This window comes from Scyliorhinus torazame, chromosome 13 (assembly GCF_047496885.1).
Source record: "Scyliorhinus torazame isolate Kashiwa2021f chromosome 13, sScyTor2.1, whole genome shotgun sequence".
Classification (NCBI taxonomy): domain Eukaryota; kingdom Metazoa; phylum Chordata; class Chondrichthyes; order Carcharhiniformes; family Scyliorhinidae; genus Scyliorhinus; species Scyliorhinus torazame.
Window position 1 is genome coordinate 149,936,657 of NC_092719.1, and position 1,080,212 is coordinate 151,016,868.

The following is a 1,080,212-nucleotide window of genomic DNA, read 5'->3' on the forward strand; positions in this document are numbered from 1 at the left end:
CGAAGGCTACAACATCTGCCTCTGCACCCGTTTCCAACCCTGGCTGGTCCGACACCCCAAATATGGCCTCACGAGGGCCCGGGTCCAGTTTCACGTGCACCACTTTAGAAATTACCCTAAAAACCTCCTTCCAGTAATCCTCCAGCTTTGGACAGAACCAAAACATATGAACATGATTAGCCCCCCCCCTGCCCCCGCAATGTTCACACACATCTTCTACTCCTTCACAGAATCGGATCATCCTCGCCCTCGTGGGGCGTGCTCCGTATACCACCTTCAGCTGTATCAGCCCCAACCTCGCGCACGAGGTGGAGGCGTTCACTCTCCGGAGCACCTCACACCAGAACCCCTCCTCCATATCCTCTCCCAACTCTTTCCCCCACTTTGCTTTGATGCCTTCCAGTGGTGCCTTCTCCACTTCCAAAATAGCTCCGTTAACCGCCGACACTACCCCCATCTCCAGTCCCCCTGTCGTCAGCACCTTCTCCAGCAATGTGGAGGCCGGCTCCACCGGGAAGCTCTGTATCTCCTTTCTGGCAAAATCTCGAACCTGCATGTAGCTAAACATTTCCCACTGCTCCAGCCCATATTTCGCTTCCAGCTCCTTCAATCCTGCAAACCGACCCCTGAGAAACAAATCTTTTTGTGTCTTAATCCCCTTCTCCTCCCATTTCCGAAAATTTCCATCCCACTTCCCTGGCTCAAATCTGTGGTTCGCCCGAATCGGCATTTCCCTTGACCCTGCCCCTAATCCGAAGTGTTGGCGAAACTGCCTCCAAATTCACAATGAAGCTATTATTACCGGACTCCCTGAGTATTCCCCTGGGGCCATCGGGAGCAACGCTGTTGCTAATGATTTCAATCCCGATCCCCTGCACAAACTCTCCTCCTTCTGACCCACTGGGATTCAACCCCTCTGACCCAGCTCCGCACCTTCTCCACATTCGCCGTCCAGTAGTAATACATCAGGTTCGGAAGACCCAAACCCCCTGCCTGCCTTCCCCTCTGTAGCAGCACCTTTCTAACTCTGGCCACCTTCTCTCACCATAGGAACAAAGTAATCGTTCCCTCAATCTCTCCGAAAAAAGCCTTTGGCAGGAAAATCGGCAAGCATTGGAAAATAAACAGGAATCACGGCAACACGTTCATTTTAACCGCCTGCCAGTGACAGAGGGAGACCATCCCACCTTGCCAGATCAGCTTTCACTCTCCCCAGCAAACTAGAAATGTTGTACCTGCGGAGCCCCTCCCCGCCGACACCCGGGCAACCTGCACCCCCAGGTACCTAAAGTGAGTCCCTGCCCTACAGAATGGCAGCCCCCCACCCCCAGCCGAGACTCCACAAAATACTCACTCTTGTCCAGATTTAGTTTGTACCCCGAGAAAGACCCAAACACCCGAAGCAGCTCCAATATTCCCCCTATCGACACACTGAGTTCCGACATGTACAACAGCAAGTCATCGGTATATAAGGACACCCTATGCTCTATCCAGCCGCCGCCCCCCCCCCCCCCCCCGCGCACTATTCCTTTCCATAACTCCGAACTTCTTAATGCGATGGCCAACGGTTCAATCGCGAGTGCAAACTGCAGGGGGGACATAGGACATCCCTGCCTAGTCCCACGGTGGAGAGAAAAGTATCTTGAGCTGATGTTGTTTGTGCGGACACTCGCCCTCGGCTCCTTATATAGTAGCTTTACCCAGTTCACAAATCTTGGTCCAATCCCAAACCGCCCCAGAACTGCCATCAAGTACCTCCATTCTACCCGGTCAAACGTCTTCTCAGCATCCAATGCCACAACCATCTCTGATTCCTTCCCCTCCGCCGGTGCCATAACCACATTCAATACCCTTCTAACGTTTGAAAAGAGCTGACTCCCTCTCACAAACCCCACCAGATCTTCACCTATCCCCTTCGGGAGGCACTCCTCCAGCCTACCCTCCAGTACCTTCGCCAATACTTTTACGTCCACATTCAAAAGTGATCTAGGCCTATACGACCCACACTCCGTCGGGTCCTTCTCTTTTTTTTAGCAACAGGGAAATCGATGCGTGCCTCACAGTTTGTGGCAACACCCCCTTCCGTGTCGCCTCTTCAAACATCCACCATCAGGGTGCTAGCTTATCCTTGAATTTTTTATAATATTCCACCGGAAACCCATCCGGCCCTGCCACCTTCCCTGACTGCATCCTCCCAATCGTATCTTTTATCTCCTGCTCCCTATCGCTCCTTCCAATATAGCCCTGTCCCCCTCCCCTAACCTCGGGTACTCCAACTCATCTAGAAATTCCTGCACCTCCCGGTCTCCCCCAGGTGGCTCTGACATGTACATAAAATTCCTCAAATATCTTGTTAATCTGGGGCGTCATTCTCCGACCCCCCAGAGGGTCGGAGAATGGCCGTTGGCCGCCGTGAATCCCGCTCCCGCCCCCGCCGAAGTCTCCAAAGGGAGAAAAGTCGGCGGGGCGTTAATGGCGCCGCTGCCGCGGAGAATGTCACGGGCCTGCGCAAGGCAGCCGATTTTCGGCCTGCCGATATTCTCCCTCCCGGATGGGCCGAAGTCCCGTCGACGTGATGACCGTTCACGTCGACGTGAATCAAACCTCCTTTTCATCGGCGTGACCCGGTGCTCCAGGCTCACGCCGACCAGCGAGGAGGTGAGTGACGGCCTGGGGGGTTGGCTCTGGGCAGGAAATGGCGTGGCCGCAGACTGATTGCGTGAGGAGAGGTGTGTCTCGGCTTGTGTGTGTGTGTGTGCGGCGGGGGGGGGGGGGGGGTGGTTAGAGTAGGCTGGGCTCCGGGGGAGTGCCGGGAGGGGGTCCGTGCCGGGGTGGAGGTTGGGGGTTGGGGGGGTCCGTGCCGGGGTGGAGGTTGGGGGTTGGGGGGGGTCCGTGCTGGGGTGGAGGTTGGGGGTTGGGGGGGGTCCGTGCTGGGGTGGAGGTTGGGGAGGGGGTCCGTGCTGGGGTGGAGGTTGGGGAGGGGGTCCGTGCTGGGGTGGAGGTTGGGGAGGGGGTCCGTGCTGGGGTGGAGGTTGGGGGTTGGGGGGGGTCCGTGCCGGGGTGGAGGTTGGGGGTTGGGGGGGGGGGTCCGTGCTGGGGTGGAGGTTGGGGGTTGGGGGGGGTCCGTGCTGGGGTGGAGGTTGGGGAGGGGGTCCGTGCTGGGGTGGAGGTTGGGGGTTGGGGGGGGTCCATGCCGGGGTGGAGGTTGGGGGTTGGGGGGGGTCCGTGCTGGGGTGGAGGTTGGGGAGGGGGTCCGTGCTGGGGTGGAGGTTGGGGAGGGGGTCCGTGCTGGGGTGGAGGTTGGGGGGGGTCCGTGCCGGGGTGGATGTTGGGGAGGGGGTCCGTGCTGGGGTGGAGGTTGGGGAGGGGGTCCGTGCCAAGGAGGGTGATGGGAGGGCAAATGAGTTGGTCCACCTGGCCAGGTGCCAGCCTCCAACAGTTGGACCCATGCGGTCCATGCCACCTGGCTGGGGGAGGAGGGGATATGGGCAATGATGACATGTCGTCGTTCCCCTTCCCCCCCACCAGGCCGTCATGTTTTCAGATCATCCAGCGATGTTGGCCGCCGTGGTGGCAGCCGCTCATGTCTATGTTGCCCTGGATTAGGAGGAGGAGGAGGAGGAGCGTGCCAGAGAGGCGGCGCAGGCTGCCGCAGAGGGGCAAGCGGCAGCCGCCCAGGCTGGAGGGACACCTGACCGACAGGACGAGGAGGGGGAGGAGGACTTCGCGGCCCCACGGCAACGGAGGCACCCGAGGGCGCTCCGTGTGTACCGGCCCCGGCAGTCATACCAGGACCTCACGGACCGGGAATGCAGGAGGAGACTCCGGATGAGCCGGGAAACCGTGGCACACATCTGCCACCTGCTGGCACACCTGTCACCGCGTGGCACTGGCGGGGGGCACCCTCTCCCCGTGTCCGTCAAGGTTACGGTGGCCCTGAACCTTTATGCAACGGGGTCATTCCAGGCACCGAGTGGGGACCTGTCCGGCATATCGCAGACATCGGTGCACCAGTGCATCCGGGCAGTGACAGATGCCCTTTATGCCATGGCGCACCGCTACATCCGCTTCCCCGTGGACCGGGCCAGCCAAGATGCCCGGGCCGTGGGCTTCTCTGCCGTGGCCGGGTTCCCCATGGTCCAGGGCGCGATCGATGGGATGCACGTCGCCGTGCGGCCACCTGCAGATAACAGGGCGTGTTCACTAATAGGAAGGGGACCTATTCGATGAACGTACAGGTGGTCTGCGACCACCGCATGATGATCCTGCACGTCTGCGCCCGTCACCCAGGCAGTGTACACGACTCATTCGTGTTGTCGCGGTCATCCATCCCCGGCATGTACGAGGGACGCCATCCCCGGCTGAGGGGCTGGTTGCTGGGCGACAGGGGCTACCCATTGCGATCGTGGCTGATGACGCCTATACGGAGGCCACGCAATGAGGCGGAGAACCGCTACAATGATGCCCATGTAGCGACAAGGGGAGTGATCGAGAGGTGCTTTGGCGTGCTGAAGATGCGTTTCAGGTGCCTGGACCTCTCTGGGGGCGCCCTCCAGTATCGGTCGATAGGGTCGGCCGCATCATTGTGGTGTGCTGCGTCCTGCACAACATAGCCCAGCAGAGGGGCGATGTGCCGCAGGCAGAGGAGGGCGGAGTGGAGGAGCAGCAGGAAGAGGCGCAGTCCTCCCCAGATGAGGGGGATGGGGGTAATGGTCAGGGCAGACGGGGTAGACACAGGCGGGTGGCTGTCCACCGTTACCGGCTGGCCCAGCGGGCACGGGACAGACTGATAGCTGCCCGCTTCACTGACTAGATGGGCGTGGGAATCGGGTAGTATGGCCACAGACCGCACACCATGGCAACAGCCGACAAACCACACCCCCCACCCATCCACCCACCCAGCACCCTCACCCTCCTCCCCAACCCCACCCACCCCACCCGCATGCACACCACCCCCCCCCCCATTGCCGATCCACCGGCGGCACAACGGGCCGGGCTCACACAGTTGCGGGTGGACGCGTGTCTATCGCAGGCCATGGAGGATGATGACAACCCGCCCTGCGATGAGCTCCTGGCTCTACATCGTTGGACTATGTCTGACCCATGGCCACAGTACCACCATCCACCCGGACCATCCCTGCATGCGGCTGTGACACTGCAACGCACGGTCCCGTCCTCTGCCCGGGGGATGTTGATGGCGGCCCAGGGGGAAGGAGGCAGACTCACCTGGGGCTGAGGTAAGACCACCCCACACACACACACTTGCGCTCAACGTACATGACACGCCCGCACACTTTGGACAGAGCACAAAGGCAGCTTCGGTAGGTGTAACATTGACTTTAATAACCAAAGGAGTTCATGCACGTGCCCGAGCCCCTAAAACTCATCTGTGCCCTGCACCCGTGCCAACTTACTCAGTGTCTAATTGTTTGGTCTTACGGGCCCTTTGACTACGTCTACGTGGTTCCCCAGACGGTACAGCAGAACTGGAGGTGGACTCCTGTGATTCCTGCCCTCTGACACTGGATCCCTTTGGCGGCCGTTTCCTGGGGCGTCCTGGCCTAGATGGGCCAGGCTGCGGCCCGGGCGACTGGGATGGCGAGCTGCCAGCCTGTCCTGCCCGTTGCCCACCCGATGCACCTGGGACGGAAGGGGGGGAGTCCGAGGTGTCGCGGTGTACCGGGACCTCCCCTACAGAGGGAGCCGGTACGGACCACACCACCTCCTCCTCCCTCGGGGTGCCCGATGGCCCCCAGGCCTCTACATGGGTGGGGGATGCGAACGGACTGGCCATCCGACGCCCCCCCGACATCTGGCGCTGCCAGTCCTGGAGGCCCGTGCTGGTATCGACAGGGGTCTGCAGGTTTGCAGCCATGGAGCCCAGGGTGTTGGCCAACCCTGTCTGTGACAGTGCGACGCCGGCTCGCACATGGCCACTGGCGCCGATGCCCTCAGCGATGGCCTGCTGAGACTGGGCCATGGCCTGCAGAGGCTGGGCCATGGCCTGCTGAGACTGGGCCATGGCCTGCAGAGACTGGGCTATGGCGTTGAGCGCCTCTGCCATCTGGCGCTGGCTCATGGCCTCCTGTGAGAGGGCAGCCATTTCCTGGGCCACAGACGCCGCCTGCAAGGAAGGCCCCAGGCCTCGCAAACCGTTCCCCATGTCTGACACCGTCGCAACCATTGCCTCCACCGCGGACGCCACCCGTGCTGTGTCAGCCTGGGTGGCATGCATGACCGGGACCACTCCCAGCTCCTGGACGCGGGTGGACTCCTCCATCTGCGACCGCAGCCGCCGCAAGCCGCCCGTCACCCTCTTCGCTCGTCTCCGGGTCGGTGGTTGCATCGGATCTATGTGTGGGTGTGGTAACTGCAGGAACCCGGGATCCATCTGGGCGGAAGATGTTCGCTTGGCCTGGGCTGCCCTCCGACCGCCCGGTCCCTCTGCTGCTCCTACCTCCACCTGCTGTACCGGGACGGCTGTGTTGTGCGCACCAGTGAGTGTACCAGACGCCTCATCACTAAAGTGCCCAACCGTGGTGAGTGTTTCTGCGATGGTGGAGGGTGTTGGTGACAGCAGTGGCGTTGTGTCGTGCTCTTCGTCCCACTCTGACTCCATGGCACTTTGGGGTGGGGGTTCATCTCCACCCATCCACTCTGAGTCACTGTCCGGTATTTTGTCTTCCCGGGTAGGGGTGTCCTGGGTAGTGCTGTCCCGGGTAGGGGTGTCCTGGGTAGTGCTGTCCCGGGTAGGGGAGTCCTGGGTAGTGGTGTCCCGGGTAGGGGTGTCCTGGGTAGTGGTGTCCTGGGTAGTGGTGTCCTGGGTAGTGGTGTCCTGGGTAGTGGTGTCCTGGCTCGGATGTGACGGGGGCCTGTGGCTGCCCCCCTCATCGCTGGGTGGTCGCTCCCGCACGTGACGGGGGTGTCGTCTCCCTGTTGCTCCAGGTCTCTCCGTCTCCCGTGGTGTGCGAGGGGCATCCTGCGGGCGTCGCATGCTGGAGGGTCCGGGTCTCTCCGTCTCCCGTGGTCTCCGAGGGGCATCCTGCGGGCGTCGCATGCTGGAGGGTCCGGGTCTCTCCGTCTCCCGTGGTCTCCGAGGGGCATCCTGCGGGCGTCGCATGCTGGAGGGTGCGGGTCTCACCGTCTCCCGTGGTCTCCGAGGGGCATCCTGCGGGCGTCGCATGCTGGAGGGTCCGGGTCTCTCCGTCTCCCGTGGTCTCCGAGGGGCATCCTGCGGGCGTCGCATGCTGGAGGGTCCGGGTCTCTCCGTCTCCCGTGGTCTCCGAGGGGCATCCTGCGGGCGTCGCATGCTGGAGGGTCCGGGTCTCTCCGTCTCCCGTGGTGTGCGAGGGGCATCCTGCGGGCGTCGCATGCTGGAGGGTGCGGGTCTCTCCGTCTCCTGTGGTCTCCGAGGGGCATCCTGCGGGCGGTGTGCTTCTGTGGGGATGGGTGCCTGGACGTTTGGTCCTGCGATACACAATGAAGCATGCATGGTTAGACATCAGGCAGTGATCAGGTGATACGGGGGAGGGGGATATAGGGGAGGGGGGATATAGGGACGGGCTGTCGGTGGCTCACTTGCTGGTGGGCCCCCGACCTCTGCATCAGCAACCTCCCGGTCCTCAGGTCCGCCAGCCAGTTCCAGGGCCCTTTCCTCGTGTACGGTCAGTGGCCTCTCATCAGCGGGCCCTCCTCCAGTCCTCACATGCTCCCTATTGTTGTGTGCGCGCTTCTCCTGTGGGGGGGGGGGAGTGGTGGCAGGGGTAAAAGGCAACAGTATTAGGCAGGTATATGAATGCACGCCATCGGTTGCGCGTTCATTGCAGAGGTTAAGGTTAGGGCTGGATTCACTTGGGGATATGGGGGATATGGGGGAGGGGGGATATGGGGGATATGGGGGAGGGGGGATATGGGGGATATGGGGGAGGGGGATATGGGGAGGGGGGATATGGGGAGGGGGGATATGGGGGATATGGGAGAGGGGGGATATGGGGGATATGGGGGATATGGGGAGGGGGGATATGGGGGATATGGGGGAGGGGGGATATGGGGGAGGGGGGATATGGGGGAGGGGGGATATGGGGGATATGGGGAGGGGGGATATGGGGGATATGGGGGCGGGGGATATGGGGAGGGGGGATATGGGGGATATGGGGGAGGGGGGATATGGGGGATATGGGGGAGGGGGGATATGGGGGATATGGGGGAGGGGGGATATGGGGGATATGGGGGAGGGGGGATATGGGGGATATGGGGGAGGGGGGATATGGGGGATATGGGGGAGTGGGGATATGGGGGAGGGGGGGATATGGGGGATATGGGGGAGGGGGGATATGGGGGATATGGGGGATATGGGGGAGGGGGGATATGGGGGATATGGGGGAGGGGGATATGGGGGAGGGGGGATATGGGGAGGGGGGATATGGGGTATATGGGGGAGGGGGATATGGGGGATATGGGGGAGGGGGGATATGGGGGATATGGGGGAGGGGGGATATGGGGGATATGGGGGAGGGGGGATATGGGGGATATGGGGAGGGGGATATGGGGGAGGGGGGATATGGGGGAGGGGGGATATGGGGGATATGGGGGAGGGGGATATGGGGGATATGGGGGAGGGGGGATATGGGGGAGGGGGGATATGGGGGATATGGGGGAGGGGGGATATGGGGGAGGGGGGATATGGGGGAGGGGGGATATGGGGGAGGGGGATATGGGGGAGGGGGGATATGGGGGATATGGGGGAGGGGGGTATGGGGGAGGGGGGATATGGGGGAGGGGGGATATGGGGGATATGGGGGAGGGGGTATATGGGGAGGGGGGATATGGGGATATGGGGGAGGGGGGATATGGGGGAGGGGAGGATATGGGGGAGGGGGGATATGGGGAGGGGGGATATGGGGAGGGGGGGATATGGGGAGGGGGGATATGGGGGATATGGTGGAGGGGGGATATGGGGAGGGGGGATATGGGGAGGGGGGATATGGGGGATATGGGGGAGGGGGGATATGGGGGAGGGGGGATATGGGGGAGGGGGGATATGGGGGAGGGGGGATATGGGGAGGGGGGATATGGGGGAGGGGGGATATGGGGAGGGGGGATATGGGGGAGGCTCACCCTGCCTGCTCTGACGAGGTCGTTCACCTTCTTGTGGCACTGGGTGCCTGTCCGTGGTGTCAGGGCCACAGCGGTGACGGCCTCTGCCACTTCCCTCCACAGACGCCGCCTGTGGCGTGGGGCAACTCTGCGGCCGTGCCCGGGATACAGGGCATCCCTCCTCTGCTCCACCGCGTCCAGGAGCGCCTCCACATCGTGTGACTCGAACCTCGGGGCTGAGCGACGGCCAGCCATCCAGTCGGGTGTTGCGGTCGGGTGTTGCGGTCGGGTGGGGGGGAGCTGCGCGGCCTTATGAGCCGTCACGCCGTGCAGCGCGTATGACGCTGCACGGCGTGAACCACTGCGCAAGCGCGGATCCCGTTACGTCGCTGCTAGCCCATTTTGGGCCGGAGTCTATCGTCCCATTTTTATGACGTGACGCAAGTGGGATTTGCGCCGTTTTTTGCGCCGATCGGCGGACTTTCCGCCGATAACGGAGAATTTCGCCCCTGATCTCTGTAATTGTGGGGTCTCTGGTGAGGGTCACTGTAATGAGGGGTCTCTGGTGGGGGTCTCTGTAATGAGGGGTCTCTGGTGGGGGTCTCTGTAATGAGGGGTGTCTGGTGAGGGTCTCTGTAATTGAGGGGTCTCTGGTGGGGGTCTCTGTAATTGTGGGGTCTCTGGTGAGGGTCTCTGTAATGAGGGGTCCCTGGTGGGGGTCTCTGTAATTGAGGGGTCTCTGTAATGAAGGGTCTCTGGTGGGGGTCTCTGTAATGAGGGCTCTCTGGTGGGGGTCTCTGTAATGAGGGGTCTCTGGTGGGGGATCTCTGTAATGAGGGGTCTCTGGTGGGGGTCTCTGTAATGAGGGCTCTCTGATGGGGGTCTCTGTAATGAGGGGTCTCTGGTGGGGGATCTGTAATGAGAGGTCTCTGGTGGGGATCTCTAATTGAGGGGTCTCTGATGGGGGGTCTCTGTAAGAGGGGTCTCTGGTGGGGGTCTCTGTAATGAGGGGTCTCTGGTGGGGGATCTGTAATGAGAGGTCTCTGGTGGGGATCTCTAATTGAGGGGTCTCTGGTGGGGGGTCTCTGTAAGAGGGGTCTCTGGTGGGGGCCTCTGTAATGAGGGGTATCTGGTGGGGGTCTCTGTAATGAAGGGTCTCTGGTGGGGGTCTCTGTAATTGAGGGGTCTCTGGTGGGGGTGTCTAATTGTGGGGTCTCTGGTGAGGGTCTCTGTAATGAGGGGTCTCTGGTGGGGGTCTCTGTAATTGAGGGGTCTCTGGTGGGGGTCTCTGTAATGAAGGGTCTCTGGTGGGGGTCTCTGCAATGAGGGCTCTCTGGTGGGGGTCTCTGTAATGAGGGGTCACTGGTGGGGGATCTGTGATGAGAGGTTTCTGGTGGGGGGTTTCTGTAATGAGGGGTCTCTGGTGGGGGTCTCTGTAATGAGGGGTCTCTGGTGGGGGATCTCTGTAGTGAGGGGTCTCTGGTGGGGGTCTCTGTAATGAAGGCTCTCTGGTGGGGGTCTCTGTAATGAGGGGTCTCTGGTGGGGGATCTGTAATGAGAGGTCTCTGGTGGGGATCTCTAATTGAGGGGTCTCTGGTGGAGGGTCTCTGTAAGAGGGGTCTCTGGTGGGGGCCTCTGTAATGAAGGGTCTCAGGTGGGGGTCTCTGTAATTGAGGGGTCTCTGGTGGGGGGTTTCTGTAATGAGGGGTCTCGGGTGGGGGTCTCTGTAATGAGGGTCTCTGGTGGGGGTCTCTGTATTTGAGGAGTCTCTGGTGGGGGTCTCTGTAATGAAGGGTCTCTGGTGGGGGTCTCTGTAATGAGAGGTCTCGGGTGGGGGATCTGTAATGAGAGGTCTCTGGTGGGGGGTTTCTGTAATGAGGGGTCTCTGGTGGGGGGTCTCTGTAATGAGCAGTCTCTGGTGGGGGTGCCTAATTGAGGGGTCTCTGGTGGGGGGTCTCTGTAATGAGGGGTATCCGGCGGGGTCTCTGTAATGAGGGGTCTCTGGTGGGGTCTCTGTAATGAGGGGTCTCTGGTGGGGTCTCTGTAATGAGGGGTCTCTGGTGGGGTCTCTGTAATGAGGGTTCTCTGGTGAGGGTCTCTGTAATGAAGGGTCTGTGGTGGGGGTCTCTGTAATTGAGGGGTCTCTGGTGGGGGGATTCTGTAATGAGGGGTCTCGGGTGGAGGTCTCTGTAATGAGGGGTCTCTGGTGGGGGTCTCTGTAATTGAGGAGTCTCTGGTGGGGATCTCTGTAATGAGGGGTGTCTGGTGGGGGTCTCTGTAATTATGGGGTCTCTGGTGAGGGTCTCTGTAATGAGGGGTCTCTGGTGGGGGTCTCTGTAATTGAGGGGTCTCTGGTGGGGGTCTCTATAATGAAGGGTCTCTGGTGGGGGTCTCTATAATGAGGGCTCACTGGTGGGGATCTGTAATGAGAGGTCTCTGGTGGGGGGTGTCTGTAATGAGGGGTCTCTGGTGGGGGTCTCTGTAATGAGGGGTCTCTGGTGGGGGGTTTCTGTAATGAGTGGTCTCTGGTGGGGGTCTCTGTAATGAGGGATCTCTGGTGGGGGGTCTCTGTAATGAGGGGTCTCTGGTAGGGGTCTCTGTAATGAGCAGTCTCTGGGGGGGTCTCTGTAATTGAGGGGTCTCTGGTGGGAGGTTTCTGTAATGAGGGGTCTCTGGTGGGGGTCTCTGTAATGAGGGGTGTCTGGTGAGGGTCTCTGTAATGAAGGGTCTCTGGTGGGGGTCTCTGTAATGAAGGGTCTCTGGTGGGGGTCTCTGTAATGAGGGGTGTCTGGTGGGGGTCTCTGTAATTGAGGGGTCTCTGGTGGGGGTCTCTGTAATTATGGGGTCTCTGGTGAGGGACTCTGTAATGAGGGGTCTCTGGTGGGGGTCTCTGTAATGAGGGCTCTCTGGTGGGGGATCTGTAATGAGGGGTCTCTGGTGGGGGTCTCTATAATGAGGGCTCTCTGGTGGGGGATCTGTAATGAGAGGTCTCTAGTGGGGGGTTTCTGTAATGAGGGGTCTCTGGTGGGGGTCTCTGTAATGAAGGATCTCTGGTGGGGGTCTCTATAATGAGGGCTCTCTGGTGGGGGATCTGTAATGAGAGGTCTCTGGTGGGGGGTTTCTGTAATGAGGGGTCTCTGGTGGGGGTCTCTGTAATGAGGGGTCTCTGGTGGGGGTCTCTGTAATGAGGGGTCTCTGGTAGGGGTCTCTGTAATGAGCAGTCTCTGGGGGGGTCTCTGTAATTGAGGGGTCTCTGGTGGGAGGTTTCTGTAATGAGGGGTCTCTGGTGGGGGTCTCTGTAATGAGGGGTGTCTGGTGAGGGTCTCTGTAATGAACGGTCTCTGGTGGGGGTCTCTGTAATAAAGGGTCTCTGGTGGGGGTCTCTGTAATTGAAGGGTGGCTGGTGAGGGTCTCTGTAATGAAGGGTCTCTGGTGGGGGTCACTGTAATGAAGGGTCTCTGGTGGGGGTCTCTAATTGAGGGGTCTCTGGTGGGGGTCTCTAATTGAGGGGTCTCTGGTGGCGCGTCTCTGTAATGAGGGGTCTCTGGTGGGGTCTCTGTAATGAAGGGTCTCTGGTGGGGGTCTCTGTAATTGAGGGGTCTCTGGTGGGGGGGTTTCTGTAATGAGGGGTCTCGGGTGGGGGTCTCTGTAATGAGGGTTCTCTGGTGAGGGTCTCTGTAATGAAGGGTCTGTTGTGGGGGTCTCTGTAATCAGGGGTCTCAGGTGGGGGGTTTCTGTAATGAGGGGTCTCTGGTGGGGGTCTCTGTAATGAGGGGTCTCGGGTGGGGGTCTCTGTAATGAGGGGTCTCTGGTGGGGGTCTCTGTAATGAGGGGTCTCATGTGGGGGGTTTCTGTAATGAGGGGTCTCTGGTGGGTGTCTCTGTAATTGGGGAGTCTCTGATGGGGGATTTGTAATGGGGGGTCTCTGATGAGGGTCTCTGTAATGAGGGGTCTCTGGTGGGGGTCTCTGTAATGAGGGGTCTCTGGTGGAGACCTCTGTAATGAGGGGTCTCTGGTGGGGGTCTCTGTAATGAGGGGTCTCTGGTGGGGGTCTCTGTAATTGTGGGGTCTCTGGTGAGGGTCTCTGTAAGCGGGGTCTCTGGTGGGGGGCTCTGTAATTGAGGGGCCTCTGGTGGGGGTCTCTGTCATTGTGGGGTCTCTGGTGAGGGTCTCTGTAATGAGGGGTCTCTGGTGGGGGTCTCTGTAATGAGGGGTCTCTGGTGGGGGTCTCTGTAATTGTGGGGTCTCTGGTGAGGGTGTCTGTAAGCGGGGTCTCTGGTGGGGGGCTCTGTAATTGAGGGGTCTCTGGTGGGGGTCTCTGTCATTGTGGGGTCTCTGGTGAGGGTCTCTGTAATGAGGGGTCTCTGGTGGGGGACTCTGTAATTGAGGGGTCTCTGGTGGGGGGTTTCTGTAATGAGGGATCTCGGGTGGGGGGTCTCTGTAATGAGGGGTCTCTGGTAGGGGTCTCTGTAATGAGCAGTCTCTGGGGGGGTCTCTGTAATTGAGGGGTCTCTGGTGGGAGGTTTCTGTAATGAGGGGTCTCTGGTGGGGGTCTCTGTAATGAGGGGTGTATGGTGAGGGTCTCTGTAATGAAGGGTCTCTGGTGGGGGTCTCTGTAATGAAGGGTCTCTGGTGGGGGTCTCTGTAATGAGGGGTGTCTGGTGGGGGTCTCTGTAATTGAGGGGTCTCTGGTGGGGGTCTCTGTAATTATGGGGTCTCTGGTGAGGGACTCTGTAATGAGGGGTCTCTGGTGGGGGGGTGGGGGTCTCTGTAATGAGGGCTCTCTGGTGGGGGATCTGTAATGAGAGGTCTCTGGTGGGGGGTTTCTGTAATGAGGGGTCTCTGGTGGGGGTCTCTGTAATGAGGGGTCTCTGGTGGGGGTCTCTGTAATGAGGGGTCTCTGGTAGGGGTCTCTGTAATGAGCAGTCTCTGGGGGGGTCTCTGTAATTGAGGGGTCTCTGGTGGGAGGTTTCTGTAATGAGAGGTCTCTGGTGGGGGTCTCTGTAATGAGGGGTGTCTGGTGAGGGTCTCTGTAATGAACGGTCTCTGGTGGGGGTCTCTGTAATAAAGGGTCTCTGGTGGGGGTCTCTGTAATTGAAGGGTGGCTGGTGAGGGTCTCTGTAATGAAGGGTCTCTGGTGGGGGTCACTGTAATGAAGGGTCTCTGGTGGGGGTCTCTAATTGAGGGGTCTCTGGTGGCGCGTCTCTGTAATGAGGGGTCTCTGGTGGGGTCTCTGTAATGAAGGGTCTCTGGTGGGGGTCTCTGTAATTGAGGGGTCTCTGGTGGGGGGGTTTCTGTAATGAGGGGTCTCGGGTGGGGGTCTCTGTAATGAGGGTTCTCTGGTGAGGGGGTCTCTGTAATCAGGGGTCTCAGGTGGGGGGTTTCTGTAATGAGGGGTCTCTGGTGGGGGTCTCTGTAATGAGGGGTCTCGGGTGGGGGTCTCTGTAATGAGGGGTCTCTGGTGGGGGTCTCTGTAATGAGGGGTCTCATGTGGGGGGTTTCTGTAATGAGGGGTCTCTGGTGGGTGTCTCTGTAATTGGGGAGTCTCTGATGGGGGATTTGTAATGGGGGGTCTCTGATGAGGGTCTCTGTAATGAGGGGTCTCTGGTGGGGGTCTCTGTAATGAGGGGTCTCTGGTGGGGGTCTCTGTAATTGTGGGGTCTCTGGTGAGGGTCTCTGTAAGCGGGGTCTCTGGTGGGGGGCTCTGTAATTGAGGGGTCTCTGGTGGGGGTCTCTGTCATTGTGGGGTCTCTGGTGAGGGTCTCTGTAATGAGGGGTCTCTGGTGGGGGTCTCTGTAATGAGGGGTCTCTGGTGGGGGTCTCTGTAATTGTGGGGTCTCTGGTGAGGGTCTCTGTAAGCGGGGTCTCTGGTGGGGGGCTCTGTAATTGAGGGGTCTCTGGTGGGGGTCTCTGTCATTGTGGGGTCTCTGGTGAGGGTCTCTGTAATGAGGGGTCTCTGGTGGGGGACTCTGTAATTGAGGGGTCTCTGGTGGGGGTTTTCTGTAATGAGGGATCTCGGGTGGGGGTTCTCTGTAATGAAGCGTCGCTGGCAGGTGTCTCTGTAATGAGGGTTCTCTGGTGAGGGTCTCTGTAATGAGGGGTCGCTGGTGGGGGGATCTCTGATGAAGGGTCTCTGGTGGGGGTCTCTGTAATTGGGGGTCCTCTGGTGGGGGTCTCGGTAATGAAGGGTCTCTGGTGGGGGTCTCTGTAATGAGGGGTCTCAGGTGGGGGGTTTCTGTAATGAGGGGTCTCTGGTGGGGGTCTCTGTACTGAGGGGTCGCTGGTGGGGGTCTCTGTAATGAGGGGTGTCTGGTGGGGGATTTGTAATGAGGGGTCTCTAGCGAGGGTCCCTGTAATGATGAGTCTCTGGTGGGGGTCCCTGTAATGATGGGTCTCTGGTGGGGGTCTCTGTAATTGGGGGTCCTCTGGTGGGGGTCTCTCTTATGGAGGGATCTCTGGTGGGGCCTCTGTCATGGGACCTCTGGTAGGGGAAGGTCGGTTAGGGAGGTCAGGACCCCCTTGTACTTTTGGGGGAGTGACCCAGAAACTCTCCGGGGGGGGAGGGGGTTGGAATTGTGGGTGGGGATCCAGTCGCCGACCTCGCTATCAGGCCGCCTGCTCAAACTGGCAGCCCGATAATGGGATTCGCGGGAATCCCTCGCAATCTCCTCCGTTCATAAATTTGCATGGCAAGGGATTGTGAATCCCTTCTGTCTTTGCGTTCCCAGAATGAGCACAAATCAGTTGCGATCCATCTCTGGCGGGAAATCATGGGCTGGATTCTCCGTTCCTGAGACTACCTGTTGGTGCCAAGATAGGATTCGTGGACTTTCACGACAGCAAAACTGATGCCAAACCTGGACTGATTGAGCGACTGTGGAGGAGCTCGTACCGGCGCCACTTGGAACACAATCGATTCTAATGAAAACTGGTGCGGGATATGACAGATCCGTGATTGGCCCTCGGGAGGCTGAAAAACTGCAGCCGCATATACACATTACAATCCCCACACGCACTCATCCCAGTCAACAAGCTGGCACTGGTTGTGTTGGAATGCGCTCATACAGCTGATTGGTTGGCTGGGGCCAGAGGGCACCCAGGGGAGTGCCCTGGGGGGGGGACCTATACGACCCATGGCCCTATGTTCACAGTGGGTGGTCAGCAGCGTGCGCAGCTGCATGGCTGCCTTTCTGGCTGTGGTAATGGAGTTCCATGCCGACCCATCTCCTGGCCACACCCTGCTACTCCCTCCTCAGCCCTGGCAGAAGTCCCCAGTCAGCGGCACAACTTCAGCAAACTATGGCAATGTTGGACACTTTCCGTAGCCCCTATCCCATATTAGCCACAATGCCGGTTTCACAATTTTTAAAAGCACACTGAACAGCGCCGTCAGGAACTTGGCCCATCAGAGGCCCCAGAGATTACGGGCCAGGCCCTCTACTGATATGCCAGCGGTGTCCACTGTACGTGGTTCCGGAACGCATTGATGCCGCTGTCGAGGTGACAGAGAATTGCGATTTGGCGTCAAATCAGCGCCCGCTGCGATTTTTGCGTTGGAACCTATTCTCCGCTCAATCACGTTTGCCGATTTGGGCGCTGCCTACCGAGAATTCCGCCCCTAGTCTCCCACATGAAAAATTCCAGCCCATAGTTGATTAAGATATCTAAACGGACCAACTAGAAAGGAGAAAAACACAGTGACTGAATCATTTAGGAAAAAAACTGACTGAAATAATCACAATGCCATTTTGTGCATGAACTGTAAGAGACAGACACAGGAAGTTCTATTGTGAGATAGATATTTTAAGCTGCTTTGGACATCCGGCACTCAAAGGCAGGTTGTCATTATGGAGAAGGAGGGGACAAAATTAAAACAGTTTTGATCTCTTAGACAGTTACCTTGGCAATTCTGCTCTAACTGCAAATAATGCTAAGTTGCACAGCAGAGGGCAGCCAATGCCATCTCTATTCATATTATTCCAAAAGCCCAACAGAAAACAGGATTTCCTGCAGACAATCCGTTTTGTCTGCAAAGGACAGGTTGCTTTTTCTGGTTAGTTTGACCAAGTTATTTTAAGCATTCAGTGTAATCTGCAAAACGCAAAAGCAATCATGCAGCCAAATTCACACTAGAAAACTCTGATATAAGCAGATTCCTGTTGTGTTATGCTTCTTCATGGAGCATAAGCTGCTTCCTTGTAAACTCTGACAAAGGAAGGTTCAGACTTGGAGATAGGTTTAACACATTTATTGAACAGTTAACAATTCTCCTACTTGAGTTTGACTCTCCTGCTAATCTTATTATAGTAACTCAACCTAACGAACAAGTCTGCTCTAATCCATGCTGTGGGTGTGATGCTTCCTGATCTGCCCCTGTCTCTCGGAGTGTCGTCTGTGGGAAAGAGAAAGAGCATGTGTGCCCTGTCCTTTTATATGGGTAGCCCCCTTGTGGTAAATGTCACCTCTGGGTGTCTAGACTGCCCATTGGTCGTGTCCTATCTTACTGACCTATTGGTTGAATGTCTGTGTGTCATGATGTCTCTAGTGCTCCCTCTAGTGTTTATTCAGACCTAGTGTATCTACATTAACCCCTTGTGTATTTACAGTGATGCCTATCACCATATCCCCCTTTTTCCGTGTTACATATTTTCTGCATAGTATTAAAGAAAATTGAACAAAATAGGTAGATAAGTGATGACATGTACAAATCATGATGACAGTGATGATTACACAATACCAAATAATATATATGAGTCCAAAGTTCATGAATTTATATGGTCGAGTGGCTTTCTTGTGTTGGTGAAGTGGTGATGTTGATGGTGGCATTTCCTTGTGAACGCCGTCAGTGTCCCTGTGCTTAAGGAACCAAGAAGTGGTCAAATCACTTCGTTGTCAGATTTGGACGCTTTTTTTTTTTCGATGTTTGTGGTAGCAATGTAGTATGCAATCTGTGTCGTCCGACCTGGACTGCGTCTTGTGATTGCAATATTGATCCAGTCTGTCATCTGCCTTGAAAGCTGGTTTGCTTATTCATTGTGGAGCAAACTTGAATCGGTGAGATTTGCTGTCAAGCCATGGTATGGCTGTACTCTTGCCAGTGTTAGGAGTTGTGCTGTTACATTGTCCTGCATTTGCAGAGTTGTACCATGTCATACCAGTCGTTGTTCCAGTGTTGTTGGTTTTTGTCATGCTTGTTGTTGACGTTGGTGCCTTTGGTACGCTTCTTCTTGTTGTCCTTGTTGTTGGTTTTGTAGGTTTTGTTGTTGCGCTCAATGACCACACCGAGTGGAGAATACGAGTCCTTCACAAAGTTACTCATGTCAGCGTCCTTTGTGGCATCTGCTGTTTCATTGAGCGTGCCGTCTCTGATTCCTCGGCGCTCCCCGTCTGGAGTCATGTCCGGTTCACTAGAATCATCTTTGGCTTGCCGATGTGCCCCGTCTGGAGCCTTTTCTGGGTCACCTATGTAGCCATCTGGGATGGCCACGTTCCGATTACAAAATGGACACTTGCAAAGACTGCAGGGAAAATTGGACAATGCTAAGAAACAAGCAGGTGCAAGCTCCGTCTGTCGATTAGAACCTTAAACGCTCAGACAGGACAGAAACTACCAAATGATTTACATACTAATGAGCCATCTCCGGGAACAAAAGGGAAACATTTAGATACACAATGTTAGGATAGACTCCCCGCGCCAGAAGAAGCCAAGACAAAGCAGGTAGACAGGCACCAGGACACGTCCAGCAATCAGGGAACCACCCCTCTATTGGAGGAAAATCGATACCGATGATTGGGAAAGACCCAATTAGTTGAGGCCAAGTTCAAGGCCCGCCCAAAAGAGCGCGAAGCCCTTTGCAGTATAAGAGGTATCACCCAAGGGAGAATCTTTCTCCTTTGGCTTTGGCTCTCAGCAAAGAGAGAGACCTGCCTAGCAGCTACAGCAGACCAAGTAAGTCCCAAGTCAACGCATGCTACGAGATAGACGCTCCTAGTTGCTACCCTGTAAACAGCTCAACCCAGCAGCCTCAGAACCGAGCAACGGCCATTGTTCCTCTGACTGAGTGGGCGCCCGAAGCTAAGTATAGGCCTTAGTAATAGTGGTAGTTTAGTTTGTAGAGTTTATGCATGAGTATATTTGACTGTGTGTAAATAAATGAGCATTGCTTTTGAACTTACTAACTGGTGTATCGAGTCATTGACCAGTATTCGGTTCTGAGCCTTGTGGCGGTGTCGAAAGATACCTGGCGACTCTTGAGCAAACGTGATTAAACAGAGCCAAATTAAGAACCAACCAAAAGTTAGCAACACCTAAATCATTTTTGGTTTCTTGATACTCCCCATCTGGAGTCATTTCAGGTTCACTTGAATCATCTGAGGTGCCACTTGAATCATCTGAGGTGTCTTGATGCTCCCCGTCCAGAGTCAAAACGTTCAGAAATGCATTTTCTTGTGGCGAGGCTCGAGTGGATGAGGTTTGAATTAACGTGGTGTCACGGGAGTCACTAGTAACCTCACTTTGATTGTCGAGTGCCTCAGTACATACTAGCGGAGAACAGTCAGTCTCGCGGTCATGTTGCACATCTTGTATGGGAATTGTGATGCCTTCGTCACTTGTCGCACATACAGTGTGTCGACCTTCACTGTCTTCTTGCTGGTTAAATGAGCTGGGTAGACTGTCAGAGTCTTCTTCTCGTGGCTCAGATAATCTGGGTAGACTGTCATAGTCGCTTTGTTGTTCACGTGAGCGAGGTAGACTGCATTGTCTTCTTGCTGTGCACTTGAGTGTGGCAGACTTGCATCGTCTGCTGCTGGTTGCTCAGATAAGGTTGCTAGACCTTCATGGTCTTGTTCATGCAAGGACTGCGCTCTGGAGTCTTGCGTTGTTTTCATCGTGGAGTCTGTCAACGAGCTCGCTGTGGAGGCTTGTATCACTCTGTGGAGTCTGGCATTGTTCCCTGTGTGGAGTTATGCAGTGATCTCGCTGTAGAGTCGATCTGTGCGCTCTCAACGGAGTCATGCAGTGGTCTTGCTGTGGAGTCTGTCATCACTTTCTGTGCTGAGTCGGGACTCTTCGTGGTGCGTGGACCACCTTTCGTGTGGAGTCGGGGACTCTTTGTGGTGCGCGGAGCACTGTTCGTGGTGGGTGGACCACTGGTGTGGCGTCAGGCCGCTCTATGTGGGCTTGTACCTCTCTCTGTTTCTTGGTGTCAGGCCTGTACTTCTGGGTTAGGATATCGTCTGTGCTGGGCTGAGGATCCTCAAATCCGAAGAACCCATCCATGCCTGTGACTGAACCTTCACTGTACAACACATCTCGTTGTGATTTGGATTTGGTACTGATGTCGCCACGTCCAATGATGAAATCATCTTCCGAGTCATAATCTTCAAGGACCATATCATCATTTTTTGTATCGGAGCTGTCATTGTGCTCGCGATGTCCAAAGAAGTAATCAACATCTGAGTCGTAGTCTTCAAGGACTAAATCATCTCTTTGGGCGGTGCTAACTGCTTGTTGCAGGGTTCTGCGGAGGTTACTTTCAGCTACTGGTCGAAGTTCAGGCATTGGGCTGTTGTTCCAGGTGAAAGAATTGTGTTTTCCGGCATTAAATTTTTTTCCCACTATTTTGGGACATTTCCCCTTTAAGTGGCCATGGTCTGGGGCCTCTGACGTCATAACGCTTGTGACGTAGAGCGTAGGAAAGCATCGTGCATGCGCAGATCGCTGTTCCTTTACTTTGCGCCCTTTTCGCAACTGCACATGCGTGGCTTCTCGCGCATGCGCAAACGGACCTTCCTGTTCTGTGCGCACTTTGCTCAACTGCTTTGCCGGTTCTCGTCTTCTGGGGAACTGCGCATATGCGGCTCCTTTCCCAATCAAAACTGCCGTTTTCTGAATTTGCAGGCCAACTTTTGCCTCGTGGTGAGTCTCTTTTACCGTTCTCTCTTGTGTGTTCCTCACAGTGTTCATGAAACTTGTCCAGGACTGCCTGGAAGTCTCTCTTGTCTTGCCCTTTGGAGTACTTGAAGGTCTCGAAGATTTCTGCTGCTCTTGCACCGGCAATGGTGAGCATTGCCATCTAGGTCGGACACTACCAGGTAGATCTCGAATCTCTTCCTGAATGCACGCCAGTTTTCACTGAGATTACCGTGGTACCTGAGCTGCTGCGGAACCGGAATCTCGAACATCTTGCCTGGGTGCTGTTGCTGGTGGTCACGGATTTGTTAAGTTGAACTATATAGATTTAACAAGCACTAACTGGTACCATGTTGTGTTATTCTTCTTCATGTAGCATAAGCTGCTTCCCTGATGTATACTCTGACAAAGGAAGGTTCAAACTTGGAGATAGGTTTAACACATTTATTGAACAGTTAACAATTCTCCTACTTGAGTTCGACTCTCCTGCTAATCTTACTACAGTAACTCAATCTAACGAACCAGTCTGCTCTAATCCATGCGGTGGGTGTGATGCTTCCTGATCTGCCCCTGTCTCTCGGAGTGTCGCCTGTGGAAACGAGAAGGAGCATGTGTGCCCTGTCCTTTTATATGGGTAGCCCCCTTGTGGTAGTGTCACCTCTGGGTGAGTCTTGACTGCCCATTGGTCGTGTCCTATTTAACTGACCTAGTGGTTGAATATCTGTGTGTCATGATGTCTCTGGTGCTCCCTCTAGTGTTTATTCAGTCCTAGTGTATCTACATTAACCCCTTGTGTATTTACAGTGATGCATATCACCACAATTCCTTAATTAATGTAAAGCTATATGTTTATATGAACCTTTTCCCAGGTGCCTCTTGTCTGTCACACAGTAAAACAGTCAGATCTATTCTATTCAAGTCAATTTTAATTTTTTAGAACATGATGGCATTCTCTGGAGAAAAAATGGTGCCATCAGTTGATGTAGTCTTTCCTTTCACACTTATGCCTCACACTCGTCACACTGCTCCAGAGAGAGCTCTCAAATTCACCCAGAATGTCAAGTCTGAACAGAAACACTGTATTGCAAAAGGAAATAGTTATCAAAATAGCATGCTTGAAATCAATGTTCCCTTTGCACTTACTTCTTTCTGTGCTGCTGCATCTCACCATTTTCCCAGCACATTCTTATAAAGCATTCTTTATCCCAAATCCTTGGGACCAATTGTGTTTTTGTTGTTCAGCTGTATCCGTTTCTCTGATGTGATATAGCATGTTATGTATGGTCGGCCTAGTCTTACTTACATTACAATCACCTAAGCTCAGGCAAGCTTTCCTCTACAAATGCTGGCTTGTTTCTTCATTTGCTAACTCCTCCACACACCCTACTCTTACCTGTTCACACCTATTACACCTGTAATATAACATCACATTGCTTTATTAACAAACACATTGACTGCAAAGTTGCAGGAAGAAAATCACTCCATGCGCCATTTGCAACCGGTGATGTAAAGAAACAATTCTTGGCGAGACCAATCACGCAGCCAGCCAGGTAATTATGGGTCATTACTGTATGTTTAATGGTGATCAGAATGATGCATTGTGCACTTGTGAATTATGCACAGTTTATATTATACACATTTCACACAAATAAAAATAAATAAAATGACTCGTAAAGCAAGATGTATCACTGAAAAATAAATAATGGGCTGTAAGTTCCTGACTCCCCAGCATCGCATTTGGCGAATACCCCAGTTGTCATGATATTCAAACACACACATCATGATAGACACACCAACAGACAAATCAGAACACACAACACCCCAACCAATGACAGAAAGATATAAAAGCACAGACACGACCCCCGGTGGTCAGTATTAGCTGCAGAGGAGGACCAGGACAGATCTGCTACCAAACACACTCAGGGAGACAGCACGTGCAGAGTATCCAGAACGAACTGTATTATAAGAGTTAAAATAAAATAGAGTTGTACCACATACAACTGTGTTGGCTCATCTGTGCACCAGAGCACCCAATACCACATGGTACAGGAGTGGATCGATACCTGCCGGCATACCTCAGTGTACAGAGACAACCAGCAGTGCCCAGGCAAAATGATAGAGCTCCCGGTTCCGCAGCCGCTCCAGTGCTACGGCGATCTCCGCGAAAACTGGCGGCGATTCCGGCAAGTGTTCGAATTGTTCCTGGTGGCAGCTGAACTCCAAGACCTGGATGATAGCGAAAAAATTGAATTTCTCCTCAACATCGCTGGTGCAAGGGCAAGACAAATATTCACAAGGTTCAGGTTCTTCAGGAGGCAGCAAAGGTACGATTACCAGGCAGTCCTGGACAAATTCTCCAAGTACTGTGAAGAAAACGCAATCCAATCGGCAAGTAAAGGTAAGAAAAGCTGCAGTACTCACCTCGTGGCTGGGATCCCGGAGCCCGAATTCCCAGAGGCCGAAATCCCGGGCCTGAGAGAGGGCTGGGTCGAGGTCGGCGGCCATCTTGCTAAAGGTATCACGCTAGCACAGCTGCGCGAGCAGTGCGCAGAACCGGAAGTTTCGTTTGCGCATGCGCGAGATGCTGCGCATGAGCAGTCAAGAAAACGGCCATCGGTAAAGGAACAGCGATCTGAGCATGCGCAGTCGCTTCCTACGTGCTACATACCGAGCGTCAGGATGTCAGAGGCCCCAGACTGCACCAATTTAAAAGGGAAATGTCCCAAATCCAATTTAAAAGGGAAACGTCCCAAATCAAAAAAACAAAAATCTGTTAAAGCTGTAAAACAACCTTCCCTCACCTGGAATGATAGCACATTGCCGCAAATTGACCCAGAAGATGAATTTGACCTCCGAAGAACCCTCCGACAAGCAGTTACCTACGCACAAGCCGATGATTCCGACCTTGAATACTTCGATGACGATTTTTACAGTGTTTCCGGACCTCGCGAGCCCAATGATAGCTCCGTGGTCCTATATGACTATGACTCGGACGAACCTTTCGTGTTGCACATTGGCGGCCCCCACATTGAATCCGACGCAGATGCGGATTCATTTTTCGGATTTGAGGATCTTCAATCCAGCAGATATGACGTTCCAACTTATCAGTACCGGATGATGCTGCAGCCTGACATTAACAGACAGGGAGCGGTGCAAGCACACGGAGAGTGCCCTGCTGCCACACAGAGCGTGGTCCACGTCCCGCTCAACGTTCCCGACTCTATGAAAGAAGACATGCAAGACTCCAGAGTGCAGTCCTCGCATGAACCAGAAGTGACTCTAGTGTCACAAGCTTCCACAGCAAGCTCGTGGACAGACTCCACAATTGCAGAAATGCAAGACTCCAGAGCGCAGTCCTTGCACGGACAAGAAGTGACTCCAGTGTCACAAGCCTCCACAGAGAGCTCGTGGACAGCCTCCACGATAGAAGCAACGCAAGACTCCAGAGCGCAGTCCTTGCACGAACAAGAAGTGACTCCAGTGTCACAAGCCTCTACAGAGAGCTCGTGGACAGCCTCCACGATAGAAGCAACGCAAGACTCCAGAGCGCAGTCCTTGCACGAACAAGAAGTGACTCCAGTGTCACAAGCCTCCACAGAGAGCTCGTGGACGGACTCCACGATGGAAGGAACGCAAGACTCCAGAGCGCAGTCCTTGCAGGAACAAGACCATGAGGGTCTAGCAACCTCTCCTGACCAACCAGCGGCAGACGATGCAAGTCTGCCATGCTCACGTGAACAGCAAGAAGGCTATAACAGCCTACCATGCTCCACTACACAGCAGCATGACCATGACGGTCTCTCATGCTACAATGAAGGGCACAGCGCTGAAGACTGTTCAAGCCCAACTGAAGACAAGCCAAAGGAATCGCCTCGTCCAAGCCCGAAGAAAAAAGGTTTATGCGCTGACCTTCAGGATCATTGTAGCCGAACAGAGATTAATAATGCTGCACGGCCACAGAAGGATGCTGAGGATTTGCTAACGAAATTAATTGAATGTTTAACTTGCAAGGAGCAGACTGAGAATTGCCAGTGTTTTAGTACTGATCGAAAAAATGGACAAGACATTGATCCTCAGGTAATGGAAATAACACAACCTGAATCATATCTACAGCAGGGACAAATGTCTCCCTTCAACACAATGCCGCAAAATCCCAACTTCGGAGACCAGCAGTCAGTCAGTAATGACTCTTCAAACCTTGAGGGGAACATTAATTGCATTGAACCTATACACACTCCACTGATTATTGAGCAGAACATTGGAGCAAGAATCCTGAGGACACCGACATCGAGTAGCCAGATAACGAATTTAAAACCCACAGCAGTTTCAAGTGAACCAAGTGTGCTTTCCACTAATGGTGAAGATGCAGATAAGGTCGACCCGATTATCCATTGTACCACACTAACCCCAGTGATTAAGCAGTTATGTATGGGGAGTATAATGTGGGCAATTGAGAACAGTAAAAGAGAGACTGTGACCATGCCAGTCCCAGCAAAATCAGACCCAGAGACCATGAAGGCATGTACATTAAACAAAGTTACATATGAGGTACCTGAGAAGAAAAGTGAAACGGAATGTTCTTTGGAAAATAGTACAATGTCGATAGAAACATTGGATCCTATATTCGAGACCATACATATGGGAGAATTTGGGGATAATAAACAAGGTTCTGCAATGTCTGGGGGAAGATTTAAAACTCCAAAGAAGAAAAGCCCAAATGAAGGACAACGGCAAGACAATGACAGTCCACCGACATGGTGTGCACCACCAGATGAAAACTCTGACAATTTACCAAACCCTAGTGAACAGCAAGCTGCTAATGAGGATCTATCCACGGGATGTGAGACGAGTGACGACAGCATCCCACTTCCCATGCAAAAGGTGCAAGGTGACAGACCTCGCCTAGTGCGTACCGAGGCACTCGACGATCACGGTGGGACCACTGACGACTGCGGTGGCGGCGCACCGCTTCCACCCTCGATGGCTCGAGCCTCTCCACTGGTTGGTGCATTCCTGCATGTTCCGACTCCAGAAGTGCAGCTTCAGGGAATCTCGGCTGCCTCCAGTGAACCTGTTGGGACTCCGGACGGGGGGCATCGACGGAAGGCAGACCGGACTCCAGATGGGGAGCAGCCAAGCGCCGACTCTGATTCGCGCACGCCAGACCTTGCTCCGGACGGGCGGTGTCGCGGCCTCGGTGATGGCACGCTCAGGGTGACGGCGGATGCCACGGCGACAGGGAATGGATCGCGTGGCAGTCCCACTGGGTCGGCAGTGGCAACCAGCACCGGCGGTCCAAGATGGACACACCAATTCGCGCCATCGCCAGACGTTGATGCGAGCAACAATTCTCTCTCCAAGGCGACATGCTTCGACGTTTCTCTGCGGAGTCGCCCTTCCGGCACAGCAGGTGGCCGGAACCAGCGTGCACGGTCTCGGCCAACTTCCACATCTGGCACAGTCATCGCCTTGCATGATATTAGTGATGGTGCTACTTCGATGGCAACGACCCATCGGCTACAAGATGCCGTCCACCACAAACATAAAAAGAAAAAAGACTCCACCTTGTTCCTGGCATGCAGGGCGGATGGATTGGTGCGTAGGCGCAATCAGCGAGCTTTGCGCCGCCTTCCACGCTCGCAACTGAACCGTACGCACACGCCGGATCCTCCACTGGTTCCCAAGGATGACTTCGTGGAGATGCCACGGATCATGCCCCTTCCATCGCCACCAGAACCAAACCACAGCCAAGGCAACACTAACAAAGATGTTGAATGTTATATTTGCACGAATGAAAAAACCAAGCACTGCACGAAGTACAACAAATGGTAAAGTAGAGACTTCGGCAACAGCATCACCTCCAACAGTCCAAGGTGAACCAGTGTGACCACAAATCTCCACAGCTGAACCGGCTTGAGGACCAGCCCATTCCTGAGGCGGTCACCCATTAGACTGGACTTATAACGCTGTTCATACGTTCAAAAAGTCAAACACTTCTGTATTATAACCTGTTGTTGTTTATTGTTCCAGATATCGTCTGACCGGACCACTGTTCAAGTTTTTTTTTTCTCTCTTGCATCCATGTTTTGTTATGGTACAACCTTGTTAGTGTGACGCACCCGACATCGCCCCATGTAAATAGTTACGTCATATACACACGCTGTACACAACACACTCTTAGATGCACTCACGACACAATTATATTTATAACCACGTAGGCACATATCTTTGTAAAAAAGGGGGATGTCATGATATTCAAATACACACATCATGATAGACACACCAACAGACAAATCAGAACACACAACACCACAACCAATGACAAAAAGATATAAAAGCACAGACACGACCCCCGGTGGTCAGTATTAGCTGCAGAGGAGGACCAGGACAGATCTGCTACCAAACACACTCAGGGAGACAGCACGTGCAGAGTATCCAGAACGAACTGTATTATAAGAGTTAAAATAAAATAGAGTTGTACCACATACAACTGTGTTGGCTCATCTGTGCACCAGAGCACCCAATACCACACCAGTGATGTGCTAAGGAATCCCTCCTGGAAGTTCCCAGGTAATGGTTTACCCAGCAATTGCCCAGAAGGGCCAACTTCCTCTGGACAATTGTGCTGGGCTGGGACCATCCGGCAAAGCGATTTAAATCGCTAACTTTGGATGGTTCTGACAATTTTACACTCAGTTACTCTTAACGAGTTAGAAAGGAAAAAGGCACTTCTAGCATCTGAATACCCAGTCTAGCTTTAAACACCCAGACTCAGCCCTGCACGGTGCACACCTCCCCCTCCATGACCAGCAGACCCCTCCCCCAAACAGCACCCCCCTAATGAAGCACCGCACCCCCACAGTATCCCCCATCCCCACTGGGAGTTTTCCTCCCTCCCCCCAACCCTAACACCCCCGACCCGACCGGTCCCAACTCCGCAATAGCCCAACCATTGCCCTCCCGACCCAAACGACACCACCATTCCCAACCCCATGTGCCCCCACCCACAACTCCCCCAATCCGAACGACCACAGCCCCACTGCCGACTTGGCTGCACACCCCCCCCCCCCCCCGATGTCCAAACGTGCTCCCCACAGTGTTCGGATCCACCCCCATGTCTGGATTCCCCCCCATCTGATGTCCGAACCACCACATCCCATTCACTTAACTTAGAAACTTGCCTTCTCGCTTTCAATGGGACCTTTAAACTCACCTGTTTTGCAACAAGTAGTGGTGTAAAAAGGGGCATGTCCTCCTTTGCTGGTGGAGCCCCTGAGCTGCTTCACTTTGTCAACCCCACCCAGCCTGAGTCAATAATAAAGATTATTATCAGGAAGGCCCTTTATATCTTAAGTGTAAATAAGTTGCTACAGAATGGCAATCTGCAATAAACTCCCTCTCTACCCGTGGTGCCATCTGCAATTACACGATCTGCACAAGTTTAGATCCGTGCAACAGATAACGCCTCAGGTTCAGGTTGAAGCTTTCTCACTGTTACCCTTTAGGGTATCTGATGGTCTTTTTGATATGTTCACTGTGGAATAAAAACAGAAATGCACTAAGTAACCACAAAAACCATAAGGAGAGCATGTGGCTGTAAACAGTGCAGACAAACAACTAGACTTCCTGCGTTGAAGACTGAGTCTGGTTGTTGAGTCTTGTTCGCTCAGGTCACAGACTTCCTGCGCAAAAGGTTGGGGAGGTTCGTGTTGCCTCACATTTAGGTCCTTTCAAAAAATATCCGTTTTTTGGGTGTACGGATAAAGGATATTCTGATCGACTCCTTTCCGAGGACTGCCACCAATGTATCAAAGTTGTCATTAACTGCATAGACTTGGCTAAATTTTGACAAAAATTTCATAAAATGATGCAGAGGGCCACCGCCTCTGGCCCGGTCTCACTATGTCTGCCAGGCAGCTGAAACCCGAGTCAGGTAACATTGGCTTCTCATTTTGTGCTTTTAAAAAAATTATTCGCTCATGGGATTGGAGAGTCGTTGGCTGGGCCAGCATTCATTACCCATCCTTCAGGGCATTTAAGAGTCATCCACATTGCTGTGGGTCTGGAGTCACATATATGCCAGACCAGGTAAGGGCGACAGATTTCCTTCCCTAAAGGAACCAGATGGGTTTTTACAACAATTGACAATTATGTCATGGTCGTCATTAGACTTTTAATTCCAGATTTTTTTTATTGATTTCTGATTTCACCAACTTCCCTGGTGGGATTTGAACCCCTGTCCCCAGAGTTACCCTGGGTCTCTGGATTATTTGTCCAATGACAATACCACTATGCCACCACCTCCCCTTTATGAAAATATGAAAATGTCATATATGAAATACAGAAGTGATATAATTATTAACCATGAGATAAAGGCAAAGTCAAGTTTGTTCAGTCCTAGGCACATGGCTTGCAAAAGGAAAATTTATGATTTTTAAAATTTCCCTCCCATTACAATATGTTTTGGCACTATGGCTGGAATTATTTGACCCCCTTTTTCAAAAAAATATTTTTATTCAAGGCTTTTCAACAAAATCTAAATATACAAAATATCAAAAGGACAACCAAAGGGCAACAAAAGACCATCACAACACCCCACCCAACAACCCCAATCCTCCAGCCCCTCTGACACCGACCCCCCACCACATCCCGTCTTCCCCTTTTTTAACCCCCCTTACCCACCCCCCCAAAAAGCCCCCCCTCCCTCGCTGACCCCTCAATCCTCCCTGAAGAAATTGATAAACGGTTTCCACCTCCCAGTGAACCCTTCTACCGACCGCTGCAGAGTGAACTTGATTTTCTATAACCTCAGGTCTGCCAGGTCACTCACCCACATCCCTGCCTTCAGCGATTCCGAGTCCCTCCAACATTAGAAAATCTGTCGCCGGGCTATCAAGGAGCCAAAGGCCTCTCTACCCCCTGTACTCCCAGGTCTTCTGACACCCCAAATATCGGCACCTCTGGACGTGGGACCACCTTCACCCCCAGACCCTTGGACACCATGTCTGAGATTCCCTGCCCGAACCCCCTCAGACACGCAAGGAACATGTGGACGTGATTCGTGGGCCTCTCCCCCCCGGGCACTGCCCACACCTAACCTCCATTCCCTCAAAAAATCTGCTCATCCTTAACCCCGTCATATGTCCCCTATGCACCACTTTAACGTGAATGAGGTTTAACCTTGCATACGAGAGGTCGGATTTACCCTCTGCAAAGCCTCACCCTATGTCCCAGCCCTGAGCTCCTCTCCAAACTCCTCCCACAATGTGGTGACTGTGACCTCCCCCATATCATTCACCTGCACAAAACCCCAAATGGAGCCCTCACCCACTCGCATACCCCCTAATCCGCCAACATCCCAACATCCAGCCTCCACCGTGGCCATTGGGCCTCCCCCGAATCACCCGCAAATCCACCCAATGTGGCACGTGATCAGAGATCACGATCGCCGAATACCCCGAGTCGGCCACCCCTGCCAGCAGCGCCTTATCCATAACGGAAAAATCGATCCCAGAATATACACGGTGCATTTGCGAGATGTATGAATACTCCTTCACCCTCAACCTCCCAAATCCCTACAGGCCTGCCGCCCCCCCCCCCCCCCCGGTTCCATGACCCCCTCAGCTCCCTAGACACTGCTGACCTCCTCAACATATTTGTGCTCGACCACTCCAGGCTCGGATCCAAGACCATATTAAAATCCACCACCCACATTCAGCTGGTGAGCATCTAAATCTGGAATCAATTAAGTCCCTCTCATCCCAATTTGGGGCATACACATTAACCAGGACAACCAGCAACCCCTCCAGCTTCCCGTTAACCACCGCATACCTACTGCCCCGGACCGGCCACAATGCTTCCCACCTCAAACGCCACCCTCTTATTAAGCAACACCACCACTCCCCTTATCTTCATATCCAGACCCGGGTGGAACACCTACCCCAGCCACCCCTTCCTCAGCCTCGTCTGATCCCCCAACTCCAGGTGTGTTTCCTGTAGAAACACCACACCTGCCTTCGGACTCCTCAGGTGCATTAACACATGCGACCATTTAACTGGCCCAGTCAACCCTTGCACTTTCCACGTGACCAGTCTGGGTGGGAGGCCTCCCACCCCCTCCCCTGCCAATCAGCCGTACTCCTTCCTGAGCCAGTCCCTGGCCCATGTCACGCATTCCACCCTTCCCCCCCCATCCCCACCCATTCCTCCTGGCAAACACCACCCCCAACTTCACTTCCATTAAGAACCAGCCTGTTTTGTTACTTTGTGTACATGCACATATAGAGATCACCACATCCCCCTTTTTTTCGTGTTACATATTTTCTGTATGTTGTAAAGAAAATTGAACAAACATAATGGATGCAAGTTTGCAAATGCATTACATAAAATCAATGAGTAAGTCCGTCAAATGTTACTACATTTTGCCTCTTAGGTTCTTTTTTTGCTTGCGTGAAATAGGTAGACAAATGATGTTGTGTACAAGTTGTGATGATCTTGATGATTATACAAAGCCAATTAATAGTAATGAGTCCAATCTTAATTAAAAAATTTTAAAAATTGGGAGTCCATGAGTTTGTTCGGTCGAGTTGCTCTCTTCTTCTGTTGTTGAAGTGGTGATGTTGTTATTTCTTTGTGACCGTCATCAGTGTTCCTGTGTTTAAGGAACCAAGAAGTCATCAATGAGGTATTTGAATGGTCGAATCACTTTGTTGTCTGATTTATGCTTTTCTTTCTATACTTCTGGTAGCGATTCTGTGTTATCATAGAATATCATAGAATTTACAGTGCAGAAGGAGACCATTCGGCCCATCGAGTCTGCACCGGCTCTTGGAAAGCGCACCCTACCCAAGGTCAACACCTCCACCCTATCCCCATAACCCAGTAACCCCACCCAAAACTAAGGGCAACTTTGGACATTAAGGGCAATTTCTCATAGCCAATCCACCTAACCTGCACATCTTTGGGCCATGGGAGGAAACCGGAGCACCCGGAGGAAACCCACGCACACACAGGGAAGATGTGCAGACTCCGCACAGACAGTGACCCAAGCCGGAATCGAACCTGGGACCCTGGAGCTGTGAAGCAATTGTGCTATCCACAATGCTACCGTGCTACCCTTTTAAAAAAAAAACTGTGGCCTCTCCAATTGCATCACCCGCTATCTGGTGGCCATGGTGGCAGCCGATCTCATGGTTATTGTCTGGAATGTTTCTTTCATAGAATTTACAGTGCAAAGAAGGTTACATCTTTGTTGGCTGACCTGGACTTTTTCCTGTGTTTGTGGTATTGATTCTGTATGTCATTTTTATTGAAAGCTGGTTTGCTTGTTTGTTGTGGAGCAAATGTGAATTTGTGAGATTTGTTGCCATGCCATGGCATGTTTGTACACTTGCCATTGTTTTGCAGTGTGCTGTGGCATTGTCCTTCATGTGCAGAGTTGTACCATGTTGTACAGGTCGTTGTTTCATTGTTGTCGTTTCTGTCTTGGTCATTTTCGTTGTCGTTCTTATTGTTGTAATTCTTGTTGTTGTTTTCATCATGCTTGTTGTTTCTGTTTTTGTTGTTTTTGCTGTTGTTCTTGTTGTTTTTCTCATCATGCTCGTTGTTTCTGTTTTTGTTATGCTTCTTGTTGTGTTTGTTGTTGTTCTTGTAGTTTTTGGTGTTGCGCTTGTAGATTTTGATGTTGCTGTCGTTGTTCTTGTTTCTATAGCGCTTCGTGTTGTTGTTGCTCTTGTTGCGCTGCATGTTGTTTTTGTTGGTGCTGTGGCGCTCAATGAGTGTTCCGTTTGGATGATGTAAGTCATTGCCACAGTTATTGGTGTCAGTGTCCTTTGTGGTATCTGTTACATTGAGCGTTTCTTCTTGAGAATCGTGAGAATGATCTGATGTTGCATTGATGTTGGTGACATCAGCCATTTGTGGTGGATTTGATTCCTTTGCTTTGCTTACTTGATGCTCCTCTTCTAGAGTCATTTCGGTTTCACTTGAATCATCTGTGATCTCTTTGTTCTCCTCTTCTGGAGTCAAAATCTTCACGATTTCATTTGACGTGGTCTCTGAACTCATGAATAGCCGTTCTCTGATTATTGAGTGCTTCTGTGCAGACGAGCTGAGATATGTCAGTCTCGCTGTGATACTGCACATCCTGTATGGGAATTGTGATTTCTTCGTCACTTGTCTCACATACAGTGGGTAGACATTCAATGTCTTCATGTTGGTTAAATGAGCTGGCACCCCCCGGGGTCAGATCGCCCCATGCCCCCCCCAGGACCCCAGAGCCCATCCACGCCGCCTTGTCCTGCCGGTAAGGTAGGTGATTTAATTTACACCGGCGGGACAGGCAATTTATCGGCGGGACTTAGGCCCATCCGCCGGAGAATCGAGCGGGGGGGCCCGCCAACCGGCGCGGGGCGATTCCCGCCCCCGCCGAATATCCGATGCCGGAGACTTCGGCAACTGGCGGGGGCAGGATTCACGCCAGCCCCCGGCGATTCTCCGACCCGGAGTTCTTCCCTCAAATTTTTATCAGGTAGTCCAGAAATTAATTGATTCATTATCACAGTGTCCCTGAAAGCAGCATAATCACAGCCTTGTGGTATTAACTTGAGATTTGTAATAAAATCAGTGATGGGCCCTCCGTTTCTCTGGGATTTATGACAATTGTTAAATCTTTCCAGCATCTTACCAGACGGACTCTTGCAGTGTTCATCAAATTCTTTGAGTATTACTTCTATTTTGGTGTCCTCTTCACCTTCTAAGTAATTAAAGCAATTTATAGATTTTGCTAGCTTCATGCCCTCCTATTGAGAGTAGTGCTGCTATTTTTGTTGCGTTAGAGACCGTGCTTAAACCATTAGCTGCGATAAATATTTGGAATATCTGTTCAAATCTTTTCCAGTCATAACTTAAATTACCGGTTGTTTCCAGCTGCCCTAGAGGTCAAATGAGTCCCATAGTTAGTCGTCGAGTATCCATTTGCTGCGAAGTCTTCCACAGTCGAATGTCTTCTCTTTTTCTTCTCTTTTTGTCTAACCTAATCTAACTAGTTCTGTTAAAGCCATTCAACTGGTGCCATGTTTTGTTCCCTGTCTGGTAGGTAACATTTGCTACTCAAACCTTGGTTAGTGATGAGGTATTCTGAATCCCGATGAAGAAGATTCAAACTCTTCCAGGAGTAACAAAAGGTTTATTGAGTAACTACAACAATATTTACATGAGTTCTTTACTTTAACTTTAATACTAATGATAAGGTTAACAAAATCTAACTATGGTATCTATACGTAACTCCACTGGCCATCTAAACTAGTCTGCTGTTGCTTTGATCACCGTGCACCCAAGAGAGAGCGAGAGACCCAATGTGGTTGCTTTTTATACCCCTGTTGGTCCGGCACTCTAGTGATAATGTGGTACTACTGATTACACATTAACCCCTTGTGTACATGCACATAAAGAGATCACCACACCGCCCAGCTAGCATGGTGGCCCCCGCTGAAGGCCTGTAACCTCCCCATCTCCCTCCAATCCAACCCCCCTATCCCCAGCCACCACCAAACAAAGAAGATCCAAAAATGCACTCACATTGCCAGTCCCCCATTGAAACCCATCCAAAATACTGACTCCAAAGTTCAGCGTCCTCAAACTCCTCCCAGTCCATGGTCTCTCATAAAGTCCATTGCCTCCTCGGGCGAGTCAAAATAAAACTCTTCTGATAAGTCACCCACAAGCAGGCAGGGTACAAAACCCCAAACCTCACTCCCTTCTTGAAGAGAGCTGCCTTTACCCGGTTGCACCCGGCTCGCCTTTTCGCCAGCTCCGCACCCATGTTCCGATAGATCCGCAGCTCAGTCCCTTCCCAGGTGCACCTCCTGGTCTGCCACACCCACTGCAAAACCTTCTCCTTGTTCAAGAAGCGGTGCAACCGCAACACCGTCCTCCTCGGCAGCTCCTCCACCTGCAGCCTCCTCCTCAGCGCCCTGTGTGCCTAATACACCTCGAGGGGCTGATCAAAGGCCCCTCCCCCATCAACTGCTCCAATATCATTGTCACATACTTGGCCGGCATCTGCTTGAGCAGGGCAGTTCTTGTGGTGCATCACAGGTCAAGATGGTAGAGGGCATCCCGACTATCCTTAAATTCTCTCTCAACCTCTTCTGGCTGTCCACCCCCATCCCCAACACTGCCTCCAGCTAGGCCATCCGCTCCTCATGCTCCCCACCACCTCCTCCAACTTCTGTATCACCAGGCCCTGAGCCTCCGGCCTCTGCCCCAATTTCACAATCGTTGCTCTGAGCGGCTCTACCATCTTAGCCAGATCTTCTGAGGTCTCCTTCCTCTGCTGCTGGAACCTATTGTTTAAAAACTCCACCAGCTGCTCCATCGACCACTGGGCAGGCAGCCCTGCCCCCTTGCCCTCTGCCATCTTGACCTGTGATGCACCATAAGAACTGCCCTGCTCTTTCTTGTGGAACTTCTCATCCTCCGATCTATGCACTAGACTCACCAGAGGAGTATTACCTTCCCTGGGCACTCACACACCTATCGCCCTCAAAAATGCCCCCATATGGGTGGGGAAGGACCAACAAAATCCACCTTGAGCAGGAGCTACCAAATGTGCGACCTCTCACTCCATGGTCGCCACTGGAAGTGCAGCTTGTCTGACCGCCTTGACAATGGCATTGGAGGCTGGGTGGGAGGACAAAATACCTAAACCTCCGGTATCATTACTCCAGGTTCAGATTTTACCAGTGATGGGCAGCGAGTGAACAGTGAACGCTTGTGGAAAAATAGCAGTTGATAGCTAGCTAAAAGTAACTAAAATTGAATTTGAGCTGTATTTCTCAGGCCCATTTGAATGTTGGGGTGTAAGAGCCCTAGAAAATGTATGAAGGGTGACAGCTGAGAGCACTGTGCATTCAGCAACCTTGAGGTCAAACAGCATGTCTTTATAGGAAGGCTGGGGTAGCGCGGCCAGAGTAACTTGCACCAAGGAGAAGATTTCAGATGCCAAAGCTTTGGGTTGAACCTCCATAGTGTTAAGCGATTGCTGACATGTGGGTTCATTGAGTGAAGGCTGACAGTGGGCGGCATGGGGTGTGCGGAGGAAACATCTGGCAGAGTGGCCATTCAGATTGACAGTTTCCACCTTCTGTGGGCACGCTCCACCCTGGTGGCAGTTCCTCCAGTGAGAAGGAGAATATGAGGGAAGGAAATACAGCCATAGGGATCCAGCCAGCAGCGATCTCAGGGCCACCTGCACGGTAGCCTTGGGATGGGGATGTGGCATATGCCCGCAGAGGAGGCCATGAACAGATGCCAGCGCAGAGAAGGTAGCTGTAACAAGGGTGTACAAACTGGGTGAGTGACCTCCAGATGTCAGAATAGCAGTGTCAATGAAGATTGCGCTTATCCAGAGAGGTTGTCATAGATTTTGTGCCATAATGGAAGACAAGCTGAGGCCCATTGGTATTGGTGGTCATTTGTTTCCAGTGCCGATGAAAGTCACCACGGTCCTTAATTTCTATGCCATTGACCACACCCGGAGCACCCTGAGAGGAGCCCCCAGAATTAGATGGCAACTTTCTTTCCTCCCTTGCAAGAAACCCTGGTATCTCCCTGCTGACCTGAGAAGGATGAGGAGCTGGGGTGGTGCCAGGTCACTTGTTAACCTCCCGCCTTGTCATGACTAAATACAGCTCATGGATAAAGCAATGGTTTGCAGGTCTGCACATCTTCAGCAGCCACTGACTGTCTGTTGCATCTGGGTAGTCCAAAGAATGTCACCAATCTCTCAATGGAGAAGGCCCATGAGTGTAAATGTCAGGGAGATCACAGCACTCATGGATTTGATGGACTCCTGCACTCTCAAACAAGGAGTAGGTACATTCTGGAAGCTCTGCCAGATCTCCTTGCATTTCATGCTGGACTCCCAGCATCTGCCACCTTACTGGCAACTACGAAGCCATGTTACCAGCTTGGGGCTCAACATGGGCCTGGCATCCCACACTCCTCGAGCCTTGTCTGCACACCACACTGGAACTCTTGAATGGGATGGATAAAGCAGGTCTGGAAGGAAGCCTGAAGCAGCTTTCCACTGCTGACAGCTCTCTAAAATGGCACAAACGCATCTGTCAGAATCAGCTGATGATGCAGGTGCCGTCTCAGTCCTTACATCCAGATGTCCGGTGACGGCGGGAGGGAGGCGGCCGCCCAATGGAGGGCTCCCGGTCGGCAACGGCATTTTCGAGGCTTTAAGCCCGGTCCCAGGGTCCGCGGAGGCAGCAGAAGAAGGGAGAAGGCACGGAGGAGGCACAGTGGAGACACAGGAGGAAAAAAAGAACGAAGAAAAATGTTGAGGGTGAGCAAGAAAACGGCCGAAAGAAAAACAGCTGGAGGTCCGTCGGGGAGTGGAAAGGTCACCGCGGGGTCACCAGGAAAAATGGAGGCTGGAGCACCAGGGGAGGCCGCACTGCTTACGGCTGAAGAAATAACCAAGGTGATGGCTGCGGAATTTGAAAAGCAGTTGGCGCAGATTGCGAAATGCATGGAGACGGTGAGGAAGGAGATGAGGGAGGTTTTGAGTGTGCTGGTGGAGGAGGCGGTTTCCCCGGTGAGGACGGAGGTGGCGAGCGCAGTGGCGGAGGTGCGAGAGCAAGGGGAGGCGCTGAAGGAAGTGGCGGAGACGTTATTGCAGCACGGTGATCAACTTGCCTCGATGGGGAAAGAGATGCGGAAGGTGATGGATACTAACAAGGATCTGCGAGGAAAAATGGAAGACCTGGAAAACAGATCCAGGCGACAGAATTTGAGGATTGTGGGGCTGCCCGAAGGAGTTGAAGGACCGAAGCCGACTGAGTACTTTGCCGCGATGCTGGCAAAATTATTGGGGGAGGGGGAGGATCCCTCCCAATATGAACTGGATCGGGCTCATCGGTCGTGGAGGCCTATACCAAAGGCGAGTGAGCCGCCAAGGGCAGTGACTCTGTGCTTCCGTAGGTACAGGGTGAAGGAGAAGGTCCTGAGCTGGGCTAAGCAGAAGCGGGTGGTGCAGTGGGCTGGAGCTGGTATACGTGTATACCAGGACTTTACGGTGGAGCTGGCAAGGAGGTGGGCTGCCTTCAACCGGGTGAAGAGGGCACTGTACATTAGCAAGGTGCGGTGCGGCATTGTATATCCAGCGAAGCTGAGGGTGACTTACAAGCTCAGGGGACTTTTATTTTGGAACGGCGGAAGCAGCGGAGGAGTTTGCGAAAGCAGAAGGACTGTGGCAGAACTGACAAATTGAGGAATGGCCATGTGCTGATGTAACCTCATGACTGTATTTTCTTCTTTTTTGTATCACTGCGCGCGGGTGTAGAGATTAAAGGAGCCAATGTGGTATATATTTGGACAAGGGAAGGGACGGGACTTTCACTCGAAATGAGAGTTCTTTGGGGTGTAGGTCGATATGCGGGGTTTGTGTGCTAAAAGGGGATCTTTGGGCTTTCCTAGGGCCGGGCAAGTGCGAAAGGGTCCCGGGCGGGGGCCTCCACGCTGGCCGGTTTAAGCTGGCCAGTGAACGGGAGTGAGGTGGGGGGAGGGGCTGCGGCCCTCGGAGCCTGGCAGAACAGGGTCCGTGTGGTCTAGCCGGGTGGAAAGGTGGGGGGAAGGAACCGAGGTTGGAAGGAGGAGTTTTACAAGAGGCAGCGGACAGGAGGAGCTGGAGACCTGCGGTGGGGGGGTGGGGGGGGGGGGGGGGGGGGGGGGTGGGGGTGGGGGGGGGAGCTGTGTAAGATTAAGGGTGACTACGGGTAATCCCTGAATCCCTGATTCCTTTTTGCCATTTGTTTATGTAAACATGCGGGTTGAGGTTTGGGGGTTGGTGGGTAGATGGGATCGTTGTTATTATGGGGACTGACATATCTTGCTGATTATTGTTTATTGTTGATGGATGTAAATGTGGGAGAAAATGTGAAAAAGGAGGAGAATTAAAAAAAAAATGTTTTTTTTAAAAGTCCTTCCATCCATTCACTGAATGGTCAGCTCGCTCCTGCCAATTGTTAATTGGCCGGCTTTAGCAGGGCTTTTGGGTGAGACAGGTATAAGTTGTTTTTTGATATACATGAAGAGTTATGGGGTTCACTTGTTTGCAATAATAAATCACATCAGATCCTAGAGACTTAACCAGATTGCAAGAAAGACCATTTTAAATGGTGAATTCAGAAATTTTATTATCCATTAAAAAGGTAACAAGTCAAAAAGATAAAATACAAAGTGTCAGTTAACAGCAATTAGCAATAATTAACAGTAAGAGGGAAAAGCTTAACTTTAACAATTGAACAGTCTTCTCACCGCCCCTCTCTGATCAAGTCGTGAAGTGACATCTCCGAAGAACATCAAAAACAGCTCAACGCCTTTCCATCAACATCAATCTCTTCCTATCTCTCTTCTTCTTTGCACCCCTAAACATCTCTCTTCCCCCCCCCCCCTTCCCCCTTGCTACTCACACCTTTCTCTCTACATCTCTCTTGACATCTCTCTCTGCCCTTCTCTGTCTCTGTGCCACTGCTTCTGCCTGTCCTTACCCAAATTGGCTTCTCGAGACCCCTTTTTGTTAAAATAATGAAAACCCACCATAGACAATTGTTGGAAAAATAGCCAATTGGTCTATAATTTGTCAATAATGAAAGAAAAATTATCACATTAGTGTTTAGCTAATTACACAAGTTGCCTTAGCTTTAAGACAATACTTCTTCTCAAACTATATATTTTATCTTGAGTTAGGCTGGGTTTTGACCAATAATTGGTCAACATAGCTGTCTGTCATTTGGAGTTGAGTTCCCTCAGACAAAGGCCTATTCAGTCCTCCTAGTCAAGATCAATACTCATGTTATCTCTTTGGTCTGTGGCCTGAGAAGTACACAATATTCATATTCCCACAGCACTTTAAGAGTTTGCATTAATAATCAAGTGTAAATAATGTTTGTAATTATAAAAGTTGTTAACATTTGTATTCAAATTACATTCCGAGCCTTTTTAACATAGTATTAGTGAATTATTTATTATTTAATTGTCTCATAATTAAGGCTGTCTACTTAACTAATCTGTCTGGTTTCCAATAATATTCATTCAGTTTTTATTAAAATGGCTTCCCTCAATTTTGCACAAAATGCTGAAGAACATATTAATTCAAACTACAAAATGATAGTCATACCAAAACTATTGATTATCAAACCATCAATACAGCATCAAAGTAGAAGCATCTGTGCCACCTTCCTGCCAATTCATGCAAAGCCCTGGCCTATGAATTGGATTTTCACAATGACAGAACCTCCCTGTTGTTGTGAAAATGGTGCAAGGTGCCGAAAATTGGAAGTCCAGCCACAGACATGGCCCCTACCATTTTTGTGGGGCGGGGGTGGGAGGTGGGTGGGGGTAATGAGCCTGGGTCAGAATTTTTGCATACACGTTTCACAGAAGCAACTGCCCATATAAAATAGCAGCTGTCTCCACTCATGTCTAATTTTCGTGGCCCAGGTATGTGCAACATGACTTGGGAAGGTTAGACCTGGTAGGAGCAGGCCTGAACTATGTGGAGTCCTTTGGAAATATGAGGTACCCTTTTGGATATAGCCCAGGGATAATTTTTGGGGATGTCAGGTGCACTTTTGGAGAGGAGTGTGCTACTTGAGATTGTTAAAACTAGGCATAAAGGTGAGTAAAAAGTGTATAAATTCATTAACTGTTAAACTCATTGGAACAGTCAAAAATGTCAAAATGAACTGTCATAGGAAACTGTCAAACAAGGCAGTAGAACTCCTGGCCTTTAAAATGACAAAAATGTTTGAAGCGTTTAAAAAAATCATTGCTTGCAATTTCATTCTGTCTATTGACATAAGCCTGAGAGCTACCATGACTGGATTTGTGCTGCATAACATTTCACAACCTTAAATTATCACAGTAGAGTTCCTACCATTTTGCAGATTGATGAAATGAATGAAAATCGCTTATTGTGACATGTAGGCTTCAAAATGAAGTTACTGTGAAAAGCCCCTAGTCGCCACATTCCAGCGCCTGTTCGGGGAGGCTGGTACAGGAATTGAACCGTGCTGCTGGCCTGCCTTGGTCTGCTTTCAAAGCCAGCGATTTAGCCCTGTGCTAAACCAGCCCCTGGTTGACAGATCTAAGTGGTTGTAGACTCTTTGAAGTGATACTATGCTTATTTTCTTCAAGGATTATGAACTTTAATTAAGTGTTTGTTCTTATATAGGATTATATAATTGAAGGTATCTAAATGTAGTAAATGAATTTGTATGAATGCAGGTGCTTTTCTAAAAATAATCTCTGCAATAAACAATTAGAATGTTATCTTATATCATCTCAGCATAGCTCCTGAGCCCTGCCCATGGTAGATTCTGAGTGAGTCGGCATGGTAGGTATAAGGGAAAAAATGAAGGCAGTGAGGCATGAGGTGGAATGGAGGGTGGTTGAGAGGGTACAGGTTACCATGGAAGGTATGAGAGGCCGTGGCGTGGGAGGGGGGTGGTGGATTATGACATAGGTTGGTATTTATGTGCCATGGGGAGTGGGTGAGGGGTTGGAATGTGGACTGGAGGGTTAGAAACATAAAAACATGGGGAAAAATAGGAGCAAAAGGAGGCCATTCCGTCAATCAAATCCACTCCTCCAGTTGTCTTGTCTTTTTTAAACTTCAACTAATCTGTCTGGTTTCCAATAATATTCATTCAGTTTTTATTAAAATGGCTTCCCTCAATTTTGCAAAAAATGCTGAAGAATGTTGGAGGCACATGAAAGGATCTGTGGAACGGGGAGAAGACTCATGCCCAATGAAGTGGGCACGGAGACAAAAGCGGCGAAAGAAGAGTTCAACATCATGTCGAGCCCGGAATTCATTGAGATGGGGACGTAAGGGTACAAAGCTGAGTCTTTTGCTGAGAACAGCACGCTCAGCCTCAGAGAGGGGAAGGTCGGAGGGTATGGTGAACACGCAGCAAGGGCTGGGAAAAATGGGGTACGAGGGATTGGGACTGGTGGAGGGCCTGGGATGGGCAGTGGTGTTGATACTGGGAGAAATGGGGTACGAGGGAATGGGATTGATGGGGAGCCTAGGATGGGTAGTGGTGTGATGAGTTGTTGAAGCTTGCGTTACTTAACATCTGTAATAAACAGGAAAAGATTCTTGTTAAGACGTCGAATGATGTGAAGGATGAAATGAAACTGGGGACAGGTACAGCTTTGAGAGAGAGTAAGAAAATGCTGCTGGAGAGAGATGTTGAGTGTCTTCATTGTCATGATATTCAAACACACACATCATGATGGACACACCAACAGACAAATCAGAACACACAACACCACAATCAATCACACACAAAGACAGGAACCATATAAAAGCACGAACACGACACCTGGTGGACAGTAGGTCTGAGGACAAGGACACGGACACGACCTGTTTTAACATCACAAACAGGGAATCCCCACGTGCAGAGTATCAAGACAAAACTGTACATAGAAGGTTTAAATAAAATAGCGTTGTACCATATACAACTGTGTTGGCTCATCTGTGTGTCAGAACGCCTAACACCACATGGTACAGGAGTGGATCGATACCTGCCAACTAACCTGCCATTCTGGACATGGACCGCACCGACAAACCGCAGACGTTGCAAGTCGCGGGGAACCTTGGTACCAATTGGAAGCTCTTCAGGCAGCGATTTGACCTGTACATCCGAGCCAACGAGAAACAGAGTGCCTCGGATGAAACGAAGATTGCACTGCTCCTCTTCTACGCAGGGCAGCACGCCCTCGACGTCTTCAACTCACTGGTGTTCGAAGAAGGGGAAAGCCAATCTAAGTATGACACGGTCATCCTCAAACTGGACCAGCACTTTAATGTTGAAGTGAATGAAAGTTTTGAAAGATACCTCTTTCAGCAACGCCTGCAAGGTAAGGAGGAGCTTTTTCAACCCTTTTTGACGCACCTCCGAATTCTAGCGCAGTCCTGCGGTTACGGCAGCACCACAGAGTCCATGATCAGGGACCAGATTGTTTTTGGCGTTGCCTCCAGTGGCCTACGCCAGCAGCTTCTTAAAATAAAAGGCCTCACCTTAGAGTCTGCTGTGGAAGCCTGTGTCCTCCACGAGAATGCAACCAGCCGTTTTGCCCGATTTCAGGCGTCCGAATTGGCACGGAGGGGGTCCCCTGCCGTCGAATCGGCAAGCCAGGCCGCCCATGCCGCCGAACGCATCCAGGCCGTCGATTACTTCCCGACCCGCGGCCCCGACGAGAGCGGCCGCTTCCCGCGCTTTTCGCGGTCTCCCGTGCTGGTGCGCGCCAAAAATAACGGCCACATCGAGGGACGCACTGCTCAGGCGCGCCACCGCAAGATCGCACTGCGCATGCGCAGTGGCGCAATGAACGCCGTGACGTCATGACATGCGGCAATTGTGGAGCTGTACACTTAAAAGGGCAATGTCCTGCTAAAAACCGACAGTGCCTCAGATGTGGCAAGATGGGCCACTATGCTGCCCACTGTCGTGTGGCTCAACCCATGGATCCTGCACATCCCCGACAATCTCGCAGACAAGTCAGGACCGTCCAGCCCACGCATCAAGACTTCCAGTTAAGTGATGCAGATGACCAGGATGCCTTCCGCGTGTCCATCATCGATGTCAACAAGGTCAATGCCATCAATCCAGCCGATGAGTGGTGTGCCACCCTGACGGTCAACCGATCGCGCGTCACCTTCCGTCTGGACACCGGCGCATCCGCCAACCTGGCTGCATATTCTGAATTCCAGGCCATGAAGGTCAAACCACCCATCACGCCATCCCGGCTCAAGATGGTTGATTATAACGGGAACGTCATCCCGTCCATAGGATCTTGCCAGCTACAGATAACTCACAAGACGCACACGGCCACACTCCCCTTCGAAGTCGTCGGCTCATCAAAAGACTCGTTACTGGGCGCACAAGCGTGTAAGGTCCTTCACCTGGTACAGTGCATTATGTCTCTCTCTCCAAATGAGATATCCGACTTCCCGGATGCTGAGTTCCACGCAAATCTCCATTCCCTCCTTGCTCACAACCAGGAGGTTTTTGAAGGCATGGGGACATTGCCATACACGTACAAGATTCGACTCAAACCGGACGCCATCCCTGTCGTTCACGCACCTCGCAGGGTTTCTGCGCCACTCAAAAACCGCCTCAAGTTGCAGCTGCAGGCTCTTCAGGACCAAGGGGTCCTATCCAGGGTCACGGAGCCCACGCCATGGGTCAGCTCCATGGTCTGTGTAAAGAAGCCCTCTGGCGAGCTCCGCATATGTATAGATCCTAAAGATCTGAATAACAACATCATGCGGGAACACTATCCCATCCCGAAACGAGAGGAACTCACCAGCGAGATGGCGCAAGCCAAAATATTTACCAAATTGGATGCGTCCAAAGGATTTTGGCAGATCCAATTGGATCCGGCCAGCCGAAGGCTATGCACGTTCAACACCCCTTTTGGCAGATTCTGCTACAACCGGATGCCATTCGGCATCATTTCAGCATCTGACGTTTTCCACCGCATTATGGAGCAGATGATGGAAGGCATCGAAGGGGTACGTGTATATGTGGACGATATCATCATTTGGTCCACCACTCCGCAGGAACACATGCATCGTCTACGACGCGTCTTCACCCGCATACGACAAAATGGCCTGCGTCTCAACCACGCCAAGTGTGCCTTCGGCCAGACTGAGCTGAAATTCCTCGGGGACCACATCTCATGATCAGGGGTCCGTCCCGATGCAGACAAAGTTAGCGCCATCACAGCCATGCCACGGCCGTCTGACAAGAAGGCTGTCCTAAGATTCTTGGGCATGGTCAACTTCCTTGGGAAGTTTATTCCCAACCTGGCTTCTCATACAACGAATATGCGCCATCTCGTAAAAAAATCAACAGAATTCCACTGGCAGCAATCGCATCAGCTGGAATGGGAGGAGCTTAAGCACAAACTGGTCACGGCACCAGTGTTGGCGTTCTTTGACACGGCTCGCCCTACAAAGATCTCAACGGATCCCAGCCAATCTGGTATTGGAGCGGTACTCCTGCAAAAAGACAGCACGTCGTCATGGGCCCCGGTTGCATATGCCTCACGAGCCATGACCCCTACCGAACAGCGCTACGCGCAAATAGAAAAAGAATGCCTGGGCTTGTTAACTGGACTGGACAAGTTCCACGACTATGTGTATGGTCTTCCACGATTTACGGTTGAAACTGACCACCGCCCCCTGGTCAACATCATTAACAAAGACCTGAACGACATGACCCCTCGCCTCCAGCGCATCTTACTTAAACTCAGGAGGTATGATTTCGAACTGATCTACACTCCGGGGAAGGATCTCATCGTGGCGGACACGCTCTCCCGAGCAGTGAGCACACCACCAGATGCGGAGGGGTTCGTGCGTCAAATTGAGGCATACGTGACTCTGACAGCAGCAAATCTGCCAGCTGATGACCCAAGTCTGGCCCACATACGCGCAGAGACGGCGACTGACCCCCTCTACAGCGAGTGATGCGCCACATGGCGGAAGGGTGGCTCAAAGGGCAGTGCCCCCGGTTTTATAATGTGCGAGATGACCTTACCAACATAGACGGGGCCCTTATGAAATTAGACAGGATTGTTATTCCGCACAGCATGCGCCAGATGATTCTTAATCAACTACACGAAGGCCACTTGGGCGTCGAAAAATGCAGACGAAGGGCCCGAGAGGCGGTATGTTGGCCAGGTATTAATGAAGACATAGCCAACATGGTGCTCAATTGCACAACCTGTCAGAGGTTTCAGCTGGCGCAACCTCCGGAGATGCTTCTACCACACGAGTTGGTGACGTCCCCCTGGGCGAAGGTGGGTGTTGACCTATTTCACGCGCTCGGCAGAGATTGCATCATTATTATAGATTACTTCTCAAACTACCCGGAAGTCATGCCTCTACATGATCTGACGTCGTCCGCAGTCATTGGGGCCTGCAAGGAAACATTTGCTCGCCATGGCATTCCGAGGACTGTCATGTCAGACAATGGACCCTGTCTCGCCAGCCATGAATGGTCGTCCTTTGCCGCAGCATATGGTTTCACTCATGTGACATCCAGCCCTCTACATCCACAGTCGAATGGGAAGGCAGAGAAGGGCGTCCACATTGCCAAGCGGCTCCTGTGCAAGGCGGCTGCTGCCGGATCGGACTTTAACCTCGCCTTGCTGGCCTATCGATCGGCCCCGCTTTCCACGGGTCTCTCGCCAACGCATGATCGCCAGAAAAGTCAGTACGACACACGAGCGACGGACCTGCCCCCCTTGTCCTCCGGAGATAAAGTACGCGTCCATCAACCGTATGGTGGCTGGTGAGCACCGGCCGAAGTCCTCCGACATGTGGCTCCCCGCTCGTTCCTGATTTGCATGCCGGATGGTTCAGTGCGTCGCCGCAATTGGCGTGCCCTTCGCCGACTTCCACGCTCGCAGCCACACAGTACACACAGTACACACACGCCAGATCCTCAACAGTCTTCCGAGGATGACTTTGTGGAGCTGCCGCAGATCACGCCCTCTCCATCGCCACCCATGGCCACGCTTGCACATCAGCCGGTGGTTCTTGACCCACCCTTGAGGCGGTCAACCCAAACTCGTCGCAAGCCCATTAGACTGGACTTATAACACCGTTCATATGTTCAAAAAGTTACACACTTCTGTATTATAACCTGTTGTTGTTTATCGTTCCAGATATCGTCTGACTGGACCACTGTTCAAGTTTTTTTTCTCGTTCGCATTCATGTTCTGTTATGGTACAACCTTGTTGATGTGACGCACCCGACATCGCCCCATGTAAATAGTTACATCATATGCACATGCTGTACACAACACACACACACTCTTAGATGCACTCACAACACGATTATATTTATTACCACGTAGGCGCATATCTTTGTAAAAAGTGGGGATGTCATGATATTCAAACACACACATCATGATGGACACACCAACAGACAAATCAGAACACACAACACCACAACCAATCACACACAAAGACAGGAACCATATAAAAGCACGAACACGACACCTGGTGGACAGTAGGTCTGGGGACAAGGACACGGACACGACCTGTTTTAACATCACAAACAGGGAATCCCCACGTGCAGAGTATCAAGACAAAACTGTACATAGAAGGTTTAAATAAAATAGCGTTGTACCATATACAACTGTGTTGGCTCATCTGTGTGTCAGAACGCCCAACACCACATTCATGTGGTGGCTTATGGCATTGAGTGTGGCTTTCAGGATGCGGTGAGAGCAGCAGTTGGAAGAATGTTGTGTTGTAACATGAATGTTGTATATCCTGGAGGTTAAGTCGCTGGAGGTTACATGCAGGGTGGAATTTAAGTTGAAATCCCCATGGGGTAAGTCGGAGACGAAGACAGTCACTGAGGAAGGAAATATGGCTGTGGAAGCGAGCCTTGGTAAATACCTTGTCCAACACTAAGAGAGAAATGGAAAGCAGTGAAGGTGGATAGTGGGGGAGGGACATACGGAAATCCTGTTGGAGAGAAGAGCAGTACGTCTTCAGGGTGGGCATTCCTGGAAGAGAAGTGGCAGTGAGTTAAACACTGGATAAAAGCAAATTACTGCGGATGCTGGAATTCTGAAACAAAAGAGAAAATGCTGAAAATGCTTTAAGTCATCGGACTCGAAAAGTTAGCTCTTTTCTCTCCCTACAGACGCTGCCAGAACTGCTGAGATTTTCCAGCATTTTCTCTTTCGTTTCAGAATTCCAGCATCTGCACAGTAAGTGAATTTTAGAGTCAGGTGACCTCAGACTGACGAGGGAGCTGGGAGAGAAATAGTGATTTGTGCATGTTCATACTGTTATTCATCTGTTGTTTGTATACAGTTGACCCATAGTTATTGTTAATAAATCATTTATAGCTTTAGCTACAAGTGTTCTTGTAATATAAATCAGGCCATCAGACAAGAACATTACATTAAGTATGGTGGGGGCTTACTCTGCATCTAACATGACTATATCTGACCCAGTATGTGATATACTTACCCATAATGAAGACCATTATAAACTAACAACTTAATGATCACAATATTCAAAAAAGAATAGTTACAATACATTGAAAGCGTATATTCTTAATGTTTCATACTTTCTCACATATATGCTGTATTAAAACATTTATTAACATTGGAATAGGCACACTAGTTCTTTCAAAAAAATCACTGCTTTGACAAATCTTAGTATTGACGGTTCTATTGGCCAACATTCAATGGAGAAAACCTTAAAACTTGCAGAATAGCTCAAATTCTATACAAGACAAATACATTCTGGGTTTCAACAAAAGACTTTGTTAGATATAGCCTAAAGCAGGGATTTCCAGGATATGTATTTGATCACTGCCATTTTGTTCCATTGGTCTCCACTTGTTTTGACCTACTTCTTACAACTGGTCACGTGTGGCACACTCAGACATCCTGTCAATAGACTGAGGAGGATGAAAGAGTAAGCCTGCTCTTTAATCATTTTTCAAGGTTGTTGGACACAATCAGTTTTGGCATGATTGCTACTAAATTTATCTCAACAGAAAGAAATACCGGGCTGGATTCTCCGATCGGGGCGGCATGGTGGCACAGTGGTTAGCACTGCTGCCTCACAGCTCCAGGGTGCCAGGTTCGATTCTGGTTTCGGGTGACTGTCTGTGTGGAGTTTGCACTTTCTACCCGTGTCTGTGTGGGTTTCCTCCGGGTGCTCCGGATTCTTCCCGCAGTCCAAAGATGTGCTGGTTAGGTGGATTGGCCATGATAAATTGCCCCTTAGTGTCCAAAAGGTTAGGTGGGCTACTGGGTTACAGGGATAGGGTGAAGGCAAGGGCTTAAGTAGGGTGCACTTTCCAAGGGCTGGTGCAGTCTCGATGGGCCGAATGGCCTCCTGCACTGTAAATTCTATGGTTCAATGAACCCCTAGCCGTGTATTTCTCGGCACTGCGCTGTTTGCTGGTAGCGAGACTCTATACTGTCACTTGTCAATGGGATTTCCCATTGAAGTCACTCCCTACTGCTGGGAATCTGCAGGGGGGAGGGGGGCTGCTGTCAGCGGAAAGAGGAATGTCACTGGCTCAATTCTTCAAGCAGCAAAAATGTTCCCTCACAGAATGGCAACATAGCATTGCTGTCATAATATACACCAGTATATTATGGTGCAGACACACACACACACACTGATGGACATGCAGTGGGACCAATCAGCATACACAACACCGTAGCCAATCACCAGTGAGAGCACACGCACTATAAATACAGGGGACAGGAGAGTTCCCGCTCATTCTAGTAGCAGCCAGCTCGGAGCACAGAGCTCACAGCCTGCAACACAGACATTCACCATGTGCTGAGTGCATCACCTGGTTAGGACTAGGCAAGGGTCAACAGTAAAAGCTGGTATTGCATTTACCCACAGTTCAAGTATGTTAATATAGTTAACCTTATAATAAAATAGAGTTGCACCACTTCCAGTGTTGGTGACTTGTTTGTGATCCAGAACACCCAACACATCAATTGCTAGATGTGATTCCGAGTATTCGGCCTTCCTCAATAAATTTGAAATTGAAGCCTTTGGAGAGGGTAGTGGGGATCTCAGTACATAGAAACATAGAAAATAAGAACAGGAATAGGCCATTCGACCCTTCAAGCCCACTCTGCCTTCAATATGATCATGGTTGATCCTCTATCTCAACACCATACTCCTTTAGAGTCTAGAAATCTATTTATTTCCTTTTTAAATATATTCAGTAACCTGACCTCCAGAGCCTTCTGTGGTAGAGAATTCCACAGGTTCACTACCCTCTGAGTGAAGAAGTTTCTCCTCATCTTAGTCCTAAATGGCCTATCTCTATCCTGAGACTGGGTCACTCCATTCTACAGCCCACCATCGCAGCACTCCCCCCCACCCCAACCGCCCTTCCAATGAATTCTGTCCAAAAATCGCAATTGGTGTACCATAGGCAAATGTTTCAGTCGCTCATTGATAAGCCTCTCTGAGGGCAGATCAGTCCAGTGAAGAATACATAACAAATAGAAGTACAAATAAGTGTATCTACAGCATTAAAGTAAGGAAATTCATTGTTCATAATAATGCTCACAGATGAATGCTGCTTGCAATCTTGTTCTTTTTTTCATTCCCAAGCTTTCAATCTATGTTGTTTCAGTCAATGCTCAAATAATAGATGCAGTTGAATAGTGGTATTGCCCAGGGCCAGGGAGGAAAATCATGTGACCTGGTGCTTCTCCCGTTTCCAGATCCACTGGTCACATTAAGTAACAATTTTAAGTTATTAAATTTTCATACAATAGAAATTTTATTACAACTGAATAATCTACTTTAAATTATACATCTGTATATATTAAATGGAAAAAATTGAACAATACACTCATCAAAACACACGGCACCAGATTCACTTTCATGCTCTATTCAAGTCTTTCTGGAAATCGTTTGAGTAACTAAAGCTTTAATTTCATATCCAGCATGGTGGTAAAGTGGTTAGCACTGTTGCCTCGCAGCGCCGGCGACCCAGGTTCAATTCCGACATCGGGTGACTGACTGTGTGGAGTTTGTACTTTCTCCCCGTGTCTGCGGGGTTTCCTCCGGGTGCTCCGGTTTCTCCCACAGTCCAACGATGTGCGGGTTAGGTGGATTGGCCACGCTAAATTGCCCCTTCGTATCCAAAGATGTTCAGGTTAGGTTATGGAGTTACGGGGTGGGGTGGTGTGGGAGGGGGCGTAAATGGATAGAGTGCTCATTCGAAGGGTCGGTGCAGACTTAATGGGCCAAATGGCCTCCTTTTGCATTGTAGGGATTCTATGAAATCCTCAGCGGATGACAGCCCATCTGTCATTTGTAATTTGGAGTCAAGGACCATCCTTCCACACAGAGAGCCACACATCATGGAATCTAAAAAGTGGGAATAGTATAGTACAGAAGGAGGATATTTGCCCCATCGAGTCCGGGCAAGCTTTCATTGAGCAATCCAGTTCATCCCACTCTTTCCCCATAACGCTGTAAACTTTTTCGCCTGCCAAATATTTATTCAATTCCCTTTTGAAAAATACTATTGAACTGATTTCCACCACCCACCTTGTCAGGTACAGCATTCCAACTATTTGTTGCAAACAAGAAGTTTTTCCTCATGTCGCCTCCTTTCTTTTTCAATCACCTTAAATTTGTCTCCTCCGGCTCTTGGCATCTAAGCCATTGGAAACTTTGTTTTTTATTTTCTCTATCTAAATTTTACATATATCTATCAAATCTCCTCTTAGCCTTTTCTGCTCTCAGGAAACCAACTCCAGCTTCTGTGTCTGTAATCTCACAATCCTAAAATCATCCCAGTAAATCTCACAAAATAGCCTCTCCAAAATTTTCAAATCATGCCTGAAGTCAGAAGCCCGGAATTGAACATAACACTCTACATAGCTTGAATTGGTGTTTTATAGGGATTTAGAATAACATCTTGACTTTTCCACTGAACTGCTGACCCAACTTCCTTTCCTGGTTCCCATGCTGGCAGAAGTGGTTTTAAAAAGTTCACTATCCTCAGGTGATGTTCCTTCAACGTTCAAAACTCCTCCCCTAAAGAAAACCACTCTCAATCTCTCTGTCCTTGCAAATTACCACTCTATTTCCAATGTCCCTTTCCTCCAAACCCGTTGTTGCCTCCAGCACCCATCCTGCTGCAAGTCTGTTTTTGAATCTCGCCATGAGGATTCCACCACTGTCACCACACTGGAACAGCTTCAAACCTAGTTACAATGATATCCTCTGTGACGATGATCAATATTTGGCCTTAATTCTCCTGCAACTTTTGATGTGGTCCCACCAATATATCCTTTCCCAAATTTATTTCCGCTGTCATCCAGCTCAGTGAGATTTCTCTCACTTGGTCCCAATTTTTTCTGTGCGATAGTAGCCAAAAATGGCTTCCCTTTCTATCTTTGTACATGCTAGCTTCCACATGTATGTTGATTTAGCTCACCCAGCTCTGTGGTATTATCATAATTATCAGCATTATAAGGGTTAACGTAGTGCCATGCATAGCCTCTAGAGGAAGCTGCAGATAGTATTGTATAAAGCAATGATGCTATACCTTAGGAGTGGAGTAAACAGGAGACAGCTAGTGCGAAGTCATCAGAGCAGTTAGTGTGAGAAGGTTAGATTAAAATTATACCAGTGAGTGAGATTAGCAGTAGGTGAATGTGGTTAGATGTTATTGTGTATTCTAATAAGGACTAAGTGTCAAAACCCAGTTTAGTAGTGTAAATAAAATCATAGCTTTGTTCAAGTAAAAGCTATACTGTGGACTTTGTGGAACACAACGCAATCCATCCTAAATAAGCAACGTAAAGAACACTACAAGCTCTACCCTCTCTCCAAATCTCACTGTACCTCCACTGCCTCCATGTTGCCAGCGTCCTTGTCTGAGATCCAGTCTTAAATGAGTTGCAATATCATCCGGTGAAATCAGCACCATTCCATCCCACTCCCTATTCACTGTGTCAAGCTTAACCAAATTGCAATCTCAGTGTTCTATCTATAGCTGCACTGAGCTTTCCATCACAAAGTGCCCAATTGGTAAACATTGGATAAATGATACATGTTATGAATGTTCTGACTAACTTTAACGCAGCTTCAAAAGGGAATGCAGTGAACTTTTATTCATCAGACAATGGGTTTGGGTTTCACTGCTGGGGGGGGGGGGGGGGGGGGGGGGTCCACTGCTTGGATTCTATTAAATGCTCCCACAGCATAACTGTCCACCTGTACAAAAGAAGGGCAGCAACCACCCGACCATCAGTTATTCAACTCCTTTAAAAAATAGAGATGTTTTTGTTTAAATAAATAATCTTTATTGTCACAAGTAGGCTTACATTAACACTGCAGTGAAGTTATTGTGAAAAGCCCCTAGTTGCCACATTCCAGCACCTGTTCAGGTACATAGAGGGAGAATTCAGAATTCTCATCTGGTGCAGGAATTGAACCCACACTGCTGGCCTTGTTCTGCATCACAAACCAGCTCTCTAGCCCACTGAGCTAGTTTTGGGAACAGTTCAACTGAAGGCTTTCACAGTTGTGTGGTAAACCACTGTTGCACCTGTATTAGGTGATGTACGGGGGGACCTGTACTACAGGTTCACCGGTAGTCCCTGCCTGTATAAATATGCATGTCCTCCAGCCAGCAGCCATTTCGCCAGCTGCTGTGGGAGACCACACATCTGATAGCAATAAAGCCTCAGTTGGATTCAACTATCGTCTTTGTCCAATTGATCGTGCCTCAATTTATTGCTATCAGTTTCTAAGGATGGACCTCAGTATCAAACCGGATCGCCTGCAGCTGGATCCTCACTCAAGCGATGCCAGAAAGGACTTCCAGCACTGGCTAGCTTGCTTCGAATCGTATATCAACACGGCACAAACCCCTGTTCTGGAGGCTCAGAAGATTCAGATTTTATATTCCAGGTTGAGCGCCAAAGTCTTGCCGTTAAACCAGGACTCGCCGAACTATGTCAAAGCCATGACTCTACTCAAGGACAACTACGCACAGAAAATGAACACGCTCTCCGCCAGGCACACACTCGCCACTCGCTCTCAACTCCCTGGTGAGTCCATAGAAGGCTTCTGGCGGGCCCTAATCCTGCTAGTCCGGGACTGTGACTGTCAGGCCGTTACGGCCACGGAACACTCAGATCTCTTATGCGGGACGCTTTTGTGACTGGAATTGGGTCAGACCTCATACGCCAGCGGCTCCTAGAAGGTGCCACGTGCGACCTCGCAGAGACTAAAACGCTAGCGCTCTCCATGACGGTTGTCCTGCGCAACGTCCGGTCCTACACCCCCAGCCGCGCAGCCCACCCCTCCTACGCTTCGTGGACCCCACAGACAGCCGTCCCTGCGGGAGCGCTGCCCACCCAATACGCCTGCACTGCATGCCAGCCAGTGAACCCCGGGGGCCCCCGTTACTATTTTTGAGGCCAACAGAAGCACCCCCGCCAACGCTACCCGGCCCGCGCTGTGAGAAGAAGGGCCACTTCGCCGCGGTGTGCCAGGCCCGCTCAGTAGCCGCTATTGCCCCCACCCCCCCTCGATCACGGGACATTGGGTGCCGCCATCCCCCCCCAGGCCATGTGCGGCCTGTGGGCGCCGCCATCTTCCCCTCCGCGCAACACATGCGTTCCATGGGCGCCGCCATCTTGTTCCACCCCCACAACGTGCGTTTAGTGGGCGCCGCCATTTTGTAACCCTCAAGATCTTCGGGCGCCGCCATCTTGTCTACCCCTCAGCACATGGGCACCACCAGCGTTCCAGGACCCGGGCTCACCAGCCGCCCCATTACCCGACGACCAACCAAGACTCGCCTCCATGTCAGTCGACCAGTCTCTCCCTCAATGTCAGGACAACTGGTCATTGACTTCAGGAAGCAAAGTATCGTATACACCTCTGTCTGCATCAATGGGACCGAGGTGGAGATGGTTGGTAGCTTCAGATTCCTCGGTGTGCACATCACCTACAATCTGTCTTGGTCCACCCACGTTGACGTTATGACCAAGAAAGTACAACAGCACTTATACTTTTTCAGGAAACTATGGAAATTCGGCATGACCACATTGACCTTTACCAACTTTTACAGATGCACCATAGAAAGCATCCTATCTGGCTGCATCACAGCCTGGTACGGCAATTGCTCGGCCCAAGACCGCAAGAAATTACAGAGGGTCTTGAACACCACCTAGTCCATCACACAAACTCACCTCCCATCCATTGACTCTGTCTATACCTCCCGCTGACTTGGGAAAGCGGGCAGCATAATCAAAGACCCCTCCCATCCTGCTTATTCACTCTTCCAACTTCTTCCGGGCAGGAGATACAAAGTCTGAGAACACGCACTAACAGATTCAAAAACAGCTTCTTCCCCGCTGTTACCATATTCCGAAACGACCCTCTTATGGACTGATCTAATCTCTTCACACATCTTCCCAATGAGTAGTACTACACTCCTGTATGCTTCACCCGATGCCTGTGTCTATGTATTTACATTGTGTATTTTATGTTTGCTCTATGTATTCTCTTTTCATGTACGGAATGATCTGTCTGAACTGTATTGAGGAACAATACTTTTCACTGTACCTCTGTACATGTGACAATAAACAAATCCAATCCAAGTAATGCCTCTGGCATTGTCACTATGGATCACATGTCTGCACTGGCGCTCTCTTTTCGAGAATTTGCATAGATATTTGTCCAGCTTCTCTTTAACAGACCGCCTTCCTTTAAAAACAGCAGACCCCTTTTACCACATGGTTTTCAAACAAATCTGCTGGGATTTCGTGCTCGATGCAGAATTCACTGGCAATATTCAGGAGCAGACAGCAGTTCCAGAGGCTCAGCAGCTAGCTTTGTAATTGTTCAGATGAGATGGGCAGATGAATTTTGTATGCATACATTCTGACACGGACTCTTTGGGTGAACAATTGAGGCAACACTGCTAGGAACATAAGGGCCCGTAACTTCTGAGTATCAGCAGGAAACCATGGCCCATCAATACTGAGAAAGAAATGAGTGCACTTCCTGCGTTTAGAAACCCCGCTTAAATTTCTGGCTCCGGTGGTAGCTTTGGGCCTCCAGCGGGACAGTCTGTGCAGGCTCAGTGTGGCGCAGTATGAATGTAACCACACCCCCTTGGAGATATAGGAACATCCATTGAGCTCAGGCATTTAAACTGCAGGTTTATATTGAAGACAACAGGCAACAGGTTTTACAAGTGTTTTAAAGGTATGTTGAAGTTTTTGTCACAGTTTTTTTTTGCTCTTTCTTTTATACAGGCATTGCTATTATTTGTTATGTATTCCTGGTCAGCTCTCAATAATGGCTAAGAGACTGGACTTGAACCATAACTTTTTAAAGTTTTAAATTGGCACGGAAAGATTGATTCATTCCAGGAATGATAAAGTAAGATATAGGGCTTGGTTATTTTATAAACAAACTTTATTAAAACAAAAGAAAGGAAAGCAATATTTAAACTTGTAAACGTCAACCCTAACACTAACAGATTACATGCAGTTCCTTAACTTTAACACACGAGTTCCCATTAAACAAAACTTTAACAGAACATGCAGCTCCCATACTACTTACACAGACAGGCAAAGGCAATATTTGCATTTAACAAAGCACTTTTTCTTCTGTTAGGGACATTCTTTCAGAACCCTTTTCCAAAGTCTATCTCGGTGGCAACTTTCATGACCTCTCTCGGTCGATTTCCAAACCTTCGCTTGTACCTGTTCAAAACTGCATTCTTTTTCTCTCTCTCTCTAAGCTCCGCCCAGTCCCTCAAACAAAGGTTCTCTGAGGTTTCCAGTCTTGAACTGATCATCGTTATCTTGGCTATTTAAAGGCCCTCTCCCATTTATACAAAAGAACAGAGTCATGCTATGGAACTAACCTCCCATTGACGGACAAATAGACCAGCATACTCTGTAATGGGCTAATAGCTGGTCAGACAGGAGTGACCCAAAGGACAATGTATCTAGGGCATCTTGTGTATTCCAACTAACGAGTTTAAGTCTGACTAGGAAAATGTAACTGGGCCAGGTAAGGGCATATTCCTCTGACTCGGTGCTAGCAATATTTTTTTTTCCTGGTCGGTTTAACCCCTCAATTGCCTGTTGCATCTGGGAACTCATTTCTTTTTTTTTTAACAAACAATTTTATTGAGGTATTTTTTGGCATTGTAAACAGTTACAGATAACAGAAATGTGCAAACATCAATATAAAACCAATACTTCAATCAAACCATACTGCACATGCCCGCTCCTCTCCCCTAGACACTGCCTGCCTATTTATCCCTCCTACTCTACTCTAATCTCACCCCCCCCCCCCCCGGCTGACGTTCACTCTCCCGCAAAGAAGTCGATGAATGGTTGCCACCTTCGGGCAAACCCCAGTACCGATCCCCTCAAGGCGAACTTAATTTTTTCCATACCCAGAAAACTTGACGTGTCTGATAGCCATAGTTCGGTCTTCGGGGGTTTTGAGTCCCTCCATGCCAGCAGTATTCATCGCCGGGCTATTAGGGAAGCAAAGGCCAGAACATCTGCCTCTTTCTCCCCCTGGACTCCCTGGTCTTCTGAAACCCCGTACATTGCAACCCCTGGACTCATCACCACCCTTGTTTTCAGCACCCGGGACATGACCCCCGCAAATCCCTCCCAGTACCCCCTAAGCTTAGGACATGCCCAAAACATGTGAACATGGTTCGCTGGTCCTCCCGCGCATCTAGCGCACTTGTCCTCTACCCCAAAGAATTTGCTCATCCGAGCTAACGTCATGTGGGTCCGGTGAACAACCTTAAATTGAATCAGGCCGAGCCTGGCACATGTTGCGGTTGAGTTTACCCTACTCAGGGCTTCCGCCCACAGCCCGTCCTCCATCTCCCCGTCAAACTCCTCCTCCCATTTGAGTTTCAGTTCCTCCGTCTGGGACTCTTCCCCCTTCATGAGCACCTTGCAGATATCCGAGACTCTACCCTCTCCTCCTTCTCCTCTCAAGACTATTCTATCCTGGATCCCTATTGGCGGGAGGCATGGGAAGGATGGGACTTGTCTGCGTACAAAGTCCCGCATCTGTAAGTACCTAAAGTCATTTCCCCTTACCAGCCCAAATTTCTCCTCCAAGCCCCTCAAACTCGCAAAGGTCCCCTCCAGGAACATATCGCCCACCCTCCCCACCCCCGCCCGCCGCCATGTTCGAAACCCTCCATCCATGTTCCCGGGGGCGAATCGATGGTTATCACATATTGGAGCCCAGACACCCCCCCCCCCACATGCCACCTCCACTGGCCCCATATCCGCAGGGCCGCCCCCACTACCGGGCTGGTGGAGTACCTGGCCGGCTATAGCGGTAGGGGAGCCATGACCAGGTCGGCCAAACTGGTGCCCCTGCACGTAGCCGCCTCCTCTCGCTCCCAGATAGACCCCGTACCCACCATCCACTTCCTTATCATGGCTATGTTAGCCACCCGGTAGTAGTTGATCAGACTCGGCAACGCCAGTCCCCCCTCGCTGCGTCTCCTTTTAAGCATCGCCTTCTTCACCCGTGGGGTTTTTCCCGCCCAGACAAAGCTCATGATGATTTTGCCGGTCCTTTTGAAGAAGGACCGTGGTATAAAGATCGGGATGCACTGGAAGATGAACAGAAATCTAGGGAGGATTGTCATCTTTACAGTCTGCACCCTCCCCGCCAGTGACAGCGGGAGTGCATCCCATCTCCGAAACTCCCTCTTCATTTGTTCCACCACCCTAGTCAAATTTAACTTATGCAATCTGCCCCAGTCTCGTGCCACCTGTATCCCCAAGTACCGGAAACATTCCTCCACCAGCCTAAATGGCAGCTCCTTCAGTCTATTCTCCTGGCCCCTTGCCTGCACCACAAACATCTCACTCTTGGCCGAACTTCCTCAATGTTTCCAGTGTATTTTCCATCTCGGCCAGTGGGTCCGACACGTACAGGAGCAGGTCGTCCGCATAGAGAGAGCCCCTATGTTCCACCACCCCCCCCCCCTAGTCATTCCCTTCCACCCCTTTGCAGCTCTCAACGCCATCGCCAATGGCTCGATGGCCAGCGCGAACAGCAACGGGGAGAGTGGGCACCCCTGTCTGGACCCAGAGTGTAGTCAGAAATAATCTGACATTATCCTGTTCATCCTAACGCTAGCTTTTGGGGCCTGGTACAATAGTCTGACCCAATTAGCCAGTCCCTCCCCGACCCCAAACCGTCCAAGCACCTCCCACAAATTGCCCCACTCCACCCGGTCGAAGGCCTTCTCAGCGTCCATTGCCACCACTACTTCCGCTTCTTTGCCCGTCGGGGTCATCATGATCACATTAAGCAATCTTCTCAAGTTAGCTGTCAGCTGCCTGCCTTTCACAAGCCCTGTCTGATCGTCCCCAATCACCTCCGGTACGCAGTCCTCAATTCTAATCGCCAGGAGCTTGGCATCTACATTGATCAGGGAGATTGACCTGTATGACCCGCAGGATTCCGGGTCCTTGTCCCGCTTCAGTATCAGCGAAATGGTGGCTTGTGACAGCATCGGTGGCAGCGTCCCTCTGTCCGTTGCCTCATTAAAAACCCTTGTCAGGACCGGTCCCACTATCTCCGAGAACTTCTTGTAAAACTCTACTGGGTATCCATCCGGTCCCGGGGCTTTCCCCGACTGCATGGCCTTTAGGCTCCCCAATACCTCCTCTGCTCTAATCGGGGCCCCCAGCCCGTCCACTGGTCCCCTGCCTACTTTTGGGAAGGTTAGTCCATCCAGGAACCTCTTCATTCCCTCCGGCTCTTCCGGGGGTTCTGAAGTGTACAGCTTACTATAGAAGTCCCGAAATACCTTAGTCAATCCTGCTGGGTCCTCCACTCTGCTCCCCTCCCCATCAACCATCTACTTATTTCCCTGGCCGCCTCCCTCTTCCTGAATTGCTGCGCTAGCAATCTACTGGCTTTCTCCCCATGCTCATACACCACTCCCCTCGCCTTCCTAAGTTGTTCCACGGCCCTACTCGTGGATAGCACTCCCAGTTCTGCCTGCAATCTCCGTCTCTCCCTGAGTAGGTCCTCCCCCGGGGACCCCGCATGCTCCTCGTCTATCCGGTGAATTTCCCTAACCAATCTGTCCATTTCTGCTCTGTCCGCCCTGACCCTGTGAGCCCGAATTGAGATCAGCTCCCCCCTCACTACTGCCTTCAGCGCCTCCCACAGGGTCGCTGCTGAAACCTCTCCCATATCGTTCACCTGCAAGTAGTTTTGCATACACTTCTGAAGTCTCTCACATATCCCCTCCTCCGACAACAGTCCTACGTCTAACCTCCATTGCGGGGTTGGTAATTCGCTCCCCTGACCTACAGGTCCACCCAGTGTGGGGCATGGTCCGAGATAGTCATTGCCGAGTATTCCGTATTCTTTACCTCCCCTACACAGTCCCTGCTCACGATAAAAAAATCAATCCTAGAATATACTTTATGAACATGCGAATAAAACGAGTAGCCCCTTTCCGTCGGCTGTCTGGCTCTCCATGGGTCCACAGCCCCCATTTGCTCCATGAACCCTTTCAGCTCCCTTGCCATTGCTGGGAGTCTGCCCGTTCCGGTCCAGCCCCAGGTCAAGGACCGTATTAAAGTCCCCTTCCATTATCAACTTACGTGAGTCTAGGTCCGGGATCTTCCCTGGACTCTTTTGATAAAGTCAACCTCGTCCCAGTTCGGCGCATATTTGTTCACCAGCAACACTCTTCTCCCCTCCAGCTTGCCCCTTACCATAAGGAATCTGCCCCCGCCGTCTGCGACTACGCCCTCCGCCTCAAATTGAACCCGCTTATTGATCATAATTGCTACCCCCCTGGACTTAGAATCCAAGTCCGAGTGGAAGACCTGGCTTATCCAGCCCATCCTTAGCCTAGTCTGGTCAGACACTTTCAGATATGTCTCCTGCAACATAATTACGTCCGCCTTTAGAGCCCGCAAATGCGCGAACACACGCGCCCTTTTAACTGGCCCATTTAGTCCCCTGACATTCCAGGTGATCAGCCTGGTTGGGGGGCACAACCCCCCGCCCCTGCCGGTCAGCCATAACTTTTCTTGGGCCCGCCCCCGGCCCATGCGCCATGCCATTCCTGGCTCGCCTCTTGGCTGCACCCACCCCCGACCTCCTTTCCATTACCTATTTCAGATCCCCCCCCCCCCCCCCCCCCACGTCAGCAAAATAACTTTCCCCCCCCCCACCTAGCAACATCCCCCGATAACCCCACCCCTGCCATTCACTGGCTTTATTCCCCCCCCGCCCCCCCACGCCCCACCCCCCCCCCACCTGACTGCCTTGACTAGCCAACCTGCTAGCCCGGTGACTCATCGCTGCAGCGCCCCCTTGTCTCACTTCCATTGTTTCCCCGACCTCATCTCCCCACTCCCCAGCACACCATCCCCCACTCCGACCCACTGGAGCAGTCTCACGAAGATGGGAAAGATCAAACAAGATGTAAACATCAAACAGCAACGCGAGGCTGCTCCAGGTACAATACAGTTCCAGCGGTGTACACAGAAAAGTGTTAACCCACGTCCCTTTCTGAGCACCAAAAAAATATATATAACACCGCAATAACCCAGTACCCGTACATCCCCCATCCGAAACAAACATAAAAACCATAGACATAAATGAAATAAAAGCCCCCAACCAACATCTTTAATCCCCATTGCTGACCGGCCATCCTTTTGTTACAATACAGGCTCCAGCGCACTCAGAGAGCCCAACAAAAGGTACCCACCACAACAGAAGTAGAAAATAGAGAGACAAAAAAAAAACAACAGAAAAAAGGAAAAAGACCATTCGAAGTGGGGGGGGGGGGGGGTCCTTTTTTCGAGACCAGCCCCTGATCCCTCACAAGGTCCATCGCTTCTTCGGGCTCGGAGAAGTGGTGGTGTTGGCCCTGATGCGTAACCCAAAGACGGGCTGGGAAGAGCAGACCAAACTTCACAAGCTTTTTGATCAACACCTCCTTAACTTGTTTAAAGGCTGCTCGCCGCCTGGCCACCTCCTGGCTTAGGTCCTGATAAATGCGAAGGACACTGTTATTCCACGTGCTGCTCTTAGCGCTCTTTGCCCACCGCAGCACCCGCTCCTTCTCCACAAACCTGTGGAACCTAATCACCATCAGACGGGGGGGATGCACCTCTCTCCCCTGTACTCTGTGTTCCCCCTCCAGCTCCGGCGGTCGCGGACAGGCTTCAGCCCCCATCAGCTGCATCAACAGGTCAGCCACAAACGCTGTGGCATCAGCTCCCTCCGCCCCCTCCGGGAGGCCGATGATCCTCAGATTTTGTCTGCGGGCTCTATTTTCCAGCTCCTCTACTCTGTCCAGCAGTCTTCTCTGTCTCTCCTTCAACCCGTCGACTTCTAGCGCAGCCATCGTCTGCGCGTCCGCCTGCTCCTCCACCGCCTCCCCCAGCTCCTTAACTTTTTCGTCCTGGGCATCCAGTCTCTGGTTCAGCTGATCCACTGCCTTCTGAAGTGGGTCCAAGTTATCCCGCTTCAACGACTCAAAGCTGCTCTTTATCACCTGCAGCATGTTTTCCAGCGCCTGTTGGATCGCCGGTTCTGAGGTCCGTAGGTCCGCCATCTTTGCTCCCGGGTCAGCTTCCCCTGCACTTTGCCTTTGTCCGTTCCTCTCCCGTTTGCGCTGCTTTCTGCTCTCCCGCAGTTCCATGCAGCTCTGCTCGCTCCTTAGCCCCCCGTAGCCGTCCTTTCAGTGCTCCACAGCCCCGCAAAACCGGGGAACCAGGTCCTCAAATCCCGCCGGAGTGAGAGCCCCCGAATGTGCGGCTCACTCACTCATTGCCGCCACCGGAAGTCCTGGGAACTCATTTCCAATATCTCCCTCGTTTAACATGATATTTTTTCTTTTAAAGTAATATTTATTTTTATGATTAAAGGTTATTATTATTGAATAATATAGGTTTTGTTATTTGTTTTACATCTGTGAAACTAGTTAAATCTTCACAGCTGCATCACAGCTCCAGACACCCCAATTCCAGCCCTGGGTGACTGTCCTGTGCGGAGTTTGCACCTTTTTTCCGTGTCTGCGCGGGTTTCCTCCGGATTCTACGATTTCCTCCCACAGTCCAAAGATGTGCAGGTTATTTGGATCGGCCGCCTGTCCTGCAGCCTTGGCCTGGTCATCAGGTTCCTCACTGGCCACATTCTTTAGCCCCTGCTGGTCCGGTGCCACCTCATCATCCTCGCCCTCGGTCTCCGGCCTCCACCTGGGCATACAGGGCATCCGTGACCTGTCGGATGCACCCATGAGCTGTGGCCTCTGAGATGCCACGCAGGTCCCCGCTCGAGCCCTGGAAGGATCCTGAGGCTGTAAATGTTCAGGGTTGCGGTGACCTTGATGGCCACTGGGATTGGGTGTCCTCCTCCTCCATGTGGAGCCAAGTCCACGAGGACATGGCACAGGTGTCGCACCGTCTCCTTGTTGAGGCAGAGCCTCCTGTGGCATGCATTGTACGTCATCTGTTCAAACGACCAACGTTGGCTGCACACTCTGGGCCGTCGCGGGATTCTCCTCTGAGTCCCTCCCTGGTCTGATGGGCAGCCGGGTCCTCAGGGTGTGGGGCAGGAGTCAGCACATGGGCGACTGACTCAAGCATCTGCAGACACTGCTGCTGTCTCTGCCTCCGGCATCTGGCACTAGCAGCACCACTAGGGCAAGTTCTGGGTTCAAAGTCCCTGCCATTCAATATCTGTAGGCGTTAGGAGAGGATGTGTTAGACTGACAAACGGCGGTTTGTCAGGGCCCTCTATTCCCCCATTGGTCTGCCCGCCCCTCACCCCCCACAACCCGGAACACCCTCCCCAGATACACCCCTCTCGGGACCCCAGACCCTGCGCCCTGAACACCCGCTCATAAAGTTACCTGATTCGGGCGCTGGTCCCCGTCATGCGTCACCCCCCCACCCACATGTCCCTGGGCCGTGTCCCATTCCATGCATGTTTTAATGTTGACTGCTGCGTGTGTGGTGTTGCCTCCCGCAGCGTTCAGACGCAGTGTCCAAGCAGGGGCAAGGGTTGCCCCCAGAACGGGTACACATGATCTGGGGGTTGGCATGGTGGCGGCACAAGTGCTTGCCCCCCGGTTGCCTCCCCTAGTGCCTACCCCCCCCCCCCACACACTCCCATGGTGGCCCACCCCAGCCAGGGCTGCTACCAGCCCCCACTGTGTAGGTAAACCCAGTGACTCCGGGCTCTTTGTCTGTGAGCAAAGATGGCTACTCACCTCATCGGCTCCCCACAGAAGCCTTTCCGCCACGTTTACGTTTTTAAAATGAAGTACTAATCGGCGCCAGCGTGATCATTTGCTAGGGAGGCCGATGAATGTCAGGAGGCTATTGAATAAGGGGTGGCTCCCATTAAGTGTATGGAAATAGGATTTAAGTAGTGATAATTGGTTTCTCGCCACACTATGGCGAGATCCCGATTTCGCCTACGGGAGCAGACCGGTTACATCGCATACTGTTTGGTGCCTGGCGCGGTTCTCATTTTCTGCCTCTCCCGCTATTCACCGGCCTCGTTACGTTCGAGCAAGAGCGCAATGTAGCCAGAGAATCACGCCCTTAGTGTTTTCCCTGTACAGAGATCCACTCAGCCAATGGACTTCATATCAAGAAATTGCACACAGGTTGCTTGCCTGGACTGAGTGCCACTCTCTGCCACCAGCTGTAACTTGAACCTGTGTGAAGGAAATGTCCAAACACATTCAGTGAATGATAGTGCAGAACTACAAAAATCAATAATACATTCCAAACTGAGAAGATCCTATTGTCGCCTTTCTGTGCAACTTCAATTGGATGCCAAATTCACTGTCAATGACAAATTATAATCTTCGCCCTTGTGGGGAAAAAAAGCAGAAGTAATTATGATGCTGAAAGGAAAGTTCTAGATTTTTCTTAGATCACAATTTTGTTTTCATAAATTATAATGTTTTGCAACCCAAAGGTAAATCAATAGGCTTCATATTACAGTGTTAGTGAATATTCTTGTGGAACTTTCACATTGGAAATACACATTTTACTTGCACAAAACTTGCACAAAATAAGCACGGTAGCATAGTGGTTAGCACTGTGGCTTCACAGCGCCAGGGTCCCAGGTTTGATTCCCTGCTGGGTCACTGTCTGTGTGGAGTCTGCACATTCTTCCCATGTCTGCGTGGGTTTCTCCAGGTGCTCCGGTTTCCTCCCACAGTCCAAAGACGTGCAGGTTAGGAGAATTGGCCATGCTAAATTGCCCCTTAGTGTCCAGAAAGGATAGGAGGGGTTATTGGGTTACGGGGATAGGGTTGAAGTGAGGCCTTAAGTGGGTCGGTGCAGACTCGATGGACCAAATGGCCTCCTTCTGCACTGTATGTTCTAGGTAAAGCTCCAAAAGTTGGATCCTGATTTTGCATGCCTGACTCACACACAGATTTCCACCACCAGCAATTTGAACTGGGGGCTTTTTTTTGGCATCCAGTGTATCTCCTTGAAAATTTATAAAGGATAATAGTGAGAAGTGTAGAGGAACAGAGGAAAATGCCTGCAAATCTCTGAAGGTAGCAGGACAAATAGGGCAGGTGGTTAAGAAGAAATACGGGATTACATTCCTTTATTAGCTGAGACACATATTGTAAGAGTAGCGAGGTGATGCCAGAGCTGGAACTAAATGCTGGTTAGACTGGAGCCAGAGTACTCCATGCTGATCACTGCATTGCAGGAAGGATGTGATTGTCCTCGAGAGAGAGAGAGAGAGAGAGTACAGAGCACATTATTGAAGGTGTCGCCAGGAATAGAAAATTTTTACTGTGAGGAAAGATTGGATAGGCTGGACCTGTTTTCTCTGGAACAGAGGAGGCTGAGGGTAGATTTTAATGAGGTGAATAAGGGGCCCAGATAAAGTAGATAGGAAGGACCCAATTCCTTTAGCGAACTAATGGACTTGGATTTAAAGTAAATGGCAGAAGGATTCGAGGAGAGTTGAGTAATTTTTTTCGCTCAAAGGATAGTGGAAATCTGAAATTCACTGCCAGAAAGGGTGGTAGAGGCAGAAACCTCATCATATTTTAAAACAAAACTTAGATATGCACTTGAAATATCACAACTTACATGGCCACTGACCTTGAGCTGCAAAGTGGCATTAGGCTGGGTGCTCTTTCCCGACCAGCCCAGCCAGAATGGGTCAAATAACCTCCTGTGCCATACAACTTCTGTGCAACCCATAGTTATCTTTATCCTGTCATTCACTATTATTCACCCTGTTGTAATCCCCTGGTACTAAAGACACCAACATTGCCATGAGGAACTTTTGATTTGCTTCATCTGTGGAAGGCCGCTGGATCTCCAGTGAGGGTTGAGATGCCAGTAACTGCTGATATCAAGGTCCTCAGGATTATAAAGACCCAGCTGCTGACTGTGGCACCTTTGCTGCTGCCAGGGCTGATTGACCAAGCTGGCTTTGCAGAACGTGGACTGGCACTGACAAGGGATTGGCAGGGAATCAGGCATGCTGTGATCTTGAGAAACCAGCGTGCACCTCTCCCATGGTGCCATTGCCACATCATCTGGAGCAATACTTCAACAGTCTCAGGAGAATTGCATCTTTTAGCATGACATCTATTTTGAAACACTGTTTACCGACTCAAAGGTTTACATGAATATTGCATCAAGCCAACACTGGGCATCAGAGAGTGGCAGAGGAGGAGTCTCAAAAGCCGACTGCACATTTTTTCAGGCACAAAGTTAATAGCTATGTGTTCACCTTTCTCCAATTTTAAACTGATATAAAATAACGCAAATGTTTCTGATCGAAACTTGCAACATCTGCTATTGTTAGACAACTGTATCAATTGTACTACTGGAGCAACATCATTTCTGTTATTTGATCAGATGTCTTTCTTTGCATTTAACATACAGCATAGGGATGAACTTTGAAGATTAATTGCCTTTTCTCACCACACTTTTCTTGTATTGTACTTTTAGATACCTTCCTCCCAATTCTGACTCCTACAATACCACAGGGGATTGAGTGGTGGGACTGACCATGGCATCGGCCAATTGTACCACCCAATCTTGTAATTTGGACAAACATTGGCAAACATACATAATAGCCAAGAGTCTGCTGGTCTCTCAACCAGGAGTAGGGAGGTGTCAATGAAATGACATTTATTCATTCAGTTCAAAGAACAAACAAAGAAAAGTACAGCACAGGAACAGGTTCTTCGGCCCTCCAAGCCTGCGCCGACCATGCTGTACGTCTAAACTAAAATCTTCTGCATTTCCGGGGTCTGTACCCCTCTATTCCCATCTTATTCATGTATTTGTCAAGATGCCCCTTAGACATCACTATTGTCCCTGCTTCCACCCCCACCTCCGACACCCTGTGTGTAAAAAACTTGCCTTGTACATCTCCTCTAAACCTTGCCCCTCGCACCTTAAGCCTATGCCCCCTAGTAATTGACCCCTCTACCCTGGGAAAAAGCCTCTGACTATCAACTCTGTCTATGTCCCTCATAATTTTGTCGACCTCTATCAGGTCACCCCTCAACCTCCTTCGTTCCAGTGAAAACAAACCAAGTTTATTCAACCTCTCCTCATAGTTAATGCCCTCCATATCAGGCAACATCCAGTTAAATCTCTTCTGCACCCTCTCTAAAGCCTCCACATCCTTCTGGTAGTGTGGCGACCAGAATTGAACTCTATACTCCAAGTATGGCCTAACTAAGGTTCTATACAGCTGCTACATGATTTGCCAATTTTTATACTCAATGCCCTGGCCAATGAAGGCAAGCATGCCGTATGCCTTCTTGACTACCTTCTCCACCTGTGTTGCCCTTTCGGTGACCTGTGGACCTGTACACCTAGATCTCTCTGACTGTCAATACTCTTGAGGGTTCTACCATTCTCTGAATATTCCCTACCAGTATTAGACCTTCCAAAATGCATTACCTCACATTTGTCCGGATTAAACTCCATCTGCCATCTTTCCGCCCAAGTCTCCAAACAATCTAAATCCTGCTGTATCCTCTGACAGTCCTCATCGCTATCTGCAATTCCACTAACCTTTGTGTCGTCCGCAAATGTTCCTCCAATGTTTAGTTTTATTGTGCAGTACAAGATGTAACGATTAGCCCAAACTGTCTGGATGTAATTCAAGGCTCAACATGTATTCCCTCTTTGAGATGGTCCTCAGTCCTTGAATATAGATGAGGGTTTGAGGAGGTAGCAAATGAGTTGAATGACTAAATATTAAAAACTGATTGAAATATACGTTTAAATTCTGACAAACGATTATACTTGAAAAATTGAGTTCTCGGGCGGGATTCTCCGCAATCGGCGCGATGTCCGCCGACCGGCGCCAAAAGCGGCGCGAATCAGTCCGGCATCGCGCCGCCCCAAAGGTGCGAAATTCTCCGCATCTTGAGGGGCCGAGCCCTCACCTTGAGGGGCTAGGCCTGCGCCGGACTGATTTCCGCCCCACCAGCTGGCGGGAAAGGCCTTTGGTGCCCCGCCAGCTGGCGCGGAAATGACTTTGCCGTGCGGCGCATGCGCGGGGGCGTCAGCGGCCGCTCACGGCATCCCCGCGCATGCGCAGTGGAGGGGGTCTCATCCGCCTCCGCCATAGTGGAGACCATGGCGAAGGAGGAAGGAAAAGAGTGCCCCCACGGCACAGGCCCGCTCGCGGATCGGTGGGCCCCGATCGCGGTCTAGGCCACCGTGGGGGCACCCCCCGGGGCCAGATCGCCCCGCGCCCCCTCCAGGACCCCGGAGCCCGCCCGTGCCGCCTTGTCCGCCGGTAAGAGAGCTGGTTTGATTCTCAGGCATTCCAGCAGCGGGGGGTCGGAGAATCCCGCCCCTCATTTCTCTTCCCAGGTGCTGTGTTGTTTTAGCACTTGGTTTTATTTTGATTTTCAGCGCTCGCAATTGTCTCTTATTGTGATGACCTGTGTGCTGGGAAAAGATTGTATTTTCTTTTTGTGCGATATCGGTTTAAGAGTTAAGTGGACTGTGGAGTATTTTGAAAGAGGGTTAATTGGGGGTTTTCTGCTCATGACATCATTAGGTTCCAAGAAATCTACATGTGACCCAGAACTATCATGGGGATGAACAGCTAAGAAGCAAAGGGAAATATAAAGCTAATTGCAGTGGGGTAGAGTCAGTCTGTTTTATTTTCTGCTTGGTAGTTCATTTGGATTTGGATTTATTGTCACGTGTACCAAGGTGCAGTTAAAAGTATTGTTCTGCGAACAGTCCAGACAGATTGTTCCATACATGAAAAACATAGGTCATACAATCAATACACAATGTAAATACATAGACATAGACATCGGGTGAAGCATACAGAGTGTAGTGCTACTCAGTAGAGAAGATTCGCAGAGAGATCAGTTCAGTCCATAAGAGAGTCATTCCGGAGTCTGGTAACACAGTTCAGAACGCATAATAATACCTAATAGTCTTTGAACAGATTGTGGTGTTGAAGCAAGGCTCTGAGAATAAAGCAGAGACTGTGTTACTGTGGGTGTTGTACAGTTAGAAAGAACAGAATATTGAAGATGGGAACATCGAAGGGTTATGAATTGGACAATACTCATTGTTGTTGTTGAGGTGATTCCAGAACCCACCAGATCATTGAAGAAAAGTCATATGGACTTGAAACGTTAACTCTGTTTCTTTCTCCACAGATGCTGCCAGACCTGTTGAGTTTTTCCATCATTTTGTGTTTTATTCCACCAGACCATTTAAATGGTCCATCGATTTTTCTTTGGTTGGCTTCATGGGATGCTTTTATTTTAAAAGTTATCAGTCTCTTCAGAGATCATAACATTACTTATTTATTGACTATACTCCCAGTATTCCATTTTTTAACAGCCATTGGAAAAACATACCAAGCTACTGAAATCAGCTTCTGTGGCAGAATGGGTCACATCCCTGTCTCTGGGCCAGAAGTTCTGGGTTCAAGTCCCACTTGAAACTACTATCGTGATATGGATGACCAAGTATTAAATTAGCCCGTAAATCCTCCCAATACTCCTGATGACAGGCATAAGAGCAGGAGAGTTTCCTGGTCAACCATGCTGCAGATGTCAAAGGCAAACCACTGCAGTATTTTGCCCAGTGTACTCATGATAAATCCAATGGAAGTCCATGGTCACCAACATGGTCATGGCATGGTGCCACAGTGGTTGGTGCTGCTGCCTCACAGTACCAGGGTTCAGGATTTAATTCTGCCCTTGGGTGACTGTGTGGAGTTTGCATTTTTACCCTGTTTCTGCATGGGTTTTGCCCCCCCCCCCCCCCCCCACATCCAAAGATGTGCAAGTTAGGTGGATTGGTCATACCAAATTGTCCCTTCGTGTCTTAAGATGTGAAGGTTAACTGGGGTTATGGGGACAAGATGAGGAAGTGGGCCTAGGTAGGGTGCTCTTTCGGAGGGTCGGTACAGACCCAATGGGCCAAATGGCCTTCTTCTGCATTGTAGATCAGACAGCATTCTGGAGCCCCAAAGCAAAGGGTTATTTCAAAATCTCATCTTTAACCCAGTTCTGCCCTCAATATTAGCAGACAGCCATTTAATTTATTTCAGTTATTTGACAGCCCACATCTATTCCAAATAAACTTTTGTAACATATGGCTGATTTGGTACATTTTAGTTGCTGGTTCTCTGATTTCACCCAATTAACACAGGGAAGGGACACATTTGAAATTGTCTGTAACTGAAAAACAATTGTGCACGCGGAATTCCATGGAAACAGTTACTTTAAATTACACCACCTACAGTTTCTGATACTGTAATACCAGACGGCTCTTAATCCCGAATGATTATTGCCACGAATGAAAATAGGTCACAGGTAAACAAATTCTCCATGGTGTTAATTTATGACTATAATTCATCCAGGGTCACATGTATTGTCGATTTAATTTTTCCCTGCAAAATATTGCAATGCTTTTTTACAATTCTACAAAAATATTTTATGTTGCTTTACATTTCATATGATCGTCGTTCAAATTGAAATTGACCGCGGAGGAAGATTTATTTGTGACAATGGAAATAACACCAATCAGAATCTGTCGGGCTTTATTTTGGTTGGAGACATGCTCAGTATTTTAATACATTGACCAACGCACTGTTGATGCTTTATGCGCACGTTGTACATTGTGTGTGAAATACTGGGGCCGCAAAGGTTTGAAAATTAAAATAGGGAATAGCATTGATTTTTATCATGAAAGAGTTTATCAGTAACGGAAAGAAAACCTTGTGGAATAAAACAAAACCATGAAGATGAGGCTGTACTGTTAGAAAGAGGTTGTGCAGTTACACATTCTGCTGCTACTTAGAATCTATACTGCTGCTCTTATTTACATAATGGGTGAAATGCATCATTCTCTTCCGAGGCCATGAAAAGCATCCATGAATGGGGCTTTGAAATAGCTATAAATTTTCAGGAAATTGTTGACAGGGGGCCTTACTTTATTTTCCCAGCCTTGCTTCAGCGCCAGCTTCACCCATCCTTTGGATAGACTGTAAGAAAACGCAGCCAGCCTTGCAATCACTGAGCCGTTTCCAATGATCGAGCCATTGCAGCGATTCAAATGAAGCAATTTGGCAGCTTAAATATTTCACATTCTGACTGCAGCCTTCCAAATGTGTAGATGATGACAAGCAAATGCAGTTCAATAATATGAACCATCTGTTCAGAAAGCTGCTACAATAGTGTTGAGGGAATCAATAAATCTGTGGCATCTTTTTGAACAGTGCATATATGAGCTGCACAATAACATTTTTGTAGTTTCTGGCAAGATTTAAATGAGAAGAAAGTATAATGATTGATTACCCACTTTAAGGGGTAGCAGCAATTCAATGACTGAAGATACACTTGTATATCAGGGGTAAATGTATTAAAGGCGCATGTTTTAGAGGGTGGGCTCCAAGATCTGCACCAAGCCCTGTACCAAGTTGGTGTTGGGTTCTTCTATTTTCCATGACATCTTGTGCAGGCTTTTTGACAAGCTTTCCAGTGCAGCAAACATTTGGTTATGTACGCTGGCCAGCCTTCTTCTGTAGTCTGTCTTCTCAAAATCTTCACCTGATTCTTCCACAACATTCAACCTCGCCCTTCAGCGAGTCAGCAACTGTGCTATCCATTCTCACTATCTTGTGCACATGTCCCCACTGTCTCACGATGTGCAGATTCCTCCTTTGTTCCAACCTTTCAAATAAGTGTAGTGTCAGTTCCCGAGCTTGTGGCAGTGAGTGTAATATTAAATGATGGCGTGCGTTCATCTTCGCTCCACTCTTCCTGTTCCTGCACTGACTTGGGAATTTCTAGTTCTTTGGTATTTGAAATTAAAAGAATAGATCATGGTGAGAGGAGAGTAGAAAGTAACAAAGGTTCACTTGCACCATCTACAGTTTGTGATTTTGAAGAGGGTGCAGTTGTGGGAGCAGTGGGAAAAGAAGAGGAATAGGTATTACGCAATTCCCACCATTGACTCCCTCCAGCCTCAGCGGTGTCCCTGGCCTCAGCAATGGCCTTCCAAATGACGGTAGCCACAGAGTCCTCCATGTTTACAGTTTGTCCTTCTCCAGTTCTTTCATGTTACCTCCTGTTGTACACGCCCTTCCTCTAAAGAAAGAGGCACATGTGGCAGTGAGTATTCTATAATAGGTTTGGGTAACATGGCTGTCATGACTGAATAGTTGCCAGTGCATGTCAACTATGAATGCAAGGCTTGCAAATGTGTGAAGGTTAGGTAAATAAGGTAAATAAAAAAGTTAACCATTGAATGATGAAAATGGTTGTCAGGTGGGTAATGGGAGTGTAGTGAATTGGTCAGTGGGTGATACTAGGGGTGCATTTGGTAGGCTATGCTATTGAAGATGAACTCACTTATCTTGACAACACATGCCAGATTGAGAAACATCTTCCAGCACTGCATCTAGATCCTTGGAGCAACACACTTGGTATTAACCTGCACCATTATTTATTCCCATTGCCTCCTGTATAAATGTCTGGGAAGCTTCCTGCAGCGCTCACAAACAATGCTGACCCCCCCCCCACCCCCCCCCCCCCCCCACTCCCACCCTCGACAGTACTCACTCCTTCCCCTTGGACAGTGTTCACCCCCAAACCTCCCACACACCCTCTCCCAACTCATTTTCTGGAATCCCTGGCTCCTGTCCATATTGTCAGAGAGTGAGGGGGCAAAAGGATTGAGCATTTTTGGGGGGTGAGTGGGCCTGAATATTGTTAGGGGTAATGGAAGCATGAGAACGCAGTCGAGGGCGAATGAGATGGCTGAACACAGTCGGGAGTGAGAGAAGGATGAGAGCAGTTTTGGGGGTGTGGGAGGGAGACGAACACTGTCAGGGATGAAGGGGGTTGAACACTGTCGGTGCGGGTGAGGGAGGGGTGGGCATTGTCATGGGTGAGATAAAATTAGCACTGTCAATGGGGTGAGACTATGCAAATTTTGGAGGTAGACAGCTCCAGGCAATCTTAAACCAACAAATTTTCCCTCAGTCTTGACCTGTTCATCCAAAGAATTGCAAGTGATTTGATTTAGTAATGCTGGTCATGGGATATTTAATAATTGTAGATACTAAAAATCACATTTTCTGCTGTGAAACAAAGCTGGAAATCGGGAAATTAACACAAGCGGCATGTAGGCACAGTGGTTAGCACTGCTGCCTCACAGCGTCAGGCACCCAGGGTCAATTCCAGCCTTGGGTTACTGTCTGTGTGGAGCTTGTACGTTCTCCCTGAGTCTGCGTGGGTTTCCTCAGGGTTCTCCGGTGCAAATCTAAATACTTCTTAAAAGTTGTGAGGGTTCCCGCCTCTACCACCCTTTCAGGGAGTGAGTTCCAGATTCTAACCACCCTCTGGGTGAAAAGGTTTTTCATCACATCTCCTCGAAACATCCTGCCCATTACCTTAAATCTATGCCCCCTGGTTATTGACCCCTACACTAAGGGGAAAGGTACCTTCCTGTCCACCCTAACTATGTCCCTCATTATTTTATACACCTCAATCAGGTCCCCCCTCAGCCTTCTCTGCCCTAGGGGAAACAACCCCAGCCTATTGAGACTCTCTTGATAGTTGAAATGATCCAGCCCAGGCAACATCCTAGTGAATCTCTTCTGCACCCTCTCCAATGCACTCATTTCCTTTCCATAATGTAGTGACTAGACCTACACATGGTACTCCAGCTGGGGCCTAACCAGCGTTTTATACAGCTCCAGGCTAATCTCCCTGCTGTGATATTCAATGCCTCGGTTAATAAAGGCAAGAATTCCAAAGGCTTTCTTAACCACCTTATCAACCTGTCCTGCTGCCTTCAGAAATCTGTGAATATGCGCATGTGGAGTGAATGGCCATTGGTGCATTGTGATGACGTGCACACAGGGGCCGAGATCTTCTCTTCTAGGGACTAATTCCCCATGCCGGCGGGAAAACCGGTGCCAACGACTCCGGCATCAAATGGACCCCAAGGTGAGGAATTCTCACCTTTCTAGGGGGCTAGGTTGACGCCGGAGGGGTTAACGCCGCTCCAGCCGGCACCGAAGGGACGGCGCGAGTTCGCGCATAGGCGGAACGGTCGTCGTGATTCTGCACATGCGCGGACATGCCGGCGTATTCTCGCGCATGCGCGGGGGGGGTTCTCTTCTCCGCGCTGGCCCCTGGGCAATATGGCAGAGCCCTACAGGGGCCCGGCGCGGGTGGAAGAAGTGCCCCCACGGAACAAGCCCGCCTGCAGATCTGTGGGCCCCTATCACGGGCCAGGCCACCGTGGCCCCCCCCCCCCCCCCTCCAGGGTCGGATCCACCCGTGCCTTGTCAGTAGTGTTGGTGTTCTCCCCAGCATGGGCGAACACAAGCATTCAAGAGCTGCTAAGATCTCTAAATAAACTATTTAATCTGTTCGTCCTTTGACATCATTTCCATACAACTATATGGTTGGATGAAAAATCGTTGAAGCTCATGACATTCATGACTCAAGTGGGCAGATATCGCTTTCCCCACATGCCCTATGGGATCTCCACAGGCAGACAGGTCTTCCAACAGTCTATGGAACTTCTCTTTGCTGGACACCCTTGTGAAATTGTCACTGATGACATGACAAGAATATGATACATGTTTATGTTTGGTTCTCGACAGAATCAGGAGCATACAGTTGAAGTTCAACCCTGCTAAATTCAGAGTTAGGGTCAACCAGCTCTATTGCATGGGCCACCTGCTTACAGGTGATGGTGTAAAGCCAGTTCCGGATAAGACGATGGCTATATGGCAAATGTCCACTCCTGAGGACAAGCATGTAGGGGGAGGAAGTGGCATAGTGGTATTGTCACTGGATTGGTAATTCAGAGATGCAGGGTAATGCTCAGGGGACCTAGGTTCGAATCCCGCCTGGCAGGTGGTGAAATTTGAATTCAATAAAAAAAATCTGGAATTAAAAGTCTAAAGATGACCATGAATCGATTGTCATGAAAACCTATCTGATTCACTAATTCGTTTAGGGTTGGAAACCTGTTGCCCTTATCTGGTCTGGCCTACACGTGACTCCAGATCCACAGCAATGTGGTTGACTCTTAAATGTGCTCAGGGATGGGCAATAAATGCCAACCCAGCTAGAAATGTCCACATCCCCTGAACAACTTTTTTTTTTTAATGCCCTGCAACGCTTCCTTGGTGTGGTGAATTATTTATCTAAGTTCATTCTCTGCAGGGTGACATGGTAGTGCAGTGGTTAGCACTGCTGCTTCATGGTGCCAAGGACCCGGGTTTGATCCCGGCCTCGGGTCATTGTCCGTGTGGAGTCTGCACATTCTTCCCGTGTCTGTGTGGGTCTCACCACCACAACCCAAAGATGTGCAGGGTAGGTGAATTGGCCACGCTAAATTGCTCCTTAATTGGAAAAAAGGAATTGGGCGCTTTAAATTATTTTTTAACGTTCATTCTCTGCTACACTGAAGTGACTGAACCCCTCTGTCAGCTTTTTCACCAGATGTTGAATGGTGTTGGCAGGAGTATCACACTGCGGCGTTCAACAAACTTCAACATTCGAACACCTATCACGTATCACACCTTCCAGCATGGAATTGCCGCAGTCTGTACCCAGAATGACAGACCAGTCGCCTTTGCATCACGGGCACTTACTGACACTGAAACTCATTATGCCCTGATCGAAAAGGAACTCCTTGCCTTAGTTTTCACATGTCAGATATTTCATGACTTCATCTATGGCTGCCCTACCAATGGAACTGATCACCTGCTGCTTATAACCATAAGCCTCTACAAACTGCATCATCACACCTGCAGCGAATGATGCGCAAGCGCCAATGTTACAAACTCAGTGTCCTCTACAAGCACAGTAAGAGCTATACTTCACAGTAGCCATACCTCTCCAGGGCTTATCTACCCACCACTGACCAGGCAGATTGAGAGGGGACATTGACATGATGACTATTGAAGCATTGTCATCCCATGGAATCGGCAAACCCAAAGCTGTCCTACAGGACGATCACACATGCAGGCAATTCCCAATCCACCACCGCTCTCTTCAGCCTGGCTGAACTCGTTCTATCTCTCAACAACTTCTCCTTTAACTCATCCCACTTTATCCAAATTAAAGGTGTAGCAATGGGTACCCACATGGGTCCTAGCGACGCTTGCCTTTTTAATGGGGTATGTGGAACATACCTTGTTCCAGGCCTACCCGGGTCCCTTCCCACAACTCTTTTACCGGTACATCGATTACTATTTTGGTGCCGCTTCATGCCCTCGTCCGGATCTGGAAAAATTCATCAACTTTGCTTCCAGTTTCCACTCCTCCATCACTTTCACCTGGTCCACCTCAGACACTTCCCTTCCCTTCCTTGACCTTATTGGCTCCATTTCAGGCAATAGATTATCTACTAATATCTATTACAAGCCCATTGACTCCCACAGCTATCTGGATTACATCTTTTCGCACCCTAAACCCTTAAAAGAACGTCATCCCTTTCTCTCAGCTCCTTCGCCTCCGTCGCATTTGTTCCGATGATGCCACTTTCCAAAGAGATGCTTGAAAATGTGTTCATTACCAACTTTTATAGATGCACCATAGAAAGCATCCTATCGGGCGGCATCACAGCCTGGTATGGCAACTGCTCGGCCCAGGACCGCAAGAAACTTCAGAGAGTCGTGAACACCGCCCAGTCCATCACACGAACCTGCCTCCCATCCATTGACTCCATCTACACCTCCCGCTGCCTGGGGAAAGCGGGCAGTACAATCAAAGATCCCTCCCACCCGGCTTACTCACTCTTCCAACTTCTTCCATCGGGCAGGAGATACAGAAGTCTGAGAACACGCACGAACAGACTCAAAAACAGCTTCTTCCCCGCTGTTTCCAGACTCCTAAATGACCCTCTTATAGACTGACTTCATTAACACTACACCCTGTATGCTTCATCCGATGCCAGTGCTTATGTAGTTACATTGTATATGTTGTGTTGCCCTATTATGTATTTTCTTTTATTCCCTTTTCTTCTCATGTACTTAATGATCTGTTGAGCTGCTCGCAGAAAAATACTTTTCACTGTACCTCGGTACACGTGACAATAAACAAATCCAATCCAATCCAATCATTCTTCCTCAACCGTGATTTCCCACCTACAGTTCTTGACAGGGCCCTCAACAGAGCCCGGTCCATCTCCCGCGCCACTACCCTCGCCCCCTTCCCTCCTCCCAGAACAAGCATAGAGTCCCCCTCGTTTCACCCCACCAGCCTCCGTATGCAAAGCATAATCCTCCGCCATTTTCACCAACTCCAGCGTGAAGCCACCACCAAACACATCTTCCCTTCACTCCCTCTGTCAGCATTCTGCAGAGACCGTTCCCTTCGAGATAATCTAGTCCAGTCCTCCACCATACCCAACACCTCTCCCATCACCCATGGAACCTTCCCATGTAATCGCAGAAGGTGTAACACATGCCCATTTACCTCTTCCATGCTTAACATCCCAGGCCCAAAACACTTATTCCAGGTTAAGCAGCATTTCACTTGCACCTCTTTCAAGTTGGTCTATTGCATTTGCTGCTCCCAATGTGGTCTTCTCTATATCGGAGAGAACAAACGTAGACTGGGTGATCGCTTTGCTGAGCACCTTCGGGCTCTGCGCATTCATAACCCTGACCATCCTGTTGCTTGCCATTTCAACACAAGACCCTGCTCCCATGCCCACATGTCTGTCCTTGGCCTGCTGCAATGTTCCAGTGAAGCTCAACACAAACTGGAGGAACAACATCTCACCTTTCGGTTAGGCACGCCGGTCTTAACATCGAATTCAACAACTTCAGATGATTAGTCTACCTCACCTCGACCACTTTGTTTTCATTCCATTTCATTTTAACTGTCTTTTTCCTTTTATCTCTTTGTGTCTTTTTATATATATATATATTTCCCCCCCAACTTATCCCCCTCTCCTTACCTTTTGTCCCCTTTGCTTCTCCCCTTCACCCCCTACATCTCTCACAGTTTACCCTCTGATTTTAGTTTCTCTGCTGTTTGGCCTTTCGCAACATTTATTCTCTCTGGGGACTGCCATTAGCACTCTTTTCCCTGGGTTTCTGTGACAATGACTCATATTTCATTCCCTCACTCCACAATATAAATATCTCCTATTTTCTATGTCTTTTAGCTTTGACAAACTCGAACCGTTAGCTCGTTTCTCTCCTTACAGATGCTGCCAGCCTGCTGAGATTTTCCAGCATTTTTCTCTTTTGGTTTCAGATTCCAGCATCTGCAGTAATTTGCTTTTATACACATGCAGGCAGCTCCATGATGACATTATGAAAGACTAGCCAGCGTCATCAAAGGAGATTCCCCATAAGCTCTGCATCTTCTACATTAGTTGAGAGGAGTTAACCGTGTGAGACAGGCTGATACTGCATGGCCAGAGATTTGTCAACCCTACTTCTCTGCAGAGGTATTACACCCAGCAACTCCATCAAGGGCACCCTGGGATGGAAGCAACAAAGTCTAGGGCACAGGAAACCATGTACTGCCCCTCAATGTACGGTGAGATAGACAGGGAAGTCTCCAGATGTGCACCATGCATCTCGCTGAAGTTTCATCAAACCAAAGAACCGCTGTACCTCCATAAGGTCTCAGACTTTCCATGGTCACTCATGGCAGCAGGTATATTCGAATGCAATGGGAAACAGTATCTGATCCTTGTCGACTTATACTCAGGCCGGTAGAGTCATTGATGGGCAGCACGGTAGCCTTGTGGATAGCACAATTGCTTCACAGCTCCAGGGTCCCAGGTTCGATTCTGGCTTGGGTCACTGTCTGTGCAGAGTCTGCACATCCTCCCCGTGTGTGCGTGGGTTTCCTCCGGGTGCTCCGGTTTCCTCCCACAGTCCAAAGATGTGCGGGTTAGGTGGATTGGCCATGATAAATTGCCCTTAGTGTCCAAAATTGCCCTTAGTGTTGGGTGGGGTTACTGGGTTATGGGGATAGGGTGGCGGTGTTGACCTTGGGTAGGGTGCTCTTTCCAAGAGCCGGTGCAGACTCGATGGGCTGAATGGCCTCCTTCTGCACTGTAAATTCTATGATCTATGGTTACAGCACGGAAACAGGCCCATCGGCCCAGCTGGTCCATGCCACCCAGTTTCTATCACTAAGCTAATCTTGCCTGCATTTGGCCCATATCCCTCTATACCCACCCTGCCCATGTAACTGTCTAACTGCTTTTTAAAGGACAAAATAATACCGGCCTCTGCCACTGCTTCTGGTATGAAGTTGATCATCTGCCTGACATGAAAAACAACACAGTCATTGGAAAGCTGAATAGAAACTTTGCTGCACATGACATTCCCCAGAGGATAATGACAGACAGTGCCCGGCAATTTCTCTCTAGGGTGTTCAAGGACTTTCATCACACGTGGAACTTTGAACACATCACAAGTGGTGCCTCTACCCACTGTCAAATGGTTTGGCAGAGCAGACAGTACGCTCAGCAAAACAACTCCTCAAAAAAGGCCTCCTTGACAACACAGGCCTCTACGTTTCAATACTCAGTCTGCAAGATTTGCCAGGACAGGGCTGCTCTTGTCAGAAGAGAAAATGTTCTCAGACACACCAGAACCATGCTTCCTGTCACCAAGGCCCTTCTGCAACATAAAGTGGAAACAAATATGGGTAGACCTCCCATAAAATAGTGACAAAAGGGGAAAAGGTACTATGATCACCAAACCCACAGACTCTGCACTTTAGAATCAGGCCATACAGTCAGAATGCAGACCACACACAGCCATGACAAATTGGCAGTGATCCACAGCCATACCCCCAACAAAACAGCTATGTGGTTGCCTCAAATGGTCCTTCTACATCAGGAACTGACATCGCCTGTTACAGATATCTGAACCAGCACCACCACTGCCACAGAGTCCAACATACCAAATCTGCAGTCTGTGCCCCGTGCACCAGTGGACATGAAGGCCCCTTTAGATAGCAATGTAACAAGCCCTGCAGCCTCTGTACACACCCCAGAAATGCCTGAGGCCATCTGACTGGTGGACGACAAGCCGAGAGTACCCTAAAACACAACCACCCAGCACAATTTTACTCTCTGGGAACCTGTGCAGACCAAACCCACAGCTCAAAGACTATGTACTGACTTAGAATACATATGGACCATTTAAAAATAGGGTGGGGCATGGAAGAGATGTGATGGGTTTTACACCAGATGCAGCAGCCAATGTTTGTGCTCTGTACATTGTAAATAGTTAATGGCTTGTTACTACCAGCCAACATTGTCATATGTCCCAACTAAAATAGGGACGATGTAGGTTGAGTGGTCATTGGTACATCATGATGGCGGGCACACAGGAAGTGACGTGTCAGTAGCCTGGGAGCTGTTGCCCAGCACAGGCAGACAAACAGCATGTAAGAGCTGCTAAGATCTCTCATTAAACAGTTTAACCTGTGTGCCCTCTATCATCATTCCCATACAACCCAATAACTTTACAGGTCAGAGCTATTCTGACAATAATTGTAAAACTTGGGCCAATATCTCGTAAGTACATACTTTAATCCAAAATTCCAAACAGCACTCTCCCTCTTCTACTTTTAATTTAACTCATAACTTTCTTTTGTTTACCAGTGATCTTCCAGACCTCTCTGATCTGGGCAAATTACGTGAATCATTTAAACCCTCTCTAGCGACCTCACAGACAGACTAACTTCTCAAGACGTAGTTAATGAGGCCCCCCCCGTTACTTAACTTTTAACACCTCACATTATGGCTTCACTGACATAACATGGGTAGGAACCAGGTACTTTATACATTAAGTCATCGGCTCTACTGGTGGTCAAGTTGAGCAGTAGTATCTTTCCAGGCTGATTTGTTTGAACCAGACATTTAAAACATACAAGGGTCAAGTTTAACTCTTTCCACCACCTATTGACAACCTGCAGAACAATTCCACATAAGAATTAAACAGTATGATCTGGAGAGAAAAAAAAGGATCTCACTTCTGATTTCTAACCTGTAACCTCAGCTGGAAAGTGTATCTGAGCAGACTCTGCAGCGTCAGAACTCTCAGCTGAGACATGTTGGATACATAGAACATACAGTGCAGAAGGAGGCCATTTGGCCCATCGAGTCTGCACCAACCCACTTACGCCTTCACTTCCACCCTATCCCCATAACACAATAACCCCCCCTTACCTTTTCTGGACACTAAGGGCAATTAATCATGGCTAATCCACTTAGCCTGCACATCTTTGGACCGTGGGAGGAAACCGGAACACCCGGAGGAAACTCACGTAGACACAGGGAGAACGTGCAGACTCCGCACAGACAGTGACCCAGTGGGTAATCGAATCTGGGACCCTGGCGCTGTGAAGCCACAGTGCTAGCCACATGTGCTACCTTGCTGCCCACATGGTTATGATTGTCTCATGAAGAGGTCTAGAGGCTTGTACGGTTGAAAAATGCTGTTTATTACTAACACCTAACTGTATGCATGTACACAGGATACAATCTTGACTAGGTGCCATCTTCATGCCAACATCTACCTGACGCACTCCTACACTTGACTACTCACATGTGACTCTCTACTACTCACATGTGACTCTCTATATTATAATGTGGGCAGTACTGTTTCTCCAGTCCCACACTAACCCTTACAGCCCTAACACTGCAATTCATCCCCATGGTCAGGCAGCCTGTTGATGCTCACTGTTTAGACTTAACAAAAATAGCCAAATGTAAGACATGCTAAAGGGTGCCTGAGGAAAATAATCAACACCTTAGGGAATGACATTTGATGGCTCAGAGCATTTATTCTGTGAATCACTGAGCCAGATAGAGCAGGAAAGCCCCAGGTTTCTGAGCCAAGTATTCTTAATCAGAGTGGTGCTCCTACAACTGAGCTTCCAGTTGAATCAATGATACCAGCTGCATTTGGGCATCAAATAAGAACAAAACTAAACTCTACAGTGCTTTCAGTTAGCCCGATATTGGTTAAGCTCATCAATGCTCACTTGGAAGAGATATTGGAGGAACGCTGCATGGATGAATTATACTCCATTAAGTAACCACTATCTTCAGCAGAAGAGATGATTGCCAGCAAGCAAAAGAACACATAGTAGCTGTCAAAATTGACAGATTTATCTTCCTCCGAAAATTGATTAAAACTGAGATCACAGAGTTTCAAACATCATTGTTCTCAGTTACACATCTCCCTTCAATGCACTCAAATTCCTCCATGGCCACCCCTTCCTTCCCCATTATCTCCTTCAGCCATATTCTGGTCTCAAATATAAAACACTGAAAACAATAACAGATAAAAGTACGGATCTCACATAACACTTTACATTTTTCTTGTAATTTAATTGGTGCTTTGCTCAGACACTATATAATTGTGGCTTTCATGGGTACTGTTTTATGATTATTATTTTACTGTACGTGCAAGTAAATATTAACCAAAGGCTATATGGAGCAAGATGTAATTGCAGGATACAAACTGAATTTGCCATATTTCAGCCCGTTGTTTTTCTAAAGAGCAGTCACACCAAAAAATGCAATACCTGGAATGTCTGCAAGCATGATCACAGAGTTAGTAGACTGATAGTAATTGCTTTCTGTTTCAGTTCTTGTTTAAATCAGATGTAGTAAGCTTGACCTGCAGAGGTAGGTGCCATCATAGTAATTACGAGCATCATTATATGCCAGGATAACTTTCAGGTTATGGATTTCAAAGGAATCCATAATTCAATACAGTGATTATTAGCTTACTGAACCTGCCGTCACTATATATAGATATTCTTCTTTATTTGTTCATGGGCTGTGAACGTCACTGGCAATGTCAGCATTTACGGCCCATCCCTAATTTGCCCTTGAGAAAATGATGATGGGCTGCTTATTTCAACTATTGTAGTCCACGTGGCGTAGGTAGACCTACGCTGATGTTAAGTAGTGAGTTTCAGGATTTTGACATGGAATGTACATTGTGAATACCCTGGGCAGGATTCTCCTTTCCGGGGACTAAGTCCCCACGCCGGCAGGAGAACCGGCGCCAACCACCCTTGCACCAACAGCCCCTGAATTCTCTGCATTTTCGGGGGCTAGGTGGACGTCGGAGGGGTTGGGGCCGCTCCAACCGATGGTGAAGGGACTGCGCGTATTTGCGCATGCACCGAATGGCCGGCGTGATCTCGCGCATGCGCGGAACTGCCGACGTGGTTCCGCGCATGCGCAGACCGGCTGCCGTATTCTGGCACATGAGCAGGGGGTTGTCTTCTCCACGCTGGCCATGGCGGAGCCCGACAGGGGCCGGCGCGAAAGGAAGGAGTGCCCCCATGGCACAGGCCCGCCCGCAGATCGGTGGGCCCCGATCGTGGGCCAGGCCACCGTGGGGGTCCCCCCCGGGGCCGGATCCCCCCACACACCCCCAAGGACCGCACCAGCTGACATACCTTCCAGGTCCCGCCGTGTGGGACCATGCCTAACCCACGCCGGCGGGACTGGCCAAAAACAGACGGCCGCTCGGCCCATCGGAGCCCGGAGAATTACGGGGGCGGCCGCTGCCAACAGCCCCCGCCCACCGTGGCGTGAACCCCACCCCCGCCCGATAACCAGCACTGGAGAATATGGCAGCTGGCGTCGGAGCGGGATTCGCGCCGCCCCCCGGGGATTCTCCAACCCGGCGGGGGGTCGGAGAATCTCGCTGCAAAAGTTTTGAAACTGCGTTGAGACATCTTAGAGTGGAACACGCTTCATGGAGAAAAGGTGGAATTTATTGCACTTTATGTAACATTCAATTTGAAATGTTTTGGAATGCACTCTTACAAATGTTATGAATAAAGTATATTTTTGGAGTAAAAAAAACATGTGGAATAAACTTCCAGATAAAGTAACAAGGCGAAAAGTCTGGTATCATTTCACCAAGGTTATTTGAGGCACATCCCCTCTTTCTGACCCAGTAAAACACTAACTTGCAGTAAGGTTCCAACTGTTTGCACTCCCTGATATATTACCTTCACAACAGCAATTCAGTGACAGCATGATGTGATTATAATACTGCACTACATTGACCATCAGGTGTTCTGTAGTCAGCATCTTCCAAGCCCGCCGTCTCTACCCCACTGAGAAGATCATGGGCTGCAGCAAAAGGAACAGCCCCACGTGCAAATTCCCCTCTGAGTCACATACAACAACAACTTGTATTTCGAAAGCACCTTTAACATGATAAAAGGCTTCAAGGTACTTCACAGGAGCGTTATAAAGCAAAGTTTGACACCAAGTTTCATAAGACAGTATTAGGAAAGATGGTCGAACCTTGTTCAAAGTGGTAGGTTTTGAGGAACATCTTAAAGGAGGAATTGCATAGAATTTACAGTGCAGAAGGAGGCCATTCGGCCCATCGAGTCTGCACCGGCTCTTGGAAAGAGCACCCTACTCAAGTCCACACCTCCACCCTATCCCCATAGCCCAGTAACCCCACCCAACACTAAGGGCAATTTTGGACACTAAGGGCAATTTAGCATGGCCAATCCACCTAACCTGCACATCTTTGGACTGTGGGAGGAAACCGGAGCACCCGGAGAAAACCCACGCAGACACGGGGAGAACGTGCAGACTCCTCACAGACAGTGACCCAGCGGGGAAAGAGAGGTTTAGGGAGGGAATTTCAGAACTTAGGGCCAAGGCAATGGAAAGTGTCATCACCAACAGTGGAGTGATTAAAATTGGGTTGTTGAAGAGGCCAGAATTTGATGGTGCAGGTATCTCAGAGGTTTGTTGCTCTGGAGCAGATTACAGAGGTAGGGATGGGTGAGGCCATGGAGGGTCTAAAAAGCATGGATGAGAATTGCAAAATCGGGTTGGTGCTTAACTGAAAGTCAGTGTAGATCATTCAACACAGAGTGATGGATGAGCAGGACTTGGCAATTGTAAGGGGATGGACAAGCAGATTTTTGGATATCCCCAAGTTTTTGGCGGGTGGAATGTGGGAGGCTGACCCAGCAGTGCATTGGAATAGTCGAGCCTACAGGTAACAAAAAGCATGGGTGAATGTTTCAGGTGCAGATGATCTGAGGCAGGGATGGAGACAGGAAATGTTAAGCAGCTGAAATAGACAGTCTCAGCGATGGTGGGAAGTGTATCACCGAGTCAATCTACAGGAAAGGTTCTTCACTGAAGAATAATAGATTCCAGGAGAACACGTCAGGCACGTGTTACTTGCTGATTTATACCCTATCTGTCATGATATGCAAACATGCAGCTAATGAACACATAGAATAGGACACGATCAATGAGCAGTCAGGACACTCAGGGGTGGTATCTCACTATAAAAGGGATGAGGCACTCACACCCCACCTCTTTCCACAGACCAACATCTACAGAGTGAGACAGGGTGTATCCTCAGCATCGCACGCCAGCACATGGCTTAGAGCAAGGCTGGTTCAGTGAGACTGAGTTACTACATTTAGATTAGCAGAGAGTTGAACTCATTGAGAACTGTCCTAATAGTTCAATAAAACACATTGAACTCACTTCAAAGTCTGGAGCATCTTTTACTCAAACCTGCATCAAGTGGCAGCTTGTGTTATTCCAGATTACATAACACAACACTATCTATCCATGCTTACTTGCATCACTTCCTTTGAGGATGCATAGCAAACAATTACATATTCAGCAGTTTGATATTCAGAATATTAAATTACATGCACTACAAAGCAATATCGCAACATTGTCCTTCTCCAGTGTTTTTCCGGTTTCCTCCTGGATTGCACCACCTCCTCCTGTTCAGCGAGGAATTGTTTCACGTGGGCATTTAGAGTTTGGCTGGCTGGAAAACGCTTTTGTAAGATTCACTTTTCAGATGGTGTCGATGTCGAAAGATGAAGTAGGCACACAAGAGTTTGAGCCAGTGCTGTAGGTGATGGTACAAAATCTTCCAGCAGAGTGAAGTAAGATGGGTCCTGCCTGAACAGAACCGACTTCTTTGTGGTTTGTCATTCAGATGGTAAAAACTGAAAACTGGATGTGCAACCCAGAAATGTCATATATAAACTGTTTGAAGGGCCAAAGTCTGAGTCATGTGACCTCCATCACAATGACTTCAAGAGGAATGTTTATCCAGCGTCCGGCATTGGCTCTGTTTTCAGGACTGATAATGTCTCAGATATTCGGGGTTGAAAGGGTCAACATTTATGTTGAGGGTCTGGCGTTTGGACGGGCATTATCTCAGTAGACTCGCTGACTCCACTAGTAAGTTGGCCTATCGAATGCAAATGGAATTCCTGAAGGCCCCTTTGAAATTGTCCGAGGTTGTCTGTTAGTAGCTCCCTATGCATAATGAGGTGTGACATTCCAGAAGCTGAGAAGATAATTATTTTGTTCTGGAGAAAAAGTTCAGTTTAAAAATAGAAAATGGCAGTAAGGATAAAGTTTTTAAATATATGCAGTGTTGGTTTTTTTCCCCCATGTTTCAGGAAGCCGACAGCTATTTTTCCGTCCTGTATGCTGTGTTTGTACTTGTTAGGATTAAATTTCATCTGCCGCTGTTCTGTCTACTTATATGGTTCTGTAACCTCTGAGTGATTTATTTTGCTGTAACTGTCTTCTAGTTTGGTGCTATCTGCAAACTTGGCTGATGTGTGGAAAACTTCTGAATCCAAGGGCAGGATTGTCCATTAATGGGACAAAGTGCGATGGTGGGCAACTCCAGCGGCACCTTTTCCACTGTCCAGAATGGCGGTCCCATTCTGTGCTTGGAAAGTATTAGTTATGCACAGGCAAGTTCAGCTCTGAATCACCTGGTGGGCCGACAGCTGATTCGTTCACCTGCTATCAGCTGGCAGGTTCAAAGGTTCTGACACCATATCTAAATACCAATCCAGCACACTCATATCTCTCTCTAGCGCACCTGTCTGGAGACCGTCGAACATGTCAGGAAGCCAGAAGCAAAAGGTGAGTAACCTCAAGTAACCGCCAAGGCCTCGAGCCCCTTATTTAAGGAGTCCAGGCCCACAGGCATGTGCTCTATCCAAGGGATGGCTCAACGGAGCACACCAACCTCATGTCTCCAGGCTGGGATACCATTGCCAGTATGTCAGCGTGGCTGGCACCTGCCCACAAAGGACCATACAGGAAATGGAGGAAGCAGATGAATGATCTCATCTACTCCACCACGGTCTCAGCTACCTCTGCTAACAAACACTCACATGGCATCAGTTGCTCAAACAGCTAATCTCTTTAGATCTCGCAGATTAATGCGGGGGGGGGGGGGACGCATAACAACACTTACTCTCTCAATAAGACTTTCACAACACCACCATTCCATCTGTCTTGTTGCTCACACTCCATTCTCTGTCCCTTCCAGGTAGGACACGCCACACACACATGCATTTCATGTAACCCCTGCTCCATCCCGTGATCATATGTTTTTCCTTTGCCTCCATACAGGCCAAACACGTGCACAACAAGCCTGAGTCTGGACCAGGAGAAAGAAGGCAGAGACCCTCACCCTCAATGAGTTCGAAGAGGCTGCAGCAGAGCTTGTTGGCAAGGACCAGGATCACTTGGTCTCTCCCAACAACCTAGTATGGATCTCAGCTCCATCATTTCACCGGTTCCTGCAATTCACAGTGAGTGCCATGTACTTTGAATTAGCGAAACTCATCCACTAAAACTGACCTTTTGTATCTTTTTAGGTACCAGCAGACCAAGGCAAACTAGCCAAGTGTGCAGCACTCTGAGGCCCTGAAGCATTTTGGAGGATGAGGGGGCTCAGGAATAACCCTCACAGCGCTCACCACACCCTCCACCAGCGCAGAGCCACACCTCAGAGGGGTGGAGTTCAAGGTTAGTCTCAGGGTCACTTTCTAGGGAACACCTACTGCACTCAGAGGCAGGGACAACCCAGTTCTCAAGCACTTGGAGGGCTGTTGGAGACTAGCCACTCACTCAGCTCCAGTCAGATGATGACCCTCTGGAAGTGGCTGCCAGTTCACTGGTGAAGATGCAAAGCCAGACAACAGAACATCGAGCAGATTGTCGAGAGTCCCGCAGCAGGCTAGAGCGCAAAATAGAGGAGTCTGTCTGTTTTCTGTCTGCTGTCCTGGCTCCAACATTCGAGAACCTCAAAGCCACCATGGGAAGGTTGGCGACCACAATGGAAATCTTGGCCCAGCAGCTTTTGTGTTCGGCCCTGCGCTCCATGGCCTCACACATTGATGAGCACCATCAGGATGTAGGCCACATGCGATGAGGACCCTTGACATCTCTGCAGGAGTCTGGCCGGGGCCCATTGGCACCCACAGGAAGGATGCGGATCAGCTGGAAACCCTGGAGGCCTCCACTCCAGAAACCCCAAGGGTGCGCAGCTGCTCAGTGTCCCCTCTGCCTGTGCGCACACCAACTCCAGCAGTGCAAGACGCCTAGGATGCTTCAGCCCCTGAGCAGGAGACCTTTATGAGTCTGGGCCCCTCCAGGTCTCGGGCCACGTGAGGATATCCACCAAGGTCATCATAGGCATCAGAATGTAGCAGTCAGCAGGCAGCCCCGGCTGCAGATGTCAGGGCTGCACCTGGTGGTAGGGTTAGGAAAGTTAAAAAGTTTCAAAGTCACTTTAGCATCACGGGTGCTCTATCTCTGTGAATAAATTGCAATTTTTGAAAACCATTCCTATAGGTGAATGCAATGGTTAGATGAAAGCGTTTTGGTTTGGATCCTCTTATTCTGAGGTTCAGTCTGCCTCAGGCTCAGAGTGTCCTCTTTTTAGATTAACACTCATGTGATGTTAACCTCAGTGCAACTTGTTATCGTCTCTTTTGTGTTTTCAGGGAGATGTGTGTAATTCTTTATTTGGAGTGTACGATAAGTGAATTCTCATAAGTTCATAAGATATAGGAACAGAATTAGGCCATTTGGCCCATCAGGTCTGCTCTGCCGTTCGATCATGGCTCATCTTCATCCTGGCCTTAACTCCACCATCTTGTCCATTTCCCATAACCCTTCAGCCCATTACTAATTAAAAATCTGTCTTACTCCTCCTTAAATTTCCTCACTGCTGCAGCATCCATCGCACTCTGGGGTAGAGAATTCCACAGATTCACAACCCTTTGGGAGAAGTAGTTTCTCCTCAACTCTGTTTTAAATTTGCTACCTCTTATCCTAAGGCTATGGCCTCTCGTTCTAGAATGCCCCACAAGGGGAAGCATCCGTGCCACGTCTACTTTATCCAAACCTTTTATCATCTTGCATGCCTTTATACTATTAGTCCTCCAGGGATAGCGGTAGATGAGGAGGGCTCATCAGATATGTGCGTACGTCTCAGTAATAAAAACTGGAAAGCGAGTCTTGACTTCTTCAATTCCAATTTTGTGTTTATAATCACTTCTCATCCAACACCACAGGGCTACCTGTACCCTCTTCATAAGTATGCACAGTCTGTCAAACAACCAGTGTGGTCTATTAAACAATTAAAGCTCCAGTTCTTACTTAAGCATTGGAGAACATGAACTCTTTCCAAAAAATGTGACTGCGCATTTGAGCTTCCTAACTGATAGTGTCCCAACCCAAAATGTGTGCTTTAGGATGAGAGCACTATGCTGGTCCGCATTTCCTTTATGACAGTGTTTGCATCCTTACATGGTGTAGGAAGCACCTAGTCTTGACTCATATCACTGTACTTCCTTGGTGGAGTGAGCACATTAGCAGGACACCAGTGACCACAGCTAATCATGTGCTCTTAAGGCCCAAATGTGAATGCAGGACCCATCCTCTCAGCGATGGTGTGGCTATTCCTTCAGAAGTCAGGAAATGACTTGGAAGGCTAGAGGAGGTGTCTCTTGATGATCAGATTTAGTTTTATTCCTGTGATGATTGATAACTGTATAACTGTACCTTTAATGTGATGATCCCTTTAAGACTGGGTTTGGAACCCTGGGGGACTCTGCCTCCGGCTCCGCCCTCCCCCAGGGAACTGTATATAAGGTAATGTTCAGTGGGCAGCGTGCAGTGAGCACACTTCTCGGCAGCTGTCTGGTTCTCTGCTAATTAAAGCCTTTGAATTATCAATCTTCTCTCTTGAGTCGTAATTGAGGGTATCTCAATTCCTCTTGGAATCTTTCAGCTGTTTGGGTATCACAGGCATGCCTCCCACATCTCCCCTCCTCTATAGCTCATGCCATCCTTTACCAACCATCACCTTCATCTTCCGAGGAAGGCTCCTCCTCCTTCACTTCACCCTCTTGCAGAGTCTCACCTCTCAGATTGTGAAGGGCACAACAAACTGTGATCATGCAGCAAACACTCTCTGGTGTCTATTGCAGGGTGGATGTGGCTATACAGGCTCCGAGGTAGCATCCCTTCATTTTTGTCAACAATAAGGGCTTCCATTCCATCAACGTGATGATGAACAATCCAGGCACCTGAACCGCATCTTCAGAACTCTTATCGTCTGCTATATGAGGGAGCATGTGGTGACATGAACAGCGTTAGACCTTTCCTCAGCTGGAGTTTGACGGAAACGCACCAGAATCATTAATCAGTATATGGGTGGGTAGCCCTTATCCCCAAACAACAATCCCTGCCAACATCCTTGCCCTCAAAGATCCCAGGCACCTGGGACTGACTGCGGATGTAGGAGCCAGGGCAACTTCAAGAGAAACCTGCACAAATATGCGTTGATGGAATGGACTCCCTTGTGGTTGATAAAAATTAAGGGTTGACACCAGGGAGCCTGTGCAGCCGTATGCTACCAGCAATGGTGAGAAACCTGAAATAGCTGCAAAGACCATGAATCCCTGAGCCTGGCTACCCTCATCCAGAGGAAAGTTCACATAATGATGGACCTTCAGTCACCTCCCTTAGGCAGTGATATTTTGCCAACTGAGAAATTCCATACAGATCTCCAGTTGACAACTGGAAAGATCCATGGGCAAATAAATTGGGTGCTGCTGTCACCTTCAGGGTCAATGGCAGGGTGTAGCCTCCAAACCCACGTTATGTCTTCTCAGAGCGTGTGATATATGTGGCAGAAGAGATCTCTGGACATTCGTAGCCTTTCCCGACACTGCCTCCCATTCATGTGTAGGTAGAAGACTTATCAATAATAGGCCCTCAGTGTGATGAGTCATCTTCACTGTCTGGGCCTCTGTTCCTCAGCCTCCTTTCGATGCTCAGGCTTCTCCTGCCCATGTCCTCTATGTAGTGCCTCCTGCTGGAGCTGCACCCACCACGCCTAATGAGGATTTTGAGAAAAGCTGCCTGGACCACTGGAGCCATTCTCACTTTTGCCTCCTCTCTGAAAAGATGTATTGAAGACCAGAATGGTTAAAGACTGCAAAAAAGATAGGTGTGAATGAGAGACCTGTGGGTGAAGTCGTGTAGCTAAGCTTTGGCAGCTCAGATTGCGTTGTTCCTCATGCTATGTTAACCCCAGGACTCTAGCACACACATAGAGGTTAGCAGCCATCCATTCCATAGATGGGAAATCTGGAGCCTTGTGTGTTTGGGAACTTGTGAATTATATGACTGAACCAATAAAGCTCTGAACTTCGCTCTTTGGTTTGACATAAATATGAGCTTTTGGTTACTCACGGTGAATGAATTAAATCCGTTTGGCCACTGATGAATGGCATTAATCGATAACTTGTGACTCCCCTTCACTGATGGGATGACAGAATTGATTCAGCTGTGCCCTCTTCATTATAGCCTTCACGCTCCAAGGCTGCATTCCTGCCTTCCACTATGTAGCTCTGGAAACTTTAATGTGAGCCTATTGAGTTGTGCCTATCCCTTTAAAAGCACAAAATTAATATTCTGGCTTGGGGTTTCTTCCTGGTCAATGGGTCCCTGTCCTGTATAATTGACCTGGCTCCTGTCATTATGGTGATGGACATCTTTCCATTTTGCAGCTGGATTGTCTACACTCTGTGGCTCCTGTTTGCCAGCCCCTGAACTTAAATGGAAGCCTTGACATAGTTTTTGTTTTCAAAGATCACTATGGACAACAGTGACCTTCATAAACCACTACAGCCCCAACTTATAAAGTTTTCTTATGAATAATCCCTAATGTGTCACAATAACAAGACCCCACTTTGTTTTCTAGAGTCTGCTTGCATCCCCTTCCAGTAATAAATGTGCCATCCCTTAGACCTCCTTGTTTGTCTGCATTTGTTGGAGTACAGCTTCCCTCCCCTTGTTCTTTCCTCTGCCTTGCATTGTTAGTCTGCTTCATCCATCTGGTTGCCCCTCTGTCTGTCAACATGAGCTCTCGCCATTCTCCGCCCACTTCAACAGTCTTCCTTCCACATTACCCCCTTTCATCAGTTTCATCAGTCAAACCCTGCCCCTTACACCTCCAGCTCCCCCCCCCCCCCCCCCCCCCAATCCCCCAATCCCTCCATCTTTTCCAGCAATACTCTCAGATTCTCTTTTCTCTCTTTCCCATCACCCATAAATACCACTCTTGGGCTTAGCCCCTCTGTTTCCAAATTCACAGTTGACCTGGATTTTCTCTCAGTCATCCGGTCCTTGATTCCACCAGAGAGGAAATCTAGCTGTGTGTGTTTTCGTTAACTAAAGAGTGACGGGAATTCAGCATTCAAATTCAGGCTTGCCAACCCCCATGTCACTCATGTGTACCTATAGTATAACAACATCCTCAGCAACAGAAGACAGAAACTGACAGGTAATCAGGTAATCTAGTTCAATGTGTCAAACTAATAAAATAAGGAGCACATAGTTAAAATTTTCTGGGAAGAAGATGTCTCTACGCCAATCAAACATGAAACATATACTCCTGGGCACGCACAATGTATGTAAATTGCACATAATCAGCATAACAATAAGCCATTTCAGTTAAAATCATGACATGTCAGTGATTCATGTTTTCCTTTTCTTGCACACACTACATCAATCTGACTTTAATCAGATTCTGGCAGGCACCCCGACACTTGCTATAGGCGTCTAAACTCCTACCTGACCTGTTTAGGTTTCATACCACAGAAGCGCACTGCTTCATGTTTATGATTCGGATGTGTGGACCAAACCTGCCTGTTTTAATATATGTAGAAAATATTGTCAGGGCTCTCAATCCCAAGTACTTGATCTACTCGATTATTTTATTAAGTACTCATCAATCTACTGCTTTCGACAGCCACTTTATTGACACATTCATTCTTATATATGACCTGTAATGTCTGACCTGCTTTCTCACCTGTTTTCTGCTGAATGCTTCTTGAAAAATATTTCTCAGAACCAACATCTCGTACAATGTACAGTATCCTTACATTCTAACCCACATTCCAACTTTATATTATTGTCTATTTTTATTTATTGTTGCTCAGTGTGAAGGTTGGCATGTAGAGGTCTCCAGGATCTCACTTTTATTAATATCCCAGCACCAGGATACAATCTGTACACCTTTTAAAATTGAACCTCTCGATGAGCCCGACTGACAAAATTCATTCGGACTATTGCTGGCAGGTTCGAGGTGTCCTTTTAAAATCAAACCTTACCTCAACAAAGGCGTATAGCTGATTCCCTCCCAAAAATATCAGGACAGAAAGATTAATAGGTTAATGCAAAGCCATTACTACATTTCTCTCTCTCTACCTTCCCACGCCCTTACCTCTATTTTTGTAGCTAATCATTCGAGGAACAGGTAGCCAGTCTGTCGCCAAGGGCTTATAGCTTGAGGGGCATGATGCCACATCATGCACAGCCACCCTCACACACAGACAAACTAAATGGCAATTTAGCGTGGCCAATTCATCTAAATTGTGATGCCTAGCTAGCCCAGTCCACTTTGATTGTTCTTTATTTCATATAGCCAGATTCTATCGGAGAAAAATAAACTAACTTGTGACTTGTGAAGAATTGTTTAATTTGAAGAGAATTTACATGTATATGGCACCTTCCACAACCTTGGGATGTCTTTGGACTGTGGGGGGAAAGCTGAGCTCCCGGCAGTAACCCATACAGACACAGAGAGCACGTGCAAACTCTGCACAGACAGGCTCCAGGCCGAATTGAACCCAGGTCCCTGACGCTGTGAAGCAGCAGTGCTAACCACTAACCGTGCTGCCCTTATACTATATCAATGCCTCCATGTAGCACCATCGATCACACACGAGGCGAGACGTAAAGAACTTCAATCGAGGCTTTATTGAGCAGACTTGTTCAGACACGTTCCCCAGCAGCTCAGCCACAGAATGCAGCTGCGGAGATTAAACCCAGGCTGTCATACCCCTCCTATCTGGGTGGAGCTCAGTAGGTGGAGGATCCAATCGGGATCCAGCATCTGTCCTCCAATAGTTCCTCGGCATTCCTGGTGTACCGTATTACCCCTAATACATACCACCACATTCTCCCCTTGTTAAAAAAGAACCCTGCTGGGTGGTGGGTGGTATGGTGGTAGGGGTTTACAGGGTCGGTACCTTAACCATTGAACTATATACAACCATGCCGCTTTTACTGGGCCACCGAATTATTCACATTTTACCCGATTTGCAGCGTTAACTATTTACAACAATGCCGCTTTGCTGGGCCACTGAATTATATACATCTTAAGTCGATTCGATGAGTCGAGATGGTGCTCTGGTCGCCCTTTCCGATCGTCTCAGCCCGGGTGGTGGTGCTGGCTCGGGTCCGGTCGACTCTGGGAGCATCGCGCTGTCCCCTTCTGTTTCCTTACTCCTGGACGGGCCTGGGAGGAGGACCAATCCCCCCGGGAAGGGGGTGGCTGTGGGGTGCACCGGCGGGAGTGAGGGGGAGGTGATTTGTGTTGGGGGGGGGGGGGGTGGGGAGCTCCGGCGGGCACCAGGTCCCGCAGAGAGACCGTGTCCTGTCGGCCGTCTGGGTACGCCACGTAGGCGTACTGCGGGTTTGCGTGGAGTAGATGTACCTTTTCCACCAGTGGGTCTGATTTGTGCGCCCGCAAATGTTTTCGGAGCAGGATGGGTCCCGGGGCCGCAAGCCAGGTCGGAAGTGACGTTCCAGAAGCGGACCTCCTAGAGAAGACAAGGAGGCGCTCGTGAGGCGTTTGGTTAGTGGTGGTACACAGCAGGGACCGGATAGAATGAAGGGCATCCGGGAGGACTTCCTGCCAGCGGGAAGTTGGGAGACTCCTAGACCGTAGGGCCAGTAGGACGGTCTTCCAGACTGTTCCGTTCTCCCTCTCTACCTGCCCGTTCCCCCGGGGGTTGTAGCTGGTCGTCCTGCTCGAGGCTATGCCCTTGCTGAGCAGGAATTGACGCAGCTCGTCACTCATGAAGGAGGACCCCCTGTCGCTATGGATGTAGGCGGGGAAACCGAACAGGGTAAAGATGGTGCCGAGGGCTTTAATGACCGTGGCCGCGGTCATGTCGGGGCAGGGGATGGCGAAGGGGAAGCGGGAGTATTCGTCAACGACGTTAAGAAAGTACGTGTTGCGATCGGTGGAGGGGAGGGGCCCTTTGAAATCCAAACTGAGGCGTTCAAAGGGACGGGAAGCCTTTTTCAGGAGCGCTCTATCTGGCCTGAAAAAATGCGGTTTGCATTCTGCGCAGATTTGGCAGTTCCTGGTGACTGTTCGGACGTCCTCGACGGAGTAAGGGAGGTTGCGAGCCTTTATGAAGTGGTAGAAACGAGTGACCCCCGGGTGGCAGAGGTCCTCGTAGAGGGCTTGGAGACAGTCCACTTGTGCGCTGGCACAAGTGCCGCGAGATAGGGCATCGGACGGCTCATTCAGCTTTCCGGGATGGTACAAGATCTCGTAGTTGTAGGTGGAGAGTTTGATCCTCCACCGCAGGATCATGTCGTTTTTTATCTTGCCCCGCTGTGCATTATCGAACATGAAGGCTACCGACCGTTGGTCAGTGAGGAGAGTGAATCTCCTACCGGCTAGGTAATGCCTCCAATGTCGCACAGCTTCCACTATGGCTTGGGCCTCCATTTCTACTGAGGAGTGGCGAATATCCGAAGCGTGTAGGGTCCGGGAGAAAAAGGCCACGGGTCTGCCTGCTTGGTTGAGCGTGACCGCCAGAGCTATGTCGAACGCGTCGCTCTCGACTTGGAAGGGGAGGGACTCATCGATGGCACGCATCGTGGCCTTTGCGATACCCGTTTTGATGCGGCTGAAGGCCTGGCGGGCCTCTGTCGACAGGGGAAAAGTAGTGGACTGGATTAGTGGGCGGGCCTTGTCTGCGTACTGGGGGACCCACTGGGCGTAATAAGAAAAGAAGCCCAGGCAGCGTTTCAGGGCTTTGGTACAGTGGGGGAGAGGGAACTCCATGAGGGGGCGCATGCGTTCGGGGTCAGGGCCTATCACTCCATTACGCACTACGTAGCCAAGGATGGCTAGACGGTCGGTGCTAAACACGCATTTTTCCTCGTTGTAGGTGAGGTTGAGGGCGTTAGTGGTCTGGAGGAATTTGCGGAGGTTGGCGTTGTGGTCCTGCTGGTCGTGGCCGCAGATGGTGACGTTGTCGAGGTACGGGAACGTGGCCCGTAAACCGTGCTGGTCGACCATTCGGTCCATCTCTCGTTGGAAGACCGAGACTCCGTTTGTGACGCCGAATGGAACCCTTAAGAAGTGGTATAGCCGCCCGTCTGCTTCGAAGGCAGTGTACTTGCGGTCACCGGGGCGAATAGGGAGCTGGTGGTAGGCGGACTTAAGGTCCACCGTGGAGAAGACCTTGTACTGTGCAATCCGATTGACCATGTCGGATATACGGGGAAGAGGGTACGCATCTAGCTGCGTGTACCTGTTGATGGTCTGACTGTAGTCTATGACCATCCTTTGCTTCTCCCCTGTCTTCACTACTACCACCTGGGCTCTCCAGGGACTATTGCTGGCCTGGATTATGCCTTCCGTCAGTAGCCGCTGGACTTCGGACCTGATAAACGTCCGGTCCTGAGTGCTGTACCGTCTGCTCCTAGTGGCGACGGGTTTGCAATCCAGGGTGAGGTTCGCAAACAGGGAGGGCGGTTCGACCTTGAGTGTCGCGAGGCCGCAGATAGTCAGTGGGGGTATAGGGCCGCCAAATTTGAATGTTAAGCTCTGGAGGTTGCATTGGAAGTCCAACCCCAGGAGGGTGGGAGCGCAGAGGTGGGGAAGGACGTACAGCCGGTAATTTTTGAACTCTCTCCCCTGCACCGTTAGGTTTGCGATGCAGAACCCTTTGATTTCAACGGAGTGGGACCCCGCCGCCAGGAAAATTTTTTGGGTGCTTGGCCGAATTACAAGGGAACAGCGTCTTACCGTGTCCGGGTGAATAAAACTTTCCGTGCTCCCCGAGTCGATCAAACACGGCGTCTCGTGGCCGTTCACCAGCACCTTTGTCGTTGTCGTCTGGAGCGTCCGGGGCCGCGACTGGTCGAGGGTCACCGATGCCAAACGTGGTTGGTGTATCAGATTATTGCCTTCAGGCAGTGTGGAGCCGTCCACGCCGGGGTCCTTGCCTGTCAGCCAAGATGGCGGCGTCCATGGATCGCACGCGGTCGGGGGTGGACAAAATGGCCGCTCCCATGAGTCGCACGCGGCCGGGGGTGGACAAAATGGCCGCTCCCATGAGTCGCACGCAGCCGGGGGTGGACAAAATGGCCGCTCCCATGGATCGCACGCAGCCTGTGGGTAGGAAGATGGCGTCGCCCGTCCCCCCCTCGTGGTGTCCGGGGTCCAAAATGGCGGCGCCCGTTGGCCGCCTGTGGGTCGCTGGGAGAGTTGAGCCCGTAGTCCGATTTGTTCCCCGGAGATAGCGGCGACCCCACGGGACTGGCACACCGCTGCGTAGTGCCCCTTTTTACCGCAGCTTTTGCAGGTGTCCGAGCGGGCCGGGCAGCGCTGGCGGGGGTGTTTTGACTGCCCGCAAAAGTAGCAGCGGGGGCCCCCCGGGTGGTCTGGGATTCTGGCTGCGCACGCTTACGGAGGGGTTGGGGGTGTCGGTCGCGGCGGGGGTCCACAGAGCCCAAGGGGCTGCAGCTCGGTCGGGGGCATAGGCGCGGGCGTTTTGGGAGGCCACGACGAGGGAGGCTGCGAGGGCCCGTACCTCTGTGAGTCCGAGAGAGTCTTTCTCTAAAAGTTTTTGGCGAATTTGCGACGATGCCAAACCTGCTACGTAAGCGTCTCTGATCAGGAGGTCCGTATGTTCGTTCGCCGTAACCGCTGGGCAGTTGCAGTTTCGTCCCAGGATCGTTAGAGCGTTGAAGAAATCGTCTAGCGATTCCCCGGGGATTTGTCGTCTCGTCGCGAGCTGGTAGCGTGCGTAGACCTGGTTGACGGGCTTAATGTAGATCTCCTTCAGCAAGTTGAGCGCCTCTGGGAATTCTTCCGCGCCCTCGATGAGTGAGTAGATTTCGGGACTCACACTGGAATGCAGGACCTGCATCTTCTGGTCTTCTGTTGGTCTGCCGGGAGCTGTTCGGAGGTATCCCTCAAAGCACACCAGCCAGTGTTTAAACGCGGATGTTGCGTTTGCTGCGTGGGGGCTGATTCGCAGGCATTCCGGGGTGATCCGGAGCTCCATATTCCTTTTTAAGTCTGCTCAATAAATTGTAGCACCATCGATCACACACGAGGCGAGACGTAAAGAACTTCAATCGAGGCTTTATTGAGCAGACTTGTTCAGACACGTTCCCCAGCGGCTCAGCCACAGAATGCAGCTGCAGGGATTAAACCCAGGCTGTCATACCCCTCCTATCTGGGTGGAGCCCTGTAGGTGGAGGATCCAATCGGGATCCAGCATCTGTCCTCCAATAGTTCCTCGGCATTCCTGGTGTACCGTATTACCCCTAATACATACCACCACACTCCATATTTTCAGTGCAAGCATTGGGACATCCCAAGGTTGTGGAAGGTGCCATCTACATGTGAATTGTCTTCAAATTAAACAATTCTTCCCAAATCACAAGTTAGTTTATTTTTCTCCGGTAGAATCTGGCTGTATGAAATCAAGAACAATCAAAGTGGACTGGGCTAGCTAGGCATCACAGTTTAAAGACACTAAAACTGTAAAATTATTTCCAAAAGATGTTTAGTTTGACTATTTCACCTAACCATGTGTTGCAATGCTATTTCCCTTCCCCTTTTGCCCTGACAAACATTTAGAAATACAAATAAACTATATCAAAAAACTAAACTTAGTTTATAACAAGACAGTGATACGCATACACCCATTTTCTGAAACAAAAAGGTTTGTTTGCAATTCTAATTAATTGACAGAGCAGTTTTAATCATTAAGAATAATGATATATCGGTGAGTTTGTACAAGAATGTCTTATTATCTCAGACTACAAGAACATTCAGGTGGGTTTTGAATGTCATTTCAACCTCAAGGTACAAATCCATTAAAAATCACTGCTTTCTTGTTAATTCTAATGGGCCAGATTTGCTGTAACAGGAGGCGGAACTTTCTGCTCTGTCGACTGAGTGTGTTGGTGTCACACACCTCAGGAGCTTGAAAGCGGGGGTTGTCTTTTTGCAGGAGACACACCTCTGTGTGAAGGACCAGGTTAGGTTAAGGAAGGGGTGGGTCGGGCAGGTTTTTCACTCGGGGTTTGATTTGAAATCGAGCGGTGTGGCGATTTTAATGAGAGGATGGGTATGGTGGATCCATGGCACTTTGAGAACCCAGGGGGAGGGGAGTATTCCTTGTTTTCACACATCTATAAGGTGTATTCGAGGATTGATTAAGTGTATTCGAGGATTGATTACTTGTAGTGAGTCTGGAGATTTTGGTTGGGGTGGAGGGAGCACAGTATGCGGGGATAATTATCTCGGACCATGCAGCCCACTGACTGGATATTCGGTTCAGTACGGGACGAGAGCAGAGGCCGGGGTGGAGGTTTGACTCGGGGTTGTTGGCGGGTGGAGGTTTTTGTGATAAGGTGCGGTTGGCGATTAGGGATTATGTGGAGTTCAATCAGAATGGGGAGGTGTCGGCGGGCATTTTTTAGGAAGCACTGAAGGCAGTGGTCCGGGGAGAAATTATCTCATTTACGGTTCGTGCGAATAAGGAAAGGAGGGTGGAACATGACCGTCTAGTGAGCAAGATAGTGGAGGTGGACAGGGAATATTCGAGGGTGCCCACCGTGGAGGGATTGGCGAGGAGGAAAAAGATTCAGGGGCAATTTGACAGGCTGACAACGGGGAGGGCAGTAGGGCAACTGCGTAGGGCAAGAGGGGTGCAATACAAGTATGGGGAGAAGACGAGCCGCATGCTGGTGCACCAGCTGTGGAGGCAGGCTGCGTCCAGGAAAATACTGAAGAACTGGACTGGGGCTGGGGATGTGATGTCAGAGCCAGGGAAGATAAATGAGGCATTTAGAGAGTATTACTAGGAACTTTATGAGGCAGACCCAGGAGGAGAGGAGGGGGACATGGGGTGCTTTCTGGACGAGCTGGAATTTCCCCAGGTGGAGGAAGCAAAGGGGCAGGCGTTGGAGGAGCCCCTGGGGCTGAGGGAGGTGCTGGATAGTATCAGGGGTATGAAGTCAGGGAAGGCCCCTGGGCCGGATGGGTACTCGGCAGAATTTTATAAGGAATTTGCGGCGGACCTGGCACCACATCTGTTGGGGGCGTTTAATGACGCACTGGAGAAGGGGGAGTTGCCGGAGACGATGAAGCAGGCAGTAATCACACTAATCCCCAAAAAAGGGAAGGATCCGGTGGAATGTGGGTCGTATAGACCCACATCACTATTGAACACGGATGTGAAAGTATTGGCAAGTTGTTGGCGGGGAGGATGGAGGATTGTGTCCCGGGGGTGGTTGCAGAAGACCAAACAGGCTTCGCGAAGGGCAGGCAGCTCACGAGGAAGAAAGACGGCTGTTGAATGTGGTGATGAATCCATCGAGAGCTCTGGTACAGGAGGTGGTGGTGGCCATGGATACGGAGAAAGCATTTGGTCGGGTGGAGTGGCGGTAGTTGTTCGAAGTTTTGGGAAGGTTTGGGTTTGGGCCGAAATTTGTGGCATGGGTGCGGTTGCTGTATGTGGCGCCAAGAGCGAGGGTGAGGATGAATGATATGAGCTCACAAAGCTTTGACTTACACAGGGGTACGAGGCAGGGGTGCCCGCTGTCGCTGCTGCTGTTTGCGCTGGCCATAGAGCCATTGGCGATGGCTCTCAGGGGGTCGGCAGAGTGGCAGGGGATGATGAGGGGACAGAGGGAGCATCGGGTGTCGCTCGATGCCGATAACCTCTTGCTGTATGTTTCGGGTCTGTTGAAGAGTATGGGAAGGATTATGTGCCTGTTGGGGAGGTTTGGAGGGTTCTCAGGCTACAATCTGAATGTAGGGAAAAGCGAGGTATTCCCGTTGAATGAGCTGGCACAGCGGGCTAATTTAGGGGCGATGCCATTTATGGTAGCGAGGGACAGATTTAGGTACTTGGGGATTCAGGTAGCGAGGGAATGGACGGGGCTCCGTAAGTGGAACTTAACGAAGCTGGTGGAGGAGGCCAGGGAGAATCTTAAGAGGTGGGATACACTGCACTTAACGTTGGCGGGGAGGGTCCAAGTGGTGAAAATGAATATTCTGCCGAGGTACTTGTTTATCTTTCAGGTTCTCCCGATCTTTATACCAAAGACCGGGGGCAAAATTCTCCGACCCCCCGCCGGGTCGGAGAATCGCCGGGGGCTGGCGTGAATCCCGTCCCCGCCGGTTGCCGAAGTCTCTGGCACCGGATATTCGGCGGGGGCGGGAATTGCGCCGCGCCGGTTGGCGGCCCCCCCCGCTCGATTCTCCGGCCCGGATGGGCCGAAGTCCCGCCGCTAAAATGCCTGTCCCGCCGGCGTAAATTAAATCACCTACCTTACCGGCGGGACAAGGCGGTGCGGGCGGGCTCCGGGGTCCTGGGGGGGGCGCGGGGCGATCTGGCCCCGGGGGGTGCCCCCATGGTGGCCTGGCCCGCGATCGTGGCCCACCGATCCGCGGGCGGGCCTGTGCCGTGGGGGCACTCTTTCCCTTCCGCCTTCGGTCTCCACCATGGCGGAGGCAGAAGAGACTCCCTCCACTGCGCATGCGCGGGAATGCTGTCAGCGGCCGCTGTCACTCCCGCTCATGCGCCGCCCGGAGATGTAATTTCTCCGCCAGCTGGCGGGGCCACAAAGGCCGTTTCCGCCAGCTGGCGGGGCGGAAATTCGTCCGGTGCCGGCCTAGCCCCTCAATGTTGGGGCTCGGCCCCCAAAGATGCGGAGCATTCCGCACCTTTGGGGCGGCGCGATGCCCGTCTGATTTGTGCCGTTTTGGGCGCCAGTCAGCGGACATCGCGCCATTTCCGGAGAATTTCGCCCCTGTTTTCGGAAAGTGGACACAATCATCTTTGACTTTGTATGGGCGGGGACGGTGCCAAGGGTGGGGAGGACCTGCTACAGAGGCAGAGGCAGTAGGGAGGGGTTGCCGTTGCCAAATTTGCTTCATTATTATTGGACGGCCAATGTGGACAAGGTGCGGCGGGGTGGGAAGGAGAAGGGGTACAATGGGTTAGGATGGAGGAGGAATCTTGTAAGAATCTTGTAAGTCAAGGTGGTGCACAGGGTGCATGTGACTTGGGCGAGAGTGAGTGGGTTCTTTCAGGGTCTAGTTTGAGGGCTATGATGACGGCAGCATTGTCAATGGCTCCGAGTCGGTATTCAGGGAGCCCAGTGGTGCAGTCCACAGTGAAGATATAGAATCAGCTGAGGAGGCATTTTAGGGTGGAAGGGATGTCGGTGCTAACGCCGCTGTGCGAGAATCATGGATTTGAGCCGGGGGGGGGGGGGGGGGTGGATAGTGTATACAGGAGGTGGTGGGAAGTGGGGCTGGTCAAGGTGAGGGATTTGTGTTTGGAGGAAGGATTCGCCAGTCTGGAGGAGCTAAGGGGGAGGGTAGAGTTGCCAAGGGGTAGTGAGTTCAGGTATCTACAGGTTAGGGACTTTGCACAAAAGGTCTGGAAGGGGTTGCTGGGATACACCCTGTTGGAGCAACTGCTGCTTCCGGATGTGGAAGGGGAGGTAAGAATTGGGGATATATATAAGTGGCTGGGGGAGCAGGGAGGCGAGAGGGTGGTGAAGATCAAGGTGAAATGGGAAGCAGAGTTGGGAATGGAAATCAATTGGGGAGTATGGAGTGAGGCACTGCGAAGGGTAAACGGGACCTCCTCATGTGCAAGGATGAGCCTGATCCAGTTCAAGGTGGTGCACAGGGTGCATGTGACTTGGGCGAGAGTGAGTGGGTTCTTTCAGGGGGTAGCAGATGAGTGTGAGAGGTGTGGGCGGGGGCCAGCGAATCATGCGCACTTGTTTTGGGGTTGTGAAAAATTGGGAAGATTCTGAGCGGGAGTGTTCGCGGTCTTAGCCAGGATAGTAGAAGAGGGAGTGGACCCGGACCCTTTGCTGGCGATATTTGGGGTTTCAGAGAAGCCGGAGCTCATGGAGAGGTGGAAGGCCGATGTCTTGGCCTTCACCTCTCTGATTGCACGGCGGCGAATTTTGCTTGGAACAAATGCGACTGCATCACCACTGGAGGTAGCAGCAGGTAGGGGCTGGTTTAGCACATGGCTAAATCGCTGGCTTTGAAAGCAGACCAAAGCAGGCCAGCAGCACGGTTCAATTCCCGTACCAGCCTCCCCGAACAGGTGCCGGAATGTGGCGACTAGGGGCTTTTCACAGTAACTTGATTTGAAGCCTACTTGTGACAATAAGCGATTTTCATTTCATGGTTTGGAGACCTGTATGACTTCCTGTGGTTAGAGAAGATAAAATATGAGTTAAGGGGCTCAGCAGGGGAGTTTGAGAAAAGGTGGGGGATGTTTGTGACCGTGTTTGAGGAGCAGATCGTCGCAGGGGGGTGGTGGGGTGGGGGAGTGATGGGTAGTGTCATGATATTCAGGTAAACATCGTGGTACAAACATACATACATACTGATGGACAGATCAACGGACCAATCAACACACACACAACACCACAGGCAAGAGCATACACACTACAAAACAGGGAACACCACACTTCCCGGGCATTCCAGCAGGGGACAGCACAGGGCACAGAGCTCACAGCAAGCCACTCAGACATCCACCATGTGCTGAGTACCACTCCAATATAGTATTAGGAATAGGTCCACAGATTCTAGGGTTATGATTGAACCTCAGTAACCAGTTTACCACTGTAAATAAATGTTAGTAATAAAACTGAGTTGTACCATTTGCAACCGTGTTGGTTTGTCTGTGTAGCAGAGTACCCAACACATCATAGTACCAGGAGTAACTGTGGGAACTACCTACGAATCCTCCGGAATCTGCCATCCTGCGCCATGGACACCGTCAGCACACCGCAGCCGCTACAAGTCGCTGGAAACCTCGGCGTCAATTGGAAGCTGTTCAAACAGCGCTTCCAGCTCTTCCTGGAAGCCAATGAAAAGGTGAGCGCTTCAGACACCAGAAAGATCGCCATCCTCCTCTCCACGGCAGGTCAACACGCCATCCATGTCTACAACTCCCTGGTGTTCACGGAAGGTGAGGACAAGACCAAGTACAAGACGGTCCTTCCCAAACTAGACCAACACTTCAACGTCGAGGTCAACGAGAGTTTCGAGAGGTATCTCTTCCAGCAGCGCCTGCAGGGTAAGGATGAGCCCTTTCAATCCTTCCTTCCGCACCTCCGTATCCTCACGCAGACCTGCGGTTATGGCACCACCTCCGATTCAATGATTCGGGACCAGATTGTTTTTGGGGTCACCTCGGGTATCCTACGCCAGCAGCTATTAAAAATTAAAGGCCTCACCCTAGCCTCCGCAATCAAAGCCTGAGTCCTGCATGAAAACACGACCAGCCGCTACTCCCAATTTCAAGCGGCCGAATCGGCGTGACAAGGATCCTACGCGGCCGGATCGGCGAGGCAGGCGTCCTACGAGGCCGAACGGGTCCAGGCGATCGAGTTCCTCCCGGCCCATGGCCTGGACGAGGGCGGCCATTTCGCGCACTTTCCGGGGACTCCCGCGTTTGTGCGCGCCAAAAAAGACGGCGACACAGTGGGAAGTGATGCGCAGGCGCGCTCGACGCAAGACCGAACTGTGCATGCACGGTGGAGCAACGAACGCCATGACGTCACGACGTGCGGCAACTGCGGGACCGCACATTTAAAGCGGCAATGTCCGGCAAGAAACCGACAATGCCTCCGCTGTGGCAAGATGGGCCACTATGCTGCCTGCTGTCGAGCAGCTCAACCTGCCAATGTTCCCCAATTCCGAAAACCTCGCAGAGACGTGCGGACCATTCAGCCTCCTTACTACGAGTCGTGCCCAGACGATATCCAGACCAGTTGCACAGACGACCGGGACGCCTTCCGTGTTGCGGTCATTGATGGGAACCGGATGTCTCAAGCCAGGACCCACCAGCCGTTGCAAGCGAACACTGTCAATCCGGGTGATGAATGGTGTGCCACCCTAACGGTCAACCCGAATTCGTCGCCCACCTACTAGACTGGACTTATGAGCCTGTTTGTACATTGAACTCATAATACCACTGTGTTAATATGTTTCTGTTCTTCCGTGTCGTTACAGGAGTTCGTTTTGTCGTTCAACATTTCCCTGTTCTTTGTTTATGGTACAACCTCGTTGCTATGTTGCATCCGACATCGCCCCTTGTATATAGTTTAGCCCCATGTACATGCTGTAGATATTGCACACACACACATCCAGCTGCACTCAGTACACATCTCTATTTAAAACCACATAGGCACATGTTCTTGTAAAAAAAAAGGGGGGATGTCATGATATTCAGGTAAACATCATGGTACAAACATACATACATACTAATGGACAGATCAACAGACCAATCAACACACACACAACAGCACAGCCAATCACAGGCAAGAGCATACACAGTACAAAACAGGGAACACGACACTTCCCGGGCATTCCAGCAGGGGACAGCTCAGGGCACAGAGCTCACAGCAAGTCACTCAGACATCCACCATGTGCTGAGTGCCACTCCAATATAGTATTAGGAATAGGTCCACAGATTCTAGGGGTATGATCGTACCTCAGTAACCAGTTTACCACTGTAAATAAATGTTAGTAACAAAACTGAGTTGTACCATTCGCAACCGTGTTGGTTCGTCTGTGTAGCGGAGTACCCAACACATCAGGGAGGGGGGGTAAAAAAGGAGAAAAATCTGTACAAACTGTGTAGTTGATTGTTGGGAAGAATGTTTCCGGTGTGTTTATTTTCTGTAACCTACTTTGATACAAGTTTGCATAAAATGCGTTTAAAATAATAAAATAAAATAAGTGTGTTGGTGGGTGGGAAAGCAGCGTCCGTGGCAGGTTTTCGTACCTGATTGTACGCTTCTTGCCTCAGTAAATATGCATCAACAGGAAACACGTCGTATCGCAGATAGGCAGCTTATGATTTGTACGCCCCTCTGTGACCTATGCACATTGTCGCAGTGGCACCATAATTAAACCGCACCCATGTACAACCTTCTAAACACCTGCAGCCCAGGGCTGCTCCAACAGAGAGATGGCATCGAATGGGAAGAAGACTACAGCTGCTAAGTTTATCGACGCATCACTAGGGCAACTTCTTGATGCCGTTGAGGATCGTCAGGAGGCGCTGTACACCTGTGATGGAAAAGGATGTCCAGAAACCTTTCAATTGTGGTTTGGGAGGAGGGAGCCAGGATGGTCAGCACCAACTCAGCCCATCAGAGATCAGCCATCCAGTGCAGAAAGAGGATGAATGATCTTATCTGCTCCAGCAGAGTAAGTCATCACTCTCAATTCAAGCTCTCAAAAGCACATTGTCGTGTTATTCACCCTGGGGTAACACAGACTGCAATTGGATGCAGTTGTACTTGAAAGTAGACTCCAAACTGTGATGTTGGTTCAATATGTTTTATTGAACTTGTTAAGCAGTGCACACAGTTCGCTGTGGGTTTAACAAGCGTGCTTGTTATAACTAACTAGACCAGACTAGCTCTGAGCCACGTGTGGAAGGTGCTAACTGATATATACACCCTGACTGTCACCACAGTTGTCACCAGTGGAAAGAGGCAGAATGCTGATGCCTCATGTGTTTTATAGTGGGAGACCACCCACTAGTGTTCTGCCTGGTGATTGGTTGTGTCCTGTCCTGTGTGTTGATTGGCTGTACTGGGTGTCTGTCATTGCCTGTCTGTATCTCATTATCTGCATGAGTGCATATCATGACATCCCCCCTTTTAAAACAAATGTTGGTTGCTTGGAGCATATGCGACTGTATTTACATGTATGATTATTTACATTAAATGGCGAGTGGATGAATATATACATGAGAGGTGTCTAGCGTGCAGATATAGAACAACATTTACAAGATAAATGCCTATAAGTCCAATCTTTGGGGCTTGCGTCGGATCCTTGTCGACCGCCTGAGAGATGGAGGTGGAGACGACGGCGCCTTGACAGGCGGGATTGCTGCCAGATTGGTGGCCTCATGGTGCGAGGTGTCCGGAGGATGCATAACAACATCTGGAAAAGTAAGATCTGGTGGTGGCCAGGCAACTTTGCGCAGTGCCCTTCTGTTGCGCCTGACAATGGAGCCATCAGCCATACGACCTACAAACAATCTGGGAGCAGCCTGTCGAACAACAACAGCTGCAGCTGACCAGCCTCCATCATGCAGCTCGATGCGAACAGCATCTTCCGGAGATAGCACAGGCAAATCTGTAGCATGAGCATCGTACGTCAGCTTTTGCCGGTTCCTGAGATGCTGCACCTTTTGCAGCACTGGGAGGTGATCCAGGTCTGGTAAGTGTATGGCTGGAACAGTCATTCACAGGTCTCTATTCATGAGGAGTTGTGCCGGAGACATACCGGTGGACAGAGGGGTTGCCCTGCACACCAACAACGCAAGGTTGAAGTCAGAAGCAGAGTCCGCAGCCTTGCAGAGCAATTGCTTCACTATATGGACCCCTTTCTCAACCTTCCCTTTGGACTGCGGGTAGTGTGGGCTTGAGGTGATGTGGTTGAATTGGTACGACTTGGCGAAATTGGACCACTCTTGGCTGTGGAAGCAGGGACCATTGTCACTCATGACAGTGAGTGGAATACCATGCCTGGCAAATGTCTCCTTGCAGGCCGTGATGACTGTCCTTGATGTGAGGTCTGACAGCTTCACAACTTCCGGGTAATTTACGAAGTAATCTATGATGAGCACATAGTCACACCCATTGGCGTGAAAAAGGTCGATTCCCACCTTGGATCACAGAGAGGTCACCATCTCGTGTTGCTGGAGTGTTTCTTTTGTTTGGGCAGGCTAGAAACACTGGCATGTCACACAATTGAGGACCATGTTGGATATGTCCTGGCTGTCGGTAAAATTAAGCGAGTTGAAAATCTGGATGGCTTGGTCCCCCGCAGTTGATAGGAGCAGTGCGACTTTTCTGGCATCCGGCACATCCTCGAGGCCTGAGGCCTCAATGTAGAGAAGGAACCTTTGCTTGAAGACCCGCCAGTTGGTGCAGACATTGCCGGAGATCTGTAGCTGTGGAGGGGCCTGGATCTTCTCCATGCCGCTGGAAGGCACTTGCTGGTCGTCACGGAATCACTCGAGGTAAACCACTTAGAGAAAGTGGACTACTAGTACCATGTCGTGTTAATCACCCAGGGGTAACACGGACTGCAACTGGAAGAAGTTGTACTTGAAAGTAGACTCCAAACTGTGATGTTGGTTCAATACGTTTTATTGAACTTGTTGAGCAGTGCACACAGTTCGCTGTGGGTTTGACACTCTACTAATCTAAGCGTGCTTGTTATAACTAACTAGACCAGACTAGCTCTGAGCCACGTGTAGAAGGTAACTGATATATACACCCTGACTGTCACTACAGTTGTCACCAGTAGAAAGAGGCAGAGTGCTGATGCCTCGTGTGTTTTATAGTGGAAGACCACCCTCTAGTGTTCTGCCTGGTAATTGCTTGTGTTCTATCCTGTGTGTTGATTGGCTGTACTGGGTGTCTATCACTGCCTGTCTGTATCTCATTATGTGCATGAATGCATATCATGACACACATCAGACATTTGCAGGATGATTCTCCATAAGGATATCCCACACAACCAGCTCAAGAATCATCACCACACCCTCTCTCACACACCATCTTGACATCTCCATCTGGTCTCAACCTGTGCAGCTCGCCTACTCATCCTGTGCACGGCTCCACTTCGCACTCACACAAGCCAGGCATCCTTATCATCTCCCTTGGCATGCATCCTCTTCATGCTCTCTCCGTCTGTCTTTATGCAGGCCAAGCTCACCCACAATAAGAGCAAGTGGTCTCAGACTGGTGGTGGGATGCCGAGTTCAAGGTCCTCACTCCCTATGAGGAGCGTATTATTCAGCTGACTGGAGGGGACCGGGACCGAGTCTGAAGTGATGCTGAGGTTCCTGGCACTGACCCTAGTGAGGACCCTGAACTAGCTGCTGTTTTAGATACCAGCAGTGTGAGTGCATTATTATGTTTTGGAGTCTGCTGCCATGCACTAATTTTCTCTTCTCTCTTGAATAGCTACAACAGACAATGACCCCAGGGGCATCGGAAGCCAACCGCTCATATTCAGCTGAGAAGACACCTCGGAGGAGGATCCAGATGACACACTGCTGGAAGATCTGTCACAGCGCTCACCCACACCCTCCAGCAGCGCAGACACAAACAGTTCAGCTATACCGGAGTCGAGAGCAGACTCGGTTTTACAATCTGATGTGCACAGCACACATTCTGGACAGGTGCAGATGGAGGCAGGCCAATCTGAGCAGACCAACACTGGAGGATTGATAGAGGCCAGGATTTAATTGAGTCTCTGTCAGGTGACAAGATTGTGGACTCGGTCCCAATTCGAATGTTGGAGCTGGAGAGACAGTCAGGGGAATATCAGACAGGGTGGGCAGATACATTCTGCAGATGTCAGTATACGATGGAGGAGTCTGTCCACATTCAGTCTGAGGTCATTGTGCCGACATGCCACTGAACATAGAACATACAGTGCAGAAAGAGGCCATTCGGCCCCTCGAGTCTGCACCGACCCACTTAAGCCCTCACTTCCACCCTATCCCTGGAATCCAATAACCCCTCCTAACCTTTTTGGCCACTAAGGGCAATTTATCATGGCCAATCTACCTAACCTGCACGTCTTTGGACTTTGGGAGGAAACCGGAGCACCCGGAGGCAACCCACGCAGACACGGATGGAACGTGCAGACTCCGCACAGGCAGTGACCCAGCGGGGAATTGAACCTGGGACCCTGGCGCTGTGAAGCCACAGTGCTAGTCACTTGTGCTACCGTGCTGCCCACTGGTAGGATCACGGTTGACATGAATACTTTGGTCCAGGATATTGTGCTAGTGCTGCTGCAGGAGTTGCACTCCATTGCTGACGGGACTGTTGGCTTCCAGCAGTGGCTATGCGAGAGGGGGCAGGGCTCCTAGATCTCACCTCCACTGTGGATGTTAGGGATGCCCCAAGACTCAGCGTATGGTATGGTTAGGAAGATCAAGAAATGCAAGGAGTATAATAGTTGCACTGGTGTTCACCAAATGTGCATAATCTCCAGCTCTGTAAACGGAATTGCACCCATTCCACACTCCTTATGTATGTCTCCTCTGTATGCTGAGCTTAGTGGGGATCAATCAGGCCTCACACCATGTTCCCTCTTCCCACTTATTGCAGTTGTTGCATCATGTGCCTCAGGTCGATGTTATGTGCAGCCACTGCAATATCCTGGACCTAAGTTTCCATGTCAGCCGCCATCCTACCAGTCGCATAATAGTGACTGTCGGTTCTCAGCCAATTCCCGACATCAGCCAAACATTACCCTCAATTTGAAGAAGGCATCTCTTCGACATGCTTTGCAAGTTCACATGATATTCATTTGTGGCTATGTAAGATGGAGGCTTATGTAGTCCCTTGACTTGTCTGCATTGTGGTATAGGGTCGAAGGAGAGATGTAGATGTGCAAGGAGGTGGGTGATCTTTCCTTCATCTCTATGAACTCTCCATCTGCCATGAGGGGGTTCAATTAGCCCATACTCTGAGCTCCTGTGCGCTCATGTCTACCTTCAGCGTTGTTGACTCTGAGTGAAAATCTGCACTGCTCCCCAACATTAATACACACTTTGTCACCTCAATATGCCTGAGCTACGGAGGCGGCAGGCCCGAGGCCCGAGCACCATGTAGGGAGGGTGCTCCACGTCGGATGGCTCCCACCCAGGAAGAAGGTTGAAGCCTGGTCCCAGGTGAATGTAGAGGAGAAAGAAAGAAGATTTAAGGAAGTTTGGTAAAAGTTTTTTTTTTCTCTCAAAAAAGAAGAATGTCAGATTGATGAAGGGCAGGAGGGTGAAGGGGGAGAGAGGAGAAAGGAAAGAAGATAAAAAACAATAAGCCGCTAAAAGATGCGAAAAGCAGCGTCAAAGAAAGGAGGAAACGCGGGTTCGCCGCCGAAGGAGAAGACGAGCAAAAGCAAAAGTGTTGACACGATGGCGGAAGTTGAACTGCTAGGCGGGGCCGCACTACTTACGGTGGAGAAGATGACCGAAGTGATGGTGGTGGAGCTGGAAAAATGTTTGGTGAGGCACATGGAGATCCTGAAGAAAGAGGTGGTGGTCGTGGTGAGGTCATTGTTGGAGGAGGCACTCGGCCTGATCAGGGTGGAGGTGGCAAAGGCATTGGCCAAGGTGAGAGAGCAGGGCGAGAAGATGAAGGAGGTGGAGGAGGCCGTGACACGACACAGCGACCAGGTCACCTCGATGGGGGACGAGCTGCAGAGGGTGGTGGATGTTAACAGAGGGCTCTGAGCAAAGCTGGAAGACTTGGAAAACCGCTCAAGGCGGCACAATTTGAGAATTGTGGGCTTGCCCGAAGGGACAGAGGGCCCAAGGCCAACGCAATACTTCGCTAAGAAGTTGGCAGAGCTGATGGGGGAGGGTGAGAACCCCACCCTGTACGAGCTAGACCGAGCTCATCGGTCATTAAGGCCGAAGCCCAAAGTGAACGAGCCGCCAAGGGCAGTAATTATCTGCTTCCATAGTTTTGCATGAAGGAGAAAGTATTAAGCTGGGCGAAGCAGAAGCGTGAGGTGCTGTGGGATGGTACTGCGGTTCGGATCTACCAGGACTGGACGGTGGAGTTGGCAAAAAGACGGGCGGCGTTTGGGTGAGTGAAGGCGGCTTTGTACAAGAAGGGGGTGCGATTTGGTGTGGTGTACCCGGCGAAGTTGAGAGTAACAGAAAAAGCCAAAGACTTTTATTTTGAGACAGCGGAGGCGGCTGAGGCGTTCGTGAGGGCAGAAGGCTTGGGACAGACGTGAAGAGCGGAACTGGAAGAGAGACTGTGGATTGTGTTTGAGCGGCTGGAAAATGTACAAATGTTACAACTTTCTTTTTACTGATTTGTATTGAAATTTACTTCTCTTTGCATTGTTACAGAGTTCAAGTTTATGGCGTTCTGTGTTGCGACGGTTAAATGTTATGTTAGTGAATTGTAGGGGTTGGATTGTTGGGTTTGTTTTGGTGTTTCTTTCTCTGGGACTGGGCGGAAGGCGGCGAGAGGTATTGGCGGGGGGGGGGGGCCACCCGCGCTAGCTAACTAGAGTCAGTTAGTGAACGGGGGTGAGGTGAGCGGAGGACTGCGGACGTTGGAGCCTGGCTTCTATGGGCCTACGAGGCGAGCAAGAGGGGGTGGAGGGAGGGATGTTGGGGGATGTTTTTGTAGGGGGGGGTTCTTGGGAGGGGGGGGAAGGGGTTTGATGTTAACAATGGACAGGGGCGGGTCAGGCTTATGGGGCAGGGCCCGGTGGTATGGTGATGGTGGATAAGAAAGGTGGGGGGGGGGGGGGGGGGCTGAGAGACCCCCAGTAAGGATAATCACGTGGAACGTGAGAGGGCTAGGAGGTCCGGTCAAGAGGTCAAGGGTGCTTGCACATCTTAAAAGTTTGAAAGCCGATGTAGCAATGCTGCAGGAGACTCACTTGAGGGTGAAGGACCAGGTGAGACTTAAAAAGGGCTGGGTTAGCCAAGTGTTTCACTCCGGATTTGATGGAAGGGCTCGAGGGGTAGCGGTGCTGGTCAGCAAAAGGGTACGCTTCCAGATGGAGAAGGTGGTGGCAGATCAGGGGGGTAGATATGTGATTGTGACAGGGGCATTGGAGGGAAGATTAGTGGCGCTGTTAAGTGTATACGGTCCCAATTGGGCCGATGTGGATTCGCGAGGAAGGTGGTTGGGGCTATTCCCGACTTAGACACGCATGAGCTGATTGTGGGGGGGGACTGGAACCTGGTGCAGGAGCCAAGGTTGGACAGATCACGGACGCGCTCGCTGGGCCCATCAGGGGGGGCGAAGGCGCTGGCTGGGCTAATGGTGGAAATGGGAGGGATGGACCCTTGGAGGTTCCTGCACCCAAGGGAACGGGAGTATTCGTTTTTCTCAGCGGTCCATAAGGTATACTCGCGGATCGACTTTTTTGTGGTGAGGAAGGCTTTGCTGGCTGGAGTCAAGGGGTCAGAATACTCTGCAATTGCAGTGTCAGATCACGCTCCACATTGGGTGGATATGGTGCTAGAGAAGGGGGCAGCGCAGAGACCGGGGTGGAAACTGGATGTGGGGCTTTTGGGGAACCAAGTATTCTGTGAGTAAATTGAAAAGGTAATTAAGGAATATGTAGGTTTCAATTGTACGGGTGAGGTGTCAAAGGCAGTCGTCTGGGAGGCTCTAAAGGCGGTGGTGAGAGGTGAGGTAATTTCGTTTAAGGCTAGGGTGGATAAGGAGGAGAGGTTGGAGCGGCAGAGGGTAATAGATGAGATGTTGGGGGTAGACAGGAGGTATGCAGAGGATGGGGACCCGGCGAAGCTGGAAAGGAGGAAGGAACTACAGGCGAGCTTCAACCGACTGTCCACCAGGAAGGCGGTGCGCCAACTGAGACGAGCAAGGGGTGCAGTTTATGAACATGGAGATTAGCAGGTCAGCTCCGGAGGGAGGCAGCGGCAAGGGAAATTCTTCAGGTGAAGGATAGGGCAGGGAAGTTGGTGGTGGCCCCAGTGCTGATTAACAAGGTTTTTGAGGAGTTTTATGAGAGGTTGTACAAGTCAGAGCCACTCGGAGGAGACCGTGAGATGCAGGAATTTCTCGATGGGTTGGAGTACCCAAGGCTAGGGGAGGGGGACAGGGCTACATTAGAAGGAGCAATAGTGGAGCAGGAGATAAAGGATCCAATTGGGAGGATGCAGTCGGGGAAGGTGGCAGGGCCGGATGGGTTTCCGGTGGAATATTATAAAAAAATTAAGGATAGGTTGGCACCCTTGATGGTGGGGATGTTTGAGGAGGCGATAGGGAAGGGGGTGTTGCCGCAAACCTTGGGACAGGCATCAATTTCACTATTGCTAAAAAAAGATAAGGATCCGACGGAGTGTGGGTCGTATCGGCCCATATCACTTCTGAATGTGGACATAAAAGTGTTGGCGAAGGTACTGGCGGGTAGGCTGGAGGAGTGCCTCCCGAAGGTGATAGGGGAGGATCAGACGGGGTTCGTGAAAGGGAGGCAGCTGTTTTCAAACATTAGGAGGGTTTTGAACGTTGTTATGGCACCGGCGGAAAGAAATGAAACAGAGGTAGTTGTGGCATTGGACGCCGAGAAGGCGTTTGATCGGGTAGAATGGGGGTACTTGATGGCAGTGCTGGAGTGGTTTGGGATTGGACCAAGGTTTGTGAACTGGGTGAAGCTAGTATATAAGGAACCGAAGGCGAGTGTCCGCACAAATAATATCAGTTCGAGATATTTCTCTCTCCACCGTGGGACGAGACAGGGATGTCCTATGTCCCCCCTGCTGTTTGCACTTGCGATTGAGCCGTTGGCCATCGCATTGAGAGGTTTGGGAGCATGGAAAGGAATAGTGCGGGGGGGGATAGAGCATAGGGTGTCCTTATATGCCGACGACTTGCTGCTGTATGTGTCGGAGCCGAGTGCGTCGATAGGAGGAATATTGGAGCTACTGCGGGTATTTGGGTCTTTCTCGGGGTACAAGTTGAACCTGGACAAGAGTGAGTACTTTGTGGTGTCTCGGCCGGGGGTGGGGCAGGGGTGGGGGGGCTGCCATTCCGTAGAGCAGGGACTCATTTTAGGTATCCAGGGGTGCAGGTTGTCCAGGAGTGGGGGAGGCTTCGCAGGTACAATATCACTAGTTTGGTGGGGAGAGTGAAAGCCGATCTGGCAAGGTGGGACGGCCTTCCTCTGTCACTGGCAGGTCGGGTACAGGCGGTTAAAATGAATGTGTTGCCGCGATTCCTGTTTATTTTTCAATGCCTACCGATTTTCCTGCCAAAGACGTTTTTCAGGGAGATTGAGGGAAGGATTACCTCATTCATATGGGGAGGGAAGGTGGCCAGAGTGAGAAAGGTGCTGCTACAGAGGGGAAGGCAGGCAGGGGGTTTGGGTCTCCCGAACTTGTTGTACTACTACTGGGCGGCGAATGTGGAGAAAGTGCGGAGCTGGGTCAGAGGGGTTGATTCTCAGTGGGTCAGAATGGAGGAGAGTTTGTGCAGGGGGTCGGGGCTGAAGGCACTTGCAACAGCGCCGCTCCCGATAGCTCCGGGGAAATATTCAGGGAGTCCGGTAATAATAGCTTCATTGAAAATCTGAAGGCAGTTTCGCCAACACTTCGGGTTGGGTTTAGGGTCAAGGGAAATGCCGATTCGGGGGAACCACAGATTTGAGCCAGGGAGGTGGGATGGAAGTTTTTGGAAATGGGAAGAGAAGGGGATTAAGACGCTAAAAGATTTGTTTCTTCGGGGTCGGTTTGCAGGATTGAGGGATCTGGAAGCAAAGTATGGGCTGGAGCAGGGAGAAGTGTTTAGGTACATGCAGGTTCGGGATTTTGCCAGGAAGGAGATACAGAGTTTCCCAGAGGAACCGGCCTCCACGTTGCTGGAGGAGGTGTTGACGACAAGAGGACTGGAGAAGGGGGCAGTGTCAGTGGTGTACGGAGCTATTCTGGAAGAGGATAAGGCACCACTGGAAGGGATCAAAGCAAAGTGGGAGGAAGAGCTGGGAGAGGTTATAGAGGAGGGGGTCTGGTGTGAGGTGCTCCGGAGAGTGAATGCCTCCACCTCATGTGCGAGGTTGGGGCTGATATAGCTGAAGGTGGTATATAGAGCGCACCTCATGAGGATGAGGATGAGCCGATTTTTTGAAGGAGTAGAGGATGTGTGTGAGCGTTGAGGGGTTGGGGGGGGCCCGCGAATCACGTTCATATGTTTTGGTCCTGTCCAAAGCTAGGGGAGTACTGGAAGGAGATGTTTCGGGTAATTTCCAAGGTGGTGCGTGTGAAACTGGACCCGGGTCCCCAGGAGGCCATATTCGGGGTGTCGGACCAGCCAGGGTTGGAAACGGGAGCGGAGGCAGATATCATAGCCTTCGCCTCGTTGATCGCCCGAAGGCGGATCCTGCTGGGATGGAGAGCAGCCTCTCCACCCAGTGCCCTGGCGTGGCGGGGGGACCTGTTGGAATACTAGACCCTTGAGAAGGTTAAGTTCGAACTGAGGGGAAGCTCAGAGGGGTTCTACAAGTCATGGGCACTATTTATTATGCACTTTCAAGAACTGGGTAACATCGAACATTAGTTGGGGGGGAGGGGGGCTGTGGAGACTAAGGGTGACTATGGGTAATCCCTGATTCCTTTTTGTCATTTGTTTATGTAAACATGCGGGCTGATGTTTGGGGGTTGGTGGGTAGATGGGATCGTTGTTATTATGGGGATTGACATATCTTACTGATTATTGTTTATTGTTGATGGGTGTAAATGTGGGAGAAAATGTGAAAAAGGAGGAGAATTTAAAAAAATAATAAAAAAAATAAAAATATGCCTGAGCTTCTTTCCTCGCCAACACATAATCAAATCTTTCTGAGTGTCACAAATAGGCTTATATTAACACTGCAATGAAGTTACTGTGCAAATCCTCTAGTCGCCACACTCCAGCACCTGTTTGGGTACACTGAGAGAGAATTCAGAATGCCCAATTCACCTAACAAGCACATTGTTTGGGACTTGTGGGAGGAAACCGGAGCACCCAGGGGAAACCCACGCAGGCTCCACACAGACAGTGACCCAAGCCGGGAATCAAATCTGGGATCCTGGCGCTGAGAAGCAACAGTGCTAACCACATTTTTGTCCTGGTGCTCAGTGCTCAGCATTTAGTGTTGTCTGCATCGTACCCACATGGCTATCATGGGCATGTAGGGACACAGCACTGGGCCATACATCTGTAATGTCCCCTCACCTAAACCCTTGGTAATGCTAATTTCAAATAGTGATGTGTTGCAGTCTCTTGACCCATTGAGTCTGCTCTTGGTGCACATAAGTTAGCTAGATGGGATGACAATGCTGTGACAATTTCCATGACAATGGAAATGGGATAGAAGCAAGGATGGAATGCAGCTGATATGTGCTTCTAATTATCAACAATGCTGAACCTTCAGGGCTCTTTGGTCTGTCTGCATTTTTGGACTAGCTAGGGACACAGCTGGTCATCAAGGGAAAATGATTGTGTTGAAAAGGAGGCATGTTCCTGTGTGGCAGGCAGACGTCTGAAGATAGTCCTCACAAAGTCATCCATGAAAAGTGAAGCTGACTGCAGCCCCGCATCCCTCATTGAGAGTGCTGGATTTCAATGTTATGAGGATTGAAGTAACGCTGAGGACTCAGTGTCTTTAACTTGCACTAGCACTTGGGAACCTTCACAGCTGGCTTGGCCTGAATCTCGCCTCCCATTTTCACCATCAAATGCATGCAGAAGGTGGTGACCCATGTCATGTGAGTGTCCCTTTAAGAAAGGTTTTGTCTCTTATCATGTGACTTGTAGCACACTGGGCTGTGAGGTGAGAGGAGGTTTCAGTTTCAGTTTGACTGCTTTGGACTGCAGAAGGAGAAAGAAGTGTTTTTCTTTGTTTTCATTTTTTAAAGCTGTTCCAGTAAAAACTGGCTAACTGCTTTGGTAACTTTAAAGAGGGCGGGATTCTCCTGCAACTGGCCAGATGACCCAACGCCGGCGTCAAGAGCGGCGCGAACCACTCCAGCATCGGGCCGACCGGAAGGTGCAAAATCCTCCACACTTCCAGGGGCTAGGCCGGCAGAGGAGGGGTTGGCGCCGCGCCAACCGGCGGCGAAGGGCCGGCGCGAGTTGGTGCATGCGCAGAACCGCCGCTGTGGTTCCGCGCATGTGCAGACCATCCGGCGTGTTCCTGCGTATGCTCTTCTCCGAGTTGGCCATGGCGGAGCCCTACAGAGGCCGGCGCAGAAGGAAAGAGTGCCCCCATGGCACAGGCCCGCCCGCAGGTCGGTGGGCCCCTATCGCGGGCCAGGGCCCCAGGGTGGCCCCCTCCAGGGCCGGATCCCCCCGCGCCCCGTCAAGGACTCACCTAGACAGCCTACATGCCAGGTCCCACCGTGATGGACCATGTCCATTTCACGCTGGCAGGACTGGCCGAAAATGGGCGGCCGCCCAGCCCATCAGGGCCCGGAGAATTGCCGGGGGGGGGCCGCTGCCAACAACCCCCAACCGGTGCGGCGTGATCCCCGCCCCTGCCCGAAAACTGACGCCGGAGAATTCAGCAGCCACCTTCGGAGCAGCGGGGTGGTATTCACGCCGCCCCCCCCCCGGCGATTCTCTGACCCGGCAGGGGGTCAGAGAATCCCTCCCATAGTTGTTTTCCAAAGGAGTTTGAAACTGCTGTTTGGAACTGGAACACAATTTTGGAAAAGGACCAGTCACATTCAAGTGAGAATAGAGTGTGCTGGCCCACACCCTTGAAAAGGGGTGTTGATTTAATTGGATTTTGTTATTGAATTGGAACAGCTAAGGGGGGATTCATTAAGTGTTATACATAGATTACTGTAGCTGTGTGGTGTCTTTATGTTTGTAATAATAAAAATTCTTTCTATATTTATATATATGTATGTTAACTACATTCTTAGAATTAACCTTGTTTTAATTGAAGCCTGATTAATCACACGTGCAGTGAAGGCTTTTGTGCTCATCCTAACCAAATTCAACATAAAGGTTGTAGGTCAGGTGAACTTCATAATGCACTTTGGAGTTTCTAAGCCCAGGCCCATAACCCCCATAGCTGGAGATTGGTCTCATTGAGGCACCTTATCAGACTGGAAGTATAAAGCCATAAGTGAATTTGATATCCTGGATTGTCCGCCAGTCTACTGTGCCCAGAATCCCACTGTCAGGAACTTATTTCTCCTTTTTTAACTGTTGCTGTTATCATTTTGATCCATGGATGCTTAATTGACATATATCTTTAAGTTGAGCAGAGGAAGAAAGGAATTCAAAGGTACAAAACAGAACACTGTGTTAGTCTTTGGACAGCAGAACGCAGACTTTTCGGCACCCGCGAGATCGGTGGGACGCAGTTTAATTGGTTGGCTGGTGGACAATTGATTGATCAAAAGGATGTTTTCTACCCGATAACAGGCGGTGATTGGGTCCTGCCTCAGTGGGATGATTTTCAGAGGGCCAGCGGAAAGACCATTTGAATCCTGGGCGCTCAGAGGAAAGGATTTGCTCTCTCTTCTCTCTCTCTAGCAAAGGTGATGTATTTTTGAAACTGCAGAGACCTGAATGAATCTACAGTGAAAACCATTACAGACTGGAAACCAAAATCTTGAACTGAAAGCCTAAATCAAAGGAATGTGTGCCATAAGGCAACTATCTGAAACAAAGACTTTTTACTTATTATTTACCCATTTACTTATTATTTTACCCCCTCTTCTCCCCTCTGTGTTTGTCTGTCTTGTGTATGTGTAAAGAGTGGGATGAGTTTAAGTGGAGGGGGGTGAGGAATAATAAATCTAGAGTACCCAATTCATTTTTTCCAATTAAGGGGCAATTTAGCATGGCCAATCCACCTACCCTGCACATCTTTGTGCTGTGAGGGCGAAACCCACGCAAACACGGGGAAAATGTCCAAACTCCACACAGACAGTGACCCAGAGCCTGGATCGAACCTGGGACCTCGACGCCATGAGGCAGCAGTGCAAATCACTGCACCACCATGCTGCCCACAGTGGGAGTTTTTTAAGAAGGAAACAGGAAGTCCCCGTAAGTCCTGTGCGTGATATTACAGAGATTTTCCATTGAAACACTTGAAACAGTGTGAAGTTATGTGATAGATGCACATTAAATACACTAAAAAAAAGTTAGGTCTTGACCATTCCTGTTGATTTTTTAATGGCCTAAAAAGTATAGGTGTATTCCATCCTATTTGAATTAATATTGGAAAAACATTTTGATTTCTTGATTTTCATTCTGTCTCTTTTATCTCTCTCTCTCTAGGTAATCCCATCATCTTTTCCCTCTCTGTATTTTGCTGTCTCTATATTATTTGCCATTGAATTAAATACTTTAACTGACAATCCCTGGTTTGGACTCTACACAGCTCAATAATATTTATTTAATCTGATTGAATAAGGAGATACATCACTGTTGTCCCTGTTCACAATAGTCCTAAAGCCCCTTGAAACCACATTGTTTGAATATCTTCTTATTGCAACTTTCAGTGCAAAAACCCGAAAAACGTTATGTGGGAAAGTTTAAGTTACAATGGACAATGAGCCTCATTAGTTACTGACTCCAAGATCTCGGTCAATAATGCAAGACAAAGCCAAAGTGCCACACCTCCATTGTTTTGTTACCTGTGTGGTAGGTAACATGTGCTACTCAATCCTTGGTATTCTGAATCTCGATGAAGAAGATTCAAACTCGTCCAGTAGTAACAAAAGGTTTATTGAGTAACTGCAACAATAATTGCATGAGTTCTTTACTTTAACTTTGATACTAGTGATAAGGTTAACAACATCTAACTACGGTAACTATACGTAACTCCACTAGCCATCTGAACTAGTCTGCTATTGCTCAGGTCACAGTGCACCCGAGAGAGATAGAGACGAATGTGGTTGCCTTTTATACCCATGTTGGTCCGGCCCTCTAGTGATCACGTGGTGCTACTGATTACACATTAACCCCTTGTGTACATGCACATATAGAGATCACTACATCCCCCTTTTTTTCATGTTACACATTTTCTGTATGTTGTAAAGATAATTGAACAAACATAATGGCTGCAGTTTGCAAATGCATTCCATTAAATCAATGAGTAAGTCCCGTCAAATGTCAATACATTTAGCTCCTTAGGTTTTTTTGCTTGCATGAAATAGGTAGACAAATGATGTTATGTACAAGTTGTGATGATCCTGATGATTATACAAAGCCAATTAATATTTATGAGTCCAATCTTAATTTTAAAAAACATTTGTGAGTCCATACTTAATGAGTTTGTTCGGTCAAGTTGCTTTCTTCTTCTGTTGTTGAAGTGGTGATGTTGATGTTGTTATTTCTTTGTGAACGTCATCACTGTTCCTGTGTTTAAGTAACCAAGAATTCATCAATGAGGTATTTGAATGGTCGAATCACTTTGTTGCCGGATTTATGCTTTTTCTTGTGTTTGTGGGATTGATTCTGTATGTCATCTTTGTTGTCTGACCTGAAGTTTTTCCTGTGTTTGTGGTATTGATTCTATATGTCATCTTCCTTGAAAGCTGGTTTGCTTGTTTGTTGTGGAGCAAATGTGAATTTGTGAGATTTGTTGCCATGCCGTGGCATGTTTGTACTCTTGCCATTGTTTTGCAGTGTGCTGTGGCATTGTCCTTCATGTGCAGAGCTGTACCTTGTTGTACAGATCGTTGTTCCATTGTTGTCGTTTCTGCCTTGGTCGTTTTTGTTGTTGTTCTTGTTGTTGTTTTTGTCATGCTTGTTGTTTCTGTTTTTGTTGTTCGTGTTGTTTTTCCTGCTGTGCTTGTAGTTTCTGTTTTTGTTCTGCTTCTTGTTGTTTTTGTTGCTCTTGTTGCGCTGCATGTTGTTTTCGTAGTTGCTGTTGTTGTTCTTGTTTCTGCTGTGCTTCTTGCGGTTTTTGTTGTTCTTGTTGCGCTCAATGAGTGTTCCATGTGGATGATTTGAGTCATTGTCACAGTTATTGGTATCAGTGTCCTTTGTGGTATCTGTTACATTGAGCGTTTCTTCTTGAGAATTGTGAGAATTATCTGATGTTGCATTGATGTTAGTGACATCAGTCATTTGTGGTGGATTTCATTCCTCTTCTCTGCTTCCTTGGTACTCCTAGAGTCATTTCTGGTTCCCTTGAATCATCTGTGATCTCTTTATGCTCCTCTTCTGGAGTTATTTCTGGTTCATTTGAATCACCTTTGGTTTCTTGGAGCTCCTCTTCTGGAGTCAAACTCTTCAGGATTTCTATTAACGTGGTCTCTCTGGACTCTTGGTGCTCCTCTTCTGGAGTCAATATCTTCACGATTTCATTTGACGTGGTCTCTCTGGACTCATAAGTAGCCCTCTTCTGATTATTGAGTGCTTCTGTGCAGACGAGCTGAGATCTGTCAGTCTTGCTGTAATCCTGCACATCCTGTTTGGGAATTGTGATTTCTTTATCACTTGTCTCACATACAGTGGGGAGACATTCAGTGTCTTCTTGTTGGTTAAGTGAGCTGTGTAGACTTTCATAGTCTTCTTCTGGTGGCTCAAGTAAGCTGGGTAGACTGTCATAGTCTTCTTCTGGTGGCTCAAATAAGCTGGGAAGACTGTCATAGTTTTCTTCTGGTGGCTCAAATAAGCTTGATCGACCTTCATGGTCTTGTTCATGCATGGCGTTCGCTTTGGAGTGTTTGCTTGCTTCCATTTTTGAGTCTGTCACCGAGCTGTCTGTGGAGGCTTGCATCGCTCTCTTTGTGGAGGCTTGCGTCGCTCTCTCTGTGGAATCTTTCATCGCTCTCTCTGTGAAGTCTTTCATCGCTCTCTCTGTGGAGTCTTTCATCGCGCTCTCTGTGGAGCCTGTCATTGCTCTCTCTGTGGTGTCGTGCAGTGTTCTCGCTGTAGTGTCGATCTGTGCTCTCCCAACGGAGTCGTTCTGTGCTCTCTGTGTGGCGTTGTCTTCTTCTTGGGTATTGCTGTCATCCAATGTATCAACGATCTGCCATGGCATCATGGTATTGGATTCATCTACCATGAGTAGAGTCGTGTTGAACTTTGCAGCCGTGTTGCTGATGCTGTGATCAGCATATCCGAATAACTCAGCCATGTCTGAGTAGTATTGTGTGTATTGTTCGATAGACAAATCATCGCTTTTTGTTTCGGAGTTGTTATCGTTCTCTTCATTTTCAATGAACAAATCATCTTCTTGGGTTTCGGATTTGTCATTGTGCTCTTCACTTTGGGTGGTGCAGACTGGTTGTTCCAGGGTGTTGTTTCAACTGCTGGTGTAAGTTCGGGCATTGTTCTGTCTTTTGAGGTGAGAAAATTGGGTTTTGCAGCTTTAAATTTCTTTTTGTTCATTTTCATGCATTTCCCTTTTAAGTGGGTGTGGTCCGGGTCCTCTGACGTCATGACGCCCGTGACGTCATGCGTAGGAATCGATTGCGCATGCGCATTTCGAGTTTCCTTTATTGTGTGCTCTTTTCGCAACTGTGCATGCGCGGCTTCTCGAGTGTATTTTGCCGTTTTCCTTCTGTTTGAGAAGTGCGCATGTGCGTACTGGCCGGAACACACTCGCTCAAGATGGCTGCCAATCAAAAAGTATTGTTGCATCGAGTGAGATCCTGCCTCTGCCTCGTGGTGAGTGTTCGCGCCAATTTTACCGATTTTGTTATCTCGATACTGATTCTGTGTTTGTAAAGACTCACAGTATTGATTTTGTTTTTGTTCATAAGCAAGGCATTTTTGTATAGCAGTTTCTGGAGTTAGATACTTATCTTGTGAAAGTTCTTCCTTCAAATTTTTGTTAGATAGTCCATGAATTAATTGATCCATTATCATAGTGTCTCTGAAATCAGCATAATCACAGCCTTGTGATATTAACTTGAGATTTGTAATAAAATCAGTGATGGGCCCTCCGTTTCTCTGGCATAACAGTGTTCATCAAATTTTTTGAGTATTACTTCTAATTTGGTGTTGTCTTCACCGTCTAAGTAATTAAAGCAATTATAGATTTCTCTAGCTTCATGCCCTCCTATTGAGAGTAGTAGTGCTATTTTTGTTGCATCAGAGAGCATGCTTAAATCATTAGCTGCGATAAATATTTGGAATATCTGTTCAAATCTTTTCCAGTCATAACTTAAATTACTGGTTGTTTCCAGCTGCCCTAGAGGTCCAATGAGTCCCATAGTTAATCGTCGAGGATCCATTTGCTGCAAAGTCTTGCACAGTTGAATATCCGGTCTGAATTTTCTTCTCTTTTTGTCTAACCTAATCTAACTAGTTCTGTTAAAGTCAACACGGCTGGTACCATGTTTTGTTACCTGTGTGGTAGGTAACATGTGCTACTCAACCCTTGGTTAGGGATGAGATATTCTGAATCTCAATGAAGAAGATTCGAACTCGTCCAGTAGTAACAAAAGGTTTATTGAGTAACTACAACAATAATTGCATGAGTTATTTACTTTAACTTTGATACTAGTGAGAAAGTTAACAAGATCTAACTACGGTAACTACACTAGCCATCTGAACTAGTCTGCTATTGCCCTGATCACAGTGCATCCAAGAGAGAGCGAGGGACCCAATGCGGTTGCCTTTTATACCCCTGTTGGTCCGGCCCTCTAGTGATCATGTGGTGCTACTGATTACACATTAACCCCTTGTGGACATGCACACATAGAGATCACTACACCCATGTTTTATGATATGATTTTATTTGGAGTGAGAAATATGGAAACAACCTTGCTAGCTGCTGAAGTCATTTGTTTTGTCATTTTCTGAGCCAATACCAACTGTTCTTCTAAGTTATATTGTTCCATTATTTATGAAGAGTTGAAGGGATGGCATGTTGGTGCAGTGGTTGGCACTGCTGTCTCACAGTGCTGAGGACCCGGGTTCGATTCCAGCCCTGAGTCACTGTCCATGTGGAGTTTTCACATTCTCCCTGTGTCTGCGTGGGTCTCACCCACACAACCCAAAGATGTGCAGGGTAGGTGGATTGATCATGCTAAATTGCTCCTTGATTGGAATTTTTTTTTAAATTTGTGAAGAGTTGGGACCATATTGTTATATGAATGGAGGTCCAGGGTGCCACATATACTGTTGCCCTGTGGTCAGTTGCCAAGCAACAATGTTTCAGTCCACCAGCCAGATTGAGAACTGCATTTGATGAAGCTCTAGCATTTTGAGCCTAAGTGGGATTATTTTAAACTTCGGGGAACAAGAAGATATCACACCCTAGTTCAGGATAGGAATCCCTCCACTCCATGACCATGCTGTTCCTCCATGCCACCTGCAATAAAATGAGAAACGGCAAAGCTTCCTTTTGTTATCATACTGACAGTCGTCAAGCCCACAGTTGTTTTCTCTGTTCCTCCACCTCTTGCCTGGCATCACCTTACAAGCTCCCATCAGAGACTTCCGGTAGTGGCATGCAGGAGGACGTCACACGTAGGTGGCCCTTACTCGAGGCTTGATTTCTTAGAATTTAATGCCTGGTCCCAGGGGCAATTTTTCATCAAATAAGTGCAGGAAGACATCAGGAAGGAGGATGCCCAAAAACCAAAAGAAAGCCACACTGAATAAGGGGGCGAGTGAAGGTTCGTCACCAAGCGAAAGGGTCAGCTCAGCAACTGGAAAGATCATAGATCATCATAGAATGTACAGTGCAGAAGGATGCCATTCGGCCTATCGAGTCTGCACCAGTTCTTGGAAAGAGCACCCGACCCAAGCCCACACTCCCACCCCATCCCCATAACCCAGTAACCCCATCCAACACTAAGGGCAATTTTGGACACTAAGGGCAATTTAGCATGGCTAATCCATCTAGCCTGCACATCTTTGGACTGTGGGAGGAAACCGGAGCACCCGGAGGAAACCCACGCACACACGGGGAGAACATGCAGACTCCACACAGACAGTGACCCAAGTCAGGAATAGAACCTGGAACCCTGGAGCTGTGAAGCAATTGTGCTAACCACTATGCTACCATGCTGCCCCAGATGGCAGAGGTTGGGTCGCTGGGTGGGGCCACATTGTTCACGGCAGAAAAATGACCGAGGTGATGGTTGTGGAATTTTAAAAACAGTTTGCAAAGCACTTGGAGGTGATGAGGTAGGAGATGATGGCGGCATTGAAGATGCTGGTGGAGGAGGCGATTGCCCCGGTGAAAGGGGCGGTGTCGAACACATCGGCCGAGGTGCAGGAGCAGGGTGAGAAACTGAAGGGAGTGGAGGAGGCCTTGTCACAACACGGCGATGAGCTCACCTCGATGGATGAGGAGCTGCAGAGGGTGGTGGAGGCCAACAAAGGTCTGCGAGCCAAGGTGGAGGACCTGGAAAACAGATCTAGGCGGCAAAATCTGAGGATCGTGGGCCTGCCCGAAGGGGTGGAGGGCCCAGGTCCGACAGAGTACTTTTCCAAGATGTTGGCAGAGCTGTTGGGGGAGGGGGAAGATCCCTCCCGGTACGAACTGGATTGGGCTCATTGGTCATTGAGGCCTAAAAAAAAGGCGAATGAGCCACCAAGGGCGGTGATTATTAGTTTTAGTGAGAAGATCAGGATGGTGATTGAGGAGTACGTGGGCTTTAACTGGATGGGGGAAGTATCACAGGCAATGGTATAGGAGGCCCTGAAGGAGGTAGTGAGGGGGGAGGTGATATTATTTAAGGCCAAGCTGGATAAAGAGAAGAGGGAAGATCATCAAAGGCTTCTCGTGGATATGTTGGGGTGGACAGGAGGTACACGGGGGATGCAGATCCAGCACTTTTGGACAGAAGGAGGAAGCTACAGGCTAGTTTTGATCAGTTGTACACGGGGAAGGCTGTGCACCAACTGAGGCGGGCAAGGGGAGCGATTTATGAGTTTGGAGCGCATGTTGGCAGGCCAACTATGGAGGGAGGGGCGGTGAGGGAAATTGTCCAGGTGCGGGATAGGAAATTGGTGCTGGCCCTGGACCAGATTAATAAGGTGTTTGAGGAGTTTTATGGAAGTTTGCCTTGGTCGGAGCCACCAAGGGTGGATCAGGGGATACGGCAGTTCCTGGACAGATTGGAGTATCCGAGGCTGGAGGAGGAAGACAGGAGCACACTGCAGACGTTGGTGGGGGAATAGGAGGTAAAGGAGGCAATTGAAAGAATGCAATCGGGGAAGGTGGCAGGGCCAGGTGGGTTCCCAGTGGAGTATTACAAGAAATTTAAGGATAAATTGGTGCTGCTGATGGTGGGGACGTTTGAGGAGGTAATAGGGAAAGGGGTGCAATCACAAACATTGGGGCAGGCCTCAATCTCTGTTGCTGAAGGAAGATAAGTACCCGACCGACTGTGGTTCGTACAGGCCTATATCGCTACTGACTGTTGACGCAAAGATACGCAGACGATTTATTGTGATATATATAAGATCCAAGAGCGTCGGTGGGGAACATCATGGAACTTCTCCAAAGATTTGTGTCTTTTTCAGGATATAAATTGACCTGGAAAAGAGTGAATATTTTGTGGTCCTCCGGCCGAGAGTGGGGGCGGGGATGGGGGGGCTGCCATTCCACAGGGCCTAGGTCCACTCCTCCATGCTGTTCCCACAACCCCATCTAACCTGCACATCTTTGGACACTGAGGGCAATTTAGCATGCCCAATCCACCTACTCTACACATCTTGGACTGTGGGAGGAAACCGGAGCACCCGGAGGAAGCCCACGCAGACACGTGGAGAAAGTGCAAATTCCACACAGTCACCTAAGGCCAGAATTGAACCCGGGTCCATGGCACTTTGAGGTAGCAGGGCAAACCACTGTGCCACCGTACTTATTTCAATTGTACTTACTCAAAGGTTAGCTGAATAATTGCAGAGTAGATTCTCAGAGAAAATATCAGCAGCTGCTCCTGATAGTGCACAATGCCAGAGAAAGCCACTGATCTGTCACCCAGAGCCACTGTCACTTCAGTGAATTCAATCAGTGGGTCCCCTGTTTCTGTCTGAAATTGCACAGGTCATATGCCTATGTCTCATCCGATAAAGTTCCTTCCAATGGCCGCTGGTAATGCTGAATCTTTCTCTGAAGCATTCGATTTGGAACAAGCTCTTTTCATTTTTTCCCTGAAATTTCTGAGCACCTGTAACTACATTGTGCTTGATTTAATCCAGCTGCAGTTAGACTGCAAACCAGAGTAATAACTTCTCAAATAAAAGCAGAATACTGCAGATGCTGGAAATCTGAACCAAAAGCAGAAAATGCTGATCAACTCAGCAGGCCTGGCAGCATCTGTGGTGAGAAACACAGTTAGCGTCTCAAGCCCGTACGACTCGTCTACAGAACTGAAGAGAGATAGAGGTGTAATCAATTATATAGTTTGAGAGGGTATGTGAAGGAGGTGGGGCAGAATAGAAGATCAGGGATAGGTTGGACCTAAGGAGAGATTCACAAAGATGTTCTAGACACAAGACGTAGAGAGTGTTAATGGCAGTGTTAAGTACTAAAGAAGTGCTAATAGTGGCATAAAGGTACGGTAGCAGAATGTGTACCTTAGTGGACCTGGAAAACAGTGAAAGAAAACTGAAAAATAAGTGACAGAGGGTCCTGTGGGGGAAAGCGGTAGTTGCTTGCACTGGGAAAAATCAAGGAAACACAAAATGGGGCCAAGATGGAGGGGAAAGTTCACAGTCTAAAGTTGATGAACTCAATGTTGAGCCCAGAAGGTTGTGCAGTGCCTAATCGGATGATGAGGTGTTGTTCCTCCTGTTTTCATTGGAAATCACTGGAGCATTGCATCAGGTCAAGGAAGGACATGTGAGCACGAGAGGAAGCTGCTGAGTTGAAATAGCAAGCGATCAGAAGGTTGTGGACGGGGCAAAGGTGTTCTGCAAAGCGGTCACCCACTTTGCATTTAGTTTCCCCATGTGGAGGAGTCTGCATTGGGAGCAGCGAATACTGTGGACCAAATTGAAGGAGGTGCAAGTCAAATGCTGCCCAGGTTGGTACCCATGACCACAGTAGAAAGTGAGACAAGTTAAAGGAGAAATTGTTGAGTGAGAGAACAAGAGCAGCTCAGCAGAGATGAGTAGTGATGAACAGAGATTATTCAGGCCTCTGTTCAAGGAGGAAGCATAATGCCCTGAGACCCTCCAGATGGGGGATGGAGGTGGGGGACGTGCATGGTGAAGAGGAAGCAGTTAGGGCCAGGGCACTGGAAATTATTGGCGTGATGTATGGCAACAGAAGAATGAGTGTAGGTGAGAAGGGACTGGACAAACGGAATGAGAATGGAGTCATTTGAGGAAAAAATGAGCTCAGTGAGGCAGGAACAGATTGATATAATAGGTCTGCCAGGGCAGTTCTGTTTGTGGATTTGGGGAATGAGGTAGAAATGGGCTGTGTGGGGCTGGGGGACTACAAGCTATAACTTGGTGCGCCTTGTGAAAAAAGAGTGATGCTCTCTGGATACTATTTTAATGTTGGGTAAGAACACACAGTTCTAATATTAAAAAGATTTCAAATGTACTTCTCCAACTTCCCTTGAGGTCCAGTCTACTACCTTTTAAAATATCTTTGCAGATTCCTGAGTTATACTATCACCTACTCATTGATACACAACTAAAGGTGGCAGCCTAACTGGACCATTGACTACAGCCAGGCCAGTTATTTGGAGAACGAACAACCACCTTACACCACCTCAGGTCATGGTTTATAGTCGAACAATCATACATTGCTCATAATGACACACACATATGAATCACAGGAGTAAATTTGAACAGTAAATGCTGGATAAACCCAATTGGTCTGGAAGCAGCTGTGGAGAGAAACAGAGTTATTAAATTTTCGAGTCCATATGACCCTCAACCTCAATGCTCCTCTCTCACATGCTATCTTCTCCTGAAAATGCTGACTGTTGCTGGAATATAGTTTTATGGGCACAGGGAGCCTTCCTGTTGTTTTCCCACATTGGCATACTTAACGGTAAGTGTTTGAAGGTGAGTTAACGATTGGGGTTATTACAGCAAAGTTAATTAATATCCCCACCTACTCATGCAAACTACGTAGGTAGAAGAGGAAGGAAAAATAGATTATGGAGGAAGCAGAGGTGGGGAAAGTAGGCTAAAAATTAAGTGAGGAGAAATACAATCAAATATGGACAAAAGCAAAACAGAAGTTTATAATAAACAACTACTCAATACAGTAAAACAAACTAGTAACTCTAATGGAGCCCCCTTTTCACCCAGTTTCATTTCAGTTCAGGCTGCTGACATAAAAGCTGTCTGAGTCACTCTCAAAGCTTTTCATTGTGATGTATTATTAATTACGACGAGACGAGAGTAGAGAGTAATCGAGGCTTTAGTATGCAGAGATGTGGAGCCTCCCGCAGCTGCTGCCGAAATAGCTGCAGCTCGGAGAGACCACACATTTATACTCCGCCTACTGGGCGGAGCCAGCAGGCAGGGAGCTACCCCCGTACCTGTAGTACAGGGGCCTTACCATAATACCCTTGTATTCAGTATATACAATACAACAGTGGTGACTACCAAATTCACCCCCTGTTAAAAAAGAGTCCAGCGGGGATGATGGAAAACTATTTACATACAGGTTGTTTAAAATTTAAGAAAGACGTTACAAATTAAGATGATCGGATGCCTTGATCCGTCGTTGCGAGCGCCGCAGTTCTGGTGGAGATTCAGGCGTCGGTTCGGTCATCGGTGACTCCGGGAGCGTGTCAACCTCATCTTCATCTCCGGGTGGGACCAAGGGGAGGACGGATCGTCCTGGAGCGGGGTCTGTGGTGGGGTGCACCGGGGGGAGGGAGGGTGGCCACGGGGCAGTGGGGGGGAGACCCAGCTGGCGCCAGATCCCTGAGGGAGACTGTGTCTTGGCGGCCATCGGGGTATTCTACGGAGGCGTACTGCGAGTTCGCGTGGAGTAGCTGTAAACTCTCAACCAACGGGTCCGCCTTGTGGAGCCGCACGTGCTTCCGGAGGAGAACGGGTCTTGGAGCTGCCAGCCATGTTGGGAGCGAAACCCCGGAGGTGGACTTCCTGGGGAAGGCAAGGAGACATTCATGGGGAGTTTCGTTAGTCGCAGTGCACAGGAGTGGCCGAATGGAGTGAAGTGCGTCGGGGAGGACTCCTGCCAGCGGGAGGCCGGGAGATTTCTGCACCATAGGGCCAGCTGGACTGCCTTCCAGACCGTCCCATTCTCCCGCTCCACCTGCCCGTTTCCCCGGGGGTTGTAGCTGGTCGTCCTGCTCGAGGCAATGCCCCTGTTGACCAGGTACTGGCGCAGCTTATCACTCATAAATGAGGATCCCCGGTCGCTGTGGATGTAGGCGGGGAAACCGAACAGAGCGAAGATGGTGTTGAGGGCTTTGATGACGGCGGCAGACGTCACATCAGTGCATGGGACAGCGAAGGGAAATCTTGAATATTCGTCGACCACATTAAGAAAGTACGTGTTGCAGTCGGTGGAGAGGAGGGGCCCTTTGAAGTCCACGCTGAGGCGTTCAAAGGGGCGGGAGGCCTTCCCCAGGCGCACATCGTCTGGCCGGTAAAAGTGCGGTTTACACTCCGCGCAGACCTGGCAGTCTCTGGTGATAGCCCTGACTTCCTCGATGGAATAGGGCAGGTTGCGGGCCTTTATGAAGTGATAAAGGCGGGTGCCCCCTGGGTGACAGAGATCGTCGTGCAGTGTCCGGAGTCGTTCCACTTGTGTGCTGGCACATGTACCTCGGGATAGGGCATCGGGGGGCTCGTTGAGCTTACCGAGGCGACACAAAATCTCGTAATTGTAGATGGAGAGCTCGATCCTCCACCTCAAGATCTTATCATTTTTGATCTTACCCCGCTGTATGTTGTTAAACATGAAGGCAACTGGCCGTTGGTCAGTGAGGAGAGTGAATCTCCTGCCGGTCAGGTAATGCCTCCAATGCCGCAGAGCTTCAACGATAGTTGGGCCTCCTTTTCGACAGAGGAGTGCCGAATTTCGGAGGCATGGAGGGTTCGGGAAAAGAATGCCACGGGCCTGCCTGCCTGGTTGAGGGTGATGGCCAGAGCGTGTACTGGCGGTCCGCCAGCTCCAGGACGATCCGTCCTCCCCTTGGTCCCACCCGGGGATGAAGATGAGGTCGACACGCTCCCGGAGTCATCGACGACTGAACCGATGCCTGAATCGCTCTCGACTTGGAAGGGGAGCGTCTTGTCGACCGCGTGCATCGCGGCTTTGGCGATGTCGGCCTTGATACGGTTGAAGGCCTGGTGAGCCTCAGCCGTCAGGGAAAAAACTGTGGAGTGGATGAGTGGGCGGGCCTTGTCCGCATAGTTAGGGACCCATTGGGCGTAGTACGAGAATAACCACAGGCATTGTTTGTGGGCCTTGGGCAGTCGGGAAGGGGGAATTCCATGAGGGGGCACATGCGATCGGGGTCGGGCCCTAGAAGTCCGTTCTGAACCACATAGCCGAGGATGGCTAATTGGTCCGTGCTGAACACGCACTTCTCCTTGTTGTAGGTTAGGTTGAGGAGTTTGGCGGTGTGGAGGAATTTGGAAAGGTTAGCGTCGTGGTCCTGTTGGTCGTGGCCGCAGATGGTGACGTTATCCAGGTACGGGAAAGTGGCCCGCAGTCCGTACCGGTCAACCATTCGGTCCATCTCCCGTTGGAAGACCAAGACCCCGTTAGTGACGCCGAAGGGAACCCTAAGGAAGTAGTAAAGGCGGCAGTCCGCTTCAAACGCGTTGCCTTGCGAAGGGGGAGCTGGTGGTCGGCAGATTTCAGGCCCACTGTCGAGAAGACCCGGTACTGTGCAATCTGATTGACCATATCAGATATGCGTGGGAGGGAGTACGCGTCGAGCTGCGTGTACCGATTGATGGTCTGACTGTAGTCAATGACCATCATGTTTTTCTCCCCGGTTTTCACCACTACCACTTGGGCTCTCCAGGGGCTGTTGCTGGCCTCGATAATACCTTCCCGCAGCAGCCGCTGGACCTCAGACCTGATGAAGGTCCTGTCCTGGGGACTGTACCGTCTGCTCCTGGTGGCGATGGGTTTGCAATCTGGGGTGAGGTTCGCAAACAGGGAAGGTGGGTCGACCTTAAGGGTCGTGAGGCCGCATACAGTAAGGGGTGCTAGGGGCCCGCCAAATTTCAGGGTTAGGGTCTGGAGGTTGCACTGGAAGTCCAGGCCAAGTAGCAAGGCAGCGCAGAGGTTGGGGAGGATGTAGAGCCGGAAGCCGCTGAACTCTACGCCCTGGATGGTGAGGGTGGCGGTACAATACCCCCGGATCGCCACGGATTGGGATCCGGAGGTCAGGGAGATTCTCTGGTTGATGGGGTGTACCGTGAGGGAGCAGTGCCTTACCGTATCAGGGTGGATGAAGCTGTCAGTGCTCCCGGAGTCTAGAAGGCAGGATATCTTGTGCCCGTCGACCTTCACTGTCGTCGACGCCGTCGCGAGGTTGTGCGGTCGGGACTGGCTGATCGTGATGGAGGCCAGACGAGGCTGGTCAGCGGCGGTTGCAGGTGATGAGCGGCCTGATGAGGTGCCCGATGAGCAGGGTTCCTGAGGCAGGCAAGATGGCAGCGCCCATGGGCCGCACGTGTTGTGAGGCGAGCAAGATGGCACGCAAGATGGCGGTGCCCACGGTCCGCACGTGGTCTGAGGCGAGGATGATGGCAGCGCCCGCGGGTCGCCCATGGGGGGTGCCGGGACACTAGCAGCGACCGTGAGGGCCTGGCAACCAGCAGCGAAATGTCCTTTCTTCCCGCAGGTCTTGCAGAGCGCGCTCCATGCCGGGCAGCGCTGTCGCGGGTGTTTTGAGTGTCCGCAGAAGTAGCACTTGGGTCCCCCGGGGTTGGTTGGCTGCCGCGCGGCGCAGGCCTGGGGTTGGCTGGGGCAGGTCGCTGATGGGGTCCACAGTGGGGTGTTCGCTGGCGGGGTCCACGATGCCCAGGAGTAGTGGGCCGTGCGGTCGGGGGCATACGCCTGTATATTGCGTGAGGCGGCTGTGAGCGAGAGCGCTAGTTTCTTGGTCACCACGAGGTCGAGGGTAGCCCCTTCTAAGAGGCGCTGGTGGATGTAGGCCGACTCTATGCCCGTAACGACGCGTCCCTAAGTGCAGGTCAGAATGTTCAGTAGCCGAAACGGCCTGGCAATCGCAGTCTCTCACCAGGGCATGCAGGGCACGCCAGAAATCTTCCACAGACTCACCGGGGAGTTGATGTCGCGTGGACAGGAGGTGCCTGGCGTAGATTTTGTTAGTCTGTTGAGTGTAGTTCTCCTTCAGTAGGGCCATGGCCTCAGCTTAGGTCGGTGCATCCCGGATGAGGGGAAAGATATCGGAGCTCAGCCGCGTGTAAAGGATCTGGAGCTTCTGTGTCTCTGAAGGTCTGTCGCAGATTCAATGTATGCTTCAAAGCAAGCTAGCCAATGTGCGACTTGGCGTTGTCTGCTTTAGGGTGCAGCTGCAGGCAATCAGGCTTGATGCGGAGATCTATCGTTGTAAAATCTCTGCGTAATAAATTGATGCACTATCAATTATGATGAGACGAGAGTAGAGAGTAATCGAATCTTTATTACACAGAGATGTGAAGCCTGCAGCTGCTGCCGAAATGGCTGCAGTTCGGAGAGCCCACACATTTATACCCTGCCTACTGGGCGGAGCCAGCAGGCAGGGATCTACCCCCGTACCTGTAGTCCAGGGGCCTTACCATAATACCCTTGTATGCAGTATATACAATACAACAGTGGTGACTACCACACATTGTAAACAAATATCCACATACAGAATTTTCTACAATTTTGGCTGGCAGAGAAACTGAATTTGTAGTATCACTCAGAATGGCTACAAGAGCAGCTGAGGTGATAGATAGAAATGTCACACAAATGCAGTGGAGTGTATTCTGCTGAGGTTTTAGGTTAACACATATTGCTGTTCGAAAGTGAAGCCAATGTTGCTTTGTATTGCAAAGGCTTGATTCTGATGTTGGGCATTCAAAATAGGAACATGCTTAATTTCTTTGCACTGACATCTCACACTTTCATAAGCACAAAATATCATCCAAAACATAAAATTGGGCCAGTGGGAGGAGAAAAAAAACAAGGGACATTTTAAGCCAAGACCTTTGTCTAGTCACATAGCTGACAGCTAAATATATCACCTTCGAAGTTGTTATAGTGGTTCCAAGCTGTGACATCTGCTGCTTACAATAAGCATCTGTTTCAATCCTCTAAATGTGAGGGATTCCTGTTCCTTCATCCTGTGTTTCCAGAGTATAGCACAGTGGGAAATCCTTATCACAGGCTACCCGCTTCTTATTTTCCTCCGGATGTGGCTCTAGGTGTTCCCGTGACCTCAGGGAAACACTTAAAAGGAACAAATGTAAGGAGTTGTTCCTGTAGCTTTAAGTAAAGCTAGCTGATACACAAACTCATAACAGCTGCTATTTTTCCAGAGGAGATGAAGGAAATTCTGGAAGCTTTAATTAGTGATCCAAAGAAGTTACTAGTTAAATATATGTGTTGGGTTGCAATGAATGTGTCGCAAAGAACAGAGAAACTTGATTGAAACAGTACTTAACATTTACAGAAAAACTTCTCTGATGGCTCATTTGGTACATGCACAATTTCAAGGCACAAAGCTAATTCTGTGCCCAGTTAACTAACCTCAGCAAGTGCAAGGTCACAACATTTGGCTTCAGTGCTTCTGGGTTAGGAAGGGGAAGTTAACTGAGATTTTTGGTTCTGCTCACAATCCCGTGTTCGCTGCTATAAAATATCTCCACGTGGAAGTCAAGAGGTAAGAGTGAAGCTTGAGGGGCAGCACAGTGGCACAGTGGTTAGCACTGCTGCCTCACGGCACCGAGGTCCCAGGTTCGATCCCGGCTCTGGGTCACTGTCTGTGTGGAGTTTGCACATTCTCCCCGTGTTTGCGTGGGTTTCGCCCCCACAAGATGTGCAGGCTAGGTTGATTGGCCATGCTAAATTGCCCATTAATTGGAAAAAATTGAATTGGGTACACTAAATTTTTTTTAAAAGAGTGAAGCTTGGCTATGATATTGAACCCCCCCCCCCCCCCCCCATAATTAAATAGGCTGTCAACGTTCCATATTCAGGCTCATACTTGAAGGAAGGCATCTAAAAGATACCAGAGAATAGTTAACATCTGTTGAGTATGGATGGAATAAAATTTGTGTTAAAATTGACTTTATCTACTTACATAACATCGCAGGGAAACCATTACCCTGGGCAGTCTTTCATTATAGAACCTTTCTAAAAAGCTGAGTTTGGGGTTAATTTTAACCAATCCATCTGGTAGGGATCTGACAGGATCAGATCATCCATCTGTTTTTCTCCAACCCTGATTTTATTCTCTGTTGACTTCAATGGATAGTTAATTTGGACAAGGTGTAAAATGGACTGCTGGTCTGATCCTGTCAGGTGGGTTGGGTTAAAATTACCCCCTTTGTTTTTGCTAGTGTATTTTTTTTATCTAAGATATGATTGCTTTCACATTGATTTAATAAAGATGGTTCATGTTAGCTTTACTGAGAGTTAAATAGAGAAGCAACGGCAGACATTGAAGAGGAGATTTCAGAATATTCTGAATCAGTATACTACCAGAAGGAAAAATTCTAAGGGGAGTAGCCACCATCTGTAGTGAACTAAAGAAGTGAAGGAAAGCGTTGAACTTAAGGAAAAAAGCATATAACTGCGCAAAGATGAGTGGCTGGATAGATGATTGGTCAGAATATAAAGTTATGGTGAAGTTGCCATAGTGCCAAGCGACCATAGGCTGTTTTCTCCTTTGAGGGGGAGCTGACTGGTGGTGATTTAACTCGAGGATCACCACATCTCAGACAAGGGGTAAGGCAGGTCTTTATGAATAATCTCAGCCAGTATAGGAACTGAATGCATGCTGCTGGCTTTGCTCTGCAACATGAACCAGCTGTCGAGACAAGTCTGCTAAAATACCCCACTTTATTGTAAGAGGAATCAAACATGAAAGTAAAGATGTTACACTCGAGTTATACAGGGCATTTTGAATATTGTATGCAATTTTGGTCTCCTTATTTCAGGGAGGATGTTGGAGGTGGTTCAGAGGAGGTTTCCTCGAACGATACCTGCCTGAAATGAGCGGGTTGTTTTATGAGGAACGGTTGGGCAGACTGGGCTTGTTTCTGCTGGAGTTTAAAAATGACCCGGAGAGGTGGTGGGAGTGAGGTCAGCGTGGAGATGTGATGGAAGTGTGAAGGGATGCTGTAGGTGACATGAGGAGGCAGACTTACCCTGACTGCATGAAGAACGTCATTCATCTTCTTCCCGCATTGCAGCCTTGACCTCTTATGGTGTAAACTGGCACTCACAACCGAGGCCACAGCCTTCCAGGCAGGTTGGTCACCTTGCTGGCAGGATGCAAGAATGCAATGCATGCACTGAAACAGTCCCATGCAGAATAAATAGGGCCACATTAGAAAAAGAACATTCTGGCGGAATTAAATGTCAAATGATGAGTGGAGAAGACACAAGCTGAGCATCCAGATATATTTCAGAGGTTTAATCAATAGAAACTGCTGAATGGAACTAAGCCTGGATCTCCTAAGGAGTGAAGAGCCTAAATGGATACGGAATGTATGATGGTTTTGCAGGTCACCATCTACAATTCTTAACTGTATAATCCTTTGGGTTAGGGAGAAGGATATATGTGCTGGTCCGACAAATTGACTCAATCCTGTACACATTCAGCTGAGAGGTTTTAAGCAGAACCTGCCAAAAAAACAAAACTATCTTCTCCCCCATTTTAATAATAACTGTCAAATGATTTAGACTTAGAACACTTCCTTCATCCAGAACATATGAGGCAGACAAAGCACATGCTTATGTCTATGTTCTGGAGCTAATAATAATAATAATCTTTATTGTCACAAACAGGCTTACATTAACACTGCATTGACGTTACTGTGAAAAGCCCCTAGCCACCACATTCCGGCACCTGTTCGGGTACACAGAGGGAGAATTCAGAATGTCCAAATGACCTAACAGCACATCTTTCGGGACTAGTGGGAGGAAACCGGAGCACCCAGAAGAAACCCACGCAGACACAGGGAGAACGTGGAGACTCCGCAGACAGTGACCCAGATGGGAATCGAACCTGGGACCCTGGCGCTGTGACGCCATAGTGCTAACCACTGTGCTACCATGCTGCCTGGTTTTCCTGAAGCAGGCCGCTAGCCTGAAGCCAAAGGCTTGAGAAATGCCATTCTGCATCAAACATGACTTACCGGGAATCTCTCCCAATCTTAGAACCTGCCATAGATATGTTGGAAGGAGTTGCCAGTTGACAATTGACTTGCTTGGCACTGTTATGAACCACACCTTCTGTGCCCATCAAGTCCTGGAGTGGGCCTCAACCCTGTCATAATATACACCAGTATATCATGGTGAAGATACACACACACTGATGGACACACAGCAAGACCAATCAACACACACAACAGCCAATCACCAGTTAGAGCACACTCACTATAAAGACAGGGGGCATCAGAGCTCCCGCTCATTCGGGATACAGCCTCCTATAAGGACAGAGATTACAGCTTACAGCACAGATCCAAACCATGTGTTGAGTGCATAGACTGGTTCGGACAGGCATAGGTCTTTAGTTTAATCTAACATCGTGTTAACCCACAGTGAAAGTATGTTCAACAGTTTCTAACTTAACAAAATAATGTTGTACTATTTTAAATGTTGGTGGCCTGTATGTGTTCCACGGATCCAGAGCACCCAACACATCATGATACCAGGAGTTGAGGGATATTATAACTTCTTAGACCTACCTGCAAGTGATCTGCCTTCCACCAGCATACAGTCATCCTGCAAAATGGACAGCGTCCGCCCGCCTCCGCCGCTCCGCATCACCGGTAACTTGGGGGCCAACTGGAAGATATTCAAACAACGCTTCCAGCTCTACCTGGAAGCCACAGACCGGGAAGATGCCTCGGACACCAAGAAGATCGGTCTCTTCCTATCCACGGCCAGGGAACATGCCATCCACATTTTCAATTCTCTCACCTTTGCTGATGGTGAAGATAAATCAAAATTCAAGACGGTCCTCCTCAAGTTTGACACTCACTGCAACATAGAGGTGAATGAAAGTTTTGAGTGCTATGTATTCCAACAGCGTTTGCAGGGTAAGGATGAACCTTTCCAGTTCTTTCTCACCCACCTCCACATCCTTACGCAGTCCTGTAATTACGGGCCCACCTCCGACTCCATGATACGCGACCAGATCGTTTTCGGTGTTCAGTCGGACCCCCTACACAAGCAGCTCCTCAAGGTGAAGCAGCTCACCTTAGCGACCGCGATCGAGACCTGCGTGCTACACGAATACGCCACTAGTCGGTATTCCCACATCCAAGCGGCTGAAACGGAGTGGCAAGGTCCCCACGAGGCAGAATGGGTCCAAGTAATCGAGCAACTCCAGGGCCTCAGCCTGGATGAGGGCAGCCATTTCGCTCGCTTTTCGCGGACTCCCACGCTTGTGCGCAGCGAACGAGGGGACGGCGACGGACGTACTGCGCAGGCGCGCACCATGTATGGCCGCACCGCACATGCACGGTGGCGCAGCGAACGTACTGATGCTACAACGTGCGGCAACTGTGGTTCCGCCCACTTAAAGCGGCAATGCCCTGCCAAATCCCGACAGTGCCTGAGATGTGGCAAACTTGGCCACTATGCTGCTTTATGCAGATCAGCTCAGCCTGCCAATTCGTATCGCTCCAGCCAGCCTCACAGGAATGTCCATTCAACCCAAGGTCACCGAGTCCGATGTGGACCTACTACCCGATATTGACACCGAAGACCCGAAGGCACCTTTTCGAGTCGGTATCGTTACAAAAAACAGGGTGTCCCCGAAGCAACGAATCCAGCCTCTATCGGTATACAGCATCGATCCAGACGATGAGTGGTGTGCCACCCTTATGGTCAACCAGTCCCAAATACGATTCCGCCTGGACACTGGTGCCTCCGCCAATCTCATTGCGTGGTCTGACCTCCAAAGCCTTTGTGTCAAACCAGCCATCCTCCCATCAGCCTGCCAGCTATTAGATTATAATGGCAATGCCATTGCTGCCAGCGGCTCATGTCAACTTGAAGTGACGCACAAGTCACGCAAAGCCATCCTTCCCATTGAAATCGTGGGCTCCTCGAAAGCCTCCCTGCTTGGCGCGCAGGCATGCAAGCTGTTGAACCTAGTTCAGAGAGTTCACTCTCTCTCTCCTGCTGACGCGTCTCCCTTTCAGGACACCGACATCAGGGCACAACTCGACACCATTATCAACCAGCACCACGACGTCTTCGAGGGCATGGGCACGCTCCCGTACACCTACAAGATTTTATTAAAACCGAATGCCACGCCTGTGGTGCACGCACCTCGCAGGGTCCCAGCACACCTTAAGGACCGCCTCAAGCAGCAGCTGCAGGACCTCCAGAACCAAGGAGTGATTTCCAAAGTCGGAACCGACCGACTGGGTCAGTGCCATGGTATGTGTAAAAAAGGCTTCTGACGAATTGAGAATTTGCATTGATCCCAAGGATCTAAATCGCAATATCATGAGGGAGCATTATCCAATTCCCAAGCGCGAAGAGCTCACATGTGAGATGGCTCGCGTCAAGCTCTTCACCAAACTCGACACATCGAAAGGATTCTGGCAAATCCAGCTCAATAAATCCAGCAGGAAACTGTGCATATTTAATACCCCGTTTGGCAGATATTGTTACAACAGGATGCCGTTTGGGATCATCATTGCATCAGAAGTGTTCCATAGGATTATGGAACAAATGATGGAAGGCATTGAAGGTGTTCGAGTCTATGTCGATGACATAATCATTTGGTCCACCACTCCGCAGGAGCATGTTAGTCGCCTCCAGCACGCATTCAGACATATACATGAGCATGGCCTCCGCCTCACCGGGGCCAAATGCTCTTTTGGTCAGACGGAACTCAAGTTCCTCGGGGACCACATCTCCCAATTGGGTGTGCGGCCGAATGCGGACAAGGTAGCTGCCATCACAGCTATGAAAACACCAGAGGACAAGAAGGCGGTCCTCCGATTTCTGGGCATGGTCAATTTTTTAGGGAAGTTTATCCCTAACCTCGCCTCTCATACCACGGCTCTCAGGAACCTGCTCAGGAAGACGACAGACTTCCAATGTCTCCCTGCCCACGAGCACGAATGGAGAGAACTCAAAACAAAACTGACCACGGCCCCGGTCTTCGCTTTCTTTGATCCAGCAAAGGAGACCAAAATTTCAACCGATGCCAGTCAATCCGGCATTGGGGCAGTGCTCCTTCAACGTGTTGAGGCCTCATCACGGGCCCCCATTGCATATGCGTCACGTGCGATGACCCCCACGGAGCAGCGCTACGCGCAGATAGAAAAGGAGTGCCTGGGCCTTCTGACCAGTGTGGTTAAGTTTCACGATTATATCTATGGATTTCCTCAATTCACCGTCGAGACCGACCATTGCCCGCTGGTCAATATAATACAGAAAGACTTGAACGACATGACGCCTCCCCTCCGGCGTATTCTTCTCAAGCTTCGGCGATATGACTTCCAGCTGGTATACACCCCAGGCAAAGACCTCATCATTGCGTACGCTCTCTCCAGGGCAGTCAACACTCCATGTGACACAGCGGGATTTGTCTGCCAAGTTGACGCCCATGTGGCATTCAACGGCCTCCAATCTACCTGCCACGGATGAACGCCTCATCCAAATTCGCCGCGAGACAGCGGCTGACCCTTTGCTACAGCGTGTCATGCGCCACCTAACCGACGGGTGGCTCAAGGGCCAATGCCCTCAGTTCTATAATGTCAGAGATGCTCTGGCGGTAGTAGGCGGGGTTCTTCTAAAACTGGACCGCATTGTCATCCCACATAGCATGCGCCAGCTTGTCCTGGAACAACTACACGAGGGCCACTTTGGCGTAGAAAAGTGCTGCCGACGGGCCCGAGAGGCGGTGTACTGGCCCGGCATTAATGAGGACATAGCCAACACAGTGCTCAACTGCCCCACTTGTCAGCGCTTCCAGCCGGCCCAACCACGTGAGACCTTGCAGCCCCATGAGTTGGTCACGTCACCATGGACCACGGTGAGCATCGACCTGTTCCACGCGCTGGGTAGAGACTATGTCCTGATCGTGGACTACTTTTCGAATTACCCGGAGGTGATACGGTTGCACGACATCACCTCGTCTGCAGTTATTGGTGCCTGTAAAGAAACCTTTGCTCGACACGGCATCCCGCTCACGGTTATGTCGGACAATGGCCCCTGCTTCGCCAGCCAGGAATGGTCCAACTTTGCCAGGCGGTCCAATTTTGCCCATGTAACATCCAGTCCCCTGTACCCCCAATCCAACGGCAAAGCGGAGAAGGGAGTACATATAGTGAAACGGCTCCTATGCAAGGCTGCCGATGCTGGGTCTGATTTTTACCTTGCCTTGCTGGCCTATCGCTCTGTCCCGCTGTCCACTGGCCTGTCGTCAGCCCAGTTACTCATGGGTCGTACCCTGAGGACGACGGTGCCGTCCATCCATGTCCCAGACCTCGACCACGTTCCGGTCCTTTGCCAGATGCAGATGTCTCATGCACAGCACAAGGCGGCTCATGACTCCCGTGCAGCTGATCTCCCTGCTCTGACTCCAGATGACAACATCCGCATCCATCTTCCAGATGGGGGCTGGTCTGCAACCGCTGTTGTCCTTTGGCAGGTGGCCCCCCACTCGTTCCTGGTTCGTCTACCGGATGGCTCTATTCTGCGCCGCAATCGACACGCCCTTCGTCTCGTTCCACGCTCGCCACATGATTCTCCACTGTCGCCTCGCCCTCCTGCTGACCCTGCCACGGACTATGCAGAGCTCTCTCTCACTCTGCATCCCCCGACTCTGACGCAGTCCAGCCCGCTCCTGAACCGGCGGTTCTCGACCCACCCTTGAGGCGGTCAACCAAAATTCATCGCCCACCTCAGAAACTTAATTTATGAACTTTGCGGACTTAGAGACTCTCTGAATTGTTTCGTTGCTTTGTTTGATCGTTTCCCTGGTTTGTATATAGTGTTGATCTTGTTGCATACTGCTTCTCTGCACCAGGCACCTTCCCATGTAAATAGCTTAGTTCTCATGTACGTAGTCCTGTAAATATGTCTTCGCATCCCACACGTAGATAGGGACATTCTCACCATACATTATTTATTGCCACACACGTACATTATTTTATAAAAGGGGGGATGTCATAATATACACCAGTATATCATGGTGCAGATACACACACACTGGTGGACACACAGCAAGACCAATCAACACAAACAACACCGCAGCCAATCACCAGTTAGAGCACACTCACTATAAGACAGGGGGCATCAGAGTTCCCGCTCATTCGGGATGCAGCCTTCTACAAGGACAGAGCTTACAGCTTACAGCACAGATCCTCACCATGTGCTGAGTGCATAGACTGGTTCGGACAGGCATAGGTCTTTAGTTTGATCTAACATTGTGTTCACCCACAGTGAAAGTATGTTCAACAGTTTCTAACTTAATAAAATAGTGTTGCACTATTTTAAGTGTTGGTGGCCTGTATGTGTTTCACAGATCCAGAGCACCCAACACATCAAACCCCAGAGCTTCTGACTCAGACACTGCGTCACAAGGCCTCCTTTCAAATTATTTCCTGTCAATTGAAACAAAGAGGTATACCTCAGGCAAGAACACAAAATAGTTTGCAATTTCCTAAATGTAAGACTAAAAAGGAAAAGAGAATCATCATTGGCAACACCTTTGGCACAGCCAGAGCACAAATGTTTCAGTTGTGGTTGTGATGGGGATCAAAGGTAGATATGGCCCAGTTCCAAGGTGTTTATTATGAACGATGTACTGAGGAACATGAAGTGGTCATGCCCCTCATCTGGAAGCTATTCTGCCGTTCATGTAACATTGGGGCAGCACAGTAGTACACGTGGCTAGCACTGTGGCTTCACAGCACCGGGGTCCCAAGTTCGATTACCCGCTGGGCCACTGTCTGTGCGGAGTCTGCACGTTCGCCCCGTGTCTGCGTGGGTTTCTTCCGGGTGCACCTGTTTCCTTCCACAGTCTAAAGACGTGCAGGTTAGGTGGATTGGCCATGCTAAATTGCCCTTAGTTACCAAAAAGGGTAGGAGGGGTTATTGGGTTATGGGGATGATAGAGTGGAAGTGAGGGCTTCAGTGGGTCGGTGCAGACTCGATGGGCCGAATGGGCTCCTTCTGCACTGTATGTTCTATGTATGTATCTATGTAAGTATCTAAATGATGTAGATCGGAACCTCAAACCCAATTTTTCTGTCTTTGATCCATTTTTCTTGATACCTGACCTGAGAACAATCTTTCAGCCTCAGTCTTGAATTGACTCCACATCTACAGTCTTCCAATAAAGAGAGTTTCAGACTTCCACTTTCCTCTAAATGCAAAAAACAACTTCCTAACTTCACTCTCTTTTATTCCTGCGCACTAGCTTTGATTGATTTGTGTACCAGGACACCCCAATCTCCTACCTCCTTCACAATTTCTACTTTCTCACTGTGTGGAAAGCATTACGTAAATACCTATGCAGGATAAAAATGGTCTTAAGGTAACTTGTACATCAGGTTCAGTGGTCAGGACGAGTCTATAACTTGGTGTGGATCACCACTTGATGGACTGATAATACAATCCACTCCTCGCCTTTCAAAACACGTTAATTGTGAATCCCTCTGTGGCCCTCTCAAGGGTTCCACTTCACTAACAATGACAAATGACAGTACTGTACTTCATGATCAATTAATATCACTGCCCCATGCCAAGATGCAACCTTATGTGGAATATGTATTAGATACTAATTAATTACTAGCTAAAGTATGCGGAGATGCTTCCCTTAGATGGTAATATGAATTTTATTGCAAGAAGTAATGGAAGTGTTAGTCAGTGAGTCTGTAGATATTGCAGTAATCTGTAAAATAGCTCTTGATATTTCAATTTCTCCTGAAATTTATTGGACCAATTGTAACTGAACATCCCTTGGGTACACAAGTCATTTTGTGAATAAACAACCATGGATGGGGAGGGTTGCCAGTCACTGACATTGGACTGTTTTTGTATGAAGGGATATGGGCCAAAGGCAGGTTTACGGAGTGAGGCCACAGATTAACCATGTTCTCATTAAATGGCAGGACAGGCTCGAGGGCTCTGAATGGCCTCCTCCTGTTCCTATGTTCCACACTGTCAGTTATGCAAAACAGTATCATTTAATTTTGATAAACCACCAGATGTGACCTCTCTGTGTGTAACGCATTTCCTATTTTGATGTTCAAATAAAATTAAATGTGTATTGTAAAATAATTTTAAAATCATCATTTTTGTCCCTCTGTATACTTAGCCCCCGATCGAATTATCACTTGTTCTATTAATAAAATGCACATAACTCCTTTCCCAGTTACTAGATGTAAACAGGAGATACCTGTCAAATTTGTGACTGACAGCATATGATTTCACAATGCGGTCATTTGTTCTGAATGTTTCGCTGTCAATTCTTTCCTTATGTAACAAACACATTAGGGACCTTGCCAGCAGCAGTCAATGGATCATAATCAGGAGCTGGGAATCTGCTCTCATTTTCTCCTCTATAGCCTAGGAATGCTGAGGCCAATTGAAGCACCTCTACTGCTCCCCAGCTGAGATCATAAGCCTTTAAATGGGATCTTCCTATTTTCTATCGCTCACTACTAGATTGAACAGGCAACAAAGATGATCCAAATTTTGATTCCGTGAAGAAAGGCTGAGGAAGCAAAATCCACTCTCATCAGGCAAAAAGACTGGAAAAGGACAGGGATAGAACCTAAGTTTTAAAATTATGGTTGAATCAGTTTACTGATATAGAGAAGTAAGGGTGTTCACTGATGATTGCACAATGTTCAGTACCAATCGCAACTCCACAAGTACCAAAGCAGTTCATATCCATTTACAGCAAGAATGTGGTGATTGTTCCTTTAAGGACAACACAGCAGAGGAAGGGTTAAATGGCCTGTGTGACCAATCAGGACTCACAGTGTGGAATCACCACATGGTCAAAAAGGCTGCTAGGCAGAGATGTTTTGGGAGCTAGCTACAGCCATAAGGCTGCTGTATAATCCTGCCGGGACTGCCGGTGACGGGGTTATGCTAAACAGATGCAGAAAAGGTGAAACTCAAAATTTGTCACTTTTAGCGCGGAAGTAGGCCACTAAGCTGACAACTGCCGCTCCCCCCCACCCCCCCTGCAACCCTCCTCCAGGATCACTGCAGCTACCAATACATGCTCTCAAATAATTCTAAGAGCCGAAGAGAAGGCAGGATCAGCAAGAGTCTGGCTAGGAAGACCGAGACAACAACAAAAACATGGAGTGGGACAGAGTCGATCGCAGGCGAACAGGCCGGGTGGCCGATGCGCATGCCGGACGACTCGCCGTTAAGCCAGGGGCGGAGCTCCTAACACAGGAGCTCCTAAAGCAGAGAGATGCCATCAAACTGGAGATGATGGCAATGGTGAAGGCGGCAGTTGACGCCCTGGCCCCCTTCAAGATGGTGCTGGAAAAGACGGAGCGATGACTGGAAGTGCAGGAAGCAATGATCAGGGAGCTGGAGAAAGCGGTGACCGATCAGAGCATCCGGATCGCCTCATTGGAGACGGACATGGCAAGGATCAGGAGAGCCGGTTGCACCACCAAAACCTCTGCATCATGGGCCTACCGGAGGGTATCGAGGGCAGGAACCCCATGGAGTACGTGGCCCAGCTAGTCTGGGGGAGAACTTGCCCAAACCCCCAGAGATAGACAGAGTTCACAGGTCACTTTGGCTGGGACATAAAACAGGAGAGCAGCCTTGGGCCATCATCGCAAAGCTGTACACCGCGGTACCAGGGCAGGGAGAAGATCCTGAATTGGGAAAGGCACACACGGTCCTGTAAGTGGGTGGAACACTCGATCCATGGGTATCAGGACATTGGGGCAGACCTTGCCAAGCTCGGGGCTGAATTCAACACAGCCAAGGGGCCCTATACAAAAGCAAAGTGCAAATTGGGATGCCGTGCACGGCCAAGTTCTGGGTAACCTTCCAGGGAAAGGAATATTATTTCACCGCACGGGCCAAAGCTGACAAACCCATGCACAGACACGGTTGGGAGGGCAGCAGCAGTAGTGAACACGAACCGTAAAAAAAGGACAATTGCGTGGGATAGAATTGCCTCATTTTCAGTCTGTCAGGAGTCCCTGGAGGGAGGGTGTGAGAGCGGTAAGGTGCAGAAACAGGGGAGGAGAGGGAAGGGTGGGAGGAATACAACGGGTAGGAGAAGATAATGATTGTTCCTGAAAGGGCACCATATTAGTGAGCAGACTAACACAGGGAGGTATGAGCAAAGGAGGGGCTGCGGCACAACGCCCGATGGATGGGGGGAGAGAGTACCTGATAGGAGGAGAGGGGGGGGGGTGAGGGGGGCCCACAGGGGTGAGGGGAGGGGGAGACAAGAGGGGTAGAGAAGCACAGGGGAGGAATCAGGGGGAGGAAGGGGGTGGAGGGGGTGGGCGTAGAATGCTGGCTACGACAGGTCGCACATGGCAATAGCAGAAACAAGGGCACCCAGAATGGCCATCGTTGAAGGCCCCCAAACAAAGGAAAAGTCTAGAGTGCAGGGGCACATCCACACAGTGAATATGTCAAAAGAGACCATCTTGAATGGCCCCTGGACAAAGGGAAGGCACAGCCACATGGTGAGTGTGGCGACTATGGCCATCTTGGATTGCCTCCAACCAAAGGGAAACCCAGAGTGCAAGGGCACATCCACAAGGTAAGTATAGTTGACCCAGCAGGAGCAGGGGACAGAAACCCCCATCAGGATAGTCACCTGGAATGTCAAGGGACTTAACGGCCCAGTGAAAATATCCACATTCTTCGTCCACCTGAAAAGTCTGAGGGCCGATGTTACCTTCCACGAAGAGACACACCTGAGGGAGAAGGACCGACTGAGAGTAAGAAAGAGCTGGGTGGGACAGATGTACCATTCGTGCTACGGGACGAGGGCTAGGGGGTTGGCCGTACTGTTCAACAAGAGGACAGCATTCACGGTGACGAAGATGGTTAGTGACCGAGGGGGATGGCATGTCATGGTTAGTGGTGCCCGAGAAGGGTCACCAGTGCTCCTCATAAATGTGTACACTCCCAACTGGGATGACGTGGAATTCACTAAGAAAACCATGGCAGAAATCCCAAACATAGATTCCCACCAACCCATGATCAGGGGGGGGGGGGGGTGGGGGGGGGCTTAGCACTGCTGCTCACAGCTCCAGGGACCCGGGTTCAATGCTTTTATTTTTTATTTTTTTTATTATTACTTTATCAGAGTTACAAAGCCAGAGCTCAGAGTGTGGACAGAGGCAAACCCCTAATCCAGCTCCTTGCCAGCTCCAAAAACCAGTTCAAATTGAATCCAATTCATGGTCCCCACAAGAGAGACATCCCAGATCCAGGCATTACACCTGACCTCAGGCTCACCTTAGCCAAAAGGCCGAGAAGCGATCCGGGTTCAATTCTGGCCTCGGGTGACTGCGTGGAGTTTGCTCTTTCTCCCCATGCCTGCGTGGGTTTCCTCCGGGTGCTCTGGTTTGTTTCCGCAGTCCAAATATGTGTAGGTTAGGTGGATGGGCCATGATAAATTGCCCCTTAATGTCAAAAATGTTGGGTGGGGTTATTGGGTTACGGGGATACGGTGGAGGCGTGGGCTTAAGTATGGTGCTCTTTCCAAGGGCCAGTGCAGGCTCGACGGACCAAACGGTATCCTTCTGTACTTTAAATTCCATGGCGAGGGAGTTGACCGCCTGCATGAAGCAGATTGGGCAGCAGACCCCTGGGCGTTCACGCACCCAAGGGAGAAGGAGTTCTCCTTCTTCTCCCAGGCCCACAGGGTCCAGCCTGAGGGCTATGGTGATGGCGAAATGGAAAAGTGGGAAAAAGTATTGAAGAGAGTCATTTCATCCTCGTCCTGTGCTAGACTTAGCCTGATCCAGTTCAAGGTGGTCCACAGGGTGTACACGACGGTAGCCCGGATGAGCAGGTTCTTTGACGAGATGGAGGACAGATGTGGGCAGTGTGGGGGTAGCCCGGCATATGTTTTGGGCATGCCCGAAGTTGAGGGGATTCTGGCAGGTATTTGCGGACGTTATGTCAGGAGTCCTGGAAGGGAGGTTAACTCCGAGTCCAGAACTGGCAATATTTTGGGTATCGGATGATCCGGGGGCCAAGGGGGGAAGGAAGGCCGATGTCCTGGCCTTCTCCTCCCTGGTGACCAGGAGACAGATTTTGCTGGGATGGAGGGACTCGGAGCCCCCGAAGTCAGGTGTGTGGGTCAGCGATACGGCAGGCTTCTCAGCCTGGAAAAAAAATCAAGTTCGCCTTGAGAGGATTAACTCAGGGGTTCGCCCAGAGATGGCAACCGTTCATCGATTTCTTCAAAGAAAATTTAGCGTCAGCAGTAAGGGGGGGGGGGGGGGTGAAGAAAATATGAGGCATGGCAGTGTTAGATAAGGACAGGGAACTCAGAATACGGGTAATTAGGGAATAGGGCGGGGGCAGTAGGAGACATTGTTTTTTAGGTTTTTTATGTGTGTCGGCCTACGCGATTGTTTAAGAAATGTTAATGTATTAAACTGTGAAAATTACAAATGCTTCAATAAAATATTTTCTAAAGAAAAAATATTTGTAGCTGTTTGAATAATTTTTGGAATAAAATTCATTTTTTTAAAAAGCAACCAAAAAAATCTTATCCTCCACATTATGGGAGGCACTGAAGGCGGTGATAAGGGGAGAGATTATTGCATACAAGGCGCACAAGGATAGGAAGAGAGGGCAGCAAGACAACAGATGAGGTGGCTCGTGGAGCTACTGGTGGAGGACAAAGCTACAAATGGACTTTGACCTCCTCTCCATCAGGAAAGTGTGGTGATTCTGTAGGCAATATCATGATGTATGATGTGCAACCTCCAACCAGTAGGTGGCGGTGCAGACACACCATGCGGTCTCAAGACCATGGTCATGTGACCAGGTACTCCCATATAAGTGGAGACACATTCGGCCATCAGCAGATGGTTGTCAGAGATGGTAATAAGACATACAGCTGAACAGTCATGCTAGGTGTATTTCCAGAGGAGTGCAAAGAAACTCCATGATAGTTTGCTTTGTAACAGATCACTATCTTACCACGTATGATTCAATAAAGATCCTGGTTTGGGCAAGTGTTTGGTGGATTCCTTTGCAAGGTATAGAAGCCCAAACACAACATGGAACCTTGAGTGCTGAAGATTTAAAGATAGCGACGGCAGTGACAACATTAGCCATTCGGCTTACAGACCGATCTGGTGAACTGCAACCTGAGGCAACTCAATGCGCTAGACGATGCTGAAGCGCGAGATGAATGGACTGAGAGCCCACCACCAGCTTCAGATATCCGGTAATATAGATGAAAATTGGCAGCTATTCAAGCAGCAATTCAAACTTTATGTTTCAGCCCTAGGCCGACAGGCCCAGCACCATCTCCGCCAGACATGGGAGAACTTTTACGAACACAGAGCCAAAACTAGCCACCTGCTGGCTCACCAGCTGAGAAAGCAGGCAGCCACGAGGGAAATAACCCAGGTAAAGAACAGAAGCGACAAAACAGGCATAGCGCCAGAGCAGCCTTCGCAACCTTCTACCAAGAACTGTACACAAAGGTGTACAGTTGGGGGACACAAAGATGAAGCAGTTCCTCGACAGACTGGACATGCCGGTCACGAGGGAAGATAGGAGATAGTACCTGGAAGCACCATTAGAATTGAGGGAAGTCATGGAGAGCATTAACTTCATGCATGTGGGGAAGACTCCGGGGCCGTTCGGATTCCCGGCGGATTTCTATAAAGGATTTGTGTCAGCACAGGCCCCGCACTTGCGGGAGATATTCGCAGACTCATTCGCAAGAGGAACACTGCCACCAACACTGGCCGATGCCTCAATTTCACTGATCCCCAAAAAAGATAAAGACCTGAGATTATGCGGATCACACAGACCCATTTCACTCCTTAACCCTGATGCTAAGGTTCTGGCAAGGCAGTTGGAGAGCTGCGTGCCAGATGTAGTTGCGGAAGATCAGACAAGGGCAGGCGGCTAACAGCGAACATCAGGCACCTGCTGAATGTGACCATGACACCATCCGAGGAGAGAACACCAGAAGTGATCATCTCCTGGATGCAGAAAAGTCCTTCGACAGGGTCGAATGGAAATACCTCATAGAGGTACTGGATCAGTTTGGGTTTGGACCAGGGTTCACCTCCTGGGCGACACTATTGTACAGCGCTCTAATAGTGAGCATACAGCCAAACGTCACCAGCTCTGAATATGTCTGGTTGTGCAGAGGCATGAAGCAGGGTTGCTCACTGTCCCTGCTGCTGTTTGCTCTGGCAATCGAGTCACTGGCAATTGCCATCAGTGCAGCAAAGAGGTGCAGAGGTATACAAAGGAGAAACAGAGAACACAGAGTCTCACTCTGTGCGGATGATCTGCTCCTCTACATCGCAAACCCCTTGGCCAGCAAGGAAGGAATAATGAAACTCCTGAAGGAGTGCAGAGCCTTCTCAGGTTACAAACGTAACCTGAATAAGAGCAAAATCTTCCCTGTGAACACGCAGTGAGGAGGAGCAGAGCTGGGGGGTCTGCCATTCAAACTGGCCCAGACCAAATTGCACTACCTGAGGATCCAAAGACCCCGCGACTGGACAGAGATCCACAAGTGGAACCTGACGAGTCTGGTGGAGGAAGTACAAAAGGAACTGCTGAGGTGGGACTCGCTCCCACTCTCCCTGACAGGGAGAGTGCAAGTGATCAAGGTGAGCATGCTGCCCAGGTTCTTCTTCCTGTTCAGATCTCCGTTCCTGTTCAGATCCCCTCCAATCTACATCCCCAAGGGCTTCTTCAACACAGTGGGTAAACTAATCATGGCGTTTGTGTTGGGGGTGGGGGAAGATGCTGAGGATTAGGAAGATGGTCCTACAAAGGATAAGGAATGTGGGAGGCCTGACTGTCCCAAACCTCCAGTTCGGCATGGTTTTGTACAAGGGAGGTCACGTCTCACTAATTTGATTGAATTTGTTGAGGAGGTGACAAAAATGATTGACGAGGCTGTGGATGTTGTCTATATGGACTTTAGTAAAGCATTTGATAAGATCCCTCATGGCAGGCTGGTGCAAAAGATTACATCACATGGGGTCAGGGGTGAACTAGTTGGATGGATCCAGAACTGGCTTGGCCATAGAAGACAGAGGGTAGCAGTGGGAGGGTGATTTTCTGAATGGAGATCTGTAACTAGTGGTGTTCCGCAGAGATCGGTACTGGGACCTCTGCTCTTTAATATATATAAATGATTTGGAAGAAAACGGAGCGAGTCTGATTAGCAAGTTTGTGGATGATACTAAGATTGCAGGAGTTGTGGATAGTGATGAAGATTGTCAGAGAATACAACAGGATGTAGATAGGCTGCAAAATTGAGCAGAGAAATGGCAGGTGGAATTTAATCCGGACATATGCGAGGTGATGCATTTTCGTGGGATCAATTCAGGTGGGAGCTATAAATAAATGGCAGAACCATCAGGAGCAGAAAGGCACAGAGAGATCTGGGCGTGCAGGTCCACAGATCCTTAAAAGTGGCAGCACAGGTGGAAATGATGGTAAAGAAAGCATATGACATGCTTGTCTTCATAGAACGGGCTATCAAGTATAAAAGTTTTGGAGATAGTGACCACAATTCTGTGACTTTCACTTTAGTAATGGAGAGGGATAGGTGCGTGCAACAGGGCAAGGGTTTACAATTGGGGGAAGGGTAAATACGATGTTGTCAGACAAGAATTGAAGTGCATAAGTTGGGAACGTAGGCTGTCAGGGAAGGACACAAGTGAAATGTGGAACTTGTTCAAGGAACAGGTACTACATGTCCTTGATATGTATGTCCCTGTCAGGTAGGGAAGAGATGGTCGAGTGAGGGAACCATGGTTGACAAGAGAGGTTGAATGTCTTATTAAGAGGAAAAAGGAGACTTATGTAAGGCTGAGGAAACACGGTTCAGACAGGGCGCTGGAGAGATACAAGATAGCCAGGAGGGAACTGAAGAAAGGGATTAGGAGAGCTAAGAGAGGGCATGAACAATCTTTGGCGGGTAGGATCAAGGAAAACCCCAAGGCCTTTTACACATATGTGAGAAATATGAGAATGACTAGAGCGAGGGTAGGTCCGATCAAGGACAGCAGCGGGAGATTGTGTATTGAGTCTGAAGAGATAGGAGAGGTCTTGAACGAGTACTTTTCTTCTGTATTTACAAATGAGAGGGGCCATATTGTTGGCGAGGACAGTGTGAAACAGACTGGTAAGCCCGAGGAAATACTTGTTAGGAAGGAAGATGTGTTGGGCATTTTGTAAAACTTGAGGATAGACAAATCCCCTGGGCCTGACGGGATATATCCAAAGATTCAATGGGAAGCAAGAGATGAAATTGCAGAGCCGTTGGCAATGATCTTTTCATCCTCACTGTCAACAGGGGTGGTACCAGGGGATTGGAGAGTGGCGAATGTCGTGCCCCTGTTCAAAAAAGGGACTAGGGATAACCCTGGGAATTACAGGCCAGTTAGTCTTACTTCGGTGGTCGGCAAAGTAATGGAAAGGGTACTGAAGGATAGGATTTCTGAGCATCTGGAAAGACACCGCTTGATTAGGAATAGTCAGCACGGATTTGTGAGGGGTAGTTCTTGCCTTACAAGTCTTATTGAATTCTTTGAGGAGGTGACCAAGCATGTGGATGAAGGTAAAGCAGTGGATGTAGTGAACATGGATGGATTTTAGTAAGGCATGTGATAAGGTTCCCCATGGTAGGCTTATGCAGAAAGTAAGGAGGCATGGGATAGTGGGAAATTTGGCCAGTTGGATAACGAACTGGCTAACCGATAGAAGTCAGAGAGTGGTGGTGGATGGCAAATCTTCAGCCTGGATCCCAGTTACCAGTGGTGTAGCGCAGGGATCAGTTCTGGGTCCTCTGCTGTTTGTGATTTTCATTAATGACTTGGATGAGGGAGTTGAAGGGTGGGTTAGTAAATTTGCAGACGATACGAAGATTGGTGGAGTTGTGGATAGTAAGGAGGGCTGTTGTCGGCTGCAAAGAGACATAGATAGGATGCAGAGCTGGGCTGAGAAGTGGCAGATGGAGTTTAACCCTGAAAAGTGTGAGGTTGTCCATTTTGGAAGGACAAATATGAATGTGGAATACAGGGTTAACGGTAGAGTTCTTGGCAATGTGGAGGCGCAGAGAGATCTTGGGGTCTATGTTCATACATCTTTGAAAGTTGCCACTCAAGTGGATAGAGCTGTGAAGAAGGCCTATGGTGTGCTAGCGTTCATTAACAGAGGGATTGAATTTAAGAGCCGTGAGGTGATGATGCAGCTGTACAAAACTTTGGTAAGGCCACATTTGGAGTACTGTGTACAGTTCTGGTCGCCTCATTTTAGGAAGGATGTGGAAGCTTTGGAAAAGGTGCAAAGGAGATTTACCATGATGTTGCCTGGAATGGAGAGTAGGTCTTACGAGGAAAGGTTGAGGGTGCTAGGCCTTTTCTCATTGGAACGGAGAAGGATGAGGGGTGACTTGATAGAGGTTTATAAGATGATCAGGGGAATAGATAGAGTAGACAGACAGTAATGGAACAAACCATTACAAGGGGACATAAATTTAAGGTGAATGGTGGAAGATATAGGGGGGATGTCAGAGGTAGGTTCTTTACCCAGAGAGTAGTGGGGCATGGAATGCACTGCCTGTGGAAGTAGTTGAGTCGGAAACATTAGGGACCTTCAAGCAGCTATTGGATAGGTACATGGATTACGGTGGAATGATATAGTGTAGATTAATTTGTTCTTAAGGGCAGCACGGTAGCATTGTGGATAGCACAATTGCTTCACAGCTCCAGGGTCCCAAGTTCGAATCCAGCTTGGGTCACTGTCTGTGCGGAGACTGCACATCCTTCCCGTGTGTGCGTGGGTTTCCTCCGAGTGCTCCGGTTTCCTCCCACAGTCCAAAGATGTGCAGGTTAGGTGGATTGGCCATGATAAATTGCCCTTCGTGTCCAAAATTGCCCTTAGTGTTGGGTGGAGGTGTTGACCTTGGGTAGGGTGCTCTTTCCAGGAGCTGGTGCAGACTCAAAGGGCCGAATGGTCTCCTTCTGCACTGTAAATTCTATGATAATCTATGATTAATCTAGGACAAAGGTTCGGCACAACATCGTGTGCCGAAGGGCCTGTTCTGTGCTGTATTTTTCTATGTTCTATGTTCTAAAAGCTTGAAAATTATGTTACAATTATATAGAACGTTGGTTAGGCCACATTTGGAATACTGTGTCCAATTCTGGTCACCACACTACCAGCAGGACGTGGAAGCTTTGGGATTGATACTTAAAAAGCTCAAAGAACCCATCCAACACCTGAAACATCCATTCCATCTACCACCAACACACAGTCTCAGCAGTGTGACAGCAGTGGCGTAGTGGTATTGTCGCTGGACTAGTAATCCAGGATAATAATCTGGGACCCTGGTTCGAATCCCACAGCAGGTGGTGGAATTTAAACTCAATAAATATTCAGGAATTAAAAGTCCAATGATGACCATGAAACCATTGTTGATCGTCACAAAAACACATCTGGTTCACTAATGTCCTTTCGGGAAGGAAATCTGCCAGCCTTACCTGGCCTGGCCTACATGTGCCTCCGCATACACAGCAATGTGGTTGACTCTTAAATGGCCTAGCAAGCCATTCAACCGCTACAAAAACATAAAAAAGGAATTAAACCAGATGGACCACCCTGCATCACCCATGCACCAGAAACGGCAATGGCAAACCCAGACCTGTTATCCCCCAAAGTCCTTCTGACTAACATCTGGGGGCTTATGCCAAAGCTGTCTTACAGACTAGTCATACTCACTGATCTTGCTCACCCTCATTTACATTCCTTTGGCTTTCTGACCACGACACCTTTGTCAATCGCCACCTATCGCTGGCCCTCTATCCAGCCTCAATGCTCAGCGCAGCCCCCCACAACAGTATAAATCTGACCCTATTCCCAGTTCTTTTCAGCTTTGCCAAAGAGTCAGCCAGACTTGAAACATTAGCTCCCTTCTCTCTCCACCGATGCTGTCAGACCTGCTGAGATTGTCCAGTATTTTCGATTTTGTTTTAGATTCCAGCATCCGCAGTAATTTGATTTTAACTTGAACTTATACAAAGCCTTTGCTGTCGAAGAATGTCGCAAGCCACTTTACAGATTCATGAGAAAAATATACTACTCTCCGCATGGGCTTTTCACCAAATATCTTGGGCTGGATTCTCCGTTCAGCGGCTATGTACTGGCTGAAACGGAGAATTCCCAGGCGTTTTATGATGCCAAAATCGGCGCTGAACCCTCACCTATTCCGGGTCCGGTGAGGGGCTAACAGCGGTAACGGGTAAAACTCCCGGCTAAGTGGCAATAACAGCTGGAGAGTGGCCGGGTCCATGGCCGTGCATGCGCGCATGCGCACAGCGACGGCCTGCAGTGGCCGAGCCATACACCATGGTGCCAGCCGAGCGTGGTCCCGACCTGCCAAATACGGCCCCACAGGCCACCCCCTGGCCACCCTCCACCAGTCCCCCCAGCCATTGCAGAAGCCTCCCCCCCCCCCCTCGGCAGCGGCATGGCTCCCGGCCCACTGTGGCGGCGCTGGACACAGTCCGTAGCCATCACTCTGGGTTCTCAACTGCTCAGACCACACGTCAACCGTACGGTCAGGAATTCAGCACATCGAGGATGGAGCACTAGGGGTGGGCCGTTCCATCGGCGTGCGGCGCGCGATGCGATGACAGCATGTCAGAGGGGGCGGCGACTCAAAACCGGCGTCAAACCGCCGCTTCCCCCGATTTGGGCATCAGAAGGGATTCTCCGCCTGATTACCGATTACGATAGCGGCGTTGGGAAACGGAGAATCCCGCCCCTTAACTAAGACTCAACCTCAACTTCAAGCCTAAGTGCGAGTATCAGTTAAGATTGATTAAACGTGGGTCACTAGCCGTGAGGGAAATACAATGTTTTAACAAAGGTGGTGGAGCTTCTGTAGGAACAGCTCCACCATTGGGTATGTTAATATGTTTCTATGTAAAGAGTACAATTCGTTACATTATAAGATCGGAAATATTTATTTTTGTGCAAAATCGTATTGATATCTTAAAATCACATTCCTTCATTTGGTTTTGTGATTACCGCTTGCATGATCAAAAACTGGATCAGCTTTTTCCAAGTCAAGCCCAGTTCGTTTTTCACCAACTGCTGTAATGGCAGAAGACATACTTGAATGTTCTTCGCGTTGTAATCTTCTACTTTATTCAATATTGAACATTAGGCATCATGCCAATGTCAACAATCCAAAGTCAGCCACTCACTGCTCTACTGCTAAATGCTGTTGTAGGAGGTGTCAACTATCAAGCAACATTGTCCCTTAGTCATAAAACTGTAGAGCAGGCCAATATCAGGAATAAATCCAGAAAGTTGGCATATATTAATGTTTAGTGACTGTTGTAAAACACGTTATATTATTTGTTAATGCTGCTTACAAATAGCTTGATGATTAAGCAATTTCTACACTACTCTTAAGGCTAAAGCTATTGATATAATATATTGCTCCTATTTTTGCGATAATCATTGAATTTTATTTCGCTAAATTCACTGGAGCAATGCACTGGAATGTACGTTAGTGTGTTGCCACATAATGTCTGGATTCCTAACAGCACAATGTAGCAATCTGCCCATTTCAGCGACATTAATGAAGCAAGTCTTTAAGTTATTGGCTAAACATGTTATTCGTACTGATACTGAGAGGAAGAGACTCACACAATTCCCTATAAGGGAAGGAACTGATGACTTTATGCGGGTCTATTGTTCGGCTGTTTCCTCTGCTGGCTATTCAGACCTCGGTGTTTCATTTTCTACCACAAGCATACAATTAGATCAAACGCACAAGGAAAAATCCGAATCTGAAACTTTCCACAAAATCATTTGCTATTTCTTTTTTTATACATTTATTGAATTATGAAATATTAACAATCACAACAATATTGGCAAAGAAGTAAACACATATAAATACAGAATCAAAAATGTGATTAATAAATACAATGATTGAAGTAACTCTGATATTTAAACTAACTTTGTAAAACTTCACCCCCCAACGCTCGATCGTGACCAGTTCTTTAAAAAATTAAATGAATGGCTGCTATCTCTGAGAGAACCTCCCCACCAAGCCTCTCGCAGTATACTTAATCTTTTCCAGGTATAGGAATGACATCAAGTCTTCCATCCAAGCAGATGCTTTGGATGACGGGGGAGACCTCCAATTAAGCAGTGTTTGCCTCCTGCCTATTAAAGAGGCAAAGGCACGAACATCTGCCCCCACCCCTGAATGGAATGCCGGGGAGTCCGAGACTGCAAATATTGCTACCAGTGGGCAAGGTTCTAAGGCTACCCACAAAATCTTGCATATCGTATTAAAAAAGGAAACCCAGTATCCAGCAAGCTTCGGACAAGACCAAAACGCGTGCGTGTGGTTAGCCGGCGTAAGTGAGCAGCGGTCACATTTGTTCTCCACATCGTGAAAGAAACCATTTATCGTCGCCTTTGTCCAAAATGTTCTATGTAATATTTTGAACTATATTAAACTCAGTCTGACACAAGATGACGTGGAGTTCACCCTGTAGAGGGCTTTCCTCCAAGCCTCCTCAGTAAGTATGGACCTAGCTCCCCAACCCATTTCTCATACACTCTATCCATAGGGGCAGGACCTGAGGGAAGAATAAGATTGTATAGGTTTGAAATAAACTCACTGTTCTATTGTGCCAAGGACAGTACCTTCTCCAACAAAGAGAAGGCAGAAGGGAGAAAAGAACTTTGGTGAGAAATCCCAAATTTGAAAGAAACTAGAAAGGTTGGAGCCGGTCAGACTGTATCTGTCTGTGAGTATCTCAAGGCTGTATAAACCTCCATCTAGAAATAAGTCTGTGAAATGCACAAAGCCTCCTGTTCTCCAAGACCTAAACGATGGGTCCAAGCTCAAAGGCACGAAGAGGTGATTGTCGCAAATCGGGGCCAGCGAGGTCAGTGAGAGAGGTTGAAGTACTGCCGGAACTGTTTCCAAATCCTGAGGGAGGAAATCACCACAGGACTCAAGGAAAGAACCATCGGGGTGAAGGGCAGTGGTGCAGCAATTATGGTTGTAGGGAGGAGGCTGTGGTGCAAGACCACGCATCCATTTTACACCAGTTTGATTCTGAGTCACTGAGCCATTTCAGGATTTTCTGCATGTTGTCAGCCCAATAATAAAACAGGAGATTCGGGAAGGCTAAGCCTCCTGATCCTCTGTCTCTCTGAAGCAGAGCACTGTGGACTCTGGGACTCTTGCCTGCCCGGATAAAACCTGAAATTAATTTGTTAATTGTAATAAAAACTGATTTGGGAAAAAAAGAGGGATACATTGAAATAAAAATAGGAACCTTGGAAGCACATTCATCTTGATGGTTTGGATCCTGCCTGCTAGAGTCAAAGGTAGAGTACTTGACCTCTGTAAGTCTGCTTTAACGTTACCGATGAGGCTTGAATAGTTCAGTTTGTGGAGCAAAGGCCTGTTATGGGCTGCGTAGATCCCCAGGTATTGAAATCAGACGGCGAGAGACGGAATCACAGGTCGAGAGATGAAACAACAATGAATCAAGCTGAGCTTCTCTGGGTTCACTGGAAGACACTTACTTTTACCCACATTCAATTTATACCCTGAGAAAGTGCCAAATGTTGTGAGTATCCTCATTATGTTGTCTATTGAGGAGGCCGGATCTGAAATATATAAAAGTAGATCATCGGCGTAGAGTGAGACCCAGTACTCGACTCCTTTCCGGTGTACATCCCTTCATCCCTCCAATGACTTCAGCGCTATCAAGAGGGGCTCGGTGGCCAACGCAAAGAACAACGGCAAACGGGGGCAGCCCTGTCAATACTCCTGCCTAACAGAAAATATTCTGAGACAACCAGATGTTGGTTTTTGGGTCATTGTAAGTCAGACAAATCCAGGAGAAAAATTTGGGGCAAAACCAAATCGAACCAAGAGCTCCATTTGGAATGCGAGGACTTTAGCCTAGTAAGTTAATGTCTGTATTAAGGAGTGTAATAGGTTGATATGACCACACTGTACTAGGTCCTTACTCTCTTTAAGGAGCACAGATATTGTGGCTTGGGTGAGGGTCGGGGGTAGTAACCCCGTGGACAGCGAGTCCTTAAACATATCCATTAGCAGAGGTGTGAGCTGCTCCCAGAACCTCATAAAATTTGGTTGGGAAGCCAACAGTACTGGGGACTTTGCTAGGTTGCAACCGACCGATGCATTTCTGTATTTCTTCTGGGCTTAAAGGGGATTCCAGTTCCCATTTCCTGCCTTCCGCAATGGTCGGGGTGTGTAGACCACCGAAAAAATTCTTCATGTTTTAAGTATCTGGGGGAGGCTCTGACTCTGAGGAGACTGATATGAACTGAAAGCCGCATTAACCTGGAGAGGGGCTGACACTAAGTTACCTTCCTTATTCCGAATCCGAGGGATTTCTCAGAAAGCAGTCTCTTTCTCAAGTTGGTGCGCAAGAAGATGATCCGCCTTTTCCCCATGTTCATGGAAATGCCCCTGGAACGTTGTAACTGATGCACAGCTTTGTTCGTAGATGCCAACTTGAATTGAAGTTGGAGATTTTTTCTGCGCATCAGTAGATCTGGCTTTGGGGCAATTTAATATTGGTGGTCAACCACCAAAATGGACCTCCTTTGTCATTCCAATCTCTCCACTTTCATGATGTGAGTTTTTATATGAGATAATCTATCCCCCCCCCCCCTCTCCCCCCGCCCCCCAAACACTTTATGATGTCCTTTAGGTTTCCCAGAGTGTTGAAGGGGATACTGTTTTACTGAGCTTAATGAAGTCTGCTATGATTGCAGACAATCACTGATAAAATTTGTCATCAAGCAACAAAGTGGTGTGTAGTCTCCAGGGTGGGAGTTTGAGAGGGCCAAAATCAAAACGAAAATCAACAAAATGAGGAGCACGATAGAAAAGATAATTGCTGAGTATTGAGCTGCCATCAGTGAGGGGAGGGGGTACTTGTCAACAATAAAAACTCAATTTGCGAGTAGGCACAGTGAATGTGTGAAAAAAAGGAAGATTCTTTACTGTTTGAATGCTGAAAACACCATGGGTCGACCACCCCAATCCATTCCATGGATGAGATCAGTGCCCAGTTTGAGTCAGAGATTTTGGCATGGAACGCCGCCCTGCCCGCCGATCGGCCCTCCCCCCGACTGTGGCGGCCCCGGAGTGAGTCCACAGCCGCCTCGCGAAGTTCCCGCACGGCTGGGACCATGAGAGTCCCATGCCGTGGGGAATTCGGCTGGTCAGGGATGGAGCCTCATGGGGCGTACCTCAGGCAATGGCCTGAGGCGGTGGATACTCGGCGCGGGAGTTCGTTGATTTTCGGGGGTGGAGATTTTAAATACCGGCGCCGCTCCCGATTTCGGCACCAAAACGGACTCTCCGCCCCTTCGCCAAACGCGATTTTGGCGTCGAGAGGCGGAGAATCCAGCCCCAGGTCTTCGATGGGCCAGGGAACACTGGGATCCAAAATGGGAAGGCCACTCGATCAGGCTGTATCAGGGCCTCAGTGCTGACCAGGCAAAGAAGAGAGCGGCTTCCAATGGGCTGAAATCTGCTTTATATAAAAAGGGTCTGTGGTTTGATCTATTCTACCCAACCCGTCTCCGAGTGTCTGGCGGGAAGAAGGATCATTTTTTTGACTCCCAGAAAAGGCAAACCTATTTGTTCAGAAGCTCAGTTCGAACTCTGTTTAATTCTTAATAAAAGCAAATTACTACGGATGCTGGAATCTGAAACCAAAGAGAAAAAGCTGGAAAATCTCAGCAGGTTTGGCAGCATCTGTAGGAAGAGGAAAGAGCTAACGGTTCGAGTCCAGATGACCCTTTGTGAAAGCTTTTTCGCTTTGGTTTCTGTTTAATTCTTTCTTTGTTTTAGAAATGTTGAAGTTACTGTGTGATTTGGGAACTGTTTCCAAATCCTGAGGGAGGAAATCACCACCAAAGATACATGGCCAATTAATTAACCTGCTGATGGCCAATTTACCAGGTCACCAGGTCTTTATCAGCCTTGGATCATAATGAAAAAATTGTAATGAAAGATGTCCTTTTGTCCATTTGAGCATCTCATCATTTAATGGGGCTCATGCCTCCAGTTCTGCAAATATGCAGAAAAAGCCAATAATGAGAGCTGTGCTACTACAATCACAGAATCATAGAATGTACAGTGCAGAAGGAGGCCCTTTGGCCCACCGAGTCTGCACCGGCCCTTGGAAAGAGCACCCTACTTAAGCCCACACCTTCACCCTATCCCCATAACCCGGTAACCCCACCTAACCTTTTTGGACACTAAGAGGCCATTTATCATGGCCAATTCACCTAACCCGCATATCTTTGGACTGTGGGAGGAAACAGGAGCACCCGGAGGAAACCCACGCAGACAGGGGAGAATGTGCAGACTCCGCACAGACAGTGAGTGACCCAAGCCAGGAATCACACCTGGGACCCTGGAGCTATGAAGCAACCGTGCTAATCACTGTGCTACCATGCACAACAGAGCAGTTTGGGTGATAGCTTTGCAGAACACCTAGGTTCAGGATGCAATCATGACCCTGAGCTTCCAATGGCCTATTATATCAATTCAATTGCTCTCATGTGAACATTTTTGCCCTTGGTTCGCTGTGCTATTCCAGTGAAGCGCAATGTCAGCTTGAGGAACAACATCTCATCTTTCAATTAGGCACTTTAGAGCCTTCAAGATCCAACAATTTTAGGCCATGCTCTCTGGCCTACTTTGTTTCCTATTTTTTGCATGTTTTGTTTTTTCTCTTCATAGTTTTGCTTGCAGTCAGCAGCACACCTCCTCTCAGCACATCTCTTTGTTTCTTTGTGTCTTTTCTTGTCACATCACCATCGCCTCTGGCCCTGTAAGACTTTTGTCATTCGATCTCTCCTGCCTTCCAGGCTATCACAGACCTTCCCTTTGACCTTGTCCCACCCAACCCTTGGTCAATACCTGGTACCTTTCTAACTGTTCTCAGTTCTGATGAAAGGACACCGACCATGAAATGTTAATTCTGTTTCTCTCCACAGATGTTGCCATAAATTGCTGAGTTTTGACAGAATTTTCTGTTTTTATTTCAGATTCCCAGCATGCAGTTCTGGTCGCTACATGACCAGAAGGATGTGGATACTTTAGAGAGGGTGCAGAGGAGGTTCACCAGGATCTTGCCTGGTATGGAGGGTGCTAGCTATGAAGAAAGGTTGAGTAGATTAGGATTGTTTTCGTTGAAAAGACGTGCGTGGAACGTTTTTTACGCAGAGGGTGGTGGGTGCCTGGAACACTTTGCCAGCGGAGGTGATAGAGGTGGGCACGATAGCATCATTTAAGATGGATCTAGATAGATACATGAAAGGGCGGGGAACAGAGGGAAGTAGATCCTTGGAAAATAGGCGACAGGTTTAGATAAAGGATCTGGATCGGCGCAGGCTGGGAGGGCCGAAGGGCCTGTTCCTGTGCTGTAATTTTCTTTGTTCTTCTTTGTTTATCCGCAGTGTCCTGCCTTTCTATAACACCTTTGGTGTCCTCAAGCAACATTTCCACTGCCTGGACATCTCTGAAAGAGCCCTGCTGTACTCAGGATTTCTGATGCATACTGCACAATGCGACCATAATGAGGAAACAGTCCTTGCCATCATTGCTCAGGGGAGAAGCTGAAGAGCACAAAAGATGAGGAGGAGGAGGAAGTGCAAAAGGAAATGGAGGAAGAGGAAAGGAGACTGTTGTTGTGTATTTATAGTATTTTCAGTGGTTCCTTACCAGCAGCCGTGCAGCTAAACAGGAGTAATGTAAAAGAATGCATGCCAATGATACAATCGGCCGTCAATGTTAACGTCTTCTGAATTAAGCTCTTACTTTTTGTTGAACATCCATGGCTTCCTTAAGTCAATGCTGCAAACACCACACAAAAACCTGGAGATGAGGAAGCTGGACGACTCATGCAGCCACTCGAAGGAAACGCAAAAGAAGAAGAAAAATAATAAAAATCAGCGGCACACGAAAACTGGTGGCGAGGGAGTCGAACAATGGAAGCAACCTCCCGGAGGAACAGAAAAAAACCCCACTGGAAATTCAAAGAAAATGGGGGCGATTCTCCGATATGAAGACCAAGTGCTGGCGCCGTCGTGAACGCCATCGCGGCCAATTCACTGCCTGAGAGGGGGCCAGCAGCGGTGCTGCGAGGAACGCGGTGTGCAGAGCGCTGGAGCGGCACTGTCATCGCGCAATGCCACGTATAAGAAAGTGCGCTGGGCGCACAGAAATACCGGGGGGGGCGACATGGAGGAGCCCCGTCGCACCGCACCCGCTTCAGGGACAGTGACTTGGAGTCACTGTTGGATGCAGTGGAGGAGCGCAGGGCCATCCTCTACCCCCAACGAGGACAATGGCAGTCAAGCAGCACCGTGAGGCGCGGATGGCGAGAGGTGGGGGTTGGAGTCAGCGCTGTGGGGCACATCGCCCGCACGGAGGAAGAGTGCAGGAAGAAGCTGCATAACCTCATGAGGGCAGCGAGAGTAAGTTCCCTGAGCCACGCCCCGGGCAATGCCCCCCCCCATTGCCCACGCTAGGGGGGGCGCCGGGGATGGGGGGGCGCCGGGGGCGGGGGGTGCCAGGGGCGGGGGGCACAGGGTCACCGGGGATGGGGGGCGCCGGGGGCAGGGGGGGCACCGGGGGCGGGGGGCGAGGGGGCGGGGGGGCGCCAGGGGCGGGGGGCGCCAGGGACGGGGGAGGGGCGGGGGGTGCCGGGGGCGGGGGGTGCCGGGGGCAGGGGGGGGCACCGGGGGCAGGGGGGGCACCGGGGGCGGGGGGGGCCAGGGGGCGGGGGGGCCAAGGGGCCGGGGGGGCCAGGAGGCCAGGAGGGGGGTGCAGGGGGCATGGGGGGCCAGGGTGCCGAGAGGGGGGGCTGATTGCACCCGGGACACATGTGTATCCCCTACCCCCCGTAGGCAGGTGCCATGGCGTGGGACGGAGTGCCCCTGCATGTGATGAAGTTGCGTTCATACGTGCGTCCTGCAAATGTGAGTCTAACCATGTGCTCCACCCCCCCCCCCAGCCCCCCCAACCCCCACACACCCCCACACACCCCCCCAAGGGCAAGACAGCGCACAATGTCCGGGAGCGTGCAAGAACCAGAGGTGGATCTCCCCAGCTGCACCCCTTGACCCCATACGAGCAGAGGGCACTGGACCTTGCCGGGGGAGCTGCCAGCCGGGAGGGAGCGCCGTGCCAGGTCGGAGGCAATGCGCCAAGTGAGAATCCACTGTATGCATGCAGTCCCTCATCACATCTCTGTCCCCACCCCACCCTCACACCCCACCGCCTGACACTGCACCACCCCACAGTCCATACCCTCACACCCCACCGCCTGACACTGCACCACCCCCACAGCCCACACCCTCACCACCCCACCGCCTGACACTGCACCACCCCACAGTCCACACCCTCACCACCCCACCGCCTGACACTGCACCACCCCCACAGCCCACACCCTCACCACCCCACCGCCTGACACTGCACCACCCCACAGTCCACACCCTCACCACCCCACCGCCTGACACTGCACCACCCCACAGCCCACACCCTCCCACCCCACCGCCTGACACTGCACCACCCCACAGTCCACACCCTCACCACCCCACCGCCTGACACTGCACCACCCCACAGTCCACACCCTCACCACCCCACCGCCTGACACTGCACCACCCCCACAGCCCACACCCTCACCACCCCACCGCCTGACACTGCACCACCCCACAGCCCACACTCTCACACCCCACCGCCTGACACTGCACCACCCCACAGTCCACACCCTCACACTCCACCGCCTGACACTGCACTACCCCACAGTCCACACCCTCACCACCCCACCCCACCGCCTGACACTGCACCACCCCCACCGTCCACACCCTCACACCCCACCGCCTGACACTGCACCACCCCACAGTCCACACCCTCACACCCCACCGCCTGACACTGCACCACCCCACAGTCCACACCCTCACACTCCACCGCCTGACACTGCACCACCCCACAGTCCACACCCTCACACCCCACCGCCTGACACTGCACCACCCCACAGGCCACACCCTCACCACCCCACCGCCTGACACTGCACCACCCCACAGTCCACACCCTCACACCCCACCGCCTGACACTGCACCACCCCACAGTCCACACCCTCACCACCCCACCGCCTGACACTGCACCACCCCACAGTCCACACCCTCACACCCCACCGCCTGACACTGCACCACCCCACAGTCAACGCCCTCACTACACACCCCCTCAACCCCTAACAAACGACGACGCAAGACTAACGAGACCTGCCTTAATGTGTTATCCAGGGCCACTCGAGCACCGCCGTGGGACCGACCGTTCACCACGCCGGCGTGCAGCACCAACCTCTTCCGGCCGCAGTGTTCAACCGGACAGATACGACGACAACGGGCAGGAGAGCCATCCTCTGAGGCTGGCACACCGAGGCCTGACGCACAGAGGACAGACAGAGACGTCAGGTCGGACAATAACGATTCATATGAAAGTTTGACGGATGGGGAGGGGACAGCTAGTCCGGACAGTGACGCACAGAGGACGTCGCGGCATTCGAGGCACAGGGGCAGGGAACCTCGCACCGGCCGTGGTCGAAACCCAGCGGGCCACAGCTCCATACAGAAGACAGAGCTGGGGACAGACGAAGACCTAGCGGCCGCGGCACTGCTGTCACCCACCCCCCCCCCCCCCCCCCAACACCACAGATACACTCACGTCGGTTGGGCAAGTTAGTGGCGAGGCATCTGGTACACATTCTGGTGCGCACCACACAGTCAAACCGGTACAGCAGGTGGAGGTAGGGGAAGCCGAGGGCCTGGACGGTCGGAGGGCAGGCCAGGACCAGCACCCAGCTGCTGCCCAGATGGCTCCCACTTTCCTGGCCATCCCAGGCCCACCCATAGACCCGATGCAATTGGCATCAAAGGGACCAGACGACGGGATGACGGCCGTCTTCCGGCAACTGCAGGCGCAGCTGGAGGAGTCCATCCGCGTCCAGGAGCAGGGAGTGTTGCCGGTCATGGCTGCCACCCAGGCCGACACCGCACGGGTGGCGTCCGCAGTGGAGGCAATGGGGGAAACGGCTTCGGCCATGGGTCAGGTTCTTCAGGGCGTGGGGCTTAGTGCGCACGCGTCATCCGTGGCCCATGCCAGGACTGCCCTCTCACAGGCAGCCATGTTCCAGAGCCACATGGACATTACCGCCCAGTCTCAGCAGGCCATCGCTGAGAGCATCAGCGGCCTTGTCCATGTGATGGACGGCGTCGCGCAAACCCAGCAGGAGGTAGCGATGTCCCTGACAGGGATGTCGCACTCCCTCAGCTCCATCGCTGGCAACGTTCAGACCCTGGTCGATACCACAGCGGACCTCCAGGACTGGCAGTGCCAGGTATCGGTGGTGCAATGGGGCATGCCTCTCCGCACGCCGCCATCCCTTAGAGAGGCCCGGGGGCCAATTGGCTCCCCCGGGGAGGAGGAGGTCCCGGTGCCTGTCCCTGTAGCCACAGCAAGGGAGGAACCGGAGCACTGTGGTAGGGCCCGTAAGGCAAAAAGTTGGGCATGTTGTAAGTCGGCATGGGTGCAGGGCACAGATTAGTTATAGGGGCTAGGGCACGTGCGTTGCATTGTCACAATAAATGTTGCTACTCCAAACCTCCATGTGTCTGCCCTTTTTCTGGGGATGGGGTGGGGGTGTGGGGGGCTAGGGGGGAAAGCGAGGGTGGTGGTGTAGGGGGGTTAGGGGCAGGAAGCAGGTGTGGGGGGGGGGTTAGGGGCGGGAAGCGGGGGTGGCGGTGTGGGGGGGTTGGGGGGAAGCGGGGGTGGCGGTGTAGGGGGGTTAGGGGCAGGAAGCAGGTGTGGGGGGGTTAGGGGCGGGAAGTGGGGGTGGCGGTGTGGGGGGGTTGGGGGATGTGTAGGGGGTTAGAGGCGGGAAGCAGGTGTGGGGGGTTAGGAGCAGGAAGCGGGGGGTGGCGGTGTGGGGGGGTTAGGGGTGGAAGGGAGGGCGGCGGTGTGGGGAGGTTAGGGGCGGGAAGCGGGGGTGGCGGTGTTGGGGGGGTTGGGGCAGGAAACGGGGGTGGTGGTGTGGGGGGGTTATGGGGGAAGGGAGGGTGGCGGTGTGGGGGGTTAGGGGGGGAAGGGAGGGTGGCGGTGTGGGGGGGTTAGGGGGGAAGGGAGGGTGGCGGTGTGAGGGGGTTAGGAGGGAGGGGAGGTTGGCAGTGTGGGGTGGTTAGGGGGGATGTGGGGGTGACGGTGTGGGTGGGTTGGGGGGAAGCGGGGGTGGCGGTGTGGGTGGGTTAGGGGGGGAATCGGGGGTGGCGGTGTGGGGGGGTTAGGGGGGAAGCGGGGGTGGCGGTGTGGGGGGGTTAGGGGGGGATGTGGGGGTGCCCACTGATGGTTCTGGCCGAGGATCATCGCAAGGGTGAGGCCGGGAGTGGACCCCACCCCGACACCAAACACGCCTTGTCCTCCGTGCGACAACGCCCGTGGCCCCACATGGACATGTGATGGAGTGTCCCTGACGCATAGAGGGGACACCGAGGTGGCGGTGTTCAGAAATGGCCATGAGTCAGACGGTCAGTAGTGATTTGTGGCTTACAGCTCATCGAGAGCGGGTTGTCATCATCCAGCATGGCAGTGTTCACACCCGCTTACGGAGGTATCAGTCTACCCACAGTGACGAGGTGCCGCAGCTGCAGTGCGGCGTGATGGTGGTGCCGTGTCTGGTAGGGTTGGGCGTTGGTGCGGGACGTGTGTGAGGGGGGTGCTGCATGCCAGTGCCCTGAAGAACGATGCCCTCCCCCTAGTGAACGAACCGTGCACTGATCAGCGCATCGCGTGGCCGCTGCCTCAATCGGTTCCGTCGTGCGGCCTCTCAGCCGTATCCCGCGCCCCGATGGTGCCTATGCCCCACCGCCCTCCCCCCCTCCTCTTCCCCCACCACACCCTCTTCCTCCTCCTCATGATCAGTGTCAGCGGCCTCTTCGGCCTCACGTCCTCCTCCTCCATGACATCGCCCCGCTGTTGGGCGATGTTGTGCAGAATGCAGCATGCAACGACGATCCGTCCGACCCTGTCAGGGTCGTATTGCAGGGCCCCCCCGATCGATCCAGGCACCTGAACCTCATTTTGAGGAGACAGAAGCACCTCTCCACGACACTCCTGGGGCGTCATTCTCCGACCCCCCGCCGGGTCGGAGAATGGCCGTTGGCCGCCGTGAATCCCGCCCCCGCCCCCGCCGAAGTCTCCGCTCCCGGAGATTGGGCGGGGGCGGGAATCCAGCCGCGCCGGTTGGCGGGACCCCCCGCTGGATTCTCCGGCCCGGATGGGCCGAAGTCCCGCCCAGGAATTGCCTGTCCCGCCGACGTAAATCAAACCTGGTATTTACCGGCGGGACCAGGCAGCGTGGGCGGGCTCCGGGGTCCTGGGGGGGGGCGCGGGGCGATCTGACCCCGGGGGGTGCCCCCACGGTGGCCTGGCCCGCGATCGGGGCCCACCGATCCGCGGGCGGGCCTGTGCCGTGGGGGCACTCTTTCCCTTCCGCCTCCGCTATGGCCTCCACCATGGCGGAGGCGGAAGAGACTCTCCCCACTGCGCATGCGCGGGAAACTTTCAGCGGCCGCTGACGCTCCCGCGCATGCGCGGGGAAACTGACAGCGGCCGCTGACGCTCCCGCGCATGCGCCGCATTTCCGCGCCAGCTGGCGGGGCAACAAACGCCATTTCCGCCAGCTGGCGGGGCGGAAATCCCTCCGGCGTCGGCCTAGCCCCTCAAAGTTGGGGCTAGGCCGCCAAAGATGCGGAGACTTCCGCACCTTTTTGCCGGCGCGATGCCCGTCTGATTTGCGCCGGCTTTGGCGCCAGTCAGCGGGCATCCCGCCGTTGGGGGAGAATTTCGCCCCTGGTTGCTGCATGGGCCTCATTGTACCGGCTCTCCGCGTTGGTCTGTGGCCTCCGTATGGGCGTCATTAGCCGCGGCCACAACGGATAACCCCTGTCGCCCAGCAACCAGCCCCTCATCCAGGGTGGGTGACCCTCGAAAATTGCGGGGATGAACGACTGTGCCAAAATAAAGGCGTCATGCAGGCTTCCCGGATACTGGGCGCAAACGTGCATAATCCTCATCCCCTGGTCGCACATCACCTGTACGTTGATCGATTATGCCCCCTTCCTGTTCATGGAGACGTCCCTGTCCCGCGGTGGCGCACGCAGGTTGACATGAACACCATCCACGACGCCCTGTACCATCGGAATGGCGGCCATCGTGATGAATTGCGATGCCCGGCAGCCTGGTGAGCGCGGTCCTCCAGGAAGTTGATGAACCGTCCCGCGACTGCATGGAGTCCATCGGTTACTGCCCGGATGTACCGGTGCACCGACGCCTGACTGATCCCGCACAGGTCCCGCTCGGCGACTGGGACTGGAAGGAGCCGGTCGCAAAAATATTCAGGGCAGCAGTTATCTTCACCCTCACTGGGAGGGCATGTCCTCCCCCTGTTCCACGTGGCTCGAGGTGTGCCAGCAGGTTGCATATATATGGAACCGTCCCACGGCTCATCCGGAGTCTGCTCCTGCATGCCACCTCCGTCATGTCCTCGTACGAGATGCTGTCCTGGTACACTCGGTCACGCATGGCACGCCTCCGCCGCCTTGGAACGACCACCTGATCGTCCTCGTCCCCAGGTGACGCTTCAGGATCTGTGTCCCGGCTGGCGACGTGGGGTTGGTCCGCACCCTCCGCCTCCTCGTGGACTGGTCGGGTATGGTGACCTGTAGCAGCAGCGCCTGGCACGGGGCCCTCCGCTGCCACTCCCTCTGCCGCACCCTCCATGAGCCTCCCTCCTCGCACGCGACGGTTTGACATCTGCACAGCTGACGCGCCCGCAGGCGAACATCGACGGCTGCTGCGAAAACATCATGCACTTGAAGAGGGGGGTGGTGCGGGTTGGTATGGCAGGGAGTGGCAAGGACGGTTGTTAGTAGGGCGATTTGACAAGCGGCAGCCAGGGCCCTTTGGATGAATGGGTGCCCAGGCAGCCTGCACATTGTTCAATCAGACATGCACCGTCCCACCCGCTACGGTATCCGTTTCCCACACCGCTCAACCCGTGCCTTCGCACCGCTCGGCCAGCAGACAGACCCCTTCACCATGGCGCCGGTTTGGTACGATGCCTTCGCCACCCTCCTGCCGCCGCACTCCATCGGGGGTTCTCCGTCCCACGGCCAACCTTAGTTGGGCACCCCCCCAACCCGGCAGGATGGTGGGATCATTTGCCCCGCTCCGTCCTCCTTTCCCCTTCCCAGGACCACAACGCCGCCACAGTCCCCAACCCCATTTCCCCCTTCCGTGCACTCCCTCACACAACCCATCCTCGTTGGCCTTGTCGTCGCCCGTCCCAGACCGCCGTCCCCCCACTCCCCCACTCCGTCCTTCCTCCCCCCCTTTTCCCCTTCCCCCACCCCCTTCCCCCCCTCCCCCCCTTCCCCACCCCCTTCCCCACCCACCCCTACCCCCCCCTCCCCCATATCACTGACTGCGGACGCTACTTCCTGGTTTGCCGGGATGGGCCCGCCTACTTACTTCCCTCTTCCGCTTTATTTTGCAGGGGTGAACGGCGACGGTGTGACCTGGGGTCACGCCATCGGGTCTTCGGCCCATCCGGGCCGGAGAATAGCAGGGGCCTGTGTGAAGCACCTCGATTGCCCTCTCTGCGGTTTCTCCGACGTGCGCGGCGCAGACCACGATTCAGCCATTCCCGCCGGTTGGGAGAATGGCGGGACGGCGTCGGACTGGAGTCGCACGGAAAAATGGTGCAAACATCGATTCTCCGGTACGGCGCGGCATGGGAAAATGGCGGCCGACAACTTTGGAAAGAAGTTCGATAAGTGCCCGAAACAAACTCAGTAACCGTAAGCAGCAATTACTCTGCAGCAACAAACTTAGAGCTGGGGGTGTTGTAAAACCCGAAGAAAACCTGGCTGGGCTTGGGTTCGGCCTTGTTAATGGAGAAAAATGTGTGTTTTTAGCTCCGTGGGGCTGTTTAATGAGAATACAAAGCAATGGCGCTCATATACAGGACAATTGAACTACTTTGTTCAAGCTAACAAGATAGCAACAGACATTAAAGTCCCCAAATTCCTGACCATGATTGGAGGGAAAACATTTAACCTCCTTAGGAGTCTGGTACAGCCAGAAAAGCCAGGTACAAAACATACAAAGAAATAGTGAAAATTTGCAGGGCAACTATTCACCAAAGCCTCTGGTCATTGCAGAAATGTTTAGGTTTCATAAGCGGGATCAAGAAAAAAGGAAATCGATTGCACAGTTTGTAGCTACACTAAAAAGATTGGCTGAACACTGTGAATTCAGTGATGTATTAAACGATACCATCTGAGATAGACTAGTCTGTGGGTTGAGGAGCGAAGCAATTCAAAAGCGGTTGTTAAATGAAAGTAACCTGATTTTAAAGAAAGATTTGGAAATTACTGTATCAATTCAATTAGTAGCCAAAGAAGCTCAACAGTTGAGTTCCAAAACAAAACTTCGCAAAACGTCGGCTGAAACCTGAACACAAACACAGACTCGCATTTGGCACAGGTGTGCTAAAATCAGACTCGGCAGCAGATTGCTGGTACAAAGAAATTGTGGGAAAAAGGACCACATTGAACGTACATGTTAGAAAAAGAAACAAGCTTCAGCGAAATGTTGTAAAAAGCAAGAGCTGAATGAAACAAATTGCAAGCAAAGTAAAGGGAAAAATGTCCATGTAGTATAAAGAACGTGAGGAGAGACCCAGGGCGGGATTCTCCGCAATCGGCGCGATGTCCGCCGACCGGCGGCAAAAACGGCGCGAATCAGTCCGGCATCGCGCCGCCCCAAAGGTGCGGAAGCCTCCGCATCTTGAGGGGCCGAGCCCTCACCTTGAGGGGCTAGGCCCGCGCCGGACTGATTTCCGCCCCGCCGGCTGGCGAGAAAGGCCTTTGGTGCCCCGCCAGCTGGCGCGGAAATGACTTTGCCGTGCGGCGCATGCGCGGGAGCATCAGCGGCCGCTCACGGCATCCCCGCGCATGCGCAGTGGAGGGGGTCTCTTCCGCCTCCGCCATAGTGGAGACCATGGCGAAGGTGGAAGGAAAAGAGTGCCCCCACGGCACAAGCCCGCCCGCGGATTGGTGGGCCGAGATCGCGGGCCAGGCCACCGTGGGGGTACCCCCGGGGCCAGACCCCCCCCCCCCCCCAGGACCCCGGAGTCCGCCCGCGCCGCCTTGTCCCGCCGGTAAGAGAGGTGGTTTGATTCTCGCCGGCGGGACAGGCATTCCAGCAGCGGGACTTCGGCCCATCACGGGCCGGAGAATCGGCGGGAGGGGGGGGGCCGCCAACCGGCGCGACGCGATTCCCACCCCCGCCGAATATTCGGTGCCGGAGAATTCGGCAACCGGCCGGGGCGGGATTCACGCCAGCCCCCGGCGATTCTCCGACCCGGCGGGGGGTTGGAGAATCCCGCCCCCGATGTGTAATCTGAAGACAAGTTGTAATATAATGTACTGGCTATTGCTGGTGCTACAAATCAGTACTGTGTCACTCCATTACTGGATGGACAGCCAGTAATGAGGGAGGTGGATATTGGGACAGCAGAGTCATTGGTGCCAGAGACTGCTTCTAAAGAAATGCTTTGAAATATCTCTCCGAAACCCTCGGAGATAGTGTTAAAAACTTACACTGGAAAAGTGGTTCCGATGAGGGGCCGTAACGAAAGAACAGTTGAATGGACAGACAGCAAATTTGTCCTTGCACAAATTATCTGGCACTATTGGGAAGAATTGGTTGGAAAAGATCTGGGGCGGGATTCTCCCGCAATCGGTGGGTGGCCTGACGCCGGTGCCAAGAATGGCGCGAACCACTCTGGCATCGGGCCACCTGGAACGTCAGAAAACCTCCGACCCAGAAGGGTCTAGCAGTGGCGTGACGCCAATCATGACGGCGTCACCCGTCACAGACGCGCGCGCCGTCATTGACGCCGGGCAGCGTCACAGCATAAAAGACGCCACCGCCAGAGACCTGGCAAAATGACCGCCTGCCGCGCAGCGCCAAGGTTCCAGGAGCAGGACATCGAGGTGCTCCTGGACGCAGTGGAGCAGAGGAGGGAGGCCCTGTACCCCGGACACGGCCGCAGGGTCGCTCCACACCTCAGCCAGCGTCTGTGGAGGGAGGTGGCAGAGGCCGTCAGCGCCGTGGCCGTAACAGCCAGGACAGTCATCCAGTGCCACAAGAAGGTCAATGACCTAGTCAGGGCAGCCAGGGTGAGTAACCCCCTCTCATTTCCACCCCCCTCCGGATGGGCAGCACAGACCTAGCTGCAACCGACATGGCTGCACCCACCCATGCAGGCTGCATTGGCAGGATGGGGTGTGAACCTGTGCCAATATACACACACCCGCTAGTCCGCAAGTATATGTCCGCCTAACACTGTTGCCCTTTATCCCTATCACCCACCCCCCTCCCCTACAGGAGAAGCACGCTCACAACAACCGGGAGCGTGAGAGGACCGGAGGGGGTCCACCTGAATTGCGCCCCCTCACCGTTCATGAAGAGAGGGCCCTGGACCTTGCAGGCGGACCCGAGACCGGGAGGTTGCGGATGCAGAGATCTGGGGCACACCACCAAGTGAGAACCCCCACTGCCTGCCCCCCTTGTCCCCTACCCCTTCCCCCATCTCCCCATTCCCCCCATCTCCCTTCCCCTGCCCCCCTTCCCCCCATCCCCCCTTCCCCCATTTCCCCCCTTCCCCCCTTCCCCATCCCCATTTCCCCCATCCCCCCTTCCACCTTCCCCGCTTACCCCCATCCCCCTTCCCCATCCCCGTCTGTGTGTCTAACCATGCATGCTGTATTGTGTATTGCAGGCCCAAACGTCGATCACCCGTCCCTGCTGATGCCGACCGCCTTTAGGACGTGCCAGGGCGCCCACAAGACAGGGATAGACCCGGACCATCAGGCATACGACGCCCCCACCCAGTGCCAGGGTGCCCACGAGCCAGGGATAGACCCGGAGTGTCAGGCGTACGCTGCCCCCATCTAGTGCCAGTGCGGCGATGCCGGAGGGCCACACCCAGCGACGGGGAGGGCAGCCACACCAACAGGCCCCTGACCCAATCGACCCAGGACACTGACACACAGGACAGTGACGCACATGACACTGACACACAGGACACTGACACACAGGACACTGATGCACAGGACACTGATGCACAGGACACTGACACACAGGACACTGAGACACAGGACACCGACACACAGGACCCTAACGCACAGGACACTGACGCACAGGACACTGACACACAGGACACTGACGCACAGGACACCGACACACAGGACCCTAACGCACAGGACACTGACGCACAGGACACTGACACACAGGACACTGACACACAGGACACTGGCACACAGGACACTGACGCACAGGACACTGACACACAGGACACTGACGCACAGGACACTGACACACAGGACACAGACACACAGGACACTGACACACAGGACACTGACACACAGGACATCGACATACAGGACCCTAACACACAGGACACTGACGCACAGGACACTGACACACAGGACACTGACGCACAGGACACTAACACACAGGACACTGACGCACAGGACACTGACACACAGGACACTGACACACAGGACCCTAACACACAGGACACTGACACACAGGACACTGACACACAGGACATTGACACACAGGACACTGACGCACAGGACACTGACGCACAGGACACTGACGCACAGGACACTGACGCACAGGACACTGACGCACAGGACACTGACGCACAGGACACTGAAACACAGGACCCTAACACACAGGGCACTGACACACAGGACACTGACGCACAGGACACTGACGCACAGGACACTGACGCACAGGACACTGAAGCACAGGACCCTAACACACAGGACACTGACACACAGGACACTGACGCACAGGACACTGACACACAGGACACTGACACACAGGACACTGACGCACAGGACACTGACACACAGGACACAGATGCACAGGACACTGATGCACAGGACACCCACACACAGGACACCCACACACAGGACACCCACACACAGGACACTGACACACAGGACACCGACACACAGGACCCTAACACACAGGACACTGACGCACAGGACACTGACACACAGGACACAGACACACAGGACACTGACACACAGGACACTGACACACAGGACATCGACATACAGGACCCTAACACACAGGACACTGACGCACAGGACACTGACACACAGGACACTGACGCACAGGACACTAACACACAGGACACTGACACACAGGACACCGACACACAGGACCCTAACACACAGGACACTGACGCACAGGACACTGACACACAGGGCACTGACTCACAGTACACTGACACACAGGACACTGTCACACAGGACACCGACACACAGGACCCTAACACACAGGACACTGACACACAGGACACTGACACACAGGACACTGACACACAGGACCCTAACACACAGGACACTGACGCATAGGACACTGATGCACAGGACACTGACGCACAGGACACTGACGCACAGGACACTGACACACAGGACACTGACGCACAGGACACTGACACACAGGACCCTAACACACAGGACACTGACACACAGGACACTGACACACAGGACACTGACACACAGGACACTGACGCACAGGACACTGACACACAGGACACTGACGCACAGGACACTGACGCACAGGACACTGACACACAGGACACTGACGCACAGGACACTGAAACACAGGACCCTAACGCACAGGGCACTGACACACAGGACACTGACGCACAGGACACTGACGCACAGGACACTGACGCACAGGACACTGACACACAGGACACTGACGCACAGGACACTGACACACAGGACACTGACACACAGGACACTGACGCACAGGACACTGACACACAGGACACTGATGCACAGGACACTGATGCACAGGACACCCACACACAGGACACCCACACACAGGACACCCACACACAGGACACTGACACACAGGACACCGACACACAGGACCCTAACACACAGGACACTGACGCACAGGACACTGACACACAGGACACTGACACACAGGACACTGATGCACAGGACACTGATGCACAGGACACCCACACACAGGACACCCACACACAGGACACCCACACACAGGACACCCACACAAAGGACACAACTCCCCAGGACACCCACACACAGGGGATGGATGGACAGGAATCACCACTCCAGGGGACCCCGGCTTTGGGTAGGATGAGGAGCAGGATATTACGCCACTGCTATCTTTCACACCCTCCATCATCGCAGACACTCACCTCGGTTTGGCACTTTAACGATGAGGATTCTGGGACACTAACTGGTGCGCACAACACAGCCGTCCCGGTACAGCAAGTGGAGGCAGGAGCAGCTGAGGGGCCGGGTAGTCGGAGGGCAGCCGGTGCAGGCAACCATCTGCCGCCCAGACAGGTCCCGGGTTCCTGGAGTTACCACACCCACCCATAGACCCGATGCACTCACGGACCCAGGAATGATCGAAGGAGGTGACGGCCGGCTTGCGGCAGCTGCAGACGCAGTTGGAGGGGTTCACCCGCGTCGAGGAGCAGGGAGTGGTGCCGGTCACGCGTGCCACCCAGGCCGACATCACACGGGTGTCGTCCACAGTGGAGGCAATGGGGGTGACGGTGTCAGACATGGGTCGCCGTATGCTTTCCGTACAGGCTGCATCCGTGGCCCAGGACATAGCTGCCCTTTCACAGGCAGCTATGAGCCAGAGTCAGCTGCAGATCGCAGAGGCGCTAAACTCCGCGGCTCAGCCTCAGCAGGCAATGGCCCAGTCTCACCAGGCCATCGCTGAGGGCATCGGCGCCATTGCCCAGGTGCTGGCTGGCGTCGCACAGACACAGACATCAATGGCCAACTCCCTGAGCTCCATGGCTGTAAACTTGCAGACCCTTGTTGATACCAGGGCGGGCTCCAGGACTGGCAGTGCCAGGTGCCGGGGGGCGCGGGTGCTGGATCCGTTCGCACCCCCGACCCTTGTAGAGGCCTGGGGACCATCGGGCACCCCAAGGGAGGAGGAGGTGCTGGGGTCCGTTCCGGGTCCCCCTGCAGGGGAGGTCCCGGAACACCGCGCCTCCTCGGAGTCCTCCCCCTTCCATCCCAGGTGCATCTGGTGGGCAACGGGCAGGACATGCTGGCAGCTCGCCATCCCAGTCGCCCGAGCATCCTCCTGGCCCATCCAGATCGGGCCGCCCCAGGAAACGGCCGCCAAAGGGGTCCCTAGTCACAGGGCAGGAATCACAGGAGTGCGCCTCCAGTTCTGCTGTACCGTCTGAGGAACCACCTAGACGTAGTCATCGGGCCCGTAAGGCCAGAAAATTAGACACTGAGTAAGTTGGCACGGGTGCAGGGCATAGACTGGTCTTAGGGGCTAAGGCACATGTATGAACTGTTTGTCATTAAAATCACTTCCACACCTACAGAAGTTGCCTCTGTGCTCTGTCCGATGCATGCGGGGGTGGGGTGTGAGCTGAGCGCCAGTGTGTGAGGTGTGATAGGACGTGGGCTCAGGTGAGTGTGGCCCCCCTCCCCCTGAGTCGCGCTCGCCATCCCCCCGGGCAGACGACGGGACCGTACATTGCAGTGTCACGGCCATATGCAGAGACAGTCCAGGTGGAGTGTGTTACTCTGGCCATGGGTCAGACATTGTCTCACGATGTAGAGCCCGGAGCTGATTGCAGACGGGTTGTCATCATCCTGCATGGCCTCCAATAGACACGGTTCCAACGGCAACCATGTGAGCCCTGCCCGTTGTGCCGCAGGTGGAGGTGCAATGGAGGGGTGGTGTGCATGTGGGTGATGCGGTGGTGGGCGGGGTGAGGGCGGTTGGTGGTGGGTGGGGTGAGGGTGGTTGGTAGTGGGTGGGGTGAGGGTGATTGGTGGTGGGTGGGGTGAGGGTGGTTGGTGGTGTGTGGGGTGAGGGTGATTGGTGGTGGGTGGGGTGAGGGTGGTAGGCTGGTGCCATACTGTGCTGTCCGTGCCCATACTCGGCGATTCCCATACCCCCCCTAGTCTGTGAACCGTGCGGCTATCAACCCGTCCTATGCCCGCTGGCCCAACCGGTAAGGGTGGGCAGCCTCCCGTCAATTTCCAGCCCATGTGTCCTGTACATTGCCCCCATCCTCCTCATCTGGGAGCCTGCCCTTCGTCGTGTTGCTTCTCCCCCTCCCCCTCCTCTGCCTCCAGCACATCGCCCCTCTGCAGCAGGCCACAACGATGTGGCCGACCTGCTCCGACGGGTACTGGAGGGCCCCTCCAGAGTGGTCCAGGCACCTGAAGCGCATCTTCAGCAGCCCAAAGCTCCTCTCGACCACACACCTGGTTGCTGCATGGGCATCATTGTAGCGGTTCTCCGCGTCGGTCTGTGGCCTCCGTGCATCATCAGCCACGACCGCAGCGGATATCCCTTGTCGCCCAGCAACCAGCCACTCAGCCAGGGAGAGGGAGGGGGGATAGACGACATTTCACCATTGCCCATACCCCTCTCCATAGCCAGGTGCCATGGGCTGCATGGTCGCGACTGTTGGCAGCTGGCACTGGGCCAGGAAACCCCCCCCCCCCCCCCTCTCCTCAGCACCCACCCTCCCCGGCACTCCCATCCTCGGCACTCCCATCCTCAGCACCCCCCCTCCATGGCACTCCCAACCCCGGTACTCCCCCTCCCTGGCACTCCCATCCCCGGCAGCCCCCCTCCCTGGCACTCCCAACCCCGGTACTCCCCCTCCCCGGCACTCCCATCCCCGGCAGCCCCCCTCCCCGGCACTCCCATCCCCGGCACTCCCATCTCTGGCACCCTCCCCTCCCTGGCACCCTTCCCCGGCACTCCCATCTCCAGCACATCCTCCCCACAGCACCCCCCACCCCACCCCCCCCCACGCCCAGCACCAACCACGATCACAGGCACGCACCCTCAGCTCAGGGGAGCACCCTCCACCGGCACCCGTGACCCTCCCCCACCTACCGCCATTCCATCTCCTCTCCGGCGGCCGCCACAGGCTGAGCTCTACCTCCGCGCACGGCAGCATCAGCCAGCACGGCTGGTTGATGCCGTTAAAAAGGTTGTTTGATTTACGCCAGCGTGACCTGTGGTCACGCCGGTGGGACTTCGGCCCATCCGGGCCGGAGATATAGAGCAGCCCCGTGGTTCATTGCGCCACGCCGATTCTCGCCATTCTGCGCGATTCCCGTCGGCGCGATTTTTAAAAAAATAAATATTTTTATTGAAGTATTTGTAACATTTTATAACAATAACAGAAAAAGAACAGTAAACATTAAGCATTAACACGAAGAATTGATAGACATTTCCCCAGTCGACTCTATCTTCACAAACCACATGAAATCACTGATGTACGATCAATTGCACAGAGACGAGAGTTGAATACAACTGAGGCTTTATTACTCTCCGATGTGTGGCCTCCTACAGCAGCTGGCGAAATGGTTGCTGTCTAGGGAGCTCACATATTTATACTCCACCTACTGGGCGGAGCCAGCAGGCAGGGACTACCACCGTACCTGTAGTACAGGGTCTTACCACACATCTTCTAAAATGTAGAACAGTGGTGATTACCACATTCACCCCCTGTTAAAATTGAGTCTGGTGGGGGTGGTGGAGAACTATATACAGAGCAAGTTTAATATACAGAAGCAAAAAAATATATATCTCTTTCTGAAGTCCAGTACAAGGTGGTTTGGTAGTCCCGAACCAATTATAGATTTAGCCGGTCCAGGGCCTTGATGTGGCATTGGGAGTGACCCAGTGGTGGCGGCGATTCCGGTGTTGGCCTGGTCCTTGGTGACTAGGGGAGCATGCCGAAATCCTCTTCATCCTCGGGCGTGGGCAGGGGGAGGACGGATGGTCCTGGGGGGGTTGCTGCTGAGTGTGCCGGGGGAGGGGGGGGTGAAGCCAGGCCGGAGTGGTGTGTGTGTGTGGGACCTGCTGGTGCCAGGTCCCTGAGGGAGACAGTATCCTGGCGGCCGTCGGGGTACGCTGCTTCGGCATACTGGGGGTTAGCGTGGAGTAACTGCACCCTTTCAACCAATGGGTCCGCCTTGTGGAGTCGGACATGCCTACGGAGGAGTACGGGTCCTGGAGCTGAGAGCCAAGTCGGGAGCGACACCCCAGATGTGGACTTCCTGGGGAAGGCAAAGAGACATTCATGGGGTGTGTCGTTAGTGACGGTACATAGTAACGACCGAATGGAGTGCAGTGCATCGGGGAGGACCTCCTGCCAGCAGGACGACGGGAGATTTCTGGACCATAAGGCCAGTTGGACGGCCCTCCAGACCGTCCCGTTCTCCCTCTCCATCTCCCGTTTCCCTGGGGGTTATAGCTGGTCATCCTGCTGGAGGCAATACCCCTGCTGAGCAGGGAACTGACACAGCTCATCACTCATTAATGAGGTCCCCTGTCACTGCGGATGTAGGCGGGGAAGCCGAACAGAGCGAAGATTGTGTTGAGGGCTTTGATGACGGTGGCAGACGTCATGTCGGGGCATGGGATGGCGAAGGGGAATCTGGAGTATTCATCGACCACACTGAGGAAATACGTGTTGCGGTCGGTGGAGGGGAGGCGTTCAAAGGGCCTACACCAGGCGTGCGCGGTCCGGCTGGTAGAAGTGCGGTTTGCACTCCACACAGACCTGGCAGTCCCTGGTGATTGCTCTGACTTCCTCGACGGAGTAGGGCAGATTGCGGGCCTTTATGAAATGGTACAACCGTGTGACTCCCGGGTGACAAAGGTTGTCGTGCAGGGTCCGGAGTTGGTGTCCTTGTGCGCTGGCAAATGTACCTCGGGATAGGCCATCTGGGGGTTCGTTGAGCTTGCCGGGGCGATACAAAATCTCGTAGTTGTAGGTGAAGAGCTCGATCCTCCACCTCAAAATTTTATCATTGTTGATCTTACCCCGCTGTGTGTTATTGAACATGCAGGCTACCGACCGTTGGTCAGTGAGGAGAGTGAATCTCCTGCCGACCAAGTAATGAGTCCAATGCCGCACAGCTTCAACGAAGGCTTGGACCTCTTTTTCGACGGATGAGGGCCGAATTTCGGAGGCATGTGATGAGTTGGGTGCTCTGGATCCGTGGAACACATACAGGCCACCAACACTTAAAATAGTGCAACACTATTTTATTAAGTCAGAAACTGTTGAACATACTTTCACTGTGGGTTAACACGATATTAGATTGAACTAAAGACCTATGCCTTGTCCTAACCAGTCTATGCACTCAGCAAATGGTGAAGATCTGTGCTGCAGGCTGTGAGCTCTGTGCTACTATGAGGCTGCAGCTCGGATGAGCGGGAACTCTGATGCCCCCTGTCTTTATAGTGTGTGTGCTCTAACTGGTGATTGGCTGCAGTGTTGTATATGTTGATTGGTCCCGCTGTGTGTCCATCAGTGTGTGTGTGTCTGCACCATGATATACTGGTGTATATTATGACATCCCCCCTTTTATAAAAGAATGTATATGTGTGGCAATAAATAGTGTATGGTGAGAATGTTCCTAACTACGTGTGGGGTGCGAAGACATATTTACAGGACTACGTACATGAGAACTAAGCTATTTACATGGGAAGGTGCCTGGTGCAGAGAAGCAGTATGCAACAAGAATAACGAGATGAACACTATATACAAACCAGGTAAACGATCAAACAAAGCAACAAAACAATTCAGAAAGTCTATAAGTCCGCAATGTTCATAAATTAAGTCTCTGAGATGGGCGACAAATTCTGGTTGCCTGCATCAAGGGTGGGTCGAGAGCCGCCGGTTCAGGAGCGGACTGGACTGTGTCAGAGTCAGGGGGGTGCAGAGTGAGAGAGAGCTCTGCATAGTCCGTGGGCGGGTCAGCAGGAGGGCGAGGCGACAGAGGAGGATCACATTGCGAGCTTGGAACGAGATGAAGGGCGCGTCGATTGCGGCGCAGAATAGAGCCATCCGGTAGTCGAACCAGGAACGAGCGGGGGGCCACCTGCCAAAGGACAACAGCGGTCGCAGACCAGCCACCATCTGGAAGATGGATGCGGACGTTGTCATCTGGAGCCAGAGCCGGGAGATCAGCTGCACGGGAATCATGAGCCGCCTTGTGCTGTGCACGAGACAGCTGCATCCAGCGAAGGACCGGAACGTGGTCGAGGTCTGGGACATGAATGGACGGCACCGTCGTCCTCAGGGTGTGACCCATGAGCAACTGGGCTGGCGACAGGTGTTGCTCTTTTTAGCTTTAGTCTATTTGCTCTGTTTACGTCACCTTTGCTCATGAGTGGCCAGGTATCTTTATGATACCGCCACGTGGTTCAAGTTCAGGTTATGGTTAATAATACAGCACACCGCTTAGTAAGGATTAAAACAACGGTCATTTATTATATACAAGCAATCTTAATACCCTAATACTACTATTTATATAATAAACCTATCACTACTGGCCAATACTTAACTTTAGGAAGAGCCCACCAGGTCAGGGAAACGAATGGCTTGTCCAATCAAATCTGGCCCGCGGGATTCAAAAGGCTGCTACAGGTCGGTGGCTAGGTGTCTCTACCGGATAGCGATCGTTGGATGCAAACTTACTGTTGCCGGTCGCTGGTCTTGCGAAGGTCTCGAGCAGGCGATGAGGAGAGAGATCTGAACTTGGCCCCTCACTTTTATAGGGCCCAGGGGCTTCCCGCCTCCCGGGGCGGCCCTTGACGCTGAGTCCCAAGTGATTGGATTCTGTCCCCAATCTCTGGGGTCGATGTGTCCAATGGTGAGGCGATTCCTCGATCGGGGGGTGGTCGCTCACCTGTCTTTGTTTCGGCCACTGCAGGCGCCGACAGGTCTGGCCCGGTATTCAATTGCTAATATGTTGCAATTGTTCCCGGGGATAGCCGATTTAGCTGTGGATGTCTGAATAGATGGGCTGCAAACAGTCCTGAATGCAACTGTGAATACCTGGGTTGATGGGCTGTTGATAGCCCTGAGTATCGACCTGGGTTACCTTCCCAGAGCCGAATATGCAAAACTGTCTGCAGCTGCCTGCTTGTGTCTTCTTGGCTGTTTTTCCCAGCAGTCTTTCGGGTTAGCCGTTTTAAACTGGGTTTTGGCCAGATTAATCGGAACGCAGCCATTTTACATGGCTACACAGGCCAGTGGACAGTGGGGCGGAGCGATAGGCCAGGAAGGCGAGGTAGAAATCGGACCCAGCACGGCAGCCTTACAGAGGAGCCGTTTGACTATATGTACTCCCTTCTCCGCTTTGCCGTTGGATTGGGGGTACAGGGGACTGGATGTCACATGGGCAAAATTGTACCGCCTGGCAAAGTTGGACCATTCCCGACTGGCGAAGCAGGGGCCATTGTCCGACATAACCGTGAGCGAGATGCCGTGTCGAGCAAAGGTTTCCTTACAGGCACGAATTACTGCAGACGAGGTGACGTTGTGCAACTGTATCACCTCCGGGTAATTCGAAATGTAGTCCACGATCAGGACATAGTCTTTACCCAGCGCGTGGAACAGGTCGATGCCCACCTTGGTCCATGGTGACGTGACCAGCTCATGGGGCTGCAGGGTATCACGTGGTTGGGCCGGCTGGAAGCGCTGACAAGTGGGGCAGTTGAGCACTGTGTTGGCTATGTCCTCATTGATGCCGGGCCAGTACACTGCCTCTCGGGCCCGTCGGCGGCTCTTTTCCACGCCAAGGTGGCCCTCGTGTAGTTGTTCCAGGACAAGTTGGCGCATGCTATGCGGGATGACAATGCGGTCCAGTTTTAGAAGAACCCCGTCTACTACCGCCAGATCATCTCTGACATTATAGAATTGAGGGCATTGGCCCTTGAGCCACCCGTCTGTTAGGTGGCACGTGACACGCTGTAGCAAAGGGGCAGCCGCCGTCTCGCGGTGAATTTGGACGAGGCGTTCATCCGTGGCAGGTAGATTGGAGGCCACGAATGCCACATGGGCATCAACCTGGCAGACGAATCCCGCTGGGTCACACGGAGTGTTGACTGCCCTGGAGAGAGCGTCAGCAATGATGAGGTCTTTGCCTGGGGTGTATACCAGCTGGAAGTCGTATCGCCGGAGCTTGAGAAGAATACGCTGGAGGCGAGGCATCATGTCGTTCAAGTCTTTCTGTATTATATTGACCAGCGGGCGATGGTCGGTCTTGACGGTGAATTGAGGAAGGCCGTAGACATAATCGTGAAACTTAACCACACCGGTCAGAAGGCCCAGGCACTCCTTTTCTATCTGCGCGTAGCACTGCTCCGTGGGGGTCATGGCGCATGACGCATATGCAACGGGAGCCCATGGTGAGGCCTCATCACGTTGAAGGAGCACTGCCCCAATGCCGGATTGGCTGGCATCGGTCGAAATTTAGGGCTCTTTTGCTGGATCAAAGAAAGCTAAGACCGGGGCCGTGGTGTGTTTTGTTTTGAATTCTCTCTATTCGTGCTCGTGGGCAGGGAGTCATTGGAAGTCTGTCGTCTTCCGGACCAGGTTCCTGAGAGCCGTGGTATGAGAGGCGAGGTTAGGGATGAACTTCCCTAAAACATTGACCATGCCCAGAAATCGGAGGACCGCTTTCTTGTCCTCTGGTGTTTTCATAGCTGTGATTCGGCTGCACACCCAATTGAGAGATGTGGTCCCCGAGGAACTTGAGTTCCGTCTGACCAAAAGAGCATTTGGCCCTGTTGAGGCGGAGGCCATGCTCACGTATACGTCCGAATACGCGCTGGAGGCAACTAACATGCTCCTGCGGGGTGGTGGACCAAATGATTATGTCGTCGACACATACGCGAACACCTTCAATGCCGTCCATCATTTGTTCCATAATCCTATGGAACACTTCTGAAGCAGTTATGATCCCAAACAGCATCCTGTTGTAACAATATCTGCCAAAGGGGGTATTAAATGTGCACAGTTTCCTGCTGGATTTATCAAGCTGGATTTGTCAGAATCCTTTTGAGGCGTCGAGTTTGGTAAAGAGCTCAGCGCGAGCCATCTCACATGTGAGCTCTTCGCGCTTGGGAATTGGATAATGCTCCCTCATGATATTGCGATTTAGATCCTTGGGATCAATGCAAATTCTCAATTCGCCAGAAGGCTTTTTTACACATACCATGGAACTAACCCAGTCGGTTGGTTCCGTGACTTTGGAAAATCGCTCCTTGGTTCTGGAGGTCCTGCAGCTGCTGCTTGAGGCGGTCCTTAAGGGGTGCTGGGACCCTGCGAGGTGCGTGCACCACAGGCGTGGCATTCTGTTTTAATAAGATCTTGTAGGTGTACGGGAGCGTGCTGTATACCGATAGAGGCTGGATTCTTTGCTTCGGGGACATCCTGTTTTTTGTAACGATACCGACTCGAAAAGGCGCCTTCGGGTCCTCGTTGTCAATGTTGGGTAGTAGGTCCGCATCGGACTCGGTGACCGTGGGTTGAATGGCCCGGACATTCCTGCGAGATTGGCTGGAGCGATACGAGTTGGCAGGCTGAGCTGATCTGCATAAGGCAGCATAGTCTCCAAGTTTGCCACATCTCAGGCATTGTCGGGATTTGGCAGGGCATTGCCGCTTTAAATGGGCGGAGCCACAGTTGCCGTACGTCAGAGCGTCAGTACGTTCGCTGCGCCACTGCGCATGCGCGGTGCGGTCGTACGTGGTGCGCGCCTGCGCATTTCGTTCGTCGTCGCAATCCCCTCGTTTGGTGCGCACAAGCACGGGTGTCCGTGCGGTACTGGAGAGGAGCGCACACTGACGGCCAGGGAGGAGGGGGAGGGGGGATTCCCACACTGGGGGGTCGATGGGAAGGCCAGGGTCAGCAGGAGACAGCTGACTTACGGGATTGTTATGCGGGGAGCAAAAGAGCTAGATATGGATCTAGCGGGGGGAGGGGGGTATAGGGTTGCTGCTGCATTGGCCAAAAGGGAACTGGAAATAGGCAAGGTGGTCGGGGCGGGGGTCCATCTGGGGGACTGGAGGGTGCGGGAGGCGCGGGCACGTGACTGGCCTAGAAAAGGAGATGGCAAGTCGGCAAGGGGCGGGGGGGGTGAGCAGCCCCCCAATCCGGCTGATAACTTGGAATGTGAGGGGCCTGAATGGGCCGGTTAAGAGGGCCTGAGTGTTCGCGCACTTAAAGGGACTGAAGGCAGACGTGGTCATGCTTCAGGACACATTTGAAGGTGGCAGATCAGATCAGGCTGAGAAAGGGATGGGTAAGACAGGTATTCCATTCAGAGCTGGAGGCGAAGAACAGAGGGGTTGCAATACTGGTGGGGAAGTGGGTGTCGTTTGAGGCAAAGAATATTGTAGTGGATAATGGATGTCGATATGTGATGGTGAGCGGTAGGTTGCAGGGGGTGCGGGTGGTACTGGTAAACGTATACGCCCCGAACTGGGATGATGCCGGATTTATGAAGCGCATGCTGGGTCGGATTCCGGACCTGGAGGTAGGAAGCTTGATAATGGGTGGGGATTTCAACACGGTGCTGGATCCAGCATTGGATCGCTCTAGGTCCAAGACGGGGAAGAGGCCGGCTGCAGCCAAGGTGCTTAGGGGGTTTATGGACCAGATGGGGGGAGTCGATCCATGGAGGTTTGTCAGGCCCCTGGCCAGGGAATTCTCATTCTTTTCCCATGTACATAGAGCCTACTCCCGGATAGATTTTTTTGTTTTGGGTAGGGCGCTAATCCCGAAAGTGGCGGGAACGGAGTACTCGGCCATAACCATCTCGGACCATGCCCCGCACTGGGTGCAGCTGGAGTTATGAGAGGAGAGGGATCAGCGCCCGTTGTGGCGTCTTGATGTGGGATTATTGGCGGATGAGGAGGTGTGCGGGAGGGTGCGGGGGTGCGTCGAGAGACATTTGGAGGCCAATGACAACGGAGAGGTGCAGGTGGGGGTAGTCCGGGAGGCGTTGAAGGCGGTGGCCAGGGGAGAGTTAATCTCCATCAGGGCCCACAGGGAGAAGAGATAGGGCAGGGATAGGGAGAGGTTGGTGGGGGAGATCTTAAGGGTGGACAGGAGATATGCAGAGGCCCCCGAGGAGGGGCTACTCAGGGAGCGACGGAACCTCAGCACGGAGTTTAACCTGTTGACCACAGGGAAAGCAGAAGCACAGGGGGCGACGTACGAGTATGGGGAGAAGGTGAGCCGGATGCTGGCACACCAGCTTCGTAAGAGGGAGGCAGCGAGGGAGATAGGTGGAATTAAGGATAGCGGGGGGAATACGGTGAGGAGTGCGGTGAGAGTAAATGAGGTATTCAACCAGAACCAGTGGAGGGGATGGTGGAGGTCATGCGGATCCTAAGGGAGTTTGGGGACTTCTCGGGCTATAAGCTCAACGTAGGGAAAGGTGAGCTCTTTGTGGTGCATCCAGGGGACCAGGGAAGGGGGATAGACAACCTACCATTAAAGAGGGCGGAAAGGAACTTTCGGTACTTGGGGATCCAGGTGGCTGGGAGTTGGGGGGCCCTGCACAAGCTCAATTTGACGCAGTTGGTGGAGCAGATGGAGGAGGATTTCAAAAGATGGGATGTGCTGCCACTCTCGCTGGCGGGCAGGGTACATTCGGTTAAAATGATGGTCCTCCCGAGGTTTCTCTTTGTGTTCCAGTGCCTTCCCATTATGATTACCAAGGCCTTTTTTAAATGGGTAGGTAGGAGCATCATGGGTTTTGTGTGGGAAAATAAGACCCCGAGGGTAAAGAGGGTGTTTCTGGAGCGTAGCAGGGACAGGGAGGGCTGGCTCTGCTGAATTTGTGCGGCTATTATTGGGCAGCTAACGTGGCGATGATCCGTAAGTGGGTAATAGAGGGAGAGGGGGCGGCGTGGAAGAGGTTGGAGATGGCGTCCTGCAGGGGCACGAGCCTGAGGGCGCTGGTGACGGCACCGCTGCCGCTCTCGCCGACAAGGTACACCACAAGTCCGTTGGTGGCGGCAACGTTGAAGATCTGGGGGCAGTGGAGACGGCACAGGGGCGAGGTGGGGTCCTCGGTTTGGTCCCCGATTCAGAAGAACCAACGGCTCGTCCCGGGAAGGATGGATGGGGGGTTTCGGAGCTGGCAAGATTTCCCCAAGGGTATCTTTGAATGTCATATGGGGGGGTTTATATATACGGGGGAAACCCAATGTATAAGTTTTGTATTATTTTCGATTGTTGTGTTTGTGTTCTTTTTTCTTTTTGTTACAGGGGGGTTTGTTCAAATTTTGTTGGAAAATCTGAATAAGCATTTTTTTAAAAAAAAAATTTAAAGCGCGGGAGTCCACGAAAAGCGTGCGAAATGGCCGCCCTCATCCAGGCTGAGGCCCTGGTGTTGCTCGATTGCTTGGATCCGTCCGCCTCGTGGGGACCTTGCCGCACCGTTTCAGCCGCTTGGATGTGGGAATACCGACTAGTGGCGTGTTCGTGTAGCACGCAGGTCTCGATGGCGGTCGCTAGGGTGAGCTGCTTTACCTTGAGGAGCTGCTGGCGTAGGGGGTCCGACTGAACACCAAAAACGATCTGGTCGCGTATCATGGAGTCGGAGGTGGGCCCATAGCTACAGGACCACGCAAGGATGCGGAGGTGGGTGAGAAAGGACTGGAAAGATTCATCCTTACCCTGCAAACGCTGTTGGAATACATAGCGCTCGAAACTTTCATTCACCTCTATGCTGCAGTGAGTGTCAAACTTGAGGAGGACCGTCTTGAACTTTGTTTTATCTTCATCATCCGCAAAGGTGAGAGAATTGAAAATGTGGATGGCATGGTCCCCGGCCATGGATAGGAAGAGAGCGATCTTCCTGGTGTCTGAGACAGCTTCCCGGTCTGTGGCTTCAAGGTAGAGCTGGAAGCGTTGTTTGAATATCTTCCAGTTGGCGCCTAGGTTACCGGTGATGCGGAGCGGCGGCGGCGGGTGGACGCTGTCATTTTGCAGGATGGATGTATGCAGGTGGAAGGCAGATCACTTGCAGGTAGGTCTAAGAAGCTCTAATATCCCTCAACTCCTGGTATCATGATGTGTTGGGTGCTCTGGATCCGTGGAACACATACAGGCCACCAACACTTAAAATAGTGCAACACTATTTTATTAAGTCAGAAATTGTTGAACATACTTCCACTGTGTGTTAACACGATATTAGATTGAACTAAAGACCTATGCCTTGTCCTAACCAGTCAATGCACTCAGCACATGGTGAAGACCTGTGCTGCAGGCTGTGAGCTCTGTCCTACTAGAAGGCTGCAGCTCGAATGAGCGGGAACTCTGATGCCCCCTGTCTTTATAGTGTGTGTGCTCTAACTGGTGATTGGCTGCGGTGTTGTGTGTGTTAATTGGTCCCGCTGTGTGTCTATCAGTGTGTGTGTATCTGCACCATGATATACTGGTGTATATTATGACAGCATGACGGGTTCATGAAAAGAATGCCACGGGCCTGCCTGCCTGATTGAGCGTGGCGGCTAGGGAGACGTCTGATGCGTCGCTCTCCACTTGAAAGGGCAGTGTCACGTCTATTGCGTGCATCGCGGCCTTGGCGATATCGGCTCTAATACGGTTGAAGGCATGTTGAGCCTCGGCCATCAGTGGGAAAAAGGTGGACTGGATGAGTGGGCGGGCCTTGTCCGCATAGTTTGGTCCACTAGGCGTAGTATGAAAAGAACCCCAGGCAGCGTTTGAGGGCGTTGGGGCAGTGGAGAAGGGGGAGCTCCATGAGGGGGTGCATGCGGTCGGGATCGGGCCCCAGAACTCCGTTCTGGACCACATAGCCGAGGATGACTAAGCGGTTTGTGCTGAATACACACTTCTCCTTGTTATAGGTGAGGTTTAGGAGAGTGGCGGTGTGGAGAAATTTGGCACGGTTGGCATTGTGGTCCTGCTGATCGTGGCCGCAGATGGTGACATTGTCTAGGTACAGGAAGGTGGCTCGCAGCCCGTACTGGTCGACCATTCAGTCCATCTCCCTTTGGAAGACCGAAGGTAACCCTGAGAAAATGATACAGGTGACCATCTGCCTCAAAGGCAGTGTATGGGCGGTTCGCCTTACGGATGGGGAGCTGGTGGTAGGCGGATTTGAGGTCTACAGTTGAGAAGACCCGGTACTGCGCAATCTGATTGACCATATCAGATATGCGTGGGAGGGTGTATGTGTCAAGCTGCGTGTACCTATTGATGGTCTGGCTGTAGTCCACGACCATCCTGTGTTTCTCCCCAGTTTTCACAACTACCACTTGGGCTCTCCCAAGTTGCTGGCCTCGATGATGCCTTCCCGAAGCAGCCGCTAGTGCTCGGACCTGATGAAGGTCCTGTCCTGGGTGCTGTACAGTCTGCTCCTGGTGGCGACGGGTTTGCAATCCGGGGTTAGGTTTGCGAATAGGGAAGGTGGGTCGACCTTTAGGGTCGCGAGGCCGCACACGGTAAGGGGTGGTCGGGCCCGCCGAATTTCAAGGTTAGGCTCTGGAGGTTACACTGGAAGTCCAGGCAGAGTAGCAGGACAGTGCCGAGGTTGGGGAGGATGTAGAGGCGGAAGCCGCTGAATTCTACTCCCTGGACCGTGAGTGTGACTATACAGTACCCCCGGATCACCACGGAGTGGGATCCGGAGGCCATGGAGATTCTTTGATTGACAGGGTATACCACAAGGGAGCAGCGCCTTACCATATCTCGATGGATGAAGCTTTCGGTGCTCCCGGAGTCCAGCAGGCAAGAGGTCACGTGCCCATCGATCATCACGCTTGTCGAGGCGGTGGCTAGATTGTGTGGGCGAGACTGGTCAATCGTGATCGAGGCGGGTTGTGGCTGATCGTCGCTGGTGTTGAACTATGGGGTGCCCAGGGGGCACAGGTCCTGGAACAATGGTAGTGCCCATGTGCCGTGGGGAAGACAAGATGGCGGCGCCTGATGATCTTGGGGTGGACAAGATGGCGGCGCCCATGGGCCGCACGTGGTGGGGGTTGAAAAAGATGGTGGCGCCCATGGGCCGCACCTGGTCCGAGAAGGGGAAGATGGCGGCGCCCACTGGCCGCGTGTGGTCTGAGCGGGAGAAGATGGCGGTGCCCACTGGCCGCGCGTGGTCTGAATGGGAGAAGATGGCGGTGCACACTGGCCGCGCGTGGTCCGGGGAGATGAAGATGGCGGCGCCCATTGTCCGTACGCGAGGGGGTTCGGGGTAATAGCGGCGACTGAGCGGGCCTGGCACACCGAAGTGCCCCTTCTTGCCACAGGCCTGACAAAGGGTGGTGCGGGCCGGGCAGCGTTGGCTGGGGTGTTTCTGTTGCCCTCAGAAGTAACATCAGGGGTCCCCGGGGTTGACTGGCTGGCACATGGCACAGGTGTATAGGCTGGGTGAGGTCCCCGGTGGGGTGGCCGTCTGCGGTGTCCACGATGTGTAGGAGGGGGAGGCCGCGCCGCTGGGGGAGTAGGCCTGAATATTGCGCGAGGCGACTGTCATCGATAGCGGCAGTTTTTTTGTTGCTGCGAGGTCGAGCGTGGCCCCCTCTAAAAGCCGCTGGCGTATGAGGTCTGACCCTATCCCCATAACGAAGGCGTCCCGCATGAGGAGGTTCGAATGTTCCGTGGCCGTGACGGCCTGACAGTCACAGTCTCTGACCAGAGTAATTAAAGCAAGCCAGAAATCTTCCACGGACTCACCAGGGAGTTGACTGCGAGTAGAGAGTACGTGTCTGGCGAAGAGCGTGTTCGGCTGCTGGCCGTAATTCTCTTTATGTAGCCATGGCTTCGCCGTAGTTCGGCGCATCCTGGATAAGAGGAAAGATGTTGGAGCTCAGCCGCGGGTAGAGTATCTGGATCTTCTGAGCTTCCGGGATTGGGTCTGGTGCAGACCTGATGTAAGCTTCGAAACAAGCTAGCCAGTGTTGAAAGTCCTTTTTGGCGTCGCTTGATTGCGGACCCAGCTGCAGGCGATCCGGCTTGATGCGGAGGTCCAGCTTCTGAACATCTGAGTGTAATAAAAATGATGCATGATCAATTGCACAGAGATGAGAGTTGATTACAACTGAGGCTTTATTACTCAAAGATGTGGGGCCTCCTACAGCAGCTGGCGAAATGGCTGCTGTATAGGGAGAACACATATTTATACTCCGCCTACTGGGCGGAGCCAGCAGGCAGGGACTACCCCCGCACCTGTAGTACCGGGCCTTACCACACATCTCCTAATATATACAACAGTGGTGATTACCACAATAACATAAAATAACACTTACCCTCCCCCCCCCCTTTCGGAATGCTGCTACTGCCGACATTTTAAATTTCTCCAAGAAAGTCGACGAACGACTGCCACCTCCGGGAGAACCCTAGCATTGATCCTCTTAAGGCAAACTTTATTTTCTCGAGGCTGAGAAACCCAGCCATGTCATTGACCCAAGTCTCTACCCTCGGGAGTTTAGAGTCCCTCCACATTAAAAGGATCCGTCTCCAGGCTACCAGGGAGGCAAAGGCCAGAACGTCGGCCTCTTTCACTCCCTGAACTCCCGAATCTTCTGACACTCCAATGGACTCGGCACCATCCGCATACTTAGCACTTTGGGCATTGCCTTGGCAAACCCCTGCCAGAACCCTCCAAGCTCCAGGTATGCCCAAAACATATGGACATGGTTTGCTGGGCTTCCCTCACACCTCGCACATCTGTCTTCTACCTCGAAAAACTTACTCATCCTCGCAACCGTCATGTGTGCCTGGTGGGCCACCTTAAACTGGATTAAACTGAGCCTAGCACATGATGAGGAGGAATTGACCCTACTTAGGGCTTCCGCCCACAGACCCGGCTCTAACTCTCCTCCTAACTCCTCCTCCCATTTGCCCTTAAGCTCCTCCGCTGGGGTTTCCTCCTCTTCCAGCAGTTCCTGGTAGATGTCCGACACCTTCCCCTCCACCACCCAGGTACCGGAAACTACTCTATCCTGTATCCCTCGTGGCGGCAGAAGCGGGAAGGCCACCACCTGTTTCCTCAGGAAGGCCCGCACTTGTAAATATCTAAAGCCGTTCCCTGGCAGCAGTTTAAATTTGTCCTCCAGCGCCTGCAGGCTGGGAAAGCTCCCATCGATAAACAGGTCACCCATCCTTTCGATACCTGCCCTCTGCAAGCTGTGGAACCCGCCATCCATCCTGCCTGGTAGAAACCTGTGGTTATTACATATTGGGGTCCAGACCGACGCACCTTCCACCCACTTGTGTCTCCTCCACTGCCCCCAGATCTTCAGTGCCGCCACCACCAAGTGACTTGTGGAGTAACGGGCCGGTGAGAATGGCAGAGGTGCCATTACCAGCGCTCTCAAACTGGTGCCTTTACATGACGCCGCCTCCAGCTGCTCCTATGCCGACCCCTCCCCCAATACCCACTTCCTAATCATGGCTATGCTGGCTGCCCAGTAGTAATTGCAAAAGTTCGGCAACGCCAGCCCACCCTCCCCCGACTGCGTTCCAGCAGCACTCTCTTTACCCGCGGGGTCTTGTTCGCCCACACAAATCCCGAGATGATCTTATTCACCCGCTTGAAAAAGGCTTTAGGGATGAAGACGGGAAGGCACTGAAATACAAATAGAAATCTGGGGAGGACCGTCATTTTCACGGCCTGTACCCTCCCCGCCAGTGACAGCGGGAGCATGTCCCATCTTTTAAAGTCCATTTGTTCCACCAGCCGGGTCAAATTGAGCTTATGCAACGAATCCCCCTTCTGAGCCACCTGTATACCCAGGTAATGAAAGCTCTTCTCTACCCTCCTCAGCGGCAGCTCCCTCAGTCTCTTCTCCTGCCCTTTAGCCTGGATCACAAACAGCTCGCTCTTCCCCACGTTCAGTTTGTATCCCGAAAAACTGCCAAATTCCCTCAAGATCCGCATGACCTCCCCCACCCCCTCCAGTGGTTCCGAAATATACAGGGAGAGATCATCCACATAGAGCTAAACGCGATGCTCCACCCGCCCCCCCCCCCCCACCCCGCCCCGAACCAGCCCCTGCCAGTTCCTTTAGGCTCTCAACTCCATGGCCAGCGGCTCAATGGCTAGAGCAAATAATAGAGGGGAGAGGGGGCACCCTTGCCTCGTCCCCCGGTGCAATTTAAAATACTCCGACCTAAGCCGATTTGTGCGCACGCTTGCCACAGGCGCCTGGTACAGCAATCGCACCCACCGGATAAAATCCTCACCAAACCGCAACCTATCCAGCGCCTCCCACAGGTACTCCCGCTCCACCCGATCGAAAGCTTTCTCTGCATCCATTGCTGCCACAACCTCTGCTTCCTCCCCTTCCGAAGGCATCATAACAATATTTAAAACCCTCCGCACATTAGCATTAAGTTGCCTGCCCTTAACTAATCTCGTCTGGTCTTCCCCTATCACCTCCGGGACACAATCCTTTATCCTTGCGGCCAAGATCTTAGCCAATAGCTTGGCATCCACATTTAGCAACGAGATTGGCCTGTAAGACCCACACTGTTTAGGGTCCTTCTCCCGTTTAAGAATGAGTGAGATCGAGGCCTGCGACATTGTAGGGAGGAGGATTCCATTCTCTCTAGCCTCATTAAAGGTCCTCATCAGCAGTGGGCTCAATGTCTCTGAAAATTTCTTTTAAAATTCCACCGGACAGCCATCCGGCCCCGGAGCTTTGCCCGACTGCATGTTCTCTAGCCCCTTAATAATTTCTTCTATCTCGATCAGGGCCCCCAGCCCCTCCACCAGGCCCTCCTCCACCCTCGGGAACCTCAACTGGTCCAGAAATTGCCTCATACCTTCCGCTCCCGCCGGGGGTTCCGACTCATATAATTTGTCGGCGCGATTTTTTGACTGCCGGAGAATATGGCGGCCGGCGTCGGAGTGGCGGGGCGGGATTCACGCCTCCTCCCAGTGATTCTCCGACCCAGCGGGGGTCAGAGAATCCCACCCCAGGTTAAATTGGGCCAAAGTAAACCTCATCACAGATTCCAAATCAGGCCTTACCAAGATCCTGAAGAAACATGCTATTGTTTTCAAAGGTGATCTGGGAAGAATGAAGGCTATCGCCTTAATATTGAAGAGAGTCAGATGGAATGCTTAGAGAGTCAGTGCCTTATGTAATCAGAACTAAAGTAGATACAGTATTAGACCAACTGGTCAAGACAGGAGTGTTAAAACCTGTTGAGTTGAGTGAGTGGGCTACACCGATTGTGCCAGTAATGAAAAAAGACAGGTCTGTACTGATTTGTGGTGATTTCAAAGTAACCATTAATCCTGTTCTCTGTGCAGAACAATACCCTTTACCCATGACTGATAACCTGGGTTGGCTGGAAGCCCACACTTCAGTAAGATCGACCTCAGTCAAGCATATCTATAAATGAGGGCGGATCAGGATTTGCAATAGTTCTTGATGATTGTGATACACAAGAGGTTATTTCGATACAAAAGATTACCATTTGGCATCACTTCAGCCCTGGCATTATTCCAATGGGTTATGGACCACATTTTAAATGGCTTACATGGATGACACCCTGGTGACTGTAAAAAAACGAGGAAAAACATCTCCGCAATCTAGATTCCACACTTCAGAGATTAGATGAATATAGATCCAGAGTTCCAAAAGACAAATGCAAATTTTTCTAACCTTCAGTCGAATATCTGGGACATGTAATCAATGCCAAGGAACTGCACAAGTCCCCAATCCGGTAACTGTTCTAAAAGCCTTGCATAATCTACTGTGCCAAAATCATAAGTGGAAGTGGGAGGTGTACTAACCTGCATGGGACACATGGGGCAGGTTTGATTGTTTTCCCCATGTGGATCAAGGAGTATGAGCTCCCCCGCTAACTACGGGGCTGCCGATAGGAACCGACCAATAGAGAGGACTTGGTGAGAGTCAACCGGGCTCCTTGTAAGTAATACATTCTTAGAAATAAAAGTCTTCTTTTCTTTACTCTTCTGACTCCTTTATTCTGACTCGCCTTTATTAAAGAGAATCAATATGAGAAGACACTCGTGAAAACCAAGGAGGCGCTGCTCAAGTCAAAAGTCCTGACACATTTTTATCCGAACCTACCCCTGCAATTGCCATGTGACACATCACCCAGTATTAGGGCAGTGGTTTCCCACACCGTGTCTACAGGTGAAGAGAAGCCGATAGGCACGGTAGCACAGTGGGGTGGCACGGTAGCCCTGTGGTTGGCACAGTTGCTTCACAGCTCCAGGATCCCAGGTTCGATTCCTGGCTTGAGTCACTGTCTGTGGGGAGTCTGCACGTTTTCTCCATGTCTGCGCGGGTTTCATCCGGGTGCTCCGGTTTCCTCCCACAGTCCAAAGATTCGGTGGATTGGCCACGCTAAATTGCTCTTAGTGTCCAAAAAGGTTAGGTGGGGTTCCTGGGTTACGGGGATAGGGTGGAGGTGTGAGCTTGGGTAGGGTGCTCTTTTCAGGGGCAGACTCGATGGGCTGAATGGCTCCTTCTGCACTGTAAATTCTATGTCTATGCCTCTGTCTATGATAGCCTTTACATCAAGAACATTGAATAAAGCCGAAAGCAATTATGTGCATATAGAGAAAGAAGCCCCAGGAATCACTTTTGGGATAAAATGGTTCAACCAATTCCTGTAAGGGAGGAAATTCACATTATTGCCGGACCATCATCCATTAATGACAATATTTGGATCACACACCGGGATTCCATCATTGGCAGAAAATAGAATGCAGATATGGGTATTGCTGTTGTCAGCACATATGTAAACTATGAAGTATTATCTGTCAAGTCTTCATAGACTGCAGATGGGTTTTTCCAACTACCCTTACCAGATAGTTTGTCGATAAGTACTTTGTGTGGAAACATTTTCTACTTCAAGCAGGTAAATAACACCCCTGTAATCATAGGACGAGTGAAGAAGCACACTCAAAGTGATCTAGTACTTTCTGAGGTAATGGATATGGTGCTTCAAGTTAAGACCTCAGTATACTGCTCACTCTACAACCCACGTTTCTCTGGCGTTGCTAATGATTAACATCATCTATGTTAAGCATTCGACTTACTAAAACCACCAAAGACAAAAGACATCATCGAGAAAAAGCAACAGGATCAGGTCATACAGTGGAAAAACAAAGCGAAGCATCGTGTTTTTCACCAGAGACAAGAAGCTCTGGCAGGAAGCTATACTACAGGTGAAAAATGGATTCCTGTCATCATTATGGCACAGACCAGACTGGTCTCCGACAGTGTCCAAACCCAAGATGATGTCATCTGGAGGAGACACGCAGATCAACTTTTGGCAACAAGAGCCAATCCACCAGAGGCAGGAACGACAGATAGTCCAAATTCAGCTGTGCCGAGAGACCACCTGGACCTTCCCGAAAACCTGACACTAACCGAACCGATTGGGGAAAACAGCACTTCAGGTGCCAATCAAACACCGAGTCAACCTCAGATCAGAACACCAACTCCAGCTAAAACAACTGCTGACAACATTCACACCAAGCCAAAGACACCAGAGGCTGCATCAAGTACTAAGGAACAGATGCCGGAGGTTCACCGACAGCCATTCAGAGAGCGATGACCTCCGGAATGTTTGGGGCAGGATTCTCTGGCTTGCCAGCCCCGTTTTCCTGCCACGTGCCCTAGCTGGCAGCAGGATTGTCCATAGCCATAGCCGGCCAATGGGGTTTCCCATTGGGGTCACCCCCACGCCGTCGGGAAACCTGCGGGCATGAGTGCGCTGTCGGCGAAGCGGAGGATCCCACTGATGGAGAATCCCGCAGCTGATGTATTGAATATTGTTAATTGATTGTTTGTGTTACTTTGTTCGGGAATGTGTAATCTAAAGAGGGAGGAAATGTGTGTTTGTAGTACTTTAAGTGAGTCCTCATCAGCAGCCTTGCAGCTGAACAGGGACACTTTGAGAGAATATTTTGTGACATCATTTGAGATGACATCATCAGTCTTCAGCAGTATGAGCTGGCTGGCTGACAGGCTAAAGTACTGGTTGAGTGGAAGGGGTCGGAGTAGGACTCCTGTCACCCTGGAGATGTCAGTAGTTTTGTGTTCTATGGAATTGCTGCCATTTTGCCAGAGTAGTCGGTCAACAATCCTGGAGATCTATTGGAGAACAGATTAATGGAGTGTTGTGATGCCCCGATAGCCCCTTTGAACAGTGGTATCAGGAGTTACTGTGACAGCAGTCTGAACTTGCAAATCATTGGTCTGAGATTCCATTGTAATACACTGACCTTTGCGGGAAGGTCTTTGTAATGTCATTAGCCATCAAACATTGCATTATGGCGGTGTCCACAGGTGTCATGGTGGAGGTGACCATCATTTCCAATACATAAAAGGATGATCTTGGGCGGCACCGTGGCACAGTGGTTAGCACTGCTGTTTCACGGCGCCGAGGACCCAGATTCGATCCTGGCCCTAGGTCACTGTCCGTGTGAAGTTTGCACATTCTCCCCACATGTAGGGTAGGTGGTTTGGCCATGCTAAATTGCCCCTTAATCGGAAAAAAAGAATTGGATATTCTAATTAAAGGATAATCTCCAAGCTCTGCACAAAGCCCTATGGAGCTAGCCTCCCCAATGCTTCATGACATTGTGTATAAGTATTCCTGGAGGCTTTCCAGTGCTCTAATTAAGCTTATGGTTATGCAAATCCATCAGTTTTCTTCTTTAACTTGGTCCATCAAAGTCCTCATTCACCTTCTAAACAGCCAGACCAGTGTGCACTCTTGCCCTCCAACTTGTTGGTACCTGTGCTACACTTTCCCTCTGTCATGGCCTCGGTCATGTATACAGTACTCCAAATGTGGCCTTACCAAAGATTTGTACAGCTGCATCATCACCTCACGGCTCTTAAATTCAATCCCTCTGTTAATGAACGCAAGCACACCATAGGCCTTCTTCACAGCTCTATCCACTTGAGTGGCAACTTTCAAAGATGTATGAACATAGACCCCAAGATCTCTCTGCTCCTCCACATTGCCAAGAACCCTACCGTTAACCCTGTATTCCGCATTCATATTTGTCCTTCCAAAATGGACAACCTCACACTTTTCAGGGTTAAACTCCATCTGCCACTTCTCAGCCCAGCTCTGCATCCTAGCTATGTCTCTTTGCAGCCGACAACAGCCCTCCTCACTATCCACAACTCCACCAATCTTCGTATCGTCTGCAAATTTACTGACCCACCCTTCAAGGCCCTCATCCAAGTCATTAATGAAAATCTCAAACAGCAGAGGACCCAGAACTGATCCCTGCGGTACACCACTGGTAACTGGGATCCAGGTTGAATATTTGCCATCCACCACCACATTCTGCCTTCTATCGGTTAGCCAGTTCGTTATCCTACTGGCCAAATTTCCCACTATCCCATGCCTCCTTACTTTCTGCATAAGCCTACCATGGGGAAGTTTATCAAATGCCTTACTAAAATCCATGTACACTACATCCACTGCTTTACCTTTATCCACATGCTTGGTCACCTCCTCAAAGAATTCAATAAGACTTGTAAGGCAAGACCTACCCCTCACAAATCTGTGCTGACTATCCCTAATCAAGCAGTGTCTTTCCAGATGCTCAGAAATCCTATCCCTCAGTACCCTTTCCATTACTTTGCCTACCACCGAAGTAAGACTAACTGGCCTGTAATTCCCAGGGTTATCCCTATTCCCTTTTTTGAATAGGGGCACGACATTCGCCACTCTCCAATCCTCTGGTACCACCCCTGTTGACAGTGAGGACGAAAAGATCATTGCCAACGGCTCTGCAATTTAATCTCTTGCTTCCCATAGAATCCTTGGATATATCCCGTCAGGCCCAGGGGACTTGTCTATCCTCAAGTTTTTCAAAATGTCCAACACATCTTCCTTCCTAACAAGTATTTCCTCAAGCTTACCAGTCTGTTTCACACTGTCCTCTCCAACAATATGGCTCCTCTCATTTGTAAATACAGAAGAAAAGTACTCGTTCAAGACCTCGCCTATCTCTTCATACTCAATACACAATCTCCCACTACTGTCCTTGATCGGACCTACCCTCGCTCTAGTCATTGTCATATGTCACACATATGTGTAAAAGGCCTTGGGGTTTTCCTTGATCCTACCCGCCAAAGATTGTTCTCTTAGCTCTCCTAATCCCTTTCTTCAATTCCCTCCTGGCTATCTTGTATCCCTCCTGGCTATCTTGTATCCCTCCAGCGCCCTGTCTGAACCTTGTTTCCTCAGCCTTACATTAGTCTCCTTCTTCCTCTTAACAAAACATTCAACCTCTCTTGTCAACCATGGTTCCCTCACTCGACCATCTCTTCCCTGGCTGACAGGGACATACATATCAAGGACACGTAGTACGTGTTCCTCGAACAAGTTCCACATTTCACTTGTGTCCTTCCCTGACAACCTATGTTCCCAACTTATGCACTTCAATTCTTCTCTGACAACATCGTATTTACCCTTCCCCAAATTGTAAACCTTGCCCTGTTGCACGCACCTATCGCTCTCCATTTCTAAAGTGAAAGTCACAGAATTGTGGTCACTATCTCCAAAATGCTCCCCCACTAACAAATCTATCACTTGCCCTGGTTCATTACCAAGTACCAAATCCAATATAGCCACCCCTCTGGTCGGACAATCTACATACTGTGTTAGAAAAGCTTCCTGGACACACTGCACAAACACCACCCCATCCAAACTATTTGATCTAAAGAGTTTCCACTCAATGTTTGGGAAGTTGAAGTCACCCATGACTACTACTGTATGACTTCTGCACCTTTCCAAAATCTGTTTCCCAATCTGTTCCTCCACATCTCTGCTACTGTTGGGGGGCCCATAGAAAACTCCCAACAAGGTGACAGCTCCTTTCCTATTTCTGACTTCAACCCATACTACCTCAGTAGGCAGATACTCCTCGAACTGCCTTTCTGCAGCTGTTATACTATCTCTAATTAACAATGCCACCCCCCACCTCTTTTACCACCCTCCCTAATCTTATTGAAACATCTATAACCAGGGACCTCCAACAACCATTTCTGCCCCTCTTTTATCCAGGTTTCCGTGATGGCCACCAAATCGTAGTCCCAAGTACCGATCCATGCCTTAAGTTCACCTACCTTATTCCTGATGCTTCTTGGGTTGAAGTATACACACTTCAACCCATCTCCGTGCCTGCAAGTACTCTCCTTTGTCAGTGTTCCCTTCCCCACTGCCTCACTGCAGGCTTTGGCGTCCTGAACATCGGCTACCTTAGTTGCTGGACGACAAATCCAGTTCCCATTCCATTGCCAAATTAGTTTAAAACCTCTCGAAGAGTACTAGAAAACCTCCCTCCCAGGATATTGGTGCCCCTCTGGTTCAGATGCAACCCGTCCTACTTGTACAGGTCCCACCTTCCCCAAAATGTGCTCCAATTATCCAAATACCTGAAGCCCTCACTCCTACACCATTCCTGCAGCCACGTGTTCAACTGCAGTCTCTCCCTATTCCTCGCCTCGCTATCACTTGGCACCGGCAACAAACCAGAGATGGCAACTCTGTCTGTCCTGGTTTTTAACTTCCATCCAAACTCCCTAAACTCGTTTATTACCTCCACACCCCTTTTCCTACCTACGTCGTTGGTACCAATGTGCACCACGACTTCTGGCTGCTCACCCTTCCCCTTAAGGATCCTGAAGACACAATCCGAGACATCCCTGGCCTGGCACCCGGGAGGCAACATACCTTCCGGGAGTCTCGCTTGTAACCACAGAATCTCCTCTCTATTCCCCTCACCATTGAATCTCCTATTACTATTGCTTTTCTATTCTCCCCCCTTCCCTTCTGAGCCCCAGAGCCAGACTCAGTGCCAGAGACCTGGCCGCTAGGGCCTTCCCCGGTAGGTCATCCCCCCCAACAGCATCCAAAATGGTGTACTTGTTTTGAAGGGGAACGGCCATGAGGGATCCCTGCACTGTCTGCCTGCTTGTTTTCTTTCCCCTGACTGTAGCCCAGCTACTCTTGTCCTGTACCTTGGGTGTGGTTACCTCCCTGTAACTCTTCTTTATAATCCCCTCTGCCTCCCGGATGATCCGAAGTTCATCCAGCTCCAGCTCCAGTTCCCTAACACGGTCTCTGAGGAGCTGGAGCTGGGTGCGCTTCCCGCAGGTATAGTCAACGGGGACACCGGTGGCATCCCTCACCACCCACATCCTACAGGAGGAGCATGCAACTGGCCTAGCCTCCATCCCCTCTTACCTTACAGAATAAAGCTACCCTGTGGACCAATTGGACCTCCGCCCTCTGACTCTGCTCCCAGTCAGCTGCACTCTCTGTAAACTCCTGGCTCCTTTCTCGCTCTTTGCGGAAATGTAGGAAACAAAATGAAAGGAGCACCTTACTCCCTCCTCACCTAACTCACTATAGCACTCAAATGCACCAAATGCAGCACTCCCTCAGTACCAAACTCTCACTATAGCACTCAAATGCACCAAATTCAGCACTCAGTGCAAACAAAGTCTGCACTGTAGGGGATCCCTTTTATACTCTGAATCTAGCCTCTGAAAACTGGCCTAATCCAATTAACCAATTAACAAGTTGCAGCTGCAAGTACCTACCAGTAGAACCTTTGTTTAAAGCTGATTGAAAATTCACCTTCCATCTAAACCTAACAACTTGAAGGTGAATGCTGCACAGTCTCCTGCCTAATCCCCATCCTTTACCTGCCCTACCTTCTGTCCTCCCAGCCCTGTGCCTGTGGTGGGAGTGGGACCACCTGAGGCCTGGTGCTGTAGGCCTCCTCCTGGGGTGAAGGCCCTGCTGCCTGCCTCTGTCCTCCCACCCCTCTGTCTGAGGTGGGAATGGGACCACTTGGGACTGCAGGTCCAGCCTCCTGTCGTCCCACCCCTCTGCCTGAGGTGGGAGTGGGACCACCTGGGACTACAGGCCCAGCCTTCTGTCCTCCCACCCCTCTGCCTGAGGTGGGAGTGGGACCAGCTGGGGCCTGGTGCTGTGCCCACCTCCTGGGGTGAAGACCCTGCTGCCAGCCTTCTGTCCTCCCACCCCTCTGCCTGAGGTGGGAGTGGGACCACCTGGGGCTGCAACATAATACTTTGTTTCGGGACCCTGCAGGGCTGAAGAGCGTCATCCGTCCGCCTTATTACCACCTATGGCGCGAGTAGGGCATTTTTGGACATTACCTTGGGCCCCTCCAGGGCTGAAGAACGCTGCCCCACTGCTCTGCAGCACATTCCCTTGTGGCACCTGTGCGTAAGGTGTCACGTCCCTACCTCCTTTCCCCTTTAATTGTTTTACGCACGGCCGGGTCGTACCAGGGGTGTGCATGGCCAGCACCTCTGGAGCATCCTCCACTCTGCCAGGGGCAGGGCGGCCAAGCGCTTATGCGGGGGCGGCAGCCTCTCGACCTTCCGCTGCCTCTGCGGCCCCCACGCCCTTCCACCTATTAACGCGGTGACTGGGGGTGAAGTGCTATGCCCACCCCACAATGACCATCGAGGCGTGCACCCATGCAATGGCCGCGGTTGTCGGCCCCTCGGCCATCGTAGCCGCCTCGCGGATGTACGGCAAGGCCGTGTTTTTCCTGCGGGCCGAGCAGGCGGTCCACCGGGCCCTGGAAAGGGGGCTCACGGTGGGCGGGGCACACGTGGCGGTGGACCCGTTGGAGGCCACCGCCGAGCGTGTTGTTCTTTCAAACGTCCCGCCCTACCTTCCCACTGTTTCTCGCTGCCCCACCCTAACGGCCGCGGCCAACACCACCTCCGTGGTGGCTGCGGCTGGCACTGCCCCCCTCTCCTCTACCACCTCTTCATCTGCCCAGCAGCCGGCCCCCGATAACGGCTGTTGGCGGGGGCGGGGGGGGGGGGGGGGGGGGGCGGGGGGGTGAGGGAGCCTCCGCTAGACCAGAGGCAGCCCAAAAAGACAAAAAAGAAGACGGCACGGCGGTCGGAAAGGACCCATTCACTCCTTGGCCCCATCACGGTAACTGACCCCTTGCCCGTTTCAATCAAGTCCAAGGCCACAGCCTCACCTCGGGTTACCGCCGCCTCACAACAACATGAGGGGCCCGGAGAGACCACAACACGGGCTCCGAGCGGTGGGGAGCCTGTGTTTGGCCCCGAGCTGGAGGCTGCACCGGCCTCGCCACGGCCCCAGGAACTGGGCGATGTGGAGGGGGGGCGATGCTGCCGAGGGCCCTCCAGCGGTGGAGGTCCTGCAGCAAGATGGGACTGTCCCCCGCAAGCGTCACCTGTCTGAGCTGGAGGAGGTGGTGGGTCTCGCTGCCCCTCCCCGGGCGAGCGGGGTTGGGTGTCTCCGGTGTTTATTCCCATCATCCTGACGCCCAGCCCTGTTAAAAAGAAAGCCAGGGCGGTCTCCAAGGCCGCCCAAGCGTCTGAGCTGCCGTCATCCCCCGAGCAGGGAGACCCGGGAGCGGGCGGAGATGTGACCCCCGAGGGCTCATTCCGCCCGGTGGAGTTTTACTCCCCGGTCATCTCCTTTTGTTCATCGCTGGGAGCCAGCGGCAGCCACCGGAGCCCCTATATATTCGGGTCGTGGGCAGGCGACGTCGAGGAAGGCTCCCTGCTCACCACAACCGTGCAAACGATGCCAGGCAGCCCAGGTTCAATACCGGAGCTGTTCCAGGGGGTTTTCCCGGGTCTCTCCGAGGGCCCGGCATCGATGGTGGTGGCGGGGTCGGAGCCGCCGCCACCCACGGGCCCTGAGTCGCGGGGGGAGCCTGCGAGCGACCCGCCTGAGGACGATCCTGGGGGTGGGATCGACTCGGGCCTGGGCTAGCCGGTGGGCACGTGTTGCCCGCCACACTCCATGTGTGGGCTCAGGTGGTGACTGCTCGGAGGAGGAAGGCTGCTTGGTGACGGGTGAGGAGGAGGATTTAGACGCTCTCTGCAGCGAGGCAGAGGGCGCCCTCACACCCGGCACCGAGTCTCCAGTCAACTCCTCAGGAGAACTCCGAGCATTTTTGAAAACACATCACGGTCACCAGGACTGTGCGCGGCTGGCCCTGGACAGCTGGGGAAATCTGGGGCTGCTCCTCGAGCCTCTGGCATAGACGCGGGATTTCGATCAGGACCAGGGGGAGCAGTGCCAAGCTGTTCTCTTCCTCGCGGGGCTCCTGAGGGAATGGAGGGGGCGTTGAACCTCCACTCCCTCTGTGCACTGAGGTGATTGGTGACGGATACACACTACTACTGACATGGAGGTAACCATAGCCAGCCCCAACATCAATGGCAGCAAGGACGCACATCGCCGTTTCCAGTGCTTCTCTGTCCTTCGGGACGGAAAGTACGGGGTGTGCTTCCTGCAGGAAACCCACGCCATTCCGGGTGTCGAAGCTCAGTGGACCCTGGAGTGGCAAGGAGAAGTCTTCATGAGTCACCTGGCCCCACGTTCGGGCGGGGTGGCTATCTTGTTGGCTCCACATTTTCAGCTGGAGATCTTGGGGGTCAAGGAGCCAGTGCCAGGCCGTCTGTTGCACTTAACAGTCTGTGACGCTGATGTGGTGCTTCACTTTGTGAATGTCTACGCTCACCTGGTCGGGCCGCAGAAGTGACTTTTTACGAAAAAGTGTCTACTCTTCTTGGCACCATCCCGGTGGGCGAGTGCATCGTCCTCTGAGGGGATTTTAATTGCACCCTCCAGGACAAGGAATGTCATGGAGTCCAGCGCAGCTCAGCGGTGGTGGTGACATTGAGGGACCTGGTTAGGTCCTTTGACTTGGTGGACGTCTGGCGGACTCTCCATCCTGAATTGTGGATGTACACCTTTGTGCGCCCTCCGTTCAGAGCGTCCAGAATCGACCGTCTTTATATTTCCAAGACGTACTTGCCCACCGTTCCGACGGCCTCCATGGAGCAGGTGCCGTGCTCGGACCACCACCTGATGTGGGCGGGGCTCAGACACGGTCCGCGTACTGGCACTTTAACAACCTGCTGCTGGAGGACGAGCGGTTCCTGGACTCGTTTCGCCGTTTCTGGGCCGGCTGGAGAAGGAAGCGAGGTGGCTTCCCCTCCTTGAGGCTACGGTGGAACGTGGGCAAGACTCACGTCTGCGCCTTCTGTCAAGGGTACACAAAGGGGTCTACGGCAGGGCGGAACTCCACGATCGCCAAATTAGCTGAGGAACTCTTCGATCTGGAGTCACGTCTTGCTCAGCCCAATGAGGACCCGGCTCTGGGGCGGGTGTACAGAGAGAAGAAGGGCGCGGTGCGGGACCTGTAACTTGCCGGGTCCCACGGCGCGTACGTGCGGTCGCGGATCCGTCTCCTGAAGGACATGGACCGTGGCTCCCCCTTCTTCTACTCGCTGGAAAGAGGACGTGGGGCCCGTCGGCAGATTTCTACGCTGCTGGTCGACAACAGTCCCTCGTCTCGGATCCGGAGGGGGTCAGGACCCTGATTAGGGACTTTTATTCCAACCTCTTCTCGCCAGATCCGTCCAGTGAGGATGTTTGCAGAATTCTGTGGGAGGACCTGCCGCAGGTCGCCCCGGGGGACGCCGGGAGGCTCGATCAAATCACCAATCTCCAAGAGCTGACTGGCGCCCTGGACAGCTTGTCACGGGGCAAAACCCCAGGGCTGGGCGGGCTGACCGTGGAGTTCTTCAGGGCGATCTGTGACGTCCTGGGGAGCGACTATGCGGGGGTCCTGGGGGAATGTATTGCGACCGGGGAGATGCCCCTTTCGTGGCACAGGGCCGTCATTGCCCTGCTGCCCAAGAAGGGGGATCTCCGCCTGCTTAAAAACTGGCGACCGGTCTCCCTCCGCAGCACAGACTACAAAATCTTTGCCAAGGTGATGTCTTTACGCCTTGGCTGGACCACATGATTCACCCTGACCAGTCCTACACAGTCCCGGACCGAACCATTTACGATAACATCCATTTGGTCCGGGATGTTATTCATTTACCCAGAGGACTGGTATGTCGAGCGCCTTCCTGTCTCTTGACCAGGAGAAGGCGTTCGACAGGGTGGGGCACGAGTATTTACTCGGGACTCTGCGAGCTTTCGGGTTCGGGACGCACTTCGTCGCCCGGATCCGATTATTGTACGCCGCCTCAGAGTGTCTGATTAAGGTTAACGGGTCCCTGACGGCGCCCCTTCGCTTTGGGAGAGGGGTGCGTCAGAGCTGCCCCTTGTCCGGCCAACTTTATTCTGTGTGCGTGGAGCCTCTCCTGTGCCTCCTGTGGAGGAGGTTGTCGGGGCTGGTTCTGCGTGAGTCGGACATGGAGGTGGTCCTCTCGGCTTACGCTGATGATGTGCTCCTCATGTTCACTGACCCCGGTGACCCGCGGAGGATGCGAGAGTGCCAGGCTGTGTACTCCGCCGCGTCCTCTGCTAGGATCAACTGGGCTAAATGTTCCGGACTCCTGGTTGGTCCGTGGAAGATGGACCCCCTCCCGGAGGAGCTCAGGCCCTTTAGCTGGAGTCGGACCAACATCCTCTACTTGGCAGTCCATCTTTGCCCGGCAGAGGAAGCCTGGCCGGCGAACTGGCAGGAGCTGGAGACCAAGGCCACCACTCGCCTGGGACGCTGGACAGGACTGCTCCGAGTGCTGTCCCACAGGGGTCGAGTTCTCGCCATAAACCAGCTGATCGCCTCTATGCTGTGGCATCGGCTGGTCACTTCGACTCCTCCCCCTGACTTTGTCACACGCATTCAGAGAACGCTGCTTCGGTTCTTCTGGGACAAAGGATTGCACTGGGTCGCTGCGGAGGTCTTGAGTCTCCCGATTGCGGAGGGCGGTTTGGTGCTGGTGTGCCTTCGCACCCAGATTACGACTTTCCGCCTTCAGACTCTGCAGCGATACCTGTACGTTGAGCCTCCTCCACGATGGTGTGCCCTGGCGACGTATTTCTTCCGCCAGGTGCACGGCCTAAACTATGACGTGCAGCTCCTGTTCGTTGACCGGAATGATCTTCGGAACTCTTTGTTGGTGCTGCCCGTCTTGTACCAGGACCTTCTCAAAGTCTGGAACACGGTCGCCACGCGCCGCAGCTCTCCCCCGTCAGGAGGAGTGGCTGTCGTAAGGGAGCCGCTGCTCAGGAATCCGCACCTCCGCCAATATCTATTCAGGTGGCTGGCGGAGCGGAGGGCTGTGGATGCCGGTGTGACCAGGATCGGGGACGTGCTGGGTGGCGGAGGGGCGGGCTGGATGACACCCTACGAGCTTGCCAGGAGTGGAGCGGTGTCTGTCCGGTGCACGACCAATGCTATCCAAGGCTTCAAAACGGTCGTGCTCGGCCCCGTAAGCACACTTGGCCTTGAGACGGCACGGTTGTGCGGTGGTATCCTGTCTGAGCGGCCCCTGCTCGGACGGAATTCCACATTGGTCCCAAACCCCGAAACCATCCCCGGGTGCTGGTGCCCCACAGCCCCAGCCGCCTCGCGGAAATATCCTCTGTGCCCTTTCGCACTGCGGGGAGGGGTTTCCTGTACGGCCTGCTGTTGCACACTTTCCACCTCCTTGCCGTTGCCCACCGCCTGGACGTGCCTCGTTGCCGTCCGGCGGCGGTGATCCCCACTGGAGGTCCCTCGACAGAGGTGTCCTCCCCATAAAACTAGGGGACCTGGGGTGGAGGGTGTTGCGCTTGGCAGTGCCGTGCAATTATCGTTTAAATCACTTCACGGCTCTGCCAGAGACCTGCCACCTTTGCGGCCTGGTGGAGACCGTGTAGCACGTTTATGTTCTCTGTCCTAGGCTGCACTCCCTTTTCGGTTTCTTGACAACGTTGTTGTGGAGGTTTTCTTTGCACTTCAGCCCCACGCTCCTGATCTACGGGCATCCGGTACGGAGGGGGGCGGGGAAGGCGGAGGACCTCCTCGTGAACCTGCTCCTGGGCCTGGCCAAACTTGCCATTTATAGGTCCAGGCAGCGGGCGACCGAGGGGGCCGTCCAGCCTGACAGTCTGCCCATCTTCCACGGCCTCGTTCGCGGCCGGGTGTCCCTGGAGCGGGAGCATGCGGTGGCCACGGGCACACTTGAGACCTTCTGTGCTCGGTGGGCACTGCAGGGGTTGGATTGCCTTATCGACCACGATTCTCACACTTTAATTTGACGGGTTTTTGATAAGTTTTTATTTCCTTTCTCGTTCTTTTTGGGCTGTGCTCCACTCGTTGTTTTGGGGCACTCCCCACTTTTGTTTTATCCATCAGTTCCTTTATGTTCTTTTCTTTGGTTTTCACACCCAGCATCACGCCAGTGTCTGTGGCGGATGCTGGCTTAACTCCTGTCCGTGTAGATAAACGTGCAGGTCATAATATCACAAAAAACACAACAACAACAAAAAATAGCAAAACACATGCAAAAAAAAATGTATATATAAATTAGAGTAGTAAGACCCTATAAAAGGTCTAAACCAAACAGCAACTTTTAAGTTAATTAATTAAATAAAAGACTAGACTTTAGATAAAAATGAACCCTTATACTCCCTCAGTCACCAAACTCTCACTATAGCACTCAAATGTAGCACTCAGTGCAAATGAAATGAAATTAAAGGACTATAGCCAGATATAGCAGGGGCTGTTTAGCACAGGGCTAAATCGCTGGCTTTGAAAGCAGACCAAGGCAGGCCAGCAGCATGGTTCAATTCCCGTAACAGCCTCCCTGAACAGGCACCGGAATGTGGTGACTAGGGGCTTTTCACAGTAACTTCAATTGAAGTCTACTTGTGACAATAAGCAGTTTTCATTTCATTTCATTTTCATTATGCTGAGAAGAGGGGAGAATGTAAGAAGCGTATGCTTACAACATAGCCGACTTCTCAATTGCGAAAGATTGTGAGATTTTTCAGGCTGCATTCTCCATTGGCGGGATCCTCCGCTTTGCCGGCATCACACACGCCTGTGGATTTCCCAATGGCGTGGGGGTGCCGAAAATGGGAAACCCCATTGGTCGACTGCCGAAACGGAGGGTCCTGCTGCTGGCGGGGGGCGTGCCGCACCAGAAACGGGCGTGGCGGGACGGAGAATCCCATGCCTCATCTCCATTTTGTCCCTCAGTGACATCATCCGAAAACTCATTCTCGCCACCTCTACCTCCCCACCACCTCTTTAAATTTCTCCACTGTTGTTAATTTTCAGACTGCTTATCCAACATCCAGTACTGAATGAGCAGATATTTCCTCTGGTTGAAGATTGAGAAGACTGCAGCCACTCTTTGCCCCCACCACAAACTTCATTCTCTAGCTCCATCCCTCTGCCTGCCAATAATGTGAGGCTAAACCAGACTGTTCACACACCTTCCAGTCATATTTAGTCCCCACCCCATTTCTGCACCATCACTAAGGCCACTTATTTCCTCCTCTGTAACACTGTATGTCTCTACCCCTGTCTCAGGCTTGGCTATTCCAAAAAACCCCAGACTGGTCTCACACTCCTACCCTCCATAAACTGGAGATCATCCAAAACCCTGCTGCTCATGTCCTTACATGTACCAACTGCCGTTCTCACATCATCTCTGTGCCCCCTGATATTTTTTTTGTTTCATGAGATTTGGGGGTTGCCGGCAAGGCCAGCATTTGTTCCCCATCCCTACTTGCCCTTTAACTGAGTAGCTTGCTCGTCCATTTCAGAGATTAGTTAAGAGTTGGCCACATTATTGGTGAGCACGACCGAGGACACCACATGGCCAGACCAGGTAAGAGAGGCAGATTTCCTTCTCTGAAGGACATCAGTAAACCAGATGAGTGTTTACAACAATCATTACAACAAAGCACTCCAGTGAAGCACCGTGGGACATTTTAATACATTACAGGGGCTATATAAATGCAAGTTGCCGTTGTTATTGTTGATGATGAGGGAAGAGAGGTGGGTAGAGAGAAGGTGGATTAAGTGTGCAGAGACCTTCATATTGATTCTCCAGTGCCAGCACTGGCTATGGCCTCAGCAATGCCTATTCCCATGATGATCAAAACTGTCTCCTTCATGGAGATCAATCATGCATGTACCATTCATTCCTATAACCTCCTGTTATGTGCCATCAGTGATATGCCTGCAATATGTTTTGGGTGTATGGCTGTCATCATTGAATAGTTACCAGTGTGTGTGAGCTCTGAGTTATGGATGTGAGGCTTGCAACAGTGTGTGAAGGTGAACTATATGAATGAAGGGTTGAGTTCAGATGGATGGAGATTATTGATTGTTAGGTGATGCAGGTGAAGGGTATGAAGTAATGGATGAGGCTAGTGGTGCACTTTGTTGGATATGCCATTTGAAGATTGAACTCACTCACCTTGACAACTTGTATCAGGTTACTAAACTTCTTTCTGCACAGCATTCAGGTTCTGCGATCTATTCACCTTGTATTGATCTCCACCTCCATATATCCCCACTGTCTGCTGAGCATACATTTGGAGTGCTTCCGATCCCACTGCAGATATATGTTACTTCTCCTTCTCTCTAGATCTTGCATAGTGACCTCCAGTGCATTGTCAGATAAACGTGGCGCATGCTCTGTCGCATGTTCAACCATTCTGCATTATATTACAGCACAAATGCATTTCCCAAAAGACTCCCACTATTTCTTGTAGTCACACTTTCCATTTTAAGAGGTGCAGGCTGCCTTTAAGTATCACTAGTTACCAATAATATCAGACCCCCTGATGAGGCATGTGGCCAGTGAATAGTATTAGTGCTGGTTGCAAACAGTGATAATGTAAAACAGAAGACGGCATGAAACGAACATGCTGCCAACAAACCCATAACCAGGCTGATCCCATGCCTTGATCTCTGCTGGCATTTGAAGAGGTTACCCAAACCAACACTGGCTTCTCCAAAGTAGCCAAATAGGCAGCAAGAAATGTAAGGAGTCATTCTCTTCTTCCATCGGGGAGCATGGTAGCACAGTGGTTAGCACAGTTGCTTCACAGCTCCAGAGTCCCAGGTTCGATTCCGGTTTCCTCCCACAGTCCAACGATGTGCTAAATTGCCCTTAGTGTCCAAAAAAAAAGGTTGGAATGGGTGGGGTTACTCTGTTACGGGGATAGGGTGGGGTGTGGGCTTAGGTAGGGTGTTCTTTCCAAGGGCCGGTGCAGGCTCGATGGGCCGAATGGCCTCCTTCTGCATTGTAAATTCTATGATTCTATGGTCCCCAACCCAATAATATTTGGTTGAATGTGAACTCAGAAAGAAAATGCCAACAGAAGCACAATTAAACAACATTCCTTTATTTATTCTCTGTTTGTCGATAGCATTGGCATGGTTACGTTTATTGCCTATTGTAGATACGCTCAGAAGATTCTTCAACTGCTTCTGGCAACTTTTGTTGCAACTGAGTCAACCATATAACACAAGACCGGGACCACATGCAAGCTAGATCAGGTTGAGGTGGCAGGTTTCCTTCCTTGTAGGAAATGAGTGAACACGTTGGGTTTTTACAACAATCCAGCAGCATTCATTCCAGCTGTAAGTCCAATAACATCAAACTGAGGAATTCTAGAAAATCCTAACTTTCTTTCCTAGTGCAAAGAACCAGCAGAGCATGGGTGGGATTCTCCGTCGGCGGGATCCTCTGCTTCACCGGCAGCGCACTCACGCCTGGGGATTTCCCTACGGCATGGGGATGGCCACAATGAGAAACTCCATTGGCTGGCTGCCGCGATGGAGGAGCCTGCTGCCAGCGGGGACGTGCCGCACTAGAGAATGGGTCTAGCGGGACGGAGAATCCCGCCCCATATGTTTCAATTGCTATTAATTCACGCTGCACCAAGTATTCATCAGGTTATGTGATGAAGGAACAATTCTCCTTTTTCACATTATTGTTTTAGAACTATGGAAATCATAGAATTTCTACAGTGTAGAAGGAGGCCATTCAGCCCATCGAGTCTGCACCAAACCTCTGACAGAGCACCTTACCCTAGGCTCACTCCCTGCCCTATTCCCACAACCCCACTTAACTTGCACGTCTTAGGACACTAAGGGCAATTTAGCACAGTCAATCCACCTAACCCATACATCTTTGGACTGTGGGACGAAACCGGAACGCCCAGAGGAAACCCACCCTGACACGGCGAGAAAGTGCAAACCCCACACAGCCAGGCACCCAAGGCCAGTATTGAACCCAGGTCCCTGGCGCTGTGAGGCAACAGTGCTAACCACTGTGCCACCCATTTTTCTCATATTCTGTGCCTAAATATCTCTCTTGGTGTCTACAGTGAAAAGAGTCACTGTTGGCAATACTTAGCACTGAGTTTACCACCTTGCCACTCCAACATTGCTGACCTGTATAGACTTACCCCCAGAGTCAGTAGACTGGAGAAGTTGTTGGTATGCAAATCATATCTTAGTACATCCTGTTGCCTGTTTTCGATCCCAACAGCGTTGCCAATACTATTGCTAATATTAATGATAATGTTGCTGAACCACAAGCCTTCCCTTATATCGATTAAATGAGCATACAATCAGTTAGTTAGTTCAAAAGATGGTTTATTTACATACACAAGAATTACCTTGACATGCAAACACAATATCTACTACAAGTTAAACTACACCTATCAGCTACAATAACCTATACTTAACTTCAGGACGACCGTCACTGTTCAAATGGATAAGGCCTTTATCTGGATTTCACTTGGCTGGTTCAAAAAAAGCGGCTCTGCCTCTGCTGGGCTCATCCGTCAGGTAGCAATCGTTGGTCTTGAACTTGTCTGGCTGTTCCTGCTACAATTGGTTTGGCACAGGCCGGATCCAAAAGATACAGAACAGATGGCTGTGCTCTCTTTTATCCCTCTGGGATTTTGCGCTCTTTGGGGCGGTCCTTAACCTTGCACCCAATAGTTCGACAGGGCTCTGATCACTGTCGTCAATTCCGGCCAATAAAGGGGCAGGTGCCTTGGTAGCTGGGTGGGTCCTTAGCGATCACTGACCTTGGCTGTTGGGCTTTCTGAGTAAGGGGAGTGGCGCCGATCAGTCTGTGGCTGTACCGGTTGCTTGATTGAAGTTCTATTGTCCTGGGAAAATGGGCCATTAAAATGCAAACGAGCAGGGTGTTTCGATCAGGTCTGGTTACCTGTGTTTCAAATACACATAGGCTCAGTATCTGTCTGAGTCCTAGGTTGACCATAATTCGCATGGTCCTTTGCAGGTGGCCATCTTAGATGGCTACATCCCGTCCTCTTGATCTTGAACGCGAAGCATGGTGGATCACACTATCGATCCCTGTTCATCCTTGGTGGACCGGTCACCCTTGGTCAAGGCAAGGTTCTACTCTTCTCTATCTTATGGTTTGGGACATTTACCTAATATTCCATTAATACATTCATAAATTAATTCATCTCTAACGGTCACTATAATTTAGGTCACTACAAAACATTTAATTTATCCGCACAGTTGATCTCTAGCTAACATTATCTAAGCTACTCTCATGCTGCCGGTGAATATCAAAGAACATATGTACAGTTCAAAATTTAAAACAGCAGCCTCACATTTCTACTTAAAACTAATAAAGTTAAAGAGGTACATGGTTTATTCTTAGCAGTGATTGGGCATGCGTTTAAGTTTGTTGAATTCCAAAGAAGGGGGCTCGGACTGTATATATTGGGGAGCGGGAGGCTTTTGCTCGCCATTCACGGAGTCGGAGTGTCTGAATGACGCTGCAGATTATTGCAATTACTAGAAGGGCCTCTACTATGTATGAAAGGGGGTTCCATTTGGCAATGTTTTCGCACCAAGTGAGGGTCTCGATGTCTGTCTTTTTGTGTGGTGTAGTGTCCGGGCTCGTGGTGGTCTGTTGTGTGGTAGTGTTCGGAGCTGGTGTGGGGTTTGTAACAAAAGTCCGTTACGCGCGCAGTTGCAGAAGTCCAGCGATGATCCAAACGCATGTCAGACGTCCTTGCTTCATCCTGAGTTTTCTGTTTTCCGTGTAATCCTGGGGGTGCAAGCATAGTATTTATTATCTTTGGTTAATATCTCGTTTTATTAGTCTTTCTCTCCTTACTCCAATTAGCTGTTACGATTATCACCATGTGTGACTCCCTCATTTTTATTTTGAAATACCATTTTGGAGAGACAAGCAATGCAAATTTGTAAATACAGAGACTCTCGCAGCTTGTGGTCGATGCGGGGAGTGGGCGGACAATTTCTTCGACCAGTCTTTACTTGCAACCAGTGGTGGTTGAGGCTTATCTTAACCAGCCGAATTTCAGGACGGCCAGTTTTATAGAGTTTTGTCGCAGGGTTCAGAGGTAGTTCGCGTGTAACAGCGTTTATAGCAACCAATTGTGTCATCTGTGTAAATAGCAGGTGGGGAGTGACCAGGGGGTCGTGAAAGGTAAAGGAAAGAAGGCGTGAGCGTACAGAATGTGGCAAAATGCATTTTTTATACCACAACCAAAGGGAGAGCAGAGAAGGTGAAACTAAAGCCTGCCAAAGGCAATGCAGAGTGTAGAGAACCATTCCAGAGCATATGAAGTGACGAGAACATGAGGTGCGTGTGGGTCGCAGCAGGATAAGAATGGGAGGAATCCCTGGGTAGTGCGGGAGTTAGTGCCGTTACTCCATTACCCGAGCTTAACTGACCGGATGAATTTGGGGTCCTCAGGTAGGGCGGGGATTAGTGCCGTTACTCCCTACCTGGGTGACCTGGGTGGACGGTAAGAGTTTGTAGTCGTGTGGAAACTTGTTATAAAGACTGGGAAAACAATGATCTGTTTTCCCACAAGCTTGTGCCTTTAACTGTCATAGGGCATCGTACCCTGAATCAGAAGAGTAATTTTGTGTTGGGCGACATGAATTAAAACCATGTAGTAGAAAAAAGAAGAAGGAAAAAGGCGGGCAGGCTCCATCAGAACTTGGACACCTTAATACTTAGGCGTGTCTCTTTCTCATCATCTGGACACCTCAGGGCTCTGTACCAAACAGTGTTGTAAATGCATTACCAAAATGAATCTGAATCATCACCATCTCCCAGTTGCCAGACTCGTGTCTGCCGTTTCTGTGCCTTGGCCGCGTGGGCCATCGGATAATCTGAATCGCTGTGCCTTACTAGTCTGCAAGAGTTGTCGCGGTGCCAAAGAGGGGCTTGTTTGTCGTGAGGCGTAGGGGCAGTGGGAGTGGAGGGCAAGTTACTGTGGTCAGGCAGTGGCTGTGGCGGTGGCTGGGGAAGGGTATATAGGGGGTCAAAGATATCTAAGTCATGGTTCCAGGGATTGGGGTGACTGGGGGCAGAGAGATTGCGCCAGTGTTCAGGGATAGTAATCAAATCCAGGAGGCTCTCGCTGTCGTCGGAGTCAAGTTCACAGTGAAAGTCTGTACCTGTGGGCGGAGACAAGTTCGGGTCTGTGGGTGTGGACAAGGGATAAATGTCGGTATGGCTGGGGGAGGGTTGGCGTAGGACCAACGATTCCACCCCGCCCATCGACAACCTAGTCCGACCCGGACTAAGTTGTCGATGGGCGGGGCGGAATCGTCTCCTGTTGCCAGAGAGATGTGGTAGGAGTGGCTACATTGGGATCCGTAGACTTTGAGTTGGTTGATGTGGAACCAACCAGTTTTACCATTGGGGTACTTTATCTTGTACACGGAGGGACTCACTTTATCCGAAATGGAGTAGGGTCCTGCAAATTTGGGGGAGAGGAAAGAACTGGGGTTGTAAAGTGAAACCATTACTTGCTGACCGACTGTGTACTCTACGGAGTGGATGGTTTTGTCAAAGCAGGCTTTATTCTGCTTCCTTTTAGCGACTAATCGGACAGCTGCAGCGAGTTGTGCCGCTTTAATGTTATCTGTAACCAGTTGGACTGCTTTTTCGTGGGTGAGGGCGGTTACTGTAGGGCTTGCCAAATCGAGGCCTAATAAATATTCAATACCCTTCATGGGCCGTCCGGTCATGAAAGTGTGGGGGGTAAAACCTTTTGAACTGGAAACGGTGTTCCGAATAAACATGAGAGCAAATGGGAGGACGGTGTCCCATGTGGTATTGTTCTGTTGCACCAGCTTCCTAATGGTCGCTTTTAAAGTTTGATTCATTCTCTCGACAATGCCGCTGGATTGGGGGGGATATGCTATGTGGAATTTCTGATCCCAAAAATTGTTGAAACATTTTGCATGACTCTGCTGGTGTAGTGGGAACCTTGGTCTGACTCAATGCTGCGGGGGAGACCCCACGTGCGAATATCTGTTGGGTCAAAATCTTAGCGGTGGCCTTTGCTGTGTTTGTCCGTGAGGGAAATGCTTCGACCCATTTAGTAAATGTGTCGATTACAACCAGCAAGTACTTGAAACCATTTCTGCAAGGGGAAGGGAGCCAATGTAATCGATTTCCAAATTTGTCCAAGGGCCATTAACAGGTCGGATGTGACATAATTGTCCTTTCTTTTAGTAACATTCAGGATTGTTCTGAGCACAGATAAGGCAATTCTCGACATAATGGGTTACATCGCTTTTTTAATCGAGCCACCAACACAAAGGTCTTAAATGGGCAATGGTATTGTCTATCCCCTGATGTCCGTGTCCGTCATGAAATTGGTAAATGAGCTGGTTTCTGTCCTGGGTGGGGACCACATAAATTTAATTTTTTTAAACTATGCCGTCCTGTACAGTCAGTGCGTCCTTCCATTTATCATAGGGAGCTGGGAAGTTGCCGTCGAAAACCTGTTTGAGGGTGTTGTCTGCTTTTTGGGCTTGAGATAGATCCTCAATATTAATCTGGGAAACCTGGACTGAGTGTATCGGTTCGCTTTCGGGTGGCTGGCAGAAGTGACCATGGCGTAATCCTGCTCTGGCTAAGACGTCTGCCTTTACATTACCGGGTGGGGAGGAGCGATGATGGCTTCTTCCTTTAATAATACCATATGTACGATCTGAGGCTGTTTTGAGAATGTGCTTTAACAACGGGGCAGAGGGTAGGGGTTTTCCATCGGCTGATACAAAACCTCGGGATTCCCACAGGGGCAGGAATTCTATTAAGCTGTTGCACACATACAGGCTGTCTGAGTGTATGTCTGCGGGGGTTGGAAAAGAGTCAAGGTGTTGAACTACATAGGCTATGGCTGTGCGTTCTGCTGCTTGTGAACCTAGGTGGCCGGGCAATTTTAAAGCGATCTCTTCTAGTGGGCGTCCCTGCGCATCTTCCACATAGATTCCACAACCAGTAATTCTAACTCCATTTCCGATTGTGGAGGAACCGTCTACATGAATTTTTAAACCATTCCCTGAGGTTTGGGAATCCTGTGTCTTACTGCCTGCTCATGGGTGCAGTGACTTTGGGATAATGGGTCCTGTGTGGTGTTGGGCTGCTATAATCTGGCACTCATGTGGAGTCCCTGCATATTGGGGATTATCGGTCAGAAATGTGTGTGTCTTGGTGCGTTTTACCGTAATGTCCCTGCCTTGTAACAGTGGTGTCCAACGGGCTGCTCTGATTTGGCTGACTGAACCATCCTTTAATCTACCGTCTAGTAATAGTTACGTGGTGGTGTGCTCGATCAAGATCGTGACTGGGTTAAGGCCTGTGATGTACACAAACTACTGAACTGCCCAAAAGACTGCAAGCAAGTGCCGTTCGCAGGCTGAGAATCCTTGCTCCATGGGGTCTAATACTCTTGAGGCATAGGCCATGGGTCCTAAGTGATCGTGTCGTTCTTGCAGGAGTAGTGCTGATAGGGTTCGGTCGGTGGTTGCTACCGTTGTGTTATGTACTCTGGGATAACACAGGCTGCAACTCGATGCAGCTTTGACCAAAAGATACTCCAGACGGTGAAGTAAATTCAATTTGATTTATTGAACCATTAGCACAGTTCTCTATGAGTTTGACTCTCCTGCTAATCTTGCTATAGTAACTCAGTCTAACTAACCAGTCTGCTCTAAGCCACGTGGTGGGTATGATGCTTCTGATCTGCCCCTGTCCTACTCTCTACGTGTCGCCTGTGGAAAGAGACAGAGCAGGTGTACCCTGTCCTTATATGTGGGTTGTGTAATGCCTCCTTGTGGTAGTGTCACCTCTGTGTGTCTTGACTGCCCATTGGTCGTGACCTATTCTATGTGTTCATTAGCTGTATGTCTGCATGTCATGATGTCTCTGGTGCTCCCTCTAGTGTTTACTTAGTCATAGTGTATTTACATTAACCCCTTGTGTATTTACAGTGATGCATATCACCACAGCTACTTCTATCGCATAGGGCAAGTCTGGGTCTGGAACTTGCAAAGCGGGGGCTGTGCCTAGGGCGTGTTTTACATCATCAATGGCGTCTGGGTGCTGCGGAAGCCATTCCCATGGGGCGTTCTTTTTAAGGAGCTCTGAGAGTGGGGCTGCTTTAGTGGCAAAACCATCTATATGATTTCTGCAACATCCCACCAAACCTAGGAATGACCGGAGTGCTGTGACATTTTGGGGCAGGGGCAATTTAACAATGGACTCGATCCGTTTTCCTCAATTTCTCTCCTCCCGTGGGTGGTGATGGTAACAACCTTTTCCTTTAAAATCTGGGCCTTTTTGGGGTTGACCTTGCATCCGATGGATTGCAGTAGGCCTAATAATTCCGATAAGAGCTCTACGTGTTCCTCTTTTGTGTCCGTTTGCAAGAGCAGATCGTCTACATATTGAATGAGGCATTCGGGTCGGGAAAATTTAGAAAGTCCGTTGGCCAATTGTTGGTGGAAAATGAAGGGGGAGTTATGGAATCCTTGTGGGAGGCATGTTCACGTGTACTGCTGTCCTTCAAACGCAAACGCGAACTTATACTGACAGGCTTTGTCTAACGGGATGGACCAAAAGCCATTGCTGATGTCCAGCACTGTGAAATATTCTGCCTGTACTCCCTGTTGAGCATGGTCTCGGGACTCGTGGCAACAGTGGGGGGCTGCTAAAGGGGTTACCTTGTTAAGTTGTCGGTAGTCGATCGTTAGTTGCCATGAACCATCGGGCTTTTTTACGGGCCAAATTGGGGCACTATTTGTGGACGCTACGGGTTGAATAACTCCTTGGTCTAACAAACTGTTAATAACCTTCAAAATCTCACCCTCGGCTTGCTGTGGGAAACCGTATTGCTTTTGCAGCTTTGGATCGGGACCTGAAATCTTTACTGTACCTGGGATCTTCCCACAATCGTGTTTGTATTGTGCCAACGAAGCTTTGTGTTTTATGAGGACCTCTCTAATCGCCTGGTCTGCACTAATTGTTTGCGGATTAAACCAATAGTCCCCTACTGAGCAAATCACGTTTCCATAATCCCCTACTGTGAGCATAGCAGGAGCCCCAGCTGTTTTGGCCATTCGCCAGACACATTTGTTTGCTGGGTCAAACGAAAGATTATGGGAGCTCGTAAAATCAATGCCTAAAATATGTTCTGCTGTTTGGGGTAAGCCAACTAAAACGACTGGGTGCCTGGTGCTAATGTTCCCTATCTGAATGGGTATGGGAGCTGTAATATATCCTTGCTGTATGTGGCCGGCAAATCCACTCAGGGTGATGGTGTCTGTGGTGCGCCATTTGTCCTGTTGAAACATGGTGGAGGAGTTCCAGGTCGTGCGGGATTCTCCTGTGTCCCAAAGAAAATCGACTGTATGTCCCCGGACTGTGCCTGTAACTAATGGTCTGCTTGATTTGTCCCAGCGTGTGTCACAGACCCAAGTCGGGGAGTCCGAACACTGTCAATCTGTGGAATTAAACCCTAAATTGTCTGAACGGGTGCTAACATTATGCATCGGCCTAACATTGTTCCTAGGTGGGGGGTTTGGTTGTTCGTATCGGTGCTGGTTCGAGGGGTTTTGTCGGCAATCGCGGGCGTAATGTCCTATGTGGCCACAATTGTAACAACCACGTGGTGCCTGTGCTCTGGGGTGCTGTCCCTCGTGTCTACCCTCGTTTATTCATGCTGGGTCCTGGCTAATTCTAACTGGGTGCGTGTTTGCTTCTATCTCGCCCTGATCTGTCTGTCGGTGTAGGGTTTGTTCCCATTGTTGCTATCTTTTAATGGCTATAAATATGGTGATTAATAAGGTCGCCTTTCTTAATCTTAATTATGAATATGTTTTCAGAGTCGCCAGGTATCTCTTGATACCGCCACAAGGTTCAACCGAATACCGATCAAAGAGCCAATACACCAGTTAGTTCAAAGTCAATGGTACTTTATTTACACACAGTATGATTTACTCATGCACAATAACACTACAGGCTAAACTATGTCTATCACTAACACCTATACTTAACTTCGGGTGCCCACTTCGGTCAGAGGAACAGTGGCCGTTGTTCGGCTCTGAGGCTGTTGGGTTCGAAGAGGTAGCAGGAGTAAAGCTATGGTCGTCCGTCTGGTAGCGAGCATTGAACTTCAACTTACTTGCTTCTGGTGGTGCAGGTGGAGGGGTCTCTCCAGTTGAGAGCCGATTCCAAGAGAGCGAACACATGGCGGAGTTCCTTCTTACACTCGGGTGGGCTTCGCGCGCTTTTAGGGCCTTAAACTTGGTCCCAATCAATTGGGCAGCTTCTCGATCACCACCATCGATCTGAGCCAATAAAGGGGCGGGTGCCCTGATGGCTGGGCGTGTCCTAAGTGGCCGTTGGCCTTGCTTTGTTTGTATCTTCTTGCTGAGTTGTGGTGCCGGAATGTCTGGGACGATATCGGCTACCTGAGCATTAGTTCCTTGTTTATCGGAGATGGGCCATCAATGTGCAAGTCGGCCAAGAGTTTCGGTTCTGTCTGCAGTCTGTCTTCTAAATCCACATTCAGGCTCTGTGCCTGCTTGTTATTTTGCATTGTCCATTTTTCCCTGTATGCTCTGCGAGTGTCCCTTTTATATGCTGAAAGTGGCCATCCCAGATGGCTACACCATCCTCTGGAAAGTCGTTTCAATATCCAAACTTCATTGTGTGTGTGGTCTGCGGGGTCGTAGTTTGCACAAGCCTTTTGACCTGCGTCTGTGGCATGCGAGACTAAGGTGCGGGAACATTTAGTGGTGTCCTCCTCATTGGTGTGCACGGTTCAATTGTCCGTAGACTGCCATGAAATGAATCCATAGGCGACCAGCAAATGCGATCGGATGCTCTCCCTTCTTTTGCCTGCAGTGATTTAAACCCTCGACTGGATCTCCTTTGTTATACCCGATGGCATCTAATATGGCTGTTTTCAATTCCTGTAGGGTTCCTCCTGCTACATTTTGGGGTTCGGGCGAAGCTGATCTTACGGACTGCCTGAGGCTCATAACTATTAGCTTTACTTTCTCGCTCTCGTCTAGGTCGTACATAACCTTTTGTTGGCGCACCTCCTCAAAGAAGCTGTGCGGGTCTGCGGTGGGCTGGCATGGAATAATTTTTGTGCAAGCCTCTCTTAATTGGGTTATGGATAGTGGGGTGGTGTAACGATATCAGGCTCCTCCTGATCCGATGACTTGCGTTGTGTGGTAACCGGATACATGGGCGTGAGTGCTGCTGTGCAGTCGGTGGTGTGGGCGCTTTTCTTTTTGAAGCGTGGTGGGCTCGATTTTGATTTCCCGTGTCCTCTACGTATCTTTGGGTGCTTTCGTTTAATTCTTGCAAATCGGGAGCATCTTCAAAGTGTACCTGAAGCCATTCTGTACTGAGAGTAGCGACGGTAACTTTCTACCTTCTGTCGGCATTTCGCATGGTCAACAGTACTCTGCCTCTGTTCCTTAGTGGAGCTGTGGAGCTCTCTCAAAGCTGCTTTAAATCCACGCATTTGCTAGTTAGTTGGGCGACCTGTTGTTCTGCTTCCTCGCTTACCAGGACTGCGCGCTGTGTACCTTGGTAGGCCTTATCGTACTGGGTCTGGAAGCTACTAAGGTGAACTAGACAAGGTTGATGTGCACGTTTTACATCGGCCATTTCCTTATCCTTAGCTGCTAACTGTTCTCGGAGTTGCTCAATTATCTTCTCGCTTTCGTTACTGTTTTGCTGACTCATCATTCGCACAAAAATTCGACCAAAGGGACCATCCTTTCCCGTTTAAGTATTTCCTTAACTCTTCCTCCCATATGGGGCCTTGCTCTGCTTTGTTGGGCGCAACGACCTCGGGTTCTTGTGGATTCATCAATCTTTCCATTGCTTTAGTGGCCATTACGTCTCTTATCTCTTCTCTTAATTTGGGACAGGGGAATAAGGCGGCGATTTGAACAGCGGATATGGCTTAAGCTATTTTCCGGCTCACAATCCCTCGATAGTTGGACACAATTCTAACGAGTTTACCTTACTCTTCCTGTTAGGTACGCATGCGGGTTAGTACACACTTTTGAAATTTGGTTATTTGGTCAATATGGGACTTGCACTTGTGGTTCTTTCTCTTTCTCGCAATTGGATTCAACGTTTGTGGTTTATCTCGGAGTGACAAAGTCACTTCTAATCGAAGTCCACCCAGAGTCGCCAATAATGTTGTTTGTTTTTGATCCCAACAGCGTCGCCAATACTGTAGCTAATGTTATTGATAATGTTGGTGAATCACAAGCCTTCCCTTATATCGATCAAATGACCACACAACCAGTTAGTTAGTTCAAAAGATGCTTTATTTACATACACAAGAGTTACCTCAACATGTAAACACAATATCTACTACAAGTTAAACTACACCTATCAGCTACAATAACCTCTTCTTAACGTCAGGGCGACTGTCATTGTTCAAATGGATAAGGCCTTTATCTGGATTTCACTTGGCTGGTTCAAAGAAAGCAGCTCTGCCTCTGCTGGGCTCATCCGTCAGGTAGCAATCGTTGGTCTTGAACTTGTCTGGCTGTTCCTGCTACAATTGGTTTGGCACAGGCCGGATCCAAAAGATACAGAACACATGGCTGTGCTCTCTTTTATCCCTCTGGGATTTTGCGCTCTTTGGGGCGGTCCTTAGCCTTGGACCCAATAGTTCAACAGGGCTCTGATCACTGTCTTCGATTTCGGCCAATAAAGGGGCAGGTGCCTTGGTAGCTGGGTGGGTCCTTAACGGTCACTGACCTTGGCAGTTGGGCTTTCTGAGTAAGGAGAGTGGCGCCGATCAGTCTGTGGCTGTACCGGTTGCTTGATTGGAGTTCTATTGTCCTGGGAAATGGGCCATTAAAATGCAAACGAGCGGGGTGTTTCGATCAGGTCTGGTTAGCTGTGTTTCAAATACACAGAGGCTCTGTATCTGCCTGAGTCCTGGATTGGCCATAATTCCCATGGTCCTTTGCAGGTGGCCATCTTAGATGGCTACAATCCCCAAGTTTCACATATTTATTGTCACATTAGTTATGTTTTGTGACTCTGGTACACTTGTACAAGTGTGAGTTTTGGTTTCTGGAATTATGGACAATGTTAATGGTATTACTGAGTCTTCACCATAATATAACTTGGTTTAATGAGATGCTGGTGTTGTCAACTCCCAACGTGAATACTAAGCACTCAGCAGTGACCACCATAAAACCTTGTCAGATTAAAGAAGGTTGGCCACTGGTAGACCTTGTATGCAAGATCTTTTCAGAAACTGACTTTAATGAAGCCAGCAGATTTGCACTGGCGATGCCACGAGCTGTGTGAAATCCTTGTGTTGTATAAGGGTTTTGAAAAATTAATTAATGGAATGTGGGCATCGCTGGCTAGGTCAGCATTCATTGCCCATCCCTAATTGCCCTTGAGAAGGAATTTGTGCGCTGCCTCTTGAACCGCAGCAGACTATGTGGTGTAAGTACACCCATTGTGCTGTTAGGGAGGGAGTTCCAGATTTGAACGCAATAACAGTGAAGGAACAAAGGTATATTTCCAAGTCAGAATGGTGCAGGATTTGGAGGGGAACTTCCAAGTGGTGATGTTCTCATGTATCTGCGCCCTTGTCCTTCTAAGTGGTAGCAGTCATGGGATTGGAAGGTGATGTCTAAGGAACCTTGGTGAGTTCATGCATTGCATGTTGTAGATGGTACAAATTGCTGTGACTGCGTGTCAGTGGTGGGTGTAATGTTCTTGTCGGATGGCCTGATTTATATTACAAGAACACTTGTAGCTAAAGCTATAAATGATTTATTAACATGAACTGTGGGTCAAATATATACAAAACAACAGATGAACAACAGTATGAGCATGCACAAGCAACCTCTCTCCCAGCTTCCTGGTCAGTATAAGGTCACCTGACTCTAACATTCACTTATATACTAATGAGACTCCTGGTGGTCAGTCAGTGAATTACAACACAACCATGATATCACTACAGTGGGGGGAGTGAGTGTTTGTGGAAGGGGTGCCAATCAGGTGGGCTGCTTTGTCCTGGATGGTCCCTGGCTTCTTCAATGTTGTTGGAGCTGCACTCATCCAGGCAAGTGGGGAGTAGTCCATCACAGTCCTAACTTGTGCCATGCAGATGGTGGATATGCTTTGTTGAGTCAGGAGGTGAGTTACTCGCCATAGGATTCCTAGCCTCTGACCTCTTGTAGCCACAGTATCTATATGGTTAGCCTAGTTCAGTTTCTGGTCAATGGTTACCTCCAGGATGTTGATCATGGGGGATTCAGCAATGGTAATGTCATTGAATGTAAAGGGGCGATGATTAGATTCTCTCTTTTGGAGATGGTCATTGCCTGGCACTTGTGTGGCATGAACATTACTTGCCATTTGTTAGCCCAAGCCTGGGTATGGTCCAGGTCTTGCTGAATTTGGACATAGACTGCTTGAGTATCTTAGGAGTCATGAATGGTGCTGAACATTGTGCAATCATCTGTGAAACTCCCCACTTCTGACCTTTTGATGGAAAGAAGGTAAAGCAAGACCAATCATTTCCTAGGTCCAATCATGAAGATGAATGGGTTTAGGATGCTATCCTGAGGAACTCCTGCAGGTATGTCTTGTAACTGAGATGATTTATCACCAATAACCACAACCAATGTCCTTTGTGCCAGGTATGACTCCAACCAACGGCGCGTTTTCGCCTTCATTCACAGTGACTCCAGTTTTTCTTGGCTTCCTTGATGCCACACTCAGACAAATGCCGGCTTGATGTCAAGGGCAGACACTCTCATCTGACCTCAGGAGATCAGCTCGTCTGTTCATGTTTAAACCAAGGCTGCAATGAGATCAGGGGCTGAGTGCCATGGCAGAACTCAAACTGAGTGCCAGTGAGCAGGTTATTGCGAAGCAAGAGCCGCTTGATAGCAGTGTTGATGGCCCCTTCCATCACTTACTGATGATAGAGCAGACTAATAGGCCAGGTTGATTTGTCCTGCTTTTTGTGCACAGGACATACCTGGGCAATCGTTCACATTCCTGCGTAAATGTCAGTGTTGTAGCTTTTCTGGGACAGCTTGGATAGGGGCGTGGCAAACTCTGGAGCATGTCTTCAGTACTATTGCCAGAATGTTCTCAGACAGCTCTTAGCCTGAACCTTTACTGCACATTTATAAAGAGTTCAAAGAGGCAATAAAGTTAACCTATGTGTTACTACGAAGATGTGTGCAGACCAACTGAACTATACCGAACACCCTACAACAATCAGTGGCACTAATTTGGCATTAAATCAATAAAAGCAGCTTAAACACCTTGGGAACCAATACAGTTAATGACTTACTTCAATTCATATGAAAAACACATCAAATTATGAAGTGTCAAATGGAACAATTTACAGAACAACCTCCTCAATATATTATGGGGGTGTCCCTTCCTGTTGCTTGTCATTTTAACACAAGACCCTGCTCCCATGCCCACATGTCTGTCCTTGGCCTGCTGCAATGTTCCAGTGAAGCTCAATGCAAACTGGAGGAACAGCATCTCACCTTCCGGTTAGGCACGCTACAGCCTTCCAGTCTCAACATCAAATTCAACAACTTCAAATGATTAGCTCTACTCCACCTCGACTCCTTTGTTTTAATCCCATTTCATTTTAACTGTCTTTTACCATTTCTTTCTTTCTTGTGTTACTTTATATATATTCCCCTCTATCTTATCCCCCTTTCCTTACCTTTTCTCCCCTTTGCTTCCCCCCCTCCCCCCCCCCAACACACACACATCTATATCTGTCACAGTTTACTCTCTGATGTTAGTTGCTCTGCTGTTTGGCCTTTCACACCTTTTGTTCTCTCTGGGGACTGCCATTAGCCCTCTTTCCCCTTGGTGTCTGTGGCTATTAGCACTCTGTTCCCTTGGTTTCTGTGGCTCTGCCTCACCGCTCTGACCCAACCTGACTACACTGCTCACCCAACTAGTCCCCTGGCCCCAACCAACCCCCTGACCTGATGAGACTACGGCCTGCTCCCAATTACTCCCTGACACCCTCAACCTGATTCGACTACCCTCCACCATGTTACTACACATTCAATCCAACCCGACCAACTCCACTGACCACCCAACAAGGCCCTGGCCTGACCCAACTATTCCCTGACCATCTGACTACCCCCCCCCCAACTAACTACCGTCCTGACCACCGAACAATCCACTAATCTGACTAACCACCTCATCCTGCATTTCCACTTACCCATATCACCTACTCCATCCAAACACTCACTCACCCATTCGCTCACTCATCAATTCATAACATTCAAATTGGAGCCTTAAACTCACCATGCAGCAGCTAGCGCCATGAAAAGGGGGCATTTCCTGTCTTCACCAGGCTCTGTTCCACTCTGACAGAGTTTCCAAACAGATGCTGCGCTGCGCATTTCAATGAAATGTGGGCTTGAAAGAATGTTTGACATGAAATGTAAATGTAAATTGTAAACATAACCTGTAATTTTAAGTGTGGTGAAGCAGTACTGGGTGGGGTAAAGTCGGCTAGGTATGGAACCAACAGGACAGACCCAGCTGGAATCTGTAGTATTGTCAGTATAATTGCTCTGCAATAAACCTTAGTTGCTTTTTACCAACTCGGTTCAGATGCGTTTGTGTACGGAAAGAAATTGAACTGCACGATACTTTATCGCCCAGATCTTCTGTCCGCTGGGGGGGGGTCGTACCCTGCAGTTACCCCAGAAGATGCACTGAGGGACTGCACATAAGGACTGCATGGGAATTGCTCAGGAAGTTTAACCTTCCACTGGGCTAGTAGTCTGCAGCTTGATACCTCTGAAACTCTGATTTAAATTGGAGACTTTGGGTGGTTCTGACAGTTGAAGCAAAATAGTGACCCGGGAAAGATTAGAATGTTCAAAATAATTTCTAACTCCTGGATAACTATGGTACTGACCATCACACGCAACCCCCAACTATCTTCTGGACCCCACTATCACGATTCCCCCCATCCTCCATCTGCCCCTGATGCACTCTATTACTCCTTTAGTAAACTGCAAATGAGTCCAATCCGAGTTGGTGAAAAGCAACTAAGGTAATAGTGCAGAGTAATAATACTCACAATACAGTACAGATCCCAGATCCCAGGGTCTATTCTGTCGGTTCCATACCTGCCTGACTTTATATAGAACTCAATCACGAATGTCCTCGGGCTCCCCGCCCCCTTAGCAGGGGAGTTCAAAATCGGCAAGACTCATGGGGAGACTGATTGCTCCAGCCCCGTAGGTCTTGTGCGGGTTATAACACTTACATACTTACTTTCTCTCCTGTCAAACTGGTTGGGAGTTTTAAACTTACCAGCAGCTATTGTCATAAAAATGGGATATGGCTTCACTTCCCTGTCCTGCACCGAAAGGACTCTGGAGCTGCTGAACTCCACATTGCTCAGTAAGCATAGGTCAGGAGCCTAGGTGAGAAATCTGCAGCTCCAGTCTAGGGTTAGTTAAGAATGAAGTGGCAATCCGAAGGTCGTTGGCACTACACAGAAGATTGGGCCCATGTATGTTACATTGGGCTAGTTTCTCTGCCTCACTCCACCGGTAGCAAAGTTCCTGATGTGGCAGAGAATCCAGCAACGGGATTGGCGCCAGATGCCCACTGGTTTCCGATGTTCCGGCCCCCCGCTGGCATTGGGATCCCTGCGCTAGTGGGAGGATGCAAGCTAAGTGCCATTAGTTCCACAGTTGACCACTTCAAAATCTCTCAACCATGAAAGCAGATGATTGGAAAGCACTTAATCCTGTTTGAAGTGCTCCTAGAGCTGTCAATCAAAGCTTGATGTTTCTAAACATTGTGATTAGTTTCACAGCTGACCACTTCAAAGTTACTCAACAATGAAGGAAGATGAATGGACAATGCTGACAGCTGAGGTGTGAGGAAGCTGTCAATCACAGCCTAGTAAAATCAGTATCAAAGAGAAATGAATGAATGGCTTGCAGCTCAAAGATCTGATGGGGTTTAAGTGCAGCTGACTGGTTTTCTCTTTCCAAGAATTGACAGGTGCTGCCTCCTGTCTCTGAGTCAGCAGGTGTATTTCCCAGGTGAGTGTTAAAGCAGTGATTTTTTTTTTCACTGCCTCTGCCTGGACTGCTCTCTAGCTTCGAGACAGGGGTCTCTCTTCTGGAGTGCTTCCTGACATGGGCCTCTCTTTGTGTAGGGCGGGCGGGGGGGGGAGGGGGTCTCTTTATTTAGGGAGTCATTGGTGGGGAGGGCAGTGGAGGGAGGGGCAGTGGGGGGGGGGGGGGAGGGGGGTGCAGACGGGGTGTCTTGACCGCACAGTGGGGGCGGGCAGCCCGATAGTTAGATTCCCTCGGGAATCCCTCACAATTCTCGCCATGCAAAAATTTACATGGCTAAGGATTGCGAATCCCTTCCTGATTTACACTCAAATCAGGTGCAATACAGCTCCGACAGGAGAATACAGTCTCCCAAACGGAGAGTCCTGCCCATCAAATTTGAACTGTTATGTAATGTACCTTTACAAATTTTATGAATAAAGGATATATTTTTAAAAATCAACATCCTTTTTGTCAGCCAGGAATACCTGTTTTAACCCAGCAGCTATAGTGAATTAGGTAAATTAAATTTGGGTTTGCCACCAGAGACTTAACATTCCCTCATCAGGAGCTGGCAGCGCTTGCAAGGATTTGGCAACAATGTAGAAAAAGCTTTTCTCTCTTCTCAAAAGCTGCTTTTAAAATGCTGCTGATTCATTTCCAAACTAGGAGACCAACATCTGTGAGCTGGCTTTCTATGTTACACTAGTAAATCTGCCTACTTTGTCACAGGGCAAATTCATAGTCTCACAAAATGGTAGGATCTATGATCCTGCCACTAACTCAAAGAAGCCAGATTTACTCGTGTAAACTCTGGGAATAGGGGAAGTCACCAAATCTGAACCTAATGAGAAGCTTAACATCACATCACAAGAGTCTGAGGCCGTTCAAGACAAATCTCAGATCTTAGAGAAACAAATCACTAGCTCTTTACAAGTGTTGCATGAAATGAACAATCCTGCATAAAGAAAGACCTATTATAAGGAAGGATTACACCAAGATCAATGTTCTATTTTCTCTCATTACAGATGCTAGCTGTGTCTTAGCATGTTTTGTTTACAAAGGCATAAATATAACTCAGGGAGTGGAATGTGCTGTGAGGCCTTTAAATATAGAAAGATTTGCATTGGTGTAGTACTTTCCATGACCTCGGATGTCCCAAGCACTTTCCAGCCACTTAAGTACTTTTCAGGTAAAGCCACTATTTAAAAAAAATTAATTTATGGTATGTGGGTGTCGCTGTTTGGCCAGCATTTATTGCTTATCTCTCGTTGCCCTTCAGAAGGTGGTGGTGAGTTGTCTTCTTAAATTGCCACAATCCCTGAGGTGTACATACACCCACTGTACTGTTAGGCTGGGAGTTCCAGGATGTTGCCCCAGCGACAGTGAAGGAACGGCAATATATTTCCAAGTCAGGGTGGTGAGTTACTTGGAGGGGAACCTCCAAGTGGTGGGTGTTATAACCTGCCTGCTTGCCATTGGCTGGGGACTAATGACAATCCCACAATCCTGTGGGAGTATGAGCTTCCCCAATGAGGGGGGCGGAGAAACCATTAGTAAACTCCAAGTATAAATAAAGCTGGCCAGTTTGGAACCAGCAGGAAGGAGTGTGCAGCAAGGGAAGTTGCGGCTGCTGTTATATATATATGTTATTGTAAATAAATGTTATTACTTTGTATCCTTAAAACTCGTGCTGGATTCTTCGTGGCCCTCATAAAAGTGGGGTTCCCAGGTATCTGCTGCACTTGTCCTTCTCAATGGTAGTGGCCGTGGGTTTGGAAGGTGCTGAGTAAGGAACCTTGGTGAGTTCCTGCAGTGCATCTTGTAGATGGTACACATGGTTGCCACTATTCGTCAGTGATGGAGGGTTTGAATATTTGTGGGAGGAGGAGCAATGAAGCAGGTTGCTTTGTCCTGGATGGTGTCAAGCTTCTTGAGTGTTGCTGGAGCTGCACTCATCCAGGCAAGTGGAGAATATTCCATTATACTCCTGACTTGTGCCTTGTAGATGGTTGATAGGCTTTTGGGGGGGAGGGGGGGCGGTCAGGAGGTGAGTTACTTACCGTAGGATTCCTAACCTTTGACCTTTGTAATGTAAGAAATACTGAAGCCAATTTGTGCAGAGCAAAGTCCCACAACAGCAATGTGATAATGACCAGATAGTCTTTGTTTTAAGTAATATTTATACTCTGCTAATTCCTAGGATGAAGGACTTACCCTTAAAGAAAGGTTGAACAGGGTAGGCTTATACCCATTGAAGTATAGAACAATGAGAGGCTATCCTATTGAAGCATATTAGACCTTGAAGGAACTTGATAGGGTGGATACTGTGTGGAAGATGTTTCCACTTGTGGGGGTGACTAAAATGTCATGGTAGCATAGTGGTTAGCACCATTGCTTCACAGCGCCAGGGTCCTGGTTCAATCCCCTCTTGGGTCACTGTCTGTGTGGAATCTGCAACTTCTCCCCGTGTCTGTGTGGGTTTCCTCCGGGTGCTCTGGATTCCTCTCACAAGTCCCAAAAGATGTGCTGGTTAGGTGAATTGGACAGTCTGAATTCTCCCTCGGTGTACTCGACAGGCATCGGAATGTGGCGACTAGAGGATTTTCACAGCAACTTCATTGCAGTGTTAATGTATGCCTACTTGTGACAATAATAAAGATTATTATTATTAACTAGGGCACATAGTTTAAGAATATCAGGTTTATCTTTTAAGACAGAGATGAAGAGAATTTTGTTTTCTCTCAGGGGGTTGTTAATCTGTGGCATTCTCCTCCCTGGAAAGCAATGGAGTCTGGGGGTGGGATTCTCCATTCCTGGGACTAAGTGTTGACGCCGGGCCAGGATTCGTGGACTTCCACGACAGCAAAACTGGCACCGAACCTGGACCGATTCAGCGACCATTGAGGGGCTCACACCGGAGCCAAATGGAACACAATCAACTCCAATGATTCGCTGGGTCCATGATTGTCACTTGGGAGGCTGACAAGCTACAGCTGCAAGGGCAGCACAGTGGCACGGAGGACCTGGGTTCGATCCTGGCTCCGGGTTACTGTCCGTGTGGAGTTTCAACATTCTCCCTGGCTCTGCGTGGGTCTCATCCCCACAACCCAAAAAGATGTGCAGGCTGGGTGAATTGGCTAAACTTCCTCATAATTGGGGAAAAAAAGAATTGGGCACACTAAATTTATTTTTTAAAAGCTCCAGCTGCATGTACACATTACACTCCCAACAAACACTCGTCCCAGCCAACAAAATGGCACTGGTTGTGCTGGAGTGCACTCAACTTGCTGATGGATCGGCTGGGGCCAGAGGGCACGGAGGGGGGTTCCCCTGGGTGGGACACTCATACAACCTGTGGCCCTAAGTTCATAGTGGGCAGTCAGCGGCGTGTGTTGCTGCATGCTGCCTTTCCGGCTGCGGCAACGGTGTTCAATGCCCATCCACCCCCACCCCACAGCCCACCTTCTGGCCACCCCTCGCTACTCCCCCCTGCCCTGGCAGAAGCCCCCAGCCAGTGGCACCGTTGTCAGCAAACTATGGCTATGCTGGACACTTCCCGTACCCCCCACCCCCACCTCTCTCCCTCTGCAGCCACGATGCCTGTTTCACGATTTTTAAAAGCACAAGTGAACCTCGCCGTCGTGGAGGTGGAGAATCGGGGAGGCCCCGGAGAATACTGGGTCAGGCCCACTAATGATATGCCAATGGCATTTACTGTGCTTGTGTTCTGGAACGCATTGGCGCCGTTATCAAGGTGACGGAGAATCGCGATTTGGCGCCAGCCACAATTTCGGCATCAAAACCCATCCTCCGCCCAATCACGTTTCCTGATTCTGCTATCAGGCGCCCTGGGTCTTTAAATTTAATCACGGCTAGGTTAAGATAGGTTTTTGATAAACGAGGGAGTCAAGGGTTTTGGGGGTCAGATGGAAGGTGGAGCTGAGACCACAACCAGTTTAACTATTGACCATATTGAATGTGGAGCAGGCTCCTACTCCTAAGTCCTACGTTCTTATGGTCCTTTGTCCTATGTTTGTTTAGGAATAAATATTGGCTGGAATTTCGAGTAGAAATTCCCACTTCTTCTTCAAAAGAGTGACATGGGATCTTGTACAACCCTCTGAGTTAACAGAGGAGGCTTCAGTTTGATGTCTTATCAGAAAGACAGGACGGAGAATTCCGCCCAGCATCTCTGACAGTGTAGCACACCATCTGTACTGCAGGCTTGAGGGGTTTAGATATTAGTAGAACTCAAGCTTCTCAAAAGACCTCCAAGAATGTCTGCATGTGTTCCCCAGTATAATTTTTAACTACTGTAAAATGCACTCTTTTGTAGATGTATCACAGTTTTGGGTGAAAACATACTTAAATCAACTAGCTATGTAAGTGAAATTAAAAGGCAGTTACATAACTCCTCAGTTCAGATAAAATATATAAATCACTTTACTCAGAAGTTTTCAGACAACTTGTACCACGTGGAATGTTAACTCCCATTCTGTTTTCTATCTATGGAGTTGATGTCACAGGTGAGAATCGCCAGTACTGAGGAAAAATTGGTGTGAATGAAATCATTTCACCATTATGTTTCCAAAATTACAGTTATATTTCATTTTATCAACGATAGAAAATTGACGCTGCAGGTTATGATATATGTCCCAGTCAGAATGCTATCCATTACTCATTTGTGTGCTGCAATATGCTTCCAGGTCAGTCCACAAGTGAGATATAAATCACAGTGGTTCATCCACATCTGAAATCTTCAATGGTAACTGTTTTCTAACTTCTCCCTCTATTAATCACCTCAGAATTACTACCATAACCAAACTAAAGCTGAATTTTGTAACAGAAATTTGCAACTATAACCTGTCCCAATGTGCATTAATATTTCAGCTATTTGCATTTGGTGCAGGCAAAACCTATTGTTGGGGAGGTGGCATTTCTGTTATCAGTTAACTACTCAACGCCTGTTACGCGTGTCTGGAGTTTGGCACGTTCAAGCACCCTGGCTGGCGATAGGTTTTTGCCTGATATGGCAGGAGTTCTGAGGGAGCTCTTACTACCACTAGGGACCTCCCTTGCCTCATTGTATTCCATGAGAGCTGTGCATCAGCTTGTGAGAAGGCAGTAATGTCACACTGGCAGGAGCAGCTGCAGGGGGTTGTGTGGTTGTAAAGGGAAAGCCGAGGCTGTGAGGCGTGGTAGTCGGTGTGTGAGTGTAAACAGCTTGGATATGCAGAGAGAGCTTCCTGGCTAAAAAGCAGAGCCGACAAACAAGCCGGAGCCTCACATGTTGGGGAGGACTGAGGAGAGCGAGGGAAAGTGAACATCAGCACAAGGTTTTTGTTGTGCATGGGAAACCAGTGTCCTGGGTTTTATCTGGAGAGACGATACAAAAGAAGAAGAAAGACTGCACCGTAAACAAGGCGTCCCCAGAGAAAGGTAAGCTTTTATCTCGAGCTGTATTTTAAACTGGTGTTTTTCTACTAAATTTTGAAACTATGGGTACGCACAATGTCCATTGACAGTTTGCAATGTGAATTATAGCCACAGGCAAAGCTGTGGACGATTAGCCACTCACAGTTCTGCAGCTACAGCCGGCTGAGACACTAAACTGTCTAGTCAGCAGCAACCTCAGAACTGAAACAATGGGAAACACTTCTGCTTTAAAGTTCTGCTTGATTATGGGTCTGAATCTGGAAAACAATGGGGTTCTCTACAATGGGTCAGCCTTTTGAACCACATGTATTAAAACCTGGTATGTTCTGTGCTAGCCTGTTTTCTTTTGTGTTTGTGTATTATTGATGCCAATTCAATACAATTAAATCAGGCTATACTTTGTGCAGGAAAATATTCAGAGTGATTTTAGTTTGTGGCATGCTGATATCAGAAATACTCTTAACTGGTCTTATTTTAGGTGACGTGTGCTATTTAGGATTCTAGTCTGAGTGAAGGTTTTGTGTGAGTGGTTCATCTGTCTGCAAAGGAAAGCCATACAGCCTCCACTGTGGGAATACAGTGATGTTAAACCGACACAGCTGAACATGGGCTGTAGGGAGCTTGATCTTTCCACTTAAACAGGGCCAGCTGCAATATTGAAATAATCTTAATTTTGCCTTGTATTATTTATTTGAATTAGTCCTGTTAATAATTTAAAGAATTTTTTGAATTCCCTTTATCATGTGAAGCCATTACTTAGTTAAATGTTTGTTGGTGTGTATAAAAGGAGGGATTTTGGGGAAAAAGGCGTTCCCAATGTGTGTTGTGAAAATTCAGGTCCTTGTCTGGCTCGCAAATTGGAAAGCCGTATGATTATTATAGGAATGCTCCTGGGATAGCTAAACGAGTTCTTTGTTTTAATTGCCAGTCTCAATAAAGTGCTGCGCACTTGTGATTCCATTTTCTTGCAAGCACCTATGTGATTAATTGCTCACTACATTCAAGGAGTTTTGCACTGTTTACCTGAGGCACCACTAAATGTAGTCCCTATCCAGATTTTAACCAGAAGATCCATGTGTTAGATCTTAACTAAAGAGAACAAAGCATTGGCTTAGCTGCCAAGAAAAGTCTTATTATGTTGTGATACAATATATTTTTATGGATTCAAGCATGGCACATGTTATTTGGATTGTATCAAAGAAGGATTAATTAATGGTCAGTATTTGTACTTGTGACTGAGGCAGGGAGGACTGAAATGTTTTTACACTGTTGAAGAGTGGTGCAGGATTATTGCAGGTTTGTATAGTCATTGCCAATGTATGTGCTTACAAGATTCAAAGGAATCACCTTTCCACCCCTACTATTCGGACTGTCCAGAAGATCTTGCAGGCTCTTTCTGTGAAATGTATAACTCTTCTTAAACTAATATTAATAAAATGTAGATAAATCCCACAATTCTAATCACCTTGCCAAGCATTCATGCATTAATTTTCTTCATATTTTCCTCCATTTTAAAGATTTGTGTTAGCTGAAAAAGATGAGATGAAGCATTCTTTATACCAATGTTAATGGAAAATAATTGTAATCAACAATAAAAAAAATAATAATCAAGAATAAGGCCTGCTGTGCCTTCCTCTCTGTTAATTTTAATGAACAACTGCCTTAAAAACCCACACAGCATAACAATGAGTCTGATAGTTTATTTGTAAGTTTTTATAAATCCTCCTACTGTATGATGTATGGTCATTAATCATTCTGCAGTGTAGTGATCAGGGCAGCTTTACCAGTAAGGCAGTAAAACTGAGAGCAGGTGACAAATCACCCCCCAAAAATCTTGCTAATGAGGTTGGTAGTCAAATGTTTGACATATTTCCTATATGATAATGGTGTTTATTTTAAATAGTTGCACTGCCGGTGAAATAGGGTATAAAGTAATGATGTTCAAACAAATTACGTGTTTGTCTATTTATATCGACAACAGTAATTTCTAGTCGAATGCATTCATGCATTTAAATCCCTCCTTTACTTTGCTTAATGTTACTAGAATCTATATAAAGGCGAAACAGCGAAGTAATAAATGAAGCAATTTATGTAAGTTCTACCAGTGTACAGTGTATGTGCCAAGATCAATGTGCACTGAAAGAAGATTTCCAAGGAACATCATAGTTGCCCAGGCAATTGAGACATCGACTTTTGTGGTGCTGGCAAATACAGATATACAGTTTTCCACACTGCTGTTGAAGTTCCTGATCTCAAACAGGCTGACACTCCGCCAAAGAGCCATCCTGGATTGCCCAGAGAAATTTTGTAACATTAATGCACAATTATATCCCCCGGGTCTCTCAACTATTGTATCCCATTGCCTCAGTAAATCTTTACCTGTCAATACAGGACACTGTTTTAAACAAACTGGAACAAAAATAAAGCCATGTGAATCCCTGTGCAGTTTACTATAATCAGCATCACTTTAGATCATGGTTTGTCACCTGATAAACCATTTTTTCTGTATTGCCATATTAGATTTCCACAAGTCAAATTTACAATGTTTGAAAATGTAAGATAGATGCTCGCTGTAGTGTTATGTTCATTCAACTGAACTTGAGAGAGAAAGGCTTATGTACAAGGCTTATGCAGCACGGTAGCATTGTGGTTAGCACAATTGCTTCAAAGCTCCAGGGTCTCCGGTTCGATTCCCTGCTTGGGTCACTGTCTGTGCGGAGTCTGCAAGTTCTCCCTGTGTGTGCGTGGGATTCCTCTGGGTGCTCCGGTTTCCTCCCACAGTCCAAAGATGTGCGGGGTAGGTGGATTGGCCATGCTAAATTGTTCTTAGTGTCCAAAATTGCCCTTAGTGCTGGGTGGGGTTACTGGGTAATAGGGATAGCGTGGAGGTGTGGGCTTGGGTGGGGTGCTCTTTCCAAGAGCCGGTGCAGACTCGATGGGCCGAATGGCCTCCTTCTGCACTCTAAATTCTATGATTCTTCCTGCATATTCCGCAATAACTTGCATTTGCACAGGACCTTTGATGTGGAAAGGAGGAAAAAAAGATTTGCATTTATATAGAACCTTTCACAGCCTCAAGATGTAATGAATGCTTTACAGCCAATTATATAGCTGCTTCACTGAGGAATAAAGAAGAATAGATGGCAAGTCAAAGACTAAGTAGGTTTCAGTTGGGATGGAATGAGGGTGGGCAGTTGGTGGCCGCAGGCAAATGTAGGGCAAAAGAGTTAGGGGTATACAAGGGTCTGGCATTGGCGAAACAGAAAGTTTTAGGATTTGTGGGGCTGGAGGAAGTTACCAGGTGAATAGCAGTGAAGCTGAGGGTGGGTGGGGAGGGCATTTAAAACATAAATGAGGTGAATTTTAAATTTGAGACAATAGGGACTGGGAGCCAACATTAGAACATAGAACATACAGTGCAGAAGGAGGCCATTCAGCCCATTGAGTCTGCACCGACCCACTTAAGCCCTTACTTCCACCCTATCCCCGTAACCCAATAGCCGCTCCTAACCTTTTTGGTCACTAAGGACAATTTGTCATGGCCAATCCACTTAACCTGCACGTCTTTGGACTGTGGGAAGAAACCAGAGCACCCGGAGGAAACCCACGTAGACACGGAGAGAACGTGCAGACTCCGCACAGACAGTGACCCAGCGGGGAATCGAACCTGGGACCCTGGCGCTGTGAAGCCACAGTGCTATTCACTTGTGCTACCGTGTTGCCCCCACTTGTGCTACCGTGCTGCCCCCACTTGTGCTGCCTAATTGTTCAATGAGGATGGGTTAAAGGGTATGCAGCATAGTTCTGGATGAGCTGTAGTTTATGGAGGGTGCAAGAATGGAGAAGTGCCACGTTACTTGTATACTTTTGTCTATCACGACATTTGCATTTGTGCTGATAAAGGCTCATCTGGGATCAATGGCTCAGCATTGATGCAAACGCATGCTCAGAATATTCCATTACTGACAAACCATCAGCTCAGAGTAGTATGTAGAGAATAATCGGAATACTATTTGCATAGAAAATGGAATTGTGCATTTTGTTTTACAGATCTGCAGAAAGTGGTCTCATTATTATAGAAGCTTCAATAAAAATAAGGACAACAGAGAATGTTCAACTATTCTGATGTTATGATTTGCAACTTTCCTTTTGGTCACCGTACCCTTGTCAGTAGTTGGGAGAGGTCCATACCTTCTGATACAATGGGCTTGATTTTAAAATCCGGGTCTGGTCCTGATTCAGCACCTCAACTATGTCACTCACACAATGCTATCTTGAAATGTAAAATGCCCTAATTGGGACACATGAAAACATGGCTTCCAATTAGTGGTGCTGAGCATGAATGGCAAAAAGCAGAACAACAATCATCATGGGGCCCAGCACCACCTTGCAGAAGACAGGAGGCAGCAGCCTCACAAGAAAGTGGCACATCCAATAAAACCTTTCACTTCTGCCTGCACTGAACCCAACAACTGTGCACTCACGTGCATTGGATTCTTTGGGTGCAATAATTTCTGAATTGAAAATTGCCTTCATGCGGTCCCTGGCCTTTAGCTTCTCAAGGAGTTTAATTATCATAGATCATAGAATTTACAGTGCAGAAGGATGTATTGTTAATTGGAGTTGTTTGAGACTCTTCCCCACCCTCACCTTGGAAATTGGAGCACAATTCAAATGAGTCAAGATCGAGCGATACCTTCTGAAAATACAAGTTTCAAATCACACCCCACACTCATCCAATATTTCTGCATTACCAACATTGAACTGTTCACATATTTTGTGCATCATTTTACTCTGTGTTGCTGAACAAATTGCATAGAGTTTAGTTTTAACTAAGCCAGTTGTTAGGAAAACAAAGGTAGTTTTAAGGGATTTATACTTGCATTGGTAAACATTAGAAATGAGGTATAGTTTCAATTGGGTTTAATTTAATGATCTGTGCCTGGAAGGGTAAAACCTATAGTTAGATTCCTGCTGGGCAACGGTGTTTGTGTATGTGGGGGTTGGTTAAGTTCCAACTGTGTTTCTGTTCTATTTCGAGAGGGCTACAGCATTTTTAAAAGTTCATTTTATGGGCTGTGCACTTTGGCTATTAGGGAAGGAGTTCCAGGATTTTGACCCAGCGGCAGTGAATGGACGGCGATATATTTCCAAGTCAGGATGATAAGTGATTTGGAGAGGAACTTACAAATGGTGGTGTTCCCATGTATCTTATAGATGGTAGTGGGTTTGGAAAGTACCTCCTAAGGAGCCTTTGTGAGTTCCTGCAGTGCAACTTGTAGGTGGCACACACTGCTGCTGTTACTGTGCGTTGGTAGTGGAGGGCGTGAATGTTTGTGGAAGGGGTGCCAATCAAGCTGACTGTTTTGTCCTGGATGAATAAATAAAAGGCATAAACATGTGGGTGTTGCTTAGCAACTAGAGCCTTGTAAGGTAGAGAAGCTTTAAGTTTTAGTTCAGTTAATTTGATTGCAGTTGAAGATGGGTAGTGGGAGAGAAGGCAGCTCTTACAGCTCTGCTCGAAGCAATTGGTTGGAAGGCTAGTGAGGGAATATCTCTCTCCTTTGCGAGAAGACAAACCATGCCATGGAATAATGGTCAAGAAAACAAGTACAGAGATCTGAAGAGCAGTTATGTAAACTAGGAAAATGAAGAGAAGTTTCTAAGAAGTCTGGAGTTACGTGAACAGAGACCAAGGTATGGCTCAGAAGAATATAAAGAAGAGCGGATAAAGTGTTCTGAGTTAAAGAGTCAATTGCAGTAACTATATTTAAAGTGGGACAGTGGACTTCAGAAGTAGGTGAAACATATGATATAATTTTAATACAATATAGGAATCAGGAATTAAAGCAATTTTGCACAGCATTAAAGGACTCCTAAAGGAGTCGGTGTGCAATATGCACAGGAGTCGCTGTTACAAGTGGAGTGGAAGCTTCGTTTAAGTGTCATTTGAAAATCCTGGTCTGGATTTCAGGAAGCAAATTGCTAAGGGAAAGCATAATTATGAGAGAAATCTTAAAGCCTGTTTTTGGGAGTGGAGTTTGGAAGCCCACATGTAATAATCATCTGGAGGGATTCTGAGAAAACATTCACTTGAGGTACAGTGAAAAGAATTTTTCTGCGAGCAGCTCAATAGGTCATTAAGTACATGAAAAGAAAAGAAAATACATAATAGGGCAACACAAGGTACACAATGTAACTGCATAAACACCGGCATCGGGTGAAGCATGCAAGGGTGTAGTGTTAATGAGGTCAGTCCATAAGAGGGTCATTTAGGAGTCTGGTAACAGCAGGGAAGAAGCTGTTTTTGAGTCTGTTCGTGCGTGTTCTCAGACTTTTGTATCTCCTGCCCGATGAAAGAAGTTGGAAGAGAGAATAAGCCGGGTGGGAGGGGCCTATGATTATGCTGCCCGCGTTCCCCAGGCAGCGGGAGGTGTAGATGGAGTCAATGGATGGGAGGCAGGTTTGTGTGAGGCAGGGCTGTGTTCACAACTCTCTGAAGTTTCTTGCGGTCTTGGGCTGAGCAGTTGCCATACCAGGCTGTGGTGCAGCCAGATAGGATGCTTTTTATGGTGCATCTTTGACGTGGACATGCCGAATTTCTAGTTTCCTGAGGAAGTATAGGTGCTGTTGTGCTTTCTTGGTGGTAGCATCGACGTGGGTGGACCAGGACAGATTTTTGGTGATGTGTACCCCTAGAAATTTGAAGCTGCTAACCGTCCCCACCTCGGCCCCATAACCAGCTCTTTAGTTTTGCTGGCATTGAGTGATAGATTGTTGTCACTGCACCACTCCACTAGGTTCTCTCTCCCTCCTGTATTCTGGCTCGTCGTTATTCGAGGTCCGGTCAACTTTGGTCATATCGTCGGCAAACCTGTAGATGGAGTTGTAACCAAATTTTGCCACGCAGTCGAGTGTACAGGGAGTATAGTATGGGGCTAAGTATGTAGCCTTGCGGGGCCCCATAATTGAGGACTATTGTGGAGGAGGTGTTGTTGTTTATTCTTACTGACTGTGGTCTGTGGGTCAGAAAGTCGAGAATCCAGTTGCAGAATGAGGAGCCAAGTCCTAGGGATTGAATCTTTGATATGAACTTGGCTGGGATTAGGCTGTTGAAGACGGAGCTGTAGTCCATAAATAGGAATCTGATGTAGGAGTCCTTGTTGTCGAGATGCACTGAGTGCTGAATTTGGTGCTTTTTGAGTGCGATAGTGAGAGTTTGGTGACCGAGGGAGTGCTGAATTTGGTGCATTTGAGTGCGATAGTGAGAGTTTGGTGACCGAGGGAGTGCTGAATTTGGTGCATTTGAGTGCGATAGTGAGAGTTTGGTGACCGAGGGAGTTAGGTGAGGAGGGAGTAAGGTGCTCCTTTCATTTTGTTTCCGACATTTCCGCAAAGAGTGCGAAGAGAGCCAGGAGTTTACAGGAAGTGTAGCTGACTGGGAGCAGAGTCGGAGGGCGGAGATCTAGTTAGTCCACACAGCAGCTATATTCTGTAAGGTAAGAGGGGATGGAGGCTAGGCCAGTTACATGCTCCTCCTGTAGGATGTGGGTGGTGAGGGATACCACCGGTGTCCCCACTGACTATACCTGCGGGAAGTGCACCCAACTTCAGCTCCTCAAAGACCGTGTTAGGGAACTGGAGCTGAAGCTGGATGAACTTCGGATCATCCGGGAGGCAGAGGGGGTGATTGAGAAGAGTTACAGGGAGGTAACCACACCCAAGGTACTGGACAAGAATAGCTGGGTTACAGTCAGGGGGAAAAAAACAAACAGGCAGACAGTGCAGGGATCCCTCGTGGCCGTTCCCCTTCAAAACAAGTATACCGTTTTGGATGCTGTTGGGGGGGATGACCTACCGGGGGAAGGCCCTAGCGGTCAGGTCTCTGGCACGGAGTCTGGCTCTGGGGCTCAGAAGGGAAGGGGGGAGAATAGAAAAGCAATAGTTGTAGGAGATTCAATGGTTAGGGGAATAGATTGGAGATTCTGTGGTCGCGAGCGAGACTCCCGGAAGGTATGTTGCCTCCCGGGTGCCAGGGCCAGGGATGTCTCGGATCGTGTCTTCAGGATCCTTAAGGGGGAGGGTGAGCAGCCAGAAGTCGTGGTGCACATTGGTACCAACGACATAGGTAGGAAAAGTGGTGTGGAGGTAATAAACAAGTTTAGGGAGTTAGGCTGGAAGTTGAAAGCCAGGACAGACAGAGTTGTCATCTCTGGTTTGTTGCCGGTGCCACGTGATAGCGAGGCTAGGAATAGGGAGAGAGTGCAGTTGAACACGTGGCTGCAGGAATGGTGTAGGAGGGAGGGCTTCAGGTATTTGGATAATTGGAGCGCATTCTGGGGAAGGTGGGACCTGTACAAGCAGGACGGGTTGCATCTGAACCAGAGGGACACCAATATCCTGGGAGGGAGGTTTGCTAGTACTCTTCGGGAGGGTTTAAACTAATTTGGCAGGGGAATGGGAACCGGATTTGTAGTCCAGCAACTAAGGTAGCCGATATTCAGGACGCCAAAGCGTGTAATGAGGCAGTGGGGAAGGGAACACTGACAAAGGAGAGTATTTGCAGGCACGGAGATGGGTTGAAGTGTGTATACTTCAACGCAAGAAGCATCAGGAATAAGGTGGGTGAACTTAAGGCATGGATCGGTACTTGGGACTACGATGTGGTGGCCATCACGGAAACTTGGATAGAAGAGGGGCAGAAATGGTTGTTGGAGGTCCCTGGTTACAGATGTTTCAATAAGATTAGGGAGGGTGGTAAAAGAGGTGGGGGGGTGGCATTATTAATTAGAGATAGTATAACAGCTGCAGAAAGGAAGTTCGAGGAGTATCACCCTATTGAGGTAGTATGGGTTGAAGTCAGAAATAGGAAAGGCGCAGTCACCTTGTTAGGAGTTTTCTATAGGCCCCCCAATAGTAGCAGAGATGTGGAGGAACAGATTGGGAAACAGATTTTGGAAAGGTGCAGAAGTCACAGGGTAGTAGTCATGGGTGACTTTAACTTCCCAAATATTGAGTGGAAACTCTTTAGATCAAATAGTTTGGATGGGGTGGTGTTTGTGCAGTGTGTCCAGGAAGCTTTTCTAACACAGTATGTAGATTGTCCGACCAGAGGAGGGGCAATATTGGATTTAGTACTTGGTAATGAACCAGGGCAAGTGATAGATTTGTTAGTGGGGGAGCATTTTGGAGATAGTGACCACAATTCTGTGACTTTCACTTTAGTAATGGAGAGGGATAGGTACGTGCAACAGGGCGAGGTTTACAATTGGGGGAAGGGTAAATACGATGTTGTCAGACAAGAATTGAAGTGCATAAGTTGGGAACATAGGCTGGCAGGGAAGGACACAAGTGAAATGTGGAACTTGTTCAAGGAACAGGTGCTACGTGTCCTTGATATGTATGTCCCTGTCAGGCAGGGAAGAGATGGTCGAGTGAGGGAACCATGGTTGACAAGAGAGGTTGAATGTCTTGTTAAGAGGAAAAAGGTGACTTATGTAAGGCTGAGGAAACAAGGTTCAGACAGGGCATTGGAGGGATACAAGATAGCCAGGAGGGAACTGAAGAAAGGGATTAGGAGAGCTAAGAGAGGGCATGAACAATCTTTGGCGGGTAGGATCAAGGAAAACCCCAAGGCCTTTTACACATATGTGAGAAATATGAGAATGACTAGAGTGAGGGTAGGTCCAATCAAGGACAGTAGCGGGAGATTGTGTATTGAGTCTGAAGAGATAGGAGAGGTCTTGAATGAGTACTTTTCTTCTGTATTTACAAATGAGAGGGGCGATATTGTTGGAGAGGACAGTGTGAAACAGATTGGTAAGTTCGAGGAAATACTTGTTAGGAAGGAAGATGTGTTGGGCATTTTGAAAAACTTGAGGATAGACAAGTCCCCCGGGCCTGACGGGATATATCCAAGGATTCTATGGGAAGCAAGAGATGAAATTGCAGAGCCGTTGGCAATTATCTTTTCATCCTCACTGTCAACAGGGGTGGTACCAGGGGATTGGAGAGTGGCGAATGTCGTGCCCCTGTTCAAAAAAGGAACTAGGGATAACCCTGGGAATTACAGGCCAGTTAGTCTTACTTCGGTGGTAGGCAAAGTAATGGAAAGGGTACTGAAGGATAGGATTTCTGAGCATCTGGAAAGACACTGCTTGATTAGGGATAGTCAGCACGGATTTATGAGGGGTAGGTCTTGCCTAACAAATCTTATTGAATTCTTTGAGGAGGTGACCAAGCATGTGGATGAAGGTAAAGCAGTGGATGTAGTGTACATGGATTTTAGTAAGGCATTTGATAAAATTCCCCATGGTAGGCTTGTGCAGAAAGTAAGGAGGCATGGGATTGTGGGAAATTTGGCCAGTTGGATAACAAACTGGCTAACCGATAGAAGTCAGAGAGTGGTGGTGGATGGCAAATATTCAGCCTGGACCCCAGTTACCAGTGGCGTACCGCAGGGATCAGTTCTGGGTCCTCTGCTGTTTGTGATTTTCATTAATGACTTGGATGAGGGAGTTGAAGGGTGGGTCAGTAAATTTGCAGACGATACAAAGATTGGTGGAGTTGTGGATAGTAAGGAGGGCTGTTGTCGGCTGCAAAGAGACATAGATAGGATGCAGAGCTGGGCTGAGAAGTGGCAGATGGAGTTTAACCCTGAAAAGTGTGAGGTTGTCCATTTTGGAAGGACAAATATGAATGCGGAATACAGGGTTAACGGTAGAGTTCTTGGCAATGTGGAGGAGCAGAGAGATCTTGGGGTCTATGTTCATACATCTTTGAAAGTTACCACTCAAGTGGATAGAGCTGTGAAGAAGGCCTATGGTGTGCTCGCGTTCATTAACAGAGGGATTGAATTTAAGAGCCGTGAGGTGATGATGCAGCTGTACAAAACTTTGGTAAGGCCACATTTGGAGTACTGTGTACAGTTCTGGTCGCCTCATTTTAGGAAGGATGTGGAAGCTCTGGAAAAGGTGCAAAGAAGATTTACCAGGATGTTGCCTGGAATGGAGAGTAGGTCTTACGAGGAAAGGTTGAGGGTGCTAGGCCTTTTCTCATTAGAGCGGAGAAGGATGAGGGGCGACTTGATAGAGGTTTATAAGATGATCAGGGGAATAGATAGAGTAGACAGTCAGAGACTTTTTCCCCGGGTGGAACACACCATTACAAGGGGACATAAATTTAAGGTGAAAGGTGGAAGATATAGGAGGGATATCAGAGGTAGGTTATTTACCCAGAGAGTAGTGGGGGCATGGAATGCACTGCCTGTGGAAGTAGTTGAGTCGGAAACATTAGGGACCTTCAAGCAGCTATTGGATAGGTACATGGATTACGGTAAAATGATATAGTGTAGATTTATTTGTTCTTCAGGGCAGCACGGTAGCATTGTGCATAGCACAATTGCTTCACAGCTCCATGGTCCCAGGTTCGATTCCGGATTGGGTCATTGTCTGTGCGGAGTCTGCACGTCCTCCCGTGTCTGCGTGGGTTTCCTCCGGGTGCTCCGGTTTCCTCCCACAGTCCAAAGATGTGCGGGTTAGGTGAATTGGCCAATGATAAATTGCCCTTAATGTCCAAATTGCCCTTGGTGTTGGGTGGAGGTGTTGAGTTTGGGTAGGGTGCTCTTTCCAAGAGCCGGTGCAGACTCAAAGGGCCGAATGGCCTCCTTCTGCACTGTAAATTCAATGATAATCTATGATTAATCTAGGACAAAGGTTCGGCACAACATCGTGGGCCGAAGGGCCTGTTCTGTGCTGTATTTTCTATGTACTATGTTCTATGTTCTATGAGTGTAGGGCCAGGGAGATGGCGCTTGCTGTGGACCGGTTGTGGCAGTATGCAAATTGCAGTGGATCAAAGCGTTCTGGGAGTATGGAGTTGATGCGCTTCATGACCAACCTCTCTAAGTACTTCATTGTGACTGAAGTCAGGGCCACCGGATGGTAGTCGTTGAGGCACGTTGCCTGATTCTTCTTTGGCACCGGTGTGATGGTGGTCTCCTTGAAGCAGGTGGGGACCTCGGAGCGGAGTAGGGACAGGTTAAAGATGTCGCGAACACATCTGCCAGCTGGTCCGTGCAGGCTCTAAGTGCACGACCAGGGATCCTGTCCGGGCCCGTCGCCTTCTGAGGGTTCACTTTCAGGAAAGCCGATCTGACTTCGGAAGCTGTGATGGTGGGTATGGGTGTGTTATGGGTTGCTGGGGCAGTCGACAGCAGATCGTTGGTTTCCTGCTCGAACCGAGCATAGAATGCATTGAGTTCATCGGGGGTCTGATATTCTCTCTTAGCATCTTGGATGGCTTTGCGGAGGTCGTACTTGGATTTCTTGTATAGGTCAGGGTCACCTGACTTGAACGCCAGAGACCTGTCCTTCAGTAAGGAGTCAATCTCGCGGGTTGAGCCATAGTTTCCGGTTGGGGAATGTATGTACTGCTTTTTTTGACACGCAGTCGTCCACTGCCTAACAAAAGAGGTTGCATCTTGTTCTACCTCTTACCAACTGATGAAGCTCCCTTTGTCATTTTCATTGTTTTCTTAGTTTGCAACACCACTCTTTGCAGAGTGATTAGATTTTTCCTTATATTGTGAAACACAACCATGGTGCTGAAGTCTGTGACGGTGATGGCATACTCATTTAAGTTGGTCGCTGAGTTCTTAAATATTGTGTGCATGAAATGGACTTTGATTAAAATGAGACTATTATAGATTAAGATGCATTTTGTAATCCATGTTATTCCTAAAACCTGTGTGTAATTGTTAAGCTAAGGGGGTCTAAAGGCACATTGTATCATAATCCAATATTTCATGTTTAATAAATGTTTTTCTTGGTGTTAAAACTAATTAGAGGTCCCGTGGCTCTCTTCCTCCACATTTTCTAAAACAAATACAAGTTACGGTCTTTTGAGCCAGGGTTCCATTCTGGGATCTTCCCGTCCAGTTATAATATCAACTGGTATCTCAGGAGCATCATGCTGGGGCAGGGGCTAGCACTGCTGCCTCATAGCGCTGAGGACACGCGTTCGATCCCGGCCCTGGGTCACTGTCCGTGTGGAGTTTGCACATTCTCCCCATGGCTGTGTGGGTCTCACCCTCACAACCCAAAGATGTGCAGGGTAGGTGGATTGGGCATGCTACATTGCCTCATAATTGGAAATAATGAATTTTTTAAAAAACTGGGATCGCAATACCAGTAAACTAATTTACTGCATGTCACATAGGATTCCTGTCATCTAGTACAGGTTGATACAAGGATGGACATACCTTTGCAGTCACTTGGATAGATAAGGAAATTTTGAGTAGCATCCTGTTGTTCATTTTAAGCTGCTTTTTATATTGCTCTTTGGCTGCTCCTATGGACATGTGATTTCCAGTTGATGGCCACAGTGGCCAATTGGTTGCAAGAAAGACCCAGGTCTTATTGGATTTACTGTCTTGAATACTGGGAGTTTCACCCTCCGTGTGTCTTTGGAGTGACCAGGTTTACATTTGTGAACTTTATTCATGAAATTGACAGGTAGCTGACACCAAGAAGGTAGTTAAAAACTGTTTTTGAATGTATGTGGAAGCACTGTGATCAAAAGCATGCAGCATGCACCAAAAAGTATGTATGGCCAGGATTGACTCGAGTTGCTTGGACACAAGTTACACTTTCAGTCAGAGAATATGCCAGCAGGCTAGTTTCATTGATTGTTGATTGTATTGCTGTTGTGCTGTGGTCCGGTTTATGTTTGCCAAAATCACAATCTGTACAGCAGAAAGACAAAAAGCCTGGAACTATCTGAGTGCTGGATCCTTGAAAAGAGTAACTTCTTATACTTTCCCAGCACCATGGTCGTGTTTCACAATATAAGGAAAAATCAAATCACTCTGCAAAGAGTGGTGTTGCAAACTAAGAAAACAATGAAAATGACAAAGGGAGCTTCATCAGTTGGTAAGAGGCAGAACAAGATGCAACCTCTTTGTTAGGGATGCGGAACTAAAACATTTCACCTGTAGAAATCGGCCAGCAGTAAATGCTCCTACCCTGCCAAGAAGATGAATAGCAGGTGCCTTGTCGTAAGGCCAAAAGGAGAAACACGACTGGAACAGGTAGCATGAGGTATCCAATGATGGTGGATCACAGATTCAGATAAACCGGTAATTGGTTCATTCACTGTCACTGGGTCAAGATCCTGGAACTCCCTCCTTAACAGCACTGTGGATGTACCTACATCACCTGGACTGCAGCAGTTCAATAAGGTAGCTCACCACCACCTTCTCGAGGTTAATTATGGATAAGCAATAAATGCTGACGTAATCGGTGGCGCCCACATCTCATGAAAAATAATGGCCCGTGACTTCCTTAGAGTGGCAATCAGCTGTGGATTGCCATTCCATAGCGACTTCGCCACCCTTGAATTCCAAAGCACCATTTTTACTCAACCTTCCTGATTTAGGCTGGGTGAGATTGAAAAAGCGAAGCAGCTCAGTGGCTCCAACAGCGAAGTGGAGCGAAGGAGGACACTTGCCCCTTTTTATGGCACTATCTGGTCAGACATGCAGGGAGCATCGGACATGGGATAGGGGTCGACACGAGGGGTGGTGGGGAGTTGTTTGGTTCAGGGAGTAATGTTTGGTCACAGGCGCCATTTAGTTTGGGTCAAGGGGTGGTCGGGCCATGAGGGGTCGGATCAGGGTGCGGGGCGGGGGATTGGGTCAGGTGGGGTTTCAGGTCGGGTCAGGAGCAGAATTCTCTGCGAGTGGGGGGGGTGGGTGGATGTGCGGAATACTATGGCGGCGGGGGGGGGAAATGTCAGAAATGTGAGGATGTCCCATACAAAATAGTTTGCTGAAGCGGAAAGTGCTTTTCTTCGCGGCACAGTGGTTAGCACTGCTGCCTCATGGCACCAAGGTCCCAGGTTCGATCCCAGCCCTGGATCACTGTCCATGTGGAGTCTGCACATTCTCCCTTTGTTTGCGTGGGTCTCATCCCCACAACCCAAAGATGTGCAGGATAGGTGAATTGGCCACGCTAAATTGTCTCTTAATTGGAAAAATGAATTGGGTACTCTAAATTTATTTTTTTTAAAGTGCTTTTCTTCCTTGTTTTTCTTTCAGAGTGTAAAACTGGCAGAATCATCTGAAGTTAGCCATTTAAATCAATTTGTTGGTTGATTCCCAGCCCAGAACAATTGTTCAGAGAAAGTTGCCCCTTTTGAACAAATGCCAGGTAAACCCTTACGTGGGAACTTCCAAGAGGGATTCCCAGCATCCCCCAAATATGACGCTGGGAAGACAGGAACTTATGGGCGTTTTTAAAAAGCATCACGACAGCCAGTGTCAAATTGTGATGACAAATAAAACAAGTAATCATAATTCATAACATAGTCATTAAAATAAAGATAAAGTATAAAATAATTGCATATGATGAACATTTAAGTATACAAATAATTGCAACAGAAAGGAATGGGTTCCATGAAGGGCCCACTTCAAAGGCCAAAGGCGCCACAATAGCTTCCACCAGCACTCCATAAACTATTGGTGTACCTGCACAACAAATACAGCTATGATCTAGAAAGTGTGAAAAACAAACGCACAACAACGCACTAATACACCTGACAATACAATGTGCCCTTAGCCTGCAAATGTGAAATTGATATTTATGACCTAAGCCTGATTTTTTTTTTTGCAGCTTAAAAATGTTGGTTTTCTTAGTAATATGCAAACTGTCATTGTGTGATTCTACTTGGTTGTGCATCATTATGCCTGGAGTCGGGGAGGAACAGGAGACTGCACCCATGATTAGGGATACACTTCGTTAATTGCAGTTTATCTCCACACCAAATGATTTCATGAAGGAGTGTGTGACAAATTCTATGAACCCGTGCGTACCTGCAGCCAGCATCACAATACATCCTATCCTGGTACTCGGAAATGGCCCGGTGTGCTGTGCTTAATGTGAAAGGATTGCAGTTGTGGAGGCTGAGTGGGGCTGCAGCAAAGATAAGTGAAGAGAAGTGGTTAACCAAAAATTCCACCCTAGTACTCAACTAGTTATTCTTTCTGGGCCCAACAGTTATACTTGGAAAATCAGTCGGGCATTTAGACATGATAACATGTTATTTGTCTGTCTCCTTTGACAGCTCTTCCCAGGATTGTTGCTTATTTTGTGTTTCTTATTTATGGAATGAGCAGCCCAAAATTGGTTAATTGTTCGACTCTTAAACAGTGGCAATTTTCTAGTTATTTGCAGTGACTTAAATATGGAAACAATGGAAGAAATTTTGCCAACTGAACTGTTCCGTGACTAGACGGAGTCAAAGGAATTTTCCAAATAACAACTTACAATTAAACAGCTTCTTTAACATTTCCAGGTGCTTCGGAGGAGCGTATGCAAACACATTCAAATCAAGAGATATTAGAAAGGGTGACTAAAGAAAGAACTTGTATCTATATTGTGTCTTTTGCGAACTCAGGAGAACCCAATGTGTTGACAGCCAATACCTTTAGTGTAGTCACTGCAGTAATATATGGTACTAAAGGTTCCGCCAAAGAGATCAGTTTGAAGAAGGGCCTTAGCTGAAGAAAGAGAAGTGGAGTGGTTCAGAGAGGGAATTGCAGTTCTTTGGATCTATATGTCCGAAGCCTACCAATCGTTGGAGAAAGAGATGAGGCAAATCATAGATGATAAAAACGAAGACTTGCATTTCTATAATGCCTTCCCTGAGCACAGGACAGCTCAAGTTTACAGAAGTATTTTTGAAGTATACTGACTCTTATAATGTAGGAAAGGCGATGGGTAATTTGCACACAAGCTTCCAGGAACTGCAACATGGCAATCATTTTTTCGTGATAGTGACTGAAGAATAAATGTTGGCCAGAATTTCACTCCCTCCCCTTCTTTGAAATGATGCAATAGGATCTTTCTATCCACCTGAGATAGGGCATTGTTTTTAAGTCTTATTCAGAAGATAGCAGGCTGGATTCACTGCCAGCGACGCAGATCGCAATCAGGCGACTGGATCACAGGAGTCTCTGAGTGGGGTCCCCCTATTCAGGGGGTTTTGGGGGCAGGCGGGTCGAGTCAACTGGGGAGGGGGGAACCCAGAAAATCCGGGGGTGGGGGGCTGATCCACGATGCGGGGTGGGTGGCTGCTTTGCGATGCCAGGGGGCGGTGGCCAGCCGCAGGACCTTGCTATCGGGCCACCTGCTCAGCATGGAGGCCTGATGATGGGGAATCACTCATATTCCTCGCCGTGCATTAATTTGCATGACGCGGGATAGAGAATTGCTTCCTGATTTGCGCTCCACCCAGTATCTTTAACAGTGCAGTATTCCTTTGGTATTGCATTGAATTGTCAGCCTAAACCTAAATGGATTGGATTGTCAGCCTAGATTTGTATGGTGAAATTCTGGAGTGCAACTTGAACCCGCAACCTTCTGTCTCAAACTCATAACTTTGAGTGAGGTAAGAGTGCTGCCAACCGAGCCAATGAGAGGCTAGAGCTGGAGGAATACAGAGTTCTTGAAGGGTTGCAGGGTCATAATTTACAACGGTAGCGTGCGAGACCATGGAGGGATTGTCATGGAAGAATAAAATTCTAACCTCAAGGCATTGCTGGATGTAGGTCAGTGAGATCAACAGAAACTGGTATGAGTTGGAATGTAAGCATCATAGTTTTGGATGCATTCAGGTGGGTGGAAGACCAGAAACACTCCAGAGAAGCATGGAAATAGCAAAATCTGCAAGTATCAAAGGCATGGAGGAGGCTTTAGGCAGCAGATTAGTTGAAGCACATATAGTGCTGATGTTGTTATGCGGGTGGTCATGGTGATGGGAAGCATATAAGGTAGGAAGCTGACCTATGGATCAAATAGACCCCCGGGTTTATAAACAGTCTGGTCTAACCTGAGACAGTGACCTGGGAGGGGTTGTAAGTTTGGGGTGGATCTCAAAAATGTGTAAATTAAGCAAATTGCGACATATCGAGGACGGGATGTCAGACAAGAAGTCTTGCAATAAAAGAATGTTGAGAAGAGGTGGTGAGGTATAGCTGAGCATTGTCAGTGTGCAGGTGAAACCGGACATTGTTTTCAGATAAATTGATAAGAAACAGGAGGAGACCAAGGACTGATCCTTCTGCGTGCCAGAGGTAACAGAGGAGGGTGGAGACATAAATGATTGGATTCAGCTAGATGGGTCATTATAGAAGCAGTGAAGGCAGTACCACTCGCTTAAACTCAGAGAAGGGGCTTTGGAGGATAAGAGTGTGGTTGACTTAGTCAAAAGTTGCAGATGATTCAAAAAGGATGAGAAAGAATAGTGCACCTTATTTACAGAGGATGTCATTTCTGACTTCGTTTCGAGCTGTTTCACTGCGACAACAAGAAATGAAACCTGATTGAAGAAATTCAAACATGAAGCAGTGGGAATGATTGACGCAGATAGATGACAACTCCTTCAATGGCAGAAAAGGGCGTTTAGAGTCAGACAGCGGTTTACATGGACATAGGGTCAAGGGTAGGATGTTAAGGAGGAGGGGTGGTGATGACCAATTTGAAGGGGAATTAGACAATAACTGAGGGGAGGGAGCCTTTTACAAAGTCACTTAGCATGGCGCCTAAAAAGGAAATTGGGTAGTTAGCAGTGAGATTTCAGAATCTTAAAAGTGAAGTGGCAATCCATTCCCCTTCCTAGTTGACTACAAGGCGCATTTAGCTACATAGGGTATTTAATAAGTGCAGCTTCTATCTGCCTCCAATTAAAATAACTAATCTATTCTTGGTAATAAGTGGAAACAAACTTTTATTTTTGAGAATTCTATTTGTTAAAATTGGAAGAAGACACAGCAGACAAGAAGGATGAGCTTCATTACCACATAATGAGTTGCAGCTTATTATGGCGTGGACTCATTCATTTTTGTGGAAAATGAATCCCACAGAATTACAGGGCTGACTTTCTCTTTCAGTGAAAACAGGAGTTTAGCAGAGTGGCACCGAGTCTACATCAATTCCTTCATGATGCAGTAAAAATAACTTGTTGAACTTTTACTTTTCTAGACATTCCAGGAAGACTGGATGTTGCAGTTTATCAGCTTCCTCCCTTCAACTGTGGACCCGTGACTTAGATGCAGATTTGAAGGATGGATAAAAGATACTGGGGAGATCTGCATGGCATAGACTTTCAACTCTGGGATTGGGTTCATGTCCTGTACAAGTCAATAGGACAAAAGTCTCCTCGGGGCTGGTTTAGCACATTGGGCTAAATAGCTGGCTTTTAAAGCAGACCAAAGCAGGCCAGCAGCACGGTTCAATTCCCGTACCAGCCTCGCCGAACAGCCGCCGGAATGTGGCGCCTAGGGGCATTTCACAGTAACTTCATTGAAGCCTACTTGTGACAATAAGCGATTTTCTTTTTCCTTCTACACTTGCGCCTCTGAGTCAGAGGATTTTGAGGTGAAGTCACGCTCTGGGACTTGAGCTAAAAATTAAGACTGACATGCAGTGCTACACTGTTAGAGGTTCTGGGAGAAATTCTCCATTTGGGAAACTACTATGTTCTCCTGCCAGAGCTGAATTTCCTCTTTATCTGTGCGCAAACGAAAGCAGTTCTCAATTCTTCACTTTGCAAATGTATGCTTAATGAGGGTTACGAGGAATTCCTGAGGAGATCCTGCTATCAGACACCCCATTCTCTGGGGTGGCGGGAATCCCCCTATTTAGGGGGCATCTGTGTGGGGGGAGTCCTCCTATTTAGGGGGCAACTCTGTGGGGGGGTCCTTCTATTTAGGAGGTGTCTCTGTGGGGTGGGGCCTCCTATTTAGGGGGTGTCTCTGTGGGGATGGTCCTCCTATTTAGGGGGCATCTCTGTGGGGGGTCCTCCTATTTAGGGGGCGTCTTTGTGGGGGGTCCTTCTATTTAGGGGGCATCTCTGTGGGGGGGGGTCTCGTGGGGGTGGGCAGCTGGCGGGGAGGTGGCCCTCAGGTGGACTTTGGGGCAACTCCCTTAAGGTGTTACCCCCTTGGCCGATGGCCTGGGCCACCTCGTCAGAGTCACACTGAGCAGTACTGGAGTGATTCTCGTCCACGTGATTCCTGGCCCAGAGGACCGGAGAATCACGCGGGCCCAAAGAACATGGTGCCTGGCTCGATAAGTGGTTGCCAGTGGGTCATTAAGACCTGTAACATTGGAAATTAAACGAAGATAAATGTCAGCACTTGAGTATGCTGTCAGTCGGGGCCTGTGATGGTAGAACCCATTTGGCAGTAGCTGATCTCTTGAGATTTATTCGCACTGGCTAGGGCAGTAATTATTGCCATCCCTAATGTCCCTTGAGAAGGTGGTTGTGAGCTACTTTCTTGAATCACTGCCGTCCATATGTTGTAGGAACAACCACAATTTTGCTAAAAAGGGAGTTCCAGAATTTGACCCAGCAACAGTGAAGGAATGACAAAAATGATGCCAAATCGGGATGTTGTGTTGTTTGAAGGGAAAATTGCAAGTGGTGGTGTTCCTATGTATCTGCTCCTGTTGTACTTCAAGATGGCAGAGTTTGCGGTTTTGGAAGGTGCTATTGAAGTATCTATGGCGAGCTGCTACAGTACATCTTGCACATGGTACACATGGCTGCTGTGCATTGCTGATGAATACTGTCTGTGCGTCTGAACATTCTCCTCGTGTCTCTGTGGGTTTCCTCCGGGTGTGTCGATTTCCTCCCACAGTCCAAAGATGTGCAGGTTAGGTATATTGCCCATGCTAAATAGCCTTTAGTGTCCAAAAGGATTGAGTTGGGTGGAGTTACTTGGATAGGGTGGAGGTGTGGGCTTGAGTAGGGTCCTCTTTCTGAGGGCCGTTGCAGACTTGATGGGCCAAATGGCCTCCTTTGCACTGTAAATTCTATGAATGCTATAAATTCTATAAAGTGAGTGAATGCTTAGGGTGGTGGATGGGGTGACAATGACCCTGCTGCTTTGCCCTGGAAGGTGTTAAGCTTCTTGAGTGTTGATGGTGCTGCATTTATCCTGGCAGGTGGAGAGTATTCCATCAAACTCCTGACTTGAGCCTTGTCGATGATGGACATGCTTTGGGGAGTTAAGAGATGAGTTATTCGCTACAGAATTGCCATCTTCTGACCTGCTCTTCTGGTCACAGTATTTATCTGGCTGACCCGGTTCAGTTTATGGTCAACGGTAACTCCAGGAAGTTGACAGGGGGGAATTCAGGGAAGGTTGTACCTGTAGATGGGCAGAGGGTTTGCCGCTCCTATCTAGTACCTGTTCAATTGAAATCCTCTGATGAATTGGAAAGGATTAAGAGAGTCCCCATCAGTCCCAAAGCCAGTCTGACACATTGAACCTTAAAGAAAGTTACAAAATTATTTTAAAATTCTTACAGATACTTTAAGACAAATTTTAAACAATAGGAGCATTTTAACCCTCAAATGAGGCTAGGTGTGAAGACAAAATTTTGAAAATTGATCAAACTTGTGTTCAATTTTGATTCCAGTTTTAGCAGAGACAGATTTTGGGGTGGGGGGGATGGGGTCGTTGATGAGGAGAGACCTGCTCGGTTCCAAGAGTTTTGTTTTTAAAATATTTTTTATTCTCCTTTTTCACATTTTCTCCCAAATTTACACCCACCAACAATAATCAGTAACAAATATGTCAATCCCCATATCAATAACAATGATCCCATCCTCCCACCAAACCCCAAACATTAGCCCGCATGTTCACACAAACAAATGACAAAAAGGAATTCGGGATCACCCATAGTCGCCATTAACACACACAGCCCCCCTCCCCCCAACCCTCCCACCCACACACCCCAACTAATGTTCGATGTTATCCATTCTTGAAAGTACACAATGAATAATGCCCATGAATTGCAGAACCCCTCCGTCTTTCCCCTCAGTTCAAACTTAACCTTCTCAAGAGTCTAGAATTCCAACAGGTCCCCCCCCGCCATGCCAGGGCACAGGGTGGAGAGGTTGCTCTCCAACCTATCAGGATCTGCCTTCGGGCGATCAACGAGGCGAAGGCTACAACATCTGCCTCCGCACTCGCTTCCAACCCTATCTGGTCCAACACCCTGAATATGGCCTCCCGGGGGCCTGGGTCCAGTTTCACATGCACCACTTTAGAAATTACCCTAAAACCCTCCTTCCAGTAATCCTCTAGCTTTGGACAGGACCAAAACATATGAACATGATTAGCGGGTCGTCCCCCCCCCCCCCCGTCCCGTCCCCCCCCCCCCCCCCCACCCTGCAACGCTCACACACATCTTCTATTCCTTCAAAGAATCGGCTCATCCTCGCCCTCGTGAGGTGTGCTCTGTATACCACCTTCAGCTGTATCAGCCCCAACCTCGCGCACGAGGTGGAGGCATTCACTCTCCGGAGCACTTCACACCAGAACCCCTCCTCCATATCCTCTCCCAACTCTTCCTCCCACTTTACTTTGATCCCTTCCAGTGGTGCCTTCTCCTCTTCCAAAATAGCTCCGTAAACCACTGACACTACCCCCTCCTCCAGCCCCCCTGTCGTCAGCACCTCCTCCAGCAATGTGGAGGCCGGTTCCACTGGGAAGCTCTGTATCTCCTTTCTGGCAAAATCTCGAACCTGCATGTATCTAAATATTTCCCACTGCTCCAGCCCATACTTCGCTTCCAGCTCCTTCAATCCTGCAAACCGACCCCTGAGAAACAAATCTTTTAGCGTCTTAATCCCCTTCTCCTCCCATTTCCGAAAATTTCCATCCCACCTCCATGGCTCAAATTTGTGGTTCCCCCGAATTGGCACTTCTCTTGACCCTGCCCCCAACCCAAAGTGTTGGCGGAACTGCCTCCAAATTCTCAATGAAGCTATTATTACCGGACACTCTGAGTATTTCCCCGGGGCTATAGGGAGCAGCACTGTTGCTGGTGCTTTCAATCCCGACCCCCCGCACAAACTCTCCTCCATTTTGACCCACTGGGAACCCCTCTGACCCAACTCCGCACCTTCTCCACATTCACCGCCCAGTAGTAATACATTAGGTTCGGAAGACCCGCCTTCCTCTCTGTAGCGGACCTTTCTAACTCTGGCCACCTTCCCTCCCCATATGAACAAAATAATCCTTCCCTCAATCTCTCTGAAAAAAGCCTATGGCAGGAAAATCGTCTGGCATTGAAAAATAAACAGAAATCGCGGCAACATGTTCATTTTAACCGCCTGTACCCGACACGCCAGTGACCGAGGGAGACCATCCCACCTTGCTAGATCAGCTTTCACTCTCCCTACCAAACTAGAAATGTTGTACCTGCGGAGCGCCCCCCCCCCACTCCTGGGCAACCTGCACCCCCAGGTACCTAAAGTGAGTCGCTGCCCTATGGAATGCCTGCCCCCACCCCTGGCCGAGACACCACAAAATACTCACTCTTGTCTAGATTTAGTTTGTACCCCGAGAAAGACCCAAACACTCGAAGCAGCTCCAATATTCCCCCTATCGACACACTCCGTTCCGACACGTATAACTGCATGTCATCGGCATATAAGGACACCCTATGCTCTATCCCCCCTTGCACTATTCCTTTCCATACACCCAAACTTCTCAATGCGATGGACAATGGCTCAATCGCGAGTGCAAACAGCAGGGGGAACACAGGACATCTCTGCCTAGTCCCACGGTGGAGAGAAAATTATCTCGAGCTGATGTTGTTTGTGCGGACACTCGCCCTCGGCTCCTTATATAGTAGCTTTACCCAGTTCACAAATCTTGGTCCAATCCCAAACCGCTCCAGAACTGCCATCAAGTACCCCCATTCTACCCGGTCAAATGCCTTCTCAACTTCCAATGCCACAACCACCTCTGTTCCTTCCCCTCTGCCAGTGCCATAACGACATTCAATATCCTTCCAACATTTGAAAAGAGCTGCCTCCCTCCCACGAACTCTGTCTGATCCTCACCTATCACCTTCGGGAGGCACTCCTCCAGCCTACCCGCCAGTACCTTCGCCAATACTTTTGCGTCCATATTCAGAAGTGATATGGGCCTTTTCGACCCACACTCAGTCGGATCCTTATCTTTTTTTAGCCTGCCCCAAAGTTTGTGGCAACACCCCCTTCCCTATCGCCTCTTCAAACATCACCACCATCAGGGGTGCCAGCTTATCCTTGAATTTTTTATAATATTCCACCAGAAACCCATCCGGCCCTGCCACCTTCCCCGACTGTATCCTCCCAATCGCATCCTTTATCTCCTGCTCCACTATTGCTCCTTCTAATATAGCCCTGTCCCCCTCCCCTAACCTCGGGTACTCCAACCCATCTAGAAATGCCTGCATCTCACGGTCTCCCCCAGGCAGCTCTGACCTGTATAACATCAGAAAATTTCTCAAAAATCTTGTTAATCAGATCTGGAGCCACCACCAACTTCCCTGCCCTATCCCTCACCTGAACAATTTCCCTTCGGAGCTGACCTGCTAACAAACGCCTTATCTCCATGTTCGTAAACTGCACCCCTTGCTCATCTCAGTTGGCGCACCGCCTTCCTGGTAGATAGTTGGTCAAAGCTCACCTGTAGTTCCTTCCTCTTTCCCAGCTTCGCTGGGTCCCCATCTTCTGCATAACTCCTATCTACCTTCAACATCTCATCCATTACCCTCTGCCACTCCAACCTCTCCTCTTTGTCCACCCTGGCCTTAAACAAAATCACCTCACCCCTCACCACCGCCTTTAGAGCCTCCCCGACAACTGCCTTCTACACCTCACCGGTACAGTTGAAACCTACATATTCCTCAATTAAATTTTTCAATTTTGTCACAGAACCCTTGGTCCCCCAAAAGTCCCACATCTAATTTCCACCCCGGCCTCTGCACTACCCCCTTCTCCAGTACCATATCCACCCAATGCGGAACATTATCTGACACTGCAATTGCCGAGTATTCCGACCCCTTAGCCCCAGCCAGCAAATCCTTCCCCACCAAGAAAAAGTCGATCCGTGAGTATACCTTTTGGACTGCCGAGAAAAACAAGTACTCCCATTCCCTCGGGTGCAGAAACCTCCAAGGGTCCACCCCTCCCATTTCCACCATTAGCCCAGCCAACGCCTTCGCCCCCCCTGATGGGACCAGCGAGCGCGGCCGTGACTTGTCCAACCTTGGCTCCTGCACCAGGTTCCAGTTTCCCCCCCACTATCAGTTCGTGTGTGTCCAAGTCGGGGATGGCCCCAAACACCTTCTTTGCGAATCCCACATCGTCCCAATTGGTACCGTATACACTGAACAGCGCCACTAACCTCGCCTCCAGCGCCCCTGTCACAATCACATATCTACCCCCCTGATCTGCCACCACCTTCTCCATCTGGAAGCGTACCCTTTTGCTGACCATTACCGCTACCCCTCGGGCCTTTCCGTCAAATCTAGAGTGAAACACCTGACTAACCCAGCCCTTTTTAAGTCTCTCCTGGTCCTTCACCCTCAAGTGAGTCTCCTGCAGCATTGCTACATCGGCTTTCAAACTTTGAAGATGCGCAAGCACTCTTGACCTCTTGACCGGACCTCCTAACCCCCTCATGTTCCACGTGACTATCCTAACTGGGGGTCTCTCAACCCCCCCCCACCCTTCTTATCCACCATCAGCATACCACCGGGCCCTGCCCCATGAGCCTGACCCGCCCATATCCATTATTAACATCGAACCCTATTCCCCCCGCTCCCAAACCGCCCCCCCTACATTTCCTCGAAAAAACATTGCCCAGCACCAACCCGTCTTCCCCCCCCCCCCCCCCCCCCCCATTGCTCGCCTTGGAGGCCCATTGAAACCTGTTATCACCTCACCTCCATTCACGAGCTGACTTTAGTTAGCTAAACTAAAGAGTTATATTTGGTTACTAAACCTTTTTAGCAAGGATGCATGCCACAATTTTGGTTGGATTTTTATTTTGAATTCATGATCGTTTCCCAAGCCTCTGAAATTTCTGAAAGTAAAAAGTGGTGAAAATGCAAGATCCATGAAGTAATTACCTTTATTGCACTGCATGTGGGCCAGGAGAAGCAGGAATGTTTCCCCAAGCGTCAAACGGCTTGCATCCAAGTAATCAGATACCTGCAATATCTGAAGTTAATTTCTCCAGTGTGACCAGAAATCCATACTCCCAGGTTTTCTATCGAACAATCCTTCCCCCTTACCCCTGCTCTCGTTGCACCCCGAGTAAAATATTGAGGCCATTGTGAGATTTTGGGTATTTGCAATCCAGCTCCGAGAGACCAGATCCTGAAGCCACAGTACAAACCATCAGTCTCACTCAGGGACCACAATAGTGGTTGATGTGGGAGATGGAAGATTCACAATGCAGTACAGCTCTTCTGAAATTGGCAGTCAATTTATATTGTTACCATGGAATAACAAGGGAGCTTTCACCTGTCTGGGGAACGCCTAATGCCTAATGCTGCTATCAGGCACACACACTCTCTAACACTTGAAAATATACCAAATTCATCTGTAGATGTCAGGGGAGAACTGGTTTGGATTTGAGTATTTTGTTTCCAAATTCACTACCAATATCATGGACTAAATGCATGCATATAGAATGCAACCTGGACAAGGCACTGGCTAACTATTGGTATCTGCAAACTGTAGTATTCCGACATGTGAGAGGTAGGGTTTCTTTGTAGGATATGTGCTTATTAAATGTTCCATGTTTCATAATGTGATATTTTAAACCATTGGTAATTCATAAGATGGGTTTATGGAGCCAGGATACTTCCATTTTTCGTAATATTTAATTATAAAGGAAAGTAAAGAAAATGCATCTGTGGTGATTAGCTCTGGCACATTTTTATTTCATTAAGGCATTTGCAGATGGACTACACAAACTGAAAACACTAACATTACAAAATAGTTTTAAACTTATTGAGTAAGCTCACAGAAATGAGCTCTCCTCAGAAATACGTTGAGCCACCAAACTTTGAATATGTCCTGTTCAGATTTGGATAGTCATTCAGTCGTATGTGTTTCTTGTTAGCACTTGCATCCTGTTTTAGTACCAACTAGCATAGATACAGTTTCATTCACCCGATATTTTCAAAGTGCAGCTATTTCATTATCTTTTAACAAGATATTACTGATTCTTACCATTGTCAATAAATTTAACCTGGTCAAACAATTAAACTGGTGAGGCTTGCCTTCTGATGTACAAATGCCAAATTCTTCTTCAGTATTTTGCCACTTTCAACAGTAATGAGATTGTTTGACATAAAGTGACGGAGGTCAGAGTTCATCAAGTTCAGTAACACCAGTACCAGTGAAAACCTAATATTTATTTTTCAAAAACACCAGTGTAAACCTAATATTTAATTATTTTATAGTGTACACTAAGTGTAACTTCTAAATGAAACAATGGAATAACCACCATGTAGAGTTTCTGATGAGCTCCAGAGAAGATCAAACAAACATGTGGAGAATGTTATTGGTTGTTGGAAGGAGTCGCACGATGATCACACAAGCCAATTGGAATGTCCAACAAACAAATGAGACAATTCAGAGAGCAATGAGTTAAATGCAATTGAGCATTATGGAGATTTGCAAACCCAGATGTCCAAAGATATCATGAACAACAAGATACATCTGAACCTTGAGGGACTAGTTCACCATTTTAAAATCACTGGGTGCCATTGTGTTTAATATTTTGGCAATAAATTTCTTTATGACTCTATTGTATTATGGGCCAGGGTTTAGAGAACACCAAAGCATATCATGGAGTTCACCTGACCCACAACTTTTAATAGATTTTGGTTATGGGGAGCACAAGGGCCCACTTTACTGGTGTGATGCAACAGAGAACTGAAAATATTTTTAAACAAAGAAAATGTTTATTCTATGAATCCAGTTAACATTTTATAAACACACAGTAAATATCTTATCAACTACCAACCTGATAACCCCCCAAAATGATACAGCACTCTATAGGTAAACCTTAGTAACTTCCCTCACAACATCCATAAACCAAAACACTTTTTAACAAAGACAGTCAGTTTGCATTCCTTACAGAAATAGGTATTACTTGGAAATCATCAAGTGATCTGGAGACATTCTTTATGAAATGAAATGAAAATCGCTTATTGTCACAAGTAGGCTTCAAATGAAGTTACTGTGAAAAGCCTCTAGTCACCACATTCCAGTGCCTGTTCGCGGAGGCTGGTACAGGTATCCTGCAGAGAGAGAGATCAAACATGCATCTGCTTGGTTTGAATGCAGCTCTCCAACTGAAAGCGAAACTAAAACACAGGGCCAAAAAGAGCTTTCAGCTCAAAACAAAAGTAAAAAGCAGAGACAGAGATCAGCTCCACCCACACAATGACATCACTGCAGCCCCTTGAGAAGACAAACATGTGTTAAAGTGACATTCACATGACAATTGCAATGCCATGCTTCAGTATTGCTGCCATTTGAAGGCATATGGCCGGAGGGTATATTGACTTCATGATGTAGGATGTGAGTGATAATTGGCCAATAGACGGGGCTTGCAGGTGAATTGAATCTGTGATGTCAGGTCTTGCATCGCCAATGAATTACATAAAGGATCCATAGGACTGTCTGATTGTGGGGTTGTAAACTGCAAGTGACAGGAAATTCTCTCATTTTTCTAAACTCCAGTATAACATATTTTCCTGATGATAAACCTGAATGGAGAATTGATTATTATTCATTCATATTCTTTTGAATGTTATATCAATACCTTTTATGAATTTTGAAGGTCATGTTGTGACCTCTGAGCTGACAGCAGTCAAATCAAAGCTTCGAAAGAAAATGCAATACCCAAATGCAAATTAACATTTTTAAAAAAGATTGAGAGTAGACGTTTCGGTTGGAATCTTATTCTGAGAATTAAAACACTGTTATTCACTTAAATGACATTCAGAGTTAGTGACATCCTCTGAACCCTTTGATTATGTTGCAGTGTATACTTCACTTCTAGGTTTCCATCATTTTTTTTCGCTACTTCTCCAACTTTGTCCTTCAAGAAAATTAAAGTCAGTTCTCGGTTTTGAACATATCTGTGCCTTAGTCCAAGATATTTTAAAAAGTGAATCCTTGACAGTTGTAAGTAAAGCTAACTAATTCGCCGCTCACTTTGTGCCAGTGCTTGCCCTGTAACAGGGGAAGCACTGTGGGCAGCACGGTAGCATAGTGGTTAGCACCGTTGCTTCACAGCTCCAGGGTCCCAGGTTCGATTCCAGGCTTGGGTCACTGTCTGTGCGGAGTCTGCACATTCTCCTCGTGTCTGCGTGGCTTTGCCCCGGGTGCTCCTGTTTCCTCCCACAGTCCAAAGATGTGCAGGTTAGGTGGATTGGCCATGCTAAATTGCCCTCCGTGTTCAAAAAGGTTGGGTGGGGTTACTGGGTTACGGGGACAGGGTGGAGGTGTGGGCTTGGGTAGGGTGCTCTTTCCAAGGGCCGGTGCAGACTCGTTGGGCTAAATGGCCTCTGTCTGCACTGTAAATTCTATGATTCTATTTAACTTGCTAAACCTTAGATGGGATTTTTCTGCCAGAGGGATCTTCAGGTTCCACCATAGGCAGCCCCTGTGGCGGCTTCCGAGGCAGTGGGATGGGGGAGCCACACAAAACACTTTAGACATCATTGGGACTGGAATATCCTGCCAGTGGCCAAAGTCGAGCCATCTCCACCACTGGAAAACACACTGCAGGGAAGGCCGGAAAAGCCTGCCCTTGTCTTGTGAGTACTCCTTTGGATCCTGATTAAATGATCTTACTTTTGGGAAAGCTAAACCCAAGAAGCCAAAGCATTTATTGAGTTTAATTTGTGCTCCGTATCTAGGATATTTCTGAGAGCGTGGTGTCATGCACAGTAAAGGCATGTCATATTCATAACGTTAAACATGGATTGCATTCAGTATATACTTTTCTGGAACTGACATTTCTTTTTCTTTTTAAAATGGACATTTAAAGGTTCTAAGATGGCTGCTGAGGGTCATGTGATTTTTGCAATTTGTGCACACACTCAATGATCTCGCATTTCCATATTGAATATCCATGGAGGAGAAACTCACACCTTTTTTTTGTGTACTTTAAAAAATATATATTTAGATTACCCAATTCATTTTTTCCAATTAAGGGGCAATTTAGCATGGCCAATTCACCTAGCCTGCACATCTTTGGGTTGTGGGGGCAAAGCCCACGCAAACACTGGGAGAATGTGAAAACGCCACACGGACAGTGAGCCGGGTCGAACCTGGGACCTCAGCCCGTGAGTCAGCAGTGCTAATTACTGTGCCACCATGCTGCCCATTGTTTGTGTACTTAGCCAAAACTCAAAATTAATGGTCTTCCAGATCCGTTGTCTCTGAGCTTGATACTTAATAAGAGAAAGCTGCAAGGAACCAGTTAATCATGAGTAGGTATGAATAGTCCAGCCAGGGCAGCATGGTGGAGCAGTGAGTTAACCCTGTTGCCTCGCGGCGCCGAGGTCCCAGGTTCGATCCTGGCTCTGGGTCACTGTCCGTGTGGAGTTTGCACATTCTCCCCGTGTTTGCGTGGGTTTCGCCCCCACAACCCAAAGATGTGCCCGCGAGGTGGATTGGCCACGTTAAATTGCCCCTTAATTGGAAAAAATGAATTGGGTACTCTAAATTTAAAACAAAAATGAGTAGTCCAGCCATTTCCCCATATTATGTCAATGGCTTCAGATTTCCAAACCACTCTGAGTGGACAACAGAAGTATTGATCTTGTGATTGGTTATCTGAAGATAGTTCCAACGTTTCTTTACTCAACCAGGGAGAAACCAGCCAGTCTGGAAACAAACAGGACAAGAGCACCCATTCCTCGAGCCAGGAGACCAGAATCATGCCCAACAACCAGTCAACCCAGACAGTGCAAGGGGGGACAAATTTATTTTTACCTGCAAAGAATTGGCTCTGCAGAAACTTGGCCATAATTTAGTCTGGAAAAGACTTCCAACATCAATTTATCTCCAAAGACCCATGAGAGAGAACCCCTTCCAGGCCTGTCCCTTAAAGATTTTAAAGGACTCATCGGAACATGATTTGCTTCTTGTATTCTAATATTCGAGCTGCATGCTTCATGCACGAGAATTCATCTGTACCTGTATCTGTTTGTGTGCATGAAGGATGTGTTTTTCGTGCATTTATATTTCGGGCTGTTTTGTAAATAGAAATTAGCCTGGATTCTTCAGCCTTGCCAGTTGCCAGGAATGTCCAGTCCCACTGCAAGTCAATGGACTTTTGGCCGGCTCACTACATCCCCCACAGTGGTACCCACCATTGCGGGGAGCCGAAAATCCTGGCCAATGGGCACAATTTTGGGGTCTGTTAGCCACGGGAGCAAAGCACATCATGGCCGCAAAATCTCCCGAGAGGCCAGAAACAGGATTTGCGCTGGCAAGATTTCCAATTGCGACGTTCCCAGGCCCTCCCCGATGACATGATCAGATTCACACCCAGGAGGGCGAGAACCTGATTTCAATGGATTTGAATGCATTTCGATATCATTACTGAAGTTATAGTCGAATTTTCGGGCCCCATTGAATATTCCTACCCACCAGCGTGAGCTCACGCAGACGCGAATCACTACTGCTTTTTAAAAATGGGAACCAGGCGCCATGCATTTAAAGATAATTCAGTGGCTGCCCAGGATTCTTAAGTGTAAAGGCTTTCCAGCAAAGAGATCTCGGGATGACTCAGCCTGATTATGACCGGTGCCTATTCATGTTTCCCATCTCAGCTACAGAGTAATTGTGCCCTCCAACATTCCTGACAGTCATGCTCTTCAAACTAATTGGCCATTACGAGCTCAATTGTCCACATTCTCAAAGTCAAGGGGAGGGGTGCAAACTCGTATATCAAGGATTAAAGAGTGGGTGCAGGGGATTGAGAGGGAATGTGGGTGCCTAATAGCTGGAACCCATTGTCTGCCATAAAGGGAAACAATAGCCCTCAATGTATACATAGGCGTCCAGGTGACCCTGGCCACGAGGGATCAGTAACCATGGAAACCGCCTGTCATAACCCCCTGTGATGTACATATTAAGGGATGAAATAACCAAATGGGAGGCCACAGGTGACTCTAAGGGGGCGAGGATGTTGACTGGGGCCGGTCAAGCGATGAGGTTGGAAGGGCAATGGACATGTGAGTGAGTATGTTCTGTGATAGAGCGTTGCATCAGGCTGCTAAAGATGCACTTCCGCTGCCTCGACTAGTCCGGTGGGATCCTGCAACACCCCACAGAGGGTCACCCACATCATTGTTATCTACTTTTCCTCCATAACTTGGTGCAGAAGCGGGCGACATTCTCGATGAAGAAGGCCAGATGGAGCCGAATGTCTCTTTTTGAAGTGGAGGAAGTTTAGGAGGTTGTGAAGGGAGAAGGGCAGGAGGAGCAGAGATTTCCTCATCGCTTCCCGTTTCGCACAATAAGACTATCATGTTGTCCAACAGCTCTACAACGTATCCCCCCCCCACCCTAACCCACCACAGGCCTTAGTGACCCCCTCCATGACAAAAGGTGGAGGTTTGCAACAAAAACATCTCTTTCGGGTGCAGGGCCTGGGGAGCCCTTGTGCGTGTTTGGCATGTCAACTCAGGGTGATGATGATGACGCACAGTGGGGAAAGCTCTGTATGGTTCCTGTCTGTCTGCTGCCAACACACTGACTCCCAGGCTCATGTGAGGGTCCGGACTTCAACCTTTTACCTGTTGCTCTAGAGGGGGACAAGGAGCTCGGCATAGGGTTTGCTGAACAATGGTCAGAGTCCTTCCAGGATGTATGTTACTCTCCATTTGAGTGGGTCTTAGTGTTTCCCTTGCATTGTGGGACTTTGGGAAAAGCTGTGTCCAGATGGGGTGCGGACCTACCCCAGTGGGAGGAGGGTCAAAGAGAATGAGGCCATAAGGTTGTGAACAAGCTTTTAATAAGGTTACTTGTGCTTTTGTGACAAATGATTTTGACCCCAAACTATCAGTGCCTAACTTCACCTGTGCCCACTCTGTGCCCCTAAAACTCCTTCATCTTACGTCCCTCCCACTAGGTGTATTGCCACACTGAGCATCCAAAGTGAAGGCAGCCTGTGATTGGCGTGCATCCTCTGGAGGGTCTGAATCTGGAGGGCCCCAGTCGAATTTTGGGTGGTACTGCTGTTGCCGTGTCACCCAGTTCTGCCTACTGCCCCTAAGAAGTGCCGGTATCTGGAAGGGAGGATATCAAAGGCCTAGTCACTCTGAGAGTCTCTTAGGTGGAAGGCCCAGGGTGTGCTCCAGTGCATTCTCCTCCCTCTTGGTGCTTGGGGGCTCCTGGGTTACTCCATGGGATGACAGGGCAGCTGGAGGAAGCTGTCGAAGCCTCAGTCATCCGGCGCTGCCAGTCCTGTCATCTTGCCCTAGGCTTTCCACTGCAGATGCCACCTTTGCAGTGTTGCCCTGGGTACCATGCAAGGCCGGCAACATCCTCTGTGACAGAAGGCTGTGGAATGCCGCCATTTGGCCTTGCAGTCGCAGAAATGTTGCTGGCAGCCCCTCTTGGTAGTCCCGGCTCTGCCTTGGCATCTCAAGGGATGAATGTGTCCGGCGGCATGGCACTTGGCTGGGCAGAGCTGAGTTCTGGGATCCAACAGACCTCCGACTCTCTGATCCCCGGGACATCCCTCTCTACACCTGATGTGCAACAGAGGATGTGTGGTTCTCACCAGATAGTGAGCCTGCCTGCTAAGATCACCAACCACGGTGCTTGTCTCTGGGATGGTGGACGTTGAGAGTGATAGATGTGGTCTGTCATCTGTGTCCTCCTCGGAGAACTCCTCCAAGGTGCTGCTGAGGGTGGAAAGGGGTTTCCGTTGTGGATAGATGACGCTCATTGGTTGATGTTCCTGCAAGGCAAGGGGCTGGTTTTAATACATGCCCTAGTTGAGGGTTTGAACAATAAATATCTCCATTGAGACTGGTCACCTAGATGAAGGTGGATGTGGCTCCTTACATCTCTGTTGCAGATTAACCTTTAATCTCTGTGGAGGCTCACTCCTGGTCCTCCCCTGTGAGCTCCATGGATCTCTCCATGAAACGTGTCAGGATCCTTAATTAGGGCATCCTGTCGCCTGTTTTCTTTCTCTCTAACCGGTTATGGGCTACCTTCTCCTGCAGGGACACAAAAGGGGATATTGTGAGCCGGACACTTGGTGGGTTGGGCCTCGAGGACAACTGGCATGTGTGGGCACCGAAGCAGGAAGGGGTTTTGATGAGGAGTGTTGGGTTTGGTGAGGAGTGTTGGGTTTGGTGAGGAGTGTTGGGTTTGGTGAGGAGTGTTGGGTTTGGTGAGGAGTGTTGGGTTTGGTGAGGAGTGTTGGGTTTGGTGAGGAGTGTTGGGTTTGGTGAGGAGTGTTGGGTTTGGTGAGGAGTGTTGGGTTTGGTGAGGAGTGTTGGGTTTGGTGAGGAGTGTTGGGTTTGGTGAGGAGTGTTGGGTTTGGTGAGGAGTGTTGGGTTTGGTGAGGAGTGTTGGGTTTGGTGAGGAGTGTTGGGTTTGGTGAGGAGTGTTGGGTTTGGTGAGGAGTGTTGGGTTTGGTGAGGAGTGTTGGGTTTGGTGATGATGCTGGGAGGTTGGGTGCTCGTGCCATGTGGGTTCAAGGTGACATTTCAGGGCTGAGTACCACTGGGGGGGTGAGGGGGCACTTACCGTTGAAGAATATAGGAGGTTATTCATCTTTTTTCTCCATTGAACCCCCATCTGCTTGGTGATGCCACTGGCACTGACCAGTGCTGTCACTGTGTCCCAGATGGGATTGGTGACCTTGTTGGAAGGCCTCCTGCCAACACACAGGTAAATTGTGCCTCACTTCTCCTTGGCATCTGACAATCGAGTGAGGAGCCCCTCCGAAAATCTAGACCTTCTAGCTTCCATCCTCCTGGCTTGAATGAGAGTGAGTGCTGTGGAGCTGTTTAAATGCGTCCCTTGATTGAAATGCTCAGATAACCCATGTGGCAGGTGAATCAAAAGCTCAGGTGCGGTGTTTTGCACGTGGGCAAAAATTGTATTTCAAAATGCCAAAGGATTGCGATTCGGTTCGCGCGGCCGTGGCCGATGGGAATCACACCGATTTTCACGCTGGAAATGACACTTGGTCATTTTTTCCAGAATAGTTCTCCCAATATCATCTGATTTAAACTTATCTGAAAGTCTGCTTCATGTCTATGACTGAAGCACACAACAATTAAAAGACGGAACACTCCCTCTAAACCAAGGTCGACGCGAGGGGACCATGATGAATCTCATGAAGACTTTATGAGGGGTCACCTCTGAAAATATTTTTTGCTCACGTGCAAAACACTGCACCTGAGCGTCTGATTCACCTGCTACACGGGTCATCTGAGCATTTCAACCAAGGAGACACATTTAAACAGCTCCACAGCACTCGCTCTCATTCAAGCCAGGAGGATGGCAGCTAGAAGGTCAATTCTCCCCGTGTTTGCGTGGGTTTCGCTCCAACAGCATAAAGATGTGCAGGCTAGGTGGATTGGACATGCTAAATTGCCCCTTAATTGGAAAAATGAATTGGGAACTCTAAATTTATTTTTTAAAAAGGAAAGAGTTGTGAGGTTTGTCAGCTTCTTTTGTCATTAAGATATTAAATGTTAGACTGACGTTTGTTTAAATTTCAATTTTAAAAAGGGAGCAGATATATGGCATACAACATCAATACAGAAAAGTCCCTTCAGCAATATATAAATTTAATGAGTTTTGATCTGCTTTTGTAGGCATTAAGATTTTGCTGTCTTCCTGTTTTATTACCTGTCCCCTGAGGGAATTCTGGCAGGGATTTGTGGATGTTATGTCAGAAGTCCTGGAAGGTAGGGTAACTCAGAGTGCTGCTTTTTTTGGAAAATATTTTATTGAAGCATTTGTAATTTTCACAATTTAACATATTGACATTTCTAAAACAACTGCGCGGGCCGACGCACAAAAGCCACCCTAGAAGAACAACAAATAATAAACCACATCCCCCACTTCCCCCGCCCTGTCCCCAGTTACCCGTATACTAAGCTCCCTGTTCTTATTTAACATTACCTTGCCTCCTGTTTTCCTCCCCATCCTCCCCCCACCTTTTCCCTGTCCCCCTTACTGCTGATGTTCAATTTTTGTTGAAGAAATCGATGAACGACTGCCAACTCTGGGTGAATCCCTGTATTGATCCTCTCAGAACGAACTTGATTTTCTCCAGACTGAGAAACTCTACCATATCGCTGACCCACACTCCTGACTTTGGGGGCTCTGGGTCCCTCCATCTCGGCAAGATCCGTCTCTGGGCCACCAGGGAGGAGAAGGCCAGGATATCGGCCTTCCTCCCCCACTTTGCCCGCGGATCTTCCGAGACCCCAAATATTGCTAATTCTGGACTCGGAGTTACCCTACCTTCCAGGACTTCTGACAAAACATCCACAAATCCCTGCCAGAATTCCCTCAGTTTCAGACATGCCCAAAACATATGAACATGGTTGGCCGGGCTACCCCCACACTGCCCACATCTGTCCTCCACCTCCTCGAAGAACCTACTCATCCGGGCTATCATTATGTGGGCCCTTTGGACTACCTTGAACTGAATCAAGCTAAGTCTAGCACAAGACGAGGATGCATTTACCCTTTTCAAGGCTTTTTCCCACAATTCAGTTTCCAGCTCCCCTCCTAGCTCCTCTTCCCACTTCCTCTTCACCTCTCTGATAGGGGCCCCTTCCCACTCTAACAATTCCCTGTATATCTCTGAAACCTTCCCACCTCCAATCCCTGTTTTTGACAGCACTTTATCCTGTAGTCCCCTCAGGGGGAGGTGAGGAAAGCTTGGAACCTGCCTCTGTACAAAGTCCCGCACTTGAAGGTACCGAAACCAATTCCCACCCGGCAAATGAAACTCCTCCTCTAATGTCACCAAGGTCGGAAAGCCCTCCTGAAAAGATCCCCAAATCTCTCAATCCCTGCCCGCCGCCAGACCTTAAAGTCCCCATCCAGCCCCCCCCCCCGGGGCAAACCGGTGATTGTCACAGATCGGTGACCACACTGACGCTCCCCCCAGTCTCATGTCCTGCCTCCATTGCCCCCACACCCTTAACGCTGCCACCACCACAGGGCTTGTAGAGTACCGAGCTGGCAAGAACAACAGTGGTGCCGTCAGTAAAGCCTCCAAACTCGTACCTTTGCAGCATGCCTCCTCCATCCGCTCCCAGACCGACCCTCCCCCACTACCCACTTCCTGACCATCGATATGTTGGCAGCTCAGTAATAGTTAATAAAGCTCAGGAGGGCCAAGCCCCCTCTCCGCCGATCCGTTCCAGGAGTGCCCTCTTTGCTCTTGGGGTTTTGCCCGCCCATACAAACCTCGATATCGCCACATTCATACTTCTGAAAAAAGCCTTTGGGACAAAAATTGGGAGACATTGAAAAAAGAAAAGCAGTGTCGGAAGACCGTCACCCGTGCTGTTTTAATACGGTTTAAACTGAACCGCAGATTTTGGACCCAACTATATCAGTTGTTCCAAGAAAATGTAAACACCGTTCTTTGATGCTAAATCCAGCACGGTTAGGTTTTCACTGCTATTAACTCACAATGACCTTGCCAAGACTGTCAAAAAGGTGTCATCACCCTTGGTTTCACACAGTAAACACAAAGCAAAATGATAGCATAAATAAAATGTAACACGTGTAATCAGTGAAAGCTTCATACCTCTTCAGATGTGTAGGTTATATGAGATTTTATTAGCTCATCCTCATTATATTTAATTACAATGGATGTTGGCAAGCATACAAAGAAAGGGAAAATTCTTAAAGCATCGTATCGCCTCTGTCAGAAACATTACAGAACACTTCATGTAGAATCAATTACCGCCAAAGTGCAGTGACTGTTGTTCGTAGACAATGTGTATCTTTCAATGATGGCACTGACAGAGGTAATGCAAATCCTGTCTGCAATGGTGGGTCACCATGTGTTTCTAGCTGCAGACCAAGTGCCTGAGCTTATCTAGGCCAAGTGCCAAGCCCATCTGTGTGGGTTAATACAATTTCTCACTTGCTGACCTCTGTCAACTTTCTCCCGCCATTCATCAAGGTCCAGCAGCCCGAAAATTGTAACTCAAATACTGTAAAGGCCACCTTGTAATAAAACCTGATAAATTCCATAGCAACCAAACTGCTGCTTTTTGTAATATAAACCCCACACCAGGCACTAGTTAACAAAAGGCAGCAATTCGGGGGCTAAAAAGACAGCTGGGAATTAAAAGACTGTAGTCGGGTTTTACATTGTCAAACACTGCATATATGGCATATTGTCAGAGTCTGTCACACTTTTTAATCTTTCATGGGATGTTGGAATCACTGGCAAGGCCAGCATTTGTTGTTTATCCCTAATTACTCTTCAACTGAGTGGCTAACTGCACCATTTCAGAAGACAGTTGGGAATCAGCCTCATTGCTGTGAATCTGTGAGTCACATGTAGGCCAGACCAGCTAAGGACAGGGTGGCACAGTGGTGAGCACTGCTGCTCACAGCGCCAGGGATCTGGGTTTGATTCTGGCCGTGGGTGACTGTGGAATCTGTACGTTGTCTGCATGAGAGGGGAGGGATGGGGAAGGAGCGCTAAGTACATTGAAATTCATTCAAATTTATTAAGCTGAAGTTCATACCCTTTGTGAATTGTTTCCCAATTCTTGCAAAATTTCCCACCCTTGCCGCTGATCCCGCGGGCAGTGAAGGTGGCCTCAAGAATTTTGTCCATAATCGCCATTAGTAAGACGAGCTTTTAATTTCAGATTTGTTAACTGAATTTAAACTCCACCAGCAGCCATGGTGGGATTTTAACTCCTGTCGGCAGAGCATTAGTCTGGGACTCTAAAGACCACCTTCTCCCCTCAATTCTGGTTGCCACATGCTCTCCTGTATTTTTATTCCATGAGTGGAATTTTGCACTGAGGCAGTGGCCCTGTCCCTCATTAGTACACTGCCCCCCCCCCCCCCCCCCCCCCCCCGACGTAAAAGTCCGAGACAAGCCTGCCTCCTCATGAGCAGGAAGCCCCACCAATCACGGTGAGGCTTCAACCCCTATCTGGGAGGAAGTTCCACCTCGTGGGAGCTGCCAGCCATCTAAATGGCCAACAGCTCTCTAGTCCCAGCAGCACCAGCAGGAGTAGTGACCACTTTTGGGACTGCAGCTAATCCCCAATGACAATCATTAGTGGAAGCGGGTTAGAAGGTGAGTCAGGGGTCAGGAGATTTCATCAGGGCCAGACTGGCAAGCTTTGGAGAGAGGAGTAGGTGGCTGGGATGTGAAGGATGGGACAAGGGGAAGATGCAGTATAGATTACACTACAGTCGGCCTTTGTTGAGCACACAAGCCTCGCCACATGGTGTGTGGGCATCTCCCATCACTGATTAAGCCCCAGAGGCAACAATAGGAGGCAATTAAAGTGACCATTAACTGGCCAATTAAGGACCTCAATTGGTCCAAGGATGGCCAGGCTGCCCAACATATCCCCTGTTGGTGGCAAAGCCCCAGAGAAACATGTGGGCAAGAGGGATGGTGCTCCTGCAACGTCACCCGATTTTATGCATTCCCACCTCCAAAGGTAAAGGGGCCTAAAATTGCCCCCCAGTGTATGATTGACCTATATAAATGTGTCAAACTGACATAGTCCCATTGGTTTGAATAAAAGTTTGAATATGATTTATCTTATAATTAAGGATTGAACATTGGGTAATGCGAGTTGTTTCATTCAATTAACCAACTTCAAATATACTCTTTGGAATCTGTAATTTGTTGATATTATACTCAATTGTTTTTCTCTACCACACGTACTCATGTTTTTTTCCTCCTAATATAGATTATATCCTGCTTTGTAGAAAGATGTAAAAACCTAATCCTGTTGTGCAGATAGAACCATACAAAAATATTCATAATTTACATAAGCAGCTGACAAACTTTGTCAGCAATGTACTGAATTCTGAGACAGTACCAGGGAGGAAATAGCCTCACATGGCACAGGAAGAGTAGGGTCAAGGGGCCACAGGAATTGTGTTCTCAAATGCTGATCAGTAACGGGAAATAGCACTAACTTTGTCAAGGAAGCTGTAATGCATCAACTTCCGTTGTCTGTAAACCATTTTTCCCCAACTTGTGTTGTGTTCTGTCATCTCCTGAAAATGCTGGTCTAATGCCGGGATCCACGCAAGCTAAGTGGCCCGACATCTTGTGTGACCCTGACAATTATTGTCAATACGGAATTCATACCTATCCTTATCAGGTCACCACACAAGACCTTGTAATTCCCTGCATCTGAATCCTTACCCAAATCTGCCAGTGCAACCAAGCATCGACCCCACTTGCGCTTTTAGGATCAATAGGAGACATCACATTTACATGATACAGGCCAGCACAAATTTCACTTTGGACGCATCTTTATTACTGCCAAAACTCTGGTGCTCATCCACGCAACCTTAAGTTTGAGTGTTGCACAATGCACTCCCAACTCAGGCCGAGTTCCTCGAGGCTTCAAGCATGGAGTAAATCCTGAAAAAATATATATAATTCCCTTCAGCAAAACCTAAAATGATGTGTTCATAAGTTGACAGTAGTGCAGGTTTGTAATATTACTATTGAACCTAACCAATGCTCCTTCACTGTGGCTGATGATAAATAGCTACATTTGCCAATAATCCCCTGACAACTATATGTTACGGATCGGCTCTAAATTGAGCTGAGTTTTCTGGTGGAGGATACTGAACTGGGCCACTCAGGCTTGAGAAAATGAGCACAGAATAACACAGGAAAATGCAGCTGAGACCTACTTGCTACAAGGAGGTTTCAATTTACCGCAGGGAGTGTTCAGCTAGGCCAGAGCACAAAGGGGTGTTGTCAGAAAATTTGAACTCTTACCAAAGTACTGTCAAAAAACTGAGATGCATCACAGTTGTTCACTCATAGATTATAATCATTCACTCTAGAGAGCTGGAAGAGCAAGTCAAAAGTGTTTAGACTAAAAACTTCTCAGATTCATGGTGAAATCTGTATCCAGTTGCAATCCAGCCCTTAAAGGAGATATTCATATATATTAAATTGCTAATCTTGACACTGAGAAGATTAAGACATTGCCCACAAGTCCCTAAGAACGTGAGAAGCAAGAAGAAGCAACTTGGTCCTCCGAGCTTGTTCCATTAAATATCTTGGCTGAACTCTTGGGTTCTGCCTAATCTGCATATCCCTTGATTCTGTTTAAAATAATTATTGATCTCAGCCTTTCATACACTAAACGCCAGAGCATCAACAACCCTCTGAGGAAAGAGTTTCCAAAGATTCACAGCCCTCCAAGTGAATAAATCTTTCCTCATAAAAATGTTGTCCACTTCTTCTGAAACCTTCCAATTGTACTCTCTCCAGCAAGGTGAAACACCCTCTCCGTGTTTAACATGTCAAGCCCTTTTGGGATTTTTCATGGCTGAAAAAGATTACCTCTCCTCTTTCTAAACTCCGGAGTACAGGCCCATACAGGTATAGGACCATTGTACACAATCATATGATGCCCTCTAATCACAGAACTGAGACCATAAAATGAATGACCGTTTTTTGATGTAAAATGTAAAAGGTGAAAATGCTTCTCATTAAACAGCCAATAAAATAATTTCCGTATCACTAAGTAATTGAATTGAAGTAATTGGTAAATGGGCATATCTTTTCATAAATGATTTAGCACACTGCAAATTTCTTTGTTACCTCTCCAATGTACTCGCTTTGTTTCCTAAATGTGTTGACAAATGCAGAGATACAGTTCATTACAGAGAGCGGTCATAGTTCAGTACCTAAGTCAAGTAGTCGATCTTTATGTGAAGTCTATAAATAATCTGGCGAGTGGAAAAATGAGCCCTTGATATGTGAAGAAACCAACACCCTGTACGAAACAATAAAGCATGTTCTTTCAATTCAATCCACATCTTTCAAAATATTTCAAAACACTACAAAATATTTTAGAATTTTTATAATTTATTCTGTTAAATGAGACCACCTATAAAAATATGTGCAGGAGTTTGCTTTTTTTCATACATTTAATGGAATGACATTCACAGTGCAAAATTTGGATATGTGAGTCATTTTCTAGGCACTATTGACTTGCCTCGGATGTCTAAAATGTAGCAGTTTCTCTCTCTCTCTCTCTTACACACATTTCTGATGTAGGTTGCTCTATTGGTTATGACATTGGCACACGCTCAGTGAGTGGCTGCCGCAAATCTGCAAGAGGGAAATCATAATGTTTATCAAAATGTAACGCTGATTGGACATAATTCCAACCATTTTGGTCCTCAGCGTTTCAGCTAACATCTTCTTTTAATCATATATGACAACATATGCTCAGCAGCAGGTACGACCCCTTGTTATAATTCACCAAGCCCGTTGCTGAAGGATTGTACTGGGAGACTATCTTTACTCAGCCTTACATTTATTTTCAGAGCTAAAAATTACAAGCAGAGAGCTCCTAACTCAACAACACCATAATTTCTTAGCAAACGTGAAAACCGACCTACTGTTCCTGCAATAGGCAGTTCCTGTCTTGGCCGGAGGCTAAGATCAAGTGTATATTTGATCAAGGGAAGCTGAGGATTTTGATGTCGATCGTGGATTGGAAAACACTGAGGGATTGAAGTCGTTGAAGAGGAAACGTTTAGAGCTCTGCTGCTATTGGTGGATCTACATGCTGGTCTAAGCCTCTGGTTTAGGCCTAACGCCGATACAGTTTAGACTCAACATGTGAGCTATGACTGCAGCTGCATCCCAACCACCAGGCTGGGGAGTGCAAAACACTGTCTGGGTTACAGTGAAGAAGTCGGAAGGGGAGTCACCTGTGGACCGCAATTTCTTCGTGAAGCGGGTGCTGCTCGAGTGCTGCAGGTTTCAAGCAACAGATATCTTCTGCTTGCAAGACTTCCCCAACAATGGATATTTTGACGTTGCCTTCAAGAGTGTCGCGGCTTGCATCAAATTCTTGAACGTGTTCAAAGAAAAAGGTAACAAGAGCCCCCTGTCCATCCTGACTGCGGAGCCTCTGTTTACGCTACTGTCGCAGCAAAACCGGGTTGTTACACTGCACATGTACAACCCCCACGTCCCCGTGTCTGATGTGCTCACATTCCTCACCAGGTACGTTGAGCTGAAAAGTAACAGCGTGCAACTGAAGGACACCTTTGGCATCTGGACAAATGAGCACCAGATCAAGGTGACACTGAGAACAGATGGCGACAGAACCATCCTGCATCCCCCCCCCCCCTCCAGTTTCACCATTGGAGGAAATCGTGGCTATCTCTACTACGTGGGACAGCCACGAGTATGCCGCACCTGTGGCAAAACGGGGCATGTTGCCGCCAACTGCAATGTCACCTTTTGCAAAAACTGCAGGCAGGAGGGACACATGACAAAGGACTGCAAGGAAGACAAGTGCTGCAACCTGTGTGGGGAGGCCGGTCATCTTTACAGGGTCTGCCCAAAACGCCGGGCAATATACGCACAAAGCATCTGCAGCGGAGTCAAAAAGGCGACCACAGAGGAGGTTCATGCACCCTCCATCGCCGAAGACACCACAGCACTGAATGCTGAAAATCAACAGAAGGGCCCTCAACAAAAAGTGGAGGCCCCAGCACGCCCTGACAACTCAACCACAACCTCATCTGACGAGGAAGACTCAATGGAAGAGGATGGAACGAAGAATCAAGAGCCCTGGGAAACGGTGAACAGGGACAAAGGAAAGAGGAAACAAAAAAATGAACTGAAGAAACGCCCGATGGGGAATGGCAAAAGCGACACCTTTCAGCCAGTGGTCTTCGCGCCGATAACTCCTCCGATGAGGGAAAACAAGACTAGAATCGGCCTCAAATAAAGAGACAAAGTACCAATGTAGAACGGGATGCACAGACCCCCCCAAACCACAGACAGGGAAGGAAATAAAGCACACCGAGATCATCAACCTCTGGTGGATGGGAACAGCAATTTGACCAACGGCCACCAAACGCCGGACATTAAAAATAAGGTCACAGACCAACTCCAGAAATTAACAAGCAGCAACAACCCAGGCGAAAACCAGCCTGCAGCCCCAACACCCACTGAATGCCACGATGGACGCCAGGGCTACACTACCCCCCCAATGCATCCCCGTCGAGTTCACGGGCCTAGTGCGGACCAGGAACCAGGACAGCTATCTCAGCCCTGCAACTGTGCAACAGTTAGCGAGCACCACCGGCATGCTGGGGAACATTCAACAGCTGGAACACCCAACTGCATAGACTCTGGACTCTGAGACTGGTAAATCTACCTTTTTAAAATGGAGTTTAAAATTGCATCTATTAATGTGCGAAGCATTAAAGATACTTTGCGGTGTGTAGCCACACTCGGCTACTTAGCAAACGTGAAAGCCGACCTCCTGTTTCTGCAGGAGTGTGGAAATCCGCACCTCAACAACTATAGGCGCTGGTCGAGCTGGTGGTCCCACGGGCCATCAATCTGGTCAGGAGGAAACGACTGTCGTTCCTCCGGCCTGGGTATTCTGCTGCGGGGAGGCAACTTCACCATCTCCGACGTTAAGGAGGTAGTGGGTGGACGCCTCCTCGTAGCAGACGTCAAATACAAAAACACCCCTCTCAGACTCATTAACGTGTACGCCCCGGCAGTAAAGAGTGAGCGGCTGGCAGTCCTTCAGCAACTCCCACTGCTGTTGGCCACCTCCAAGCCGGTCATTCTGGGTGGTGACTTCAACTGCATCATCGATGCGGCTGGACGATCCGGCAGAGCCGACAACAAACTAGACGCTACGTCCAGACTCCTGATGGAAACGGTAAAAGACGCCAAGCTGCTCGACGTCTTCAGCAACCCTGCAGACGGAGCGCAGCGTAGATACACATGGTCTCGGCCAGACGGGTCCGTCTGCTCCAGGATAGACGTCTTTGTGTCCCGTGCTTTCACGGTCAGGTCCACCGTCGTTAAGCCGGTGTTCTTCTCTGACCACTGCCTCCTACTGGCTGACTGCCACCTGCAGGAAAACCAGGGAGCGGGCAGGGGGACATGGAAGCTGAATGCAAAACTGTTGACTCCAGAGAACCTCGAGGAACTCAGGAGGGATTACAAAGGTTGGAGAACCGTGAAACCCCTCTTTGAGGCTCCACATCTCTGGTGGGAAGCAATCAAGGGGAACATCAAAAGGTTTTTCATCCTCAAAGGCATTCAAAAGGTGAGAGAGAGAGATGAGGGGTCATGTCCAGGCTCCAGAAATGTATGCAGAATTTGCTCCAGCTGCAGTCGATGGGGGTCGATGTCAAGGAGGATCTCCAAGAGGTGAAGAGCCAGCAAGTCTCGCTCTACAGCTCGGAGGCCTCCAAGGTTATCTTCCGTTCCAGAGTCCGCTCCGTGGAGTAGGATGAAAAGTGCTCCTGCTTCTTCTTCCAAAAGGTGCACAGAGAGACCTCTGTGATCAGCAGCCTGAAGAAAGAAGATGGCTCTTTAAAGTCATCGCAGTCTGACATCTGGAGGATCAGCAAATCCTTTTATTCCGAACTGTATGATCTGAAGCCAACAGATAGCACTGTTTCCCAGACCTTCCTGTCGTCTATCACGGAGGTCTTCGGCGACAACGAGCAGGAAAACCTGGACAAACCACTAACTCTGGAAGAGCTGACAAAGGCCATCAGGTCCTTTTGAGACGAGTAAAACTCCCGGACGCGACGGCTTACCGGTTGAGTTGTATTCGGCGCTGTGGGACTGGATGGGCCCAGACCTGCTGGAAGTGTACGAGAGTATGCTTCTGGACGGCAGCATGTCAGAACCCACGAGGAAAGGCATCATCATGCTCATCTACAAGCAGAAGGGGGAAAGGGAAGAAATTCAAAATTGGCGACCCATTTCACTGTTGAATGTGGATTATAAAATTCTAGCCAAGCTCATCGCCAATCGGGTCAGGTCTGCTCTGGAGTCGGTGATCCACCCTGACCAGACCTGTGCTGTACCTGGCAGGAAGATCTCTGATAGCCTCGCGCTACTCAGGGATACGATCGCCTACGTGCAGGACAGGGGGGTGGACACCTGCCTCATCAGCCTTGACCAGGAGAAGGCTTTTGACAGAATATCGCACACCTACATGATGGATGTGCTCTCCAAAATGGGGTTTGGGGAGGGAATTCGCAATTGGATCAAACTGCTCTACACAAACATCTATAGCGCAGTCGCAATCAATGGGTGGGAATCAGAAAAGTTCCAGATCAAATCCGGAGTCAGGCAGGGCTGCCCTCTCTCCTCTGCCCTTTTCGTGTGCTGCATAGAACCTTTTGCCGAGTCCATCAGGAAAGATGCGGATATAAGAGGAATGACGATCCCAGGCAGCGGAGGTGTGCAAGTTAAGGTCTCCCTGTACATGGACGACATCACCGTCTTCTGCTCGGATCCCGCGTCTGTACGCAGGCTCTTGAATGCCTGCGACCAGTTTGAACTGGTCTCGAGTGGCAATGTAAACCACGGCAAGAGCGAGGCCATGTTCTTTGGGAACTGGGCCGACCGGTCCTTTGTCCCCTTCACTGCCAGGTCAGATTACCTGAAGATGCTGGGGATATGTTTCGGAGTGGCTGGGGCATGCACCAAAAACTGGGAGGAGCGCATCGCCAAGATGGTGGGAGCAACGATCGCTCTCCATTGCGGGCAAAACCTTGGTCATCAGGTGTGAGGCACTCTCGGTGTTACTGCACGTAGTGCAGGTCTAGCCCATTACCCGACCCTACGCCGCAGCAGTCACCCGGGCCATCTTCAAATTCATCAGGAGATCCAAGATGGACCGTGTCCGAAGGGGCACCATGTACAAATCTCTGGATAAGGGAAGGAGAAACGTACCCAACGTCTCCCTCATCATGATGGCCACCTTTGTGTGTAGCTGCATCAAGCTGTGTGTGGACCCCCGGTATGCAAACACCAAGTGTCACTACATACTGAGGTTCTACCTGTCCCCGGTGTTACGAAGGATGGGCCTGGCCTCATTGCCGCGGAACACTCCAAGTAGTTGGACCGTGCCGTACCACCTGTCCCTCGTGGAAAAGGTTTTGAAGAAAAACACCTTTGACCACAAGGCAATGAAGCAGTGGTCAGCACGTAATGTCCTCGAGGCCCTCCGGGAAAAGGAGACTGTGGAGGACTGAGCAGACTGCCAGAGTCATCTGGCAGAACGCTTCATCACCAGAACTTACAAACAAGCACCAACACCTAGCTTGGCTGGTGGTGAGAAGGGCCCTCCCTGTCAGATTCTTCATGTACACCCGAAGACTCTGCGCTGTTGCATGCTGCCCTCGGACTGGCTGTGGGGGAAATGAGACGGTCACCCACCTCCTTGTGGAATGTGCCTTTGCAAAGAAGGTCTGGAGAGAGATTCAGTGGTATTTGTCAAGGTTCATCCCGAGCAGCTCTGTGACACAGGACTCTGTGCTCTACGGACTGTTGCCAGGGACACACACCAAGACAAACATCAACTGCTGCTGGAAGGTCATCAACTTGGTGAAAGACACTCTTTGGTCTGCCCGAAACTTGCTGATCTTCCAATGCAAAGAGCTGTCCTCGACTGGCACATTCCAAGGTCCAGGACTACGTGCTGAGGGATGCACTCAAGCTTGGGACAGCTGCCGCCAAGGCGCAATGGGGAAAGACCACTGTGTAAGGTCTTACCAGCAAATGTACACCGAGGGGCAGGTAACAGTGTAAACCCCCCTCTGTCTGGGTCATTAACACTCCAATGTATAAAAGAAACATGACAATGTTTAAGAAGGAATTGTAATGTAAAGAGCGATAGGTGTGTAATGTTATCAAAATTGAATGGAAGAAAGTCAAGGGAATGTGTAACTCTGATGGAAATGTACAGTTAAGACAATTTGAAATGTTCTGTAATGTTTATGATAGATTTTATGAATAAAGTATATTTTTGGGGGGGAAAAACACCATAATTTCAGTAAATGTATCTCTATATGTGCCCAGTTAGTGCCCCCCACCTGCAAACAACTGAACAAAATTAATATACAATTAACACTCCCAACTAACACTAATTAAAGGGAGCATCAACTACTTTCAGGTTTGTTGCTGATTGATTCTTATTGGCTCTGGCTGCAATTGGAGCAGTGTTTATTGTTTTCTGTCGTACATTGCAGCTGTTAAAACCTACAGGGAGTGGTATAGCAGGTGCTGAAGGATTTTGTCTTGGCTTCAAGGTTTTTGCAAAAACCAGATGCTCCCAGTAATTTGTATTCCCCAAGGGTTACGGCATGGCAGAGAAAGTGGGCAGAGAAAGTGAGCAGAGGACGTAGAGCAGGACAAGCTGCAAGGAGTGGAAGGAGGAGGATAGGATGAAGGGCTCATAGCAGGAGGCCGTGTCTCCCCAGAGTATTGAAGGAGCAATTCTCCTATCTGAAGCTCTGGGAGGAGCAATATATTAGATGTCTGCACTTCATTAAGGATGTCCTTGCTGAAAACTGCCACCAGTTGCAACCGCAATTGGAACTTAATAATAGGATGAGGACAACAAGTTTAATGGCTGTGCCCAGAAACATTTTATGCTGAGGCTCATTCTCGGCGGCAGCTGGAGATATCCAAGATATCTTACAATTTGTCATTGATTGCTGTATAAGGGAGGTCACTGATCTTTATCTTGCCAGGGAACAGCAGGCTGAAATGGCGCATGGCTTCACCAAGGCTTGCAGACCTCCCCATGGTGCAGGGTACCATTGACTACCACATGTCCATCACTTTGCAGGCACTGCATAGCACTGCATTTCAACTCTTAAGATGTACCGCAACTAAAAGGGATTCCACTCCTTCAACATGCAGCTGGTGTGTACACATATTACTTGTTACCCTGGCAGTGGTCACTCTTAATTCTGTAATAGACTCTGACATCAGCACACCAAACCAAAGACTACCAGGAAACAAGGACCATCTGCTGACAATATGGCTGATGATTCCAATGTGTAGCCCACAAACATGTGGACCCAATGCAAAAAATGAATGCCATGCTCTCACATAAAATGTGATAGAGCAGAAAACTGGCATGCTGCAACAATGCTTCCACTGCCTGGACTATGTTGGAGGAGCCCTGCTGCACTTAGCAGACATAGTGGCTGGAATAATGCACCAGAGCGTATGATGCACGTCCCCAGAAGCACAGGGGTGATTTTTTGGCACTGTTCGCATTGGATGCAAATCCCATAATGGCCACTAAATCTCGTGAGAGGACCATAATGGGATTTGTGCCGGGAAGATCTCAGGATGAGATCATCCCCCCTCTCGCCGGTGACATGATCAGGGTCATGTGCAGCGAGGATGCGAACCTGATTACCATCAATTTAAATAAGCCTAAATGGCACAAAGTCTTCCCTTCTGGATTCGCCATATGTTCCCCCACTAGCATGACATCACACTTACGGGAATCACTACTGCTCTGCCGCAGTTGAGATGGCCACATTGGGGGCCATTGAGTTGGCACTGTCAATGGGGCAGGGCCAAGGGTGCAGGCTCAAGGCTGAAAGCCAACAGGCAGGGCCAAGGGGTAGGGTCATGATGGGGTGGGGCGCAATAAGGGGGGCCATGATTGGGGGGAGGGAGTAATTGCAGGCGATGATGGGTGGAGGGGAGGGGGTGTGTACCGATGTCCATGGGGACGAGGGAAGCCTGTCTCTTAACTTTGAGATCGGGGTGCCCTTGGAGCTGTCCTTGCTGGTGTCTTTAGGCCCTGCCCCTCAAGAACGACGGCGCACAACACACCCTGCTTTTTTTGACAAAGTGTCAGAAGATCTGGAGAAAAAAATCTTGACTGTTTCTCCAGGGAGAAACACTGGTTTTCCGTCAGAACCTGACACTTTTGCTTATTTTGGGGAATTTCCACCCCACTTCAGCGTGGAATTGATACATTCCAGCCTGACCCGCCCATCATTGGGACAGAGGTCCGCATTCTGGAGCTGCCAGCCAATCTGACTGGTCTGTCGCTCCATGAGTCCCGGCAGCACCAGGAAGACATTAATAGCAGCTGCTGCGACTGCTGGTGAAGAGTGAAGCCCAAAGCCCAAAGTCCCTGGAGCAGTTGAGTCTTGGGCCATGGGCTGGGAGGGTATGGGTGCATTCGGGAGAGAGGCAATGCGACCCTTGTCACATTGTCAGTATTTGAGCTGGTGGCTGTGAAAGTGAGATTGAGTTTCTCTTCATCAAAATCATCTTCTTGTTCTTCCACCTGTTGCTCTTTCACCGCTGCCTTGCCAGGTTGCAGCTCTTGGGTATCTTAAAGGAGAAAGGCACAATAGGGATATGGGTGGTGTTGGGGAAAGTAAGAGATACATGGTCATGCCAGTTGCAGCTTCTAAATCAAGGATGTTGGGGGATGAGGGATAAGTGTTATGTGAGACACAAGATTGAGGATGAGGATACGGTTCCCTTCTATTATTTCATCCCAACAACTGGCTATGGACTCAACAAATGGCGCTCCATGATGGTGCGTACCATCTCCGGGTTAATGGCCCATGCCGTCACAGCTCTCTCTCGGGCCTGTTAACACCTGCAGCCTCCAGTTGTGCTCCATTGTATCCAATCAGTGAGTGTGGTGTAATCTATTGGTGGTCGAATAGCTGGCAGTGTGTGCAAGCTGTGAGACATGGGTGTTCACTGCTACATATGTTAGGATGAGATGAATGTTGGGTATGAGCTGTAATAAAAAGAGATTGTTGGTTAATGAGTTATGGGAGTTTGGGCAGTGTGTGAACTATGTGAGAAATGGCTTGTACATACTTTGACCTTGACATGAGGTCACTAAATCCTTTGCAGCACTACATTCAGGAACTCTGACTTGATTCCTGGCATGGACTGTCATAGCTATCTGATCCCACTGCCTCCTGAGAGTTTATTGAGAGGATATTTCTCCTCCTCTGCAACTCCCTCCTGGCAGTGACAGAAAACCTTGGAGCCCACTCTCTCCTATGTTGCCCCATTGTTCTGTCCTTTCCAGCTCGGAATCAATTGTAGAGTGACTTCCAGCATGCACCTCACCTTTAAGAGGTGCCGGCTCTGTTTTAAGTGCAGTGGTACAGACTAGCTTTAAGTAGCCTCACATGATTTTGGGGCCCCTGCTGAGATGCGGCCACTCTACAAAGCAGTTAGAAAACAGGTTGCATGATGCAAACATGTTACTGAGCAAGCAACAGAAAATAGGCATGTTGCTTGAATCAGCAGCATTGGGAATGGCTTAATCACGCAATCCCACACCCATTTTTTGACGGCCATTGAATTTAACCCCTTTTTTCAGGTTATAGATAATGCATGCCTGATAGAGAGGGCACTCATCTGCTATCTAACTACCACTGACCAGAAACTGAACTGGACTAGCCATATAAATACTGCGGCTACAAGAGCTGGGAAGAGGCTATGACTCCTGCAGCGAGTAACTACCCTCCTGACTTCCTAAAGCCTGTCCACCTACAGGGCACAAGTCAAGAGTGTAAAGGAATACTGCCCACTTGCCTGGATGAGTGCAGCTCCAACAACACTCCAGAAGCTTGACACCATCCAGGACAAAGCAGCCTGCTTGATTGCTACCTGTTCACCAAACGTTCACTTCCTCCACCACCAACGCACAGTAGCAGCAGTGTGTACCACCTACAAGGTGCACTGTAGGAATTCCCAAAGGAAGTGTTACTTTACATAAAACAGATACAAATCCAATGTATAGCCTTGCCAAGTTATAGTGTAAGGACCTTCTCACCACACTCCATGACAGTAGCCTGGAGAGTGGGCAAATTCATCTCAAAGCCATTTGTCAGCTATGTCAGTATAGATTAAATATATTTGTAAAATAAATTTATGCAGGTATATCATTAGTGAGTCTTTTGCCTTCATAATTCAATAATATTGTTGTCTAAAAATTCAAAACATAGCGCTTTATTTTTGTGGTACATATTCTAATATAAAGCTATTGAAAGATGGATTTAAAGCAGGTTCAAAACTTCTGCCTGCTTCTATTCAACAATAGTGTTGCAACAATGTTTAGTTTTACGAAAACAAAGTATGTTTCACCCAAATATTCTCCTTCCTCACAACTTGATAAGATATATAAAATCTACCTAAACAATAGAAATCCGACACTTCCAAAATGTGGGGATTGCCACCACGTGGAGTGGTTGCAGCAAATAGCATGGAAGCTTTTTAGGGGAAGCCGGAGGTGTACTTAAAGGGAAATGGATAGGAGGATATCCTGATTGCGTTCAGTAAAGTAGGGTGGGAGGAGGCTGGTGTAGTGCATAAACATTGGCCAAATGGCCTGTTCCAGTGCTGTGAATTCTATGGGATTGCCTTGCCTTTCATGAGCATTCAAGTTGGCAGAAGAGCTGTACACAGCCAAGCAAGGAAATAGGAAAGGACAGTATTTGACCTGTGCTAACTATTTATTCATTAAACCCAAAGTAAATAAGGTACAAGAAATCCAAGAGTCACAAGGATTTAAAACAATAGTTATATTGATGAATCTGTTTAAGATATTATGACGATTAAATGAAAAAGACTGCAAATGTTCGAAACTTAAATAAAAGCAGAAAAGGGAGGGGAAATTCACAGCGGGGTCATTAACATCTGTTAAGCGAAAAGACTGGCCAGAAATGCATGTCAGACCCTTTTAACCTTGTGCAAAACATATTAAATGCAGCATTTGTTCAATCTTACGGGGGAATAAAAACATATGCCGGCATTACACTTTGAAATGAAAACAGAAACTGCTGGAAAAACTCAGCTGGTCTGGCAGCATCTGCAGAGGGAGAAAGAAAAGAATCAACGTTTTTAGTCTGGATGACACTTCTGCAACTTGAACGCCGTGCTGACCTGATAAGGTGCTTGTCATACAATTAGCGAGAAATTTGGCTGAAGCAGTCAGACTCTAGCTCATTTTCAGCTATAAATGAACACGCCTTGGTGATCCGGTTACCTTGTAAAGATACATTTCAGTATTAGTTGAGATTGATACACAATGGGAGGCAGGAAAAGATTATAGTATATACTGTAATATAGAGGTTGGTGCAAACTGCTGCGGGTGGTTGGGGGGGGCACTTTGGAAGTAGTAAAGGCTGTGGAGAGATAAAGAGATTGGTACAGTATATACTATAGGCGAGGGAGTCCTAAAGTGATGTACATTATAGAAAGGTGACAAGATGCCAACACACATTGTAGGAAAAATATTGTGGTGAGGTGTTAACACCCATTGTAGGAGAAAAGTATGGAGCAAGAGCACATGTGAGATGAAGGGGAGAGATCATACACACTAACAGGTGGAAGTTCGACAGTTCAAGCTGAATAGGTGGTCACTTTTATTTATCATTATTCCGAAAGTAATGGTTATTGTAGGAAATATAGTATATTCTCTTTAAAGCTGTGTAGCAAAATCGTGAGAGTTAAAGACCACCAGTTTGAATAATTGAGAGTGGAAAACGTGCTTTCCTAAGCATTTCAAAGTAATGATAAAGCATTTATGTTACTAATTATAGAGCTGGAATAAACCCCAGAGACATAGTCAATCTTATGGACAGTGATTCATTTTATAAAATTTTACACTTATCTGACCTGGAAGCTCTGTTTCAGAGAACACTCTGCAACTATTAGGATGGGTAGGGGACAAAAAACTTATTCGCAACCAGCTTTAATTTGCGATTTAAAAAAAATATATAGAGCACCCAATTATTTTTTTCCAATTAAGGGGCAATTTAGCTTGGTCAATCCATCTACCCTGCACATCTTTGGGTTGTGGGGGTGAAACCCACGCAGACACGGGGAGAATGTGCAAACTCCACACGGACAGTGACCCAGGGTCGGGATTCAAACCCGGGTCCTCAGCGCCCGGTGCTAACCACTGTACCTTGTGCCGCCCAATTTGTGCTTTTTAATGGTATTAGTCATTAGTTCTTCCTCTACTCTTATGAGGAAGAAGCAGGAGAGTGGGACTAATTGGATTGCTCTTTGAGAGAACTGGTACCGATTCAATGGGCTGAATAGCCTCCTTAGATGCTGTTCTATGATTCTCTTATTGCTGTTATTCCGTGTGAGCTCGACTCATCCCTCTACATGTTGACCCCAGTAACAGTCATTCACTGTGCAACTGCACCGATCTTCTGATAAAACAAAATGTATATTTAACCTTGCAGACCTTCTAAATATCAAGTCTTCGAACATTGCTGGGATTGACCGTTGCACTTCACCCATGGGGATAAGTCATCTTTGTCGCTTAGCTCCTTGGGTACATACCTTTACTGTCAGGCTGAATGGTAAATAAAGGTGTCGAAAAAGGGCATCCTCGGTTTCTTCCTTTTTCGAAAATGTTAGCAAAGCTATTCTTCTGCTTGAATTCTAAACAAATAAATGCATTAACACAAATTGTCTATTAGCATATAAAGTACTTTTAAAATACATATATGAATTGTAATCGCATCATTAAGAATAGTGCACAGTGTCTGAAGACATTGTGCATTTGTGTTCTATTAATTTACTCCACTTCCTGGAGATACAGAAAACAGAAGCCGTGTCTTAAAGACCCAGTTTTGACTTTGAGAAGACCAAGCTAAGTCACGGGGGATAATTTTAACTTCACCTACCCATTCGGAAACTGCCATGATCACCTCCATGGGTTTCAACAGGAGGTTAGCTGGCACGCAATTTTATGAAGCCAGTTTTCCACCAGGTGGGTTAGGTTAACATTCCCCACAGTTAATTTTTTCAGAGCAACTATTCTCAGTTTTAACACTTTTTCAGCCAAATTGGAAAACAAATGTGCAGTGCAGAACAGTGGGACTTCCGTTTGGCAGTCCCTTGCCCAGACCCAAATCATGGAGTTGGTGTCAGTTGAGTGAAGGAACTGGTGCCTGTGCCACTTACAGCATTGTTTGGGTATCAAGCCCTCGGACAGGGCTAGGGCTAGGAATTTTGAAAAGATGTCTTTCCCCGAGTCGGGATGGGGCATATGTCAGCTTTACATTTGTTGCTTCCCTAATGTTAACCCTGCAAGCAATTTGGATTGTCCTTTATTGTGGGCCCCACTTCTGTCAGGATATTATGCTGGCATGCAAATACTATATTTTTTGAGGGAAGGGGGAACAAGAAGCATTGTCCTTCTAGTCCTGGTTCTTCTTCTCGTCCTTCTAGTCCTGGTTCTTCTTCTCGTATCAGCTCCTGCTGTCATTTCTATCAGGACTTTTTTCAATTGGGGGTAAACACCTAGTTAAGCCAGGTCTTGTCCCAGGTTCTAGTTCCCCTACTCTCCCCCCCCCCCCCCCCCTCCCCCCCCCCCCCCTCCCCCCCCCCCCCTCCCCCCCCCCCCCCTCCCCCCCCCCTCCCCCCCTCCCCCCCCCTCCCCCCCTCCCCCCCCCCCCCCCCCTCCCCCCCCCTCCCCCCCCCTCCCCCCTCCCCACCAGGAGTAACGTTTCATGACCTATCAGTTATAGCTGTGAGATACTCCGCCGTCAGAGAGTAATTACTGAAGAGCACTGATAACACTGCTTTTGGGGGGACCTCGGATAATGGGTGTCAGTTGGCTCATTAATGGGGCTAATTGACATCCTCTAGCAGCTGGGAATCCTGTTTCAGCCCGCCACCTCCCAATCATCTGACTTAATCAGGTAGGTTCTGTCACCGGGACATTGATGCAGGACCTCTCCATTAAGTAGGCCTGGGCACCATGGTTTTTACCATGATAATTTGAATTAAATCCAGCTCAATGCAATTCATTTGAGTAAGCTTTGGAAACAAATTCATAATACTGGAGTTAGTTCAAGTGCAGATCATCCCACAATGACTGTTACTTTAATGCAGAGATGCAAAGGATTCCTATGTTGCCAAATGCTTTCATAAGTCAAAAATGTAATACCATATATCCATCTGCATTAGTCCGCTCATATTACAATAGTTCAGAAATTTAATGAACATGTAATTTTGCATGCAAACCCTATCTTACTGTTAAATCTATGGTTTGTTACTTGATTCCTTGAAAATCAACGATGAATGAAAATGACAATTGTGACGATAATTGTGTGAGCTGCCTGAGTTTGTGTCACCAAACACATGATCGAATTCTTCACCAAAGAGTGTTTCATTCCATCAGGGCAGTACAGTGGTTAGCACACTTATTTCACAGCTCCAGTGCCCAAGGTTTGATTCCCAGCTTGGGTCGCTGTCTGTGTGGAGTCTGCATGGTCTTCCTGTGTCTGTGTGGGTTTCCTCCGGCTGCTCCGGTTTCCTCCCACAGTCCAAAGATGTGTAGGTACGATAATTTGCCCTTAGTGACCAAAAAGGTTAAGTGCGGTTACTGCGTTACGGGGATAGGGTTAAGCATGGGCTTAACTACGGTGCTCTTTTCAAGGGCCGGTGCAGACTCGATCGGCCGAATAGCTTCCTTCTGCACTGTAAATTCTATGATCTATGAGATTCGGATACGAACATGAAGAGCTATCTGTCTCCATAACTCTATACCAGCACTAAAATATATATGTGTTACAGGCACGAGTGATTGGCACTCAATGCATAAAAGTACAGAAGTAGCTTTGCTTTCCCTGAATGAACAGTGAGACGCAGCTGAAGTGTAACTTGAACCTATAAACTAGATATTATTTTAATAGGTAAAAGTTTCAATCCTGTACCTGATGATATTTTTGTGTCAATGAGTATCACCATTTCTCAGCAGGTATTGAGATGGAGCTTGGCTAAAGAGAAAAGCAGAACGTATGTATCACAGCAAAATGTCAAATAAATGAAAATGTTCTCTTTAAACTAATCATGGTTCTGAGCTACCCCTTTGTTAGGGTTCAGGTGTCACAGCAATATGATGAAGTTTGTGGTAATTTGTTTTTTGATCTAGAATAGATTTGTAAATTTGTTGACTGTGATTTCTATTTTTAGCAAACTAATTTGCATTCGTTGAATGAACTGCCTCTGAATTGCTGTGATGTTGACAAACTGTCCTCGCTGAGATGCCAGTCAGCAGAGGAGGTGCAATTTTAATCTGCATTCAGCCCAAACAAAAGTCCAACCAGATGCTTGGATTTCAAATATCAATTGCTTTTAAGAATTTTACACTATTGTGTTGAAAGCAGACAGTTTGAAGGAGTACACTAGATTCAACACCACCTGCAAAGAAAGTGTATAAAGAGGGAGCCACTTAAGACAGCTTTGATCTTAAACATTACACTGCTTTGGTCAAATATTATGGGGTTCCTTAATTTGGAACAAAACGGAATTTCTCACTTCTCAACTAATATTGTGGGACTCTATTTACCCAGATTCTTACAATTTAGACAATGACAGTGGCTACACAAAAGCAATCATTGAATGGCACAAGAAAAGGATGCGTTTTACTTTTCCATCAAAAATGTTCAGAAAAGAACATTCCTCGTCCTTCCCCTCTAGTGACGGGGGCTTTATAATAATCTTTATTGTCACAAGTAGGCTTACATTAACACTGCAATGCAGTTACTGTAAAAAGCCCCTTGCCTTCCCACTGTGTTCCCTCCCAGTCCTAAGCTATCCACAATTTTATGGAGGTGTGGGTGAGGCTTGAGAGTACTCTCCCAACCTTTCCCAAATTAAGACCCTTAAATATGTAATTAGACAAGAATTTAATCCCCTCCCAGGCTGGTTTGGTGGCTGTGGCATTTAATTGAGTGGGAGGTTGGTGGATTTCTGCCCAATTAAATGCCACCACTGCCTTCACATTTCCACCCTGATTAAGCCCATGATGGGAAGGCCCATGGATGGCCACCCTGCCATCAGCTGAGACCTTAAGTGGGCCTTCCCACCTTGGACTTAATCAGGGTGGAGGCGAGAAGGTGTGAGTTCCCCTCCACCACCTTCCTGCCCAAAGAAATGCCCACACCACCAAACTCAACACCTGACCTGTGATTATTCATACACCGAGGAAGTCACGGACAAGCTTGATACAATGGCAGCACGGTAGCATAGTGGTCAGCACAATTACTTCACAGCTCCAGGGTCCCAGGTTCGATTCCAGGCTTGGGGCACTGTCTGTGCGGAGTCTGCATGTTCTCCCCGTGTCTGCGTGGGTTTCCTCCGGGTGCTCCGATTTCCTCCCACAGTCCAAAGATGTGCAGGTTAGGTGGATTGGCCATGTTAAATTGCCCTTAGTGTCCAAAATTGCCCTTAGTGTTGGGTGGGGTTTCTGGGTTATGGGGATAGGGTGGAGGTGTGGGCTTGGGTCGGGTGCTCTTTCCAAGAGCTGGCGCAGACTCAATGGGCTGAATAGCCTCCTTCTGCACTGTAAATTCTATGACCTATGACCAATAACCTGAAACAATGCTGTCTTGGCAAATATCACTGGATGGTGATCAGGAGCAGGAACTGGTAGCTTTTTCCCTTGAAACCCGGGTGCATGGAGATCAACTGCAGCTCTGGCTGAGAGATCAGACTTCCAGACAGTGCAATTTGCTATTACATACCTGGGGCAATGGCACTAAGGACCTTACCACAGATGCAAGAGATGATGCATCAATGGGAACAAATGTGCAAACATGTGGTATTGAGCCAGGGACTTATAATAGATGGGCAATTGAAGCATATGGCACTTCAAGAAGCAAGCATCCAGTTCTATTTCAATTCAGTGCTGCAGCTCCAATTCAAATGCTAGTACTATTCAATGAGATGTGGGTTATATTGAAGAAAATGATTAATTTTGTAAGGAGCCTATTTTTTACATTTTAATAATAGCCCTGTTTTCATTACAAGATGAGAACAGTGCAGTGCAAGACTCAATGGCACTATACCTGTCATGCACGTACTCAATTATGTTGGGATATCCTCAAATGAATGTGAAAGGGCACTTTGGAATTAGTCAGAGTTGCGATTGTCCATTGGTATAACGGAGTCATTCGCAATAATGTTTATCAGTACAGTATTGCATCACTATATGTCATGTAAATCAAAGGTTGTGCTCCTCGAAATGGATATCAAGCTGAAACATAAAACTTCATAAATTTGTCTTTCAAAGTGCTTGCATCATTGCATTATTTTTAATAAGCGATTGCCCATTTTGTCCTATATTATGTTGAGCAGAGATTACACAATTTTAGGTCTCACTTTGAAATCAATCAATGTCAGTTCTGTAAGAGGCTGTTATGAAAAAAGCCCAGGTTCACACTGCTTATCCATGCTGCATTTTAAATAAGAGTGGGGTGGATTATTGTGTGCTCTAAATTTGACAGTAAAAAGTGTGGGAAAGAGTGTGATGTGCAGGAATTGAGGCGGGGTTCATAGAATTGAGACAAAAGCAAAATACTTAACAAAAATGCTGGAAAATCTCAGCAGATCAGGCAGCATTAGTGGATAGAAACAAAGTTAATGACTGAAATTTTCTGGCAATTCCTACCAGTGTGATCTTTCAGTCGCGCCAAATGGCAGCCCCCGCCTGGTCCGGGTTTCCTGGTGGCGGGTGTGATGATATGCATAAAGCCATTCTGTACATAATGTTATACATGACCTCTGACCACTAGGTGGCAATGTAAACCCACCATGTGGCCCTGTAGCTGGGCAGTTGGGCAGAGGTCGTGTTGGAGGATAGATGTATTTTGCAGTAGCACTATAATAGTTAGTGTTAGTAGTTCATTATTCTATTTATCCTAGTTATCTTTATCATGCAGTTGTTTAATAATAAATTAACTAGATGTTCTGCAGTTCAGCATTCACTTTGGCCAGTCTACAGAACATGACAGCAGGTGGTACAAACAAAGGGAAAATCCATTGACAGCAGAGGGACTGGAAGATCCTGCTGCTGGCCGATAAGAGGCTGCTTCCGCCACTGCAAAACACACCACAGAGAGGCAGAAAATCTTTTTCGATCAGTGAATTTTAAACTCTGAAAGGCCATTGATCTGAAACATTATTGCTGTTCCTCTCCACAAATGCTGCCAGATCTGCTGAGTTTTTCTAGCATTTTTTGTTCATTGAATTAAAAACTGATTTGAATACCAAAGTGGGATTCTGGCAAAAAAGGAGCTCCCAAAATATTTTGGTATCTTTATACAAATGTTTAATCGTAAATGATAAAAACAGGGAACTTTCATGCTGATCTTCTTTTGCCAGAAAGCTAAGCTACGTTATTCACATATCTTAATGGTTAATTTTGCTGCTCGTTTTTCTGATCTTTAGTTCTGGCCTATTCCCAACCTGAGATTTACAAGTATCTGTCAATAGCATTACTTTTCGTTCAACACTTTATCTCCAATTAACCTCAAAGTGCTTGGAAAACCCATTCTATTTGTGCATCCACATTAAGCTCTTAGCAGAGGAACATCACATTGATGCTCCCTATCATCCGTCAGCAACGCCATAGGAGATCAGCTGATGTCTTAAAGAAAGATCAAGCTATAAAAATTAATCAGACAATTTGATTACATTATCCAATATTGTACACTTAATTCCAGAGTGACAAGAAATAAGTGGAAAGCTCATTAAAAGTGAAGTCTGCTGATTACATACAGTGTTCTGTAGTCTGTTGATTAACATAACTGCGTCTAAGCATAAATACAGCTTTGGATAAAGGGAGACATTGGGCGGGATTTACCGGCAGTCCCACGGCTTGCTTCCCAGAGGTGGAGGCAGCTTGTTGTTGGCCACCAGCAGGATCTTCCATCCCACCGGTTTCTAAGGTGTTTTGCGTGGCTCTGTCATCCCACTACTGGGGAACCTGCCGGGGTGGGTCTTGCCTTCAGAGGGACTGGAAGATTCCACTGGCGGGAAGGCCTGAAAATCTTGCCCAAGTAATTGGGGACTTGAACTTCACTTCCAATTAAATTAAAAGAATGTTAATACTTTTTTAAAAATAAATTTAGAGTACCCAATTATTTTTTTTCCAAATAAGGGGCAATTTAGCGTGGCCAATCCATCTAACCTGCACATCGTTTTTGGGTTGTGGGGGCGAAACCCACGCAAACACGGGGAGAATGTGTAAACTCCACATGGACAGTGACCCAGGGCCGGGATTCGAACCCAGGTCCTTAGCGCCGTTGGTAGCAATGCTAACCACTGCCACCGTGCTGCCCACAAAAGAATGTTAATACTTAAAGATAAGCAGCAGGCTAGGTTCCTTTCAATCTTTGGAAAAGCTCAACAGTCTTTGGGAAGCCTTTGGCAGGGCGAAAGAACGAGAGGGAATGAGTGACAGACAAAAATAAAGTGAAATGAAGATGATGTGGAGAATTGAAATAGATGGCTAATGACATGTAGATAATGTTGCAGGAAGTGCTTGTAAGGTAGCTGGCCCTCTTAACCACCCCAGAGTACACTTCTCATAGACCAATATCACAGCATGCCCAGGGGAAAGTGGAGAAGGTTTGAGGCATCAATTCACAATTACTGTGCCAGCCTGTGGATACAGTCACTTACTATCATGGCAGAACCTATAGGTCTGCTTGGTGACATCTTGGTGGGTGTGGCTTATCAGACAATCTGGCCTGATTATCCTGTCATGCTTTCTTTTGTACAATCTCACTCAAACAATGGCACTCAGTGCCTGTGGTGCTATCAAAGAACTATCGAGATTATTATTAACAAGAGCTTCACATATTATGGCCTCATTTAAATCCATTTACCCACAAACTCAGTTCACTCCCAGTAAATAACCAAGGCTTCTTCAACAGCACCACCTAAACCCGTGACCTTTACCATCTAGAAGGACAAGAGCAGCAGATGCATAGCAACGCCTTCATTTGGAAGTTCCCTCCCAACACCATCCTGACTTTGAGCAATATCGCCACTCCTTCACTGTCACTGGAACTCCCTCCTTAACAGCACTGTGGTTATACCTACACCCCATGGACTGCAATGGATCAAGAAGGTGGCTCAACAACAGCTTCTCAAGAGCAAATTAGGCTTGGGCAATAATGATGGCTGAGTCAGTGATGCTCAAATCTCATGAACGAACATATTTAAAAATTGTACGTTAAAACCTTAAGTGCAAATTTGAAACAGCTGCAAAACTGAGTGGAGATCCAACATAATAACAGATTTCCAGCCGAAGTCACCGAATGTATGCCCAGAAATCTGCCAAAATTGTTTGAAAAGTTTACTCCAGAAACTCTTTGATGCTTGAACTTCCCCAAACGATTTAAGCAACATGTGACAGAGGAAATGGAAAGGAGGCAAGAAGAATTGGTGAGAAAAGACAAAGTAAATATTTTTAAATCTCTTCCCTGCTAATTCCCCTGATCGTTTCACCAAAGTCTACTAACGAAATAACAATGGTCAAAACAGGAAAAAAACAAAAACAGATGTTCATCAGAAGCCTCAGGGCAGCACGGTAGCATTGTGGATAGCACAATTGCTTCACAGCTCCAGGGTCCCAGGTTCGATTCCGGCTTGGGTCACTGTCTGTGCGGAGTCTGCACGTCCTCCCCCTGTGTGCGTGGGTTTCCTCCGGGTGCTCCGGATTCCTCCCACAGTCCAAAGATGTGCAGGTTAGGTGGATTGGCCATGATAAATTGCCCATAGTGTCCAAAATTGCCCTTAGTGTTGGGTGGGGTTACTGGGTTATGGGGATAGGGTGGGGGTGTTGACCTTGGGTAGGGTGCTCTTTCCAGGAGCTGGTGCAGACTCGATGGGCCGAATGGGCTCCTTCTGCACTGTAAATTCTATGATAATTATATTTTCACAAACGGGTCCAAGTGGAAATACTTCCTTTCTTATTAATCGAACTGCAGGCCCACACTTGCTATTTTTATAATGGATTTGTGTGTATGTGGGGGGAGGGGGGCAGTGGGGGGGGGGGGGGGGGGAGAGCGGTGGACAGGGGACTTGAGAGCAGCTGCTAGAAGCCTTTGGGTCAGAAGTTGGTAAGGCAGGTAGTGAAGGAAAATTCCACGTACCTGCTTGAGATCCCTTGTCTTTCTATCTGCCTCCTTCAGATCTGATGAGGTGGGCATGTAGAGCTTAATGCCAACTTCCTTGTGTCTCTTTCCAAATGCATGCCTTTTGGTCATAAATGGAAAAAAAGAGTCCCGAATGTCACAGAAAGGAGTTCAAGGATTTTGATCCAGAGTCAGTGAAGGAACAATGATATATTTCCAAGTCAGGATTGTGTGTGTCTTGGAGGGGAACTTGCAGGTGGCGATATTCCCCTGCATCTGCTGTCCTTGCCCTTCTAGTTGGTAAAATTGTGGGTTTGGAAGGTGCTGTGGTGATTTGCTGTAACTATATTGGTGGTAGTGGGGGGGGGGATATTAAAGGTGCTGATGAGGTGCCAATCAAGCGGGCTGCTTTGTCCTGGATGTTGTTGAGCTTCTTGAGGACTGTTGAAGTTGCCCGAACGACTCGAGGAAAGTGGAGAGTATTCCATCACACTTGACTTGTGAGATAGAAGACAGGTTTTGCGAAGTCAAGAGACGAGTTCCTCCCCACATAATTCCCAACCTTCCCAGCCTCTGACCTGCTTTTGTGGCCATAGTAGTTACGTAGCTGATCCAACTCAGTTTCTGGTCAATGGAAACCCCCAGGATGTTGATAGCAGGGGAGTCAGGGATGGTAATGACATCTAAGTGTCTTGGGGAGGTGGTTATATTCACTCTTGTTAAAGATGGACACTGCCTGGCGCTTTTGTGCGCGAATGTTACTTAGGCCGAATATGAACACAAGATCTGAATTCAAAATCGGCCCAAACCTCCATGTTGTCCAGGTCTTGTTGCATGTGAACATGGACTGCTTCAGTCTCTGAAGAGTCACGAATGCTGTTGAACTTTTTGCAATTATCAGTGATTATTCTGGTCTTATGATGAGAAGGTCATTAATGTAGCAGCTGGTGATGGTTGTGCCTAGGCCACTCTTTTGAGGAACGCCTGAAGTTATGTCCTGAGACTGAGATGACTGGCATCCAACAACCACAACCAACTTCCTTTGTGCTAGATATGATTCCAACCAGGGGTGAGTTTTCCCCCTGATTCCCATTGAATCCAGTTTTTCTCTGGCTCCTTTATGTCACACTCAATCAAATGTTGCTTTAATGTCAAGGACAAGCACTCTCACCTCACCACTTGAATTCAGATCTCGTGTCCATATTCAGACTAAGGCAGTCATGAGTTTCGGAGCAGTGTTCCTGACATAATCCAAACTGAGCATCAGTGAGCAGGTTATTGCTAAGTAAGTGTTATAAGAACATAAGGACCTGCTGCAGAGGAACTGGTAAAAGAAAAGCTGGTTGGGGTGGGAATGCGCCGCCTGGGGAACGGGTGGGTGCGCGGAACCAGGACGTGGGACTGGCCTAGAGAGGGTGATGGCTAGTCGACAGGGAAGGGGGGCAGGCAGCCCCCCGGTTCGGCTGATCACGTGGAACGTGAGAGGCCTAAATGGGCCGATTTAAAAGGGCCCGAGTGTTCGCGCACTTGAAAGGACTGAGGGCAGACGTGGTCATGCTTCAGGAGACGTACCTGAAGGTGGCGGACCAAGTTAGGTTAAGGGAAGGATGGGTGGGACAGGTGTTCCACTGAGGGCTGGATGCAAAGAACAGAGGGGTGGCCATACTGGTGGGGAAACGGGTGTCATTCGAAGCTAGGAACATTGTAGCAGACAGCGGAGGCAGATATGTGATGGTGAGTGGCAGACTGGAGGGAATGGAGGTCATGTTGGTTAACGTATATGCCCCGAATTGGGATGATGCGGGATTTATGAAGCGGATGCTGGGACGTATCCCGGAGCTGGAGGTAGGAAACCTGATAATGGGGGGGGACTTCAACACCGTGTTGGACCCAGGGTTAGATAGATCTAGATATAGGACCGGAAGAAGGCCGGCAGCGGCCAAGGTGCTTAGGGGGTTTATGGACCAAATGGGGGGAGTGGATCCGTGGCGATTTGTTAGGCCGATGGCCAAAGAGTTCTCCTTCTTCTCCCATGTTCACAAGGTGTACTCCCAGATAGATTTCTTTGTTTTGGGAAGGTCACTGATCTCGAGGGTGGAAGGAACTGAGTACTCAGCCATAGCTGTTTCAGATCATGCCCCACACTGGGTGGACCTGGAACTAGGAGAGGAGAGGGAGCAGCGTTCACTCTGGCGACTAGATGTGGGATTACTGGCGGATGAGGGAGTCTGCGGAAGGGTGCGGGGATGTATCGAAAGGTACCTGGAGGCCAATGACGACGGGGAGGTCCGAGTGGGAGTAGTATGGGAAGCACTAAAGGCGGTGGTCAGAGGAGAGCTGATCTCCATCAGGGCCCACAAGGGGAAAATAGAGGCCAAGGAAAGGGAAAGATTACTGGGGGAGATTTTGAGGGTAGATAAAGAATATGCAGAGGCCCCGGATGAAGGACTATACAGGGAGAGGCGACCACTCCAGACGGAGTTCGACCTGTTGACCACAAGGAGGGCGGAGGCACAGTGGAGGAAGGCACAGGGGATGAGATATGAATATGGGGAAAAGGCGAGTCGCCTGTTGGCCCATCAGCTGCGAAAGAGGACAGCGGCGAGGGAGATAGGGGGAATTAGGGATGAAATGGGAGCTACGGTGCGGAGAGCAGGGAAGATAAACGAGGTGTTTAAGACCTTCTACAAGAGACTATATAGGTCCCAACCCCCAGAGGGAAAAGAGGAGATGCGGCAGTTTTTGGACCAATTAAGGTTCCCGAGGGTGGAGGAGCAGGAGGTGGAAGGCCTGGGGGCGCCGATTGGGGTGGACGAGGTTACCAAGGGGCTGGGGAACATGCAGGCAGGGAAGGCCCCGGGACCAGATGGGTTCCCGGTGGAATTCTATCGCAAATATGTGAACTTGTTGGCCCCGCTGCTGGTAAGGACCTTTAACGAGGCCAGAGAAGGGGGGACCCTACCCCCGACAATGTCGGAGGCGACGATATCGCTAATCTTGAAGCGGGATAAAGATCCGCTGCAGTGCGGGTCCTATAGGCCTATCTCACTGCTAATGTGGACGCCAAGTTGCTAGCAAAGGTGCTGGCAACGAGGATAGAGGATTGTGTCCCGGGGGTAGTGCACGAAGACCAGACAGGGTTCGTAAAGGGGAGACAACTAAATGTCAACGTGCGACGGCTATTAGGCGTGATAATGATGCCCCCAGCAGAGGGGGAGGCAGAGATGGTGGCGGCAATGGATGCAGAGAAGGCATTTGATAGGGTGGAGTGGGAGTATCTATGGGAGGTGCTGAGGAGGTTCGGGTTCGGGGACGGGTTTGTCAGCTGGGTTAAACTCCTCTATGGGGCCCCAACGGCAAGTATGGTCACAGGTCGGCAAAGGTCGGAGTATTTTCGACTACACAGGGGAACAAGACAGGGATGCCCGTTGTCCCCATTACTGTTCGCGTTGGCAATTGAACCACTGGCCATAGCGCTGAGAGACTCCAGAAAATGGAGAGGGGTGATGAGAGGGGGAGAGGAACACCAAGTGTCGCTCTACGCGGATGACCTACTGCTGTATGTGACGGACCCAGTGGGGGGGATGACAGAGGTCATGCAGATATTGAGGGAGTTTGGAGATTTCTCGGGATATAGGCTTAACATGGGAAAGAGTGAGCTTTTTGTGATACACCCTGGGGACCAGAGTAGAGGGATAGATGGCCTACCGCTAAGGAGAGTGGAATGAAACTTCCGATACCTGGGGATTCAGATAGCCAGGAGCTGGGGAACCTTACACAGACTCAATCTGACACGGCTGGTGAAATAAATGGAAGAGGATTTCAAAAGGTGGGACATGCAGCCACTGTCACTGGCGGGCAGAGTGCAGGCAATTAAGATGATGGTCCTCCCGAGGTTCCTATTTGTGTTCCAATGTCTCCCTATACTGATCACTAAGGCCTTCTTTAAAAAAATAGATAGGAGCATCACGAGCTTCGTGTGGGCAGGGAAGGCCCCGAGGGTAAGGACGGGGTTCCTACAACGTAGCAGAGACAGAGGGGGACTGGCGTTGCCGCATTTGGGCGACTACTACTGGGCCGCCAACGTGGCGATGATTCGTAAATGGATGATAGAGGGAGAGGGAGCGGCGTGGAAAAGGTTGGAGATGAAGTCCTGCAAAGGGACGAGTTTAAAAGCGCTGGTGACGGTGCCACTACCGCTCTCCCCAAAAAAATTTACCACAAACCCAGTGGTGGCGGCAACATTAAGTATCTGGGGGCAATGGAGGCGACAGAGGGGTGTGCTGGGAGCCTCGGTGTGGTCCCCGATCAGGAACAACCATACGTTTGCCCCAGGGAGGCTGGATGGAGGATTCCAGAGCTGGCACCAGGTAGGAATCAGGAGAGTGGGAGATTTATTTATAGACTGGATATTTGCGAGCTTGGGAGCGCTTGAGGAAAAGTAAGAGCTGCCCCGGGGAGATTTCTTTAGATATATGCAGGTGAGAGTGTTCACGAAACAACTGGTGAGGGAAATTCCGCTTCTCCCGACACAAGGGATCCAGGACAGGGTGCTTTCGGGGGTGTGGGTCGGGGAGGGCAAAGTGTCAGCGATATACCGGGAGATGAGAGAAGAGGGGGAGGAGTTGGTGGGCGAACTGAAGGGAAAATGGGAAGAAGAGCTCGGGGAGGAGATTGAGGAGGGTTTGTGGGCTGATGCCCTTAGCAGGGTAAATTCCTCTTCCTCGTGTGCCAGGCTTAGCCTGATCCAATTTAAGGTGCTGCATAGAGCACACATAACGGGAGCAAGGTTGAGCAGGTTCTTCGGAGTGGAGGACAAGTGTGGGAGGTGCGGGGGAAGCCCGGCGAACCACACACATATGTTTTGGTTGTGTCCGGCACTGGAGGGGAGTGACTGGAGTGATCTCGAAGGTGGTGAAGGTCCGGGTCAAGCCAGGCTGGGGGTTAGCTATATTTGGAGTAGCGGATGAGCCGGGAGTGCAGGAGGCGAAAGAGGCCGATGTCGTGGCCTTTGCGTCCCTAGTAGCCCAGCGTAGGATTTTACTCATGTGGAAGGAAGCGAAACCCCCCGGACTGGAGGCCTGGATAAACGATATGGCGGGGTTCATAAAACTAGAGCAGATGAAGTTTGCACTGAGAGGATCGGCTCAAGGGTTCACCAGACGGTGGCAACCGTTCCTCGACTACCTAGCGGAACGTTAGAGGGAAGATAGATGGCCAGCAGCAGCAACCCAGGGGGAGGGGGGGCGGGGAGGGAGAGGGAGTAAATTGTTTGGGTTTTTGGAGGGGGAGAGGGGGCGGGGGGGAGTATTACTTCGTGTTATTTGGTTAGTTTACCATGTTAGTTAAACAATGTTATATTGCAGTTATCATGTTACCTTTTTGTTTGATTTGTAAGGGAAAAAATTGTGTTTGAAAACTTTAATAAAATATATTTTTTAAAAAAATAAGAACATAAGGACGAGGAGCAGGAGTAGGCCATCTGGCTCTTCGAGCCTGCTCTGCCATTCAATGAAATCATTGCTGATCTTTTGTGGACTCAGCTCCACTTGCCCGCCCAAACACCATAACCCTTTATTCCTTTATTCTTCAAAAAACTATCTATCTTTATCATGAAAACATTTAATGAAGGAGCCTCAACTGCTCCATAGATTCCATAGATTCACAACCCTTTGGGTGAAGAAGTTCCTCCTAAACTCAGTCCTAAATCTACTTCCCTGTATTTTGAGACTATGCCTCCTAGTTCTGCTTTCACCCGCCAGTGGAAACAACTTCCCCGCATCTATCCTATCTATTCCCTTCATAATTTTATATGTTTCTATAAGATCCCCCGCATCCTTTTAAATTCCAACGAGTGCAATCCCAGTCTACTCAACCTCTCCTCGTAATCCAAACCCTCAACTCTGGGATTAACCTAGTGAATCTCCTCTGCACACCCTCCAGCGCCAGTACGTCCCAGGCATGGCCTCACTAACACCTTATACAGTTGGACATAACCTCCCTAGTCTTCAACTCCAGCCCTCTAGCAATGAAGGACAAAACTCCATTCGCCTTCTTAATCACCTGTTACACCTATAAACCAACTTTTTGCGACTCATGCACTAGGACGCCCAGGTCCCTCTGCACAGCAGCATGTTTTAATATTTTATCATTTAACTAATAATCCCTTTTGCTGTTATTCCTACCAAAATGGATAACCTCACATTTGTCAACATTATATTCCATCTGCCAGATCCTAGCCCATTCACTCAAACTATCCAAATCTCTCTGCAGACTTCCAGTATCCTCTACACTTTTTGCTTTACCACTCATCTTAAGTGTCGTCTGCAAACTTGGACACATTGCACTTGGTCCCCAACTCCAAATCATCTATGTAAATTGTTAACAATTGTGGGCCCAACACTGATCCCTGAGGGACACCACTAGCTACTGATTGTCAGCCAGAGAAACACCCATTAATCCCCACTCTTTGCTTTCTATTAATTAACAAATCCTCTATCCATGCTACTACTTTACCCTTAACGCCATGCATCTTTATCTTATGCAGCAACCTTTTGTGTGGAACCTTGTCAAAAGCTTTCTGGAAATCCAGATATACCACATCCATTGGCTCCCCGTTGGCTACTGCACTGGTAATGTCCTCAAAAAATTCCACTAAATTAGTTAGGCATGACCTGCCCTTTATGAACCTATGCTGCGTCTGTCCAATGGGACAATTTCAATCCAGATGCCTTGCTATTTCTTCCTTGATGATAGATCCCAGCATCTTCCCTACTACCGAAGTTAAGCTAACTGGTCTATAATTACCCGCTTTCTGCCTACCTCCTTTTTTAAACAATGGTGTCACGTTTGCTAATTTCCAATCTGCCGGGACCAACCCAGAGTCTAGTGAATTTTGGAAAATTATCACAAATGCATTTGCAATTTCCCTAGCCATCTCTTTTAATACCCTGAGATGCATTCCATCAGGGCCAGGAAACCTGTCTACCTATAACCCCATTAACTTGCCCATCACTACTTCCTTAGTGATAACAATCTTCTCAAGGTCCTCACCTGTCATAGCCTCATTTCCATCAGTCACTGGCATGTTATTTGTGTCTTCCACTGTGAAGACCGACCCAAAAAACCTGTTCAGTTCCTCCACCATTTCCTCATCCATTATTAAATCTCCCTTCTCATCCTCTAAAGGACCGATATTTACCTTAGCCACTCTTTTTTGTTTTATATATTTGTAGAAACTTTTATTATCTGTTTTTATATTCTGAGCAAGTTTACTCTCATAATCTATCTTACTCTTCTTTATAACTTTTTTAGTAGCTTTCTGTTGCTCCCTAAAGATTTCCCAATCCTCTAGTCTCCCACTAATCTTTGCCACTTTGTATGCTTTTCCTTCAATTTGATACTCTTCCTTATTTCCTTGGATATCCAAGGTCAATTTTCCCTCTTTCTACCGTCCTTCCTTTTTGTGTTGCATGATAGCACTGTCAATGACATCATACATCACTGATTGAAGTAAATTGATGGGGCAGTAATTAGCCGGGTTGGATTTATCCAGCTTTTTGTGAACATGACATACCTGGGCAATTTTCCACAGAGCAAGCTAGATGGCAGTGTTGTGGCTGTACTGGAACAGCTTGGCAAGGTGTGCGACTAGTTTTGGAGTACAAATCTTCAGTACTCTTGCTGGAATGTTGTCAGGGTCCATAGCGTTTGCAGTGTCCGGTATCTCATTGGAAGCAAAGGCCCAAGCCCAGAAATACCAAGGCAACACCACGGAGCAAAGACCCAATTGAATAGATCTCCACCACTTTTTCCTTTCCATAATAAATATGAGCTCATTTTACCAGTGCTGTAGAAAGCAATATTGAGTGAATTATATCTGTGATGCAGTGCAGTGAAAACTGTGCATAATACAGCACTAACAAATGACTTGGCACAAATATTTCAAGAACATGCTATTCCTCTAGGATAATGTATGATGCAACAGACAAAGCACCAACAGACAGCACTATTATAGCTTCGGTAAGACTTGCTATATAATTCCTTTCTCATGTGCGTGTAAATTTGCATAGGTGTACCACAATGCAGGTGCACCAGTATCAGCAGAGTGCTTGAATTAATTCTGCCTTAGTCAATCCATCACACAAATCAGTTTGAAATTTCTGGACAAAATATTAATTTCCGCCATAAGAATTTACCTCTCTATATAGCATCCCCATTGTCCAAGGGCACCCTACTCACTCTGGGACAAGGCAAGGAGGTAGGCCCCAAGAACTACTTCTGTAGGTGTAATTCTACACCACCCTCTCGCCATCTAAACTAACCAGCTCCCATATCCTTGAGGCAAAGTCTTTTCTTCGATTTTCACAAAAGAACAACATGTACTCGGCAATATTCAGCTTACTTCTCCGGCCACCTCACAGCAGTAATGATGATCAGGGTGATTATGTCAGCGTAAATCTCTTCAATTGACATTCCCAAAATGCACAGAAGTGTGCTTAAAGGACCACAGACCTTAAGCCACATGCATGATTCTCATATTAAATTGAATTTATCTGTAGTCAATGCTGTTGGTTGTTAGGTTCGGACAAATTTTCCACTCCAGTGTTGGAAATACCAAGACATCGATTGTGCTGGTTTCCCTCCATCATTATCGCTCCTTTATGTTATCCCACTCCAGCTGAAAAGGCAACCTCCGAAATTAGTCCATCCGCACGTAGCTAGGGAGACGGCGAGACGAAAAATGTTCCAACTCTCTATAGTCAGACACCCCTACCCAGTGGTATTATCAACAGCACGGGTTAATAGTCTATCAATTATGTTGCTGACACGGGCGGCACGGTGGCCCAGTGGTCAGCAATACTGCCTGTGGCGCTGCGGACCCGGGGTCGATCCCGACCCCTGGTCACTGTCTGTGTGAAGTTTGCACGTTCTCCCCCTGTCTGCGTGGATCGCACCTCCACAACCCAAAGATGTGCAAGGTAGGTGGATTGGCCACATTAAATTGTCCCTTAATTGGAAAAAAATAATTGGGTACTCTAAATTACTTTTTTTTAAATGTTATTGCTGACACTGCTCAGCTGACCAAACTTCTGATCCTTCTCAAACCCGACTAATCGTCATATGCAAATTTAAACAGCGAATATTTGAAAGTTATTTTAATATGTGTTCATTGATGGTGACTTACCACCAAAAGCCATTGGATAAAGATTAGGAGCAGAAACCCTGCTTGATCTTGCTCTTCGAGAGCCCAGGTGTACCAAGGCTACACGTAGCACTCAACATCCACCACAGCCGAGATCACGAAATACAGTACAGATTGTGAAATGAATCTGGGATCTTCCTGATCTGTGTGGCTAAGTACCAGATAAATGTAGTTTCCCCATTGAGCCATCGGATGATCTATCAGTTGAGTCTACCATGTTTTGATATCTTATTACCTCCACTTTCTGAGGCTTGCTTACATGGTGCTAATGTTCAGAAGTCCTGTATTTGAATTGGGTACTTTCATGTTAAATGACATCATGCATTGAGGAGGAAATGGGCGCAGCACGCAAAATCAACACCAGTACATGAGTAACAAATCATTTCAGAATTCATCCTGTTAAAATTCAAGCAGCAAGTGCTGGAAATATACAATGGGACTTCCGCATTTAGTGGAGAAGATGGGTTGAGGGTGTTAACTCATATCAGAATTTGGCAAAGAATCTTTGTCTGCAATGTTAACCTTTTCCGATAGTTTTCCTCCCCCAACATTGACTGTTTTTATTTCATTACCAGGAATTGTGTTTTGTTTTTCTTCTTATCCCTCTGATCTCCAAAAGGATCATTCAATTTTGACTGAGTTGCCGAGACCTGTGAGGATTCAGTGTTGGATGCTGTTGCACTGAATGTGTTATCTGCCTTTCCTTACGACATTTTTCATGTAAATCAGACATGCAAAGCCCCATGCGACCGTTCATGCAAATTTTCAACTGGTTAACATAGATATTAATTTGAGCAGACATTTGTCTACTTCTGCATGAACCTGTTCCATAACCTTTTATATGGTAAAACAACATAATTTAAAGAGGATATTGGCATGGTTTGGGGAGTTTCTTTTTGTCCATTCAAATCTGCTCAAAGCTAAGAGCACTCCTCTGTCAGAATTGACATGTTTAGGGAATGTTTGCTCAGTAACAAATGTCTGCAGCAGCTTAAGCTCTGGGCATTTTACCAGAATGCCTTGAACATTTCTTCAACCAGGAAATAATTTGTGACTTAATGACATCATATTAAATTATCCGTAAACAACAACTTTTATGTGGCACCTCTAACATAATGAAATATCCCAAGATGCATCACAGGATCATTATAAAACAAAATATGACATTGAACCTCACGAGGGGATAATTAGGTCAGATGACCTTGGTTAAAGGGGTAGGCTGTAAGGAGTATCATGTTACTAACAGCCCCAGGTAAGATTGCCAAAAAGTTTTTGATCCATCAAGACCCCTAGAATTTTCACCATCCGGCTGGGATACCCCAAATTGGACAAACCCGGGTGAGGAGGATGACTGGCTTTATGTCTTTATTCAACCCATCCTCGGCTGGTAGCAACAAAGGTCTAATCTAATGGGGCAACACGGTGGCGCAGTGGGTTAGCACTGCGGCCTCATGGCGCCAAGGTCCCAGGTTCGATCCTGGCTCTGGGTCACTGTCCGTGTAGAGTTTGTACATTCTCCCCGTGTTTGCCTGGGTTTCGCCCCCACAACGCAAAAATGTGCAAGCTAGGTGGATTGGCCATGCTAAGTTGCCCCTTAATAGGAAAAAATGAATTGGGTCCTCTAAATTTAAAAAAAAAAGGTCAAATCTAACATTGCCTTGGATACCCTTTTCAGACCCAACAGTTATGTTTAAAAAGGAGCCAATTTAACTAGGCTCTCTTGCGTTACGATGGAGTAAATTTATTAACTACTAAAAGATAAAGAGAAACGGTAAATCACATGCACCTACGTGTGGATTAGAAGTAAGAATTGAGTCCAATAATAAGGAAATATGAATAAAAAGTTATATGGAACAGGCCCAGTTTAGTTCAGTTGGCTGGACAGGTTGTTCGTGATGCAGAGCAAGGCCAACAGCCTGTACTGGCTGAGGTTATTCATGAAGACCCCGCCTTCTCAACCTTCCCCCTCGCCTGAGGTGTGGTGATCCTCAGGCTAAATCACCACCAGTCAGCTCTCTCCCTCAAAGGGTAAAGCAGCCTATGGTCATCGGGCACTATGGCAAATTTACTTTACTAAGGAGTAGATGATGATGTGTTGCGGCTGATATAGGTCAATTTCCATAGTTAATTCTATGGTTAAGGTATTCTGTAGTTCAACAGTGAGATTTCAATTCCTTTTTCAGCTCTGATTCTTCTGCTGGCTGTTCGACTTTCACAGTCAGTTTTAGGTGTTCCAGCAAAAGCTGACAGCGGATACCGTATTATCTTCCCACAGCACATACAAATAGACACTAGGCAGCTCTCTCGGCTAGCTTTTGACCCCTGTCTTTGTGTATTCAAACTGGAATCCACTAGTCAATCTATGCAATTATACCCATTCCCTCGGGATGAGATAATCATTATGTTGCTTTGTCTTCATCAGAGATGGTAATCAGTGCTGGATTATTTTAAAATTACCGTGTCTGGAACCACAGGGAGGGGTTTCATTGTTCCTTAGAGAAACACCCTGCAACCGTTCCTGTCAGTGGCTGCCGTTACATTCTCAGCCACCCTGGAGGTCTGTGTCCGTTTTAAAAATATAACACCCGGGTCTTTTTAAAGTCTTAATATTTCCGTGTATAATCCAGGTTTTATTTCTTTATCATAATAACAACTATTAAGAAGGAGAGCCAGGTAGAGAGGTGTTGAAGTGTAGGGAGAGCATTCCAGAACTTGGGACCTAGGCAACTGAATGCATGGCCATCAATGGTGGTGCAATTATAATTGGGATGATCAAGACGCCAGAATTAGAGGGGTGCAGATAGCATGATGAATTGTGGGGCTAGAGGAGTTTACAGAGGTCGTGAGCAAAAGGCCATGTAGAGGTTTGAAACCAGGTTGGAAATGTTAATATCAAGGCATTGCTTATCCAGGAGCCAATGTAAGTCAGTGAACACACTGGGATGGGTGAATGGGACTTCAAGTTAAGGCACAGGCAGCAAAGATTTGAATTACCTCAAATTTACAGAGGGTAGAATATGAGAGGCCAGCCTAAGGGTGCATTGAGCAAACCTGGAGGTAACAAGGACATGTACAAGTGTTTCAGCAGCAGATGAGCTGAGAAAGGGTGAAGTCCAGCAATGTTGCGGAGGCAGAAACAGGCGTTCTTACTGATGGTGGAAATAGGAGATTAGAAGCTTGTCTCAAAGTTAAACACAAAGGTTGCAAATAGACTGGTTTAATCTCAGTCAGCCGAGGAGAGAGAAGGAGTCAGTAGTTATCCTGAAAACAACGGTTTCAGTCTTCTCAATATTTAATTGGAGGTCATTTCTGCTCATCTAGTACTAGACGTTTGCTAAACAATCTGGTAATTAGAGACTGTGACGGGATCGAGAGAGGTGGTGGTGAGGTAGAGCTGGGTGCCATCAGTGATGCTTCTTTTTGATGATATTGCTCGCCAACACGTAGATGAGAAATAAAAAAGGTCAAGGCTAGTTCCTTGGGGGAAATGGGTAACTGTGGGTGCATAAAACGGCACCATTGTGAGTGATGCACTGGTTCTGATTAGCTCAATAAGACCAAGTGAAAGAAGTGGCATCCAGCTGGACAACAGTAGAGAGCTGTTGGAGGGGAATGATGTGCTCAACCTTGTAAAAGGTTGCAGAGGGGTGTCAAGGAACAAAGAGGGAAAGTTTACCTTTGTCACAGATACATAGGATGTATTCTGTGACTTTGATAGGTGCTGTTTTGCTCTTGTGGCAGGGATGGAAACCTGATTGGAGGGATGCAAACATGGAGTTCCAGGCAGCATAGGAATAGATTTGGGAGATAGTAACACTCCCGTTGACTTTGGAGGGGAAAGGGAAGTTGCAGATGGGATATAATTTGCAATGATAATTTGGTCAAGGATTGTTTTTTTTTTGAGGAGCGGGCTGATGACTGATTTAAAAGAGAGAGGGACAAATGAAGAGAGAGTACCATTTACACCGTTAACTAACATGGGGACCGGATGGGGAGGTTGGTCTCCTCAAGATGAGCTCATTGGAGGGAGGAGCGGCATAGGGTGAGAGAAAGATACAAGTTTAGGGCTAAAAACAAGGGGAACAATAGAGGCAGTTTCACCAAATGGGCGAGTGGAAGGAAGAGATTCAGCAGATTGAATGGTCTCCATCTTGTGTGTCTGACCACAGTTAGCTTGTTGGTTTACAGGGACTGTATAGCTACTGAAAACATGAGGTGGCACAGTGGTTAGCACTAATGCCACACAGCGCCAAGGATCCGGCTTCAATTCCGATTGGGTCACTGTTCGTGTAGAGTTTGTATGGTCTCCCCATGTCTGTGTGGGTTTCCTCCGGGTGCTCCAGTTTCCTCCTACAGTCCAAAGATGTGCATGTTAGGTGGATTGGCCATGATAAATTGTCCCTTAGTGTCCAGGGATGTGCCACTTAGGTTATGGGGTTACGGGAACGGGGGGGGGGGGGGGGGGGGGAGAGTGGGTATGGGTAGATTGCTCATTTGAAGAGTCAATGCAGCCTTGATGGGTCGAATGGCCACCTTCTGCACTATGGAGATTCTATGGACTATTGCATAAGATATATTTTGTAACCTGTGTTATCCTTCAAATCTGCATACATATGTGAAGTGGGACCTTCCCGACCAGTAGTAACATCAACCGTCGTCCATGGAATCCCTACTGTAAAAAAGGAGCCATGGTCATAACAAGATCACAATCCAAAATTACTGGCCAACAGCATTAATTTTATGTTCAATAAACAGGTTCAAGATGTAGAATTTCCCTCGCACGATCTATAATTCTGAGTGATGGTATGGTCTTAAACTGTTCAATTGTATCACTTTTAACAGTAGCAACAAAGTAATTTCCATTCATATAGTGTCTTTAATGTAGAAAAAACAGCCCAAGGCACTTATGCTCAGTTCTAAGCAGATGGCACATGATATACCCAAGTGTACTCACAATCTGGTCATGGGTTATTTATTCCTGGCTGTGAGGTGTTGACCAAGCTGAGATTCAAATTAGGCCATAACTTCTTCTTGAGTGCCAATCGTACAGAGATTGCCTTCTGTGCCTGTCCAAACTTTCTAATTCAGGGCAAGATCCAGGCAGTGTAGCAGTCCTCACAACCCAGCACCCAGCTCTCAGATTGAAGAAGGGTCAAAGGTCAAGGGAATTGGGGGGTCAGACGTCAGGGCATTGTCAGACCTCGGGTGGGTGGGGGAGTTGGTCCTGCCAGGGGTGGGTGGAGGTGGGGGGGGGGCATCTGAATGGGATATCATTGTCCGCGGTATTGGGGGTGATCTGAATGGGTCTGTACTGTGCGGAGAATGGGTGCCTCTGGTTCGGTCAAGCACGCAGGGGTTGGTTGGGCCTCTGGTTGGTTCCGGACTGCGTACGGGTAGGGGCGGGGATATCGAGTTAGAGGAAATGCCACAAGGAGTCAATAGGGATTTGAGGAATGCCATAGGGCTGCTTCGCGGGAGTTAGCAGGAGCCTCGTGGAGGTAGGGGAGCAGTTGTGGAAGGGGTTAGGGGTGGTGAGTCCCCTGGTGGGGGTGGGTCTCTTGAGGGGAGGTCGGGTCTGGTATGTAGGGAAGTACCGTAGACAGTCAGTCTGGGCCTTTGCCATAGCTACCAAGACGTTTGAAGAAGTTTAGAAATCAGAAGTTTAAATTCTTCTAATACTTTCTCGGTAACTGTGTAACGGAGTCGGAACTGTCCAAAGTTAGCGTTTTAAATCACATTTTCAAATGGTTCCCAGTGCAGAACAGTTGCCCAGAGGAAGTTAGCACTTCTGAGCAATTGCTGTGGAAACCCTTACCTGGTAAGTTCCGAAAGGGATCCCCAAGCACAGTTTTGGGATTCCCCCCAAATCCGACGCCGGTGAGCTCTGAGGTTAATGGTCCATTGTCTTTTCCTCTTTATCTTTTGTTCTCTGAGATAGAATTAAGTCCAGTAAGAAGTCTTACAACACCATGTTAAAGAGCTTGTTGGGTTTGCCAATCTGACAACTAAGTTACTACAACTGACCTTAGGATCCCTGGACTAAGAAAAGAAAACCAGTCCAAGCTTTTTCTGACTGTCAGCAGGATAATGTTCACATGTGGGTTTTTAATAAAAACAGGGATCAACTCAGTTGTAATCCAATAGATTGCCAATACTCATTGTCTGGATATACTCATGAAGTGTCGTCAGCTATGGAAACCCTGGTCCGTGTAATGATATGTATAGAGGCAAGCTAATGAAGGGTTAATTATTACATCTCTGTGTAATTCAAATACTAGAGGGCACCACCGTTTCTCTGCATATAAATCAAACCTCCGAGAATGCTGGGTAGTGAAGGAGAAAGCCTGAAAACAGCACTAGGAGAAGACTAGATTAGACGGAGATAACACGAGGATATTACTAGTGACTACTTAGATTATGGATTACTGCTAGACAGATACAATATTACTTTATTATTAACTATAGCTCAGTACCGTGTGCAAACTTCATTTAATTAATCGTTATACAATAAATTTGTTTTATTTCAATCGCATGATTGGTGGATTCTTTGTCATCAACTCAACTCAACGGACCATTCTGGAACAAAAGACAAAGAACACGACATATTATCACCAATGGTAATATAATTGTCCCATCAAATCCTCCCCTAAACTTGAGTCAGCGCCTTTCGGAGAGGGAAGAAAATTGACAACTGTTTACAGGGCCCAATGTGTAGGAATATTCCAATGTCCATGGTGCAACGGACGGGCTGCAAGATTCCTGCAGTAACCAACCTTGTACTCTACCTAACTTTGCTAATGAGACTGATATTGGTTAATGCCACAAATTAAATTAAATTTAAGAACAAGGCATCGAACGGCTGAACATTGAGAGATGAGAAAGCCTCTCTGTTAATTATGGAAGTCTGAGTAATTACAGGACAGCAATCAACTGTTCCTTGTACTCCTGAAAAGTCTCCAGTGCTTTGGAATTGTGCCGCTCTCTTCCTGCTCCTGCTGTTATTATTTTCCCAGACCAGACCCCAACAGTGGCTAGGAAACTGCGCAGAAACCCCAATGTTTTATTTTAATTTTGTAAGACTGTGAGGAAAGGATATCTCGCTCCAGAAGTGATTTCGCAAAGAAAGAGGGCTATGGTATATTACTAACACAGTAATAAAATCTTTACCATCACACCAGAAAATAACTTAGAATTACCCCTTAAACAATGCTACTCAATACAGTGAATACAATACCCTTAATTGCTATCTTTATTCTTACTGAAACAACAACAATTTTTTTAAAAACCTCTCACTTTAACTATCAATGGCATGTAGGAATACTTGCTTTACAGAGATGATCTTTGAGAAAGAAAGAGATTTTGACTGCTTTAAAGACCAGATCTGACTCCGGTCAGACCCATGCAGAATCTCTGGCTGTATGTCTTCAGAAACTGTTTCTCAGCTTGTTTCAGCTCCCCCTTGTTCTTGGACAAGTCTACGCTGCTTTAAAGACTTCGGATCTCTTTTCGCTAATCTACAGAGAGCAACCTGCCTGACTTGTGGTCACAGCTTCATCCAGAACTGCACAGACTTGCTTTTCCTATAAAATACCTGATACCTTAGCTCCACCCAATAAAGAGATCACCTTACCAAGGTGAAATTTAATTCACTCCACAGGGAATCCCCTTAATCAAAACAAAATTCCATTAACCCAAAGCTTTTTTGCGATACTTTAATTGCATGGCTGGCTCCCAAAATATACTTGCTTTTCAACCTAGGATTTCTTTTTGAACATGACTGCAGCAGTCAAGCACACTCTAATCCAAGCCTTTAACCTTACTGTACCAAATATTTATAATACAATACATCCAAAATTATTACATTCATCACGCTGCTCGATGGTGATATTGTCAACGTGCTGACTTTCCTCGGTTACCTCCTCGATGTATCTGTAGTTAATTAATTGGGTAGAACTCAACATGTCTCAGTGGCTAGCCTGAAAGGAAACAAAAATAATCAGAGGGATAGATACTGTTCTCTGCAGTCAAGAACATGAATTTGCCTGCCGGGTGCCATAGTTCAGGATATCTGCGCAGGGCTGGAGAGGAATGTGCGGTGGGAAGGAGGTGATCCAGTGGTTGTGGTCCATGCAGGTACCAACGCATAATTAGGAGTAGGAAAGAGACACTGCATAGAAATTATGAGCAGTTAGGCATTAAGTTTAAAAAGCAGAACCTCAAAGGTAATCTCTGGATTATTAATTGAGCCACGTGCAAATTGGCATAGGGTTAATAGGGGTAGCTCTTAGTTAATTAATGTATTGGCACTGTTGCTGATTTTCTCCTTGGTTCAATTGCTCTGTTTTATTACCTTTGCTCTCGAGTCCCCAGGTACCTCTATACCACCACGAGGTTCAAGTCCGAGTAATGATCAATAATCCAATACACTCATTAGTAAGATTTAAATCAAAGCACATTTATTATGCACCGTAATCGCTACTCATGCACAAATTCTACTTCTAAGCTACTTCTACAACTAACAGGCCTATACGTAACTTCGGACTGGCCCACCAGGTCAGGGGAACAAATGGCCTTTTGTTCGGGTTCTGAGTCTGCGGGATTCGAAGTTGGTACGGATTGGTAGCTAGGAGCGCCTATCTTGTAGCGAGCGTTAAATTAAGACTTACGTTAGTCGACGATCACTGCACCGGTCATGGTCAATGTTGGTTTGTGTTGCTGGGTGACCCGGGCAGGAAGAAGAGAGCGGTAAAGAGAGCGATTTGAACTTGGGACTTAACTCATAGTCCCCAGGGGCTTCCCGCCTTTCGGGGCGGCCCTGTACCTGGTCCCAAGTGATTGGACTTTGTCCCAATCGCTTTGTTCAATTTTCTCCAATACTGGAGTGGTTCCCTGATCGCTGGGCGGTCTGGAGGTGCTCGTTCACCTCCTTTGTGTGGCTCCTGCTGGCACCGAGGAGTCTGGCTTTGCTTTGTGTGTCTAAAATGTTACTGATTGTTCCCGGGGATTGCTCATCAGTATGCAGATCGCTGCTACTTTGTTATGCTGATGGTCGCTGGTATCGATGTTGTCTGGCCTTTGCAGAGGTAAATACACAGCAAACCTGCAGCTGCTGGTTTCTGTCTTGTTGGCTGACTTTCCCATCAGCCTTTGCCGTTCGCCATTTTAAATCGGGAGTTGGCCAATTTCGGTGGCTACAACACAATAGAAAGGGATGAGCAAAGTTCAACCAACAAGAATATAGAAGAGGCTTTGGTAGAGATGAGAAATGATAAAGGCAAGAAGTCACTTTTGGAAGTGTTTCACCAGTCTCCTAACAGTAACCACATGCTTGGACGGGGCATAAAGGAAGAAATTAAGGCAGTTTGCAAGAAAGGTATAGTGATAATCATGGGCGATTTTAGTCGACATAGAGATTGGAAACATCAGATGGGCAATGATAGCCTAGAATAAGAAATCATAGAAACTATCTCCAAAACATTCTGGCGACTAGGGGCTTTTCACAGTATCTTCATTGAAGCCTACTTGTGACAATAAGTGATTATTATTAAGGTGTGCAGTTTAGGTGGTGCTGTGGGGATGGGACGGGGGAGTGGGCCTAGGTGGGGTGCTCTCTTGGAGGGCCACTGCAGATTTGATGGGATGAATGGCCTTCCGTACTGTACGAATTCTATGCTTTTATCCCACGTGGCAGAATTTGTCTACTTTTAGAGTCCTTGGAGAGAGAGCATGTGGTGTCCATGGGCACCATTGACGCCTTCCGCACCTGGTGGGCACCACAAGGTCTGGGGTGCTTTATTGACACTTTTAATAACCTTTTGGTTTGATGTTTTAAGTTTCATTTGCTCTTTATTGTTTTTAGGGCAGTGTTCCTTTAATCCCTTTAACCTGTCCCTCAGTTTGTTTGTTTTAGTTTAATTTGTTGAATTCAAACTAGAATCATAGAATTTACAGTGCAGAAGGAGGCCATTCAGCCCATCGGGTCTGCACCGGCCCTTGGAAAGAGCATCTCACTTATGCCCACACTTCCACCCTATCCACCTAACCTTTTTGGACACTAAGGGTAATTTGGCATGGCCAATCCACCTAACCTGCACATCTTTGGATTGTGGGAGGAAACCGGAGGAAACCCACAGAGACACTGAGAGAACGTGCAGACCCCGCGGAGACAGTGACCCAAGCCATGAATCGAACCTGGGACCCTGGAGCTGTGAAGCAACAGTGCTAACCACCGTGCTGCCCACGGTACCCATGGAATCAATCTTGTGAATCTGTCCCCAATGCCTTCACATCCTTCCTCTTCCTCAAGTAGGGTAATACTCCAGAGGAGACCAGATGCATGGTAACACCACCAGCTGTAAGATCCCCCTCGCCACACACCAACATGACTTCAAACTATATAGTTCAAACTGACCACCTTTTGGCAATCACTGTCTTTTTAAGGTGATTGTAACCCCAGATTCCTCTGCAGAAATTGAGAAGGCACTTAGAATTGACTGCAGGTCTTCAACTGAACATGCCACAAATGCTGTATTATCAGAAAACAGGAGTTCGCATATTGGAACATGTTACTCTTTGGCCTTTGCTCTCAATCTGGACGGATTGAACAATCTTCCATTTGATCATGTGTGTAGTAATACTCCTTCCTTGAAATCTTTATCCCAGAAAGCATTCAAGAAGAAGCAGGGAAGTAGACCATTCCACTGTGAAATAAAAGTGTTAATTATTCATTGATTTGCTGTGCATCTTGGATGTTGGATCTCAGAGCAATGCAGAGATGGCGCTAGTTCTATATCTCCCAACAGTTTATTCTTTTTTAGATCTCAATGTTTAGGATTTTGACACACACAGGTCTCAACCAAATCTCCAGGTTTTTCTCTGGGAAGTTTCCCTGTTTAATTAGTTCTCTAGCAAGAGCGAGGCATTTCTGGTAAACCTTTCGGGGGAGGGACAGAGCTGGAGGGACTCCCATTCAAACTAGCTCAAAACAAATTCCTCTACCTGGGGATCCAGACAGCCCGGGACTGGACACGGATACACAAGTGGAAGCTGACCAGCCTGGCAGAGAAAGTTAAAAAGGACCTACAGAAATGGGACACACTCCCGCTTTCCCTGGCGGGGAGGATGTAGATGATTAAAATGAACGTACTGCCAGGGGCAGCACGGTGGCACAGTGGTTAGCATTGCTGCCTCACAGCGCCGAGGTCCCAGGTTCGATTCCAGCTCTGGGTCCCTGTCCGTGTGGAGTTTGCACATTCTCCCTGTGTTTGTGTGTGTTTCGCCCCCACAACCCAAAGATGTGCACGCTAGGTGGATTGCCCCTTAATTGGAAAAAATGAATTGGGTACTCGAGTTTATTTTAGAAAAATGAACATAATGCCGAAGTGCCTCTTCCTGGTCAGATCTATACCGATCTTCATCCCCAAGGCCTTCTTCCACAGTATAGATAAAGTGATCATGGTGTTTGTTTGGGGGGGGGGGGGGGTAAGAATCCCCAAATCAGCATTGTAAAGGAGGAAAGTTATGGCGGTCAGGCAATGCCAAATCTACAATACTACCACTGGGCAGGAGAGAGTGAGGGGGTGGTTATGTGAACCCACCATGGAATGGGTGAGGATGGAGAAGTCTTCCTGCAAGGGAACAAACCTCAGGGCCCTCGCCATGGCAGCACTCTTTCCCCCCCCCCAACAAAATACACATCTTGCCAAGTGGCGGTAGACACACTAAAGACATGGAACCAGATGAGGCAGCATTTCAGTCTGACCGGGATGTCCCCATGGCCCCCATCAGCGGAGACCACAAATTCCCACCAGCCATGCTCGACACCACTTTTTAAAAATGGAGACAGGATGAGGAGGGCGTTAACAGTTAGGGACTTTTACATGGGAGACAGACTAGCGACACTGAGCGAGCTGACGGAAGACCTGGATCTACCGACAGACCAGGAACATAGGCACCTTCAGGTAAAGCTTTTTCGCCACAAGGAGACGGTTGGATACCACACTATTGGAGGATCTGATAAACGGACAATAAGGAAGGGGGGAACTGCAAGAACATCAACGGACAGCTACTGGACAGGGCGAGACTACCACTGGACGAAGCCAAATGAAAATGGAGGGATGAACTGGGGACGGAAGTGGGCTGGGGACTCTGGAGCAAAGCACTGAGCAGGGCCAACTCCACTTCCTCCCGCGTAAGGCTCAGCCTCATGCAGTTTAAAGTGGTGCACAGAGCGCACCTGACCAGAATCGAATGAGCAGGTTCTTCCCGGAGGTGGAAAATAAATGCGAACGGTGCCAGGGAGGCCCGGCCAACCATGCCCACATGTTCTGGGCTTGCCCCAGACCCGTAGGGTTCTGGACAGCTTTCTTTGAGGCAATGTCCAAGGTTGTGGGGGTGAGGGTGGAGCCGTGCCCGAGAGTGGCAGTCTTCGGGGTGTCAGAACAGCCAAGCTACACATGGGGAAGGGGGTGGACCTCCTTGCTTTCGATTCCTTAATCGCATGCCGGAGATTCCTTTTAAAAAAAAATTTAGACCACCCAATTCATTTTTTCCAATTAAGGGGCAATTTAGCGTGGCCAATCCACCTAGCCTGCACATCTTTGGGTTTTGAGGGCGAAACCCATGCAAACACTGGGAGAATGTGCAAACTCCACACGGTCAGTGGCCCAGAGCCGGGATCGAACCTGGGACCTCGGTGCCGTGAATGCCGGAGAATCCTACTCTGCTGGCGATCAGCAGCACCATCCACAGCTGCAGACAACTGGCAGACCTGGCGGAATTTCTCAGAAAATCAAGTACACCATCCGAGGGTTGGAAGAAGGCTTCCACAAAGCGTGGGGGCAAGTCGTCGGCCTGTTCCAAGACCTGTTCGAGGCCAACAACGAGTAGCGAAAGAGGGAAAGACTGGGGGGAGCAGACAAAAACGCACAACACCAGGAGTTTCAAAAGGGAAAACGATGAGGAAATGAGGAGGAAACTCAGGGGGACCACAGGGAGAAGCATGGAGGAGTGCGGGGGTGGGGGGGGGGGAAGAGGGGGCAAAGCCCCCCCCCACCCCCCCCCCCCCCGAGCCCACAAGGCCTGCGACAAAAACCACAGAAGAAAGGAAAAAAGGTGAGAACAGGAGCACAGCGATAGAACACCCAGGGCAGAAGTGGGGGAATCCAAGGAGGGGGCGGGGAGGGGGGGGGGGGGGGGGGGAGAAGATATATCAAGAAAGATGAATGTACATAAGAAACTGTAGAAATTGTAAAAATCGGACACAAATCTTTCACAATGTAAAATCGAAAATGCCAATAAAAACATTTTTTTAAAAAATAATTAGTTCTCTAGCTCCACCCACAGGCTTAAACAATAAAGTACAGTAACATTGAGCAAAGAACCGACTAATATACTCAAACACAGATTAATCGGACCATCGAGCACTACAAAAACTAAGAATCTTCTACAAAGGAATAACATCTGACTCATTCCCAATATTGCGTAGAGTGAATCAGTGTTGCGTTCTTGCACCAATGTTGCTTGGCATCTTCTTCCCGTTTCATTGCCTCTCCAGTGCTGTGAAGCCAAGCTGCTAATGCTAATGCAGGAATATAAATCACCCCAATCCAGGTTAAACTCGCTGCTCTTTTCTCATGATTTATTCTTTTTTCTATCCATTTCAATCACTGCAATTATGACACTGCCTGTAGTGCAGTTTGATATTTTCACATTGAGTGCACAGCTATTGTTTAAAATACAGTGAACTGATTCAGACCAACACACAATAGTATTTTCTGTCTTTATTTATGATTTGCAGCATGTGATAGTCGGTATTAGGGGTATTACGGTACCCAGGTTGATGCTGTAAGACCATTGGTGTGGGAGGTACCTGAGACAGCAATATCATTGGTGAAGCCCGCCTGCTGGTTCCGCCCAGTAAGGCAGAGTATAAGAGCCTGTGTCTCCCTAGCAGCTGCATTCTGTACCTGCGCTGCTGGGGGAAGCATCTAGTCCAATAAAGCCTTCAATTGTCATCCAATCTCGCTTCTGGAGTTATTGATCGAGCAGCAATCTATTGGACTAAATTTTAAAGAAATGAGCTCCGAATCAAGCAGGAGTGTCTGCAACTGAGCCCCCACGCGGCAAACTCAGCGGCAACCTTCAAACACTGGCTGCCGTGCTTCAAAGGGTACCTGAGGACGGCCACGACTGAACCTAGGGAGGACCAGAAACTGCAAGTTCTCCACTCTAGGGTGAGCCCAGAGATCTACACCCTCATCGAGGATGCGGACGATTTTGAGGCCGCAGTGACCCTGCTGAAAGGACACTATATTCGCCCAATAAACCAGGTCTACGCCTGACATCTGCTAGCGACGAGGCGACAAATCCCCGGGGAATCGCTGGAGGAATTCTACGCTCCTGGTGTTAGGTAGGAACTGTGACTGCCCACAAGTTTCAGCCAGTGACCACACAGAACTTTTGATCCGGGACGCATTCGTTGCAGGTATGCTGTCCTCCCAAATCTGCTCACGGCTGCTAAAAAAAGAGACACTAGGCCTCAAGGAAGCACGGGCTCTTGCTAGCTCCCTGGATGTACCCGACCGCGCGGCGACCCCTTGGATAGCGTGGAACCCCCCCCCGTGGCCGACTCCGATGCATCCCCCATCCCCCCACAAGTTTGTGCTGCGCGACTACCAGGCAACCCCGGGGGGGTCCCGCTGCTATTTTTGCGGGCAAGCCAAGCACCCCCGTCAGCGCTGCCCGGCCCGCTCCTCCACCTGCAAAGGGTGCGGCAAAAAGGGCCATTTCGTGGTGGTATGCCAGGCCCGGGCGGTCGCCACGGTCTCCGGGGGCGAACCGGGACCGCCACCCCATGAGCCACGTGCGGCCAGCGGGCGTCGCCAACTTCCTGTTCCAGAGCCACGTGGGGGCCCCGGGCGCCACCATCTTGTTCCCCGGGGACCACGTGCGACAGATGGGTGCTGCCATCTTGCACACCCCCTGCCATGTGCGAACAGTGGGCGCCGCCATCTTGGCTGGAGTCTCAGGACCCCAGTTCGGATGACCACACACCGCCCGAGGAAAACCTCCAACTTCCGCCACGACTTGCCTCGGTGACCCTGGGCCAGTCTCGGCCCCGAACGCTCTCGACCGCGACGACGGCCGTGCTCATCAATGGGTACGAAACATCCTGCCTGATCGACTCCAGGAGCACCAAGAGCTTCATACACCCCAACACGATAAGGCGCTGTTCTCTTCCCATCCACCCAGTTAATCAAAAAATCTCCCTGGCCTCTGGGTCTCACTCTGTAGAGATCAAAGGGTTCTGCGTAGCGAACCTCACGGTCCAGGGAAGGGAACTGAAAAATCTCCGCCTCTACGTCCTCCCTCACCTCTGCGCTGCCACGCTCCTAGGGTTATATTTCCAATGTAACCTCCAGAGTTTAACTTTTAAATTTGGCAGCCCTATACCCCACCCCCCACCCCCCTCACTGTCTGCAATCTCGTGACCCTCAAGGTCGATCCGCCTTCCCTTTTTGCGAACCTCACCCCGGATTGCAAACCCGTCGCCACCAGGAGCAGACGGTACAGTGCCCAGGACCGGACTTTCATTAGGTCGGAAGTCCAGCGGTTACTGAAGGAAGGTATTATTGAGGCTAGCAACAGTCCCTGGAGAGCTCAAGTAGTGGTTGTAAAGACCGGGGAGAAGCATAGGATGGTCATCAATTATAGTCAGACCATCAACAGAGATATGCAGCTCGACGCGTAAAATCCTCGACGGTTGGTGTCATGGTCCTGCTGGTCGTGGCCGCAGATGGTGACGTTATCGAGGTACAGAAACGTGGCTGCATATCTCCCCTGCATATCTGATCTGGTCAATCAGATTGCACATTACGAGGTCCACCACAATACGGTGGATCTAAAATCCGCCTACCACCAGCTCCCCATCCGCCCTAGCAACCGCAAATACACTGCATTCGAAGCAGATGGGTGGCTCTACCACTTCCTAAGGGTTCCCTTCGGTGTCACAAATGGAGTCTCAGTCTTCCAACGGGAGATGGACCGAATGGTTTACCGGTATGGTTTGCCGGCCACGTTTCTGTACCTCGATAACGTCACCATCTACGGCCACGACCAGCAGGACCATGACACCAACCGTCGAAAATTCCTCCATACCGCAAAAATCCTTAAGTAAAACTACAACAAGGACAAATGCGTGTTCAGCACCGACCATCTAGCCATCCTCGGCTACGTAGTGCATGATGGAGTTTGAGGCCCAGATCCCAAACTCGTGCGCCCCTCATGGAGTTTCCCCTCCCCAACTGCTCCAAGGCCCTGAAACGCTGGCTAGGATTTTTTTCATATTTCGCCCAGTGGGTCCCCAACTATGCGGACAAGGCCCGCCCACTAATTCAATCCACGGTTTTTCCCCTGTCGGCAGAGGCACGCCAGGCCTTCAGCCGCATCAAAGTAGACATTGCAAAGGCCACGATGCCCGCAATCGATGAATCCCTTCCCTTCCAAGCCGAGAGCGACACATCCAACGTAGCTCTGGCGGCCATTCTCAACCAAACAGGCAGACCCATGGCCTTCGTCTCACGCACCCTCCACGCTTCAGAAATCCGCCATTCCTCAGTTGAAAAGGAGGCCCAGGCCATAGTAGAAGCTGTGCGGCACTGGAGGCATTACCTGACCGGCAGGAGATTCACTCTCCTCACTGACCAACAGTCAGTTGCTTTCATGTTCAATAATGCACAGCGGGGCAAGATAAAGAACGATAAGATCTTACGGTGGAGGATCGAGCTCTCCACCTACAACTATGAGATCTTGTATCGTCCCGGGTAGCTAAACGAGCCTCCTCATGCCCTATCCCGCGGCACATGTGCCAACGCACAAGTGGACCGACTCCGGGCCCTCCACGAGGACCTCTGCCACCCAGGGGTCACTCGATTCTTCCATTTCATTAAGACCCGCAACCTGCCCTACTCCACCGAGGAACCAGGAACTGCCAAATCTGCGCGGAGTGCAAGCCGCATTTCTACAGGCCAGAGAAAGCGCACCTGATAAAGGCTTCCCGTCCCTTTGAACGCCTTAGTATGGACTTCAAAGGGCCCCTCCCCTCCACCGAGCATAACATGTACTTCCTGAACGTGATTGACGAGTGCTCCCGGTTCCCATTCGCCATCGTCTGCCCTGACATGACCGCAGCCACCGTCATAAAAGCCCTCCACAGTATCTTTTCATTGTTCGGTTTCCCCGCCTACATACACAGCGATAGGGGGTCCCCCTTTATGAGCGACGAACTGCGTCAATTCCTGCTCAACAAGGGCATTGCCTCGAGCAGGACGACCAGTTACAACCCCCGGGGAAACGGACAGGTAGAGAGGGAGAACGGAACGGTCTGGAAGACCGTCCTACTGACCCTACGGTCCAGTAATCTCCCAGTCTCCCGCTGGCAGGAGGTCCTCCCGGATGCTCTCCACTCCATCCGATCATTGCTATGTACCACGACCAACCAGACGCCTCACAACCATCTCCTTGTCTTCCCTAGGAAGTCCTCCTCTGGGACCTTGCTCCCAATCTGGCTTGCAGCTCCTGGACCATCCTGCTCCGCAAACACGTGCGGGCGCACAAGTCGGGGCCCATTGATCAAGAGGGTCCACCTCCTTCACGCGAACCCTCAATACGCCTACGTGGCATACGCCGACGGCCGACAGGATACGGTCTCCCCACGGGACCTGCCGCCCATTGGGTCCCCACCCACACCCCCACCACCAGCCCCACCCTCCCTCCCACCGGCGCACCCCACAGCCGCCCCTTCCCAGGTGGATCGGTTCTCCCACTGGTCCCATCTAGAGGTGATGAGGCTGCCGAAGAAGCCAAAGCCATGCTCCCGGAGCCACGGATGCCCAAGCCGGTGCCTGCGTCACCGCCGAAATTGCGATGATCGCAGAGGACGACCAGGGCCCCCGACCGATTAATTGCTTCATTTTGAATGTAAATAAATACTGAAAATAGTTGCGACATGTAATGAGGCAAAACACTGTACTAATGTATACCGGGTACCACCATAACCTCAACCTCTACCAATGTATAACGCGAGATCACCACCCCCGCCGGGCTCTCTTTTTTAACAGAGGGTGAATGTGGTAGTCGGTATTAGGGGTATTATGGTACCCAGGTTGATGCTGTAAGACCATTGGTGTGGGAGGTACCTGAGACAGCAATCTCATTGGTGAAGCCCACCTGCTGGTTCCGCCCAGTAAGGTGGAGTATAAGAGTCTGTGTCTCCCCAGCAGCTGCATTCTGTGCCGGGCTGCTGGGGGAAACATCTAGTACAATAAAGCCTTCCATTATCTTCCAATCTCGCTTCTGGAGTTATTGATGGAGCATCACAGCATCCTTAGTTTATTGCTTTTATTTTGGTGCTTAAGTCACTGCCCCTTCTCTTCCCGTAATGTCTAGCTTGAAAAAGTTCTGTTCTTCTCTCTGGGATTTCCATTTTACCTTCTTCACCCTCATTGCTTTCCATTTCCCTTCTGTTTGATAAGGTGTTTACCAAAATGTGCAGTTCAGTGAACATTGCACATTGAGACAGAAATGTGAAAGTGTAGTTTCACTCTGAATACTGTAGATGAGACCAAATGTCCTGAATAAAAAAAATCAAGGATAAAAAGCAAACAAAACAAAAATGCCAGAAAGAAGAAAATTAAATGAAACCAGGTCTGAACTCCATCAAAAATGTCGTGATTTTGGGAGAAAATTCCCACCATCACACTGTACCAAATTCCCAGTGACAATTTGGGGTAGATTTACATTAGAAGCAGAGGATCTCTGCTGCATATTTTCACACTAGCCATAGATGACTCTGAGATTTCAAAGCATCTACCACACGAGTCCAGTTTAAAGTCTATCAACATGATTATCTCTCTTGTTTTCTTTAACTCTTCTGCATTTACTATGAAGTTAGAAAACATGTAGCACAGTGGTTAGCACTGCTGCCTCAGAGTGCCAGGGACCCGGGTTCAATTCTGGCCTTGGGTGACTGTGTGGTGTTTGCACGTTCTCCCTGCCTGTGTGGGTTTCCACAGGGTGCTCCAGTTTCCTCCCACAGTCTAAAGATGGGCAGGTTAGGTGGATTGGCATGGTAAATTTCCCCTTGCTGTCGAAAGGTTCGGTGTGGTTAAGGGGATGGGGCGGGATAGCAGGCCTGGATAGGGTGCTCTTTCAGAGGGTTGGAGCAGACGCAATGGGCCAAATGGCCTCATTCTGCATTGTATTTTCGTTAGAGAACAATTTTGTTCAAATTATATACATCGGTCATGTTGCACACTGAAGTGCTTCAATGCATTTACATACAGTTAGGGTTAAGCACACAGTCCCAGGGATTTTACACAGTTACCAGCCCCTTGGTGTACTTTGGCTGACAGGCTTTACAGTGGCCTTTCCCCCATTGCGCCTTAGTCGTGACTGTCCCAAACTTGAGTGCGTCCATCAGCATGTAGTCTGGACCTTGGAATGTGCTAGTCTACAACAATTGGTCGATGGTAATTCTTTGTACTTGCAGCCTAACAGGTTTCAGCAGGCCAAAGAGCATCTTTCTTTGAGTTGATGATCCTTCAGCAGCAGTTGATGTTTGTCTCGGTGTGTGACCTGGGAACAGTCCATAGAGCAGAGTCCTGCGTCACAGAGCTGTTCGGGATGAACCTTGATCAATATTGCTGCATCCCTCTCCAGACCGTCTTTGCAAAGGCACATATGGCAAGGACATGCGCAACCGTCTCTCTTTTGCCCCCTTCCCGCAGACACATTGAGGGCGGCGTGCAGTAGGATCTGATGGACAGCACCCTTCCCACCACCAGCCAAGCTATGCCTTGGTGCCTGTTTGAGTCTGGTGATGAGGCACCAACCGACAGAATCCACCATCTCTTTTTCCAGCAGGGCCTCGAGGACGCTACATGCAGACCACTGCTTGATGAACTTGTGGTCAGAGTTGTTTTTCTGAACCAACTTTTACATGAGGATCAGGCACGGTCCAACTACTTGGACAATTCTGCAGCAATGTGACCAGACCCATCCTTCGCTACACCAGGGAGAGGTAGAACCTCAGCACATAGTGACACTTGATGTTCGCATACCGAGGATCTAGGCACAGTTTGATGCAGCCACATACAAAGGTCGCTATCACAATGAGGGTGATGTTGGGTACGTTTTCCCTCGCTTATCCAGAGATTTGTACATGGTGTCCTTGGAAATGCGGTCCATCTTTGATCTCCAGATGAACTTGAAGATGACTTGGGTGACTGCGGCAGCGCAGAATGGGGTATCGGCTAGACTGCGCCACGTACAGCAGCACCGCGAGCACCTCACATGCGATGACCAGGTTCTTACCGCAATGGAGAGGGAATGTTGCACCCATATGCCCAGTGTCTACCTCACCATGGCAATGAGCTCGTCCCAGTTTTTGGTGCAGGCCCAGCTGCTCCAAACCATGTCCCAAGCACCTTCAGATAATCTGACCTGACGGCAAAGAGGGCAAAGGATCAGTCGGTCCAGTTCCCTCAGAATATGACACCACTCTTGCCATGGTTTACCTTGGTCCCCTTGAGGACTGTTCTACCTAGTTGCAGATGTTCATTAGACTGCGCACCAACATCAGAGCAGAAGATGGTAACGTTGCTCATGTACAGGGTGGCTTTGCACTGGAATGAGGGTTTTGTTTACATTTTATTCCTTTCTTAAAGCTATAAAGACAAATGTGCAGAGTGAACAAGAGAGCCCTTAATCCATCTCTTTGCTTGCTCCAAACACCAATTTAAATTCAAACCGAATCCAATTCATGGTCGCTACAAGAGAGACAAACTGGATCCAAGTTGGCAAGAAAGGCAACACGCCTGTTCTTGGGCCTGATCTCTTGCTTGATTTTAGCCGAAAGGCTGAGAATGAGGGTTCTTTTTTCCAGAAATATACATTAATGTTCATAAAAACACTGAAAGAAACATTACAAATTGTCAGAACAGGAAAGTACAATGATTTTCACATTTTGTCCAGAGTTCCAAGCTGAGGTGCTTCAATAATGAGAACATTACAAAAAAATTTCAATATTTTCATTCCAGGGAAACTATATCCATTGGTCATGTTGCACTCTGTGGTACTTCAATACAGTTACATGTCATTAGGATTAACCACACAGTCCAAGGGTTTTTACTCGGTTACCAGACCCTCGGTATACGCTGGCTCAAAGGCATAGCACGGTGCACTTTCCCCATTCTGCCTTTGTGCCGGCTGCCCCAAGCTTGATTGCATCCCTCAGCACATAGCCCTGGACTTTGGAATGTGCTAGACTGCAACACTGTTGAGGGCAATTTTGTTTTGCAGAAACATGCTTTATTCATAAAATCCCTGAAAGAAACATTATAAAAACATTTCAAATTGTCATATTAGGAAATTACAATGATATCCCTGTTTCATCCAGAGGTCAACATGCATTGTGAGGTGCTTCAATTCCGTTATGATCAAAGGCTGAGAATGAGGTGCTGTGTCGGGTGCCAATATAGATCGGCGAGTACTGACCTGATGAGTGAACTGGTGAACGGAGGTGCCCCTGAACCGGTCCACCCTTTTATCTGCTTCACAGTGTTCTTAAAACCCTTCGGACATTTCTTCTAGTCCCCCCACAAAGCTCAACATCCACTTCTTTGCTGCATTAAATGCCTTGAGGAGATACTCTTTTTAAAAATAAATTTAGAGTACCCAATTATTTCTTTTTCCAATTAAGGGGCAATTTAGCGTGGCCAATCCACCTACCCTGCACATCTTTTGGGTTGTGGGGATGAAACCCACGCAGACTCGGGGAGAATGTCCAAACTCCACACGGACAGTGACCCAGGGCCGGGATTCGAACACGGGTCCTCAGCGCCGTAGGCAGCAATGCTAACCACTGTGCCACCATGCTGCCCTTGAGGAGATATTCTTATAATAATAATCATAATCTTTATTGTCACAAGTAGACTTACATTAACAGTGCAATGAAAGCCCCTAGTCACCTTTTCAGGTACACGGAGGGAGAATTCAGAATGTCCAATTCACCTAACAAGCACGTCTTTCGGGACTTGTGGGAGGAAATCGGAGCACCCGGAGGGAACCCACGCAGTCACTTGGAGAATGTGCAGACTCTGCATAGACAATGACCCAAGCTGGGAATTGAACCTGGGACCCTGGTGCTGTGAAGCAACAGTGCTAACCACTGTGGTACCATGCCACCCATTACATTTGCATTAAAAGCAGATATAAAATGCAGATTGTATTATGCAAATGCATAGCATTTGCACCGTAAACCTGATCAGTCCATAAAACGTTACAGAATTTAATGCTATGCTCACATCTGTTAAACTATACCTACCAACTCCTAGTATCGTATGAACATGCACATATGTTTGTACTATGAATTGTGCATCAGGTACTGACAAGAGCATTCCTGCCATTATGAAGCTTACATTTTTTGGATTATATCTGCACAGCTCTGGTTTAATTCCTATTGGAGAGATAGATTCATGTGTGCTCAATATGTTTGTGTAGTATCACCCGAGTTGCTCAGTTAAGTATTCCACTGGTTAGCCTGTCTCACTTCAGACCAGAAAGCCTGACTTTGAGCTGTGAATGTGTGGAAGTTTCTTTGATCCATACTCCTGTCTCTGATTTTGGGGAATTAGTTCTTAGAGTTGCTAAGGTTTTTCATGGACTTTCCCCAGAAAGATTACAAACATCTGAACTGAAGCTTTTATTGTGAACTGAATTCAGCCCTAGACAAGCCATTTTCTGGTTTTGAATTGACAAAAGATGGAGCAAATCGAATGACTAGAGGAAAGCATTTACAGATCAGCGAAAGAAACCAGCAAAATCTTAGAATTTTTCTAATGAAAGGAATTGCTGAGAAGTTCATGAATCAACAGACAAGCCATGTAAAACTATTTTCCATTTATGCTAAGAGTTCCAGCAGTGGTTTATGATCGATACGTGCTGTGTCCAGTATTGGAAACAAAATATCCCAATGGGACATAAATCGATGCGCAGCATTTTAGAATTTATGGACATAAATGTCCCTAAATCAGGTGAAAAACCTTAGAGACGTAAAGAACAAAGTCGTGCGAGAGTATTAAATGTTTCACTTGGTCCAAAGGTTCCTCCTGTCAGATTTTAATTCAAAAACCAGATGTGTTTGCTTCTATTTATGCAACATATTGGTTAATTTTAATGGATGTTTAGGTATCTGCTATTTGCCAGGTGTGAAAGGCCTCTGCATTGCTATGGTCATAACAGAACTGTGCCAGTCAAGAAATTAAACTGAGCGATTTTATTTCTCCCGATGGGTGGGGAAATGTTATAACCTGCCCAAGACTTATAAGATGGAAGCAGTTAGTCTTCCCGTGAGCCTTGTTGAGTACGAACCTCCCCTGCTGAGGAGCAGGGAGCCCATGAACACTGTGATGTAAAAGTTGGCCAGGTTTGGAACCGACATACAGACCCAGCTGGGATCTGAAGAGTATTGTACAGATTATTCCTTTGTAATAAAACTAGTTTATTTTTAATCCACTCACTTCTGACTCGTCTGTGGTCACTAAAGACAACCTTGGCAGCTCCAATACCCACTCCATTCTTTATTAGTGTCACAAGTAGGCTAACATTAATACTGCAATGAAGTTACTGTGAAAAGCCCCTAGTCACCACACTCAGGCGCCCTGTTCGGGTACACAGAGGGAGAATTCAGGATGCCCAATTCACCTAACAAGCACATCTGTAGTTTTATGCTATTGTTTCAGGGGTAGTTGAGTTTCCTCCCCATCCATAACAGGTGAAGCTGGCAGGAAACAAGGATGACCACAAGGGACAAGTATAAAAATACTTCTTGTCAGTGAGGCCTGGAGGCATGGGAGAGCATTCCCCCATTCCCCCCCTGCATTCCACCCACCCCATCCTCCCTGAGCCATCACCTTGCTGGTAGCCTTCTCTTGATTCAGGCATGTGGCCTGGAGATTGTCTGTTCCATTTCATCCATCACTAACCAAATAACTGAGCTGAAGCATTTCATTTTTTTCTTAAATTTAAAGTGTCCAATTTTTCTTTCCAATTAAGGGGCAATTTGGATTGGCCAATCCACCTATTCTCCACATCTTTGGGTGTGGGGGAGAGACCCACGCAGACATGGGGAGAATGTGCAAACTCCACACGGGCATGACCCGGGGCCAAACCCGGGATCTCTGTTCTATAAGGCAGCAATGTTAACCACCGTGCATTTCGGCTATGAAGAGAGGCTGGTGTTGTTTTTCGTAGACAAGAGAAGACTTGAGGGACCTGATTGAGGCGTCTAAAATTATGAGGGATATAGATTGGTTAGATTGAGAGGAACGTTTCCCCTTAGTAGAGGGATCAATAACCAGGGGGCATCGATTTAAGATAAGGGCCAGACAACTTAAGAGGGAATTTGAGGAAAAACTCTTTCACCCAGAAGATGTTGGGAATTTGAAACACTCTGCCTCAAATGGAGCCAAAGGCGGAAGCCTCAAAACATTTAGGAAGCATTGGATGAGCAGTTGAAATGCCATAGCACACAAGGCTACAGAAAATGGGATTAGAAGAGATAGGTTTTTGATGGCCAGCACAGACACGATGGGCCGAAGGGCTCTTTTTGTTCTGTGAAACTCTGACCCAGTGGTAGCTGAAAACTGATGAGCATCTAACTCAAACGCTTGTGAGATTGCTGGCTGCCCCACCGACCTCCTCCCAGGAGTTGAATTGGGCTCTGTTGGGTGGATAGATATTGGTGATTGTGATGGAAGATGTATTTGAATTTTCTGATATGTTGGTTCCAAACGTATGTTGATCTGGTTCCTGGTGTTTTGCAAAGAAGGTTTTGGCCGGAAACAGCAGGTGTATCCTGCAGTCTGAAGATACACAAAGATGAGGGCATTTGCTGAAGTACAGGCAGCATTTGCTGAAAGTAATTACAGTTATTATGTTGTTTAATTAAATTTCTGACAGGCAACTTAATTTCTCACTGATATAACATATAAATACTTTGAACAACAAAATATTGAGGGTATCTGATGAATTATGGAAAATAGATCATGATGCAATATGCATATCTCACCTCTGCCAGTTATTGAGCTGAATGTCACTCACTTATTTCACAGTAAGGCATCTCTGTATATCTGGCAAACCATGCCAGCAAAAAGTGTGCTATGGGGTCCCTAAAGATACAGTAGCAATCTGTTGTTCATATAAAAACTAGGCTACAGGACAACCTGGATTATAGAACTGACTAAGAAGTAACCTGACCTACATTAATGTATTATGGGACAAGCCAACTTTTTGGGGAGATGTAAAAAGAGTCTCCAACAAGGATAATTTGAAGAATTGACAGAAGATTTCAAATGTGTGTTATTTTGTTTTCAAATACTGATCGGAATGAATTTGCATTAATTAGATCAGAATAAAGAGAAAAGAGACCTGCTGTTGAAGATTTTCCTCTTAATTACAGACAGGAGGGGGATCAATTTAAACATCCCTAATTTCCCCTCTCGCTACCTATCCGTAAACTGGTGTTTTTGATGTGTTTCCCCCTTTATAAGTGGTGGGGTATTTCCAAACCCCTCAGTTTTAATGTGATTCAATTTTCTTTTAATAATCCCACAGCAAACTCAAGATAGGATGAACTCAAAGGGTTAATTTATTTGCACATACTCAAATCATGGGAGGGGTAAGCCCCCTGTCCACTCATACAATAAAAGATGGATTTACAAGGCAAAAAAGAACAAGGGAAAACTTATTGTTTTGCGTCAGCCCAGAATCAAAGTCTATTGAGATATTCCTTCACAGAGGTTGGCAGGCGGAAAACCAATGCTGTGTAATTCACTTTTCCAATAGAGTTGACTCCACACAAGGAGATAGGCCCATAGAGATGAATTAGTCTTGTAGGCGATGGGATAGAAGTTCCAATAGAAACCATGTAGATGAGGCTAGGTATTCAATCTGGGCAGCGTCCCTTTTTTGTGCTGCTGCTTGCAAATGGTAAACTGACTAGACAGTTTATTTTCAGTATAGCAAGGCAATGTTACCAGTTACACAAGCTAGAGGATTCGATTTCATATCACTCCTATCTCTTCAAAGTGTCTTTGACGAAGTGTGTATATAACCCAGCCTAGGTTCACAAGATGGTTCAATGATCCAACCATTAAAACTTGAAAGGAAAGTTGCCGGGTCCTTTGTCCTGGAAGACGACGGCTCTGGTTGGCTAGGCCAGGCTTATGAAATGCAGATGATCTTTGTATAGCTCGTTTTGAATTTGGTCTCTGCAGTCCACAGGGGTCAGAAGTGTCCCTTCTGCGATACTGTCCTGTTAGCCTTTATTGTTCAAGGGTCACAAACAGACATAGCTTCAGTTATTTTAAAAGGGTCTTTGTCTAGTTTTTAAAATTTTAGAAATTAACCATGAGGACATCTATGTATATTTTCTAAAAATTTAGGCCGGATTCTCCGACCCGGTATCCTTTGGGGGGGGGGGGGGGCGCGTGAGAATCCCGCCCCGACTTCCCCATTCTCCAGCGCTGATTTCCGAGTACCCGTGGCAATCCTCCGGGCCCCGATGGGTCAAGTGGCCGATGAGTTTGACCGAATCCCGCCGGCGTGGATTACTCAGCTCCCACACGGCGGGACCTGGAAGGTGAGTGTGCGGGGGCCGTCCTGGAAGGGGGGGGGGGGAAACGGGTGAATCCGACCCGAGGGGGGGGCCCCCATGGTGGCCTGGCCCGCGATCAGGGCCTTCTGATCGGCGGGCGGGCTGGGTCCGTAGGGGCCAACTTTACTCCGCGGTGGGCCCCCGTAGGGCTCCGCCATACTGCCCGGGGGCCGACATGGAGAAGGGAACCTCCACGCATGCACAGAAATACACCGGCCGTTCCGCGCATGCGCGGAAATACGATGGCCGATCCGCACATGCGCGAACTCGCGCGGGCCGTTCCGCACCGGCCGGAGCTGCAGGGACCACTCCGGTGCCAACCTACCCCCCCTCCCCCCAGAAGGGGGAGAATTCCTCACTTTTGGGGGCCGTTCACGCCGAAGTAGTTGCCGTCGGTTTTCACGTCGGCGTGGAGACATAGCCCCATTATTAGACGCCCTTGGAGCGTGAGGACTTTGTCCCCTGAAAATCTTTCATTCATCAGGATAGATGTAAGAATGCCAAATTTCAAAGGAAGTAACATTTTATACTATGTGAGGAAACAGGGCTGATTGGTTGGCACATTAGTTTCTGTCAAGAATTGCTTTGGAGAACACATCATTATCCCCATGTATTTGTTCAATTCCAAAAGATGCAGAGGTGGACATATTCCTTTGGCATCAGAGGACAGGTCCCTATCTATGAAAATACACAGCTTCTATCAAGCATAAGTGAGCCACACTGATGATCTTAATCTGATTATAATAATCTAATAATCTTTTCTAATAATCTGATTATTATTCCGAATGTGCTCATAATTGCACTAATACATCTGTTATACAACCGATAGAACATAGAACATTACAGCGCAGTACAGGCCCTTCGGCCCTCGATGTTGCACCGACCTGTGAAACCAATCTAAAGCCCATTTACACTATTCCCTTATCATCCATATGTTTATCCAATGACCATTTAAATGCCCTTAATGTTGGCGAGTCCACTACTGTTGCAGGCAGGGCATTCCACGCCCTTACTAAAGAACCTACCTCTGACATCTGTCCTATATCTATCTCCCCTCAATTTAAAACTATGTCCCCTCATGCTAGCCATCACCATCCGAGGAAAAACGCTCTCACTGTCCACCCTATCTAATCTTCTGATCACCTTGTATGCCTCAATTAAGTCACCTCTTAACCCTCTTCTCTCTAACGAAAACAGCCTCAAGTCCCTCAGCCTTTCCTCATAAGATCTTCCCTCCATACCAGGCAATATCCTGGTAAATCTCCTCTGCACCCTTTCCAATGCTTCCACATCATTCCTATAATGCGGCGACCAGAACTGCACGCAATACTCCAAATGCGGCCGCACCAGAGTTTTGTACAGCTGCAACATGACCTCATGGCTCCGAAACTCAATCCCTCTACCAATAAAAGCTAAAACACCGTACGCCTTCTTAACAACCCTCTCAACCTGGGTGGCAACTTTCAGGGATCTATGCACATGGACACCGAGATCTCTCTGCTCCTCCACACTACCAAGAATCTTACCATTAGCCCAGTACTCTGTATTCCTGTTACTCCTTCCAAAATGAATCACCTCACACTTTTCTGCATTAAACTCCATTTGCCACCTCTCAGCCCAGATCTGCAGCTTATCTATGTCCCTCTGTAACCTGCAACATCCTTTCGCACTGTCCACAACTCCACCGACTTTAGTGTCATCTGCAAATTTTACTCACCCATCCTTCTACACCCTCCAGGTCATTTATAAAAATGACAAACAGCAGTGGCCTCAAAACAGATCCTTGTGGTACACCACTAGTAACTGAACTCCAGGCTGAACATTTCCCATCGACCACCACCCTCTGTCTTCTTACAGCTAGCCAATTTCTGATCCAAACTGCTAAATCACCCTGAATCCCATGCCTCTGTATTTTCTGCAATAGCCTACCGTGGGGAACCTTATCAAACGTTTTACTGAAATCCATATACACCACATCAACTGCTTTACCCTCGTCCACCTTTTGGTCACCTTCTCAAAGAACTCAATAAGGTTTGTGAGGCACGACCTATCCTTCACAAAACCGTGTTGACTATCCCTAATCAAATTATTCCTTTCCAGATGATTATACATCCTATCTCTTATAAACCTTTCCAAGACTTTGCCCACAACAGACATAAGGTTCACTGGTCTATAGTTACCGGGATTGTCTCTACTCCTTTCTTGAAGAAGGGGACAACACTTGCTATCCTCCAGTCTTCTGACACTATTCCTGTAGACAATGACGACATAAAGATCAAAGCCAAAGGCTCAGCAATCTCCTCCCTAGTTTCCCAGAGAATCCTAGGATAAATCCCATCCAGCCCAAGGGACTTATCTATTTTCACACTTTCCAGAATTGCTAACACCTCCTCCTTATGAACCTCAAGCCCTTCTAATCTAGTAGCCTGTATCTCATTGTTCTCCTCGACAACATTGTCTTTTTCCTGTGTGAATACGGACGAAAAATATTAATTTAGCACCTCTCCTATCTCCTCGGACTCCAAGCACAACTTCCCATTACTGTCCTTGACTGGCCCTACTCTTACCCTAGTCATTCTTTTATTCCTGACATACCTATAGAAAGCTTTACGGTTATCCTTGATCCTACCTGCCAAAGACTTCTCATGTTCCCTCCTGGCTCTTCTTAGCTCTCTCTTTAGGTCCTTCCGAGCTAACTTGTAACTCTCGAGCGCCCTAACTGAACCTTCACATCTTTACATAAGCCTCCTTCTTCCTCTTGACAAGTGATTCAATTACTTTAGTAAACCACGGTTCCCTCGCTCGACCATTTCCTCCTTGCCTGACAGGTACATACTTATCAAGGACACGCAGTAGCTGTTCCTTGAACAAGCTCCACATTTCAATTGTGCCCATCCCCTGCAGTTTCCTTCCCCATCCTAATTCTTGCCTCATCGCATCATAATTGCCTTTCCCCCATCTATAACTCTTGCCCTGCGGTATATACCTATCCCTTTCCATCGCTATAGTAAACGTAACTGAATTGTGGTCACTATCACCAAAGTGCTCACCTACCTCCAAATCTAACACCTGTCCTGGTTCATTACCTAGTACCAAATCCAATGAGGCCTTGCCTCTTGTTGGCCTATCTACATACTGTGTCATGAAATCCTCCTACACACATTGGACAAAAACGGACCCATCTAAAGTACTCGAACTATAGCGTTTCCAGTCAATATTTGGAATGTTAAAGTCCCCCATAACAACTACCCTGTTACTTTCGCTCCTATCCAGAATCATCTTTGCAATCCTTTCCTCTACATCTCTGGAACTTTTCGGAGGCCTATAGAAAACTCCCAACAGGGTGACCTCTCCTTTCCTCTTTCTAACCTCAGCCCATACTACCTTAGTAGACGAGTCCTCATCAAACGTCCTTTCTGCCACCATAACGTCCTTTCTGCCACTGCCACAGTGTCAAGTGTTGGCTTGGGGCTGCCTTTGATCTGTCAACAGAGTGGAATTTTATTCACTATTGCCACTGTGCAGTGCCTTGGACACTTGTTAAAGTACACTGAAATGCAGGTTGTTGTGTTTTTTGTTGTAGATTACATTAATCTGAATATATTATGTCATCACTGGAAAAATATTAACGCAAACAAATGTGCCTTGTTAGATAAAGGCCCCAATTCACTGACCCGGTTGTGCCTGACGCGTGAGCCCATATTGAACTCCCCGCCGGATGCAAAACTTCACACCAGTCTCCCGACTCGCTCAACCCGGCGCAATCTGGATTTCGACCTCGATGGGCATGACCTCTTTCTGAATATTTAAATGAGCCCCAACGCCGGATTCACCCACCGCCTGGGATTTGCCAGCCTTCCCTGGGAGACCTCGCTAGAGCACCATTTTGTACTAGTCCACACATAGACCAGTCGTAATGGCCCCTGGGGCGGTCTCTCAGGCCATTGGAGACCCCTGGGTGGTCAGGGACAGGGCAGGATGGCACCCCAGCACTCCACCTTGGCACTGCCAGGATGCCTGAATGGTGTGCCAGGCTGTACTGCCAGGCATCCAGGTGCCAGCTTGGCACTGCCAGGGTTCGAGCCTTGAGGGGGACCTTGCCAGGTAGGTGAAGGTGAGGGAGGGTTCCTGGGGCCACCCCAAGGTTGGGAGGGGTGAGGGGGAGAGCCAAAAGAGTGTAAGGGGCCTGAAAGAGGGGTGTGGGGGGAGATCGGGGCTGCCAGACAGAATGGCACCCCGATCGGCGAAGAACCTTCTTGCTCGCAGGGAATCCCCATAAGTGCGGGGAGGAACTCACCAAGGCCAAAAAAATCAGCATAGTGCCGTTCAGTAGGCTGTTTCTCAGCATTGAAGCCACCAAGAAACATACTGTTCAATCGACTTTAACTTGAGTCCGCTGAATCACGCCCAAAAATATATTTCTTAAAGAAAAGCACATCCCTTGACTGATTCTCTAAGTCATGAAGGAAGTGATTTTGTCATGAGCCATTGTCTTTGATCCCATGACAAGCTCCATTTGCTAATTACCCACTTTGGCCCTTGCATTGTGAACGTCTGAGGCGGAACGAGACGTTTTGTAATCTTGGTGTCAGATTTTGGCTCTGAGATGAGCTTCTGCTCATATCTGCACCATCACCAAGGCCACTTATTTCCATTTCTATAACATGGTCTAACTCTGCCCCACCTTCATCTGTCGCTCAAACCCCCATCCATGCCTCGATGCTTGACTATTCCAATGCACTCCAGACTGAAGACCAACTTTATATCCTCTTTAAATTGATGTGGATGTTTTGTGTATGCCTCTGAGCTAGAAGCGCTCAGTTCAAGTCCTACCCCAGGACTTGATGGCCAAGGAAGGTGCGTTCATGGCAGCACGGTGGCGTAATGGTTAGCAGTGCTGCCTCACGGCGCTGAGGACCCAGGTTCGATCCTGGCCCCGGTCACTGCCCATGTGGAATTTGCACATTCTCCCCGTGTTTGCATGAGTATCACTCCCACAACCTAAAGATGTGGATAGGTGGATTGGCCACGCTAAATTGCCCCTTAATTGGGGTTAAATTGGGTATTCCAAATTTATATTAAAAAAAGTAAGGTGCATTCAAAACACGGTCAAACAGGTTGAGTGTGCCAACCTGAAAATCCTTTCAAACATTCCAATGGCTGGGGGTAAGAGCGGGAGACAGTCCTGGTCAGCTACACTTGACGGGAGTGGCACCCCTCAAGCAATAAGCCTCTGGCATAGACAAGCAACCTGTTTTGGTAATTTCTAGCTGTGAAAACTGGCTACGGTCTGCCTTCGTGCACCACTGGATGTGGGAAGAGAACTGGAAACTTAATGTCATCCAAAGCTTTACTGCCCATTGTACTAACTTGCATCAGGGCCCATTCACCAATAATCCCACGCTTGCTAACCTGCAATGACTCAGTTAGCAAACTTCTTGGGCAGTCCTTCAGCTTCGAGGATGACCTGCTTCCACTCGGGGAGGTTGGTTCTGAGGTGGCTGAATCAACCAATCCTGAAGACGAGAAGCTAACCTTCAGTGACTCTCAAGTAGCAATGCCTCAATTCTAAAATGTTCATCCTTGCTTTAAAATCGCACCATTGCCTCGTGCATACCTATTTCTGTAATCGCCTTCACTCCTGCAGCCCTCCTGAAATATCGATTTTGGCTCTGGACCAGTCTTGATTTTAATCATCCACGGTTCCACCATTGGCAGCACGACTTCTGCTCTCAAGACCCTAAGCTCTGGAATTTCTTCTCTACTTCTCTTTTCTTACTTGAGACATTCCTTCAAACCTACCTCTTTTTAAAAACATTTCCAATTGAGGGGTAATTTAACATGGCCAATCCACCTACCCGGCACATCTTTGGGTTGTGGGGGTGAGACCCATGCAGACACGGGGAGATTGTGCATACCCCACAAACCTACCTCTTTGATCAAGCTCTTTGTCACTTTTGGCTCAATAGTCCCTTATGTAGTTCTGCGTCAAAATTCCAGTTGGATAACACTCCCGTGAATTATCTTGAGACGTTTTACAATGGCAAAGGAGCTATAGAAATAAAAGTTGTTGTCATACCGGCAGAAAATGGCAGCACCATTTGTTCAATCCTGACTTTTAATTGTAAATTTGCAATAATGGGGACAATAACTGCATTTTGTGAGACGCTATCGATGAAATGCAGACTTTACATTCCAAAGGAGCAGTTGCTCTTTGTGACTGCTGTGACAGCAGCTGTCTATCATTGGATGTGAATCTAAATTTACAGTTGCTCCCTGAGGGGAGAATTTACATGTAAGAAAAGCATTGCCTCATATAGGAACAATAGAACCTTTTGTATTCGAGTACTAATATGGCTAAAGAATGCCAATCCTAGGTGGCTATCAAAGCTCTGAGTTATTATGTCAAGCACAGTGCCACTTAATAAGTATCCATTGTGTCCTCTTGAACAGGAGCAAATTTATATCCAATTGCCACCATAATGTTGCATTACATTTGAAATTGTTAAATAACTGTCCTGGAGGCAGACTTTCTGTATTTTTCCAATTCAGTTTTAAGATTTGTTAAGAGTTACACAAACATCCTGTTTCTTGTCTGGGAAGTTAGCTGAATTTGGAAACAGCTGGCTGCAGCCCACTGATAAGCACTGGGGTAGGCACTCCAAGGTGGAAATCTTTGAAATACACGTGCAGTCTAATCCGGTTTTTATCCAGGGTTTGCATATCTAAATTAAAGCTGAAAGAACTTGTTTATTGATATGCAGCAGAAGAGTCTTCCTTTCCAGTTAATCTGCTGGAGGTCAGACATGTTATTCCCCAAATCAAGAGCATGGCGAGGGTTGTTGAGGCACATGAGGAATTCTGTCGGATTAGGGAGTAAAATGCTTCTGGGTGCAGAGACTGACTAAGTGGGAAGGTGGCCAGCAACCCAGTAAGGCTGCAGAGAGGGATTGTGTGGTGTGGAGATTTTAAGGTTTTAATCCATACGAACTGCCATTCAAACTTGCTAGAAAGCTACTCTGAGGCATTCAAATAGTGCTGTGCAATATGTAAACTAAGCTATGTACTCTGATCTTTACATAAAAACAGTGCTGGATTTGCAACCTACAACATGCAGAATGGAAAGGACCAGCATTTGCAGTCCGATCTGAAGAGTGAAAACAAGAAATTCACATGCAGAATGGCATCTCTCTAATGGTAGCTTAATGGCAGTGTCATTTTCTCGATTTTCAAGATTCATGAATGCATGTGACATTGGTGCTTTTGTTTCTATTTTGAGTGAAGGATTTGGATGAATGGCTTTTTATCTCTTGCCGTTGTGTATGACCACACCTTTTCTGCACATTTACTGTTAAGGTGCTTGAGAGAGATAAATATGATCAATAGATTCTCAACCAGATTATTTACAAGCAGTTGAATGAAATATTCTTAATGTCATAAGACATAGGAGCAGAAGTAGACCACTCGGCCCATTGAGTCTGCTCCACCTTTCAATGAGCTCATGGCTGATCTGATATAATCCTCAACTCCACTTTCCTACCTTGGGCGTCATTCTCCGACCCCCCGCTGGGTTGGAGAATCGCCGGGGGCTGCCGTGAATCCCGCCCCCGCTGGTTGCCGAAGTTTCCGGTACCAGAGATTCGGCGGGGGCGGGAATCGCACCGCGCCGGTTGGCGGGCCCCCCCGCTGGATTCTCCGGCCCGTATGGGCCGAAGTCCCGCCGATAAACTGCTTGTCCCGCCGGCGTGGATTAAACCACCTTTTGAACGGCGGGACAAGGCGGCATGGGCGGGCTCCGGGGTCCTGGGGGGGGCGCGGGGCGATCTGACCCCAAGGGGTGCCCCCACGGTGGCCTGGCCCGCGATCGGGGCCCACCGATCCGCGGGCGGGCCTGTGCCATGGGGGCACTCTTTCCCTTCCGCCTCCGCCACGGTCTCCACCATGGCGGAGGCGGAAGAGACTCCCTCCACTGCGCATGCGCGGGAAACTTTCAGCGGCCGCTGACGCTCCCGCGCATGCGCTGCCCCGACATGTCATTTCCGCGCCAGCTGGCGGGGCAACAAAGGCCGTTTCCGCCAGTTGGCGGGGCGGAAATTCCTCCGGCGTCGGCCTAGCCCCTCAATGTTGGGGCTTGGCCCCCAAAGATGCGGAGCATTCCGCACCTTTGGGGCGGCGCGATGCCCGTCTGATTGGCGCCGTTTTGGGCGCCAGTCGGCGGACATCGCGCCTTTTCGGGAGAATTTCACCCCTTATTCCCATAACCCACAATTCTCTTATTAAAAATCTGTCCATCTCAGCCTTGAGCATCCTCAACAATCCAGCCTTTACAGCTCTGCGGTAAAGAATTCCACAGATTCATTACCCTCGAAGAAATTCCACCTCATCCCTGTCCTAAATGGGTAACTCCTTACTCTTTGATTATGCTCTCTGGTACTAGACTCCCCTACATGAGGAAACATCTTCTCCAGTAACTACCCTGTCAAACCCCTGAGAATCCTATATGTCTTAAATAAGGTAACTTCTTATTCTTCTAAATTTCAATGTCATCACTAGTTCCAAAAGACATTAAAAGCAAAAATTGGTGAAATTAGGTAAGCATGCATTTGTGACGGACCAGTTTCTCTCATAGGAAGCCACTGAGCATAATAGTAAAACGATAATTCAGTATCATCACAAAAACAATTTATCTGATCATTGTCATATTGTTATCTATATCGTCAACCAAGAAATCACAACAGTGCCTATAATTCCTCAGGAAACTAAGTAAATTGGGCATGTCCACATTGACTCCCATGGAAAGCATCCTATCTGGCTGCATCACAGCCTGGTATGGCAACTGCTTGGCCAAAGACTGTAAGAAACTGCAGTCGTGAACACAGCCCGGTTCATCACATGAACCTGCCTCCCCTCCATGGAGAGACTCTATCTCCACCTCCCACTGCCTTGGGAAAGCGGGCAGCATAATCAAAGACACCTCCCGCCCGGGTTACTCTCTTTTCCAACTTCTTCCATTGGGTGGGAGATACAAAAGTCTGAGAACACCCATGAACAGATTCAAAAACAGCTTCTTCCCCACTGTTACCAGACTCCTGATTGACCCTCTTATGAACTGAACTGACCTTTTCTTCACGCATCGTTTCTACTGAGTAGTACTACACTCCGTATGCTCACCCGTTGCCTGTGCCTATGTATTTACATTATGTATTTATGTATGTCCTATGTTTTTTCATGCATGGCATGATCTGTCTGGACTGTACGCAGAACAATTCTTTTCGCTGTACCTCGGAACACGTGACAATAAATACAAATCGAAATATGGGAGTTTATGTACACAAATTAACTGTTGCATTTCCTCTATCACAACAGTAACTAAACTTCAAAAGTATTTAATTGGTTGCAAAACGATTTGGGATGTCCAGTGATTATGAGACACACTATAAGAATGCAAGATGTTTTTCTTGAATAGAGATTTTGTGACACTTCCAACATTTGTAAGCAGTACCATGATAGAAGTATATATTAGTGATAGCACTCAAGAACAGACCATCTAACCCAATGGAGAAATTCATATTTTGGCTTCTCTGTCTGTCAGAAGATAGTAGATACAGTTTTGAACAATGATGGCAATCTGGGCCAGTAAGTGGGCCTCATAAGTGACCCTTCTTCAGCTCAGTGGGCCGCAAGGTTAAAATCTGACTTGTTTACTAAACATGGCCCGATGAATAAGATTAGATACATTTAATACGCACCAAATATTTCATAATGAGTTATGGAAAATGCTTAATCATTTATATATTAATAGAACTGCCATCAACTTCCAAATGGTAGGGTGGTACGTGGCACAGTGGTTAGCACTGCTGCCTACAGCGCTGAGGACCCGGGTTCAAACCCAGGCCCTGGGTCACTGTCCATGTGGCGTTTGCACATTCTCCCTGTGTCTGCGTGGGTTTCACCCCCACAACCCAAAGATGTGCAAGTTAGGTGGATTGGCCATGCTAAATTGCCCCTTAATTGGAAAAAAAATAACTAGGTACTCTGAATTTAATTTTTTAAAATTCCAAATGGTAAAAACAAAAGAAACATTTGAACTTTGAATGCAGAGGGATCGTACAGCTCTCACAGGGGTTGTTTAGCATAGGGCTAAATCGCTGGCTTTGAAAGCAGACCAAGGCAGGCTAGCAGCACGGTTCAATTCCCGTAAGTCTCCCCGAACAGGTGCCGGAATGTGGCGACTAGGGGCTTTTCACAGTACCTTCATTGAAGCCTACTTGTGACAATAAGCGATTTTCATTTCATTTCCAGTCAATGTTGTGTGTAATCAGCATGCACCTCATATCACTTGTCCTTGCTTTATGTGCGTATCATTTCAGCTATACCGATAGGAAAAAGCTAATTGATAGAAAACAGTGGAATGTGACAACCCTGCAACTGGGCAACAGTCAACAAAATGTTTCATGGACCTCATTCAGAATCCAGATGGGTCACATGTGGCCCCTGGCCCGTAGGATGCCCACCACTGGTTTTGAAGCTCTTCCTCGGTGAATGTTTAACTTTTGACGTATTCCCTATTCAGCTCACACAAATTGTAAAATTAAGAGTAAAGAACAGGAACTTTTGCTTCAAACAAGTAATGATCGCTTCATGATTTTTGTTGAATCATGTGTTATATACTTGAAATCCTCAGCTTTGAGAAATTTATTTTTATCTTTTTAAATATATTTTTTAAGGGGCAATCTAGCATTGCCAATCCACCCTGTACATCTTTGGGTTGTGGGGTAAGGCCCATGCAGACCCATGGGGAGAATGTGCGACCTCTACATGGACAGTGCTCCGGGGACGGGATCGACACCGGGTCCTCGGCGCTATGAGGCAGCAGTTCTAACCGCTGCGCCACCGTGCCACCCCATCTGATAAACTTATTGACAGTACTGTTTGAAGTCCTGAAAACAAGATTGGTGAATATTTTGGATGCTTCATTTAACTTGACCCAGAGAAATCTCAAAGATGTGCCTCTGATCAGAAGAGGAAAGCATTGATTACATAATGTTGCCAGGCTATGTTTCATTATTTCTTGAGTAGATTCTAGATCGGTGAGCAGATATCTTTTGAGGTAGAAAGGGAGAGGAGGACTGTTTACCCTTTAAATATCACTTGTGCTGGTTAATAATAGAACATAGATATCAGAGAAGATACAGTGTGCAGAAAATGGCTAAAGAGTTCTGCTTTGTACCTGCTAGACTGTACTTCATCTGGCTAAGGAGAATCTTGGTTTAATGTCTCATCCAAAAGATGCTACCTGAAAAAACTAGCACTCCATCAGATTTCATGCTGAAGGACCTGCAGGAGTATATTTTAAATTTAGAGTACCCAATTCATTTTTTTCCAATTAAGGGGCAATTTAGCGTGGCCAATCCACCGACTCCACATGGACGGAGTCCCAGAGTCGGGATCGAACCTGGGGCCTCGGTGCCGTGAGTAGTGCTAACCACTGTGCCACCGTGCTGCCCTGTCCTGCAGGAGTTTTGAGTTCACAACAATCCGACTTGCCAAGTATGATATCACTAAGCCATGCTGAAGTAGTATTTAACCGAAAAGTAGTACATGAGGAGAAAACATGGCGTAGAGGATGCACAAGTCGAAACCCTAGTATATATGTTCTTTTAATCTGTAAATTATGATATTGGGACGTAGCCAAGGATAACAATTTTGGATCTGCCGAATTTTTTATTTTCTAAACACAAACAATTTCAACTCTGCACTGAAGGGGAATTGGTGGCGTAGTTTGTAGCTTTTCACCAACAGGATAGTTCCAATTTAGCCCAGACTGGTTGAATGATGTCTTCTCACTTTGCTGGTTATATACATACATGTTGTGTGGAATTAGACTGGGCAGTCTCGAGAAATTTACTTTTTATTGATGATCAAAGAATCATGCTTTTTTGTTTCACACTCATCAGAATAGATGCAGGAATGCCAAATTTCAAAGGGAGCCACAATTTATACTGCATGAGAAAAGGGAGTTGATTTGTTGGTAAGTCTACTCTGATTGGTCAAGTTATTGCCATGGAGAATGCACCAGGAAACATTTCTTCCCAACATTTTTATTTAATTCAAAAAAGGTGCAGTGCCTGCACATGTTCCTTTTGCAAGCAGAGGACAGGGCCCTGCGTATTAATATATTTTTAAAATCTATTTTTGCCTAATTGCATCAACTGCACACACCTACCAGAAATAGTATCACTGGGAATGTTGGTTCATAAGCTCAAAAGATAAACTGCTGGAAAGCCAGAATAGTGAAAATAGTAATGGACAGATCTTCTCTCTGCTGGAATCAAGGGACTTTCTTGTCCTCCATGCAGGGAACATTATCCTCCAGCTGGTTTGTGTTACACCTGACCCCAGAATATTCGATGCAAGGACAAGTTGACAGAAATGCTGGAAAATGTCCCATTCTCTGTACGAATGGGTGGAATTCTCCCATGGCCCAGCTCTTTCTCAGGAGCTCCATCTTCTTTCTTCAACAGTGGGTCAGTATTGTTGGACATCTTTTCAGTATGGCACCCAGATATGATAGTGGGATTCGTGCCAACATGCCCGTCCCACCATGGAATATGGTGATAAACTTCCGGGTGCATGGCTGAAAATGCCATGCAACATCATAAGTATTGCAGAGAATACTTTGGTTTCAGGTTTGGACTCAATAGACAATTTCCTCTGATCAGGATCAGAACCAGAAGTGCGATTTCCTGCGTTTATTATTTCTAAATTGTTAATGTCTGCTTCATTAAATGGAGGAGATCTCATTAAATATTGGGAAGGTCACCATTGCATTTACTTTTGCTCCAAAAAGTGACTGCAGGAAATTGTCTTTACTAGTCAGTGAAACAGAATACATCACACAGCATAACAGTTTGCATTGTCTCTTTATTCTAATTGTTTCCCTTCCCTCGTTTCCTTAAATTTTGACTCCTTGCCAGGAAGGAACCTCCAATATCTTATCCAGAGGATAATCCTTGGGCGCGATTCTCCGACCCCCCCGCCGGTCGGCGGGCCCACCCCCGGCGATTCTCCGACCCACGATGGGCCGAAGTCCTGCTGCTGTCAACCTTCTCCCGCCGTCGTGGATTAAACCACCTACCTTACCGGCGGGAGCAGGCGGGCTCCGGGGTCCTGTGCATGCGTGGACTTCTGCAGAATGGCTAAGTCTTTTTGGCCCTGTCTGGCGTGGCGCCAAAGGCCTTACACGCCAGCCGGTGGAGCGGAAACCACTCCGGCGCGGGCCTATCCCCTCCAGGTGAGGGCTTGGCCCCTAAAGGTGCGGAGACTTAGGCACCTTTGGGGCGGCCCGACGCCAGAGTGGTTCCCGCCACTCCATCACACCGGGACCCCCTGCCCCGCTGGGTAGGGGAGAATCCTGCCCCTTATCTTCTTTACCCATGTGGTCATTTTTATTGCAAAAGCAAAATACAGCAGGTGGTGTAAGTCTGCAGGTCAGGGAGCAAATTATTGTCAGTGTTTCAGGTCAATGACCTTTAATCAGAACGCCGTTCTTGGATTGTGTGGCCGAACTGAACAATACCACAGATTACGGAATTTTGCAGAGGTTGTATTGTTTCTCGCAGTGCTGTTGGCACCTTCGCATCAATAAATCCTGGGTTAAAATTCCACTCTAGTCCTGACCAATTGCCTAACTAGAGCTTCAGCTCTCGATTCTGGTGTGACAACCAGTGCTTACTCACCACCCTCCACTTCATCACATGGGCTGTGGGTACCCAGAAAGCTTCCCTGCCATCATGAGCTGATCACTTTACTAGTTGTTCTGAAGGTGGTTTGGCTTTGAAAGGAATGTTTGTATCATGGTCAATCAGCCTGGATATCCTGCAGCAACATGGGCAGCACGGTAGCACAAGTGGCTAGCACTGTGGCTTTACAGTGCTGGGTCACTGTGCGGAGTCTGCACTTTCTCCCCGTGTCTGCGTGGGTTTCCTCCGGGTGCTCCGGTTTCCTCCCACAGTCCAAAGACGTGCAGGTTAGGTGGATTGGCCATGATAAATTGCCTTAGTGACCAAAAAGGTTAGGAGGGGTTAGTGGGTTTTGGGGATAGGGTGGAAGTGAGTCGGTGCAGACCCAATGGGCCGAATGGCCTCCTTCTGCACTGTATGTTCTATGTTCTTTTTATGTTCTAACATCACTATCTTCGCCCAGACAAGAGCATAATTATATGAAAGCTAAATTATTCGCGTTGTCTTATTCTGACTTTGCATTTGTAACTTGTGGTAACATTTTAATTTCAGGCTGCAAGATATGTTAAAACCTAATTACTTCAGTTCTCTCTTTGCATTGAGAGAACCCAAACCAACCCCTGCAGAGTCAGACATTTAGAAACATTAACCGTCTCTTCCAATTTATTGCTGGTCCTGATTCTGTTCTGTTAATTAATTAGCATTTCATTTATCCGAACCCATTAAGGAAATGAGTACGCTCTAAAGACACGATATTGCAAACTTTTCAGAGGCATCTGACTAAAGAATCCACTGTTTTTCTGGTGATTATGTTTTAATCAGGTTGGAACTGCAGCTGTGGATAGAAATAAGTTGAATCTCCCCGTCGGATATTCCATTGCCCATATATAGAGAATGTATCTGGAGGGATAAGCTGTTTGCTGAAAGGAAAAAACAATGTACCTCAGTCAGCACCTGGCTAATTGAAGGATCCCTGTTGGTCAGGCTAGATGGACATTACTTTGCATGAACGGCAAGGACGAGAGCAGTTGGTGGGTCAGAAATGTCTGAGAAAATTCCCATCAACTTCATTGCTGATCGACACCATATAGGTATCACTGATCCAGGATCTGATATGGCTGGAGTAGCAGAAAATGTGAAGCCATGAGCCACTATCCTCAGTCTGTACGCCTATTGGCCCATCACATTGCACCTTCTTCTGCTGCAACCATGAAAACAGATCCTTGACCGTAGACCTATGATCCTACAGCCGTATAGTACATAAGAGAAAAATAGGTGGCCTTCCGGAATTTTCAGTTAAAATTAACAAATATCTTTCCAAAGACGTAAAAGATAAAAAAGTGTTTTTTAATTTTGTTGACGGAACGTGGATGTCACTAGCTCGGACAGCATTTATTGCCCATCCCTAATTGCTCCCAGTCATTCAGATCACAGCCAGGTGTGATGTAGTTTATTCAACAAAGCAGCAGATTATGGCTTGGGTTTTGTTTGTAGGTTCAGGAAGAACTACTTATGCACATTTTAAAAATTTGTTTGTGGGATATGAGTGTTGCTGGCTAGGCCTGCATTTATTGCCCATCCCTAATTTGCCTTGAGGAGGTGGTGATGAGCTGCCTTCTTGAACCACTGCAGCTCATGTCGTGCAGATACACCCACAGTGCTGCTGGGGAGGGAGTCGCAGGATTTTGACCCAGTGACAGAAAAGGAACGGCGATATATTTCCAAGTCAGGGTGGCCTGTGGCTTGGAGGGGAGCTTGCAGGTGGTGGTGTTTATATTGACAATACAAAGACAATGGACGGCACGGTGGCGCAATGGTTAGCACTGATGCCTCACTGAGGACCCAGGATCGATCCCAGCTCCGGGTCACTGGCCGTGTGGAGTTTGCACATTCTTCCTTGGTCTCACCCCCACAACTCAAGATGTTCAGGGTAGGTGAATTGGCCATGTTAAATTGCTCCTTAATTGGGGAAAAAAAATTGGATTCTCTTTTAAAAAAAAAAAAAAAAAAAATTTTTAACAATGCAAAAACAAGCTTTTGCCCTCACTAGTCTGTGCCAAATACTCCACGTCTGATCCTCCTCCAACATATAATGCGATCAGAATATCCTTCTTTTCCTTTCTCCCTCATGTGCTTATCTAGTTTCCTTTAAAGTGTCTTTTTTTTTTAAATTTAGAGTACCCAATTCATTTTTTCCAATTAAGGGACAATTTAGCGTGGCCAATCCACCTCGCCTGCACATCTTTGGGTTGTGGGGGCGAAACCCACACAGACACGGGGAGAATGTGCAAACTCCACACAGACAGTGACCCAGAGCCAGGATCGAACCTGGGACCTCAGTGCCGTGAGGCAACAGGGCTAACCCACTGCACCTCCGTGCTGACCACCCTTAAAGTATCTATGCGATTCACTTCAGCTACTTTATGTGGGAGCGATTTCCACATTTTAATCATTCATTGGATAAAAAAAATTTCTCCTGAATCCCCTATTAGTGACTATCTTTTATTTATCATCTCTCGCTTTGCTGTCGCCCAGAAGTGGAAATATGCTCTCCATGTCTACCCAATCAAAGTCCTCAATAATGTTTAAAACCTCCATTCAGTTACCCGTCAGCCTTCTCTTTTCTGGAGAAAAGAGCCCCAGTCTGTTAAACCTTTCCTGATCGGTAACAGAAATCCATTTGTAATTGAAATATGCACCAGAACAAAATAACTATTTCAGAAGCTAATCCAAATAAACGTTTCTTCTGCTGCAGTACCTGAGCCAGTAACTCTGAACATAGGTGAGTAACTTGCTCTGTGTATTAAGCTTGTAGGTTCAAGATAACTATTGAACACATCAGCAACCATTTTTGTGACAAATGTATTGCTGGGTTGTATGGAAATGTTGACAAAGGACCAACAGGTTAAACCGTTTACTGAGGGATCTTAACAGGGATCTGCCTGTGTTGGGTGAGAACTCTGCGCTGACACATGACTTCCTGTGTACACATCATCCCGATGTACCCATGGCCACTCAGTCTACAGAAATGTGTCATTAAATAACAAAAAGGGATGAATGAATCTTCAGTGGTTTGGACACTGGAAGAGCTTTCTGATCTTATTTACACACTGTCAGGGGAACTTTAACATCCACCAGAGCACACAGGGCTTCAATTTAAAAACCTATCTGAAAGACAGCATAGTAACATGCCTCAATATTGCACTGGTGTGCCCAGGTTATTGTTACATTTATGAGATTTATAAGATTATGTTTTGGTTTTTTGCCTTTAATTTATGGTAGAAATGAAGTGAGTCATGTGATCTGTTCTGAAATCTGCCTGACAGCAAGGTTGGTGATAGATGAAAGGGACCCAGCTTGTCTTTTTTAAAATTTTAGTGTACCCAATTCATTTTTTCCAGTTAAGGGGCAATTTAGCATGGTCAATCAACCTAGCCTGCACATCTTTGGTTTGTGGGGGCAAAACACACGCAAACATGGGGAGAATGTGCAAACTCCACGTGGACAGTGATCCAGAGCCGGGATCGAACCTGGGACCTCGGCGCCGTGAGGCAGCAGTGCTACTCACTGCGCCACCATGCTGCCCTCCAGCTTGTCTTAACTTGGAAGAAGGTGCACAAAGGGTTTACACTTGGAGACAATGGCAGCAGCTTGTGCGCTAGCTGTGCATGGTGAGCGGGTCCCCAAAGTCCCCAAAAAGTATCAAGAATGTGGGGGTGTGAACAGTTGTACTTTAAACTAAAAACAGAAAATGCTGGAAAATCTCAGCAGGTCTGGTAGCATTTGTGAATTTTGGGTCTGTATGACTCTTTTTCAATGCTATGAATTGTGCATTTGCTTCCAAAATAAAAAATCTCCAGGATAGCTAATCAGCATTTCTGTGCTTGTGATTTGTATTGCCAAGAAAGTGGTCTTTGAGTGGGGAAGGGTCTAAGATATCCATGAAAATCCACAGACCAGTTAATCTGCTCTGTTCGGATCAGGGGGAGAGTGTCAGCAAGATCCCGTGGCTCACTGTGCAGGAATGAATGTAGGAGCGTACGCTCAGAGTGAAAGGTCAAATTCATGATGTCAAAACTAGGTTAAAAGATTCACCTAGTTTGCACAAGAGGAAGACTATTCCATGGAAAAGCCTCACTATGAAAGACAGTTCCAAGATTAAAAGTTTTGAGGCTGAGAACGAAAAATAACAGAAATAAACCCTCACGAGCTAACCATGGATTGGTTCTGGGAGAATTGAATGTCTACTTAAAAGACAGTGTTAAGTATATCTGTGCATTTTCAGTTGTGCTAAAAGAAAAAGCGAAATGTTCTTTTATGTGGTTTAAAGTATTTAATCAATAGGTATTTTATGGAATCTTGTCATGTCATCCATTCAGCAATTAACTGGAAGTTCAAATTTATTTTTAAAAGTTAAGGGTCTCTTCAGGGATCATAATATTTTGTGCTCAAGTCATGGAGTGAACCGAGAGTCTACTGCACTCTATCTCAAGAGACAAGAGTGCAACAAATTGAGCTGAACAGCTAATCTAATCATGATGCAAAAGGTAACTTTACAAAATTAAAGAGTTCAAACAAAAATAAAAAACTCTCCAATTTGTTGAAATGATACCTGAAGCCTTAAATTATATCATATTACTCCTTACAGAAAAATATCAAAGCAGACGGGGGGGGCGGGCACAGTGGCACACGCTGCTGTCTCACAGCTCCAGGGATCCGGGTTCAATTCCGGCCTTGGGTGACTGTCTGTGTAGAGTTTGCACTTTCTCACTGTGTCTGTGTGGGTTTCCTCCGGGTGCTCCGGTTTCCTCCCACAGTTCAAAGATGTGCAAGTTAAGTGCATTGGCCATGCTAAATTGTCCCTTAGTGCCCAAATGGTCTGTTGGGGTTACGGGGATAGGGTGGACACGTGGCCCTGTGTAGGGTACTCTTTCCAAGGACCGGTGCCGACCCGATGGGCTGAATGGCCTCCTTCTGCACTGTAGGGATTCTATTCTATTCTAATCTATTCAGACAAATCCCTTTTAAAGCAGAGTGGCTCTTGCTTTGTGAATAAATGTGGACTTTTGCACATTGAGATCCCTTCCCAGCATAGTACGGAATGAGGGGAAACCTAAACTTATTATCTGAATACCTATTTTCTGAAATAAAACATGGATGTACAAAATATCCACTGTAATGGAAGTGACAACATAATGTAACAGCAAAACGTCCAACTGTACAGTGATCTATAGTTCAAAAATGCTTTTTAAATACACATGGAATTTGAAAATTTAATTTTCATCAGTTTCACCACCACCCAAAAAGCATTTTGCTGCTATACAGTCCCGTGGGCTCAGTCTCACACTGGTACTGTGCTTAATGTCTAGTGTGTAAGCCTCAAAAGTGAGTGTTGGGCTATGTGACTGAGTGGCATCACATTCATGTTAGGTCCACCCAATGTCACACACACCAGGATTAAAGCACTCAAAAATCAAAGTCAAACAATGAACTTCCACGCACTTTCAATCATTTCTTCAAGCTGATTAAAGCCATTGCTTGTATTGTTTAAGTGCACCCAGATGCAATATCTCGCTGTGATTAGTAAATCTTCCGTGACTGGTGGCTTTTCAATGCTGCCAATTTCAAGTACATTAAACCATTGATATTTTTATCTGTTAAGTAAAACAGTAAAATAAAGGTAAATTTATCTCTTTTCCCAATTGATAATGTGTCATAAATTTTGAATGCACAGTTAAAATGATCAGTCCGCTTTGTTAGTCTGCCCTCTAGTGTCCTCTTCCAGAAATGACAAGATAATAAAAACCTATAACTGGACATCCCAATTTGTGCATTTAAGATTCTTTTTGTCAGCTTTCTTTTCTTGTGGTTAGTATAGTGGACAATATTGTTTGGTGTTTCCTTAACTGTAATGTATTCAGGTAGCAAATGTATTTCAGACTGGCGGTGGTTCGCAATTTTGTTCCCCAAGGGTCAGTTCTGAGTCGATTGATGATTCTGTGCAATTTTTACAAACCACTTGGATTCGGACTCTGGTGCAGAGAACAGAATTATAAAATTAGCAGCTGAAGTGATAGTACAATAGTAATGGTGGTTCTAGGTTCCAGGATGATGGACAGAATGGTAAAATATACAGAAACATGGCAGATAGAATTCAATGCAGAGAAGTGTGAAGTGATTCACTTTGGGAGAACAAATGCGAATAGACAGTAAAAGACACTGGGCGGGATTCTCTGATCCTGAGGCCAAGTGCTGACGCCGTCGGAAACGTTGTCGCGTTTCTCGACGGCGTCAACACGGCCTCAGGATCAGCAATTCTGGCCCCTACAGGGGGCCAGCACGGCACTGGAGCGGTTCACTGCATGCACAGTGGCACCGCCGCCAATGCGCGCATGCGCAGTGGCTCCCTTCAATGTGCCGGCCCTGACGCAACATGGCGTAGGGCTACAGGGCCGGCGTGGAAGAAAGGAGGCGCCCAGCAAGAGAGGCCGGCCTGCCGATTGGTGGGTCCCGATCGCGGGCAAGGCCACATCGGAGGCCCCCCCCGCCCGCCTGGGGTCGGACACCCCCTCCTCCCCCCACCCCCCAACCCTACCACGCCGAGTTCCCACCAGCTGAGAGCAGGTGTGGACATCGCCGGTGGGACTCTGTTTTTTTACGACGGCTGCTCGGGCCGAGAATCGGCGGGGAGGTCGCGTAGAGCGGCCCCCGACCGGCACCGCGCCAACCATGCCGGCGCCAATGGTGCCGATTCTCCGCTCTGCCGAGAATCACGTGCTGGTGTCGGGGCAGCGTGGTGCGATTCGCGCCGGTCGCGGGGATTCTCCGGCCCGGCCCCGGGCTAAGAGAATCCCGCCCACTGTAACTGGCACAAGAAGTATAAATGGGAAGAGGGATCATGGTGGTGTTATGAATACAAAGGTAAGTTTATGGGATTTATATTCTATTGGTAAACATTAAAAATAAGGTAATGGTTTAAGTGGGTTTAATTTAATGTCTCTGTGACTGGAAGGGTAAAACCTCTAGTTAGATTCATGATGGACAAAAGTGTATGTGGGATTGGTTAAATTCTGTGTTTCTGTTTTGGTTAGAGAGGGCTATGGCGTAAAGAGTAAGTAAATAGGCCAGCCGAGGTATGCAGTTTTGCCTAGCAACTGGGGCCTTATAAGGTAGAGGAGCTTTTGAGTTTCAGTTTTAACTAAATTTGAAGACAGTTGGGGGGGAACAGCTCTCAACTAAGCCAGGAGAAGACTGGGCAGGACAAGGGAGTTACAAAGATGCAAGCTTCCTAAGGAACAAGATACAATCCAGATAATCAGGGAATTGGGACTGAAAGAAGTTAAGAGAACAGAGACCAGGGTAGTGGTCAGAAGAATTCAAAGAAGTGTAAACAAAGTGTTCTGAGTCGAAGAGGTAATTAGATTTAAAGTGGGAAAACAGCCTTCAAAGGCAAAACAAATGCCTGATGCCATTTTAATACAATCTGGGAATTGAGACTAAAAGCAATTGTGAACAGCTTGTGCAGCCATTCAGTTATAACATCAATTGGGATGGTAAAAGTGGGAACTCATCCAGGATTTCAAAATGTGGAGAAACGGTTGCTGGATGCTGATTAGTAGTAATTTATTGGGATATTTTGAAAAGTGTAAAAGCAAGTTACTGCATGCTGAATAGTAACACTTGGTTGGGATTTATTTCTAAATGGTGGGATCTGTGACTCCTTAAAAAAATAGAATAAGTGGGTACTAAGGTACTGGACAAAAGAACTGGAGATATTGTGAGGTATGTTGTACTGGTTAGAATCCAAAATGGGCTTGGAAATTGCTAATACTTTCTTAAGGATGGCAGATGTAACTTTGACTGGTTTACAGAAAGTAACCAAGAGTCAGTTAACTGAATTGGCAGATAAATTGGAGTGGAACTACCTTCAGGGGTAAGGAAATCCAAGATTACGGAAAGGATAGCAAAACATTTAAAATTGCAGGGCTGCCTGATAGACAATTCTCCAAAAAGTGAGGAAATTGAGTTGGTTAAATTCAATTACAAATGAAATAATTAGAATTAGCGGCAAAGGAAAAAGAGATAGAAATAGAACTGAAGAAATTTGAAATGTGGGAAAAAGGGTGAGCTTTTTGCAGGGAATTGGAAATGGAGAGGTTAGCAATGGCAGAAAATGGAAAAGGAAAGAAAGGGAATTTCAACTTAACATGCTGGAAGTTAAAGCAGAGATACTAGAGAAGGCTGAGGAAGGAAATAGTTCTAGACATGAACCTAGTGAAGAAATCTTTAAATTTATACAAGCTCTTCCAAAATTTGAGGAATAGGATGTGGAAGCATTCTTTATTTATTTTGAAAAGGTAGCTAAACAGATGAAATGGCCAAAAGAAATTTGGACATTACTTTTACAAAGTAGACTGGTAGGCAGAGCTAGTGAGGTGCATGCATCATTGTCAGAAGAGGTATCTGTAGGTTATAATGTAATAAACTTAAGATGCAAGTAAATATCCTTGTAATATCCTTAGTGCATATGAGTTGGTTCCTGAGGCATGGAGGCAAAAATTTCAAAACATAGGAAAAGGGCCTGGACAAACTTATATTGAATTCAAAATGGTGAAGCAAAATAAGTTTGACCATTGGTTACGGGCATTAAAGGTAGAGAATATATAGAACATAGAACAGTACAGGCCCTTCAGCCAATAATGTTGTGCCGACCATTTATCCTAATCAAAGATCAACCTAACCTACACCCGTTCAATTTACTGCTGTCCATGTGCCTAAGAGTCGCTTAAATATCCCTAATGACTTTGACTCCACCACCTCTGCTGGCAGTGCATTCCACACACCCACCACTCTCAGTTTAAAGAACCTACCTCTGACATCTCCCCTATACTTCCTCCATTCACTTTAAAATTATGTCCCCTCGTGACAGTCATTTCCACCCTGGGGAAAGGTCTCTGGCTATCCACTCTGTCCATGCCTCTCATCACCTTGTACACCTCTATCAAGTCACCTCTCTGCCTTCTTCACTCCAGTGAGAAAAGCCCTAGCTCCATCAACCTTTCTTCATAAGACATGCCCTCCAGTCCAGGCAGCATCCTGGTAAATCTCCTCTGTACCCTCTCCAAAGCATCCACATCCTTCCTATAATGAGGCGACCAGAACTGGACACAATATTCCAAGCGTGGTCTAACTAGAGTTTTATAAAGCTGCAGCAAAACCACGCTGCTCTTAAACGTAATCCCCCTGTTCATGAAAGTCAACACACCATACGCCTTCTTAACAACCCTATCAACCTGGGTGGCAACTTTGAGGGATCTATGTACGTGGACCCCAAGGTTCCTCTGTTCCTTCACACTTCCAAGAATCCTGCCTTTAACCCTGTATTCAGCATTCAAATTCGACCTTCCAAAATGAATCACTTCACATTTATCAAGGTTGAACTCCATCTGCCACTTCTCAGCCCAGCTCTGCATCCTGTCAATGTCCTGCTGTAATCTGCAACAGCCCTCACCACTACCTACAACTCCCCCAACCTTTGTGTCATCGGCAAACTTACTAACCCACCCTTCCACTTCCTCATCCAAGTCATTTATAAAAACAACAAAGAGCAGAGGTTCCAGAACAGATCCTTGCAGGACACCACTAGTCACCGACCTCCAGGCGGAATACTTTCCATCCACCACCACTCGCTGTCTTCTTTCGGGCAGCCAATTCTGTATCCAGACAGCCATATTTCCCTATATCCCATGCACCCTAACTTTCTGAATGAGCCTACCATTGGGAATCTTATCAAATGCCTTAATGAAATCCATATACACCACATCCACTGCCCAACCTTCATCAATGTGTCTCGTCACATCCTCAAAGAATTCAATGAGGCTTGTGAGGCATGATCTGCCCCTCACAAAGCCATGCTGACTATCTTTAATCAAACTATGTTCGTTTTTTTAATAAATATTTTATTGATGTATTTTTTGGCAATGTAACAGCAACAATATAAGCAATGTACATGAGACTATAAATATAGTACAAATACCACCTCCCTCCCTAACAGGTCCCACCATTAATTAACCCCCTAATCTACGCTAAACTAACCCCCCCCCCCCCCCCCCCCCCCCGCTGACTATTAATTTTCCGCGAAGAAGTCGACGAACGGTTTCCACCTCCGGGTGAACCCCAACAGCGACCCTCTCGGGGCGAACTTGATTTTCACCAAACAGAGGAAGCCAGCCATGTCCGATAGCCAGGTCTCCGACGTCGGGGGCTTTGAGTCCCTCCAAGCTAATAGTATCCGTCTCCGGGCTGCCAGGGAAGCAAAGGCCAGAGTGTCTGCCTCTTTCTCCTCCTGGATTCCTGGGTCTTCCGACACCCCAAAAATCGCCACCTCTGGACTCAATGCCACCCTTGTTTTTAATACCTTGGAAATGACATCAGCAAACCCCTGCCAAAATCCCCTAAGCTTTGGACATGCCCAAAACATGCGAACATGGTTCGCTGGTCCTCCCGCACATTTTGCACACCTGTCTTCCACCCCAAAGAATCTGCTCATCCGGACCACTGTCATGTGGGCCCGGTGGACGACCTTGAATTGAATCCGTCTGAGCCTGGCACATGTTGCGGTCGCATTGACTCGACTCAACGCGTCCGCCCAAAGGCCCTCCTCTATCTCCCCTCCCAGCTCCTCCTCACACTTGCGCTTCAGCTCCTCGGTCTGCGTCTCCTCTGATCCCATAAGTTCCTTGTAAATGTCAGAGACACTCCACAATCCTACCCATCCTCTGCAAACTACCCTGTCCTGAATTCCCCCTTAGCGGCAGGAGTGGGAAGGTTGACACTTGTCTACGCAGGAAGTCCCGCACCTGCAGATATCTAAATTTGTTTCCCCTCACCAATGCAAATTTCTCCTCCAATGCCCTCATACTTGGAAAGCTCCGCTCTATAAACAAGTCCCCCATCCTCTCAATCCCCGCTCTCCGCCATATTCGGAATCCCCCGTCCATACTGCCCGGGGCAAACCGGTGATTATCGCAGATTGGGGACCAGACCGACGCTCCCACTGCTCCCACATATCTCCTCCATTGCCCCCAGACTCTCAGGGCTGCCACCACCACGGGGCTGGTGGAGTACCGCGCCGGCAGGAACGGCAGAGGTTCAGTTACCAGCGCCCCTAAACTTGTGCACTTGCATGAAGCCGCCTCCATACGCACCCATGCCGACCCCCCCCCCAAAAGCCACTTCCTAATCATGGCTATGTTAGCCACCCAGTAATAGTTGCTACAATTCGGCAGCGGCAGCCCACCCTCTCCCCGACTCCGCTCAAGCATTACCCTCCTCACTTGCGGGGACATGCCCCCCACACGAAGCCCGCAATAACTTTGTTGACCCGCTTAAAAAAGGACCGCAGAATAAAGATGGGGAGACATTGAAATACAAACAGGAATCTCGGGAGGACCGTCATTTTCACCGTTTGGACTCTCCCAGCTAGAGACAACGGGGGCGCATCCCATCTCCGGAAATCATCTTTCATCTGATCTACCAACCGTGCCAAGCTCAATTTATGTAGCCGGTCCCAATCCTGCACCACTTGAATGCCTAGGTACCTGAAATTGTCCCCTACCACTCTAAATGGCAGTTCCCCCAGTCGCCTCTCCTGACCCCTCTCCTGGATCGCAAACATCTCTCTCTTCCCCATATTAAGCTTATACCCCGAGAACCGGCCAAATTCCCATGATTTCTTCCATCCCCTCAATTGGATCTGAAACATACAGGAGCAGGTCATCCGCACAAAGCGAGACTCTGTGCTCCCTCCCCCCCCTCCCACTCTGTGCCCCCCACCTTCCCCGGACCAGCCCCTTGAGGCTCTCAGAGCAATTGCCAGTGGCTCTATAGCCAGCGCAAACAGCAGTGGGGAGAGGGGCATCCCTGTCTCTTCCCCCGTTGCAGCCTAAAATAGTCCAAAGTCATCCTGTTCGTCCGTACACTTGCCACAGGAGCCTGGTACAGCTACCTGACCGAGCCAAAAAAGCCCCTCCCAAATCTGAACCGCCCCAGAACCTCCCATAAATAATCCCATTCAACCCAGTCAAAAGCTTTTTCCATTACGACCACTACCTCCACCTCCCTACTTTCCGGGGGCATCATGATCCACCAGCTGCCTGCCCTTAACGAACCCACCTGATCCGCCACAATAACGTCCGGTACACAATTCTCAATCCTGGAGGACAAGATTTTGGCCAACAATTTGGCGTCTACATTCAACAGGGATATCGGCCTGTAGGACCCACATAGCTCTGGGTTCTTGTCCCGTTTCAGGATAAGCGAAATCGTGGCCTGTGACATCATCTGGGGGCAGACCCCCTCTTTCCCTTGCCTCATTAAACACCTTCATCGGCACTGGTCCCAATATCCCGGAGAACTTTTTATAGAACTCCGCTGGGTACCCGTCCGGTCCCGGGGCCTTACCCAACTACATGGCCTTCAAGCCCTCCACTATCTCTTCCACCCGATCGGCGCCCCCAGTCCTTCCACCAGCTTCCCGTCCACCTTCGGGAAAGTCAGCAGAAACAACAACAACGGCAAACCTAGCCCTGCCGACACTGCAAATTCTTCCTTACTAACATCTGGGGGCTTGTGCCAAAGTTGGGAGTGCTGTCTCACAGACTTGTTAATCAACAGCCTGATGTAGTCCTATTCACAGAATCATACCTTATACAATCGGGAGGGTTTCCCTGGGAGTCCTCAACATTGACTCTGGTCCCCATGAAGTCTCATGGCTTCAGGTTAAACATGGGCAAAGAAATCTCCTGCTGATTACCACATACCGGCCACCATCAGCTGATGAATCAGTACTCCTCCACATGTTGAACACCACTTGTCGGAAGCACTTGGACGGTGGCAAAGGGCACAGAATATGCTCTGGGTGGGGGACTTCAATGGGTGGGTTGATAGTACTACCATAGACTGAGCTGGCCGGATCCTAGAGGACATAGCTGCTAGACTGAGACTGCAGCAGCTAGTGAGGGAACCAACAAGAGGGGAAAAAGATACTTTATCTCATCCTCACCAATCTGCCTGCTGCATATGCATCTTTCAATGGTAGTATCGTAGAAGTGGCGACCGCACAGTCCTTGTGGAGACAAAGTCCTGTCTTCACATTGAGGATACCCTTCACCGTGCTAAATGGGATAGACGTCGAACAGATCTAGTAGTTCAAGGTTGGGCATCCATGAGGCCCTTGGGCCATCAGCAGCAGCAGAATTGTATTCAACCACAGTCTGCAACTTCATGGCCAGGCATATCCCCTACTCTACCATTACCACCAAGCCAGGGGATCAACCTTGGTTCAATGAAGAGTGCAGGAGAGCATGCCAGAGCAACATCAAGCATACTGAAAATGAGGTGTCAACATGGTGAAGCTACAGCACAGGACTACTTGTGTGCCAAAGAGCAAGTAATAGACAGAGCTAAGCGATTCCACAACAAACCCATCAGATCTAAGCTCTGCAGTCCAGCCACATCCAGCCGTGAATGGTGGTGGACAATTAAACAACTCGCTGGAGCAGGCGACTCCACAAATACCCCATCGTCAATGATGGATGAACCCAGCACATATGTGCAAAAGACAAGGCTGAGGCATTCGCTACAATCTTCAGCCAGAAAGGCCAAGTGAATGATCCATCTCGGTCTCTTCCAGAGGTCCCCAGCATCACAGATGTCAATCTTCAGCCAATACGATTCACACCACGTGATATCAAGAAATGGCTGAAGGCACTGGATACCTTAAAGGCTATAGGCCCTGACAATATTCTGGCAATGGTAATAAAGACTTGTTTTCCAGAACTTGCACCCCTAGCCGAGATGTTCCAGTACAGCTACAACAATGGCATCTACCCGTCAATGTGGAAAGATGCCCAGGTGTGTCCTGTGCACATGAAACAGGACAAATCCAACCAGCCAATTACCACCCTATCAATCTATTCTCCATCATCCGCAAAGTGATAGAGGGATTCATCAATAGTGCAATCAAGCGGCACTTGCTCGGCAAGAACTTCCTCACGGACGCTCAGTTTGGGTTCCGCCAGGGTCACTCAGCACCTGGCCTCATATAGCCTTGGTTCAAACATGGACAAAAGAGCTGAATGCTAGAGGTGAGGTGAGAGTGACTGCCCTTGACATCAAGGCAGCATTTTGCATCAAGGAGTCCTAGCTAAACTGGAGTCAATGGGAATCAGGGGGAAAACTCTCCACTGGTTGGAGTCATACCTGGCACAAAGAAAGATGGTTGTGGTGGTTAGATGTCAATCATCTCAGCTCCAGGACATCACTGCAGTAGTTCCTCAGGGTAGGGTCTTAGGCGCACCCATCTTCAGCTGCTTCATCAATGACCACCTTTCCATCATAAGGTCAGAAGTGGGGATATTTGTGGATGACTGCACAATGTTCAGCACCATTTGTGACTCAGATAATGAAGCAGTCCATATCCAAATGCAGCAAGATCAGGACAATATCCAGGCTTGGGCTGACAAGTGGCAAGTTACATTCTCACCACACAATGACCATCTCCTAGAAGAGAGATCTAACCACTACCCTTGATATTCAATGGCATTACCATTCGCTGAATCCCCCACAATCAACATCCTGGGGGTTACCATTGATCAGAAACTGAACTGGACTAGCCACATTAATACTGAGGCTACCAGGGCAGATTAACGACAAGAAATCCTACGGCGAGTAACTCACGTCCTGATCCCCCAAAGCCTGTCCACCATCTACAAGGCACAAGTCAGGAGTGTAATGGAATACTCTCCACTTGCCTGGATGAGTGCAGCTCAAACAACACTCAAGAAGCTTGACACCACCCAGGACAAAGCAGTCCGCATGATTGCTCCCCTTTCCTCAAAACATTCAATCCCTCCATCACGGATGAACAGTGGCAGCCACGTGTACCATCTACAAGATACACTGCAGTAACTCACCAAGGTTCCTTAGACAGCACTTTCCAAACCCACGACCACTACCATCTAGAAGGACAAGAGCAGCAGATACCTGGGAGCCCCACTATCTGGAGGTTCCCCTCCAAGTCACTCACCACCCCGACTTGGAAATATATCGCCGCTCCTTCACTGTCGCTTGGGCAACCTAAAACGAATAATTTTAAAAATAAATTTAGAGTACCCAATTATTTTTTTCCAATTAAGGGGTAATTTAGCGTGGCCAATCCACCCCTACTCTGCACATCTTTGGGTTGTGGGCGTGAAACCTACGTAGACACGGGGAGAATGTGCACCCATGAGCGATTAATAACAAAAAGGTCTGTAAATCGTGCTTTCCTGAAGTTGCACTAAAAATCCAGGCCATAATCTGCTGCTTTATTGAATAGGTTACATCACACCTAGCTGGGATTTGAATGACTGGACACAGGAACAATTCTCAAAGGGCTGCAGCTCATCAGAAAAAGAGAAACTACAGCGAGGCAGAAAAGTCGATCAATAGGGCAGCACAGTGGTGCAGTGGTTAGCACTGCTGCCTCATAGCGCCGAGGTCCTAGGTTCGATCCCGGCCCTGGGTCACTGTCCGTGTGCAGTTTGCATATTCTCCCAGTGTCTGCGTCGGTTTCGCCCCCACATCCCAAAGATGTGCATGGTAGGTGGACGGGCCACGCTAAATTGTCCCATAATTGGAAAAAATGAATTGGGTACTCTAAATTTATAAAAAATAGAAAAATCGATCAATTATTTTACTATGCCTCCGAGGAAGCACTTGCCTTTAGAGGTTACTTCAAGAGACAACTGCATCGTCGGTGACCAAGACTTCCATTAAAATGGAGTTTCTGACTCTGGTTTGGAATTAGTATTTGCGATTTTTACAACTGAACCTCACACATACACAACTATTTACATTGTTGATTCTGCCACAAAGTGTAAATGAGACCAGCTCAGCAATGAAGGAGATTATGTTTTAGAAAAACTCCCAACGTAATATATTTTTAGTTCAATCTGTTCCCGTTGCTAAGTCTCCCGACTGATCTGTCTGTCTTTAACTAATCACAGCCTTCAGCCACTGAGCTACTGGAGAACTTTGAATGTGCTTTTTTTCAATTGAAGTGGATGTGGAAAGTGCCACGTTGATCTTGTTACAAATTACTGAAATATCTGCAAAGATGCTGCTTTACTTTCTGCAATTTTTTGTGTTTTTTTTTAAATTGCTGTTAGTGAGCGTGTATTTACTTACATGATCTGGTGTCATGTGATTTTTTTTATGCAGCACCTCTTGGGATATGTTATTTGTGATGTTCAAAACCAACCATGTAAACACAAGAGGCAGTGAACCTGAAGAAACTGCTGGTCTAATGAGTCACACATAATTGAGTGGAGGCAATATAACAAACTAGCAATCAGAAACAACAGAAAGAAATCACAATCAGGTCAATAGGATTAATAGATAATTATGTAATACAAAATGGTTGGGCTTTGGGTGGATTATGTCTATAATGCTTCAGATGCTTCTGTGAATCAGGCAAGGTTTTGAAATCGAAGATGCTTTTTGGAATATTTTTGGCTCTTAACATGAGTGATTTATGAATTTAGATGTGTTTGATGTTATCATGTTTCTTAAATCACTTTAACGTCATCATTAATGTCAATTTTAAATCCCATTCAACAGTAGGAGTGCAGTCTTTAGTTGATCACACAACCAGGCCCTATGCAGTTTCCTGATCTCCTGTGGTCCATTTGTTACTTAAAAAAAAAATTTAGAGTACCAAATTCATTTTTTCCAATTAAGGGGTAATTTAGCATGGCCAATCCACGCAGACACGGGGAGAATGTGCAAACTCCACACGGACAGTGATCCAGGGCCAGGATCAAACCTGGGACCTCGGCGCCGTGAGGCAGCAATGCTAATCACTGCGCCGCCGTGCTGCCTTCCTTTGTTACTTTTCAAAATTCATTTCCGGGATGTGGGCGTCATTGGTTAGGCCAGCATTTATTGCCTATCCCTAGTTGCCCTTCAGAAGGTGGTGGTGAGTTGCCTTCTTGAACCGCTGCAATCCTTGAGGTGTAGGTACACCCACTGTGCTGTTAGGGAGGGAGTTCCAGGATTTTGACTCGGTGACATTGAAGGAACGGTGAAATATTTCCAAGTCTGGATGATGTGAAATTTGAGGGGGAAATTGAAAGTGATGGTATTATCATGCATCTGCTGTCCTTATCCTTCTAAATGGTAGAGGTAGTGGGATTTGAAAGGTGTTGTCGAAGGAAGAATTCGGCGGCTTCCAAACTGCACACCTAAACATGTATGACTTGGTCTGAAATTTGTTTCTTTCATACAGGTTTTTGATGCACAGTAGCTCATGCGCCGGAGTGTGGGAGGAGTATGGGTGCAGAGACGGGCTGGTTAGAAGGTTGACTCGGTTCTCGGGCACCACTCTCCAGCTCTCAATATCATTTGAAGGCCCCTATCCCCCACCCCCAGATCATCCATGCCTCCCATGGATATGCATTAATCACTTACCCAGTATCTACTATGTACAAGGGGAAAAGTTTGTTTCCATCTACTCTATTTATGCCCCTCATAATTTTATACATCTCAATCATGTCCCCCTCAGTCTCCTCTGCTCCAAGGAAAACAATCCAAGTCTATCCAATCTCTCTTCATAACTCACTCTCTCCAGCCCAGGCAACATCTTGATAAATCTTCTCTACACCCTTTCCAGTGCTATCACATCCCCCCTATAATATGGATTCCAGATATGCACACAATACTCTAACTGTGGCTTAACCAATGTTTTATAAAGTTCCAACATAACCTCCCTGCTCTTAAATTCTATGCCTCGGCTAATAAAGGCAAGCATACCATATGCCTTCTTAACCACTGTATCCACCTACTCTGCTATCTTAAGAGACCGTGTGCATGCACACCAAGATGCCTCTGATCCTCAGTGCTTCCAGGGTCCTGCCGTTTATCATGTATTAGTCTTGGTAGACATTGCCCCATTAATGTCACGATTAAGATGGCAGGTTTCAGTTGATAGGAGATGCAGTTAGCTGTGGAAATTGTCTTTCGGCGGGACAACAAGGTTAACATGTTGAGACCGTGACCAAATAGCAATAGACACACTCCATTATCTAGATTACACAAATATGAATGATAATGAATAAACTCATTAGAATCATCTTTGTAGGTTTCAAAGGTGAATGGAATGATTAATTAATCGTCACAGATTAATTGGACACCCCTCCTCCTCCTCAGTAAAATAAAGCAGTTAGCCACATAGGCCTGGCCTCCTGGGATTCTGCAACAAGCAAAGCTTTGGAGATCTGTAGCAGGGAAATCAATATTCTGTAGAGATTCCAAATCATTTCATTCCAGATTCAGTATTTCAAAACAATCTCTCATCCATTTTTTTCTGAAATCCCCACACAGGAGCCATTGCTATAATCCCTGTCATGATATTAAACTCTGCAGCGAATTTCACATCTGTGAAATCCCAGGGTGGAGAGGATTGTTTCACACCAATATCAACGAAGGTTGCAGATTATGCTCAAGTGGCATTTTTGCACCAGGGACAAGCAACCAATCCTGAGTCCTGCGATTTGCTTCTTAACTGCCCCAAGTTATATGAATGTTTAAGATTTATCCTCACTTTATCAACCTTTGCCACCATCTAATACCCGATTTATATTCACAAAAGGAAGTCAAATTTATGTGCGGTCGACTTTCGGTTGCGGCTATGCGGAGCTGAGCCGCACGAATCGGCAGCTCCGGCGAAGACGGACTTTTGGGCTCGATAGAAGAGCCCCAACGGAACTTTTCACACAGCCAACCTGTGGGGAAGAGAGGAGAGAGGTCCCCCACTAACCTGTATGGACCGGACCCGCAGCGAAACGGGCAAAAAAACGGATCTGGAGCAGCGGGAGAAGAAGGGTAAAACAAACAAAATGGTGGCGGCCGGGGACAAAGAAGAGATGCAAGAATTCATCAAGCGCTGCTTCGAGGAGCTGCGCAAGGAGATGGTGGCGCCTATGCTGGCAATAATTGAAGGACTTGGGGCAACCCAGAAAGCCCACGAGGTGAAGATCCAGGACAAAGTGAGTGAGAATGAGGGTGAGCTCTTGGGCCTGGCGGTGAGAGTGGAGCGGCACGAGGCGCTACACAAGACATGGGCGGGAAGACTCGAAGACCTGGAGAACAGGTCGAGGAGAAACATGGGCGGGAAGACTCGAAGACCTGGAGAACAGGTCGAGGAGAAACATGGGCGGGAAGACTCGAAGACCTGGAGAACAGGTCGAGGAGAAACAATCTGAGGATCCTGGGTCTCCCAGAAGGAGTGGAGGGGGCCGACGCCGTGGCATATGTGGGCACAATGATCGGGGCGCTGATGGGCGTGGAGGCCCCCCCGGGTTGCTGGAGCTGGAAGGGGTGCACCGGGTGCTGGCAGGAAGCACAAGGCAAACGAGCCACCAAGGGCGATGGTGGTGAGATTTCACTGGTTCACAGACAGAGAGAGGGTGCTGAAATGGGCCAAGAAGGAGCGGAGCAGCAAGTGGGACAATGCTGAGATTAGAATATACCCGGACTGGAGCACGGAGGTCGCTAAGCGGAGAGCGGGTTTCAACCGGGCCAAAGCGGTGCTGCATCGGAAAGGAGTGAAATTTGGAATGTTGCAGCCAGCGCGACTGTGGGTCACATATAACGGCCAACACCACTACTTTGAAACTCCCGAAGAGGCGTGGACCTTTATACTAACTGAAAAGTTGGACTCTAATTGAGGGTTTGTGAGGGTGGGGGGTATTTGAGGGTTGAAGTATGATGGCGGTTGTATATAGGGGGGCAAGCACGCGCAGGGAATGTTATATGGGCTGGGGACGAGAGACAAGGCCGCAACAGAAGCTGCGTCGGGGGGGGCGGGGCAGGCTCTGGAAAGCGCGGGGGTTTTCTACCGCACGCGGGAAGAAAGGTGGGAGGGGGAACGTAGGAATGTCTACTGATGGGGAGATTCCCACACGGGGGGGTCAAAGGGATGGCGGGGGAAGCCAGGGTCAGCAGGCGTCAGCTGACTTACGGGAGTGATATGGGGGGAGCAAAAAAGCTAGACAGGGATCTAGCGGGGGAGGGGGGGGGGGAAACAGGGTTGCTGCTGCACTGGCCGAAAGGGAATGGGACACAGAAGAGGTGGCTGGGACGGAGGTCCCCCGATTGGGGGCCTGGAGGGTGAGGGAGACGCGGACACGGGACTGGCCCAGAAAAGGAGATGGCTAGTCGGCGGGGGGGTGAGAGCCTCTCCAATCCGTCTGATAACGTGGAACGTGAGGGGCCTGAACGGACCGGTGAAGAGGGCTCGAGTGTTCGCGCACTTGAAGGGACTGAAGGTAGACGTGGCTATGCGCCAAGAGACACACCCGATGGTGGCAGACCAGTTAGGTTAAGAAGGGGATGGGTAGGACAGGTATTTCACTCGGGACTGGACGCGAAAAACAGAGGGGTGGCAATTCTGGTGGGAAAACATGGGTCATTTGAGGCCAAGACTATCGTAGCGGACAATGGAGGGAGATACGTGATGGTGAGTGGTAGGTTGCAAGGGACTTGGGTGGTGTTGGTAAATGTATACGCCCCGAACTGGGATGATGCTGGATTTATGAAGCGCATGTTGGGGCGCATCCCGGACCTGGAGGTAGGAGGACTGATAATGGGAGGGGACTTTAATACAGTGCTGGATCCAGCACTAGACCGCTCCAGATCAAGGATGGGAAAGAGGCCGGCGGCGGCCAGGGTGCTCAGGGGGGTTTATGGACCAGATGGGGGGAGTGGACCCATGGAGGTTTGCAAGACCGCAGGCCAGGGAATTTTCTTTCTTCTCCCACGTGCGCAAGGCATACTCCCGGATAGACTTCTTTGTGCTGGGCAGAGCGCTCATCCCGAGGGTGATGGGGACGGAGTATTCGGCCATAGCCGTTTCGGACCATGCCCAGCACTGGGTGGAAGTGGGGCTGGGAGAGGAGAGGGACCAACGCCCGCTGTGGCGGTTGGATGTGGGACTGTTGGCAGATAAGGTGGTGTGTGGTAAGGTAAGGGGGTGTATTGAAAGGTACCTGGAGACCAACGACAATGGGGAGTTGCGAGTGGGGGTGGTATGGGAGGCGTTGAAGGCGGTGATCAGGGGAGAGCTAATCTCCATCAGGGCTCATAGGGAGAAGACAGAGGGCAGGGAAAGGGAGAGGTTAGTGGGGAAGATTTTGCGAGTGGACAGGAAATACGCAGAGGCCCCGGAGGAAAGATTACTTGGGGAAAGGCGACGGCTCCAGACGGAGTTTGACCTGTTGACCACGGGGAAGGCGGAGGCACAGTGGAGGAAGGCGCAGGGGGCGACCTACGAGCATGGGGAAAAGGCCAGTCGGATGCTGGCACACCAGCTCCGTAAGAAGGCGGCAGCGAGGAAAATAGGGGGAGTCAAAGATGGTGGGGGAGCCATGGCAACGGAAATAAACAAGGTATTCAAGGCCTTCTATGAAGAGCTGTACAGATCCCAGCCCCCAGGGGGGGGGAAGAGGGGATGGGAAGATTCCTGGACCAACTGCGGTTCCCGAGGATGGAGGAGCAAGAGGTGGCTGGTTTGGGGGCACCAATCGGGTTGGAGGAGCTGAGTAAGGGTTTGGGGAGCATGCAGGCGGGGAAGGCCCCGGGGCCGGACGGGTTCCCGGTGGAGTTCTATAGAAAGTATGCAGACCTGTTGGCCCCGCTACTAGTGAGGACCTTTAACGAGGCAAGAGAGGAGATGACCCTGTCCCCGACAATGTCGGAGGCGACAATTTCCTTGATTCTGAAGCGAGACAAGGACCCACTGCAATGTGGATCGTACAGGCCGATTTCGCTCCTTAATGTGGACGCTAAGCTATTGGCAAAAGTGCTGGCCACGAGGATTGAGGACTGTGTCCCGGGGGTGATACATGAGGACCAGACGGGATTTGTAAAGGGCAGGCAATTAAATACGAATGTGCGGCGGCTCTTAAACGTGATAATGATGCCATCGGAGGAGGGAGAGGCGGAGATACTGGCAGCCATGGACGTGGAAAAGGCCTTTGACCGAGTAGAGTGGGAGTACCTCTGGGAGGTGTTGCGCAGGTTCGGGTTCGGGGGAGGGTTTATTGGCTGGGTTAAGCTCCTTTACAGCGCCCCGTTGGCAAGTGTGGTGACGAACCGGCGGAGGTCGGAGTACTTTCGGCTGTACCGAGGAACGAGGCAGGGGTGCCTTCTGTCCCCCCTGGTGTTTGCATTGGTGATCGAACCCTTGGCCATATAACTGAGGGAGTCTAATAAATGGAGGGGGGTGGTCCGCGGGGGAGAAGAGCATCGGGTGTCGCTATACGCGGACGACCTGCTGCTGTACGTGGCGGACCCAATGGAGGGGATGGTGGAGGTCATGCAGACTTTGAGGGAGTTTGGGGAGTTCTCGGGCTATAAGTTCAATGTAGGGAAGAGCGAGCTTTTTGTACGACAGGCAGGGGACCAAGAAAGAGGGATAGGGGACCTACCGCTGAGGAGGGCGGAGTTTTCGGTATCTAGGGATCCAGATAGCCAGAAGCTGGGGGGCCCGACACAAACTGAATCTGACGAGGTTGGTGGACCAAATGGAGGTGGACTTCAAAAGATGGGATGCCGCTCTCGTTGGCGGGTAGAGTGCAGTCGGTAAAAATGGTGGTCCTTCCGAGGTTTTTGTTTGTGTTCCAGTGCCTCCCCATCGTGATCACCAAGAGCTTTTTCAAGAGAGTAGGTAGGAGTATTATGGGGTTTGTGTGGGTGAACAAAACCCCGAGGGTAAGGAGAGGGTTCCTGGAACACAGTAGGGACCGAGGAGGGCTGGCGCTGCCAAACCTAGGGAGCTACTACTGGGCAGCAAACGTGGCGATGATCCGTAAGTGGGTTATGGAGGGAGAGGGGACAGCATGGAAGAGGATGGAGATGGCGTCCTGCAAAGTAACGAGCTTGGGGGCGCTGGTGACGGCACTGCTGCCGCTCTCGCCATCAAAGTACACCACGAGCCCGGTGGTGGCGGCAACGTTAAGGATCTGGGGCCAGTGGAGATGGCATAGGGGTGCAGTGGGAGCCTCGGTGTGGTCCCCGATCAGGGGTAACCACCGGTTTGTCCCGGGGAAGATGGACGGGGGGTTCCAGGGCTGGCACCGGGCGGGGATTAGAAGAATGGGGGACTTGTTCATCGACGGGACATTTGCGAGCCTAGGGGCACTGGAGGAGAGGTTTGAGCTACCTCTGGGAAATGCATTCAGATATATGCAGGTGAGGGCTTTTGTGAGGCGACAGGTCAGGGAATTCCCGCTGCTCCCGACACAGGAAATTCAAGACAGGGTGATTTCGGGTGTATGGGTCGGGGAGGGCAAGGTTTCGGCAATACACCAAGAGATGAAAGAAGAGGGGGAAGCGCTAGCAGAAGAGTTGAAGGGTAAATGGGAGGAGGAGCTAGGGGAGGAGATCGAGGAAGGTTTGTGGGCTGACGCCCTGGGTAGGGTTAATTCCTCCTCCTCATGTGCCAGGCTCAGCCTGATACAATTTAAGGTGGTTCACAGAGCGCACCTGACGGGGGCGAGGTTGAGTAGGTTCTTTGGGGTAGAGGACAGATGCAGAAGATGTTCAGGGAGCCCGGCGAACCATGTCCCATGTTCTGGACATGTCCGGCACTGGAGGGGTTCTGGAGAGGAGTGGCGGGAGCAATATCTCAGGTGGTGAAAGTGCGGGTCAAGCCAATATTTGGAGTAGTGGACGAGCCGTGAGTGCAGGAGGCGAAAGTGCCCGCATTCTGGCCTTTGCGTCCCTGGTAGCCCGGCGCGGGATCTTGCTAATGTGGACGGAGGCGAAGCCCCCTAGCGTGGAGGCCTGGACAAACGACATGGCTGGGTTCATAAAGTTGGAGAGGACTAAGTTTGCCTTAAGGGGGTCTGCGCAGGGGTTCTACAGGCGGTGGCAACCGTTCCTAGACTACCTCGCGGAGCGTTAGAGGAAGGTTGGTCAGCAGCAGCAACCCTGGGGGGGGGGGGGCGGGGGGCGGCGAGAGATTGCTTGAGGGGACGGATGAGCGGGGGATAACATGGAGGGTGGGGGAAACTGGCACGAATGGGTGAGAGCCAGTGTATAAAGCTATGTAAATATATCATCTTACCATGTATATATCTTGCTCGGGGCGATTTTGCGTTATTTTGTTATGGGGGGGGGGGGGTTTATTGTTTGTAAGGGGAAAAAATTGTTTTGTTTTGTTAAAAAGCTTTAATAAATATATATATATATTTCTTTTTAATTATGTGCGGTTCAGTTTCCATTTGTCACTATAAATGCTCAAATCTGTACAATCTGAATTTCAGGAAATTTATGCACTTTCACCTTATTTGACCCTGGCGTCGTGATGCTCTACATACCCGTGTTACTCCATTTTGTGAGTTTCTTTTTAATTGCGCATGTATATGCTTGAATCTCAAGTTCTGATTGGAATTTGAGGTACAATAGGTTCCAGCCTGTGCCTCAGCTGTGTGGTGTTTGTCCCCTTTATGGGGCGACCTACCCAGAGGTTCACGTGGCTCGGGTTACCATCAGGGACCAGGGTGGGGGGGGTCATCTGAGCAAGCGTGGCTTTCTGTATCAGTTTGATCCTGGAAACTGACTCGCAGCCAACACGGCTGCAAACACCTGCATTGTAGTTATCTATAAATAAACGTTGCAGTTATTTACCTGACTGGTGAATATAAGATAAATATACTTGGCTGGTTTAGCACCGTAGGCTAAATAGCTGGCTTGCAATGCAGAAAATGCCAGCAGCGCGGGTTCAATTCCTGTACCGGCCTCCCCGAACAGGCGCCGGAATGTGGCGACTAGGGGCTTTTCACAGTAACTTCATTGAAGCCTACGTGTGACAATAAGTGATTATTATTATTATACCAGCTGATAGGCTACTGTATGACAATTAAAAAGGCTCATGGAATTTCCAGGCTTTTATCTCAAGGGGGCTGGAAGACAAGGTTGTGGAAGTTATGAAAGTCCTAGTTAGACCCTACTTTGGGTCAGGGGTTCAATTCTGGGAGTCACACCTTCAGGAAAAGATATATTTATCATGGAAAGTACACATTGATTCAGTAGAAAGATACCAGGGCTAAAAGGGTTAATTTAGGAGGACAGATTTCATTGACAATGCTTGTATTCCCATGATAACCCAAAATTCATAAGAGTGTGCAGAGAGTAATTATTTCTCTGGTAGTGGAAGTCAAAAACAAGGAAGACTAACAAAAATGATATTTATCTACCAAATAACAACTGCAATTACATCATTCAGGGTGATGTAACAAAGCATTTCTGTAAAAGGTGTTGCATTCTTCTATTCGTCGGAAACTTACCAATCATATGACCAGGATTGGTGAAACAATAATGTGGGTTCTTTATTGGAAAGTAAGACTTGCATACAGTTTCAACAAGGAGGTTGATTATGTGGGTCTGCTGCTCCTTCTCCCCCCCCCCCAAAAAAAAAAACAGTTGAGGCTACATTAATTGAAAATATAAAAGCTACTACAGATGGATTTGGTAAGCAAGGGTGTAAAGGGTTTGATTCTGAGATTAAACTGCATCACCTGCTTTCAGACAGAGCATCATAATACCTCAACTGTCAGATGAGAAGGAGAAATAAAGTCAACAGGTTTCTTGTTTCTGTCGGAAAGCAGGCTGATTGTACTCGAATGAGCGTACCTGTGAATGTTAAATAAAAACAAGAGCCAAGCCTAGCTATGATTTCTCCAATGATAAAATAGCCTACCAGTCATGCACAAAGCATGGCTGAGGTAATGAAAGATTACTAGTTCTGCTCAACCAAAAGAAAGATTTGCAATGGCACATATCAAATTTTCAGCCTGCGCCCAGACAATTAATTATTTCTGAGGTATATTCACTGTTGTTATGTTACCAAATATGAGCAGCGAGAAGGGGGCACTATGTGGGAAAATATACGGACAGCTACTGGACAGAGCCGGAACCCCACTGGGCGGGACCAGACAAAAATGGGAGGACGAACTGGGGGCAGAGGTAGGATGGGGACTCTGGAGCGAAGCACTGAGCATGGTGAGCTCCACCTCCTCCTGCGTAAGGCTAAGCCTAATGCAGCTCAAAGTGGTGCACAGAGCGCACCTGACCAGTACCCGAATGGGCAGGTTCTTCCCGGAGGTGGAGGACGAATTGTGAATTGTGCCAGAGGGGCCCGGCCAACCACACCCACATGTTTTGGGCTTGCCCCAAGCTTGCTGGATTCTGGACAGCCTTCTCCAAGCAATGACCAAGGTTGTGGGGGTGAGGGTGAAGCCATGCCCAATAGTGGCAATCTTCGTGGTATCGGAGCAGCCAGAGCTACACATGGGGAAGGGGGCCAACGCCCTTGCTTTCGCTTCCCTAATCGCACGCCGGAGAATCCTGCTCGGCTGGCGATCGGCAGCACCACCCACAGCTGTAGACTGGCTCGCTGACCTTTTGGAATTTCTCCACCTGGAGAACATTTAGTCCACCATCCGAGGGTCAGAGGAAGGCTTCCTGGATACTTGGGGGCAGTTTTTCGGTCTGTTCCAAAACCTGTTTGAGGCCAACAACGAGGGGTAAGCCAGGGAGGAAAAAAAAGACGAAGAACCGAAGGACTGCGCGGGGGGGGACCACAAGAGAAGAGGAAGGTTTCTGAAACCAATGGGAGGGGAGGGGGGGAGAGAAGGAAGGGGGAATATCATAGACCGATCCAGAGGGCAGCAAAATGTACGTACAGTTAGTCAAATGAAGGACAAAACAAACCTCTCTGTAAAATAAAGCAAATTAGCGCGGGCAAGAAAAATGTAATGTAGATAAGTCACAACTGTTTATAAATATGAGAAAAGCCAATAAAAAGATTTTCCAAAAAAAAATGTTAGCAAATATGGCAATCAATTCATGCACAACAAGATGCCAAGGAATTAAGGGTATGTTTTTGATATTGGTTAACAAATTAATGTTGGCCAGAATGCTGGGAGAAGCACTTGTTTTTCTTCAGTAACGTGCTGTTGGCCTTTAATGTCCACAAGAACAGGCAGATATTCTTTATTGATAAAATTGAGTCCATTTAATCCCCTGGATTGGTTTTGATCACCTGAGGAAGTTGTCAAGAAATTTTACAGAATATTTTTCTCCCTAGCCACTGGCTGCGTCCCTCACCCTGGCAACTGTCTGAGGCTCAGTTAGACTGTTCACAACCTCAGCCTCAAGACCACATATCCATGCCATTAATAGGACTGCCCATTTCCACCACCATAGCATCACCTGCCTCTTCCCCTGCCTCATTCCTCTGCTACTGAAACCTCCATCTATGACTTTGATATCTCTGTACATGATTGTTCCAGTGTAATCTTGGCCAGCATTGCACATTCTACCCTCATCCAAAGTTCTGCTGCATGTGTCCTTACTTGCATAAAGTCCCATCTAGATGTCATCCCTGTGTTCACTGACCTTCATTGGCTCCTGATTAAGCAACAAATTGATTTTAAAATTCTCAACGTTTTCAAATCCCTCCATGGCCTTGTCCCTCCTTATCTCTGTAATTTCATACAACCCCTCATACCTTGGGGTATCTGTGGTCCTCTAAATCTGCTCTCCTGAGCAATTCCGATTTAATTTTTTCCATCATTGGTGCCTATGCTTTCTGCTGCCAAGACCCTAAGCTCTGGCATTTAATCCCTAAACTCTTACCCCCTCCTTGAATCTTACCTTTTTGACTAAGCTTTTGGTCATCATGATATCCCCTTATTGGCTTGACATCAGTTTTGTTATATAATACTTGTTTTTTTAAATTATATTAAAGGTGCTATATATATATTTTTTCCTGTGCCTTTTTAACTTATTTTAGGATTTACATAGCTGGGTTGGCGGGGGGGGAAAGCTGGTGGGGGAAGGGTTGGGGGGTGGAGGAGGCAGAAGGATTGGAGAAGGGTTTAGCTAAGGTGGGCCCGCCACCATGGTGTGGACAGGTTTGATTGACCAGCTTATTTTCCTTCATATCCGTTTTGTATATTACATGCAACTAGGTTTAACGTTGCACCCTTCCAAGAATTTCTCAACATTGCACTGTGCTATCCATTTTAATTATTTGCTCAGGTTTTAAAGTACAACTTTAACCTCCTGACTCTGAGAGTGTTAACACAGAGGTGAGTTGAGATGCTTCAACAGGAATCCAAGTCTTCCAGAGGAGGGGAGGTGAAAGGAAATATATAGTAAACTCTCCAGATTGGAGATTTTGTCCCGTATGCTCATTTTTAATCTTGGCATATTTCTTTTTGTTTTGCTCTTTTCAGCCTTGGAGGTGTCCTGGATTCTAGAGTGCTGGTCCTATACCAAGATTTTAATATTTGAAAACAGTAACTGTCATTGCTATGTGTCATCTGTTAGAAAATGCCAATGGAAGACTATGTAAAATTAGAGCTAGCTAGTTAATGTAACATCCAGGGTTAAATCCCTGATTTAATGTTCATTCAGCAAGATCCTAGTGATGATGAAAGGATTTGATCTACTGAGTAAGTGAATACTGAAGCATATCAAGGTGGAGACCAATAGATGTTTGGATGTTAAGAGAATCTGGTGATGCTGGAATAGTGTGTGAAGTTGTAGCTCAGGTGGAAGATGGGCCAAGGTAGAGCAGACTCGAGGGGCCAAATGACCCACTCCCGTTTCTATTTCTTATGAAAAGAGACATATTAGAGTGAAACTTATTTTCTTTATTAGATAAGATATTAGGTCCAAGATGCGGAAATAATGAATGCGGTTATTTATATTGAGAGGATCAGAATGATCAGGGTAAGTTACTAGAGTTACAGCTTGTTTTCATGCTGAGTTAGCTGGTTGATATTTTTGCTTTGCTAGCAATGGATTATAGGAAAAGGTTAGAGTTATGCCCACAAGTGCGGGCTAGCGGCTGTTATCACATAGCATTATCAGCCACATGGTGATGTACAGGAGCCACCCTCTGTTGTGGTTGGGCCATGTCTGCTTGTAAAATATTCAGCTGTTAAAAGCAACAGTTGTTGAGCCAAAAACCGAGATTAGACAGCCTGCTTAAAGAAATTGATTTTAAGGAGTGTTCTCGAGAAGAAGAGGAGAGAGGGAATTCCAGGGAGGGAGGTTGGAATATATTACACAGGCAGCTGAATGCTGAACTCCCAATGTTGATAAAGGGAAGAGAGTTGCACAAGAATCAGAGAAACGCAGCATTTTCCCCCCCCCCATCATCTTCTGGGAATACTGACACACCTATCCTCATTCCCAAGTGATTATCCTTCATGTGGGATCCTAGATCATTGTCTGACAAATATTCTGCATCAGAAGTCAAGTCTGCATCCTATCCACACCCGATTGCAGCTGGAATTATGATGTTGATCTGCCTAGATCAGCTCCTTCGGCATTGGAACAGGAAGCATACATGGACCACTCTACTTGCAAAATCAGTAGAGAATTATATGGTCTTTATATAACTTTACTTTCTTCTTAATCATAGATATGTAAAACTAAAGGTTTCAATGAAAGACTAGTGCTGTTTAACATGTTTCTTTTGCAGGTTGCTATTTTTTACAATTAAGTAGACCTGTCCCTATTCACAGTAAAGCTCATGTCTACTGAGGCCATTTGTAAAGCCTCTTTGCTCTGTGGTCCTTGAAACCCATGACTGCAATTTTGTATTCATATTCTTGCACAGGAACGTTCAGTTGTGTCCTGCTTCATGCCAAAATCAATTATCAGCCTCAAACACAATACACTCACATTTGGCCAATTTAATGCCACATCAACTGCTTTTGTTTTGCTGCTATACAACCCCATTTTACAAATAATTAAATATTATTCCTTTTAAATCCATTGGAAATAGCTGAGATCTACCAAATAAATAACAGAATTGTGCATTATAGTGTGCAGCACTGAAAGATGTCCAATAACCAACACAAACAGCAGCAGCTTATGTAAGTTTTTGGCCAGTCTCACAGATACTATAATACATATCATAGACAGCTCAGTAGCAGAGTTTCGAACTCGCTTCAGGAATGTTTTTATTTTAAATCAGCCAGGACAGATGTGGAAATACATCATCATGTCTAAGAGTCTCAAAATACATCTGGGAAATCCAGGCAGAAATAGTTTCTATTTACCCACTACAGTTAGCACACTCCCTGTAGCGACATTTAATTAAACTTAAAGGTCACAATATTTGCACCTTCGCAGAATTGGTGTTTTGGCAATTGGAGGTATGCAAACTGGCATGCATAGCACCTCCATCGTGGTCTATCTGGTGCCCCATGCTGGGAAGGGCACTAGCAGAGGCATGATGTGCATGCATCAGAAACTTCACTGCTGGCAGATGGTGACATCAAACAGCTTCTCAGGTTAATTTGACACACATTCTGAAAATTTGGATTGCACAGATCCAGTGGATACTTTGCTCTGAATGTGCTAGCTTCACGAGGCGATAAGAGTCAATTATCAAACTTGCAGGTGAGATGGTTTCTCACTTACTGTTGCACTAGCAACGTTTGTGGAAGTACTGTGTTGTTTTGGAGGAATTCTGATTATTTGCTCGATTTGGAAGGGAGTAGTGCTGCATAATGGCAGGGAGGTCAAAGGAATGTTGTGACTTGTCCACAAAAATGCTACAACATGTATACAGGCAGTAATTGCAGTACCTCTGTGTATGCCACAGAGGGACACTGAGCTGAAATTATAGAGAGTGGAGGCTCTATGCAGAGGGAGGAGGTGGATATCTATCCAGAGAAGGTCCTAACCACCAAGGGATTACAGGGAGAACTTTTCCCATCTCCCCCCTCAGTCAGGACCATTGCCTGAGGTGCCCGAGGTTCACCAAGAGAATGGTCACTGAACAATGCCAGCTCCTTCAACAAGACCTGCAGCCTCACAGCAATGAGCATGGTGCTGCCAAGGTCACCATCAGTTTCAACTTCTAGACAACAGATGCTGCCAGGTAGGGCAGGCAACATTGCAAACATGTCCCAGTTCACTATACATCGTTGCGTCCAAGAGGTTGTTGCACTACTTCAGGTGAAGGAGCTTAATTGCCCTCCCGTTAATTAGACAGGGGCAGGATGAGCAAGTGTGTGGCTTTACCAGGGTAACAGGATTTCCAATAGTACAGGAAGGCATCAACAGTATACATGTGGCTCTGTGGGACCCACATATTAATGGGAAGAGGTACAGCAGCCACAAAGGGCCCACTCCATTAATGTGCAGGTGATATATGATCATCCCATGTCCAAATCATCCTGTTAGTGAGTGCCCACATTCCTACCAGTGGAAATGATGCCTTGACCCCGAGGACAATTCCCATGTCTTAGGGCCAGGAAAAGGAATTACAGGCTGACTGTTTGGAGACAGGAGGTACACCTTGTACACATGGTTGATAATTCTCCTCTGTCACCTAACCATGTGAGGATAATATATCTACAACAAGAATCAATCAACCACCAGGAACCCCATGGACCTTCGAAACATTAATGTTCTCAAGGAACAGTCCCACTGGCTACACCATTCGGGGGAACCCTCCAGTACTTGTTGAATCACATCTCCAAGTTCATTGTGGTCTGCTGCATCCTCCCAACTTCACTATTATGAAGGTGCTGCCACTGCTATCAGGCATGTGGGAAGAAGCAAGAGGAAGGAGGGAAAAGTCATCAAGGATCCCTGAATGGGCTGTCCGAAAGTGTTTACTTGGCTATTCCTCCCTTAGGATTCAATATTTACTGCATAATTCTTCACTTTCCTACCCCATCAAAGCTCCATCACAATGTACTCTTGGCCAAAACGACAAGAAAAGCCACAAACAAAAATCTTTGCATAACAATTTAATCCCACAGCACATCTGATTATGTAAATATAAATGAAGTACTTGCTCTTGGGCATTGCCTTGGTGCCTCTCTTGCAGGTACCTTTCCTATCGTGGTACTACCCCAGTGACTGCAGCATGGCTGGTGGAAGGCTGCTAAGGCCCAGTTTGGGAGATTGCATATGGCCTTGGAGGATGACCTTGAGCAGCTCTGGGCCTTGGGGACCTAGCTTCTGACTGCACCACTTCTGTATGGACTACAGCAGTGGGATTATGCACTGAGAGGTAACAGCAAAAACAGTGGTGGAGAGGCTGTGGTAGACACGCAAATGCTGTCATCCAGTGAGAGGGCAACCCTTTTGTGCTGCTTGTAATCACTAGTATGCCCAGGGGCCAGAGCCTCAACTATCCGAGTGGAGAGAAAACGGGAATGGGCTATTGAGTTGAATGACCAGCCATGATCATAATGAATAAGGAGCAGGCTTCAAAGGGCTGAATGGTCTCCTCCTGCTCCTAATTTCTATGTTTCTATCTGTAGGAGCACAAATTGCTGGACTACTATGTCAGCCTGCACTGAACACTGGGAGACCCATAGCCAAGTCTGAACTCCCATCACAGTAAACATGGTGGCACAACACCAGGGACCTGGTTCCGATTCTGACTTGAGTGACTGGTGTGGAGTTTGCACGTTCTCTCCTTGTCTGCGTGGGTTCCCTCCGGCTGTTCCGATTTCCTCCCACAGTACAAAGATGTGCAAGTTAGGTGAATTGACCATGATAAGTTGCCCCTCAGTGACCAAAGATATGCAGATTAGGTGGATCGGCAGTGATCAGGTTGTGGGGATATGGTGGGGAGTGGACCTTGGTAGAGTGCACTTTTGGACAGTCAATGAAGACACGATGGGCCAAATAGCCTCCTTCTGAACTGCAACGATTCTATGGATTCTATCTTGTTACCGCCACCAGCTTCCACTACAACGCAGAGACTATGGGTAGCTTCTGTCTGTACTGCAATGGAAGATGAGACGGTGACCACCAGAGGCTGCACCATGGCTGGGTACGCAGGTGCTTCGCCACCATTACACTTGCTGGAAAGGATGGACTCTAAGGTCAGTGTGATGAACCATCATTTGACTTGACGTCCACATGTACCAGCTCAGATATTGCTGCAGTAGAAGAAATGACAGTGTTTCTTCCTCCGAGGTTTATACCAACTTTCATCCGACGGTGTGAGGCTGCTGTGGCTGGCCAGACAACAGGTATTGGATCCCTTAAAACAGATAATTAGGGAAAAGTTTGGTTGAGGGGGGGGTGGAAAGGCAAAGGTCCACGGTCACACATTCTGCACCTTACATTTCATGCCATGTATCAGGATGAGAGTGATGCAGGATTTACAAAGGGGCAGAAGGGAGGAAAATATGCTCATACTGGAAGTTCTCACCAGATGTAACTGTCTCGAGCTGGCATCATGTTGTGGAGTGCCATCTCCTTCAACAGATTTAGATGATGCAGCATGCATGTCCCCCTCTAGCTCACATCTTCTCCCTGTGGATATAGGCCACCTTGTCCTGCAATAGAGAGGAAAGTGTGTCAGTGAGTGTGTTGCAATGTATTTGGGCGATTTGTGTGCCACAGTAGGGAATTTTTAAAAGATGATGCACAAATATGGTCTTAATTGTATTATACCCATTTTAAATTTTTATAGCAACTGGTAGCTACCACAACCCTGAAATTGGGCAGTCTGTTTAAATAATGACAATGACAGCTGGTATTGTCAAGCACCTTCTATATTGTCATGCCCAGTAAAGGCATGTCATATTGTGAACCTTCAGTTAATACTTCAAAAACATTGAACATAAACAAGCTGTTAGGATGGCTGTCACAAATCATGTGGATTTTGGCATTTGGACTACAGACATGATTAAATCTCAGGTCAATAATAAAATATGTAGATGGGTGTATCTCACTGCCAACTGTGGAATTCATACATCTCATTGTTCAAGGTGGGCCAGCAGTAAAAGACTATGGAGGTTCCAGACTGTCTGCATATTTCATACTGAAGGAAAGGGAAGACCGTATCTCAATGGCCTCCAACTTCCCATATCATGATTGCCTCCTTAATTCAAATTTGATTGGGTGGCCTTCAAAAGTGTTAACGCAGCAGGCATGTCATTGAAACAGGGTTTGGAGAAGAATACAGAGGTAGACACGGCCAGGCCACGGAGCAATTTGGAAACTAGGATGAGAATTTTAAAATCAAGGCATTGCATAACTTGGAGCCAATGTTGGTCAGTGAACACAGGAGTCATGGATGCAAGTTAGGGCGTGGATTGCCGAGTTTGGATGACTTCAAGTTGAGAGCGGTTCCACTCAGCTGAACAATGGTGGAGAAGCTTTGGAGGAGGATAGTGTGATCAGCTATGTCAATGGCTACAAATGGGTCAAGAAGAACAAGAGGGAGTGTTTGCCTTTGTCAGTCACATAGGATATCATTTGTAACTTAGATAGGAGCTGTTTCAGTTCTGTGGCAGGGGTTGAAACGATTCAAACATGTAGTTCTGGAAAAGATGAGAATGGATTTGAAAGACTTCAACATGTTCACGGAAGTTGGAGAGGAAAGTGAGGTTGGAAATGGCATAGTAGTTTGCAAGAATGGAAGGCTCAAGGGTTGTTTCTATTTAGGTGCGGGGTAGAACTTCCCTAAGCCTGCCAAAACTTTATTTAGTGATGCAACTGCATATGTCCTCCCTGTGGCTACATGAGATCACCAGGCTTCTTAGCCTCATCCTCATTGAGATACGGTCTTCCCTTTTCTTCAGCCTGACAGGAGGCTTCTTAGCCTCATCTTCCTGTCTTGGCATAGCATCCCCATTGTCTGGGGGTTTCTAATCATGACTTATGCCATGATATCACTGTGAGGCAACATGAGGGGAAAGGCCTGTATTGAACCACGATCTGGGCATTATGTGCACCATACTACCACCAACTGAGTTAACCAACCCTATTATTCATCTTTCTCACGTCACCGAAACCAACAGTATGTTAATCATTTTTGCTTGTCTAGTTAAAATTTAATTTGTCAAACAGTTTCCTGTTAGCATACCTTGTAACATGTAATGCCATTTGTGAGGGAATGTTCCATTTGAACTACAAAATGTTAGGGCAGCATGGTGTATGCGTGGGTTTCGCCCCCACAACCCAAAAGATATGCAGGGTAGGTGGATTGGCCACGCTAAATTGCCCCTTAACTGGAAAAAATGAATTGGGTATTGTAAATTTATTTCAAAAATAAATAAATAAACTACAAAATGTTGGGCTGCATGGTGGCGCAGTGTTTAGCTCTCCTGCCTCACGTTTGATCCCGGCCCCGGGTCACTGATCGTGCGGAGTTTGCACATTCTCCCTGTGTTTGCGTGAGTCTCACCCCCACAACACAAAGATGTGCAGGGTAGGTGGATTGGCCACACTAAATTGTCTCTTAATTGGAAAAATAAAAAATAGGAAGAGGTTTTGGGTGACCTGTAGTTTAGTGGAAATAGGGCTGAGAGAACAGGAAGTGGGTCTATTATACACGATGATCTTGGAGAGGGAATGAGGAGAGATAGGAGTGAAACCATAGAAAGATATAAATTCAAGTCCAGGGCAAGGGGAAGCCTTTGAGGAGGTTTAGCCCACTGGGAATAGGGAAAGGCAAGGAAGTGGCAAAGGCAGTTGATGGGTGGTCTCAATCTTGGTTGCAAAATAAATCCATGAGTTCCTCGCACTTGTTATTTTGAACAGGTTTTCATCTGAGATAATGAGTGCTGATCCTCCACCCCCTCACTTGCAGAACATTTCTCCTGTGTGAGTGGAGGTTGTAGAGATTAACGAGCTATCTGACTTTGAAGCCAGCATGGTTGAGCCTACTTCAAAACTCATCCATTATCCACATCCACGCTTGTTCCAGGTTTCTAAAATAAAGCCTCAATTTTCCTTATTTAAATGAACATTCAATCTATACATTGTGTTCCATCAGGTCTACAGAAACAGGTCATGAAGCCCAAATAATTTCCACCTGCAGTTATGTTCAAAAGCAGCCTCCTCCTGGTCTCTTCATCTAACTCGACAAGCATATCATTCTAATTATGCACCCCTCATGTGTTTGTCGAACTTCCCCTCCAATGCCTATGTGATTTGCCAAACTACTCTTTTGTGCTGGTGCATTTCATATTCTTATCACTCTCCAGGCAAAGAAGTCTCTCCTGTATTAGATCTGTTCAGATGGGTAGGTTCTGTGCAAATGTAAAAAATGTACAGGTTAATAAATCACAATTGTGCATACTTATTGTAACAGGCTTGACTAAAGTCTTCTCCTGTTTCCCTTTATGTTTTATTACTGCTGCTGGTGTGAGTTCAGATTTCTTAATCCAAGCTCACTTGTTTGAATCAACAATGTAAGATTCAGCCAGGGAATCAGGGAAACATTGCTGCCATTCAGCAATGTACCTTGGAAAACCGATAACGCTTCCTGCTTATTTTGCACCTCTGGAAATATAAATGCTGATGTCAGCATATCAAGTGCAAATATTTATACGGGTTAATTCAGCAACAAATCTGGTCATCCATTTATAATACTTTCTCTCCAAATCTGTCCTGGGCTATGTTCATTTAGCACTAATACAGACGCAGAATGCCGATAAAACAACATCTGCGCTACCAACTGGAGGTCACAGTTTGGCAGGCATTGAGCTCACTTTGATTTCCAACCGGCAATATAATGAGTTGTTCATCTATCCCATGTAACAGAAGATGTACGCAGCTTTTCATCTCTATGAAGAAGTTCCTTTTCCTTGAATAAAAATCAAATACTGTTAAACAACATCTTTGTTCATAGGATTGAATATTAATTTTCAGTATCTATACCAAGTGATTCAAGAGGAAAACAAAAACTATTTATTCACACACCTATACTCATATAGAGGCCATTTTAACTCTGTGGATGGTAACTAACGGGATCAGGCAACCTTTGTGACACAGGCCAGCCTTTGCGCTGGCCAACCTTTGCAACACTGACCTTCGTGACATAGGCTGACCGACTTTGCGACACATGCTATTTTGCTTACTCTTTAATGCGAAGGGGAGCCTGCTTTTTCCTCACGATCTCACATCAGGTACAGACTTCAGCCAGTTCCTTTGTGCTGTCTTCATCCTTATGAAATTGGAAAGTCCAACTTCATACCTGTGAGTCGTTGTGAAGGATAATAGCAAAACAATGTTTGTTTTACTTAGCACTGGACATTCCTGCGAGATGCTTCACCAGAACACCGACAGCCTCAAGGCTTTTATGTGCATTTTTAATATGTGTTATGGGCCAGGGTTTAGAGAACCCCAAAGTGTATCATGGAGTTCACCTGACCCACAACCTTTAATAGATTGTGGTTATGGGGAACACACGGGCTTACTCTGCAGGTGTGATGCAACAGAAATCTACAGTACTTTTAAATTAAAACAATGTTTATTTATGAAACCAGTTAACACTTTATAAACCCACAGTAAACATCTTAACAACTATCAACACCAGTAAATCCCCAAAGAATACAGTATGCTATAAGTAACTCTTAATCTTTCCTTGTAACATCCATAAGACACAAAAAGAACCCTTTTTACAGAAAGACATCAGGTTTAATTTCTCTACTGAGAACAGTTACCACTTTGAAATCACCAACTGAACATTCCCCAGCCTGCAGAGATTCACACACATCCTTCTGTGATTGCAGCTTCTCCAAAACTAAAACTAAACTAAACACGCCCTGTAGTAAACAGCCTAAAGCGAAAGTAAAAGCATGCACAGCCCAGCTCCACCCACACTCTGACACCACAGATAAACACCCATTTCTTGAAGGCACATCCACTACAGCTATTTTTATAAACACCCATTTCTTAAAGGTACTCTCACATGACATATGGTATTACAGGTAAGCTGCAGCAACATAGCCTTTTAATTTGGAGTCCGCTCTAAGTTAATAACTGACTCTGCGGTTTCAAGCTGAAAAGGAATATTTCACACACCACTTCTCTTTCAAATTCTGAAACTTCTCGTATTTGCCAGTAGTGCCCTGCATATAACACATTGGCTTTGCCTTCTTATTTGCACGCCACAGTTCAAAGAGTGCAGTTTAGGTGGATTGGACATGCTAAAATTTCCCTTTAGTGTCCAAAGGGTTAGGTGGGATTACGGGGATAGGTGGGGGAGTGGGGCTGGGTAGGCTGCTGCTTTGGAGGGTTGGTGCAGAATCAATGGGTGGAATGGGCCTCCTTCTGCAATGTAGGGATTCTAGTCACTTGAGAGTCTCTAGAGCAAAGTAAAACTGAAATAGCAAGTCTCTATTGAAAAACAATTTTTCAAAAATATGTATGTGAATATATTTGAGAATTTTGTTTTCCTAAGTAGAAATGAAAGGATATGTGAGTACTTTGCACAAAAAGGTGCTTCCATTTGGATTGAATTTTATGTCACGAAAGCGGGATTGCCATAGTCCAACAGGATGGTAATACGTGGCATGATAACATTGGGCTGCGAGTCCAACATCATCATGCAATGCGCAATATTAAAGTTAGTGCCCACCATTTTGAAATTATTAGTTAAAGGCAGTTTAAGCTAATTAACAGTCCAATTCCAATAAAACATTCCCAATTGGTCAACCAAACACATTTATTCTTGTGATGCACTGACTTTGCACAAATTTGAAAGCAAAACGATTCATTATCCAATTGGATGATGCTTGACCGTGAGCCAAATAACTTCATACCAAATAACTCTTAAACCTTTTTCAGTATTTTTATTTCTGGTAAAGAGAAATATTTGAGAAAAATGGGGGGGAAAAAACAATCTTAAGTTGGGTACACGTGAAACATGCCAGGTGGGAAACAGTGGGTGCGATCTAATGGAAATGGGAGGCAAGGTAGCACAGTGGTTAGCACTTGCTTCCCAGCGCCATGGACCTGGGTTTGATTCCCGGCTTGGGTCACTGTCTGTGCAGAGTTTGCAAGTTCTCCCAGTGTCTGCGTGGATTTCCTCCGAGTGCTCCGATTTCCTCCCACGAGTCCTGAAAGACGTGCTGTTAGGTGAATTGGACAATCTGAATTCTCCTTCAGTGTACCCAAACAGGCACTGTAGTGGGGCGACTAGGGGATTTTCACAATAACTTCATTGCAGTGTTAATGTGAGCCTACTTGTGACACTAATAAGGAGTATTATTATTAAGTTACAAAGTGTTATTTCATGGGTTTTGCTGGGAGTTTCTCCCTGACTCTTTGTCGGTGGGTTCTCCACTGCTATCTAACCATACTGGTCACTTTTTCAGGCCCGATGGAGTTTTTCCTCCGGTAGAGCCCACACTTAAATTTGTTTTAATCACTGGGGAGCTGAACTCACTGGCCAGACTGGCTCCTCCGAGATCTGGGCACCATTTTGAAAGGGTGCCCCAATCTCTAAGTGAGCTTGAGGGTCCCCCACCCACAGGCAATATTACCCCCACTAATATGGGCATTATCGCCCCCCCCCCCCCTTGAAGTCAGGACACTCCACTATGGGGTCGCTGAGGGGACCCCCACTATGGGATCACTGAGGGGACCCCCACTATGGGGTCACTGAGGGGACCCCCACCTTTCACCCCCCCCAACCTTCCGGAGGCCCTTCATACCCACCCTTCACCACCGACCCTTCATACCCACCCTTCACCACCGACCCTTCATACCCACCCTTCACCACCGACCCTTCACACACCCTTCACCACCGACCCTTCACACACCCTCATCCCCCCCCCCCACCGTGCCGCCAAGCATTTTAATAATGATGGGCAGTTCTCCACCTGTGTGTGACTTGATTGAAAATCATTGAAAGTGACTTAAAAAATCAGACCAAACCATCAAATTGCTTTATTGGTGCACACTAGTCAGTTTCTTAGGTTTTTCTGGCATGAAAAGCCTCTACAATATGCGCCTAAAAAAATTTGAAGAGCCTTCCTGAAGCAGAGTAACTGAATCTCATTATCTCGAATTGAGAGTTTGGTCGGATTCAGGTGAATTGTGGCAGATGTAAATAGTTTGGGGTATAAGTCACTTAATTTTTAAAACCCGACTGTTTGCGCTGCTGCTTCAGTCGATTACATGGGAATCAAGATACAAACTTGTGGGAACAAATGGAAACTGCACCATGGCTCTTAAATGTGCAATTACAGACAGAGCTTCTGACATTCTTGTGAAATCTGTGCATAATTTAATGTACATGTATTTCCACATCAATGAACCACTGTGGAGTGATTCAATCAACTATCCATTGGAGACAACATTGTAGGACTTTTAGATACAGCATCTACTCTTACGGGAGATGTAAAATAAAGATCTCTCTTCCCAGCTCAACAAAGACCTAACTTAAGCCTTTTTGAAGCACCCTCTGCTACACCTGTGTGACTTCTATTTTCTCAAACCAGCCAATTAAAAGTAAAACCCTTCAATTAATGTTAATGGAATTTCAAGAGGACTGTTTTCTGGTGAAATTTAATGGCAAGGACAACGTGATGAATATGAAATTGGCAAGAAACTTGGGAGATAATATGAATGAGCAATATTCTTTTAAATTCTTTGATTCCACGTCCAGTTTATCTCTCTTTGAAAAGATTGAGCAAAATAAAATAAAGGAATTGCAGACCTGATTAATTGACCAATAGCAACTTGTGTTTTCTTCTCCTGGTTCAAATCAATATAGCTGGTCTGCACTTTGTTCACCTGATGAACCTAAGCTGTTTCAGTGTCAATTTGGCAAAGTACTAAATGAGTATTCAAGGGCAGAGGCATTGCTACATATAAAATGGTAGATGGAGGCAAGTCTACAGAAAGTGGGAAAATAATAGGAATCTCCTGTCTGGCTCCAGCATCTATACAGGTGAACTATCGAATTTCTTTAAACTGGCCACCACTCATTTTATATGCAGTATGTTACCAATAATGCAAGTCTTGTATAGTAGCATTGTGTCAACTTAAAGACTAGGATGATCAGAGGTGAGTACATGAATCTTTTTTTTTAAATTAAATTTACAATCCGTTTTAAATGGGAAAACTTTATAGACTGCACTGGAGGAACAGTGAGGCTGGGTAATTGGGTATTTATTTTGTTCTCCAGTACTCTGATATTCAAATAGTAACTTTGCCTCCTGATTTTAATTCCTGTCTAACTGTAGTTATTTATGGACCAAATGCAGAAGGCATCGAGATATAGATTTAGTTACACAACAATTTATTTTCTCAACATTGACAAAAACAGAGTGGAACTGCTGGTCCCGTCGACGGTACACCCCCAGCACAGGTTTCCCGACGGTGAGGGGTACATTCAAAGGGAAACCCCGTTGACAACAGCGGAACCAGAACATCCTGCCGCTGACCAATGACTGCTGCAAAACACACGGCGGGTTGTGCAGAAAAGCCCGTCCACTCATGCTCTTAGGACTTAACATGAGAATTCAGGCACACTTAAATGTAACCCATAACCTGCTACAAGATGATATTCAGTTAAAAAGATTGGGTTGTGTTACCTCTTCAGGCTGTGGAGCTATGAATATATCAAAATGTTTGAAGTTAAAAAGGAGCTTTATAAATTTGCTGGTCTGCTCAATTTCCTAGGGCTTTCACAGCGGAATAAATGGCCTGTTACTGAAGCAATTATAGAAATGTTTTATAGATCATAGAATTTATAGTGCAGAAGCAGGCCATTGGGCCCATCGAGTCTGCACCTGTCCTTGGAAAGAGCACCCTACTTAAGCCCACATCTACACCCCAACCCAGTAACCCCACCTAACCTTTTGGACACTAACGGGAAATTTAGCATGGGCAATCCACCTAACCTGCGCATCTTTGGACTGTGGGAGGAAACCGGAGCACCCGGAGGAAACCCACGCAGACACTGGAAGTGCAAACTCCACACAGAATCACCCGAGGCCGGAATTGAACCTGGGCTTTTTGAGAGCTGCAAAATAAGGATTATTAAAAGCAAATCCTGATTGAGCAGCTTTGCTGAGATTAAATTGTATATTTTAAAACTAAACCAGCAGAAAATGGCCAACAGTGCATTTCACATCATTGCGGCTCAGATGAAAAGTCAGGAGATGAACATCTGTTTCTGCAAATGGAAAACCTCCCCTTTGATTACATAAATCAAACTGGGTATTCAATATCTGCTGATGAACTACAAGAGAAAAATAATCTGATTTATTTAAGAAGGTATAGGGTGACATTGGCCCAAATTCTCCGGTGGTCCGGATTCACTTTTCCCGCTGGCAGCGTACCCCGGCCAGCGGGTTTTGTGGCACCATGGGGTGGTTACAATGGGAAATCCCATTGACAACTGGCAGGAAGATAGAATCCCACCGCCAGTGAACGACACGCTGCTGAGAAACACATGGCTGGGAACTGGTGAATCTCGCCCATTGAGTTGAGAAGAATGAGCTGTGTTTCTTTCCTCCTTAGCTACAGAGATATGAATATATCAAAACTCTTTTTAGAGAAAGGTGAACTTTACAGGTTTGCTGCTCCGTTCAATTTATTAGGCTTCCTGTTCAGAGATATCATAGAATTTGCAGTGCAGGGGGCCATTCGGCCCATCGCGTCTGCACCAGCCCTTGGAAAGAGCATTCCACTTAAGTCCACACCTCCACCCTGTCCCCGTAACAGAGTAATCCAACCTAACCTTTTGGACACTAAGGGGCAATGTAGCATAGCCAATCCACCTAACCTGCACTTCTTTGGACAGTGGGTGGAAACTGGAGCACCCGGAGGAGAAAGTGCAAACTCCACACATTCCAAGTTCCGAGGCCGGAATTGAACCTGGGACCCTGGAGCTGTGAGGCAGCAGTGCTAACCACTGTGCTACCATGCCGCCTTCATCACTGAATTAATGGTCTGTTCCTGAATCAGTTCTGGAATTGTGAAATGTTTAGCTGAAGGTTACTTTATATACACAGTATTAAAGTCAGTGTTAATTCCCTTGCTTTGAGAACCTTGTGTTGAACTGAATGACATTTTGTCACCAAAGACAATTTTCAGGACATGCATCACAAAGTACTGATTGGCAACACGACTTGTGCCTGGACCACAGAACATTTGAAAAGGAAGGCACAAGTTACTTTTTGAAACATGGTAGATTCTTTCTAACCATTTAGAGGCCGTCAATCACAGTAATTTACTACAATGGTTCCCAATATTTTCCTTTATGGGGACCACTGATTGTCATCAAAAACCTTTGCAGACCACCGCATACGCAAGCCGTTTTACCCATTATGTTTCCTTCTTCTTGGGCAGTCCCTCAGCTTCGCAGATGATTTGCCTCCACTCCGGGGAGGTGCGTTCTGCGGTAGTTGAATAGTCCAATATTGGGTCCACAGACTGTGCCACAGGTTTGGCAGGTGGTGTTTGATGAGGTGGGTGGGTGAGATGCCCCTGATTCTGCACTCTCCTTCCACTGTTTACGCTTGGCCTCTGCATGCTCCACCCTACGACGTGCAAGATGATTGGTGCCCTCGCGGATGCTTTTTCTCCAGCTTGTGCATTCTAAGGCAAGTGATTCCCACGTGTCGGTGGGGATGTTGCATTTATTTAGGGAGACTTTCCGAGTGTCCTTGTAGCGTTTCTTCTGTCCTTCTTGTAGTCACTTGCCATTGCAGAGCGTAGAGTAAAGCACCGGGTGTGCTTGCTTGGCTTCTTTGAACCACTTGACTGCTGCTGTGCTCACCTCTTGGCTCTCACTCCAGTGGCTGGGCCTCAAGTCTTTTTTTTTAAATTATAAATTTAGAGTACCCAATTATTTTCTTTTCCAATTAAGGGGCAATTTAGCGTGGCCAATGTACCTACCTTGCACACCTTTGGGTTGTGGGGGTGAAACCCACGCAAACACGGGAAGAATGTGCAAACTCCACACAGACAGTGACACAGGGCCGGGATCGAACCCGGGTCCTCAGCGCCATAGTCCCAGTGCTAACCACTGCACCACATGCCACCCCTCTATTCTTGACCCTTGACGATCACATGTGCTCCTGGCGGGCTGCTGGCCATCTGGCCTAGCCTCTGCTCTCTCTCACCCTCGCCATCCGGTCCAGTTGCTGCCAAGCCCAGCCCTCTCTCATTCAGTCCTGCTGCCTGGCTGGCCTCTGGCTCTGGTTGAGTGGCCCCGCTGCCCTGGCCACTGCCCCCTGATTCCCCGAGACATGACATTTGCCTGGCCTTACTCGCACCTCCCAACTGCTGCTCTGTTCGCCTCTCGCTTAAGTGGCCGGGCCTCAAGCCTCGGCAACTGCATGCACTCCTGGCTGCTGTTGTTGCCCATCCGACCTGGTGGTCTCTGTCGGTTGCCCGCTCGTCCATTCTCCTCACCTGTGGCCTGGAGGTTGAGAGTCACCCTGCTGCTCCTCTCCACGGCCATTGGCCAGCTCTATCGCCTCGCTGAAGGCTTTGCAGGCTCATATCCTTATCTGAGGTTGGCGAACTCACTTTTGCCTGTCCGCCATGCCAAGTGACAGAGCCCTGGCTGCTGCTTTGCATCTCTACTCAATGAAAGTTCAGAAACTTCACACCAATTCCGCAGATCCGTGTCCGAACTGCTCGAAGTCCCCACCACCTCTGAACGTCTGGCAAACTGTTTCCCGCTCTAAAGGGGAGTTCACCAATCAGAGCCCCAATGTTGTACTGTGTTTCCTGCTGATAGGCTCAAGAAACCCGAATGAGCCCACCAGGCTCTGATTGGTGTTCCTACCACAACAGCCACCTCTCCCGATTGAACCCTCCCCCCCCCCCCCCCCCATTGGCCGGGCTCACGCTGCAGCACGTGTAGTCCGACTACTTAATTGTAGGGATTAATATCATACTGAAAATTACTGCAAAAGTATTAGTATTCTACATACGAGACTCGTAATTTTGTCTCGACTGACATTTTTTCCTTCAACGGACACAGACCATTTGCAGTACCCTCTGGTATGTGAACCACATGTTGGGAACCATTAATTTAGCATATTCCTTGACCTATTGTCAAAAATTCCGAATAAATGACTATGTCACAGGCAAATGATGCGAATGCCAATCCCAACATTTTTACTATGGTGCAGTTGGTTAGCTAACGGTTGAATTCTCTGTTTTGGGTGGAGTTTTCAGTTCTGTTACGGGAGGAGTTGAACGCCATTTCAAATCTGGTTGGTTTTCAGAGAAACATCTCATTTTCAAAAACAGATTCACAGCTAAGAGAAGGCTTCCAGCCAAGGGCAATGCACGTTCTGTTAAATGATCTCTGCGCAGCTTTCTTTCGGGAAACATGGGGTGGTGACATGGAGAACAGTTTATTTTTTTTTCCATTCGGCTCAGGAAATTCAACTCCAGAGAGGGACGGGGGAAAGATTAATTGCCCTTTTAACTGTTAACTACCAGGACCAGCTCCAGCCCGGGAACATGATGGGGTCTGCCAGCAATTAACCTCCGAACTATGCAACAGATTTGGGATATTAGGTATTTAGGTGTAGACGACTGTGGTGCAGTCATTAACTAGCTACTGTGGGAGGAGAGCCTCTACTGTGAGTGTGAATGGTGAGCTTAAGTTGCTGCTTATCCAGATACAAACGAACCGATACAGCAACTAGCTCAAAATTGACACAAAGCGTCACTTCTTAGCTTTCTCAGTAATTAGTGATGAGCTGAATAAATCTGGAAGAACACTTTGTTACGTTTCTGTTCAGTGACATTCACTACTAATCCTGAAGCTATATATTTATTTCAAAATTTATTTTTGATCTTTGGGACCTCAGTGAATATTTTGAATTGTTGACAAGTGATCTAAATTGATTGTCAAAACTCACCTTGAGTCCGTTGTGCGTCTGTCAGAGATAGCAAATTGCATTATAATTTTTCCTTTGAAGCCAGTTTTGCTGCAGCTTTATTCAGATCATGCATTTTTTGACGGCAGCCAGGAAATTAGGAAACGAGCAGAGAATTCAATGACAGCATTTACTGGCGGTTGGTGAGGTTATAATAGAGTTTTGTCTGCGCTGTTAGTTTAGGACTGGAGGGTGCAGGAGTTTTTTCGTCAGGGTTCTGCCACGAAAACCATTGGCCTGGCTTCAAACAGCACTGGGGCATACCTTGGAGTCTGCCCAGGAAGTGCACTGAAAGGGGAGTTTGTTTAGAATCTGACCTGGTTCTTTATAGCTCCTTGCCCTTTGAATAGTGCAAGAGAATAAGCTGATGTAACTTTGCTGCTGAACAAAGTTTTTTCAACCTAGCCTTAGCTGTTTAACTGTCTAACTTTGAAAGAGGATATTTTTAAAAATGGCTTCAACCTTCATGTGTGGAATGGAAGACCTGCTATTTAATGGCAGCCGGTTTGTATGGAACCTAACAATGACAACTTTGAGAAGGTGGTATACTGAAAGACTGAGGGCTTGTCAGCAAATACTAAGGACATGGTGTGGCTTGCGTGATGTTTACCAGGTAAAATAATAGAACACGTTGTAGTATGAGTGGTGTGTATTCCGATTGTTAATAAGATGTTGCATGCCACTTTTTGTTTCCTTTTAACGTCATTATTGAGTTTGTGTAACACTTTCTGAAAAATATGTTTGCTGAGAAAATTGTTTTTGTATTTAATTTGGTGTTGCAACCAATAATTATATATTTCCATCTGATTAAAGTAAGTAATTTAATTTAATCTTTGAGGGATTAAAGGTTAATCATAATTAAGAGATCAACCATTCAGCTGTTAGTTCAATGCTCGACATTAAAATGCTCAGGAAATAATAAAGACCGAGATGGAGGAAATGACCGATACATTCAGGAGATTTAAAATGTGACAAACCACACTTAAATCTTCTGAAAACTTTGAAATAAGGCTGAACTGCACCATGATATTGAGTGGCAACAACAATTTCCTCGTCCTTCAGCTACAGCTGAACTGAATTGCAGATCATATTTACAGCAGGACTAAAACTGTTAAGTGATACCCTGATTAAAACACTTTCAATTTCAGGTTATATATGGACTGTATGAGTTGTATCATAATAAAAAGACATTAGAAGAATACTTAGCAAATGTTTTTACAGGGTCAGGCTGATGAAATGCCCTCTCAATAATGCACTAACGCATGTGATGGGTGTTGGAAAATACTTCAGAAGACTTTATTATCGCTACATAATTGTTAAAATTCTGTTTTATATGTCAGTACAGTGATACAGAATTAGGTATTCACTGCATAAAGGGATAAAGTTTAAAAAAAGAGGGAGTAAGTCTCCGGTCCTCTGAAAGGGATCTTTGAGCAGCTGATTAGACAGTGGCACTGGCAAAGAGCAGGTTATCCATTTCACATTCTTGGCTGGGATGATCCCAAGGAGGTTTAAGTAGTGGGATAAATGTAAAATAGCTTATAAAAATGTGGACCAAAAATAAATAATCAAAGTGACTAAAGCTTGACACATTTTTCTGATTTACGCAATTAATCAGAACCGTTATAATTTGTGACATTATTTTGTTTCCATGTCCTTCTCTTCTCTTCTGAATGGAGTGACTCATGCTGGAGTAAAGTTCAGTGGGGTCCACCACCTTTTTGATACCACACATTTTACAAATGGATATAGGCAGATGTTTTGAGGGGGAAATCACACCCATAACAACTTATTTGTATCCAATGTCCACATGTGCACCTTACAGCATGGGCTGCTGGACAGTGGTCAGGAGCAGGAACCTCTCTCGGGTAGTCCACCTGGACTACCGTCCTGGATGAAACCAGTGAACTGGATCTTGTGATTTCTGATCTGTGTCCCTCAGAGTCACACTGGTTGAAACACAAAGCAATCCACTGAGCTGGTCTGTCATAGTAATCTGCATTAAATAGTATTGGATGTATTTTTCATTTTGGGTATGACATCTTGTTAGAGAACCTTTTAAAGGGCAGCCAGTGGATGAGATCCCTCAAGCAAAGCTGTCTAATGCAACAAAGAATTCTAATTAACTCCACGTCAAATTCTTCTCAGAGTTTTGTCAAGATGTTTTCCATCAATTTAAGTTTAAAATAAAGTAAGCTAAACTGTGACTTTGTTATGGGCCAGGGTTTAGCGAACTCCAAAGTGTATCATGGAGTTCACCTGATCCACAACTTTTAATAGATTGTGGTATGGGGAGCACATGGCCCACTCTACAGGTGTGGGACAGCAGAAATGGAAAAGTATTTTTTAAAGCAAAACAATGTTTATTCTATAAACTCAAGTTAACCTTTTTAAAACATACAGTGAACATCTTAGCAACCATTAATTCAAATACAACCCACAAAGAATAGAATACTAAGTAATCCTAAGTAAGCCCATCAAGGCCGGAGAATCAGCGGCCCGGCCGCGGACAGCGGCCCGTGACCGGCGCCACGCCAAACGCGCCGGCGCAAATGGTGCCGATTCTCTGCTCCTAGGAGAATCACCTGCCGGCATCGGACCGGCGCCGCGGGAAAAAATGGCGCGAGCGCCGATTCTTCCATGTGGCGCGGCATGGTAGAATCGCGCCCCATAACTCCTCACTTCTTACCATTAAAGATTGACTAGCTCCCGTATCTCTTAAAATTGTGACTTCTTTACCTGCTCCTCCTGATACACATGAGTAAACTTTACCCACGCAAGTAAATTCTTTAAAGAGATCTGGCACCTTCTTATCAATCACCTCTTGATCAGGCTGTACAATCGTTTGCACCTCCTTCACTTCACTTGGGCTTTCCTTTACTACTTCAACAAACCCCACTGTCTTATCCTGTTTTACCACGTCAGCCTTCCCAGTGCTTTTCTTCAACCACCAACACTGGGACTTTACATGGCCTAGTTTATTACAGTGAAAACATTTGAAATTTTTCATGTCTCTTCCACCCTCCTTATTATCTCCCATCAGATCACCTTTACCATTACCACTTGAGTATTTCTCATGTGCCCAGTTTCTATCCCTCACAGGCTGAAACTGAAACGGAAACCAAACTTTAATTTGTGAACTAATTCATAATCATCTGCCATTTCTGCTGCTAATCTCGCAGTTTTAACCCTCTGTTCTTTCACGAGTTCTCACTACATCAGGAATTGAACTTTTAAACTCCTCCAAAAGTATAATTTCTCTGAGAGCTTCATACTTCAGATGTGGAAGGAGGAAAGAAAGTGATGTATTTCATTCAGAGGTTAATGAAATGAGCTGTAGATATTATCAATCCTGTCTTTCTGTCAGTTCATGTGACAATTTCATATTTACAGATCAAGGCGTAATAGTGTTCAGTTGACGAACTGAATACCAATTTGAATATCTAAGAATCATAGCAAGGAAGTATAATTTTTTATGAACATGAGTAAAGAAAATGCTGAAACATATTCAGAAAATAACAATGTTTTCCGATACAAAATAAATGGAAAATTACTATAACGGACACAGATTGATTATACCTTTTACTTCTGATACTTAATTCCGCTTGCCGGTACTCTTCACATCTCTTTAGCTATTCAGCTATGCTAGCCACATCTCAATCAACATACTAATTGACACTCTTCCTATTCCTGCATTAGTTGAGCCCTCTGACAAGGTGGTGCTATGCATCTTGGGACCAGTAGGTACTGAGGTTATTGCATCCAACATTGGTGAGAACATTCAGGATGATGGTATGTTCCGGTCTTATGCACAGTTGCTTCACAGCTCCAAGGTCCCAGGTTCAATTCCAGGCTTGGGTCACTGTCTGTGTGGAGTCTGCACGTTCTCTCCTTATTTGCGTGGATTTCCTCCGGGTGCTCCAGTTTTCTCCCACAGTCCAAAGACGTGCGGGTTAGGTGGATTGGCCATGCTAAATTGCCCTTAGTGTCCAAAAAGATTAAGTTGGGTTATGGAGGTAGGGCAGAAGTGAGGGCTTGGATAGGTTGCTCTTTCCAAGGGCCAGTGCAGACTCGATGGGCCGAACGGCCTCTTTCAGCACTGTAAATTCCATGATTCTATGAAATAAAGGATAGAATTATAGAGCGGTAGGGTGGCACAATAGTTGATACCAAGGAAGGGGAAGTACCCGTTAGAATGTTAGAAGGACCGGCCCATATCGCTGTTAAATGCAGATGTAAAAGTGCTGGCTAAATTGGTGATGGGGAGGATAGAAGGTTGTGCCCTGGGAGTGGTCGCAGAGGGCCAGACAGGCTTCATAAAGGGCAGGCAGCTCTCCAGTAACATAAGGAGGCTGTTAAATGTGATTATGACCCCGTTGAAAGGACTGGTACCGGAGGTAGTGGTGTCCATGGATGCGGAGAAGGCATTGGACTGGGTGGAGTGGCGGTACCTGTTTACGGTCCTGGGAAGGTTCAGGTTTGGGCCGAAGTGTTGTGGTGTGGATGTGCATGTTGTATGTGGCACCGGTGGCGAGCTTACGGACCAAAGAAGGTTTGGGTTACACAGGGGAACAAGGCAAGGCTGCCTGCTGTCGCCGCTGCTGTTCACGCTGGCTGTAGAGCCTCTGGCAATGACTCTTGGGGGGTCGGCGGAGTGGCAAGGGATCACCAGGGGGAGTACGGGGCATCAGGTGATGCCATGTATGGAGCCATGTGGTCATGTTGCAGCTGTACAAAACTCTGGTGCGGCCACATTTGGAGTATTGCGTGCAATTCTGGTCACCGCATTATAGGAAGGATGTGGAAACATTGGAAAGGGTGTAGAGGAGATTTACCAGAATGTTGCCTGGTATGGAGGGAAGATCTTATGCGGAAAGGCTGAGGGACTTGAGGCTGTTTTCGTTAGAGAGAAGAAGGTTAAGAGGAGACTTAATTGAGGCATACAAGATGATCAGAGGATTGGATAGGATAGACAGTGAAAGCCTTTTTCCTCGGATGATGATGTCTAGCACGAGGGGACATAGCTTTAAATTGAGGGGAAATAGATATAAGACAGATGTCAGAGGTAGGTTCTTTACTCAGAGAGTAGTAAGGGCGTGGAATTCCCTGCCTGCAACAGTAGTGGACTCGCCAACACTAAGGACATTCAAATGGTCATTGGATAGACATATGGACAATAAGGGAATAGTGTAGATGGGCTTTTAGAGTGGTTTCACAGGTCTGCGCAACATCAAGGGCCGAAGGGCCTGTACTGCACTGTAAAGTTCTATATGTGGATGACCTGTTACTGTACTTGTTGGACCCGCTGGAGAGCATGGGGAGGATTATGGGCCTATAAGAAACTTTGGGGTGTTCTCAGGATACAAGTTGAACGTAGGGAAAAGTGAAGTGTTCCCAGTGAGCCAGTTGGGTGGGAGAACCAGAGATAGGTTCAGATAATTGGGGATTCAGGTAACTGGAGAGTGGGCGACATTGCATGAATGGAATTTAACAAAGCTGGTGGAGGAGGTTAGAATGGATTTTAAGAGGTGAGATCTGCTGCATCTGACTCTGGCATGGGGGGTCGAAGTGGTGAAGGTGAAAATCCTGCCAAGGTTTCTCTTCATATTCCAGATGTTTCCGATTTTTGTACCGTAGACCTTTTTCCGGAAGCTGGATACGATTATCTCAGAGTTTGTATGGACAGGGAAAGTACCAAAAGTCAAGAGAATCCTGTTACAGAGGCAGAAGGGGGGTTGGCGTTGCCAAACCTGCTGCATTATTATTGAGCGGCGAATGTGGAGAAGGTGAGGCGGTGGTGGGAAGGAGAGGTGGCAGAATGGGTTTGGGTGGAGGAAGAATCCTGTAGGGGGTCCAGTTTGAGGGCTATGGTGACGGCGGCATTGCCTTTGGGGCCAATGAATATATGGAGAGCCCAGTCGTGCAATCCACAGTGAAGGTGTGGAACCAGCTGAGGAGGCACTTTTAGACAGAGGGGATGTCGATGTTAATGCCATTGTGTGAAAACCACGGATTTGAGCCGGGGGGGACAGACGGTATGTATAGGAAGTAGAGAGAAGTGGGGCTGGTGAAGGCGAGGGATCTGTACCTGAAAAAGAGGTTTGCTAGTATTGAGGAACTGAAGGAGAGGGTAGAGCTCCTGAGAGGAAGTGAGTCTAGATACTTGCAGGTAAGGGACTTTGTGCGAAAGGTCTGGAAAGAGTTTACCAGGCTACTGAAGTATGCTCTGCTGGAGCGACTGCTGCTCCTAGATGTGGAAGGGGAGGGTAGGATCGGAGACATATATGGATGGCTGGGAGAGCAGGGAGGCAGGCAGGTGGTGAAGATTAAGGAGAAGTGGGAGGTGGAGCTAGAAGGGGAGATAAATTGGGAAGTGTGGAGCGAGGCGCTACGCAGGGTAAACGCGACTTCCTCGTGTGAGAGGATGAGCCGAATACAATTCAAGGTGGTACATAAGGTGCATATGACTCGGGCAATAATGAATGGGTTCTTCTAGGGAGTGTTCAAGTGGGTTCTTCCAGGGAGTGGTAGACGAGTGCGAGAAGTATGGGTGAGGACCAGCAAACCACACACACACCTGTTTTGCGGCTGCGAGAAGCTAGAGAGAAGGAGTGTTCACAGTACTAAGAGGATCATGGGAGAGGATGTTGGACCGGACCCTTTGGTGGCGATATTCAGGATATCAGAGAAGCCGGAGCTGATGCGGGGTAGAAGGCAGATGTTGTGGCCTTGGCCTCTCTGGTTACCGGGGCTGGTTTAGCACAGTGGGCTAAAAAGCAGGCTTGTAATGCAGAACAAGGCAGCATCGCGGGTTCAATTCCCGTACTGGCCTCCCTGAACAGGCGCAGGAATGTGGCAACTAGGGGCTTTTCACAGTAACTTCATTGAAGCCTATCTGTGACAATAAGCTATTATTATGGATCTTATTGGAATGGTGGCCGGCAATGCTGCCAGGAGTAGTGGCCTGGCTGGGAGATTTGTACGACTTTCTCCGACTGGAAAAGATTAAATACGAATTGCGAGGGCTTTGAGGCAAGGTGGGGAATGGTCGTGGTCAGGTTTGAGTTGTTCGTCGACGAGGGGGTGGAGTGAAAATGGGGAAAAAATTGTACAAACTGCATTATTGTGTGGTGGGGAGTACGTTCCCCGGACTGTTTATGTTTTGTAACCGTTTTAATAAGTTTGGAATAAAATACATTTTTTTTTTTTAAAGGGTGGCACAGTGGTTAACACTGCTGCCGTACAGCACCAGGGACCCGGGTTCAATTCCAGCCTTGAGTGATTGTGTGGCATGTGAACATTCTCCCCATGTCTGCGTGCGTTTCCTCCCACAGTCCAAAGATGTGCAGGTTAGATGAGGTTACGGGAATAGAGCAGAGGAGTGGGATTAGTTTAGGTTGCTCTTTCAGAGGATCGGTGCAGTTTCGATGGGCCGAATGGTCTCCTTCACTACAGGGATTCTATATACAAAACATTTTGCAAAGAATCCCAATGTCTTCCTATTAACAAATCCAACTTTATTAATGTTATCAATCCCCCAAAAATTGAGAAATATATATCAACGTACAAAAGAGCTAATGCTATAGGCAAAAATAACTCACTATTTTTGTGTCCTTTAGAACCAATAGAATCACTAGTGCTAAGCAATGTGCAGTAATTGGTGCGAAGCGAGGTATGCTATTCGGGTGCTATTGTAAGACATATATCTATTAACCTTTATGCAGAGGGTCCCACTGAACTACTCATTGATTTTTGAATACAAATAAATATTTTGATAAGTTAATTCACTTCTGCAAAGTGAGGTGGTAACAGTTTAACCTGAAAATGAGTTGCAGACAATTTCAGGGTAACAGTCTTTATTCCACCAATAAAATTTTAATTGCCAGCAGTCTGATGGAACAGAATGATCTTTTCTTGTTCAGTATATTTTTACATGCCTGAAAGTAGTTAAAAGTTCTTTCATCCTCTGGAGCCTTGGTTATTTTCACATTCTTCTCAATCATGACTTTCCAAACCGACTTTTCACATTGATATTTTATCCAAATGGAATAATAACCGCATCTGTTTTGTTAATCACATTTAATTTCCTGTATATGCTATGGGATAAGTTAATTTGTCTTCTAATTGTTTAGGTCAGCATTGATAATGCATTGGACTACTAAATTAATTCTCAATCTGGTTTTGTTTCTGGCTTTACTGCAAACATCAGGATCTCGATGATGTTGTTATGAATCCAATTTGCACACAGCACATGAAGCTCCAAGGCACACATATAACTGATTTATAAATCAGGCCTTCTTTGATATGCTGCCTTATTGCATTAAAGACAGGGTGAATGTGGTCAATGTGTCGCACTAATAAATGAGGTTGGCGTCACAGATACTCTTGGCTTATAATTTATGATACTATGTTAGTTTAGCTTGGTCAACATGCCCAGCCTCCATTTAGAATCTCAATAAGTTCAGCTTCCTTTGTACGACAGCTTACATTTGGACTGATTGTATATAGATTCCAGCAAAATTCTCCTGTAAGGACAAAGGAGTTTTTAATCCAAGATGAGAGCAGATCACTCCTACCTCAAAATAAGAGTTTAAAGCCATCATAGCTGCTATTTTGATTTTTCAATTATTACTTAGATGGACTCCTTATTTAAATACCCCTGATCAATTTATGTAAAAATATGTTCTATACCAGTTTGACATTAACTGTCACCAGAACTTAGTTGTATCACATCGAGCAATGATTTCATGCTCATATTTGCACCTCTGCACCATTTTAGTTGATTGTATACAGTATCGATGTCTGAATAACATAAGACAACTCTAAAGTTCACATCACACCAGGAAATTAAATTGGTGCTCTATGCATTGTTGTGTCATCATTGGTGGGTTTTGGCTATACCACCAGAATCTTGAATGGCTTACCCAATTCGGGTGGAATGCATTGTGTCAATGTTTTGTGCATGAGTTATGTGAGAAGGGTAGTCGGGCAGCACGGTGGCGCAGTGGGTTAGCCCTGCTGCCTCACGGCGCCGAGGTCCCAGGTTTGATCCTGGGGGCTCTGGGTCACTGCCCTTGTGGAGTTTGCACATTCTCCCCGTCTTTGCGTGGGTTTCGCCCCACAACCCAAAAAAAGATGTGCAGGCTAGGTGGATTGGCCACACTAAATTGCCCCTTAATTGGAAAAAATTAATTGGGTACTCTAAATTTTTTCTATTAAATGTGAGAAGGGTAGTTAACATTTCAGCTCATCGATCCTGAAATACGTAAGAGCCTTAGTCCAAACATGAGGAAAAGAGCTAAATTTCAGCGATGAGGTGTGTGTGTCCTTGACATCAAGGCTATATTTGACCAAAGATGTCATCAAGGAGCTATCAAACTTCAGTAAAATCGAAATCATTGGAAATCAGGAGAAAGCCTTATGTTATCTGCACTCAACTAGCATAAAGGAAGAGAGTTGTGGTTTATGGAGACTAATCATCTCAGCCCAAGAACATTGCTGCAGGAACACTTCATATCAGTGTCCTCGGCCCAACCATTTTCAGCTGCTTCATCAATGACCATCATCATATGATCAATTGGGGATGTTCACTGATGAGGGCATAATTTTCAGTTCTATTTGAAACTCCAGAGATAATAAATGACTTTGTCTACAAACAGCAAGACCTGGAGAACCTTCAGGCTTAGGTTGATAAGTGGCAAGTAACATTTGTTGACTTCGATCTTTATTAATAATAACTACAATATGCAAGTGCATTCCGTGTATTGGACAAATTACCACACAACCAGTATTTTAGTACAATCACAGTTTATTATCAAACATAGGATTAGTTCAATACTTGATAAATTACATGCTCCTACACATTAGACTATATCTAGCAGTTTAAACAACCTTTACTTAACTTCCAAGTGACCGGCTTTGTGCCGGTTAGATAAGGCCTTTATCTGGTTCCCCACGTGTGGTAGCTGGAGGTTGTCTGGTTCGTCTAGGCTTAGTGTCATCCTTCAGGTGGAGATCGTGGGTCCTTGAACTTGGCTCGTCGATGTGCTGCAGTTGGTACACAGAAGCCAGTCCCAAAAGAGACAGAATGTTGGTCGCGCAGTTCTTCTTATCCTCCGATCTTTCACACTCTTTTGGGCGGTCCCAGGTAGGGATCCAATGGATCGACAGGATCTCAATCACCCTGATCGATTCTGACCAATTAGGGGCGGATACCTTGATAGCTGGGTGGATACTAGTTATTGTCCAAGGCACATAGGCACTCCCAAATAAGGCAAATCGGCGCCCCTGAGTCTGCTACTAATGTAAGTTTCAATCTGAAGCCCATCGTCCTGGGGAGACCTGTGAGTAGCCTCTAGCAGGTGCAAGTTTCTGCATAAGTCTGAGTTGTTTGCAATCCACACAAGCGGTGTCCTGCCTGTGTCCCAACCCGACCATTATCCCATTATCCTTTGCGGGTGGACATTTTAGATGGCCACACATTCAAACCAGGAAATGAGGATCTCCAACAAGGGAAAGTCTAACCACCTCCCCTTGATATTCACAGGTATTACCATTGCTGAAACACCCACATTAATAACCCTCAGGAGACCCATGGGGATCGCCTAATCGATCTCCCCATGGGACACGTGCAATACGAGCTTCCTCGCTAGTGGGCAAAGGCCTGCCCACCTAGGGCGTTACTGGGCCATGTAAAAGCCAATCCGGACAGGGTACAACATTCTGATAGTCCATGTTATTGGACATGTTTCAACTAAAAGGAAACAAAGCCCAACATCAAGTGGGTTTAGCCATGTGTTTCCCAGTGCGCACAATGCTAAAAAACACATGGCTATAATTCGCTATCCGTGTTAGACAAGGGGCCTAAACACACATAGCCGTTTTGTACAGTGAGGGGTTCTGCTTGCCAGAACTCCTCAGTGCAGCAAGAATGGTGCCTCGATCTCCGAGGCCCTCAACGTGACCAGAAGCCCCAACGCAATGTGGGAAGGTCCTAGGGACCCCCGCCCAACACTCGCACAGGGCTCCTCCAGCCCGATCATCGCACAAAAAATGCCAGCTTGGCACCCAGGCAGGGCCTCTGCCAGCTGGCAGAGCCACATGGGCACCATGGCAGTGCCAGGGTTCTAGGCTGGCAGTGCCAGGCTGGCATCAACAATGCCAAGGTACCATCCTGCCCAAAGGATATGCACCCGGGGCTTTCCGTCCCCTGAGAAACCCCCATGAGTGCCGTTCCATCTGGTCCCTATTTGTGGAAACCAGTACTGAATGGCGCTCGTCTGAGATCTCCAAGGTGCAGCAGATAGATCCCACCCCTTGGGTAACTCGAGAATCTGCACATTAAAGTGAGACTAGCTGCCTCACTCTAACATGAAGATTTGCTGGGCGGGATTTACATCACAACGTCTTGTAGGACCCCTGGAATGGGGTCTCCCGGCTTCTATTGACTATGTTGCACTGCGGTGAGCTGCTTTTCAGGCGTAGCATGGCTGTTGGATCGCACCCATTGTGTGTACGCTGCCGTAGAGGCTGTTTTCTATGACTACAATAAACTCGCATTTATTCATCTACAAGGGCCTCCTGGATCTTCATACCCACCATCAACATTTTAGGGTCTGCATTGACCAAAAGCATACCTGGAATTATGTAATTTGCCTAATCCACACTTCCTAGTCTTGCGCTTTCCCCTTCAGCTGCAAATAGAACATGCATACAGTGCATAAGGAGGCTATTCGGCCCATTGAGTCTGCACCAAACCACTTAAGTCCTCACTTCCACCCTATCCCATAACCCAATAACCCCTCCTAACCTTTTTGGTCACTAAGGGCAATTTATCGTGGCCAATCCACCTAACCTGCACGTCTTTGGTCTGTGGGAGGAAACCGGAGCAGACAGTGACCCAGCGGGGAATCAAACCTGGGACCTGGCGCTATGAAGCCACAGTGCTATCCACTTGTGCTACCGTGCTGCCCAATTAATTTTCAATTTGTCATTTCAACATAGATGCATGTGTAAAAGTGAGAACAGAAAGATTGGTTGCATGTCAGAGCTGGTGGGAAGAGGGAGAGAAATCTGGATCAGCACTGGCTTGAGACCAGAGATGAATTCAGTTAAGGAAATTCAGGAAACATAACTGAAGTGATTTATAATAGCAATTATTGCAGGACAAATTTGACCTGGCTTTAGGAAAATTGACCCCTCTTTACCTCTATGGCTGTGGTAACGTGTTCAACTTACAGATGTTTGGCTGAACACTAAAGCTCCACGACAGGATTGCATTTCATGTGGAAAATAATGAATCAAAACTGAATTGTTTGTTCTCACAGCTTCTTCACTTTGCTGTGTCCAATTAACTCCTTTTCCTGACCAGTATTCAATCAGCAGTCCAACCTGTGCACTGCATTTTATTTGCAACACAGAACTAGATGTGGTTTAGGACACCCACTGATTGATAGCTGCCCACAGAAACGCTTTGTTCTTCCATCACTCATAAGCTGCTTTAATATGACTGTAATGCCGAGCTTCAGACATCTGTGGCTCGCATAACTGGTAACAAACCAAAGTTAATTTGCCACATTCACTAATTCTAGCAGTCAGAAAGATGGATATTCCTGGTGATTAGCACCAAGAATATTGAAGGGAGCCTATGCCTCAATGGAACAGCAAAATGAAATAAAATTTAACAGACTGCCCAGTCATCTCTCAGAGGAGCCTCCCATTTTCAATTCCGTTGTTTAGCATCATTTTCCTTTTTCCTTTCACTTTATATCCCTCTAATCTTCCTTCAATCACCACCTCAGCAAATTCTCATGTTTCAGAATATGTTCAATTCAATTTTGTTGTGTTACGATATGGTTAGGGACCAGAAACTTAAGTTAGACAAAATTTGAAATCCCAGTTATTTACCAGGGGAATAATACCACAAGTTTTCATAGTTTAAAAACAAACAGAAGAATTTTTACTATACTGAGTAAACAAAGCAAACATTTAATACTATCTACCCAGCAAACTCTGGGAGAATATCTGCTATAAATTGCATATTAAATGCCAGACACAATGAAAACAGATCCCATAAATATTCTTAGCAACCACCTAGACCTCAGTGATCACTAAGTTACAAAACTCCTTCAAACTCTATCTTCCTCTCGAGGCAGCTCCTCTCCTTCAAGGATTTATCTTCTGAATCCTTTCAACAGCAACTCAAATCAAGTTGGAAGGCCCTCCTTCTTCTACCTACAATGAGTTATCAGGCAACAGAACTCAAACTTAGAATGCCCCAATGACTACTCCGTATCTTCCCTTGACATTGTGTCCCACTGGGTTGACCAGACTGTACCCCAGCATCTAATTACTGACACAGTCCCAGCTCTTTAGCTGCACTGCTAACCTTTTATTTAAAAATCTTTTTGTTGGCATTTCAAAATTATATACATTGCTGTTTGTTTTCATTTATTGTCCAGTCACAAAGGTTCCTTCTTGGGTTTCTCTATTTACAGTCTATTGCTGTCTGACTGGCTCAGCCTACAATCCTCCCTATCGCCCCCCCCCCCAACCCCTCCAGCTCCTCGCTCCTTGACACTCCCCCTCCCTTCCCCTCTTTTTCACTGCTGTTCCCGATTTTTTTCTTGCTGCGTTTCGCTCCTCACCTTGCTCTCTCCCCCCCCCCCATTCCTCTTTCTATCTTGTCCTGGCTATTTATTTATTTATGTGTTGGCCACAAACAGGTCTCGGAACAATCTGGTGAATGGCTCCCATGTTTTGTGGAAGTCCTCTTCCGACCCATGGATGGTGAATTTGATTTTCTCCATTTGGAGAAAGTCTGATAGGTTGGACAGCCAGTCTGCAGCTTTAGGTGATGCTGCTGATCGGCAACCGAACAGGATTCTGCGGCAGGCAATCGGGGAGGCAACGACAAGGGCGTCCGCCCTCCTCCCCATGAAGAGATCTGGCTGGTCTATTACCCCGAAGACCGCCACTTTCGGTCATTGCTCCACCCTCACCCCCACCACTTTGGACATTGCCTCGAAGAAGGCTGTCCAGTACCCAGCAAGTCTGGGGCAAGACCAGAACATGTGGGTGTGGCACCGTTCACATCTTTCCTCCACCTCCGGGAAGAACCTGCTCATTCGGGTTCTGGTCAAGTGGGCTCTGTGTACCACTTTTAGGTTCAGCCTCGTGCATGTGCAGGTCGAGTTGACCCTGTGCAGCGCTTCGCTCCAGAGTCCCCACCCTATTTCAAACCCATTTCTCCCTTGTCATGTCCAGGTCGGTGTCAGCCCTCTCTAGCAGTCGTTTGTACATGTCACTACAGTTGCCTCTGCCTAGGATGCCTGTGTCCAGTAGCTTTCTAATAGTGCCTGTCGTGGTGGTCGCGGGTATGTCCTTGTCTCCTTCCGTAGGAAGTTTTTAAGCTGCCGGTATCTGAGTTTGTTGCCTTTAGCTAGTTGGAATCTCTGCGTCAGTTCTTCCATTGTTGTGACCCTACCGTCAGTGCATAGGTCCCTGACTGTCCTGTCTCCACCTTTTGAAGGTGGCGTTGGTGAGTGCTGGTGTGAATCTGTGGTTATTACAGATGGGGACTTTGTCGGACATTTCGGTCAATCCGAATTGCTGCCGTAGTTGGTTGCACATCTGGAGGGTGGCTATCACCACTGGGCTGCTGGAGTGTTTCTTGGGCAGGGATGGGAGTGCCGCCATGGCGAGGGCCCGGAGGGAGGTCCCCTTGCAAAGGGCCTCCTCCGCACACACCCGCTCGGCCTCTGGCTCCTTTATCCATCCCATCACTCTTTTCGCTGTCAAGTGGTAGAATTGTAGGTTTGGAAGGGCTAGCCCTCCCCTGGATTTTGTTTTCTGTGGGACCTTCTTTGTAATCCTAGAATTCTTTCCCTGCTGTACAAACGCCATGATTAATTTGCCCAGTGCGTTGAAAAAGGCCTCGGATATATAGATCGGGATGGATCTTAGCAGGAAGAGGTATCTGGCAGTACGTTCATTTTGATCGTCTGTACTCTCCCTACCAGGGAGAGTGGGAGTGTTTTCCACCTCTGCAGGCCCTTTATGACTTCCTCTGTCAGACTGGTCAGGTTCCATTTGTGGATCCCCGTCCAGTCATGAGCGATTTGGATCCCCAGGTAGCGGAATTTGTGTCGGGCTTGTTTAAACGGCATTCCCACCAGTGCTGCTCCTCCCCCTTGCGGGTTCACCGGGAAAATCTCACTCTTGCTCATGTTGAGTTTGTAGCCCAAGAAAGTACCAAACTCTTTCCGGAGCGTGATGATCCCTTCCATGCTGCTTTGTGGGTCCGAGATGTAGAGGAGCAGGTTATGCATGTAGAGCGAGACTCTATGCTCTCTGCCTCCTCTATGGTCCCCCTCCAGTTCTTTGCTGTTCTGAGAGCGATCGCTAATGGTTCGATCGCTAGGGCGAACAGCACCTGGACATGAGAGTGGGCATCCCTGCCTGGTGCCCCTGTGCAGCTGGAAGCACTGGGAGCTGGTGTTGTTTGTCCGTACACACCATGGGAGCATTGTACAGGAGGTGAATCCTTTTCCGAGCCCGAACCGCTCCAACACCTCTAGTACTAACCTTTTTTAAGATATTTTATTCAAGGCATTTTCATATAAACAAACAAAAGCAGAAGAAAAATCATACAACATTATAAATAAACAACAGCAACCCCCCACCCCGCTCCCCCACTATTGCCCCCTTCTCCCAGCCTGCCTTCCCTATTTTAACACTCTTCCCACCATCCCATTTTGCTGACCCCTCGATCCTCCTTAAAGACGTCAATGAATAGCTTCCACCTCCGAGTGAACCCATCAACCGACCACTTCGACAGTACCATATCCTGCAACCCCAGGGGCAGCAGCTGAGGAAAGGACAACACCTCTCTCCTCACAAAATCCCGAACCTGCAGGTACCTAAAGCTGTTCCCCTTGGCAACTCTTAATCTTCCTCCAAGTCCTCCAGCTAAAAATCTGCCCTCTATAAAGATCATAAAATCGCTCTGCAGTGCATCTTGTAGATGGTACATATGATTGCCACTGTTCATCAGTGGTGGAGGCTTTGAATGTTTGTGGAAGGGGATAGATCCTCTATTGTAGGAGATGGCCATTGCCTGGCAATGTCACAAATCGGGCTGCTAACCTTCTCATTTAATCTGATCACGTGAGCTGAATTTTTGCTTCTAAAACCCTGGTCACCTCAGCAATTTTTCACGCCATCTCCCCAGGTCCTGTGGTCAGGTTTTCATGCCATCTCTCCATCCAGGCGCAATGCAATCTCTGACTGAGCCCTTGAGCTTCTTTAAGCCACTGTCAAAGGAAAACCTGAAAACGGAGTTTTGTGAGGGCCATGAAGAATCCAGCATGAATTTGTAGAGTCAAACAGAAAGTAATTTTATTTACAACAACATGTACCAAGTACCAGCAGTTCACTACTGGTTCCCTCTCTCGCCGGTAGCACACTGGCCAGCTCTATTTATACAGCTGCACAGCTACTGATTGCCCCGCCCCCCTCATTGGGGGAGCTCCTATTCCGCAAGGATCATGGGTAACCAATTGTCCCCAGCCAATAGGATCTTGGCAGGTTATAACATGGAACATGCACGGCCTGTCCCTCTGCCACACTCCGCACTTGACCTGAAAGCCTGGACATGCTGGTCCTCTGCCTCAAAAGTCCTCTTGCCCGAGCAGCACGGTGGCGCAGAGATTAGCACTGCTGTCTCATGGCATCGAGGTCCCAAGTTCGATCCCAGCTCTGGGTCATTGTCAGTGTGGAGTTTGCACATTCTGTATTTGCGTGTGTTTCTCCCCCACAACCCAAAGATGTGCAGGCTAGGTGGATTGGCCATGCTAAATTGCCCCTTAATTGGAAAAATATAATTGGACACTCTAAATTTATTTTAAACAATCCTCTTGCCCTACAGAGGGAATTTAAAATACAGATTCTCTCATAATTCTTGCCTTTTCTTGAGGATATTCACTTATCTTTCCTCTTCCACCATCCTGAGAACATTTTCATTTCCCTTGTGTTCTCTCCAACTGACCCACTTCATCTTTCTCAAGAACCACATTTCATAACTTTCTAGTCTTTGGTTGTCCACTTTTTTTCTCAAGGTCCACATTTCAGCCCCAGACAATAAAACACTCTCTACCACAGCCTTGATAATTATTTTCTTCAGATCTCTACTCATTCTAATCCTGAGCAATTCTTTTATGTTTGTAGAATACATGTTTGGCTATTGTTATTCTAGCTCTGAATTCTTGATGGCAATAACCATCTGACAAGATGCTCCCCAAACACTTAAATTGCGATTCCTGTTCCAGTTGTTGATCATTTATCTTCACCTCCACTTTTCTACCGTTATTTCTTCTAATCTTCAAATCTTTCAACTTTTTGCTCTGTAAGCTGATCTGGACCAGCCACATAAATACTGAAGCTATGAGAACAGATCAAAGGCTGGGAATTCTGCAGTGAGTAATGGGCATAAGTCTGTCCACCATCACAAGTCAGCAGTGTAGTGGAATACATTCCACATGCCTGGATGAATGAAGCTCCAACAGCACTCAAAAAGCTCGACAAGGCAGAGCAGCCTGCTTGATTGGAACCCCAGCCACCACCTTAAACAGTCACTCCCTCCACTCCATCAGTGCACTGTGAATGTAATGTGCACCATCGACAAGATCCACCGCAGTAATTCAGCAAGCTTCTTCCAAGCTTTCAGCTTTGACCTCCTCAAAAAAACAAGGGAAGCGGATGCATGGAAACACCATAATCTACAAAATCCCATCTAGGCTGGATACTATTATGATTTTGAAATATATCGCTATTCCTCCATCATACGTTGGAACTCCCTTCCGAACTGCCCTGGGGATCCATTTACATCACACAGGCTGCAGAAACGGCTCATCCTCATCTTCTCGAGGGCAATTAATGATGGATGATAAATAATGATTTGTCAGCAAAGGCCATATCCCATGAACATGTTTTTAAAAAATCTTTGGAAGTGATAACTACTATTTGTTTTCTAAACACGGTAATGGGCCCAGTGCCACGGTGAATTAAAACTTGAGATCTAATTTTTCAGTGCCTTTTTAAGATCGTCATTATTGGCTGAGAGAAAGAGTTTTGAGTGGAATTAACATAAAATCAGAGTCACCTGTACTGAGACATGGTGGGGATTTTCCGCTCCCGTATTTGAAGGACGGGAATGGCAGCCGGGGCGGAAAATCCTGCGGGAGTCCCAAAATGGCTTTCACACCGGCAAGATTTCCTCAATCGATCTTCTCCACTCCCAGCCAATGACATGTTGGGAATCCCGACTTTGAAACTCGGGATCTCCGCTTGCATAGACTTAAATATCATTATCAGGCTTTTACCATTGGATTTTACCATCCCAACCATTGGTTTTTCCATTCACATCAGCATGAGGCCATCCTAATGTGAATCACGACTTTGTGCACCTGTCAAGCAGCACCTGCCGGAGGTGCACAGGTGAGTACAGCCCCGGGGGGAGTGGATCACACACGGCAGTGCCCGGAGCAGTACCCGGACAGTGCCAGGGGGTTCTTCCGTGTGTGTGGGGGGGGGGTCCATTTCTGTGGGTGGGAGAGGTGGGCTCTGTGGTGATGATTAGGGGGGTGGGGGTGGGGGGGGGGGGTGGTTCTATGTGGGTTGTACCATGGAGGGAGTTATGCAGTGGGGGAGGGGGAGTTCGGTGGTGGGGGGTGCAGATTGCGTACGGGTCTATTTTCACTATTTAAAAAATCTGGCTCCCTGCTTCATGTCATGGTCCCGACTTCACTATGAGTGGCTAAAAGTACGATGGAGGAAGCTGTCCTTGGGGCCAGCGGCTTCCACCGCCCTCATCATTTTCCCCATCCGCTGCACCATTCTGCAAAACAATGGTGTCAATTAATCATTTTGAGGGGATGAGTCTGGGGTTATGGAGGGAAATAGATTCCAAAGGACTCATTCCAATTGTGCCACAAAACATTTTGGTTGGATTTTGCTCTCCATGGCAAACGCCACCAGCCATTCATTACATTTGCACTTGCCCACAGAATTTCTGTTGATTTTGCAGTAAGATTTCCTATTGTTATTTCAACATGGTGGCCAGATAATCTGGAGAGGATGCTGTGTGAACAGGGCAAGCAACTGTGGCTCTTCGTAACCAAATAGATTGAGGAACCTTTAGTGAACAGAGCAGAGGCTAAAACTTGAAGTGTCAAACAGAATAGTTTCTCAAATCAAGTAGAGAAAGTGAAATCGAGGGAAAGAAAGGTGGGATTGAGAGATAAAAGACAGAAAGAAGAGGTAAATAAAACTGTACATTTTTAAATCTCCAAAGGTAATTAGAATGTGATGGAATTCGACTCCACACTGGTCAAAAGAAAATTTCATGTTGTTTGGTAGTAATCAAGATTTGTTGTTAAAAATTCACTTAGGCTGGAATGGTCAAGCCCTAACGTGTTCTTGTGTGTTTAGCATAAGTACAGCAATTTCACTTCACTCTATGCATTTCAATGTCCAGTCTCTTGGTGAGAAACTGGTATAAGGCAGCTTCTAGAGGGGCAGGCCAACATGGACAACAGCCTCCTGATTTCCTAATTTAACTGCGTATGTATGATCAGTAGAATTTGTTGTTTGATTTACACCAGCAGCCTCCCTCTTATTTCTGCAACAAAATCTTTTCTGAGCGACTTTCCAAATTTTATTCACCAATAAAGGACTATTAATTAAATATTATGGCCGGAAATGTCCGACCGTTGTGATTCGCTTTTCCCATCGACGGCGTACTGCCGCCCACCGGTTTCCCGGCAGCATGTGGTGGAAATCCCATTGACAAGCAGCGGGAATATGGAATCCCGCCGCAAGCGTGCTGCCGAGAAACACTGGGCTGGCTGATCGGAGAATCCAGACCTATATTATCAACAGTGAAAATGTAGAGGAAACGTCTTTCGGATATCTATTTGCTACCTTGTAAACTGAAAGAATACAGAGTACCAAATTCAGCGATGTGAAGGACTTGGTGTTGTATCACCTTGTTGTTTCCTGTGCAGAACTAAGATTCTGGCGAAGTTTAGTGATGCACTTATCAATGAGAGATGACTGGGCAGTCTGTTAAATTTTATTTCATTTTACCCCATTGTGAGTGTTACATGCAACTTTCTCAGATCATTTTGAACATTGTCCCAAAGTAATTCACCCAGGTATAGAATGTGCCACAAATTGCATACTTTCCAAAACTCAAGTAAAGTACAGACTACAGCAGAAACCAGGGCAGCGATAATGGCTCCGAGAACAATATCTCGCAGGAACGTGGACACAGTATGGCAGAGATATGTTGAAAAGCGTTGAAGAAATTGATTTACATTTATATGCTGACTACATCCTTCTGCTATCTAGTGCCAATCAATTACTTTTGATTGGACGAGGGAGGCTGTCAAAGATTTCAGCAGAGGGCTACAACTGGGTATGGAAATTGTATAGAGAGGTGGGAGAGCGGGAGGCGATAAATGCTCAAGAAATAAATAATTATAATAAAGATAAATTTTAGTACAAATAGATGTAAAACCTTGATTATGATCAAAATTATGCATTACAAACAATGCAAAACAAACATAGCCCTTTTTCCACACCCTATTGGCTTAACATGACTAATACAGTTGGTCACCCCACTTCACAGTAGTCTTTGACAAAGCTTTGACAAAGGGTCATCTGGACTCGAAACGTTAGCTCTTTTCTCTCCCTGCCAGACCTGCTGACTGTGGTAGTCACCACTGTTGTATTATATTGTACATACTGCACTGATTATGAGGGTATTATGATAAGGCTCCTGTACTACAGGTACGGGGGTAGATCCCTGCCTGCTGGCTCTGCCCAGTAGGCAGAGTATAAATGTGTGTGCTCTCCGAACTGCAGCCATATCAGCAGCAGCTGTAGGAGGCCACACATCTCTGTGTAATAAAGCCTCGATTACTCTCTACTCTCGTCTTGTCTTAATTGATAGCGCATCAATTTATTACACCGAGATTTTACAAAGATGGATCTCCGCATCAAGCCGGATCGCCTGCAGCTTCATCCTCAAGCAGACAACGCCAAAAAGGACTTTGCACATTGGCTAGCTTGCTTTGAAACATACATCGGATCTGCGACAGACCCAATCCCAGGAGCACAGAAGCTCCAGATTCTGTACACGCGGCTGAGCTCCGATGTCTTTCCCCTCATCCAGGACGCGCCTACCTACGCAGAGGCCATGGCGCTACTGGAGGAGAACTACGCTCAGCAGACCAACAAGATCTACGCCAGGCACCTCCTGTCCATGCGGCACCAACTTCCCAGTGAGTCTGTGGAAGATTTCTGGCGTGCCCTGGTGAGAGACTCTGATTGCCAGGCCGTTTTGGCCGCTGAACATTCTAACCTCTAATGAGATGGGAGACGCGTTCATTACGGGCATAGGGTCGGCCTACATCCGCCAGCACCTCTTAGAAGGGGATACGCTTGACCTCGCGGCGACCAAGAAACTAGCGCTCTTACAGTCACCTCACGCAACGTACAGACGTATGCCCCTGACCGCACGGCTCACCGCTCCTGAGCATCGTGGACCCCGCCAGCGGCCACCCCACCGTGGACCCCATCAGCTACCGCCCCCAGCCAACCAACCCCGGGGGACCCAAGTGCTACTTCTGCGGACAGACAAAACACCCCCGGCAGCGCTGCCAGGCGCGGAGCGCACTCTGCAAGACCTGCGGCAAGAAAGGACATTTCGCTGCAGTGTGCCAGGCCCGCTCAATCATCGCTATTGTCCCTGCACCCACTGCGTGTGGCCAGTGGGTGCCGCCATCTTCCTCATCTCAGACCACGTGCGGCCCATGGGCGCCGCCATCTTGCTCCCCTCACAACACGTGCGGCCTGTGGGTGCCGCCATCTTGCTTGCCTCACAACCAATGAGCGGAGCCATCTTGCCTGCCTCCGGACACGTGCGGCCTGTGGGCGCTGCCATCTTCCCCACCTCAGGAACCCGGCCCGTCGGGCACCTGATCGGGCCACTCATCGCCTGCAACCGCCGCCGACCAGCCGCATCTCGTCTCCGTCACGATCAACCAATCCCGACCGCACAACCTCACGACCGCGTCGACAAAGGTGAAGGTCGACGGGCATGAGATATCCTGCCTTCTGGACTACGGGAGCATTGAGAGCTTCATCCACCCCGATACGGTAAGGCGCTGCTCCCTCGCGGTACACCCCATTAACCAAATAATCTCCCTGGCCTCCGGATCCCTCTCCGTGGCGATCCGTGGGTACTACATTGCCACCCTCACCATCCAGGGCGTAGAGTTCAGCGGCTTCCGGCTCTATGTCCTCCCCAACCTCTGCGCTGCCTTCTACTCGGCCTGGACTTCCAGTGCAACCTCCAGAGCCTAACCCTGAAATTTGGCGGGCCTCTATCACCCCTTACTGTATGCGGCCTCACGACCCTTAAGGTCGACCCGCCTTCTCGGTTTGCAAACCTCACCCCGAATTGCAAACCCGTCGCCACCAGGAGCAGAGGGTATAGCGCCCAGGACAGGACCTGCATCAGGTCTGAGGTCCAGTGGCTGCTGCGGGAAGGTATTATCGAGGCCAGCAACAGCCCCTGAAGAGCCCAAGTGGTAGTGGTGAAAACTGGGGAGAAAAACAGGATGGGTGTTGACTACAGTCAGATCATATATCGGTACACGCAGCTTGATGCGTACCCCCTCCCACGCATATTTGATATGGTCAATCAGATTGCACAGTACCAGGTCTTCTCGACAGTAGACCTGAAATCTGCCTAACACCAGCTCCCCATTCGCAAGGCGGACCACCCGTACACCGCGTTTGAAGCAGATGGCTGCCTTTACCATTTCCTTAGGGTTCCCTTTGGCATCACTAACGGGGTCTCGGTCTTCCAACGGGAGGTGGACCGAATGGTTGACCAGTACAGACTGCTGGCCAATTTCCCGTACCTGGATAACGTCACCATCTGCGGCCACGACCAGCAGGACAACGACGCTAACCTTTCCAAATTTCTCCACACTGCCAAACTCCTCAACCTAACCTACAACAAGGAGAAGTGTGTGTTCAGCATGAACCGATTAGCCATCCTCGGCTATGTGGTTCAGAACGGACTTCTAGGGCCCGGCCCCGATGGCATGCGCACCTCATGGATCTCCCCCTTCCCCACTGCCCCAAGGCCCTTAAACGATGCCTGGGGTTCTTTTCATACTAGGCCCAGTGGGTCCCTTACTATGCGCACAAGGCCCGCCCACTCATCCACTCCACCGGTTTCCCACTGATGGCCAAGGCTCACCAGGCCTTCAACCTATCAAGGCCGACGTCACCAAGGCCGCGATGCACGCGGTCGACGAGACGCTCCCCTTCCAAGTCGAGAGCGATGCATCAGACATCGCTCTGGCCACCACCCTCAACCAGGCAGGCAGGCCCATGGCATTCTTTTCCCTCACCCTCCATGCCACCGAAATTCGGCACTCCTCCGTCGAAAAGGAGGCCCAAGCTATCGTTGAAGCTGTGTGGCACTGGAGGCATTAACTGGCCGGCAGGAGATTCACTCTCCTCACAGACCAATGGTCGGTTGCCTTCATGTTTAACAACACACAGCGGGGTAAGATCAAAAATGATAAGATCATGCGGTGGAGGATCGAGCTCTCCACCTTTAATTGTGAGATTTTGTATCTCCCCGGTAAGCTCAACGAGCCCCCCGATGCTCTGTCCCGAGGTACATGTGCCAGCGCACAAGTGGACCGACTCCAGACCCTGCACGACGATCTCTGTCACCCAGGGGTCACCCGCTTTTATCACTTCTTTAAGGCCTGCAATCTGCCCCACTCCATCGAGGAAGTCAGGGCTGTCACCTGAGACTGCCAGGTCTGCGCGGAGTGTAAACCGCAATTCTACCGGCCAGACCATGCGCCTGGTGAAGGCCTCCCACCCCTTTGAACGCCTCAGCACGAACTTCAAAGGGCCCCTCTCCTCCACCGACCGCAACACGTATGTTCTCAATGTGGTCGACGAATATTACAGATTCCCCTTTGCCATCCCATGCCCTAATATGACGTCTGCCACCATCATCAAAGCCCTCAACACCATCTTCACTCTGTTCGGTTTCCCCGCCTACGTCCACAGCGACCGGGGATCCTCATTTATGAGCGATGAGCTGCGCCAGTACCTGCTCAACAGGGGCATTGCCTCGAGCAGGACGACCAGCTACAACCCCCGGGGAAACAGGCAGGTGGAGCGGGAGAATGGGACAGTCTGGAAGGTGTCCAGCTGGCCCTACGGTCCAGAAATCTCCCGGCCTCCCACTGGCAGGAGGTCCTCCCCGACGCACTTCACTCCATTTGGTCGCTCCTGTGCACCGCGACTAATGAAACCCCCATGAATGCCACTTTGCCTTCCCCAAGAAGTCCACCTCCGGGGTTTCGCTCCCAACGTGGCTGGCAGCTCCAGGACCCGTTCTCCTCCGCAAGCACATGAGGCACCACAAGGCGGACCCGTTGGTTGAGAGGGTACAGCTACTCCACGCAAACCCGCAGTACGCCTATGTAGCGTGCCCCGACGGCCGCCAAGACACAGTCTCCCTCAGGGACCTGGCACCAGCTGGGTCCACACAGACCACCCCCCCCCCCACCCCCCCCCACCCCGGCGCCACCTTCCCTTCCCCCAGTGCACCCCACCACAGTCCTCGCTCCAGGACAATCCGTCCTCCCCTTGGTCCCACCCGGGGATGAAGAGGATGTCGACAGGCTCCCGGAGTCACCGACGACCGAGCCGACGCCTGATGCGCCACCAGCACTGTGGCACTCTCTTTTTTTTTAAATATGTTTTATTGAAATTTTTTTCCCAAACAACAATTCTTCCCCTCCTGCAAAGCAAACGCAACAACAACACAGAAATCTTCAACAATACACAAGCAACAAAACCCCTCCATCCTTGACCTAAACCAAACCAAACTCCCCACCCCCCCCGGGCCGCCGCTGCTGGTCATCTGTCCCCCCTCCAATGCTCCCCCAGGCAGCCGAGAAACGGCCGCCACCGCCCGGCGAACCCCCGAACCGATCCTCTCAGGGCAAACCTTATCTGCTCCAGTTTAATGAACCCCGCCATATCATTTACCCAGGCCTCCAGTCCAGGGGGTTTCGCCTCCTCCCACATGAGTAGGATCCTGCGCCGGGCTACCAGGGACGCAAAGGCCACAATGTCGGCCTCTTTTGCCTCCTGCACTCCCGGCTCCTCCGCAACTCCAAACAGAGCTAACCCCCAGCCTGGTTTGACCCGGGCCTTCACCACCCGCGAAAATCACTCCCGTCACTCCCTTCCAATACCCTTCCAGTGCCGGGCACGCCCAAAACATATGTGCGTGGTTTGCCGGGCTCCTGCCACACCTCCCACATTTGTCCTCCACTCCAAAGAACCTGCTCAATCTTGCTCCCGTTATGTGTGCTCTATGTAGCACCTTAAATTGAATCAGGCTAAGCCTGGCGCATGAGGAAGAGGAATTTACCCTGCCTAGGGCATCAGCCCACACACCCTCCTCTATCTTCCCCCCCCCCCCACCCTCCCTCTAGCTCGCCCACCGACTCCTCCCCCCCCCCCCCCCCCATCCCTCGGCAAATCCCCGACACCCTGCCCTCTCCGACCCACACCCCCGAAAGCACCCCGCCCTGCATCCCCCGCGCCGGGAACAACGGAAACCCCCCCACCCGCCGTCTAGTAAACGCACTCACCTGCATACATCTCAAGAAAGTTCCCCGGGGCAACTTATACTTTTCCTCCAATGCCCCCAACCTTGCAAAAGTCCCATCTATAAATAAATCTCCCACCCTCCCAACCCCCAACTGGCACCAGCTCTGAAATCCTCCATCCATTCTTCCTGGGACGAACCTATGGTTGTTCCCGATTGGGGACCCCACCAGGGCTCCCCGCACCCCTCTCCGCCGCCCCCACCGTCCCCAGACACCCAATGTCGGCCCCACCACCGGGCCCGCGGCAAACCCCCTAGGTGAGATCGGTAGCGGCGCCGCCACCAGCGCCTCCAAACCCGTCCCTCCACAGGACCCCCTCTCCAGTCTCCTCCACGCCGCTCCCTCACCCCCCACCATCCACCCACGCATCATTGCCACACTGGCGGCCCAACAGCAACCGCCCAAGTTCGGCAGCGCCAATCCTCCTCCGTCCCCACCACGCCGAAGGAACCCCCCCCCCCACTCTCGGAACCCTCCCCGCCCACACGAAGCCCGCGACGCCCCCGTCCACCTTATTAAAAAAGGTCCTGTTGATTAGCACAGGGAGACACCGAAACACAAATAAGAACCTCGGGAGGACCATCATCTTAATTGCTTGCACCCTGCCCGCCAGCGATAAAGGCTGCATGTCCCACCTCCCGAAGTCCCCCCCCACCTGTTCTACCAACCGTGTCAGATTAAGTCTGTGCAAGGTTCCCCAGCTCCTAGCGATCTGAATCCCCAGGTATCGGAAGTTTCTTTCCACTTTCCTTAGAGGCAAGCCTTCTATCTCTCTACTCTGGTCCCCTGGATGTATCACAAATAATTCACTCTTCCCCATGTTTAGCCTATACCCCGAGAAATCTCCGAACCCCCTCAAAATTCGCATAACCTCTATCATCCACCCCCCCGCTGTGTCCGACACGTATAACAATTGGTCATCCGCGTATAACGAGACTCTGTGTTCTTCTCCCCCTCTAATCACCCCTCTCCATTTCCTGGAGTCTCTCAACGCCATGGCCAGAGGTTCAATTGCCAACGCGAACAACAATGGAGACAGCGGGCATCCCTGTCTTGTTCCCCTATATAGTCGGAAATACTCCGATCTATGTCGACCTGTAACTACGCTTGCCGTTGGAGCCCCATAAAGAAGTCTAACCCAGCTAATAAACCCGTTCCCAAACCCAAACCTCCTTAACACTTCCCATAAATACTCCCACTCCACCCTATCAAATGCCTTCTCTGCGTCCATTGCCGCCACTATCTCTGCCTCCCCCTCCACTGGGGGCATCATTATCACCCCTAATAGTCGTCGCACGTTAACATTCAGTTGTCTCCCTTTTACGAACCCTGTCTGGTCTTCGTGCACCACCCCCGGGACACAGTCCTCTATCCTCGATGCCAGTACCTTTGCCAACAATTTGGCATCCACGTTCAATAATGAAATGGGTCTATAGGACCCGCACTGCAACGGATCTTTATCCCTCTTCAAAATTAACGATATCGTCACCTCCGACATCGTCGGGGGTAGAGTCCCCCCTTTCCTGGCCTCATTGAACGTCCTCACCATCAACGGGGCCAACAAGTCCACATATTTTCTGTAATACTCCACCGGGAACCCGTCTGGTCCTGGGGCCTTCCCTGCTTGCATGCTTCCCAGTCCCTTAATAACCTCGTCCACCCCAATCGGTGCCCCCAGGCCTACCACCCCCCGCTAATCCACTTTCGGGAACCTCAATTGGTCCAGGAACTGCCGCATCCCCTCCTCTCCCTCTGGGGGTTGAGACCTATACAGTTCCTCATAGAAGGTCTTGAACACCTCATTTATCTTTCCTGCCCTTCGCACCGTGTCTCCCCTTTCGTCTCTAATTCCTCCTATTTCCCTCACTGCTGCCCTCTTTCGCAATTGATGAGCCAACAGGCGACTAGCCTTTTCCCCATATTCATACCTCCTCCCCTGTGCCTTCCTCCACAGTACCTCCGCCTTTCTGGTGGTCAGAAGGTCAAATTCCGTCTGGAGTAGTCTCCTCTCCCTGTACAATTCCTCCTCCGGGGTCTCTGCAAATTCCCTATCCACCCTTAAAATCTCCCCCAGTAATTTTCCCTTTCCTTGGCCTCTGTTTTCCTTTTGTGGGCCCCAATGGAGATCAGCTCTCCTCTGACCACCTCCACTTTTAGTGCTTCCCATACCACTCCCACATGGACCTCGCCGTCGTCATTGACCTCCAGGTATCTCTCAATACACCCCCGCACTCTTGCACACACTCCCTCATCTGCCATCAGTCCCACATCTAATCGCCAGGGTGTTCTCTGCTCCCTTTCCTCTCCTAATTCCAGGTCCACCCAATGTGGGGCATGATCCGAAACCGCTATGGCTGAGTACTCAGCTTCTCCCAAAACAAAAAAATCTATCCGGGAGTACACTTTATGGACATGGGAGAAGAAGGAAAACTCCCTAGCCCTAGGTCTAAGAAATCGCCATGGATCCACTCCCCTCATTTGGTCCATAAACCCCTTAAGTACCTTGGCCGCTGCCGGCCTTCTTCCGGTCCTTGAGCTGGATCTATCTAGCCCCGGGTCCAGCACCGTATTAAAGTCCCCTCCTAAAATCAAGTTTCCTACCTCCAGGTCCAGTATACGCCCCAGCATCCATCTCATAAATCCCGCATCGTCCCAGTTTGGGGCATACACATTAACCAACATGACCTCCATTCCCTCCAGCCTGCCACTCACCATTACATATCTACCTCCGCTGTCTGCTACGATGTTCTTTGCTTCAAATGCTACCCGTTTCCCCACCAAAATGGCCACCCCTCTATTCTTTGCGTCCAGTCCTGAGTGGAACACCAGTCCCACCCATCCTTTCCTTAGCCTAACTTGGTCGCCACCTTTAAGTGCGTCTCTTGGAGCATAACCACGTCTGCCCTTAGTCCTTTCAAATGCGCGAGCACTCGGGCCCTTTTTATCGGTCCGTTCAGGCCTCTCAAGTTCCACGTGATCAGCCTCACTAGGGGGCTACCTGCCCCCCTCCCGTGTCGACTAGCCATTACCTTCTCTAGGCCAGTCCCATATCCCGCCTCCGCGCTCCCGCTCGCTCCCCCAGCGTCGCACACCATCCCCGCCCACCCATTCTTTAGCCATTTCCTTTTGGATTTCCGCAGCAGCAACCCAGTTGTCCCTCCCCCTCCCTCCCCCCTTCCCCGCTAGATCTCTTTCTAGCATGATTGCTCCGCCATATTACTTCCGTAAGTCAGCTGACTTCAACTGACCCCGGCTACTCCTGCTCACTCCTCGACCCCCCCCCTTGCGCCTGTCTTCCCGCCTTATTCTCTCTGGCGCGGGAACATCCCTTTACCTGACCCGCCTCTTATGGCGCAGCTCCCTTTCCCCTCCCCCTCCCCTTCCCCATTCTCCAACTATGTCCCGTCTTTCCCCCCCTCACCAGCGCCCACATTTCCCCAATGTCTCCCCCCTTCCCAATTTACTTCTCAATCAACTTCAACCATAACATTAACAATAACATTTCCTGCAGCATCAGTCCCTCAGTTCCGATCCAATTTCTCTTCTTTGAAGGTCCATGCTTCCTCCGCCGTCTCGAAATAATGGTGTCTCTCCTGATACGTGACCCATAGTCTTGCCGGCTGCAGCATCCCGACCTTCACCTTCCTTTTATGCAACACCTCTTTGGCTCGGTTGAAGCTTGCCCTCCATCTCGCCACCTCCGCACTCCAATCCTGGTATACCCGTACCACTGCATTCTCCCATCTGCTACTCCGCATCTTTTTAGCCCATCTCAGGACCTCTTCTCTATCCTTAAGGCGGTAAAATCGCACAATTATCGCCCTGGGTGGTTCTCCCGCTTTTGGTCTTCTCGCCGGAATCCGATTTGCCCACTCCACCTCCAAGGGGCCCGTAGGGGCCTCAGCACCCATCAGTGAGCTCAGCATCGTACTTGCGTACGCTCCACAGTCCACTCCTTCCACACCCTCAGGGAGACCCAGTATCCGAAGGTTCTTCCTTCGCGCTCCATTTTCTAGGGCTTCGATCCTTTCAGTACACTTTTTATGAAGTGCCTCGTGCGTCTGTGTCTTAACCGCCAGGCCCAGGATCTCGTCCTCAATATCTGTCACCTTCTGCTCCACCACGCGGAGCTCTGTCTCCTGGGTCTTTAATGTCTCCTTGAGCCCCTCAATTGCCTGTAGCAACGGGGTCAGCACCTCCCTCTTCAGCAGCTCCACGCACCGTCTCACAATTTCATCCTGCTCAGGCCCCCATGTCGCCTGCGCTTTCTCCGCCGCCATCTTGTACTTCTCTCTTTCTGACCCTTTGGTCAGCGATTCCTCGCGCTGCAGCCGCCGCCGCCGGTTTTTTCCTCCTTCGTTTGGGGGTGACTCCCTTCTCACACACCCCACACCGGGTTGCGTCGTCGAAAAATTCCCCGTTGGGGCTCTTAAAAGAGCCCAAAGGTCCGTTGGAGCTGGAGCCGCCGAAGCGTGCGGCTAGCTAGGCATCACCGCAACCGGAAGTCCCTTCAGTGGCCTTGATGAGGTCTTTTCACAGTTGTTCCCTCTCCTGCTAGAATTCACCTTTGATACAGGCCCTCAGGTCAGCTTGCAGCTTTAAGCTTGCCCTTCCCCCGCCTGCATGCTGGAAGAGGCCCTGTTTATCCTGCAGTTGCAGCCAAATCTTTTACTGTTTCTGCCGTGTCTGGCAACCCAGAGACATGCCCTTCCTGGGGGACACTGTCGGGGGAATATTGCAGCCGCCTTCCCACACCGGGAAATGTCAAACAAATGCCGTGGGGGCCCTGTAAAAGAGCCCAAAAGTCCGTTCCAAGCAGGAGCTGCCGAATATGCGACCTAGCTCTGCATAGCCGCACCCGGAAGTTGCACTGTGGCACTCTCAATGACGGATCGAGGCACCCGACCGTCTAAATTTGCAACCTACTCTGAAATTTTAATGACAACCTGTATGTAAATAGTTTTCCAGTAAATAGACTTCCGGTGACGGCGGGCGGGAGGCGGCCGCACAACGGAGGGCTCCCGTTCGGAATCAGCATTTTCCGGGCTTTAAGCCCGGTCCCAGGGTCCACGGAGGCGGCAAAAGCAGGAAGAAACAGTGAAGACACAGTGAAGAAAAATGTCGAGGGTGAGCAAAAAATCGTCCATAAACAAAACAGCTGAAGGGCCGTTGGGGAGTGGAAAGGTCACCGCGGGGTCACCAAGGAGAATGGAGGCTGGAGCACCAGGGGAGGCCGCATTGCTTACAGCTGAAGAAATAACTAAGGTGATGGCTGCAGAATTCGAAAGGCAGTTTACAAGATACATGGAGACGTTGAGGAAGGAGATGAGGGAGGTTTTGAGTGTGCTGGTGGAGGAGGCGGTTTCCCCGGTGATGACGGTGGTGGTGAGCGCAGTGGCAGAGGTGCGAGAGCAAGGGGAGGCGCTGAAGGAAGTGGAGGAGACATTATTGCAGCACGGTGATCAACTTGCCTCGATGGGGAAGGAGATGCGGAAGGTGATGGACATTAACAATGATCTGCGAGGAAAAATGGAAGACCTGGAAAACAGATCCAGGTGACAGAATTTGAGGATTGTGGGGCTGCCCGAAGGAGTTGAAGGACCGAAGCCGACTGAGTATTTTGCCGCGATGCTGGCAAAACTATTGGGGGAGGGGGAGGATCCTTCCCGATATGAACTGGATCGGGCTCATCGGTTGTGGAGGCCTGTACCAATGGCGAGTGAGCCGCCAAGGGTAGTGACTCTGTGCTTCCGTAGGTACAGTGTGAAGGAGAAGGTCCTGAGCTGGGCCAAGCAGAAGCGGGTGGTGCAGTGGGCTGGAGCTGGTATACGTGTATACCAGGACTTTACGGTGGAGCTGGCGAGGAGGCGGGCTGCCTTCAGCCGGGTGAAGAGGGCACTGTACATTAGCAAGGTGCGGTGCGGCATTGCATATCCAGCGAAGTTGAGGGTGACTTACAAGCTCAGGGACTTTTATTTTGGAACGGCGGAAGCAGCGGAGGAGTTTGCAAAGGCAGAAGGACTGTGGCAGAACTGAGAAATTGAGAAATGGCCATGTGCCGATGTGACCTCATGACTGACTGTATTTTCTTCTTTTTTTGTTTCACTGCGTGCGGGTGTATGGGCTAAAGGGGCCAATGTTGTATATATTTGGACAAGGGAAGTGATGGGACTTTCACTCGAAATGAGGGCTCTTTGGGGTGTAGGTGGATATGCGGGGTTTGTGTGCTAAAAGGGGATTTCTGGGCTTTCCTAGGGCCGGGCAAGGGGAAGGGGACCCGGGCAAGGGGAAGGGGACCCGGGCGAGGGCCTCCACGCTGGCCGGTTTAAGCCGGCCAGTGAACGGGAGTGAGGTGGGGGAGGGGCTGCGGCCATCGGAGCCTGGCAGAACAGGGTCCGAGTGGTCTAGCCGGGGTGGAAAGTTGGGGGGGGGAGGAACCGAGGTTGGGGGGAGGAGTTTTACAAGAGGCAGTGGATGGGAGGAGTTGGAGGGTGGGGGTGGGGGGGATGTACAGCTCTTGGATATCATGTACGGTACTCTTTCAGAGGTTGGATGGCGTTGAGTGTAGTGGGGGGAGGGGGAGTGGACTCTATAGGTCAATGGTGACCACGGGCGGTCCCGGACTCCTTTTTCTTTTTCTCTTTTGTTTTTTGTTTCCACCGTGGGAGGGTTTGTTTTATTGGATGCATATATTTACAGGTGGGCCGTTGTTTGGGGTGGTGGGAGGATGGGATCATTGGTATTGTTAAGGGGATTGATTTTGTATTTGTTACCGTTTACTGTTTGTGGGTGGGGTGTAAATTTTGAAGGAAAATGTGAAAATGGAGAATAAAAACATTAATTAAACAAAAGAGATGGGGTCTGTTTATACTTCACCTTAAAGAGTTGGTTACTGTCAGTTGCTAAAGGAGGAGAAGGTTATTTTTTTGAGTCATATATATATCGGTTGGTAGAGTGGGGAGGGGTTCTGTTGTTCTTTCTGCTTTGTGTTATTTTGTTTTATGTATAAAATGTTAAAAACCGAATAAAAATATTTTTCAAAAAAGAAATATAGTTTTCCACCACCCCCGCTGGACTCATTTTTAACAGAGGGTGAATGTAGTAGTCACCACTGTTGTATTATATTGTATATACTGCACTGCATACAGGGTATTCTGGTAAGGCCCCTGTACTACAGGTACGGGGATAGATCCCTGCCTGCTGGCTCCGCCCAGTAGGCGGAGTATAAATTTGTGTGCTCTCCGAACTGCAGCCATTTCGGCAGCAGGTGTAGGAGGCCACGCATCTCTGTGTAATAAACCCTTGATTACTCACTACTCTCGTCTCGTCGTAATTGATAATGTATCACTGAGATTTTCCAGCATTTTCTCTTTGGTCACAGTAGTGTTCCTTTTTCTATCTCTACAGTGCTGCCTGATCTTCTGAGTTATGTCAGAATTTTCTGTTTTATTTCTGATTTCCAGCATCTGCAGTATTTTGCTTTTGCTAATATAAATGCTGCTTCACTTGATCTACAGTGTGATGTTGTAAAAGCCACCAAGGGGAAAACAGGAAAGAAAAGAGAAAGATAATGTGAAGAGACCAACTCCGAGGCAGTCACCAAATCTTATGGAGCATCCGGTGACCTGTATCATCTCCCTACGTCCTCTCATTCCTGGAGTTGGGATTTAATAACCTCTCAGCAACCTTTAGAAGAGGTCCATCTAGTGCACCCATTATCTATTCCACACCAGTGAGGGAGCACATTCCTGATTTTCAATTTTCTCCAAACACAAAACCCTGACCTAAAATCACACACTCTTCACTTTCTTTTACATTCTACATCCCTCTTCTGAAATAATCTAAACCTTAGCTGCATCTCTGACAGGAAGAGATGTCTCTTCCCACCCCCATTTCCAGAAGTGCACGAACAACAAAATCACTGAGATATCCACCTCAAAATTATTAAACTGAGATTGCTAGTGGGGGGCCTTCAGTCTGACATATCTTGGGACCCGCTGCAGGTAACATAATCTTTGTGCAACCTTTGAGTCTCCGCAATACAATGACCACTTTAGTCACCTATACAGGAGAGGCCTTGAAGATAATGGGCACAATGTCAACATGAGTATCATACCAGCCCAGTTGCCCTTAATTGTAGTAAAAGGACAGATACCAGACCTCATGAAGTGAGATAGGCTGAAATAAATCAGGCTAAATTGGTTGGAGATATTTAGCATCATGGATGGGGGCTTTCCAGGAACTTCTGTGTAAGTGCCAGGAAGGTTTGCAGAGAGAGCTGGGGTGCATTAAAGGGGTGAAGGCCAAAACCTCCAAAGAGCCTGATACAACACCAAAATTCTTTGGAGCCCAAAAGGTACCCTATGCTCTCCACCAAAAAGTTGAAGTGGATTTGAAACATCTGGAAGACCCAAGAATAATTACGTCGGTACAGTTTTCAGCGTGGGCAGCATCAATAGTCCCAGTGTTAAAGCTGGACTACACAGTAAGGATTTGCGGCAGTTACAAGATGGGGCTGTTAAAGGAGTTAGATATCCTATCCTGGGGTGGAGGACCTCTACACAAAATTGTCAGGAGGCCTCAAGTGCACTAAATTGGATTGAAGCCATGTGTACCAGCAGTTTGCGTTGGGGGAAGAATCAAAGCAAAAAACAACACCATAAATACACACAAATTGGATCAGGGGTTGCAGGGAGAAGGTAGGTGAATGGGGATGAGGAACATTTCAACCATGATCGAATAGCGGAGAAGACTCGATGGGCTGAATGGCCTATTTCTGCACCTATATCTTATGGTCTTGCGGTCTAAAGATTTATTCTAATATAAGAGGTTGCCCTCCAGTATTTCCTCTGCTTTGATTTTAGCACACGATGAAGAGCCTTTTACCAGGGAACCCGAAAGTTGTCATGTATCTGGGTGATGTCTTTGTAACAGGGGCAACACCCAAAGAGCATAGTGCTCAGGAGAAGTCCTCAGGAGATTCATAGAAGCTGATATACGACTGCAATGCAAAAGGTGCTGTTTCAGGCCGATGAGGTCACGGCTGGATTCTCCGGTCCACCGGCCACGTGTTTCTCGGCGGCGCGGCGCAAGCTGGTAGGGGGATTCTGCCTTCCCACCGCTTGTCAGTGGGATTTCCCATTGAAGCCAGTCCCTGCCACTTGAAAACCCACAAGTGGGGTTGTACTGCCAACAGAAAAGACAATCCCAACAGCTGGAGAATTCCAGCTACATAGTTATGTTTCTAAGTCAATGTAAAAGGCTTACACCTGCTTGAGGACAAGGTAAAAGCACTAAAAAGGGCAGCATGTGGCGCAGTGGTTATCACTGGGACTGCAGCGCAGAGGACCCGGATTCGAATCCCGGTCCTGGGTCACTGTCCGTGTGGAGTTTGCACATTCTCCCTGTGTCTGCGTGGGTTTCACCCCCACAACCCAAAGAGGTGAAGGATAGGTGGATTGGCCACGCTAAATTGTCCCTTAATTGGAAAAAAAATAATCGGGTCATCTAAATTTATTTTTTAAAAAGCACTAAAAAGGGTGCCAACATCAAGAAACATGATTCCTGCTTCCGGCACGACACAGTTCCCAGAAGGCTTCATTGTGACGCTGGCTGCGGCAGGACACCATTTCCAGTCTACATCACTGTGACGTTGAGTTAAAGTCCTTTTTAGTGATGATCAACTATTATGGCGACTTTTTCCCCAACTTGTCTGCAATTTTGGCACCCTGCACCAAGTGTTGAAAAAGCGTGAACAATGGAAGTGGGAAGACTCCCAGCGAAAACCTTGTGACCAAGTGAAACAAGCCCTACAATCATTGACCTTAGTTGTCCACTTTAACCCAGATAAACCCATAATAGTGATGTGTGATGCTTCGCCCTATGGCATAGGAGCGGTACTTTCACATAAGATGGAAGATGGTGTGGTGAGGCCTGTCACTTTTGCTTCCAGAACCTTGTCGGATGCCGAAAGGAAGTATTGGTAGATATATAAAGAGAGATTGGCAATCAGATATGCCATCAAAAAATCCCATCAATATGTTTATGCCCACCACTTTGCCATCGTCTTGGACTATAAGCCGTTACTTGGGCTTTCCTGTGAGGATAAACAGGTTCCACCGAACACATCGGCTGGAGCACAAAGATGGGAATTATTTTTGGCTGCTTATTGTTATACTTTCCAACACAGACCAGATACGCAGATCTTAAATGCCAGTACTTTAAGCTGGCTTCCACTTCCACATATGGTACCTGCGCCTCCCATTCCACAGGAGATTGTCCTTGCTCTTAATCTTCTGGACACTCAACCTATATCAAGACATGAACTGACAGGGACTCGGTTTTATCGAAGGTAAAAAGGATGGTTCTAACTGGCTGGCATTTTGATAAGTTCGAGCAAGTCAGTCCTTACTTGCAGAGTAGGAATGAAATTACATGAGAAGACAGGGTTCTTTTGTGAGGTTGCAGAGTGATAAAGTCACCGCCGGTGCGACAACCACTTCTCCAGGAGAATGGCCAAACCAAGATGAAGATGTTGGCTAGCAGCTACATTCGGTGGCCTGGGGTCGATTAAAAGAGAGCGTAGTCAGCCATTGTGATCATTGTCAGATAAACTGCACCCTTGGGAGCAGCCAGAAAGCTCTTGGATGAGGCTCCACATTGATTTTGCTGGCTCTTTTATGGAGTGATGTTTTTAATTGTCGTGGATGCCCACTCAACATGGTTGGATGTCTGACTCATGCATTCAACGACCTCGTGAACCACGATTGATAAGTTGCGACAGACTTTCACAATACATAGCATCCCGGAGGTATTTCTGATAATGGCACCACTTTTACGGCCAAAGAGTTTCAACTCTTTATAAAATCTAATGGGGTGCAGCACATATATATGGCCCTCTACCTCCCCGCTGCCAATGGACTGGCGGAAAACCTGTAAAACCTTGATGAGGAAACATCCAACAGACCCACTGTCGCTCCGCTAAGACAATGTTTTACTCTCATACAAGCACGACCCCACATGCTATCACCGGAGCTACTCCAGCCGAGTTGTTGTTGGGTCGATGCCCGAGGACCTGTCTTGACCTTGTTTTCACAAATTTGACAGAGAGTGGAGGCTAAGCAAGCCTCACAGAAATGTGCCCAACAATCGAGCAAAAGGACAGGTTGTTTGAAGTGGAAGATTTTGTTTCGTCCAAAATTTCAGAGGGGCACCATCTTGGGTGCCTTGGAAGATTATTGTAAGGACTGACCCAGTGTCTTATGTTGTTGACCTACAGGGCCATGAAGTGCAGGAGCATGTAGATCAAACGAGAAGGCGGGAAGCTGCTCCCCCACAGCGAGCTATGTGGACCCCATGGTAGTTACCAGTGTACCAGCCATGGAGTTGGGGAATCTCATGTGTCAGCAGAAAGAGTTGAGGAGGGTGTTGGTACTGGCTTATCTTCAGGATCTGTAAGATTGCTTGCCACTGATGAGAACCCTTGCGGCCTCGAGCATGGAGGGACCGGTTGCAGAGTTGTGCTCTGCAAGAGTCTGAAAGTCTTCTGATAGACTGACTTTACGGACATTTGTCTATTGATTCCATTACTGAGAATTCTGTTTAACTGTACATAGGGACCAACACCAGATCCATGCTCGTATTGCCCTCTCTGTATTGGACATAACTAATGTAATTGTTTCTCCAGCACCCGGCACCCAAAGGTATATGCACCTCTCCAGTATCTCCCACCCCCCCCCACCCAAAACAGGCGCTTACATATGTGTTAAAAATATTGCGAACTGTACAGAATTGCTGTTGTTGAGCTCGTGCACAATATCCTACCAGTTTTTTTTATTAGTTTAATTTTTTTCTCTTCTATATAAATATATATATATTTTTTTTAATTCGGTGTACATATCTGTAAATATACTTGTTCAAAACCCCCCCAAATAAATTATTTTTAAAAACTACATAAGAGGGTTTTTTGTGTTTTAATTGTAAGGGAACTTAAGGGGAGAAGAATGCAGTAGCGTAGCCCCTATAAGGGATGATCCTTCATGGGCCACGTGACCTTCCCGGAGCCTATGGGAATGAATCACATGAACCTGCGCCTATCGGATGCCAGGGCATGGGCTCGGGTAGCGGAGGATTATCAGAATAAGCCTGGGAGTCGAGGGAACTAGTCCTGTGTTGAAATTGGGTTGATTTGCATATAGAAAGTTATATTTTTGTTATTTAATCACCGTTGTGATTTAACTGTCCTTCGTTGTATGTTACCTGATGCTACAGTTTTTTTATTGATTATAGATTTATAACTATTCTGGTTGGTAAAAATGGGTAAACCAAAACTATGTGAGGGTTGATGTCACTTTTCATAAAGAGAATTAAAACCTAAGTGTAAAATAAATGAAATTTTGAAGTTACAGTGTATATACTTGCAAAATCAAAACTGCAGCAAGCCAATAAGCAATTTTATGCGTTCATTCAGAAACTGACCTCCAGGTCATTATTCACTACTTCTTCGAAGCATATGGAAAAATATACCGGACATCGAGAAAACTAAGATCATTGACCAACCAGCTCCCAGAGTACAACACTTATCCCCCCTCCCCCCCCCCCCCCCCCCAATCAATTAAGATCAATGGTGAGACCCAGAAAAATGTGGATTATTTTCCATATCTTGGGAACCTCCCCACAAGAAGGAAAACATTAACAATGAAACTCATCATTACCTCCGATGTGCCAAGTCAGGCTCTAGGTGACTGAGGAAAAGGGTATTTGAGGACCAGGAATAATAGCATCATAGAATTTACAGTGCAGAAGGAGGCCATTCGGCCCATCGAGTCTGTACCGTCCCTTGGAAAGAGATCCCACTTAAGCCCACACCTCCATCCCATCCCCATAACCCAGTAACCCCACCTAACCTTTTTTAGGACACTAAGGGCAATTGATCATGACCAACCCACCTAACCTGCACATCTTTGGATTATGGGAGGGAACCGGAAGCACCCGGATGAAACCCATGCAGACACTGAGAGAACGTATAGACTCCGCACAGACAGTGACCCAAGCCGGGAATCGAACCTGGGACCCTGGAGCTGTGAAGTAACTGTGCTAACCATTGTGCTTCTATGCCGCCAGACCTCAAACCCATACTAAGGTCATGGTTTACCAGGCCGCAGTGATCCCCACAGTCTTGTATGCTCCGTAGACTTATGACCACATCTGGAGGGACAAATAAATTCCCCTCTTTTCCACAGCTGAGGTTGGTTACAACAGAGTTTGATTTTTTTTCAATTCAGTGCGCACTTGATCATAATTAAAGCTTTAATTTGGTAAATTTAGAGCATCCAATTATTTTTCTTTTGACAATTTAGCATGGTCAATTCACCTACCCTGTACATCTTTTTGGGTTGTGGAGGTGAGACCCAAGCAGACATGGGAGAATGTGAAAACTCCACATGGGACAGTGACCCGGGGCCAGGATCAAACCCGGGTCCTCAACGTCGTGAGGCAGCAATGCTAACCACTACGCCACTGTGCTACCCTTATCATATCTAAAGTTACATAGAGAAATATGCCAGCCAGATCTCTTGAGGTCATAAGTAAGGAGTTAGTTTTATTATTAATACTCACTCAGGCATAAGACCTATTTAAAAAGGTAAAACACGCCCGGTTGGTATACACACTAACTTACAAAACAGAACAAGTTACAGCATGGAAGAGATGGAATTTATCAGAGTTAAAGTCTGTAAGAAAAAAAGAGAAATATACATTCTGACATTCCTTTCATGGTCTTGAAATTCCCGGGTTGTTGCGGCTAATGTAAGTTGGTCTTGAAATTCCCAGGTTGTTGCGGCTAATGTAAGCTGGTTGTTTTTCTGGAGACAATCTCTTTTAAACTGTAATCTATTTTTTCCAAAACATATGCTATAATAATGTTAAGTTCCTTTCAATTAAAATTTTCTATCTTTGTGATGTCTTCCAAGATGCCCCAGATATATGGTCCAAACTTGGGAATAGCACAGAGAGAGAAATTGTTACCTTCTGCAGCCTTCTTCTGGATATCACTGCTGTCTTCTGAAGTTTCCTCTTTTTCGGTAAAAGAAACATACAGGCTTGCAATCATAGATTTTCATAAGTGAGGTTCTGAACTGGCTCTTGGCACATAGTGGAGGGCAATCCATATTAACAATGGAGCTTCGACCTCCCATTGCCAAACCTATCAAAACACAATTTTAATAGATATGGGATCCTTAGAACCGTCCTTAAATAATGAGTTTTGTTAGTCCTTCTTTGATCCTGGCTGCCAGGATGTCTGTTGACCTATTGTCCTTGTGTAGCAGAGAGGTCAGACAACAGTAAGTGTGAAGTCCATCAGGATAAATGTGTTGTCATTGTGTTCTGATTAATGGTGGGACAGCATGGCTTCGACCATGCAACTTTTCTAGTTGGCAGAGCTGAGTTGCTTGGCTGAGTTTTAACCCTTCACTGCCCAGCTCTGTAACCCATGGAATTAGTGGTTCAATCCCAGATACATTTTCAAATTTGATCTCCAGGAAATCAATGGATTGCAACGTGATGTTAGCCTCCTGTGGGGACCCTGGACTTGTGTGTGGTAATTGACTTTTGATTAACTCTGCATGAACACTGCTGCTCTGGTTGAAGTTTAAATCTTGCGCTTGTTACATAGAAAATAGGAGCAGGAGAAGCCTTTTGGCCCTTCGAGCCTGCTCCGCCATTCATCACGATCATGGCTGATCATCCAACTCAATAGCCTAATCCTGCTTTCTCCCCATAGCCTTTGATCCCATTCTCCCCAAGTGCTATGCCCAGCCGCCTCGTGAATATATTCAAAGTTTTCACATCAACTACTTCCTGTGGTAATAGATTCCACAGGCTCACCACTCTTTGTGTGAAGAAGTGTCTCCTTATCTCTGTCTGAAATGGTTTACCCTGAATCCTCAGGCTGTGACCCCTGGTTCTGGACACACCCATCATTGGTGACATTTTCCCTGCATCTACCCTGTCTAGTCCTGTTAGAACTTTATAAGTCTCTATGAGATACCCCTCTCATTCTTCTGAACTCCAGCGAGAACAATCCCAACCTAGTCAATCTCTCCTCATATGACAGTCCTGCCATCCCTTCTCTGCACTCCCTCGAGAGCAAGAACATCCTTCCTCAGAGAAGGAGACCAAAACTGCACACAATACTCCCAAGTGTGGCCTCACCAAGGCACTGTATGTACAATTGCAGGAACACATCCCTCCTTCTATACTCGAAACCTCTTGCAATGAAGGTCAACACACCATTAGCCTTCTTTACCGCCTGCTGCACCTGCATGCTCACCTTCAGCGAATGGTGCACAAGGACACCCTGGTCCCGCTGCACACTCCCCTCTCCCAATTTACAACCATTCCGGTAGTAATCTGCCTTCCTGTTTTTGCTTCCAAAATGCATAACCTCACACTTATCCAAATTATACTACATCTGCCATTGGTTTGCCCACTCGCCCAACCTGTCCAGATCTTGCTGTAGGATCCCTGCATCCTCGTCACAATTCACCCTCCCACCTAATTTGATATTATCTGCAAACTTTGAGATGTTGCATTTTGTTCCCTCATCCAAATCATTAATATATATTGTGAATAGCTGGGGTCCCAGCACTGATCCCGGTGGTACCCCACTGGTTAGTGCCTGCCAATTTGAAAAGGACCCATTAATCCCTCCTCTTTGTTTCCTCTCTGCCAACCAGTTTTCTATCCACCTTGTCATGTGAGAGTACCTTTAAGACATGGATGTTTAAGCAATGTACCTTTAAGAAAACAGTGATGTCAGAGAGTGGGTGGAGCTGAGCAGTTCAGCCATTTTGAAGTTTCAGTTTGAAAAAGTGCCTGGCTGGTTTTGCTGAGAGCAGTTTAAAAGTGCCTGGCTGTTTTTGCTGTGAGCTGCTTAAAAGGAGAAAGCCAGTTTGAGACAGCAGCTTGAGAAGTTCTGGTTTGCTGTGATCTGCTTGAAGTGAGAAAGCAGCTTGGGTGTGTCTGTGTTTCCAGAGAACTGCAGGAAGAAAAAGCAAGGTGCTGCAGCTGAAGACAACCAAGCTGATATATCTCTGCCATAAAACAGAAAATATATATATTAACTGTGACCTTGTGTGTTTCTGTTTAAAGGTGTTAAGTCTCATGGATGTTGAAAGGGATAACTGAAGGATTATTTAGTGTTGGAATATTTTTGGGGTTATCTTTGAAGTAAGGGGTGTTAAGAATCCAATGTTTATTTAAGAGGTTAAGTTGAGTTCATGCAATAAACATTGTTTTGTGTTTAAAAACCCACGTGTCCATAATTGTAATATCACACCTGGAGAACAAGCCGTGTGCTGGAAAAGCAACAATCCATTAAAGGGAGAGGTTGGTTGAACTCCATGATACATTTTGGGGTTCTGAAAACATCTCACCCGTAACAACCTCAATACATTTCTCCCAATCCCATGTGCTTTAATTTTGCACAATAATCTCTTATGCGGGACTTTGTCAAACGCCTTCTGAAAGTCCAAATATACCACATTGACTGGGTCCCCCTTGTCGACTGAACTGTTTACCGCTTCAAAGAATTCCAACAGTTTTGTCAAGCATGATTTTTCCTTCATAAATCCATGCTGACTCTGACTGATCCTGCCACTGCTTTCTAAATGTTCCGCTATAAAGTCCTTGATAATGGATTCAAGCATTTTCCCCACTACGGATGTTAGGCTTACTGGTCAATAGCTTATAAGTCTCTATGAGACTGTTGTTTTAGCTTAACAATGGGTAACTCTACATTGATTTCCCTGGTATGCCCCTTGTGGTCTCTGCAACTGGTATTTGATTTGGGCATGTTGCCCTTCCTTTCTCTTTTGTTTTGGGAATGGGCCTTCCCGAAACCTGTTCCATGTCCCCTGGAATGCTCCTGCCCCCAAGTGGCTATTCAGCTTCTGCTGTACTGTGGGACTTCAGCCAAGTGAGGCACCACCTCACTTTCTCTTGGCCTATTTGGGAACTTGCCTGCTCCCAAGGTAAATCTGACATGCTAGCCAGATTGCTGGCCCTCTTCCTTCATCTTTTCTTTGACCTTCACATGCCCTTACTGGACATCTTTTATTTCAACTGGTCTGACTTAACGTCTTCGGGTTCTGGCCCTTTCTGACATATGACACTGCTGGCCTGGCTTTGATCTTTTTAAATTCAAGTGACTTTTCCTCCGCCCCTTCAACCCTCAATGATTTTATCGCCTCCTATAAAGCCGCTGAACTTCTCTTGGCTACCAGCACCTCTGCAGACCCCTGCTGACTTTCACCGGCCTTGTTAGCCTCTCTGGACTATCCCTGACTTTTCAGGGTAACAAACTCCAAGTGGTGAGGTTGTTCCCCCAGTGAAATATCTATCCCTTGCAAAGGCAAGTGTGGAACACTGTGGGGCAGCACGGTGGCGCAGTGATTAGCACTGCTGCCTCATGGCGCTGATATCCCAAGTTCAATCCCAGCTCTGAGCCACTGTCCGGGTGGAGTTTGCTCATTCTCCCCGTGTTTGCGTGGGATTCGATCTCGCAACCCAAAGATATGCAGGCTAGGTGGATTGGCCATGCTAAATTGCTCCTTAATTGGAAAAAATGAATTGGGTACACTAAATTTATAAAAATAAAAATGGGCAAACTTGAATAACTCAACGCTCAGACCTAAGCTAGCGGTGGATTCAGTGGGCACAATAAACCCTTCCTAACAAAGTTTAAGTAGCCTTAACCCCTGTTTTTGTGCCTCTGCTCGGAACCCTCTTTCTCACTCTGTATCCTCCATTTCCTTTTCTCTTTCTCCTGTCTCTCTTTCTACTTTTTTTCCTTCTCTTTCCCAGCTTTGAATTCTAGTTCTAGTGATTATGTTGCAGCTATAATTTCATTAAAGTTTGTTTGTTTCAGTTTCTCCAGGTTCAAAATCCAAATGTCGGCCACAAGTTTTAGAATTTCAGTTTCCCTGCCTTTTGGGTTGAACTCTATCACTAACTGCCTAGCTACATTATTTTTTAAATTAAATTTAGAGTGCCCAATTCATTTTTTCTAATTAAGGGGCAATTTGAAAAAATGAATGAAAATCGCTTATTGTCACGAGTAGGCTTCAATGAAGTGACTGTGAAAAGCCCCTAGTCGCCACATTCCGGCGCCTGTTCGGGGAGCCTGGTACGGGAATTGAACCGTGCTGCTGGCCTGCCTTGGTCTGCTTTAAAAGCCAGCGATTTAGCCCAGTGAGCTAAACCAGCCCCTGGATTAGCGTGGCCAATCCACTTACCCTGTTTAAACTCCACACGGACATTGACCCAGAATCGAACCTGGGACCTCAGCGCCGTGAGGCAGCAGAGCTAACCCACTGTGCCACCGTGCTTCACAGATTATCATAGAATTTACAGTGCAGAAGGAGGCCATTCGGCCCATCGAGTCTGCACCGGCTCTTGGAAAGAGCACCCTACACAAGGTCAACACCTCCACCCTATCCCCATAACCCAGTAACCCCACCCAACACTAAGGGCAATTTTGGACACGAAGGGCAATTTATCATGGCCAATCCACCTAACCTGCACATCTTTGGACTGTGGGAGGAAACCGGAGCACCCGGAGGAAACCCACGCACACACGGGGAGAATGTGCAGACTCCGCACAGACAGTGACCCAGCAGAGAATCAAACCTGGGACCCTGGTGCTGTGAAGCAATTGTGCTATCCACAATGCTTTCACTCTTTAAATCTTTGAGGGATAGAGCCCTTAAAACTATCTCATCTTGCTTCACTTTGGCCGAGGAAGTTAGTGGTTTCAAAAGTGAATCTTTTGGTTAGTATAGCAACACTGCAAAGCACAAGAGGACTGTACTGGAAAACAGCTAAGCATTAATTTAGTTCCCACTTCCAAATCCATTCAGATAGGGATTAAAATCTACGATGTAAGCCCCCAAATATCTGTTATGACCAAATCCAGAGGGGTGAATAAATTCCTCTCTCTCACTCCTTTTATATCCATGTAAACAAACAAACAAACATGGCCTCATTTCCAAAAGACAGCACCTCCTTCAATGTTACACCCCCTCTGCACTATTCTCGAGCATCAGTTTCGATTCTGTGCTCAAGACCTACTGTGCAGTTTTGAACACACAATCTTCTGATTTACAGATGAGAGTGCTATCACTGGACCAAGTTGACAATACAGTTTATACTTGTTTTAAATGAATGAAAAATTTTGTCATTGGGAGTGTTAAACTTGTTTCCCCTGATGTTCCCATTTTTCTCAATAACAGATGTGATCAACCGTAAGAATGTTTTTCTATTTTAAGTATGAATGTATGTTTTTAACATTTATTACTAGAGGTTAAATTATTCTTGGGGGCAAGAAACATGGATTTTTTAGCACTTGAAGTACCTCCTCGATGAAGTGCCTCCTAGATGAAGTGCCATTCAAAACAGCGCCAACTGCTTGTGGCAGACTCGTTAATCATACCACTGAACCTTTGCTGGGTGTTGTTGATTGACTGTCTAGGTTTTTTTTTAATTAAATATTTTATTGAAAATTTTTGGTCAACCAACACAGTACATTGTGCATCCTTTACACAATATTATAACAATACAAATAACAATGACCTATTTTATAAACAAAAAATGAATAAATAATAAATAACAAAAATGAAAACTAGCCCTAATTGGCAACTGCCTTGTCACAAGTAACACTCTCCAAAAATATAATTTAACAGTCCAATATATAATTATCTGTAGCAACGACCTATACATACTATACAGTATATATTAACAACCCTGAGAGTCCTTCTGGTTCCCCCCCCCCCGATCCTGGGCTGCTGCTGCTGCCTTCTTTTTCCCATTCCGTCTATCTTTCTGCGAGGTATTCGACGAACGGTTGCCACCGCCTGGTGAACCCTTGAGCCGACCCCCTTAGGACGAACTTAATCCGCTCTAGCTTTATAAACCCCGCCATGTCATTTATCCAGGTCTCCACCCCCGGGGGCTTGGCTTCTTTCCACATTAGCAATATCCTGCGCCGGGCTACTAGGGACGCAAAGGCCAAAACATCGGCCTCTCTCGCCTCCTGCACTCCCGGCTCTTGTGCAACCCCAAATATAGCCAACCCCCAGCTTGGTTCGACCCGGACTCCTACTACTTTTGAAAGCACCTTTGTCACCCCCATCCAAAACCCCTGTAGTGCCGAGCATGACCAAAACATATGGGTATGATTCGCTGGGCTTCTCGAGCACCTCGCACACCTATCCTCCACCCCAAAAAAATTTACTGAGCCGTGCTCCAGTCATATGCGCCCTGTGTAATACCTTAAACTGAATCAGGCTTAGCCTGGCACACGAGGACGACGAGTTTACCCTGCTTAGGGCATCTGCCCACAGCCCCTCCTCGATCTCCTCCCCCAGCTCTTCTTCCCATTTCCCTTTTAGTTCATCTACCATAGTCTCCCCTTCGTCCCTCATTTCCCTATATATATCTGACACCTTACCATCCCCCACCCATGTCTTTGAGATCACTCTGTCCTGCACCTCTTGTGTCGGGAGCTGCGGGAATTCCCTCACCTGTTGCCTCGCAAAAGCCCTCAGTTGCATATACCTGAATGCATTCCCTTGGGGCAACCCATATTTCTCGGTCAGCGCTCCCAGACTCGCGAACTTCCCATCCACAAACAGATCTTTCAGTTGCGTTATTCCTGCTCTTTGCCACATTCCATATCCCCCATCCATTCCCCCCCGGGGCAAACCTATGATTGTTTCTTATCGGGGACCCCCCCAAGGCGCCAGTCTTTCCCCTATGCCGTCTCCACTGTCCCCAAATCTTCAGTGTAGCCACCACCACCGGGCTTGTGGTGTAGTTCCTCGGTGAGAACGGCAATGGGGCTGTCACCATAGCCTGTAGGCTAGTCCCCTTACAGGACGCCCTCTCTAATCTCTTCCACGCCGCTCCCTCCTCCCCTCCCATCCACTTACTCACCATTGAAATATTAGCGGCCCAATAATACTCACTTAGGCTCGGTAGTGCCAGCCCCCCCCTATCCCTGCTACGCTGTAAGAATCCCTTCCTCACTCACGGGGTCTTCCCGGCCAACACAAAACCCATGATGCTCTTTTCAATCCTTTTAAAAAAAGCCTTCGTGATCACCACCGGGAGGCACTGAAACACAAAGAGGAATCTCGGGAGGACCACCATCTTAACCGCCTGCACCCTCCCTGCCAGTGACAGGGATACCATATCCCATCTCTTGAAATCCTCCTCCATCTGTTCCACCAACCGCGTTAAATTTAACCTATGCAATGTGCCCCAATTCTTAGCTATCTGGATCCCCAGGTAACGAAAGTCCCTTGTTACCTTCCTCAACGGTAGGTCCTCTATTTCTCTACTCTGCTCCCCTGGATGCACCACAAACAACTCACTTTTCCCCATGTTCAATTTATACCCTGAAAAATCCCCAAACTCCCCAAGTATCCGCATTATTTCTGGCATCCCCTCCGCCGGGTCCACCACGTATAGTAGCAAATCGTCCGCATACAAAGATACCCGGTGTTCTTCTCCTCCCCTAAGTACTCCCCTCCACTTCTTGGAACCCCTCAACGCTATCGCCAGGGGCTCAATCGCCAGTGCAAACAATAATGGGGACAGAGGGCATCCCTGCCTTGTCCCTCTATGGAGCCGAAAATATGCAGATCCCCGTCCATCGTGACCACGCTCGCCACTGGGGCCCTATACAACAGCTGCACCCATCTAACATACCCCTCTCCAAAACCAAATCTCCTCAACACCTCCCACACCTCAACACTCTATCAAATGCTTTCTCGGCATCCATCGCCACTACTATTTCCGTTTCTCCCTCTGGTGGGGCCATCATCATTACCCCTACCAACCTCCGTATATTCGTGTTCAGCTGTCTCCCTTCACAAACCCAGTTTGGTCCTCGTGGACCACCCCCGGGACACATTCTCATTGCCATTACCTTGGCCAGGACCTTGGCATCTACATTTAGGAGGGAAATAGGTCTATAGGACCCGCATTGTAGCGGGTCCTTTTCCTTCTTTAAGAGAAGCGATATCGTTGCTTCAGACATAGTCGGGGGCAGTTGTCCCCTTTCCTTTGCCTCATTAAAGGTCCTCGTCAGTACCGGGGCGAGCAAGTCCACATATTTTCTATAGAATTCGACTGGGAATCCATCCGGTCCCGGGGCCTTTCCCGCCTGCATGCTCCTAATTCCTTTCACCACTTCTTCTACCTCGATCTGTGCTCCCAGTCCCACCCTTTCCTGCTCTTCCACCTTGGGAAATTCCAGCCGATCCAAGAAGCCCATCATTCTCTCCCTCCCATCCGGGGGTTGAGCTTCATATAATTTTTTATAAAATGTCTTGAACACTCCATTCACTCTCTCCGCTCCCCGCTCCATCTCTCCATCTCTCCTTCCTCATCCCTCACTCCCCCTATTTCCCTCGCTGCTCCCCTTTTCCTCAATTGGTGTGCCAGCAACCTGCTCGCCTTCTCCCCATATTCGTACTGTACACCCTGTGCCTTCCTCCATTGTGCCTCTGCAGTGCCTGTAATCAGCAAGTCAAATTCTACATGTAGCCTTTGCCTTTCCCTGTACAGTCCCTCCTCCGGTGCTTCCGCATATTGTCTGTCCACCCTCAAAAGTTCTTGCAGCAACCGCTCCCGTTCCTTACTCTCCTGCTTCCCTTTATGTGCCCTTATTGATATCAGCTCCCCTCTAACCACCGCCTTCAACGCCTCCCAGACCACTCCCACCTGGACCTCCCCATTATCATTGAGTTCCAAGTACTTTTCAATGCACCCCCTCACCCTTAGACACACCCCCTCATCTGCCATTAGTCCCATGTCCATTCTCCAGGGTGGGCGCCCTCCTGTTTCCTCCCCTATCTCCAAGTCCACCCAGTGTGGAGCGTGATCCGAAATGGCTATAGCCGTATACTCCGTTCCCCTCACCTTCGGGATCAATGCCCTACCCAGCACAAAAAAGTCTATTCGCGAGTAGACTTTATGGACATAGGAGAAAAACGAGAACTCCTTACTCCTAGGTCTGCTAAATCTCCACGGGTCTACACCTCCCATCTGCTCCATAAAATCTTTAAGTACCTTGGCTGCTGCCGGCCTCCTTCCAGTCCTGGACTTCGACCTATCCAGCCCTGGTTCCAACACCATATTAAAATCTCCCCCCATTATCAGCTTTCCCATCTCTAGGTCCGGAATGCGTCCTAGCATCCGCCTCATAAAATTGGCATCATCCCAGTTCGGGGCATATACGTTTACCAAAACCACCGTCTCCCTCTGTAGTTTGCCACTCACCATCACGTATCTGTCCCCGTTATCCGCCACTATAGTCTTTGCCTCGAACATTACCCGCTTCCCCACTAATATAGCCACCCCCCTGTTTTTCGCATCTAGCCCCGAATGGAACACCTGCCCCACCCATCCTTTGCGTAGCCTAACTTGGTCTATCAGTTTCAGGTGCGTTTCCTGTAACATAACCACATCTGCCTTAAGTTTCTTAAGGTGTGCGAGTACCCGTGCCCTCTTTATCGGCCCGTTCAGCCCTCTCACGTTCCACGTGATCAGCCGAGTTGGGGGGCTTCCTACCCCCCCCCCTTGTCGATTAGCCATCACCTTTTTCCAGCTCCACACCCGGTTCCCATGCAGCTGTATCTCCCCCAGGCGGTGCCCCCCCGCCCATCCTCTCCCATACCAGCTCCCCCCTCTCCCCAGCAGCAGCAACCCAGTAATTCCCCCCTCCCACCCCCCCCCCCGCTAGATCCCCCGCCAGCGTAATTACTCCCCCCATGTTGCTCCCAGAAGTAAGCAAACTCTGGCTGACCTCGGCTTCCCCCCGTGACCTCGGCTCGCACCGTGCGACGCCCCCTCCTTCCTGCTTCTCTATTCCCGCCATGATTATCATAGCGCGGGAACCAAGCCCGCGCTTCTCCCTTGGCCCCGCCCCCAATGGCCAACGCCCCATCTCCTCCACCTCCCCTCCTCCCTCCATCACCACCTGTGGGAGAGAGAAAAGTTACCACATCGCAGGTTTAGTACATAAAACCCCTCTTTGCCCCCCACATTCGCCCCACCACTTTGTTCGAACGTTCTTTTTAATAACCCGCTCATTCCAGTTTTTCTTCCACAATAAAAGTCCACGCTTCATCCGCCGTCTCAAAGTAGTGGTGCCTCCCTCGATATGTGACCCACAGTCTTGCCGGTTGCAGCATTCCAAATTTTATCTTCCTTTTATGAAGCACCGCCTTGGCCCGATTAAAGCTCGTCCTCCTTCTCGCCACCTCCGCACTCCAGTCTTGATAAACGCGGATCACCGCATTCTCCCATTTACTGCTCCGAGTTTTCTTCGCCCATCTAAGGACCATTTCTCTATCCTTAAAACGGAGGAATCTCACCACTACGGCTCTGGGAATTTCTCCTGCTCTCGGTCCTCGCGCCATCACTCTGTATGCTCCCTCCACCTCCAACGGACCCGCCGGGGCCTCCGCTCCCATTAACGAGTGCAACATCGTGCTCACATATGCCCCGACGTCCGCTCCCTCCACACCTTCAGGAAGACCAAGAATCCTCAGGTTGTTCCTCCTTGCGTTGTTTTCCAGTGCCTCCAACCTTTCCACACATCGTTTCTGATGTGCCTCCTGCGTCTCCGTCTTCACCACCAGGCCCTGTATGTCGTCCTCATTCTCGGCTGCCTTTGCCTTCACGACCCGAAGCTCCCGCTCCCGGGTCTTTTGTTCCTCCTTTAGCCCTTCGATCGCCTGTAGTATCGGGGCCAACAGCTCTTTCTTCATTTCCTTTTTGATCTCTTCCACACAGCATTTCAAGAACTCTTGTTGTTCAGGGCCCCATGTTAAACTGCCACCTTCCGACGCCATCTTGGTTTTTGCTTGCCTTCCTTGCCGCTGTTCTAAAGGATCCACTGCAATCTGGCCACTTTCTCCTCCTTTTTCCATCCGTATCCAGGGGGGATTCCCTTCTGGTTTACCGCAGTGTTTTTAGCCGTCAAAATTGCCGTTGGGGCTCCTATCAAGAGCCCAAAAGTCCGTTTCACCGGGAGCTGCCGAAACGTGCGACTCAGCTGGTCATCGCCGCACCCGGAAGTCTCGACTGTCTAGGTTGATCGCTAATACAACCTGAGAGGAAAGACCTGTCTTTTAGGGGTTGGTATCTTCTTTCTTGTTCCCAGATTACCCAACAGGCCAGTGGCCTATTTGGATGAAGTGGTATGAGCTGAATAAACAGTTATCTTACCAATGTTTTCTTGTTGGCAATCTGTGCAAATAACAGGTAACTAATTGAACAAAATACTACTAAAATTAGATAAAACTAAATAACTGTTTTTGTTTAGCAGTGTTGTAGACAAGTTGAGTGAGTGGGCAAATACATGACGGGTGCAGTATAATGTGGATAAGTGTGAAGTTATCCACTTTGGATGGAGAAACAGATTGGCAGTGTATTATTTAAATGTGATAGATTGGGAAACGTTGATATACAAAGAGACCTGGGTGTACTTGTACACCAGTGATTGAAAGCAAACATGGAGGTGCAGGAAGCAATTAGGAAGGTGAATGGTATATTGGCCTTCATTGCAAGAGGATTTGACTACAGGAGCAAGGATGCCTTATTCCTTACCTAAGGAAATATACACTTGCCATAGAGGGACTGCAGCAAAGGTACACCAGACTGATTTCTGGGATGGCAGGAGGATTGCCATATGAAGAAATATTGAGTTGACTAGGATTGTATTCACTTGAGTTCAGAAGAATGTGAGGGGATCGAATTGAAACGAGTAAACTTCTGGCAAGGCTGGACAGACTGGATGCAGGGATGATGTTTCCTCTGCTGGGGTGGTTTTGTGAGGGCCACGAAGAATCTAGCACGAGTTTTAAGGATACAAAGTAATAACATTTATTTACAATAACATATTAGCAGCAGCTTCCTTCCTGCTGGTTCCAAACTGGCCAGCTTTATTTATACATGGAGTTTACTAATGGTTTCTCCGCACCCCTCATTGGGGAAGCTCATACTCCCACAGGATTGTGGGATTGTCATTAGTCCCTAGTCAATGGTAAGCAGGCAGGTTATAACATCCCCCCCCCCCCCCCCAAAAGTCCAAGGAATCCACCGGAGACCCTGGCGAAGGAGGGCGTCGGACTCGTTTTGCCGCAGGCCGGACACCATTTGCACGTGGCGCTGGATCAGGCGGCGTGTAACGAGATGGAGACCTGCGCTTCCGTGATGAACGGCGTAACGGTTGTACGTCCACGGCCCGTGGGCCCGAGGATTCCCCCTCTGATGCGTCCTGTGTCTCCATCTCGGAGTCAGAGTCTGCTGCCTCTGTCATCTTGGCATCTTTATCTCCGCGCAGTTCTGTAACGACCTGTGCAGGCATTGAGTGAGGCACCAGAGGAAGATTGTGAGGACTACCTTCCATTGTCTCTGGTCTCTGTGGCTGTAGCAATGAGCTCCGGGGGCAGGGAATCTTTGGAAGGGATAGTCTTCTGGACCGAACGTGGTCTACATGTTTGCGCTGGAGACGACCCTGGGCTTGCACCTGGTAAGATACAGGGCCCGTTTGGCGAAAGATTACGCCAGGAACCCACTGGGCACCACCAGCAAAATTCCGAACGAACACTGGGTCACCGGGCGCAAACTGCCGAATCGGCCAATGCCGAGAAAAACCCTGTCCCTGCCGTTCTTGTGTGCGGCGTACTTTTGCGCCAATGTCCGGGAAAAACATACTAAGGCGGGTGCGAAGTCTCCGGCCCATTAGGAGTTCTGCGGGAGATACCCCAGTCACCGCATGGGGGGTGGACCTATACGAAAACAAAAAGCGAGCCAGTCTCATATCCATTGACCCGGAAGACTGCTTCTTTAGGCCTCGTTTGAATGTTTGCACTGCGCGCTCTGCCAACCCATTTGAAGCCGGGTGGTAAGGGCAGTGCGGATATGGCGTATGCCGTTCATCTTCATGAACCTCGCAAACTCCTCACTCGTGAAGGGAATGCTATTATCCGTGACCAGCACCTCGGGGAGGCCAAGCGTACTAAAAGACAAACGCATCTTTTCAATTGTTGCGCAGGACGTTGTGTCCAGCATCTTGTGCACCTCTAGCCATTTGGACTGGGCGTCGATTAATAGAAGGAACATGGATCCTTGAAAAGGGCCTGCGAAATCCACATGCAAGCGCACCCAAGGCCACCTTGGCCATTCCCAGTGATGTAGGGGCGCGGCCGGCGGAAGCGTCTGATGCTCCTGGCAAATGAAGCAGTTTTGGGCCACCTTCTCAATGTCTGTGTCGAGGCCTGGCCACCAGACATAACTCCGGGCCAACATTTTCATTTTGGTCACACCTGGATGCCCATTGTGCAAGTCTCTTCGTATCAGCTCCTGTCCTTTTTCCGGGACAATCACACGCGTCCCCCACAAGAGGATGCCGTCTTCCACGCTGAATTCTGACAGCTTGGAGGAAAATGCCCGCAACTCACCTGGGAGCTGTCTATGCTGCCCACCATACAGGACTATGTGCCGAACCTTTGACAGGATTGGCTCCGTCTGGGTCCACTCACGGATCTGTGATGCCGTGACAGGCAAGGTGTCCATAAAATTTAGGGTTGCAACCACCTCACCGGTCGTGGGGGTCGACATGGGGTCGGTCGATAAAGGCAATCGGCTCAGTGCGTCGGCATTCGCTATCTGCGTTCCTGGTTTGTGCTCCAGAGAATACTCGTATGCAGCAAGCAACAAAGCCCAGCGCTGGATCCGTGCGGAAGCAATGGGCGGTATTGGCTTACCCTCTCTGAAAAGTCCCAGCAGAGGCTTATGATCAATCACGATAGTGAAATGGCGGCCGTACACGTACTGGTGGAAAGAGTTTCACCGCAAAAACCACTGCCAGGCCCTCCTTCGCGATCTGCGCGTACTTTTTCTCCGCTGCAGTCAATGTGCGGGAGGCGAAAGCTATCGGCCGCTCGGCCCCGTTCTCCATCTTGTGGGACAGGACGGCCCCAATACCATACGGGGATGCATCACGTGACGAGCAAAGGCTTTCCAGGATCATAGTGGGTTAGTTACCCAGACGACGACAATTGTTGCTTTACCCACCGGAAAGCGGTTTCTTGCGGCTGACCCCAAACCCAGGTGTGATTTTTCTTTAGCAGAAGGTGCAACGGGGCCAGCGTAGTTGCCAGATTGGGGAGGAACTTCCCATAATAGCTTACGAGACCGAGAAAAGAACGAAGATGCGAAGTGTCAGTCGGGGCGGGGGCCTGTTGAATCACCGCACCTTCTCTGCGACGGGGTGCAAACCTTCGCGGTCCACCCGATAACCCAGGTAGAATACTTCCTTTGCCTGAAATACGCACGTTGTGCGACGTAAACGGACTCCAGCCTCTGAAAGGCGTCCAAGGACAGCCTCCAGATTTTCCAAATGTTCCTGCTCCGACGTCCCTGTCATCAAAACGTCATCTAAGTAGACAGCGACACGCAGTAAACCTCTCAAAATGCCCTCCATAACACATTGAAAAATAGCGCAGGCAGAGGATACTCCAAAGGGCAACCGTGTATATTCATACAGGCCCCGGTGTGTATTAATCGTTACATATGGTCGGGAGGCAGGGTCCAGCTCCAACTGTAGGTAGGCGTGACTCGTATCTAATTTTGTGAGCGAGAGTCCGCCTACAAGCTTCGCATAGAGATCCTCTATGCGAGGCATTGGATATCGGTCGAGTCGGGAAGCCGTATTCACCAAGTTTATAGTCGCCACACAAGCAAACTGTGGCATCTGGCTTCATTACAGGTACAATTGGTGCTGCCCAGTCAGCGAAACGGATGGGCCTGATAATACCCTAACTCTCCAAACGAGTGAGCTCCCCTTCTACCTTCTCGAGCAAGGCGTAAGGCACCGGGCGCGCCCGGAAATAGCTCGGCGTGGCTCCTGGTTCGACTTGGATACAGGCTACGGCCCCTTTTATTTTCCCCAAACCGGGCTGGAATACATCTGGGTATCGTCCTAGCACCTCCGTCAACCCTCCAGAAACTGTTCGGAAGATGTGCTGCCATTGCAAACGCACATGGCGCAACCAGTCCCGACCCAACAGGCTGGGCCCATAGCTGCGCACCACGATCAGTGGGAAGCATCCCTCCTGGCGTCCATAAACAACAGGGGTCATTGTAGTTCCTGCAATGTCCAGTGGTTCCCCTGTGTAGATGGCCAACCTGGCCTGTGAGTCGGTTAATGTAAGGGTCTGTATACCCTGATTGATGCGGTCGAATGTCCTCTGGGCGATCACGGAGACCGCTGCGCCAGTGTCCAACTCCATCTCAAGCGGGTGACCATTGATCCGTACTGTCACCTTAATGGGGGCCACACAGGGAGCTGCCCCACAATGCAGCTGCAGGCAGTCGTCCTCCGTCTCCACGTCCTCAGGAGTAGTTGCCGCAGGTTCATCCACATGGAAGGTACGGCCCCTGGGCTGGTCCCAGTTTCGGTCGGAACGACGGCCCCCAGGACTGGCGTCCGCGACGGGGTCGGCGCCTACAAGTCTGACACGGACATGGCTCCTTATACATTGGTTCTGGAGAAGGCTCCCTTCAGGGAGGAATGTCCGAAGGCCACTGGCGTTGATCCGGACGTCGCCTCACCCAAGGTACCGCAGGAGTGCGGGGGGACCTTTTTTGGACAGAAGGGGTTGCACCCCAACACATGCACCTCTATTCCCTGTAGCTCCTGCACTCCTCGTTCTGCGCTCTCTCGGGACAATACTATTTGAATGGCCTGTTGAAAAGTCAATGTTGGCTCAGCTAACCACTTTCTCTGGGTGGCCGCATTGTTAATACCGCAAACCAAACGGTCACGTAACATTTCTGACAAGGTCTCACCATAGTCACAGTACTCCGCAATCCTGCGTAGCCTGGATAGAAAGTTGGCAAGGGATTCTCCAGGGGTCCTCTCAGCGGTATTAAACCGGCAACGCTGGACTATCGTGGACGGGGTTGGGTTAAAATGTTGCCCCACTATATTCACAAGTTCATCAAACATTTTGGTGTCCGGCGCAGCTGGGTACGCAAGGCTCCTAATCACCCCAAACGCATGCGGGCCACAGGTGGTGAGCAATATGACCACCTGGCGCTCGTTTTCGGTGATATTGTTTGCCCGGAAATAGTAACGCATCCGTTGTGCGTACTGGTTCCAGTTTTCCAGCGCAGCATCAAAAACATCCAAACGTCCGTACAGAGGCATGGTATAATAGAAAACAACTTCCAACCTGTATCCAACAAAAATCCAGGGAGGTGGCTTCAGCAGTGTAGACAGCTATTCACTTTTACCTTCGTCGCCAGTTTTGTAAGGGCCACTAAGAATCCAGCACGAGTTTTAAGGATACAAAGTAATAACATTTATTTACAATTTTTTATATATATATATATACACACACTATACATATATATATATATATATATATATATATATATACACACACTATACATATATATATATTATATATATATATATGTATACACACACTATACATATATATATATATATGTGTGTATACATATATATATATATATATAGTATATATATATATGTATAGTGTGTGTATACATATATATATATATATATAGTGTATATATATATATATGTATAGTGTGTGTGTGTATATATATATATATATATATATATATATATATATATATATATATATATATATATATATATATGTATAGTGTGTGTATATATATATATATATATATATATATATATATATATAATTTATACATGGAGTTTACTAATGGTTTCTCCGCCCCCCTCATTGGGGAAGCTCATACTCCCACAGGATTGTGGGATTGTCATTAGTCCCCAGCCAATGGTAAGCAGGCAGGTTATAACAGGTGGGTGCAGGGGTGGGGTGTGTCTAGAACAATGGGTCATGGTCTCGGGATACAGGGTAAGCCATTTAGCATTGAGATGAGGAGAAATTTATTCAGAGTGGTGAACCTGTGGAATTCTCTACCACACACAGGCCAAGTCATTGAGTGCATTTAAGAACAAAATAGATTTCTAGACACAAGGTGTCAAAGGGTATTGGGAGAGAATAGAAGTATGGCTTTGAGATATAGGATCAGCCGTGATCATATTGAATGGCAGAGCAGGCTCAATGGGCCGAAATGGCCTGCTCCTGCTCCTATTTATATGTTTCTATGATAATACCACATGCAGCAACTGACTCATTGGACCTATAGAATAGGGTTATAATTGGTTTGTACATAGCTATATATCATGGGCGAGGTCCTCTGGCTGGTCATACTGGCGAGATCTTCCAGTACCGCCGACAGGTCTCCCAGCAGTCTGGGGTGGATTCAATGGAAAATCTCATTGACCGTGGTGGGACCAGAAGATCCAGCCGCCAGCCAAGTTAGCTGTCTCCTGCCACTGAGAAACATTCTCAGGCCAGAGAATCTCACCCCATTGTAAGTAGACCTGCACAATTGTGCAATTACTTTGAAAGCTAACTGCAGTTCCAGCAGTATTTTAGTGAACATGATCTCACTCCAGAATTATCACCATCTATGCTTAATTAGATTATGCTAAAGAGGGAGGAAATATCTCTCTGATCAAAGAGCTTAGTTCACCCGTAGGATATGGAAAGAGCTGCATTTTTATTGTGACTCTCTATGAATAAAGTTTTCCCCTGTGCTTCCAAAATCTTCAGTACAGTACCTCAAAGGAACATGGTGCACAATAACATGGTTCATCTGCATGGCTAGCTGACATCTTAACTGCTCTGAGGTGAACTTCATTGATTGAAAAAAGGCTTTGTGTGTTAAGTACTACGCCTAGTGCCACACTTTATTGTGCAAAATAAAATTCAACCCCTGTTCTGTGCTGAGGCAGCTGGGGGCAACAGTAAGAAAGTTAAATTGGCCTCGTATCATTTACATAAAGAAGGGGAAAAATCAACCAGTGTTGCCAGCTAAAAATAACGGTGGAATTACTGACTGCTGAAAATGTTGATCTTCTGAGGTGAGGATCGTTGTGAAATGTCTCCATCTATTTCAATATTCTTACAGCCCAATCTCACATATAAAAAATGGCGACTTGGGTAAATTAATGCAGAGTTTCTGACACCACTGGAACTATGGCTGAAAATGAGTACAGAAAATTAAAGTCAAAACTACAGGGTAATGCTAAATCAAAAGCATTTTTTGATGTGTTCTGAAATGTTAAAACTCTTTGTAAAATAAAGGTTCTTAGAGGAAGATAAATATTTATATTCTGCTGAATCACATAGCAGTATTAGATATGTTAGACCTTGTGAGGTATTTTTCATCGTGCCTGTCTTGTAGGTAAGTCAAGGATATTTCATTGGCTCAACATTACCACCAGAACTGAATTTTGCACTCAAGATGGCAGCAGCCACATCCTACTGTCCTGTAGCATAGCACTGGACCACCACACAAGGGCAGATTATTTGATAGTGGGGTCATTATAAACATGCTTAAATTGTCCTTGCTTGGCAGCAGATGTACCTTCTACCAGCGGTCGGGAAATTAACTCATCAAATGAGAATCAAGAACTGAGATCCTGGCAAATATTTCTCATCACCAACCCAGGGCTGTGACCAATTCTAGCCCCCTTAACTTGGCTTAAATTTGCCAATGTGATACGGAGAAATGTGCGTATGGCTGAGTTCTGCACCAAGCAATGCATTAGGGGATCTCAGGTGGGCCACCTCTTCATAGAATCACAGAATAGTTCCAGCACATAGAGGGACGATGTTTACTTTTGGGTCAGGATCCCAATATCTGCATGAAATGTAGGTCCAAACCCCGCAATATGTCGCGAGCACCAACCCGACACCAATTTTTACCACATTGGCCAATTACTGGTGAGAGGGCAGGCTCACTGCCCAATTAAGAATGGCAGATGAGCTCTCAAAGCTGAAGGGTCAACAAGAGTCCCTCCAGCACTGAAGGAGCTGCAGCCTTCCATTGTGAGTAAAGGGGAGATATGCACCTGCATCTTCAGGTGGCCGAGCTCCATACATTTTTCAAAACTGTGGAGGGGGAACTCCTCAAAATGAGTGTGGAGCAGAAGCCTCCTGGTCTGCCTGAAGGCTGCCTCCGGGCATCTGCTGTGGAGCCACCCTAAACACAAGAGGTGCACCAAAATGCAAGCTTACTGATGTTAAGAGCACAGTTGATGTTAAACACTTGATTATTCCAAATCCCGGAAGGGAAGTTTGAAATTCCTGCTCTCACCTGTACTTTGCAATATAATGTGAGAAAAGATGTGAAGATTAGTGAAGAATGCCTCAGGTATTTTTGTGATGATTCTAAACAAAATAAATATTATCAAACAAAACACAACTAGAAATACACTAAACTACCTTAATAGCTATACATATATAAATTTATCCAGTTCCAAATTCCTCTATTTTCCTAATTTCAGAGCTAAACCACCCCCAAATAGTATCCCATAGGTTTTAAAACTATAGGCAAAGTCCAACAATTGCTACCACACCAAACACTTCGCTTTCGGTGTTGCTCCTGACTTAGGATAGAACAACTGATTTCTTTAACAGACTTTTCTGCAAGTACAGCTTGTTCGGAGTTGACATAGGTTCCTGCTGTGGGCTGAGTCTCAAAAACATCTTGCTCACATAAAGTGAACTTGCCCCTGATATACTGTTTTTTGCTTTTGATCTTCGCTTATCTGAACTAATCTTCTCAGAAGTCACTCTTAATTACCTTCATTTTGTGAGTTCACCTTTCGAATGTAAATTGTAAAATTCACACTTCATCACTTCCTTTGACCTTCTAGCATCTTTACTTAAACCCGTGACATTTTATCATTCATTGTTACCAACATGCCTGAGGTAAACATCTGTTTACAATGTGGCTAGGCTAATCAACATTGCCAAACACTTGTTCCACCAATCTAGCCAGCCTGACTCTACTACAGTTTACATTTTTAAATCATTTGTCTTTTTAAAACACACAGCTATCAGAACGCATTCCCAATTATTGTTGGATTTCCTTGCTTTTACTTTTATCACAATTTCCTAACACTGACAAAGCTCATCTCACTGGCAATGTGCAGTAGTGTCAGACAGTGCTCAGCACATTATACTGGCAAATGTGCCCACTATCCTGGCTGCAGCTTTGGTGCTTTTGCTGTGCATCAGCCAATATCCCTCAAAATTATATCTACCACATAAAACCAGATTGTGGTTGCTGAGCAAGAAAGATGATCCACTTTCTGCGCGGTGTTTGTCGCTGGGTGAGTGCCAGTGATGTTCCCTCCAAATACCTAGCCCATTTACTTGACAGCAAGGAAGACCCAAAGCCAGAAGCAGAGGTGTAATAAAAGACTTGAATTCCTACAGTGCCTTGCACAGCCTCCTGCAGTTCCCGAGCTGTTTGTATTTTCCTGGTGATAAGGGGTGTTCCCTCATGATGGTCAGGTTGTGGAGGGTAAAGGAGATCATTATGAATTGGGATATATGCTAAGTAATGTAGAGCTGCTCTGCAGTGGCCCAGTCAGCAGAACCATTGGAGGTGGGGCAACATTGTCAAGTAAAGAGGAGGAGTGGGTGGTGGTGGTGGTGGGGGGGGGGGGGGGGGGGGGGGTGTGCTAACATATACCCTTTCCAATTGGATGGTCCATGATTGCATCAAATGATTATGGCACCAGTGAACACAACCCCAATTCTCTATTCTAAAACAGTCCCATCCTTCACCTTCTCTCTGTAACGGAATATGAAAGCATCTTTTCCATGATTCTGAGAAAAAAAAACACCCAAGAACCATTCCAAAGCAGTTTTATCCAGCAAACTACCTAATATTTTATACAAAAGTCATCTAATCACACTTGTGCATTTGGTTAGTGCCTGTCTTGTGCGTCCCTTGCCTGGTTTGCCTGTTCCTCTGTAGTGTTACATCAGTGACTGCAATATGGCTGGTGGAAGGCTGCTGTCTTTCAGCAGGGGAGACTGCAGCTGATCTTGCAGGATACCCTCAAACAACTCTAATGCCCAGTGTCGGAATGCACCACTTCGGCAATGTGCAGTAGTAGTCTAGGCTGGCTAGCCGACAAGCACCCGATAGGTTACTGGGTGAGTGTCAGTGGTTTAAGCATGAATGCTGTCTTCACAAGAGGGGACATTTGTGAAATCATTAAACTTCTTTCTGCACTGCATCCAGGTCCTCGGCTAGACTACTGGCATTGATTGCAACAGCTGCCTGCTCCCACTGCCTTTGTAGTATGTGTCAAGGATCTCCTGGCCCCCTGAGGGTAGAAGATCTCTCTGTTGTTCACCATCTTCACAAAGGCCTCTTACTTCTGCATCAGAAAACCTTGGGGCGTGCTTTCTACCCTGTTGCACCATTGACACTCTTCTTTCTCAGAGACTCTTCTGTAACCATGATGTGGAGATGCCGGCATTGGACTGGGGTGAGCGCAGTAAGAAGTCTTACAACACCACGTTAAAGTCCAACAGGTTAATTCACCTGAGGAAGGAGCAGTGCTCCGAAAGCTAGTGTTTGAAACAAACCTGTTGGACTTTAACCTGGTGTTGTAATACTTCTTACTGTCTTCTGTAACCAGTTCCAGCACCTTCTGTAGCCAGAAGGCACCTGGCCTTTACTTGGTACTCACCTCACATGAACTTTGTCCCCTGTTCTGCCTTGCAGCCACTCAACGTTAAGGCTTAACACAGGGCTGCATGCCACACTATCACTTAACTTTGTAGAGAGTACAAAGTTTGTTTGCCTACATTGCAACAAAGAAGCATGGATTAATTGCATGTCCTGATCCCCATGCATGTTTGCAGGCCTAATCCATTTTCCCTTCATAGTATTCATTTGTTAGTTGTAGAGAAAAAAATGTAGATCAGTGTACTAAATCTCATGTGCTTTATGCCAAATAATTATTTTAAATCTTTTTTAATCCATCGGCTGGAATTGAACCTTTAAAAGTCAACATTTTAAACAGGAAAGTAAAGTGACTTGATCTCACAACCTAAGATGACGAGCCCCAGTTTCGATCACTTTACATTCCACGTCTCAATTCATTTTCATCAGTCTGTTTGTAAAACATAGACGATGGCTTCAGGGGGTTGTGAAGGACTTGTATTTCCTGTCTCATTACAATGCATCTAGAGCAATCCCCGGAGGTATTCAACTGTTGGAGATGGGCCATTAAGACTAATCGCTTGGACAATAATAATAATCTTTATTGTCACAGTAGGCTTACATTAACACTGCAATGAAGTTACTACGAAAAGCCCCTAGTCACCACATTCCGGCGCCTGTTTGGGTACACCGAGGGAGAATTCAGAATGCCCAAATGATCGGACAGCACGTCTTTTTTGGGACTTGTGGGAGGAAACCGGAGCACTCGGAGGAAACCTATGCAGACACTGGGAGAACGTGCAGACTCCACACAGACTGGTAATGATGGCTTCCAGACATGAGGTGATCAAGTCACACCTTTAGAATACACGGACAATGGCTGATATTCTCCCTTTGGGAGACTATGGCAGGGAGGAAGTGGTCGAGTGAGGGAACCGTGGTTTACTAAAGCAGTCAAAACACTTGTCAAGAGGAAGAAGGAGACTTATGTAAAGATGAGACATGAAGGTTCAGTTAGGGCGCTCGAGAGTTACAAGTTAGCTAGGAAGGACCTAAAGAGAGAGCTAAGAAGAGCCAGGAGGGGACATGAGAAGTCTTTGGCAGGTAGGATCAAGGATAACCCTAAAGCTTTCTATAGATATGTCAGGAATAAAAGAATGACTAGTGTAAGAGTAGGGCCAGTCAAGGACAGTAGTGGGAAGTTGTGCTTGGAGTCCGAGGAGATAGGAGAGGTGCTAAATGGAGATTTTTCGTCAGTATTCAATGTTGTCGAGGAGAATACTGAGATTCAGGCTACTAGACTAGACAGGCTTGAGGTTCATAAGGAGGAGGTGTTAGCAATTCTGGAAAGTGTGAAAATAGATAAGTCACCTGGGCCGGATGGGATTTATCCTAGGATTCTCTGGGAAGCTAGGGAGGAGATTGCTGAGCCTTTGGCCTTGATCTTTAAGTCATCTTTGTCTACAGGAATAGTGCCAGAAGACTGGAGGATAGCAAATGTTGTCCCTTTGTTCAAGAAGGGGAGTAGAGGGACTTCCGGGTGCGGCGATGACCAGCTAAGTCGCACGTTTCGGCAGCTCCCCGGTGGAACGGACTTTTGGGCTCTTAATAGGAGCCCCAACGGCAATTTTAACGGCTAAAACCACTGCGGTAAACCAGAAGGGTATCCCCCCCGGACACGGATGGAAAAAGGAGAGGAAAGTGGCCGGATTGCGGTGGATCCTCTAGAGCAGCGGCCAGGAAGGCAAGCACAAAGCAAGATGGCGTCGGAAGGTGGCAGTTTAATATGGGGCCCTGACCAAGAAGAGTTCCTGCGGCGCTGCGTGGAAGAACTTAAAAAGGAGATGAAGAAGGAGCTGTTGGCCCCGATATTACAGGCGATTGAAGGGCTAAAGGAGGAGCAAAAGACCCTGGAGCAGGAGCTTCGGGTCGTGAAGGCAAAGGCTGCTGAGAATGAGGACGAAATACAGGGCCTGGTGGTGAAGACAGAGATGCACGAGGCACAACACAAAAGGTGTGTGGAAAGGCTGGGGGTGCTGGAGAATAATGTGAGGAGGAAGAATTTAAGGATTCTTGGTCTTCCCGAAGGTGCAGAAGGGGCGGACGTCGGGGCATATGTGAGCATGATGCTTCACTCGTTAATGGGATCGGAGGCCCCGACGGGCCCATTGGAGGTGGAGGGAGCTTATCGAGTTATGGCGTGAAGACCGAGGGCTGGAGAAATTCCTCGAGCCATAGTGGTGAGATTTCTCCAATATAAGGACAGAGAGATGGTCCTCAGATGGGCAAAGAAAACCCGGAGCAGTAGGTGGGAGAATGCGGTGATCCGCGTGTATCAAGATTGGAGTGCGGAGGTGGCGAGAAGGAGGGCAAGCTTTAATCGGGCCAAGGCGGTGCTGCACAAAAGGAAGGTTAAATTTGGAATGCTGCAGCCGGCAAGACTGTGGGTCACACATCAAGGGAAACACCACTACTTTGAAACGGCAGAAGAGGCGTGGACATTTATTGTCGAGGAGAAACTGGAATAAGCGGGCTAGAAAAAGAACGTTTGGGACAAAGTGGTGGGTGATTACGTGGGGTGAAGGGGGGGGGAAATGGGGGAAGAGATGATTTCCCAAGTTGTTAATCCTGCGACCCTGTAACTTTTCTCTCTTCCCCATGTCGTGGGGGAGGGGGGGGGAGGGAGGATGGGGAGCTGGGAGCGCCCGCCATTGGGGGCGGGGCCAAATGGGAAGCGCGGGCTTTGTTCCCGCGCTATGGTAATCATGGCGGGAACGGGGAAGCAGGAAGGAGGGGGCCTCGCACAGTGGGGGCCGAGGTCACGGGGAAGCCGAGGTCGGCCAGAGTTTGCTGACTTCTGGGAGCAACATGGGGGGTGCAATTACGCTAGAAAGGGATCTAGCGTGGGGGAGGGTTTAACTGGGTTGCTGCTGCTTGGGAGAAGGGGGAGCTGGTATGGGGTGGGGTGGTCGGGGCGGGAGGGCGCCGTCGGGGGGAGCACCAGGCGGTGGCAACCGTTCGTTGACTACCTCACAGAAAGATAGAGGGAATGGAAAAGAAGAAGACAACAGCAGCAACCCAGGGGGGAGGGGGGGGAGGAGGAACCGGACGGACTCTCAGGGATGTCATTGTATATGTATAGACACTTGTTATAGGTAATGTATGTTGGATTGTATCTTTGGAGAGTAACTATCTTTGACAAGGCAGTTGCCACTCAGTTTTGTGTTTGTTTATATATTATTTATTTATTTCTTTAAAATTGGCCACGGTTATTTATATTGCTTTGTTGTTGTTCAAAAGAAAAACTATGTACTGTTATGTTTGGCCACAAAATTTTGAATAAAATATTTTATTTTTTTTAAAGAAGGGGAGTAGAGATAACCCCGGTAATTATAGACCAGTGAGCCTTCTGTTGTGGGAAAAATCTTGGGAAGGTTTATAAGAGATAGGATGTATAATCATCTGGAAAGGAATAATTTGATTACAGATAGTCAACACGGTTTTGTGAAGGGTAGGTCGTGCCTCACAAACCTTATTGAGTTCTTTGAGAATGTGACCAAACAGGTGGATGAGGGTAAAGCAGTTGATGTGGTGTATATGGATTTCAGTAAAGCGTTTGATAAGGTTCCCCATGGTAGGCTACTGCAGAAAATACGGAGGCATGGGATTCAGGGTGATTTAGCAGTTTGGATCAGTAATTGGCTAGCTGGAAGAAGACAAAGGGTGGTGGTTGATGGGAAATGTTCAGACTGGAGTCCAGTTACTAGTGGTGTACCACAAGGATCTGTTTTGGGGCCACTGCTGTTTTATAAATGACTTGGAGGAGGGTGTAGAAGGATGGGTGAGTAAATTTGCAGATGACACTAGTCGGTGGAGTTGTGGACAGTGCGGAAGGATGTTACAAGTTACAGAGGGACATAGATAAGCTGCAGCGCTGGGCTGAGAGGTGGCAAATGGAGTTTAATGAAGAAAAGTGTGAGGTGATTCATTTTGGAAGGAATAACAGGAAGACCGAGTACTGGGCTAATGGTAAGATTCTTGGTAGTGTGGATGAGCAGAGAGATCTCAGTGTCCATGTACATAGATCCCTGAAAGTTGCCACCCAGGTTGAGAGGGTTGTTAAGAAGGCGTACGGTGTGTTAGCTTTTATTGGTAGAGGGATTGCGTTTAGGAGCCATGAGGTCATGTTGCAGCTATACAACACTCTGGTGCGGCCGCATTTGGAGTATTGCGTGCAATTCTGGTTGGTGCATTATGGAAAGGATGTGGAAGCATTGGAAAGGGTGCAGAGGAGATTTACCAGAATGTTGCCTGGTATGGAGGGAAGATCTTATGAGGAAAGGCTGAGGGACTTGAGGCTGTTTTCGTTAGCGAGAAGAAGGTTAAGGGGTGACTTAATTGAGGCATACAAGATGATCAGAGGATTGGATAGGGTGGACAGTGAGAGCCTTTTTCCTCGGATGGTGATGTCTAGCACGAGGGGACATACCTTTAAATTGAGGGGAGATAGATATAAGACAGATGTCAGAGGTAGGTTCTTTTCTCAGAGAGTAGTAAGGGCGTGGAATGCCCTGCCTGCAACAGTAGTGGACTCGCCAACACTAAGGACATTCAAATGGTCATTGGATAGTCATATGGACAATAAGGGAATAGTGTAGATGGGCTTTAGAGTGGTACAGGCCCTTCGGCGCAACATTGAGGGCCAAAGGGCCTGTACTGCGCTGTTATGTTCTATGGGATATGTTCTGCTGCCCGAGCGGAAATGCCTCCACTGTGAGCTCAGATCAGGAAGCAATTTACTATCCTTTGCCAATTTAAATTTATGCATGGAATCCCACGGTCGGATCACCGTTTTGAGCGGGCGGTCCCGCAGCTGCCACTCCCGCCCTCCGACCCCCCCCTCCCCGAGCCCCCGCCCACCCAGAGACCCCTGAATGGGGGGACCCCCCCACTGACCTCCCAGAAATGAGGGCCCTGTCAGGAAGCACCCCAGAGAAGAGGCCCCTGTCTGGAAGCTAGAGAGCAGTCTAGACAGAGGCATGAAAAAAATCACTGTTGTAAAACTCACCTAGGTCTACACCTGGCTCGAGACAGAGGAAGCACCTCATGTCAATTCCTAGAAAGAGAAAGCAGTGAACTGTGTTTAAACCCCTCAGATGTTTGAGCTGTAAGGCATTCATTAATTTCCCTTAGTGGGGCAGCACAGTGGAACAGTGGTCAGCATTGCTGCCTCACGGCGCCGAGGTCCCAGGTTCAATCCCGGTTCTTGGTCACTGTCCGTGTGGAGTTTGCACATTCTCCCCGTGTTTGTGTGGGTATCACCCCCACAACCCAAAGATATGCAGGGTAGGTGGATTGGCCATGCTAAATTGCCCCGTAATTGGAAAAAATGAATTGGGTACTCTATATGAAAAAATAAAAAAAATAAAAAAAATTTAATTCCCTTCGTGGGCTGTGATTGACAGATTCCACACACAGACAGCTGTGAGCTTTGCTTCATTCACCTTCCTTCATGGTTCAGTAACTTTGAAGCGCTCTGACCACAATGTTTACAAACGTCTTATCAATTCAAAGAGAGTTAAGTGCTGTCAATTTCCAGCTGAGCACTTCAAAATCACTCGAGTTGAAGAGGGATGATTGGAATGCACTGGCATTGTGGGGAGGGGAGTGGCGCTCGGATGGGCTTTGGGGGCACCTCCATTAAGGTGTATTACCCCCTTGGCCCACTGCGAGGTCCACCACATCAGGGCCACACTGGGAAATACCTGTAGTAAATCCTGCCCATGTGATTCCAGACCCAGAGGACTGAAGAATCATGGTGCCCAGCTCGCTACGTGGATGCAAATAGAATATCATAGAATTTACAGTGCAGAAGGAGGCCATTCGGCCCATCGAGTCTGCATCGGCTCTTGGAAAGAGCACCCTACCCAAGGTCAACACCTCCACCCTATCCCCATAACCCAGTAACCCCACCCAACACTAAGGGCAATTTTGGACACTAAGGGCAATTTATCATGGCCAATCCACCTAACCGGCACATCTTTGGACTGTGGGAGGAAACCGGAGCACCCGGAGGAAACCCACGCACACACGGGGAGGATGTGCAGGCTCCGCACAGACCGTGACCCAAGCCGGATTCGAACCTGGGACCCTGGAGCTGGGATTTGCATCCTCCTTCTGGTCCACGGGCGCAAACCTCGATCCCGCCGTCAGCAGGAGGCTGGAGCATCGGGCGTGATCCCGTTTTTTGTTTTCCGACAATCAATTCTCAGCCACATCTGGAATCCCGCAATCAGTGGCTGGTGGCGGAGAATTTCAAACCAAGTCTTTTTTTTAATCTCTCTGGCCATTGGGGAAGGAAGATCACATGACTAGCCAACCCTTTATATGTGCCAAGCACATGTTTTTCCAGAAGAACTGAGGACGAGCAGCTTTGGTTGAAGATCTAAGAAGTAATTTTTTTCTCCAACTCACCTGATAAATTTTGAGCCCTAATTTTGATTGCTATCTTCCAAGGACGCCTGCTGTCAACAGAGATTTCTGAAAATAATCCAACCCATTGCTACTGTCTACCAAAGACCAAGCAACTCCGTTGTCTCCATCTTAAATCGGAAGCATCGAGATGATCAAATTCGGCTTGAAGCCAGCTGGTTCACCAAACAGACTGTATACTCATTTTTGTATGGACTCTATGAGCTTGGTTCTTCCGCCCTGCCACTGCAAAATCGCCCAAGGATGTGTCGCGGACAGTGGGAAAGTCCATTGCCCTCGGGCGGGATTCTCCAATCGCAGGCAGACGCGGCCGGAGAATCCCGCCCTATTTTGGTGAACCTATCCTTCCCCGCTCTGTAATCTGTAGATGTGTGTGTGCATGAAAGTAGGTGCATATTTTTTTTTCTTAAATTGGCTCAAGTATAATACAACTAACCTCTTCCTTTATCAAACTTGATAAAACTATCCTATTGGCTCTTTCATAATCACAGTACATAAACAGTTAAGTACTCACTGAATTGTCAAGTATATTATTTTTTTTTAAAACTTGCAGTCAAACAAGGAGGGCAAAGACGGGAGCCATTCGACCCCACTTCACCTGGTCATAACGGAATGAAGCATAACTTCATAACCTCTTTTATGGAGCAAATATCTTCTGACAACTGAGGCATTAAGTGTACAAATGATATCTATATATTGTGACCTTTTAACATGGTTAAATCTCATGGCACCAGTAGCAGCCGAAACTCTGTCATATGTTATTCGCTGTGTAATTAAAATGTTGCAGAAATTCTTTAATTAGTTTGGGATTAGTGACGGTGTCCAAGTGAGTTTAAGAGAGTTTGAAATGGAATTAGTTCCATAGTGTTCGATTGTGGACTCGTGAATGATTTAGCAAGTCTTAATTATGCTTTGTGATTAAGGGATCTCTCCAATGCAAACTCATTAAAAAAAACAGTTGAGGAGCAGATGTAAGTAGGAGGAACTTTCAGTCAAAGTAAATAATACTACATTTGGAAACACCTGGATAGTGTACAACCAACAACTGGAGATTAGAATCATAAAATTTACAGCATGGAAGGAAGCCATTCGGCCCATCGAGTCTGCACTGGCCCTTGGACAGAGCAACCCTACTTAAGCCCAATTCTACCACACCTAACCTTTTTGGTCATGAAGGGCAATTTAGTGTGGCAAATCCACCCAACCTGCACATCTTTCGACTGTGGGAGGAAACGGGAGTACCCGGAGGAAAACCACGCAGACACGGGGAGAACAGAATGTCACGCAGGCTCTTAATTGGACATGGCAGGCCTTCCTCAGAATCAAAAACCAGAGAGAGTCCGGCAGATCTATTTAACTGCAGCACCACCATACACCACCCAATGCTAGTATTGTTGCTGGATCCCATGCTCCAGGTGAGTGAGGGAGGGGTCCAGGCTCTCAAATGGGCCCACCCTGTCGTGTTATATACTCTGGGATAACACAGGCTGCAACTGGATGCAGCTTTAACCAAAAGATACTCCAGACTTTAAAGTTAGTTCAATCTGATTTATTGAACCAGTAGCACAGTTCTCTTTGAGTTCGACTCTCTGCTAACCTAAGTGTTACTCTGCCTGACTGAACCAGACTAGCTCTTAGCCACGTGCTGGAGGTGTGATACTGTACATACACCCTGACTCACTCTGTAGATGTTCATCAGTGGAAAGAGGCGGAATGTGAGTGATATACCACCCCTGCGTGTCCTGCCGGCTCATTGGTCATGTCCTGTTCTCTGTGTTCATTAACTGCCTGTCTGTATATCATTATCTGCATGTCTGCATATCATGACACACCCCTGCCCTCTTATCTATATCGGGTCCTTTGATCAGGCCTTTGAACAAGGAATCCCCTGGGTGTTCATAAGCAATACCCCCATGGGTTTGTTGTACTCAGTGCATTAGGCTAATTGGTAGAACCCTCAAGAGTATTGAAAGTCAAAGAGATCTAGGAGTACAGGTCCACAGGTCATTGAAAGGGGCAACACAGGTGAGAAGGTAGTCAAGAAGGCATACGGCATGCTTGCCTTCATTGGCCGGGGCATTGAGTATAAGAATTGGCAAGTCATGTTGCAGCTGTATAGAACCTTAGTTAGGCCACACTTGGAGTATAGTGTTCAATTCTGGTCGCCACACTACCAGAAGGATGTGGAGGCTTTAGAGAGGGTGCAGAAGAGATTTACCAGGATGTTGCCTGGTATGGAGGGCATTAGCTATGAGGAGCGGTTGAATAAACTTGGTTTGTTCTCACTGGAACGAAGGAGGTTGAGGGGAGACCTGATCGAGGTCTACAAAATTATGAGGGACATAGAGTGGATAGTCGGAGGCTTTTCCCCAGGGTAGAGGGGTCAATTACTAGGGGGCATAGGTTTAAGGTGAGAGGGGCAAGGTTTAGAGTAGATGTACGAGGCAGTTTTTTACGCAGAGGGTAGTGGGTGCCTGGAACTCGCTACCGGAGGAGGTGGTGGAAGCAGGGACGATAGTGACATTTAAGGGGCATCTTGACAAATACACGAATAGGATGGGAATAGAGGGATACGGACCCAGGAAGTGTAGAAGATTGTAGTTTAGCCGGGCAGCATGGTCGGCACGGGCTTGGAGGGCCGAAGGGCCTGTTCCTGTGCTGTACATTTCTTTGTTCTTTTGTAATACCAGTAGTGACGGAATGGGCTCTTAAGTGGGCATTAATTGCCCACTTATGGGGCACAATTGGCAGCAGGGCAGGAAAATTGTCCACCGGCCTTCCCACCACAGGTGTAATCAGGCGGGAAGGCAACATGGTCCCCATCCGCCACTTTTGTGCCTAATTAAATGCCCCCCTCCACGCGACTCGCCACAAGGGAGAGCATTAAAGTCCATTCTGTGAATCAAATACAGATGCAAAATTCAGGTTTCAATGGAGATCAAAGTGAACAGCAGTGGGTCCTGAATCAGCAGAGGATGCATATTCCATGTTGTAAATCATCAAGGATTAACAGACAGACTGGTAAAAGTTGGAATGCATTCACAGGCATATAACTTAAATTAAAAGAATTTATAACTTAACCACATTTGAGATCAACAAACTCGTATACTAAGAACTGCATTTTAAAAGGAAACTATTTAAGAATGAAAGAATGCAAAAAGCCTTGCTGTTATTCATGCCACGCACACTGTCCAAGCTAAATTAATGCATATACTGCCAACTTCATAAAAGCGCACGATACATATGTAAAACATAGAACATTAAGACTGAAACAAAGCTACCACTTGTTCGAAGTGCAGGCTTTGTTTTCTGTTACTCCCATTTCCTAATTTAGAAGGAGACCTCCATGCCATATACCTTTTTATCATTCTCCATTCTCTAACTTATTCATGAAGGCTTCGCCTTCTCAATGTTGCCCCTCGCCTGAGGTGTGGTGATCCCCAGGTTAAATCACCACCAGTCAGCTCTCCCCCTCAAAGGGGAAAGCAGCCTATGGTCATCACGGCGACTTGACCTTTTTTGCCTATTCTCTAACTGGAAAACGGTGACTCAAGCTTATTCTGTGGCTTTTCTCTATGCTGTTCTGTAATAGATTACCAGGAGGTATTATGATTTTGCTGTCATGATGGGTCTGGCATGTACTAGATGGCTCTGCTGTGTGAGGAAAGAATTTTGGGAGTGTACCTGTCTCCTGCCTACATACTCTTTATTTTCAACAACTTAGAAATTAGTAACTAAACGGAATGGAGAAAAACAATATAATGTTAATTTACTACCCAGGTACATATCTACACAGACTGTGAAACTACAACAGATTAAAATCTTTTTACCGGGGAAGCACGGTGGCACAGTGGTTAGCATTGCTGCCTACGGTGCTGAGGACCCGGGTTCGAATCCCGGCCCTGGGTCATTGGCCATGTGGAGTTTGCGCATTCTCCCCATATCTGCGTGAGTTTCACCCCCACAACCCAAAGATGTACAGGGTAGGTGGATTGGCCAAGCTAAATTGCCCCTTAATTGGAAAAAATAATTGTGTACTCTAAATTTTAAAATAAAAAAAATTTAAACATTTAAAAAATCTTTTTACCAAGATTGGGGATACAACTGAATCAAGTTATATTCAAGGAAGCATATTTCCATTATATCTTGTGGGTAGGTGCCCATATCATTTGTTTGCCTGTCCTAAAAATTAACAAGTGTGCTGGGCTAAGAGAACATCATAATATCCATGTCTCAATTAATTGTCATCAATCTGTTTGTAAAACCTATCGTAGACGAAAGCTTCAGGGGGCTGTGAAGGACTTGTATTTCCTGTCTCATTACAAGGCATCTCGAGCAATCACAGGAGGTATTCAACTGTTGGAGATGGACCATTAAGACTAAGATCTTGTCCAATAATAATAATCATTATTGTCACAAGTAGGCTGACATTAACACTGCAATGAAGTTACTGTGAAAAGCCCCTAGTCATCACATTCCGCCGCCTGTTCGGATACACACGGGGAGAATTCAGAATGTCCAAATTACCTAACAGCACGTCTTTTTGGGGACTTGTGGGGGTAAACTGGAGCACCCGGAGGAAACCCACGCAGACACGGGGAGAACGTGCAAACTCTACACAGACAGTGACCCAAGCTGGGAATCGAACCTGTAGCTACCCACTGTGCTACTGTGCTGCCCCGTGAGCATTCAATTTTACTGGATGTTGGCACATGCTTCTTTTCAATTCTGTCTGGTTTAGCCCATTATCTAGGCTAGTAGAATTACACGTAAATGATCATCACCGTGATTACCCCATCAGAGTAACCAATTTAAATTTGCAAGCAAAAATAGCTCCCTGGCTTGTAGACCGTTGGATTTAACAATGTGTACACCTTTGAATGGTGATGAAAGAAAGCTAGTAATGATATAAAGGCAGGTGACGGACCTGGAAGATTCATCCTTCTTTGTACGTTGCTCATTCCTAATAACAATGTATTTTGTGTCAGTTGTGGAACATGTAGCTGGAAATTATAAAATTTCTTTGAATAATGGACACCTCATGACTCCTGATCGAAACAAATAGACAATAGCCTAATCTGTCAGCGAAGCTTAATTATTTGTAGAAGGTTAGCATTAGGATGACAACAAAAGATGATCATCAGCCTTATGACAGGCCACTGAGGCATCAGTTAGATACTTTGCATGATAATAAATTGCTTCATCTCCTCATTTTTCATTCTAAAAGATACTAATCAGATCTGCAATGCTCGGCTATTGTGACAAAAGATTCGGCCCTCCAGGTAGGCACTGCCGGATTCTACTTGTTCAAGGTTTTTGCCCCGGCACCATCTGGAATGAAAATATTACAGACTGACAACAGGAGGCAACTTCAGTAAAATACGTGGTTATGTTCACAATGCCTGACCATCTTTCCTCAGCATTGGTTCTCGTTCTTTAAATAGTAGAATTAGAAAACACAGGTCAATAGCCTGTGTCACTAAACCACATATTATTAAAATTGATCTCTTTATCCTTTAGCTCCATGACTGACTGAGATGTAAAGAGTTCGCTTTAATCGATTAACTCCAGTGTACAGCATTATCACTTGTGTTACAAATAAGCAAATGGCCTCTTTCTCAGTAATATATGCAATGGGGTCCAGATATATGAAATTGATTTAAGAGGGGCAAGAAGTATATATAATTTATTGACCACGTCCATTCAATCTCCAAGAGGTGTTGACTCCTCCTGGGATACATGTCCACAAGAACAAAAAAAATCCTTTGATTACTTCATCCAATTAACCATTCTTCACGTGCAAGCCCAGATCATGAAAGAATTAAACTGTCGGAGGAATCACAACTGAATCCAGTCCTCTCCCTGCCTAACTTCTATGCACATTCATCTTCCAGTAGAGAATCGCCAGCACACTCCGAAGTGGGAGCTCTGGCTGACTTTCCCTCCCTGCTTTCAACTGTGGCTTCCCTATTACAACCACCTTGGCTGACATCAACTACCTCTGACCATCTTGACTTGTGTATTATATCAGGAACATGCACAAAAACATTGCATGACACCACACTTGAAAATAATACAACAGCATGCAACATATCTGAAATTCAGATTTGGTAAACGTTTGCTTCTATTGAGATTTAATAACACTAACCCTAATCTGACTATCCCTTCAAAATGAAATACAGTAAAAATACAAAATATTTAGTTATGATTGTGTAAATGGTAAATGTGGTAGAATGACTTAAAAGTAATTTTTTGGGTCAGTAGCTAAAATGTCCATTATAAGTAGCTTGCCAATATATCAGGAGGCTACTGATTCTATGATGGACCAAAATGTACTGCATTTCTCCGCATTCATCATCTCTTAAAACAGCTGACTGAATAGCTGTTCAGTCTCCCCTTCCCAATGCGCTGCTCAAAATAATTTGCAGCATATAAAAAAAGTAGTGCTTTTATTTTTGTTTCTGTTTTTTAAGTGTCAGCAATTGCTGAGCAATGCAGTCATTGACCTATCCTCAGGATCTTTTAAATTAACTACTTAAGACAGTTAAGCACAATTAACTGTCCACTGGAAATGTTATAACCTGTTTGTATACCAGATGGTGGACATGTTACTATTGAGGCGATTGCTTGAACAATAGGAACAGCTGCTAAAGTGAACAATAAAACTAAATTGCTATAAGCAAATACAGTAATATTAGTTGGAGGATCATTTAACCCAAATCGCAGGGTGGAAAACCAGGAGATCCAGTGCAATGTTGGTTTACACCATGCACAATATTACTCTGATTTGAAAGGAGAGTAAAATTGCGCAGTGTAAAACTAGTGTTGCTTCTGATCCTATCAGATTCTAAATGGGCTGGTTTGGTTCAAATTGCCCTTTGTATCAGATGGGTTAAAGTTTGAAAAACAGATTGTGATTACCTTGAGCAACCAATCATTACAAGCAGTGGTACATTTTCACCGCAGTTACTTTAATCCAAAAGTGGTCTGTATGGACTTAAGCAAGACTTTTAATAAGGTCCCTCATGACAGCCCATCAAGAAAGTAAGGGCTCATGTGATCCAAGGCAAAATGGCACATTGGATCCAGAATTGGCTGAGAGACTGGAAGCAGAGGGTGATGGTAGACTGATGTTTCAGTGACTGGAAGTCTGTTTCCAGTGGGGTTCTGCAGGGTTCGGTGCTGGAGCCCTTGTTATTTGTGGTGTACATTAATGATTTGCACTTAAATGTAGGGGGTATGATCAAGACAATAGTGGATGGCACAAAAATTGATAGGGATGTTGATAGTGAGAGATAGGGTGGTTGATAGTGAGGTGATGTGGAGATGCCGGCGTTGGACTGGGGTGAGCACAGTAAGAAGTCTTACAACACCAGGTTAAAGTCCAACAGGTTTGTTTCGATGTCACTAGCTTTCGGAGCGCTGCTCCTTCCTCAGGTGAATGAAGAGGTATGTTCCAGAAACACATATATAGACAAATTCAAAGATGCCAAACAATGCTTGGAATGCGACCATTAGCAGGTGATTAAATCTTTACAGATCCAGAGATGGGGTAACCCCAGGTTAAAGAGGTGTGAATTGTCTCAAGCCAGGACAGTTGGTAGGATTTCGCAGGCCAGATGGTGGGGGATGAATGTAATGCGACATGAATCCCAGGTCCCGGTTGAGGCCGCACTCATGTGTGCGGGACTTGGCTATAAGTTTCTGCTCGGCGATTCTGCGTTGTCGCGCGTCCTGGAGGCCGCCTTGGAGAACGCTTACCCGGAGATCAGAGGCTGAATGCCCTTGACTGCTGAAGTGTTCCCCGACTGGAAGGGAACATTCCTGCCTGGTGATTGTTGCGCGATGTCCGTTCATTCGTTGTCGCAGCGTCTGCATGGTCTCGCCAATGTACCACGCTTCGGGACATCCTTTCCTGCAGCGTATGAGGTAGACAACGTTGGCCGAGTCGCACGAGTATGTACCGCGTACCTGGTGGGTGGTGTTCTCACGTGTAATAGTGGTATCCATGTCGATGATCTGGCACATCTTGCAGAGATTGCCATGGCAGGGTTGTGTGGTGTCGTGGTCACTGTTCTGAAGACTGGGTAGTTTGCTGCAAACAATGGTTCGTTTGAGGTTGCTCGGTTGTTTGAAGGCAAGTAGTGGGGGTGTGGGGATGACCTTGGCAAGATGTTCATCGTCATCAATGATGTGTTGAAGGCTGTGAAGAAGATGACGTAGTTTCTCCGCTCCGGGGAAGTGCTGGACGACGAAGGGTATTCTGTCGGTTGTGTCCCATGTTTGTCTTCTGAGGAGGTCGGTGCGGTTTTTCGCTGTGGCGCGTTGGAACTGTCGATCACTGAGTCGAGTGCCATATCCTGTTCGTACGAGGGCATCTTTCAATGTCTGTAGATGGCTGTTACGCTCCTCCTCGTCTGAGCAGATCCTGTGTATACGGAGCGCTTGTCCATAGGGGATGGCTTCTTTAATGTGTTTAGGGTGGAAGCTGGAGAAGTGGAGCATCATGAGGTTATCCGTGGGTTTGCGGTAAAGCGAAGTGCTGAGGTGACCGTCCTTGATGGAGACGAGTGTGTCCAAGAATGCAACTGATTTTGGAGAGTAGTCCATGGTGAGTCTGATGGTTGGATGGAACTTATTAATGTCATCGTGTAGTCGTTTCAGTGATTCTTCGCCGTGGGTAGTGGGATAGTGAGGTGAATAGCCATAGACAGCAGGAGGATGTCATTGGACTGGTCAGGTGAGCAGAGCAGTGGCAAGTGAAATTTAACCCAGAAAAGTGTGAGGTAAGGCACTTGGGGAAGGCTAACAAGGCAAAGGATTACACTATGAATGATAGGACCCTGGAAGCAACTGAAGATCAGAGGGACCTTAGAGTGTATATTCACAAATACCTGAAAGGGGCAGCACAGGTAGATAAGGTGGTTAAGAAGGTGTGTGGGATACTTACCTTCACTGGCTGAGGCATAGAATACTAGGCAGGGGGGTCATGCTGGAACTGTATAAAACTCTAGTTAAGCCACAACTAGAGTGCTGTGTGCATTTCTGGTCACTACACTTCACTGAAAGGACGTGACTACACTGGAGAGACTGCAGAGAAGATTTACCAGGATGCTCTTGGGCTAGATGGTCTGTGCTTGGATAGGCTGGGGCAGTTTTCCTTGGAGCAGCGAAGGTTGAGGATACTTGCTTGATGTGCATAAGATTGTGAGGGGCATAGATAGCGTGGATAGGAAGGCATTTTTTCTATTAGTAGAGGAGTCAATAACTAGGGGGCATAAATTTAAGGTAAGAGGTGGAAGACTAAGTGGGGACGTGAAGAGAAACGTTTTCACCCAGAGAGTCATGGCAGTCTGGAACTCACTGCCTGAAAGAAAGGTTGAGTCAGAAACTCTCGGAACATTTGAAAAGTATCTAGATATTCACTTGCGCTGCCATAACCTCCAGGGCTATGGGCCAAGCGCTGGAAAATGGGATAAGTGTAGTTGGATTTTGGTTGATCGGCACGGACATGATGGGCTGAATGGCCTCTTTTGCTGTAAACGTCTATGAATCTAGGAGCTCATCTTATATTTTCTGTGACTCTCCGATATATAGACTGGAACTTTTCCGGCCGTTCATGCTGGCAAGATCTCCCGGTCCTGCAACCACACACCCCCGCCGCGGCTTTCCCGGTGGCACGGGGTGCATTCAACAGGGAACGCCAGTGACAAATGTGTCCAGCTGCCAGGAAACACTCAGCGGGTTGCATGGTAAATCCTTCCCATGAACTTTGGAGATGATTATGAAATGTTTTTTTTACAAAGGAACTCAATGCCCATTACAGATTTGTGGAGCTGAAGGATCACTTTCCACTCCGGTTCACCTTTTTGCATTGTTTTCTTGGCAGTAGCAGGTTCATCCAAGCCTCCCATTGGCCATATCTTCAAACGTAAGCATACAATTGTAGCCAATAATGTCCTAGTGACAGAATTTCAAAATCCCTCCTAGTTGGCTCATGTTTGCCTGTTGGTTTTGCAATTCAGGGGCTGGTTTAGCACAGGGCTAAATCGCTGGCTTTGAAAGCAGACCAAGGCAGGCCAGCAACACGGTTCAATTCCCGTGCCAGCCTCCCCGAACAGGCGGCGGAATGTGGCGACTAGGGGCTTTTCACAGTAACTTCATTTGAAGCCTACTTGTGACAATAAGCGATTTTCATTTCATTCATTTCAAGCCATCTGAGATTTTCTGTTCACTTTTCCATGTGGCGTTTCATTAGCTGCCTCATAGAGAATTGACGATACCCAAACTCAGGCAAGTAAACCCAAGTGATGCACAGCACTGGGATCAGGAACTTGTTAGCAGAAAAGTGTTCTCCCAATTATTCTTTCTTGCAGGAAAAGGATGTATCCTTACATGTGAGAATTGTATTAGAAAGAACTGCGTTCTTTTGGTACGATTTCATGTCCTCTGGACGCTTCATATCTAATTAGCTACTTTTGAAGTTTAAGCACTGTCATTACGTAGGCAAATGCGACAGCCAATTAGGACATAACAGCTTCTATAATCATCAAATCAGATGAATGCCAGTAATTCTGGGCTCTTTCTGGCACTTTTGGCTCAGGGAGAAATGTTGGTAGAAATATTAGAATTCCATGCTTTTCTTTGAATTGTGAAATATTGTGTAAAAGCTGCATAGTTTCGTAGTATAACAGGAGTGCAAAATGCTCCATAATACTGACATGCTATAGCATCGGACTGGCATTAACTGGTGATGTACCATTTCCTCATGTCTGAAGATCACAGTAGATATTGTTTTTGTAGACAACAGTAGATTTCAGAATTGTTGCAGATGGAGCACCAAATGTTGAACCCCCCCCCCAAATCAGAGAACCCCCCCAAATCAGAGAACCCCCCCAAATCAGAGAACCCCCCCCAAATCAGAGAACCCCCCCTCCAAATCAGAGAACCCCCCCTCCAAATCGGAGAACCCCCCCTCCAAATCGGAGAACCCCCCCTCCAAATCGGAGAACCCCCCCAAATCGGAGAACCCCCCCAAATCGGAGAACCCCCCCAAATCGGAGAACCCCCCCAAATCGGAGAACCCCCCAAATCGGAGAACCCCCCCAAATCGGAGAACCCCCCCAAATCGGAGAACCCCCCCAAATCGGAGAACCCCCCCAAATCGGAGAACCCCCCCCAATCGGAGAACCCCCCCCAATCGGAGAACCCCCCCCAATCGGAGAACCCCCCCCAATCGGAGAACCCCCCCCCAATCGGAGAACCCCCCCCAAATCGGAGAACCCCCCCCCAAATCGGAGAACCCCCCCCCAAATCGGAGAACCCCCCCCCAAATCGGAGAACCCCCCCCCAAATCGGAGAACCCCCCCCGCAAAATCGGAGAACCCCCCCCAAATCAGAGAACCCCCCCCAAATCAGAGAACCCCCCCCAAATCAGAGAACCCCCCCCAAATCAGAGAACCCCCCCCAAATCAGACAACCCCCCCAAAATCAGAGAACCCTCCCCCCCCCCGCCCTAGCAGAGACCCTCCCCCATCAGCCATCCCTATCTATGATTGACAGCTCATGACCACATCAAAAGCAGTTCAGTGCTGAGAAAATGTGCTTTTGGCTTTCTTCTCAGTTACAGCAACTGCTTTTTCAACATCAGTCTGAGGCAGCAGGTATAAGTCACAGGTGAGTGAAAAAGCAGTAATGTTTTCACTATTTCTGCTTGGACTGTTATTTACCTTCCTGGGAGGGGTGACATTTTAGGGAAGGGAATCAGTGCTATGAGGGGTTCCCTGTTATTGGGGTTTCTCTGACATGGGACGATTCACTGTTATGGTGGGTTCTTGGGTTTAGCTCAGTGGGCTAGACAGCTGGTTTGTGATGCAGAACAAGGCCAGCAACGTGGGCTCAATTCCCGTACCAGCTTACCCGAACAGGCGCCGGTATGTGTCGACCATGGGCTTTTCACAGTAACTTCATACTTGTGACAATAAAATATTGTTATTATTCTCTGATATGGGGATTTCCCTGATATGGTGGGGTTCCTTGTTACAGGGGGTCTCTGGTGGGGGTCTCTGGTGGGGGTCTCTAGTGGGGGTCTCTGGTGGAGGTCTCTGGTGGGGGGGGGGGGGTCTGGGAGTGGGGTGGGCAGGATTTGCATTGTGGCGGGGGCTCCCCAATGGACTTCGGGGGCACCAACCTTGAATACGTTCCCCCTTGATCCAATGCTAGGTCCACCATGTCAGGGCCATGCTAGCAAATACTTCCACCAATCCACGCCCCTGTGAATCCTGGCCCAGAGGGCAGGAGAATCACAGAAGTGTGAAGAATGTATCCAGCCCATTATTCGCATGAATCTCGATGCCGCCACCAGAGGGAGACTGGAGCATCGGAAACAGTTCGGACCTGTATTGTCCGTCGCATCGTGAACTCCTCTACCAGCGGCGGGCATGGAGAATCCAGCCCAATATTTCTAGTCACTCTTCCACTCAAGACTTTGACAGAATCAAAACTTCACATCTGGAAGAAGTGAAATAAAGCTGTTCATATGTAAGAACAGTCCGAGGAATATAAATACAAATTTTGTCAAGATTCTGGTCTTGCGACTTTTTTTATAGTCGATGAATATGAAAGATTAATTGTGAACTGTTTTCTCCTCCATTGTAATGGTAGGTTATATCTGATGGGAGCGTTATTATTTGAGGAATAAACATTCTATTTCCTTGAAATCTGCCAGTTATTATTTCACCATCTATTGTCAAAGAAATCAGCCTCAAGGGCAGCATGGTGGCGCAGTGGGTTAGCCCTGCTGCCTCACGGCACCGAGGTCCCAGGTTCGATCCCGGCTCTGGGTCACTGTCCGTGTGGAGTTTGCACATTCTCCCCGTGTTTGTGTGGGTTTCGCCCCACAACCCAAAGATGTGCAGGCTGGGTGGATTGGCCACGCTAAATTGCCCCTTAATTGGAAAAAATGAATTGGGTATTCTATATATATATATATATATATATATATATATATATATTTTTTTTTTAAAAATCAGCTTTGTCTTGTTCCATGATAAAGTCCTTGGGTGGGATCTTCCAGACATTCCCATTGGCGGAATCTACAAGTCCCACTGAAGGTGACCCCCCTCAGCGGGGGCGGAATGGACGAACCACACAAAGCATCGTAGGCATTGGTGGGACTGGAAGATCCCGACGGAGGCCAATAGCGATCCACTTCCACTGGCAGAAAACACGCCGGAGAGGTGCTGGAAAACCTCACCCCTTATTTAGAATTCAAGTTTTGTAAAAACATTATAACTGTTCCGTCCTTGATTCTAGGTTTAAGTGGTGACCGGCCCTTTGGAGTTCGACTGTTTAGAAATGCAGGAGTTTATAGAAAGAGTGTTATCTTCTTCATCTATAGAAGCAACGCCATTGTATTCTTTTCATTCAAGTGAGCGTTTTTTTTAAAGTTTCATTCAAAGCTGGTGAATCTTTACTTTTAGCACAATGAATAGCTTTCAAACAATAAGTTGTATCAAATAATTGTCACTGCCATTTTGCCACATTTAATGTATTCCCTCATTTCATTCACTCCTCCATCCCTTTCTTCCCTTGGCATCCCCACCCCTTCCATCAATCCCATTCCATTCCTCACGGACACAATCTCTCCAGCCAGCTTAACTTGGTTGTTGGACTCCCCGAACCAGTTTATGTTCACCAACAATCCCCTCACCCACAACCACACATGCGTAACAGGCTCCAGTTTCGCGAGCCCAATGTGCCTCCACATATGGGCCAGACACAGTCCACCAAATAAACCCACCAACAATTGCACCCCTTACACTGACCAATCAAAGCAATCTGGACAGACATATTTATATTTTAACCTATGCTGTAACAAATGGACATATCTGTGCTGCTGTGGTTATTATTAATATGAACATAAAATATCTATTTAGCTAAGCAATTTCCTCATCTTTCAAACCCAACTTTTATTCCGATGCATAGAAAGAATGCACTTAAAAGAAATCAAAATACACACTTCAACTGGAATGTGTTTTCCCAACTAAAAATAGCTTTTAAAATTGGAAAACATTCAATGACAAATTAAATCCAGCTGTCTTATACTTTATGACTGGACTGAATACAGTAGTTCCTTTGTGGAACATTTGTCTGGGTTCTTTTCTATAACTATATCATGCCTCAGGTTCAGATTTCAAATCTGCTTTGCTAACAGTGATTCAATTTTTGTTATTATTTATTAATCAGACTTCTGCGGAATAATATCATCCAAGTTGTCTTAGCCAGATGAACAGGATGAACCACAATATGGAATGTCAAGACTTGCATAATATTTTAAGCAAGTTAACGGGCGCTTGTGTTTAGATTTAATTGTTTAGATTTCATATTTATAGGGCTTATGCCCAATAATAGTTGCTGTAACATACCCACTTTCAAAAAACATTTTGTTAAAAGCAGACAGACTTTTGCAGAAAATATTACTGTTACTTGGGATCTGCCAAATCTTCTGTAATTTATTGTTCAGTTGCAGAGTGGTGTAAGCTTGGCACAGTTTGCCATTACCATTGCAGGCATCTTATTTGCACATTCTTCCCGTGTCTGCGTGGGTCTCACCCTCACAACCCAAAGATGTGCAGGGTAAGTGGATTGGCCACGCTAAATTGCCCCTTAATTGGGAAAGAAAATAATTGGGGACTCTAAATTTACTTTTTAAAAAAACTATTCTCGTTCTCACCGTGTCTGCGTGGATTTCCTCCGGGTGCTCCGGTTTCCTCCCACAGTCAAAAGATGTGCGGGTTAGGTGGATTGGCCATGCTCAATTGCCCTTAGTGTCCAAAAAAGGTTAGGTGAGGTTACTAGGTTGCGGGGATAGGGTGGAGGTGTGTGTTTGGGTCGGGTGCTCTTTCCAAGGGCTAGTACAGGCTCGATGGGCCAAATGGCCTAAATTCTATGATTCTATTGTAGGCATCTCTCTCAATGTCAGTTTTTAAAAAAACAACTCCGCATTATTCACCTTTCTCTCCTGTTGGTATGTGTCACCATTTTTATCTAGATGTTTTATATCTGGATTCTTCATAATACTGTGACAAAATTAGTTTACATGAGATGTGCTAAATACCTGGATGCAAATTCCTTTAACTGCAATGCAAGTGAAGCCTGACATATGAACATCAGGGGCGAAATTCTCCGGTATCGGCGCGATGTCCACTGACTGGCGCCCAAAATGGCGCAAATCAGACGAGCATCGCGCCGCCCCAAAGGTGCGGAATGCTCCGCATCTTTGGGGGCCGAGCCCCAACATTGAGTGACTAGGCCGGCGCCGGATGAATTTCCGCCCCGCCAGCTGGCGGAAAAGGCCTTTGGTGCCCCGCCAGCTGGCGCGGAAATGACATCTCCGGGCGGCGCATGCGCGGGAGCGTCAGCGGCCGCTCACGGCATCCCTGCACATGCGCAGTGGAGGGAGTCTCTTCCGCCTCCGCCATGGTGGAGACTGTGGCGGAGGCGGAAGGGAAAGAGTGCCCCCACGGCACAGGCCCGCACGCGGATCGGTGGGCCCCAATCGCGGGCCAGGCCACCGTGGGGGCACCCCCCGGGGCCAGATCGCCCCGTGACCCCCCCCCAGGATCCCGGAGCCCGCCCGCACCGCCTTGTCCCGCCGGTAACGTAGGTGATTTAATTTACGCCGGCAGGACAGGCATTTTAGCGGCGGGACTTTGGCCCATCCGGGCCGGAGAATCGAGTGGAGGGACCCGCCAACCGGCGCGGCGTGATTCCCGCCCCCGCCGAATATCCGGTGCCGGACACTTCGGCAACCGGCGGGGGCGGGATTCACGCCAGCCTCCGGCGATTCTCCAACACGGCGGGGGGTCGGAGAATTTCGCCCCAGAATCCAGGAAGACCAACATATTCTAAATTTGCTGCTTGGGTGTGTTTTAATGGAGGTAACTAACACAAGTGCTGCCTTGTTGTCTGGCCTGTGAATCACTTGGACACATTTATTTTCAAACTACCTTCTGAAACTCCTGCCAAAGTTCCTAACTGGGGTAGGATCACACAAAAACAAGATTGAGTGATTTTAGCTGTGCAGAGCCCCCAACAGTAAAATTGTTTGCCAATTCTCACTAATTAAGTACAGACAAAAAGAAGAACTTGGGTATAAGGTGCAAGGTCAGCTCACACAAGGAATGCAGAGGAGAGAATCTTTGAATACTAAAGGGGGAGGGAAGATGAGAAAACTGATGAGAGAAGAAATTAAAAATAACTCTCCTGGCTAAGTTTGCTACCTTGGCCAAAATCCGGCAGGTAGATCAACTACTTATTGGAGGATTTGTCTGATTTTTGTTTCAACAAGAATAACTTTGCATAATTTTGCATTTACATGGTGGCTTTTCAAATGCCCTGAAGTGCTTCAAAGAGCGTTATTAAACAAAACCTGACAGAGCCACATAAATAATTGATGGGACAGGTGACCATATGCTTTGTCAAATCGGTAGATCAGGAGTTCCCAAACGGGAGTCTGTGTCCTTTTGGGTGTCCGCAAAACTGGCGGCCGCCGTGTGATCAGTAAACGTCGGTTCTAACACATCAAATTTTAAAAGAAATAGAGCAATCAAATGGGCCAATCAGAGCAAGCCCACTTGGAACACTGGCTGCTGATAGGCCTATCAGAATCCAATGCTCCAAAAGACCATGCTCTGATTGACCCATTTGATTTCTGCTGTTGCCAGGCAGAATGGCCCACATCTAACAGTGAGACTGAGGTGAGGTGGAAACTGGCAGCAGATAGAATCATAGAATTTACAGTGCAGAAGGAGGCCATTCAGCCTATCCAGTCTGCACCACCCCTTGGGAAGAGCACCCTATTTAAACCCACACTTCCAACTTATCCCAGTAACCCCACCTAACTTTTTTGGGCACTAAGGGCAATTTAGCATGGCCAATCCACCTAACCTGCACATCTTTGGACTGTGGGAGGAAACCAGAGCACCCGGAGGAAACCCACGCAGACACAGGGAGAATGTGCAGACTCCGCACAGACAGTGACCCAAGCCGGGAATTGAACCTGGGACCCTGGAACTGTGAACAACTGTGCTAACCACTGTGCTACCCGAAATTAACCGGCCAGACCTCCTCCTCTCCACAGATGCTGCCAGGCCTGCTGAGATTATCCAGCATTTTCTGTTTTGGGGCCAAAGGTTGGGTGGTGACGGCGAGGTGGAGCTGCGCCTCAGGAAAGCAGCTGGTGGGGTTCGGGTCTCAGGAAAGGAGCTGGTGGACCCGGGCCTTTGGAAAGGAGGGTGCGGTTCAATGGTCGGGAATGGAGCGGTGCAGTCCATGCCTCAAGGAATGTCGGAGTGTGTTCTGGCTTCAGGAAAGGAGTGGTGTGGGTGGGGGAGAGAGGTTAAGGCCTCCGGAAAGTGTGAGAGGATGTGTGTGTGTGAGGATTTGTGTGTGAGGATGTTTGTATGTGTGAGAATGTGAGTGTGTTTGTGCGTTGTGTGTGAGAATGAGTCTGTTTGGGTGTGAGGATGTGAGTGTGTATGTGTGAGGATGTGAGTGTATTTGTTTGTGTGTGTGAAGATGTGAGTGTGTGTGTGTGAGGATGTGATTGTGGTTGTGTGTGTGAGAGGGAGAGAGGGATGCACGTGCCCTATATTAGAATCCGTTTTCCAGCATTCTTCCCATTAAAAATGGATCAGACTTATAGATTTTTAATCGGATAACTTTTTAATTATTACTAGATTAATATATGCATAGATATATCTAGAAAAGAGTTGTTTCCTTTCGATTTCTCTGTTTGCGCCTATTTTGCGGTTTTAAAAAAAGGGGTTCGGACATTGAGAATGCTTGGGGTTCCCCGATGCCCTTGGTAGGTCACTAGGGATCATGCAACTCGAAAAGGTTGGGAAAAGCCAAAGTAAATATTAAAAAGCATCTGAAAGGAGGAAAATGGGCATTAGAAGTTTTATTCATTTCAATGAAGTAAAGGTTGGGTAGAGTCTCTGAGGGGTGTGAAATCCACTCTGCCAGATTACTGCTCAGATCACAAAATCTATTCCCATAGCTCATGATTGTATGTAAAAAAGAATTTATTGCTTCTCTTCAAAGGTTCTACCAAGTGTGATGCTACTGAAGGAGGGATGCTTTTGAAATCCTTTTCTCTCAACTAATAACCTCACACAATGTGAGTGTGATTTGGACAATTTGGACTTCCACATATTATGAGAGGGTATTGTAGCCCGATCCCTAACACCAGCTCCTTTCAAGCATATCTGGGAGTCTGAGATTGTGGAGATATTTAATTGTGTACATTTCATTTACATCATAATTTTTTGTCAGTATTTTTATTTGCTACATGCCAGTATTTTCTAGGAATTAATTAAAATAACCTCCCAAGAGGAATCTGTATATTCTGCTCATGGTGGACCTCTGCGGTGCTAGCTCTCTAACTAAAACCAAAGAATTTTGTAAGATAAGGATCTTCCAATAGTTGTATAGGGCAGTTTCAATATGAGGTAACCTAACAAGGTCTCTATGCCCTGTAAGCTAACTCTTCTTTACCTTTCCTTTCATTTCACTTTTCTACACATCTTTACATTCACCTTAGCCAAAAGGCTATGAAGAAATTGAGGCTTCTCCTGAACTCTGGGCGAGCAACACTTTGGCCCTTTTCCCTGCTGGCTAAGCCAGCGAGTGAGTGATATTCAACCATACTAAATAATCACCGGACAGCAGTCAGGAACGAGAAGCCTAATTGAATTTTCCCAACACTGATCACGGAGGTAGCAGCTGTCTGGCTAGCAATGGGGAGGCAAAAGATAGGAGAGTGCCAGCATTAATTGGGTGAGGGAATAAAAGGAAGTACCTGCATTAATTACGGGAGGAGGGGAAAGAAAGAACAAGCACTAATTAACGCGGGAGAAGGAGAAAGTGACTGACAGCATTGATGGATGCAAAAATAAAGGCGAATGCCAGCAAGAACTTGGGGGGTGGGGGGGGGAGAGATTGTTACATAGTGAATGGGGGGAGGGACAGTGCCAACATTATTGAGACAGGGGACTGAAGGCTGCATAAATTGAGGAGAGAAAAGGAGAATAGTACAGGATGAATTCAGCCTTTCAGAGGGAGAGAGGAGTGCCAGCTTGAACTGGAAGGGGGGGAAAATGACCATGTTGACTTGCAGAGGAAAGGAAGCAGAAGAGGATTAACATGAAATGAGATCGCTGGAGGGTAGGGGGGTGGGCAGTGTCTCCAGTGAAATACACAGTATGTTAGAGAGAAGATATTGACTTCTGAAATAGTCTTTGTGGAAGCCAAGATGCTTTGCTTCTGAAAATCTAGGAATCGCTTGATATTCCTTTTTCTAAATTGAAAATCTATCAACGGTTGAATTTAAGGTTATTTAAAATGAGCGAGAATGCGCAATTATAAGATTAAAATCCGCCACCCCTCGGAAGGGCTGCATTTGCAAGGTATGTATACAATTCTACATTTGCTGCCTGCAGATTTGACTGGAATCATTCAGTGGGCAGTAACAGCAGATGTGGTTTGGTATTAACAAAAGGATAATGAATAAAAACATCTTCCCCCAGCTGCAGATTATCTGCTACCAATAGTGAAACATGTCTTAAAACACGTGGGAAACGAATTGTTTCCTACCAAGTTTCTCATTATTTTTCATATGAACAAAAGATAATAAATCTTAATATATTGAAAAATGTACCAAATGAGGTGTCAGAAAATTCTAGTACTTCCACAAATAAATATTGCAGTTATAAAGCTTCCACCTTTTTTACTTCGCTTTTGTCACAAGAAACTAAGATGAGAAACATTGGATTGATTTTAACGCCTTCTTTTCGAGGCGGAAATGGGGCAGTAGTGCCTCTAAATTGCCATCAAGCCACTCATTGTTTGCGCTGCCACTCTAGCTGCTGTTATTTTGGGACAGGTGCTTAGGCTGAGCTGCTCACTTGCTTCTGGTGAGAAGCTCCTTGTAATATGCACATCTGGGATCCTATGATGTACCCAATTACAAATGTGAGGTACAAATTGAGGCTGCAACATGGACTTTAAAGTGAAGCACAGCCTGACGCAAGCAACAATTAAGAGGCAGTGGACAGCAGGCACAGTGTGTCAACCACCCACCTGTTCTGCAACTGCAGTCAAAATCAGGAGTATGGAGTACACCTACAGCTTCAGTTATAAGTCACATGTTTTCACACAGCATATTTACATTCATGGATGAGCAAATGGTTGATCAAATAGGTGGCTTTGATGGACAGTTTTTAAAAAATAAATTCAGAATACCCAATTATTTTTTTTCCAATTAAGGGGCAATTTACCGTGGCCAATCCACCTACCCTGCACATCTTTGGGTTGTTGGGGTGAAACCCACGCAGACACGGGGAGAATGTGTAAACTCCCACACAGACAGTGACCCAGGGACGGGATTCGAACCCGGGTCCTCAGCGCCACAATCCCAGTGCTAACCACTGCGCCACATGCTGCCCCCTCTTCCCAATACTTAACTGGAGGAAAGTGCAGCACATTCAAAACTGAAAGTTGGACTTGGAGTCTGTAGCAATGGGGGCTGGGAAAGATGGCCCCTGATTAGAGTTGGAGAGATGAAGCTGGTTCCATCAGAATATGTGAAAGCTCACCTGATATTTTCAAATGATGTAAGACAGGGGTACCATATAGTTAAAGAAGAGGAAGGGGACAATGATGGGTACGTGCAAAACTCCAGAGGAAACCGCATGGCTCAGAAAATAACACCATTACGGACAACAGAGGAGAGTCATATGAAGGATCGTGTCGTTGGCCGTGCCAAAGAAGAGGGTTACAAAAGGAAAGATTGTGTACCATGGTCACAGTTGCAGAGGATGTCATTTGTAACTTTGATTTTGACTGTTTCAGTGCAATCACATGATTAGACAGCTAGATTCAAACAATGCATTATGGGAAAGTTTAGCATAGATTTGCAATGTAACAACGTGCTCCGAGACTTTGGAGAAGAAAGGGAAGTTAAAGATAGGGCAGTAGTGTGCAAGGCAGAAGAGTTCATGGCAGTAGTGTGCAAGGCAGAAGAGTTCATGGCGACATTTTAAGTAGGGGGTGAAGGGCAGTACTTGAGAAAAAGGAATCAGTTACAATAGCAGTTTGCATACTGACCAGGACAGGAATTAATGAAGTGTTACATTTTTTTATAAAATCTGTATCTTACTGACGTACATGCCATTTTTGCTTCTTTGCACATGGCCTTAATTTTATTAAAACTATTTCCAATGGTTATTTTTACATTCGAAAAATCAAATAACAGTTCTCAGTTCAAGGTGTAAACAGGGATTTTTAAAAATTATACAAATTACAATACGTTTGTTACATCTAAAAAATGTAAAATCCCTTTGACTGTCAAGGCAGCACGGTGGCACAGTGGTTCGCACTGCTGCCTCGCGGCTCCAAGGACCCGGATTCGAACACGGTCCCAGGTCACTGTTCGTGTGGAGTTTGCACATTTTCCCATGTCTGTGTGGTCTCACCCCCACAACTCAAAAAGGTATGCAGGGTAGGTGAATTGGCCACGCTAAATTGCCCCTTAATTGGAAAAAAAAGAATTGGGTACTATAAATTTATTTTTAAAAAAGGAAAAAAATATTTAAAAAACCCTCTGACTGTACTGTACTGCTATAACATCCAGTGAAGAATGCCATTAGTAATATGGTCCTAATCTTGGCTGTGCACTTCACATTAATTTTCTGTTGAACTTATAACACCGCACACCTGGTGGTTTCTATAGAAGAGGAGAAAGAGCACTCTATTATTTGGGGAATCAAACAGAAAATTCTGGAGTGAATCTTTTGAATCCTGGATTTTATTAAGGGATCCGTCTGTCAGATTGAAACCACATGCTGCTAGCCTGGGGATTTCTTCAACAATGCCACGTGGAAGGCACCACTGAAACCTGCAAATGCAATTTACAACATTCCAACTTGTCAAAGCCATAAAACACATCTGTGCTGTCACTTTTATGACCCTTCTTCTTAATTATAGTGAGAAAGTATGAACAAGAAAATTAAGCTGTTGTGCAATGTGCAGCTAGTTACTGCTATTTCTAACGTTTATTTTTCTCACTGCTGTGAAAAGCTGCTTTTAAATGAGAGCGTAACTGACAGAATTTATTTGCTCTCTTAATGCTTGCAATCTGCATATTTTGCCTGGGAAGAAGTGTGTCTTATGCTTGGGGTGTGTATTCCAATTAAACAATTCAGTAGCAAGCTTTTGGGAGTTTATATTAAGGAAGGTTATTTATTTTCTCTCACACACACACACAAAGATTTACAGATTAAATTAATTCAGTCTCTGATTTACAATTTTTGGCCTCCCATAAGGCAGCCTATTGTTTCTTGACTGTGCTTCATAGAATCACTACAGTGCAGAAGGAGGTCATTCAGCCCATCGAGTCAGCACCAATGCTCTGGAAAACATCCTACTTAGGCCCCTGCCCTATCCTCGTAACCCCACCTAACCTTTTGGACACTGAAGGGCAATTTGACATGGCGAGTCCATGTAACCTGCAGATCCTTAAACTTTGATGATTTAAAGTTGAAATGAGGGTCTTATAAAATGAAGGGTTCACAGAAGGTTGTGAGGTTTTTTTTTTGGGGGGGGGGGGGTTCTCAGGTAAATTTTGAAATGAACAGGTTAAGGACATTGGCTGCTTGATAACATGCAGCTAGTTGCAGAGTTTGGTTCTCAGACTGGTTGACGACTAATGATTTTGATGATCTACTGGATCCCTAAAACCAGCTCCAATCACGTGAGCACCAGGTTAACATTTATGAGGCCCACCCAATCTATCTTGGATCGGGGTGGTTATTGTGATACAATGGGAAGTTGATAGAGGTCATTGAATTTGGTTTTTCCCATTTGTCCATTATGAAACACAGAAATACACAGTCTGGAAACTCGATAGTCTTTAGGTGTTGGCCCATAATTTAACAATGAGATTTGTAAATTTCACAGAGGCTGTGAGGTACCCTCACCTATGTCCATATTAAACAATAGTAAGAAGTCTTACAACACCAGGTTAAAGTCCAACAGGTTTGTTTCAAATCACTAGCTTTCGGACCGCTGTTCCTTCCTCAGGTGAATGAAGAGGTAGGTTCCAGAAACATATATATATATATATAGACAAAGTCAAAGATGCAAGACGATACTTGGAATGCGAGCCGTTGCAGGCAATTACGTCTTTACAGATCCAGAGAGAGGGGTAATCACAGGTGAAAGAGGTGTGAATTGTCTCAAGCCAGGACAGTTGGCAGGATTTTGCAAGCCAGGCCAGATGGTGGGGGGGTGAATATAATGCGACATGAATCCAAGGTCCCGGTTGAGGCCATGCTCATGTGTGCGGAACTTGGCTATACGTTTCTGCTTGGCGATTCTGCGTTGTTGCGTGTCCTGAAGGCTGCCTTGGCGAATGCTTACCCGAACATCAGAGGCTGAATTCTCTTGACTGCTGAAGTGTTCCCCAACTGGAAGGGAACATTCCTGCCTGGCGAGATGTCCGTTCATCCGTTGTCGCAGCGTTTGCATGGTCTCGCCAATGTACCACACTTCGGGACATCCTTTCCTGCAGCGTATGAGGTAGACAACGTTGGCCGAGTCGAACGAGTATGTACCGCGTACCTGGTTGGTGGTATTCTCACCTGTAATGGTGGTACCCATGTCGATGATCTGGCACGTCTTGCAGAGATTGCAATGGCAGAGTTGTGTGGTGTCGTGGTCGCTGTTCTGAAGGCTGGGTAGTTTGATGCAAATAATGGTTTGTTTGAGGTTGCGCGGTTGTTTGAAGGCAAGTAGTGGGGGTGACCTTGGCAAGATGTTCGTCTTCATTGATGACATGTTGAAGGCTACAAAGAAGATGTTGTAGTTTCTCTGCTCCAGGGAAGTACTCGACAACAGAGGGTACTCTGTGGTTGTGTCCTGTGTTTGTCTTCTGAGGTGGTCGGTGCGGTTTTTTGCGTTGGTGCGTTGGAACTGTCGATCGCTGAGTCGAGTGCCATATCCCATTCGTACAAGGGCATCTTTCAGCGTCTGTAGATGTCTGTTACACTCCTCCTCGACTGAGCAAGTCCTGTGTATACAGAGGGCTTTTCATTAGGGGATGGCTTCTTTAATGTGTTCGGGGTGGAAGCTGGAGAAGTGGAGCATCATGAGGTTATCCGTGCACTTGCGTTAAAGCGAAATACTGAGGTGACCATCCTTGATGGAGATGAGCGTGTCCAAGAATGCAACCGATTTTGAAGAGTAGTCCATGGTGAGTCTGATGGTGGGATGGAACTTATTGATGTCATCATATTTTAAACTTTCAGTCAATACTTTCAAAAACTGAACACAAACAAGCTGTTAAGATGGCTGCTGCAAATCATGTGACTTTTGGCCTTTGCACAACAGACAGTGTCATGATATTCAGGTAAACATCATAGCACATACATACTGATGGTCAGATCAACGGACCAATCCCGATTTTCCGGGACATCCAATGCTATTTAATTCCAATCAGACACTCAGTTAGGCAGCATCGGGCCTCCATCTAATTAAGCTGTCAGTACGGCAGAAATGCCTTCTCCGAGAGTTGCCAGTCAGTCAGAGATCGCAGCTGTCTGGTACTGGCAGTGCCACTGGGAGCAGTGGCCATTACCAGTACCACCATGCCACTGTACAATGAGGATTACTTTTGGTTCCCAAGTAGTGGTGAGTGTGGTTGGGATGGGGAGTCTCGGGGAACGATTGTTGGCCAGTTGGAAGGAGGGAGCACGGTAGCATTGTGGATAGCACAATTGCTTCACAGCTCCAGGGTCCCAGGTTCGATTCCGGCTTGGGTCACTGTGCGGAGTCTGCACATCCTCCCCGTGTGTGCGTGGGTTTCCTCCGGGTGCTCCGGTTTCCTCCCACAGTTCAAAGATGTGCAGGTTAGGTGGATTGGCCATGATAAATTGCCCTTCGTGTCCAAAATTGCCCTTGGTGTTGGGTGGGGATACTGGGTTATGGGGATAGGGTGGCGATGTTGACCTTGGGTGGGGTGCTCTTTCCAAGAGTGGGTGCAGACTCGATGGGCCGAATGGCCTCCTTCTGCACTGTAAATTCTATGAAGATGGAAGCAAGATTAGCTTGGTGATTTCGTTCTTGTCTTTTGTTTCACCGAATTTTTAAGAATGACCACCCTCCCTCCATCCCCTCCCCTGGTAGGCAACTGGCCAACCCAACAAAGTTGGCTTTGCATCCTCCCCAAATGACAATTCCCCTGCCTGCTTTTGCTTGAATACCAGAGGCGGTGAAGTGAGGCCCTTAAGTGGCTCCTTAAGGCCCTCAATTGACTTCAGGGCAGTAAGGTTTCCCACAAGCCTTGCCCCTCCAGAGTTAATTGGAATGAGACATGAAGGCAGGGGAATATCCACTCCTACCCTCTTACAAAATCAGACAGACCACCTGCCTCTGAACCTGCTTCCATGAGGGCATTAAATTCTCCCAATACTCCCAACTGAAGTCAAAGGAGTTTTTTTTACAAAGGTTTAGCATGGGTTTCTTGCTTTTCACCCCCACATTTATAAAACCAAGGGTAATATGTTTTTTTAAAAACCGCTTGTCCCTGCAACCCCTTGCAAATGGTACCACTTTGTTTATGTTGCACATCTCATTCTCCCTGACAAAATGCAGTGGTTCACACTCGTCCTACCTTTAATTCTTATCTTTCACTCATCCCTATTTAATCAATCTCCTCCAGCCTCGCAATATCCTTCACCTCTCCTAAACGCTCTGCTCTTCCAACCCTGGCTTGTTATGTCTATCCATCCCTTCACTCCACAATCGGCAGTCATGCCTTCAACTCTCTATGACCCTCAGCCTCCCTGTCGCCCTCTCCTCTTTTAAGGCCCTTCTTAAAATCCACCTTCACCATCCATGTTCACCACTCCTTCATTGATTTACTGTTCATTTATTTCTGCTTATGTATCTACGAACATTTTTCTTAGTTAAAGACGACCTAAATGCAAGTTGTTGTTGAAAAAGTACAGACGTCTGAGGAAAATCGTTAAGCATCACAGAATTATTACGGCGCAGACAGGCCATTTGGCCCATGTCTGTACTGACTCTCCAAATGAGCATTAAACATGGTGCCATTCTCCTGCCTTCTCCCCATGACCTTGAAGATTGTTTATTTCAAATAATCTCACATTCGGGTAGTGCATTCGGTGTTAAGTAATGGGTTAAGAGACATTGCAATTAGTTGTCTCATTTATGTTAAGTATCCATTAATTGACACTGATATGTAAAGGGGCTTCAGGTGGCCTCTGGGAGGTGGTGTGTTGTTAAGAGCTTTGTGCAGAGGCTGTGGAAGTGAAATAAATGGTGTTTGGTGAAAAGGAACAAGAACTTTAGACTCTTCATTTCACAGCAACTAAAATGTCTAACATTCGGAACCTCGTCACTTGCTGTGTGAAAAAGTATTTTCTCATCTTTTGCCTCTTTTGTCAATTGCTTTAAATCTGTGCCCTCTCATTCCCAACCCGCCCTCAAGTGGGAACAGCCTCCTCCTGCCTACGCTGTTAAGGCCTCTCATGGTTTTGAATACTTCTATTAAATCTCCTCTCGGCCTTCTTTTCTCCAAGTAAGGACTTCTCCAGTTTATTTTCAGAACTGAAGTTTCAACCCTGGCCCCGTTCTCGTAAACCTCTTCTGCACTCTCCCAAATACCCTCACATCCTTCCTAAAATGCCATCCCGGAACTGTGCACAGTATTCCAACTAAGGCATAACTAGTGTCTTCAAAACCTCCTTTTTATAATTCAGTGTTTTCTCATTAATATGACATTACTATTATCCAGTAAAATAAAAACTCAATGCAGAGCAATTAATGGTGAAGAGAATACTTCTTGAACAGCAGAAAACAATGGGCTATGCACTGATAGGTGTTCAAGCTGTACTGTGCATACCTTCAGGAAGATTGGAGGAGTCCGTCTCAATTATGAGTGGTATGATGTTTCAGGCCCTTGTGTTGATGTCTTTGTCCATGAGAAGAATAACCATCTGCATGAAGCATCAAATTTGGCAATCAAAACATACACGGGTCGACTTCAATGGCTTGTATACTGTTCATGTCACACTATGTACGATAAATAATACCCTGTTTAGCCTACCATTGTATGAAGTCTTACAACACCAGGTTAAAGTCCAACAGGTTTGTTTCGATGTCACTAGCTTTCGGAGCGCTGCTCCTTCCTCAGGTGAAGTTTCAACCTTCACCTGAGGAAGGAGCAGCGCTCCGAAAGCTAGTGACATCGAAACAAACCTGTTGGACTTTAAGCTGGTGTTGTAAGACTTCGTACTGTGCTCACCCCAGTCCAACGCCGGCATCTCCACATCATAGCCTACCATTGATCTGCAGCAAAATATTCTCCAGCTCATTGTAGCTCATGGGCCATGAGAAGGATGATGTTGGAAGGGCACATCGAATTCGAACTTGGCTCAAACCACTTTCATTTCTCACCTGTTGCCAGCCAGCGCTCCACACCTGCCCCCCGGCCATTCCCTCCATTCAGTAAGTGTCATGATATTCAAACACACACATCATGATGGACACACCAACAGACAAATCAGAGCACACAACACCACAACCAATCACACACAAGGACAGCAACCACATAAAAGCACGAGCACGACACCTAGTGGACAGTAGGTCTGGGGACAAAGACACGGACAAGACCTGTTACAAGATCACAAACAGGGAATCCCCACGTGCAGAGTATCAAGACAAAACTGTACATAGAAAGTTTAAATAAAATAGCGTTGTACCATATACAACCGTGTTGGCTCATCTGTGTGTCAGAATGCCCAACACCACAGTAAGTACCTCAAAATAGCCCCTGTTTGGGTGTGGGTAGAGGCATCTCTATTGGGGCCCTCACTACGTCTGATACCTAGAAGATGTCACCAATAGAACCAGAGGCAAACAAGGTGAGGGCCATGGTGACTTTGACAGTCACTGGCAAAGTGTGACCACCAGACCCATTTGAGAGCGGGCCTTGTTCCAGCTGGCTATCATGACATCCTGAGCCTCCTGAGACTCTGATGTTCTGACATGTCGAAGACGCTTATCCTCTGACTGTAAACCATGTGTGTCGGCTACAGCCTCCTGCCAGCTGTTACTCTCTGCTGATAGTAGTGGTAATGCTACTCGACTACTAATCCAGAGACCCAGCTAATGCTCTGGGGATATGGATTCAAATCCCACCATGGCAGCTGGTGGAATTTAAATTCAATTAATAAATCTGCAATATTAAGCTAATCTTAGTAATGGTGACCATGACAACTAGCATCTATTGTTGTAAAAACCCATCTGGTTCACAATGTCATAATGTTCTTTAGGGAAGGAAATCTGCCATCCTGGCCTGGTCTGGCCCATGTGTGACTTCAATCCCACAGCAATGTGGTTGACTCTTAATTGCCCTCAGTTCAAAGGCAATCAGGGATGGGAAACAAATGCAATTAATGAAAGAATAAAGAAAAACAATCCTGACTTTCCTGTGAAACTGCAGGTTTGTGAACAGCAGGCTGTACCTGCTCCTGTTAGTCATCATAGTCCTCAGCTAAGGTCCAACGTATACACAGTATATGCAGCACCCAGGATAATCTGATAGATCAGAGCTCCAAAAATATCAATCAGACATACCAGCTTCTTGAGTATAGAAGACGCATCCAAACTAGTAAATGTAACTACAAAATTGGATTACACAGTGGTTAGCACTCTGCCTACCAGCATCAGGGACCTGTGTTCAATTCCAACCTTGGATTATTGTGTGGAGTTTGCAGGTTCTCTCGTGTCTGCGTGGGTTTCCTCCATGTGCGGCTTCCTCCCACAGTCCAAAGATATACAAGTTAGGTGAATTGGCCATGATAAATTGTTCCTTAAAGAATTATACATTTTATGTTGTAAATTTTGGAGGTGGGATCATGTGACAGTATCATTTGACAGTACAAAATAAGTAATTCACTGGATAATGACTGCATCTCAGACCTCAAATATATCACAAACTAATTTGAAGATAGCTGCATAAGAATAAGTATTAAAAGTTTCAAGGTCCCAGTGTCTGCATGGGTCTCACCCCCACAACCCCACAAAAAAGATGTGTAGGTTAGGTGGGTTGGCCACGCTAAATTGCCCCTTAATTGGAACAAAAAAGAATTGGGTACTCTAAATTTATTTTTTTAAATTAGCTTATTCTTGGAGATCTTCAAAGTTATTGTGAGAAATGTGTTAAAATGTGATCATCTTATCCATACTTGGAGACATGTTTTGTATAAGATCAGGTCCATTCTCAAGTACACAATAATAATTTACGCATAATGCAGTTTGTTGATCTGTCTGACACATTTTGTTTTTACCTTACAGATGACAGAGGGCAGACACTGTCAGGTGAATCTCCTAGATGGCAGAAAATTGGAACTACTGGTTCAGGTACGATCTGACAAGCAAACAGACAGATCAGCTACTATTTCAGCAGTTTCACCCATTTCAATTAAGTTCTTTCATGATTTGTATCATTCCATAATCAAGAATTTTCATCCAGAATCACGAATATTCAATATTAATTAACCACGTGTAACAAATCAGATAAAATAATGAAAAGGTATATAGGGGATACAGAATTTCAAAGCAGTCAGACGGAGTACAACTGGAATCATAACCTGACAGCAGCAAACATTAGTTGCTTGTTCACATTTTTTCACACTTGCATAGATCTTGCATAGATCTTACGTAGCGCATATAGTGCAGAAGGAGGCCATTCGGCCCATCGGGTCTGCACCGACCCACTTAAGCCCTCACTTCCACCCTATCCCCATAACCCAGTAACCCCTCCTAACCTTTTTGGACACCAAGGGCAATTTAGCATGAACCAATCCACCTAACCTGCACATCTTCGGACTGTGGGAGGACCCGGAGCACCCGGAGGAAACCCACAGAGACACGGGGAGAACGTGCAGACTCCACACAGACAGTGACCCAGCGGGGAATTGAACCTGGGACCCTGGCACTGTGAAGCCACTGTGCTCCCGTGCTGCCCCTTGTAAGATTATCTTTGTGACCTGAAACACATTCCCACTTTGTTTTAATCACACTCAATGCCATTGACTTTCATGTGCAAAAGTTTTATAATATGGAAGCGTCGAAGCCAAGCGTCTGACTGAAATGTATTTGTTCCCCCAGGTACTTGTACCACATGATACCATCTTTAATAGCCCTCAGTTAGAAGAAAATTATCAATCCCATTACAAGGTGCATTGCATAATAATTTAAATTGGGCATTACGTAAAATGCAATTCAGATCAGTTTCTTTCAATTCGTCTCATGACGTCAGCTACACTGACCAACTCCAGTTCTAATTATAGTGTAAATTTATATTTCATGTCAAACATCCTTTGGTGCAGACAGAATGAAGGGCTTTACACAGTTTTCAGTTCCTTAATGTACGACGATGGGAAGGCCTTAGATAGTGGTCTTTCCCCATTGAGTCTTTGTGCCCCAGCCTATGGTATAACCCTCAGTGTGTATGCTTGGAATGCTGTACATCTTGTTATGCTAACCTGTACACCCACTACAGAACAAAATAAATATTGACCTGTGAATCACATCAGGTGAATGCATTATTTAACAATGTGGAAAATATGGGTTTAACTCGCTATTTCAAACAGAGTGCCATTACTTTTGTCAGATATTTAACTGAGCAAATAAGAATGACGCATTCCTTCCCACAAAGAAAGAATGTGGCAAAACCAAATTACATCATCAGACAAATCTACCCAGACTAATCCAGCACTGGATGAAGCAGCAGCACACATTAACATATGAGCCTTCATGTCAGGAAAATAGTGGTCAGCAACAGAAAAATGACTTCAATTCATATCCAGTAGGATTTTTGCTTAAATTAACTTGCTGGGCCTGCACCCTCCAGTGACTGAATAAATTATTTGCATTTGATGCTGCTAGACCACACAATTAACAGTTAAAGGATCATCCCAACTTTGTGCTCAGTTTACCTGTGTTTGGTTATCACAAAGGCTGAGATTTTTTTGCTCCCATTTTCATTGGGCGGGTTTGGTAAGGGGGGCAGAAAATCTAGTGAGATGTCGTGAGAATCGCATGGATGGGAGATCGGAGAATCCCACCACAGGTAAGTAATTAGAACCACAGAATTCCTACAGTGCAGAAGGAGGCCATTTGGCCCATCAAGTCTGAACTAAACCTGTGAAAGAGCACCCCCCCCCCCCCCCATCCCATCCATAACCCCACCTAACCTATATGTTCTTGGATACTAAGAGGCAATTTAGCATGGCCGATCCACCTAACCTGCACATCTTTGGACTGTGGGAGGAAACCAAAGCACCCGGAGGAATCCCACGCAGACACGGGGAGAAAGTGCGAACTCCACACAGCCACCCAACGCTGGAATTGAACTCAGGTCTCTGACACTGTGAGGCAGCAGTGCTAACCACTGTTCCACCATGCCACCCATTGAAATAAATGGGATATTTTGGTAGACATGCATTGATAAAGTAACAAACTGTTTGCCAGTAATAGAATCCCTTCAGTGAAGGGGGCTATTCAGCTGTTGTCTGAAGCAACTCTCAAAGAGTACCCTACCTAGGCTCACTCCCCCGCCCTATCCTCATGACCCCACCTAACCTTTGGACACTAAGAGGCAATTTACATGGCCAGTCCACCTAACCTGCACATCTTTGGACTGTGGGAGGAAACCGAGCACCCAGAGGAAACATACATTGGGAGAATGTGCAAACTCCACACACACGGTCACCCAAGGCCAAAATTGAAGCCGGGTCCTGGGCGCTGTGAGGAAGCAGTGCTAACCACTGTGCCACCACTGGAAATCTGGGCTTGAGGTTAATAAACTCTAGCACAGACCTCAAGGCCTTTGGAAAAATGCACAAAGACAAGATCTACAGACACTACCCTATTCACCTGTGGTCAGTACACCAGGCAGAATCTTATGCCAGCAACATGAATCTTGACCCTCGACAGGGGAAGCCAGTGAGAGACCCGCACCACCTTTTTCTGAAGACCCACAGATATTTTTTGCCAATCAGGTGCTTGGCAGACTAATCAAGATCAGGAACCCAGGACTCTGCTGATATGCTCCGAAAGGCGGGGGGGGGAGGGGGGGGGGGGGGAAGGCGGGGGGGGCGAGGGCTCACGATGGCAGGCAGAGGTCAGGGAGGTAGATGAAGAAGATGAACAATGGAAGGCAGCGGAAAGACCGAGGGGAGGGAAGTTGGACCCCAACACGGCTGCATGAAAAGCTCACAAACAAGGGGGTCAAATGGTTACCACATCGTTTACTGGAAGGCTGCAGGTGCGGTGGGTAGAGGTCCAAATGGGGTATGGATGCCTCTCACATGATGGGCTGAGGGGACGGTGGTTGAATCGAAGAACAGACTTCTAGTGGCTGCCAGCCTTTTCCCTCTGGGTTGCTGACACCTTGTATGGTCTGGTGGTGACAGGTGGGCTTGTGGGAGTGAATGAGTGTGCTGTTTAAATATGGCACCGAGACCTTCGAACCTGTCAAACACGATTTCCCTTTCATACAATCAAGCAGGGGCACCCTGGTTTCATTATGATTTTCCAAATGTCCTGCTATTACTAACTGAATAATGGATTCTTGTATTTCCCCAATGACAGATTGTAGGTTTTGTGGCCTATAGTTTCCTGCTTTCTGTCCCTCTCCTTTCTTGAATAGAGGTGTAATATTTGCAGTTTTCCAATCTGCCTTGACCTTTCTAGAACATTCCAATCAATGCAGCCAATATCTCTACAGGCTCTCCTTTTACGACACTAAGATGCAGGTCATTAGGTCCGAGGGGTTTGTCAACCTTAAGTTTCAAGGGCAGCACGGTGGCACAGTGGTTAGCATTGCTGCCTACGGCGCTGAGGACCTGCGTTCGAATCCCGGCCCTGGGTTACTGTCCGTGTGGAGTTTGCACGTTCTCCCCATGTCTGCATGGGTTTCACTCCTGTTGCTAACTTTTGGTTGGCTCTTAAATGTTGCCCGTTGTGTTTTTACTTAATTTGCTCTGTTTCTATAACCTTTGCTCTAGAGTCGCCAGGTATCTTTATGATACTGCCACGAGGTTCAAGTTCAAGTACTGATCAATAACTCGACACACCAATTAGTAAGATTCAAATGAAAACACATTCAAAACACAGTCAATCACTACTCATGTATAGAACTCTACTTTCTAGACTATTCTCTATCACTAAAAGGCCTATACTTAGCTTCAGAATTGGCCCACCAGGTAAGGGGAACAAATGGCCTTTCGTTCGATCTGAGTCTGCAGGATTCAAAAGCTGGTATGGACTGGTAGCTAGGAGCGCCTATCTCGTAGCGTGCATTGACTGGAGACTTACTTGGTTGATGTGGCAGCTTTGACAGTTCACTCTCAAGGGTTGATAGAGTTGCTGAGTGACCCTGCCAAGAAGACCGATTTGAACTTGGGGACTCTACTTTATAGGCCCCAGGGGCTTCCCGCCGTTCGGGGCGAACCCCGTACCTGGTTCCAAGTGATTGGACTGCATCCCGATCACTTGGATCGATTTCTCCACTCCTGGAGTTGTTCCCTGATCGCTGGACAGTCCCTGAGTGTCCGTTGGCCTTCCTTTGTCTTGGCTCCTGCTGGCGCCGAGGAGTTTGGCTTGGCCTTATTCACCTTAAGTGTTTCAATTGTGCTCGGGGATCACTCATTAATATGCAGATGGCTGCTGGTTTCAGTGCTGTCTGGGCTTTTGCAAGTTGTAATACACAGGATTTCTGCACTTGCTAGTTTTTGCCTGTGTTGGCTGAATTTCCCTGCAGCCTTTGCGGATCTCCATTTTAAGTCGGGAAGTGGCCAACCCAGGTGGCTACACTCCCACAACCCAAAAGATGTGCAAGGTAGGTGGATTGCCCACGTTAAATTGCCCCTTAATTGGAAAAAATAATTATGTACTCTAAATTTATTTTAAAAAAGAAAAAAAGCCTTAAGGTTCATTAGTTTTCCTGGTAATTATTTTCTAGTGATTGTGATTGTTTTAATTTCCTCCCTCCCTTTCGCCTCTTGATTTTCTATTATTATTGGAATATTTTTTGTGTCTTCCACTGTGGAGACAAATATAAAATAGTTGTTCAAAGGTTCTGCCATTTTTGTGTTTCCCCCAGTCTCATCATTACTATCATTCAAATTAGGAGTCAGCACAAACAGATGTTGGGTACACACATATTGAGATCCCCATGTCTTTCTAGGTCTTATCCAATATCTAACCCCACCTCCCAGCTATTACCCAATGATGTTTCCACATACCGTTCTAAAACTGAAGGATTAGAGCAGGGTATCCAAACATTTTTAGTCACAGACTCCCAAACATTCTCATAATGACTCTCCCTCACACACACACACTAAACACGTCTCTGTCTGTCTCACACACACACAAAACTCTCTCTCTCGCTTTCACACAGACACACACACGCACACATGTCTCCCCCTCTCAAACACACATGTTTCCCACTCTCACTTGCATCTTTACAATGAGGAAACATGTAGGGCGGGATTCTCCGTAGCCGAAGCTGATATCATAATCGACGATCGGTCGGAGAACTGACTCCGGCAACAAAATCGAGGCCGGTGCCGGTTTGATGCCGGTCAGCGATACTCCGTCCCCTCGGAAATGGCGTAATCGCATCGCACTGCATTGCAACGGCATTGCCGCGTTATTGGCCGGCACTGCCGAGATGTCCGTGATGGGCCGAGTTCCCGCCGGTGCGGGACACGTGGTCTCAGCCATGCGGGAACCCGTTGTGGCAACTGCGGACTGTGTCCAGCACCGCCACACTCGGCAGGATCCTTGCCGCTGACCGAGGAGGTTTCCGCGAGGGCTGGGGGGACTAGTGGGGGCTGGCCAGGGGGTGGGTTGTGGGGTCACGGATGGCGGATCGGGTCCGCGCAAGTCCGACGCCATGCTGTATGGCGCGACCGTTGCAGGTCATCAGCCGTGCACATGCATGGCCCGGGACCCGGCCGTTTTTAGCACGGGAGTCGGGCGTTTCACCTGGCGCCGCTACAAGCCTCTCACCGGTCCTGGATTCGATGAGGGTTTCACGCAGAATGTTTTTTGGTCAAAAAAGACCACTTGTGCTCAGCTGGCGTCAGCGTTTAGCAGCTGAAACGTAGAATCCAGCCCATATTTTTCTGAAAGTACACCATATGGGGGAGAGAGTGAGATGCAATTGTACTGTTTGTAGATTTATGAAAATAACAATTATGAATAGAAACTAGCCCTGTGAAAATCAATTATATAATTTTCCTCAATGTACATTGTTTACAAAGCAATCCGATTATTTATCTTTAACGTGTTCTTATTTTATGCTAAGTTGACTGATATTTATGTTATTTTGTAGCCAAAGCTTTTGTCCCGTGAGTTGCTGGATCTGGTGGCATCTCATTTTAACCTCAAAGAGAAGGAGTACTTTGGAATAACATTTATTGATGACACGTAAGTAAAATACTCGAATCGTAAACTGCTGCACTGCGGCATATGGAAGTGGTGGCACATTAGCTTTGCTATTTACTGTAGATTAGTGCTGGAATTAATTCAGTTAGGGCGTGGGTACTCGCAACCTAAAGTCCATATAATCTTTCCAGGATAAATATCAGAATTAAACTGGAAATTTAGAAGCTAAGTCTCCGAATGAATCCATCCAAGCACTAAATTTACCACAAGCAGTTTTGTTGGTTGGAAACAAATTAACCTGCTTCGATGTTGTACTGCAAACAATATATTCTTTTCGACACAAAAACAGGAAATGCTAGACAATCTCAGAAGGTCTGACAGCATCTGTGGAGAGAAAAGGTCACTGTCCGTGTGGAGTTCGCACATTCTCCCCGTGTCTGCGAGAGTTTCACTCCCACAACCCAAAGATGTGCAGTTTAGGTGGATTGGCCACGCTAAATTACCCTTTAATTGGGAAAAAACAATAATTGGATACTGTTTTTTTTAAAAAAAGTTTTAATCTGTGGAGAGAGAACGGAGCCAACGTTTCGAGCCTGGATGACTCTTTGTCAAAGCCTAGTCATATGTTCCTAGTCATATATTCTTTTCATTGGTAATACTGCTTTCTGTGTCAAAATGTCAAGGAACAATGGCATGCCTAACTTGAACAAATACTAATTTTTAAAAAAAGACTACCTTCTAATCTTATCATGTAAATGAAAGGGCTGTGACATTTACTGAGCAGCTAAAAATATTCATCACCTCCGCAGAGTTTTATTTAAACCAGATTGTTCTTTGTCACTTTGATTAAGCACACCAATTTGGTGAACTAATAGTGCAACTATATACCAAACTATCTAATTTTCTTTCCTTATCTGGTATAGACATTGGTACCATCTTAGGGGAGATGGCGGCATAATTGCAGTATCACTGGATTAGAAATCCAAAGGCCCAGGCTATTGCTCTGGAAACACGGGTTCAAATCCCACCACTGCAGCTGATGGAACTTAAAGTTCAGTTAATTAATAAGAAAATATCTGAGCTGGAATTCTCCGGCCATTGGGATTTTCTTTTCCTGCTGGCAGTGCACCCCCGCTAGTGGGTTTCCTGGGAGCGTGGAGTGGCTTCAGTGGAGAATCCCATTGACAAGTGGCAGGAGTAGAGAATCTTGCCCCAGTGAGCAGCTTGCCACCGAGAAATACGTGACTGGGGGATCGGAAAATCCCGTTGCTGGAACTGAAAGCTACTCTCAGTATGGTGACCACTCTCATTGATTGTTGTAAAAATCCATTTGATTCACTAATGTCCTTTAGGGAAGGAAATCTGCAATGCATACCTGGTATGGCCTACATGTGACTCCAGACCCACAGCAATGTGGTTGACTCTTCATTGATCTGTGAAATGACCTAACAAGCCATTCGGTAGTAATGAACCATTACATTAAAGTCCAACTAAAGTCAAGAAGGTGGCTCATCAGCACCTTCTCAATGGCAATTGGGGTTGGCCAACAAATGTTGACATTGCCAGTGACACAAACATCCCGTGAAAGGATAAAACAAATTTTGGTGCCTTAATTAAGATCAGACACCAAGTATACTTGTTTACACATACTATCATAGAATCACTAAAGTGCAGAAGGAGACCATTCGGCCCATCAAGTCTGCACCGACCCTCTGAAAGAGCACCCTAACCTAGGCCCAATTCCCCATCTTGCAACCCTTATAGGGGCAATTTAGCATACCCAATCAACCTAATCTGCACATTTTTCAACTGTGGGAGGAAACCGGAGCACCCATAGGAAACCCACGCAGACACGGGGAGGACGTGCAAACTCCACACAGATGGTCGCCTGAGATTCCCTGGCGCTGTGAGGCAGCAGTGCTAACCACAATGTTTTGCATTATTTCACATATTCCACTACTTCAATGTCTAATGAAAGGTTCGTTCAGTTAAACGTGTGACCATTTATACATTGTTTGGGCAGAAGGGAGTTATTTGAATCAAAAGAAATGATGACTTAAAAACCTGTGGAACGCTTACTAGTTTGAGGCCTTTAATATTGCAAATCAACTACTTAAGGGCCTATGCACTTACAAGTGTATTCAAAGGGAGCCTCAATTCATTAGTCAGATTAGATTCATAATTGCTTGAAATAATAGTTAGAAAATTGCATGCTGTCACATACGTTTGTAATCTGTGTTAGCACCGAAGAAACTGGCACCTGAATTGAAACAGTAAGTTCTTGAAATCGATGACTAAAGTCTGTTGCATTGATGAACATAATGAAAAAAGCTCATTCTTGCTGCATGCAATTTTCTCGAGATTGTTCTCACAAAATTGAATTTGTGAAATATTGCTTGTCGTCATGTATGTCTTTATGACACTATAAGGAGGTCTTGTGGCACAGTCGTAGTGTCCCTACCTCTGGACCAAAAGCTCCTGGTTCAAGTCCAGCAATTGATTGTTGACCATGGAAGAAACCCTCATGATGCAGTTCAACAGGCTGATGATCTGCTTGGGAATCCTTCCACCAGTTCTGCTACTCTGCAGAGGGAAAAAAGTATGTGCAAAGAGTCGCTAAACATATAGGCAAACAGTAAAAGCGCTCAAACACTTTAATGTTGTATGATTTCCCTCTTCTATGTCTAAAGATAACATGAGACTCAACTAACATAATCATTTTTTAACAAAGGGTGGTGTCCTGGTGGATTTGAAGATTAGGGCATTTCCTTTGAGTATATTTGCAGTTCACACCCTCTTTTATGTTGGTACCATATGAACTGGCCAGAATAACAAATATAAATTTGAGCAATATTCCACAGACCTATGAGATAGAATAATTTACTGGAAAAATTTAAAGTCACTGGTTTGATATTTAATGATATTTTGTTTTGTAACATTTAAAATTTTCACTGCTGTTCCGAAGAATCAGGTTACATTTCACATATTTTTCTGCGAGAATCAATTAATCTGCAAGAAGAGTGTTCTGCTGGGAATATCCTTATCAACAGCCCATCCCATAACCCAGTGGATTGGGGTTCAGGTCTCAGCCAAGACTGCAACTTGTTGCTCTCAAGCTTACAATACATGAATTTCCAATCAATTGTTAGTTTGGTGATTCATATTCAGGCGAAAAATAGCCAGGGACTATGACTCAACAAACTCTGTCCTGGAACGCGCACTGTGGGAAAATTTGGAATCCTACACACCCATTTCTCTCAACAGTTGGGAGTGAAAAGCTCAAAAAGGGAGGATCCCAACATGGAATCAATTTGGAATAAAAACAGGATGCAAACAGGCATGCCTCCACAGGTTGTATTCCATGTTAACAATGTGCAGTTCATTATCTTGCATGCCATCTTGCTCATAGAAGTGCCAGGCCCCTCTGGAAACCATTCAAACCTCAGTTTATTCCTCGTGATCCCATTCAAAAAAAAAAAAAAAATACCAAAGTCTAACTTGTTGTTCTTTTAAAACATAAATTATGCGGCATTCTGTAGCTAAAGTCGTGTTATAATTTTGATCAAATTGCTATATTTATTAGCGCTACAGCAATGTTCTCCCTGCAACCAAAATTCACAACAAGTTTGTTATAATGTCAAAATTTATTCTACTTTCCTGTATGGGTTGAGCAAAGTTTTTCCTGGAACTTGATAGTTCTGTACTCTCACGGTCAATGACAATACAGGTCTGAATGCTCACAGGAGATTAACAATGTTTTAAAAGTAACTGCACAGTAAGCTTACTTGGTGCAAATTAATTTCACTTAAAAGAACATCTAGCCTGTTTTGGCATTCTTGGTAATGTGCCTTCATGACGTCTGCTAAAGCTCAAAAGATTTCTCATTCTATTTTAATAGCTGTGAAGTCATACAAGAAGCCAGCCTCCATTGTGGGAAAGATCATTTGCTCCTGTTAGCACCTACTTGCTGCAGTCTGGCACTGTTTGCTTAATGGGTTTTCCCCCTATCTTGAGTGCAGCCTTTGTCCTGGCCCTGTTGATCTTGGCAAAGGAACATGGGAGAATCCTGTTTTACACTGCAAAAGGTAGAAGGTTATTCCCCAATTTCCTGTAAAACTGAACAAGTTAATGACGCTCATCTTGCAGCTGGCTAGAAAACTAAACCCCCATCACAATGTATTGGCATAATATGCTCATAGGTGTGTAACTGAGAGTAACTCCAAACTCAAATGTCCATAGCACTATTTAAACAGTCAGCAAAAATGAGCCCCTTGTGGGAATAATGAATTTATTTTGCAATTAAAATGAGATAAAATTAGCACATTATTTTGAGAGATGTGTATTGAACTGTCACCATCATGTTTTTACCATCACATTGTGCTGCAATTATGGAGGAAGGATAACGCTAACTTCTGAATACTGATGCACCTATTTCCTGCATGAAAATAACTTGTTCTGCTATCCAAAAGATAATTGGATATTGTACCGCACATTCATATTAAGTCCTCAAGACATGACTCTTACATTGAAGCAATTCAGCGATGTTGGGCAAAGATGAAAAAGTCACGTTTATGTAACTCATCTAATAGTATTTTTAAATATTAAATGCATACTGAAAACAATCAACATGGTGGAATCTGAATTTGGGTAATAGGAATCCATTTTAGTGGCATATCATTATAAAAACTGCTAACTTTTATTTTAAAATCTCTGGGTAATTTAAATATCTGCTAAGCTTCCTGGTTCAGCTCCGTAATGAACTGTAGTCCTTTGTTCACACATAGGCGCACTGTGACATACAAGTAGGTTCCATGCCAAACAAGCAAATCCAATTCCAATTTATTTTAAAAGGCTAACAGGGAAAAGGGTAACTTCCCCAAGCTGTGAAAGCTATCTGTCAAATTCAATAGCAGCTATTTGACTAGGGGTGTACTTAATTATGCCTGTCTCCAGCATAGTATCTCACATCACTGAAAAAAAATGACAACAGCAGCCCAGTCACACAGCATTCGCCATGTTCTTCAATTCAGTTCATGTCATTAGAACAAAAGAACCACCTGTGGCAGAACTCATTCTGAAACATCGTTACTGTGGCAACCGCCAAAACTTTATTATTTCCATTCAATGGGCTTGTTTTCAAAATCTTTACAATGGCATGAACCATTTTGAGTACATTTAAACAGTAACACCATTATATTGTAATGTATCAGTTGGCTTACTGAGTTTATTTCTCTTTGAGAAATGCAAAGTAATTTATTTACAACTGTAATCCATTAAGTAAAGCCAGTGCCAAAGATATTTAAGCATCACACAGTCACCCATTTAGACGGTTACAAAGAAAGTATTTAAGAAGATAACTTGAAAATGTGTCCAATTGAATAGATGAGCTGTCCAAGTGTTTGAAACCACAAATTGTTCTTGTTAACAGATCTGGAGTACACATAGTTAGCTGATGTTGCGAAAACCACATTCTGAAATTTAATATATAAACACAAAAGTTTATAAATACTCGGCAACCCCGTGTCTGCGTGGGTTTCGCCTCCACAACCCAAAGATGTGCAGGATAGGTGGATTGGCCAAGATAAATTGCCCCTTAATTGGAAAAAATGAATTGGGTACTCTAAATTTATTTTAAAATAAATAAATAAATACTCGGCAAGTTTGGCAGCGTTTGTGAAGAAAGAAAGAGTTAACATTTTGAGTCTTGTACGATTTATTCTTCAGAACTTTCTTCCATTCCAGTATTTTATTTCTATTTCAGATTAAATGAAAATCGCTTATTGTCACAAGTAGGCTTCAAATTAAATTACCGTGAAAAGCCCATAGTTTTCCAATATCCTGGGTATTTTGTTTTTATTCTGGAATTAAGACCATTATACATAGAATCATAGAATTTACAGTGCAGAAGGAGGTCATTCAGCCCATCGAGTCTGCACCGGCCCTTGGAAAGAGCACCCCACTTGCGCCCACACCTCCACCTTATCCCCATAACCCAACCTAACCTTTTTGGACACTAAGGGCAATTTAGCCTGGCCAGTTCAACCAACCTGCACATCTTTGGACTGTGGGCGGAAACCGGAGCACCCGGAGGAAACCCATGCAGTCACGGGGAGAATGTGCAGACTTCACACAGGCAGTGACCCAAGCCAGGAATCGAACCTGGGACCCTAGAGCTGTGAAGCAACAGTGTTAACCACTGTGCTACTGTGCCGCCATTATACATGTTTGTGTGCAGAGAGAATGTGATGGCCTCATTGCAATCAGGCAATTATTAATAAAACGGCCATTATATTAAGTATCTAAAGAAAGAAAATGTACCAGCATCTGTGATTACTTAGAACCTCCTAATTCTCACCTTTTTCCCCCCTGCAGAGGTCAGAGTAACTGGCTGCAGCTGGATCGCAGGGTTTTGGATCATGATTTGCCTAAGAAAACAGGACCTGTGGCCTTATTCTTTTCAGTCAAGTGAGTTCATTGGTATTTGCATAGAATTGAGCTCATATCGTGCACCAAGAACACATTTCAAAGTTGGTCATGTTCTTGATTAAAACTTTAGCCTCAAAGTGTTAATTTGAGTTCACTTAAGGGCAGCTGTTTGAAATGGAGAGTTGGAATGAGACAAAAGGAATTTAAAAATAAATGAGGTGGTATTTTCAGTTTTGGGCGTTAATTGAATTCTGAACAGGAGCTTCCTGGATTCAGGTGCAGTATTCAGATGCTACTGTAAAAGGAACTGACACCATATTTGTTACCCAAATCAGCAACATTTGAACTTTACCAGTGCCTCCTATCTTCCAACACGACTAAACGGTATGAGCTCACTGGAATAGAATACCCACTTCTTTAAGAATTGTCATTTTATTGCAAAAAACCAAAATGAGACAGTGGTTATGGGATAGATGTGAATTGTCAGGTGGGAAGAAACTAAGCACTACATTATTATGTTATTGCTGTTGCCCAGAAACTGTACCAGATGAGTCCCATAACATAAGAGTGACCATATACTTCTGGAATTGTTACCGCTTATGCATGTCCTTCTGGTGACTGTCCTTTTAAGGGTCACACAGCAGAGTAAGTGTCAACTGGTCTGGGTGGCAATCGGGACCCGGAGTGGGGAATCACCCCAGGGGGAGGGGTCTCCTCGTACCGAGACATTTGAGAATTAGCTGCACGCATGCAGCTCCTGAAGATCGCTTGTAAATAAATCCCTTTTTGTTCTACTAATGAAGTTTCTGAAAGTGCATCATTACAGTCCTGTTACTTGATTATCTCTTTTTTATTATAAGTTTAGAGTACCCAATTCTTTTTTTCAATTAAGGGGCAATTTAGCATGACCAATCCACCTAGCCTGCAATTTTTTGGGTTGTGGGGGTGAGACACTGGGAGAATGTGCAAACTCCACACGGACAGTGACCCGGGGCTGGGATCGAACCCGGGTCCTCGGTGCCGTGAGGCAGCAGTGCTAACCACTGTGCCACCGAGCCACCCTTGATTATCTCCTCTTTATTTCTTAACGTCTCTCATCCCACTTACCAAGGTAGATTCTGCATCCTGCTAGTTGACCGTGAGTGCACCAGCAGCCAAACAGACTGGAGCCATGTTCCAGGCCAACCTCATTTAATTATGTCAGGGAACACAAGTGCCGTAACCTGCAGGGCTACAGACCAAATGATGGAAAGTGGGACTGGGACTGGGACTGGCTGGCTTGTTTCTAAGCAGGCGCAGACACAATGGACCTAATGCTTTCTTCTGTGCTGTAAACTTTCTATGATTCTATGAACTCTTCCCCCCCCTGGGGGGTGTTGAAATGCAGTTTACCAAATCCAGGCATAATATTGATGGTGCTGGAGACTGCTCCAGTAACAGTATGATCAAAGAACAAAGAAAAGTACAGCACAGGAACAGGCCCTTCGGCCCTCCAAGCCTGTGCCGACCATGCTGCCCATCTAAACTAAAATCTTTTACACTTCCTGGGTCCGTATCCCTCTATTCCCATCCTATTCATGTATTTGTCAAGATGCCCCTTAAATGTCACTATCGTCCTTGCTTCCACCACCTCCTCTGGCAGCGAGTTCCAGGCACCCACTACCCTCTGTGTAAAAACATTTGCCTCGTACATCTCCTCTAAACCTTGCCCTTCGCACTTTAAACCTTTGCCCCCTAGTAATTGACCCCTCTACCCTGGGAAAAAGCCTCTGACTATCCACTCTGTCTATGCCCCTCATAATTTTGTAGACCTCTATCAAGTCGCCCCTCAACCTCCGTCGTTCCAGTGAGAACAAACCGAGTTTATTCAACCGCTCCTCATAGCTAATGCCCTCCATACCAGGCAACAACCTGGTAAATCTCTTTTGCACCCTCTCTAAAGCTTCCACATCCTTCTGGTAGTGTGGCGACCAGAATTGAACACTATACTCCCAAGTGTGGCCTGAGGTTCAATACAGCTGCAACATGACTTGCCAATTCTTATACTCAATGCCCCAGCCAATGAAGGCAAGCATGCCGTATGCCTTCTTGACTAGCTTCCCCACCTGTGTTGCCCCTTTCAGTGACCTGTGGACCTGTACACCTAGATCTCTATGACTGTTAATACACTTGAGGGTTCTACCATTCACTGTATATTCCCTACCTGCATTAGACCTTGCAAAATGCATTACCTCACATTTGTCCGGATTAAACTCCATCTGCCATCTCTCCGCCCAAGTCTCCAGACAATCTAAATCCTGCTGTATCCTCTGACAGTCCTCATCGCTATCCGCAATTCCACCAACCTTTGTGTCGTCTTCAAACTTACTAATCAGACCAGTTACATTTTCCTCCAAATCATTTATATATGCTTCCAACAGCAAAGGTCCCAGCACTGATCCATGCAGAACACCACTAGTCACAGCTCTCCAATCAGAAAAGCACCCTTCCATTGCTACTCTCTGCCTTCTATGACCTAGCCAGTTCTGTATCCATCTTGCCAGCTCACCCCTGATCCTGTGTGACTTCACCTTTTGTACCAGTCTGCCATGAGGGACCTTGTCAAAGGCCTTACTGAAATCCATGTAGACAACATCCACTGCCCTACCTGCATCAATCATCTTTGTGACCTCTTCGAAAAACTCCATCAAGCTAGTGAGACACGACCACCCCTTCACAAAACCATGCTGCCTCTCACTAATACGTCCATTTGCTTCCAAATGGGAGTAGATCCAGCCTCGAAGAATTCTCTCCAGTAATTTCCCTACCACTGACGTAAGGCTCACCGGCCTGTAGTTCCCTGGATTATCCTTGCTACCCTTCTTAAACAAAGGAACAACATTGGCTATACTCCAGTCCTCCGGGACATCACCTGAAGACAGTGAGGATCCAAAGATTTCTGTCAAGGCCTCAGCAATTTTCTCTCACCTCCTTCAGTATTCTGGGGTATATCCCATCAGGCCCTGGGGACTTATCTACCTTAATATTTATCAACACGCCCAATTCCTCATCTTTTTGGATGTCAATGTGACTCAGGCTATCTACACACCCTTCTCCAGACTCAACATCCACCAATTCCTTCTCTTTGGTGAATACTGATGCAAAGTATTCATTTAGTATCTCGCCCATTTCCTCTGGCTCCACGCATAGACTCCCTTGCCTATCCTTCAGTGGGCCAACCCTTTCCCTGGCGACCCTCTTGCTTTTTATGTACTTGTAAAAAGCCTTGGGAGTTTCCTTAACCCTATTTATCAATGACTTTTCATGACTCCTTTTAGCCCTCTTGCTAAAGTTCCTTCCTACTTTCCTTATATTCCACACAGGCTTCGTCTGTTCCCAGCCTTCTAGCCCTGACGTGTGTGTGTGGTGTGTGTGTACTGTTCATCATTTAAATGGCAACAGACTGCAGAATATTGCAGTACAGTGTGATCTGGGTGTCCTCCCACATGAACCACAAAATGATGGCATGTAGGTACAGCAATTAATTACCAAGGTAATTAGAACTTTAGCCTTTATTGCAAGGGTAATGGAATATTAAAGTAGGAAAGAATACAGGGCAGCACCATGGCGCAGTAGGTTAGCCCTGCAGCCTCACGGCGCCGAGGTCCCAGGTTCGATCCCGGCTCAGGATCACCGTCCATGTGGAGTTTGCACTTTCTCCCCGTGTTTGCGTGGATTTTGCCCCTACAACCCAAAGGTGTGCAGGGTAGGTGGATTGGCCACGCTAACCTGCCCCTTAATTGGAAAAGATGAATTAGGTACTCTAAATTTGTAAAATAAAAAGTAGGAAAGTATTGCATTGGTGAGATTGCGCCTGGCGTACTGGGTATCGTTTTGGTCCCTACTTACGAATGGGTAGACTGCATTGGCGACAGTTAAGAGAAGGTTCACTAGTTTCTTGGAATGAAGGGGTATGTGGAAGCTTTGAGCAGGTTGGGCCTATACTCAATCGCAATTAGAAGAATGAGAGGTGATTTTATTGAAATATAAATGATTCTGAGAGGACTAGACAGGGTAGATGCTCAGAGGATGTTTCCGAGAGCTAGGGGGCACAGTTTAAAAATAAGGGGGCTCTCATTTAAGGTGGCGATGAGGAGGAAATTCTTCTCTCAGAGGGCTGGTAATCTTTGAAATTCTCGACCCATAGAGAAGAAGAGGTTTGGTCATTGTGAATGTATTCAACCCTGAGTTTTGATCTGCAAGGGAGTCGAGGGTTATGTGGGACAGGCTGGGAAGTAGAGTTAAGGCTACAACCAGATCAGCAATGATGTTATTGAATAGCCATGCAAATGTAAGGGGCCACATGGTCCAGTCTTATTTTTTTTAAACAAATTTAGAGTATCCAATTCAATTTTATTCCAATTAAGGGCAATTTAGCGTGGCTAATTCACCAACTCTGCGCATCTTCGGGTTGTGAAGGTGAGACCCACGCAGACACGGGAAGAATGAGCAAACTCCACACAGACAGTGACCCGAGGCCAGGATCGAACCTGGATCTTCGGTGCCATAAGGCAGCAGTGCTAACCACTGTGCCACCATGCCGCTCTAATAATAATAATCTTTATTATTGTCACAAATAGGCTTACATTAACACTGCATGATGTTACTGTGAAAAGCCCCTAGTCGCCACACTCCAGCACCAGTTCGGGTACACAGTGGGAGAATTCAGAATGTCCAATTCACCAAACAAACGTGTCTTTCGGGACTTGTGGGAGGAAACTTGAGCACCCAGAGGAAACCCACGGAGAGAACGTGCAGACTGCGCACAGACAGTGACCCAAGCCGGAATCGAACCTGGGACTGTGAAGCAACAGTGCAAACCACTGTGCTACCGTGTCGCCCATGGTATAGTCTTACATTCATGGAACCCCTACAGTGCAGAAGGAGGCCATTCAGCCCATTGGCTCTGCACCGACCCTCCGAAGGAACACTCTACCCAGGTCCACTGCCCCATTTGGGTGGCACGGTAACATAGCGGTTAACACTGTAGCTTCACAGCGTCAGAATCCCAGGTTCGATTCCCGGCTTGGGTCACTGTCTATGCGGAGTCTGCACGTTCTCCCCGTGTCTGCGTGGGTTTCCTCCGGGTGCTCTGGTTTCCTCCCACAAATCCCGAAAGACATGCTGTTAGTTAATTTGGTAATTCTGAATTCTCCCTCTGTGTACCCGAAAAGGCACTGGCATGTGGCGACTAGGGGCTTTTCACTGTAACCTCAATGTAAGCCTACTTGTGACAATAAAGATTATGATTATTATCCACTCGGCCCTATCCCCGTAGCTTAACCTGCAAATACCTGGACACTAAGAGGAATTTTAGCCTAGCCAGTCCACCTAGCCTACACATCTTTGGATTGTGGGAGCAAACTTGAGCACCCATAGAAAACCCACGCACACACGGGGAGAACTGTTCCTATTCTTCATGTCCTTGTGTTCAAGTGGAATGAATTCTTTCTATGTGTGTCACCTGAATGTATAATGTTCCTTATAAAATTAGCAAATACAGACACAGTTGCAGAAAACATCCTGTAAATTATTGATACAGAACCTAAACAGTGAAGATAAAGAATCACACAGAACCAGAAAATATTTTTGCAATGACTTTTTTCATACACAATGCATCAGATCGCTAATACATCTAAGTTACAGTAAATTTGACCTAAAATATCAACAATTTAAAAACTCTGAAGGTATAGTTCCACATAATCCATGTGGAATTTTAGTATCTGCAATTTTTTGCCACCAGTTCCGTGTTATCTGATACTTCTATTCAAGCTATAATTGTATTTTCTAATGTTTTTGAATCGTCTTTAAGTTTTATTTTCATTATTTATTTTTTTTAAAGAATATTTTATTGAAAATTTTTGGTCAATCATCACAGTACATTGAGTATCCTTTACACAATAATATAACAGTATAAATAACAATGATCTGTTTTATAAACAAAGAATAAATAATATATAACAAAAACTAAAACTAAATGGCAATTGCCTTGTCTCAGATAAACACTCTCCAAAAATATGGTTTAACAATCCAATATACAATTATTTATAGCAAAGACCTATACATATTATACATATATATTAATAACCCTGAGACTCCTTCTGGTTCCTTCCCCCCCCCCCTTCCCCCCTGGGCTGCTGCTGCTGCTGCCTTCTTTTCCATTCCCTCTATCTTTCTGTGAGGTATTCGACGAACGGTTGCCACCGCCTGGTGAACCCTTGAGCCGATCCCCTTAGGACGAACTTAATCCGTTCCAGCTTTATAAACCCTGCCATGTCATTTATCCAGGTCTCCACCCCCGGGGGCTTGGCTTCCTTCCACATCAACAGTATCCTGCGCCGGGCTACTAGGGACGCAAAGGCCAAAACATCGGCCTCTCTTGCCTCCTGCACTCCCGGCTCTTGTGCAACCCCAAATATAGCCAACCCCCAGCTTGGTTCGACCTGGACCCCCACTACTTTCGAAAGCACCTTTGTCACCCCCACCCAGAACCCCTGTAGTGCCGGACATGACCAGAACATGTGGGTGTGATTCGCTGGGCTTCTCGAGCATCGCGCACACCTATCCTCTACCCCCAAAAATTTACTGAGCCGTGCTCCAGTCATATGCGCCCTGTGTAACACCTTAAATTGAATCAGGCTTAGCCTGGCACACGAGGACGATGAGTTTACCCTACTTAGGGCATCCGCCCACAGCCCCTCCTCAATCTCCTCCCCCAGCTCTTCTTCCCATTTCCCTTTCAGCTCATCTACCATAATCTCCCCCTCGTCCCTCATTTCCCTATATATATCTGACACCTTACCGTCCCCCACCCATGTCTTTGAGATTACTCTGTCCTGCACCTCATGCATCGGGAGCTGCGGGAATTCCCTCACCTGCTGCCTCGCAAAAGCCCTCAGTTGCATATACCGGAATGCATTCCCTTGGGGCAACCCGTATTTCTCGGTCAGCGCTCCCAGACTTGCGAACTTCCCATCCACAAACAGATCTTTCAGTTGCGTTACTCCTGCTCTTTGCCATATTCCAAATCCCCCATCCATTCTCCCCGGGACAAACCTATGGTTGTTTCTTATCGGGGACCCCACCAAGGCTTCCGTCTTTCCCCTATGCCATCTCCACTGTCCCCAAATTTTCAAAGTCGCCACCACCACCGGGCTTGTGGTGTATTTCTTCGGTGAGAATGGCAATGGGGCCGTCACCATAGCTTGTAGGCTAGTCCCCCTACAGGACGCCCTCTCCAATCTCTTCCACGCCGCTCCCTCCTCTTCCCCCATCCACTTACTCACCATTGAGATATTGGCGGCCTTTATTTTCATTATTAGCGATTGTTGCTGCATTGAGTCTGCCAGGAGACTTTATAGCCCAAAGTAAATCAATTACTTTAACAGAAAAGACAAAACCAGCCTGAATTATTAATCCAGAAAATATGTTTTCACAGTCTTTCTTTATCTTGGTTGTGTGACTATTTTCTCTGCCAAACTCTCAACGGAATAATGAGCAATGAAGAACTTTGCGAAGTGGCCAATACGCCCCCTGCAGGAAAAAAGCAAATTACAAATCAGTTCAAAGTAATCGCGATACGAGAGATATTAACTGAACACATCATATAGTTCCACATACTTGAGTTGAAGTATTTTTTAATCCAATACATAATTTCAGCAAGTGGAAAACTAACATTTTTACCCATTTTTTAAAAATGGAAATGATATCTCATATTATACCATACTCCAACATGTTCAGATTTTGACCTCTGCCATAATAAGATTTTTAAACAAATATATTTTAAGTAATTTTAACCCTTTATCTATAGATTTGTTTTAATGAACATTTAAAAATTTATATACAAAACATAATACAAAAAAGGGCAGCCCCCCAAACCTCCCACCCTCGCAACAGCTGACCGTGACCAGCTCTTCAAAATACATAACAAATGGTTGCCATCTTATATAGAACCTCCCAATCTACTCCCTCAGCACGCATTTAATTTTCTCCAAATACAAAAATTCCAGGCAGTCCCCAGCCATACCGAGGCACTGGGTGGAGAAGCTGATCTCCACTTCAGCAGAACCCTGCCTGCGAGCAATCAGCGAGACGAAGGCTAAAACATCTTCCCCGCTCCTGCCTGCAACTCCGGCAGCTCTGACACCCTGAATATGGCCTCTAAGGGACCCAGCTCCAGCTCCCCACCTAAGATCGCTGACATGCTGCTGAAGAAGAAGCCCCAAGTTCATTAGCATAGGACATGCCCAGTACATATGTTGGTGATTTACTGTGCCTCTCCCAGACCTCTCTTCTACACCCTCAAACACCAGGCTCATCCTCGCCCTTATCAAGGTGTCCAATGCACCACCTTCAGGTGTATGAGCCCGAGCCTTGCACACAACGACAAGGCATTTACCTTGCGTAAGGCCTCATACCATCCCCCCCTTTATCTATAGAATTAATGTCGTAGTCCAGCATTTAAAAAAAATCTGTTCATGGGTTTGAAAAATAAAATATTTACACCAAAGCGCAACTGCATCGAATTGTGACTTTCCATAGGAACATTTGAAAATCAATATACTCTGCATCAACAGCTGAAGGGATTATGTTTGGGGTGAGATCAACATATCACTCTTAGACTTCATTCTTTGTAAGTTGATACTACCCAAACTTTGCTTTTTGTGAAATTTGTGTCCTTCTCTTCCTACATTGTGTCCTCTTGCTGCTGATACATGATCTGTTAACTCTTACCAGTGTTTTTATCATTTCTACTTGGCACTATTGCTTTGCCTCCAAGATTTATCTTTCCTGATCAATTCTCTTGCCCCTGTCAACAATTTACAGCTGCAACAGTCAGTCTTCTCTCTGAATAAGAGTGTTGTCCATTGTCTTAACCCCCCTGTGCTTGAAAGCCTGCAAGTAAGAATTACAGGTTCTACACCGTAATATGTTAACTAAGACAGTCAGTCAAATATAATTCAAACCCTGCAGCAAACTAATAGTTTACTGAAGTCAAATCCTTTCATCTATGTCAGTGACCTAATAATAGTTAGAGGGAAGAAAGATAAATGAGCACCAAGGTAGATTATTCCCACTGATAATACTGCTCTCACTCCCTCCATAGTTTCACTGATTGAGACATGCTGACGAGCGAAGTCTGAGGCTGAATCCCAAGATGTGCTGATTTAGCACACCTCAGATGGGGGGAGGGGAGTGGATAGACATGTCTGAGTGTTAGGTGAGGACAGGATTGTGCTCAACATGTTGCCCCCAAGGTTTGACAGCCTGCTGACGCTCATAATGCAGCAACATCAGCCATTTGTATAAGGTACCAAAGAGTGGAACCAAATTCCAGCAATTAATATGTTGGGAGTGGAGGGGAGGAGAACATAAGCACATTCTTCTGAGGCGTCTCTATTTGTCCTGCATTAAAAATGGTGCTCCTTGGTAGGATCTGTCATGATATGCAGACATGCACATAACGAGATACAGACAGGTAGCTAATGAACACAGAGAACAGGACATAACCAATCAGCAAGCAGAACACTTGGGGGTGGTTTCCCACTATAAAAGGCACAACGCACTCACACTCAGCCTCTTTCCACTAAGGACATCTACAGAGTGAGTCCGGTGTATATATCACTTAACACCTACAGCACGTGGCTAAGAGCTAGTCTGGTTCAGACAGACAGAGTAATCACACTTAGGTTAACAGAGAGTCGAACTCACATAGAACTGTGCTAACTGTGTGACAGGTTCAATAAATCAAATTGAACTAACTTCAAGGTCTGGAGTCTATTTCAGTTATAGCTGCATCCAATTACTTTTTTTTCCAATTAAGGGGCAATTTAGCATGGCCAAACCATCTAATCTGCACATCTTTGGGTTGTGGGGGTGAAACCCACGCAGACATGGGGAGAATGTGCAAACTCCACATGGAGAGTGACCCAGGGCCGGGATTCGAACCCGGGCCCTCAGCGCTGCAGTCCCAGTGCTAACCACTGCGCCACATGCCACCCCCTAAAAATTATTTTTGCATATTTCAGATCTAGTTTGATGACTGGAAAAAATATTTTCTCTGCTCTTCATGTTTATGTGCATTTATTCTTGCATCATTCTTCAACCAGACTTGTTCTCGGAAATCTGTAATTAACCACTAGGGGGTGTACATGGAATCTAAAAACTACCTTCTACGAAGCAAAGTTCAAGCCATGAAGTTGTTTTTTAAAAATGAATAACAACGAATGTTATTTATTTTGCTGCCAGTAAAATGCAGAAATCTGTCAGTTAAAGCTTTCTTTTTGATGAATGTATTAATTTGCTTTAGGTTTTACATTGAGAACATATCATTCCTGAAGGACATTACCACTGTGGAATTATTCTTTCTGAATGCAAAATCCAGCATTTACAAGGTAAGAATGTTTAGCCAATGCTTTATTTTGTAAGCATCTTTCAGTTCATTGTAATAAATATAGATTATAATTATTGCTATAGAAATCACAAACTTAAATCTGCATTTTCTTGTAATTTTTTAAAGGATTTTTTAAAAAAGTGTTAGAAAGGATTCTGTGCAGCAAACAATTGGATTCAAATCTAGGGTGGGGTCCTCTCTCTTCCCAGCCGCATGTTTCTCGGCGCGTGCCTTTGGCTGGCGGTCAGATTCTCTGTTCCCTCTGCTGTCAGTGGCAATTCCCTTTGATGCCACCCCACGCTGCCAGGGAACCCGTGGAAGGGGGTGCGCAGCAGGCGGGATCAGAGAATCCTGCTGGCGTGATTGGCCAGAGAATTCCAGCCCTAAACTATTTTATCGGCCTGCCGGAAGGTAAGAAATTGGATTTCCCATGGGTTAGTATTTGGATCACTGCTTTTCTTCATCTATATTCATGACTTTGGATGTGCAAGACACAATTTGAATATTTGCAGATGAAACAAAATGTGGAAGTATTGTGTACTAGGAGAACAGTGCTAGACTTTAAGAGAGCACAGGCTGGTAGAATGGACAGGCACATGGCAGAGGACATTTAATGTGAAGAAGTGTAAAGTGATACATTTTGGTAGGAAGAACAAGGAGAGGCAACAAAAATAAAGAATACAATTCTAAGGGGGGGGTGCAAGAGCAGAGAGACGAGGCAGTATATGTGAACACATTGTTGAAGGTGGCAGGGTAGGTTGAAAAAGTGAATAACAAGGCATACGGGCTTTACAAATAGGGGAATAGAGTACAAAAGCAAAGGAGTTGTAGTGAAACAAAAACAAAATACTGCAGATGTTGGAAGTTATAGTGAGCCTTTGGCCTCGACGGGAGTATTGTCTCCAATTCTGGGCACACACTTTAGGCAGGTTATTGTGAAAGCATTAGATATGTTGCAGAAAATGTTACGAAAATGATCCCAGGGTTCATTTACCTGGATAGGTTGGAAAAGAAAACATTGAGAAGAGATTTGTCCGCCATTTTAAAAATCATGAGGTGTCTGGATTATCAATAGGGAGAAATTGTTCCCATTGCTGGAGGGGTTGGAAATCAGGGGATACCAATTTAAGGTGGATGGCAAAAAGAACCAAAAGTGACGAGAGGAGGTTAGGAGGGGCAAGCTAACTCGGTTATGTTGAGTTGGCATCTTCCTTTAAGCTCTGTGGGTTTGCAGCAATGAGATCTTCTGGTAGATTTTCAAACCACAAACTGGATTCAGCTTTGTTGAGAGAGGCTGTTGCGCCTGCTGTTGAACCAAATCCAGTATATTTTTGCACTCCAGAGCTGGGTCACATTACCTCTCTCTGGCTTCAATCTGGGGCTTTTCTTGGCCATTGTCTCTGAGAGACTCAAGTGGCTTGTGGCCTTCACAAATCCAACTTGGTTGTTGCTGTAGACCGGTATTCTTTGTTTAGCACAAAATGTTCTTTTGAAAATGTTTTATTATATATAATTATACACAGCAGATGGCATTACAAAATAATATTCTCTGTAGCTATCTTCATAACAACAGCGAATAATTGGGATCTAGAATGTGTTTCCTGGGAGAGTGGTAGAGGTAAATTCAGTTGTGGCTTTCTGCAGGGGTTTTGGATAAGTACCTGAAGAGCACAACAAAAACAGGGCTATGGGGAAAAGACCAGGGCGAGGGACTAGCTTAGTTGCTTTTGCAGGTACAGACATAATGGACAAAATGGCTCCTGTGCTACAACCATTCTATTTTGAAATGCAGCCACATCAAGTTTCATGACTTACACTGGATGTTTAAAGCTCACTGTAAATTTCATATGGTGATATCATCACAACACCTTTTCTCCCTTGGTTGTCAACTTTACAAAAGCAAGGGTATTGAGAATATTTATCTCGTTGCAAAAAAATATTATTTTATTGACGTAAGTCCAGAGTGAGAAAAATCTATCACCTCACTTCATCTAAAGACATATTTTATTATGGTCTTTCATCCCACAAGTCCTGTTGGTGGTCTACTTTTAGGAATACTAAGCTATCAGTCACACTAAATATTAAATAGGTGTTGTTAACATTTCTATGACCGTCAATTCCACTTGTCAACTAATATGAATGCAACTCCTTCCTTAATTAATTACCTTCTCTGGCATTTGTTCCACATATCCACTATCCTGTGGGATTTTTAAGAAAGCATTCTAACCTTGCTCCGCTCTCGTAAATTTTGTACTTGACCTTACGGCCACACTTAAGACTTCTTACTGAGAGCAAAGGAAAATCTTGGAGTTGTTTACTCTGGTAAAAAGGCTTCAGAAATGTCTTGGAGCAGTTATGTGTCCTGAACTAGGATAATTTTTATCAATTTATATAACCGCACAAAATGTGGTGAGTTTGATTTGGTGTAATGAAACACAAAAAAGAACTTTGCGCATTTTAATTTCAAGAAAAGGCAAACCCATTCAAGCAATAAACATGTATGCATTTGACAAGTGATTTGAGATAACAACCTGCTGCTGAAGATCATTTATAAACATTCCTCACAACTGGTTTAGCAAGCATTTCTGCATTTCTGTACTTTGAGAAAACAGAGCTTGCCTTATTTTACGCTTTTAACTTGAGGCAGAGTATGATTGCCAAAAGAAGACAAATTGTTGCTTGATCTATTAGTAGGTTACAGCTCTGCATCTTGTAACAAAGTGAACTCTCCCATAGAAGCCACTTCACAGGGTTTGGAATTCATTTCCAGAGAGCAGTATCTGCATGATCATTTTGCCATCAACAAAGCTATGAAATTCCAGCAACATCCATTCCTTAAATTCTTATTTTACAAGAAAAATTTAAACCAACTTTGGTAGTTCATGTTGAATTTTGAATTCCATGATTGTGAAGTCAGTTGGTACAGAGAGGGGGAAAGGACCCCACCAGCCCTAACCGTCATTCTTAGACCGTTCCACCAGTCCGAACCGCACTCTTCGACTGTTCCACCAGCCCTTCACTCTTAGACCTTTCCACCAGCCCATACCTTTACTCTTGGCTCTTCTCTCCGTGTCTTCATGTATTACTAAAATCCCTTCATTTCCTTCAAGACCTTTTTGAGTAACCTCCAAAGCCTTTTTGTAACTGTTCAAAACAGCATTTCCTGTCTTTCTCAGTCTCACACTATGCTCCGCCCAGCTACTTAAACAAAGGTTCTCCCTGAGATGGTCATACTTGAACCTGTTCTCGTTATCTTTGCTGATTGCCCACTCCCGTTTATACAAAAGAACAGAGCTTTGCCATTCACATGCAACTAGCCTTCCATTGACGGGCAAATAGGGTCATCAGACACTGATGGGCTGATGGACGGTCAAACAAGGTTGTCCTGAATGGCAATGTATCTTGAGTGGATCATCCTGGCTGACCTGGGACATCCTGTATATTCCCACTAATGAGGTTAAGTCTGAATGAGACAAGGTAATTCAGACTGTGGGCATATCCCTCTGACACTGCTGCTAGCAGTCTTTCCTTCAGTCTGTTTAATACCTAAATTGCCTGCTACACATTGGACCCCATTTCTGGACCCAAGTTCCTAATACCTCTCGATCATGACAAGAAGCATGAGAACACAACATTTCTGTGCTACTTGGAAAACGTGTCAAAACCAACAGCAAAAAACAATGTTGCTTGTCAAGAATATTTATTTTCCCACTAAATTGTGAGCAAATATAGTGGTGCATAATTTAGTTGTATCTCTAGTACACTTGAGATCAGCTCAAGTCTATTTCTTGTCCAGTACAAGATGTTTTCAGCATTTCTACTCTATCCTTCTGAAATAGTTCAAATAGTGGGATATCAAATAAAGATGAAGCTATAAAACCGTGTAACAACTATGTGCTTTTGCTGTAATATATGCGATGCTGTTCTTCAAGGTCATGAAAAATGATTAGACTCAAGACTGGTAATGCTGCACTCACAGTTTTGATGCTAACAGCACCAACATCAAAAGATTCACCGGGGTAGCATGGTGGTGCAGTGGTTAGCACTGCTGCCTCACGTCGCCAAGGTCCCAGGTTCGATCCCGGCTCTGGGTCACTGTACATGTGGAGTTTACACATTCTCCCCGTGTTTGCGTGGGTTTCGCCCCCACAACCCAAAGATGTGCAGGGTAGGTAGATTGGCCATGCTAAATTGCCCCTTAATTATGACTTCCGGTGGCGGCTATGAGAGAGTAGGTCACACGTTTGGTGGCTCCCATTTCGGTCGGACCTTTGGACCTGTTATCCCGACTTATTTGGCTTTTGAGCGCGGAACTGGAAAGCAATAGTACTCGGGCACTGAACCCATACAGAATTGTGTGGACTTGAGAAGCAGGAGGGACCGTAAACAGCAGAAGAAGTGGTCAAGCAAGAGAGATCAATATGACCGATGTCCAGAGCAAGGCGCCGACAACCCAGCCTACAATGGAGCAGCTGCTTCAGGCCATGCAGGAGGGCTTTTTAGCTCTGAAGCGCGATAACTTGGAGCTGCTCCAGAAGTCAATGGACCAATTGGAAAAAAGGCTGGATGATTAGGGCTGCTCCAGAAGTCGATGGACCGATTGGGGGAAAAAGGCTGGATGATCAGGCTGAGAAGCTCCAGAACCTGGAGAAGACGGTGGAGAAGCAGGCTGACTTTCAAACGGTGGCGGAGGTGGAGATTCGGAGGTTGAGGGATCAGCAAAAAATGCTCCTGGAAAGGCTGGAGGACCTGGACAACAGATCTCGCTGGCAGAATGTAACAATCGTTGGCCTCCCGGAGGGGGCTGAGGGGCTGGATGCTGCCGCGAATGTGGAGGGTATGTTTCAGAAGCTGCTGGGGAACGAGGTGTTCCCTCGCCCACCGGTGGTGGACAGGGCTCACAGAGTGCATGTGAGGCAACGAGGGGGTCCCGCATGAGCGATGGTGGTCCGGTTCCACAGGTACCTGGACAAGGAGCGGGTTCTGCAATGGGCCAAGAGCACACAAAGCTGTACTTGGGACAATAGCATGTTTACCAAGAACTGAGTACTGAGGTGGCCAGGAGGAGAGGAGGCTACAGGCAGGTGAAGGAGATTTTGAATAAGAGCAGGGTGAAATTCGGGCTGCTTTTTCCGGCGTGACTGTGGGTTACGTATGAGAGTCAGCACCACTATTTCGAGGAACCCGAGGAGGCAATGGACTTTGTTCAGAAGCTAGGGCTGGCCCTGAGCTGAGGACTCTTGGGACTCATGGTAGACCTTTTAAGTCTATTTTGTTTCTCTCTCACCGTGAGAGATGCCTGCATGCTTGGATCCATTCTTTTCGTTTTTTCTACCTTTTTAGGTGGATGTATTTTGGTTGCGATGTGTTTTTCTTGTTCTTTTTCGTGGTTTCCTTGAATGTTTCCTTTTTGGGTTAGTTGTTTGGTTGGAGTTTCGGTAGGGGGAAAATATAAAAAAGAAAATAGTTAAAAAGGTGCGGTTATGATGGGGGTTTCGGGGGAATTTTTTGCAATCTTTTTCTGTGTGTGGAGGGGAAGGGCTGGGAGTACCTGATACTTCTTATCTCTATTTGTTTGATTTAAATTCTGCTATTGTTCGGGATGTTTCTGACTTGTATGGAGTATTTGTTTAAGCAGGACTGGTTTGGGGAAGTGGTATGGATGGGCTGGGGGGGGGCGGGGAGCCAGGGAACAATGGGCGAGAGATGTGCTGGCGCCGAACCTGGGAGCCACCAGGCTAGCTGGGTGGGCTAGTCAACGGAAGCCAGGTGTGGGGTGTTCATATAGTTAGATTAGAGCAGGGGTTAGGTGGTAGGATGGTGTTGCTAGGGGGGGGAGTTGATCTGATGACGAAGATGGAAATTGGACATGGCAACAGTGGGGAGGTCATGGGTGGAGCCGGCCAGGAGGCGGGCCATAGGATGCGTGACACATGGCTGGGGGGGGGGGGGGGGCTACCAAGGAACGGGGATGGCTGATCGGCAAAGAGGGGGGGGGCGAAGTGCCCCCCAACCAGGCTGATCACCTGGAATGTTAGAGGGCTAAATGGGCCAGTGACGAGGGCGCGTGTGTTCGCGCATTTGCGGGTTCTGAAGGCGGACGTAGTCATGCTGCAGGAGACACACCTGAAAGTGGCAGACCAGGTTAGGCTAAGGAAGGGCTGGGTTAGTCAGGTCTTTCATTCGGGGCTCGACACTAAGACTAGGGGGGTTGCGCTCCTGATTAATAAAAGGGTTCAATTTGAGGCGGAGGGTACAGTTGCGGATGGGCAGCAGATTTGTTATGGTTAGGGGTAAGCTCGAAGGGGTGAGAGTAGTCTTGGTTAGTGTGTATGCCCCTAAATGGAATGATGTGGATTTTATCAGGAGGTTGCTAGGGAAGATCCCCGACGGACCCACGCAAACTGATCATGGGTGGGGACTTTAACACAGGCCTGGATCAGTCGTGTTCAAAAACGGGCAGGTTGCCAGCGTTGGCAAAGGAACTGAGAGGGTTCATGGAGCAAATGGGGGAGTTGATCCGTGGAGATTTAGCTGGCCGTCGGCGAGGGAGTTTCCGTACTACTCCCACGTACACAAGGTGTATTCCCGAATTGATTTCTTTGTCATGAGTAGGGACTTGCTGGCCGGGATGGTAGGGGCAGAATATTCGACAATTGCCATATCGACCATGCTCCGCACTAGGTAGATCTACAGATTTGCAAGGATAGCTTTCAGCGCCCACAATGGAGGCTGGAAGTTGGATTGCGAGCGGACGAGGCGGTGTGTTAGAGACTCGGGATGCATGCAGAATTATGTGCAGGTAAATGATACTGGAGAAGTCTCAGCAGCGGTGCTCTGGGAGGCACTGAAGGCAGTGGTGAGAGGGGAGCTGATCTCAATCCGGGCTCACAGGGACAGGACAGATAGGGCAGAAATGGACCGACTGTTTAAGGAAATTTTACAGACGGACAGGAGCTACACTGGGTCCCCAAGCCAGAGTTACTCAGGAAACGACAGAGGCTGCAGGCCGAGTTCGGGGTGCTGACTACAGTCAAGGCTGTAGAGCAGCAGGGCAGCATGGTGGCGCAGTGGGTTAGCCCTGTTGCCTCATGGCGCCGAGGTCCCAGGTTCAATCCCGGCTCTGGGTCACTGTCCGTGTGGAGTTTGCACGTTCTCCACATGTTTGCGTGGGTTTCACCCCCACAACCCAAAAGGTGTGCAGGCTAGGTGGATTGGCCATGCAAATTGCCCCCTTAATTGGAAAAACAAAATGAATTGGGTACTCTATAAATTTATTTTAAAAAGAAGAAAAAAGGCCGTAGAGCAGCTTCGAAAGGCAAAAGGCGCGATATATGAGCATGGAGAGAAGGCCAGCAGAATGCTTGCGCAACAACTAAGGAAGAGAGAAGCGGCTAGGGAGATATGCAGGATAGTGGATGGGGAGGGAAATCTGATGGGGGACCCGGCAGGGCTGAACAAGGTGTTTGGGGACTTTTATAGTAAGCTGTACACTTCGGAACCCCCCAGGGGACCGGAGGGGATGAGGCGATTCCTGGACAGACTGAACTTCCCAAGAGTGGGAAGGGGGGGGTGGTAGATGGACTGGGGGCCCTGGTCAGGATCGAAGAGGTATTGGGGGCCTGGAGGTCATGTAGTCGGGTAAAGCCCCCGGGCCGGATGGATATCCGATGGAGTTTTATAAAAAGTTTGCCAAGATAGTGGGGCCGGTGCTAGTCAGGGTTTTTAACGAGGCAAGAGACCGAGGGGTTCTATCCCCGTCGATGTCGCAAGCCACTATTTCGATTATTCTGAAACGGGATAAAGACCCAGAGGCTTGTGGGTCTTACAGGTCAATCTCTTTGATCAACGTAGACGTTAAATTACTGACCAAGATCTTGGCGACTAGAATTGAGGACTGTGTACCGGACGTAATTGCGGAGGACCAAACCGGGTTCGTAAAGGGTAGGCAACTGGTGGCCAATCTAAGAAGGCTGCTTAATGTGATTATGATGCCCCCGGAGAGCAGGGATGCAGAGGTAGTGGTAGCTTTGGATGCGCAAAAAGGCTTTTGACCGGGTCAAGTGGGACTATCTGTGGGAGGTGCTGGGACGGTTTGGGTTCGGGGAGGGGTTCATTGACTGGGTTAGGCTGTTATATCAGGCCCCAGAGGCTAGTGTAAGGACGAATAGGATGACATCAGATTACTTCAGACTGCACCACAGGACAAGACAGGGTTGCCCTCTCTCCCCACTGCTGTTCACGCGGGCCATAGAGCCCGTGGCAATTGCTCTGAGAGCTTCAAGGGACTGGAAAGGGCTGGTCCGGAGGGGGAGTGGAACATAAAGTCTCGTTATACGCGGATGACCTGCTGTTATACATATCGGACCCAATGGCGGGGATGGATGGTATCATGGAAACCTTGAGGGAATTTGGCCGGTTTTCAGGATATAAACTGAACGTGGCTAAGAGCGAGTTGTTCGTAATTCAGGCGAGGGGGCAGGAGAGTCGGCTGAAGGGGTTACCGTTCAGGCTGGTAGGAGAAAGCTTCAGATACTTGGGGATACAGGTAGCACGGGACTGGGGTAAGTTGCATAAGCTCAACCTGTCCCGACTGGTGGAACGAGTGAGGGAGGAGGTTCGGAGTTGGGATGCGCTCCCGCTGTCACTAGTGGGGAAGGTGCAGACTATTAAGATGACGATTCTCCCGAGATTCTTGTTCATATTTCATTGTCTCCCTGTTTTCATCACGAGGTCCTTCTTTAAGAGGCTGAATAAAATTATCCTGGGATTTGCCTGGGCGGGGAAGACCCCGCAGGTGAGGAAGGTGATGCTCGAAAGGAACAGAGGGGAAGGGGGGCTGGCGTTGCCGAACTTCAGCAACTACTACTGGGCTGCCAACATAGCGATGATAAGGAAATGGATGGTGGGTACGGGGTCGGTTTGGGAGCGGATGGAGGCTGCTTCGTGCAGGGGCACCAGTTTGGCAGCCCTGGTTATGGCACCTCTGCCGCTCCCGCCGGATCAGTATTCCACCAGCCCTATAGTGGTAGCGGCTCTTCGGATCTGGGGCCAGTGGAGGAGGCATATAGGGGAAGTGAGAGCATCGGTGTGGAACCCAATCTGCGGCAATAACCGATTTGCCCCGGGGAACATGGATGGTGGGTATCGACTGTGGCAGAGGGCGGGGATTGCGAGGGTGGGTGATCTGTTCTTGGAAAGGAGCTTCCCGAGCATGAGGGCATTGGAGGAGAAGTTTGGGCTGGCGGGAGGGAATGTCTTTAGACACTTACAAGTGCGGGATTTCATGCGCAGGCTGGTGCCATCCTTCCCACGCCTCCCGCCAAAGGGGAGGCAGGACAGGGTAGTATCGAGGGGAGAGGTAGGCGAGGGTAGAGTCTCAGATATTTACAAAGAACTAATGGGAGCAGAGGATACACAGACTGAGGACCTGAAGCTTAAGTGGGAAGAGGAGCTCACGGGGGACATGGAGGACGGTATTTGGGCAGAAGCTCTGAGCAGAGTAAACATGCGCCAGGCTCAGTCTGATCCAGTTTAAGGTCGTGCACCGGGCCCACATGACGGTGGCCCGGATGAGTAAATTCTTTGGGCTGGAGGACAAGTGTGCCAGGTGCGCCGGTGGGCCGGCTAATCACGTGCACATGTTCCGGTCGTGCCCTAAACTCGGGGTACTGGCAGGGATTCCCGGACATCATGTCCCGGGTTTTGAAAACTGGGGTGGTAATGAGTCCTGAGGTGGCAATCTTTGGTGTGTCGGAGGACCCGGGAGTCCAGGAGGAGAAGGAGGCCGACGTCTGGGCCTTTGCTTCCCTGGTAGCCCGGTGACGAATACTGTTGGCATGGAGGGACTCGAGGCTCCCGAAGACCGAAGTATGGCGATCGGACATGGTGAGCTTTCTATGTCTAGAGAAAGTTAAGTTCTCCTTGAGAGATTCACTATCGGGGTTCGTGCCAAAATACCTCAATAAAATTGTTTACTAAAAAAAAAATTGCCCCTTAATTTGAAAAAGTGAATTGTGTACTCTAAATTTATTTTTTAAAAGATGCACCAGAAAGTCACCACAATTACACTGCTCACCATTACAATCAACCAGCAGCAGTGATAGTGGCCCACTCGCAGAATAAAAACTAACTTTGGCTCGTTATTCTACTGATTGGCCCAGATTTTCTGTTTATGTGAAATGCCAACTGGGAAAATGGCAGAACGCAGATTTTGCGCATTGAAAAAGAGCTGTAGGTTCTCGGGTGATGACACGTCTGTGGTGGGGAATGAGCATTACATATACAATCCCCAGATGGGGTAGCCAAGAAAATAGTTCCTGTGTCCAACAGCACAAACATGCATCGTCACTTTGTTGCTGTCACTCTGATAGTTACTTCATCCTTGGAAACCTTTATGAGGAAGTCCCATTGCAGGACAAATTTGGGCAGCTTGCTTTACACCATCATAATTCTTCACTAGACTATGGCTACTGGACACCACCAGATTAATTGAAGCACTTGAAGCATCTTCAGCTTAACTGTGTACAAGTGGTTCTCAGAATATCCTTGCTCAATTTGTGGATAGGCCTTATGCGCACATATCAGCTGTGCTTATGAAGGCTAATTATGGTGCCGAAGGGTCGACTTAGAAATGTATCTTTTTGTAAAATATAAGTTGATGGAAGCCCTTCAATGTAAATGTAGGAACGTTTTGGTAAAGTGAGCATTTTTGAATGGGGTGGTGTGGTACTCGTTTTAAAGTGATGCACATTGAGAGAGTGACATTACTTTACGTTGATACATGTATAGTCGTTGATGAAGGGAGTATTTAGGGCTGAGTGGGAGTGACCTTGATCTTTGAGTAAAATTGCAGTGCCTTCTTATGTTGCTACCAGTTCTCCATTCAGAAGCTAATTAAATTATTAAGCCTAGAGAACAATGCTTGCTTGATCTAACATTTTGGCTTGTGTTACGGATATTTCCAGTGACAGTTTGGAATGATTCCGTGGAATAAGTGTCATGGGCAGAGCTGTATCTGAGCTGGAGGTGGGTTGCAGATCTGTTTGCAGTATGTAGTATAACTTGAAACAGCTTCCATTCAAAAGCAAAGCTTCTACTCACCTACTTGGTCAGATCGAGGTATAAACCCATATGCTTAAAAATGGGAGAACTCTACAGTTTGACCTCCTCCTGTGCTCCTCGTCTTTTCTGCCAAGAATTGTTATGGTGCAGAAGGAGGCCATTTGGCCCATTGTGTCTGCACCAGCTCTCCAAATGAGAACTCATCAAATATAATTCCCCCATTTTCTCCCCTCACGCTGCACAACGTCCTTTTTAGATAACCGTCTAATTCCCTTCTGAATGCTTCAACTGAACCTGCCTCCACCACACTCTTGGGCAGTGCATTCCAAACCCTGACTACTCACTGCATTAAAAAGTTTCTCCTCAGATCACTTTTGCTTCTTTTACTAATTATTTTAAATCTGTATCCTTTCGTTTTTGATCCTTTCATGAATGTAACAGTTTCTCCCACTCTACTCTCTCCAGACACCTTATTGTTATAACCTGCCTACTTACCATTGGCTGGGGACTAATGACTATCCCACAATCCTGTGGGACTATGAGCTTCCCCAATGAGGAGGGCGGAGAAACCACTAGTAAACTCCTAGTATAAATAAGCTGGCTAGTTCAGTAACCAGGAGGAAGGAGTATGTAGCAAGGGAAGTTACTGCTACTGTTATAGTAAATAAATGTTATTACTTTGTATCCTTAAAACTCGTGCTGGATTCTTCGTGGCCCTTACAGAACTGGCGACGAAGGTAAAAGTGAATAGCTGTCGACACTGCTGAAGCCACCTCCCTGGATTTTTGTTGGATACAGGTTGGAAGTTGTTTTCTATTATACCATGCCTCTGTACGGACGTTTGGATGTTTTTGATGCTGCGCTGGAAAGCTGGAACCAGTACGCACAACGGATGCGTTACTATTTCCGGGCAAACAATATCACCGAAAACGAGCGCCAGGTGGTCATATTGCTCACCGCCTGCGGCCCGCATACGTTTGGGGTGATTAGGAGCCTTGCGTACCCAGCTGCGCCGGACACCAAAACGTTTGATGAACTTGTGAATATAGTGGGGCAACACTTTAACCCAACCCCGTCCACGATAGTCCAGCGTTACCAGTTTAATACCGCTGAGAGGACCCCTGGAGAATCCCTTGCCGATTTTCTATCCAGGCTACGCAGGATTGCGGAGTACTGTGACTATGGTGAGACCTTGTCAGAAATGTTACGCGACCGTTTGGTTTGCGGTATTAACAATGCAGCCACCCAGAGAAAGTTGTTAGCGGAGCCAACATTGACTTTTCAACAGGCCATTCAAATAGTCTTGTCCCGAGAGAGCGAGGAGTACAGGAGCTACAGGGAATGGAAGTGCATGCCTTGGGGCGCAACCCTTTCCATCCGAAAACGTCCCCCCTCACTCCTGCGGTACCTTGGGCGAGGCAACGTCCGGACCGACGCCAGTGGCCATCGGACATTCCTCCCCGAAGGGAGCCTTCCCCAGAGCCAATGGATGAGGAGCCATGTCCGTGTCAGACTTGTAGGCTCCGACCCCGTCGCGGACGGCGGTCCTGGGGACACCAGAGGCGCCGTCGTTCCGACCGAAACTGGGACCAGCCCAGGGGCCATAACTGGGACCAGCCCAGAGGCCGTATCTTCCATGTGGATGAACCTGCGGCGACTACTCCTGAGGACGTGGAGACGGAGGACGACTGCCTGCAGCTGCATTGTGTGGCAGCTCCCCGTGTGGCCCCCATTAAGGTGACAGTACGGGTCAACGGCCACCCGCTTGAGATGGAGTTGGATACTGGCACAGCGGTCTCCGTGATCGCCCAGAGGACATTCGACCGCATCAAGCAGGGTATACAGACGCTTACATTAACCGACTCACAAGCCAGGTTGGCCACCTACACGGGGGAACCACAGGACATTGCAGGAACTACAATGACCCCTGTTGTCTATGGACGCCAGGAGGGGTGTTTCCCACTTATCGTGGTGCGCGGCCATGGGCCCAGCCTGTTGGGTCGGGACTGGTTGCGCCATTTGCGGTTGCAATGGCAGCACATCCTCCAAACAGTTTCTGAAGGGTTGACTGAGGTGCTAGGACGATACCGAGATGTATTCCAACCTGGTTTGGGGAAAATAAAAGGGGCCGTAGCCCGTATCCAAGTTGAACCAGGAGCCACGCCGCGCTATTTCCGGGCGTGCCCAGTGCCTTACGCCTTGCTCGAGAAGGTAGAAGGGGAGCTCACTCGTTTGGAGAGTTTGGGTATTATCAGGCCCGTCCGTTTTGCTGACTGGGCAGCACCAATTGTACCTGTAATGAAGCCAGATGCCACAGTTCGCTTGTGTGGCGACTATAAACTTACAGTGAATACAGTTTCCCGACTCGACCGATATCCAATGCCTCGCATAGAGGATCTCTACGCGAAACTTGCAGGTGGACTCTCGTTCACAAAATTAGATATGAGGCACGCCTACCTGCAGTTGGAGCTGGACCCTGTCCCCCGACCATATGTAACGATTAATACACACCGGGGCCTGTATGAATATACACGGTTGCCTTTTGGAGTATTCTCTGCCTGCGCAATTTTTCAACGTGTTATGGAGGGCATTTTGAGAGGTTTACCACGTGTGGCTGTCTACCTAGATGACGTTTTGATTACAGGGACGTCGGAGAAAGAACATTTGGAAAATCTGGAGGCTGTCCTTGGACGCCTTTCCGAGGCTGGAGTCCGTTTACGTCGCACAAAGTGCGTATTTCAGGCAAAGGAAGTAGTCTACCTAGGTTATCGGGTGGACCGCGAAGGTCTGCACCCCGTCGCAGAGAAGGTGCGTGCAATTCAACATGCCCCCGTCCCGACTGACACTTCGCATCTTCGTTCTTTTCTCGGTCTCGTAAACTATTACGGGAAGTTCCTCCCCAATCTGGCAACTACGCTGGCCCCTTTGCACCTTCTGCTAAAGAAAAATCACACCTGGGTTTGGGGTCAGCCGCAAGAAACCGCTTTCCGGCGGGTAAAGCAACAATTGTCGTCGTCTGGGTAACTAACCCACTATGATCCTGGAAAGCCTTTGCTCGTCACATGTGATGCATCCCCGTATGGTATTGGGGCCGTCCTGTCCCACAAGATGGAGAACGGGGCCGAGCGACCGATAGCTTTCGCCTCCCGCACATTGACTGCAGCGGAGAAAAAGTACGCGCAGATCGAGAAGGAGGGCCTGGCAGTGGTTTTTGCGGTGAAACGCTTCCACCAGTACGTGTACGGCCGCCATTTCACTATCGTGACTGATCATAAGCCCCTGCTGCGACTTTTCAGAGAGGATAAGCCAATACCGCCCATTGCTTCTGCACGGATCCAGCGCTGGGCTTTGTTGCTTGCTGCATACGAGTATTCTCTGGAGCACAAACCAGGTACGCAGATAGCAAATGACGATGCACTGAGCCGATTGCTTTTATCGACCGGCCCCATGTCGACCCCCACGAACGGTGATGTGGTTGCAACCCTAAATTTTATGGACACCTTGCCTGTCACGGCATCACAGATCCGTGAGTGGACACAGACGGAGCCAGTCCTGTCAAAGGTTCGGCACATAGTCCTGTATGGTGGGCAGCATAGACAGCTCCCAGGCGAGTTGCGGGCATTTTACTCCAAGCTGTCAGAATTCAGCGTGGAAGACGGCATCCTCTTGTGGGGGACGCGTGTGATTGTCCTGGAAAAAGGCCAGGAGCTGATACGAAGAGACTTGCACAATGGGCATCCGGGCGTGACCAAGATGAAAATGTTGGCCCGGAGTTATGTCTGGTGGCCAGGCCTCGACACCGACATTGAGAAGGTGGCCCAAAACTGCTCCATTTGCCAGGAGCATCAGAAGCTTCCGCCGGCCGCGCCCCTACATCACTGGGAATGGCCAGGGCGGCCTTGGGCACGCTTGCATGCAGATTTCGCAGGCCCTTTTCAAGGATCCATGTTCCTTCTACTAATTGACGCCCAGTCCAAATGGCTAGAGGTGCATAAGATGCAGGGGACAACGTCCTGCGCAACAATTGAAAAGATGCGTTTATAGTTTAGTACGCATGGTCTCCCCGAGGTGCTGGTCACGGATAATGGCACTCCATTCACGAGTGAGGAGTTTGCTAGGTTCACAAAGATGAACGGCATCCGCCATATCCGCACTGCCCCTTACCACCCGGCTTCAAATGGGTTGGCAGAGCGCGCAGTGCAGACATTCAAAAGAGGCCTAAAGAAGCAGTCTTCCAGATCAATGGACACGAGATTGGCTCGCTTTTTGTTTACGTACAGGACCACCCCCCATGCAGTGACTGGGGTAGCTCCTGCAGAACTCCTAATGGGCCGGAGACTTCGCACCCGCCTTAGTATGGTTTTCCCGTACATTGGCGCAAAAGTACACCGCACACAAGAACGGCAGGGACAGGGATTTTCTCGGCATCGTCCGATTCGGCAGTTTGCGCCTGGTGACCCAGTATTCGTTCGGAATTTTGCTGGTGGTGCCCAATGGGTTCCTGGTGTAATCTTTTGCCAAACGGGCCCTATATCTTACCAAGTGCAAGCCCAGGGTCGTCTCCAGCGAAAACATGTAGACCACGTTCGGTCCAGAAGATCATCCCCTCAAAAGATTCCCCGCCCCCGGAGCTCATTTCTACAGCCGCAGAGACCAGAGACAAGGGAGGGTAGTCCTCACAATCTTCCACTGGTGCCTCACTCGAAGCCTGCGCAGGTCGTTACGGGACCAAATGGAGATAGAGACGCTGACATGACGGAGGCAGCAGACTCTGACTCCGAGATGGAGACACAGGATGAATCAGAGGGGGAATCCTCGGGTCCACGGGCCGTGGATGTACAACCGCGCCGTTCATCACGGAAGCGCCGGTCTCCGTCTCGTTACACGCCGCCTGATCCAGCGCCGCGTGCAAATGGCATCCGGCCTGCAGCCAAACGAGTCCGACGCCCTCCTTCGCCAGGATCTTCGGTGGATTCCTTGGACTTTGTGGGGGAGGGATGTTATAACCTGCCTACTTACCATTGGCTGGGGACTAATGACTATCCCACAATCCTGTGGGAGTATGAGCTTCCCCAATGAGGGGGGCGGAGAAACCACTAGTAAACTCCTAGTATAAATAAGCTGGCCAGTTCAGGAACCAGGAGGAAGGAGTATGTAGCAAGGGAAGTTACTGCTACTGTTATGTATATATGTTATAGTAAATAAATGTTATTACTTTGTATCCTTAAAACTCGTGCTGGATTCTTCGTGGCCCTTACAAAACTTATGATTTTAAATACCTCCATCAAATATTCACTCAACCTTGTTTTCTCTGTCTTCTCCAATCTATCTACATAACTGAAGTTCCTCATCGCTGGAACCATTCTCATGTATCTTTTCAATGACCTCTCTGATGCCTTCACATCTTCCCTGAAGTGCAATGTCCAGAACTGGATATCATACTCTACCTGAGACCAAACCAGTGACTTCTATAAATTCAACATATCCTCCTTGCTCTTGCACTCTATGTCCCTAATAATAAAGCCCAGGATACTGTATGCTTTAATAACTGCTCTCTCAACCCATCCTGCCACTTCTAATTACTTTTGTACATATACATCCTGATCCCTCTGATCCTGCACCTCCTTTAGAATTGTACCCTTTATTTTATATTGTCTCTCTATGTTCGTCCTACCAAAATGAATCGCTTCACATTTCTCTACATTCATCTTCATCTGCCTGCCCATTGCACCAACTTGTCATGTCTTTTTGAAATTCTACACAATCCTCCACACAGTTAACAATGCTGCCATCATTTGCAAACTTTGAAATTGTTCCCTGTACACCAATGTCTAGGTCATTAATACATATCAGGAAAAGCAAGAGTCCCAACACTGATCCCTGGGGAACTGCAATACAAACCCCCTTCAGCCCGACAAACATCCAATAACCACTACACTCTGTTTCTTGTCACTTAGCCACTTCATTTTTAAAAAAAATTTAGAGTACCCAATGGTTTTTTTCCAATTAAGGGGCAATTTAGCATGGTCAATCCACCTAACCTGCACATCTTTGGGTTGCGGGGGTGAAACCCATGCAGACATGGGGAGAATGTGCAAACTCCACATGGACAGTGACCCAGGGTTCAAACCTGGGTCCGCAGCGCTGCAGTCCCATTGCTAACCACTGCGCCACATGCTGCCCTCACTTAGCCAGTTCCATATCTGTGTTGCTACTGTCACTTTTATTCCATGAGCTATAACTTTGCAAATAAGTCTATTGTGCGGCATTGTAGTAAACGCATTTTGGGAATCCATGTGCACCACGTGAACAGCATTGTACTCATCAACACTTTCTGGTACCTTCCCAACAAGTTAGTTGAACATGATTTTTCCTTAAGAAATCCATGCTGCCTTTTCCTAATTAATTTGGCATGTGGCATTAATTTTGTCCCTAATTATTGTTTCTCTCACACCACCATAAACTGACTGGCCTGTAGTTGCAGGGCTTATCTTCACCCCCTCTAAACAAGGGAATAACATTTGCAATTCTCCAGTCCTCTGGAACCACCCCTGAGTCTAAGGAAGACTGAAAAATTATGGCCAATGTTTCTCTAACCTCTACTCGCACTTCACTCAATCTCCTCGGATGTGTCTCATCCGGTTTTGGTGCATTATTCACTTTAAGTACAGATAGCCTATCCAATACCGACTCCTTATCCATTTGAAACCTTTCTCGTGTTTTAATTACCTCATATTTTACCTTGGCCTGGATAGCATCTTCTTCCTTGGTAAAGACAGGTACAGAGTATTCATTTAATACCTCAGCTATGTCCTCTGCCCCCATGTCGTCCCAAATCAGTCCAAACTCCTCCTTTCACCAGCCATTTACTATTTATGTGCCCATAGAAGAAATTTTATTCCTTTTTATGTTGAATGCCACTTTTGTTTCATGCTCCCTCTTTGCTTCTCTTAGTTTGATTCTTCATCTCTTCACCTCACACCTAAACCTTTTATATTCAGCTTGGTTTTCAATTGTATTTTTTACTTGACACCTGTCATAAGCACACTTTTTAATCTTAATTTCTAGCCCCTTTGGCATCCAGCGAGCTCAGTATTTGTTTGCCCTATCTGGCCCTTTCCAGGGAATATACCTTGACTGTCTCATGCTGGTGAGTATAGAAAGGAGGTTAGTCCAGATGAATGCGTGATTGGAGAGATGGTGCAGGAGGGAAGATTTTAGAATTCTGGGACATTGGGACCGTTTCTGGGGATGATGGGACCTGTTCAATGCACATAGTTTGCACCTGAACTGAAATTGGGCCAATGTCTTGTGCAGGGAGGTTTGCTAGAGGTGTTGGGGAGGATTTAAACTAACTTGGCAGGGGCCTGGGACCTTGAGAGAAGGTTCAGTAGGGGTAGATGCACAGCCAAAATTAGAAGAGACATCAAGTGAGTCAGGAAGGCATAGAAAGTCTGGACCAGTTAAATCACAAGGGAGTTTGGCAAGATTGAATGGTATTTATTTAAATACAATGAGTCTGACTAACAAGGCAGATTATTTGAGGGCACAAATTAAAACGTAGGGGTATGATTTCATTGCTGTCACTGAGACATGGCTGAGAAAGGCAGGATTGGCAGTTCAATATTCCAGGATACAGGATTTTCAGGCAAAATAGGCAAGGAAGTAAAAGAGGAGGGGTTGTAGCAATTTTGATCAGGGAATCAATTACAGCAGTAAGGAGGGACAACATCTTAGAAGGCTCTTCAATGGATGCCATGTGGGGAGAACTTAAAAAAAACAAAAAAGAGCTAACACATTGCTGGGAGTGTTCTACAGGCCCCCTACAGTCCAAGAGAAATGGATAATGGCAGGTAAAATAAAGGAAAATCCAAAGTTGTTTTACAAGTACATTAAGGGTAAAAGGATAACTGGGGAAAGAGTACGGCCACAGTGGTAATTTGTGTTTGGAGCCGGAGGATGTAGGTCGCGCTCTAAATAAATACTTTGTAACAATGTTCACTCGTGAGAGGGTCATTATAGGTATAGAAACCAGGGACAAGGACTGTAATAAAATTAAAGAGATTAACATAGGGCGGGATTCACCGATAATGTGGCTAAGTGTTGACGCCGGCGTAAACACCGGAACGTTTTACACCGGCATCAACGTACCCATAGCCCAGCGATTCTGCGGCCCACAAGGGGCCATCAGGGACGCCACAAGAAGCGTGGAGGAGCAGCCCCAGACTGGTACTTGCAGCGCCTCATTGACGCGGTGCTGCGGCGCACTGAAATGACGCGACCCCGCCCCCCCCCTCCACACAGCCGACACTGGGAAGATGGCTACTCGTCGTGCAGCGCCAAGGTTCTGAGATGGTGACCTGGACATGCTCCTGGACGCCGTGGAGCAGAGGAGGGGGTCTCTGTACCCCGGACCCGTAAGAAGGACCCCACGCAACACCGTACTGCGTTTGTGGAGGGAGGTGGGCGAGGCCGTCAGCTCTGTCGGGACGACACCCAGGACAGGTGACCAGTGTCGCAAAAAGCTGAACGATCTACTCCAGGCAGCCAGGGTGAGTACCCAACACTGTGCCCCTGGCACCAACCCCCCTACCCATCACACATGTGACACTGCACCCCCCCCCCCCGGGGATGGTACAACCACCGCCCTGACCCACATGGCCTCACCCACCCATGCCAGCCGCATTGGCCGGGTGCCCTGTGCATCTATGCCATCATAGGCCCAAACGCTGGCTGCGTGCTTCGGACCGCCTAACACTGCTGATGTTTGTGTGCCCCCTCCCCCCAGGATAAAAACAGCCATAACCCCAGGGAGCAGGAGAAAACCGGAGGAGGTGCACCTATATTGCACCCCCTCACCGTGCATGAGCAGAGGGCACTGGACCTCGCTGGCGGACCTGAGGACCGGGAGGTTGCCAATGCCGAGATCGGGGGTGCGCCACCAAGTGAGACACCCCTGCCTGGTCCTAGCCCCTCGCCCCACCCCCTCACCCCACCCCCTCACCCCACCCCCTCACCCCACCCCCCCACCCCCTCACCCCCGTCCGCCTGTCTCACCATACATGCTGTCTTGTGTCTCACAGTACCAGCCGGCGGTGGTGCCGGCCCATCCAGCCCACCCTGACCCTAGCTAGTGCCAGGGCAGGCGGCCCCCAGGGACGCAGGCAACGACGGGGAGGCCAGCCGTCACAGCAGGCCTGCACCCGACACGGAGTCCCAGGACACAGGAACGCAGTTGCCCGACACCCAGGACACGGAGACACAGGGCACAGACATACAGAGGACGAACACGGAGACACAGGGCACAGACATACAGAGGACGAACACGGAGACACAGGACACAGACACACAGAGGAATGGAGGCACAGAGGAATGGAGGCACAGAGGAATGGAGGCACAGAGGAATGGAGGCACAGAGGACGGTAACACAGAGGACGGACACACCGGGACCATCTCACCACGGATCATCACGAGATCCCGGGTTTTGCCTCTGACGAGGACATACTGGACTGTGCGTCACTGCCATCTCTTACACCTTCCACCATCGCAAAGACTATCACCTCGGTTGGTCTCTTTAGTGATGAGGCTTCTGGGACACTCATTGGTGAGCACCACACAGCCGTTCCGGTACAGCAGGTGGAGACAGGAGCAGCCGAGGGGCCGGATGGTCGGAGGGCAGACCGGCCCAAGCAACCAGCTGCCGCCCAGACGGGTCCCGGGTTCCTGGAATTCCCTCGCCCACCCAGTGACCCGATGCAGTCAGAGACCCTGGGACAAGAGAAGGGGATGACGGCCGGTTTCCAGCACCTGCAGGCGCAGGTGGAGGAGGGCATCCACGTGCAGGAGCAGGGTATGGTGCAGAAACCGCACGGGTGGAGTCCGCGATGGAGGCTATGGGGGCGACGGTGTACGACATGGGTCAGAGTATGCAAGGCATGGAGCTATCTGTGCACGCAGCGTCCGTGGCCGAGGACAGGGCTGCCCTGTCACAGGCAGCCATCTGCCAGAGCCAGCTGCAGATCGCAGTGGCACTCATCACCGTGGCCCAGTCTCAGCAGGACATCGCTGAGGGCATCAGCGCCATTTCCCAGGTGCTGGCTGGCGTCGCACAGACCCATACAGGGATGGCCCACTCCAAGGCTGGTATCTTCCAAACCCTGGTCGATACCAGAGCGGGCCTCCAGGACTGACAGCGCCAGGTGCCAGGGGTGACCCCGTCCCATGGAGAAGTCCGGGGGCCATCGGGCACCCCGAGGGAGGCGGAGGTACAGGCTCCCGATCCGCCCCCACACTCCCTGCCGTCCCTGGTGCATCTGGCGGGCAGCGGGCGAAACAAGGTGGCACCGTGCCATCCCGGTCACCTGAGGCGCAGCCTGGCCCATCCAGGCCAGGCCACCCAGGAAACGACCGCCAACAGGGATTCGCAAGACAGGGATCACAGCAGTCCATCTCCACTTCTGCTGTACCGTCTGGGGAAGCACTGAGACGTAGTCATAGGGCCCGTAAGGCCAGAAAGGTAGACACTTAGTAAGTTGGCACGGGTGCAGGGCACAGCTTGGTAATAGGGGCTAGGGCACACGTACAGAACTTATGAAATAAGACACACTGTAACACCTATGAAAGCTGCCTCTGTGCTCTGTCTGATGCGTGCGGGGGTGGGGCAGGAACTGAGTGCCAATGTGGGTGAGGGGCGATGGGACATCGAGCCCTGGTGGGTGTGACGTGCGCCCCCCTCTCTTCCCCCACCCGGGTCGCCCACGCCACCCCGCCCCCAGCGAGACGACAGGGCCATGCAGTGCAATGTCCAGCCCGCATACAACGACCACCCAGGTGGAGGGTGTTACTATGGCCAAGAGTCAGACATTGCCTAATGATGTGGAGCTCAGAGCTCATCGCAGAGCGGGCTGTCATCATCCTCCATGCCATGGACCAGACCCACTTTGAATAGCAACCGTGTGAGTACAGCTCTTTGTGCCGCAGACGGATGTGTACTGGAGGGGTGGTGTGCATGGGGGTGATGTGGTGCAGTGGGAGGTGAGGGTGGTTGGTGGTGGCGGAGGTGAGGATGGTCGGTGGTGGGGGAGGTGAGTCTCATGGGAGTTGTGGGAGGTGAGGGCGGTGGGTGGTGAGGTGGTGCCGTACTGTGGTGTCCGTGCCCCTGCTCAGCAACCCACCCCCCACCCCACCCCGGTAGGTGAAGCGTGCGGCTATCAACTCGTCCCGTGCTCGCTGGCCCAGCCAGTGGCCAGCCGCCATGTCCCGTATATTGCCCCCATCCTCCTCCTCTGGAGAGGCGTGCCCTTCATCGTGATCCTCCCCCTCCCCATATCCTCTTCCAGCACATCGCCCTTCTGCTGGGCTATATTGTGGAGGATGCAGCAGACCACAATGATGCGGCAGACCCTTTCCGACGGGTACTGGAGGGCCCCTCCAGAGCGGTCAAGGCACCTGAAGCGCATCTTCAGCAGCCCAAAGCACCTCTTGACCACACCCCTGGTCGCACAGTGGGCCTCATTGTAGCGGTGCTCCGCGTCGGTCTGTGGCCTTGGTATAGGCGTCATCAGCCACGACCGCAACGGGTAAACCCTGTCGCCCAGCCACCACCCCTGCAGCCGGGGGGGTTGTCCCTCGAACATGCCGGGGTGAACGATTGGGCCAGGATGAATGAGTCATGCACACTGCCGGGGTAATGGGCGCAGACGTGCAGGATCTTCATCTGTTGGTCACAGACCACCTAAACATTCATGGAGTAGGAACCCTTCCTGTTCATGAACATCGGCCTGTTATGCGATGATGGTCATTTGGCGACGTGCACCCCATCGATGACCCCCTGGACCATGGTTATCCTGGCGACTGCAGAGAAAGCCGCTGCCCAGGCATCCTGGTGGGAGCGGTCCAAGGGGAACTGAATGTACCGGTCCGCAAGATCATCCAGGGCGTCAGTCACGGCATGGATGCACCTGTGCACCGACGTCTGGGAGATGTCGGATAAGTCCCCACTCAGCGACTGGAATGACCCCATCGCATAGAATTTGAACGCGACGGCCACAGGGAGAGGGTGTGCACCCCCAGTCCCACGCGGTGCCATCAGTTGGCAGATATGGGCGACGGTTTCCCAGTTCATCCGGAGTCTCCTGCTGCAAGCCCTGTCCGGGAGTTCCTGGAAGGACATGCGGCGCCGGTACACATGAGGCCTCATCAGGCACCTCCGAGGCACCACCTCCTCCTCTTCCCCTCCCCCATCTCCTCCTCATCGGTATCCTCATCCTGTGGTTCCCCTCGCCGTGGTCCTCCTCCTCCTCCTCCTCCTCCAATAATTTTCAAATCTTCTCTGGCCACAGGAGAGGTGCCGGAGGACTGGAGAAAAGCCAATGTGGTATCATTATTTAGGAAGCACAGTACGAAGTCTTACAACACCACGTTAAAGTCCAACAGGTTTGTTTCACTGTCACTAACTTTCGGAGCGCTGCTCCTTCCTCAGGTGAATGAAGAGGTATGTTCCAGAAACACATATATAGACAAATTCAAAGATGCCAAACAATGCTTGGAATGCGACCATTAGCAGGTGATTAAATCTTTACAGATCCAGAGGTGGGGTGACCCCAGGTTAAAGAGGTGCGAATCTCAATACAAACATAAAGGAATGATTCGGGCAGCACAGTGGTGCAGTGGTTAGCACAGCAGCCTCACGGCGCCAGGGTCCCAGGTTCGATCCCGGCTCTGGGTCACTGTCTGTGTGGAGTTTGCACATTCTCCCCGTGTTTGTGTGGGTTTCGCCTCCACAACCCAAATGTGGATTGGCCACTAAATTGCCCCTCAATTGGAAAAAAATTAATTGTGTACTCTCTATTTTTTTTTTTAAAGAAGGGAGGAAGGGATAAACCAGGACACTACGGGCCAGTCACTGTAACCTCCGTGGTGGGGAAACTGTTGGAAGCAATTCTGAGAGACAGAATTAATCTGCATTTGGAGAGACGGGGATTAATCAAGAACAGTCAGCATGGTTTTGTTAAGGGGGAGGTCATGTCTGACCAACTTGATCAAATTTTTCGAAGCTGAGGGAAATGCATTTGACGTAGTCTACTTGGACTTCAATAAGGCCTTTGATAATGTCCCACATGGGAGACCGATAGCTAAGGTAATAGCCCATGGGATCCAAGGAAATTTGGCAAATTGGATCCAATATTGGCTGAGTGGCAGGAAGCAGAAGGTGATGGTCGAGGTTTCTTCTTGACCAGAAGCCTGTGTCCAGTGGGGTCCCACAGGGATCAGTGTTGGAGCCTTTGTTGTTTGTGGTTTAAATAAATTATTTAGATATGAATGCAGGAAGATTGATCAGTAAGTTTATGGATGGTACGAAAATGCGTGGGGTGATAAATAGTGAGGACGAATGCCTTCAATTACAAGCAGATATAGACGGGCTGGTCAGATGGGCTGATCGGTGGCAAATGGAATTCAATCCGGATAAGTGTGAGGTGATGCACTCGGGCAGGACAAGGCAAGGGAATACACGATAAATGGCAGCACCCTAGGAAGCACCGAGGATCAGAAGAACTTGGTGTACATATACACTGATCACGCGGGTAGCAGAGCAGGTGGATAAAGTGGTTAAGAAGGTCTACTTGCCTTTGTTAGCTGAGGCACAGAATTTAAGAACAGGGAGGTTATGCTGGAACTGTAGAAAATATTGGTTAAGCCACAGCTAGAGTATTGTGTGCAGTTCTAGAATCTACATTATAGGAGGTATGTGGTAGCACTGGATGTAAGGGGTAGGAGGTTTTGAAGGGATGTGAGGGGGAACCTTTTTATCCAGAGGGTGGTGGACGGCCCAGAGAATTGCGAGAGGTGGCCCGACGTGCGATTCTCCGGGCCCCCAACAATACTGCGGCCCCGATGGGCCAAGGTCATGCCGGCATGGTTCTAATCTGCTTTCAAAATGCGTCAACCAGTTGTCCTGGCTGACGCTGCGACTGGAGCAGGTAGGGCTCGGTGTGGGGGGACCTTGGAGGCCAAGACTCTCATAACATTTAGGAAGTATTTAGATGAGCTAATTTTTTTCCTGCCAACCTTTGCCTTCAATTTAATCTTACCCCTTTGAAGTTGTCTTTTCCCCAGTTAAATTTTCTTACTCTGGAATTTTCCATAGTCAACCTAAAATGTATCATACAGTGATCACTGTCCCCTAAATGTTTACCTCCTGACACGTGATCTACTTCACCTCATTTCCAAGAACCAGATCCAGCATTGCCTCCTTCCTCATTGGACTGGAAACATACTGCTAAAGAAAATTTTCCTGAACCACATTCTAGGAACTCATGTCCCTCTGTGTCCTTTACAGTTTCCAACTATTACTGTCCCAGTCTATATTTGGATAAATAAAGCCCCCCCAGTTTACATACTCTACAGATTTTGCACCTCTCTGCAATTTCTTTGGAAATTTGTTCCTCGACAATCCATCTTTCCCACTAGTTGGTGGCCTGTGGACAACACCGATCAATGTAATTGCACCCTCTTTGTTCCTGAACTCCGGCCAAATAGATTCTGTCCTCAGCCTAATTCGGATATCCTCTTTCTCCAGAATTACAATGCTTTCCTTCAGCAATACAACCACCCCTGTTCTTCCTTTCCTGAACACCTATGCAGAGATATTTAACACCCAGTCCTGCCCAATTTGCACCAGGTTTCTGTTACATCCACAACAATTCCACATGTCAATCTGCCCCTCACTCCAACCCCCCCTCCCAACCATCCACCACCCCTCACCCACACACCCAACTACCACCACCACAGTGAAGATCCAGCCATTTTGGGAAGTTCCTCCCGAGGCATGTCCGGCGAGCCAGAAAATTTCTCGACTCCCACTATCAGACTCGGGAGCCTAAGGCTTTATTTAGGCCTGCAGTAGTAACCACTGTATTTATATGGTTGGTTCAGTTGAATTTCTGATTAATGATAGTCCCCAGGATGTGAACCATAGGATATTGGGTGATGGTAGTGTCATCAAATATCAAGGGTGGTTTGCGTTCTCTTGTTCCAAATGGTTATTGCTTTCCACTTTTTTATTTTTTTATAAATTTAGAGTACCCAATTCATTTTTTCCAATTAAGGGGCAATTTAACATGGCCAATCCACCTAACCTGCACATCTTTGGGTTGTGGGGGCGAAACCCACGCAAACACGGGGAGAATGTGCAAACTCTACATGGACAGTGACCCAGCGCCGGGATTGAACCTGGGACCTTGGCGCCGTGAGGCAGCAGTGCTAACCACCGCCACCGTGCTGCCCTGCTTTCCACCTGTGTGATGCAAAATTACCTTCCGTGTATTAGCTCAAACATGAATGCTATTGGGTCTTGCAGGTATGAAATGCTTTGTTAGTTGAGTAATTGTGAATGGAGCTGAACAGAGGAAAATCTTCAACAAACAGTCCCTGTTTCTGACCTGATGATGGAAGGAATGTTATTGATGAAGCCGCTGAAGTTAGCTGGGGTCAGGACTGGGGAACTCCTACAGACATGTTCTTCAGCTAAAATGATTGACTTCCAAAAACCACAAGCATTTATTTTATTTGATTCACTCCCACTCATTGTATACAAGGTAACTGAATGCCCTACTTTTTCTACCACCCAAAATCAAGCAAACCATGGAAAAGAAATGTAAGCAATTCGCTCACATAAAATGAGTGGGAGTGAACAAAAGGCAGTAATGTCATCTTGGACTTTGGGAGATGTTCACAGTCATCTGACTCTCCCTGTGAAATTGTTGCCTTGTAAAATAGTCCCATGTGCCTCCTGTTTGGCACATTATCTTTCGGTTTGTTTCATACACAATTGAAGATTGTAGCTGATTGCTATTCTCTGACTGTTAATATTTTTCTTCACGGTCATGGTAATTAAGGGAATTAAAATTAAACTGCTCAAGTCTTTTCTGAAAAATGACTGGCAACTCTTGAAAAGGTTTTGTTTCCGTCCCCAGTCCCCACTCTCCCACTTTCCAGCGTGATTCAACAATGCCCAGCTCCTTTTCAAAACAATGCTTGCTCACATTTTAAAATATTGTCCTCAGTTTTTTAGGTTCCCTTCACTAAGCACCATTTTCGAGCGGAAAGGGCAAACATAGAATTAGTGACTCACTCATAAGTGGCCCAAGGAAAGATTTTCTAGATTTTTGCATGGAGGAGTTACTCCTGAATAGCCCAGCTCTCACTTCAAGGTTATGCTGCCATGTTCTGAATCCGTCACCAGAGGCAGTGGTTTCTCTCTCTCTGAGCTATCAAATCCTTTAATCATTTTAAACACCTCCGTTAGATCATCCCTTAATCTCCTCTACTCCAGGAAATAGAAGCATCATCAAGCAAAATTCTGTTGCCCTGGCATTATCCTGGTGAATCTGGACTTCACCTGATCTGCCCAGAACTGAATACAATACTCCAGATGTGGTCTAACCAGCACTTTATGCAAACTGTAGTATAACTTTCACCACTTTTTATTGTCACAATCCCTGGGCTAGTGTGCGGTCCATTCCAGGCCCACTTGACCCAGAGACTCATCACGAGTGAAATTAGGGACTGGATTCTCCGCCATCTGCCACTGATAGTGGAGTTCCGGAATGCAGCGAAGAATTCAGCGTTGGACAGGCGCCAATCCATTTCCAATACGCCAGAGCGCCCTGCGTCATGATCGAGATTCGTGCCACGAGCCAGCAGTATAAAAATGGATGATTAAGACCCATTTGCATCCTCTCCACAGGCCCGGCACATATTCTCCAGGACCGCATGATTCTCTGGGCCAGGATTCACGTGGGCGAGAATTGGTGCAGGTCCAAATGTGGCCCTGACAAAATGGGCCAAGGGGGGTAACTCTTTGTGGGAGTTGCCCCCAAAGTACATTGGAGGTCCAGCACCCCCTTTTACAACGTAAGACCTGCCCACACCGCCCCAATTAGAGAGACCCCTACCAGGAAGCTCCCACATGAGACTCCTGCATGGAATCCCCCCATAAAAGAGATCCCTGCCTGGAAACCCCCTGTCATAACCCACCGCAAGGGACTTACTGGATGGGGCTGATTGTCTTCCCCGTGTCCCTTGAGGCATATGAGCTCCCTCGTTAAGGGGCGGGGTAAACTCTATCCATATATATAAAGTCGGCCAGTTCGGCATCAATCGTTAAGGCCCGGTGGAATCTACCGGAAGCTGTGTATTATAGCCTTGTAAATACACCTACATTTCTTTGATAGAACTCAGTGTGGACGCCCCATGAATTCATAACCCCCCCCCCCATAAGATAGACCCCTGCCTGGAAGCCCCTCATAAGAGAGAACCTTGTCTGTAAGTTGGAGAGCATTCCAGACACAGACAGTGAAAACAATCAGTGCTTAAAACTCAACTGTACAATACACCTGCTAGCTCAGGCAGAGGAAGCAGCACCTGTCAATTCCTGGAAAAAGAAAACAAGTGATCTGGGTTTAAACCCCCTCTGATCTTTGATCTGCAAGCCTTTCATTCATTTCTCTGTGAAATTACTTTCATTAGGCTGTGATTGGCAGCTTGCACACACACCCAGCTGTCTGCATTGTTTCATTTGTCTCCCTTCATGCTTGAACGATTTTGAAGTACCCAGCTGTGAAACTAACCAGTTAAGTGCTTTCGGTGCTCTCACTTTCTCTGCAGGAAGCACTTAACTGTCTTTGATATGGACCAGGAGCTGTCAATCATAGCTAGATGTTTATAAGCATTGCGGTTAGTTTCACAGCTGGGTACTTCAAAGCTACTCTTATGGAGGGCTTCCAGGCAGGGGTCTCTCTAATTAGGGGGTCTCTGGAGGGGGATCCCTCTAATTAGGGGTATCTGGTGGGGCCTCTCTAATGAGGGAGTCTGTGACGCAGGTCACTCATGGGGGTCTCTTGTGTGGTGTTGGTGGCAGGAGGTCGGGTCAATCTCATATCGGGTGCAGATGGCTCAGAAAGTCCCGGGGGGGTGGAGCTGAATTACGTTGCAGGGTGTGGGAGGGGGGCCCAGCTGCTCGACCTTGCTATCGGGCCTCCCACACAAAATGGCGGCCCGATAGCGGGAATCCTTCTCAATCCTTGCAAAGCATAAATTTGCATGGCTAAGGATTGTGACTTGTTTCACAATTTGCACTCCCAGCATGAGCGCAAGATTCAGCTCCAGAAGGGGAACATTCTCAGGTTGCCGATGCCAAAATGGCATTCGGCGATCGGCCGAAGAATCCTAATTTACGACCAAATCAAGGGCCGCACCGCATTTGCGATGCTCAGCCCCCTCCTAAGCGCCGTATTGATCCCCGATGCTCCGTCCCCGACCGGCCGAGTTTCTGATGGCATCGGTCGCGTGTGGTCTCATCCATCGGAAACTTGGCGTAGCGGCTGCAGACTCAGTCCAGCACCGCCACAGGTGGGGAAGGGCCGATCCGCGGGCAGTGGGGCTTTGTCAAGTATTGGGGGTACTGTTGGGGGTTGGTCCAGGGCTCACGAGCCGGCCAAATGGGGGGCACTATTTCACAGGCCGGGTCCATGAGCGGCCGGCGCCATGTTGCACGGTCTCTGGAGGGGGGTCCCTCTAATTAGGGGGTATCTGATGGGGGTCTCTCCCACCATGCCCGCCGCCGCAGTGCACATGTGCGGCCACGGACCCACCAATTCTCCAGGCCGTATCAGCAGTCAGAGCCGTGTGCTCTACACTGCCTTGCTGCTAGCCCAAAGCGAAACGGAGAATCAGTGGCCGATTTACGCCGTTTTTTCTGCCGTAAAACGTCACCGTTCCCATGCTGGTATGGGGACATAGCCTCAAAATTGGAGAATCCAGCCCATAATCTCCCAAACAGAGAATCCTTCCCGAGATGTACTTTTTTTGATATAAATTTACAGCGCCCAATTCTTTCCCAAATTAAGGGGCAATTTAGCATGGCCAATTCACCTACCCTGCACATCTTTTTGGGTTGTGGGGTGAGACCCACTCAGGCACGGGGAGAATGTGCAAACTCATCACAAACAGTGACCCCCGAAGCCAGGATCGAACCCCGGACCTCGGCGCTATGAGACAGAATGCTAACCATTGTGCCGCCCTGTCATGCAAACATTTATCATAGATATTTATCATAGAATTTACAGTGCAAAAGGAGGCCATCGGCGCATCGAGTCTGCACCGGCTCCCGGAAAGAGCACCCTACCCAAGGTCAACACCTCCACCCTATCCCCATAACCCAGTAACCCCACCCAACACTAAGGGCAATTTTGGACACGAAGGGCAATTTATCATGGCCAATCCACCTAACCTGCACATCTTTCGACTGTGGGAGGAAACCGGAGCACCCGGAGGAAACCCACGCACACACGGGGAGGATGTGCAGACTCCGCACAGACAGTGACCCAAGCCGGAATCGAACCTGGGACCCTGGAGCTGTGAAGCAATTGTGCTATCCACAATGCTACTGTGCTGCCCTTTGAACACGCAACCAATGAACACTCAGAATAGGACACAACCAATGGGCAGTCAGGACACTCAGAGGTGGCATCACCACAAGGGGGCATAACATAAACACTATTAAAGGGATGAGGCACTCACATCCTGCCTCTTTCCACAGACAGACATCTAGAGAGTGTTGATCAGCAGCATCACACCCCAGCACATGGCTTAGAGCAAGCTGGTACAGTTAGACTGAGTTACTACAGTTAGATTAGCAGAGAGGCGAACTCATTTGAGAACTGTGTTAATAGTTCAATAAACACGTTGAACTCATTTCAGAGTCTGGAGCTTCCTTTAGTTAAGACTGCATCAAGTAGCAGCTGTGTTTTCCGAAGCAGCATAACACAACATGATACCAGGAGTGACTGTTCAATCTATTTCGTTCAACTCAGCAAGATCCGTGACAACCAGCTACTGCATACAGGCACAATGGATAAGATTCAGGCTTCTCATCAGCTGAGGACCACTGGCAATCTTAGTGCCAACTGGCGATCATTCAAGCAGAAATTTCAACTATACCTGGAAGCATCTGACCTCAATGGTGCGACCGATGCGCGGAAGATAGCTCTTCTACTCACCACAGCGGGTGACCATGCAATAGAGATCTTCAACTCCTTTCACTTTTCCGAAGGGCAGGACAAAACTAAGTACCCAACCATCCTGGACAAATTCGACAGCCACTGCGAGATGGACACCAACAAAATCTTCGAGCGCTACATCTTCAAGCAGAGGATGCAAGGTAAAGACGAATCCTTCACCTCCTATCTAACTAACCTTAGACTGCTAGCGCAATCCTGCAACTTCGGTGATATCACTGACTCCATAATCAGAGACCAAATTGTTTTTGGAGTCCATTCTGATCCTCTGCGAGAGCAGTTGTTGAAAATCAAGCACATGATCCTGCCAGTCGCGATTGAAACGTGCACTGTGCATGAGCACTCTCAAAATCGCTATTCACAGTACAAAATGGCAGAAAGTGAAAAACAAGCCTCCCACAAGGTGGAGAGTGTTCAGGCCATCTCCCGGATGCAGCGCCTCCACATTGACGAAAGCGGCCATTTTGCGCGCTCTTCCCGGGGCCCGACGCATGCGCAATGCGATCGGGAACATGAAACGGGCGAAAACCGCACTGCACAGGTGCAGTCGTCCGAGAACCGCACCGCGCACGCGCAACGACGTACTGAGCGTCATGACGCCGATGTCATGACGTGTGCGAATGGCGGCACCGCCCATTTTTAAAAAAACTGCCCTGCAAGAGGCAAACGCTGGTTAAACTGTGGGAACCCAAACCACTTTGCAGCCCTGTGCAAATCTGCACCACCAGTCAGGAGCCAGCGCTCCCAATTCCGACAGCGGCGCATCAGAAGTGTGCAACACAGGATGCATGACACTGATCCAGGCAGTGCGACGGATCCAGATGATGAATATCTGGACAACACTTACCGAGTGGGCATTATTACGAATGCGAATACGCCACACCGGACACATCGCGAGTCCAATCAATCCTGGCCGTGGATTCCGAGGACGAATGGCATGCAGTGAGGAAGGTCAACCACTGCACCATCCAGTTCACACTGGACACGGGTGCCTCCGCCAACCTGATTTTGCAGGTGGACTTCAAGAGAATCAAGAAGCTCCCCACAATCCTTCCAGCTGCCTGCAAACTCCTGGACTACAATGGAAACTTAATCAAGGCACTGGGGTCCTGCCATCTGCAGGTGTCCAGCCGACACACACAAGCAAGCTTACGCTTCGGGATTGTTGAACCAGACAGGGCATCTCTGCTAGGTGCGCACGACTGTAAGCAACTGAACCTCATTCAAAGGGTCGACACCACGACGCCGTCCCATTCGGATCTTCAGGCCAGCATCGACGACATCCTAACCCAGAACCCAGACGTGTTTAGCGGGATGGACACGCTGTCGTACGAGTACAAGATTCTACTGCGGCCTGATGCCAAGCCAGTGGTCCACGCACCACGACGCACCACCACTGCTTCACTGAGAGAGCGCCTGAAGGCAGAGCTCACGAGACTACAGCAAAAAGGCTTCATCTCCAAGGTTACTGAACCAACCGACTGGATCAGCTTGATGGTGTGCATAAAGAAGCCTTCGGGGGACCTACGCTTCTGCATTGACCCCAAGGATCTAAACAAAAACATTATCCGGAAACATTACCCCATCCCAAAGAGGGAAGAAATCACGAGTGAGATGGCACACGCGCGCTTCTTCACAAAATTGGACGCATCCCAATAATTTTGGCGAATCCAACTTGAAGAATCCAGCAGAAGGCTCTGCACCTTCAACATGCCTTTTGGCAGATTCTGCTACAACCGAATGCCATTTGGCATCATCTCGGCATCAGAGATTTTCCATCATATCATGGAACAGATGATGGAGGGAATAGAAGGGGTTCATGTCTACCTGGACGATATCATAATCTGGTCCACAACCCCAGAGGAACATGTGTCATGACTCAAGAAAGCATTCCGATGCTTACATGAACATGGCCTCAAGCTAAACAGGTCCAAGTGCTGTTTTGGGACATCTACGCTGAAGTTCCTGGGCGATCAGATTTCGCGACACGGTGTGTGCCCGGACACAGACAAAACTAAAGCCATCGAGGCAATGAAAGTCCCCGAGGACAAGAAGGCAGTACTGCACTTCCTGCGAATCGTCAATTTCCTTGGCAAGTTCATCCCGAATTTGGCCACACACACCACTGCCCTACGCAACCTGGTGAAACAAATCAACCACCTTTGAGTGGAAGGCGGAGCACCGAACAGAGTGGCTGGAGCTGAAAGCCAAGCTTACCACTGCACCCGTCCTTGCATTCTTTGACCCAGACCGAGAGACCAAGATATCCACAGATGCGAATCAGGATGGCATTGGGGTGGTGTTGCTTCAAAGAGACGACATGACATCCTGGGTACCAGTAGCATACGCTTCACGGGCAATGACACCCACTGAGACCAGATATACGCAGATTAAGAAGGAGTGTTTAGGTCTTCTCACCGGCATCCTCAAATTTCATGATTATGTCTACGGCTTGCCAACATTTACTGTTGAGACGGATCATAGGCCTCTGGTCCACATCATCCAAAAGGACCTGAACGACATGACGCCTCGTTTGCAGAGAATTTTGCTCAAACTCCGGAGGTATGATTTCAATTTGGTGCACACATCTGGCAAGGAGCTCATCATCGCCGATGCATTGTCCCGCTCCATCAACTCACCCAGTGACCCACTGGAGATCATCCAGCACATTGAATTGCAGGTACAACTGTTTGCAAGCACCCTCCCGGCAACAGATGAGAAGATCGTTCTCATCCGAGAAGAGACGGCCAAAGACCCCCTGTTGCAGCGAATCATCCACAACCTCCGCAATGGCTGGCAGAAAGGGCAATGCCCTCAATTCTACAATGTCAAGGACAATCTGACGCTGATCGGCATCCTGCTCTAGCTGGACAGGATAGTCATCTCGCTACGTCTCCATTGCATGGTGCTGCGGCAGATTCATGAGGGACACCTGGGCGTAGAAAAGTGCAGTCGCAGGGCCCGGCAAGCTGTCTACTGGCCCGGCATCAACCAGGACATCACGGACTTGGTCCTGAACTGCAAAACCTGTCCGAGATTCCATCCAGCGCAGAGCAAAGAGACACTCCAACCACATGACCTAGAGACCTCTCTGTGGTCCAAGGTTGGCATTGACATATTCCACACGAATGGTCGCGACTATATCTTAATCATAGATTACTTTTCGAAATTTCCTGAGGTGCTGAAGCTGCCAGACCTCACCTCACAGACCGTCATCAAAGCGTGTAAAGAGACATTCTCACGGCATGGCATCCCGAACACCGGCATGAGGGACAATGGCCCATGCTTCCATAGTCGAGAATGTTCCACGTTTGCCAAGAGCTACAATTTCAGGCATGTCACCTCCAGTTGCACGATCCGCAGTCCAATGGCAAAGTCGAAAAAGGGGTGCACGTCGTTAAGCAGCTCATCCGCAAGGCCTCGGACTCCACTTCCGACATACACCCTGCACTACTTGCATACCGGGCGACTCCCTTGTCCACTGGCATGTCACCAACTCAACTCCTAATGAACAGGACCCTGCGGATGACGGCTTCCAGCCATACACCTGCCCAACCTTGATCACCTCCCGGTGCTGCAGAAGATGCAGCAGCTTCGCGACAGCCAGAAGCAGGGCTATGACGCACATGCAACCGATCTGGCCGTGCTATCCCCGGCAGGCACAGTCAGGATCAAGATACTGGATGGTGGGTGGTCTGCCCCGGCTGTCGTTATTCGATAGGCCGCGCCCAGATCCTATGTCATACGTATGGCTGATGGCTCCATTGTGCGAAGGAATCGAAGGGCACTGCGAAAAGTTGCTTGCCAGCAACCACTTTCGCCTCCATTTCCACATGTCGAATTGCCATCTCCAGACACCTCGAACCACGAGGCCACCAGTCGTGCCTCCCACTCGCCTGTCAAGACACCGTCATCCCCTCCACCACCTCTCCGGCGGTCGACGAGGATCAGACGCAAGCCTCAGAGACTGGACTTATGAGCATTTGTTTTGTTTGGTCTGTTCGGTGTTCCTTGTCATGATATTCAGATACACATATCATGGTGCAAACACACACACACACACTGATGGACAGATCAATGGACCAATCAACACACACGCAACATTACAGCCAATCACCAGTGAGAGCACACGCACTATAAAACGGGGAACACCACAGTTCCCACTCATTCCAGCAGGATACAGCTCAGGGCACAGAGCTCACAGCGTGCCACTCAGACATACACCATGTGCTGAGTGCCTCTCTAAGGTAGTGTTAGGGCTGGGTCCACAGGTTAATGGGTAAAGTACAAACCACCAGTGATACGTTTACAGATGTTGTTATCAAGAGTAATAAAACAGAGTTGTACCATCCACAACTGTGTTGGTTCGTTTGTATAGGGGAACACCCAACACAACATTCCTTAGTCAGTCACATTAGACAGACACATTCACGTGTATATACATCTACAAAATAAAAGGGGAGATGTCATGATATGCAAACATGCAATCAATGAATACTTAGAATAGGACACAACCAATGGGCAGTCAAGACACTCAGGTGGCATCACCACAAGGGGGCATGACATAAACACTATTAAAGGGATGAGAGACACACACCCTGCCTCTTTCCACATTCAGACATCTAGAGTTAGACAGGGTTGATCAGCAGCATCACACCCCAGCACGTGGATTAGAGCAAGCTGGTACAGTTAGACTGAGTTACTACAGTTAGATTAGCAGAGAGTCGAACTCATTTGAGAACTGTGTTAATAGTTCAATAAACACGTTGAACTCATTTCAGAGTCTGGAGCACCCTTTAGTTAAGACTGCATCAAGTAGCAGCCTGTGTTATCCGAAGCAGCATAACACAACACCCCCAACCTTAACATATTTATCAGTGTGTGTAGTTTGAATATAATAGAAGCACTTCAATATTTCACAAATGGTAAAAATTCACCACTGTTTTGGAACAAAAATAAATTTGGCTGTGATAAAATAGTTCTCTATACTTAACAGCTACTTTTTAAAGTCTATCCTAAAGAAAACTTTCAAGGAAAGAAAGTGCAAATACAAATTGCAGACAGGCTCTGCCCGTCTTTGAGTTTTCTCCAGCAGTATTTATATGACTCATTTCAGACTTTGCCTTGTGTATTTACTCAACTCCACCCTTGTGACAAATCATTAGCAAAATGCAGCACTGATTGACTAATATACTAACTGCACCGATTTCAAAATGCACAGCCCTTGCCAAAACAAAAGCAAGATGCTGCAGATTTTGGAACTCTGAAATAAACACACAAATGCTGGAAATGCAAAGGTTAGGCAGCATCTGTGGAGAGAGAAACAGAGTTAACATTTCAGGTCAATTAACAATCGTCAAAACTGGAAATGTTCAGAGATGCCACAGGTTTTAAGCATGTCAAGAGGCAGGGAAAGCGGAGGTGGTGGAGGAGATCAAAAGGAAAGGCCTGTGATACAATTGAAAACAGGAGAGATTAAATGACAAAGGGATAGCTTTTCCGAGTGTGTGTTTTAGTTTGCAAAAGCTGCTTGTTTTACACTGTTACAATAGTTGCTTTGAACAGCTTCCACTCATCCAAGTGTAGCTCAATCCATTCTGGCTTTTAATTTGCTGGTATGAAGTTTCAAGTCATGCAATAGTTACAATCCTGCACTTGCATGTCAAACAAAATGTGTCAGGTGATATAGCTTCTGCTCAGATTTACACATGAAAAAGGCTTTATTCTCAGATTCCCAGTGACCATTTCAGTGAAATAAGAATGTGTACCACTAGACAGTTGTGTTCTGAGGCTGCTTTGTTCAAGTAACCGTTAAGATGTGAACAGCAATAAGAGCTAAAGGTCTGGCGACATTCCAGGCCTAAAAATATCCTGACACAGGCTTCTATCATAACTCAGACATTTAAAACAAATCAGTAACTTACGGGGACTTCTTCAAGAGTAATGCAGTCACTATAATAACACCAGGAAAAAGAAGCTATCAAGAAGCAAAAGTTAACAACATTGTTCTATGTTAAAATAAAACAGTTGGAACTAGTATGATGGAAAAGTGAGTCAGCATCTAGAATGTGTTTTGCAGTACAAATAACAAAATCATAAGAACTAGGAACAGGAGTAGGCCATCTGGCCCCTCGAGCCTGCTCCGCCATTTAATGAGATCATGGCTGATCTTTGTGGACTCAGCTCCACTCTCCGGCCCGTACACCAGATCCCCGAATCCCTTTATTCTTTAGAAAGGTATCTATCTTTTTCTTAAAAACGTTTGAAGAAGGAGCCTCAACTGCTTCACTGGGCAAGGAATTCCAGAGATTCACAACCCTTTGGGTGAAGAAGTTCCTCCTACACTCCGTCCTAAATCTACTTCCCCTTATTTTGAGGCTATGCCTCCTAGTTCTGCTTTCCCCGACCAGTGGAAACAACCTGCCCGCATCTATCCTATCTGTTCCCTTCATAATTTTATATGTCTCAATAAGACCCCCCCACATCCTTCTAAACTCCAATGAGTACAGTTCCAGTCTACTCAACCTCTCGTCATAATCTAATCCCCTCAACTCTGAGATCAACCTAGTGAATCTCCTCTGCACTCCCTCCGGTGCCAATATGTCCTTTCTCAGGTAAGGAGACCAAAACTGAACACAATACTCCAGATGCGGCCTCACCAACACCCCATACAATTGCAGCATCACCTCCCTAGTCTTGAACTCCATCCCTCTAGCAATGAAAGACAAAACTCGATTAGCCTTCTTAATCACCTGCTGCACCTGCACACCAACCTTTTGCGACTCGTGCACCAGCACACCCAGGTCACTCTGCACAGCAGCATGTTTTAACATCTTACCGTTTAAATAATAATCCAGTCTGCTGTTATTCCTCCCAAAATGGATAGCCTCACACTTGGCAACATTGAATTCCATCTGCCAGACCCTAGCCCATTCACCTAACCTATCCAAATCCTTCTGCAGACTTCCGGTATCCTCTGCACTTTTTGCTTTACCACTCATCTTAGTGTCGTCTGCAAACTTTGACACATTGCACTTGGTCCCCAACTCCAAATCGTCTATGTAAATTGTGAACAACTGCGGGCCCAACACTGATCCTTGAGGGACCCCACTAGTTACAGGTTGCCAACCAGAGAAACACCCATTTATCCCCACTCTCTGCTTTCTGTTAGTTAACCAATCCTCTACCCATGCTACCACTTTACCCTCAATGCCATGCATCTTTAGTTTATGCAGCAACTTTTTGTGTGGCTTTCTGGAAATCCAGATATACCACGTCGATTGGCTCCCCGTTATCTACTGCACTGGTAACATCCTCAAAACATTCTATCAAATTAGTCAGACACGACCTACCCTTTGTGAACCCATGCTGCGATTGCCCAATGGGACAATTTCCCTCCAGGTGCCCCGCTATTTCCTCCTTAATGATAGATTCCAGCATTTTCCCTACAACCGAAGTTAAGCTTACCGGCCTATAATTACCCGCTTTCTGCCGACCTTTTTTAAACAGTGGTGTCACGTTTGCTATTTTCCAATCCTCTGGGACCACCCCAGAATCTAGTGAATTTTGACAAATTATCACTAGTGCGTTTACAATTTCCCTAGCCATCTCTTTTAACACTCTGGGATGCATCCCATCAGGGCCAGGAGACTTGTCTACCTTTAGCCCCATTAGCTTGCCCAATACTGCCTCCTTAGTGATTACAATCATCTCAAGGTCCTCACCTATCATATCTTTATTTCCATCAGTCACTGGCATGTTATTTGTGTCCTCCACTGTGAAGACTGACCCAAATAACCTGTTCAGTTCCTCAGCCACTTCCCCGTCTCCTATTATTAAATCTCCCTTCTCATCTTCCAAAGGACCAATATTTACCTTAGCCACTCTTTTTTTGTCTTGTATATTTGTAGAAGCTTTTACTATCTGCTTTTATGTTCTGAGCCAGTTTACTTTCAGAGTCTACCTTACTCTTCTTTATGGCTTTTTTAGTAGCTTTCTGTTGTTCCCTAAAGACTTCCCAGTCCTCTAGTCTCCCACTAATTTTTGCCACTTTGTATGTTTTTTCCTTCAATTTGATACTCTCCCTCACCTCCTTCGATATCCACGGTCGATTTTTCCCCTTTCTACCGTCTTTCTTTTTTGTCGGTATGAACCTTTTCTGAACACTGTGAAAGATCGCTCGGAAGGTTCTCCACTGTTCCTCAACCGCTTCACCATGAAGTCTTTGCTCCCAGTCTACCTTAGCTAGTTCTTCTCTCATCCCTTGTAATTGCCTTTGTTTAAGCACAAAACACTAGTGTTTGATTTTACCTTGTCATCCTCCAACTGTATTTTAAATTCCACCATATTGTGGTCGCTCCTTCCAAGAGGATCCCGAACTATGAGATCATTAATCAATCCTGCCTCATTACACAGGACCAGATCTAGGACCGCTCGTTCCCTTGTAGGTTCCATTACATACTATTCCAGGAAATTATCCCGGGCACATTCTATAAACTCCTCAAGGCTGCCTTTACAACCTGGTTAAACCAATCGATATGCAGATTAAAATCTCCCATGATAACCGCTGTACCATTTCTACATGCATCCGTTATTTCTTTGCTTATTGCCTGCCCTACCATCCTGTTACTATTTGGTGGCCTATAGACTACTCATATCCGTGACCTTTTCGCCTTACTATTCCTGATTTCCACCCAAATTGATTCAACCTTGTCCTCCATAGCACCAATATCATCCCTTACTATTGCCCGGATGCCATCCTTAAACAATAAAGCTACACCACCGCCCTTACTGTCCATTCTATCCTTTCGTATAGTCTGATACCCTTGGATATTTAACTCCCAGTCGTGACCATCTTTTAACCATGTTTCAGTAATGGCCACTAAATCATAGTCATTCACGATGATTTGCGCCATCAACTCATTTAACCTTATTTCGTATACTACGAGCATTCAGGTAAAGTACACTTATGCTGTTTTTTATGTCTTTGTTATGAATCCTAACCTCTTGATCAGTAACTTTTTGCAATTTATTTTTCCTCTTACCCTTTCTCCAAATTTTCCTTGTCTTTGAACCCATATCTCCACATAATAACCTGTCACGTAACCTGCTGCCTTGATCTCCATTAACCATTATACTGTCCATAGCTTTACACTTCCCTTCCCCCCAACTTGCTAGTTTAAAGTCCTTGTAACCAACCTATTTATCCTATTCGCTAGAACACTGGTCCCAGAATGGTTCAGGTGAAGACCGTCCCAACGGTACAGGTCCCTCCTGCCCCAGTACTGATGCCAATGCCCCATGAAATGGAATTCCTCTTGCCCGCACCACTCCTTTAGCCACGTGTTAACTTCCCTAATTTTCTCAACCCTATGCCAATTGGCACGTGGCTCGGGTAGTAATCCAGAGATTATAACCCTGGAGGACCTGTTCTTTAATTTAGTGTTTGATAATCCCCAAACAGGTCCTCTTTCCTAGTCTTACCTATGCTGTTAGTCCCAATGTGGACCACAACAACTGGATGCTCCCCCTCCCTCTTCAAAATCCTTTCAAGCCGATCAGAGATGTCCCTCACCCTGGCACCGGTGGCAGGCAACATACCATGCGGGACTCACTATCTGGCTTACAAAGGATGCCATCAATCCCCCTAATTATAGAATCCCCTACAACTACCACTTGTCTTTTTGCTCCCCCCTCTTGAATGGCTTCCTGTACCACGGTGCAGTGGTCAGTCAACGCATCCTCCCTACAGCCCTCTTCCTCATCCACACAGGGAGCAAGTACCTCATACCTGTTGGACAAGTACAAGGGCTGAGGCTCCTCAACTCCTAAACTCAGGATCCCCCTACCTGCCTCCCTTGCAGTCACACCACTCTGTCCCTGACCACTGTCCGAATTAACAGTACTTATTCTACCGGGTGTGACTGCCTCCTGAAACAAAACGTCCAGGTAATTTTCCCCCTCCCTGATGTGCCGCAGTGTGTGCAGCTCGGTCTCCAGCTCATCAATTCTGAGCCGAAGTTCCTCGAGCAGCCAACACTTGCTGCAGATGTGGTCACTGACGGTCTCAATGGGATCCACCAGTTCCATCATCATACAGCAACAGCACATCACCTGTCCAGCCATGTTCAACTAGTTAATTAATTTAAATAATTTTTTTTAAAAAATTTATATAACCTCAAGGATAAACCCAAACACCAACAAAAACACAGCCCTCTCTCGCCACTCACCCGAACTCAGTCACTCACCTAAACTCAGATGTACTCTGTTCCAATCAGCACTCCGTGACTAAAGGCACTCCTGCCACACCTTTTGTGCACTCGCCTCTCCCAGCACTGTCCCGGCTCTCTCCTCCCGCGCTTTTTAAATCTCCCGGCTCTCGCCTCCTGCGCTGTTTTCGCTGTCCCGGCTCTCTCTACTCTCGCGCTGTTTTCGCTGTCCCGGCTCTCTCTCCTCTCGCACTGTTTTCGCTGTCCCGGCTCTCTCCTCCCGCGCTTTTAAAATCTCCCGGCTCTCTCCTCCCGCGCTGTTTTCGTTGTCCCAGCTCTCTCTCCTCTCGTGCTGTTTTCGCTGTCTCGGCTCTCTCTCCTCTCGCACTGTTTTCGCTGTCCCGGCTCTCTCCTCCCGCGCTTTTAAAATCTCCCGGCTCTCTCCTCCCGCGCTGTTTTCGTTGTCCCAGCTCTCTCTCCTCTCGCGCTGTTTTCGCTGTCTCGGCTCTCTCCTCCCGCGCTTTTTAAATCTCCCAGCTCTTGCCTCCCGCGCTGTTTTCGCTGTCCCGGCTCTCTCTACTCTCGCGCTGTTTTCGCTGTCCTGGCTCTCTCCTCTCGCACTGTTTTCGCTGTCCCGGCTCTCTCCTCCCACGCTTTTTAAATCTCCCGGCTCTCTCCTCCCGCGCTGTTTTTGCTTTCCCGGCTCTCTCTCCTCTCGCGCTGTTTTTGCTGTCCCGGCTCTCTCTCCTCTCGCGCTGTTTTCGCTGTCCCGGCTCTCTCCTCCCGCGCTTTTTAAATCTCCCGGCTCTCGCCTCCCGCGCTGTTTTCGTTGTCCTGGCTCTCTCTCCTCTTGCGCTGTTTTCGCTGTCCCGGCTCTCTCCTCCCGCGCTTTTTAAATCTCCCGGCTCTCTCCTCCCGCGCTGTTTTCGCTGTCCCGGCTCTCTCTCCTCTCGCTCTGTTTTCGCTGTGAGCGGTGAGCAGCAACGGGAAGCTGCAGTGTATTTACCCGGCATCTTACTTAGTGTGACAGTATAAATGATTCACTTTTACACCGTTGCAAATTTTAGTTTGCAGTTTCCCGGATATGTTTTTCTTTAATGGAATCCAGAAAGCTTTATTAATCAGTTTTATTTTCCCTTCCCCTTCATGCACCCAACTTAGCCTCACATATCTATGCTGTCAGGGTTAGGCTAGGCAGAGACATCTCCAAAAATACCATTAATGATACTGGGTTGACCTTTGGGGAAGTGATCAAGATATGTGGGAACAGATCCTTCCCAGTTTTTCTTTCTCTCCCACACACAATGCAGACTGATAAAGTTAACTGCTAGCGAGCAAGTGCTGTAATGTGATTCAGCCAAGACTGGAAATTGAACTCAGGTGCCCCAAGGAAACATTGCATTCTTTCATTTCATCTGCAAGATCCCATGTGCATGATACTTTTATTGCAACAATAATGTGAAATAGATTGCCTTTAGCTCACCGAATCACTGGCTTTTCGAAAAATAAGCTCAACGATCATTATTATTTACATATGCTAATTGAATTCTTGTCAACGTTGTCTCCAGTCCCACCAGGTGAAACGGGAAAATTTTGAAGAGCAGCTAGAAGTCGTGTTCTTATCCCGCCTGCGATGGTGCCCATCACTGGTGGGATGGGAAAATCCCAGCTGACTTGAAACAGGGTTCGAGGTCTGCAGAAATTGATCAATTGTATGTATTTGGTCCCATTTTAAAATAATCTATTTTGGCCTATACTTCAATTTTATATTTAGAATTACATAGCAAACTTTATTCCAGCTGCAACAAAGTAGTGCTGGTTGGAGCAAAAATGTTTCTCTAACAGTCCATGCTGAGGAGTTGAGACATGTAACTGAGATGTTACAACACCACCACTGGTGGGGTTCAATTACAGTAAGTATTTACAAAGCAGGTTCCATTATAAATATGAGCACCTAAATTTACAACGGAAAAGTTGACACAAATATGTGACAGTAGGAAGTAAAGCTTTGTAGATAGGAAGTGTGCACAGACTTAATTTTTAACTTTTTACCAGTTGAACTCCTGTGACATTATTTGCAGGCACTCAAAATTTCCTCAGAGATTCTTCCCCTCCTTACCAGAGCTTTGACGGAAGTTGAGTGGAGCACATAAATGCATGCGTACTGAATCACAAAACCAAGTTTCTACCAATTTTCCGAAGAGACGTTCCGTAAAGAAAGCAACAGCAATTATAAGCCTTTCCCCTTCCTATCATTGTATCCTCTCTCAGCCCTATATTGATTTTGAGACCTCTCCACGCCTCTCATCCAACCATCAGTGACCTTATTTTTAGCAATCTAAACCCTGCCAATCTGCTTCATCACTGACTTTTAGATCCTCCATTTAGAACTTTCTTTGACCAAGCTTTTGGTCACCCCTCCTTCCTTAGGCTCAATGTGAATCTGTGTCTGATTATATTTCTAATGACATTTTTCTATATTAAATGCACTATATAAATGCAATATATTGTCATTCTACATACAAGAGATAACAAGCATGACTAATGTAATGATCAACCATATATGGTTCAGAACGTGTTGACATAAAAATACTATTTTTTGCAGCAAGTTTATTTCACGATGTCAAGATGACTATTGGCAACTTTGAAATGGGTGGGGATAAACAACTGAGCCTGATCCTATAGCTAGCAGTCTTTGGAAATTATTGAAATTACTCCAACCTAACAGCACAATAATATATGGTGACAAATAGTAAAAAGATAGAAAAATATTTAGCCCTACCAGAGGATTTTGAGAAAGTTGCAGGCCTAAAAAAAAAGGCTGTAGTGTGACCAAAGTGAATTAGGAGGCTCGCTCAATTTTGCACCGCATTGGGGTGTGCAGCAAAGTCAGACTGTGAACAGGTCAGCACATTTTTATATGCAATGGGTAGTTGTGCAGATTATATTTTGGTTGCCCTGGGGATTGATGATGGTAAAGCCACATATGCTGAAATTATTGATGTATTGGAAAAATATTTTAATTTCAGCAAGATCATCGTACAATGCGCAAAGTTCAATGAACAAATTCGGGCTGGTTTAGCACAGCGGGCTAAATAGCTGGCTTGTAAAGCAGACAAATTAATTCCTGTACCAGCCTCCCCGAACAGGCGTCGGAATGTGGCTTTTCACACTAACTTAATTTGAAGCCTGCTTGTGAGAAGCGATTTTCATTTAATTTCATTTTTTCACATATCCCGAGACGGGAGAAGCATCAGCACCTTTATTAATGATTTGGATCAATTAAAAGAAGACTGTGAGTGCAGTAATCCAAAAGAGGAGCTAATTTGCAGTAGAATAGTTGTTGGGGTAATAGATAATGTATTATCAGATCATTTACAGTCCCAAAAAGGCTTGATGCTGGCAAAGGCAAATTTGGTTAAGTAGCCAAACCAATATCAGCAGGCAGAACTGTTTGGTAGCCAGAGTGAGCAAGAGACAGCCCAATCCTACAGTAAAAGACAGTTATATTTGTCAGACATGAAAAAGGAAAAAGAGAGAGAAGCAGGTACATGCAACATGAAAACCAATTAATGGCGGAAACCCAGGCTAGCTATTGCTGGCATGGAAGAGAAAGGCATGGGCACAGAGATTGTCCTGTCAAAGAAGTACAGTGCAATTGATGCAAAAAGGTGGAGCATTTTCAGGCAGTGTGTCACAGTGGAGAAAATAGGTAGAACACTCAAAATGAATAAGCTTTTTAAAAAGAAAGAGTCCATTAAATTCAAGATTCACAAGACATTGAGGCACCTATCTTAGCAGAGATCAAAGAAGAACATTGGAACTAATAGAGTGCAGAAATCCTGGTAGAAAGCCACAGGACACTTTGGGCGGGATTCTCCCAGCCCCACGCCGTGCCGGAGAATCCCCGCAACCACGACACGCCGCCCTGACGCCGGTGCGTTTGGCGCGGCGCCAGTCGCGGACCGCTCTAAGCGGCCGGGTCGCTGATTATCCGGCCCAAATGGGCCGAGCGGCCGATCTAAAAAGGCAGAGTCCCGCCGGCGCTGTCCACACCTGATCGCAGCCGGTGGGAACTCTGCGCGCAGGGTCGGGGGTGGCCTGGTTGGGGGGGGGGGGGGGGGTGCCTCCGATGGGGCCTGGCCCACGATCGGGGCCCACCGATCGGCTGGCCAGCCTCTGGCTGGGGGCCTCATTTCCTACCCGCCAGCCCATGTAGCCCTGCGCCATGTTGAGTTGGGGCCGGCACGTTGAAGGAGGCCACTGCGCAATTATGTGTTGGCTCCGGCGCCACTGCGCATATTCTCATTGGCGCCGGCACAACTGCGCATGCGTGGATCCCGCGGCATACAGTTCGTACTGGGATCTGCAGCTGGAGCGGCGCGAACCGCTCCAGCGCTGTGCTGGCCCCCTGTAGGGGCCAGAATTAGACGTGGAATTTACGACAGCGTGGACACTCTGTCGCGGGATCAGAGAATCCCGCCCTTTAAACTAGATACTGAAGCAGCAGATTCAGCTCTTTAAGATACAAAACATAAAAAATTCTTCAACTATCCTACAAGAAGCTACAGGGACCAGGAGGAACAGAGCTGAAGGTTCTGGGCATTAACAGCTACGTTACAGTGCAGAAAAAAAGTAATTGCTGAAGTTCTGTATGTAATTCAAAATCAGAGCTGTTCATTTTTACACAAAAAGGCATGTGTGGAATTGAAACTAATCTGCAGAATAGAAGAAATTAAGAATGTTGAAGGTCAATCAGGACACTTCGGAGCAGAATTTTCAAAGTTGTTTACAGGATTGGGAAAGCTAAAAACGGCATATCCTATAACACTAAGCACAGAAGTGAAATCAAACTGCGCATATGCGCCCAGAAAGTTTCCACACCCTTTACCTCTGAAGGTAAAGAAAGAGATTGACTCAATCGTAAAATAATTAATAATTTCACCTGCAAAAGAGTCAATGAGTTGGTGCTCAGGGATGGTTTTGAAGCCAAATGGTTCCATGAGAATATATATTGATCTCACACAACTAAATAAAGCAGTGAAAAGAGGAGTCCATCCAATGGTATCAAGAGATGAGAGTTTAACAGTCAAGGGAAGAGCTCAATAATCTCTAATTTAGATGCTGACACTGGATTCTGGTAAATACCACGAGAAGAGAGGAATTCACAACTTTCATGACACCATTTGGAAAATTCTGCTTTAACAGGTCATCTTTTGGAATAACATCAGCACCAGAGAACTTTCAAAGAACAATGTCAATTCTTTTAGAGGGCTTACATAGAGTTCGATTTGATTTATTGTCAGTTGTACCGAGGTACAGTGAAAAGTATCGTTCTGCGTACAGTCCAGGCAGATCGTTCCATACATGGAAAAACAAAATATGGGACGTACAATAAATACACAATGTAAACACAGACACAGACATCGGGTGAAGCATGCGGAGTGTAGTACTATTCAGTCGAGACGATGTGTGGAGAGATCAGTTCAGTCCATAAGAGGGTCATTCACGAGTCTGGTAACAGCGGGGAAGAAGCCGTTTTTGAATCTGTTAGTCCTTGTTCTCAGACCTTTTGTATCTCCTGCCCGATAGAAGAGGTTGGAAGAGAGCATAACCCTGATGGGAGAGGGTCTTTGATTATGTTGCCCGCTTTCCCAAGGCAGCGGGAGTTGTAGACAGTGTCAATGGATGGGAGACAGCTTTGTGTTATGGACTGGGCTGTGTTCACGTCTCTCTGCAGTTTCTTACAGTTTTGAGCTGAGCAGTTGCCAGACCAGGCTGTGATGCCGCCAGATAGGATGCTTTCTATGGTGCATCTGTAAAAAATTGGTCAGAGTCAATGTGGACATGCCAAATTTCCTCAGTTTCCTGAGTAAACGTAGGCGCTGCTTTGCTTTCTTCGTTGTAGCGTTGATGTGGGTGGACCTGGACAGATTGTTGATGTGCATACCCAGGAATTTGAAGCTGTCAATCATCTCCACCCCGGCACCATTGATGCAGACAAGGGTGTGTATGATACTTGGCTTCCTGAAGTCAATGACCAGCTCCTTACTTTTGCTGACGTTGAGGGAGATATTGTTGTCATTACACCATGACACTAGGTTCTCTGTCTCCCTCCTGTACTCTGACTCATTGTTCAAAATCCGATTCACTACTGTTGTGTCATCAGCAAACTTGTAGCTGGAGTTGGAGCTGACCTTTGCCACACAGTCCTGTGTGTATAGGGACTATAGTAGAGGGTGAAGTACACAGCCTTGCAGGGCCCTGGTATTAAGGACTATCGTGGAGGAGGAGGTGTTGTTTCTCCTTCCTGACTGTGATCTCTGGGTCAGGAAGTCGAGGATCCATTTACAGAGGGAGGAGCCAAGTCTTCGGTTTTGGAGTTTTGATATGAGCTTCGCTGGGATTCTGGTGTTGAAGGCAGAGCTGGAGTCAATGAATAGAAGTCTGACGTAGGAATCCTTGTTGTTGCGATGCTCCAGGGATGGGTGTAGTGCCAGGGAGATGGTGTCTGCTGTGGACTGGTTGTGGCGTTATTGCAGTGGATCAAGACATTCTAGGAGTATGGAGTTAATGTGTCTCATGACCAACCTCTCAAAGCACATCACAGTTGTTTTCCATATGGGTGATATGTTGATACAAGAGGCTGCTCAGGTTGGGAGTGATAGCCTTGCTGGGAAATCTAGAAAAGGCAGTAGTGTGAGTTTTCACAACCAACAATGTTCCTTGGCCACATGTTGAGTGCATCAGGAATAAATTCTCTGAAGACCAGAGTCATAAAAGAATTTCCAACTCCAAGGAACATAATGGAGTTCCAAAGGGAATGGGAATGGTGAATCAAGTAGCAACATTTCTCCAAAATCTGACAAGAGCTCAACAAGTCACGATGCCAATTGTTACACCAAAACAATAAATGGTGTTGGGAAGAAGTATATCAGAAAGCATGCAAAAAAATCAAGGAGTGATTGATGTCATCAGAGAAATGTGTACATTATAACCTGGAGTTACTTCCAATAATAGTAGCATATGCATCCTCCACAGTATTGGAGACAATAGTTTTTCAGGTACAAAGAGAAGGAAAATGCAGACCAGCCTATTACACTGGTAATTATGTTCACTAACAGATTCCGAGACGAGGTACACAGAAATCAAAAAGGAAGCATTAGCATGCGCAAAATTTGCGGACTGCATCCTAGGCCTACGCAGGTTTATGGTCTGTTTCTATTCTCGTCACACCATTGAATTCAAATGAGCTTGCAATGATGCCATCAAGAGTTCAAGTATTTAAATTAATATTGATTAGATTATTGATATGGTATATGTTCAAGAGAAACAACAACGCTGCAGATGCATTATCACGCATTGAAACAGAATCTAGAAAAATGTGATATTGAGTTTGTGGAAGAAGTCGAGGAGCTTGCTATAATGACAGTGCATACATTATCTTTTTTTTTTATAAATGTTTTTTATTGTGTGCATACATTATCAGCAACTATGCCGAGATTGAATAGAATCAAAGAGGCTCAACGATCAGACAAGGAATGGAAGCAGATCAGATTTTTTTTGTTTTAAAGGATGGCCAACATATATACCACACGGTCCTATCCTGAGTGAGCTCGAGCACATCTGACAGTGATTATTGATTTACTGATATACAATAGGGTAGTAATCCCAAGACTATTGAGACTTGAAAACTTAATGTCCACATTAAGGTAATTTCGGTATTACCAAGTGTAGAGCCAGGTCACATTATTCAATTTGGTAGCCAAGTCTTTCAAAGTCATTGGAAGATGTGTCGCATGTATGATTCACAGATAGTGGGTGGGATTGTCTGGTTCCCCCGTCACGTGTTTCTTGGTGGTACGCCATTCGCTGGCAGCAGGACTATCTAAAGCCACTCCACACCGCCGGGAAACCCGAAGGCAGGTGTGCGCTGCCAATGGGAAAAGAGAATTCCAGCAAACTGAGAATTCTGGCCTGTGTCACACGTACAATTCAAATCCATGTCTGTGCCCATTTTTCCTGGAACTGCACATTTAAATTGCCAATCAGTTTTCACTTCTACCGCTGCAGTGTAAAGTGGTTCTCAGCCAAGTCACAATTGACATTCTTTGTGACTACGACAAAGGTAAACTTTTCCTCCTCATTCCTCTGCCTCTGACATGGTTTTTAAAAATAAATTTAGAGTACCCAATTCATTTATTCCAATTAAGGAGCAATTTAGTGTGTCGAATCCACCTACACTACACATCTTTGGGTTGTGGGGCGAAACCCACGCAAACACGGGGAGAATGTGCAAACTCCACACAGTGTCCCAGAGCCGGGATCGAATCTGGGACCTCAGCGCCGTGAGGCAGCAATGCTAACCACTGCGCCACCATGCTGCCCTTGCCTCTGACATTGATTTTTTTTTTTTTAATTTAGAGTACCCAATTCATTTTTTTCCAATTAAGGGGCAATTTAGCGTGGCCAATCCACCTACGCTGCACATCTTTGGGATGTGGGGCGAAACCCACGCAGACACGGGGAGAATGTGCAAACTCCACACGGACAGTGACCCAGAGCCGGGATCGAACCTGGGACCTCGGCGCCGTGAGGCAACAGGGCTAACCCACTGTGCCACCGTGCTGCCCTCCCTCTGACATTGTTGACCATGTGGAGATGCCGGCGTTGGACTGGGGTGAGCACAGTACGAAGTCTTACAACACCAGGTTAAAGTCCAACAGGTTTGTTTCGATGTCACTAGCTTTCGGAGCGCTGCTCCTTCCTCAGGTGAATGAAGAGGTCTGTTCCAGAAACACATATAGACAAATTCAAAGATGCCAAACAATGCTAGGAATGCGAGCATTAGCAGGTGATTAAATCTTTACCGATCCAGAGATGGGGTAACCCCAGGTTAAAGAGGTGTGAATTGTACCAAGCCAGGACAGTTGGTAGGATTTCGCAGGCCAGATGGTGGGGGATGAATGTAATGCGACATGAATCCCAGGTCCCGGTTGAGGCCGCACTCATGTGTGCGGGACTTGGCTCCGCATGACGTGCCAGATCATTGACATGGATACCACTATTACACGTGAGAACACCACCCACCAGGTACGCGGTACATACTCGTGCGACTCGGCCAACGTTGTCTACCTCATACGCTGCAGGAAAGGATGTCCCGAAGCGTGGTACATTGGCGAGACCATGCAGACGCTGCTACAACGAATGAACGGACATCGCGCAACAATCACCAGGCAGGAATGTTCCCTTCCAGTCGGGGAACACTTCAGCAGTCAAGGGCATTCAGCCTCTGATCTCCGGGTAAGCGTTCTCCAAGGCGGCCTTCAGGACCCGCGACAACGCAGAATCGCCGAGCAGAAACTTATAGCCAAGTTCCACACACATGAGTGCAGCCTCAACCGGGACCTGGGATTCATGTCGCATTACATTCATCCCCCACCATCTGGCCTGCGAAATCCTACCAACTGTCCTGGCTTGGTACAATTCACACCTCTTTAACCTGGGGTTACCCCATCTCTGGATCTGTAAAGATTTAATCACCATCTCTGGATCTGTAAAGATTTAATCACCATCTCTGGATCTGTAAAGATTTAATCACCTGCTAATGCTCGCATTCCTAGCATTGTTTGGCATCTTTGAATTTGTCTATATATGTGTTTCTGGAACATACCTCTTCATTCATCTGAGGAAGGAGCAGCGCTCCGAAAGCTAGTGACATCGAAACAAACCTGTTGGACTTTAACCTGGTGTTGTAAGACTTCATATTGTTGACCACATCATCCTCGTCCAACACTTCTCCACCATTGTTCAGCTGGGCAGGACAACACTCCCCTGATTCCACTATTACTTATCCTGTTGTAGGCAGAGAATCACCTGCATTGTTTCTCTTCCCACTTCACACCCTTTCCTCTGGTTTCCCCCAAGGATCTATTTCTTGGTTCCTTATTTCTTATGTACTTGCTGCCCTTCAGTCACATCATCCATAAAGACATTGTTAGATTCCAAATGTACGCTGATGACACCCAACTCGACCTTGTCATGACCTCTCCCAATCCCTCCACTGTTTTAAAATTGTCTGACCGCTTGTCCAACATTCTGTAATGAATAAGCAGAAATGTTGTCCGACTAAATAGTGGGAAGACCAAAGCCATTGTCTCCAATCCCAAAGCCATTGTCACCAATCCCACCACAAACTCTATTCGCTAGCCACCAACTACATGTGTCTCCTGAGCAACTGTTTCAGATTAATCATTAGATTTGTGTTATATTTGAACCTAATTTTTTTAATTTTCCAATTACGGGGCAGTGTGTCCAGTCCACCTACCCTGCACATCTTTGGGTTGTGGGAGCGAGACCCACGCAGACACGGGGAGAAATGTGCAAACTCCACACGGAGAGTGAACCGGGGCTGGGATCGCACCCGGGCCCTCTGTGCCGTCGGGCAGCAGTGCTAACCACTACATCACCATGTATTTGAACCTATAATAAGCTCCTGATCACATATCTGCTCCCTCATTAAAACCTTCTGAAATTCTGATTCATGCTTTTGTTACCTCTAGATTTAACTATTTCAACCCAATCCTGGCCTCCCAAATTTCAGTCTCCACAAACTTAAGCCTATCCAAAACAAATTCACACCAAGTCCCATTCACCCATCACTCTTGTATTTGGTGACCATCTTTTAGTTTCAGCAAAGCCTTGATTTTAGTGGTCTACTGTTTGTTTTCAAATCTTTCCAGGACCTCGATCAGCCTAGCCTTTGTAAAGCCTTCCAAACCTACAACCCTCTTGATATCTGTGCTCCTTCAAATCTGATCTCTTGAGCATCCCCAATTTACTTGCTTCACCATTGGCAGTTACGCCTTCAGTTGCCCAGACCCTAAGCTCTGGAATTCCCTTTGTAACCATTGTGTATTTTTACCACTCTTTCCTCCTTCAGGACATTCCTAAAAAGCTATTTTTTTTAACCAAGCTTTTGGCCATCTGCCCTAACATTTCCTTATGTAATGTCAAATTTTGTTTTCATGTTTCTGTGGCGCACATTGGGATGTTTCATGACATTAAGGGTGCAATATAAATACAAGTTGTTGTTGTCATCCTATCACTCCATGCAGGGTTTTAAAAACCTGTTGGTTCAGGGCAGCACGGTGGCACAGTGGTTGGTACAGCTGCCTCACGGCACCGAGGTCTCAGGTTTGATCCCGGCTCTGGGTCACTGTCCGTGTGGAGTTTGCACATTGTCCCCATGTTTGCATGGGTTTTGCCCCCACAACCCAAAGATGTGCAGGCTAGGTGGATTGGCCACGCTAAATTGCCCCTTAATTGGAAAAAATTTTGTGTACTCAATTTATTAATTTAAAACAACCTGTTGGTTCAATCCAAGAGATTAATGCAAAGTATCAAATTAGCAATCGCCACCCAAATCTAAAACCTTTCTAAATTTTTCTTTCCAACAAAGAAACTGATGACTTTAAAAAGATGAGCATGTGGTTCTTTTATCTTTAAAAAGAATTCCTTTGCCATTTGACAATAAGAACCTGACCATGAGAATGTCATAGGTAACTGCTAACGAGTAATATGTTCGTGCAAATGACAACTAAAGGTCAAAGCACTTTCCTCTGCATTCCTAAAGAGACATATATCAGAGCTGCAACCCTGTTTAATAATAAATTGATTTTCCATTCCCCTTGTCAAAAGTTAAATGCAATAGTTTTAGATCATGTTCACGTCCATTACAAAGACAATGTGTGCTACTAAATTGAGAATGGCTTGTGTCTTGGAAAGACTGCTGAACTTTTCCTTTTTTCGCTACTACAGATACCTAAGCATTTCAAACAAATTACAGAAACATGTCCAAATTACGCATCTATCAAAATCTTTACCATACAGGCTGAGAGAATAAAGAATATAATGTAGCAAAGAACACGTTATTATGTATTAAAGATCAGGTCGGCTTCTTTTGAATTGACTCACTGGTGTTATGCTATAAACACAGCAAAATGTTGAAAATTGTTGTTTAGAGTTTTAATCTTTATTCCATATGTAAATATGAAGAGACAATACTGTCCGTGTGGAGTTTGCACATTCTCCCCATGTTTGCGTGGGTCTCACCCCCACAACCCAAAGATGTGCAGGCTAGGTGGATTGGCCATGCTAAATTGCCGCTTAATTGGGGGAAAAAAAGAATTGGGTACACAAATTTTAAGAAAATATATAGATAGACGGGAAATGATTGATTTATGTTTAAGGTAACTAATGTAAAAGCTTATCTGAGATGTATTCGGCCTATGACTTGGAATCGTAAAACAAAATATGTATTTTTTTGATGTACAATAAATGTTTTTTAACAGACACATATGCTGCATGTGATATTCATGAAGCTTTGTGAGCTGTATAAACCGAGTTACTGCTCAATAACCGGTTTCGAGCCAGCCTCAAACAAGAAAAACAATTGGCAAAGTTAACATCTGACTTTGATTTTAAAAAAACGTTTGTGAAAATCTTCACTTGGTGAACTCGGAGAGAGAAGTAAAATAAATTATGAATAGATCCTTTCATGTATCTGTTTAAGCCCACCTTATATTGACTTAAGTACTGAGAGATGCTTTTGGTTTAGATCAATGTACACTTCCACTGCTGCTCTATGTAGGGCAGATTCCACAACTGTAGTGGGAGGAACAGTTGCACACATACAACTGTTTGAACAGCAAGACTTGTGACCTCATTTTTGGCTGCCCGTCTTTGCTAATGGCTGGGAAGGGCCACATAGGCTTGCTGTGAGAAAACAGCATTGCTGGCAATTGCAAGCAGGTCGAGCACTCAACCAATCAACATCCAAAATAATGGCAGCTTATCATGAAATAAGAGCAGATGAGGGAGACTGTTCCAACTGGCAAGACCCGCTGCTGTGCCTGCTGCTTCTTAAATTATTCCAATCATTTTGCTTCTGCTGTTTTACCTAGAGTCCGTTTCTGTGCATCAACATTTGTGGTTAGCATTGTTTCTTCACAGCACCAGTGACCTGGTTTCGAATCCCGACTTGGGTCACTGTCTGTGCGGAGTCTGCACGTTCTCCCAGTGTCTGCGTGGGTTTCCTCCGCATGCTCCGGTTTCCTCCCACAAGTTCCGAAAAATGTGCTGTTAGGTGAATTGAACATTCAAAATTCTCCCTCAGTGTACTCAAACAGGTGCCGGATTGTGGTGGCCAGGGAATTTTCACAGTAACTTCATTGTAATGTTAATGTAAGCCTACTTGTGACACTAATAAAGATTATTTTTATTATTATTAAGTGTGAAGAAGATTTGCATGATGTCAGTCCAAAATTTGGTTTGTACCTGTTAAAACCTGTGATTCCTTTATTCTCAAATTTGTAAGCGATTTACCAGATTAATTTTTTCCATGCAATTTATAATTTGCTAGACCTCAGTCACCGGTTAAAGTTTCTCCCAAACATTCCTTATAATTTAGAGCTCTTGGACTGAAGATTAACCTTATGGCTCTTTTCTATACTGTCTCCAATGCTTAAATGTTTCCCTTGTGACTCCATAACCAGAACTGGATATGGTACTTAGTTGCCCTCTTATTTGCTCATGACTTCTCGGACTTGTATTTCATTGTTTTAACTATATAGTGTACAGTGAAATATTCTATTGGCATTGTCAAATGCTTTTCTAGATTGAGCAGACACTTATGTTTATTTTTTTCTCAATTCAGGGGCAATTTAGCATGGCCACCTACCCTGCACATCTTTGCATGGCTCTCATCCCCACAACCCAAACTCTGGGAGAATGTGCAAACTCCACACAGACGGTGATCCGGGACTGGGATCGAACTGGGGTCCTCGGTGCCTTGAGGCAGCAGTGCTAACCACTGCATCACCGTGCCACCCCTGATTAGACACTTTCAACACTGACCCTACAAATACTCCTGTGTATTTTTTGACTTCCGTCTCAACCATTTCAATGCCAGAGCCAAACATGTTGTTGCTAACTCTAGAAACACCTGAGGACGTTTTCAACATGTTTTTATTTCAGTTTATATTCTTGTCATTCTACTAATGGGTGCGCTGTCTTCAGTCTCTTTATGACAGACTTATGACTTGCTTGTGTTTTATAAGAATACAAACCACATGTAATCATAAGTAAAATCAGCCATCTGTCAACAAAAATTAAATAACCTTGAATGGCGTCCAGTTAACAAAAATGTTTTCTTTACAAGAGATTTTACTCCCCAAAGAAATCTCTATTGCAGTCATCGTCAGGATTCTGTTTAAGAAAAGGTAATGAAACATGATATAATTGCACACCCTGTGTTTTGAATATTTTGGTTGCAAAAGAAATTGCTGATGACATAATTGGTAACTGGAGTTACAGATCTGCACAGCATGAGGGGCGGGGAGTGAAAATTTAACTCCCTCACACTGTCTGGCTCAAACAAGCCTCCCTTGATCATGTTCTTAACACACAATATTTCAACAAAAGTCAATGTAGAATAAAATCCATGGCTACGTGACAAAAGATCGTAAAAGTCTCTTTCAGTAAATGCTGTACCCAGTTATACTGCCAACTTAATTGAGATCAAATCCTCAGAGATGGTACTGAACTTGTAGTGCTTACATTCTTCAAATTAATAATAATCTTTATTAGTGTCACAAGTAGGCCTGCATTAATACTGCAATGAAGTTACGGTGAAAATCCCCTAGTCACCACACTACGGCGCCCGTTCGGGTACGCCGAGGGAGAATTCAGAATGTCTAACTCACCTAACAAGCACATCTTTCAGGATTTATGGGAGGAAACCAGAGCACCCAGAGGAAACCCAGCAGACACGGGGAGAATGTGCAGACTCCGCACAGACAGTGACCCAAGCCGAGAATCAAACCTGGGACCCTGGCACTGTGAAACTGTGAAATTAAGATGCCATATTCGAGGGCAGTCAGTGATGGGATTATAATCTGGGGTCTGGAACATCATCAGATATCTGTATCTTTGTGCATATTTTAATTACTAGCATGTTATTTATGTTGCTGTATGCTAATAGAAAACATTTTCTGCAAAAACATAATTTCTTCAGAACTGAAAAAAAGAACTTGCATTTATATTGAGCTACTCACGCCCTCAGATTGTCTCATGGAGCTTTTTCAGCCAAATCATATTTCAGCTGATGTTAAAAATGCAAACATCACAATCCGTTATCACGCCATAGATGTAATATGGCTGTAAGGATGCTCAATGTTCTTTTGTTACAGTGTGAATGGCTAATTTACTTGTACCGTTTTTTCCGCTCAATCAAAATTACTAACTCATTTAAAATGAGATTGCCAACTATAATTTTGATCCTTTAATTTTTAAAATGGTCACTGAAGACAAGTCTCTGGAGCTGTGGTTTCCTTAATTGACATTGCTGCTAGTAAAATAATACTGTAATTGTGGCACAAACAATCAGCCAATTAAAAAAATTGTAAAGGAATCATCCCTACTGCTCGAGGGCCATTTAAAAAGCAGGCGTGTTCAGCAGATTGCAGCTGCATGTTCCCACCCTACAACGTGACCCCATTTTCCTATCACAGCATGATGTAATGGATTCATCATTACATCGGACACTGATATTTCTTAATCTGGGAAGAAAGAATGTAAAACCAAACTGAGTGGGTGAAATATTTTCTCTATTTCCATTTATAAAAGTCATTGGAGGGCAGCACAATGGTTAGCACTGCTGCCTCATGGCGCCGAGGTCCCAGGTTCAGTCCCGGCTCTGGGATGCTGTCCGTGTGGCGTTTGCACATTCTCCCCGTGTGTGCGTGACTTTCGCCCCCACAACCAAAAGATGTGCAGGCTAGGTGGATTGGCCACGCTAAATTGCCCCTTAATTGGAAAAAATGAATTGGGCATTCTAAATTTATAAAACAAAAGTCATTGGGCTGATTGTGTGAACCACGATTCCCATCATCGGCTTCTCGCACTGTTTATTTTTGGAGGGGGCATGATTTGCATTGACATGAAATGAATGAAAAGAAAATCGCTTATTGTCACAAGTAGGCTTCAATGAAGTTACTGTGAAAAGCCCCTAGTCGCCACATTCCGGCGCCTGTTCGGGGAGGCTGGTACGGGCACTCAAAGGGGTGAGGCATAACCATGCCCAACAATGATGTGGAGATGCCGGCGTTGGACTGGGGTGAGCACAGTAAGAAGTCTTATAACACCAGGTTAAAGCCCAACACGTTTGTTTCAAATCACTAGCTTTCGGAGCACTGCTCAGCCCGATCACAAATGCCAGTTCAGGCCCCACCACGCCCCAAAATCCAAACATCGCTGGTACCAGCGCTCCCCTACCCCACCCTCTCGGGTGAGTGACACCCTGCTATGGGGTCAGCAAATGCACCCCGCCTTCATGCACCCACTCCTTGCAGGTAGTGCCAGCAGGCAGTGCTGTGACACTATCCTGCCATATCCCCAACCACCTAAAGGCTCAATATTCTCAGCGCTCCCAGCATGGTCATCACATCTGGGACGGGATTCTCTGACCCCGCGCCGGGTCGGAGAATCGACGGGGGTCGGCGTGAACTCCGCCCCCGCCGGCCGCCGAATTCTCTGGCACCGAAAATTTGGCGGGGCGATTCCCGCCCCCGCCGGTCGGCGGGCCCCCCTCGGCGATTCCCCGGCCCGCGATGGGCCGAAGTCCTGCTGCTGTCATGCCATTCCCGCCAACGTGAATCAAACCACCTACCTTATCGGCGGGACTGGCGGCGCGGGTGAGCTCCGGGGTCCTGGGGGGGGGGGGGGGCCCGGGCCGATCTGGCCCCGGGTGGGGGGGGGGGGGGGTGCCCCCACAGTGGCCTGGCCTGCGATCGGGGCCCACTGATCCGCGGGCGGGCCAGTGCCGTGGGGGCACTCTTTTCCTTCCGCCTCGGCCACAGCCTCCGCGTTGGCCGATGTGGAAGTGACCCCCGCCCTGCGCATGCACGTGATGACGTCAGCAGCCGCTGACACTCCCGCGCATGAGCGGACTTCCGCCGCAAAATCCTTTCCCCCCCCCAGCTGGCGTGGCGCCAAAGGCCTTTCCCGCCGGCTGGCGGCGCGCCAACCACTCCGGCGCGGGGCCAGCCCCTCAAGGTGAGGACTTGGCCCCTAAAGGTGCGGAGAAATCCGCACCTTTGGGGCGGCCCGATGCTCGAATGTTTCACGCCACTCCATCCCGCCAGGTAGGGGAGAATCCCGGCCCTGGTCTCCGGTGGTGGAGACCAGTCATGATTTCCGCCGGTTTCATCGACAGGTGACTGAATACCCGGGAGCCGGACTCTCCTATTCTCCAGCCAATGCGGCATTTGCGCCGGGTGCAACACAGTCAGAGAATCGTCCCACTATTTTTGTTGAAAATGGAAATGTCCACCACTAAGGAGGTGTGCTGCTTTTGGAATACTGAAAATATTACAAACACAAAAGTAAAATACTGCAGATGCTGGAAATCGGAAATAGCAGACATAGCTGGAAGTGTACAGAAGGTTTGGCAGCATCTGTGGGGAAGGAAATGGAGTCAATGGACGTAGTTCTCCGGCTGATGCAATTTACTTTTCCTGCCGGCAGCGCATCCCCGCCAGCGGGTTTTCTGGCGGCATGGGGTGGCTTCAATGGAAAATCGCATTGACAGGCGGCGGGAAGAGAGAATCTTGCCGCCAACAAATGGCGCATCAACAAGAAACACGTGGCTGGGGGACCGGAGAATCCAGCCCAATGTTTCAGGTGTGTGTCCTTTCATCAAAATACTGCTACAGTACTGCTTTTTCAACTCTGACTGCTTCCAAAACACTAAGTGCTATGATTACAACCACTTAACAAATGAGTATTACCTTAGTGGTTCACCATAAACGTGCATCTTCAATGAAACAAGACAAGATCAGAGATTCCTCAGGTAGAAGAACACATTCAATCATTACAAAAAAATCCATGGAGATATTTAAAAAATATGCATCACCCTAAGACTATCCATATGACTAAGTATAAGATTATAACTATGAGGATGATTCAAATATAATAATTTACAGTACAGCTCCTTCAAACCAGTTTTATTAATAAAAACAGAAAGTGCTGGCAATATTCAGTAGACCAGGCAGCATCTGCAGTGAGAGAAACAGAGTTGACATTTCAGATCGATGACCTTTCATCGGAACAGGGAAACTTGAGAAATGTAATAGATTTTGAGCAAGTGACAGTGGGGGGGATGTGAAAGAAAATCAGGAAATGTCTGTGAATGGTTGGAGGACAGGAAAGATTAAATGGCAAAAGAATTTGTGGCCAAGGGAGTGGTAATGGAGCAAGTAAAGAAACAAAAGATATATCCTGAGGAGGTATGAATCGCAGAATCATGAACAGCTGCCATTTGAAAGCACAGATTATGGTCTGCAATTGTTGAACTCAGTGTTGAGATCGGAAGGTTATAAATCCCGTAATTGCAAGATGAGTACCTGTTCCTTGGGCTTTGTTGAAACACTGCAGATGGCCAAGGATAAAGAGGACAGTATGAGAGCAAGTTGGATAATTGAAATTACAGGAAACCGAAAGCTCAGGGTCATGCTTGTAAATTTAACGGAGCTGTCCGCAAAGTGGTTAACCAATCTCCCAAAGTAGAGCAAACTGCAATGTGAACAGTAAATACCACATACTAAATTGAAAGATGTACAAGTAATTTGCCATTTCATTTGGAAGGGGCGTTCAGGGCCTTGTTTGGTGAGTAGAAAGGAGGTAAAAGGGCAGGTGTTAAAATTCTTGTACTTGCATGGAAAAAGTGCTTGCATAGGGGATGGGGTGTTGAGGAGGGGGTGTTGAGGAGTGGACCAGGCTGTTGTGGAAGGAACAATCCCTTCAGATGTTGGGAGGGGAGGATGGGTTTAGTGGTACCACACCGTGTTGCAGAAATGGTGGAGGGTAATCCATTGTTTTGTGAGGGCCACGAAGAATCCAGCACAAGTTTTAAGGATACAAAGTAATAACATTTATTTACAATAACATATATATATATATATATACATATACATATATATATATACAGCAGCAGCAACTTCCCTTGCTGCACACTCCTTCCTGCTGGTTCCTAAACTGGCTAGCTTTATTTATACTAGGAATTTTCTAATGGTTTCTCCGCCCCCCCCCCCATTGGGGAAGCTCATACACCCACAGGATTGTGGGATTGTCATTAGTCCCCAGCCAATGGTAAGTAGGCAGGTTACAACATCCCTCCCCCCCCCCCCCAAAGTCCAAGGAATCCACCGAAGACCCTGGCGAAGTAGGGCGTCGGACTCGTTTTGCCGCAGGCCGGACACCATTTGCACGCGGCGCTGGATCAGGCGGCGTGTAATGAGACGGAGACCGGCGCTTCCGTGATGAACGGCGTAACGGTTATACATCCACGGCCCGTGGACCCGATGATTCCCCCTCTGATGCATCCTGTGTCTCCATCTCGGAGTCAGAGTCTGCTGCCTCCGTCATGTTAGCGTCTCTATCTCCATTCGGTTCTGTAACAACCTGCGCAGGCTTCGAGTGAGGCACCAGTGGAAGATTATGAGGACTACCTTCCCTTGTCTCTGCGGCTGTAGAAATGAGCTCCGGGGGTGGGGAATCTTTTGAGGGGATAGTCTGCTGGACCGAACGTGGTCTACATGTTTGCGCCGGAGACGACCCTGGGCTTGCACCTGGTAAGATATAGGGCCCGTTTGGCGAAAGATTACGCCAGGAACCCACTGGGCACCACCAGCAAAATTCCGAACGAACACTGTGTCACCGGGCGCAAACTGCCGAATCGGCCGATGCCGAGAAAAACCCTGTCCCTGCCGTTCTTGTGTGCGGCGTACTTTTGCGCCAATGTCCGGGAAAACCATACTAAGGCGGGTGCGAAGTCTCCGGCCCATTAGGAGTTCTGCGGGAGCTACCCCAGTCACCGCATGGGGGGTGGTCCTCTACGTAAACAAAAAGCGAGCCAGTCTCGTGTCCATTGATTTGGAAGACTGCTTCTTTAGGCCTCTTTTGAATGTCTGCACTGCGCGCTCTGCCAACCCATTTGAAGCCGGGAGGTAAGGGGCAGTGCGGATATGGCGGATGCCGTTCATCTTTGTGAACCTAGCAAACTCCTCACTCGTGAATGGAGTGCCATTATCCGTGACCAGCACCTTGGGGAGGCCATGCGTACTAAACGATAAACGCATCTTTTCAATTGTTGCGCAGGACGTTGTCCCCTGCATCTTATGCACCTCTAGCCATTTGGACTGGGCGTCAATTAGTAGAAGGAACATGGATCCTTGAAAAGGGCCTGCAAAATCTGCATGCAAGCGTGCCCAAGGCCGCCCTGGCCATTCCCAGTGATGTTGGGGCGCGGCCGGCGGAAGCTTCTGATGCTCCTGGCAAATGGAGCAGTTTTGGGTCACTTTCTCAATGTCGGTGTCGAGGCCTGGCCGCCAGACATAACTCCAGGCCAACATTTGCATTTTGGTCACACCTGGATGCCCATTGTGCAAGTCTGTTAGTACCAGCTCCTGGCCTTTTTCCGGGACAATCACACGCGTCCCCCACAAGAGGATGCCGTCTTCCACGCTGAATTCTGACAGCTTGGAGGAAAATGCCCGCAACTCGCCTGGGAGCTGTCTATGCTGCCCACCATACAGGACTATGTGCCGAACCTTTGACAGGACTGGCTCCGTCTGGGTCCACTCATGGATCGATGGACAGGCCATAAAATTTAGGGTTGCAACCACCTCACCGGTCGTGGGGTTCGACATGGGGCCGGTCGATAAAGGCAATCGGCTCAGTGCGTCGGCATTTGCTATCTGCGTACCTGGTTTGTGCTCCAGAGAATACTCGTATGCAGCAAGCAACAAAGCCCAGCGCTGGATCCGTGCGGAAGCAATGGGCTGTATTGGCTTATCCTCTCTGAAAAGGCCCAGCAGAGGCTTATGATCAGTCACGATAATGAAATGGCGGCCATACACATACTGGTGGAAGCGTTTCACCGCAAAAACCACTGCCAGGCCCTCCTTCTCGATCTGCGCGTACTTTTTCTCCGCTGCAGTCAATGTGCGGGAGGCGAAAGCTATCGGTCGCTCGGCCCCGTTCTCCATCTTGTGGGACAGGACGGCCCCGATACCATACGGGGATGCATCACGTGACGAGCAAAGGATTTCCAGGATCATAGTGGGTTAGTAACCCAGACAACGACAATTGTTGCTTTACCCGCCGGAAAGCGTTTTCTTGCGGCTGACCCCAAACCCAGGTGATTTTTCTTTAGCAGAAGGTGCAAAGGGGCCAGCGTAGTTGCCAGATTGGGGAGGAACTTCCCGTAATAGTTTACGAGACCGAGAAAAGAATGAAGATGCGAAGTGTCAGTTGGGGCGGGGGCCTGTTGAATTGCACGCACCTTCTCTGCGACGGGGTGCAAAACCTTTGCGGTCCATCCACCCGATAACCTAGGTAGACTACTTCCTTTGCCTGAAATACGCACTTTGTGCGACGTAAACGGACTCCAGCCTCTGAAAGGCGTCCAAGGACAGCCTCCAGATTTTCCAAATGTTCCTGCTACGACGTCCCTGTAATCAAAACGTCATCTAAGTAGACAGCAACACGTGGTAAACCTCTCAAAATGCCCTCCATAACACGTTGAAAAATTGCGCAGGCAGAGGATGCTCCAAAGGGCAACCGTGTATATTCATACAGGCCCCGGTGTGTATTAATAGTTACATATGGTCGGGAGGCAGGGTCCAGCTCCAACTGCAGGTAGGCGTGACACATATCTAATTTTGTGAACAAGAGTCCACCTGCAAGCTTCACGTAGAGATCCTCTATGCGAGGCATTGGATATCGGTCGAGTCGGGAAGCCGTATTCACTAAGTTTATAGTCGCCACACAAGCGAACTGTGGCATCTGGCTTAATTACAGGTACAATTGGTGCTGCCCAGTCACCAAAACGGACGGGCCTGATAATACCCAAACTCTCCAAACGAGCGAGCTCCCCTTCTATCTTCTCGAGCAAGGCATAAGGCACCGGGCGCGCCCGGAAATAGCGGGCGTGGCTCCTGGTTCAACTTGGATACGGGCTACGGCCCCTTTTATTTTCCCCAAACCAGGCTGGAATACATCTGGGTATCGTCCTAGCACCTCAGTCAACCCTTCAGAAACTGTTTGGAGGATGTGCTGCCATTGCAACCGCAAATGGCGCAACCAATCCCGACCTAACAGGCTGGGCCCATGGCCGCGCACCATGATAAGTGGGAAACGCCCCTCTTGGCGTCCAGAAACAACAGGGGTCATTGTAGTTCCTGCAATGTCCAGTGGTTCCCCCGGGTAGGTGGCCAACCTGGCCTGTGAGTCGGTTAATGTAAGGGTCTGTATACCCTGCTTGATGCAGTCGAATGTCCTCTGGGCGATCACTGAGACCGCTGCGCCAGTGTCCAACTCCATCTCAAGCGGGTGGCCATTGACCCGTACTGTCACCTTAATGGGGGCCACACGGGGAGCTGCCACACAATGCAACTGCAGGCAGTCGTCCTCCATCTCCACGTCCTCAGGAGTAGTCGCCGCAGGTTCATCCACATGGAAGGTACGGCCCCTGGGCTGGTCCCAGTTACGGCCCCTGGGATGGTCCCAGTTTCGGTCGGAACGACGGCGCCCCCTGGACCGTCGTCCGTGACGGGGTCGGCGCCTACAAGTCTGACACGGACATGGCTCCTCATCCATTGGTTCTGGAGAAGGCGCCCTTCGGGGAGGAATGTCCGACGGCCACTGGCGTTGGTCCGGGCGTTGCCTCGCCCAAGGTACCGCAGGAGTGCGGGGGGATGTTTTCGGACGGAAGAGGCTGCCCCAAGGCATGCACTTCCATTCCCTGTAGCTCCTGCACTCCTCATTCTGCACTCTCTCGGGACAATACTATTTGAATGGCCTGTTGAAAAGTCAATGTTGGCTCAGCTAACAACTTTCTCTGGGTGGCCGCATCGTTAATACCGCAAACCAAACGGTCGCGTAACATTTCTGACAAGGTCTCACCACAGTCACAGTACTCCGCAATCCTGCATAGCCTGGATAGAAAATCGGCAAGGGATTCTCCAGGGGTCCTCTCAGCGGTATTAAACCGGTAACGCTGGACTATCGTGGACGGGGTTGGGTTAAAGTGTTGCCCCGCTATATTCACAAGTTCATCAAACGTTTTGGTGTCCGGCGCAGCTGGGTACGTAAGGCTCCTAATCACCCCAAACGTATGCGGGCCATAGGCGGTGAGCAATATGACCACCTGGCACTCGTTTTCGGTGATATTGTTTGCCCAGAAATAGTAACGCATCCGTTGTGCGTACTGGTTCCAGCTTTCCAGCGCAGCATCAAAAACATCCAAACGTCCGTACAGAGGCATGGTATAATAGAAAACAACTTCCAACCTGTATCCAACAAAAATCCAGGGAGGTGACTTCAGCAGTGTAGACAGCTATTCACTTTAACCTTCATCACCAGTTTTGTGAGGGCCACAAAGAATTCAGCACGAGTTTTAAGGATACAAAGTAATAACATTTATTTACCATAACATATATATATATATATATATATAATAAAAGCAGCAACTTCCCTTGCTGCACACTCCTTCCTGCTGGTTCCTAAACTGGCCAGCTTTATTTATACTAGGAGTTTACTAATGGTTTCTCCGCCCCCCTCATTGGGGAAGCTCATACTCCCACAGGATTGTGGGATTGTCATTAGTCCCCAGCCAATGGTAAGTAGGCAGGTTATAACACATTGAATACAGATGCTGCTGGGCTTGAAAGTGAGAAGAAAGAGATGGTGCAAGAGAAGTACATGAAATGAGATGGACATGGTTGAATGCCTTGACCACCACAGTGAGTGGGGGATAGGCTTTGAATCCTCAGCTGAGGAAAAAGGAAGGCATATCAGAAGGGCTGGTACACAAGGTTGCATTATCAGAACACTTACAATGGAGAGGGGGAAACTGGGAGAATGGAAATGAGTTATTTTGCAGAGAGCATGGTGTGAGGTAGCTGTGGGAGTTGGTGGGTCTACCGTGAATATTTGTTGATAGCGTAGCTTCAGATGGAGTCAGAAATCTAGGAAGAGAAGGGAAGAGTCGGAAATGAACCGTGTGAAAGTGAAAGAAGACACAAAATTGGATGGAAAATTGATGACTTTTTCCAATTCAGGGTGAGAGCAAGAAACAGCACCAATTTGGTTATCGATACATTGGAAAAAGTGGTGAGGGAGGCAGCCTGAGTAGAACTGGAACAAGGAACTATCGGCAGATCCCACAAAAAGGCAGTCATAGCTAGGACCCATGAGAATGTCCGTACCAACACCTTTCACTTCGAGGAAGCAAGTGAAATTAAAGGAGAAGTTGTTCAAAATGACAAGTTCAGCCAGGCAGAGGAGGGTGATGATGGATGGTGATTGGTTGGTCCTCCAATCAGGTAAGTGGCAGAGAGCTCTCATGCCACCCTGGTGGGATCTGGAGGTGTAGAGCGGTTGAATTTCCATGGTTAAGAGATGGTTATCATAGAATCATAGAATTTACAGTGCAGAAGGAGGCCATTCGGCCCATCGAGTCTGCACCAGCTCTTGGAAAGAGCACCCTACCCAAGCCCACATCTCTACCCTATCCCCATTTTTAAAAAAAATTTTAAACGCATTTTATTCAAACTTGCATCAACGTAGGTTACAGCAAATAAACACCCCGGGAAAAATTCTTCCCAACAATCAACTATACAGTTTGTACAGATTTTTCTCAATTTTCACCCCCCCATCCCCCTGCGATGAACAGCTCCTCAAACACGGTCACAAATATCCCTCACCTTTTCTCAAACTCCCCTGCTGAGCCCCTTAACTCATACTTTATCTTCTCTAACCGCAGGAAGTCGTACAGGTCACCCAACCATGCTGCTACCCCCGGTGGCGATGCCGACCGACACTCCAGCAAAATTCGTAGCCATGCAATCAGAAAGGCGAAGGCCAAGGCATCGGCCTCCCTCCTCTCCATGAGCTCCGGCTTCTCTGAAACCCCAAATATCGCCACCAAACGGTCCGGGTCCACTCCCTCCTCGACTATCCTGGCTAAGACAGTGAACATTCCCGCCCAGAATCTTCCCAATTTTTCCCAACCCCAAAACATGTGCGCATGATTCGCTGGCCCCCGCCCACACCTCTCACACTCATCTGCTACCCCCTGAAAGAACCCACTCATTCTCGCTCAAGTCACATGCACCCTGTGCACCACCTTAAACTGTATCAGGCTCATCCTTGCACAAGAGGAGGTCTCGTTTACCCTACGCAGTGCCTCACTCCATACTCCCCAATTGATCTCCATTCCCTAGTCTGCTTACCATTTTCCTTGTTCTTCACCACCTGCTCGCCTCCCTGTTCCCCTAGCCACTTATATATATCCCCAATTCTTCCCTCCCCTTCTACATCCGGAAGCAGCAGTCGCTCCAGCAGGGTGTATCCCAGCAATCGAGGGAACCCCTTCCAGACCTTTTGTGCGAAGTCCTTAACCTGTAGATACCTGAACTCATAACCCCTCGGCAACTCTACCCTCCCTTAGCTCTTCCAGACTGGCGAACCCTTCCTCCAAATACAAATCCCTCACCTTGACCAGCCCCACTTCCCTCCACCTCCTGTATACACTATCCATCCCCCCCCGCCCCCGGCTCAAACCCATGATTCTCGCACAGCGGCGTTAGCACCGACATCCCTCCCACCCTAAAATGCCTCCTCAGCTGATTCCATATCTTCACTGTGGACTGCACCACTGGGCTCCCTGAATACCTGCTCTGAGCCATTGGCAATCCTGCCATCACCATAGCCCTCAAACTAGACCCCTTACAACATTCCTCCTCCATCCTAACCCACTCTACCCCTTCTCCTTCCCCCCCACCGCCACACCTTGTCCACATACGCCGCCCAATAATAATGAAACAAGTTTGGCAACGCCAACCCCCCCTGCTGCCTCTGCCTCTGTAGCAGGGTCCTCCCCACCCTCGACACCTTCCCCGCCCATACAAAGTCAGAGATGATTGTGTCCACTTTCCGAAAAAAGGCCTTTGGTAGAAAGATCGGGAGAGCCTGAAAGATAAACAAGAACCTCGGTAGAATATTCATTTTCACCACTTGGACCCTCCCCGCCAACGTTAAGTGCAGTGTATCCCACCTCTTAAGATTCTCCCTGGCCTCCTCCACCAGCTTTGTTAAGTTCACTTATGGAGCCCCGTCCATTCCCTCGCTACCTGAATCCCCAAGTACCTAAACCGATCCCTAGCTACCGTAAATGGCATCCCCCCTAAATTAGCCCGCTGTGCCAGCTCATTCACCGGGAATACCTCGCTTTTCCCTACATTCAGCTTGTATCCGAGAACCCTCCAAACCTCCCCAACAGGCCCATAATCCTTCCCATACTCTCCAACGGATCCGAAACATACAGCAAGAGGTCATCGGCATAGAGCAACACCCGATGCTCCCTCTGTCCCCTCATTATCCCCTGCCACTCTGCCGACCCCCTGAGAGCCATCGCCAATGGCTCTATGGCCAGCGCAAACAGCAGCGGCAAAAGTGGGCACCCCTGCCTCATACCCCTGTGTAAGTCAAAGCTTTGTGAGCTCATATCATTAGTCCTCACCCTCGCTCTTGGTGCCGCATACAGCAACCGCACCCATGCCACAAATCTCGGCCCAAACCCAAACCTTCCCAAAACTTCGAACAAGTACCGCCACTCCACCCGATCAAATGCTTTCTCCACGTCCATGGCCACCACCACCTCCGGTACCAGAGCTCTCGACGAATTCATCACCACATTTAACAGCCGTCTTATATTACTCGCGAGCTGTCTGCCCTTCACGAAGCCTGTTTGGTCTTCTGCAACCACCCCCGGGACACAATCCTCCATCCTCCCTGCCGACAACTTAGCCAATACTTTCACATCCGTGTTCAATAGTGATATGGGTCTACACGACCCACATTCCACCTAATCCTTCCTTTTTGGGGGGATTAGTGTGATTACTGCCTGCTTCATCGTCTCCGGCAACTCCCCCTTCTCCAGTGCGTCATTAAATGCCCCCAACAGATGTGGTGCCAGGTCCGCCGCAAATTCCTTATAAAATTCTGCCGGGTACCCATCCGGCCCAGGGGCCTTCCCCGACTTCATACCCCTAATACTATCCAACACCTCCCTCAGCCCCAGGGGCTCCTCCAACGCCTGCCTCTTTGCTTCCTCCACCTGGGGAAATTCCAGCTCGTCCAGAAAGCACCCCATGTCCCCCTCCTCTCCTCCTGGGTCTGCCTCATAAAGTCCCTAGTAATACTCTCTAAATGCCTCATTTATCTTCCCTGGCTCTGACATCACATCCCCAGCCCCAGTCCAGTTCTTCAGTATTTCCCTGCACGCAGCCTGCCTCCGCAGCTGGTGTGCCAGCACGCGGCTTGCCTTCTCCCCATACTCGTATTGCACCCCTCTTGCCCTACGCAGTTGCCCTACTGCCCTCCCCGTTGTCAGCCTGTCAAATTGCCCCTGCAACTTTTTCTTCCTCGCCATCCCTCCATGGTGGGCACCCTCGAATATTCCCCATACACTTCCACTACCTCGCTCACTAGACGGTCATGTTCCACCCTCCTTTCCTTATTCACACGAACCGTAAATGAGATAATTTCTCCCCAGACCACTGCCTTCAGTGCTTCCCAAAAAATGCCCGCCGACACCTCCCCATTCTGATTGAACTCCACATGATCCCTAATCGCCAACCTCACCTTATCACAAAAACCCCCATCCGCCAACAATCCCGAGTCAAAGCTTCACCCCGGCCTCTGCTCTCGTCCCGTACTGAACCGAATATCCAGCCAGTGGGGTGCATGGTCCGAGATAACTATCCCCGCATACTGTGCTCCCTCCACCCCAACCAAAATCTCCAGACTCACTACAAGTAATCAATCCTCGAATACACTTAATCAGTTCTCGAATACACCTTATAGATGTGTGAAAAGAAGGAATACTCTCTTCCCCCTGGGTTCTGAAAGCGCCATGGATCCACCATACCCATCTTCTCCATAAACCCTCCCAGCTCCCTTGCCATTCGTACCCTACAAATTGACCTGGGGCTCGATCTATCCACCCTCGGCTCCAGGACACAGTTAAAATCTCCTCCCATGATCAACTGGTACGTGGCCAAATCCGGGATTGCTGCCAGCAACCCCCTCATAAAACCTACATCATCCCAATTTGCTGCATACACATTTACCAACGCTACCGGTGCCCCCTCCAATACCTCACTCACAATCACATATCTCCCACTTGGATCCCTCACCTCCTTGGCACTCACGAATCCCATTTTTTTTGCTCATTAAAATCGCCACACCCCTCGATTTCAAATCAAACCCCAAGTGAAAAACCTGCCCGACCCACCCCTTCCTTAACCTAACCTGGTCCTTCACACGGAGGTGTGTCTCCTGTAAAAAGACAAACCCCACTTTCAAGCTCCTGAGGTGCGCGAACACCCGCGACCTTTTAACTGGCCCATTCAGTCCCTGGACGTTCCACGTTACCAACCTTACCCGGAGGCTTGCGCCTCCAATCCCCTCTACCGTCTGTCGTCTTCCCCACTTAACTCCTGCCCATTTAATTCCACTCTATACCTAGCCCATCCCAGATGGCCCCTTTCTTCGCCCTTGACCATGTCATCTCTCACCCCCTGCCGCGTCGCAGAAACACCCCCCCCACCCCCGCTTTTCCCCTTCCCCCTTCTTCCTCCCCCACTTCCCCTTTTCCCCCCTCCCCTGGCCACCCCTGGCCTACTCCCCCACCACCTCACTTCCGTTCACCAGCATAACCTGCTAGCGTGGCTGTCCCTGCCCAAAGGCACATCCTAATGCCCCCCCCCACACACTCCTCAGCTCAAAGAAGAAGGCTCCCTGCTGACCTTACCCACCCCCACCCAAACAAGAACTTCTCCTGAACTCCAGGTAGCCTTCTCCAAAAGCAAACAAACAGATGTTAAACACAAACAGTCCCATAAAACAGGAGGGGGGATGGAAACATCCATCCCCACATAAACGTTTCACCCCTACAATTCCTTACAATCTCAACATTGAACAGAACCGCCCCCCCCCCAAAAAAAGTCAAAAATCCCCCATACACCCACTTCAAACATGCTCCCGACCATTACATAGTGCCAGCACCCTGGTTCCCAAGCATTGTCCACTCAGTTCTCCCCCAGTTTATGCTCCTTAAAGAAATCTTCAGCCGCTTCTGGGGTCTTGAAATAATACTCCCGGCTTCCGAACATCACCCATAATTTTGCCTGGTAGAGCACCCCAAACCTGATCTGCCGCCGGTACAGCACCACCTTGGCCTTGTTGAAACCTGCCCACCGTTTTGCCAACTCGGCTCTGATGTCCTGATAAACCCGGACATTATTTTCTTCCCAGTCGCAGCTACGCTTCTCCCTGGCCCACCGTAGAATTTTCTCTTTCTTCACAAATTTAAGGAGTCTCATGACCACCGCCCGCCGCAGCTCCCCAGCTCTAGGCTTTTGCCTCAGAGACCTATGCGCTCGGTCCACTTCAAGTGCCTTATCTAGCACCCCTTCTGCCACCAGTCCCACCAGCATCCTTGACCTACCCTATCCCCGTGACCCAGAAACCCCACCCAACACTAAGGGCAATTTTGGACACTAAGGGCAATTTAGCATAGCCAATCCACCTAACTGCACATCTTTGGACTGGGACGAAACCGGAGCCTCCGGAGGAAACACACGCACACACGGGGAGAATGTGCAAACTCCGCACAGACGGTGACCTAAGCCGGGAATCAAACCTGGGACCCTGGAGCTGTGAAGCAATTGTGCTAACCACTATGCTACCGTGCTTATAAATTAGAGCTAATAAATTGGAAACTGCTGAAGTGATACAGAGCATTGAAGGAGTAATGGATGTGGATGGAAAGAGTGCATACAGAGCAAAAGACCAGATTCAAGATGGGAAGAAATCAGTTCAGTGTGTCAGGAACAGACTAAAATGTTACATTTACCATGATAGTCCTGTCTGTGGCTCTTGTGAAGGAGAGAGAAGTGGGCTATTCAGGGTTGAGGGGGGTGATGATGTTGGGTGCCATGGAAGGAAAATCTTCAGAAACGATCAGGGCCGGGATTCTCCAGCTTCCCAGCCACATGTTTCTCAGGAGAAAAGATTCGGGGCGGAATTCTCCAGCCTCCGAGCCACATGTTTCTCGGCGGTGGGATTCTCTGCTCCTGCCGCTGAGAATTATCATTGAAGCCACCCCATGCCACCAGGAAATCCATGGGCGGGGGCGCACCGCTGGTGAGACCAGAGGATCCCGCCACCAGCGAACGGCCGGAGAATTCCAGTCGAGGTCAGTGGCAGATATGAAGACAATGGGCAGAGTTCTCCCATTTCGTGACTAGGTGCTATGGTGGGATTTGGAAGGTGGAATGTTTCCTTCTCAGGAAACTGGCAGGAAAACACGCCAAATCCTCCGCCCCCACCTCATTAATTTGCACCCATGTGTTTTATGCCATCTTCCGTGGCGGGGCAGGCCTGATGGCACATTGACCTCTGCTATGTTCAGGTGCCATAATGAAAAGGATTCCAACATCACTGACCCAATGTTGAAGAAAGAAGGTCTACCCATGTGGCAGAGCAGTGTTTAGCACTGCTGCCTACAGCACTGAGGACCCGGGTTCGATTTCGGCCTTGGGTCACTCTTCGTGTGGAGTTTGCACATTCTCCTTGTGTCTGCATGGGTTTGAACCCCACAACCCAAAGATGTGCAGAGTAGGTGGATTGGCCATGCTAAATTGCCCCTTAATTGGGGGAAAAAAATAATTGGGTACTCTAAATTTAGAAAAGGTGTACCCCCTGAAAGTGAATCTCCAGGAGCACTCTGAGATTGGAAGATCAAACCCCTCTCCTTCAGAAACCCGAATCTGAAAAGTTCACCTGCAGATGCCGCCCCGCCCGCCCCACTATGGTGGGATTCCAGGGTCCAGGACTCCATCCTGATCTCCAGAGGCAGCCTCAGGGATTGTTCAGATGAGTTCCAAACATGTTTCACACCGGTGTGTTCTTCCACCATTGTGGAGAATCTGACATGGGAGGGGTGGGGGTAGGTCCGAACTTCATCTGCACCCCATTAGAAAGATGCAAATGAGGATCACGCCATCCTCTGGTGGAGCTTCCGACTCACCATGGTTGGCACCAGCAGAGATCCTGTCGTGAATTCAAACTGGTGTGGAACCGATTTCTGGGCCTCCTGCCATATTCTCCCCCAATGTCCGCCATCGAACATTCCGCCTAATGGCTTAATATTCAGTGGCGTGGTCATGATCCGGGGGAGGTAGATGAAAGTCGTGGAGAACTTAAGTTTGGCCTCTGCTAGGTGAAAGTGGGTTATTGGGACAATCGCACCATGTTTTTCAGCAAATTTGATGTGGAGATGCCGCCGTTGGACAGTTGTGGGCACAGTAACCTGGTGTTGGAAGACTTCTTACAGCAAGTTTGATGACAATATTACGGTTAGGGCTGAGAGAAGAGAGTGCTGCATGTTCGGAGGGAGACAGGTTGGCGAGCAAATAAGTTGAGACAGCCAATGTCATGCTGGCTGTTCTTAATGAAATGATTGAGAGGGCAAAAGGCAAGAGGAATCCAGGTGGAGAAAGAATACTGCAGGCAGGTAAAATAAAATCTGCTGTTACTATTGGCACACTTGACTTGGGGAGCCATTATACCTGAATGTTAATTGATCAACAGAGAAGGGGGCCTGCTTCCCCGAGATATAACTATTCCTTCTTTAGTAGGGCGAGCATGTGATACATTTCGTAAGTCTATTTGCACAAACGCGCGAAAGAAGTTGCACTTTCCTCTCAAAGCTCCGTGATTATTTACAACCCATTGTTTGTGTGGGTGAGAATCAGGCGTGACCGGAAAACTCAGAACCCCCCACCAAAAGCATTGGTGTGTTTTTTTAAAGGAGAGCCAGTTTGCCCTGGAGCTTTCAAACACTTTTCTATCGGTATCTCTCAGGGTAAAGCCACCTCCAGCTCCTCATCTCCCAATGTGAGTGAAGCTGACCCAACCTGGTCACTCAGCTTCAACCAAAACACTGCATTGCGGGAGAGGCCAAACCCACACCTCAGTCAGTGGCCGCACCAGAGACTTCTAGAAATGTTGTGACCGACCCCAGCGTGTGCTTTAATATAAGTGTGTGGGTAGAGTGAGTGAGTGCGCGGGCTGGCAGCTGTTGTTTTGGTAAGTGTCTGTGAGGTTTGTAAACCCGCTCCCCCTCCTCCCCCGGGGGTGTGGTATGGCCGGGTGCTGGAGGCAGGGGGAGGCTGTCCGAGCTCTACTCGCCGCCAGGCTGCTTGCTGCCTGGTGACTGAACACCTCTCTTCTTCTCTTCCCCCCGCAGGGAGACATCGAGGTGGACAGCGAGACGGTGTTCGAGTTGGCCGCCTACGTGTTGCAGGTAAGAGAGGGGAGGGGAGGTTGTTTCCTGGCGTGACAGCCACTTGGCGCTTTGATCGCAGAGTTTCCATTCAGCGAGGAGCTCTGCTGTTCCCCTCCCGCCTTGCCCGCTTGTCTTGTTTCAGCACATTCCACACAGTGGTCTGGACCTGCTGTCGATGAGCGCCATCTCTCTCACCTTGTGTTTGGGGGGGGGGAGAGAGAGTTGCCAATGTCCGCACTGGGCTCTGACATGCTTGTGCAGTCTGTCTGGTTTCACTCGTAACCTCTTGTAATTTTACAGTTCCCCTGCGGACTGAATTAAATAACTAAGACACTCGGCGTTTCTGATTTGTTTTTTTTTTGGTTTAAATTCCGTTGCCTCCTGTTCTAACACTGACTGATCTTTCTGTTCCCCTTTGCAATTCTGCAGGAAACGAAAGGCGATTACATCAGGTAAGACAAACATTTGCATCTATTTTATCACATCTGCCGTCAAATGTAAGTTATATATATGTGTGTGTGTCTGTTTAGTGTTACAAGTTCCGATTGGCATGTCGAATTGGATTACATTTTTGGGCGATTGCTGCCCACTTCCACTTTTATTGATGTAACCTGGGTGTAAGTTACAGCATATTTTGTTTTCGGTTAATGTAAACGCAAGGCGAGTGAGTGTGGTTGATACATACTCAGCCTGTTTCTTTTTGTCAGCCCTGCACAACCTCAGAAGGGTAATAATGTATGCGACAAGGCGATCGCATTTGTCAGCTGCTTGGTTTTGAAGCTTTATGTGCAAGCTTTCTCTCACAGCTGCCCTGGTGGGGCCTCACACTTCATACACTTGACCTCACGGTTACTGGGGGGAGGCTGCAGTGTGAATTGGAACTGGCGGTCCAAGCTGTCTACCACTGAACGTGGGCACGTTTATCTTTGAAAAACATTCCTGCACGATAATAGTTCTGTGTTTGAAAAAACATCATTTTACAACCGATTATAGGCGCCTGAAGCTTTTGGTGAGGGGAACAAAACTGGCATAAGATTAATCCGTTTGAATCAGTGGGTGTTGAAAATGACCTGTTAAACGTAGCCCGTTTTTTGTTTGCCTTCCCCAAAATATCAAATGCTTGAAATTTAATTGCAAAACACTCTGCCTAACAGCAAATAATTATGTTAATGCCATAATTCTCTCTTATCTTCTGCCTGATTTTCTGAGCATTTCAAATCAAATTACTTAAATAAACACCAGGCATTATTTGACAACAACTAAAGAAACGTATTTGTATTGGTCTTTGAAAATGCAAAAAGTCTCTCACACACCCTGTTGGTGTTTGGGAGTGGTTACCAATGGGAGAATGTACACAGCAAAGTGGGGCTCATAAGCATTTTTAAAATTTGGGTTGTTACTCAAAACAAATGGGTAATTGAAATTTGTAATTTTTAAGTTTGATCTAAACCTGAAAGGAATCGGGGAGAAATTCCAAAAAGTTAGAAATTTACATCGCTATTTGAGCCTTTGCTTGTAGTGACTGATCTTGTGTCAGCTACGCCTCTGTCAGAATGTTTAACTCAAGCTCCTTTCCAGAGATTAGAACAGAAAACCAGAGGCTAATACTCCATTGCATTCCTAAGTGAGTTCTGTACTGTTAACAATAATAATCTTTATTGTCACAAGTAGGTTTACATTAACACTGCAATGAAGTTACTGTGAAAAGCCCCTAGTCGCCACATTCCGGCGCCTGTTCGGGTACACAGGGAGAATTCAGAATGTCCAATTCATCTAACAAGCACGTCTTTTGGGATTTGTGGGTGAAACCGGAGCATCCGGAGGAAACCCACTCAGACACAGGGAGGACGTTCAGACTCCGCCCAGACAGTGACCCAAGCCGGGAATCGAACCTGGGACCCTGGTGCTGTGAAGTAACGGTGCTAACCACTGTGCTACCGATGCTTTCTTTCAGATGACATGTTAAACTGAATCTGTGCCTGCTATCTCGGGTGGACGTAAAATATCTCATGGCGATCTTTCGAGGAAGAGTTATCCCCACTGTCTTGGCCAACATTTATCCCTCAATCAAAATCATTTCCAAATACACAACCTCTACCGTAGAGAGGGACAAGGGTATCAGGTGCATGGGTATACCCACAGCCTGCAAGTTCCCCCTTTAAGTGGAGATACCGGCGCTGGACTGGGGCGGGCAAAGTAAGAAGTCTCAACACCAGGTTAAATTCCAACAGGTTTATTTGAAATCACAAGCTTTCGGACCGCTGCTCCTTCACCAGGTGAAGTCTTCGCTTGATGAAGGAGCAGCGCTACAAAAGCTTGTGATTTCAAATAAACCTGTTGGAATTTAATTTGATGCTGTGAGACGTCTTACTGTTCCCCCCGTAAAGACATTCACCATCCTGACATGCTACTTCTTCATCATCGCTGAGTTAAAAATCTCAAACTATTCTCTGGGCGGCACGGTAGCACAGTGGTTAGCACAGTTGCTTCACAGCTCCCGGGTCCAAGGTTCGATTCCCGGCTTGGGTCATTGTGCGGATTCTGCATGCTCTCCCCGTGCCTGCGTGGGTTTCCTCCGGGTACTCTAGTTTCCTCCTACAGTCCAAAGGTGTGCAGGTTAGGTGGATTGGCCATGCTAAATTGCCCTTAGTGCCCAAAAAGGTAAATGGGGTTACGGGGTTAGGGTGGAGGTGTTGGCTTAGACAGGGTGGTCTTTCCAAGGGCCTGTGCAAACTCAATGGGCCAAATGGCCTCCTTCTACAGTGTAAATTCTATGATCTACCGCCCCAACAACACTGGAGCACTTTTACCACATGGACTGTAGCAGTTTAATCAGGTGACTCACCACCACCTTCTCAAAGGCAGTTAGGGACGGGCAGTAAATGTTGATTTTGCCAGTGGCACACACAGCTCATGAAAATTAAAGAAAATTAATACCTATTAGCTGATTATGGGATCTTGCTGTGTGCAACTTGGCGGCCCCATTTCCTACATTACAACAGTGACTACGCTTCAGAAAGTACTTTATTGGCTGTAAAGCAATTTGACACATCTCACTGTTAAAAAAGGTTCTATATAAATGTTATCGGCTTCCTGTGGAAGAGCCATTAAAATGTGCCATACGTCCGAGGTTGTGGAGTATTCACTTTTAAGGAGCTACACTTGGTTGATTGGATGCTGGAATGTTAATCTGCAATTATACTGGGATTGGTACTGCATAACTAGAGAGGAGAAAACTTCCTCTCTACCAAGTGGACACGTGGGATTTTGTGAACTTGTTAGAGGAAAAGATGACCCCAGTTGTGGGATAACACAAGTTAATTGAGCACAACTGACATACAAGTGTTTTTAAAGTTTCTTGTCATTTGGTAGATGAATACATTTTGGAAATACAAATGGTCTATTTAAAAATGCCTCTTAGACTGCCTTTACAGCATGCTTTGTAGGCTGACCTAAAGAAGTGAATTTGTATAAGACAACATGTATTTGAAATATTTCAGTAATGCTTTTTATTATTTTTAAAATTGTTTGGAAATTTATACCATCTACCCATGTTACAGTTTTTGTGTGTAGCCCAGTTTAATCGGGTGATAATTCAAAACCTGAACAATACCTATAATAGCACGTTTTAAACACTGACAGGCTTCAGGTCTATTTTTCAGTGTCTATCACTATTACTGCCATTTCAAATCAAATACCTATTGGTAACATGAGTTTACAGATAATGTACATTAATATCACCATACACTGTGTGATCAATGTTCAGCTAATGCTTCATTTATGGGAGGGTGGTGTATGTTGTCAGTGGTATTAGATCTTCTGTTGCTGCTGTCACAAATTTCAGTGCCTGTTGTGGATTCATCCATCTTAGACTACACTTTGGGTGTTAGATTGAAGAGAATGATCTCATTGACAAAATTGTAGCAAATGATCTGTGTGAGTTGCCTTTTCCACTGCTCGCACACTCAAATTCAAAATCTAGGTAGGGAGAAGAGAAAATCATTGGCAAGGTGTATGCCTGCATTACTTCTAATCCCAGAAAGCACAAATCTAATGTACTTATATTAAATCAATTATTTTGTAACAATTATGTGCTACCTGACTGGCAACCAAAGATTTATATGCTTCCATTTATTTTACTATATTATCATTCAGGAGTATGTACAAATGTGCTGCCTAATTCTTCAAATTTTGACAGTTTTTGTCCTTTAAATTGTACCATGGTGTGCTCATTATACAAAGAGAATAATTGATTGGTAATGCATGGCATTCAACTCATCAAGTCTGATCAAGCTCTTTCGAAGAACAATCTAGTAATAATCTTTATTAGTCTTCTCTCCTCTGAGGAGAACAACCATAGTTTCTTCCGCCTATCCACATAAACATCAGCCCTCATGCCTGGCGGTGTTATTGTCACTGGACCAGTAATCCAGAGATCCAGGGTAATGCTTTGGGGACCTTGATTTGAATCCCACCATGAGAAATGGTAAAATTTGAATTCAATGAAAATCTGGAATCGGTCTAATTATGATCTTGAAACCATTGCCGACCCCCCCCCCCCCAAATCTGGTTCACTTTTTAGGGAAGAAAATCTGCTGTCCTTGCTTGACCTGGCCTACATGTGACTCTAGGTCTATATCAATGTGGTTTACTCTTAACTGCACTCTGTAATGGCCTAGCAAGCCATTCCATTGAAGCACAATTAGGGATGGACAATAAATGCTGGCCCAGACAGTGATGCCCATATCCCCAGAACAAATTTTTAAAAATCAAGTAAATTTCTTCTGTAACCACTCCAAAACCTTAATATTCTTCTTAAAATGTGGTGTCCAGTATATATATTTTCAAAAAACTTCAAAAATGACCCTAGTGGTGATGCGTGTTGGAGCATCCTGTGATGTAATGAAGTATAACATGGTGCGCCTGCCTGCGTGTCCAAAGTTGACGACTGGGGACACTGGTACTTATTACTCTTCATTTTCTGAACATTCTCAAAATGATTTCCTACGTCAGGATATGCACAATTTTTCACAGGCAAATCACGCTAAAAGGAAAGATAAAGCAATTTAGTCATTAAATGATAACATGATGAAGAAAAGCAAGCTAGAACATTGTTCTCTCATTCTGGGTTTTCCAAAGTATTTTACTGTCAGTTTAGTGCTTTTGAACTGTAATCGCTGTTGTAATATAGGAAGCACCGAAGACAGCAAGGTGCCACAAATGGCAATGGATGCTGACCAGATATTATGTTTTAAGATGTAGTTTGAGCTACTATCTTGCTCTCTCATTGAGTTAGAGCATGGCTGATCAGCGCCTCAGCTTCATTTTCCCAATGTTTTGCTCTATATGCCTGGCTTGACAGAATCTTAAACTCTGGTAATCCCAGCATCCATGTCTTCTATTGAGAAGAGTTCCAAATCTCACCTACACTTTTTTTGTGTGGAAGAAGTGCTTCCTGCTTTTGTTCCTGAATGAACTAACTCTAATTCTAAGATTATGACCCCATGTTCTTGATTGTCCCCACTGGAGGCCATAGATTCCGTGTCGCTACTCTTCCAGTTTCTTTTGAATATTTTACGAACCTTGGTCAGATCACCCCTCCATCGCCTATACTCTGGGCAATAAAATCAAATACATGCAACCAGTTTTGTTTTGTTGTCAGTAATCATCTGCCGCAGATTAAACCTCCAACATGTAAAATGGTTGAAACATCTCCTTCTCGGGGCTCAGAGCTCTTGGGTACATACTGGGTGGCTTCTTTTAGATTTCCAGATTTAAAGACAAGATATTAGATGTATTTCGTAGCAAAGGAGGCAGTACTTGCAAACGTAGAAGGTGTTGATTTGTGCCAATTTACCACTTAAGGCACACAACTTCCTGGCTCCCCAGCATCGGATTTATGGGGAGGTCCAAAGACGTGCTATGGGATCCCCCTCAGAAGTTCCCAGGTAAAGGTTTATGCAGCAACAGTCCAGAAGCACTTGCTTCCCCCCTTGCTGGGAACCATCCAACAAAGTGATTTAAATCGCTAACTTTGGATGGTAACCCGGTGTTAACTATCCTTCAGGATAGAAGTGAGGTCTTTTTGGACCAACAATATACCTGGCGATGTAAAATTCATCAGATTTTATAATTTTCTGGCAGATTGGATAATCCAATAATTTAACCATGTGAATCGACAATTCAGCGGGATTCCTTTTTAAATTGACCAGGCAACTTGGCCCTCGAATGGGATTTGAAAAGCTGCTCCCAGGAGCCGGAATGTTACCACGTTGCTCAGATAACATGTAAGCTAATGCCGAACTGGTGGGATGGACCTATTTGGGCAAACAGTGGCAGGACAGTGCTGTCTTCTCGTACGCTGTGTTGATTTAGAGGTTACTCACTCGTCGTAGTGCCACTGCAAATGCTGGAAAATAAGTCCCTAAGGCTTGTTTCTTGTGAGTCTGAGCCTATAACATAGTGGGGAGTTAGCGTGCTTCCATATTTATAGGCTGAAAGTGTAGTTGTTTAGAATTCTTAGTAACTTTGTTTGGAAATTCTTAAACCATTTGGCTGAAGTTTTATTTCATTTTAGCCTAGGGTCATGCACGTGTTTTCATTGTAACAATGGCTCTTGTGTCTACTCCATTCAGTAATATCTGTGATTATTTTGCCAAAGTTGTAAGGGGGTGGAGAGGAGCACTGCCTTTTGTATAATACAGAATGTCTGAAATGTCGGTCGACAAATTGAATCCCGGGGCTTTGAAACGGTTAAACTGTAAACAAAGCCCAAATGATTAATGAAAGACAGCCGAACCACAAGACTGAATTGCACCGTAAAATTTTCACGCCTTGCTTACACTCTATGTAAAATTAATATTAAATTTCTGTTTTGAATAATAATTTCTCACTCTCCCTTCCATGAATCTTCCATAATGATTACCATCTGCAGTCAGCTGTGTGGCCTGGTCCCAAACCGCCCAACAATGCAGCTCAGAACTGGCTGCAAAAAGACGCATGAGGAAAGCCTTGAGCGTTTTTGCATTGTTTCAACATCAGATCATGTTTCAGCAAGTGGCTCTCCCATGTTGCACTCCATATCAAGATTCAGCCCCATTGGTGAACTGGGCTGCACTGTTAATCTGGAGACCCAGGCTTATGCAGATGGGGGAAAAATTAGAACAAAAACCTGTGGGGTGAAAGACAGGAGAGATTAAATGGCAAAATGAGTGCTGGTGTAAGGCAACTGGAGATGGTAATTGGGCATGGAAATAAACCAAGGTTGAGCAAGTAGAAGTGTGAATGGGAAAAAGGAGCAGCATCAACAGATGGCGTCCAAAAAACAGAAACAAATAATGGAGGCGAAGGTAAAATCACAAATTGCTGAACTTAATGGGTGGAATTTTCCTAAAATTTGGATGCGTCAGTTTTGGAGTAAGAACCAGTGCGAATCCTGCCGACCCGGTAGCGCTATCTGGACCACAATTTCTAGGCACTATGCAGGAATAAAAATCCGAACATGAAAAACAGCATGCCTGTGACAGGAAGCATCTGATTCGCCCACCCGGGATCGTCTGAGCCGTTCTGTCAAGGAGGCACTGCATTCAAACACCTCCACAGCACTTGCTCACAGTCAAGCAGGGAAGATGGCAGCGAAGAAGTCTGCTCGCCACTTCACGGAAGGGACCCTCTGCCATCTGCTTGATGCCGTAGAGAAGACAAAGGGGAGCAATTTACCCTCAGGCTGGTAGGAGACCCTCCAGCAAGTAATGAAGCCCTGCCTGGGAGACGGTCGGAGCATTGGTCAATGCCAGCAACCTCTGCAAGAGGACAGGGACGAATGCCGCAAGAAGATGAACAACCTATTCCGTTCTGTCGGGATATGTGTTCCCTGTATCTTCTCTGCATTCCACTTTGCTGTCATCCCTTGGAATGTAACCTTGACCCCACATGCTGCGACATAGCAGGGCCCCAGCATCCGACCTCTCACAGGCTTTCTCCCACCACCTGGGGCACCTCTCCTCACAGCCCCTCTGGGCTCACGCACCGTGCCCACACATGCCAGGTTTCATCGGCATCTGACCCGCCAGGTGGCCAGCTAACACCATCCCCATTTGTGTTACTGCAGGATAAGCTCGCTCACAACCGCTGCAAGCTAACGAAGATGGGTGGTTGAAGATCATGACTCCTTTTGAGGAGAGAGCCCTGGAGCTTGCAGCGGAGGAGCAGGAGCAGGACTGCCGAGAGTGAGATGGAGCTGTGAGAGAAAAGTGAGCTATCTGGTGAGTGCCACACTGCTTCTGATGCACATCAGGTGGAGGCAGGAACATCCCAGGAATTGGACAGTCTTGCGTCTGCTGGATCCCAGGATTTAGAGTGCAGTTAAGAGTAAACCACATTGATATAGACCTGGAGTTACATGTAGCAACGAACGGCTGCACAACCTTTCCGACACACGCCTGCGATCCACCCACGGGTCGCGCCCCGATTTTGACAATGCGTGCTTTAGTGCAAAAGGACAGAGGAATGTAGCAGAACCTCGCCCAGACATGAGCCTGTAATGTCAGCATGCTGACAGGAGTCAGGCAGCAGCAGTATCTCTGAGAAGCAGCACTGACCAGACATCGTCACCCTCCTGCATTGACGGGGCAGCAGGCACTCGAGGACTCCCTAGCTCCAACACATTGATAATTGAGATCTTGGCCACCTTCATCGTCTGGTCGCAGAGGGATTACGATGTCCTGGTGGAGGTCATGCTTGTAGACCAGCGAGCTCGTCTTCATCCATGAAGCAGGAGACGATGATCCCTCCTGCCCATTTGCACCCTCGCCTCCATTCTCAGGCTCCTTGGGGAGCTCATCCTCGGACACATCTTCCTCCTCCGATGACACTTTCCATTCTCAAGGCCGTCCTCCAGAAGCTCCTTGCCCCACTGCAGAGCCAGGTTGTGGACTGAACAGCAGATCGCAACAACACAGGAGACCCTCTGGAGGCTGTATTGTAGGGCCCCACTAGACTTGTCAAGGCAGTGGAACCGCAGCTTTTACAGGCCAGTGTGCCACTCGATGACAGATCGGATCGCAATGATGCGCCTCATTGTACTTGGTTTGTGGTCTCTGCGCTGGAGTCATCAGTCATGACCGGCAATGATATCCCTTCTCCCCAAGGAGCTATCACTGTAACCTGGGCTGTTCCTCGAAGAGTCCAAGGATCTGCAACTGGCCGAGGATGAAGCTGTCCTGCACGCTTACTGGACAGTGGGCACAGGTGCATGACACACATCTGATAGTCGCAGACCAGCTGGACATTGAGGGAGTGGAACTCCTTCCGGCTGATGAAGGTGACTCCCTAGTGCAGTGGGCGCAGAGAGTGACATGACTGCAGTCCATTGCCACCTGCACCTGTGACAGACCAACTATCTGCCCAAAACCCCATAACCCCCTCATCCTGCCAGGCATGCTCCAGGTCAAATGGATGTAGTCAACAGCCCTTGCATACAGTGCATCCATCATCTCATGGATGCACTTATGGGTGGATGCCTGTGAGATACCACAGAGGTCCCTGATGGAGCCTTGGAAGGACCCCATGGCGAAGAGATTCAGGGTTGCCATGACCTTGTCAGCCACAGAGAGCGGGTGGCCTCCACCACCACATGGTGCAAAGCCCACAAGGACATGGCACAGGTGCGGCAGCATCTCCTTAAGTTAGGCGGAGTCTTCCGCGTCACATGGTATCGGGCAGCCTCAGGAAGGACACACAAGGTCCGGTAAACCATCAGTCCTCTTCGGCACCTTCATGCTCCAAGTGCAGCTGGTGCGACCTCCGCCACCTGCCCTGATCTTGTTCTGTAGGGTCTCTCCCTCAGAGCTGCCACACGTTGCTGCTGGAGTCTCTGATTCCACGCACTGTGATTAATGATGGGTCAGAAAGAGTGAGTGAGGAGAGCAGAGAATTTGGGATAGCTGACGTCAAGTTGGAAATGAAAAAAATCTGAAGAGAGAAGGAAGTTGGTGGGAGGAGTCCATGGGGAATGGAAATTTTGAACTGGGGAGAAATGGTTCACCATGTGAAACGCAGCAGGCAAGGCAAAAGTAATCATAGATTATCATAGAATTTACAGTGCAGAAGGAGGCCATTCAGCCCATCGAGTCTGCACCGGCTCTTGGAAAGAGCACCCTACCCAAGGTCAACACCGCCACCCTATCCCCATAACCCCACCCAACACTAAGGGCAATTTTGGACACTAAAGGCAATTTATCATGGCCAATCCACCTAACCCGCACATCTTTGGACTGTGGGAGGAAACCGGAGCACCCGGAGGAAACCCACGCACACACGGGGAGGATGTGCAGACTCCGCACAGACAGTGACCCAAGCCAGAATCGAACCTGGGACCCTGGAGCTGTGAAGCAATTGTGCTGTCCACAAGGCTACCGTGCTGCCCCATAATAATGTTTTATTGTCACAAGTATGAAGTTACTGTGAAAAGCCCCTAGTCGCCACATTCCTGCGCCTGTTCGGGTAAGCCGGTACGGGAATTGAACCCGCGCGGCTGGCCTTGTTCTGCATTACAAACCAGCTGTCTAGCCCACTGAGCTAATCCTGGCCAAAGAAGTGGACATGGAGGTGAAGATAGCTGAATAAGTTTGCCTTTGGACTGAACCTACAATCAGCTGAGGTGAGAGCGGTTCCAAAGTTATCCCAATGCTGGAATTGTAGATCAATGTTTTCATTGGTTCCTGAATACTGTGCTAGCTGACAGATTTGACAGAAGATGGCTTGTACATTTACTGTTCCGAGTGTAAACAACACAAAGTTACACACTTGTGCTGCAAAATCCTCCAACCTGTCTCTTTAAGGAAAAACAAATGTTAATCTACAGCTTTTGTCTTCGCTGTTTCCACTAATTGGTCACAGGTTTGTTCGGCGGCACTCTTGGTTACTTTCAAAAAGCTGTGCCGCAGTATACCCTCGGGGTTCCTGCACTGTGCAAATTTGTATTCCAAGGCAGATTCATGGCACCTAGATCAGCAAACTTCAAACATAATTCTTTTTTCAGTCAAAGCTTTCAATCTCGTTGCTTGCTGCTGTTTCTTCCCAGTGTCCAGGGAACTTGAGCACAGGCTTGCAAATGCAAAACAATTTGATGGCCTCAAGAAGTGGACAAAGCTAGTTCTTGCACTAATGGACAGAAATCATTCCTGACTCTGGCAGCAGTGTGCATACGTTGCCGTTGGGAGAATCACTGCCTCCAGAGGCAGCTGTGAAAATCACTTTTTCCAAGATTCCAAAGATCCCTCAGAAAGAACATTTGCTGCTTTCTGTTTATAGTTGTTTGGTGGAGCTAGAATGGCCTGTGGCTATACTGCCGTAAAGTGATTGGATCATAGAATTAAGTGCGTCAAACATTGAAGGTGGAAAGAGTCCCACTTGTGTTTACAATAAAAAGACTATATATTTTTTTACAAGTATTGTTGTTTTGTCAGAAACTCAGCAGCGTGATTAGAGTGTCAGGTTAGTAAGTTGACACCCAAGCACCTTTGGACCCGAGATATGAAGCAATAGCCTCAATATAATAGTCCTGATGTAAAGGCCACTTTTGAATGCTTGTTAAGTGCTCTGAACATTTATGGGTGTAAGCAGGTGTCAGTGTGAATGTTTCTTCTTGGTGCCAAATCATTGTGAGTTTCTGACTGGAGAGTGGAACTCTTACCTTTTATGAGACGCGTGTGCAGTCTTTTGAAACTTGTACAGAAACCTATAGCCAAGTTCCGCACACATGAGTATGGCCTCAACAGGGACCTCGGATTCATGTCACATTACATTCATCCCCCACCATCTGGCCTGTGCTTACAAAATCCTACCAACTGTCCTGGCTTGAGACAATTCACACCTCTTTAACCTGGGGTTACCCCTATCTCTGGATCTGTAAAGACTTAATTACCTGCAAATGCTCACATTCAAAGCATTGTCTTGCATCTTTGACTTTGTCTATATATATGTTTCTGGAACATACCTCTTCATTCACCTGAGGAAGGAGCAGTGCTCCGAAAGCTAGTGATTTGAAACAAACCTGTTGGACTTTAACCTGGTGTTGTAAGACTTCTTACTGTGCTCACCCCAGTCCAACTCCGGCATCTCCACATCAGTCTTTTGATGGCTGTGTTCAGTGGCCAAATGCTTTAACATGCATTCGGTTGCAGTGTAGAATGTTGCAATCTGCATGCAGAAGTCTCAGGTTAGTAGATGCAGTGTGATAACAGCCTTTGTTATTTAACTGTTGCTGGTTATTGCATCTTTAATGGTTTCCCCTCTATTATTACAATACGTTTATGGGCTGAGAGTTATCCTATGATGAGAGGCTGAGTAAATTGGGTTATACTCTTGGTGAGAGGTGGTCTCATTGAAACTGTAATCTAGAATATGCGGGCATAGCCTCATGATGAGGAGTCAATCATTCCGGACTGAGATGAGGGAAAATGTCTTAACTCAGACTAGTGAGTCTTTGGAATTCTATACTTGCCAGAGTTGCGTTTGCTGCTTCGTTGAGGATATTTATTCAAGGCGGAGATAGACAGTTTTGTGATCTCTCAGGGAATCGAGGGATTTGGGCATTAGGCTGGAAAGTGGAATTGAGGCATAAGTTCAACCATGATTAAATTCAATAGTGGAGGAGTCTCAAGGAGGATATATGGCCTACTCCTCCTGTTTTTTATGTTTTGTGGAGATATAGGGCGGTATTCTCCGCAATCGGCGCGATGTCCGCCGTCAAAAACAGCGCAAATCAGTCCGGCATCGCGCCGCCCCAAAGGTGCGGAATTCTCCGCATCTTGAGGGGCCGAGCCCTCACCTTGAGGGGCTAGGCCTGTGCCGGAGTGATTTCCGCCGGCTGGCAGGAAAAGCCTTTGGCGCACCGCCAGCTGGCCCGGAAATGACTTTGCCGTGCAACGCATGCGCGGGAGCGTCAGCGGCCGCTCACGGCATCCCCGCGCATGCGCAGTGGAGGGGGTCTCTTGCGCCTCCGCCATAGTGAAGACCATGGCGAAGGCGGAAGGAAAAGAGTGTCCCCACGGCACAGGCCCGCCCGCGGATCGGTGGGCACTGATCGTGGGCCAGGCCACCGTGGGGGCACCCCCCGGGGCCTGGTGAGCCCGCCCGCGCCGCCTTGTCCCGCCGTTCGAAAGGTGGTTCACTCCACGCCGGCTGGCGTGGGTTGACAGCAGTGGGACTTTGGCCCATCGCGGACCGGAGAATCACCGGGGGCGGGACCGGCACGGCGCGATTCCCGCCCCTGCCGAATCTCCGGTGGCGGCGAATTCGGGACACGCCAGGGGCGGGATTCACGCCGGCCCCCGGCGATTCTCCGACCCGGTGGGGGGTCGGAGAACCGCGCCCATAGAGTGCTCTTTGGAGATTTTTTTTTTGTTGCATTTTTATAATATTAAAACAATCCCATCAGAATACCAACAAAACTGCTTGTGTAAATTCAATAACAATTTTTGTCCCCTTATGGAGTTCCAAATTTGACCTAGTTTAAAAGTGATCTCTTATAATGCAAATGTTGCTTGTTATGTAGGTTACTTGACTGAATCTAGGCTATTGAGCTTCTGTGTGAATAATGTTCATATTTAAAACATGAATGATTATTCTATGCTAATTGTGATGACATACATTTCCATCTATTAGCATGAGCTAATAGAATGCTTTTGTGCAGAACATTTGTTTCCTCATGTTTTGGGGATTTGTCTCTTTAATATGTGTCAAGTCATAATTTGGAAATCTATTGGCCTTAAAAGTCACAAGGCCTACATTTCCATAGCTCTAGTGACCTGCTGGCCCGTGAAAGCTGTGATATATATGGTTGGGAACCTGTCTGTTTTCCTCCTGTAATGGCAGTTGTTGATTTCTATGAACTCTGATTCCATAATTAAGCTATTTCGATGGCAGCCTTCAATTCTGCCCATTCAGCGCAAGCTGCAAGGAAATGAGATCTTGGCTATTCTCTTTGCCATGCTCTTTCCCACCCCACTTGAGCCAGCTTTTCATTTGATCCCTTGCTCCCACTTTTCCATTAACCCACAAGTGACTTCAAACCCCACCTAAACTGCCCATCTCAAATGCTTTGGTTCAGCTTATGATTTCAAAGATCTTTAAAGCCAGATAAAGATGAAAATAAAATGGCTCTTTGCAGTCTTGCAGATGATTTTCAAGGTAAAGACAGCTCTGCCCATTTCTGATAAAATTATAGCACCCCTCCCCCTCAGTCATTTCACTTTCTGTATTTACATGTGTTAAAAAATTGATGGCCTGTGGATAAAGGTTGTGCAAATGTACAATAACAGTTGTTATCAAATGAAATGGCTCAAAACTTAGTGCGGCTTTATGGAAGTTGTGGCCAGAAGAATTGGGAGGAGTCTCATTCCTTTTTTAAAAAAGGGAAACATTTCTAATTTGCATGCATCATGCCATGGTCCAGTAATGACACAATATAAACATAAACCAAAGGATATAAGAACAAGTTTACAAATACAGGCAGTCCTCAACTTTGCGATGTTTGAACCATGTCCACATGTTCTGGACATGTCCGAAGCTTAGGGGATTTTGGCAGGGGTTTGCAGATGTCATGTCCACGGTGTTAAAAACAAGGGTGGCACCAAGTCCAGAGGTGGCGATTTTCGGGGTGTCGGAAGATCCGGGAATCCAGGAGGAGAAAGAGGCAGACGTTTTGGCTTTTGCTTCCCTGGTAGCCCGGAGACGGATACTACTAGTTTGGAGGGACTCCAAGCCCACGAAGTCGGAGACCTGGCTATCTGACATGGCTAGTATCTCTGTCTGGAGAAAATTAAGTTCGCCATGAGAGGGTCAATGTTAGGGTTCACCCGAAGGTGGCAACCGTTCGTCGACATCTTTGCGGAAAATTAATCGTTAGTTTAGCTTAGAGTAGGGGGTAAGGGAGGATGATGGCTTTTGCACTATGTTTATAGATTCATGTACATTATTTATTTTGTTGTTGTTGTAAAACCAAAAATACCTCAATAAAATGTTTATGAAAAAAAACTTTGCGACGTTTGAGTTATGACCAAAGGCGCTGACGACATTTAGAAATTGACACTATTTTGACTTTGCCACATCGGTTCCGACTTTACGATATTAGTGTCAGTCATATGTGGTTAATGTTTTGTTGATGAGCCTGGGAACGATAAACAAAAATTAAGGCTCTGAAACTGGCCTGTGCTTTTTAGATCATTTATAGGTGAAGTATTATTGCAGTGCATGTATTTCTATGTTTTATATCAATAAATATATTAATGTTGGTAAATTACTCCTCTGTAATTTATTGGGTTATTTTGGTGCAAGCAAGGCATCAGTGCTTGGTTCTGGACCCAATTCCCCACTTATAACACTGTTCTTATTGCACTCAGAAAATCAGTTCCGAGTTACAATGTTTCAACTTAAGACCAAGTTTTTAGGAACCAATTGTGTTATAAATCCAAGGACTGGCTGTGGAAAGAATATAGGAATTTCTTTGCAATACTTTCAGGAAATTCCATTTAAAATCTTAAACCGTTGTTAAGCTAATAAGGACCATTGGGGAATTGTTTATACAATTGCTCTTTCATATCTTCGCAGCTTGTGTTATGATATCCCTGCCACGTGCATAACTCCTCCGTGGGCACAGTCAGTTGTTTCCCACATTTATTAAAACCTGCTGACTAGGGGACGAAACAAGATAAAATTGGATTACTTGGTAGGTTAAGACCATAAGACGTGGAAGCACGAGTAGACCATTCGGCCCATCGAGTCTGCTCCACCATTCAATGAGATAATGACTGATCTGATACAATCCTCAATTCCACCTTCCTGTCATATCCCCATAATCCTCCATTCCCTTACTGATTAAAATTCTGTCTACTTCAGCCTTGAACATGCTCAACAACCCAGCCTCGACAGCACCCTGCCTCTACAGCACTTTGCATAAAGAATTCCATAGATTCATTACCTTGTCAGAGAAGAAATTCCTTTTAATCTCCGTCTTAAATGGGTGACTTCTTACTCTTAAGTTAAATTGATTCAGAAAATGTTTTAAAGTTACTTGAAAACTCACTTTAAAGTCTCACCAGTGGAAACTCCCTAGAAAACAGGGATTTCATAGATTTGCTGAGCCTTGATCTCTATCATTACTAACATACCTTCTTAACTGTTACAAATAATCTTTCAGATGTTGATGCTGAGGATCACTTATTATTGCAAGACAAACAATTATGCAACATAAATACTATTCGTTAGGTGCAACGATATTTCATCCAGTGGTTTCCAGTCAGAAGGCTGCCAGATCACGATTTGATACAAATGCCTCAGCAGTATCAGTCTTGAAAGCTCCAATTGTTGTAGTAAGTAGCAGCATCTCTGTAGTATATGGGAAGTCCCTGCATTATTCATATTGTAGAACAGTTTCCATGTCATATCTTTCAACTTGAAAATAAAGGCCATTCCATTTGATTACTTGGATATTAAAATAAATAGTTTTAATTTGTTTTATTGTATTGCAGTTAGCTGCTCATAAGTTTAACACATTGAGCAGCTGAGGGCCATGTTCCTTAGTAGTGATAGTAATAGCCCAATACATGCAAAATCTTTTAAAATTTCATTCCAAGGGGAGAGGTTCCATGCTGTTAATGATCAGAAAGAAACAATATTGTATTATACAGGTCTGCTGCCCCAATCAGGAAATGGACAACCTTGGGCAATAAGAAGAAAAATTGTTTATTTTATTGTCAGTTAATGGTGTTACCTCAATTAAAAACATATAATGGTGGAAATAGAATGAGCAAAGCTGCAAGACCTGCCTGGTGGAATGTTAAATGTCACATGTCTAACAAGATCTCGTGAGACGTCGTGATCCGGATCCCGTTCACAATGGGCAGGACCCAAACTCGAAGAGTTAAGTGAGTTTAAAAACTCACTTAACTCTGCCGGTGCCAGATTGATCCGGCTCCCGGGATTGACCAGCCTTGCCGAGGAGACCCCAGCCGGGGCGTTGTTCAGCACTAGGCTGAACGGTAGTTGGGGGGCCTCCCAAATGATTGGAGGCCCCCATGTGGCTGGTATCTGGGCCGGGTGCACAGCTGATGCCACCTTGGCACCTTGGCAGTGCCAGGCAGTCAGGAGTATGACTAGGGTGCCAGACTGGCGGTGCCCAGGTGGCATTTTGCCACGTCGTGAATCAGGCCCAGGGTGCCCTGTCCATGTTAGGTGGGCTGCAGGGGGGGGCTCGAAGACCCTCCAACATGTGTGTTTGGTGGGGTCCAGGGTCACATCATGGTTAGGTAAATGTTGACCCGCTGGTCAGAGCTCCTCAGTGCAGGAAATGTGGCTGAGTGGGGCCTCGGTGGGGCATTCCCCGTTAAGACCTGAAAAATAACAGAATGCCATTAGACAGCGGAGTTGCTCCAGGTGCTACAAGTGCCGGGAACGGCCCCTCAATTCCTGCCCAGAACAGACTCTTTGTTTCTTTGTTATAGTGCAGAAGGAAGCCCCTTTGCCCATTGAGTCCATCCAGCTCTTTGTGAATCTGTCCAGTCAGTCCCAAACCTCCTCTCTGTCCCCTTAGCCCTGGAAGTTAATTTCCCTCGATGCCTATCTAATATCCTTTTGAAATCCTCGAATCCGCTTCCACCCACCCACGTAGATGTCGAGCTCCAGGCACAAGATGTTTAAACACCACTGTTCTGCACCATGGGAGTGGTGGGAAGTGTCCAATCCCACCCATCGTTGAGTTGACCATTTTAGCTGTGATGTTCTGGCCATATACCTCCTAAAAGATGGTAATTAATTAAAAAATAATGTTAACATTAAGATAGTTTATATTCCTATTGAGTTATTGAAACACCTTTGCCAACATGAACAAACTTTGTCAAAATAGCACAAATAATGAAGTGGTGAAGAGACAATTAACCAAGAAAGCACCTGGCATTCTACACCAAACACATTTTTATTATTACTGAAAAAATAGGTTGGAACCTCTGCCTGATTGTATTTTGATAAAGTCAACTAAAAAACAGCACCAAAGCAATTACATAAACGGGCCTGATCTGTTTTGAACTTTGCCTCTTTGATAATATCTGTTTCAAATCTCCCAAGTCATCAGTTTGCCAAATGCAATAAGTACCTGAAGTTTGGTGATTTGTTAATGTCAAACTTCGAATTGCTGCAATGCAGATCTAATAATAGGCGGCTCCAATTTGCAGGTTATTAACAGCAGCATGAACTTCTCTTCAGGTGGAAAAGAGCTACAAAAGGTCAAATGACAAATGTGGCATTCTGTTCACTGGCTTATTTTATCTAGATGTGATCCTGTAAGACTGAGATTCTGGTGCTCTGAAATTCTCACTGCGATATATTTCAGAGGACTGATACAGCAAAACAGTTTCAATTTCTGGCCACAGCACAATGCCTGATGGTCACTTTGTGCCAATAATGTGTGAAGCAGATTGGATGGACATGTTGAACATGAAGTCAGTCGCCTTAGCCACTGCTGCCCACTGGTATTGGTTCTGGCAGTATGGAGGCATGGGGCGATCTCACTTGCATCTACTATGAGCAGCAGCACTATAAAGTAATTTCACAGTAAGATATTTTGATCTCATGAAATTTGATGCCAGTTGCTGTGGTTTTGTTGATAACGCAGAGTGCTCTTCATCTCTGTCAATCACAGATGGCAGTTGTTGTGGTGCCATTTCATAAATGTGCCATCAATGAAAATTTAAAATGCTGTTAAATAAAACATTGCACTTATGCAGCCAGAGAGGAATATTGGCAGTAGTGTTGATCCCTGGAGCAACCTGACTTTTCTCTACTTTTCTGTTCATGTTTACATTAGCAACCATAGACCTGTTGGTGGAGTTTTAAAAAAAAAAATTGAGTTAAAATATTTCCCATTCCCATCATTGTTCTGTGCATGTGCTTGAGAAAATATCAGAAAGCAGCATTTAAACAAATCAGCAAAGCTTTTTCAGTAGAGACAGGCATGTCTCCTTCATGCTTGACCTGGTATGTGAGCATATAGAAATTAAGTAAACTTTGGCAATATTAGGAAGCTTTAATTTCCTGATAACACAAAGGGCAAATCAGTGCTCTGGAGCATTTCTTCCGTATTGTCCTATCATTTGGTAAATTTACAGGACGGGTGTGTGTGTGTGTGGGGGGGGCGGCGGGGGGGTTGCCTGTGTTGGGAAACACAATTATGTTGCTCTCTTTATTTTCAGAGGGGCTACAACATGATAACCTGGGGAGTGGGGGGAAATCCAACAATTTACAGGCTAATTCATCGCAAGGCAGACTGCAGTTCGGAGGTTTAAAAATGCAGGGGGTGTTCAGCAGTTCAATTTAAATCCGAAGCCCAGTCACACTGGGAGCCTGAACTAAATGTGATATTGAAGTTCCCCACCTCTCCAGTGTATGAAATGCGCACAGCGAACTATCCACAGGATGATGAACAGATTCGGTTTTAATTACTGAAATAAAAACAGCAGAGGATTGGATATGCACAATTAATTCCTTAGCATTTAAAGAGATTGCCACCATTCTATTTTCTTTCACCTATAGAGGTAGTTTAAGAGAACTGTTTATTTGGCTCTTGATGGTACATGTGACCCTGTTATGCTTGTCAGCCTGAAAATGATGTGAATTAATTCTGTTGATACATTCAGAACAGAAAACATTGAAATGCACTCAAAGTTTTATTATCCCAAGTTTGTTTCTGTTCTGACTTTTAAGGTTTAATAGTTTAGAAGGATACAAGAGGCAAGCACAATTAAAAGGTGTAATTAAAAGGTAAGATGACTAATTGGCCCTGCAGCCAAATGACAATATAAATAACATCTCATACACTTTATCCCTCCCATTTCTCTTTCCACAGAAGCTACCTGACCTGCTGAGTATTTCCTGCTTTTACTTTCTTTATTTAAAAGACTAGATGCCAAGCCACAGAAGGTAACATTGGGATAAATGGTCAAAAGCTTGGTCAAAAAAGTTGGTTTTAAGGATTGCCATCACTAAAGCTGTTACTTCCTCCTCTGTAATATTGCCTGACTTTCCCTGCCGCAGGCCATCTGCTCATTCATGCCTCTGTTACCTCGAAACTCTACTGTTCCACTGCATTCCTGGCTGGTCTCCCATATTCTACCCTCAGAAAACTTGACATCATCCAAGGCTCTACTAACTGTGTCTTAATACGCACCAAATCAGCACATTGCTGCCTCACAGCTCCAGCGACCCGGGTTCAATTCCAGCCTCGGGTGACTAGCCTGTGTGGAGTTTGCACTTTCTCCCTGTGATAGCGTGGGTTTCCTCCGGATGCTCCGGTTTCCTCCCACAATCTAAAGATGTGCAGGTTATGTGGAGTAGCCATGCTAAATTGCCCCTCAGTGTCCAAAAGGTTAGGTGGTGTTACTGGGTTATGGGGATAGGGTGGAGGCATGGGCTTAAGTGGGGTGCTCTTTCCAAGGGCCGGTGCAGACTCAGTTGGCCAAATCGTCTCCTTCTGCACTGTAAATTCTATGAATCCAAATCTAAAAATGTTGTTGCATATAACTTGCTTCAGGCTTCATCAGCTCCATTATGCTCAATTCAGTGAATTGATGCAGTATTCAAATGATGTCACATTTATCTAGCTGAACACATTTTTGTGGAAAGTTCCAAAATGGGGTAGATGATTGAATTCAGCCATTTACTTGGAATGTTCAATTTTGGGCATTCTCAACTGTAAAGTTGGAGTTTAGTTTGAAGCAACTGTACATTTGCTGACGAGGATCTGTACAGGATACCAAAGTAAAATCATCACTCGCGTGCACAGATGGGGAAGATCAGCCAGCCCACAAAGAAAAGCAACTAATGGTAAAAACAATTTGTTTCAAGGCGTCCATTCTACACCTAACTAATGACCTTCGACTCAATACCTGAACAAGTTCTAGTACCACCTTGAATATTGCACGACTGCTTCAGAAGCCTGTGCTGTAGCATGTTCAAAATGTGCAATGCCTGGAAGAAATGTTATTTGCCATAAGAAAGTGCACCCTTCTGTGTCTCCTTACCAACCTGAATGTGGAAAAGTCATAGAATCACTACATTACACAGGGAGGCCATTAGGCCCATCAAATCTGCACCAGCCTTCTGAAAGAGCACTCTATCCATGCCCAATCACTTGCCCTATCCCCGTATCCCCACCCAACCTTTGGACACTAAGGGGCAATTTAGCATGGCCAATCTGCCTACCTGCGCATCTTTGGATTCTGTGAGGAACCCGGAGGAAACCCACGCATACATGAGGAGAATGCGCAAACTCCGCACAGTCACCCAAAGTCGGAATTGAACCCGGGTCTCTGGCGTTGTGAGGCAGCAATGCTAACCACTGCCCCAAGTCTTAACAGGAGGCACGCATTCTGATCACTACCACATCAACAAAAATTAGAACTTTTCATTTTAAACCAGGGTACTCTACCAGTATCATGGCCAGTTGTATTCTCTCAATCAACACCACTAAAATCGATGTCTGGCCATCAATGTCTTTGTTGTTTCTGAGAATTCACTGTGTGCTAATTAGCTACCAGATTTGCTGATGTAACTGACTGCACAACAAAAAGTATCTAATTGGTTGCAATACATTTCATGACATCATAAGGACATGAAAGGTGCAGGTGCAAATGCAAGTTATTTTTCTCTTTTTTCTCATTTCTCAGGCTCTTAAATGCTTGACTACAATGTCAACAAGTTCCATATATGTATTATATATAACAAACTAGAATTGTTCATCTCTTTCCATATAATCCCAGCAGTGCAGAAGTAGACCTTTAGGCCCATCGGATCTGCACCAAACCTCTGAAAGAGCACCCTACCTAGGCACATTTCCCCTGCCCATCCTCATAACTCCATTTAACCCGCACATCTTTGGACTGTGGGAGGAAACCAGAACTCCCAGAGGCAACTCGCGCAGACACTGGGAGAATGTGAAAACTCCACACAACAGTCACCGAAGGCCGGAATTTAACCCGGGTCCCCTGGCATTGTGAGACAGCAGTGCTAACCACTGTGTCACCGTGCTGCCCTTCGATACCAGTTGCCCATCCCAATGCTTTGCCTCCATGCTATACCATTCTGCACGGTAGCACAAGTGGATAGCACTGTGGCTTCACAGCGCCAGGGTCCTAGGTTCGATTCCCCGCTGGGTCACTGTCTGTGCAGAGTTTGCACGTTCTCCCCATGTCTGTGTGGGTTTCCTCCGTGTGCTCCGGTTTCCTCCCACAGTCCAAAGACGTGCAATTTGGTGGATTGGCCACGATAAATTGCCCTTGGTGACCAAAAAGGTTAGGAGAGGTTATTGGGTTACAGGGATAGGGTGGAATTGAGGGCTTAAGTGGGTCGGTGTTGACTCGATGGGCCAATTGGCCTCCTTCTGCACTGTATGTATGTTCTATGCAGTGGTACTGAAAAATGTTCGCACATCTAAAAATCTGTAATCTCCCAAAATAAACTGTACAGGAAATCTCAATTTTGCAGACTGTAATGTGTTAAATGAGGAATGTCGAAGTAAATAGAACCACATTCAAATTATTCTTGAGTTTATAAAATTGCCCGAATGCCTTTCAAAGACATCAAGTTAATTAAGCAATGATGCCTCATTAATGCATAATTGGATTTGTTTATTGTCACGTGTACCGAGGTACAGTGAAAAGTATTTTTCTGCGAGCAGCGCAACAGATCATTAAATACTTGGGAAGAAAAGAAAATACATAATAGGGCAACACAACATATACAATGTAACTACATAAGCACTGGCATCGGATGAAGCATACAGGGTGTAGTGTTAATGAAGTCAGTCCATAAGAGAGTCATTTAGGAGTCTGGCGACAGTGGGGAGGAAGCTGTTTTTGAGTCTGTTCGTGCGTGTTCTCAGACTTCTGTATCTCCTGCCCCATGGAAGAAGTTGGAAGAGTGAGTAAGCCGGGTGGGAGGGATCTTTGATTATGCTGCCCGCTTTCCCCAGGCAGCGGGAGGTGTAGATAGAGTCAATGGATGGGAGGCAGGTTTGTGTGATGGACTGGGCGGTGTTCACGACTCTCTGAAGTTTCCTGCGGTCCTGGGCCGAGCAGTTGCCATACCAGGCTGTGATGCAGCCCGATAGGATGTTTTCTACGGTGCATCTGTAAAAGTCGGCAAGGGTTAATGTGGACATGCCAAATTTCCTTAGTTTCTTGAGGAAGTATAGGCGCTGTTGTGCTTTTTTGGTGGTAGCGTCGACGTGGGTGGACCAGGACAGATTTTTGGAGATGTGCATCCCTAGGAATTTGAAACTGCTAACCATCTCCACCTCGGCCCCATTGATGCTGACAGGGGTGTGTACAGTAATTTGCTTCCTGAAGTCAATTACCAGCTCTTTAGTTTTGCTGGCATTGAGGGAGAGATTGTTGTCGCTACACCACTCCACTAGGTTCTCTATCTCCCGCCTGTATTCTGACTCGTCGTTATTCGAGATCCGGCCCACTGTGGTCGTATCGTCAGCAAGCTTGTAGATGGAGTTGGGACCAAGTTTTGCCACGCAGTCATGTGTGTACAGGGAGTAGCATAGGGGGCTAAGTACGCAGCCTTGTGGGGCCCCTTTGTTGAGGACTATTGTGGAGGAGGTGTTGTTGTTCATTCTTACTGATTGTGGTCTGTTGGTCAGAAAATCGAGGATCCAGTTGCAGAGTGGGGAGCCAAGTCCTAGGTTTTGGAGCTTTGATATGTGCTTGGCTGGGACTATGGTGTTGAAGGCGGAGCTGTAGTCAATAAATAGGAGTCTGATGTAGGAGTCCTTGTTTTCGAGATGCTCTCGGGATGAGTGTAGAGCCAGGGAAATGGCATCTGATGTGGACCGGTTGCAGCGGTATGCGAATTGCAGTGGATCAAGGCGTTCTGGGAGTATGGAGGTGATGCGCTTCATGATCAACCAACTACCAATTTCCACAATGGAAATATTTCACAAGGCAAACATAATCTCTTCATGGAGACAGTGTAATTGGAAAATATGTATTTTTATTGAATACAGGAAAAACTGAATGTACAATACTGAGACCGTGATTAGAATCTCAATGCCACAAATCTTTGATTAAGTGATCCATGTTGAATAAAACCAGCATTAGCAGAGGTTGGATTGGTCATGGAAAGTAAGAACTTTTAATGGGTGCGTGGTGTGGAGGCATTTGGAATATTTGAAGAGCTGCTAATCATCAGATAGGTATGTTGGCTGCTGCTGGATATCAAACTCAAGAGGTGTGAAGCATTTCTATTATCAAGCCAGAGATTGGACCATTTTGAGAAGATTGGTGTGATAATTGGTTTTGGGATTTTAAAACAATTAAGAAACCTTCGATGTTTGAGTCTATTTTAAATTACTGGTGATTTAATTATCGGATTGCTGTTCAATTTAATTACCAAATATGGTTTCTCAATTGTAATTAAAATATATGCAAGGCCAGGATGTAGAAGTAGGAATCATTGTGCTTTGAAAGTAAGTTTATTGCCTGGATATTGTGACAGTTTTTGTTGTAAGGTTGCTTGCAACAATGATGAGTTTATAGTAACTTACAAATGTAATGTCTGGCCACAGTTATTTATATTGCTTTATTGTTGTGTAAAAGAAACACTACGTATTGTTATGTTTGGCCAAAAAACTTGAATAAAATATATTTTTTAAAAAAAACAAATGTAATGTCAAGGATCGAAGGACAATGGAACACCCAAGGACCCAAATCACAGGTCTTTTTTCCCCCCCAAGAAGTGATTCTGCAATATCATTCTTTACCCATGGGTGGTACGTGGCACAGTGGTTAGCACTGGGACTACAGCGCTGTGGACCCGGGTTCGAATCCCGGCCCTGGGTCACTGTCCGTGTGGAGTTTGCACATTCTCCCCGTGTCTGCGTGGGTTTCACCCCCACAACCCAAAGATGTGCTGGTTCAGTGGATTGGCCACACCAAATTGCCCTTTAATTGGAAAAAAAAATAATTGGGCACTCTACATTAAAAAATATATATATATATAATTCTTTATCCAGTTGAACCAAACCTGACCTGCTGACTACATGACTCGACATACCATTTCATTCACAATTTCCCCATAACCGTGAGCTTCACCCAGCGCAACTTTAGAAGTGGACATTGGATACATTTATGGGATATATTTTCTGCAATTGTCTAATAGCATATATGTAAATGTTTTAAATTTACTACTTTATATGAGAATAAATTAAAACAAGAAATAGCTATCATGGTGAATTATGTGCATTGCAATAGTCAAATTAGCAGGAAAGAAAGCCTTGAGTATTGCTGAAGAAAGATATTTTTGGAGTTTTTTTGTCTTGCACTCATTAGGACATTTTGCAAGAATACAAATCTAAGGGAGACAACAAATTTATGCTGTATGAGTTTTCTGCTCATTTATACAAATTTATATCGTACAGTATAAATTTGTCTTTCCAGATGAATCCTCTGATTGCCCGAGGCCATGAGGGTCCCCTTACAGCGGCAGATGTCTCATGACAACAATAGCTGCTCACGCATCAGCCTCAGGTCCATTTGGCCCATTCTACTTTCCTGAGAGAAAGCAGAACATGGAGGTGACTCTGGGTGCCACATCCCCCTCTTGCCTTGGCTGCAGCTTCTTGAGCTCAGAGAGCAGGTGATGTACTGTAGGGCAGAAAACATATCCTGTATCCCAGTCATGAGTTGCTCCATGTGAGGTTCAGTTCTCTTGATGTGGAAAGCATGCATTCCAATGAGACGATGATTGCAGCGCTCATAGCGTGAATGGACTCCTCCACTGTCTGTGCTAGGGTGCGAAAACATTCTGCCAGATCTTCACACACCTTTCACTGGAAGTCCAGAATCTGCCATCAGAGGTGCGCCATCATCCTGGCACCCGGCATGTAATTCAATACTCCTGAGTGTCAGACCTATCTCAGACTCCAGCAGCTGCTGTGGCAATTGTGGCTTGCTCGGACCAGTTTGTTTCCCTTCCAGCCGACGCATGCAAACAAGGTGCAAGTATCAGTTCACAGCCTGATCCCTCCCACAGGGTGTCCTGCACTTGGTCCATGATCTATCAAGGACCCAGCCTGCACAATGCTAATTGGCCAACATTCCCATTGGCCCGCAACTAATAAGCTGGCTGGCGCTTGATTTGACATGATGTAATGATGAGTGTGGGAGTTAGAGTGCGAGCGAACCATGCATTTCCCCATTCTGCCTCCTCGATCCCACCAGTCAGCATTAAATCCAGCGCATTATTTTGTGCTTTCAATGCTTCCTTTCAACATTTAACATCCCAATTTTTTAATAACCTTGGTAATGAAATAAAGGCTAATGGGTCACTGGTTCCCTGGATTTGTTTGTCACCCGCCCTCAAAATGAGCTCCATGTTAGTTAGCCATTCCAGTAAAATAAAGAAAGAGTACAATTGGTGCAAATCTGAAGTAAAAACGGAAATGCTGGAAATACAAAATGGACCTGCCTGAATAAAGGTGCACACATGATTTTATAACATGTCTTTCCCCTTGTAGAAAAGAATGATCTATGTTTCTGCAGCATTTTCTATTTTCAACATCTATCTCCCAGTGCTCAGCGATTTCTTTTCTGATGATTAACGTGATAATTTCCTGGGTTGGGCTTTTGCATTGGCCCACAGGGGGCAGTGTGGTCAATTCAGCTCCACAACTTGAGCAAAGCACTATTTAAAACATGCATTTCTTTTTATTGCCATTCCCTTTTAACACATCTCTATTCTGTGCTTCATTTATATATGTTGATCTTCAACATTGAGATATGATCTAAAGTAAGTGGTTGTGTGAGCTCACTGAGCCATGCTAGATCATTACTCCACTACTTTTGAAGATGGGTTGCAAGGTTGAGTATAAAGTAGACTTAAATTATTAATCAGATGCTAGTTTTCACCATTAGTTAGGAATAAATTAATTATATAAAAATATTTTGTTGTCCTTTTCAAATAGTGAGTTATTTATCAGTGGTTAGCGCTGTTGCCTACGGTGCTGAGGACCCCGAGTTCTATCTCGGCCCGGGTCACTGTCAGTGTGGAATTTGCACATTCTCCCATGTCTGCATGGGCTTTACCCCCACAACCCAAAGGTGTGCAGATTAGATGAATTACAAGGTAAATTGTCCCTTAATTGGAAAAAATAACAATTGGGTACTCTAAATTTATACTAAAAAAAAGTATGGTAATGCAGAATGTCTACGAACATTGATGATGCATTTTAAATAATAACGAGAATAGAATATGACATGGATGTGGATCAAACATGATTTGCATTTGCAACGTGAAAGGTGTGTTGATGAGGCCCCAGTATGTTGTCCTATGAAAGTGAATGAATTCCATATACCTTTGCCTTATACCTTAGGGCGGCATGGTAGAACAGTGGTTAGTACTGCTGCCACTTGGCGCCTGGGAACCTGGTTCAATTCTGACTTCGGGTGGAGGTCTGTGTGGAATTTGCACTTTCTCCCCGTGTCTGCGTGGATTTCCTCCGGTTGCTCCGGTTTCCCCCACAGTTCTAAGATGTGCAGTTAGATGGATTGGATATGCTAAATTGGCCCTGTGTGGGGTTATGGGGATATTGTGGAGGTTGGGTCTAGGTAGGGTGCTCATTCCGAGGGTCGGTGCAGATTCAATGGGCCGAATGGCTTCCTCCTGCACTGAAGAGATTCTATGATCCAAACAACAAATGACAAGATTTGGCAGAATGCCCCATCGGCAATGATTTCAGGCAAGCTCTCAAGATATAGCTTGTCTCGTGGTGAGAAGGCCACCCCATCAGGTCCTTCATGCACACTACCCTCGAGGTGTATGCAGTGTTGAAGAGACCAATGCCCACTTTCTTTGCACAGCCAGAAGAACATTTGAAAAGAGATGCAGTTTTTGTCGAGATTCATTTGGAACAGTTCCATGATGCAGACTCTGCTCTGTGGGTTACTCCCAGGGATGCATACGGCGAGAAACATCAACTGTTGCTGGAAGACCATCAGCTCGGTGTAAATGCCCTTGGGCCTGCCCCAAATTTGCGAGTCTTCCAGTGCAAGGAGCTGTCAGCAGTTGAGTGTTGCAGGTTGGTACATTCCTAGGCCCAGGACGATATGGTGAAAGATGCACTGAACCTTGGTACAGCTCCAACAAAAGCTCAATAGGGGAATGCCTTAGTCTTTCATAGAAGACATCCATAGGATCCCTACTATGCAGGAGGAGGCCATTTGGCCCATTGAGTCTGCACTGACCCTCCAAAAGAGCAGCCTACCTGAGCCCCCTTCTCCGCCCTATCTCCATAGACCCGTGTATTGATCATAGCCAATTCCCCTAATCTGCACGTCTCTGTACTTTGGGAGGAAACGGGAGGAAATCCACACACAAACATGGAAATCATGCAAACTCAGCACAGACAATCGCCCAAGGCCGGAATCAAACTTGGCACTCAGGCAGCAGGGCTAACCACTGTGCCATCATGTGAACCTACGGTCTTAAGACCCTTACACCAGAGTACTCGAGGGTCTGGAAATCGTCTTGGGCTGTATGCACCAAGTACTTTTTCTGATGTTCATTCCTGGGATATGAGAGTTGCTGGCTAGGCTAGCATTTGTTGCCCATTGCTAATTACCTGTGAGGAGGTGGTGGTGAGCTGCCTTCTAGAATCGTAGTAAGAAGTCTTACAACACCAGGTTAAAGTCCAACAGGTTTGTTTCGATGTCACTAGCTTTCAGAGCGCTGCTCCTTCCTCAGGTGAATGAAGAGGTATGTTCCAGAAACATATATGTAGACAGATTCAAAGATGCCAGACAATGCTTGGAATACGAGCATTAGCAGGTGATTAAATCTTTACCGATCCAGAGATGGGGTAACCCCAGGTTAAAGAGGTGTGAATCGCTGCACTCTGTGTTGTAGGTACACCACCCAATGCTGTTGGCATGAAATCTATGTTCTAAATATGATCTGTAAATACAAGTATAATGAGGTACCTCCGGTGTCATGCACTGTAGTGTGAGAAATTGATTTATATTGCACTTTATTTAATATTATGTAATGTAAGTTTGCCGATGATACAAAGATAGGTGGAGGGGCAGGTAGTATGGAGGAGGTGGGGAGGCTGCAGAAAGATTTAGACAGTTTAGGAGAGTGGTCCAAGAAATGGCTGATGAAATTCAACGTGGGCAAGTGCGAGGTCTTGCACTTTGGAAAAAAGAATAGAGGCATGGACTATTTTCTAAACGGTGACAAAATTCATAATGCTGAAGTGCAAAGGGACTTGGGAGTCCTAGTCCAGGATTCTCTAAAGGTAAACTTGCAGGTTGAGTCCGTAATTAAGAAAGCAAATGCAATGTTGTCATTCATCTCAAGAGGCTTGGAATATAAAAGCAGGGATGTACTTCTGAAGCTTTATAAAGCATTAGTTAGGCCCCATTTAGAATACTGTGAGCAATTTTGGGCCCCACACCTCAGGAAGGACATACTGGCACTGGAGAGGGTCCAGCGGAGATTCACACAGATGATCCCAGGAATGGTAGGCCTAACATACGATGAACGTCTGAGGATCCTGGGATTATATTCATTGGAGTTTAGAAGGTTGAGGGGAGATCTAATAGAAACTTACAAGATAATGAATGGCTTAGATAGGGTGGATGGAGGGAAGTTGTTTCCATTAGCAGGGGAGACTAGGACCTGGGGGCACAGCCTTAGAATAAAAGGGAGTCACTTTAGAACAGAGATGAGGAGAAATTTCTTCAGCCAGAGAGTGATGGGTCTGTGGAATTCATTGCCACAGAGGGCGGTGGAGGCCGGGACGTTGAGTGTCTTTAAGACAGAAGTTGATAAATTCTTGATTTCTTGAGGAATTAAGGGCTATGGAGAGAGAGCGGGTAAATGGAGTTGAAATCAGCCATGATTGAATGGTGGAGTGAACTCGATGGGCCGAATGGCCTTACTTCCGCTCCTATGTCTTATGGTCTTATGGTAATGAAAACAACACTCCTACCATTGGAAGCAACAAGACTATGTCTAGGTCGAGGAGTCATTTTTCTGGGGCTTCCTACCTCCAAGTTCCCGACTGTGGATAGGTCTTGGCCACAAGCCCTCTCTTTCTCACTGCATGTACAGGGCTGTAGCATAGTTTCCATAATACCGGCCTGTTAGCTTGGGTGGGGAAGGTGGTGGCTGAAGGAAGGAGTATGTTCAACCACCATGCAACACCTCATATACCATGAAAAAGATGCAAACATAACTTTTTACTAACATCTGCTGTTACCACGTCTGCCAAGTTTGGCACACTGTATATATTTTAAAAATTGACAGTAAAGGAAGCCTGACATTGAAGAGAAAATGAACAGCAATGAATACTAGAAATTTGAAAGAGTGTAAGAAAATGAAGCTCCTTAATAGATTATTGCATTTAAGCAGTGTTGCTTCATCAGGAAGATCTAGGTTTCAAACCCCAGCTTGTGCTAAGCAGGAATATTTTAACCAGGGCTGGTGGAATGACTTTGTCACTGGCCATGGTGTCGTTGGGTTTGGGTATCACCCATGGTTCCAGGTTCTGATCTCTGTTCTGCAGATCATGCTGAGATTGTGATAAAATTCAGGTTAAAATGACCGATCCAAATGTCAACTTGCCTTTCTTATCGAGACTCTGATCAATAAGATGTTCACATCAAGCATAATCTGTTTTCACTTTTAAGCTCGGTTCTCTCTAACTTGACAATTCAAGTTGATATCTACAGTAGGTGCAGAATAAGCTTCACAAAATACCACGGAGTTCTTGCAGTTCAAACATGTGCATTTAAAAGTTGACAGAAAATTACTGTAAATCAATAGTAATGGGAATGATGTCATTTGAATGACATTCATATTCCAGTAATAATTGCTGTACTTTAATCTACTTATTTCTCAGTGATGAAATTGCAAGAGAAGAACTAAAGAAACTTCCAGCTCTGCCTACTCGAGCATTACAGGAACATCCATCACTTGCATATTGGTAAGTAGGTTACAAACACACAAAAAAAAAATGATGTGCAATGAAAGATTATTTTTTTTTAATAAACATTTTATTGAGGTATTTTTGGTATTATAGCAACAACAAAATAAACAATGTACATGAAACTATAAACATAGTGCAAAAGCCGTCTCCCTCTCTTACAGGTCCCACCTTTATTAACCCCCTACTCTAAGCTAAACTAACCCCCCCCACCCCTTCTGCTGACGATTAATTTTCCGCAAAGAAGTCGACGAACGGTTGTCACCTCCGGGCGAACCCTAACAGTGACCCTCTCAAGGCGAACTTGATTTTCTCCAAACAGAGAAAGCTAGCCATGTCCGATAGCCAGGTCTCCGACTTCGGGGGCTTTGAGTCCCTCCAAGCTAATCGTATCCGTCGCCGGGCTATCAAGGAAGCAAAGGCTAGAACGTCTGCCTCTTTCTCCTCCTGGATTTCCGGGTCTTCCGACACCCCGAAAATCGCCACCTCTGGACTCAGTGCCACCCTTGTTTTTAACACCGTGGTCATGACATCTGCAAACCCCTGCCAAAATCCTCTAAGCTTCGGACATGCCCAGAACATGTGGACATGGTTCGCTGGTCCTCCCACACATTTTCCACCCCAAAGAATCTGCTCATCCGGGTCACTGTCGTGAGCCCGATGAACTACCTTGAAATGTATCAGGCTGAGCCTGGCACGTGTTGCGGACGTGTTGACTCTACTCGACGCGTCCACCCAGAGACCATCCACTATCTCTCCTCCCACTTGCGCTTCAGCTCCTCGGTTTGGGTATCCTCTGACCCCATAAGTTCCTTGTAAATGTCAGAGATGCTCCCTTCTCCAACCCACCCTCTGGAAACTACCCTATCCTGAATCCCCCTTAGCGGTAGGAGCGGGAAGGTTCACACCTGTTAACGTAGGAAGTCCCGCACCTGCAGGTACCTGAATTTGTTTCCCCTCGCCAACCCAAACTTCTCCTCCAGCGCCCTCATACTCCGAAAGCTCCCCTCTATAAACATATCCCCCATCCTCTCAATCCCTGCTCTCCGCCAGATCCGAAACCCCCCATCCATACTTCCCGGGGCAAACCGATGATTATTACAGATTGGGGACCAGACCGATGCTCCCTCTGCTCCCACATGTCTCCTCCATTGCCCCCAGACTCTCAGGGCCGCCACCACCACAGGGCTGGTGGAGTACCGTGCCGGCGGGAAAGGCAGAGGCGCAGTTAATGAAAGATCTTTTGATGCATACCCAGTAGCAAACATTTATAGTGTGCAGAAATATCAAATATAAAATGTCCAAGACAGAATAGCAGTCGCCTTAGATAAACGGTTAAGCATTTTGTTTTGGGTTTTAAAACCATTTTTTAAATGCATATAGTTGGGTTGTAGTGTAATGTCAAAGTTAACAATCCATTCAACACAGCTGACACAGTGCAAATAGATATGATGTCACCAGGAATGGATCTCTTGGGACAGAGAGTTCAAAACAGGGGTGATGGCCTGACTTGAATGGCCATATTCACAATTCGAGCAACCCTCATGTTCCACTTACCAAGTAGCCACATTTCCCCTGACCTATGCTCAGGTGGATGAGGTTGTCCAGATTTTCCATGGAAGGTTAAAAACTGGGATTTTACTTTGATCAGTTGCTGATGTTTGCAGTCAACCATGTCCACCATAAAGAGGTGGGTGGGGCTGTCTTTGGTTTGTAGATTATGGAATGTGTTTCAGGACAAGCTATGGGATTTCAAACAGGTTTGTGGAATTTTTGAAGTCCTGCGTCAGTGGTAATGTTTTGTTAGCTGTCAGCTCATGGTGTTCTTTGAGGAGGATGTTTTTCCTGAGGACATTAGGCGGTTCAATGTATACTAACGCAGAAAGCCCATTTGCGCGCTATGTTGGTCTGAATGTTTCAGAAATAATCTTGGCTTTCTGGAAGTTAATATCTGTTGTTAACTCTGCTGTTGAGTAGACCAGGGCAAGTGAAGTAGTGAGTAGCGTGTTGGCACTGCTGCCCCAGTTGGCACCCAGCAGTTTCATTGAGATTCACTCTTGTCTTGACCATGGGTCCAGTGTTTTGGAGGTGTTGTCGGTAGGTCAGTGATGGCAAGGTGTTTTGCCATTGGGCCGTGGTTGACCATAACTGGATGTGGAAGTTCTTTCCTGGCGTTCAGTTGGAAAGCTGTAACTATAATTTTGACATTGGTTGGTCGAAGTTTCCATTTTTGTGACGTAGGTTCCAACTTATTGTGTTGAATAGCTGACTATGACAGCACTGTGTCATATCCCAGTCCATCTACACTGGAATTTCTATATATGGTAACTCAACTTAGTAAAGGATTAACAAAAAAAATTACTTCCTCCACTGATAAGGACGTAGGGGTGGAGTTCTAGAAATACTTGTAATCCTGCAGCATATCAATCAAGAGACATTTTTAAAAAATAAATTTAGAATACCCAATTCATTTTTTTTCAATTAAGGGGCAATTTAGCATGGTCAATCCACCTACCCTGCACATCTTTTGGGTCGTGGGGGCGAAACCCACGCAAACACGGGGAGAATGTGCAAACTCCACACGGACAGTGACCCAGAACCGGGATTGAACCTGGGAGCTTGGCGCCGTGAGGCCACAGTGCTAACCCACTGCGCCACCGTGCTGCCCCCATCAAGTGACATTCTTTGCGTGACTCTAAAATGAGAATATGTTGGCAGGTTATTTGTCCAAACTATTTGGCCCATTGTGACTCTGCGATCAAATTTATATATTTTTTGTTTTTTAAAAATGTTTTCCAATTAAGGGGCAATTTAGCGTGGCCACTCCACCTACCCTGCACACCTTTTGGGTTGTGGGGGTGAGACCCACGCAGACACGGGGAGAATGCAAACTCCACACGGTCAGTGACCCCAGAGCCAAGATCGAACCTGGGTCCTCAGCGCCATGAGGCAGCAATGCTAACCACTGTGCCACCGTGCTGCCCTAAATCTATATGTTTTAGCTTGATTTCCCTGCGCAGGATTATTTGGGGATCACATCAAATCTCATAACATTCCAGAACACAGTGCCCCAAGTGGAGATTACATTTTTTTTTCTGGCGTGATTCAACAATTCATGACATCACAGTGGAAGCTGATACTGTATCCTCCTGATGTCCGCATACTCAAATTCCAGCAGTAGGGATGTCACTGGATAGCAATTGGGAGTGTGATATCTGGTATCACAGAATTAATTACCCTTTACTCCCCTGCTTCCAACACCCAATGGTGATGATTGAGTTGCAACTGCTGCTCTGACTATGATGAACTAAATCAGCAGACTGCATACAAATTGTACCTTTTATCACTTGTCTTTAAAGCTCTGACATGAATCAAGAGGTATAGCTCTGGCCTACACTTGATGTGCCTTTACTTCCATTTGGGAAGAATAAGATGGCAATTTAACTTGTCCATGCCTTCTATTCAAACTCTTGAATCTGCATAAATTAGCTCCCTGCTAATGGTGATCTTTCAGGCTGATGAATAGGTTAGATGATTCAATGTGCAATGAAATGCTCAACTGAAGTACTAGTAACAGAAAGTCTAATGTTCCAGTGCAGTCAGGTATAGTATGCAAATTCACCACTCTCAGTGGAGCTATTCATTCAAGTTTCCTCTTCATTCTTTATTGCCGTCATCCAAATTTTCCAATTCCAAATTAGCTTTTACTTTTGGTTTGAATCTTAAAATCTCCCCACATTACAAAAGTGACCACACTTCAAAACTATTTAATTGACTTTTAAAGCATTTTTGGAACAGCCGTGGGTCATGAAAGGCTCCATACAAATATATATATATATATATATATGTTCTTTTCTTCCTTCGACATTGTCACAATCTAAATGCTTGTATAAAAATATCCCCGATACAAGAAGTATTGTACATTAGATTAATCATGTATAAACTATACTTGGGTGAGCTTGGTTAATCAGCAACAAAAAACTATTTTATGATAGTTTAAGAATAAAAGATGCAAACAAGCTCAGTTAAATTTGTGATACTGGACTAGACAGAATTTTCTGCATGACTGTGTAGGGCAGCCACTTTGCTTATTGCGCAGAACAGATGAGTTGCTTTCATTAAATAAGCAAATTAGACAAACAGCACATAATGCGTGGCTCCATGGCTAAGCAAACTGTGTTGATTGGAAGTTTCCTTTTGGATTGAACTAAAATGTTATGTTTGTGCCTGCAGTGAAGATCGAGTGATCAATCATTACAAAAAACGAAAAGGTCGCAGCAGAGGACAAGCAATTGTCAAGTAAGTACTTACCCATTGCTCAGTCCGCAGACTATTTACAACTCACGGAGAATAAAGAATAATTGACTTGGAAAAGATAGCACTTCAGCAAAAGCTCTCCAATTGCTAGGTAGCTAAAGGCAGCACTAATTGAACAAGCCAAGCAGAACAGACTATCCCAAATCTGATTCCCAGTCCATTTGGGTTTACTGACCTCAACTGGGGCGCTGCAGCTAAGCTTGATGTTCCTGGGGCCAAGGAGGGGAACGGGCAAACAGGATCCATGCTTTTGATCATTGACCCTGATGAAAAATGAAAGAGTAAGTACCGGGTTCACTTGTGATACGCACCGCAGTTGAATATCCTATTCACACATTCAGTTTAGGCTAATGTGAAAAATCGCTTAGGTTTGCACTTTTGAACAGAATGGACGAAACATTGGGATGGAGAGATAGAGAATTTCTGCACGTGTGTTTACTGATTCAAAATGAGTATGAAGTCACATGGATGATTGCCATCGCCGGAGTAGACATTGACCAGCTCTAATTCTAAAAAGAGACATTTTGCCAAAGCTTTACATCTTGCACTCATCAGGACAAAAGCTTACTGGGGAAGATAAATTAAAAGGGCAGGTGTATATGATTATGAAGAATAGTAATAAGCTGAAGAATTGGGAGAACTTTAGAATCCAGCCAGAAGTGTCCAAAAATTTTGTAGAAAGCGAGAAATAGAATATGAAAAGTAAACTAGCCAGAAAAATAAAGACAGATTGGAAGAATTTTTACAAGTATGTAATAAAGAGGAGAGTAGTAAAATACGTATTGGTCATTGTCAGGGGAAATGAGAATATAGCAATGATTTTGAATCAGCGTTTTGTGTCTGTCTTCACAGTATAAGACACATTATCTGCCACAAATAGAAGATATTTAAGGGGCTACTAAGAGCGAGGAACTTAAAATAATTAATATTAGCAAAGAAAAAATATTGGAAGAACTTATGGGACTAATAGCCCACAAATCCCCAGGACCAGACGGCCCACATCTAGGATTCCAAAGGGATAGCCGCAGAGATGATGGATACACTAGTTATTTCCCCAAATTTCCGAGATTATATAGAAGACCCAACTGCTCGCTATTCAAGAAAGGAGGGAGGGAAAGAATGGGGCATACAGGCCAGTTAACCTGACATCAGTTGTTTGGAAAATGCTGGAATCAATTCTTAAGGAAGTCTTTACAGTGCATTTAGAAAACCAGAGTATGGTCCAGATAGAGGATGGTTACAGATCCAGTATGTCATGATCAACGGTGTCCTGAACTGGGACAACACAGAATTTATAAAAAAAGATCATGGCGAAAATCCCTGTCGACATGCACCGGGGTGGGGGGGGGGGGAATTTAAATGTACAGGTTCCCCGGACAGATGGGTCAAACTCCAAAATGGGGAAGACCTCCAACATGGTGATAAAAGCTCGGCATATTCCTGGAGCAGATGGGGGCAGTGGACCCATGGCAGTCTCCTTCTCCCAGATACACAACTAATATACACAGATGACTTATTTTGTAGTGGGGAAATCAGTGCTTCCAGAGCTAGTAAGAGCAGAATATTCCCCAATTGTAATCTCCAACCACACTCCACATTACGTGGATGTGAGGTTGGAGACAGGCTGTGCCCATCGCCCTCCATGGAGGTTGGTCACAGCCCTCCTGGCGAGAAAAAATATCACAGGCCATATTACTAATAACCAGAATGGGGAGGTCTCACCCTCCATGTTCTGGGCGGCGCTGAAGGCTGAGATCAGAGGTAAAAAGTGCCTTCAATGCACGTAGAGACCGGGAAGAGAGTGTGGCCAGGCAACACCGAGTCAACTCCATATTGGAGGTAGACCGGCAATACTCAGAGATCCCAACCGTAGAGCTCCTGGCGGAGAGGAAAAAGCTACAAATGGACTTTGACCTGCTTTCCACGAGGAAAGCAGTGCACCAATTCCACCAGGCACAGGGGACCCTGTACTTACACTGAGACAAAGCAGCCACCTGCTGGCTCACCAGCTGAGAAAGCCGGATGCCACGAGGGAAATGGTTCAGCATAGAGACAACAAAGGCAGACTAGAAGTGGAGCATCACAGAGGCATTCGAGACCTTCTACCGAGGGCTGTACACCTCCGAGCCCCCAGCAGGGGGCTTGGGGATGAGACAGTTCCTCGATGGACTGGACATGCCAGTCGTGGGGAAGTTAGAAAACGGGGCCGGAAGCACCATTAGAACTGGGTGAAATTTTGGAGAGTATTAACTCCATGCAGGCGGGGAAGGTACTGGGTCCAGACGGATTCCCAGCGGACTTCTACAGAATATTTGTGACAGCACTGGCCCAGCACCTGTGAGAGATGTTAACTGACTCCCTTGCAAAGAGCACTCTGCTGACAATGTTAGCAGAAACCTCAATCTCGCTTATTCCAAAGAAAGATTTTTATTTATTTTTAAAATATATTTATTCAAATTTTTCAACAGATTTTCAACAAACCCCCCCCCCCCCCACCCAACAAAAAGAAAGAAACAAGAACACAACAATCAAAAATTATACATTGGATTTCCCCCATATACGATAACACCCCCATATGACATTTAAAAGAACCAATAGGGAAGCCCACCCACCCAAAGACCCCCCAAAAGACCCCCCCCCCCCCCCGGCCCCATGGCTGCTGCTGACCTCCTAATGTTCCGCGAGATAGTCTAAGAACGGTTGCCACAGCCCGAGGAACCCCTGCACAGACCCTCGCAAGGCAAACTTTTTCCTCTCCAGCTTGATGAACCCTGCCATGTCATTGATCCAAGCTTCCACACTAGGGGGCTTCGCATCTTTCCATAAGAGCAAAATCCTCCGCCGGGCTACCAGGGATGCAAAGGCCAGAATACCGGCCTCTTTCGCCTCCTACACTCCCGGCTCGTCCGTTACCCCAAATAGTGCCAACCCCCAGCTCGGCTTGACCCGGCTTTCACCACCTTGGACGTAGTCCTCGCAAAACCCCTCCAAAACCCATCCAGTGCCGGGCACGACCAGAACATATGGACGTGATTTGCCAGGCTTCCCGAGCACCTCCCACATCTGTCCTCCACCCCAAAGAACCTACTCAACCTCGCCCCTGTCATATGCGCTCTGTGAGTAACTTTGAACTGTATTAGGCTGACCCTGGCGCAAGAGGAGGAAGAATTAACCCTACTCAGGGCATCAGCCCACAGACCCTCATCTATCTCCTCCCCAAGCTCCTCCACCTACTTGCCCTTTAACTCCTCCACCGAGGCCGCCTCCTCTTCCTTCAGCTCCTGGTAAATCGCCGAAACTTTGCCTTCTCCAACCCATACACCCAAAATCACCCTGTCCTGAATCCCCTGTGCCGGGAGCAACGGGAATTCCCTCACCTGCCGCCTCACAAACACCCTCACTTGCATGTACCTGAAAGCGTTTCCCGGGGTAACCCAAACTTCTCCTCCAGCGCCCCTAGGCTCACAAACGTCCCACCGATGAACAGGTCCCCCATTCTTCTAATCCCTGCCTGATCCATCCTTCCCGGGACGAACCGATGATTCTCCCGAATCGGGGACCCAACCGAGGACCCCACCTCGCCCCTGTGTCGCCTCCACTGCTCCCAGATCTTCAACGTCGCCGCCACCACCGGACTCGTGGTGTACCTTGTCGGCGAGAGCGGCAGTGGTGCCGTTGCCAGCGCCCTCAGGCTCGTGCCCATACAGGACGCCATCTCCAACCTCTTCCACGCCGCCCCCTCTCCCTCTTTAACCCACTTACGGATCATCGCCACATTGGCTGCCCAATAATAGCCGCACAAATTCGGCAGTGCCAGCCCCCCCCCCTGTCCCTGCTACGCTCCAGAAACACACTCTTCACCCTCGGGGTCTTATTCGCTCACACAAAACCCATGATGCTCCTACTTACCCGTTTGAAAAAGGCCTTGGGGATCATAATGGGAAGGCACTGGAACACAAAGAGAAACCTCGGGAGGACCGTCATTTTGACCGACTGCACCCTACCCGCTAGTGAGAGTGGCAGCATGTCCCATCTTTTAAAATCCTCCTCCATCTGCTCCACCAACCGCGTCAAATTGAGCTTGTGCAGCGCCCCCCAACTCCTAGCTACTTGGATCCCTAGGTACCGAAAACTCCTTTCCGCCCTCTTCAGCAGTAGCTCGTCTATCCCCCTTCCCTGGTCCCCTGAATGCACCACAAAGAGCTCACTCTTCCCTACGTTGAGTTTATACCCCGAAAAGTCCCCAAACTCCCTTAGGATCCGCATGACCTCCGCCATCCCCTCCATTGGATCTGCCACATACAGCAACAGGTCGTCAGCATACAACCATACAACGACACCCAGTGTTCCCCTCCACCCCCCCCCCAGACCAGTCCCCTCCATTTCCTGGACTCCCTTTGTGCCATGGCCATAGGCTCAATTGCCAGTGCAAACAACAAGGGGGACAGGGGTCACCCCTGCCTCGTCCCCCGGTACAGCCAAAAGTACTCCAACCTCCGCCGATTCGTAGCCACACTCGCCACCGGCGCTCTATATAGCAGCCTGACCCAGCTGATGAACCCCTCCCCGAACCCAAACCTCCGCAACACTTCCCAAAGATACTCCCACTCCACCCGGTCAAAGGCCTTCTCCGCGTTCATAGCTGCCACTACCTCCGCTTCCCCCTCCACCGGGGGCATCATAATCACATTGAGGAGCCTCCGCACATTTGTATTTAGCTGCCTACCCTTCACAAATCCCGTCTGGTCATCATGAATCATCCCCGGGACACAGTCCTCGATTCTCGTAGCCAGCACCTTTGCCAGCAACTTAGCATCAACATTGAGGAGAGAGATCGGCCTGTACGACCCACATTGCAGTGGGTCCTTGTCCCGCTTCAGGATCAAAGAAATCAGCGCCCTAGACATTGTCGGGGGCAAGGTCCCCCCTCCCCCGCATTATTGAAAGTCCTCACTAGCAATGGGCCTAGCAGGTCCACGTATTTCCTGTAGAATTCAACCGGGAACCCATCCGGCCCCAGGGCCTTCCCCGCCTGCATGCTCCCCAATCCTTTAACCAGCTCCTCCAGCCCAATCGGTGCCCCCAAACCAGCCACCTCCTCCTCCTCCACCCTCAGGAACTTCAGCTGATCTAAGAATCGTCGCATCCCCTCCTCCCCCGCTGGGGGCTCAGACCTGTACAGATCCCCATAAAAGTCCCTAAATACCTCGTTTATTCTCACCGCACTCCGCACCGTATTCCCCCCTCTATCCTTAACTCCACCAATCTCCCTCGCTGCCTCCCTCTTACGAAGCTGGTGTGCCAGCATCCGACTCGCCTTCTCCCCATACTCCTACGTCGCCCCCTGCGCTTTCCTCCACTGTGCCTCTGCTTTCCCTGTGTCAACAGGTCGAAATCCGTCTGGAGGTTCCGTCGCTCCCCGAGTAGCCCCTCCTCGGGGGGCCTCTGCATACCTCCTGTCCACCCATAAAATCTCCCCCACCAACCTCTCCCTCTCCCTCCCCTCTCTCTTCTCCCTGTGGGCCCTAATGGAGATTAGCTCTCCCCCAGATCCGGAATCCGACCCAGCATGCGTTTCATAAATCCGGCATCATCCCAATTCGGGGCATATACGTTCACCAGCACCACCCGCACTCCCTGCAACCTACCACTCACCATCACATATCGACCTTCATTATCCACTACAATATTCACTGCCTCAAACGACACCCGCTTCCCCACCAGTATTGCAACCCCTCTGTTCTTCGCATCCAGCCCTGAATGAAAGACATGCCCTACCCATCCCTTTCTCAGCCTAACCTGATCTGCCACCTTCAGATGTGTCTCCTGGAGCATAACCACGTCTGCCGTCAGTTCCTTTAAGTGCGCGAACACCCGGGCCCTCTTGACCGGCCTGTTCAGGCCCCTCACATTCCAAGTTATCAGCCGGATTGGGGGGGCTACTCGCCCCCCCCCCCCCCCCCCCCCCCCCCCCCCCGCCGACTAGCCTTCTCCTTTTCTAGGCCATCCACGTGCCCGCGCCTCCCACACCCTCCAGTCCCCCAGGCGGCGGGCCCCCGCCCCAACTACCTCTCCTACTTCCAGCTCCCTTTTGGCCAATGCAGCAGCAACCCTGCCCCCCCCTCCCCCCGCTAGATCCACATCTAGCCATTTTGCTCCCCCCATGACACTCCCGTGAGTCAGCTGACTCCTGCTGACCCCGGCCTCTCCCACCATTCCATCGAGCCCCCAGTGTGAGAATCCCCCCATCCCTTGGCAGTCAGTGTGCGCTCCTCTCCAGCACCGCCCCCATCATTCCCTACCGCAGGAAAAAGCCCACGCTTTCCTGAGCCGGCCCCGCCCCCTCTGGCGCAGCTCCTTTTTGTGGCCTTACCCCAACTCCCCATCCCCGCACCTCCACTCCCCATCTTCCTCCGTGGGGCCCTGCCCCTCCAACACCGACGCCCATACTCTCCCACAGCCCCCACATCAAATCCATTCACCCATCCCCACCCAGCACTCAAACCCAGAGAACATTCCCCAAATGCAATAAACACAGTAAACATCCCCCCACGACCAACCCTCAATTTGAGTCCAACTTTTCAGTTTGTATAAAGTTCCATGCCTCATCGGGCGTTTCAAAATAGTGGTGCCGATCTTGGAACGTGACCCACAATCGCGCTGGCTGCAGCATCCTGAACTTCACCTCCTTCCGATGGAGCACCGCCTTCGCCCGGTTAAAACCAGCTCCCTTCTTAGCCACCTCCGCACTCCAGTCCTGGTAAATTTGGATCTCCGTGTTCTCCCACCTGCTGCTCCGCTCTTTTTTGGCCCATCTCAGGACACACTCTCTGTCCATAAAGCGGTGGAACCTCACCACTACAGCCCTTGGCGGCTCGTTGGCTTTGGGTCTCCTTGCCAGGACCCGATGAGCCCCATCCAGCTCCAGGGGCCTCGGGAAAGCTCCCGCGCCCATCAGCGAATTGAGCATTGTGCTCATATATGTCCCGGCATCGGACCCCTCCACTCCTTCAGGGAGACCCAGAATCCGAAGATTCTTCCTCCTCGACCTATTCTCCAGGTCCTCGAATTTTTCAGCCCACCTCTTGTGCAGCGCCTCGTCGCCTCCACCTTCACCGCCAGGCCCAAGATCTCATCCTCGTTCTCCGAGGCTTTTTGCCGCACCTACCCGATCGCCGCCCCTTGGGCCTTCTGGGTCTCAACAAGCTTCTCAATCGCCGCCTTCATTGGCACCAGCATTTCTGTCTTCAGCTCCTCAAAGCAGCGTTTAAGAAACTCCTGCTGCTCCTGCGACCACTGCGCCCACGCTGCTTGGTCTCCACCCGCCGCCATTTTGCTTTTAATCCCTCGTACTTTCCGCTGCCCCAAGATCACTTTTTTCACTGCTGCGCTCCTGGTCCAATCCATATAATGTCGGGGGGACCTTGCTGTCACCTTCCCACACTGGAAGCCGTCGAACAATTGCCGTTAGGGCCCTTCTGGAGAGCCCAAAAGTCCGTTCCCGGCAGGAGCAGCCGAACGTGCGACCTACCTCTGCATAGCCACACCCGGAAGTCCCAAAGAAAGATAAAGACCCAACAGATTGCAGGTCCTACAGACCCATTTCGCTGCTAAACTTGGATGGGAAAATACTGACCAAGATCCTAGCCAGGGGACTGGAGGACTGCATATCACAGGTGGTAGCAGAAGACCAAATAGACTTTGCCAAGGGTAGACAGCTAACATCGAACATCAGGCTCCTGCTGGGCGTGATAATGACACCATCCAGGGAGAGAATACCTGAGGTGATCATCTCCCTGGATGCAGGAAAGTCCTTCGACAGAGTCGAATGGAAGTACCTCATAGAGATCCTGGAGAAGTTTGGGTTTGGAGCAGGTTTCACCGCTGGGTAAAACTCCTGTACAGTGCTCCCATGGCAAGCGTACAGACAAATACCACCAGCTCTTAAGCACTTCCAGCTGCACAGAGGCAAAAGGCAGGGATGCCAGTTGTCCCCGCTGCTATTCGCTCTCGGGATCAAACCACTAGCATTTGCCCTCAGGGCGACAATGAATTGGAAGGGGATCCGGAGAGGAGATAGTGAGCACAAAGTCTCGCTCCATGCGGATGATCTGCTCCTCTATATCTCGGACCCGCAAAGCAGCATGAAGAGAATCATGATGCTCTTGAAAGAGTATGAAGCCTTCTTTGGCAACAAACTCAACCTGAGCAAAGGTGAGATCTTCCCGGTGAACCCGCAAGGGGGAGGGGGCAGTGCTAGAGACACTGTCATTTAAACAGGCCTGACACAAATTCCACTACCTGGGGGTCCAAATCGCCCGTGACTGGACACAGATCCACAAATAGAACCTGACCAGCCGGGTAGAGGAAGTTAAAAAGGACGTACAGAGGTAGGACTGACTCCCACTCTCCCTGGCAGGGAAAGTGCCGATAATCAAGATGAACGTACTGCCCAGGTTCTTTTTCCTGTTCAGATCGATACCGTTCCACATTCCCAATGCCTTTTTCAACTCATTAGAAAAACTGATCATGCGGGGGGGGCGTGCGTGCGGCGGGGGGGAATGGACAGGACCCTAGGATCCCAAAAAAGGCCAAACCAAGGGGGCCGAGCCCGCCCAAACCTGCAATATTACCACTGAGCAGAAACTGTGGAAAGGGTAAAGGAGTGAATAAAGGAGCCAGAAGCTGAGTGGGTGCGAATGGAGGAGGGCTCCTGCATGGGGACCTCCTACCGGGCCCTGGCCACGGCTGCGTTCCCATCCCCACCGAATGAACACTCAACGAGCCCAGTGGTGATAGCCACACTCTGGTCGTGGAACCAACAACAACACCACCTCGGATTAACCAAAATATCTGTTGCGGCCTCCATCTGCAACAACCTCAAGTTCGCGCCAACCATAATGGATGCCACCTTCAAAATGTGGAGACAGGACGGGGGACATTGACAGTTGGGGACTTGTACACAGACAGCAGATTGACAACACTAGAGGAACTAACAGAGAAGCTCAGCTGATGGGGAGAAACGAGTTAAGGTACATGCAGGTCAAAAACCTCTTGCGTCAGGAAACAAAGACATTCCCATGACCACCGGAACAATCCCTGTTGGAGGACCTACTGGAAGCGGACATCATATGGACGGGGAACTGCGGTGACCTGTGTGGACGGCTACTAGGAAGGGCGCACACACCACTAGATGAGACTCAGGAAAAGTGGGTTTCCTCCCACAATCCAAAGACGTGCAGGTTAGGTGGATTGGCTATGAATATAACACAAGCAACGTGGTGGAGAAACTAAAATTGAGATGCTCAGAAGGTCAGAATCAGGTGAGCGCAGATATCATCGAGGGTTGCGGGGGGGGGGGGGGGGGGGGGCGAAGAGGATTACAGAGATATGGAAGCACAAGGCCATGGAGGTATTTTAAAACAGAACCATCTAATTAGCACAGCATTAATGTTACTAATTGAGTTGATAGTTTGTTTTGAATAAGCAAAACTTATTTGTAAGAAAAACATCAGCACATTACTTAACTAACTATATTTCTTTTTTCAGTTATATGACTGTGGTGGAAGCTCTTCCTACCTATGGCATTCATTACTATGGAGTGAAGGTTCGTCATTAAATGTGAATATATGGCACTGTGATCTCTTTTGTGCTCACAGTTTCTCATCAACAGTATAGTTTTATTTTGACGAAAGCCTTTTTCATTTATTCATTCCTTACTGTGAACCTGTGGTTTTCTGTTCCTTCCATTCCATCACTATGGCTCCCCCTCCCGAGATGGTAATTCCTCGTTTGATTTCTCTGCACATGGAACACTTGATTTTTCTCAAGTTCTCTCTTTTTTCCCCCCTCCCTTGGCTCTGCTCCTTTTTGCAATAACACAAATTGGATTACAGCTCCCCAAACACTGGTAGTTCTTTCATACCGTAGAAAAGTAAGCATTTATATAGCCTGTTACCACCTTGGCATGTCACAGTATAATTGTTATTATAATATAAGAAAGTAGCCAATCTAGGTGTACATATGAGTTATTCAACTATACAAAGCATTATAGTAATCCAATGTTCCCACAGGCATTTAATCAATCGTCATTAACAGTATTTGGGATCAGGAACCCCAACCCGAGGAAGATGAGACTATAAGTAGCATAGTTATACTCTGGTTAAAATCAGTTTACACAATGCAGATCAGGAGCTGAGGCTGGAACCTTTTTCTTTGCCACCATACATTGTTTATTTTAAGTCAGGATAATTCCTAAAGTAGGCATTTGTAAAAATGAAACTGATCATAATCAAATAAATTTCCTCCAGTCCATGTTCCTTCGTGTGAACACATGAAAATAACCAAAATTGTTTTTATATCGCTTGTGTTAAATACTGTAAAGTGGAACCCTAAAGTTACCCTAACATGTTATTAACTTATCTATTTAAAAATAAATAGATTTTGCTAGAGTTATTATTCATTTTAACCAACGTACTGAAATGTGTGGCATGTAGGTGTACTCGATCTCGAGTAGCAACAAATGCAGGATAATTACTGTCAACCTTGTAGTTGATGTAAAGTTCAACTAGTGTAGTAATTATGAAAAGAAAGGTGATGTAACTGAAATGGTGATAGGAATTGGTACAACCTTTTCAGACATTCTGAATAACGGTATGCTAAATCCTCAAAAATGAAATAACTTGTGAAATATTTTAATGGACTTGTTTTTGATTGAAAGACAGATATTTGAGTGTTCCATATTTTATTTGAAAAGAACATGGTATGCAATTACTGTATGTTCCAAAATAATTTCTACTTTAGATGTTAATTGTTCACCTCCAATTTGATTAGCTGTAATAATCAACTAAATATAAAATATGGTTTTAAACTAACAGTACAGTCCAGGATAGTATACTGAGACACAAGACGAAGTAAGGTTAAAGTCCAACAGGTTTGTTTCAAATCACTAGTTGACATATTCTGAACAGTTCTAAATTATAACCATATCCAATTATATTTTTGCTCTTTTGTACTCGTGAAAATGAAATTTTGTGTGCTCCTTTATTTGTCTGTTCTGACTAGAACTCACCTCTACACAATATCAAAAAACCTGCCTAAAACAAGCCAATTTATCTGCCTATTTATGGAACTGCTGAGGATTTAAGTGCCAAGCGTTTCCTTGGGTATAATTTGGATTTATTGAATGATATTACCTGGCTTATTGTAGAATGTAAAGACTGAGATCATTAGAGCTATGAGCTACTGAATTCAAATTCATGTGTGTTGCATTATGTATCCTGTAAGTTGACTCATGATTTGAAACACTAATTATCAATATTTAAATATGCACTTTAACTTCATAACTTGTTTGTGCAACACCCAAACTTTAGGGAGGGGAAAAGTTACCAAGAGTATCTGAGTAAATAACACGATTCGTCAATAGCTTTCTGTAATGTTTCAGTTGGCTAGAAAATATTTATTGTATAATGAGCTATAAATGCAATGTTTTCAGGCCAAATCCAAATTGGAGTATTGGGAAAATGAAACCAAACAGCATCTACTTGCTTTTGGAGCCAAAAGACTCGGTGCACTGAAGTTTTCACAGGTTTTGAAGTATTTACAAAAATATTAAAGTGTGACCAGGGTTTTCATGTGAATACAAAACAATTAATTTGTTAGAAAGTGACTGAGTAACTACAATGGTGGCGTAATGGTATCGTCACTGGACTAGTAAACCAGAGACCCAGGGTAATGCTCTGGGGACCCAGGTTCAAATCTGCAGATAGTGAAATTTGAATTCAATAAAAATCTGGAATTAAAAGTCTAATGACTATTAAAAACCATTGTTGTAAAAACCCATCTGGTTCACTAATGTCCTTCACCTGGTCTGGCCTACATGTGACTCCAGACCCACAGCAACATGGTTGACTCTTAACTGCCCCTCAAGGCAATTGGGGTTGGTCAATAAATGCTGGCTCAGCCTGCGACGCCCACGCCCCATAAACAAAGAATAAAAAACAAATTCAAGTACTCACTTTATGTCAAGTATTCCCAGTTCAAGCTTTGCACAGCCAGATGCAGTCACAATTCCTCTACTCAGCCCCAAAAGTAGTGCCCTTGATTAGGTCCATGGCCATTAGCAGCTGGTTAAAACTACCAAAATAATTTGATTTGGACTCCTTGTAGAGAAGACTTTGATCTCCTCACTCTAGTTTGGCTGGAAATGCAGGCCTTAGAGATGAAAGGTCACAATCAAACCATAGTAACCAGCTACTGGACCTTTTTTGTTCTGTGCTAGTGAAAATGGGCAGATCGGCTGAACAGTAATAATATATTGGAAAGATTTTGTTTTTAATAAAATGTATTACTGTAGCAAAATATGGGGTACTCAATAATGTAAGCCATTGCAAGCAAAAACACTCTTTTGAACTTAATTGACATGGACTTTTATATTCAACAGTAAGAAGTCTTACAACACCAGGTCCAACAGGTTTGTTTCAAATCACTAGCTTTCGGAGCACTGCTCCTTCCTCAGGTGAAGGAATTGTGAGCTAAAGGCTTATTTAGTGTCATTGAGTACCTGACAATTTCCATGGGGGCGGGAATAAGGTGGGGCACATTTCGCATTTGTGCATTTTATGGAGGCATCTGGCCACTCAAACGGGATTTTGGTAGCCTTAGAGCATGAAACCCAAAGTGTGCAGATTCACCTGAGGAAGGAGCAATGCTCCGAAAGCTAGTGATTTGAAACAAACCTGTTGGACTTCAACCTGGTCTTGTAAGACTTCTTACTGTGCTCACCCCAGTCCAACGCCAGCATCTCCACATCATTTTATATTCAAGCTTTGGCTGTGATATCAGTGATCTCTGACGTGTATATCAGTACAAGGAAAGCATCTGTTTATAATGTTTAAAATGACTGAGCAAAATCTACTGTTGAGTTCCGTAGACAAGTGATTTGATAAGCTATTTAAAACCAAATATCAAAATGTTAGTCATTTAGTTTTACCTTCCAGGATAAGCAAGGAATTCCCTGGTGGCTTGGAATTGGTTGTAAAGGAATTGGACAGTACGACTTTCATGATAAAGTCAAACCCAGAAAGGTAAAAAAATTAATTGTTTCACCCTCAAGCGCACAAATGTTTGTTAAGGAAAGAAAGTCTAAAGATAATTTAATTGAAGTTAAATAATTTAAAAAGCTTTTGTTCTCAACATTAGATGGATTTCAAAAAGACATTGTCCTCTTGTAAAGCGCCAGGTAAACTGTTTTTCAGTGAAACACATGATGTATATTATGTTGTGAAAACAATTCAAGATGAAATGATGTAATGTTCAACTCAGGAAAGAAGATATATTTCCTTTAAAACCAGACCACTTAATTTGTGCCATTATTTGACCTCTGAACCTGGATTACAGAGGGGAAAGCGAAACATTGTTCCTGATCATAGGACAGTGGCCTACATTGCAATATGTAGAACCCACTACCCCAGCACCTTCATCTTTGTATTTAAATTCCTTCATGGTCCTGTTCCTGCTTATTCCTGTAATCTTCTGCAGCCCTTCGACCTTGCACCTGAAACCCACTGTTCTGTCAACTCTATCCTTTTGTGCATCTTCACCCTACACTCTGGAACCTACCGTAAACCCTTGACTTCCTTAAAAACCCACCACTTTGTGTCCATTTCTGATTCTGCTATGGTGAAGAACCTTGTGACATTTTTCTACGTTAAAAGTTATTATATAATTGCATCTTGTTATTTGTGGAAACGTGAGGAGCAGGGGCAAAGAACTGTGTTACTAAACAACAGTAGCATTCATGTGCGCAGTTGTTTCGGAAAGACTTTTCAATTTTTATCCTTTTCAATATCCATTTCTAGTGCTCAGTCAGCTCTGCGCAGGTGAGTGGCAGTAAAATTACTTCACAACTGTACAAAAAGGAGTGGAAGCTGCAGTTACGTAGATGATCTCAGCACTTTCTTTTGTTGCCTGTGTTTTCAGGATTAGTTGAGCTTGTATTTATAATACACCACAGCAGCATTGTAATGTTTCCATCCATTTGAAGATTAGTCCCAGCCACGATTTCTCAGCTCTTCAGCCACATTGATAAAAGTTCCACATTATAAGTGGACTTCAGTCTTTTCCTGGTGTTATGTTACATGCTGTTATATAGAATTTTAAAATGCCACTTAAACATTTTTATGAAGCATGTTGAGTGACTTTTTAGGTGTGGGGTTCATGGTGCAGGAACATTAAAGTACTTTGTTCCCAGATCAAAAGATCAGCAAGAATGTAATTATGGAATCTGCTGTAACAATGGAGAGCTTTCACAATGTTTGTTCATATTAAAATAAAATAAGACTGGGGCTCTGGATTAGGAAGGCAAAGAAACCGTTGCCTTGGCAATCTAGGAATTAAACTGGTGAGCTTTCCTCGGGCAATCCCAATCTTCTTTATTTGTATAGTTAATTGAAGGTAATGAGACAAGATTCTAATATAAGCTAATCAATTCACAAATGTGAAGCGATATAATTGAGTAAACAACATTGTGACAAAAGAAGCGTGTATCATTCAGTGCAATAAAGGGGTGAATATATGTTGTCACAGGGAAAGTTGTGATTTTCAAAATTACATTCATAATCATGTTTTGATTAATTCAACTGAAGATTTAAGTGTGTTACCTTTTGAATTGTCATTCTGGACATGCTAATTATGAGCTAAAGACTTATTTAGTGTCATTCGGTACCTGACAATTCCCATTTCCATGGGGGCAGGAATAAGGTGGGGCACATTTCGCACTTGTGCATTTTATGGAGGCACCTGGCCACTCGAGTGGGATTTTGGTAGCCTTGGAGCATGAAACCCAAAGTGTGCAGATTAACCTGGGATGAGCAGGTTTAAACTTTAAAGATTTGTTTGGAAAGCCACAGTACCCTTTTGAAAAGGTACGGTGCCCCTTTGGACCTGGGCCTGGGTAACTTTGGGAGCAGTCAGGTGCCCATTGGGGGAGGTCAGGTATCCTCTGTAATTGTTAAAATGAATGTGCATAAAATGTATTTAAATTCATTAATTATCAAGTTCATTGGAACCTTGTTTTCATTCGTGGGGTGTGGGTGTCACTGACCTACATGTTTGGTGCATCCATCCAGCCCAACTTTGTTATCTTTTCCAGACTCAACAATCTTAAACATATGCCCTCCACTGATTAAGGCCTCTTGAACACCACTGATTTTGATCCCTTTCCCCCATTGGCTGTGGGCTCTAAGTTCTAAGGTTCCATTCCTAAACCTCTCCATATCTCTACCTTTCTCTCCCTTTAAGATGCTCTTTGAAACTTGCGTCTTTTACCAAGCTTTCAGTCTTCTACCATAATATCTCTTTGGTGTCAGGTGTTGTTCCATAATGTTCCTGTTATCTGCCTTGGATCATTTGACTACTTTAAAGGCATCATATAAATAGAAGTTATTAGATAGGAAGAGCTACCAAAAAAATTAATTGTGCCTTTAAAACAGCTAATCAGACTTCCGGGGATGGCGGGCGGGAGGCAGCCTAATGTTGGACGGCTTCCGCTCGGGAATAGAATTTTTGGGGTTTTAATGCCCGGTCCCAGGGGCAACGGATGCTGAAAATGTTGTAGGAAGACACAGTGAGGAGAAATGTCCAAGTTTTTGAAAAAAAACGGCCGTGAAAAAGGGGGCTAATGAAAGGCCGCCAGTGAGTGTAAACGTCGGCGGGGGAACTGTAAGGAAAGCGGAGGCTGGGGCGCCGGGGGAGGCCGCATTTCCCACGGCAGAGAGAATGACCAAGGTGATGGCCGTAGAACTTGAAAAACAGTTCACAAAGCACATGGAAGCGATGAACAAGGAGATGGGAACGGTATTGAAAATGCTGGTGGAGGAGGCAATTGCCCCGGTGAGGGCGGCGGTATCGAGCGCAGATGCGGAGGTGCGGGAGCAGGGTGAGACACTGAAGGAAGTGGGGAAGAGGCAATACCGCAGCACAGTGATCAGCTCACCTCGATGGGGAAGGAGCTGCGGAGGGTGATAAGAGGCCAACAAGGGTCTGCGCGCCAAAATGGAAGACCTGGAAAACGGATCCAGGTGGCAGCATCTGAGGATAGTGTGTCTGCCCGAAGGAGTGGAAGGCCCGAGGCCGACGGAGTATTTTGCCACGATGTTGGCGGAGCTATTGGGGGAGGGAGACGATCCCTCTCGATACGAACTAGATCAGGCTCATAGATCATGGAGGCCTATGCCAAAGGCGAGTGAGCCACCAAGAGTAGTGACTGTTTGTTTCCATTGGTACAGCGTGAAGGAGAAGGTCCTGTGCTGGGCAAAGCAGAAGCGGGTGGTGCAGTGGGCTGGAGCTGGTATACGCATATACCAGGACTTTACGGTGGAGTTGGCGAGGAGGCGGGCGGCCTTCGGCCGGGTGAAGAAGGCACTGTACAAAAGCAAGGTGCAGTGCTGCATAGTGTATCCAGCTAAGTTGAGGGTGACCTACAAATCCAAGGACTTTTATTTTGGGATCGCGGAAGCGGCGGAGGGGTTTGCGACGGCAGAAGGACTGTGGCAGAATTGAGAAATGGGACTGAGAGCCAGTCTTGTACTGATGTAGCCTCATGTAACTTTATTTTTTCTCTGCGTGTTGGTGTATGTACTAAATGAGTCGACGCTGTATATTTCGACAAGGCAAGAGCTGGGACTTTTATTTGCAATGATGGTTCTTTGGTGCTTGGGTGTGTATGCTGGGGTTGTGTGTAAAAGGAGATTTCTTTGTTTGCCTGGGACCGGGCAGGGTGAAGGAGACCTAGGTGGGAGCCTCCACGCTGGCTGGTTTAAGCCAGCCAGTGAACGGGAGTGAGGTGGGGGGAGGGGCTGCGGTCATCGGAGCCTGGTATAACAGGTTTCGATGAGTCGAGCCAGGTTGAAAGGTTAGGGGAAGGGACCGATGCGGGGGGGGGGGGGGGGGGGGGGGGGAGTTTACAAGAGGAAGGGGAGGAATCTGTGTGTGTGTGTGTGTGTGTGTGTGTGGTGGTTCTACAATTCATGGGTGTCATTCACTGTACACCTTCGGCGATTGGATGGCTTTGAATATTGGGGTGGGGGGTTGGGAGTTGAGGACTATATATGTTAATGGTGACCATGGGCGATTCCTTTTTCTTTTTTCTTTTTTTTTTCTTGGGAGGTTTCTTTTTATTTGATGCTTATATTGTCATGCGGGCCGTTTGGAGGTTGGTGGGAGGATGGGATCGTTGTTGTTGATAAGGGGATTGACATTGTATTTGTTACCGTTTACTGTTTGTTGGTGGGGTGTAAATTTTTAAGAAAATGTGAAAAAGGAGAATAAAAATATATTTTTAAAAAACGGCTAATCAGAAAAGCCAAAGGCTTAATTTGTGAATTTTTTTTTTTGGTAGCTTTCCTTATCTAAGAAGGGGCTTAGATTCATCCATATCCATATAGGCATGTGATGTGCTGGATGTTCTTTCGATATAAAATGATTAATTTTACAATAGTAGAAGTGTTTAGAGAACCATGTTCTTAAATCAGAAAAAATGATTATCTATCATGAAAAATAAGCTTTCAATGGAATTGGGTTAAAATAATTTTACTACTTTAGATCAGAAAAGAAAATTTGAATTTTACAATTGACAAAAACTATTGTTCTTGCAAAGGATTATAGCAATGTTACTTGGAAGTAAAATTTATGAATCGAAGCTTCATGTTCCATTATATAATATAATATAATCACAGCGACTCACATCTTTAAAGAAGGGAGTGTCTTTGAAGGAAATTATGCATCCATGCAAAAGTTCAAAGTACATGGATATGATTCATTCCATTACTGATAAAGTTAAATATTTTGATTAAATTGCTGCTATAAATCTCATAAAATATTTGAATGAATACAGAAACCTAGAAGGGGGTTAAGGCTCAAAGCAACAGACCACCAAGGTTGAAAAGAGGAGGCCAGAAGACCAATGAAAAGAGTAGGCCAGAAGACCAAAATCTTAAAAAAGTGACACTGTCTCTGGGTTGTGTAAACATGGGAAGGAATAACTAAGGAATTTGAGATCCCGGAGAAGAATGATGGCAGTAAATCTTAATTTCACCAGCATAGGTGAGGTGACGAGGATGATCATGTAGGGCAGTATTTTTGGAATTGGGAAACATGAGCAGAAAACACAAAGGAAATAAAATCACCATCTTATGATATTTATAAAGTGGACAGTAAAAACCAAATTGTAACAAAAAGAAATAGATTTGACAGCTATTCGTAAGACCAGGATAGCCTATGGGTTTTCTTCTATCTTGTTCAGGATTGACCCATGACAGATAAATTTCCCCAAATATGGGAACAGTGCTCAACTCGTTAACAAATTTGGACTTCATCAATAGAAGGGAAAGTGGTTGATGCAAAAGAACAGGGGCGTCATTCTCCAACCCCCCGCCGGGTCAGAGAACCGCCGGGGGCTGGCGTGAATCCCGCCTCCGCCGGTTGCCAAAGTCTCCGGCACCGGATATTCGGCGGGGGCGGGAATTGGGCCGCGCCGGTTGGCTGGCCCCCCCGCTGGATTCTCCGGCCCGAATGGGCCGATGTCCCGCCGATAAATTGCCTGTCCCGCCGGCGTGGATTAAACCACCTTTTGAACGGCGGGACAAGGCGGCGTGGGCGGGTTTCGGGGTCCTGGGGGGGGCGCGCGGGGCGATCTGGCCCCCGGGGTGTGCCCCCACGGTGGCCTGGCCCGCGATCGGGGCACACCGATCCGCGGGCGGGCCTGTGCCGTGGGGGCACTCTTTCCCTTCCGCCTCCACCATGGCAGAGGCGGAAAAGACTCCCTCCACTGCGCATGCGTGGGAAACTGTCAGCGGCCGCTGACGCTCCCGCGCATGCGCCGCCCGGAGATGTCATTTCCGCACCAGCTGGCGGGGCAACAAAGGCCATTTCTGCCAGCTGGCGGGGCGTAAATGCCTCCGGCGCCGGCCTAGCCCCTCAATGTTGGGGCTCGGCCCCCATTCTGCACCTTTGGGGCGGCGCGATGCCCGTCTGATTGGCACCGTTTTGGGCGCCAGTCGGCGGACATCGCGCCGTTTCAAGAGAATTTCGCCCCAGTTTCTTGAAATCTAATTTAGCAGTGGAGAACATACTGTAGTTTAATTTCAGGTCCTGTGGTGTTCTTTGTGATGCTGTTTTCAGGATGGATGTCGTAGTGTTCATAAAGACCACAGAAGCTAAGTTCATTAACGAAGCTAACACCTATTTACACTACTTCAATTAGGCTCGACCACTTAGTCTATAGTAAACCATAATTATAGGAACACTCTACTAACACTAGTCCCAACACTCTAACTGTACTCTATCCTCATTGGATCTCTCCTATGCACTCTACTCCAGCCTTCACTCTCTTCCAGAAGTCTGAGTCAGTGCTTTACATAGCACTGCATCTAGCTCCATCTAGTGGTTAATTGTAACATGACATTAACTCTTTGAACACTGAACATTTCTATAATGTCACAGGTCCGTAGAGATAGACCAAGGAAATGTCAGTAGATGAAGGGTTGGGTATTCAGTCATCAAAAGGTAACTGATGGCAAGTTTTTGTAAATACTTTGATCCTGATTGTTTTGATGTGGCTTTAATATTCATTCGAGAGCTCTGCAGAATCGTGTATGAATCAGGACCACAATGGAAAAATAATATCCTCTAATGACATCCAATTTATTACATTCGGCAGTATGTGCAAGCAACAAAAGGAAATACCCAGTGTATTTTCTTGGTGACTTGATTTTTACTCATTTTTTTCGTTGAATGTGGGGGTCACTGACAAGGTCAGCTTTGTTGTCCATTCCTCATTGCCCTTGAAGGTGGGGTGGAGAGTCACCTTCTTGATCCACTAAAGTACATCTGGCACCCACAATGCTGTTAGGAAGGAAGTTCCAGATTTTTGACCCAGTGACAGTGAAGGAATGAATATATAGTCCCATGTCAGGGTGGTGCATAGTAGAGTCCCCATGCATCTACTGTCATTGTCCTGGTGGCAGAGGTTGCAGGTTTGCAAGGTGTTGTCCAGGATCCTTATGTTAGCCATGTTAACACTGTTCAGTCTGCAAGCATGACCACAAGCTCCTGGTGGCCTATCATTTTTAATTCTCCATCTTGCTCTCACACGAACATCTCTATCTTTAGCTTGCTGTACTGTTCCAGTGAAGCTCAATGTATGCTTGAGGGACAACACCTCTGAGGCACGATCAATTTGACTGGAGACGAAGTTGAATTCAAACTGAGGCTTTATTAGTATCTGAAGTGTGGCCTCCTACAGCAGCTGACAAAATGGCTGCTAGCTGAAGGCCATGCATATTTATAACCCGGCTCCTGGGCGGAGCTAGCATGCAGGGGCCCAGGTGAACCTGTAGTGCAGGTTCTACCGTACAACCCTTAATATATGAACACAGTGGTTTACCACAGTCACCCCCTGTTAAAATTAAGTCCGGCGGGGGTGGTGGATAACTATATACAATTCGCAATCTTTGATATTTACAGAACAGTGAAAAAAAATGTCTCTGGTCATCCGGTGGGCCGGTCAGAGATTCAGCCGGTCCAGCGCCTTGATCGTCCTCTGGAATCGACGAAGTGGAGCTGGCGATGTCGGTGCTGTCATGGTCGAAGTTGACTCCGGGAGCGTGCCAAAATCCTCTTCATCAACAGGGGTGGGCAGGGGGAGGACGGACGGTCCTGGGGGTGGGGGGGTGATGGGGCGGTGGGGGAGGGGGGGGGGTGGTGGTGTGCATCAGGGAGGACCTGTTGCCAGCGGGAGGCCGGGAGATTTCTGGACCATAGGGCCAGCTGGACGGCCCTCCATACCGTCCTATTCTCCCTTTCTACCTGTCCGTTTCCCCGGGGGTTGCAGCTCGTCATTCTGCTGGAGGCGATACCCCTGCTGAGCAGGAACTGGCGTAGCTCATCACTCATGAATGAGGATCCCCTGTCACTGTGGATGGAGGCGGGGAAGCCGAACAGAGTGAAGATAGAATTAAGGGCTTTAATGACGGTGGCAGACATCATGGCGGGGCATGGGATGCGAAGGGAAAAGGGGAGTATTCATCCATCACACTTAGGAAATAACGTGTGTCGGTCAGACGAGGGGAGGGGGCCTTTGAAATCCACGCTGAGGCGTTCAAAGGGGCGGGAGGCCTTCACCAGGTGCGCGCGGTCCGGCCGGTAGAAGTGCGGTTTGCACTCCGCACAGACCTGGCAGTCCTTGGTGATCGTCCTTACTTTCTCGACGGAGTAGGGCAAATTTTGTGCCTTAATGAAGTGGTACAACCGAGTGACCCCTGGGTGACAAAGGCTGTCGTGCAGGGTCCGGAGTCGGTCTACCTGTGCGCTGGCACATGTACCTCGGGATAGGGCGTCTGGGGGCTCGTTGAGTTTGCCAGGGTGATACTTAATCTCGTAGTTATAGGTGGAGAGCTCGATTCTCCACCGCAAAATTTTGCCATTTTTGATCTTGCCCCGCTGTGTTGAACATGAAGGCTACCGACCGTTGGTCAGTGAGGAGAGTGAATCTCCTCAGACTTAATCACCACCACTTGAGCTCTCCAGGGGCTGTTACTGGCCTCGATTACTCCCTCCTGAAGCAACCGCTGGACCTCGGACCTGTTGAAGGCCTTATCCTGGGTGCTGTACCGTCTGCTCCTGGTGGCGATGGGTTTGCAATCTGGAGTTAGATTGGCAAAGAGGGAAGGAGGATCGACCTTTAGAGTCGCGAGGCCGCACACAGTGAGGGGTGGTAAGGGTCCGCCGAATTTAAGGGTCAGGCTCTGGACGTTGCACTGAAAGTCCAGGCCAAGGATAAGTGCAGCGCAGAAGTTAGGGAGGGCGTAGAGACGAAAACCGTGGACCTCTACGCCTTGGACTGTGAGCGTGACCGTGCAGTACCCCCGGATCACTACGCGATGGGATCCGGAGGCCAGGGAGATACTTTGATCGGTAGGGTGTACCTTAAGGGAGCAGCGCCTTACCGTATTTGGATGTACAAAGGTCACAGTGCTCCCAGAGTCCAGTAGGCAGGGGGTCACGTGGCCATTGACTTTCACGCTGGTGGATGCGTTGGTCAGAGTGTGTGGTCTGGACTGGTCGATTACCATGGATGTGAGTCGTGGTTGATCGGCTGGTCGTGAGGCGGCCGCTGCGTCGGGGTCCTGAAACACCGTTGGTCTCCGTGTGCAGTGGGGTGGACAAGATGGCGGCGCCCGGAGGTCCTGGGGGGGTCACAAGATGGCGGCGCCCATGGAACGCATGTTGCGGGGGTGGAGCAAGATGGCGGCGCCCATGAAACGCACGTGTTGTGCGGGCGCCCATTGCTCGCACATGGCCGGGGAGGATAGCGGCACCCATTGTCCGTGATCGGGGGGGGTGGGGGCGACCGCTGCTGCTGAGCGGACCTGGTGCGGGGGAGTAGATGGCGGCGCCCATTGCTCGCACATGGCCTGGGGAGGAGGGGAGGATAGCGGCGGCCATTGTCCGTGACCGGGGTTGGTGGGGGCGACCGCTGCTGCTGAGCGGACCTGGTGCGGGGGAGAAGATGGCGGCGGCCATTGCTCGCACATGTCCTGGGGAGGATAGCGGCGCCCATTGTCCGTGAGTGGGGGTGGATGGGGGCGCCCGCTGCCGCTGAGCTGGCCTGGCGCACCGCTGCGTAGTGGCCCTTCTTCCCACAGGCCTTACAAAGAGCAGCGCAGGCCGGGCAGCGTTGGCGGGGGTGTCTTTGTTGACCGCAAAAATAGCTTCGGGGCCCCCCGGAGATCACCGGCTGGCGCGTAGCGCAGGCGTACTGGGTGGGTAGTGCCCCCACTGGGGCGGCTGCCTGTGGGGCCCATGAAGCGTAGGAGGAGTGGGCCGCGCGGTTGGGGGCGTAGGACTGTACATTGCGCAGGGCGACTGTCATGGAAAACGCTAGTGTTTTAGTATCTGCGAGGTCGCGCGTGGCCCCTTCTAGGAGCCGCTGCCTGATAACATCGGACCCAATCCCAGTTACAAAAGCGTCCCTCATAAGGAGATCTGAGTGCTCCTTAGCTTTAATGTCCTGGCAGTCACAGTCCCGAATTAGTGTGATCAGGGCCCTCCAGAAGTCCTCGATTGACTCACCAGGTAGTTGAGTACGCGTTGCGAGCATGTTCATCTTCTGCTCGTAACTCTCTTTGAGTCGAGTCATAGCGTCAACGTAATTGGGCACATCCTGGATCAGCGGGAAGATTTTAGAGTTGAGTCTGGAGTACAAGATTTGAATCTTCTGAGCCTCTGGAACTGGGGTCGGCGCCGCGTTGAAATACGCTTCAAAACAAGCCAGCCAGTGCTGAAAGTCCTTTCTGGCATTGCTTGCGTGTGGATCCAGCTGCAGTCGATCTGGTTTAATCCGGAGGTCCATCTTCTGAATCAGATACTAATAAATTGAGGCACGATCAATTTGGCTGGAGACGAGTTGAATTCAAACTGAGGCTTTATTAGTATCTGAAGTGTGGCCTCCTATAGCAGCTGACGAAATGGCTGCTAGCTGAAGACCACGCATATTTATAACCCGGCTCCTGGGCGGAGCTAGCATTCAGGGGCCCAGGTGAACCTGTAGTGCAGGTTCTACCGTACAACCTGTCATAATATACATCAGTACATTATGGTGCAATCACATACACACACTGATGGGCATGCAGTAGGACCAACCAGCATACATAACACCACAGCCGATCACCAGTGAGAGCACAAGCACTATAAAGACAGGGGACAGGAGAGTTCCCACTCATTCTAGCAGCAGCCAGCTCAGAGCACAGAGCTCACAGCCTGCATCACAGATATTCACCATGCGCTGAGTGCCTCACCATAGCTAGTGATAGGAAAGGGTCCACAGTTAAGCTGGTATTGCTTATACCCACGTTTACAGTATGTTAGCATAGTTGAACAGTTAATAAAATAGCATTACACCACTTCCAGCATTGTTGGCTTGTTTGTGAACCAGAACACCCAACACGACACAACCCTAAATATAGGAACACAGTGGTTTACCACAACCTCATCAAGGCACTTTACAGTCTTCAGGACTCAACACTTGAGTTCAACCATTTTAGATCTCAACTCCATTTTATTTCTTTGTATGTTTCAGTTTTTCCCTTTTGTTTTTCCTTATCTTTCCTTTCAGACAGTAGCCTGCCTGCTCTCAGAACATCTTTTTGTTTCTTTAATTTCTTGCCTGATCATTATCGCCTTATTAACCCCCCCGCCCCCCCTCCCCCAAACCTGTTGCATCTCTAACTTTTCCCACTTCTGATGAAAGGTTCTTGACCGGGAAGGTTATCTCTGTTTCTCTCCATAGATGCTGTCTGACCTGATGAGTGTTTCCATAATATTCTGTTCTTATTTCAGATTTCCAGCATTTGCAGTATTCAACTTTGCAGTCAACTTTGTTGTTGTGCTTCCTTTCCCTTGCCTTTCCCTGTGTTTTTGTTGTTCACCAATCCACTCCACCCTGCTGCTACTAGCCAAATGTTCATCATGCACTCCAGTTCTCTGCACATGCCTCACAAGTAGGCACTACCCAGCAATTAAACCCACCAATGGGCAATCCCCATAAACTGACCAATCAAAACAATTCAGTGTTGTGATTATGAAAGCTTACTTTTCTTGCAGTTTAGTAAATTTGTATTCAACAATTTCAACCGATAATAACACTGACTTAAGTCTCCATTCCCCATTTCCCTGGTTGAGATCAGGGACCACATTCGCCAGCCATTGGGATTCTCTTTTCCCGCCAGCAGCGCACCCACGCCCGCAGGTTTCCCAGGTGGCTTCAATTGAGAAACCCCATTGACAAGCTGCGGGAGTAGAGAATCCTGTCTCCAGTGAATGGCGCACTGCCAAGGAATATGTGGCTGGGGACCCGGAGAGTTCTGCTCCAGATGTTTTAGCATAGATCCTGACTGAACTTGTATACCTCATGAAGCATTTACCCATAATGTGACCATTTTAACATTTTGCACACCAAAACAACCACATTAAAATGTTAGTCGTGCGAGTGTATATACACATACATTTTTATCTGACGGTATATAGCAATCTATTCATTTTTTAAGAACTAACATTTTGGGGGAACAGGCAGTTTTTGCAACATATTGGCCGTGATTCTCCGCCGGCAGGATGCTCCGTTTTGCCAGCAGCCCGGGGGTTTCCCGGCGGCGTGGAGCTGCCCCACAATGGGAAATCCCATTGACCGCCGGGCGTAACGGAGCATCCGTTCGGCAGGGTGAGGCAGAAAAGAGGCGAGGTGGAGCAGAGCATCCCGCCGATTGTTTATGGTCCTACCTTCCATCCCTCCAAATCAGTGGCGCTGATAATTGAGTGTTTTTACTTTTAAAAACTTTGGATGAAATATAGTTTGGCATGTTGTTGCAAATATCTAGTTCATGGTTCATGTGTTTTGGGATATACGCTTTAGTTTTAGAGTGCAGCATGTAGTTTTAAGAATTAAAGTTTAACTGTAGAAAGTGGCAGAAATACAATTAAACCAAGCTTGAGATTTATGTGGGTGGAGGGAACATATTGACTGGAATGGTTAACAGACAGAAAGGTAACGTCATAAAACAGCAAGTAGACTTACTTAGTTGGAAACGTGGGGCGAGTTTCTCTGGCCTCCCTCTGGCATGTTTCTCAGCAGCAGGTGAATTAACCAGGCTAAATTGCCCCTTAATTGGGGGGAAAAAAGAATTGGATACTCAAAGGAAGAATTGTAAATAAGGGACAATTGACCTGAAGGTCAGTTTGAGGACACCCCAGATAATGCTATGTCATTATAGATGTGGATGCAGCTTGGGAAAGTTCTCTGGTTTTAATTTATCAGGGTGTTTCCTGAGAAAGTTAGTCGCAGTTTGGAAGTGGTAAGTGCTGTTTGTGGCTCACTGAGAAGTTTGCCAAAGAGAATGACAGATAGACCTGCATTGTATGCACAGGAAAGAACTAACATCATCATTGACTGGGAGGAAGGTGGGTGAGACTTAATCTAAGTTTGCATCTTGGGAAGGAACAGAAACTGGAAGATTACATAGTTTTAAACTAGTGGGAGAAACTACAGTGGGTTTCACAGTCCCTTATTGCAAAATAATGTAATCAGATGAATTAGCTTGGAAGTAGTGAAAAGTAACCGGAACAGGGGACTGGGCATGCACAGTCAAGAAATGGTAACTGAAAGATTTCCCACAACAGCTAGAGCTGAAGAGAATTCTCTAGAAGACTGAGATACGAGTGAGTGGTTCCTGCTGAAGTAAATAAATTTAAGATTGATGTGTCTTATTTGAGCATTTGTTGGCAAAGTAAGTAAACTTGACTGCGTGGCATATGTAGTTAAAAATCACATTGATAATAGTATAAAAACAAACTGTTGCAGATGCTGGAAGTCTGAAATAAAAACAGAAAATGATAGAAAAACCCAACAGGTTTGGTCACATCTGTGGAGAGAGAAATAGAGTCAACATTTTGAGTCAGAGCTCTGATGAAGAATCATAAGGACTTGAAATGTCAAGTCTGTTTCCCCCTCCATATGCTGCCACACAGGCTGAGTTTTTCCATAATTTTCTGTTTTTATTTCATATTGGATTTTTAAATAAATTTAGTGTACCTTATTTTTTTCCAATTAAGGGGCTATTTAGCATGGCCAATTCACCTACCCTGCTTTGGGGGTTGCGGGAGTGAGACCCACGCAGATATGGGGAAAATGTGCAAACTCCACACAGACCGTGACCGAGAGTCGGAATCAAACCCGGGTCCTCGGTGCCATGAGGCAGCAGTGCAAACCACTGCGCCACAGTGCTGTCCCCATAAATCATATTGTTAATAGTGATTGTTCCATTTAATTCTTTAATATCAAATAAAGATTTTTTTAAAGTGTTATCTTGAGTCTTTTTTTATTGGTTAAAACAGATGTTCAGATTTCGATGTGAATGTTATTGGTCCCTAACTGGATCATAAGTGTTAAAAGATTTTAGGGCAGCATGAGGCGCAGTGGTTAGCCTGCTGCCTCACGGCGCTGAGATCCTAGGTTCGATCCCAGCCCTGGGTCACTGTCCGTGTGCAGTTTGCATATTCTCCCCATGTTTGTGTGGTTTTCGCTCCCACAACCCAAAGATGTGCAGGTAGGTGGATTGGTCACGCTACACTGCCCCTCAAAAGGAAAAAAAGAATTGGGTACTCTAAATTTAAAAATAAAATTTAAACGGCAATTATTGAAGTCTGTGTCACAAACTGGCTCATCTCCCAAAATTTTAGAAAAATCATATTTTTAAAAAACTATGTATAGTTTCCAACTCCATACATGTTTATGTGTATATATTTAGATATATTAGGTGGAATTTTCCCAAAAAATGGCAGGCGTGTCAGGCTCTGCTTCAGTCATGTTTTCTCTCCAAATCTTTTTTTTTAAACAAACAATTTTATTGAGGTATTTTTTGGCATTGAAAACAGTTACAGATTACAGAAATATGCAAACATCAACAGAAAACCAATATTCAACCCAACCATAATGCACATACCCGCTCCTCTCCCACCTACACTTCCTGCCTGTTTATCCCTCCTACTCTACCCTAATCCCCCCCCCCCTCCCCCTCCCCCCTGCTGATGCTCACTCTCCCACAAAGAAGTCGATGAATAGTTGCCACCTTCGGGCGAACCCCAATACAGATCCCCTCAAGGCGAACTTGATTTTTTTCAATTCCCAGAAAACTTGACATGTCCAAAAGCCATAGTTCGGTCTTTGGGGGTTTTGAATTTCTCCATGCCAGCAGTATTCGCCGCCGGGCTATGAGGGAAGCAAAGGCCAGAACATCGGCCTCTTTCTCCCCCTGGACTCCCGGGTCCTCCGAAACCACGAAAATTGCCACCTCGGGACTCATCACCACCCTTGTTTTCAGCACCCGGGACATGACATCCGCAAATCCCTCCCAGTACCCCCTAAGCTTAGGGCATGCCCAAAACATGTGGACGTGGTTCGCTGGTCCTCCCGCGCATCTAGCGCACTTGTCCTCTACCCCAAAGAATTTGCTCATCCGAGCCACTGCCATGTGAGCCCGGTGAACGACCTTAAACTGAATCAGGCCGAGCCTGGCACACATTGCGGTTGAATTTACCCTACTCAGGGCTTCCGCCCATACCCCATCCTTCATCTCCCGCCGAGTTCCTCCTCCCATTTGCGTTTCAGCTCCTCCGTCTGGGACTCATCCCCCTTCATGAGCACCTTGTAAATATCCGAGACTCTACTCTCTCCTCCTGCACCTCCAGAGAATATTCTGTCCTGAATCCCTATTGTCGGGAGACATGGGAAGGATGGGACCTGTCTGTGTACAAAGTCCCGCACCTGTAAGTACCGAAAGTCATTTCCTCTTTCCAGCCCAGCTTTCTCCTCCAAATCCCTCAAATTCACAAAGTTCCCCTCCAGGAACATGTTGCCCACCCTCCTCACCCCCGCCCGCCGCCATGCTCGAAACCCTCCATCCATGTTCCCGGGGGTGAATCGATGGTTATCACAAATTGGAGCCCAGACCGACGCCCCCACCTCCCCTGCATGCTTTTTCCACTGGCCCCAAATCCGCAGGGCCGCCCCCACTACCGGGCTGGTGGAGTACCTGGCCGGCGTAAGTGGTAGGGGAGCTGTGACCAGGGCTGCCAAACTTGTGCTCCTACACAAAGTCACCTATGCACAAAGCCACCTCCACCTGCTCCCAGATAGACCCCGTACCCACCATCCACTTCCTTATCACAGCTATGTTAGCCGCCCAGTAGTAGTTGATCAGGCTCAGCAGTGCCAGTCCCCTCTCGCTGTGGCTCCTTTCAAGCATCGCCTTCCTCACCCGCGGCGATTTTCCCGCCCAGACAAAGCTCATGATGATTTTGCCGGTCCTTTTGAAGAAGGACCGTGGGATAAAGATCGGGAGGCACTGGAAGACGAACAGGAATCTAGGGAGGATTGGCATCTTTACCGTCTGCACCCTCCCCGCAAGTGACAGCGGGAGTGCATCCCATCTCCGAAACTCCCTCTTCATTTGTTCCACCACTCTAGTCAAATTTAACTTGAGTAACCTGCCCCAGTCTCGTGCCACCTGTATCCCCAAGTACCGAAAACTTTCCCCAAGCAGCCTAAATGGCAGCTCCTTCAGTCTATTCTCCTGGCCCCTTGCCTGCACTGCAAACATCTCACTCTTGGCCATATTTAATTTGTACCCTGAGAACCGGCCGATCTTCCTCAATTTTTCCAGTATATTTTCCATCCCGGCCAGTGTGTCCGACACGTACAGGAGCAGGTCATCTGCATAGAGAGAGACCCTGTGCTCCACCCCCCCCCCCCCCCCCCCCAATCATTCCCTTCCACCCCTTTGCAGCTCTCAGCGCAATCGCTAACGATCCTATGGCCAGTGCGAACCGCAACGGGGAGAGTGGGCATCCCTGTCTGGTCCCGCGATGTAGCCTGAAATAATCTGACATTATCCTGTTCGTCCTTACGCTAGCTTTTGGGGCCTGGTACAATAGTCTGACCCAATTAACCAGTCCCTCCCCGAACCCGAACCGTCCGAGTACCTCCCACAAACAGCCCCACTCCACCCGGTCGAAGACCTTCTCAGCGTCCATTGCCACCACCATCTCCACGTCCTTGCCCGTCGGGGGCATCATGATCATATTAAGCAATCTTCTCAAGTTAGCTGTCAGCTGCCTGCCTTTCACAAACCCTGTCTGATCGTCCCCAATCATCTCCGGTACGAAGTCCTCCATTCTAATCGCCAGGAGCTTGGCATCTACATTGATCAGGGAGATCGGCCTGTATGACCCGCAGGATTCCAGGCCCTTGTTCAGCTTCAATATCAGCGAGATGGTGGCCTGTGACATCGGCGGCGGCAAGGTCACTCTGTCCCTCATTAAAAACCCTAGTCAGGACCGGTCCCACTATTTCCGAGAACTTCTTGTAAAACTCAACTGGGTATCCATCCAGCCCCATGGCTTTCCCCAACTGCATGGCCTTTAGGCCTTCAAGTACCTTATCCGCTCTCATCGGGGCCCCCAGCCCGTCCACTACTCCCCCGCCTACTTTTGGGAAGGTTAGTCTGTCCAGGAACCGTTTCATCTCCTCCGGCTCCTCCGGGGGTTTTGAAGTGTAGAGCTTACTATAAAAGTCCCGAAACACCTTATTCAGTCCTGATGGGTCATCCACTCTGCTCCCCTCCCCGTCCACCACCCTAACTATTTCCCTGGCCGCCTCCCTCTTCCTGAGTTGCTGCGCTAGCAATCTGCTGGCCTTCTCCCCATGCTCATACACCACACCCCTTGCCTTCCTAAGCTGTTTCATGGCTCTACTCGTGGATAGCACTCCCAGTTCCGCCTGCAGTCTCCGTCTCTCCCTGATTAGGTCCTCCCCTGGGGACCCCGCAGGCTGCTCGACTATCCGGTGAATCTCCTTAACCAATCTATCCATTTCTGCTCTGTCCATTCTATCCCTGTGAGCCCGAATTGAGATCAGCTCTCCCTTCACTACTGCCTTCAGCGCCTCCCACAGCGTCGCAGCTGAAACCTCCCCCGTATCATTCACCTGCAAGTAATTTTGCATACACTTCCGCAGTCTCTCACATATCCCCTCCTCCGACAGCAATCCTACGTCTAATCTCCATTGCGGGCGTTGGTAATTCGCCCCACCGACCTGCAGGTCCACCCAATGCGGGGCATAGTCCGAGATAGCGATTGCTGAGTATTCCGTATTCTTTACCTCCGCCACACAGTCCCTGCTCAAGATAAAGAAATCAATCCTAGAGTATACTTTATGAACATGCGAGTAGAACGAGTAGCCCCTTCCCGTCGGCTGTCCGGCTCTCCATGGGTCCATTACCCCCATTTGCTTTATGAACCCTTTCAGCTCCCTTGCCATTGTTGGAAGCCTGCCTGTTCTGGGACATGACCGGTCTAGCACCGGGTCGAGGACCATATTAAAGTCCCGTCCCCCCCACCCTATCATCAACTTACGTGACTCTAGGTCTGGGATCTTCCCCAGCACTCTTTTAATAAAGTCAGCGTCGCCCCAGTTCGGAGCATATATGTTCACCAGCACCACTCTCCTCCCCTCCAGCTTGCCCCTTACCATAAGGAATCTGGCCTCACCGTCTGCGATTACGCCCTCCACCTCAAATTGAACCCGCTTATTGATCATAAATGCTACCCCCCTGGACTTAGAATCCAAGCCCGAGTGGAAGACCTGGCTGATCCAGTCCTTCCTTAGCCTAGTCTGGTCAGACATTTTCAGATGTGTCTCCTGCAACAGAGTGCGCGAGCACACGTGCCCTTTTAACTGGCCCATTTAGTCCTCTGACATTCCAGGTGATCAGCCTGGTTGGGTGCCCCCCCCCCCCCCCCCCCCCCCCCCCCCCCCCCCCCCCCCAAACGCCAGTCAGCCATAACCTTTCTTGGCCGGCGGCCCCCCCCCCTCGGCCCATGCGCCACGCCGCTCTTGGCCTCCTCCACCCCCTGACCTCCTCTCCATTACCTACTTCAGGCCCCTCCAACGTCAGCAGAATAACTTCCCCTCCTCCCCCTCCCCCCTTCCCCCCCCTAGCAACATCTCCCGATAGCCCCCCCCCCCCACTATCTGACTCCCTTGACGAGCCAATCTGCTAGCCAGGTGACTCATCCCTCCGGCGCCCACTTGTCTCACTCCCAATGTTTTCCTGGCCTCATCTCTCCACTCATCAACACACCATCCTCCACTCCGACCCACTGGAGCAGCCTCACTAAAATGGGAAAGATCAAACAAGCTGGAAACATCAAACAGCACCACGAGGCTGCTCCAGGTACAATACAGTCCCAGCTGTGTACACAGAAAAGTGTTAACCCACATCCCTTTCTGAGCATAAATACAATAACAACACAGTAACCCCGTACCCATACATCACCCACCCAATAATACCAAACATAAAAACCATAGACATAAAAACGAAAACCCTCAACCAACATCTTTAATCCCAATTGCTGATCGGCCACCCTTATGTTACAATGAAGGTTTCAGCACCCAGAGAACATGATAAAAGGCACCCACCACAGCAGAAAGACGAGAAAAGCAACAAAAAAGGAAAAGAACATACGAGAGGGGGATCTCTCTCTCTCTCTCTCTCTCTCTCTCTCTCTCTCTCTTCCCCCCCCCCCCCCCCCCCCCCCCCCAACCTCTTGTAGGCAAAAGCTGCCTGAAAAATACAACACATGGCACCTTTAAAGCAGTAAACAGTCGACAGACAGTCCAGGCACAGTTGGCATCCCCCCAAACGGTACTCTCGGACCCTAGCTTGCGTCTGTGGGTCCTTTTTTCGGGACCACCCCTGATCCCTCGCGAAGTCCATCGCTTCTTCGGGCTCGGAGAAGTAGTTGGCCCTGATGCGTGACCCAAAGACGAGCCGGGAAGAGCAGACCAAACTTCACGTGCTTTTTAAATAGCACCTCCTTAACTTGTTTAAAGGCTGCTCGACACCTGGCCACCTCCTGGCTTAGGTCCTGATAAATGCGAAGAACACTGTTATTCCACGTGCTGCTCTTAGCGCTCTTTGCCCACTGCAACACCCGCTCCTTCTCCACAAACCTGTGAAACCTGATCACCATCGGACGAGGGGGCCCCCCCGGACGCATCTGCCTCGCCTGTACTCTGCCCCCTCCAGCTCTGGCGGTCGCGGAAAGGCCCCCATCAGCTGCACCAACAGGTCAGCCACAAACACTGTGGCATCGGCTCTCTCAGCCCCCTCCGGGAGGCCGATGATCCTCAGATTTTGTCTGCGGGCTTTATTTTCCAGCTCCTCCACTCTGTCCAGCTGTCTTCTCTGTCTCTCCTTCAACCCATCGACTTCCAGCGCAGCCAGTCCGCCTGCTCCTCCACCGCTTCACCCAGCTCCTTAACTTTTTCGTCCTGGGCATCCAATCTCTGGTTCAACTGATCCACTGCCTTCTGAAGTCTGCTAAATCGCTGGCTTTTAAAGCAGACCAAGGCAGGCCAGCAGCACGGTTCGATTCCCGTACCAGCCTCCCCGAACAGGCGCCGGAATGTGGCGACTAGGGGCTTTTCACAGTAACTTCATTGAAGCCTACTTGTGACAATAAGCGATTTTCATTTCATTTCAAGTGGGTCCAAGTTATCCCACTTCAACGATTCAAGACTGCTTTTTATCACCTGCAGCATGTTTTCCAGCGCTTGCTGGATCGCCGGGTCCGAGGTCCGTAGGTCCGCCATCTTTGCTCCCGGGGTCAGCTTCCCCTGCACCTTGCCTTTGTCCCTTCCTCTCCCGTTTTTGCTGCTTTCTGCTCTCCCGCGGTTCCATGCAGCTCTGCCCGTTCCTCAGCACCTCTGTGGCCGTCTTTCCAGCGCTCCACAGTCCCGCAAAACCGGGAAACCAGGTCCTCAAATCCCGCCGGAGTGAGAGCCCCCGAATGTGCGGCTCACTCACTCATTGCCACCACCGGAAGTCCCTCTCCAAATCTTTTGACACTTCTTTAAAAATAAAAAGCAGAGGCGTTTGTTTTGCACTGTTATTCTGGTGGGGTGGGGCCTCCGAGCTGGCAAGCATGGCTCTACAGAGATCTCTGCCATTTTAAAGGCCCCCCACCCCACTACCACTATCGCCAACATCAGGGCTTGAGTGACCCCCGCCCCCAACATTGCCGGCACTGGGGCTTCAGTGCTGCCCTCTTTCCCCACCTCACCTTTCCCCTCCCAATATTGGCAACATCCCCACATAGTGGGAACCCCCTCATGTTGTTCCCTGGAAGCACCCCACCCCCCCTTGCTCGGCCAGTCAGGGTCTGCGAGGTTAGCATGGCCAGGGACTGTCCAGCCATGGCCCTCACCACCCAGGGACTATACTTGCCTCCATGCCCCCTGCGAGGTCATCCTGGCTGTTTTTCCTTTTTAGTGACTAATAGTGATTCCCACTGGCGTGACATCATATCTGATGTACCCAGGAGCAAAGGCGTTAAGCTGTTTAAACATATTTAGCAAATTTAAATTCATGATAATCAGATTCACAATCTCCCTGGGCGTGAACCTGATTATGTCAGCTAGGAGGGCCCACATTCCGAGTTCACACTGACCAAATCCCATTATGACCCTCTCATGAGAGTTAGTGGCCATACAGGACTTAAGCCCACAGCGAACTGGCCCAGAAAATTCCCCCCCATAAGTATATGTACACAAACATATCTTAATTTTCTTTATGTTCATGTTGAAATAGTCATATTATAGATAACTGTGCTGTATGACATACATGTTCAGTCATAACTTCTGCTGAGATATGTGATCTCAACCTGGATAGTAGAGCAAAAAAGTCTTACAACACCAGGTTAATGTCCAATAGGTTTGCTTCGAATCACTAGCTTTCGGAGCACAGCTCCTTCCTCAGGTGATGCACAGTGCCGGTGAAGACAGCGGTCCTCTTAGGGATGGTGGGTCACCTTTTGCCATGTCCTGCAAGTACTGGCACCACATGGGATTGAAGGACAACCCACTGCCCATGGCCCTTAAAGTCACCGCCGCTCTGAACTTTGTGAGCGGCTCGTTACAGCGCAGCTCCGGTGATCTAGATGGCATCTCCCAGTCAGCCACACAAAAATGAATTAGGAAGGTGACAAATGCTCTTTTAGTGAGGGACCGCAGGTATATTAACTTGGAATGGGACTAGGATAGCCAAAACACCAGGGCCATGGGCTTCGCCTGTTTATCAGGCACGCCCCAAGTACAATGATTGATGGACTGCACCCTCATGGCCCTACAATGTCCATGGTATCATGCGGCGCCGCAAGGGATTCCATTCCATAATCGTGCCGATCATCTATGAGCACACAATGAGAATCATTTAGGTGTGTGCCCATTTCCTGGGGAGCATCCATGACAGTACATCTTGTGGTGCTTACAGATCCTAAACATCTTTGAGGGAGAGCAACGTCTGGAGGGATGGCTCCTCAACAACAAGCTGTACCCAATAAGGAGATGGCTGATGACACCAGTGCGGAGGCCACAAACTGAGGCAGAGAGTTGCTTCAACAAGGCTCATGTGCATCCTAATTGCGTGAGAGTAGAGAATCCTGTTTGTGTGAATTTATCTTTACTTATAATAATTGTCACACAATGACAGGGCTATTTATTCTCACTGGGGTTTCACTTTTCCTCTCATGCCAAAGGAATATGACACTATACACCCACGTGAACCGACATTGTCCCAAGTTGCGATACCCTCTCAGATAACATCAGCATGCTTCATGACAGGCATGCAAAGGAGTATACTGAAATTATCGTGCGATAATGAAACAATACACAAATGCACATTTTCTAATATAGCTATTACAGACAGCAGAATTCACACAGTAGAATGAAAATGTGGTGCATCAGTACTACAAAAGTTATGAAAACAAAGTACTCAGAAGAAGAGTTGTATTTGACTCAAAACATTGACCAGGATTTTCCAGTGCTGTTGTGGCAAGTTCCCCTGCGATGAACCATTCAAGTGTCAATTGACTTTGGTAGTACCAGAAGATCCTGCTAGCAGGAGGGGTGGAAAATTCCAGCCATTATCTCTGTCCTTCGATGCTGCCGGACCTGAGTTTTTCCAGCATTTTCTGTCTTTATTTCAGATTTCCAGCCTCTGCAGTATTTTGCTTTCATTTTGCTCCAAAATTGTTGTTGCAATGAGACTTTTTGGGCCAAAAGCGCAGGGTCCCAGGTTCGATTCCCAGCTTGGGCCACTGTCTGCACATTCTCCCTGTGTCTACGTGGGTTTCCTCCGGGTGCTCCGGTTTCCTCCCACAAGTCCTGAAAGATGTGCTGTTAGGTAATTTGGACATTCTGAATTCTACCTCTGTGACCTGAACAGGCCCTAGAATGTGGTGACTAGGGGCTTTTCACAGTAACTTCATTGCAGTGTTAATAACCTGCTTGTGAGCTGGAAAGCACAAGACATACAGAGAGAAGGAGAGAGTGGGGTAAAGTGAAAGAAAATGTGAGGGACAGCAAGGTAAGAGAGAGCGAGCGGGAGCAAAGGAGAGTGAGGGAGAAAGAAAAAGAGAGAGCGAGGGAGAGAGGGCGAGAGAACGAGAGCGAGGGAGAGAGCGAGATTAAGGGAGAGAGTGAGGGAATGAGGGAGAGAGCGCGATCGAGGGAGAGCGAGTGAGAGAATGAGGGAGAGCAAGGAAGAGTAAACAGGGAGAGCGAGGGGTAGGGAGAGTTGGGGACGGTGAGCGAGGGGGAGGGAGGAAGAGCGAGAGAAGGGAGGAGGAGTGAGGGTGAGAGTGACAGTGAGGGCAAGGGGGAAAGCTAGGAAGAGAGCGAGGGTAGAGAGTGAGGGACCAAACGAGAGAAAGCTCGAGGGAGAAAGCAAGGGAGAGTGAGGAAGAGCAAAAATGAGGAAGAGAGCGAAAGGAGAGCATGAGGGAGAGAGCAAGAGTGGGGGAGAGCGAGGGAGGGTGAGGAAGAGAGCGAGATAAAGGGAGCAAAAACATGGGAGACTGAGGGAGAGTGCAAAAGAGAGGGAAAGAACGAGGGAGAGAGTGAGATCGAGGGTGAGAGTGAGATCAAGGAAAAGAACGAGGAAGAAAGCAAGAGCGAGGGAGAGAGCGAGAGTGAGGACAGAGCATGAAGGAGCGCAAGAAGAAGAGCGAAGGAGAGGGAGAGCCACAGGGAGGGAGTGCAAGGGGAGAGCGAGAGGGGTTGAGAGTGAAGGGGAACGAGAGCGAGATGGAGGAATGGTGATCAAGGGAGAGCGAGAATGAGGGAGAGTGAGGGGGAATGTGCGAAACTGAGGGAGCGAGCGAGGGCGAAGGAGAGCCAAGGGGTGGGAGTGCAAGGGGGGAGGGAGGCCGAGGGAGAGAAAGCGAGGGTGAGGAAAAGTGCGAGATAGAGTGAGAGGAAAGGTCGGGGAAGAGCGAGGGAGAGGGCGAGAGCGAACGAGGGAAGGCAAGTGATGGCGAACGTGAACAAGAGCGAGGGATTGGGAGTGCGAGGGACAGGGAGACCAAGAGAGAGGGAGTGTGAGAAGGGGGAGAGCGAGAATGAAGGAGAATGAGAACGAGGGAGAGCTGGCAGCAGGGAAAGCAAGGGGCCTGGAGAACAAGGGAGAGGGAGGGAGAGTGAGAGGGTGGAAGAATGAGGGGTCGGAAGAACGGGGTGAGGGAGAGCGAGGGGCAGGGTGGGTATGTGAGAGCGAGAAGGAGGGAGAGTAAGCAGGAACGCGGGTGTGGAGGAGGGAGGGAGGGGGAGGGAGAGTGAGGGAGAGAGAAGGGAAGAGAGTGCGGGGGGAGTGATAGCGAGGGGGACAGAGAGTGAGGAGTAAGGGGGAAACCATTACAGACTCAAAATGAAAATCTCGACCTGAAAGCCTCGATTGAAGAAAGCTGTGCTAAAAACAGCCACCTGTAACAAAGTCTCTTTCGTTTTACTTTCAGCATTATTTTTACACCCATCTACCCCCCTCTGTGTTTGTCTGTCTTGTGTGAGTATGTGTGTGAGTGAGTGCGAGTGTGTGAGAGTGTGTGTGTGTGAGAGTGTGTGTGTGAGTAGAGGATGGGACGAGTTTAAGTGGGGGGGGGGGGTTAGGAATTAGTCAACCTTTTGTATTTGTTGCATATTTAACTATAGTTAGTGTCATTAATAAAATTAATTGTTTTTAAATTGTAAAAAAAATAACCTGCTTGTGACAATAAACATTATTTTTTTTTAAATCTCTCTATACCTTGTCATGTTCATCCAATGCAAATGATATGTGGATCCCAGCAGACTGAGAGTCTGCCCTGTGAGGACATCAGTCATTACATTTGTTTGAACTGCAGTGACTAAGACAATAACATTCTATCATAGCATGGTCTCTCTTTTTCTTTCTTGGATCGCAATGTTTTCTCCCTCCCTGTAGGGAAGCACCTGGTCTGCACTCAGTATTTTAGCACAAAGGCGCAGATGCAATCAGTAAGAGACCTTTGACTATTTTATTTTTCTCCTAATTATACAGTAGTACTTGTTAATTGGAGTGTTTTTCTTCCTCCCCCTCACCTCTTTTTACCCCCTCTTTGTATATACACACCCACACATAGTGATGTTCCCCTGCAAGTAAACTAATGAGCCCTGCTAAAATGCTATTTAGTATTTTAATTTAATATAACAATCGAAAATTCTGGTGAAAGCATTCGGCCTACTCTTCTTGTCACCTAAATAAATCTTGGGTAAATTGTATATTTTCAGCATCGGATGTGATTCAGTTCGACACTTGAGTAAAATTCCAATTATACATTAATTACGAATTAAAACAAACTATATCTTCTTGTTGGCCTTGCTGTCCATTATGTATTCCACCTGGGGATTAAAGAGTAGTTCAAAGTTTACATCTTCATTTCGGAGAACTCATTGTTTAATTTTCTAAATAATTGGGAGCCATATCCCAAGAAACCTTTGCTTGTATATTTACCAGGAGAATTTACCATTATAACTCGTACAAGTACTAAGCTCCTGTTTATTTATTATTCTTTGTCCTGTTTAAAGCATTATGAAAACCATTGAGGCAAAATGTCTAATAAATGCTGTTCTGGGAATATACTATTTAAAAGCAATGTTTGTCATTTGCTTATGGGTGCTTTAATATTAGTTTTGCAAAACCGATCGTGGCAATACTAATTATGAACTATGGGAATGATTATATTAATGAAAGATTATCTGCTTGGTTATGTACAGAGGAAATGTTTCCATGGATTTGTGCTGTTGGTTTTTCCTACATAATTTCAAAATGGGTCTTAATTATTAACTCCCTTCTCATAGCTTTACAAATAACATTGTTCAACATCAGTTTCTGGACACATTTGCAAGTTTTTGTTGTTTAAACTAATTAATTTTGCAGTTCAAACCCATTATTTAAATGGACTTAAATTATCATTCCATCTTATTGCTATGGTCTCGAACCATAGATGACTGTGCAATGGGCCACGTTTTGTTCGGAGGAATTGAATTTATTTGCAGGCAACAATAGATGGCAATGGGTGTACTCTAACCTTAAAAAAAAAAGTCTGTTCTGGGCTATCTAATGGCACTTTTTTGGTGGCGGCCTCAACGGGGAACGCCTCCCGAGGTTGCACTGAGTGACATATCCTGCACTTGCCAGTGCAGGAAGAGATCAGATGGTGCCACAATTTCTCAACCCCCAGACCCCACCAACGCCCCAACTCACCTATTGGAGGGTCCTCGAGCCCCGCGCACCCCACCTCATATGGGCAGGGCACCCCCCCCCCCCCCGGGTCTGATTCCTGGTGTGGGTAAAATACACCACAGACACCATGGTATTAGCAATGCCAAGGTGACTCCTGGGTGGCAGCAGTGCCAGGGTACCACTCCGCCAGAGGCCAACGACCTGTGGGCTTCAATCACCTGGAAATAGGGTCAGATTTATACTGTTTTGGGGGGGCATGGAGCGGTGAGGCTGGATAGGGGCCAGAAATAGATGGAGATTGACAAAGATGTTGTGGACAGAAAGATAAAAGCAATGTATTTTTTAAAATAAAAATTTAGAGTACCCAATTCTTTTTTTTTTCCAATTCAGGGGCAATTTGCATGGCCAATTAACCTACCCTGTACATCTTTTTGGGCTGTGGGGGTGAGACCCACACAGACATGGGGAGAATGTGCAAACTCCACACGGACAGCGGCCTGGGGCCGGGATCGAACATGCTCCTCAGCGCCATGAGGCAGCAATGCTAATCACTACACCACCGCGTTGCCCTGGAATGTAAATGGGGGTGATTAAGGCTAAAAAGAGTGGTGATAGTGGCACATAAAGAAATTAGAATGTGTTAATGGCAGAACAAAGGTGAGCACTTTCGCAAAGGGGAAGAGGGAACAGATGGCCCAAATTGGATGGAAACGCACGCAGATATGGGGAGTATGTGCAAACCCAACAGAAACAGTCAACCCAGGCCAGAATTGAAGCCGGGTCCCAGGTGCTATGAGGCAGCAGTGCTAACCACAGTGCCACCTGTAAAATCAAGGTGGAGAATGTGTGGGTATCATCGCACAAAGATTGCACAGTCATGTTTAACTTAAGCGAGTCAGGAAGGTGGATGGTGTTATTAGCTAAGTATACAGTTCCTGGCTTGACCAAAATGGAATAATTTCAACTTCGTCAATTTTGAGTTATCAAAGTTGTGACTCTACAAGGGCTTTTGATGTCCATTGGCAGGTATTGGCTTGACAGTTGCAAAATATGGGATGGTGACAGAGAACTAAAATTGTGTGTTATAAGCACAGATACGGAAGCAAACCGTTCATAAGAATGTTTTGCTGAAGGATAGTACATTAGGAATAAAAGGTGGTAGAGCGTGACAGAGGTGACCTTACAGGAAGAAAGTATTGGCGAAGATGAACTGATTGCATTGCAATAGGTGGGGAGAGCTAAAATTATCAAAGAGGAAAGGTTGTGACAGAGAAGGCTAAGATAACCAAAGAGGAAAGGTCGTGACTGAGAGGATAAAGTGGTCAACTGTGCCAACAGGTACAGATATCCAGGAGGAACAGTTTTTCATTGTTAAATAGAATATACTTGAGGTATAATTTTAAGGTAAGCGAGCGATCGGCACTTACCATCCCAAGAGTAGGTGCCTAACACAACTGCCAATTCTTGAACTGCCACTGCCATTTAATACTCACTTGAGCATTGATTGGCAGTGAGTGGGAATTCTGCCTGCCCTTGGAAGGAAGTCCTATCCTTGAGAGCTGTCTGCCTATCATATTAGTGGGCAGCCCTTGCACAGTGCTGCAGTGGTTAGAAGCTTTACTGCAGCGTTCTGCCTGCGACTGAGTCTTTGCTAAGGTAAGTCCCAGGAGTCCTGGGGGCGGAAGGGTAGGGGATGCCCAGGGGGTCAGGAAGGGGGTGATCAAAGCCACGGGAGGTAAGCCGGGGTGGAGGGGGAGGGGGGGCGCTGGAACTCCAGTGTCCTGGGGGAAAGGTGTCCCTACTCTGAAGGGGCCTTTAGAATGAGATGCCCCCCTTCCTTCCTGCCCAAGATGGGAAATGTCCAAATGTCGCTTTCTCACCCTGTCTGCTGGGATACGGTCATTAAGTTGTGGGGAGAGGGGGCTGACATAAAATTCTGTCCTTGGTGATTTTGATCTGGAGTGCTTTTGGTACAGTGGATAAGAAAAAAGGATGAAGTAACTAGACAGGCATTTAAGCAGCAGGAAATGTCCCATACAGGTCAGTATACATTTGAGAAGGTTAGAGTAGAACTGGGCAGAAAATGGGAGTGATTGTTTTCCAAGTTACTCTGTGTCTGTTGTCTGTCTTTTCCCACGGCATGTTGCATTTCGTACCTCAGCTGCCTATTTTACAGCCAAAATGAGAGACTGATCCAGAGAACGCTTTTGGAGATGATGCAATCCAACATCCCTCCCTCGTTGCACGAGAGCCAAGGCTATATGTGTATTGTTAGAAGAAGAATGGAATAGTACATGTTCAAAAGGAATAAAAGCCTGTCCATTAGGCAAGTACTTACGGATTCGGTGTGCATGTCAAAATTGTCTGTTTGCCCGTGGGATGCAGATCCTACTTCTGGTGACTGATTTTACCGTAATTCTGCCATCTCTTGAAAATGTAAATTTTTACATATATTAGATAATCATGCAGATTCTTAATATTATTTTAAAATGAATAGCATATTACAACAACAATTCCCAATAGTTAGGCAGCACAGCAGGGCTGTGGTTAGCACTGCTGCCTCACGGCATTGAGGACCCGGGCTCAATCCTGGCCCCAGGTCACTGTCCGTGTGGAGTTTGCACATTCTCCCCGTGTTTGAATGGGTCTCACCCCGAGAACCCAAAGAGGTACAGGGTAGCTGGATTGGCCACGCTAAATTGCCCCTTAATTGAAGAAAAATAATTGGGTACTTTAAATTTAAAAAAGAAATTCCCATTAGTTGTGTCTTGCACAGTCTTACACTGCACATGAATCCAATTTTGACCTTATTGTTTTCTCACCAATTTCTTTTGCTATCCCTTTGCTCACCTGCAGGTCGCTTAGTTAATGGTCACCGTTCAGTATCTAACCTAGGTAGATAATATTCACGTGTGGGCCTTATGGTGACCATTGGTAAGCAATTCTATCATGGGATGCCTCACAGCTGAGCATAATCTTGTCATTGCCCATACAACCAATTCAAACATAGTGAGTGACATTTTCCATTTTTCTTTCCTAAGTGCTAGACCTGAGGAGAAAATGAGTGCTGCTCCTCAGCTGCACAGCCAGCTTTTCTCTCCATATTTTCCAGCACTTAGTAAAATATAAATGCTGGAGGCATGTCTCACGCTGGCGAAGCAGGGCCTTATAGAGCCAGCAATGTCAGCTATCCAGACAATGGGGTGCCTTTTTTATGCCCCCCTCCTCCCCCGAGAAACAGATCTGAGCAGGAACCTTGTTACATCACTGGCATGGGTTAGGGAAATCGGAAAATGAGATCTAGCTAGTGAGATTCTCATTTTCCAGCTCTCATGGGATTTTTGTGGTGAATGCAGGTGCAAAATTACCCCAAGTGCTTCTGCCCCTAATTGTAGAGAACTATCAGTTTTACCTCCTAACTCGTGCATCACTGAAGCCAGTTGTAACATTTCTTCACTCCTAATGGCCAAAATCAATTCTACTTGGATCAGTGATTGAACCTAGGAATTTCCTGGTACTCTGCACAAAGCTTTTAAAAAGTCCCACATAAGAGATTAGTGTGCCAAATTAAACTGCATGGGATTGGGGTTAATACATTGGCATGGACTGAGAATTGGTTAGCAGACAGTAAACAGAGTGGGAATAAATGATTCTTTTTTGAAATGGCAGGTGGAGTTAATTGGGACCACGCACCAGTGCTTGGGCCTCAGCTAATCACAATATACATCAATGGTTTGGGTGAGGGAACCAAATGTAATATTTTCAAGTTTGCTGATGACACGAAACGTGATGGAATGTAAGCCATTAGGAAGATGTTAAGACGCTTCAAGGTGGTTTAGATAAGTTTAACAAGTGGGCAGATACATGGCAATTGCAATGTAATGATGGAGGAACAGATTGGCAGAGTACTATTTAAATAGTGATAGATCGGGAAATGTTGGTATACAAAGGGACATGGGTGTTCGGATTATTGTATAAGAAGAGATTTGTTCAACCAGGCCTGTGCATTCACTGGAAATTAGAAGGATGAAAGGGATCTAATTGAAACATATAAAATTCTGACAGCAATGGGGCAGATTGGATGCAGGAATGTTGGGCTGGATCCCCCCCCCCCCCCCCCCCCCCCCCCCCCCCCCCCCCCCTCAAGAGCGCCATGGGCAGGACGCGGACGATGTAAAATGCCATTGACCTCAGGCGGGATTTTCCGGTAGCCAGGCAGGCATGGCAGGAGAATCCAACCCGTTGTTCCCTCTGTCTGAGGGGTTCTAGAACAAGCTGTCAGTCAGTATACAGGGTAGGCCATTTACGACTGAGATGAGGAGAAACATCTTCACTAAGAGGTTGGTGAACAGGTGAACTCTTTTCATTTATGGGATGTGGGAGTCGCTGGTTAGGCCATCATTTATTGCCCATCCATAGTTGCCCGTCAGAAGGTGATGGTGAGCTGCCTTCTTTAACGGCTGCAGTCACTGAAGTGTAGGTACACCCACAGCGTAGGCAGGGGAGGGTTAGTTCCAGAATTTTGACAGCAACAGTGAAGGAATGATGATATATTTTCAAATCGGGGTGATGAGTGACTTGGAGGGGAACCTCTAGGTGGTGGGGTTCCCAAGTATCTGCTGCTCATGTCCTTCTAGGTGGTAGTGGTCATGGGTTTGGAAAGTGCTGCCTAAGGAACCTTGGCGAGTTCCTGCAGTGCATCTTGTAGATGGTACACATGGCTAAACCACAGAAGGCTATGGAGGCTAAGTCACTGAATATATTTGAGAAAGAAATAGATTTCTAGATCCTTAAGGGTATTAAGAGGTATAGGGAAAGCACCGGAGGTATGGTGTTGAGATAGCGGATCAGCACGATGTTGAATGGCCTACTCCTGCTCCTATTTCCTATGTTTAATTCTGGATATTTCATGAGACTGTTAACCATTGTAACCACTTGATTATTATCAGTCATGCAGTTACCAAGGACAGACAGCTAGCTCATTCCTAACATAAATAAATTTCAGGATTTCAAGCTATAGTGAAGCATAAACCAAACCATCATTAAGGTATGGACTGAAAGCGCAATATAAAAACTACAATATTTCTTCCAAATAATATGAGGCCCAGATTTTGTGGTCAGCGGTCAACGACCGGTCTGCCATTCATGATGTTTACAGCGACCCATAGATCTAGGAATCTGAAACCAGGAGCCACCCATACTGTAAACTAGAAACCGTAAGTTAGAACAGAATATAAAATCAGTGAAGAAGGCAAAATAAAGGGCATGTCATGGCCAGGTAATCTCGCAAGAGGCTCTTGCAAGGTTTACCCGGTTTGCCATGCCCACGAGATCTAACAGGATCTCTCGAAATGCCACAATCTGGATCCCTCCCACAATGGGCGGAGCCTATATTTGCATATTAAAGTTGCACTTTAATATGAACTCGCCGAAGCTTTTCCCCGGGGGCAGCATGTGGCGCAGTGGTTAGCACTGGGACTTGAGGACCCGGGTTCAAATCCCGGCCCTGGCTCTCACTGTCCGTGTGGAGTTTGCACATTCTCCCCATGTCCATGGGCTTCAACCCCACAACCCAAAGATGTGCAGGTTAGGTGGATTGGCCAACACTAAATTGCAAACTCCATACGGACAGTGACCCAGGGCCGGGATTCGAACCCGGGTCCTCAGCGCCGCAGTCCCAGTGCTATCCACTGCGCCACATGCCGCCCTATGAAGGGGGATTTTAAGGGATGGGACATGCTCCCGCTGTCACTGACTGGGTGGGTGCAGACCGTGAAAATGATGGTGCGCCCGAGGTTTTTATTTGTTTTCAGAACCTTCTGATTTTTATTCCAAAGACCTTTTTCAGGAAAATAATGCCCTGATTTGGGGGTTTGTGCGGGTGGGGAAAATCCCCTTGGGTAAAGAAAGTGCTGCTAGAATGGGGACGTGGGGAGAGGGTTGGCCTTGCCAAATTTAATGAACTATTACTGGGCAGCTAATCTAGGAGCAGATGGAGACTGCCTCTTCTAAGGACCCTAATTTAGGGGCACTGTTGATGGCGCCTCTGCTGTTCTCGCCGGCCAGTTACTCCAAGAGCCCGTTGGTGGTGGCAGCCCTGAAGGTGTAGGGACAGTGGCGGGAAGCACCTGAGTTTGGAGGGTGCCTCGGTTTGAGCACCGATTTGTAGGACTCATAGATTTGTGCCGGAGGTGGTTGGTGCAGGGTTACGGGGTGGCGGCGGGCCGGGATCTAAAGGTTTGGGGACCCTCTTCGTTCTAGGCTTAGCCTTATTCAAGTGGTTCATCGGGCGCTTCTGACAGTGGCCAGAATGATCAAGTTCTTTTGAGGGGTAGGCCCGCGAACCATCTCCACATGTTTTGGGTTTGTCCGAAGCGGAGAGGGTTCTGACAGGGGTTTGCTGACGTTATGTCTGAGGTTCTGAAGGTGATGTGGTCCCAATTCCAGAAGTGGCGATTTTGAATGTCGAAAGACCTGGGAATGCAGGGGGAGAGAGAAGCTGGCGTTTTGGCCTTTGCCTCATTGGTAGCCTGTGGGTGAGCAACTTACTCCAGGGCCCGATCCCCGGTATGGGCAAAATGCCACCCAATTACCTTGGCACTGCTGGCCTGGCAACCTATTGTCACTGGACTGGTAATCCAGAGACCCAAGGCAATGCTCTGGGTTACCACATTCAGTTCCTGTTGTGGCAGATGGTGCAATTTGAATTCAATAAAAACCTGGAAGTTTAATGTGACCATGAAACCATTGTTGTAAAAAAGACACCTAGTTACTAATGTCCTTTAGGGAAGGATATCTGCCGTCCTTACCTGGCCTGGCCTACAATGGATTCCAGACCCACAGCAATGTAGTTGACTCTTAAGTGCTCTCTGAAATGGCCTAGCAAGCCATTTAGTTCCAGGGCAACAAGGGTGGGCAACACCATATCCTATGAAACAATAAAGAAAAATCACACACAATCAGATGCACGATACATAAATGTATGCAGTTAAATGTATCACGACTAATAATCCTGTTTCTTCACTCTATATTGAAATTCCAAGAATCTGTAATATATTTGGAAATACTTGATAGTATCAGGGCCTCTTGGCAACACAAAGGGTTGCCAATTTACCCATAATCATAATAACTGGACCTGCTCCTGTCTCCCAGTGCGAAACTAGCTAATAGGTGCTGTTAGCCAAATGTGACTTAAAAGGGCAGGATTCTCCGACCTCCCGCTGGGTTGGAGAATCCCCCAGGGTGGCGTGAATCCCGCCCTACCACTCCGACGCCGGCTGCCGTATTCTCCGGTGGCAGTTTTCAGGCAGGGGTGGGGTTTATGCCGCGCCGGTTGGGGGTCGGTCAGCAGCGGCACCCCCGGTAATTCCCTGGGCCCCAGTGGGCCGAGCGGCCGTCATTTCCTGGCCAGTCCCGCCGGCCTGAAATGGACATGGTCCAGCACGGCGGGACCAGGCTAGGGGGCCGGCTAGGTGAGTCCTCGGGAGGGGGGGGGGAGGGCGCGGTGGCCTGGCCCGCGATCGGGGCCCACCGATCTGCGGGCGGGCCTGTGCCATGGGGGCACTCTTTCCTTCCACGCCGGCCTCTGTAAGGCTCCACCATGGCCGGCGTGGAGAAGAACCCTCCTGCGCATGCGTGGAACCACGCCGACGGTCCTGGTCATGCACCAATTCATGCCGGCCCTTTAGCGCCAACCCCTCCGGAGCCAGCCTAGTCCCTGGAAGTGCAGAGGATTCCGCACCTTCCGGTCGGCCCGACGCCGGAGTGGTTCACGCCGCTCTTGGTGCTGGTGTCGGGCCATCCGGCCAGTTGCGGGAGAAACACGCCCAAAGTCTCTGAGAAGTGATAGAGTAAGGAGAGAGTGATGGGAGGCAAACCAATCGAGAGAGAAACGAGTGGAACATAAATGTGTGAGAGGGAATAGAATGGGACTTTTTTTTCTGCTTGCCTCTTGTGGGAAACGGATGGGGTGAAGGAGGAATTGGTTCCAGTGTACTGCACAGGTGACTCAGAATATTGCACAGCTAAACAGGAATGTATATGGTTAACATTATAAATATCAGGACTAACAATTTACGAACAAACTTTGATTAACAAACAAAAGTATTTGCATTGTAACTTGCATATTTGGCCTAGTGCCACTATTAGCAGCTACATATTCTAAATTAAATCTTCAACCCAAAAACACCTGTGGTACCTAAACCCTGGCAATCCAACCCCCAGGCGTTTCCACTCCCACAAGCTCATGCAACTCAAACCTATTTTCTTATGTGGTGGTTTGCCCTGCCTGAATTTCGTAGGTTTGGAAAGAACTGTTTTTTTTTTCAAAAAGCAAGCAATTCTGAATGAGATATGTAAAAAAAAGACTTGAATCCTGGATTTAAACTTCATTAGAATCTGCCAAGTCTTCATGATACCCAGCCCATAAGGACAAAAACTTGGGAATCTTCATTTTAAATAACTTCCTTCAAAACCATCCTTGCATATGTGAGAATAGACCTGCATTTAAATAGGTGGTTGACCTCTAGATAAAATTCTACCTCAGTACAACAGATAAAAAGAAACAGCTTGCATTTAGGTCGCACAATTCACGTGTTTAGGATATCTCAAAATGTTTTCAAAGTTTAGTCATAATTGTAACGCTAATTTACGCACAGCAAGCTTCCTCTCTCAGCAGTGAGATAAATGACCAGATTACCTGTTTAATGGGAGATAAATATGCAGAATTGCAGGAGAAATAGTGTCATAGAAGAATTTACAGTGCAGAAGGAGGCCATTCGACCACATCGAGTCTGCACCGGCCCTTACAAAGAGCACCGTACTGAAGCCCATGTATCTACCCTATCCCCGTAACCAAGTAACCCCCACTTACCATTTTTTGGACACGAAGGGCAATTTAGCATGGCCAATGCACCTAACCTGCACATCTTTGGACTGTGGGAGGTAACGGGTGCACCCGGAGGAAACCCACGCAGACAGGGGGAAGAACATGCAGACTCCGCACAGACAGTGACCCAGCCTGGAATCGAACCTGGGGCCCTAGAGCTGTGAAGCAACTGTGCTACCCTCTATACTACCGTGCCAGAGATCTTTTACGTTCAGAAGGCAATCAGTCCATTATTTTAATGTCTCATCCAAAGATGCAGCACTCTGTGCTGTGCTGAGGCTTTCGCCTCGAATATATGCTTGAACCCAACAACATTTGACTGAGTTAAATCTGACTCCTAACAATTACGCTGGTTGTTCTGAGATGTGCACAAAACCTCTTTAATGTTTATGGAGTATTATTTGACATTGGGCTTATCTTATCAATAGTAATCTGCTGTTTCTAATGCAGTGCCAATGAGTAAAGCAAGACTATTGAAAATCTGAAATTTCATCAACTAGGACCGGTGGTGGGAGGCACGGTGGCACAGTGATTCGCGCTGCTGCCTATGGCGCTGAGGACCCGGGTTTGATCCCGGCCCCGGGTCACTGTCTGTGTAGTTTACATGTTCTCCCTGTGTCTGCGAGGGTTTCACCCGCACTACCCAAAGATGTGCAGGTTAGGTGGATTGGCAAATTTAAATTGCCCCTTAGTTGGAAAAAAAATAATTGGGTACCCGAAATTTATTTTTAAAAACTAGGACCAGTGTCATGCAACAATCTTGGTGCATACCTGTTACAAAGTTTAGTGTTACTGAATGAGTAGAAAATTGTTCTTTTTTAGGGAACTCTAATTAAAAAAGCTTTCATCCCAGTGGACTTGCTGATGAGTAAATCTGCATGAATTGATTTTCTGGCAAATCCAGTTTTATACTCGGTCTGCTGGTCTCTTATCTTTGTTAGGGGGGAGGACGGCATGTGACGCAGTGGTTAGCACTGGGACTGCGGTGCTGAGGACCCAGGTTCAAATCCCAGCCCTGGGTCATTGTCCATGTGGAGTTTGCACATTCTCTCCATGTCTGCGTGCTTTTTACCCCCACAACCCAAAGATGTGCAGGCTATGTGGATTGGCCATCCTAAATTGCCCCTTAATTGGAAAAAAAACTGTACTCTTGTGATGAATGGTTACTGTACCCTTAACACCATGTAGGTGATGCCCCTTTTAAGACCGGGTTTGGAACCCTGGGGGCCTCCACCTCCTGCTCCGCCCAGCAGGGAGCCGTATATAAGGTGGCACCCTGTTGGCGGCACTCGGTAAGTACACGTCTCGGTAACTGGCTAGTTCTCTGCTTATTAAAGCCTTCATTTACTATTCCACACTCTCGTGACGTTATTGAGGGTACTAAAATTTAATAAGCAGAGTACATTAGGATGGACGCCGGTCTCAAGCCAGAAATGCTCAACCTGGAAGCACGGACACCAGAGGCCAAAAAAATGTTTAAGTACTGGCTCCGCTGTTTCGAGGCCTACCTGGAATCCTCGGAAACTCCCGTCCTAGGGCCTCGCAAGCTGCGCCTACTCCACGCCCGGGTGAGCCATAGAATCTCCGCCATGATCGAGAAGGTGACCACTTACGACGAGGCGATCGCAATCCTGCAAAAGCGTTTCGTCAAACCCATAAATGAGGTACATGCACGGCACCTGCTCTCTACCTGCCGGCAGCGCTGAGGGGAAACGCTAGACGAGTACGTGGAAAAGCTCACCGCGCTTGCCAGGAACTTCAACCATCAGGATGTGATGGGGGAAGTCCACATGAACCTGCACATCCGAGACGCATTCGTGTCCGGCATCCGTTCGACCTATATCAGGCAGCGTATCCTTGAAAATGGAGCTAAAGACCTTCAGGACACGGTAACGCCCGCCAGCTCACTGAAAGTGGCCCGCCACAACCTAGGCACATACCCTGCGAGCCCCCCTCGGACTTCCCCAGACTCACCTGCGCCACGTGGCAACCCGCCGAGACCGGGGGCACACCGTGCTATTTCTGTGGGCAGGGCCAGCATCCACGTCAACGCTGCCCAGCCCGCTCCGCCATCTGCAGCGACTGCGGAAAGAAGGGGCATTTCGCGAGCGTCTGCCTGGCCAGGCCCAAGGCCCAGAAACAAAAAGCTCACCACCAGGCCCAAAAATCGAGCTCACAGGCACGCAGGCCCCGCAACACGGCTGCGCACCGGCCAGACACGCCCCTTTCTGACGCGTCATCCGCCTCGTGCGAGTCATGGGGGTGGCCATCTTGGCGGCAGCCATCTTCTAGACCCGACATGTGCGACCGACGGCGGCGGCCATTTTGTGAATCCGACTCGGCTGAGGACTCTGACTACCCGCAACTGGGAGCGATTACCTTCAACCAATCGCGGCCAAAGCACCTGCAGAATTCCATGATGCAGGTCCAGATCAACGGGCGCGACACTCCCTACCTCTTCGACTCCGGGAGCACGGAGAGCTTTATCTACCCAGAAACGGTAAGGCGCTGCTCCTTGCGCACCTATCCCGCTTCCCAAACCATCTCCGTCTTCCAGAGGGCGATGGACCAAATGGTGGACCTCGCCTCTGGGTCCCACTCAGTCCAAATCAAGGGGTATTGTATTGCAGATCTCGCGATCCAGGGCGCCGAATACACTCGTTTCAAACTCTATATCCTCCCTCACCTCTGCGCCCCCCCCCCTGCTGCTCGGTTTGGATTTCCAATGCAGCCACCGAAGCCTGACCCTGAAGTTCGGCGGACCCTTGCCCCCCCTCACGGTATGCAGCCTTGCAACACAAAGTTGCCCCCTCACTATTCGCGAACCTCCCCCCCCAACTGTAAGCCCATCGCCACTAGGAGCCGGCGGTACGGTGCCCAAGATATGACTTTTATCAAGTCAGAGGTCCGGCGTTTTACTGGAAGAGGGGGTCATCGAGGCTAGCACCAGCGTCTGGAGAGCACAAGTGGTGGTAGTACGGCCCGGGGAAAAGAAACGGATGATAGTGGACTACACCCAGACCATAAACCGCTTCACGCAGCTCGATGCGTACCCCCTTCCCCGCATAGCAGAGATGGTCAATCGGATCGCTCAATACCGTGTATTCTCCACTGTCGTCCTCAAATCCGCCTACCACCAGCTCCCTATCCGACCGAAAGACCGCCTCTATACTGCCTTTGAAGCAGCCGGCCGGCTCTTCCACTTCCTCAGGGTCCCCTTCGGCGTCACAAATGGGGTCTCCGTCTTCCAGAGGGCGATGGACCAAATGGTGGACCAGTACAGCCTGCAGGCTACTTACCCGTACTTGGACAATGTCGCCATCTTCGGCCATGATCAGCAGGACCATGACGCGAACCTTGAAAAGTTCCTCCAGACCGCCCGGGCCCTCAACCTGACCTATAACAAGGAAAAATGCGTTTTCCACACAACCCGACTAGCCATCCTCGGCTACATCGTGGAAAACGGGGTCCTAGGTCCCGACCCTGACCGTTAAGGAACTTCCCCTACCACGTAGCCTCAAAGCCCTCAAACGGTGCTTGGGGCTTTTCTCCTATTACGCCCAGTGGGTCCCCAGATATGCGGACAAAGCCCACACACTCATAAAGACCACAACATTTCCCCTGATGGCGGAGGCCCGGTCGGCCTTCAGTCGCATTAAGGCCGACATCATCAAGGCCGCTTTACACGCGGTGGACAAAACTATCACTTTCCAGGTAGAGAGCGATGCGTCAGACATCGCCCTGGCTGCTACCCTCAACCAGGCAGGCAAGCCAATAGCATTCTTCTCCCGGACTCTCACCACCTCCGAGATTCGGCACTCCGCAGTCGAAAAGGAGGCACAAGCCATTGTGGAGGCTGTGCGGCACTGGAGGCACTACCTAGCCGGTAGGAGGTTCACCCTTGTTACCGACCAACGGTCGGTAGTCTTCATATTTGATAACGCACAATGGGGCAAAATTAAAAACGATAAAATCTTGAGGTGGAGGATCGAACTCTCCACCTGCACGTACGATATTAAGTATCATCCTGGGGAGCTCAACGAGCCCCCGGATGCCCTCTCCCGCGGCACATGCGCCAACGCACAGGAGGATCGCCTGCGGGCTATCCACGATGACCTCTGTCTCCCGGGCGTTACCCGGCTCGCCCACTTTATCAAGTCCCGCAACCTACCTTACTCCACCAAGGAGGTCAAGGCCATGACCAGGGCTTGCCAGATCTGCGCGGAGTGTAAACCGCACTTCTACCGGCCAGACAAGGCTCGCCTTGTAATGGCCTCGGGGTCCTTTGAGCGACTAAGCGTGGACTTCAAAGGTCCCCTCCCGTCCATCAACTGCAATATCTACTTCCTAACCGTAATCGATGAGTTCTCCCGCTTCCTATTCGTCGTTCGCTGTCCCGACATGACCTCGGCCACCACTGTGATAAAGGCACTGTACAGCATCTTCACCCGGTTTGGTTTCCCCGCTTATATCCACAGCGACCGGGGTACATCGTTCATGAGCGATGAGCTGTGTCAGTATCTGCTCAGCAAGGGCATCGCCTCGACCAGAACGACCAGTTATAACCCGTGGGGAAACGGGCAGGTGGAGAGGGAGAACGCAACAGTTTGGAAGGCTGTCCTTCTGGCCCTATGGTCGAGACGTCTCCCAACCACCCGCTGGCGGGAGGTCCTACCCGATGCCCTCCACTCCATTAGGGCGCTCCTCTGCACGGCCACAAATGAGACCCCTCACAACCGCTTGTTTGTCTTCCCCAGGAAGTCCACCTCCGGGGTCTCGCTTCCACCTTGGCTGACGACTCCAGGACCTGTTCTTCTCCGGAGGAACGTGAGGAGCCTTAAAACGGACCCCCTGGTCAAGAGGGTCCGACTGCTACATGCAAACCCCCGATGCGCCTACGTAGAGCACCCCGACGGCAGGCAAGACACGGTTTCCCTCCGGCTGGTTCCCCCACAGATGCACCCCCCCGGGACCCCCACTCCGTCGGTAGACAACGACCGCGCCCCCCCCCTTTCCACACTCTCCGCCGGCACCGCTACTCCCAGCCACAGCTATTCCCCCCGACCCCCTACCCCGACCCAGACGAAAGCTCCGACCACCGTGCTCCCGGATGTACCCTCACCAAAGACGTCCGTGTCCGCCGCACCACCACCCGTGCTGAGAAGGTTGACTAGGACGATCAGGCCGCCAAAAAGAATAGACATGTGATTCCACTTCACCCCCGACGGACTTTGCATTTTTTTTTTAACGGGGTGAATGTGATGAATGGTTACTGTACACACCATGTAGGTGATGCCCCTTTAAGACCGGGTTTGGCACCCTGGGGGACTCCGCCTCCGCCCACCAGTGAGCCGTATATAAGGTGGCACCCTGTAGGCGGCACTCGGTAAGCACACGTCTCGACAACTGGCTAGATCTCTGCTTATTAAAGCCTTAATTTACCATTCCACACTCTCGTGTTGTTATTGAGGGGTACTACAACTTTAAATTTTTTTTTTAAAATTCTTTGTCAGGGAAGCAGTTATGACTAAGGTCATGGTAGAAGTGTTTGAAGTTGGTTATTACAGGACTGACTCATTGATTATTTAGCGGTTGAGTGCTAAACTTTTATTGTGTATCTGTGGGAGTGTGGCACATGTCTAGGGAAACTAACTAAAACAGAGCTTTCACTTTACTCATTATTTTTGTATCTCTTCAAATGTTTTGATTAAAGAACTTTTATGAGGTACTAAATAATTGTTTTTTAAATAAATTTAGAGTACCCAATTATTTCTTTTCCAATTGAGGGGCAATTTAGTGTGGCCAATCCACCTAACCTGCACATCTTTGGGATGTGGGGGTGAAAGCCACGCAGACACGGGGAGAATGTGCAAACTCCACGTGGACAGTGACCCAGGGAAGGGATTCGGACCCGGGTCCTTAGCGCCGTAGTCCCAGTGCTAATCATTGCGGCACATGCCACCCCTAATAATTGGGTTTTATGTGTGAAAAGGATTGAAGATTGAAACAGGTGTCATCCATTTGGGTCATACAGCCTGCTCCGCCAGTCAGTTAGATCATAGGCTGATCATCTACCTCAACATCATTTTGGTGCACTGTCCCCTTATCCCTTGATGCTGTTGCTTAATGTAATGTATGTATTTCTCAATTAGTTTTAATAATTCCACCATTACGCTATTGAATGTTAAAATGGCAATATTCACTTTACATACTGTTATTGAGGAATGTAAACAAAAGTTGTAAGCCATACAACATAATACGTATTTACCTTCTAGGTTTTAATGCCCAGACACATCTCCTTTCCAACCTAAAGCAAAAAAAAAACCTGAATTGAAGGTGACTAAGAAAATTAAAGCAAGTCTTTTATTTAAAAAAAGTTGTGAAAATAATGGCTACCATGTTTCTAAAATTAAGTCGATTAAGAATTTTCATTCAAAATTTTCAATTGAACCAAATGATTTTGCATTCTTCAAAAAAATTGACTCCAACTATTTTAGTGGAAGATGTTAAATTGAGTCAAAGCTGGAAACGGTGCACTTATGATGCATTTCTTTCTGATGATTATGGATGTCGTTATAGACCAGAAGGCAGAACAAAACTAAAAGATAAGAACTTACTTTTATTTAATGATTTTCCCTTTCACAGCATCTCTCCAAATATTTCTCAGCCAGTTAAGTATTTAAAGTGCAACATGTGTCATAATGTTGGGAAATGTGGCAGTCAACTTGCAAAACAAAAAAAACAAGGTCCCACAAACAGTAGAAAGGTAAATGACTAGATAATCTGTTTGTGATAATGATTGAGGACACTGGGTAACCTCACAACTCCTCTTTGGAAAAGATCCCTTGGCTTTGTTCATTCACTGACCGAGCAGAAGGAGCCTCAGTTTGACATCTGAAAGATGGCTCTTCCAACAATGCAACACTTCCTTGCCACCTCTGAAGTTTCAGTTGAAAATATGTTTTATAGAACCATAGAATTCCTTCAGCTCAGAAGGAGATTCGGCCCAAAGAGTCTGCATTGACCCTTTGAAAAAGCACACTACCTATGCCCACTCCTCTGCCCTATCCCATAATCCCACCTAACCTGCACATCTTTGGATAGTAAGGGGCAATTTAGCATGGCAAAATCCACCTAACCTGCGCATCTTTAGACTGAGAGTGGAAACCGGAGCACCAAGAGGAAACCCTCACAGACGGGGAGAAAGTGCAAACACCACGTAGATAGTGACCCAAGGCCAGGAGTGTACCCAGGTCCCTGGCACAGTGAGGCAGCAGTGTTAATCACTGCCACCATGCTGCTTGTACCCACAAATATCTAATTTTGGCAATAATGCCACCAGTGAGCCATGGCTACCATTATGGATGGGATCCCCCCTCCCCCGGCGCAGCATATTTTACGGCGGCAGAGGCAGCCTACCATTGGCTGTAGGTGGGATCTTCCATCCCCATCACTGTCAATGGGTTTTCCCGCCAGGGAACCCAGGCTGCGTGGGTCGCCGTCAGCATGACCATAAAATGCCACCTTATATCACAAGATTAGATCCATAATAGATGAGCTACTTTGAACAGGTTTCAAAGAGCCAAGTAGCTCCTACTAATGTCCCCCCTCTCCCAATACTATATGCTGAATATTCCATTCATTTACGGTATATGGAGTTGCCATTTTCCTGGAAGTACTTGAACATTTGACTTTTGTAGTTTGCAAATGCTATTTCATTTATAATTTTTAACGGGTAAATCCTATAGGTGAGTGTCTACGCTCAATGTAAGTTTAATGCTCACTGGCAGGATATCCGAAAATTTCTGAAGCGCTGTCTTGAATGTTTCTCCACTTCTAAGGGGTAGCGAGTCAGGTGGCATCTGTAATTTAGTAAAAAAGGAAATGATTCAGGAATGGCCCTTCTGATGTGGACTGATTTGCAAAGTGTTTCCAGCTTGTGCTAATTTTGTATTAGATTATAAAGAATTGACTATCTTGGGAAGGAAGGATGGAGATAAACAGAGGTTCATTGCCTAGCATTATATGGAACATTCACCCCGCCAGTCCATGCCAGAGCTAATGCTCTACTCTAGCTTCTTCCCATCTTCTCTCATCTACATCTGCTATCGTAATCATCTGTTCCCTTTTCCCACATGTACTTGCCAAACTTCTTAAACTGCTCCTCTGGAATGGCCAAGCAAGACACTCAGTTCAAGGGCAATTAGGGATGGGCAGCAAGTGTTGGCTTTGCCAGCAGCACCCACATTCCATGAAATAATTTTTTAAAAGCTAAACTATTCACTTCACCACTCCTTGTGGTAGTGAATTCCACATTCTCACCATTCTTTGGGCAGGGGTAGCTTAAACAAGAAATGTCTGGCAATGAGTTAGTGTTAGAACTTGGAGCGCCTTGTCACAAGGGATTGGAAACCTTCCCATTCAGCTCTACATAACCCGCAAGCTAATATTATAAAGCATCTGTGGCTGGACAAAGCATCAGGGAGCTTACCAGTCAGTGCTGTATTTAGATGTATTATGTACCTTTGAGTCCCTGTTGTGCCCTTGAACACACCATGTGGGATCTGTAAAATAGCTGTGTCAATCTGAGCCTACGCTCTCTGGGTTCGACGGGTTAAATTTTTCGGTGGAGGCCGAAAGCAGGAGCCAACCCCTCTCATGTCCCAGGTGGGTGGCTATTGCAGTAGTGGCACTTTGGGCAGCAATTGCTGGCAGGGAGAAGGGCTGCAGTGTGCAGCTCCTCCATTTCCCTGGCAGCCTCCCCATGCGCTGGAATGCTCTCCCTATTGTGGGGGAGATACATTGGGTTCCTCTCCTGACATCTTCTCCTGCCATAATGCCAGAACTCCCACCTCGTCTGTAGTGGGTGGGGAAAATTCCACCCGACCCGTCACCTACAGGTTGAGAGTACCAAACAGAGAGCTAGTTGACCAGAATAAATCTATGTCTGGACATATGCTAAAACGTTTAAAACTGATCGATATTATGTACAACTGGCTGCAATATGTTGCTTGAATTGATTATTTAGGCGAGAGAAGTTTCAAATGTCATCATAATGAAGCTTGGTTCTTATTCAGAAGGTCAAACATATGTCAGATTTCTCATCTGTTTGCTGTCTAGATATGTTCCCAGCAGTTCTGACTCCATTTTCAGTGAATCTTGTTGCCCCCTTTGACAAAGCAACAGTAGGCATATTGACGTAGCTGCAAAGAAAGTAATTATTAAGCTGGTGTTCTACCGAACATCCTGCAGAACCAGTTTGGTTGGTTTCATTACAGACAGCTGACTTGAAATAACACCACCTTGAAAGTGCCTCAAGTAAGAATTTTTTGAGTACAGGCATTCTACAAGGAAAAGAATTCCAGTGGGAGCTGGGTGTTCTGGTTACTGTGTCAGTTACAATCTCACAGCATTGCTACTGGCATAGCCTACACCTCTTAAAATCTCCGACTGTTTCTCTTTTTATCTCTTTTTTTTTAAAGAGTTCTGGAAAAGTGTGTATCAGGTGAATTCCTTTCCCTTTGCTTGCTTCATGCTAAATAGTTGGAAGGGGGTGGATACTGGGAGGTAACTTTATGCTTAAAAAAAGTAGATGACGATGTTTGCATGAAGCGGTGGTAGGAGGAGTAAAATGTACGAAGGCTTGTAACTCGCTCAGAGAAAGCTGAAACCAGAGTAAAGATGCAGAACAAGGAAGGTTCCTATAGTTTTAAGCACAGGCAACGAGTGATTCCTAGGAGCCTTGTGACGAGGAAGCTTGTACATGAAAATATATGTTACACTTCACCCTTTGTAACTGGTGAGTTGATTTGCGGGTACAAATACATTTTATTAATGGCTGTGGTGCCTCAGGCTTTTTGTGTAGTCAATGGTGTGTTTTCAATTTTAGTGTCAACAGTTTGTATCAGGAAGTGATAGGGAGCTGCTACATCCAGAGACGAAGGAAATATTTAAAAGGCTGCCTGTGGATTAGCTACACGTACATTAACTTGCCAGGTTGGAAGTTCTCTTCCCTTCCAAACAAAATTCATTTTGGAACTTTTAACGTTTCACAAAGCATCTTTTTTTGAATGATCCACAGAGGATTTTGTAAGGTAAGTCCCTCCATAAAGCAACTGAATGGAATACACTTTGCTGATTGAAATGGTAACTATACCAATGCAAGAATGAGTTGGCAAAGTGTGTCGACAATGAAACACATTAAAAGGGAAGATGTTAGCAACTGGGAAGAGGAAGTAATTGTACATGCTCTATCTTTACAGTAGCACAGACATTTTCTGAATGGAGAGTTATGTAATGATGGTCAGTTCTGTTTTAGGTCTTCAAATCTCCAGGTATTTAAAATGCTGTACCCTTTTTTACTCCAAACATTTGCATGTCCTTTATTCGCTGGTATTACTAATGCCTGTTCTGCTTGTGTTTAGATATTCCAGTGGAAACAGCTTGAAAATTTATACTTCCGTGAAAAGAAGTTTGCAGTTGAAGTTCATGATCCTCGCAGGCAAGATATTTTCTTTGATATTATAACTTTGAAATTTGCCTTTTAGTTATTGAACCTGTTGCAACATAATTTAACAAATGTAGGTTTTGTTACAAGTGTGTTTGCAGAATGTAACATGCTTTGTTCAAGCAATTAAATATTTTTTGAAAAATTAAGCGTTTCAAAATTGAGGATAATATAATCTAGAGGAATGGATTATCTAAGATTTGAATTCACATCATCGGCTAACATAGAAATTAGGAACAGAAGTAGGCAATTCAGACACTCGAACCTGCTCTGCCATTCAATCAGATCATGGCTGATCTCTTCCCGGTCTCAAATCCACCTCCCTAGCTGTTCTCCCTGTCCCATTAATCTGTTTTTTTTATCAGAAATATATCTATCTCATTCTTGAAACCCTTTAATGAATCATACTCCACCGCTCTATGGGGCAGTGAGTTCCACAAATCACCACCTTCTGCGTGAAGTAGTTCCTCCTCATCGCTGTTCTAAATGTATGTTCTCTTAACCTATATCTGTGACCTCTCGTTCTAGATTGCCCACAAGGGGGGACATTTGGTCTATGTTTACTTTATCAATCCCTTTTAGTATTTAATTTACCTCGATCAGATCCCTTCTTATGCTTCTAAACTCTAGCAAGTATAAACCCAAAGTGTTTAATCTCTCTACGTATGTCAACCCTTTCATCCCTGGAATCAATCTGGTGAACCTCCTCTGAACTGCCTCCAATGCCACCACATCCCTCCTCAAATAAGGAGACCAAAACTGGACACATTACACCAGATATGGTCTCACCAGCATCCTATACAATTGCAACAATACTTCTCTATTTTTGTACTCTGAATAGCTTGATAGCTATCAACCTACAACAATATTGTTTTATTTTCTAGCTGTATTTTTTAGCTAGTTTATGCTTTGTTTTACACTCATAGTTCCAGCCAACTACCTCCTCGCTGAAACACATTGGGTGGGATTCTCCACTCCCACACTGAAGTGGCCCCGCCGGCGTGAACGCCGTCGAGGTTCACGATGGCGCGGAACGGCCTTGGTCCCGACTGATTCAGGCCCTGACAATGGGCCAGGATCGGGGCCGCGTCATCTACACGCGCCAGGCCTTGTCGCCTGCGTAAAAGCGGCGCCGCATAGATGACACAGCCGGCGCAGCATAACGGGCGTCATCCGCGCATGCGTGGTTGTCGTCCTCTCTAAATCCGCCCCGCAAGAAGATGGGGGACGGATCTTGCGGGGCCGCGGAAGGAAGGAGGTCCTCCTTCAGAGAGGACGGCCCGACGATCGGTGGGCACCGATCGCGGGCAACCCCACATTCCAGGTGAAGCCCGGTGCAGGATCCCCCCCTCGCCCCCCCACAGGCTGTCCCCCCAGCATTCACGCACCGCCCACGACTGCAGCGACCAGGTGTGGACGGCACCGGGGGGAACCCGCCGTTTTGGCCTGGCCGCTCGGCCCATCCGGGCCTCAGAATAGCGGGGGTGCCGGAGAATCGCCATTTTGGGTGTCTTCGGCGATTCTCCGGCCTGTGGCCCGCAAAACTCGACCGGGCCGTTCCCGCCGCTTAGGAGAATCGCGGGAGGGCGTCGGACCGGCGTCCCTGGAAATCTTTGCGGCCCAGGCGATTCTCCCAACCGGCGTGGGAGTGGAGAATCGCGCCCATTGGCTCCCTGTCCCCAAGATATTAAAGTTAATGTATCCTCATGCTTACCTTTGAATCCCTCCATGGCTGTGCCCTGCCCTTATTCTTTTATTGTCTCCAGCTATATGTCTGTGATCCACCCCAGGAATTCTGTTCCACTGATTCTACTCTTTGTGTGTGTTTTCCCTCTTCCTTATCGCCACCATTGAGGGAGGGCTGCACTGTTGGAGGCACTGTATCTCCGAGGCCATGGGATTCCCAACAAGCGGTCATGAGAGATCCCGCACAATTATTTTGAAGAGAAGGGAAGTTCTCCCTTGTACTCCGGTGGAAATTTGTTGCTCCACCATCAACACTAAAACAGAACTGGCCGTTATTACATTGCTGTTTTGGGGAATGTTGATGAGCCAAATTGGCTGTGACTTTTTCCTATATTATGACATAACAGTGACTCCATTAAAAAAAAAAGATACCTAATTAGCTATAAAGTCTTTAGGACATCCTGAGGTTGTCAAAAGTGTGATATAAATCAACCGTCAGTCATTTTGAAAACTCTTCTCCTGGAAAAGTCTTCTGAAAATATAATCTCCTCACCAAGCTTTTGGAATGTTCTTTATACGGACACTGGGACCCCTCCAATCATTCTCCAACCATTCTCTAAATTCTCCAGGCCTTGGATCTGCCACTTGAGTGCCCACCCCTCCTCCGCATCCATCCACTGCACCAGCTGGTGGCTCTACCTATGCCCCATTCTTTAGGTTTAGCTCAATATACCTCTCTCTTTCTCCTTGAAATCCACCTCCATCATCAACATAGAGTGGTTTGGTAGTCAGTTTTTTTCTTTTGTCTCTGTGAAGTATCTTCAGATTGTTTCTCCTACATTAAAAGCACTTTATAAATGTTGGTTGTTGCCTCTGAAAGCAGAAAGAAAACAAGCTCTATAATTGTTACACACATTGGGATTTGGGATTTTTTTTAAAATGGGCCTGTATTAATTCACCTCTTAATTCAACATGCAATGTGCACCTGAAAATAATGTGGTGGACGCTACCTATCCTTATATACTGAGAAATTCTCAGCAAAATTAGAAACACATTTCCAATGGATTGGATGAATTTTCAGAGCAAATTTTTTTTTTAAGAAGCATGTTTTGGTTTTAGAAATGGTCGCTGGTTCAAGTATGGAACTACCTGTGTGAATTTTAATCATTGCTTTCATCTATATTTTAATGGTATACTAACTTTGCATTTTAAGTTTTATTTTTATGCTGCCTAAGCAGTTGCAGTCTGTTTTCTACATTCCATTTCTATTGCCAGATTTATTTCTGGGGAAAGTAGCATAACAAATTCTGCTATTTACTGGCGTCTGGCCAGTTCAAGCCTAACTCCTGAAGAAACTTAATACATTTCAGGACAATGTGATTTATTCAGCCATTATTGGTGGGAATGGTGTGTGTGTGTGGGGGGGGGGGGGGGGGGGGGGGGAGAAGAGAGGAAGTAGAAGCAAATAAGATTAGTTTTTATTTGCATTCTGGGCCCATGTTTTTGTATACATCATGACCTGTAGGTATGTTGAACATTTTGCAAAAGTTACATTGATCATATGTTAAGATGGTTGATAATTCAGTTTCTGTCTTGATGGTGGCTGGCACAAGTTTATCTGGAATGCTGCTTGTTTCAATGCAGTGAGTGAAAGGACAGGAGACCCACTGATAGCCTTCTACCCACAAACTCAAAGTGGCACTAGCTTTTAAGCTACATCCATTTGTCCACTATTAGTCCCAACGACAGAATGGTGTTGAGAAAACCCAGTGGAATTCATAGTTTTCCCTCCTGTATGTATCCTGTGCATTTGAAAATGACCAGTTAATGTTCATGTGCTCTCAAGTGTTTAATTCATATATTGTAGCATTATGAGCTAAATATAATTTGAATCAGTTTTGGGGTATGTATGTATATTGTAGAATGTAGGCACTTGGGGTTTCCTGTTCTTTTTGTTTGTATTTTTAAAACTGCTGTTTGGATATAAGATTAAAACACGTGCAAGAGAGGAAACACAGCTGCTCCATTTTCCTGAAACCCAGGTCTAAAATTTAATCCGGCTTGAACATTGGCCCAGCAATAGCCCTTCACCTGACCCGTAGTAACACAGTTGTGTAATTTTGTCCTTGAAATAACATTGAAAGCAGCTAGGGAGAGAAGCCAATGGCCCAGGCGACATGGTGCTTTCATTTGAAGGAGGAGTTGTTCAAAGCACAAGAGAAATCTAATTGGTTTAAGAAAATAAAAGATGCACTTGAGTCACTTTCAACTGCCATTCTCTAATTTATCACCACTGCTTGTCCAATTACCTAATGACATTAAGATTTGCATTTATATAGGCCCTTTCTCAATCTTAGAATATTCCCAGGTACTTTACTGTCACTGAAGTACTTTTTGAAGTGTAGTCACTGTTGTAATGGAGGAAATGCAGCAGCCAATTTGCATGGAATCTTTTGCATCCATCTTAGACAGTGTAACATAATCTCCAAAAGATTCCAGCAGTGCAGCACTCCCTCAGGACTCCACTGAATCATCCATCTAGGTGCTTCAGTCTCTGCAGTGTGTCTTGAACCAACAATATGTAATTCGGGGGTGAAGAGTGCTACCAACAGAGTCATGTTTGACACGAGAATAAATGTCTTCCAAGTTGGTATTGAGAAGACCTAAGTCATCAGCCCCTAGCCACTGACTCCAGCCATCTCCATGGCAACTGTCTGAGGCTGAACCAGACTGTCGCATGCTTGATGTCATGATTGACCCCGCGATTAACTTCCAGCCACACATCTACACCGTAGCCTAAGATTTCCTTTTTTTAACTTCTTTATCATCCCCTGCCTCAGCTGTTCTGTTGCTGAAACCCAAATACATTTGGTACCTCCACCTACTATTCCAATGCTAACCAATCTCCCATCTTCCACCCTCCATTAACTTAAGATCATCTGAAACTCTTGTCGATAACCTAAATTACATTAAGTCCTTTTCATCCATCACGCCTGTGGTCACTGGCCTCCATTAGCTCCATAACGCCATAAGATATAGGAGCAGAATTAGGCCATTCGGCCCATCGAATCACCCCCACCATTTGATCATGGCTGATATGTTTCTCATCCCCAGTCTCCTGCCTTCTCCCCGTAACCCCTGATCCCCTTATTTGGATTTTCTCCGAGTGCTCCGGTTTCCTCCCACAAGTCCCAAAAGACGTGCTTGTTAGGTGAATTGGACGTTCTGAATTCTCCTCCGTGTACTTGAACAGGCGCCGGAGTGTGGCAACTAGGGGATTTTCACAGTAACTTCATTGTAGTGTTAATGTAAGACACTAATAAAGATTATTACTGTTACTATAATCAAGCTGGCTCAATTTTAAAATTTTCCTTCTATGCCCATGCGCTCCCCGTCTCTGTAATCTCCTCCAGCTCTGCAACCATCTGAGATATAAGCACACCTCCAATTCTGGCCTCTTGAGCAGTCCCAATTTTAATCATTCTGTCATCGATGGCTGAACCTGCAGCTGCCAAGGTCTTAATCTCTGGAATTTCTTCCTTAAACACCTCTGCCTCTCTACCCATTTCTTTTTTTAAATATGATCCTTAAAACCTACCTCTGCCTAAGCTTTTGACCTTCTGTCCTTACGTCATCTTATTTGGCCTGCCCTCAAATTTTATTTGGATAAAGCTCTTGTAAAGGGCCTTGGAGCATTTTAACCACATTAAAGGTGCTATGTAAATATTTGTTGTCGTTTTATATCTTCATTTTCTGCTGTTAGGTTTGTTGTACTAAATATGAATCTCAAGTGAACTGGTTTACTCTGGGATTCTTGGAATCTCTTGAAAATAATAACAAATCCTACTGGGTGTCTTTTTAAAAAATTTAGAGTGCCATTGTCAAGAAGAACTTTTGGGCAGACTGGACTGGTGGTCAACACATGGTATGCAAGTACCTCCCTGATAAAATCAATTTGGGTGATGGCAATAAGTCAACATCAATTCTACCTGGACAGAAAACAAAGTAAAGTAAGTTTCAGTTCAGAAAACACATTATAACTTGTGGATAAACTTAATAACTTGAACACCCATATGGAATGTAATTGATTAATTCTCCGACTTAAATCAGATCCTATTTTGACTTTGGAGAGAATGTAATTTTAATACAGAATTTGATCTGCTCTTTTAGGCAAAGATTCCATCAGCAAGAAGTCTCAGTGATATTGCAATGGATTTGACCGATACAGGAATGCCTAAAGCTTCTAAACTGGTAAACGTGGATGGGAAATATCCAATTATAACAGCCAGTAATGGCAGTCTAATTTCCTCAGGTGAACTCTTTGCTCTGCATGTTTTCAATATGTCATTAAAGTGTGATTTCATTATAAAAGTGGGTAGTTGGGGCACTGATCTTCTGTGCCGTCCTAATATCAGTTACAATTTTCAATATTTGATATCTGAGGCCAGGATTTTCCGGTTCCGTTGTGGCGGGACCCACAGTGGGAGATTCAGCGTTGACTTTTGGCAGGACCGGATGATGCAGGCGAGGCTGGAAAAGTCTGCCCTTGGTGTTTAGTGTTAACTTAGTGTTTGATTTCTCTTTAACATAAATCTCTATTAAAGAAAAGAAATACAAATTAAATATTAATATCAGTGCATGATTATTTATTATTTTCAATTTTTGAAACTACAATTACTTCCGACCAAACTGCACACTATCACATGATGAATCAACTTTTTTTTAAAATCTCTAAATCGGCAATAAAAATATTTCATTAAGTGAACACATTGTGGAAATCTTATTAGCTTCACAGTAATTGATTGTTCTCTTTAGCAGGGTTCTGGTTCGGGTACAATGTGCTCTTTGTTTTGCTGTTACTGATTATGCGCACTTTGGACTGTGCAATTTAGACTGTATTTGTGCAATTTAGACAGTATTTATCTTCAAATGAATTGTATTTGGATGCATTCTTAACAGAGTGCCAAATAATTTGGCATATCTACTCCGTCGTCCTCTCCCTTGCCTCATCTAATAGGGCAGAGGTTGAAAAAAAATTAATGATGCCTGAACTGTTATTCCAAACATAAAAGGGACAAAGTATGCTGCTGTCCTTTCGGAGGATTCATTGCTCAGTGCATCCCTGTCAACCTCATTTATCTCATCAAACCATGCCAGAAGCAGTAAATCAAAAACTTGATTTGTCAAAATAACACACTTTCCAACTAGTACCTGCAAATCCTTTACAGGATTGGAAAGTCAAGTGAACAACAATGACAAAATCCGAATCAAAAGTATTAAGTTTTATGTTATATCATATTTAAGTTTAAATCGACTATTCTATTTTCACTCCCCAAATACTACCAGGTGTATATATATCTGATGTAGTATTATGTTTGTAGCCAAGCATAAATCTTGTATGGAACAACATGAGACTCAGCAGGCTTTTGAAGGAGGCACTGCCATTAAAGCTGACTTGTGCAGTGCCCAGTGACTATGTTGAGATCAAGTAAAACCAGCATTACTTGGAGCTCTGTTCTCACTCTTACAGATGCTCAGCCATCTGTGCAAATCAATATGTGGAGACAACTTCAGATAATAATGCACTGTATTGATTTCAAGTTCCAGTTAATGGATCTTTTTAGATATAAGGAACTGAAAATATGTATATCAAAATGGATTCAGTGTTTACATTTTATATCCACAACTAAATTCAATATTAAAGTAGTATACAGGCAAATATATTTTGCATTGTGTTCATGGCGTACAATCTTTCTCACTTCAATTTTATTTTGTGATAAGAGTTTCAAAAACTGGAGCAACACGGTGGTGCAGAGTTTCACTGCTGCCTCAAGGTGCCGGGAATTGGGTTCGATTCCAGCCCCCGGTCACGATATGTGTGGAGTTTGCACATTCTCCCCGTGTCTGCGTGGGTCTCACCCCCACGGTCCAGAGATGTGCAGGGTAGGTGGATTGGCCACGCTAAATTGCTCTTTTATTGGGAAAAAAATAATTGGGCACTTTAAATTTATTTTTTAAGAAGTCAAAAACTTTCTGAAGAATAATAGCAAATGAAAAATATTTTTCTGTTCTGGATTGGCTATGTTTACGAAAATTGATTTTAAAATCAAGTGAAAGCGCTAAAATTGGTTGTAAGGTTTTTAATCTGCAAATTAATTTCTACAACTAGTGCATGTGCCAAAAGCTTCATGAAAGACTGCCAAACAGCACATGGACGTGGTATGCTTACAAGCTGGTAGAGAGAACATTCATCTCATCAGATTCTGCATTCAACTTCTGCTGACCGCAGAGACCTTTACAGATCCTGCAGAGAGTGCATCTGTTGCTGAAGCAATTCTGTATTTTGCAGTTTTGAACTACATTACTGCATATAACTTTCATGTGCTTCTTATTACTTAGATGGCAGAGGTAATTATAGTGTGCATCCATTTAGGTTCTCAGGACTCTGAAGTCAGTGATGAGCAAAAGAAAGAAAAGCTAATTGAATTGAAGCTGCGTCAAAGTGCATTGCAAGATACTCTCAATCAAAAAATGGAAGAGTTAAAGAAAATATGTTTACGAGAAGCAGTATGTATAACCTTGAAATCACCGGGTTTATGGTTCCATTACTGTACTTTAAATAGTTCTTTTCAAAGCCAATATTCAATCTTATCTCTTTTATGACTAATTTGTGTAGGTGGGTGGCATAACTCCATCCCAAGTTGAAGGTTGTAAATAGAGAGCACAAGTTCTTGACTGACAATCCAGTGCAGTACTGGGGGGGTGCTGCATTGTTGAATGCTGTCTCTTTCAGAAGAGATGTTAAACCGAGACTCTCAAAGAACAAAGAAATGTACAGCACAGGAACAGGCCCTTCGGCCCTCCAGGCCCGTGCCGGCCATGCTGCCCGACTAAACTACAATCTTCTACACTTCCTGGGTCCGTATCCCTCTATTCCCATCCTATTGATGTATTTGTCAAGATGCCCCTTAAATGTCACTATCGTCCCTGCTTCCACCACCTCCTCCGGTAGCGAGTTCCAGGCACCCACTACCCTCTGCGTAAAAAACTTGCCTCGTACATCTACTCTAAACCTTGCCCCTCTCACCTTAAACCTATGCCCCCTAGTAATTGACCCCTCTACCCCGGGGAAAAGCCTCTGACTATCCACTCTGTCTATGCCCCTCATAATTTTGTAGACCTCTATCAGGTCGCCCCTCAACCTTCTTTGTTCCAGTGAGAACAAACCGAGTTTATTCAACCGCTCCTCATAGCTAATGCCCTCCATACCAGGCAACATTCTGGTAAATCTCTTCTGCACCCTCTCTAAAGCCTCCACATCCTTCGGGTAGTGTGGCGACCAGAATTGAACACTATACTCCAAGTGTGGCCTAACTAAGGTTCAATACAGCTGCAACATGACTTGCCAATTCTTATACTCAATGCCCCGGCCAATGAAGGCAAGCATGCCATATGCCTTCTTGACTACCTTCTCCACCTGTGTTGCCCCTTTCAGTGACCAGTGGACCTGTACTCCTAGATCTCTTTGACTTTCAATACTCTTGAGGGTTCTACCATTCACTGTATATTCCCTACCTGCATTAGACCTTCCAAAATGCATTACCTCACATTTGTCCGGATTAAACTCCATCTGCCATCTCTCCGCCCAAGTCTCCAAACAATCTAAATCCTGCTGTATCCTCTGACAGTCCTCATCGCTGTCCGCAATTCCACCAACCTTTGTGTTGTCTGCAAACTTACTAATCAGACCAGTTACATTTTCCTCCAAATCATTTATATATACTACAAAGAGCAAAGGTCCCAGCACTGATCCCTATGGAACACCACTGGTCACAGCCCTCCAATTAGAAAAGCATCCTTCCATTGCTACTTCTCTGCCATCTCTCCACCCAAGTCTCCAAACAATCTAGATCCTGCTGTATCCTCTGACAGTCCTCATCGCTATCCGCAATTCCACCAACCTTTGTGTCATCTGCAAACTTACTAATCAGACCAGTTACATTTTCCTCCAAATCATTTATATATACTACAAACAGCAAAGGTCCCAGCACTGATCCCTGTGGAACACCACTGGTCACAGCCCTCCAATTAGAAAAGCATCCTTCCATTGCTACTCTCTGCCTTCTATGAACTAGCCAGTTCTGTATCCACCTTGCCAGCTCACCCCCTTATCCCGTGTAACTTCACCTTTTGTACTAGTCTACCATGAGGGACCTTGTCAAAGGCCTTACTGAAGTCCATATAGACAACATCCACTGCCCTACCTGCATCAATCATCTTAGTGACCTCCTCGAAAAACTCTATCAAGTTAGTGAGACACGACCTCCCCTTCACAAAACCATGCTGCCTCTCACTAATACGTCCATTTGCTTCCGAATGGGAGTAGATCCTGTCTCGAAGAATTCTCTCCAGTAATTTCACTGCCACTGAAGTAAGGCTCACCGGCCTGTAATTCCCTGGATTATCCTTGCTACCCTTCTTAAACAGAGGAACAACATTGGCTATTCTCCAGTCCTCCGGGACATCACCTGAAGACAGTGAGGATCCAAAGATTTCTGTCAAGGCCTCAGCAATTTCCTCTCCAGCCTCCTTCAGTATTCTGGGGTAGATCCCATCAGGCCCTGGGGACTTATCTACCTTAATATTTTTTAAGACACCCAACACCTCGCCTTTTTGGATCTCAATGTGATCCAGGCTATCTACACACCCTTCTCCAGACTCAACATCTACCAATTTCTTCTCTTTGGTGAATACTGATGCAAAGTATTCATTTAGTGCCTCACCCATTTCCTCTGGCTCCACACATAGGTTCCCTTGCCTATCCTTCAGTGCGCCAACCCTTTCCCTAGCTACCCTCTTGCTTTTTATATACGTGTAAAAAGCCTTGGGATTTTCCATAACCCTATTTGCCAATGGCTTTTTGTGACCCCTTCTAGCCCTCCTGACTCCTTGCTTAAGTTCCTTCCTACTTTCCTTATATTCCACACAGGCTTTGTCTGTTCCCAGCCTTTTAGCCCTGACAAATGCCTCCTTTTTCTTTTTGACGAGGCCTACAATATCTCTCGTTATCCAAGGTTCCCGAAATTTGCCGTATTCATCCTTCTTCCTCTCAGGAACATGCCGGTCCTGAATTCCTTTCAACTGACACTTGAAAGCCTCCCACATGTCAGATGTTGATTTGCCCTCAAACATCCGCCCCCAATCTATGTTCTTCAGTTCCCGCCTAATATTGTTATAATTAGCCTTCCCCCAATTTAGCACATTCATCCTAGGACCACTCTTATCCTTGTCCACCAGTACTTTAAAATGCACAACATTTCGCGCAACAATCACCAGGCAGGAATGTTCCCTTCCAGTCGGGGAACACTTCAGCAGTCAAGGGCATTCAGCCTCTTATCTCCGGGTAATCGTTCTCCAAGGCGGCCTCCAGGACCCGCGACAACGCAGAATCGCCGAGCAGAAACTTATAGCCAAGTTCCGCACACATGAGTGCGGCCTCAACCGGGACCTGGGATTCATGTCACATTACATTCATCCCCCACCATCTGGCCTGCGAAATCCTACCAACTGTCCTGGCTTGAGACAATTCACACCTCTTTAACCTGGGGTTACCCCATCTCTGGATCTGTAAAGATTTAATCACCTGCTAATGCTCGCATTCCTAGCATTGTTTGGCATCTTTGAATTTGTCTATATATGTGTTTCTGGAACAGACCTCTTCATTCACCTGAGGAAGGAGCAGCGCTCCGAAAGCTAGTGACATCGAAACAAACCTGTTGGGACTTTAACCTGGTGTTGTAAGACTTCGTACAGTACTTTAAAACTTACTGAATTGTGGTCACTGTTACCGAAATGCTCCCCTACTGAAACATCTACCACCTGGCCGGGCTCATTCCCCAATACCAGGTCCAGTACCGCCCCCTTCCCTAGTTGGACTGTCTACATATTGTTTTAAGAAGCCCTCCTGGATGCTCCTTACAAACTCCGCCCCGTCTAAGCCCCTGGCACTAAGTGAGTCCCAGTCAATATTGGGGAAGTTGAAGTCTCCCATCACCACAACCCTGTTGTTTTTACTCTTTTCCAAAATCTGTCTACCTATCTGCTCCTCTATCTCCCGCTGGCTGTTGGGAGGCCTGTCGTAAACCCCCAACATTGTGACTGCACCCTTCTTATTCCTGATCTCTACCCATATAGCCTCACTGCCCTCTGAGGTGTCCTCCCGCAGGACAGCTGTGATATTCTCCCTAACCAGTAGCGCAACTCCGCCTCCCCTTTTACATCCCCCTCTATCCCGCCTGAAACATCTAAATCCTGGAACGTTTAGCTGCCAATCCTGCCCTTCCCTCAACCAGGTCTCTGTAATGGCAACAACATCATAGTTCCAAGTACTAATCCAAGCTCTAAATTCATCTGCCTTACCCGTAATACTTCTTGCATTAAAACATATGCACTTCAGGCCACCAGACCCGCTGTGTTCAGCAACTTCTCCCTGTCTGCTCTGCCTCAGAGCCCCACTGTCCCTATTCCCTAGTTCTCCCTCAATGCTCTCACCTTCTGACCTATTGCTCCCGTGCCCACCCCCCTGCCATACTAGTTTAAACCCTCCCGTGTGACACTAGCAAACCTCGCAGCCAGGATATTTATGCCTCTCCAGTTTAGATGCAACCTGTCCTTATATAGGTCACACCTGGCCCGGATGATCTCCCAGTGGTCCAGATAACGAAAACCCTCCCTCCTACACCAGCTGTTTAGCCACGTGTTTAGCTGCTCTATCTTCCTATTTCTCGCCTCACTGGCACGTGGCACAGGGAGTAATCCCGAGATTACAACCCTAGAGGTCCTGTCTTTTAACTTTCTGCCTAGCTCCCTGAACTCCTGCTGCAGGACCTCATGCCCCTTCCTGCCTATGTCGTTAGTACCAATATGTACAACGACCCCTGCCTGTTTGCCCTCCCCCTTCAGGATGCCCTCTACCTGTTCGGAGACATCCTGGCCCCTGGCACCAGGGAGGCAACATACCATCCTGGAGTCTCTTTCACGTCCACAGAAGCGCCTATCTGTGCCCCTGACTATAGAGCCTCCTATTACTATTGCTCTTCTGCGCTTTGACCCTCCCTTCTGAACATCAGAGCCAGCCGTGGTGCCACTGCTCTGGCTGCTGCTGTTTTCCCCTGATAGGCTATCCCCCCCGACAGTATCCAAAGGGGTATACCTGTTCGAGAGGGGGACAATCACAGGGGATTCCTGCACTGACTGCCTGCCCTTTCTGGTGGTCACCCATTTCTCTGCCTGCACCTTAGGTGTGACCACATTTATATAACCGCGATCTATGACGCTTTCCACCACATGCATGCTCCAAAGTGCATCCAATTGCTGCTCCAAACGAACCATGCGGACTGTGAGGAGCTCCAGTTGGGTGCACTTTCTGCAGATGAAGCCATCCAGGACGCTGGAAGCCTCCCGGACCTGCCACATCTCACAGTCTGAGCACTGCACCCCTCTAACTGACATTGCGTCAATTAATTAAAATTAAAAGTTTTTTTTTAATTTTTATATTTTTATTTTTATTTTTTTTAAGTTACTGTTAACTATCTGTTTCCTAGCACTAGACTTCTAATATAAATGCTAAAGCTAAATATAGTACTCTCCGATCTCTGGCTTAGATACCCCTCTAAATTATAATTAAGTAATTATGTTTAATTAGTTACCAATGCTTAATTTTTTTAATTTAGTGTAGATTCCCAACCAGCCACTCAGGTCACAGCTTTTCTGTGATGTCACTTCAGTTCCCCCCCACACACACACACACACACACACAATTTGAAAAAGGTATAAAAGTAAAAATGAGTAAAAATCACTTACCTTCTTACCTTCTGAGTGTCTTCGATGTTCTCAGGTTCTCTCCCTGACAGAGACTGCTCCTCCTCCTCCAAACGGCTCCCGAAACTAGGCCGTGATCTTTTAAAATCTCCGCTCTGACTCGCCGCTCCTGCACTTTTTAAATCTCCCGCGCTTTTAAAATCTCACGGCTCTCTCTCCACTCGCGCTGTTTTCAATGTCCCGGCTCTCTTTCCACCCGCGCTTTTTAAATCTCCCGCGCTTTTTAAATCTCCCGGCTCTCTCTCCTCCCGCGCTTTTTAAATCTCCCGGCTCTCTCCCCTCTCCCGCTGTTTTCAATGTCCTGGCTCTCTCTCCTCCCGCGCTTTTAAAATCTCCCGGCTTTCTCTCCTCTCGCGCTGTTATGTCCTGGCTCTCTCTCCTCCCGCGCTTTTTCAATCTCCCGGCTTTCTCTCCTCTCGCGCTGTTTTCAATGTCCCGGCTTTCTCTCCTCCCGCCTCTCAGCGGCATATAAAATATTTTGTGCCATTATTTTTAACATGACTAAAGGGATGTTCACTCGAGTGTGTGGTCAATATTTATCACTTGACCAAGACCTAAAACCAGCTGATTTGTGTATTATCACATTGCTTGTTAGGTGCAAATGGCTGCTTCAATTCCTACATTATAGCAGTAACTAGATTCTTTCTAATTTTTCATGCATTCCCATTATAGGAGTTAACAGGCAAGTTACCAAAAGAGTATCCACAGACATCAGGAGAAGTGCTTCCACATGTTAGACGTCGTGTGGGTACATCTTTCAAATTGGATGACACCCTCCTTCAAACTGAAGAGGCAAGTATTGTACGTGTAATAGGTCTGATGACACATGGAAACAACTTACGCAATAGAAAAATTGCCGTTTCTAATACCTTCTTTTTATCAAGCTGTTTATGGAACAATTTTCTTTTCTCTCTCCTTGTTCTGTAGCTGATAGGTTGTGCTTTAATATTGTTCCAAAGGCTTTGTGATCCTCAAATAGTGGCCTTTATTTATAGAATCATAGAATTTACAGTGGAGAAGGAGGCCATTCGTCCCATCGAGTCCGCACCGGCCCTTGGGAAGAGCACCCACCCAAACCCACACTGCCACCCTATCTCCCTAACCCCACCCAACCTTTTTTGGACATTAAGGGAGATTTAGCATGGCCAATCCACCTAACCTGCACATCTTTGGACTGTGGGCGGAAACCGGAGCACCCGGAGGAAACCCACGCAGACACGGGGAGAATGTGCAGACTCCGCACAGACAGTGACCCAAGCCGGGAATCGAACCTGGGACCCTGGAGGTGTGAAGCAACTGTGCTAACCACTGTGCTACCGTGCTGCCCTCATTTATGAAGTTACACAGGCCATCTACCCCAAGGCTGCACCGCCACCACCCCAAAGCCACTTCCCAGAAATGGTCAGTGGATAAATCATAAGAGATGGGAGTTTATTTTTCTCTCCCATCCTAAGTGCAGGGTAAAATTAGGCATTTTTATTTCATGTGATTCCAGCTTGACTAACTCCACAGACCAGGGATCCTATGCTTATCCTTTGTGGTCCTTAGAATCCATAGAATCTGGACTTCCGATGGCGGCCATGGTGTGAGTGGTCGCACATTTGTCAGCTCCCACTTGTGGCGGTGTTTTTGGGCCTTTTCCCCGATTAACGGGCGGTTGTTTTAATGGAAAAGGTGCAGGAATGGTGGAGGAAGTGGATCAGAAGTGGTTTTAGGCAAAAGGAGCTGTCGGAGCAAGAAACTTTGCCTGCGGCACAGGGGAAGGTGGCGGAGGGTAAGGGTTTGGCACTACCGTCTGAGTTGTCTATGGATCAGCTGGTGGACTTCTAACAAGAAGCTCAACCAGCAGAGAAAAAAGTCTCTGGAGGACTTGGTGATGACGGTGGATCCGCTTAAGACGGGGATCGACCGCGTGGAACTGCAGTTGGAGTCTTAAAGCCAGTTGATCCAGATGGTGGGGGAGCATGAGAAGCAGCTTATTGTGTTGGCGGCCGAGATGGGGGTGATGCGAGATGCCCAGGAGCGGCTTCAGGAGAAGGTGGAGGATTTGGAGAACCGCTCCCGAAGACAGACCCTGAGGATTATGGGGTTGCCAGAGGGATTGAGGGAGTGGACGCTAGCTCGTAAGTAGCCAAGATGTTGGAGAAGTTGTTGGGAGAGGGGGTCTTCGAACATTCCATGGAGGTGGACGGGGCGCACGGGACACTGAAAAGAAAGCCCTAGGGTTACGAGCCACTGAGGGCGATGGTGGTACAGTTGCAACGGTTTCTTAATGAGAAACGGATCCTGAGGTATGCCAGGCAGACGAGGCTGTGTACCTGGGAGGGCAGCAAACTTTGAGTATACCAGGACCTGGGTGCAGAGCTGGCCAAGAGGAGAGCGGGCTTTAACAGAGTGAAGGCTGCCCTCTTTAAGGAGGGGGTGAAGTTTGGAATGCTGTACCCAGCCAGCTTCTGGGTGACCTACAATGGTCCGGGAATACTGTTTTGTGACGCCGGAGGAAGTGATGGAGTTTGTGAGAGACAGTGGACTGTCAGGAGAAGGAGGGCATTGAACTTTGGAGGAGGTGACTGGGGAGGTTGGGTCTCCATGTCCCCCTGTCCAGGGAGGTTGTTTTTTGTTTTGAGGGGGGGGTTCTCCCGTTGTTTTTTTTTCATGGGAGAGTTTGTTTTCTCCCCCTGGGGGTGTTGGGGGGTTTCTTGGGGAATGCGGGAGGGGTGTAGGTGAGTGCATTGGGCTCTGCTCTGTATTTTCTTCTTTCTGCGGTCCATTGTCCTTTGTTCTTCTGTGGGGGTTGTTTGTTTTTTTCTTCCGGGCTTTGAATGTTGATGGTGTTTAAAAGGGGGGGGGGCAGGAATCAGTGAGGGGTAAGATGCTGGGTGCCATGGGCGGAGGCTGCCAGGCTAGCTGGGCAGACTAGTTCACCGAAACGCAGGAGTGGATCAGACAGGGTTTGTTAAGGGGAGGCATCCTTCGGCTAACATCAGGCGGTTGTTAAATGTTATAATGATGCCCCTGGAGGGACAAAGTATGGAGGTGGTGGTCACCATGGATGCGGAAAAGGCCTTCGACCGGCTGGAGTGGGACTATTTGTGGGAGGTGCTCGGGTGGTTTGGGTTTGGGCAGGGGTTTGTGGATTGGGTCCGGCTGTTCTACCGGGTGCCTACTGCGAGTGTGCGAACGAACTGGGTGAGTTCGGAGTATTTTAGGTCGCACCGGGGGTCAAGGCACGGTTGCCCATGCTCCCCTTTGCTCTTTGACGTGGTTATAGGGCCATTGTAATGGTGCTGAGAGCGTCAAGGGACGGGCAGCGGATAGTGCAGGAGGGAGTGGAGCATAGGGTCTCGTTATACGCGGACGATCTACTGCTCTATATTTCAAACCCTTTGGAAGTTATTGGGGGTGTAATGGGCATATTGGAGGAATTTGGCCTCTTCTCGGGGTACAAATTGAATATGGGTAAGAACGAGGTCTTTCCGATCCAAGCGAGAGTCTGTGGAAGTTGCCGTTTCGAGTAGTGGGGGTGAGCTTTAGGTATTCAGGTGGTGAGCGGGGATCAGCTGCACAAGCTAATCTGGCTCGTTTGGTGGAACAGATGAAGGGGAACTTTAGGAGGTGGGATGTGCTCTTGCTGTCGCTGACGGGATGAGTGCAATTGGTGAAGATGGCAGTTCTCCCGAGGTTCTTGTTTGTTTTCCAGAATCTCCCGGTCTTCATTCCAAAGCCTTCTTTTAGGAGGGTGAATGCACCGATTTTGGGGTTTGTTTGCATGGGTAAAGCCCCACGGGTAAAGAAGGCACTGCTGGAGCGGGGTTGAGGTGGGGGGCGGGTTAGCTCTTCCAAATTTATTCATTACTATTGGGTGGCGAATATAGCCATGGATTAGAAAGTGTGTAGTGTGGAGGGGTCGGTATGGGAGCGGGTGGAGGCAGCCTCTTGTAAAGATACAAATTTTGGGGCACTGTTAACGGCGCCTTTACCATTCTCACCGGCCAGGTGCTCCACAAGCCTGGTAATGGTGGCGGCCCTGAGGGTGAGGGGACAGTGGCGGCAGCAGCTGAGGCAGGAGGGGCACCGATCTGCGGGGATTATAGGTTTGCTCCGGGGGGTGTGGGTCGGCGGGAGGTTTCGGGGGTGGCAATGGGTGGGGATTGAGTGGTTTGGGGATCTATTCATTGGGGGCAGCTTCTTGAGTTTGGATGGGCTGGTGGAGGAATTTAAGTTGCCCGCCGGGAATGGGTTCCGGTATTTACTGGTGAGGGATTTTGTCAGGAAGCAGGTACCGTCTTTTCCCCACTTGCTGCCCCAGGGGCTACAGGACTAGGTGGTGTCAAAAACAGGGGTGGGTGAAGGTAAAGTGCCGGAAATGTATAAGGAGTTGATGGATTGGGAGAGAGCCCTGATAGGGATAGTGAAGTGATGGGGAGGAATAGTTGGGGAGTGGGTTGGAGGTTCGGGTGTGGGAGGAGGCCTTAAGGAGGGTGAACGCATCCTCTTTGTGTGCTAGGCTTTGACTTATTCAGTTCAAGGTGGTTCACAGGGCACATTTTAAAAATAAATTTAGAGTACCGAAATCATTTTTTCCAATTTAGTGTGGCCAATCCACCTAACATGCACATCTTTGGGTTGTGGGGGCAAAACCCACACAGACACAGGGAGAATATGCAAACTCCACACAGACAGTGACCCAGAGCTGGGATCGAACCTGGATCCTTGGCGCCATGAGACAGCAATGCTAACCACTGCGCCACCATGCTGCCCCACAGGGCACATATGACTGTGGCCAGGCTGAGCAGGTTTTTTGAAGGGTGGAGGATAGGGGTGGGTGAGTGCGCAGAAGGGCCTGCAAATCATGTTCACATGGTTTGGGCCTGTCCAAAGCTTGGGGATTCTGGCAGGGGTTTGCTGACGTTTTGTCAGAGGTCTTGACGGTGAAGGTAGTCCCAAGGTGCCGATCTTTGGAATGTCAGAGACTCGGGAGACCAGGGGGCGAAAGAGGCCAATGTCTTGACCTTTGCCTCCCTGGTAGCTCAAGATGGATCTTATTAGAATGGCGTATTCTAATAAGGGATAACCAGGGGTTTGGATGAGTGACCTGGCAAAGTTCCTCAGGCTGGAGAAGATAAAATTCGCCTTGAGAGGGTCTGTGGAGTGGTTTGCCCAGAGATGGCAGCCGTTCATCGACTTATAGTTAAGATGTCAGCTGTAGGGGGGAGAGGTAGGTGAGTTGGGGAGTGGGAGCCTGGGTGGTGGGGTATTTAGGTGTTTTGATTATTTGCAGCCTTGTTTGCTTGCTATGTTTTATGTGTTTGATTTGTGTGTATATATATATATATATATTATTAATGGTTCAATAAAATATTTTTTAAAAAAAAGAATCCATAGAATCCCCACAGTCCCGAAAGGAGGCCATTCAGTCCATCGAGCCTGCACCGACCCTCCAAAAGAGCATCCCACCTCGGCTCACTCCTCCCGCCCTATCCTGCAACCCCACCTAACCTGCACATCTTTGGACTGTGGGGACAAACCGGAGCACCTGGAGTAAACCCATGCAAGCGCAGGGAGAACGTGCAAACAGCACACAGACAGTCACCCAAGGCCGGATTTGAACTGGGATCATTGTCGCCATGAGACAGCAGTGCTAACTTCCGTGGGACAGCCCTGTACGAATCAAGTAGTGACTAACTTTCTGAAGCATTGGTGATGCTAGCTTTACAAATTGGCATGCCAGCAGAGAGAACTGTCATCGGAAAAGAATGCTTATGTTGCAATTATATTGGCACATTGTGATAGGTGTGTCTCTATGCATCACAAACCAGTTGTATTCTGTCTGGAAAAAAATATTTCTTGCAAATACTCAGGAATGCGTTCACCTGCTCATTTTCTGACAGTTTATTGTTTCCTTTTCTTCTGTTTCGTTTGAAATACAATAATTTGAAGCAACATTGAATTTTTACAAGTTCCTTTCATGTCACTGGTTCATCACATCACAGCCATTCTGCCTTCTTGATAGATTCCTGTGTGACACTCAAATATTTAAAATGTCAAATTAGAAGAATATATATTTCAGTATTAATTTTTATTGACAGAAAAGCTACAAATGAGCCCAATTGGACATATTTGCATGGGCTATATTAAGAGGATAGTAAAATGATAGGTAATAACGTGAATTAATAATCTTTTATTGTCACAAGTAAACTTACATTAACACAGCAATGAAGTTACTGTGAAAAGCCCTTAGTCGCCCCGAAGGTGAGCTAACTGAGTTTAGCTCAGTGAGCTAGACAGCTGGTTTGTGATACAGAACAAGGCCAGCAGCGCGGGATCAATTCCCGTACCAGCTGAGAATTCTGAATTCTCCCTCTGTGTACCGAACAGGTACTGGAATATGGCGACTAGGGGCTTTCCACAGTAACTTCATTGCAGTGTTAATGTAAACCTACTTGTGACAACAAAGGATCTTTTAACTGCGAAAAATCATCATTTTTCATCTTAACTTTTCAGAATCCACACTTACAAGATTTGGAGAATAAGTTTGTCATTCAACAGAAGATTGTGGAAGCTGCAAGAAAACTAGCCAATGACCATGAAATATGCAAGAATGTTAAAAAGAAGAGAAAGCAGGACTACGTTGATGCTCTAAAAAAGCTTCAAGAGATAGGGAATTTAAGTAATGAGTATAGAATAAAATGTGGGAGGAAGCCGACTCAGAGAACATCCCTTGTCGTTTCAGGTAATAAACTGACTGCACAACTGATTGCAATTTAAATGATGAAATTTAAAATATAAACTAGCTGAAACTCTTTTTTTAATCTTTCTTGGTGAAATGTTTTCATTAATACATTAGCCGGGATTTAAATGAACATGCCTGTCTCAGTAATCATTTGCTGTTACTGGTTTACAACACTTGCTGTGAGAAACATGTAATTTATTTTCCTAGATGAAGTAATTCCCTCTGAGACCAGTTCCTTATCTGACACAAATACAACAGATGATGGTGAGTTGCGAAAACATGCAAATTAAAGTGCAAAGCTATACTGGCATTGGAGGCAGTCCAGAGAAGGTTCACTAGGTGGATCCCTGGTGTGGAGGGAGATCAAGTAGGTTGGGCCTGTCCTCCTTGGCGTTTAGAAGAATGGGAGGCAACCTTATTGAGACATATAGGATTCTCAGGGGCTTGATAGGGTAGATGCTGAGAAGTTGTTTCCTCTTGTGGGAGAGTCTAGGACCAGAGGGCATAATCACAGGGTAAGGGGCCGTCCATGTAAGACAGAACTGAGGAGGAATTATTTCTCTGAGGGTAGTGAATCTGTGTAATTCTTTACCACAGAGGGTTGTAGAACATAGAACATACAGTGCAGAAGGAGGCCATTCGGCCCATCGAGTGTGCACCGACCCACTTCAGCCCTCACTTCCACCCTATCCCCATAACCCAATAACCCCTCCTAACCTTTTTTGGCCACTAAGGGCAATTTATCATGGCCAATCCACCTAACCCGCACGTCTTTGGGCTGTGCGAGGAAACTGGAGCACCCGACGGAAACCCAAGCAGACACGTGAGAGAGGTTGGGTCATTTAAGTATTTTCAAGACTGAGATTTACAGATTTTTAATCACTAAAGGAATCAAGGGTTTGGGGGATAAGACAGGAAATTGGAGATTACCATATCCGATCAGTCATGACCTCATTGAATGGCGGAACAGAATTGATGGGCCGAAAGGCGTACTTCTGTTTCTACGCCTGATGGTCATAATGGGTGTTGAACGTACCACCATGTTGTGCTTAGCATCCTTTAATACCAGAGATCTAGTTTAAATTGTTGTAGTATTAATTTTCATTCATCCATAGGATGTAGGTATTGCTGATGAGGCCACAATTTATTGTTCATCCCTTATTTTTCATATAAAATTAGAGTACCCAATTATGTTTTCCAATTAAGGGCAAAAGATATGGTCAATTCACCTACCCTGCACATCTTTTTGTGTTGTTGGGGTGTGGCCCCGCAGACACTGGGAGAATGTGCAAACTCCTACTGTTCATCTCTAATTGCCAGAGGGAATGTGGTGGTGAATTGCTCTTCACCATGTGGTGTAAGTACACCTATAATGCTCTTCGGTTGGGAGTTCCAGGATTTTGACATAACAATAATGAAAGAAGTGATGATGTATTTCCAAATTAGGATGATGTATGTTTTTGAGGGGAATCTGCAGGTGGTGGTGTTATTGAGTATTGCTGAATTTGCACTCATCCACGAAAGTGGAAAATATTCTGTCACAATCCTGACTTGTAGATGGTGGAAAGATTTTGGGAAGTCAGAAAGTGAGTCTCTCGCTGCAGAATACCCAGCCCCTGACCAGCATTGGTACTTTCATAGTTGCATGTGGAATTCCAAAATGTTACATTCCTTTGGGGACACAGCAACTTTTCATGATGCTGTGCACCTTTAAAGTGGCATTGAAAAGACTAGTTTTAAGTCGAATCAGCTGGTAACTCTTGGAAACTATCTCATGATCCTTGTTGGATAATTTGTTAATGTGGAATATCTGATGAGATGAGGATTAGACTGAACTATGATTGTGTTCCGTTAGTCAAAAAACTGGCAGGCAACACAAAATCAAGGCTCATTCAGAATTTCAAGGAGGAGTTACTGTACCCTGGAGTTGTATGGTAGCATGTGTCAGTACCTTGATGGTGGCAAAATTAGTGGAATGACCAAATGCATGATCTAAATGCAAGCCACAATGTAATAAAATAACACCACATACTGTAGTGGTGGAATATACAAATCAAATGAATAAATATTTTGAGCAGTTCATCATTTATACAGTTATCTCATACTTTTTTTCAGATGATATGCGTATTATGCAGAGGAAAAGATCTTTTTCTAGCCAGCAACCTCTGAGACCACTTCCGCCACAGTCTCTTGAGCTTAAACAGAGTCGACAGAGAAGGAGTTCTGCAAGTGAACAGTTTCATGATAAAGGGCATATCGGCCAAACTAGGTAAATCCAGTTCACTAAGTATTTGTTTGCATCTGTGGCTATCTGTATTCTTGGTGAGAATATTTTTCTGACCATTGTTTTCTCAATATTTGCTGTACTTTTCATAATTCACATTCCAAATCTTCAGCTTTGAGTTGTAGAGACCTCTCCAGATTCAAAACAGCCAATCTGGCCCGAATGAGGCCTCCTCCGTCGGTCAAAAACAAACCGTCCCAACCAGTGTTGTAGGCAACCTGACTAAAAATCCTTTAATCGTTCCCTCCTCCATGATCAATAATAATAGTTCAATGAGCAGGGTGTGTGCAATAGGTGGATCTGTTCTGTTCTGTACTCTGGAACTGTGCGAGTCGTCTCAGCTACTATGTCGGAATATTAGGAAGCCCCACATTCCAGGCATCGTTGTTTAAAATTTCAAACTCGCTTTTTAAAAATGATGCTTTCACACAACAATAGGTGAGTAGCAATGGCTGGGAATCATGCCTATGCTGTGAAAATGGCAGCTGGTAGGGTGCCCTGGAGGACCCATAATCTGGACCAGGCCCTGATGCAATGTAAGAAAAGCAAAATATTGCATGTGCTAGAAATCTGAAATAAGAACAGATGTGCTGGAAAAGCTCAGCTGGTCTGACAGCACCTGTGGAGAAAGAATCAGGAGTTAATGCTGTGTGTCAAAAATTGCTCTTCCCAAAAGAGTCGTACCCAACTCCAAACATGAGTTCTGATTCTCGCGCCACAAATGCTGCCAGACTTCCTAACGTTTCCAACATCTTCTGCTTTTATTCCAGCTACTGGCAAGAAAACCAGACCGCCTTCCTGCACTTAAATTGCTAATGCTCAACAATCTATAGCTTTAGAAAGACATAGTCCAGATTGAGAAACACTGAAGGTGGTACAATGCTTCTGAATTGTAACATTTTTGAAAGTCTTCCTCTTGTATTTCGGAAGGCACTTTGTAATCCGATGTTCCAAGCCACAATTGTAGGAGTATGGATGTAAGCTTGAGCTCATCCAAAACTCTGCCACCTGCTTCCTCTAACTCTCACCATCCCATTCATCCATCTGCCCTTTGTTTGCTGGATTACGTTGGTTTCTGGTTTGACAATGTCTTGATTTTAAATATTTGCTTTCTTGAGTTCAAATCCCTCTATGGCCCCACCTCTCCTGAACTCCTCCAGATCTACAACAATCTAAGAATGTTGCTCTCTTCCAATTCTGGCCTGTGCACACCCCTCATTTAAATTGTTCCACCATTGGCAGTGAGCCTTCAACTGTTTAATCCCTAAGGGATGAGATCCTCCCCTCCTCACAGTGAAAACACTCCATCTGTTTACCACACCCTCCTCCTTTAGGGTACTCCTTAAAGCCTAACTCTTCTTATGGACTTTGTCAGATCTTGTTGATAATGCTCCCGGGAAGTGCTTTAGATCATTTTACTATGTCAAATGCTATCTTTTAAAATGGCTCTTGAAGTTTATTCAGTTGCCTGATGCTGGACATCTGTAAACGAAATCCCATTGTTTATGCCTTGTCAGAACCAGATGATTTGTATTTTGCTCCTGTGATGTAACATATGTTGTCTATTAGCTGTACGTTTTTGTACTTTTACGAGAAGTAAACTTACAAGACTATAAAGTCTAAATGAGGCAAGAAGCTGAAAGAAGCAATTGAAAAGCCTTTCTGTGTAATCTGGGAATAATTTGTAAACTGGGTTGGATATTCTATTTGTTACGGCACAGCTTGCATAGGTCCAGAATTCTGGACAAGTTGCAGTTGGGTCATATTAAAAGTTTTGTGACAATAACGATATGCATTACTAGCTCAGTTGATAACAGATCCAAACCTCATTGAAGAGCAGAATTTTAATTCACAATTTAGGTCTATTTCTGATATTGTTGATTCAATATTTCACATAATTAACAAAAAAATTAGAATGTGTGCTTGCCTGACACTGAGTAAGATCCTTCGCCGGGCTATCAGGGACGCAAAGGCCAAAATATTGGCCTCTTTCGCCTCCTGCACTCCCGGCTCTTCCGCTACCCCAAATATTGCTAACCCCCAGCCTGGCTTGACCCGGACCTTCACCACCTTTGAGATCACCTTTGCCACTCCCCTCCAGTACTCATCCAGTGCCGGACACAACCAGAACATGTGTGTATGGTTCGTTGGGCTTCCCAAGCACCTCCCGCACCTGTCCTCCACTCCGAAGAACCTGCTCAGCCTTGCTCCCGTCATATGTGCTCTGTGTAGAACCTTAAATTGAATCAGGCTAAGCCTGGCACACAAAGACGAGGAATTCACCCTGCTTAGGACATCAGCCCACAGACCCTCCTCAATCTCCTCTCCCAACTCTTCTTCCCATTTTCCCTTCAGCTCCTCTACCATCGCCTCCCCCTCGTCTCTCATCTCCTGATATATTTCGGACACTTTGCCCTCTCCGACCCATACCCCGGAAATCACTCTATCTTGGATCCCCTGTGTCGGTAGCAGCGGAAATTCCCTCACCTGTTGCCTCGTAAACGCCCTCACTTGCATATATCTGAAATTGTTCCCCGGGGGCAACTCATACTTTTCCTCCAGCGCTCCCAGGCTCGCAAACGTCCCGTCTATAAACAAATCTCTCAGTTTCCTAATTCCTGCTCGTTGCCAGCTCTGGAACCCTCCGTCCATCTTTCCTGGGACAAACCTGTGGTTGTTCCTGATCGGGGACCACACTGAGGCACCCGTCACCCCCCTGTGTCGCCTCCACTGCCCCCAGATCCTTAAGGTTGCCACCACCACTGGGTTTGTGTATACCTTTTCGGGGAGAGCGGCAGCAGCACTGTCACCAGCGCCTTTAGGCTCGTTCCTTTACAGGACGCCATCTCCAGCCTCTTCCACGCCGTCCCCTCTCCCTCCCTCATCCACGTACAAACCATCGCCACATTGGCAGCCCAGTAGTGGTCGTCCAGGTTCGGCAACGCCAGTCCCCCTCTGTCCCTACTACGCTGCAGGAACCCCCTCCTTACCCTCGGAGTCTTCCCTGCCCACACAAAACTCAATGCTCCTGTCTATTTTCTTGAAAAATGCCTTCGTGATCAGAATGGGGAGACATTGAATCACAAAAAGAAACCTCGGGAGAACCATCATTTTTACCGCCTGCACTCTGCCCGCCAATGAGAGCGGCAGCACATCCTACCTCTTGAAATCCTCCTCCATCTGCTCCACCAGCCGCGTTAGATTAAGTTTGTGTAGAGTTCCCCAGCTCCTAGCTACCTGGATCCCCAAATATCGGAAGCTCCTTTCCACTCTCCTTAACGGCAGGGCGTCTATTCCTCTTCCCTGGTCCCCGGGGTGTATTATAAAGAGCTCGCTCTTCCCCATATTTAGCCTGTATCCCAAAAAATCTCCAAACTCCCTCAATATCTGCATAACCTCTGTCATCCCCTCTACAGGGTCCGCAACATATAGCAGTAGGTCATCTGCGTAGAGTGACACTCGATGTTCCTCTCCCCCTCTAACCACCCCGCTCCATATCTTAAGAGTCTCTCAACGCTATGGCCAGTGGTTCAATTGCCAACGCGAACAGTAATGGGGACAGGGGACACCCCTGCCTTGTTCCCCTGTGTAACCGAAAATACTCCGATCTTTGCCGGTTTGTGACTACACTTGCCACTGGGGCCCCATATAGGAGTCTGACCCAACTGACAAACCCCTCCCCGAACCCAAACCTCCTCAACACCTCCCATAAATACTCCCACTCTACCCTATCGATTGCCTTCTCTGCATCCATCGCTACCACTATCTCTGCCTCCCCCTCCGCTGGGGGCATCATTATCACCCCCAGTAGCCGTCGGACGTTGTCTCCCCTTTACAAACCCTGTCTGGTCTTCATGCACCACCCCCGGGACATAATCCTCTATCCTCGTCGCCTGCATTTTTGCCAGCAGCTTGGCGTCAACATTTAGGAGTGAGATAGGCCTATATGACCCGCATTGCAGCGGATCTTTATCCCGCTTCAAGATTAGTGATATCGTCGCCTCCGACATTGTCGGGGGTAGTATCCCCCCCTTCTCTGGCCTCTTTAAAGGTTCTCGCCAGCAGCGGGGCCAACAGGTCCACATATTCCCTGTAGAATTCCACCGGGAACCCGTCTGGTCCCGGGGCCTTCCCTGCTTGCATATTCCCCAGTCCTTTAGTCACCTCATCCACCTCAATTGGCGCCCCCAGACCTGCCATCTCCTGCTCCTCCACCCTCGGGAACCTTAGTTGGTCCAGGAACTGTTGCATTCCCTCTTTTCCCTCCTGGGGTTGGGACTTATATAGCCTCTCATAAAAGGTCTTAAACACCTCATTTACCTTCCCTGCTCTCCGCTCCGTAGTTCCCATTTCATCCCTAACTCACCAATCTCCCTCGCCGCTATCCTCTTGCGAAGTTGGTGGGCCAGCAGCCGGCTCGCCTTTTCTCCATACTCATATCTCATCCCCTGTGCCTTCCTCCACTGTGCCTCTGCCTTTCCTGTGGTCAGCAGGTCAAACTCCGTCTGAAGTCTTTGCCTCTCTCTATATAGTCCTTCGTCCGGGGCCTCCGCATATCTTTTATCCACCCTCAAAATCTCCCCCACTAATCTCTCCCTTTCTCTGCCCTCCTGTTTCTCCTTGTGAGCTCTAATGGAGATCAACTCTCCCCTAACCACCGCCTTCAGCGCTTCCCATACTACTCCCACCTGGACCTCACCATCGTCATTGACCTCCAGGTACCTCTCAATACATCCCCGCACCCTTCCACAGACCCCCTCATCCGCCAATAGACCCACATCCAGTCGCCAGAGTGGGCGCTGCTCCCTCTCCTCACCTAATTCCAGATCCACCCAGTGCGGGGCATGGTCTGAAACGGCTATGGCCAAGTACTTCGTTCCTGCCACCTTCGTGATCAGTGCCCTACTCAAAACAAAGAAATCTATCCGGGAGTATACCTTGTGGACATGGGAGAAAAAGGAGAACTCTTTGGCCAATGGCCTAGCAAATCTCCACGGATCCACTCCCTTCATTTGCTCCATGAACCCCCTAAGCACCTTGGCTGCTGCCGGCCTTCTTCCGGTCCTGGATCTGGACCGGTCTAGCCCTGGATCCAGCACAGTATTGAAGCCCCCCCCCCCCCTATTACCAGGCTTCCCACCTCCAGGTCCGGGATACGTCCCAGCATCCGCTTCATAAATCCTGCGTCGTCCCAGTTCGGGGCAGATACATTTACCAGCACAACCTCCTTTCCCTGCAATCTACCACTCACCATCACGTATCTACCCCCATTATCCACCACTATATTCCTAGCCTCGAACGACACCCGTTTCCCCACCAATATCGCCACCCCCCTATTTTTTGCGTCCAACCCTGAGTGGAACACCTGTCCCACCCATCCTTTCCTTAACCTAACCTGATCCACCACCTTCAGATGCGTCTCCTGAAGCATGACTACATCCGCCTTCTGTCTTTTTAAGTGCGCGAACACCCGGGACCTCTTAATCGGCCCATTCAGGCCTCTCACATTCCACGTGATCAGCCGGATTGGGGCCCCCCCCCCGCAGCCGACTAGCCATCCCCTATTCTAGGCCAGCCCCCCGCCCGGGTCCCGCGCACCCACACATCCCCCAGGCGGCGCCTTCCCGTCCCGACCACCTCTTCTCTTGCCAGCTCCCCCTTGCTCTCAGCAGCAGCAACCCAGTTAGTGCCCCCCCCCCCCCCCCCCCCCGCTAGATCCCCATCGAGCATGGTTACTCCCCCCATGATGCTTCCGAAAGTCAGCTAACTCTAACTGACCCCGGCTTCCCCCGTTCTCTCTTTGACCCCCCTGCATGTGAAACTCTCTTCCTTCCTGCGCCTATCTTCCCGCCATCGTCTCCATAGCGCGGAAAAATCCACACCCGGGGGGGCACCTTCCTTCGTCACCCCACACTGGGTTTGGTCTGAAATAAATTCCGTTGGGGCTCCCGAAAAGAGCCCAAAAGTCCGTTAGAAAGGGAGCTGCTGAAACGTGCGGCTTAACAGTGCATCGCCACAACCGGAAGTCCCACTTGCTGACATTTGATAGGCAGCATGGTTTTGTGCAGGGAGGGTCATGTCTTACAAACCTAATAGAATTCTTTGAGGAAGTGACAAAGTTAATTGATGAGGGAAGGGCTGTAGATGTCATATACATGGACTTTAGTTAGGCGTTTGATAAAGTTTCCCATGGCAGGTTGATGGAAAAAGTGAAGTTGTATGGGGTTCAGGGTGTACTAGCTAGATGGATAAAGAACTGGCTGGGCAACAGGAGACAGAGAGTAGTGATGGAAGGGAGTGTCTCAAAATGGAGAAGGGTAACTAGTGGTGTTCCACAGGGATCCGTGCTCGGACCACTGTTGTTTGTGATATACATAAATGATCTGGACGAAGGTATAGGTGGCCTGATTAGCAAATTTGCAGATGATACTAAGATTGGCGGAGTTGCAGATAACGAGAGGGACTGTCAGAGAATACAGCAAAATATAGATAGATTGGAGAGTTGGGCAGAGAAATGGCAGATGGAGTTCAATCCAGGCAAATGCGAGGTGATGCATTTTGGAAGATCCAATTCAAGAGCAGACTACATGGTCAATGGAAGAGTCCTGGGGAAAATTGATGTACAGAGAGATCTGGGAGTTCAGGTCCATTGTACCCTGAAGGTGGCAACACAGGTCGATAGAGTGGTCAAGAAGGCATATAGCATGCTTGCCTTCATCGGACGGGGTATTGAGTACAAAAGTCGGCAGGTCATGTTACAGTTGTATAGGACTTTGGTTAGGCCACATTTGGAATACTGCGTGCAGTTCTGGTCGCCACATTACCAGAAGGATGTGGATGCTTTAAAAAGGGTGCAGAGGAGGTTCACCAGGATGTTGCCTGGTCTGGAGGGTGTTAGCTATGAAGAAAGGTTGAGTAGATTAGGATTGTTTTCGTTGGAAAGACGGAGGTTGAAAGGGGACCTGATTGAGGTCTACAAAATTATGAGAGGTATGGAAAAGGTGGATAGCAACAAGCTTTTTCCAAGATTGGGCGTGTCAAATACAAGGGTCACGGTTTCAAGGTGAGAGGGGGAAAGTTTAAGGGAGATGTGCGTGGAACGTTTTTTACGCAGAGGGTGGTGGGCGCCTGGAGGCGGGCACGATAGCATCATTTAAGATGCATCTAGACAGATATATGAACGGGCGGGGAACAGAGGGAAGGAGATCCTTGGAAAATAGGCGACAGGTTTAGATAAAGGATCTGGATCGGCGCAGGCTGGGAGGGCCGAAGGGCCTATTCCTGGGCTGTAATTTTCTTTGTTCTTTTTTGTTCTATTTAAAACACAGGAGAACGCCATTAAACCATCAAACCTGCTGACTATATGTCAGAACAGTTCCAAACCTATCCGATTTGCCCCGCTGTTCTTCCTGTAGCCTTATATCTAACTATGCTTCAAATGTTATTCAATTTTCCCTGAGGTGAAATTACCTCTGCCGCAACCACTCCCTGGGTGCGATCTAACGCGCACTTCGCCTAAGCGAGTTAGATGGCAGGAGAGGGCAAAATTGGGAACCGTGCCGGCCGCCAATCAGCTTGCAATCTGATGAACCTGCTCCCATTGGCGGATTCCGGATCCCGCCCTCGTGTGACGAGAGACCAATAATCACCAATTAAGGCCAATCTCCATTACATTAACGGGAAGGACCCCCTATCGAATGGCCACCCATGATCTAACCTACACGCCAGCGAACGGTCATGCAGGTGCCCTTTAGCACACTTATTTTAAAACGTGAAGCTAGCATAGTAGCTGCTAAGGTGATCAGAGGAGGTGAGTAGCAATCTTCGAAATTGGGCATGCAGCCAATGGAAATGCGGTTCCCCCGGATTGGAGGGGGGGAAACTATTGGTGGGGTGGGCGCCAGTGGGCTGAAGGGCTCAGCACCCACAGGTCCAACAGTCCACCCCCAGGATCGTGTATGCTCATTCCAGGGGCAATGTTAGCTGCTGCCTATCTGTACCACCGAACACGCCCGGGGCTGAGCCCTGGTCATGGTAATATGGTGAAGGAACGAGCTGCACAGCTGAAGGTTGTGCTAATAGGGAATTGGCAATGTTAGTATCTGAGCATTTCACAGCTCGCAAGTGGATTTGCGTGGGTACATGTATCATGAGTGTTATTGCTTAGCAGCGTCCCAATCAGGCCATCGGACCTGGACACTTGCTGAACTCCTGGGGGCATTAACACCACATGGACAGCAGCCAACCATCAAGAGCTGGGCTCCAGCACAGGGAATATCCCTGTGACTAGTATGTGTAGGTCAGGGAGGGAACCTGATCCATGTAATGTGCCCAGCAGGGACCCCTGCTATGGTCATGGGTACATGGAGGGGGTCCCCCAGCACAAACTAGATCGTTGGATGACACCCCGAGAGAAAGTGGGAAACCTAAGGATGGAGGGGGGGTGAGGAGAGAGAGACTCGAGGGTCCCGGGGTGGAAGTGGCGGCTGGATGCAGGGGAGGGCAGCGGCAGAAGACGGAGGCTTGTGGTGGCCGCCCATGTGCAGGGGGGGCACCCAACACCCTGAGGATCCAGCCGCTCATCAGGCTGGGGATGGAACCAGAGGAGAAGGCCTGTGACTGCTCAAGTTGTACCGGCGTCAATGGTCGTTCGAGGAGATGTTAGGCAGCATGTGTCACAGGAGGACTTGGCATCATGTGCAGCCCTGAACCTTTGCACTACAAGTTCATTCTAGGGCTCAAGCGGCGACTTGTGCCACATTTCCCAACCCACAGCCCAGGTGTACATCCGTGAAGTCACGGATGCCCTGTTTACCAGGACAGCCGACTACATAAACTTTGACCTGGACCAAGCCCAACAAAATGCCCAGGCAGCATGAGTCCCTGCCATCCCCTGGTACCCCAAGTTCAGAGAGTAATAGATGGCACGCATGTTGCCTTGCGCACACTGGGCGGTCCGGGGTTGCCCTTCGTTAACAGGAAGGGCTTCCACTCCCTAAATGTTCAATTCGTGTCTGGCTCCCAGCTCAACATCGTGCATGACTGCTGCATCCTGGGGTAGTTGGAGATCCTTGACATCTTCGAGGGACACCCCAGAACAGTGGGTTGGCACTTGGGGGTAAGGGTTAACCGTTGAGGACCTGGTTAATTGTGCCAGTGTGAAGGCCGGAGACTGGTGTGGAGACGCGGTATAATGAGGCCAATGCAGCCACCCATGCTGTGATTGAGCGGTACATTGGACTGCTCAAAACGCCGTTCCGATGCCTCGACCGCTCTTGTGGTGCACTGCAGTACACCCCCGGAGAGTCGCTTTATGGTGGTCTGCTGTGCCCTCCACAACCTAGCGCAGCAGTGGAGTGACATGCTGGAGGCGGAGTAACATGCAGCCTCGAGTGAGGAGGGCCAGGCAGACACCCATCCCCACCCACTTCTCATAGGTCGTGGCTTTGTCCGACATCTCAACCCCCCATTCCTTCTCTTCCCCTTCCTCCACCCATCAATACCCTCAGCTTCTGTGTTACATTACTCCAGGGTGATGGGCCTGTGTTGGCACTGTCAGCGGGTCAATGTACTAGGCAGGAGGGTGCTGATAACCTGCTGTGAGTTGAGCTCTTGTGCTCCTCAATCGATACCATAGTCTGACTCCTGTCTGTCAGCTGACAGTGCACGCTCACCCATCACCTGCATGCCCATCACCTGCACGTGCTATGTTCCAGAGGCCCCAGATCTAGAACCACTGTGTCCTGGGGAGGGGTGGTGGGGAATAGAGGGGGAGGCACCGGGGGATGGAGAACACAGGCCGGTCCACAGTCTGGAAAAACATGACAACTGCACATGTCTAGGGTGTAATGTGTTTTAATGGTGAACAATCATGACCCTAGCTACTGATGGTATCGCCCCCTTCCCGTGCCCTCTCAGTAATCATCAATCTGCCGCTACATCTAGGTCTTTCTCCAGGATGCTCATCAGAGGTGATGGCGGAACAGTGGTACAGTGCTGCCTCAGAGCACCAGAGACCCGGTTTCAGTTCCAACCAGAGACCCGGTTTCAATTCCAACCATGGGTGACTGTGTGGAGTTTGTATGTTCTCCCTGGGTGTTTGCATGGGTTTCCTCCAGGTCCTCCAGTTTCCTCCCACAGTCCAAAGATGTGCAGGATAAGTGGATTGGCCAAACTAAATTGCCTCTTAGTGTCCAAAAAAGGTACGGTGGGGTTACTGGGATAGGGTTGAGGCATGGGCTTAGGTCGGGTGCTCTTTCAAAGGGTCAGTGCACACTTGATGGGTGGAGACAACCTGCTGCTTACCGCACCCTGTGGCCTTTGATGCGTCCTGGGCCCTGCCGCCTTTCTGGTGGCACATGCCTCGCTGTGCCACCCTGTTCTACCCGCTGACCTCCAAATGTACCGTTGTCAGCAGGAGGGGACTTGTGGGAGTCGGTGAACGGTGTCGTCTCCCTGCACGGAGGCTCCAGGTCGGTCTCCGGCTCTCCCTCCTCTCGGGCGGTGCCCTTAGGCCCCTAGGGGACACCTTGGGGTGGAGGAGCGGGTGGAAGGAGCTCAGAGGCACCTTGTCATGCGACTGCCAGCCTTGGCAGCTCTCCTTTGTCTACCCCATTGTGCGACACCCTCAGTGATGCCCCTCTGTTAGTGGACCATACTCTGGAGTGCCACTTGTGTATGCAACACGTTTCTCAGAGACTGGAACATGCTCTGGTGTGCCTCGGCAATGTCCGACTCACTGAGACATGTTCCTCAGCTCTGATGCGCCTCGATAATGCCCACCTGAGACTGGGACATGCTCCACAGCACCTCGGCAATGTCCACCTGCATCAGGGACATGTCCTCCAGCAACTTGGACATGGTATCGAGGCCCTCAGCCATGGCCGCCAATAACTGAGCAATGCCTTGGACTCCAGCACTCAATGCTGCTGACATTGTGCACCAGGCTTTCCATTGCGGTTGCCACCCTAGAAGTGTTGGCCTCGGTGCCACACATTTCTGGCACCATCTCCTGTACCCGGAACTTTTGGGACTCCTCCAATTGGCTGTGGACCCGCCCGAGTGTCGCTGACATTCCTGTCTGAATCCACGGCCTTGCCCTAGCGTCTGCATCAGCTCTGGGATAACCTTGTCCAGAGGCTAGACATCTGCCGGGGATTCAGCTGGGTCCTGAGGTACAGCGGATCGCCAACTGCTGTCCCCCCTGAATGTTGCTGCCTTCACCCGATGTGCATCAGCAACAGTGTGGTGCTCGCCAGATTGTGCCCCAGAAGTCTGTCCACTAATGTCACCCACCAAGTTATGTGTATCTGCACTGGTGGAGTGTGGGATTGATGGCCATGATGCAATGATAGCGTCATCCTCTGAACTCTCTTCCAAGGTGTTCTTTTGGAAGGCTGTGGGGGTGAGGGGCACTCTGGATGGGCCAGCACCATCAAATGGAAATCCTGCAAGAGAATGGGCATGTATGTGGTCAGTGGCAGGGAAGGATATTTATGTCTGGCTATGTCTTGGCATGAACTACTCACATGAGACAGGTCACCTGGGGGTGGGGAGGGCCAGGTTGGCGGTGGGACCGGTGCCAGGGGGCCGATACCAACTCACCCATGCGGCCCAGTGGAGGCCGTTGAACTTCTTCGGCACTGGGTAGCAGTCCACATATTCATATACCCTGTGCTGGCACCTGTTTCCACTGCCTCCAGGCGGCACCGGCTACCCTGTGGCTGACCCTTCAAACCCCTTGGGGGAACAGGGTGTCCCACTGCGACTCTATCATGTCCAGCAGTCTGACCAGGTCTGCACCACCGAAGCGTGGTGCAGGTTGCTTCGGTAGATCGCTCTGTGCTGTCAAGTAGTTTGGTTGGAGGGAGCGGTTTGAGAGCTGCTCCTGCTTGTTAGCGAGGAGCTGCTGGGCGTGGTCCACGCAAATCAGCTGGCTGGACAGCTCGTTCCAGCATGACGCCCTTGGGGCATCATTGAGTGCCCTAATTAGCATTAGATACCAGTGACGGCCTCACCAGGTTGGCCGTCGGGGAACACTGGCAATTCCTGCTCACTATCATACTTAGAAACTTTTCCGTTAGATCGTGCCCCCTGTGATTAAACATCTCACTTGCTTCATGAAAATTTTAACTTCATGGTCCCTTGTCACTGCATGCCCACAATAAAAATTGCCTTTCACTATTCATCTTGTCAAAACCTTTCATAATTTAAAAATCTTCTACTTATCTACTCAGTAGCGATTAACCTAAAACCTTAACTCTCCCTTCATAACTATGGTTTTGCATACCGAGGCTCATAACTGTTTACTCTTTGCTGTACAAGTTCTGTTGGCGAGATTCTACAATAACGGGGCTAAGTCCCCACGGCGTGAAAACTGGCGTCAACCACTCTGGTGTCAACAGCCCCCGAAAGTGATGAATTCTCCACTTTCTCGTGGGCTAGGTTGACGCCGGAGTGGTTCCCGCAGGTCCAGCCGGCGCCAAAGGGCTGGCGCGAGTTCAAAGGATGACACTATCATTGCACCATGTGAAAACAAAATGTCAAGAAACTCCAAAACACACATATGATGTGTCCCCCTTTGGACGAGAAAGAAAAAAAACAGTCACAGAAACAAGCGCCCTTCATTAACAATATCCAAAAGTTTCTGTGAACTCGCCCCTCTTTTCGTAAAACAGTCTGACAGTTGATAGCTCCTGTCGACCCATTTAATTTTTGTTATTTCCCCTGTCCAACATCTGCTTCAAACTTGCGATGTCTATCTGTAACCTCTTTTCATTGACACTTTTTGTAGAGTGCACATTTTCCCACACGGATTTATTGTCAATGTGACAGTCAATAGGTATATTACCCAAATCCCCTAATCCCAAAATTTCTGTCAATATCATACTTATATAAAAAGCCATATCCACCGCCTCTACAAGGCTTAATGTCTCAGCAGCCAAAGTGCTTTTTACCACTCTCCTTATCATCTTTGTTTCCCACACAAGTGGGCAACATTTACCATTGTTCCCCAAAAGGAAAATTATAAAACCTCCTGCGCTTGAAACCCCATCACATAAATTTGCGTAGGACGCATCACTATAAACTGAGTTTCAAGTGCTTACGGTCACCTAAAACCGGGAACTTCAAAATACACTCCTGCATTTTTAGTTTGGCCAACGCTTTATTTGCTCTTATTATGTCTTTCACTTTGGGATCATTCATTTTTGTACTCAACTCTAAGACATCAAAACTCAAGTCCGGTCTAGTCTGTCTACTTAACCAGTTCAGTTGCCCAGTTAAACTTAGCAGTTGCTCTTTTTCTATCTTTACATAAGAACTAGGAACAGGAGTAGGTCATCTGGCCCCTCGAGCCTGCTCTGTCATTTAATGAGATCATGGCTGATCTTTGTGAACTCAGCTCCACTCCCCGGCCCGTACACCATATCCCCGAATCCCTTTATTCTTTAGAAAGGTATCTATCTTTTTCTTTAAAATGTTTAAAGAAGGAGCCTCAACTGCTTCACTGGGCAAGGAATTCCAGAGATTTACAACCCTTTGGGTGAAGAAGTTCCTCCTACACTCCGTCCTAAATCTACTTCCCCTTATTTTGAGGCTATGCCCCCTAGTTCTGCTTTCCCCGACCAGTGGAAACAACCTGCCCACATCTATCCTATCTATTCCCTTCATAATTTTATATGTTTCAATAAGATCCCCCCCGCATCCTTCTAAACTCCAATGAGTACAGTCCCAGTCTACTCAATCTCTCATCATAATCTAATCCCCTCAACTCTGGGATCAACCTAGTGAATCTCCTCTGCACTCCCTCCAGTGCCAATATGTCCTTTCTCAGGTAAGGAGACCAAAACTGAACACAATACTCCAGATGCGGCCTCACCAACACCCTATACAATTGCGGCATAACCTCCCTAGTCTTGAACTCCATCCCTCTAGCAATGAAAGACAAAACTCGATTAGCCTTCTTAATCACCTGTTGCACCTGCACACCAACTTTTTGCGACTCGTGCACCAGCACACCCAGGTCCCTCTGCACAGCAGCATGTTTTAACATCTTACCGTTTAAATAATAATCCATTCTGCTGTCATTACTCCCAAAATGGATAGCCTCACACTTGGCAACATTGAATTCCATCTGCCAGATCCTAGCCCATTCACCTAACCTATCCAAATCCTTCTGCAGACTTCCGGTATCCTCTGCACTTTTTGCTTTACCACTCATCTTAGTGTCGTCTGCAAACTTTGACACATTGCACTTGGTCCCCAACTCCAAATCGTCTATGTAAATTGTGAACAACTGAGGGCCCAACACTGATCCTTGAGGGACCCCACTAGTTACAGGTTGCCAACCAGAGAAACACCCATTTATCCCCACTCTCTGCTTTCTGTTAGTTAACCAATCCTCTACCCATGCTACCACTTTACCCTCAATGCCATGCATCTTTAGTTTATGCAGCAAACTTTTGTGTGGCACCTTGTCAAAAGCTTTCTGGAAATCCAGATATACCACATCCATTGGCTCCCCGTTATCTACTGCACTGGTAACGTCCTCAAAAAATTCTACCAAATTAGTCAGACACGACCTGCCCTTTGTGAACCCATGCTGCGTCTGCCCAATGGGATAATTTCCCTCCAGGTGCCCCGCTATTTCCTCCTTAATGATAGATTTCAGCATTTTCCCTACAACCGAAGTTAAGCTTACCGGCCTATAATTACCCGCTTTCTGCCGACATCCTTTTTTAAACAGTGGTGTCACGTTTGCTACTTTCCAATCCTCTGGGACCACCCCAGAGTCTAGTGAATTTTGATAAATTATAACTAGTGCGTTTACAATTTCCCTAGCCATCTCTTTTAACACTCTGGGATGCATCCCATCAGGGCCAGGAGACTTGTCTACCTTTAGCCCCAACTTTGAAACCATTGCGCCTTTTTGTGAAACTCGGCCACGACTAATTGCTATTGGGGTGATGCTTTCCAAATAAGATTGCTGACGTAAAGTTGCCCCTAACTTAGTCTGTCCAATTTCCAGTCCAATATATTGAAATACACCGGAAGCCTGACTTCCAACCCTGAATTCTTTCATCAAACCAGAGGTTACAATAGCTTCAAAATCACAAGTCCCACCCCACAAAAAATCATCGACATGCATCATAAAAATGCCAGAACGATTTCCTTTATAGCGCCAGTAAAACATTACAGGATCTGCTTTCAACTGGCAACAGCCTAACTTTAACAAAACTGACCTGACCGAAAAATACCAGACCTTAGATGCATCATTTAATCCATATACACATTTGTTCAACTTCCAGAGTACCCCTTCTGTGTTAGCTGCTTCTTTAGGAGGACGGAGAAAAATGTCTCTGGAGCTGATGCCTCTGCAAAAAGGCAGCTTTTATATCTATAGATTTTCATTCCCATGCCTTTGTGGCTAATAGAGCCAAGAAGATCTTTAAAATAACCATTCCTGCTGTAGGTGAATATACCCTTAAATCCTGATCTTCTAAGTTTTCTTTAAATCCCCTTGCCGCGAGCTTGGCCTTTGCCTGATATGTTCCATCCGGAAGTACCTTTTCCGTGCAAATCCATCTGTGGGATAGAGCTCTTTGTCCCCTATCCGGTACTTCCGTGTATACCCCAAATTCACTCCAACTATGCAGTTCTTGCTGTTTAGCTTCTTTGATAACTTTTTCATCTAATTTATTTTAAGCCACCAAAATCTCACGTGCATGTGGGCTTCTACTCCTATTAGTATTCGTAGTCGTACTCATATTCCGAGATCTTGACAAACTACGTCCCCTCTCCTGCCTGGTATCTCGTTCTGTACTGCTACTGCTTGATCTTTCCCTTCTGCTGTGGGATGTCCTTTCCATAGTTCTCGACCTTTTCCTGCGGACCTGTTCACTATCCGATGTACTATCTGAACTGGCACTGCGTTTCTGTGCCCTCCATTTTTGAACTTCATTTTCCCAATCCATTTTCTTGACTCCTTCCCCTGCATGCTGTACATTCAACCAATGTTTATACTTTCCAGTGGCCTTCCCTGCTCTACTAATAACAGTTGCATCCTTCCATTGACTAGACCCTTCAGGCAAGTATGTCACTTTTGTACCACCTTTTGGCAGTTGCCCTTTTGGGAAAATGGCCTATTTTAATTCACCAGAAATGTTGTGTTCCTCCACAGAAGCCCTGTCTATCAGTTAATTGGTCCTCATCGTTCTGTAACACATGCGTACCAGATGACTCTGGTTCCTCGTCATGTCTGTCTGCTCTGTCTAAATTTGAAAATTTGTAATCTGTACCCATTATCCTTGATGAATGGACCCTAACAGCTTGATTACCATGTTGCAAAATAATTGTTTTGCCATCTATGCCTATGATCTTCCCTGGGCCTTTCCATTCATTAGAATTGTCTCTCTTATAGTATACCATGTTTCCTTGCTGGAAAACGGCATCTGATGGCCGTAGGTTATGTCTTAAAGCTCTGTGAATTCTTTCAGAGACTTCTGCTTCCAAAAAAGCTTTTCTACTGTTATGTAATGCATTTAAATGTTCAGCAAAACCAGAGCTAATTATAGTCCGCTCCCAAGCTGGAGGCTGGTCATCCAAAATGGACGGAATTTTAGGATTTCTACCAAACACTAATTGATAAGGACTATAGCCCCCAACCATCTGTAATGAATTCTTTGCATGTACTGCCCATGCTAAATCTGAATTTAACCTGCAATTTGGTGATCTGCCAAAATTTTCCGAAGCATGTCATTGATGACAGCATGATTTCTTTCACAGACACCATTACTAAATGGGCTTTCTGCAGCCGTATTCTTAACTCTGATATTCATGTTTTCACACATATCCCTAAACTCATCATTATCAAATTCTCCCCCATTGTCCCTAAGGAATTTTGCCGGTGGACCCATTCCTGTCCTTATCCATTTTTCCACGATTTGATCCAGAATTACTCTTTTCTTTATTCCGTACAATCGTTGATTGACTAAATCTGGTTGCTACATCTACAAAATGCAAAATAAATATATTATTTGCTTTATCCCAGATCTTAAGGTCCATGGCCACAATGTCGTTAAAATCCCTGGCCAAAGGTAGAGTTACTATCAAAGAACAAAGAAATGTACAGCACAGGAACAGGCCCTTCGGCCCTCCAAGCCCGTGCCGACCATACTGCCCGACTAAACTACAATCTTCTACACTTCCTGGGTCCGTATCCTTCTATTCCCATCCTATTCATATATTTGTCAAGATGCCCCTTAAATGTCCCTATCGTCCCTGCTTCCACTACCTCCTCCGGTAGTGAGTTCCAGGCACCCACTACCCTCTGCGTAAAAAACTTGCCTCGTACATCTACTCTAAACCTTGCCCCTCTCACCTTAAACCTATGCCCCCTAGTAATTGACCCCTCTACCCTGGGGAAAAGCCTCTGACTATCCACTCTGTCTATGCCCCTCATAATTTTGTATACCTCTATCGGTCGTGCTAGTGTCCTTCTGTACTTCCTACAAACTTCACAGCGGTCACTAACCTGTTCTATCAGTTTAGTATAGTCGTCATCCCTTATTCCTGCATCCTTTAATAACATTTTCAGCCTCCGAGGAGACGGATGTGCAAATTGCCTATGCAGTTTTAATACCACAAGCTTTTTATCAGCTAAAGTCCCATTTTCAACTGCCATTAACACATCCTTAACCACTCTACTTGAAAAATTATTTGTCAGTAATGGAATACAATAGTAAATTGTAAGTCCACCGTCTTTCCAAAAACTGTTGCCTTATCCTGTTCCATATCCAGTTTCATGTGTGCTTTCTTCATCGATGGTCTGCTCAGAAGCAAAGGTATCTCACTTGACACAACATCCATGCTAATGAAATGATTCACTCCGGCAATATTGCAAGGGATCACCACTCTTTTCAGCAACTTCAGAGTATTATCATCCCCAAACCTGAAACTTGTGGAACTTTCAAATTCCTTAACCTTGTTACGATTTTCAGCATTCAAAGAGTCCAGGTAACATTTTAACCAGTCAATTCCACACACAGTAGATGTGCAGCCACTGTCCAATACAGCACAGTTGAAGGATTCTGCAACCAACACCCTCATTACCGTAAAACTGCTTGTCAATAGGACAATGCCTTCTTTCTGGTCACTATCTTTTTCCTCTTCTGACTCTTCCGTGTAATGTGTCGCTTCAAACACTCTATCATAACGAGTTGGATAGTTGAAAGCATAATGGTATTGAGAGTCACATCGAAAACAACAATTTATCATGCCCCGTGCATTTCTGGGGTTCATCTTCCTATTGTAGGTTCTAACTGGGTTTCTGTCTTCATAATTTCCTTGTCTCGGTCTCCGTCTATAGTCTTGAGCCCTGTTCGTAGCCGTATGATTTCGCCATCCTGTTACTAGTGTATCTTCCATATTCTGCCTTATTGCAGGCTGACCTATTTGGGTCATCAGAGCCATCGGAATCGAATGTTTCCCCAGAAACTTTTGTAAAGCTGTTGTGATCTGTTCGAATAAGGTATCCTTATCAGTAAACTGAACTCCTGTCAAAACCAGGAGCCTATCCATGTTGCTCACTCTAGCACAGTCAAGTAATTTAAAGGCCAACACAGACTGTGGAAATTCCAGATTGTGTTCCTGCAGCCTTTTATATAGTCTGCCAAATTCCATTATATAGTCTTCCATGGAGATATCCTCCATTTTCCAGAACTTATCAAAATCCGACCATGCTTCATACGCACTTAACAAGTCATCTTTCTTATAAGTCTTATCCATATAATGTAATAAAGTCTCCAGACCTTCTTCTGAGTCAAACTCTTCCAATTCCAGCTCAGAAAGCACTTTGTTTCAGATTTTACTGCCATATGGTAGAGAAAGAGCCAATGCCATACCTTGTTTTCTCTTTCCCAAAGCAGTTACTTCAGTCCACATAACTACTGCACTTCTCCATTGGTCGTACGATTCCCTTTCAGAAAATAAGGGAGGATAGTCATATCCAGCCATCTTTATCCTGGGTTCAGCCATGTATCTTTTTTTTTTTTCCTTCTCACTCACTCCTTGGTTTGATCAGGAAAAGTTGTATCTTTCAAACCTTCACATTTGCACAGCAACCATCCTCTGCTACCATTGTTAGACGTTTTAGTTGCTGTGAAATGAAGAGTCTAAAGTTCTTGTTCCTTTTCACCAAACACCATTTATTTCACTTCCACAGCCTCGGCACAAAACTCTTAACAACACACTACCTCCCAGAGGTCACCTGAAACCCCTTTACATATCAGTGTCAATTAATGGGTACTTAACATAAATGAGACAACTAATTGCAATGTCTCTTAACCCATTACTTAACACCAATCAATTCCTTCTTTTAAAAAAAATTGCCATGAACAAATCGATATTGGCTGTCCTTGATTAATGAGTGCATTTGGAAATGCTCACTAATTTTGCCTGGAGTTATGGATTGTAAGAATTTACCCACAACTGTCATTAGACTAAATGCTCTATAGGCATCACCCATCTTGAATAATGTTATATCAGCTAATATCCAGTCCCGTGGCACAATTTACATATTTAAAATTAATTTGAAAGCTTGTGCCCAGAACGTCGGCCTCATATCCTCTGCCCTCATTCAACAGACTAGCGTACCTACCTCCGGGGCCCAGTGACTTATCCACCTCGAGTTCTGCACACTTTTTCAAAACAATTTTTTTTTCCGTTGCTATCTTCAATAATTTTATCTTCCTTGGCTATCTAAATTAGCAACAGTAGTGAAATAAAGTGTATAATATTGGTGGCACAGTGGTTAGCACTACTGCCTCACAACACCAGGGACCAGGGTGCAATTCTGGCCATGGGTGATTGTGTGGAGTTTGCACTTTCTCCCCGTGTCTGTGTGGGTTTCCTCCCAAAGTTCAAAGATGTGCAGATAAGGTGGATTGCCTATGCTAAATTGCCCCTTAGCGTCCAAAAGGTTAGGTGGGGTTACGGAGATGGGGGTCAGGCTGTGGGCCTAGGTAGAGTACTCTTTCCAAGGGTTGGTGGAGACTTCGAATGGCCTCCTTGCTGCACTGTAGAGATTTTATGATCACCACCATTCCTCGAATCTCTACAATTAGACTTGCACTTCATCTCAAAGAGGTCCTACTCACTTTGGCTTTTTATATGCTTAGAAAAAGCTTGACTATTTTTCACATTCCCTTTTAGCCCTTCTAATCTTTTTTCACCGCCCTATTTTACTTTTCTCCGTTGTGCTCATCATTAATTCAATCTTTGGCCTTAATTTTATCTTGCCTCCCTTTTTAAGTTTCAGCTTAGCTTTGATCTGATTTTATCGATGAAAATGTGTTCATTGATGCATTCCCTTTTTCGCCTTGTCAAAATGTATTTATTTTGTAATCTATGTATTTCATATTTGAAGAGCACCCACTGCTGAGCCATCAACCTGTTTTTAAGTTTATTTGCCCAGTTCATTTGAATCAGATCCATTTTTGTCTCATTGAAGTTTGCATTTTTTCAGTCCAGCGCCTTATTCGTGACTTTGATATCTATTTCCCAATTGTGCTCCGGTCAGTTATTTGCCCCACTTCATTTCCCAGAAGTAAATTAAGAAATGGTTCTGTCCTTGTTGGACGGGAAAGATACTGATTTCTGAAGAAGTCATTTCCACTTAAAGTTGATTAATTTGATTAAATTGTAGGATTTTAATTTGTTGCCAGGCAAAATGGCTGGAAACTGTGGCAGCAAGATCACATTAAACTGCTTCTCAGAGAGCCTCTGAAGCAAAAGTCCTCACCTGGGTTTGAGTTAAAGTTGCCAGTGTTTCACTGCTGCTGGTTAATTCCTGTTGGTCATTTCTGCCACTGAACTGAAAAGGGAACTTTTCCCAACATCAATTTGTTGGGAAAAAAGACACATTATGTTTTTATTTTTGCTTTCATAACAATATTCTATGTTCTTGCCATTAGGATTGTCAAAAAAATGCCTGTCAAAGTTGCTGCTATAACCAATTTGAAACTTGGAATGTATTGCAGGTACAGCAGTAATGAAGGTCACTACCTGCAGGATGTAGTGCATGGCCCGAGAGAACTGAGTTCAACACATAGCAGCCCTTACAGAACACATGGGAGACAATGCCATGGAGGAAGAAGTATGCCTGCTACTCCAGTTTTGACTCGTAATGCTTACAGCAGCAGTCAGTTACGGTATGTTCTCTGAGAACTGGCACCAATCGTACAACTAACTTGATTGAGTTGTTTGAAGTAACAGAAGGCATCGATGCAGGTAGCAAAGCTGATGTTGTGTAAATGGCCTTTCGAAAGACATTTGATGATTTACCATAATAGACCTATTAATGGAACTGAAGCCTTTTGGGCTTAAGGGGCAATGGCAGTTTGGGTGTGAAATTTGCTAAGGGACAGGAAGCAGAGACTAGTGCCGTTTTTCAGTTGGGAAGGGAGTATATATAGTGTTGCCCCCAAGAGATTTGATGTTAGGATCACTGCTATCTTTGGTGTGTTTATTAATCACATGGACCTGGGTATACAGGGGAAAATTCTAAAGTCTGTAGAGGACACAATACTAAATACTAAAAACAATCAGAGGGGCAATGTAGAATTCAGGAGGACATAGATTAGTGAAGTAGGCAGAGACATGCGGATAAAATTTCGACATGATGCATTTTGGTGGGAAATGAAGAGATCCAGTATGAACTAAACAGCACACTTTTAAAGGAGGTGCAGGAACAGAGAGACCTGAGGATGTATACACAAAAATCTTTGACGATGCTGGACAAATTGAAATAGCTGATGAGTAAGCCTCTTGAAATCTTTGAGTGTCTTAATAGTGACATGGTTTACACAAACAGACCTCAGCTGGAGGATTGTGTACATTCCAGGCACCACACTTTAGGAAGGATATCAAGATCTTGGGATAGGTGCAGAAGAGATTACCAGAATGGCACTTTATTTGCATGGAGAAACTGGAAAAGTTGGAAGTTCTTCTCCTTCGAGTAGAGGAAGTAAGGGAAGATTTAATGGAACTGCTGAAAATCATGAGTAAATAAGGGGAGAATGTTTCCATTGGTAATAAATATTAGCAATCAGAGATTCAGTAATTGGCAAAATAACAGATGTGAGATGAGAATTTTTTTTAACATAAAGTTGTATGATCTGCAATGTAATACCTGAAAGGGTGATGAAATCAGATTCAGTAATAACTTTCAAAAGGAAATTGGTTAGCACTGCTGCCTATGGAGCTGAGGACCTGATTTCGATCCAGGCCCTGGGCCACTGTCCGTGTGACATTTGTACATTCTCCCTGTGTCTACGTGGGTTTCACCCCTACAATCCAAAGATGTGCAGGGTGGGTAGATTGACCATACAAAACTGCCCCTTAATTGGAAAAAATAAAATTGGGTACTCTAAATTAAAAAATAAAATAAAGGAACTGGTTAAGCAGGAAAATATTTGGAAGTTATGGAAAAATGGCAGGGTGAGTGGGACTAATCGGATAGCTGTTAAGTGTTGGACACAATGGATGATTGGGTGGCTTTTTGCATTGTAGCATTCCATAGAATTCTACAAATTAATTACATTGAGGAACTGTGTATAAGAAGAGCCAACACAACTGTAAATTTATTTTTCTGGATTTTGTTTCTACAGTCTAGCTTTCTGCTGCACAGTTTGCAATATCATTGACTGTTACCTGATTATAGTCTATTTTGGTATTAATTCATAATTGAAAAGTGTGAAATATTTGTAAATATTGGAAAAATGATTTCAGTACTCATTATGGATCATTTCATGGTTTCACCTTGAAGGTATGAAATATAAATTTGGATCTTTTCATTTATTTTTGTTACATACAGACCTGAGATTTCCCCAAATCACTTCAGACAGCGCAGTGGCAGCTTGGAATCCCAATCTCATCTCCTGGATGAAAGCACAAATGTGAGGACAGTATTCCCCCTCACAGCAGCCCAAAGGAGTTGCAGTACAGAGCTTCTGGATGATGGGTCATCCTACACCAGTCAATCCAGTACCGAGTACTTTAGCACACCAAGTAAACCTCCCCAGTACTACAACACCATGACAATGGGGTGCCGGTCAAGAGAACGACGAAGACACAAGAAACCGAATATTTCTTCGGCAGCTTCCGGGAGCATGCCCAATTTAGCACCAAAAGATGGAAGGAATGGAGTTTATCAGAATTCTCATACCCAGCCTTCATCTGACTATTATATTCCGGGATATCCATCATACAGTGACTATGAGCCCTATGGATATACGTTTGAAAATGACACGGAGGGTCACTATAATGTCAAAGCCCCATATAGATCATCACATTCTTACAATGCTGAACAATATAGAGATTACAATCGCTTTTACCAGAGCAATAGTGATAGTTTGTCTCAAAACCCATATGCAACACTAAGGAATGTGCGTAGGAGAGGTGCTAAAAGTGAACAAATAACCAAAAACATCCAGAAGGCCTTGGTTGCAGAAAGTTTGCGTGGCTGGTATGAGCGTGCCTCAACTCACAAGGATTATGGCCTGCAGGCAGGCTTAGACTCTGACAGGGGCTCACAGCAAAGTCTAGGTTTTGCTTATATGCATGGCCCATTTTCTCCAACAAGTAGGGCTACATCTTTTACATCAGGTAAGTGAAGGTTCCTCAGCTGTCAGCTAGAAATTATCTGCAACAGTTAGTGATGCAAGTCTACTATATTTGTAAGTTTAGAGACTTTGGATGGTATTAAATGCAATGGGCAGGAATGTGCAGATGCCATTGCCTTCCTGACTCTCCTTTGTGCACAAACACCCCCCCCCCCCTCCCCCCAACCCCAGCTACATCCAGGAAGGGAAGGGCCTCCCTGCCTGGAGGCCACTTAAGGGCTCCATTTTGCAGCCACTGCTATTCAACCAGCAGCCGACTTTGGCCAAGCCATAACATCAATCTATAGGTAAACCCTGGTAGGTATGCCTGAGATTTAGTGGGAGAGTGGTGTTCTCTGACATCCTAAGCTCAATGCAGAGACCCGTCATCTGAAACGGGAAGACCTTTGGGAAGCCATCCCCCAGCCCTTGACGATGACTGCCTTTCACTCCCTCACTGTGGCCTCCCTGGCTGGCCCTGGCAATCCAACCTCATTCACCTTGGTCCAGTATTTCAAGGATCATTCTTCCACTCTGGCTCGGCATAGTACCAGCCGTGGCCACCTCTCCAGGCTGCCAAATTGGGATTTAATCCCAACGTGCCTCCCAGAACTGGCAGCATGCAGCAGGGTTGTCACCTGTTGTCCAGATGGTGGACAGAACCACTGCTGCAACCATAAAATTCCATTCTTTTTCTTTTTCTGAACTCCGTTTTAAAAAATGTGGCTCCAGCACCATGGATAATGTCAAGACTATAAAATGAAAGCTTGGTGCGAAAAATAATTTAATGGAGCTCTTTCCAGTGGAAATTCGATTTGACCTGAAGCAACCTTATAAAAGTTCACTCAGTAATTCCTAAAGCAGTACCACTAGGAAGGGATTTTTAAATGAATGCACTTGTGGCTCCATCCTGAAACCTTTGTCTGGCTGATATGTTGAGAATTTTTCATTGTGAATTGTGAGTTATATTCTATTGCACAATAATTCAGTCCAATGTCCAATTGCAATTTATCAGGTAAATGTTAATGAGGATACAAATTTAAAAATAGTGAGAACAGGGCTAAAAATGGCAATATCAAGATGAAAATAAGAATGACACACACTTATTTAACTTCCCATTGTTTTGCATTGTTACATTGTTACTCATAGAGGAGGAAATGGGTGGTTCCTACACTGACGTAGCAGTGAGTATTATGCATACTTCTGGAAAAATCCTTACTTTGATTATAGGTGAGAAGTCTGACCTGTCTACAGATTTGATTTAGGATAGTTGTGGCTCGATGATGTGCTCTAACCTAAATAAATTATTACCTTAAACATGCTTTGTTATGATATAAACGACATTTCAGCCGGTTTCAGTTGCATATTATAGGTCAAACTAGATAGAAGAGTTGTACAGAGCCAGACCTGTTTTTGATGTCAAGCCAGACAAACAATATTGAAGACAGATTGGGAATTGATACCACATTATGTAGATCTAATGTGAATTTGTATACTTGTAAAGGCAGAAAATCATTGGGTGACTTGGACTTCACTGTTATTTGGTGAACTATGATTCCGAGTGGTGTAATTATTATGTTTGAATGTGTTGGGTCCAGTCAATCACTAAACAAATCAAATGATTAAAATTTGAAAGGAAATTGGAGCATTTGTGGTTAGTACGACCACAAATAGCTACAGTTCTTAAAAATTGCATTTTCTTTTTAAATCCCAGTCTCTTCAGCAACAAGTACAGGAACTTGGCGGAGCCAGATGACTGTCGGCCTTCAGGACTATGATCATGTACCTTATACAAGTTCATTCAGTAACTCCTACAGCAATACTACACTACATAGCAGGTGAGTATCAGTGACAGTTGCAGAAAGATCTAGGTCCATCTGCTTATCTTCTTAAAACTGAAAATGTTTCAAATATAATCTTTGCAGAAAGAAAAGTTTCTTTTAGACTGTAGATTTCTCAACCTGCTATCCCCTTTCCAGAAATTATATGAACAATCTTAATGGGTGGTTTCTTGTGTATTCATTTTAGCTGTATTCCAGCAACGTTTTATTTTTAAACGAGGTACTATTAAAGAGGGGACTATTAAAGAGGGGGAAAAGGATAATCAGTGAAGGAAAGGGAATGCATCAAATTTAAGGAGCGGCAGGTCACATTAGGTGAATAGATTAACGAGGAATTTTACCATAAACGCAAGTTTTAGTAATTAGCATTTCTCCACCTCATCCACAAAATTAGTTCTCTGCAAAGTCAGGAACTATTACGTTTTATTGCAGTTTATTATTGAGGGGCAAAGTAGATTCCTCCTCATACTTGGGGACCAAGTATGAGTTGTTTTCAAAACAACTTCAAGTTTTTAGAAAAAACTCGTGGGGAGATGTGCTTTGTTAAAAGCCCTTTTTTGTTCAATAAATATAAATTGTGGCATTCAAGAAAACTCCCCATACTGATATGAATTGGTTACAAGACTGTTTTGTAGAATGGATAGACCTCAGATTTTGAATTATAGATGGGCCAAGTTATTTGTTAGATGCCAGTTCTGCTTAGACCCTCCTTAGTTCCACTGTATGTGAACTTTTTGCCTTCATTTCTGTTAGTCCCTTCTTTTACAGGGAGGCACTTGGCCTTTGCTCAGTGCTTCCCTTCCCCAGCAACATAGCTTGGATCAGTAATTCAGTAGTGTGGAGGATTGGACCTGTATATGTGGTGATGGACATTGAGACAAAAAATGGCCACATAGGTGAGGTACCATTGGGCCACTGGTGCCTATGATACTGTACCCTTGTTTAAATTAACACTTTCAAGAGAGGAGGAAAAGAAATTAGGAAAATAATCTCGAGATTCACTTCTTACTTTGCTTGTCGGTCATTTTCTTGTAGGCATAGCTCCTTCCAGTCTCTTGATGATCCTTTTTCTACTGAGTACCACCATTTCCCTGCTGTTGGCACTGCTCCTACCAGACACTCATCTGCCTCTTCCTCTTCCTCTTCCTCCTCCTCTTTTTCATCCACTTCATCCACTTCCACTTTTCCTTACAAAGAAAAGGAGTGTTTCACTAAGTGTGCTGACTGCAGCCAACATCGTATCTACAGAAATGAGATATTCATTAAATACCCATACGCAAAATGTAGTCAGCGGTAGTAAGTATCCTCGCGTGTTTTTGTGTGTGATGGTTGGTGCCTTTTGGTGTTTTGCTTGTAAACAAGGCTGAGCTGCTTTCTATGTTTCTTTGAATATGACGTTTAAAATAACCTTAATGTTGCTTCACTGCTTCAACAAATGGTCAAACAGCTGCTGGACTCTAAACAAAACTAAAGATTGAAGATTCCTCCTAAGCACCATTGCAATTAAATCCTGAATGTTTCCATGCTTATATGATGTCCACCTCTGGATATATATACAGCAGAGAAAATTGGAGGTTTCAAATTCTGCTTCCTTATTAAGTTACTTATCTCTTCATGCTAAATTATTGGAGTGTGATTTGGCTGTAAGATCTTCTGTCCTTTGGTGATTGCAGATATAAATTTTTTCAAAAGTGTCTCCCAACAGATTTCCTGTTTTTCTGTCCGTGTATCCTGGTCAGTAAAGACACTATTCATTCATACATGTTCAGTTGCGGGAAATGGAAAGAAAAGGCACAATTCCTGTCCCTAATACCAAAGTGTCCAGAGCAAAACGAGATAGACTCAGCATGATGCAATCAGTGAGCATATAACCGGTAATGCTTATGGCCCGGGTACATAAAATGGGTACTTGAATGGAACATTGAAGGCATCTGTAGAACAATGTCCTAGGAAGGAAGGAACAGTGGGAGGGTGGGGTGGGAGGTGCTGGTGGTTGGCCCAAATCATCTTCTATTCCAAAATTACTCTGGATTAAAATCTGGATATAAGGGGAAGTTTCAAAGTAAACTGTTTCACGCCAGTCTCCTTCTCTTCACCCCTCCCCACCTAAATTCTTCCCACCCACTCCCCTGACTAAATTATATTTGTGCGGGGCTTTAATTTAGAATAACATCCCAAATCGTTTCACAGGGACGTTAAACAACAAAATTTTACACCCTAGCCATGTTTTAAATTAATTGGAGCAATGAGTTAATTTATGGAGAAAATGAATCATTAATGGCCTGTGCCACTGAATGACTTTTGCAATCCCTCACAATTACTCAACCCTTTAAAAATTAACTGAGACTGAAAAAGACACCAGCGATGCAGCACACCTTTGAGCTGTTTATTAATGAGTCAAATGTTGGGCGATTTTAAAGACTCAAAATGATGGGTTTTTACATGAAAACAGACACAGATATTTAGTAACCATATTATTCTGTCTGTAAACCTGAGCTTTACTTCAATAAAATATGCAATATCATGAGAGGATAAAAGATACTCTAACCCACCTTCCGGCTGAATTTGAAACGTCCCTTGAATTTAGCAACGTTTATCTTCCTGTATCAAATTATTTTTTTGCCTGCAATTCAAAAAATTAGTGTGTTGGGGGGGTTGGGGTTGTTAAAATCCAAAGTATCAACATATCCTGCACCTAAAATGCTAACAATGGCTAATGAAGATGGTGGTAATGCCAGCATTAATAATTTCTCACAGAACTATTAATAGGATCATATGATAATGGCATTTTAGCTCACCCACAGTTCCAGATTGGTTTAGAGTTATATTAATGTTTGGAGGAGTTTGAGAGGTTAAAATCCCATCTAAGAACGAAATAATACACAAATGCTTGTTACAGCACACGTGTATCGATATTAAGAAAAGATGAAGCTACAGTTTATTTGTTGACCATATGCAGACTATCCCAGTGTACTGGGTAGATATGTTTTCCTGATCCAGCTACGGAAGAACTAGGTTCCTGTGACCTTCAGCCAGTGACCTTTAGCTTGATTGAATCGATTGCATTTTCTTTTAAAAGCTAACATTTTCAAATTGTGATTAAATGTTGTATCGGTTCTTTTAAATTGCACTGTCATTTTCAGAAATTTATGTCGTTTTGGATTGTTAATATAGTCCTTTTTCTAACTTTTCTTTCGAACTATTTGCCAGACCTTATCCAGAAAGAATGTACTCAGACAGCGGAGACACAAGCCAGCTGGAAGATGACTTGTATACTGATGAGCAGGTGTTGTTATGGCATGAAGATTCTAAACCGGGGACTCTGGTTTAAGTGACTGTTGGTTGACTTTCAACCTTCATTGTTCAATATATGGATAACTTACTCTGTGTGCCTTGCATCTTTCTCAAATCTATTCAAAATGGTTTATTTCTACAAACGAAATCATTCTTGGAAAATTTCAGTGCTTGCCGAAGGTACTGGACCTGAATGTTGGGAAGCTCATTCTGGTCAACAACTGCAGAAATAATGAAGGCTTAAATTCCATAGGTCGCAGTTCAGTAAAGGTTTGCTTTAAATTGATCATCATACAGTCTAAAGAAGGAAATAAAACCTTTTCTGTGTTTGAATGGAAGGATGGCACTTGGGAATTTAAGAAAAACTGTGAATGCACTTTTCAAAGACTGAGCTGATGAAAGTAGATGCTCTTCATTGTTCAGTGAACTTGGAGTAAAATGACTATGCTTTTTGCATAGACATAAAAGATGGAAGGACCAAGCAGGGTAGTGAGTTACTTCATATGCTTTGGAAGTCTAAGATTACTTTACATATTATTAAATGAAGGATGCCATGTATTTTGATGGCAAGGAACTGGTGACTCGGATTACTTGAATAGAGTTTAGTGGGCTTATGAGTTTTATAAAAAAAAGAATAGTTGGGATTAAGACCAGAAAGAGTTAAGAAATGCATTTTGTTAGGGATTTTTATGATCTAGCTAGAAGAAGCACAAATAATTAATGTATACATGTTTTACAAACACTTTGGTAATTTAGCCTAACAGTAGTGCTTTGAGATTGATTTTTAATTTGTGGGGGAAGAGTGTTATTGGATCAGTTAAGGCTAATGGCAATCATTAGTGGGCCATATTGAATGCCACATGTAAGAAATCATGAAAATATGCATCAAAGGTATTTGAATCATACCATGTATCAAACAAAGGTACATGGCTTCATATGCAAAAAGACATGATTTAAAACTAAACAAAAAGCATAATTCTAATCATGATTGTCAAGGTGATAGCATAAACTACTTAAAACAGTTCAGTTTGATTATTAGACCTACATAAATTCTGAGATCTTGGCTGGGCAAGTAATGGTGCAATCTCCACAACTCAGGTACAAAACTGTCTCCTGACCACCTCCTTTAGAAACAAGTTAATAAATCTATCCAAAATATTTTTGACCATGATACATAAGTGTGGTTAATGAAAGCAACAAATAACTAGCTCTGCCAAGATTTAGCAGGTAAATGGACTAGAAGATCATTACTGAGACATGCGGACCTAAATGCTCCTTAATTCAACCTCTTAAACCTATGGGGAGTCAGCTCGCCTCTGCTTGGGAAAGAATGGAATTGCAAGAGTTTCAGTTCCCGTCCCAGAAAGAGGAAGACCAGAAATCACCCATAGTTCAAATTCCTGAAATTTGATGGTGATTTATTCTGGAAAGCACAAAGATAATATGTTCACAGGTCTGGATTTCCAGTTACTTACCCCAGAGTCACATAGCCTGCCAACACTCACTGTCTAGGTACATGTCGAAGAGTAGGTACTAGGACCCAGGAGTGCCAGTAGCCATGGAACCGTAACCCAAGTATGAGTCACCACTTTCAGAAAAGAAGCTGAGAAGACTTACTAAGTGATTGGCTCTTGCCTGCCATATGCTGACTGCCATTCAGGCTGCGGTTACCATGGTGTGGTTTAAAGGGATTGGTTTCAAAAGTCATCTCTCCAGAACAGTGCATAAACAAAAATATGGAAACAAAATCGAAAACCTCCAAACGGGATTTCTTTTGCAGCCAGTAAGATGAACCTGCTGACAAATTGTTTCCTTTTTTTTAAAAAATGCTCATGAGGCTCACGCTACCTCACTATTTCCTTGGAAAATGCATATGCTCACCAGTTTGGGACCCGGGGGGATGTTTTTATTATGGCATTTACAATCACTGGTGAATTTTACAAGTTGATGAGTTGAAGACCTGGCAATTTTGTTCCAAGTTCTAACTGGTGAATGCGTGATTCCCATGCTGGAATCCACGGAAAGGTGCTGTCATTTCCTTTTTTTGTACAAGGGGAAGAAAAAAAAGTTACAATTGTGTTTATTATGTAAGGTTTCTGAATGATACTTTTTGTGAACATTTTTATTATTTTTCCAAAGCATGTAATATATAGTAAACTAATTTCGTAAGCTGGTTCTTAGTAATTTTTTTATTCAGTGAGGAAAAAGTTTCAATTTGTGTGGAAATTTTGGAAACAAAGCTTTTAACTTATTCTTTTGCATATTTGTACAGCTTTACCCAGAGAGAAACTTTTGTGTATGCCTTTACATAATACTCCTGTCTTCCTTCCTACTATAAAATGTGCTTTAAAACAGGAGATAAATAAATAAAACGTATGTATCCTGCTGTGTGTATTTTTTGTAGTTGTACTCGGTTCTATAGCCAGTGCCCCAATATCTTTTTTCAATAACCAATTCCCCCCCCCCCCCCCCAATATTTTCCTGATTTTTAAAAAATTGTTGTATGTGTGTATTGATACAAACATTAACCTGCTTGCAGTCAGCACTTTTAATCTAAATTTGTACAGTGGTGCCAATTTAACTTTAAATTCCAATTGGATTACCTTTTCTGGCAGCCTTGTTTGTTTTCATGGATGATTTTCATCCCTTTTTAACATGCTCTCCTAGATTCAGTTCTGTTCTTCTCCCTCCTGCTTAATTCTGATTCTCTGATTTCCCGCTTTGAATTCGAGTCTTAATGTTTGGATCCTGAGATAAACAATCCCATGATGCAATAAAATGATCAGAAAGATTTTCAGAAATCAAGCTGTGGCGTTCCTTTATTGCATCTATATCCCCAGTGGACATTCCACAAATAAGGCATATCTTTTTATTAAAACAGTTAAAAATTTATACAAGGCCAAACTGTACAAACACTATAAGGCAATTGAAATAAAGAGTAGACCATTTAATTCTAAGCAAATGTGGCGGGTAATTAGTTGAATATTGCTTAAAAGGTACTTGCCAAGATGTACTTGTGCACTGCACGAGGTTATGTTAGTGGTCTGGGATTTCTTTTTGGTGCAATGATTTTTCTTGCTGGAATGCAGCTATGCGACTTAAAAAAGCAGCACTCCAATATCTCTAGCAAGTGATTAGTCCTCTGGGTGTGAGCCAATAAGAGTCAGTGTCAACGATGCTATTCTCATTTGCATCACGAGGTAATTAGCAGAATTTGAAGCCATGGCTGTCTTTTCACCTTCCTTTCACCTTGGTGCATTGACGTCGTTTGAAGCATGCCAGCTGCTGCTGAGGGCGACAAACTCCGAGAGGCTGGGACTCAAACTTGGAACCAATCACCTCCCTGCAGCTTAGTGCTAACGCTGGGTGGTATCTTTACCTATCTGTTCTTTCTGGTAATTACACAGAATGATGAAAGCATTGATTGTTTGTAATATTCCAAGAACAGTTGTATTGGAAGTAAGATCCTTTCCAGCATTGTGTTTTCCAGGCTTGGAAAATGTCTAAAAACAACATGAACATACACTGATTTAATATTTTGGAGCAGATTTTCACTGTGTTTTCCTTCATCTTGCCTAATACCAGTACAACTGAGAACTGATTCTGGTGCCAAATCATCACTGACTGCTGAGATGTGACCACCATCAGATTTTTCCCTTATCCTGCAGGTCAAGCTATTACAAATATGAAGTTTTATGATTTTACAAGCATGTTATGTTTTGGAACTGTGGACTCGATCTACCAACCGTGTTATACCTGAAGGGCTCGCCACGCCTCGTGATTCTCACGTGATCTCGTAAGACATCACAATGTGAATCCCGTCCATTGTGGGGAGATACCTTTTTGCAAATCTGCATAATAGAGTGAGACAGCTAGTCTCACGCTATTGTGCATTCCCACAATCTGCCCAAAGCAGTGTGATCTAACTTCCCCCCTCCCCACATTGGAGATCTCAGGCAAGTGCCATTCAGTGCTGGTCTCCAGAAATGGGAACCAGGATGGAATGGCATTCATAAGGTTCTCCCAGGGGATCGGAGGCCCTAGGTGCTTGCCCACTGGGCAGGGTGGCACCCTAGCCATGTTGGTGACAGCTTAGCACCTTGGCAATGCCAGCCTGGCAGTTCTGTTTGTGGGCTAGCCTGATGCTGGCAGGGGCACTGCCAAGCTGGCACTACCAAGGTACCAAGCCGGCATTTTTCCTGTGCTGTGGATCGGGCCTGGGGGTGCCCTGCGTGTGTGTGGGGGTGCCTGAGGACCCACAAGTAGGTGAGTTGTGGAATTTGGGAGCTGTGTCGAGGGGGTCGAGAGATCAGGATGCCATTTCATAATTTGGGTAGATAGCATCCCATATCTTTATTCCCACCAACAACCCTGGGCGACCTGACTGTTAAAGATTAAAGGGAGGCCCAGGTTAGTTGCTGCAAAGAAGGCGCAGGGTGTTCACACTAAAAAGAGAGGTGGTGATGTGCTAAGCGGATGCACATCAGGTGGCTCTCCTTCAAACCAGGACCAAAAGGCACTTTTGGTTGAATTTCTCCCAAATTTCTAAGGAAAAAGATTCCTCAACAGCAAAAGGACGGCAACCAAGAAAGGATGCTAGCAAACAGGAGCTCGAGGGGCCGAAGAAACAGCAGAAGCGGCGGAAAGAGCCACAACCAGCAGGCAGACGAGACGGCAGATCCACGACGCAAAGGGGCTCCGGCCACCCAGGAGAGAAGGCTGCCAACGGCCCGAGCAACAGCCTCTCTAACCCGCCCCTCCCCCACCACCTGCCGATGGATGGAAGAGCTTCCTTATGAAGGAGCTGACCACCATAAAGGAGGCAATCAGGATAGAAATCCAGGTGATGGCCACCATGCAGAAAGCAATTGATAGGCCAAGGAAAGAAGTGGCAATTCAGGAGAGGACGATCCTCAACCTGGAAAAGGCCTCGATGGACAAGAGCAACAGAATCGTCACCCTGGAGGCAGAAGTAAAAAGGTTGGTGGTGATCCAGGGGAAAACGAAAGGACCAGGAGAACAGATCCCGACGACAGAATATTCAGATCGTGGGCCTGCCGGAAGGTATCGAGGGCAAAGACCCGACGGACTGCGTTGCCCAAATGCTGGGAAACTTAGTTGGGAGAGACAGCTATGCAGGGACGGGTGTGGGGGGGAAGGAATACAAAAGGAACAGAGCAGGAAAAATGAGTTGGGTTTCCTATGGGCTTCGGCGAATGAGGAACAGGCTGAAAGAACAAGATGGCGCCGCAAGCAGCCACTTGGGAGGGTCCATAAATAAAGGGAAACCCCGGAGTGCTGGGGCGCATCCACGTGGCGTACACAAAGTTGGTGGCCATGGTGGGTGCCCCCTGAGCAAAGGGAAATCCCAGAGCACGGGCCCAATCTCATGGTGATTTTGGATGGCCCCCTAACAAAGGGAACCCCCGGAGAGCAGGGGCGCGTCCACGAGGTTGATCCTACAGGAGTGGGGGGACAAAAAAAAAACCACCAGGATTATCACCTGGAATGTCAATGGACTTAACGGCCCTGTCAAAAGATCCACAGTGTTCGCCATTTAAGAAATTTGAAAGCTGGCATAGTCTTCCTGTAAGAGACACATCTGAGGGAGAAGGACCGGCTGCGGGTAAGAAAGGGCTGGGTGGGACAGACGTACCATTCATACTATGGGACGAGAGCTAGGCGTGCAGTCGTATTGATTAGTAAGTGGACGAGGTTCAATGCGACAAGGACGGTTACGGACCAAGGGGGATGGTACGTCAGCGGTGTCCTAGATAGGGCACCAGTAGTCCTGGTAAATGTGTGTGTGCCCAACTGGGATGACACAGATTTCATAAAAAAGACCATGGCGGAAATCCCTGACATTAATACGCACCGACTGATCATGGGGGGCGACTTCAATTGTGTACAGGACCCACTGACGGACCAATCGAACCCCAGATCAGGGGAAAAAGACGGACGTGGCTAGGGAACTGGGAACATTCATGGAGCAGGTGGGGGCAGTGGATGTTTGGTGGTTTCTACACTCCGGTGAGAAGGAATTCGCGTTCTTTTCGCAAAACATACTCTAGGTTCTGCCCACAAAGCATACTTGAAGATAGACTTCTTTGCAGTGGAGAAATCGGTGCTTCCAGGAATAGTAAGAGCGGACTATTCCATGATAGTTATCTCCGACCACGCTCCACATTACGTGGATGTGAGGTTGGAGATGTGCCTTGCCCAGCACCCCACGTGGAAGCTGGACACTGACCTGCTGGCCGATGGCCTTCTGCCAAAATAATCACAAGCCACAGGAGAGTATGTTACAAATAACCGTAATGGGGAAGTCTCACTTTCCACATTCTGGGAGGCACTGAAGGCAGTGATTAGGGGAGAGGTTACAGCCTACAAGGCACAAAGAGAGGGCAACCAGGCAACAACTGATCGACTCCATTCTGGAGGTCGACAAAAAGTACTCCCAGGCCCTGACCGTAGAGCTTCTGGTGCAGAGGAAAAGGCTACAAGTGGACTTTAACCTGCTATCCACAAGGAAAGCAGTGCACCAACTCCGCCAAACACAGGAGATCTTCTGCAGACTTCGATAAGATATTCACACCAGCCCTGGCCACACACCTACGGGGCATGTTTGCAGACTCACCAGCAAGGGGCACCCTGCCTCCTACGCTAACACAGGCCACAATATCGCTGACACCCAGAAAAGACAAGGATTCAATGGAATGTGGATCATAAGACCCATTTCGCTGCTTAATGTGGACGCAAAGATACTTGCTAAAGTCTTTCCAAGAGAATGCAGAATTGCGTAATGAAGGTGGTTGTAGAGGACCTGACGGGCGTTGTCAAGGATAGGCAACTAACTGCGAACATCAGGCAGCTGCTGAATGTAATAATGACCCCTTCTGGGGAGAGAACACCAGAGGTGATTGTCTTCCTGGATGCAGAAAAGGCCTTCGACAGAGTCGAATGGAAGTACCTCGAGGTACTGGAACGGTTTGGACAAGGGACAGGCTTCACCTCGTGAGTGAAACTCTTGTACAGCTCCCCCAAGGTGAACATTCGGACCAACGCCACCAGCTCTAAATAATTCCAGCTGCACAGAGGCACAAAGCAGGGATGCCCACTGTCACGCTCTTGTTCGCCCTGGTAATTGCACGGCTGGTGATCACTCTCCGAAAAGCTGAAAGGGTATACAAACGGGGGCAGAGAACACAAGAGTGTCCCTCTGTGTGGATGACCTGCTCATCTATGTCCCCGACCCACAGAATGACCTCAAAGCAATCATTCAACTTCTGAGAGAGTTTGGAGCCTTCTCAGGCAACAAACTCAACCTGGGCAAGAACGAGACAGTCCTGGTGAACTCAAACAGGGAAGGGACAGAGCTGGAGGCACTACATTCAAACTAGCCCAAAACAAATTCCGCTACCCAGAGATCCAGACAACCCATGACTGGACACAAATCCACAGGTGGAACCTGACCAGTCTGGCGGAGGAAGTTAAAAAAGACCTACACAGATGGGATGCACTTCCACTTTCCCTGGCAGGGAGAGTGCAATCAAAATTAACGTACTGTCAAGGTTCCTCTTCCTGTTGAGATCCATACGGATCTTCAGCCCCAAGGCTTATTTCCACAAGGTAGACAAAATTATTATGCCGTTAGTCTGAGGGGGGGAGGCAAGACCCAGAGGATCCCTAAGTCGACACTGCAAAGGAGGAAAAACGAGGGTGGTCTAGCCCTGCCAAATCGACAGTTCTACTACTGGGCGGCCACAGCCGAGAGGGTGAGTGGATGGATACGAGAACCAAATATGGAATGGGTGAGGCAAGGGAATGATCCTCCGAGCCCTCACCATGGCAGCATCCCCATCAAAGTACACATCAAGCCCAATGGTGGCAGCCACACTGAAGACATCGAACCAAATGAAATGAAATGAAAATCGCTTATTGTCACATTTCGGCCTAACCAAGATATACTCCATGGCCCCCATCTGCGTAACCACAAATTCCTGCCAACCATGCTTGACCTTTAGAAAATGGAGATAGGACAGAGGGACACTAGCAATCAGGGACCATTACATAGGGGACAGACCCGCGATCTTGGACGAGCTGACAGAGGACTTGGACCTGCCGACACACAAGCTCAGGCACCTCCAAATTAAACACCTTCCCAGCAAACAGACGGCAAGGTACCCCAGGGCCCTGAGAGACACTATACTAGAGGAACTAATCAACACAGGCAATAAGGAGGGGGGGAACTAGTGGGAACATATACAGATGGTTGCTGGACAGGGCACGACTACCACTGGACAAAGCTAGACGGGAATGGGAGGACAGATTGGGGACGGAAGTGGGTTGGGGAACCACATGTTCTGGCCCTGCCCCAGACTTGTCGGGATCTAGACAGCCTTCTTCGAGGCGATGTCGATGGTTGTGGGGATGAGGGTGGAACCATGCCCGAGAGTGGCAATCTTCGGGGTATCAGAGCAGCCAGATCTTCATGTGGGAAAGAGGGCCGATGCCCTTGCTTTTACATTCCTAATCACACGCGGGTGAATCCTATTTGGCTGGCAATCTGCTGCAGACCTGGTGGGATTTCTCCACCTGGAGAAGATTAAGTACATAATCTAAGGGTCGCAAGAGGGCTTCCACAAAGCCTGTTCCAGACCTAGTCGAGGCCAACAATGACCAGGAAGAAAGGGGGTTTGGGGGGTGGGGGGGTGAGGGAGGAAAGCAAGGGAAGGCGCACACACGGGAGAGGGGCAAGGGAACCCAAGAGAAGCACAAAATGAAGCACAGGGGGCAAGGGGAGGAGGGGAAGGGCCACACAGCCCCCCTTCCCCCCCCCCACAAACAATAAAAACTTAAAGCCCAAGCAGAAAGAAGTGGAGCACAATATGTGGCACCCAGGGCAGATGGCAACACTAAGAGGGGGACTAAACTACCAATGAGGGAAGGGGAAGGGAGACACAAGCTTGTTTGTAAATACCAGATACACTTGACTAGTTACTCCTGGAAAATACCAATAAAAATATTTTTTTTAAAAAGAGAGGTGGCATCTCAAGGACAGCTAATCAGCATTTCTGCCTGAAGACAAGGCTCATTTGATTCATGTTGCCCACGGAGATGGGCTTTGAAAGGGGAAGGGTTTCTAAAGATAGCCCTGAAACTCCCGAAGTCAGCTTAACGGGGATCTGGGACAGAGGGGAGCTAGAGGTCAAAAGTCTTTCACTTCATAGGAATGTGGGTGGAGCTCACACTTAGATTGAAGAAATCAAATTCATGAGGGTTTGAAATGAGGCTGGAAGATTCACTTAGCTTGCGCTAGAGGGAGAATTTCCAGAAAGAATTCTCACTGAAAAAGGAAGTTCTGGGGTTATAGGTTTATAAGGCTAGGAAAGGAAAGGAACAGAGGTAAATCCTCAGGGGCTAATAATTGCTTTGGGCTGGGTCTGTGAAAATCACATAGATACTTGAGGGCTAATGTAACTGTCCCTCCTGTTGATTCCCTTATTTCCCCTTTATTTTTGCTGTTATCAGTTTTGATCCATGGATACTGAATGATCATATAACTAAAAGTCAAGCAGCAGAGAGAATGAGGAATTCAAGAACTTGCGATATAGTATATGGTGCTGCTAGCTTTGGACATCAGAATCTAGACATTGTGGCACCCGAGCGAGGGGTTAGGGAGGAGTTCGTTTGGTTGGCTTGTGGCCAATGAATTGGCCAAAAGGCCCTAATCTGCCCAGTGACAGGTGGTGATTGGATGCTGCCTGAGTGGGATGATTTCCAGAGACCTAAGGAAAGCAGAGGTTGAGACATGGACACCCAGGGACAAGCTCTCTCTACAGAAAGGCTGTGAGTGGATGAACCTGAATGAATGAATCTACAGTGACACCATTACAAGCTGCAAACAAAGACCTGGATCTGGAAGCTGCTGATGATGAAAGGTCTGCTTAAAGACAACCATCTGAAACAAAAGGTCTTTTTTTTTCTTTTACTTATCTTTGCCACTCTTTCCTCTCCCCCTCCACCGCCCCCCCTCCCCTCCGATGCTGGGATGGGGCTCCGTTCGATGGTTGGCTGGTATCTAATGAATTGGTCAAATTCTGTCCGGTAACAGGCTGCAAACAAAGACCTGGATTTGAAAGCTAACTTTGCAGGAAGGTCTGCTTAAAGACAACCATCTAAAACAAATACTCTTTTCGCCTTTACTTATTGTTTTCACCGCTCTCCTCTCTGTGTTTGCCTGTCTTTTGTGTGTGTGTATATGTACAGTGTGGGGAGGGGGAGACAGAATACTACAGCATACTACAGGACAGCCAGAAACAACTGCTGGATAAGGTAGACGATTTGGAGAACCGGTCTCGCAGGCAAAATATACGAATCGTCGGGCTGGCAGAGGGAAAGGAGGGATCAGATGCAGGTACGTATGTGGGGAAGATGTTGCAGGAGATGGTCGGGGCCGATGTGTTTGACAAGCCGCTGGAGGTGGACCGAGCGCATAGGGTGCTCGTACGTAAGCCCCAGGATCGTGAGCCCCCGAGGGCCATGGTGGTGAGGCTACATCAATTCCTCAACATGGAGCATATCATAAGACCATAAGACATAGGAGTGGAAGTAAGGCCATTCGGCCCATCGAGTCCACTCCACCATTCAATCATGGCTGATTTCAACTCCATTTACCCGCTCTCTCTCCATAGCCCTTAATTCCTTGAAGTGGGCCTGACAGCCAAAACGGTCCATGTGGGAAGAATCAGAGATCCGGGTGTACCAAGATTGGGGACCAGAACTTGCAAAGAGGAGAGCAAGTTTCAACCAAGTTAAGGCGACCCTGTTGCAAAAGACATTAAATTTGGGCTGCTATATCCGGCTCGTCGTTGGGTGACCTACAAGAACCGGGAGCTGTACTTCAACTCTCTGGAAGGGGTGGCTCCTTTAATGAAGGACAATAATCTGGCTTAAGGACTTTTAAATTCAAACTGTGGTGGACTGAGTTTGGGGGAAGGGATAAAGTGTGTGTGGGGGGGGGGGGGGGGCGGGGGGGAGAATCGTAGTTCTGTGTTTTGTTTTGTCCTGTTTTCAGTCTTTCTAATTCTGTGAGTTAAGTCATGATGTTCGGGAAGAAAAGGGTTTTTATTTCTTGTGTAATTTGATTTAGATTTATTGCTTTATGTACTGGGTTACAAAGGAAAAACTTTTAAGCTGCGACAGGGTGTTTTCTTTTCTGTAAGATAGATGGTTGATTCTTGCATGCATAATTTTGCTTAAGCTGCTTGAAGCTTCTCCTATTGTGTTTGATTCTGTTTGAAGATGATGGGACTGATAAGAATCGGTGAAAGGGGGAGGGGTGGGGCCCTGTTGCCTGTGCGTTGGGGGATGGTGTGTTTGCTTTTGGGGATTGTTGTTACTGTGTTGAGTGCTTGTGCTATGTTTAGGGGGGATAGAATCTGGCAGGTTTTTTGACGCCAGAGGGTGGGAGCTGATGGGCTAGCTGGATAGCTAGTTCACAGGAGCAAAGTGGGGGGAGAACTGAGGAAAGACAAAGTGGGGGGGTGGGGGGGGGGGTGGGGGTGGGGGGGGGGTGCTGCTAATAGGTAAGGGACAGCTAGGAGACTGGAGATGGAGATCAGGTGGCGGTCGCCGCCAAGGGGCGGATCAAGTGTGGTGCGGAGCACGGGCTAGGAGCTGGCCTAGGAATGGTCATGGCTGATTGACAGGGGAGGGGGCAAGGGCCATCCGACCAGACTGGATACGTGGCATGTTCATGGACTGAACGGGCCGGTTAAGAGAGCCCGTGTGTTCGCACACCTGAGACAGTTCAAAGCGGACGTGGCCATGTTACAGGAGACACCTGAAGCTGGGAGACAAAATTAGATTAAAGAAGGGATGGGTCGGGCAAGTGTTTCATTCAGGACTGGACTTTAAAACAAGAGGGGTGGCTATCCTGATTAACAAAAGGGTGACATTCGAGGTGAGGAAGCTAGAGGCAGACCCGGGAGGCAGATTTGTTATGGTTAGCGGGAAGCTAGAGGGAATGGCAGTGATGCTGGTGAATATATATGCCCCAAACTGGGATGATGTCGCGTTTATCAGGAAGGTGCTGGGGAAGATCCCAGACCTTGACTCGTACCGGCTGATCATGGGGGGTGACTTTAATACGGTCCTGGACCCGAGATTGGACTGGTCGAGTGCTAGGTCGGGGAAACTATCAGCAATGGCAAAGGAACTGTGGGGGTTCATGGAGCGCATGGGAGTAGTAGATCCGTGGAGATTTGAGAGACCAAGGAGCAGGGACTATTCATTCTACTCCCATATACATAAGGCGTACTCCAGGATAGATTTCTTCGTGCGAGATAAAATACTGTTAGCAGGGGTTGAGGACACAGAGTACTCAGCAATTGTGGTCTCAGATCATGCACCACACTGGATAGACCTATGGGCAGACACGGGAATGTCCCAGCGCCCACAGTGGAGACTAGATCCAGGGCTGTTAGCGGATGAGGAGATCGGTGAGCGAGTGAGAGAGGCCATTCGGGGGTACCTAAAGATCAATGACATGGGAGAGACTGCAGCTGGGGTGGTCTGGGAGGCACTGAAAGCGGTTATTAGAGGGGAATGTATTTTGATTCGAGCCCACAGGGATAAAACAGCGGTTGAAGCTGGACAGGTTGGTAGGAGAAATCTTACAGGTGGACAGGAGATACTCGGAGTCTCCAAATGAGGAGCTCCTGAAGGAGCATCAGAGACTTCAAATGGAGTTTGGGCTCCTTTCCACAGGAAAGGCGGAGGGTCAGCTGAGGAGGGTAAAAGGGGCAATATATGAACATGGGGAGAAAGCTAGCAGGATGCTGGCACATCAGCTGAGGAAACAGGAGGCAGTGAGAGAAATAGGGAAAATAAAGGATTTGAGGGGGAAGGCGGTGACTGACCCGGGGGCGGTGAATGAAGTGTTCCGGGAATTTTATTGCCAGCTATACGAGTCGGAACCCCTGGTTGGGGAGGAGGGCATGAATCAATTCCTGGGGAGGCTAGAGTTCCAGAAGGTACAAGAGGAGCTGGTGGAGGCCCTGGGGGGCCCGATTGGGCTTGGGGATGTGATAGATGGACTGGGGCCGATGCAATCGGGTAAAGCCCCGGGACCTGATGGATTCCCAGTGGAATTTTATAAGAAGTTCTCTGGGTTACTAGGGCCGCTCCTGGTTAAGGCTTTTAACGAGTCCAAGGAACTGGGAGTACTCCCCCCAACGTTATCACAGGCATCAATTTCTCTCATCCTGAAGCGTGACAAGGATCCGGAGAGCTGTGGATCGTACAGGCCAATTTCCCTCTTGAATGTCGATGCCAAATTATTGGCAAAGATCCTGGCCACTCGAATAGAGGATTGTGTCCCGGAGATAATTGGGGAGGATCAGACGAGATTTGTAAAGGGCAGGCACCTGACATCCAACATTAGATGGCTTCTTAATGTAATTATGATGCCAGCGGAGGGGCGCGAGGCTGAGGTGATAGTTGCCATGGACGCGGAGAAGGCTTTCGACCGAGTGGAATGGAAGTATCGATGGGATATTTTAGGTAGGTTTGCGTTTGGGCAGGGATTTGTGAAGTGGGTCCGGCTACTGTCCTGGGCCCCGGTGGCAAACGTAAGAACTAACCGAGTTTGGTCAGAATACTTTAGTCTATGTCGGGGGACAAGGCAGGGATGCCCGCTCTCCCCATTCCTGTTTACCCTGGCCATAGACCCTTAGCAATGGGGGGGGGAGACCACAGGGTCTCTCTCTATGCGGACGATTTGTTGCTTTATATCACGGACCCGGTGGGGGGGATGACCAAAACCATGGAGGTATTAGGAGAATTTGGGTGATTTTCAGGCTATAAGTTAAATATGGGAAAGAGCGAGATGTTCGTGATCCAGGCACGGGGGCAGGAAAGGAGACTGAAGGAGCTAACTTTTAAAGTGGTTGGGAAGAGTTTTAGGTGTCTGGGGATTCAAGTGGCCAAGGATTGGGGGCAGCTTCATAAGTTAAATTTGGACAAAGCAGTCGATCAAATGAGAAGGGATTTCCGTAGATGGGACATGCTCCCATTGACGCTGGCGGGGAGGGTTCAGACGGTGAAGATGACGGTCCTTCCGAGACTGCTTTTCTTTTTTTCAATGTCTCCCAATATTTGGCCCAAAGGCTTTTTTCAGAAGTATGAATGCGGCGATATCGAGGTTTACATGGTCGCGGAAAACCCCGAGAGTAAAGAGGGTACTCCTGGAACGGGCCCGCGGGGAAGGGGGTTTGGCTCTCCCGAGCTTTATTAACTATTACTGGGCTGCCAACAGATCGATGGTCAGGAAGTGGGTAGTGGGGGAGAGGTCAGTTTGGGAGCGGATGGAGGCAGCATTCTGCATAGGTACGAGTCTGGAGGCTTTACTGACGGTGCCCGTGCCGTTCTCGCCGGCTCGGTACTCTACAAGTTGATGGTGGTGGCAGCCCTAAGGGTGTGGGGGCAATGGAGGCAGCATATGAGACTGGAGGGGGCACCGATCTTTGACAATCACCGGTTTGTCCCGGGGTGGGGGGGGGCTGGATGGGGGCTTTAAGGTATGGCAGTGGGCAGGGATTGAGAGCTTTGGGGATCTATTCATCCAGGAGGGCTTCCCTACCTTGGAGACATTAGAGGAGGAGTTTGATTTGCCGGGTGGGAACAGGTTTCGGTGCCTTCAAGTTCGAGACTTTGTACAGAGGCAGGTTCCAAGCTTTCCTCGCCTCCCCCTGAGGGGACTACAGGATAAAGTGCTGTCAAAAACAGGGATTGGAGGTGGGAAGGTTTCAGAGATATACAGGGAATTGTTAGAGTGGGAAGGGGCCCCTATCAGAGAGGTAAAGAGGAAGTGGGAAGAGGAGCTAGGAGGGGAGCTGGAAACTGGACTATGGGAAAACCCTTGAAAAGGGTAAATGCATCCTCGTCCTGTGCTAGGCTTAGCTTGATTCAGTTCAAGGTAGTCCACAGGGCCCACATAACTGTAGCCCGGATGAGTAGGTTCTTTGAGGAGGTGGAGGACAGATGTGGACGGTGTGGGGGTAGCCCGGTCAACCACGTTCATATGTTTTGGGCATGTCCGAAACTGAGGGAATTCTGGCAGGGATTTGCGGATGTAATGTCAGAAGTCCTGGAAGATAGGGTGACTCCGAGTTCAGAATTGGCAATATTTGGGGTGTTGGAGGATCCGGGGGCAAAGGGGGGGGGAGGGTAGCCGATATCCTGGTCTTCTCCCTGGAGACAATCTTGCTGAGATGGAGGGACTCGGAGCCCCCCAAAATCAGGAGTGTGGGTCAGCGATGTGGTAGAGTTTCTCAGTCTGGAGAAAATCAAGTTCGCTCTGAGAGGATCAATACAGGGATTCGCCTGGCGTTGGCAGCCGTCCATCGATTTCTTCAACAAAAACTGAACATCAGCAGTAAGGGGGAAAGGGAAAAGGTGGGGCGGGGGGGGGAACAGGAGGCAGGTAATGTTAAATAAGGACAGTGAGCTTAGTATACGGGTAACTGGGGACAGGGCGGGGAAGTAGGGGACGTGGTTTATTGTTTGTTCTTTTAGGGGGTATTTTGTGCTTCGACCCGCGCCGTTTTAGAAATGTCGTTAAATTGTGAAAATTACAAATGCTTCAATAAAATATTTTCGAAAAAAAAGATAAAAGGGGGACATTTTGTTTTGTGGTTTAATGTATAAATTACCTCCAAAAATGTTTAGATACAAGTGTTATAGTTTGTTTATTACAATAAAAGTCTTAAATGTGAAACCCTGTCTAGCCATCCTTTCAGCTGTCCACTGGAAGTTCAAATTCCTTTTTTTTAAAACACACATTGGTCTCTATGAGTATCATAAGCTCCAAACTCGATGTGGTGCTGAAGAGCACAGGTTTAACATCTGTATCCATAGTGTGATGCAATTCATAATTTCAAGGCTTATATTTTTTGAGGCAACCCGAATTGAAAAGGGAAACTGAAAAAGGAAATTGACCTGCCCAGTTTCTAAAGAAACAAAGAGTGAAACAAATTGGAAACCAAACCTTCTGGTTGAAACTACATAAACGGACACAAAGCCATCGGCACTCAATAGACGAAATGCCCAATTGTGCAGTACAGCTAAGCTAAAGAAGACAGAGGCTAGATCCAGAAGCTGAGAATAAGCAAAGACATAGGGCGTGCTTTCACTCATGCGTTGCGCATGCCGGATACAACCCGGTGTTGTGTTTGGTCCTTTGTACTTTGCGAAGCAATCCACCCAATACTTCAACCTGTCCAAACCAGAATCTTTTATTGAGTCTTGTGTGGTAAGATAGCAATCTGATACAAAGCATATTATCATGGATCTGCTGAGTACGCCTCTGGAACTTACACCTAGCACTGACCATTCATATGTATGTCATATTACCCTCTCAATCTTCTTCTGAAGATGGCTGGATGTGTCTCCCCTTATATAGGAGTCACAGGGCACATGACCTTGGTCTAGAGACCGCATGGTGTATCTGTACCGCCACCTGCTAGTTGGAGGTCACACACCATCCAGCTATGATATAGCCGATAGGCATATCCCCATACCTGAGAGAGGCTGAAATTGAGCTTTCTTCAGGCTCGGAACCTTGCGCAAGTCACCTGACCCACGGCTCCCGCCATGATCTGGATCACACGCTTGCAGGGCGTGACCCAGGTAATCATTTAAATTAACCGTTAGGTGCGGACTAGACTGGGGAGAAACTCCCCAAGGCCCCAAAAACGACTAAGTGTGGATGAATACAGGTCTGTATCTCACCCAAGAAGCTGGCAGGAAGCACCGCACCAAACTCGCCCAAAACGACACTTACAAATATTTTGGGAGAATCACGCCCATAGTTGCTGCATCTATTTCTGTTACTTGCTTCTGTTTCCAGGCTGTGGTAAACAAAGTTGAGGAGGTTCTGCCGATATGTGCCATTTTTGGTGCAGACCATTCCCGTGGAACTCGTTACTTGTGCGCTGCTGTTGGCTGAGGATCAGGTGAAATACGGGACGAGGAACAGAAATTCTTCATGAGTAAGACAAGAGTTCTGAAGGACTTTGTGACTGACATTGATGACACAAATCGATGTACTGCCAAGCCAGTTCGTAAGATCTGTCCTCGATGTTTCTGTCATTTAATATCAATAGTTTAAAAAAAATTAAATTTAGAGTATCCAATTTTTTTTTTCAATTAAGGGGCAACTTGGCGTGACCAGTTCACCTACCCTGCACATCTTTGGCCTGTGGGGGATGAGACCCACGCAGGCATGGGGAGAATGTGCAAACTCCACACGGACTGTGACCCGGGGCCGGGATTGAACCCAGGTCCTCAGGGCCTTGAGGCAGCAGGGCTAACCACTGCACCACCGTGCTGCCCTAATGTTTATAGTTTATAATTGACCAACGGGAGGGTTTAAACTAGTTCAGCAGGGGATTGGGAACCTGAATTGTAGCTCCAGTATACAGGAGGTTGAGAGTAGTGAGGTCATGAGTAGGGTTTCAAAGTTGCAGCAGTGTACCGGCAGGCAGGAAGGTGGTTTAAAGTGTGTCTTTTTCAATGCCAGGAGCATCCGGGATAAGGTGGGTGAACTTGCGGCATGGGTTGGTGCCTGGGACTTCGATGTTGTGGCCATTTCGGAGACATAGATAGAGCAGGGACAGGAATGGTTGTTGCAGGTGCCGGGGTTTAGATATTTCAGTAAGCTCAGGGAAGATGGTAAAAGAGAGGGAGGGGTGGCATTGTTAGTCAAGGACAGTATTACGGTGGCAGAAAGGACGTTTGATGAGGACCCGTCTACTGAGATAGTATGGGCTGAGGTTAGAAACAGGAAAGGAGAGGTCACCCTGTTAGGGGTTTTCTATAGACCTCCGAAAAGTTCCAGAGATGTAGAGGAAAGGATTGCAAAGATGATTCTGGATAGGAGCGAAAGTAACAGGGTAGTTGTTATGGGGGACTTTAACTTTCCAAATATTGACTGGAAACGCTATAGTTCGAGTACTTTAGATGGGTCCATTTTTGTCCAATGTGTGCAGGAGGGTTTCCTGACACAGTATGTAGATAGGCCAACAAGAGGCGAAGCCATATTGGATTTGGTACTGGTTAATGAACCAGGACAGGTGTTAGATTTCGAGGTAGGTGAGCACTTTGGTGATATGAACCACAATTCGATTATGTTTACTTTAATGATGGAAAGGGATAGGTATATACCGCAGGGCATGTGTTATATCTGGGTGAAAGGCAATTATGATGCGATGAGGCAAGACTTAGGATGCATCGGATGGAGAGGAAAACTGCAGGGGATGGGCACACTGGAAATGTGAAGCTTGTTCAAGGAACAGCTACTGCGTGTCCTTGATAAGTATGAACCTGTCAGGCAGGGAGGAAGTGGTCGAGCGAGGGAACCGTGGTTTACTAAAGCAGTTGAAACAAGAGGAAGAAGGAGACTTATGTAAAGATGAGACTTGAAGGTTCAGTTAGGGCGCTCGAGAGTTACAAGTTAACTAGGAAGGACCTAAAGAGAGAGCTAAGAAGAGCCAGGAGGGGACATGAGAAGTCCTTGGCAGGTAGGATCAAGGATAACCCTAAAGCTTTCTTTAGATATGTCAGAAATAAAAGAATGACTAGGGTAAGAGTAGGGCCATTCAAGGACAGTAGTGGGAAGTTGTGCTTGGAGTCCGAGGAGATAGGAGAGGTGCTAAATGAATATTTTTCGTCGGTATTCACACAGGAAAAAGACAATGTTGACGAGGAGAATACTGAGATACAGGCTACTAGACTAGAAGGGCTTGAGGTTCATAAGGAGGAGGTGTTAGCAATACTGGAAAGTGTGAAAATAGATAAGTCCCCTGGGCCAGATGGAATTTCTCCAAGGATTCTCTGGGAAGCTAGGGAGGAGATTGCTGAGACTTTGGCTTTGATCTTTAATTCATCTTTGTCTACAGGAATAGTGCCAGAAGACTGGAGGGATAGCAAATGTTGTCCCCTTGTTCAAGAAGGGAAGTAGAGACAACCCCGGTAACTATAGGCCAGTGAGCCTTACTTCTGTTGTGGGCAAAGTCTTGGAAAGGTTTATAAGAGATAGGATGTATAATCATCTGGAAAGGAATAATTTGATTAGAGATAGTCAACACGGTTTTGTAAAGGATAGGTCGTGCCTCACAAACCTTACTGAGTTCTTTGAGAAGGTGACCAAGCAGGTGGATGAGGGTAAAGCAGTTGATGTGGTGAAGATGGATTTCAGTAAAGCGTTTCACAAGGTTCCCTTTGGAAGTTTGGATCAGAAATTGGCTAGCTGGAAGAAGACAAAGGGTGGCGGTTGATGGGAAATGTTCAGCCTGGAGTCCAGTTACTAGTGGTGTGCCACTGCTGTTTGTCATTTTTATAAATGACCTGGAGGAGTAGAAGGATGGGTGAGTAATTTTGCAGATGACACTAAAGTCGGTGGAGTTGTGGACAGTGCGGAAGGATGTTACCAGTTACAGAGGGACATAGATAAGCTGCAGAGCTGGGCTGAGAGGCGGCAAATGGAGCTCTGTATAGAGTCAGTACTAGCACTGCTCTATCCTGCCTTGGACTCTCCTGAGCAGCTCTCTCTAGCAGATTCAGTTGTGAGATTCTGTCCAGTAGCTACACTGCCTATTTGTGACTCTGGCAGTCTCTTACTTGTAAGAAAATGATTCACCTTCACAGTCCTCTTGCCTTACTTGCTAGCTTCTAGAAAATGGTAGAAGCTCCGTGATTTGGTGCCGAAAGCATGTACGTAGAGGGCGCTTGGCGTCAAGTGTATGTGCAGGGCACATGACCTGCTCACTGCTGTCGCTTCTTTTTTAAAAATTTTAAATTTAGAGTACCCAATTATTTTTTTCCAATTATGAGACAATTTTTTTTAGCATGGCCGATCCATCTAACCTACACAACTTTGGGTTGTGGGGGTGAAACCCACGCCAACATGGGGAGAATGTGCAAACTCCACACGGACAGTGACCCAGGGCCGGGATTCGAACCCGGATGCTCAGCATCGTAGTCCAGTGCTAACCACTGCGCCACCGTGCCGCCCCACTGCTGTTGCTTCTGGCCGGAAGACTGCACACAGCCTCATCTCTTTATACTAAAATGCAACAACAGCCACCATTCTCAATAAAACTGCCGGTAGTGGCCGTTCGGCGCTTCTCCCGCAATCGCAGATTCCATGGGAGCGCCGTAGCCCTCCTGTCATCTGCCTGCGTACCACCCGTGGGTCGTGACCTGCACTTTGAAAAACCCTGCCTTAGGGTTCTCGACCTTCTGCAAATGGGAACAGTTACTCTCCATTCACGTTCTCCAAACACCTCATGAACATGTCTTACAAATTTTGCTCTCAATCTTCCCTTCTCTAGGAAGAACAGTCCCAGCTGCACCAATCTACCCACATAAGCAAAGTCTTTCGTCCCTGGAAGCATTCTTGTAAATCTTTTCTGAAACCTTTACACCCTCCCTGCTGAGGTTGAGTCAGCGCTTTACGAAGGTTCGTAACTTAGTTGCTTTTGTATTCTGCTGCCCTATTTATATAAAGTCCAGGATTCAGTTTCATTCATTAACTGCTTTCTCTACCTGTCCTTCTACCCTCAATGATTTGTTCACATATATACCAGTTGCCTCTGCTCCTGCATTTCCCTTAGAATTCAACCCTTCATTTTATGTCACCTCTCCTCATTCTTCTGACCAAAATGTATCACTTCTCACTGCCCGACATTGGATTTAATCTGCCAAGTCTGTTCATTCCACTAGCCTGTTTATATCCTCTTGAAGTCTATTACTACCCTCCTAACAATTCACAATACCTCAAAGTCTTGCATCATATTCAAATTTGGAAACTGTGCCTATGTACCCAGGTTTAAGATATAAATAAAAATCAGGAAAAGCAGTGGCCTCTCTAAAAAAGACATTCGTTGATGACTGCACAATGTTCAGCACTATTTGCAACTCTTCAGATGTTGAAGCAGTCCACATCCAAATGCTGAAAAACCTGGACAATGATCAGGCGTGGGCTGACAAGGGGCATTTGTGCCAGGCAATGACCATCTCTAACAAGAGAGAATCTAACCATTACCCCTTCACACTCAAATGCATTACCGTCACTGAATCCCCCACTATCAACATCTTGGGGGGTTACCATTGACCAGAAACTGAACTGGACTAGCCACATAAATACTGTGGTTACAAGAACAGGTCAGGGCCAGGAATCCTGTCGTGACTAACTCACCTGCTGACACCCCAAAGCCTGAAAACATCTACAAGTCACAAGTTAGGAGTGTGATGGAATATTCTCCACTTACCTTGCTGGGTACATCTCTAACAACATTCTAGAAGCTCAGCACCAGGACAAAGCGGTCTGCTAGATTTGCACCTTATCCACAAACATCCACTCCGTCCGCCACCAACGTATAGTGACAGCACTGTATGCCATCTACAAGATCCACTGCAGGAATTCACTAAGGCTCCTGAGACACCACCTTCCAAGCTCACAGTCGTTACCATCTAGAAGGACAAGGGCAGCAGATGACACCCTGGACTAGTGCACAGTCAATTCCAGCCCAATTGACTCAGAGTTGCAATACAATTGAAATTAACTTTTAATTTAAAAATACCGGAAGTCTTTGGCTGCCCAATAACTACAATCACCAGGTTTGCAATTTTAATCACAATTACCTTTTATTATTCACAGTAACTATAATTAATTAGACAACAGCACGGGGCAGCACGGTAGCATTGTGGATAGCACAATTGCTTCACAGCTCCAGGGTCCCAGGTTCGATTCTGGCTTGGGTCACTGTCTGTGCGGAGTCTGCACATCCTCCCCGTGTGTGCGTGGGTTTCCTCCAGGTGCTCCGGTTTCCTCCCACAGTCCAAAGATGTGCAGGTTAGGTGGATTGGCCATGATAAATTGCCTTTAGTGTCCAAAATTGCCCTTAGTGTTGGGTGGGGTTACTGGGTTATGGGGATAGGATGGAGGTGTTGACCTTGGGTAGGGTGCTCTTTCCAAGAGCCGGTGCAGACTCGATGGGCCAAATGGCCTCCTTCTGCACTATAAATTCTATGAACACATAAAACTGGTTAACTACGATCTAATTTCTACTCCCCCATCTTTAACTCACCCCACTCTCTACACAGACAAGACAAACAAACACAGAGAGGAAAGAGGGGTGTAAAATTAACATTAAAAGGATAAAGGATAAGAGTCGATGGTCCGGTTAGATTATTTCTTCAGTCTGAACCTACAGTTAGATGATATATTTTCCTTCAGTCTATAATGGTTTACACTGTAGACTCATCAGGGTCTAGAGACTTCTGCCTTTACACATTACACAGCACAGCAGAGATTGAGTGCTGCTTTACATTGAGGGTCCAGTGGCTTCTCTGTAAATTCATAGCAACAGCAAGCAGCCAACATTTTAGAGAAAGCAAGTGAGAGAGCATCACAGCTTGTCCTTTCAGAGCCCAGAGCTTTCTGCTGGGTCCGCTGAAAACCCCACCTGACAGGAAACTATCGCTGTTGTTTGCCGGGCTGAATACTGACTCTGGACAATCGATTGGCCACCAGCCAACCAATCGAATCAAATCCCTCCAATTTCTCAGGTGTTATAAAGTTTGGGTTCAGCTGTTCAAAAATTGAAAAACCCCATAGCACAGTGTACTATTTTGCAACTTTTGAGTTCCTCACTTCCTCTGCTCAACTTAAAGGTATGTCGCCATTAAAGATCCATGGACTAAAAATGATAATGACAAAAGGAAAGGAATAGGAAATAAGGGAATCAAAAGGAAGGGCCCTTACACAGCACCAACTGGAAGTTCACCTCCAAGTCACTCACCACCTCCACTTGGAAATGTATTGCAGTTCCTTCACTGTCGCTGGGTCAAAATCCTGGAATTCCCTCCCTAACAGGACTGTTGGTGTACCTATACCACATGGATTGGATTTGTTTATTGTCACGTGTCCAGAGGCACAGTGAGAAGTATTTTTCTGCATGCGCCTCAAACAGATCATTTAGCACATGAAAAGAAAATACGTAACAGGGCAACACAAGGCACACAAGGGACTGCAGCAGTTCAAGAAGGCAGCTCACCACTACCTTCCCCAGGGCAATTAGGGATGGGCAATAAATGCTGGTCAACCCAGCATTGGCCACATTCCATGAATGAATAAAAAATACCATCACCCATTTACAAGTAAAGGTGTTCTGTACTGCTGCCTCACAGCGCCGAGGCCCCAGGTTCGATCCCGGCTCTGGGTCACTGTCCGTGTGGAGTTTGCACAATCTCCCCGTGTTTGCATGGGTCTCACCTCCCACAACCCAAAGATGTGCAGGGTAGGTGGATTGAACACACTAAATTGCCCTTTAATTGGAAAAAATAATTGGGGACTCTAAATTTATTTTTAAAACATAAGTAAAGGTGTTCTGCAATTCATGTTTTGATACGTTTGAACTGAACTGTTGCATAATGAAATTCTAGCTACGCTAAAGACGAAGGATTCAAAATATCTCATGGTTTGAAATAAATTGCCTACTGATGCCTATATTTTCCATTTAAAAAGCAAAGTTTTACTGACGTTTGGGGACTCAGATAATAGATTTAGAAATGATATGGTCAACACGTTTTCTGAGGGCTCCTGCATCTCAAAACCTGGCACAACATCACTGATCACAATATTAAGTGTGAACAGAGGAATTTTGTGTGGCACAATTGGTGCCTGTTCTAAAGGGTATCGTTCAGATTGAGATACTAAACCTTGTAAAACAGTGTCACCTACAGGCTGCTTATGGAACTACCATCATTAGGAATTTTCAAATGGTTTCTGGACTTTAGAACCCGACCAATAATTTTGAACCCTAGACGAGAAGCTTGTTGAACTGCATAAAAAGGGTTTGTATGTAGATGGCTCATGAGGTAAGCTTTACAGTTTAGCTCTTTTATGTGATATTGAGGGAAATTTTTAACAGCCTAAAAAACGAGCAACTGGCCATTGAAAATCTGGTAGGGGTCCTAGGAGCACCAACATGCTTACCTGAATTACCTTTAAAAATGTGCCCAGGACTTCCGGTTGCGGCTATGCGGAGCTAAGCCGCACGAATCGGCAGCTCCCACGAAGACGGACTTTCGGCCTCGATAGAAGAGCCCCAACGGAACGTTTCACATAGCCAACCTGTGGGGAAGAGAGGAGAGAGGTCCCCCACTAACCTGTATGGACCGGACCCGCAGCGAAACGGCCAGAAAAATGGCACTGGAGCAGCGGGAGAAGAGGGGGAAACCAAACAAAATGGCGGCGGCCGGGGACAAAGAGGAGATGCAAGAATTCATCAAGTGCTGCTTCGAGGAGCTGCGCAAGGAGATGGTGGCGCCTATGCTGGCAATAATTGAAGGACTTGGGGCAACCCAGAAAGCCCACGAGGTGAAGATCCAGGACAAAGTGAGTGAGAATGAGAACGAGCTCTTGGGCCTGGCGGTGAGAGTGGAGCGGTACGAGGCGCTACACAAGACGTGGGCGGGAAGACTCGAAGACCTGGAGAACAGGTCGAGGAGAAACTATCTGAGGATCCTGGGTCTCCCAGAAGGAGTGGAGGGGGCCAGCGCCGCGGCATATGCGGGCACAATGATCGGGGCGCTGATGGGCGTGGAGGCCCCCCCTGGGTTGCTGGAGCTGGATGGGGCGCACCGGGTGCTGGCGAGGAAGTCCAAGGCAAACGAGCCGCCAAGGGCGATGGTGGTGAGATTTCACCGGTTCACAGACAGAGAGAGGGTCCTGAAATGGGCCAAGAAGGAGCGGAGCAGCAAGTGGGACAATGCTGAGATTAGAATATACCCGGACTGGAGCACGGAGGTCGCTAAGCGGAGAGCGGGTTTCAACCGGGCCAAAGCGGTGCTGCATCGGAAAGGAGTGAAATTTGGAATGTTGCATCCAGCGCGACTGTGGGTCACATATAACGGCCAACACCACTACTTCGAAACTCCCGAAGAGGCGTGGACCTTTATACTAACTGAAAAGTTGGACTCTAATTGAGGGTTTGTGAGGGTGGGGGGTATTTGAGGGTTGAAGTATGATGGCTTGTTGTATATAGGGGGGCAAGCACGTGCAGGGAATGTTATATGGGCTGGGGACGAGAGACAAGGCCGCAACAGAAGCTGTGTCGGGGGGGCGGGGCAGGCTCTGGAAAGCGCGGGGTTTTTCTCCCGCGCGCGGGAAGAAAGGTGGGAGGGGGAATGTAGGAACATCTACTGATGGGGAGATTCCCACACGGGGGGAGGGTCAAAGGGATGGCGGGGGAAGCCGGGGTCAGCAGGCGTCAGCTGACTTACAGGAGTGATATGGGGGGAGCAAAAAAGCTAGACAGGGATCTAGCGGGGGGAGGGGGGAAACAGGGTTGCTGCTGCACTGGCCGAAAGGGAATGGGACACAGAAGAGGTGGCCGGGACGGAGGTCCCCCGGTTGGGCGCCTGGAGGGTGAGGGAGACGCGGACACGGGACTGGCCCAGAAAAGGAGATGGCTAGTTGGCAGCGGGTATACTCCTGGATAGACTTCTTTGTGCTGGGCAGGGCGCTCATCCCGAGGGTGGAGGGGACGGAGTATTCGGCCATAGCTGTTTCGGACCATGCCCCACACTGGGTGGAAGTGGGGCTGGGAGAGGAGAGGGACCAACGCCCACTGTGGCGGTTGGATGTGGGACTGCTGGCAGATGAGGTGGTGTGTGGGAAGGTAAGGGAGTGTATTGAAAGGTACCTGGAGGCCAACGACAACGGGGAGGTGCGAGTGGGGGTGGTATGGGAGGCGTTGAAGGCGGTGATCAGGGGAGAGCTAATCTCCATCAGGGCTCATAGGGAGAAGACAGAGGGCAGGGAAAGGGAGAGGTTAGTGGGGGAGATTTTGCGAGTGGACAGGAGATACGCAGAGGCCCCGGAGGAAAGATTACTTGGAGAAAGGCGACGGCTCCAGACGGAGTTTGACCTGTTGACCACGGGGAAGGCGGAGGCACAGTGGAGGAAGGCGCAGGGGGCGACCTACGAGTACGGGGAAAAGGCTAGTCGGATGCTGGCACACCAGCTCCGTAAGAGGGCGGCAGCAAGGGAAATAGGGGGAGTCAAAGATGGTGGGGGAGCCATGGCCTAGAGTGCAACGGAAATAAACAAGGTATTCAAGGCCTTCTATGAAGAGTTGTACAGATCCCAGCCCCCAGGGGGGGGCAGAGGGGATGAGAAGATTCCTGGACCAACTGCGGTTCCCGAGGGTGGAGGAGCAAGAGGTGGCTGGTTTGGGGGCACCAATCGGGTTGGAGGAGCTGAGTAAGGGTTTGGGGAGCATGCAGGCAGGGAAGGCCCCGGGGCTGGATGGGTTCCCGGTGGAGTTCTATAGAAAGTATGCGGACCTGTTGGCCCCGCTACTAGTGAGGACCTTTAACGAGGCAAGAGAGGAGGGGACCCTGCTCCTGACAATGTCGGAGGCGACAATTTCCTTGATTCTAAAGCGAGACAAGGACCCACTGCAATGTGGATCGTACAGGCCGATTTTGCTTCTTAATGTGGACGCTAAGCTATTGGCAAAAGTGCTGGCCACGAGGATCGAGGACTGTGTCCCGGGGGTGATCCACGAGGACCAGACGGGATTTGTAAAGGGCAGGCAAATAAATACGAATGTGCGGCGGCTCTAAAACGTGATAATGATGCCATCGGAGGATGGAGAGGCGGAGATACTGGCAGCCATGGACGTGGAAAAGGCCTTTGACCGAGTAGAGTGGGAGTACCTCTGGGAGGTGTTGCGTAGGTTTGGGTTCGGGGGAGGGTTTATTCGCTGGGTTAAGCTCCTTTACAGCGCCCCGATGGCGAGTGTGGTGACGAACCGGCGGAGGTCGGAGTACTTTTGGCTGTACCGAGGAATGAGGCAGGGGTGCCTTCTGTCCCCCCTGGTGTTTGCATTGGTGATCGAACCCTTGGCCATATAACTGAGGGAGTCTAATAAATGGAGTGGGGTGGTCCGCGGGGGAGAAGAGCATCGGGTGTTGCTATACGCGGACGACCTGCTGCTGTACGTGGCGGACCCAATGGAGGGGATGGTGGAGGTCATGCAGACTTTGAGGGAGTTTGGGGAGTTCTCGGGCTATAAGCTCAATGTAGGGAAGAGCGAGCTTTTTGTACTACAGGCAGGGGACCAAGAAAGAGGGATAGGGGACCTACCGCTGAGGAGGGCGGAGGGGAGTTTTCAGTATCTAGGGATCCAGATAGCCAGAAGCTGGGGGGCCCTACACAAACTGAATCTGACGAGGTTGGTGGACCAAATGGAGGTGGACTTCAAAAGATGGGACATGTTGCCGCGCTCGTTGGCGGGTAGAGTGCAGTCGGTCAAAATGGTGGTCCTTCCGAGGTTTTTGTTTGTGTTCCAGTGACTCCCCATCGTGATCACCAAGGGCTTTTTCAAGAGAGTAGGTAGGAGTATTATGAGGTTTGTGTGGGCGAACAAAACCCCGAGGGTAAGGAGAGGGTTCCTGGAACGCAGTAGGGACCGAGGAGGGCTGGCGCTGCCAAACCTAGGGAGCTACTACTGGGCAGCAAACGTGGCGATGATCCATAAGTGGGTTATGGAGGGAGAGGGGGCGGCATGGAAGAGGATGGAGATGGCGTCCTGCAAAGGAATGAGCTTAGGGGCGCTGGTGACGGCATCGCTGCCGCTCTCGCCATCAAAGTACACCACAAGCCCGGTGGTGGCGGCAACGTTAAGGATCTGGGGCCAGTGGAGACGGCATAGGGGTGCAGTGGGAGCTTCGGTGTGGTCCCCGATCAGGGATAACCACTGGTTTGTCCCGGGGAAGATGGACGGGGGGGTTCCAGGGCTGGCACCGGGCAGGGATTAGAAGATTGGGGGACCTGTTCATCGACGGGACATTTGCGAGCCTAGGGGCACTGGAGGAGAAGTTTGAGCTACCCCCGGGAAATGCATTCAGATATATGCAGGTGAGGGCTTTTGTGAGGCGACAGGTCAGGGAATTCCCGCTGCTCCCGACACAGGAAATTCAAGACAGGGTGATCTCGGGTGTATGGGTCGGGGAGGGCAAGGTTTCGGCAACACACCAAGAGATGAAAGAAGAGGGGGAAGCGCTAGCAGAAGAGTTGAAGGGTAAATGGGAGGAGGAGCTGCGGGAGGAGATCGAGGAAGGTTTGTGGGCTGACGCCCTGGGTAATTCCTCCTCCTCATGTGCTAGGCTCAGCATGATACAATTTAAGGTGGTTCACAGAGCACACCTGACGGGGGCGAGGTTGAGTAGGTTCTTTGGGGTAGAGGACAGATGCGGAAGATGTTCAGGGAGCCCGGCGAACCATGTCCACATGTTCGGGACATGTCCGACACTGGAGGGGTTCTGGAGAGGAGTGGCGGGAGCAATATCTCAGGTGGTGAAAGTCCGGGTCAAGCCAAGCTGGGGGCTAGCAATATTTGGAGTAGTGGACGAGCCGGGAGTGCAGGAGGCGAAAGAGGCCGGCATTCTGGCCTTTGCATCCCTGGTAACCCGGCGAAGGATCTTGCTAATGTGGAAGGAGACAAAGCCCCCTAGCGTGGAGGCCTGGACAAACAACATGGCTGGGTTCATAAAGTTGGAGAGGATTAAGTTTGCCTTAAGGGGTCTGCGCAGGGGTTCTACAGGCGGTGGCAACCGTTCCTAGACTACCTCGCGGAGCGTTAGAGGAAGGTTGGTCAGCAGCAGCAACCCGGGGGGGGGGGCGGGGGGGGGGGGGGGGGGGGGCGGGGAGAGATTGCTTGAGGGGACGGATGAGCGGGGGATAACATGGAGGGTGGGGGAAACTGGCACGAATGGGCGAGAGCCAGTGTATAAAGCTCTGAAAATATATCATCTTACCATGTATATATCTTGCTCAGGGCGATTTTGTGTTATTTTGTTACGGGGAGGGGGGGGTTTATTGTTTGTAAGGGGAAACAATTGTTTTGTTAAAAAACTTTAATAAATATGTATATTTTTTAATTTGCCCAGATGGGCGGCACTCTTGCCTCATGGCGCCAAGGACCCAGGTTCAATCCCGGCCCCGGGTCACTGTCCACGTGGAGTTTGCATATTGTCCCCGTGTCTGCGTGGGTCTCACTCCCACAACCTAAAGATGTGCAGAGTAGGTGGATTGTCCACACTAAATTGCCCTTAATTGGAAAAAAATATATCTTTTAAAAATGTGCACAGAAATCCTATCCAAAAGAGGCAGGAAGCAGTTTAAATATGTACATTGAAATCCTTCATGTGTTTGTTGTAGGACACTGACTGCACGTGTCAAATGCAACTGAGCAAAGCTTTCGTGACCCATACCAATGCTTTCCGCAGGGTTTGAGAAACCTGGTCAACCATCTTTAAAGTTGCCATTAGAGGCTACTCCTAAAGATAAGTTTCAGGTTTTTAAAAAAAACTTTAAGAAAGGAGCAGGCGTTTTTCCCCCAAGCCCTACAAACGTTATCTTATGCCTACTAATGCCTCGTATTATCTCATTATCGTCTATCCCCTCCACCCCCCACAGCAACCAGCTTTCCCCAACAGGCCTCAGTTCGCTACCCAGCAGCAAGCATCAGATTTTCCTCCTCGGCAGTCTAGTCAGCTGTATCAAGGCTCCTGTTTCGCACCCGCAGCTCACGGAAAAAATGTTGAAAGAGGCACAAAAATCCCAACTGTCAGAGAAGAAGAAATGTTGCAGATGCTGGACATCTGATGATAAAGGCAGAAAATGTTTGAAATGCTCAGCAGATCTGGGTACATCTACACAGAGAGTAACAGAGGTTAACCTTCCAGGTTGTGATGAAAGGTCACAGAGCTGAAACATTAAATGTTGTTTCTCTCTTCACAGGCGCTACCAGACCTGCTGTGTTTTCTGTCTTTAATCTGAACTGTTGTGTTGGACAGGCACAATGGTTGCCTTGCCAAGCGACTTTGTGGTCAAGCACATTGTCACACTTTTGTTTTGTTCACTAAATCTATGTTGAGTTAGCTGGACTCCGGCAGGAGGGTTGGTTTCAATTAGCTTGAGCACCTTGATCCAAGGAGAGGAATATCTAGCAACGTTTCCAATCCTAATTGAATAAAACTGATGAGCAGCAGGGCATGTTCAAAAAAGAATTCAGCTTAATAGAGGACTGATAATTCAGTTTAATACAGCATGCTTGCCTTAAAGTCACATGTCCATCAATTAACCATGGATCAAAATAATAACAGCAAAATAAAAGAAAGGGGAAAAATGGGGATAAAGGAAGGACCCTCACATCATTATGACCAATTCCTCTTAAATAGCTGCCATCCTGTTCCCAGCCTTAATTGTAAAGTGTCCCACTAGCAGGAATTCAAACTGAACTGTTTAAAAAGTGGTTCAAGACTTCCTGTGGTGACCATGGTGTGAGTGGTCCCACAATTGGTGGCTCCCACTCGTGGTGGGTGTTTTGGATCTTTCCCCCCCGATTTAGGGTGGATTTGATCGATAAAACAAGGTGCTGGTGAAGTAGAAGTGGAGGGGACTCCACCAGTGTATGGATTTGTGGACCAGAAGAGGTTTGAAAAGAAGGGAACTTTGGTCGAAAATGGGAGTGGAGCCTGCGACACAGGGGAATATGACGGAAGGTCAGGGACCAAAACTGCCGTCCCAGTGGCTGATGGGGCAACTTTTGGCCTTTCTCCATGAGAAATTTGCTCGGCAGAGAACAGAATATCTGGAAGACCAGGCGAATAAAGGTGGTGATTGATCATATGGAGCAGAGATTGGAAACCCAGGGCCAGGCGATCCAGAAGGTGGAAGAGGCGATGGCTGAGCACGACGATCAGCTAGCCATGATGGCGGTGGAGATGGGGCTGATGAAAGACCACCAGAAAAGGCTGCAGGTCAAAGTGGAGGATCTGGAGAACAGATGGCGCAGACAGAATCTGCGGATTGTCGGCCTGCCGGAGGGCAGCGAGGAATCGGATACCAGTGCATATGTGGCGTGCATGTTTGAGAGGTTGCTGGGAGAAAGTGCATTTGCTCGGCCTTTGGAGGTGGACAGGGGGCACAGGGTGCTTATGAGGAAGCCGCTGAGAATGAGCCGCTAAGGGCGATGGTGGTACGAATGCACCGGTTCCTGGACAAGGAACAGATCTTGAGGTAGGCCAGGCAGGCGAGGCGCTGCTTATGGGAAGGCAGCGAATTGCGCGTCTATTAGGACCTGGGTGCGGAACTGGCAAAAGAAGGGCGAGCTTCAATAAAGCAAAATTGGCCCTCTTTAAGAAGGGGGTTCGGCATGCTGTGCACAGCACATTTGTGGGTCACATATGAGGGCCAAGAACTTTACTTCGGATCACCAGAAGAGGCAATGAACTTTGTCAGGGGCAAGGAACTGGCAGGAAGTGGAGGACAGTGAACTTGGGGGCGACTAGTTGTGTTTTTGAATTGCTGTTAAACTGCTTTTTCTTTCTGTTTTGTATGTATTGTTTTGAACGACGTTTGGAGCCATTGCTCAGTTTTGCTTGTGGGTTAACTTTGTTCTTAATGGGGGATGGTGGGTGGAATTTTCTTCTTTGTGTTTGTTCGGGATTGTAATGTTTGCACATGTAAGTTGGTCGAGCGGGGGGGACGGGACCACGGGGGTAGGATGCTTGGCAGGCTAGCTCACGGAATCACAGTGGGAGGCGAGCAGGTGATGAGTTTGTCGATGGGGGTTAGGATTGTTATATTGTTATCGTGTGGGGGGAGGGAGAGGTGGGGGGTATAAATATGCTGACAGGGGAGGGATTGGCGACAGAATGAGGGTCGATGACGATGGGAGCCTGGGGGCGGGCCTGAAGAGGCACGGGACGAGGGCTGGAGGCTGGCCTAAGAAGGGTTATGGTTGATCGGGGGGGGGGGGGGGGTGCACCATGCTGATCACATGGAATGTGAGAGGGCTGAATGGGCCGGTCAAGAGGGCTCGCGTGGTTCGCGCATCTGAAGAGTTTAAAGACGGATGTGGCAAGGTTACAGGAGACACACCTGAGGGTGGTGGATCAGACTAGGCTGAGGAAGGGGTGGGTTGGGCAAGTATTTCATTCAGGGCCAGACTCTAAAACTAGGGGGATAGCGATTTTGATTAATAAGCGGGTGTCGTTTGAAGTGGGGAGTACAGTGGTGGACTCGGGTTATGGTGAGTGGGAAGCTGGAGGGGATGCCAGTGGCGCTGGTGAACATTTATGCACCAGACTGGGATGACGCGAAGTTCATGAGGCGGGTGTACTAAATGGGTTTATGGAATAGATGGGCGGGGTAGATCCGTGGAGGTTTGGACGGTCGAGATTGAAGGAGTTTTCTTTTTTCTCCCATGTCCACAAAGTGTACTCCCAGATCAACTTTTTCGTTTTGGATAGGGCTTTCCTTGTGGGGGTGGTGGACGCCGAGTACTTGGCGATTATAATGTTGGACCATGGATTTACGGGTGAGCAAGGAGGAGGCCAGCGCCCGCACTGGAGATTAGATGCAAGATTGTCAGCAGATGAGGAGGTGTGTGGGCAGGTGAGGGAAGCCATCCAGAACTATGAGGAGATAAATGACACAGGGGAGGTTTTGGCAGCAACGATTTGGGAGGTGTTGAAGGCAGTAGTTAGGAGTTTATTTTGATACCAGCTCAAAGGTGGAGCAGGAAGAAATGGACAGGCTGGTTAGGGAGATTCTCCAGGTGGACAGGAGATACTCGGAGGGCCCGGAGGAGCGGCAGAAGCTACAGATGGAGTTTGGTCTACTATCCACAGGGAAGGCGGTGGGGCAGTCGAGGAAGGCGAGAGGGGCGTATGGGGAGACAGCCAGCAGGATGTTAGCACACCAGCTCAGGAAATGGGAAGCAGCTAGGGAGATAGGAAGAGTGAAGGATAGAGGGGGGAACATGATTTTGGACCCAGCAAGGGTCAAAGGGGTGTTCAAGGAATTTTATAGTAGGCTCTATGACTCAGAAGCCCCAGCTGCGGGGGAGGGGCTGAGGCGGTTTTTGGAAGGACTGGAGTTTCCGAGGGTGGAGGAAGGATTGATGGAGGGTCTGCGAGCCTGAATCTGGCTCTTTGAAGTAGGGGAGTGATTGGAGGCCATGCAGTCGGGCAAGGCCCCGGGGCCAGATGGAAACCCAGTGGAATTCTATAAGAGGTTTTCTGGGGTACTGGGGCCTTTGCTGGTTAGGGCATTTAATGAGGCTAGGGAGTGAGGTGTCTTTACCCCACCAATGTCACAAGCTTCGATCTCCCTGATTCTGAAGCGGGAAAAGGACCCAGAACATTGTGGGTCATACAGGCCAATCTCCCTTCTGAATGTAGACGCCACATTGCTGGTCAAGATTTTGGCCACATGAATAGAGGATTGTGTCCCAGGGGTGAGAGGTGAGGACCAGACGGGATTTGTCAAAGGAAGGCAGTTAACAGCCAACATTAGAAGTCTCCTGAACCTTATCATGATACCCACCGAGGGTTGTGAGGGGGAAGTAGTGGTCGCTATGGACGTGGAAAAGGCTTTCGACCGGGTGGAGTGGAACTATTTGTGGGAGGTCCTGGAGTGGTTTGGGTTTGGGCAAGGCTTTGTAGACTGGGTCCGGTTGCTGTACCAGGCACCGGTGGCGAGTATGCGAACGAACCGAGTGGGCTCGTAGTATTTTAGGCTGTACCGGGGGACGAGGCAGGGATGTCCACTCTCTCCATTGCGGTTTGCCTTGGCCATAGAACCGCTGGCTTTGGCGCTGAGAGCGTCAAAGGACTGGAAGGGGTGGGGGGTGGGGGGTGGGGGGGTGGAGCACAGGGTCTCGTTATATGCAGACGACCTACTCCTGTATCTTCCTGACCCGTTAGGGGGGATGGGAGAGATTATGCGGATCGTATTTCTAAAGAATAAAGGGATTCGGGGATATGGTGTACGGGCCGGAGAGTGGAGCTGAGTCCACAAAGATCAGCCATGATCTCAATAAATGGCGGAGCAGGCTCGAGGGGCCAGGTGGCCTACTCCTGTTCCTAGTTCTTATGTAGGGGAATTTGTCCGGTTCTCGGGGTATAAATTGAATATGGGTAAAAGTGAGGTCTTTGTGATCCAGGCGTGGGGGCAGGAGAGGAGACTGAGGAGATGCCGTTTAAAGTGGTGGAAGGGAGCTTTCGATACTTGGGAATTCAGGTGGCACGGGGATGGGAGAAGTTATATAAATTAAATAAATCTGGCCCAGTTGGTTCGGCAAATGAAGGAGGATTTTCGGAAGTGGGACATGCTCCCGCTGTCACTGGCAGGGATGGTACAGACCGTAAAAATAATAAGAAGAAGAATATGACGGTACTCTCGAGATTTTTGTTTATTTTCCAGTGCCTACGTATTTTTATCCCAAAAGCTTTTTTTAAGAGGGTCAATGCGGTGATCTCTGGGTTTGTCTGGGCGGGTAAAACCCCACGAGTAAGGAAGGTGCTGTAGGAGCAGAGCTGAGGGTGGGGGAAGGAAGAGTTTGAACTGCCGGGAGGGAATGGGTTTCATTATCTGCAGGTGAGGGACTTTGTACGGAGGCAGGTTTCGACTTTTCCGCTTCTACCACCACAGGGGATACAGGATAAGGTAGTTTCATAAACGGGGTTGGGGGCGGGGAAGGTCTCCGAAGTTTATAAAGAGCTTATGGAATGGGAGGGAACACAAGTAGGGGAGGAAAGTGTAAATGGGAGGATGAGTTGGGCAAGGAACTAGAGGCGGGTTTGTGAGAGGATGTTCTGAGTAAAGTCAACATGTCCTCATCATGTGCCAGGCTCAGCCTGATACAATTCAAGGTGGTCCACTGGGCACACATGACGGTGGCCCGGATGAGCAGGTTTTTTGAAAGACAGGTGTGGGCCGTGTGCGGGAGGACCCACAAACCATGTCCACATGTGTTGGGCATGTCCGAAGCTTAGGGGATTCTGAGGTGGCGATTTTTGGAGAGTCCGAAGACCTGGGAGTCCAGGGGGCAAGAGAGGCTGACGTTTTGGAACAGATTTGATGATCCTTTCATGGATTTGGCCTTTTCAAGCAACATTGATGCCGTTATTATCCTGAGATTCTTCAATAATCCTGGACCTTACTTCCTTATGATTATGCTGTTGATTATTTGCTGCCCCTTCTCCTGCAAGGGCATGCGAGGTGTGACCATGAAGGCAAAAGTCATCTATTATCCTGTTTATCAAAAACAAATAAATTTGATATGTGGTCTATGCAGTTTTACTCCTTTCTTTTAATGTGCTGTTATCCTCACGGTTATGGGGACTGTATTTTGGACACCCCATATGTTGTTGATAGCGAAGATGATAGTGAAGATGAGTGAAGCTTCGGCAGGTTGATGGGTGGATGGTTGGTGTGGAGTTGGGTGGCAGGTTTAGTTAAGGGTTAGATTAAGGATACTCCCTTGAAGCTAACCGTATGGGTTTTTATCGAGCTGTTTGTGGTTTTGAATTAAAAACTCCGTGTCTATCTCCTTCAATGGCCTGGACAGATTATGTATCCCAGGGAGGATTCCTGATGACTTTTCCTCAAGTTTGGAATTTTTCAGAAATGACTGCTGGTGCATGCTGAGGTAGGCTTGGTTGATTCTTGATTGATTGTTCATTATTCCTATGCCAAACTCGGGAATTTTTCCCTTAAGAGGTTTTTTCTTTTCATCTGGGTGGGCAGTGTGCTGTTCACTGGGGGAGGTACAGTGTCCTGCGTGTGGTTGAGGAGGTGCAGGACCAGCTGGGGTATAGGTTTTGGGATGTGCAGGAGGTCCTAGGGGAGTGTGTCAGAGGTGTTTTGTTACCTGTGTGGTAGGTAACATGTGCTACTCAAACCTTGGTTAATGATGAGGTATTCTGAATCCCGATGAAGAAGATTCGAACTCTTCCAGTAGTAACAAAAGGTTTATTGAGTAACTACAACAATATTTACATGAGTTCTTTACTTTAACTTTGATACTAGTGATAAGGTTAACAAGATCTAACTACGGTAACTATTCATAACTCCACTGGCCATCTAAACTAGTCTGCTGTTGCTTTGATCACTGTGCACCCAAGAGAGAGAGAGACTCAATGTGGCTGCCTTTTATACCCATGTTGGTCCGGCCCTCTAGTGATCATGTGGTGCTACTGATTATACATTAACCCCTTGTATGCATGCACATTTAGAGATCACCACATCCCCCTTTTTTTGTGTTACATATTTTCTGTATGTTGTAAAGAAAATTGAACAAACATAATGGATGCAAGTTTGCAAATGCATTACATAAAATCAATGAGTAAGTCCGTCAAATGTTACTACATTTAGTCTCTAAGGTTTTTTTTTTTGCTTGCGTGAAATAGGTAGACAAATGATGTTATGTACAAGTTGTGATGATCGTGACGATTATACAAAGCCAATTAATAGTTATGAGTCCAATCTTAACAAATAAAATAAAAAAATTATGAGTCCATGAGTTTGTTCGGTCGAGTTGCTCTCTTCTTCTGTTGTTGAAGTGGTGATGTTGTTATTTCTTTGTGACCATCGTCAGTGTTCCTGTGTTTAAGTAACCAATAAGCCATCAATGAGGTATTTGAATGGTCGAACCACTTTGTTGTCTGATTAATGCTTTTTTTTCTATGCTTGTGGTAGTGATTCTGTGTGTCATCTTTGTTGTCTGACCTGGACTACTTTTTGTGTTTGTGGTGTTGATTCTGTATGTCATCTTTGTTGTCTGACCTGGACTTTTCTTGTGTTTGTGGTATAGATTCTGCATGTCATCTTTCTTGACAGCTGGTTTACTTGTTTGTTGTGGAGCAAATGTGAATTCGTGAGATTTGTTGCCATGCCATGGCATGTTTGTACACTTGCCATTGTTTTGCAGTGTGCTGTGGCATTGTCCTTCATTTGCAGAGTTGTACCATGTTATACAGGTCATTGTTTCATTGTTGTCGTTTCTGTCTTGGTCGTTTTCGTTGTCATTCTTATTGTTGTCGTTCATGTTGCTGTTTTCGTCATGCTTGTTGTTTCTGTTTTTGTTGTTTTTGCTGTTGTTCTTGTTGTTTTTCTCATCGTGCTCGTTGTTTCTGTTTTTGTTATGCTTCTTGTTGTGTTTGTTGTTGTTCTTGTAGTTTTTGTTGTTGTGCTTGTAGTTTTTGATGTTGATGTTGTTCTTGTTTCTGTGGCGCTTCGTGTTGTTGTTGTTGCTCTTGTTGCACTACATGTTGTTTCCGTTGTTGCTGTTGTGCTCAACGAGTGTTCCGTTTGGATGATTGTCACAGTTATTGGTGTCAATGTCCTTTGTGGTATCTGTTACGTTGAGCGTTTCGTCTTGAGAACTGTGAGAATGATCTGATGTTGCCTTGATGTTGGTGACATCAGTCATTTGTGGTGGATTTGATTCCTCTGCTTTGCTTCCTTGGTACTCCTCTTCTAGAGTCATTTCTGGTTCACTTGAATCATCTGTGATCTCTTTGTGCTCCTCTTCTGGAGTTATTTCTGGTTCATTTGAATCACCTTTGGTTTCTTGATGCTCCTCTTCTGGAGTCAAACTCTTCAGGATTTCTATTAACGTGGTCTCTCTGGACTCTTGGTGCTCCTCTTCTGGAGTCAAAATCTTCACGATTTCATTTGATGTGGTCTCTCTGGACTCATGAATAGCCGTCCTCTGATTATTGAGTGCTTCTGTGCAGACGAGCTGAGATCTGTCAGTCTCGCTGTGATCCTGCACATCCTGTATGGGAATTGTGATTTCTTCGTCACTTGTCTCACATACAGTGGGTAGACATTCACTGTCTTCTTGTTGGTTAAATGAGCTGGGTAGACTTTCATAGTCTTCTTCTTGTGGCTCAAATAAGGTTGATAGACCTTCATGGTCTTGTTCATGCATGGCGTTCTCTATGGAGTGTTTGCTTGCTTCCATTTTTGAGTCTGTCACCGAGCTGTCTGAGGAGGCTTGCATCGCTCTCTTTGTGGAGGCTTGCGTTGCTCTCTTTGTGGAGGCATGTGTCGCTCTCTTTGTGGAGGCTTTCATCGCTTGCTCTGTGGAGTCCTTCATCGCTTTCTCTGTGGAGTCTGTCATCGCTCTCTTTGTGGAGTCGTGCAGTGTTCTCGCTGTAGAGTCGATCTGTGCTCTCTCAACTGAGTCGTTCTGTGCTCTCTGTGTGGTGTCGTCTTCGTCTTGGGTATTGCTGTCATCCAATGTATCGACGATCTGTCATGGCACCATGGTATTGGATTCATCTACCATGAGAAGAGTAGTATTGAGCTTTTCAACCGTGTTGCTGATGCTGTGATCAGCATATCCGAATAACTCAGCCATGTCTGAGCAGTACTGTGTGTATTGTTCGATAGACAAATCATCCCTTTCGGAGTTGCTATTGTTCTCTTGAAAATGAAAATCGCTTATCGTTGCGTTAGAGACCGTGCTTAAATCATTAGCTGCGATAAATATTTGGAATATCTGTTCAAATCTTTTCCAGTCATAACTTAAATTACTGGTTGTTTCCAGCTGCCCTAGAGGTCCAATGAGTCCCAGAGTTAGTCGTTGAGGATCCATTTGCTGCAAAGTCTTCTACAGTCGAATGTCCAGTCTTCTCTTTTACTTCTCTTTTTGTCTAACCTTATCTAACTAGTTCTGTTAAAGCCACTCGACTGGTACCATGTTTTGTTCCCTGTCTGGTAGGTAACATGTGCTACTCAATCCTTGGTTAGTGATGAGGTATTCTGAATCCCGATGAAGAAAATTCGAACTCTTCCAGTAGTAACAAAAGGTTTATTGAGTAACTACAACAATATTTACATGAGTTCTTTACTTTAACTTTGATACTAGTGATAAGGTTAACAATATCTAACTCTGGTAACTATTCATAACTCCACTGGCCATCTAAACTAGTCTGCTGTTGCTCTGATCACCGTGCACCCAAGAGAGAGAGAGACTCAATGTGGCTGCCTTTTATACCCCTGTTGGTCCGGCCCTCTAGTGTTCATGTGGTACTACTGATTACACATTAACCCCTTGTGTGCATGCACATATAGAGATCACCATAAGAGGGTGCTGGGCTAGGCCAGGTTTGGTGCTGTAGTCTGGATCCTGTAGCCTCCTGGAGGCTTGGGATGTCCCTTCTCGAAGGTGCTTATCAGGAACATTCTGAGAGGACTCTTCTGTGCACAGGGGCCGGGGTTAAGCCCAGCCCTGTACTTTATATAATATCATGTTGCCCCCCCCCCCCCCCCCCCATCCACCCCCCAGTCCCCTTGTGGTCGGGATGCTTTTTCACTTGATTGAGCAGTTTTTTCTCTTTCTCCTCAATGATGGTGAAGGGGGAATACAGACCTGTGCACAGGTCCTGATCCATTGTTAACTTGTGATATACTCCTGGTAGTTCCAGTTTTATTTCCTTTCTGTTTCTCTTGGGAGGCCTTGACGGCACTGATCATAATTGCCAGCAAAACTAAAGAGCTGGTCATTGACTTCAGGAGGCAGAGTACTGTACACACCCCTGTCTGCATCAACGGGGCCGAGGTGGAGATGGTTAACAGCTTCAAATTCCTAGGTGTGCATGTAGCACCGTCAATATGACGCGAGGCAGGTTGAGGTAATGTCAATTGAAGGCTTTATTAAGCAGAACTTTATCCCCAGCAGTGTGTTTACAGAATGCAGCTGCTGAGGGAAATGGAGGGAAAAACTGGGTTCTTCTACCGGCATTTCTGGGTGGAGTCCAGTAGGTGGCAGATCCTATCAGGACCTGGCATCCCTCCACCAATAGCCTGTCGACACGTGGTGTACCGTATTACCCCTAATACATACCACCACAGTGCACATCTCCAAAAATCTGTCCCGGTCCACCCACGTCGACGCTACCACCAAGAAATCACAACAGTGCCTATACTTCCTCAGGAAACTAAGGAAATTCAGCATGTCCGCACTGACTCTTACTAACTTTTACAAATGCACCTAAGAAAGCATCCTATCTGGCTGCATCACTACGTGGTATGGCAACTGCTCGGCCTAAGACCGCAAGAAACTCCAGAGAGTCGTGAACACAGCCCGTCCATCACACGAACCTGCCTCCCATCCGTTGACTCTGTCTACACCTCCCACTGCCTGGGAAAAGCAGGCAGCATAATTAAAGACCCCTCCCACCTGGCTTACTCACTCTTCCTACTTCTTCCATTGGGCAGGAGATACAACACACGCACACATGAGAACACGCACGAATAGATTAAAAAACAGCTTCTTCCCCGCTGTTACCAGACTCCTAAACGACCCTCTTATGGACTGACCTGATTATTACTATACTGCTGTATGCTTCAACCAATGCCGGTGTCTATGTATTAACATTGTGTACCTTGTGTTGCCCTATTATGTATTTTTTTTCTTCTTTTCTTTTCATATACTAAATGATCTGTTTGAGCTGCTCGCAGGAAAATACTTTTCACTGTACCCCGGTACACGTGACAATAAACAAATCCGTCCATTGTGTTGTCTGTTTTCTTTGTATAAATATATGGAACGGTGTTGGTTCTGTACTGAGCCTGAGACTGGGTTTAAGTGGCATTGTGTGATTATATATGTAACTCCCCTTTAGAACTGGGGTTTTCACATTTTTGTTTCTATGTTTCTTTTATTTTAGGGTGGGTATAAAGAATCCGTAATTCGTTCCTGCATGGGTGCAGGCGGGTCTGGTATCCGAGGAGAGGAGGTTGTGGTGGGTCATTGGCGCTGCTGGAGTTGAGGGAGATATATGTTGGTGTGCCCCGAACATGGCGCGATAACTTTATCCTGAACTCTCACGGTAATTGCGAGCAGTCGCTGCGTGGGAAGGTGTGCACCATTTTACCATGTTTCATGGCCGTATCCTATTTCTCCCTTGGTCTCTGGTGGGGCTTATAGAGGCATCTAGCTAGTGTCTAATGATTGTACCAAGCTTGTTCTAACTGCTGTTCTCCTGTCCCCCTCTGTATCCATGTTTATTGAGCCTTTTTTCCTTGCTTGCTGTGCTGTATCATTTTTCTGGTTTTGTTGTGTTGTTTGTTAAAATGCAAAATCTCAATAAACATATTTATAAAAAAGAAAGTATGTGAGGCCATCTATTGTCGAACAAACACTGGATCTGAGTATTTTTCAAACAACCAACAGTGGACATCCAAATAGATATATAGGTCCCTGCACACAAAGCATTAAAATTAATAGTCTGGTACAAAAATTAATCATGAAGGCTAACATTGTCCAGAATATTACCAAGGCACCAAGGGTTAGGTTATGAGACGAGGGCCAGGATTCTCCGTTTAGGATATGTTCTCCAACCAGAGGTGAATTGGAAATGATTTGCACTCCAATTCAGTGTCCCTCGCCATGCAGTTTCCCGAGGGAACCCGCAATTGGCTGCCATTTTGAGCGGAGTCCCACAAAGTCCAATGGCCGGCCACCTTCCCACCCCATCATAGCAAAGCAGCCCTCTGCCACCCACCACCCCCCGCGCATCGCAAAGCAAACCCTCACCCCCGGATTTTCTGGGTTATCCCCTTCCCCCAAGTACGGCAGTGGCCCGACCCACACCCTCCCCAGAGACCCCCTGACTAGAGGGACCCCCGAGACCCCATGAAAAACGGGGACCCCCCAGAGACTACTGAATAGAGGGACCCACCCCAGACCCTCTGAATACGGGGACACCCCCTGAGACTCCCTGGATAGGGGACCCATAAGTCCTCCTGGATAGGGGGACCACCCTGAGACCTCCTGGATAGCGGGATTCCTCCAAGAGACTCCCTGAATAGTGGGACTCCCCACAGAGACCCCTGAACTAAAGGCACTCTCCCAAAGACCTCTTCATTAAAGGGACCCCCCCACAGAGGTGCCCTAGCTAAAGGACCTCCCACCACAGAGACTGCCTAACTAAAGAAACCCCCTCACAGAGACTAGGAACCCCTCCTGGGACCCCCAAACTAAAGGAACCCTCCAGAGACCTCCTAACTAAATTAACTTCCCACAGAGACCCTCTAACTAAAGGGAACAGTCATAGACACCCCTTAACTATAGGGACCCCCCAGATAGTCCCTAAGTAAAGAGATCCCCACAGAGACCCCAAGCTAAAGGGACCGCCCCCTTTCGCCCCACAGAGACCTCCTAACTCAAGGGCCCTCTAGAGACCCCCTAACTAAAGACAGGGGCAATGAAAAATCTACTTTTGTAACACTCACCTAGGCAATACACCTGCTGGCTCAGGCATAGGAAGCACCATGTGTACATTCCTGGAAAGAGAAAAGCAATGGCCTGTGTTTAAACCCCTCCAATCACAGCCCAATGAGAGGAATGAATGAATTGGCTCTCCATGGGGATCCGTTCAGTAAGAGGGTCTCTGGGGATCGTTCCCCGGGGTCTCTGTGTGGGGTGCTCTAACTAGGGGGTCTGTGATGGGTCCCCCAATCTAGGATCTAGGGGCTCTGTGGGGGGGTCTCGCTATCTAGTGGGTCTCTGGCGGGTGTCCCGTTAGTTAGGGGGTCTCAGGGTCTCGGGGGGTTCCCCATCTTCAGGAAGTCTCTGTGGTGGCTCCCCCTATTCAGGGGGTCTTGAGGGGCCCCCATTCATGTGGTCTCTGAGGGTTGGTCCCCCTATTCAGCGGGTCTCTGTGTAAGGTCTCCCTATCTAGGGGTTCTCTGTTGGGTGTTTCCCTCTCCAGGGGGTCTCTGGGGACTCTCCTTAGCTAGGGAGTCTCTGGGGGTCTCCATTTTAGAGGGTCTCTGAGGAGGTGGTGGAGGGGGCTCTGTTACGGGAGGGGTGGGCAGGTTGTGCATTCTGGGACCCTCAGGTGGACTTTGGGGTAACTCCCTTATCTCCTTGGCCTATGGCGTGTTCCACCACGTCAGGGCCACGTGATTCCTTGGCCAGAGGACCGGAGAATCGCGAGAGCCCGGAGACTCTAGAGCCAGGCCCGCTAAGTGGATGCAAATAGGCCATTAGGACCCATTTGCATCCATTAGCATCCTCCAGTTGGTGGGCGGCACGATCCCCGATCCCACTGCCAAACGGGGGCCCAGATCACAGCGGTTGGTTTGGTGCCCAGCCCGAACTTCGATTTTGCCAGATGTCCAATTCTCCGCCCAATTGTGATGCGCGTTGCCAGCGTCAAGGGGCGGATAATACAGCCTGAGATCACTAATAATAGACTGCATCTCCTCGGATATAGAGCATTTAATGATGCTTTGATTGAGGGTTTTAGTATTTTGAAAGTAATTGATAGGTTTGTATTAATTCTTCCATGGCTTGTGTGTGTATTGCTGGCAAAGCCCCATTTATTGCCTTTAATGAGCCATCGTCTTGAACTGCTGCAGTTCACATGGCGTAGGTACACCCAGAATGCTGTGAGAAAGGGTGTTCCAAGCATGGGAGATTGGAGATGGCATGGGAGGATAAGTTGATGGAATTAGTTAAGTGTATGAAATTGACCACAAATGTTTTGTGGATCTCTACTAATATGAAAGCAATAACAACAAATTCATTTTTTTGCCTATCTCTTTTCTCGTTGAACTTCCTCAACTTGCTTCAGGGTGTGTCCTTTTTATACAGTATTTTGGTTCACCCAACTCTATTTTGATATATCCAACCAGACATTCTGCTGGCTCTATTTAGCAGAAGATTTTTACTTCAGTTTATTGTTCTTTGTATGTTTTATTAGCTTAACTGCTGTTGTCTTGGTTTGACTGACTTCTTCTGCTTCATTTCAGTCTTGTTATTTAATTTTCTTGTTCATTTGTTTAATTTCCTCGTTTTCTGTTTGGTCTGGTTGTTACTACATTTTTTATGATTTTATTGCGTCCCAGCGAGAGTAGCTTTCCTCTGGCTTTGTTCCATTTTGTTTTTTAATCACACAACATCTATGCTATTGATGTACAAACCGAAAGCCAGATTGGTTGCTGCATTCAAGTCAAATATCGGGTTTACAAATCAAAAACATCACACCAAACAATTTGACTACAGACTCCAGTCAGAATCACTCAAGCTTATATTAGCTCCAACTCCCTCCCAACAATGGGTGATAAGAGGGTCTCAGCCAGGAAAGGGGAGTAAAAAATGAAATATGGGGAACATGACCTGCACACATCCACTGGTCTTTTCATGGTACATGGCTTTGGGGCCTCCCTGCATCCAGCCTGGAGGGGTGGTGTGGTATTATCATAAATGTAAGAACTGCAAGGGTTAATGAAATGTCTAGATCAGCCACAAGAGAGAGCTAGAGTTACAAGTAAATAAAACATTGATGCTAAGCCTTGTGGGGAGAGAAGTGAAGGAGTTAGCTCGAGTACAGACTGAAGGAAAGATAGTGTGAGTGAGAGCAGATCATAGTTTATAATAGTGTAGAGATTAGTTGTAGGTGAGTGTAGATTATATGTTAATCTGTGTATTATTTAGGAGTGGGTGTCGAATCCAAATTAGTAGTGTTAATAAATGTATTGCTTTGTTCAAGTTAAAGCTATCTTGTGGTCTTTGTGAACACTACGCCAACAATTCTGAATTTAGCAACACAAAGAACACCACTGGTGGGACACTTAATGAACATTTAAATGTGGCTTTCATGGTGCAACATTTAAAATTTGCTGCTGTTTGCTGCCATTGATGAGGAAACCCAAAAATGAAAGGGACCAGGGAGCTGGCGGTTGACCACCTTCCCCACTCTCAGCCCAATTTGTTGAGTGGATGCTTGACCGCTGGAGCCAAACCCAAACATGACCCAAGTTTCAGGATGAGGGAGACTAGAAAGAGAATAAAATTGCATGAAAAGTAAGTTTTGATGAATGGGAGAGTGCGCATGAGACATCATCAAAGAGAAACAGATCAGCTATCCGCCATCAATCAAGAGATTACTTCAAAACTTTCTGCAATGCCATTTGGTAAAAATAGAAGGACTGATATCAACTTCGGTATTTGAATATCATTTTCACTGTTGAGGCTGCAGATACCAAACCAAAATATCCTGCAGAGTACGCTCCAACAACACTGAGGATGAGAAATAAATGTTGAAATTCAAGAGACAACTCAGTGCACAGATGTGTTTTAAATTATAATAGAGCAGAACATATTTGCTTTGTAGATCCAAGAAGTAATTGGATGAAGAAGCCTCTTTTAAATTCTCTGTTACAAATCTGTGAAAAGATTGCACAAGAGGTAGAAAAAATTGTTGTTTTGAATTTTAAAATGCAGAATCGTCTAAGGAAATTCAACTTGACACTGAAACTAAAACCACAGGTGTTTGCCACGCATGTATTCTCATCACTTAATAAGTTCCTTCGTCCAGATTTTGCTGATTGGCAAAGAGACCACTCTTGTCTTTCAGCTTGTGTACAGAGATGCTTTGTGTGGAGGACTTCCGGGTGCGGCGATGACCAGCTGAGTCGCACGTTTCGGCAGCTCCCGGTGAAACGGACTTTTGGGCTCTTGATAGGAGCCCCAACGGCAATTTTGACGGCTAAAAACATGTGCGGTAAACCAGAAGGGAATCCTCCCTGGATACGGATGAAAAAAGGAGGAGAAAGTGGCCGGATTGCAGTGGATCCTTTAGAACAGCGGCAAGGAAGGCAAGCAAAAACCAAGATGGCGTCGGAAGGTGGCAGTTTAACATGGGGCCCTGAACAACAAGAGTTCTTGAAATGCTGTGTGGAAGAGCTCAAAAAGGAAATGAAGAAAGAGCTGTTGGCCCCGATACGACAGGCGATCGAAGGGCTAAAGGAGGAACAAAAGACCCAGGAGCGGGAGCTTCGGGTCGTGAAGGCAAAGGCAGCCGAGAATGAGGACGACATACAGGGCCTGGTGGTGAAGACGGAGACGCATGAGGCACATCAGAAACGATGTGTGGAAAGGTTGGAGGCACTGGAGAACAAGGCAAGGAGGAACAACTTGAGGATTCTTGGTCTTCCTGAAGGTGCGGAGGGAGCGGACGTCGGGTCATATGTGAGCACGATGCTGCACTCGTTAATGGGAGCGGAGGCCCCGGCGGGTCCGTTGGAGGTGGAGGGAGCATACCGAGTGATGGCGCGAGGACCGAGAGCAGGAGAAATTCCCAGAGCCATAGTGGTGAGATTCCTCCGTTTTAAGGATAGAGAAATGGTCCTTAGATGGGCAAAGAAAACTCGGAGCAGTAAATGGGAGAACGCGGTGATCCGCGTTTATCAAGACTGGAGTGCGGAGGTGGCGAGAAGGAGGACGAGCTTTAATCAGGCCAAGGCGGTGCTTCATAAAAAGAAAAGAAAATTTGGAATGCTGCAAGACTGTGGGTCACATATCGAGGGAGGCACCACTACTTTGAGACGGCGGATGAAGCGTGGACTTTTATTGTGGAAGAAAAACTGGAATGAGCGGGTTATTAAAAAGAACGTTTGAACAAAGTGGTGGGGTGAATGTGGGGGGGCGAAGAGGGGGGTTAAAAAGGGGGGAAAGAGGAGTTTTATGTACTAATCCTGCGATGTGGTAACTTTTCTCTCTTCCACAGGTGGTGATGGGGGAGGAGGGGAGGTGGAGGAGATGGGGCGTTGGCCATTGGGGGCGGGGCCAAGGGAGAAGCGCGGGCTTGGTTCCCGCGCTATGATCAGGGCGGGAATAGAGAAGCAGGAAGGAGGGGGCGTCGCACGGTGCGAGCCGAGGTCACGGGGGGAAGCCGAGGTCGGCCAGAGTTTGCTGACTTCTGGGAGCAACATGGGGGGAGTAATTACGTTAGCGGGGGATCTAGCGGGGGGGGGGGGGGGGTGGGAGGGGGGAATTACTGGGTTGCTGCTGCTGGGGAGAGGGGGAGCTGGTATGGGAGGGGATGGGCGGGGGGGCACCGCCTGGGGGAGATACAGCTGCGTGGGAACCGGGTGAGGAGCTGGAAAAAGGCTAATCGACAATGGGGGGGAGGGGGGGGGGTAGGAAGCCCCCCAACCCGGCTGATCACGTGGAACGTGAGAGGGCTGAACGGGCCGATAAAGAGGGCACGGGTACTCGCACACCTTAAGAAACTTAAGGCAGATGTGGTTATGTTACAGGAAACGCACCTGAAACTGATAGACCAGGTTAGGCTACGCAAAGGATGGGTGGGGCAGGTGTTCCATTCGGGGCTAGATGCGAAAAACAGGGGGGTGGCTATATTAGTGGGGAAGCGGGTAATGTTCGAGGCAAAGACTATAGTGGCGGATAACGGGGGCAGATACGTGATGGTGAGTGGCAAACTACAGGGGGAGACGGTGGTTTTGGTAATCGTATATGCCCCGAACTGGGATGATGCCAATTTTATGAGGCGGATGCTGGGACGCATTCCGGACCTAGAGATGGGAAAGCTGATAATGGGGGGAGATTTTAATACGGTGTTGGAACCAGGGCTGGATAGGTCGAAGTCCAGGACTGGAAGGAGGCCGGCAGCAGCCAAGGTACTTAAAGATTTTATGGAGCAGATGGGAGGTGTAGACCCTTGGAGATTTAGCAGACCTAGGAGTAAGGAGTTCTCTTTTGTCTCCTATGTCCATAAAGTCTACTCGCGAATAGACTTTTTTGTGCTGGGAAGGGCGTTGATCCCGAAGGTGAGGGGAACGGAGTATACGGCTATAGCCATTTCGGATCACGCTCCACACTGGGTAGACTTGGAGATAGGGGAGGAAACAGGAGGGCGCCCACCCTGGAGAATGGACATGGGACTAATGGCAGATGAGGGGGGGTGTCTAAGGGTGAGGGGGTGCATTGAAAAGTACTTGGAATTCAATGATAATGGGGAGGTCCAGGTGGGAGTGGTCTGGGAGGCGCTGAAGGCGGTGGTTAGAGGGGAGCTGATATCAATAAGGGCACATAAAGGGAAGCAGGAGAGTAAGGAACGGGAGCGGTTGCTGCAAGAACTTTTGAGGGTGGACAGACAATATGCGGAAGCACCGGAGGAGGGACTGTACAGGGAAAGGCAAAGGCTACATGTAGAATTTGACTTGCTGACTACGGGCACTGCAGAGGCACAATGGAGGAAGGCACAGGGTGTACAGTACGAATATGGGGAGAAGGCGAGCAGGTTGCTGGCACACCAATTGAGGAAAAGGGGAGCAGCGAGGGAAATAGGGGGAGTGAGGGATGAGGAAGGAGAGATGGAGCGGGGAGCGGAGAGAGTGAATGGAGTGTTCAAGACATTTTATAAACAATTATATGAAGCTCAACCCCCGGATGGGAGGGAGAGAATGATGGGCTTTTTGGATCGGCTGGAATTTCCCAAGGTGGAAGAGCAGGAAAGGGTGGGACTGGGAGCACAGATCGAGGTAGAAGAAGTGGTGAAAGGAATTAGGAGCATGCAGGCGGGAAAGGCCCCGGGACCGGATGGATTCCCAGTCGGATTCTATAGAAAATATGTGGACTTGCTCGCCCCGGTATTGACGAGGGCCTTTAATGAGGCAAAGGAAAGGGGACAACTGCCCCCGACTATGTCTGAAGCAATGATATCGCTTCTCTTAAAGAAGGAAAAGGACCCGATGGCGAGCGTGGTCACGAATGGACGGGGATCTGCATATTTTCGGCTCCATAGAGGGACAAGGCAGGGATGCCCTCTGTCCCCATTATTGTTTGCACTGGCGATTGAGCCCCTGGCGATAGCGTTGAGGGGTTCCAAGAAGTGGAGGGGAGTACTTAGAGGAGGAGAAGAACACTGGGTATCTTTGTATGCGGACGATTTGTTACTATATGTGGCAGACCCGGCGGAGGGGATGCCAGAAATAATGCGGATACTTGGGGAGTTTGGGGATTTTTCAGGGTATAAATTGAACATGGGGAAAAGTGAGTTGTTTGTGGTGCATCCAGGGGAGCAGAGTAGAGAAATAGAGGACCTACCGTTGAGGAAGGTAACAAGGGACTTTCGTTACCTGGGGATCCAGATAGCCAAGAATTGGGGCACATTGCATAGGTTAAATTTAACGCGGTTTGTGGAACAAATGGAGGAGGATTTCAAGAGATGGGATATGGTATCCCTGTAACTGGCAGGGAGGGTGCAGGCGGTTAAGATGGTGGTCCTCCCGAGATTCCTCTTTGTGTTTCAGTGCCTCCCGGTGGTGATCACGAAGGCTTTTTTTAAAAGGATTGAAAAGAGCATCATGGGTTTTGTGTTGGCCGGGAAGACCCCGTGAGTGAGGAAGGGATTCTTACAGCGTAGCAGGGATAGGGGGGGGCTGGCACTACCGAGCCTAAGTGAGTATTATTGGGCCGCTAATATTTCAATGGTGAGTAAGTGGATGGGAGGGGAGGAGGGAGCGGCGTGGAAGAGATTAGAGAGGGCGTCCTGTAGGGGGACTAGCCTACAGGCTATGGTGACAGCCCCATTGCCGTTCTCACCGAGGAACTACACCACAAGCCCGGTGGTGGTGGCTACACTGAAGATTTGGGGACAGTGGAGACGGCATAGGGGAAAGACTGGAGCCTTGGGGGGGTCCCCGATCAGAAACAACCAGAAGTTTGCCCCGGGGGGAATGGATGGGGGATATGGAATGTGGCAAAGAGCAGGAATAACACAACTGAAAGATCTGTTTGTGGATGGGAAGTTCGCGAGTCTGGGAGCGCTGACCGAGAAATATGGGTTGCCCCAAGGGAATGCATTCAGGTATATGCAACTGAGGGCTTTTGCGAGGCAACAGGTGAGGGAATTCCCGCAGCTCCCGACACAAGAGGTGCAGGACAGAGTGATCTCAAAGACATGGGTGGGGGATGGTAAGGTGTCAGATATATATAGGGAAATGAGGGACGAAGGGCAGACTATGGTAGATGAACTAAAAGGGAAATGGGAAGAAGAGCTGGGGGAGGAGATCGAGGAGGGGCTGTGGGCAGATGCCCTAAGCAGGGTAAACTCGTCGTCCTCGTGTGCCAGGCTAAGCCTGATTCAGTTTAAGGTATTACACAGGGCGCATAAGACTGGAGCACGGCTCAGTAAATTTTTTGGGGTGGAGGATAGGTGTGCAAGGTGCTCGAGAAGCCCAGCAAATCATACCCACATGTTCTGGTCATGCCCGGCACTACAGGGGTTTTGGATGGGGGTGACAAAGGTGCTTTCAAAAGTAGTGGGGGTCCTGGTCGAACCAAGCTGGGGGTTGGCTATATTTGGGGTTGCACAAGAGCCGGGAGTGCAGGAGGCGAGAGAGGCCGATGTTTTGGCCTTTGCGTCCCTAGTAGCCCGGCGCATGATATTGCTAATGTGGAAAGAAGCCAAGCCCCCGGGGGTGGAGACCTGGATAAATGACATGGCAGGGTTTATAAAGCTAGAGCGGATTAAGTTCGTTCTAAGGGGGTCGGCTCAAGGGTTCACCAGGCGGTGGCAACCGTTCATCGAATACCTCGCAGAAAGATAGATGGAATGGAAAAAAGAAGGCAGCAGCAGCAGCCCGGGGGGGGGGGGGGGGGGGGGGGAACCAGAAGGACTCTCAGGGTTGTTAATATATACTGTATAATATGTATAGGTCGTTGCTACAGATAATTATATATTGGAGTGTTAAATTATATTTTTGGAGAGTGTTACTTGTGATAAGGCAGTTGCCAATTAGGGTTAGTTTTCATTTTTGTTATTTATTATTTATTCATTTTCTGTTTATAAAATAGGTCATTGTTATTTGTGTTGTTATAATATTGTGTAAAGGATGCACAATGTACTGTGTTGGTTGACCAAAGATTTTCAATAAAATATTTTATTAAAAAAAAGACGCTTTGTGTGTTTGCCAGCAGACATTTCTACATTTCGGGCGTCTGATCCAGTATGTTGCCCTGAAGGTTCCTGTGAGCAGGATAAGCAGATTGAAGAATCCTCATTTTAACAGTAATTTTACAGGACCTCTAGAGATGGTCTCGCAGGTGAGAGGTCTTGTTAAATGATGGCAAATGGTGTTGAAGTGTAATCTGACATCTTCCTACCAATGACAGTAATGGCAACAGTAGGGTGTCGACCTACCAGAGGTTGGCTAATGGACACCTGGCATTTTGCCAGTGTTGGGATGGATTCCACGGTGTGGGGACAACACCAAGGTGGTCTGGCAGGGGTTCCTGATGACCTGAAAGGATCAATAGCAGCAATGCCTACCCCCACAGCTTTGATATGGCCGCTGAAGGGTTTACCCCTCCAATTGTCGGGGCCCTCCTGCCTGATGCCAGTACACTGAAAAGATGATTATACCTGGTCTTCGTAGGCCTCTCATAGAATCCCTACAGTGCAGAAGGAGGCCATTCGGACAATCGAGTCTGCACAGCCCCTCCAAAAGAGCACCCTACCCTGGTCCAGTCCTCCACCAACCCTGCCCTATCCACGTAACCCCACTTTTGGACACTGCGGGATAATTTAGTCTGGTCAGTCCACCTAACCTGCACATCTTTGGACTGTGGGAGAAAAACAGAGCACCCACAGCAAACCCATGCAGACATAGGACAAACATACATACTCCACACAGTCGCCCAAGCCCGGGATTGAACTGGGGTCTCTGGAGCTGTAAAGCTGCAATGCTTTTTTTAAAAACGTATTTTTATTACAAACATGTATCAAAACAGATTACAACACATAAACATCCTGGGAAACATATTTCCCAGCAATCAACTAAACAGTCTGTACAAATCTTTTCCCCGTTTTCACCTCCCCCCTCCCCCCTCCGTGATGAACAGCTCCTCAAACACCGTCACAAACATCCCTCACCTTTTCTTGAGGCTGCAGTGCTGGTCACTGTGCCACCATGCCACCCCTCAACATGGAGACAGCACCTTCTTCGTGCTGCTGCCTAAACAGTGGACACCAAACTGCTGAACTGACATCATAAATCGGAATCACAAGTCGATGATAGTGATATCCTGTTGCTGCTCTATTACCGTCTTTGTCAATGAGACCTGCACAGAGATCATCGTAATGGCATGAATTCAGTATATTTCCTGCTAGTCTTGTACTAAAGAGATATGAAAAAGTCAGGGTTTGTGCAATCAGGAATATTGAATCTTCAATAGCATAATATGTGAGCATTTTTACTGAACAACTTCGCTGGCACTGAACACTTGTAAAAATGGAATCTTACTCACCCTCAAAAGAAATTAACATTGCAGATTGAAAAAACGATTTTTATTAATATTTTTTACTTTTCTCTTTGAGGTCCTTGTATATCCCAATCTTTATTTTGTTTCCAATATAAATGTTCTTTCAGTTTTACTTCATAGCAGAAGTGAGTACTGACAACCTCAACATTATGAATGTATCAGCATCCAGGCCAATGTCTATGTGAGAACAAGGGTCACAGTTGTGTCAACAAGAATTCACAGCTATTTCCAAACTGCTGTTCCTGAAAGTGGAAAAAAAAGATGCTGAATTTTACATTCAGAGACTCTGCTTTTAATGATTCCATTTATATTGGGCCAAAGCTGATTAGTTACTGAGTTGGCTACTCAGCACAAAATAGCAAACTCCAATCTGAAGCAAGAAAGTTCAATATTAAATCATTCATTTAAATTGAGCAGTGATACACTTCTAGTTGGATGATAATAGAATTCTTGATAACAACAATAACTTGAAATCATATAGCATCTTTACCATAGTAAAACATTCCACATTTGACACAAAACAGCATAAAGAGATATTAGGACAGTTCGCCAAAAGCTTTGTGAAAACGGTAGTTCGGGATATTCCAGTCCTGAAATTCCCACAAAATGTCAATGGACTTTTGGCTGCCTCTCCAACTTTTCCATCTCGCCCGTGGTGTTTCATGCCATAGGCAGAACTGGAAAATCCCAGCCATAGACTTTCAGGAGTGTTTTGAATGAATAATGAGCGAGTGGAGAGTGATTTAGAGAGCGTAATTCAAAGCCGAGGATCTAGGCTGAATGCATGCTGTCACTGATGGAATAGTTAAAATTGGGAATACTCAAGAGGCCAGAATTAGAGGAGTGCAGATAACATGCAGGGTATAGGGCTGAAGGAGGTTAAAGAGAAGGTGGCAATGCCATGGGGAGATTTGAAAACACGGAAGATTATTTTAAACTGGAGATGTGGCTAGATCAGCAGCTCATGGAGGTCAACAAGTACAGGGGTGATGGGTGAAATAACTTATTGCAGGTTAGTATATGGGGAGCAGAGCTTTGAAAGGAATTTAGTTTATGGAAAGTGGAAGATGGGTGGTTGGTGAAGTGGCCATTGGCAACGAGTGCAGGGATAGGGCAGCACGGTGGCGCAGTGGTAGCACTGCAGTCTCACGGCGGCGAGGTCCCAGGTTCGATCCCGGCTCTGGGTCACTGTCCGTGTGGAGTTTGCACATTCTCCCCGTGTTTGTGTGCGTTTTGTCCCCACAACCCAAAGATGTGCAAGGTAGATGGATTGGCCATGCTAAATTGCCTCTTAATTGGAAAAATTAATTGGGTATTCTAAATTTATTTTAAAAAACAAGTGCAGGGGTGAGGGTTTCAGAAGCAGTAAACTAAGGCAAAGGCAGAGATAGGTGATACTATGGAGGTGAAAGTAAGCCATTTTGGTGATAGAGCAAATACACAGTCAGATTCACATCTTAGGGTCAAATATTACACCAGGTTCAGGTCTGGTTCAGCCTCAAACAGTTGTCAAGAAGACGGATGCAGTCAGAGACCAGAAAACAGAGCATGTGGAGGAAATATTGATGCACAAAGGACCTGGGTAGCCTTGTACACCAGTCACTGGAAAGCAAGCTTGTAGGTGCAGCGAGCAGTTAAGAAGGCAAATGGTTTGTGGGCCTCCATTGCAAGGGGACATGAGTACAGGAGCAAGGATGTCTTACTTAAACGTAAGGGATCCGGAGACATCAATTGGGAACATCATGGAGATTTAGAAGCGATTTGGGGCTTTCTCTGGCTATAAGCAGAATATGGGGAAAGTGAATGTTTTGTGGTAGGAGCAGCTGGAGGGGGAACTAGACCGAGGAGGAACTAGATCGATCAGCAGGGACCAGCTTCCGGTACTTGAGGGTACTGGTGGCAGGAGAGTGGGGGCGGTTACAGAAACTGAATTATACAAGTTCTGTGGAGAGGGTCAAGGCAGACCTGCAGAGGTGGGACTGCCTCCTGCTACCACTAGCGGGTCTAGATCAGTCGGTGAGAATGAACATATTGCCTAGATTCCTATTTCTGTTTCAGTGCCTCGCAGTATTTCTGCCAAACTAGTTTTTTTCGAGAGGTGCACCAGCTTATTAAGGGATTTATCTGGGCAGGCAAGGTCCCGCGGATTCTGTGCCAATCACTTACTCAAACGGGCATGGCTGATGCCACATTTAGTGCTTGGAAGGAGAGAGAGTTGGAGAAGGTGGGAGATCTATTTTTGGAGTGGCAGTTCGTTAGCTTGGAGGAGTTAAAGGAGAATGGAATTTCAGATGTGGATGGATTTTGGTACCTTCAGGTGCGGGGCTGGGTTAAGCAGTTTTATCCGCCTTTCCAGTGGTTCAGCTGTCCACCTTGTTGGAACAGATTTTATCTGCGCAGGATCGGTGCAGGATCGTACGTCCAGGATGTTCCAGTCTTTAGCGGGGGAGGAGTTGGCTTCAGTTGAGGGGACGATGGTGAATGGGTGGAGGAGTTAGAGCCGATACTAGAGGAAGGGTGTGGTGTGAGGTATTGAGGAGGGTGAATGCGACATCGGATTGCACGAGGCTGAGCCTCACTCAATTAAAGGTAGTTTTTCGAGCTCACCTCATAAAGCGAGGATGAGCCACTTTTGTTAAAGAATGTTTGATATGGTTCGTGTCTTTTATATTCTGAAATGTTACAAATGGTTAAAAAATCATTTCCAAAATAAAAGGATGTCTTACCTGCAGCTGTATAGGTCCTTGGTGACACCACACCTGGAGGATTTTGTAGCTAATAATAATAATCTTTATTAGTGTCACAAGTAGGCTTACATTAACACTGCAATCAAGTTACTGCGAAAAGCATCTAGTCGCCAAATTCCGACACCTGTTCGGGTACACAGAAGGAGAATTCAGAATGTCCAAATTACCTAACAGCACATCTTTCGGGACTTGTGGGAGGAAACCGGAACACCCGGAGGAAACCCACGCAGACACAGGGAGAACGTGCAGGCAGTGACCCAAGCCAGGTTTTGATCTTATCTCAGAAAGGACATACTTGCCATCAAGGGAGTGCTGTGACGATTCACCAGACCTATTCCTGGGATGGCAGGACTGTTGTATGAGGAGACATTGGATCAACAATTCACTGGAGTTTAGAAGAATGAGAAAGGATGTCATTGAAACATTTGAAATCCTGCCAGGGATGGACAGACTGGATGCAGGGATGTTGTCTTCTCTGCCTGGGGTATCTAGAACAAGGGGTCACAGTCTCATGATATGCGGTAGACCATTTAGGACTGAGAAGAGGAGAAACGTCTTCACTCAAAGGTGGTGAACCTGTGGAATTCTCTACCATGGAAGTCTATGGAGGCCAAGTCACTGAATATCTATAAGGAGGAATTAGGTTTCTGGACTACAAGGCATCAAAACTATGGAGCATGGGAGTATAGCATTGAGATGGAGGGTCAGCCATGATCAGATTGACTTGCAGAGCAGGCTCAATGGGCCAAATGAGCCTACTCCTGCTCCTATATTTTTATGTTTCTATGATAAATCACAGCAATAAAGGGGTCTAGAAAGCTGATGATAAAGTAGAGCTGGGTGTCATCGATGTATATGTGGAATCTGACGTCAGGATTTTATATGTTGTCGCAGATTACCAATTGTTTTACATTGCAACTCGGCCAGCTTCATATTTTGACTTGCAATTTAATTGTTAGCTATTGGATCAGCAGTAGGACCACCTATATTCAAACTACAGATGGTCCTTTCAGCACAGGACAACTGATACTGCAGCTTTATGTTTCAGATGATCCCAGTATGTAAGGTCAGAAACGTTGTACTATGCCAGAAAAACAGGAACAAATACCTGTGAAGCCAATAAAAACCAATACCAAGAAAAGTTGCACGATGGAGCAACAACTGATACCCTGAACGCTGGAAATAACAGACAGCCACTTATCACTTGATCTTCATGCACAAACCAGCCCACAGTAAATGACTTACGGCATCTTTCAGATGAAGTGTCAAACTGGGTTTCTCTCGGGTGGAGGTAAATAAAGTCCGCAGCACTATTTCAAAGAAGATGATTGGAGTTGACTCTGCTATCGTGGCCAGTATTTATCCCCCCCCAGAAAATGACTAATAATAGGTCATCATCTCAGTGCTGTTTGTCCGACTTTGCTGTGTACAATTTGACTGCCACCTTTCTTGCATCATAGCAATAACTAGAGTTTAAAACGTTCTTATGACTGTAAAGTGCTTTGGGATGTCTTGAGGGTTTTAATGGTGTTGAGTTCAAGTCCTTATTTTCTTTAAAACCAGGCGTTTTTTTTTTAAATTTAGAGTGCCCAATTTATTTTTTCCAATGAAGGGGTAATTTAGCGTGGCCAATCCACCTACCCTGCGCATCTTTGGGTTATGGGGGCAAAAACCACGCGAACACGGGGAGAATGTGCAGGCTCCACACAGACAGTGACCCAGAGCCGGGATTGAACCTGGGACCTCAGTGCCGTGAAACAGCACTGCTAACCACTGTGCCACCGTGCTGCCCTAGACCTATTTTTAAACATGGTAATTAATCCAACACAACTTAATTCTATATGTTGTGTTATATCATAACTTGTATACTTGCTGAATGTCACTGTAAGTGTTGCCACCGACACACAATTTGTGGACTTTCACGACAGCAAAACTGGCGCCGAACCTGGATCGATTCAGCAACTGTGCAGGGACTAGCACCGGTGCCACGTGGAACACAATCAATCCCAATGAAAAACGGTCTGCAGTTCGCTGGGTCAGTAATTGACACTCGGAAGGCTGACAAGCTGCAGCCGCATATACACATTACACACCCCACACACACTCATCCCACTCAATAAAATGGCACTAGTTGTGCTGGAGCATGCCCATCCTGCTCATGGGTCGGCTGGGGCCAGAGGGCACCTAGGGGGAGGTGGCCTGGGGGACACCTATACGACCCTTGGCCCCAAGTTCACATTGGGCTGTCAGCGGCGTGCGAGCTGCATGGCTGCCTTTCCGGCTGCGGCAATGGTGTTCCGTGTCCGTCCACTCCGATCCCACAGCCCACCACCAGCCACGACACCGGTTTCAAGATTTTTAAAACACAAGTGAACTGCGCCATCAGGAACTCGGTCCATTGGAGGCGGATCATCGCGGAGGTCCCGGAGAATACCAGATCAGGCACGCTAATGATATGCAAACGGTGCCGACTCTACATGCGTCCACACCGCATTGACGCCGCTGTCGAGGTGAGGGAGAATTGCGATTTGCCGTCAAGCCGGCGCCCACTGCAATTTTAGCGTCGGGCCCTATTCTCCGCCCAGTTACGTTTCGCGATTTTGGTGTCAGCCAACGGAGAATCCCGCCCTTTGTTTCTACATTTATTTTAAATGCATTTTTAGTGTTTCCCTTTCCCTCAGTTCCTCAATCAAAGGCTGATTATTCCGTTACCCTTATCTCTGGAATTATCTTCCCAACCATTACCTTTCTACTTCTCCCCCTGCCTCCTCTTCGACTCTGGATTGGATTACCTCCCCTCTAAATACCTCCATTTATCCTGCTCAGTGTTTACCCTCACTTTGCTAAGCACTTTGAAGATGTTTATTCCCCATGAGTAGCATTGCATAATTTCAACCTGTTGGTAGCCTTGAAACTCTGATCCGTCTTCGATATTCTTCAGTGAATATGTTAATGTAGCACAAGACTGCAAGTTTGTTGATACAAAGATCACTATAAGTGGAGTAATTAGACCAGAAGATATAGGAGCAGAATGAGGCCACTTGGCCCATCGAGTCTGCTCTGCCATTCAATCATGGCTGATATGTTTCTCATCCCCATTTTCCTGACTTCTCCCGATAACCTGTGATCCCCTTATTAACCAAGAACCTATCTGTCTTAAAAACACAGTGATTTTGCCTCCACAACCTTCTGCAGCAATGAGTTCACAGATTCCCCACCCTCTGCCTGAAGAAATTCCTCCTCATCTCAGTTTAAAAGATCATCCTTTCAGTCTGAGGCTGTGCCCTTAGGTTCTAGTTTTTTCTCTAGTGGAAACATCCTCTCCATATCCACTCTATCTAGTTTCAATGAGATCCTCCCCTAATCCTTCTCAACCACTCCTCAAATGACAAGCTCTTAATTCCCAGAATCATTCTTGTGAACCTCCTCTGGACCCTTTCCAAGGCCAGCACATCCTTCCTTAGATATGGGGCCCAAAACTGCTCACAATATTCCAAATGGGGTGTGACCAGAGCCTTATACAGCCTCAACAGGACATCCCTGGTCTTGTATTCTAACCCTCTTGAAATGAATGGTAACTTTTCATTTGCCTACCTAACTGCCGACTGAACCTGCACGTTAACCTTAAGAGAATCCTGAACAAGGACTCCAAAGTCCCTTTGTGCATCAGATTTCCGAAGCCTTTTGCTATTCAAAAAATAGTCTGTGCGTCTATTCTTCCAACCAAAGTGCATAACCTCATGCATTTCCACATCGTATTGTCATGTGAGAGTACCTTTAAAAAATGGGTGTTTAAGAAATGTACCTTTAAGAAATGGGTGTTTATCAGTGATGTCAGAGTGTGGGTGGAGCTGGGCTGTCTTGTCAGCTTTTTACTTTCGTTTTAGGCTGTTTGCTGCAGGGTGTGTTTTAATTTAGTTTAATTTAGTAATTTAGTAATTTAGTAAACTAAAAGGACAGCTTCAGGATTACTTTGTGTTGTATTCTTTGGGGGTTGTATTTGAATTAATGGTTGCTAAGATGTTCACTATGTTTTAAAAGGGTTAACTTGAGTTCATAGATTAAACATTGTTTTGCTTTAAAAAATACTTTTCCATTTCTGCTGTACCACACCTGTAGAGTGGGCCGTGTGCTCCCCATACCACAATCTATTAAAAGTTGTGGGTCAGGTGAACTCCATGATACACTGTGGGGTTCTCTAAACCCTGGCCCATAACACTATTCCATCTGCCACTTCTTTGCCCACTTTCCCAGCCTGTCCAAATCCTTCTGCAGCCTTCCCGCTTCCTCAACAAAACCTGTCCCTCTACATATAAACTGGAAATTTAACAACAATGCCCTCACTTCCTTCTTCCAAATCGTTAATGTATATTGTGAAATGTTGTGGTCCCAGCACCGTCCCCTGAGGCACACCACTAGTCACCGGCTGCCATCCTGAAAAAGACACATTTAACCCCATTCTCTCTCTTTTTAAAAAAATATATTTTTATTCTCCTCCTTTTTCACATTTTCTCCCACATTTACACCCATCAACAATAAACAATAATCAGCAAGATATGTCAATCCCCATAATAACAACGATCCCATCCGCCCACCAACCCCCAAACATCAGCCCGCATGTTTACATAAACAAATGACAAAAAGGAATCAGGGATTACCCGTAGTCACCCTTAATCTACACAGCCCCCCTTCCGCCCCCCCCCCCCCCCCCCCCCCCAAACTAATGTTCGATGTTATCCAGTTCTTGAAAGTGCATAATAAATAGTGCCCATGACTTGTAGAACCCCTCTGAGCTTCCCCTCAGTTCGGACTTAACCTTCTCAAGGGTCAAGTATTCCAACAGGTCCCCCCGCCACGCCAGGGCACTGGGTGGAGAGGCTGCTCTCCATCCCAGCAGGATCCGCCTTCGAGCGATCAACGAGGCGAAGGCTATGATATCTACCTCCGCTCCCGTTTCCAACCCTGGCTGGTCCGACACCCCGAATATGGCCTCCTGGGGACCCGAGTCCAGTTTCACACGCACCACCTAGGAAATTACCCTAAACACCTTCTTCCAGTACTCCCCTAGCTTTGGACAGGACCAAAACATAAGAACATGATTCGCAGGCCCCCCCCCCCCCCCCCCCATCACCCCGCAACGCTCACACGCATCCTCTACTCCTTCAAAAAATCAGCTCATCCTCGCCCTCGTGAAGTGCGCTCTATATACCACCTTCAGTTGTATCAGCCCCAACCTCGCACATGAGGTGGAGGCATTCACTCTCCGGATCACCTCACACCAGACCCCCTCCTCTATAACCTCTCCCAGCTCTTCCTCCCACTTTACTTTGATCCCTTCCAGTGGTGCCTTATACTCTTCCAAAATAGCTCCGTACACCGCTGACACTGCCCCCTTCTCCAGTCCCCTTGTAGTCAACACCTCCTCCAGCAATGTGGAGGCCGGTTCCTCTGGGAAGCTCTGTATCTCCTTCCTGGCAAAATCCCGAACCTGCATGTACCTAAACCCTTCTCCCTGCTCCAGCCCATACTTCGCTTCCAGCTCCCTCAATCCTGCAAACCGACCCCGAAGAAACAAATTTTTTAGCATCTTAATCCCCTTCTCTTCCCATTTCCGAAAACTTCCATCCCACCTCCCTGGCTCAAATCTGTGGTTCCCCCGAATCGGCATTTCCCTTGACCCTAAACCCAACCCGAAGTGTTGGCGAAACTGCCTCCAGATTTTCAATGAAGCTATTATTACCGGACTCCCTGAATATTTCCCCGGAGCTATCGGGAGCGGCGCTATTGCTAGTGCCTTCAGCCCCGACCCCTGCACAAACTCTCCTCCATTCTGACCCACTGAGAATCCACCCCTCTGACCCAGCTCGCACCTTCTCCACATTCGCCGCCCAGTAGTAGTACAACAGGTTCAGGAGACCCAAACCCCCTGCCTGCCTTCCCCTCTGTAGCAGCACCTTTCTCACTCTGGCCACCTTCCCTCCCCATATGAATGAGGTAATCCTTCCCTCAATCTCCCTGAAAAAAGACTTTGGCAGGAAAATCGGTAGGCATTGAAAAATAAACAGGATTCGCGGTAACACATTCATTTTAACCGCCTGTACCCGACCTGCCAGTGACAGAGGAAGGCCGTCCCACCTTGCCAGATCGGCTTTCACTCTCCCCACCAAACTAGTGATGTTGTACCTGCGAAGCCTCCCCCATTCCCGGGCAACCTGCACCCCCAGATACATAAAATGAGTCCCTGCTCTACGGAACCATTCTCTCTTTTTAAATAAATTTAGAGTACCCAATTATTATTTTTTCCAAATAAGGGGCAATTTAGCGTGGCCAATCCACCTACCCTGCGCATCTTTGGGTTATGGGGAGACCCACGTAGACACTGGGAGAATGTGAAAACTCCACACGGACAGGATCGAACCCGGGTCCTCAACGCCATGAGGCAACAGTGCTAACCATTGCACAACCGTGCTGCCCGTATCCCCATTCCCTGCCTTCTGCCAGTCAGCCAATCCTCTATCCATGCCAGGATCTTACCCTGATGGACTTGTGGTCAAAGGTGTTCCTCTGTATAAACTTTTCCTCAAGAGATAGTTGGTACCGCACAGTGAAATTACTTGGAATATTTTGCAGCAGTGTGACCAGACCCATCCTTTACCGCACCGGGGACAGGTAGAACATCACTACGTAGTGATTGTTTGTGTACCAAGGCTCCACACACATCTTGATGCAGCCACACACAAAGGTAGCCATCAGATCAGGGTGACGTTTTTCCCCCTTTAGCTAGAGGTTTGTACATCGTGACCCTGTGAACATGGTCTGTTTGCAACTTCCAGATAAAGCGGAAAATGACCCGGGTGATTGCCACAGCGCACGAGTGAGGAAAGGGCCAGACGTGTGCCATGCACCGCAACACCAAGCATGCCCACACCTGATCCACATGTTCATACCCACAATGGACAGCGAATATCGCTCCCATATACCCAATTTTTTGTACCATTGCTACTCGCTCCTTCCAGTTTCTCATGCATGCCCTGGTCCATATGAACCATATCCCCTGCATTTTCAGACAGTGTGACCTGTATAGGGGACAAAGAATCAGTTAGCCCAGTTCCCCCAAAACATGGCCTCATTCTTGCCATGATTTACCTTGGCTCCCGAGGCCAATTCGAACTGGTCACAGATGTTGATCAGTCTGTGCACCGACAGTGGATCTGAGTAGAAGATGGTGACATCATCCATGTACAGGGAGGTTTTGACCTGAGTGCCTCCACTCCCTGGGACCATCATTGCTTTTATGCCCAAATCCTTCCTGATGGACTCAGCAGAGGGTTCTATACAACACATGAACAGCACAGAAGAGGGCAGCCCTGCCTGACTCCAGATTTAATTGGAAAGCTTTCTGATTCGCACCATTGATTGAAACTGTACTACGGATGTTGTGTAGAGCAGTTGGATCCAATTGTGGATTCTCTCCCTGTGGTAGTCTGTGTAGAGGTATTACGGTACCTGGTAATGCTGGAACACCATTGGTAGATATTGTATGTTTCCTGGGTATAAGAGCTTGTGCCGCCCCAGCAGCCTTCATTCTGTACCTGAGCTGCTGGGGGAAACATCAAGCTTATTAAAGCCTTCAGTTGGACTACAACCTCGCTTTAGTGGTCATTGATCGTGCATCAATTTAATAAGCTAGGTTTAAAAGGATGGAGCTCAGTATCAAGCCAGAGTGTCTGCAACTCAGCCCCCACGCGGCGAACTCAGCGGCAATCTTCAAGCACTGGCTGGCGTGTTTTAAAGGATATCTCGGAACGGCCGAAAACACATCCACGGGAGAACAGAAAATGCAAGTCCTGCAGTCGAGGGTGAGCTCGGAAATTTACACCCTCATCGAGGACGCGGAAGACTTCGATGCAGCAAGAGAGCTGCTAAAAGGACATTATATTTGCCCGGTAAACCAGGTCTACGCCCAAAATCTGCTAGCAACGAGTGGACAAATCCCTGGGGCATCACTGGAAGTATTCTACCATGCACTTCTGGTGTTGGGGAGAAACTGCAGCTGCCCACAGGTTTCGGCGAGCGACCATACAGAACTCTTGAACCGGGATGCTTTCGTGGCATTTATGCTGTCCTCCCAAATCCGCCAGCGATGGCTGGAAAAAGACACCCTAGGCCTCAAGGAGGCATGGGCCCTTGCAGGTTCCCTGGATGTGGCCTCCAGAAACGCCCGCGCTTACGTTCCCGACCGCGCGGCAGCCCCCTGGGCAGCGTGGAACCCCTCCGCAGCCGACCCGAGACATCCCCCATCCCCCCACAAGCTTGTGCTGCAAGGCGGCCTGACAACTGCTTCTTTTGCGGGCAGGCCAAGCACCCCCGGCAGCGCTGCCCGGCCCACGCATCCACCTGCAAGAGATGCGGTAATCAGGACCACTTTGTGGTGGTATGCCAGGCCCGTGCGGTGGCCACAGTATCCGGCGGCAAATGTGGACCGCACCACAAACCTCTCCACGGTCCCCGTGCGGCCAGCGGGCGCCGCCATCTTCCTACTCCAGGGCCACGTGCAGCCCCCGGGCGCCGCCATCTTGTCCCGCGGACGCCACGTTCGATGGATGGGCGCCGCCATTTTGTGCACCCCCAGCCATGTGCGACCAATGGGAGCCACCATCTTGAATGGACTCCCAGGACCCCAGCTCGGCTGACCACACACCGCCCGAAGAGAACACTCAACTGCTGAGATTAGCCTCGGTGACCCTGGATCAGCCCCGGCCTCGAACATTCTCAACTGCTACAACAACTGTACTAATCAACGGGCACGAGACGTCCTGCTTAGTCGACTCTGGGAGCACGGAGAGCCTCATACACCCCGACACGGTAAGGCGTGTTCTCTCCTCATCCACCCCGTTAATCAAAAAATCTCTCTGGCCTCCGGTTCCCACTCAGTAGAGATAAAGGGGTTTTGTGTAGCAAACCTCACAGTCCAGGGAAGGGAGTTTAAAAATTACCGGCTCAACGTCCTTCCTCACCTCTGCGCGGCCACACTCCTAGATTTAGACTTCCAGTGTAATCTCCAAAGTCTAACTTTCAAATTCGGCAGCCCCATACCCCCCCTCACTGTCTGCGGCCTCGCGACCTTCAAGGTCGATCCGCCTTACCTGTTTGCGAACCTCACCCCGGATTGCAAACCCGTCGCCACCAGGAACAGACGGTACAGTGCCCAGGATCGGATCTTTATTAGGTCAGAGGTCCAAAGGCTACTGAGGGAAGGAGTCATTGAAGCTAGCAACAGTCCCTGGAGAGCTCAAGTAGTGGTGGTAAAGACCGGGGAGAAGCATAGGATGGTCATCGACTACAGTCAGACGATCAACAGGTTTACGCAGCTGGGCGTGTACCCTCTCCCCCACATATCCGACCTGGTAAACAGGATCACGCATTACAAGGTCTTCTCCACGGTGGATCTTAAGTCCGCCTACCACCAGCTCCCCAATCGCACTAGTGACCGCAAATACACTGCCTTCGAGGCAGACGGCGGCTCTATCACTTCTTAAGGGTTCCCTTCGGTGTCACCTTGGTCTTCCAGCGCAAGATGGACTGAATGGGTGACCGGTACGGTTTACGGGCAACATTCCCGTATCTCGATAATGTCACCATCTGCGGCCACGACCAGCAGGACCACGACACAAACCTCCGAAAATTCCTCCAGACCGCAAAGATCCTTAACCTTACATACAACAAGGATAAATGCGTGTTTAAACCGACCGCCTAGCCATCCTCGGCTACGTAGTGCGAAATGGAGTTATAGGCCCTGACCCTGAACCCCCTTATGGAGTTCCCCCTCCCTCACTGCTCCAAGGCCCTGAAGCACTGCCTAAGGTTTTTCTCTTACTATGCCCAGTGGGTCCCCAACTATGCGGACAAGGCCAGTCCCCTGATCCAATCCACAGTTTTTCCCCTGTTGATAGTGTAGCCACCTGGGTTGGCCAACTCCCGATGTAAAATGGAGAACAGCAAGGGCTGCAGGGAAATTCAGCCAACACAGGCAGAAACCAGCAGGTGCAAGTTTACTGTGTATTAAACTCTGCAAAAGCCCAGACAGCATCGATACAAGCAGCCATCTGCATAATAATGTAGCAGCCATCTACATACTAATAAGCAATCCCCGGGAACAATCGCAACATTTGGGACAAACAAAGCTAAGCCAGACTCCCCGGCGCCAGCAGGAGCCAACACAAAAGAGGTTAACGAACACCTCAAGACCGCCCATCGATCAGGGAACCGCTCCAGTATTGGAGAAATCAAACCAAGTGATTGGAATGAAGTCCAATCACCTGGAACCGCCCCAAAGGGCGGGAAGCCCCTGGGGACTATAAAGTTAAGCCCCCAAGTTCAAATCGTTCTTCTTGACAGCGTCACTCAGCAACGTGAACCAACCCTTGAGAGTGAACTGTCCAAGCTACCGCATCACTGAAGTAAGTCTCAAGTCGATGCTCGCTACGAGATAGGTACTCCTAGCTACCAGTCCATACCGGCTTTGAATCCTGCAGTTTCAGAACCCGAACGAAAGGCCATTTGTTCCCCTGACCTGGTGGGCCAGTCCGAAGCTAAGTATAGCCCTGTTAGTTGTAGAAGTAGCTTAGAAGTAGAATTTATGCATGAGTAGCGATTTACTGTGTGTAATAAATGTGCTTTGGTTTGAATCTTACTAACTGGTGTGTTGAGTTATTGATCAGCACTTGAACTTGAACCTCGTGGCGGTATCATAAAGATACCTGGCGACTCGAGAGCAAAGGTTGTAAAACAGAGCCAATTGAACCAACCAAAAGTTAGCAACAATAGAGGCCCGCCAGGCCTTCAACCGCATCAAAGCAGACATTGCAAAGGCCACGTGCACGCCATCGACGAGTCCCTCCCTTCCAGGTCAAGAGCGATGCGTCTGACGTAGCTCTGGCGGCCACCCTCAACCAAGCGGGCAGACCCATGGCCTTCTTCTCACGTACCCTCCATGCTTCCGAAATTCGCCACTCCTCAGTCGAAAAGGAGGCCCAGGCCATAGTAGAAGCTGTGCGACATTGGAGGCATTACCTGGCCGGCAGGAGATTCACTCTCCTCACTGACCAACGGTCGGTTGCTTTCATGTTCGATAATGCACAGCGGGGCAAGATAAAAAACGCTAAGATCTTGCGGTGGAGGATCGAACTCTCCACCTACAACTACGAGATCTTGTAGCCTCCTGGGAAGTTAAACGAGCCTCCTGATGCCCTGTCCCGCGGCACATGTGCCAAAGCACAAGTTGTCCGCCTCCGAGCCCTCCACGAGGACCTCTGCCACCTGGGGGTCACTCGCTTTTTCCACTTTATCAAGAGCCACAACTTGCCCTACTCCATCGAGGAGGTCAGGACAGCCACCAGGGACTGCCAAATCTGCGCAGAGTGCAAACCGCACTTCTACCGGTCAGAGAAAGCGCACCTGATAAAGGCTTCCCGTCCCTTTGAACGCCTCAGCATGGACTTCAAAGGCCCCCTCCCCTCCACCGACCGCAACACGTACTTCCTGAACGTGACTGACGAGTACTCCCGGTTCCCATTCGCCATCCCCTGCCCCGACATGACCGCAACCACCGTCATCAAGGCCCTCCATAGCATCTTTGCACTGTTCGGGTTCCCCGCTTACATACATAGTGATAGGGGGTCCTCCTTTATGAGCGACTAACTGCTTCAATTCCTGCTCAGCAAGGGCATCGCCTCGAGCAGGACGACCAGTTACAACCCCCGGGGTAACGGACAGGTAGAGAGGGAGAACGGAATGGTCTGGAAGACCGTCCTACTGGCCCTACGGTCCAGGAATCTCCCAGTCTCCCGCTGGCAGGAAGTCCTCCCGATGCCCTCCACTCCATCCAGTCATTGCTTTGTACCACAACCAACCAAACACCTCACAAACGTCTCCTTGTCTTCCCCAGGAAGTCCTCCTCTGGGACCTCACTCCCGACCTGGCTGGCAGCTCCCGGACCCATCCTGCTCCGAAAACACATGCGAGCACACAAGTCGGACTCGTTGGTCGAGAGGGTCCATCTTCTCCACGCTAACCACCAGTACGCCTACGTGGCATACCCCGACGGACGACAAGATACGGTCTCCCTACGAGACCTGGCACCCACCGGAGCCCCATGCACACCCCAGCCACCAGTCCCACTCTCCCTCCCACCAGTGCACCTTACAGGAGGATCGGTCCTTCCACCGGCCCCGTCTAGGCCCCCCCCATCACCGACGCACCCCGCAGAAGCTCCCTTCCCAGGTCAACCGTTTTCCCCAACAGCGCCGTCTAGGGGTGTCGAAGCTGCCACAGAGATGGAGGCCACGCTCCCAGAGTCACAGACGCCCGAGCCTCCACTGGAGTCACCACCAAAGCTTTGACGATCACAGAGGACGACCAGGGCCCCCGATCGACTGATTGCTTCATTTTAAAGTGTACAGTTAATTATGAATCATAAATTGTAAATAGTAAATAGAATTGTAAATAGTTACAAAACGCTGTACGAAGGTATTACGGTACCTCCATAACTATAATTTCTACCAGGTTACCATGTTGTAATATCAGGGCACCACCCCCGCCGGACTCTTTTTTAACAGGGGGTGAATGTGGTAGTCTGTATAGAAGTAGTACGGTACCTGGTAATGCGGGAACAACATTGGTAGATATTGTATGTTTCCTATTGGTCAAGCTGTATGGTAGCTCCGCCCTGCAAGGTGGGGTATAAGAGCCCGTGCGCCCCAGCAGGCTTCATTCTGTACCTGAGCTGCTGGGGGAAACATCTAGCTTATTAAAGCCTTCAGTTGGACTACAACCTCGCTTTAGTGGTCATTGATCGTGCATCACTCCCCAAACCCCATTTTGGAGAACACATCCAGCATGTAGGTATGTGATACACTGACAAAGGCCTTCTCCTGGTCTAGGTTGATGAGGTAGGTGTCCACACCCCATCCCATACATAGGAAACTGTATCCATGAGCAGCACAAGGCTGTCAGAGATCTTCCTGCCAGGGACAGTGCAGATCTGTTCAAGATGGATCACCAACTCCAGAGCAGACTTTTGTTTGTAAATTTAGAATACACAATTATATTCTTTCAAATGAAGGGGCACTTTAGCATGGCCAATCCACCTAACCTGCACATTTTTGGGTTGTGGGGGTGAAACCCACGCAGACACGGGGAGAATGTGCAAACTCCACACGGACAGTGACCCAGGACTGGGATTTGAACCCGGGTCCTCAGTGACATAGGCAGTAGTGCTAACCACTGTGCCGCTCCATCCAGAGTAGACTTGACCCAATTGGTGATGACCTTGGCCAGAATTTTATAATCCACGTTCAACAATGAAATGGGTCGCAAATTTCTAATTTCCTCCCTTCCCCTTTCCGCTTGAAGATGAAGTTAAGATGAAGGTAATGATGCCTTTCCCCATGGATTCTGACATGTTCTCGGCCGGAAGCATTCTCTCATCCACTTCCTGCAGGTCTGGGCCGATCCAGCCCCACAGAGCCAACTACAACTCAGCTGGTAAACCATCGCTTCAGGAAGTTTTACTCTTCTTGAATGACTCAAGGGCATTAGTCAACTCATGCAGAGTTAGCGGTTTATCCAGAGTTTCCCATGGACTGTAAGCTCAGACCCTCGTGATAGAGGGCAGGAAGGACTGAGGTGCTGTGCTGTCAGTGGGCTTCACGTCATACGATCCAGCATAAAATGATATGCTAATCCGCAAAATATTGGACTGCCTTCAGGCTGCTGATCACAGAACTCTCTCTGTGCACCTTTTGGCAACTAAAATGTGAGCAAGACTCATCCTGCTCCATGGAGTAGATTCTGGACCTGAAGATGAATTTGGAGGCCTCTGTGACAAAGAATGAGGTTTGCGGGACCTTCAACTTTTGGAGACCCTCCATGACATCCAGCTGGAGCAGATATTGCATACTTTTCTGGAATTGGGATATTTCCCCTTTACCTCTCTTGCCTTCTGAACTCCTTTGAGGATAAAAAAAACCTCTTGATGTTCTCCTTGATTGCTTCCAACCAGTGTGTCAGGGACTCAAAGAAAGGTTTCATGGTTCTGTAACCCTTGTAAATCCTTTTGAGTTCCTTAATGTTCTCTGCAGTCAACGGTATCATGTTCAACTCCATGTTCCGGGCCAACCATATGGTTTTCCTATAAGTGACAGTCAGTCAATAGGAGGTAGTGATCAGAGAAGAACACTGGCTTGACGTCGGTGGATCTGACCGTGGACAGTCAGGACACAAACAGATGGTCTATCCTGGAATGGGGTGGACCAGTCTGGCTGTGACGAGGTGTATGCTACGCTCCATCTGCACGGTTGCTGAAGATGTCGCGCAGCTGGCATCCTTTGCTGTTTCCGTCAGGAGTCTAGATGTGGCGTCAAGTCTGGTGTCAGCTGTGTCAGAACATCCAGCTGCATCATTGAATAAGTCACGGCCCAGAATGACCAGCCTAGGAGTCGCAGCAGCAGTGAAAGCTGCTGAAGGGCAGCCAGCTGCTCGCTGTTTTGAACCAGGGTACATACGATAATTGACCAGGGTGAAGCATTCTTGTACAATATGTCTGCTATGAGCAGGCTTTATTTTGTTGCAAATATATACTTTCTTCGTAAAATACCTGTGGAGGGAAGAGGAGAAAGTGAGTAAGCGAGCTGACAGGGAAAACCTTGTGAGTCTGTGCTCCAATTTAAATCGACTTCTTATTTAATCATGTTTTTTTTACTTATCTCACCCTCATCCTGTTACCTGGTACAATATGCAAGCTGCAGATAGTGTGACAACAAACATCTCGCATTCCAACCTATCACCACCGACACCAGCGCCCCCCACTGCCACCAAACACCCCAACCGTCGACCTTCCGATTTTCTGCTTCCTGATACCCACAAACTCTGCCAGCTTGGGCACAGCAGACTCAGGCAGCGTGAGAGCAACACCTCATCACTGATGAGTAAGATGGTCACTTGATACAAGACTTGCAGCTACTAGTTCAGATACCAACACTGTGGATCCCTCGGAGGCTTGGACAGAATCGGAATCTGCAAAGGCAATCAACAGGCATGAGTGATCTACAGACAGGCAAGGATGTGCCAGTCCATCAGAAAGTATGGTCTTCGAGGAGTTCTATTGCAGGGGATGGAGTTGAGGACTTCAATGCGGTAACATATAGAAGATTGATGAACATGCACACTGAGGTGCTTGGTTCATTGGTAGTTATCTTTTTAAAGTTTTTATCAATGGCTTTTATTGCAGGATTTTGGCCAAGAGGACGCTGTGATGGAATGTTGCAGATAGATGGGAAAGTAAGGAACACTGGAGCAATGGTGAGGAAGAGATGTCACCCTAAAAGAACCTACGTCATCCAAACTAAAGGTAGCAAAATCCCTGACGAATCAAGTTTCATCACAATCCATCCAAATTTTCCCAGGACAGAAGTTAGTCTATGTTATATTACGATATTGTAATATATATATTACTCTTTTTGTCCAGCCAAGTTGTTGAAATATAGACGTCGTCTTCTAGTGATGATAAAGTAATTTAATGAGTAATATAAAATAATCTCGTGAGTTCTTTTTACTTAATACTAAACTAGTAAACAAACAAATAACTAGATTAAACTATTAAATAAGATAATGCTAAATACTGATATCTATTAACTTCTTCGCTCTAGCTCTGTGCTCTCTGCACTCCAGACACACTCTCCACTAGGAAAGAACGGGGAAACCTTTATATAGGTCCTGATAGTGAGGCCATCTAGTGTTCAGTTGCCTGTACTATCTTAACATAATCTGATCATGTATTACTACATACCGAGATCACTACAGTCTAAATCAGATTGCCGGCAAGTTTAAAAAAAACATCATTTATGTGGGCATCACTGGCTAGGCCTGCATCTAGGCCCAGGTGGTGATGTTCTCATGTGCCTTCTACTCTTGTCCTTCTAGATGGTAGAGGTCATGGGTTTTGAAGGTGCTGTCGAAGGAGCCTTGGTGAGTTCCTACACTGCATCTTGTAGATAGTACACCATGTTGTTACTGTTTTTTGGTGGTGGACAGAGTGAATGCTTGTGGAAAGAGGTGCCAATGAAGCAAGCTGCTATGTCCTGGGTGGTGTTGAACTTCTTGAGTGTTGTTGGAGTCGCACTCAACCAGGCAAGTGAGGAGTATTCCATCACGCTCCTAACTTGTGCCTCGTAGATGATGGACAGGCTTTGGGGAGTCAGGATATGAGTTACTTATCTCAGGATCCCGAGCTTCCGACCTGCTTTTGTAGTCACAGTATTTATATGGCTAGTCCAGTTCAGTGCAGTCAATGGTAACCCCTAGGATGTTTACAGGGGTGGATTCAGTGATGGTAATGCCATTGAATGTCAATGTTAGATAGCTGGTCATCCGCATAGCCCTGATGTGATTCTCTCTTGCAGCCGAACAGGAATGATGGGCCGAATGGCCTCCTTTTGTGCTGGATATTTCTGTAACAATGCAATGCATAGTAGGGATAATCTCCTACTGTGGGGCTTCAGACAGATGTAGTTCATTACTGAGTATGGGAAGACTAGAGAAATATCTGGACTGTGCTTCCTATCTAAATCACCTAAGGATAGAGTTGATGATCAACTTAAACTTCACTACCAAGAGTGTTTTCTTGTCCAAAACTGTATGTTCTTGCTGCACTGTGTGTCTTTGTATGTATGTGGGTGTGGGTGTTTGTCTGGGTGTGTGTTTATATTTATCCGAGCAGTGCATCTGATTTGCATTTTATCAGTCTACCTACAGGACAGACACTGTGGGCTCTGTGTGTAATTTCTCTATTCGTTTCAATCAAAGGCAGATCGAATGAAAGACAACATTAAAAAAATAAAGGCTGAAATTTTCCGGCCATTCCCGGCAGTGGGATCTTCCTGTCCCCCCGATGGTGGAGGGCGCAAACAACGGGAAAATCTATTGCCAGCAGCAGGACTGGAGGATCCCACCAGGGGGTGGGGGGTGGAAAATCCCACCATGAAGCACAGGTGAGGAGTCAAATTTTCCTGCTTTGTATTCCTTAGGACCATCCTGGGCAAAGTATTTAATATATAAGCCACTGGGGAAGCTCTCTAATGTGATCTTGTTCAAATTAAATTACCACTCTAATTATGGTTGCATCCTGCCATGGAGACCCTCAGAAGTGAAACTCTTTAGGTTGACTGGAGCACAAGCAGGGAGGACCAACCCAATCGTGCTCGTATTGGCTCCTGTAATGGACCCTTTACCCATTTCTTACAGTGATGACATGGAAATAGCTCTCAAAGGAAACCAACACTGGCTGTTGCTTAGCTACGTGTGAAAAAAATGACCCATCTCTGACCTTTCGCTCAAAATAGATTTCCAGCGCGTTTCTTCAAATATACATCCTGGCGCAACCCCTATGTGACTAATAAAGTAGTGACAACAGCCCATGTTTCACTAAGGCCTCCAGAGGCAAACACGAATATCAAGTTATTTCACCTACTCCCTGGATATCAGTCACCGACTGTATTATGTTACTCATGTTTACTGGCTGTGAAGGATATGTGGGATTGTCATCGCCTAATTTAACTTGGACGCTGGATGTGTACAGCATTACTCAGATTGAGAAAATATTGTGGAGGATTATGATAGCACATGCACCCTATCACTTGTTGCATAGCTGAGACATTAGTTAGCTATATAATAATAAACCCAAGCAAACAAAATTGAGCTCATAATTTTTCTCATCATTTTTATTGAATTTATATTGGGTAATACATTGCATTGAGTGCATGGCAGGTTAATAACACACCAAGGGCAGCTCTATAATAACTTCAGTCACAAAAATGAAACTTCAATGGTTCATTTCTGAATCCTTAGATGCATTACGGTTTTATCAAGCCGATGTAATTCTATACAATACGGCTTTGTGTGGATGGCTTCATTCTGATTTTATTTGCCATTGGTGGATGCCATGACTGAAAGTTGAAAGCTTTCAAAATTAAAATGGGTAATTCGACCTGGAATGATATTGTTCCCATTAACATCAAGTGTTCTTTCAATTCATATTACAGTAAGATGCAGCCCCTTCATATAATGTATTGAGTATAGTCCAGTCCATATATTGTATCCTGTTATCTTGGCCCATGTAGGAACCAATGGTGTAGGCCAGGATTTTCCTTGGTGTCGGGTGGGAAAAGCGGCATTGATGGCAGTGACAGAAGTGATGGCTTTCTCTGACACATATTGCAGCATTTTGAAAAAACATATTGCTGATGGTGCGGCCTATGTTAGAATCATAGAATCTCTACAGTTCAGTAGGAGGCCATTCAGTCCACTGGGTCTACACCAACCCTCTGAAAGAGCACTCTACATAGGCCTACTCTTCCGCCTATCCCTGTAAGTCGATAACCACACTTAACCTTTGGGCAATTTAGGTAACCTTTGGACACTAAGGGGCAATTTAGCAGGGCCAATTCACCTAACCTGCGCATCCTTGGACTGTGGGAGGAAACCAGAGCACCCCGAGGAAACCCATGCAGACACGGGGAGAACATGCAAATTCCACACAGACAGTTACCCAAGGCTGGGTCCCTGGCGCTGTGAGGCAGCAGTGCTAACGTTCTGGGGGAGGTGGGACCTGTACAAACTGGACAGGTTACACCTGGGCAGGACTGGAACTGATGTTCTATTTGCTAGAGTGGTTGGGGTGTGTTTAAACTAATGTGGCAGGGGGATGGGAACCGATGTAGGAAGTCGGAAGGTAGTACAACAGGGACAGAAACAAAAAGCAGTAAGGGGGCAAGTGTAAGGCAGAGAAGCCATAGTCAAAAATCAAAAAGGGCGACAGTACAAGGTACAGTGACTGAGGGGAGCTCAGTGAATAGGCCCAGTAATACTAAAAGGAATAAAAGGGGAAGTAAAAACATAAATGGAAAGCGACGCGGCAGGTTGTTACATGAAGATATGGGTTCAACGACAAGGAAAATTAGGAGAAAAGTTAAGAGGAAAAATAACTGAGGAGAGGTTACTGATCAAGGTGTTAAGATTCAAAACAGAGGTATAAAAGCCAAAATAAGTGTACTTTACCTGAATGCTCGTAGTATTCGGAATAAGGTAAATGAGTTGATGGCGCAAATCAACGTGAATGACTATGATTTAGTGGCCATTACTGAAACATGGTTAAAGGATGGTCACGACTGGGAGTTAAATATCCGAGGGTATCAAACTATTCGGAAGGACAGAGTGGATGGTAAGGGTGTAGCTCTGTTATTTACGGATGACATCCGGTCAATAGTAAGGGATGACATCGATGCTATGGAGAATAAGGTTGAATCCATTTGGGTGGAAATCAGGAATAGTATCAAGTAATCAGGAATAGAATCAAAGGCCGCCCGCAGCCTTTGTCTCTCCCACTGCTCCTACGCCAACCAGTCCCCCGGCAGCATATGTGTGGAAGCACCCCCCCCTCCCCCCGCACCACCCCCGGGGAGCCTCCCCCACACTGCCCGCAACCACAGCCGTGCCACTCCCCCTCCCTGTGTCTCCACCCCCAACGCCGTCAACCAACCCCAACACCCCCGGGGGGCCTCCCCCACACCGCCCGCAACCACAGCCGTGCCACTCCCCCTCCCGGTGTCTCCACCCCCAACACCGTCAACCAACCCCACCACCCCCGGGGGGGCCTCCTCCACACCGCCCGCAACCACAGCCGTGCCACTCCCCCTCCCGGTGTCTCCACCCCCAACGCCGTCAACCAACCCCACCACCCCCAGGGGGGCCTCCTCCACACCGCCCGCAACCATGGCCGTGCCACTCCCCCTCCCGGTGTCTCCACCCCCAACGCCGTCAACCAACCCCACCACCCCCGGGGGGGGCTCCTCCACACCGCCCGCAACCATGGCCATGCCGCTCCCCCTCCCGGGGTCCCCACCCCCAACGCCGTCAACCACCTCCTCCCGCAGCGTCAGCCAGCACATCTGGTTGACGCTTTTTTAGAACATATTAGAACGGCGCCGGCGTGACATTTGGTCACGCCGGCGGGACTTCGGCCCATCCGGCCTGGAGGATCGCTGGCCGCTACGACCGCTTGCCGCGATTCTCCATACGGCGAGGCACCATGCGTGCGCGCCCATTTTGTTCTGCATTGGAGAATCACGTTCCGGCGTCGGAGCGGCATGGCGGGATTCGCGCGGCATCCCGGGGATTCTCCAACCCGCCGCAGTCTGAGAGAATCCTGCCCCTGATGTCTTCTCGTGCAATTTAGCAGCTTCTGGTTAGACGCGCACCAAAGCTTTGCATATAAAATTCTCACCCTAAAGTCAAAGCCTGGGGATTTGACCCTGAGCAGTGGACCAATTAGCATAGGGATAAACAAATTAGAAAGTTCGATACAAGGCAAAAGGAGTGGTATAAAAAGCTGAGTTTTGTTTCAGCGCCAGTACTCGGGTAAGAGGGAGCTGTTCGTTTGGGATAGGCTCCACTTAAACTGGCAATCCAATAACTGGGGCAGTGGGCAGAGCTTTAAATTAATAAGGGGAGAGTGGGAGGTTACAAATTCAAAAGCATCAAGGGAAATGTCGCAGCTCTAAAGCAAAGCAACATTTCAGGTAAAAATAAGGTGATGAGGTCAGGAAAGGACAGTGAGACTAAGGTATGGGGCATTTGGCGAACAGGGTGACAGCAGGGAAAATTAAGAAAATGTCAAAGCTAAAGGTATTGAAGCTGAATGTGAAAAACATTCACAACAAAATTAGGTGAATTAATAGCACAGGTAAAAATGAATGAATTTTAGCTAAAATCATTAGGAAGAACTAAATGTTCCAGGATAGACAAAGTTTAAAAGGAGGGGTGGTTCAGGTAATAAAGGATGGTATAAAGACAGTCGAGAGAAAGGATCTTAGCTCAGAAAATCAAGAATGGTATCAGTTTGGATGCATTTAAGAAGCAAAAAGGAGCAGAAAACCTTGAGGGGACTTGTTTATAAGCCCCCAAACAGTGGCTGCAGTGCATTACAGAGTACAAGTTAGGAAATTACAGGCATATGTAATAAGGGTAACACAGTAATCAGTTAGGAGATTTTAATCGTCATATAAATGCGTAAACCAAACTTGCAGTCACCTTTTGGAGGACAAGTTCATAAAATGTACACATGATAGTTTTCTAGATCAATCTCTCAAGAAACCAACTAGGGGACAGTTTATTTTGGATGTAATATTGTGTAATAGATGGAGTTAATGAATAACCTTGCATCAAAGAAGTCTCTGGGGAAGAGTGATCATAAGGTGACAGAATTTTATAATAATAATTTATATTGACACAAGTAGGCTTATTTTAATACTGCAATGAAGTTACTGTGAAAAGCCTCTAGTTGCCACATTCCGGCACCTATTCGGGTGAATTCAGAATGTCCAAATGACCTAATTGCACGTCTTTTGGGACTTGTGGGAGGAAACCGAAGCACCCGGAGGAAACATGGAGGCGGAGGTGGGGATCCTGGGATATTTATGCAAGTGGCTGCGAGTGAAAGTGGAGGAGCAGGAGAACTTGCAAATTGTGGGTCTGCCAGAGGATGTGGAAGGAACGAGCACCACAAAGTATGTGTCAAGGATGCAGGCCGGGTTGGTGGAGGAGAAAGTGCTGGGCAAGGCCCCAGAGGTGGGCTGAACCCACAGGTCCTTAAGGCAGAAGCCGAGGGTGGGGCAGCGGCTGTGGCAGTGATTGTGGGGTTACACAAGATCATGGAGAAGGAGAAGATTCTAAGGTAGACCAGGGAGAAGCGAGACTACGAATGGAAGGGGAATCATGTCCGAATATACCGGCGCATTGGCGTGGAGTGGGTGAAGAGGCATGCTGGATTTAACAGGGCCATGGCCATGTCGTATCAAAGGAAGAATCGGTTTGGAGTGTTGTACCCGGCGAAACTTTGGGTCACGTTTGAAGGCCGGGAGTACTACCTTGAGACGCCAGAAGAGGCCAATGACTTTATAAGGGACCATAAATTGGAGGAGAACTGAGAGTTAGTGTGAGATGGAGGAGCTAAATCTGCAAAAGTTGGATGTTATGGTTGTTTTGTATTGCTGGAGGATGGGTAATTTTTGGGGGAGTTGTAATTCGAAAGGGGGCGATCACCTTCCCCCACACCTCCCGCCTTTTATGGTGCTTCGCTTTTTGGGGAGGTGACTTGTGACCCTGAGTGTTCTGTTTTTTGAGTTTAATGGGTAAGGGGTGTATGTGGTGGGGCCAGCTGAGTGGGGTGATCGGCTTGGAGGTATTCAGGTGGGTAAGGGGTCGATTGATAAGGGGGGACAGGTGGGGGGAGGGGAACAAAGAACAAAGAACAAAGAAATGTACAGCACAGGAACAGGCCCTTCGGCCCTCCAAGCCCGTGCCGACCATACTGCCCGACTAAACTACAATCTTCTACACTTCCTGGGTCCGTATCCTTCTATTCCCATCCTATTCATATATTTGTCAAGATGCCCCTTAAATGTCCCTATCGTCCCTGCTTCCACTACCTCCTCCGGTAGTGAGTTCCAGGCACCCACTACCCTCTGCGTAAAAAACTTGCCTCGTACATCTACTCTAAACCTTGCCCCTCTCACCTTAAACCTATGCCCCCTAGTAATTGACCCCTCTACCCTGGGGAAAAGCCTCTGACTATCCACTCTGTCTATGCCCCTCATAATTTTGTATACCTCTATCAGGTCGCCCCTCAACCTCCTTCGTTCCAGTGAGAACAAACCGAGTTTATTCAATCGCTCCTCATAGCTTATGCCCTCCATACCAGGCAACATTCTGGTAAATCTCTTCTGCACCCTCTCTAAAGCCTCCACATCCTTCTGGTAGTGTGGCGACCAGAATTGAACACTATACTCCAAGTGTGGCCTAACTAAGGTTCTATACAGCTGCAACATGACTTGCCAATTCTTATACTCAATGCCCCGGCCAATGAAGGCAAGCATGCCGTATGCCTTCTTGACTACCTTCTCCACCTGTGTTGCCCCTTTCAATGACCTGTGGACCTGTACTCCTAGATCTCTTTGACTTTCAAGGAGGAAGGGTTTGAGGGGATGGTTTTCAAGCGGGAGTAGCCACGCGAGCAAGTAATGCTGGTGAACAGAGGTGAGGTAGGGGACGAGGTCGCGAGACGTGATCAGGTTGGGGGGAGGGTGGGGTGGGGGGGAGGGGGGATTGCGACGTGGCAGAATTGGAGATCATAGAATCATAGAATTTACAGTGCAGAAGGAGGCCATTCGGCCCATCGAGTCTGCACCGGCACTTGGAGAGAGCACCTTACCTAAGCCCATACCTCCACCCTATACCCCCATCCCCTTAACCCCATCCAACTTTTCCTGGACACTAAAGGCAATTTAGCATGGCTAGTCCACCTAACCAGCACATTTTTGGACTGTGGAAGGAAACCGGAGCACCCGGAGGAAATCCATGCAGACACGGGGAGAACATGCATACTCCGCACCGATGGTGACCCAAGCCGGGAATCAAACCTGGAACCCTGGAGCTGTGAGGCAACAGTGCTAACCACTATGCTACCGTGCTGCCCTCTATCACTGCCCTGATAGACCGTGGTCATGGGCGGAGAGGGGAGCCATCTTGGATGGGCCTGGTTCAGGGTGGTATTAAGTGAGGTAGAAACTGTGAGGGATGATGGCAGACGGTAGTGGGGAATGGAGGCGTAAACCTCAGGTAAGAGTTGTGATGTGGAACATCCGGGGGGTTAATCAGGCCGGTTAAGCGGTTCCGGGTTTTTGCGCACGTGAGGCGTTTGAAAGTGGAGGTGATTTTTCTACAGGAGACGCACCTCAGTTAGGTTGAGGAAGGGATGGGTGGGACTAGTATTTCACTCGGGGTTTGATTTGAAATCATGGAGAGTAGCCAATTTGTGGAAGCAAAGGACAGGTTTGTGGGTGCCAAGGAAGTGCACGATAAACAAGTAGCCAAGAGCCAAGGAATATAGCCAAGACATGAGAGAAGAGAGGGAAGACCGATGGGCGGGGAGCGGGGTACGGGGTACAGTGCAAGAGAGGGTAGTCGAACACAGCTGAAAAGAAAGGGGAGCTGCAGTGAGGGAGAGGAGGGCAGGGTGGGGGAAAGGGGGGAAGGGAAGGGGGGAGGGGGGCAGAGAAGAAGGAACGACGGGGGCAAAGAATAATAGAGGGGAGCCAGAGGGAAGGAAAGATGAGGGAACACAAACTGGAAGGAGAGCATGGGAAACGACAATGACCACAGAGAACACAGCAGGGCAACAGAGAGTGTAAGAAAGTACAGGAGGAAGGAATGACAGACAGCCAAGGCAGAGGCAAACACACAACAGCGAAAAGCGACCAGGAGAAGCAAGGAACATCAGGGCCACCGTCCAGGCGCCCTGTCCACCCAGTTTTGTTTTGTTTTGGTTGTTCTGTATGTATTTTCTTTCTCAGAAAACCTCCCCAGAAAAGAATGGGGGGGGGGAGAAAGGCCCCCTACTCCCCCCCCCTCCCCCCCCCCCCCCCCCCACAATGACATGTATAATGATATTGTCTCTTCATTGCTTCTCTGTACAGACACTTCCCTTGTTTTTATTTCCCCACCCCTTGGTTTTTTAGTTATGTAGTGTTTTTGTTATTTCTTTTGGGTTTCTCTACGTGTACATCTGTAAATTTGCCATGTATAAAAAAAACCAATAAAAATATTCCTTAAAAAAACCCAATGAAATCACAGAAAAGCAATTAGTGCATATACTTCCAAAATAATGGGCAACACGGTGGCGCAGTGGGTCAGCACGGTTGCCTCACGGTGCCGAGGTTCCAGGTTCAATCCCAGCTCTGGGTCACTGTCGGTGTGGAGTTTGCACATTCTCCCCGGGTTTTTGCGTGGGTTTCTCCCCCACAACCCAAAGTTGTGCAGGGTAGGTGGATTGGCCATGCTAAATTGCCCCTTAATTGGAAAAAATGAATTGGGTACTCTAAATTCTTTTTAAATTTCCAAAATAATATGTTTTTCGTCAACATTATAGCATTGAGCGTACTAATTTTGTTCTTCCATATTGGTTAAGTCTCTGGATATGTTAAAATTTCTACTTTTAGTTTTTTTTTCCTGCTTTTGTTAAATCATATTCTTCAATATTTCTACCTAATTTCATATTTTCTTTCCAATTGTGTTTGACGACTGCTAAAATTCCATAAACATGCTACACCAAATGCAATCATATTTTCTTGGCCATTTGCACTGCAAGCAAATCCTCAGAGATATGGCAATCGTCCCTTCCAGATTCATAGGATAGAATTTTAATTGGAACGGGAGGCAGGTACGGTTGCAAGTGGAGGGTGGTTAAAGGCCCAAAACGTTGGGTGGCACAGTGGTACAGTGATTAGCACTGCTGCCTCACAGCACTGAGTGACCTGGGTTCGATCCCAGTCCATGTGGACTTTGCACATTCTCTCCGTATCTGCGTGGGTCTCACCCCCACAACCCAAAGATGGATTGGCCATGCTAAATTGCCCCTTAATTGGAAAAAATATTTAAAAACCCATCATGGTCCCACCCTGGAACCAGGGCTGGTTTGCAAGCAAGCAGAAAACTATATAATAACACAGTGAAATATGCAACAAGTCAATTAAATGAGGATTTTACCCAGCATTCTGGCTTTAACACTTGGGTTTCCAGAGCTGTGTGGAATTCACCGGGGTTAGCCAGGCAAGAACACAACAGAGAGAGATCTTTTAAGGAAACCGGCAGGCTGGGAAGCCTTCCAGAAGTGAAGCTAAAGACCTGCAGCCATGCCCAGGTTGAGGTTGGTGCTTTCAGCACTTCTCAGGAGAGTATGCTTTCACTGCCTGATAACTTCCTGGAATTCAGTTCACCAGTCTTGGTCTTCACTCACCTTGAACTGTAATTTCCTGCTGCCAGCCTTCACATCAATGTCACAAATAACTTGTCAGATTCTAAGCTGCTGTTGCAAGGTAGCTCATAAATATAAAATTAGAATCAAATTTCACATACTTTCCAATGGACACTGTGGATACCAACATTTCCTTTTCAATGCTGCAATGACTTTCAAATACAATGGAAGCAAGATAGAACTCTCCTCTCTATTGGTTAAAGGGATTACCCAATGGCTCAGATGTTTTAAAAAAACTCCACCCTGGAACCTTCCAGATCAAGAAAGCCTTCAGCTTGATCACCACATATGTTGAGACAAAGGACGCGACTCCTGTGGCCAAGTTTCCTCGCCGAGAGAGCGACGAGGCCGGTGAATAGTGGGAGATGCCAGAAATGAGTTCCGCCACATGCGCCAGACCATTTGCGATGCAACCAGCCTGCCCCTGTAGAAAAAATCGGGATCTCGCGTAGCGTTGCGAGAAACCAATAATCACCACTTAAGCCCTATTTCCTTACAATGAACGGGAGCCACCCCACACTGCCTCCTGTGATCCAACAGCCTCCCCAGCAAGAGGCCATTCTGGTGCCGATTAGTACTCCTTTGGAAAATGTGAACCTGGTGGAAGGCAGCTGCAGGGACCCGAGGAGGTGAGTGGCCATCCTCTGTCCCTGTGCTCAGAGGGGGGTGGGGAGGAAACTGGGGAGATGCAGCCCGGTTCGGTGGGTGGGTCACCATGGGGGGCTTTGAATTTCAAGAATGGGGGGAAATGGGGAATGTGGTTTGGGTGGGCTCTGCTGGGGGGGGGGGGGGGGGGGGGGTGCGGTGCGGTAACTGTGCACGGGTCCTCCATGCCAACCCCTGGATTGCGTGTTCCCATTCCGTGGGCAACCTTAGTCCCTTCCTGTCTGCCGCCACCGACCACCCAATACGGCTGAAGGCTATTGCTAATAGGGAATTGGCAATCGTGGTTCAGTGGGCACGTCACATATCCCAAGTGGATCCCTATGGGTGGGCGGGCCATGTACCATGTGAGGCTCATTGCCTGGCATCCCGATCATGGACACTGTGCTTGAACACTGCGGGAGGCAGCACCACAGACACAGCAGCCAGCCTCTGAACACCGAGGATATGGGCCCCAGCCCCGGGCACATGTCCGCGGCGGACGTTTGCCGATGTTTCTGTTCGGGTGTCTGGGGTGCAGGGGTTGCAGTCCGGTGAGCAACCAGCTGCCCCCCCCTTGCCCGGATGTGCATGGGCAGGGCATGTCGCTGAGGGGGGGGAGGGGGGAGACGGGGGATGGCCAGGCCCCTGTGTCTGGCGGGGGGAGGGGGGGGGGGGGTGCGGGTGGCATGTGATTGGTGGTCAGCCTGCGGAACAAAGAGCCAGAAGCTCATACTGGTTGCGGAGAGGGTATTTTAATGTTTCTTGTACAGTGTACACCACTGTCCCACTCCCCCGATGGTGCTGCCCCCTATCCCCACCCTCCCTCCCTCTAACCCCACTCCACCAATGTGTCCTTTCCCACACCTACCCCCAGGCACATTCCCCTCCTTACCCTCTTACCAACCCCCGCCCTCCCAGTATCCTTACAGTGGTCCTCTTTGTGCTTGGCCTTCCTTGCTCTATTGCTGTGTCTAGGTGTACCCCTAGGATGCACATCAGAGGTGGAGGCAGCCAGCTACTTACAACATCCCGCGGCTGTTAATGCCCCTGGCGGGCATTCTAGAGGGGGTCTGGGGCCGGAGGGCCTCGGCGCACTTGAAGGTGGCACATGCACAGTCATGCTGCCTTGTTTCAGGTGCTGGCTTTGAGACGTGGCTTCGTCAGAGGAGCAAAACACGGTGGAGCTAGTGACCACCGTCGCCACTCTATAGGATGTGTCCGGGTTGTCACCCTGCATCCCTTCCTTCAAGTAGGTGTCCATAGGGACCTAGGGTTCACCTTGGAACGGAGAAGCAGCTGCATTTTGCCCCCTCTTCCCCTGTGTTATCTGGCCTTGCCAGCCCTGGCGGCTCCCCAATGTCTGCACAATGTTGTCGACGCCCTCGGCGGTGCTCCTCAGTGATTGGGACACGCTCTGGAGCCCCTTGGCAAAGTCCACCTGCGTCTGGGACAAGTTCCGCAGCTCTCGGCCATGCCCATCTGAGACCGGGACATGCCCCGCAGCGCCTCATCAAGTACTGGGTCACGTCCCCCAGCAAGTCGTACAGTCTAGCGATGCCCTCAGCCATGGCCGTCACCGACTGCGCCAAGCCTTAGACACCTCCACTAATGCTGCTGACATCATGCACCACGCTCTCCACCTTATCAGTGTTTGCCTTGGTGTCGTGCAATGCCGACGACATCTCCTGCCCCCATAGCCTCTGGGACTCCTTCAATCAGCTAAGGACCTGCTGGAGTGTCGCTGCCATCGCTCTCTGAATGTCCCAGCCGAACCCTAAATTCTGCATCAGCTCTGGGTAAACCTGATCCAGAAACTCAGCATCTGACTGGGACCCTGCTGGGTCCTGAGATCCCCCAGCAGACCTCTGATTGCTGGAGATCCTCCGGCTAGGGCCCGGTGAATCCTTACCTCTGCGGTGTGCGCCGAGCTCTGCGTTGGTGACCGCTCTGCCCTCGGCCACCCAGGGCCCGTACCTCAAAGGTCGTGAGAATTCTTATGTCCGGTACCCCGCCGACAGTCTGGGCCCTCTTCCGGCGATTGTGGGAGAGTTTCCTCTGCGGAGACACAGAGAGGGCATCGTTCGCCGCACATGTGGTTCACCGTGGTGGGGAGGTGGGGTGTGAAGGAAGGACCTCTGATTCTGGAGGCAATACTGCCTCCACCTGATGTGCATCAGCAACTGTGAGGTGCTCACCAGACTGTGCTCCAGAAGCCTGACCACTAACGTTACCCACCAAGGTGTGTGTCTCTGCACTGATAGAGGGTGGGGATAACAGCTGTGACGCACTGATGGTTGCACCCTCGGAGCTCTCATCCCAGGTGGGAGCCAGGGGAGGGGAAGCATCCTGGATGGGCCAGCGCCGTCGGCTGGAGGTCCTGCGGGAAAATGGACACGTGGTCAGTGGGAGGGATGGGTCAGTCTATACAGCAATAACAACTCACTTTTTTTTAAATTTAGAGTACCCAATTCATTTTTTTTCCAATTAAGGGGCAATTTAGCCTGGCCAATCCACCTAGCTTGCACATCATTTGGGTTGTGGGGGCAAAACCCATGCAAACACGGGGAGAATGTGCAAACTCCACAAGGGCAGTGACCCAGAGCCGGGATCAAACCTGGGACCTCGGCGCCGTGAGGCCACAGTGCTAATCCACTGCGCCACCGGGCTGCCCTCAATAACAACTCACTTTTGACAGATCCTCCGGCTAGGGCCCGGTGAATCCTTCCCTCTGCGGTGTGCGCCGAGCTCCGCGTTGGTGACCGCTCTGTCCTCGGCCACCCAGGGCCCGTACCTCAAAGGTCGTGAGAATTCTTATTTCCGGTACCCCGCCGCCAGTCTGGGCCCTCTTCCGGCGATTGTGGGAGAGTTTCCTCTGCGGAGACACAGAGAGGGCATCGTTCGCCGCACATGTGGTTCACCGTGGTGGGGAGGTGGGGTGTGAAGGAAGGATTGGGGGGGTGAAGGTGGGGTGGGGAGGGAGGGGAAGGTAAAGGAAGGGGGATGAAGGGAGGCAGGGTGGAGGGAGGGGGGATGAAAGAAGAGTTGGGGGGGGGATGGAGGGCTGTATGGCTAAGGGAGAGTTGAGGAAGGCTGTTTGTGTGGGGGAGGGAAGGTTTTAGGGGGGTGCGGTGGTGGTGTCAACTCATGCATGTGGCCGTGTGTAGGTCATTGACTTGCTTGTGGCACTGGAGGCCAGTCCTCCTGGTCATGCTGCCCGAGCTGACGGCCGCTGCCACTTCATCCAAGGCAGCACTGGCTACCCTGTGGCTCACCCTCTGGGACCCTCGGGGGAACAGGAAAACTCCTGGCCTTGGCTGCATCTCGGAGCCTCCCCAGGTCTGCCTCTCCAAATCTTGGGGCTGGTCGTCTCGGCGCCATGGCTGCGAGCTGAGTGGGCTTGGCTGTGCAAGTGCTGTTTAAGTGCTGCTCGACCTTGTTAGCGGGGAGCTGGCGAGCGCGGTCCCGGTGAATTGGCTGGCGAGCCTTAATTTGCGGCATGGACCCCATGGGCTTCATTGGGCCAATTAACGTTGTATTACGGTCGAGCACTGGGAAGCTCGTGGCAGTTCCCGCTCGTTACAACAATTAGAAACTTTTCAGAGAATCGTGCCCAAAATAGCAAAATGGTCCTGCAATTCATATCTGCACTGTCTCTTCAAAATGGCAATCATATAGGGTTCATGTTCCTGTTCACTGTGTATGGATACTGTTTAATTTGGGGATCAGGGGTTATGGGGAGAAGGCAGGAGAATGGGGATGTGAAAAATATCAGCCATGATTGAATGGTGGAGCAGACTCGATGAGCTGAGTGGCCTAATTCTGTTCCTATGGTATTATGGTCTTATGGCTTTAATGTCCTCCACAGTTGGATATACTGCTATCAATCAATATGAAATCAAATATATGGGCTACCTTTGACATACCACACTGTTAACCAAGGACTGATATACTAGTGAGAAATCAATGCCTTCATCAGGAAAGGAGGAGAAAATTGAAGGATTATATTGGAGGAAACAAAGTTTTCTAGTTGAAAAAAATCTGAATTTTCTTGACGCCATTTGTAATGGCAGCTGCATTGACAATTTCATTCAAACAGAGTGGTTGTTACGAGAAACAAACATTGCAAAATGAACAGTCGCAGGTATATTTCTGTGGATAAGACTATAATGTCTGTATAAAATGGAGCTAATATTGTGCAGGTAAATAATTAGAAAGTTGAACAACTTCAGATAAAACTACTACATAACTGATTTACTAAGGAAGTTAGCAGAATTGGATTCGGAACCAAGCTGTACATTTTCAGTTCAGATTTCCTCCAAAAACAAACCTTTCATCACGGCAATCAGCATTGTGACCTTCTCAGAACTGTTTTCAATGAGACTATATCCCTCCTACAGTAAGGAGACCAAAACTGTGCACATGAGTCCAGGTGTGGTCTCATCAATGTTCTCTCGAGACTTCAGGTTTGGCGATATGTTGAACAGTTGAACGAACGGTGGCTCTCCCTTGGGGACTGCAATTTACGCCCTTATAACTGGTAAATTGGATGCCAAAAGTAAATTTTATAAAACACCCTCACCCTTGATCAATTAAACTCAAGACGAAGTGATTTCATAACTGAAGGCTTTAATCAACTAGAACTTGTTCCCCAGCAGCTTCGGTACAGAAAGTGAAGGCTGCTGGGACGGCACCGGTTCTTATACTCTGCCTGTCAGGGCGGAGCTACGTAACAACAGCCAATGGTAAACTCCTGGGTTTAACCAATGGTCATCAGCCTCTTAGGTACCGCAATACCTGGTACTACCACATTCACCCCCTGTAAAAAAAGAGTCCGGCGGGGGTGGTGGCCAGTGGTAACAGTCGCCTTTAACATGGTATGATCAGGTTGGAAGTACCGTGCTGTCGAGGATATTCACAAAGTGTTCGTTCACAGTTAAAGTCACAGCGAAGCAATCAGTCGATTGGGTGGCATGGTCGTCCTTCTGGAGCGTCTGGGCTTCGGTGGTGATTCTGGTGGGGGTCCCAGTGGTTGCGACTCCGGGAGCGTGGTTTCGGCCTCCCTGGCTTCGTCACCCCTAGGCGGCGCTGTTGGGGCAAACAGTTGACACAGGGGGGGGGGGGGGGGGCCTGTAGGGGGCGTCGGTGGGTGGGCGGGCTGAGGCAGGAGCAGCGGGAGTACTGACCCTCCAGTGAGGTGCTGTGGGGGGGGGCGGGGGTGGGAGTAATGGTTCGGGTGCGCGTGGGGTTCCGGCGGGCGCCAGGTCCCGAAGGGAGACTGTATCTTGCTGGCCGTCAGGGAACGCCACGTAGGCGTACTGGGGATTAGCGTGCAGCAGGTGGACCCTCTCGACCAATGGGTCCAACTTGTGCATCCGCACGTGCTTCCAAAGCAAGATGGGTCTGGGTGTCGCTAGCCAGGTTGGGAGCGAGGTCCCGGAGGTGGACTTCTTGGGGAAAACAAGGAAACGTTCATGAGGTGTCTGATTCGTGGTTGTACAGAGCAGCGACCGGATGACGTGGAGGGCCATCGGGAGGACTTCTTGCCAGCGGGAGACTGGGTGATTCCTGGACCGTAGGGCCAGTAGAACAGTCTTCCAGACCGTCCGTTCTCCCTCTCCACCTGTCCGTTTCCCCGGGGGTTGTAACTGGTCGTCCTGCTCGAGGCGATGCCCTTGCTGAGCAGGAATTGACGCAGTTCGTCGCTCATAAAGGAGGACCCCCTATCACTGTGTATGTACGCGGGGAAACCGAACAGTGCAAAGATACCCTGGAGTGCCTTGAATACGGTGGTTGTGGTCATGTCTGGGCAGGGGATGGCGAATGGGAACCGGGAGTACTCGTCAATCACGTTCAGGAAATACATGTTGCAGTCGGTGGGGAGGAGGGGGCCTTCGAAATCCATGCTGAGGCGTTCAAAGGGACGGGAAGCCTTTATCAGGTGCGCCCTCTCTGGCCGGTAGAAGTGTGGTTTGCACTCCACGCAGAGTTGGCAGCCCCTGGTGACTGTCCTGACCTCCTTGATGGAGTAGGGCAGGTTGCGGGTCTTGATGAAGTGGAAGAAACGAGTGACCCCCGGGTGGCAGAGGTCCTCGTGGAGGGCTCGGAGGCGGTCCACTTGTGCAGTGGCACAAGTGCCGCGGGACAGGGGATCAGGAGGCTCATTTAGCTTCCCCGGACGGTACAAGATCTCGTAGTTGAAGGTGGAGAGTTCTATCCTCCACCGCAAGATCTTGTCGTTTTAAATCTTGCCCCGCTGTGCATTATCGAACATGAAGGCAACCGACTGTTGGTCCGTGAGGAGAGTGAATCTCCTGCCGGCCAGGTAATGCCTCTAATGTCTCACAGCTTCTACTATGGCTTGTGCCTCTTTTTCGACCGAGGAATGGCGAATTTCGGAAGCATGGAGGGTACGGGAGAAGAAAGCCACGGGCCTGCCCGCTTGGTTGAGGGTGGCCGCCAGAGCTACGTCGGACGCGTCGCTCTCGACCTGGAAGGGGAGGGACTCGTCGATGGCACGCATCGTGGCCTTTGCAATGTTGCTTTGATGCGACTGAAGGCCTGGCGGGCCTCTGTCGACAGGGGGAAGGTTGTGGACTGGATTAGGGGTCGGGCTTTGTCTGCGTAGTTGGGGACCCACTGTGCGTAATAGCTGAAAAACCCGAGGCAGCGCTTCAGGGCTTTGGGGCAGTGAGGGAGGGGGAACTCCATAAGGGGGCTGATGCACTCAGGGTCGGGGCCTATAACTCCATTTCGCACTACGTAGCCTAGAATGGGTAGACGGTCGGTGCTAAACACGCATTTATCTTTATTGTATGTCAGGTTAAGGATTTTCGCGGTCTGGAGAAATTTGCGGAGGTTGGTGTCGTGGTCCTGCTGGTCATGGCCGCAGATGGTGACGTTATCCAGATACGGGAACGTTGCGCGTAAGCCGTACCGGTCAACCATTCGTTCCATCTCTCGCTGGAAGACCGAGACCCCATTAGTGACACCAAAGGGAACTCTTAAAAATTGATAGAGCCGCCCATCTCATTCGAAGGCAGTGTACTTGCGGTCACTATTACGGAGGGGTAGCTGGTGGTAGGCGGACTTGAGATCCACCGTGGAGAAGATCTTGTATTGTGCGATCCTGTTTACCAGGTCGGCTATACGGGGGAGAGAGTACACGTCCAGCTGCGTAAACCTGTTGATGGTCTGACTGTAGTCAATGACCATCCTATGTTTCTCCCCGGTCTTTACCACCACTACTTGAGCTCTCCAGGGACTGTTGCTCACTTCGATGACCCCTTCCCTCAGCAGCCTTTGGACCTCTGACCTGATGAAGGTCCGGTCCTGGGCACGATACCACCTGCTCCTGGTGGTGACGGGTTTGCAATCCGGGGTGAAGTTGGCAAAGAGGGAAGTCGGGTCGACCTTAAGGGTCGCGAGGCCGCAGACAGTAAGGGGAGGTATAGGGCTGCCGAATTTAAAGGTCAGGCTTTGCAAATTGCATTGGAAGTCCAGCCCCAGAAGGGTAGCCGCGCAAAGGTGCGGCAGGACATACAGGTGGAAATTGTCGAATTTCCTGCCTTGGACAGTGAAGTTCGCTAGGCAGAACCCCTTTATCTCCACTGAGTGTGACCCGGAGGCCAGGGAGATCCTTTGGTTTACAGGGTGGGTTACAAGTGAACAGCGCCTTACCGTGTCTGGGTGAACAAAGCTTTCCATGCTCCCAGAGTCAATCAGGCAAGACGTCACTTGGCCGTTGATGAAGACCGTCGTTGTAGCTGTTGCGAGTGTCCGGGGTCGACTTTGGTCCTGTGTCACCGAGGCCAGATGAAGCAGTTGCGAGTTCTGATCGGGCAGCGTGTAGTCAGCCGTGCTGGGGGCCTGGGGCCCCATCCAAGATGGCTTCACCCGTGGGTCGCACATGGTGTCCAGAGATGAACAAGATGGCGGCGGGGATGGACAAAATGGCGGCGCCCACCCGTCCAGCGTGGTGTCCGGGGGGGCAAGATGGCCGCGCCCGTGGGTCACACGTGGCCCTGGGATAAGGGGGTGGTGGTGAGCGCTGGTTGGTCAGGGGCTGAAGGGGGGGTTGCCGCGGCGGTCCAGAGTTGCTGGAGACCGCGGCTACGGTGCGGGCCTGGCAGACCCCCACAAAATGGCCCTTCTTGCCGCACCCTTTGCAAGTGGCGGTGCGGGCCGGGTAGCGCGGGCGGGGAAGATTTGCCTGCCCGCAGAAGAAACAGCGGGGCCCGGCAACGTTAGCGGGCCATCTCGTAGCGCAGGCCTGTGGGGTCAGGGGGAAGGTCTGTGGGGCTGCCGCTGCGGGGTGCCACGCAGCCCAGGGGGCCGCCGCGTGGTCAGGCGTATAGGACTGCGCGTTTTTGTGGGCAACGTCCATGGACCCTGTCAGGGCCCGTGCCTCTCTAAGTCCCAGGGTGTCCTTTTCTAGGAGTCTTCGGCGGATATCTGAGGAGCTCATACCTGCTACGAAGGCATCCCTGATTAAAGGTTCCATGTGCTCGCTCCCCGAAACTTGTGGGCAGCCACAGTTTCGGCCCAGCACCAGTAGCACCCGGTAGAAATCTTCCAACGATTCCCCGAGGCTTTGCCGTCTAGTTGCAAGCAGATGACGTGCGCCTGATTTACAGGGCGGATATAATGTCCTTTTAGCAGTTTGATCGCGGCATCATTGTCCTCCGCCTCCTCGATAAGGGTGTAGATCCCAGGGTTGACCCTTGAGCGCAGGAGATGCATTTTCTGTCCTTCTGAGGGGGTGCCTCCGGCCGTCTCGAGGTAGCCCTTAAAGCACGCCAGCCAGTGTTTAAATATTGCAGCCAAGCTCTCCGCGTGGGGGCTGAGTTGAAGGCACTCCGGTTTGATTCGGAGATCCATCCTTCCAGCTTAAGTCTAGTAGATTAAATTGATGCGCGATCAATTACACTCAAGACAAAGTGATTTCATAACTGAAGGCTTTAATCTACTAGAACTTGTTCCCCAACAGCTTCGGTACAGAAAGTGAAGGCTGCTGGGACAGCACCGTTTCTTATACTCTGCCTGTCAGGGCGGAGCTACGTAACAACAGCCAATGGTAAACTCCTGGGTTTAACCAATGGTCATCAGCCTCTTAGGTACCGGAATACCTGGTACTACCACAACACTAAACTAACAACCACCCGAGGAAATGTCCTCAAACCAGCCACAGAGTGGGAAAAATAGTAAAAGCAGCAAAAGTCAGGAGAGGAGGATCCAGGTCTCAGACATATAGCAGACCGAGTGGGATCGTCAACGCGAATACCGGCCCACTCAGTGATAGGGAAGGGGATGGCGCTCCTTACACAAGTGCTCGAAAAACACAGGGACTCCATCAAGGAGAACCCATCAATGAGGATCTCATGTTAGCCATGAGGTCGGCCATAAAAATCACCTCATTCGAGGCAGAAGTTCCAAGTCGGTCAGAAACCCAGAGAACGCTCAAGGGGAAGGTGGAAGATCAGGAGAACAGAATCTAAGGATTATCGGGCTACCTGAAGGCACAGAGGGCAGAAACCAACGGAATATGTCATCCAGATCCTCAGAAAGCTGGTCGGTGGGTGGGGCGGGGGGGGGGGGGGGGGAAGCTTCCCCAAGCCTTCAAAGGTAGCCCAGGCCCACAGGTCGCTCAGGCAAAGGCACAAAACAGGAGAACCTCCGCGGGCGATTATTGCAAAACTCCATTATTGCTAGCACCGGTGCCATGGGGAACACAATCGATTCCAATGGAAAGCGGTGCGGGATTTGCCAGGTCTGTGATTAACACACGGGAGGCTGGCAAGCTGCAGCCGCACATACACATTACATTCCCGACACACACTCATCCCTGCCAAAAAGATGTCATTGGTTGTGCTGGAGCGTGCCCATACAACCGATGGGTTTCTGGGACCAGAGGGCACCCAGGGGAGTACTCTGGGGACACCTGTAAGACCCATGGCACTAAGTTCAAAGTGGGCTGTTAGCGATGTGCACAGCTGCATGGCTGCCTTGGCAACTGCGGCAATGGTGTTCCATGTCCATCCACCATGACCCCACAGCCCACCTCCTGGCTACCTCCCGCTACTCCCCCCGGCCCTGGCAGAAGCCCCCTGACCAGCGGCACAATGGTCAGCAAACTATGGTGAAGTTGGACACTTTCCGTACCCCCTCTCTCTTCCTCAGCAACCACCACGCCGGTTTCACAATTTTTAAAAGCACAAGTGAACTGCGCCGTCGGGAACGCCACCCATTGGAAGAAGAGAATTGCGGAGACCCCGGAGAATACCGTGTTGGGCCCGCTAGTGCTATGCAAACAGTGGCTACTGTACGTGCGTTTTGAAATGCATTGACGCCGCTGTCAAGGTGCTGGAGCATTGCGATTTTGCCGTCGGAACCGATTCGCCGTCCAATCGCCTTTCCCAATTTCGACATCGGCTAACGGAGAATCCCGCCCCAAAAATACCAGGATAATGAGTGAATTCTGAACTGCACGAGGAGCATGCTGTCCTGTAGATGGGAGTGACGTATAATGCACATCTATCAGGACATTGGGGCTGACCTGGCCAAGTGCCGGCTAAGTTCCATGGAATCAAGGCGGTTTTATTCAAAAACAAGATGCGGTTCAGAATGCTGTACCCAGCAATGCTCTGGGTAACATACGGCAATAACATCATTATTTTAACACATCGGAGGATGCAGACGAGTTCATCCAGGAATACGGGCTGGGAAGACAGCAATAGTGGACATTAACAATGTTCCTTTGTTCTCTGGTCTGGACATGTGCATAACCTAGTGGGGGGGGGGGGGAAGTCAGAGGTACACCGAAGCAAGAAGGGAGGGAGGGGCGTGGGGAACAAAATGGGCAGAGGATAGGGGAGCTGCTCCCAAGAGGGACCCACCATGCCTGCATGTATGCTAGTGCTCGAAAGTAAGGTGGGGGTCTGCGGCACAGCTCCCAAAAAGGAGGGAGAGTCTGGCAGAAGGGGTGGTCAAAACAACAAATCAGGGGGAAGGGGGAAGAAGAGTAGAGGGAGGGAGGCAAGGGGGGGAAGGCAACAGAGGTATGGGGAAGGGGGGGGGCGGCAAGGCAGATGGGCTTGAGGGATTGAGGATTACGGGGGGGACTGGAACATGGGGGGGGATGGGTAGAATGCTGGTCGCAACAGGACGCACATGGAGGCGGCCAGAATAAAGAAGACAACAGTGGCCATATTGGATGGCCCACAAACAAAGAGAAACCCCGGAATGTAGGGGTACAGGACTCGAGGAAAGACAAATCCAGCCCCGAATCAGAGGAACAAATGGCTATGGCCAGGGAGCTGAAAGCCTTTATGGAGCAGATTGGGGGGGGGGGGGGGTTTAGACCTGTGGAGGTTCAACCGCCTGAGGGAGAAAGAGGTCTCCTTCTTTTCCCAAGTCCACAAAGTATATTCCCGCATCAACTTCTTGTAGTGGGTCAATTGGTGCCTCCAGGGGTGGCAGGGGCGGAATCCTCTGCAATAATTATCTTAGACCACGCACCACACTTTGTGGATGTGAGGTTGGAGATGGACTGGACCCAATGTCCCCATGGAGGCAGATCACAGCCCTCCTTGCTAATAAAGCATTCTGGGAAAGAATATCACAAGCAATCCTGCAACCAGAATGGGGAAGTCTCACCCTCCACATTCTGGGAGGCACTGAAGACAGTGATAAAGTGGGAAATAATAGTATCCAGCACACTCAGGGAAAGGAAGGAGAGGACGGCCAGGCAGTGGCTGATCGACTCCATATTGGATGTGGATCGACGACACTCCAGGAACTATTGGTGGATAGGAAAAAGCTACAATTGGAATTCGACCTGCTCTCCACTGGGAAAGCAGTGCACCAACTCCGCCATACACGGGGAACCTATTATGAACATGTAGACAAGACCAGTCGCCTGCTGGTTCACCAGCTGAGAAAACAGACGGCCACGAGGGAGATAACACAGTGAAGGACAGGAACAGTAAACTAGTTACAGCATCAGATTAGATCAATGAGGCCGCTGCAATCTTTTACCGGGAGATGGACACCTCCGAGCTCCCGGAGGGGGACTCGAAGATGAGGCGGATTCTCAACGGGCTGGACATACGAGCTGTGGGGGAGGAAAAGAGGCAGGGGCAGGAAGCACCACGACAACAGGGGGATCCCTTAAAAAGATAAAGATCCGACGGATCCATCTCACTGACATCAAAGTCCTGGCAAAGGCCCTGATGAGGCGCTGGAGCGTTGCGTGCCAGAGGTAGCCACGGAAGATCAGACGGGCTTTGTCAAGGGCAAACAATTAACGGCGATCATCAGATGCCTGCTGAACATGATTCTGACACTACCCAGGGAGGAGACACCAGAAGTGATCAACTGGACGCAGAGATGGCCTTCATCAGAGTTGATTGGAAGTACCTCACGGAGGTGTTGGTATGGTTTGGGCCAGGTTTCACCTCATGGGTGAAACTACTGTACAGCGCTCCCATGGCTGTATGGACAAACACCACCAGCTCTGAATACTTCCGGCTGCACAGAGGCACGAGACAGGTGTGCCCATTGTCCCCACTGCTATTTGCCCTGGCAATTGAGCCATTGGCATCATTCTCGGATCAGCAAAGGGGCGGAGAGGCATCCAGAGGGCTGACTGGGAGCACCGAGTCTCACTCTATGCAGATGACCTGCTCCTCTACGTCTCAAAACCCATAGCCAGCATGGGAGGAATAATGGGGGGCGGGGGGGGGGAATTAGAGCCGAGGAGCTTGACATTCAAGCTGGCCCAAACTAAATGGCGGTACCTGGGAATCGGTACCTGGGATGGTAGCACAGTGGTTAGCACTGTTGCTTCGCAGTGCCAGGGACCCGGGTTTGATTCCCAGCTTGGGTCGTTGTCTGTACAGAGTCTGCACGTTCTCCCTGTGTCTCGTCCGGGTGCTCCGGTTTCCACCAATAAGTCCCGAAAGACGTGCTGTTAAGTGAATTGGACATTCTGAATTCTCCCTCTGTGTACCCGATCAGGCGCCAGAGTGTGGCGACTAGGGGATTTTCACAGAAATTAATTGCAGTGTTAATGTAAGCCTATTTGTGACACTAATAAAGATTATTATTAAATAGCCACGACTGAACACAATCCACAAATGGAACCTGTTGAGCCTGATAGAAGAGGTAAAGAGAGGGCAGCACGGTGGTGCAGTGATTAGCTCTGCTGTCTCACGGCGCCGAGGTCCCAGGTTCGATCCCGGCCCCGGCTCAATGTCCGTGTGGAGTTTGCACATTCTCCCCGTGTCTGCGTGGGTTTCACCCCCACAACCCAAAGATGTGCAGCTTAGGTGGATTGGCCACGCTAAATTGCCCCTTAATTGGAAAAAAATAATAATAATTGGGTACTCTAAATTTATAAAAGAAAAAGAAGAGGTAAAGAAGAATTTGCAGACATGTGACACCCTCCCACTCTCCCTAGCGGGGTGAGTACGCACAATTAAGATGAACGTACTGCCTGGGGAGACTGGCCCTTCCGAACCTCCTATTCCACCACTGGGCAGTTACCACAGAAAGAGTAGGGGATGGGTCAAAGAGCTGGGAGCAGAACGGGTAAAAATGGAGGAGGGATCCTGTGTGGGGACATCCCCCCAAGCACTTGCCAAGGCCTCAGCAGCTAAAGATAGTGCACAGGGTGCACTTGATCAGAAAACGCATGTGCGAATTCTTCCCGTAGATGGAGGACAAATATGGACGGTGCCAGAGAGGCCCGGCCAACCACAGAATTGTGGAGGCCCAGACATATGGGGTACTGGACCGCCTTCTTGGAGGTCACGTCCAAGGTTCTGGGGATGAGGGTGGAGCCATGCTCACTAGTGGCGGTCTTCAAGGTGTCAGAACAGCCAGAAGTCTTTGCGGGGAGAGGGGCAGACACCCGAGCCTTTGCCTCACTGATCGCCTGCCGGAAACTCCTACTCGGCTGGAGATCAGCAGTGCCACCCAATGCCGCAGACTGGTTGTCCGACTTAGCGGAATTCCTTAAACTGGAAAATATAAAATTCTCTATTCAAGGATGGGAGGAAAGCTTCCACAACACATGGAGGCAACTCACCAGCATGTTCCAAGACCTGTTTAGACCAGCAACCAATAAGAGGGGTGCGGGAGAAGGGGAGGGGAAGACACCAACCAGGATGATGGGGCGGCACGTTGGCACAGTGGTTAGCACTGCTGCCTCACAGCGCCAGGGACCTGGGTTCAATTCCGACCTCGGGTGACTATCTGTGTGGAGTTTGCATGTTCTCCTCGTATCTGCATTGGTTTCCTCCGGGTGCTCCGATGTCCTCCCACAATCCAAAGATGTGCAGGTTAGGTGGATTGGCCATCCTAAATTGTCCCTTAGGATGGGGTTGCATGAATAGGGTGGGGGATTGTGCCAGGATAGGATAGTCTTTCGAAGGATCGGTGCAGACCCGATGGGCGTAATGGCCTTCGTCTGCACTGTAGGGATTCTATGACACAGGGCAAGCAAGGCAGAGAAGCCAGAGGGGAAAAAGGGCAAGAAAGAACATGGGTGCGACCACATCAACAGCACCAAGGTATGCCCAGGTGGTGCCAAACATGCCCCTGGTATGTTTTAATACCAGGAGACAACATGTATAAAGTTAATACAGCATGCTTGTGGTAACCGATCACTGGGGGCCCAAAGTAAAGTGCCCTGTACCTGTACACAAATTGGGCTGGATTCGCCGCAGCCCAACGCCATAATCGCAGCCAGTGCCAGGGCGGAGAATCCAGTTTGACGCCATAATCGGGCACAGCGCCGGTTCGGAGCTTCTCCGGATACCAAATATCAGCGCCGCTGTGGCATACGCCGCGCTGCCGGGGTCCATTGCCAGAGACCCACTCTTCAATCCTTCGCTCCCGACTGGCCGAGTTCCCGATGGCGTGGAACAAACCACCTATTGCCGGTCGGGCTGCTCACATGGCGGCTGCGGACTCAGTCGGTGGTGGGCGCATCAGAGACAGGGGGTCCTTATAGGCAGCTGGGGATTAAATGTGTGGGGGTTGAGGCTCGGGCACGCGGCCGATTGGGGGATCTCCTTCTTCGTTATGGCTCCGCGGTCCTAATCCGCCATAAAGCATGGCGTGGCCTCTGGTGGTCGCCGGCTTGCGCATGCACGGCCTCCGACCCGGAAATGCGGGGCCCGTATCTGCAGCAAAAGCTGCGAGATTCACTCCAGGTCCCTGCTAGCCCCCTGCAGGACTATGAATTCGTTCAACTATTTTCAAGAAATTTTCGGAGTAAAACTCCACCGTTTTTACGCCAGCGTAGGGACATAGTCTCATTTTGGGAGAATACAGCCCAATATTTTAAAAATCTTTTTATTGGCATTTTCAAAATTATACACATTGCCGTTACGTTTTCATTTATTGCACAGTCACAAAGGTTCCTTCTTAGGTTTCTCTATTTACAGTCTGTCGCCGTCTGGCTCAGCTATCCCCCCCTCTGGCTCCCCTCTCCCCCCCTCCCTTCCCCCCTTTTCACTGCTGCCTCCCCCTGCTCGTGGGCATGGTTGGCCGGGCATCCTTGGCACTGTTCACATCTATCCTCCATCTCCAGGAAGAATCTGCTCATTCGGGTTCTGGGCAAGTGGGCTCTATGTACCACTTTTAGCTGCGTTAGGTTCAGCCTCGTGTATGTGGAGGTAGAGTTGACCCTGTGCAGCGCTTCGCTCCAGAATCCCCACCCTATTTCGAACCCCAAGTCTTCCTCCCATTTCCTCCTTGTGTTTAATTCGATGTCGGCCCTCCCTAGCAGTCGTTTGTACATGTCACATGAACTTGTACATGTACAGTTCCCTCTGCCTAGGATGTCTGCGTCCAGTAGCTCTTCTAATAGTGTCTGTTGTGGTGGCCGCGGGTATGTCCTTGTCTCCTTCTGTAGAAAGTTTTTAAGCTGCAAGTATCTGAGTTTGTTGCCTTTAGCTAGTTGGAATCTCTGCGTCAGTTCTTCCAGTGTTGTGAGCCTACCATCAGTGTATAGGTCCCTGACTGTCAATGTTCCCCCGTCCTGTCTCCACCTTTTGAAGGTGGTGTCGGTGAGTGCTGGTATGAATCTGTGGTTATTACAGATGGAGGCTTGTCGGACATTTTGGTCAGTCCGAATTGCTGCCGTAGTTGGTTCCATGTCTGGAGGGTGGCTATCACCACTGGGCTGCTGGAGTGTTTCTTGGGCGAGGATGGGAGTGCCGCCGTGGTGATGGCTCGGAGAGAGGATCCCCTTACAAGAGGTCTCCTCCGCATGCACCCACTCGGCCTCTGGCTCCTTTGTCCATCCCATCACTCTTTCCGCCGTCGCTGTCCAGTGGTAGAATTTTAGGTTTGGGAGGGCTTGGCTTCCCCTGGATTTTGTTTTCTGTGGGACCTTCTTTGTGATCCTAGCATTCTTTCCCCCCCCTAAACAAACCCCATGATTAATTTGTCCAGTGAGTTGAAAAGGGCCTTGGGGATATAGATCACGATGGATCTTAGTAGGAAGAGATATCTGGGCAGTATGTTCATTTTGATCATCTGTATTCTCCCTGCCAGGGAGAGTGGGAGCGTGTTCCACCTTTGCAGGTCCTTTTTGACTTCCTCTGTCAGAGTGGTCAGGCTCCATTTGTGGATCCCCGTCCAGTCATGAGTGATTTGGATCCCCAGGTAGCGGAATTTGTGTTGGGCTTGTTTAAACAGCAGTCCCACCAGTGCTGCTCCTCCCCCTTGCGGGTTCACCGGGAAAATCTCACTCTTGGTCATGTTGAGTTTGTAGCCCGAGAAGGTACCAAACTCTTTCAGGAGCGTGATGACTCCTTCCATGCTGCTTTGTGGGTCCGAGATGTAGAGGAGCAGATCCTCCACGTAGAGCAAGACTCTATGCTCTCTGCCTCCTCTTTGGCTCCTCCTCCAGTTCTGTGCTGTTCTGAGAGCGATCGCTAATGGTTCCATCGCTAGGGCGAACAGCAGCGGCGACAACGGGCATCCCTGGCTGGTGTCCCTATGCAGCTGGAACTGGCAGCTGGTGTAGGTTTGTCCGTCCGCTTGCCATGGGAGCATTGTACAGGAGTTTTACCCAGGAGGTGAATCCTGTTCCAAGCCCAAACCACTCCAGCACCTCTATAAGGTACTTCCACTCGACTCTGTCGGAGGCTTTTTCTGCGTCCAGGGAGACGATCACCTCAGGTGCTCTGTCCCCGGATGGGGTCATGATCACGTTCAGCAGGTGCCTAATGTTCGATGTTAGTTGTCTACCTTTGACAAAGCCCGTTTGATCCTCTGCAACCACCTCTGGTACACAATCTTCTTGACTTTTGGCTAGGATCTTGGCCAATGTTTTGGTGTCTACGTTCAGTAGCGAGATGGGTCTGTATGAGCCACATTCAGTCGGGTCTTTGTCTTTCTTAGATATTAGCGAGAGTAAGGCTTGTGCTAGCGTGGGTGGCAGTGTGTCCCTTGCCAGCGAGCCTGAGAACATCTCCTGCAGGTGTGGGGCCAGTGCTGTCGCGAATGTTTTGTGGAAGTCCATCGGGAAGCCGTCTGGTCCCGGCGCCTTCCCCACCTGCATGGAGTTTATATTCCCCATGATCTCTCCCAGTTCTAACGGTGCTTCCAGGCCCTGTTTTCTGTCCTCCCCCACAACTGGCATGTCCAGTCCATCAAGGAACTGTTTCATCCCCGAGTTCCCTGGTGGGGGCTATGAAGTGTACAGTCCCCGGTAAAAGCCATTACCTTTATATGTGTACCTGCTAATGTTCCTAATTTTTCTTCTCGCATACCCTTTCTGTAGATATCTCTTTATCACTGTGTGATGTTCATTGCAATGTTATAGTAAATGCAAAACCAATAAAAATACTTGTTTAAAAAATCTATGTTCTCAAGACTTCCCTACTTTTATACTCCATTCCCCTTGCAATAAAGACTAAAAACAGGTCACCCCACTCTAGCATCCTCATTAGACACAGGCTCCTGACATCACCTGTGTCTGAGGAAGCCGCAGATGATTGAATTTTCCATTTTTATTTCAATTATTCTAAATTTCGTAACATGTCTGCAGAAGTTGATCTGCTTGTCATATTCTTTAAAGATCTTTCACACCGATAATAGCAGTTGTGCCCCGAAGTAAAATGAACAACTGCAAGACCACCTGGACTGGGTAACATTCTGTTCACATTGAAAACCAATGAGTGTAGACAGAATAAATAAAACATGTGGTACTTAATGTTTTACAAGTCAGATGTTTTTTCAGATCAACCCTAGAATCATAGCAGTTGTGTTTTGACATATTGCACATTATGTAAAGTGACTTTCAGGCTCCATGCTAATTAGAATTGTAAATTATTCAGTAAACTAATTGCTGAGCTTCAGTTGGTGAATTCTAATGGTTCTCATAAATATTATTTGAATATAACATGGAACACATGCAAATCCAACCCCAAAGTGGTAAGATACAGGTCTGCATATCTGATCTCCTCATGGTGAGATCTTGATTTCAGATTGACAGACTAAATGCTACATGGAAATCAAGATCTTCCTCATAGTTTAGGATAAGCACTATTGCTCAAATCTCTCTAGGTTACTCTATTATACCTCCTAATACTTACAAGGTAGTGGAGGCTGGAAGTGGGTACTTGTACACCCTCTAAACTAGTTAACTAGTGAATTATGGAATGGAGGGGAAGATCGTAAAGAAGAAAATGTCCGAAAGCTTTAACTTTGGTCCAGTAGTTTTTGCCCAGTCCAACAAGTAGGATGGTCAGGATAAGTTTATTTAATTAACTCACTTATTGTCTCCACTCTCCTCTTCAAGGCATTAACTTCTTATAGAGCATGATTGCATCAATATTAGTTACCCTCTTGCTGCTCTTCTGCCATTAAATAAATGCCAAATGGCCTCATTCTGCATTGTAGGGATTCTATGATTCTATGAAGGTGGGTGTACAATTGGATCCACACGTGATCTTGTCCTAAATTGAAATTAACACACTTGTGTTTCCATCAGGGCCAGGTTGCTGAATACGATTGCATATAGGAACCTTGACTTATTTTACTCTTGCACACCCAGAGCCAGTGAGACTAGATTTAGGCTTTTTAATACCATCCAAGGTGAGATTATACAAAACTATGCTTAGCACTTGAAAATACAGTTTGGTTGTTTTTGACAGTCACGTTAGTAGGGGAGATCAAATCAACGATGCAATTACATTACAACTTTAGCGTTGGCGCTGAACCGTTTCACTTCACATCAATGCTGTAATTATAGTGAAAATGGCCATTGAGATTAATCTTTGCATCACCAGCCTAGATTTGGAAACAGGTCCCAATTAGATGGAAACTCTATGAGGAGGTTGCCTCTCTTCACTTCACTTTGAAGTTAGTTCAGACCATGACATCCAATTTCTATTACATGTGTTTTTATGTTGGTGTGACACTGAACTAAAATCACTTTACCCCAACACTAAATTTGAATGTTTGAATCCTGTGTTCCTGAGATTGGGTAAAATGAATTGTTTGGCAGTAGAACATTGAGGAAAACTGGAGAGGGAGGATTGACCAGTGAAATGGAACGCACCCAATTTTCTGTACACTGTGTTTTTGAAAACTCACCACTATTCTTAGAAGTCCCCCTATACCAAAAAGGGCCAACATTCTAAATGGTGAACATGGATTCTCACTCCCCGACTCCTGTGCAGGCTTCAGTGGGTGATATTCAGGTCAAACTATATTTTCAAGTTATCCCCCGGTATAACCCATAACTTCACCGAAGATTTCATCTACTTAGCACTTAGTAGCATCGATCCTGGGTCCCGCATTGCTAGGTAAGTAAAGTAGACTTTGGAATAACCACTATTTCAGGTTAAATTAAGTTATTTTATTATTATATTTTTTCTTTTAAAAGCTGCAAATACTTTTTTTACAGAAAGGAAAAAGTCTCGCTTCTGGATCCTTCTGGTTGGTTGAAGGGACCTTCAGGCCCAACTTGACAATCAATCTTCTTTAAAGTCTGGTCTTCTTTAGATGTATTCGCTGATGAGCTTGGTTGCTGTGTCCTGTCTTTCCCATGTACTGAGCTATGAGAACTGACTCTGCTGGCTATCTCTGAGCTGACTCTGAGCTGAATCTGCCTACTCTTTAAATTCTAGTCTTCCTTAGATGTATTAGCTATTTTAGCTCGGCTGCTTTGCCGTGTACCTTTCCCATGGCCGAGCTGACTGTAATCGGACTCTGCTTCTCCCGTCTCTCTCTCTCTCGCTCTCTGAGTCCTGCTTCTGGTTCTGGGTCTGGGTAGTTCCTGCTCTGGTCTCTAGGTTTATATATTTTTCCAACAGTTATTACGTTTTTATGACGTTGTTGTAAAGTAAAATTTTTCACTTTGATTGTAAAAAGTATCTTTGATCTACACATTGTAATCCAACTAAGTATTCATTTTGACATGACTTCATCTCATTGATCTGATTACATTGTTTCATTTGTGATGTTCAAAATGCTTTGACTTCAAGAGATGTGAATTTTGGTTTGGTTCCTGTCATTTCTATAGTTTTATTTCCATTTGTGTCCTCAGCTCATAATTTTGACTTTGATTTTGGCTTTGAATTATGTTTCTCGTAGACTGATAGTATCCAGTTTTCTTTAATTTACCTGGTATTAGCAAATTTTCACACTTAGAATTGTCACCAAATTCAACTGAACCTCATCCGTTTTTCCAGCTGCTAACTAAGAGTTAATTTCAATGAAGGTGTGAGCCATTGTTTTTGGCTTCATTCAAAATCCTGTTTGTCTTGTTTGCTAAGCCTGGTTGACCAAGGATATCTGCATTTTACAATCCTGCTCTGGCAGCTGCTGTAAACCCTTTGTGGGATCTTGCCCTGTATCCTCTCATGTTTCTCACAGACCAGATATTGCCAGACTTCCATGTTTCAAATGACACATCTTTCCATATTTTCAATAACAACTGTTATGAAAATTGTTTGGGCATTGTTCATGAACCAATCAGGGTTTTCTTTCACACTAAAACGTCATTTCAATCACTGAGGTATTATGGTCTTAAATGTATTATAAACTTACAATGTGTTTTCCCTAGCCATCATTAAATCTTTGTGCCACAGACAGTATTCTGAGGAAAAAAACTTTAATGTAAGATAATATTTTGTTTTGCAAATCAATTGCAGCAATAAAGGCAATGTTTTCCTATCTCCAAAAGCAATTTTTGATTGTGCAACTTGTCTTTGTAAATAAACAACAGCTGAGGAGTGACATGGAATATCTGAATATTACAGAGAAGTTCTGTGAGTGCAGGATGTGGTGCTGGTAATCCAGAAAGTATGTCACAGTGAAAGTAAATAAAAGGAATATTTTTGCTGATTTGTTCATAATAGGTCGCCTCCACTTTCTCTCATTATCATTGCAACAACAAATACTTATATAGCAGGTCAAACAACTGAATATTTGACTAAAATTATGATAAAATATTTATAGATTGCCCCTAAATATAAAATACAGATGCTCTAATACGTTAGTCTGTCATTTGACTCTCTGCTATTTTAGTAAAGGCATTATCCCATTGAAAATAAATTGGTCATCACTGCTACTAAAGCAGCTGAGTGGAATTGTACACCACTGAGGTAAGCATTTCTATGACAACAGCATTCTTGGCACTACTGGTGGAAAGTAATGGTATAAAATTACAGTGCCAGCATTGATAAAGAAAGGGATACAATCCACCAATAAGATGCAGACAAAGACAGCCAATTGTAATCTTCTTTATAAATTGTATTCATAGTGTGGTTTCATATATTTATCTACCTGGTGTCAATGCACCAGACATACTGTCAGTTCAATGAGTTTAATTAGGTGACAGTTTTGTTATGCTACCGGATATGCTACTGGATATTTCCTTTTAAAATGTACAATTAGCCATTGCATCAACTTCCCAGAAAAAAGAGGATTGATGATGGATGCTATACAAATGTACTATTTTTAAAAATAAATTTAGAGTCCCCAATTGTTTTTTTTCCAATTAAGGGGTAATTTAGCATGGCCAATCCACCTAACCTGCACATCTTTGGGTTGTGGGGGTGAAACCCACGCAGGTATGGGGAGAATGTGCAAACTACACACGGTCAGTGACCCAGCGCCAGGATTCGAACCCGGGTCATCAGCGCCGCAGTCCCTGTGCTATCCACTGCACCAGATGCCACCCTCCAAATGTACTATTTAGACCTGAATATGACCAATAGCTTCTGCAACACATGATTCTTTGAAATGTTTATATTGGCATTTTTCCAGTTTTTGCAGAATAGTAATTTAGTATATAGTGCACCTGGTATTTGCACATTGTGGTGGTTCTGCCAGCCAGTCTGCAGCTGTGGGTGGTGCTGCTGTTTGCCAGCCGAGCAGGATTCTCTGGTGCGCAATTAAGGAAGCAAATGCCAGGGCGTCGACCCTCTTCCCCATGTGTATCTGGCTGGTCCGATACCCCAAAGATTTCCACTCTTGGGCACAGCTCCACCCTCACCCCCACAACCTTGGACGTCAACATGAAGAAGGCTGTCTAGAACCCAACAAGTCTGGGGCAGGCTCAGAACATGTGGGTGTGGTTGGTCGGGTTCCCTGGCACCGTTTGCATTTATCCTCCACCCCCGGGAAAAACCTGTTCATTCGGGTTCTGGTTAGGTGTGCTCTGTGCACCACATTAAACTGCATGAGGCTTAGCCTTGCGCAGGAGGGGATGGTGTTGGCCCTACTCAGTGCTCCACTCCAGAGTCCCCAACCATCTTCCGTCCCGGGTTTGTCCTCCCATTTCCTGCCTAGCTCCATCCAGTGGTGTCCTTGCCCTTTCCAGAAGTCGTCTGTCGATGTCCTCAGTTTTTCCTTTCCTTATTGTCCGTGTTTATTAGCTCTTCCAGCAGAGTGTCTCTCAGGGCCCTAGGGTATCTCATCCTTGCGTTGAAAGTGTTTGATATGAAGGTGCCAGAGTTACTGACCTTCGGTAACTCGGGTTCTTCTGTCAGTTCATCCAGGGTCACGAGTCTGTCCCCTACATAAAAGTCCCAGGGCGCTAGCGTCCCCCGTCCTGTCCCCATTTTTTGAAGATGGCGCTGAGCATGGCTGATGGGAATTTGTGGTTACCGCAGATGGGGGCCACGGAGGACATCTCGGTTAAACCGAAATGCTGCCTCATTTGGTTCCATGTCCTCAATGTAGCTACTACCACTGGGCAGGATATATATTTTGCCGGGGGGGGTGGGAGCGCTGCTGTGGCGAGGGCTCGGATGGTCATTCCTTTGCAGGAGGACTCCTCCAACCTCACCCAATCCATGCTGTGTTCTCGTATCCATCCCCTCACTCTCTCGGCTGTGGCTGCCCAGTGGTAATATTGCAGGTTCGGTAGTGCCAGGTCGACCATATTTTTCGTCCTTTGCAGTACCATCTTGGGGATTCTTGGATTCTTTCACCCCCACTCAAACACCAAAATCATTTTGTCTATCCCTTGGATGAAGGCCTTGGGGATGAAGATCAGTATGGATCTGAGCAGGAAGGGGGAACCTCAGCAGCACGTTCATTTTGATCGTCTGCACCCTCCCCGCGAGGGAAAGCGGGAGTACATCCCATCTCTGTAGGTCCTTTTTAACTTCCTCCGCCAGACTGGGCAGATTCTACTTGTGGATCCGTGACCAGTCTCTGGCTATCTGGATCCCCAGGTAGCGGAATTTGCTTTGGGCTAGTTTGAATGGTAGGCCTCCCAGATCTGACCCACCCCCACTCGGGTTCAAAGGGAATGCCTCACACTTGCCCAAGTTGCGTTTGTAGCCCGAGAGGGCCCCAAACTCTTCCAGGAGCTGTATGATTGCTTTCAGGCTGTTCTGTGGGTCCGAGACGTAGAGGAGCAGATCATCTGCATAGAGTGAAACTTTGTGCTCTCTGCCTCCTCTTCGGATGCCCCTCCAGTTTTTCACGTCCCGCAGGGCGATCGGCAGGGGTTTGATTGCCAGGGCAAAGGAGCTGGTACAGCGGGCATCCCTGCCTGGTGTCTCTGTGCAACTGGAAATATTCAGAGCTGGTGGTGTTGGTCCAAATGCTCACCTTGGGGGCGTTGTACAGGAGTTTCACCCATGAGGTGAGCCCCGTCCCCAGCCCAAACAGCTCCATGAGGTACTTCCACTCGACTCTGTCGAAGGTCTTTTCTGTGTCCAGGGAGATGATCACCTCTGGTGTTTTCTCTCTCAGACAGGGTCATTATTACATTCAGCAGCCGCCTGATTGCTGTTCGCTGCCTACCCTTTATAAAGCCCACGTGCTCCTCTGCCACCACCTCTGGTATGCAGTTCTCCAGTCTCTTAGACAGGACTTTTGGGAGTATCTTTGCGTCCACATTGAGCAGCAAAATGGGTCTACATGATCCGCATTCCATCGGGTCCTTGTCTTTTCTGGGTATCAGCAATATCGTGACCTATGTTAGCGTTGGAAGCAGGGTGCACTCGCTAGCGAGTCCATGAACATTTCCCATGGGTGTGGTGTCAGGGCTGTTGCAAATGTTTTATAGACATCCGCCGGGAACACATCGGGTCCCGGCGCCTTCCCCGCCTGCATGGAGCTGATGCTCTCCATGATCTGTCCCAGTCCTACTGATGCATCCAGCATCCCTCACCTATCCTCCCTCACGACTGGCATCTCCAGTCCATCGAGGAACCGTTTCATCCCCGCGTCCCCGTCGGAGGTTCAGAGAAATACAATCCTCGGTGGAAGGTCTCAAATGCTTGGTTTACCTTTTTTGGTTCGGCTACCAGTCTGCCTCTGCTGTCCTTCAGCTGGGCTATTTCCCTCGTGGCTGCCTGCTTTCTCAGCTGGTGAGCCAGTAGGCAGCTAACCTTCTCTCCGTGTTTGTAGAAGGTCCCCCGTGTCTGGCGAGTTGGTGCACTGCCTTCCTGGTGGAAAGCAGGTTAAAGTCCATTTGTAGCTTTTTCCGCCGAAAGCTCTATGGTCAGGGCCTCAGAGTACTTTCTGTCGGACTCCAGGATGGAGTTGATCAGCTGTTGCCTCAGCTGCCCTCTCTTTCCTGTCCCTATGTGCCTCGTAGGCTATAATCTCTCCCCTAAGCACCGCCTTCAGTCTTCCAGAACATGGAAGGTGAGACTTCCCCGTTCTGGTTGTTAGTGAAGAACGCGCCTATGGCTTGTGATGTTTTCTGGAAGAAGACCTTATCAGCCAAAAGGTCCACGTCGAACCTCCACATGGGACGTTGGGCACGGCCCGTCTTCAACCTCACATCCATGTAATGTGGAGCGTGGTCGGAGATGACTGTCGCGGAATAGTCTGCCCTTACTATTTTGGAAGCACCAGTTTCTCCACTGCAAAGAAGTCATTACATGTGCATACTTTGTGCACCGGTGAAAAGAATGATAATTCCTTCCCGCCAAGGTGTACGAACCGCCATGGGTCCACTGCCTCCATCTACTCCATGAATGCTCCCAGCTTCCGAGCCATGCCTGTCTTTTCCTCCGTTCTGGGGCTCGATCGGTCAACAATGGCGCCTGTACACAGTTGAAGTGGCCCCCATAATTAGTCGGTGTGTGTCGATGTAGGGGATTTCCGCCATGGTCTTTTTTATGAAATCTGTGCCGTTCCAGTTGGGCGCGTACACGTTTACTAGAACTACCGGTGCCCCGTCCAGGACACCACTGACCATGACGTACAGTCCCCTGGGTCCGTGGCTGTTCTTGTCGCTGTAAACACCGTCCTCTTACTAATCAGTATAGCTCCCGCCTAGCCCTCATCCCATAACACGAGTGATACATCTGTCCCACCCTGTGGTAGTCACCACTAGTGGTATATTACATGTATTACGGCACTGCCCGTACATTAGAGGTACAATGGTAAATCCCTGCCTGCTGGCTCCGCCCACCAGGCGACGTATAAATGTGTGTGCTCTTCTGTGCTGCAGCCATTTTGGTTCCAGCTGCAGGAGGCACAACATCTTGTTCAATAAAGCCTTGATTGTTCCACCATTCTTGTGGTAATTGACGGTGCATCAATTTATTGAACAAGATTTTTAAACGATGGATCTCCGCATCAAGCCTGATCGCCTGCAGCTGAGCCCTCAAGCAGCCAACGCCATGTCCACCTTCGACCACTGGCTAGCCTGCTTCGAAGGCTACCTCAGAGCAGCCGCTGAAGAACCCTCGGACGTGCAGAAGCTCCAAGTCCTCTATTCACGGTGAGCCCTGACATTTTTCCCCTCATCCGGGATGCGCCCACCTACTCCAAAGCGATGGCGCTCCTGAAGGGACATTACGTTCGACCGGTGAACCAAGTGTACGCCAGGCATCTCATGGCCATGAGACAGCAACTCCCCGGGGAGACACTGGACGATTTCTTGCCTGCCCTGCAGATCCAAGGTAGGAACTGGGACTGCCAGGCAGTTTCGGCAGTCCAGCACACCGAACATCTAATTAGAGATGCTTACGTCACGGGCATGAAGTCTGTGTACGTCCGCCAGCGGCAACTTGAAGGGGGTACGCTCGAAGGCAGCTCGCTAATTCGTTAGAAGTGGCCTCCCGTAACTTTCAGTCCTACGCCCCCGACCGTGCGGCACCCTCATGGGCATCGTGGGCCCCACCAGCTGCCGACTCCAGCTCACCGCAAGCCTGATCGCGCGGCAGCCAACCAACTCTGGGGGGCCCAAGTGTTATTTTTGCGGACAAAACAAACACTCCTGGCAGCGCTGCCCGGCGTGGAGCGTGACCTGCAACAGGTGTGGGAAGAAAGGACACTTTGTTTCTGTTTGCCAGGCCCGGTTGGTCACGCTGTTTCCAGGTCCATTGTTTCTACACACCCCACGTGTGACCCAGGGGCGCCACCATTTTCCCCTTCGCAAGCCACGTGCGACCCGTGGGCACCGCCATCTTCGGCGCCATTTTGTTTTGTTTTTTAAATAATTTTTATTAAAGTTTTCACAAAATATCAACTACAAAATGTAAAAGGAACCCAATAGAATTAAATACAAAGCAAAACAAAACAACCCAGTGTCTCCCTCCCCCTCTACATAAATAATAAATTAACACCCGTCGAAACACGAGTAAACATAGTCCTTCGGATCCCCCAGTATCGACCAACAAAAATAAAATAGACCCCCCCCCCCGGGGTTGCTGCTGCTGACCATTGCCTACCGTTCCGCCAGGAAGTCCGAGAACGGTTGCCACCGCCTGAAAAACCCTTGCACTGATCCCCTTAAGGCAAATTTCACATTCTCCAATTTAATAAACACCGCCATATCGTTGACGCAGGATTCCACGCTGAAGAAGAATCCTTCGCCGGGCTACCAAGGACGCAAAGACCAGAATACCGGCCTCATTCGCCTCCTGCACTCCCGGCTCCTCTGCAACCCCAAATATTGCAAGCCCCCAGCCCGGTTTGACCCTGGATCCTACCACCCTCGACACCGTCCTCGCTTCGCCCTTCCAAAATTCCACCAGCTCTGGGCATGCCCAGAACATATGGGTGTGGTTTGCTGGGCTCCCTGAGCACCGAACACACCTGTCCTCACCCCCAAAGAACCGACTCATCCTTGTCCCGGTCATGTGTGCCCTGTGCAGCACCTTAAACTGTATGAGGCTGAGCCTCGCGCACTAAGAGGAAGAGTTCACCCTCCCTAGGGCATCTGCCCACGTCACCTCTTCGATCTCCTCCCCCAACTCCTCCTCCCACTTACCTTTCAGCTCCTTCACCAAGGCCTCCTCCTCCTCCTGCATCACCTGGTATGTTGCCAAAACCTTCCCCTCTCCAACCCCCCCCCCCCCCCCCCCCCCCGAGAGCACCCTGTCCTGTACCGTGCGTGGTGGCAGCAGCGGAAATTCCACCATTTGCCGCCTGGCAAACGCCCTTACCTGTAAGTACCTAAAGGTGTTTCCCAGGGGGAGCCTGTATTTCTCCTCCATCTCACCCAGGCTTGCGAACTTCCAATCCACAAACAGGTCCCTCAACCTTCTTATCCCTGCCCTGTGCCACCCCAAAAATCCTCCATCTATTCTCCCTGGGACAAACCGGTGGTTCCCCCGTATCGGGGTCCACACCGAGGACCCCACTTCCTCCCTGTGCCGCCTCCATTGCCCCCAGGTTTTGAGGGTAGCCGGCACCACCGGGTTCGTGGTATACCTCATTGGAGGGTGCAGCAGCGGTGCCGTTACGAGCACCTCCAGACTTGTACCCACACAGGACGCTGTCTCCAGCCTCTTCCATGCAGCCCCCTCCCCCTCCATCACCCACTTGCACACCATCAGCACATTGGCGGCCCAGTAGTACCCACAGAGGTTGGGCAGCGCCAGCCCCTCCCCCCCTCCCAGCCCCCATCCCTACTCCGCTCCAGGAACACCCTTCTCACCCTCGGAGTCCCTCGCGCCCACACAGACCCCGTTATGCTCCTGTTCACCCGCCTAAAGAAGGCCTTCGGGATAAGAATGGGGAGGGACAGGAACAGAAACCTTGGGAGCACCGTCATCTTGACTGACTGCACCCTACCCGCCAGGGACAGCGGCAACGCGTCCCACCTCTTCAACTCCTCCTCCATTTGCTCCACTAGCCTCGTGAAATTAAGTCTATGCAGGGCCCCCCCAGCTCCTGGCCACCTGGACCCCCAAATACCTGAAGCTCCTCTCCGCCCTTTTCAGTGGGAGCCTGCCAATCCCCCTCTCCTGGTCCCCTGGGGGAACCACGAACAACTCGCTCTTCCCCATGTTGAGCATGTACCCTGAGAAATGCCCGAACTCCCTGAGGATCCTCATTACCTCCAGCATTCCCCCCACCGGGTCCGCCATATATAGCAGCAAATCGTCCGCATAGAGCGACACCCTATGCTCCTCCCCACTCCGCACCAGCCCCCTCCAGTTCCTCGACTCCCTCAGTGCCATAGCAGGAGTTCAATTGCCAGCGCGAAGAGCAGGGGGGACAGGGGACACCACTGCCTCGTCCCTCGATGCAACCGAAAGTACTCAAGCCTCCTCTTGTTCGTGGCCACACTCGCCATCGGGCCCTCGTACAACAGCCTAACCCACCTGACGAACCCCTCCCCAAACCCGAACCTCTTCATCACCTCCCACAAGTACCCCCACTCTACCCTATCGAAGGCCTTCTCAGCATCCATCGCTGCCACTATCTCCGCCTCCCCCTCCCTCGCCGGCATCATAATAACGTTCAGGAGCCTCCGCACATTCGCATTCAACTGCCTCCCCTTCACGAACCCCGTCTGGTCTTCGTGGATGACCTGCGGCACCCAATCCTCAATTCTCGTGGCTAAGACCTTCGCCAGCACCTTGGCACCTACATTTAACAACAAAATCGGCCTGTGAGACCCACACTTCAGGGGATCGTTGTCCCGCTTCAGGGTCAAGGAGATCAGTGCCCGGGACAAAATGCATTTTGCATTTTGGAAGGGCTAATGCAGGTAGGGAATATACAGTGAATGGTAGAACCCTCAAGAGTATTGAAAGTCAAAGAGATCTAGGAGTACAGGTCCACAGGTCATTGAAAGGGGCAACACAGGTGGAGAAGGTAGTCAAGAAGGCATACGGCATGCTTGCCTTCATTGGCCGGGGCATTGAGTATAAGAATTGGCAAGTCATGTTGCAGCTGTATAGAACCTTAGTTAGGCCACACTTGGAGTATAGTGTTCAATTCTGGTCGCCACACTACCAGAAGGATGTGGAGGCTTTAGAGAGGGTGCAGAAGAGATTTACCAGAATGTTGCCTGGTATGGAGGGCATAAGCTATGAGGAGCGATTGAATAAACTCGGTTTGTTCTCACTGGAACGAAGGAGGTTGAGGGGCGACCTGATAGAGGTATACAAAATTATGAGGGGCATAGACAGAGTGGATAGTCAGAGGCTTTTCCCCAGGGTAGAGGGGGCATAGGTTTAAGGTGAGAGGGGCAAGGTTTAGAGTAGATGTACGAGGCAAGTTTTTTACGCAGAGGGTAGTGGGTGCCTGGAACTCACTACCGGAGGAGGTAGTGGAAGCAGGGACGATAGGGACATTTAAGGGGCATCTTGACAAATATATGAATAGGATGGGAATAGAAGGATACGGACCCAGGAAGTGTAGAAGATTGTAGTTTAGTCGGGCAGTATGGTCGGCACGGGCTTGGAGGGCCGAAGGGCCTGTTCCTGTGCTGTACATTTCTTTGTTCTTTGTTCTTTGTTTGACATCGTCGGGGGCAAAGCCCCCCCCCCTCCCTTGCCTCATTGAAGGTCCTAACCAGCAGCGGGCCCAACAGGTCCACATATGTTTTGTAAAATTCGACCGGGAAACCATCCGGCCCCGGTGCCTTCCCCGCCTGCATGCTCCCTATCCCTTTGGCCAGCTCCTCCAATCCAATCGGGGCCCCTAATCCCGCCACCAGTCCCTCCTCCAGATTTGGGAACCTCAATTGGTCCAGAAAGCGGCCCATCTCTCCGTCCTCCAGTGGGAGCTCGGACCGATCCAGTTCCTCATAAAAGTCCCTGAAGACCCCATTGATGCCAACCCCACTCCGCACCACACTCCCTCGCCTATCCTTAACTCCCCCGATCTCCCTTGCTGCGTCCCGCTTCCGAATCTGATGCGCCAGCATCCGACTTGCCTTTTCCCCCTATTCATAAATCGCCCCGGGCCTTCCTCCACTGCGCCTCCGCCTTCCTGGTGGTCAACAGGTCAAATTCGTCCTGGAGGCTACGCCTCTCCCTCAACAGTCCCTCCTCCGGCACCTCCGCGTACCTCCTGACTACCCTCACCATCTGCCCCACCAGCCTCTCCCTCTCCCTCTGCTCTCTCCTCTCCTTGTGGGCCCTAATGGAGATCAGCTCTCCCCTAACCACCGCCTACAGCGCCTCCCAGACCATCCCCACTCGGACCTCCCTGTTATCGTTGGCCTCCAGGTATCGCTCTATGCTTCCTCGGACCCGCTCACTCACCTCCTCGTCCCTCAACAGCCCCACCTCCAAGCGCCACAACGGGCGCTGGTCCCTCTCCTCCCCCAGCTCTAGGTCTACCCAATGCAGAGCGTGATCCGAAATGGCTATCGCCGAGTACTCGGTATCCTCTACTCGCGCAATCAGCGCCCTGCTCATTACAAAAATGTCGATCCGGGAGTAGGCCTTATGATCTGCGAGAAGAATGAAAATTCCCTCGCCCCCGGCCTTGCAAATCTCCAAGGGTCCACCCCTCCCATCTGGTCCATAAACCCCCTCAGCACTTCCGTCGCCGCCGCCGGCCTCCTATCCGTCCTAGACCTGGAGCGATCCACTGCCGAATCCAACACCTTGTTAAAGTCCCCCCCCCCCCATTATCAGGCCCCCCACTTCCAAGTCCGGGATCGGACCCAACATGCGCCGCATAAAACCCGCATCGTCCCTGTTCGGGGCGTACACGTTGACCAGCACCACCCTCTCCCCTTGCAGCTTACCACTTACCATTACGTACCTGCCGCCATTGTCTATCACAATGCTCGATGCCTCGAACGACACCCTCTTTCCCACCAAGATCGCCACTCCCCGATTTTTGGCATCCAGCCCCGAATGAAACACCTGGCTGACCCACCCCTTCCTCAATCTTACCTGGTCTGCCACCTTCAGGTGTGTCTCCTGGAGCATGACCGCATCCGCCTTCAGCTCCTTCAGGTGCGCGAACACCCGGGCCCGCTTAATCGGGCCGTTCAGTCCCCTTACGTTCCAAGTTATCAGGTGGATCAAGGGGCTACCCACCCCACTCCCCCGCTGACTAGCCATAACCCTTCCTCGGCCAGCCACGCGCCCGCACCCCACATCCGGCCCATTCCCCATGGCGGCAGACCCCCGTCCCAACCCCCTCTACTCGCTCCAGCTCCCCCTTGACCATACCAGCAGCAACCCGATTTCCCCCCCAGCTAGGACCCCTCCTAGCTGCATTGCTCCCCCGTTGCACTCCCGCAAGTCAGCTGACTCCTGCTGACCACGGCCGCTCCCGCCTCTCCTTCGACTCCTCCCATTGTGGGACTTCCCCTCCCCACCAGCAGGCTCTCCAGCCTCCCCCTTCCATCCCAAGCGCGGGAAAAAACCCGTGCTTCCCCGCCCCGGCCCCGCCTCCTCCAGCCTTCGGCGCAGGAAAAAGCCCGTGCTTTCCACCTGCCCGGTCCCGCCTCCTCTGGCGCAGCTCCTTTTACAGGCCCAGTCCCCTCATCCCCGACTCGGGCCTCACCCTCCCCCTCGGGGCCCCATCCCCCCTACCGGCCATCCACTCCCTACACCGTTTACTTGCCCCCCTCCAAGAGCCCAGCCGACAGACCCAACCAAAACAGTGCCCAACCCACCCTGACCACCCACACCGAACCAAAAATAAACAAGAACAAAGAACCCCCCCTCAAAATGTAACACAACAACAACAATCCCCGACCATCCCCACACCCGATCCCCTATCCCGACCCTCAGTTTGTGTCCAGCTTCTCGGCCTGAACAAAGGCCCACGCCTCCTCCGGGGACTCAAAATAATGGTGCCGGTCCTTGTGGGTGACCCACAGACGCGTCGGCTGCAGCATGCCAAACATCACCCCTTTCCTGTGCAGCACCGCCTTCGCCCGGTTGTACCTGGCCCTCTTCTTCGCCACCTTGGCGCTCCAGTCCTGATATATTCGAACCTCCGCGTTCTCCTACCCGCTGCTCCTCTCTTTCTTGGCCCACCTGAGTACGCACTCCCGATCGACAAACCGATGGAACCGCACCAGCACCGCCCACGGCGGCTCGTTAGCCTTGGGCTTCCTCGCCAGCACTCTATGGGCCCCTGGACCCCGCTCCCATCATCGAGTTTAACATGGTGACCACATAGGCCCCCAGGTCCGACTCCTCCAGCCTCTCCGAGAGACCCAGGATCCGCAGATTATTCCGTCTCGACCGATTCTCCATCTCCTCGAACTGTTCCTGGCATTTCTTGTGGTGCGCCTCGTGCGCCTCCACCTTTACCGCTAGGCCCAAGATCTCGTCCTCGTTATCTGAGATCTTTTGTCGGACCTCACGGATCGCCACATACTGGGCCATCTGGGTCTCCAGCAGCTTATCAGTAGAAGCCTTCATCAGCTCCACAGGTCCGCTTTGAGCTCCCTGAAGCAGCGCTGGATAACCTCCTGCTGCTCCTGCGCCCACTGCATCCACGCTGCCTGGTCCCCACCCGCTGCCATCTTGCTCTTCTTCCCTCGCACTTTCTTTGGCTTCACCACCACTTTTTTAGTCGCCCTGCTCCTGGTCCAAGCCATACACTGTCGGGGGAATGTTGCAGTCTTCTTCCCACACCGGGAAATGTCGAGAAAATTCCGTTGGGGGCCCTGAAAAGAGCCCAAAAGTCCGTTCAGGGTGGGAGCTGCCGAACGTGCGACTTAGCTCTGCATAGCCGCAACTGGAAGCCTCGGCGCCATTTTGGACTGCGTCTCAGGACCCCTGCTCATCTGGCCGGTCATCGCCTACCGCTACCTCTGCCACAGCTGACCAGCCGGGGACCTCCCAGCATCTTCTACAGCTCGCCTCTATCACCCTGGATCAGTCCCGGCCCCGCAACCTCGCGACCGCGATGACGACGGTGAAAATCAATGGGCATGAGACGACCTGCCTCTTTGACTCTGGGAGCACAGAAAGCTTCATCCACCCCACTACGGTAAGGCACTGCTCCCTCCCGGTACACCCTGTCACCCAGAAAATCTCTCTGGCCTCCAGATCCCATTCCATTGAAATCCGGGGGCACTGTATCGCGACCCTCACCGTCCAAGGCGTAAAGTTCAGCAACTTCCGGCTCTATGTCCTCCCCCAACTCTGCGCTGCCTGTTACTCGGCCTGGATTTTCAGTGCCATCTCCAAAACCTGACTTTAAAATTCGGTGGACCCCTAGCCCCCCTCACCGTCTGTGGCCTCAAGACCCTTAAGGTCGATCCACCTTCTCTGTTTGCGAACCTCACCCCGGACTGCAAACCCGTCGCCACTAGGAGCAGACGGTACAGTGCCCAGGACAGGACATTCATCAGGTCGGTGGTCCAATGGCTTCTGCGGGAGGGGGTCATTGAGGCCAGCAACAAACCCTGAAGAGCTCAAGTAGTGGTAGTGAAGACTGGGGCGAAGCACAGGATGGTCCTTGACTACAGTCAGACCATCAATCGGTACACGCAGCTCGACGCATACCCCCTCCCACGCATATCAATCAGATTGCGCAGCATCGAGTCTTTTCCACAGTGGACTTGAAGTCCGCCTATCACCAGCTCCCCATCCGCCCGGAGGACCGTCAATACACTGCTTTCAAAGAGATGGCCGCCTTTATCACTTCCTTAGGGTTCCTTTCGGCGTCACTAATGGGGTCTCGGTCTTCCAGCGAGAGATGGACCGAATGGTTGACTGGTACGGACTGCGGGCCAGCTTCCCGTACCTAGATAACGTCACTATCTGCGGCCACGATCAGCAGGACCACGACGCAAACCTCCAAAAATTCCTCCATACCGCCAAACTCCTTAATCTCACATACAATAAGGAGAAATGCGTGTTCCGCACCAACCGCTTAGCCATCTTTGGCTATGTAGTGGAAAATGAAGTCCTAGGGCCCGACCCCGACCGCATGCGCCCCCTCCTGGAACTCCCTCTCCCCACTGCCCCAAGGCCCTGAAATGATGCCTGGGGTTTTCCTCCCTAATTGTGTGGACAAGGCCCGCCCACTCATTCAGTCCACAGTTTTTCCCCTGACGGCTGAGGCCCGCCAGGCCTCCAACCGCATCAAGGCGGACATCGCCAAGGCCACGATGCACGCAGTCGACGAGTCCCTTCCCTTTCAGGTGGAGAGCGATGCATCGGACGTAGCTCTGGCCGCCACCCTCAACCAGGCTGGCAGGCCCATGGCCTTCTTTTCTCACACCCTCCATGCCTCCGAAATTCGGCACTCCTCTGTCAAAAAGGAGGCCCAAGCCATTGTGGAAGCTGTGCGACATTGGAGGCATTACCTGGCCTGCAGGAGATTCACTCTCCTCACTGACCAACGGTCGGTTGCCTTTATATTTAATAATACACAACTGGGCAAGATCAAAAATGACAAGATCTTGAGGTGGAGGATCGAGCTCTCCACCTATGATTACGAGATCTTGTATCGCCCGGGGAAGCTCAACGAGCCCCCTGATGCCCTATCCCGCGGTACATGTGCCAGCGCACAAGTGGACCGACTCCGGGCTCTCCATTATGACCTCTGCCACCCGGGGGTCACCCGGTTCTTCCATTTTATCAAGGCTCGCAACCTGCCCTACTCCATTGAGGAGGTTAGGACCGTCACCAGAGACTGCCAAGTCTGCGCAGAGTGAAAGCCGCACTTTGTTATTGAAAATATGGAAAGATGTGTCGTTTGAAACATGGAAGTCTGGCAATAACTGGTCTGAGAGAAACATGAGAGAATACAGGGAAAGATCCCACAAAGGGTTAACAGCAGCTGCCAGGGAAGGATTGTAAAATGCAGATAGCCTTGTTCATCAGGCTCAGCAAACAAGACAAACAGGATTTTGAATGAAGCCAAAAACAATGGCTCACACCTTCATTGAAAGTAACTATCTTAGGAAGGAGCTGGAAAAGCATGGACGAGGTTCAGTTGAATTTGGTGACGATTCTAGGTGTGAAAATTTGCTAATACCAGGTAAATTAAAGAAAACTGGAGACTATCAGTCTACGAGAAACATAATTCAAAGCCAAAATCAAAGTCAAAATTATGAGCTGACGACACAATTGGAAAAAAAACTATAGAAATGACAGGAATTAAAAGGAACACTTCTTGAAGTCAAAGCATTTTGAACATCACAAAGGAAACAATGCAATCAGATCTATGAGATGAAGTCATGTCAAAATGAATACTTAGTTGAATTAGAAGGTTTAGATCAAAGATACTTTTTACAATCAAAGAAAATAAGAGTTACTTTACAATAACGTCATAAAAACATAACTGTCAGAAAGAGAATATAAACCTAGAGACCAGGGCAACCAGAACCAGAACTCAGAGGGAGAGAGAGAGAAGCAGAGAAGAAACAAGCAGCAGAGTCAGATTACAGTCAGCTCGGCCATGGGAAATGGACAGGGCATAGCAGCTGAGCTAAAATAGCTAATACATCTACGGAAGACTAGAATTTAAAGAGTAGCCAGAATCAGCTCAGAGACAGCCAGCAGAGTCAACTCTCATAGCTCGGTACATGGGAAAGACAGGACACAGCAACCAAGCTCATCAGCGAATACATCTAAAGAAGACCAGATTTTTAAAAGAAGATTGATTGTCAAGTTGGGCCTGAAGGTCCCTTCAACCAACCAGAAGGATCCAGAAGCAAGATCTTTTTTCCTTTCTGTAAAGACAGTAATTGCAGCTTTTAAAAGAAAAAATATAATAATAAAATAACTTAATTTAACCTGAAATAGTGGTTATTCCAAAGTCTACTTTACTTACTTTGCAATGCGGGACCCAGGATCGATGCTGCTAAGTGGTAAGTAGATGAAATCTTTGGTGAAGGTATGGGTTATACCGGGGGATAACTTGAAAACATAGTTTGACCTGAATAGCATCCACTGAAGCCTGTATCGGAGTCGGGGAGTGAGAATCCCTGATCACCATTTAGAATGTCGACCCTTTTTGGTATAGGGGGACTTCTAAGAATAGTGGTGAGTTTTCAAAAACAACTTCTACCGGCCAGATAGAGCACACCTGGTGAAGGCCTCCCGCCCCTTTGAACGCCTCAGCGTGGACTTCAAAGGGCCCCTCCCCTCCACCGACCGCAACACGTGTTTTCTGAATGTGATTGATGAGTACACCCAGTTCCCTTTCGCCATCCCATGCCCTGATATGACTTCTGCCACAGTAATCAAAGCCCTGCACAGCATCTTCACTCTGTTTGGTTTCCCCACCTATATCCACAGTGAGTGGGGATCCTCCTTCATGAGCGATGAGCTGTGTCAGTTCCTGCTTAGCAAGGGCATCGCCTCGAGCAGGACGACCAGCTACAGCCCACGGGGAAACGGGCAGGTGGAGAGGGAGAACGGGACGGTCTGGAAGGCCATCCTGCTGGCACTGCGGTCTAAAAATATCCCGGTCTCCCGATGGCAGGTGGTCCTCCTCGACGCGCTCCACTCCATCCGTTCGCTCCTCTGCACCATGACTAATGAGACCCCTCACGAACGTGTGTTTGCCTTCCCCAGGAGGTCCATCTCCGGGGTCTCGCTCCCAACATGGCTTACAGTTCCTGGCCCCGTCCTCCTCCGGAAGCATGTGCGGACCCATAAGTCAGACCCCTTGATCGAAAAAGTCCACCTCTGACACGCAAACCCACAGTACCCCTATGTGGCACACCCCAACGGGCGCCAAGACACAGTCTCCCTCCGGGATCTGGCACCTGCAGGATTCCCACCCACGACCCCCAACCTGACACCACCACCCGCACCCCACCAGTTGCCTCAATCACCCCTGCGCCACTCACCCTCCCTCCAGCAAACCTCACCGCAGCCCCCACCCCAGCAGGATCCGTCCTCCCACTGGTTCCACTCAGGGGTGACGAAGATGAGGACAACACGCTCCCGGAGTCACAGGTGACCAAGTCGGCGCCCACATCACCACCAGGACTGAGGCGATCGCAGAGGAGGGTCAAGGCCCCCGACAGACTTCACTTTTAATGTTCTCCACCGGACTCTTTTTTTAATGGGGTGAATATGGTAGTCACCACTAGTGGTATATTATATGTATTACGGCACTGCCCATATATTAGAGGTAGAATACGCGGACCAGATCATTTTCGGTGTTCAGTCAGACCCCCTACGTCAGCAGCTCCTCAAAGTAAAGCAACTCACCCTAGCGACCGCCATCGAGACCTTTGTCCTCCATGAAAATGGCACCAGTCGGTACTCCCATATACAAGCGGCTGAAACGGCGCGGCAAGGTCCCCACGAGGTGGAACAGGTCCAAGTGATTGAACACCTCCAGGGCCTCAGCCTGGATGAGGGCGGCCATTTCGCGCGCTTTTCGCGGACTCCCGCGCTTCTACGCACCAAACGAGGGGATGGCGACATGGAGGAACGTAATGCGCAGGCACGCACCACGCAGGACCGCACCGCGCATGCACGGTGGCACAGCGAACGTGCTGACGTCACGACGTGCGGCAACTGTGGCTCCGCCCATTTAAAGCGGCAATGCCCCGCAAAATCTCGACAATGCCTACGATGTGGAAGACTTGGCCACTATGCTGCCTGCTGTCGAGCAGCTCAGCCTTCCAATTCATATCGCTTCAGCCAGCCTCGCAGGAATGTTCGGGCAATTCAACCCACAGTCACCGAGTCCGATTCCGACCTCCCACACAGCAGTGACACCGAGGACCCAAAGGTGCCTTTTTGAGACGGTGTCGTAACGTAAACAGGCTGTCCCCGAAGCAAAGACACCAGCCGCTGTCGGTATACAGCATCGATCCAGACGATGAGTGGTGTGCCACCCTGACGATCAACCGGTCCCAAATACGATTCCGCCTGGACACTGGTGCCTCCGCCAATCTCATGGCGTGGTCTGCTTTCCAAAGCCTTTGCGTCAAACCAACCATTCTCTCATCGGCCTGCCAGCTATTGGACTACAATGGCAACATCATTCCTGCTACCGGCTCATGCCAACTCGAAGTGACGCACAAGTCACGAAAAGCCATCCTTCCTTTCGAGATCGTGGGCTCCTCGAAGGACTCTCTGCTTGGCGCACAGGCGTGCAAATTGCTAAACCTCGTTGAAAGAGTTCACTCTCTCTCCTGATGACACGTCTGACTTCAGGGCGCAACTCAACGCCATCATCGACCAGCACCGCGACGTCTTCGAAGGCATGGGCATGCTTCCATATACGTACAAGATCATACTCAAACAGAATGCCACGCCTATGGTGCATGCACCTCGCAGAGTCCCAGCACCCCTCAAGGACCGCCTCAAGCAGCAGCTGCAGGACCTCCAAGACCAAGGAGTGATCTCCAGAGTTACGGAACCAACCGACTGGGTCCGTTCCATGGTGTGCGTAAAGAAGCCTTCCGGCGAGCTCAGAATCTGCATTGATCCAAAGGATCTGAATCGCAACATAATGAGGGAGATTTACCCAATCCCCAAGCGTGAAGATATCACATGCGAGATGGCTTGGGCCAAGCTCTTCACCAAACTTGACGCCTCGAAAGGATTCTGGCAAATTCAACTAGACAGATCCAGCAGGAAACTGTACCTTTAACACCCCTTTTGAAATGAAATGAAAATCGCTTATTGTCACAAGCAGGCTTCAAATGAAGTTACTGTGAAAAGCCCCTAGTCGCCACATTCCGGCGCCTGTGCGGGGAGGCTGTTACGGGAATTGAACCGTGCTGCTGGCCTGCCTTGGTCTGCTTTCAAAGCCAGTGATTTAGCCCTGTGCTAAACAGCCCCTGCATTGGCAGATATTGTTACAACAGGATGCCGTTTGGGATCATATCGGCATCAGAAGTATTCCACAGGATCATGGAACAAATGATGGAAGGCATTGAAGATGTTCGTGTCTATGTTGACGACATAATAATTTGGTCCACCACCCCGCAGGAGCATATCAGTCGCCTCCAGCGCGTGTTCAAACGCATACGGGAGCAGGGCCTACGCCTCAACAGAGCCAAATGCTCCTTCGGTCAGACAGAACTCAAGTTCCTAGGGGACCACATCTCCCAGTTGGGTGTGCGGCCGGATGCGGACAAGGTGGCTGCCATCACAGCCATGAAAAAGCCAGAGGACAAGAAGGCGGTCCTCCGATTTCTGGGCATGGTCAACTTCCTAGGGAAGTTCATCCCTAACCTTGCCTCTCATACCACAGCTCTCAGGAACCTGGTCAGGAAGACGACAGACTTCCAATGGCTTCCTACCCATGAGCGCGAATGGAGAGAACTTAAAACCAAACTTACCACGGCCCCGGTATTGGCCTTTTTTGATTCAGCGAAAGAGACAAAAATTTTGACCGATGCCAGCCAATCTGGCATTGGGGCAGTGCTCCTGCAACGCGATGAGGCCTCATCATGGGCCCCCGTTGCATATGCGTCACGCGCCATGACCCCCACGGAACAGCGCTACGTACAGATAGAAAAGGAGTGCCTGGGCCTGTTGACCGGTGTCGTCAAATTTCATGATTATGTGTACGGCCTTCCCCAATTCACCGTCGAGACTGACCATCGCCCGCTGGTCAATATAATACAAAAAGACTTGAACGACATGACGCCTCGCCTCCAGCGCATACTGCTCAAACTCCGGCGATACAACTTTCAGCTCGTATACACCCCGGGCAAAGACCTGATCATAGCCGACGCTCAGTCCAGGGCAGTCAACACCCCGTGTGACCCAGTGGGATTCGCCTGCCAGGTCGACGCCCATGTGGCCTTCGTGGCCTCCAATCTACCGGCCACGGATGAACGCGTCGTCCAAATTCGCCGTGAGACTGCGGCTGACCCCCTGCTACAGCGTGTCATGTGCCACCTAACAGACGGGTGGCTCAAGGGCCAATGCCCGCAGGTCTACAACATCAGAGACGATCTGGCGGCAGTCGATGGTGTCCTCCTGAAGCTGGACCGCATTGTTATCCCGCACAGCATGCGCCAGCTTGTCTTGGAACAGTTACACGAGGGCCATCTTGGCGTGGAGAAGTGCCGCCGACGGGCCCGAGAGGCAGTGTACTGGCCCGGCATCAATGACGACATCGCCAACACAGTGCTCAACTGCCCCACCTGTCAGCGTTCCAGCCGGCCCAACCACGTGAGACCCTACAGCCCCATGAGTTGGTCATGTCCCCTTGGTCCAAGGTCGGCATCGACCTGTTCCACGCGCTGGGCAGGGACTATGTTCTGATTGTAGACTATTTTTCAAACTACCCGGAGGTGGTATGTTTGCACGACATCACATCGTCTGCAGTCATTCGTGCCTGCAAGGACACCTTTGCTCGTCACGGCATCTCACTCACTGTGATGTCGGACAATGGCCCCTGCTTCGCAAGCCAGGAATGGTCCAACTTTGCCAGGAGGTACAACTTTATGCATGTGACATCCAGTCCCCTGTACCCCCAATCCAATGGCAAAGCGGAGAAGGGCGTCCACATAGTCAAACGGCTCCCCTGCAAGGCTGCCGATGCTGGGTCCGATTTCTACCTCGCCCTGCTGGCCTACCGCTTGGCTCCACTGTCCACTGGCCTGTCGCAGCCCAGCTGCTCATGGGTCGCACCCTGAGGACGACGGTGCCGCCCATTCACATCCCAGACCTCGACCACGTGCGGTCCTTCAACAAATGCAACTGTCTCGTGCACAGCACAAGGCGGCTCATGACGCCCGTGTAGCTGATCTCCCTGCTCCCTGCTCTGGCTCCAGATGACAACACCATCTTCCGGATGGTGGCTGGTCTGCAACTGCTGTGGTTCTTCGGCAGGTGGCGCCCCGCTCGTTCCTGGTTCATCTACCAGATGGTTCCATTCTGCGCTGTAATCGGCGTGCCCTTCGTCCCGTTCCGCGCTCGCTACGTGATCCTCCGCCAGTGCCACGCCCTCCTGTTGTCCCTGACCTGGACATTGCAGAGAATTCCGGTTACTCTGCATCCTCCTCACACTGATGCAGTCCAGCCCGCTCCTCAGCTGGTGGCTCCTGACTCACCCTTGAGGCGGTCAACCAGAATTCGTCACCCACCTCAGAGACTTGATTTGTGAACTTTGCACTAATGGACTCTCTGGCCTGTTCTGTTCTTCGGTTTAATCGTTCAAGTGGTTTGTATATAGTGTTCATCTCGTTATTTGTGTGACACACAGTTTTTTTCTGCACTAGGCACCTTCCCATATAAATAGTTTAGTTTTATGTACATAGTCCTGTAAATATTTTGCACACACATAGTCAGGAACATTCACTACACACTATTTCTTGTCACGCAGGCACATTTTTTTATATAAAAGGGGGGATGTCATAATATACACCAGTATATCATGGTGCAGACACACACTGATGGACACACAGTGGGACCAATCAACATACACAACACCGCAGCCAATCACCAGTGAGAGCACACGCACTATAAAGACAGGGGACATCAGAGTTCCCGCTCATTCGAGTAGCAGCTAGCTAGGAGCACAGAGCTCACAGCCTGCAACACAGACATTCACCATGTGCTGAGTGCATCAACTGGTTAGGACAAGGCAAAGGTCTTTAGTTAAAGCTAGTATCGTATTTACCCACAGTTCAAGTATGTTTAAATAGTTAACCTTTTAATAAAATAGTGTTGCACTACTTCAAGTGTTGGTGGCCTGTATGTGATCCAGAACACCCGACACATCAGGTCCTACCTTACATCTCCTATTACAGTGGTTCACCACATTCAACCCCTGTTAGAAATGAGTCCGGCGGGGGTGACGTGAAGCTATATACAATTAGTGCAATTATGTACAGTGGTAGGGAAAGAAAAGTCCATGTTGACGGTCCGGAGTCCATCAAAGGTTCAGCCGGTCCGGTGCTTCGTTGGGAGCGGCGTAACGGTGGCGGCGAAGTCGGTGCTGGCAGTGGTGGAGGTGGCACCGATGGCGATGATGGCGGTGCTGATGCTCCCAGTCATCGGGAAACTCCGGGAGCGTGCCGAAGTCTTCTTCGTCCTCTTGTGCGGAAAAGGGGAGGGGGGGGGTCTGGTGGGGTCAATATTGGCGGTGCGGTGGGAGGTAGGGGGGGCATTGGTGGGGTGGGGGGGTATTGGGGTGGAACCTGACGGTGCCAGGTCCCTGAGGGAGACAGTATCTTGGCGGCAATCGGGGAATTCAAAGTAGGCATATTGAGGGTTGGTGTGGAGCAGATGAACCCTGTCCACCAAGGGGTCCGCCTTGTGGAGTCGGACATGCCTACAGAGAAGGATCGGTCCTGGAGCAGCGAGCCAAGTCGGGAGCGACACCCCGGATGTGGACTTCCTGGGGAAGGCAAAAACACGTTCATGGGGCGTGTTATTAGTGGCGGTACACAATAGTGAACGGATGGAGTGTAGAGCATCAGGGAGGACCTCCTGCCAGCGAGAGGCTGGGAGGTTCCTGGACCGTAGGGCCAGCTGGACGGCCCTCCAAACCGTCCCATTCTTCCGTTCTACTTGCCCGTTTCCGCGGGGGTTGTAGCTGGTCGTCCTGCTGGAGGCTATACCCCTGCTGAGCAGGAACTGACGCAGCTCATCGCTCATGAATGAGGATCCCCTGTCACTGTGGATGTAGGCGGGGAAACCGAACAGAGCAAAAATGGTGCTGAGGGCCTTGATGACGGTGGCAGATGTCATCTCGGGGCATGGGATGGCGAAGGGGAATCTGGAGTACTCATCGACCACACTGAGAATGTACGTGTTACGGTCGGTGGAGGGGAGGGTCCCTTTGCAATCCACACTGAGGCGTTCAAAGGGGCGGGAAGCCTTCACCAGGCACGCACGGTCTGGCCGATAGAAGTGCGGCTTGCACTCCGCACTGACCTGGCAGTCCCTGGTGACTGTCCTTACTTCCTCGACGGAGTAGGGCAGATTGCGAGCTTTGACCAGATGGTACAATCGAATACCCCCGGGTGACAAAGGCTGTCGTGTAGGGCCCGGAGTTGGTCCACTGGTGCGCTGGCACATATACCTCGGGAGAGGGCGTCTGGGGGCTCGTTGAGTTTACCGGGGCGATAAAAAATCTCGTAATTATAGGTGGAGAACTCGATTGTCCACCGCAAGATTTTATCATTTTTGATCTTGCCCCGCTGTGTGTTGTTGAACATGAAGGCTACTGACCGTTGGTCCGTAAGGAGAGTGAATCTCTTACCGGCCAGGTAATGCCTCCAATGCCGCACAGCTTCAACGATAACTTGGGCCTCCTTTTTGAGGGATGAGTGTTGAATTTCAGAGGCATGGAGGGTGCGGGAAAAGAATACCACGGGTCTGCCTGCCTGGTTTAGAGTGGCGGCAAGGGCGACGTTTGAAGCGTCGCTTTCTACTTGGAAAGGGAGTGACTCATCCACTGCGCGCATCCTGGCCTTGGCGATGTCTGCTCTGATGCGGGCGAAAGCGTGTTGTGCCTCGGCCGCGAGGGGGAATTGGGTGGACTGAATGAGCGGGCGGGCCTTGTCCACATAGTTTAGGACCCACTGAGCGTAGTAGGAAAAGAAACCCAGGCAGCGTTTGAGAGCCTTGGAACAGTGGGGGAGGGGAAGTTCCATGAGGGGGCGCATGCAGTCGGGGTCGGGCCCGAGAAGTCCGTTTTGGACTATATAGCCGAGAATGGCTAGCCGGGTCGCGCTGCACACTTTGTTATAGGTCAGGTTGAGAAGAGTGGCAATGCGGAGGAATTTATCGAGGTTCGCATCGGGGTTCTGCTGGTCATGGCCGCAGATGGTGACATTATCTAAGTACGGAAAGGTGGCCCGCAAACCGTACTGGTCGACCATTCGGTCCATCTCTCTTTGGAAGACCGAGACCCCCTTTGCGACGCCGAAAGGGACCCTAAAGAAGTGGTAGAGGCGACCGTCCGCCTCGAAGGCCGTGTATGGCCGGTCCGACTTCTGGATGGGGAGCTGGTGGTTGGCGGATTTCAGGTCAATTGTTGAGAAGACCCGGTACTGCGCAATCTGATTGACCATGTCAGATATGCGTGGGAGGGGATACGCGTCGAGCTGCGTGTACTGATTGATGGTCTGGCTAGTAGTCCACGACCATCCTGTGTTTCTCCCCAGTTTTAACCACTACCACTTGGGCTCTACAGGGGCTGTTGCTGGCCTTGATAATACCCTCCTTAAGCAGCCGCTGGACTTCGGACTGGGTGTAGGTCTTGTCCTGGGTGCTGTACCGTCTGCTCCTAGTGGCAACGGGCTTGCAATCCGCAGTTAGATTGGCAAAAAGGGACGGGGGATCGACCTTGAGGGTCGCGAGGCCGCAAACGGTAAGGGGGGGGATAAGGGCCTGCCGAATTTGAGGGTGAGACTCTGGAGGTTGCACTGGAAGTCCAGGCCCAACAGGATTGCAGCGCAGAGATTAGGAAGGACATAGAGGGGGAAGTTACTAAATTCTACGCCCTGGACCGTGAGGGTGACTGTACAAAAGCCTCGGATCGGGACGGAGTGGGATCCGGAGGCTAGGGAGATCCTTTGATTGGCAGGGAGGACCGCGAGGGAGCAGCGCCTTACCGTATCTGGGTGAACAAAGCTTTCGGTGCTCCCGGAGTCCAGCAGGCATGAGGTCGCGTGGCCGTTGATTTTAACCGTCGTCGACGCGGTGGCCAGGTTGTGCAGGCGAGATTGGTCCAGTGTCATCGAAGCGAGCTGCGGGTAGCCATCGGATGCTTTGGGTGGTGAGCGTGTGCGGTTCCGATGTCAGGATGTCCGGAGACCCTGTGGGGGACAAGATGGCGGCGCCCATGGTGCGCACGTGGCCGAAGGGGGACAAGATGGCGGCGCCCATTGGTCGCACATGGACCCAGGAGGAGAAGATGGCGGCTCCCATTGTATGTCTGGCGTGGGGGAGGGGGCGATAGTGGGCGCGATCGCAGCGACTGCGCGAGCCTGGCACACAGCCGCGAAGTGGCCCTTTTTACTGCAGGCTTTACAGACTGCAGTGCAGACTGGGCAGTGTTGGCGGGAGTGCTTCTGCTGACCGCAGAAGTAACAGCGGGTACCCCCGGGGTGCGTGGACGGCATGCGGCGCAGGCGTATTGGGAAAGCAGGGCCCCGGCTGAGGAGATCGTCGGCGGGGTCCAGGAAGGGGGTCGGAAGGAGTAGAAGGGTGACAGCGCGGCGGGAGGGGTACGATTGTACGTTACGGGATGCGACTGTCATGGAAAGCGCCAAGGTTTTCGTCTCCGCCAGTTCGAGCGTGGCCCCTTCCAGTAATCGTTCTCGGATGCGGTCCGACGCAATCCCCGTCACGACGGCGTCGCGCATGAGGAGATTCGCGTGTTCGGCGGCCGTAACGGCCTGACAGTCACAGTCCCGGACGAGTGGAATTAGGGCCCGTCAGAAGTCTTTGATGGACTCACCAGGTAGTTGCGAGCGGGTGGCGAGTACATGCTTGGCGAAGAGCGTGTTCGCCTTCTGCACGTAGTGTTCCTTCAGAAGTTCCATTGCTTTTATGTAAATCGTGTCGTCTTGGATCAACGGGAACACGCTGGAGCTCAGTCTGGAGTACAGGATGTTTATCTTCTGAGCCTCCGTTGGCGCGGGGTCCGCCGCGTTGATGTAGGCCTCAAAAGATGCTAGCCAGTGAGCAAAGTCTTTCCTGGCGTTGGGCGAGTGCGGATCCAGTTGCAGGCGATCGGGCTTAATTCGGATATCCATTCTGTGGAAAATCTGACTGTAATAAATTGATGCACGATCAATTGCACAAAGACTAAAGTTGGGTGCAACTGTGGCTTTATTACAGTCAGATGCGTGGCCTCTTGCTGCAACTGGCGAAATGGCAGGGCACTGGAGGTCATGCATATTTATACAGTTCTCCGTGGACGGAGCCAGCCGGCAGGATCTACTGGCGAACCTGTAGTACAGGTCCTACCTTACATCTCCTATTACAGTGGTTCGCCACAGAAATATAACTAGAAAATTGTTTGTCAACAATTAGATTACACAAGTGTGAAGCCAGTTTTAAAAAAAACATTTACTTCTTTGGAAATCACTTTAAATCTGTGCCCTCTCATTCTTAATCCTTTTGGGACCGAGAACAGCTTCTCCCTATCTAGTCTGTCCACACCCCTCATGATTTTGAAACTCTCTATCAAATCTCCTCTTCGCCTTCTCCTCTCCAAGGAGAACTGACTCAGCCTCTCTAATCTATTCTCATAAGTGAAGTTTCTCATCCCAGGAACCATTCTTGTAAACCTCTTCTGCACTCTCTCCAATGCGTTCCTATAGTGTGGTGCCCAGAAATGTACACAATATTCCAGGTGAGGTCTAACTCATTGTATAAGTTCAGCATAACCTGCTTGCTCTTGTACTCCATTCCCCTATTAACAAAATCCAGAATATTATATGCTTTATTAACTGCTCTCTCCACCTGCCCTGCCATCTTCAATGGTCTATGCATATACACCAACGTCCCTCTGCTCCTGTACTGCTTTAAGAATTTTATCCCTTGTTCCTACCAAAATGCATCACATCACACTTCTCCACATTGAACTTCATCTGCCATCTATCTGCCCACTCCCCCAACTTTTCTGTGGACTTTTGAAGTTCTACACTGGCCTCTTCACAATTTACGACACTTCCAAGTTTTGTGCAATCTTCAAAATTTGTATTGTCCCCTGCACACCAAGATCTAGATCATTAATATATATATATGGAAAAGCAAAGGTCCCAATACCAACCCCTGTGCAACACCACTTCAAACCTTCCTCTAGCCCAGAAAATATCCATTCAGCATTACTCTCTTTTTCCTATTAGTCAACCAGTATTGTATCCACTTTGCTACAGTCCCTTTTATTTCAAAAGCTCTAACTTTTCTTAAAAGTCTCTTATGTGACACTGTATTGAATGCCTTCAGAAAGTCCATGTACACCACACCAACAGCATCACATTCATCGACTCTTTCTGTTACCGCCTCAAAAAAACTCCAGCAAGTTAGTTAAACACTATTTTCCCTTTAAAAATCCTTGCTGGTACTTCCTAATCAGCCCACATTTTGTCATGTGGCTGCTCATTCTATACCAAATAATTATTTCCAGAAGGCACCCACCACTGATGTTAAACTGACTGGCTTGTAATTGCTGGGGCTATCCTTAAAATGTTTGAACAAGGGTGTAACACTTGTAATTCACCTGTCCTCTGGCACCTCCCCTGAGTCTCGAGAAGATTATTAAGAGTCTAGAGACTGGAAGATTATGGTCAGTGCCCTTGCAATTTACATTCTCACTTCCTTCACTATCCTTAGATGCATCTCATCTGGTCTCGGTGTCTTGACAACTTTAAGTACCAACAGTCTGTTCAACAATTCGTCCTGATCAATTTTGAACCCTCTGGGGACAGAGTTTGTTTGTCTGTCACCATGTCTTGAGTAGCATCTACCTCCTTGGTAACGACAGGTGCAAAGTATTCATTCACAGCTCCAGGGTCCCCGGTTCAATTCTCGGCTTGGGTCACTGTCTGTGTGGAGTCTGCATGTTCTCCCCGTGTCTGCGTGGGTTTCCTACGGTGCTCTGGTTTCCTCCACCAAGACCTGAAAGACATGCTTGTTAGGTGAGACATTCTGAATTCTCCCCAGTGTACCTGAACAGGTGCCGGAGTGTGACGACTAGGGGATTTTCACAGTAACTTCATTGCAGTGTTAATGTCAGCATACTTGTGACACTAATAAAGATCATTATAATTATTTAATACCTCAGCTATGCCCTCAGCCTCCACGTCTAAATTCCCTTTTGAGTCCCTCATCGGCTCTACCCCTCCTTTTACCACTGTTTTACTATTTATATGCCTATAGCAGACTTTGGGATTCCCCTTTATGTTGCCTGCCAACCTTTTCTCATAATCCCTCGACACGTTTCCAATGTGTTTCTATATATTCGCTTTAAATTGTCTAAATATACTTGAGAGTGAGGTGGAGGTGGGTTCAATTGGTGCATTCAAAAAGGAATTAGACTGTTATTTGAAGATATAGAATGTGTAGGATTACTGGGAGAAAGTGGGAGAATGGAACTAGGTTGGTCATTTGGAGAGTCTTTGCAGACACGATGGGCCAAATGGCTTCCCTTTTATGCTGTAACAATTCTGTGATACCAAGAATATGTACCTACTGGGGTAAATAATGCTAATAAAGAAATAGTTGATTATTTTATGGTTTCATGAGGCCCATCATACAGCAAATGGTTTAATTTTTGGGAAAAAACTTTAATTTCTAGTGTGGTCATATTCACTTTCCTTCCCACATAATTTGAATGTCATTAAATCAGTATTTTGTATGCCACGTTTCAAATAAAGGACTAAATATTGGACAGTGCCATTAATTAAACACAGGGTTGCATTTCATGACCGGCCCACTGTGCTTCTGTTGGAGATGGGCAGCATGGAAACCTGGTGCTGCCACATCAAGCATCAAGAGTATAGGACCAAGCAGGTTTAATGCTATAGGCTACCTTTGAACTCAGCAGGGGGCTGAACAGGGTTGTGTTGGTGACTGTAGTGCAATCAATCTTCTGTTTGTAAAGGCAATCTTTCCTAAAAAGAAATTGCATTGAATAAAAAAGCTGCAGCTGATATTGGGAGTGCTGATTGGAGAGCTGATTTTTCATTTCAGACATGCACACCGCAGCCAAAAGCGCACATACTCTCTCTCACGCACACACACATTCACAAACATAGGCTGATTGGTGTGCCTATCAAAGTCAACACAGTTTGAAAACCACCTCCAGTTGGACAAACTGGAAAGACAAACTCAGATTTTCATAGTAACTTAATTGCAGTGTTAATGTAGGCCTACTTGTGACACTGATAAAGATTATCTTATTTTAAAATTTAAAACTGCTGGAATTATTGTGGAATCCCTGGATGAGTCCCACAGAACACCAGGGTTCTGCGGAACCCAGTTTGGAAAACGCTGTTTCAGTAAATATCCTAAAATATAAAATCTTGTTGTTTCACCCAGCCACCAATTAAATGGAAGTCTGAATTCCTTTTTAAAAGTTATTGGTGTCTATGGAGATAGTGACAAATTCCACAAGAAGTCCAGTGATATAAGGCAAGTGGTTCACATCATTGAATCATCACATGATGTCTGCTACTCAGCAGACCACCAACCTGTCACACAGCTCAATGCACCATGCCCCCATCGCTCACACAGTGAAGATGCTTTGTGTGCAGCTCTTCAGAGAATGAAGTCACAAGTTCTACCACCAGCAGATAAAGACCTGGATGAAGCAGCATACAGGAGAATGCTGATGGGCATGCACACTAAGATGCCAGGTGCAATATCTAACCTGTCATACAGCCTCCTGTCACTGGCAAGGAGCAGAGAGGAGCCTAATTCCAACTTGGCAGAGGGCAACATATGCAGAGTTTGCCCTCTCAGCAGTCACAGAGACACTGCAGCTGCTGCCACAATGCCTGCTGCAACCTTTGCATAGACAGGTCAGCAAATCCTCTGCACTCGATGTGAGGATGCAGTAGCTCTCTCCAGAAAATACAGGAATGCACCACCCAAGGCACTCAAGTATGTTCAGACACTTTACAACAGCAGGTTCTTCAAATTGCACAATGGGTGTTTGGTGCTTTTACCAATGTGAGTGCAGGGCCCATCTTGCAGCTAAAAGGTTTGATGCTCTGTGAGTGACATGCAAAATCTTTAATTGACCTGCTTGATCCAAATGTGTGCAATGTGTGTCACATCAGCAGGTAGGGCTGTGTGATATCTGGGTAGCACCAATTCAGTTGCTTCTGGGATACACAGGAGATGCCTGCAAGGGCACTCTGCTCAAGATGGTGCACTGTGCAGGTCATAACAGAAGTGTCTGCCAGCAAAAGACACACACAAGCCCACCCCACCCCACCCCCACACCCCGAGGGGAGGTGGCTTTTGTACAGAGCCTTATCCAGCTGCACAGCGGAGATGGAATTTGCCCCAAACTTATTTTCTCAAAAACATCAAACAGGAAAGACTGACTGGTTCATCTAGGCTTCCCATACAGTCATAATGCCTCATGCATTGTGACTCAGATACTCCAGTCCCCATGAGACCCATGCAATCTCCTGGGGGAGGCAGCAAATCAGTTGAAAACCAGGGCCAAGCTGGAAAGGAAAGTTGTCTGTAGAGTACTGTAATATGATCCCTTTTCCATGTAGTGTATGATGCACTATCAATTTCGATGAGACAAGAGCAGAGAGTAATCGAGGCTTTATTACACAGAGATGTGTGGCCTCCTACAGCTGCTGCAGAAATGGCTGCAGTTCGGAGAGCACCCACATTTATACTCTGCCGACTGGGCGGAGCCAGCAGGCAGGGATCTACCCCCGTACCTGTAGTACAGGCGCCTTACCATAATACCCTTGTATGCAGTGCAGTATATACAATATAATACAACAGTGGTGACTACCACATTCACCCCCTGTTGTAAATGAGTCCAGCGGGGGTGGTGGAAAACTATTTACATACAGGTTGTCATTAACATTTCAGAGAAGGTTACAAATTTAGACGATCGGGCGCCTTAATCCGCCGTTGAGAGCGCCGCAGTGCTGGTGGCGAGTCAGGTGTCGGCTCGGTCATCAGTGACTCTGGGAGCGTGTCGACATCCTCTTCATCCCCGGGTGGGACCAAGGGGAGGACGGATTGTCCTGGAGCGAGGGCTGTGGTGGGGTGTGCTGGGGGGAGGGAGGGTGGTGCCGGGGCAGAGGGGGGGGGGGGGTGTGGGGACCCAGCTGGTGCCAGGTCCCTAAGGGAGACTGTGTCTTGGCAGCCGTCGAGGTACGCTACGTAGGCGTACTGCGGGTTTGTGTGGAGTAGCTGTACCCTCTCAACCAACGGGTCTGCCTTGTGGAGCCGCACGTGCTTGCGGAGGAGAACGGGTCCTGGAGCTGCCAGTCACGTTGGGAGCGAAACCCCGGAGGTGGACTTCCTGGGGAAGGCAAAGAGACGTTCATGGGGGGTTTCGTTAGTCGCCGTGCACAGCAGTGACCAAATGGCGTGAAGTGCGTCGGAGAGGACCTCCTGCCAGCGGGAGGCCGGGAGATTTCAGGACCGTAGGGCCAGCTGGACGGCCTTCCAGACCGTCCCATTCTCCCGCTCCACCTGCCCGTTTCCCTGGGGGTTGTAGCTGGTCGTCCTGCTCGAGTCAATGCCCCTGTTGAGCAGGTACTGTCGCAGCTCATCGCTCATAAATGAGGATCCCCGGTCGCTGTGGACGTAGGCGGGGAAACCGAACAGAGCGAAGATGGTGTTGAGGGCTTTGATGACGGTGGCAGACGTCATATCGGGGCATGGGAAGGGGAATCTGGAATATTCGTCGACTACATTGAGAAAATATGTGTTGCGGTCGATGGAGGGAAGGGGCCCTTTGAAATCCACGTTGAGGCGTTCAAAGGGGCGGGAGGCCTTCACCAGGCGCATGGTCTGGCCGGTAGAAGTACAGTTTACACTCCGCGCAGACCTGGCAGTCTCTGGTGACAGCCCTGACTTCCTCGATGGAGTAAGGCAGATTGCGGGCCTTAATGAAGTGATAAATGTGGGTGACCCCTGGTTGACAGAGTTCGTCATGCAGGGTCCGGAGTCAGTCCACTTGTGCGCAGGCACATGTACCTCGGGACAGCGCATCGGGGGGCTCGTTGAGCTTACCGGGGCGATACAAAATTAAAGGTGGAGAGCTTGACCCTCCACTGCAAGATCTTATCATTTTTGATCTTACCCCGCTGTGTGTTGTTAAACATGAAGGCAACCGACTGTTGGTCTGTGAGGAGAGTGAATCTCCTACCGGCCAGGTAATGCCTCCAGTGCCACACAGCTTCAACGATAGCTTGGGCCTCCTTTTCGACAGAGGAGTGTCGAACTTCGGAGGCATGGAGGGTGCGGGAAAAGAATGCCATGGGCCTGCCTGCCTGGTTGAGTGTGGCGGCCACTGCGACGTCTGATGCATCACTCTCGAATTGGAAGGGGAGCGTCTCATCGACCGCGTGTATCGCGGCCTTGGCGATGTCGGCCTTGATACGGTTGAAGGCCTGGTGACCCTCGGCCGTCAGTGGGAAACCGGTGGAGTGGATGAGTGGGCGGGCCTTGTCCGCATAGTTAGGGACCCACTGGGCGTAGTACAAAGAGAACCCCAGACATCATATGAAGGCCTTGGGACAGTGGGGAAGGGGGAGATCCATGAGGGGCGCATGCGATCGGTGTTGGGCCCTAGAACTCCGTTCTGAACCACATAGCCGAGGATGGCTAATCGGTTCATGCTGAACACACACTTCTTGTTGTAGGTTAGGTTGAGGAGTCTGGCAGTGTGCAGAAATTTGGAAAGGTTAGCGTCGTGGTCCTGCTGGTCGTGGCCGCAGATGGTGACGTTATCCAAGTGGCCCGCAGTCAACCATTCAGTCCATCTCCCGTTGGAAGACCGAGACCCCGTTAGTGACGCCGAAGGGAACCCTAAGGAAATGGTAAAGGTGGCCGTCCTCTTCAAACGCGGTGTACGGGTGGTCCGCCATCCCATGCCCCGATATGACAGGTCCACTGTCGAGAAGACCCGGAACTGTGCAATATGATTGACCATATCAGGTATGCGTGGGAGGGGGTACACATCGAGCTGCGTGTACCGATTGATGGTCTGACTGTAGTCAACGATCATCCTGCTTTCTCCCCTGTTTTCACCACGACCACTTGGGCTCTCCAAGGGCTGTTGCTGGCCTCGATCATACCTTCTCGCAGCAGCCGCTGGACATCAGACCTGATGAAGATCCTGTCCTGGGCGTTGCACCGTCTACTCCTGGTGGCGACGGGTTTGCAATCCGGGGTGAGGTTTGCAAACAGAGGAAGCGGGTCGACCTTAAGGGTCGTGAGGCCGCATACAGTGAGGGGTAGTAGGGGCCCTCCAAATTTCAGGGTTAGGCTCTGGAGGTTGCACTGGAAGTCCAGGCCGAGTAGCAAGGCAGCGTGGAGGTTGGGGAGGACATAGAGCGGGAAGCCTCTGAACTCTACGCCCTGGATGGTGAGGGTGGCGATGCAGTACCCCCGGATCGCCACGGAGTGGGACCCTGAGGCCAGGGAGATTCTTTGGTCGATGGGGTGTACCGCGAGGGAGCAGCGCCTTACCGTATTGGGGTGGATGAAGCTCTCAGTGCTCCCGGAGTCCAGAAGACAGGATATCTCATGCCCGTCGACCTTCACCTTTATCGACGCAGTCGCGAGGTTGTGCGGTCGGGGCTGGTCGATCGTGACGGAGGCAAGACGCAGCTGGTCGTCGGCGGTTGCAGGCGATGAGCAGCCCGATGATGTGCCCGACGGCCAGGGGTCCTGAGGCGGGGAAGATGGCGGCGCCCAAGGGCCGCACGTGTCCTGAGGCAGGCAAGATGGCGGCACCCTCAGGCCGCACGTGTCCTGGGGCAGGCAAGATGACTCCGCCCATTGGTTGTGAGGCAGGCAAGATGGCGGCGCCCACCGGCCGCACGTGTTGTCAGGGGAACAAGGTGGCGGCACCCACGGGCCGCACGTGGTCTGAGGCGAGGAAGATGGCGGCGCACACTGGCCGCACGCGGGGGTGCAGGGACAATAGCGGCGATTGAGTGGGCCTGGCACACTGCAGTGAAATGTCCTTTCTTCCCGCAGGCCTTGCAGAGTGCGCTCCACGCCAGGCAGCGCTGCTGGGGGTGTTTTGTCTGTCCGCAGAAGTAGCACTTGGGTTCCCCGTGGTTGGTTGGCTGCCGCGTGGCAGGCATGAGGTTGGCTGGGGGCGGTCGTTGATAGGGTCCACGATGGGGTGGCCGCTGGTGGGGTCCACGATGCCCAGGAGGGGTGGGCCGTGCGGTCGGGGGCATACGCCTGTACGAGGCGACTGTGCGCACGAGCGCTAGTTTCTTGGTCGCCGCGAGGTCAAGTGTAGCCCCTCCTAAGAGGCGCTGGCGGATGTAGGCCGATCCTATGCCCGTAATGAACGTGTCTCTCATTAGCAGGTTAGAATGTTCAGCGGCCGAAACGGCCTGCGAATCACAGTCTCTCACCAGGGCGAGCGGGCACGCCAGAAATCTTCCACAGACTCACCGGGAAGTTGGTGCCGCGTGGACAGGAGGTGCCTGGCGTAGATCTTGTTGGTCTGCTGAGCGTAGTTCTCCTTCAGTAGCGCCATGGCCTCTGCATAGGTAGGCGCGTCCTGGATGAGGGGAAAGACATCGGAACTCAGCCGCGTGTACAGAATCTGGAGCTTCTGTGCTTCTGGGATTGGGTCTGTCGCAGATCCGATGTATGCTTCAAAGCAAGCCAACCAATGTGCGAAGTCCTTTTTGGCGTTATCTGCTTGAGGATGCAGCTGCAGGCGACCCAGCTTGATGCGGAGATCCATCTTTGTAAAATCTCTGTGTAATAAATTGATGCACTATCAATTACAACGAGACGAGGGAAGAGAGTAATCGAGGCTTTATTACACAGAGATGTGTGGCCTCCTACAGCTGCTGCCGAAATGGCTGCAGTTCGGAGAGCACGCACATTTATACTCCGCCTACTAGGCGGAGCCAGAAGGCAGCGATCTACCCCCGTACCAGTAGTACAGGGGCTTTACCGTAATACTCTCGTATGCAGAGCAGTATATACAATACAATACAACAGTGGTGACTACCACAGTGTACTGGAACCCTTGTGGGCTCCGCCTCTGGCTCCGCCCCCGCATACAGTATATCGACCGGCCGCCTGGTGGCGGCGCTCAGTTGTTACAGTGATCTCAGGCAGGCAAGTTCTTGTGTAATAAAGCATATGTTCTCTCGCTCTCATCGTCTAGCAGTGGATTAATGGTACATCAATTTATTACACAAAGACATCACTATGGAAGCCGCTCTGAAGCCTGATAAATTGGAACTCAATGCACGAGCAGCAGAAGCTAAGGAAATCTTCTCCCACTTGCTCCGCTGTTTTGAGGCTTACCTCAAATCCTCTGCAACACCTCCCTCCGGTGCCCTCAAGCTGCGCCTCCTCCACGCCCGGGTGAGCCACCGAATCTCGGGTATGATTCAGGACGCAGCCACGTACGACGCGGCAGTGGCGATTCTAAAGAGACAGTTCATGAAGCCCGTAAACAACGTTTTCGCGCAGCACCTCCTCACTACCCGCCAACAACGCGCCGGGGAATCGCTGGACGAGTACCTGGAGAACCTGACTCTACTCGCCCGCAACTGCAACTACAAGGATGTGAAGGCCGACGAGCACATGAAGCTGATGATCCGGGACACCTACATGGCTGGGGTCCGGTCTAACTACATCCGGCAGCGACTGCTGGAAAACGGGACCACTGACCTACAGGACACGGTAAAGCTAGCCTCCTCGTTAGAGGTAGCCTACCAGAGCCTCAGCGCGTTCCCGGCAGACTCAGCGAACCCCTCGTGGGCACCACAGATGCTGCCTTCACCAGTCCCGACTATGTCCCAGGCCTGTGCCACGCGGCTGCCCATTCAGCCGGGGGGGGACCGCCTTGCTACTTCTGCGGTTAGGGCCAACACCCCCGGCAGCGTTGCCCAGCCCGCACCGCGACATGCAGCGACTGCGGCAAAAAGGGACATTTCGCCAGAGTCTGTCTGGCCCAATCCAAAGCCCCGAAGTCGAAAGCGTACCAGGCCTGACCCACGGACTCACAGGCCCGCAGACCCCACAATGTGGCTGCGTGCCTGCCGGCACCGCCCCCTTCAGACGCGTCATCCGCCTTGTGCAGCTCGTGGGGGCCACCATCTTTAACCCAGCCCGACACGTGCGACCCATGGGGGCGGCCATATTGGTCGCCATCTCCGACCCAGCCCAACACGTGCGACCCGTGGGGGCCGCCATCTTACGACCCCAATACCTCCGACCAGCAGACTACCCGCAGCTCGGTGCAGTCACCCTCGACCAGTCATGGCCAAAACACTTGAAGAACTCGATGATGGCCGTCCGGGTCAATGGGCACGAGAGCCCCTGTCTTTTCGACTCCGGGAGCACAGAGAGCTTTGTCCACCCTGACACGGTAAGGCGCTGCTCCCTCCACATCTACCCCGCATCCCAGACAATCTCCCTCGCCTCCGGATCCCATTCGGTACAGATCCGGGGGTACTGTGTCGCGAACCTTGCGATACAGGGCGCTGAGTACGCCCGTTTTAAACTGTATGTCCTCCCTCACCTCTGCGCCCCGCTACTGCTTGGACTCGACTTCCAATGCAGTCATCGAAGCTTGACCCTAAAATTCGGCGGACCCCTACCCCCCTCACTGTATGTAGCCTTGCAACCCTTAAGGTCACCCCCCCTTCGCTCTTTACGAACCTCACCCCCGACTGTAAGCCTGTCACCACCAGGAGCAGGCGGTACAGTGCAAGATTTTTATCAAGTCGGAGGTCCAGCGACTCTTGAGGGAGGGGGTCACCAAGGCCAGCAACAGCCCCTGGAGAGCACAAGTGGTGGTCGTCCGGACCGGGGAGAAAAATCGGATGGTAGTGGACTATAGCCAGACCATTAATCGGTTCACGCAACTTGATGCGTACCCCCATAGCGGAGACGGTCAACCATATGGCACAGTACCGGATGTTCTCCACGGTAGATCTGAAGTCGGCCTACCACCAATGCCCGATCCACCTGGAAGAGCGCCATTACACTACTTTTGAAGCTGCCGGCCGACTCTTCCACTTCCTCAGGGTCCCGTTCGGCGTCACTAATGGGGTCTCGGCTTTTCAGAGAACGATGGACCGAATGGTGGACCAGTACGGGCTGCGGGCTACATACCCGTACTTGGACAATATTACCATCTGCGGCCATGATCAGCAGGACCACAACGCCAACCTCCAGAGGTTCCTCCAGGCCGCCCAATCCCTCAACCTCACGTATAACAAAGAGACGTGCATTTTCCGCACAACCCGACTGGCCATCCTCGGCTCTGTCATAGAAAACGGGGTCCTAGTGCCCGACCCTGACCGCATTCGCCCACTTATAGAACTTCCCTTTCCCCACAGCCTCAAGGCCCTCAAACGCTGCCTTTTCTAGGCTCTTTTCCTACTACGCCCAGTGGGTCCCCAACTATGCGGACAAAGCCCACCCACTTATCGAAGGCACGATATTCCCCCTGCTGGCTGAGGCCCGCGCGGCCTTCAGCCGCATCAAGGCAGATATTGCCAAAGCCGCGATGCACGCGGTGGACGGGTCCATCCCTTTTCAGGTAGAGAGCGATGCGTCAGACGTCGCCCTGGCCGCCACCCTCAACCAGGCGGGCAGGCCAGTAGCCTTCTTCTCTGGAACCCTCCACGCCTCCGAGATTCGACACTCCGCTGTCGAGAAGGAAGCACAAGCCATTGTGGAAGCTGTGTGGCACTGGAGGCACTACCTAGCCGGTGGGAGGTTGCCTTTATGTTCGACAACACACAGCGGGGCAAAATAAAAAACGACAAAATCTTGAGGTGGAGAATCGAACTCTCCACCTATACGTACGATATTAAGTATGATCCCCCGGAGCTCAACGAGCCCCAGATTCCCTGTCCCATGGCACATGCGCCAGCGTGCAAGCCGACCGACTTCGGGCTATCCACATTGACCTCTGTCACCCAGGGGTCACTCGGCTTATCCACTTTATTAAAGCCCGCAACCTGCCCTACTCCACCGAGGAGGTCAGGGCCATGACCAGGCATCGCCAAGTCTGTGCGGAGTGCAAGCCGGATTTCTACCGGCCAGACAAGGCCCACCTGGTAAAGGCCTCCCGGCCCTTTGAGCGCGTCAGCATCGACTTCAAAAGGCCCCTCGCTTCCACCAACCGTAATATATACCTCCTGACCGTCATTGACGAATACTCCCGCTTCCACTTCGCTATCCCATGTCCCGACATGACCTCGGCCACCGTGATAAAGGCACTGCACAGGATCTTCACCCTGTTCGGTTTCCCTGCGTACGTCCACAGTGACCGGGGCACCTCGTTCATGAGCGATGAGCTGCGTCAGTACCTGCTCAGTAAGGGCATCGCCTCGAGCAGGACTACGAGCTACAACGCACAGGGAAATGGGCAGGTGGAGAGGGAGAACGCGACAGTGTGGAAGGCCGTCCTTCTTGCCCTTCGGTTTAGAAGTCTCCCGAATCCCCCCTGGCAGGAGGTCCACCCCGACGCGCTCCACTCCATTAGATCGCTCCTCTGCACAGCCATGAACGAGACCCCTCACGACCGTTTGTTTGTCTTCCCTAGGAAGTCCATCTCCGGGGTCTCGCTTCCATCCTGGCTGACAACTCCGGGACCTGTCCTTCTCCAGAAGCATACGAGGAGCCATAAGACCGACCCCCTGGTCGAGATGGTCCAGCTGCTGCACGCCAACCCCCAATATGCCTACGTCGCGGACCAAGAAGGACGGCAAGATATGGTCTCCCTCCGGGACCTGGCCCCTGCTGGATCCCATGCCAACGCGCCCCCCCCCCCTGCCTACCGCCACACCTCCATCCCTTTACACACCCCCAAGGCTCCTGTACTGTCCCGAGCCTATGCTGCCGCATATTAGACGACACTAAGATAAGTGGTAAAGCAAAAAGTGCAGAGGATACTGGAAGTCTGCAGAGGGATTTGGATAGGCTAAGTGAATGGGCTAGGGTCTGGCAGATGGAATACAATGTTGACGAATGTGAGGTTATCCATTTTGGTAGGAATAACAGCAAAAGGGATTATTATTTAAATGATAAAATATTAAAACATGCTGCTGTGCAGAGAGACCTGGGTGTGCTAGTGCATGAGTCGCAAAAAGTTGGTTTAGAGGTGCAACAGGTGATTAAGAAGGCAAATGGAATTTTGTCCTCCATTGCTAGAGGGATGGAGTTTAAGACTAGGGAGGTTCTGCTGCAATTGTATAAGGTGTTAGTGAGGCCACACCTGGAATATTGTGTTCAGTTTTGGTCTCCTTACTTGAGAAAGGACGTACTGGCACTGGAGGGTGTGCAGAGGAGATTCACTAGGTTAATCCCAGAGCTGAAGGGGTTGGATTACGAGGAGAGGTTGAGTAGACTGGGACTGTACTCGTTGGAATTTCGAAGGATGAGGGGGGATCTTATAGAAACATATAAGATTATGAAGGGAATAGATAGGATAGATGCGGGCAGGTTGTTTCCACTGGCGGGTGAAAGCAGAACTAGGGGGCATAGCCTCAAAATAAGGGGAAGTAGATTTAGGACTGAGTTTAGGAGGAACTTCTTCACCCATAGGGTTGTAAATCTATGGAATTCCTTGCCCAGTGAAGCAGTAGAGGATCCTTCATTAAATGTTTTTCAGAGAAAGATAAATAGTTTTTTGAAGAATAAAGGGATTAAGGGTTATGGTGTTCGGGCCGGAAAGTGGAGTTGAGTCCACACAAGATCAGCCATGATCTCATTGAATGGTGGAGCAGGCTCGAGGGGCCAGATGGCCTACTCCTGCTCCTAGTTCTTATGTTCTTATGTTTACCGCTAACCGCCACCCCCCTGCCTACCCCCACTCCTCAACCGTCGCCGACACGCTGGACCGAAGCTCCAGACGACATGCTCCCGGAGTCAACGATCACGTCGGCAGCACCCGCCGCACCGCCAGGGCTGAGGAGGTCCAATAGAACAGTCCGGCCTCCAGACAGACTGAACATTTGATGACCCCACTTCACCCCCGCTGGACTTCATTTTTTTTAACAGGGGGTGAATGTGGTGAATGTATTCACCAGAATAAATTGTCTGTAGAGTACTGTAATATGTTCCCTCACTCTCATCATCTCGCAGTGGATTAATGGTACATCAAAAGTGTTAACAATTCCTTTTTAACCCCGCTAGGATATTGAAACAAGGTCAAGAGCTCGCAGTGACTGTCATAATATACACACAAGTATATGATGGTGCAGAGACAGACACTGACTAACACACTGAAAGACTAATCAATACACAGAACACAGCAGCCAATCACCAGACAGGACACGGCCACTATACAGCCAGAGGGCACTAGTTTTCCCGCTCATTCGGGATGCAGCCTCTGAGACAGCCAGAGCCCGTGATCAGTAACACGAACATCTACCATGTGCTAGCAGTATAGTCTGGTCAGGTTAACCTCAGGTCTCCAGTCAACCTAACATAATGTCAACCCACAGTGCAAGTATGTTTAACAGCTCATAGCTAAATAAAATAGAGTTGTACTTCTACAAGTGTTGGTAGCCTGTCTCTCTCACTGCTATGGTAAACACAGTCCTCGCAGACCCAGCATACCCAACACATTAAGGTACCAGTAGGTGATGTTAGAGTTTAATGGACCTACCCTGAAATAATGTGCCTTCGACCAGCGATCAGCCATCCGGTAGTATGGACAGCGTCCGCCCTCCCCCGCCGCTCCGCAACACCGTCAACCTCAGTGCGTACTGGAAGGTTTTTAAACAAAAGTTTCAACTGTACCTCGAAGCTACCGATCTGGAAGCTGCCTCAGATGCCAGAAAGATTGCTCTCTTTCTCTCCACGGCCGGGGATCACGCCATCCATATTTTTAACTCCCTCACATTCGCTGAAGGTGAGGACAGTCCAACTTCAAGACAGTCCTGCTCAAATTCGACAGCCACTGTGACATCGAAGTCAACGAAAGTTTTGAAAGCTTCGTCTTTCAACAGCGTCTGCAGGGTAAGGATGAACCTTTTCAATCTTTCTTCACCCATCCTCGCGCAATCCTGCAATTACGGCTCCACCTCCGATTCAATGATACGCGACCAGATCGTTTTCGGTGTGCACTCGGACCCCCTTCGCCAGCAGCTCCTCAAAGTTAAACAGCTCACCCTCACTATAGCCATCGAAACCTGCGTTCTGCATGAGCACGCCACTAACTGATACTCGCACATTCAAGCGGCAGAGGCGGCGCGGCAAGGCCCCCATGAAGCAGAGCTGTAAAACAGCTCCAGGGCCTGAGCCTGGATGAGGGCGGCCATTTCACACACTTTTCCCGGGCTCCCGCGCATGAACGCAACGGCCAAAATGACGGCGAGGCCAAAGACCGAACTACGAAGGCGGGCTCTACGTACGGCCACACCGCGCATGCGCGGTGGCGCACTGAGCGTTCTGACGTCACAACGTGCGACAACTGTGGCTCCTCCCACTTAAAGCGGCAATGTCCCGTGAAATTTCGACGCTGTTTCCAGTGTGGCAAGCTTGGCCACTACGCAGCCGTGTGCAGGTCTGCTCAAGCACCTGCCTCCCATCGCTCCCACCAGCAGCGCAGGGACGTCCAAACCGTACAACAACCGGTCACTGATTCCGACTCCGACATGGTTCCAGACCCTGACACCGAGGATCTCAAATCCCCATTCCAGGTGGGCATCATCACCAAGCACACGGTGCTTCAAAAGAAAAGGCCAAGCCCTTCCCAGTGATGAGCATTGATCCAGACGATGAGTGGTGTGCCACCCTCACGGTCAACAAATCTCGCATCCGATTCAGGCTGGACACCGGCGCTTCAACCAACCTCATTGCGCGGTTTGACCTGGACAGCCTCCATGTTAAGCCGACCATCCTTCCATCCGCCTGCCAGCTTCTCGACTACAATGGCAATGCAATTGCTGCCAGCGGCTCATGCCAGCTTGTGGTGTTGCACCGTTCCTTAAAGGCCACCCTGCCCTTCGAGATTGTAGGGGCCACTAAAGCTTCCCTGCTCGGTGCTCAGGCATGCAAGATCCTAAACCTCGTCCAAAGGGTTCATTCCATGTCACCCACTTAGGCTTTAGCATCACCGGATGCCGATTTTCAAACACAACTGAAGAACATCATCACTCAATACCACAGCGTTTTCAAGGGCATGGGCACACTCCCATACACGTACAAAATTCTTTTAAAACCAAATGCCACGCCTGTGGTTCATGCACCGTGCCGTGTACCGGCGCCCTTCAAGGACCGCCTCAAGCAGCAACTGCAGGACCTCCAGGACCAGGGCGTCATATCTAAAGTAACAGAACCAACCGACTGGGTCAGCTCCATGGTGTGTGTTAAGAAACAATCCGGAGAACTATGCATCTGCATCGACCCCAAAGATCTGAACCGTAACATCATGAGGGAACACTACCCAATCCCAAAGCGCGAAGAACTCACCGGCGAGATGGCTCGAGCCAAATTTCTCACAAAGCTGGACGCATCCAAGGGGTTCTGGCAGATACAACTTGACGCATCCAGTCGGAAGCTCTGCACCTTTAACACCTCATTTGGCCGGTTTTGTTACAACCGTATGCCGTTTGGCATCATCTCAGCCTCGGAGGTGTTCCACCGAATAATGGAGCAGATGATGGAGGGCATCGAAGGGGTGCGGGTATATGTAGGCGACATCATCGTCTGGTCTACCACCCCGCAGGAACACATCGATCGCCTCCAACGCTTCTTCCGGAGAATCCTTGAGCATGGCCTCCGCCTCAACAGAGCCAAATGCTAGTTTGGTCAAACAGAACTAAACTTCCTCGGCGAACACATATCACAGTTTGGTGTGCAGCCGGATGCAGACAAGGTGTCGGCAATCAATGCGATGAAGACACCGGAGGACAAGAAGGCGGTCCTCCGCTTCCTGGGCATGGTCAACTTCCTGGGGAAGTGCATCCCCAACATCGCATCCCACACCACGGCTCTCTGCAACCTGGTGAAGAAGACAACCGAATTCCAATGGCTCCCCGCCCACGAGCAAGAGTGGCGTGAACTCAGGACGAAACTCACCAAGGCCCCGGTATTGGCATTCTTTGACTCTGCCAAGGAGACGAAGATCTCCACTGATGCGAGCCAATCCAGCATTGGAGCAGTGCTCCTCCAACCCGACGACGCCCCCTCATGGGCTCCAGTTGCATACGCATCGTGTGCAATGACGCCCACCGAGCAACGCTATGTGCAAATCGAAAAAGAGTGCCTGGGTCTCCTCACATGAATTGTCAAATTCCACGACTACGTCTATGGACTCCCCAAATTTACGGTCGAAACGGACCACAGGCCACTGGTCAACATTGTACAGAAGGACCTTAACGATATGACGCCGAGCCTGAAACGCATCCTCCTTAAACTCAGGCGGTATGACTTCGAACTGGTCTACACCCCGGGTAAGGAGCTCATCGTCGCCGATGCACTCTCCTGTTCTGTCACTACGCCATGCGAGTCGTCGGGCTTCGTGTGCCAAATTGATGCTCATGTTGAGTTCTGTGAACGACTCATCCAGATTTGTCGTGAAACAGCCAATGATCCTTTGCTCCAACGTGTCATGCGCCATCTTACAGACGGATGGATCAAGGGCCAATGCCTGCAATTCTACAACATCAAAGATGACCTGGCAGTGGTAGATGGAATTCTGCTAAAGTTGGACAGGATCGTCATCCCGCACAGTATGCGGGAGCTCGTCCATGAGCAGCTCCATGAGGGTCACCTGGGGGTGGAGAAGTGCCGACGGCGGGCCCGTGAGGCAGTGTACTGGCCTGGCATCAACCATAACATCGTCAACGCTGTTCTCAACTGCCCGAAATGCCAACGGTTCCAGCCAGCTCAACCAAAAGAGACCTTGCAGCCACATGAACTGGTGTCGTCCCCCTGGACCAAGGTTGGCATTGATCTTTTCCATGCACTAGGCCGGGACTATGCCCTCATAATTGACTACTTCTCTAACTACCCCGATAATGGCCCGTGTTTTGCTAGTCAGGAGTGGTCCAACTTTGCCCGGCGGTATAATTTCTCGCATGTCACCTCAAGTCCCCACTACCCCCAGTCGAATGGCAAAGCTGAGAAGGGGGTACACGTTGTCAAACAACTTCTGTGCAAAGCGGCCGATGCGGGATCCGACTTTTACCTCGCACTACTTGCCTACAGGTCAACTCCATTGTCCACTGGCCTGTCACCAGCTCAATTGTTAATGAACCGCACATTACGAACGACGGTGCCTGCAATACACGCCCCAGAATTGGACAACTTTCCGGTCCTGCGTCGAATGCAACTGTCTTGGGCCCAACACAAGTTGGCGTACGACGCCCGCGCCACAGATCTCCCTGCTCCCATTCCTGATGGCCAGGTTCGTGGACAACATCCTGAAGGTGGCTGGTCTGCCGCCGCAGTGGTAATCAAGCAAGTGACCCCCCAGGTCGTTCCTTGTTCATATGTAGGATGGCTCTCTTCTTCGCCGAAATAGGCGGGCACTGCGGCTCCTTCCACGCTCGCCACCAGATCATGATGCCCTGCTTCGCCCTCAGGACAGGCTCGTCCAAGAGCTCGCAGATCTGCCTCTTCTGTTGCCACCCTCTGCGACTGACACAGTCCCGCCTGTTCCAGAGCAGGCGGCCCCTGACCCACCCTTGCGGCGGTCAACCAGAATTTGTTGCCCACCACAGAGACTGAATTTATGATCTGCCTGAATATATGAACTCTCTAAACTCATGGACTGATTGTTTCGTTACCCTGGTTATTTATTCGCTAGTTTGTACATAGTTATTCATGTCCCGTGTTTTGTTACATACAGTCTATCTGCACTAGACACCTTTCCGTGTAAATATGTTAGAATTTTTGTATATAGTCCTGTAAATATGCTCACATATTCTCCACATAGTCAGGAACATTCACATACCACACTACTTATTGCCACGTACACATATTTGTTTTTCAAAAAGGGGAGATGTCATAATATACACACAAGTATATGATGGTGCAGAGACAGACACTGACTGACACACTGAAAGACCAATCAACACACAGAACACAGCAGCCAATCACCAGACAGGACACGGCCACTATATAGCCAGAGGGCACTAGTTTTCCCACTCATTCGGGATGCAGCCTCTGAGACAGCCAGAGCCCGTGATCAGTAACACGAACATCTACCATGTGCGAGCAGTATAGTTTGGTCAGGTTAGCCTCAGGTCTCCAGTCAACCTAACCTAGTGTCAACCCACAGTGCAAGTATGTTTAACAGCTCATAGCTAAATAAAATAGTTGTACTTCTACACGTGTTGGTAGCCTGTCTCTCTCACTGCTATGGTAAACGCAGTCCTAGACCCAGCATACCCAACACATCAGTGACCATGGGTCTATAAATATCTTTTTAATTCAGCATGGATACAGATCATTACTAAGGTGAGAAGTTAGCAGACAACCTGTTCCTGATGTTATCCTGGAACTGAATGCTGAATGACAGTAGGAACTCATGAGCTAATTTTGCTTCCCTTCCTCACATATCTGCCCAGGCAGCAGAGCTGAGATTAAGATCCCCTATACCATGTATGTTTTTACAAACGTAACCAGTTCAACCATGGTGCCTTTTAGTGTTTGTGGCAGTCTCAATCATTGAGTCTGTGTAAATTATTTGCTAAAGTCTAAAAGCAACTATTTCGAATTCCTGTAAGCACATGTATCCAGTTTTAAAGATGGCTACATGATCCCTGTCGTTACTATAAACTCCAGGCTTAGTGCATTCCTGTCTGTTCGCCATTCAGACAACGCCCGACAGTAAATATTTAGTTCTCAATCTCAGGGGTTTTTGTGGGCCTTTTCGGGTGGCGCAGTAGTTAGGGCCCACTGCAGAGCGTTGGGCCACTTGAGGCTTGAGGAGGTTACTTGGCAGGAACGATTGGAAGGTCGGGGGTAAAGCACGTCAAATTCAGCAGCCAAATCAAAAGTTCCCACTGGGTCAACAACGGCAGCCTGTTTTTAGATCTCTTCCCATCCCAATAAATAACCCTCAAGTTTGCAGCATGTTCATGTCCCTCCAACGCCACTATGAACACATATAGATAGGTTAATATTTACGTCGTAAATGCTGCGTCCCAATTTGTTTCAGCTTTGGGCGAGGCTGCCAAGCGAATGTTCTCGAAAACCTTCCATGACCTGTCGACTGAAGGGACTGAGCTGAAGTGAGATGTCAGAGTGGCTCCTGCAGCTGACAGAAGCTTCTGAAAAGGGAGCTGCTCAGAAGGCTGCAGTGCACAAAAATACTTTGGCACAAGGTTGTGCTTAATATAGATCTCCGGCAGATAGGGATTGCTGCATTACTGCTTCGGGCTGTACTGTGGGCACTTTCTCCGGGAGCATCGAAGCACTTCACAGGGACGGCAAAGTCTCCAGCTGAAGCCCGAAGTTGCCCAGGAATCTTCTAATTGTTGCACTCCAGCAGGCACCATGTCAGAATGCAGCCACGAACCCGATGATACTGAGTCCAACTCTGGGGAACTGGACGAGGACGAAATCCTCGCGACTCTGTCCCCCGAAGAGTTAAAGCAACTGCAAAACGAGATGGAAGATCTCGAGCCTGACCCGCTTGTGCCCTTAGGGCAGAGACAGAAAGACCATACAGACAAGGCTCCCACAGGCTCCTTCGATCACAGGTCCCTGATTGACTACTTGTATTGGGAGAAGGAATCGAGCCGGCTCTTGGAGGAAGAAAGGATCCCGGCCAATCTGCTAGAGAGTGAGGTGAGTTTGTACGGGCTGGAGATACGGCACATCCAATTAAATGTAACCCATTTCCAGTTCTCCCTGGTGACGAGGCGGACCAGAGTGAATCTGGCTCAATGAAACCCATTGTAATCATCAGAAAAAATGGCAATTTGTCGGAAGCAATTCTGAAAAAGTTTACTAGACTAATACCAGGAATGGGAGGGTTGTCCTTTGAGAAAAGGTTGGCGAGGTTAGGTTTGTTCCACTAGAATTTAGAAGAGCAAGAGGCAACTTGATCGAAACTTTAATATCCTGAGAGGTATGGGCAAGGTGGGTGTGGAGAGATTGCTCCTTGTTGGAGAATCTAAAACTAGGGGTCACTGTTTGAAAATAAAGGTTTGCTCATTTAAGACGTAGATGAGGAGAATGTTTTCTCTCAGATGGTCATGAGTCTCTGGAGTGATCTTCCTCAAAAGGCAGTGGAAGCAGAATCTTTGAATATAAGGTAGAGCAAATTGATTATTGATTAACGAGGGGGGGGAAAGTTTATTGGGGGTAGGCAGGGCTGTGGGGTTGAATTTACAGTCAGATCATCCGTGATCTTATTGAATGGTGGAGCGACTCAAATGGCCTTCTGCTCCGAATTCATGTGTTCCTATGATAATAATATTGTTTCCATTACTCAATATTCATTCTGAGATATTACCACTCCATCACATAAATGGACCATTATCCTTGTATCGAGATTTGATGTTACTGAATTTTAGTATGTGCTCTGTTCTATCGCCCTGTGGAATCTAACCCTATGCCTGTGAGGTATACAGTCAGATATATAAATTAAAAATAAGCAAGTTCATCCTAGTTCTGCATATCAGCTGGTTATAAAATGCTAATTAATTTCCTCATTCAGTTCCCAAAGGAGTTTACGCTGTGGTCCTTCAAAATGCAACAGTAGTATTCTTAATAAAGTGCTTAGAAAGATTTCTAAATGGATCAATTTCAATCCCTATGGGAGGTTTGGCTTCAGTAGTGAGTGACTTTTATAATTTTTATACCTCAGCTTTATCAGAATTAAGAAACTCTACATTACTAAAAGCAAAAAAAACTCAGACAAAACTAAAAATCTCTTTTCTCAACAGCAAGCTGTGGCAAGAAAAACTGAAGATGAACCACGAGTTGAAACGGAGTTCGAGGGAGCAAAGAGTAAAAGTGACACAAGAAGCAGAGATAAAGAAGACGGAAGTGGCAAACATCTGAATGGAAATGGTCAGTGGCCTCAACAAGTGGAAGATGATAAACCGGAGAGTAAAGAGATCAAATATAAATCAGAGAAAGAGAAGGAGACAATGGAGATGATGAAGCCACAGCAAAACAAAGATGTGCCAGTCACTGAACCGGAGCCAGAAGATGAGGGTATTAACCAGCCAGAGAGAAGAGGGAAGAACAATCCTGATCAACCCACCAACCAGTGGAAGATTGATGATGCCATTCCCACGAATAACAAGGAAGAGACAGGTTCCCTCACTGAAGAGCAGCTTGAAGACAATGATAGCAATAAAAGCAGCAAAGAAGACAATTCTACACCACCAAACAAAAGCCAGGAAAATACAGAGGTGAAAGCAGGCAAAGGGAAGGCAGGAAAGAAGCTAGGATTGGATAGTAGTTTCATCAAACTGACTGCAAGGCCTTCAGGAAACCCAACGCTTTTAGATGAGTCACTGGCAGATATTCGCAAAAACAAACCTGACCTTACAGAGGTCAACCTGAACAATGTGGAAAACATCCCTAAAGATATGCTTAAAAGCTTTGTGGAAGCTCTGAAGAAAAACAAGTATGTCACTACATTCAGCATCACTAACACAGGCGCCGATGAAGAAATTGCTTTTGCCATAGCCAACATGCTAAGAGAGAACAAGAAAATTGTAACTCTCAATATCGAGTCCAACTTCATCACAGGCAAGGGCATTGTGGCTATCATGAGGTGCTTGCAATTCAATGAGATTCTCACTGAGTTGCGGTTTCACAACCAGAGGCATATGTTGGGTCACCATGCCGAGATGGAGATTGCCAGACTTCTCAAAGCCAACACCACCCTACTGAAGTTGGGTTATCACTTTGAGCTGCCAGGCCCCAGGATGGTGGTCACTAACTTACTGACTCGCAATCTAGATCAGCAGAGGCAAAGGAGGCTGGAGCAGCAGAGAAACCAGTTTGCGCAGGAACAAGAAATGATGGTGAATGCCTGTCAGAAAATCTCTCCTGGCTTGCTGGAGATGTTGGGTGGATGTGTGTCCAGTCTCTCCACCGACAGTGAAGACCCTCACCTCCCACCAAACACCTTTTACAATCGTCCAAAGTATAATGTTCAACGAATGCAACTTAGAAAATCTCCCAAAAAACAGAGTAAAAATAAAGCTGGTCAAGGCAGAACAGATGGAAATGACAAGTCAAACCTCAAGGCAATGATAAGGTCACTGAAGCCAGTTCCCAGGAGTCGACAAGCACCTTTAGTTGAAGATACTCCCCGAGACCAGTTGTTAAATGATATTCGTCAGAGCAACGTGGCTTATTTAAAACCTGTGAGTAATATTTTCATAAACCCCAAGTGGTGTTTTGTAATTTATTTCCAATCAAAACCATTTAGCAGCAGTCAATCATAGCTGGCATCAATTTCCCCTGTGCATTCAGGATTTTTGGTTAACATCAAATTAAATTTCGTACATTTACAAAAGCCAAACATACAACTCAATTCATTTTAAAACCCTAGCAGTGTCGAAACAAAATCTGACAGATACCGGAAATCTGAAACAAACTGCCAAACATTGGGAAAACTCAGCAAATCATAGAGCTTTGTAAAGAAAGGTAGGAGGTCTTGAGGTGCAATGGGTAGCGTCCCTGCCTGTGAACCAGAAGCTTTGGGTTTGCGTCCCACCCCAGCACTTGATAGCCAAGGAAGGTGCGTCCATAATGCAGTCAAACAGGTTGAGTGGGTCATCCGGGAAATCCTTCAAAACACGCCAATGGCTGGTGGTAAGAGCGGAAAGAGCAGGAGAGGCACTTGGTTAGCCAAGCTTGATGTGGAGTAGCACCACTCATGCTATAAGCCCCTGGCAACAGTCTAGCGACCTGTTCCAGGATTTACTAGTCATGGAAACAGATGAAAGTCTACTTTAGTGCACCACTAGGTGTGGGAATGGAAAGAAAGGAGTCTATTGATGTTTCAACGTCGCTCTGTTAGAATTGAAGGATATTGCAGATGATTACTTATCTTTTTGGATTTGTTGAACATTCTTTATTCCAATCCAACTCAGGTCCCCTCCCTCATCTCTTCAAAAAACCTAAAATAGTATTTATCTGGACAGAAAAACAAAATTTTACATAGGAAATCAAACAAGGATACATTAACCCCATTTTTAACCACTAAATACAAAAGTGGGGAAAATGCCCCCTTTTAACAAAAGCGTAAATCAAAACCCCCCCCCGCTGCTGTTTCAACCTCCACCTAACGATCCGCGAGAAAGTCGAGGAACGGTTGCCACCGCCTGGAGAATCCCTGCACAGACCCTCGCAAGGCAAACCTTATCCTCTCCAACTCAATGAACCCTGCCATGTCATTGATCCAAGTTTCCACGCTCGGGCGCTTTGCATCTCTCCACATTAGTAGGATCCTCCGCCGGGCTACCAGGGACGCAAAGGCCAGAACTCCGGCCTCTTTCGGCTCCTGCACTCCCGGCTCGACCGAAACCCCAAATAGTGCTATCCCCCAGCTCGGCTTGACCTGGGTGTTCACAGCTTTGGACATAGCCCTCGCAAAGCCCCTCCAGAACCTCTCCAGTGCCGGGCACGTCCAGAACACATGGGTGTGATTTGCTGGGCTCCCCGAACATCTCATACATCTGTCCTCCACCCCAAAAAACCTGCTCATCCTCGCCCCTGTCACATGCGCCATATGTACTACTTTGAACTGTATTAGACTGAGCCTGGCGCAAGAGGAGGAGGAATTGACCCTGCCCAGGGCATCAGCCCACAGACCCTCATCCAACTCCTCCCCAAGCTCCTCCTCCCACTTGTCCTTCAACTCCTCCACCGAGGCCTCCTCCGCTTCCTGCAGCTCCTGATAAATCGCTGAGACCTTGCCTTCTCCAACCCATACACCCAAAATCACCCTGTCCTGAATCCTTTGTGCTGGAAGTAGCGGAAATTCCCTCACCTGCCATCTCACAAATGCCCTCACTTGCATGTATCTAAAAGCGTTTCGGGAGGTAACCCAAATTTCTCCTCCAGCACCCCCAGACTAGCAGAAGTCCCATCTATGAACAGGTCCCCCATCACTTTAATTCCTGCCTGATGCCAACTTAGGAACCCCCCATCCATCCTGCCCGGCACAAACCTATGATTATCCCGTATCGGGGACCAAATTGAGGCCCCCACCTCACCCCTACGTCGCCTCCATTGCCCCCAGATCTTCAATGTCGCCGCCAGCACCGGGCTCGTGGTGTACCGTGTCGGCGGTAGCGGCAACGGTGCTGTCACCAGCGCCCCCAAGCTAGTACCCACACAGGACGCCGCCTCTAGCCTCTTCCACGCCGCCCTCTCTCCCTCCATTACCCATTTACAGGATTATCGCCACATTAGCTGCCCAATAATAACCACACAGATTCGGCAGCGCCAGCCCGCCCCTGTCCCGACTGCGCTCCAGACACACCCTCTTCACCCTCGGGGTCTTGCTCGCCCATACAAACCTCCTGCTTATCCGCTTGAAAAAAGCCTTGGGGATTAGGATGGGCAGACACTGGAACACGAACAAGAACCTCGGGAGGACCGTCATCTTGACCGACTGCACCCTACCCGCCAGGGAAAGTGGCAACACATCCCATCTCCTAAAGTCTTCCTCCATTTGGTCTACCAACCGTGTCAAATTAAGCTTATGCAGGGCCCCCCAGCTCCTAGCTACCTGGATACCCAGGTATCAAAAGCTCCTCTCTGCCCTCTTCAACGGCAGCTCCTCTAGCCCCTTTTCCTGGCCTCCCGAATGCACTACAAAGAGCTCACTCTTCCCCACGTTGAGCTTGTAGCCCGAGAAGTCCCCAAACTCCCTAAGGATCCGCATGACCTCCGCCATCCCCTCCACTGGATCTGCAATATATAACAACAGGTCATCAGCATACAGCGACACCTGGTGTTCCTCCCCTCCACAGACCAACCCCCTCCAGTTCCTAGACTCCCTTAATGCCATGGCCAGCGGCTCAATTGCCAGCCCGAACAGCAAAGGGGACAGGGGACACCCCTGTCTCGTCCCCCGGTACAATCTGAAATATTCCGATCTCTGCCGGTTCGTAGACACGCTCGCCACCAGGGCCCTGTATAACAACCTGACCCACCCTATGAACCCTTCCCCAAACCCAAACCTGCTAAGCACTTCCCATAGGTACTCCCACTCCACCCAATCAAAGGCCTTCTCCGCGTCCATAGCCGCCACCACCTCCGCTTCCCCTCCCACTGATGGCATCGTAATCACGTTCAGGAGACTCCGCACATTCGCATTTAACTGCCTGCCCTTCACAAACCCTGTCTGGTCCTCATGTATCACTCCCGGGACTCAATCCTCGTAGCGAGGACCTTCGCCAGCAACTTGGCATCTACGTCAAGGAGCGAGATCAGCCTATACGAACCGCACTGCAGTGGGTCCTTATCCCGCTTTAGAATCAGCGAGATCAGCGCCCGAGACATTGTCGGGGGCAGAGTCCCCTCCTCCCTCGCCTCATTGAAGGTTCTCACCAGCAACGGGCCCAACAGATCCACATACTTCCTATAAAATTCAACCGGGAACCCATCCGGTCTCGAGGCCTTGCCCGCCTGCATGCTCCCTAATCCCTTAACCAGCTCCTCCAGCCCCATCGGGGCCCCCAGGCCAGCCACCTGCTCTTCCTCCACCCTCGAGAACCTCAGTTGATCCAAGAACTGCCGCATCCCCTCTCCACCCTCCGGGGGCTCTAACTTGTACAGGTCCCCATAGAAATCCCTAAATACCTCATTTATTTTAACCGCACTCCGCACCGCATTCCCCCCCCCCCTATCTCTGATTCCTCCAATCTCCCTCGCTGCCTCCCTCTTATGTAACTGATGCGCCAGCATCCGACTCGCCTTCTCCCCATACTCATATACTGCCCCCTGCATTTTCCTCCACTGAGCCTCTGCCTTCCCCGTGGTCAATAAATCAAATTCCGTTTGGAGGTTCCGTCCCTCCCTCAGCAGCCCCTCTTCGGGGGCCTCTGCATAGCTCCTGTCCACCCTTACTATCTCCCTCACCAACCTTTCCCTCTCCATCCTCACTCTCTTCTCCCTGTGAGCCCTAATTGAAATTAGCTCTCCCCTAACCACCGCCTTCAGAAACTCCCAAACCACACCCACCTGCGCCTCCCCATTATCATTGGCCTCTATGTATCTCTGAATGCACCCCCGGATCTGCCCACACACCCCCTCATCCGCCAACAGTCTCACGTCCAGGTGCCACAGTTGGCGCTGGTCCCTCTCCTCCCACAACTCCAACTCCACCCAGTGCGGGGCGTGGTCCGAAATCGCGACAGCCGAATATTCCGTTCCCTCCACTCTTGGGATCTGTGCCCTACTCATCACAAAGAAGTCTATCCGTGAATAGGCCTTATGTACATGGGAGAAAAAAGAGAACTCTCTGGCCACCGGCCTGGCAAACCTCCACGGATCCACTCCCCCCATCTGGTCCATAAAACCCCTTAGCACCTTGGCCGCAGCTGGCCTCTTACCCATCCTTGACCTGGATTGGTCCAATGCTGGGTCCAGTAGCGTATTAAAGTCCCCCCCCCCCCCCCCCCACCCATTAACAAGCTCCCCGCTTCCAGATCCGGGATCCGACTCAACATGCACTTCATAAACCCTGCATCGTCCCAATTCGGGGCATACACATTCACCAGTACCACCCGGGTCCCCTGCAACCTACCGCTCACCATCACGTATCGACCCCCATTATCCGCCACAATATTCAGCGCCTCGAACGACACCCGCTTCCCCACCAGTATTGCAACCCCTCTGTTCTTCGCACCCAGCCCTGAATGAAAGACCTGCCCTACCCATCCCTTTCTCAGCCTGATCTGATCTGCCACCTTCAAGTGCGTCTCCTGAAGCATAACAACGTCTGCCTTCAGTCCCTTTAAGTGCGTGAACACCTGGGCCCTCTTGACCGGCACATATAGGCCCCTCACATTCCATGTAACCAGCCGGATCAGGGGGCTACTCGCCCCCACCCCCTGCCGACTAGTCATCCCCTTTCTTCGGCCAACCACGTGCCCACGCCTCCCGCACACTCCAGTCCCCCAGGCGGCGCACCCCCGCCCCGACTCTCCCTTTTACCTCCAGCTCCCCTTCGGTCAGTACAGCAGCAACCCAGTCCCCCCCCCCCTCCCCCCCCCACTCCCAGCTAGACCACCGTCTAGCCCCCTTGCTCCCCCATTGCACTCCCGTAAGTCAGCTGGCACCTGCTGACCCCGGCCACTCCCGCCTTTGCCAACGGCCCCCCATGTGGAATCCCCATCCCATCCCCCTCTTCGGGCCGATGTGGGCACCCTTCCAGCACCGCCCCTCCCCTCAGCCCCCCCCCCCCCCCCTTCCTCAGCACGGGCTAAAAGCCCTCGTTTTCCACCTGGGCTGGCCCCGCCCCTTATGGCGCAGCTCCTTTCTCCTCCAACCTCAGCCCAGTTCCTCACGACCCAGGGCCTCCTGCCCCCCTTCGCACATGGGGACTGGCCTCTGCAAAACAGTACCGATGCCCACAAAACCCACATATCACATTCACTCACCCCTTCCTACTCCCCAGCTTTCCCACACAACAGCGAAAAAACAAACCCAACCCCATATCAAATCCTTAGTTCGAGTCCAACATCTTGTTTTGTATAATGGTCCCGCCTCATTCGGCGAATCAAAATAATGGTGGCGATCTTGAAAAGTGACCCACAATCACGCTGGCTGCAACAGCCCGAACTTCACCCCCTTTCGGTGGAGCACCGCCTTGGCCCGGTTGAATCCAGCCCTCTTCGTAGCCAGCTCTGCACTCCAGTCTTGATAAATACGGATCTCCGTATTCTCCCACCTGCTGCTCCGTTCCTTCTTCCCCCATCTCAGGACGCACTCCCTGTCCATGAAGCGGTGAAACCTCACCACTACAGCGTTTGGCGGCTCATTGGCTTTAGGCCTCTTTGCCAGGACTCTGTGAGCCCCATCCGGCTCCATGGGCTGCAGGAAGGCTCCCGCGCCGATTAACGTGTTCAGCATTGTGGCTACATATGCCCCAACGTCGGACCCCTCCAACCCTTTGGGGAGACCCAGAATCCGGAGATTCTTCCTCCTCGACCTATTCTCCAGGTCCTCGAACTTTTCCTGCCACTTCTTGTGCAGCGCCTCGTGCGCCTCCACTTTCACTGCCAGACCCAGAATCTCGTCCTCGTTTTCAGAGGCTTTCTGCTGCACCTCTCGAATCGCCGCCCCTTGGGCCTTCTGGCTCTCCACCAGCTTTTCTACCGGCGCTTTCATTGGGGCCAGCATTTTTGCTTTCAGCTCCGCAAAGCAGCTTTTCAGGAACTCCTGCTGCTCCCGCAAACCATTGCACCCACGCTGCCTGGTCTCCACCCGCCGCCATATTACTTTTCCGCAACCGCTCTCCTCTCTGCTCCAACACCACTTTTTTAATCCATCCACTCCTGGTCCACTCCATACAATGCTGGGGGAACCTTTCTGCTGCATTCCCACCCCCGGAATCGTCGTCCAAGTGCTCCATACAATGCTGGGGCTCCTCAAAAGGGCCCAAAAGTCCGTTCTTGGCGGGAGCTGCCGAACGTGCGACCTACCCAGGCATAGCCGTAACCGGAAGTCTCGTGCAAACTTCAGTAAGGTACTGCTTTACCATCATTCCCAGGTATCCATTATTATCCATTATTCTCTATTTCAATTCATAATCTCGCTCAGGTATCCATTATTTTCTACTTTAAAATGTTGGTCAGTACTGCATACAATCAAATTTTTTCTGCTATTAAGAAAATTCTTCAGAATTCATTCCCAATTTTACTTTCGCTTTCAACTTCACTCTTGGTGTAAGTGTTTTCAACATATCGTGTTGAATGCCTTAAGATCTACATAAACGTAAGATGTACAACTTAATGAATATTCAGCATGCACAGATTAATGAAAATCCAGCATTGCATCACTCCTCCTAACTCGATACAGATGTGAGATAACAAAAAGGTACAAACTGCCGCTGAAATAGACATATTCATGATTGCTATTTGACCTTATCACAGTATAAAAATATCAGTAACCGAGACCACTTCTTTCCTTACACCTGCATCACCGGCAAAAGCAAATCTATTCCTGCCCCATGCTGTAACAGACACTAAAATTTACCATCCCTCCAAAAGATATATATTTTGACTCATCCAAAAAATCACAAACCATAACAAAGTTTATTTGTAAGCCACTGGATAAAAGCAAATTACTGTGGATGCTGGAATCTGAAACAAAAGAGAAAATGCTGGAAAATCTCAGCAAGTCTGGCAGCATCTGTAGGGAGAGAAAAGAGCTAACGTTTCGAGTCCAGATGACCCTTTGTTAAAGCTAAATGACAGAGAAAGTGGGAAATATTTATACTGTGGAGGGAGAATGACAGATGAGTCAGAGCCACAGAAACCCAGGGAAACCGGGTGCTAATGGCCACAGAAACCAAGGGGAAAGAGTGCTAATGGCAGTCCCCAGAGAGGACAAAAGATGTGAAAGGTTGTCCTTGATTCGCTGGCCCCCGCCACACCTCTCACACTCATCTGCTACCCCCTGAAAGAACTCATTCCCGCCCGAGGCATATGCACCTTGTGCACCACCTTCAACTGTATTAGGCTCAGCCTTGCACAGGAGGAGGACCCATTTACCATACGCAGTGACTCACTCCATACTCCCCATACTCCCCAATTGATCACCCGCCCAACTCAGCTTCCCATTTCTCTTTGATCTTCACCACCTGCTCACCTCCCTGCTCCCCCAGCTGCTTGTATATGTTATGTTAGAGACCTTGTCAGCACCTTGAAAAATCAATTTAAGTCTCAGAAAGCACTTCTAACACTCTAAATCATTGTTGTTGCACATTATTATCATATTGCATCCAGATTTGATCAATGAGCTCACAAAAAGACAGGGGTATCTTGCAGAAGTCATTTAAATCATAGAACTTACAGTACAGAAGGAGGCCATTCGGCCCATCGAGTCTACACTGGCCCCTGAAAGAGCACCCTACCTAAGTCCTCAACTCCAATTCATCCCGGCACCCCAGCATTCTCACCTAACCTTTGAACACTAAGGGCAATTTAGAATTGCCAATCAACCTAACCCGCACATCTTTGGGCCGTGGGAGGAAACCGGAGCACCCAGACATGGGGAGAATATGCAGACTCCGCACAGATAGTGACCCAAGCCGGGAATCGAATTTGGGATCCTGGTACTGTGAAGCAATAGTGCTAATCACTGTGCAACCATAGGACTTTGGTATTAATTAAAATCAATGAATTATGAAGAGAAGTTAAACGTGGAAGGACTGAGTCCGCAGCCGCCACGCTGCGTTACCGATGTATGATAGCACACGCGACCGACGGCATCAGGAACTCGGTTGTTTGAGACTGGAGCATGGGGGGTGGCCCTCAGGCAATGTCCTGAGGCCGTCAATACTCCACTTTGAAGGGGGCGGAGCATCGTGAAAGCGGCGCCGTCCCCGATTTGGTCGCAAACTTTGATTCTCCGGCCGATCACCGAACGCAATTTCGGCGTCGGCGACCGGAGAATCCCGCTGATGCTCGATCAATAACTCCAGAAGAGAGATTAGATGACAATTGAAGGCTTTGATGGACTAGATGTTTCCCCCAGCAGCGCAGGTACAGAATGCAGCTGCTAGGGAGACACATGCTCTTATACTCTGCCTTACTGGGCGGAACCAGCAGGCAGGCTTCACCAATGATATTGCTGTCTCAGGTACCTCCCACACCAATGGTCTTACAGCATCAACCTGGGTACCGTAATACCCCTAATACCGACTACCACATTGACGCCTTGTTAAAAAAAAAGAGTCCGGCGGTGGTGGTGGTCTCGCGTTATACAGTGGTAGAGGTTGAGATTATTGTGGTACCCGGTACACATTAGTACAGTGTTTTGCCTCGTTACATGACACAACTATTTACAGTATTTATTTACATTCAAAATGAAGCAATTAGTCGGTCGGGGGCCCTGGTCGTCCTCTGCGATTGTCGCAGTTTCGGCAGTGACGCAGGCGCCGGCTCGGGCATCCGTGGCTCCGGGAACATGGCTTTGGCTTCTTCGGCAACTTCATTACCCCTAGATGGGACCAGTGGGAGAACCGATCCACATGGGTAGGGGGCGGCTGTGGGGTGCGCCGGTGGGAGGGAGGGTGGGGTTGGTGGTGGGGGTGTGGGTGGGGATCCAGCGGGCGCCAGGTCCCGTAGGGAGACCGTATCCTTCCGGCCGTCGGGCTACGCCACGTAGGCGTATTGAGGGTTAGCGTTGAGAAGGTGGACCCTCTCGACCAATGGGTCCGACTTGTGCGCCCGCACGTGTTTGCGGAGCAGGATGGGTCCAGGAGCTGCCAGCCAGGTTGGGAGCGAGGTACCGGAGGAGGACTTCCTAGGGAAGACAAGGAGACGTTCGTGAGGTGTCTGGTTAGTTGTGGTACACAGCAGTGATCGGATGGAGTGGAGAGCATCCGGAAGGACCTTCTGCCAGCGGGAGACTGGGAGATTCCTGGACCGTAGGGCCAGTAGGACGGTGTTCCAGACCGTTCCGTTCTCCCTCTCTACCTGACGTTTCCCCGAGGGTTGTAACTGGTGTGGGGGGATTCCACGCTGCGCAAGGGGTACGTAAGCGTGAGCATTTCGGGAGGCCATATCCAGGGAGCTAGCGGTAGTCGGTATTAGGGGTATTACGGTACCCAGGTTGATGTTGTAAGACCATTGGTGTGGGAGGCACCTGAGACAGCAATCTCATTGGTGAAGCCTGCCTGCTGGTTCCGCCCAGTAAGGCAGAGTATAAGAGCCTGTGTCTCCCTAGCAGCTGCATTCTGTACCTGCGCTGCTGGGGGAAACATCTAGTCCAATAAAGCCATCAATTGTCATCCAATCTCGCTTCTGGAGTTATTGATTGAGCATCAATTTATTGGACTAAATTTTAAAGAATGGAGCTCCAAATCAAGCCGGAGTGTCTGCAACTCAGCCCCCACGCGGCAACCTTTAAACACTGGCTGGCGTGCTTCAAAGGGTACCTAAGGACGGCCACGACTGCACCTACGGAGGACCAGAAACTGCAAGTTCTCCACCCGAGGGTGAGCCCAGAGATCTACACCCTCATCGAGGATGCGGACGATTTCGAGGCCGCAATGACCCTGCTGAAAGGACACTATATTCGCCCAGTAAACGTTATCTTCCTTTTACAGCCTTTAGAATGAAAGAGGAATTCAACTGCTCATAGTTTGTCTCAATCTGACAATTTTATCTTTTTCTTGAAAACATTTTATTCAGGCATTATGGTTTTATAATAACAAAAGACACAAGTACAGATGTAAACATAGTTCAATGCGTAACACAGCCCTCCATCTCCCACAGTTCTCAGCTAAGCTAGACCGACATAGTCTAACTCCCTCCCCCCTCCCCCCCCCCTTGCTCCCTAACGCCCCCCACCCCCCATATGAATCTGCTGATGGTTCAATTTTCTCCGAAGAAGTCGATAAACAGCTGCCACCTCCGAACGAACCAAATGATGAACCTCTCAGGGCGAACTTGATTTTCTCCAGCCTGAGAACCCCAGCCAGGTCACTAACCCATAGCCCTGCTTTTGGGGGCTTTGAGTCCCTCCACGCTAGTAAGATCCGTCTCCGGGCTAACAATTTTATCTTTAATTGGGCAACAAGAATTGGGTTAGAAATAGTTGCGATTTGTTTTTAAATCTTCTTGGTATTTTTCCTATCTGGAAGAGATAGGATAATTCATGCTTGGGTAAGCATCGATGGACCTGATATTTTATCACCCTTCTTTGCAAAAAACGGACTATCTCAGCTCACTTTAGCTTCAACACAATTTAATTTCCAGTGGGGAATACTGGATAGTGATTGGAGCAGATATCAACCACAGGAGAACTATGGTCAATTATAGTGCCTATACCCCTCTTCTGGGTGAGAAAAGCTAACCTAAAACAGCCAGGGATTTTTACAGCCTGGAAGATCAGTGCCACAGTAAACCAGGCAATTAGGTAATAAGCTAGTAGAAACATGAATCTAAGTCTTTGAATTATAATGTGGAGATGCCGGCGTTGGACTGGGGTGGCACAGTAAGAAATCTTACAACACCAGGTTAAAGTCCAACGGGTTTGTTTAGAATACTGTGAGCAATTTTGGGCCCCACACCTCAGGAAGGACATACTGGCACTGGAGTGGGTCCAGCGGAGATTCACACTGATGATCCCAGGAATGGTAGGCCTAACATACAATGAACGTCGGAGGATCCTGGAATTATATTCATTGGAGTTTAGGAGGTTGAGGGGAGATCTAATAGAAACTTACAAGATAATGAATGGCGTAGATAGGGTGGACGTAGGGAAGTTGTTTCCATTAGCAGGGGAGACTAGGACCCGAGGGCACAGCCTTAGAATAAAAGAGAGTCACTTTAGAACAGAGATGAGGAGAAATGTCTTCAGCCAGAGAGTGGTGGGTCTGTGGAATTCATTGCCACAGAGGGCGGTGGAGGCCGGGACGTTGAGTGTCTTTAAGACAGGAGTTGATAAATTCTTGATTTCTCGAATTAAGGGCTATGGAGAGAGAGCGGGTAAATGGAGTTGAAATCAGCCATGATTGAATGGTGGAGTGGACTCGATGGGCCGAATGGCCTTACTTCCGCTCCTATGTCTTATGGTCTTATGGAATCACCAGCTTTCGGAGCGCTGCTCCTTCCTCAGGTGAATGAAAAGGTATGTTCCAGAAACATATGTACAGACAAATTCAAAGATGCCAGACAATGCTTTGAATGCGAGCATTAGCAGGTGATTAAATCTTTACAGAGCCAGAGATGGGGTAAGCCCAGGTTAAAGAGGTGTGAATTGTCTCAAGCCAGGACAGTTGGTAGGATTTCGCAGGCCTGATGGTGGGGGATGAATGTAATGCGACATGAATCCCAGGTCCCAGGTGAATTATAAGACTGAGTACATAGAATCATAGAACAGTACAGCACAGAAAGAGGGCACTCAGCACCAGCTTTTTAGTTAGTCCCATTTCAATGACATGAAGAGGATGTTTCCACTAGTAGGAGAAACTAGAACCTGAGGACACAGCCTCAGACTGAAGGGACGATCCTTTAAAACAGAGACGAGGAGGAATTTCTTCAGCCAGAGGGTGGTGAATCTGTGGAACTCTTTACCACAGAATGTTGTGGAGGCCAAATAGCTGAATGTCTTTAAGACAGAGATAGATAGGTTCTTCATCAATAGGGGGGGGGCAGAAACCCCCTTTACAATAGTTACATGAAACGTCAAGGGACTTAACAGCCCAGTGAAAAGATCCAGAATCTTTACACATCTGAAAATTATGAAAGCTGACATACTGAGGGAGAGGGACCGATTTTGGATAAGAAAAGGCTGGATGGGACAGACGTATCATTTTTGCTACGACGAGAGCTAAGGGGGTAGCCAATCCGCTCAGTAAGAGGATGTGTTTATGGCGATGGGACGGTTACAGACCCAGGGGGGGGCGGCGTCCTGGACAGGGCACCATGGTCCTGGTAAACGTGTACACACCCAAAGGGACGACACAGAGTTTATAAAGAAGATCGTGGCAGAATCTCTGACATAGCGACGCACCAACTCGTCATCAGGGAGGACTTTAACTGTGTACAGGACCACAGACAGACAGGTTGAACCCCAAAACAGGGAAGACTTCCAGCATGGCAAAAGAACTCAGCACATTTATGGAGCAGATCGGAGCTGGGGACCCATGGAGATTCAGGCATCCAGGGGAGAAGGAGTTCTCCTTCCCCCAAGTACATAGGTATATACACGCATCGACTTCTTTGTGGTGGGGAATGCAGTGCTTCCAGGGATAGTAAGAGCGCAATACTCTGCAATCGTGATCTCCGACCACGCTCCACACTACATGGATGTGAGGTTGGATGTTGGACACAGGCCTCCTTGCCGACAAAGCTTTCTGCTTATCACAGGCCATCGACGGGTACATTACCAACAACCAGAATGGGGAGGTCTGACCCTCCACGCTCTGGGAGGCATTGAAGGCTGTGATCAGGGATGAAATTACTGCCTATAAAGCTCATGAAGATAGGGAAGAGAGTGCGGCCAGGCAACAGCTGATCGACTCTATGCTGGAGATAGACAACGAAACTCCACGGCCCTGACCGTAAGTGGAGAGAGACAGCTTCCCAAGCCGCTGGAGATCAGCAGGGCTCACAACTCCCTCCGGCCGAAACCCAAGGTGGGGGTGGGAGCAGCCGAGAGCGATCATTGCCAGATTGCACAGGTACCAGAACCGGGATAGATCCTTTGCTGGGCCACACAAACGAAGGCTTGCAGCTAGGAGGGACACAAAATCTATCAGAACATTGAGGCAGACCTGGCAAAGCGCAGGGTGGAATTTAGCAGGGCGAAGGCAGCCCTGTACAAGAACAATATCAAATTCAGGATGTTGTACCCAGCCAGGCTCTGGGTAACATACCAGGGCAAGAAGCATTATTTCACTGCCCCTGCAGATGTGGAAGGGTTTGTCCAAAAATCAGAATAGACAGACAACAAGCGAGACAGCGTTAATGAAGAAACAGAAAAAACAATGGACAATTTGCACGGGACTGTATTGCCTCGTTATGAACAGGGGAACCAGTTCGCAGCAAGGAGGGGGCAAGTGCAGCAGAGCGCAGGAGAGGGGGAGGAAGATATAGAGGGGATACCAACATAGCGGACGTGGGAGGAGGTCAGACCGACCTCAGGGGGGGGGGGGGGGGGGCACCACACTAGCAGGAAAGCTAGCGCCAGAGTGTATAGCGGGAAAGCTAGCGCCAGAGTGTATGAGTGAGGGGGGGTGTCGTGGAAATCATAATAAAAACAAATTCCTCAAGGTTCGATTTAAGGAAATCTATTCACACAAATATATTTGCGGAGAGAGAGTGTTCTAGCTGCAAAGCCAGTGCACTGCACTCTGAGATTCGATTGAAGACAGCATGTTTTTATAGTCTGAAATAACAGCTTGAAGTAAACAGGCTGTTTATATTAAATAGACCTTGGAAAGTAAGTAAGATGAAATACGTAGTGTGTATGTTCTTGCCCTTGGCTAAAAACAACTTGAGTACACATTTTGTTATCTTTCGGAGGACAATGTGTTATCATAATAAGGCCGAGACCAGAATATTAAGCAGTATTTCGTTTATGTTACCTGACCGACTTATTTTCATTCAAAAGCAGTGTTGAACTACAGTCAAGCATTTCCCATCATGCTTCTAAATTGGCAACTCATTAATTTCTCTTCCACAGGGGGGCTGCGGTGCACCTCCCACCAGGGAGACAGCGCCTAGCAAAGGGGGGGGGGGCACAATACCAATGGGGGAAAAGCAGAGGGATAAACAGGAGAGGGGAATGGGAGGGGTGGTGATGGAGGGGGGTGGGAGGGACGCAAGAGGGGGGCAAATAAATCGGCAGGGGGAACAAAACGGCAGAGGGAAGGGCTCTAGGCTGGCTTCAGCGGGTCATTCTTGGAAACCTGGACAAAATGGCACTGCAAGCAGCCACTTTGGAGGGTTCCAAACAAAGGGAAACCCCAGAGTGTTGGAGCTCACACACATGGCCTGGGGCTGGATTAGCACACTGGGCTAAATAGCTGGCTTTTAAAGCAGACCAAGGCAGGCCAGCAGCACGGTTCAATTCCCGTACCAGCCTCCCCGAACAGGCGCCGGAATGTGGCGACTAGGGGCTTTTCACAGTAACTTCATCGAAGCCTACTTGTGACAATAAGCGATTTTCATTCATTTCATTCATTTCATGCAAGGGCACATCCACAAGATAAGTATGGGTTGATCCCTCAGGAGCGGGGGACAAAAAACTCTCATCAGAAAACTCACCTGAAACGTCAGGGGACTTAACAGCCCAGTGAAAAAATCCAGGGCCTTCGCCCACCTGAAAAGTATGAAAGCCAACATAGTCTTCCTCCAAGAGATGCACCTGAGGGAGAAGGACCGACTGCAGATGAGAAAGGGATGAGTGGGACAGACCTACCATTCCTGCTATGAGACGAGAGCCAGGTGGGGTAGCCATACTGATAATTAAGAGGATGGTGTTCACCACAACAAAGACGGTTACGGACCCAGGGGGACGGTATGCCATGGGCAGCGGTGTCCTGGACGAGGCACCAGTGGTCCTAGTCAGCATGTACGCTCCCAACTGGGACGACGCAGAGTTCATGAAGAAGACCATGGAGGAAATTCCCGACTTAGATACCCACAGACTAATCATGGGGGGGTGCTTTAACTGTATACAGGACAACGGGTGGCATGGCGGCACAGTGGTTAGCACTGGTGCTTCACAGCGATGAGGACCCAGGTTTGATCCTGACCCTTGGTCACTGTCTGTGTGGAGTTTGCACATGCTCCTCATGTCTGCATGGGTCTCACCCCCACAACCCCAAAGATGTGCAGTGTAGATGGAGTGGCCACGCTAAATTACCCCTTAATAGGAAAAAAAAAGAATTGGGTGCTCTAAAATTTAAAAAATAATAATAATATATCATACTGCTGCTCACAATGAAGCCTTGCTCTAGATTTGGGACCGCTTTCAGGAACACCTCCATTCAGCCCATAAACATGACTACAAGCTTCTCCACCTTGCTCTCAGACTGGATCTCTCAATCCTTGGCAGCTTGCACTGTCTCAACGAATTTCAACATAAGCTCGAATTACAGAAACTCATTTTCGGTCTGGCACTTCACAGCCTTGAAGACTCAACATTGAATTCAACATTTTCAAACTATAACCTCTGTTCCCTTTTGAAATGAAATGAAATGAAATGAAAATCGCTTTTGTGTCCTATTTCTTTGCAGATATTGGGCGGGATTCTCTGTTGTCCGACACCGATATCGTAATCGGTGATCGGGCGGAGAATCCCTTTTGACGCTGAAATCGGGGGCGGTGCCTGTTTTCGGATGCTCCGCCCCCTCCAAAGCGGCATCATCGGGGATTGCGCCACACGCCGTGGGGACAGCCTCAGATTTTGGCTTTGTACAACGCCACAGTTCCCATGCCGATGTTGGCACATAGCCGCAAAACTGGAGAATCCAGCCCATTGTGCTTTCTCGCGTCTTTCTCTTGTTTTGGCATTGCAAACAATTTTCACAATTCAAAAACTGCTTCTTCCCTAGTAGTGATCTGTGTAGATATTTTATTGCCAGTAATGAACTGAGATCAATCCTGTTTGTGCAGCCTGGTCCTGGTAATAGCCTTTGAACTGAATAACCTGGTGTTGTATTTCTGATATTATATTCACAAAAATTTGCAACACGCTGGGAAACTGATGCAGAGTTTTAGCAAGTATGAATCCTGAGAATAGGATTTCACTATGTTATTGGGAAAAAAAGTGGTTATCACAACCCCGAAAAAAAAGTGGTAATCACAATCTGGCCAGGGTTCTCCCCTACCCGGCGGGGCGGGGGGCCCCGGCGGGAAGGAGTGGCGGGAACCACTCCGGCGTCGGGCCACCCCAAAGGTACAGATTTCTCCGCACCTTTAGGGACCAAGCCCTCACCTTGAGGGGCTAGGCCCGCGCCGGAGTGGCGCGCCGCCGGCCGACGGAAAAGGTCTTTGGCACCACGCCAGCCGGGGCCAGCTTACTTACCCATGCACGAGAGCGTCAGCAGCTGCTGACGTCATCCCCGCGCATGCACAGGGTGGGGTGACTCTTACGCGTCAGCCATGGCCGTGGCGGAGGGAAAAGAGTGCCCCCATGGCACAGGCCCGCCCGCGGATCGGTTGGCCCCGATCGCGGGCCAGGCCACCGTGGGGACACCCCCCGGGGCCAGATCGCCCCGCCCCCCCCCCCCCCCCAGGACCCTGGAGCCCACCCGCGCCTCCTCGTCCCGCCGGTAAGAGAGGTGGTTTGATTCTCGCTGGCGGGACAGGCATTCCAGCAGTGGGACTTCGGCCCATCGCGGGCCGGAGAATCGCCGGGGGGGGGGGGGGCCGCCAACCGGCGCGGCGCGATTCCCGCCCCCGCCGAATATCCGGTGGCGGAGAATTTGGTAACCGGCGGGGCGGGATTCACGCCAGCCCCCGGCGATTCTCCAACCTGGCGGGGGGTCGGAGAATTCCGCCCCCTATCTTTAATGATGATAGTTAAATGCTTCTGCAGCGAACAAAATTCTTCACTAATATAAAACACTGTAGCTGTCACTGATTGCATCAGTGAGGGAAATGCTCTCTCTGGTGTTGCAGCAGCAATAAATGCAACCCAATTTCCCAATTCTGATGCAAGTTCATCATCCTGAAATGGTAATTATTTCTCTCTCCACAGAATCTTCCTGACATGCTGTATTGCCAGAATTTTGCTTCTTTTATGGCAGGAAAATTGAGTTTGACGGATCTATTTGATTTTTTTGATGGCTCAACTGACTGGATAGATGAGAGGGAGCCAGTGGATACTTGAATTTTCTAAAGCCATTATAAAAGCTGCAAGACATTATTACACAAGATTAGAGTTCATCAGATTGGGAGAAATATATTAGCATGGGGTGAGGATTGGTTAATAGAGAAAAGGCCGGAGGTGGTATTGGTAAATGTATACGCCCCGAACTGGGACGATGCTGGATTCATGAAACGGATGTTGGGGCGTATTCCAGACTTGGAGGTAGGGAGCTTGATATAGGGATTTCAACACCGTGTTGGACTCAGCATTAGATCGTTCCAGATCTAGGACGGGGAAGAGGCCGGCGGCGGCCAAGGTGCTCAGGGGGTTTATGGATCAAATGGGGGGGAGTAGATCCGTGGAGATTTGCCAGGCCTTTGGCCAGAGAATTTTCTTTTTTCTCCCATGTACATAAGGCCTATTCCCGGATAGATTTTTTTGTTTTGGGCAGGGCATTGATCCCGAAAGTGGAGGGAACGGAGTATTCGGCCATAGCCATTTCAGACCACGCCCCACATTGGGTGGAGCTAGAGTTGGGGGAGGAGAGGGACCAACGCCCGTTGTGGCGGTTGGTTGTGGGACTACTGGCAGACGAGGAAGTGTGTGGGAGGGTGCGGGGAAAGGTATCTGGAGGCCAACGACAATGGGGAGGTGCAGGTGGGAGTAGTATGGGAGGCGCTGAAGGCGGTAGTCAGGGGAGAGCTAATCTCCATCAGGGCTCACTGGGTGAAGAGAGAGGGCAGGGAAAGGTAGAGGTTAGTGGGGGAGATTTTATGGGTGGACAGGAGATATGCAGAGGCTCCTGATGGGGGACTACTCAGGGAGAGATGAAGTCTCCAGACGGAGTTCGACCTGTTGACCACAGGGAAGGCAGAGGCACAATGGAGGAAGGCTCAGGGGGCGATATATGAATATGGGGAGAAGGCGAGTCGGATGCTGGCACATCAGCTCCGTAAGAGGATGGCAGCGAGGGAAATAGGTGGAGTCAAGGATGGCAGGGAAACTACGGTGCGGAGTGCGGTGAAAGTGAATGAGGCATTTAAGGCCTTTTACGAGGAGCTGTATAGGTCCCATCCCCCAGGGGGAAAAGAGGGGATGCGACGATTCATGGACCAACTGGGGTTCCCGAGGGTGGAGGAGCAGGAGGTGGCTGGTTTGGGGGCGCCCATTGGGGTGGAGGAGCTGGTTAAAGGACTGGGGAGCATGCAGGCGGGGAAGGCCCCGGGGCCGGATGGGTTCCCAGTGGAGTTTTATAGGAAGTGTGTAGATCTGTTAGCCCCGTTGCTGGTAAGGACCTTCAATGAAGCAAGGGAGGGGGGGACCCTGCCCCCGACAATGTCGGAGGCGACGATCTCTTTGATCTTGAAGCGGGATGAAGACCCACTGCAATGCGGGTCGGATAGACCTATCTCGCTCCTCAACGTAGATGCTAAGTTGCTGGCAAAAATGTTGGCTACGAGGATTGAGGACTGTGTCCCGGGGGTGATTCATGAGGACCAGACGGGATTCGTAAAGGGTAGGCAGCTAAATACCAATGTGCGAAGGCTCCTAAATGTGATAATGATGCCATCGGTTGAGGGAGAGGCGGAGATAGTGGCAGCCATGGACGCGGAGAAGGCCTTTGACCGAGTAGAGTGGGAGTATCTCTGGGAAGTGTTGAGGAGGTTAAGCTCCTGTATAAAGCCCCGGTGGCGAGTGTGGTCATGAACCGGCGGAGGTCGGAGTATTTCCGATGTATCGAGGGACAAGGCAGGGGTTCTCCCTGTCCCCTCTGCAGTTTGCATTAGCAATTGAACCTTCGGCCATGCCGTTAAGGGAGTCGGCAAAATGGAAGGGGGTGGTCCGAGGGGGAGAGGAACATCGAGTGTCACTGTACGCAGACGACCTGTTGCTGTATGTGACGGATCCAGTGGAGGGGATGGTTGAGGTCATGCAGATCCTCAGGGAGTTTGGAGACTTCTCGGGCTATAAGCTCAATATGGGAAAGAGTGAGCTCTTTGTGGTGCAGCCGGGGGATCAGGGAAGAGGGATAGACGACCTACCATTGAGGAGGGTGGAAAGGAGCTTTCGATACTTGGGGATTCAGGTAGCTAGGAGCTGGGGGGCACTGCACAAACTTAACTTGACGTGGCTGGTGGAACAGATGGAGGAGGACTTTAAAAGGTGGGACATGTTGCCACTCCCGCTGGCGGGCAGGGTACAGTCGATTAAAATGGTGGTTCTCCCGAGGTTTCTTTTTGAATTCCAATGCTTCCCAATTGTGATTACCAAGGCCTTCATTAAGAGGGTAAGCAGGAGCATTATGGGATTTGCGTGGGCGAGCAAGGCCCCGAGGGTAAGGAGGGGTTTCCTGGAGCGTAGCAGAGATAGAGGAGGGTTGGCGTTGTCGAATCTGGGTGGCTACTACTGGGCAGCCAACGTGGTGATGATCCGTAAGTGGGTGATGGAGGGAGACGGGGCGGCGTGCAAGAGGTTGGAGATGGCGTCCTGCAAAGGAACGAGCCTGGGGGCGCTGGTGATGGCACCGCTGCCGCTCTCGCCGAAAAGGTACACCACGAGCCCGGTGGTGGCGGCAACGCTAAAGATCTGGGGGCAGTGGAGACGACATAGGGGAGCGATGGGAGCCTCGGTGTGGTCCCCTATCAGGGATAACCATCGGTTTGTCCCAGGAAGGATGGACGGGGGGTTTCAGAGCTGGCATCGGGCAGGGATTAGAAGAATGGTGGACCTGTTCATCGACGGGACGTTTGCGAGCTTAGGGGCGCTGGAGGAGAAATTTGGATTACCCCCGGGAAATGCCTTCAGGTACATGCAAGTGAGGGCGCTTGTGAGGCGGCAAGTGAGGGAATTCCCGCTGCTCCCGGCACAGGGGATTCAAGACAGGGTAATTTCGGGCGTATGGGTCGGGGAGGGCAAGGTGTCGGCGATATACCAGGAGATGAAAGAAGAGGGGGAGGATTTGGTAGATGCTGTGGGCTGATGCCCTAAGTAGGGTTAATTCCTCTTCCTCGTGTGCCAGGCATAGCCTGATACAGTTTAAGGTAGTTCACAGAGCGCATATGATGGGGGCGAGGCTGAGTAGGTTCTTTGGGGTGGGGGACAGATGTGGGAGGTGCTCAGGAAGTCCGGCGAACCATGTCCATATGTTTTGGTCATGTCCGGCACTGGAGAGGTTCTGGAGGGGAGTTGCGGGAACAGTATCTAAGGTGGTGAAAGTCCGGGTCAAGCCAAGCTGGGGGCTAGCACTATTTGGAGTAACGGACGAGCCGGGAGTGCAGGAGGCGAAAGAGGCCGGCATTCTGGCCTTTGCGTCCCTAGTAGCCCGGCGAAGGATCTTGTTAATGTGGAAAGAGGCGAAGCCCCCCCCAGCGTGGAGGCCTGGATAAATGATATGGCAGGGTTTATCAGGTTGGAGAGGATAAAGTTTGCCTTGAGAGGGTCTGCGTAGGGGTTCTACAGGCGGTGGCAACCGTTCCTAGACTATCTCGCGGAACGTTGGTGAAGGTCGGACAGCAGCAGCAGCAACCCAGGGGGGAAAATCTTTCTTTGGGGGGGGGGGGAGGGAGGAGGAAGGGGGCCTTTCTGGGGGGCATTTGAGCAAGAAAATACATGAATGATCCGGGAAACTGATGTGTACAGGAGGAATCCAATGTACAAAGTTCTGTATCATATTGACTTGCCATGTTCATGTCTTGCTATGCGAGCTTTCTTTCTTTTGTGTTACGGGGGTGGGGGGGGGGGGGGGGGGTTGTTCTGTATGGTTGAAAATTTTGTTTAAAATTCTTAATAAACATTTTTTTTTAACCGAGAAAAGGCAGGAGCAAAATGTTGTAACTAATGGAGCACCTCATGGATCAGTTATTTACAATCCTATAATCAATGATTTAGATGAGGGAACCAAGTATAATATATCCAAGTTGGCTGACAAAATATAAAGCTAGGTGGATAAGTAAGCTGTAAGGAGGATGTAAAGAAGCTTGAAAATGATTGGACAAGAAGGTGGTAGATGGAATACATTGTGGGGAAATGAGAAATTATCCAATTTGATAGTACTAGTAAAGCAGATTTTATTTTAAACGATGAGAGATGAGAAAACGTTGGTAATCTAAGGGACTTGGTGCTCACATACACAATCACAGAAAGATCAAATGCAGATACCGCAAGCTATTAGCTAGGTGTTTTAACCTGCACGGGTCTTCCAGGGTGGGAATGGTGAACTACCCCATGGACCTTACAGAATACGAGCTCCCCCGATAAGGGGGTGGGGGACCTCAAGCAATGCCTGGCTATATATAAATAGAGTTGGCCTCTAAGGCACAGACTAGTGATGATCCAGTAAGGAACTACTGGAGCTGCATATAATAGTAGTTGTAAAACTTAGTTTCATTTTCGCAAACTCGGTGTGGACTCTCATGACCTTATAAAACTGGGCAAATGTTTTGTTAACCTTTCTGGCAAGGGGGGTGGAGTAGAAGAGTAAGGAGGTCTTGCTGCAATAATATGCGACTTACTCCACACCTGAAGTACTGGGTACAATTTTGGTCTCCTTAGTGAAGGGAGGATATATAAAATTCGTAAGAGGTAAGACAGTGTAGGTGTGTGGTAAACCACAGTACTTTAAGATGAACTCATCACTGAAGCCTGATCGCCTGGAGCTGGACCCACAGGCCGCCGACACCACAGAAACTTTTGAGCGCTGGCTAAGCTGCTTCGAAGCGTACCTCGGATCCTTCACCGAAGACTTCACAGACCTCCAGAAGAAGCAGATCCTCCACGCAAGGGTGAGCCCAAGAGTCCTTCTTCTCATCAGGGACGCCCCCTCGTATGCGGACGCAATAATGCTACTGAAGGGACAATACGTGAAATCTGTTAACGAGGTGTATGCTAGGCACCTCCTCGCCACGAGACGGCAACGCCCTGGGGAATCCCTTGCAGAATTCCTGCATGCCTTGCGTATACTCTGCCGGAACTGTGACTGGCGGGCGATATCGGCTACCCAGCACACGGAGCTGCTGATCAGGGACGCTTATGTCGCGGGCATGAACTCAAACTATATCCACCAGCGATTACTAGAAGGGGGGACACTCAGCCTCCCAGAGCAGTGCAACTCGCTGGAGGTGGCCTCCCAAAACATGGAGGCCTACACCTCGTGGGTGCAGCCATCAACCACCCCGGGTGCGACGCAAGCCTGTGCCGTGCAGCGGCCCGCCAACGCCGGAGGCCCGAGGTGCTACTTTTGCGGCCAGAGTAATCACCCCAGACAACGCTGCCCGGCACAGAACGCAACTTGCAACGGCTGTGGGAAGAAGAGCCACTTTGCAAATGTCTGCCAGGCCCGATCTCCCCCTAAAACTTCTAGGCCCAGCAGCGCTGCCTGCTGCCTGTCAGGCCGCCTCCAGCTGCCGCGCCACCCGCCATGTGCGACTCGTGGGTACCGCCATCTTCGCCGCAATCTTCAATTTCGGCCACCACGTGCAACCCATGGGGGCCGCCATCTTTAACGTATCCTCCAACCGCCATGCGGGACCCACGGGGGCCACCATCTTGAACGCCATCGCCGCTGCCACCCGCCACGCGTGACCCATGGGGGCCGCCATCGCCGCTGCCACCCGCCACGCGCGACTCGTGGGGGCCGCCATCTTGGGACCACTCCGCAGCCTCCCGAGAGCCCAGCTCATCCGACTGTACGCTGGCCGCCGCTACCTCCCACCGGCCTACCAACCGCCTTCCGAAGCTCGCCTCCATCAAGCTCAATCAATACCGGCCGCACCACCTCGCGAAGTCTACGATGACCGTCCGGATCAACGGGCACGAGGTGGCCTGCCTTTTCGACTCAGGGAGCACAGACACCTTCATACACACATATGGTAAGGCACTGCTCCCTCCCAGAAAATCTCCCTGGCTTCCAGATCCCACGCAGTAGAAATCCGGGGGTACTGTGTCGCCACCCTTACTGTACAAGGCGGAGAGTACGCGAACTTCAAACTCTACGTCCTTCCTCAACTCTGCACTGCCCTATTACTGGGGCTCAACTTCCAGTGCCACCTCCAGAACCTTATTTTAAAGTTCGGCGGACCCCTGCCCCCCCTCACCGTCTGTAGCTTTGCGACCCTTAAGGTCGCCCCACCCTCGCTCTTCGCAAATCTCACCCCGGACTATAAGCCCGTCGCTACCAGGAGCAGACGATAATAGTGCCCGGGACAGGCCCTTTAGCAGGTCGGAGGTCCAGCGACTCCTGCGAGAGGGGATCATTGAGGGTAGTAACAGCTCCTGAAGAGCTCAAGTGGTGGTCGTCAAGACTGGGGAGAAGCACCGGATGGTCATCGATTACAGTCAGACCATCAACCGGTATACGCAGCTCGACGCATACCCCCTCCCCCGCATATCTGACATGGTCAATCAGATTGCGCAGTATCCTCCACGGTTGACTTGAAATCCGCGTACCACCAGCTCCCTATCCGCCCAGAGGACCGCCAATACACTGCCTTCGAGGCAGATGGCCGCCTCTACCACTTCCTCAGGGTCCCCTTCAGCGTCACCAATGGGGTCTCGGTCTTCCAAAGAGAAATGGACAGAATGGTTGATCAGTACGGGCTGCGGGCCACGTTCCCGTACTTAGACAATGTCACCATCTGCGGCCATGACCAGCAGGACCATGACGAGAAACTCCGGCACTTCCTCCACACCGCTAAACTCCTGAACCTCACCTACAATAGAGAAATATGCGTCTTCCGCACATCCCGCCCAACCATCCTCGGCTTCGTCGTGGAACACGGAGTCCGAGGGCCCGACCCCGACCGCATGCGCCCCCTCCTGGAACTTCCCCTCCCCCACTGCACCAAAGCCCTGAAGAGATGCCTGGGGTTCTTCTCATACTATGCCCAGCGTGTCCCCAATTATGCGGACAAGGCCCATCCACTGATCAAATCCACCATTTTTCCCCTGACGGCTGAGGCCCGACTGGCCTTTAATCACATCAAGGCAGATATTTCTAAAGCCACAATGCACGCTGTGGACGAGTCCATCCCATTCCAGGTGGAGAGCGATGTGTCGGACTTTGTTCTGGCTGCTACACTCAACCAGGCGGGCAGGCCCGTGGCTTTCTTCTCCCGTACCCTCCATGCCTCCGAAATTCGACACTCCTCCGTCGAAAAGGAAGCCCAAGCTATCGTAGAAGCTGTGCGACATTGGAGGCATTACCTGGCCGGCAGGCAATTCACTCTCCTCACTGACCAATGGTCGGTGCCTTCATGTTCAATAACACACAGCGGGGCAAGATCAAGAATGACAAGATTCTGAGGTGGAGGATCGAGCTCTCCACCTACAGCTATGATATCTTGTATCGACCCGGGAAGCTCAATGAGCCCCCAGATGCCCTATGCCAGCGCACAGGTAGACCGACTCTGGGCCCTCCACAATGACCTCTGTCACCTGGGGGGTCACCCGTTTTGTTCACTTCATCAAGGCTCACAACCTGCCTTACTCCATCGAGGAGGTCAGGTCCGTGACCAGGGACTGCCAGGTCTGCGTGGAGTGCAAACCGCACTTCTATCGGCCACACAGAGCTCACTTGGTAAAGGCCTCTCGCCCCTTTGAGCGCCTCAGCATCGATTTCAAAGGGCCCCTCCCCTCCACTGACCGTAACGTGTACTTCCTCAACATCGTTCACGAGTACTCAAGATTCCCTTTTGCTATCCCATGCCCTGACGTGACCTCTGCCTCCGTCATCAAGGCCCTGCACAGTCTTTTCACCCTGTTCGGGTTCCCCGCCTACATCCACAGTGATCGTGGATCCTCCTTCATGAGCGACGAGTTGCGTCAGTTCCTGCTCAGCAAGGGCATCGCCTCCAGCAGAACGACCAGCTATAACCCCCGGGGAAACGGACAGGTGGAGAGGGAGAACGCGCCGGTCTGGAAGGCCGTCCTCCTGGCACTACGGTCTAGAAGTCTCCCAGTCTCCCGCTAGCAGGAGGTCCTCTCCGACGCGCTCCACTCCATCCGGCCGCTCCTGTGAACAGCCACCAACGAGACTCCTCACGAGCGTATGTTCGCTTTCCGCAGGAAATCCACCTCCGGGGTCTCGCTCCCGTCCTGGCTGGCAGTTCCAGGGCCCGTCGTTCTCCGGAAGCATGTGAGGAGCCATAAAACTGACCCCCCTTGTCGAGAAGGTCCTGCTGCTCCATGCCAATCTACAATATGCCTACGTGGCACATCAGGACGGGCGACAGGACACAGTCTCCCTTCGGGATTTGGCATCTGCAGGTTCCCCAGCAACCATCACCACCACCCCCGACCCTACACCGTTTTCCCCCGCCCCTGCCCACCTACCTCACGAACTAGCAACTGCAGACCCACCGGCAACAATCACCATCACCTCCGCCCATACACCGCCCTCCCCTTCACCGACTCAACATCTGGGTGAAGAAGAAGACAACACGCTCCCGGAAGCGCAGGTCTCGATACCGGTGCCCACACTACAGCCGGGACTGAGGCGATCACGGCGGAAGGTCAAATCACCCGACAGACTTGACCTTTAAGACCACTTCACCCCCACCAGACTCTTTTTTAAACAGGGGGTGAGTGTGGTAAACCACGGTTTGCATTGTATTTCATTGTGTTGTGTTGTACGTGCCTGGGCTTGTCCAGGCTGGCTCCGCCTGTGGCTCCTCCCCTCAGGCTCATGTATAAAGGTGGCAAGTCTCCGCCTCCGACCCAGTTCGGGTCAGAGGCCAGGAGGCTTGTTGTTTAGTGTATTAAAGCCTCAGTTACATTCATCGCTCATCGTGTGCTTATTGAAGGCATATCAAGGTGCCACAGTATTATTCTCCCTGGCTGAAGAGTACAGTCTCAAGACGAACATGGGGATGGATTCCTTGGCCCCCAGCCGCATGTTACTCGGCAGCGCCATCCGCTGGCAACGGGATTCTATCTTCCTGCTGCTTGTCAATGGGATTTCCCATTGTAACCACGCCACGCTGCCGGGAAGCGGGAGTGCGCTGCTACCGGGATAAGTGAATCAAAACGGTCAGAGAATTCCGGCCATGCTCTTCATTTAGGACTGAGATGAGAAATGTCTTCACTCAGAAGGCTGTGAGCTTTGGAATATTCTATGCAAGAAGGCAGTGAATGCTCAGCTGTTGAATATATTTGTTCTTAATAAATCCATGCTGGCTCCACTTTATTAGCCCATACTTGAGTAAGTGGCTATTAATTTTCTTCCAGATTGTTTCTGAAAGCATTCCTACCAAAACTATAGTTTCCAGGTTTACATTTCTCCCTTTATTTAATAATAATCTTTATTGTCACAAGTAGGTTTACATTAACACTGCAATGAAGTTACTGCGAAAAGCTTGACAAATGTTTTGACAAATATGCAACATTTTCCACCTCCAGTCCTCATGTACTACCCCTATCTAAGGAGGATTGGAAGATTGTAGCCAGCCAGCATTTTAATTTGTGCTCTTTCAGCTTTTCTAGTATCTTCTTATCTGCTTGTTTCTAGTATCTTCTTATTCTCTTGTTTCTCGTGTCTCCTTATCCTGTTTCACCTAATCAGCTTCTAGTTTTCCATAGCTTTGGAAAAGTCATCTCCCTGGGTAAACACCTATGTAATTCATTAGTTATGAAATTCTCACAGTCAGGATGAGATGATAGGCCCACTATTCAAACCTAAGGTTCTTCCTTATGAAGTCATCAGGCCTACGAAGCAAGAGAGCCCGGTTTGCTAAAATCTACTCTGATGTGGCAAAGGAAAAACTAATCTTATATAGGATTTTAAGAGCTACTCAGATTCTTTACTGCAACAATGAAGGAGATAAATGCTGATATTTTCTGCCACATGTAAATATTATATTGTAAAACATATACTTAAGTTACTGGCAGTGCTTAACATGTACAAATGACACTCTTATTTATTTTAATAGCTGCATTAAATCATTTAAATTACCTCATGCCTTGACGAAGACAGAAATATTATAAAAATGTTGAAAGTTTTCCATTGATATCATTAACAAGTTCTTTGTTTAATGCATAACCTAATGGTGATGAATGTGTCTAATGAATATTTATCCAAGAAGTTTGCATCTTTTTACTGTATCAATTTTAATTTGAAAAAATGGATGACGAGACATTCCACTTCCCGCCCCGACGCACCACGCTCATGGCAAATTTACTCAAGTATCTGGACACAAGGTTTGGAGAACTGACACCAACATATCAAACCCCAATTAATGACATTAAGTAGCCAAGTCCCAAGTAATTAATAAATTGTTCGAGTGGTGATATTATTCAGAATATTAGGAATTGTACTTCAACGCAGTCACATTTTTCTAGCAAATATTTTAAACAATGATCACTGCATTGCCCCATTTCTTTTCCTTCTTGTCCTGCTGAAAGTGTTGACTTGTGGCTGGATTACTGAGCAGCCCATAGTCACTCACCACATGCAAGCTTAGATGATGCACACCAGCGGGTTGTTCAAGGCAAGTTCAGGTTCCAAGAAACCAGCAGGACAAGCCTTTCTTTCCCCTTTTCATTCTTTTGGCATTTTGAAATATAATAGATAGTTTCTGTTTGTGAAATCTATCATAAACCATCGGAGACAGCAGAACCATTTCTGACAATTTCCCAGGCAATATTCCTCCTTTGTGGGCCACCACCCAAAACAGATTCATTGATCTTTCATCCAAACCTTTCTCTGCACAGATTCGCTGTTGCATTTCCTTACAGTCCACTGACTACAGTTCAATACAATTCATTGGGCGACGTACACCATCCTGGGATGTCGCAAGGTCATGATCGGGCAATATACACAACTTCAGGGGATATATGGCATACAATATCCTTGTGCAATGTGTTGTCAATTTGTAATTAATTCACCTAAATGATGAAATTCACACTTTCCTTTTTGTCTTGTTCACAGGTTTCACTTCCAAAAATGTTGAGTTAGTCTTTTAAATGTGGAGTGCCAGTATGCCAGCTGATCAGCTAGAATTTCAGAGTTGTGCAACAATAGGGATGGAGTGTCACAATAAAACATGAACAGTTCCCTACTGTTAGCATATCTGTGTGGGAACAATTAAAGAACAGTTGAAAAGATTTTTGCAGTAAACAAACTATGTGCATTAAAAGCCTATTGTCTTAGAAAATTATTTATTCACTTTGATTTATATCTTTGAATCTGCAATGTATTATAAAATAAAATGATTGAAGCATTGCTTCCACCTTTATTTCCCATTTTGTTGCATGTTTTCCCTCGACTATCTTTAACATTGCTAAACTCACTACAAATACATTGACCAGCCAGTCCATGTCAAAGTTTTAATTTGAATCTCAAACAGAACTATTGTCAAAGAAGTAGCTTACACTCTGCTACAATTTATCAATGAAAGACCAAATGTTATGTTTTTTTCCACTTGGAAGCTCTGTTCAAGACATTTATTCACATCTGATCTTTTCACCATTTATATAAAATAATTTTTTTTAAATCCTGTCCAAAAACATTTCCACAAGCTTTCTGAACCGCTGCTATCAATGTTTTATTCCTCAGCTAAATTGGATGTCATGCAGTTGACAAAGGTATTACAGAATTTATTTCTTGGGGGAGTCGAATCACTAACTTACGGAGCTCAGCTCCTTCTTCAGGTGAACCTGGTATTGTGAGACATCTTACTGTGCTCACCCCAGTCCAACGCCGGCATCTCCACATCATCAAGGGTGTTGCTATAGTACTACATTAGCACAAGCAGACATAAGTTAAAGTGCACGTTAGTATCACATTTCACCTGGTGACAAACTGTAGAGCTGCTTATTAACAGTTACATTTGTTAAAAGGAGCATGTGCATGGGTCGTCTTAACATTTAAAAAAATCCAAAATAAAGTTCAAAACGTTCTATGCCATCTATGCTTTTTTTCCGGGTCCCATTTTTACCAACTGGCCAACCTTCGGGACCCACACCAGCCAACCTTCGGGACCCACACCAGCCAGCCTTCGGGACTCACGCCGGCCGACCTTCGCGACCCACCATTTTTTCTTACCTTGTTTGCTGCTGACAAAATGGAGGAATCGCAATCGCGCCCAAAGCACATGATGGCGATGTCCGTGACCTGCTCTCTGCCTCACTCAGGCAGGAAGATTATATGGAATTTTAAAAAAAATCTGTGTCTCTGCGCAAATTCGATTTTTATTTATTTTTTGTAAATTGTAGCAATGTTGTTGCACAGCAGGTTTAATCACAGACCAATGTCCATGTCATCGTCAAACTCTTCAGATTCTTCCTGTTTCTTCTCTTCCTTTTTCTCTTCAGCAGCAACAGGGAGAGCGGTGGAAACAACTGCTGCAGCAGCTGGGACATTGCTACCAGCACGAACCTTGCAGATCAGACTATTGACGTTAATATTAGCCAATGCCTTGGCAAACAGACTAGGCCAGAAAGGCTCAATGATCACATAGCTGTTTTAATCAGGGCATTGAGTTTGTCTTTGGTGACAGTGACCTCGTTGTCGTGCAAGATGAGCGCGCTGTAGATACAGGCGAGTACCGAGGTGGAGGCCATGGCGCTGGATCTCTGTGGGTGGATCCAATGGTGCTAGTCGCTGGGTAGAAACTCGTCCTTATCCTCGTACAGAAGAACAAAGCACTTCCGAACCGGGCAGAGAGAGCAGCAGCCGGCTTTTAACTTTGTCGGCTGTAAGTGGCCATTTTAACATATTAAAAAAATGCGGCTGCACTGCGAATGCATGCCCGCTCATCGGTGCGCATGTGTAAAACTCTGCGCACGTGCACCGATGAGCGGGCACGCACGCGCAGTGTGGCCGCATTTTTTTTATATGGTAAAAAGGCCATCGCAGCCGGCATAGTTAAAGGCCGGCTGTTGCGCGCGAATTTGCGCAATCGGGAGCGCTTCTACAACCCTCCTGACACACGCCCACGACCCACCCCGCGCGCGGTTCGCGCCTCAGACTTTGAAGATCACTGCTGTAAGAGACTACCCCCTGTGGGTGCTCTAATATCTCTTGGTTACAGTGCATTTTAGTTAGATCACCCACAATTTGACATAACTTTGCTGCCATTGATATAAGCTTACACGTTGATTAAGTAGGATACATGGAATAGAATTAACAATGTTTACCCTATCACATTACAAAAAGTAACAGCTTCTTTTTTCAAAACTTAACATGTTACAAAATGTTTTAAAATTAGTAATCATCAAATGAATCCTTTTGCACAATTCTGTGTAGAAAGGTTAAACATTAAAGTGTACGACAAGAAAGCCAGACTTTGTTGTACGAATTTCAGTTTATTTCATAAATTAAAACAATTTTTAAAATAAATTTATAGTGTGAAAAATAATGAGCAATAGCTGCTGTGAAATGTTTAAGGCCAGTCTTCAAATTACCAGATTTATTGAATTCAACATCACAACTTATGAGGGTGGCACAGTGGTTAGCACTGCAGCCTCACTGCACTGAGGACCCAGGTTCCCCCCCCATGTCTGTGAGGGTTTCACCCCCACAACCCAAAGGTGTGCAGGTTAAGTGGATTGGCCATGCTAAATTGCCCTTTAATTGGAAAAAAAATAATTGGATACTCTAAATTTAAAAACAAACATCACAACTTGTTCCTTTCAACAGTATCCAAATTCTGATCAAATCTGTTACAGAATGTCATTTTGAGTACAGAGTGTTCTTATAAGCCTTTCTTCTATGTAATTGTTTCACTGAGGTCTGTTGAGGTTTCTGGGCTTGTGCGTGCTTTAAAAAAGTGTTTTTTTTTCAGTCTTCAAGAGGTGACCTGTAAGCAAGATCTGTTTTACTAGAGCTCCTGTTTTCACAGTTCTTACTGTTACCACTGTTCTGCTGAGTTACAGTTAAACTTCGCTATTTATTGATATGAAAAGTTCCTTCTTTAAAACAACACAGGAGTACCACCTTTGTAGTATCTTTTGGCGAAGAGGAGAAAACAACAAGAAAATAAAACAAAGTTTTTTGATGTTCAGTGTGGCAACATGAGGTTGCATTCAGTTTTCATCATAGGTTCATTCGACGAAATTTCAAGTTAGCAGCACAAATGGCTATGTTCGGGGCGGTCGGTAAGTTAGATGCGAGAAGCAAGAGCCGGGCTGAATACCTGGAGAGGTTGAGGCATCTTTAATAAAGATTATTATAATCAAGACATTGCTTTTTGTATTTATGCCCTGTTGGGAGAGAAGTGTTAGGAAACTCTTTCTCTTGTAATTCTGTCATCTGTTGAGGGTACTGAGCATGTGAGCTTTGGGCAGGCTTTTTCAGTTTGCAAGAGAGGTGACCTGTAAGCAAGATCTGTTTTACTAGAGCTCATGGTTTAATAATAATAATAATCTTTATTGTCACAAGTAGGCTTACATTAACATTGCAATGAAATTACTGTGAAAAGCCCCGAGACGCCACATTCCGGCAACTTGGATATACAGAGGGAGAATTCAGAATGTCCAATTCACCTAACAGCATGTCTTTTGGGACATTGCTCTTCTCAGAGTTAAGAAGTTCCTTATTTTAAACAAACAAGTTCAATTACCTGCTTTGGTCTCAAGTTAACACAAAATCATTAACAATAGCAAAGGGCAGAAAGATAACTCTTTGCTAAATAGGAACCATTTTTGAATTCACTAGGCAGTCCGCTGACTGGCTAGGACCAGTACTTTATAACCAATCAAGTACTTTGAGATGGAGTCCCCGATGTAAATATAGATCGAGGACAGCCAAACCGTGCCCAGCAAAGTCCCACAACCAACAATGAGAATAATCAGATAATTTGTGATTTTAAATTTATGTTGATTGGAGGGATAAATATTGGCAGGGACACAGGGAAGGCTTCCACTACTCTTCAAATTAGTGTCATTCCATCTCTGAAAGTCAGCCCCTCCAGAAGTGCAGTTAGGGGGCTGCTGCTCCGAAATATCTGTCTGAATTAGTGTACAAATCTCTAGAGTGGGATTGGAACCACAACATTCAGAGGCAACATTTTGTGCACTGAACGGAGGCTGATAGCTTGGACTTTGGTAAATACACCTCCAGTAGCTGGTTAGTTATGTTGTAGGTGTAACATAAGCGGCTTCCTTGTGGTGCACTTGACAAAGGAAGGTTCAGGCGTGGAGATAACTTCAACACGTTTATTAAACTATTAACACTCCTATTACTCGGGTTTGACAATACTGCTAATCCTACTATAGCTACTCAGACGGACTAACCAGCTGCTGCAATCCACGTGGTGGGTGTAATATTGAATCAACCCTGTGTCTGTACTCTCTGACTGTCTCCATTGGAAAGAGGCAGATCATGTGTGGTGTCCTTTATATATGGGTTGGTGTAATGCCCCCCTGTGGTCGTGTCACCTCCGTGTGTATCGGGAATGTCCATTGGTCGTCTCCTATCTAACTGATCGATTGGCTGAGTGTGTGTGATGTCTTTGGTGCTCCCTCTAGTGTCTAGCTAGCGTACATGCATTTACATTGATCCACATCACCACAGTAGCCTTACAGCCTCAGGACTTTCCAAATTCACTGGAAGATGCAAAAGATCGGTCCGGGTCATTAACATGGTGCCTAATCTGCTCATATCTTCTTTGGCCAAGCTAAAATCATAATTAAGAGATTAAGCCTGAAAATAAATAAAGAGTAACATATTACCAAGCATATGCTTTGTTAATAATTGTGATTCCACAATCACTAATCTGACAAATATGTACTTCACAAATGGAGTACTTATTCTCCTCGGCTATGGCTACCAATTTAAATAGCTTCACTGGGGCATGTGAAATGTTCCCAAGCAGTCCCTGCACAATATGCTCGTTAATGTCACTCCAACTTGCACTTATTTTTTATTTATTTATTTTTAATGATTTTATGAAGGTATTTGTATATATACATCAAACACAACCAAAAAGAGAGCAAATAGGAATTCACATAGCAAATAAATATCTAGCACTCCATTCCAGCAAGAGGCCAGCATGTCGGCCTCTTTCACCCCCTGGACTCCTGGACTCGGGACCACCTCCACCCTCAATACCTTCAACATAACGGCAGCAAACCGCCACCAGAATCCCTCCAGCTTCGGACAGGTCCAAAACATGCACTGCCCCTGCACTGCGCCCACACCTATCCTCCACTCCCTCAAAAAACCTTCTCTTCCTGGCCACTGTCATATGTGCCCTGTGGACTACTTTAACTTGAATGAGGCTAAGCCTAGCACAAAGAGGATGTGGTCACTCTCCTCAAAGCCTCCCCCCACAGCCCAGCCTCCAACTTCCTCCCAAGCTCTTCCTCCCACTTGCGCTTGACTTCTCCCATCTGGGCGCCCTCCCAGTCCATTAGTTCTTTGTAAGTCTCCGACACTCTGCCCTTACCAACCCTGTTTTTGACACCACCTTGTCCTGCAACCCCAGGGGCGTCTGGCGGGAAAGGATGGCACCTGCAAGTACCAGAGCCTATTCCCGCAGAGCAGCTCTTATTCCTCTACGAAACTCGAAAAGCAGCCCCCAAAGAATAGGTCCCCAAACCTCACTCTTCCTCATGTTTAACGTATAACCAGAGAACCATAGGACTGTAAGACATAGGCCAAGTAGCCTAATTCTGCTCCTATCAAGTCTGCTCTGTCATTCAATCATGGCTGATATTTTTCTCATCCCCATTCTCCGGTCTTCTCCCCATAACGCCTGATTCCCTTATTAATCAAAAACCTATCTATCTCTGTCTTAAAGACACTCCACGATTTGGCCTCCACAGACTTCTGCGGCAGAGTTCCACAGATTCACCACCCGCTGGCTGAAGAAATTCCTCCTCATCTCTGATTTAAAGGATCGCCCCTTTAGTCTGAGATTGTGTCCTCTGCTTCTAATTTTTCCTACAAGTGGAAACATCCTCTCCACGTCCACTTTATCCAGGCCTCGCAGCATCCTTTAAGTTTCAATAAGATCCCCCCTCATCCTTCTAAACTCCAAGTACAGACCCAGAGTACTCAACCATTCCTCATACAAGTTCTTCATTCCAGCTATCATTCTTGTGAACATCCTCTGGACCCTTTCCAAGGCCAGCACATCCTTCCATAGATATGGGGCCCAAAACTGCTCACAATACTCCAAATGGGTTCTGACCAGAACCTGATATAGCTTCAGAAGTACATCTCTGGTCTTGTATTCTAGCCGTCTCGACATGAATGCTAACATTGCATTTGCATGGATATAGAACATAGGGCCTGTACTGCGCTGTAAGCCCTTGGACCCTCGATGTTGCGCCAACCTGTGAAACCACTCTAAAGCCCATCTACACTATTCCCTTATCGTCCATATGTCTATCCAATGACCATTTGAATACCCTTAGTGTTGGCGAGTCCACTACTGTTGCAGGCAGGGCATTCCACACCCTTACTACTCTCTGAGTAAAGAACCTACCTCTGACATCTGTCTTATATCTATCTCCCCTCAATTTAAAGCTATGTTCCCTCGTGCTAGACATCACCACCCGAGAAAAAAGGCTCTCACTGTCCACCCTATCCAATCCTCTGATCATCTTGTATGCCTCAATTAAGTTACCTCTTAACCTTCTTCTCTCTAACGAAAACAGCCTCAAGTCCCTCAGCCTTTCCTCATAAGATCTTCCCTCCATACCAGGCAACATTCTGGTAAATCTCCTCTGCACCCTTTCCAATGCTTCCACATCCTTCCTATAATGCGGCGACCAGAATTGTATGCAATACTCCAAATGCGGCCACACCAGAGTTTTGGTCAGCTGCAACATGACCTCATGGCTCTGAAACTCAATCCCTCTACCAATAAAAGCTAACACACCGTACGCCTTCTTAACAACCCTCTCAACCAGAGTGGCAACTTTCAGGGATCTATGTACACGGACACCGAGATCTCGCTGTTCATCCACACTGCCAAGAATCTTACCATTAGCCCAGTGTCTTCCTGTTATTCATTCCAAAATGAATCACCTCACACTTTTCTGCATTAAACTCCAGTCTTCTGGCACTATTCCTCTAGACAAAGATGACTTAAAGATCAAAGCCAAAGGCTCAGCAATCTCCTCCCTAGCTTCCCAGAGAATCCTAGGATAAATCCCATCCAGCCCAGAGGACTTAGCAATTCTGGAAAGTGTGAAAATAGATAACACCTCCTCCTTATGAACCTCAAGACCGTCTAGTCTAGTAGCCTGAATCTCAGTATTCTCCTTGACAACACTATCTTTTTCCTGTGTGAATACTGACAAAATACCGTGGGCAGCACGGTAGCATAGTGGTTAGCACAATTGCTTCACAGCTCCAGGGTCCAAGGTTCGATTCCCGGCTTGGGTCGCTGTCTGTGCGGAGTCTGCACGTTCTCCCAGTGTGTGCGTGGGTTTCCTCCGGGTGCTCCGGTTTCCTCCCACAGTCCAAAGGTGTGCAGGTTAGGTGGATTGGCTATGCTAAAACATTGCCCTTCGTGTCCAAAATTGCCCTTCATGTTGGGGTGGGGTTGCTGGGTTATGGGGATGGGGTGGTGGGTGTGGGCTTGGGTAGGGTGCTCTTTCCGAGATCCGGTGCAGACTCGATGGGCCGGATGGCCTCCTTCTGCACTGTAAATTCTATGAAAAAAATATTCATTTAGCACCTCTCCTATCTCCTCGGACTCCATGCACAACTTCCCACTACTGTCCTTGACTGGCCCTACTCTTACCCTTGTCATTCTTTTATTCCTGACATATCTATAGAAAGCTTTAGGGTTATCCTTGATCCTACCTGCCAAAGACTGCTCATATCCCCTCCTGGCTCTTCTTAGCTCTCTCTTTAGGTCCTTCCTAGCTAACTTGTAACTCTCGAGCACCCTAACTGAACCTTCATGTCTCATCTTTACATAAGCTTCCTCTTGACAAGTGTTTCGACTGCTTTAGTAAACCACGGTTCCCTCGCTCGACCATTCCCTCTCTGCCTGACAGGTACATACTTATCAAGGACATGCAGTAGCTGTTCCTTGAACAAGCTCCACATTTCAATTGTGCCCATCCCCTGCAGTTTTCCTCTCCATCCGATGCATCCTAAGTCTTGCCTTATCGCATCATAATTGCCTTTCCCCCAGATATAACAACTCTTGCCCTGCGGTATATACCTATCCCTTTCCAGCACTAAAGTAAACATAATTGAATTGTGGTCACTATCACCAAAGTGCTCACCTACCTCCAAATCGAACACCTGTCCTGGTTCATTACCTAGTACCAAATCCAATGAGGCCTTGCCTCTTGTTGGCCTATCTACATACTGTGTCATGAAATCCTCCTACACACATTGGACAAAAACGGACCCATCTAAAGTACTCGAACTATAGCGTTTCCAGTCAATATTTGGAAAGTTAAAGTCACCCATAACAACTACCCTGTTGCTTTCGCTTCTATCCAGAATCATCTTTGCAATCCTTTCCTCTACATCTCTGGAACTTTTTGGAGGCCTGTAGAACACCCCCAACAGGGTGACCTGTCCTTTCCTGTTTCTAACCTCAGCCCATACTACCTCAGTAGACGAATCCTCATCAAACGTCCTTTCTGCCACCGTCATACTGTTCTACAGGGGGGGGGGGGGGGGGGGCGTTTATTTTGATACGGGCACACAGGGATAAGACGGAGCGGGCGGAGGTGGCGAGGTTAGCGGAGGAGATTTTGCAGGTGGATAGGAGGTATTCAGAAGCCCCAGGTATGGGGTTAAGAGAGCGCAGAAACTGCAGATGGAGTTTGGGTTATTATCTACTTGGAAGGCGCTAGGGCAACGGAGGAGGGTGAAGGGGACAGTCTATGAATACGGCGAAAAGGCGAGTAGGATGTTGGCACATCAACTGAGGAAGCGAGGGAGATGGGAAAAGTGAAGGATTTGGGGGGGGGGGGGGGGGGGAAAAAGAGGAGGAGACACAGTCTTGGATCTGGTGGGGGTGAAAGGGGTGTTTGGGGGATGTTTTTTTACAAGAGGCTGTAAGAGTTGGAACCCCAGCTGGGGTGGAGGGAATGAGGCGAATTTGAGGGGTTGGAATTCCTGAGCGTGGTGGAGAACCTGACGGAGGGGCCGGTAGCTCCCATTGGGCTGGCAGAGGGTCTTGGGGTGATGCAGGCAGGGAAGGCCCCTAGGCCGGATGGGTTTCCAGTGGAATTTTTCAAAAAGGATTTTGGGGGACCAGAAGCCTCTAATGAGACGAGAGCAGGGGGTGCTTCCCCCGATGTTATTGCAGAACTCGATCTCCTTAATCTTAAAGAGGGACAAGGATCGAGAACACTGGGTCGTACAGGCCAATTTCATTGTTAAATGTGGACACCAAGTTACTGGCCAAGACCTTGGCCTCAACGATCAAGGACTGCGTGCCCGGGGTGAGCGGGGAGGACCAGACAGGGTTCATTAAGGGGAGGCATCTGTCGGCCAACATCAGGTTACTGAACGTTACAATGATGCCTCCAGGGGGACAAAGTGTGGAGGTGGTGGTCACCATGGATGCGGGGAAGGCCTTCGATTGGGTGGAGTGGGATAATTGTGGGAGGTGCTGGGGCAGTTTGGGTTCGATCAGGGGTTTGTGGACTTGGTCCGGTTATTGTACCAGGCACCGGTAGCAAGTGTGCGGACAAACCAGATGAGCTCAGAATACTTCAGGCTGCACCGGGGGACGAGGCAAGAATACCCACTCCTTCTCATTGCCACTGGCAATGGTGCTAAGCGCGTCAAGAGATTGGCATGGGATAGTACGGGGGGGGGGGGGGAGTGAAGGCTAGGGTCTCACTATATGCAGATGACTTGCTGCTGTATATTTCAGACTCATTTGAAGGTATTGGAGAGATTATTGAGAATTTGAGGAGTAATTTGGCCGGTTTCCAGGGTATAAATTGAAGAAGAAGAAGAGCGAGATCTTTCCGGCCAGTCTTTCCAGGTGAGGGGGCAGGAGATGAGGCTGGGGGAATTGTCATTTAGGGTGGTGAGGGGGAATTTTTGATACTTGGGCATTCAGGTGGCGTGGGGCTGGGAGCAGCTGCACAAGCTGAGTTTGGCTTGGTTGGTGGAACAGACAAAGGGGGATTTTAGGAGACGGATGTGCTCCCGCTGTCATTGGTGGAACAGGTGCAATTGGTGAAGGTTTGTTTTCCAGAACCTCCTGATTTTTATTCCTATGGTTTTTATAGGAGGGTGAATGCGATGATTTCAGGGTTTGTTTGGGTGGGTAAATACGAATGAGGGCACTGTTAATGGTGTCTCTGCCGTTCTCGCCAGCCAGCCAGGTACACCACAAGCCCAGTGAGGGGGCCTCGGTTGGGCATCGATTTCTGGGAATCACCGGTTTGATCCAGGGGGGGGGGGGGCAGTTTTGGGAGTGGCATCAGGCAGGGATTGAGCAGTTTGGGGATTTGTTCATTGACAGCGGCTTTCCAAGCCTAGAGGAGGGATTTTAACTGCAAGTCAGGAATGGGTCCGATATTTGCAGGTGAGGGACTTTGTTCGGAGACAGGTCCTTTCTTCACCTGCCGCCCATGGGCTACAGGACAAGACGGTGTCAAGAACAGGGGTAGGGGAGGGGAAGGTATCGAAAATTTACAAAATTTACAAGGAACTGATGGACTGGGAGGGACCCCCGACAGGGGTAGTGAAGGACAAATGGAAGAGTTGGAGGTTGGGTTGAGAGAGGATGCCCCGAGGCGAGTGAATGCATCATTGTCATGCACTAGACTTAGCCTTGTACAGTTTAAGGTAGTCCACAGGGCACATATGACTGCAGCCAGGATGAGCAGGATTTTTGAAGGGGTGGAGGATAGGTGTGAGCGGTGTGCAGATGGGCCCGCAAACCATGTCCACATGTTCTGGGAATGTCCAAAGCTTGGGGGATTCTGGCAGGGGTTTGCCGACATTATATCAGAGGTTCTGAAAGTAAAGGTGGTCCCGAGTCCCGAGGTGGCGATATTTAGTATGTCATACCAAGGGGGAAGAGATGTCTTGGCCTTTGCCTCCCTGGTAGCCCGGAGACGGGTATTAAAACGGAGGTACTTATAGCCCCTGAAACCGGGGGTGTGGGTGAGTGACCTGGCAGAGTTTCTCAGGGTAGAAAAAAATAAAGTTTGCCTTGAGGGGTTCGCCTGGAGGTGGCAGCCATTTATCACCTTCAAGAAAAGTTGAGGTGTCAGCAGGGGGGGGGGGGGGAGCGGTGTCTAAGACCATATTTCCCCTCCTATCCTTCACCTTTCCAATGTGCCTCACCGCCTCCTGCTTCCATAAGTGTGCCAACATCCTACTCACCTTTTCCCCCCTTCATAGACTTCCCCGGCCTTCCTCAGCTGCCCTACTGCCTTATCCGTAGACACCAGTCCAAACTTCATCTGGAGTTTCTGCTGCTCTTTCAGCAGCCCAGCCTCCAAATACCTTCAGTTAACCTGCAGGATGTTATCCACCAGCCTCACCATCTCAGCCCGCTCTATCTCGTCCGTGTGTGCCCGTATCGATATAAACTCCCCCGACCACTGCCTTCAGCGCCTCCCTTGGCTGCCGAGACCTCATCTGTATCATTCAGCTCCACATACTAGCCCTCACCCGCTCACAAACCTCCTCATCTGCTAATAATCCCACATCTAACCTCCACTGAAGGTGCTGCCCCCCCCCCCCCCCCAAATCCACCTGCAAGTCCACCCAATGCTGCACATGGTCCTAGACCACAATCGCCAAGTATTCCGAGCCATCCAACCTCACCAGCAAAGTCTTATCACAAAGTATTCAATACGGAGTACACCCTATGTACATGGGAGAAGAATAAAAATACCTCCGCGGGTCCACTCCTCCCATGGCTCCACAACCCTTTCACTTCCCTCACCAGGTGATACCCTCCTCGACCCAATCCAATTCTGGCTGAATAACCATATTTAAATCCTCCCCATTATGAGGCAGAGAGAGTCCAGGTTTGGATTCTTCCCCAGCACCCACCTCCTGAATTCAACATCATCCCAATTTGGAGCAAAAACGTTCACCATGACCACCAGCATCCCCTCCCATCTCCAACTCACCCTTACGAATCTTTCCTCCCACTCACCCTTACGAATCTTTCTTCTCCACCCCGTCCCCCACTATTCCTCACCTTAAACACTACCCACTTATAGTACCACCACTCCACGTGCCTTCATATCTTATCCGGAGTTGAAGACCTGACCTACCCACCCTTTCCTTAGCCTGGTCTGATCCCCGATCTGGTGTTCCCTGAAAGAATGCCACATCCATCTTTTAAGCTCCTCAAATGCATGAACACACGGGACCTCTTGACCAGCCCATTCCGTCCGATCACATTCCATGTGATCAGCCTGCTCAGGGGACACCCAGTTCCCCCCCGGATCAACCATGGCCCCTCTTGGGTCAGCCCCCGGCCTGCATCACGCAAGCCTCCAGGACCGCCCTCAGATGGCCGTCATCAACTCCCACCCCTGTCAGCAGTCCCACCTCAGCAGTCCCGTCCCCCCCAAAGCCAGGAACAATCCAACCCCCCTTAAACACAGTAATCACCTGCTCACCCCTCCACTGCACTCCCATGAACTAGCCCGTAGCCCGTCCAGCTAGCCTACAGCACCCCACCCCCCCCATAGCACCAAACATCCTACCGCTGCTGATTTCCCTCTTTCCACCCACCCCCCCCCCCTCACATGGTGCAAACAATAAAAAAAGTGGTTAACACACAGCAAAAATGATGCACTCACCCTGCACAACCCTCACCAGAGAACCCAGCCAATAAAACGACCCAAGTGAAAAAGAGTTCTCCTCTGATCCCCCCCCCCCCCCCCCCCCTCTCTCAAGAGAACAAACTCCAATGCCTCCTCCAGTGTTCCAAAGTAATATTCACGACCATTGTAGGTCAGCCAGAGTACAGCATCCTGAACTCCCAGGTACATTTCCTCGTCTGCCTGGCCCACCTCAAGATCTTTTCCTTATCAAGGAATCGGTTTAATCTCACCACAATCGCAGCGGCTCGTTCGCCGGTAGCTTCCTAGTCAGCGTTCTAGGCGCTCAATCCAACTCCAGGGTGGGTCAGAGGCCCCCTCCCTCAACAACTTCTGCAGTATTTTGGCTACATAAGAGTCAGCTTCCGCTCCCTTGATGCCCTCTGGCAACCCCACAATCCCCAAATTCTGTCTCATGCCTCAACATCCCGATTTCAGCCGCCAATGAAATAAGCTGCTCATTATGGTCCCCCACCGCCTCCGCCACCATGTGGGTCGCCAGACTTTGGCTCTCCAACCTCAGCTCTACACAGTTCATCCCCGCCACTTTCAGCGGGCCCAACATCTTTGCCATGTCCTCCAGAGCTTCCCTTCTCTGCAGGCTGAACGCACACCAGCTGCTCCATCGACCATTGGGCTGGTAGGGCCGACCCCTTGCTGTCCTCCGTTGGGGCAGCACGGTAGCATTGTGGATAGCATAATTGCTTCACAGCTCCAGGGTCCCAGGTTCGATTCCGGCTTGGGTCACTGTCTATGCGGAGTCTACACATCCTCCCAGTGTCTGCATGGGTTTCCTCCGGGTGCTCTGGTTTCCTCCCACAGTCCAAAGATGTGCAGGTTAGGTGGATTGGTCATGATAAATTGCCCTTGGTGTCCAAAATTGCCCTTAGTGTTGGGTGGGGTTACTGGGTTATGGGGATAGGGTGGAGGTGTTGACCTTGGGTAGGGTGCTCTTTCCAAAAGCTGGTGCAGACTCGATGGGCCGAATGGCCTCCTTCTGCACTGTAAATTTAAAAAAAAAAAATTTACAGTGCAGGAGGCCATTCAGCCCATTAGGTCTGCACCAGCTCTTGGAAAGAGCACCCTACTTAAGCCTCAACCCTATTCCTATAGCACCACCTAATATTTTGGACACAAGTGTCAATTTAGCTCAGCCAATCCACCTGCAAGGAGGAAACTGGAGCAAACCCACGCAGACACGGGGTGAAAGTCAAACTCCACACAATCCCGCGGCCAGAATTGAACTTGGGACCCTGGTGCTGTGAGGCAGAAGTACTAACCACTGTGCCACTTGCAGTTCCTTTCTTCAGAGGGTCTGTTCCACAAATCCATTCACCAGTAAGTATAGTCTTCCTCCACCACTGCTGCATCTTTTTCCTTCAAAACATCCGCCTGTTAAATCGGGGGAAAAGACCAAAAAAAACACCACGAGCAGGAGCTGCCAAATGTGCAACGACTCACCATGGCTGCCATTGGAAGTCCCCACCAACTTGCATTTATATTGCACCTTTTATTTACATGGTAAATCTACACAGGATTGTTAGCAGAAAATCTGACACCGAGCTATGTTTGACACACAGATAACATAGCTTAGGGAGGCAATTCAACGGTTTTAATTACACAGGGATACCTGTACACAGCTCCCAATTAGTTCAGAACAAAATGGCTAGTGCACAGTTTTATTTTTTTTTAAATCTTTCAAAATGCACAGAAACAATTTAAAGTAGCTTTTATTGCATGCATGAGATTTTGCATATCTTAGACTTGTAAACAATTGAACGTCAGATACTTGCTGGTCAAGCATTCTAGCAGCAGTTTTGAAATGGAATTGCAATAATTTCATTAATAAAATGAGCTGAAACTCCTGTGGGCACAATTTTTAAATTAACTTTTCCAGACCTATTAGATTTGGGGTAAGAATGGAAACGGATGTTGATTGCATGTCCTTTACATCCTACCAGTTTTGCAGCTAATGGTTTGCCAAGAATGCAGGAGAGATGTTTTTCACATTTCACTGAACCTTTCAAGCCTAAAATTTCAAAGAACATTAATCCTCATTCACCTGGATCTGCTCAGAAAAAAAAAAAGTCAAATTGAATATACCTATCAAAAATCAATACAAAAGTATTTCATTCATATTCTTGGGAAAATCACACTGAACAGAAGCAAGTGAAACTTTCTACTTGTGAATCTGCAATTAGAAACTTTGTGACGATGCCAAACAGGGTTTTTACACAACACTATAGATGTATTTGGATTCTTTAAAAATCCAGTAATCAAGATGTATTTTAAGATTGCATCCTTAAACCTCAAAAACAGAATCTTAACCAATTAATAGAATTAAATTTAATGCCACCACAAAAAGTGCTGAAGTGTACACATCGTCCAGGTAAACTATTGTAATATCAGCATGTTAGTTAGCAGCTAATTAACAAAACTTCTTCAAAAGCCAAAAAAAAAAGCGTAGCCTGGCACTATAATCAAGCTGTTCATTTTCTACAATGCATTTTTACTCGGCAAAAAACTATCCACTTGTACTTTGGAATACTTGACAATGGAGCGTCACTATCAGGTTGTATGTGGATTGCAAAATATTATTCCAGGAACACTGCACAACATATATCAAGTTAACTGTGCAAAACCAATTGATAATAAGTTCCTCATTAGTCTTTGTTTTGAGTTGCCAACATATCTGCAAATTTAGAGAGGTGCTCCTGCTCCTGACCAAGTGCATGCAGAAAGATACCCATGGGGCTCTTCTTCAATCCGACCTCTTCCATCTTGTTTTCAAACTTGTTCTTTAAGTTACGAAGCCGTAGAGAAGCATGTATAAACATCACTGAAATAAAGTTTTAAAGGTTAAACTGGGGTGCACAATAAAATGCTCTACACACCTTAAATCCAGTCAATGAGCTTACCCAATTGAATTCTAGATAGGAACCGGTTGTTACCTGCTTCATGGTGGATTTAACCCTAAATATTATAGCAGGCAAGATTAAAAGATATTTCTGAATTCTACTAGACTCCCAGGTAAAAAGACAGACAACAGATGAATTTTGATTCATACTGAACCACCAATATTCTAATTTCCACATTATAGGGATTTAATATCCCTGGAATGGACCAAGGACATGAAGAAACAATAATTTCCAAGCAAACCTTTCAATTTAGAAATATATTTATTATTTTTCTTCCCCTCTGGGGAGGAAAAGAAAAAAAAAAAAAGGTCATGGGTCAAGTCCTATATCCTCTCCTTGTCCAAGATCTAGAACAATGTACATTGTTGATCATGAAGCACATCACCTCCATACTCCCAGAATGCCTTGATCCACTGCAATTCACATACCGCTGCAACCAGTCCACATCAGACGCCATTTCCCTGGCCCTACACTCATCCCTAGAGCATCTCGAAAACAAGGACTCCTACATTAGACTCCTATTTATTGACTACAGCTCCGCCTTCAACACCATAATCCCAGCCAAGCTCATATCAAAGCTCCAAAACCTAGGACTTGGCTCCCCACTCTGCAACTGGATCCTCGACTTGCTGACCAACAGACCACAATCAGTAAGAATGAACAACACCTCCTAGTCCTCAACACCAGCGCCCCGCAAGGCTGCGTACTTAGCCCCCTACTCTACTCCCTGTACACACACGACTGCGTGGCAAAACTTGGTTCCAACTCCATCTACAAGTTTGCTGACGATACGACCATAGTGGGCCGGATCTCAAATACCGACAAGTCCGAATACAGGAGAGAGATAGAGAATCTAGTGGAGTGGTGCAGCGACAACAATCTCTCCCTCAATGCCAGCAAAACTAAAGAGCTGGTAATTGACTTCAGGAAGCAAATTACTGTACACACCCGTCAGCATCAACAGGGCCGAGGTGGAGATGGATAGCAGTTTCAAATTCCTAGGGGTGCACATCTCCAAAAATCTGTCCTGGTCCACCCACGTCGACGCTACCACCAAGAAAGCACAACAGCGCCTATACTTCCTCAGGAAACTAAGGAAATTTGGCATGTCCACATTAACCCTTACCAACTTTTACAGATGCACCATAGAAAGCATCCTATCGGGCTGCATCACAGCCTGGTATGGCAACTGCTCGGCCCAGGACTGCAAGAAACTTCAAAGAGTCATGAACACCGCCCAGTCCATCTCATGAACCTGCCTCCCATCCATTGACTCCATCTACACCTCCTGCTGCGTGGGGAAAGCGGGCAGCATAATTAAAGATCCCTCCCACTCGGCTTACTCACTCTTCCAACTTCTTCCATCGGGCAGGAGATACAGAAGTCTGAGAACACGCACGAACGGACTCAAAAACAGTTTCTTCCCCACTGTTACCAGACTCCTAAATGACCCTCTTATGGACTGACCTCATTAACACTACACCCCTGTATGCTTCATCTGATGCCAGTGCTTATGTCGTTACATTGTATACATGTTGTGTTGCCTTATGTATTTTCTTTTATTCCCTTTTCTTCTCATGTACTTAACGATCTGTTGAGCTGCTCGCAGAAAAATACTTTTCACTGTATCTCGGTACACGTGACAATAAATAAATACAATACAATCCAAGTCAATTAATGGAAAGCAGTCAGAAGTAGGACCCTGGTAAATTTTCGGCCCACATTTCTGCTGAAACTTGAAGATCAACTAACTCAGCTCTGACCATGGAAGTAACATCTGCCTAGTTCATAATGAGCAGTGCATTTACTAATAAACCTATTTGGGCCACATTGTTTTGCATTGCCCTGAGTGCCCAGAGTTTAATCTCTTTCACATTTGATGGAGACATACTTACAAAGTAACGGTAAGGTGATTCCAAGCAAGAAAACCATGACGCCACCAATGATGGAAATGAAAGAGTAGCTCATCAGCAAGATGGCCAAGACAAACATAGACGGGTAACGGCGTTTGAAATGGCCAATAGCTGCCTTATTTTCAGAAGCCCACATGGAACCCATGAATATCAGTACCAGCACTGCTCCACCCAGGATGATCTCCAAAGGACTCATAAACCTGTTAACAAAAAGGAACAAGTTAAAAGTTACCCAGGAAGTTCAAAGAAAGCAAGAATACCCTTTGTAAATATTTCAAATCAAGAGATGAACGGAATTGGAGGATTCAGTGTACATTTTAATATTTCTTGGCTATCCATAGTTCAGAAGGATCTCTCAGCTTTATATTTTCTAAAGCAGCAGTTTATTCTTGCACTAACAACAGTGCTTTGGTCTGAGCAGAGTAGGAGGGAGAGGAGAAGGAAATAGATGTTGACGGGAGCTTAGGAGAAAGATAATGGCTTTGGTAATGTTACACACTAGTTGACAAATGCAACATGAAGTCCCTCTCCTTTACAATTGAGCTTCAAATACAAATTTCATTAAATCTTATGTTCCACAGCCCAAAACATTTTCAGAGAAGAAGCTACAAAGTGACCCACTTTGATGAGTCACTCGAGGCAAATATTAGGCAGAACAGGGATTCAAATCTACAACTTTGCAGTTGTACTTCTGCATTCATACATGTGATGGGTTATGTTGGCCAGATTCAGGCACACAGACCAGCTGCAAATAGTGACTAACATTGCCAAACTGAAATACTTTTATAAATACCCTTTTCAACATTCAGAATAAACCAGCCTCTTCTCCAAAAGCCTCATCTTAATTGTGGAGTACATTTCAGTGTGTAATTTCTCCTTTACCTAGCATGCGCATAAACAGCCAACTCACAGATTGTACTTTGGCAAGACAGCTGCTCTCACCCCCATTGAAAAAGTTTAAGAGGATTTGAAATTAGACTACCCATTTATTTTAAAGCCAATTCTACTTTTTCTCCCTGGATTGGGTATACCCAAGGTAAGGGGATGGTCAGTCTACCCTGCCAAATGTGACATTTTCCCAGAAAGTATCAGACCTCCCCCATTTCACAATGTGGTCATCCATATGTTGAGATCCAAGGAACTGGGGAGAATGAAGAGTTGAAGGAAATTAGTGCAAGAATGTTGCATTGGAAAAATTGAGACTGAAAGTTTATTTTTTAATATTTTTATTCTCCTCCTTGCTCACATTTTCTCCCAAATTTACACCCAAGAATAAACAATAATCAGTAACAAATAAACAATAATCAGTAACGAATGCAATGTCAATCCCCATATCAATAACAACAATCACATCCTCCCACCAAACCCCTACCATTAGCCCGCATGTTAACATAAACAAATGACAAAAAGGAATCAGGATTCACCCATAGTCCCCATTAACACATGCAGTCCCTCTCCCCCTCAGCCACATCCCCCCCCCCCCCCCCCCCCCCCCCCCCCCCCCCCCCCCCCCCCCCCCCCCCCCCCCCCCCCCCCCCCCCCCCCCCAATATAACCCAATTCTCAGTGCATAATGAATAACGCCCATGAATTGTAAAACATCTCCATCCTTCCCCTCAGTTCAAATTTGACCTTCTCAAGCGTCAAGAATTCCAGCAGGTTACCCCCCCCCTGCCGGCTCATCCTTGTAAGATGTGCTCTATACACCACCTTCAGCTGTATCAGCCCCAACCTCACACACGAGGCGGAGGCATTCACCCTCCAGAGCACCTCACACCAGAACCCCTCCTCCATACTCTCTCCCAACTCTTCCTCCCACTTTGCCTTGATCCCTTCGAGCGGCACCTTCTCCATCTCCAAAATAGCCCCGTAAACCACCGATACTACCACCTTCTCCAGTCCCCCTGTCGTCAGCACCACCTCAAGCAATGTGGAAGCCAGCTTATGGGACTGAAAGTTAATAAGTCCAAGATTAAATGTTAGAAGAGGCTGCGATAGAGATGGTGGATGCATTGGTGATCATCATTCCAAAATTCTGTAGATTCTGGAATATTTCCTAAAGATTGGAAGATAGAAAATGTCATCCCACTATTTAAGGGAGGGAGAGATAAAAAAGAACCACAGACCCGTTAGCCTTATGTCAGTGGTAGGAAAAATGCGAGAATCTATTATAAAGAATGTGATACATGGAGACTTCAGACAATTGGGAGTTGATCGGATCATGGGATTTATGAATGGGAAACTGGAGGGGTTTTTTGCAGATACTACTAACAAAACTCATAAAAGGAGTGTCAATGTACGTAGTAAATTTGGGTTTCCAAAAGACAAACTCCCCACAGGAGGCTGATGATCAAAATAAAAGCTCATTTGATAGGAGGCAATATACTGGTATGGATTAAAAATTGGCTAACAGCATCAAAAGACTCAAGTCATTCTCATGTTGGCAGGCTCTGGCTAGTAGGATACCATAAGGATCAGTTCAGATTCATGCAAGATACAAAGCTAGGCGGGAGCATTTGTTGAGGAAGAGATAAAGCAGCATACAGGAGGAATGGGACAGACTTTTGTAAGTGGACAAAAATATTTGGCAGATGGAATATAATGTGGAAAAATGTGAAAAATGTGGGAAAATGTGGAAAAATGTGAAGGAACAGATATGCAGCGCATTTCCTAAATGGTAATAAATTAGAAAGCGTTGTGTACAAAAGGGACCTGGACATCCTTGTTCACAAGGCACTGAAGACCAACAAGTAGGTGCAGCAAGCTATTAGAAGACTAATGAATGCTAGCCTTTATTGCAAGAGGATCTGCATACAGGAACGGTGAAGTCATTCTTCAATTGTACAGAAGTTTGTTTAGACCGCACCTAGAGTGTGTGCAATTTTTGTCCCCTTATGTCAGAAAAGATATTATTGGGCAGTACGGTGGAGCAGTGGTTAGCCCTGCTGCCTCACAGCACAGAGGTCCCAGGTTCGATCCCAGCTCTGGGTCAGTGACCGTGTGGAGTTTGCACATTGTCCCCGTGGGTTTCGCCCCCACATCCAAAAATGTGTAGGGTAGATGGATTGGCCACGCTAAATTGCCCCCGAATTGGAAAAAATGAATTGGGTACACTAAATTTTTTTTAAAAAATGATATTATTGCAATGAAGGTTCACCAGACTTGTTCTGCAGATGGTGGGACTGTCTTCTGAAGAGAGATTGGTAAAACTGGACCAATGTTCTCTAGAATTGCAAAGAATGATAGGCGATCTCATTGAAACCTCCAAAATATTTAAAGTAGACAGGGTAGATGCAGGCAAGAGGTTTCCCTTGGTTGGGGAGTCGGGAACCAAGGGGCACAATAAAATAACGGGGAAACCATCAAGGAGAAATTTCTTCAGAGGGTTGTGAATCCTTAGAAGCTCAGTCATTTGAGTATGTTGAAGGTAGAAATTGATAGTTAACAACAACAACAGGTTATGGGAATATTGGGGGTTAAGAGGCATTGAAGTGCCTCATCGGCCATGATCGCACTGAATGGCAGAGCAAGCTCGATGGGCTGAAAGGCCTCCAAATGTTCCCATGTTCATCACTAACTCAAGCAGAAGAGAATGGGAACGAAGCCATTTCTGTTCATACAGGTCAGGAACCCAGTTTATGAACAGGAGTGAGCATAAAAGCACGGGGGGGAAATTTCTCCAATTTGCTGAATCCATGCCAAAGAGCAGTAAAGTCTTCCACTCAAACCAGAGTCAAGCCTCTTAAGCTCACATGAGCCACTATTGCTATTGTGCAAGAAAAATTCTCTAGTTCTCATCTCCACAAGCTTACTGGAGGTATTGCAATTTAGCATGGCCAATCCACCTAACATGCACATCTTTGGGTTGTGGGGGTGAAATCCACAGACAGGGAGAATGTGGAAAATATATGTTTTAATACACAATAGAAAAAGAAAAACAAAATCATAGACATCCCTGAATAATTTTACGTTAAGCAAAGAAGAAATGCATACTCTGCATAACTTGGTGAAATAAAGATAAATAGACAAGGACTGAGGTATTGTTGCCATGTGACAAGAACGGATGTGCTTCAGCCTCGGAGAAGATGTCCATAAGAACATGTTCAAAAGTTGAGCAGTTTTCAGGTATACACATGACATCCAACTCCACCATACCATCATCCCTTTCCACCCATCCACTGCCCATACGGAGACACAACCTGTTGATCAACAAGCCACAATTTTGCTGCAAGCTAAACAAGTAGTCATTGGTGTTAACAGAAACCCAGTTGGCCAAGTCAAATCAAGACAGCTTTTCTTTACCAACAGAACCGGCTTTGTTCAGTCTCATAGCTCAGCTTTCCTATCACAATCCCAGTGTCCCAGCTGTCCCCTCGTCATACTATTTTAATTTTAAAAATGAAAACCAATAAATTAAACCACAAGGGAGTGACAGCCCCTGGTGCGCCATTGCAATGTCAAAGGAAACCAATTAAACCAAAACATCATTTCCATGAGGTGATAAATGCACATCAGCCATCACAAGTGCCCGGCATGAAACATACCGGTGGACACCACATTCTCCCTCTCCATGACCATCTAGCCGCAGTAGAGGGGTAGTCAGTGGGTTGGATGACCGCCTCACTACCTACACCTGTTGCTGGCTACCTTGACCACGCCCAGACTGACAAGGAGGTTCTTCTCCCTCCCCCTTAGCACTGTCTAGCCAAGTGAGCTCTACACTCACATTTGAGTGTCAGGTCCGTGGTCAATTTTGTGTAGAAGGTTTTTTGTATTAATATAAATTTAGAGTACCCAATTCATTTTTTCCAATTAAGGGCCAATTTAGAGTGGCCAATCCACCTATCCTGCAAATCTTTGGGTTGTGCGGGCAAAACCCACACAAAACACGGAGAATGTGCAAACTCTGTGCAAACTCTGTGCAAACTCCACACACAGTAAAATAGAGCCAGGATCGAACCTGGGACCTCGGTGCTGTGAGGCAGCAATTTTAGCTACTGAGCCACCATGCTACCCTTGTGGGTAGACGGTTTGATGGGAGACCATAGAAAGATGAGGAGACAACTGCAGAACACAAACATATACCATGACCTTTTAACCCAGATAATTGGGTTGTTTCCAGATATTGCTCATTTCTGGACATAAATGCAGAGAAATACCCTTGCCACTATTCCTCATTGTACCCCCTCAAGCCACTTTCACCAGTAGTCAGCATATTTTTTAAAAGTACATCTATAAGTAACTGACCCCTTTGAGAAATAAAGTGCACAGTTTTCTTACACACCATGTAAACTGACCATCATTTGGACAGAAAATAATGATGAGCTCATCTACCGAAATGGGTACCCCCCACCCACCCCCCACCCACCCAATTCAAAGCAAACGGTCTATTGATAATTATCCAAATAGTAACATCTGTCATTGCACAGCACTGAACTCATCATCTATCTTCTGCTATCAAATTCACTGGAAACAATGAGGAGTGCCTACATGCCTCGTTTGCTACAGTCTGACATCAATTATCCTTATTACTCAGAACATATATATTTAGTAAAGTCAGCTCCAAGTTTCCAGGCTGCAATATTACACAACCCATGTGCATGATGGGTGTGCACCGCTAGTTAGGCAGGCCTCCTCCTTTTCTGCTGTGCAATGAAGTCACTTAATTAAACCTGGTCAGTTTCATGTCAACCATTCAAGCAATATCTATGACAGATACCACTTAATGTGATAAAACATTTAACAAGGTCATTAGGCTGGTATTGTGAAAATGTGACCAGACTACATAGAACATAAATCCTGCAGTGAATACCTTTGGAGAATTGTCAAAAATATATTCCGATTTAAGCAAATTTTTAAGCCCAATGCTTCAAGTAAAATCAGAAGAATGTTACAACACAGAAACTGGCCCATTGGACGACTGTATCTTTGCCAGCATCCTTTCTCCCGCTTGTTCCCCAGAACATTTGATACTCTTCTCAAGCCTAGTTTAAAGAAAATCCCAACTTTTCACATCTGCCTTTAATCACCAACATCCCAGTGAAATCCAAATCACATGGTGTAATTTCTTTTTATATCCTTAGTCTATAATGCATAGAATTTTATACAACTTCACTATTCCCCCCCCCCCCCAATAATATCCCTGCACTTCAAGATTCATTGAGCCTCCTGGATCAACCCTTTCAAGACCCAAAAGATGTGCTTATTAGGCGAATTGGACGTTCCAAATTCTCCCTCAGTGCAGCGGAACAGGCACTGGAATGTGGCAGCTAGGGGATTTCACAGTAACTTCAGTGCAGTGTTTGTTAGCCTACTTGTGGCACTAATGGTGCCGGAGTGTGGCGGCTTGGGGATTTAATAATAATCTTTATTATTGTCACATGTAGGCTTACATTAACACTGCAATGAGTTACAGTGAAAGTCCCGTAGTCGTCACATTCCGGCACCCGTTCGGATACACACAGGGAGAATTCAGAATGTCCAATTTACCCAACACGTCTTGAGACTTTGTGGGAGGAAACCAATGCAGACGCAGGGAGAACGTGCAGACTCCGCACAGGCAGTGACCCAAGCGGAAATCAAATCTGGTATTCTGGTGCTGTGAAGCAACAGTGCTAACCACTGTGCTACCATACCACAGTAATTTTAATGCAGTGTTAATGTAAGCCTACTTGTGACACAAATAAAGATAATTGCTAATTCTCATCCTCTTCCCCCATTTAAAAGAGATAATTCAACTTGTGTTTACTATCAAAATGTGTTACTTCAGATTTTATCCTCCCCAATTGTGAATGGTTATCTGCCACCCATCTGTCCACATGTCACAATTTCATTCCCCATAAATCAGTATCATCAGCAGGTAGGTGTTAATCCCCAAATTCAGACCTATATGGGGTAAACAATACAACAAATAAGGTTACTATACAAATAATATTCCCACAATCCCCTCACTACAACTTGAGAAAATTATTTAACCATTACCCTTTACTTTTTGGCATCTGCAGATGGAGCCAAATTACCATGATTTCATCTTACTTTGTCAATGTCTTCCAGGTGGTTCCTTATTTTACTGATTTCCCTTTATACAATTTGGAGGGCATTAGGTAAGTGTGCCTCTGATCGTGATACCTAAAATAGTTGCATTTTACCGAAGGAAGCAGGTTGAATTAATTCAGTGTAATGGGCAACACCCATTTTGGTCCTTCATTAGATCAAGTGGCAACTGGTTTGGTGGAACTGAACAACACAATGCAGCACAAGTTTCAGATTCCAGTACTCAAGATTGTGCTGAGTTAGCAAGTTATTATTCTCAGCTGGGACAGCAATAAAGGTGGAACAATTGGTCCAATTAGCCTTAGATTTAAGGATAAATAAAGCACAATTCCACATGATCAGGTGAGAATAGGATAGCACTTCTTGCAAAACACTATCTAGGACCACATGAAACATTTTCTCACGAGTATGGTAGCAAAGGACAGGGAGCAAATTTCAAGCTCTTAATTAAATACAGAGCTCCATTTCTTCCTTCAGTAATGCTTTTATTTGGAATAAATGCCCCAGGATCTTTTTAAATCAACAATCATTGCAGAATAAAAGTGGAATAAGAAGAGTAATTTAAATTAGAACCAATAAACTAGGCTGTGCCACTTATTTGTGATAAGATTATTTAACCAATAATAGGCAATAACAATTCAGTTATGTGAAATGGCCACTGAAAAATTTCAAGAACGCTTTCAGCATCTTGGAAGTTGATATTACAGCAACAACCAAAACAGTCTTTACACAGTTTAAATGAAAAATTACCACTATTGTTTGATAAATACAATATGTAAAAGAAAAAAATCTAGTAGCCAAATGAAAACATGTAGGACGTCTATCTATATAGTGCCCAAGATGCTTCACAGGAAAATTAAAACAATATGGCTCCATACCACAAGGAGCTTAATCAAAAGGGTAGATTTTGAGTATCTTAAAAGGAGAAATGAAAGTAGTGGTCAAAAAAGATGCAAGGAGTATTCCAGAGCCTGGGGCCTAAGCAACTGAAGGTACAACAACCAATAGTGGAGTGACAAAAATCAGGAATGCTGGAGAGGAGATATCTCAAGGAGCAGAAGGAGATTACAAAAAAAAAACAACAAAGCCATGGAGGAATTTAAAATTAGGAATGGAAATTTTAAATCATCACATTCACTGGCCAGGAAATGGCCAGTGAGCCTTTGATGATACAGGGCAGCACAGTGGCACTGCTGTCTCACAACACCAGGGGCCCAGATTCAATTCAAACCTTGGGTGACTGTGTGGAATTTGCACTTCTCCCCCATGTCTGTGTGGGTTGCCTCTGGGTGCTCCAGTTTCCTCCCAGTCCAAAGATGTGCACATTAAATGGATTGGCCACGCTAAATCGCCACTTTAGAGTCCAAACGTGTGCAGGTTAGGTGTGTTATGGGGATAGGAGAGTGGGCCTACGCAAGGTGCTCTTTCAGGAGGGTCAGTGCAGACTTGATGAGGCAAATGGCTTCCTTCTGGACTGTAGGTTTTCTATGGGAATAGGAGATAGCAAAGTACCATCATATGGTTGTTTTAAAACAAATGCTTTGGTAAAGAATATACTTAGGTTAACTCAAATGATTTTTAGACGAGCAAAGAAACGTTAGTCACTTAATTTCAATATCCACAACCCGAATCTCAAGTCAACTTAGTAAAGTCAATGTAAGGGGGGGGGGGGGGGGGGGGGAACAATCCCAATATCTGACGTTTCCATTAAACGTTCCCCAGATGCAGGATTTCTATAGGTTGTCGGATACAGAACTGCGTGAGGGAGGAAGGAAGCCAGCAAACGTTACAACGGCTACCCTTCTCCCCCACGGAATTGCTTGGTTGCAGAAAACTGGCAGTGCTCCACATGTCCACAGACTTACATTCCAGGGTCTATATCCTTGGAAATAAGGATAAAATGAATGCACTGGGTGGGTCAGCCTGGTTTAAAGGTCCTCGCAACAGAATTCACTGGAAGAGGGGCCTGTGAACTAATCCAGTAACTGGCTAAGGGACCACCCAAACCGCTGCACGAAATAAACTTAAACCAACATCGGTGCAACGCAAAATTACCCGGGTTCTAACAGTCTCTTGCATCGGAATACTGGTTCGAGCATTATAAAATTATGTGGTATAAACCATTGCGACGTTAAGAGAAATGCGAGAGCGGCATCAGCACCGTGCCGAATTAATTTAAGCAAACGAGGGTGCATCCCTGTAAAAGCTCCAATACACGTCCCCGGTACAGAGCAGCTCCTTTACCCGATCACGATAAAGATGCCGACCGCCATGGCCAGGTAGTTGCTCTGGTAATACAGCAGGTTGCTGATCACCCGGTTGTTCCACTTCTCTAAATCCCGAAAATCCGGCTGGGCGAAGCGGGCCGAGCGCAACATAAACTCATCCCACGGTCTTAAGGGGGCGAACTGCACTTCCATGGCCGGCAGCTGCCGCACTGGCTGAGAGGCAAACGTAGCAGCGCGGCTTAAAGAGGCGTCACTGGGCTCCACCCGAGTGAGACAATGAGCTGCAGCCTCACTCGGAGAGGCGGTGTGAACGGGCTTCCCAGCTGCTGCCTCACTGGCACTTCATCATGTCAATCTGGCCTCATGTTCTACCTTTTCTAGTCACCAATGAGAAGACACTGAGTGCCCCCCCCCCCCAATTCATCGGTACCCAGTTTCTCCAACGCAAAATTAGTGTGTACAGTTTGGTCTTGTACATGGTTACTGTTTTTATTAAAATTTTTGAGAGGCGCCACTAATGAAGAAGAGAAGCCGTAAAACAGGAAATTGCAAACTGAAAAAAAAAAATTTCAAGTACCCCCTCATGCCCACCACTCACAGAGGTTTACTGTAGTGGTTCTCAAACTGGGGTCCATGGACCACTAGGGGGGCTGCAGAGACGTTACACGCAGAGCATGAGGGCATACTGAGCACGGCGCACCAACATCATGCCGAGTGTGAGGACACACCGAGTGGGAGGACACACCGAGTGGGAGGGCACACCAAGTGCAAGGGCATACCGAGCTCGAGGCACACCATTATGCCGAGTGCGAGGGCATGCCAAGCGCGAGGACATACCGACTGAACAAAGAACAAAGAACAAAGAAATGTACAGCACAGGAACAGGCCCTTCGGCCCTCCAAGCCCGTGCCGACCATACTGCCGACTAAACTACAATCTTCTACACTTCCTGGGTCCGTATCCTTCTATTCCCATCCTATTCATATATTTGTCAAGATGCCCCTTAAATGTCCCTATCGTCCCTGCTTCCACTACCTCCTCCGGTAGCGAGTTCCAGGCACCCACTACCCTCTGCGTAAAAAACTTGCCTCGTACATCTACTCTAAACCTTGCCCCTCTCACCTTAAACCTATGCCCCCTAGTAATTGACCCCTCTACCCTGGGGAAAAGCCTCTGACTATCCACTCTGTCTATGCCCCTCATAATTTTGTATACCTCTATCAGGTCGCCCCTCAACCTCCTTCGTTCCAGTGAGAACAAACCGAGTTTATTCAATCGCTCCTCATAGCTTATGCCCTCCATACCAGGCAACATTCTGGTAAATCTCTTCTGCACCCTCGCTAAAGCCTCCACATCCTTCTGGTAGTGTGGCGACCAGAATTGAACACTATACTCCAAGTGTGGCCTAACTAAGGTTCTATACAGCTGCAACATGACTTGCCAATTCTTATACTCAATACCCCGGCCAATGAAGGCAAGCATGCCGTATGCCTTCTTGACTACCTTCTCCACCTGTGTTGCCCCTTTCAATGACCTGTGGACCTGTACTCCTAGATCTCTTTGACTTTCAATACTCTTGAGGGTTCTACCATTCACTGTATATTCCCTACCTGCATTAGCCCTTCCAAAATGCATTACCTCACATTTGTCCGGATTAAACTCCATCTGCCATCTCTCCGCCCAAGTCTCCAGACAATCTAAATCCTGCTGTATCCTCAGACAGTCCTCATCGCTATCCGCAATTCCACCAACCTTTGTGTCGTCTGCAAACTTACTAATCAGACCAGTTACATTTTCCTCCAAATCATTTATATATACTACAAACAGCAAAGGTCTCAACACTGATCCCTGTGGAACACCACTGGTCACAGCCCTCCAATTAGAAAAGCATCCCTCCATTGCTACCCTCTGCCTTCTATGGCCTAGCCAGTTCTGTATCCACCTTACCAGTTCACCCCTGATCCCGTGTGACTTCACCTTTTGTACTAGTCTACCATGAGGGACCTTGTCAAAGGCCTTACTGAAGTCCATATAGACAACATCTACTGCCCTACCTGCATCAATCATCTTAGTGACCTCCTCGAAAAACTCTATCAAGTTAGTGAGACACGACCTCCCCTTCACAAAACCGTGCTGCCTCTCACTAATACGTCCATTTGCTTCCAAATGGGAGTAGATCCTGTCTCGAAGAATTCTCTCCAGTAATTTCCCTACCACTGAAGTAAGGCTCACCGGCCTGTAGTTCCCGGGATTATCCTTGCTACCCTTCTTAAACAGAGGAACAACATTGGCTATTCTCCAGTCCTCCGGGACATCCCCTGAAGACAGCGAGGATCCAAAGATTTCTGTCAAGGCCTCAGCAATTTCCTCTCCAGCCTCCTTCAGTATTTCTGGGGTAGATCCCATCAGGCCCAGGGGACTTATCTACCTTAATATTTTTTAAGACACCCAACACCTCGTCTTTTTGGATCACAATGTGACCCAGGCTATCTACACCCCCTTCTCCAGACTCAACATCTACCAATTCCTTCTCTTTGGTGAATACTGATGCAAAGTATTCATTTAGTACCTCGCCCATTTCCTCTGGCTCCGCACATAGATTCCCTTGCCTATCCTTCAGTGGGCCAACCCTTTCCCTGGCTACCCTCTTGCTTTTTATGTACGTGTAAAAAGCCTTGGGATTTTCCTTAACCCTATTTGCCAATGACTTTTCATGACCCCTTCTAGCCCTCCTGACTCCTTGCTTAAGTTCCTTCCTACTTTCCTTATATGCCACACAGGCTTCGTCTGTTCCCAGCCTTTTAGCCCTGACAAATGCCTCCTTTTTCTTTTTGACGAGGCCTACAATATCACTCGTCATCCAAGGTTCCCGAAAATTGCCGTATTTATCTTTCTTCCTCACAGGAACATGCCTGTCCTGTATTCCTTTCAACTGACACTTGAAAGCCTCCCACATGTCAGATGTTGATTTGCCCTCAAACATCCGCCCCCAATCTATGTTCTTCAGTTCTCACCTAATATTGTTATAATCAGCCTTCCCCCAATTTAGCACATTCATCCTCGGACCACTCTTATCCTTGTCCACCAGTACTTTAAAACTTACTGAATTGTGGTCACTGTTACCAAAATGCTCCCCTACTGAAACATCTACCACCTGGCCGGGCTCATTCCCCAATACCAGGTCCAGTACCGCCCCTTCCCTAGTTGGACTGTTTACATATTGTTTTAAGAAGCCCTCCTGGATGCTCCTTACAAACTCCGCCCCGTCTAAGCCCCTGGCACTAAGTGAGTCCCAGTCAATATTGGGGAAGTTGAAGTCTCCCATCACCACAACCCTGTTGTTTTTACTCTTTTCCAAAATCTGTCTACCTATCTGCTCCTCTATCTCCCGCTGGCTGTTGGGAGGCCTGTAGTATACCCCCAACATTGTGACTGCACCCTTCTTATTCCTGATCTCTACCCATATAGCCTCACTGCCCTCTGAGGTGTCCTCTCGCAGTATAGCTGTGATATTCTCCCGAACAAGTAGCGCAACTCCGCCTCCCCTTTTACATCCCCCTCTATCCCGCCTGAAACATCTAAATCCTGGAACGTTTAGCTGCCAATCCTGCCCTTCCCTCAACCAGATCTCTGTAATGGCAACAACATCATAGTTCCAAGTAGTAATCCAAGCTCTAAGTTCATCTGCCTTACCCGTAATGCTCCTTGCATTAAAACATATGCACTTCAGGCCACCAGACCCGCTGTGTTCAGCAACTTCTCCCCTTTGGACTGTGGGAGGAAACCGGAGCACCCGGAGGAAACCCACGCAGACAATGTGACCCAGGCTACCCTCTGGGGCGAACGTGCAGATTCCGCACAGACAGTGACCTGGTACCCTGGCGCTGTGAAGCCACAGTGCTATCCTCTTGTGGTACCGTGCTGCCCACCTTAGGTCGAACTTGATTTTCTTGAGCCTGAGAAACCCAGCCATGTCGCTAATCCATACCCCGATTGTGGGGGCTCCAAGTCCCTCCACGCCAATAAAATCCGTTTCTGGGCCACCAAGGAGGCAAAGGCCAAAACATCAGCCTCTCTCGCCCCCTGGACACTCGGGTCTTCCGACACTCCAAAAATCACCACCTCTGGATTTGGTGCCACCCTTGTCTTTAATACTGTGGACAAAGGGCGGCATGAGGCGCAGTGGTTAGCACTGGGACTACGACTACGGACTCAGGTTCGAATCCCGGCCCTGGGTCACTGTCCTTGTGGAGGTTGCACATTCTCCCCATGTCTGCGTGGGTTTCACCCCCACAACCGAAAGATGTGCAAGGTAAGTGGATTGGCCACGCTAAATTGCCCATTAAAGAAAAAAATAATAATAATTGGGTACTCTAAAAAAAAATTTTTTTTAAATACCGTGGACATGACATCAGCAAATCCCTGCTAAATTCCCCTAAGCTTCCGACATGCCCAAAACATGTGGACATGGTTTGCGGGCCCTCCCGCACATCTCCCACACCGATCCTCCACCCCTTCAAACAACCTGATCACCCGGGCCACCGTCATGTGTCCCGGTGGACCACCTTAAATTGCATCAGGCTGAGCCTGGCACATGATGAGGACGTGTTGACTCTACTCAGAGCATCCTCCAGAAACCCACCTTATCCAACTCATCTTCCCACTTATGCTTTACCTCCCCTATCTGGGCTCCCCCCCCCCCCCCCCACTCCATAAGCTCTTTAAAAATTTCCGAGACATTCACCTCTCCCACCCCCATTTTTGAAACTACCTTATCCTGTATCCCCTGAGATGGTAGAAGCGGAATGGTCGAAACCTGCCTTCGCATAAAGTTCCTCACCTGCAGATAATGAAACCCATTCCCTCCCGGCAGTTCAAACTCCCCCTCCAAATCCTCCAAACATGGAAAGCTCCCATCAATAAACAGATCCCCCAGCCTCTCAATCCCTGCTCTCTGCCACCTACGAAACCCCCCATCCAACCTCCACGGTGGTTGCCACAAATTGGAGCCCATACTGACGCTCCCTCCATTCCCAAATGCTTCCGCCACTGTCCCCACACCCTCAGAGCTGCCACCACTACCGGGCCTGTGGAGTACCGAGCCGGCGAGAACGTCAGAGGTGCCGTTACCAGTGCCCCTAAGCTTGTGCCCCTACATGATGCCACCTCCACCCGCTCCCATACCGACCCCTCCCCCCACTTACCCGCTTTTGGGATAAAAATAGGGAGACACTGGAAAATAAACAAAAATCTCAGGAGAACCATCATCTTTATGGTCTGTACCCTCCCCGCCAGTGACAACAGGAGCATGTCCCACCTCCGAAGGTCCTCCTTCACTTGCTCAACTAACGGGGCAGATTTAATTTATGTAGCTGCTCCCATCCACGTGCCACCTGAATTCCCAAGTATCGAAAACTCCCTCCCACCACTTTCAATAGCATCTCCCCCAGTCTCCTCTCCTGCCCCCACGCCTGGATCACAAAGACCTCACTTTTACCCATATTCAATTTAAACCCCGAGAACCGGCCAAATTCCTCTATATTTCTGATCCCCCTAATGGATCATAATGACACCCTATGCTCCCCCCCCCCCCCCCCCACCCTCCTCCTTGGACTAACCCCTTCCAGTCCTTTGGTGCTCTCAGCGTCATCGCCTGTGGCTCTCTAGCCAAGGCAAACAACAGTGAGGAGAGTGGACACCCCTGCCTTCTCCCCTGGTACAGTCTAAAATACTCTGAACTCACTTGGTTTGTTCGCACACTCATGATGTTGTCTCCTGACGATGCATTTCTTCCACCAGGTATGACGTGCAGCTCATGTTCACAGATCTGCAGGGTCTTTGTTACCCTCTGCAGGTGCTAACCGTCTTTTACCAGGACCTACTCAAAGTCTGGAGCATGGTCGCCTTATGCCGCAGCTCTCCCCATCAGGAGTGGTGGCTGTCGTAAGGGAGCCGCTACTCAGGAATCCGCACCTCCACCAATTTTGAGTGGCTGGCGGAGGAGTGAACTGTGGTTGCCAGAGTGAGCAGGATTGGGGACATGCTGCCTGGCGAAGGAGTGGGCTGGATGACCCCACGAGTTAGCACAACACGATGACCGTCCGGCTCACGGTCAATGCCATCCGAGACCTCACAACAGTGGTGCTTGGACCCAATGGAACTCGCGGTCTGGAGGACATGGAGGTGTGCGGTGGTATCCCATCTGGGAGAACCCCTGCCAGGACGGAATTCCACATTGGCCCCAGGCCCCGAAACCTCCCTCTGGTGCCCCAGAATCCTAGTCCTCTATGCTTTTTCACACTGCATGGAGGGGTTTCCTGCATGGGCTGCTGCTGCACATCCTTCACCTCCTTACCCTCGCCCGTCACCCGGACATGTCATGGCGTGCCTTGTTGCCATCCAGTGGAGGAGGTTGGCATGTGAGAGTACCTTTGAGAAATGGGTGTTTAAGAAATGTATCTTTACGAAATGGGTGTTTATCAGCGATGTCAGAATGTGGGTGGAGCTGGGCTATCTGTCAACTTTTTACTTTCGTTTTAGGTTGTTTGCTGCAGGGTGTGTTTTAGTTTCGTTTTCAGAGCTGAATAGCTGCAGTCACAGCCAGAAGAGGAGTAGTCTCTCTCTCTGTAATCTAAAACCTGTAAATCGATTCTTTGGTGATTTAAAACTAATAACTGCTCTCAGTAGTGACTTTAACCTGATGTGCTTCTGTTAAAAGTTCTTTTTTTAAGTCTTATGAATGTTAAAAGGACAGCTTAAGGATTACTTAGTGTTGTATTCTTTGGGGTTGTATTTGAATTAATGGTTGCTAAGATGTTCATTGTATATTTTAAAAAGGTTAACTTGAGTTCATAGAATAATCATTGTTTTGCTTTAAAAAATACTTTACACCTGTAGAGTGGGCCGTGTGCTCCCCATACCACAATCTATTAAACGTTGTGGGCTAGGTGAACTCCATGATACACTTTGGTGTTCTCTAAACCCTGGCCCATAACAAGGTCTCCGCTTTGGAGGAATCCACCCCCCCCCCCCCCCCCCCCCCCCCCGTCAATCTTGTGGACCTGGGAGGAGGGTGTTGCATGCAGCAGTGCCGTACAATCACCAATTGCACCGGTTCACAGACGCCCAAGGAGCCAGCCATTTTTGCGGCCTTGTGGAGTCCGTGGACCATGTCTATGTTATGTGTTATATGCTGCAGTCCCTTTTTAGTTTTCTGTCAAATCTTTTGTTGAAGTTTTGTTTGCACTTCAGCCCCACCCTACTGATCTATGGGCACCTGGTACTGAGAGGGGCAGAGAAGGCGGAGGAACTCCTTGTTAACCTGCTCCTGGGCCTTGCGAACTGCGCCATTTATAGGTCCAGGCAGTGGGCGACCAAGGGTGTTGTTCAATCAGACTGTCTGTACCTCTTGCATGGCTATATTCGCGGCCGGATGTCCCTGGAAAGGGAGCATGCGGTGTCCACAAGAACCATCGAGGCCTTCTCACCGGTGGGCACCAGAGGGGTTGGGGTACTTTAATGACCCCTTTAATTGCACTCTCCTTTGACGTTTTTAAGTTTCCGTTCATCTTTGTTACAAAGAACAATACAGCACAGGAACAGGCCCTTCGGCCCTCCAAGCCTGTACCGGTCATGATACCACCCCTGGCCAAAACCCTCAGCACTTCCTTGTGCCCTATCCCTCCATAACCATCCTATCCATGTATTTGTTGAGATGCCTTTTGAATGCCATTAATGTATCTGCTTCCAAAACCTCCCCTGGCAGTACGTTCCAGGCACTCACCACCCTCTGTGTAAAAAACCTGCATTGCACATCTCCTCTAACATTTGCCCCATGGACCTTAAACCTCTGCTCCCTAATGACTGAGCCTTCCAGCCTGGGAAAGTGTGCCTGCCCATCCACTCTAATCATGCCTCTCATAACCTTGCAGACCTCTAGTGGTCACCCCTCAACCTCCGTCGTTCCAATGTAAACAGTCCGAGTCTATTCCTAGGTCAATTACTAGGGGGCATAGGTTTAAGGTGAGAGGGGCAAAGTTTAGAGTAGATGTACGAGGCAAGTTTTTTACGCAGAGGGTAGTGGGTGCCTGGAACTCACTACCGGAGGAGGTAGTGGAAGCAGGGACGATAGGGACATTTAAGGGGCATCTTGACAAATATATGAATAGGATGGGAATAGAAGGATACGGACCCAGGAAGTGTAGAAGATTGTAGTTTAGTCGGGCAGTATGGTCGGCACGGGCTTGGAGGGCCGAAGGGCCTGTTCCTGTGCTGTACATTTCTTTGTTCTTTGTTCTTTGTTTGTTCTATTCAGCCTCTCTGCTTAGCTAACACCCTCCAGATTAGACAACATTTGATTTGATTTGATTTTGTTTATTGTAACGTGTACCGAGGTGCAGTGAAAAGTATTTTTCTGCGAGATGCTCAACAAATCATTAAGTGCGTGAAAAGAAAACAAAATAAATGTAAATACATAATAGGGGAACACAATGTAACTACATAAACACCGGCATCGGGTGAAGCATACAGGGGTGTAGTGTTAATGAGGTCAGTCCATAAGAGGGTCGTTTAGGAGTCTGGTAACAGTGGGGAAGAAGCTGTTTTTGAGTCTGTTCGTGCGTGTTCTCAGACTTTTGTATCTCCTGCCCGATGGAAGAAGTTGGAAGAGTGAGTAGCCGGATGGGAGGAGATTTTGATTATGCTGCCCGCTTTCCCCAGGCAGCGAGAGGTGTAGATGGAGTCAATGGATGGGAGGCAGGTTCGTGTGATGGACTGGGCTGTGTTCACAACTCTCTGAAGTTTCTTGCGGTCTTGGGCCGAGCAGTTGCCATACCAGGTTGTGATGCAGCCCGATAGGATGCTTTCTGTGGTGCATCTGTAAAAGTTGGTAAGAGTTAATGTGGACCTGCTGAATTTCCTTAGTTTCCTGAGGAAATATAGGCACTATTGTGCTTTCTTGGTGGTAGCGTTGACGTGGGTGGACCAGGACAGATTTTTGGAGATGTGTAGCCCTAGGAATTTGAAACTGCTAACCATCTCCACCTCGGCCCCCTTGATGCTGACAGGGGTGTGTACAGTATTTTGTTTCCTGAAGTCAATGACCAGCTCTTTAGTTTTGCTGGCATTGAGGGATAGATTGTTGTCGCTGCATCACTCCGCTAGGTTCTCTATCTCCCTGCTGTATTCTGACTCATCATTGTTTGAGATCCGACCTACTATGGTCGTATCATCAGCAAACCTGTAGATGGAGTTGGAACCAAATTTTGCCACGCAGTCGTGTTTGTACAGGGAGTACAGTAGGGGGCTAAGTACTCAGCCTTGCAGGGCCCCGGTATTGAGGACTATTGTGGAGGAGCTGTTGTTGTTTATCCTTACTGATTGTGATCTGTGGTTCAGAAAGTCGAGGATCCAGTTGCTGAGTGAGGAGCCAAGTCCTAGGTTTTGGAGCTTTGATATGAGCTTGGCTGGGATTATGGTGTTGAAGGCAGAGCTGCAGACAATAAATAGGAGTCTGATGTAGGAGTCCTTGTTGTTGAGATGCTCTAGTGATGTGTGTAGTGCCAGGAAGATGGCATCTCCTGTGGACCTGTTATGGCAGTATGCGAATTGCAGTGAATCAAGGCTTTCTGGGAGTATGGAGATGATGCGCTTCATGACCAACCTCTCGAAGCACTTCATTACGACTGAGGTCAGGGCCACCGGAGGGTAGTCATTGAGGCACGTTGCCTGGTTCTTCTTTGGCACAGGTATGATAGTGGTCTTCTTGAAGCAGGTGGGGACCTCGGAGCAGAGTAGGGACAGGTTAAAGATGTCCGTGAACTCATCTACCAGCTGGTCCGCGCAGGCTCTGAGTGCATGACCAGGGATCCCGTCTGGACCCGTCGCCTTCTGAGGGCTCACTTTTTGGTCATCCTGGTAAACCTCCTTTGCACCCTCTCGAAAGCCTCCACATCCTTATGATCAAAAATCCAGTTTGGAAATTTTACAGTTCCCGCAGAGAAATTGGGTCACATCTTAGGAGTGAGTACTGCTACTGATTAAATCCATTACTTCCCTCCAGACGTGGAACCAACTACAGCAGCAATTCGGACCGACCGAAATCTTCGACATAGCCTCCATCTGCAATAACCACAGATTCACACCAGCACTCACCAATGCCACCTTTAAAAGGTGGAGACAGGACGGGGGAACATTGAACAGTCAAGGACCTATACACTGATGGTAGGATCACAACACTGGAAGAACTGACGCAGAGATTCCAACTAGCTAAAGGCAACAAACTCAGATACCTGCAGCTTAGAAATTTCCTACAGAAGGAGACAAGGACATACCCGCGGCCACCACAACAGACACTATTAGAAGAGCTACTGGACACAGACATCCTAGGGAGAGGGAACTGTAGTGACATGTACGAACGACTACTAGAGAGAGCCGACACCGAACTGGACATGACAAGAAGGAAATGGGAGGACTTGGGGTTCAAAATAGGGTGGGGATTCTGGAGCGAAGCACTGCACAGGGTCGACTCTACCTCCACATACTTGAAGCTCAACCTAACACAGCTAAAAGTGGTACATAAAGCCCACTTGACCAGAACCCGAATGAGCAGGTTCTTCCCGGAGGTGGAGGATAGATGTGCACGGTGCCAAGGAGGCCTGGCCAACCACGGCACATGTTCTGGTCTTGCCCCAGACTTGCTGGTACTGGACAGCTTTCTTCGAGGCAATGTCCAAAAAGGTGGGGATGAGGGTGGAGCCATGCCCAAAACTGGTGGTCTTCGGGGGAGGAGGACGGACGCTCCCTGATCGCCCACCATAGAATCCTCAGTTGGCGATCAGCAGCACCACCTAAAGCTGCAGACTGGCTGTCCGACGTGTCAGAATTTCTCCAAATGGAGAAAATCGAATTCACCGTGGGTCGGAAGAGGGCTTCCACAGAATGTGGGAGCCATTCACCCGACTATTCCGAGACCTGTTTGTGGCCAACACATAAATGAATAAATAGCCGGTAGCCAGGGAGAAATAGCCAGGACAAAACAGAAAGAGGAAAGCAAGGTGAGGTAGCAAACCCAGCAAGAAAGAATGGGGGACAGCAGTGAAGAAGGGGGGAAGGGATAGAGGGGGGGGGGGTCAGGGAGCGGGTAGCTGGAGGCGGGGTAGGGAGGATTATATGCTGAGCCAGACGGCGACAGACTATAAATAGAGAAACCTAAGAAGAACCCTTTGTGACTGTACAATAAATGAAAATGAACGGCAATGTATATCATTTTGAAAATGCTGATAAAAAGATTTTTTTTTTTTAATCCATTACTTCCAACATGTTGAGTAAGAAAGGAAATTCTTGCCTGCACCCTCAACTATCTTTTGCCTGCCATACTATCTGGTGAATAAGGTCACACACCCTAATTATCATTGTTTCAGAATATACATGGCTAACTTTAGGTATTGTGGTTATGCTTCAAATAGGACACCAGGTCCCAGAGGGAGACCGTGTCTTGCCGTCCGTCTTGGTGCACAACGTAGGCATATTGGGGGTTGGTGTGCAGCAGCTGGACCCTCGACCAGGGGGTCGGACTTATGGCTCCTCGTATGCTTCTGGAGAAGGACAGGTCCCGGAGTCGTCAGCCAGTATGGAAGCAAGACCCCAGAGATGGACTTCCTAGGGAAGACAAACAAACGGTCGTGAGGGGTATCGTTCATGACTGTGCAGAGGAGCGATCTAATGGAGTGGAGCGTGTCGGGGAGGTCCTCCTGCCAGCGGGGAATCTGGAGACTTCTCGACCGATGGGCAAGAAGGACGGCCTTCCATACCGTTGCGTTCTCCCTCTCCACCTGCCTGTTTCCCTGTGGGCTGTAGCTCGTAGTCCTGCTCGAGGAGATGCCCTTACTGAGTAGGTACTACCGAACAGGGTGAAGAGGCTGTGCAGTGCCTTTATAACGGTGGCCGAGGTCATGTTGGGACATGGGATAGCGAAGGGGAAACGGGAGCACTCGTCAATGACGGTCAGGAATTATATATTACGGTTGGTGGAAGCGAGGGGCCCTTTGAAGTCGATACTGAGGTGCTCAAAGGGCCGGGAGGCCTTTACCAGGTGGGCATTGTCTGGCCGGTAGAAGTGCGGTTTGCACTCTGCGCAGACTTGGCAGTCCCTGGTCATGGCCCTGACCTCCTCGGTGGAGTAGGGCAGGTTGCGGGCCTTAATAAAGTGGATGAGCCGGGGGACCCCTGGGTGACAGAGGTCATTGTGGATGGCCCGAAGTCGTTCATGTTGTGCGCTGGTGCACGTGCCGCGGGACAGGGCATCTGAGGGCTCATTGAGCTTCCCGGGACGATACTTGATATTGTAAGTGTAGGTGGAGAGCTCGATCCTCAACCTCAAGATTTTGTCGTTTTTAATTTTGCCCCGTTGTGCATTGTCAAACATGAAGGCTACCGACCATTGGTCGGTGACGAGGGTGAACCTCCTACCGGCTAGGTTGTGCCTCCAGTGCCGCACAGCTTCCACAATGGCTTGTGCTTTCTTCTCGACAGCGGAGTGTCGAATCTCGGAGGCGTGGAGGGTTCCAGAGAAGAAGGCTACTGGCCTGCCCGCCTGGTTGAGGGTGGCGGCCAGGGCGACGTCTGACGCATTGCTCTCTACCTGAAAAGGGATGGACTCGTCCACCGCGTGCATCGCGGCTTTGGCAATATCTGCCTTGATGCGGCTGAAGGCCGCGCGGGCCTCAGCCAGCAGGGGGAATATCGTGCCTTCGATAAGTGGGCGGGCTTTGTCCGCATAGTTGGGGACCCACTGGGCGTAATAGGAGAATAGCCCCATGCAGTGTTTGAGGGCCTTGGGACTGTGGGGAAATGGAAGTTCGATGAGGCGGGGCATGCGGTCGGGGTCGGGCCCCAGGACCCCGTTTTCGACGACATAGTCGAGGATGGCTCGCCGGGTTGTGCGGAAAACGCACTTCTCTTTGTTATATGTGAGGTTGAGGGATTGGGCGGCCTGGAGGAACCTCTGAAGGTTGGTGTCGTGGTCCTGCTGGTCATGGCCGCAGATGGTAACATTGTCCAAGTACGGGTATGTAGCCCGCAACCCGTACTGGTCCACCATTCGGTCCATCGTTCTCTCAAAAACCGAGACCCCGTTAGTGACGCCGAAACGCACCCTGAGGAAGTGGAAGAGTCGTCCGGCTGCCTCAAAAGCAGTGTAGTGGCGCTCTTCCGGGCGGATCAGGAGCTGATGGTAGGCAGACTTCAGATCGACCGTGGAGAACACCCGGTACTGTGCAATCTGGTTGACCATCTCCGCTATGCGAGGGAGGGGGTACGCATCAAGTTGCGTGAACCGGTTAATGGTCTGGCTACAGTCCACAACCATCTTATTTTTTCCCCCGGTCCTGACGACCACGACTTGTGCTGTTGCTGGCCTCGATGACCCCCTCCCTCAAGAGTCACTGGACCTCCGACTTGATAAAAATCATGTCTTGGGAACTGTACTGCCTGCTCCTGGTGGCGACAGGCTTACAGTCGGAAATGAGGATCTCAAAGAGGGAAGTGGGTTGACCTTAAGGGTCGCGAGGCTGTATACAGTGATGGGGGGTAGTGGTCCACCGAACTTTAGCGTCAGGCTTCGGTGACTGCATTGGAAGTCGAGTCCAAGCAGTAGGGGTGCTCAGAGGCGAGGGAGGACATACAGTTTAAATTGGGCGTACTCAGCACCCTGTATAGCGAGGTTCACGACACAGAACCCCCGGATCTGTACCGAATGGGACCCGGAGGCGTGGGACATTGTCTGGGATGCGGGGTAGATGTGGAGGGAGCAGATCCTTACCGTGTCGGGGTGGACGAAGCTCTCTCGGCTCCCGGAGTCGAAAAGATAGGGGATCTCGTGCCCATTAACCCGGACGGCCATCATCAAATTCCTCAGATGCTTTGGCCGCGACTGGTCGAGGGTTACTGCGCCGAGTTGCGGGTAGTCTGCGTGGTCTGAGGTATCGAGGTCACAAGATAGCGGCCCCCACGGGTCACACATGTCGAGCTGAGACGAAGATGGCGACCAAGATGGCCACCCCCATCGGTCGCACATGTCAGCTGGTGTTGAAGGTGGCGGCCAATATGGCCGCCCCCACGGGTCGCACGTGTCGGGCTGGGTTAAAGATGGTGCCCCCCCCACGAGCTGCACGAGGCGGGTGAGGCGTCTGAAGGGGGCAGTACCGGCAGGCACTCAGCCACCTTGTGGGGTCTGTGGGCCTGTGAATCCATGGGTCGGGCCTGGTGAGCTTTCGACTTCGGGGCTTTGGATCGGGCCAGACAGACTCTGGCTAAATGTCCCTTTTTGCTGCAGTTGCTGCATGTCGCGGTGCGGGCTGGGCAACGTTGCTGGGGGTGTTGGCCCTGCCCGCAGAAGTAGCACAACGGTCCCCCGGGCTGCACGGGCAGCCGTGCGGCACAGGCCTGGGACGTAGTCGGGTCTGATGACGGCCGTGCCCACGAGGGGTTCGCTGGGTCTGCCGGGAACGCGCTGAGGCTCTGGTAGGCCACCTCCAACGAGGTGGCTAGTTTTACCGTGTCCTGTAGATCAGTGGCCCGTTTTCCAGGCAGTCGCTGCCGGATGCAGTTCGACCGGACCCCATGTGCTCATCGGCCGTCACGGCCTTGAAGTTGCGGGCGAGTAGCGACAGTTTCTCTAGGTATTCGTCCAGCGAATCCCCGGCGCGTTGAAGGCGGGTAGTGAGGAGGTGCCGTGCGAACACTTCATCCATGGGCTTCATGAACTGTCTCTTTAGGATCGCGACCGCCGCTTCGTACGTGGCCGCGTCCTGAATCATAACCGATATTCGGTGGCTCACCGGGCCATGGAGGATGCGCAGCTTGAGGGCATCGGAGAGAGGCGCTGCAAAGGAGTCAAGGTAGGCCTCAAAACAGCGGAGCCAGTGGGAGAAGATTTCCTGAGCTTCTGCTGCTCGAGCGTCGAGTTCCAGTTTATTAGGCTTTAGAGCGGCTTCATAGAGATGTCTTTGGTTAATAAATTGATGTACCATTAATTCACTGCAAGACGATGAGAGTAAGTGAACTTAGGCTTTATTAACTGATGCACTATCAATTGCGACGAGACGAGAGTAGAGAGTAATCGAGGCTTTATTAAGCAGAGATGTGTTGGCTCCTGCAGCTGCTGCCGAAATGGCTGCAGCTCGGTGAGCACACACATTTATACTGGGCGGAGCCAGCAGGCAGGGTTCTACCCCCATACCTGTAGTACAGGAGCCTTACCATATTACCTCTCATATACGTATTATACAAACAGTGGTGACGACCACATTCACCCCCTGTTAAAAAAGAGTCCAGCAGGGGTGGTGGAAAACTATTTACATGGTATGTGAGAATTTTTAAAGAGTACAATTTGGTGAAAGTTCACAAATTTAGCCGGTCGGGTGCCTTGATCCTCCGCTGTGAGCGCCGCAGTCCCGGTGGTGATGCAGGCGCCGGCTTGGTTGCCTGTGTCTTCGGGAGCGTGTAGTCCTCATCCTCATCCCCGGGTGGAACCAATGGGAGGACGGATTGTCCTGGAGCGAGGGCTGTGGTGAGGTGCGCTGGGGGGAGGGTGGGTTGCGACGGGGCAATTGGGGGGGTGGGGAACCAGCTGGTGCCAGGTCCCTGAGGGAGACTGTGACTTGGCGGCCGTCGGGGTACACCACATAGGCGTACTGTGGGTTTGCATGTAGCAGCTGTACCCTTTTGACCAACGGGTCCGCCTTGTGGAGCCGCACGTGCTTGCAGAGGAAGACGGGTCCTGGGGCTGCCAGCCACTTTGGGAGCGAAACCCCAGAGGTGGATTTCCTGGGGAAGGCAAGGAGACGTTCATGGGGGTTTCATTAGTCGCAGTGCAAAGTAGTGATCAGATGGACTGGGGGGCGTCGGGGAGGATTTCCTGCCAGCGGGAGACCGGGAGAATTTTAGACCATAGGGCCAGCAGGACGGCTTTCCAGACCGTCCCGTTCCCCCTCTCCACCTGCCCGTTTCCCCAGGGCGGGCCTTTATGAAGTGAAAGAGCCGGGTGACCTCTGGGTGACAGAGACCATCGTGTAGGGCCTGGAGTCAGTCCACTTGTGCACTGGCACATGTACCCCGGGATAGGGCATCGGGGGGCTCGTTGAGCTTACCGGTGCGATACAAAATCTCGTAATTGTAGGTGGAGAGCTTGATCCTCCACCTCAAGATTTTATCATTTTTGATCTTGCCCCGCTGCATATTATTGAACATGAAGGCTACCGACCATTGGTCAGTGAGGAGAGTGAATCTCCTGCCGGCCAGGTAATGCCTTCAATGCCGCACAGATTCAACGATGGCTTGGGCCTCCTTTTTGACGAGGAGTGCCGAATTTCGGAGGCATGGAGGATGCGGGAAAAGAATGCCACGGGTCTACCTGCCTGGTTGAGGGTGGCGGCCAGAGCGACGTCTGATGCATCGCTCTCGACTTGAATGGGGAGGGTCTCGTCGACCGCGTGCATCGCGGCCTTGGCAATGTCGGCCTTGAAGGTTGAAGGCCTGGTGGGCCTCAGCCGTCAGGGGGAAAACTGTGGAGTGGATGAGTGGGCCGACCTTGTCCGCATAGTTAGGGACCCACTAGGCGTAATATGAGAAGAACCCCAGGCATCGTTTGAGGTCCTTGGGGCAGTGGGGGAGGGGGAGTTCCATGAGGGGGCACATGCGATCGGGGTCGGGCCCTAGAACTCCATTTTGCACCACATAGCCAAGGATGGCTAAGCGGTTGGTGCTGAACACGCACTTCTCCTTGTTATACGTGAGGTTCAAGAGTTTGGCAGTGTGGAGAAATTTTAAAAGGTTAGCGTCGTGGTCCTGCTGGTCGTGGCCGCAGATGGCGACGTTATCGAGGTACGGGAAGGTGGCCCACAGTCCGTACCAGTCCAGCTCCGGTTGGAAGACCGAGACCCCATTAGTGACGCCGAAGGGAACCCTAACGAAGTGGTAAAGGCGACCGTCTGCTTCGAACACAGTGTATTTGGCGGTCCGCCTTTCGGATTGGGAGATGGTGGTAGGCAGATTTCAGGTCCACTGTAGAGAAGACCCGGTACTGTGCAATCTGATTGACCATAACAGATATGCGTGGGAGGGGATACGCGTCGAGCTGCGTGTACCTGTTGATGGTCTGACTGTAGTCAATGATCATCCTGTGTTTCACCCCAGTCTTTACAACTACTACTTGGGCTCTCCAGGGGCTGTTGCTGGCCTCAATTATGCCTTCCCACAGTAGCCGCTGGACCTCCGACCTGATGAAGGTCCTGTCCTGGGCACTGTACCGTCTGCTCCTGGTGGCGACGGGTTTGCAATCCGGGGTGAGGTTTGCGAACAGCGAGGGTGGGTCGACCTTAAGGGTCGTGAGGCCGCATACGGTGAAGGGTGGTAGGGATCCGCCGAATTTTAGAGTTAGACTTTGGAGGTTGCACTGGAAGTCCAGGGCGAGTAGCAAGGCAGCGCAAAGGTTGGGGAGGACGTAGAGCCGGAAGTTGCTGAACTCTACGCCCTGGACAGTGAGGGTGGTGATGCAGTACCCCCGGATCTCCATGGAGTGGGATCCGGAGGCCAGGGAGATTCTTTGGGTAACGGAGTGCACCGCGAGGGAGCAGCGCCTTACCGTAGAGGGGTGGATGAAGCTCTCCGTGCTCCCGGAGTTGAGAAGGCAAGATGTCTTGTGGCCATCGGCTTTCACCGTCGCTGTCGTGGTTGCGAGGTTGTATGGTGGGACTGGTCGAGCTTGATGGAGGCGAGCTGCGGCTGGTGCTGGTGGGCCCCGGGCTGGTCGGTGGCGGCTGCGGGTGATGAGCGGCCAGATGAGGTGCCCGACGAGCAGGGGTACTGAGGCGCTGTCCAAAATGGCTCCGAAGATGGTGGTGTCCACAGGGGCGCACGTGTTCTGCTGAGAGAAAGATGGCGGCACCCACGGGCCGCACATGGGCTGCCGGGACGAAAATAGCGGCGCCCACGGGTCGCACGTGGGGGTTGCAGGAACAATGGGCCTGGATACAGCGGCGATCGACTGGGCCAGGCACACCGCAGCAAAATGTCCCTTCTTCCCACAGGTCTTGCAGATTGCGCTCCGCGCCGGGCAGCGCTCCCGGGGGTGCTTTGTCTGCCCGCAGAAATAGCACTTGGGCTCCCCGGGGTTTGCTGGCTGCCGCGCGGCACAGGCTTAGGGTTGGCTGGGGGGCGGCCGCTGGTGGGACCCACGATGTCCATGAAGGGGCACCGTGCGGTTAGGGGCATACGCTGGTACATTACAGGAGGCTACTGTTAGTGAGGTTGCAAGTTTCTTGGTCGCCGTGAGGTCGAGCGTACCCCCTTCTAAGAGGCGCTGGCGGATGTACGCCGACCCTATGCCCGGAACGAAAGCGTACCTGATTAGTAGTTCAGTATGTTCAACGGCCGAAACTGCCTGGCAATCGCAGTTCCTCGCCAGGGCGTGCAGGGCACGCCAGAAATCGTCCAATGATTCACCGGGGAGTTGTTGCCGCGTGGACAGGAGGTGCCTGGCGTAGAGTTTGTTGATCGGCACGATGTGGAGTCCGGACAAAATAAATGAGGTCTTCAGGGATTTCTACGGGAACCTGTACACGTCAGAACCCCCGGGGGGGGGGGGGGGGGGGGGAGGATGCGGCGGTTCCTTGGGGGGGGGGGGGGGATGCGGCGGTTCCTGGAGTAGGGGGGGGGGATGTGGCGCTTCCTGGACCAAATGAGGTTCCCGAGGGTGGAGGAGGGACAGGTTGAAGGTTTGGGAGCCCCGATCGGGATGGAGGAGCTATTTAAGGGGTTGGGGAGTATGCAGGCGGGTAAGGCCCCGGGGCCAGATGGGTTCCCGGTGGAATTCTATAGGAAGTTTGTGGAACTGTTGGGTCCGTTGTTGGTGAGAACCTTCAACGAGACGAAGGAGGAAGGGATTCTTCCCCCGACAATGTCTTGGGCGCTGATCTCGCTCATCCTCAAGCGGGACAAGGACCCGCTGCAATGTGGCTCATATAGGCCGATTTCGTTCCTTAATGTGGATGCCAAGTTGTTGGCGAAGGTCCTGGCCACGAGGATTGAGGATTGTGTCCCGGGAGTGATTCTTGAGGATCAGACGGGATTTGTGAAGGGCAGGCAGTTGAATGCAAACGTGCAGAGGCTCCTGATTATGATCATGATGCCTCTCGGAGGGGGGGGGGGGGGGGGGGTGGCGGGGGGGGGCGGAAGTGCTGGCGGAAATGGACGCGGAGAAGGCCTTTGATCGGGTCGAGTGGGAGTACCTGTGGGAAGTGCTGGGCAGGTTTGGGTTCGAGGAGGGGTTCATAGGATGGGTCAAATTGTTATACCAGGCCCCGGTTGTGGTGTTGGGTGCTCTGGTGCACAGATGAGCCAACACAGTTGTATGTGGTACAACTCTATTTTATTATAACTCTTATAATACAGTTCGTTCTGGATACTCTGCACGTGCTGTCTCCCTGAGTGTGTTTGGCAATAGATGTGTCCTGGTTCTCCTCTGCAGCTAATACTGACCACCAGGGGTCGTGTCTGTGCTTTTATATCTTTCTGTCATTGGTTGTGGTGTTGTGTGTTCTGATTTGTCTGTTGGTGTGTCTATCATGATGTGTGTGTTTGAATATCATGACATCCCCCCTTTTTACAAAGACAAGTGCCTACGTGGTTATAAATATAATTGTGTTGTGAGTGCATCTAAGAGTGTGCGTTTGTGTTGTGTACAGCGTGTGTTTATGACGTAACTATTTACATGGGGCGATGTCGGGTGCGTCACACTAACAAGGTTGTACCATAACAAAACTTGGATGCGAGAGAAAAAAAAAACTTGAACATTGGTCCGGTCAGACGATATCTGGAACAATAAACAACAACAGGTTATAATACAGAAGTGTTTGACTTTTTGAACGTATTAACAGCGTTATAAGTCCTGTCTAATGGGTGACCGCCTCAAGAATGGGCTGGTCCTCAAGCCGGTTCAGCTGTGGAGATTTGGGGTCACACTGGTTCACCTTGGACTGTTGGAGGTGATGCTGTTGCCGAAGTCTCTACTTTACCATTTGTTGTACTTCGTGCAGTGCTTGGTTTTTTCATTCGTGCAAATATAACATTCAACATCTTTGTTAGTGGTGCCCTGGCTGTGGTTTGGTTCTGGTGGCGATGGAAGGGGCATGATCCGTGGCATCTCCACGAAGTCATCCTTGGGAACCAGTGGAGGATCCGGCGTGTGCGTACGGTGCAGTTGCGAGCGTGGAAGGCGGCACAAAGCCCGCTGATTTCGCCTACGCACCAATCCATCCGCCCTGCATGCCAGGAACAAGGTGGAGTCTGTTTTCTTTTTATGTTTGTGGTGGACGGCATCTTGTAGCCGATGGGTCGTTGCCATCGAAGTAGCACCATCACTAATATCATGCAAGGCGATGACTGTGCCAGATGTGGAAGTTGGCCAAGACCGTGTACGCTGGTTCCGGCCACCTGCTGTGCCGGAAGGGCGACTCCGCAGAGAAACGTCGAAGCATGTCGCCTTGGAGAGAGAATTGTTGCTCACATCAACGTCTGGCGATGGCGCGAGTTGGTGTGTCCATCTTGGACCGCCGGTGCTGGTTGCCACTGCCGACCCAGTGGGACTGCCACGCGATCCATTCCCTGTCGCCGTGGCATCTGCCGTCACCCTGAGCGTGCCATCACCGAGGCCGCGACACCGCCCGTCCGGAGCAAGGTCTGGCGTGCGCAAATCAGAGTCGGCGCTTGGCTGCTCCCCATCTGGAGTCCGGTCTGCCTTCCATCGATGCCCCCCGTCCGGAGTCCCAACAGGTTCACTGGAGGCAGCCGAGATTCCCTGAAGCTGCACTTCTGGAGTCGGAACATGCAGGAATGCACCAACCAGTGGAGAGGCTCGAGCCATCGAGGGTGGAAGCGGTGCGCCGCCACCGCAGTCGTCAGTGGTCCCACCGTGATCGTTGAGTGCCTCGGTACGCACTAGGCGAGGTCTGTCACCTTGCACCTTTTGCATGGGAAGTGGGATGCTGTCGTCACTCGTCTCACATCCCGTGGATAGATCGTCATTAGCAGCTTGCTGTTCACTAGGGTTGGGTAAATTGTCAGAGTTTTCATCTGGTGGTGCACACCATGTCGGTGGACTGTCATTGTCTTGCCATTGTCCTTCATTTGGGCTTTTCTTCTTTGGAACTTTAAATCTTCCCCCAGACATTGCAGAACCTTGTTTATTACCCCCAAATTCTCCCATATGTATGGTCTCGAATATAGGATCCACTGTTTCTATCGACATTGTACCATTTTCCAAAGAACATTCCGTTTCACTTTTCTTCTCAGGTACCTCATATGTAACTTTGTTTAATGTACATGCCTTCATGGTCTCTGGGTCTGATTTTGCTGGGACTGGCATGGTCACAGTCTCTCTTTTACTGTTCTCAATTGCCCACATTATACTCCCCATACATAACTGCTTAATCACTGGGGTTAGTGTGGTACAATGGATAATCGGGTCGACCTTATCTGCATCTTCACCATTAGTGGAAAGCACACTTGGTTCACTTGAAACTGCTGTGGGTTTTAAATTCGTTATCTGGCTACTCGATGTCGGTGTCCTCAGGATTCTTGCTCCAATGTTCTGCTCAATAATCAGTGGAGTGTGTATAGGTTCAATGCAATTAATGTTCCCCTCCAGGTTTGAAGAGTCATTACTGACTAACTGCTGGTCTCCGAAGTTGGGATTTTGCGGCATTGTGTTGAAGGGAGACATTTGTCCCTGCTGTAGATATGATTCAGGTTGTGTTATTTCCATTACCTGAGGATCAATATCTTGTCCATTTTTTCGATCCGTACTAAAACACTGGCAATTCTCAGTCTGCTCCTTGCAAGTTAAACATTCAATTAATTTCGTTAGCAAATCCTCAGCATCCTTCTGTGGCCGTGCAGCATTATTAATCTCTGTTCGGCTACAATGATCCTGAAGGTCAGCGCATAAACCTTTTTTCTTCGGGCTTGGACGAGGCGATTCCTTTGGCTTGTCTTCAGTTGGGCTTGAACAGTCTTCAGCGCTGTGCCCTTTATTGTAGCATGAGAGACCGTCATGGTCATGCTGCTGTGTAGTGGAGCATGGTAGGCTGTTATAGCCTTCTTGCTGTTCACGGGAGCATGGCAGACTTGCATCGTCTGCCGCTGGTTGGTCAGGAGAGGTTGCTAGACCCTCATGGTCTTGTTCCTGCAAGGACTGCGCTCTGGAGTCTTGCGTTCCTTCCATCGTGGAGTCCGTCCACGAGCTCTCTGTGGAGGCTTGTGACACTGGAGTCACTTCTTGTTCGTGCAAGGACTGCGCTCTGGAGTCTTGCGTTGCTTCTATCGTGGAGGCTGTCCACGAGCTCTCTGTGGAGGCTTGTGACACTGGAGTCACTTCTTGTTCGTGCAAGGACTGCGCTCTGGAGTCTTGCGTTGCTTCTATCGTGGAGGCTGTCCACGAGCTCTCTGTGGAGGCTTGTGACACTGGAGTCACTTCTTGTCCGTGCAAGGACTGCGCTCTGGAGTCTTGCATTTCTGCAATTGTGGAGTCTGTCCACGAGCTTGCTGTGGAAGCTTGTGACACTGGAGTCACTTCTGGTTCATGCGAGGACTGCACTCTGGAGTCTTGCATGTCTTCTTTCATAGAGTCGGGAACGTTGAGCGGGACGTGGACCACGCTCTGTGTGGCAGCAGGGCACTCTCCGTGTGCTTGCACCGCTCCCTGTCTGTTAATGTCAGGCTGCAGCATCATCCGGTACTGATAAGTTGGAACGTCATATCTGCTGGATTGAAGATCCTCAAATCCGAAAAATGAATCCGCATCTGCGTCGGATTCAATGTGGGGGCCGCCAATGTGCAACACGAAAGGTTCGTCCGAGTCATAGTCATATAGGACCACGGAGCTATCATTGGGCTCGCGAGGTCCGGAAACACTGTAAAAATCGTCATCGAAGTATTCAAGGTCGGAATCATCGGCTTGTGCGTAGGTAACTGCTTGTCGGAGGGTTCTTCGGAGGTTAAATTCATCTCCTGGGTCAATTTGCGGCACTGTGCTGTCATTCCAGGTGAAGGAAGGTTGTTTTACAGTTTTAACAGATTTTTGTTTTTTTGATTTGGGACGTTTCCCTTTTAAATTGGATTTGGGACATTTCCCTTTTAAATTGGTGCAGTCTGGGGCCTCTGACATCCTGACGCTCGGTATGTAGCACGTAGGAAGCGACTGCGCATGCTCAGATCGCTGTTCCTTTACCGATGGCCGTTTTCTTGACTGCGCATGCGCAGCATCTCGCGCATGCGCAGCATCTCGCGCATGCGCAAACGAAACTTCCGGTTCTGCGCACTTCTCGCGCAACTGTGCTAGCGTTATACCTTTAGCAAGATGGCCGCCGACCTCGACCCAGCCTTTTCTCAGGCCCGGGATTTCGGGCTCCGGGATCCCAGCCACGAGGTGAGTACTGCAGCTTTTCTTACCTTTAAGTCCCCATTGGATTGCGTATTCTTCACAGTACTTGGAGAATTTGTCCAGGACTGCCTGGTAATCGTGCCTTTGCTGCCTCCTGAAGAACCTGAACCTTCTGAACATTGCTCTTGCCCTTGCACCGGCGACGGTGAGGAGAAATTCAATTTTTTCCTTATCATCCAGGTCCTTGAGTTCAGCTGCCGCCAGGAACAACTCAAACATTTGCCGGAATCGCCGCCAATTTTCGTGGAGGTCGCCGTCGCACTGGAGCGCCTGCGGAACCGGGAGCTCGTACAGCATGCCTGGGCACTGCTGGTTGTCTGTGTACACTGAGGTATGCCGGCAGGTATCGATCCACTCCTGTACCATGTGGTGTTGGGTGCTCTGGTGCACAGATGAGCCAACACAGTTGTATGTGGTACAACTCTATTTTATTATAACTCTTATAATACAGTTCGTTCTGGATACTCTGCACGTGCTGTCTCCCTGAGTGTGTTTGGCAATAGATGTGTCCTGGTTCTCCTCTGCAGCTAATACTGACCACCAGGGGTCGTGTCTGTGCTTTTATATCTTTCTGTCATTGGTTGTGGTGTTGTGTGTTCTGATTTGTCTGTTGGTGTGTCTATCATGATGTGTGTGTTTGAATATCATGACACCGGTGGCGAGCGTATCGATGAATCGGCTGAGGTCAGAGTACTTCAGGTTGTACCGTGGGATGAGACAGGGGTGCCCCCTGTCCCCTCTGTTGTTTGCCCTGGCAATTGAGCCGCTGGCTATGGCACTAAGGGAGTCTAGAAACTGGAGGGGGTTGGTCCGGGGAGGGGAGGAGAATCGGGTCTCGTTATATGCAGATGACCTGCTTTTGTATATTGCAGATCCAGTGGAGGGGATGGCAGAGGTCATGCAGACCCTTAGGGAGTTTGGAGACTTCTCAGGATACAAGCTCAATGTTGGGAAGAGTGAGCTCTTTGTGGTGCATGCGAGGGGTCAGGAGAGGAGGCTGGAGGAGCTGCCGCTCAGGAGGGTGGAGAGGAGTTTCTGGTATTTGGGTATCCAGGTGGCCAGGAGTTGGGGGGGTCCTGCACAAGCTCAACTTGGCGCGGTTGGTAGACCAGATGGAGGAGGACTTTAGGAGATGGGACGTGTTGCCACTCTCCCTGGCGGGTAGGGGGCAGTCCATTAAGATGACCAGTCCTCCCTAGGTTCTTGTTCGTGTTCCAGTGCCTGCCTAGTCTTATCCCTCAGGCCTTTTTCAAGCGACTGAGCAAGAGCATTATGGGGTTCGTATGGGCAAGTAAGACCGCGAGGGTTAAGAGACTGTTCTTGGAGCGCAGTCGGGGTGGGGGGGGCTGCCACTACCGAATCTGTGTAGCTACTACGGGGCAGCTAATGTGGCAATGATTCAGAAATGGGGAATAGAGGGAGAGGGGGTGGCGTGGAAAAGACTGGAGGTGGCGTCATGTGTGGGTATTAGCCTGGGGGCACTGGTGACAGCACCGTTGCCGTACCGCCGACGCGATACACCACGAGCCCGGTGGTGGCAGCGACACTGAGGATCTGGGGGCAGTGGAGACGGCACAGGGGGGAGGTGGGGGCCTTGGTTTGGTCCCCGATACAGAACAACCATAGGTTTGCACCGGGCAGGATGGATGGCTCTTCGGGTTATTTAAACTAATTTGTCAGGGGGATGGGAAATCGAGCTGTAGTCCAGAAGCCAGTGAGAGTAGTGAGGTACTAGGGAGGGTATGAAGGTCGCAGGAGTGTACCGGCAGACAGAAAGGTGGGTTGAAGTGTGTCTACTTCAATGCAAGGAGCATCCGGAATAAGGTAGGTGAACTTGGAACGTGGATTGGTACTTGGGACTACGATGTTGTGGCCATTACGGAGACATGGTTAGAACAGGGACAGGAATGGTTGTTGGAAGTTCCGGGGTATAGATGTTTCAGTAAGAGTAGGGAAGGTGGTAAATGGGGTGGAGGAGTAGCATTGTTAATCAAGGATAGTTTAATCCTTAATCAAGGCTGCAGAAAGACAGTTCGAAGGGGATCTGCCTACTGAGGTAATATGGGCCGAAGTTTGAAATAGGAAAGGAATGGTCACGTTGTTAGGAGTTTTCTATAGGCCCCCAAATAGTAATAGAGATGTGGAGAAAGAAATTGCAAAACAGATTATGGATATGTGTGGAGGTCTCAGGGTAGTTGTCATGGGTGACTTTAACTTTCCAAATATTGATTGGAACCTCTATAGGTCGAACAGTTCGGATGGGGCAGTTTTTGTACAGTGTGTGCAGGAGGGTTTCCTGACTCAATATGTGGATAGGCCGACAAGAGTGGGGGGGCCACATTGGATTTGGTACTGGGTAATGAACCGGGCCAAGTGTTAGATTTGTTTGTGGGAGAGCACTTTGGAGATAGTGACCACAATTTGGTGTCTTTCACTATTGCAATGGAGAGGGATAGGCCATACGGCAGGGCAAGGTTTATAATTGGGGGAGGGGTAATTATGATGCGATTAGGCAAGAATTAGGGAGCATAAGATGGGAACAGAAACTGTCAGGGAAAGGCACAAATGAAAAGTGGAGCTTGTTCAAGGAACAAATACTGCGTGTCCTTGATAGGTATGTCCCTGTCAGGCAGGGAGGAAATGGCCGTGTGAGGGAACCATGGTTCACAAAAGAGGTTGAATGTCTTGTCAAGAGGAAAAAGGAAGCATATGTAAGGATGAGAAAACAAGGTTCAGTTGGGTAGCTTGAGGGTTACAAGGTAGCAAGGAATGAGCTTAAAAAAAAGGGCTTAGGAGAGCTAGGAGGGGCATGAGAAGTCCTTGGTGGGTCGGATCAAGGAAAACCCCAAGGCTTTTTACTCTTATGTGAGAAATAAAAGAATGACCAGGATGAGGTTAGGGCCAGTCAAGGACAGTAGTGGGAACTTGTGCATGGAATCAGATACGTTTCTTCAGTGTTCACCAAGGAGAGGGGCCATGTTTTTGAGGATGAGAGTGTGATACAGGTGGGTAGGCTGGAGGAGGTAGATGTTCTGAGGAAGGATGTATTAGCAATTTTGAAAATCCTTAGGGTGACAAGTCCCCTGGGCCAGATGGGATATATCCAAGAATTCTTTGGGAGGCAAGGGATAAGATTGCAGAGCCTTTGGCTTTGATCTTTGGGTCCTCACTGTCCACGGGGATAGTGCCAGAGGACTGGAGAGTGGCAAATGTTGTTCCTCTGTTCAAGAAAGGGAATAGGAATGACCCTGATAATCTTACTTCGGTGGTCGGTAAGTTAATGGAAAAGGTCCTGAAGGATAGAATTTATGACCATTTGGAAAGATGCAGCTTAATCCGGGATAGTCAACACGGATTTGTGAAGGGTAAGTCTTGCCTCACAAACTTGATTGAATTCTTTGAGGAGGTAACTAAATGTGTAGATGAAGGTAGAGCAGTTGATGTCATATACATGGATTTTAGTAAGGCATTTGATAAGGTTCTCCATGGTTGGCTTATGAAGAATGTAAGGAGGTGTGGGATAGAGGGAAATTTGGCCAATTGGATAAGTAACTGGCTATCACATAGAAGACAGAGGGTGGTGGTGGATGGAAAATTTTCAGACTGGAGACCAGTTACCAGCGGTGTACCACAGGGATCAGAGCTGGGTCCTCTGCTCTTTGTCATTTTTATCAATGACTTGGAGGAGGGGGCTGAAGGGTGAGTCAGTAAATTTGCTGATGACACCAAGATTGGTGAAGTAGTGGCTGAGGTGGAGGACTGTTGTAGGCTGCAAAGAGACATTGATAGGATGCAGAGCTGGGCCAAAAAATGGCAGATGGAGTTTAACCCTGATAAGTGCAAGGTGATTCATTATGGTAGAAAAAATTTGAATGCGGATTACAGGGTCAACGGCAGGGTTCTGAGGAATGTGGAAGAACAGAGAGATCTTGGGGTTCATGTCCACAGATCTCTGAAGGTTGCCACTCAAGTGGATAGAACCGTAAAGAAGGCCTATAGTGTGTTAGCATTTATTAACAGGGGCTTGAGTTTAAGAGCCGCGGGGTTATGCTGCGACTGTACATGACCCTGGTGAGACCACATTTGGAGTATTGTGTGCAGTTCTGGTCACCTCACTATAGGAAGGATGTGGAAGCATTGGAAAGGGTGCAAAGGAGATTTACCAGGACGCTGCCTGGTTTGCAGGATAGGTCTTACGAGGAAAGGTTGAGGGAGCTAGGGCTTTTCTCTTTGGAGCGGAGGAGGATGAGAGGCAACTTAATAGAGGTTTATAAGATGATGAGGGGGATAGATAGAGTGGACGTTCAGAGACTATTTCCTCGGGTGGATGTAGCTGTTACAAGGGGGCATAACTATAAGGTTCAGGGTGGGAGATATAGGAGGGATGTCCGAGGTAGGTTCTTTGCTCAGAGAGTGGTTAGGGTGTGGAATGTACTGCCTGCTGTGATAGTGGAGTCGGACACTTTAGGAACTTTCAAGCGGTTATTGGATAGGCACATGGAGCACACCAGAATGACAGGGAGTGGGATAGCTTGATCTTGGTTTCGGACATTGCTCGGCACAACATCGAGGGCCGAAGGGCCTGTTCTGTGCTGTACTATTCTATGTTCTATGTTCTAAAGCATTTTTGCTAATACTTTCAATTATAAAATATTTAGGTAGGACCAAAGTGTGCAGCTTAAAAATTATCTTAAAAGCAAAAAGGTACAACATTTAGAATACCGTGTACAGTTCCTGTTGCCACAGTACACAAAGTATATCACAACTGCTGAAAGGATTTTTAAAAAGGCAACAACCAGAATGAAAGGAGGGGCAGAGGGACTGGAATCTGAAGAGCAATTATGGAAATTTTAAAAATAACCTTTATTATTGTCACAAGTAGGCTTACATTAACACTGCAATTAAGTTACTGTGAAAATCCCTTAGTCGCCACACTCCAGCGCCTGTTCAGGTACACTGAGGGAGAATTCTGAATGTCCAATTTACCTAACAGCACGTCTTTCAGGACTTGTGGGAGGAAACCGGAGCACCCGGAGGAAACCCACGCAGACACGGTGTAGCCATCTGGGATGGCCACTTTCAGCATGTAAAATGGACACTCGCAGAGCATACAGGGAAAAATGGACAATGCAAAGTAAACAAGCAGGCACAGAGCCTGAATGTGTATTTAGAAGACAGACTGCAGACAGAACCGAAACTCTTGGCCGATTTGCACATTGATGGCCCATCTCCGATAAACAAAGACTAGTGCTCAGGTAGCCGATGCCATCCCAGACATTCTGGCGCCACTACCTCAGCAAGAGGATACAAACAAAGCAAGGCCAATGGCCGTTTCGGACACGCCCAGCCATCAGGGCACCTGCCCCTTTATTGGCTCAGATCTATGGCGGTGATCAAGAAGCTGCCCAATTGATTGGGACCAAGTTTAAGGCCCGCCTAAAAGCACGTGAAGCCCCCCCCCCCCCCCCCGAGTATAAGAAGGAACCCCGCCATGTGTTCGCTCTCTTGGATTCGGCTCTCAACTGGAGAGACCCCTCCATCTGAACCACCAGAAGGAAGTTCAAGGTCAACGCTTGCTACCAGATGGACGACCATAACTACACTCCTGCTACCTCTTCAAACCCAACAGCCTCAGATCCGAACAACGGCCACTGTTCCTCTGACCTAAGCGGGTACCCAAGGTTAAGTATAGGTGTTAGTGATAGACATAGTTTAGCCTATAGTGTTATTGTGCATGAGTAAACCATACTGTGTGTAAATAATGTACCATTGACTTTGAACTAACTAACTGGTGTATTGGCTCTTTGATCGATATTCGGTTGAACCTTGTGGTGGTATCAAGAGATACCTGGCGACTCTGAAAGCATATTCAGAATTAAGATTAAGAAAGGCGGCCTTATTAACCGCCATATTTATAGCCATTAAAAGATAGCAACATTACTGGCGACTCTGGTGGGACTCAACCTAGAAGTGACTTTGTCACTCCGAGAGAACCCAACTTTGAATTAGAAACTCAATTGGAAAAAGTAAAAACCACAAACGTAGACCAGTATCGATCAAACCTCCAAGATTTGGAAGTGTGTAATTTGCATGCGTACTAACAAGGGATATAAGGTAACCTCGATAGATTTTGTTGCGTAAAACTGTCGGGAGTTTTGTAGACCGGAAAATAGCTTAAGCCGTACCCGTGTTTGCATCACCGCTTTATTCCCCCCTGTTCCAAATTTACGGTAGAAACCCAGAGATTACAGTAGGGATGGCAATGAAGGCAATGCAACGCCTTATGCAGCCACAAGAGCTCGAGGTTGCAGCGACCAATAGAGCAGAGCAGTGTCCCATATGGGAAGAGGAGATTCAAAAGTATCTAAAAGGGAAAGGATGGCCCCTTTGGAACAAATTTTGTGCAAATGAGGAAACAGGTCCCAGAAGTAAAGGACAGACTTGGTGGGATAACCTGACCGAGATCCATAAAAAGAGTTTAGGAAAAGTTCATAAGCTGATGGCAATCGTATCCTGGTTGGCACAATTGCGAGGCACAGAGGGGGTTGTGAAGACTCTCCGCAGAGAGATTCGAGACAGAGAGAAGAATAGTGAGGGAGACGTCACCGAATGCGAGAAAGTTAATAAGCAACTCAGAGAGCAATTAGCAGCGAAGGACAAGGAGATGCTGATGTCAGACAGGCACACCAATCTTGTCTCGCTCAGCTAAGCAGCTTTCAGTCCCAGTACGATAAGGCCTACAAAGACACGCAACGCGCGGTATTGGTAAGAGAAGAGGCAGAACTTCAAGTTGAACAATTAAAGATGCAATGTAAGGATTTAAAGGCAGCCCTTCGAGCACTCCACAGTTCCACCACGGAACAAAGGCAAAGTTCGATGGACCACGCCAAATGCCGAAAGCAAATTGCAGACCTGCAATCCCTGCTCTCAGTACAAAATGGTTTCCAAGATACATTTGGACCCCAGCTAGATCAGGAAAATGGCCCCGATTGGCAGAAGCTAAATGAAACTGTCCACCGCTATGTGCATGGAGCATGTACTCAAGATAAAACCCAGAAAAGGAAAGCGCCCCCACCCCCGACTGCACAGGTAGTGCACAATCCCATGAACCCTGTCTTCACACAGTGCATGGCCACAACAAACGGAGTCCCCGATTTTCTGTACACCATCCCATTAACCGTCACCCAATTAAGGGACGGGTGTGATAAAATCCAACAGTTCCAACCCACATCGGACCCATACCATTATTTTGCGAGCATGTACGGCCTGGACGAAAAAGAGCAAGTTAAGCTCACAGTTTTAAGCCTTGACCCCTCAGTCGTGGCAGCCCTTCCCGACCCACAAAATGTAGGAGGAGGTACCCTCCAAGAAATGCATGTAGCGATCCTAGATGCGATCGGCTACAATAAGGGAGATCCCGTAGAAGGACTCAATAAATGCAGACAGGAAAAGACCGAGCACCCAACAGCGTTTGCTGGACGCCTTTGGACACTTCACTGCAGTATTTGGAGAGTTAGTCCGCGCCCATTTGACACCAGAAAATATGGCTAAATGGACTCGTATCCTACTCTCCCATGCGACCGAAGCAGGACAGAGAGCTTGCGCCAATTATGATGGACCGATGTAAAATCCAATGTGACTCATTACATTGAGAATTGTTTGATTTGCGCCCAGAACAATCCAGACAGGTATGCGAAGAAAGGTCAACTCAGTCACACCCGACCTGTTAATGGCCCCTGGATGAATTTACAGATAGATTATATAGGTCCCCTACCCCCCTGCAAAATGGTTTTAAATACGTGTTGGTAGTGATCGACACCTTCACGAAATGGGTGGAAGCTTTTCCATCTAGGACTAACACGGCTAAAACGACAGCCAAGATTCTAACACAGCAAATTTTCACAAGATGTGGACTCTCCCGGAGTATCGAGTCAGACCAAGGCTCACACTTCACAGGACGAGTCATGAAAAATGTCCTCACAATTTTCAGCATACGACAAACATTTCATATAGCCTATCACCCCCAATCCAGCGGGATTGTAGAATGCATGAATCAAACCCTCAAAGGAACCCTTAGGAAAATGGTACAGCATAATACGACATGGGACACAGTTCTCCCATTTGCACTCATGTTCATTGGGAACACGGTATCGACTTCGACAGGATACACCCCCCACACCCTCATGACCGGACGACCCATGAAGGGAACAGAATACTTATTAGGGCTTGATTTGGCCAGCCCCACAGTCACCGCCCTCACCCATGAGAAAGCAGTACAACAAATCCTGGAAAACGTTAAAGCAGCCCAGCTCGCTGCAGCTGTTAGGCTTGGCACACGGAAAAAACAGAGTAAAGCATGTTTTGATAAAACTGTACACCCAACAGAATTTTCAGGAGGACAGCAAGTCATGCTTTCCCTGTACAACCCCAGTTCATTTTGTTCCCCCAAATTCGCAGGACCCTACTCAATTTCAGACAAAGTCAGCCCCTCCGGTTGTAAGATCACTTATCCTAATGGCAAGTCAGGATGGTTTCACATAAACCAGCTTAAGGCTTATGGCACACAATGCAACCACTCCCACCACATCTCACTCGCAACAGCAGACAAACACGCCCCGCCCATGGACGACCTATTCCTACCCTCCCCCAACCAGTCCAGCCCGTCCACGAACACCACTTCGATTCCACCCCAGACACACGACTCCGCCCCTCCCTTCATTCGATTAGCACCGACAGCGACAGCACTGATACGTTAGACCTCATGGAACCACCACATGATTTAAATTCTGCACCAGGCCCCACTCCCAGTGGCTCCGAACAGGATATGTTTGACCCCTACGAGACCACTTATGTAAAGGCCCCTGAACCGGATCCACCGCCTGATGACGATGGATTGCCCTCTACCACCTCCACCCTAGACACTAAGCATTGGCACCGCGACAATTCCTACCGACTCATCCGTAACGATGAAATGGACCCCACATCGGCCCAGGCCGCCTTGGCACAGCTACTCCAGTCACGAGTTTGGCAACCGGGAGAAGATGATGACTCAGAGTCTGACTCCCACCAGGCTACCCCCTTTGCGACTCTTTTTACAGTAGAACAATGAGGTGTCCAGATGATGCGAAAAAGGAACCGATTGAGATTTACGGCATCATTCTTTCTGATGAAGCCTGCCCGCTTTCTTGTTTCAGCTTGTTTTTTTTTTAAATGTTGAATGTTTGTATGTTGTTCGACTCATGATACAGTTTATTGATACAATCATAACTACTCTTCTGATTCGACGGCAATCATAAGAACCAGTTTATCCATGGTGAACACAAATTCTTTCCGTTCTTGTCCGGTCACCCAGGCAGTGGAGTACGGTACTGATCCCCGCCCTGCCTGATGACCCCCATCTGGTCAGCTAAGCTTGGGTAGCGCACCTACGGCACTGGTCACCACCCTACCCGGGGATTCCACACATTCTTGCCCCGCCGCGGCCCACACGCACCCCATTCTGCGCTTTTATTTCAAAACTCTTTTACTGTTTCTTAGGATGTGGTTTAAAGAATGCTCTTTGCCACAAGTTTTTTTTTTGCTTTCCGGCAACCCTTAGGTCGCTATCCCCACATGCTATTTACATCTTCAAACACTTGGGTGAAACGATTTGCTGCTGGACGGAGAAATTGTCTGCCCACTCAGCGCATCGACCACACAGGCTGCGAGACTGTTCGCACTGTGACAGTATTTTCTCTTTCAGATGTCTTGTCCCCAAAAATATTTGGTTTTAAAAAAAAATGAGGGAGTCACATATGGCGACAATTCTAATGGGCAATTGATGATAAAAGGAGAGACAGACAGACATACGAAATATTAAACAAGGTAATAACAGATATGCTTGTGTCTACAGGAAATCCAAAACACCAGAAGACAGAGGAAGACCAAGAGAAAAATGAAGACGGACATAATGACCCACATTTGGATCATCGTGGGATCACTACAGTTGCGCGCGGAAGCAACCCTCCTGACCCCCACCACACAGGCCGTGAATGTATCCCATCACTGCCATACACCACACCCAGAAACAGCCACTGACACACCAACCTGGTGCGATAACCTCATAAAATGGTATTCCCTTTCATACATCGTGGAAGCCCTATTAGAGATAGCAATACTCTGTAGTGTCATCCAGACACTGAGACTTCGAAAATGGCGAAGAAAAACCTCCCGCACTCCGGTATACACACTTAGACCCCCTATTTTTGGACTCCAGCAAACCCCCTACTCTCTCTAAATAAATAAAGTGCATTGATTATTTTTTTTGATTTGTTGTAATAAAAGAAAGGATTCGAATTTTCTGTACTTGACCGCCAAGATACAGAGAAATGTAACGCTGCTATTGTATAGTTTTATGCTGTTTGTAAATTCTTCTTATTGGCTAAACAGCCTGAATATAGTTTAGAGGAAGAAAGTTAGAGGTTCCCGTGTTTGAAGAAAGAAATGTAATGCATGCTTGAATGTTATAGTGCCCCTTAGGATTTTATAATGATATGATGTAAATAAAAGCAATTTAGGGAAAGATTCAAATCCATAGGACAGAGTAGGATAGAACCTGTCCTTGATTGCGGGTGCTCGACTTAGGCAGAGAGCAAAGAAGATTCAGTAATGTGATCTTTCACGCTTTGCGTTGAGGATCATAAGGAGGGTGTGTAGCCATCTGGGATGGCCACTTTCAGCATATAAAATGGACACTCGCAGAGCATACAGGGAAAAATGGACAATGCAAAGTAACAAGCGGGCACAGAGCCTGAATGTGTATTTAGAAGACAGACTGCAGACAGAACCAAAACTCTTGGCCAATATGCACATTGATGGCCCACCTCCGATAAACAAAAGTCCCAGACATTCCGGCGCCACTACCTCAGCAAGAAGATACAAACAAAGCAAGGCCAATGGCCACTTAGGACACGCCCAGCCATCAGGGCACCTGCCCCTTTATTGGCTCAGATCGATGGCGGTGATCGAGAAGCTGCCTAATTGATTGGGACCAAATTTAAGGCCCGCCTAAAAGCGCGCGAAGCCCTCCCGAGTATAAGAAGGAACCCCGCCATGTGTTCGCTCTCTTGGACTTGGCTCTCAACTGGAGAGACCCCTCCACCTGCACCACCAGAAGCAAATTCAAGGTCAACGCTCGCTACCAGATGGACGCCCATAGCTACACTCCTGCTACCTCTTCAAACCCAACAGCCTCAGATCCAAACAACGGCCACTGTTCCTCTGGCCTAAGCGGGTACCCGAAGTTAAGTGTGGTGTTAGTGATAGACATAGTTTAGCCTGTAGTGTTATTGTGCATGAGTAAACCATACTGTGTGTAAATAATGTACCATTGACTTTGAACTAACTAACTGGTGTATTGGCTCTTTGATCGATATTCGGTTGAACCTTGTGGCGGTATCAAGAGATACCTGCCGACTCTGAAAGCATATTCATAATTAAGGTTAAGAAAGGCGGCCTTATTAACCACCATATTTATAGCCATTAAAAGATAGCAACAACGGGGAGAACGTGCAGACTCCGCTCAGTCAGTGACCCAAGCCGGGAATCTAACCTGGGACCCTAGCGCTGTGAAGCAACAGTGCTAACCACTGTGCTACCGTGCCGTCCAAATTAACAATTTTCGCACTGAAAAGGGAAGAATGAATTGCTGTTTTTAGGATCTTTGAGGGGCTGGGTAATGTAGGCCATATGAACCTATTTCATCTTATCCAGCTTGTGCTTGGCAGTGGGAGGTCTCAAATCTAATCTGTGGAAACAAAATGGACTATTTTTGTTCAGCAATTCCTATTATCCTGCTGTACGCTGTGTTAGCATGATAATGCTTATTGTGCACTTGACACTATTTTGTTTACTACTTTGATGTAATTATTAACTCCTCCACCTTTAACAAATCAATGACGCTATTAAAATAGCAAAGTAATAACATGCAAATATCCTAATATTGTACAGATGATTTTCTAGGCTTTAATGTTCAAGCTTTTCATTTTTTGTAAGTGTCCAACAACATTTTTTCCTTACCACCTTTGTTCTCGGGGATTATGCACTGCAAAAAAAAGCAGATTTTTTATTCTTTCATGGGGTCGCAAGTGTCATTGGCAAGGCTAGTATTTGGCACCCATCCCTAATTGCCCTTGAACTGAGTGACTTGCTAGGCTACTCCAGAGGACAGATAAGAGTCAACCCAGATGTTGTGGGTCTGGAGTCACATGTCGGCCAGACAAGACTTCCTTCTCGAAAGGACAGTAGTAAACCAGATAGTTTTTATAACAATCAATGATGGTTTCATAGTTACCAGTAATGAGGCAAGCTTTCAATTCCACGATTGATTATTTGAATTCAAATTTTGCCTTGGTGAGAGGTCATGAACTCCCATCCACAGCAGAGCTCCATTCACTGGAGCAGCAGCAATATAAGGAGGGGATAATTCTGAGAGTGGAGGGTGGGGGAGGGGCAATGGTTGTAAATGTTTATGCGATCCTAGTACATCAACACAGAATTATATATTCCTCTGGCTCAGCTGGATTTTGATACTATGTAACTTTTTATCTATTGCTTTTAACATATGCCAGTCTGTGTGGAAATAACTGCATCACAAGGGTATTTTAAGTCTTTGAATTGTCAGCACTTTTGGTTGTCTAAACATGGGAGCTGTGCTTAACAACTGCTTAACTTTTAATCAAGAAATTCCATTGGGAATGCTCATCATATAGACTCCTATAACATACAGTGAAGCATGAACTCTGGAATTCCGAGTGGGAGGCCAAATGGCATGTGCTCTCCCACAGACAAATTGCTCAATACTCCAACTCCTCAGCACATAGGGCCAGCTCATAAGGGGGAGGCATAATCAAGCAAATAAAGATCCGTGTGAAAAAGGACAATCATAGTAACTACAGGCTGTTCAGTACAATATCAGTGGTGGGGAAACTACTAGAGATCATTGTCAAGGGTAAAACAAATACTCACTTGGATAAACATGGGTTAAGAGACAGCCAGCACAGATTTGTTAAAGGCACATGATTTCAGTTCAGTAATGAAGTAACAGAGAGGATTGACAAAAATAGTGTTGTTAGATGTAGTATTTATAGGCTTTCAAGCAGCATTTATTCAGAAAATAGAAGCACGTAGTATTAAAGGGACAAAGGTAAATTGGTCACAAAATTGGCAATGGGATAGGAGGTAGAAAGTAAGAGTAAACAGATATTTTTTTGATTGGAGAGATGTATATTGTGGGATCCCCAGGGATCAGTATTGGGGCAATTGTTTTTAATACTATATGTCAATAATATGGATAGGGTATAGTGAATACAATTTGGATATTTGCAGAGGATACAAAACTTGGCAATGTAGTAAATAATGACCATGATAGCAGAATTCAGGTGAATAAAGACAGACTGGTAAAATGAGTAGACACATGGCAGATGCAATTTAATGTGAACAATTGTTAAGTAATGCACAGAGAAATGACACAGAGGCAGTATAATCTAAATGGTAATATTTGGGGAGAAGGGGTGAAAAGTCACAAATCTTGATAAAGGTGGCTAGGAAAAACATGGGATAATTGACTTTATAAATAGTGGCATTAAATATAAAAATGAGGAAGTCATACTCAACCTTGACAAATCACTGGTTACATTACCATAGAAGAATCTTTATTGTCACAAGTAGGCTTACATTACCACTGCAATGAAACACTGACGATACGACCATAATGGGCCGGATCTCGAATAACGATGAGTCCGAATACAGGAGGGAGATAGAGAACCTAGTGGAGTAGTGTAGTGACAACAATCTCTCCCTCAATGCCAGCAAAACTAAAGAGCTCGTAATTGACTTCAGGAAACAAAGTACTGTACACACCCCTGTCAGCATCAACGGGGCCGAGGTGGAGATGGTTAGCAGTTTCAAATTCCTAGGGGTGCACATCTCCAAAATTCTGTCCTGGTCCACCCACGTCGATGCTACCACCAAAAAAGCACAACAGCGCCTATACTTCCTGAGGAAACTAAGGAAATTTGGCATGTCCACATTGACTCTTACCAACTTTTACAGATGCACCATAGAAAGCATCCTATCAGGCTGCATCACAGCCTGGTATGGCAACTGCTCGGCCCAGGACCGCAAGAAACTTCAGAGAGTCGTGAACACCGCCCAGTCCATCACATAAACCTGCCTCCCATCCATTGACTCCATCTACACCTCCCGCTGCCTGGGGAAAGCGGGCAGTATAATCAAAGATCCCTCCCAGATACAGAAGTCTGAGAACACGCACGAACAGACTCAAAAACAGCTTCTTCCCCACTGTCACCAGACTCCTAAATGACCCTCTTATGGACTGATTTCATTAACACTACACCCTGTATGCTTCATCCGATGCCAGTGCTTATGTAGTTACATTGTATATGTTGTGTTGCCCTATTATGTATTTTCTTTTATTCCCTTTTCTTCTCATGTACTTAATGATCTGTTGAGCTGCTCGCAGAAAAATACTTTTCACTGTACCTCGGTACACGGGACAATAAACAAATCCAATCCAATTACTGCGAAAATCCCCGAGTCGCCACATTACGCCGCCTGTTCGAGGGAGAATTCAAAATGTTCAAATTACCTAACAGCACGTCTTTCGGGACTTGAGGGAAGAAACTGGAGCACCCGGAGGAAACCCACGCAGACACAGGGAGAACGTGCAGACTTCACAGTGACCCAGGCTGGGAATCGAACCTGGGATGCTGGCGCTGTGAAGCAACAGTGCTAACCACTGTGCTACCGTACCACACAGACGTTAAGACTTCAGCTGGAATATTATACACAATACTCAGTATCACACTTATTAGGACATATTTCAAGGCCGTGAGTGGGATACAGAGAATAATACCAGGGATGAGGGAGTTCAGTTATATGGAAAGATTGGAGATGCTGAGATTATTTTCCTTAGAGCAGAGGAGTTGTATTTTCTTTGATGGCTTCTGCGACTGGTGGGCACTGCAGGTCTTGTCAGCATTGTTGGAAATTTGTTTTTGGTGGCATTCGATGATTATTTTAAGTTGATTATATTATCCTGCATTACTACTGCCCTATATGAGACGCTTGCAATGATTTTTATTAGTTAATCCTGGGACAACCCAGTGCAATCATATTGGTCCATTAAGACAATTCAAGGGCGCCAGATGCATGGGAACATCACCACATGCAAGTCCCCCCAAGCTATACGCCATCCTGACTTGGAAACATGGCGTTGTCCTTCACAGTCGCTGGATCAAAATCCTGGAACTCCCACCAGAACAGCACACCACATGGACCGCAGCAGTGCACCAACACCTCCTGAAGGGCAATTAGCAATGGACAGTTAATGCCCACATCCCTGGAATGAATGAGTAAATAAATAAAGTTAAGAGAATGGTCCAGCTCCAGCAACCCAACCTAGGGGCTGTCCAGAGGCAACTGGTGACGTCACGCAGAGGCGCCGGATAGGCACCCGGGCGTTGGTCGCGCGGTATTATGGGATGGGCGGATTGGCCGCGCGGCATTATGGGATGCGCGGATTGGTCGGCAGCGACGCGGAGTTCAAGCCTCCCGCCTGGTGACCGTAATGGACTATGGGAGAGGGAAAGTATGGCGGATGTCGCGGAGCCGTGAGTATCCCCGAGTGAACTCCGGCCGCTCAGGCCTCTTTCACATTGACTTCTGCTCGTTCTTCTCTTGGGTGAGCACGTCTGAACCTTCTTTTATTCTCTCTTTTTAGGGAGAAGAAAAGAAGGAAAGTAGAAGAGCACACTGACAAGTTAGTGTTGAATGAATGTAGCGGTTCTGGTTTCTGCTTGTGCAAGGTCTGAGGCTGTGAGCTTGTTATAAGCTGCAGCTCCGAGCAGCGGGATCAGTCCGCCCTCAACCTGCTTCCTTGTTCGTCCTAAACTCGGGCTAACTGCTTGGAGGAATAGGAATATATTAATAAAGAGGAAATCTGGGAAATTGATGGGATTGCCAAATGCACTTTCATGCAGGATGGTTTTTTTTTGCAGTAAATATTAAAACACTAAATGGTGTTATTAAGCATTTATTCAGTGGCTTGAATTTAGCACCATGTGAAGCAAATTGTCAACTAAATTCCCATTAAGTTTGCGCCATTTATGTAGGAGCAACGATTGATGTGTACATTTAACTGGGACAAATCTGGATTCAAAACTTTTGCAACAACTCTCTAAAATTGCTGTGGTTTAAATTGCTATATTTTCATGTTGGGGTTTGCTTTAAGCACCAGATAAGTTTCTCTTCTATTAAATGGAAGGACTGTTTCTCCCCAAATTTTTTTGTTTATAAAATATGTCCCATTATTCCTGAAATGGGAAAGTAAGTACAAGGCTTCACAGACTTGTTTCAGGTAACAATTCTTTGTTATTTTTAAATGTTATTATTTTCTTTAAGTTACAAATCCACTGTGCAGAGTGGGCAGGGTAAACCCTTAATCCACTTCCTTGCTTGCTCCAAAAAACAATTCGAGAGCATTAAAAACTCCAAGCTGACAAGAAAAGGTATTGTGCCTGATCTTGGGTTTGATCTGATGCTAGATCTTAGCCAAAGGGCCAACAATCCTTTATGTTTTCATCTTCCGGAGAATTGCCCAGCTTTGATTTACTGTTGCATCCTGCGCATTAGAGAAGATAAGCACCTTACTTTGTCCTGTTTCTTTATGTTGTGTTGGACTCCAATGACATTGTGTTGCTTGTTTACTGATATTTTATACTGATGTACAATCTGCAGAGATACAATCAATAGCTTTTGAAAATAATTTCCTTTTTCCCCCTGCCTATTCTGCTACACAACAGATTGGTTGGGAGGTTGGATGAGAAGAATTGCAAATTCAGTATAAAATTGACACTTTTGTTTTGGCTGGTGTCAGTGTTGCTTGTGAAATTTAATGATCATTCCAAGGGCTCATTTTAGCCCTAGATGATATTGTTTGCCAAAAATTCCCCATCTGAGAGATGCAGCAATTGTATATATTTGAGACTGAGTTTTTAACTGGTCTTCTAATTTAAAACTGTAGCTATTGGTGTGTAATTCAGTTTATATACCTCTTTTTTTTTTAAAATGTAGCTGACTATTGCTGCTGAAACTACCTAAGACATGGTTATTTTCATTCATATTTCTAATTTTGCTGTGTTGTGAAAACTAAATTTCTAGTTGAGTTTATTGTGTTCTGTGCAGAATGGCTGTTGATGGTGGGTATGGGGACACTGGAGATTGGGACGGTCGCTGGAATCACGTGAAGAAGTTCCTTGAGCGTTCAGGACCATTCACACATCCTGACTTTGAGCCAAGTACTGAAGTGAGAAACATTCAATTATAAACTTCACGTTTAGTGTTGGATTGAAGCTTTTTCTTTTGTTTTGCTGAATATTCTTGTACGTCACAATGGGAGATCACAAAATCAAATACCAGTGACTTATGTATTAGCTGATTACATTTGGAAAACCACCTCTGATGTGAAACCTCAAGCTTCTGTAACGGAAACAGTCAATTTTCCTATTTTTATTTATATACTTGATTGACTCGACAATAATTTAGATCACTCCTGAAGTTTGCATCCTCTAACTATATTTGCTCCTTTTCGTGACAGGATGTAAAATGGATAGCTAGTTTGATTTGGTCAGGTTAGGTTTAAATTTCCCTCTTTGTGACTGCATTCACTTTGTCTACAAATGTTACTTTGTCAGATTTTAGTCCCCTACTTCCATTTATAAATGTGAATGCATTAATTTGTATTCAGGTAATTAGGACATGGAACCTGATACCACATAAGAGTAGTTGAAACTAACATAGTGCATTAAAGGATAAACTAGATAAACATGAGAGAAAGCAATATCATCTATCTAAATTACCACACTGAAGGTGGGGTGGGATAGAGTGGGCAGAGGCTCGGGTGCAACATAAACACTGATACAAACCTGTTGGGCTGGATTGTCTATTTCTGCCCTGTGAACATTATGTTGCTGAAACTGTCCATATAAACTTGTCTGGTTGCGTTTTCAATTTCATGCCAGTGTGTTACATTATAGAGGCTTGATTTTATGCCTCCACCTCCGAGAAAGTTGTAAGCTCCTCTACTTTGGGGATTCCCAAATTGCCACCAGTTTTGCTATTTAATTAAAAATGTGAAAATATCAACAAAGTATTACATAGAAGTAGTGATCGAATGCATGATTTAAAAGAGGCACTTATATTGCCACTGCCTTTTCTGATCCAATTATCCAACCGTCTTTAATCTTTGTTTTACTTGTAAATTATACTTGGTCTTGGACTTCTAGTACATAATGGTATGGGAGATCAACTGATGTACCCCCGTAACCACAAGTGTACATTTATTATTTTATAAGCAACTCCCTATGCACACATTCCATTTGGTACTGTGTGCCTTCATCTTATCAGTGAGCTGCCTACATGACAAATTTTCAAAGACCTTTTAAAATATGTGTACACCAGATCGTCTATGTTTCCTTTATCAATAAACTGTGAAATCTTAGTTACAGCTGGATGTAATTTTCTGTTGGGAAGTGCACATGAATCAGATAGTCACTCCTCCTACTTTCCCATCTTTGTGGAGAAGTAACTCTCCTGTGTACCCCGGACTGGCAATTAACCATTATCAGTTACTGAAATATCAGGAACATGCAATTTAGTCCCTGAATTATGCTTTGCCCTTTTGCATATGGGGTTTAGTTTGGAATCAGTTGCAGACTGATGAGTTTCTTCTGTGAAAAGCAAATTACTGCGGATGCTGGAATCTGAAACCAAAAAGAAAATGCTGGAAAATCTCAGCAGGTCTGGCAGCATCTGTAGGGAGATAAAAGAGCTAACGTTTCGAGTCCTGATAACCCTTTGTCGACGCTTTGACAAAGGGTTGTCAGGACTCGAAACGTTAGCTCTTTTATCTCCCTGCAGATGCTGCCAGACCTGCTGAGATTTTCCAGCATTTTCTTTTTGAGTTTCTTCTGTTGGCTGTTGTAAACTAAATGGTTTGGGGAAAGCATAATCTAGTTCTCGAGGACATAGATTCACAACGTGAAAGAAATCCACGTAACTGTAAACTATTCATCACTTGTATGTGTACACAAATAGGGACTGAGATTGGAAAAGGGAGCTGCTGTTTAAAAATTGATGGCCGGATTCTGTGGGGGGATCCACGTAACTGATGTTTGGCTTTGTATTTACTTTGAAATGAAATGAAAACCGCTTATTGTCACAAGTAGGCTTCAAATGAAGTTACTGTGAAAAGCCCCAAGTCGCCACATTCCGGTGCCTGTTCGGGGAGGCTGGTACGGGAATTGAACCGTGCTGCTGGCCTGCCTTGGTCTGCTTTCAAAGCCAGCGATTTAGCCCAGTGTGCTAAACCAGCCCCTTGATAATGGAATTGTCTCTTTTGTGCAGCATTGAATACGTTGCCAAAATTAAAGTTACAGCACACTAACAGAGCATCTAATTTATATTATATATAACCAAATTTCAGGGTGCTCACATTTGGAAAGTCAGTTCCTCACCATAAATCTTAAAAAGAGAAAAATGCATTTCAGTTTGAAATCAAACATACAACTTTCCACTCAAAATATCCAAGTGAAATATTAGCAGGGTACTTTCAGAATTTCAGAAGTTTCATTTGTATAGTGTACTAATTGTGAAAGCTTGCATGATCTCTCTTTTCCCGCACACTGGTCCACTTTTACTTAAAAAATCCCAACACATCCAAAAGAGTACTGTAAACTATTCATCACTTGTATGTGTACACAAATAGGGACTGAGATTGGAAAAGGGAGCTGCTGTTTAAAAATTGATGGCCCGGATTCTGTGGGGGGATTTTGTGGATGTACTCTGTGTTCATCACCTTTATCCTATTAAAATTGAGCAAAACCTCAAGTTTGCACACAATTGCAGATGAACGCAGAAATCCTGTCACTCCTTGCTCTGCCAGAGGCTGCACTGTGTCCCTGCTCTCCGGCCCAGCAAATAGTTGATTTGAGGAGAATTTCCTCTATTTAATCAGATGTGACTGGCTTTTTCATGGTGATGTGCATAATATCTATTGTTGATCTGGCCCTTAAAAAAACAACTTCTCCTTTGTGGAGTATTGTTAATGTCCCCTTAATGAATTTAAACTTTTTTTTATTCAGAGGCAGTTTAACGCAGCCAATCCACCTACCCTGCACATCTATGGGTTGTGGGGATGAGACGCATGCAGACACGAGGAGAATGTGCAAACTCTACACGGACAGTGACCGGGGCCGGGATCGAACCGAGCCCTCGGCGCCGTGGTACAGCAGTGCTAACCACTGTCGGCCCAATTTAAACAAATTTTAAAAAGAATATTTTTGAAACTTTTTTCATGGCATTTAGCTTCTGCCTTTCACCTGATGTCAATGTCCCAATCTTTATTTTGCTGTATGAAGCTTTTTTTTAATGCTTGATTTTAGTGCTTTTTTGGCTGTTCATGAAAATGCTTTAATGTGATTGGCTGTTTAGATAGCTTGATGAAATCACTGCAGCTCCATGCTGCCAATCCCGTGAAGAATGTTACAATCTACTGTATGGTGAAATAGATAAAGTTCACACTGCAGAGGTTGCTACATTTCACAGCAAGGCTTTTATCAAAGTTAGCAGCAAGCCCCCTTGTTTTGCTGCTGGCTGCAAAATCCGGATTGATGTATATTTCGAAAGCTAGTCTTACCAACTATATAGCCTATTCTTTCTGTGGGTGTAAAATGAAACGGAGTCAAAATATATTTAGCGAAAATTTGTTTAAAAGCATTGTAATTAATTTTCTTATTTTTGCTGTGATGTTCACTAAACGGTAGTATTTGTTTTTGCAGTCACTCCAGTTTCTTCTCGAGACCTGCAAAGTTCTAGTTATTGGGGCAGGTGGTTTAGGATGTGAACTCCTTAAAAATCTGGTAATGTATCTTTTTTTAACTTTGGTTCCTGATTGTACAAAATGTTCTGAAATTAGGTGGGGCTGTAATTTGACTTCAGAATAACTCCCTTCACAAAAACTCTGACCTAATTTATTGATGCAAGGGATCGATTTGCATGTCTGTCTGTCTGTGAGTATAAGAATTCCTGCATCCAGCACACGCAACACATTCCAGACAGTTGAACAGTATTACAAGTGCACAATAATCTTTAAATGGCCAGCTATGGATCTGGGTCTGAAATAACAACTGGTTGATTCTGGCTTCACCTTGTGTTTACTCTAAAGCAATTGAGTTTGTGGCTTTAATGGGACAAGCCCCATTTAGTAGCAGAATTATACAGTTTGTGCAGTCACTCATGTTCTCTAAAATCTTCACAATCTCTGGTTTCCAATGATTTAGCCAAAAATTTGACAACACTTGCTGAACTAAACTCGCTTGCATACAACAGCTAGTATTTGGACTTCTAGCAGTTATGTGCTGATATAGGAATAGGCTTGGTTAGCATGGTAGTAAATTTAACTTAGGATCGAGTAGAGTATTGAATTTGTTAAATTGCCAAGAATTTGAAAGTAGAAAAGAAACGGAAATCAGATGACTTGCCAGTCACCATGCTGGCTGACTCATGGAATATTTTGAGAGTTTGTCCTTCAGGCTCTGCTTAGCAACAGCACCTGCTATGCTCTGACCCAGATGTGAGTAATGCTTCCCTTTTCATTCACAATATGTGGTCATTGCTGAAATGATCAACATTTATCGTACATCCTAATTGTCCTTGAGAAAGTGGTAGTGAATCTCAGCCTTGAACTGCTGCAGTCCATGTGGTGAAGGTATTGTGCAATTTTGGCGATGGTGAAGGAATGGTTATAAATCTCCTCGTCAGGGTGGTGTGTCTTGGAGGAGAACTTGCAGGTAGTGGTGTCCCCTTACCCCATCTACCCTTGACCTAGGAGGTAGAGGTTTTGGGTTCGGCAGTTGAAGCCTTGGCGAGTAGTAGCAGTGGATCTTTGTAGTTGGTAGACTGTGTACTAGTGGAAGGAGTGAATATTTAAGGTGATGGACAGCGATTCACATTTTTATCCAGGATGATGTGCTGAACTTGAGTGTGGTTGTAGGTGCATTCCTGGAATTTCCATAAATAAACCTGAATTCTAGTAGTCATACAGCAAAACATCTCGAGACCTGGAATGACCTATTCAAGTTATGTTTTGCTGGATATATGTGGAAAAAAATCAGTGGGGGAAATGTGAAGTATTCATTGCAAAAAATGTCCTTCAAACTGAGTTGGGCCTTGTATTATGTAACCTTGCTCAGTGCAGATGTACTTTATTGACCTTCAGAAATGGGACAGTTGGACTTCCAGTGTGGACCATAGAGTAAGTGGTCACACACAAGGCAGCTCCTACCCAAGGTTACAGAAAAGAGCTCTTTTTTTAATCAATATGGGATGGAATTTTGATGAAAAGACGTACGTGAATGTTGGAGGGGTACTTTCCCCCAGGAATGGTATGTCTCTTGGTTACCAAACCCGGCAGAAACAGTAAAAGATTTGGCTGGAGCTGCTGTAAAGACAAAAGCCTCTTCCAGCATGCAGGCGGGGGAAGGGCAAGCTTAAAGGCTTCAAGCTGACTTGAGGGCCTTTGTTTTAAAGGTGAATTTTGGCAGCAGGGGGAACAACTGAAAAGATCTCACCAAGGCCATTGAAGAAGCGGGGACGAGGCTTCCGGTGGCGGCCATGGAGGAGTAGGTCGCGCGTTCGCCAGCTCTCTGGAACGGACCCTCAGACCTTTTTCAGGAGCTTCCACAGACTTTTTGGGGTAGATTGGTGAAGCGAACACTGCCAAAAGGATTCCCTCTCTGTGGGTCTTCCGGTGACGGCGGGCGGGAGGCAGCTGCGCGTTGGAGGGCTCCCGTTCGGGAACGACATTGTCGGGGGTTAACATTGTCTTAGGGCCAGCGAAGGCAGTGAAAGTCAAGAGACAGCACAAAGAAGGGAAATGTCGAAGACCGGCAAATAAACGGCCGTGAAAAAAGCAGCTGAAAGTCCGTTGGGGAGTGAAAAGGTCACCGTGGGGTCAGTAAAGAAAATGGAGCGCTGGGGAGGCCGCATTGCTTACAGCTGAAGAAATAACTACGGTGATGGCCGTGGAATTCGAAAGGCAGTTTACGAAACATATGGAGGCAATGAGGAAGGAGATGGGGGCGATTTTGAAAGTGCTAGTGGAGGAGGCGATTACCCCGGTGAGCACGGCGGTGGCGAGCGCAGTGGCGGAGGTGCGGGAGCAAGGGGAGGCGCTGAAGGAAGTGGAAGAGACAGTACTGCAGCACAGTGGTCAACTTACTTCGATGGGGAATGAGATGCGGAAGGTGATGGAGATCAACAAGGATCTGCGAGGCAAAATGGAAGACCTGGAAAACAGATCCAGGCGACAGAATTTGAGGATTGTGGGGCTGCCCGGAGGAGTTGAAGGACCGAGGCCGACTGAGTATTTTGCCGCGATGTTGGCAAAACAATTGGGGGAGGGGGAGGATCCCTCCCGATATGAGCTGGATCGGGCACATCGGTCGCTGAGGCCTGTACCAAAGGCGAGTGAGCCGCCAAGAATAGTGACTCTGTGCTTCCGTAGGTACAGTGTAAAGGAGAAGGTCCTGTGCTGGGCTAAGCAGAAGCGGGTGGTGCAGTGGGCTGGAGCTGATATACGCGTATACCAGGACTTTACGGTGGAGCTGGCGAGGAGGCGGGCTGCCTTCAACCAAGTGAAGAGGGCACTGTACGTTAGCAGGGTGCAGTGCGGCATTGTATATCCAGCGAAGCTGAGGGTGACCTACAAGTTCAAGGACTTTTATTTTGGGACGGCGGAAGCAGCGGAGGAGTTTGTGAAGGCAGAACGACTGTGGCAGAATTGAGAAATGGTCATGTACCAATGTAGCCTCATGACTGTATTTTTTTCTTTTTTGTTTCACTGCGTGCGGGTGTATGGGCTATAGGAGCCAACGTTGTGTATATTTAGACAAGGGAAGAAATGGGACTTTCAGTCGAAATGAGGGCTCTTTGGGATGTAGGTGGATATGTGGGGTCTGTGTGCTAAAAGGGGACTTCTGGGTTTTTTCTGGGGCCGGGCAAGGGGGAAAGGGACCTGGGTGGGGGCCTCCATGCTGGCCGGTTTAAGCCGGCCAGTGAAAGGGAGTGAGGTGGGGGGAGGGGCTGCGGCCACCGGAGCCTGGTAGAACAGTGTCCGAGCGGTCTAGCCGGGGTGGAATGTTGGGGGGGAGGAACCGAGGTTGGGGGGAGGAGCTTTACAAGAGGAAGTGGAGGGGGAGGAGTTGGGGAGGGGGGGTTTACAACTCTTGGGTGTCATTTACAGTACTCTTTTGGAGGTTGGATGGCATTGAGTGTTGTGGGGAGGAGGGACTCTATCGGTTAATGGTGGCCATGGGCGATTCCAGACTCCTTTTTCTTTTTCGCTTTTGTTTTTTTTTCCACCGTGGGAGGGTGTGTTTTATTTGAGGCATATATTGACAGTTGGGTGGGGTGGTGGAGGATGGTATCGTTGTTGATGTTAAGGGTATTGACTTTGTATTTATTACCGTTTGTTGCCTGTTGGTGGGGTGTAAATTTGGAAGGAAAATGTGAAAATGGAGAATAAAAACAATTTTTAAAAAAGAAATGGGACAGTCAGCTCCAACTGAAGTCAGACTGATAGAGCATAAACTAATTCTTACTGATATTTGTCATGTATCAGTTTTTAAAATTTAAAGTACCCAATTCTTTGTTTTTCCAATTAAGGGGCAATTTAGGTTGACCAATCCACCTACCCTGCAGATCTTTGGGTTATGGGGGTGAGACCCACGCAGGCACGGGGAGAGTGTGCAGATTCCACGTGGACAGTGACACGGGGCCAGGACCCCTGGGTCCTCAGTGCTTTTTGGCAGCAGTGCTAGCCACCGTACTGCCCCTTTTTTTTAAATTTAAAGTTCCCAATTCTTTTTTCCAATTAAGGGGCAGTTTAGGTATCAAGCAATCAGTTATCCAACAGTATATTCCCGAACCATTTAACATTTCAAATTGAATTTCATATGTAAAAAGTTTGTTCAATAGCTCTGTTGGATGCTATCACTGACCTCATCTTCTTATCACAGGCTCTAATGGGCTTCAGACGAATTGATGTAATTGATATGGATACAATAGATGTTTCTAATCTGAACAGGCAATTTTTATTTCGGTAAGAATTATATATAATATTGCATTGTAAATTTTGCTCTTACTGATTTTCTGAATTAAGTCTTCTCACTTGCAATTTGTATAGAAAATGCTTTGAAGTCCATCGTTATAAAGATTTTTTTTAAACGTCAGTATAATTACTAGTACAGATGTCCCATTGTTGATTTCGTGCATTGAAATAGTTTTTTGTTCCAAGGTGCATGTTTGTGATTGAATGGCTGTTTACAAAAGCTTATTTTCTAAAACGGTCATTTAAAATTTAAATGTTTTGCCTTATCAAAATGCCACTCGGTTAATTATTTGATATATGCAAACGTTCTATATTCACTTGTTTTCTTTGTGGGAGTGATCGGCCTGTACGGGGAGTATGTGACATTTAAAGCTGGGTGGGATGCAGTCTAAAGCTGACTGCTTTCATATTGAAATTCTTGATTCATCTTGATGTTAATCTTTTTACATTAGTGAAATTTTTGAAGCTGGCTTATTGCCTCAGCCATGTTCTCAGTGCAGTTTGATTAGTGAATGTTTAATGATTTTCTATTCACAAAGTGTTACTTCAATGTTCTTATTAACTTTTTTTTTTAAACAGACCAAAGGATGTCGGAAGGCCAAAAGCTGAAATAGCTGCTGAGTTCATTAACAGTCGTATTCCCGATTGCAGTGTAGTTCCGTATCCTTTGTTCAAAAAATAAGTTCATTATAGCATTAAGATGAAATTGATCTGAAAATGAGGTTGACTTTCATCAGGATGGCTGTAAACTAAAACCACTTCATGAAATGCTTATCTGTAGAGTTAGATGCTGGACTATTAAAATTTTATTCCAAATTATCTTTTTTCCCTCCCTGAAATAACTGAGCATTTCTAAAACTTGCAGTTGTTTGTTGCCCATGATTCTCCACATTTAACTGCAATGTTTGATAGAGACACTTGAGATCTGAATTTCATTCTTTTAATATAACTTGTTTTGTTTTTGCTGTATCAGAGTTTTTTTTCAAGTTATTATTTTGCTTTATTTTTCTTTGTTATGGTTCTTTCTGTGTCCCTTTTCAGTTTGTTTCTCCTTTCATTATAATCTGCATGTGAGTCTATATAATACATATACTGTATACAAGACTGGTTGGTCAGAAAAAGAGCTGTTCTAAAGCTTTTTACAGATGGATGCTATTTCTGCTTTGGGTGTAGTGTTATAGAATAGAGGGTCATAGAATTTACAGTGCAGAAGGAGGCCATTCGGCCCATCGAGTCTGCACCAGCTTTTGGAAAGAGCACCCTACCCAAGGTCAACACCTCCACCCTATCCCCATAACCCAGTAACCCCACCCAACACTAAGGGCAATTTTGGACACTAAGGGCAATTTATCATGGCCAATCCACCTACCCTGCACATCTTTGGACTGTGGGAGGAAACCTGAGCACCCGGACGAAACCCACGCACACACGGGGAGGATGTGCAGACTCCGCACAGACAGTGACCCAAGCCGGAATCGAACCTGGGACCCTGGAGCTGTGAAGCAATTGTCCTATCCACAATGCTACCGTGCTGCCCTTTTTGATTTGAGATCTTGTGTTATGCCGTCGTGTTGCAAGTTACTGCTGGAAAGATCAGTATAGCTTCTGTGCAAAACACAAAGCAGCTACTAGTCAAGCATTTCAGTGTGATTCACGTTTCAAAAAAAAAAAAAAAAAAATTTTTACTAGATGTGGGCTTTGCTGGCGAGGCCAGCATTTGTTGCCCTTCCCTAATTGCCCTTGAGAGGGTGGTGGTGCGCTGCCTTCTTGAACTGCTACAGTCCATGTGGTCTAGGTGCACCCGCAGTGCTATTAGGGAGGAAGTTCCAAGATTTTGACCCAGCGACAGTGAAGGAACAACGATATATCTCCAAGTCAGGATGGTGAGTGGCTTGGGAGGGTAACTTCCAAGTGGTGGTGTTCCCATGTATCTGCTACCCTTGTCCTTCTAGATGTTAGTGGTTGTGGGTTTGGAAGGTGGTCCCTAATGAGCCTTGGTGATTTCCTGTAGTGCATCTTGTAGATGGTAAACATTGCTGCTACTGTGTGTTGTTGATGGAGGGATTCAATGCTTGTGGAAGGAATGCCGATCAAGTGAGGGCTGCTTTGACCTGGATGGTGTTGAGCTTCTTAAGTGTTGTTGGAGTTGCACTCATACAGATAAATGGGGAGTATTCCATCACACTCCTGACTTGTGTCTTGTAAGTGGTGGACAGACTTTGGGGAGTCGGGAGGTGATTTACTCACTGCGGAATTCCTAGCCTTTGACCTGCTCTTGTAGCAACAGTATTTATAAGGCTAGTCCAGGTCAGTTTCTGGTCAATGGTATCCGCCCCAGGATGTTGATAGTGGGGGATTCAGTGATGGTCTGAATTTCATGGGGCGATGGTTTGATTATCTCTTATGGGAGATGGTCATTGTTTGGCATGTATACTACGAATGTTATTTATCACTTGACTGCCCAAGCCTGGATATTATGCAGATTTTGCTGCATTTGCACATGGACTGCTTCAGTGTCTGAGGAGTCACAATTGGTTTTGAATGTTGTGCAATCATCAGCGAATATCCCCACATCTGACCTGATGTTGAAAGGTTCCTCTCTTTATTTATCCTTGATACTCAAATGGTCCATTAGTTAATGTTTAATTGTCTTTTAACTACCATAAAACTGCAATTATAGATTTCCAAATGTCTTTGAGACAAGAAGTTGAACAAGGAAGCAGCGGTGTAAACTTACTCAAGATACCTATCAACTTGCATAAATATCTTCTTTGTAAGAACCCGTTGCTTGAATCTTTCTATTGTGCCCAAATACTTCAGTTCTTTAAATTGAATTCATAAAGAACTATGGGCTTTTTGTAAATGAGGAATTTGATCAAATCTCATTTACAAGGAGTAATCAAAACAGAAGTACCCCAACCCACAGGGAGGTGCATGGAATTTTCTGCGAGCAGAGGAAGAACAGTTTTGCCTTGCATCTCACTGCTAGTGCAGCACGGTCAACTGAATGGAATGTTCTTCAGCAACATGGTCAGACCCATCCTTCAATACAAGGAACAGATAGACCTCATCATGTAGTAACACTTAATGTTTTCATATCGAAAATCTGCAGACAACATGATAGCGATACATACAAAGGTGGCAGTCAGGATGAAGATGATGTTGGATATGTTAGTTCCGTATTTAAATCCAGTGCAGTTTTGCTAGTCACCTTTTGGTTTTGATCTGGATCCTGTAGGCCAGCACATTTGTCAAGCCACGCAAGTATAACTATGACTTTGGGAAGTCTGTTTCCTTAAAAAACCTTGCATAAACCAGACTTGAGGTTTTCTAAACACCTATGAACTAATTTCAGCTTTGTTTTGCTCTGCATTTCTGCCTTCAATGGCTTCTTGGTTTGTCTGCTTTTCTATAATGATGGTAAATTTTGTTTGAGTCTGAATTGGTGAACTGACTGATAGTTCCTGCTTTTGCAATGTTGGAGAGTGGTGGGCATCCCAAGTGACCTGTACTGATTATACAGCCATGGCTCAGGGATATAACTCTCACCTCAGAATGTTATGGGTTCAAATCCTAAATCTAACACTTGTGCCAACATTTAGCGTGATATTGCCGTACAGGAGGAAGTGCTCCAGAGGTGATGTATCTCAAATGATGCATTGAACTTCATTTGCCTTGAGGATGGATATAGAGAAGATCCCAGGGCATTACTTTGTTGATGAGTAACTGAGTTCACCAAGGAATCCTGGTCAATATTTATCTCTCAACTATTATCACCAAAGCAGGTTATCTGGTTATTTATCTCAATGGTGACTGAAACCTTGCTGCATTTAAATTGGCTTGCTACAATTCCTACACTAAAGCACTTAACTAGCTGTAAAGTACTTTGGGATGTGCTGAGGTTATGAAAAGCCCAATATAAATACAAGTTTGTTCTTTTAAAGGTAAAAAGAAGGGCAATTGTTCAACATGTGGCACGCTCTTATGCTAATTGCATGCATAATGCTTGGACATGGTTGGAGTAAGCCTGAATTGTCATATTGTGTTCTGCAATGTACTTTTACTGTCCAGGATTCTTGTGTGAGATGTTCATGTTTCTACAACTGAAACCAGAATATATGTTATTACAAAGGCAATAAGAGCCAATGGTATAATAAGTTGAAACAATTCTTAACTTTTCTCTCAGACATTTTAAAAAGATACAAGATTTCAGTGAAACCTTTTATAGACGTAAGTAATGACTCCTGCTGAAATCCAGCTATTCTCAGCATTGATAGTGATTTTACAACTGACTAACAAAGCTACAATCTCTACGGGCTCCAACCTTACTGGTGAGGGATCAAAAATCAGGCTCACAGCCTTTGATATAGCCGTATTCTCACTGGGATAGGTATCTTAAGGGAGGCTGTATTTAGAATTTGTTTGATCACAAGTGAACTGCTTATTACAGTTCTTGAAACTCAAATAGACCCAAAATACAATTCATGAGATTATGTATTCTGAAAGATTGAATTGTGATTTTAAAATACTTTGATTTTGCTACCTTCTCAAAGTTGTAATGATGGAAATATTTTTCATTTCATATTGATGAATTTCTCCTACCTGGGGCATTATTTTGTATATGTTGGTGACCCTCTGCTGTCATACCCAATTGACCATTGTTCATTTTTGTGCCTGGATATAGGAGATTATTTGACTGGGGTTGGGCATCACAGCCAAAATTCATCCTATACTGTTCAAATGTTCACATATGGATACTTTCCAGAACAGGAACCCAGAGCACTGAGGTCAGTTGTAGGACCCTTGCCGTTGTCTGGCTGAATAGGTTAACTAACAGATCATGAATTGAACCTGTGGGCTTTCTGAACTGAGAGTCAACTCACTGTTATAACCAGTTGATCTATCAAGGGATTGTCCTCAACGTTGTTATGATCTCAGTAGAGAACAGTAACTTTTTTTTCGGATATCCGAAAACCCAGATTTTTAACTAAAAATGGTGCCACAGGTTTACAGTTTAAAACAAAAGAATTTGACTATACAAAAATCAAAGAACATGAATACTCATACACTATCTTTGTCAGTTACCTGAAATATAGTAGAACACATTTACTTATACTCTAAGCTCCACGTTGTTATGGGCCAGGGTTTAGTGAACCCCAAAGTGTATCATGGAGTTCACCTGACACACAACTTTTACTAGATTGTGGTATGGGGAGCACACTACAGGTGTGGTTTAGCAGAAATGGAAAATTATTTTTTAAAGCAAAACAATGTTTATTCTATGAACTCAAGTTAACCTTTTTAAAACATAGTGAACATCTTAGCAACCATCAATTCAAATACAACCCCCAAAGAATACAACACTAAGTAATCCTTAATAAATTCCCAAACAACATTCCGAAGACAAAAGACCCTTTTTAACACAAAGATCAGGTTTCAATTCACTATTGAGAGCAGTTACCATTTTGAAATCAGCAAATGAACATTCATAAGCTTGCAGAGATTCATACACATCCTGCTGTGATTTCAGCTTCTCCAAAACTAAAATGAAACCAAACCCACCCTGCAGCAAAAAGCCTAAAGCGAAAGTAAAAAGTTGACAAGACAGCCCAGCTCCACCCACACTCTGACATCACTGCAGTAATGAACACCCATTTCTTAAAGGTACTCTCACTACAGAAATTTATATACACACCCATTTATAAACACCCATTTCTTAAAGGTACTCTCACATGACAACGTAACTTTTCTTCTACGCCCATCTGACATGAACTCTCCCCCTTCTACATAAGCTCAAGTCAGATGCTTATCAGAAATGAGATGACTAACCACGTTCTCTGAATACAGTTTCAAAGATTGTTATAAGGGCTCTGATTCCTTGGGGCCTTCTCAGCTTGGCTTTTCCTAGAATTTCAATGCACTGTTATAGAGTCCTCTCCTTCACAAGAATTTTAAATGTTTTTAGCCAACACAGAATTTCAATTGAATCCGGTTTGAAAGAAACGTTCCTTGCATCCAGCTTGTTTTAAAAGTAACCTGCTTGGAATGCAGTACAACGGGGTTAAAGGGTTATAGGGTTATGGTGGTTATGGTGTTCGGACGGGAAAGTGGTGCTGAGTCAGCTTCCGGTTGCGGCTATGCGGAGCTAAGCTGCACGATTCAGCAGCTCCCGCGATCACGGACTTTCGGGCTCGCTAGAGGAGCCCCAACGTAATTTTTTTCACAGACAACCCGTGGGGAAGAGAAGAGAGAGGTCCCCTACCGACTTTTATGGACCGGACCCGAAGTGCAACGGCCAAAAAAGCGGCATTGGAGCAGCAGGAGAAGCGAGTGAAAAAAAGCAAAATGATGGCGGCCGGGGACAAAGAGGAGATGCAGGAATTCATCAAGCGCTGCTTCGAGGAGCTGCGTAAGGAGATGCTGGCGCCTATGCTGGCGGTAATTGAAGGACTAGGGATAACTCAGAAGGCCCACGAGGTGAAGATCCAGGAGGTCCAGAAAAGAGTGAGCGAGGACGAGCTCTTGGGCCTGGCGGTGAGAGTGGAGCGGCACTACACAAGAAGTGGGCGAGAAGACTCGAAGACCTGGAGAACAGGTAGAGGAGAAATAATCTGAGGATCCTGGGTCTCCCAGAAGGCGATGGTGGTGAGACTTCACCGGTTTACAGACAGAGAGAGAGTCCTGAAATGGGCCAAGAAGGAGTGGAGCAGCAAGTGGGACAATGCAGAGATCCAAATATACCCGGACTGGAGCACGGAGGTTGCTAAGCGGAGAGCGGGTTTCAACCGGGCCAAAGCGGTGTTTCACCGGAAAGGAGTGAAATTCGGAATGCTGCAGCCAGCGCGACTGTGGGTTACATACAAGGACCAACACTACTACTTCGAAACGCCTGAAGAGGCATGGACCTTCATACAAACTGAAAAGTTGGACTCTAACTGAGGATTTGTGAGGGTGGGGGGTGTTTGAGGGTTGAAGTATGATGGTTGTATATAGGGGGTCAACCACGCGCAGGAAATGTTATATAGGCTGGGGGAGAGAGACAAGGCCGCGACAGGAGCTGCGCCAGAGGGGGCAGGGCAGGCTTTTGGAAAGCACAGGGTTTTTTTTCCCACGCGCGGGGAGAAAGGCGGGAAGGGGAACGAAGGAATGTATACTGATTGGGAGACTACCACACGGGGGCTCAAAGGGACGGCGGGGGGAGCCGGGGTCAGCAGGTGTCAGCTGACTTATGGGAGTGATATGGGGGGGAGCAAGAAAGCTCGACAGGGGTCTGGGGGGGGTGGGGGGGGTGTTGCTGCTGCACTACACATGTTGGGGCGCATTCCAGACTTGGAGGTAGGAGGCCTGATAATGGGAGGGGACTTCAATACAGTGCTGGACCCAGCACTGGACCGTTCCAGATCAAGGACGGGAAAGAGGCCGGCGGCGGCCAAGGTGCTCCGGGGGTTTATGGATCAGATGGAGGGAGTGGACCCATGAAGGTTTGGGCTGGGAGAGGAGAGGGACCAACGCCCGCTGTGGCGGCTGGATGTGGGACTGCTGGCAGATGAGGTGGTGTGTGGGAAGGTGAGGGAGTGTATTGAAAGGCACTTGGAGGCCAACGACAACGGGGAGGTGCGAGTGGGGGTGGTATGGGAGGCGTTGAAGGCGGTGATCAGGGGAGAGCTAATCTCCATCAGGGCTCATAGGGAGAAGACAGAGGGCATGGAAAGGGAGAGGTTAGTGGGGGAGATTTTGAGAGTGGACAGGAGATACGCAGAGGCCCCGGAGGAAAGATTACTTGGGGAAAGACAACGGCTCCAGACGCAGTTTGACCTGTTGACCATGGGGAAGGCGGAGGCACAGTGGAGGAAGGCGCAGGGGGCGACCTACGAGTACGGGGGAAAAGGCTAGTCGGATGCTGGCACACCAGCTCCGTAAGAGGACGGCAGCGAGGGAAATAGGGGGAATCAAAGATGGGAAGGGAGCCACGGTTCGGAGTGTAACGAAAATAAACAAGATATTCAAGGCCTTTTATGAAGAGCTGTACAGATCCCAGCCCCCAGGGGGGGGGGGAAGAGGGGATGAGACGATTCCTAGACCAACTGAGGTTCCCGAGGGTGGAGGAGCAACAGGTGGCTGGTTTGGGGGCACCAATCGGGTTGGAGGAGCTGAGCAAGGGTTTGGGGAGTATGCAGGCGGGGAAGGCCCCGGGGCCGGACGGGTTCCCGGTGGAGTTCTACAGAAAGTACGTAGACCTGTTGGCCCCGCCACTAGTGAGGACCTTTAACGAGGCAAGAGAGGAGGGGACCCTGCCCCCTACAATGTCGGAGGCGACAATTTCCTTGATTCTAAAGCGAGACAAGGACCCACTGCAATGTGGATCGTACAGGCCGATTTCGCTCCTCAATGTGGGCGCTAAGTTATTGGCAAAAGTGCTGGCCATGAGGATTGAGGACTGTGTCACGGGGGTGATTCATGAGGACCAGATGGGATTCGTAAAGGGCAGGCAATTAAACACTAATGTGTGGCGGCTCTTAAACGTGATAATGATGCCATCGGAGGAGGGAGAGGCGGAGATAGTGGCAGCTATGGACACGGCCTTTGACCGAGTAGAGTGGGAGTACCTCTGGGAGGTGCTGCGTAGGTTTGGGTTCGGGGGAGGGTTTATCAGCTGGGTTAAGCTCCTTTACAGAGCCCCGGTGGCGAGTGTAGTGACGAACCGGCGGAGGTCGGAGTGCTTTTGGCTGTACCGAGGAACGAGGCAGGGGTGCCCCATGTCCCCCCTGTTGTTTGCATTGGCGATCGAACCCTTGGCCATATCACTGAGGGATTCTAATAAATGGGAGGGGGGTGGTCCGAGGGGGAGAAGAGCATCGGGTGTCGCTATACGCGGATGACCTGTTGCTGTACGTGGCGGACCCAATGGAGGGGATGGTGGAGGTCATGCAGACTCTGAGGGAGTTTGGGGAGTTCTCGGGCTATAAGCTCAATGTAGGGAAGAGTGAGCTTTTTGTATTACAGGCAGGGGACCAAGAAAGAGGGATAGGGGACCTACCGCTGAGGAGGGCGGTGGGAGTTTTCGGTATCTGGGGATCCAGATAGCCAGGAATTGGGGGGCCCTACATAAACTGAATCTGACGAGGTTGGTGGACCAAATGGAGGAGGACTTCAAAAGATGGGACATGTTACTGCTCTCGCTGGCGAGTAGAGTGCAGTCGGTCAAAATGGTGGTCCTTCCGAGGTTTTTGTTTGTGTTTCAGTGCCTTCCCATCGTGATCACCAAGGGCTTTTTCAAGAGAGTAGGCAGGAGTATTATGGGGTTTGTCTGGGCGAATAAGACCGAGGGTAAGGAGAGGGTTCCTGGAACGCATTAGGGACCGAGGAGGGTTGGCGCTGCCAAACCTAGGGAGCTACTACTGGGCAGCAAATGTGGCGATGATCCGCAAGTGGGTTATGGAGGGAGAGGGGGTGGCATGGAAGAGGATGGAGATGGCGTCCTGTAAAGGAACGAGCTTGGTGACGGCACCGCTGCCGTTCTCGCCATCAAAGTATACCACGAGCCCGGTGGTGGCGGCAACATTAAGGATCTGGGGCCAGTGGAGACGGCACAGGGGTGCAGTGGGATCGGTGTGGTCCCCGATCAGGGGTAACCACTGGTTTGTCCCGGGGAAGATGGATGGCGGGTTCCAGGGCTGGCATCGGGTGGGGATTAGAAGAATGGGGGACCTGTTCATTGACGGGTCATTTGCGAGCCTAGGGGCACTGGAGGGGATGTTTGAGTTAGCCCCTGGGAAATGCATTTGGATATATGCAGGTGAGGGCTTTTGTGAGGCGACAGGTCAGGGAATTCCCGTTGCTCCCGGCACAAGAAATTCAAGACAGGGTGATCTCGGGTGTATGGGTCGGGGAGGGCAAGGTTTCGGCAATACACCAAGAGATGAAAGAAGAGGGGGAAGCGCTAGCAGAAGAGTTGAAGGGTAAATGGGAGGAGGAGCTGGGGGAGGAGATCGAGGAAGGTTTGTGGGCTGATGCCCTGGGTAGGGTTAATTCCTCCTCCTCATGTGCCAGGCTCAGCCTGATACAATTTAAGGTGGTTCACAGAGCGCACTTGACGGGGGCGAGGTTGAGTAGGTTCTTTGGGGTAGAGGACAGATGTGGAAGGTGTTCAGGGAGTCCGGCGAACCATGTCCATATGTTTTGGTCATGCCCGGCATTGGAGGGGTTCTGGAGAGGTGTGGCGGGAGCAATATCTCAGGTGGTGAAAGTCCGGGTCAAGCCAAGCTGGGGGCTAGCAATATTTGGAGTAGTGGACGAGCCGGGAGTGCAGGAGGCGAGAGAGGCCGGCATTCTGTCCTTTGCGCCCCTAGTAGCCCGGCGAAGGATCTTGCTAATGTGGAAGGAGGCGAAGCCCCCCAGCCTGGAGGCCTGGATAAACGACATGGCTGTGTTCATAAAGCTGGAGAGGATTAAGTTTGCCTTGAGAGGGTCTGCGCAGGGGTTCTACAGGCGGTGGCAACCGTTCCTAGACTATCTCGCGGAGTGTTAGAGGAAGGTCAGCAGCAGCAGCAACCCGGGGGGGGGGCGGGGGGGAATGGGGGATTGCTTGGGGGGGGGAATGGGGGATTGCTTGGGGGGGGGAATGGGGGATTGCTTGGTGGGGGGGGGGGGGGAATGGGGGATTGCTTGGTGGGGGGGGGGGGGGGAATGGGGGATTGCTGGGTGGGGGGGGGAATGGGGGATTGCTTGGGGGGGGGGGAATGGGGGATTGCTTTTGGGGGGGGGGGTGGACGAGCAGGAGATAACATGAAGGGCGGGGGAAACTGGCACGGGCGGGGGAGAGCCAGTGTATAAAGCTATGTAGATATACCATTTTGCCATGTATATATCTTGCTCAGTGCGATTTCGTGTTATTTTGTTACTGGGGGGGGGGGGGGTTGTGTTGGTAAAAAACTTTAATAAATATATATATATTTTTTTTACAAGTGGTGCTGAGTCCACAAAAGATCAGCCATGATCTCATTGAATGGCGGAGCAGGCTCGAAGGGCCAGGTGGCCTATTCCTGCTCCTTGTTCTTATGTAATACACAATCTACTCGCCCTATAATTTACTTGTTGACCCCTTTGCTATTGTTTATTTCCCAGGCAACTTAGTCACATGATTGGTTACTGGTAGCAAGTTGCTTTTTACCTGAAATCATCACCGAAAGAAACCTCGTTCTTAAAGGGACCCATTTCCCCAACAGCACATGGACCAACAAAACCTACACCCCTTCAAAACTAGTTTCAATCCTCCAGGTCGAATTACTTGATCTCCATTGGAACAGTGCTAAACACACTGCAATTGGCTGCAACATCATTGATTTCAGGGGAGGAATAGGTGCTTTCTAACCCTTATTACTATGCATAGACCCTTATTGACATTTGTGTATTTATGGATATGGCATCCATCTGACATTGACATAGAATATACAGTGCAGAAGGAGGCCATTCAGCCCATCGAGTCCGCGCCGACCCTTAAAAAGAGCACTCCACCCTATCCCAGGAACCCCACCTATCCTTTTTGGACACTAAGGGGCAATTTAGCATGGCTAATCCACCTAACCTGCACATCTTTGGACTGGCAGGAAACCGGAGTACCCGGAGGAAACCCACCCAGACACGGGGCGAACGTGCAGACTCTGCACAGACAGTGACCCAAGCCGGGATTCAAACCTGGGACCCTGGAGCTGTGAAGCAACTGTGCTAACCACTGTGCTACCGTGCCATCACATCTAGGATGTATTTTTCTTTTAACCTTCCGTTTCACAGGCTCCTTGCAGTCCCTGTTGAAGCGCACACAAATATATAATAGACACATGGGTGATTGAGTGTGACTGTAACATGCCATGTATTTCACTGAAGAAATCAACATTTTGTGAAAAATGGTTTTGTAAGAAACAGTTTAAACTCATTTGAAGTGGTGGTGTGCTCTCCACTCGTCATTTGCCCGGCTCTGATTCAAGCATATTATTTTCACAGAAACTTCAACCTTTTTCCAATTTTCCCTCTAAATTTAAGGAAACTATTTGATGCTGTTATTTCTATTCACTCAGCATCACAATTCTTCCAAGTGACCAGTCATCCATACAGATTCGGACTGATCTCAGACTTGCCAGCCAGCACAGGCGTCAAGTCTGCATAGACTGCTGTAAAAATGATATCTTAATTTTTTGAAAATAAATTTAGAGTGCCCAATTATTTTTTTTTCCAATTAAGGGGTAATTTAGCTTGGCCAATCCACCTAACCTGCACATCTTTGGGTTGTGGGGGTGAAACCCACGCAGACATGGGGAGAATGTGCACACTCCACACGGACAGTGACCCAGGGCCGTGATTCAAATCCAGGTCCTCAGCGCCGCAGTCCCAGTGCTAACCACTGTGCCGTATGCTGCCCTTTCACTTAAGTACCAATTGAGCTTTCTCATGTCTGCTTCATCTATGCTCAGTTAAATCTCCCTGCATTTCTCACTGTTCTTTGGAAGCCAGTGAATCTTGACAAGTTCTGTTGGGTACTGTAATGCATCGGCTAAATATTTAATTGGGGGAGAGAATTTTTGGACAAATCTAACTGTGTACTTTCTACTTGTTATCTCAAAGATGTTACTAGGATAAAATGTTGGGGTCAGTCAGCCTCAGTAATCTGAAGGATTTCTGTTGAGAAGTTGAGTGGCCTGATGGGAAGGAAATAAAAAAATTAGGTTCTTGATTTTTATCTAGGCTAACAGTACTGAGAATTTGCTGCATTTTTTAAAGTACAATATTCAAAATGGGAGGGTAAACTGAGTAGTTCAGTTTGAATTAACATTAAAAACATTGTCATGTTTAATTATATTTAGTCATTGGAGTCCAAAATGACCATGCAAAATATTTTGAAAAACTGAGACTTGACAATGTGATTATACAAAACCAGGTTTTATTTATGAAGCTTAAATGTGGAAGTCAGTGACTAATAAAGGGGGGAAATTGGATCTACTCCCAAGTCACTTTAAAAAGAGTACTTCTTCTGTTTCAGAATTTCATATCGTTATTAGTGGATTAGATTCTATCATTGCTCGACGATGGATCAATGGGATGTTGGTATGAATATTAATAGTTACATTTAATGTAGAATAACACTCAACGATTAAACTGCTGCAATTTAGTGAAAGAGTTCAGATAACAACCCTAAGAACAAAGCTCTGGTATTATTTAACGGTCACCCGTTTACCAGTTGAGGTTAAAACAGAAGACGCTGGAAACCGTCAGCAGATCGGGCAGTATTTGTGGAGAGCGAAACAGAATTAACCTTTCAGGTCAAAGACCTTTATCAGAACAGCATCTTGCCAGCATCTGTTAATAAAACTAGCACTACTCTGTTTCCTTTCTTCACCCCAAACAGATAACCAAGGAACTCCAGGCATTTGTATGCTGGTACTTGACAGTTAGAGTTGAGTAATAATTAACAGATAATTAAAAGTGTTGTTGCTATGTATATCCTGTATACTGTTCTGGCCATTGGTTTAAAGCAGGGAGAAAAGCATACCAAATGAGACCAACTACATAGAGACAATGAATTAACCAAGAATTAGCAAACTCCCTTTACATTTATAGTAGCCATAGTGAGAGGCTCTACATGTGGGAAGCTAGATGGAAGTGGGGAGTGCATTATGTTCCCAACATGAATCTAGGGGCTTAAATCATCATGAGGTAGCACAAATATATATTACTGAAAGGATACTTCAGTCAGATCACAGTAATACACAATTTACAAAACACAAAGTGCTTTGACAAATGATATTAAAAATGAAAACCCAGTGTTTTCCAAATAAATGCAGACTTAGTTATGGAGTTAATTCAATGTTGCACAGTTCCGCATTGATTATCCTTTTTACATTTATATAAATGAGAGCTTATTTTGGAAAAAAAACATGTTTGTTGCCCATAGATATCCCTGCTGAACTTTGAAGACGGAACACTAGACCCAAGCTCCATTATACCATTGATTGACGGTGGCACTGAAGGGTTTAAGGGTAATGCACGTGTTATATTGCCAGGAATGACAGCATGTATAGAGTGCACACTGGAACTATACCCTCCACAGGTAACTAGGTTTACAAAAATGTTACTGATTCAGTTTGTGGGACGTGATAAGTTAGCCGATGAAGTTATTTTTTTAAATTATTTCCCTCATATTCCAAACAACTGCTTCCATTCCCCACATCTGGTTCAATGCTCTAAGGTAATTAATGACTGATTTGTTACTTATGTCTCCTAATTTTGCTCTTCAACTTAATTTATTTTTCATCTTTTCCCCTATCAATATTAATGACGTCCGTCCTATCCATGTTACTTTACCTATTTTATTTCCAGTTTCAGAACACTATATTTTACTATATAGTAACATCTCTTGGATAGGTAAATATTATTTCAGTCAAGCCAACAGTAGCCTGATTCTTGGACCTATCAGTGCTCTGCTTTTAGTTGGTGGGGGGTGGGTTGGGGTGTCAAGTTATTTTCCCCCTTAGCTTGTCCCTCAATGATTTGCTTTAAAAAATGGAACCCACTTTTAGAGGAATTGTATCCATTTTTCCTGCTGTTTTATACATTTGAGAAATGTTAAATGTGCCCACTATTTTCATTAACCACGTATCCATAAGCCAGAGCTTTACAAAACAATTTTTTAATAAAATAAATTGTAAATAAATTTGCAATTATCTTTTCAGATCAACTTTCCCATGTGTACCATTGCTTCAATGCCCAGGCTTCCGGAGCATTGTATTGAATATGTCCGAATCTTGCAGTGGCCCAAAGAAAGCCCTTTTGGAGGTAATGTTAACTAAATCTAATATTCTGATGTTTGCTTTGATAACCGAGCTCGAACTGAACAGCTGGAGAACCTTCATACGCGCGTGGTTTCCAAAGATGCACTATGTCATGCTCCTGCGTAGCAAAGGATTTGCAAGCAACGCCTCTCGGCTGCCTATTCACGATCGGCAAAAAAATCTTGTTTCCATCTTTTAGAAGCTAGCTAACACCTTGCTTAGGCTGTTCATTTTAATTAAAGCCTTAGCTATCAGGCCTCGCTGCCTTCCATTCCCCTTCTTAGCCATTTTTTAAAAATGTTTAAAATTTTAAAATAAATTTAGAGTATCCAATTTTCTTTCCAATTAAGGGGCAATTTAGTGTGGTCAATCCATCTAACCTGCACATCTTTTTGGGTTGTGTGGATGAGACCCTTGCAAACACTGTGCAAACTCCACATGGACAGTGACCCGGTGCCGGGATTGAACCTGGGTACTTGGTGCTATGAGGCAGCAGTGCTAACCACTGTGGCACCATGCTGCCCCTGTTACTTTTTTTAATTAGTAGAACAGCACCTCTCCCCTCACTGCACCCTTAAAATTCCTCACCTTCCAAATTCTCCTCTGCCGAAGTAGTACTGTGTGGAACTGCACTTCCATAAGGTTGTGAAGTTTAATCTGTCTCATTCAGTTCCCAGTGAGTATACATCATAGATTTTTATCATAGAATTTACAGTGCAGAAGGAGGCCATTCGGCCCATCGAGTCTGCACCGGCTCTTGGAAAGAGCACCCTACCCAAGGTCAACACCGCCACCCTATCCCCATAACCCAGTAACCCCACCCAACACTAAGGGCAATTTTGGACACTAAGGGCAATTTATCATGGCCAATCCACCTAACCCGCACATCTTTGGACTGTGGGAGGAAACCGGAGCACCCGGAGGAAACCCACGCACACACGGGGAGGATGTGCAGACTCCGCACAGACAGTGACCCAAGCCAGAATCGAACCTGGGACCCTGGAGCTGTGAAGCAATTGTGCTATCCACAAGGCTACCGTGCTTGCAGATAAATTGGAAACCTCACTCGGGCATGAGATCCACTGGTATTGGAAACAGAAGAGTTCACACAGGTTCTGATGTGATTGTCTTTTGAAGGTTCAGGATGAGCACATTTCTGGCCTGTTTTGACGAGAGCTTTATTTTGCAAGTATATGATAAGTACTTGATCTGAAAGTGCGCTTGAACTGGGAGTGTTCTAGTCCCTAGCATTGATTTACTCTGCAGAACAAAAAAAAATGCAGAAATATCCAGTCTTACGGTTTAACTTGAGATTCCCTCACTGCTAGTGCCATACTGTGTACCAGTATCATTATGCTATCTCACCAAAATGAAATGACTTGATCTTTCCTACAGAGGGCGTTGCACTTGATGGTGATGATCCAGAGCATATCCAGTGGGCTTTTCAGAAATCACTTGAAAGAGCTGCTCAATTCAACATAACTGGTATCTCATATAGGCTTACACAAGGTATGTCCTATATAATAAAAATATGATTTTTTTTTGTATGTGTACTACTGATAATCTAAATTCATGTTGATGGAACCTTTTATGATTTGTTCCAGGGGTTGTGAAGAGAATCATCCCTGCAGTAGCATCTACCAATGCAGTAATTGCAGGTAATGATAGTGGTGAAGTAAGGTTTTGTGCTCAGTTTATGAATGCCGTAAACTATTAACTTAATGGATTGGGGTTTAAATGATAAAATCTATGGAGGCAGAAAAAGTACTGTATTGAAAGAGTTACCCTATTTAATTTTACCATTGTTAAAAAGGTAGAAAATTGTTTTGAAGGGACTTGGAGACATTTGAGGCTTCTGTGCTTTGTAACTCAGAATGGTTTATCCTAGGGAGGCACGATGGCGCAGTGATTAGCACTGCTGACTCACGGTTAGATCCCAGCCCCAAGGTCACTGTCCTTGTGGAGTTTACACGTTCTCCCCGTGTCTGCGTGGGTACTCTAAATTACCCCTTAATTAGAACATTTTTTTTCAAAAATGGTTTGTCCTTCATGAATTCCATTGGTCCCATTGTGAAAAAATCAACAATAAATAGTGACTGACAAAAGAAACAATGTTGGCGTAAGAAAAAGCTTAATTTACGAAGTTAGTGGTTAGGATCTAGAATGTACTATCGGGGAGTACGGTGGAGGCAGATTCAAGCTTGGTTTCAAAAGGGTTTTGGATAAGCATCGGCAGAGAGAATACTTGCGAGGTGACAGGGAAAGGGCAAAAGAGTGGGCGTTTCCCTTGTAGAGAGCCAGCATGGATGTGATAGGCTAAATAATCTCCTTCTGTGCTGTAACCGTTCTGGGATTCAGAGTGATTGGATGTGCCATTGTTTTACTTGCGTTGGCGTTTACTTACAACAACTTGTACAATGCCTTTAACATAATGAAAGCACTTCACAGGAACATTCTAAAAAAAATGTATGACACCGAGCCACATAAGGAGCTATTAGGTCAGATGACCAAAAGCTTGGTCAGAGAGGTAGGTTTCAAGGGGTGTCTTAAAGGAGGACAGTGGGTGGAGAGGGAATCCCAAAGCTTGGGGCCTAGACTACTGAAGGTATGGACAACAATGATGGAGCAATGTTTAATCAAGAATGCACAAGAGGCCAGAATTAGAGGAGCGCAGATATCTCAGAGTTTGGGGTGCTGAAGGGGACTGCAGTGTTGAGGAGGGGCGAGACCATGAGGCATTTGAAATTGAGCAGAAGAATTTCAAAATCAAGATGTTGCTTGACTGTGAGTCAGTGTAGGTCTGCAAGCTGCAGCATTGACTTGCAGTCTACAGCATTACTTTTCAGTAAACTGGCAGTAATCTAACTAAATTACTCCTTTTTAAGCATTAATGGAACTGTTGCACTTCTGACGAGCAAATGCAAAACCCTCTGATCCAAGGTGGCGAACAGAGATGGGAAATACAAATTATTTTCTGAACTTTATTCCACGGCCTATTGTTTACGTAATACATTCTTGTGTGAGACTGATCATTTTCATGTTAGACATTGATTTGATCACCAATTTGCAGAAACATATTTCATACAGAATTACTACAGCTGCTAGAGCTCCGTCATCTGCCGATCAACCTGGGCTAGTTTCCCACCGAAGTCCTCGGAATGAAAAGGCAATGTGGGAAGCAACTGTACTGTAATCCAATCCCCTCTGTTCCAACTATTATGTTGGTAAGATTTTCAACAGGGAGAAACAACCCCCTTCAGACAAATGAAAGCCAGTTCTCATAAAGCGTTGTTATAGTATTTCACTCTGCCATACTTAGAATAAATTTCAATATCACCATTTCCCAGGCTTGAACAAAGAACAAAGAACAAAGAAATGTACAGCACAGGAACAGGCCCTTCGGCCCTCCAAGCCCGCGCCGACCATACTGCCCGACTAAACTACAATCTTCTACACTTCCTGGGTCCGTATCCTTCTATTCCCATCCTATTCATATATTTGTCAAGATGCCCCTTAAATGTCCCTATCGTCCCTGCTTCCACTACCTCCTCCGGTAGCGAGTTCCAGGCACCCACTACCCTCTGCGTAAAAAACTTGCCTCGTACATCTACTCTAAACCTTGCCCCTCTCACCTTAAACCTATGCCCCCTAGTAATTGACCCCTCTACCCTGGGGAAAAGCCTCTGACTATCCACTCTGTCTATGCCCCTCATAATTTTGTAGACCTCTATCAGGTCGCCCCTCAACCTCCTTCGTTCCAGAGAGAACAAACCGAGTTTATTCAATCGCTCCTCATAGCTTATGCCCTCCATACCAGGCAACATTCTGGTAAATCTCTTCTGCACCCTCTCTAAAGCCTCCACATCCTTCTGGTAGTGTGGCGACCAGAATTGAACACTATACTCCAAGTTAGTGAAATTAAAATCTTTTGTAATATTGTAGTTTAGGTGAACGGTGGAGAGATTAATTTCTGTTTACTTGAAGATACCACTCAGATTCTTACTTACAAAGGAATATTGTGTAACAGTTATTTTACAATTTCAGTACAAATGCAGTCTTTTATTTGTAAAAGTTTGTAAAAGTTGTTCCAATTGATTTGATTTATTGTCACATGTCCCGAAGTACAGTGAAAAGTATTTTTCTGCGGCCGTGGGAAACATACATAGTAGGTACATAGTAGACAAAGAGAATATCAACAGAGAACATTGACAAATGGTACATCGACAAACCGTGATTGGTTACAGTGCGGAACAAGGGGACGAACAAAACAAATACATGAGCAAGAGCAGCATAGGGTGTCGTGAATAGTATTCTTACAGGTCCAAAGGGGAGTTATTGAGGAGGCTTGTAGCTGTGGGGAAGAAGCTGTTCCTATGTCTGGATGTGCGCGTCTTCAGACTTCTGTACCTTCTGCCTGATGGACGGGTCTGGAAGAAGTCTGCCTTCCTGAGGCAGCGGGAGGTGTATACAAAATCGATGTGGGGGTGGCAAGCTTGTGTGATGCGCTGGGCTGAGTTCACCACACTCTGCAGATTCTTGCGATCTAGGACCGAGCAGATGCCATACCAGGCTGTGATGCAGCCGGATAGGATGCTCTCTATCGCACATCTGTAGAACTTTGTGAGAGTCGATGCAGACATGCCAAATTTCTTTAGCTTCCATAGGAAGTAGAGACGTTGTTGGGCATCCTCGACTGTTGCATTAACGTGAGTGAACCAGGACAGACTGTGGGTGATGGTGACCCCCAGGAACTTAAAGCTATTGACCTTAAATATCGACCAAATAAGGGCGGCACCGTGGTGCAATGGTCAGCACTGCTGCTCACGGTGCTGAGGACCTGGGTTCGATCCCGGCCCCGGGTCATTGTCCATGAGGAGTTTGCACATTCTCCCCGTGCCTGCGTGGGTCTCACCCCCACACCCTAAAGATGTGCAGGGTAGGTGGATTGGCCACACTAAATTGCCCTTATTTGGAAAAAGAAAGAATTGGGTACTCTAAATTTATTTTTAAACGGTTGTTCCAAATTGCACACTAAAATAAGTTAGCTGTTGACTTTTAGTCAGAGTGGTCAGTGAATGCTTAGCAGTCATGCTGAATTCAGTGTTCCAGGTTTCAAAAGTAACTAATTAACATGGTGTAATTGGTTGCATAATATATCCATTGTTAAAGATCCACTTGCACTTTTGGCATTCTTTGGATCGTGTGAGGTTCCTCTTCGTAAGGCATGAATTTTGTGTTCATCCCTAAATGACAATGAGTAGTCTCTAAGTGAGTGAACTTCTGGAATATCTAAATTGGTGCAATACCAGGAGGCAACAACAGATGGTAGTGCAACTCTTTTATCTTGTAACACCTTGAAGTAGAATCTTGAAATTACATGCACAGTGAACCAATTGGCTGCATGGGATACATGTAGAGCAATTGTTACAAACCCCACTGATGTTAAATGCTAGGGTGTCCCAAAATCAAGAAGGGTAACTTGGAGCACCAGTTCATAGTGGTGTATATTTTCAATTTGATATATTGACAGAAAAGATTTGCAAACCAGGGAGGAATAGTCCAGTCATTTTGTGATCAATTAATAAAGAATATTTGTTAACTCAAAAGAAAAACATACAAGAAGGAATATAACACACTCCAACAGTACATTTAATTACAATGATGGCTAACATGCACTGTATCACATGAAATTAACCTTTTGTTCCCGACTACCTATGTTTCCTGAACTCTGAGATGCCCCAAACAATATCAGTGTTATGTAACTCTGAGCTAAATCCAGCAAATAATTACCACACGCAGGTTATTTGGCCAAAGTTGGGAAAACCATCTTCAGTTTCAGCGAAGGTATAATCTTCTCAGTTCCAAGTTTTGAATTTATTTTTTTTAAGTGCTCAATTTTTTTTCCAATTAAGGGGCAATTTAGCATGGCCAATCCACCTATTCTGTACATCTTTGGGTTGTGGGGTGTGAGACCCACACAGACACAGGGAGACTGTGCAAACTCCACGCGGCCTGTGACACAGGGCCGGGATCGAACCCAGATCCTCGGTGCCGTGAGGCAGCAGTGCTAACCACTGCACCACCATGTCGTCCTTAAGATTTGGATTTTAACCAGTCACATTTTATCAATAACTTGTTTTGGGTGAGATTGTTTTCAGCAGCGGGGTGTGATTGTGATGGTAGCTGCTTCTACCATGTGCCTTTCTCCAGTTGTGTTATGGATTATCATTCTTTCCCTGTGATGTTACCAACACTGTGGACCCAGCTATTAGCATATAAAAGTGCCAATTCCCTTATCTTATCTTTCTCCACCTTGAAGTCACCTCTTCTACACTCCATAGTTTCCCCCAATCACATAGTTAAGCACTTGCTTTTCTCAGTGGTATGCTAATTAAATCACACTTTCAAAGAGTTGCCCTCATCAATTCCTCTTTTTATTTTATTTTATCCCAGTTTCATTTTTTAACTTAAATTTTCCGTGATTCTTAAATTATTAACTATTTTTATTATGTAGCTTAGCATTGCAATACGTATACCAGATTGAAGTAAATTTTTATCCGAATGTAGTCGTAAAAGGTTAAATCCCATTTTATCATAAAATTGTTGAGCATAAAAGTTGTCAAGCATAAAAGTTAGAGACATTTATTATTTTGTTTACACCTTTTAATGGATTGAAAAATTAACTTTTTTGGTCATACATTAAAGATTAATTTTCAAATAATGGAGCTTTTCCTTCCTCAGCTGTATGTGCAACTGAAGTATTCAAAATTGCATCAAGGTAATTTTTTTATTTTTATACAATTACTTTGTTGTGATTTTCATAATCTTGCCTGTTTTCAATAAAAGTTTAAATTGCACAGTGTTACTTTTTCAGTGCATATATTCCTCTGAATAACTACTTGGTGTTCAATGATGTAGACAGCCTTTACACCTACACGTTTGAAGCAGAACGTAAGGTGAGTACCTGCCAGTTTATAAAGTGATGAAACAAATGCTTATCTATTGATGGCCATTATGTGCAGTTCATAATTTTCTTCATTTAAAAAAAATTGCTTTTCGTGTCAACACTGCATAGGATAATATCTTTAATGTGTGAATATCTGGAATTACATAGCCGTCTGAACTAAATGTACACCCGTGTAAATTTGTGGTAGATCAGTCCCAACCCTTGCACTGCCAAAATTACCTAGGGTCCTAACCTAATAACCCTAATAATAGCAAAAAGATGGAGGAGAACTTGGATTATGCTCAACGAGGCAGTACAGGAAAAGTGTGTAACTTGGAGGGGGAGATAGGAGTTTATGTCTCATATTAAAGAAATGCAGAAAGCAGTGCTGAAGCCTGCAAAGTAAACCTTTTTAAAATACGACTCGCCCCTTTTGAGCCTTGAATCTTGAAAAACAATTACGATGTGCTACTGCTTCAATTGTGAAATGTCTTACTCCAAATTGAAAGGAGTATGGAATGCTTAACTAATAATCAAGTTGCAAAACCTGTTAATCAAAAATGCAGATTGGATAAAGTTCTTGAAATGGACAAAAACAAGATGCTTGAATGGTGAGAGGCTCCAGTGCAGAATTTAATTTTCTGGAGACTTTCAGCAGCTGCAAATCCCTCATCCGTTTTTCACCAGAAGTATAGTAACTTGATCCCACCAAATCTGTGAAATTTATTTCTGTGATGAATTATTGCCCAAATCATATGAGGAAATCTTCCCATTTGTATAAAAGGAACGGAGAGATATAAATTTACCAATTTGAGCCTATAATTTGCCTATTGAATGCTTGTTTCTCTCACCTAATTATCAGAAGATCTAAAACTGGTTAACTGGGCAAGTCCTAAATTTCACATTGATTTTTCTACTGTTTTCAAGGAAAACTGTCCTGCCTGCAGCCAAGTACCTCAAGATCTGCAATTTCCATCATCTGCAAAACTTCAAGAGCTCCTAGATTACTTGACTCAAAGTACTTCACTGTAAGTTCCCTTTAAACATTTTCTTCCTACTCTTGCAGGTCCCTTATGTATTTTAGTATATCCTCATAGTTGCTACCTTGTGTTCATATTATTATTTACAATTAAGGTATCTGCTGATTTTGCCCACTTGTGCTTTTGACCTCTATCTGGTGACATAGCAAGGAAGGAACAAGGCAGGTATCTGAAAGAAGAAATTCTGTGGAAAATGTTTGCCTATAAAACATTTTCAGTTCATGTGTTTGGATGCCTGAAAAGGAAAAGTGGGAATTATATTAATCTCCTCTTTAAAATTGAAGGGGATTTAATGACTGAAAGCTTTTTTTTCTGTTCTAGGTAATCAAAAGATAAAGTTGCACAAAATGTGCTTAATGTTAACTGCCAGGGCATTCAGAAATGCATTACAATAGTTAAGTTAGCACTGCAAAATGGAAGCCCCCAGTTCTTCTCCAAATAAGTGAGGCAATGCTTATCAAGAAAAGGGCCTTCTTAATTGGGCATTCAATATCACTTCTCCATTAACAATGTCTTGCATGGGAATAAAAAGGAAGCTGTAGAAAAATAATATTTGAGAGCAAGCAAGGACAATATAGGCTAATTGATCACAAATTATGTTGATGAAGGGAGGGTGAATGACCATGTTGATGAACATAGAAATTTTTGTCCATGTCCAACACAGACAAATGAAGTCCCCAGCCATCACTGCAACTCTGGATGGAAAAAATAAAACGCTCTATTTACAAGTAAGAGTTTTAATTCTGTAATAATGTTATTTATCTTTGTCTAAGCAACAAGAAAGTTAACGTGGTTACTGTATTAAAAGCTCATGTCAGATCTTGTTCTACAGACTGTAGCATCTATTGAAGAAAGGACCAGGCCAAATCTTTCAAAAACCTTGAAGGGTGAGTATAAAATGCTAGAGTTCTCAGGATTCTCCCATGTGCTAAATGTTGCTGTGTTTAGAGTTTGATGAGCTATCTTTTAAAATAATTAAGCACAAGTGCTGCAACCACCAATCTTGCGCGCTCAGTATTTTTTTTTTAATAAACATTTTATTGAGGTATTTTTGGTATTGTAACAACAAAATAAACAATATACATGAAACCATAAATATAGTGCAAAAGCCATTTACCTCTCGTACAGGTCCCACCCTTATTGACCCCCTACTCTAATCTAAACTACACCCCCTCCCCCCGTCTGCTGACGATTAATTTCCCGCAAAGAAGTCGACGAACGGTTGCCACCTCCGGGTGAACCCTAACAGTGATCCTCTCAGGGTGAACTTGATTTTCTCCAAACAGAGAAAGCTAGCCATGCCCGATAGCCAGGTCTCTGACTTTGGGGGCTTTGAGTCCCTCGTTGCTAATAGTATCTGTCTCCGGGCTACCAGGGAAGCAAAGGCCAGAACGTCTGTCTCTTTCTCCTCCTGGATTCCCGGGTCCTCTGACACCCCGAAAATCGCCACCTCTGGACTCAGCGCCACCCTTGTTTTTAACACCGTGGACATGACGTCCGAAAATCCCCTAATCTTTGGACATGACCAAAACATGTGGACATGGCTCGCTGGTCCTCCCGCACATTTTGCGCACCTGTCCTCCACCCCAGAGAATCTGCTCATCCGGGCCACTGTCATGTGAGCCCAGTGAACAACCTTAAATTGTATCAGGCTGAGCCTGGCATATGTTGCGGACATGTTGACTCTACTCAAAGCGTCTGCCCATAGACCATCCTCTATCTCACCTCCCAGCTCCTCCTCTCACTTGCGCTTCAGCTCCTCTGTCTGCGTCTCCTCCGACCCCATAGCTCTTTATAAATGTCAGAGACGCTCCCTTCTCCTACCCACCCTCTGGAAACTACCCTATCCTGAATCCCCCTTAACGGTAGGAGCGAGAAGGTTGACACCTGTTTACGAAGGAAGTCCCGCACCTGCAGATACTTTTCCTCCAATGCCCTCATACTCGGAAAGCTCCCCTCGATGAACATATCCCCCATCCTCTCAATCCCCGCTCTCTGCCATAACCGGAACCCCCCCCCCCATCCATACTCCCCGGGGCAAACCGGTGATTATCACAGATTGGGGCCCAGACCGATGCTCCCACTGCTCCAACATGCCGTCTCCACTGGCCTCAAACTCTCAGGGCCGCCACCACCACGGGGCTGGTGGAGTACCGTGCCGGCGGGAACGGCAGAGGCGCAGTTACCAACGCCCCCAACGCACTCAGTATTTCTTGATGCTTAGCTTTTCTAATCTTCTATCTTCCTGAAAAGTAAACATCTAGAATCATAAGGTATATAAAAGCTGATGTATTGCTGAATATCTCTGAGATATATTCACTCGTGGGGAGGGTGTGGAGAGCTGGAGAATAGGAGATAAAATAACAAAGCTGTGTTTCTCATTTCATCAAAGAATTTTTGTTTCCATATTTTCCAATTAAATAGACTGCTCCTATTTGGTGTAAAAGGGTTTTAATGTTTAAACATGCTTTAATGTGCCTCACACTGATTTGCAAATATACAAAAATAGGGAGGAGCCAACCATTTGGTCCATCAAGCCTGCACTTCAATTGTGATGGTTGAAGCATCATTGTGATGCTTGAAGCATCATGATTATAACATGATCAAACCTCCAGCAGTCATGTAATAACCTTGGGGAGGCAGCAAAGCAGTGTAAAAACTTGTGTGTGGGAGGGGTGGTGTTTGGTTAACTCCTCGCTGAACCTCTTAAGCAATTGAAACTAATCCAAGAGGCTATAATGAGATGAGCATTCTTATTTTACCTGATATTTCATCCGTCTTGTTTTATAAAATACAATGTACTCCCATTGAAGAGGTTGTGTGTCCGCATGCGTGAGAGATCAATTTTTCAAGAGAACTTTTACAAGTTGCGAACAACAGAATATTTTCATGTGTTTGGCTTATCATATGGAGGATAATGATTGTGGACCTACTAAAGAGGTGTTTTACTCCAAAAAGACTTGTCTCTGCGTTTTCAATAGCTGGAGTTGTATATCAGGATTATTGCAGGATTGCCTCAAGAGATGTATGGTCAGCAGGTTACAGAATTAGTCTCTTCTGGATTTTCTTATCAGGATGACGTTTCTTTACAGGTGGGACAGGTGGACTGTATCAGGAATCAGGCTACGAGGCTTTTAAGATAGAGCAACCTCAGCGTTTAGAAAGGTTTTGGCTTTGCTGCCTTTGTCTTTAGTTTTTTTTTAATAAATATTTTATTGAAAATTTTTGGTCAACCAACACAGTACATTGTGCATCCTTTACACAACATTATAACAATACAGATAATAATGACCTTTTTTATATAAACAAAAAACAACAAATAAATAAATATTAAATAACAAAAATGAAAACTAGCCCTAATTGGCAACTGCCTTGTCACAGGCTACACCCCCCCCCCCCCCCCCCCCCAGCCCTGGGCTGCTGCTGCTGCTGCTGCCTTCTTTTTTCCCCCATCTATCTTTCCGCAAGATATTCGACGAACGGTTGCCACCGCCTGGTGAACCCTTGAGCCGACCCCCTTAGGACGAACTTAATCCGCTCTAGCTTTATGAACCCCGCCATGTCATTTATCCAGGTCTCCACCCCCGGGGGCTTGGCTTCTTTCCACATTAGCAATATCCTGCGCCGGGCTACTAGGGACGCAAAGGCCAAAACATCGGCCTCTCTCGCTTCCTGCACTCCCGGCTCTTGTGCAACCCCAAATATAGCCAACCCCCAGCTTGGTTCGACCCGGACTCCTACTACTTTTGAAAGCGCCTTTGTCACCCCCACCCAAAACCCCTGTAGTGCCGGGCATGACCAAAACATATGGGTATGATTCGCTGGGCTTCTCGAGCACCTCGCACACCTATCCTCCACCCCAAAAAATTTACTGAGCCGTGTTCCAGTCATATGTGCCCTGTGTAATACCTTAAACTGAATCAGGCTTAGCCTGGCGCACGAGGACGACGAGTTTACCCTGTTTAGGGCATCTGCCCACAGCCCCTCCTCGATCTCCTCCCCTAGCTCTTCTTCCCATTTCCCTTTTAGTTCATCCACCATAGTCTCCCCTTCGTCCCTCATTTCCCTATATATATCCGACACCTTACCATCCCCCACCCATTTCTTTGAGATGACTCTGTCCTGCACCTCTTGTGTCGGGAGCTGCGGGAATTCCCTCACCTGTTGCCTCGCAAAAGCCCTGCCTTTGTCTTTAGTTAATATGCTGCAGTGGTGTGCATTAATTGAAATTCTTTAAGCAATTGGAGTGATCTTTACAGACACTTAAACTGGAGGCTATATGAACATGGCTATCGTTGATGATTAAAAGCCGAGCGTTTCGGTGCAACCATTTCAGCCAGAGGTAGAGTAGAAGATCGATTGCTGCCTCCTACTGAGGTTCGCAGCATCACTGATGTCAGACAGTTTGGTTCACTACTTTGGTCAAAAAACAACTAGACCCCTGGATACATCAAATTCTATGGGCCATGATAATATCCTGACTGTAGTCTTTAAAGAATGTGCTCCAGAATTAATTGTATCCCTAGCCAAGCCGTCCAAGTACAGCTACAATACCGGCATCTGCCGCACAATGTGGAAATTTGCTCGAGTATGACTTGCAAACACTAGAACAAATCAGTCTATTCTCAATTATCAGCAAAATGATGGAAGGTGTCACTGGAACGAACTCCGCAATAACCTGCTCATTAATGCATTTAATTCCACCATGTACACTCGGTTCGGGAACTCATTTCAGGCTTGGCCCAAACATGGACAAAAGAACCAAATTCCAGAGGTGTGAGTAGCTGTCCTTGACATCAAGGCAGGATTTGATAAATTCTGACATGTGGAGCCCTTGCAAAATAAAATTGACATTGTGGAGCCTTTGCAAAATTGAAGTCAATGAGAATTGGGGAAAACTCTCCACTGGTTGGAGGCATGGTGGCACAGGAGCAATGAAGTTACTGTGAAATGTCCAATTCACCTAACAGCACGTCTTTTGAGACTTGCGGGAGGAATCCGGAGCACCCGGAGGGAACCCACGCAGACACGAGGAGAACGTGCAGACTCCGCACAGAGAGTGACCCAGCGGGGAATCAAACCTGGGACCCTGGCGCTGTGAAGCCACTGTGCTAGCCACTGTGCTACTGTGCTGCTTTTTGATGGCATTACCATCACCAAATGTCCAGCAGCAATGCCTAGGGATGGGGTGGCTTTCAGTGGCAAAGCCTAACTGGGTCAGCCATAAAATTACTGTGGATGCAAGAGCAAGTCAAAAGCTGATGATTCTGCAGCCAGTAACTCACCACCTGATCCTGTCCACCAACCACAAGGCACAAATTAAGAGTTTGATAGAGTACTCGTCTGAATGAGCGGCTCCACAACGCTCAAGCTCAACACCACCCAGGACAAGCAGCCCACTTTATTGCCATTCCTTCCATTCACTAGGTGTACTTTCACCACATTGACTCAGGCAGTTCAACAAGGTGGGCTGAACACCTTCTCGAGGGAAATATAGATGGGTAATAAATGTTAACCTTGACAGTGACACTCGCGTCTCATGAATTAATAAAAACATATTATTTCAGTTGAATCACTAATCATTTACCAGCAAACATTTGCACATGCTTGTTTGTCAATTTCTTACAAAGAATCTAGTCCAAACCTTAAACTGAAATGATTTTATTTTCCAGAGTTGGGTCTTACCAATGGTCAGGAGCTGGCGGTGGCTGATATAACGACGCCTCAAACTGTGCTTTTCAAACTCCACTTTACTACTTGACTGATTTTGAAGACATTCTGAACAAATTGTACAAAAAATGCATTTATGAAAAATATTGATCTGTTTCTCATCAGCTTGAATTTGAAGTTAGATTATTTGCTAGTATCACATCAGGCCATTAATAGTTGAAGGTGCATTGTATATATTATTATGTTTAGAATGGGATTTGAATTGAGTTACCAATTTAAAGATACAGCAGTGGCATTGTGTATAGGAAACTGGGGCATGTGCCGTTCCTTTTCTTGATTTTGTGCACTGTAACTTCTAATTATTGAATTAAGATTGATTTACAGTAAGGGAGCAAGGAATCGTATTGTGTTTCAAAAATTGAATGTTTTTTGTCAATTTTTCAAGTACAGTTTGGTTTTTGCTTCAGTTTAGGTTTTATATATTTATTGAATGGAGTATTAGCTCGAACAAATGTCCAGTTTATTTAAACGTACATTGACTAATGTCCTTAAACATGATATTTAATTAGCCTGGAAATTAGATTTGTAATTCAAAAATAGAAAGTTATCTACTTGCCACATATTACCATTTTTGGCTATGAATGTTTTTTTTAAATGCTGTAAAAAAAAAAGTTACTTTATACCAAAAACTCCTCTTTCCTTGTGATGTGCTGTACAATGGAGCCCCATATCTGAAACTGTTACAACAAAGGTTTTTTAATCATTCTAAAATGTACAGTAACCTTTATCCCGTTGAAAATTCTCAAAGAAGTTGTGAATACTATAATAAAATGAGCAATAATTAGGAGTTGTACATTAGTCTATAATACAGCTTATGTTTAGCTAGCACCTTTAACATAAAATATCCCAAAGTGCTTCACAGGAATATTACAAAACAAAATATGGTACTGATACACATAAAGAAATATTAGACCTTAAGCTTGGCCAAAGAGGTAGGTTTTAAGGAGTATTTAAATGGTAGAGAGGCATAGAAATGTAGGACGAGCTTGGGGCCGAGACAACTTAATGCACGGCCACCAATGGGGGAGCAGTTCAAGTCGGGGATGCTCAAGAGGCCAGAAATGGAGCGCAAACCTCTCAGAAGGTTATGGGGCTGGAGGGGATTACAAAGATTGGGAGGGACCAGGCGCTCCTCTGATTTTCCAGCAGGGATGAAAATTTTGCTTGACCGGATTTATTACAAGAAAACGAGTGCAGCGGAGTTTTGAATTACCTAAATTTATGGAGAGCAGAATGTGGGAGACCAACCAGGGGAATGTTGGAGTCGTCAAAGCTAAAGGTAGTGAAAGCATGAATAAGGGCTGATGAACTGAGATGGAACAAAGTCAGGCCATGTTAGAGGTAAAAGGCAGTTTTAATAATGGCACAAATATGAGGTCAGAAGCTTATGGGGTCAAACGTTGGGTTGTGAACAGCCTGGCTTATTTTGTTTCAAACGAGTGGGATAGAGTTGATAGCTAAGATATGGGGCCAAAAACAATGGCTTCTGGATATTTAATTGGAAATTTCGGTTCATCAATTACTGGATGTCGGATGAGCAACAACGGAGGAATTGAGAGGCGGTGGTGAGGTGGCATACATGTGAAAACTAACACTAACTTTGAGGGACATTGCTGAGAGGAAACTGAGATGAAAAATAGGAGGGGCCAAAGGTACATCTGTGGTGGGGAGAGCAGGAAGAGAAACCATTGAATGTGATTTTCTGGCTATGGTTGAACAGATGAGCAGTCCCACCCAGCTGGGCGCCAGTGAAGAGGCATTGGAGGAAGATGTGTCAAAAGCTGCAGATCGAGAAGGACGAAGAGGGAAAGTTTCTGTTTGCCACAATTATATAGGTTGTCATTTGTGACTTTACGGAGATGGGAACCTGATTGGAAGTATTCAAACATTGAATTCTGGAGAAAATAGGAAACTGATGAGAGAGGTGACAACATGTTCAAGGGCTTTTGAGAGACTAGGAAGATTGGACATGGGATGGTAGCTTGCAAGGACAGTAGGATCAAGAGTTTTTTTTGAGAGGGGTGGTGTCTAATTTAATGGACAGGACAGGACCTGAAGAGAGAACTGTTGACAATATTGGCTAACCTGGGGGGCCTAGAGGGGAAGATGTGTGACCTATTTAGTGGGAATAAGATTGAGAGATACTGAGAGGGTTGGCATGGTGGCACAGTGGTTAGCACTGCTGCCTCAACGCCAGGGATCTGTGTTCGATTCTGTGGAGTTTGTATGTTCTCCCCATGTGAGGGTGCTCTGGTTTCCCCCCTCCGTCCAAAGATGTGCAGGTTAGGTGGATTGACCATGCTAAATTGCCCCTTAGTGTCCAATGGTTAGGTGTGGTTACAGGGATAGGGTGGGGAAAATGGGCTTAGGTAGGGTGCTCTTTCAGAGGATCGGTGCAGGCTTGATGGGCCAATTGGCCTCCTGCACTGTAGGATTCTATGAATACAAGATGAATCTCTGACAAGGTGAGCTCAGAGAGAGCATGAAGGGAGATAGGAGAGAAACTTAATGACAAGCCCATGTCATGAATAAGCTCCTTATCCGTGTTGGAGGTGAAGGGTGTAGGGGAAAAGCTGCCAGTCGTGATGCTCATTTGGAGAGCCCGGGCAGGTATGGGGCCAAATGAACAATTTTGTGGGTGGAAGGGACAAGGGAGAGGGTATAATAATCATGTGTATTCAGGACATTGTCTTAATACATGCTTACATTGTAGTACGCTAGAAAAGCAGGAGTTTTCTTTATATTTGTGAAAAAAGGAACAAAATGTTGGAATTACTCAAGGTCAGGCAGCATCTCCGAAGAGAAACCAGAGTTAACATTTCAGTTTGTTAATCTTTCATCACAACAGGGTCATTTTACCCAACGTGAACCTGCAGTTTCAGTATATCCAGGATAATTGTGGGAATAATTGAATCTGATATTTTTGCCCACTTTTGGAGACCAGTAATGACAGTTGTTATTGGAATAGAGGAGAAAATATAAAAATATTTAAAAAGTGACTAGGAGAACAGCCATGAGGACCGGTACAGTCATCGTAGGGTATGGTGGCATACTGGATACGTTACTGGACAAGTAAATCAGAGACGTGTTCAATTCAGCTGTGGCAATTGGGGGATTTAAATTGAGTTAATAAGTCTATGGAATAAACTGTAATCTCAGTAAGGGCAACTATGACACTGTTGGATTGTCATAAAAAAAACACATCTTCACTAATGTCCTTTCAGGGAAGGAAACCTGATGCCCTTACCCAAGGAAGGGAACCTGATGCCGGCCTGTATGTGACTCCAGACCTGCAGCAATGTAGCTGACCCTCCAAAATGGCCCAGCAAAGCTCTGTGTATTTTTTAAAAACGCTAACAGAATAAGAGTTGCTTCACATGCTGCATCAGGTCAAGATGCCAGTTTCTCATATCCCATATGCTGCCATTATGTTCTCCTTTATCCATACCCCCACTGATCTATTTTGATTCATCCTGTGGATGAATGTAAAAGGATAATTTAGCATGCAAAATAGATCAGTGGGGGTATGGATAAAGGAGAACATAATGGCAGCATATGGGATATGAGAAACTGTTTAGTAAGTTCAAATGCATCTGCCCTGGAAGGGAAGGGCTAATAAAAGTTTTGCGAATGTTCATTGTTGATCAACATTTTTTTTTAATTTAGAGTACCCAATTATTTTTTTTCCCAATTAAGGGGCAATTTAGTGTGGCCAATCCACCTAACCACATCTTTAGGTTGTGGGGGTTAAACTCACACAGACACGGCGAGAATGTGCAAACTCCACACGGACAATGACCCAGGGCTGGGATTCGAACCCGGGTCCTCAGCACTGCAGTCCCAGTGCTAACCACTGTGTCACTTGCCACCCTCTTGATCAACATTTATAATGTACAACATGAAAGTGTTGCAAATATTGGATTTAAGTGCATTGTTGAATACATACGGACATATGAACTAATAATCTTTATTAGTGTCACAAGTAGGCTTACATTAACACTGCAATATGAAAATCCCCTGGTCACCACACTCCAGCGCCTGTTCAGGTAAACTGAGGGAGAATGTCCAATTCACCTAACAAGCATGTCTTTCGGGAATTGTGAGAGGAAACCAACGCAGACACGGGAGAACGTGCAGACTCCGCACAGTGATCAAACCCGGGTCCCTGGTGCTGTGAAGCATCGGTGCTAGCTACTGTGCCGCCCTAGGAGCAGGTGCTGGTCACACTGTTTTCAAGCCTGCTCCACCAGTCAATAAGATCATGGCTGATCTGATTGTAACCCAACACCACATTCCTGCCTATCCCCATTAGAATCATAGAATCCCTGCAGTGCAGAAGCAGGTCATTCAGCTTATCGAGTCTGCACCAACCCTCTGAAAGAGCACCTTACATAGGCCCACACCCCATCCCCCCAACGTATCCTGCATATCCCTGGACACTATGGGGCAATTAATCATGGCCAATCCACCTTACCTGCGCATTTGTGGACTGTGGGAGGAAACAGACGCAGACTCGGTGAAAGTGCAAACTCCACACGGTTACCCGAGGCAGGAATTGAATCTGGGTTCCTGGCGCTGTGAGGCAGCAGTGCTAACCACCGTGCTTCACCTTCCACTCTCTTGCTTATCAAGTATCTATCTAGCTCTGCCTTAAAAATATTCAAAGACTGCTTCCAATGCCTTTTGAGGAAAAGAGTTCCAAAGATTAATAATCTTTATTGTCACATGTAGGCTTACATTAACACTGCAATGAAACTACTGTGAAAAACCCCTAGTTGCCACATTCCGGCACCTGTTCGGGTACACAGAGGGAGAATTCAGAATGTCCAAATTACCTAATAGCACGTCTTTCGAGACTTGTGGGAGGAAACCAGAGCACTGAGAGGAAACCCACGCAAACACGGAGAACGTGCAGATTCCGCACAGACAGTGACCCAAGCTGGGAATCAAACCTGGGACTCTGGCTCTGTGAAGCCGTCATGCTAACCACTGTGCTACCGTGCTGCACACCCTCAACCCCTTTGAGTGAAAATAATTCTCCCCATCTCTGTCCAAAATTATTTTAAAAGAGGGATCCCTACTAGATTCTCCCGCAAGATGAAATATCCTTTCCACATTGACCCTGTCAAGACTCTTCAGGATCTGAAGTATTTCAATCAAGTCACCTCTTACTCTTCTGAATGCAAACAGATAAAAACCTAGCCTGCCCAAATTTTCCTCATGAGAAAACCCATCCAATCCAAATATTAGCATAGTAATGTTTTCTAAACTGATTCCAATGCATTTACATCCTTCCTTAAATAAGGAGATCAGGCTCTGGGTCACTGTCCGTGTGGAGTTTGCACATTCTCCCCGTGTTTGCGTGGGTTTCACCCCCACATCCCGAAGATGTGCAGGGTAGGTGGATTGGCCACGCTAAATTGCCCTTTAATTGGAAAAAATGAATTGGGTATTCTAAATTTATAAAAAGAAAATAAGGAGATCAGTACTGTACACAGTGCTCCAGATGTGGTCTCATTAATGTCCTGTAGAACTGAAGCATATCTCCCGATTTTTGTATTCAATTACCCTCACAATAAATTATTCTAATTAGCTTTCCTAATTAATTGCTGTACCTGCATTCTAACCTTCCTCTATGAGGACATCTAAATTCCGATGCATCTCAGGGCTCTGCAATCTCTCACCATTTAGATAATATGCTCCTTTTTTATTTTTCCTGCCAAAGTGGCCAATTTCCCATTTGCTCAATTAAACTCCATTTGCTAATTCTTTTGCGCACTCCCTTTAACCTCTCTATATCCCCTTGTAGCCTCCATATTTCCTCTTCACATCTTAATATCCTACTGTGTCATCAGCAGTCATCCAAACATGATATACCAGTGCAGTCTACCCTCCTCCCCTACAGGTACATTCAAACATGTTGCACAATAAAGGCCTTGCCTGTCCATGGATAAAAACAACAAAAATGTACCAGAAACATTCCTGTATGCTATTATGCAAAGTCTGATTAGAAATTTCCTTATCCTTTTTTTAAAAAAATATTTTTTAATTCTCCTTTTTCACATTTTCTCCCAAATTTACACCCAACAATAAATAATAATCAGTAACGAATGTAATGTCAATCCCCATATCAATAACAACAATCCCATCCTCCCACCAAACCCCCAAACATTAGCCCACATGTTAACATAAACAAATGACAAAAAGGAATCACCCATAGTCACTATTAACACATACAGTCCCCCCTCCCCTAGCCCTCTCAGCCCCCTTCCCCTTAATGTTCAATGTGATCCAATTCTCGAAAGTGCATAATGAATAACGCCCATGAATTGTAGAATCCCTCCATCCTTCCCTCAGTTCAAATTTGACCTTTTCAAGCATCAAGAATTCCAGCAGGTCCCCCCCCCCCCCCCCCCCCCCACCACCCCAGGGCACAGGGTGGAGAGGTTGATCTCCATCCTAACAGGATCCGCCTTCGGGCGATCAACAAGGCGAAGGCTACAACATCTGCCTCCGCGCCCGTTTCCAACCCCGGCTGGTCCGACACCCCGAATATGGCCTCCCGAGGGCTGGGTCCAGTTTCACGTGCACCAATTTTTTGATTTTGATTTGATTTATTGTCACATGTACCGAAGTACACTGAAAAGTATTTTTCTGCGGCCGAGGAAGGTACACAGTACATACACAGTATACACAAGAATAATCAACAGGGAACATTGACAAATGGTACATCGACAAACATCAGCTGAATCATTAACAAGGTGATAGATGTTCTTTGGTCTGTCTGAAACGTGTTGGTCTTCCAGTTCAAAAAAGTTGTCCCCAACCAAGTGTTACAGAGTGGAACATTCCAAAGTCGAGGTCGACATGCTGATGGGTGCACTAAAGGGGCAGCTGCCATCGAGGTGCAATGGGGGAAGGTTTCTATCTAAGATCTTTCAGCAATAGTGCACTGAGGGGAGGAGAACTGTAGTGTGGAATGTGCCAGTCTGAGCACTAGGCCATGGACAAATCTTTGCACTGGAAGACCCGCAAGATTCGGGCAGATCTTCCATCACAATCTGCCAGTAGCTGCATTCCTCTGAGTGCAATAGGTCAGTTTTGCCCTTGTCAAAGTACTTAAAGACAAAACATTCCAAAGGTGTGCAGGTGAGGTGATTGGCCATGATAAATTGTCCTTAGTGTTCAAAATTGTCCTTAGTGTTGGGTGGGGTTACTGGGTTATGGGGATAGGGTGGAGGTGTTGACCTTGGGTAGGGTGCTCTTTCCAAGAGCCGGTGCAGACTCGATGGGCCGAATGGCCTGCTTCTGCACTTTAAATTCAATGTTAAATCTATGAAAAAACACATTTTGTGTAGTGGTTTTATGATAATGGGTGTGATCTTCAAAGCCTTTTCTTTTTTAGATCTATCTGCTGTTCAACAAAGAAATTCACCAGACACCACCCTGACTAGCCATTTCCAACAGTTCGCGCAAATATATGGTCAGCAAAGGGCATTGTTTTAAAACCATTTATTGTATGAAGCACAGTAAATGCTCACATATAGTTTTTTCATGCTCCGTTGAAGTATTGGCGTTTCTATTTCCCAAAGAGAAATGCTGCAAAATCTCAGCAGGTCTGGCAGCATCTGTAGGGAGAGAAAACAAGAAAAACAATTACCCCATCTATTTTTTTGGAGACAGCTTGCTGTTTGCCTGTATAAAATTTATGCAGCAGAACAGTTTGAGCCGCGTTCTTCTGCTCGGCTGCAATTTAGGGTAGCTATACTTTAAATCTTCTCTCGTTCATGGCTGCAAACTTGACCCATTCGCCAGCTCCTTGCAAGGTGGAAAGAAAAGTATAATTAAGGCACATGGCACACCAAATTCATCTATCTAAATAAGTTATATATTGGCCGCATACAGCAGCCACAAAGCACTGATGAAAAGGCACCACATTCTAATCTTTAATTCGCATATCAGTCTCCGCAGAGACTGTCAAAAATTGCCATTGCCGACTATATTTCAAGTCGTCATAGCGGGGTATTGGGAAAAGTTTTCAATAAGCAATAATCGCGCCTCGGTTAAACCTCATCGGCTACGATACTGCCACTGCGCAAAGCTGACAACTGTCTCCACGGCGAGCTGAGGTCTATGAGACGCAGTCCGTTCACAGTTGTTGTGACTCCCCAAAAAAATTAACCCATCGTCAAAGAATATTGCATTATTTAGTAGAACTCTTATTTTTATAACCAGAAACAACATTTAACTTTGGCAACAATGAAAAGAAATATCGTTTCTCAAAGAAACTGTTGAAATGAATGCAAGGCATTATGGGAAACGGATATGCTAATTACTATCTGATGTCATGGCTTCTTTGAACTAAGAAGATTATTGATACGCAAGTAAATAACAGTAATAATGCAAGGTATCAGGATTGGGAAAATGCAGTTGGAGCTCTCTGAATATTAATGCATTATTATTCTTTATTGCTATGCTCTGATCCACTGCAACCAATCAGTGCCCGTTTCCCACTGTATTTGCCTTTGGCTGCAAGGCCCAATGCTGTAATTCCTCTCCTAAATCTCTCTGCTTGAGGGTGACCAGATGCCATTGAATGTACAGGAGTCCTGTCAATTTCCTCAAAAGTCCCAATTTTTAAACTCTCCTATTTATTCTGCAGGAGCAGAATGAGTTCAATTGAATTCAGGATATCCCTAGATCTGCTGCATTGCCGTGCTTTATTGCCCCAGCCACAGTCAGCACAATGTGCCACTTTGCCTCGCAGCGTGACATTAAATGCATTAAATGCACTTATTGTGCATCACTTATTGTGAGTGGGCAGAAAATGGGTGGCAGAAAGGTGGGAAGGGCTTAATTGTCTGAGTTGTTTACATCCGCAAAACTTGGCTTCCTCAGGATTTGCTTCAAAGGCAGAGAAGCGTAGTTACTGAATATCACTGAATATTTTTCAGGCAAAGATAGATTGATTCTTGTTAGACACGGGAATCAAAGGTTATCGGGTGTAGATAGTGATTGTGGAACTCAACACAAAATTGATCAACCATGATCTTTGTTCTTTGTTCTTTGATAGAGGGCCTAGGTTAAAAAGGTTGTATCGATAATAGTTTGAACACGAACTGGTAGACAGTAGAGTGCGGCATTTGCAAGTAGTACTTTAGGCAATATAAATAAAGGGAAAACTATAAATTGTTGATGAATTAAACCAGGAAAAAGAAATACGAAGTGCGTGAGTGAGTAAAACATCGGAGCAGAAGAGCGTGTTTGGTTGCGCGGCCCAAATAAGAGTTCTTTATACCAACACACAGAATAAAACTGTCACCTCAGTCCCAGAGGACCATAGGCTGCTCTCTTTGAGAGCTGACTGGTGGTGATTTAAGCTGACGGTCACCACACCTCAGGTGAGGGGCAAGGTTGAGAAGGCAGGGCCTTCACGAATAACCTCAGCTGACACGGGAATTGAACCCCCATTGTTGTCATCATTCTGCATCATGAGCTAGCTGCCAGACAAATGAGCTAACCAACCCCCACACAGAGTATAAGGTACAAATTTATGAATTGCAGGCAGACAACTAACATGGAGGATATGACATGCTTGATTATAAAATCTGCAGGAAAGATAGGAAAAATGGTAGAGGGGCAGAGCTATACCCAGAGTGATTGAAGATGAAATCACTTCAATGATAACGGAGGATGTAAAAAGAGGCCATCATCGTCAGTCCCGTGAAACAAGGTCAAGGGAAGAAGGGCACTAAAGTACTTGGCATTATTTGATTTTAAAAGTCTATTAAAGGTTTAATCCAAAGAGGTAAATCATGGCAGAAGAGCTCAAAGCCATTTGGGAAGCCAAGCACATTTCCACTGCCTAGGGTCAGCATGTGTGCAGGAAACATCTCCAGCTGCAGCTTCTATAAGCCTGGGTTTTGGAGCTGGAGCGGCAACTGGGGACACTGTGGAGCATTCACAAGGCAGAGAGTATCGTGGATAGCATGTCTAGAGAGGTGGTCGCACCGCAGGCTATGAGTTCACAGGCGGGAAGGGAATGGGTAACCACCAAGCAGAGCAAAAGGACAAGGTAGACATTGCAGGATTCTCCTGTGGCTATTCTCCTGCAAAACAGGCAAAACACTTTGGATACTGTTGAGGGAAATGGCCTCTCAGGGGAAAGCAGTGATAGCCAATTTCATTGCACCATGGTTGGCTCTACTGCAAAGGGGAGGACTAAAAAGTGAGGAAATGCTATAGTAGTAGGGGTTCCAATTGTAACGGGAATAGTTAGGCATTTCTGTGGCCGCAAATGAGACTCCAGGATGGTATGTTGCCTCCCTGATGTTAGGATCAAGGGTGATTCACAGGGGCAATTGGACATTCTACCGAGGGAGGATAAAGAGCCAGTGGTTGTAGTGCACACTGGTACCAATGAAAAAAGGGATGAGATCCTAAAAGCCGAATATAGAGAGTTGGGAAGTAAGTTGAAAAATAAGATTTCAAAGGTAGCGATCTCAGGATTACTACCAGTGCCACATGCTAGTCAGAGTAGAAATAGCACATTGTCCCAATTTGGGGCATAAATATGAACTAGGACCACTGGCATCCTGTCCAAATTCCTGCTTACCATCACGAACATCCCCCCGAATCCGCTACAATATTCCCCACCTCAAACGCCAGACACCTATTGACTAGCATCACCACCCCAAGCACTTAATATCCAATCCAGAATGGAAAACTTGGCCTATCCACCCTTTCCTTAGCCTCGTCTGGTCCCAATCTTCAGTTGTGTCTCTTGCAAAAATGCCACATCCACCTTCAAACTCCTCAGATGCACGAAACCATGCGACCGTTTGACTGGCCCATTCAGCCCTCTCACGTTCCATGTTACCGGCCTGGTCGGAGGGCACCCGACTCCCCCCATTACCCTCTGCCGATCAACCACACCCCATCTTAGGCCAGCCCCCGCCCATGCCATGCGGCCCTCCAGGCCCACCCCCGGATGTCCACCGCACCACTCCCTCCCATATAACACCACAGAAACAACCCCTTTGTCAGCACCCACCCCAACCCCCCTTCCCTAAACAAAACAACCTATCCCCCTCTGCTACACTAACCACCTGATCACCCACTGCACTCCCATTAACTAACCCGCCCAGCTAGCCTGGCAGCCTCCGCCCAAAGCGCCACAGCCTCCTACCCCCATTGATTCCCTCCCCACCCCCACCCCCATCCCGCCCCCCCCACTCGCTCACCTTGCAACAGTGCAACAATAAAAAAACAGAAGAAAAACAATTACCCCAACAGTCGAAAAGGTGCATTCACCCACTCATCGCCTCAAAACATTTCGGAGAAGTGTTACCCAACCACCAACTGAAAAAAAAATACAGGAATTACCAAAGAACCAGAAACAAAAGGAAAACCACATTAATCTCCACTCCCCTCCTCCACAATTCAATGTCCTCCAGCAGAGGGCAGTAGAGGGGAGCTGCTGATTGCCTGTTGCACAGCCTGCAGTGAAAGAGCGCAAGGAGAGCGGCGGGTCTCAGTGAAAGAACACGAGGAGAGCGGCGGGGACACAGGATAAAAGAGCGCGAGGAGAGCGGCGGAGACTCACTGAAAGAGTGCGCGGAGAGCGGCGGAGACTCAGTGAAAGAGCACGAGGAGAGCGGCGGGGACACAGGATAAAAGAGCGCAAGGAGAATGGCGGGGTCACAGTGAAAGAGCGCGAGCAGAGAGCGGCAGGGACGCAGGATAAAAAAGCGCGAGGAGAGCGGCGGGGTCACAGGATAAAAGAGCGCGAGGAGAGCGGCGGGGACACAGCTGCCGGAGAAGCAGCCAGGGGTCTGTCGGGAAGGTAAGTTTTCCTCTTTAAAAACTTACCTTGAAGAGTGACATCACAGCAAAGCAGTGACCTGATTGGCTGGTAAGGAAAGTGCTCCAATTAGCAGTCGCTGGGTGAAATTTAACTCTTCGTGTGTTGGTAAGTGTTGTGATTGGTAAGTATCTTTATTCCTTTCACTTATTCATTATTTGATATTATATTTATAATCAGTTAAGGTAAAGTGTAAAAATGGCAGGAGATCCCAGACCCGTGTTATGCTCCTCATGCTCAATGTGGGAGTTCAGGGATGCGGCCGATGCCCCTGACTCCTTCATGTGTGGGAAGTGTGTCCAGCTGCAGCTCCTGTTAGACCGCATGACAGCTCTGGAGCTGCGGATGGACTCACTTTGGGGCATCCGCGATGCTGAGGAGGTCGTGGATAGCACATTCAGTGAGTTGGTCACACCGCAGATTAGGATTGGTGAAGGAGACAGGAAATGGGTGACCAAAAGACAGAGAAAGAGCAGGAAGGCAGTGCAGGTGTCCCCTGCGGTCATCTCCCTCCAAAACAGGTATACCGTTTTGGATAATGTTGAGGGAGATGACTGTCCAGGTGAAGGCAGTAGTAGCCGGGCTCATGGCACTGTGGCTGGCTCTGCTGTACAGAAATGCGGGAGAAAGACTGGCAGGGCTATAGTCATAGGGGATTCAATCGTAAGGGGAGAAGACAGGCGGTTCTGTGGTCGAAAACGAGACTCCCGAATGGTATGTTGCCTCCCGGGTGCACGGGTCAGGGATGTCTCAGATCGGCTGCAGGACATACTGAAGGGGGAGGGTGAACAGCCAGTTGTCGTGGTGCATATAGGCACCAACAATATATATAAAAAAATGGGATGAGGTCCTACAATCAGAATTTAGGGAGTTAGGAGATAAGTTAAAAAGTAGGACATCAAAGGTAGTAATCTCAGGATTGCTACTAGTGCCACGAGACAGTCAGAGTAGAAATTCAAGAATAGTCAGAATGAATACGTGGCTTGAGAGATGGTGCAAGAGGGAGGGGTTCAGATTTTTGGGATATTGGAACCGGTTCTTGGGGCAGTGGGAACATTACAAATCGGATGGTCTACACTTGGGCAGGACTGGAACCAATGTCCTAGGGGGTGCTTTTGCTAACACTGTTGGGGAGGTTTTAAACTAATGTGGCAGGGGGATGGGAACCAGATTAGGAAGTTAGAGGTCAGTAAAGAGGCAGCAACTAAAGCCAGTAAGGTACTAGATAATAAACTCAATGTGACAAAGGGGACGAGTAGACAGGAAAGAGATGATGAACGCAAAGGGACAGGTGGCCTGAGGTGCATTTGTTTCAATGCGAGAAGTGCAGCAGGTAAGGCAGATAAACTTAGGGCTTGGATTAGTACCTGGGAATATGATGTTATTGGTATTACTGAGACTTGGTTGAGGGAAGGGCAAGACTGGCAACTAAATATCCCAGGGTACAGGTGCTTCAGGAGGGATAGAGAGGGAGGTAAAAGGGGTGGAGGAGTTGCATTAGTGGTCAGAGATGATATCACAGCTGTGATTAAGGAGGGCAGGATGGAGGATTCGAGCACTGAGGCAATATGGTTAGAGCTAAGAAATAGGAAGGGCGCAGTAACATTGTTGGGATTTTACTACAGGCCTCCCAAAAGCGAGTGTGAAGTAGAGGTACAAATATGTAGACAGATTATAGAAATATGTAGGAGCAATAGGGTGGTCGTGATGGGAGATTTTAACTTCCCCAACATTGAATGGGACTCATGTAATGTTGGAGGCGTAGATGGAGCAGAATTTCTAAGGAGCATCCAGGAGTTTTTTAGAGCAGTATGTAAATAGTCCAACTCGGGAAGGGGCCATACTGGACCTGGTATTGGGGAATGATCCCTGCCAGGTGGTTGAAGTTTCAGTCGGTGATTACTTTGGGAATAGCGATCACAATTCCGTAAGTTTTAGAATACTCATGGACAAAGACGAGAGTGGTCCTAAAGGAAGAGTGCTAAATTGGGGAAAGGCCAAGTATAACAAAATTCGGCAGGAGCTAGGGAATGTGGATTGGGAGCAGCTGTTTAAGGGTAAATCCACATTTGAAATGTGGGAGTCTTTTAAGGAATGGTTGATTAGAGTGCAGGACAGACATGTCCCTGTAAAAATGAGGGATAGAAATGGCAAGATTAGGGAACCATGGATGATGAGTGGAATTGTGAGACTAGCTAAGATGAAAAAGGAAGCATACATAAGATCTAGGCGACTTAAAACTGAAGCAGCTTTGGAGGAATAGCGGGAAAGTAGGACAAATCTCAAAAGCGCAATAAAGAGGGCTAAAAGGGGTCATGAAATATCTTTGGCTAACAGGGTTAAGGAAAATCCCAAAGCGTTTTATTCGTACATATGGAGCAAGAGGGTAACTAGAGAAAGAATTGGCCCACTCAAAGATAAAAGAGGGAATTTATGCGTGGAGTCAGAGGAAATTGGTGAGATTCTTAATGAGTACTTTGCATCGGTATTCACCAAGGAGAGGGACATGACGGAAGTTGAGGCTAGGGATGGATGTTTAAATACTCTAGGTTAAGTAGGCATAAGGAAGGGGAACGTTTTGGGTATTCTAAAAAGCGTTAAGGTGGACAAGTCCCCAGGTCCAGATGGGATCTATCCCAGGTTACTGAAGGAAGCGAGGGACAAAGTAACTGGAGCCTTAACAGATATCTTTGCAGCATCCTTGAGCACGGGTGAGGGCCCGCAGGACTGGAGAATTGCTAATGTTGTCCCCTTGTTTAAGAAGGGTAGCAGGGATAATCCAGGGAATTATAGACCTGTGAGCTTGACGTCAGTGGTAGGCAAACTGATGGAGAAGATACTGAGGGATAGGATCTATTCACATTTGGAAGAATATAGACTTATCAGTGATAGGCAGCATGGTTTTGTGCAGAGAAGGTCATGTCTTACAAACCTAATAGAATTCTTTGAGGAAGTGACAAAGTTAATTGATGAGGGAAGGGCTGTAGATGTCATATACATGGACTTTAGTAAGGCATTTGATAAAGTTTCCCATGGCAGGTTGATGGAAAAAGTGATGTTGTATGGGGTTCAGGGTGTACTAGCTAGATGGATAAAGAATTGGCTGGGCAACAGGAGACAGAGAGTAGTGGTGGAAGGGAGTGTCTCAAAATGGAGAAAGGTGACTAGTGGTGTTCCACAGGGATCCGTGCTCGGGCAGCACGGTAGCATTGTGGATAGCACAATTGCTTCACAGCTCCAGGGTCCCAGGTTTGATTCCGGCTTGGGTCACTGTCTGTGCGGAGTTTGCACATCCGCCCCGTGTGTGCGTGGGTTTCCTCCAGGTGCTCCGGTTTCCTCCCACGGTCCAAAGATGTGCACGTTAGGTGGATTGGCCATGCTAAATTGCACTTGGTGTCCAAAATTGCCCTTAGTGTTGGGTGGGGTTACTGGGTTATGGGGATAGGGTGGAGGTGTTGACCTTGGGTAGGGTGCTCTTTCCAAGAGCCGGTGCAGACTCGATGGGCCGAATGGCCTCCTTCTGCACTGTAAATTCTATGACCACTGTTGTTTGTGATATACATAAATGAACTGGACGAAGGTATAGGTGGTCTGACTAGCAAATTTGCAGATGATACTAAGATTGGTGGAGTTGCAGAAAGCGAGGAGGACTGTCAGAGAATACAGCAAAATATAGATAGATTGGACATTTGGGCAGAGAAATGGCAGATGGAGTTCAATCCAGGCAAATGCAAGGTGATGCATTTTGGAAGAGCTAATTCAAGAGCGGACTATGCGGTCACCCAGAGGCGTGTCAGGTACAGCATCCTGAACTTCACTCCCTTTTTAAAGAGCGCAGCCTTCACCCGATTAAACCTGGCCCTCCTCTTCGCCAGGTCCGGGCCCAGGTCCTGATACACTCGCAGCTCACTCCCCTCCCAAGTGCATCTCCTCGTCTCCCTCGTCCATCTCAAGATCTTCTCCTTATCTAGGAACCGGTGAAGATGCATCACCATTGCCCTCAGCAGCTCGTTCACCTGCGGCCTCTTCATTAGCGCCATGTGTGCTCTGTCGACCTCCAGGGGCCGGCCATAGGCCCCCTCGCCCATCAGCTTTTCCTGCATTCCAGCCACATACATGGCAGTGTCCGCTCCCTCAATGCCTTCAGGCATCCCTACAATTCTCAAGTTCTACCTTGGGCAGCACGGTAGCATTGTGGATAGCACAATTGCTTCACAGCTCCAGGGTCCCAGGTTCGATTCCGGCTTGGGTCACTGTCTGTGTGGAGTCTGCAGATCCTCCCCGTGTGTGCGTGGGTTTCCTCCGGGTGCTCCGGTTTCCTCCCACAGTCCAAAGATGTGCGGGTTAGGTTGATTGGTCATGATAAATTGCCCTTAGTGTCCAAAATTGCCCTTAGTGTTGGGTGGGGTTACTGGGTTATGGGGATAGGGTGGAGGTGCTGAACTTGGGTAGGGTGCTCTTTCCAAGAGCCGGTGCAGACTCGATGGGCCGAATGGCCTCCTTCTGCACTGTAAATTCTATGATACCTACGGAAGCGGTTCTCAAGGTCCTTTTATAATAATCTTTATTATTGTCTTACATTTCTGGAGTGAGAACGGAGCTAACATTTGAGTCTGGATGACTCTTTGTCAAAGCCTAATTTGTCAATTCACTTTAGCCAGCTCTGAACATACAGTGCAGAAGGAGGCTATTCGGCCCATCGAGTCTGCAGCGACCCACTTAAACCCTCAGTTCCACACTATCCCCGTAACCCAATAACCCCTCCTAACCTTTTTTGGTCACTAAGGGCAATTTATCATGGCTAATCCACCTAAACAGCACGTCTTTGGACTGTGGGAGGAAACCGGAGCACCCGAAGGAAACCCACGCCTTCATACCCTCAAATTTGACCTTCAAAATTGGCCGGCACACTGCTGCTTCACGGCACTGAGGACCCAGATTCGATCCCAAACTCAGGTCACTCTCCGTGTGGAGTTTGCATATTGTCTGCATGGGCCTTAACCCCACGTCCCAAGGATGTGCGGGTAAGTAAATTGGTCACGCTAAACTGCCCCTTAATTGGGAAAATTGAAAAAATGAAGTTCAAGATCTCAGACCCATTCCTCAGCCACTGAAATAGGTGTAGATTAGGTGGATGGCAATGTTAAAGTTCCCTAGTGTCCAAAGGTGTACAGGTTAGGTGGATAGGCTATGCTAAATTTCCCCTTAGTGTCCAAAGATTTGCAGGTTAAGTGGGCTGGGGAGTGGGCCTAGGTAGCTGCTGTTCTGGAGGGCCACTGCAGTGGGCCAAATGGCCTCCTTCTGAGTCATTGGGATTGTTTCATTCATATTAATGATAATTTTCCTTTTTCCCAAAACAGCACGTCGTGGGACATCAAGAAGTTCTATGTCAAATATTATGTGAGATAGATCTGTTCTTTTACATGCATTAATGCAGTCTCCGCAGAGACTATCAAAAATTGCAATTGCCGACTATATTTCAAGTCGTCATAGCGGGGTATTGGGAAAAGTTTTCAATAAGCAATAATCGCGCCTCGGTTAAACCTCATCGGCTACGATACTGCCACTGCGCAAAGCTAACAAATAACTGCCGACGAGCAGAGGTCTATGAGATGCAGTCCGTTCACAGTTGTGATGACTCCAAAGAAAATTAACCCATCGTCAAAGAATATTGCATCATTGAGTAGAGCCCTTATTTTAATAACCAGAAACAACATTTAACTTTGGCAACAATGAAAAGAAATACCTTTTCTCAAAGAAACTGTTGAAATAAATGCAAGGTATTATGGGAAAGGGATATGCTAATTACTATCTGACGTCATGGCTTCTTTGAAATAAGAAGGTTATTGATACGCAAGTAAATAACAGTAATAATGCAAGGTATCAGGATTGGGAAAATGCAGTTGTAGTTCTCTGAACATTATTGTATTATTATTCTTTGTTGCTATGCTCTGATCCACTGCAACCAATCAGTGCCCGTTTCCCACTGTATTTGCCTTTGGCTGCTGAGGCCCAATGCTGAAATTCCTCCCCTAAATCTCTCTGAGGGTGACCAGATGTCATTGAATGTCCAGGGGTCCCGTCAATTTCCTCAAAAGTCCCAATTTTTCAACTCTCCTATTTATTCTGCAGGAACAGAATGAGTTCAAATCGAATTCAGGATATCCCTTGATCTGCTGCATTGCCGTAATCCAGTCAGCAGTTAGTGCCTGCTTTATTGCCCCAGCCACAGTCAGCACAATGTGCCACTTTGCCTCGCAGCGCAACATTAAATGCGATAAATTCGTGGAAGACACTTATTGTGAGTGGGCAGAAAATGGGTGGCAGGAAGGTGGGAAACGTTTAATTGCCTGAGTTCTTTACGTCCTCAAAGCGTGGCTTCCTCAGGACTTGCTTCAAAGGGGGCAAGGGAAGTCACTGAATATTTTTAAGGCCAGTAGATAGATTCTTGTTAGACATGGGAATCAAAGGTTACCGGGGTCGATGGGGATTGTGGAACTCAACAGAAACAGATCAGCCATGATCTTATTGAACAGTGGGAGCTGGCTCGAGGGGCCAAATGGCCTACTTCTGCTTCCATTTTGTATTTTGGTATAGAACATAGAACAGTACGGCACAGAACAGGTCCTTCGGCCCTCGATGTTGTGCCGAGCTTTGTCCGAAACCCAAGATCAAGCTATCCCAGTCCCTGTCATTCTGGTGTGCTCCATGTGCCTATCCAATAACCACTTGAAAGTTCCTAAAGTGTCCGACACCACTATCTTTTTTTTTCATTCAAAAAAATATACTTTATTCATAAAATTTATCATAAGCATTACAGAGCATTTCGAATTGCCTTGACTGTACATTTCTGTCAGAGCTACACATTGCCTTGACTTTCTTCCATTCAATTTTGATATTATTATACACATATCACTCTTTACATTACAATTCCTTCTTAAATATTTACATTGTCATGTTTGTTTAATACATTGGAGTGTTGGTGGCCCAGACCGAGGGGGGTTTACACTGTTACCCATCCCTCGGTGTACATTTGCTGGAAAGACCTTACACAGTGGTCTTTCCCCATTGCGCCTTGGAGGCAGCTGCCCCAAGCTTGAGTGCGTCCCTCAGCACGTAGTCCTGGACCTTGGAATGTGCCAGTCTGCAACACTCGGTCGAGGACAATTCTTTGCACTGGAAGATCAGCAAGTTTCGGGCAGACCAAAGAGCGTCTTTCATCGAGTTGATGACCTTCCAGCAGCAGTTGATGTTTGTCTCGGTGTGTGTCCCTGGAAACAGTCCGTAGAGCACAGAGTCCTGTGTCACAGATCTGTTCGGGATAAACCTTGACAAATACCGCTGCATCTCTCTCCAGACCTTCTTTGCAAAGGCACATTCCACAAGGAGGTGTGTGACCGTCTCATTTCCCCCACAGCCACTCCGAGGGCAGCGTGCATTGGCGCAGAGCCTTCGGGTGTGCATGAAGAATCTGACAGGGAGGGCCCTTCTCACCACCAGCCAAGCTAGGTCTTGGTGCTTGTTTGAAAGTTCTGGTGATGAGGCGTTCTGCCAGATGACTCTGGCAGTCTGCTCAGGGAACCATCCAATGTCCTCCACGGTCTCCTTTTCCCTGAGGGCCTCGAGGACATTACGTGCTGACCACTGCTTCGTTGCCTTGTGGTCAAAGGTGTTTTTCTTCAAAAACTTTTCCACGAAGGACAGGTGGTATGGTACGGTCCAACTACTTGGAGCGTTCCGCGGCAATGAGGCCAGGCCCATCCTTCGTAACACTGGGGACAGGTAGAACCTCAGTATGTAGTGACACTTGGTGTTTGCATACTGGGAGTCCACGCACAGCTTGATGCAGCTGGACACAAAGGTGGCCAACAGGATGAGGGAGGCGTTGGGTACGTTCTGCCCTAACTTCTCCAGAGGTTTGTACATGGTGTCCCTTCGGACACGGTCCATCTTGGATCTCCAGATGAATTTGAAGATGGCTCGGGTGACTGCTGCGGCGTAGGGTCGGGTTATGGGCCAGACCTTCGCCACGTGCAGTAGCACCGAGAGTACCTCACACCTGATGATCAGGGATTTGCCCGCAATGGAGAGGGAGCGTTGCTCCCACCAGCCCAGTTTCTGCCTTGCCTTTGCTATGCGCTCCTCCCAGGTTTTGGTGCATGCCCCAGCAGATCCGAACCATATCCCCAGCACCTTCAGGTAATCTGACCTGACAGTGAAGGGGACAAAGGACCGGTTGGCCCAGTTCCCAAAGAACATGGCCTCGCTCTTGCCACGGTTTACCTTGGCTCCCGAGGCCAGTTCAAACTGGTCGCAGGTGGTCAAGAGCCTGCGTACTGACGCAGGATCCGAGCAGAAGACGGCAACGTCGTCCATGTACAGGGAGGCCTTGACTTGCATGCCTCCACTGCCTGGGATCGTCACTCCCCTTATACCCGGATCCTTCCTGATGTACTCGGCAAAAGGTTCTATGCAGCACAGAAAAAGGGCAGAGGAGAGAGGGCAGCCCTGCCTGACTCCGGATTTGATCTGGAACTTTTCTGATTCCCACCCATTGATTGAGACTGCGCTATAGATGTTTCTGTAGAGCAGTTTGATCCAATTGCGAATTCCCTCCCCAAACCCCATTTTGGAGAGCACATCCATCATGTAGGTGTGCGATATTCTGTCAAAAGCCTTCTCCTGGTCAAGGCTGATGAGGCAGGTGTCCACCCCCCTGTCCTGCACGTAGGCGATCGTATCCCTGAGTAGCGCGAGGCTATCAGAGATCCTCCTGCCGGGTACAGCACAGATTTGGTCAGGGTGGATCACCGACTCCAGAGCAGACCTGACCCGATTGGCGATGACCTTGGCTAGAATTTTGTAATCCACATTCAACAGTGAAATGGGTCGCCAATTTTGAATTTCTTCCCTTTCCCCCTTCTGCTTGTAGATGAGGGTGATGATGCCTTTCCTCATGGACTCTGGCATGCTGCCTTCCAGAAGCATACTCTCGTACACTTCCAGCAGGTCTGGGCCCATCCAGTCCCACAGAGCCGAATACAACTCAACCGGTAAGCCATCGCATCCGGGAGTTTTACTCGTCTCAAAGGACTTGGCGGCCTTTGTCAGCTCATCCAGAGTTAGTGGTTTGTCCAGGTTTTCCAGCTCGCTGTCGCCTATGACCTCCGTAATAGTCGACAGGAAAGTCTGGGAAACAGTGTTATCTGTTGGCTTCAGGTCATACAGTCCGGCATAAAAGGATTGGCTGATCCTCAGGATGTCAGACTGCGCTGACTTTTCAGAGCCATCTTCTTCCTTCAGGCTGCTGATCACAGAAGTCTCTCTGTGCACCTTTTGGAAGAAGAAGCGTGAGCACTTTTCGTCCTGCTCCACGGAGCGGACTCTGGAACGGAAGATAACCTTGGAGGCCTCCGAGGTGTAGAGCGAGGCTTGCTGGCTCTTCACCTCTTGGAGATCTTCCTTGACATCCACCCCCATCGACTGCAGCTGGAGCAAATTTTGCATACTTTTCTGGAGCCTGGACATGACCCCTCATCTCTCTCTCACCTTTTGAACGCCCTTGAGGATGAAAAACCTCTTGATATTCCCCTTGATTGCTTCCCACCAGAGATGTGGGGCCTCAAAGAGGGGTTTCACGGTTCTCCAACCTTTGTAATCCCTCCTGAGTTCCTCGAGGTTCTCAGGGGTCAGCAGTTTTACATTTAGCTTCCATGTCCCCCTGCCTACCCCCTGGTCTTCCTGCAGGTGGCAGTCGGCCAGTAGGAGGCAGTGGTCAGAGAAGAACACCGGCGTTACGTCGGTGGACCTGACCGTGAAATCTCGGGACACTAAAAAGAAGTCTATCCTGGAGCGGACGGACCCGTCTGGCCGTGACCATGTGTATCTACGCTGCGCTCCGTCTGCGGGGTTGCTGCAGACGTCGAGCAGCTTGGCGTCTTTTACCGTTTCCATCAGGAGTCTGGACGTAGAGTATAGTTTACTGTCGGCTCTGCTGGATCGTCCAGCCGCATCGATGATGCAGTTGAAGTCACCACCCAGGATGACCGGCTTGGAGGTGGCCAACAGCAGTGGGAGTTGCTGAAGGACTGCCAGCCGCTCACCTTTTACGGCCGGGGCGTACACATTAATAAGTCTGAAAAGGGTGTTTTTGTATTTCACGTCTGCTACGAGGAGGCGCCCGCCCACCACCTCCTTAACGTCGGAGATGGTGAAGTTGCCTCCCCGCAGCAGAATACCCAGGCCGGAGGAGCGGCAGTCGTTTCCTCCTGACCAGATTGATGGCCCGTGGGACCACCAGCTCGACCAGCGCCTGTAGTTGCTGAGGTGCGGAACTCCGCACTCCTGCAGGAACAGTAGGTCAGCTTTCACATTTGCTAAATAGTTGAGTGTGGCTACAAACCGCGAAGTATCGTTGATGCTTCGCACATTTATGGATGCAATTTTTAAACCCATTATAAAAAGGTAGATTTACCAGTCTCAAGAGTCCAGAGTCTATACAGTTGGCTGTTCCAGCTGTTGGATGTTCCCCAGCATGCCGGTGGTGCTCGCAAACTTTAGCACAGTTGCAGGGCTGAGAAAACTGTTCTGGTCCGCACTGGCCCCGTGATTTTGATGCAGATGCATGGGGGGGGGGGGTGGTGTAGCCATGGCGTTCGTTGTGGCAGTCGGTAGGTGTTGGGGTTGCAGGCCGGTCTTCGCCTGGGTTGTTGCTGCTTGTTACTATCGGGGGTTGGTCTGTGACCTTGTTTTCAATGTCCGGCGTTTGCTGGCCGTTGGTCATATTGCTGTTCCCATGAGCCAGGGGTTGATTGTCTCGGCGGGTTTTATTTTCTTCCCTGTCTGTGGTCTGGGGGGGGAGTCTGTGCCTCCCGTTCCACGTTGGTGCTTTGCCTCTTCATTTGAGGCCGATTCTTGTCTTGTTTTCCCTCATCGGAGGAGGTGTCGGCGCTAAGTCTGCTGGCTGAAAGGTGTCGCTTTTTGCCACTCCCCCTTGGGGGGTTCTTCAGTTTGGTTTTTTGTTTTCTCTTTCGTTTGTCCTTGTTCACTGTTTCCCAGGGCTCTTTATTCTTTGTCCCATCCTCTTCCTCTTCCATTGAGTGTTCCTCATCAGATGAGGTTGGGGTTGAGTTGTCCGGTCGTGCTGGGGTCTCCTCTTTTTGTTGGGGGCCCTTCTGTTGCTTTTCCGCATTCTGTGCCGTGGTGTCTTTTCCGGTGGAGGGTGTATGAACCTCCTCTCTGGTCGCCTTTTTAACTCCGCTGCTGATGATCTGTGCATATGTCGCCCGCGTTTCGGGCAGGCCCTGTAAAGATGGTCGGCCTCCCCACACAGGTTGCAGCACTTGTCTTCTTTGCAGTCCTTAGTCATGTGTCCCTCCTGCCTGCAGTTTTTGCAGAAGGTCACACTACAGTTTGCGGCAACATGCCCCGTTTTGCCACAGGTGTTGCATACTCGTGGCTGTCCCACGTAGTAGAGGTAGCCACAATTTCCTCCAATGGCGAAACTGGAGGGGGGATGCAGGATGGTTCCGTTGCTGTCTGTTCTTAGAGTCACCTTGATCTGGTGCTCACTTGTCCAGATGCCGAATGTGTCTTTCACTTGCACGCTGTCACTTTTCAGCTCAGCGTACCTGGCGAGGAACTTGAGCACATCAGACACGGGGACGTGGGGGTTGTACGTGTGCAGTGTTACAACCCGGTTTTGCTGCGTCGGTATCGTAAACAGAGGCTCCGCAGTCCGGATCGACAGGGGGCTCTGGGTACCTTTTTCCTTGAAGACGTTCAAGAATCTGATGCACGCTGTGACGCTCTTGAAGGTGACATCAAAATATCCATTGTTGGGGAGGTTTTGCAAGCAGAAGGTTTCTGCTGCTTTAAACCCACAACACTCGAGCAGCACCCGCTTCACGAAGAGTTTCCGGTCCACAGGTGACTCTCCTTCCGTTTTCTTCACTGTGACTCAGACAGTGTTTCGCACTCCCCAGCCTGGTGGTCGGGATGCAGCTGCATCCATAGCTCGTACGTTGGGTCTGAACTGTATCGGCGTTAGGCCTAAACCAGAGGTTTAGGCCAGCATGTAGATCCACCAATAGCAGCCGAGCTCCAATCGTTTCCTCTTTTGACGACTTCAATCCCTCCGAGTTCTCCAATCCACGATCGACATCGAAATCCTCAGCTTCCCTCGATCAAATGAGACTACACTTGATCTTAGCCAAAAGGCCGAGAAGCGGCCACTCCACTATCACAGCAGGCAGTCCATTCCACACCCTAACCACTCTCTGAGTAAAGAACCTACCTCAGACATCCCTCCTATATCTCCCACCCCGAACCTTATAGTTATGCCCCCTCGGTATCAACCGACTCTGAAGCCAAAAGAAGAAATAGCACTGATTTACTACCATTTTACTAAGTTCAAGTAGTTACTGATAAAAATGCAAAAAGGTGGCACAGTGGTTAGCACTGCTGCCTCACAGTGCTGAGGTCCCAGTTTCGATCCCAGCCTCACTGTCTTTGTGGAGTTTGCACATTCTCCCTGTGTTTCCATGGCTCATAATCCAAAGATGTGCAGGCTAAGTGGATTAGTCAGACTAAATTGGCCCCAAATTGGAAAAAAAAAATTGGTTACATTAAATTTATTTAAAACAAATGGAAAAATGTCTGAACCTGAAAAGCAGCAAATGCAAACCTGTTCCTTTTATTTTTGCAAAAATATGCACTAAATGTCTGAAAGAACATTACAAACAATTCAAAATGGCCATCATAGAAAGTTCAATAATAGTCAAGTTTTCTACATAGACTCTTGAGGTGCTTCAGTACAATCAAATGAATATTACGAATATTGCAAAATGATCATTCCAAAAAGTGCAATGCCATTTATAATCAAAGAATTTACAGTGCAGAAGGAGGTCATTCAGCCCATCAAGTCTACACTGGCTCTTGGAAAGAGCACCCTACTCAAGCCCACGCCTCCACTTTGTCTCCGTAACCCCACCTAACCTTTGTTTGGACACTAAGGACAATTTATATGGCAAATCCACCTAACCTGCACATCTTTGGACTGTGGGAGGAAACCGGAGCACCCGGAGGAAACCCACAGAGACACGGGAAGAACGTGCAGACTCCGCACAGACAGCGACCCAAGCTGGGAATCGAACTGGGACCCAGGAGCTGTGAAGCAACTGTGCTAACCACTGTGTTACCGTGTTGCACTCTGAGGTGTAGTTTCTGTGGTCATTATCTCAGGTTGTCCCGATTCGGGTCACCCTATTAACTGCTTCTCTACTTCCATCACCTCCTTTAAGATGCCCCTTGCCTAGCACTTTGAAAATAAATTTGGTCAGCTGAATTAATATTTCCACATATGTGGCTCAGAGCATATTAAACTTTCTCAAAGTCACGAATGGCATCAGTGATAATGACTCCCCAAATCTCATCATTTTAGATCCCTCCTCATCTTTCTCAACGTGTTTGCAGTCTTTGACATGATTACCACAACATTGCTACTGCAGAAAATACGGAAGCATGGGATTCAGGGCGATTTAGCAGTTTGGATCAGAAATTGGCTAGCTGGAAGAAGACAAAGGGTGGTGGTTGATGGGAAATGTTCAGACTGGAGTCCAGTTACTAGTGGTGTGCCACAAGGATCTGTTTTGGGGCCACTGCTGTTTGTCATTTTTATAAATGACCTGGAGGAGGGCGTAGAAGGATGGGTGAGTAAATTTGCAGATGACACTGAAGTCGGTGGAGTTGTGGACAGTGCGGAAGGATGTTACAAGTTACAGAGGGACATAGATAAGCTGCAGCGCTGGGCTGAGACGTGGCAAATGGAGTTTAATGCAGAAAGGTGTGAGGTGATTCATTTTGGAAGGAATAACAGGAAGACAGAGTACAGGGCTAATGGTAAGATTCTTGGCAGTGTGGATGAGCAGAGAGATCTCGGTGTCCATGTACATAGATCCCTGAAAGTTGCCACTCAGGTTGAGAGGGTTGTTAAGAAGGCGTACGGTGTGTTAGCTTTTATTGGTAGAGGGATTGAGTTTCGGAGCCATGAGGTCATGTTGCAGCTGACCAAAACTCTGGTGCGGCCGCATTTGGAGTATTGCGTGCAATTCTGGTCGCCGCATTATAGGAAGGATGTGGAAGCATTGGAAAGGGTGCAAAGGAGGTTTACCAGAATGTTTCCTGGTATGGAGGGAAGATCTTATGAGGAAAGGCTGAGGGACTTGAGGCTGTTTTCGTTAGAGAGAAGAAGGTTAAGAGGTGACTTAATTGAGGCATACAAGATGACCAGAGGATTGGATAGGGTGGACAGTGAGAGCCTTTTTCCTCGGATGGTGATGTCTAGCACGAGGGGACATAGCTTTAAATTGAGGGGAGATAGATATAAGACAGATGTCGGAGGTAGGTTCTTTACTCAGAGAGTAGTAAGGGTGTGGAATGCCCTGCCTGCAACAGTAGTGGACTCGCCAACACTAAGGGCATTCAAATGGTCATTGGATAGACATATGGACGATAAGGGAATAGTGTAGATGGGCTTTAGAGTGATTTCACAGGTCGGCGCAACATCGAGGGCCGAAGGGCCCGTACTGCGCTGTAATGTTCTATGTTCAAGTCCAAGTCTTCAAAGCATATAGACAAACTATTATCTTCGGTACGGGTTTGACATTCTAGTCCTTAAATAATCTTTTCCTTCGTTGGCCGAAGGTTGAGTTGCCAGCTTGAAGGCAATGATGAACTATATCTCCCTTGATTCATTGAGAAGAGCGTCCCAAGATTCAGAAAATGGTGCATATAATTCCAGAACCTTGCCAGGAATTATAATCGATGAGTTGTTTTGCCGTTGCAGTACCGTAGTTATCCAGGTGTGTGGTGAAAGGCGCATTTTCCTCATATGCTTCAGGGAAGGGTTGACTCTGACCTGGAGCTCAATTTCTGGGTGGGCACACACACAAGTATTCTAACTTCCCTGCTTCCCAAAGCAGTACCTTATAGGACATAAAAAAGTTCTATGTCTTAACACTATACATGAGAAAAGAAAACATGAGACCAAAATACTAGATCTGTTTTTGAACATGTATTAATGCAGTCTCCGCAGAGACTATCAAAAATTGCCATTGCCGACTATATTTCAAGTCATCATAGCGGGGTATTGGGAAAAGTTTTCAATAAGCAATAATCACGCCTCGGTTAAACCTCATCAGCTACGATACTGCCACTGCGCAAAGCTAATAATTAGCTGCCGACGAGCAAAGGTCTATGAGATGCAGTCCGTTCACAGTTGTGGTGACTCCAAAGAAAATTAACCCATCGTCAAAGAATATTGCATCATTGAGTAGAGCCCTTATTTCAATAACCAGAAACAACATTTAACTTTGGCAACAATGAAAAGAAATACCTTTCTCAAAGAAACTGTTGAAATAAATGCAAGGTGTTATGGGAAATGGATATGCTAATTACTATCTGACATCATGACTTCTTTGAAATAAGAAGGTTATTGCGCAAATAAATAACAGTAATAATGCAAGGTATGAGGATTGGGAAAATACAGTTGTAGCTCTCTGAACATTATTGTATTATTATTCTTTGTTGCTATGCTCTGATCCACTGCAACCAATCAGTGCCCGTTTCCCACTGTATTTGCCTTTGGCTGCTGAGGCCCAATGCTGAAATTCCTCCCCTAAATCTCTCTGAGGGTGACCAGATGTCATTGAATATACAGGGGTCCCGTCAATTTCCTCAAAAGTCCCAATTTTTCAACTCTCCTATTTATTCTGCAGGAACAGAATGAGTTCAAATCGAATTCAGGATATCCCTTGATCTGCTGCATTGCCGTAATCCAGTCAGCAGTTAGTGCCTGCTTTATTGCCCCAGCCACAGTCAGCACAATGTGCCACTTTGCCTCGCAGCGCAACATTAAATGCGATAAATGCGTGGAAAACACTTATTGTGAGTGGGCAGAAAATGGGTGGCAGGAAGGTGGGAAACGTTTAATTGCCTGAGTTCTTTACGTCCTCAAAGCGTGGCTTCCTCAGGACTTGCTTCAAAGGGGGCAAGGGAAGTCACTGAATATTTTTAAGGCCAGTAGATAGATTTTTGTTAGACATGGGAATCAAAGGTTACCGGGGTCGATGGGGATTGTGGAACTCAACAGAAACAGGTCAGCCATGATCTTATTGAACAGTGGGGGCAGGCTCAAGGGGCCAAATGGCCTACTTCTGCTTCCATTTTGTATTTTGGTATAGAACATAGAACAGTACGGCACAGAACAGGTCCTTCGGCCCTCGATGTTGTGCCGAGCTTTGTCCGAAACCCAAGATCAAGCTATCCCACTCCCTGTCATTCTGGTGTGCTCCATGTTCCTATCCAATAACCGCTTGAAAGTTCCTGAAGTGTCCGACTCCACTATCACAGCAGGCAGTCCATTCCACACCCTAACCACTCTCTGAGTAAAGAACCTACCTCAGACATCCCTCCTGTATCTCCCACCCCGAACCTTATAGTTATGCCCCCTCGGTATCAACCGACTCTGAAGATAAAAGAAGAAATATCACTGATTTACTACCATTTTACTATGTTGAAGTAGTTACTGATAAAAATGCAAAAAGGTGGCACAGTGGTTAGCACTGCTGCCTCACAGTGCTGAGGTCCCAGTTTCGATCCCAGCCTCACTGTCTTTGTGGAGTTTGCACATTCTCCCTGTGTTTCCATGGCTCATAATCCAAAGATGTGCTGGCTAAGTGGATTAGTCAGACTAAATTGGCCCCAAATTGGAAAAAAAATAATTGCTTACATTAAACTTATTTAAAACAAATGGAAAAATGTCTGAACCTGAAGAGCAGCAAATGCAAACCTGTTCCTTTTATTTTTGCAAAAATATGCACTAAATGTCTGAAAGAACATTACAAACAATTCAAAATGGCCATCATAGAAAGTTCAATAATAGTCAAGTTTTCTACATAGACTCTTGAGGTGCTTCAGTACAATCAAATGAATATTACGAATATTGCAAAATGATCATTCCAAAAAGTGCAATGCCATTTATAATCATAGAATTTACAGTGCAGAAGGAGGTCATTCAGCCCATCAAGTCTGCACTGGCTCTTGGAAAGAGCACCCTACTCAAGCTCACGCCTCCACTTTGTCTCCGTAACCCCACCTAACCTTTGTTTGGACACTAAGGACAATTTATATGGCAAATCCACCTAACCTGCACATCTTTGGACTGTGGGAGGAAACCGGAGCACCCGGAGGAAACCCACACAGACACGGGAAGAATGTGCAGACTCCGCACAGACAGTGACCCAAGCCGGGAATCGAACTGGGACCCTGGAGCTGTGAAGCAACTGTGCTAACCACTGTGTTACCGTGTTGCACTCTGAGGTGTAGTTTCTGTGGTCATTATCTCAGGTTGTCCCGATTCGGGTCACCCTATTAACTGCTTCTCTACTTCCATCACCTCCTTTAAGATGCCCCTTGCCTAGCACTTTGAAAATAAATTTGGTCAGCTGAATTAATATTTCCTCATATGTGGCTCAGAGCATATTAAACTTTCTCAAAGTCACGAATGGCATCAGTGATAATGACTCCCCAAATCTCATCATTTTAGATCCCTCCTCATCTTTCTCAACATGTTTGCAGTCTTTGACATGATTACCACAACATTGCTACTGCAGAAAATACGGAAGCATGGGATTCAGGGCGATTTAGCAGTTTGGATCAGAAATTGGCTAGCTGGAAGAAGACAAAGGGTGGTGGTTGATGGGAAATGTTCAGACTGGAGTCCAGTTACTAGTGGTGTGCCACAAGGATCTGTTTTGGGGCCACTGCTGTTTGTCATTTTTATAAATGACCTGGAGGAGGGCGTAGAAGGATGGGTGAGTAAATTTGCAGATGACACTGAAGTCGGTGGAGTTGTGGACAGTGCGGAAGGATGTTACAAGTTACAGAGGGACATAGATAAGCTGCAGCGCTGGGCTGAGAGGTGGCAAATGAAGTTTAATGCAGAAAGGTGTGAGGTGATTCATTTTGGAAGGAATAACAGGAAGACAGAGTACAGGGCTAATGGTAAGATTCTTGGCAGTGTGGATGAGCAGAGAGATCTCGGTGTCCATGTACATAGATCCCTGAAAGTTGCCACTCAGGTTGAGAGGGTTGTTAAGAAGGCGTACGGTGTGTTAGCTTTTATTGGTAGAGGGATTGAGTTTCGGAGCCATGAGGTCATGTTGCAGCTGACCAAAACTCTGGTGCGGCCGCATTTGGAGTATTGCGTGCAATTCTGGTCGCCGCATTATAGGAAGGATGTGGAAGCATTGGAAAGGGTGCAAAGGAGATTTACCAGAATGTTGCCTGGTATGGAGGGAAGATCTTATGAGGAAAGGCTGAGGGACTTGAGGCTGTTTTCGTTAGAGAGAAGAAGGTTAAGAGGTGACTTAATTGAGGCATACAAGATGACCAGAGGATTGGATAGGGTGGACAGTGAGAGCCTTTTTCCTCGGATGGTGATGTCTCGCACAAGGGGACATAGCTTTAAATTGAGGGGAGATAAATATAAGACAGATGTCAGAGGTAGGTTCTTTACTCAGAGAGTAGTAAGGGTGTGGAATGCCCTGCCTGCAACAGTAGTGGACTCGCCAACACTAAGGGCATTCAAATGGTCATTGGATAGACATATGGACGATAAGGGAATAGTGTAGATGGGCTTTAGAGTGATTTCACAGGTCGGCGCAACATCGAGGGCCGAAGGGCCCGTACTGCGCTGTAATGTTCTATGTTCAAGTCCAAGTCTTCAAAGCATATAGACAAACTATTATCTTCGGTACGGGTTTGACATTCTAGTCCTTAAATAATCTTTTCCTTCGTTGGCCGAAGGTTGAGTTGCCAGCTTGAAGGCAATGATGAACTATATCTCCCTTGATTCATTGAGAAGAGCGTCCCAAGATTCAGAAAATGGTGCATATAATTCCAGAACCTTGCCAGGAATTATAATCGATGAGTTGTTTTGCCGTTGCAGTACCGTAGATAACCAGGTGTGTGGTGAAAGGCGCATTTTCTCATATGCTTCGGGGAAGGGTTGACTCTGACCTGGAGCTCAATTTCTGGGTGGGCACACACACAAGTATTCTAACTTCCCTTCTTCCCAAAGCAGTACCTTATAGGACATAAAAAAGTTCTATGTCTTAACACTATACATGAGAAAAGAAAACATGAGACCAAAATACTAGATCTGTTTTTGAACATGTATTAATGCAGTCTCCGCAGAGACTATCAAAAATTGCCATTGCCGACTATATTTCAAGTCATCATAGCGGGGTATTGGGAAAAGTTTTCAATAAGCAATAATCACGCCTCGGTTAAACCTCATCAGCTACGATACTGCCACTGCGCAAAGCTAATAATTAGTTGCCGACGAGCAAAGGTCTATGAGATGCAGTCCGTTCACAGTTGTGGTGACTCCAAAGAAAATTAACCCATCGTCAAAGAATATTGCATCATTGAGTAGAGCCCTTATTTCAATAACCAGAAACAACATTTAACTTTGGCAACAATGAAAAGAAATACCTTTTCTCAAAGAAACTGTTGAAATAAATGCAAGGTGTTATGGGAAACGGATATGCTAATTACTATCTGACATCATGACTTCTTTGAAATAAGAAGGTTATTGCGCAAATAAATAACAGTAATAATGCAAGGTATGAGGATTGGGAAAATACAGTTGTAGCTCTCTGAACATTATTGTATTATTATTCTTTGTTGCTATGCTCTGATCCACTGCAACCAATCAGTGCCCGTTTCCCACTGTATTTGCCTTTGGCTGCTGAGGCCCAATGCTGAAATTCCTCCCCTAAATCTCTCTGAGGGTGACCAGATGTCATTGAATATACAGGGGTCCCGTCAATTTCCTCAAAAGTCCCAATTTTTCAACTCTCCTATTTATTCTGCAGGAACAGAATGAGTTCAAATCGAATTCAGGATATCCCTTGATCTGCTGCATTGCCGTAATCCAGTCAGCAGTTAGTGCCTGCTTTATTGCCCCAGCCACAGTCAGCACAATGTGCCACTTTGCCTCGCAGCGCAACATTAAATGCGATAAATGCGTGGAAAACACTTATTGTGAGTGGGCAGAAAATGGGTGGCAGGAAGGTGGGAAACGTTTAATTGCCTGAGTTCTTTACGTCCTCAAAGCGTTGCTTCAAAGGGGGCAAGGGAAGTCACTGAATATTTTTAAGGCCAGTAGATAGATTTTTGTTAGACATGGGAATCAAAGGTTACCGGGGTCGATGGGGATTGTGGAACTCAACAGAAACAGGTCAGCCATGATCTTATTGAACAGTGGGGGCAGGCTCAAGGGGCCAAATGGCCTACTTCTGCTTCCATTTTGTATTTTGGTATAGAACATAGAACAGTACGGCACAGAACAGGTCCTTCGGCCCTCGATGTTGTGCCGAGCTTTGTCCGAAACCCAAGATCAAGCTATCCCACTCCCTGTCATTCTGGTGTGCTCCATGTTCCTATCCAATAACCACTTGAAAGTTCCTGAAGTGTCCGACTCCACTATCACAGCAGGCAGTCCATTCCACACCCTAACCACTCTCTGAGTAAAGAACCTACCTCAGACATCCCTCCTATATCTCTCACCCCGAACCTTATAGTTATGCCCCCTCGGTATCAACCGACTCTGAAGATAAAAGAAGAAATATCACTGATTTACTACCATTTTACTATGTTGAAGTAGTTACTGATAAAAATGCAAAAAGGTGGCACAGTGGTTAGCACTGCGGCCTCACAGTGCTGAGGTCCCAGTTTCGATCCCAGCCTCACTGTCTTTGTGGAGTTTGCACATTCTCCCTGTGTTTCCATGGCTCATAATCCAAAGATGTGCTGGCTAAGTGGATTAGTCAGACTAAATTGGCCCCAAATTGGAAAAAAAATAATTGGTTACATTAAACTTATTTAAAACAGATGGAAAAATGTCTGAACCTGAAGAGCAGCAAATGCAAACCTGTTCCTTTTATTTTTGCAAAAATATGCACTAAATGTCTGAAAGAACATTACAAACAATTCAAAATGGCCATCATAGAAAGTTCAATAATAGTCAAGTTTTCTACATAGACTCTTGAGGTGCTTCAGTACAATCAAATGAATATTACGAATATTGCAAAATGATCATTCCAAAAAGTGCAATGCCATTTATAATCATAGAATTTACAGTGCAGAAGGAGGTCATTCAGCCCATCAAGTCTGCACTGGCTCTTGGAAAGAGCACCCTACTCAAGCTCACGCCTCCACTTTGTCTCCGTAACCCCACCTAACCTTTGTTTGGACACTAAGGACAATTTATATGGCAAATCCACCTAACCTGCACATCTTTGGACTGTGGGAGGAAACCGGAGCACCCGGAGGAAACCCACACAGACACGGGAAGAATGTGCAGACTCCGCACAGACAGTGACCCAAGCCGGGAATCGAACTGGGACCCTGGAGCTGTGAAGCAACTGTGCTAACCACTGTGTTACCGTGTTGCACTCTGAGGTGTAGTTTCTGTGGTCATTATCTCAGGTTGTCCCGATTCGGGTCACCCTATTAACTGCTTCTCTACTTCCATCACCTCCTTTAAGATGCCCCTTGCCTAGCACTTTGAAAATAAATTTGGTCAGCTGAATTAATATTTCCTCATATGTGGCTCAGAGCATATTAAACTTTCTCAAAGTCACGAATGGCATCAGTGATAATGACTCCCCAAATCTCATCATTTTAGATCCCTCCTCATCTTTCTCAACATGTTTGCAGTCTTTGACATGATTACCACAACATTGCTACTGCAGAAAATACGGAAGCATGGGATTCAGGGAGATTTAGCAGTTTGGATCAGAAATTCGCTAGCTGGAAGAAGACAAAGGGTGGTGTTGATGGGAAATGTTCAGACTGGAGTCCAGTTACTAGTGGTGTGCCACAAGGATCTGTTTTGGGGCCACTGCTGTTTGTCATTTTTATATATGACCTGGAGGAGGGCGTAGAAGGATGGGTGAGTAAATTTGCAGATGACACTGAAGTTGGTGGAGTTGTGGACAGTGCGGAAGGATGTTACAAGTTACAGAGGGACATAGATAAGCTGCAGCGCTGGGCTGAGAGGTGGCAAATGAAGTTTAATGCGTGAGGTGATTCATTTTGGAAGGAATAACAGGAAGACAGAGTACAGGGCTAATGGTAAGATTCTTGGCAGTGTGGATGAGCAGAGAGATCTCGGTGTCCATGTACATAGATCCCTGAAAGTTGCCACTCAGGTTGAGAGGGTTGTTAAGAAGGCGTACGGTGTGTTAGCTTTTATTGGTAGAGGGATTGAGTTTCGGAGCCATGAGGTCATGTTACAGCTGACCAAAACTCTGGTGCGGCCGCATTTGGAGTATTGCGTGCAATTCTGGTCGCCGCATTATAGGAAGGATGTGGAAGCATTGGAAAGGGTGCAGAGGAGATTTACCAGAATGTTGCCTGGTATGGAGGGAAGATCTTATGAGGAAAGGCTGAGGGACTTGAGGCTGTTTTCGTTAGAGAGAAGAAGGTTAAGAGGTGACTTAATTGAGGCATACAAGATGACCAGAGGATTGGATAAGGTGGACAGTGAGAGCCTTTTTCCTCGGATGGTGATGTCTCGCACAAGGGGACATAGCTTTAAATTGAGGGGAGATAGATATAAGACTGATGTCAGAGGTAGGTTCTTTACTCAGAGAGTAGTAAGGGTGTGGAATGCCCTGCCTGCAACAGTAGTGGACTCGCCAACACTAAGGGCATTCAAATGGTCATTGGATAGACATATGGACGATAAGGGAATAGTGTAGATGGGCTTTAGAGTGATTTCACAGGTCGGCGCAACATCGAGGGCCGAAGGGCCCGTACCGCGCTGTAATGTTCTATGTTCAAGTCCAAGTCTACAAAGCATATAGACAAACTATTATCTTCGGTACGGGTTTGACATTCTAGTCCTTAAATAATCTTTTCCTTCGTTGGCCAAAGGTTGAGTTGCCAGCTTGAAGGCAATGATGAACTATATCTCCCTTGATTCATTGAGAAGAGCGTCCCAAGATTCAGAAAATGGTGCATATAATTCCAGAACCTTGCCAGGAATTATAATCGATGAGTTGTTTTGCCGTTGCAGTACCGTAGATAACCAGGTGTGTGGTGAAAGGCGCATTTTCTCATATGCTTCGGGGAAGGGTTGACTCTGACCTGGAGCTCAATTTCTGGGTGGGCACACACACAAGTATTCTAACTTCCCTTCTTCCCAAAGCAGTACCTTATAGGACATAAAAAAGTTCTATGTCTTAACACTATACATGAGAAAAGAAAACATGAGACCAAAATACTAGATCTGTTTTTGAACATGTATTAACGCAGTCTCCGCAGAGACTATCAAAAATTGCCATTGCCGACTATATTTCAAGTCGTCATAGCGGGGTATTGGGAAAAGTTTTCAATAAGCAATAATCACGCCTCAGTTAAACCTCATCAGCTACAATACTGCCACTGCGCAAAGCTAATAATTAGTTGCCGACGAGCAAAGGTCTATGAGATGCAGTCCGTTCACAGTTGTGGTGACTCCAAAGAAAATTAACCCATCGTCAAAGAATATTGCATCATTGAGTAGAGCCCTTATTTCAATAACCAGAAACAACATTTAACTTTGGCAACAATGAAAAGAAATACCTTTTCTCAAAGAAACTGTTGAAATAAATGCAAGGTGTTATGGGAAACGGATATGCTAATTACTATCTGACATCATGACTTCTTTGAAATAAGAAGGTTATTGCGCAAATAAATAACAGTAATAATGCAAGGTATGAGGATTGGGAAAATACAGTTGTAGCTCTCTGAACATTATTGTATTATTATTCTTTGTTGCTATGCTCTGATCCACTGCAACCAATCAGTGCCCGTTTCCCACTGTATTTGCCTTTGGCTGCTGAGGCCCAATGCTGAAATTCCTCCCCTAAATCTCTCTGAGGGTGACCAGATGTCATTGAATGTCCAGGGGTCCCGTCAATTTCCTCAAAAGTCCCAATTTTTCAACTCTCCTATTTATTCTGCAGGAACAGAATGAGTTCAAATCGAATTCAGGATATCCCTTGATCTGCTGCATTGCCGTAATCCAGTCAGCAGTTAGTGCCTGCTTTATTGCCCCAGCCACAGTCAGCACAATGTGCCACTTTGCCTCGCAGCGCGACATTAAATGCGATAAATGTGTGGAAAACACTTATTGTGAGTGGGCAGAAAATGGGTGGCAGGAAGGTGGGAAACGTTTAATTGTCTGAGTTCTTTACGTCCTCAAAGCGTGGCTTCCTCAGGACTTGCTTCAAAGGGGGCAAGGGAAGTCACTGAATATTTTTAAGGCCAGTAGATAGATTTTTGTTAGACATGGGAATCAAAGGTTACCGGGGTCGATGGGGATTGTGGAACTCAACAGAAACAGGTCAGCCATGATCTTATTGAACAGTGGGGGCAGGCTCAAGGGGCCAAATGGCCTACTTCTGCTTCCATTTTGTATTTTGGTATAGAACATAGAACAGTACGGCACAGAACAGGTCCTTCGGCCCTCGATGTTGTGCCGAGCTTTGTCCGAAACCCAAGATCAAGCTATCCCACTCCCTGTCATTCTGGTGTGCTCCATGTTCCTATCCAATAACCGCTTGAAAGTTCCTGAAGTGTCCGACTCCACTATCACAGCAGGCAGTCCATTCCACACCCTAACCACTCTCTGAGTAAAGAACCTACCTCAGACATCCCTCCTATATCTCCCACCCCGAACCTTATAGTTATGCCCCCTCGGTATCAACCGACTCTGAAGATAAAAGAAGAAATATCACTGATTTACTACCATTTTACTATGTTGAAGTAGTTACTGATAAAAATGCAAAAAGGTGGCACAGTGGTTAGCACTGCTGCCTCACAGTGCTGAGGTCCCAGTTTCGATCCCAGCCTCACTGTCTTTGTGGAGTTTGCACATTCTCCCTGTGTTTCCATGGCTCATAATCCAAAGATGTGCTGGCTAAGTGGATTAGTCAGACTAAATTGGCCCCAAATTGGAAAAAAAATAATTGGTTACATTAAACTTATTTAAAACAAATGGAAAAATGTCTGAACCTGAAGAGCAGCAAATGCAAACCTGTTCCTTTTATTTTTGCAAAAATATGCACTAAATGTCTGAAAGAACATTACAAACAATTCAAAATGGCCATCATAGAAAGTTCAATAATAGTCAAGTTTTCTACATAGACTCTTGAGGTGCTTCAGTACAATCAAATGAATATTACGAATATTGCAAAATGATCATTCCAAAAAGTGCAATGCCATTTATAATCATAGAATTTACAGTGCAGAAGGAGGTCATTCAGCCCATCAAGTCTGCACTGGCTCTTGGAAAGAGCACCCTACTCAAGCTCACGCCTCCACTTTGTCTCCGTAACCCCACCTAACCTTTGTTTGGACACTAAGGACAATTTATATGGCAAATCCACCTAACCTGCACATCTTTGGACTGTGGGAGGAAACCGGAGCACCCGGAGGAAACCCACACAGACACGGGAAGAATGTGCAGACTCCGCACAGACAGTGACCCAAGCCGGGAATCGAACTGGGACCCTGGAGCTGTGAAGCAACTGTGCTAACCACTGTGTTACCGTGTTGCACTCTGAGGTGTAGTTTCTGTGGTCATTATCTCAGGTTGTCCCGATTCGGGTCACCCTATTAACTGCTTCTCTACTTCCATCACCTCCTTTAAGATGCCCCTTGCCTAGCACTTTGAAAATAAATTTGGTCAGCTGAATTAATATTTCCTCATATGTGGCTCAGAGCATATTAAACTTTCTCAAAGTCACGAATGGCATCAGTGATAATGACTCCCCAAATCTCATCATTTTAGATCCCTCCTCATCTTTCTCAACATGTTTGCAGTCTTTGACATGATTACCACAACATTGCTACTGCAGAAAATACGGAAGCATGGGATTCAGGGCGATTTAGCAGTTTGGATCAGAAATTGGCTAGCTGGAAGAAGACAAAGGGTGGTGGTTGATGGGAAATGTTCAGACTGGAGTCCAGTTACTAGTGGTGTGCCACAAGGATCTGTTTTGGGGCCACTGCTGTTTGTCATTTTTATAAATGACCTGGAGGAGGGCGTAGAAGGATGGGTGAGTAAATTTGCAGATGACACTGAAGTCGGTGGAGTTGTGGACAGTGCGGAAGGATGTTACAAGTTACAGAGGGACATAGATAAGCTGCAGCGCTGGGCTGAGAGGTGGCAAATGAAGTTTAATGCAGAAAGGTGTGAGGTGATTCATTTTGGAAGGAATAACAGGAAGACAGAGTACAGGGCTAATGGTAAGATTCTTGGCAGTGTGGATGAGCAGAGAGATCTCGGTGTCCATGTACATAGATCCCTGAAAGTTGCCACTCAGGTTGAGAGGGTTGTTAAGAAGGCGTACGGTGTGTTAGCTTTTATTGGTAGAGGGATTGAGTTTCGGAGCCATGAGGTCATGTTGCAGCTCTGGTGCGGCCGCATTTGGAGTATTGCATGCCATTCTGGTTGCCGCATTATAGGAAGGATGTGGAAGCATTGGAAAGGGTGCAGAGGAGATTTACCAGAATGTTGCCTGGTATGGAGGGAAAATCTTATGAGGAAAGGCTGAGGGACTTGAGGCTGTTTTCGTTAGAGAGAAGAAGGTTAAGAGGTGACTTAATTGAGGCATACAAAATGACCAGAGGATTGGATAGGGTGGACAGTGAGAGCCTTTTTCCTCGGATGGTGAAGTCTCGCACAAGGGGACATAGCTTTAAATTGAGGGGAGATAGATATAAGACAGATGTCAGAGGTAGGTTCTTTACTCAGAGAATAGTAAGGGTGTGGAATGCCCTGCCTGCAACAGTCGTGGACTCGCCAACACTACGGGCATTCAAATGGTCATTGGATAGATATATGGACGATAAGGGAATAGCGTAGATGGGCTTTAGAGTGATTTCACAGGTCGGCGCAACATCGAGGGTCGAAGGGCCTGTACTGCGCTGTAATGTTCTATGTTCAAGTCCAAGTCTTCAAAGCATATAGACAAACTATTATCTTCGGTACGGGTTTGACATGCTAGTCCTTAAATAATCTTTTCCTTCGTTGGCCGAAGATTGAGTTGCCAGCTTGATGGCAATGATGAACTATATCTCCCTTGATTCATTGAGAAGAGGGTCCCAAGATTCAGAAAATGGTGCATATAATTCCAGAACCTTGCCAGTAATTATAATCGATGAGTTGTTTTGCCGTTGCAGTACCATAGTTTTCCAGGTGTGTGGTGAAAGGCGTATTTTCTCATATGCTTCGGGGAAGGGTTTACTCTGACCTGGAGCTCAATTTCTGGGTGGGCAAAGAACAAAGAAATGTACAGCACAGGAACAGGCCCTTCGGCCCTCCAAGCCCGTGCTGACCATGCTGCCCGACTAAACTACAATCTTCTACCCTTCCTGGGTCCGTATCCCTCTATTCCCATCCTATTCATGTATTTGTCAAGATGCCCCTTAAATGTCACTATCGTCCCTGCTTCCACCACCTTCTCCGGTAGCGAGTTCCAGGCACCCACTACCCTCTGCGTAAAAAACTTGCCTCGTACATCTACTCTAAACCTTGCCACTCTCACCTTAACCCTATATCTCCTAGTAATTGACCCCTCTACCCTGGGGAAAAGCCTCTGACTATCCACTCTGTCTATGCCCCTCATAATTTTGTAGACCTCTATCAGGTCTCCCCTCAACCTCCTTCGTTCCAGTGAGAACAAACCGAGTTTATTCAGCCGCTCCTCATAGCTAATGCCCTCCATACCAGGCAACATTCTGGTAAATCTCTTCTGCACCCTCTCTAAAGCCTCCACATCCTTCTGGTAGTGTGGCGACCAGAATTGAACACTATACTCTATGTGTGGCCTAACTAAGGTTCTATACAGCTGCAACATGACTTGCCAATTCTTATACTCAATGCCCCAGCCAATGAAGGCAAGCATGCCGTATGCCTTCTTGACTACCTGTGTTGCCCCTTTCAATGACCTGTGGACCTGTACTCCTAGATCTCTTTGACTTTCAATACTCTTGAGGGTTCTACCATTCACTGTATATTCCCTACCTGCATTAGACCTTCCAAAATGCATTACCTCACATTTGTCCAGATTGAACTCCATCTGCCATCTCTCCGCCCAAGTCTCCAAACAATCTAAATCCTGATGTATCCTCTGACAGTCCTCATCGCTATCCGCAATTCCACTAACCTTTGTGTCGTCTGCAAACTTACTAATCAGACCAGTTACATTTTCCTCCAAATCATTTATATATACTACAAACAGCAAAGGTCCCAGCACTGATCCCTGTGGAACACCACTGGTCACAGCCCTCCAATTAGAAAAGCATCCTTCCATTGCTACTCTCTGCCTTCTATGACCGAGCCAGTTCTGTATCCACCTTGCCAGCTCACCCCTGATCCCGTGTGACTTCACCTTTTTACTAGTCTACCATGAGGGACCTTGTCAAAGGCCTTACTGAAGTCCATATAGACAACATCCACTGCGCTACCTGCATCAATCATCTTAGTGACCTCCTCGAAAAACTCTTATCAAGAAAAACAACCTCCCCTTCACAAAACTATGCTGCCTCTCACTAATACGTCCATTTGCTTCCTGACTCGAAGAATTCTCTCCAGTAATTTCCCTACCACTGAAGTAAGGCTCACCGGCCTGTAGTTCCCTGGATTATCCTTGCTACCCTTCTTAAACAGAGGAACAACATTGGCTATTCTCCAGTCCTCCGGGACATCCCCTGAAGACAGTGAGGATCCAAAGATTTCTGTCAAGGCCTCAGCAATTTCCTCTCCAGCCTGGGGTAGATCCCATCAGGCCCTGGGGACTTGTCTACCTTAATATTTTTTAAGACTCCCAACACCTCGTCTTTTTGGATCTCAATGTGACCCAGGCTATCTACACAGCCTTCTCCAGACTCAACATCTACCAATTTCTTCTCTTTGGTGAATACTGATGCAAAGTATTAATTTAGTACCTTGCCCATTTCCTCTGGCTCCACACATAGATTCCCTTGCCTATCCTTCAGTTGGCCAACCCTTTCCCTGGCTACCCTCTTGCTTTTTATGTACGTGTTTATTGTAACTTCCCTTCTTCCGAAAGCAGTACCTTATAGGACATATAATCGATGAGTTGTTTTGCCGTTGCAGTACCGTAGTTTTCCAGGTGTGTGGTGAAAGGCGCATTTTCTGATATGCTTCAGGGAAGGGTTGACTCTGACCTGGAGCTCAATTTCTGGGTGGGCACACACACAAGTATTCTAGCTTCCCTTTGCAGTACCTTGTAGGACATAAAAAAGTTCTATGACTTAACACAACATATGAGAAAAGAAAACATGAGACCAAAAAACTAAATCTGTTCTTGCACATGCATTAATGCAGTCTCCGCAGAGACTATCAAAAATTGCCATTGCCGACTATATTTCAAGTCGTCATAGCGGGGTATTGGGAAAAGTTTTCAATAAGCAATAATCGCGCCTCGGTTAAACCTCATCGGCTACAATACTGCCACTGCGCAAAGCTAAAACTGAAGCGGTGCTGAGTGAAGGTCCATCAGATACATACCACTCACAGTTGTGCTGAGTAAAATTAATACAGTCCAACACGATATACATCATCCTCCAGAATAACGTTTACCCATCTTCAAAGTATTTGCTTACAACAACTCCGCAGATTTAAGCATTATTTTATCAACCAGAATCTTTTCCGAGATGCGGATATGCTAATTAGTCTGTGACGTAAGTAAAATGTAGCGAGCAGCTAGGTGCGGTGGTCGGAGTCCCGCCCCTCGTGGATTGGGGAAAGTTACTTGAACTGACTCCAACAATGTCCTGTTAACGCTGCATTAAAAAGACATGAATAATCACATTAAAACATTTAAAATACAGTTACATCGGACCCGGTTCGGACACAGTCTGTAGATAATTTTCAGGATTTTTTTTTTTTCTTAATTTCCGATTTTCATTCCCTTTGCTTTTCCATTTACAAATCTTCAGCACTTAACTGATTTCATCTTTTTCAATTTGCTTTTAGTGGCGCTCGTGCCGTAATTGCGTTACAACTTTTTACTGACGATCATTAAAATCTGTTGTAATAGAGGAATGACGGCTCAGCTTGCTCTCTTGCTGCTTGCACGCAGTGTTTCAGTGTTGGGGTTTTCGCCTTGACCCTTGTGTGGTGCTGTCTTTTTTGTTTTTGTTCGTGAAATTTCCTTAATTGGCCTTCTGCGTCCGCTGAGAGCCACTGCTTTCCTTTGCAAACTCTACATGGAAATGACCCAGGGCCAGGATTCGAACGCGGGTCCTCAGCGCCGTTGGCAGCAGTGCTAACCACTGTGCCATGTGTCGCCCCATATCACAATTATATTGAAACACTTCCTTTTTTAAAAAACGCATTTTATTCAAACTTGTATCAAAATAGGTTACAGCAAATAAACACCCTGGGAAACATATGTAGACACCTAAATAACTTTACATCATTTGTAATGACCATTTTGAAATGTCTGTAATAGGCAGGCCGGTAGCACAGTGGGTAGCACTATTGCTTCACAGCTCTAGGGTCCCAAGTGTGGATGCCCACCTTGGGTCACTGTCTGTGCCCCTCGAACCATGCTCTATCCTCCTTGCCCAGCCTCAGATACGCCAACTCGTCCAAGAACTCCCTCATCCTCTGCTCCATGGTAGCATAGTGGTTAGCACAATTGCTTCACAGCTCCAGGGTCCCCAGGTTCGATTCCTGGCTTGGGTCACCGTCTGTGCGGAGTTTGCACGTTCTCCCCGTGTGTGCGTGGGTTTCCTCCGGGTTCTCCGGTTTCCTCCCACAGTCCAAAGATGTGCAGGTTAGGTGGATTGGCCATGCTAAATTGCTCTTAGTGTCCAAAATTTCCCTTAGTGTTGGGTGGGGTTACTGGGTTATGGGGATATGGTGGAGGTGTGGGCTTGGGTAGGGTGCTCTTTCCAAGAGCCGGTGCAGACTTGATGGGCCGAACGGCCTCCTTCTGCACTGTTGATTCTATGATGATTCTATGATTCCTCCCGCAATGGCCCCAACCTATATAGATCCCTATTAAACAGTACAGAAGAAGGCCATTCAGCCCATTGAGTCGGCACCGACCATCTGAAAGAATACTCTACTTTGATGCATACCCCACCCTATCCAGCGAACCCCGCCCAACCTGCACATCTTTGGAACTAAGGGGCAATTTAGAATGGCCAATCTACCTAATCTGCAAAATTTGGACTGTGGGAGGCAACTGGAGTACCTGGAGGAAACTCAAGCAGACACAGGGAGAATGTTCAAATTCCACACAGACAGTTACCAAAGGTCAGAATCGAACCTAGGTTCCTGGTGCTCTGAAGCAGCAGTCCTCACCACTGCTGTAAGGTTAACCACTGCTATAACATGTAAGGGTACTTGAACATGACGGTATTTCCATGATCATAGAATCCCTAAAGTGCAGAAGGAGGCCGTTTGGCCCATTGAGTCTGCACCGACCCTTTGAGTGACCACTCAACCTATTTCCACTCCCACGTCCACCCCGCCTTATTCCCATCATCATAAAATCTAATTTGCACATCCCTGGACCCTAAGGGGCAATTTAGCATGGCCAATTCATCTAACCTGCACATTTTTGGACTGTGGGAGGAAACCCACGCGACACAAGGAGAATGTACAAATTCCACACAGACGGTGACCCAAGGCTGGAATTGAACCCGGGCCCCTGGTGCTTTGAGGCAGGAGTGCTAATCACTGTACCACCGTGCTGCCTTATTCTGTCCAATATTCTGACCTTCCACACATCTTTGCACAAATATATGCTTTTTCTTTAAATTTGACACTCTTTAACCTCTCTAGTTAACCACAGATATTGTGTCTGTTTCTTGGACTTCTTCGTACTCGTTGGAATGTATCTTTTCTGTGTATTCTGAAATATCCCCTCAAATGTTTGCCACTGCATCTTTATTGACCTATCCCTTAAACTAAAATAAAAGCAAATTACTGCGGATGCTGGAATCTGAAACAAAGACATAAAATGCTGGACAATTTCAGCAGGTCTGACAGTATTTCTGGAGTGAGAACGGAGCTAACATTTTGAGTTTGGATGACTCTTTGTCAAAGCCTAATTTGCCAATTCACTTTAGCCAACTCTGCTTTCATACCCTCACATTTGGCCTTCAAAATTGGGCGGGATGGTGGTTAGCACTGCTGCCTCATGGCACTGAAGACCCAGATTCGATCCCAGTCCTGGATCACTCTCTATGTGGAGTTTACACATTGTCTGCATGGGCCTCAACCCCACGTCCCAAGGATGTGCGGGTAGGTAAATTGGCCACACTAAATTACCCATTAATTGGGAAAATAAATAAAACTAAGTTCAAAAACTCAGACCCACTTCTCGGCCACTCAAAGATGTGTAGGTTAGGTGGATTGGCAATGCTGAAGTTCCCCTTAGTGTCCAAAGGTGTACAGGTTAGATGGATAGGCTATGCTAAATTTACCCTTAATGTCCAAGGATTTGCAGGTTAATAGAACATAGAACATAGAAAAATACAGCACAGAACAGGCCTTTCGGCCCACGATGTTGTGCCGAACCTTTGTCCTAGATTAATCATAGATTATCATTGAATTTACAGTGCAGAAGGAGGCCATTCGGCCCATTGAGTCTGCACCGGCTCTTGGAAAGAGCACCCTACCCAAAGTCAACACCCCCATCCAACACTAAGGGCAATTTTGGACACTAAGGGCAATTTATCATGGCCAATCCCCCTAACCTGCACATCTTTGGACTGTGGGAGGAAACCGGAGCACCCGGAGGAAACACACGCAGACACGGGGAGGATGTGCAGACTCCGCACAGACAGTGACCAAAGCCGGAATCGAACCTGGGACCCTGGAGCTGTGAAGCAATTGTGCTATCCACAATGCTACCGTGCTGCCCTTAAGTGGACTGGGGAGTGGGCCTAGGTAGGGTGCTCTTCCTGGGGACCAATGCAGACTTTGTTGGCCAAATGGCCTCCTTCTCAGTCATAGGGATTGTATGATTATAAAATTCATTTATATTATGGTGACTATTACTTACCAAAACAGCCAAACTGAAAGTAAAATTCAGTCGTATGAATGGTAACTTCCCTATTTTGCAAAGCAGCACCTTGTAGGACATAAAGAAAGTCTATGTCAAATACTATACAGGGGACTGAAAAGGGTTGATCTGTTTTTGTACATTGACCAATGCAGTTTCCGCAGAGACCATCAAAAATTGCCATTGCCGACTATATTTCAAATCATCATAGCGGGGTATTGGGAAAAGTTTTCAATAAGCAATAATCACACCTCACTTTATAATAATCACAACATTACAGAACATTTCGAATTGTCTTGACTGTACATTTCCATCAGAGTTACACATTCCCTTGACTTTCTTCCATTCAATTTTGATAACCTTACACACATATTGCTCTTTACGTTACAATTCCTTCTTAAACATTTACATTGTCATGTTTCCTTTATACATTGGAATGTTAATGGCCCAGACCGAGGGCGGGTTTACACTGTTACCCGCCCCTCGGTGTACATTTGCTGGTAAGACCTAACACAGTGGTCTTTCCCCATTGCGCCTTGGCGGCAGCTGCCCCAAGCTTGAGTGCATCCCTCAGCACGTAGTCCTGGACCTTGGAATGTGCCAGTCTGCAACACTCGGTCGAGGACAGCTCTTTGCACTGGAAGATCAGCAAGTTTCGGGCAGACCAAAGAGCGTCTTTCACCGAGTTGATGACCTTCCAGCAGCAGTTGATGTTTGTCTCGGTGTGTGTCCCTGGAAACAGTCCGTAGTGCACAGAGTCCTGCGTCACAGAGCTGCTCGGGATGAACCTTGACAAATACCCTGCATCTCTCTCCAGACCTTGTTTGCAAAGGCACATTCCACAAGGAGATGGGTAAACGTCTCATTTCCCCCACAGCCACTCCGAGGGCAGCGTGCAACCCCATTTTGGAGCGCACATCCATCATGTAGGTGTGCGATATTCTGTCAAAAGCCTTCTCCTGGTCAAGGCTGATGAGGCTGGTGTCCACCCTCCTGTCCTGCACGTAGGCGATCGTATCCCTGAGTAGCGCGAGGCTATCAGAGATCTTCCTGCCGGGTACAGCGCAGGTCGGGTCAGGGTGGATCACCGACTCCAGAGCAGACCTGACCCGATTGGCGATGACCTTGGCTAGAATTTTGTAATCCACATTCAACAGTGAGATGGGACGCCAATTTCGAATTTCTTCCCTTTCCCCCTTCTGCTTGTAGATGAGGGTGATGATGCCTTTCCTCATGGACTCTGATATGCTGCCTTCCAGAAGCATACTCTTGTACACTTCCAGCAGGTCTGGGCCCATCCAGTCCCACAGAGCCGAATACAACTCAACCGGTAAGCCGTTGCTTCCGGGAGTTTTACTCGTCTCGAAGGACTTGACCGCCTTTGTCAGCTCATCCAGAGTTAGTGGTTTGTCAAGGTTTTCCAGCTCGCTGTCGCCTATGACCTCTGTGATAGTCGACAGGAAGGTCTGGGAAACAGTGCTATCTGTTGGCTTCAGGTCATACAGTCCGGCATAAAAGGATTTGCTGATCCTCAGCATGTCAGACTGCGCTGACTTTACAGAGCCATCTTCTTCCTTCAGGCTGCTGATCACAGAGGTCTCTCTGTGCACCTTTTGGAAGAAGAAGCGTGAGCACTTTTCGTCCTGCTCCATGGAGCGGACTCTGGAACGGAAGATATCCTTGGAGGCCTCCGAGGTGTAGAGCGAGGCTTGCTGGCTCTTCACCTCTTGGAGATCCTCCTTGACATCCGCCCTCATCGACTGCAGCTGGAGCAAATTCTGCATACTTTTCTGGAGCCTGGACATGACCCCTCGTCTCTCTCTCATCTTTTGCACGCCCTTGAGGATGAAAAACCTCTTGATGTTCCCCTTGATTGCTTCCCACCAGAGATGTGGGGCCTCAAAGAGGGGTTTCACGGTTCTCCAACCTTTGTAATCCCTCCTGAGTTCCTCGAGGTTCTCAGGGGTCAGCAGTTTTACATTTAGCTTCCATGTCCCCCTGCCTACCCCCTGGTTTTCCTGCAGGTGGCAGTTGGCCAGTAGGAGGCAGTGGTCAGAGAAGAACACCGGCCTTACGTCGGTGGACCTGACGGTGAAAGCACGGGACACAAAGAAGAAGTCTATCCTGGAGCGGACGGACCCGTTTGGCCGTGACCATGTGTATCTACGCTGCGCTCCGTCTGCAGGGTTGCTGCAGACGTCGAGCAGCTTGGCGTCTTTTACCGTTTCCATCAGGAGTCTGGACGTAGCGTCTAGTTTGCTGTCGGCTCTGCCGGATCGTCCAGCCGCATCGATGATGCAGTTGAAGTCACCACCCAGGATGACCGGCTTAGACGTGGCCAACAGCAGTGGGAGTTGCTGAAGGACTGCCAGCCGCTCACTTTTTACGGCCGGGGCGTACACATTAATAAGTCTGAGAGGAGTGTTTTTGTATTTGACGTCTGCTACGAGGAGGCGCCCGCCCACCACCTCCTTAACGTCGGAGATGGTGAAGTTGCCTCCCCGCAGCAGAATACCCAGGCCGGAGGAGCGACAGTCGTTTCCTCCTGACCAGATGGATGGCCCGTGGGACCACCAGCTCGACCAGCGCCTGTAGTTGCTGAGGTGCGGAATTCCGCACTCCTGCAGGAACAGTAGGTCAGCTTTCACATTTGCTAAATAGTTGAGTGTGGCTACACACCGCGAACTATCGTTGATGCTTCGCACATTTATGGATGCAATTTTAAAACCCATTATAAAAACTAGATTTACCAGTCTCAAGAGTCCAGAGTCTATACAGTTGTCTGTTCCAGCTGTTGGATGTTCCCCAGCATGCCGGTGGTGCTCGCAAACTTTAGCACAGTTGCAGGGCTGAGAAACTGTTCTGGTCCACACTGGCCCCATGACCCTGATGCAGATGCATTGGGGGGGTGGTGTAGCCCTGGCGTCCGTTGTGGCAGTCAGTAGGTGTTGGGGTTGCAGGCCGGTCTTCGCCTGGGTTGTTGCTGCTTGTTACTTTCGGGGGTTGGTCTGTGACCTTGTTTTCGATGTCCGGCGTTTGGTGGCCGTTGGTCATATTGCTGTTCCCATGAGCCAGAGGTTGATTGTCTCGGTGGGTTTTATTTTCTTCCCGGTCTGTGGTCTGGGGGGTCTGTGCCTCCCGTTCCACGTTGGTGCTTTGCCTCTTTATTTGAGGCCGATTCTTGTCTTGTTTTTCCTCATCGGAGGAGGTGTCGCGCTAAGTCCGCTGGCTGAAAGGTGTCGCTTTTTGCCACTCCCCATCGGAGGGTTCTTCAGGTTTTTTTTCTCTTTCGTTTGTCCCTGTTCACTGTTTCCCGGGGCTCTTTATTCTTTGTACCATCCTCTTCCTCTTCCATTGAGTGTTCCTCATCAGATGAGGTTGGGGTTGGGTTGTCAGGGAGTGCTGGGGCCTCCTCTTTTTGTTGGGGGCCCTTCTGTTGCTTTTCCGCATTCTGTGCCGTGGTGTCCTTTCCGGTGGAGGGTGTATGAACCTCCTCTCTGGTCGCCTTTTTAACTCCGCTGCTGATGATCTGTGCATATGTCGCCCCGTGTTTCGGGCAGGCCCTGTAAAGATGGCCGGCCTCCCCACACAGGTTGCAGCACTTGTCTTCTTTGCAGTCCTTAGTCATGTGTCCCTCCTGCCTGCAGTTTTTGCAGAAGGTCACACTGCAGTTTGCGGCAACATGCCCCGTTTTGCCACAGGTGTTGCATACTCGTGGCTGTCCCACGTAGTAGAGGTAGCCACAATTTCCTCCAATGGCGAAACTGGAGCAGGGATGCAGGATGGTTCCGTTGCTGTCTGTTCTCAGAGTCACCTTGATCTGGTGCTCACTTGTCCAGATGCCGAAGGTGTCTTTCAATTGCACGCTGTCACTTTTCAGCTCAGCGTACCTGGCGAGGAACGTGAGCACATCGGACACGGGGACGTGGGGGTTGTACGTGTGCAGTGTAACAACCCGGTTTTGCTGTGACGGTAGCGTAAACAGAGGCTCCGCAGTCAGGATAGACAGGGGACTCTGGTTACCTTTTTCTTTGAAGACGTTCAAGAATTTGATACACGCTGCGTCACTCTTGAAGGTGACATCAAAATATCCATTGTTGGGGAAGTTTTGCAAGCAGAAGATATCTGTTGCTTTAAACCCACAACACTCGAGCAGCACCCGCTTCACGAAGAATTTCCGGTCCACAGGTGACTCTCCTTCCGCTTTCTTCACTGTGACTCGGACAGTGTTTTGCACTCCCCAGCCTGGTGGTCGGGATGCAGCTGCATCCATAGCTCGTACGTTGAGTCTGAACTGTATCGGCGTTAGGCCTAAACCAGAGGCTTAGACCAGCATGTAGATCCACCAATAGCAGTCAAGCTCTAAACACTTCCTCTTTGACGACTTTAATCCCTCCGAGTTCTCCAATCCACGATTGACACCGAAATCGAAATCCTCAGCTTCCCTTGATCAAACGATTCTACACTTGATCTTAGCCAAAAGGCCGAGAAGCGAAAAGTGTGAGCACCTTTCATCCTGCTCCACGGAGCGGACTCTGGAACGGAAGATAACCTTGGAGGCCTCCGAGCTGTAGAGCGAGGCTTGCTGGCTCTTCACCTCTTGGAGATCCTCCTTGACATCCACCTGCATCGACTGCAGCTGGAGCAAATTTTGCATACTTTTCTGGAGCCTGGACATGGCCCCTCGTCTCTCTCTTACCTTTTGAATGCCTCTGAGGAAAAAAAAAATATGTTTATTCAAAGTTTTTCCAACAAAAATTTTCAACCAATTAAACCCCCCCCCCCCGTAACAGAAAAGAAAAAGAGAAAAGAACAGAACAGAACATAAACATATCAATCAAACATAATACAGAACTTATACAATGGGTTTCTCCCGCACATATTAACCCTCCCATATGCTTTTTTTTTTACAAGTACCCCTAGGAAAAAACCCTCCCCCGCCCGCCCAAATATCCCCCCCCCCCAAAAGCGACACCCCCCTCCCCTCCCCTTCCCCCCCCCTCCCTCCCTGGGTTGCTGCTGCTGCTGACCAACCTCATTCTAACGCTCCGCGAGATAGTCTAGGAACGGTTGCCACCGCCTGAAGAAGCCCTGCGCAGACCCTCTCATGGCAAACTTTATCCTCTCCAGCTTAATGAACCCTGCCATGTCATTTATCCAGGCTACCACACTGGGCGGCTTCACGTCCTTCCACATGAGCAAGATCCTCCGCCGGGCTACCAGGGACGCAAAGGCCAGAATACCGGCCTCTTTCGCCTCCTACACTCCCGGCTCGTCCGCCACCCCAAATAATGCCAGCCCCCAACTTGGCTTGACCTGGACTTTCACCACCTTGGACATAGTCTTTGCGAAACCCCTCCAGAACCCATCCAGTGCCGGGCACGACCAGAACATGTGGGCGTGATTCGCCGGGCTACCCGAGCACCTCCCGCATCTGTCCTCCATCCCAAAGAACCTACTCAGCCTCGCCCCTGTCATATGCGCTCTGTGAATAACCTTAAACTGTATCAGGCTGAGCCTGGCACATGAGGAAGAGGAATTAACCCTACTCAGGGCATCAGCCCACAGACCCTCTTCAATCTCCTCCCTCAACTCCTCCTCCCACTTGCCCTTCAGCTCCTCTACCAAAGCCTCCTCCTCTTCTTTCATCTCCTGATATATCGCCGAAACCTTGCCTTCTCCGACCCATACACCCGAAATCACCCTGTCCTGAATCCCCTGTGCCGGGAGCAGCGGGAATTCCCTCACCTGCCGCCTCACAAACGCCCTCACTTGCATATACCTGAACGCATTTCCCGGGGGTAACCCAAACTTCTCCTCCAGCGCCCGTAGGCTCGCAAACGTCCTGTCTATAAACAGGTCCCCCATCCTTCTGATCCCTGCCTGATGCCAGCTCCGAAACCCCCCATCCATCCTTCCTGGGACGAACCAATGGTTCTCCCGGATCGGGGACCACACCGAGGCTCCCATCTCACACCTATGTCGTCTCCACTGCCCCCAGATATTTAGCGTTGCGGCCACCACCGGACTCGTGGTGTACCTTGTCGGCGAGAGCAGCAGCGGTGCCGTCACCAGCGCCCTCAGGCTCGTTCCTTTGCAGGACGCCATCTCCAGCCTATTCCATGCCGCCCCCTCTCCCTCTATTACCCACTTACGGATCATCGCCACGTTGGCTGCCCAGTAATAGCCACCCAGATTCGGCAACGCCAGCCTTCCTCTGTCCCTCCTACGCTCCAGAAACCCCCTCCTTACCCTCGGGATCTTGTTTGCCCACACAAAACCCATGATGCTCCTACCTACCCTCTTAAAAAAGGCCTTGGTAATCATAATAGGAAGGCACTGGAACACAAAAAGAAACCTCGGGAGGACCATCATTTTAATCGTCTAGCGAGAGTGGCAACACATCCCATCTTTTGAAGTCCTCCTCCATCTGCTCCACCAGCTGCGTCAAATTAAGTTTGTGCAGGGCCCCCCAGCTCCTAGCTACCTGGATCCCCAAGTACCGAAAGCTCCTTTCCGCCCTCCTCAACGGTAGGTCATCTATCGCTCTTCCCTGGTCCCCCGGATGCACCACAAAGAGCTCACTTTTCCCTACATTGAACTTATAGCCCGCAAAGTCCCCAAACTCCCTTAGGATCTGCATGACCTCCACCATCCCCTCCACTGGATCTGCCACATACAGCAACAGGTCGTCCGCATACAGCGACACCCGATTATCATAGAATTTACAGAGCAGAAGGAGGCCATTCAGCCCATCGAGTCTGCACCGGCTCTTGGAAAGAGCACCCTACCCAAGGTCAACACCGCCACCCTATCCCCATAACCCAGTAACCCCACCCAACACTAAGGGCAATTTTGGACACTATGGGCAATATCATGGCCAATCCACCTAACCCGCACATCTTTGGACTGTGGGAGGAAACCGGAGCACCCGGAGGAAACCCACGCACACACGGGGAGGATGTGCAGACTCCGCAGAGACAGTGACCCAAGCCAGAATCGAACCTGGGACCCTGGAGCTGTGAAGCAATTGTGCTATCCACAAGGCTACCGATGCTCCTCTCCCCTTCGAACCACCCCCTCCATTTTCTGGACTCCCTTAATGCCATGGCCAAAGGCTCAATTGCTAATGCAAACAACAGGGGGGACAGGGGGCACCCCTGCCTCGTCCCTCGATACAGCCGAAAATACTCCGACCTCCGCCGATTCGTAGCCACACTCGCCACCGGGGCTCTATAAAGGAGCTTAACACAACTGATAAACCCCTCCCCAAACCCAAACCTCCGCAACACTTCCCAGAGATACTCCCACTCCACCCAGTCAAAGGCCTTCACCGCGTCCATAGCTGCCACTGTCTCCACCTCTCCCTCCACCGATGGCATCATAATCACGTTTAGGAGCCTCCGCACATTGGTGTTTAGCTGCCTGCCCTTTACAAATTCCGTCTGGTCCTCATGAATCACCCCCGGGACACAATCCTCAATTCTCATAGCCAGCACTTTTGCCAGCAACTTAGCATCCACATTGAGGAGCGCGATCGGCCTATACGATCCACATTGCAGTGGGTCCTTGTCCCGCTTCAGGATCTGAGAAATCAGCGCCTCGGACATTGTCGGGGGCAGGGTCCCCCCCTCCCTTGCCTCATTGAAAGTCCTCACTAGCAACGGGGCTAACAGGTCTGCATACTTCCTGTAAACCTCAACCGGGAACCCATCTGGCCCCGGGGCCTTCCCCGCCTGCATGCTCCCCAGTCCTTTAACCAGCTTCTCCAACCCAATTGGCACCCCCAAACCAGCCACCTCCTGCTCCTCCACCCTCGGGAACCTCAGTTGATCTAGCCTCGCATCCCCTCTTCCCCCGCTGGGGGTTGGGATCTGTACAGCTCCTCATAAAAGTCCTTAAATGCCTCATTTACTTTCACCGCACTCCGCACCGTAGTTCCCCTGCTATCCTTAACTCCACCTATCTCCCTCTCGGCCATCCTCTTACGGAGCTGATGTGCCAGCATCCGGCTCGCCTTCTCTCCATACTCGTACATCGCCCCCTGTGCTTTCCTCCACTGTGCCTCTGCCTTCCCCGTGGTCAACAGGTCGAATTCCGTCTGGAGACTTCACCGCTCCCTAAGTAGTCCCTCCTCGGGGGCCTCTGCACATCTCCTGTCCACCCTTAGGATCTCCCCCACTAACCTCTCCCTTTCCCTGCCCTCTCTCTTCTCCCTGTGAGCATTGATGGAGATTAACTCTCCCCTGACCACCGCCTTCAGCGCCTCCCATACTACCCCCACCTGCACCTCCCCGTTGTCGTTGGCCTCCAAATACCTTTCAATGCACCCCCGCACCCTCCCGCACACTTCCTCATTCGCCAGTAATCCCACATCCAGATGCCACAGCGGGCGTTGGTCCCTCTCCTCTCCTAACTCTAGCTCCACCCAGTGCGGGGCGTGGTCTGAGATGGCTATGGCCGAGTACTCTGTTCCCTTCACTTTTGGGATCAGCGCCCTACTCAAAACAAAAAAATCTATCCGGGAGTAGCCTCTGTGTACGTGAGAAAAAAAAGAAAATTCCCTGGCCAAGGGCCTAGGAAATCTCCACGGATCTACTCCCCCCATCTGGTCCATGAACCCCCTAAGCACCTTGGCCGCAACCGACCTCTTCCCCGTCTTGGATCTGGAGTGATCTAATGCTGGGTCCAACACCGTGTTGAAATCCCCCCCCCCCCATTATCAAGCTTCCTGTCTCCAGATCCGGAATCCGCCCCAACATGCACTTCATAAATCCAGCATCATCCCAGTTCGGGGCATATACGTTTACCAATACCACCCACACCCCCTGCAACCTACCGCTCACCATCACGTATCGACCTCCATTGTCCACTACAATCTTCTTGGCCTCAAACGACACCCGCTTCCCCACCAGTATTGCAACCCCTCTGTTCTTCGAATCCAGCCCCGAATGGAATACCTGTCCTACCCATCCCTTTCTTAACCTGACCTGGTCTGCCACCTTCAAATGTGTCTCCTGAAGCATGACCACGTCTGCCTTCAGTCCCTTTAAGTGCGCGAACACTCGGGCTCTCTTAACCGGCCCATTCAGGCCCCTCACATTCCAAGTTATCAGCCGGATTGGGGGGCTTCCCACCCCACCCCCCCCTGCCGACTAGTCATCTCCTTTTCTAAGCCAGTCCCATGCCCGCGCCTCCCACACTCTCCAGTCCCCCAGACGGGGGACCCCCGTCCCGACCACCTCTTCTGTTTCCAGTTCCCTATCGGCCAATGCAGCAGCAACCCTATTCTCCCCCCCCTCCCCCCGCTAGATCCGTATCTAGCTCTTTTGCTCCCCCCATAACACTCCCGTAAGTCAGCTGACTCCTGCCTCCCCCGGCCTCCCCCGCCGTCCCATTGACCCCCCCCCCCCCATGTGGGAATCCCCCCTCCCCCTCCTCCCCAGCAATCAGTGTGCGCTCCTCCACCCCACCCCCCTGTCCTTCTCTAGCGCGGGAAAAAGCCCGTGCTTACCTGAGCTGGCCCCGCCCCCTCTGGCGCCGCTCGCGTTGCGGCCTTATCCCAATTCCTCCAACCCCGGGCCTCCCCTCCCTCCAGCACCGGCGCCCACACACTCTCACAGTCTCCCCATCAGATCCCTTCCCCATCCCCATCCATCACCCAACCCGTGGAACATTTCCTACGCATAGTTAAAACCCTGTATACAACCGACATCCCCCCCACAACCACAAACCCTCAGTTTGAGTCCAACTTTTCAGTTTGTATAAAGGTCCAAGCCTCCTCGGGCGTTTCGAAGTAGTGGTGTTGATCCTTAAATGTGACCCACAATCGCGCTGGCTGCACCATTCCGAACCTCACCCCCTTCCGATTGAGCACCGCCTTGGCCCGATTGAAACCAGCTCTCTTCTTTGCCACCTCCATACTCCAGTCCTGATAGATTCGGATCTCCGTATTCTCCCACCTGCTGCTCCGCTCTTTCTTGGCCCATCTCAAGACACACTCTCTATCCACAAAACGGTGAAACCTCACCACTACCGCCCTTGGCGGCTCGTTGGCCTTGAGTCTCCTCGCCAGGACCCGATGAGCTCCATCTAGCTCCAGGGGACTCGGAAAGGCCCCCGCCCCCATCAGCGAGTTGAGCATCGTGCTCACATATGCCCTCAGCACGTAGTCCTGGACCTTGGAATGTGCCAGTCTGCAAAACTTGGTCGAGGACAATTCTTTGCACTGGAAGATCAGCAAGTTTCGGGCAGACCAAAGTGCGTCTTTCACCGAGTTGATGACCTTCCAGCAGCAGTTGATATTTGTCTCAATCCAAATTCCCTCCCCAAACCCCATTGGCCAGAATAGTGCCATTGGATAAAGCTGATGATTAGCCGCCGACGAGCTAAGGTCTATGAGATGCAGTCCGTTCACAGTTGTGGTGACTTCAAAAGAAATTAACCCATCGTTAAAGAATATTGCATGATTGAGTAGAGCTCTTATTTTTATAACCAGAAACAACATTTAACTTTGGCAATAATGAAAAGAAATACCTTTTCTCAAAGAAACTGTTGAAATGAATGCAAGGTATAATGGGAAACGGATATGCTAATTACTATCTGATGTCTGATGTGGAGATGCCGGCGTTGGACTGGGATGAGCACAGTAAGAAGTCTTATAGCACCAGGTTAAAATCCAACAGGTTTGTTTCAAATCACTAGCTTTCGAAGCACTGCTCCTTCCTCAGGTGAATGGCGAGGTAGGTCCAAGAAACGTTTATATAGACAAAGTCAAAGATGCAAGACAATACTTTGAATGCAAGCATTTGCAGGTGATTAAATCTTTACAGAGCCAGAGATGGGGTAACCCCAGGTTAAAGAGGTGTGATCGCTTCTCGGCCTTTTGGCTAAGATCAAGTGTAGTCTCATTTGATCGAGGGAAGCTGAGGATTTCGATGTCGATCGTAGATCGGAGAACTCGGAGGGATTGAAGTCGTCAAAGAGGAAACGTTTGGAGCCCGGCTGCTATTGGTGGATCTACATGCTGGCCTAAACCTCTGGTTTAGGCCTAACACCGATACAGTTCAGACCCAACGTACAAGCTATGGATGCAGCTGCATCCCGACCACCAGGTTGGGGAGTGCGAAACACTGTCCGAGTCACAGTGAAGAAAGCGGAAGGGGAGTCACCTGTGGACCGGAAATACTTTGTGAAGCGGGTGCTGCTCGAGTGTTGTGGGTTTAAGGCAACAGATATCTTCTGCTTGCAAAAATTCCCCAACAATGGGTATTTTGATGTCACCTTCAAGAGCGTCACAGCGTGCATTTAATTCTTGAACGTCTTCAAGGAAAAAGGTAACCAGAGTCCCCTGTCGATCCTGACTGCGGAGCCTCTGTTTACGCTACCGTCGCAGCAAAACCGGGTTGTAACACTGCACACGTACAACCCCCACGTCCCCGTGTCTGATGTGCTCACGTTCCTCGCCAGGTACGCCAGGAGTTTAATCCGGACAAATGTGAGGTAATGCATTTTGGAAGGTCTAATGCAGGTAGGGAATATACGGTGAATGGTAGAATCCTCAAGAGTATTGAAAGTCAAAGAGATCTAGGAGTACAGGTCCACAGGTCACTGAAAGGGGCAACACAGGTGGAGAAGGTAGTCAAGAAGGCATACGGCATGCTTGCCTTCATTGGCCGGGGCATTGAGTATAAGAATTGGCAAGTCATGTTGCAGCTGTATAGAACCTTAGTTAGGCCACACTTGGAGTATAGTGTTCAATTCTGGTCGCCACACTACCAGAAGGATGTGGAGGCTTTAGAGAGGGTGCAGAAGAGATTTACCAGAATGTTGCCTGGTATGGAGGGCATTAGCTATGAGGAGCGGTTGAATAAACTCGGTTTGTTCTCACTGGAACGAAGGAGGTTGAGGGGAGACCTGATAGAGGTATACAAAATTATGAGGGGCATAGACAGAGTGGATAGTCAGAGGCTTTTCCCCAGGGTAGAGGGGTCAATTACTAGGGGGCATAGGTTTAAGGTGAGAGGGGCAAGGTTTAGAGTAGATGTACGAGGCAAGTTTTTTATGCAGAGGGTAGTGGGTGCCTGGAACTCGCTACCGGAGGAGGTGGTGGAAGCAGGGACGATAGTGACATTTAAGGGGCATCTTGACAAATACATGAATAGGATGGGAATAGAGGGATACGGACCCAGGAAGTGTAGAAGATTGTAGTTTAGTCGGGCAGCATGGTCGGCACGGGCTTGGAGGGCCGAAGAGCCTGTTCCTGTGCTGTACATTTCTTTGTTCTTTGTCGCCGTCTTCTGCTCGGATCCTACGTCTGTACGCAGGCTCATGAATGCCTGCGACCAGTTTGAAAAGGCCTCGGGAGCCAAGGTAAACCGTGGCAAGAGCGAGGCCATGTTCTTTGGGAACTGGGCCGACCGGTCCTTTGCCCCCTTCACTGTCAGGTCAGATTACCTGAAGGTGCTGGGGATATGGTTCGGAGCTGCTGGGGCGTGCACCAAAAACTGGGAGGAGCGCATAGCCAAGGTAAGACAGAAGCTGGGCTGGTGGGAGCAACGCTCCCTCTCCATTGCGGGCAAAACCCTGGTCATCAGGTGTGAGGTACTCTCGGTGTTACTGCATGTGGCGCAGGTCTGGCCCATAACCCGACCCTATGCCACAGCAGTCACCCGGGCCATCTTCAAATTTATCTGGAGATCCAAGATGGACCGTGTCCGAAGGGTCACCATGTACAAACCTCTGGAGAAGGGAGGGAGGAACGTACCCAATGCCTCCCTCATCCTGTTGGTCACCTTTGTGTCCAGCTGCCTCAAGCTGTGCGTGGACCCCCGGTATGCAAACACCAAGTGTCACGACATACTGAGGTTCTACCTGTCCCCGGTGTTACGAAGGATGGGCCTGGCCTCATTGCCGTGGAACGCTCCAAGTAGTTGGACTATGCCGTACCACCTGTCCTTCGTGGAAACGTTTTTGAAGAAAAACACCTTTGGCCACAAGGCAATGAAGCAGTGGTCAGCACGTAATGTCCTCGAGGCCCTCAGGGAAGAGGAGACTGTGGAGGACGTTGGATGGTTCTCTGAGCAGACTGTCAGAGTCATCTGGCAGAACGCCTCATCACCAGAACTTACAAACAAGCACCAAGACCTAGCTTGGCTGGTGGTGAGAAGGGCCCTCCCTGTCAGATTCTTCATGTACACCCGAAGGCTCTGCGCCAATGCACGCTGCCCTCGGAGTGGCTGTGGGGGAAATGAGACGGTCACCCACCTCCTTGTGGAATGTGCCTTTGCAAAGAATGTCTGGAGAGAGATGCAGTGGTACTTGTCAAGGTTCATCCCGAGCAGCTCTGTGACACAGGACTCTGTGCTCTACGGACTGTTTCCAGGGACACACACAGAGACAAACATCAACTGCTGCCGGAAGGTCATTAACTCGGTGAAAGACGCTCTTTGGTCTGCCCGAAACTTGCTGATCTTCCAGTGCAAAGAATTGTCCTCGACCGAGTGTTGCAGACTGGCACATTCCAAGGTCCAGGACTACGTGCTGAGGGACGCACTCAAGCTTGGGGCAGCTGCCGCCAAGGCGCAATGGGGAAAGACCACTGTGTAAGGTTTTTCCAGCAAATGTACACTGAGGGGCGGGTAACAGTGTAAAACCCCCTCGGTCTGGGCCACCAACACTCCAATGCATAAAAGAAACATGACAATGTAAATATTTAAGAAGGAATTGTAACGTAAAGAGTGATATGTGTGGAATATTATCAAAACTGAATGGAAGGAAGTCAAGGCAATGTGTAACTCTGATGGAAATGTACAGTCAAGACAATTCGAAATGTTCTGTAATGTTTATGATAGATTTTATGAATAAAGTATATATTTTTGGATTAAAAAAAAAATGAATCCAAGGTCCCGGTTGAGGCCGTATTCATGTGTGCGGAACTTGGCTAGAAGTTTCTGCTCTGCGTTTCTGCGTTGTCGCGCGTCCTGAAGGTTGCCTTGGAGAATGCTGAATGGCCTCGACTGCTGAAGTGTTCCCCGACTGGAAGGGAACATTCCTGCCTGGCGATTGTCACGCGATGAGGTCCCAGGTTCGATCCCGGCTCTGGGTCACTGTCCGTGTGGAGTTTGTACATCCTCCTCCTGTTTGCGTGGGTTACGCCCCCACAACCCCAAAATGTGCAAGCTAGGTGGATTGGCCATGCTAAATTGCCCTTTAATTGGAAAAAATGAATTGGATTCTCTAAATTAACAAAAAAAAGATAGTGGTTAGGGAAGCCATTTTTCTATCCAGGATCACTCTATACGTTTTACTTAACTACTTGCTATCTTTATTTCGTATTTTCATATTTCCATTCTAACGCTTGAAGTTCACGCAAGCTATTTTGCTTGCGTGAACCGTTACTGTATTTTGAAAGTTAAATCTGTTGTAAACCGTTAAGCCAATTATTTATCTTAAAGTCTTTTGCTGGCAATGGCTTTTTGAGAACATTTGATTTGTAACCACAAGAAGATCTTAGTCTCTCAATTATAATCAATAGACACAATAAAAGATTTTTATTTCGCATCCGAGAAGTGTAACTTAAATTCTACTGAGTTTTGACGTGTATACAAGACTACGCGATGTCCATTTATCCATTGTCGCAGCGTCTGCATGATTTCGCCAATGTACCACGCTTCGGGACATCCTTTCCTGCAGCATATGAGGTAGACATCGTTTGCCGAGTCACACGAGTACGTACCGCGTACCTGGTGGGTGGTGTTCTCACGTGTAATGGTGGTACCCATGTCGATGATCTGGCACGTCTTGCAGAGATTGCCATGGCAGGGTTGTGTGATGTTGTGGTCGCTGTTCTGAAGGCTGGGTAGCTTGCTGCAACAGCCTCAGTACTCAACAGCGATAACTGCCAATCTCCAGACGTAATTCTGAAACACATTTGCTTCATTCTGGATCATAACGACTTCACCTTCGACAAACAGTTCTTCATCCAGACACACGGAACAGCCATGGGGACCAAATTTGCATCTCAATATGCCAACATCTTCATGCACAATTTTGAACAAGACCTCCTCACCGCACAGTAGCTTCAACCGACGTTATACACCAGATACATCAATGACATTTTTTTCCTTTGGACCCACGGTGAAGAATCACTGAAACGACTACACGATGACATCAATAAGTTCCATCCCACCATCAGACTCACCATGGACTACTCTCCAAAATTGGTTGCATTCTTGGACACACTCATCTCCATCAAGAACGGTCACCTCAGCACTTTGCTTTACCGCAAGCCTACCAATAGCCTCATGATGCTCCACTTCTCCAGCTTCCACCCTAAATGCATTAAACAAGCCTATGGACAAGCCCTCCATATACACAGGATCTGCTCAGACGAGGGTAACAGACATCTACAGATGCTGAAAGATGCCCTCGTATGAATGGGATATGGTGCTCGACTCATCGATCGATAGTTCCAATGCATCACAGCAAAAATCCGCACCGACTATCTCAGAAGACAATCACGGGACACAACCGACAGAGTACCCTTCGTCGTCCAGTACTTCCCCGGAGCGGAGAAACGACGACACCTTCTTCGCAGCCTTCAACACGTCATTAATGAAGACGAACATCTTGTCAAGGTCATCCCCACACCCCCACTACTTGCCTTCAAACATCCGTGCAACCTCAAACAAACCATTGTTTGCAGCAAACTACCCAGCCTTCAGAACAGCGACCACGACACCACACAACCCTGCCATGGCAATCTCTGCAAGACGTGCCAGATCATCAACATGGGTACCACCATTACACGTGAGAACACCACCCACCAGGTACGCGGTACATACTCGTGCGACTCAGTCAATGTTGTCTACCTCATACGCTGCAGGAAAGGATGTCCCGAAGCGTGGTACATTGGTGAGACCGTTCAGACGCTGCGACAATGGATGAACGGACATTGCGTGACAATTGCCAGGCAGGAATGTTCCCTTTCAGTCAGGGAACACTTCAGCAGTCGAGGGCATTCAGCCTCTGATCTTCGGGTAAGCGTTCTCCAAGGCGGCCTTCAGGACGCGCGACAATGCAGAATCGCAGAGCAGAAACTTATAGCCAAGTTCCGCGCACATGAGTACGGCCTCAACCGGGACCTTGGATTCATGTTGCATTACATTCACCCCCCCCCCCCCCCCCCCCCACCACCTGGCCTGGGTTTGCGAAGTCCTACCAAGTGTCCTGGCTTGAGACAATTCACACCTCTTTAACCTGGGGTTACCCCTCTCTCTGGCTCTAGAAAGATTTAATCACCTGCAAATGCTTGCATTCCAAGCATTGTCTTGCATCTTTGACTTTGTCTATATAAATGTTTCTGGAACCTACCTCTCCATTCACCTGAGGAAGGAGCAGTGCTCCGAAACCTAGTGATTTGAAACCTGGTGTTGTAAGACTTCTTATTGAAATAAGAAGATTATTGATACGCAAGTAAATAAGAGTACTAATGTAAGGATTGGGAAAATGCAGTTGTAGCTCTCTGAACATTAATGCATTATTATTCTTTATTGCTATGCTCTGATCCACTGCAATCAATCAGTGCCCGTTTCCCACTGTATTTGTCTTCGGCTGCAGAGACCCAATGCTGTAATTCCTCCCCTAAATCTCTCTGCTTGAGGGTGACCAGATGCCATTGAATGTACAGGAGTCCTGTCAATTTCCTCAAAAGTCCCAATTTTTCCCAGTGTCTGTGAAGGTCTCACCCCCACAACCCAAGGTGTGCAGGGTAGGTGGATTGGCCACATTAAATTTCCCCTTAATTGGAAAAAAAAGAATTGTTCCCTTTAAGTTTCTATTAAAAAAATATTAAGGTACAACTGTGAGAGTGCAACAAAAAGTAGCAACTTTCAGAACAAAAGACAGATGATCTGGAGTGGGGGGGTGCAGTTTCATTGAGGCAGTGCATTTAACAGATATTTTAAAAAAGGGATTTAAGATAGAAGAGAACGGGCTACATTTGTGGGCGGCACTGTGGCTTCACAGCGCCAGAGGCCCGGGTTCAATTCCCGACTTGGATCACTGTCTGTGCGGAGTCTGCATTCTCCCCCCCCCCCCCCCAGTGCCTGCGTGGGTTTCTTCTGGATGCTCTAGTTTCTTCCCACAAGTCCAGAAATACGTGCTTGTAAGGTGAATTGGATGTTCTGAATTCTCCCTCTGTGTACCCGAATAGGCACCGGAGTGTGGCGACCAGGGGATTTTCACAGTAACTTCATTGCAGTGTTAAGTGTTGCAGTGTAAGGCTACTTGTGACACTAATAAAGATTAGTATTAAAGTTGCCAAACTTAATCTGCCCAACCGGATGATGAGATGCCGCTGCTCCAGCATATGCCGGTTTCCCTGGAGCATTACAGCAAGCCACCACACCAGGCCATTTGTATTCTGTTCTTAAAAGTTGCTACTTTTTGTTGCAATCTTTCACAGCTACACTTCTAACATTCTGCCTCCTTTCAGTTCAGAGGAAGAGCCAAAAGGACTCAAAATGTTAATTCTTTTGACAGATGCTGCCAGATGTGCATTTCCAGCATAGAACATACAGTGCATTCGGCCCATCGAGTCTGCACTGACCCACTTTAGCCCTCACTTCCACCCTATCCCCCTAAGCCAATAACCCCTCCTAACCTTTTTGGACACTAAGAGCAATTTAGCATGGCCAATCCATCTAACCTGCACATCTTTGGACTGTGGGAGGAAACCGGAGCACCCAGAGGAAGCCTATGCATACACGGGGAGAACGTGCAGACTCCGCACTGACAGTGGCCCAGCGGGGAATCGAACCTGGGACACTGGCGCTGTGAAGCCACAGTGCTATCTACTTGTGCTGCCCTAAATATCAGCATCTTCGGATGTTGTTTCAGATTCCAGCATTCGCAGTATTTTACTTAAACATTGAAGAAATCCTTCCTCCTCGTG

General features: G+C 48.1%; 4 protein-coding genes, 2 long non-coding RNA genes, 6 other non-coding genes and 2 pseudogenes across 21 annotated transcripts; 5 read left to right on the forward strand and 9 right to left on the reverse strand.

Moving 5' to 3' along the window:
* Positions 1 to 235,909: 235,909 nt before the first annotated feature.
* Positions 235,910 to 736,865, forward strand: LOC140388314 (FERM domain-containing protein 4B-like). Of its 5 annotated transcripts, none has more exons than XM_072472276.1 (24): positions 235,910 to 236,231; positions 491,933 to 491,998; positions 497,985 to 498,079; positions 504,410 to 504,502; positions 514,812 to 514,896; positions 588,686 to 588,742; positions 589,154 to 589,176; positions 619,686 to 619,769; positions 624,003 to 624,068; positions 633,636 to 633,693; positions 637,085 to 637,171; positions 682,604 to 682,680; positions 688,244 to 688,382; positions 688,543 to 688,684; positions 690,806 to 690,939; positions 696,925 to 697,044; positions 702,757 to 702,985; positions 703,193 to 703,249; positions 705,101 to 705,254; positions 726,308 to 726,478; positions 728,143 to 728,933; positions 730,644 to 730,767; positions 731,806 to 732,066; positions 733,981 to 736,865. In XM_072472276.1, coding segments are annotated over exons 2-24 (3,114 nt in total). In that variant the 5' UTR covers positions 235,910 to 236,231; the 3' UTR covers positions 733,982 to 736,865. The 5 variants fall into 5 exon arrangements, with proteins under 5 accessions (XP_072328377.1, XP_072328378.1, XP_072328375.1 ...); XM_072472277.1 differs by lacking the exon at positions 235,910 to 236,231 and adding an exon at positions 236,455 to 236,547; XM_072472274.1 differs by lacking the exon at positions 235,910 to 236,231 and adding an exon at positions 394,897 to 395,139.
* On the forward strand, positions 250,135 to 251,741 carry LOC140387631 (large ribosomal subunit protein eL37 pseudogene; annotated as a pseudogene).
* Positions 736,866 to 881,876: 145,011 nt separating the features above from the next.
* lmod3 (leiomodin 3 (fetal)) lies at positions 881,877 to 913,332 on the forward strand. The gene is made up of 3 exons (XM_072472279.1): positions 881,877 to 882,430; positions 883,534 to 884,973; positions 913,044 to 913,332. Exons 1-3 carry the CDS (start codon positions 882,137 to 882,139, stop codon positions 913,068 to 913,070), a joined length of 1,761 nt encoding a protein of 586 aa, XP_072328380.1. The 5' UTR covers positions 881,877 to 882,136; the 3' UTR covers positions 913,071 to 913,332.
* A 14,848-nt stretch (positions 913,333 to 928,180) lies between these two features.
* LOC140388317 (PRA1 family protein 3-like) lies at positions 928,181 to 940,228 on the reverse strand. The gene is made up of 3 exons (XM_072472281.1): positions 939,977 to 940,228; positions 930,663 to 930,880; positions 928,181 to 928,688 (listed from the first exon to the last, which is right to left on the reverse strand). Exons 1-3 carry the CDS (start codon positions 940,150 to 940,152, stop codon positions 928,513 to 928,515), a joined length of 570 nt encoding a protein of 189 aa, XP_072328382.1. The 5' UTR covers positions 940,153 to 940,228; the 3' UTR covers positions 928,181 to 928,512.
* Positions 940,229 to 963,650: 23,422 nt separating this feature from the next.
* Positions 963,651 to 974,840, forward strand: LOC140387735 (uncharacterized). Its single transcript, XR_011933985.1, has 2 exons — positions 963,651 to 963,788; positions 973,350 to 974,840. It is a non-coding gene; the product is annotated as an uncharacterized lncRNA (long non-coding RNA).
* A 4,182-nt stretch (positions 974,841 to 979,022) lies between these two features.
* Positions 979,023 to 1,018,016, forward strand: uba3 (ubiquitin-like modifier activating enzyme 3). 6 transcript variants are annotated; one of them, XM_072472282.1, is made up of 18 exons: positions 979,034 to 979,128; positions 979,239 to 979,277; positions 980,702 to 980,822; positions 984,355 to 984,435; positions 988,594 to 988,676; positions 989,265 to 989,345; positions 992,872 to 992,915; positions 1,001,719 to 1,001,783; positions 1,002,631 to 1,002,786; positions 1,003,409 to 1,003,511; positions 1,004,903 to 1,005,016; positions 1,005,112 to 1,005,165; positions 1,010,249 to 1,010,285; positions 1,010,382 to 1,010,463; positions 1,011,381 to 1,011,481; positions 1,012,158 to 1,012,221; positions 1,012,302 to 1,012,380; positions 1,017,166 to 1,018,016. In XM_072472282.1, exons 1-18 carry the CDS (start codon positions 979,109 to 979,111, stop codon positions 1,017,252 to 1,017,254), a joined length of 1,413 nt encoding a protein of 470 aa, XP_072328383.1. In that variant the 5' UTR covers positions 979,034 to 979,108; the 3' UTR covers positions 1,017,255 to 1,018,016. The 6 variants fall into 6 exon arrangements, with proteins under 6 accessions (XP_072328385.1, XP_072328386.1, XP_072328383.1 ...); XM_072472287.1 differs by having other exon boundaries at positions 1,012,312 to 1,012,380; XM_072472283.1 differs by having other exon boundaries at positions 979,035 to 979,128; positions 1,012,326 to 1,012,380.
* A 6,704-nt stretch (positions 1,018,017 to 1,024,720) lies between these two features.
* Positions 1,024,721 to 1,059,471, reverse strand: LOC140387736 (uncharacterized). The gene is made up of 3 exons (XR_011933986.1): positions 1,058,743 to 1,059,471; positions 1,028,511 to 1,028,584; positions 1,024,721 to 1,024,851 (listed from the first exon to the last, which is right to left on the reverse strand). It is a non-coding gene; the product is annotated as an uncharacterized lncRNA (long non-coding RNA).
* LOC140388717 (U4 spliceosomal RNA) lies at positions 1,025,186 to 1,025,326 on the reverse strand. The gene has a single exon (XR_011934270.1). It is a non-coding gene; the product is annotated as a U4 spliceosomal RNA (small nuclear RNA).
* LOC140388720 (U4 spliceosomal RNA) lies at positions 1,034,524 to 1,034,664 on the reverse strand. The gene has a single exon (XR_011934273.1). It is a non-coding gene; the product is annotated as a U4 spliceosomal RNA (small nuclear RNA).
* LOC140388723 (U4 spliceosomal RNA) lies at positions 1,044,172 to 1,044,312 on the reverse strand. The gene has a single exon (XR_011934276.1). It is a non-coding gene; the product is annotated as a U4 spliceosomal RNA (small nuclear RNA).
* Positions 1,048,335 to 1,048,475, reverse strand: LOC140388724 (U4 spliceosomal RNA). The gene has a single exon (XR_011934277.1). It is a non-coding gene; the product is annotated as a U4 spliceosomal RNA (small nuclear RNA).
* Positions 1,052,475 to 1,052,615, reverse strand: LOC140388725 (U4 spliceosomal RNA). Its single transcript, XR_011934278.1, has one exon. It is a non-coding gene; the product is annotated as a U4 spliceosomal RNA (small nuclear RNA).
* On the reverse strand, positions 1,058,560 to 1,058,700 carry LOC140388722 (U4 spliceosomal RNA). Its single transcript, XR_011934275.1, has one exon. It is a non-coding gene; the product is annotated as a U4 spliceosomal RNA (small nuclear RNA).
* Positions 1,059,472 to 1,062,411: 2,940 nt separating the features above from the next.
* LOC140388726 (U4 spliceosomal RNA) lies at positions 1,062,412 to 1,062,542 on the reverse strand (annotated as a pseudogene).
* Positions 1,062,543 to 1,080,212: the final 17,670 nt, after the last annotated feature.

What these genes read in the sequence shown, in the direction of transcription:
- LOC140388314 (XM_072472274.1), top strand. Translation starts at nt 394,978, where the DNA reads ATGGCTTCAACCTTCATGTGTGGAATGGAAGACCTGCTATTTAATGGC. An exon ending in ATAACATTTATTGATGACAC is followed by an intron (nt 498,080 to 504,409) that starts GTAAGTAAAATA and finishes TCCCCCCTGCAG; the next exon opens with AGGTCAGAGTAACTGGCTGC. An exon ending in TGGACAGAAAACAAAGTAAA is followed by an intron (nt 688,383 to 688,542) that starts GTAAGTTTCAGT and finishes CTGCTCTTTTAG; the next exon opens with GCAAAGATTCCATCAGCAAG.
- lmod3 (XM_072472279.1), top strand. Translation starts at nt 882,137, where the DNA reads ATGTCAGAATGCAGCCACGAACCCGATGATACTGAGTCCAACTCTGGG. An exon ending in CCAATCTGCTAGAGAGTGAG is followed by an intron (nt 882,431 to 883,533) that starts GTGAGTTTGTAC and finishes TTTTCTCAACAG; the next exon opens with CAAGCTGTGGCAAGAAAAAC. An exon ending in ACGTGGCTTATTTAAAACCT is followed by an intron (nt 884,974 to 913,043) that starts GTGAGTAATATT and finishes TCTTGTTCACAG; the next exon opens with GTTTCACTTCCAAAAATGTT.
- uba3 (XM_072472284.1), top strand. Translation starts at nt 979,025, where the DNA reads ATGGGATGCGCGGATTGGTCGGCAGCGACGCGGAGTTCAAGCCTCCCG. An exon ending in ATGGCGGATGTCGCGGAGCC is followed by an intron (nt 979,129 to 980,701) that starts GTGAGTATCCCC and finishes TGTTCTGTGCAG; the next exon opens with AATGGCTGTTGATGGTGGGT. An exon ending in GTGAACTCCTTAAAAATCTG is followed by an intron (nt 984,436 to 988,593) that starts GTAATGTATCTT and finishes TTCTTATCACAG; the next exon opens with GCTCTAATGGGCTTCAGACG.
- LOC140388317 (XM_072472281.1), bottom strand. Translation starts at nt 940,152, where the DNA reads ATGGAAGTGCAGTTCGCCCCCTTAAGACCGTGGGATGAGTTTATGTTG. An exon ending in GGCATCTTTATCGTGATCGG is followed by an intron (nt 930,881 to 939,976) that starts GTAAAGGAGCTG and finishes TTTTGTTAACAG; the next exon opens with GTTTATGAGTCCTTTGGAGA. An exon ending in AATCACCTTACCGTTACTTT is followed by an intron (nt 928,689 to 930,662) that starts GTAAGTATGTCT and finishes ACTTTATTTCAG; the next exon opens with TGATGTTTATACATGCTTCT.